The sequence below is a fragment of the Taudactylus pleione genome, unplaced genomic scaffold, assembly GCF_031769625.1.
Source record: "Taudactylus pleione unplaced genomic scaffold, aTauple2 ptg000026l, whole genome shotgun sequence".
Lineage (NCBI taxonomy): Eukaryota > Metazoa > Chordata > Amphibia > Anura > Myobatrachidae > Taudactylus > Taudactylus pleione.
This window is the reverse complement of record NW_028284428.1, coordinates 37429109-38582541: the sequence shown is the minus strand read 5'-3', so window position 1 is coordinate 38582541 and position 1153433 is coordinate 37429109. Positions and strand designations below refer to the sequence as shown.

At 45.2% G+C, this 1153433-nt stretch overlaps 1 protein-coding gene and 1 pseudogene across 3 annotated transcripts; one reads left to right on the top strand and one right to left on the bottom strand.

Moving 5' to 3' along the window:
* Nucleotides 1-116124: 116124 nt before the first annotated feature.
* LOC148539319 (5S ribosomal RNA) lies at nt 116125-116243 on the top strand (annotated as a pseudogene).
* Nucleotides 116244-179728: 63485 nt separating this feature from the next.
* LOC148539318 (uncharacterized) lies at nt 179729-1076237 on the bottom strand. Of its 3 annotated transcripts, XM_088451554.1 has the most exons (14): nt 1075999-1076237; nt 1031157-1031209; nt 1029394-1029448; nt 967109-967165; nt 965468-965528; nt 800814-800901; nt 586876-586965; nt 579331-579369; nt 496215-496293; nt 377896-377943; nt 322430-322512; nt 262122-262269; nt 217056-217131; nt 198474-199088 (listed from the first exon to the last, which is right to left on the bottom strand). In XM_088451554.1, exons 1-14 carry the CDS (start codon nt 1076053-1076055, stop codon nt 198979-198981), a joined length of 1044 nt encoding a protein of 347 aa, XP_088307680.1. In that variant the 5' UTR covers nt 1076056-1076237; the 3' UTR covers nt 198474-198978. The 3 variants fall into 3 exon arrangements, with proteins under 3 accessions (XP_088307683.1, XP_088307680.1, XP_088307681.1); XM_088451557.1 differs by lacking the exons at nt 198474-199088; nt 217056-217131 and adding an exon at nt 179729-179962; XM_088451555.1 differs by lacking the exon at nt 217056-217131 and having other exon boundaries at nt 1075999-1076235.
* Nucleotides 1076238-1153433: the final 77196 nt, after the last annotated feature.

Here is a 1153433-nt window from a genome sequence, read left to right as displayed (position 1 = left end):
TCTCGGCCATCTTCAAAGATGTAGTACTCGTCAGCAGCACCTGGTATGGACCCTCCCACCGATCAGTCAAACAACCTGAATGCAAGAGATTTCTGATCATTACATATTCTCCTGGTTCAACATCATGACAGTTAGTTTCAGGCATATCATTAGACAACAATTTCAGTTTCTGCTGCTGTTGCTTTAACTGCTTACTCATTGATATAAGATACTTTACAGTTACCTCGTTGTTACCCTTCAGGTCTTCCTGTGGACTTGTAATCAAATGAGGTTGTCTACCGAACAATATTTCAAATGGGGACAGATTTAGAGGAGGTCTAGGAGTGGTCCTTATGCTATGTAGGACCAAAGGTAACGCTTCTGGCCATCCTAGTCCAGTCTCTGTCATTATTTTACTTAGCTTATTTTTAATAGTCCCGTTCATCCACTCTACCTTGGCACTGGCTTGCGGTCGGTAGGGGGTATGAAGTCAGCTATTAATACCCATCAGCTTACACATATTTTGAAAAACATCACCTGTGAAATGGGTACCCCTATCACTCTCGATGATTTTAGGGATACCATACCTGCATACAAATTCCTGAACTATTTTTTTGGCAGTAAACGCAGCAGTATTAGTGGCCGCTGGGTATGCCTCAACCCAGTTAGAAAATACATCTGTGCACACTAATACATACTTAAGGTTCCTGCAGGGTGGTAATTGGAAGAAATCAATTTGTATCACCTGGAAAGATCCATCAGTCGGTGGAATGTGGGACGGTTCGGTAGGGAACGCTTTCCCTATGTTCTTTCTCAAGCAGGTCAGACAGGACATTGCTATCTTTTCTGCTTGTGAAGAAAAACCTGGTACGCACCAGTATGCCCTCACCAACTTGCACATACCCTGTTTACCCAGATGTCAGGCCGTGTGTTGCCTCAGCCAGGCTGGGGTAATATGCCTTGGGGGCTACTGGCTTACCATGTCCATCCCTCCAGAGCCCAGAGGAGTCTTGCCCACTTCCAAATGGATTTTTCCTGAATTGAACACAAATTTTGCATCTCGATTAATTTCAGCATATCAATTGTTTGAAATGACATAATTGTTTTAGTTGGAGAAATCGTTTTTAACCCTGCTGCCCATTTTGCAGCTTCATCAGCTCTGTTGTTGCCCAGTGACACCGGGTCATCCTCACATGTATGGGCTTTGCATATAATTACTGCCACCACTTTGGGCAGTTGGATTGCTTCTAAAAGATGTTTTATGTGTCGGAAATGTGCAACTGGTGTGCCTGCTGCTGTCATAAAATTTCTCAGACGCCATAGAGCCCCAAAATCGTGCACCACCCCGAATGCATTCCTCGAGTCAGTGTAAATGTTAGCAGATTTGCCTGCTGCCAGTTCACACACTCTAGTTAGTGCTACTAATTCTGCCACCTGGGCTGAGTGAGGAGGACCAAGAGGTTTAGCTTCTATGATGTCTGTGTCATTTACAACAGCATAACCTGTACATAATTCACCTGTGTCTGTTTGTCTATGACAACTCCCATCCGTATAAAAAGTTACATCCATGTTCTCTAAAGGTGTGTCATGTATGTCAGGTCTAGCAGTAAAGGTCTGATTCAGATATGTCATACAATTGTGCGTATCATTATGTCTGCCGAACTCACCTCCCGCCAGCAACTCCTCTCCTTCCACCCTTTGTACATCATGTTGTACATATGGTAGGTATGTTGCTGGATTCAGCGTACTGCAACGTTTAACAGTAATATTTGCAGGAGCGATTAGAGCTAGTTCCCATTTGGTGAACCTAGCCGAGGAGACGTGTCTGGTTTGAGCTGAGTTCAACAAAGCAGATACAGCATGGGGAGTGTAGACAATCATATCATGGCCCAATACTATGTCCTCACTTTTACTCACCAATAGAGCGGTAGCTGCTACACTTCTCAGACAGGTGGGGAGTGATCTTGCCACAGTGTCCAATTGGGCACTGTAGTATGCTACGGGCCTACTGGCATCACCATGTTTTTGTGTAAGGACACCTGCAGCACAACCATCAGCTTCTGTACAATACAAATCAAAAGGTTTTTCATAATCGGGTATTCCCAATGCAGGAGCTTTTGTCAGACTATCCTTAAGATTAAGGAAAGCCTGCTCTGATTCCTCTGTGTGAATGACACGATCGGGCTTTGAGGAAGAGACTAATTCCTATAAAGGTAAGGCCAAAATAGAAAAACCTGGGATCCACATTCTACAGTATCCACACATTCCCAAGAAGGTACGAATTTGCTGTTGATTCTGCGGCAGTGTCATGTTTTGTATGGCCTGGATTCTATCTGTTGTAAGATGTCGTACCCCCTGGGTTAGGCAGTGTCCCAAATATTTTACTCTGGATTGGCACGGCTGTAGTTTGTCCTTAGCCACCTTGTGTCCTGTTTGTGAGAGACGAAGTAACAAAAGTTTAGTATCATTCAAACATGACATAAACGAGTCAGAACATAGCAATAAATCATCCACATATTGAATTAGAACAGATCCATTGGCAGGTTGAAAAGATTGTAAACAGTCGTGCAATGCCTGGGAGAAGATACTGGGGCTGTCTATGAAACCATGGGGTAACCGTGTCCATGTGTACTGTAAACCTCTGTATGTAAATGTGAATAGATACTGACAGTCAGGATGGAGAGGCACAGAGAAGAAAGCAGAACAGAGGTCATTGACAGTGAAATGGGTTGCATTTGGTGGGATCTGCATCAAAATGACAGCTGGATTTGGCACTACAGGGAATTGGCTCTCTACTACCTTATTAACACCTCTAAGGTCTTGTACCAGCCTATAACCCCTCCCACCACTCTTCTTCACCGGGAAGATGGGACTGTTGGCTACACTAGCTGTACGAACTAAAATTCCCTGTTGCAATAATCACTCAATTATTGGAAAAACCCCTAATTCTACCTCATGTTTTAGTGGGTACTGGGGAATTTTTGGAGCTTGCCTACCATTTTTTAAATTTACCATTACGGGGCTTACGTTTGCCATTAATCCAGTGTCCTGTCCATCTTTCGTCCAAAGGGAATCTGGAATTAGGGACGTCATTTCATCTACCTGTGATGGAGTTTCATTTAAAACTGTAGAATGATACATTATCCTTTGAGGAGTGTCTAACATATCCCGCACCTCGTATACCATTCTCTCTGGGATATCTAAAAATACACCATCAGGGGTACAATATATAACACATCCCATCTTACATAACAAGTCTCTGCCCAGTAGGTTAGTAGGAGCCACAGCAGCCAGGAGAAAAGAATGCCCGGTATGCAACGGCCCAATAGTAACCTATGTGGACTTTGTTAAAGGATAATGTTCCACTTTACCTGTTACACTCATTGTTGGTACTGTCTCGTTGGTCACCTGCAAATTAACGGGAGATTTTATCACTGACCTGGTCGCCCCTGTGTCTACAAGAAAAGGATATTCAGTACCAGCTATATCAACCATCATGACCGGTTCTTCCCTAGTACTTCCCGTTAACCTGACTATCTGTAGACTTCAGGTATGACCTGACCCCTAGCGTTGGCTACCATTCTCCAATAAAGCATTTACGGCTACAATTGGAGCTGGTACCTGCTGAACATTTGCTGGCCTCTGTGCATATCCCTTATGGTCTTCCCTGATGTGGGGTCCCTACTCTTTTTACTGTACAGTTTCTACTTAAGTGTCCTGGTTGTTTACAGTTAAAACATGTTCGTGTATCGGGTGAAGACATGTGGTGTTGTGAGGTTTGCGCAGAGGGTAAAGGTGGTGGATATGGTTAAGGATAGGGAGGGTAAGGGTATTGTGGGGGATAAGAAGTTGGTGGGTAGCATGGGACCTGTGGTTGCATCGGTTTAGTGGGATAGAGTTGTGTTTGTTGTTGCGTGGGGTTAGTGAGAGCACATACTTGTTCAGAAGTGAGTGTGTGTGCAAGTGCAAGTGTGTTTGTTGGCTGTGATGTTACCGTCATTCCTGCAGAGCTTGTATACTGACAGCCATTAGTTTTTCACTCTGGGCTTCTCTCTTCTTGGAGATGTTTTTATCATGTTCAATGGCGGTTTCTATGAGGGTATCTATTGTGAGTCCCCACCAGCCAGGCTGTGAGGTCTGAACCCGAGTTTTTAAACTCTCTTTCAGACCGTCCACAAGTACCGTGACTATCATTCCCCGGTGGTGAGTGCTATCTTTAATATCCTCTATCCTAGTGTACTGGGTGATAGCCTGCAGAGCCCGATCACAATAATCTTCTGCAGTTTCACTCTCGTTCTGCTTAATGGTGAAAATTTTGTTCCAGTTAACTACTACTGGAAAATATATACCCAATTGAGTTACAATGCAGGAAATTTTATCTTGGTTTACTTGGTCTGTTAAGGGAACGTCACCATCCAATACACAATCCGTGATAAATTTTGTCACATCGGTATTGCGTGGTAGACAGGCCCTTAACACCATACGCCAATCTTTATTAGTGGGTTCATGTGAACTACCCAAATTTCTCAAAAATCTTTGACATTTGGCTAATTCCTTTTTGGGATCGGGGAAATCATTTATGATGGAATTTAGTTCTGCTCTTGTCCAAGGACAATGCATTACTACTTCCCTCATGGGCACTACACCGTTCGCATATGCATTTCCATTTGGAACAGTTTTTGTCCGAATGGGATGCAGACCGGTAGCACTGCTATGTTTGACCTGATTACCTGGCTGGGGGTTTAGTCTGCTGCTGCTACGTATGGTATGAACAACTTCCTCTACGGATGCAGAGGGCATTAACACTTCCCTTGCTGTTACCGATGGAGATGGAGGCACCACTCGTGATTGTGGTGATGCCGCATCTATCATTTGTACAGCATGGGAAATGGCAGACATTACAATAGGCTCATCATCCACATCATGAACATGTTCTTTACAGTTGCTTAAGAGAGGGTACAAGTTGCTTCTTACATTTTTATGGGTATTTTTGGTAACTGTACTTGCACCTCCATCCACATAAGTTGGGGGAGGTGAGCGTGAACTGCTGCCAATACTCTCCATGATGCTATCTTGCCGCACAGGCGCGCCATTTTGCGGCTCGCCCGTATTGCAATTTAGCACCGCGGATGTATTTTCTGGCAATGTGCTCACGACGCTAGTTTGCGTCGTTTGCACATTTTTAAGCCACGCATCCCCTTCATGCTGCCATAGTTTTAAACATTCAAAATATTTAACATTTTTCTCTCGGGAGCGCATCAAACTGATGTGATCCCGGACATTATCTAACACGTTTTTATCAAAACTACCAATTCTGGGAAACGGTCTAACACTCTTCCTCGTCATATTAAACCATAAATCACAATACCTTATTGCATGAGTACAGTACTTAGTATGCATAATACGACGGGCCGATCTGATCGGCGCCTCCATTAGCAGCACATCATTGTCTAACATCTCTACTGTTTGCGCGGCTCCCATTCTGAGACAACTCCTACGCTTTTCAATAAAGATTTAAACTGGTGAAAGACAATCAAGATACTTTCACTTACCTGTGGACGATTTAAGTTGGCGGCGCCCACACACCTGGATAAGATTTGAAAAAGGCAACTTCCACACCCGGATAAGATTTAGTAAGGCAACTTCCACACCTATGAGAGTTTATATGTCGGCTACTCCCACGCACCTCTCTACAACAAAGACAACATGTACACCTGCTACTGTGTATAGAACGGTAAAGCTACTTACCGAGCGGCTAGACTGACCCTTGCACCTAGCCCTTAAGGATCATACGATACCCTTAACTTTGTTCAACAAATATTCACTGTTACACATGTTACGCATGTGGCCACTCCACCCTTTGCTGAGATATCGATAGCCGTATGCACCGTGTGAGCAGGTAAGTGACTTCACTATGAGCCCCCAACTAACGATATTAAAATGAACCTCTATATACCCCTGCCTGTACCTTCTAAAATCCTTCCTATAAACCTCTAAGGATGACGCTAATTTGCGTATGCAGTCATACAGTAAATAAAGACTTAGACCTGTAATCTGTGGTTGCAAAGCACAAGTGTTATTCAAGTAAAAGTTCAGACAGTTACACGCAATTGATCCAGACACAATTTAGGCGGCAAAAGGAATTATACAGACCCAAGTACAGTATACATACGCAGTGCTTCCGGACCCGAAGATAGGCATCAGCAAGAGACCCCTTGTCATTCAGCATGAAGACTAAGAACCCAGCATTTGAGCACACATATTTATTCCCCCCCAGAATAGACAGGACAATAGAGAAGTTTGTTGCTGATGTCATTGGTTCCCAGGGGAGAAGCATCTGTTACAGAGCATTTAACAGGTTGGTTCAAAGACTCTCCCTGCCTCTAACAGCTGGGGGTCTTTCCCTTCCCGCCCCCCTGTAACATCCTAACAGTTGTTCATGAAATATACATTTTGTTGCTTGTAGTCTCTAAGATCCATAACTCGAGAATGCATGATGCGATCTCCGCACCAATAACACCGGAATACTGTAAAAAGAGTACGCATCAGTACGAAACCAAACACGACTTGTTTAGCATGTATAAAACCTTAGTTATCAAATATCTTTATTTCTCAGCATTTAAACTAACTGAACCAACTTAAATCATATACTTTAAAGCTTATTAAACCTTATGTGTGAATATGTAATGTGTGAGTATTTGGGGTTTGATATAAGGACGCTAGTTAACTTGGGGCAGATGCGTGCGCATAAAGCTAATAAAACAGCGGTTTCATACAAAGTCCTATGCATTCGCTAATATGCGACTAGTTAACAGCGCAATTGTGCATATTAATGTGTGTATGAGAAATGGTGAAAGATGCAATCGCATGGTGCTAATAGTATTATCGCCACATGTACTAAAATGTGAGTTTATCTAAAATGGCGCTTAGGCGGCCATTCGCAAAATGGCGTCTTGCGATCTCATTTTCAAGATGGCATCTTGCGGCCAATCGCAAGATGGCTTCATCGCTATTGAATCTTAAACTGAACTTGTCTCAGCTAATTATTCAGCTTCGACACTGTTTTTATGCTTTTTTAAAAAAAAATACAGATACAAAACCCAGAACCCAAAACACGGAAGGGTGGTTTTGGCAAAACCAATCCAGATCCAAAACACGAAGAAAGATCCAGATCCAAAACACAAAACACGAAAAGTGGCCGGTGCACATCCCTAATAATAACCAATCGTGTAAAAAGTGGCGTATTCCAGTACGAATACGATGGGATGCACGTCCCCAGCGTCGTGTATCGGCATCACAGATCAACTAAACCTGCAGTAAGATTTCAACCTATCGTGTAGGATTTGACACACATCGTACGCTGTTTTACTTGATGTCCCTGGCCACTCCCCTCCTCCATTTTGTGACAGATGACGGAAGAAGTGAAGGAGCAACAGCGCAGCATCGTCTCTTGTGGAGGTTTGCAAATAAAAAGGAGGAATCGCCTGTATACTACTACTGTATGTACACCCTTCACCTCCAATGCCCTGCACCACTAATGCATAATAACCACTGCACCGCCAATGCGTATTAGCCCCTGCCCCACATATACATATTTACCCCTGCCCCACCAATGTGTATTAACCCCTGCCCCACCAATGCATATTAACCACTGTACCCCCAATGCATATTAACCCCTGCCCCTCCTATGTATATTTACTCGTGCCTCACCAAAGTGTATTAACCCCTGCCCCACCAATGCATATTAAGCACTGCACCCTCAATGTGTATTTACCCCTGCACCCAAATGTGTATTAACCATTGCACCCCCAATGTGTATTAACCCCTGCACCCCCAATGTGTATTAACCCATGCCCCACCAATGCATATTAACCACTGCACCCCACCAATGCATATTAACCACTGCACCCCAAAATTGTATTAACCACTGCACTCCCAATGTACCCAATGCCTCCAATGTACTAGTCCATCAATGGTTAATATCCACTACACCCGCAATGTACCCACTTCCCCAGCCAATGTTATGACAGTGTAGCACAATGCAAGTTATCCCCCAATTGTTTTTTTTTTTTTAAGTTCTATGAAAATAAACTCACACAGGTTTAAAAATGAACACATTAAAAACATATCAACTAATGAAAAAAATTCAACTGGTAAAACATTCAAACTTTAAAATGTAAAAAGAACACATTAAACACATATCAACTAATTAAAATAATTAAACTGTAAAAACATTAAAACTTTAAAAAAGCTTGTATCTTCTAGCAAGCCATTCCACAATGAGGCTTCCCTGAAGTGGGTTAAAACCAAAATACAAAATTTATGTACGGTGTAGAGAAAATAAGAAACAGCAAGAGTCGCGGGGATCTGGAGTGGAGGCCGATGAGGTCTGCACCAGTAACTTGTGGTACTTTGACCTCCTCAAATTCCTGCAGGAGCCGCAGCGAACTTCCCAAGCGCTCATGGGCGAGAGTGTCCCTGGGGAGCAGCAAGAGGACCCGAACTTCTGTCCTCTTTGGATGTGGTAAGTACAGGCATAGTGCATACACACCATGCCAAATGTTTTTTAATAGTTCAATAGTCCACAAATGTCCATATCACACTAGCGGATACTGGGCCTGATTCAGCCCCGGTCGCTAGATGCGTACGCTCGCACTGAGCGAATGCAAATTTTCCAAATTGATGTCATGGGATGCGATCGCTCGCCAATGCATAAACACACCCACTTTGGCTGTGCGAGCGATCGCTCTGCGTATGCAGACACCCCTTAGCGTATGTAGAGACGCCCACTGGCACACGTCATCTCCAGGAAGTGTATGAAAACATTGGTACATCGAGAACCATCGGATGCAAATGCAGTGCTTGTGGTAGCCTTACCCTACTGCAGCTCTGCGAGCATTTCAGTGTAAAAACAGGCCAAGTGACGTGTACTATGACGCTGCCTGTTAATTATGCACGCCTCTGAAATGGCGTTGAAACACTCAGGCATGCCTGCGTTTGCATCGCCAACCCCCTGTTTTTACTGGACTGCCCCTGAAACCACCCACAAATGGCCTCTCCTGTCACTCATTATACTGGGCTGTCTTTGCAGGGTGAGTGAGCTGTATGCGATCGCAGTGAGTAGTTCGGGCACGCGCAGAACGAAGCGTGCGCATGTGCGTACACAGAACATAGGGCCGCTTGCGAGCGCACGCATATAGCAAACTGGTCTGAATCAGGCCCACTGTCCTCCTGCCTTGGTACTCCCCCCCACTCCATTAAAGTAGGCCAGGTATTACTCCCTGACCTCTTTAGCCTGCTCAGTCCCTGTTGACTCCACAACTGCAGATGGGGCCATAGAGGGCATTTGCAATGTCTCCTGAGGATGGTCCAGGTCATCTGGCGTAGCTGTGGCTAATGTCCACTGTTGTATAGTGGAAGTTTTCCGGAGAAAATGGTGGAGCCAAAACAACGTAATCTATTTTGTCCACACGTAGATTTATAGCCATATGGAAGATTTTGAATCGGTTGCATAGAATGCCGAAGGTGTTTTCCACTATCCTCCGTGCCCTGGACAGATGGTAATAGAAGATGTGCTTTTCTTTCGTCAGACACCTTTGCGCATATGGATTCAGCAAGTGTTCATGGAGAGCAACTGCCTCATCAGCCGCAAAAACCTAGTTGTGGCCGTGTTTTGTCGTCTCATAGAAGAGGGTCTGTTTAAATGAGCCCCCTTCAGAAGCACGGCCATTTTTGCCCACATCAACAAAAATAAACTTGTAATTGGTGTTCACCAGCACCATGAGCACTATACTAAAAAAACACTTATAATTGTAATAAAAGGATCCGTTGTGGGCCGGTGGGTTAAATCGGATAATTTTTTTCATCAATGGCTCCACAGCAGTTGGGAAAATTCCACCTACGTTCAAATTCCTCTGCAATGGTCTGCCACCTCTCCTCTGTTGTTGGGAACTAGAATACAGAAAGAAAACACTAAATATTACAAAACATGTTATTAACATTATTCTTTTCTCTCTCTCCTCCAACAGTCTACAACAGCAGACCTCGACCTCACCACTAGTCCGCAAATGGCCACCCAAAGTGAGAGCAAGGCTGAATTTACTCAGCCTGCTTCCAGATGGCGTAGGTGCCAGCGCAAGACCCAGGCACAGCCAGATCCGCTGCTTAAACAGGTTGAGCAGGCCCTACAAAAGCCCACGGACATGTTCGACCACCTGGGCACTCATATAGCCAGTAGTCTCTGGGAAATGGATGAGACTCAGCAAATCCATGCCCAAAGGATTATCTACGAGACCGTTATCCGGGCAGATTGAAGCAGCTGGGCACCACAACCAGGCTGATGGATGACAATATAAAATATATAAAGGATTGTCAATCAAGCGCTTCACACTGCTGCTGCCTCTACCACTAACACCCGACAGCTGGGTGTAAATGATCACTATTATGCAAATGGTGTAATACACCGTGGTAGACTCTGCAGCGCTGTGTTTTAAAGGTTCAAATCTCATGTAATATAGCAGATCGTGATATACATAAACCACATCCAAAGCACAGAGGCAAAATTATATGTCCATCAAATCATGCACTAAAGGGGTGCCCCTTATAATGGATAGCAGTAAAGGGTATTTTTATACCAAATAGTGTCTGAGTTTATTATATGAATAATGTCCGAGTAAGTACCAATTTCTATATATAACTTAATAGTTGTCCTGGGCAGGTTTTTTTCCTCATAAAGGCAAAAGGAGGACTCTATTCTTCAAAGTCACCTTGTAATGTAGATCCAAAGGGGTGAATCAAATTATTGCTGTTTACCCAGGAATAAATGTAAAAAGTCTCGATAACTCTCCCAAAGCAAATCCTTTTAATAAAACTTCAAAAGCAAAAAACAATCACAATAAAAACAAAAAACGAGATTCCAAAAAATCTTCTTAAAAGGCAGTAAATATCTTTCAAGTTATGCTAATGCCTTTTAAGAAGATTTTTTGGAATCTCGTTTTTTGTTTTTATTGTGATTGTTTTTTGCTTTTGAAGTTTTATTAAAAGGATTTGCTTTGGGAGAGTTATCGAGACTTTTTACATTTATTCCTGGGTAAACAGCAATAATTTGATTCACCCCTTTGGATCTACATTACAAGGTGACTTTGAAGAATAGAGTCCTCCTTTTGCCTTTATGAGGAAAAAAACCTGCCCAGGACAACTATTAAGTTATATATAGAAATTGTTACTTACTCGGACATTATTCATATAATAAACTCAGACACTATTTGGTATAAAAATACCCTTTACTGCTATCCATTATAAGGGGCACCCCTTTAGTGCATGATTTGATGGACATATAATTTTGCTTCTGTGCTTTGGATGTGGTTTATGTATATCACGATCTGCTATATTACATGAGATTTGAACCTTTAAAACACAGCGCTGCAGAGTCTACCACGGTGTATTACACCATTTGCATAATAGGCTGATGGATGAGCCTCTTCCCCTGACAACGGGGCAGCCACACTCTGGGACATCCTCATCCCATTCTTACCCACCACCAATCTACCAGACCACACAACTGGGGCCAACCCCATCCCATCCTACACCCCATCCCACTTACCTTACTCCTGAACCCACTCACATAACGTAAAAATATGTTTATTGATATTTACAGCCATGTTGGTTGATTTTTCCCCACAGTGTGATAAATAATAAAAAATAAAGATTTTCTTTCACCTGAAATAAAAATGGTTTTGCAGGTGTCTGGGTGCCCCAAAGCCTGGGGGGAAATGAGGGTCCCGAACTTCAGGTCTTTAAAGGACCTTCCTGTAGCCAGGTACCTCAGGGTAGCAATGAGTCTCTCCCCAGCAGGGATGTCCCTCATGCTGGTGTCCTGCCTCTGGATATAGGGGGTCACCAGACGAAGCAACTCCTGGAAGGTGGCATCATCCATATGCAGGTAGTTGCGGTAATCGTCCAGGTATTCTCCCTAATCTCCATCAACAGGGGCATATGGAAGCGCAGTCTCCCTCCTCATCAGCCACTCCTTGGTCCAGCTAGCCCTCATCCTCCTCTCCTCAGCTCCATCACAAGGCAAGCCCAAAACAAAGCAAAGCACAATAGCAATGTACAGCATTCAGCAGGGTATAAAACCAAGCCTCACTATTCACAGAGCAGAGTGTGCCCAGGTCTAAAAAGGATGCTGCCTTTTATACCCCATGGATAAGCCCTCCCCTAATGAGATTCCAGCAGATGCATCATGAAGTTGATTGCTGCATAGCATATATTGTAAATGATTTGCAAACATTTTACGACACATCTAATCGTATGCTCATTTATACAATCATACCATTTGTTGGCACAAATCACAAAGAATTTCAAGGGAAGAACTTCATATATGAGATCACATCATATACAAATCGCACCATGTATGAGCACCTTAACACCACAGGTGTCATGTTTAAAACAGTCAAATAATTTCACCAAGACAAAACCGAAGCTGAAGAACAAAATGTGTTTACAAACTTCACAAATCCATGAGGAGAGTCTAAGGGTGTCCACGGGTGCTATGTTTGAGTATGACATTTTGGATATTTTACTGGTATGGGAAGCCTCCTTCCACCATTTCTGCACTCTCTGCCATTGTGACAATGAGCAGCACAAGTAAAAATTGTGATACAGAAATTGAGGATGCTACTGTGGAAGTGCAACTGGGTGAGGGGGATATTTGTGTATCTAATGCTGATGAGGATGTTGTTTGTATCAAAGTAAGCCAGCCACCAGTGGCAGCAGTTCTTGCCCGTGATAAAAAGAAGGCTGTTGTCATACCTGGGCAAAAAAAAAAAAAAACTCTTTTGTGTGGAATTATTATTACCAAAATCCTGACAACATTTGTCAAGCCATCTGTACCATTGTACCATTTGTCAAGCCAAAGTAAGTAGTTAATGCAAAGTTTTTAGAAAATCTGAAAAATCAAGGAAAATAATGACAAGTAGTCCAGCATCAGCTAGCTGGCTCCCAGCAATCTTCACCTCCAACACCTTCATAATCAATCTCCTCATTAATGATCGGAAGTAGCCTGTCCTGCACCCGATTTGCTAAGGCTAACTGACTCCACCCCTATCCAGGATTTCCCAGAAGAATCATTCTGTGCTAGGGCTGCTGCTACTGCTGGAGGTGAATCTTCATCTGAAAGGGACCAAGAAGACTAGTTTTAAACAACAATTGACTGTGAAACAAGTCTTTGCAAGAAGAAGCAAGCATGAAGCAGCCATCCAGTTGCACAGTGGATCACTGAAGCCATGATGACAATGCTAGCATTAGATCTACATCCAATGTCCTCCATCAATGCATGTTGTATTAGACAGTAAAATTAGGTTCTTTGCACCCATTACCAAATTCCATCTCAATTCCATTTTACAAGAATAGCAATTGCTCGCCTGTACTGGGATGTTGAAAAAAGAAAAAACCTAGTTCTTGGCTTAGAAAATGCCATTGTACCCACTATCCATATAACCACAGATATGTAGACAAGAGGAACTGGACAAATGAAAGATTACATGACTGTGACAGCCCGCTAAGTGGGTGTATCGCCTTCAGCAGCAGCAGCATCTAATGCTAGCTCATTCACAGGCAGGTTACTCTCTGTATCACAGGCTTCTAGTAGAGGCATACCATTGTCAGCCTGTTAGAAAAACTCTGAGATGTCTTAGCAAAATGGCTTACTTTGATAGGACTCTCCTCTGGATTTGTCATTTCCGATAATGCATGTACAGTAACATAGGACCTGATTCACTACGGATCACAATTCTGCTTATACACATGCACTGCAGTTGCTAATATCAGCGATGACATGTAAATGTTTGCATTCACATTGCGATTGCAGCCTGACATAAGGACGCCCACTTCCCCTTGTATACTAGGGCAACATAGCAAAACAATCAGTAACATCGGGTAACATTGGACCCATATGCACATTTTCACAAGCTCTGACCTTACTCAGCACGCTATCAGTGCTATGGCTGCTTATGGCCGCACAGTGGATAATTTAACCATGACCCTGAAACAGCGTTGAAACGCACTGGCACGTCTGCGTTCACCCAAACACTCCCCCATCACCACCCATAAACGGCACTTCCTGTCAATCACTCTGCTCTGAGTATGCGTAGCCTCTGCAATTGCAGTTTCCGATTTAAATTGCTAGTTCACACACACGCACTACAATCGACCGATTTCATGTGTATTAGCAACTGTGAGCCTGATTCAGACCTGCTCGCAAGCAGGTCGATTTTCCCCCACTGCGCATGTGCCACCTCCGGCGTGCGCATGCTTGAGCCCCAGCGAGTGACAGCAGCTATGTCACTCCGGGGCTCCCTACAAGATGGGCGGCTATCGATGTTGATTGACAGCTCACCCTATTTTGTAGGCAGGGAGGGGTGGTGGCTGCACAAATGCAGGCATTCCCTTAGGAATGCCTGCCGTTTGTGGGTGGTCCTACTGACATCACTCGTTCTGTCAGTAGTGGACTTCCTGCTCTATTAGAGTAGGAAGTCCACTCGGGCTTCCTGGAGCCGAGACCCTCCTGCAGGGTCTCGACGCAAGGCCGATGGTCGTGATAATCGCGACCATCACCAGGCCACTCACACTAGCTGTGGGTGGTCACCCACAGCATTGCAAGCGGCCTGGAGGCCGAAACTAAAAAAAAAAATGCCCTGATTCAGAGCGAGCGCTCGCAAACAGCGAGCGCCTCTGAATCAGGCCCTGTGTTCTTTGCTGAATCAGGCCCATTGTTAGAGCATTACAACTGGGTGAATTTGAACAAATCCCATGTTTTGCCCACACAAGAAAATTGGTGGTTCAACATCTTTTAAAAAATGAAAGGGGCAAGCAGGAGATGCTGTCTCTGGCCAGAAAAAATTCTGGACATTTTTGGCATTCACCAACTGCATGTAGAAGATTGCAGCGGCTGCAAGAACAGTTGATTTGCCATGCCACCAACTGAAGCAAGAGGTGGTGACCAGGTGGAATTCCAACATGTACAGTATATGCTTAAGCAAATGGAGGAACAGAAACAAGCCATCCAAGCCTACACAACAAGTTATGATATAAGAAAATAAGGGGGAATGTGACTTAGTCTAGCACAGTGGAGAATACTCTCTTTTTTATGCAAGTTACTGAAACCATTTGAAGTGGTAACTAATAAAGTGAGTTCAGACACTGACAACTTAAGTCAGGGGATCCCCTTAATAGAACTACTGGAAAAGCAGCTAGATAAACTGGAGGAGGAGATGAAATTAAGGATTCCACTAAGTATGTTGGACTTGTAGATCAAGTTCTTCACCTGGACCACAGGGTTGACAAGATCTTGCAATTGGATCACTACATTTTGGCAACCATGCCTGAGCCTAGGTTTAAGTCATACATAATGTCTTTCTTTCCAACTGACACAGATTTTAAGAGATGCATAGAGCTCCTTGCCAGCAAGTTGTCAGCTCAACTGGCACGACGATGTTTCCTGCTTCAGTTCTCCTGCAAATGCTGCTGCCAGGAAAAAACTGACCTTTTCCAAGAAACCGACTGAGGGTGTGCATGATGAGTCAACTCAGTGCACCAAAGTGAAACACCATTTTGACATCTGGTCAGGCTTAAAAAAATTGGCCACAATTATTGACACCTCTACCGTGATTCAATCTAATACACTAAGCATCAAAAGGATGGTGGAAGAATATTTTATTGACAATGTACAAATTAGCATGTCACACAGTGCCCAATTCAGACCCAGACGCTAAGCCACAGACGCATGCTATGGGCGATTGTCACCCGTCTGCACAATTGTATGCATTGATGTGGGGATCATGCACTCTTAACACAAAGACTGAGCTAGTTTGAGTGACAGATAGTGCCGTTTGTGGGTGGTAACAGGGGAAGGTGCTTGTGAACGAGGGAGTGGTGCTGCAAACACAGGCGTGTCTGGGCATCAAAACTGAGTTTTATGGGTGTGCATAATTAGCATGGAAGAGTCATTGTACATGTCACTTGGTTGTATTCCAGCCTGCAGTGATTGCAGTGCTTGCATTGGGGTAGGGTCTACCTCAAGCTCTGCGGGCAGCTCCAATGGCTCTCGATGGTTCTGATTAATCCTACACTTCCTGGAGATGACGTGTGTTAAGAAAGAAAAGTGGGCATTTTTATACCAGCGTACGCTCACTCTGCCGTCGCTCTATAAGACATAGAGGTCATCCTTACACTAGACAGCACGATCCTGGAATTTGCATAATTGGCCCCTTTTGGCAGCAAGAGAGCGCAGCTTAGCATTTCCGGGTCTGAATCGACCCCACAGTCCTTTTAATTAATGGGAGGAAAAAAGGCAATTTGGAGTCCATTGTACAAATTAGCTTTGGTGTACTTAAGCTACTTACCCTCCAGTGTGTACTCTGAAAGAGTGTTTAGCACAGTCTGGAACCTTGTGAGCAATCGGTGTAGGAGGTTACTTCCTCAAAATGTGGAAAAACTCATGTTTATAAAATGAACTACAAATTCTATGAGGAATACCTTTGCCGTCAATTGCAACAAAGTACAGAGATTTCTGTAACAGTGGATTTCACTGGGGATGAGCTAATATTGTGTGATAATGATCTTAACACTGATAAGGGTGAGGAGAATGAGGATGATAATGACATCTTCCTAGTGTAGAGATGATTAACAATGTTGTTAGCCACCTTAAGCCCATTGGTTGATTGTTTTGTGGGGGCCAAACAAACCTTCAGCCGCAAAAGTGGCAGTCCCTGTCACTGAAGTGCTTGGTTTGTTAAACTATCCATGTCCTTTTTCATATACAACATAAGGGTGTATGGGAGGGCCCACGGACAATTCCATTGTAGGCTGCTTTTGTTTTCATTATGGGCTGTTTGAGGGCATTAGTGACTGTCTTTTTTGCATAGACAAACATTTTTACTGATTATTGCTCTAACACATACGTAACTAATTTGTAACACATTTTTAATCAGAAATAATGTGGTGCCTCTAAAAAAAAATTATCAGAATTATGGAGCATATTTAGTATTATTTCATAATATGAACAAGAATATACAAGACCACATCTCAATTGTAATTTTTTTTTAACTTAATAAATCGATCATTCTTTTTTACTTGCCTTCCACGACAAACTCCACTTCTATTTCCCTGTATTGCCAATGTGGTTCTGATATAGTTCACCTGATATTCAGACTCTCTGGTGCACCTTATAAATATACTACAGGTGTGTGTTATCCATTTATGGAGGAGGGGGGGTATGGCCAGCTTCTCTTGAAACCTTTGTGAGGAATCCTTGGCTATTAACATTGTATTCTTTTATGGCCTTTTCTCTTTTTCATTGCTGCAAAACAGCTCTCACAAGAGCATGTCTCAAATGTCATTTTCCTAATCAATAAAATCAATCGATCAATAAATTAATGCTTTAACTGCCTTCCACTACATACTCAACCTCATTTCCCTGTAATGCCCTAGGCCTATTTCTGATCTAGTTCTTGGCCTATTTCTGATCTAGTTCTTGATTAAAGAAAACATTCAATGGGGTTGCAAGGTTTATTAAAGTGCCATCCTGTCTGCCACTACTGTACCGCAATGTTTCATGTGCTGTATTCTTTTAAACTGGTGTGTGTTTGTGCCGCTGCTCTGTTGCTTAGTTAGCCAGCCTTTCCCCAATATCAGTGAACAATGGGCCTGATTCAGAGCCGGACGCAATTAGCGCTCGCTCGTCCAGAAAATAGGGGTGGCTATTCAAATGAACCGTTCGCTGTTTGCGGTCTGTTCACGCCTCTAGGTCTGAAGGAGCGTACAAAACTTGCGGTCATTTTTTAGGAAACTACGCCCCCTGGCCGCTCGCATCCTACGTCATGTCCGCTATTTATTAGATTAATCGAGTACATCGAACAGGGTATGAACTGCTCGCTATTCTTGTGGTTGGTTTTTGCTACCACAATTTTGCGAGCAGTTCTGGCTATAAAATAACCCAGTGACGTGGTCAATGACGCTGCTGTTTTAAATATGCACACCCATAAAACGCCCGTTTTGACCTTTAAGCACGCCTGCGATCGGATCTCCACTCCCCGTTTTCAAGCACCTTCCCCTGTTACCACCCACATACGCCTCTTTCTGTCACTCAAATTATCAGGCATTCGCTATTTTGCGAGCACATGAATTTCAGCCGCACTGACTGGTTCGCGCATGCGTATAACGATCCGTATGCATGCGCAGTTGGGCAAACATCGCTCAGAGCGAACGAGCTGCCGCTTACGAGTGGCTCTGAATCAGGCCCAATATTGTCAGCTGTAAGGTGGTCAAAATTGACTGGAAATTACTGAAAATGAATGTTATTGAGGTTACTAATACTTTAAGAACAAAAATAGGCCCAAATCACATGATTTTAGCTGTATTTTTTATTTTAAAATATCCAGATCCAAAACCAAAGCACGTGACTAGGTTTCCCTTCTTCCCATTGCGGAGTTTGCTTATTTTCAATAATTCCTGCCACTCTTCATCCTCTGCTTCACCTTTCTTCGGCAACTATGGGCTGCACCCTAGCGTAAATTCCTTTGAGGCAGTCTCTACTGGTTTTCCTTCCTGTACATCAGTTTCGAGATTGCGGTCGGTTTGGAAGAAGGTTCGCCAATGTCTCTTTAAGGAATCTTGTCGTGCCAAGATTGGGCAGATAAGCATCGGAGACCATGCAACTTCAAGGTGGGAGTTCTGGTCTGACTGTCTTCCAAGAATATTAACATCCACCAGCGGTCACAAAAATAGGGTCCCAGATCCATTGGGTCTTTTAGAAGTATCTCCCAGGTCAATCCTGTGGCCTTCCGTCTTAAGCTGCTTAACACCCTCAGGATCAATAACTCGTTTCACTGCTCTTTGCTCAAGCCAGTGTCTTCATCTCTCAGCTTCAGCTCCAGACAGCCATTGAGACCTTCACCCATCCTCATCCAAGGACATCAAGAGTTTGTTGTTGAAAGATTCCTGGATTCCAGATTCTCACGAGGAAGTCTTCAATTCCTGCTTCATTGGAAGAGGTATGGACCAGAAGAGCGGTCCTGGTTTCCTGTGAGATCTTTGAATGCTCCTGCCTTGGTAAGAAGATTTTTTTCAGAACCTTCCATAGAAACCTGGAGCTAGGGGTTCCTTAACCCCCGCGTCAAGGGAGGGGGGTACTGTCACAAGCCACAGCCGTGTCCTGTTGGATGGTGGTTCTCTCAGGCCGGTTGCTCGGAGACAAAGACGCCATACTGTCAGCTTATGAACTCCTCCTTTTAGGCGGTACATCATCCCTGCCAGAATGGGATTGGTGTTTCCTCCTTTTTCTGCCCTGCTCGTTGCTCGGATGCCGGTGATAGCGTTCCACATGTTTCCGGTTCTGGTGTCTGCATCGTGTTGGTCAAGTGTCCTGAACCTCAGCCTGCCTGTGTCCAGTATCCCTGCCATTTGTGTCAACTCGGTGGCACAGGTCTCTTCCTAGTGGCTCCTGCCACTTGTGTCATCTTGGCGGCACAAGTCGCACTCCAGCATCATCCACCGCTTGTGTCAACTCAGCGGCACAGGTCTCGTCTAAGTGTCTCCTGCCGCTTGTGTCATCTCGGCGGCACAGGCCGTTACCCGGCATCTCCAGTGTGCATTGCTGACTACACTGCCACTTGTGTCATCTCGGCAGCACAAGTCGCACCCTAGCGTCATCAATCGCTTGTGTCATCTTGGCAGCACAAGTCACACTCCTGCATCTTTGCCAACGCAATTCTGCATCATCTGCTACATAGCCCAGAGACTGTATGTGCTTCCAGCCCTCAAGGCTGCTACACGGCCCAGTTGCTGCATCTTCCACCAGCCTTCAAGGCTGTTATACTGCCCAGAGACTGTATCTGCTTCCAGCCCTCAAGGCTGCCACACAGCCCATTGGCTGCATCCTCTACCAGCCCTCAAGGCTGCTACACAGCCCAGTGGCTGCATCTTCCACCACTCCTCAAGGCTGCTACACTGCCCAGAAGCTGTATCTGCTACCAGTCCTCAAGACTGCTACACAGCCCAGAGGCTGCATCAGTTATCTTTTTGCAAGGGGTACCCCAACCATCATCTTTGCATAATCCTTGGCTCTATTACTACTCAGTGCTGATTCTGCTTAGGACTCGTAACAAAACCCCACCGCTCATCTCTATACATTAGGTCAATTTTTATTTTTGGACAGATTAAAAATATAATTTTGAAGCCCAACCTACATAAGTCTCAGGACCTTCATTCATTTCAAAGTTTTCTTTTTCTACTAATATACCTTAATGTTCACTTGGGCCTCATTTATTTGTAAAATATATCAGAAAAGGGGACATTATCCCAGGAGACTGAGCCATTGAGTGCTAGGGAGAAATGTACTAACAATTGTGTTGGAATGCGATCCATTATCACTCCAGAATATTTTTCACAGCAAAACACACATTTACAAATAACCATGTTTGCTTGTGTTTTGTCATTCACTGGTGTAACAATAGTGGTCAAGATCAGTCAATTCAGGTGTTTTTTGCAACTGAATTCGCAAATGTGTAATACGACGGAACTCGCACTCCGCCAAATTCACATGCAAAATTGGAGCAAATCAGAGAAAATCGCAAACATAATCCGATTGGTCAGAATAGATAATGATAATATAAATCCAGAAGAACATTGACATGACCTGGCGCTTAACCATGTATTTACAAATATATGCAACAAATAGATCTCTGAATTTCTATTATCATGTAGTATTCAAACCTTTTCGCTGGGTTTTTTGCAGTGTGCTAGAGGGAAACTTTTTTTTTATTTTTTTCTAGTCCAAAGTTAACCCCTCCCTTTGCAAGCACGTGTGAAAAATCATTAGGTTGATATGAGCAACCACTATTTTGTATTACATGTTGTATGTTGTTTGTTAAAAAACGCAAAACGTACTTTAGTGGTGACAAAAAAAAGGCAGGTTTATTTGTTTGTGCCATTTATCAATGCATCACAACTATGTTGAAATGTGGAAAAGGTAAAACATTTGGCCAATACTAAGTACAGTTGTTTGTCTGCTCTGCAAATGTTTTTTACAATGTACAAAGATTTTCTTTTGTTGATGGGAACATGTTTTTTTTTATAAAGAAAACTGTTTTTTTTTTCCATGAATGCAATTTGTTTTAATATCACAATATTACATTACAGGCAAAAATGATAGTGTAAGAAAAAAAGTCCACCCACCCTTAAGGCAGGATGATGAAAGGCCAGGTAAATACATTTTTCATATTGTGCCTTGGTAAATGAATAAAGACATTTTTGCAAGCTTCATTTCTTTAAGGTCCATCTTCAGCAGGACAATCTGCCAGACAGCCACCATCGCTGCTGCCTTCTCTTGGAAGTTGGGAGACTCAACACTACAAAATTCCATCCACACCACAGACACCTCCCTGTGCTCAGCCATTTGGTAAGTATCTGTAATGAAAAGAGCCATGCGTTATCATTTTGAATTTCAGGCAAATGTCTTCTTAAGTACTTTAGAAAAAGCAATCTTAGGATTTCATGTCAGGAATTGCTCTATAAAGTCCCGAAGCACCATAGTGGAGAAGTTAACATAAGAAAAATTCAGCATGTACTGCAAAAATTTCAAACGCTTCTTGAAAAATGCTTGTGTACAGCTACATGTTTGCTATGCTGTACTCCACAAAAGATCATTGGCCAAATGTAATAGGGTGAGAGTTCAGAAAATGAGAGTTTTCTCACACTTTTTAAACTCGGCCAATGTAATAGAGTTCGAGAACAAAGCAACAGAGCAGGCTCAAGAAACTCTCACGACTTAAAATATCAACCAGATGTTTTCCCATTTTAAAAATAAAACTCGACCAATGTGAGAGTTTACTGCTAAACTCTCACATTTTCTAAACTCATCCTATTACATTTGGTCCCATATGCTTGACTTTGTAAAAAGTATCATACTTCAAACTCTTATCCTTTCAACCACTAAATGAAACAACTGCATATTTGAATGACAAGCTGATTTCTTCTTTTTAGGGTGCCCCTGCCTGGTTGGAAATCTTTTATTTTGGAGCCAGAGTCTAAAATTGGTTATTCTGTTGTGTGCTGACAATTATTTTTCATCTATGCACTCATATTTACGTATTCTTTTCCTTTAGATCCACAAGGTCCTTGGTCACCACCCTTACAGCCACTTGATCATCCTGAGGATACACAACCAGAAGAAATGGTGACATTATACATTTCAAGTGACACCACTATGGACCCAAACACCAAGCCTACTCAGCCCTGACTTACAAGATCCAGCAACAAATACTGATGCTGAAGCTGCCTCTGCATTCCTATCCTCAATGGCAGCAGTCCATGACTATCATGTAGCCCTAATGGACAGACAAATGGGACACTTGTCACAAATTACCAGGCATTTGCGTAAGCATGACAGCAGGCTTTCTGATATGAATGCAACTCTGAAAATGTCAGTAGGCATATTAACAATTTAACTGGGATTTTAGAATTGTTGACCTGAATACGTGAGACACAAACTAGTGCTAACCGTAGTATTAATGAGAGTTTTTTATACGCATGTGCCAATTCAAACCAATGTTCTAAGGGACATGAATCAAAACATGATAACTTTTAGTTCCATAGTTATGAGTTGGTTCCCTGAGGCTACAAGTAGCAACAGTAGCATTTTAAACCCCTCATCTGCGTCAACATCACCTAGACGTGGGGCCTGCACTAGAAGTGGAGCTGCAGGTCTAGGCTGCTCATCACCCTTCCCTAGTCAGCCACCTAAAAGGAGAAATTCACAATCATGTTGATTAATATGTTTGCCAGTTGAATTTGTATGCTGAAAAAATATGTTGCATTTCTATTCTATGCTAAAACAAAAAAGGCTGTTATATTTGTATGTTGAATAATAACAGAGCTATTTATATTTATATTTGTTCCCATTTTTAGGCATTTTTATTTTTTTAACAAGATGACTTTTCCAAAAAGCCTGTAACAAAATTATTTTCAGGTGTAGACATAACTTGTAAACACCTGCATTAGTTCATTATTTTATTTTTTATTAGACTATAAAACATGCTATCATGTACTTATTTGTATTTTGTATCTAACACACCTTAAAAACAATTTATAAATGATTAGGAATACTTTTTGAGTAAAATGTGTAAACTCACAGACATCTTATTGAAAAAGTGTGTGTGCCAAATAGAGTCACATAATTCACCGCAAAGTGACAATTTTAACAATGGTACTAATTAACATGCCAATTATATGCTACAGAAACAGAGGCACCCTAATAGTGTGTTTTTCAGTGATGTATCCATCTTTAAAATAATGTAATTGGGCCTGTTTTTGTTCCTACAGTATTATTAACCTAAATAACATTAATTTCCAGTCAATTTTGACCACCTCACTGCTCACAATGGCCCTCATTCAGAGCCGTTCGCTATTTGCGGTCGTTCGTTTAAAAACAAGGGGTGGCTATTCAAATGATCCGTACGCACATTGCAGTCTGTTCACACCTCTAAGTCTGAACGAACGAGCAAAACATACGCTCGTTTATTTGTTAAAAACGCCCCCTGGCCGCACGCATCCTACGTCATGTCCGCTATTTAATAGATTAATCGAGTACATCGACCAGCGTATGAACTGCTCGCTATTCTTGTGGTTGGTGTTTGCTACCACAAATTTGCGAGCAGTTCTGGCTCTAAAATAACCCAGTGACGTGGGCAATGACGCTGCTGTTTTAAATATACACACCCATAAAACGCCCGTTTTGACCTTTAAGCACGCCTGCGTTCGGATCTCCACTCCCCATTTTCAAGCACCTTCCCCTGTTACCACCCACATACGCCTCATTCTGTCACTCAAAATAGCAGGCACTCGCTATATAGCGTACAAACGATTTTCGGCCGCACTGACTGGTTCGCGCATGCGTACTAAAAAGCGTACGCATGCGCAGATGTGCAAACATCGCTCGGAACGAGCGTACTGCCGCTAACGAGCGGCTCTGAATGAGGGCCAATATTCTTCACTAATATTGTTCAAAGGCTAGCTGGCTAAAATAAGTAACAGAGGAGTTGGGTATGGGATACCAGCGCTCAGGATCCCAGGGGTCAGAATCCCGACCCGGCAACCTGACAGGGTTAGGAAACCGACACTTGATGGTCAGTAACCTAACCCTCCCCCTAACTCTCCCTCCCTGCTGCCTAAACCTACCCCCCTAGTGCCTAAACTTAACCTCCCCCTCCGACAACCTAAACCTAACCCTTCCCCTTAGTGCTAACCCTAACCCTCCAATTAGTGCCTAAACATAACCACCCCCCTAACCCTAGTACTTACCGTCGGTCGGGATGGCGGTGTTGGGATTTTGGCACCAGCATTCTAAGCGCTGGCATCCAGACTGTCGGTATTATAATTGCATTCCTAACAAAAAAGTGGGTCAGCCTCCTAATATTTGTTAGTGTAAGATTTGGAGTTTGCAACTTTGTAGTATAACTATTAATTTTATTGGCTTCTCATTTCAACACTTGTCAGGAATCCTTGGATATAACCAGTGCATTCTTTTCAGGTTAAAAATGTTTTGCAAATTAGTAATTATAGCAATAACCAATAAAAATGTTTGTAAAAAAAAGCCCATCCCCAATGCCCTCCAAAAATACAGCCCATAGTGAAAAGAAAAGTGGTGCAAGATGGAATTGTCCATGGACCTTCCCGCCCACCCTTATGTTGTATATTAAAAAGGACATGCATAGTTTAACAAACAAAGCACTTTAGGAACAAGGACTGCCACTTTTGAAGGTTGAAGTGTTTTGTTTGTTTAGGCCAAAAAAAAAACAAGCTACCAAAGGGCTTAAGGCAGCTAACAGTATTGTTAATGATCTCTACAGTGGCAAGATGATGTCACTAGTTTTGGGCAATTCTTTTAGACCTGACCAGATATCAAAGGGTTGTGTCACTACAGTGTGCTGAGTTGACTCATTCTCATCACCAGTGGGTCTCTTGGGAAAGTTAATTTTTTTCCTGACAGTAGCAGTTGTAGGAGAAAGAGAAGGAGGAGATGTTGTAGTGTCATGTGCCACTTGAGCTGTCAACTTGCTCACAAGGAGCTCTTTGCATCTCTTAAGATCTGTGTTAGTTGGAAACAAATACATTAGGTACAATATAAACCTAGGATCAAGCATGGTTGCTAACATCTAACATTTTAAAATGTTGACAACCCTTTGGTCCTGGTGAAACAAAAGAAAAATAACTTGATCTACAAGTCCAAGTGAAATCGCTTCGTTTTATCTCCTCCATCTCAAGCTGATTTTCCATCAGTCTAATTAAAAGAATCACCTGACTCAAGCTGGCAGTGTATGAACTCACTTCATATCACTCTTATAAAAAGGAAATGAGTGAGGAAATATTAATCCAGTGTCTACACATATGATATGGGAGTGGGGGAAGTTATTTAGGATATGTCACCAGTATGGTGGCCATCTTGAAGTCAGCCATCTTGGATTCAACTCTAATTTTTTTAATTGGGAAGTTAGACATGTGACATATCAAACAGATGTGCAATTTCATAAGAAAAACAATGGTGCTTTTTTAACTTATCTTTATTAATTCTTGAGTTTTATCTGAGTTTTTGCAGGTAGTGTAATAATATTTCCTTACTCATTTCCTATTTTTAAAGGTTTTTCCACACTTCTCAACCCCCCTGTACTAGTCTTATTGGTCCCCTTCTGGAATGTAGATTCACCCACAGCAGCAGCCCTAGCACTCACAGATTATTCTGAGGAATCCTGGCTAGGGGAGGAGTCAGTTAGTTTTAGGAAATTGGATGCAGGACTACCTCTGATCATTAATGAGGAGATTGTTGATAAAGATATTGGCAGTGGAGATTGCAGCTGCTGGAAACTAGCTGAGAGAAGGGAGCTAGCTGATGCTGGACTGCTTGTTGCATTTTAGCATAGTTTTCAGATTTTGCCCAAAACTTTTCACGAATTTGCTGCAAATGACATAACAGGGAGGAGGTTCCTAGATGGTTAATGTCCCTGCCTTTACATACTTTGGCTTTACAAACACTACAGATGGCTTTACAATTGTTAGGATTTAGCACAGAAGGATTATTCTGGGAAATCCTTGATAGGGTTGGAGTCAGTTAATCTTAGCAAATTGGGTGCAGAAGGACTGGCTACTTTTGATCATTAATGAGGAGATTGATGATGAACGTGTTGTGGGTGGAGATTGCATGTGCTGGGATCTTTTGGGAGCCAGCTAGCTAATGCTGGACTGCTTGTAATTATTTTCCCTGATTTTTCAGATTTTCCAAAACCTTAGACTCTCCTCAGGGATTTGTGATGTTTCTGAACACACAGTTTGCTCTTCTGCACTTATTTGCCTGTTTTATTTTGACACCTCTTCTAGACTCTGAGTGAGGTGTTGCATGCCTTGAGCATCAACTTTAGTAGATATCGAAGGACTAATATCATCATGACTGGCGGCAACAGCTGCAGCACTAGTAATTGGTTGCTGCTCCTGCTCTTCTGTCAACTGATCGTGATCTGTATCGGCTGGCAGCACTGATATTAACAGTGGACTGCACCTACTATACATTTTATAATGCTTACTGCCCAGTGAACACACACACATTTTACAAAAAATATTTTTTTCATGATTTTTCTAGTAGTATACAACTTTTGAAAGAAATGACAACTACACACAGTGCTGATATCAATGGTGGACTGCACATACAATTCATTATTTTATAACATTTACAGTTCACTGCCCAGTGAACACACACACATTTTACAAAAAACCTTTTTTTGTTTTTTTAGCAATTGACAACAACTTTATACTGTGACTCACACAGTGCTTATATTATTAATGTCGTGGAATGACCTGGCCCTGAACACACACCATTTACAAAAAGAAAGAACTTTTTTCTGTTTTTTAAATAATTGACAACAACTTCACTTCGACTCCCAGCGCTTATATTATTAATGTGGTGCCATGGTACAGCCCAGAATACACATGAGTTTTTTATTTTATATATATATATATATATATATACATATATATATATATATATATATATATATATTATATATATATATAATTATTATTATTATTATTATTATTATTATTTTTACACACTGCTGCCAATCACTGCTTTTATTATAGTAATGGTGGCACACATAAAAAACTTTTGTGGGCACCAGTATGGACCAATTAAGGGTTAATTCTGCCTTGTATTAGGAGCTCTGAGCTGCACTGTGGGCAGTGACAAAATACAACACCAGTGTGCACCAAGGATTAATGCTGCCCCTATATTAGGACTCAGGAGTTCTGGTCTGCACTGTGGGCAGTTAGTTTACTTCACCAGTGTGACTGTGCAGGGCCCCAATAAAATGTTAATGACAATGAATGCTGCCTGTATATTAGGAGAAGCTCTGGGGGCTGTGTGCATCAATAAAAAAGAGAATATAATTCTACCCTGTGTATTAGGAGCAGTTCTGGTGGCTGTGTGCACCAGTAAAAGAATATAATGTTCTGTATATTGGAAGGAGCTCTTGGGGCTGTGTGCACCAATAAAAGAATATAATGCTGGCTGCCCTGTATATTAGAAGCTCTGGGGGCTGTGTGCACCAATAAAATAATATAATGCTGGGTGCCCTGTATATTAGGAGGAACTCTGGGGGCTGTGTGCACCAATAAAGTAATATAATGCTGGCTGCCCTGTATATTAGAAGGAGCTCTGGGGGCTTTGTGCACCATTAAAAGAATATAATGCTGGGAGCACTGTATATTAGGAGGAGCTCTGGGGGCTGTGTGCACCAATAAAAGAACATAATACTGGCTGCCCTGTATATTAGGAGGAGCTCTAGGAGCTTTGTGCACCAGTAAAAGAATATAATGCTGGTTGCCCTGTATAATAGGAGGAGCTCTGGGGGCTGTGTGCACCAATAAAAGAATATAATGCTGGATGCCCTGTATATTAGGAGGAGCTCTGGGGACTTTGTGCACCAATAAAAGAATATAATGCTGGCTGCCCTGTATATTAGGAGGAGCTATGGGGGCTGTGTGCACCAATAATAGAATATAATGCTGGATGCCCTTTATATTAGAAGGAGCTATGGGGGCTGTATGCACAAATTAAAAGAATATAATGCTGGGTGCCCTCTATATTAGGAGGAGCTCTGGGGGCTTTGTGCACCAATAAAAGAATATAATGCTGGCTGCCCTGTATATTAGAAGGATCTCTGGGGGCTGTGTGCACCAATAAAACAATATAATGCTGGCTGCCCTGTATATTAGTAGGAGCTCTGGGGGCTGTGAGCACCAGTAAAAGAATATAATGCTGGCTGCCCTGTATATTAGGAGGAGCTCTGGGGGCTGTGTGCACCAATAAGAGAATATAATGCTGGGTGCCCTGCATATTAGAAGGAGCTCTGGGGACTGTGTGCACCAATAAAAGAATATAATGCTGGGTGCCCTGTATATTAGAAGGAGCTCCAGGGGCTGTGTGCACCAATAAAAGAATATAATGCTGGGTGCACTGTATATTAGAGGCTCTGGGGGCTGTGTGCACCAATAAAATATTATAATGCTTGGTGCCCTGTACATTAGGAGGAACTCTGGGGGCTGTGTGCACCAATAAAGTAATGTAATGCTGGCTGCCCTGTATATTAGGAGTAGTTCTGGGGGCTGTGTGCACCAATAAAAGAATACAATGCTGGCTGCCCTGTATATTTAGGAGGAGCTCTGGGGAATTTGTGCACCAATAAAAGAATATAATGCTGGCTGCCCTGTATATTAGAAGGAGCTCTGGGGGCTGTGTGCACCAATAAAAGAATATAATGCTGGGTGCCCTGTATATTAGAAGGAGCTCTGGGGACTGTGTGCACCAATAAAAGAATATAATGCTGGGTGCCCTGTATATTAGAAGGAGCTCTGGGGGCTGTGTGCATCAATAAAATAATATAATGCTGGGTGTCCTGTATATTAGAAGGCAGAGCCGTAGCTAGACTTTTTGGTGCCCTGTGCCAGAAAGAGCATTGGTGCCCCCCTCATTTTTCAAAGGGACATAATGCACCCAAAAAGGGCCATGGCTTCCTAGGGAATGGCCAGGGAAAAGATAGGAGAGGCCAGGAGATGCTGCGGATGAAATAAGAGGAAGCTACAAGCAAGAAAGATAACAAACAGAAATTTGAGAGGCCCAAACAGCGCCCCCTGACCTGTGGTGCTTTGTGCGATGGCACCGGCCGCACTACCCTAGCTACGGCCCTGTTAGAAGGAGCTCTGGGGTCTGTGTGCACCAATAAAAGAATTAGGGGTGTGCACCGGCCACTTTTCGTGTTTTGTGTTTTGGTTTTGGATCTGGATCTTTCTTCGTGTTTTGGATCTGGATTGGTTTTGCCAAAACCACCCTTCCGTGTTTTGGGTTCTGGGTTTTGTGTTTTGGATCTGTATTTTTTTGAAAAAAAAGCATAAAAACAGCTAAAATCACAGAATTTGTAGGTTTTTCTGCTCCTATGCTATTATTAACCTCAATAACCTTAATTTCCACTCATTTCCAGTCTATTCTGAACACCTCACAATAGTGTTTTTATGTCCAAACGGTTGCACCGAGGTAGCTGGATGACTATGCTAAGCGACACGAGTGGGCGGCACAAACACGTGACCCATCTAGGCGTGAAACTGCAGTGGCAGACAGCATGGCAGTTTGAAAAACTAGGCCCCAAACTGTACATAATGCAAAGAAAAAAAAGAGGTGCAAGATGGAATTGTCCTTGGGCCCTCCCACCCACCCTTATGTTGTATAAACAGGACATGCACACTTTAACAAAGCAATCATTTCAGCGCCAGGGTCTGCCACACAACTGTGGCTGAAATGATTGCTTCGTTTGGGCCCCCACAAAACAAGCTGGCAATTAATCTGTCCCTGCACAAACTGGCTCTACGGAGGCAAGATGTCATCCTCATCCTCCTCATCCACCGATTCCTCACCCTCTTCAGTGTGTACATCCTCATCCTCACAGAGTATTAATTCGTCCCCGCTGGAATCCACAACCACAGGTCCCTCTGTACGTTCTGGAGGCTGGTCTCCCTGGAAGAGTTGATAATTCATTTTATGAACATCATCTTCTCCACATTTTGTGGAAGCAACCTCCTACGCCTTTCGCTGACAAGGTTCCCGGCTACACTAAACACTCTTTCGGAGTACACACTGGAGGGGGGGCAACTCAGGTAAAATAGAGCCAGTTTGTACAGGGACCTCCAAATTGCTTCTTTTTCCTGCCAGTACAGGTACGGACTGTCTGACATGCCTACTTGGATGCTGTCACCGATGTAATCCTTTAACAGACAGACGCATGCTTGTCGCTGCTGCTTTGAGGATGCAAGTGCGGCTACATCGCACACAAGTCACAAACATATTAAAAAAATATTTTTTTATTTTTTGGAGCACTTTGAGAGTTACACCACCCTTTAACAGACAGACGCACGCTTGTCGCTGCTGCTTTGAGGATGCAAGTGCGGCTACAGCTCACACAATTCACAAAGACAGAAAAAAAAAGAAGAATATTTTTATTGTTTGTGGAGCGCACTTTGAGGGTTACACCACCCTTTAACAGACAGACGCACGCTTGTCGCTGCTGCTTTGAGGATGCAAGTGCGGCTACAGCCCACACAATTCACAAAGACAGAAAAAAGAAGAATATTTTTATTGTTTGTGTAGCACACTTTGAGGGTGTCACCACCCTTTAACAGACAGACGCACGCTTGTCGCTGCTGCTTTGAAGATGCAAGTGCGGCTACATCGCACACAAGTCACAAACATATTAAAAAAATATTTTTTTATTTTTTGGAGCACTTTGAGAGTTACACCACCCTTTAACAGACAGACGCACGCTTGTCGCTGCTGCTTTGAGGATGCAAGTGCGGCTACAGCTCACACAATTCACAAAGACAGAAAAAAAAAGAGCAATATTTTTATTGTTTGTATAGCACACTTTGAGGGTGTCACCACCCTTTAACAGACAGACGCACGCTTGTCGCTGCTGCTTTAAGGATGCAGGTGCGGCTACAGCCCACACATTTCACAAAGACAGAAAAAAAAAGAACAATATTTTTATTGTTTGTGTAGCACACTTTGAGGGTGTCACCACCCTTTAACAGACAGACGCACGCTTGTCGCTGCTGCTTTAAGGATGCAGGTGCGGCAACAGCCCACACATTTCACAAAGACAGAAAAAAAAGAACAATATTTTTATTGTTTGTGTAGCACACTTTGAGGGTGTCACCACCCTTTAACAGACAGACGCACGCTTGTCGCTGCTGCTTTAAGGATGCAGGTGCGGCTACAGCCCACACATTTCACAAAGACCGAAAAAAAAAGAACAATATTTTTATTGTTTGTGTAGCACACTTTGAGGGTGTCACCACCCTTTAACAGACAGACGCACGCTTGTCGCTGCTGCTTTGAAGATGCAAGTGCGGCTACATCGCACACAAGTCACAAACATATTAAAAAAATATTTTTTTATTTTTTGGAGCACTTTGAGAGTTACACCACCCTTTAACAGACAGACGCACGCTTGTCGCTGCTGCTTTGAAGATGCAAGTGCGGCTACATCGCACACAAGTCACAAACATATTAAAAAAATATTTTTTTATTTTTTGGAGCACTTTGAGAGTTACACCACCCTTTAACAGACAGACGCACGCTTGTCGCTGCTGCTTTGAGGATGCAAGTGCGGCTACAGCTCACACAATTCACAAAGACAGAAAAAAAAAGAGCAATATTTTTATTGTTTGTATAGCACACTTTGAGGGTGTCACCACCCTTTAACAGACAGACGCACGCTTGTCGCTGCTGCTTTAAGGATGCAGGTGCGGCTACAGCCCACACATTTCACAAAGACAGAAAAAAAAAGAACAATATTTTTATTGTTTGTGTAGCACACTTTGAGGGTGTCACCACCCTTTAACAGACAGACGCACGCTTGTCGCTGCTGCTTTAAGGATGCAGGTGCGGCAACAGCCCACACATTTCACAAAGACAGAAAAAAAAGAACAATATTTTTATTGTTTGTGTAGCACACTTTGAGGGTGTCACCACCCTTTAACAGACAGACGCACGCTTGTCGCTGCTGCTTTAAGGATGCAGGTGCGGCTACAGCCCACACATTTCACAAAGACCGAAAAAAAAAGAACAATATTTTTATTGTTTGTGTAGCACACTTTGAGGGTGTCACCACCCTTTAACAGACAGACGCACGCTTGTCACTGCTGCTTTGAGGATGCAAGTGCGGCTACAGCCCACACAATTCACAAAGACAGAAAAAAACAGAACAATATTTTTATTGTTTGTGTAGCACACTTTGAGGTTGTCACCACCCTTTAACAGACAATGTTTGTCGCTGCTGCTTTAAGGATGCAGGTGCGGCTACAGCCCACACATTTCACAAAGACAGAAAAAAAAAGAACAATATTTTCATTGCTTGTGTAGCACACTTTGAGGGTGTCACCACCCTTTAACAGACAGACGCACGCTTGTCGCTGCTACTTTAAGGATGCAGGTGCGGCTACAGCCCACACATTTCACAAAGACAGAAAAAAAAAGAACAATATTTTTATTGTTTGTGTAGCACACTTTGAGGGTGTCACCACCCTTTAACAGACAGACGCATGCTTGTCGCTGCTGCTTTGAGGATGCAGGTGGAATCTAGGCGGGATTTGGAACCGGGGACACACTACCTCCATCAATTGTCTAAATCCCACTGCACTAATGGCGGATACCGGACGCACATCTAACACCAACATAGCAGTCAAGGCCTCAGTTATACGTTTTGCTTCTGGATGACTGCTGTCGTACTTCATCCTCATCGCTAGGGACTGTTGGAGGGTCAATTGTTTAGTAAAAGTAGTGATGTTCCTACTTCCTCTCTGGGATGATGAACAACTCCCAGCAGCAGCAACAGCACTAGGAGGAAGTGGTTCTTGATCTTTCCCTATTTTATTTTTATCGGAGAAAGTTTGGTCCTCCATTTATGTTATATTGATATATACGTGCGGCTAAAGCGCACACAAACACAGAAAATATTTTTTTATTTTTGCTGGAGAGTAGTGCACTTTGTGGGTTACACCACCCTTTAAGAAATGAGCCAGCCGGCTCTTTACTTATGGGACACAGGCACACGCTTCGCGCTGCTCCTTTGTTGATGCACGTGCACCCACAGTGCACACAAGTCACAAACACAGAAAATATATATTTTTTTGGTTTGGACTGGAGTGTACTTTGGGGGTTACAGTACCCTTTAACGGTCAAGCCAGCCGGCCCTTTACTTATGACACAGGCGCACGCTTGGCACTACTTTGTTGATGCACGTGCGGCTACTGCACACACAATTCACAAACACAGAAAATAATTTTTTTTTTGGTTTGGACTGGAGTGTACTTTGGGGGTTACAGCACCCATTAACGGTCAAGCCAGCCGGCCCTTTACTTATGACACAGGCGCACGCTTGGCACTACTTTGTTGATGCACATGCGGCTACTGCGCACACAATTCACAAACACAGAAAATATATATTTTTTTGTTTTGGACTAGAGTGTACTTTGGGGGTTACAGCACCCTTTGACGGTCAAGCCAGCCGGCCCTTTACTTATGACACAAGACACGCTTGGCACTACTTTATTGATGCACGTGCGGCTACTGCGCACACAATTCACAAACACAGAAAATATATATTTTTTTGGTTTGGACTGGAGTGTACTTTGGGGGTTACAGTACCCTTTAACGGTCAAGCCAGCCGGCCCTTTACTTATGACACAGGCGCACGCTTGGCACTACTTTGTTGATGCACGTGCGGCTACGGCGCACACAATTCACAAACACAGAAAATAATTTTTTTTTGGTTTGGACTGGAGTGTACTTTGGGGGTTACAGCACCCTTTAACGGTCAAGCCAGCCGGCCCTTTACTTATGACACAGGCGCACGCTTGGCACTACTTTGTTGATGCACGTGCGGTTACTGCGCACACAATTCACAAACACAGAAAATATATATTTTTTTGGTTTGGACTGGAGTGTACTTTGGGGGTTACAGCACCCTTTAACGGTCAAGCCAGCCGGCCCTTTACTTATGACAAAGGCGCACGCTTGGCACTACTTTGTTGATGCACGTGCGGCTACTGCGCACACAATTCACAAACACAGAAAATATATATTTTTTTGGTTTGGACTGGAGTGTACTTTGGGGGTTACAGCACCCTTTAACGGTCAAGCCAGCCGGCCCTTTACTTATGACACAGGCGCACGCTTGGCACTACTTTGTTGATGCACGTGCGGCTACTGCGCACACAATTCACAAACACAGAAAATAATTTTTTTTTTGGTTTGGACTGGAGTGTACTTTGGGGGTTACAGCACCCTTTAATGGTCAAGCCAGCCGGCCCTTTACTTATGACACAGGCGCACGCTTGGCACTACTTTGTTGATGCACGTGCGGCTACTGCGCACACAATTCACAAACACAGAAAATATATTATTTTTTTAGCACTTGGGGGGAGCACCCCTGATGGACAGAGCACCCCCTGGACAACACTACAGCACCCCTTTAGGATTGGGACACTGCACTGGACTTTGGAGTGGACACAGCCCCTATTAACAACAGCAGCACAGCACAACACAGCCAGCCCCTATGGACTTTGAAGTAGTGGACAACAGCAGCACTACACTACACTACACTACACAGCCCAGCCAGCCCTAACTCCCACCCTCCCTCTTCACTGTCCACAGCCGAGTGAGAAAATGGCGCCGACGCGGGTACCTTATATAGGATCCAAAACCCGCGAGACTCGGAAGGCGGGATGATGACGTTTTGCCTCGATTTCAGATCCGAGTCAGGCGGGAAAAGTTGAGCCTGACTCGGATCGGACTCGGATCGGGGGGGCTCGGGGGGTTTCGGATTTCAGAAATCCGAACCCGCTCACCCCTAAAAAGAATATAATGCTGGGTGCCCTGTAAATTAGTAGGAGCTCCGGGGGCTGTGTGCACCAATAAAATAATATAATGCTGGCTGCCCTGTATATTAGGAAGAGCTCTGGGGGCTGTGTGCACCAATAAAAGAATATAATGCTGGGTATCCTGTATATTAGATGGAGCTCCGGGGGCTGTGTGCACCAATAAAAGAATATAATGCTGGGTGCACTGTATATTAGAAGCTCTGGGGGCTGTGTGCACCAATAAAATAATATAATGCTGCCTGCCCTGTATATTAGGAGGAGCTCTGGGGCCTGTGTGCACCAATAAAGTAATATAATGCTGGCTGCCCTGTATATTAGGAGGAGCTCTGGGGTCTTTGTGCACCAATAAAAGAATATAATGCTGGCTGCCCTGTATATTAGGAGGAGCTCTTGAGGCTTTGTACACCAATAAAAGAATATAATGCTGGCTGCACTGTATATTAGAAGGATCTCTGGGGGCTGTGTGCACCAATAAAACAATATAATTCTGGCTGCCCTGTATATTAGGAGGAGCTCTGGGGGCTGTGTGCAAAAATTAAAAGAATATAATGCTGGGTGCCCTGTATATTAGGAGGAGCCAGGGGCGGATTGGGCCGCCGGAACGCCGGGCCGTTTCCCGCTGGGCCGGTCCCTTTGTGGCTGCTACCCATTACTCACCCCCGCACAGCTACCGCTGGTTGGGCTGCCGCGATCGGAGCTCAGCTCCGATCGGGCAGTTCACTGAAGTAAACAAAAAAAATGGCCGACAGGGGAGCTACTGCGCATGCCCAAATGCAGCAGCCCCTCCCATAGGCCATTGCGGAGTCCGTCCGTAAACACGGACAGCTCCGCTTGCAGCCCGCCCCCTCTCCGGCGTCTTCATCAGCCCGCCCCCTCTCCGGCGTCTTCATCAGCCTGCCCCCTCTCCGGCATCTACAGCTGCAGCAGCAGCTTTCCCCTGCACAGTGCACTGCACACACACAGCACAGGATCAGGAAGAGCCGCCATTCTGCCAAGCCCAGCTAATTTTGACTGCTCACACAAGTGTGACAGTAAGTAATCTAAACTGTTATATATTTATAGTGAAAATCTGCCTGTGTATGATATGATATTAATCTATACATAGTATATAATAGTTCAGCTGCTGTGGCATGAAAAGTAGTGTGTGTATATATTTATATATATATATATATATATATATATTACTACTGTTCTTGCCACATTGAAGTATATATATATATATATATATATATATAATTTTATATACAGTATGCGCACACATACACTTCTAGAGTGCCGCCCAGCCATTTGCTAAATATATATATACCGTCAGGTCCATAAATATTGGGACATTGACAGAATTTTCATATTTTGTCTCCTATTCACCACAACAAAGGCTTTAAAATGAAACAAACAAGATGTGATTTAACTGCAGACTTTCAGATTTAATTTGAGGGTAATTACATCCAAATCAGGTGAACGGTGTAGGAATTACAATGGTTTCTATATGTGCCTCCCACTTTTTAAGGGGCCAAAAGTAATGGGACAAACTAAACAATCCTATATCTAACTTTCACTTTTTAATACTTTGTTGCAAATCCTTTGCAGGCAATTACATCCTGAAGTCTGGAACGCATAGACATCACCATACGCTGGGTTTCATCCCTGGTGATGCTCTGCCAGGCCTCTACTGCAAATGTCTTCAGTTCCTGCTTGTTCTTGGGGCATTTTCCCTTCTGTTTTGTCTTCATCAAGTGAAATGCATGCTCAATCGGATTCAGGTCAGGGGATTGACTTGGCCATTGCATAACATTCCACTTTTTAGCCTTAAAAAACTCTTTGGTTGCTTTTGCAGTATGCTTCGGGTCATTGTCCATCTGCACTGTGAAGCGCCGTCCAATGAGTTCTGAAGCATTTGACTGAATATGAGCATATAATATTGCCCGAAACACTTCACAATTCATTCTGCTGCTTTTGTCAGCAGTCACATCATCAATAAATACAAGGGAACCAGTTCCATTGGCAGCCATACATGCCCATGCCACGACACTACCACCACCATGCTTCACTGATGAGGTGGTATGTTTTGGATCATGAGCAGTTCCTTTCCTTCTCTTCTCTTCCCATCACTCTGGTACAAGTTGATCTTTGTCTCATCTGTCTATAGGATGTTGTTCCAGAACTGTAATGGCTTTTTTAGATGTTGTTTGGCAAACTGTAATCTGGTCTTCCTGTTTTTGTGGCTCACCAATGGTTTACATCTTGTGGTGTGCCCTCTATATTCACTCTTGTGAAGTCTTCTCTTGATTGTTGACTTTGACACATATACATCTACCTCCTGGAGAGTGTTCTTGATTTGGCGAACTGTTGTGAAGTGGTTTTTCTTCATCAGGGATATAATTCTTCTGTCATCCACCACAGTTATTTTCCGTGGTCTTCCGGGTCTTATGGTGTTGCTGAGCTCTCCAGTGCGTTCTTCCTTTTTAAGAATGTTCCAAACAGTTGATTTGGCCACACCTAATGTTTTTGCTATCTCTCTGATGGGTTTGTTTTGATTTTTCAGCCTAATGAAGACTTGCTTCACTGATAGTGACAGCTCTTTGGATCTCATATTGAGAGTTGACAGCAACTGATTCCAAATGCAAATGTCAGACCTAGAATCAACTCCAGACCTTTTACTTGCTTAATTGATAATGAAATAAAGAGGGAATAGCCCACACCTGTCCATGAAATAGCTTTTGAGTTGATAGTCCCATTACTTTTGGCCCCTTAAAAAGTGGGAGGCACATATTGAAACTGTTGTAATTCCTACACCGTTCACCCGATTTGGATGTAATTACTCTCAAATTAAATCTGAAAGTCTGCAGTTAAAGCACATCTTGTTTGTTTCATTTCAAAACCATTGTGGTGGTGAATAGAGGCCAAAATCTGAAAATTCTGTAAATGTCCCAATATTTATGGACCAAAATGTGTGTATATATATATATATATATATATATATATATATATATATATATATATATATATTAGGGGTGTGCACCGGCCACTTTTCGTGTTTTGTGTTTTGGTTTTGGATCTGGATCTTTCTTCGTGTTTTGGATCTGGATTGGTTTTGCCAAAACCACCCTTCCATGTTTTGGGTTCTGGGTTTTGTGTTTTGGATCTGTATTTTTTTGAAAAAAAGCATAAGAACAACTTAAATCACAGAATTTGTGGGTTTTTCTGCTCCTATGCAATTATTAACCTCAATAACCTTCATGTCCACTAATTTCCAGTCTATTCTGAACACCTCACACCTCACAATAGTGTTTTTATGTCCAAAAGGTTGCACCGAGGTAGCTGGATGACTATGCTAAGCGACACGAGTGGGCGGCACAAACACATGACCCATCTAGGAGTGACACTGCAGTGACAGACAGGATGGCAGTTTGAAAAACTAGGCCCCAAACTGTACATAATGCAAAGAAAAAAAAGAGGTGCAAGATGGAATTGTCCTTGGGCCCTCCCACCCACCCTTATGTTGTATAAACAGTACATGCACACTTTAACAAAGCAATCATTTCAGCGCCAGGGTCTGCCACTCGACTGTGGCTGAAATGATTGCTTCGTTTGGGCCCCCACAAAACAAGCTGGCAATTAATCTGTCCCTGCACAAACTGGCTCTACGGAGGCAAGATGTCATCCTCATCCTCCTCATCCACCGATTCCTCACCCTCTTCAGTGTTGTGTACATCCTCATCCTCACAGAGTATTAACTCGTCCCCACTGGAATCCACCACCACAGGTCCCTCTGTACATTCTGGAGGCTGGTCTCCCTGGAAGAGTTGATAATTCATTTTGATGAACATCATCTTCTCCACATTTTGTGGAAGCAACCTCCTACGCCTTTCGCTGACAAGGTTCCCGGCTGCACTAAACACTCTTTTGCAGTACACACTGGAGGGGGGCCAACTCAGGTAAAATAGAGCCAGTTTGTACAGGTGCCTCCAAATTGCCTCTTTTTCCTGCCAGTACAAGTATGTACTGTCTGACATGCCTACTTGGATGCTGTCACTGATGTAATCCTCCACCATTCTGTCATTGGTGACAGTATCATATGTAGTGACAGTAGACATGTCAGAAATTGTTGCCAGGTCCTTCAGTCCGGACCAGATGTCCAAACTTGGTCCTGCCTGCCCTGCATCACCGCCAGCAGGTTGCTTAGGATAGCTAAGTTTTTTCCTGGCAGCCCCAGTTGCGGAAGAAAATGAAGAAGGAGCTGTTGACGTGTCACGTTCCGCTTCAGCTGACAGTGTGTTCACCAGCAGGTTTTTGCACCTCTGCAGACTTGTGTCGGCTGGAAAGAGAGACACCACATAGGCTTTAAACCTAGGATCGAGCACGGTGGCCAAAATGTAGTGGTCTGATTTCAACAGATTGACAACCCTGGAATCCTGGCAAAGCGAATGAAGGGCTTCATCCACAAGTCCCACATGCCGAGCGGAATCGCTCCGTCTTAGCTCCTCCTTCACTTTCTCCAGCTGCTTCTGCAAAAACCTGGCAGTGTCTGAACTGACTTCACGTGTGGCAAGTTTGAAGGGCTGGAGAACCTTGCACAACACGGAAATCAACACGGAAATCATTCTCCACTGCGCTTGAGTCAGGTGCATACCCCCTCCTTTGCCTATGTCATAGGTGGATGTATAGGCTTGTATGGCCTTTTGCTGCTCCTCCATCCTCTGAAGCATATAGAGGGTTAAGTTCCACCGCATCACAACCTTTTGCTTCAGGTGATGGCGGGGCAGGTTCAAGAGTGTTTGCTGGTGCTCCAGTCTTCGGCACGCAGTCGCTGAATGGCGAAAGTGGCCAGAAATTTTTCGGGCCACCCAAAGCGTCTCCTGCACGCCCCTGTCGCTTTTCAGAAAATTCTGCACCACCAAGTTTATTGTGTGAGCAAAACATGGGATGTGCTGGAATTTGCCCAGATGTAATGCCCGCACCATATTGGTGGCGTTGTCAGATATCACAAATCCCCAGGAGAGTCTAAGTGGGGTAAGCCACTGGGCGATGATTTCCCTCAGTTTCTCTAAGAGGTTGTCGGCGGTGTGCCTCTTACTGAAACCGGTGATACACAGCGTAGCCTGCCTTGGAACGAGCTGGCGTTTCTGAGATGCTGCTACTGGTGACGCTGCTGCTGTTGCTACGTAAGGTGATACATCTACCCAGTGGGCTGTCACAGTCATGTAGTCCTTAGTCTGCCCTGTTCCACTTGTCCACATGTCCGTGGTTAAGTAGACATTGGGTACAGCGGCATTTTTCAGTACACTGAGGACACTTTTTCTGACGTTACTGTACAGTCTCGGTATCGCCTGCCTAGTGAAGTGGAATCTAGACGGGATTTGGAACCGGGGACACACTACCTCCATCAATTGTCTAAATCCCACTGCACTAATGGCGGATACCGGATGCACGTCTAACACCAACATAGCAGTCAAGGCCTCAGTTATACGTTTTGCTTCAGGATGACTGCTGTCGTACTTCATCCTCCTCGCTAAGGACTGTTGGAGGGTCAATTGTTTAGTAAAAGTAGTGGTGTTCCTACTTCCTCTCTGGGATGATGAACGACTCCCAGCAGCAGCAACAGCAGCAGCGGCAGCAGGAGGCGTAGCAATGCAGGATCCTCCGGAGGAATCCCGGATAGGAGAGTCAGTCATGCCAGTGACATGGCCTGCAGGACTACTTCCGATCCTGACTAAGGAGGAAATTGACGAGGAGGGAGTTGACGGTGTGGTTTGCAGGCGCTTGGATACAACAGGACAACGGGATTTAGGTGTCCCTGGACTGCTTACGGTCTTAGCCAAAGTGTCTGAACTTGACAGTAACTTTTAATGAACGCGCTGCAGGTGCCGTATAAGGGAGGATGTTCCTAGGTGGTTAACGTCCCTACCCCTACTTATTTCACCTTTACATATGGTACATATGGCAAGACAGTTGTTGTCCGGATTTGGATAGAAATATTACCAGACCAAAGAGGTGGAATGTTTGGTCTTCTGCCCAGGCATGACCGTGATGGGCTTTTTCATCCCACGGACAACAACTGTCTCCCCCGGAGCCTGATTTAAACAAACCACATCACCATCAGAATCCTCCTCGCCAACTTCCTCCTCAGCGCAAGCTACACCAGTATCCTCATCCTGTTGTACTTCAACAGTGACATCTTCAATTTGCATATCAGCAAGTGGACTGTGGGTGCTCCTTTCAGCACTTGCAGGGGGCGTGCAAATGGTGGAAAGAGCCACCTCTTCCCGTCCAGTGCTGGGAAGGTCAGGCATCGCAACCACCACCACACTTGGACTCTCCTTGGGGATTTGTGATATCTTCTTAGAACACACAGTTCTTCGCTGTAATTTTGCCAGCATAACTCGTTTGATTTTTTTAGCGGGAGGAGGGCTTCCATCGTCATGTGAAGCTGAACCACTAGTCATGAACATAGGGAAAGACCTTAGCCATTCCTTGCCACTCCGTGTCGTAAATGGCATATTGGCAAGTTTACGTTTCTCTTCAGATGATTTAAATGTTTTTTTCAAGGTCATTTTCCTGAACTTTGTCATTTGGGATTGCATGTGCCCTCTACTATGACATTGGGCATCGGCCTTGGCAGACGACGTTGATGGCATGTTATCGTCTATGTCATGACTAGTGGCAGCAGCTTCAGCACTAGGAGGAAGTGGTTCTTAATCTTTCCCTATTTTATTTTTATCGGAGAAAGTTTGGTCCTCCATTTATGTTATATTGATATATACGTGCGGCTAAGGCGCACACAAACACAGATAATAATTTTTTATATTTGTTGGAGACTAGTGCACTTTGTGGGTTACACCACCCTTTAAGAAATGAGCCAGCCAGCCCTTTACTTATGGGACACAGGCGCACGCTTGGCGCTGCTCCTTTGTTGATGCACGTGCAGCCACAGTGCACACAATTCTCAAACACAGAAAGAAATTTTTTATTTTGTTTGGAGTGCCCTTTTGGGGTTACAGCACCCTTTAGCGGTCAATCCAGCCGGCCCTTTATTTATGGGACACAGGCGCACGCTTGGCACTACTTTGTTGATGCACGTGCGACTACTGCGCACACAATTCACAAACACAAAAAAATATTTTTTTTTATTTTGTTTGGAGTGCCCTTTGGGGGTTACAGCACCTTTTAATGGACAAGCCAGCCGGCCTTTTACTTATGGGACACAGGCGCAGGCTTGTCGCTGCTCCTTCGTTGATGCACGTGCAGCCACAGTGCACACAATTCACAAACACAGAAAAAATGTTTTATTTTGTTTGGAGTGCCCTTTGAGGGTTACAGCACCCTTTAGCGGTCAATCCAGCCGGCCCTTTATTTATGGGACACAGGCGCATGCTTGGCACTACTTTGTTGATGCACGTGCGGCTACTGCGCACACAATTCACAAACACAAAAAAAAATATTTTTTTATTTTGTTTGGAGTGCCCTTTGGGGGTTACAGCACCCTTTAATGGACAAGCCAGCCGGCCTTTTACTTATGGGACACAGGCGCACGCTTGGCGCTGCTCCTTTGTTGATGCACGTGCAGCCACAGTGCACACAATTCACAAACACAGAAAAAATGTTTTATTTTGTTTGGAGTGCCCTTTGGGGGTTACAACACCCTTTAGCGGTCAATCCAGCCGGCCCTTTATTTATGGGACACAGGCGCACGCTTGGCACTACTTTGTTGATGCACGTGCTGCTACTGCGCACACAATTCACAAACGCAGAAAATATTTTTTTATTTTGTTTGGAGAGTACTTTGGGGGTTACAACATCCTTTAACGGTCAAGCCAGCCGGCCCTTTACTTATGACACAGCCGCACGCTTGGCACTACTTTGTTGATGCACGTGCGGCTACTGTGCGCACAATTCACAAACACAGAAAATATTTTTTTATTTTGTTTGGAGTGTACTTTGGGGGTTACAGCACCCTTTAATGGACAAGCCAGCCGGCCCTTTACTTATGACACAGGCGCACGCTTGGCACTACTTTGTTGAAGCACATGCGGCTACTGCGCACACAATTCTCAAACACAGAAAATATTTTTTTATTTTGTTTGGAGTGTACTTTGGGGGTTACAGCACCCTTTAATGGTCAAGCCAGCCGGTCCTTTACTTATGACACAGGTGCACGCTTGGCACTACTTTGTTGATGCACGTGCGGCTACTGTGCACACAATTCACAAACACAGAAAATATTTTTTTATTTTGTTTGGAGTGTACTTTGGGGGTTACAGCACCCTTTAATGGTCAAGCCAGCTGGCCCTTTACTTATGACACAGGCGCACGCTTGGCGCTACTTTGTTGATGCACGTGCGGCTACTGCGCACACAATTCACAAACACAGAAAATATTTTTTTATTTTGTTTGGAGTATACTTTGGGGGTTACAGCACCCTTTAATGGTCAAGCCAGCCGGTCCTTTACTTATGACACAGGCGCACGCTTGGCACTACTTTGTTGATGCACGTGCGGCTACTGTGCACACAATTCACAAACACAGAAAATATTTTTTTATTTTGTTTGGAGTGTACTTTGGGGGTTACAGCACCCTTTAATGATCAAGCCAGCTGGCCCTTTACTTATGACACAGGCGCACGCTTGGCGCTACTTTGTTCATGCACGTGCGGCTACTGCGCACACAATTCACAAACACAGAAAATATTTTTTTATTTTGTTTGGAGTGTACTTTGAGGGTTACAGCAACCTTTAACTGTCAAAGCCAGCTGGCCCTTTACTTTTGACACAGGCGCACGCTTGGCACTACTTTGTTGATGCACGTGCGGCTACTGCGCACACAATTCACAAACACAGAAAATATTTTTTTATTTTGTTTGGAGTGTACTTTGAGGGTTACAGCACCCTTTAATGGTCAAGCCAGCCGGCCTTTTACTTATGACACAGGCGCACACTTGGCACTACTTTGTTGATGCACGTGCGGCTACTGCGCACACAATTCACAAACACAGAAAATATTTTTTTATTTTTTGTTTGGAGTGTACTTTGGGGGTTACAGCACCCTTTAACGGTCAAGCCAGCCTGTCCTTTACTTATGACACAGGTGCACGCTTGGCACTACTTTGTTGATGCACGTGCGGCTACTGCGCACACAATTCACAAACACAGAAAATATTTTTTTATTTTGTTTGGAGTGTACTTTGTGGGTTACAGCACCCTTTAATGGTCAAGCCAGCCGGTCCTTTACTTATGACACAGGTGCACGCTTGGCACTACTTTGTTGATGCACGTGCGGCTACTGCGCACACAATTCACAAACACAGAAAATATTTTTTTATTTTGTTTGGAGTGTACTTTGGGGGTTACAGCACCCTTTAACAGTTAAGCCAGCTGGCCCTTTACTTATGACACAGTCGAACGCTTGGCACTACTTTGTTGATGCACGTGCGGCTACTGCGCACACAATTCACAAACACAGAAAATATTTTTTTATTTTGTTTGGAGTGTACTTTGGGGGTTACAGCAGCCTTTAACGGTCAAGCCAGCCGGCCCTTTACTTATGACACAGGCGCACGCTTGGCACTACTTTCTTGATGCACATGCGGCTACTGCGCACACAATTCACAAACACAGAAAATATTTTATTTTTTTCTGCACTTGGGGGGAGCACCCCTGATGGACAGAGCACCCCCTGGACACTACAGCACCCCTTTAGGACTGGGACTCTGCACAGGACTTTGGAGTGGACACAGCCCCTATGGACAACTGACTGCACAACACATTCCAGCCAGCCCCTATGGACTTTGGAGGAGTGGACACAGCCCCTATGGACAACAGCAGCACAGCACAACACAGCCAGCCCCTATGGACTTTGGAGGAGTGGACACAGCCCCTATGGACAAAAGCAGCACAGCACAACACAGCCAGCCCCTATGGACTTTGGAGGAGTGGACACAGCCCTTATGGACAACAGCAGCACAGCGCAGCACAGCACAGCACAACACTACACTGCACTACACTACACAGCCCAGCCAGCCCTAACTCCCACCCTCCCTCTTCACTGTCCACAGCCGAGTGAGAAAATGGCGCCGACGCGGGTACCTTATATTGGATCCAAAACCCGCGAGACCCGGAAGGCGGGATGATGAAGTTTTGCCTTGATTTCAGATCCGAGTCAGGTGGGAAAAGTAGAACCTGACTCGGATCTGCCTCGGATCGGGGGGGGCTCAGGGAGGTTCGGATTTCAGAAATCCGAACCCGCTCACCCCTAATATATATATATATATATATATATATATATACACACACGCACATACATACACATACGGCCCCCCCTCCATAGACCCCGCCCCCTCAACAGACCCGCCCCCATTAGGGCTGCTAGCGGAAATTTCCCGGGCTGGTTTTCGATCCCAATCCGCTCCTGGGAGGAGCTCTGGGGGCTTTGTGCACCAATAAAAGAATATAGTGCTGGATGCCCTGTATATTAGAAGGAGCTCTAGTGGCTTTCTGCACCAATAAAAGAATATAATGCTGGCTGCCCTGTATATTAGGAGGAGCTCTGGGGGCTTTGTGCACCAATGAAAGAATATAATGCTGGGTGCCCTGTATATTAGGAGCTTCTCTGGGGGCTGTGTGCACCAATAAAAGAATATAATGCTGGGTGTCCTGTTAGTCGAATAAGCTCTGGGGGCTGTGTGCACCAATAAAAGAATATAATGCTGGGTGCACTGTATATTAGAAGGAGCTCTGGGGGCTGTGTGCACAAATTAAAAGAATATAATGCTGGGTGCCCTGTATATTAGGAGGAGCTCTGGGGGCTGTGTGCACCAGTAAAAGAATATAATGCTGGCTGCCCTGTATATTATAAGGAGCTCTGGGGGCTTTGTGCACCAATAACTGAATATAATGCTGGCTGCCCTGTATATTAGAAGGAGCTCTGGGGGCTGTGTGCACCAATAAAAGAATATAATGCTGGGTGCCCTGTATATTAGGAGGAGCTCTGGGGGCTGTGTGCACCAATAAAAGAATATAATGCTAGGTGCCCTGTATATTAGGAGGAGCTCTGGGGGCTGTGTGCACCAATAAAAGAATATAATGCTAGGTGTCCTGTATATTAGAAGGAGCTCTGGGGGCTGTGCACACCAATAAAAGAATATAATGCTGGGTTTCCTGTATATTAGAAGGAGCTAAGGGGGCTGTGTGCACCAATAAAAGAATATAATGCTGGGTGCCCTGTATATTAGAAGGAGCTCTGGGGGCTGTGTGCACCAATAAAATAATATAATGCTGGCTGCCCTGTATATTAGAAGGAGCTCTGGGGGCTGTGTGCACCAGTAAAAGAATATAATGCTGGGTGTCCTGTTAGTCGAATAAGCTCTGGGGGCTGTGTGCACCAATAAAAGAATATAATGCTGGGTGCCCTGTATATTAGAAGGAGCTCTGGGGGCTGTGTGCACAAATTAAAAGAAGATAATGCTGGGTGCCCTGTATATTAGGAGGAGCTCTGGGGGCTGTGTGCACCAATAAAAGAATATAATGCTGGCTGCCCTGTATATTATAAGGAGCTCTGGGGGCTTTGTGCACCAATAACAGAATATAATGCTGGCTGCCCTGTATATTAGAAGGAGCTCTGGGGGCTGTGTGCACCAATAAAAAAATATAATGCTGGGTGCCCTGTATATTAGGAGGAGCTCTGGGGGCTGTGTGCACCAATAAAAGAATATAATGCTGGGTGCCCTGTATATTAGGAGGAGCTCTGGGGGCTGTGTGCACCAATAAAATAATATAATGCTAGGTGTCCTGTATATTAGAAGGAGCTCTGGGGGCTGTGCACACCAATAAAACAATATAATGCTGGGTTTCCTGTATATTAGAAGGAGCTAAGGGGGCTGTGTGCACCAATAAAAGAATATAATGCTGGCTGCTCTGTATATTAGAAGGAGCTCTGGGGGCTGTGTGTACCATTAAAAGAATATAATGCTGGGTGTCTTGTATTTTAGAAGGAGCTCTGGGGGCTGTGTGCACCAATAAAATAATATAATGCTGGCTGCTCTTTATATTAGAAGGAGCTCTGGGGGTTGTGTGTACCATTAAAAGAATATAATGCTGGGTGTTCTGTATATTAGAAGGAGCTCTGGGGGCTGTGTGCACCAATAAAATAATATAATGCTGGCTGCCCTGTATATTAGGAGGAGCTCTGGGGGCTTTGTGCACCAATAATAGAATATAATGCTGGGTGCCCTGTATATTAGTAGGAGCTCTGGGTGCTGTGTGTGTGCAACAGTAAAAAAACAATATAATGCTGCCATGTATTCATGTACTGTGCTCTCCGTCCGTCGTCCACTGTGAAATAGTGCCCGAATCACAGCGGGAGGGACTTATATCGAATCCACAACATGCAAGATCCAACGCCGGTAAGATGCCGTTTTGCCTAATTTTGGAATCCAAGCCTGGCGGGAAATCCCTAGCCACAGCTCAGATTCACTTGTAATCGGTAGGCAGGGGCATAGGGAGGGCGGTTCCAGTGGAGCACAAGCTCCAGGCTCTGAAGGTGTGAGGAGACCTTGCCCGCTGTGTACCCGGCAGCTGTCTAAGCTGACAGCCTGCCGGGCAGAGGCGGGCTGGGCCGGGGGGCAGGGTGCCATGTGCCCCCCGGGCCGCAGCACCATACGGACCATGGGCAGTCTGTGTCTCTGTGACACAGGCTGCACCGCGCATGTAGCGCTGACTGTACGAAGTTCGGTCAGCACTACACAGTGACTGGCAAACACACAACCGCCGGTGCCGGCAGCTGTGTGTTTGTTTTAAGTAGCAGCCAATGAGAGTCTGTCAGACTCTCACTGACTGCTGCTGCACCCACTGCAGGAGCCGCTCCATCTTCCGGCTCCTGCAATAGGTAATGGGAGAGAGGTCGTGACGTCTCTCCCATAATGCAGAGCGGCCCGGCCTGAGAGGACCGATGGAGGAGCGGATGGCGGCGGGAGTAGGGATTCAGGTAAGTGTTTTTTTTAGTTTTTTATTACGTGTGTCTACTGGGGGGGGGGCACTACTGGTAGCACTACAAGGTGGAGATGACTACTGGGGGCCCTACAAGGTGGGGGAATACTACTAGGGGCACTACAATGGAGGGGACTACAACTGGGGGGACTACTAATGGGGGCACTACAAGGGGGAGGACCACTACTGCATGCACTACAAGGGGGGACCACTCCTGGGGGCAGTTCAAGTGGGGGACTAATACTGGGGGCACTACAAGGGAGGGACTACTACTAGGGGCGCTACCAGGGTGGACTACTACTAGGGCCACTACAAGGGTCCAAGGGGGGGACTACTACTACAGGCACTACAAGGGGGGGACCACTCCTGGGGGCAGTTCAAGTGGGGGACTAATACTGGGGGCACTACAAAGGGGGGACTACTACTGTGGGGACTACAAGGGGGGACTACTACTAGGGCCACTACAAGGGTGGGGACAACTACTAGGGGCACTACAAGGGTGGACTACTACTAGGGCCACTACTAGGGTCCAAGGGGGGGACTACTACTACAGGCACTACAAGGGGAGGGGACTACTACTAGGGGCACTATAAGGGGAGGAGACTACTACTAGGGCATAGGGTGGAGGGGACTACCACTGGGGGCACTGCATAGGGGGGAGGGGACTACCACTGGGGGCACTGCATCGGGGGACCACTACTGGGAGCTCTATGTAAAGGGTAATACTGGGGGTACTGCATAGGGGGGAGACTACAACTGGGGCCACTATTTAATGGGCACTGAATAAGGGTTACCACTACTGGGGGCACTATATGGGGCACTGCATAGTGGGTACCACTACTGGGGGCACTGCATAGGGGGTGCCACTACTCGGAGCACTATATAAAGGATTTACTGGGGGGCACAGGGGGGACCACTACTGGGGGCACTGCATAGGGGGGATCACTACTGGGGGCACTACTGGAGGCCTGCATAAGGGGGTCCTCTCCTGGGGCACAGGGGGCGCTGCATATAGGCACCACTACAGGGGGCTGACCTATATCTTCCTCCCTGGAACACTTGGGGGGCGTGGGGCGCCGTAGCACGCACGTTCTCCGGGCACCATGGCTACACGCTACTCCTCTGTCGGTAGGTTCGGCTTCTAGGAAACCGAACCCGCTTATCTCTACTTTTTTGGTATGTGGTTACCATACAAAACACAATAGTAGACTTCACTTGCCCTTTGCAAAGAATGTGTCAATCCACCAAGTTCTTCACATCAGATACAGTGGCAAACGCAGGATTTTGAAAGGGGGGTTTCCAAATTCTTGGTTACCGAAAAAACATCTAGCCACAAATAAATATATAGATGCCACTAGTAATGCCCCTTATACAGTGCCCTCCAGTAGTGCCCCTTATACAGTGCCTCCCTATGTAGTGCCCACAGTAGTGATGCCCCTATGCATGCCCCAGTAGTGCCCCTTATACAGTGCCCCCAGTAGTAGTGCCCCCTATACAGTGCCCCCCAATAGTGCCCCTTATACAGTGCCCCCCAGTAGTGCCCCTTATACAGTGCCCTCCAGTAGTGCCCCTTATACAGTGCCCCCCTATGTAGTGCCAACTGTAGTGATGCCCCTATGCAGTGCCCCAGTATTGCCCCTTATACAGTGCCCCCAGTAGTAGTGCCCCCTATACAGTGCCCCCCAATAGTGCCCCTTATACAGTGCCCTCCAGTAGTGCCCCTTATACAGTGCCCCCCTATGTAGTGCCCGCAGTAGTGATGCCCCTATGCAGTGCCCCAGTAGTGCCCCTTATACAATGCCCCCAATAGTAGTGCCCCCTATACAGTGCCCCCCAATAGTGCCCCTTATACAGTGCCCCCCAGTAGTGCCCCTTATACAGTGCCCTCCAGTAGTGCCCCTTATACAGTGCCCCCCTATGTAGTACCTGCAGTGGTGGTGCCCCTATGCAGTGCTCCTTATAAAGTGCCCCCAGTAGTAGTCCCCCCTATGCAGTGCCCCCAGTAGTGCCCCTTATATAATGCCCCCTGTAGTAGTCCCTAATACTAGCACTTTTATAATAAATTACTCTACAGTGTACAACTCCTACAGGTCCTGATCTGAATCTCGCCTTGCTTTTCTCACTTCCCTCCCTTAGCCTACACACATACTGACACAGACAGATACACACACACATATACACACACTGCCAGACACACTCATACACACAAACACATACACTAACACAGACACACACTGTAGCGCAGCCAGCGCTTACCTAAAAACACGAATGCAGACTTGGCCAAATAAATACTGTCTGGCACCACCCCAGTCCGCCCGCTCAACCCCCCCCCACCCCACGCACCTCCACCTACGGTGTGCGGCTCTGGGACTCGACATCGCTGCCAGCAGTTGATTACACTGTGTCACCCTGCAGCAGGCGCGCTCTCACATGCCGGTTACGATGGTGCCCACATGCCGGTTACGATGGTGCCCCTATGCGCGAACTGGCTGGAAGGGGCTTGTGCGCTGAGCTCCCCCTACAGCCAGCCCAGGCAGTTTGGGACTCTTAAAAAAAAAAAAATGAAGGTAAAATTGCTCTGCTGCTCGGGCCAGCGGCGAATGGAGCAACAGGCAGGTGGGGTTTCTAGGTACTCGGAAACCCCCCCCTGCAATCCTGAAAGGAGCTCCCAGTAAACAAAAATTGTTGTCTAAACAAAAGCTGAAACACTGTTTTGATGTGTTATGTAACCTTTGCCTGGTGCTTGGGGTATGAAGAGTGTTATCGGGCTTTGTATTCTCATCAATGATATTTATTTATGCAAAACTCCCTCCATAGAGGTCATATTTGCTGTTTTATGATCCCTTTAGCATGGTGGAAAGGGGTTGGGTAAGGGAAGCTGGCGCTCGGGAGTCCGGCGTGAGTCCGGCGGTCAGGAACCCAGCGGTCAGAATCAGCCGGCATCCTGACATGGTTAGGATACCAGCACCTGTCGGTAAGTATCCTACCCCTAAACCTAACCCTCCCTCCTCGCACCCTAAACTTAGCCTCCCCCTAGTGACTACACCTAACGCTCTCCCCCTAGTGCCTAACCCTTCCCCCCTAGTGCCTAACCCTCCCCCTAGTTCCCAACCCTCACCCCACTACATACCATGGGGATGCTGGCGGTCGGTATGCTGGTGCCAGGATTCTGACTGGTGTCGTGATACTGAGCGCCGGCATCCCGATAGCCCGGGTTCAAATACAACACATTAAAAGTACGTTTCCACCATGGGGCTTCCTTGCATTAATCAATGTATTGACTACGAGTGTGTTGACATTTCATGCATGTGTATAGATTGCAAATGATTACACTTATGTAGTGTCTTCTGACCTGTCATTTAATGTTATCTAAAGTATTATGTTTTCTTTGGAGTTTGGATGTAAAATGCCACAAGCTCTCTCGTCTGGTTTCATTAACGCTGAAGCTATAAAAGGGACGACAAACAGAAAATATCCTCATGATGACTAGATGATCAAATATGCTTTACTGAAATTGTCTTTCTGGCAACAGTCTTTGTCCTTTTGCCAAAGTAATCCCTCTCTGTCCTCTCCCTAAATCCCAGGACTTGTGCGCTTCTTCCATCCAGTGTTTTACTGCTAGCAGCAGTGGCATGATCTGATTTACCCTGAGAGATCATTAATACTGACATATGACCTATGTGGTTCTTCACAGGGGCTCAAGTCACACCATTTAATCACCAGCTCCTGAGAAGACGCGCTATATGACACTTGTTCTAATGTGACATCTGTCTCCAGCTTCAGTGCTGAGATTGGGAACTGTCCAGCGTTTTCCTCTACTGAGTTATTTGCATTTGCTACTTTCTTAGATTGATCTTTGCTTTCACGTTTTATTCTCCTGTTTCTGACAATATGGTACGTCATTGTTCTGTAGTGCTAGATGTGTTCAACGCAGCGGAAGACTTTTTTGTTGCACATTCAATCAAGTATGTCTCTGGAGATCCAGTACCTGCTTGTCTGTCCTATTGCCAATATAAGAAAGCCTACTGGAATAGTGAAGAATAACAGCGTGACGCAGAGATGTCTCCAATTGCGGCTCAAACTGCTGCAATAAATTGTGTTCACCAAAAACAGCCACAATTGCTGCTATATTCAAAGTGGCAATTATGTTAAGGTTTTCACCAGTCCGCAATAGAGGCATATGCATCTAGATTGTGCCAGACACACTTCACAGACACTTACATGTTTTAAACAATTACTTTTGTGTGTAAGAAACACATTCATTGTAATGCATTAATTAAACTTAGAAAACCTCTTTGATACTGCAAAAAAAACTGCCGACTTGTCTAGGAAAAAAAAGTTTTGCCAATATGCACTCACACAAAGCATAATATTATATGCACAAGCAACTAAGAGATCACCCATCAGTGTCAGCAGAGCATTCTCAGACATTCAATCCCAAGCAGGTTCACTAGTGCTGGGGACAGTCAACGCAATCTGCTATTTGCACCTATCCCTTCATCACCGTCCAATCTGGTCTGCATTTGTTCACGATTGCTGCAAGACTATGTTAGAACCAGGGTAGGAACTATCGGCATCACAGTTGCTGCATTACACCAGGGCCCGCCGCGATGGAAGGGCCAGCAGCCAGCTCACACTAGTGACATTGGGCCTGATTCAGAGATGGACGCTAATGCAATTTTCACGCAGATCGAGCAATCGTTTGCCATTGCGCATGTGTATGCATCGCATCGCAGTGCATGAAGGCGGCTCTACAATCGCAAAGTGCCAAGCATGTAAAATACAAATCGAAAAAGCTGCAAAGTGCCAAAAACTTTCTCTCTAATGGTAAACAAGACTATCGAATAAAAGAATGTACACAAGGGAAGGAGTTTGTATGTATGTATACCATTTGCATAAACTCGCAGGTGGGGGTCTGCCAATAAATGATGCTGCATGCGCTATTGCGTTCAATTCAGGATCAGGCCTTTGTGATTTAAGTCATACCAGGAGAATTATTCTATACAGCAGTGGTTCCCAAACCACGGCACCCTAAAGTATCAGCATTTTTTCTACAGCACCCCTAGGCCAAAAATGTCTTATTTAGCAAAAACGTATAAATGAATTGTGCTTACTTGTCATCATTAGGTTCAGTTAAGTGGTGGTAGACAGGGTTGCAATTCTGTTTCTCCACATATTGTATGATTAGCAGCCACCACCACTTGCTTTTGTCTATCACATTGACCATACATCATTTGATTTGGTAGTGGACCATGGGCGGGAGGGCAACGGGGCGGTTCACCTCCCCCCAAACATTTCAAAGGAGCGGTGGCCGCGGACTGTCAGTTTCTGTGCTTTATAGTAACAGGCTGCACAGTCCCTACACCGCATGGAGGAGGAGGTGTAATGTGCGGTCTTTAAGTTAAAACACAGAACATTACACTTCCTCCTCCTTTCGGTGCAGGGGCTGTGCAGCCTATTACTATAAAGCACAGCCCCTGAGAGTTCACGGCCGCCGCTTAGGTAAGATGGAGAGAAGGGGAGGGGAAGAGAGGGGAGAGGGGTGGCACCAGAAAGATTTTATGTTACCCCCCAACATAAAATCATTCCAACGTCCCTGTGCTGGACCACCAACCCATGGCACCCCTGCAAGCAACTTGCAGCACCCCAGGGGGCTACGGCACCCAGTTTGGAAACCACTACATTACAGGAATTGTCAGAGCTGACAAATGGAGCAAAATTGACATAGAGAACCTTATTGTTCATAGGAGATTGATATATGGGTAGATTTAGGGCACTGGCGTTTTGTGGTTTTATTCAGTAAAATCTCCACAACAATCAGTTAAAATGTTTAAATACTTTTGGATATGCTGATATTTATTCTATGGTTTGTCCATGGCTGAAACAAATGTTTTATACCCAGTGCAAAATCTGAATCAGAAGTGGAGTGTTTCTACTCTGGCAGTTTCTTTCCTTTATGGCTCGTTTGAAATCCTCCCATGTGGATCAATGACTGCTAAGCTTCATAAGTCTGGAGCTGGTTCCCTTACTCCTGCTGCTGCGCTGTTTCAATCTGCAGGCAGAGAAATACGTACATGCAAGAAGCACGGCGTCTCCAGGCTTACACGGAATAATTGTGCCTTATATTTAAGATGAGTTCCCTATTTTTCAGTATTGACCAAGTGTACAGTTGTAACGTATGTTTTTCTACATAGAAGAACCATTGCTTATCGTCTGGCTTTATTCTGTGGGCTTTATACTTTATGTAAATATAGGCTGAATATGAGACTTTAAATAAAAAGTATTTAATAAAATGATTATAAGCAATGAGCATGCCATGGTAATGCTTTTAGTGCATCAGGGTCTGTTTAGTCTGCACAGCAGATAACATAGTTACAGGGGAATCGGTATGTCATACCGACGGACCTAAGCCCGGCTGATGAAATACTGACCCCGGAAGGCCGGCAGCAGGAGATCCCAACGTAGGTAAGTAAACCACCTAAGCCTCCCCTCTCCCCCCCTAACCCTAACCCTCCTTTAAGGGTGCCTAACCCTAACCTCCTCCCCTATGCCTAGCCCTAACCTCCCCCCTGGGCTGCATAGTGCCTAACTCTAAGTCCCCCCGGGAGCCCCAAAACCTAACCCTCACCCCCGCGGCTATCCGCTCCTAATGCCCGACTTACCTACGATTGGGAAGCCGGGCGTCGAGATTTTGGAGTGGGGCTGATGATAGGCGTCGGGATTTCGACACCTATCATTAGTCTCTTGCCGGGATTAAACAGTCAATAAGCTTCCTAACTACATCCCATTACAGGCACCTGCCTGGTGACAAAGTGTGTCTGAAAATGACATCTATTATATAATCCGCTACTGTCTCTGTCTTGCATAAGCGCAGTGAGAGCTAGAGGGAGATTGCTATGCCAGGAAACAATATACTTGGCCAATGTACATGTGGTGGCGGTTAGTCCACACGTTGTACAGCTTATTGAATTAGATAGAACAAGAAGTAGCATAAAAGACACATATATGAGAAGCCTGTGGATTAGGGTGCTGCTGGACGTTGTAGCGCGTTGCCCGTTATTACGGTAAATACAACGGCGGATGGTAGCATTACTGCCCCTCTCCATGGCGGTGGTGATAGTGATATAGTGTACTTGCAGTGTCTAGTATGAACTCTGTATGGCTCTGCGGGTGTGAACTTCCTGGGTCCATCCGTTCCCATGGAACGCCAGGGAGGAAAGACACACAGAGATGCTGTGCAGTAACATATGACAGAGGTTGTGCCTGTCTGACTGAGCTCCGGCAGGTCCTAGTGACCACAGAGTCAGCTTACGTTGCAGGGTACTAGATTGGAGGCAGCACATGAGCACACTCCGTCCAACATAAAAAAATGCTAGTATAACATAACAAAGCCTTGTTTGTGTGTGTGGCAGTAATAGCTAAAGCGCTGGAGCTTCAATATAAAATGTCCAAGTATATACACAGAGTAACAATAAATTATTCAGGGTGTTTCACTCGCTAATGGCCCTTAAAGTTTTTCTTAAAACTTTTAAATTAATTGATGTAATTTAGTGAAATCTGACTCAGCCCCACCTCGTGTCTGTCAGAAGCAGGAATACCTACTGACTAGCAGTGGCGGCTCCAGGGGTGGGGCTGCAGCACAGTCCAAAATTCAAATAGGGGAACCACACATACCGCTATCCTCACTGGCAGTTGGTGTGCCTCCTATATTTGAATTTTGGACTGCGCTGCTGTCTAGGGTGGTGAACAGCTGCCTTCTCTTTGCACATGTGTGTACAGCTGTCCTGGATGCTAATGGCGAACACTTTCAACACTTGCTATAACTTCCTCATGTTTCTCATAGACCGAGGTATGTTTGTGTCACATTTCACTAAATTACGTCAATTACTTTAAAATTTCTAAAAAAACTTTGGGGCGAGTGAAACACCCGTATAATCCAGAAACATAAACAAAAGAACAACCTGACGTCAACTTGAACTATTATCAAGTAATGTCCTTTTATCTGAGTTTTGATGCTGTTTTATTGAATTGATTACCAAATTGGCTACAAATGCTATCATTGTGTTGAAAAGACTGTAGTCTAAAGGGGACACACAAACTCCTAACCTGTCACAATGCCGGGAATTACTGCTACAGACATTTCCTATAATAATGTTAATGACAAGCAATAGGGCCAGTTTAAAGATGGGCAGATTAGTAAAGGGCAAAAGTTAATAAAAAATAAAATTAAGACTAGAGGATAATGGATAGAGAAGACAGAGTAGATCGGATCTGTTTTTTTTTTTTTTATCCTTATAACTTTGTGAGTAATGAGCTACTGTTTGGCCCTGAAAAACAGAACGTGTAAATTAGAAAATTAATGATGTGTAAAGATCCAGAACAGCGCAAGAGCTGTGTTTATTTAAGGCTGCCATCTTGTGTTCAAAAGAGAATTGCTATAAAAAGATAAGCGACTGACAAAGAGTTTGAAATTTGATACGCGAGGCAAGGGAATCAAGTAACACATTCATGGGCAGTTACAACACGTTCTAGATAAATCCCAGTACAACTGAGCACATTTCTTTCTCTTTTTTTATTGTTGTCGCACGCACCATTAAAAACTAAAACAGCTTTTACGTCTGTAAAGTTAGAAGAGCCTACAAGGCTCTTTGAGCTGTTGGCTGTTCTGCATTGTGTTATTGATTTATCATTCATGTCCTAGTTAAGGTTATTCATTCAGTGCCAAAGTAAAAAAATATTATTCTTTTATGCAGGAGGTGGTGTTGCTCTCACTTTTCATGGTGAGCTTTGCCAATTACTAAGGGGTATAGCTACAAAAATTAAGGTAAGGTGTAAAATGGAAAGATTCTAAAGTTCAGCCTATTAATGGATAATACCTTAACAATGGCACTTGCGATTGATCAAAAACATACTTTAAGTTCGGCATATACACTATTCTCACAAAGGCGCCAGAGAAGAGACATGACGTGAAAGTAGTGTGAAATTAGATGTTGGGATTAAATCAAGATTTACTGGATAGACCATAACGAAGACGCTTTTGGAAAATGTTGTTAAGAGAATATTAACACTTTATTTAAAACAAAGAAGACGGAATAAGGCACATTTACGCCTTCACTGCTGAGGGTTTTATTACTCCCGTGCTGAGCCTATTTTTCCAGCTTTTAGACTTGTTATATTCCAATATTAATATTAGTCATTTTTATATGAGATATCCACGTAAATGTGACTTTATTTTTATGAAGACATTGAAGTTTCAGAAAATAACCTTCATTTCTTCATTCCTACTCACAAGGCAAAAAAACAGTCAGAGTGTTTGCTTAACTAATATTGAAAAAGAGTGAACTAAGGGCCTGATTCAGGTTGGTTCGTAATGGTGCGGTCGCACGCACCACGCTCGCTGCAAAAATATGCTAATGAATGCAATTGCACAGCAACCGCAGCTCTATACCAAGACGCCTACAACTGTATAAAGCCGCACACTTCCCATGACATACATCCGCAAGTCAGCGAAACATCGGTAACATCGAGTAACATCAGAACCATCCGCACAACTGTGGTTGACCTTACCCTACCACACAAACTGCTAAACTTCCTGTCACCATCTAGACCTCTGCCAGCGTATCGCAGGGGCTTAATTATGCAAGCCCCTGTAACGACGTTTAAACGCCCAGGCACGCCTGCGTTTCTCTAACCACCCCCCATCACCACCCTCAAACGGTCACTTCCTGCCAATCACTGTGTGAGGACTCTGCATGCTCACTGCAATCGCTTCCCAAACGCAGTGGCCGGTTCGCGCATGTGCACTGCGACTTATACGCATGCGCAGAATGCAAACATCGGCTGGCTGCGAACAAGTCGGGCATAGTGTCTGCGTCTATAGTGGCACCATCAGAACTTGCACCACTCCTATGGCTGGTGCCATTTCTCCGTCCGAGTTACTGAGCATCTCTGAACACAACGGCGACACTCCCATAACATGCCCATAAGACAGACCATCTCTGTGCATCCACTGAGCCACCTCCCTGTCACTGCCCAGCAATGGCCAATGCATTTTCAACCCATTCGTGAGACTGCATCTCCCATGCGCCTCAATCGCAACTCCTACATCCGGACGCATATTGAGTGCCACATAGACGTATGCGCAGTAGAAAAATAGCTCCACTGCATCCTGACTTTGTCAATGCGTGTGAGGCTCACAATGTGTAGCAATAATATGGCAGCCCAGCAAGGCTGGCGCTACCATTAGGCAGCTACCTAGGGCACTGGCTCTTGTGGGGGCACTTCTGAGTTTGCCAACAACGCAAATGAAGGATTTCTCTTTCCTTTATTTACATGATATTGGCGTCAGCCACGTATCTTACCAGCCTCAGCCACCGCACTTTACCCCTTCCTGATCCGAGGCAGGCTGGCCACGTCACTGACAGTCACATGACTGATGAGTCATGTGCTGTAATGGGGGCAATGTTGCGTGTGCGCCTGGACCCTGCTCTCCCCCCTTTTTTCCCTGCAATAAATGAGCTCCCCACCCATTTAAACTTAGACACCGCCCCCACTGTCCATCATGCCTGCAGGGGCATCTAAACGCAGACAGGGAAGGTGGCAGTTTGCGCCTCCTACCAATTAACATTGAGCCCAGTCAGCTGTGCAGGAGATTTCTCCCACCTCTCCCCAGTGGTTCTTCCTCCTCACCAGCAGTGTGGAACCTACTTCCTGAGGCTGCAAGTGGCAATGACAGCATGAGGGTGACAGTGGCGAGAAGATCAGTAACAGGTAAGTGGAGCTTGGGGGAAAGGGGCTTGTGTGGGGGATGCTATTGTCACAGTTCTTGAAAGTTGATAAGTATAAGGGCTTGCTATGTGGGTTTTATTATGAGGGTAAAGGGGTTAATGTAATATAGATAAGATTAGTGGTTTAATGTTTTTATTGGCGGTCTCAAAATGCTCCAAGTATGGTGGTCACAAAAATGCTCTTGGTATTGCATGGCCGTCACCAACATTTTCTTAGTATCTATTTATGACGGTAACAAAAATGCTCTTTGCATTGTACGGTAGTCCCACAAATGCTCTCAGTAGCTACTGGTTGATGGTCACAAAAATGCTCACGGTATCATAAGTCACAAAGGCCCTCATTCAGAGCCGTACGCTCTGAGCAGAGCGCACGCTCTGAATGAGGGCCGGGCTCCATGAAAATGGAGCGTCCTCCTGGACGCTCGTATAGCTGTGGGTCACCACCCACAGGCTATACGAGCGTGCATTGTGATGGTCGCGATGGTCGAGACCATCGCGACCATCGAATTTGCGAGCCGGAGCCTGCGGTTGAGGTTTTCAACCGCAAGCTCCGGAGTGATTTTGGCTCTATCAGAGCCAAAATCACTCCCACTGACATCACTAGTGATGTCAGTGGGCCTGCTTCTGACGGGAGGCGTTCCCGTGGGAACGCCCCCGTCAGGGAGGCACGCCCCCGGCACGCCCACCAAAGGGGGCGTGCTGTCAATCAACATTGACAGCACGCCCCCTTTGATCGGACACAACGAGCGAAGGACTTTCCTTCGCTCGTCGCGTCTGGCGCATGCGCACGACGGAGCTCCCTCCGTCGTGCGCATGCTCAGTCCATAACATCGACCCACTTGCGAGCGGACAGCCGCTCGCGAGTGGGTCTGAATCAGGCCCAAAGTTGCTTATGTTATTACTATATTGTTTTAGTGTAATTTTTATAATTTATGTTGTAGTAAATCTAAATATAAATGTACCAATATTTTAAGAAGTAAAGTTTGTATGTGAGCGGTTGGGCAGAGGGTATTGGGAGGAGCAGGGTCGGTATTGCATATCTTTGCCTAGGGAGCTTAGAAACCTTGCACCGGACCTGCAGCCCAGCAAGGCATTAGAAAAGCTAACTCATCAAGGGCCTGATTCTGAGTACTGTAGGATGTGTCTTCTGTTACAGATACAAATTATCATTATTATCGTTTATTTATATGGCGCCACAAGTGTCCCGCAGCGCCTTACAAGGTACATAACCAAAAAATGACTTACAGTAAAATACAATCCAATGCAGGACAAGGACATGGATAATATACATTGATACATAGGTGGCCATAAAACCCACATAAGCAACAAAGCATAGGCACCAAGTGTTAGGTGTCCTAGTGGTGAGTAAGAAGTAGATGAACATAAAATAAGGAGAAGCACAAGAGGGTAGAGGGCCCTGCTCGCAAGAGCTTACATAGCGAGTTTTACCATACAGAGCATGCACAGTAGCCAGTTTAGTGGGAGTGTCATTCAAGTGTTTTATGGGCGTGTAGCTTAGCTTCATATGATGCTAAGTCATGCACACGGGCAGGAGAAGCCTGTTTTTGGAGGATATCTTGCACCTAGCATGGGGCTGGTACAAGGGCCGATACTAATTATGAGGATTGTAGTGTGACTTCCTCTTACAAGTGCACGGATTCTCACATTGGCTGAACGGAATCTAGTAGAAAATCAGGCCACCGCAGCATCACGCAAAAGCAGTTACTCTGCATCCGACTCATAATCAGTAGGGGTGTGCACCGGCCACTTTTCGTGTTTTGTGTTTTGGTTTTGGATCTGGATCTTTCTTCGTGTTTTGGATCTGGATTGGTTTTGCCAAAACCACCCTTCCGTGTTTTTGGTTCTGGGTTTTGTGTTTTGGATCTGTATTTTTTTTTAAAAAAGCATAAAAACAGCTAAAATCACATAATTTGTGGGTTTTTCTGCTCCTATGCTATTACTAACCTCAATAACCTTAATTTCCACTCATTTCCAGTCTATTCTGAACACCTCACACCTCACAATAGTGTTTTTATGTCCAAAATCTTGCACGAGGTAGCTGGATGACTATGCTAAACAATACGAGTGGGCGGCACAAACACGTGGCCCATCTAGGAGTGACACTGCAGTGGCAGACAGGATGGCAGTTTGAAAAACTAGGCCGCAAACAGTACATAATGCAAAGAAAAAAAAGAGGTGCAAGATGGAATTGTACTTGGGCCCTCCCATGCACCCTTATGTTGTATAAACAGGACATGCACACTTTAACAAACCAATCATTTCAGCGCCAGGGTCTGCCACACGACTGTGGCTAAAATGATTGGTTCGTTTGGGCCCCCACAAAACAAGCTGGCAATTAATCTGTCCCTGCACAAACTGGCTCTACGGAGGCAAGATGTCGTCCTCATCCTCCTCATCCACCGATTCCTCACCCTCTTCAGTGTTGTGTACATCCTCATCCTCACAGACTATTAACTCGTCCCCGCTGGAATCCACCACCACAGGTCTCTCTGTATGTTCTGGAGGCTGGTCTCCCTGGAAGAGTTGATAATTCATTTTTATGAACATCATCTTCTCCACATTTTGTGGAAGCAACCTCCTACGCCTTTCGCTGACAAGGTTCCCGGCTGCACTAAACACTCTTTCAGAGTACACACTGGAGGGGGGGCAACTCAGGTAAAATAGAGCCAGTTTGTACAGGGGCCTCCAAATTGCCTCTTTTTCCTGCCAGTACAGGTACGGACTGTCTGACATGCCTACTTGGATGCTGTCACCGATGTAATCCTCCACCATTCTGTCAATGGTAACAGTATCATATGCAGTGACAGTAGACATTTCAGAAATTGCTGCCAGGTCCTTCAGTCCGGACCAGATGTCCAAACTTGGTCCTGCCTGCCCTGCATCACCACCAATGGGTTGCTTAGGATACCTAAGTTTTTTCCTGGCAGCCCCAGTTGCGGGAGAAAATGAAGAAGGAGCTGTTGATGTGTCACGTTCCGCTTCAGCTGACAGTGTTTTCACCAGCAGGTCTTTGCACCTCTGCAGGCTTGTGTCAGCCGGAAAGAGAGACACCACATAGGCTTTAAACCTAGGATTGAGCACGGTGGCCAAAATGTAGTGGTCTGATTTCAACAGATTGACCACCCTGGAATCCTGGCAAAGCGAATGAAGGGCTTCATCAACAAGTCCCTCATGCCGAGCGGAATCGCTCCGTCTTAGCTCCTCCTTCACTTTCTCCAGCTGCTTCTGCAAAAGCCTGATGAGGGGAATGACCTGACTCAAGCTGGCAGTGTCTGAACTGACTTCACGTGTGGCAAGTTCGAAGGGCTGGAGAACCTTGCACAACACGGAAATCATTCTCCACTGCACTTGAGTCAGGTGCATACCCCTTCCTTTGCCTATGTCATAGGTGGATGTATAGGCTTGAATGGCCTTTTGCTGCTCCTCCATCCTCTGAAGCATATAGAGGGTTGAGTTCCACTGCATCACAACCTCTTGCTTCAGGTGATGGTGGGGCAGGTTCAAGAGTGTTTGCTGGCGCTCCCATCTTCGGCACGCAGTCGCTGAATGGCGAAAGTGGCCAGAAATTTTTCAGGCCACCCAAAGCGTCTCCTGCACGCCCCTGTCGCTTTTCAGAAAATTCTGCACCACCAAGTTTATTGTGTGAGCAAAACATGGGACATGCTGGAATTTGCCCAGATGTAATGCCCGCACAATATTGGTGGCGTTGTCAGATATCACAAATCCCCAGGAGAGTCTAAGTGGGGTAAGCCACTGGGCGATGATTTCCCTCAGTTTCTCTAAGAGGTTGTCGGCGGTGTGCCTCTTACTGAAACCGGTGATACACAGCATAGCCTGCCTTGGAATGAGCTGGCGTTTCTGAGATGCTGCTACTGGTGATGCTGCTGTTGTTGCTGCGTAAGGTGATACATCTACCCAGTGGGCTGTCACAGTCATATAGTCCTTAGTCTGCTCTGTTCCACTTGTCCACATGTCCGTGGTTAAGTGGACATTGGGTACAACCGCATTTTTTAGGACACTGAGGACACTTTTTCTGACGTTTCTGTACAGTCTCGGTATCGCCTGCCTAGTGAACTGGAATCTAGATGGGATTTGGAACCGGGGACACACTACCTCCATCAATTGTCTAATTCCCACTGCACTAATGGCGGATACCGGACGCACGTCTAACACCAACATAGCAGTCAAGGCCTCAGTTATACGTTTTGCTTCAGGATGACTGCTGTCGTACTTCATCCTCCTCGCTAAGGACTGTTGGAGGGTCAATTCTTTAGTAAAAGTAGGGGTGTTCCTACTTCCTCTCTGGTATGATGAACGACTCCCAGCAGCAGCAACAGCAGCAGCGGCAGCAGGAGGCGTAGCAATGCAGGATCCTCCGGAGGAATCCCGGATAGGAGAGTCAGTCATGCCAGTGACATGGCCTGCAGGACTACTTCTGATCCTGACTAAGGAGGAAATTGATGAGGAGGGAGTTGACGGTGTGGTTTGCAGGCGCTTGGATACAACAGGACAACGGGATTTAGGTGTCCCTGGACTGCTTACGGTCTTAGCCAAAGTTTCTGAACTTGACAGTAACTTTCTATGAACGCGCTGCAGGTGCCGTATAAGGGAGGATGTTCCTAGGTGGTTAACGTCCCTACCCCTACTTATTTCACCTTTACATATGGTACATATGGCAAGACAGTTGTTGTCCGGATTTGGATAGAAATATTGCCAGACCAAAGAGGTGGAATGTTTGGTCTTCTGCCCAGGCATGACCGTGATGGGCTTTTTCATCCCACGGACAACAACTGTCTCCCCCGGAGCCTGATTTAAACAAACCACATCACCATCAGAATCCTCCTCGCCAACTTCCTCCTCAGCGCCAGCTACACCAGTAACCTCATCCTGTTGTACTTCAACAGTGACATCATCAATTTGCATATCACCAAGTGGACTGTGGGTGCTCCTTTCAACACTTGCAGGGGGTGTGCAAATGGTGGAAAGAGCCACCTCTTCCCGTCCAGTGCTGGGAAGGTCAGGCATCGCAACCGCCACCACACTTGGACTCTCCTTGGGGATTTGTGATATCTTCTTAGAAAGCACAGTTCTTCACTGTGCTTTTGCCAGCTTAACTCGTTTGATTTTTTTAGCGGGAGGAGGGCTTCCATCGTCATGTGAAGCTGAACCACTAGTCATGAACATAGGGAAAGACCTTAGCCGTTCCTTGCCACTCCGTGTCGTAAATGGCATATTGGCAAGTTTACGTTTCTCTTCAGATGATTTAAATGTTTTTTTCAAGGTCATTTTCCTGAACTTTGTCATTTGGGATTGTATGTGCCCTCTACTATGACATTGGGCATCGGCCTTGGCAGACGACGTTGATGGCATGTTATCGTCTATGTCATGACTAGTGGCAGCAGCTTCAGCACTAGGAGGAAGTGGTTCTTGATCTTTCCCTATTTTATTTTTATCGGAGAAAGTTTGGTCCTCCATTTATGTTATATTGATATATACATGCGGCTATGGCACACACAAACACAGAAAATTATTTTTTATTTTTATTGGAGACTAGTGCACTTTGTGGGTTACACCACCCTTTAAGAAATGAGCCAGCCGGCTCTTTACTTATGGGACACAGGCGCACGCTAGGCGCTGCTCCTTTCTTGATGCACGTGCAGCTACAGCCCACACAATTCACAAAGACAGAAAAAAAAAGAAGCATTTTTTATTCTTTGTGGAGCGCACTTTGGGGGTTACACCACCCTTTAACAGACAGACGCACGCTTGGCGCTGCTGCTTTGAGGATGCACGTACAGTGCAGACAATTCACAAACACAGAAGAAAATGTTTTATTTTTGTTGGAGTGCACTTTGAGGGTTACACCACCCTTTAACAGACAGACGCACGCTGGGCGCTGCTCCTTTGTTGATGCACGTGCAGCCACAGTGCACACAATTCACAAACACAGAAAATATATTTTTTTTGTTTGGAGTGCACTTTGGGGGTTACAGTACCCTTTAACAGTCAAGCCAGCTGGCCCTTTACCCATGGCACAGGCGCACGCTTGGCGCTACTTTGTTGATGCACGTGCGGCTACTGCGCACACAATTCACAAACACAAATAAAAATATTTTTTTATTTTGTTTGGAGTGCCCTTTGGGGGTTACAGCACCCTTTAATGGACAAGCCAGCCAGCCCTTTACTTATGGGACACAGGCGCACGCTTGGCGCTGCTCATTTGTTGATGCACGTGCAGCCCCAGTGCACACAATTCACAAACACAGAAAATATTTTTTTATTTTGTTTGGAGTGCCCTTTGGGGGTTACAGCACCCTTTAACAGACAAGCCAGCCGGCCCTTTACTTATGGGACACAGGCGCACGCTTGGCACTACTTTGTTGATGCACGCGCGGCTACTGTGCACACAATTCACAAACACAGAAAATATATATATTTTTTGCACTTGGGGGGAGCACCCCTGATGGACAGAGCACCCCCTGGACAACACTACAGCACCCCTTTAGGACTGGGATACTGCACAGGACTTTGGAGTGGACACAGCCCCTATGGACAACTGACTGCACAACACAGTCCAGCCAGCCCCTATGGACTTCGAGGAGTGGGCACAGCTCCTATCAACAACAGCAGCACAGCACAACACAGCCAGCCCCTATGGACTTCTTTGTTGATGCACATGCGGCTACTGCGCACACAATTCACAAACACAAAAATATATATTTTTTAATTTTTTTTGGAGTGCAATTTGGGGGTTACAGCACCCTTTAATGGACAAGCCAGCTGGCCCTTTACTTATGGGACACGTGCACGCTTGGCGCTGCTCCTTTGTTGATGCACATGCAGCCACAGTGCACACAATTCACAAACACAGAAAATATTTTTTTATTTGCTTTGGAGTGTGCATTGGGGGTTACAGCACCCTTTAACGGTCAAGCCAGGGGGCCCTTTACTTATGACACAGGCGCGCGCTTGGCGCTACTTTGTTGATGCACGTGTGGCTACTGTGCACACAATTCACAAACACAGAAAATTTTTAAAAATGTTTTGCACTTGGGGGGAGCACCCCTGATGGACAGAGCACCCCCTGGACAACACTACAGCACCCCTTTAGTACTGGGACACTGCACAGGACTTTGGAGTGGACACAGCCCCTATGGACAACTGACTGCATAACACAGTCCAGCCAGCCCCTATGGACTTTGGAGGAGTGGACACAGCCCCTATGGACAATAGCAGCACAGCACAACACAGCCAGGCCCTATGAAATTTGGAGGAGTGGACACAGCCCCTATGGACAACAGCAGCACAGCACAACACAGCCAGCCCCTATGGACTTTGGAGGAGTGGATACAGCCCCTATGGACAACAGCAGCACAGCACAGCGCAACACTACACAACCCAGCCAGCCCTAACTACCACCCTCCCTCTTCACTGTCCACAGCCGAGTGAGAAAATGGCGACGACGCGGGTACCTTATATAGAATCCAAAACCCGCGAGACCAGGAAGGCGGGATGATGACGTTTTGCCTCGATTTCAGATCCGAGTCAGGTGGGAAAAGTCAAGCCTGATTTGGATCGGCCTTGGATCGGGGGGGCTCGGGGGGGTTCCGATTTCAGAAATCCGAACAAGCTCACCCGTAATCATCAGGCCCCAAATGAAGTGAACCCTGCTTCTTTTTGAACCAGAAGGTGGAAGATCTAGGCTTTAGATTACACCAATCACTGGATAACATAATGTTTGGTGTAGTGTTGGATCACCAGACACTAACTACTAAGTGATCAACAGACAATATCACATTTCATCACCAGAAAATAACTACTTAGGTGGCAAATTATTTAAAAGAGCAGATTTTACAGAGTGCAGGGCTGTAACTAGGGGTGTGCGAGCAGTACCAGCGCACAAAGCACAGGGCCCTGTGGGCAGCACTGTCGCTGCCCCACTGCACCTGCATGTGGTTTGCAGCCAGTAGGCGTGATGTCGGATGTCACGTGTTTAAGAGGTGAGGCCAACACAGGGCAGCATAAAGCAGTGTTACAGTGCTGTGGGAGGGTGCAGGTGCCAGTATGCCGGAGTTGTAATGTTTTCCGTAGTGCAAGGTGATCACTTGACAATAACTATCAATAGGCCAAATCATTTGGAAGAGGGGACGACTCCTCTCAATGGAAGCCAGTATGGGGGATATTTTCCTATTGCTGGACTACCTCTGTTTTCAGCTGTACAGAGGGTTATTGTCTGGTAATTACGCTGATCAGTGAACAATAACGTCTATAGGGGCACATGATTTAAAACTTGTACTCTGCTTTTTAAAATGCACCCCCATATATCTAGCTGTCAGGATGAGCAAGATAGGGGACTTTCAGTGGCATTGATACACCCTGTCCAGCGAGAGGCTGGAGCCACAACTGTCTGTGCCTGCGATGTATGAACATCACATCAACTGGAGACTAGGCCCAAAGCAGAAGATGCTAGATCCAGTAGATCCGGAATGGTAGTGTGGGCACCCAAGCCAAAGCCACAGTCTAAAGTAGCAGTGTTGAGACAGATCGGAACCTGTCCAGAGCAGACACCACCAGATACGGATGGCAGACAGATAGGTATGCTACAAAAATGTCCGTAACTATGGTGGTGCTGCATGTGCCACCGCACAGAGCGCAAGGCAGGGGTCGGCGCCCTCTTAACAGAGCAGCTCCTCACTGAGATCTGTCCTTCCTTTGCCTCCTCCCTGATTCTCCCGTCCCTCTCACTTACCCTTCAGGAGATGACCTGTCATGACTGGAGCAGCCCCTGCAGCGCCCCTCGCAGACCCTGCTTATGGCTGTGAACCCTGGTAGAAAATTATCCACACAGGAGCAGGCAGCAGGAATGAGACTTGCTGGGGACTGGAGTCAGCCCCAGCTATGGCTAGCTACTGCACCAAAGTGCTGCCGAGACCCCGCCCCGTCCCCTAGCCTTTTCTGTAATGGCTTCTCCCGTGCAGCATTTGGTGTGTGAGGAGAGCACAGCATCTAGTGCAGGCAAAGGTACCGGATGGCTGCTGGGCATGGGCATGGTACTCCGCGTCCCTGTACTCCAGGCAGGCTTCTGTCTCCTGTCAGCATGCAGACCGCATGCCGGCCTTCCCTCCAGAGCTGGGTCATGGGCGTGGCCATCTTGGACTCAGAGCATGGTCTGCAGGTCTGCTGACTGCAGTAACAGCTCCTGTGCTATTCTGAACGGTGCAGTCCGTCCTAATCGATTATCTTCATCTTCAATCAACTCCACCATTGATTTTTGCAGTCCAGATTTTCCATTGGGAATTATTCTCATTTCTTCAGATGCAGTCTGAATTTGCCATCGAGAAATTAACTCTCCGAGTTCGACCATTAGAGTTTGGTTACTATCATTGGGAATTATCTCTCAATCAATATCGATTCATATCAACATTGGTTTCAACCGATCATCTCTAATAAAGTCATCATTGATTTCTACCAACATCGGTTCCTACCAACCATCTCTAATAAGCTTATCATCAATTCCTTTCAAGTTCCAACATCGGTTCTTACTGATCATTGTTAATAAAGTTATCATCAATTCCTATCAAGCATTCACCTCGCATCTCATCAACCATCAATATCAAGTTCTACCATCTGTCACTATCCAGTACCAACTTCGGTCCTTACCGATTGTCTATGCTGATCCTGTATATTCTTCTATGGACTTTTACTAATAACATCAAGTCATCTACTCTTGTGGACTATTATCATTATCTAGTGGTTCCTTCATCGGTTCCTCCTAACATCCAGCCACCCAGGTTTGTGCATTCCTCTTCAGTTACCCACGCCTGCTCCCAGTCAGATCTAACCGTAGGCGTGACACATTTAGTATTTGTACCTGGAAGAGAAGTGGAGTGCAGTTCCATACCCATAAAGGCCACCACAGTTCCATGCCCATAAATGCCACCACAAGAAGAAACTTGTCCCCTCGTGGGCTCGCTTCGATCGCCATGCTTCGGCCAGGTTTATATTCCCCCTCTATGTTCATGTGGATGGCAGGGAATGACGTTGGACAGTAACTGATGACAAGAGGATCTATCCACAACCTTTGTCTTATATTATGGGTGTCATGGCAGCATATGCGTCATGTTGTGACATCATTGTTAGGCACAGCTGATGCTTGATATGTTTCTTTCAACTCTAATTGAATTACTGATCGTTTATGTGTTTTTCAGCGCATTGTGTAAATATTAGGTAAATTTAGTAAGTCTTTAAAAATAGAATAGGTCCATCAAATTCAAGTTTGACCTGTGGCATTTGATAATTTACCTAATGGCTAGAAAATAGTCATTTAATCTCCCCAAAAATGACAGTCATATAAACAATAGTCTTGATGTGTGGTCCCAAATAGGGTAGGGCTTACATAAAGGAAAATGGGAGTGCCATGCACTCTTAATGGCCCTATTTAAAAAATTGTGGGGGGGAGGGGGGGGTTTGGCGAAGCTCATTCTGGCACAGGGCACCAAAATGTCTACTTACAGCTCTTTGAGACCCAGAAGATGGAAACCATTGGGGCCCCATGGAGAGCTCACCCAGACCATGTCTGCTCTGTCTGGAAGTCAAAAGAGAAGGCCAATAATAACATGAAGACTTTACTGTTTATGTGAGCTTAGGAGCCATGCAGAACAAGACTGAGCACACCATTATATTCCAAAATTGGGATTTAGTTTGTGATTCTGAAAAGTGTTATTATTCTATAATGAGGAACAAGAGAATGTCTATGCACATGTGTCATAATGATTGAGTAGCTTGAAGTGTCCAGAGCAACACAAATGTTACTGGTATCCTAGGGGTAAATTTACTAAGGTGAAAGTTTATAGAAATGGAGATGTTGCCCATTGTAACCAGTCAGATTCTACTTAACATTTAACTAGCACCTTCTAGAAGATAATAGCTACAATCTGATTGGTTGCTATGGGCAACATCTCCACTTCTAAAAACTCTCACCTTAGTAAATGTACCCCCTACTCTTTGCTTTCCCAATATGTCAGATATAAAATTCTCATCCTTTAGAATGACCAAAAATAAAGAAACCTGTTACATCCTTGACACTAATCAGAATCTCTCAAAGTTTGTGGACATGTAAATGATCTAATGTACAGTGAAATGATACTCTATGGAATGGATTAAGATTTTAAAATATGTTAAAGCCTGTAATGGAAGTGCAGAAAATGGTTGCTGAAAGCCATATTGTGTGTAGTGATTTTATAAATGTATCAGGCAATAGATAATGGTCAGACACTGCATAAGGTGTTTTTGACAGAAAGAACCTAAGAAAAGGACAAAGGGCCTGATTCAGAGTTGGGAATAGAGAGAGAGATAGCACTTAACTGTGTACCTGGACAAACCATGTTGCAATGCAAGGGGTGTAAATACATATATTTTTTTTGCATGTAAGGTAAATACTGGCTGTTTTTACATGTAGCCCACAAATACTGCATAGCTTTATTATTACTCTACAATTTAGATGTCAGTTTGAACACCTCCCTCACAAATCTAAATCTCTCTGCACATTTTAACTCTGCCCCACCTGCAGTGCAACATGGTTTCACCAAGATGATCAAGTGAGAGAGATCTATCTCTCTCTATTCCAAACTCTGAATCAGGCCCAAAGTTCTCTGTGACCAGACATACTTAATCCTGAGTCAACATTGTCTTACCTTCATCTTATCTGAGTACATACACCATAAACACAGTTGTTGGTGAGATTTCCAACCTTCATAATTGAGGTAACAGTGCACCCTACTGTTTATTAATATTTATGTTTTTTTTCCAAACATGACCTTTATACTTGTTAAAATGCTGATTTTGGAGTTTTCCTCCTATATAAGACGTTATTTGACAGTATACAATCAGCCTATTGCTCGATGTACGAGATTCCAGCTCCAAAGTGTTAGAGGGCTCCTGGGAAGGAAACCATTTATGTTCTGAGTAGATGATCTGACAAGCAAGTTAAGTGTTACTTTTTCTTATACTTTGTAATAAATGTCTTTTTAACTGATATTTGTTTGTGTGGCTTGAATAAAATTTTTGTATCCAAGAATCTTGTCTCTGTTCCACCGAGAACAAAGCCTTACTCACATTGAACTAGTACGCCATTGTTTAAATATTTGGTTAAAGGTTATATTTATAATGCTGGGTATACACTGGCAGATATATTGACTGATCGATTGATAGGCCAATATTTCGTGTGTGCGTCGGCCAACGTGTACAGACGATATGTCTGTGAACTACGTCATCCACAGACATATAGCGTCGGCTGTGCTGCACAGATGACAGGTGATGGTTGTTCAGTGTGTATGAACAACCATCATCTGCATATATATGTTTTAGGTGTATACCCAGCTTAAGACACACTTGTGGTACAGTATCTTCCATATAAACAGGGCAGCACCACAAAAAGATTGCTTGGGAAAAGTATGATTATATTAAGCATATATTAAGCAGATATTATGTTAGATAAGACACTAAACATAAGCCTGATCTGTCCTGCATAAAAATGGAACATTTGCATTTCAGTGCATAATCACGCTGAAACCAACAAAAATGGTGTGGCGTTCTGAGGTGTATATTTGGTACAGACCCACAGAGGCACATATAAAATAGAAAAGTTTAATTAAATGAATTAATAGTAATAGTACTTTGAAATTGCCATGTTATTCTTTGTAGCCAGATCCACAATGCCATAAAAAGTAGCAGTATAGTGATTTTGTTACTGCAGTATTTTCAAAAGGCTTAGGACCTCATTCAGAGGCAGTCGTTAGTTGCAAGCTGTCGCTCTGAATCAGGGCGGCCGCTTGCATCCTGAACGACCGCCTCCTTGTCAATCGCTAAGCTGTGGGTTAACACCCACAGCTCTAGCGACCGACATGGGTGATGGTCGCGATGGTCAAGACCATCGTGACCATCGGGGCTTACGACCAGACCCTAAGGTTGGGTCTGGGCACTCATAAGCCCCAGGGAGCTTCCTGCTCTGATCGAGCAGGAAGCTCCCCACTGACATCAGCAATGATGTCAGTGGGGCCGCCCCCAAACGGCAAGCATTCCGGCGGGAACGCCTCCGTTTGGACAGGCACGCCCCCTGCCCGCCTCCCAAATGGGGCGAGCTGTCACTCACCATTGACAGCTCGCCCCGTCTGATGCGAGACCCCTAGCGACAGAGCGTCAGTCGCTAGCCTGGTCTCGCACATGCGCATGACGGAGTCGGCTCCGTCGTGTGCATACCCAGTAGGGCAACATCGAGTCAGTTGGGAGCGCTCAGTGCTTGCGACATACACTGAATGACCCCCTTAATGTGGGTGGGCAGATGTTTTTTACATTACAGTATGTAACATATTGCACTCCAATAAGTTAGGATTTTTGTAAATTTCTTCACATATGTTCGTATTTGAATATATCAATTAATAGCACATTATTTAATTAAAATAATGGAGTCTGACCTCCTATTTACCATGTTGTGTTGTAATGTTATGCTTCATGTATTAAAAATCACATTATTGAAATGTACTTGTCCTGTAATCTTGACTATAGATTCAACTTTGAATACATTTGTAACTTTTGTAGCTGGAGACAAAATGATAAAGAACTTTGGTCTATTAAAAAATGACCACTCTTGTGGTTTTCTGGCATAACTTTCATCTCCATAACTTTGAAATTGCTCTTCCAGCCTTTTGAAAGATTGATATGAATTAATAACGGGTTGCTATGAAAAGCAATAGGGATTGCTTATTCTGGGAAATTCTGCTATTGTGCTCTTTTTGTTTTATGCAGAGCCATTAGCAATTACAGGTGGAATGTCATTTTGAAGGAGAAGCTATCATCAGAAGAGTTATAACTGCATCTATCTTTAACATACTGTAGTATCATAATCATACTGGTTTCCATATATTTCCTTACTCATGACTGCAATTACAATGAAACTAATGCTGGGTACTACACACTAGATGATATGTTGTCCGATCCGGCCAGTTTGGACGCCATATCGGGCATATCGTCTGGTGTGTACCCGCTATGTTGCTGACAATGCACGCTCCCGGGCGTCGTCAGCGACAGCCAGGTATATAGTATATATATAATTTATATAGTGTACTATTGTATGCATTAACAATATACAGGAGAAAAAGCAGTAGTATCTCCCTGATTTACAGAACTGCTCAAAGACTTAACAGGTTGGGTCTGATTCTACGTTGGATGCTATTAACGCAAATGGTCGATGTTTCTTGTCGCTAAAGATTTGCACTGTGCATGTGTCCTATAGTGTGAGCGCGCAGAGTTGCAGGACCGATTGAGAGGCACGGTCTGAGAAATGTATTGGCAATGTATTGGCCATTCCTGATCTGTTACTGGGATATGGCTAAATAGATGCATGAAGATGTTCCACTGATGGGTGTGTTGTTGTGGGAGTGTCACACGCCAAACTATGATAGAGATTCTGCATCTAGCATGGGACTGGTGAAAGTTTCGGTGGTGCATCCGATGGTTTTGTCTAAAGATGCACCAGCAGGATTGTTGCCATTAAAGTAGTACAAAGTGGGCGTCCCTTTCCTTGCACATTCAGACACAAGGATGTACACCAGGGAAGCGCTTATACTAGTATTAGCATAAAGTTGCAGATGCGACTACAGCAAAAGAAGCAAACACAGACGCTGCTAATCAGCCACTCAGAATCAGCCCCATAAGGATGAGGAGAAAAAAAATTAGGGATGAGCGGGTTCGGATTTCTGAAATCCGAACACCCCCCCGAGCCCCACTGATCCGAGCCGGATCCAAATCAGGTTTGAGTTTTCCCACCTGATTCGGATCTGAAATCGAGGCAAAACGTCATCATCCCGCTGTCGGATTCTTGTGGGTTTTGGATTCAATAAAAGGTCCCCGCGTCTACGCCATTTTTCATTCCGGCTGTGGACAGTGAAACAGGAGGGTGGGAGTTGTGCTGCTGTTGTCGTCCATAGGGGCTGTGTCCACTCCAAAGTCCATAGTGGCTGGCTGGGCTGTGTTGTGCAGTGTCCCATAAAGGCTGTAGTCCTAAAGGGGTGCTGTAGTGTTGTCCAGGGGGTGCTCTGGCCATCAGGGGTGCTCCCCCCAAGTGCAAAAAAATATATATTTTTCTGTTTGTGTGTGCTGTAGCCGCACGTGCATCAACGAAGTAGCGCCAAGCGTGCCCTGTGTCATCTGTTGAAGGGTAGTGTAACCCCCAAAGTGCGCTCCAAAGCCAGGCATTAAGCACTCTCCAGCAAATACATTGGCAACACCCTCCCCTGCCCTCAATGGCTGTCACTTCAGACAGATGCACAAGTGACTCCAGGAAAGTCTTGGGCTCTCTCTGACAGGTCAGGATCCCATTTTTCAGAGGGCAACCTGGGTTGGTGGGATGGACCTGGGGGAGGCAGAATGAAGCAGGAGGCATGGACGAAGAAGGAGGAGGCGAGATGGACTAGGGAGGGGTTCTTTCCGGCCAGACCACACCTTTTTCTTTGTTACTCGCATGGCCCACAGTGACGGCGTACTATAATGAGTTACTCAGACTCATTATTAGTACTGACTAATGTCACTAGTGTGAGCTGGCTGCAATCCCTTCCATTGCTGCGGGCCCTGGTGCAATGCATCGGCTGCACCACCGATAGTTTTGCCCTTGCTGTATACACTAAACCATTACCTGCAGCCACCTTATTATTCAGCTGATAGTAATGGCACCCACACTGGAAGTGGTAGGTAAAGGAAGGACTGAGCTGGTTGGTGGTTAGTCACGAGCTCCACCTCCAGAGTCCTGACACTTTGGGTAGGATTCAATTATGTATGAGCTCCCATCAGCACTTTTATTGCGCTTTACAGTGGCCATTTATGGTAGACTGATTCGGGTCTAACTTCCATAGAATCAGCTTACGTGAAGTAACACACTATGCAGTAAGCACTGTTTCCAGAGGCGCCAAGAGGGTAGGGGGAGGGAGGGAAGCTAATGGGCACTCGTTACCCAGGCGTGGGCTTGTTGGAAAAATCCAGGTCTGCCCCTTCCCCTCCCCCTTCCACCATAACAGGCAGTGGCACTTCACGCAGGGAGAGAGGAGACGGACGCTGCAGCTCAGCGGCAGCAGCTTCTCTCCCCAGTCCTGCAGACACTGCTGTATGCTGGAGGGAAGTGATTTCACGACTAGGGATGGCCATTAGAGATGGTTTCTGAGTAAGTGTCTCAACACAATGACTCAAATCATTCAGATGTTTGAATGATTCGAGTCACTCAACGTTTGGTGTGTCGAGACACCCACCTGTCTCTCTAGCCTCTCTGTCAGAGGAAGCCGCTACCACCGGGACCTGGGGTGTGTGTGCACCGACACTCCCGAGTCAGTGCAGAAGTATGATCAGCAGTGCAGGGGGGGCTGTCAGCAACTCACTCGGAGTCTTGCTGCTACTGTCTAGGCTCGGCTTGGGGGGTGTGCACTGGTTCAGGAGAGTCAGTGCAGAAGCATGATCTGCAGTGCTGGGCTGTGGTGGGGCGGAGCTGTCAGCTACTCACTCAGAGTTGCCAGCACCCCTGCTTGCTACAGCTCTGCAGTGCAGTCTGCAGAATCTAAAGAGCCGTGTTCCGAGACACTGTCTTGAGACACTCCACTGAGTTGAGCCATGTGGCTCAACTCAGTACTGTGAATAACTCTGCCCATCCCTAATGGCCATCGGTATGGTTATCATCCATGGTTACCATCGATGGCAAAATAGCAAGTAGCAACCGATGGTCATCCCTATTCTATGACTGACTGGCCCGTGGGCCAATCAGAACAGGGGGCATGGCTTCCTGGGTGTCAAGGAGCGGAGCTATGCTCTGTGTCCCGGTAACCATCTGGTACTCCCCCATCAATGGGAAAAACATTTGACATCATCCATATACCATCGATGATTATGAAACATCAATGGTCGATGGACATCCCTATGCATGACACCCCCCACTCCCCACGATCTGCCCATGGTCCCCCCTTTAGTACCCGCGCCCATCATTGCTCTCGACCGCCTTGGCTGTTTCGGCTGCTTTTGTGATTAATTGAATCATCCACTTTGTGTCAGGCCTGCCTCCACGATGTATACAGACAGTATAGTAGCATCACAGAGCTATTAGGAGCAAGCCAAGTTAGTATGCTCAATACCCAATACATAAGACTGGTCCTCCATCACCTCCTATGCAGTGTTTTCACTCCTGCTGAATCAGGCCTATAGCTGGGGATACCCAGAGCATTGGTTCCACTACATCAATGATTATCCTGCCCTGCAGATAAAGGACCTTATTCAGAGTCGGTCGCGAGCGCCGATGCACTCGTAACTGACTCGATGGTTAGGCCTGCGCACGTACAGCGGCCGCACTGCGCGTGCACAAGCCCCGGAGCGACAGAGAAACTCTGACGCTCCGGAGCTCGCTACGAAAGTTAATCGACAGCTGCCCCCGTTTGGTAGGCGGGCCGGGAAGGTGGTTTACAAAACAGAGGTGTTCCTTTACGAACGCCTACCGTTTTGTGGGTGGCCACAATGACATCATCAGTGATGTCAGTGGGAAGCTTCCTGCTCTATCAGAGCAGAAAGCTCCCTGAGGCTTACAAGTGCCCAGACCCAACCTTAGGGTCTGGTCGTAAGCCCCAATGGTCGCGATGGTGATCACCATCGCGACCATCAACCTGGTCGGTCGTTAAGCTGTGGGTGGTAACCCACAGCTTAATGATTGACAAGGAGGCAGCCATTCAGGATGCAAGTGGCCGCCCTGATTCAGTACGACCGCTTGCATCTAACGACCGCCTCTGAATGAGGGCCAGAATACTTTAAACCAGCCATTCCACTGCAAACATGACTACAAATGGACAAGTATGATTTGAAATAACATGAGCGGAAATAACATGTTCTGTAAACTGTTTAACGCTTGGATTGGTCACAAGTTGTTATAGGTCACAAGTTGTTATAGGCTCTGCTCTTTTGTTGTCACCACCTTGAATGGTGTCACCCGGTGCAGCCTGCACCCCCCTCGTGAGGCCAGTGGTAGTGGCTTCCTTGTTCCTCTACCTCGACTGTCTAACTTTACAGTCAACACCTTAATCGCTGTGAACATTTCTATATAATGAGAGTCACAGAAAGAAAGAGAAGCATTGCATAGACAGGCAATTATTTTAGTTAATTTGGGGATATATCAGGTAATGCCCCAGCCCCACAGTCTGACTCTCTAAATTGCCTTGTCAAGCAGTATCTAAACTTGGTGCCTATATTTTTAGGGTGTACGAGGCAATAATCATTTTATCTATGGACTTCTGTATTTGCACAAAGATACGAAGCAGTTTGCCTCACCAGACTTGAGTTGCATCATTAAGGCCCCTCTGCTCCATTTGTAATGATGAAGTTATATGAATCATTAAGCCACATCTCTATGCTGTGTCAACTGATATGTATCATTATGAAAATGTGCTTCAGTCTGATGAAATTAACATTACGGCAGTAAAATAGACAGCTTTGATGATGTCTAATTTATTATTGTAGCTATAAGAGTTTAGTCTTATGCCCAAAAATGAGGGTGGGAACATCTAAAGAGTTACCAGGTCACAGCTTTCTTCATGGCGAACTGCTCAAAAATAATAAAGCAAAATAATACACAGTAATATATCAGCAACCACATAAACAGATTCATGGCTGTACATCAGGGCAGTATTCTTGAAACATTTTATACTAATTGTGACATTTTGTTTCATGAGCTACTCTTGTAACACAGGGCCTGATTCACTACGGATCACAATTTTGGGTACACATGCAGTTCAACTGCGATAGCAATCTAATCCACTGCGATCGCAATGCAAACTCAGAACCACATAAGGACGCCCACTTTACCTTACGCACATCCGTAATACTTCGCAGAATAGCGAAACCATCGGTACAATCAAGTACCAACACAGGCTCATGCACAGTTGCACAAACCTTACTCAGAAATTGCTAACAGCCATGCACGCTATGAGACCTCACACTGTGTAGGCTACCCAGTAGATAATTTGTGCATGCCCCTGAAACAGCGTGCGAATGCACTGGCGCGCCTGCGTTCGGCCGACCACTGCCTCATCACCACCCATAAATGACACTTCCTGTCAATAACTCTGCGATGGGTCTGTGTAGCCTTTGCGATCGCAGTCCCGATCAAAGTATCCGGTTTGCGCATGCGCACTGCTATGCATACGCATGTGCAGAACGCAACAATCAGCTGATTGCGTGCGTAATAGCAACTGCGTTCCTTGCTGAATCAGGTCCCCAGATACTTCTATTTTGTATTGTAGCTTCAGCTCTCCTATAGATTCCTAACATTTATTGTGCAGAATTCTTTGGTACTATTCAGAATTCATTGCTCCTTCAATGATTGTGAGCAAGCAAGGTCCAAATCATTATACACCCACCCCTAAGTTTTATGATGAATAAGGTCTGTTGGAATACCATGTTACTTTTATATAACATTAGCCACTTATATAAATAGTGTATAATTACACTAAAGTGGCCACACTGGTTACTGCAACACTTCATCAGAACACAATAATAATACATCCACCCAGCAGTTAGGCAAAACAAACTTCAACAGCAAGAGGAGAAATCAGCAAGAGCTGGGAGAAATTTTAGTTAGAGATCATTTCAAAATTACTTTTTTTTAAAGGAAATAAATAGTAAAATGAAACCAATTTTAGGGGTATTCCTAGTTATTAGATATTTAACACCCTGTAAAATATAACCGAACATAGCAGCTCTCATTTGCGATGGGCTCCGGGGGGTAGCAGTAGCGCTGTTTTTTGTTTTGCCAACTGGGTTGACCAGTTTGTGGCTTGTTGCCATTATGGCAGGGGGACCCCACTTTGTGTGTCCCCCTGCTATAGAGTCATCTGCCCCAGCTGGTTCAACCCAGGACTGGCTGTCCTTGGGGAGGGGAACCCCACGGAGGTAAGCTGATGTCACAACGTGACCTCTGATCTGGCCAGCCAAAATGCAGTACTGCGAGTACGTGGACTGTCTCCATGTCTTCCCTTCTCTGTCCTCCATTGTAAAGGACAACCCCTGAGTGTATCTTGAATGGAGGCTGCATATTATACCAAGAACATTGTATTACCACTGATATGTACATTATATATATATATATATATATATATATATATATATACACACACACATAAATATATACACACATATATAAAGCCAGAGTATTTCCCAATATAGGAAAAAACAGAGGGCACTCACCAAAGTAGTAATGCTTTTTCATTTAATCATGTAGATATAATCCAAACATTTCAGTCCCGTAAGACTTTTGTCAAGATTGCAGCATATTATGCATCATATAACCAACAGCAGCACACATGTACATGTATTTTATGCAGTCCTAATGACGGGGCTGGTGCCCCGAATCGTTGATATGGGGAACAGTATACACTTGTCTTTTGCATGATGAAGTGTCTGAGTGCCTTTCTTTTTGGATACCTATGACTATGTACAGCTGTGCACCAGAGAAAGTTGTCTGTTTTATAAGAGTGCCAGCAGATGTTAGATATTTAGATAGATAGATAGATAGATAGATAGATAGATAGATAGATAGATAGATAGATAGATCATACTTACCTACTTTTTTTTCCCTCTTCCCGGGAGGAGCCCAGGTAAGAGAAGCAGGAGGGCGGTGACGGGGGGGCAGGGCCCGATCATTTGTGTCATTAAGCCACGTCCCCTCGCAGTAAATTGCCATGATTGGTTCAAATTTAAATAGGGGGCAGGGCCAAATGACGGGATTGATGAAGAATTGCGTCATTAAGCCCCGTCCCCTACACGTAGAACTGCGGGAGAACTGCCTACCCTCCTGGGGGTGCGGGGGGCTACCCGAAAAATCAGGAGCCTCCCGCGAATTCCGGGAGGGTAGATAGATAGACAGATATAGGTTTGCGCTTCACTATACCACATTCCACCTACATTAACCCCATATGTTCCTGGCTGGATCTGTTGTACCCGTTATACATCTGCATTTTGTACCTACTGCATTAACCCAGTGTTACCATGCATCCTGTATTCTGCCTGGTTACTAAACCAAATCTTGGTTAAGTTGTTTATTGTGTGGACTGACCTCCATTCCATATTACTGACACATATATATAGGTTCTGGAAATACCTATTTCCCTAAGGATTCCAGGGCCTGATTCAGAGCTGGACGCTCTGAATCAGGGCCCTCCTACCTAAAAATGGAACGGCCTCCTGGCCGCTCGCATAGCTGTGGGTGACCACCCACAGCTTATGCGAGCGGCCAAAAAGATGGTCGTGATGCTCAAGACCATTGTGCCCATCGGGTTTGCGACGAGACCCTGTGGTAGGGTCTCGCTGCCGCATGCCCAGGAGTGCTTTTGGCTCTATCAGAGCCAATAGCACTCCCACTGACATCACTAGTGATGTCAGTGGGGCCGGCCCCAGATGGTAGGCGTTCCCATGGGAACGCCTCCGTCTGGGCAGCAACGCCCCCGGCACGCCCACCAAAGGGGGCGTGCTGTCACTCACCATCGACAGCACGCCCCCTTTGGTGCGAGACCCATAGCGACAGCTTGGCTGTCTCTATGCGGGTCTCGCACATGTGCACGACAGAGCTCCCTCCGTCGTGCGCATGGGCACTAGGGTACCTTCGACCCGCTCGCGAGAGCAGGTCTGAATCAGGCCCCCAGTCCTGAAATTACTATTTGGGGCTTGTTGCCATTATGGCAGGGGAACACATACTGTTATGCCTAGTGCTGGTTGTTGGAAGATAAAGGGAGGCCCTACGCCATTTTTCCCCCTATTTTGTAATACCAGCCTAGCCTCAGAGGCCCTGGGCTGGTAATTGATTGAGGGGACCCCACGCCGTTTTTTTCTGTAATTTTAACTCTTTTAAACCTTATTAATAAAAGAAAGCCTGCACAGATGATAGTGATCTAAATCTGCCACAGATTACTGACAGATTGCAGGCGGATTTGCTGCGGCATAGGGGTCTGAAATCGATTGTATTGATAGCAGTTGACAATTGACAATGAAAACCGAGGCTTAGCAAATACTGTTTTTTAGACTGCAATTCACTGTTGATGACCATCAACTTCAATTCAAATGCAAATCTGACACTTAGTAAATGTACCCCTAATATTACCAGAGCCATCAAAGAGATGGTAGATGCATCAAGAAGCTGGACTCATATGACACTCTCCTATCTTATAAGGGCCAGCTTGATAAAAAATTATCACCTTTCCTAGGTTACTATATTTATTAAAAGTTTTACAACTATTGCTCAACCAAAAGAGATGCTAAATTAATTAATACCCCCTTTCTAACGTTTAATGAATGACAAAAGACCATGCATTAGTTTATATAAACACTGGCAACCTAAAACATATGGAGGCATACATTTCCCCAATGTCACTACATACCTTCATGCAGCCCCACTAAGTTATTAGTGGACTAACTCCATTAACTTATATGATAACACCTCTTTAGAATCACAATTCTTAGATCCCTAAATGCCAACTCTTTCCTACACATAGGGCCTGATTCAGAGGATCACAGCAAACAGTAGCAGCTGCGACTGCTAAATGATGCTAATGCAGCAGGAGACATCTGATGGAAAACGATGCCTCCTGCCGGCATCACAGATCCAATGCCTGTGCCCAAAGATGCAGCATCGGATCACCATCACAACCATCTGTCGCAATGCTCATAGTCACCGCCCATCTGTGTAAGTCTAAGCTTACTCAGAATGGGCGGCGGTACTCCTCAGCTGGGGCCAGGAAATCTGCATTGGAAGAAGCAAACTCTGGCCTGGCCACATCTACCTTCATTTTGTAGAACGTCTTCCGGTCTTCGATACCGCCCCCACGCTAAACTGGCACAGCATGTAAATCACGCTGCTGCTGTGGGGTACTGCAAGCAAGATTGCACATCAGGATCTGCACATGCACAGTGTGATCTCATACACCCAAAGACGGTCAGGAGACAACACAAAACTTGAATAACAATCCTCGTCCACACAGAAACTGTGTCACATTATTTACCTCAAAAATAGTCTCAATGCTCATCAGCAGAGCCGTAACTAGACTTTTTCGTACCCTGTGCCATAGAGAGCATTGGCGCCCCCCCCCCATTTTTTAAATAGGGACATAAGATAGTGTACCTGAAAAAGGGCCATGGCTTCATGGGGAAGGGCCAGAGAAGAGATAGGGGAGGCCAGGAGATGCTGGGGATAAAAGAAGAGGAAGCTACAAGTGAGGATGATAATAAACAGAAAAATGTAAAGGCCCAAACAGCACCCCCCTGCCCTGCAGTGCCCTGTGCCATGGCACAGGCCGCACTACCCTAGTTACGGCCCTGCTCATCAGTCTCTGCACCTACCGTTTATGCAAAATTTGGACATTCAAAATAAAATGGCTTCCTATCCCTTTAATATCTGGAAACATGCGGGGGAGCGGTTTATAGAAAAAAAAGGCACAGTCATGCCTGTAATAGTGTGCACCTCTCATTTATCCCCAATGGCTCACACAGGCAAATTCTCATGTGTATGACTACCTTTCCCGCATGTCCAAAATACTGTCACTCTAAAGCAGATCTATATCATTCCCTTTGGGACTGTCCTATAATCAGGAAATGTGGGTTACATGTGAAACAGGATGCTGAACAATATTTGATTACTGTAATTACTGTAATTATATCCCATTCACTACATAATGGGAAATACTGTATTTGGGATCCCTCCCGAAAAGCAACCTATTACAGGGGTTAGGAACCAGTAAGAGGGTCTATTGCACAGGAACTTTTAATGTTTAACAATTAATAAAGAGAGACTCCTAACTTATAACCATGTTGAATGTAAATATTTGTATATACTAGGGGGTGCTACCACAGATTATATAATACAAGTGGAGTTAAAGAGGAAAGGATCTGTATATGGCGCACACATTAAGCAATAAAATATAACTTTTATTCAATTACAATTTAAATTATGTCCAAATGTAGTTAAAAATAGTGAAATATGATAGTTTAATAGATAGTATTAGTAGAAAGTGTTTGTAGATATGAAAATGTGCAATAAAATATTTCACTGAAGCCTGTTTATTGCATCTTCTTCTATAATATATAGTGTGTATGCCGACTATATTTATAATATATGTAAGAGAAAATATCTAAAAGGAGTGGTTGTTACTCTTGTAAAAGCAATATAGCAAAACACGCGTCAGCGACAGTCGGCCGCCGATGTGCGTTTCGCTATATCGCTTTTACAAGGCTAACCCTTGTAAAAGTGATATAGCGAAACACGTTCGGCAATAGTTTCACTGCATGCTTGGTCTCGGATTAGAATGTGTTTGTCCGTCTTTAAACATATCCCAATTATGTTTATGTAATACTATGCGGTTTGTGGCTGACTGCGGCAGATACACTGTATACAGAGCAGTTTCACTGCATGCCTGGTCTCTGATTAAAATGTGTTTGTCCGTCTTTAAACATATCCCGATAATGTCTATGTAATACTATGCGGTTTGTGGCTGACTGCGGCAGATACACTGTACAGAGCGATGTGCAGTCTCACTGGCAGATACTGACATTGAAAATGCCATGTGAAACTTTGAGCTCGTTCTCATGTATAAGCACAGTTAGATGGTGAAATAATACAACAAATGTACTATAACTGATATATGCTGATGACTGAGATCAGGGCCGAAACTAGGATTTTTGTCACCAGGGGCAAGACAGTAATTTGGCGCCCCCCATGTAATTCCCCCTGCAGTAGTGCCCATATTGTAATGCCCCCATAGTAATGCCCATATGGTAATACCCCCATAGTAATGCCCCTGTAGTGCCCACCATACAGTAATGCCCCTGTAGTGCCCATGCTCCCATATTAATGCCCCTGTAGTGCCCATGCTTTCATAGTAATGCCCCTGTAGTGCCCATGCTCTCATAGTAATGCCCCTGTATTGCCCATGCCCCCATAGTAATATCCCTGTAGTGCCCTTACAGTAATGCCCCTGTAGTGCTCATGCCCCCACAGTAATGCCCCTGTGGTAATGCCCCTGTAGTGCCCATGCCCCAGTAGTAATGCCCCTGTAGTGCTCATGCCCCATTAGTAATGCCCCTTATTGCCTATGCCCCCATAGTAATGCCCCTGTGGTAATGCCCCTGCCCCCATAATAATGCCCCTGTAGTGCATCTTATTAAAAAAAAAAATACTTACCTTGAACCCCGCTCCTGCATCCAGTGTCGCGTCCGGTCCGCCGGCTGGTCCTTGGAACTATGGGGGAGATGTCATGACGTCTCCCCCATAGTGCCCGTGGGGAGAGCCGGAAGCTGGAGTTCGGGAGAGAACTCCAGCCTCCGGCTCCGGCTACACCGCGTCGCTGCAGAGAAGGAGCCAGGCGCCCGCTGGTAATAAATATTACCAGCGGACGTCCGGCTTGGAGCCTCTCTGCAGCGCCGGGCTGGAAGTCACTGGCACCAGGTACAGCGGCTCACCCGGTGCACGTGCACCTCCAGCCCCCCCCTAGTTGCGTCCCTGACTGAGATAGTGACTTAAATCAATAAAGAAGTATCATAATTGAGCTCATTCTGAGTATTTTAGAGCAGACAGTTTACAACGCAATAAAGAGAGGTGGAGTGCTACGTTACCAATAATTGTTACATTTGTTGCAATGAAATGTTTGAGTAGCAACATTCTCTTAGACTTGTGATCATTGCTAGGAGCATTAGGTTTTTGACTTTTGAGACATGATTTCCACGAATAATCCAGGCTAAACTATTAGGATTTTACTTGCAATATAAGGAAGATAAGAAAATTGCCTTTAATACATATATACTACTCTATGACCTCCAAGACATAGGAGACAATCATAAGTGTCTTTGCAATAATAAATTATTAAGATTACTTTAACCTACAATAAAAGACATTTATGTTATCCTTATGCCTATGGTAACATGCAGTACAAACATATATCTCTATATATGATCCCTAGCAGAACTATATTACTATAACAACACACTATTCCTTTCAATAGGAGTACATTTTCGTAACAAACTCTCTTCTTTTAGATATTTTCTCTTACATATAATATAAATATAGACGGCATACTATCTATATATAATAGAAGAAGACGATTAATATTAGATTAATCGGGAACATCGAACGGCATCTGAACGCAGCACTTGAGGTAGGAATTACTTCCTGCAATCACTGCGAGCAGTTCAGGCTAAAAGACAACCAAGTGACGTGATCAATGACGCTCCTTTGCCAATTATGCACTCCCATTAAATACCCTTTTGACCGTTGGGCACGCCTGCGTTCGCATAACCACTCCCCCGTTTTCAAGCACCTTCCCCCGTTGCCACCCACAAACGGCACATTCTGTCACTCAAAATAGCAGCCCCTCTGTGTTTTACGAGTGCACGATTTCCGACCGCAATGACTGGTTTGTGCATGCGCATTGTGAACCATACGCATGCGCAGTTGTGCGACCGTCGCTCAGAGCGAGCGTGCGGACACTTACGAGAGGGTCTGAATCAGGCCCACAGCTCACAGAAACCAACTCACTCCTAACTGAATTGACCCCTTAGATTCAAATACAGTATGTGTTACGGATCCTTCTGCAATAAAATGTTGCCTAGTTACATGGCCCAAGTAAAATGGAATAGTTTATTATAGTCTCCAGTATCAGGGGTAAGCGCAATCCTCTTATATAATAGGTGGATGCTAAGTATAGTTGTGTTAGTCGACAACTATTTTGTATTTCTGTAAAGAGTAAAAGGTGCTTTAATCATGAAACTGTAAGAGAAAGGTCTTCATTTAAACAAAACATATTATTTTTACTTTTGAGAAAATAAACATTCATCAGGTGTTAAAGCTGTATACTTATTATTTATACTAGTTAAAGCCGTCAAAATGACAGAAAGAAATAACAGTAAGATCATTTTGATTTTCACGTCGGCAGATCGCCGTACTCTGGACATTGCCACTCTGTGATGGGCAATTTGCTGAGGACTCATATTTGCATGGTGATGGCGATCACGTTACCATTCTCTTTGGTCATCAGTCATAGTTTGTCATCGGGCTTTATCCTGCTCTGCCCTTCATCTATTTGCTGCTACTTACTGTACAGTTACTCCCTCAGCAGACATTTTCCTTTTAGGTGGAAACACAGTAACACTTTGTTGCTTCAATTAATTAGTATATTCCCATTATTTTAACAGTAAGTGCAAATAAAAGGAATGGATACAAAATCCAGTCAAATTTGAATTGCAAAGGTCATTATATATAGTAACTGCCACACCAAACACCTACATAAACCAAACCCAAAAAGATAAAGAAATTAGGAAAATGTAGTTAGTGGGAATAGTCAGGTTTGTTATAATGTTTTCTAAAAAAAAAAAAGTTTCAAAATTGAGAATTTTAAGAAATAGCAAATTATAGAACCACTAAGAGCAAACTCTGAACAGCAAATGACTTATATCTTGTTTTTGTAAACACTTGCAGCACACAAAAGAGTCATTTGCAAGCATGTTTGTGCAATCTAGTGGCTGCCAGTGCATAAGAAACTTTAATTCCCCCAATAGAGGTGAGGAGCAGCGTTAGCCTTTTATATACAGTATATAGATACTGTAGTCGGGGAAGTTCTAGGAATATTGTCTCCAAGGGAAAAACTTCTAGGCTTCCAGGGAAAAGATTTACAGTGCATCGTCATCCACACATTAAATCTGCAGTAAATTAACTATTTTAGAAATGGAGGACAAGGCCATAGAAGTCAACTTTTGAACATGATTGAGGGTGCTCACATCACCTCCATGGTTAGTATATTGTGGTTGCTGAAGTACAGTATCAACAGCACACATAGGGGATATGGACAAGGGTATGCAAAATAGTGGTGGTACTGTATTGATGTAAATAGCTCCAAGCACAGATTGTGAGGGTTTGATGTGCAAACTAAGGGACATCTGCCTGAGTCTAAACTTGCACAGGAGCGAGGGCAGTGACTGACACTGTGAGAGGAGTAAGGACAGGAGGGAGAGAGTACATCCTCTATCTCTCTGGTCACAAATGTCCTCACGCTGTTTGTCACTATGCACACTACATGTTCTGCTGACTGTACTGCAGAGCATATGGATAGTGACTGGAAGACTTGGCTGCCCCTAGGTTTATGCACGTTGTAACAAGATTCTTACTTCACCTGGTGTGAGTAACGGTTCTGCAGATATTGAGAAGCATTCACCTAGTGTCCTTTTCAATTGTCATTGATGCTGGCAATGTGCTGTCCAAATGGTGAGGGGATGCAGTCTCATAGTACCTACTTATGCCTTTTCAGTGATGGTATTGTGGTGCTCACACCACTAGGGAAGTTGATTAAGTTGTCAGACTATGCCAGGGCATAGTTTAAGAACCCTTACAAGAGCCTCTACCTTTGCTCAGCCCCAATTATAGCAATCTATGCTTAATATGATATAACAGCCTGTGCCTTAAACATCACACCTTCCTGTATATATCCATTATATTACTCCAGTGTACATCAAACACCACATTGTGCCCATCAGTGTGACACTGGCCTGTTTTGGTCAAATTCTAACACCCTCAATTACATTATCCCAGCCAGTGTCCACACTACATTGTACCAGTCTGTGCCCCCATAATATTACACAAGACTAAAATATCCCCATAATTTCCACACACTACCATTTTATGCCCTCATCACCACACTGTACCAGCCCATGCCTTTCAACATCCCAATGTCCCTACCTGTGCTCTTTAATTAAATAATTAATCATTAAAGTCATGCGCCCCCACCATCAGCTATCAAATATCTGCCTGTGCTTCTCATCACAACCAGATACCAGCTTGTGCACTACCATGTACCAGCCTGTGTGCCCTATTCACCGCATTCACCCAGCCTGCACCACCAACCAACCAATTTCCCTTTCATCACCAATTTCCTTTACACCACCACTATATACAGATGTATCCAAATACACTGTTGCTCAAGTCGAGGCAAATAGCCCCTCTCGTTGCTCAAGGTCACTTGCGACTCGGGGGCACCAAGCATCTTTCTTGCTCAAAATGTTCATCTTACTCACATAAATAGAACAACTGGGAGAGAGAAAACTACATTGCTAGATTGCACTGATCAATTTGATGTGTGACATTTGTACATCTGTCTGTGATTGAGTCTGGATCTGTATATGAAGTAGTACAATGCAGTGGCCGCAGCTATTTCTCACACCAAGTTCCATTGTGCTTCACCTGTGACTGTCTACATCAGGGGTTCCCAACCACGGTCCTCAAGGCACACTAACAGTCCAGGTTTTAAGGATAACCATACTTAAGCACTGGTGACTTAATTAGTACCTCAGTTATTTTGATTTAACCATCTGTGCTCAACCATGGATATCACTAAAGCCAGGACTGTTAGTGTGCCTTGAGGACCTAGGAATCACTGGTCTACATGTTTATAACTAATTCCTGTGTAGATAACATCTCTAGTACACTGTGAGTGATGCTTCAGGAGTCTGCAATGCGAATAAGATATAACATTTAAAGAAAACTCTAGTATGCTTCTCCTCTTGGAATATCTTAGACACGCCGGGCCTCTCTAGCCATATGGCATACATACGCTAGGTGTATGAGGACACATCTGTACCTGCCATTTGTCACTACAATGTACTAGTCTGCTTTCCCTTTACTTCATCATACCAGCTGGTTTCTCCAGTCACCACATTGTAGTTGTACTAGCCAGTTGTACATATAGCCATCTTGTTCCACTTATTACCAGTCTGTGCCCCATCACCATCATGTATCTGCCTATGCACTTATCAACTGTATGTACCACTGCATCTTCTATGCCTATTATCACTGTGTTACAAGCTACAGCGTATGTACATTACCATCAGGACCTCGCTCTGCCTATCAATCACTACCCTGTATTAATTTGTGCCACCCCATCACAACCATTTACCAATTTGTGCCATTGCCCCCCCCAACGTCTCCAGAAGTCCCTACTCTATTTTTCGTGTGATGACATCATGACCCTCAGGGTTTGAAATCTGCCCTCCTAAAATGGTGGCTGCAGCAAAGATGGAAACATATAGTATTAGTATAGTACAGTATTCCGTGGCTGGCTGACTTCAAAGTCTCCATTTATTCTGGGTTTAATCAGCCACGGAACCTGTGTAATTCACATGCACAGATCCACTACACCCACCACACCTAGATTTGGGGTGCATGTGGTATGTGACCACATTATTTAAACAAAAATCACAGAGGCTCTGCACCCGCCATAATAAGGTAAGGGGTCTTAATTCATATTTTGATGACAACATTTAAGCTTGCAGCCGCCGTTATGGGATCCCAATTCTTTGCAAGTTCCAACTCTATTATTCAGTATTATAAACATGGCCACATACCACATGCACCCCAGATCTAAGAGTGGCGAGTGCAGTGGATCAATGCCTTTTGTTTATTTTACAGTGATATCTCACATCTTCATAAATTCACCTTTAACAAGTGCTACTGTGCTGTTCTACTGGCATGAGATTAGGGGCAGATGTAAGTGTGATCTCTGCAAAGCTGACAGATAACTGCATTTATATAGATCTGACACTTTTTTCCCTATAGTGATTATCACGCTTTTACTATTGTCAAAGCCCGATAATCAGCTGAGACAGAATCTGTTTACAATCGGAATCTGTGCAACGCCATCTCACGAATGGCGACAAGACTCCATCTTAGAAATAGATCACACAACGCCATTTTGTCAAAACCACAGAGTAACACTCTTCCCCAGACACATACCGACAGTGTTTAACATACATAAAAAATGACTTATTAGCATTAGAACCCTGTTTAGTAATCCTTCCATAAATCATGCCCTGATTTACACAAAGCCCATTCTAGGGACAACCTTGCATAGAGAAATACCAAAACAACTAGAAAAACATTCTCCTAAGAAAAGTAAATAGAATAGACAATACACCAGACTACTGTGAGTGTTTTACATACAAATTGGGAATCCCTGTATATAGACAAGTATAGTTGTGGCAATTGTAATATAACCCAGACATTGATCTACACAATTGAATTTGTCTGAATCCTAAACAGGTTTTAGTCTCACTACCAGACAGAATGGCCCCAGCTTCACAGCTGGGGGTCTCCACCTAGTTTGAGAAGTGAAGCTCACTGCCCATAACACATTTGCATTGCAGTTTGAAAATGTTAGTAAGGAATGAGATATTATATATATATATATATATATATATATATATATAGTAGCACAGTAGCAAATGCACAATATCCTGCATGCGAACGCTGTTTATTAGCTACATGCGTGCACATCTGCCCCAAATCAGATAAACCTAACTAGCGCCTTTTCCCAAACCCCTAATACTTACATAATGCACACTCACATAAAAGGTCCCATAGCTTTAAAGTATAAGATCCAAGTTTTATACATTTATTACAAATGCTGTGAAATAATGACTATTTTGGTATCTAAGGTTTAATATGTGATAAGTAAGCCGTGTTTGATATTATACTGATCCACACTTTCTCAACAGCTTCCCGGTATCATCGGTGTGAAGATCGCAACATGCATTCTCAACTTATGGACCGTAGAGATATAAAGCACCAAAATGTATTTTGTGAAACCAACAGCCTAGATTTGCATGCAGGGGAAATATAGGAGGCAACAAGCTGTTAGAGGCTGTTCTGTGTCCATTTGAACCAACCTGTTAAATGCCCTGTAACAAATGCACCCACACTGGGAACCAATGGGATCAGCAACAAACTCCTCTATTGTGTTGTCTGTTTCTGTGAGGGTATAAATGTGTGTGTTGTGACCCCAGTCTGGAGTCTTCTTGCTGATTGCTGATTGACGGAGGTTTCTTGCTGATGCCGGTATCTGGTCCAGAGCGCATGCGTATGTATGACTGTATCCTGGGTCTGTATAATTCTTTGCGCTAAATTGTACTTAGATCACAGCGTGACTGTACTTTACTTGAATAATACTTTGTGCTTTGGAACACATGTTCACGGTCTAAAGTCTTTATTTTACTGTATGACTGCGTACGCAAATAGCGTCAATTTTAGAGGTTTATAGGCAGGGTTTAGAAGGTATAGGTAGGTGCGTATAGTGGTTGAAATCCAGTATCCTTACTATATAACGGATGACCAGCATTCCAGCTGTTGCTGGTATGTTTTCCATGACTGTCTGCAGTACTACACACTGTGGACCTTATTCAGAGGCGGCCGTACGGTCTATGACCGCACGGCCGCCTCGATGTTTGGCCAGTGCGCATGCGCACGAGGGAGCCGGCTCCTTCGTGCGCATGCGTGAGACCCGCTATGACCGACAGTGCCGGTCGTAGCGGGTCTCTTTCCAAAGGGGGCGAGCTGTCGATGTTGATTGACAGCTCGCCCCGTTTGGAAGGTGGGCCGGGGGGGTGGCAGCCCAAACGGAGGCGTTCCCATGGGAACGCCTACCATTTGGGGGAGGCCCCACTGACATCACTAGTAATGTCAGTGGAGAGCTTCCGGCTCTGACAGAGCCAGAAGCTCTCCGGGGCTTATGACAAGTGAAACCCTACCCTAGGGTCTCGTCGTAAGCCCCGATGGTCGCGATGGTCTCTGACCATCGCGACCATCACCCGAGCGGTCATAAGAGCTGTGGGTATAAACTCACAGCCTAACATCCGAAACAGAGGCGGCCCAGTTTCTGAGTGACCGCTTGCATCCTCCGACCGCCTCTGAATGAGGCCCTGTGAGAGATGAAAATCAGCAACAGGAGGAGCTGGGTTGCCGATCCCTGATATTACTTGGTATCATTTGCGCTAAAAAAAACTACTCCGGGTGTTGGTGCTAGGGAGTATAAATTGGTCCCTAGACCCTAATCTAGACTCCTCCAACACATCACCTAGATATTCTGACAAACTCCATCGTAGAGTCAAACAAGCTTTACATGAACATCAATTGGTTGATATGTGGTGTATTCATCACCCTTCTATGAGAGATTATTCTTTCTGTTTGCACCCACACAAGGTCTACACTAGACTAGATTATCTTTTTCTGTCTCACAGATTTTTGCATTTAGCAATGGACACAACAAAAGGCCACATTTCTTGGTCAGATAATGCCACTATCTCGCTGAAGATTAGGCTGCCCTTTCCTTGTCATAAGTCTTCCTTGTCATAAGTCTGCATGACACGTCCAAGGTAACAATCTGGGAGGCACACAAATGTGTCCTGCGGGGTAAACTTATTCATCTTGGGGCTCACTTGAAAAAGCAATGACTAGCAGCATGGGAGGCTTTATTGCAGAAGATACAAACCCTAGAACTTTTTCACAAATCCTCCCTGTCCGCAGAGACTTTTCAGTCTCTTACAGATACTCGCCAGGCCCTTAATATCCTCATGACTGATAAAATTAAATTGGATGCTCGGAAATGCCGAAGCCGCTACTTTGTTTAGGGTAACAAACCCAGCAAGATGCTGGCCAGGGCTCTCCGTTCCCAGTGAGCGTCCACATTTATTGCCCATATAAAATCTCAAGCTGGGTCTTTTGTAATTCCACAAAAGATATAGCCGCAGCTTTTCAATCCTATTATTCCCAATTATACAACTTGAAGGGTCTGACAACCGAGGATGATTTGCTTCAATTAAGGCTTATCTCGAGGAGGTTGGATTTCCCACCCTTTCGGAAATAGATATAAAAGCACTAGAGGAGCCATTTACATTAACTGAACTAGAGGGGGCCATTAAGTTACCCCAAATGGTAAGAGTCCGGGCCCCGATGGGTTTTCTATTGCTTATTATAACGCCTTTAGCGACGTCCTTTCCTCCCTGATGTTAAGGGCTTTCAACAAGGTTTTGGATCTCTCCCCCTTCTCCTCTCAGTCCCTACTTGCCCACATCACAGTTATACCGAAGGAAGGGTTCGGACCTGACGCAGTGTTCCAACTACTGACCCATGTCCCTATTGAATGTAGATTTGAAGTTATTTGCTAAACTAATAGCTAACCGCCGGAAATTACTTCTTACTAGTTTGATCCATTCGGACCAGGTGGGCTTTTTTCCTGGCCGTGAGGCCAGGGACAATACCACTAAGGTTCTAGATCTGATTCATGTGGCTTCTCATCAGCAGATTCCAACTATACTCTTGTCAACAGATGCTGAGAAGGCCTCTGACAGAGTGGACTGGGATTTTCTGTTGGGTGTGCTGGAGCATCTGGGTTTGGGTAAGATGGGTATTCAGAGGATCCAAGCCCTTTACTTCACCCCCTCAGCGGGTCCGCAACTAGGGGTGGGAGGTGGGCTGGAGGTGCACGTGCACCGGGTGCGCTGCTGCACCAGCCTCCAGTGTCCTTCAGCCCGGTGCCGCAAGGGGGCTCCAAGCTGGATGCCTGCTGATATTTTATTACCAGCGGGCGCCCAGCTCCTTCCCTGCAGTGCCGTGGTAGCTGGAGGCTGGAGTTCTCTCCTGAACTCCAGCTTCCGGTTTTCCCCACGGGAACTATGGGAGAGACATCATGATATTCCAGGGAGCAGCCGGGCGGACCGGATGGAGGCGGATGTTGGAGCGGGGTTTAAGGTAAGTATTGTCGTTGTTTTTTGTGTAAGCAGCACTACTGGGGCATTACTATGGGGGCATTACCGTATGGGCACTACTACAGGGGTATTACTATATGGACACTACTACAGGGTCATTACTATATGGGCACTACTACAGGGGCATTACAATGGGGGCATTACTATATGGACACTACTAAAGGGGCATTACCATATGTGCACTACTACAGGGTCATTACTATATGGGCACTACTACAGGAGCATTACAATGGGGGCATTACTATATGGACACTACTACAGGGGCATTACCATATGGGCACTACTACAGGGGCAATACTATATGGGCACTACTACAGGGGCATTACTATGGGGGCATTACTATATGGTCTTTTCCCAATTCTCCAATACTTACACACTGCACACTTACATGAAAGGTTCCCTAGTATTAAAGTGCAATATTCAAGGTTTATTCAGTGATTATTAATGTTGTGTAATAAAGGTTATTTGATATCTAAGGTTTAGTACATGGTAAGCAGACCGTGTCTGGTGTTGTACTGATCCACTCTGTCTCCACAGATTTCTGGTACCATCGGTGAGAAGATCGGAACCTGCGTCTGCAAACTATGGACTATAGAGAGTTAAAACATTAAAATGTACTGTGTAAGGTTAGCAGTTTAGATTAGCATGCGGCGGGAAGAAGGACACAAAGGGCGGTTGGAGACTGTTTGTGTCCATTTGAAATTGTCCAATAAACTATCCTGTAACAGAAACACCTTTAAGAAGAACCAATGGAATCATGCCAAACTTGTCTATTGTATTGCCTATCCCTGCAAGGGTATATATGTGCGCTCTCTGACCCCAGTCTGGAGTCTTCTTGCTGTGCTGTTGACGGAGGTTTCTAATGCTGATGCCGGTATCTGGGCCAGACCGCGTGCGTATGTAACAACTGTACCTTGGGTCTGTATGATTTATTTGCGCTAATTGTCTTTAGATCATAACGTGTAACCATCTGTTTTTATGTTGAATAATAACTTTTTGTGCTTTGTAACCACATTCAAAGTCTGAACGCATTTATTTACTGTGCGACTCATTACGCTAAATTGCGACAATTTTAGAAGGTATAGGCAGGATTATAGAAGGTATAGGTAGGATCGCATAGAGGTTTAAATTAGGTATCGATACCCTTTCAGATCCCTCCACCCCTGTCCGGCTACTGCCGCCGGACACAGGGGTTTTTGTGTCACCTGTAAGCAGCAAAGGTGCAGGCCCATGGTGCTCGACAGCCTGGTGCAATGGCAGATCTGACTCTGTGGCAGCGCAATGATGTATGGTATGGGTACGCTGCCCTGACCAGCGGCGCCCCCCCCTCCCTTGGGCCTGCCATGGTGCCCAGGGCATGCGCCCCGCTCGCCCCACCAATGTTATGCCACTGGTCTAGAACATACTTGCCAACTCTTTCTGATTGTCAGGAAGTCTTCTTGAAATAGGAGCAGCCTCCCTGACTTCCAGATGAGTCTAGCAATCTCCCTGATTGCACCTTACCGCCATTATGAAGCTTTTATATTCTAAAAATCAGAGATATATATATATACATTCAAGTGGGGTGATTAGTAAGCATTGGTTATAAAGCACAATGATCCCTATGGCTACATGCATTTTTAAATAAGATTACCCTTGGCCACTGATATGGAACGACTTGAAAAATACAATATATGACCAAACCCTGAAAAGAATCAGTCTGTTTTCATCAACAAGTAGATCTCACTAACTGCTTTGGGTCTTGATTACATTTGGATGTAAGTCAATTTTATGGCACGCCTCTCAGATGTAGCAGTACATGCCCACATTTTAACGCCGTGCTCATAGGTGGTGCTTTCACAGTCTCCTTGAAATGCTTTTTCAAAAGTAGGCAAGTATGATAGGTCTAGATTGAAAACTTTCTAAAGTCATATCTACTGTAAGATTCAGGCAAGTGTTATGCGGGCCATACACGTGCTGATTTGAAAACGTACAACACCTTGGTACACTTTCAAATTCAGCCCGATGCATCGCATGCTGCTGTGAATGGTAAACGATGCATCTCACAAGAATCTTCGGTTACCTATTTAACAGCTTGACGGATCGCAAATCTTGTGGTTTTCCATAAGATCTACGATGCCAATGTACGAGGGCGGGGACGCGCATCGCCATCGTACAGCATGCCAAACCACACACGATGAGCACGATTGATGGTTACAATCGATTGAAATCGTGCACATCGTCTAAAAAATCTTACCGTGTATGGCCGGCCTAAGGCACAGGACTACAGCTTAATGGCTTTAGGAGTTTTTACATTTAAAAGAATAGATTTTTACTTTCTATCCCTTCCCTTGAAAAGTACTTTGATGGGGGGCCCTCTCCTTGGACATAAAAGTTATTACTGTTGTTAATATGTAAAGAAATATAAGATAAATATTGTAAAAAAATATATAATTTAAATCCCATGTGAAATCACTATAGTTTTAAAGAAGTACTTCACACATTTACTTACCTATAAAATATATTGTACTCGTATAGAATAACTTGCTATTGTGCATGTTTGGTATTTACCTATCATGGTATAGAGTCAGATTATATATTTTTCTTTTACTTTATACAGGAGACTCCTCTGTGGCATAAGGGGGATCCTGTCTTCCTGTGGCAGATATGGGCTACAATAACTTTCTTAGGGCCTCTTATATCTATTCCTAAGAGGCCTAATGGCAACCTCTGTAAGCAAATTCTCCTCCTATAATAATGCCTTTGTTATTTACAATTAGGATAATAGGTGAGGGATGCAATCTGGAAGCCGGCTGATGTAAGCCCGACAGCCGGCTTCTCTACTGCTTTATCCTGGCGAGGGTGAAATGACAGGCGTCTAACTCTAGACGCCTGTCATTTTTCCGACAGCAGGAGACCGGCGCCCGGCATCCCGATCGAAGGGATGCCGGGCGCCGTGAGTGGACAGCCGCGGGGGGGGGGGGAGGGTTAGGTTTAGGGCTCCCGGGCGGGACTTAGGGTTAGGCACCCCCCCGGGAGGGTTAGGGTTAGGCTAGGTGGAGGGAGGGTCAGGGTTAGGCACCACCCCTGGGGACTTAGGTTTAGGCAGCGGGGAAGTTGGGGGTTAGGTTTAGGCATTTAGAGGGGGGATTAGGGTTAGGCACAGGGGGGGAGGTTAGGATTAGGCACCCCTAAGGAGGGTTAGGGGTAGGGGGGTTAGGTTAGGTTAGTAAGTACTCACCTACGGATGATCAGGATTTCCAGCGCTGTCGGCCTGCCTCTGCCGGGATCTCTTCATTTGTCTGCCTGCTGCTGCCGGGATTCGAACTCCTGGCCATGCGGCCGGCGGTATTTCATACCGCTTCCATAGGTGATAACCTTATATTATGCTTTATTGTACCCTATAATAACTGGTAATATTACTGCAAGTGTGCTAATGAGTAACATTTATTTAACATAAAATAAGACCAACATTTAGTCAGCCTTAAACAAAACAATAATTGTAACTGAAGATACACTGAATACCAACAACTGCACAATCAAATGAAACATACCAATACATTGTTAAAAATGGTTATTCTTATCCCAAAAAAAATATGTGTGTCAGTTTCTTTAAAATCTTCATAAATATATGCAAGGATATGAAAATAAGTGGCCCTAGCTGCAGTTGGGAGTCCTGAATCAATATCGTTGTTGGTGCACAGAGCTGTACTTGCAACAATGAACCATGCAGCCGCGTCCGGGTTCAGGTAAATAAGTAGTTCTCATCTTTTTACCTCAGTATTAGAGAGGTGAATGTCCACCTTGTTAGAGACTGCAGTTGTGCCAGATGTGGTCCATGGGCATAGGCGAGTGACCGCCACAATGTAGTGGCAAGGAAACTGCTCGGTATCCACCTCTAGACAGGCCGGCTATTTGGTCCTCTGCTGCCCCTGGTCACGGCAGTATCAACATGCGGCGTCTCCTGTGTGGGCACTGAAGGAGGAGGACTTGTTACTTTATTGAGGCCGGCGAGAGGGGTATGGAAATCTTGTGCTGGTAGGTAAATCAGACGCAGGTAAAGTTGTATATTTCTAACGCTTTTCTTCCCAATAGGAATTTCATCAGAGGGGTGTGTTGGGAGCCAACATCATAATTTATTAGTCTAGAAACTGTACTGCCATCATGCTCTGTAGATATGATGGCCTCCTGGTATTTATGGTCTTTAAAATTCGGCTTCCACGATGTCCCTCTTTTTGCTTCTCATCAAATGAAAGTGTAACATTCCAATAATGATACCGGCCAGTATCCCTATACTGCTGCCAGCCCTGAGCATGATGGACACTCTTATTCTCACTGTAGCATCAATGTCCTTTGTGACTTTTGCAGCAGGTTCTCCTCGTGCTGCCAGAGATTCCGCCTTGTCAGGCTTAAAAAAGATGTTAGGATAAATCACCTTTATACCGTACTACAAATGTTTTGCCAACCCAAGGTCTTTCTGAATTTGCACGTCACACCTTTATGTTCCCGCATGTTTCTCCTCCATATAAGGGAAGTCCAGGGTGTAATTTCTGACTTTCAGTGGTTGGAACATGCTATAATCAGTGGTCCCTCTCGCTATGCTCCAGTAGAACAACATGCTCTCAGTGTCTGCTGCAGTGATGTCTGGGCTTGCACAGTTAATGGTAAGATGATACCCAACAGTCAGGGTGTAGGTCTGCTGCATACCGCACAGTGGTGTTGATGTATGAAGCTCTGGAAAGTGATAAAGTGCAGAGTGATAACCGTCTAGCCACTCAGCTCCCTACTGTCATGTTAAAGGCTGTGGGGGTCATTCAGACCCACTCGTGAGCAGCAGTACGCTCGCAAGTGGGTCGATGTTCCCCACTGCGCATGCGCACGACGGAGGGAGCGACGGGCTTTCCATCGCTCCGGGTCTCGCACCAAAGGGGGCGTGCTGTCGATGTTGATTGACAGCACGCCCCCTTTGGTGGGCGTGCCGGGGGCGTGGCGGCCATACGGAGGCGTTCCCATGGGAACGCCTACCGTCTGAAGCCGCCCCACTGACATCACTAGTGATGTCAGTGGGAGTGATTTTGGCTCTGATAGAGCCAAAATCACTCTAGAGCTTGTGGCAGGGAGACCCTACCGCAGGGTCTCCGTCGCAAGTCCGATGGTCGCGGTGGTCAAGACCATCGCGACCATCTTTTTGGCCGTGCTGCGCATGCGCTGGTTTTACAGATGTAACAGCGCATGCGCAGCACTGTTTCCAGATGCGATAAGGTAGTGTAGGCAGGGAAAAGTATCTATTTCCTGAAAAGCTGTCATCGCCAAAAATGACAGCTTTTCGGAATAGATACTTATGGAGAGGTGGAATGATGAATTCCACCTATAATTAGGTAGAACTCCATGCGAGTTCTAAACCTAATTATCTCTAGAGAATTTTTAGGTTTAATGAATAGGCCCCATAATGAGCTAAGTAACTTGGAAGTGGCTGATTGAATTTTCAGAACAGACTACAAGGATGTCTTGTTTACAGTAACACAAATTATATTGCACAGCTTACAAGCGTATTTTTTACAATAATAATGAATTATAATATGTCCATATGTTGTGCTGTGACTGCATAGTGACCGTAATGGATTAATATATCATTGCACTGAGACTTAGGAGCTCATTCAGACCCGGACACAATGCAGCGCAGTTTCGCAGCCGTTAGGGGCCGGGAATGCAAATTCCGCAATCTTACGGCCAGGCTTAAGGAAGCCCTCGATGTTTTAGAGAGAGATGGCAGAGTGATTGCACGTCGAAGTAATGACGACCACTTTTCTTTCTTAACACACGTCATCTCCAGGAAATGTATGATTAATCAGTAACATCGAGAGCCATCTGAGCTGCTCGCAGCCCTAGAGGTAGACCCTACCCCACCGCAAGCACTGCGATCACTGCAGGCTGAAATACAACCAGGTGACGTGTACAATGACGCCTCCATGCTAATTATGCATGCCCATGAAATGCCGTTAGAACACATAGACACACCTGCGTTCACACATCCACACCCCCATTTTCATAGACCATCCCCTGACACCACCCACAAACGGTACTATCTATCACTCAAATTAGCGCTCAGTCTGTGTACTTTAAGTGACCAATTCACGATTGCTAAGACTGGCTTGCGAACACGCACTGCGGCTTATACGCATGCGCAGAATGTGAAAATCGGCCAGCTATGAGCAAATGCTGCGTTGCGTCTGGGTATGAATCGGGCCCTTAGTGCGTAATCACAGCTGTGATCGCACTTGCATTCCGTACTGAATCAGGCCCCATGTTATAATTTGCTAATTGCTCCATTTCATATACCAATGTAAAATTAGCTGATCTGCTTCTCACTGCTGTTACATCTTGCAGGCTGAGCTAGAGGAGCTGGTAAAGAAAGAATATGCAGCAAATGATGCAGCCACACAAGGGAGGGTGCTCCTGGGCAGGTAGAGAAAAAGAGGTCGCCAAAGAAGACAGAGGGTACAAAATCAGCAGAATAACAGATTGACAGTAATTCCATTATGGATGGTAATGGGTCCCCCAGGCTTTCAATGAAGCTGGAATTATTATTCTTCCTAAGCCAGGCAAATATCCGTCTTTGGTTCAGCCCTATAAGCCTATTTCCCTATTGAATCAGGATTTGAAGATCTTTGCTAGACTCATTGCTCTCCGGCTACAGATGATTCTCTCTAAGTCACTCCACCCTTCTCCAACGGGTTTTGTGAAGGGCTGCTCCTCTGTGTTTTTCGTCAATTTATAGCAGCCATGATTCACTCACATATGACTGGAATGCACAACAATATTGTTGTGAGCTGTGATGCCGACAAGGCGTTCAATTGAGTGTCATTGCCCCACTTGTTACGAGTCATTTTTTGTAGAGTCTTGGAGCAAATGAGTTTTTCAAACCCTGTATTGTGACCCCTGGGCTATCCTTACTGTGAATGGGCTCAACATCTGCCTTTATTCTTCCACCAGAGAACTAGACAGGGATGTTCCCTCTCCTCTTCAACCTCCTTTTCACCCCTTACTCAGACATTTTCCCAATAATTTCACCTGGCATCTCATCAATGTAGGTCCAGTCAAGCTTAAAGTTTCTGCATTTGCAGATGACCTACTGTATTATTATATTTTCACAACCCTCGAGAGGCAATCCCGGCTGCACATTCTCAGACTTTTATTCTATCTCCATTTTTTTATCAGAAGGAAGCATTAGCGTTTTATAGACAGACTCGTGTGGGATGGATGGCAGTTTTCCCTTTCAGTGAGCAGTATCCCCTCTCAAATACCAGGACTGAATCCTTCAACCCATCTCTCCCAAACTTATGCAGATAATTTTCTTACTTTACTTTACAATAAGCTGCATGATTTTCTCACCTGGTGACAGCTCCCCCTCTCCTACCTGGGCCTCTGTCACTTAAGATGGTCAGTTGCCCTCGTATACGTTATGCCCTCCAAATGCTTCTCTTTTCCTAAAAAAGCCAGATCTCCACTTAATAAATGCTACTATGGGCAAATTTATTTTGGCGAACAAACACCCACGCATCTCTATGTTTAAGCTGCAACAACCGCCAGCTTTGGGGGATGTAAAACTCCCCTGCTCTAGAGATTATTCCCTAATGGCTAATTAAAGATATGCATTGGACTGGATAGGTAGGAAAGATCATCACACAGACATCACTGGCAGTTGGTGTGGCTCCCCTATTTGAATAGAGAGAGAAGGGAATGTGTTACTACACTGGCGGATTGACCTGGGGGTTGCAAGGCTGCAGTAAGATCCACTACTTCAGTGAGCCAGTTGCAGTACGTGACTGCACTGGCTTCAATGTTACTTGAGGTGGCTTCCCATTGGAAGCGCAACCTACCAGCATTGCATGGGGCGTTTCTAGATAGGAGGAGGCCTGTGTGCAGTCTCCGATATGGGCCCCCTCCTCCCCACCTGGCGGCCGGCAGCGCACTGAGCTGTGCGCGGCCAGTGCCAGAGTTATAGACTCTGGGCACTAGAGTGTGCCCAGAGTCTATGGTGTCTGCACAGGTCGCCGGGAAAGTGGCCATGGTGGCCATTTTCCCTGCACTGTGCATGTGCAAACGACGGGAAAATGGCCGCAGCAGCCATTTTCCAGTCGTTGTACAGCGCCGGATGCCCGCGCCGATGTGGGACTCCGGAGAGGTAAGTAATACTATGTGTGCAGGGTGTGTGGTGCGGGGCCCCCCTGGTCCCAGGGACCCATGTTCCCCGCACACCCTGCACCCATTATAAATACGCCCCTGAGCATTGCCGTAACTAGACATTTTGGTGTCCTGTGGCAGAAAGAGCATTGGTGCCCCCCCATATTGTAAACAGGGATAGTGCGCGTCACAGGCGCACCACCGAAAAAAGGGCATGGTCTTGTAGTGAGAGGGCGTGGCCACACTATAGTACTCCCAATTCACATTACGAGATACAGTAGTGCCCCTTATTCACATTACACTACATAGTAGTGTCCTTTATACACGTTAGACTACACAGTAGTAATGCCCCTTTCACAGTATGACCACATGGTAATAGTGCCCCTTACAGATTACGCCACACAGTAGTAATGCCCATTACACAGTATGACCACACAGTAGTAATGCCCCTTACAGATTACGCCGCACGGTAGTAATGCCCATTACACATTATGGCCCACAATAGTAATCAGTGGCGTAACTATAAATTTAGCTCCCCCCTGCCAAAAAAGTTTTTGGCACCCCTCCCTGCCTATGGCCTGTCCATTTGAATGCCGCTGCATGGGCGTGCATACGCTGCTTGAGTACTCACTGCGTGCTACGAGGTTAGCAATTTCTAAGTAAGGTCAGACCTACTGTACATCTGCGTGAGGGACTATGTTACTTGATGTTCCCAAAGTATACGCAGGACTGCAAAGTTATACGGATGTGCGAATGCAGTAGTGGGAGGAAGTGGGCGTCTCTATGCTGGCAGTACAACGGCATTGCGATAGCAATCAGCATATTTTCTCAGCTAACCTACGTGTGATTACGGAGCTGCGATTGCAATAGCGATCCTTTCTGAATCAGTCCCTGTATTTCATAATAAGCAATAGACTGTGCTAGGAAAACAACAGAACAATCTGAAGCATAAAACTGTATATACAGACCAGCAGCATTTAAAATATACCTAAAAAAGGGGATAGGTTCTCTCTTCACTGTACTGTATTGATTATTTAGTGAAGAGAGAAACTATAGTAAAGAGAGATACAAACTATACCCTGGTTTTGTTATTATTCCTTCCCTTCCTAAGGGCAAGCCAGCAGGTGACATGGTGATATATAAATTGTATTAACATAAAATATATATAGCCAGCGGCCAGCACTGCAGCCCACTGACTGAACCCAGCACCGCCTGCCTGTCCCTGCAAACCACCCGCGGTCCTTACCTCAGGCTCTCGCTGAATAGATTAGCGCGGACGGTCTTCATACAGACAGGAGCAGCCACTGCCCAGCTCTCAATCACTGCCGTGAGTCACCGGCTCCCACACGCCCTCGGCCCACCGGACAGTGACTCCGGCGGCAGCGCAGGGACAGCAGTCAGTGCGGCTCTCCCCTCACTTCTTTCTTTGACGTGGGGCTGCCCTCATTCAGCGCCACCCACAAGCCACCGCGGTGGCTGCAGGGACTGTAGTTATGCCACTGGTAGTAATGCCCCTTACACATTTTTCCCACAGTAGTACTGCCCCTTACACATTATGCCCACAGTAGTGGCCGGCGGTTCGATTCTCGGCAGCGCCTGGCCGACAAAAGCAGAGTTCCCGGCAGCGGAAGCCCGACAGCGCTGGAAATCCCGATCGTCACTAAGGTAAGTATAAACTAACCTAACCCCCTAACCCTATCCCTCCTTAGAGGTGCCTAACCCTAACCTCCCCCCCAAGTGCCTAACCCTAATCCCCCCTCTAAGTGCCTAACCCTAACCCCCCCTTCCCCACTGCCTAAACCTAAGTCCCCCGGGGGGGGGTGCCTAACCCTAAGTCCCCCCCGGGGATGCCTAACCCTAACCCTCCCTCCCCCTAGCCTAACCCTAAACCTCCTGGGGGGGTGTCTAACCCTAAGCCCCCCCGGGTGCCCTAAACCTAACCCTCCCCCCCGCAGGTGTCCGCTCGCGGCGCCCGGCATCCCTTCAATTGGGATGCCAGGCGCTGGTCTCCCGGCATCGGTGAAATGTCAGGCGTCTACATCTAGATGCCCGGCATTTCACCCTCGCCGGGATATGACAGTCGGGAAGCCAGCTGTCGGTATTAAGGCAGCCGGTTTCCCGATTGTATACCCCCCAAACATATGTCCCTGTCTCACAGTGCCACCCCATATTCCCCTCTGCGCTGGTCTCCTGGCATCGGTGAAATGTCAGGCGTCTACATCTAGATGCCTGGCATTTCACCCTCGCCGGGATATGACAGTCGGGAAGCCAGCTGTCGGTATTAAGGCAGCCGGTTTCCCGATTGTATACCCCACACACATATGTCCCTGTCTCACAGTGCCACCTCATATTCCCCTCTGTCTCTTAGTGACCCCACACACAATTTCCCTGTCTCTCAGTACCCCCCATATTCCCCTCTGTCTCATAGTGATCCCCCACATTCCCCTATGTGCTGGTGCCTCTCTGGTCCACTCACCTCTTAGTGTGTCCAGGATTCTGCCAACCCCGCCTTGCCTAGGAGAGTGCCAAGTGCTCGGATCAGGTCTGCAAGCTGCAGAATCCCCCTTCTCCAGTCTGGTCTGCACTCACTGCTACAGGACACCATGGAAGAAGATCTCCGGACAGCCCCAGCGGAGGGGTGTCGCACATCCAGCACCACTTCCTCGTCCTCCCCAGTCTAAAAGCCTAGGTTGTACCCCGTGATGGCGGCCCTGGAGAGGGAGCCACAGTCTGTCTCTGCATGTCCGCCAGTCAGAGGAATGGAAACGCTGCGGCTCCTCGGGTGCAGGGCATTGTGGGCCTGGACTGGGAGAGACGTCCCTCTCTGAAGAATGTGATACTACTACCGGAGACAGTGGAAGCCGCTGCTCTGCCTTTCGGACAGCCCTATACGGCTTCTCAGGGCTGCAATCAATCGGTGTAATGCACATGCACGGTGCCACGCCTGTCAGATTCATTGCCCAGGCCACGGCCAGAGCAGCAGTAGCAGCCCTCTCAGGTAAGAGGACAGGAGCCGCTGCTGTATTTATACAATTTGTGGATTCTCTTACAATCTCTCCTTACATGTCCACAGCTGCAAGCTCTATATCCAATGGTAAGTATCCTGTTTACAACTTTTCTTCAAGTTTCTAATTACGTAACCAAGGGGGTTTCTGCTTTGACAGAGGCTGATAGGAATTGTGTGCTAGATGGTGTGCTGCATCCAGGGGTGTATCTTGGGGTCCGAGCGCCCCTGGCAAACTAAGGGACTGGTGCCCCCCTCGAATGACTGCTTCTACTTGAAAAAATAAAATAACACACACTTGGGGTAGTTTAATTCAGACATCTGTAGAAATAGGGATTGAAAACCACTATTTACTAATGCCAAAATTCACAGGAAAAGCTTGAAAACATAGCATCAAAAACAAACATGCATTACGGGTAAAATAATTAACATATATTCAAATTGGACTGTACACTGCATTATGCTTTTTTAATTTTGCCATATAATTCACTTGTAAAACCAGACACATGGGTCCATTGCTATCTCACACACATTAATAAAAACAGCCCATAAGGATTATATCGTAATCCTGATACCTAAGTATGCACAATCTATAAAGATTATGGTCAATTCCCCATACTGAGAAAAAGATAAATGTTTTAGTACTTACACTGGGGGTAGTTCAACTGACACGCCTGTAGAAATAGGGAGGCAATATATATATATATATATATATATATATATATACTTTTTTTTAAATATATATAATATATATTTTTATGTTTTTTCAGTTATAACACTTACTACATGCAAGCACTGTTTATTAATTTCTATATGTCAACAACACAGGAAAATAGGGCATCAATAACAAACAAGGTGCATTGTGGGCAAGATAATTTGCATATATGCAAATTATCTTGCGAATAGAGCATTGTGGTTGATGTGTTGCTTACACTCTTTTCCTGCAAGGTTGACATATGGAAATTAGTGAGTGGTGATTGGTATGTAGTGGGTATTGTGGGAGAAGAGATATATTAGAAAAAAAATAAAAATTAGTCTCTCTAATTTTAAATGTTTCTGATATAAAGGGACATATAAGAAGCCTGATACACATTAACAAACAATGGAGGACACTGATAAGAGCAGAGGAGACAGTAGGAGACCAGCGATCTTTTACTAATGACAGCTGTCTGCGGCACACTGCGCAGAGTAAACAGGAGACCAAGTCAGGTGGCAATGGCGCCCCCCCTCTGCCAGTGCCCCTGGCGAACTTCACATCTTATATTTATAAATGACTCACCAACAGATTGATTTAGATCAGGGATGGGGAACCTCAGGCCCTCGGAATCATTTGGTTTGGCCCTCTGAGCTTTTTCTGCTAGACTCATCTGGCTAGCAGGGTGCCTAGAATGGCAGCCTGCAGCCAGAATCTATGCAGTAGTGCCGTCTGGAGCATCCTTAGGGCCTGATTCAGAGCCGCTTGCTGTTTGCGAGTGCTCGCTCTGAATCTGGGTGGGAATTTTGTATTTTTTTTCTCCTGCCTGCTCGCTAAGCTGTGGGTGTCCACCTACAGCTTGTATGAGCGGGCTGGAGATGGTCAAGATTATCGCGACCATCGGGCTTGCGAGGAGACCCTGTGGTAGGGTCTCAGCTCTCGCAAGCCCAAGTGGACTCCCTGCTCTAATAGAGCAGGAAGTCCACTACTGACATCACGAGTGATGTTATTAGGGCTGCCCACAAACGCCAGGCGTTCCTAAGGGAACGTCTGCGTTTGCCTAACCACCCCCCCTCCCCGGCCACAAAACGGGCAGAGCTGTCAATCAACATCAACAGCCACCCCGTCTTGTAGCGAGCCCCGGAGCGACTGAACTTCAGTCGCTCGCTGGGGCTCGCGCATGCACACGCCGGAGGCGGGCGCATGCGCAGGGGGCAAACATCGACCCGCTTGCGAGCGCTGTGCGCTTGCGAACGGGTCTAAATCAGCCCCTTAGAGCACTTCAGATGGTCACACCGCTGCCCTTATAGCTCCCTGGAGCATCCTTAGGATGCTCCGGGTATTGCTGTATCACTGGCGATTGTGGTTCCGTCCCCGTGTGATGTCACACGGAGGGGCATGGCCTGCACCAGGCCCGCGAATAATGTTATATATATATCAAAATGGCCCTTGGTAGAAAAAAGGTTCCCCACCCCTGATTTAGATAAACTAGCAGGTGGTATTGCCAGATGGAATGGTGAATTATTTAATGTATCTTTGTGTGATATTTTGAAAACAAATGTCCATTTAAACTCCCAGCTAGTATCAGCCTCATATGCAGAAATGCATTATAAGTTACTAGCTGATGTACCCAGTTTCATCCGGGTAGACCTTAGATATGTAGGGGGAGATGTACTAATCTCTGGAAAGTGATAAACTACCAACCACACAAAAATTACAGTTAGGAGCTGATTGGCTGGTAGTTTAACACTCTCCAATTTATCACTTTCCAGAGCTTTGTACATTTGCCTCTTACTGTTTCCATCCAAGATCTTTATACATGCCAGGTTATGCTCATACCAAGTATAAAATATATTAGGGAATATCACTAATTTCAAAGAAAGCTGCTCTGGATGTCTCACTCCAAACAGCCGCATTTGCATCAGTGTGGGACACAAATCCAGGCCACAGATTTAGGGAGCAAATCGCGGCATGCCGGGTCCACGCCAACCAGCAGTCACAGAAAAGGAGTCCAGGCAACATCCATATATCACTAAGCCACACCATAACGCATTTCGAAATGGACTTCATAAGAGGTATGGCCTTGGTGACATCCCTCAGGTCTATATAATACCACTACCAGCCAATCACTAGTTTACACTTCATAACCATATAAAAAATTAACATATGTGAACATAACAATACAGAAAAATTATTTCCATAAACACAAGGCTTCTCAGCTTTCCAGGGCTAGACAATATATTTAATAAAGTGCTCACACCCAGCCTAATTCGTGTTTATGTAACATAAATGCTGGAACTTATCTGTATGAATCATATCCCACATTATATAAAGCAGACAAAAAACAATATTAATGACATATAAAAAAGGACAAAAAAACCCAGTTAAAATGACATATATATAAATGGATATTATAATAAAGCTCATAATTGTATCAATTTAGATGTCAATGTTCAAATTATTAAAACATCTTTTCTATAAAGCTAGGTACATATTAGACACCTTGCAAACGATGCAATGTCGTCAACGATTTCCCTATAGCTCCTGGGAAACGATCTAGTAGCATACCTCCCAACTGTCCCGCATTCAGCGGGACAGTCCAGTTTTTCTGGAACTGTCCCGCTGTCCCACCCAAGGCTACAGTGTCCCGCGGTGGGTGGGAAGTTGGGGAGAACACACCCGCTGCTCTGCATAGCAGAGCAGCGGGTGTGCAGAAGGTGAACAGATGCCGTGCGCATCGCACGGCATCTGTTCACTAGTGCAGGGAGAGACTGGGGGGCTGCCCAGCATCTCGGACAGTGCTATGTACACCCCCTATAGTGACGAAAACGGGGGGTTGAAGCGAAGCTCTGCCCCTTTTAGGAAAGCTATGCCCCTTTTCGGAAGCCCGCCCCCTTTTCGGGCACGCGCACTCCGCATCCCTCTCTTCAAAAGTTGGGAAGTATGTAGTAGTGCATACACACTGTGCAATCTTACCAACGACCAAATGATATATAGTGTGTCGTTAACGACTACTTCCAAATCATTAGATTGTTAACGATATATCGTTTGCTCTCCAAAACACCTGATGACCATCTTAAAGATTTCAGCAAAATGTAAATAATGGGCTGTACTAGCTACAGGATATATAAAGCAGGCGCCATTTTAGCTCTGTGCAGTTCTGCTCTGTGACCAGTAAGGTTTGGTGCATACCTTCTGAACCCTGTATATTGCTTTACTGCTCTGCTTTGTTTTGCCTGGCTTAACAAATTGTGTATTCTACATTCTCTTATGATGGAAACTTTTCACTATAGAGTTATGGTACCATATGCTGCGGCTGAGGTGTTAGCTCATAGGGAGAGGGCCCAGAACATGAGAAGGCTGAGATCATGCTGGACAAAGGAGTGGCTGCTGCAGAGGGAGTCCCTCTCTCACATGCAGGGGCGGATTGGAGGTAGACCTCAGCGGGAGTTTCCCTGGTGGGCCGGACCGTTTTGGGGCCGGTGTAATCAATTATGAATTGAAAAAAAAATAAAATAAGTTAGTCGGGAACGGCCAGCGGCGAGCGCTGATTGGAAGCTGGCAGCCGTGGATCTGGGGCTAAGGCCTACATTGTTTTGTTGATGGTGGCTGACCCCTCCCCAGGGATCAGCCACCTATGGCTGTGCTTCTCAGCCCAGCTGAGCCCACCCCTTCCTCATTGTAGACTCAGATCTCCTTGTGGATGCCAATCATCTTCTAGTCCAGCCCCCCTAGTACAGGAGTCCGGATGCCAGCCCCACCCCCTTCTGCAGCCCAGCAGCATGTCTCTCACCACCCGGCCAGGCCAGCTAAGCCTGCAGCAGCCAGCGATATTGCCAGGGATGAGGTAGCAAAAGGAGCCATGGGTCTGAAGCTCCCCTTGCAGTTGCAGTCACCACCTCCTGTGCTGTGGTTGACTTATCACTGCACACAAGTCAGACAGCATGCTGCGGCCCCCAGCACCAGGTCCACCGGCCAGGACATGTACATAGCAGCCATGATTACCGAAGCTCGCAGCATCATCCTGTCACCTGCCTGGGAACATGCACACTTCCATACTGACAAAGGGTCACACACACACACATACACACACACACACACACACACACATTCATATTGATCAGAGGCCAGTATCACACTCTCTCACTCCAGGGGCCAGTCACACTCACCACAGTCAACTCACTCACTGTTACACTGACCAGGGGCCACTCACATGTTGTCACACTCACCAGGGTCCACTCACATGTTGTCACACTCACCAGGGTCCACTCACACACTGTCACACTCATCAGGGTCCACTCACACATTGTCACACTCACCAGGGTCCACTCACACATTGTCACACTCACCAGGGTCCACTCACACACTGTCACAGTCACCAGGGTCCACTCACACACTGTCACACTGACCAGGGTCCACTTACACACCGTCACACTCACACACCATCACACTCACCAGGGTCCACTCACACACTGTCACACTTACTAGGGTCCACTCACACACTGTCACATTCACCAGGGTCCACTCACACTGTCACACTTACCAGGGTCCACTCACACACTGTCACATTCACCAGGGTCCACTCACATTGTCACACTGACCACGCTGCTCACATGCTGTCACACTCACCAGGATCCACTCACACATTGTCACATTCACCAGGGTCCACTCACACACTGTCACACTGACCAGGGTCCACTCACACACTGTCACACTGACCAGGACCCACTCACACACTGTCACATGCACACGGAGATGGTGCTAGGGAGACACACCGAGGAATGGTGCTAGGGAGACACACAGGGGGATGGTTCTGGAGACACATAGGTAGGACCACTGGTACAAAAAAAGGCTGGGGGAAAGTAATCTTCTGTAAGACACCATCTGTTGCATAATGATGACATTGGCTTTATTCCAACACAAACAGGCGGCTTTCAGACCATCTGATCTTCTACATGAATAGTGAATACCGACTCAAGAAACTGCCTGTCCAGGGAGGATCAATTTCTTCAAAGGTTCCCAGTTGCAGAGAAATCATGTAGGTAAGGAAATACTCATTCACATGCTCGCTCTATTTATTCACTGTAGAGAGGGACTGTTTGCATGCCCATCTGCTCTCAGATGACTAGTGCAACATCCTAAGCATGGATGACGCCACCCTCCAGGAGATGCTGCATCTGGTGACTCCCTTCATCCTGAGGAGAATACCAAGTTGTGGAGGGCCATTTCTGCTGAAGAGAGGCTGATTGCTACCCTGAGGTACCTGGCTACAGGAAGATCCCTGGCTGACCTAAAGTTGGCTCCCTCATCTCCCCTCAAGCTTTGGGCCTCCTCATCCCAGAGACCTGCAAAGCCATTATTACTGTCCTGAGGAAGCAGTAATTTAAGGTAATAAAAGACAACACACATTTATTTTTTGTGAAATTTTTTTTTGTCATTATAAACGTACAAAATATGCACCCTCAACATGGCTGCATTTATTCTGTATTTTAAATGTCACGCAACATATAAAACAGTATAAACAATTGCACATTTTAATGAAAACTATGTCCATAAATATAATTAAAACTTTAAATGTTATAAAAATAAATAGACTGCAACATATGGCCCTAGTAAAATATGGGCCTTTAAATTGCACATTTAGCAACATTTTTAAAATGTGCATATAATATAATACTAAACAACAGTATAATAAATTATCAGTTAACTTTGGTGCTCTATGATATATGATGTTTGTGGTGCTGATTTGAATAGGTCAATAAACACGTGCCGTAAGCGCAAATTGCGGCCCCATCAATCTGCCCTTACGGCATGTGTTTATTGACCTAGTACAATCTGTGGCAGAAGCACCATATATCATAGAGTAGCTATTGATAAAACTTGTTGATAATTGGGGTACAAAAAGGGTTAAAAGTTGTAAAACAGAGGAGTGTCCTGCTCTGCCTCCATTAAGGCAGTATAGATGTCGGCGGAAGCTATGGACGTATAGATGGCTGGAGGAGTAGGGTTTGATGGGGTGGGAACCATCATTGTAGTGGGAGGTCCAAATGGGTGGTGCTGAGACCCCATTATACAGGTATGTCAAGTAAGTTGAACAGTTTTCCCTCCGATGACCAAGTCGTACACTAGCCTTTCTAATTGGAGCTGTTACTCCGGGACCACCTGACACATAGCGCTCTCTAAATGAGAGGCTAGTATGTCGAATTGGTCCGGAGGGTTTTGCAGCACTTTTTGCCTTTTGGATAAACTAATCCGCAGTTGTTGTAGCTTGCGGCTGGACCTTGCTGGCTACACGTCATTTTCTTTTGGGAGAGCCGTGGCCTTGTTTGGGTAGAGCTTTCCCCCTCACTCTCCATAATGCCGCTTAGGTCTTGGGTGCCATCAATGTCCAGGTCTGGGGTTGAAGTCTGTTAAAAAAAAAAATTTGCATTAAGGTAATGTTAACTATTTTTTTTATTTTATTCAAGTTCCCTACAACCGTGGAGGAATGGAAAAGCATTGCTGATGAGCAAGCATGTTCAAATAACCACACCTGCCAACAGTGGATCCTATTATTATAACTACAAAGGATTATTCAGCATTGTTTTCCTTGCTGTGGTGAATGCAAACTATGAATTTTTGTTTGTGGATGTTGGTAAGTATGGCAGTGTTTCGGATGGTGGGTCTTTCAAACAGATAGCTTTCTACGAGAAGCTCATCTCAAAAACCCTTAACTTGCCGCAGGGTCTATATTTTGTATTTGTGGCCGACGAGGCCTTTGCACTCCATGAACACATTATGTAGCAGTATGCGCAAAGGGGACTGACGCAGGAGAAGCGCATCTACAATTACAGGCTGTCACATTTGGCATCCTGAGCAATCACTTCTGCATCTTCCACACAGCCATCAACCTGCGTGTGGACAAGATCAACTGGGTTATGCATAATTTTCTAAGGTGGAAAACCATCCAGCAAAGGACAACAGGCAAAACTATGCCAGATGACCCAGAATAGCCAGAGGACTTGATCGGTGGTCGTCTGTGAAAGCAACAGAGGTTTGTGAAACGGGCACTGCACGAGCAGAACAGGTCAGTGAGGAATACCTGACCTATTTTAATGGAATGGGGGCAGTGCCATGACAGGGAGACTGTCTAAAATAACCTAAAGAGGACAAATGTGGACTGTATTCTAGATTGTTAAACATTTGGCATGGTGTGTTTGCACTGTGTCTCCACTTACCAAATCCACACTGGAGGTTTCTCCCAAATCTTCCACTTCTTCTCCAAACTCACAGTCCAACGAGCATCGAGATGGGTGCTGAAAGTCCTGGTCCAGGGTGAAGCGCAGTACGTCATGATACCATAGGGTTGGATGGTATATGTCGCCTGCCCCAGCTCCCAATGACTTGGAGGCCTGACTCTTAATATGCTCTTTGAGGAACACCATCCGTATATTTTGTATCTTCTTGCAGACCCAGTCGATGGAGGCTGCACTGTGGTGGCTTTTGTTGAAATCTGCTAATTCCTAAAGGGCTAAATTCTTTTTTTGTTTGTTGAAGTAGTCTCTTGATTTGACTCTCCACAGACACTCCTTCTCCCTGGGGAGTTCCAGAAACCCTGTCCAGAATTTGAGGTCTTTGTCCATAGCCATATCTATCAGAAAAAAAAATTATTAGTGTATACAGGAAATAAATGCAAAAAACATATGAAATTAAATTAAACTCAGACTACATAACGGTGTCTGGCTACCCCCAGTAAGGGAGTGGCCAGTTTTTTTGGACAATTGGTGTGGCCCCCAATCAACGGGGGCCTTTAAACCAAAAAATTTTTAAAGTTACATTTATTTATGCTGTTTGTATATGTTTTGACTGTTTTTAATTTTGTTGGAGTTGTTTAATTTTTATGTTTTTTTTAAATAAAGTGATTTTTTTTTAATAAAGTTTTAATATGCATATAATTTAAGGTGCTTTTTAATGTTTAGAGTGCCTAAACACAAAACAAGATTCATTCACACAAAGGTCATTGTCTTTGTTCACATTATAAGAATAATCTTATAAAAACCTTATAAAAAAAACACCTTATAAATAATAGTGCAGTGACTTGTGTGTGAATGAAACTTATTAGTCTACATTACACCAGGTTTAATAGGGTGCAATATATACGTATGCACATGTATAAGTAACATTGTTGGTCTGCAGTGTTTTACCTAAAGTAGATTAGGGGTGCATGCGTGGACATAACATACATAAGATGTGGTCTCTTTGATTTTGATGAACAGACAGCGAAAAGGTCGGAAATTCAGAAAATAACTGCAAAATTGAAAATAAGAATGGGTGTATTACAAAATAAGAACATCATGCGGTAAGATAGGTGTTTAGCGGGGTCATTGGTGGTAACATTGGTGATCTGTGGCATAAAATACACATTTGTTGGTCAATGACATAATACACATTGGTGGTCAGTGGGAAATAAGAAACATTTGTTGGTCTGCAGTGTTTTATACAAAGTAGATTAGGGGTGCATACCTGGACATAACATACCAGAGACAAGGTCTCTGTAATTCCGAATAAACACGGAGAAGACCAGAAAGCCAAAAAACATGCAAAATTGAAAAGTAGAATGGCTGTATTATAAAAAAAGAACATCATCAGGTAACCTAGGTATTCAGCAGGGTAATTGGTGGTAACTTTGGGGGTTTAGAGCATATAATACACATTGGTGGTCTGCAGCATATAAAACAGATTGGTGGTCTGCGGCATATAAAATAGGTTTGTGGTCTGTGGCATATAATACACATTGGTTGTGAATGGCATATACAGTATACACAGTGGTGGTCAGTAATAACAGATTGGGGGTCTGCGGCATTTAATACACATTGGTGGTCAGTGCCATACATACACATTGGTGGTCTGTGGCCCTTTTTCACTTTATTTTAGTAAAACTAATGTTAATAAATAGAGCCCCTTAGTATCTAAGCCCTAAAACTGATCCAGACTTAGCAAATCACTGAATAAGTCAGACTGAACTACTTCAATTAGCAATGAAGGGTGACATCTCATATCATTCGTTCTTCGACACTAATGTGTTTAATGTTAATGTCCAGAATGTTACAGTGAGCAATTTGACCTTAAACCCTCCTCTTTTATCAGGGGGTACATCTATTCCTTTAGACCTTAGCCAATTAGGATTGCTATTATGACACTGTTGTGGTATACTATGATTACCTATACCATTTTTAATATATCAGGTGTGGATGGAGTGCAGAGTCCGGTGTGCAATGCACTTGGTGTCTGATTGTCCCTTATGTGTGGCCATCCTTTAATATAATAGTACTCCCTGACGTTTTTTTATAACATATTACCTACCGGAATATGCAATACCATTTCACTATGTTGACGATTTTGTAGTACACATAAACTACCGATCCCAGCATGCAATGTACTCAGCGTCTGCAGTGATTGGTCCACATGCGTGGCCATCACTCAATACATAAGCGCTATATTTTATTAGCACCACATTAGAATTTTTGCTGTATGGCTACGCTTCCTCTGTAGCACTACCGAATGTGGACTTATGATTTGTCCCGTATGTTGTGGTATATAAGATGATGACTATCCCTGTGTACGTTTTCAGACTACAATTCCCAGCATGCAAAGCGCTTTGACCTTTGTGACGATTGGACCAGATGAACGGTCATGATAGGCTAATGCAGACACATCACGTGTCTTACTAGCCAATGATACTCCGAGTTTTGTGGAATCATTTGCCGGATATACACATTTAAGGAGTATTTTCTCCAAATACGTGATGTGTGAGGTGAACAAGCCCCTGGACTGGGCGAAACGCGCGTCCTTCTTCCTTGGATATCCGACTTATGCAGTGATCGGACTCCAAGTAGTCTTACCCTGGGATCGTATGTATGCCTGTAACTGACCTTGTGTCACTACAGACATCTTTTGCCTTGGATTATATGTGAGCCTGTAAATGACCTCCGTGTCAATACAGATATTTTTTTCATGAGCAACACGTAGAGTTTTTATATTGTGATTATACGTTTTTTTTTGCTGATCCAGCGGGGGAATTTACTCCCCTATTTCAGTATAACATACACTTATTTATAGTGCTGTTCCAGTCTATTGTTTATTTTATAAGTGTGCAAGTAAATGCTGAATAACATTTGAGCTAATTATTTGGATGAATGCATATATCTATATGCTCATTACTTATTCATTAGACGAGCACATACTCTGTCTGTTTATAGTAAAGGATCAGTATTATACTGACAACCTATATATTTTTTTCTGTGTACCTTATGAGCCTTATGAGGTCTGAGATATATTATGATACGCATCACCTTATGCTGGCTGCTGTGCTAACCATTTATGATTAGGCTTTTGGAAAGTGTTATCACTAATTGCCTACTCACAGGATTGAATGGAATCACCCGCTACGCTACTCATTGTACGATTTAGTGGTTAGAATGCACTATTTACAAACTGCCTATTAATAGGATTGAATCTAATCATCTATCATACAGACCATATTAAGTGTATTTATGTTATTTTAGATTAATATACAAATATCACTGTCACATGAACAGCATATTTAATAGCTTATTGGAACATATTATTTGACTGATTAAGTACATAGTAATCAGTCAGACAATTACACTTGACTGTTTTACTTTATGTGTTTAACCATGTGACTTACTGTATAATTGCAATTAAAGTACGCTTATGCAATACTTTTATTGATACTGTGTATTATTTAACAAAGTGGACTTCTCTGGTGAGTTAGTCCTACATACACTCTTACGCTGTGTGTACCTGGGTATTTACACTCCCCAGTTGGGAATTATCTACAATCATACCATACTGGATATGCCCAATCTCGTCTGATCTTGGAAGCTATACAGTCATGGGCCTGGTCAGTACCTGGATGGGAGACCACTTGGGAATACCAGGTGTTGTAGGACATTAATACCGGAGGTGGATTAGGACGATTGGTAACTCAGCAGAGTGGCAACTCAGTACCATAATAACAACCCACATATATCCAGAGGATAAGATATTTTATTGCAATGGTTATTTATTTACGACCAGGGTATTTACCTATCCACATGTATGTATGAACGCATGTAGAGAGTCTATCTTATTTTTCAATACATTCTATTTTCGCCCTTATCTAATAACTCTAATTTTGTTTGAAGGGATATTCATTTTCAATTTTTAATACAACTCTGATTAAAAGTTAATTTTTAATATGAGGAAATAGGTTGGATCATTTATTGCTAATATGTTCAAACACCAATCCTTTTTCTATTGGCTGTGCATATAAGGTTGTGTAACATTTGGTTATGTAGGGTGTAATTGATATCATTTTCAATTATCAATCAACAAACATAATTGGAAGTGGACATTTGTCATGAAGAGTGCCCCAGCGAATAGCCCTCTCTTTCTTTCTTTGTCCTTTGTACAAATGTGAACATTGGGCTGTGGGAGCACCACCAACAACAACTATTGATACAGCTGTATCTAGATTATATAACGATTGGTTTCTACTAATAATTATCATCATCTTTACTAGTTTTTGAGTTCTGTGCGGAATTCTTTCCTTTCTTTTGTACAAATCACTGAATAAGTCAGACTGAACTACTTCAATTAGCAATGAAGGGTGACATCTCATATCATTCGTTCTTTGACACTAATGTGTTTAATGTTAATGTCCAGAATGTTACAGTGAGCAATTTGACCTTAAACCCTCCTCTTTTATCAGGGGGTACATCTATTCCTTTAGACCTTAGCCAATTAGGATTGCTATTATGACACTGTTGTGGTATACTATGATTACTTATATCATTTTTAATATATCAGGTGTGTTCTAGTATCCTGATCTTTAATAATCTTTTCATTTTCCCAATATATATTAGTCCATAAGTACATGCAATCATATAAATAATAAATTATGAATTAAAATGTATATAGTGCTTTATTGTTTTTGGTTTGTCATTAACATTTCCTGTAAAGGGTTTTGCCTCTTTTTCTGCAAGTGGACAGATATTACACCCATTACATTAGAATCCATTAAAATCAGTGAAAAAAGTTTTAATGGCCATTTTGGAATACAAGTATCCAAACAGTTTTAATAAATACAGTATATATACTCCTCACCTTTTTGTATATCTTAGGCTGGTGAGGAAGATGTTCTGCTAATATTGGGTCAAGTTTCAGTACAGCATGTGTCAATTTTTTTTTCAAAATTTTTTGTATTTGCTAAAGTATTGAGTAAAAAATGGGCAGAAGAATTTTGAATCTTCATTGTTGGATTGAACTTTATATTCAAGTAATGCCTCCCTTTTCTTGTATAAATTCATTGGGAAATCCATGTTCTTTAGGACCTTGAAAGTGTTTGGATGTAGGGGAATTAAATGAGGGGAAGGATTTATCTCATGGCACTAGAACCAAGAGCAGGAAAATATTCTAGTAGTGATACAGAAGGACATCATGACAGTCAAGTATTTAGTGAGTATAGTCTATTATCACATGTAGAAGGGTAGCCTTATCCTCGGAGAAAGGGATCCTACATTTTAGAAACCAGACAAATTATCTATGTAGTTCACATTGCAGATTGTATATAAACTGCTCAGGGGTCTATTTACCAAGCAGTGAAAACCGTGGAGAAGAGAACCAGTGGAGAAGTTGCCCATAGCAACCAATCAGCTCCTACCTATTATTTTATAGACTGTACTGGATAATTGCTACTTGTAAGCTGATTGGTTGCTATGGGCAACTTCTCAATTGGTTCACTTCTCCACACTTTTCACTGCTTGATAAAAAGACCCCTTAATGAGATAAAGTAGTCAAATTGTCTTGTTTTCTATCTCTGGCCACCTGACCAGAGGCAGGGGAGAGCTCATGTGTTAAATAAGATTGTTTTGGTTCTGGGTAGCAGATAGAGCAGGGAGGAGAGCAAAAAGTATTTTGGAGATGTCCTCTTCAGTAGTGGTGTCACTGGGGTGGTGTAGGTCTCAACAGGTGACATCATCTAAGCGGTACCACCAAACTAGTACAGCCGTTCTACTATTTTAGTGTCACCTCCTCGGATAGTGTCATCGAGCAGCGGTAATAGATGATGGGCGCATGTGGGTGTCATACACAGAGCACTGGGCAAGCCCCCCAGCGAGATGATAATGGGGATGTGACTTGCAGTCACTCCTCCAAAATGTCACAAACCAGGGGGTATGGCTTCATGGGTGCTAAGCAATGCAACCTTTGCACATCACACATAGTGATGCCACTGCTCTCCAGCATCTGTCAGAGACTTGTTAAGTTTTTTGCAATCTGGCAGGGACATAATACCAGCTTTATTATACTAATATACTTTTATGTGTATGCAGCACATACTGAACTGCCAGCAAGGTTGTTCCAAATTAGAGATGAGTGATTTGGTTGTACTCAGCATATGCGTATGCTTCGCACATACGCGAACCAGTCACTGCGATCGGGACTGTGATTGCAGTGACTATGCAGACCCATCGCAGAGTGATTGACAGGAGGTGCCATCTGTTGGAGCTGACGGGGGATGGTCAGCGAAAGGCAGGCATGCCAGGGCGTTTGAACACCGTTGTAGGGGCGTACATTAATTAGGCACTGCGATGCAATATGCAGCTGGAGTACTCACTGCATGCGATGAGGTTAGCAATTCCTGAGTAAGGTCAGAGCTTGTGCAAGTGTGCATGAGGCTGCGATTGTACTCGATATTATTTTGCAGTCTTGCTAAACATTACGGATGTGTGTAAGGTAAGGTGGACATCTTTATGTTGTGCTGCGACGGCATAGCGATCTCAATGTATTAGCATATCATTGCAGTGAGACTGCGTGTGTAATCGCTATTGCATTCACAGTTGCAATGCATAATAAATCAGGCCCCAAGTTACTAGCTTTTTCTTTGCTTTGCTCCCAACTCAAAATCAGCCGCTTAGTATGGAAATGATGCTATGGAGTTGCCACATTAAAGTATATACAGTAGTAAAGGTTCTTCTAGTAAAGGTTCTTTTTTCCCAAGAGGAAACAGGTGGTTACCACTGGTTTAGGATTATGGGCTCAGGGTATGGGCTAGAGGATTACGTTTAGTGTAGTGGTCCCATATCTATACTAATATTATAATAACATCGGAGGAAAGCTAGTAAAAAAAATAGTACTCACTTATAATTATTTGGTTTGGTTAAAGGTTTCCTTGCTATTGGGAGTTTAAACTGTGTCCAATGTACATATTTTGAAAGCATGATCTACGTACAGTAGTTGTTTGAGAGAGTTACTGTACATGCAAGATGAGAGAACATAAGCCATTACCATAGAATTGTAGGCTATGATCTGTAAAATAGTTATAACTAGCTGCTTTATAATATGCAACACTGTATCCAAAAGCCATACACATGCCATCCAAAATCCATCAGAAACACATCTGCAGATGCCTATTCTCTCTACTACATACAATTTCACAGTCAACTTCAAATTAGCCTGCACTATTTCTCTGCTGATAATATAACAGTGATGGCATGATCACATAATGAATTTTAAAATGTTCTCAATTCTTAGGTGAACTACAGTCTCCCACTACCCGGAGAAACAAGCCCTAGGTGTGGTAACAAGGGGAAGGGGAAATTACAATAAACTTGTGTCTTGGCCGTCGTAAGAGCCCTAAATATTTCTCTTCACCGGCAATAAAGAGGGGATCACTGCCTAATGACATGCACATTGCAGGTTTGGTAAAAGAAGAAAAAAAACATTCTTTCATTCTTGATCTTTTTTGTCCAGGTTATATATTGTATGTTGCCACATTTGCATTTTTTCATCTTGGGAAATAAAAAATAAATAAAGATCCTGCCTACTTTAATATCTTTCCCTTTACGGTTGTTGGATAATTAACTTTTGTAGTTCCAATATATGCACAAACTGTGCTTAATGTTATCTGGTATTTGTATTAATAACCTGCTATCATCTGTTTTAATACAGTGGATATAAATAGTCTGCACTCCCTTAATAATTCTGCAGGATTTTGTGATGTAAATCTTGAAATTAAATAAATCATGCCAGACCTTTTCACACCTTTAATGTGACGATGAAACCAATTTTCAAATGAACAAAAACAAATAGACAAATAGTAGGAAAAGAAGTAAAAATACAAAACCTACAATACTCTGGTTGCATTATACCCCTTTTACACCAGAGCAAAAACCTGGGTTTTTGCTGGGTCTACCCTGGTCGCAGCTCAGTGTAAAAGGGTCCTTGAAAAATAACCCAGGTCAAGTTACCCAGCAATCCAACCCAGGTAGCTACCAGGGTCAGACCCAGGATGGACCTGGGTAATGGTCCAGTGTAAACGGTGCAACCCGGGTTATCTGACCTGGATCATGCCTAAAATTAGCTGATTGGTGGTTTTGGAGCAGTCACCTCCCACTTTTTATGACCTCACAAGTTTAGCAGGGCAGACCCAGGTTCAGTGTGAATGGGGCTGACCTGAGAATAACCAAGATCGATGATGCTGTGTAAACGGTGTCTGACCTGGGTCTGAACCATGTCTGAAAACACAGGTATTAGTGTGCACACCCTGTTATAATGGGGCTGTATACTGTAGTAGCTGTGTTCAGCATGGGTACCGAGAGGGGGGAAGTGGGTACTGATCACCCCTGTACGAGGGGCCTGAGCCAGCTGCTGAGGGGGACATAGTATTTTTCAGGGGGGTTTCGGTAGTGGACATGGTCATGACTCCCAGATTTGGCCACATATCCCAGTGCTCGTGCCACGTTAATCTCTCTACAGCCCTGGTGTTCAGAGTTAATCATTCTCATTCAATATCATGGTCAAAGTAATTAGCATACACCTGAAAGCATTGAAAGTGATTGTGATTAACCACAATTGAAGATCAGTTGTCCTGTGAGATTATCTTGCAGTTTTGTTGGTTGCACCCTACTGGGATAGCCATGGTCTGCAACAAGATATCAAAACATCTATTGGATCTCATCATAACCCTTACTCACCATAGGATCAGGATGATAATATGCTCAGGATATTTTAAATCAGAGATATGTAACTGTGACTGTGCCTCCACCAGTGTTCTGTTCAAGTACGATGCTCCATGAGTAGGCTTGAAAAAGACCCCTGGATCTGAGTTGTATTGATATTACTACTGTATATTCTCCATCCCATAACTGGACACCACCACAACCAGTAAAGTTTATTACAGCTATTTATTATACAAACTTTAAGGATAAAATTAATTTGAGATTAGATATTTTCTGTTACCATTGCTGTCTCCCAACTTAACACTGTAAATCAGGGGTCAGGGAACTTTTTTAACTTTTACCCCAAAATATATTTAGATACGCCGATATTACCCCCTTGATTTGAAAGGAAGGAAATCCTATAGTAGTGCCCCCATATAATGCCCCTGTAGTAGTGCCCTCATAGTTATGCCCCTGTAGTAGTGCCCCCATAGTTATGCTCCTGTAGCAGTGCCCTCATAGTTATGCTCCTGTAGCAGTGCCCTCATAGTTATGCCCCTGTAGTAGTGCCACCATAGTTATGCCCCGGTAGCAGTGTCCCCATAGTTATGCCCCTGTAGTAGTGCCCTCATAGTTATGCTCCTGTAGCAGTGCCCCCATAGTTATGCCCCTGTAGTAGTGCCCTCATACTTATGCCCCTGTAGCAGTGCCCCCATAGTTATGCCCCTGTAGTGCCGCTCCTCGGAACTATGGGAGAGACGTCATGATGTCTCTCCCATAGTGCGCATGGAGAGAGCCGGAAGCTGGAGTTCAGAAGAGAACTCCAGCCTCCGGCTAACGCGGCGCTGCAGGAAAGGAGCCAGGCGCCCGCTGGTAATAACATCTCAGCGGGCGTCCGGGTTAGAGCCTCCCTGCGGCGCCGGGCTGGAGGTAACTGGCGCCGAGTGCAGCGGCACACCCGGTTCATGTGCACCTCCAGCCCTGCATCCATTACCCCCAGTAATTTCAGTTTTACCCCATGTGGGGTAATTTACCCCTGTTCCCCGACCACTGCTGTAAATGGTATATAAGTTTTAATACCTGACACTATACTTCTTTCTTTAACACTATATGTCCTAAAACCTCATAGTTAGACCCCTGTGCAAGTCAATTTGACCCTTAAGCAGGAGTTTCTCTTGCCTCTACAATTTACATTATTATGCCCTTTATCCGACAATATGTGTATATATGTGGATAGAGATAGATAGATAATTAGATAGATAATACTAGCTGGGATACCCAAGGTTGAAGACTGGACCCTGAAGTACACCTGTAGCCTTTATTTGTTTGCATTGTCCTCGCCTTTAACCCCATTCCATTGATCTTGAAAATGACCCCACTGTTTGCCAACATGCATGCAAACAGTGACGTAACTACCGTGGGTGCAAGGGGTGTGGCTGCTATGGTGCCTGAGCTGCCTCTGTGGCCCACTGCTCCCCCTGCACCCAGTCACGCACACAAGGTGGGCTGGTACAGTTAGAGCCACCAAGGGGGGCCCGAGTGGCAGCGGTGTTGATGTGATGCTGGCCTGCCAGCTGATTACAGCTTGCACACCAGCAGGCAGACATGGAGAGACAGCGCCACCGGTCGTGAGGCAATCAGAGCTGGTGGACCGGCAGCCAATCAGCAGTGTCAGCTTCTGATTGGCTGCTGATCAACGAGGTCCGATAGGCTTGCGGCCTGCACCAAATTCATATTGAGCCAGAACTGTCTATCCATGTCTGCCACTGCCTGCCGGTGTGCCAGCTGTAATTAGCTGGTGGCCTGGACCCAAATACACACCTGGAGATGCAAGAGGCTGCTGGAGGGAGACGGGGAGGTGAATTGCTGGAGAGGGGGCATAATGTGTAAAGGGCATTACTTTGTGGCATAATGTTATAAGGGGCACTACTACTGCATGACATAATGTGTATAAGGGGTACTACTGTGTGGCATAACATGAATGGGTAAATGTATGTGTTTTTTTTACCTCTGGGGGGCCCTTTAAAGATCTTGCTATGTGGCCTCCAAAGTTCTACTTACACCTTTGCATGCAAACACAGAGGGCTGACTAATATATATGGTCACTTTAAAAAGACTAAGGGCTCTATTTATTAACATTATTTTTACTAAAATAAAGTGAAAAATGGTGTTTTATACCATTTTCACATTATTTTAGTTTCACATAAATTTACTAAAGGGCAATTTTAATAGAATTCGTAAAATTCTTCTCCAAACCAAAATTATCACATATTTTTAGTGAGCAGATCACTTTTCCCATAATTGTAGTGGGAAATGTGAACTGGCCAGATTTACTGAAAATAAAATCTGAAAAAAATACCGGGGGAAGCCCTGTGATAATAGCGCCACCTGGAGATGGTGTTATCCAGGGTTTCCCCCTGGTTCCTCGACTCCTGCTCTGCTCCAACAGGCGGGGCAGAGCCAGCCCCAGTGATCAGCTGAGGGGTCTAAATAGTCCACAATGTGATCACTTGAAAAAAAAAAAAGTTAAAAAAACCCCACTTACCTAAAGCCAGGGACCGGTGATCAGTGCTCCGGTGATGTCCTCTAGGGTTCCGATCAGCTAGTCTCCCATCTCCTGCACTGTGTGATCCTGGACAGTTGCTGCATAGAACATCTGACCGGAGTCACAGTGCAAAAGCCGAGAGACCAGCTGACTGGAGGCCCAGAGGGAGGACTTCTCCGAAGCATCGAAATAAGTGTAAGTGGGGGGGTTGCAGGGGGGTATAGAGAGCTGGTCGGCACATGCGTGGGCACCTTCTCACTGTATTTCTTGCGAAAAATATAGTGAGATGACTGCAGAGGGGTTTCGCAGGGACAGAGCTTTATCGTAAAGCTCTGGCCCTGCAAGCAATTTTTGAGAAATCCCTGTGATATTTCCTAATTTCGTAATGTGAATTTAGGCAAAAATATCACATTACAACTGCATTTTAAATGCAGATTGTAGTAAATAGGGCCCTAACTCTGGATTTAATATGAACTTGCATGAGTCATAAAGTTTGATACTTGCTCAGACTTTGAGGTTAAAAGGATACTTTTGTAGCTTTCACACAGGTTTTTGGCAGACTGACAATTTCCACTTGAGCCAGCCTTGGAACCTGTGTGATTAAGAGTGTCCCCATTTTCAGGGATTGTGTGATAGTGTTGGCCCTGACGAAGTTCACTTCAAACCTAGGCAAAAACCTAATCCTTATCAAACTACACTACCCTGCCAAATTTAGTGGAGCTAGACAAACAGACAGACACGCTTTCTTACTTATTATATAGATATGGATATAAATATCAACACCAACTTATTAGCAACTATTAGTTATAAATATAGAATCCACTTACATAAACTTACATATTTATAATATCATTAATAATATTCACAAGTTATTACGGAATTGGATCTCAGAAATGTCATGGATGTCTCTACAGTCTACACTCTAGGGGGTATATTTACTAAATTGAGAGTTTTTTAGAAATGGAGATGTTGCTCATAGCAACCAATCAGATTCTAGCTATTATCTAAACTCCCTATGGTTGATATGTGCACTATACCTTACAGACTTAACACAACTAAAAACTTGTCTAAAAATAAACACACGGACAACAGGCGTTGGATTTAAAATTAAAGGTCAAATTTAATTGACATAAGATTAATAAAATATTGAATTTGGGCTATCGAATTAGATAATTAGATGTTGCCAGTTCAAATTGATTGTGAGCTTAAAGTTAGTATGGTGGCGGACAACAAAGAACGGACACTCCCACAAAACACACGCAGACCAAACACATCACCGTTGGTGTTCAACTCTCCAGCAAACAGCACGCCAGGACGGGCTGTGTCACTTCCCTGTAGGGACATTTTTGGCCTATCATTGAACAAGGAAAGCGCATCCATCTAATTTGTATAACTAAAAGCACATTACCGTTCTTTCCGCCAAAGCGAGGCACCTCAAGCCGCAGCCCGCCACCAAACAAACTAAACCAATTCCACCATCACCTTAGACAAAGCCTCCACAAACCTGCATCCGACAAAATGGACCCTGTCAGACCTAAACAAATGCATGTTTTTGAACCTGAGTGCACTATGAACCACAATTTCCACCCAAGTGCACGATCAACACTGTAGGCCGACCAAACATTCACACTGTAGGCATCAGACGCCCCTTCAATTCACGCCACAGCAATGCTCTACAAACCAACCTCTAACACCATGGGCCTAAGCAAAAGAGCTTAAGTCATGTGCAGCGGCCGAATTAGCGGCCCAATAAATTAATGAATGGCCAATAATCCAGACTGGCCTGTCATCATACAACTCTCAAACCACTCCATGCACACCTGCAAACTGCAGACAGGACTACATAAAACAACAATAACGATGTTAGTGACAAACACAAGCACGCTAACCAGGCTGGAGGTAAAACAAAAACCTACTAGGATCTTTTCTACTTATATGGGTAAACTATTTGTTGCCTCCGTAGGAAAACATAAAATCCCTCCAAACCCCTGAAAGAGAGTAGTCTAAACTCCTGGTTAGCATGCCGAATAAGAGCTAGCAGCACCCTGCTCGGACACACAACGACGGAATGCTCCGGATTTCCACCCACCCAGAGCCTGAATCTCTGACGTTGAAAAACCGGAAGCGGCAGCAGACGTGGCAGCCCCGATTCGGAACTAATGAGTGCCATATTCATGCGAAGGGAGACCAAGAGCTGCACAGGGCCGGCTCCAGGGTTCTGAGCACACTGCGCGACCAAATTTGGGGGCGTGGCCTAATTACCATAGGCCATGCCCCCTGTGTGACGTTATTTGGAGGCGTGCCCGCATGGCACGCCTCCAACTAACATCAGGCTGGGGGTAAAGCCCAGCACTCAGTCACTGGCTGGGCTTCCCCCAGCCCTCTCCCGTCAGTGAATGGTTGCCGCGCACATGCGCGCAGCATCCATTCACTCTCTGGGGGTCCGGCACTGCCGCACAGCTGTGGCGGTGGGGGTCCCCAGCCTCCCGATTTGACCACCCATGGGCTGAAGTACTGTCCCGCTGAAATCGGGATGCTGGGGAGGGGTGCCGCCCTCTACGAGTGGCACCCCTGTGCGAACCGCACTGGTCGAACACCCCTAGAACCGTCCCTGGAGCTGCAGTACTCCACTGCAAAAACTGACCAAATTGGTATGTACAGTACAAACTGGAACCCCATCTTGATGCACCAACCACGCTTCCCCACACTCTGGACGCTGTTGCAAATATTCATGCACCAAAAACACTGGGCAGATCCCAGTGTCCTGACACTTCTGCAAAGCTAGCCAGCAACCCCGCCCAATCTTGTAAGTTTTAGAGCGAGGCATACTGCAGCACAATATGTCCCGACGAAGCAGTGCAGACGCCGAAGCGTGCGCAGGAGCCACCAACTCACTAACCCTAAATGCGCCATGAAACGCCATTGCAAATGCCAATTTGAGCAAATTAATTTCAAACTTCGATAAGCACACACCTTTGACTGCGTCAATAGATGTGGAAATAGATCAAGATCTAACGGCCATCATTTCCACCCAGCTAACATTACACATTTAAGCAAAGTAACACCAATCTAGCAAGCAAACATAGAACTGGCAGGGAGGATGATCGCCTACAGTTTATAGCCTGAACCAACCCCAGATTGTCACATCAGAATACTAAGCTAGAGTTGCGCAGGCACTCCCCCCAAATTTTCGCGGCCACTACAATTGGAAAAAGATCGAGCAGAAGCAAATTCCCGGTGAAGCCTTCCCCAACCCAAGACAGCTTATGTACTTTGTCGTCCGGGAGCCGTCAGCAACCCACAGCGGTGTTGATTTCTATACCAAGAAAGGAAAAACATGTAACCGGGCCCTCTGTTTCGTCATGGGCAATGGGAACACCCAGCTCTGCAAATAAAGCCTGCACCGAAAAAAGCAAATGCTCACAACGAGGGGGGCCCGCTGGACCGATACAGAGGAAATCGTCCAAGTAATGAACCAGGCCCAATTCCCCTGTGCTGGCAGAAACACACCAATGCAGGAATGTGCGAAAACGTACAAAAAGAAGAAACAGGAAATGGAGCATCCCAAAGGCAGACATTTCTCTATGAAATACTCCCCCTGCAACTGAAAACCCATGAAACGAAAAAAGTCTGGATGCAGGGGCAACAAGCGGAAAGCCGACTCAACATTGAACCTTGCAAGCAAAGCCGCGACACAGAAGGAACGAGCCAGGGCGATGGCACTGTCAAAAGACTGATACCTCACACTAGCCAGCTCCCCATGGTGCCACTGACCGAGCTGCCGAAAGGAAAAAAAAAAGGTGTTGAATCAACCTATGCCCTCTTCGGAACACACAAGGTCCGCCAAAGGGGGGGGAAGAAATAAGGGGGGGGGCCCGCCATTCTCCCCAACTGAAACTCTTTTAAAATTTCTCCCAAACAACGTGAGGAAGTTGAAAAATGGACCTAAAATTCCAAGAGATACCCAACATGCCATGAACCATATGCACATACTGAAGTGAGTTCGGATGCTCCGCTGGCCTAGTGTCTGACTAGCAGGCAAAAACGTATACATTCCCGCCAGCCAATCAGAACGAGACCGAGAAGCCTCCTCCCCAATGCTCCCTGTTCGCTTGGCGGCTCTAAACTCCTTCTTGGACTTAATGCAGGGTACACATGGGAAGATTTTTTGTCATATATGAATGATAATGATTGTAAAAATCGCTCAATCGTTCATATCTTTGACATGCCTGGCATGCATCGATGAACGATGTGCGTGCCCGCATGTCTGATAATGATTTCTGAAATCTGATGTGTTTGCAGTCAGATTTAGCCGATTTCATTCATTGAATTACTGTTTGAAATCGTTCATAGTTCAAATCGTTCAAATAGTTGACGGAATCATTCAAATCATTCATCGTTCAAATCGTTGATCTGACAAATCTGACCGTGTGGATGCACCATAATGCACACATCCACCAGACGATTCATTTGAGCGACCGAACAACAACAATATTGCCATTGCTCAATCGCTCACAAATCGCTTGCAAATAGTTAGCAAAATTGTCCAAAAACGACCTGCGATGCGCGCTCCCGCTTATCATTTAGACATCTATGACTGCTCGTTCAGCGCAGGCACACCACAATTGTGCAGTCGCTTTGAAGTCTGCTAGTGGACGTGTGCCTTTACAGGCAAGCATGAATACATTCACATACTTACCTCTAGTGATACGATCACGCACCTGCCTGCGCGAACCGCGTGATATGGCCGTAGTGCCGCAATGCACAACACCGCCCCATCAATCTGGTCAGCAGAGGTCATAGCCACAGCAACACCTGCAGAGGAGGAAGAAGGGATAACAGGCACAGAATCCATAGCCACATTCAGACGGAAATTGAGAAATCAAAGGCGCAGCACCAGAGCTCGAAACCCCTTGCAAACCAAAAGCGCACAAAAGCTGACTCGTCAGGGGGGGGACAAAGTTTCCTGCAAGTGTGCAGATGACTGCGCCAATGCTGGGGAGGCCGACTTGGACTGCGCTTCCAACAAAGGTGTCAAAGCACCTGCCAAAGCCACTAACACATTAGCGGCTGCGAAAAGATCACTGTTTGCTGCAGGTAGGGAAGGCTGCGGACTGGGAGGAGCAAGCATAGGCACGGAACCCGTGAGTATAGGGTGGGAGGAAGGTAATGGGAGCTGCTGCACTACAGGTGCAGCATCACCTAGCAAAAGCCACCAGGGAAAAACATGTGAATTGCGTAAGCGCACCCGCCGCACACGTTGTGCTAATGACAGGGTGTAGGTGTGACCCAGCACCAGTGGCAAATGCAGGATTTCTAGAGGGGGTTTTCCAAATGCGTGATTTTAGAGTGAGTGCAGACAGTCCATGAAGAGAGCACTTATCCAGCTTTAATATGCATTATACAAAGTGTATTGTGTGTTATAATTCCAACATATACAGGGCTAGCGAACACAATAAGCCATTATATATGTCAGTAGGCCATCCTGCCTGAGCTGAATGTTTTTATTTCAGATGTGGGCACCATTCCAGACTATTGGAGCAAGTCCGGGAGCCTAGGGGAACAGCAGAAGCTAGCACTGCCATGGACATATATGTACAGTATATATTGGGCTCTATAGCAGCAAATCCCTAAGAGTGCATGGTTTCCAGATCTCCTAGGTGGTGCACAGGTTATTTATTAATGCTGATACATGTTAAAAAGGTGGTGCTAATTATTTAATTTCTTAACACGGGAACTACGCAATCACGCCCTCCGCACACGCTGCGGTAACGGGGGGGGAGTGTAAGCATGACCCAGGATCAAGTGACCCACACCAAAAGCGGCCCACCCCGCAGACACCGCCTCACTATAAAGCGGAGCATTATAAGCCATCTGGCTAGGAGAGGGCATTATGCCACCCTGCACAGCAGCAGTGTACTGCGCCCGAATCACAGGCCCAGACTGGCCTGCTGGGTGCTCAACTGGGACCTGCAAAAATGCCCAAACCCCCCCCCCTGCCTGCCCAGAGCTAATGCGTACTGGAACAACCCCCCCCTGCCTGCCCCGCCCCCCTGCTCCGGCAAAAAAAGCCGAGCGGGCCTCAGGTTGCACTGGCTGGCGGGTCATCGCAAGGGGAGTAATATAGCGTGCCTAGAAAAATGAAAGGAAAATGCCAGGGACACACAAATAAAAGTTAAAAAGTAAACTAAGGCAAAGAGAGAATAACAAAAAGACTGGGTCAAGAGGAAAGAAAAGAATAGACCAAGGATAGAGAAATAAATAAGAAGTAAATAGCAAGAAAACAGACTATTCACAAACTTATACAATTAAATGCACAGACCACTTCCCTGACTCCTGGGCTGGAAATTTCCAGACACAAAGAGTCTGAGTCTTTGGATAACAGACCTAATATACCAGCAAGGCCAAACCCCCAATGAACCCTATAGGCTAAGACTAATGATTGACACCAACATCAAAGTTCCTAAAGGTATACTGCTACACAACCACGGGGTTTAAACTGGCTCAGTCAGATTGCACCTGCCTTACGCTGTCCTTCTAGAAGGTGCTAGTTAAATGTTACAAAGGGCCAAATGTAGTAGGGTGAGAGTTTAGAAAAGTGAGAGTTTCTGACAATTTTTAAACTTTGTCAATGTAATAGAGTCCAAAAACAAAGTAACAGAGCGAACTTGCATGTTTTTTTAGACTTAGAAAACTCTCACGATTTAAAATCTCATTCAGATGTTTCCCATTTTGAAGATAAAACTCAACCAATGTGAGAGTGTACTGCTAAACTCTCACATTTTCTAAACTCTCACCCTATTACATTTGGCCCATAGAATCTGATTGGTTGCTATGGGCAACATCTCCACTTCTAAAAACTCTCACTTTAGTAAATATACCCCTAGGTGTGCTTAGTATCCAGGGACCCATTTACCAGTAAATAATTGCAACTTATTCCCTGAAAACATCAGCTTTCGGGGGATAACTGCAAATATTTAGTATCCCCTGAATTAGGGGTGTGCACCGGCCACTTTTCGTGTTTTGTGTTTTGGTTTTGGATCTGGATCTTTCTTCGTGTTTTGGATCTGGATTGGTTTTGCCAAAACCACCCTTCCGTGTTTTGGGTTCTGGGTTTTGTGTTTTGGATCTGTATTTTTTTTAAAAAAAGCATAAAAACAGCTAAAATCACAGAATTTGTAGGTTTTTCTGCTCCTATGCTATTATTAACCTCAATAACCTTAATTTCCACTCATTTCCAGTCTATTCTGAACACCTCACACCTCACAATAGTGTTTTTATGTCCAAAACGTTGCACCGAGGTAGCTGGATGACTATGCTAAGCGACACGAGTGGGCGGCACAAACACGTGACCCATCTAGGCGTGAAACTGCAGTGGCAGACAGGATGGCAGTTTGAAAAACTAGGCCCCAAACTGTACATAATGCAAAGAAAAAAAAGAGGTGCAAGATGGAATTGTCCTTGGGCCCTCCCACCCACCCTTATGTTGTATAAACAGGACATGCACACTTTAACAAACCAATCATTTCAGCGCCAGGGTCTGCCACACAACTGTGGCTGAAATGATTGGTTCGTTTGGGCCCCCACAAAACAAGCTGGCAATTAATGTGTCCCTGCACAAACTGGCTCTATGGAGGCAAGATGTCATCCTCATCCTCCTCATCCACCGATTCCTCACCCTCTTCAGTGTGTACATCCTCATCCTCACAAAGTATTAACTCGTTCCCACTTGAATCCACCACCACAGGTCCCTCTGTACCTTCTGGAGGCTGGTCTCCCTGGAAGAGCTGATAATTCATTTTGATGAACATCATCTTCTCCACATTCTGTGGAAGCAACCTCCTACGCCTTTCGCTGACAAGGTTCCCGGCTGCACTAAACACTCTTTCGGAGTACACACTGGAGGGGGGGCAACTCAGGTAAAATAGAGCCAGTTTGTACAGGTGCCTCCAAATTGCCTCTTTTTCCTGCCAGTACAGGTATGGACTGTCTGCCATGCCTACTTGGATGCTGTCACCGATGTAATCCTCCACCATTCTGTCAATGGTGACAGTATCATATGCAGTGACAGTAGACATGTCAGAAATTGTTGCCATGTCCTTCAGTCCGGACCAGATGTCCAAACTTGGTCCTGCCTGCCCTGCATCACCGTCAGCGGGTTGCTTAGGATACCTAAGTTTTTTCCTGGCAGCCCCAGTTGCAGGAGAAAATGAAGAAGGAGCCGTTGACGTGTCACGTTCCGCTTCAGCTGACAGTGTGTTCACCAGCAGGTCTTTGCACCTCTGCAGGCTTGTGTCGGCCGGAAAGAGAGACACCACATAGGCTTTAAACCTAGGATCGAGCACGGTGGCCAAAACGTAGTGGTCTGATTTCAACAGATTGACCACCCTGGAATCCTGGCAAAGCGAATGAAGGGCTTCATCCACAAGTCCCACATGCCGAGCGGAATCGCTCCGTCTTAGCTCCTCCTTCACTTTCTCCAGCTGCTTCTGCAAAAGCCTGATGAGGGGAATGACCTGACTCAAGCTGGCAGTGTCTGAACTGACTTCACGTGTGGCAAGTTCGAAGGGCTGGAGAACCTTGCACAACACAGAAATCATTCTCCACTGCGCTTGAGTCAGGTGCATACCCCCTCCTTTGCCTATGTCATAGGTGGATGTATAGGCTTGTATGGCCTTTTGCTGCTCCTCCATCCTCTGAAGCATATAGAGGGTTGAGTTCCACCGCGTCACAACCTCTTGCTTCAGGTGATGGCGGGGCAGGTTCAAGAGTGTTTGCTGGCGCTCCAGTCTTCGGCACGCAGTCGCTGAATGGCGAAAGTGGCCAGAAATTTTTCGGCCCACCCAAAGCGTCTCCTGCACGCCCCTGTCGCTTTTCAGAAAATTCTGCACCACCAAGTTTATTGTGTGAGCAAAACATGGGACGTGCTGGAATTTGCCCAGATGTAATGCCCGCACAATATTGGTGGCGTTGTCAGATATCACAAATCCCCAGGAGAGTCTAAGTGGGGTAAGCCACTGGGCGATGATTTCCCTCAGTTTCTCTAAGAGGTTGTCGGCGGTGTGCCTCTTACTGAAACCGGTGATACACAGCGTAGCCTGCCTTGTAACGAGCTGGCATTTCTGAGATGCTGCTACTGGTGACGCTGCTGCTGTTGCTGCGTAAGGTGATACATCTACCCAGTGGGCTGTCACAGTCATATAGTCCTTAGTCTGCCCTGTTCCACTTGTCCACATGTCCGTGGTTAAGTGGACATTGTGTACAACGGCATTTTTCAGGACACTGAGGACACTTTTTCTGACGTTTCTGTACAGTCTCGGTATCGCCTGCCTAGTGAAGTGGAATCTAGACGGGATTTGGAACCGGGGACACACTACCTCCATCAATTGTCTAAATCCCACTGCACTAATGGCGGATACCGGACGCACGTCTAACACCAACATAGCAGTCAAGGCCTCAGTTATACGTTTTGCTTCAGGATGACTGCTGTCGTACTTCATCCTCCTCGCTAAGGACTGTTGGAGGGTCAATTGTTTAGTAAAAGTAGTGGTGTTCCTACTTCCTCTCGGGGATGATGAACGACTCCCAGCAGCAGCAACAGCAGCAGCGGCAGCAGTAGGCGTAGCAATGCAGGATCCTCCGGAGGAATCCCGGATAGGAGAGTCAGTCATGCCAGTGACATGGCCTGCAGGACTACTTCCGATCCTAACTAAGGAGGAAATTGACGAGGAGGGAGTTGACGGTGTGGTTTGCAGGCGCTTGGATACAACAGGACAACGGGATTTAGGTGTCCCTGGACTGCTTACGGTCTTAGCCAAAGTTTCTGAACTTGACAGTAACTTTTTATGAACGCGCTGCAGGTGCCGTATAAGGGAGGATGTTCCTAGGTGGTTGACGTCCCTACCCCTACTTATTTCACCTTTACATATGGTACATATGGCAAGACAGTTGTTGTCCGGATTTGGATAGAAATATTGCCAGACCAAAGAGGTGGAATGTTTGATCTTCTGCCCAGGCATGACCGTGATGGGCTTTTTCATCCCACGGACAACAACTGTCTCCCCCGGAGCCTGATTTAAACAAACCACATCACCATCAGAATCCTCCTCGCCAACTTCCTCCTCAGCGCCAGCTACACCAGTATCCTCATCCTGTTGTACTTCAACAGTGACATCTTCAATTTGCATATCAGCAAGTGGACTTTGGGTGCTCCTTTCAGCACTTGCAGGGGGCGTGCAAATGGTGGAAAGAGCCACCTCTTCCCGTCCAGTGCTGGGAAGGTCAGGCATCGCAACCACCACCACACTTGGACTCTCCTTGGGGATTTGTGATATCTTCTTAGAAAGCACAGTTCTTCGCTGTGCTTTTGCCAGCTTAACTCTTTTGATTTTTTTAGTGGGAGGAGGGCTTCCATCGTCATGTGAAGCTGAACCACTAGTCATGAACATACTAGGGATCGACCTTAGCCGTTCCTTGCCACTCCGTGTCGTAAATGGCATATTGGCAAGTTTACGTTTCTCTTCAGCTGATTTAAATGTCTTTTTCAAGGTCATTTTCCTGAACTTTGCCATTTGGGATTGTATGTGCCCTCTACTATGACATTGGGCATCGGCCTTGGCAGACGACGTTGATGGCATGTTATCGTCTATGTCATGACTAGTGGCAGCAGCTTCAGCACTAGGAGGAAGTGGTTCTTGATCTTTCTCTATTTTATTTTTATCGGAGAAAGTTTGGTCCTCCATTTATGTTATATCGATTTGATATATACGTGCGGCTAAACACAGAAAATAATTTTTTTTTGGGTTTGGACTGGAGTGTACTTTGTGGGTTACAGCACCCTTTAACGGTCAAGCCAGCCGGCCCTTTACTTATGACACAGGCGCACGCTTGGCACTACTTTGTTGATGCACGTGCGGCTACTGCGCACACAATTCACAAACACAGAAAATAATTTTTTTTTGGTTTGGACTGGAGTGTACTTTCGGGGGTTACAGCACCCTTTAACGGTCAAGCCAGCCGGCCCTTTACTTATGACACAGGCGCACGCTTGGCACTACTTTGTTGATGCACGTGCGGCTACTGCGCACACAATTCACAAACACAGAAAATAATTTTTTTTGGTTTGGACTGGAGTGTACTTTCGGGGGTTACAGCACCCTTAACGGTCAAGCCAGCCGGCCCTTTACTTATGACACAGGCGCACGCTTGGCACTACTTTGTTGATGCACGTGCGGCTACTGCGCACACAATTCACAAACACAGAAAATAATTTTTTTTTGGTTTGGACTGGAGTGTACTTTCGGGGGTTACAGCACCCTTTAACGGTCAAGCTAGCCGGCCCTTTACTTATGACACAGGCGCACGCTTGGCACTACTTTGTTGATGCACGTGCGGCTACTGCGCACACAATTCACAAACACAGAAAATAATTTTTTTTTTGGTTTGGACTGGAGTGTACTTTGGGGGTTACAGCACCCTTTAACGGTCAAGCCAGCCGGCCCTTTACTTATGACACAGGCGCACGCTTGGCACTACTTTGTTGATGCACGTGCGGCTACTGCGCACACAATTCACAAACACAGAAAATAATTTTTTTTTTGGTTTGGACTGGAGTGTACTTTCGGGGGTTACAGCACCCTTAACGGTCAAGCCAGCCGGCCCTTTACTTATGACACAGGCGCACGCTTGGCACTACTTTGTTGATGCACGTGCGGCTACTGCGCACACAATTCACAAACACAGAAAATAATTTTTTTTTGGTTTGGACTGGAGTGTACTTTCGGGGGTTACAGCACCCTTTAACGGTCAAGCCAGCCGGCCCTTTACTTATGACACAGGCGCACGCTTGGCACTACTTTGTTGATGCACGTGCGGCTACTGCGCACACAATTCACAAACACAGAAAATAATTTTTTTTTTGGTTTGGACTGGAGTGTACTTTCGGGGGTTACAGCACCCTTAACGGTCAAGCCAGCCGGCCCTTTACTTATGACACAGGCGCACGCTTGGCACTACTTTGTTGATGCACGTGCGGCTACTGCGCACACAATTCACAAACACAGAAAATAATTTTTTTTTGGTTTGGACTGGAGTGTACTTTCGGGGGTTACAGCACCCTTAACGGTCAAGCCAGCCGGCCCTTTACTTATGACACAGACGCACGCTTGGCACTACTTTGTTGATGCACGTGCGGCTACTGCGCACACAATTCACAAACACAGAAAATAATTTTTTTTTTGGTTTGGACTGGAGTGTACTTTCGGGGGTTACAGCACCCTTAACGGTCAAGCCAGCCGGCCCTTTACTTATGACACAGGTGCACGCTTGGCACTACTTTGTTGATGCACGTGCGGCTACTGCGCACACAATTCACAAACACAGAAAATAATTTTTTTTTTGGTTTGGACTGGAGTGTACTTTCGGGGGTTACAGCACCCTTAACGGTCAAGCCAGCCGGCCCTTTACTTATGACACAGGCGCACGCTTGGCACTACTTTGTTGATGCACGTGCGGCTACTGCGCACACAATTCACAAACACAGAAAATAATTTTTTTTTGGTTTGGACTGGAGTGTACTTTCGGGGGTTACAGCACCCTTTAACGGTCAAGCCAGCCGGCCCTTTACTTATGACACAGGCGCACGCTTGGCACTACTTTGTTGATGCACGTGCGGCTACTGCGCACACAATTCACAAACACAGAAAATATATTATTTTTTTAGCACTTGGGGGGAGCACCCCTGATGGACAGAGCACCCCCTGGACAACACTACAGCACTCCTTTAGGACTGGGACACTGCACAGGACTTTGGAGTGGACACAGCCCCTATGGAGAACTGACTGCACAACACAGTCCAGCCAGCCCCTATGGACTTTGAAGTAGTGGACACAGCCCCTATTAACAACAGCAGCACAGCACAACACAGCCAGCCCCTATGGACTTTGAAGTAGTGGACAACAGCAGCACTACACTACACTACACTACACTACACTACACAGCCCTAACTCCCACCCTCCCTCTTCACTGTCCACAGCCGAGTGAGAAAATGGCGCCGACGCGGGTACCTTATATAGGATCCAAAACCCGCGAGACTCGGAAGGCGGGATGATGACGTTTTGCCTCGATTTCAGATCCGAATCAGGCGGGAAAAGTCGAGCCTGACTCGGATCGGACTCGGATCGGGGGGGCTCGGGGGGGTTCGGATTTCAGAAATCCGAACCCGCTCACCCCTACCCTGAATGTACCGTATTATGGAGGGATTGCAGCAGATGTCTCCAATATTTGCTGCTGTCTCTCCATTTCTGCCAGCAGACACAACCCCCATAGGTTTCTATGGGGGATGCGATGCTGTCAGATTTACCTACGCATTCCAGAACCTGCTCCCTGCAGCTTACGCCATCTGAAGCCGCTATAGCCTACGGGCTACACACATACCTCCTACATGACCCTCTCCAGGAGGGACACAATGCTCTGGTCCTGGACTTCCCTGGTAAGAGGTGGGGCTGCAGTACAGTCCAAAATTCAAATAGTGGAGTCACACCAACTGCCAGTGAGTCCCAGCCAGTGGTGTTTGGCAGTGTGTGAAATAACAGTTGGTGAGGCTCCCCTATTTTAATTTTGATCTGTGCTGCAGCCCCACCTCTTACCAGGGAAGTCCAGGACCAGAGCATTGTGGCCCTCCTGGAGAGGGTCATGTTCGGAGGTATGTACACATCACATAACTAGTTGCTCAAGTGTGGTTAGTAGACCGCACATGCGCAGGATCCCCAGCATAGGAGTGTAGAGACAACTGATGCAGTCACTTCACTCACAGCACATCACAAGGATGGGCTCCTTTAGGAGCCACTGTCCTTGCAAGTTGTTATTTCATACATCCGGGTGGTGTGATCACATCCTGCGATGCGATCATGGATGCTAATATCTCCCCAAGATGGCATAACAAATGTGATAATTAATAAATGGGCACCCCAAGTGTGAAGAAGAGGAGCTTGAATGTTCCGAACCCGGGTTTGTTTAAATTGTGAGTAAGGACTTCAGGTATATACTGATTGCACGTTCCCTTAGCTACATTTATAGCCTGGTATTAAATTAGGTCCCCCAGTCGGAGCCGCTACTGCCTTCTGAGTTAGGCCACTTCCTGCTCTGCTCTAATAGTCTTATCTCTGAGACAGTTAGTTTCTTGAACTGCTGTATTTACTTGTAAAGGATTTTAAATAGCATCACATTTAAGCTCTTGGAAAATTGTGGACCAATCCTAGGGGGGAATTAAATTCAGTGCGAGGGAGTTCCGCAGCTATTCAATTCAATGCGCTGTGTGCAGGTAAGTCAGAGAATGCTGGTTCTCGAGACTTAACCTGAGTGTTAAGACGCGGTAACCGGCATTCTACAACTAAAGTGCCGGACACGAGGCTGTTAGCACCGCGCTAAGCCGGCAAACAGCCGCGCACCCGGCACTTTTGTTCAGCAGAATAGATTGCTTGACAGCTCCATCTGCCCTCAACTCTCTCTGGTCATCTGATGAGTCCCTTTGTATCATAAACTGTAGCTCCTTCTCAAGTACACGCCTGCTGCCTTTCACAGTCAGGAGGCAGGTAGTAGCCATAGCTCCCCACTCGTCTAGAAGGAATGTCTTTGGTAGTATCACCCTTGTAGGTAGGAGGGCTCAGCAGGCATACCCAGGACTGAGTTTCTGTTACATTGTCCCAGAGCAGGGCACCAGGTACACCTCTCTGAGTGGTGACTGGAATCCCCAGCAGTACAACACCCTCTTCTCTCTGTTCCTCATAAGGTCAGGCTCCAGCTGCCTCCTCTATTTATACAGCTCCCAACAAACCATTCTCTGGGTCAGCATCCAGCAGTAGGCACGAGACCAGCCTAGAATTTTCTCTCTCACATTCTCCATGTACGCAGAGAGCTTCCACAAAGTTACTCTTTCTTATATATTTTATCTAAAAAAAGGCTCAAATTTTAGTACTTACAAAATAAACTACATATTATAACAAAAGTGCACACCTGCCGCCAGTCACAGTCAGGAGGTGGGTAGTAGGCACGGCTCCCCACTTATCTAGGAGGGATGTCTTTGGCAGTGACAGGAGGGATCACCCTTGTAAGTAGAAGAGCTCAGCAGATATACCCGGGACAGAGCTCCTGCTACGTAGTCCGGGAGAAGGGCAGGTGGCTACTGATTTCCTCACCCAGCAGGTCTACCCCTCAGCGCTGACAGGAATCCTCAGCATGTGGCACCTTCCACTCTCTTCTCCGCCTCAAGTCAGGCTCCAATCACTCTCTTTTGCCTCCTCCTATTTATATAGTCCAGACAGCCCGCTCTCTGGCTCAGCACGAGCATCCTCCATTAGGCACAAGACCAGCCTAAACTTTTCTTCCTCATACTGTCCTTGTACACAGTGAGCTTCCAGCAAGCTCCTCTTTCCCTGTTTTTGTATCTCTATAAAAAAATAGTATAATATATATATTACAATAAATTTGTTGACAGTACATACTGTAATTATTGCTAAATTTACCTGGGGTCACATTATTATTGAGGAAAAGTGTATAAAAAATGTCAAACCTGTAACATGCAACACTAATACAATTTTCATCAGTAAAAGGAGAAAATGGACATTGTCAAGATCAGAACGTACCTCAAATGCTGATGACAGAATAAAGAGCAAACTCATCAGAGAGACTATAAAGAGGCCTAGGGCAACATTAAAGTGCATAAGCTCCTTGGACTCCAAATGAAGGATTGTCCCTACCGGTGATTGAGTTATTGAGGTCTGAGAAATCCAGAACCTCATCATGTTTACTACACACCCGTTTTACTCACCCTCTTGGTAAAAGTCCCTAGTTTGGCCCATATAATTTTTTCATATCTAGTTATTCATCGCTTATTGTGATATTTTATTACTTGTTAAATGTTTGAGTAAATACTTTTTAATCTTTAATGTGTCACGATCACATGTATGGTACACATAGTAAAGTCGACTATTACATTGTTTTGAGCTAATCATTTACTTTTAGACATTATTGCACTATAATATTGTGCTTTTATGACATTGCATATACCTGAACCGTGCTGAACGCGAACTACGCACCATATAAGGAAAGATTTATTTATTTACTTATATCTTTTGCTTTAAAGCCACTTCCACCCTTTATTTCACTAGTAGCACTATATCAGACCCTCCAACATGACCCATTCCATCAGGTACACAATACTCTGCTCCTGGACTTCCCACCCAACGTATGATTGCAGTCACTTGTGTTGAAACACCATTCTCATCAATTACCTAGTTCACCACAGGTGGCTGCAATCATAATTTAGATGGGAAGTCCAGGTGCAGAGTATTTTGTACCTAGTGGAAGGGGTCATGTTGGAGGATATATAACTATATATACCACCTTTTTTATGTTTGCTATATTTTAGTTTACAGTGGGTTGAACACAGGCTGTATATTAAGGTGGCAGGTTTCCTTCCCCTGAAGCACTAACAGAGTACCACTATCCTATTCTCTGCAATAAGAGCCTGTCCTGGTGAAAAGCTGGAAACAGACAGAGCTTGCGATAAAGCTCTGTCCCTGCGGATCCCATCCTCACTCTAGTCGCGGTATTTTCAGAAAAAATCCACCGTCGCTGCTACCCCCCTCCGACGCTCAGCCCCGCCCCCGCGCTAAGCCCCACCCCCGTGACCCCCCTCCCCCCCGCGACTCCCCCCTCCCTTCATTACACTTACCTGCATCCTCCTGGCCTCCGGTGATCTTCTCCGGGCTTCCCGATCCGGAGATCTCCCATACTGCACTGGGGCCCGATCACCTGATGAGCGGGCAGCAGTGCACTGTGGGAGACCAGCTGAACGGAGAGGAGCCATCACCGGAGGCCCGATCACCCGTCCCTGGATTCAGGTAAGTAAAAAAAAAATGTTTCATTTTTTTTTCTATTTTTACAGCAATCAGCTTGCAGTCTATTTAGACCACATAGCTGATTACTGGTACCGGCTCCCGCCTCTGCTCTCCCCGTTAGAGCAGAGTGGGAGCCCGGTAACCGGGGGAGACCCTGGATAACGCCACCACCAGGTGGTGGTATTATCACAGGGCTTCCCCCGGTATTTTTTTACAATTTATTTTTAGTAACTATGGTCGGATCACAATTCCCATTACAGTTATGGGAAATGCGATCTGCTTTACTAAAAATAAGTGATAATTAGGGGTTGGAGTCGAATTTTACTAATTCTAATCCAATTGCCCTGTAATAACTACAGGTGAAACTAAAATAATGTGAAAAGGGTGTGAAAACACCCTTTTTCACTTTATTTTAGTAAAAATAAAGTTAATAAATAGAGCCCTTCATCACACCAACTCAGGGCCCCCCTGGAGAGGGTGTGGTCACAGCATGTTGGCGGCATGGTTGCACCTCTTTGACGGCATGTCTAGCTTGTGGGAAGCACCCACTCACAGGAGCATGACATACCTCCCAGCAGGTGGGACAAAAGTATTCACTATTAGGATGGCTGGACAGTCCCATAAAAGCTGCATTTTAGCTGCGCAAAACGCTCCTATATGCAACTTAGAGCTCCTCACATGTGAGAAGTATTCAATTGTACTGGTCAGTGCTACGGAATCTGACACTTTGTACATGCCCAGTGGCAGGTTTCCCCGGAAGAGTCTTTCGCAAATGTGAAAAACTTCTCAGATTATTCAGGGAAGTAACTTGCAGGAACAGCAGTTATCACTACAGCTCTCCCTGCGAGTAAACCTTAGTACATAGCCTGGACAACTGCATTCAAAATTAAAATATCCGTCGAAATACAGACTGTTAATAATCATGACAGTGCCGTGATTACTAATACATAGGCCCTTTATTCAAACATTCAGCTCAGACATTTAGGTCTATTTACTAAGCAGTTTTATGAGACAGAGTGAAAAGTGATGTCAGTGATAAGGTGCCAGCCAATGAACTCCCAACTGCCATCTCAAAGGCTGTGTTTGAAAAATGACAGTTGGGAGCTGATTGGCTAGCACCTTATCACAGACTTATTACTTTTCACTCTGTCTCATAACACTGCTAAGTAAATAGACCCCTTACTGTGATCGCTGGCCCTGTATTATAAGGGCACAGTCGTGCCCTTATATTAAGGCTGCATCTAAAAAAACGTATTTCTACTTAGAGAAATCTGAAAGGGGGGACAGGGTGTTTAAGGGACTACACCTCAAAAGCTATAGGAGGTACCAAGTTGAAATTTGGGAGGGGCGGGTAGAACTGTCGCATGGTGCTGCATGCAAAATTTCAGGGCAAAAATATAAAAAATGAGGACATGGGAGTAATCTAAACCTTCAACTGTCACTTTTTTCTGAAATTTTCAATTAGGAACGCTTATAGTCTATAGTGGCAGCCCGTCTCCCTCCCCACTGTGTGTGGCAGCCCATCTCCCTCCCCCTGTGTGTGTGGCAGCCCGTCTCCCTCCCCCCTGTGTGTGGGAGCCCGTCTCCCTCCCCCCTGTGTGTGGCAGCCCGTCTATCTCCCACCTGTGTGTGTGTGTGGCAGCTCGTCTCCCTCCCCACTGTGTGTGTGTGGCAGCCCGTCTCCCTCCTCCCTGTGTGTGGCAGCCCGTCTCCCTCCCCATGTGTGTGGCAGCCCGTTTCCCTCCGCCATGTGTGTGGCAGCCTGTCTCCCCCCCCACCCTGTGTGTGGCAGCCCGTCTACCTCCCTCCTGTGTGTGTGTGGCAGCCCGTCTCCTTCCCTCCTGTGTGTGTGTGGCAGCCATCTCCCTCCATCCTGTGTGTGTGTGGCAGCCCGTCTCCCTCCCTCCTGTGTGTGTGTGGCAGCACGTCTCCCTCCCTCCTGTGTGTGTGTATCAGCCCGTCTCCCTTCCTGCCTTCTGTGTGTGGCAGCCTGTCTACCACCCTCCTGTGTGTCTGTGGAAGCATATCTCCTGCCCTCCTGTGTGTGTGGCAGCCTGTATCCCTCCCTCCTGTGTGTGTGTGTGGCAGCCCGTCTCCCTCCCCCCTGTGTGTGTGGCAGCCCATCTCCCTCCCCCCTGTGTGTGGCAGCCAGTCTCCCTCCCCCCTGTGTGTGGCAGCCCGTCTCCCTCCACCATGTGCATGGAAGCCCGTCTCCCTCCCCCCTGTGTGTGGCAGCCCGTCTCCCTCCCCCCTGTGTGTGGCAGCCCCGTCTACCTCCCTTCTGTGTTTGTGTGGCATCCCTTCTCCCTCTCTCCTGTTTGTGTGTGGCAGCCCGTCTCCCTCCGTCCTGTGTGTGTGTGTGGCAGCCCGCCTCCCTCCCTCCTGTGTGTGTGTGGCAGCCCGTCTCCCTCCCCCCTGTGTGTGTGGCAGCCCATCTCCCTCCCCACTGTGTGTGGCAGCCAGTCTCCCTCCCCCTGTGTGTGGCAGCCCATCTCCCTCCCCCATGTGTATGGAAGCCCGTCTCCCTCCCCCCTGTGTGTGGCAGCCCGTCTCCCTCCCCCCTGTGTGTAGCAGTCCCGTCTACCTCCCTTCTGTGTTTGTGTGGCATCCCATCTCCCTCTCTCCTGTTTGTGTATGGCAGCCCGTCTCCCTCCCTCCTGTGTGTGTGTGTGGCAGCCGGCCTCCCTCCCCCCTGTGTGTGGAAGCCCGTCTCCCTCCCCCCTGTGTGTGTGGCAGCCCATCTCCCTCCCCCCTGTGTGTGGCAGCCCATTTCCCTCCCCCCTGTGTGTGGCAGCCTGTCTCCTCCCCCCTGTGTGTGGCAGCCCATCTACCTCCCTCCTGTTTGTGTGTGGCAGCCCGTCTCCCTCCCTCCTGTGTGTGGCAGACCATTTCCCTCCCCCCTGTGTGTGGCAGCCTGTCTCCTCCCCCCTGTGTGTGGCAGCCCATCTACCTCCCTCCTGTTTGTGTGTGGCAGCCCGTCTCCCTCCCTCCTGTGTGTGTGTGGCAGCCCATCTCCCATTCTTTCTGTGTGTGTGTGTGGCAGCCAATCACCCTCCCTCCTGTGTTTGTGTGGCAGCCCGACTCCCTTCCTCCTGTGTGTGTTTTTGTGGACATGGGAGTAATCTAAAGCTCCGTCAATTTTGCTGATATTCTCAATTAGGAACCCTTTTCTGCTATAGTCTATAGTGGCAGCCCATCTCCCTCCCCCCAGTGTGTGGCAGCCCGTCTCCCTCCCCCCTGTGTGTGGCAGCCCGTCTCCCTCCGCCCTCTGTGTGGCAGCCCGTCTACCTCCCTCCTGTGTGTGTGGCAGCCCGTCTCACTCCCCCTGTGTGTGTGTGGCAGCCCGTCTCCCTCCTTCCTGAGTGTGGCAGCCCGTCTCCCTCACCCCTGTGTGTGGCAGCCCGTCTCCCTCCCCCCTGTGTGTGGCAGCATGTCTCCCTCCCCCCTGTGTTTGGCAGTCCATCTCCCTCCCCCCTGTGTGTGTGTGGCAGCCCATCTCCCTCCCCCCTGTGTGTGACAGCCCATCTCCCTCCCCATTGTGTGTGGCATCCCGTCTCCCTCCCCCCTGTGTGTGGCAGCCCATCTCCCTCCAACCTGTGTGTGGCAGCCTGTTTCCCTCCCCCCTGTTTGTGGCAGCCTGTCTCCCCCTGTGTGTGGCCGCCCGTCTACCTCCCTAGTGTGTGAGTGTTGCTGCCCATCTCCCTCCCTCCTGTGTTTGTGTGGCAGCCCGTCATCCTCCGTCCTGTGTGTGTGTGTCAGCCGTCTCCCTCCCTGTCTCCTGTGTGTGGCAGCCCGTCTACCACCCCCCTGTGTGTGGCAGCCCCGTCTACCTCCCTTCTGTGTTTGTGTGGCATCCCTTCTCCCTCTCTCCTGTTTGTGTGTGGCAGCCCGTCTCCCTCCGTCCTGTGTGTGTGTGTGGCAGCCCATCTCCCTCCTCCATGTGTATGGAAGCCCGTCTCCCTCCCCCCTGTGTGTGGCAGCCCGTCTCCCTCCCCCCTGTGTGTAGCAGTCCCGTCTACCTCCCTTCTGTGTTTGTGTGGCATCCCATCTCCCTCTCTCCTGTTTGTGTATGGCAGCCCGTCTCCCTCCCTCCTGAGTGTGTGTGTGGCAGCCGGCCTCCCTCCCCCCTGTGTGTGGAAGCCCGTCTCCCTCCCCCCTGTGTGTGTGGCAGCCCATCTCCCTCCCCCCTGTGTGTGGCAGCCCATTTCCCTCCTCCCTGTGTGTGGCAGCCTGTCTCCTCCCCCCTGTGTGTGGCAGCCCATCTACCTCCCTCCTGTTTGTGTGTGGCAGCCCGTCTCCCTCCCTCCTGTGTGTGGCAGCCCATTTCCCTCCCCCCTGTGTGTGGCAGCCTGTCTCCTCCCCCCTGTGTGTGGCAGCCCATCTACCTCCCTCCTGTTTGTGTGTGGCAGCCCGACTCCCTCCCTCCTGTGTGTGTGTGGCAGCCCATCTCCCATTCCTTCTGTGTGTGTGTGTGGCAGCCCATCACCCTTCCTCCTGTGTGTGTTTTTGTGGACATGGGAGTAATCTAAAGCTCCAACTGTCAATTTTGCTGATATTCTCAATTAGGAACCCTTTTCTGCTATAGTCTATAGTGGCAGCCCATCTCCATCCCCCCAGGGTGTGGCAGCCCGTCTCCCTCCCCCCTGTGTGTGGCAGCCCGTCTCCCTCCCCCCTGTGTGTGGCAGCCCGTCTACCTCCCTCCTGTGTGTGTGGCAGCCCATCTCCCTCCCCCTGTGTGTGTGTGGCAACCCGTCTCCCTCCTTCCTGAGTGTGGCAGCCCGTCTCCCTCACCCCTGTGTGTGGCAGCCCGTCTCCCTCCCCCCTGTGTGTGGCAGCACGTCTCCCTCCCCCCTGTGTTTGGCAGTCCATCTCCCTCCCCCCTGTGTGTGGCAGCCCATCTCCCTCCAACCTGTGTGTGGCAGCCTGTTTCCCTCCCCCCTATTTGTGGCAGCCTGTCTCCCCCTGTGTGTGGCCGCCCGTCTACCTCCCTAGTGTGTGAGTGTTGCTGCCCATCTCCCTCCCTCCTGTGTCTGTGTGGCAGCCCGTCATCCTCCGTCCTGTGTGTGTGTGTCAGCCGTCTCCCTCCCTGTCTCCTGTGTGTGGCAGACCGTCTACCACCCTCCTGTGTGTGTGTGGCAGCCCATCTACCTCCCTCCTGTGTGTGTGTGACAGCCTGTCTCCCTCCCTCCTGTGTGTGTGTGGCAGCCCATCTCCCTCCCGCCTGTGTGTGTGGCAGCCCATCTCCCTCCCCCCTGTGTGTGGCAGCCCATCTCCCTCCCCCTGTATGTGTGTGGCAGCCGCCTCCCTCCCTCCTGTGTGTGTGTGGCTGCCCGTCACCCTCCCTCCTGTGTGTGTGTGGCAGCCCGTCTCCCTCCGTCCTATGTGTGTGTGTGTGTGTGTGTGTGTCAGCCCGTCTCCCTGTCTCCTGTGTGTGGCAGCCCGTCTCCGTCCCTCCTGTGTGTGTGTGTGGCAGCCCGTCTCCCTCCCCCCTGTTTGTGTGTGGCAGCCCGTCTCCCTCCTGTGTATGTGTGGCAGCCCGTCTCCCTCCTGTGTGTGTGTGGCAGCCCGTCTTCCTCCCCCCTGTGTGTGTGTGGCAGCCCGTCTCCCTCCCCCCTGTGTGTGGCAGCACACCTCCCTACCGTGTGTTTGTTGCAGCCTGTCTCGTTCCTCCCTCTGTGTGTGTGGCAGCCCATCTCCCTCTCCCCTGTGTGTGGCAGCCCGTCTCCCTCCCCCATGTGTGTGGTGCAGCCCATCTCCCTTCCCCATGTGTGTGGTAGTCCGTCTCCCTCCCCCCTGTGTGTGGCAACCCGTCTCCCTCCCTCCTGTGTGTATGTGTGGCAGCACATCTCCCTCCCTCCTGTGTGTGAGTGTGGCAGCCCGTCTCGCTCCCTCCTGTGTGTGTGTGGCAGCCCGTCTCTCTCCCCCCTGTATGTGTGTGGCAGCCCACCTCCCTCCCCACTGTCTGTGGCAGCCCATCTCTCTCCCCCCGTGTGTAACAGCCGTCTCCCTCCCCCCTGTGTGTGGCAGCCCATCTCCCTCCCCCCTGTGTGTGGCAGCCCATTTCCCATCCCCCTGTGTGTGGCAGCCTGTCTACTCCCCCCTGTGTGTGGCAGCCCATCTACGTCCCTCCTGTTTGTGTGTGGCAGCCCTTCTCCCTCCCTCCTGTGTGTGTGTGGCAGCCATCTCCCTCCCTCCTGTGTGTGTGTGGCAGCCCGTCTCCCTCCCTCCTGTGTGTGTGTGGCAGCCCGTCTCCCTCCCCCCTGTGTGTGTGTGTCAGCCCGTCTCCCTCCCTCCTGTGTGTGTTTGGCAGCCCATCTCCCTCCCTCCTGTGTGTGTGTGGCAGCCTGTCTCCTTCCCTCCTGTGTATGTGTGGCAGACCGTCTCCCTCCCCCCTGTGTGTGTGTGGCAGCCCATCTCCCTCCCCACTGTGTGTGGCAGCCCCTCTCCCTCCCCCCTGTGTGTGGAAGCCCGTCTCCCTCCCCGCTGTGTGTGGCAGCCCATCTCCCTCCCCCCTGTGTGTGGCAGCCAGTCTTCCTCCCCCCTGTGTGTGGCAGCCCGTCTCCCTCCCCCCTGTGTGTGGCAGCCTGTCTCTCTCCCCCCTGTGCGTGGCAGCCCATCTACCTCCCTCCTGTGTGTGTGTGTGGCAGCCCATCTCCCTCCCCCTGTGTGTGTGTGGCAGCCCGTCTCCCTCCCCCCTGTGTGTGGCAGCCTGTCTCTCTCCCCCCTGTGCGTGGCAGCCCATCTACCTCCCTCCTGTGTGTGTGTGTGGCAGCCCATCTCCCTCCCCCTGTGTGTGTGTGGCAGCCCGTCTCCCTCCTCCCTGAGTGTGGCAGCCCGTCTCCCTCCCCCCTGTGTGTGGCAGCCCGCCTCCCTCCCCCCTGTGTGTGGCAGCCTGTCTCCCTCCCCCCGTGTGTGGCAGCCCGTTTCCCTCCCTCCTGTGTGTGCAAGTCTGTCTCCCCCACCCCTGTCTGTGTTTGGCAGCCCGTCTACCTCCCTCCTCTATGTGTGTGGTAGCCCATCTCATTCCCTCCTGTGTGTGTGTGTGTGTGGCAGCCATCTCCCTCCCTACTGTGTGTGTGTGGCAGCCCGTCTCCCTCACTCCTGTGTGTGTGTGGCAGCCCATCTCCCTACCTGCCTCCTGTGTGTGGCTGCCCGTCTACCACCCTCCTGTGTGTGTGTGTGTGTGTGTGGCAGCCCATCTAGCTCCCTCTAGTGTGTGTGGCAGCCTGTCTCCCTCCCCCCTGTGTGTTGCAGCCCAGCTCCCTCACCCCTGTGTGTGGCATCCCGTCTCCCTCCCCCTGTGTGTGGCAGCCCGTTTCCCTCACCCCTGTGTGTAGCAGCCCGTCTCACCCCCCCTGTGTGTGGCAGCCCATCTCCCTCCCTCCTCTGTGTGTGTGGCAGCCGTCTCCCTCACTCCTGTGTGTGTGTGGCAGCCCGTCTCCCTCCATCCTGTGTGTGTGTGGGTGTCAGCCCGTCTCCCTCCCTGCCTCCTGTGTTTGGCAGCCCATCTACTAACCATCCTGTGTGTGTGGCGGCCCATCTCCCTCCCTCCAGTGTGTGTGTGGCTGCCCCTCTCCCTCCCCCCTATGTGTGGCAGCCCGTCTCCCTCCCCCTTGTCTGTGGGAGCCCGTCTCCCTCCCCCTGTGTGTGGCAGCCCGTCTCCCTCACCCCTGTGTGTGGCAGCCCGTCTCCCTCCCCCCTGTGTATGGCAGCACGTCTCCCTCCCCCCTGTGTTTGGCAGTCCATCTCCCTCCCCCCTGTGTGTGTGTGGCAGCCCATCTCCCTCCCCCTGTGTGTGACAGCCCGTCTCCCTCCCCATTGTGTGTGGCATCCCGTCTCCCTCACCCCTGTGTGTGGCAGCCCATCTCACTCAAACCTGTGTGTGGCAGCCTGTTTCCCTCCCCCCTGTTTGTGGCAGCCTGTCTCCCCCCTGTGTGTGGCCGCCCGTCTACCTCCCTAGTGTGTGAGTGTTGCTGCCCATCTCCCTCCCTCCTGTGTCTGTGTGGCAGCCCGTCATCCTCCATCCTGTGTGTGTGTGTCAGCCGTCTCCCTCCCTGTCTCCTGTGTGTGGCAGCCCGTCTACCACCCCCCTGTGTGTGGCAGCCCCGTCTACCTCCCTTCTGTGTTTGTGTGGCATCCCTTCTCCCTCTCTCCTGTTTGTGTGTGGCAGCCCATCTCCCTCCATCCTGTGTGTGTGTGTGGCAGCCCGCCTCCCTCCCTCCTGTGTGTGTGTGGCAGCCCGTCTCCCTCCCCCCTGTGTGTGTGGCAGCCCGTCTCCCTCCCCACTGTGTGTGTGGCAGCCCATCTCCCTCCCCCTGTGTGTGGCAGCCAGTCTCCCTCCCTCCTGTGTGTGGCAGCCCGTCTCCCTCCACCATGTGTATGGAAGCCCGTCTCCCTCCCCCCTGTGTGTGGCAGCCCGTCTCCCTCCCCCCTGTGTGTGGCAGCCCAGTCTACCTCCCTTCTGTGTTTGTGTGGCATCCCTTCTCCCTCTCTCCTGTTTGTGTGTGGCAGCCCGTCTCCCTCCGTCCTGTGTGTGTGTGTGGCAGCCCGCCTCCCTCCCTCCTGTGTGTGTGTGGCAGCCCGTCTCCCTCCCCCCTGTGTGTGTGGCAGCCCGTCTCCCTCCCCACTGTGTGTGGCAGCCAGTCTCCCTCCCCCTGTGTGTGGCAGCCCATCTCCCTCCCCCATGTGTATGGAAGCCCGTCTCCCTCCCCCCTGTGTGTGGCAGCCCGTCTCCCTCCCCCCTGTGTGTAGCAGTCCCGTCTACCTCCCTTCTGTGTTTGTGTGGCATCCCATCTCCCTCTCTCCTGTTTGTGTATGGCAGCCCGTTTCCCTCCCTCCTGTGTGTGTGTGTGGCAGCCGGCCTCCCTCCCCCCTGTGTGTGGAAGCCCGTCTCCCTCCCCCCTGTGTGTGTGGCAGCCCATCTCCCTCCCCCCTGTGTGTGGCAGCCCATTTCCCTCCCCCCTGTGTGTGGCTGCCTGTCTCCTCCCCCCTGTGTGTGGCAGCCCATCTACCTCCCTCCTGTTTGTGTGTGGCAGCCCGTCTCCCTCCCTCCTGTGTGTGGCAGCCCATTTCCCTCCCTCCAGTGTGTGGCAGCCTGTCTCCTCCCCCCTGTGTGTGGCAGCCCATCTACCTCCCTCCTGTTTGTGTGTGGCAGCCCGTCTCCCTCCCTCCTGTGTGTGGCAGCCCATTTCCCTCCCCCCTGTGTGTGGCAGCCTGTCTCCTCCCCCCTGTGTGTGGCAGCCCATCTACCTCCCTCCTGTTTGTGTCTGGCAGCCCGTCTCCCTCCCTCCTGTGTGTGTGGCAGCCCATCTCCCTCCCCCCTGTGTGTGACAGCCCGTCTCCCTCCCCCCTGTGTGTGGCAGCCCATCTCCCTCGCCCCTGTGTGTGGCAGCCCATTTCCCATCCCCCTGTGTGTGGCAGCCTGTCTCCTCCCCCCTGTGTGTGGCAGCCCATCTACCTCCCTCCTGTTTGTGTGTGGCAGCCCGTCTCCCTCCCTCCTGTGTGTGTGTGGCAGCCGTCTCCCTCCCTCCTGTGTGTGTGTGGCAGCCCGTCTCCCTCCCTCCTGTGTGTGTGTGTGGCAGCCCGTCTCCCTCCCTCCTGTGTGTCCCTCCCTCCTGTGTGTGTGTGTGTGTGTCAGCCCGTCTCCCTCCCTCCTGTGTGTGTTTGGCAGCCCATCTCCCTCCCTCCTGTGTGTGTGTGGCAGCCTGTCTCCTTCCCACCTGTGTGTGTGTGGCAGACCGTCTCCCTCCCCCTGTGTGTGTGTAGCAGCCCATCTCCTTCCCCACTGTGTGTGGCAGCCCCTCTCCCTCCCCCCTGTGTATGGAAGCCCGTCTCCCTCCCCGCTGTGTGTGGCAGCCCATCTCCCTCCCCCCTGTGTGTGGCAGCCAGTCTTCCTCCCCCCTGTGTGTGGCAGCCCGTCTCCCTCCCCCCTGTGTGCGGCAGCCTGTCTCCCTCCCCCCTGTGTGTGGCAGCCCATCTACCTCCCTCCTGTGTGTGTGTGTGTGTGTGTGTGTGTGTGGCAGCCCATCTCCCTCCCCCTGTGTGTGTGTGGCAACCCGTCTCCCTCCTCCCTGAGTGTGGCAGCCCATCTCCCTCCCCCCTGTGTGTGGCAGCCCGCCTCCCTCCCCCCTGTGTGTGGCAGCCCGTCTCCCTCCCCCCGTGTGTGGCAGCCCATTTCCCTCCCCCCTGTGTGTGCAAGTCTGGCTCCCCCACCCCTGTCTGTGTTTGGCAGCCATCTCCCTCCCTACTGTGTGTGTGTGGCAGCCCGTCTCCCTCCCCCTGTGTGTGTGTGGCAGCCCATCTCCCTCCCACCTGTGTGTGACAGCTCGTCTCCCTCCCCATTGTGTGTGGCATCCCGTCTCCCTCCCCCCCGTGTGTGGCAGCCCTTCTCCCTCCAACCTGTGTGGCAGCCTGTTTCCCTCCCCCCTGTGTGTGGCAGCCTGTCTCCCCCCTGTGTGTTGCTGCCCGTCTACCTCCCTAGTGTGTGTGTGTGTGGCAGCCCGTCTCCCTCCCTCCTGTGTGTGTGTGGCAGCCGTCTCCCTCCCTCCTGTGTGTGTGTGGCAGCCCGTCTCCGTCCCTCCTGTGTGTGTGTGTGGCAGCCCGTCTACCACCCTCCTGTGTGTGTGTGGCAGCCCATCTCCCTCACTCCTGTGTGTGTGCGACAGCCTGTCTCCCTCCCCCCTGTGTGTGGCAGCCCGTCTCCCTCCCCCCTGTGTGTGGCAGCTCGTCTCCGTCCCCCCTGTGTTTGGCAGCCCGTCTCCCTCCCCCCTGTGTGTGGCAGCCCGTCTCCCTCACCCCTGTGTGTGGCAGCCCTTCTCCCTCCCCCCTGTGTGTGGCAGCCCGTCTCCCTCCCCCTGTGTGTGGCAGCCCGTTTCCCTCACCCCTGTGTGTAGCAGCCCGTCTCCCCCCCCCCTGTGTGTGGCAGCCCATCTCCCTCCATCCTCTGTGTGTGTGGCAGCCGTCTCCCTCCCTCCTGTGTGTGTGTGGCAGCCCGTCTCCCTCCATCCTGTGTGTGTGTGGGTGTCAGCCCGTCTCCCTCCCTGCCTCCTGTGTTTGGCAGCCCATCTACTAACCATCCTGTGTGTGTGGCAGCCCATCTCCCTCCCTCCTGTGTGTGTGTGGCTGCCTGTCTCCCTCCCCCCTATGTGTGGCAGCCCGTCTCCCTCCCCCTTGTGTGTGGCAGCCCGTCTCCCTCCCCATGTGTGTGGCAGCCCGTCTCCCTCACCCCTGTGTGTGGCAGCCCGTCACCCTCCCTCCTTTGTGTGGCAGCCCATCTCCTTCCCCCCTGTGTGTTGCAGCCCATCCATCTCCCCCCTGTGTGTGGCAGCCCGTCTTCCTCCCCACTGTGGGTGGCAGCCGATCTCCCTCCACCATGTGTGTGTGTGTGGCAGCCCATCTCCCTCCCTCCTGTGTGTGTGTGTGGCAGCCCATCTTCATCCCTCCTGTGTGTGTGTGGCAGCCCATCTCCCATCCCTTCGTTGTGTGTGTGTGGCAGCCCATCACCCTCCCTCCTGTGTTTGTGTGGAAGCCCGACTCCCTTCCTCCTGTGTGTGTTTTTGTGGACATGGGAGTAATCTAAAGCTTCAACTGTCAATTTTGCTGATATTCTCAATTAGGAACCATTTTCTGCTATAGTCTATAGTGGCAGCCCATCTCCCTCCCCCCAGTGTCATGCAGCCCGTCTCCCTCCCCCCTGTGTGTGGCAGCCCGTCTCCCTCCCCCCTGTGTGTGGCAGCCTGTCTCCCTCCCTCCTGTGTGTGTGGCAGCCCGTCTCCCTCCCCCTGTGTGTGTGTGGCAGCCCGTCTCCCTCCTCCCTGAGTGTGGCAGCCCGTCTCCCTCCCCCCTGTGTGTGGAAGCCCGTCTCCCTCCCCCTTGTGTGTGGCAGCACGTCTCCCTCCCCCCTGTGTTTGGCAGTCCAGCTCCTTCCCCCCTGTGTGTGTGTGGCAGCCCATCTCCCTCCCCCCTGTGTGTGACAGCCCGTCTCCCTCCCCATTGTGTGTGGCATCCCGTCTCCCTCCCCCCTGTGTGTGGCAGCCCATCTCCCTCCAACCTGTGTGTGGCAGCCTGTTTCCCTCCCCCCTGTTTGTGGCAGCCTGTCTCCCCCGTGTGTGACCGCCCGTCTACCTCCCTAGTGTGTGTGTGTTGCTGCCCGTCTCCCTCCCTCCTGTGTCTGTGTGGCAGCCCGTCATCCTCCGTCCTGTGTGTGTGTGTCAGCCGTCTCCCTCCCTGTCTCCTGTGTGTGTGGCAGCCCGTCTACCACCCTCCTGTGTGTGTGTGGCAGCCCAACTACCTCCCTCCTGTGTGTGTGTGGTAGCCTGTCTCCCTCCCTCCTGTGTGTGTGTGGCAGCCCATCTCCCTCCCTCCTGTGTGTGTGGCAGCCCATCTCCCTCCCCCCTGTGTGTGGCAGCCCGTCTCCCTCCCCCCTGTGTGTGTGTGGCAGCCGCCTCCCTCCCTCCCGTGTGTGTGTGGCTGCCCGTCTCCCTCCGTCCTATGTGTGTGTGTGTGTGTGTCAGCCCGTCTCCCTGTCTCCTGTGTGTGGCAGCCCGTCTACAACCCTCCTGTGTGCGTGTGGCAGCCCCGTCTACCTCCCTTCTGTGTTTGTGTGGATTCCCATCTCCCTCCCCCCTGTGTGTGTGTGGCAGCCCGTCTCCGTCCCTCCTGTGTGTGTGTGTGGCAGCCCGTCTCCCTCCCTCCTGTGTGTATGGCAGCCCATCTCCCTCCCCCGTGTGTGTGTGTGGCAGCCCATCTCCCTCCTGTGTGTGTGTGGCAGCCCGTCTCCCTCCTGTGTGTTTGGCAGCCCATCTTCCTCCCCCCTGTGTGTGTGTGGCAGCCCGTCTCCCCCCCCCTGTGTGTGGAAGCCCGTCTAACTCTTGTGTGTGTGTGGCAGCCCGTCTCCCTCCCCCCTGTGTGTGGCAGCCGTCTTCCTCCCCCCTGTGTGTATGGCAGCCCATCTCCCTCCCCCGTGTGTGTGTGTGGCAGCCCATCTCCCTCCTGTGTGTGTGTGGCAGCCCGTCTCCCTCCTGTGTGTTTGGCAGCCCATCTCCCTCTCTCCTGTGTGTGTGTGGCAGCCCATCTCCCTCCCCCCTGTGTGTGGCAGCCCATCTCCCTCCCCCCTGTGTATGGAAGCCCGTCTCCCTCCCCCCTGTGTGTGGCAGCCGTCTTCCTCCCCCCTGTGTGTGGCAGCCCTGTCTACCTCCCATCTGTGTTTGTGTGGCATCCCATCTCCCTCTCTCCTGTTTGTGTGTGGCAGCCCATCTCCCTCCCTCCTGTGTGTGTGTGGCAGCCCGTCTCCCTCCCCCCTATGTGTGTGGGGCAGCCCATCTCCCTCCCCACTGTGTGTGACATCCCGTCTCCCTCCCCCCTGTGTGTGGCATCCCGTCTCCCTCCCCCCTGTGTGTGGCATCCCGTCTCCCTCCCCCCTGTGTGTGGCAGCCCATCTCCCTCCCCTGTGTGTGGCAGCCTGTCTCACTCTCTCCTGTGTCTGTTGACATCACTCTAGTGGTTCCCACCATTGACTTCAATGGTGGGAACCATTCATTGGCTGAGAGGCGGAAGGCTCGCCTCTCTCAGCCAGTGACCGCTCAGCACCAGGATTTCTAAAGTATAATCCAACCGCTGAACCATCATTCAAGTAATACTGTCCATAGAGGACAGTACTAATGTCTGTGGCTCTGCATTACGTGATCCATGCATAGGAGAAGGTGAGTATGGATTTTTTTATTACAGGTACAGAACCCTATGTATTACTACTGGAGAAGAGCATGCGATGTGATTCAGGGATACATAGGTGAGTATGAGTGACAGGGAGTGTGAGTGTACATGTGTCTGGTGTATGCATGTATGTTCTAATAAACTTTTACTTTGCCCGTTTCCCTCCCCCCTGGGTTTAACAGCCCGGCTCCCTCCCCTCTGGGTGTGACAGCCCATCTCCCTCCCCGCTGGGTTTCACAGCCCATCTCCCTCCTCCCTGTGTGTGACAGCCTGTCTCCCTCCCCCCTGTGTGTGGCATCCCACCACCCAGCCCATCTTCCTCCCCCCTATGTGTGGCAGCCTGCCACCTAGCCCGTCTCCCTCCCCCCTGTGTGTGGCAGCCCATTTCCCACCCCACTGTGTGTGGCAGCCCTCTCCCCTGTGTGTGTCAGCCCGCCACCTAGCCCTTCTCCCTCTCTCCTGTGTGTGGCAGCCAGTCTCCCTCCCCCCTGTGTGTGATTGCCAGTCAGCCGGTGTGTGACTGCCCATCTCCCTCCCCCCATGTGTGACTGCCCGTCTCCCTCCCCCCTTTGTGTGAGTGGCCGTCTCCCTTCCCCCCTTTGTGTGACTGGCCATCTCCCTCCCCCCGTTGTTTGACTGGCCGTCTCCCTCCCCTCCTTTGTTTGTGTGACTGTCCGTCTCCCTCCTCCCTTTGGGGGACTGCCCGTATTCCTCCCTCCTGTGTCCGGTAGGCTCGCCTCTCTCTGCAAATGAACGCTCTAAAATGTAATCCGCCACTGAGCCATCAATCAAGTAGTACTGTCCGTAGAGGACAGTACTAATGTCTGTGGCTCCGCGTAACTTGTTTTCTTTTCTTTTTTGTCGGAGATGCCTACATGGAACGAAGATGACGTGATCTACACATAGGAGGAGGCGAGTATGGATTTTTTTTTACAGGTACAGTACCCTATGTATTGCTACTGGAGAAGAGCACGCGATGGGATTCAAGGATACATAGGTGAGTATGAGTGACTGAGTGTGAGTGTACATTTGTGTGGTGTATGCATGTATGTTTTAATAAACTTTTTCTTTCAACGGTGTGTGTGTCTTGTGTTTATTTTATATATATATATATATATTGTATTTATTTTGCTGTGGATATACAGGTACCACCAAGCCCTTAATGCCCCGCATGCTGGTACTTGTGGTTCTCCAAGTACCAGCATGCAGGGGAGGCTTGCTGGGACCTGTAGTTCCACAGCAAAGGACAATGGCCCTGATTCAGAGCCGGACGTTCTGACAGAGTGCTCGCTCTGAATCAGGGCCATCCTTCTTAATTTTTAGAGCGGCCTCCTGGCTGCTCGTATAGCTGTGGGGGACCACCCACAGCTATAGCGAGCGGCCAGGAAGATGGTCGCGATGGTCAAGACCATCGCAACTACCGGGCTTGCGACAAAACCGTTGTGGTAGGGTCTGGTTGCCGCAAGCCCTGGAGTGCTGATAGAGCCGAAAGTACTCCCACTGACATCACTTGTGATGTCAGTGGGGCCGGCCCCAGACGGTAGGCGTTCCCACGGGAACGCCTCCGTCTGGGCAGCCACGCCCCCGGCACACCCACCAAAGGGGGCGTGCTGTTACTCACCATCGACAGCACGCCCCCTTTGGTACGAGACCCAGAGCGACGACTTACCCGTCGCTATCCGGGTCTCGTCCATGCACACGACAGAGCCGGCTCCGTTGTGCGCATGCGCACTGGGCCAACATCGACCTGCTTGCGAGCGTTCAGCGCTCGCGAGCGGGTCTGAATCAGGCCCAATATTTTTAACTCTCATTTGCACCACACGCACTACACTATCTTCCTGAAACCCACCGCGCCAGTGGTGCCGGGGATTGCCCCGGGCTATCAGCCTCGGCCTGGGGTGCCCTGGAGAGGGGGCCCCTTTATTGGGGGGGTCCCCAGCTTCCCAGGGATCCCCTGCCTGGGATGACTAGCGGTCAGGGGTGATGCTTCAGCTGGAGGGCCCCGGTGAAAGGGCTCCCCTGGCTGTAGCATCATCCCCCCCACTAGAAATGGTCCGGTTCTGGTTCTGTTAAATACAGGGGGACCCAACGCATTTTATCCCACCTATATTTCCAAAACCAGGACCGTCTCAGACCCCAGTGCTGGTTACGCTAAATACGGGGGACCCCTAAGTCATTTGTCCCCCATATTTTGGCAACCAGGGCTGGTTCTGACTAGCCTGGTGCTGGTTGTGCTAGAAATGGGGGACCCATACGCTTTTTTTCCCCTTTATTTTCACAAACAGGACTGGCTGTGAAATGCCTGGGGCTGGTTGTGCTCTGAAGGGGGCACCTTTATTTTTTACACATTCAATTTTTAACATAGATGCATAGATGGATCTCACTGATGTGTCCATCCATCTGTGACTTATTGATTTTATTTTCTCAAATGCATGCCTAATACAGGTGAGCCCACTGATGCCCCTGTGCACTGCATCGCTGCTGTCACTGCTCCGCAACCCCGCTGCTGCCGCTACCCTGCATGCCTACAGCCTGCCACTGTAGCCGTCTCTCACTCTGCACCTCCTCTTCCACCTGCGCTAGTGTACCATTTTGTTGCCCACCTCCCCTGCAGGTGGCTTGGTTTGCTCCTCCAAACCATGATAGTTAATACATTTTAAGCACAAGAAAAGAGAGAGAGGAATGAAATGTCATGTGTAGTGTACCACACATGACATTTCATTCCTCTCTCTCTTTTCTTGTGCATATGATATAGGTGTCAGTGGTAGCACCCCTCAATTAAACTCTTGAATTTCTTTATGTATACAATATGAGGGTTCTGATGTTCTCTTTATTTTGAGAAGTAATGATTCTTGTGCGACTGTAAATACTCCATTAATAAATTTTAAAAAAGCAAAGAAATTCCATAGACAAAAAAACCTTACGGTTTCACATGTCCCATTAAGGCTGCTTAGACATGATCTGAAATATCACAAAACCTATTGATTTTCTGCCAGACCTCAGTTGCATAGACTGCATGTGTGTATTCCAATGAGCACACAATTCTATGAAATAGCAGCTCCACCCTTTTGCGAGTGACAGCAATCTCACTCTGTGAGAGTGCTGAAACTGCAGTTAACCACAGGGTATAATGGCATACCATATCTGTATTGCGCAAGGAACACGATCATTAAGGCGTCAGCCTTAATGATCGGAATTTCATTGATTTTTTAAGTTTGAATGGCAGAAATGCAGTAGGTTTTGTGATATTTAGATCATGTTTAAGAAGCCTTAATGGGACATGTGAAACCGTAAGGTTTTTTGTCTATGGAATATATGTAAACTATGCAAAAAACCACTTACCACTGTCTCTCTGGCGCTATGGTGAAGGTTGCCAGTCAGTGTGTAGTACTCTTCCATATCTTGTTGAAGAGGGAAGGATGCATGTAGCCTGTGGAGCAGACAGTGGAGCTGCAGCCTGCTGCTTGGGCTTGCAACTTGTTCTCTTGCTTCCTTCTGCTACTCTTAGGTTGCCAAGGCAGCAGGGAAGGAGTCAGGGACAGAAGGGCCGGAACAGTGTTGTGTGTAATGAAGCCGCCGAATCAGCACTGTCATTCATTACTATGGTGCATGTGCAGCACGCACCAGGTGACGTGGATAGCCAGGGGAGGGGTCACTTACCGGGTAAGGGGTTACCCTGGCCGGCTTCATTGTTTGTTTATCTGCCTAGTAGTGCAGGTAAGACAGATGGCACGGTCTGTATGTAATCAAACTTAGGCTCTGCAGCCCTGTTTTGTGCCCTTAAACCTCTGGGCTCCTCTAACCCATGGGGCCCGGGACAGGAGTACCCTTTATACCCCACTGTTGCTGGGTCTGTCTGCGAACACTCAGTTGTATGCATGCGCCGTAGGGGTTTCTCTGATTTTTCACGCATGTGGAGTAACAAATAATCACTGACCTGAGCAAACATAAGCACTGAGTCCACCTCTAAATCGGGCCCTTAACTACAGTATTACTCCATTTCTGTACATTTCAGCATTGTTCATTAATAATCCATCACTGATATGCTGGTAACGTACAATTTTCAAAATAAACTTGCTTGCAAAAATGTTATCTATAACCCCAGGAACAATTGAGACCTGCAGAATGCTGCTTTCACTATGGCTGTCTTTAAATAAGTCGTGGGCAGCGAAGAAAATCAAAGATTTCAAAAGTGTACAAGTTACACCACCCAAGGGAGGAATTTGTTTTAATGAAACTGGCAGAGCTACTTTGGAGTAAGTGTAATTTACAATGTCTGCGCATATTACCTAGACAGACAAGTGGCGTTAATGCCTCAGCAATTATGAAATCTCCCAGCGGTACAAACATGTATAGTACACCTGTTTTCCCTGTGGTCAGAGTATGAAAACAAGAGACTTGTAGGTCACATATTTTTGTAGGGAAAATATTTCTAATCTTGGAGGGTAGGAAATATATACATAGTGCTTATAAGTAACAGACAGCTTTGGATGTTATGTACATTAGCATTCGGCTAGATGTGATGTTCATGTTTGAGGTGTAATGTCAATAGTCAGCAATTTGATGTTTACGTGTTTGGATTCTTCTTTAATGTAAATTTATGGCTGGAAATTCAAATTCCTAATTTTATCAGCTTGTAATTATGCAATACATTGTTCTACAGTAGGCATCCCAACATAAATATGGCTGAACTGTTAGGCTATATGACTGTTAGGCTATATAGCTGTAATGCTATATAACTGTTAGGCTATATAGATATTATACTATATAATTGTGAGGCTATATAGCTGTTAGGCTATATAACTGTTAGGCTTTATAGCTGTTAGGCTATATAACTGTTAGGCTATATAGATGTTAGGCTATATAGCTGTTAGGCTATATAGCAGTTAGGCTATATAACTGTTAGGCTATATAACAGTTAGGCTATATAACTGTTAGGCCACATAAAGAAAATAAAAGCTAATTTTAAGAATCCCGAAAGAATCCTGAAAGTTACACAGTAATGTGAAAAAAAGTAAAGCAGCAACAGTACGATTTAAACCAGCATTCCCATTACCTGCTCCTTTTCCTCAGAGGAGCCACAGGAAATGCATGCTTTGTGTGGTGTAGCACCTTCTTTAATCCTATTTTTTATGCACTCTATGGCTGCTAAGATGGGTGTAAGCATGAGGCCAAATAGTTCAATACAGTCTGTGTGAGTACTTCCTTTAGGGATCACTGTCTCATCCATCATTAGGCTGATTAGTCTGCAGTCTAGGCCGCTAGGTCATAGGGGGTGCCAGCTACCTATTTACAACACCCAGCCTGGTTTCATGAGGTTGCTGACATCTAATCACAGTACAGCGCTTTCGCAATTACAGTATGTGCAGACAAGCAAGAGTGATCACAAGCGATCGGGACTACATAGCTTAGCTGAAAGCAAGTATGATTCTCTCTCTTAGGGGTTCAGGGAAGAGCCCCAAGCTTCAGCCTAAGCATGGGGTTCTCAGGAGAGTGGGGACCCCTTTATTGGGGGGTCCCCATCTTCCCTGAATTCCCCGGGTTGGGCTGACTAGCTTGGGGTGTTAATGCTTTGGCCAGGGAGACCCAGTGAAAATGTCTACTGGTTCTGGCATTACACCCCGGCTAGGTTTGAGTCCGGTGCTGGTTTTATAAATAGAGGGCACCCCGCGCCATTTTTTCCCCCTATTTTTAAAACCAGGACTGGCTTTCAGAGCCCAGTGCTGGTTCCTAAAACATGGGGGATCCCTACACATTTGCCCTCCCATTATTTTAGTACCAGACTGGCTTAGGAACCCAAGGGCTGGTTATGCTTGGGGGGAGGGACCCTACGTAATTTTTTTTTACATCTTATCCCTTTAATAACTTACAAATACACAAGCAGCCTGTACATATCTCACTGATATGTGCAGGCTGATTGTTTGGGAGGGAAACCAGGCAGGAAACATGGGGTAGGAAAGATCACAAACATCAATGGGAAACACGATCCTGACAAACGCGGGAGCTTGGCAAATTCACAATTATTTTTTTTTAAAACCTCACGATTCTGATCGTTCCTACCTGTGTTTAAAAACGGACACACACGGGCAGGACATGGAGCTAAGTAAATTTACTACCTTGTTGTCGCACAGTTGTCACCTAGGTTTGCCCTCTCTGCAGTCACAGAGTAAAGACTGATGCGTATGGGTCAGAATTGCTCATAAATACTTAAAGATGCGAGTGGTGTAACTATAGGTGATGACACCCAGTGCGGCATCTAGGGAAGCGAAAGGGGGCATGGCCTCGTGCCCATGTTGCTCGGTGACACCATCAGAGTGGATCACACCAAAAAAGCAGAGCTGCTATGCTATTTTCGTGTCGCCCCCAGGCCCGTCAAGAGCCGCCCCGGGACACTGGTAAAAAGGGGTGTGGCCTAATTGTGGGAGGCGTGGTCACACCCCCTTAGGCCCCACCAAAAACTTTTTCAGCGGTGCTGCTCGCTGGCAAGGGGGGCGCAGTGAGCGCCCCGGCTAGGTTTGAGTCTGGTGCTGGTTTTAAAAATAGGGGGCACCTCAGCCCGGTGCATAACCTGTGAGAGGCGCGATCAGCTAGATCGCTCCCTCCACAGGCATAGGAGACTACTGTGGCTGCTTCTTAGCCACCTCAGCCCGGCGCATAACCTGTGAGAGGCGCGATCAACTTGATCGCTCCCTCCACGGGCATAGGAGACTGCTATGGCTGCTTCTTAGCAGCCGCAAGCAGTCTCCCAGTGCAGCCCAGCATGCAGCAGAATGTGCTGGGCTGCTGTGATGTAAGAGGAGGGGAGCGGAGCCAGACCCGGGCCCACGTCGGGCACCTCCAGCAAGCCCGGGCAATTTGTACCCGCCCCCCCTCTTTGCACCCCTGGTCACCCCCTTGGATGGTATCAACCAGTGCGGCCTGCACCCCCTAGCGACACCACTGAAAGATGCCCATGAGCCCATTTGCAAAAAATGACTAGATGCAACCGCATTTCTACAACTCACAATCAGTCTCTCTACCTGGAGTTGCTCCTAATGAGACAATTTAATATGCATTCTGCCGACACAGAGGTAAATTAACAAATATCAGAGCACAAGTAGATATTCTTTTTTCTATAAATGAAGCAGAAAAGACATACAGTACAAAAAAATAAGCTTTTACATTAAATGGGTAATTTGTAGATAGTGGACTCAGTACATGGTAATTTGTGGTGGCAGGTGCACTTTACAGATGCAGTGCCTTAAAGGCAACATTGAACTTTATCCAAAGCAAAGATAGCTTTGAGCACAGCAGTAAGTAATGAATACCACCTCACTGAAGCATTTACACTGTACAGCAGGGTCAAATTCTGCCTGACAGGTCACCAACTGGTATTCATGTCTGGCTGAAAGAACTCTCTGTCTTTTATCAACATGATTCGTTAAACCTTTAATCTTTACCATTGTGCCCAGACCAAAGGTTACAATTTTGCATAACTTAACTAATTTTTTATTTTCTTTATCCATACAGTTTTCTTTGTTTTGCTGAACTACTGGGAATTATCTTTCAAACAATTAAACAAGTGTTCACTTGCCAATTTTCACTTTTCAAAAACACATTAAAACTTCTGAAGACCACCTAGAAGGCCAAATGTCTAACTCATTGCTGGACATTTTGATGACATATGTTTTTATTATTATTATCGTATATTATTATGTTTGTTATATTGTGTTGCGCTGCTATATAATTAAGGTATTTCATTAAGATACAGTATTTGTAGTTTAGACATCCAAAGTCCTTTGGTTGAATCTTAGTTGTTCCTACTACTAAACTGCCATACATGGAATACGCCAATGTACTGTATCTGTCCATCTTAGTGTACTCAGTAAAAGCTTGAAATTATGATGGCACTCAGAAGGAACATGCACCTATATCTACTCCTGTAAAGTCTGTGTCAGTCTGCAAATACGCCCAACAGAAGAGAGAGGGGCCTAGAGGAGAGGGAGGAAGAGAGGTGGCCTACTAACAGGAAGATAGAGAAAGCCAGTGAAAAAGCCAGTGACAGAGGAAGGTGGGCCACAAGGAGAGAAAGTCAGGTACAGAAAGGAAGAAAGAGAAATAAACCAACAGAGAGAAAGAGAGATAAAACAAGCCACACACAAAAACAGCTACAGTATTATCACATATTTCATGTGTAAAGGGTACAAAATCACCATCTGGATTATGAAAATTCAAACAGCTTTATTTATGAAAGGGTTGTTTTCGCTAGAGATAGGACTTATTATTGCATAACCCTATGTAACAAAGGGGTTACCGTCTACAATAACCAAGCTGGAGAAGGATTCCTCATGTTTTTGTATGGGAAAGCCTCTTCCAAAGTCATCTCAGGATGGCATTAACAGAGAAATAGCATTAGAAAAAAATCTCTATTCCCTTAAAAAAAAATTTTACTTTTTTTTAAATTTTTTTCACAATCATTTTTATTGAAATTTAATACAAATAAATGGGGGCACAGAAGAAATAAGAGGGAATGGAGGAAAGCCAAACATATTGCATATACAAAGGATCATAACACATAGAAATATTACATATATGAAAAAATGTAACAGAAACAACATTGATCTAAAATATCAAGAGTCAAGAGTCAGATTGAGGAGATCAGAGAACATTAACATTCTCTGGAGCACTTTATATACAGTAGAGTGTCTCTGTTCCTCTCTATATTCTCCCCATCTATACCATTTCATATGAATGGAATAAGCAGAGGAGGAATAATTAGAACTCATTGTTTCAAAGAGAAAGAATAGAAATTAAATAGAGCAGTCAAAGGCTCTATAGGAAGACACGTAGCCCCCCCCAGGAATATCCCCAAGCCTGGGAAGGACTAATGCAATGGAGCATACACACGGTCAGATTTGTCAGATCTGTCAGATGAACGATTGAACGATTTTAATGATTTTACCAAAGATTTGAACGATTGAAAGATTTTTGACTGCATTAAAATGAATGGTATCGTCCATGTCTGACTGCAAACACATCAGATGTCAGATATCGTTATCTGACCATCGGGAACGCGCATCGTTCAACGTCAATCGTTCAGGCATGTCAGATATGACAGATTTTCCTTCAGATATGACTGATTGAATGATTTTTTAAATCGTTATCGTTCAGATCTGAAGAAAAATCTGACTGTGTGTATGCACCATTACCTCCTGTCTCTAGTGCATACCCCAAGACTAAAAAAGGCATAACATAGCCTTTTTTACTCTCTCAGGAATATCAAGGGTTAACGTGGCTTCCAGGCAATACAATGTTGCCAATTGCCTTGCTTGTTGCCTGCAGCTGATTGGGTGCCCTAAGGGCGGGAAGCCCAGATATAGAATGTTACCCTGGATCTGCAGAAGGAATATATACAGCCAGGGGCGTAGAGAGCCACGCGGGGCCCCGGTAAAGAGGGGGCGTGGCCTAATTGCAGAAGGCGGGGCCATGCCACCTTGAAAATTCGTGTTTTGCAGCGCCGCGGAGGGGGCGCTGTGAGCCCCTCAGCCCGGTGCAAAGCCAGTGGGGGGCGCGATCAGTGTGATCGCTCCCCCCTTCAGGCATAGGAGATTGCTGTGACTGCTGCTTAGCAGCCGCAAGCAATCTCCCACTGCAGCCCAGCACACGCTGTGTGCTGGGCTGCTGCAGAGGGAGGGAGGAAGTGAGGGGGGTGCGGCACCAGACCCGGGCCCCCACTGGGCCCCTCTGGAAGCCCGGGCCCGGGTAAACTGTACCCGCTCCCCCCCCTCTCGGCGCCCCTGTATACAGCTGCCGCATAGGCTGGGAGGTGAGCAGATCCAGCATGGAGTGTATCAGCGAGGAGTGCTGGGAAGGAGAGTTTGTGTGAAGCTTTGGCCGTTATGTGCAGCCACGGCAGCAGCTCAGCATGAAGCCTGTACTTTCCGCATCAGCAGTGAATGATGTGTATGCAGCCGAACCTAGGACTCGGGAGACAGAGCGTCAGCCGCTTGCACCCATAACAACAGCACAGCAGCACTATCCCTCCTGCGAAAGACCTGCGGAAGTGGCCGAAGCAGCCCTGAGACCCGCTGGGTAGCGGTGGTCCAGGCAACTGCTGGGAAGAACGGCATCCGCCCATGCCATGAAGCTGCAAACAGGAGCCATACAGCGACCGTCTGTGGACTCTGGTAAGACAATCTCCCCTCTGCTTGTGATCACCCCTGTTGCCAAGGGAAATCCCCCCATAGTTGTAAAACACTGGGCTGTGAGAAGCAGCAGTGACCTTACATTACAGCCTGATAATTACCAAGCAACCTTACACAGGATTAAAGGCTAATATTCCATTACTGCTGTAGTGACTCTGATTAAATATTACAGCAAGGTATCTAGTTCTATTTGCAACACTACAGTAGTGACTGACCAAATACAAGAATAATCAATATATAGATATATATATATATATATATATATATATATATATTGGAATCCATAGTGTTCTAGAAAGTGCAATTCACTTTCATTATAAATGCTTATTAATCATACTTGCCTACTTTTGAAAACTAGTTTCAGGGAGATTGCAGGTGGTCCGCACGGCACGCCGCTGAGTGGGCGTGTCATGTCCCACCCAGGGGGCGTGTCTAGCTTCACCTATGGGTGTGTCTAGTCATTTAGGGGCGTGTTCTGCAGTGGCAGGTGAAAACTATAGTACTAAGAGCAGCATTTTAGCAGGAGGCTCCTGAAAGTACAGCTGCCTGTTTAAAAAAAAATATAAATCAAATATTAATACATTCTTGACTATTCCCCAGACAATAGTTGCCAATGATTTGGGTGTGAAGAAATGAAATGTGCTCAGAGGGGGCAGCTGTATTTTTAGTCAGAGCTTCCTTATTGTGATATATCCAGGAGGTCACAAGCATTAACTGCACTCTGAAAGGGCACTCACTGACAGCTATCCATTTATTGTCTGTCAGTGAGTGCCCTTTCAAAGTGCAGTTAATAATGTCTGTGACACTCAGCACCCAGCCCAGTCACCATCACTGTATATGACACAGTCGCAGGTCTCATTGGCCGCTTACAATTATATTTGAGGCCAACGTGGGGGGAGAAAAGGCCACCATATACCTGCGCTGATGTCACTGATCAGTGCGGCGCTGCTGTTTACAGGCTCGGCTCTGCCCGATGTTGTCGCCGCCGCCCAAGCACACTCCATGTGTGCACTCAACGCTCACTAGCCTGCCTGACCCGGCCACCACTACCCACAACCCCGCAGTGGCCGGCTTTTAAGTATTATGGCATCACGCGTTGTGACGTCATGACTATCTCCGCAGACTCCGCTCCGCCCTCCCACAGTCCAGATTTGTGTATACGTAGTCCAAAGATTTAAAGAAAGCGGGAGTTAACATAATGTTTGCGGAGGAGCAGGAGGCTTTATTAAAAACTAGGAGATTCCCGCTAAAATTGGGAGGGTAGGCAACCCTGATTGCTACTCAGGGTTGGGGCGCCAGAAATAATGGGATATCGGGGTTGGATTCTGCGGAATGCAGGTCCTGGGGGTTGTGGGTAAGAGTAACTGCTGTCCAGTTGCTGTGTGGGCTGGTGTCTCACTCCTGTTGTTGGTGGTGCAGGATGTGTAGTTTCAACTCTATATAATAATACCACATATAGTGTGTCCTAGGACCTGTGTTATTACTTCTCATATTTACTATAATCCCCTCTCCTCTATATAATGATGCCACATATCAGTGTTTGCTAGGAGCTGTGTCCCCCTCCCCTTATATATCACTAGAAAGTCCCCTCTATTGTAAATAATAAAAACAATACCTCATGTCAGTGTGTGCTGGGAGTTGATGATTAGCACTGCATGAGTCATCTGTACAATCCCTGTCAGTGTGCAGTCTCCCCAGTGTGTCACTAGCTCATGACTCATGCTGCTGATTAGATCTCACTGCTCCGATAATTACAGTGTGGCTGCCGTGGAGGAGGAAGCTGGTCCCGCTGCATTCAGAGGAGGAGCCATCGGAAAGCAAAGGTAAGGGACAAGTGGCCATACAGGCTGCACTGCCGCAGCACAGCACTGCCAACCACCCGCCCAGCTACTGAATCTGTTGACACATAGCCGCACTCACTGTCACCGGGCTCCCTGGAAGACATTGTGAGCACCTTGCTTGACACGGAGACTGTATGGGATAGGCGGCCCGGCCACCGCTTCCCACAACCACGCGGTGGCCCTCCTACAGTTATATTAAGTGTAAGACGGCAAGCGTCATAACGTGCCTGAACCCCGCCCCGTTCATCGCGCATGCGCAGATAGGGATTTAGACGCGGCAGTGGGGAAATCGGGGGATTGACTATACTTTCCGGGGTAGCGGGAGCTCCCACCTTAAAGCGGGAGGCTCCCGCGGGATGCGGGAGGGTAGGCATGTATGTTATTAATGGATCCTCAACTTCCTTTGTTTTTGTGTGCTGATCAGTGAAGATTCAAGACTCAATGTATGGGAACATTCAGTTTCTTGATAAATGTTTCTTTGAGTTATGCAAAGTTGGTTATAAATACACTTATGCTATAAGGTACACTGTAATAATTTAATGTGTTGTGATGTTTGTAGGAAATATTTAACTGAGGTTATTTGCTTCACTTATTTTAACTCTTTTATGTACATTTTCTAATGTCTGAAAAGTGATTGCTGTTGTGATTTACTAAAGTGCCACATTTGTTTACCCCTGAATCTGATTTGCACTACTGATCTTAGATGCAAGGAGGAATGTATATGTTTTGTTCTGAAACTAACAGAGTGTAATTGAATAATGTTGAAATCTGCATATTAACAAAATAGAGTATACAGTTGATGATTCTTACAGACAAATATCTTCAAATAAACCAGCTTCCAATGAAGGCATCTGTTAGAAATACCTTTTGTGTAGTCCCATCTTCCTTATCTCTCTGAATCGCACATTAGAACCTGTGCCGGGTGGAGAAATTCAAGTACCAGGTAAAGTGAGAACATTACTGTTTGAAATTACTCTGACACCGTTTACCTGGGTATTACAGACGCATCCCTATCACTTTGGTAATAATGAGAGAAACTGCTGTCCAGAGTGGCTGAAGCAGAGGGCACGACCAGAAAATAAGGTAAATATCTCCCACATATCCACAATTCCTCCAGCAATACTGATAGATGGAGAGCCAGATTTTGTGTTGCCGCTCCAGGATAAAGTATGCTCTCTGAAGCAGTTTATAAATTATTTCTGAATGATTAATACATTTAGAAACTGTTAAACAAGAGCATGAATATAGTATCCCACTCCTCCTCAGAAAGGACCCTAGATAGGTCCCTCTGCCACTTAATCTGGGATGGCATATTCCCCTTTTTACTATCCAATATTTGATATTGATACCACCACAAAATACCCCCTTTATGATTAGAGGATCGCAAACGGGATAGTAGTAACAGGAAAGGATGGTTTCCTAAGTGGCAAGGGGAGGCAACTCTGCAACCAGTGTCGTACAGTAGTTGTAGATACTTGTAAAAATCTTGCAGACCATAATGTGTTTGGGGGTAAGAGAAGGATGCTAAGCCGTTCTCTAAGAGGATATCACTCAGGGAGGAAAGACCGCCTTTGGTCCAGGATTCTTAATTGCAAATCTGGAATCAAATTAGCTACAGTTCTTAGGGACAGAGCTGGAGAGGATAAGGATATCTCCTTACTAAAGGATACAAATTTATGTCAAACTGATAATGTAACTTGGACTGCCTTGCAAGGGCTCGACCGAGAGGGGACTGCAGATGGAGGCAGCCAAAACAAATCAGGGAGTGGAAAAGGGCGCATAAATTCCCTTTCTATGACTACCTAAGGTTTTGGCAATTCAAGTTCAAAACAATCTCTGGCTTGACTTAGAAAACAGGCAGAATGGTATTTTTTAAGATCTGGAAAGGCTACTCCACCAGCAAGCTTATAAAGGGAAAGAGTAACCCTCGCTATTTTAGGTTTATTCCCCTTCGAAATATAACGTATAAGGATCTGGTAAAATTTGTTATACATAGGTTTAGGTAAGGGTCTAGATATGGTACAGAGGAGATACATTAGTTTGGGTAGAAGTACTATTTTGGCTGCAGCAATCCGGCCCAGCCAAGACACCTCATGCATCATCCACTCCTTAGTCAGCCCCTCAAAAGCCGTCAAGAGAAGGCAATAATTACATTCAAAAATATCACAATCTCTAAGGGATCTAGACTTCCAGGCATACTTATAAGACTCCTTCAATCTCCCCAAGATCTACCCAGATATAATAAATGGAAGGGCCTCAGTCTTATTAGTATTTAACTTTTAGAACAAGACTGTCGCATATGTATCTAAAACAGAATACAACTCAGGAAAGGACGTTACTGGATGTAGCAAACATAATTAAATGTCAGCAAATAAACTGATCCACATATAGACTCCAGGGATCTAGTCTATTCAGTCAGCGGCTCAATTGCCAGCGCAAAAATGAGAGGTGAAAGGGGACACCCCTGAAGCGTGCCATTGGTAATGTCAAACCGTGAGGAAAGACAGTCATTAAGAGCAGATGAAGAAGTATATATAGCCAAAATTGAGCCAAGTATTCTATCTCTAAACCAAATCGCTGTAAAACAGTTTGTAAATACCCCCAATGCAGTCTGTCAAACACCTTTTCGGCATCCAAAGACAAAATTAACAATGGTTCCTTAAAGGAATCACAATATTCTATAATGTTGAGAACTCATCGCTTATTATCCAGGGCCTTTCTGCCCAGCACAAACCCCACCTGGTCAGGTTGAATAATTGCAGGTAGAAGACGGCACAGACAATTAGCCACTAATTTAGCAAATAATTTGACAGTAGTATTCAGCAAAGCAATAGGGCGATAATTGTGTACAAATGTAGGATCTTTACCCGGTTTAGGGATAGCTACAATTTGCCCCTCTAATATCTCCTTCGGGAAATGTTTAGTCTCCGAGGCTTTATTAAACACAGAAAGCAACACTGGAGCCACTTTAGTTTTAAAAATCTTATAAATACTGGAAGGAAAACCATCTAGTCCAGGTGCTTTGTCAAGCGGAAAAGAATTTATAGCTACTTCCACCTCTTCCAAGGAAAGTTAAGGGACAGACAAGTCTCAGAGTCTAAAGAAGGAAGAGAGAAGTTAAATATGTATCAATATTAACCTCAGTCGGCTGAGGACTGTTGGGGTCATCTTTAAGGTTCTACAATTGTGAATAATACTTAGTAAACATATTTGCAATCTCAACTGGTTGAGATACCTTTGCTCCTCGAGACGTATAGGCAGTCTGTTGCCTGCTCTCTTGTCTGCCATCCTCTCAATTTACGGGCCAGCAAATGGCTAGCCCGGTTACCGAAGACATAAAATTTCTGGTTAAGATGTGCTAAGTTGCGCTGAAGTGAGAAAACATTTGCCTTCTCCTGAGCACTGAGAAGCTGTTTACACAACATTTTGTTAGAAGAATCAGCTTTATGAGCTGCCTCCAACCTAGCAGCTTCAATTTCCGCTTGTTCATAATACTTTTTATACTCCATCTTAAGTCTAGCTGCAGCCTGAATCACCAAAACCTCTTATAACTGCTTTTAAGGAACACCAAAAATTTAATGGTCAAGATATAGTTACCTAACCTTCAAGGGCCATGAGCAACTCTCCTAGCACCTATATTCCATATAAAAAAAGAGGGGAGTGATCCGACCACGTCATAGAGAGTATATCAATTTTACTAATGGATGACAACGTTCACTTATCCGATACTGCTAAATCAATCCTAGAGTAGGATATATGTACATGTGAATAAAAGGAAAAGTCCCTAATTGTGGGGTGGTTAGTTCTCCACACATAAAATAAGTCATATTCTGCTAATAATTTACAAAAACCTTCGTCAAAGTCTTGGGGCTGACTGGAACAAGAAACAGTTTTACGAGATATGCCAAACACAGGGTTCAAAACCATATTAAAGTCTCCAAGGATCAACACTGCTTCTCTATAGTGTTTCTGAAGTGACAAGCAAAATTTACTACAGCTGCCTAGTATTGGGTGCATAGCATTAGACTAAAGTGACTTCAACATTCTCCAGATGTCCCACTAAAATTAAGTACCTCCCATCAGGATCAGCATGTTGTGATATCAATGAAAATGGACAGTGTTGAGAGATAAGGATGGCCACCCCAGCTTTTTTAGTAGGACCATTGGTCATATAACAATGAAGAAATCTGGTGTTACTAAAAAGTGGTGGAGCCGACTGTTGAAAATTAGTTTCTTGGACAGCAAAAATATGGGCCTTAAGTTTATAAAAATAGTCGTCTCTTCTGAAGGGAATTCAATCCTTTTGCATTGATTGAAATAATATTCACCATAGCAGAAAATAAAAGGGCAATATTCATGGACCAACCCATTAGGGATACATAATAAAGAAGAAAACCTGGCAAGATAAGGGCAATCAAAGAAATACAAGGGTAACATATGAGATAAACAAAAAGGGAAAATTAAATGACCCCACTTGGGGCCAGAAAGCGTCACCATAAGGTTAGAGGAATAACCTACAAACCAAGGGCAGAGGGTGGACTGGATATGGTGAACCCCATAGTGTTTTTTGTGACAACCTTTCTAAAGGTGAACATTGGTGGCTTCTTTTTAGAGACCCCCCTCGGTGGGTAGATGGTTTCAGAGAATGGGTGTCCCATTTCATTGGATCATGGTTAGATGGTGGTCAAGTGAGAAGACTCTAGGCAAGGAGAGGCTACCTCCCGATCTACGTGGTTCAGTGCCTGAGGGTAATAGGACGATGGGGTTTGGAGGTGGGGGAGATAAGAAATCTCAATAGGAAGGAGTTGAGGAAGAGGGTTTTACAAACTCACTTCCATATCCCATTGGCCCTGAGGGATTGCCCAGGGGATGTATGTTCGAAGGGATTATGTCGAATTAACTCTCAGAGGATCCCTTTGAAATTTAAAGACATTGCCTATCTCTCCTTCGAAGGGAGGCTTTACATTAGCGCAGCAGTTCTCAAACTGTGGGTCATGACCCCAAAGTGGGTCGCGGCCATCCCAGCTTGGGGTCGCGACTCACATGGGGTCAGGTTGATGACTCCTCTGATCTCTCAGCCAGTGATCTGAGGAGAGTGAAACCAGTTGAACTGACTCCTCGGATCACTGGCTGAGAGATCCGAGGAGTCATCAGGCAGCCCCACCCCCACCCCAGTGCTCAGCGTCTCCTGTCCTCCTGCCCAGCAGCAGAAACTGACACACAGGAAGCAAGCATCAGCAGCAGACAGACTCAGTGGAGCCAGCTGCCGGACTCTCTCTGTAGTCTGTGCAGATGTTCTTAAGTAAGTGCAGCCTGGGGGACCGTTGCTGCCAGGGTGGGGGACACAGAATGTGTGATGATTGCTGTGGAGGGGGAAGAAACATCATCAGGGAAGCATGAGGAATGAGGCCCATGGGGGAACAGGGGAGCACATAGTGTGGGAACTGGAGGGGGGAAACAGAAAATAAATGAATTTATTAAAAACCCACTGCCTCCCCCCTGTCATCCCTGCCTCCCCCCTGTCATCCACTGCCTCCCCCCTGAAACACACTGCCCCCTCTGTCTTTCTCATTTACTGCCTCCCCCTGCCGCCCCGTCACCCACTGCCACCCTCTGTCTCTCCCTTTCACCCCCTGCCTCCCCTGTCACCCACTGGTTCTCCCTCTTACCCACTGCCTCCTATGTCACCCTTTGCCTCCCCAGTCACCCACTGTCTTTCCTGCCACCCTCTGTCTCTCTCTGCCACCCTTTGTTGCTTCTTGCTAGCCACTGCCTCTCTCTGTCACCACTTCCTCCCCTGTCACCCACTGCTTCTTGCTGCCTTCCACTGCCTCCTCCTGCAATCCACTCCCTTTTCCTGTCATCCACTGCTTCTCCCTGCCACCCACTGCCTCTCCGTCACCCACAGACATCCTCTGCCTCCCCCTGTTCTTCCCTATTACCCTCTGCCTCCTACCTCACCTATTGCCTCCCCAATTACCCTCTGCCTTTCCATGCCACCCTCTGCTTCACCCTCTGCCACTATCTGCCTCCCTCGTCACCCTCTGGTTCTCCCTGTTACCCACTGGTTCCTATATCACCCTTTGCCTCTCACCGCCTCCCCAGTCACCCACTGTCTCCCCTGCCACCCTATGCTGCTCCTTGCCAGCCACTGCCACTCCCTGCTTCTCCATCACCTTCCAGCACCCTCTGCCTCCCTATTACCCACAGCTTCTCCCTATTACCCACTGCCCCCTATGTCACCTATTGCCTCCCCAGTCACCCTCTGCCTTTCCATGCCACCCTCTGCCTCACCCTCTGCCACCATCTTCCTCACCCCTGTCACCCTCTGTTTCTCCCTGTCACCTACAGCTTCTCCTCCTATGCCACCCTTTGCCTCACCAGTAACCCACTGTCTCCTCAGTCTTGCATGGACAGGGGCTTCGAAAAGAGCTCATCCCTGCAATGTGTAAAAAATTAAATGATCGTATTATCGGACAGCTTACAGTTTTGTGTCTCCATAGTGTTACTGTGCATGAGCGGTCTGCTGACCACACGTGTGGCAGTCATTCTGCAGTAACAGGCTGGGGTCCTGTAATAATTTTTATTGTTAGACGGAGTCCCAGAGCAATAAAGTTTGAGAACCCCTGCATTAGAGGGAACCTGAAGTTTAGAAGTCCCGATAATTGTGGTTGTCCACGGGAGGAATGTCTAGGAGAGGAGGAGACCATGGACCACTTCTTTCTTCAGTGTCCTTTAAATGTGGGGTTTATAAAGCCTTAAGTGTCTAGAGCCTTAAGTATCCCTTGTCTTTTGGGGCTGAGTTACCCGGAATGGGCTTATGGAGCATTCAAACGGTATGGGGAGTTTGAGTTGAGCACTATTTTTATAGTTAGCTTAACAGGTATCACGTATGGAATGCACGGTGCCAGATATAATTGAGAGGTAAAGTCCTTCCCTGCAGAGAGGTGGTGGGTCTAATTCAGCACAAGGTGAGATTGATAAGGGAATTGGAGAGGGCGAGGTTAGACACCGTCAGCTGGTCCCGATTATGATGCCAGCTGAAACTCACTCAGTGGGTGGTGGATGATTTCCTCCTTTTCAATCTTTAAAGGCTAACTGTCTTTTCACATTTTTCTCGTAGAAAATTGGATGGTTTTTGGTTTAGAATGGCTTTGCATAAATTTTTAGGGCTGTAAGTATCCTCTAGTCATTTCTCTTTATTGTGGGTTTCTTTTGTCTTGATATAAAAGGAGGGTGTATGGGTATGAATGAGTGAGAAAATGGGAGTGTATGGGGGAATGTATGGTGGTGGAGAGAATGAGAATGAGTGATTGTATGGCGGCATGAAAGGTGTGTGGAAATAGAAAGGGAAGAGAGACAGGAACGGGGAAAAAGTTTAAAGTAAAGGGCAAGATATAGATTATGTTGAGGGTTAAGTTTTATGTTGAATTTGAAGTTGGGTAAAGGTGCATACACACTAGACGATATGCTCCCTGAGCGATATCGTCTAGTGTGTCCCCGGCAGGCTGTGCTCAATGTCGTTCATGACATTGAGCACAGCCGCTGAACGATATCATTAGCGATATCGTTCAGCGCCGGGCTCTCTCCCCCATTCCCTGACATGCAGCAACCTGACGAGGTCGTCAGGTTGGCCTGCATGTCAGCCCGATGAACGAGGATGACGAACGACCCGCGGGAACGCGCGTTGTCGTCATCGTTCATCTTTTTTGTGTTAAAAATGGACGATAAAGTGGACGACTGAACGATAACGATATCGTTATCGTTCAGTCGTCCACTTTAATCGCCCAGTGTGTACGCACCATAAGAGTAAATTAAACTCAAGAAGGAAATTGTTTACTTTCTTTTTCTGTTTACTATTATGTTTCTGAGAAATTGTAATGTAAATATTTACTTATTCTATTTTATGTAAGTTTTTTTTTTTAAATTTTTATGTAAAATGGCTGCAAGTTTTAATAAAAAAACATGGTCATAAGGTGATGACCCTTAAGAAAAATTAGTGGGGGGTAGAGGCCATTTCTCCATCACCCGTATAGTTTGAAACAATAATATAATAATGCGGTAATTTGAATACTAGGCCGCCCGCAAATTAACATAGGTGTAGTGCACCCTGTTATATTAATAAGCCTATCAACTGGGCAGCATAGAACATAGGGCCTGAGGGCCTGATTCAGAGCCGGACGCTATTTGCGAACGGTCGTTCAGAAAAAGGGGCCGGCTACTTAAATTGAGCGCTCACTCTTTGCGGTCTGTTGACGCCTCTATGTCTGAGCGAGCGAACGAAATATGCGCTCGCTATTTTGTAAAGACGCCTCCTGGCCGCTCGCATCATACGTCATCTCCGCTATTTATTTGAGTAATCGAGTACATCGAAAGGCGTATGAACTGCTCGCAGTGCTTGTGGTTGGATTTTCCTACCGCAATCATGCGAACAGTTCAGGCTAAGAAACAACCAAGTGACGTGGCCGATGACGCTGCTTTGTTAATTATGCACACCCTTAAAACGCCCGTTTTGACCTTTTGGCATGCCTGCGTTCGGATCTCCACTCCCCGTTTTCAAGCACCTTCCCCTGTTACCACCCACAAACGCCTCATTCTGTCACTCAAATTAGCAGGCATTCGCTATTTTGCGAGCACACAATTTCCGACCGCAATGACTGGTTCGTGCATGCGTATTACAACCCATATGCATGTGCAGTTGTGCGAACATCGCTCGGAACGAACGAGCGGCCGCTTACGAGCGGCTCTGAATCAGGCCCTGATTCAACAAGGATCGCTGATGTGATCACGGCTGCAATCGTACACGCAGGTTTGCTGCAAAATTATGCTAATGCTTGTAATCGCAAAGCGCTCGCACGGACAACATGCAGACGCCCACTTTGCCTCTCTCACATCCGTAATACCTTGCAAACCTCCTCAAACATCGAAAACATCGAGTACCATTGACCCGTCACACAGAATTACAGCAGCCCTGACCTTACCTCTAAATTGCTAACTTCGTTGCAGGCAGTGAGTACACAAGCTGCGTATGCAATCGCAGAGGCTAATTTATGCATACCCATGCAACAGCATTCAAACGGACAGGCATGTCTGCGTTTTTCCGACCACCCCCCGTCACCACCCCCATGGCTCTACGTGGTCTCTGTGATCACAATGCGATTGCAGTGGTGCCTTCGCGCACGCGCACGGCAATGCATACTCAGGTGTAGAAAACAACAATTGCCCATCTGTGTACGCTTTAGCAATAGCGATCCTTGCTGAATCATGCCCATATTACAATACAGTAAATTTAAATAAAAATGGCATTAATTACAAATGAAAAAATGAAGAAGCCTAACAATTTAGCTTGCGAATGCCATAGGTAAAACATTTCAAGCAGAAATATTAAGGCTGCTCAAAATAAACTTAAACACATTAAACTCAAAATAAACTTAAATACATTAAACACTTAAAGGAGAAAAGAAAACATTCATAATAAATGAAGGGGAGCAATCAAAACAATTTGAGAAATATTGGTGCTTATGGCTGAGAGCCCATTGTGGACCAGTCCCGCTGAAGACCACGGTCAGGCGATAAACTTAAGGAAGTTCCAGCAATGTTCCACCCAGAGAGAGCTTTCCATCCCTCTTCCAGGTTGGTAATTGAAACAGTGGAGCCATTATGAGATACTAATAACTTGGTAGGAAAACCCCAACGATAAAGAATATTCTCTTTCCTAAGGGCACTTGTAATTGGATAAAGAGAACAACGTTTGGCAAGTGTTGCTTGAGAAAAGTCACCGAAAACCTGAAGTCCGTTGAGAATATCGGCCAACTTCTCTGAAGGTCTAGCACTTTAAACAATGCTTCTTTAATGTGAAAGTAGTGCATCCTCATCAACACATCTCTAGGGACCCCATCCGGGGCACTTTGGAAGCTGATGTATGCAGTCAATGAGAAGGTCAGCTAACTGTATATTAGGAAGAAGCTTCTTAAAAATATCAATCGCAAGTCATGAAGGCTACTATTTGAAACGGTTTCTGGGACTCAATTGTAAATTTACAATTTAATATGATTACGTTGTGATCTGTCTTCCAAATCTCCAATCTTATCTCAGAGAGTTGCAAACTCGTGGAGTACTATAAGGTAGTTGTGCAACCCAACCTTCTCCATTTTTGTTTCAAGATGGTCTGTCCTCACACCTAGATCATGTATGGATTGCTGACATGCTTGTAGAGTGGCGCAGAAAACCACTGCTACTTCCTCCTTAAATTGTGATAGTAGCTGTTTCATAGTGCCTACCGTGAGGGAGTCACAATCATTAGGAGAACTCCGAGCAGATTCAGCATGAGTAGGAGAGGTGTTCACACAAGATGGAGATGCAGGGGTAACCATCCCCACCGGGCCTTTAGCTTTAGTAGGCTGAGGAGATGGTTTTAAGAAGGCAACCATGGAGACCAATTTATACAATTTAAATGCCTTAGGGCCCATATTAAAGTTGAGGTATTTGAAAGACAAAAAAATAATGTATAGTATCACCAGAATTAAGGCTCCACTGTGTTAGTTAGAAGTTAGGCTATGAATATATCCAGGTGATAGGAGACATAAAGGATATTATACATTCATAAAGGAGGTCACATCTCTGCTGTATAGAGAAGGATATAATGCAGCTCAGTGGCTCCTGAGAGAGCAATTAACAGTTCCCAGTGAAGAGGCTCCAAGGAGAATGCTCTGGGGTTGTCAAAGAGCTTAGTTGGCACCCTTAGAAAGTGAGAAGGAGGACAGGATCAATCACCCTGTCCCTGGGTACACAATAGGGATCCAGCACAGTCAGATGAAAAAACTGCAGGTCTCACAAGATGGCCATGAGCACACACTAGATTCCAGGGACCAGGGAGAGCTAACAGGACCACAAGCAATTCCAACAAACCCTTAGTACACACCCCAACCAATTTTCAGCCGCTGAAAGAGGTAAGGGGGCCTCTATCTTTCACCTTCCGCCCAGTCTCTCAGGTTCCAAATCATGGAAGTCGCGGCAATCGCAGCACATGGTAGCCCATGGCCAGGGATCATGCCTCCGGACAGACCACAGCATCAGCTGGCGTACCAGACTGCAAGTACAGGGGCTCAGCTACGGGGACTGCAAGGCGGCTAATCTGAGCTGTGGTGCAACCGGACGCTGGAGAGAACTCCAGGGGCTGAAAAAGACAACTAATGGGCTGCCAAAAGTGTACAATTCCAATCAGACTGCAGGAGCTCACCAGAGATGCAACTGCACCCGATAAAGGCTAGGCCACGCCCCTCCATATTTTATCTTTTGATAAATAATTTTCTCTATCTATCTGTGCCTCACCGGTGGTCTGACGGCTGTGTAAGGTCCCATCTATTCCCCTTTACCGGCACAGGTCCTTGCTAGGGATGGCCATCGACTATTGATGGTTAACAACCATTGACCAATGGTCGATGGATTTTCCATCGATGTTGGAGATCTGATGGTTCTCCACCATCGATGACAAAGAGCTCAGCAATGTCTATTAACCTCACCCAGGACTTGGGACACAGAGTTTAGTTTCGCCCCCAAATAAGACCTGCAAAATCCTGCCCCATTCCATGACTGGACCACCACCAAGTCTTGCCTCTGGCCACCTCCACTGATGGCTGTCAATAGTGTAAACCATCGATGGTTTACCATCACTAGTTACTACAAGTAATTAGCTGCGCAATCAACATCATACATAGTGTAAATAGAATATCACATTTTTTATACAAAACACAATGTAGTGTACTGTATAATAAATGTGATATTTTTTACAAATTGTGTGATGTTGATAGTGCGGCTAATTATTTGCAGTATTTTTGGAGAAATTGCACAATCTTCTTTCATTGGCAGCTGCAATCAATCACTTAGGTTGATTGTGAGAGCTATTGTCAGCATTTCTCTAATGTCCCATCAATAGTTTCCTGCCATCGATATAAGCCAGAGATGGCCACCACCAATGGGAGACCCACTGATGACCATCCCTAGACCTTGTTTGGAGTGCTGTTCTCTGAGCTGCAGGAGTGCCCTCTATGGGTGGGCACTTAGCACTGCAGGCAATTTATGGTTTGTCTACAGCTGATGCAGGACACATGCTTGAAGCCAGATTTGATTGTCCAGCCTATTAAAATAATCACTCTGTGCACCATATTGGTACCAGCATATCAGACCTCCAGTCTGTGCAGTTTATTATTGCAATCTGTTTAAACTTCCATGTACTATTCCTGGTTTTAAAAAATTGGGTGGAAGGAACTCAGGTCCTGATTCAGAGCCGGACGCTCTGACAAAGCGCTCGCTCTGAATCAGGGCTGTCCTTGTTAATTTTAGAGCAGCCTCCTGGCCGCTCATATAGCTGTGGGTGACCACCCACAGCTATAGCGAGCGGCCAGGAAGATGGTTGCGATGGTCAAGACCATCGCGACCATTGGGCTTGCGACGAGACCCTTGTGGTAGGGGCTCGTTGCCGCAAGTCCACTTGTGATGTCAGTGGGGCCGGCCCCAGACGGTAGGCGTTCCCATGGGAACGCCTCCGTCTGGCCAGCCACGCCCCTGGCACGCCCACCAAAGGGGGCGTGCTGTCACTCACCATCAACAGCACGCCCCCTTTGTAGCAAGACCCATTGGGGTCTCGCGCATGCGCACGACGGAGCCGCCTCCATCGTGCGCATGCGCACAACGCCAACATCAGCGTTCAGATGAATTAGGCCCTCAGTTGGCGCTGTCAGATGAGCAGCTAGTTCAAATGGAGGTGTCAACTCCTGATATAGGCTAAGAAAAGGGTTGATGTATGAACAGCGCTAAACTACCCAAATTGATAGTCGTATAAATATAAAGTAGGAGAAAATATAACATGTAGTTATCAGTATCAATTTAAAAGGATAAAAGATTCCTAAAATATAATGCAATAATATAACAATAATAATATAACAATTGTATGTAATCGAAATGATGGATAAACTGTATGGTTGATTGAAAAAAAAGACAATTTATTCCTAAAGATAAAAAATATACATTGGTAATATACACATGAATAAAATGAATAACATTGTAAACATACTAACATCAAACAAAGGTGTGATAAGAATCTCTTTAGAAAGGACGGCAATCTCAGTCCAAATGACAAATGTCAGTATTGTAAAGGATATAATAAAATTCTCTTTGGAAAAGATGGCAATCTCAGTCCAAATGACAAATGTCAGTATTGAAGCAAAAGTCACTGGCCTATGCGTGTGAATCCGGAGTAATGTCCAGCTAGTAATTTGTTTATTTACCAGACTCAGTTGGAGTGTCCACAGCCTGTAGTATATGCAGAAGTGGCTGCACTGGCGTGTTGACGATGTGGGATAGAGGCTGGAGAGTAGATGCAGTGATGCCGGTCCGGAAACAAGTCCACAAGGAGCAGAGTGCTGTATGAGATGTCGGTGGGGAGCTAAACGCGTTTCGCTGTGGCTTCCTCAGTAGCATATACCCCCTTATCCAGTCTAGGGCTTTTTATACCCTTAAGTGAGTAGAAATCATAAACAGCTATTGTTCGTTCAAAAACTAATCAATCAAGCCATATAGAGAACCAAAAATATATTAAACACAAAAATAAATCACATCACTAAATATACATTATGAGTACTAAAAAATCATAATTATGCATAAATCATAAAAAAGTACCTGCATTCATTATGCACGGAACATAATGTCCGATCATGTGGTCTCAGTGTAAATCACGTGATCCAATATGGTCTCTAAGGGCTCTGTAATGGGTGACATGTAGTAAACATAGACCATGTATTTTGGCTGGATTGTACACAGCCGTGTGTAGTGAGTCGGATCACGTGATATAAATACAAAAACACGTGAACCCATTTGGCTCATTCAGCAGATGATGTCTGGCTGAGGGTCTAGTTGTAAAGAACGTGTGACATAAACAATAGTCACGTGATAAAACTCGCTATGTTATTAACTCTTGAATGATTAGAGTTTGTGATGGAATCGCATAAATTTCAACAGTTGTAAACATAGGGACATCCTATAGAAAATCAGATGGATGTATAATATAGATATTGATAATTCATGATGTTAACTCATAATATGTTCACGTTATAACCCAAATGTATAGCACTACATGGAGACATATGTACAGTATGTATTGGCTCTGATGTATGTACATTCATAACTGGAGTAATCCATTGATCTTAAACTCCTACAGCAGAGGACTTATCAATACCATAAATATATATCTTCTTTGTATTAGGAATCAATCCAGTATTAATATATTATCAATTCTTATCAATTGTATATATTTTAGTATTTGTCCAAGCATATATGAAACAATAAGAGGTTAAAAATATAAAAATACAGAAATAAAGAAAATAAAAATAAAATAAAAAAATATAAAAATGTAATGGAGGTACAACTATAAGAACCAACAGAAAAACTCATTGAAGAATGTATCTTATTAACAACATTAGTATGTCTATCATATATAGTGCTGGTTATGGAGGATAGGTGATGGGGACCCTATCTACCTAATATCCTACCTACCAAAACTACATAATCGTATTCAATTCAATGGACTCATTTAGACCGTCTGGATGTAAAGAGTTTAATCTAAACATCCAGAAGACCTCCTGATGACAAAGGGTTTTGAACCTATCTCCACCTCTTAGGGTGGATTGTTTAAGTTCTAATCCTATGATATTCAATGATTGTGGATCACTGCTATGTTGTTTCAAATAATGAAGGGATAGACTGTGTGTGGTTACTTTGTTAAGGATATTACGGCGATGCTCCATAAATCGTCTCTTTAGGGGTCTTGTGGTTCGACCCACATAATATAGTCCACACCCACATGTAATGAGATAAATTACAAATGAGGAATACAATTTCTGAAGTTGTTGATTGTATACAGATTGTTTGTATCCTTGGTTATTATAGTACTAGTTTTCTTGGCTGTATAAAAGCACATCGTTGCAGTAAAGCATCTAGCTTTACTGCAACGATGGAAGCCTGGTGGCCTCTGGGGTAACCATTGTTCTGAGTTATTGGTTGTATCAACTATTCTTGAATTTGGTCTAAGATGGCTTGGTGCCAAGATGGATTTTAAAGATTTATTTTTCTGTAAACTATGAGTGTTTTTGAGGGCAAAATATTTCTCAGAATATTGTCTTGCTGAAGAATATGATAATTCCTCTGAATAATATCTCTGATCTGCCTGTGACAAGAGCTATATTTGCAGATAAATACAATATTTCTATCTTTGATGTTAGATTGATGTTCAATATATTTGATACTAGCATTTTTTGTCACAAGTAGACTAGATATCTCCATTTTTTAAGTTTCTTGTAAAGCTTTTTGTAAAATATTTTCAGGATAGCCCCTTTTTCTATAGGAGAGCAACATATTGTTCGCTTGTGTGTGAAAACTATCTAATGATGAACAATTTCTGCGTAGTCTCATCAGTTGTCCTTTTGGAATATTTGCTTTCCAAGGATAGTGATGAGCACTATTAAAGTGTATGTATGATTGAGTGGCCATACACGGCATACACGGCACGATATACGGTACGTGCCGATCCGACGGAGCGGCACGATATAGGTGCTGTATCATGCCGTGTATGGGCACAGTATCATACCTGATATCGTGCTGCACGCTCCCGCAGGGTCGTACATCACATCCCCAGGTCTCCCTGCAAAACCATCTGACCTGGGATGCGATGTACGATCCCATTCAAATGGTGGAGGGGGGAGCCGGCATATCGTGCACTGTGTAGTGCGGTCTGATGGATCGGCAGTCGCACTACACAGTCTATCGCACTGTGTATGGCCAGCATTAGTATAGTTGGAAGAATGTATGATCTGGTCTCTTGCCTCCAGAGTCACATCAAGAAAGTCTATACTGTGAGAATTATACTGGTAAGTAAATGTAAGATTATGGGGCACATTTATCAAAGATCATTTGAGGTAAATTCCCCGAAAACACCTGTTTTCGGGGGTTTACCTCAAATACTTAGTATCCCCCGAATGTATGAAGGAGGGACCGCAGCAGGTATCTCCGATACCTGCTGCGATCCCTCCATTGCCGCCGGCAGCCGCCTCCCCCATAGGTTTCTATGGGGGATGCGATGCTGCCAAATGTATCAATATCGGGAATGCCTCGCATTCCCGATATTGACCCCAGCAGCTAACGCCATCTGCAGATAGCGTTAGCCGCTGTGTCCTATGGGCACTTACCGCATTTGAGCCGGCGGAGGGATCTTCCAGATCCCTCCGCCGGCAATGGGCGCCGCTCATGTGCAGCCCGCGGGACTGCGCATGCGCAGCAGCCCGGAATGCGCTCTGGCCACATCGCAGGGACGGGCTCTTTTCGGAGCCCGTCTCCGTGCATGTGCCGGGTCATACATTCGCCGGTATGATCGCATTTTGCAATGCGATCATGGGCGATACTGCATGCCCTGATCGCATTGCAAAATGCGATCCTTAATAAATGGGCCCCTAAAAGAATTCTGGTTGAGTGTGGAGACAAAACGTGAAGCAGAGGATAGATCCCCATCCCAAATAAAAAATAGGTCGTCAATGTAACATCCATAGAAGACCAGGTTCGCACCGAACTTGCTCCCCCACCCTTTCTAAAGAGATTCTTATCACACCTTATTTTGATATTCGTATGTTTACAATGGTATTAATTTTACTCATGATATATTACCAATGTATATTTTTTATCTTTAGGAATAAATTGTCCTTTTTTTTAATCAAGCCATAGTGTATCCACCGTTTCGACTACATACAATTGTTATATTATTGCATTATATTTTAGGAATCTTTTAGCCTTTTAAATTGGTACTGATAACTATGTTATATTTTCTCCTACTTTATATTTATACGACTATCAATTTGGGTAGTTTAGCGCTGTTCATACATCACCCCTTTTCTTATACTATTCCTGGTTTGTCTTATCATTGTGAATCTCTGGTAGTTACCGTGACCTTGGCTTGTATCTCCATTTTGCCCCTTCGCTAGTGACCCTGAGCTTGTTGTACCATTCTGATTCTGTGCCTGTAACCCTGACCTTTAAGTGCTTGACCATTCTCCTGCCTGCTAATTTTGTATCCCACCTGCACTCCCACATTGTCACCTTCAGAAAGCAGTTTAGAGGGCCACAACATGAAGGCTCCCAGGAAACAAAGTCCATCTTGCATTGCAGCGCTTCTCGGTGAATACTGGGAAATGCTTTAGACTCTTTGGGGTATATTTACAAAGGTGCAGGTTTTTAGAAGTGGTTTTGTTGCCCATAGCAACCAATCAGATTCTAGCTATTACCTTCTAGAAGGTGCTAGATAAATGTTAAGTAGAATCTGAATGGTTGCTATGGGCAACAAAACCACTTCTAAAAACAAGCACCAATATAACCCTTTGCCTTGATTCTGCCAGTGCTAATACTGGTATAATAGCATCCAATATCCCAGAAATACAAAATTATTATTATATTTAAGACTTGTTTATTCCTGAATGAACCTGTATGACCTGATTACTACCCAAGTATAGGTCCAGTTCTATCATTCTTGGGCGTCACATTCACTCTTTGATTCCAGCTAATGACCAGGCTCTCTGAATGGACTACAGCTTCCAGATATCTGACTTGACCTTGACTACTCCTATTAATATGTTTAAGTTACTAGATTTGGCAAGAAGAACCCACAGGACATCATCTGCTCTGACTTGACTCTACTATAGAACTCCTGAATCATGGAACCACTCACCAGCCAACCCCTCAGTAAAATTCATGGCTCTACTAGAGCTGAATCCAGGGGTGGATTGGCCATATATTTTACCGGGACGTTTTTTCCGCTGGGCAGAGGGGACTGTGGGGCTGGCCTGACTGTTGCATGGCCCCACCCCCAGTAGCATGTCACCTGTATAATAGGTGGCCTGCCAGCACATGTCAGTGTCCTGGCTCAGCCAGCCGCTTCAGGTCCACTGAGGCACTTATTCTGTGGGTGGCGGTGGCGGAGCCAGAGATTCGCTCCGCACCTGCAGTCTAGCCACAGCAGCAGCAGTGGCTGTGGCTAGATCAGAGCAGCAATGGAGGCTGAGGAGCTGCTCAGGAGGCTGCTGTGGGTGTGCTGGACCAGGCATGCTTTCTACTCAAAGAGGAACAAGAAAAGGTAAGGGCTTCCATCCCCCCAAGCCCAGTGATCCCCTCTCCCCCAGCCCAGTGCCCCCATCCCAGTGTATCCCCCTTCTCCAGCTGTGTCCCCAACAATCTCACTGACCCCTCCATCTCAGTTTCTCTCACCCAGCCAGCTCAGTGTTTCCCCCTTCCCTCCCTAATCAACCTACTGCACCCCACCTAGGACCTCCCAACCACCCTAAACACAATGTCCCCCAGTTGAGCCCAGGGTCCCCCCTTCTCCAGCCTAGCATTACAACTCTCAACCCCATCTCATTGCCCTCCTTCCCATCCAGCCCTCTGCCCCCATTGCACTTTATCCCCATTCAGTCTAGTGTCCCTCTCATATATCACCCCCCCCCAGCTTTCCCACCTCATTCAGCATTCAGCCCAGTGTCCATCTTCCCGCGTCACTACATCCCTGACTGGGAACAATGCAGCCACCACTTAACACCCCCCATCATCATTAGGATAGTCCCCTCCACTGATACCCTGGGGGGAGGGCACAGAGGAAAAGTATATGGGGTCACAGAGGAGATGGCATTGGGGGACACAATGGAGAGACACACAAGGGGGGGGGCTGGTGCTGGAGAGACATAGGTAGGTAGGATTAGAGAAAAAGGGGGGACAGTAATCTTCAGTAAAATACATGAATTTAAAAAAAACATATAACTGATATAAAAGCTAACAAATTTGCAAATATATGTTATTAATATAAAATTGTTTGAGCAGGAAACTCCCATTTTGCCCTGCACCAAAACTCATGTTACTATGTATTATCTGGCTTAACCTATGTTTCATGTTGATGACATTATCTTTATTCCTGCCCAAATAGGCGGCTTCCAGACTATGTGATCTCCTTCATGAATAATGAATACCGATTGAAGACACTGCCTGTTCAGGAAAGAATTTCTTCAGAGGTTCCTCGTTGCAGAGAAATCATATAGGTAAGAAAATACTCATTCACATGCTGGCTGTGTATATTTATTGGAGAGAGAAACTGGGGGCATGGCTATCAGCATGACAAAAATGGGGGGTAGTGGCTTGCAGACATGGCATTTGCAATAAGGCCACAACCACTTTTCGGGTGTGGCGTGCGCACATAGAGCCGCTTTCTGGGTTTTTCCAGGGCCACTTTAAATTACCAATCCGCCCGTGGCTGAATCCACGAGTGGTTCACAACATTTAGGTAAACTCAATAACACACTCATTAGGTGGAAACTTGCTGCTGTACTCTGCTTATAGCTGTGGTCTTAATCCAGCTCTGATCTCGTGGGATTGTCCCTTAATAGTTCAGTTCTGGTTTATTGTTATTATTCTAATTTACCAAATACCAGAAATTCAGCTAATTGTGGATCTAATATTTTACTCCTTAATAAGGGTCTGTTTCAGAGTTGTACGCAGTGTACACAGCAGCAGTATCTTTAGATGCAGTGTATAAATATGCTGATGCTGCAGGAGGGGACTTGTGTAAATAGACACCTCCTGCCGGCTTCTGTGATCCTCTGCTGCATCCGAGGATGCAGTATTGGAACATCTGCAAAAACATGGGCCATCTGAGTAACCCTCAGGTTATGCAGGACGGCCAGTGTGTTCACTATGCCAGGGGCCAGGAAATCTGTGTCGGACGACATGCCCCCGGTTAGTAACACACTCTCCATTGCCGCATCTGGCCGTCCCCCACTGTGAGCGGTCTCGCAGAAGGAAACCTGCACATGCGCAGTTCTCTCACCATCGGTGTTGTACAAAAACCATCCGGTTTGCGTACAACAGTGAATCAGTCCCTAAGGCAACTAAACCGCCTAACAAAGATGTGGATAAGAGCAACACCCACATAAATAAAACAGCCAAGCTCTTACTTGTGAGAGAATGGAAGAAGAGGTCCCCCCTACTAGGAACACCTTGTTAAACTATATATGGATTGTCCCTTCAGTGGAATATCTATTCAGGCTATTTAACGATGAATTACCTACTGTTTGTTCTATAAAAAACACAAATGAGGTACAACTGCAAATGTCAATGGTTGAAAAGTCATCCCTAATATTATGTTAGGACAATTCCCCTATTTTATTTCAACGTTTCCTTATTTTCATAAAAAATATTGCTTAATCCTGAATTATGTTTTAGGGCTATATTTACTACAATCCGCATTGGTAATGCAGATTGTAGTGTGATATTAGGAAACAAATGAGGGAGTGGCGCTCGTTAAATAGCAGCTGTAGGAGGAGAGTGTTAAACTCCTCAAAGATAGTATATAACTGAAACAAAGTAACAGTGCTAATGGATAGAGAGATATTTTAAATAAATGTATATCATATACACATGGCTTGGTCAAAATTAACACAATTTAATAGGAACGTATAAAAACATGAATATAAAAGCTAAAATGTGCAATATTGCAATAGGGATTGGCCCCACAACACTATAATGAGTCACTGAGTCCAGTATCAAGTGAATAGCCGGTGAAAGTCCCAGTAAGAGGAGTACATTACCAAGTGGGTACTGTAGCAGGAAGTCCTTGCATACAAAGTAAGTACTTTAACTTGGATAAGCTGTTGCCATATAGCGGTTGACTCCAAATTCCTGGTCCGGAAAATTGAATAAGTGTCTTTCGTCAGGAGCAAGTGTGCTCCTGACGAAGGTGCGGGATACTTCCGCACGGAAACGCGTTGAGCCTTCATACGGACCCCCACATACCAGAGCACTTGGAGGACACTTATTCAATTTTCCGGACCAGGAATTTGGAGTCAACCGCTATATGGCATGATCGCTGACCCCCTGCGACCCCCCCCACGACCCCCCCTCCCTTAATAGCACTTACGTGCATGTTCCAGGCCTCCGGTGATGTCTTCCATTCCTCCGGTCAGGTGATCTTCCATGCTGCACTGGGGCCCGATCACCTGATGCACCTGACAGTGCACTGTGGGAGACCAGCTGACCGGAGGGGAGTCATCTCCGGAGGCCCAATCACCGGTCCCTGGAGTCAGGTAAGTAATTTTTTTTTACAGTAATCAGCTTGCGGTCTGTTTAGACCACACAGCTGATTACAGGGACCGACTCCCGGCTCTGCTCTCCCCGTTAGAGCAGGGCAGGAGGCCGGTAACTGGGGGAGACCCTGGATAACGCCACCTCCAGGTGGCGGTATTATCACAGGGCTTTCCCCGGTATTTTTTTCACATTTATTTTTAGTAACTATGGTCAGATCACATTTCCCATTACAATTATGGGAAATGCGATCTGCTTTACTAAAAATAAGTGATACTTAGGGGTTGAAGTAGAATTTTACGAATTCTACTCCAATTGCCCTGTAATAACTATAGGTGATACTAAAATAATGTGAAAAGGGTGTGAAAACACCCTTTTTCACATTATTTTAGTAAAAATAATGTTGATAAATAGAGCCCTTAGTGCCTGATTCAGCAAGGATCTTAATTGCAAAGCTGCACGCAGACAGCTTTTCTATTGTCATCCTTGCAGATATGGTAATGCAGCAGGAGGCATCACGCCTCCTGTGCATTACTTATCCGTGCTGCATTGTTCAATGCAGCATCGGATAATCTGCGTACCATCGGCCGGCTGCGGTGACCCGTGGGGTCCCGCAGCTGGCCGCTGCAGTTTAGAGGAAGAGGCCAGGAAATCTCCATCAGCAAAGGAGATCCTGGCTTCTTCCCTCCCCTGCAACGATGGCGACATGCCTCTGTTTCGGGAAATGGAGGGCATCGCCACCCACAAATGGCAGCAGACAATCAATCACTGCCAGTCTGCTGCCAGTCTCCTGCGCAGATTCCCGAACATCAGTAATCTGCGTTCAGCAGTACACTAGCATGCACTGCTGAATTAGGCCATTATTTATCATGAGAATGAGGCTACCTTGGCTATGTGTTACTCTGTAGAAAGAGACTTTTCCAATTTCGGAGGACATTTAAGTCCTTTTGCAGATAGAAATGTGCTCTCTCTCATCCCCCGTTAGAAAGGAGATGCCACTGCCTGCCCTCCCCATCCCTTGTATCCCATTGAAACATCCTGCCCATCTACTAAAATCTTTTTCTTGCATGTAGATGACACACAAGACATGTTCAGTGAGTGCTTCATCTCTCATTCAGCAAGGTATGCCCCAATGCCCACAGCTCTACTTGTCAGAATATGCAAACTCTTTGCCATATTGAGTCTAGGGATGTGCGCCGGACCATTTTTGCTGGATTTGGATTTGGCTCTGATTCGTCGTCCGGGTTTGGATTTGCCAAACCTGCCGTGACTGGCTTTGGATTTTTTACAAAAAAAGCTAAAATCACATTATTTGGGCTTTTTATTGTTCCTAGAGAATTATTAACCTCTATAACATTAATTTCCAGTCATTTCCAGTCAATTTAGACCACCTCACAGCTTATAATATTGTTTTCACCATTATTGGCCAAAGGTTGCAGTGAGCTGACTGGTTACTAAGCGTCAGAGCAGCGGCACAGACACCGCAGTATCTATGACACATTGCCACACAGCAGTGACAGAAATGAAAGGTAGTGCAAGATGGAATGGTCCTTGGGCCCTCCAATGGAATCAACCCAGTGGGGTACGGCTAGCAGAGTCACAGTACTATTATACACAGTGGCCTACGGCCCAAGGAGTCACAGTGCTTGTATACACAGAAGGGTACTGCCCTAGAAGTCACGGTGCTTGTATACACAGTGGGCTAAGGAGCTCATTCAGACCCGCTCGCAAGTTGCGGCCGCTCACTGGCAAAAAGGGGCCGGATATTTAAATGAAGTGCTCGCACTGCTTCGCGTATGGATGCTCACTATGCTTTAGCGAGCTACGGCAAAGTGCACTCTCAAGTGTATAAAGACGTCCCCTTGCATTCGCAACACACGTCATCTCTGGGAAATGTAGGATTAACCAGGACCATCGAGAACCATCGGAGATGCTCGCAGCCCTTGAGGTTGCCTTAACCCACCGCAAGCACAGCAATCAGTGCGGCCTGAAATACATGCAGGTGACGTGACCAACGACGCTACTTTGCTAATTATGCACGCCCTTTAAACAGCTTTTTGGCGGCCTGACACGCCTGCGTCCACAACACCACTCCCCCGTTTACAAGCACCTTCCCCAGTTACCACCCACAAACGGCGCTATCTGTCACTCAAAGTAGCGACCTGATAGTGGCTTACGAGCAACCAAAAACAGATCACAAAAACTGGCTTGCGCACACGCACTGCGAATTATACGCATGCACAGACAGGCGAAAATCGCTCAGAGCGAGCAAGTGCAACATAGTGACCGAGTCTGAATCATGCCCTAAGGCCCAAGGAATTACAGTGCTTGTATACACAGAGGACTACGGCCCAAGGAGTCACGGTGCTTTTATACACAGAGGGCTAAGGCCCAAGGAGTCACGGTGCCTGTATACACAGTGGGGTACAGCACCAAAAAAATACGTTGTTTTTTTTCTTTTTAAACTTTTAATTTTCTTGAAAGTTTTGTTTACTTTTATTTTTTTGTACACACAGCCACTTGTGAGTCTCCACACTTTAATCAGCAGAGTATAGCTAAGCATACATCAGTGTGCAGTGTGCCTCCTATACACAGTCACTTTGCCAGCGCAGCCATTGTAAGTCTGGACACAGTCACTTTAATAAGCAGAGTATAGCGCACCATACATTAGTGTGCAATGTGCCCCCTGTTCAGTCACTTTACCAGCACAGCTACTTGTGAGTCTCTGGACAGAGCCACTTAATCAGCAGAGTATAACACAGCATACATTAGTGTGCAGTGTGCCCCCTATTCAGTCACTTTGCCAGCACAGCCACTTGTGAGTCCCTGAACACAGCCAGTGAGTATCACTATCAGTAGAGCAGTGCGCAGCGCGTGGATCGTGGGAGTGAAATGGCGCCGATTCCCGGTCTCTGCGCTTAATGTAGAGGCGAACTCTCGTGAGAATCCAATGTCAGGAGGATGACGTTCGGCCTCACAGTGGGATCCGAGTCAGGCGGGAACACCAGAGGAATCGTATCCCCGTTGTTCGGAGTTCGGATTCCACAGAATCCGAGCCGCTTATCCCTAATTGACTCACAGGTCTATATGTATCCCAGAAAAACAGGTGAATGTGTGATACGCCGCTTCCGCAAGGTTCCACTACAACTGTCACCACAGGTTATGCAGAGGGGAGGCTCACTGGAAAGAAACAATTAGCCCCAAAATTTACCAGGGGATGGGTAGCCTAATGGAACTAAAATCCTGCAAATTATCAAGACAGTACACAAAGAACAGTGGGGAGAAAGAAAAGAGAAGCACCGAGAGACGCCATTGAGCTGCATAGAGATACTGGAAAGAAATGTGATTTGTGTAAAGCGGGTCAGCTCGAGAAAGATTGTGAATCACAGACTGGCACCTTGTTACTGTTAAATGGTTGACTCCAGCTAAATAATGAAGAAACAAATACAATGTAAAATTTTCAGCATTAAGCAGGTATGCAAATTATAGATGTCTGCAAACAATATGTAGTTTGTGTATAAAAAACTTGACCAGTCAATCTATATGTCGATCAGAGACCATGTAAAACCTTTACAATGTGAATCAGTACCTACTCATGTCAGAAACCTCAGGTTGCCTTAGCTACTGATTACACATTTCCACTTGAACTGTCTGTTTGAACCTTTTTACATTGGATTGTTTGTGCATCATTGTAATTTTTTCAAGAACTGCGCTATAAACATATTGGTGGTATCAGTGCTGACATCAGGGGGGGACGCTGGTACTGTAGTCCAGGGCCCGGACAGAGAGGGGGCCTGTCTGCCTGGCACTGCCCCCTGCGCCCTCTGCCCGCTGTGCTGCAAAGCCTGCAAGAATTTATTTTCTTCTGGTGAGAGACCCAGCAGCAGGCACGTGTGACGTCATGCCACACCTCTGATAGAGGAGCCACGGCTTATGACTGAGGAGCAACAAGCATCAGGTAAGTGTGGGGCTGGCTGTCTGGGCTTGGCTATCTGGGGCTTCTGTCTGGGGCAGGGGCTGGCTGTCTGAGACTTGGGCAGCCTGGGGCTGGCTGTCTGAGACTGGGGCTGGCTGTCTGGGGCTGTCTGTCTGTCTGGGGCTGACCCGACTGGGGCTGGGGTTGGATTGGAGACAAGTCCCAGACAGCAGGGCTGGGCTGGAGAGACAGAAGGGGGCTATAGGGGTCAAAATTGAAAAGGAAGCCAAAAGACTGCGCTGCCTTCAGTGATAGACAGAAAGATTATCTCAATTATCAAGGGCATATATAATTATTAATACCCCATTGAAAATATTAATACCCAGACATAATTGCTGCTGTTCAAAAAAAGGGGAGGGGGTGGGTGGCCCTGGCAATTTTGTCAGTCCCGGGCCCCACCATTTCTGATGGCAGCCCTGGGTGACATCATATAAATAGATAATAATTAGTCTGAATTAGAATTTCTTGGGTTTGTCCCGTCCCGGGGAACACAAGTTTGTTCTAATGGGGGGAGTGCAGTGAATCTGGGTGTTTTACCCAAATGCAAGCTGGGCAGACTTGTTGGCCTCATGTGCTATACTGCACAAACACAATTTAGTTTCCCAGGAAGAGTATTATTTAAGTGAAATGGGGACAATCTCTGGACAGCCATTTTTTATTTTTTTCTAGAAGAGAGCCTTTTTCTCTGTATTATTTTACATGTACTAAGAAGGTAATTGGAAGTAAGCCTACACTATCACTGTAGTTACTTTTGTACCTTTCAGGCTCATGTGATTCAGGTAAGGGCATTTACAGTATATGTGCACAAAGGTCCTATTCATCATCACTTAATTTTCACAAAAGCAGGTGAAAAAGCACATTTTCAACTGCAATTGTAAAAATTAAGTGTTCGGGCCATTCATTAAGAAGGTAAAGCAGGAGATATCACAGATATCTCCTACTTACCTTCCATTTGCAGAATGGCCCGCTGTCCCCATACTCTAGTATGGGGACAGAATTCATCAAGCTCCGAAAATACAATATTTTCGGAGCTTGACTGCGGGAGCATTCGCCATCTTCAGAAGGCGAATACACCCGCTTGTGGATCGCTACCCGCTCTTCCCTATGGGGAGAAGGCCCGGGTTGCGAGAAGGGATCCTTTCGGATCCCTCCACCCCTGCTCTGATAGAGCCAAAATCACTCCAGGGCTTGCGGTCACCGAGACCCTACCACAGGGTCTCGTCGCAAGCCCGATGGTTGCGATGGTCTTGACCATCGCGACCATCATCATGGACGCTCGCTATAGCTGTGGGTGATAACCCACAGCTATGCGAGCGTCCATGAGGCCGCTCCAAGTTGAGGGAGGAGGGCCCTGATTCAGAGCGAGCGCTCTGGTCAGAGCGTTCGGCTCTGAATCAGGCCCTAAATTACAAAGAGAATCGGCACCATTTCTAACTCTTATAACTAGTTCCAGAAACAGGTAAATCAAATAATAATGAAATCATTTCAGAAATGAATAAAATACACCTCTGAAGACTTTTTTGCAACAAAAGAAAAAGTGGTGAAGGTAGCGCTAGTGTCTCAAAGTCGAATGAGATGCTGCCTATGAGGAAGAAATAATTAGGGGCTCACCTTCCCTAAATAGATAGATAAAAAACAAAACCTCTGGCGCTTCTCATATATTATCAACTATATAATATGTAATACTCAAAATCACAAAATGAGTGAAATAAAAGGAAATTGAATATGTAAAACAATGGTAATCCATATATAGCATAAAACTGGTAAATACCGGTACAAACAAACAACATATAACATAAGACAGTGCAATTCTAAATTAATAGAGCATACCAGATACGCCTCTGAGCGTTTTACTCTGTATTCCTTGATAAAATGTATCTGAGATGCATATACAAGTGATGGAATATAGTATTCGTCTTCAAATGAATGGACTCATCTGGGGTGTAGTCCGCTTTCAATGATACTGAATCGTCAGTGAAAAAAAGGAACAGTCTCACCGTTCTGGACTGAATCCGGTGATGGTTCCGTTGATGGAGGTAGTTTGCCGGCAAACTTCGGGGACCAATGACGCACTGCAAGCGTTTCTTCTCCCCCTCTCACGATCATCTACCTCCATCAACGGAACCATCACCGGATTCAGTCCAGAACGGTGAGACTGTTCCTTTTTTCACTGACGATTCAGTATCATTGAAAGCGGACTACACCCCAGATGAGTCCATTCATTTGAAGACGAATACTATATTCCATCACTTGTATATGCATCTCAGATACATTTTATCAAGGAATACAGAGTAAAACGCTCAGAGGCGTATCTGGTATGCTCTATTAATTTAGAATTGCACTGTCTTATGTTATATGTTGTTTGTTTGTACCGGTATTTACCAGTTTTATGCTATATATGGATTACCATTGTTTTACATATTAAATTTCCTTTTATTTCACCCATTTTGTGATTTTGAGTATTACATATTATATAGTTGATATGAGAAGCGCCAGAGGTTTTGTTTTTTACCTCTGAAGACTTGCCCAGAATATGGAGGCTATTATAAAACTTGTTTCAGGTTGTACTGCTATCTTTTTCATAGAAAACAAGCAGATATAAATACATGGCAATGATTCAGCTATAAGCGCTGGGTAAATAAGAAATTATTTATAAACAAGATAAAATCTAAAACAATTATGTGCCAAGTGAGAATAATACCATCCTGCAACTCTGGTATGTAACCTGAAGATGTCTGCAACTCTGCCCACATTTGCATCACAGTTGGCAGGAGCTGCAGGAAAAGGAAGTGTTATATATGCTACTGTATATTAGAGTGTATGTGTTGCAAAAACTTACATGGGGCAAAACTTAATATACAGTATATAGTTTGGGTCTGATATGGAGTTGAGTGTAAAGATGCCCTGTTAGTATATGACTAAATATATGTCTGGATTTTGATATTTTGAATTGCACACATAATGTGAGCAGGATGTACTAAACTGAAAAATACGGTAAACCCCCCAAAAATGCAATTTTCAGGGGTTTTAACAAATTTCCCATATGGACTAAGGACGGTGCTGCATCCCGGTGGGCAGGGGCGGATTGGCCCATTTTACCAGCACGTTTCCCGCTGGGCCGAGGGGACTGTGGGGCCGGTCTGACTGTTACGCCACCTGTATGACAGGCGGCCGGCCAGCACATGTAAGCGTCTCGGCTTGGCAGGCCGCTCCGGGGTCCTCTGAGGCACTTGTAGGTGGCGCTGGCAGAGCCAATGATTCGCTGCGCACCTGCAGTTTCCAGTCCCAGATCACGGAAGCAGCAGCAGCAGTGGCCGCGGCTAGCTCAGAGCAGCGATGGAGGCTGAAGAGCTGCTCAGGAGGCTTCGCTGGGTGAGCTGGGCCAGGCATGCTGTCGACTCGAACAGGAACAAGTCAAGGTAAGTGCTTCCATCCCCCCAAGCCCAGTGTCCCCCATCCCAGTGTATCTCTTCTCCAGCCCTGTGTCCCCCACATCTCACTGACTCCTCCATCTCAGTATCTCCCACCCAGCCAGCTCAGTGTCTCCCACTTCCATCCCTAACCAGCCCACTGCCCCCACCTAGGACTAACCAGCCAGCCTAGGCACAGTGTCCCCCAGTTCAGCCCAGGATCCCCCCTTCTCCAGCCTACCATTCCCCCCATTGCCCTCCTTCCCATCCAGCCCTCTGTCCCACTGCAATTCCCCCCATTCAGCCCAGTGTCCCTCTCATATATCACCCCCCCTGGCTATCCCACCTCATTCAGCATTCAGCCCAGTGTCCACCTTCCCACATCACTACATCCCTGACTGGGAACAATGCAGCCACCACTTAACACCCCACATCATCATTAGGGTAGCCCCCTCCACTGATACCCTGGGAGGTTGGCACAGAGAGAAGTAGGTGGGGTAACAGAGGAGATGGCATCGGGGGACACAAGGGAGATGGCACTGGAGAGACACACAGGGGATGGTGCAGGAGTGACACAGGTAGGACCACTGGTAGGATTAGAGAAAAAGAGGGGACAGTAATCTTCAGTAAAAGACACAACTAAAAAAACAAACATATAACTCATATAAAAGGTAATAAATTAGCAAATATATGTTATTAATATAAAATTGTTTGATCAGGGAAACTCCCATTTTGCCCTGCACCAAAACTCATGTTACTATGTATTATTTGATTTAACCTCTGTTTCATGTTGATGACATTGGCTTTATTTCTGTGCAAACAGGCGGCTTCCAGACCATGTGATCTCCTTCATGAATAATGGATACCGACTCAAGATACTGCCTGTCCAGGAAAAATCAATTTCTTCAGAGGTTCCCCGTTGCAGAGAAATCATATAAGTAAGAAAATACCCATTCACATGATGGCTGTGTATATTCATTGGAGAGGGAAACTGGGGGCATGGCTATCAGCATGACGAAAATGCGGGGTAGTGACTTGCGGAGGCACTTGACATGAGGCCCCGCCCCCTGCAACAAGGCCACACCCACCTTTCGGGCGTGCGCCAACGCGCACATAGGGCTTTTGTGATTTTTTTCCAGGGCCGCTTGAAATTCCCAATCCGCCCCTGCTGGTGGTTAATGCCATCTTTAGATTGCGTTACCCAATAGAAGCCCATGGGCTTCTTATTGGGACGCCCCCTGAAGGAATCCAATCAGATCCCTCCCAGCTCCCGCTTTAATGCATTGTTTCTCTTCCATAAAACTGTGCATGCATGCATGATAATGCACAGCAGAGTTTGGAAGGTAGGTAAGTTAAACAGACACCTAGTGGTGTAAAGCATAGGATTTACAACCATCTGGGATTCCTCTGGAGAGTCTGGAGACTGAGATTTATCTTGCTCCTGACCACCCATGGCCCACCAGTCCCCGTCCCACCTGAGGATTTGACGGGTCACTTATCTCCTGTATGGGCATATCTACTACCGATTTCCTGGGAGGCTGTGGAAAGGGTGAGAAAGATTAGCGCTGGGCTCTATGGAGGTTACCCCTGTGACTGAGTCTGAATAACAGGCTCTGGTGGCCATTGGTGGTAGTCCGGAGGGCACTGCACATTATAGATCATCTCAAATAAGGATGTTATGATATGTTATATATTTAAGGGTGGTTAAGAAGCATCAATGAACTCAGCCTTTGTACAGCTGTAAGAAATAAATACAGTATACATCTTCTTTTGTTCTCACAACACACTTCCCACTATAAGTAGTCAAAGAAATCTGTATTACTGCTAAAAAAATTTTTTAAATGTGTGGGATGGCTACAATGCTTTTATGTTTTATGTGTATTTTGATGCAACATACATTGACTTATAACTTATAAGATGATGAATTGATTACATTTTCCAAAGCAGACTACAGATCTTTGTATATAGACTCACACATGTATATTATGTAATGTATGTAAAGCTATAAAGTGGCTTTTATACTAATAGGGCTAATTAATTACAGTAGTAATGTTTGCAAATACAGTAGAGCATGAGGGGGCAGTGACATTAGTGGCATATAATAGAACATTAGGGGGCTCATGCATTACTGGCATATAAAGGGGCTTAAGGAAAATCTGAGTTATAAAGAGGCATGAGGGGACTTTTATGGCCTGAAATCTGACAAAAAAACTCTCTAACCCTACTGCAGTTTTGTCCACACCTGTGGTTACCCCCCCTCTGTCGGGGAATCTAGAAATGAAAAGCTGGTAACTTTATGTAAGAGAGTGAATGGGACTTGAGTGCAGCTGACAGAAGCTTTGAGCATCAGGAGAGGATTATGGGAAATCAAGTTATTTTTTTTACCTACTCCTACTGTTTAGAGACTTGCGTTTCTTGGCACTGCGACATAGGCATCCATCACAACTCTGTGAATCAGACGTCTTATTGTTAGGTGCTACTTGCAAACAAAGTTTGGGCCGTATTCAATTGCCGTTGAAAAGTCCCTGACTTTTTGCATGCCAGACTTTCGCCATCATCGCTAGTTTTGGCTCCAGAAAAGTATTGCGCTCATCCCCGCCATTCGCCCTATTCAATTGCAAAGGACGCGAGTCCGCGTCCCGACGAAACTGAAATCGCTGAAAAGTCCTGTCAGATTTGGTAAATAACCCTGACACCCCCCTAAAGATGTACTGACATGGGGGATCACTATGGATACCCCCGAATAGCCCTGCTGAAGGTATTTGGGGTGCTTAAATGCATCTTTGTACAAGTGATGAAGAATAGCATTTTGCAGGTTTTTTTGGCCAAAATAAGTAGTCCCAGCAAATTTGGGGCTTCATGAAAATGGGTGCTAGCATGGTTAAAATTTGCTAAAGTGTGTTTTCTAAAAACGTTAAAAACGCACCTTCAGCATGCACCTGCAATCAAAATAAAAGCATGGGCATACTTGGGGAACCCCATGGAGTCTATAACACTACTTTTTAAGCTTGTCACCCAACTTACAAAAGTACTTTTTTGGGGTGTTCTAAAGTATTTTTGTACACTTTTTTGACGCAGTTTACCCTTGGGAGACTGTCCCAAGCCTGCAGGGGTGTTCCTGCAACTTTGCACCCCAAACCCCCAATTTTGCACTTTTTCCGCCTCCATTCACAGGCGAATCTTTTCCGCTGGTTACAAGGCGCAGACTTTTCGCACGGGCGAAAGTCCTTGCAATTGAATATGGGGAAAAGTTCTCGCCTGGCGAAATGACGTCACTGGCGAGAACTTTTCACCAATCTCGGCTTTTTGCCTGCAAATGAATACGGCCCAAAGAGAGAAAAATAACGATTTTGCTTGCATTATCTATCTGTCCAAATGTACTTATTTAACAGGTCCTGTCCATTTAATAATACAATTACATTTGAACTGTTTAATCTTGCAAATCATAAGATAACTCATAAAAGCACAGCAGGCCTAGATATGAAGAACCTGTATCAAGTTTTATTTCCCCCCCTGAAAATGACCAGATCAGCATTGTTTATCTATTTCCCACAACAAAAAATGTGTGTCTGTTGAAGGCGCCTGTTTAGTCTCATAAACTTCTATAGGTAAATATGCTTATTTGCTATTTATATTACAGCATGTTAGACATGTGCCTCCCAGTATGTTCATTTGTAAGGCCACCAAATGTACAGTCCTGTGATTTGCAGTTGGTATGACCCCAGCATGTCGTGCGGTTCTGCTGCAGTCAGAAGCTCCAGTTTTACAGCATTAAATATTAACAACAGAGTATTAATAATGAAGGATGACAGCTCCTTAATTAGGCATTCCAAGGTTGTCTTTCGCCTTCCGCTTTTCCTTTCAGGCTGTGTATATTCAGCGGAGATTGGTGCATTCTATCAGCTTTCAGTTTCACAGACAAAAAATGGTCAGGGTCCTTTGTCCCTTAATGTCATGGATGGCATGGAGAATAATACTGTGGTATCATCGCCGGAATCTGAATCCTCCTCGTCTACGTGACTCGTGTAGCGCACATTGGCTGGATAATATTCCTTGATCTTTGTGCTGTCGCACAGCCGAGATTGGAAAGCCACCTGAAAAAAATGAAACATATATCACGGCTACAGTCGCATTTAACCTTCTTGATACATCAGGTTTTTTGTTTGCTTATCAAGGTGCTGCTGGCATCTGACATAATTTATACCAATAGGTTTATATCAATGCTGTCATTTATTTTTAATTGTGTAAATTGCACTTACTTTAACTGTAAAAATATGATTTGAATATGAAATGAATAGTATTTTGCAAGTGAATATATGCCATGAGCGACAAGTATTCCTTAGGAGGAAATAGTTAGTGTACTCTTGTTAACATCCGATGGATAATGGGCTCAGAGATGGACGCAGTGATGATATTTATGCAGATTGAGCGAATGTCAGCCATTGCGCATGCGTGTAAGTTGCACTCAATTATACTCTCACAGAGGATTCATTCGCAAAGTGAGTGACAGGTAGTCAGCGTTTGGGGTCGATATTGAGGGGTGGCTAGGAAAACGCAGATGTGTCGGACCGTTTAAACACGGTTTTCTGGGCATCCATAAATTAGCCACTGATTCCTTACTCGCAGCAGGAGAGCCCTCTGTGTGTCTGAAGACCCACTGTGTCTGCGGCAGCTTAGATTTACTCAGAAGGCAGATGGCCTCCTGATCTGCGTCCGATATTTCTGATTTATCGGGTTTTGTGAGTTGAGTGGTGGATGCAAGATGCTTTCAATGGGCGTCTCCAAGCACTGGATGGTGAATGGTTCATTAGTATATTTTCGCAATTGCGAATCCGTAAGAGATCACAGCTGCGGTGACATTTGCGTATACATCTGAATCAGGCCCAATAGTCTGCTAGCTACAGTATAGCAGAAAGGCATAGAGATTAAAGATGTTGCACCGCAATACATAGTTATATAACACAATGTAAAACAAACTATGAAAGACAGTTATAATAGACCTGAAATTAAATAGGTGTTGGTGCTGGGGGATGGGTATGGAAATTTCTATTAGAATATATATATGTATATTATTACTATTATTAATCAAAGAGAAGACTTTCACTGCACCAAAAGATCAAGCAGTATTTTTATGTACAGTAGTTGAGAAGGGATAGCGGCCTGAGTGTATTTAACAGGTAGCAGAAAGCATAGTTGTCACGTTCGGGCTATGGTGGTCCTCTGTAAAAGTATTGGAAGACGTGGACCCAGGTTGAGAAAAGAATCGGAGGTGAGGGGCCTGGATATATGTCGTCCTCATCCACAAGTACCAGATGTTGGCTAGACCTGTCCAAAGGCACGGAGTCTAACTTACTGGGAGGTGTTCACCAGTGACCCATCCAAGCGGGATTTGGGTTTAGACTGCACCCAGCAAGCAGGTTGCGGCCCTTTGGTCAGTTATCCGGCACAAGTGGGAAATGGAAGAACACTATCAAAGGGAAAGCACAGGAGAAAGATACTGGAAGTTTTGCACTTGGGTGATGTACTCAGTGCAGATGCAGGGCTGACACAGGAGAATGGCACTAGGAGATTGTACTTGGATGATGTACTAACTACACACATTGTAGGGGTGTGCACCGGCCACTTTTCGTGTTTTGTGTTTTGGTTTTGGATCTGGATCTTTCTTCGTGTTTTGGATCTGGATTGGTTTTGCCAAAACCACCCTTCCGTGTTTTGGGTTCTGGGTTTTGTGTTTTGGATCTGTATTTTTTTTTTAAAAAGCATAAAAACAGCTAAAATCACAGAATTTGTTGGTTTCTCTGCTCCTATGCTATTATTAACCTCAATAACCTTAATTTCCACTCATTTCCAGTCTATTCTGAACACCTCACACCTCACAATAGTGTTTTCATGTCCAAAAGGTTGCACCGAGGTAGCTGGATGACTATGCTAAGCGACACGAGTGGGCGGCACAAACACGTGACCCATCTAGGAGTGACACTGCAGGGGCAGACAGGATGGCAGTTAGAAAAACTAGGCCCCAAACTGTACATAATGCAAAGAAAAAAAAGAAGTGCAAGATGGAATTGTCCTTGGGCCCTCCCACCCACCCTTATGTTGTATAAACAGGACATGCACACTTTAACAAATCAATCATTTCAGCGCCAGGGTCTGCCACACAACTGTGGCTGAAATGATTGGTTCGTTTGGGCCCCCACAAAACAAGCTGGCAATTAATGTGTCCCTGCACAAACTGGCTCTACGGAGGCAAGATGTCATCCTCATCCTCCTCATCCACCGATTCCTCACCCTCTTCAGTGTGTACATCCTCATCCTCACAAAGTTTTAACTCGTCCCCACTTGAATCCACCACCACAGGTCCCTCTGTACCTTCTGGAGGCTGGTCTCCCTGGAAGAGCTGATAATTGATTTTGATGAACATCATCTTCTCCACATTCTGTGGAAGCAACCTCCTACGCCTTTCGCTGACAAGGTTCCCGGCTGCACTAAACACTCTTTCGGAGTACACACTGGAGGGGGGGCAACTCAGGTAAAATAGAGCCAGCTTGTACAGGGGCCTCCAAATTGCCTCTTTTTCCTGCCAGTACAGGTATGGACTGTCTGACATGCCTACTTGGATGCTGTCACCGATGTAATCCTCCACCATTCTGTCAATGGTGACAGTATCATATGCAGTGACAGTAGACATGTCAGAAATTGTTGCCAGGTCCTTCAGTCCGGACCAGATGTCCAAACTTGGTCCTGCCTGCCCTGCATCACCGCCAGCGGGTTGCTTAGGATACCTAAGTTTTTTCCTGGCAGCCCCAGTTGCGGGAGAAAATGAAGAAGGAGCCGTTGACGTGTCACGTTCCGCTTCAGCTGACAGTGTGTTCACCAGCAGGTCTTTGCACCTCTGCAGGCTTGTGTCGGCCGGAAAGAGAGACACCACATAGGCTTTAAACCTAGGATCAAGCACGGTGGCCAAAATGTAGTGGTCTGATTTCAACAGATTGACCACCCTGGAATCCTGGCAAAGCGAATGAAGGGCTTCATCCACAAGTCCCACATGCCGAGCGGAATCGCTCCGTCTTAGCTCCTCCTTCACTTTCTCCAGCTGCTTCTGCAAAAGCCTGATGAGGGGAATGACCTGACTCAAGCTGGCTGTGTCTGAACTGACTTCACGTGTGGCAAGTTCGAAGGGCTGGAGAACCTTGCACAACACGGAAATCATTCTCCACTGCGCTTGAGTCAGGTGCATACCCCCTCCTTTGCCTATGTCATAGGTGGATGTATAGGCTTGTATGGCCTTTTGCTGCTCCTCCATCCTCTGAAGCATATAGAGGGTTGAGTTCCACCGCGTCACAACCTCTTGCTTCAGGTGATGGCGGGGCAGGTTCAAGAATGTTTGCTGGCGCTCCAGTCTTCGGCACGCAGTCGCTGAATGGCGAAAGTGGCCAGAAATTTTTCGGGCCACCCAAAGCGTCTCCTGCACGCCCCTGTCGCTTTTCAGAAAATTCTGCACCACCAAGTTTATTGTGTGAGCAAAACATGGGACGTGCTGGAATTTGCCCAGATGTAATGCCCGCACAATATTGGTGGCGTTGTCAGATATCACAAATCCCCAGGAGAGTCTAAGTGGGGTAAGCCACTGGGCGATGATTTCCCTCAGTTTCTCTAAGAGGTTGTCGGCGGTGTGCCTCTTACTGAAACCGGTGATACACAGCGTAGCCTGCCTTGTAACGAGCTGGCGTTTCTGAGATGCTGCTACTGGTGACGCTGCTGCTGTTGCTGCGTAAGGTGATACATCTACCCAGTGGGCTGTCACAGTCATATAGTCCTTAGTCTGCCCTGTTCCACTTGTCCACATGTCCGTGGTTAAGTGGACATTGTGTACAACGGCATTTTTCAGGACACTGAGGACACTTTTTCTGACGTTTCTGTACAGTCTCGGTATCGCCTGCCTAGTGAAGTGGAATCTAGACGGGATTTGGAACCGGGGACACACTACCTCCATCAATTGTCTAAATCCCACTGCACTAATGGCGGATACCGGACGCACGTCTAACACCAACATAGCAGTCAAGGCCTCAGTTATACGTTTTGCTTCAGGATGGCTGCTGTCGTACTTCATCCTCCTCGCTAAGGACTGTTGGAGGGTCAATTGTTTAGTAAAAGTAGTGGTGTTCCTACTTCCTCTCTGGGATGATGAACGACTCCCAGCAGCAGCAACAGCAGCAGCGGCAGCAGTAGGCGTAGCAATGCAGGATCCTCCAGAGGAATCCCGGATAGGAGAGTCAGTCATGCCAGTGACATGGCCTGCAGGACTACTTCCGATCCTGACTAAGGAGGAAATTGACGAGGAGGGAGTTGACGGTGTGGTTTGCAGGCGCTTGGATACAACAGGACAACGGGATTTAGGTGTCCCTGGACTGCTTACGGTCTTAGCCAAAGTTTCTGAACTTGACAGTAACTTTTTATGAACGCGCTGCAGGTGCCGTATAAGGGAGGATGTTCCTAGGTGGTTGACGTCCCTACCCCTACTTATTTCACCTTTACATATGGTACATATGGCAAGACAGTTGTTGTCTGGATTTGGATAGAAATATTGCCAGACCAAAGAGGTGGAATGTTTGGTCTTCTGCCCAGGCATGACCGTGATGGGCTTTTTCATCCCACGGACAACAACTGTCTCCCCCGGAGCCTGATTTAAACAAACCACATCACCATCAGAATCCTCCTCGCCAACTTCCTCCTCAGCGCCAGCTACACCAGTATCCTCATCCTGTTGTACTTCAACAGTGACATCTTCAATTTGCATATCAGCAAGTGGACTGTGGGTGCTCCTTTCAGCACTTGCAGGGGGCGTGCAAATGGTGGAAAGAGCCACCTCTTCCCGTCCAGTGCTGGGAAGGTCAGGCATCGCAACCACCACCACACTTGGACTCTCCTTGGGGATTTGTGATATCTTCTTAGAAAGCACAGTTCTTCGCTGTGCTTTTGCCAGCTTAACTCTTTTGATTTTTTTAGTGGGAGGAGGGCTTCCATCGTCATGTGAAGCTGAACCACTAGTCATGAACATACTAGGGATCGACCTTAGCCGTTCCTTGCCACTCCGTGTCGTAAATGGCATATTGGCAAGTTTACGTTTCTCTTCAGCTGATTTAAATGTCTTTTTCAAGGTCATTTTCCTGAACTTTGCCATTTGGGATTGTATGTGCCCTCTACTATGACATTGGGCATCGGCCTTGGCAGACGACGTTGATGGCATGTTATCGTCTATGTCATGACTAGTGGCAGCAGCTTCAGCACTAGGAGGAAGTGGTTCTTGATCTTTCTCTATTTTATTTTTATCGGAGAAAGTTTGGTCCTCCATTTATGTTATATCGATTTGATATATACGTGCGGCTAAACACAGAAAATAATTTTTTTTTTGGTTTGGACTGGAGTGTACTTTGGGGGTTACAGCACCCTTTAACGGTCAAGCCAGCCGGCCCTTTACTTATGACACAGGCGCACGCTTGGCACTACTTTGTTGATGCACGTGCGGCTACTGCGCACACAATTCACAAACACAGAAAATAATTTTTTTTTTGGTTTGGACTGGAGTGTACTTTCGGGGGTTACAGCACCCTTAACGGTCAAGCCAGCCGGCCCTTTACTTATGACACAGGTGCACGCTTGGCACTAATTTGTTGATGCACGTGCGGCTACTGCGCACACAATTCACAAACACAGAAAATAATTTTTTTTTTGGTTTGGACTGGAGTGTACTTTCGGGGGTTACAGCACCCTTAACGGTCAAGCCAGCCGGCCCTTTACTTATGACACAGGCGCACGCTTGGCACTACTTTGTTGATGCACGTGCGGCTACTGCGCACACAATTCACAAACACAGAAAATAATTTTTTTTTGGTTTGGACTGGAGTGTACTTTCGGGGGTTACAGCACCCTTTAACGGTCAAGCCAGCCGGCCCTTTACTTATGACACAGGCGCACGCTTGGCACTACTTTGTTGATGCACGTGCGGCTACTGCGCACACAATTCACAAACACAGAAAATAATTTTTTTTTTGGTTTGGACTGGAGTGTACTTTCGGGGGTTACAGCACCCTTAACGGTCAAGCCAGCCGGCCCTTTACTTATGACACAGGCGCACGCTTGGCACTACTTTGTTGATGCACGTGCGGCTACTGCGCACACAATTCACAAACACAGAAAATAATTTTTTTTTTGGTTTGGACTGGAGTGTACTCTCGGGGGTTACAGCACCCTTAACGGTCAAGCCAGCCGGCCCTTTACTTATGACACAGGCGCACGCTTGGCACTACTTTGTTGATGCACGTGCGGCTACTGCGCACACAATTCACAAACACAGAAAATAATTTTTTTGGGGTTTGGACTGGAGTGTACTTTCGGGGGTTACAGCACCCTTTAACGGTCAAGCCAGCCGGCCCTTTACTTATGACACAGGCGCACGCTTGGCACTACTTTGTTGATGCACGTGCGGCTACTGCGCACACAATTCACAAACACAGAAAATAATTTTTTTTTTGGTTTGGACTGGAGTGTACTTTGGGGGTTACAGCACCCTTTAACAGTCAAGCCAGCCGGCCCTTTACTTATGACACAGGCGCACGCTTGGCACTACTTTGTTGATGCACGTGCGGCTACTGCGCACACAATTCACAAACACAGAAAATAATTTTTTTTTTGGTTTGGACTGGAGTGTACTTTCGGGGGTTACAGCACCCTTAACGGTCAAGCCAGCCGGCCCTTTACTTATGACACAGGTGCACGCTTGGCACTACTTTGTTGATGCACGTGCGGCTACTGCGCACACAATTCACAAACACAGAAAATAATTTTTTTTTTGGTTTGGACTGGAGTGTACTTTCGGGGGTTACAGCACCCTTAACGGTCAAGCCAGCCGGCCCTTTACTTATGACACAGGCGCACGCTTGGCACTACTTTGTTGATGCACGTGCGGCTACTGCGCACACAATTCACAAACACAGAAAATAATTTTTTTTTGGTTTGGACTGGAGTGTACTTTCGGGGGTTACAGCACCCTTTAACGGTCAAGCCAGCCGGCCCTTTACTTATGACACAGGCGCACGCTTGGCACTACTTTGTTGATGCACGTGCGGCTACTGCGCACACAATTCACAAACACAGAAAATAATTTTTTTTTTCGTTTGGACTGGAGTGTACTTTGGGGGTTACAGCACCCTTTAACGGTCAAGCCAGCCGGCCCTTTACTTATGACACAGGCGCACGCTTGGCACTACTTTGTTGATGCACGTGCGGCTACTGCGCACACAATTCACAAACACAGAAAATAATTTTTTTTTTGGTTTGGACTGGAGTGTACTTTCGGGGGTTACAGCACCCTTAACGGTCAAGCCAGCCGGCCCTTTACTTATGACACAGGCGCACGCTTGGCACTACTTTGTTGATGCACGTGCGGCTACTGCGCACACAATTCACAAACACAGAAAATAATTTTTTTTTGGTTTGGACTGGAGTGTACTTTCGGGGGTTACAGCACCCTTTAACGGTCAAGCCAGCCGGCCCTTTACTTATGACACAGGCGCACGCTTGGCACTACTTTGTTGATGCACGTGCGGCTACTGCGCACACAATTCACAAACACAGAAAATATATTATTTTTTTAGCACTTGGGGGGAGCACCCCTGATGGACAGAGCACCCCCTGGACAACACTACAGCACCCCTTTAGGACTGGGACACTGCACAGGACTTTGGAGTGGACACAGCCCCTATGGAGAACTGACTGCACAACACAGTCCAGCCAGCCCCTATGGACTTTGAAGTAGTGGACACAGCCCCTATTAACAACAGCAGCACAGCACAACACAGCCAGCCCCTATGGACTTTGAAGTAGTGGACAACAGCAGCACTACACTACACTACACTACACTACACAGCCCTAACTCCCACCCTCCCTCTTCACTGTCCACAGCCGAGTGAGAAAATGGCGCCGACGCGGGTACCTTATATAGGATCCAAAACCCGCGAGACTCGGAAGGCGGGATGATGACGTTTTGCCTCGATTTCAGATCCGAGTCAGGCGGGAAAAGTCGAGCCTGACTCGGATCGGACTCGGATCGGGGGGGCTCGGGGGGGTTCGGATTTCAGAAATCCGAACCCGCTCACCCCTAACACATTGTAGATTCAGACACAGACCTGGCACAGGAAAATGGTACTAGGAGATTCTACTCGGATGACTTACTGAGTACATACACTGTGATTCCAGACGCAGAACTGGCACAGGCGGATGATACATTGGAGATAGTACTCGGGTAACGTACTGAGTACACACCCACACCGTGGGTAAACACTAGGAGAGTATCGCTGGAAGAAAGGAGCCTGGAACATGGAACGCTGCAACAGCTAGTATACACTGAAAGTAACGACATTGTACAGGCAACTTCCTGTTGTCTGGAGCCCGGCTAAATACCCTAAGGCAGCAGTCCATTGGAGGATAGTGTCAGCTGATAGCAACCAATGCTACCATTGGGTAAAGGGCTCATCAGCTGATGCAGACTGTCATGGCTGCGTCCATGATGGTAACCGCAGGAACCAAATCACGGAGTGAGCACATGGATGTCCTAGCAGACCCCAGGTATAATCCTCAGCGCGTCACTTGCTACCGCACCTGGCGTCTGACCGCTGGAGAGGTCAGGGGAAGTCGGCGCTGAGGTGAGTAATGGCCGATCCTAGGCCACAACGTGACAATAGCTTTTTGCCGCTAGCTAACACCATCTCGGGATGGTGTTAATTTACTCGCAATGGGCATATCACTGTAACCAGAGGTAACCCATACCTGTCCTTGCGGCCCAGTCACAGCAGCTGATGTCTAGCATCTTGCCAAATTCCATGGTCATGACTGGCCGTTACTATGAATTGATGTTAGTGGGACCCCAACTTTGGGGTACTGCAGCCTGGCAATGAGTGCTGCTGCAAAGGTCTGGCCACTGCCACCCCCCCTGCATTTTGCCCAGGTTGTGGAAGAGGTGGGCATGCCCCTCAGACTTTGGGTCCCAGTAGTGTTGGTAAACAGTTTGGCCCAGTCGCTGCTTTGTTTCATGGAGTGGTGGTGCGGGCCCACCTCATTGCCTGTTGCAGTCTCTATTGTGGTCTCTGGGGGTTATAGGCCAAGCCTTAGCCTGGGGCTGGCGGCCACCCAGTCTATTGCAGATTCCCCATGGAGCCCCATTGTTCAAAAAAAAAGGCAGTGCAGCTCTTGCTTATTTTGCCTGGACAGCCATGTTGGGGTGCTGGAAGCATTGCAATCTCTGTGTCTCTATTGCTGTGAACCCAGAGGTGCCTCAGATTCCACTTGCCAGCCTGGGTACTCCCTTTTTGCTGTCTTATGACTTTCACGGTCAGTTGGTTACTCCACCAGTTTTGCCCCTTCTCTGCATCTCATCCATTTCTCCTCCCCCATCCCACTAAACCCTGTAGCCTTGTTATTGGCAAGGGGCTGCAGGTTTTTGCCCAATTCTGCCATAGCACTTTCCAGTGTTCCTTTACAGCATATTTCTGCTTCATGTTATGCCGTATAGTACCCCAGACTATTTTCCACTGCAAGTCCTAAGGTTGGGATAGCGGAGTTGGGTTACCTCGTTTGGACACTGCGCTAGTTGTCGTATAGAGTCGAGTTTGTGATTATAGTAGCAGCAGTGATGATACCTTGAGGTCATGAGTTCACCAGGTGAAGATTGCATGTCTACTAGAGTAGCGCTTAGTGAGCAAAAGTTTATTGGTCAGTCTGGATCTGTGGAAGGCACTGAGGGCCTGATTCAGAGCCGGACGCTATTTGCGCTCGCTCGTTCAGAAAAAGGGGCCGGCTATTTAAATTGAGCGCTCGCTCTTTGCGGTCTGTTGACGCCTCTATGTCTGAGCGAGCGAACGAAACATGCGCTCGCTATTTTGTAAAGACGCCCCCTGGCCGCTCGCATCCTACGTCATCTCCGCTATTTATTTGATTAATCGAGTACATCGAAAGGTGTCTGAACTGCTCGCAATGCTTGTGGTAGGATTTTCCTACCGCAATCATGCGAACAGTTCAGGCTAAGAAACAACCAAGTGACGTGGTCGATGACGCTGCTTTGTTAATTATGCACACCCTTAAAACACCCGTTTTGACCGTTTGGCACGCCTGCGTTCGGATCAGCACTCCCCGTTTTCAAGCACCTTCCCCTGTTACCACCCACAAACGCCTCATCCTGTCACTCAAATTAGCAGGCACTCGCTATTTTGCGAGCGCTCGATTTTTGACCGCAATGACTGGTTGGCGCATGCGCATTACGACCCATACGCATGCGCAGATGTGCGAACATCGCTCGGAGCGAACGAGCGGCCGCTTGCAAGCCTGCTCTGAATCAGGCCCTGAGAGTGGTCAATATTATTCAGTGTGCTAATTTAGCAGTCACAAGCTGATAGAATACATAGGCAAGGGGTGATAGGGGGCATAGGAGTTTGAATGGATGTTACACAGCCGAGATGCGTCGGTTTTGATATGCAGCAGGGTCAGGGGATTCCAGGTAGGGGACAATACACACTATTGGGCCAGAAGAGGGGGAAGTATCTTCCCTATAATAATAAGCAATGCACCTTCCTTTTGCTGCTTTCATTAATTTTGCACCCAAAGTTGGCGTTCGAACAGTCTGTCACACCTGTGTTCATCTAACCACCCTATTACCTCCCCCAAACACTGCACAGTTGTCAATCAATGTGCTGTTATTTGTTGTTTCTGTGTGATCGCAAAAAAATCACCCACACGTGCGTATTGCAACTGCAGCGCATTCGCAAAACATTGGGCAATTTACAACCAACATCATTATTGCAACCACTGCTGAATAAGGCCCTTAGTGTTGTCTAAAAATGTGGTTGGGAAATGAACACTGACACAGCACCTTTCCCATCCATGTATTGGGTTGGTTATTGCGGCCATTCTGGATAAATATGGTTGAGTGGTTTACCAATTATTTGAGGAGGCATTAGGGAAATACCTCCCAAATCTCAGCAAATCCCATTATAGGGATGGTTGGGAGGTATGGCATAGAGTAGGAAGAACTATTCTATTCCTACACAATCAAACCCTTTAACTCAAATAACTCTAGTCCTGGAAAGTTATTACAAAACATCAGTAAATGTTATTAGTAACTAATCTATATAAGGCGACTTGTATTTTAGGTATTGTGGTCCTTTTAAAAATGCACATTACTCACATCAACATAGAACATATTGATTCTTATAAGCACTGCATTAAAATGATTATTGCAATTATAACCTAATTAGCAGCTTTTTATTTCAACATAACTGATTCTCTATTTTGAAGGTTTTGAAAATTTGTCAAAATATGAATGTCTTTCAGTAAGAAATCAGGCTGAGAATAGTGCAGACACGATCAAGGACATGGAAAATGGTGACCTGCTTTAATGAACAGAAAATTGCTTCCAACACCAGACCTGAAAGAACTGAACAAGAAACTGGATAAACAATAACGAAGAGAAAACTAAACATAATAACATAAATGAGGTTTCTTTGTAATTAACACAAAAATTGAAATTCTGCTGATAAACACATGATCCTGGGGATCCTGTCTCTATTATACATACAATATATTATTTCACTCTCTGCTGCTTCATTAAGTATATTATGGAAAAATAAAATTATTTTAAGTTATTACAACTGATATCAAAGAGAATGTGATATCATTATCGCTGTGTTCATATGCTTTCTGTGCAGATAGCATACCTCCCAACTTTGCTGCTTCTAAAGCAAAGAGAGAGGGCATGACTATGGCACAACGGGATGTGTCCATGGGCTCTATTTATTATCATTATTTTTACTAAAATAAAGTGAAAAAGGGTGTTTTCACACCCCTTTTCACATTATTTTAGTTTCACCTGTAGTTATTACAGGGCAATTGGAGTAGAATTAGTAAAATTCTACTCCAACCCCCCAGTATCACTTATTTTTAGTAAAGCAGATCGCATTTCCCATAATTGCAATGGGAAATGTGATCCGACCACAGTTACTAAAAAATAAATTGTAAAAAAATACCGGGGGGAAGCCCTGTGATAATAACGCCACCTGGAGGTGGCGTTATCCAGGGTCTCCCCCGGTTACCGGGCTCCCACTCTGCTCTAACGGGGAGAGCAGAGGCGGGAGCCGTCGGTACCAGTAATCAGCTATGTGGTTTAAGCAGACCGCAAGCTGATTACTGTAAAAAAAAGAAAAAAAAAAATTAAACAGTTTTTTTTTTACTTACCTGAATCCAGGGACCGGTGATCAGGCCTCCGGTGATGGCTCCTCTCCGGTCAGCTGCTGGTCTCCCATAGGTACACTGGGGCCCGCGGTCATCAGATGATCGGGCCCCAGTGCAGTATGGGAGATCACCTGATCGGGAAGCCAGGAGAAGATCAGCAGGTAAGTGTAATGAAGGGAGGGGGGTCACGCGGGTCCGCGATCGCAAGAGGCGGGGCTTAGCATCGGGGGCGGGGCTTAGCGTCGGTGGGGGGGGTAGTAGCGGTGGTCGGTCGGCGCATGCACGGGCTCTTAGTCGCTGTATTTTTTCCGAAAATACCGCGACTAGAGTGCGGATGGGATCCGCAGGGACAGAGCTTTATCGCAAGCTCTGTCCCTGCAAGGGATTTATAGTAAATCCTTGTGATATTGCCTGAATTCGCAATGCGAATTCACTCGGTAATATCACACTACAATCCGCATTCAATATGCGGATTGTAGTAAATAGAGCCCCCAAATCATGATAGGGGCATGGGCACTACCCTTACTATAGGGGAAGTTAGGGGACCTGATATCATAGATCAGAGAATGTTATAAGGATTGTTGCTGTTATGTTAATGTTGACTAATGTAATTTGTACACCAGCGGCTGCAGCACAGTATACTGTCAATTACATCAGTGTGCCTCGGTGAAATCAGAGTGAAATCAGAGGTTTACAGTATCCTCATAGGGCCTGTTTTTGTGGATATACCACAAATAATAATTGATAAATAGGCCTCATAGGGGCGTATTCATCATAACTAAAAAAAATCAATGGAGGTAATTAGTTTTAGAACAGGCATGGAGTTCTACTTAACTACCGGATGAATTCATCATTCCTCCTCTCCATCAGTATCTTTTCCGAAAAGCTGTCATTTTTGCAGCTTCTCAGGAAAAAGATAAGTTTCCCTGCCTAGTCCTCCCTTACCGCAGCTGTGATCAGTGCTGTGCATGCGCTGTAACATTCACAAAATCGGCACATGCGCAGCACTGATTACAGATGTGGTAATCCTGTGTCCCCCCAACCCCCCCCCCCTCCATTCACCTCCCTGTCCCCTACCTACCTGGCCGCAGCAGCCGTGGACCCTGACCTCCCGTCTGAAGAGGAGAAAACGGTAAAGGTAAAAAAAAAAAAAAAACTTTACTGTGTTCTGCCGGGAGAACAACAGTCGGAGCAGCATCTGGAGCTGGAGGAGGAACGAGGGAGCGACGGAGGGAGCCAGAGGAGAACCTGCCCAGCTGACAGCAGGTAAGTGTAACCCGCTATACTCCACCTGAGAGTGGCGTATAGTAACACCATCAAAATCCAAAAATACATAATTTTCGTAATTTGATGAATACCCTAATTTCTACATCCCCATACTAATGTATGGATAGTGAGGAAATTAACGCAGGCGGACTTAACCAGGAGATATCAGTGATATCTCCTGTGTTAAGTGTGTTAATGAATACTAAAATAACCGTAATGAAGGAAAATGTCCTTAAAACCAATATTTTAGTGTTGATGAATAGGCCCCTTAGTGTTACAATTGAATTTCTAATTAACTCACAAAATGATGCAATTTCTCTACTTTAACGTATGTAGGGAGACATTGGGGGCTGATAGTGTAGAGGATGTATACTCCCACACAGCATTGGTCACAGCTCCTCTGCTTCTCACAATAGGCCCTTGATCATTTACAGCCCGGGCACATGTGGCCCTTAATCCGGCCCTTTTTCCATGGAATCAGTGCTGATGGTAATTGTATGATACAATAGCAGACATTGTTGTACTACAACCACCACCAGAGCCGTAATTAGGGTAGTGCAGCCTGTGCCATGGCACGGGGCACAGCAGAGCAGAGGGCGCCAATTGGACCTGTCAATTTTCTGTTTATTATCATCCTCACTTTTAGCTTCCTCTTCTTTTATGCCCAGCTTCTCCTGGCTGCCCGTATTTCTTCCCTGGCGCTTCCCCACGAGGTCATGGCCCTTTTTTGTGTGTGTATCTTATGTCACTATTTGAAAAGTAAGGGGGGTGGGGGGGGGCGCCAATGCTCTTTCTGGCACAGGGCACCAAAAATTATTACTGAATATGGCTAATATGTAATGTTTTAAATACTCCTCTTAGAACAGAAATCAAGGTTTGTAAGCCACAGAGCAATTAGTTGATTTGGTTAATTTTACAGTAAAGTGTATACTGTTTGGTAATAACATTTCTAATCTGTCCCTAGAAACAGATGGTAGCTGTGACTGAAAGCCAATTTAAACACACAAAGTAAATGGTGTAATGTATCATTTGCATACATAAAATCAATTTATGGAATGCAGGTTGCCTTTTGTTGGACGTGTGATAATCCAGTACATCCAAACCTGACGTTCCTTCATTTCTCAGGATACTAATAATATGGCGCACAACATAATTGTATCACAGGTGCCAGAAGATATACAATTAGATCTCCCTTAAATCTCTTTTAGTCAAAATACATATTCAAAATTTAAACAAATTTGTCTTTTATTTTACATACTAATCCACAGCAGAACTCTATCTTCTCCTCCCATGCCCTTCTCTTGTAAAAAACTAAGGGTAAAATATGTAGCTCATTATTTTATTTAGCTAGCTTTTGCAATCTTGAAATCTGCCACAATATGGTTTGCTATTCTCTTGGGCTACAAGTGTGCAATCTCACTCATTACAGATTTCTATTTCACACATCGAGGCTCCCCTTTCTCAAGCTCCGAAAAGCGTTTAGGGGGCGGCTGTTGCTTTAAAAAGGAGCATGGAAATGCTCTGGATGCGCTCCAAGACACACGGGCCCCAGCCGACGAGGAGGCTGTGATGCTTTGCACTTAGCACTTCAAGCTACAAGATTCTGCCACATGCTGATAACCTGCTGCTTGAATTACCACTTGCCAGTCTGAAGCACACAAATATCTGCTGTAGTGTATGTGTTGTCATATGTTATTTCTTTACACTCTGAGTCACGGGCATCAGCGTCTGTCATACGATAGCATTCATTTTCTGACAATGTTCACCTTCCCTGCTAAACACAAGTTCTGCCTTCCCCAAGCTTGTCTTTATCTGCTGACTCAAAATTAACTTGGGGTGTCTGTTCCTTGAATTGCTCTGTAATTATTTCAAGCACTCTTCGCACACGCTTCCTTCTGTAGCGAGGCTGAAACAGATGCTGTCTATGGAGATTCTCCCAGAGCCCTTTAGTTCTGAATAGATCTTCGTTCTTTCTTGTAGCAAAGACACTGAAAACAATTAAAAGTATTTCACCTTGATCGCTAGAGTGGATTTCAAGGTAACCCAGGACATTTCCGATTTCAAACCTATTTTTAATAGTTTTTTCCAATTTTTGTACAGTTACTTTTGTTATAAGGGAATCCATACTAGATGCGATATCCTTGTTTGATTATAAAAATTATGTGTGAAACACATATTGCACATTTTCGCTCACTTTTATTTTATATTACTATAGTAACTTTTGACACCCAGCAATACGCAAGTAATTAAAAGATTCTTAATTGTAGATCTGTATTGCAGGTGGTCAACTGGGGCACTAGCACTATGGTCCGCAAACAAATGATGTCCGCACACAAACTAATTGCCCCCCTCTGCTTTAAAATAGAAACATTAGTTGGGAGCAAAATGGTGTGTGTGAGGGGGGGCTGCGGACAAAAAGGAAGCTGCAGAGAGCTGTTGCTTTACTCATTCACGTAACTGTTGCTGATTGGTATGGCAACACAATGCTCTGCAGTGCCAGGCAGTGAGGATTGGTAAGGCAACACAATGCTCTGCAGTGCCAGGCAGTGAGGAAATCAGAGCATACTGTATATAAGATGTGGGCATATAGGCCAGATTTAGAGGTGGACGGAGGTGCCGAAGCAACTGAGACTTTTGTGGAAGCTGCAACTGTGCATTTATGCTAGTGCAGCAGCCAATGGGTTTCCTACTGAGATGTCCACCGGCTGCAGCTCCAATCCGCTATGGTGCCCTGAAAGTCGCACCATTGAGTGGACATCGGTTGCACCACCAGACATGGATCTCCATGCAATTCTGATATGCATTTGCTGGCAGTAACCATCAGGACGCATGCGCAGTGCCCAAATACATCCACCTCTGAATCAGGCTCACAATGTAGACCAGGGGTGGCCAAGCCGCGGCTCTCCAGCCGCATGCGGCTCTTTAGGTTGCATAAGGGCCACAAATACAAGGGGTACTGCATAAGGGGCAAAACTACAGGGGGCACTGTACAAGGGGCACAAATATAGGGGGCATTGCATAAAGGGCACATATACAGGGGGCACTGCATAAGGGGCAAAACTACAGGGGGCACTGCTTAAGGGTCACTACTTTAGAGGGCACTGCATAAGGGGTACAAATACAGTATTTTCAATGTACTGGGCTCTCCCCCAGTGTGACTAAAACGGTGGCGTGACACAAGGTCATGCTCCTGCAAATGTCATACCAAAGGCGTGCGCACAAAAATGTCACAAGGCGACGCTCCATTTTTGCGTGTGGCCCTTCGACACGCGCATGCTATCGGTTCTTTAGCTTGACTATAGATACTTTTTGACTCTAACTGACTGGTTGGTTGGCCACCCCTGATGTAGAACAAATAAATGACTGGTTGGCCATCCCTGATGTAGAACAAATAAATGACTGGTTGGCCACCCCTGATGTAGAACAAATAAATGACTGGTTGGCCACCCCTGATGTAGAACAAATAAATGACTGGTTGGCCACCCCTGATGTAGAACAAATAAATGACTGGTTGGCCATCCCTGATGTAGAACAAATAAATGACTGGTTGGCCACCCCTGATGTAGAACAAATAAATGACTGGTTGGCCACCCCTGATGTAGAACAAATAAATGACTGGTTGGCCACCCCTGATGTAGAACAAATAAATGACTGGTTGGCCACCCCTGATGTAGAACAAATAAATGACTGGTTGGCCACCCCTGATGTAGAACAAATAAATGACTGGTTGGCCACCCCTGATGTAGAACAAATAAATGACTGGTTGGCCACCCCTGATGTAGAACAAATAAATGACTGGTTGGCCACCCCTGATGTAGAACAAATAAATGACTGGTTGGCCACCCCTGATGTAGAACAAATAAATGACTGGTTGGCCACCCCTGATGTAGAACAAATAAATGCAGACATGAAAACAACGGGTAGCGATGGCCCTATTCGATATCTGACAGTCTAAGACAGAAAAAGTGAGTGTGGCTAACAGTGGAAATTGTAACAGTTGTAAGGGTGTACCCAGTGCCGTACTAAGCTGCCTTGCTTACACAGAGCAAGAAGCTGGACATCAAGAGCATCCATGAGGTGGGGCATCTCCCCAAACACCTTGCAAGCTAGAGAGAGGTTATTTTGGAAAAGCAACCGTGCCACCACAACAGGGCCGGATTATGCACAAGGCAATACAGGCAACTGCTTAGGGCCCTTTGGAACTTAGGGGGCAAGCCTGCCGCCAAGCAGGGGGTGAGGGTCTGTGAGCAACTGGGGCAGGAGGCCGTGATCGGGGGAGTGGAAACATATCCAGCTGTGAATAGAGAAGGGGACCAGCCGCAAACTGGGTGTGTGGCATAGGCGTATGCACAGGGTGTGTGCACACCCCTTGCGCAGCCTCTACACTTACCTAAAGCATCTCACACTGCATCTCAGCAAACTTCCAGGGAAGATGTCTGGCTGATGTGAAACTGCTGTATCCAAATAGAGCATTTCCACATCAGCCATCTTTGATTGAAAATGAGGCTGCCTCTTACCTGGGAGTTGGCAACGAGTTGGGTACAATATCCCGCCGGTGATCAACCCGACAGTCACAATACTGGCAGCGGAATCCTGATGGTCAAAATGCAGATGAATTTTAGTGAGTATTCTAACCCTAAGCCACCCCTTCCACAGCCTGACCCTAACTGTCCCCTTTGTCAGCCTAACTCTATCTGCCCCCTTCAGCAGCCTTACCTTAACTGTCACCTACCACAGCCTAACCCTCCCCTTAGACCCTAACCCTGCTGCTGCTGGTATTTTGAACATTGGGATGGTCACTGCCAGGATCCTGACTACATGCTTTTTAACAATGGAAAGGAGCAATAGTAGTGACCGCCACCCAGGTCACTACTATTGTAAATATGTACTGACTGCCACCCAGGTCACTATAGTATTGTAAATATGTACTGAGGAAGTGTAGGGGGTTGGCAGAGTGGGTAGTTTATTTGCTGGGAACGGGGTTGGTAGGGCTCATAGTGTATTTCCCGGACCTGAAAAGTTGGGTGGGATAGCCTAAGTTCCAGGAGAGGGGGGGGATTTATTGCTTGCACAAGTCTATGAGGTGGGGCAACCATGAGCGGAAAGAGTGTGTACGGTCGTGAGTAGGGGAAGAGGGTTAGTCTCAAACTAAGGATGAATGACCAGTGTCCATTGTTTTGACTTTTATGGCGGAGATCAGATGGTTTGCCGCCATCGATTGCTGTGAGGTAGCAAAGATTTTTTCTTTCCCCTCGATGCAGGGAAATGAAGCTTAGCCAACCCCCCAGCTGCACCACTAAGCGCCATTCCCTTCAGTAATTGACCCACTGCCTACAGTTCCCTGTTTTTAACCGCAAAAGCAGCTTCCATAAAGCGGCTGCTTAACTACCAAATTTACCAACCACGGAGTTTATCAGCAGAGGGATCCAGAGGATCACTCTGGGCAATGGCCGTCTTCACATGCGTGGTCAGCAGACCGCACATGTGCAGTAGGGTCCCAAAGAAGAAGTGAAGTGATCGCATTAGCTTCTAAAACATCACAGGAATGGGATCCTATCAGAGTCCCTGTCCCTTGATGTGATTTTTTTTTTATAAATTTGGGCTGTACATAATTTCTTATTGCTGCAATAAACAGTAATAAAAATTATTATTATAAGGTCTAAAACCCAATAATTAATATAAATATGTCCCTAAGATATTTTTGCATTGTCGGATGAGAAAGGAAGCCCTAAGCCAGTACCTTGCCTATGGCCCCATGAGGTACTATACTGGCTCTACACCCCATCAGCCAAGTACCCTGCGTGGAGGCCCTGTATATACCAGTGTGAGTAGTATAAGTGAGAGTAGGGTGAACTCTAATAAAGAGGTTGGTTTTCAAAGAGGGCTTCCAGGATTGAAGGCTGTGATATAACCTGATCAGGTATGGTACAGAATACCATAAGTTGGTAGCTGCAAAGTACAAGCTTTGTAAGCGGGAGTGAGAGATGGTCACCAGAAAGGAAGTGGGGGGGAAGGTTGTAGGCAGAAGTAAGAGAGCTTGAGATAGAATGTGTCAAGATATGGTTTAGTATGTATGAAGGGGTGGTGTCATTAAGGGTTTTGTAAGAGGCTATATTCAATTAGTGCTTGATACGTCTGATGTGGAGTAGTGAGAAACTAATATCTGTTTTACTGCATCATTTAGGATTGATTAAACCAAAGATGGATGGGTGAGAGGAGTACCAACTGGAAAAGATTGCAGTAATTGAGTAGGTGATTTATGAGAAAATTGAGTTTTGCTTGCATCTTGTGTAAGACAAAGAATGTATTCGAGCATCATTTCACAGGTAGGAGGCAAAGGACTGATGGCATAAACTATTATTTGAATAAAACATTTTTTGCAATGGTCAATTGTTTTTATTACATTTTTCATCTATTTTTAAACCTTTTTTCTCCCACATTAGTTGAACTGAAAATCACTATCATGTATTCCTGAAGAGCCTGGCCCAGTGATGCGGAAAGGTAACCCTTACCACTGGGGACCAAACACTCATCATCCTCCGTGAGATTCTCTTCAAAAATGATTATGATCAATGATTTTTATTCCAGTGATAAGCATGGATAAATAATGTGCATTATCACCTATCAGCAGCCTGCAGTTCCCGGGCATCACCATGGCCACGCTGCGGCTCAATTAGCTCTTAAGCATGAGTGGTACTTTAAGTAATTTAATACAAATTTTGGAGTTATTTCACATCACTCATCTTTACTCTCATGTTGTCATACAGGACCTCACAACTTTCAATGTTGTAAAATCGTGACAGACGTGTGTGACTAGTAGGTGTGGTCACATATCATGAGGGTGTGTCCTCCCCTTCTGACTTGCTGCTCCTTTTCGATTTCTTTAAAGGAAGCATTTGAATGTCTCACACACCTGCACCTGTCTACCACTGCTCTGCACAGTACCTATTTGAGACATTAAGGAGCCTATGTATCAATCTGTTTGTTACATAAAATTATGCAGAAACGGAAGTTTCTGCATAATTTTATGTATTGTTCCTATGTACTAAAAGCACAATTCAGGAGATTTCACAGAAATCTACAGCAAAGTTCTAATTAGCACTTCAGATCGCAGTCCCCATTATTATCAATGGGGACTATGGGCCTGATTCAGACCCGCTCGCGAGCGCTGAGCGCTCGCAAGCCCTCACGGCTCTGTCGTGCGCATGTGCGAGACCCGGATAGCGACGGACAAGCCGTTGCTCCAGGTCTCGTACCAAAGGGGGCATGCTGTCGATGGTGAGTGACAGCACGCCCCCTGTGGTGGGCGTGCCGGGGGCGAGGCTACCCAGACGGAGGCGTTCCCATGGGAATGCCTACCGTCTGGGACCGGCCAGACTGACATCACAAGTGATGTCAGTGGGAGCGCCTTCGGCTCTGATAGAGCCAAAAGCACTCCAGGGCTTGCGGCAACGAGACCCTACCACAAGGGTCTCGTCGCAAGCCCGATGGTCAGGATGGTCTTGACCATCGCGACCATCTTCCTGGCCGCTCGCAATAGCTGTGGGTGGTCACCCACAGCTATACGAGCGGCCAAAAATTAAGAAGGACGGCCCTGATTCAGAGCGAGCGCTCTGTCAGAGCGTCCGTCTCTGAATCAAGGCCTATGATCTGAGCCCTATGTACTGAACTCCAAAAAGCAAAGCTTTCCTGAGTTTAGCCCAGGTAGTTTACACCATCTTCAGATGTCCCTGCTAGTTATATCCCCGGCAAATTGTAGAAATTTTTCAGAGAAGTGAAAGACGTCTCCGGGGGAAACTAACATTGCACAGGCATACAGTGGCAGATTCCGGAGTAGGCCAGTGGCTGCGGGGAAAAGATTGAAAGATCTCTCTCCTGCACCTGGAGCCCCCATAGGCTTACAGTAGATTTAAACCATCTGAAGATGGTGTAAACTACCAGGGCTAAACGCCAAAAAGGCTTGGATTGTAGTCCCCATTAATAATAATGGGGACTGCAATCTGCAGCGCTAATTAGCACTTTGCTGGAGAACTGTAACATCTCCTGCATTGTGCCATTAGTACATATAAACAATTCATAAAATGATGCAGAAACTACCGATCCTGCATAATTTTATGTAAGAAACAGATTGATACATAGGCCCCTTAGTATTAAACATCACATTACACAAACTAAGGTTAATCAATGCAGTTCGCTGATTTGTGGCCTCACTGTCTGTCTCAGGACCGATGAACCTAAATCTTTTGCAGATCCTTTCAGTACTGACAGAGTTAGAGGGAGAAAATTGCTCGAACCTTTTTTCATTCAATCCTGGCAAGAAGATAACCATTAAACAAAATTCCATTCTGTGAGCATGCTAGTGAGTCTTTCATCTTGGCTCATCGCTTTTATTCCCTACATGTGCCTAGAAACAGACTGAGCAGGACCACACAGCTCGGCTGCCTTTCTCACTATTGCCTCTGCTGCTATCAAAGCAAAGAGATTAACTCATTGATGTCTGACCAGTTTCTGTTAGACGGAGGTCAGAGCCAAACACTAAGCAAGGTCACAGTCATTTAATAACTTATACTTTTCAAAAACACAATGTTGTTTTAAGCAATAAATGGGAATAACATTGTAGATCTAAGAAACTAAGCCATTCAACAGCGAGACGTACTGTTATAAATGTTCTTTTTTATTTTCTTGATTATAGATTTGGGACTTTTAAGTATTTTTTAAATCAAAATAAGTCATCTATTAGTATCAGGGCTATTTAATAAAGGCTGAACACAGGAAGTATCAGGGCTATCTCTTACATTCATCTTACTACCACCGTACCCATGACTCTCTATAGGGACTGCATTTTGGTAGAAAGCTGGGGCTCATTCATAAACATTTAGTCCCAGTCGGTTGCCTAGAGAACGGGATGCTCAGTTATTCTACAGCTGTCAGCTGTACACTCCTAGGAGATCAGTCTCTCATAGGCAATGAGGACTCAGCCTTTGCCAGTGATAGCTTTAGCTTCACGTTTTAAATTACTGTTCAAGGTGTGCAAATTCTGATAAAAGATGCGTGGAGTAAGACGCTGTTCTATTGAGGAAATCCACCAAGTTGAAGTCAGTCTCCACTATTGTCTTTCATTTATCTCCTTTCTTGGGGGTACTTGGGCAACACTGACACTAACTAACCAAAGGAATCACTACGTTGTACAACTAACAACCACTGGTGAGCAGTAGTGAAAAGTTTAAATAGAAAGGTATAGTAATATCTTATGTAGCGCTTCAGAAAGTGGTGATAAGCAGCGTACTGACAATACCTAGGTCCTAGAGCCATAACTAGGGGTGTGCGACCACTGCCGCCGCACAGCGTGCAGGGCAAAGTGGGCAGAACAGTCACCACCCCACGGCTCTTGTTTCTGCCTAGCAGGCCTGGAACGGTACCCTGCACTCATGATCACTGCTGCGACTCCCCTTGGAGCGTTCTTTAGACGTTACTGGTAGGTACTCTGCATAGGCAAACGCAGGGGGGGTCCAGTTGCTTGGAAACCCCCCTTCTCAATGTCACAAATGTGGATCTTTTAACATGTGTCAGCCAGTAAAAAATACACCTGTGCACCAACTAGGAGATTTGGAAAACATGCACTGTTAGGGGAGCACTGCTATAGACCATCAATAGGGTTAATTATTAATATACCATATAATAATACACTATCCAGTGCATGACGAGACCAATATGTACATATATGTCCAGGGCAGTACTAGATTCTTCTGCTGCTCCCCCAGACTTGGTCTAGTGCTCTGGAATGGAGCCCACATCTGAAATAAAAACATTCACCTCAGGCAGGATGGCCTGCTGCATCTAATGGCTAACTGTGATCACTGGTCCTGTGTATGCTGGAATTATGGCATACAATACACTTTGTATGACGCATATAAAAGCTGGTTAAGTGCTAATTGTGCCCTCTTCATGGACTGGCCACACTTGCTCAAAAGTCAAGCATTTGGAAACCCCCCTCTAGAAATCCTGCGTTTGCCACTGCCCTGTAGTCTGTGCTGCTGATTACAGCGTCCTCAGGATGCTCCAGTCAGCACTGCACTTACTGGTCCTGCCAGCCCCACCCACTCTACGCGACATCAGGACACCAGGCACTAAGGAGGCCGGCTTGCACAGGGCACTATTTAGCCCTCTTACAGGGGTATCGGTGAAAGCCGGACCGGGCAAGATTCCGGAATGCTGGACTGGGACAGCTCCCTGCAGCGACCTCTGCTGCTGAGGAGCTGTCAGCTGTATAATGCGCGTCCCCGAGTCCCCGTCCGGGGGTGTGTGTCAGTGACAGGCAGGGAGCGTTCATTATAGTGGCTCCCTGCCGGACCAGATGCCAGAACGCCGGAACGGACCAGCTCTGCTGCTAAGAAGCTGTGTCCGGGGGTTGTGTAGTGACAGCCTGTCACCGGGGGGGAGGGAGAGATTAAAGCCGGCTCCCTTGGACAGACAGCGCATTACAGCAGAGCTGTTCCGTTCCGGCGTCCCGGCATCTGGTCTGGCAGGGAGCCACTGTAATGATCGATCCCTGCTTGTCACTGACACAACCCCCGGATGGGGCGTCGGGGATGCGCATTATATAGCTGACAGCTCCTCAGCAGCAGAGGTCGCTGCAGGGAACTGTCCCAGTCCGGCGTTCCGGAATCTAGTCCGGTCCGGCTTTCACCTAATCCCCTCTTACAGTGCTACTAGGTCCTATCCATATGGACCAATACCACAGAGGTGAGAAACAAAATAATGGTATGTAGTGCTGGAGCTGTATCTTTGGGTGGGGTAGGGGAATGGTAGCATTAATGAATAAACAATATATAAATTTATATATGAATAAAACTTCCCTTATATGGTAGAAGTCTGCAGATTCTTCACTGTAGTTTTCATCAATATGAAATGAAAAACACAATTTCATAGCACACCAAATAAAATCCAACTGGATAATGGCATAAATAATAGTAAAAGAATGCTTTTATAGATGTGATGTGAAAAAAACTCTGATCCACTTAATAAGGTCTATATACCAATATAGTGAATAGCGATGCAGCATGAAAAAGTAAAAACATTTATTTAAGAATTCCAGAATGTAAAAGCAAGTATATATAATGTCCAATCAAAGGACTTTTACCAGATGGTTGGACAAAACAGGCAGATAGCAAAAAGTCTGAGGTTCCCGGAAGTCTCAGAACTCCCTGTCAAGCACACTGGATCTGGAGATATATCTCTATCATGGAGTCCAAGGAGTAGCTGTCAATGCATTCTTGAGATGTGAAAAACCGCTTCTCCAGTCAGAGTGGCTATCTTCCTTGGCTATCTTCTTTAAATAGCCTAGACTGGTTTCCACTATAACAGGGAAACCACAAGGAAGAGTTCATCTGTTGTAATGCCCGTTGCCTTTATGTGAAGGAGCAGCAAAAAACAGTGTTCACGCTCCGCTGAAGAGCACTGTGACTCTTCCCGTCCCCTCAGTGATAACAGAGATTAGGACCTCTGGAGTGGCAATTTTGTATTACAAAGGGATCAATATAAATGACAGGGTTCCTAAGACTTGGCCCCGTGTTAACTGTGTATAAAATATAAATAAAACAAATATTTTGAAACTAGGGACCTGATTCAGACCAGCTCAGTAAGATGCGTTTGCTCGTAGCTACCGGTGGTTCGCATTGTGCGCAAGCGTACGCATCACAATGCGTGTACGTGAACCACTACAAGAGATTGGGAAGCGTTCGTTCGCTGTGTATAGATAGCTCAGCAGAGTGAGTGACCGGAGAGGCCGTTTGTGGGTGGTGACAGGGGCAAGCTATTAAAGACGGGGGAGTGGAGGTGCGAACGCAGGGGTGCCTGAGAGTCTCAACTCCGTTTCAGAGGCGTGCATAATTAAGAGGCAGCATCATAGTACACGTCACCTGGCTGGTTTTACACTGAAGTGCTCGCAGTGCTTGTGGCAGGGTATGGTCAACCATAAGCGCTGCGATCGCATCCGAATGCTACCCGATGTACCGATGGTTGCATACAATTCCTGGAGATGACGTGCACAAGTGGGCGTCTTAAGACAGGCTGGTGGGCGTCTGCATACACAGAGCGATCGCACGCCAAGACATAGTGGGCGTGCTAATGCCTTGCCGTGCGATCGCCTGCCTTTGCTGAATTTGCATACGCTGGGTGCGAGCGGACGCATCTAGCGAGCGGGTCTGAATCGAGCCCTAAGTTTCACACAGTAAAACATTTCCAGAGATCCTGAGATGTGCACTGGGTAAGCAAGAGACCCATTAGCTACCTGCTCAGTCAGTTACGGGCAGCAGTCACATCCAATGAAGGGAGTGAAAACTTGGGCATGATTCGTGAAAGTTTGGGTGAAAAAACATGTGTATTATAAATAAAACTCCTACTCTACCGGAATGACTGGGAGACTCATGTATTTTAAGGAGTACTTCCATTCTCTTGGGAGAGGGATAGACAGGTGCATGCAGCATTGAAGGGATGTATTTATGAGAGAGGAAGGAGTCTGTGACATGGCTTAGAGGTTTGGAGTCTGCCATGGTTGCATTGCCCTCTAATAAATTGGCTAATGATTGGGAAAGCCAGAATCTTCTTTCAATGATACAAGTGCTGACAACCTCATTGAGTTTAAAAGACTCAAAAGTAGGGATGTGCGCCGACCTCCATGTTTTGGATTTGGGTCTGTATCTCCTTCAAAGTTTTGGAAATGGATTTGGTTTTGCAAAACCACCCTCAAGTGTTTTGGTTTTGGATCTGGGTTTTTTAAATAAAAAATAGATAAAAAGTTTTAAAAACAGCTATAATCATGTAATTTATGCAATCCAAAATTCAGATTTAAAATCCAAATTCCGAACAACAAAAAGATCAGAACCACGACCCGGATTTACCCGGATCTCCTTAAGAGATTAGAACCGCGACTCGTATTTACCCGGAATCACAAAATTCGGGTGGATTCGGAATCCTGGAGAAGCGAACTGCACATCTCTACTTAAAAGCAAGCGCTTTGGGTGGGCCTTCTGGGGTAGGTGGGATATAAAGAGAAATGGGTCAGGGTAGGATTCTCTCCCTAAACCGGATAACAATCATGTAGCCCCATCAGTGCTGTGCGCAGTTGCCTTCCCTACCCAAGTCTGTCCAACACAAAGCTTGACAGGCAGCACGAGAAGCTTATTTGACTTCCTGCCAGCTATCCACTTTAGACCACATGCCCGCTGGTCTTGTCATTAAGCAGGAAAGGGTAGGTGTGGATTTTGTGACTCGGGGCCTGATTCAGCAAGGAATGCACGGATGCAGACGCACGCAATCGGTCGATTATTTGACATTGAGCATGCATTGCAGTGCGCGTGCGTGAACCAGATATTGCGATGGGAACTGTGTTTGCAGAGGAACCATAGACCCAGAGCACAGTGAATGACAGGAAGTGCCGTTTGTGGGTAGTGACGGGATGGTGGCTGGGCAAACGCAGACGTGCCTGTGCGTTTGGACAGCGTTTCAGGGGCGTGCATAATTAAGCACACAGGAAGTCTTGCTATGTCTGCGGGAGGGTCAGGCCAACCACTATTGTGCGTTTGGGTTAGATGGTTCTCGATGTTACCAATGTTTTCGCTGTCTTGCCAGATATAGAGGACCCAAGTAAAGGGAAGTGAGTGGTATTATGCAGTGCTGGGCGTCTGCTTGTTCTGTGATTGCCATGCGTATGCATTCATTAGCATATTCTCGCAGCAGCCAATTGCGTGCATCTCCATCCGTGCGTTCCTTGCTGAATCAGGCCTCAGCACCTTGTAGCTAAGATACTGCCCCTACTGCAGGAGCAGTTGAGTTATATGCTCTGCTGTTCTACAATGCAGGGTAGCATGAAGGGTAATTTGAACCCACAAATAAACACTACTGCTGGAAGCATTACAAGGAATTAAAAGGGATGGAGGCAGACTAATATTTCTTAATTATTAGTCATTCCAACTCTAAACTAACTTTGGGGTCGTTCAGGGCACGTGCCCTGGGTGCAATGGCAGGCCCAGCAGAGGGGGGGCGCCGCCGTCCAGGGCATCGTACCCGCGCCACCCACCTGCCACCATTGCGCTGCAGCCGCCCGCCACCAATGTGCCGCCGAGCATGCCCGTGGTGCTCTGCGGTGTTACTGCAGCAGCAGCTCCCACTTTGTTAGGGCTGCTGCCGGAAGCGTGACAGCGATGCCAACGTCCTGCTGCCTAGCCTCACCATCCCCGCGGCTCCCGTCTGAAGATGAGGAAGGGGGGTGGGCAAGAGAGACACACAGGGATACTTAGAATGAAGGCGGAGTGGAAGGGACACACAGAGAGGCATAGAATGAAGGGTGGGAGACACAGAGAGGCATAGAATGAAGGGGGGAGACACATAGAGAGGCATAGAATGAAGGGGGGGAGACACAGAGAGGCATAGAATAAAGTGGGGGTAGAGACACATAGAGACATAGAAAGAAGGGGGGAGACACAGAGAGGCATAGAATGAAGGGGGGGAGACACATAGAGAGGCATAGAATGAAGGGGGAGACACACAGAGAGGCATAGAATAAAGTGGGGTAGAGACACACAGAGACATAGAATGAAGGGGGAGACGACGCAGGGGGGGGAGATGATTGTATGGCTGAGATGCAGAGGGGAGGTGATGGTGTGGCTGAGAGTGGCAGAGGGCAGGAGGTTACACAGGGGGCACGAATCTGGTTGAACCGCTGTTGTATGATGACGACCTTGGTAATATTCCTACACAAACAGGCATCTTCCGGACGATTGACCTACATGAATAGTGTTTACCGACTGAAGACATCGTCTTCCCAGGGAGGATACATTTCTTCAGAGGTTCCACATTGTGAGGAACAACCATATAGGAAAGGTGCATATGGAATGGAAAGGAATGTTCCCAGAGTGATGAGAAATGGGTGGCGTGTCATGTTGGCACACCCCATTTTCAGTAGCCATGTTCCTTCCGGAATGTGGCCATGCCCATTGTTTGCCGCGCCTAGTTTAGTGTGTGTGTGTGCGCCATTCTTCATCTGGGTTCCGGACTGTAGATAGCCAGTAATTAGATAGACACCAGATGTTAGACAGTCAATAGGTCGACAGGGACAAAAGGTTGACAGGGACAAAATGTCGACACACTAAATGTCGAAATGTAAGAAGGTCGAAAGGTACAAATGGTCGACATGGTCAAAAGGTCGGCATGAAAAGGGTTAGGCACTTACCCCCACAATTAAGGTTAGGGACTTACCTAGACTAGAGTTAGGCACCAGGAGGCTTAGGCACTAGAAGGGGAGGTTAGGGTCAGGCACCTACCCCGACGGTTAGGGTTAACGGTTAGGCACCAGGAGGAAGGGTTAGGCACCAAGGGGAGGGTTAGGGTGCATATTAGGGCTAAAAATAATTTTAAAAATCATGTGTTGACCATTTTCATGTCGACATTTCGACCACGTCAACATTTTGACCCTGTCAACCAATTGTCTGTCTAACATCTGGTGTCTACCTAGACATGGTCTATCTAATTACTGTCTATCTCTTATACCACACCACTTCATCTTGCCCTGGGCACCCAAGACCCTAGTTACACCTCTGCGTCCGATTGTCTTTATGTTGTATGTACTGATGTAGTATGCATAGGTGTTCCAGTTCATTTTTATATTCAAATGACTCACTGGGCCTGATTCATACCTGCTCGCGAGCGCTCGCAACGGACCTGGCTCCGTCGTGCGCATGCGCGAGACCCGGATAGCGACGGGCAAGCCGTCTCTATGGGTCTCGCTTCAAAGGGGGCGTGCTGTCGATGGTGAGTGACAACACTCCCCCTTTGGTGCTGGGGGCGTGGCTGGCCAGACGGAGGTGTTCCCATGGAAACGCCTACCGTCTGGGGCCGGCCCCACTGACATCACAAGTGATGTCAGTGGGAGTGCTTTTGGCTCTGATAGAGCCAAAAGCACTCCAGGGCTTGCGGCAGACAAGACCCTACCACAAGGGTCTCGTCGCAAGCCCGATGATCGCGATGGTCTTGGCCATCGCGACCATCTGGGCTTACGATGAGACCCTAAGGTAGAGTCTCGTCAACCTTATGCCCCAGGGAGCTTCCTGCTCTGTTTGAGCAGGAAGCTCCCCACTGACATCACTGATGATGTCAGTGGGGCCGCCCCCAAATGACAAGCGTTCCGACAGGAACGCCTCCTTTTGGCCGGGCACGCCCCCGGCCTGCCCAGCAAACGGAGCGAGCTGTCACTCAACATCGACAGCTCGCCACATCTGCTACGAGACCCCTAAGGACGGATCATCTGTCGTTAGCCGGGTCTCACGCATGCGCACGATGGAGCCGGCTCCATCGTGCGCATGCGCACTGGAGCAACATCGACCTGGCTGCGAGCTCGTAGAGCTAACGACCGGATCTGACTAAGCTCCTTTATCCTGCTGTTAACAGACATTAGAAGATGAATAGAAGATGGGTAGATTGTGGCCGTAAAGGGGTACACATGGTGAGTAACAACACTTTTTTGGAAGCTCTGGGCCTGATTCAGAGCCGGACGCTCTGACAGAGTGCTCACTCTGAATCAGGGCCAGCCTTCTGATTTTTTAGAGCAGCCTCCTGGCCGCTCACATTGCTGTGGGTGACCACCCACAGCTATAGCAAGCAGCCAGGAAGATGGTCGCGATGGTCAAGACCATTGCGACCATCGGGCTTGCGATGAGACCCTTGTGGTAGGGTCTCGTTGCCGCAAGCCCCAGAGTGCTTTCGGCTCTAACAGAGCCGAAAGCACTCCCACTGACATTACTTGTGATGTCAGTGGGGCCGGCCCCAGACAGTAGGCGTTCCCATGGGAACGCCTCCGTCTGGGCAGCCACGCCCCCGGCCCGCCCACCGAAGGGGGCGTGCTGTCACTCAACATCGACAGCATGTCCCCTTTGGTACGAGACCTGGAGCGACGGCTTGGCCTCACTATCTGGGTCTCGCGCATGCGCACGACGGAGCCGGCTCTGTCGTACGCATGCGCACTGGGCCACCATCGACCCGGTTGCGAGCGCTCAGCGCTCGCGAGCGGGTCTGAATCAGGCCCTCTGTCCCAGTGTCCCATCGATGATGCATGTGGTCATTACTGAATTAGGATAATTATGACGAGGGGGGAAACTCACCAGTGAGCAGTGAGCGATACAGGTATAGAGGTGTATGAAGGTCCCGTGGTCTCAGCATTAATAGGAATGTGTTATTGCTGAACACATTCACATATCAGGAGTAAATCTGGTACTGATATACTGGACCCAGAGCGTACCGATGATCTCACCAGTGAATAAGAAGCAGTTTTCTGTTGTAATCATCTGACCGTGAGTAAGAAGCAGTTTGCTTCTTACTATCACTTTGCATTTGGTTTTTGGTCCCGGTGAGTGTGCCGAGCATGCACGGCCGTCGGCTTGCGCAAACATCACTGGGGGCTGACAGAGAGGGATCCTGAGGATCCCTCTTTCAGAAAAATACGTGGTGCAGTAGGTTAGTATGGGCCTAATGCAGAGTAAGGTCTTAAGGTGCATACACACACAACGATTTTTTGATCTATAACAATATCGTTCAATCGTTGAAAAAATCGTTCACTTTCTGAGTTAAAACGATGAACGACATGCGCGTTCACGTTTGTAGTTTGTAGTTCAGTCAGACTGACCAACTCAACGATTTTCAGTAAGGGAATATGCAAAAATCGTTTGTAGTTCCAAAAAAAATCGTTCATTACATTTAGTAAATTAAAGGATGTCAGTAAATGATTTTCGGTAATTTTTCCCTTGAAAAAATGAACGAAAATCGTTTACTAAAATCGTTAATTTACTAAATCGTTTTGAGTGTATGCAGCTTTAGAGATATCCATGGTTAAGCACAGGTGACTTAGGGGGTCATTCAGACCCGCTCGTGAGCGTCAGGATGCTCGCAAGCGGGTCGATGTTCCCCACTGTGCATGCGCACGACGGAGGGAGCTGCGTCGTGCGCATGCGCGAGACCTGGGGAGCGACGGGCTTTCCATCGCTCCGGGTCTCGCACCAAAGGGGGCGTGCTGTCGATGCTGATTGGTGGGCGTGCCTGACAGACGGAGGCGTTCCCATGGGTACGCCTACCGTCTGAAGCCGGCCCCACTGACATCACTAGTGATGTCAGTGGGAGTGATTTTGGCTCTGATAGAGCCAAAATCACTCCAGGGCTCGTGGCAGGGAGACCCTACCGCAGGGTCTCCGTCGCAAGCCCGATGGTCGCGATGGTCAAGAAGTGCTCGCTCTGGGACTCACTACAAAAGGGGCGGCTGTCGATGTTTATCGACAGCTTGCCCCATTTTGTAGGTGTGGCGGGGGGGTGGCTTCACAAATGGAGGCGTTCCCATGCGAACGCCCACCATTTGTGGACGGCCCCACTGACATCACCAGTGATGTCAGTGGGAGAGCTTCCGGCTCGATTTGAGCCAGAAGGTCTCTGGGGCTTGCGGCCACGAGACCCTACCACAAGGGTCTCGTCGCAAGCCCGATGGTCGCGATGGTCTTGACCATCGCGACCATTATCATGGCCGCTCGTTATAGCTGTGGGTGGTAACCCACAGCTATTCGAGCGGCCAAGAGGCCGCAACTAAAAAAAATGCGCCCGCCTGATTCAGAGCGAGTGCTCGCTTTTTGCGAGCGCCTCTGAAGCAGGCCCAGTGTACAGCTAGGGGACCTGGGACGGGACACTAGTGGGTGTGTATGTTGGGTGCTGAGTATTTGGGTGCACTGGGGCTGTATTGTGTAGCCTTGCCTAGGGCACATGGAAGCTTTGCCCCGGCCTTGCATGATAGTTCCATGCAGTTGCTGCAGATTATGAGCTGTGCACATTCATGCTGCGTATCTCCCATTCCACCACATCACTAAGGTGCTCTATCAGTTTGAGATCTGATGACTATGGAAGCCATTGGAGTACACTGAACTAATTTTCATGGAACCAGCATGAGATGACATGTTATCCTGCTGATAACAGCCATTAGAAGAGGGGTAGATTGTGGCCATAAAGGGGGACACATGGTAAGCAATAACAATCATCAGATAGGCTTTGGCATTTAAATAATGCTCAGTTTGTATTAAGGGGACTAATGTGTGCCAAGAAAACATTCCCGACACCACCACTGGAGCACCAACAGTCTGAACCAGTGACACAAGACAGTATGTATTCATATGCTGAACCTACCATCTACAAGTCACAGCAGAAATTAAAAATTTTCAGACCAGGTGACGATTTGCTGTTCTTCATTTGTTCAGTTTGATAAGTCTGTGCCGAATGTAGTTTCAGCTTCCTCCTCTCAGCTGACAGGAGTTGGAATCTTTGTGGTCTTCTTCTGCTATAACCCATCTACTTCAAGGTTCCATATACAGTACTATGCATTCAGAGATGCTCTTCTACAAACCACTGTTGCTACAACACATAGTTATTTCAGCTACTGTCTCCTACCTGGCAGACTGAACCAGTCTGGGCATACTCCACTGACCTATCTCATTAAAAAACCATTAGAAATGCCATTAATTGAATGGTCTAGTTGAGTGCACCATTCTCTGTATACTGTTGAAACTGTTGTGTGTGAATATCCCAGTCGATCAGAGGTTTCTGAGATAATCCAAGCAACATGGCCGGCACTAACTATCATTCCACTATTATTTTTTGTAGGGATGTGCGCCGGACCATTTTTGCCGGATTTGGATTTGGATTTGGTTCTAATTCGTCGTCCGGCTTTGGATTTGGATTTGGATTTGCCAAACTGCGGTGACTGGCTTTGGATTTGGATTTGGATTTGGATTTTTTTACAAAAATTGACAAAAAAAGCTAAAATCACATAAATTGGTCTTTTTTTTTCTTCCTAGAGTATTATTAACCTCAATAACATTAATTTCCAGTCAATTTAGACCATATCACAGCTTATAATATTGTTTTCAACATTATTGGCCAAAGGTTGCAGTGAGCTGACTGGTTACTAAGCGACAAAGCAGCGGCACAACGACACAGACACCACAGTATAAAGCACATCTATGACACATTGCCACACAGCAGTGGCAGAAATGAAAAGTAGTGCACCCACCCAGTGGGGTACGGCCAGCAGAGTCACAGTACTTGTTTACAAAGTGGGCTACGGCCCTAGGAGTCACAGTGCACAATCTTATTAGCATTACACCGCACATAGGGCCTGATTCACATTACACCATAAAGTAGTGTCTCTTATTTATGTTACGACACACAGTAGTGCCCCTTTTACACAATGCCCACAGTAGTGACCCTTTTACACAATGCCCACAGTAGCGGTGTCCCTTACACAATGTCCCCCAGCAGTGGTGCCCCCTATGCAGTCCCCTTAGTAGTACGGTCCACTATGCAGTGCCCCCAGTTGAATGCTCCCCAGTAGTATGCCCCCCATTAGCAGGCCCCCCCAGTAGTATGTCCCCCATTAGCAGGCCCCCCCAGTAGTATGCCCCCCATTAGCATGCCACCCAGTAGTATGCCCCCCCAGTAGTATGGCTCCCCCAGTAGTAGGCTGCCCCAGTAGCAGGCCCCCCCAGTAGTAGGCTGCTCCAGTAGTAGCCCCCCCTGTAGTATGGGCCCCCCCTGTAGTATGGCCCCCCCTGTAGTAGGCCCCCCCAGTAGTATGGCCCCCCCAGTAGCAGACCCCCCCCCCAGTAGTATAGCCCCCCCCAGTAGCAGGCCCCTCTGTAGTATGGCCCCCCCAGTAGTATTGCCTCCCCCAGTAGCAGACCCCCCCCCAGTAGTGCAGACCCCCCCCCCCAGTAGTATAGCCCCCCCCAGTAGCAGGCCCCTCTGTAGTATGGCCCCCCCAGTAGTATAGCCCCCCCCCAGTAGCAGACCCCCCCAGTAGTGCAGACCCCCCCCCAGTAGCGCCCCCGGACCTTTGACAAGTAAAAAAATAAAAAAAATAAAACTTACCTGTATCCCCGCTCCCGCGCCGTCCGCTCTGTCACACGCTGAGGAGGGAGCCGGAAGACGGAGCTCATGTGTGAGCTCCAGCCGGCTCCCTCCGTGCAGCAGCCAATGAGAGTCTGTGTGACTCTCATTGGCTGCTGTAACAAACACACAGCTGCCGCTGGCGGCTGTGTGTCTGTGTCTGTGTAGGGCAGAGCGCTATCACTGCGCTCTGCCCTACACGCGAGGAGACCTGATGTCGGATTCTCTAGTGAGAATCCGACATCAGGCGGCCGCCGTTCGGCCCCGAACGGGGATCCGAGTCAGGCGGTGAACACCCGAACAGGGTTCGGGTGGACTCGGATCCCCAATGTTCGGAGCGGTTCGGATTCCACAGAATCCGAACCGCTCATCTCTAATTTTTTGGTGTTTCATCTTAACTACAACTGAAACATGTCTGCATGCTTTTATGCATTTAGCTGCTGCCACATGATATGCGGATTAGATAATTACATGAATGAGTATGTGTACAGATATACCTAATGAACATAGGAGAGACTAAGGGGTGTGGTGATCCGGGTGGTGCACCAGACCACCCATTAGCCAGACTGCCATAAATTGAACGCAATTCCCGTCTACGGCCAGCTCTGCAGCCTGTCCTGCAATCAGTTCTACACGGGCCTGAAGTGACGTAATGATGTCATGCCGCACACGCGCTCAGTCTCTGCGTTCCTTCATATGAAGAACTTAAGCTCAGAGGAGAGGAATGGGAGCTAGCGGCACTGCAGGAGACACCGAGAAACAAGCAGCAGGGAGGAGGTAAGTGTGCGCTGCGCTGGGCTGGTTGTTGCGAAGACAGAGAATGAGAGAAACAGAGGGTCTGGCTGATTCACACAGGGGGGGTGGTTGATTGACAAATGGGGGGGTCTGACTGATTGACACATGGAGGAGTGGTTGATTGACAAATGGAGTTGGGTCTGGCTGATTGACAAACGGGGTGGTTTGGCTGATTGACAAACGGGGAGGTCTGGCTGATTGACAAACGGAAAAGTGGGATCTGGCTGATTGACAAACGGGGGGGGGGTCTGGCTGATTGACAACCGGGGGGCCTGGCTGACTGACAAACAGGGAGGGTCTGGCTGATACATGGGGGAGCAGGTGGGGAGTCTGGCTGATTGACAAACAGGGGGAGTCTGGCTGATTGACACAGGTGGAAGTTGGCCGTTTGACACGGGGAGACTGGCTGATTGACACAGTGTGAGGAGAAGGCTGAGGGACATCGGGGAGGATTTGAGGCTGAAAGACACAGGGGTAGGAGGCTGGAAAGGCAGGAGGCTGGAGTGATGGGGCAGGAGGCAGGAAGCTGGAGAGATGGGTCAGGACGCTGTAAAGAAAGGAGGTTGGAGAGACACAAGGGGCTGGAGGGGATACACGGGGCACAAGTCTGGTTGAACCTCTGTTATATTATGATGACATTGGATATATTTCTACACAAACGGGCATCTTCTGGATCATGTGATCTCCTACATGAATAGTGAATACCAACTAAAGAGACACCATCTGCCCAGGGAGGATCAGTTTCTTCAGAGGTTCCACGTTGCAGAGAAACCACCATATAGGTAAGGTACACTTGGAACGGAATGTAGAGGAATGCTCCCATAGCGATGAGAAATGGATGGAGTGTCATGATGACACCCCCCCATTTTGAGTGACCACGCCCCTAATGATATGCGGACACGCCTATTTTTGGGAGAGCGCGCCGCATACTGTACCTTTGACAAATTTTTGCCACTTGCACCACTAAAGGTAACATAAGTTCTGGCGAGGGGTTGGAACTGGGACCACCCATTACTAAAAGTCTAGTTTCACCTATGCTAATGAAGTAGCCACTGAGTGTATATTCTCATAATATACCCCTATACTGACTTATATACCACAATGTAATCCACTGGTAGCCAGCTAGTATTTCACTAGTCCTCCTCCTGCAGCTCGAAGTGTGATAAATGAGCAGAAAAAGGGTTTCCTCTCTTTTTTTCCCTCTCTCTGCCTCCATCCTAGGGGGGGGGAATTTTGTAAAAGATAGGAGAAGGAATTGTAAGAACCAGAACTGACACTGCCAAAGCAGCTCTCAGTACCCACATCACACAGTGTCTAATTGGCCAATTAAGCATCAACATCAAATTCTCACATCGTGGCATATGATTCAAGATAAATGCAATTTGTGTTGTATTTGTCACAGTTCCCTGCAGTACAACTCCATAAAGGAGGTGCTGCTCTTCTCTTGTGGTGCTTCCAGCACATTCTGGACTTAGGCCCTCATTCAGAGCCGTACGCTCTGAGCAGAGCGCACGCTCTGAATGAGGGCCGGGCTCCATTTTCATGGAGCGTCCTCCTGGACGCTCGTATAGCTGCTTTGTGATGGCCGCGATGGTCGAGACCATCGCGACCATCGAAATTGCGAGCCGGAGCCTGCGGTTGAGGTTTTCAACCGCAAGCTCCGGAGTGATTTTGGCTCTATCAGAGCCAAAATCACTCCCACTGACATCACTAGTGATGTCAGTGGGCCGGCTTCTGACGGGAGGCGTTCCCATGGGAACGCCCCCGTCAGGGAGGCACGCCCCCGGCACCCCCACCAAAGGGGGCGTGCTGTCAATCAACATTGACAGCACGCCCCCTTTGATCGGACACAACGAGCGAAGGACTTTCCTTCGCTCGTCGCGTCTGGCGCATGCGCACGACGGAGCTCCCTCCGTCGTGCGCATGCTCAGTGCATAACATCGACCCACTTGCGAGCGGACAGCCGCTCGCGAGTGGGTCTGAATCAGGCCCTTAGAGCCTGATTCAGCAGTACAAGCCAGTGCACAGCTGAACGCAGATTCCCGATGGTTGGGAATCTGCGCAGGTGCCTGACCCGTTCTGCACATGTGCAGAACGGTCTGCGATCCCGCATGCAGACTGTCATTAATTGATAGCCTGCTGCCGTTTGTGGGTGGGGAGGGGGCAACAACAGTTTCATGAAACTTAGGCGTGCCGCTGTGGTGGAGGGAAGAGGCCAGGATCTCCCCATGGGTCACTTAGCCGGCCGATATTCCCGCAGATTATCCGATGCAACTCGGATAAGTAATGCATGCAGGAGGTGTGATGTAATGCATACAGGAGGAGTTCATGGACATTATTCTATTCTCAGTTACCTGTTATATCCCAGTATTTCCCGTGTGCCGATTCATGGATATTATGCTATTGTGAGCTACCTGTTATAGCCCAGTATTTCCCGTGTGCAGCACTTCACTGATTCATGGACATTATGCTATTGTAAGCTACCTGTTGTATCCCAGTGTTTTCCATGTGCTGCACTTTACTGATTCATGGACATTATTCTATTGTGAGTTACCTGTTATAGCCCTGTATTTCGCATGTGCTGCACTTCACTGATTCATGGACATTAAAACTACTGTGAGTTACCTGTTATAGCCCATTATTTCCTGTGTGCTGCATTTCACTGATTCATGGACATTATTCTTTTGTGAGCTACCTGTTATAGCCCAATGTTTTCCATGTGCTGCAATTCACTGATTCATGGACATTATGCTATTGTGAGCTACCTGTTATAGCTAGAGATGAGCGGTTCGGATTCTGTGGAATCCGAACCGCTCCGAACATTGGGGATCCGAGTCCACTCGAACCCTGTTCGGGTGATCACCGCCTGACTCGGATCCCCGTTCGGGGCCGAACGGTGGCCGCCTGATGTCGGATTCTCGCTGTGATAGCGGTCTGCCCTACACAGACGGTCTGCCCTACACAGACACAAACACACAGCCGCCAGCGGCAGCTGTGTGTTTGTTACAGCAGCCAATGAGAGTCACACAGACTCTCATTGGCTGCTGCACGGAGGGAGCCGGCTGGAGCTTACTCAGGAGCTCCATCTTCCGGCTCCCTCCTCAGCGCGTGGATACAGAGCGGACGGCGCGGGAGCGTGGATACAGGTAATTTTTTTTTTTTTTTTTTTTACTTGATTAAGGGCCGGGGGCGCTACTGGGGGGGGGTCTGCTACTGGGGGTGTGGGGGGGCCATACTACTTGGGGGGGGCCTGCTACTGGGGGGGCCACACTACTGGGGGGGTCCTGCTACTGGGGGGATCTGCTACTGGGGGGGCATACTACTGAGGGGCCTGCTACAGTGGGGGGCTACTACAGGAGGGGGCTGCTACTGGGGGGGCATACTACTGGGGGCCCATACTACGGGGGGCCTACTACTGTGGGGGGCCTGCTACTGGGGGGGCCTGCTACTGGGGGGGCCATACTACTGGGGGGGCCATACTACTGGGGGGGCCTGCTACTGGAGCAGCCTACCACTGGGGGGGCCTGCTACTGGGGGGGCCTACTACTGGGGCGCCTGCTAATGGGGGGCATACTACTGGGAGGGCAAACTACTGGGGGGCCATACTACTGAGGGGGGCATACTACTGGGGGCACTGCATAGGGAACCCTACTACTAAGGGGACTGCATAGGGGGCACCACTGCTTGGGGGCATTGTGTAAGGGACACCACTACTGTGGGCATTGTGTAAAAGGGGCACTACTGTGGGCATTGTGTAAAAGGGGCACTACTGTGTGTCGTAACATAAATAAGAGACACTACTTTATGGTGTAATGTGAATCAGGCCATATGTGCGGTGTAATGTGAATAAGATTGTGCACTGTGACTCCTTGGGCCGTAGCCCACTATGTAAACAAGTACTGTGACTCTGCTGGTCGTACCCCACTGGGTGGGTGCACTACTTTCATTTCTGCCACTGCTGTGTGGCAATGTGTCATAGATGTGCTTTATACTGTGGTGTCTGTGTCGTTGTGCCGCTGCTTTGTCGCTTAGTAACTAGGGGTGAGCGGGTTCGGATTTCTGAAATCCGAACCCCCCCGAGCCCCCCCGATCCGAGGCCGATCCGAGTCAGGCTCGACTTTTCCCGCCTGACTCGGATCTGAAATCGAGGCAAAACGTCATCATCCCGCCTTCCGGGTCTCGCGGGTTTTGGATCCTATATAAGGTACCCGCGTCGGCGCCATTTTCTCACTCGGCTGTGGACAGTGAAGAGGGAGGGTGGGAGTTAGGGCTGGCTGGGCTGTGTAGTGTAGTGTAGTGCAGAGTAGTGTTGTGCTGTGCTGCGCTGTGCTGCTGTTGTCCGTAGGGGCTGTGTCCACTACTTCAAAGTCCATAGGGGCTGGCTGTGTTGTGCTGTGCTGCTGTTGTCCATAGGGGCTGTGTCCACTACTTCAAAGTCCATAGGGGCTGGCTGGACTGTGTAGTGCAGTCAGTTGTCAGTAGGGGCTGTGTCCACTCCAAAGTCCTGTGCAGTGTCCCAGTCCTAAAGGGGTGCTGTAGTGTTGTCCAGGGGGTGCTCTGTCTGTCAGGGGTGCTCCCGCCAAGTGCTAAAAAAAAAATTTTTTTTTCTGTGTTTGTGAATTGTGTGCGCAGTAGCCGCACGTGCATCAACAAAGTAGTGCCAAGCATGCGCCTGTGTCATAAGTAAAGGGCCGGCTGGCTTGACTGTTAAAGGGTGCTGTAACCCCCAAAGTACACTCCAAACCAAATAAAAAAATATTTTCTGTGTTTGTGAATTGTGTGCGCAGTAGCCGCACGTGCATCAACAAAGTAGTGCCAAGCGTGCGCCTGTGTCATAAGTAAAGGGCCGGCTGGATTGACCGCTAAAGGGTGCTGTAACCCCCAAAGGGCACTCCAAACAAAATAAAAATTTTTTTTCTGTGTTTGTGAATTGTGTGCTCTGTGGCTGCACGTGCATCAACAAAGGAGCAGCGCCAAGCGTGCGCCTGTGTCCCATAAGTAAAGAGCCGGCTGGCTCATTTCTTAAAGGGTGGTGTAACCCACAAAGTGCACTACTCTCCAGCAAAAATAAAAAAATATTTTCTGTGTTTGTGTGCGCCTTAGCCGCACGTATATATCAATATAACATAAATGGAGGACCAAACTTTCTCCGATAAAAATAAAATAGGGAAAGATCAAGAACCACTTCCTCCTAGTGCTGTTGCTGCTGCTGGGAGTTGTTCATCATCCCAGAGAGGAAGTAGGAACACCACTACTTTTACTAAACAATTGACCCTCCATAGGAGGTTGCTTCCACAAAATGTGGAGAAGATGATGTTCATAAAATGAATTATCAACTCTTCCAGGGAGACCAGCCTCCAGAACGTGCAGAGGGACCTGTGGTTGTGGATTCCAGCGGGGACGAATTAATACTCTGTGAGGATGAGGATGTACACAACACTGAAGAGGGTGAGGAATCGGTGGATGAGGAGGATGAGGACGACATCTTGTCTCCGTAGAGCCAGTTTGTGCAGGGACAGATTAATTGCCAGCTTGTTTTGTGGGGGCCCAAACGAACCAATCATTTCAGCCACAGTCGTGTGGCAGACCCTGGCGCTGAAATGTTTGGTTTGTTAAAGTATGCATGTCCTGTTTATACAACATAATGGTGGGTGGGAGGGCCCAAGGACAATTCCATCTTGCACCTCTTTTTTTTTCTTTGCATTATGTACAGTTTGGGGCCTAGTTTTTCAAACTGCCATCCTGTCTGCCACTGCAGTGTCACTCCTAGATGGACCACGTGTTTGTGCCGCCCACTCGTATCTCTTAGCATCGTCATCCAGCTACCTCGGTGTAACCTTTTGGATATAGAAACACTATTGTGAGGTGTGAGGTGTTCAGAATAGACTGGAAATGAGTGGAAATTAAGGTTATTGAGGTTAATAATAGCATAGGAGCAGAAAAACACACAAATTCTGTGATTTTAGCTGTTTTTATGCTTTTTAAAAAAAAAATACAGATCCAAAACACAAAACCCAGAACCCAAAACATGGAAGGGTGGTTATGGCAAAACCAATCCAGATCCAAAACACGAAGAAAGATCCAGATCCAAAACACGAAAAGTGGCCGGTGCACACCCCTATTAGTAACCAGTCAGCTCACTGCAACCTTTGGCCAATAATGTTGAAAACAATATTATAAGCTGTGAGGTGGTCTAAATTGACTGGAAATTAATGTTATTGAGGTTAATAATACTCTAGGAAGAAAAAAAAGACCAATTTATGTGATTTTAGCTTTTTTTGTCAATTTTTGTAAAAAAATCCAAATCCAAAGCCAGTCACCGCAGTTTGGCAAATCCAAAGCCGGACGACGAATTAGAACCAAATCCAAATCCGGCAAAAATGGTCCGGCGCACATCCCTAGTTATAGCCCAGTGTTTCCCATGTGCTGCACTTCACTGATTCATGGATATTATGCTATTGTGAGCTACCTGTTATATCCCAGTATTTCCCGTGTGCTTCACTTTACTGATTCATGGACATTATGCTATTGTGAGTTACCTGTTATATCCCAGTGTTTCCCATGTGCTGCACTTTACTGATTCATGGACATTATTCTATTGTGAGTTACAGTACCTGTTATACCCTGTATTTCCGGTGTGCTGCACTTCACTGATTCATGGACATTACTTACCTCCAAACTATCCCACATTCATTTTTCTGGGACTGTCCCGCTGTCCCACCTGTAGGCCACAGTGTCCCGTGGTGGGGGGAAAGTTGGGGGAAGCATACAGAGCAGCGGGTATGCATGCGCACAGCATCTATTCACAGAATGGGGGATGGAAGCCCAGGGGCACACCCCCTTAGTGATGTTAACTGGGTCGTGCCATCAGGACACGCCCCCTTTACTATCAGGTCACGCCCCCTTTTCGGGCGCACACAAGTCCCGACTCCCCAGTGGAAAAAGTTGGAAGGTATGAAATTATGCTATTGTGAGTTACCTGTGTGCTGCACTTCACTGATTCATGGATATTAAACTGCTGTGAGTTACCTGTTATAGCCCAGTATTTCCTGTGTGCTGCACTTAACTGATTCATGGATATTAAACTACTGTGAGTTACCCATACTTGCCTACTCTCCCAGAAGGTGCGAGAGTTTCACGATTTTACGGGTACTCCCTGCACCCCCGGAAGAGTGGGAGGAACTCCTGCATCCTGCCCACTTTTGCAGCAACAGGGATGGATGCCTAATTATTATTATTTTTTTATTACCAGTTATTTATATAGCGCACACATATTCCGCAGCGCTTTACAAAGAATATTTTACCATTCACATCAATCCCTGCCCCAGTGGAGGCAATCTATTTTCCCTACCACATGTAAACATATACACACTAGGGTTAATTTTTGTTGGGAGCCAATAAACTTAGCAGTATATTTTTGGAGTGTGGGAGGAAACCTGAGTACCCGAAGGAAACCAACGCAAGAATATACAAACTCCACACAGTTAGGGCCATAGTGGGAATCGAACCCGTGACCTCAGTGCTGTGAGGCAGTAATGCTAACCATTACACCGTCTGTGCTGCCCACCTGACAAGAGAGTATGCAGGACCACCAGTGCATGAATACTGCGCTCTCACAATCAGTTTTCTTAAATTTATCCTGCTACACTCAGAATTTCATTTATACACAACACACAGCTATCTTCACTTTAGTTATTCACAAGATGAGTGAAGGGATACAATGTGACAGGGGCGTATGTGTAATGGGTGCAGGGTGTGCGGGGAACACGGGCTCCTCCGGAGTCCCACGTCGGTGCGGGGGTCCGGCGCTGTAAAAATGACTGGAAAATGGATGCCGACGCCATTTTCCCGGTGACCAGGTCATCCTCTATAGACTCTGGGCGCACTCTAGTGCCCAGAGTTTATAATTCTGGTGGTGGCCGTGCATAGAGAGGAGGGGGCCCATGTCGAAGACTGAAAAACGGGTGCCCTCCTCTCTAGAAACGCCCCTGCAATGTGAATTGCATTTCTCAACCTGTCAGAGGGTGGTACCATCTAAGATCCCGGTTGTTCCTGACAACAGAGTCTCAGGTCCATTGTAGCGCACCTGCACACACACCCCATTATATGATTCAAGATGCTTAGTGCCACTGGGGAAGCACAAATACAAATGTATCCTGTCTGGATTAAGAAGAGGAAAATATGGGGAAGTTACAGTAAGTAAGAGTGCCCATCTTATTGTTGTTTTGTTACTGTTGTCGGGTTGAGTATGGGATGCTGGTGCTTAGGATCCAGACGCTTAGAATCCAGACGCCGCCATCCCGACAGGTTTAGTATTCCAATACCTGTCGGTCAGTGTCCTAACCCTCCCCCGCTCTCTAGCCCTAACCCTCCCTCCTTCCCCGATGCCTAAACCTAACATCCCAGAGCACCCTAAACCTATCCTTCCCCCCTTCGTGCCTTACCCTAACTCTCCCCTTAGTGCCTAACCCTAACCACCCCCTAACTACAGTACTTACCTTCGGGATTCTGACAGATGACGGGATATCAGCACTGGCATTCCCACTGTCGGGATTATCCCCCGTATCCCCTGCTGTCATATTACTGCACCCCAGTTATCATATTATTGAACATTACTAATACTGGTGGCTTATTATTGGGCATTAAACCTACAGCTGATTTATAACTGGTCACTAAAACTGTAACTGACAGTAGTTTGGGTATTACTACTATGGCTGGCATGTAACTTTGCACAACTACAAATTCTGACATTTTGTAGGGTGGTTTATTACTGGGCAACACTGTTAAGCTGGCCACACACATGGCGATCTGCACACGATCAGCCGATGTGTACGATTTGTGTATGATTGAAACTCTCCCCGGCAGTTCTGCACACGATCTCCACACAATTTGGTGTCCAATCTTCAAACAATCTCTCCTGCATCCAGACTCGTGTCCTAGATTGTCAGATCTGCCCTACTTCATGGCAGATCTTACGATGTGATGTGCGACCAGCGGGGACGCGCATCGTGATCGCGAGTGAGGACTCACGATTTACTCAGGATTTGGCCATATTTTACACGATCTGTCAATTCAATGTGTCGGATCGGGTAAAATATCGCTATGTGTGTGGCCAGCATTACTGCTTGCATATTATTATCCACAAGAACACCTGCTAACGCTATTGAGCGTAACTGTTGCTGATGGCATGTTACTAGGTATTACTTCTAATGCTGATTTTTTATTGAGCATTATTTTTCATGGCTTTTCAATCGGCATTCCTATTGCATTTGTTATATTACTGTGCAATTAACTGGTTTTTTGCTATCTATATAAATTTCAACATGTCCAAAACAGTGTTTATCATCTTCCCTCATCCCAGAGTCACCACCTTCCCTCAATTATCCTTTATTGTCAATACAGGTTGAGTCTCCCATATACAAAATGCTTGGGACCAGGAGTGTTTTGGATAACGGAATATTCTGTATTTTGGAATATTTGCATATCATAATGAAAGATCTTGGGAATGGGACCGTGATATACACACAGAATGCATTTATGTGTTATTTACACCTTATACACACAGCCTGAAGATAATTTTATGCAATATTTTTAATAATTTGTGCCTTAGACAAAGTTTGTGTACATTGAACCATCAAAAATCAAAGGTTTCATTATCTCATTCATGCCAAAATTATTCCGTATTTCGGAATATTTGGATATGGGAGACTCTACCTGTAACACCTAAGATAGCAGATAAGAATGCTGCCTTCAAGGCCGGATTAAGGTTTGTGGGGGCCCCTATCAATATAATTGTCAATAAGACATGCTAGTGCTGTTATTATAAAGTATAATGTGTAAATACTCCTAGCACCACAAATGTGTTAAACACACTGTAGTGCCCTGGTTCACATTAGGCCATAGAGAAACCCAAGTTCACAAATGCCACAGTGCCCTCTAAACTAGTGATGTAACTATGTGCGGATGCCCCCAGTGTGTGTGGGTCCCCGAGGCGACCACCTCACCCGCCCTGTTATTAAACCGACTTTGGTTGTCTTGGCATAACACTTGACTATGCGCTCTGCTTTATTCCTCACACACAGCCTCTCTCCAAGTCCCGTTGTCTCCACCATAGAAATACTGCCAGAATATGCCCTATTGTTACCCAAGGTTCCACCAAAACTTTTAACCACACTCTCATCACCTCAGTGACGTAACAATGGCTCCTGCGGCGGTTTGGGGACTGGATTAAGGAAGAGTGCTACGCAACTGTAAAACGTTGATCTCTATCTACCGGTAGCTTGCGGAGCTCCCGCCGGTAGATCGCCACCAACTTGCCTACAACAACTGTGAACACTGGCCTCTGAAATGATCAAAGGCCAGCGTTCCCAGTGATGCAGTTGCACACCTGCTGGATCCAGGTAGATCCAGTCAGCAGCAGCGGTGGCTCTGACTGCATGGAGCCAGCCCTGCCCAGCATGCTAAGATAAGTACTGCACAGGGGTGTGGGGTGCCCACTGGGGACTGTTCTGCACTGGGAGGGGGCACTAGTACAGGGGGCAATGCATAATGGGCACTACTACAGGAAGCACTGCATAAGGGGCACTACTACAGAGGGCACAACTACAGGGGGCACTGCATGAAGGGCACAACTACAGGGGGAACTGCATAAGTGGCACAACTACAGGGGGCACTGCATGTGGGGCAAAACTACAGGGGGCACTAACCAGATACACACAGAGTTTACAGGTTATAACCTATGTTCCCAATAATCTGGCTCTACACGGACACAGAAACTGTACAAGCTGTCTTGAGCTGAGGTGACGGACTGGCAGGAGCTGAGAGGAGGGTCGATGAGCTAGATCTAACAGGGTGGGATGTAATGGGCACTACTGTGTGGCATAGTGTCTGAAGGGCATTACTGTGTGACACAATGTGCTATTACTTAGTGTGGCATAATGTGTTATAAAGGGCATTACTGTGAGGCAAAATGTGTAAGGGGCATTACGGTGTGGCATAATGTGTTATTAAATAATAGTTACACCACTGCATTACCTACTGTTTTGAATACTGCAACCTTCTGCTACAGTAGCTGGCTTTCCCATTGCCCATCTATCCCTGCTTCAATCCATCCTAAATGCTGCAGTAACACTAATCTTCAAGTGCTGCATCAATATGTAAATACATGCATTGATTGCCTGTGTCCTTGGATTCCAAATCAAATCACTCACCAATCTACAAAGTCCTCAGCAACACCAGTCCTTCATGCATCTTAAGTTTCATGTCAAACTACTAGTCCCCTTAGATCTATGTCTGAACTGTACCTTATTTAATTTCTGTTAAGCATCTCTTCCCACATTCAAGACTTCTCCAATGCTTCTACTCACTTATGGAATTCTCTACCACACGGAACTCCCCGATACCTGCAAGCCGCAGGGTATTACATTTATCCCTATAGATGAATACCGCAAATACTTTGCCTGGGTTGGGTATGGCATCCCGGCAGTCCTGCGGTCCTGTGGTCAGAATACAGATGGCGGCATCCCGACAGTCAGAAACCTGACAGCATTAGGTAAGTATCATAACCCTAACCCTCCACCTAACCCTAACCCTCCCCCCCCCGTAAGCCTAACCCTTCCCCTACCGCCTAACCCTTTTACTCCCCCTAACCCTGATTCTTACCATCGAGATGTCATCAGTCGGGATTCTGACTGCCGGGATGCCGAATACATCCCCTTTGCCCTGCTCAATAAATTGAACAAATTAAAACAAAAACTTGTATCTTGTTGTTCAGTTTTTTCAATTAACTTTTTACTGTTCTTGTTCACCTTTTATTTAAGCAAACTGTAAAGAAAACAGTGTGGCCCTTTGGAAGAATCAAGGGCTGTGAGGCCCTTAATACATAGAAAGTTGGCCACCACCAATTTAGGACCTCACATGTCACACAATATATAAAAGTAGTGGGCAACCTGCTAGATTTCGATAAAATAGCCAGTATATAATACCAGAAGGTCACCACAGCTGCCATATGCCCAGGGAGCGGGTGCTGTTTTATCTTGTACTTAGGTTCTCTTTTAACTCCCTGGTGTTACAAAGGAGGGTATAAGGTAACATGGTTGACAGTTACCATGTCAATATTCATAATGTTGTCACCGCAATGTCGACACTAGAATGTCAATATGGTTCAATCTCAGAATGTCAACTTGTTCACAATGTTGACATCTGACATGTTGCCATGTGAAAATTCTCACAATGCCAAGTGGGGTTAGGGGGTAGGCATTAGCGATCGGGAGAATACTCACTGGAACGTCGCACCTCAGACGTCTCCCCCGGAACTGCTCCACACGTGACCACAGGGACCCAAAAGATTAACTTGGAGACACTGCTGTTGCCGGGACCAGGTAAGACACCACTAGACCACCAGGGACGGTTTGTCAACAGTCTATTATGTTGCAATGTCATCCGTGTAGACATGAAGCATGTCGACATTCTCATGTTGACATTATGCATCTCATCATGTTAATTGCCGATCATGTGTTTTTTGTATTTGTTTTAACCAGGTTTCCCTAATAAAGTGGTTTTTCACTATTAGGCCGTCTACACACTAGACCGATATCGGCACGACAAATCGTGCATATTGGCTAGTGTGGACAGACTATTGTGCACTCCCGCGGGTCGTATGCGGCGTCTTCCGGTCGGCCGTGCTGCACGGCCAACCTGAAGATATCGCATGCGATTAGGTGCCAATTGTGTAGTGTGTGCAGGGGCAGAACTATGGGAGACAATGGAGGCGCCTGCCGCCGGGCTCCAGCTCTGAAGGGGCACCTCCTCCATTGTCCACAACATATTCTCCCGACTTAGGGCTGCAACTATGTACCCAGAGTGTACCGTCATGGCCACCCAATACATGGCACCCCTTCCCGGCACCTGAGAAGCCACCATACAATAGTGGAGAGCTCCATGTCAGACCATCAGCTGCTGCCTTCATCTATTTATAACCTGTCTGCATGCAAATTGCTACATTACAGTGTCAGCGGAGGAGCACCAAATTATAACTTGCCTCCGGGCGTCTGGGATGAACTTACGCCACAGTGTGTGTACGGCCAACCGGACGACCAGACAATATGGTGGTTCGGTTTGGACAATTTTGACATCATATATTGCCATTGGTTGATCTAGTGTGTACGGGAGCAGCGATAAATCGTATACGATCAAACAATACAATATATCCTTTCAGTCGTATGCGATATTGGACAGTGTGTACGCTCAATATCGTAAGTTCTGGCCTCAAGGGAAATTGCATGTAAATCGGTCCAATTACAAGTCGTGTACCCACCCTTAGAATTCTTTTTCTCCCTCTTTATATGTATTTTGGCTGGAAACCTACTACTACAAGGGAATAAGAGCAAACCAGAAACAAACCATATATATAAGGAAAAGTGGAGGCAAAATCGTTGACTTTCTGGACCAGAGGTATTACCCCACTTTTACATTAAGGATGAAATAAATGTGGGATCTGCTGTTCTGTAAGTAGTAGTAAGGTACTTTTGTGACTCTATACACCAGTTAGGTGTTCCTCAGAGGTTGTGCTAAACCATTATATTTTTAGATGTTATATTGCTTTTGGTGTATATTGTGACCACCAGGTTTATTGCTGCACCATTGTGAAGCACATAAATTATCACTTGTTTGTTCTAACCCGATTTGACTGTCAACATTCATAATGTCTTACATCACGTCTGCGTCAAACTTCAGACCATATTGATACTGGTGTTGACATTCTGAAGGTTGCCATCGTGACTACATCCCTCATTGTGTGCACTACTGTGTGGCATAGTATGGGATTGCAAAATTTTAATCTGCTCAGATGGGAAGGAAATAAACCCATACATTTTTCTTTTTTCATTTAAAAAAAAAAAATAAAAAAATCAGACTAGACGTACTATTAAATGCTTTAGTGCCTATCATTTACTGTAATAGGAATTAAACAACTATTTAAATTATAGTGAGCCCAATTTATGGAAAATCTATAAAAGAAAATGCACATTAATTATCTACGAGAATGTCACCGAAATCAGTTGAATTGTTCTATGACAGAGATAGTACAATTAGGTTCCTTTATTTAAAACCGTTTATTTCTAGGCATTATAGAATGTGTATTTATTACACATTTTAGACATACATAGATCCCTGTGGAGGTTTTTAATTGTAAAAAGCCCAACTGGAGGAAATGATTTGCTATGAATATTCTGTTACACTAAGTGGACATTAGACTTGCTTTAAACCCTTACAGTACAAGCCCTTGTGTATTTAAATTGGACACAGCTTTCTAATGAGACACAATGGCAGAGAGAATAATCATTTACGGGGAGCCCAGTAGCATAGGGTTAACAGGCTTAATATTCCAGATGGGGAAGACAGTGGAATATAATTATTTATCAGTCAGCGCAGATGGATGTAGAATGAATCCTTATTGAAAAAAGATTAATCCCATCCAGCAAAGAAGAAGTGCACTCCACAATACTATAGGTGTCAACAATATGTTCAGAAGGAGCTATAGGGCTTTGTGCACTAATATATACAGAGCCTTAGCATTCCCTTCTTGACTCAGAGCTGTCTTTGATCTCTTCCAACAGTAAATCCTCAGGGTACACTCACACTATGGGCCTGATGCAATCGCCTATGGATCGCAGTTGCTAAAATATGCAAATGCTTGACAAAGCACAGCCGACACAAGGATGCCCACTGCTGCAGGGCCGGCGCTACCACTAGGCCACTGCAGGGTGCCTCTGGAATAATGTGGAGTGTGTACCACACATAAGTGCAGCCCGCACTACACTACTAGTAACAAAGACACGTCAGCAAGTTACTGCAGCTGTATGTCAGCCAAAGAGAGTCAGACAGGAGCAGATGCCGGAGTGGGGATTAAGGTAAATGGAGATTTGTTTATTACGTGTGTGTCTGTCTGGCCCTGGGATCACTGCTGGGGAAAGGGGGGGACTACTACAGGGGGCACTGCTGGGGGAGGGGGAGACTACTACTGGGGGCACTGCTGGTGGGGACTACCACTCTGGGCACTAAAACTGGAGGCACTGCATAGGGGGACCACTACCTGGGGCACTATATAAGGGGCACTGCATAGGGAGAAACTACTGGGGGCAATGTATAAGGGGCACTACTGGGGGCACTGTATAAGGGGCACTGCATAAGGGCTTGTGTAGCTATCCGAGGGTAGGGTGGGTAGGGGGCACAAGGTTGAAGAATTGCCTAGGGTGCCAAGAAACCTTGCACCGGCCCTGCACTGCTGCCTTCTCATATCCGTCCAATGTTGCTCTTCTGCGTAAACATCGGTACTATCGACGTACATCGGACAGTCATGCAGCTATTAACAACAAGTGACAGTTGCAAATCTCCTCACACGCCGAGAGCTCTCATGCTGCGTATGCAATTGATTCACTCATTATTGTACCACTCTCCAGCCCCTTCAGCGATCAAACTGCCTTCTGTTACAGCCAAATATTTGACACATCAGTCCAGAGCACATGTTGCCATTTTTCTGCACCCCAGTTAATATGTTTTCTTGCATAGTTAAATTGCTTGGCCTTGTTTCCACATCAAAGGTATGACTTTTGGCCGCAATTCTTCCATGAAGACCACTTCTGCCCAGACTTTTCTGAACAGTAGATGGGTGTACCTGGTCCCACTGGTTTCTGCCAGTTCTGAGTCGGTACAATAATGCGTGTCTGCAGGCAACAGTGAAGCATAGTGGAGGTTCCTTGCAAGTTCGGGACTGCATTTCAGCAAATGGAGTTAGGGATTTGGTCAGGCTTCATGGTGTCCCTAATGCTGAGCAATACAGACATCAGGGAGGCCTTTGATTGACTCCAAATTTATTCTGCAGCAGGACAACGACCCCATGCATACAGCCAATGTCATTAGGAAATATATTCAGCATAAAGAAGAGCAAAGAGCCCTGAAAGTGATGATATGTCAGCCACAGAGCCCTGATCTCAACATCCTCGAGTCTGTCTGGGATTACATGAAGAGACAGAAGGATTTGAGCAAGCCTACATCCACAGAAGATCTGTGGTTAGTACTCCAAAATGTTCGGAACAACCACCCTGCTGAGTTATTTCAAAAACTGTGTGCAAGTGTACCTAGGAGAATTGAACAATTGATGCTGTTTTGAAGGCAAAGGGTGGCCACACCAAATATTGATTGATTTAGATTCCTCTTCTGTTCATTCACTTTTTATTTTCCACATCTGCCTAAAACTTCTGCACAGTACTGTGTGTGTGTGTGTATATATATATATATAGATATATATATAAATAAAATATGAGCTTCGTCGCTGTTAGACGTCCAAGGCACAAGCTCCCTGGCTAGCTTTCTATGGTTCATTTGTCTATTCCAGCGGTGGTCCCACTCTGGCTCCAGTTTGTGCTATACTCTGTTCCCACTCCGGTTCCACTCCAGCTCAGTTGTGCTATAATCCTCTACCATTCCAGCTCCAGTTTGTGCCAGAGTTCGGTTCCATCTCCATCTCAAGCTTGTGCCACAGCCCGGTCCTAGTCTGGCTCCAGCGTGTGCTACAGTCCAGTCCCAAACCGGCTCCAGTGTGTGCTACAGTCCGGTCCCAGTCCAGCTTCAGTTTGTGCTACAGTCCAGACCTAGTCCCATTGTCAATTACCAGTGCACCGTCTCTCAGTACTGCTGTGCTGCATAACATTTATTACCTTTTACATCTATGAGGAAGAGCTACATACGTCCTTCTGTACTTCCAAACCTCTCGAGCTATCAGTGAGTAGGTATCTAGGTCTCTCCTGGGATGTCCAGAATCCCCAGTCATGACAGTGTATATATACCTCTGATCGGGCAGTGTAAGCTGATAGCTTCTGCGCATGCGCAGAAGATTACTGGGGGAAAAAAAATGGCCGAAGGGGAGCTGCTTTGCGGAGCCCGTCAGTGGTCCGCCCAGGGGCAGGCTGGGCCGGGGGGGGGGGGGGGGCAGAGCAAAGCAGAGGTTACATCACTACTCCATTTACATTGTCATTGCATCTGCCCACAGCCCGAGTGGTCCAATGTGTCCATTTTATATACTTCCTCTGCAGTTTCTGCACCGCCGAGTATGGAAGTCTCTTCATGAGTCCCCGGCCCGCCCCTGCTGCTGTTCCTGGCATGTCCTCCAGCCCAGAACAAACAGTTTAAAGTTTCATCTCCCTGCGGCCCTGCCCCTTCCAGTCCCCGCCTCCTCCTGCACATTAGAGGGTGGGGGTGAGGTGGGTTAGGAGGTTATATTATCAGGTGGGGTGAGGTGGGTTAGGAGGTTATATTATGGGGGGTGAGGTGGGTTAGGAGGTTATATTATCAGGTGGGGTGAGGTGGGTTAGGAGGTTATATTATCAGGTGGGGTAAGGTGGGTTAAGAAGTTATATTATCAGGGGGTGAGGTGGGTTAGGAGGTTATATTATTGGGGGGGGTGAGGTGGGTTAGGAGGTTATATTATCAGGGGGGGTGAGGTGGGTTAGGAGGTTATATTATCAGGGGGGTGAGGTGGGTTAGGAGGTTATATTATCGGGGGGGTGAGGTGGGTTAGGAGGTTATATTATCAGGTGGAGTGAGGTGGGTTAGGAGGTTATATTATGGGGGGTGAGGTGGGTTAGGAGGTTAGGATAGCTAAGTTTTTTCCTGGCAGCCCCAGTTGCGGGAGAAAATGAAGAAGGAGCTGTTGACGTGTCACGTTCCGCTTCAGCTGACAGTGTGTTCACCAGCAGGTCTTTGCACCTCTGCAGGCTTGTGTCGGCCGGAAAGAGAGACACCACATAGGCTTTAAACCTAGGATCGAGCATGGTGGCCAAAATGTAGTGGTCTGATTTCAACAGATTGACCACCCTGGAATCCTGGCAAAGCGAATGAAGGGCTTCATCCACAAGTCCCACATGCCGAGCGGAATCGCTCCGTCTTAGCTCCTCCTTCACATTCTCCAGCTGCTTCTGCAAAAGCCTGATGAGGGGAATGACCTGACTCAAGCTGGCAGTGTCTGAACTGACTTCACGTGTGGCAAGTTCGAAGGGCTGGAGAACCTTGCACAACACGGAAATCATTCTCCACTGTGCTTGAGTCAGGTGCATACCCCCTCCTTTGCCTATGTCATAGGTGGATGTATAGGCTTGTATGGCCTTTTGCTGCTCCTCCATCCTCTGAAGCATATAGAGGGTTGAGTTCCACCGCGTCACAACCTCTTGCTTCAGGTGATGGCAGGGCAGGTTCAAGAGTGTTTGCTGGCGCTCCAGTCTTCGGCACGCAGTCGCTGAATGGCGAAAGTGGCCAGAAATTTTTCGGGCCACCCAAAGCGTCTCCTGCACGCCCCTGTCGCTTTTCAGAAAATTCTGCACCACCAAGTTTATTGTGTGAGCAAAACATGGGACGTGCTGGAATTTGCCCAGATGTAATGCCCGCACAATATTGGTGGCGTTGTCAGATATCACAAATCCCCAGGAGAGTCTAAGTGGGGTAAGCCACTGGGCGATGATTTCCCTCAGTTTCTCTAAGAGGTTGTCGGCGGTGTGCCTCTTACTGAAACCGGTGATACACAGCGTAGCCTGCCTTGGAACGAGCTGGCGTTTCTGAGATGCTGCTACTGGTGACGCTGCTGCTGTTGCTGCGTAAGGTGATACATCTACCCAGTGGGCTGTCACAGTCATATAGTCCTTAGTCTGCCCTGTTCCACTTGTCCACATGTCCGTGGTTAAGTGGACATTGGGTACAACGGCATTTTTCAGGACACTGAGGACACTTTTTCTGACGTTTCTGTACAGTCTCGGTATCGCCTGCCTAGTGAAGTTGAATCTAGACAGGATTTGGAACCGGGGACACACTACCTCCATCAATTGTCTAAATCCCACTGCACTAATGGCGGATACCGGACGCACGTCTAACACCAACATAGCAGTCAAGGCCTCAGTTATACGTTTTGCTTCAGGATGACTGCTGTCGTACTTCATCCTCCTCGCTAAGGACTGTTGGAGGGTCAATTGTTTAGTAAAAGTAGTGGTGTTCCTACTTCCTCTCTGGGATGATGAACGACTCCCAGCAGCAGCAACAGCAGCAGCGGCAGCAGGAGGCGTAGCAATGCAGGATCCTCCGGAGGAATTAGTCAGTCATGCCAGTGACATGGCCTGCAGGACTACTTCCGATCCTGATTAAGGAGGAAATTGACGAGGAGGGAGTTGACGGTGTGGTTTGCAGGTGCTTGGATACAACAGGACAACGGGATTTAGGTGTCCCTGGACTGCTTACGGTATTAGCCAAAGTTTCTGAACTTGACAGTAACTTATTATGAATACGCTGCAGGTGCCGTATAAGGGAGGATGTTCCTAGGTGGTTAACGTCCCTACCCCTACTTATTCCACCTTTACATATGGTACATATGGCAAGACAGTTGTTGTCCGGATTTGGATAGAAATATTGCCAGACCAAAGAGGTGGAATGTTTGGTCTTCTGCCCAGGCATGACCGTGATGGGCTTTTTCATCCCACGGACAACAACTGTCTCCCCCGGAGCCTGATTTAAACAAACCACATCACCATCAGAATCCTCCTCACCAACTTCCTCCTCAGCGCCAGCTACACCAGTATCCTCATCCTGTTGTACTTCAACAGTGACATCTTCAATTTGCATATCAGCAAGTGGACTGTGGGTGCTCCTTTCAGCACTTGCAGGGGGTGTGCAAATGGTGGAAAGAGCCACCTCTTCCCGTCCAGTGCTGGGAAGGTCAGGCATTGCAACCACCACCACACTTGGACTCTCCTTGGGGATTTGTGATATCTTCTTAGAAAGCACAGTTCTTTGCTGTGCTTTTGCCAGCTTAACTCTTTTGATTTTTTTAGTGGGAGGAGGGCTTCCATCGTCATGTGAAGCTGAACCACTAGTCATGAACATACTAGGGATTGACCTTAGCCGTTCCTTGCCACTCCATGTCGTAAATGGCATATTGGCAAGTTTACGTTTCTCTTCAGATGATTTAAATGTTTTTTTCAAGGTCATTTTCTTGAACTTTGTCATTTGGGATTGTATGTGCCCTCTACTATGACATTGGGCATCGGCCTTGGCAGACGACGTTGATGGCATGTTATCGTCTATGTCATGACTAGTGGCAGCAGCTTCAGCACTAGGAGGAAGTGGTTCTTGATCTTTCTCTATTTTATTTTTATCAGAGAAAGTTTGGTCCTCCATTTATGTTATATCGATTTGATATATACGTGCGGCTAAACACAGAAAATATTTTTTTAATTTTTGCTGGAGAGTAGTGCACTTTGTGGGTTACACCACCCTTTAAGAAATGAGCCAGCCGGCTCTTTACTTATGGGACACGGGCGCACGCTTGGCGCTGCTCCTTTGTTGATGCACGTGCGGCTACTGCGCACACAATTCACAAACACAGTAAAAATATTTTGTTATTTGGTTTGGAGTGTACTTTGGGGGTTACAGCACCCTTTAACGGTCAAGCCAGCCGGCCCTTTACTTATGACACAGGCGCACGCTTGGCACTACTTTGTTGATGCACGTGCGGCTACTGCGCACACAATTCACAAACACAGAAAAAATATTTTGTTATTTGATTTGGAGTGTACTTTGGGGGTTACAGCACCCTTTGACGGTCAAGCCAGCTGGCCCTTTACTTATGACACAGGTGCACGCTTGGCACTACTTTGTTGATGCACGTGCGGCTACTGCACACACAATTCACAAACACAGAAAAAATATTTTGTTATTTGATTTGGAGTGTACTTTGGGGGTTACAGCACCCTTTGACGGTCAAGCCAGCTGGCCCTTTACTTATGACACAGGTGCACGCTTGGCACTACTTTGTTGATGCACGTGCGGCTACTGCACACACAATTCACAAACACAGAAATTTTTATTTTTTTTTGTTTGGACTGCAGTGTACTTTGGGGGTTACAGCACCCTTTAACGGTCAAGCCAGCCGGCCCTTTACTTATGACACAGGCGCACGCTTGGCACTACTTTGTTGATGCACGTGCGGCTACTGCGCACACAATTCACAAACACAGAAAATATTTTTTTTTTTGGTTTGGACTGGAGTGTACTTTGGGGGTTACAGCACCCTTTAACGGTCAAGCCAGCTGGCCCTTTACTTATGACACAGGCGCACGTTTGGCACTACTTTGTTGATGCACGTGCGGCTACTGCGCACACAATTCACAAACACAGAAAAAATATTATTTTTTAGCACTTGGGGGGAGCACCCCTGATGGACAGAGTACCCCCTGGACAACACTACAGCACCCCTTTAGGACTGGGACACTGCACAGGACTTTGGAGTGGACACAGCCCCTATGGAGAACTGACTGCACAACACAGTCCAGCCAGCCCCTATGGACTTTGAAGTAGTGGACACAGCCCCTATTAACAACAGCAGCACAGCACAACACAGCCAGCCCCTATGGACTTTGAAGTAGTGAACAACAGCAACACAGCGCAGCACAGCACAGCACAACACTACTCTGCACTACACTACACTACACAGCCCAGCCAGCCCTAACTCCCACCCTCCCTCTTCACTGTCCACAGCCGAGTGAGAAAATGGCGCCGACGCGGGTACCTTATATAGGATCCAAAACCCGCGAGACCCGGAAGGCGGGATGATGACGTTTTGCCTCGATTTCAGATCCGAGTCAGGCGGGAAAAGTCGAGCCTGACTCGGATCTGACTCGGATCGGGGGGGCTCGGGGGGGAGCGGATTTCAGAAATCCGAACCCGCTCACCCCTAGTTAGGAGGTTATATTATCAGGGGGGTGAGGTGGGTTAGGAGGTTATATTTTCAGGGGGGTGAGGTGGTTAAGGAGGTTATAATATCAGGGGGGTGAGGTGGGTTAGGAGGTTATATTATCAGGGGGGGAGGTGAGGTGGGTTAGGAGGTTATATTAATAGGGGTTGAGGTGGATTAGGAGGTGTAAATTATCAGGAGGGGGGTGAGGTGGATTAGGAGGTGTAAATTATGAGGAAAGGGGGTGAGGTGGGTTAGGAGGTATAAATTATAAGGGGAGCGTAATCATATTATTTGTTAGGGGAGGTAGGTTTGGAATATAGTAATGTATAAAAACATAAATTTATTTGGCAATTATATATATATATATATATATATATACACAGTATATACAAACACACACACACACACACACAGTACATGTGAGTGTGTGTGTATAGAAATGAATTATATATATATATATATATAAATATATATATATAGGGAGGTAGTGCTGTCACGTGGGAGCTAATGAAGGGTTATACTGTTTTATACACCGCTAGATATCAAACCTTTGTGGATCAGCAAGAACCAGTTGTCCAGAAGAAGAGCAGATCAGTGGTTTGAAAGGCAAGCGGTAAGTGGTTGTAATATATCCCCACAGGCCCACACACACACACACACACTACACACAGGAGAAGGGAGTCCAGTCCAGTACCTTGGACCCCTAGGTCCCTATTGGGTTTTAATTCATGTCTGCAATTACTGCATGTAAGCACACATTTCCTTGAATAAATCACAAGAATCAGGGCCGTAACTAGGAGTGTACGAGTGGTGCCACTGCACAGAGAGCAGGGCTCTGTGGGCAGCACAATTGCTGTTTCACGGACCTTGTTTATGGCCAGCAGGGTACCTGGACTGGCACACTGAAGCCAGTATTGCTGCAGCAGTGCCATCAGGAGCCTCCTTTGATGGGTCCGGCTCGTGGGTAGAGTAGGTGTTGGGGGCCCTGTTTTTGTAGGTGGGCCCTGGAAGTTTGTACTGGGCCCACAATTTCTGTTGGCAGCTCTGCTGTGGAAGGCCTTGACCGGGCCATCGGCTGGGGCTGGTCCTCTCGGGCATCCTACCTCTTGCTCCACATCCTATTCTGCGTGCTGATGTGCTGATTTATTCCTGGCTTTAGTCCTATGCTTAGTCCTGCCTCTTTTGCCCCGGCTCCTATTTTTCCCTGCTGACGTCTTCCCTGGCCCTGGCTCCAGAGCCGAATTAAGGGGTGGCGGGGGCATGGCACCCAAGGTGTCCTTCTCTCAGGGGCCCCCTGGCCATCGATTATTACAGCTGCAGTCACAGTGTATCAGGAGTCAGACTGCAGTGCATGTCAAGGGAGGCTAATAGGGAGGTGAAGCCAGGGCAGGGGGCGGGGCTACATGGCACTCATTTAGGGCTATTTCACACACGCTGGTTTTGACCGGACGGCAAAAATCTGGGCATTTTTTCCTGTGGATAATTTCTTTTCACACACAACGGTTTTGTGCCGTGTGAGATGGTTGTGCCGGTGTATGTTTTTTTTTCAAATCTTTAACATTGAAACCGTGGACGACAGCCATCCATTTCAGTGGATATTCCTGGCTGTAACACAGTGACCGTGCCGTGTCAGCTGAAAGGACCCATTTATTTACATACTCGGTAAAAAAACGCTCAGATTTTTGCCGTCCGGTGAAAACTGGCATGTGTGAAATAGCCTTTAGAGAAAGGCTAGCAGCACCATGAAAGAGAGGAGGGTTGGAGTGATTTTGCTGCAGATAGAGTATAGACAGTGAGTGTACTGTACCCTCCCTGGCTGTAAGGTGATAGAGAGGAAGGGGGGGAGGGGTTTTATGATGGTGTATGTATTTATGTATCTGTATGTATAAGTGTGTATGTATGTGACTCTGTAACTATATGTATGTGCATGTGTGTGTGACTGTGTGTTTATGTCTGTATATATGTTTACGAATGTGTGTGTGTGACTTTATGCATGTGTGTTTGTATAAGTGTGTGTATGTATGTGTGTCTGTGACTGTATTTATGTATGTGTGTGTATGTGTTTATATATAAGTGTATTTATGTATGTGTGTGTGTATTAATGTGTGACTGTATGTGTGCATTAAGCCACGTACACACTAGCTGATATAATACACAATAACAATATCGTTATTGTACAATCATTCATTATATCACCCAGTGTGTATGTCGTCAACGACCAGCGATGCGCACTCCCGCTGGTCGTTGAAGACATTGTTCATCACCCGAACCTGCAGTCCAATATCATCAGGTTGTGCAGGTTCGGGGATGAGGGAGGGTGCCGGCACTGAACGATATCGTTAATGACATTATGCACACCACTACCGGGAAAACACTAAACAATATCGCTCAGTGAGGATACCGTTTAATGTGTGCGGCTTTTAGAGTGTGACTGTAGGTGTGTGTGACTGTGTGTGAATAAGTGTGACTGTATATATGTGATGGTGTGTTACTGTATATATGTGCATGTGTGTATCTATGTATTTGTATACAGTATATGTATGTGTATATGTATGTGACTAAGGGTGGGATGTATTAATAGCAAAATGTGGTCAGATCTCTGAAAACTGCTGTTTTCGGATGTTTAGCCACATTCCCTATGTATCAAACTCGAGCTAGTACCCGATAGGCAACACCTTCTATAGATGGCAATGCTTACAGAAGTCTATGGGCCTCTTTGCACATAACTCTCCAAAAGGGATCCATTAGGATCCCTCCCAGTGTCCCCCGCACTATCCAGATGTCCCAAATTATTCTCTTTAGGATCTACTAGTCTTAATCCAGCTCTGCTCAGATCCCAAGCTCCATCCCGTCTCCCTATCTCAGTGCCTCCTCCTCTTAAGGGGCACAAACAAGGGGATAATCAGGAGAGGCAACAGAGAGAGGTCATCATGAAGGGAGACACCTAGAAGGAAGGTTAGTAAAGGTGGAGACAGGAAGAGGGTGCAGTATGGAGGAGACTGGGAGAAGCTATAGACGGAGGAGATAAAAGGGATGAACAGAGCGAGATGTAGTTAGGAATAGTGAAGGAAATAAAGAGATCATTAGGAAGGCAGAGCAGGATAGGGCAAACAGAAAAAAGTCACAAAGGATTCGGAGAAGGGATAAAATAGGTAGATGAAAAGAGGGACAGGTCAGAATAGGAGATTGATGTAATCAGGGAGCAGGGACAGATATGGGGAAATAGTGATATCACCAGGGACAGAATGGGGGAGAGAGAGAGATATCACCGGGGAGCAGGGACAGAATGGGGGAGAGAGTGATGTAATCAGGGAGCAGGGACAGAATGGGGAAGAGAGTGATGTAATCAGGGAGCAGGGACAGAATGGTGAGAGAGTGATGTAATCAGGGAGCAGGGACAGAATTGGGGAGAGAGTGATGTAACCAGGGAGCAGGGACAGAATGGGGGAGAGAGATATATCACCAGGGAGCAGGGACAGAATGGGGGAGAGAGTGATGTAATCAGGGAGCAGGGACAGAATGGGGGAGAGAGTGATGTAATCAGGGAGCAGGGACAGAATGGGGGAGAGAGTGATGTAACCAGGGAGCAGGGACAGAATGGGGGAGAGAGATATATCACCAGGGAGCAGGGACAGAATGGGGGAGAGAGTGATGTAATCAGGGAGCAGGGACAGAATGGGGGAGAGAGTGATGTAATCAGGGAGCAGGGACAGAATGGGGGAGAGAGTGATGTAATCAGGGAGCAGGGACAGAGGACCTTATTCAGAGGCAGCCGTACGGTCTACGACCGCACGGCCACCTCGATGTTTTGCCAGTGCGCATGCGCATGAGGGAGCCGGCTCCCTCGTGCGCATGCGTGAGACCCGCTACGACCGACAGCGCCGGTCGTAGCGGGTCTCTTTCCAAAGGGGGCGAGCTGTCGATGTTGAGCGACAGCTCGCCCCATTTGGAAGGCGGGCCGGGGGGTTGGCAGCCCAAACGGAGGCGTTCCGATGGGAACGCCTGCCGTTTGCGGGAGGCCCCACTGACATCACTAGTGATGTCAGTGGAGAGCTTCCGGCTCTGACAGAGCCAGTAGCTCTCCGGGGCTTACGACAAGTGAGACCCTACCCTAGGGTCTCGTCGTAAGCCCCGATGGTCGCGATGGTCTCTGACCATCGCGACCATCACCCGAGCGGTTCGTTAGAGCTGTGGGTGTTAACCCACAGCCTAACGACCGCAACAGAGGCAGGCGGTCAGGATGCAAGTGGCCGCCCAGTTTCTTAGCGACCGCTTGCATCCTCCGACCGCCTCTGAATGAGGCCCAGAATGGGGAGAGAGTGATGTAATCAGGGAGCAGGGACAGAATGGGGAGAGAGTGATGTAATCAGGGAGCAGGGACAGAATGGGGGAGAGAGTGATGTAACCAAGGAGTAGGGACAGAATGGGGGAGAGAGATATCACCAGGGAGCAGGGACAGAATGGGATGCAAATTCTTGTCGTCTGGCCGGCCCCCCCAGTGAAGCCGATCTGGCTGCTCCCTCCCGGAAGGGGCAGCCAGATAGTCGGAAAGTATGCTACAATGTCACTTCGTTTAACCAGCCAGCTCGCTGCAGCCTTTGGCCAAAATTGGTGAAAAGTTGAAAACAATATTGTGAGGTGGACAAAATTGACTGGAAATTAATGTTACTGAAGTTATTAATACTCTAGGAACAAAAAAGGCCCAAATTAAGTTATTTTAGCTTTTTTTTTGTCAATTTTAAAAAAAAATACAAAACCAAAACCAGTCACAGCATTTTGGCAAAACCAAAACCGGACGGCAAATTCGAACCAAAACCAGCAAGAATGGTCCGGCGTACATCTCTACTCCACACTAAACAAGGAAGGCCCTTTCCGCTGCTTAAATCATATTTAAATATCATGTCCTGCAAAAAATGTTGCTATGCATCCAGAATCATTCTTGCCTACCTTTCAGCTCACTCCACAGGGAAAACCCTAGAGGAGAGATGCCGAATGACTGGAGGTGGGGGCCGGGCCCCGGCATTACACATCATTAGGCCCCGCCCCCATGTGAAATGCCGCAATTCTCAGACTGATGATGAAGGGCCGGGACCAATATGACATAATTTGCATAGAAACACGTAATTTGCCTCGCGCCCTCCCCCATTTTACCCGCGATTTGCAGCATTAACCTCCCCATAGTGCCCACTGTGTTAGGACCGCCTACTCTTCCGGGGGTGCGAGGGATTGCCCGTAACTTCCAGGAGAGTAGGCAAGTATAATCCAGAGTGCATTTAGCTAGAAAGCAATTTACTTAGGATTCTTCTATTAGAAAGAGCAACATTTTTTATCCCATAGATGCTGGTATCCTCTGCCAATCCATGAACTTCCCATAAAAATGTAAGCATTTGCGCCAAAATATGGGAAATGATGTCACAAAACAGCATAGAATATGTGCTGCAGGAGCACATCATTCAAGCTCAAAAATGACCATTATTGAATCTAATGGTTTTGGCCTTTCCTTATAAATAATATCAGGGCTGGCTCTAGGGGTGTCCGACCTGAGCGGTTGCACAGGGTCGCCACCCATAGAGGGCGCACCCCTTCCCAACATCCCGATCCCAATGTCCCGCTCTTCCACCGGTGGGCCGAGGTGGCCCGCGGGTGGTTAAATTGGGAGGTTGGGGACCCCCAACGCCGCAGCTGTGCGGCGGTGCCGGACCCCGGAGACTCTGAATGGATGCTGCGCGCATGCGCGCGGCATCCATTCAGTGATGTGAGAGGGCTGGGGGAAGCCCAGCTAGTGAGGCTCCCCCCAGCCTGACGTTATTTGGAGGCGGACACGCCATTTTCGAAACCGCGGGCGAAGAATGGGCGCTCTGGAGGGGGCCGGCACAGGGTGCTCCGACCCCTGGAGCCGGCCCTGAATAATCCAAAACTGTGTTTTGTTTTTTTCTTTAAGAAACCAGCCATTAGTGGCAGAAACACCAAAATGCAGTATTGTATTGTGGAATTACAGTAATTACAAAACAAAATATTGGAAAGAAAAGGTGACATGTCAGATTCTTACCCTCAGTGACGTCAGTGTCAGCTGGCTCCAAGTTTCCTTGTCTAATACAAAAACAAACGTGTTGGCCAGTCCATGAAGTGGAGCGCTCATGACATGCAGTAATGTGAGGATGAACACAGGCTGACTTGGGTAGAAGGCATTATGGAGTCTAGGAGAAAAAACAATCCACACATTAGACACAAGGGTACTGCTATCACTTATAAAACCATTAAACTGATTTGTATAGTTTGGGGCCTGATGCATAGTTGGAAGTAAAATGGGCGCACATTACTCAAAAGAAACATGCACAGCAAAATAACATTTTCGCTGTACACATCTTGAAATGCAACTACTTCTGTGTAGTATCATATGCACCTGTTTTACTATTAGACACCATCATCAGGCAGTACTTGCACCTGTACTATAATAGGTGCAAACGATATGCTTCCTAATTTCACTGCTCTGTATGGCCTGCAGTTCTGTGAACAAGCCATTACTGAACATTGCCCATGTGAGAATGTATTTTAAAATACTGTATATTATTATTATTATCCTTTATTTATATGGCGCCACAAGGGTTCCACAGCGCCTTACAAAGTACATAAACAATGAGCACACAAGACAACAGTTATTAACAGTACAGACAATGCAGGACAAGTACATGATTTATAAACAATGCTGCATAACACCTAAATAAGCAGCAGGGTGTCAGTAACCAAGTTTTAGGTGCCATTGTAAATGAAAGTAAAAGTAAGGCAAGAAGAAGCAAGTGAGGGAAGAGGGCCCTGCACGCGAGAGCTTACATTCTAAAGGATAAATAGGATCATCAAATTGGTTTCCCCAGTAAATATAGCAAACTTATGTTCCCCTATTTCAGTATAAAATACAATTTCTCTCTTGTGACTTAAATTCAAGGATAGGAAAAATGATCCTCCGAAATGCCCGGAAACACAGCACATAAAAGGGCTGCACTGTCCTAGTTGAGGCCCTAATCTGTAGCCTAATCCCTTTGTGCAGCAAGTCTTAGGTTACTTTCAGGTCAACGGGTCATTTTAGTTCAACATAGACATAAAGTTAACCAGTCAAACAAGACCACCAGCATTACTGAATTAATCTTTCTTCTTTCTGGAAAGGGGTAATTTTCTTCAAAAAGGTTTTATCGACAAGAGGCTTTTTACTGCTAACAATTTGTTCTCTCTCCTCGTACACGCACAGTTCTTATTAGTGTCTCTAATAGGACACTGGATACTGGGTATTATGTCTTACTGTTAATGAGTTCCTTGCAAGTGCAGGAGAAACTAATGTTCTAGCTCTACAATCTCACTACAGTTTGGGAACAAAAAAAAAAAAAGAGGAGAACCGATTTATGGTATATTAAGTAATACTATAGAGAATTTCATGGAGCATTTACAGAGCAAAAATAGGTGGAATGGGGGCATTATTAGACAGAGATACCTATTCCCAGGAATATAATGGATCACCCACAATGGAACTTAATGCTTTTGATTCACATTGAGAATACCTGTGACTAATAATGTAGTTTTAGTCTTATAATAGAGGAGGCACAAGTGATTCTTTTTAAGGACTATGGGCCGTATTCAATTAGGCTACGAAAACCCGTTATCGGCAATACTTTATCTCTGATTACGTCATTTTCGCAGGTTTGACTTATCCCCATATTAAATTTTCCCAACTTTTCGCAGGAGCAAAAAGTCTATGCATTGGGACCTGCAAAAAAATATCACCATTGAATAGGTGGCGAGAACAAGTGCAGAATTTGAGTTTTGGGGTGCAGACTTCCAAAAACCACCCTGCACCCCTTGGACAGACTCCCAATATTAATCTGTGTCAAAAAATTTTAAAAAAGGACCACAGGACACCCCAAAAAAGGTACTTTCATTCTGAGGGCACACAAAAATAGGTGGACAATCTTATAAACTAGCGAAATAGACTCGGGGGGGGGGGGGGGAAGTATGCGGCTGGTGTTTTTTGATTGCAGGTGGTTGCGCCAGGTGGATTTTTCACGATCTTTAAAACTTCACATTAGCCACTTTAAAATATGCTAGTATCCATTTTCATGTTCCCCAAACTTGATGGGACATTTTACTTTTCCCCCAAAAAGTTGCTAAATGCTATTCTTCACCACTTTCCCTACATGCTACACAGCACCTATTGAGACCGTTTAAAGAGCCCACATACCTTTAGGAGGGCTATTCGAGGGTACCCATAGTGATCCCCCATGTCAGAGCATCTTTTGGGGGGTGTCAGGCTGATTTCCCCTAAAATGACAGGACTTTGACGTTTTTCTTTTCGCCGGGTCCCGTTTTCGCCGAAATGAAATTGAATACGGGGAATCACGGGGATGATAAGTAAACCTCCGATGATGGCGAAGAGTCCGGCAACAGAGTTTTCGCCTCAAATTGATTATGCCCCTAAATCCTACAATCTTTTTTTCTGATGGTACTCAACAGTACACCGTACCGCCATCCTAATAGAATTTTTAATTCTTATAACAAGTTCCTAAAACACAAAGAAATCACTGAAATTATTTTGTTACTTAATAAAATACACACCTGAAGACTTTTCTAGAGTATGGAACATGCTATGAATCTTGTATAAACATTGTATTTAGCTGATTACTGGCACCTTATTTCATAGTTAAAAAAGCACTGATTTACATATCATATATCGTGATATCATACTTTTCTAGTTTTGAAATAGCATTTCTGGGAGGTTGCGACGAGTGCTGCTCTGTCTGAGAGAGCTTACATCTAAAGCTGGATACACACCATACGATGGTGCGACCCAGCTACGGTACGATGCGATGTAATGATACATTGCGTGCAACTTACACACTGCACGATCCATTTTACAATGCCGGGATGTATCGTTACATGCAGGACAGCAGATGGATCGATGCAATGAATGACAGTCATGAATGATGGATCGGGTGTACACACCATATAGTGTGTAAGATAGATCCGTGTCAGAACTATATATTCTACGATGCATTGTAAACCGGGCCGGTTCTAGACCTTGTGGAGCTCTGGGCGAGAGTTCCCTCTGGCGCCCTCCCCTAAGTTAAAAGAAAAAACATGCAGAAAAAACAAAAAGGTGTTTTTCTGCGTGCGTGCTCCTGAAAAGGGGGCTTGGCTTTGTGACACGCCCCCTGTTAATAATTCTAGAGAACATGCCCAGCAGAAAGTGGATGCACTACTGCTCCATTTTCTCTCGTCCAGTACCACCAGCATTCTAGGAGACTGGGAGGGATTGGGAACAGCAGCCCAGATTGTGAATATGGCACCGCTAGAGTTTGTATGTCATGCCACACAGTAGTACTCTGTATACACATTTTGCCACACTTTATTAGTGCCCCTTATAACACATTATGCCATGCAGTAATGCCCCTTATACATTATGCTGCACGTGGTAATGCCCCTTACACATTATGCTGCATGTGGTAATGCCCCATACACATTATGCTGCACTGTATTAGTGCTCTCACGCAGTAATACACCTTACACATTATGCTGTACATGGTAATGCCCCTTACACATTATGCTGCACGTGGTAATGCCCCATACACATTATGCTGCACGTGGTAATGCCCCTTACACATTATGCTGCACTGTATTAGTACTCTCACGCAGTAATACACCTTACACATTATGCTGTACATGGTAATGCCCCTTACACATTATGCTGCACGTGGTAATGCCCCATACACATTATGCTGCATGTGGTAATGCCCCTTACACATTATGCTGCACTGTATTAGAGCTCTCATGCAGCAATACACCTTACACATTATGCTGTACATGGTAATGCCCCTTACACATTATGCTGCACGTGGTAATGCCCCATACACATTATGCTGCACGTGGTAATGCCCCTTACACATTATGCTGCACTGTATTAGAGCTCTCATGCAGCAATACACCTTACACATTATGCTGTACATGGTAAAGCCCCTTACACATTATGCTGTACATGATAATGCCCTCTTACACATTATGCTGCATGTGGTAATGCCCCTTACACATTATGCTGCACGTGGTAATGCACCTTACACATTATGCTGCACTGTATTAGTGCTCTCATGCAGCAATACACCTTACACATTATGCTGTACATGGTAATGCCCCTTACACATTATGCTGCACGTGGTAATGCCCCTTACACATTATGCTGCACGTGGCAATGCCCCTTACACATTATGCTGCACGTGGTAATGCCCCTTACACATTATGCTGCACTGTATTAGTACTCTCATGCAGCAATACACCTTACACATTATGCTGTACATGGTAATGCCCCTTACACATTATGCTGTACGTGGTAATGCCCCATACACATTATGCTGCACGTGGTAATACACCTTACACATTATGCTGCACGTGGTAATGCCCCTTACACATTATGCCGCACTGTATTAGTGCTCTCATGCAGCAATACACCTTACACATTATTCTGTATGTGGTAATGCACCTTACACATTATGCTGCACATGGTAATGCCCCTTACACATTATGCTGCACGTGGTAATACACCTTACACAATATGCTGCACGTAGTAATGCCCCTTACACATTATGCCGCAAATGGTAATGCCCCTTACACATTATGCCGCATACGGTAATGCCCCTTACACATTATGCCGCATACGGTAATGCCCTTTACACATTATGCCGCATACGGTAATGCCCCTTACACATTATGCCGCATACGGTAATGCCCTTTACACATTATGCCGCATACGGTAATGCCCCTTACACACTATGCCGCATACGGTAATGCCCTTTACACATTATGCCGCACATGGTAATGCACCTTACACATTATGCTGCACGTGGTAATGCCCCTTACACATTATGCTGCACGTGGTAATACACCTTACACATTATGTTGCACGTGGTAATGCCCTTTACACATTATGCCGCACATGGTAATGCCCCTTACACATTATGCCGCACAAGGTAATGAGGACCTCATTCAGAGTCGGTCATTGTGGCCGCAAGGTCGTAAGGGAAAAGGGGCCGGATATGCCAATGATGCACTCGCAAGTTGCGTCCTTAAGATCGGATCGTTAGCTGGCCGACCAAGGGAAGGATGCGGCTGTAAGACAAAAAATACGCCCCCTTCTCGTACGCATTACACGTCATCTCTTGCCATATAAGGATTAATCGAGACCATCGTTAACCATCGGAACTGGTTGTAGAGCTTAAGGTTGACCAAACCCTCTCTTAAGCACTACGATCAGGTCAGTGTACAAACCACCCATGTCACATGTGCCATGACACTACTTTGTTAATTATGCACTCCCATAAAAAGCCGTTCGCATAATTAGGCATGCCTGCGTTCGGATCTCCACTCCCCCGTTTTCAAGCACCTTCCCCTGTTACCACCCACAAACCCCTCATTCTGTCACTCAAACTACCGACCTGGCGGTGTCCAAGGAGAGAGAAATTTCTGATTGTAGCAGCTAGTTTGCGCACGCGCATTGCGAGCTTTACGCATGCGCAGTTTAGCGAACATCGGTGGCGTATGACCGTGCGGCCACAACGAACGACTCTGAATGAGGTCCTGAGTTCCCTCTTGCACCCCCACACATTATACTGCATACAGTAATGCCCCTTACACATTATGCCGCAAATGGTAATGCCCCTTAAACATTATGCCGCATACGGTAATGCCCCTTACACATTATGCCGCATACGGTAATGCCCCTTACACATTATGCCGCATACGGTAATGCCCTTTAGACATTATGCCGCATACGGTAATGCCCTTTACACATTATGCTGCACATGGTAATGCCCCTTACACATTATGCTGCATGTGGTAATGCTCCTTACACATTATGCTGTACGTGGTAATACACCTTACACATTATGCTGCACGTGGTAATGCCCCTTACACATTATGCAGCACGTGGTAATGCCCCTTACACATTATGCTGCACTGTATTAGTGCTCTCATGCAGCAATACACCTTACACATTATTCTGTACATGGTAATGCACCTTACACATTATGCTGCACATGGTAATGCCCCTTACACATTATGCTGCACGTGTTAATACACCTTACACAATATGCTGCACGTAGTAATGCCCCTTACACATTATGCCGCAAATGGTAATGCCCCTTACACATTATGCTGTACATGGTAATGCACCATACACATTATGCTGCACGTGGTAATGCCCCTTACACATTATGCTGCACTGTATTAGTGCTCTCATGCAGCAATACACCTTACACATTATTCTGTATGTGGTAATGCACCTTACACATTATGCTGCACATGGTAATGCCCCTTACACATTATGCTGCACGTGGTAATACACCTTACACAATATGCTGCACGTAGTAATGCCCCTTACACATTATGCCGCAAATGGTAATGCCCCTTACACATTATGCCGCATACGGTAATGCCCCTTACACATTATGCCGCATACGGTAATGCCCTTTACACATTATGCCGCATACGGTAATGCCCCTTACACATTATGCCGCATACAGTAATGCCCCTTACACATTATGCCGCATACGGTAATGCCCTTTACACATTATGCCGCACATGGTAATGCACCTTACACATTATGCTGCACGTGGTAATGCCCCTTACACATTATGCTGCACGTGGTAATGCCCCTTACACATTATGCTGCACGTGGTAATGCCCTTTACACATTATGCCGCACATGGTAATGCCCCTTACACATTATGCCGCACAAGGTAATGAGGACCTCATTCAGAGTCGGTCATTGTGGCCGCAAGGTCGTAAGGGAAAAGGGGCCGGATATGCCAATGATGCACTCGCAAGTTGCGTCCTTAAGATCGGATCGTTAGCTGGCCAACCAAGGGAAGGATGCGGCTGTAAGACAAAAAATACGCCCCCTTCTCGTACGCATTACACGTCATCTCTTGCCATATAAGGATTAATCGAGACCATCGCTAACCATCGGAACTGGTTGTAGAGCTTAAGGTTGACCAAACCCTCTCTTAAGCACTACGATCAGGTCAGTGTACAAACCACCCATGTCACATGTGCCATGACACTACTTTGTTAATTATGCACTCCCATAAAAAGCCGTTCGCATAATTAGGCACGCCTGCGTTCGGATCTCCACTCCCCCGTTTTCAAGCACCTTCCCCTGTTACCACCCACAAACCCCTCATTCTGTCACTCAAACTACCGACCTGGCGGTGTCCAAGGAGAGAGAAATTTCTGATCGTAGCAGCTAGTTTGCGCACGCGCATTGCGAGCTTTACGCATGCGCAGTTTAGCGAACATCGGTGGCGTATGACCGTGCGGCCACAACGAACGACTCTGAATGAGGTCCTGAGTTCCCTCTTGCACCCCCACACATTATACTGCATACAGTAATGCCCCTTACACATTATGCCGCAAATGGTAATGCCCCTTAAACATTATGCCGCATACGGTAATGCCCCTTACACATTATGCCGCATACGGTAATGCCCCTTACACATTATGCCACATACGGTAATGCCCTTTACACATTATGCCGCATACGGTAATGCGCTTTACACATTATGCTGCACATGGTAATGCCCCTTACACAATATGCTGCACGTGGTAATGCTCCTTACACATTATGCTGTACGTGGTAATACACCTTACACATTATGCTGCACGTGGTAATGCCCCTTACACATTATGCAGCACGTGGTAATGCACCTTACACATTATGCTGCACGTGGTAATGCACCTTACACATTATGCTGCACGTGGTAATGCCCCTTACACATTATGCTGCACGTGGTAATACACCTTACACATTATGTTGCACGTGGTAATGCCCTTTACACATTATGCTGCACACGGTAATGCCCCTTACACATTATGCCGCACATGGTAATGCCCCTTACACATTATGCCGCACAAGGTAATGAGGACCTCATTCAGAGTCGGTCATTGTGGCCGCAAGGTCGTAAGGGAAAAGGGGCCGGATATGCCAATGAATGATGCACTCGCAAGTTGCGTCCTTAAGATCGGATCGTTAGCTGGCCGACCAAGGGAAGGATGCGGCTGTAAGACAAAAAATACGCCCCCTTCTCGTACGCATTACACGTTATCTCTTGCCATATCAGGATTAATCGAGACCATCGTTAACCATCGGAACTGGTTGTAGAGCTTAAGGTTGACCAAACCCTCTCTTAAGCACTACGATCAGGTCAGTGTACAAACCACCCATGTCACATGTGCCATGACACTACTTTGTTAATTATGCACTCCCATAAAAAGCCGTTCGCATAATTAGGCACGCCTGCGTTCGGATCTCCACTCCCCCGTTTTCAAGCACCTTCCCCTGTTACCACCCACAAACCCCTCATTCTGTCACTCAAACTACCGACCTGGCGGTGTCCAAGGAGAGAGAAATTTCTGATCGTAGCAGCTAGTTTGCGCACGCGCATTGCGAGCTTTACGCATGCGCAGTTTAGCGAACATCGGTGGCGTATGACCGTGCGGCCACAACGAACGACTCTGAATGAGGTCCTGAGTTCCCTCTTGCACCCCCACACATTATACTGCATACAGTAATGCCCCTTACACATTATGCCGCACACGGTAATTCCCCTTACACATTATGCCGCACATGGTAATGCCCCTTACACATTATGCTGCACACAGTAATGCCCCTTACACATTATGCTGCACACAGTAATGCCCCTTACACATTATGCTGCACGTGGTAATACACCTAAAACAATATGCTGCAAGTGGAAATGCAACTTTCACATTATGCTGCACTGTATTAGTGCTCTCATGCCGTAATACACCATACACATTATGCTGTACATGTTAATGCCCCTTACACATTATGCTGCACGTGGTAATGCCCCTTACACATTATGCAGCATGCGGTAATGCACCTTACACATTATGCTGCATTGTGGTAGTGCTCTAAGCAGTAATGCCCCTTACACATTATGCCGCACAAGGTAATGAGTTCCCTCTGGCGCCCCCCCAAACATTATACTGCATACAGTAATGCCCTTTACACATTATGCCGCACACGGTAATGCCCCTTACACATTATGCCGCACATGGTAAGGCCCCTTACACATTATGCCGCACACAAGGTAATGAGTTCCCTCTTGTGCCCCCCCACACATTATACTGCAAACAGTAATGCCCCTTACACATTATGCCGCACATGGTAATGCCGCTTACACATTATGCCGCATACGGTAAAGCCCCTTACACATAATGTCGCATACGGTAATGCCCTTTACACATTATGCCACACACACGGTAATGCCCCTTACACATTATGCTGCACACGGTAATGTCCCTTACACATTATGCCACACACGGTAATGCCCCTTACACATTATGCTGCACAAGGTGGTGAGGGCCTGATTCAGAGCCGGACGCTCTGACCAGAGCGCTCGCTCTGAATTAGGGCCGTCCTATTTAAATGTGGAGCGGCCTTTTGGACGCTCGCATAGCTGTGGGTTACCACCCACAGCTTATGCGAGCGTCCATGATGATGGTCGCGATGGTCAAAACCATCGCAACCATCGGGCTTGCGACGAGACCCTGCGGTAGGGTCTCGTGGCCGCAAGCCCAGGAGTGATTTTGGCTCTATCAGACCCAAAATCACTCCCAATGACATCACTAGTGTGATGTCAGTGGGGCCGGACCCAGACGGTAGGCGTTCCCATGGGAACGCCTCCGTCTGGCAGCCACGTCCCCAGCACGCCCACCAAAGGGGGCGTGCTGTCAATCACCATCGACAGCACGCCCCCTTTGATGCGAGACCTGGAGCGACAGCTTGGCTGTCGCTTTCCGGGTCTCGCGCATGCGCACGACGGAGCTCCCTCCGTTGTGCGCATGCGCATTGGGGTTAACATCGACCCGCTTGCGAGCGTTCTGCGCTCGCGAGCGGGTCTGAATGAGACCCTGAGTTCCCTCTGGAGCCCCCCCCCACACATTATACTGCATACAGTAATGCCTTTTACACATTATGCCGCACACGGTAATGCCCCTTACACATTATGCCGCACACGGTAATACTCCTTACACATTATGCCGCACATGGTAATACCCCTTACACATTATGCCGCACAAGGTAATGCCCTTTACACATTATACTGCATACAGTAATGCCCTTTTCACATTATGCGAACACGGTAATTCCCCTTACATATCATGCCGCAATCGGTAATGCCCCTTACACATTATGCCGCGCACGGTAATGCCCCTTACACATTATGCCGCACACGGTAATGCCCCTTACACATTATGCTGCACACGGTAATGCCCCTTACACATTATGCTGCACACTGTAATGCCCTTTACACATTATGCCGCACATGGTAATTCCCCTTACGCATTATGCTGCATACATTAATGCCCTTTATAATACATTAATTAATATAGCATGCCATGCTTATTTTCATTACATTTTTAAAGACATTACTACGGACATTAAACACTTGTAAAATTCTAGAAAAACACATTACAGGTAACTTATACATGCTGGCCTTTATTATCACCCAAAACATATTTGCCCACTACCCAGAGGGACAGTGATGGGTCTGCGGGCAGTACTTTGATGCTACAAGTAAAAATCCATTACCTGCTCAGCGCACAGTAACCCGCCCCAGCGTGAGCCTTGGAAGAAATAAGCAGCACTGGCAACGAGACAACAAATGCATAGGAACATACAGACAGCACTGACACTAGGTTACAGGCCCTCCCCGTACCTGCACCGCCGCCCGCTCTTTCGCAGGTCTGTCCCTGCAGGTGGCTGTCAGTGGTTCTTTCTCAGTGTCCGTATACCCCGCGCTCCGAGCCTTGCCCAGCTGGGCGCCACCTAGTGGAAGCCCACACCTCGGCTGCGCCTTTTGACTGCAGAGCCCTGGGCAATAGCCCTGCTTGCCTGCCCCTGCAGTGGCGTAACAACGGCGCATAGTGATATAGGTCAGAGGTATATGATATACTGTATTTTAGTACTAACACGGCATCCGCGCACCCTTATTGACGTTACAGCAGGTGATTGGATGAGAGCTGCTGTCCCCGCCCCTAGTGATGCTCTGTCCCCTCTGATTGGAACTGCTCGGCACTTGCAGTTAGTTGGAGCCCGGCCTGATACATTGAGGTGGCCAGCGGCACTGGGGACTGTGTAGAGCGGCTCAGCGCGGGTCCCGGCTGTTGACAACAATGTCTGCAGGTACAGCCGGGGGGATATGGGCAGCGGAGCGGAGCCAGAGAGGAGGCAGGTAATACGGCACACTGCTGCTGGGGCCATCAGGTTCATGCTGGGGGATACGGGCAGCGGAACGGAGCGAAAGAGAGGAGGCAGGTGAGACGGCGCACTGCTGCTAGCCCGGTGCCATCCTGTGCCTAGCCTGCCCACGTGCTCCCCTGCTTACCTCAGTGACTGCAGAATCCTAACTCCGCCGCCGCTCTTCCTGCTCACCTCCAGACACGACCCTGTCTGCTTTGCACCCTCACACACATCCCCCTCCTCACACTACCCTGTCTGCTCTGCACCCTCACACACATCCCCCTCCTCACACCACCCTGTCTGCTCTGCACCCTCAACCAACCACCCTGCCTCATCCTCCCTCACACCAACCTGTCTGCTCTGCACCCTCACACACATCCCCCTCCTCATACCAACCACCCTGCCTCATCCCCCCTCACACCACCCGGTCTGCTCTGCACCCTAACACACATCCCCCTCCTCATACCAACCACCATGCCTCATCCCCCCCTCACACCACCCTGTCTGCTCTGCACCCTCACACACATCCCCCTCCTCATACCAACCACCCTGCATCATCCTCCCCTCACACCACCCTGTCTGCTCTGCACCCTCACACACATCCCCCTCCTCATACCAACCACCCTGCCTCATCCCTCCTCACACCACCCTGTTTGTTCTGCACTCTCACACACATTCACCACCCCCGCCCTCATACCAACCACTCTGCCTCATCCTCCCCTCACACCACCCTGTCTGGAGTGGGGGCGCCAGAAACTTTTTTTGCAGGGGGGAGCAAAATGTATAGTTACGCCACTGCGCCACTGATTGTAAAGTGTGTACCCAGCTTTACTATCAATGACCCCCAAAGCAGTTACATAGTTCAGAACATATACTGTGTATATAACTCATAGGGGTCCATGTCACAGCGAACCTGCACTGCGGATTACATTTGCAATCCAATTCAAAACTCGCATTGCTTTTTCAGAGGAAATTCACTATGTTTGTGCGCACCCCTGAGCAGGTGAAAAGATAGGGAAAATATTTATTTTCAGGTAAAAATGTTGGGACAGAACCTCTGGTACAGTACAACTCTCCAAATGAATAGTCATGACTTGAAATGGTTGAATAGCATAATTTGGCCAACAGAGACATGTCAGTTTTGAGGTGAACATCTATAAAAATCTCAATAATGGGTTAAATAATGTAGGACAGGTATGTGGAGGTCTAAAAAATGTAGGACAGGTATGTGGAGGTCTAAATAATGTAGGACAGGTATGTGGAGGTATAAATGACGTGGGACAGGTATGTGGAGGTGTAAATTACAGTATATGGGACAGGTACGTGGAGGGGAATAGTATTGAAATACCGATGACTCTTTAGCCGCCGGATCAAATATCACCTCCGGAAGCCCGACAGCAGGAGATCCCGATGCAACTAGGCAAGTAATCTAGCTCTACCCTGCCCCCCCCTAACCCATCCTTAGTGGTGCCTAAACTTAACCTTTCCTGGGGGTTGCCTAACCCTAAGTCGCACCCCCCAGTGGTGCCTAACCCTAACCCCCCCTTCCGGCACCCTAAACCTAAGTCTCCCTAAGTCTAACTTTACTGTGTTCTGCCGGGAGAACACAGTGTCAGCACAGCAGACAGAGCCTGAGGCGACTGCAGCGGCCAAGTAAGTGGGGGACAGGTGGGAGTTGAGCGGGGGGGGGGAGGGGAAAGGGGGTTGGGGGGACAGGATTACTGCAGCTGTAGGCAGTGCTGCACATGCACTGCTTTTACGGATGTAACAGTGCATGTGCAGCACTGATTACAGCTGCAGTAAGTTAGTGTAGGCAGGTAAAAGTATCTATTTCCCGAAAAGCTGTCATCGCAAAAATAACAGCTTTTCGGAACACATACTTAAGGGAAGGAGGAATGATGAATTACTCCGGTAATTAGGTAGAACTCCGAGTCCTACCTAATTACCTCCATAGAATTTTTAGTTATGATGAATAGGCCCCAAAGAGGTGTATCTTGTCAGAAGGAAGGATGCCAAGAAGGTGATCAGATGTGCAAAGACACAGGCTGAAGAGAAAATGGCCCAGTCAGTAAGTAAAGCGGGCACATTTTTTTTTTTTTTAAGTATATAAATGAAAGAAGAAAATCAAATGGTGGAATAATAAGAATGAAGACAGACAGTGAGAGTCTTGTGGAGGGAGGCAAGGCCATAACAGATCATCTACATGGTTATTTTTGCTCGGTATTCACTACAGAAGGAGAGGGGAAAGGGGCCACAGTTAAGTTGCAAGGATATACATGAGGTAGATACAAGTATATTTACAGAGGTAAAGGTCCTAACAGAACAGATAAAACTAAAAGTGGATAAATCAATGGGGCCAGATGGGATACATCCAAGGATACTAAAAGAGCTTAAAGGGGTGCTGGTAACACCATTAACCAAACTATTTAACCAGTCGCTAGCTACAGGAGAAATTCCAGAGGACTGGAAGGGAGCAACTGTAATCCCACTGCACAAAAGCAAGGAAAAGCAAGTAACTACCGACCAGTGAGCCGTTACATCAGTAGTAGGGAAAGTAATGGAATCACTATTAAAAGAAAGAGTTGTGGAACATCTCAAATCCAACAATTTACAGGATTCCTAAACATCATGAGTTTACTAGGGGGAAGATCATGCCAAACAAATCTTAATAACTTTTCTGACTGGGTGACTACAGTAATAGGGGGGGCTGTAGATGTAGCTTATCTAGACTTTAGTAAGGCTTTTGACACGGTCCCACATTGCAGACTGATAAATAAACTTTAAAACTTGGGACTGGAGTCTATAATTATTAAATGGATAAGAACTTGGTTGCAGAATAGGAAACAGAGAGTTGTAGTAAATGGAGTGCAATCTCAGGAGGGAATTATGACAAGTATTGTACCCCAAGGTTCTGTACTTGGACCAGTGCTTTTTAATATCTTTGTTGGTGACATTGCAAATGATATTAAAGGGAAAGTATGCCTTTTTTCAGATGACACAAAAATATGTAACATGGCAGACACACCTGGAGGGGTAAGACAAATGATGGAGGATCTAGGTAGACTAGAGGAAAAGTCAAGAACATAGCAACTACGGTTTAATGCTAAAAATGCAAAATCATGCACTTGAGTCTCAAGAGCCCAAAAGCTAAATATAGTATTGAGGGTACTCTAATGGAAACTACACAGTAGGAAAGGGATCTAGGAGTCACTATTTCAGGTGACTTAAAGGCAGGTAAGCATTGTAACAAAGCAATCAGTAGCAGGAAGAAAGAAGTAATAATGCCACTGTATAGGTCATTGGTACGACCTCATCTAGAATACTGTGTTCAGTTCTGGAGGCCACATCTCCAGAAGGATATAATACATTAGAGACTACAAAGAAGGGCAACTAAAATGGTGCATAGCCTACATCACCTAGCTTACCAGGAAAGACTAAAAGATCTTAATATGTATAGTCTGGAGCAAAGAAGGGAAAGGGGGGACAAGACAGAAACTTTTAAATATGTCATGGGTTTTAACAAGGTGCAGGAGGGAGACATTCTTCAAAAGAGAAGTACTAAAACAAGAGGACATAAACTGAAACTGGAGGGAGGTACTGTAGATTAAAATTTTTTTGAGGATAACTTACTTCACCGAAAGGGTAGTAGATAAGTGGAATAGCCTCCCATCAGCGGTGGTAGAGGCTAAGACAGTAGAACAATTAAAACATGCTTGGGATAGGCATAAGAATATCCTTACAAAGAACTGAGGATCACATAGGGTTACCAAAAGGTAAAAAAGGGCAGACTAGATGGGCCAAGTGGATCTTATCTGCCGTCAAATTCTATGTTTCTATCCTCTTTTGTCAAAAAGGCTAAATAACTCTCTCAAACCTCAGCTTGTGAATATTGCTGGTGGCGAGAAAATAACAATCTTTGTTTCGATTTAGCAAACAAGTGGTTCAACCAGTCCTGCATATCGTCCCAATCCGAGTTCTCCTGAGATGTAAGGTATTGGGCCTCGGCTTCCCTATAAACACTTCTCAAAGCAGTCTCCCGCTTCCTATGATACAGCTTAAAATTAGTGATGCATTTAATAAAGTTGCCTCCTGAGAAACACCTTAAAGTAGTCCCAAAGGAGCAAGGCATCAGTATACAAGGCATTGTCTGTAAAATAAGAGACCCAAGCAGCTTTTAACTCAGAGCCAGCACCCATGAGATATAACCAGAATGGATTAAGCTTCCAAAAACTGTCATTCTCAAAAGGGAAGAACCAATAGTAATACAAACAGAGAGTGGTCGGAGACACCCCTAGACAAATAATCAATTGCAGAAGCTCTGGGAACCAAAATAGGTGAAAGAAAACTCATATCAATACGTGAAAAGGTACGGCAAGTGGAGGACTGAAAGGAAAAGTTAGAGGTCGAAGGCTAATGGACATGCCAATTATCTAACCAGCCCAATTCAGCAATCAATTAAAAAAAAGAGATGGGGAGGGGGGGGTAAAGAAGACATGGTCTCTCTCCAATGGTCTAGTGCGCAATCCATTACATTGTGAAAATCACCTAAAACAGTGGTTCCCAAACTGTGTGCCGTGGCACACTGGGGTACCTCTGGACATTTGCAGGGATGCCTCAGGTTGGTTGTCCAGCACCAAATCAAATTATTTATAGTCAATGTAATGTAAATATGTGGAAAGAATTTCAAAAAGAAGTGCAATCCTATCCACCACATAACTGAACCTAAAGATGACATACAGTATAAGCACAATTTACTTCACTTTACTACTTCACTACATTTATTCTGAATTTCTCAATAACAAACTTTTGGCTTAGGGGTGCTGTGAAAACAATGGCGATACTCAAGGGCTCCGTGATTCAAAAAAGTTTGGGAACCACTGACCTAAACAAATAACAGGGGTAAAAGGAGAAGTGCATAAAGACGGAACCCCTACTCAAAACCTCATTAGAATATGGTGGGCCTGATTCAGCAGAGGATGGAATTGCAAAGCTGCACACAAGCAGCTTTGCAATTCTGTCCTGCTAAAAAGCATATGTAGCAAGAGGTGTCTGATGCCTCCTTGCTGCTCCTCATGCTATCCCAGCGCTGCGGCCGAGGTCGCAGTCTGGAATCACCATTGCAACCACTGCATTGCTCCTTTGAGGGTTAGGGTTAGGCACCCCCGGAGGGGACTTAGGGTTAGGCACCCCCCCCTGAGGGACTTAGGTTTAGGCAGCGGGGAAGGGGGGGGTTAGGTTTAGGCACTTAGAGGGGGGATTAGGGTTAGTCACTGGGGGGAAGGTTTTGGGTTAAGCACCCCTAAGGAGGTTAGGGGGGGGAGGTTAGTAAATACTTACCTGGGGACAATCAGGGTTTTCACACATGTCGGCCAGCCGCTGTCAGGATTTGCATCCGGCGGTAATTCATACCGATTCCCTTTATGCAATGCTGGGAGTGCGTTGGTCAACACAGATACCTGTATAAATAACAGAACTCACACACCACCAAATGATTTCTTTTTAATCCTGTAGTGAAGATTTAAGAATAAAAAAAAAATTGTTTTCCAGGTCCCGACTACTCTGCAAGGCGCTCACCCAAACCTCTAGCCCACAAACGCCAGCCATTTCAAGAGCCGCACCTGTCATGTATGTGATGTGACATGTGCGAATTACAGCAGGCAATGTGTACAATGTCAATAGCAGGCTCATCCGTGTGCACTCCACCCACCGCTGCTGCTTTTAACAATAAAAAAATGTGCCTTCCTTTCAAAATATTATACTAGCACATGTAAACACAGTATCCCACCATTAGAGAATAATTCATTCCGTCTCATTGAAAGCTGTGTGTGTGTCTTATTAATGTACAGTATCGGTTATACCGTCATAAGAATACGGCAATTACACTACTGTAGTTATGTATGTGTACTGATTTGCGTCCCGTTCTAAGAGCTTATGTGATATTATTAAAAAGATTGGTTGTGCGAACATGCAATATGCAAATACACTGCGTGAATGTGATTGGCCCGCTCGCCAGGGATATCCATCCAATTCAATAGTATGGTATTCAGTAGTACAAATTTCATCAGTGGAGCACTCGCCACCCTGCGGTTAAGCAGTGTATTACATGCCGTGGCTTATCTTTCGCTGTAGAATACCAGGGTACACCACAGTACAGCCATCACGTAACGTTCTATGGCGCGACACAGAGGCCTGAATGGCGCGCTATGAGCAACAAACTAGCTGGGCCCATCTACAATTGTTGGTGCACATGAAAATAGAAGATAATATGAATTTTTTCCAAACAAAAGAATCTGAAATCAGCATTACAGCTCGTGGTCTGGGTTTGAGTGAATTTATGGTGCATAAAAAGCACAATACACAAAATTCTCAAACAAATGTAAATTATATTTTTGTGGTACAGCCTTTATGTTCAAGGTCCCGACCAGACAAAGGTGCTAAAGTAACAAAACATCCTTGAGAAAACGTGACTTTAGCAATCTTGAGAGATTCATAATTTTATCCAGTAATAGATTTCCCCAGAAGTCGTGCACTAAAACATAAAACAGAAGCTCTTCCAAAGATTCATCACGCTCTACAGTAGAAAAAAAATAAGTGTGCATGGATAACCTGTCATAGCAACACAAAGACAAATAATAATAATAATTATCATGGTAATAGTATATTATCTGGCAGCATTTGCTTTGCTCCCCTTTGAAGATTCAGTCATATCTGAACACATATGCATTAAGCATTAAGCAGCATGGAGTCATCAATTCTGCGGAACATGAATCATATACCATTTGCTTTATGAATAATTCACTGGCAGGAAAAAAAAAAACACACGCATTATATTCATGTATACTTCCGCTTAATGAACAAAGCTAGAGCAAAGGGTTTCACAGTGACTATTGTTGGAATACCTTACCGTCCTTAAAACAGGTATTTCCAAATTATGAGCAAAAAGATCAATATAATGTTGGTTGCATATAAAGACAAAGAGAACCACCAATTTATTTATTTTCATCAAGAAATACGTTATATTTGTTTATCCAAAAAATACGTTATATGTTATATTTGTTTAGCCACTATTTGTACAGTACTATTTTGCTCCCTTTAAAGTTCAAATGATTACACAAAAAAAGTGATTTTATGTTACTACAATAGGGATACAGTTGATTGTAGTTGAAGAGCATGTTACAGATTTGGATTAAAGAGGATTTAAAATAAAATTAAATATTGCCCGACTGATGGGGCATTCCATTTCCGAAGTTGTGCGGACATTCAACATTCCTCGATCTACGGTATCATGTGTGTACCAGGAATACCTCGTGGAAGGCATTATCACTCACCATGGACAGTGCAGTCGCTGACCACATGTGTTTAATGATGTGAACAGCAGTGTCTGCCCAGAATTGTCCGTGGTAACAGACAAGCGACACTGGCTCAAATCACATTTACATTCAATTCAGGAGGTACCAGACGCATATCCAGCAGGTCAGTGCAGCATTCTTTAGCTTCCATGGGATATTGGAGCAGAAGACCCACCAGACTGCCCTGTTAACACTACGACACCGGACAAAGCGCCTCACCTGTGCTTGTGGCATAGCTAATTGGTCCCTGGAGGATTGGCACCATGTGGTGTGGTCCGATGATTCACGGATCCAGTTGTTTTGGGCTAATGGTAGGGTTTGGTTGTGGCACAGACCCCATGAGGCCATGGACCGCAGTTGTCAACAAGGCACCGTGCAGGCTGGTGGTAGTACCATTATGGTGTGGGGTGTGTTCACGTGGCATGGGTTGGGTCTGCTGGTCAAACCGCTACTTTGCATTGCTTGATGACCATTTGCAGCCCCTTATGGACTTCATATACGCCCTCAACGATGTAATATTCAAGCAGCATAATGCATTTTGTCAACGGTTCCAAGCTGTCCAAAATTGGTTCGGGAAGCATTCTGGATAGTTCAGACGAATGGTGTGGCCACCATGTTTGCCCAACATGTACCCAAACATGCATTTATGGGATGTGGTAGAGAGGTCCATTCGCAACTAAGATCCAGGTAGCTGTGGGAAGCTAACTCGATGGCATGGGTAAATATCTCTCCATAAGTCTTCCATCTTCTTGTGGAAGAGATGCCACGTCGAGTTTTTACAGGGCTAGAGGGGTCCTACACGATACTAGGCATCTATCCCATGCCTTTTGGCACTTCAGTGTACCTTATTTACCTTGATGAGGCAGGTCTAAAAGTCCAGCTTATTCACACACATCTCTCTAGGGGCTCTATTTACTACAATCCACATTTTGAAAACAGATTGTAGTGTGATATTACCTACTGAATTCACATTGCGAATTCAGCCAATATCACAGGGATTTACTAAAAATCCCTTGCAGGGACAGAGCTTACGATAAAGCTCTGTCTCTGCGAATCCCCTCCGCACACTTATCACGGTAGTTTCACAAAAAATACAGCGACAAGTGCCCACGCATGTGCCGACCGGCCGTCACTAAGCCCCATCCCCTGCCACTAACCCCCGCCCCCCACAATCACGGACAACCCCCGCGACCCCCCCCACCTTTAATTACACTTACCAGCAGTGATGTCCTCCATGGCTCCAGTCAGTTGACATCCCATCCTGCACTGGGACCCGGTCAGGTGACGACCAGGCCCCAGTGCAGGATGGTAGACCAGCTTACTGGAGGCAGGACATCACCGAAGCACCGATCATCATTTTTTCCAAATTTTTTTTCTTTTTTTTAGCAGTGATCAGCGTGTGGTCAGTTTAGACCACACAGCTGATCACTGGGGCCCGGCTCTGGGCTCTGCTCTACCCGTTAGAGCAAAGCAGGAGTCGGGTAAGCGGGGAAGACCCTGGATAATGCCACCTCCTGGTGGCGTTATTATCACAGGGCTTTCCCCGGTATTTTTTCACAATTTATTTTTAGTAACTTTGGCCAGATCACATTTCCCATTACAATTATGGGAAATGCGATCTGCTTACTAAAAATTAGTGATAATTAGGGCTTGGAGTCGAATTTTACGAATTCTGCTCCAATTGCCCTTTAGTAACTTTAGGTGATACTAAAGTAATGTGAAAAGGGTATGAAAGCACCCTTTTTCACTTTATTTTAGTAAAAATAATGCTAATAAATAGAGCCCTAGGGGAGGTGCATACAGCAGTAGAGACACCCAGGATTAGCACTATGCTACGGTTATTTTAGTTTTCATAATCATTATTGTTATTAACTGTTTTCTAAGTAGAGCTGCACAGATTCAGCAGCTGGACAGACTTGAGAATAGAATAAGACAAAGCAAGTAACTGTGAACCTGGACAAACTATGCTGCAATGCAAGGGGTGCAAATACATAAATATGTTTTGCATGCATGGTAAATGCAGTCTGCTTTTGCATGTAGCCCACAAATGTTGGACAGCTTTATTTTTACATCGCAATTTAGATGTCAGTTTGGACACGCCCCTCTCAAATTTAAATCTCTTTGCACATTTTAAATATGCCCCCGCTGCAGTGCTACATGGTTTTACCAAGGTGCACTTGCTCTTTCTTACTCTTCCCAAATTTGAATCAGACCCAATAACACTGCAGTTAAATAATACCCCTTTTACACCAGAGCAAAAACCTGGGTTTTTGCTGGGTCTACCCAGGTCGCAGCTCAGTGTAAAAGGGTCCCTGAAAAATAACCTGGGTCAAGTGACCCTGCAATCAAACCCAGGTAGCTACCAGGGTTGGACCCAGGATGGACCCGGGTAATGGTGCAGTGTAAACGGTGCAACCCGGGTTATCTGACCTGGATCATGCCTAAAATGAGCTGATTGGTGGCTGTGGAGCAGTCACCTCCCACTTTTAATGACCTCACAGGTTTAGCAGGGCAGACCTGAGTTCAGTGTGAACAGGGCTGACCTGGGAGTAACCCAGATGAAAGGTGCAGTGTAAATGGGTCTGACCAGGGTTGGAACCATGTCCAAAAACCCAGGTCGGACCTGGGTTTTTGGTGGAAAAGAGGTATTAGAGAAAAGGTTGCCCTAGCAAGCAGTTGTTTGTTTTGGCTGATTGCTGAACACGGTAAGGGTTAAACTTACAGCTGATCATTGCAGAGATGTCAGTTTTCTGTTAATTTTCTCCTGTGCTAAGAAAAGTAAAAAGCTGTTGGGGGTTATGCTGGTCTCCAGCAACAAGAAGCATGGTTGCCTACACTCCCGAATCCTGCGGGAGACTCCCGGTTCAGTCTCCCGCTGCCCCGGCAAGTTAAATAAAAGCCCTGGATTCCCACCGATTCCTCAGACGTGATGAGGCGGAGCCTGAAAAATACAACGTCATGATGAAGCCCGGCACAATCGGAGTCACCAGGTTCCCCCGGACTGTACAGGGATGCTTGCAGTCAATCCTGCCGGCAAGTGCTCTGCTCTGTCGGTGGTGACTGCAGGAGGGAGGTGAGCGCTGCGCTTCATTCACAACAACAGCGCATCATATCCAATCCGGGGCTTCTAATAAGGGCTGGAGGGGAGCGCCTGCACAGGCTTGCAGAGCTCCCGTCTCCCCCCACAGACACAGGGCAGAAGACAACTTCCCCAGCGGATCGGAGGGGAGTGTCTGAAAGGGATCGCGGCACAAGAGCCTCTCCACACTGGGGCCAAGCTGGTGGAGCGGCACGCCAGGCAGCAGCTCAGCAACTGTCCGGACTGGTAGAGCTGCTGCCCCGGCAGAGGAGAGCAGCGCTGGTGGAAAGAGTGATCGCGAGGTACGGAGCTCGGGGGAGAGGGCAGAGGAGGATTGCCTGTTGTTTCCCGGGGTTAGTGTCTGAGGTTTTACCTGCAGCAGCTCCATATGCTGGCACTGCCATGTGTGTGCTCTGTAGGCTGACTCTGAACCCTGTGTGTAGGGTGTGTGCAGGGCCGGACTGGCCATTTGGCACTTTTGGCAAAAGCCAGGAGGGCCGATGGTCAAATGGGCCGGTCCAGCCGAGCGCACGCTTACCCGGCACTGCAGCACTGCCTCCCAGGCAGCGCCATGCTTACTGTGTGCCACGGCCGTAATGTTGTCAGGACGCGGCCGTTTCATGATGCCATCACGTGGCCGGCGGCTGGGTGTGAGTAACATTGGGGCATTTGGAATCTGGGCATAGTGACGTCTTTATGCGGCCGTGTAATGACATCATGACGGGGCCGGGAATGAGCGTGCACGGTGGGGTGGGGCCCTTGGGTAATCTGGCTGGACGTCATTCTAACAGCTCCTGCGGTTATGAAAAGCCTAGTGCAGGCGGGGGCAGAATCTGAGCAAAGCCTTCTTCAGAGACACCTGATGGATGCTATCTGCAGATGCTGGCGCCGTACATGTAATGTACCAGTAATTTTAAAATATTAGCCAGATCTGGTCTTATGTCTTAACAACACTTGAACTTGTTCATTTATATTTGCTCATTATACCTGACTGTGTTATTATTTCAATTCACTTATGTTTTAGATCCTTCCTCTTATTGCTTTTTTCTCTCTGAAGATTATTTATAAAAATGGAACATGTACATTTCAGGCAGATATACCTGTACTCATATTTATATAAATGAACCCATTTTTATAGTGAAAATAGATTTGCTGGCCAAGAGGATGGTCTCTGCAGGGGTGCAATATGTTCTCATCTTCTATAAGAGAAGCTGGGAGGGTAGTGGTTGTTTCTGGCTGAGTGCCAGCTGGGCATAGAAATATACATTATCTTGGCAATATAAGACTATTTAAGGAATTGGTATGTAATGCCGGCTGTCGGGATGCCCCCTGTCAAAATACCGACAGCGGCATCCCGATGGTTGGTATCCCAACAGGGGTCAGGTAAGTATACTTACCCTACTCCCCCTAAACCTCCCTTCTTGTACCCTAACCCTCCCCACCCCACACCCTGACCCTCCCCGTTAGTGCCTGAACCTAAGTTTCCCCCCTTTCTTGCCTAAACCTAACCCTCCCCTATTAGTACCTAACCCCCCCAGGGGTGCCTAAATCTAACCTCCCCCTCTCCGCACCCTAATCCTCCCCGGTGCCTAACCCTACCACTAGTGCCTAAGTCTAACTCCGCACCCTAACCCTCCCTGGTGCCTAACCCTACCCCTAGTGCTTAACCCAAACTCTGCACCCTAACCCTCCCCTAACTGGCGACACTTACCTTCTTGATGCCAGCGATGGGGATACTGCTGTCGGGATTTTGGTGCCGGGATTTAGACTGTCGGAATCCCACACACCGGCATGCCATCTACATCCCATAGGGATCATTGTGCCTTATACCCAATGCAGGGAAATGGCACTGATAATCCCATTTGAATTTATATATCTGATTCATTTTTTTTCTTTATATAACAGCTATATAATGGGGGTAAGGTGCAATCAGGGAGATTGCTAGACTCTTCAGGGAGCTTACTAGTGCTTCAGGGAGTCTCCCTGACAATGAAGGAGAGTATGGGGGTAATGTGATGAAGGGGCACTACTGTGTGGCATACTTGGGGGTACTATTGTGTGATCAGGCCCCTTCGCAATGAGACCACACCAGATGTTTTCAGTGCGCGCCTATGGCGCGCACTCTCCCTGCGCCGCTGTCTCTCCCACCTATGCTCTTTATGTACACAATGCACCAGAATGTGGAGTTACAGCTCTGCTTTGGTGCGCACAGATGTGTCCTCCTCTGTGTTAAGCATTCCTTTTCTAAACATTTCCTACAGACATCACCATCTAATCCTCTACAACTGCTAAGATAGGGCTTAGTCAATTGGGAAAATGCCTTCCCTTTTCTTTATGTGATTTACACCAGTGGTTCTCAAACTCGGTACTCAGGACCCAACACAGTTGATGTTTTCCAGGTCACCCAACAGGTGCACAGGTGTATTCATTACTCATTGGCACATTTTAAAAGATCCACAGGTTGAGCTAATTATTTAACTTGTGATTTTGTGAAGAGACCTGGAAAACATGCACTGTTTGGAGTCCTGAGGATGAATTTTAGAACCTGTGACTTACACCAATGAAGTGCCAGCTTTACCTAGCAGAACCAACCAAATGTCTGACTATGGGACATGTTTGAATCCCCTGCAGGGTGAGCTCTCAGCTCTGTATGTGTATTTTAATAGAGATTGATGTACATAGCGTTCCCGCTAGGCTGTTTCAGCGAGGCACCGTGCCCTGCCCTATTTCTGGAGGGAAGAAAGCACCCTGCCCTCCAGCGCGGCGACCCGCTGAAACAGCCTGCGGGTTCTGTCCTCCACCTGCGGGCCGCAGTGTCCCGCGGGTGGGGAAAATGGCAGAGCAACGGTCACCGCCGGTAAATAGGGCATCCATTCACAGAGACCGCTGCGCTTGGGGACTACCCGGCCAGTCCGTAAGTGCAGGGCACGCCCCCAAGAGTGACTAAAAAGGGACGCTTCATAAAGACATGCCCCTTTTTCATTGGCCATGCCCCCTTTTCAGGTGCGCACAAAAGTGCCCTGGCTCTAGGTCCGGTGCCCTGACTGCCACTGGACCTAGAGTGAACACTATGTACACTTGTATGTTCTAATATTAATTATATTTGTAATGGCATAAGCTAAGTGGGAGGAGTCAGAAGTAGTAGGGGGAGGAGTCTATGTCAGGAGCCAGATGCTGACGTGAGGTGGGCCTGTGTGATTTAAATGCCAGGGCCTATTTTTAGTCCCAGTCCGGCCCTGGGTGTGTGTGTTTGTGTCTAGGATTGCACTGACCCCTATGTTTTCACTGGCACAATTTAGAAATATAATTTTATATTAAACAGGCAGGTCAGAATATTCCACAAATATGCTTATGGAAATTTAAAATATTAGCTGCATCATATGTTTCTAATCCTAGAACATTTGATTTTGACGATAGATAAGAAACTATTTGCCAATCTAGTTTGACACTTTTGCCTGAAAGTGGAGGCTTAAAAAATTATTTGTTAGAGGACTCATATTGGCTAAGTCAACCAGAGTCATATATTGGGACTGATTCTGGCACGGATGCAATGCCAGTTATCATGTAACTGAGTGATACTTTCTGTCTGCACATGTCACCCATTCACAAACCCCGCTGGCAGCCTGCTGCACTTAGTACTTTTATTTTACCGGCCACTGCTGGACACATCGCTGAGCGGCCTTAGATATGCTCATAGGTGGAGCTAGACATGCGTTTTGGGCAGAGCATGACACGCCCCCTCAGCCCCACGTCGCACTTTGCACAGCGCATTCTAATATCGTTTATAGTCTCCCTGAAACTGTTTTTCAAAAGTAGGCAAGTATGCTACAAGTCACTTGCTACCTTTACTGTCAGTGCTAGACCACACCAATAATTCACCAACTTTAAACACCAATAGTACACCAATGTGGTGTGCCCCATTATAGTAGTATAATCAGTGCTACCACATGGGCTCCTTCACTTGCACATGGTACCACTTGTGCTTCTTGGGCAATGTAAAGCTGCTTCAGCACCTCGTTGCTGTAGCTGATTTCTTCCTGATTGCTTGTTGTGGATCAATGACTGCTGGGTAGCTGGTGGAGTTCTTACTAAGGAAAACTGGGCTTATGAAGGAAGGCTAGGGGCTGGATTATTTTATGAGTTTACAATAGTTGGTTTTAGGAACACAGCAGTACATGAACTCACATGAAAAAGCAGGCTAAGGGAGCCCTTATAATAGCTGTTCTAAAGGTATACACATTTCACAAGAATGTGACAGTAGAGACCATTAACATGGGTAATAGCCATTATTTTATACAGTTCTATACACAGTTCAGGGGGACTTGGCAAACCAGCCTCCAGCCACGTTAATCAATCCAAGGTGACCCCCTTCTCTGTCAATAAGAGTCAGACCGAACACTTTACATTTACTGTAGTGGCAAGCATACATGCCCAGCCTCCCAGTCCATGAACATTCAGCTGTCTCTCTGCATTGACTCCGGTAAGTCTGGGATGAAAATATGTAATCTTTAGATCTCCCGTCCAGACTTAATTCCATGGGTTTGTCTCTGGGGTAACTTGTAACTTCTTCATCTGTCAGGACCTGATTCGGCAGAGGACGGAATTGCAAAGCTGCTCAGAAGCTAATATGGTAATGCAGCAGGAGGCGTCACACCTCCTGCATACATTACTGATCCAAGCTGCGTGATCCTTGTCTGGCTGAGCTGAGTGACCACGGGGGTCATGTAAACCGGCCACCTCAGCTGCTGAAAAGAGGCCAGAAAATCGCTGTCTGCCGACGGAGATCCTGACCTCTGATCCCCCCCCCCCCCCTTCGGTTAACAGAGACCGTCGCTGCCCCCTCCCTTTCCAGATTGACAGTCTGCTGCCGAACTCCGTCCATGTATGCAGACTCATTCTGCACATGCGCAGATTCTCTGTAATTGGGCTAATATAGGCTCTCAGTCCTAAAATACATCTTTGGATACTGGGACATAAAATAGGAGCAATTTTATTGTATTTCTCTCTGGTAAAAAAAAGCATCCGAATACTCGAATGAGTTTGAGAATAGATAAGCACCCTGTTTTTTATGGAATTTTATTAGGCGGTTTAAGGGCTGAAGGGGTTCGGTTAGGTATTAGTCACTTGATAATTGTGAGCCTATGATAGAAGTTAAGGGAAGGGACTATAGGACCCACATACATAGCCTGGTCAGAGGAGCCATCTTCCTCTTTCCACTCTATTTCAACCAGGCTGGCTAAGTGTTATTTCAAAGTTCCTCTAATTCCTTCTTGTTCTTCTGTTGCTTTCTTTTCCCTCCATTCTTTTTGTTTTTCTCTTCCCCTCCTCAATACCTCCCTTCTTCCTACTTGCACCTTTTCCTTCCACTCTCTCCTCCAGCCTCTTTACCCCCCTACCCCTCTTTTGCTTTGTCAGTACCCCTTCCTTCATTCGTCATGCCCCCTGCGGCGCTCCGCTCCTCCCCTCCGCTGCTTAATGGAGGCAGCCTGGCCTCTTACATCCACGGCTCCAGCCCAGGTGCGGCTCGCGGTCAGCACCAGTCCGCAATGCCGCGCCTGCACCTCCCGCCGCGGGTGCCAGACTGTCTGGCGATCCCGCGGCTTACCCTGCCTCCCTTGTGGCCTGGCTCTTCGGCGCATCAGACGCGAGCAGCCAAGGCAGCCCCCTCCCGCAGGCCGCTATCTCCGCTGCCTGGACCAGCCCACTCTCTGTAACAACAGTTAGCCCCTGCTCGCGGGGTCGCAGCTGCCATTTTAGCAGGCCCTGCACCTGGCATCAGTTGCCATGTCAGATCCGCTGGCCTATCCCCTGCCCCCTCTGCTTTAGGGGAGGGGGGCCCCCCATCCAACTGCAGGCCTCTCCACTTTTATTTATCCCCAGGGACCCCCCTCTCAGTGTAGCTTCCCCTGGAAGGTCCTCCATAACTGGTCCGTGGAAGTTTTCTCGCAGGCAGCAGGTGCTGTCCCAGAGTCGAGTCAAGTTGCAGTTTGCGTACCGCGCAATAAGGGACAGATTGGGTGCACGCAAGCGGCGGTGGCTGGTACATCAACGGCTGGATCTGGTGAGCATGGTGTTCCCCCACCGCGCAGCGCACATTCCCATCCTAAGATGATTCAAGCAATTCTTCCAGTTCCTCTGGTAGGCCCTGTAAGATCATGTGTTATTTAGCGCAAAAATTTAAGGGGAATGATAGGAGCCCTAAGAGATCTCACACAGTGTTCTGCGGCTAAGGTGCCAGATGCGGCAGGGGATATGGTTCACTGCGCGAATAACGCAATCCTCCAGGGTTTACAATCTAAGGTTAGCGAGCGGATCAGAAAAGGAAAATTTGTTGACATGTTTGCCATTACGGCTGATGCGAAAAAGGCAATGGATCAGGCCAAGACAGCTGGGGTAGTGGCAGTAGAAGCCCCCTGTTCGTACCAGAATTGGTTAGCGCGGATGTATGTCTTTGCGGTGTGCTACTGTACATGGAATCACGGCCAGGGGAGTATATGAACGTGCTGAAATACATGCACATGGTGCACGGCATGCACTTGTCGGCGAAGGGTACTGCATGGCGGCAGTAAGAGACATTTAGGAAAAAGCAGGAGGGGCAAGCAGTGTTTCAATTTGGGTTTAAGGACGTAGAGGTGCGGCTTGAAGTTAATCATCAGCCTCGAACTCCCCCGGATTCCTCGGCTGGCCATAAGCAGCCCTCTCTGTCACACCCCTGACCCGCGGACATTGGTCGTGGAAAATGTTACGTGTTTAATAACCGGCAATGTCACAAGGGAACAGGCTGTAGGTACAGGCACATCTGCATGGTCTGTGGCAGCGGTCATCCAGCCAAGGAGTGTGGTCAAGCTGGTGGCGCAGGCTGAGGGGAGCAGCGCAATGAGTTGCGAGGGGGTATTACATAAGGCGCCATCGCCAGTACACATAGGGGTACTGAAGAGTTGATTAGGCCGTTATCCTCTCAAGGAGGAAGCAGCCTTTTTGTACGGGGTTTTACTGAAGGTTTTCGTTTGCCTTTGACTCGGGAAATCTGCGTAGTTTCTAAGCAGAATCTAAAGTCGGCGCGCGAACACCCAGAAGTGGTAAAATGTAAGGTCAAGGTGGAAGTTAAATTGGGGGGCATTTTTTGGCCCTTTTGTTTCCCCTCCCTTAGAAGGTCTATGTATATCTCCATTGGGGGTTGTGCCGAAGAAGGAACCGAGCAAGTTTAGGCTGATACAGCATCTTTCTTACCCGGATGGGGGATTGGTTAAAGACGCATTGGATCCATTGGATTGGTGATTCGTTTACCAGTTTTTCAAACAGGCCTTGGACTTGATGCAAGGTTTCGGGAGGAGGACTTTATTATCTGCTGCCCTTCACCCCAAGTCCTTTTAAGTATATGGGATTTAAGGTTGAGGGGCTCTATATTACGTAGATCGCTGTTTGCCAATCCATTTTGTGCTCTTTTCTAATGTTTTAGTTCGTTTTTGCAATGGTGCGTGCAGGTGGGTACCGGGCATATGGGGGTATCCCATCACCTGGATGATTTTCTCTTAGTGGGGCCAGCGGATACCTCAGTTTGCAAGGATTTGCTTTTTTCCCTACAGGCACTTTTCATTGTTATGGGACTCCCAGTTGCTCGCGACAAAACAGAAGGTCCCGTGATGTGGTTGTCCTATTTGGGTATTGATACCTTGCTGGGATTATGCCACTTGCCAATGGAAAAAGTACGGCATTTGGGGGGGTTGCGAGAGCCATTTGTTTTGGCAAAGAATGTTTCCCTAAGGCAGTTGCAGTCGCTGTTGGGTCTCCTCAATATCGCATGCAGCGTTTTCTGTAGGCGACTAGAGCGGGCCACGGCTGGGGTTAAGAAACCACACCATCTTATTCGCATATCGCAGGATCTGAGGAAAGACCTGCGCGTTTGGATGGTGTTCTTGCTCAAATTTAACAGGATTCGGATATGGCTCCCGGCACCAGTTGCCAACTCCGTACTCCAGCTGTTTACAGATGCATCCGGTTCCTTGGGTTTCTGAGCTTTTTTATAGGAGGAATAGTGCGCAGAGCCTTGCCCATAGTTATGGAGGATACAGGGTCTAATTTCAAATATTCTACTGTTAGAGCTTTTCCCGATTGTTGTGGCAGTTGAGCTGCAAAAGCTCAGCAATCAGCAAATCCTGTTTTGGTTCAATAACCTGGGAGTCCTGCATGCCATCAACAACCAGAGGTCAGAATCAGCTCCGACTTTGCGGTTGTTGAGGCATTTAATGTTTCAGTGTTTAAGGAGAAATATTGAGTTTAGGACACGGCATGTTCTGGGTGTTCGGAACGAGATATCGGACGCTTTAACTCATTTTCAGTGGCTTATCATGCCCCGTCCATGTCTGGCAGATCATTACAGGCAGGCATTAAAGGACTCGGGTTGAAGTCATTGGCTCCTAGTACCCTTAGGACTTACTCGGCGGCTTGAAGCTTCTCACAAGGAGTGAGGTAAGACAGTTCATGGCTGAATGCTAGAGTTAGTCTGGAACTGGCATGAGTGGGGTCATTCCAAGTCGGCGATGTCTGCAGTGTTATCCGGCATTGCTTATTTCTCAAAGTTGTATGGTTAGGTTGACCCGACTAAATAGTTTATATTAGCTAAGGCGTTGAAGGGTTTGGCACGAGAGCGCCTTAGTCCGGGCGATCAGCGCAGACCTATTGACCCGACACTCTTAACGGATTTGATTGTGGCGGTTTTTGGGGTGGCATTGGGCGAGTACGAAGCAACGCTTTTTGGTTAAGCTTTTTCCTTGGCTTATTTTGGGGTGTTTAGGATTGACGAGCTAGTGGTAGCTAATAAGAATGCTACATCATCAGGTTTGCTGTTAGCTAATGTAGTTGTTAAGAAGAAGAACTTGATTTTATGCAAAATACAAAGGTCAAAAACGGGCCAACTGGCCAGGGGGCGTTGGATTTCTGTCCTAGCGCATGCGGATTATGGGCCTGATTCAGAGACGGACGCTCTAAAAGAGAGCTCGCTCTGAATCAGGGCTTTTTTTTTATTTTTGGTGCGGCCAGGATGATGATCGCGATGGTCAAGACCATTGCGACCATCGGGCTTGCGACGAGACCCTTGCAGTAGGGTCTCGTTGCCGCAAGCCCCAGAGAGCTTCCAGCTCTAATAGAGCCAGAAGCTCTCCCACCTACATCACTGGTGATGTCAGTGGGGCCGCCCACAAACGGCAGGCGTTCCTTTCGTGAAGCCACCCCCCCGCCATGTACAAAACGGGTCAACAGCCGCCCCTTTTGTAGTGAGCCACGGAGCGACTGCTTTTTGCGCTCGCTCCGGGGCTCGCGCACTGGCACACCATCGACCTGCTTGCGAACGGGTCTGAATCAGTACCTCTGTCCTTTGTCCGGGGGCCTGGGCCAAGCGCTTTAACGAGGTTTGCCCACCAGGTGGCACGCAGTGGCTTATCCACGCTGATATGACACTGTTGTATAGGTTTTACAAGGGTTTTTTACAACTGTCTGATTGCTTTAGGCTTGCCTGTAGACCAATTTGGCACTCATTCATTTAGGATAGGTGTAGCGACTTGCGCAGCGGTGGCAGGGGCTTCTGTTGACACTGTAAAGCAGCTAGGTCGGTGGAAGTCATCAGCTTGTAGGACATATTTAAGGGGGGATAAGTTGCATAGTTAGTGGCGCTCCTTGCGAGTTTGTTGGGAAACCCAGTGGCCTTATGCCTACTACCGCTCTGGAGGTTGAAGGGCTTTTCAGTTTTGTCCTCAAAAGAGGTTTTATGTTTTTCTCCTTCATCTGGTCACCCAACTATTTGTTTCCCTGTCCTTGGCTAGGTTGTTGTTGTGCGCTTATCAATTACGAAGTGAAATTTTTTACAGAGTTGTCCGGGAGGGTATGCAGTCGGGAAGCCGGCGGACCTAATCCCGACAGCCGGCTTGCGAACTGTCATATCCCGGCAAGTGTCTAAAGACAGGTGTCGATATGCCAATGCCTGTCTTTAGACATACGCCGGGAGACCTACGCCCGGCATCCTGATCGTAGGGATGCCGGGCGTTGAGCGCGGATAGCCGCTGGGGGGGTTAGGTTTAGGGTTCCTGGGGGGGGACTTAGGGTTTGGGTTTGGCACCCCCCCAGGAGGTTAGATTTAGGCTAGGGGAAGGGGGGGGTAGGGTTAGGCACCCCCCCAGGGGACTTAGGTTTAGGTGGCGGGGAAGGGGGGTTAGGTTTAGGCACTTAGAGGGGGGATTAGGGTTAGGCACTGGGAGGAAGGTTAGGGTTAGGCACCCCTAAGGGAGGGTTAGGGGAGGGAATTAGGTTAGTCAATACTTGCCTTAGGGACGATTCGTATTTTCACCCATGTCCGGCAGCCGCTGCGGGTATTCCAAGCAATAAATCATACCGATTCCGTCCGGGAGAGCTGTCTGTTGGGTATGGTTTGTGGGGCATTCCTACATTTACTGGGCTAGCCAGCACCCATTGACATTGCATGCCCCATGTTTGTTGGGAGCAAGTAATGTGCATTGGTTGGGTTTCCGAGGTATGTGCTGGAAGCGCCTGCTAGATTCCTTATGGGCGGCAGAGAAGAAGTTTGGGGCCCCTGATTGGGTGGTCATACACTTGGGAGGCAATGACTTGGGCACATGCAAGGGCATTGAACTGATACATGCTATTAGGGATGTGCAAGCCCTCGTCAAGATGTAGGGGTAGTATGGTCATATATTGTCCCGCGGAGCTTTTGGAGGGGCTCTCAGGGTGGAGCAGCATTAAATCAGGTCCGTTGGAAGGTCAATGCAGCCGTTGCACATTTTGTTATTAACTTGGGGGAACGCGTTATAGGGCACCCCCATTTGCGTTACGAGGAGGAGAGCTTTTATAGGCCCGATGGGGTACACCTCACGGGCGTGGGGCTGGAGCTGTTCATTAAAGACCTCTGCAGGTTTCTTTGAGGATTGAGAAGGTCACGGTTTGGTGGCAGGCCTAGTTTCTACGAACTGGGCTTTGGCAAGAAGCAGTGCCCCTGGACGGCCTATTATGGAGCAGGAGTGCCTGGGTAGCATCTTTTCTTTGAGAGTGGCAAGTTGGTCACCACCTAAGGAGGGGGGCCTTGGGTCCATCCAAAAGAGGGGCCAAGGCTGTGCCAATTAAGGTGGAGTGGTACTGCCTCAGGTCGGTCTGCGCGGGGCAAGGATCCGTCCCTATTACTTAGTTATTGTATCCAGCGGATTGTGGCCTCAGAGCACTGCTTTTTTTCTGCCACCTATTTTCAGATTTCAATTTGAATTAGATCAATAAATTCTGGCTGTGACCTCTTTGAATTCCATTTACGTGTCAGCGTGATTATTTCTAGGTTAGGTTTAATAAAAAAAATGGGTGACTTAAAGCATCCGAATACTTGAATGAGTGAGGATAGATAAGCACCCTGTTTTTTATGGAATTTTATTAGGCGGTTTAAAGGTTAAGGGCTGAAGGGGTTCGGTTAGGTATTAGTCACTTGATAAGTGTGAGCCTAAGATAGAAGTTAAGGGGAGAGACTATAGGAGCCATATATATAGCCTGGTCAGAGGAGCCATCTTCCTATTTCCCGTGTATTTCAACCCAGCTCGAGTAAGGGCCGTATTCAATATGTTTTGCACCCGCAATACTTTTTCGCCTGGCGGACTTTTCGCCTATATCGTGTGTTTTGGGTGCGGAAACTTTTTGCGCGCGTCCCTGCGATTCCCCATATTCAATATGAAAGTACGCAAAAACGGCACCCGGCAATTGTTGAACAGGCGGAAAGTCCTATCCAAAATGGGGTAATGAGCCTGGCAACCCCCAAAAGATGCACTGACATGGGAGATCACTATGGATACCCCCGAATTGGCCTGCTGAAGGTATTTGGTGTATTTAAATAGTCTCAATAGGTGCTGTTTTGCGTATTTGTATAAGTGGTGAAGAATAGCATTTTGTTTTATTATTGGGAGAAAATAACTAATCCCAGCAAATTTTGGGTACCTGAAAATGGGGGGTAGCATATTTTAAAGTTGCTAAAGTATAGTTTCAAAAAAGCGTGAAAAATCCACCTGCTGCAAGCACCTGCAATAAAAAAAAAACACCTGGAGCATGCTTGGGGACCCCCCATGAGTCTATTTCGCTAGTTTTTAGCTTTGTCCCCAAACTTTGTTGTTTTTTTTCGCCCCCAAAATGAAAGTAATTTTTTGGAGTTTTCTTAAGATTTATTTATTTATTTTTTTTACGCAGTTTACCTTTGGGGAAGTGTTTTAAGGCTGCACGGGGGTTCCCGCAAAGTTGCACCCAAAAATAACCAATTCTAAACTTTTTTCCGCCTGCTATTCATTGGCGAAACTTTTCCACCGGGTCCATTGCATTGACTTTCTGCCTAGGCGAAAAGTCTCTGAAATTGTATACGGCGAAAAGTTTCCGCCTGGCGCAATGACGCCACCCGCGATACTTTAAGCCGAAGCGGACTTTTCGCCTCAAATTGAATACGGCCCTAAACTGGTTTGTATAATTTTTTTATTTTCTTTGGATTGTACATTTCATGTTTTTCCTTCCAACAGGTAGGGGTGCAGCCTGGAGGGAACCAGTGCTCCTGGCAGGGGTGGCTCCAGGGGTTGGAGCACCCTGTGACGGTTCCTTAGAGGGCGCCCTTACATGCGACTGAAAATGGGAACGTGGCCTAATTACCATAGGCAATGCCCCCTATGTGACGTTATTTGAAGGCGTGCTCGCATGGCACGCCTCCAAATAACGTCAGGCTGGGGGGAGCCTCACTAGCTGGGCTTCCCCCAGCCCTTTCCGTCACTAAATGGATGCCGCGTGCATTCGCGCAGCATCCATTCAGACTCAGGCACCGTTTTTTTACTCATGGGCTGGTTGCTGGCACTGAGAGACAGGTTGTATGTGGCGGGGTACGGCACGCCGGCACATAGTCACACACACACAGCCTGCCCTGCCTGAGCCCATGATGATGCATTCACTTACCGTCTCTCCTCCACACGGACGCCCTCGTCACATTGTCCAGACCTCCGCATCTGCCCAGTGCTCAGCCTATCAGGGACCAGGGTGCAGGGTCTGCAGACACGCTGGGTGAAAGCGCAGTAGCGGGGTGGGTGGCTGGGCAGAGCCCGGCATGACAGTGACAGGGACGGGCCAGCCAGGGAAAATGGAGGATGAAAATCGGTGCGCCCACTGTAGGTGGCGCCCTCGTGGCGTCGCTCTGGTGGAACATGCCTGGAGCCGGCCCTGGCTCCTGGCCGGCCTATTATGGCGCAGGAGTGCCTGGGTAGCATCTTTTCTTTGAGAGTGGCAAGTTGGTCACTGCCTAAGGGGAGGCCCCCTGGTCTCCATCCAAGGGAGGGGCCAATGCTGTGCCACTTACGGGAGGATGGTACTGCCTCAGGTCGGTCTGTGCGGGGCGGGGATCCGCCCCTATTATTTAGTTATTGTATCCAGTGGGCTGTGGCTTTGAAGCACTGCTTTCTTTCTGCCACCTATTTTCAGATTTCAATTTGAATTAGATCAATAGATTCTGGCTGTGACCTCTTTAAATTCCATTTACTTGTCAGTGTGATTATTTCTAGGTTTAGGTTTCTGTTAAGTTAATAAAAGGTAATAATAAAACAATCCTAATAATAATAACCTATTCCTCTCCATTCCATTATAATGTGGATAGTGGTGGCTGCGGCTGATTAGACCAGCAGCCGCCACAAGTGCAATGTAAGAGAAGGATGTCTCTTTCAGAGACATCCATTTTTTTTTTTAGTTTAGTGGACTCAGCGGCACCCTCCAGGGTTCGGCGCCCTTAGGTAGCTGCCTAATGGTAGCTCCGGCCCTGCGTGGTGGATGGGCATGCATTTGTGGCCAAACAAGTGCTAAGAACCACATTTATACCACAAGTTAATTGTAGAGTTTATCATAATTAGTTTGACGATCGGTATTCTTAGTGCTTAGAGTTTGCATCTGCATTTTATTTTCTAGCTCTCTGCCAAGACTGTATCTTATTACCTTATTCTGGATGTACATTTTAAACTCCTGTTGGCTGTGAATGGGTTAGAACACAGGGCTCGATTCAGACCTGGTCGCTAGATTTGTACGCTCATTCCCAGCGTATGCAAATTCGGCTAAGTGACGGCATGGCATGCGATCGCACAGCAAGGCATAAGCACGCCCACTATGTCTTTGCATGCGATCGCTTTGTGTATGCAGACAACCATCAGCCTGTCTTAAGACACCCACTTGCGCACGTCATCTCCAAGAAGTGTATGCAATCGATACATCGGGTACCATCGGAAGCAAACGCAGCGCTTGAGGTTGACCATACCCTACATCAAGCACTGCGATCACTTCAGTGTAAAAACCAGCCAGGTGACGTGTACTATGACGCTGCCTGTAAATTATGCATGCCTCTGAAATAGCGTTTAGGCGGTCAGGCGCGCCTGAGTTCGCACATCCACTTCCCTGTTTCTAGTGGCTTGCACCTGTTACCACCCACAAACGGCTTCTCCTGTCACTCACTCTGCTGGGCTGTCTATGCTGGGCGAGCGTACGCTTCCCGATCGCTCAGACTAGTTTGTGCACGCGCAATGTGATGCATACACATGCGTACAATGCGAAACATCGGTAGCTACGAGCGAATGCTTTTTAGCGTCCGGGTCTGAATCGGGCCCACATTTCTCTAACAGTTTATTAAGCTCCTATCTCACTTGGAAAGAAGAACTCAATTAAGTTGATTGTGGGGTCTATGTACTACAGGATTACCACCAACAGTAGACCCCAAGGCAAACTATTTTCTTATTTCTGTTTCTCCTCAGGAAGCATGGGGAAACAGATTATTCACTATCTCAGGCTGGCAAAAGGAGTAACTGGGCCAAATGTAATAGGGTGAGAGATTAGAAAATGTGAGAGTTTAGCAGTAAACCTCACACTTTATAACTCGGCCAATGTAATAGAGTCGGAGAACAGGCAAACTCTCATGTTTTTAGACTCAAAAAACTCTCCCGATTTAAACTCTCACCCAAATGTGTTCCCATTTTGAAAATAAAACTCAACTAATGTGAGAATTTACTGCTAAACTCTCACATTTTCTAAACTCTCACCCTATTACATCTGGCCCACCGACAGAAAAAACAATAAATAGCTTAATTTTTTTTCTTTTATTAAACTTTTTTTTTTGTGTTAAATGAAAGTGGAATTGGAAACCTAAGCTTAGTTTCCAGCCCACAGTGTATGTGAGTAAAGCCATTTTATACATGTGCAGATGCATGCACCGGTAGCTAGTGAGGTGGTAAAGACTATGGGCCTGATTCAGCTTGGATCGCTATTCTGCTTATACACATGCAACGCAGTTGCTAATATCAGTGGTGATATGTTAATGTTTGCATTCGCATTGCAGCCTAACCTAAAGACGCCCACTTCCCTTTACTTACGTCAGTATACTTTGACAACATACTGAAACAATCGGTAATATCGAGTAACATCGGACCCATATACACAGTTAAGGCAGGTCAGACCTCACTCAGGAATTGCTTACTTCAGCGCATGCTATGAGTCCTCAGGCGGTGTCTGGTATCGCAGTGGCTAATTTTTGCATGCCCATGCAAAGGCATTTAAACGCACTGGCACGCCTGCGTTCACTCGACCATCACCCGGCACCACTCACAAACGGCACTTCCTGTCAATCACTCTGCCATGGGTCTGCGTAGCCTCTGCGATCCCAGTCCCAATCTCAGCATCTGGTTCAAGCATACGCAGTGCGAATTAATAGGCAGATTGCGTGCGTATAAGCACCTGCGTTCCTTGCTAAATCAGGCCCTATGTCGAGTGATAGATAATAACATTGTATTAGTAAATTGCAATAACTGATTTTCTATTGTTAAAAGCTGTAATATTTTTTTTTGTTATTGTTGCATCTTAAAAATAAATAAATCTAACATTCAAAAACCTCCCCTTTAGATATCCTGCTTTTGCTCCTGGGTGTGCAGTGGAGCCTGGCTAGCATTCTGCATCAGACATCAGTACATCTGGACTGTATCTTCCTTAGTCAGTCAGTAGAAGATAAGGGTTAATATTTTTGTTTTGCAAGTCAAGTGTGAGGCGCTGGGAAGTAGGTAATAGGTGAAGATGGGACGTATGTTACAGCTGTGCATAGGACAACAACAATACTAGCACTGACCCTGCCTTTAGGGCTGTCTTTTATTCCAATGTCCCAATGTGCTCCTATCAGAAGTAATCCATATTCTTAACTGTGTAAGCCAGTGTAATCATACAGAAATGGGTGCATAGAGTCACAAAATAAAAACAATGGATGTGTGTGGTACATAAACAGTTTTGGCAAAATTACTGTTTCTGTGTCATCTAGGGGGTAAATTTACTAAAGTGAGAGTTTTTAGAAGTGAGTTTTAAAAGTGATGTTGAGTATAGCAACCAATCAGATTCTAGCTATTATCTTCTAGAAGGTGCTAGTTAAATGTTAAGTAGAATCTGATTGGTTGCTACGGGCAACATCACTTTTAAAACTGATTTCTAAAAACTCTCACTTTAGTAAATTTACCCCTAGGTCTCTTGTTTTCTTGGATGTAGTCAGGGGTTAAAGTGGGCCGGAACTGCTTACCCTCAATTCTATTTGTTGGCAAAACTAGTTCCGCCTCCTCCAGCCCACCTTACCCCGCCAGTCAGCCCTGTACCGCAGGGACTTGCCGTGCGCCCCCTTGGGAAACAAAAGCTCCTTCCCTACAGCGGCAGCAGGAGGCTGGAGTTCACTCCTGAGCTCTGGGTTTTCAGCTCCCGCTGTGGGCACTATGGGAGAGACATCATGACGTCTCTCCCATAGTTCCAAGGAGCAGCCAGTCAGACAGCAGCAGTTGCAGGAGCAGCTCTTAAGGTAAGTTTTGTGTGTTACTGTTTATTTTTGTGTAAGGAGCACTACTAATGGGGGCATTACCACTGGGAGCACTACTACAGGGGGGATTACAAAAGGGGGCATTACTACTGGGGGCACTACCACTAGGGGCATTACTACAAGGGGCACTACTACAGTGGACACTACTACAGGGGGCATTACTACTGGGGGCACTACTACAGGGGGCATTACCACTGGGGGCACTACTAAATGGGGCATTGCATAAGGGTCACCACTCCTGGGGACACTGCGTACGGGGCACCACTACTAGGGGCACTGCACAATGAGCACCACTACAGTGGGCATTGCACATATTTGCCAACTCTCCCTGATTGTCAGGGAGATTCCCTGAAATAGCAGTAATCTCCCTGACTCCCTGAATAGTCTAACAATCTCCCTGATTTCACCTTACTCCCATTATGAAGATGTTAGATAACAGATATATACATTTAAATTGGATCATTAGTAATATTTCCCTGCAATGGATATAAAGTACAATAATCCCTATGGCTACATGCATTTTCTGAAAAGTATCAGTGTGTTTTCATCAAAAAGTAGATCTTACTAACTGCTTTGGGGCTGGTGTACACAATTTTATGACACGTCTCCCAGATGTAGCATGGGTTAGAACACAGAGAGTTCCACCACGTCTCTAGGACAACTTATAGGGCCAATATATATTTTCCATAAGATAAGTTTAATTTTAAAGTCAGTTTTGAATGCCTTCTTTTCTAAATACTTTGTATGTGTATATATTTTATATATAATATATTTATATAGTACATATATATATAATTGTTTTTCTATAGCTCCACTCCCAGTAGATCCACCCACAGTTCCTCACCATATTTTTCCAGAAAAATAAATAACCCTGTATTTGTATATTATATATATATATATATTTATATTCATACATATACACACTATATGGACAAAAGTATTTGGACGCCTGACCATTACAACAACATTCAAATACATATACTTTAATATGGAGTTGGTCCCCCTTTCGCAGCTATATCAGCTTCCATTCATCTTGGAAGGCTTTCCACAAGATTTTGGAGTGCTTCTGTGGGAATTTGTGCCCATTTATTCTGTACAGCATTTATGAGGTCAGGCACTGAAGTTGAACATGAAGGCCTGGCTCGCAATCTCCGGTCCAGTTCATCCCAAAGGTGTTCGATGGGGTCGAGGTCAGGGCTCTGTGTGGACCTGTCAAGTTCTTCCACACCAAACTCATCAACCATGTCTTTATAGTCCTTGCTTTGTGCACTGGGGCACAGTCATGTTGGAATAGAAAAGGGCCTTCCCCGAACTGTTGCCACAAAGTTAGAAGCATAGCAATGTCCAAAATGTCTTGGTATGCTGAAGCATTAAGATTGCCCTTCACTGGAGATAAGGGGCCTAGCCCAAACCCTGAAAAACAGCCCCCTACCATTATCCCTTCTCAAGCAAACATCACAGTTGGCACAATGCAGTCAGGCAGGTAATGTTCTCCCGGCATCCGCCAAACCCAGACTCACCCATCTCACTGCTAAACAGAGAAGTGTGATTCGTCATTCCACAAAACTCATTTCCACTGCTCCATGGTGTAGTGTCAGTGTGCTTTACACCACTCCATCAGAAGCTCGGCATTGGACTTGGTGATGTGCGGCTTGCATGCAGCTGCTCAGCCATGGAAACCCATTCCATTAAGCTCCCGCTGCACAGTTTTTGTGCTTACATTAATGCCAGTGGAAGCTTGGAACTCTTCAGGTATGGAATCAGCAGAGCGTTTGGCAACTTTTACGCACCATGCGCCTTAGCAGTCATTGACTCCGCTCTGTGATTTTACGTGGTCTTCCGCTTCGTGACTGAATAGCTATTGTACCTAAACAGTTCCACTTTCTAATAATATCACTTACAGATGACTGTGGAATATCTAGCAGTGATGAAATATCACGAACCGTCTTATTGCAAAGGTGACATCCTATTACAGTAACACGCTTGAAGTTACTGAGCTCTTCAGAATGAACCATTTAGTATCACAAATGTTTGCAAATAGAGACTGCATGGCTAAGTACTTGAATTATATACCTGTGGCAACGAGTCTGAAACACCTCAATTCAATAAATAACAGGTGTGGCCAAATACTTTTGTATATATATATATATATATATATATATACTGTGATAGGATCACTGGTAAAGTGGACTGTGGCAGGGACATTTATCCCAGATTCCTGTCCTATGTGTTTAAAATCCCCAGGAGAAAGTCTGCAGTGTAGCAGGCTTGAGTTTCAGCTTTTTGAAAAGCCGGTTTGGGACCTGGGGGTTGTGGGTGAGAGGAGAGGGAAGGCTCCACCCACGGCCACTCCAGGTTTTGGTTCTCGCAGCCTGGTAACAGGATTGTTAGTTTTCCACCTGAGAGTGGCCAATATAAGCCTAGTTTGTTTAGGGCTGATTGTCTCACCTGGGAGAGCAGATAGGGAGTTTGCTCAGAGACACTTGCAAAACCTATCTGTGAGTACTGTGCTGTGCCTTGGTTGCTGGCGAGGGCATTAGGCCCTGCCAGGTTCTGGTAGTGAGGGAACTACCTGTGAAGTTAGTGCCCCGACAGGGCTAGGATTTACGTTTATGTTTTCTTTGTGTTATTTCTGACATTGTACAATAAAGACTGGCGCCGACCAGCTTGTACTTGCATCCAGACTGGTGTGCTGCTTCCCTGCTGCTGTGTGTGTAAGGAAGGAGACCTCTACCCAGGAGAGGGACCCCCTAACCTAAACTGTGTCACAATATGGTGGAGAATGCGGGCACCCACACACACTGAAGTTGCAGCGAGAGGAAAACTTTCCATTTAAAAATTAAAGGGACAGACGCCCAATTTGTGAGTGTGGAAATAACACTGTGTCCTTGGAGTCCCATAGAGGAGGCGTCAGCCAATGCTCAGAGAGGCAAGGTTCAGCTTCCAACCTACACCCCAGAACAAAATGGAGGAAATTATTAAGGCCTTGCTCCAAGCTACAGGAGCTCAGCAGGAGACGAACAAACTTCAGCAGGAATCTACCAGGGCTCAGCAGGAATCCACCAGGGTGCAACTGTTGGCCTTGGAGACAGCCCAGAGGCAACAACAGGTCGCCATCGAGGAAACCCGCCAGGCCTTAAGAGGTGGTACAGCACCTGGTCGCCCGGCCCAGAGATGTTACTACTGGTCCTCCCACCACCACTCACTCCATACGAGCCAGTCACTTCCTCCAAAAGATGACTTTGGGCGATTATGTGGAGGCCTATCTCGCCGCATTTGAAAGAACGGCCGAAAGGGAGAGTTGGCCCCAGGAGCAGTGGGCAAGTCTGGTGGCACCTTTTTTGTCTGGGGAGCCACAAAAGGCCTATTTCGACTTATGCCTGGCTGATGCCAAGGACTATAAAAAACTAAAACAGGAGATAATAACTCGCTTGGGAGTCACCACCTTTGTTCGTGCCCAACAGGTCCACCGCTGGGAGTTCCATATGGACAAGCCTCCACGTTCACAGATGCATGACCTCGTCCATCTGTCCTCAAAATGGCTACAGCCCGAGATGCTGACGGGACCACAGATCGTGGAAAGGGTCGTGATGGACCGGTACCTGCGATCGCTACCCGCGACTCTGCGCAAGTGGGTGAGCCATGCAGACCCTAAGTCCGCGGACCAGTTGGTCGAGCTGGTGGAGAGGTACGTGGTGGCTGAGGAGCTGAGGAGTATGCCCCAGCGAGCCCCGATGGCGCACTGGCGAACTCCCACAGACACCGGTAAGACTGTTCCAGGGGAGAAGGGTGCTGGGTGGTGGGTTGTACCTAAGACTGAGGGTGTAGAACCTGGAGACAGGCTTGCCAGGCCAGGAAGGTTATTGCCCCGTAAACAACTAGACATTAATATGATTCAGTGTTTCCGGTGTGGTGACTTCGGCCATATTTCCGCTAATTGTTCACTTACAACTGAACCTATGCAATGTGATACTGCTCATGTCTACCGCAGGGGGTCTTTCTTTGCACAGACAGCCTGTACGGCTGACCGGCAGGCTGAGACTGATAAGCACATGTGTGTACTCACTGTAGATGGCAACCGAGTAAAGGCACTGTTAGACTCTGGTAGCTTGGTGACACTTATAAAAGCTGAACTGGTGAACCCCTTGAGGCATAAGGGGAAAACTGTTGATGTGACCTGCATACATGGAGATAATCGATATTATGTTACTGCCGAGGTGAACATCGAGACACCATGTGGCTCTGCTATGGTTTCTGTGGGTTGGGTGCCTGGTCTGATGTACGATGCAATATTGGGGAGAGACTTTGCTCACTTCTGGAAATTGTGGGAAAGCCGTTTTGTTCCAGAAGTGAACAACCCCGGTCCACTTGAGAAGGTTGTCGATATAGTGGAGGAGGGAGTTTCTTCTGAGTCAGGGTTATTCCCTTTTCCTACTATGGTTGGCGAACTAGAGAATGCGTTGCGTGACGGTGGCCCGCCAACTGATGTGCCTCCCATTGAGGTGGGAAGTGTTGTTGGGCCAGTGGATCATCTGCCTGATTTAGAGGTCTTTGCCATGGAGCAGTTGAATGACCCTACTTTGGTAAAAGCCAGGGAGAATGTAAAAGTAGTTGGTGGTAAACCCATAGACCCTGATAGTCCTTTGTCCTATCCCCACATGGCAAGGTGTCAGGATTGGTTATATCAGGTGACTAAGAAGGGGGAAGATGTTGTGGAACAACTAATAGTTCCAATGCCTATTATAGAGGTGCCGATAGTGAGAGAGCACCTGAAACAGGCTCAACAGGCACAGCAGAGGGTATACAACCGCAATGCTCGGTTACGCAGCTTTGCTTCTGGGGACAGAGTGTTAGTGTTGGTTCCCACTGTGGAAAAGAAACTTTTGGCTAAATGGCAAGGCCCCTTTGAAATCTTAGAAAGAGTGGGATAGGTCAATTACAAAGTTTACCAGCCGGGGAAAAGAAAGCCGGAACAGATATACCATATAAATCTGTTAAAGCCCTGGAAAGATAGAACGGTACTGTCGGCCGTCCGAACCCCTCCAGTAAGTCCAGGGCCCTTAGTTCCCGAAGTGACAGTGACAAAAACCCTGTCGGCAATTCAACAACGAGAGGTCAAGGAGTTTCTGGTTAGAAATAGGGTGCTGTTCTCTGACGTACCTGGGAAAACCTCGGTCGTTAAACATGACATCACCACTGACCCAGGGGTTAAAGTTAATCTAAAGCCCTATAGGTTACCAGAAGCACCAAGAGCATCGGTGTCGAAAGAAATTAAAAATATGCTAGAGTTAGGGGTTATTGAAGTATCACATAGTGAATGGTCAAGTCCCATTGTGTTGATTCCAAAGCCCGACGGGAGTGTGCGTTTCTGCAATGACTTCCGAAAGTTGAACAGTGTTTCAAAATTCGATGCCTACCCGGTGCCACAGTGGAGAAGGAGGCGTTGGCCATAAAGTGGGCGTTACAAACTTTTAAATTTTCGGTGGAAGCAGACGCGTTGTCACACGTTCATTGTTTGGGGGCTTCAGTTGTTCCGCCCCATAGGTCGAAACAAAGGGGGGGGGATATGTGATAGGATCACTGGTAAAGTGGTCTGTGGCAGGGACATTTATCCCAGATTCCTGTCCTATGTGTTTAATATCCCCAGGAGAAAGTCTGCAGTGTAGCAGGCTTGAGTTTCGGCTTTTTGAAAAGCCGGTTTGGGACCTGGGGGTTGTGGGTGAGAGGAGAGGGAGGGCTCCATCCATGGCCACTCCAGGTTTTGGTTCTCGCAGCCTGGTAACAGGATTGTTAGTTTTCCACCTGAGAGTGGCCAATATAAGCCTAGTTTGTTTAGGGCTGATTGTCTCACCTGGGAGAGCAGACAGGGAGTTTGCTCAGAGACACTTGCAAAACCTATCTGTGAGTACTGTGCTGTGCCTTGGTTGCTGACGAGGGCATTTGGCCCTGCCAGGTTCTGGTAGTGAGGGAACTACCTGTGAAGTTAGTGCCCCGACAGGGATTATGTTTTCTTTGTGTTATTTCTGACATTGTACAATAAAGACTGGCGCCGACCAGCTTGTACTTGCATCCAGACTGGTGTGCTGCTTCCCTGCTGCTGTGTGTGTGTGTAAGGAAGGAGACCTCTACCCAGGAGAGGGACCCCCTAACCTAAACTGTGTCACAATATATATATATATATATATATATATATACTGCAGCAAACGGGTGGCACTCACAGGACTTCTTTTGGAAATTGTGTATATAGATATATATATATATATATATATACACACATATACAATGCAGCTGGAAAGTGTTCACAGCGCTTCACTTTTTCCACATTTTGCTATGTTACAGCCTTATTGCAAAATGGAATAAAGTAATTTCTGTCCTCAAAATTCTACACACAATACCCCATAATGACAACGTGTAAAAAGTTTTTTTTGAGATTTTTGCAAATTTTATTAAAATGAAAAACTAAGAAGTCACATATACATAAGTGCTCACAGCCTTTGCTCAATACTTTGTTGATGCACCTTTAGCAGCAATTACAGCCTCAAGTCTTTTTGAATATGATGCCACAAGCTTGGCACACCTATCTTTGGGCAGTTTCGCCCATTGCTCTTTGCAGCACTTCTCAAGCTCCATCAGGTTGGATGGGAAGCGTCGGTGCACAGCCATTTTCAGATCTCTCCAGAGAAGAAGATGACAAATTTAAAGAAGTTAATTTGACATGGTTGCCACCCAATCCTAAAGGTTTTTTCAAATGTGGTAGGAATAACTGTAAAACATGTGATCATGATGCAGACTATAAGAATTCCTTGGTGATTTCACATTCTAATAAAGAGGTTTTCCAGATAGAGAGTTTTTTGAACTGCCAATCAGTATTTGTCATATATTTGATCCATTGTGGGTGCGGTTTACAATAAATACAAGGTTTTCGGAACAGACGAGGTGTACTTAAAAGCCTCCAAACGCATAGTGTCCCTAGACATTTTTCGCATTGCCCACAGGGAGGTATTAAGAATTTGAAAGTAAAGGCGATTGAACAGATCAAGACTACAAATAGAGGTGGTGATAGATTTCAGAGATTATGCAAAAGAGAAGCATTCTGGATTTTTAGACTGAATCCCCTAATCCCCTATGGTTTAAACGATACGATGGAACTTAATAACATCTAACCATAGCATATGATCCTTAAGGTCATCTTGTTTTTTTCTGATTCTCCCCCCCCTTCCATCCCCCATTTTAGGATGTGTATCAACACTAGAGCATTATGGGGCATTAGTTTTCACCTTAGGTCACTAAGGATAATTAGCGACATTATATGGACTCTAGATTGAGATTTATATACACACTTCCCATTTTATGAGTTATTTTATTTATTTTGTATTCTGAGATTCAGAATTTTTTTAGATATATATGATAATTTATTATTCATTTATATTCTTAGTAAATTAATTTATATTTTATTTCACATTATATATACTCATCTAGTATGTTTTTTTGTGCGAATAGCTAGTGTGCTCTCTTTCCCTAGATTGAATATTTATTAGCATTTAAGTCTCTATGAATGTACAGTATATTGGTTTATTTTTGTTGTTTTATAAATTAAATAATTTTATAATCTGATTAATGGTATATATTTGATTACAGCTATTTTCATTGTTTTATTATTTTAGTATTTTCTGACATACATATTTCTTTTTGGGAGATTTCTATATAACTAATAGAAAATATAAAAGGTCCAATAAGGTCTATCTTTAAAGTTTTTAAAACTATTTACACATTATACATGTGTTCATTCCATGTTTATATTTATGCAGTGCTGCTGAGTCAAAACATATGGAACTTAAAGTGGATCTGATTCTAAGAGATCTTGTATCTATCATAACTAATTTTTGAACAGACTGATTAAGATCAAACAGAATATACAACAGTTGATTGGCTGGCAGCTGAATAAAAGAAGGCGATTCAAAAGGGCAAGGGTGCTTCTGACGAAACGGTGCCTGACCGAGAAACGCGTTAAGCCACGCCCCCTGACGTTAAACCAGGAAGCAAGCAGCGGCAGCTAGCGTTACACGCTGTGAGCCACGAGTCTGCAGAGTCCTAAGCTGTCCCATATACAGCACCAAGGACCGCATGCAGTTTGAGACACGGCTATCCAAACGGCTCCTCAACGTCAGCTACTGGCGCCACATCCACTGGAACACTGTGCACAGTGAGTAACTCCCTCCAAACAGTGGAGTTACCATAACGACATCTGAGTTGCTGATGAATGGGAGTATAGTCATCTCTAATACTTGAAGTGTTGATTTAGCATGGAATTTGCTTGCATGCATCTGCACCTTACGTTTTATTAACTTCTTAGTGTCTGATCAACACTAGAAGAATTCATTGTACACACCCAGACCTCACTATTGACATTGCTTATGCCTGTTTGGGATTTTTTGAAGGCTTACTAACTGAATGGCTGCTGAATCTGCTTGCTTTGACTACTAACCATATTGACCAGAATATATAGACATATTTATTTGTCTTTAATTATTAACCCTGGTTGACATTACTGCATTTTCAAATGAGATTCATTCGTAATACATGTTGTGTATAGTGTATATGTTTCTGTGATTGTCTGTATTTTTATGTGATTGAATTGTTTTATCATCTGTGGTCCTACTACAGTTATATTTTTCAATATGTTTACCTGAATTAAATGTGTTTAAATAATTAATATTATCTGGACAGTCACAGCGCTCCACTACTTTTTCCTTTTTTAACACTTTTGTGAAGTATAAATAGGAGGGTCAGCTCCTCCAAGTGGTAGCGAGTGAATTATATACATATATTTATTCCATCTCTCCATAGCGCCAAATAGGGACTTCCCTTTTGGGTTTCTACCTTTTTGTCTCTCCAGAGATGTTCAATCGGATTCAAGTCTGGGCTCTTGCTAGGCTACTCAAGGACATTCACAGAGTTGTTCTGAAGCCACTCCTCTGATATCTTGGCTGTGTGCTTAGGGTTGTTGTCCTGATGAGAGATGAACCGTCACCCCAGTCGGAGGTCAAGAGCGCTCTGTATCAGGTTTTCATCCAGGATGTCTCTGTACATTGCTGCATTCATCTTTCCCTCTATCCTGACTAGTCTCCCAGTTCCTGTCGCTGAAAAACATCCCCACAGCATGATGCTGCCACCACCATGCTTCACTGAAGTGATGGTATTGGCCTGGTGATGAGCGGTGCCTGGTTCCCTCAAAACATAATGCCTGGCATTCATGCCAAAGAGTTCAATCTTTGTCTTTCATTGTCTGAGAGTCCTTCAGGTGCATTTTGGCAAACCGCAGGTGGGCTGCCATGTGATTTTTACTACGGAGTGGCTTCCATCTGGCCACTCTAATATACAGCCCTGATTGATGGATTGCTGCAGAGATGGTTGTCCTTCTGGAAGGTTCTCCTCTCCTCAGAGGTCTACAGACATGGGTTTCCCTGGCTGAGCAGCTGCATGCAAGCCTCACATCAGCAAGTCCAATGCCAAGCTTCTGATGGAGTGGTGTAAAGCACACCGACAGAATATTACCTGCCTGACTGCATTGTGCCAACTGTGAAGTTTGGTGGAGAAGGGATAATGGTATGGGGCTGTTTTTCAGGGTTTGGGCTAGGCCCCTTATCTCCAGTGAAGGGCAATCTTAATTCCTTGGACTTTATGCTTGGTTTGTGCTCTGACATACACTTTCAAGAGTGGGACCTTATATAGACAGGTGTATGCCTTTAAAAATCATGTCCACTCAACTGAATTTACCACAGGTGGACTCCAATTAAGCTGTAGGAACATCTCAAGTATGATCAGTGAAAACAGGATGCACCTGAGCTCAATTTTGTGCTTCATGGCAAAGGCTGTGAATACTTATGTAAATGTGATTTCTTAGTATTTTTTTAATTAAATTTGCAATAATCTCAAAAAAACTTTTTACACGTCATTATGGGGTATTGTGTGTAGAATTTTGAGGACAAAAATTAATTTATTCCATTTTGGAATAAGGCTGTAACATAACAAAATGTGGAAAAAGTGAAGCGCTGTGAATACTTTCCGGATGCACTGTATGAATATATATATATACACACAGTTTTATATTTAGAAAATGTCAGCACTGGACCTGTCTGACACATGAAATGAACGTGGGTAACCTAGATGCATTGGTCTATTGCTCTTTGAACTCCCGTCTCAATCATTCAACGATAAATACACTTTTGTGCGGAATTGTCAAAACAGTCTGAACAATAATCGCTTCAGATGGGAAAGGCGCTGAGTCCCAGTGAGTTAGTCAGGCGTTCAATGGTAGCCCGGCAACAACACCATTGCATTCTCAATGATAGGCAAACAAGTGTGTTCAGAGATTACTTTTCCATTCTGTTATCAAGACAGGCACACATTTTGGAGATAAGGAACTCTTACTGAGGCCTTTTCCCTGCAATAATGTCAATCCACACAGCCTTTTGAGAAGACAATAGCCTGCAACTTCTAGCAATCCCTTTCTTACTAGTCTTTGAGGACGCCAGTTTAATTAAGTAGGCTGTTAATTTTAATTAAGTGCAAATATTGAGAAAATTATAAAGCTGTCTAAATAATATTGTAAATGTCATATTCTTCTCAAAATGTGTGTGTTAAGTTAGTGTCTCATATCGGTGGTACGTCTGCTGTATTTATAGACAAACTGGTCTTATCCATTTAGAATACTGAATTTGCAGACAAAACATATATTGTAGTCAGAGAAATTGGAATACATAGAATTTCCAGCCTAAGTGAAAGATTTGTGGTAACAAGTAATGTATTCACATTTAAAACAGCAATGAGTGTGTGTGTGTTTTTTAATAAATTAATAGCAGCTGACCATGACTGCCAACATTTCCAATTTAAAAATGGTTAAAAAATAAGCTACAGTACAACTCTAAGACAACTAAACTGTTCCATGGGCCATTGAACCCACAATCATTTTGTGGTGGGTCTGGTCTCAGTTCAGACGGGAAAAGAAGTTTGCAGATGCACTATGTGATCATTACTGTTCACATTGAAATGTATTTTGTAATTAAATATAATTTCAGAGGTACTGTAGTTAGTATATCAGTGGCAAATGATATAGGCCTGCCCACCATCATCAAGGTCACCTCAATGAGCAGGTCCATAACACTAAACACAAAGACAGCCCAGCTAAAGACCTCCCCTGGCCAACACACAGAAAAAAGAGTGACAGTGAAGTGTTATAAAGTATCAGGTGTGTAAAAGTAGCTAATAAGTGTTGGAAATAGTAATAAAGGTAAAAAATATATTAGAAAAAATACATGAATAATAAACAAACATGAAAGTGACTATGGCCCTGATTCAGACCCGCTCGTTACCAGCAGTACGCTCGTTGCGTTCTGATGTTGACTAACCGCGCATGCGTCGGTGTAACACTGCGCATGTGCGTACGGCAGATTGCGAGCTTATTTTGTCTCGTTCGTCAAATAGCGTACAGGAAGTGACATGTCAAATGTGATTGACAGAACAGGGCGTTTTTGGGTGTTGACGGGGGAGAAGATGGAAAAACGCAGGCGCGGCGAGGCGTTTTTTGGGCGTACATACATTAACAAATGCGTACGTCAAATGTGTTCGTACCAACTCGTACGTCACTGGATGATCCTCTTTCCCTTCAAAATGCTCGCACAGCTTAGGGGCTGGATAACTCGACCACAGTGGCGATGGTCTTCTCCTCCGTCCCGGCACTCCACGATGTAGCATCGATTAATCACGGCTTGTCAGAAAATCAATTAGTGTTTGATTGAAACCCGGCTTGGTATGTGTTTGGAAAGCAGTTTTTTTGGATAGCACAAAACCGAACGCAGGTGGAAATCATAGCTGCTAATGTCTGGATTACACAATCAATTAGCGTACATTTGTGGGGGTGTATTTTGGCCGCAATGTGTTGTTTTTGGACTATTGTAACAATAATGTCATCATGTTTAGGTTTGGTGCCTCATTTTGTGTTTGCAAGGTGATTTTTCCTCCTTAGGTAATGTTTTAAACGTTCCTTAACGAGCCCTTTTTTTCCAATGTGTAATTTTTTAGGTTGACCGTTGTTGGCTTGTGGGCCCGGATTAAATGTAACCCATTTTTACAATAATGTTAGAATACAAAGTCGTACATTTGTTGTAAATTTATTGGTATCCCCCAAAAAATAAATGCACATATTTAGCCAAAACATTTTTGGCAGTGTTCATTCCACAATATTTATTAATTGTGCAAACAATAAATTTTTGGTAAACGGAAATGCAAAAATTAAAAACAATTCACAAGAAAGGAGAGGGAAGTTTTGGCCAGAAAGGAATATGAGGCAAGCACAGAAGGAGTGTGGGAAAAGTAGCGAATGCTGTCACCGTTTTTTCGGCCGTTTGGCTGGGGGAGGGAGGGCGCCAGACCGGGTCAGGGATGTCATCGGGCTGGCCTGTCCAGAGGCAGGTGTTGTGGCCTCTGGACTAGGCACAGGGCTAGGCACATTTGGAGGATTGGCTGATGTTGTGCCAGAGGTGGAGGATCCTGATGTTCCGGCAGGAAGGGAGGTCGGCTCCACCATGTGCTGGCGAACGAGCTGCTCCAGGGCAGTGGCGATGAGGATGTTGGCCCTGGTATTTTCCGCCAGGGCCTGACCAATGGTCACGTTGGCCGCAGCATTTTGCTCCAGGACCTCAGCCACCCGTAGCAGACTGGCGTCCATCCTCTGCAGAATCTCCGTATGGAAATCCGATTTAAAATTGAGTTCTGTGAGGAGGGACACTGCCTGCGAGGGGGATTGCCCTGGACTGGCTTCTGCAGGGTCCTCAGCCGGATGTACTGGTTCATCCCCTGCAGAGCCTGCCGAAATTCTGCGGCCAAGGCTCCCCTCTGGAGCAGACTCATCCGCCTGTGTCTCTGTTGGAAAAATGAGAAAAGACTCACATTAGAATCTACATATTGGCACAATAACATTTCAGAGTTGGTGACATCACAATATTTACCTGGGACAACATGAGGAGCCGCAAAGTCTGGCATGTCCGTATCCATGTTGGACACGCCAAACACCTCCACAGCCTGCACACACCCCTGTGCCAGCTCTTCTAAATCAGTCAACTCCAATGACACAGGGGTGGGACCTCCACCTGTCCCCCTTGCATGCCTAGCCCTGTCCGCCATTTTTTGTTTCAGGCGATATTTGAAGTCGCCCCACTTGTGGGTGAAAAAGGTACCATTATTTTTTATTTGATTTTGTTTTTGGTTTTAGGGTGGTCAAGTGTTTACTTACCGCCATTTGACATCCCGGGCTAGACGGACATAATCACCCACCCTATTGACCTCAACGGCTACCTCTTCCCACATTCTCCACTTCTGGCTTGAACTCATATTCCTGTCTGCCTGTGGCAGGATGTCCACACACTTCTGAATCAAAACCTCCATCTCCTTTCTTGTGAATTGTGGCTGCCTTTTCTTTTTGGCAGCTTTGCCCGGAATACTGGGCCCAGCAGCCTCTTCCATGTCATCCTCCTCACCTATTTGTGTAAATTTGGAGAATTCTCAACTTCACAACTTGCACAATATTATGTTTCTAATTAATCATTGAGTCAAAATGCATGAAATACTTACCGCCAGACTGTTGTCCATTGTTTCCCTGGTCTGTAGCCATGTCTGAGCTTCAAACAAGAAATACACCAGAATTTTGTTTTTGTCTCATGACGTATTTATACATGCGTCCTTATTTTGCGGCCGCATCATTGATTGTGCGTTCCTATGATCCCTCCTTAATTTGTGCGGGAAACGAAACACTATTTATGGCTTGGGGCGTCTCGATTCGAGGTGGCGTTTTTTGAATGTTGGAGGTTACGTTGGTTGGAGTTGATTGTTGGCTGGTGTAGGAGTTTGCGCTTTTGGAAGTAGTTTTTTTGGATATATTCATTTTTTGATTTCCGTTTGTTTGTTTTCGTTTTGTAATTTTTTGGTCGTTTCCAGTTTTGGTAAGTTTGGGGAAGTCTAACTTTGGGGCAATTTGTCTCTCATTCTGGTTAAGAATTTTCTTATATTTTCTTCCCGTCATTTCATCTCTTAGGTTTTATTTTGGCTCTGCCCCAAAGACCTTTTGATCCGGATTCTTATATATTATCTCTTGGTAAGTTCATTTGTTAAACTGTTTTGGAAATGTTCTTGCTTGTCTTTACGCAACTTTGGTTGGCCTTACACATGTAACCTTTGTTTTTCCAAATCCGAAATCTGTTTTTTTTTTTTTTTTTTTAGTTACGCTGCGTTTTTGTAACTTGTATTTGCGAACTAATTAGCGCATTTTTACTACTTACTATTGTGACTTGTATTTGCGAACTAATTAGCGCATTTTTACTACTTACTATTGTGACTTGCATTTGCAAACTAATTAGCGCATTTTACTACTTACTATTGTGACTTGTATTTGCGAACTAATTAGCGCATTTTTACTACTTACTATTGTGACTTGTATTTGGGAACTAATTAGCGCATTTTTACTACTTACTATTGTGACTTGTATTTGCGAACTAATTAGCGCTTTGTGAAATGCTTATTCATCCCTTAAAATTGTTTGTGTTTTCTCGGTAGCATTTGTTGCTTACATTTGGCCTCAATTTGACGTAGTGTGCGCAACGTCGTTTTGCTCTTTGCCCAAATGTGTGTGTCCCCTTTTATGTTTTGTCTTGCTTACATTTTTGAAACAGAAATGGCCAGCATAAAATGATGTATATTTATGTTGTGATTATTTCCAGTTTCAACATATCATGACAATACCCCGGCATGTAAGCATCAATGGATGGTATCTTCAAGCTAAGTAAAAATTTTAATTTTTTGGGGGGGTAAAAAGCCTGACATTCAAATCTTGCCATTTCAGGTTGATATGGGTCGGATTGTTCTGGCCCTGCTCCCGGAAGCTGACCAACCTCAATCTCGTCCCAGGCGTAGGCATCGTAGGCGTGCAAGGCCCCAGATATTTCGAACACGTGTCACCCTTTTTGGAATGCCCGATGATGAGGTTTTAAGACGCTACCGTCTTCCTCCAAAAATCATCATAGACACTCTCTCATTAATAGAGAGTGATCTTGAGCGGCAAATTGACAGTCCTACAGCAATACCACCACTTACGCAATTTAGCGGGTGTTACATTTCTGTGCCTCAGGATCGTTCCAAACAACGGTGGGAACAGTGGCGGGCATCTCACAATCCTCCTTTTCCTGGATCCTGAGGGCAGTGATGGAGGCACTTTTCAAGCACCTCCATCATTTTATTCAAATGCCTTTGGATATGGGTGCCCTTAGTGTGGCCAAGGCCAATTTTTACCAAATAGCTGGCTTCCCACACATCATAGGGGTTGTGGATGGTACTCACATACCACTTCAGCCTCCAGCACGGCTGGAGGCAATATTTAGAAACCGGAAACACTATCACTCCCTCAATGTAATGGTGGTATGTGATGCCTCCCTCCAGATCCTGTCCCTGAATGCAAAATTACCAAGAAGTGCACATGACTCCTTCGTCATCCGGCAATCAGGGATATGGCCCAAATTAACCAACCTACAAGCTGGTGATGCATGGCTTCTGGGTAAGTGGAGACCTTTAGTACATAACAATGTTAAGCTTCATACAGAAAGAGCCTGATGTTGACTATTCTTTTTCAAAGGAGACAGTGGCTACCCTTGCACGCCCTGGCTGCTCACTCCTTATTTGGCTCTCACACCAGGGCCACAAAGTGAGTATAATTCCGCACTTACAGCCACCAGGCAAGTGGTGGAGCGCTGTATTGGCCTTTTAAAAGGCCGATTCAGATGCCTCCACCGCTCTGGTGGCGAGCTCATGTATTTGCCGGATATGGTTTCGAAAATTGTGGTCCTGTGTGGGATATTTCACAACATTGCCATAAGGAGTGGTGTCCCAATGCAGCCAGAGGATGCCTTACCTGAGGATGGCCCCCCCGAGGTTGGTCGGAGGTCAGTATGTGGGGGGGCCATACGCGATGATGTGGTGGCCAGATTTTTTAGGTAATTATTGACAAAACAACAGTGTTTATACCTAATGTGGTAGGGTTTGTTTGAGAACATCTAATTATTTATTTTTATTTTCTCCATCTTCTGTTTTATCACATAATCTTTGGCACTCCAACGATGACTACTTTCTGCTACCCTTAAAAAACCTGTATGTGGACATTTTGGGGATATATTCTGGAACCCATATTGCAATGCCATATTTGTGGAATCATGTTGGCATGGTCCTTCGTCAACCAGTTCTTGATTTGTTGTTTTTTTATTTGGTTTTGTTGGTATGTGTTGTATTTGTGATTATCACTGTGTGTTTTGTTTGTGAGTGACCACTTTGATTTTTCAGTTATGTTGTGAATAAATGTTTTGAGAGTGAAATGTTGTACCTTTTTTGGAACGTTACAAGCAAGTGTAACCAGGTTCACACACGTTACATTTGACTAAGGGGTAATCCAGTACTGACGCCAGTTGAGCTAAAATGTAATATGTTTTCAGGGTCCAAACCAACACCCAAAGGAAGCCTGTACAATCATTTGGCTTCGTAAGATTGGCCTAAGCAGCTTGCACCCCAACTAGGAACCTGTAAAATGTAGTAATATCTAAATGTGACTACACCAAAAAAGGGAAATGAGATTGTTACTGTTAGGTGTTTCTTGTGGCTGTTTTACAACACACAATCTTAGTGTCAAAAAATGGAAATCCTTGCAGGAACAGTCTACTTATGTCAGGGTAAACAATCTGTGATTTAGAAAAAACGAATGAGCCAGAACGTTACTTCGAAAATAACACTTTATTTTTAAAATGGGCCAAAAAAAAAAAAAACTAATCCCTAAGGAGGACCGACATATGGTCAAGGACCACCAGCACACCGATTATATTGTGGCGCATCCGGGCCACACAGGCAGATAATTCTGCCCGACGCCTCTGTTCCTCTGTGGGTGAGAAAAGTGTGGGGATTAATACAACAATACTGAAACCACATTAAAAAACAAGCCAAAACCAAAACCCCCCAAAAAAACAAAAAAAACATAATTACACCATTAAAACACATCAAACTAAAATGGTGTAGGCCAAAAATACAAGGCCAATGTACAAATTCCGACAGGTGTGATATGTGTATGTTGAAATCAGCAGTAACAGGTAAAGGCAATCGCCAAAATCCCCAAAAGTGTAGCCAAAACCCCCAAAAAAAGGAACCACACATGATTACATACAAACAGTTTGTGTTGATAAAAAAACGCAAAGAAAAACATACCGGAAGATACAACGCCAGCTCCGGAAGGCCCTCCATCGTCCTCCTCGGAGGTGCCTCCATTCCCCAAAGATTGGGGCGGGGGAATGACCGACTCCGGGGAGGGGGTAATTCTAAGAGGGGTGGTTGGAGGAGAGGGGGAATTGGGACGGGGGGGAAGGAGGCCCGAAATTTCAGCCTGAGGGTCTTGGAAGGCTGGGGAGGAGTGGGGAATAGGGGAATTACTGGTAGTGGAGTGTTGGCTGGGGGTTGGGGAGAGTGGCCGTGAGCGCCGTCTGGCCGGACGATGACGGCGTAGTCTTCGCTGGGCCCCTAAAAGATGTTTAACAAATTGTGGTTAGTTTCAACACAAATCCGCGAAAAAAAACATTTTCGAATCCCCCCCCAAAAAAACGAACCATGCAGATATGAGTACAATGAATAAATATGAAATACAGGGAAAACATGGCCATGCAGATATGAGTACAATGAATAAATATGAAATACAGGGAAAACATGGCCATGCAGATATGAGTGCAATTAATAAATATGAAATACAGGGAAAACATGGCCATGCAGATATGAGTACAATGAATAAATATGAAATACAGGGAAAACATGGCCATGCAGATATGAGTACAATGAATAAATATGAAATACAGGGAAAACATGGCCATGCAGATATGAGTACAATGAATAAATATGAAATACAGGGAAAACATGGCCATGCAGATATGAGTACAATGAATAAATATGAAATACAGGGAAAACATGCACACGCAGTTAGGGCCACAAAGACAAACATGAAAACCACAATCCATAAAACTTACTTTCGGCGATCTGCATGCGAAAGCATGCCAGCAAGCGGGGCGTCCGCCGTTGCAGGTCCGACCACCTGCGCTCCAGCTGCCCGATCTGGCGGCGTGAGCCGAAGGAGCGCAAGCGGGCCCGTACCTCCGCATATGCGGAACGCTTTTCGCGGTTGGTGATGGGTGGAGGCTGGCTGGTGATCCGCCTATCCATGACCTCCGTTAGCACCAGCAGCTCGCGCCTGGTGAATGCGGAGGCTTTCATGATGGCAATGGTGTTTTTATTAAAAATCATTTTTAATAAAGTGCCCCAAAATTTTTTGATTGGCTAATGTATTTGGGTAATTAACAGGACCAATTCTATTGGTTAGTGTATGAGTCATGTGTTCGACAGGGCCAGAAATCTCTTGAGACTTATGATAGGCTTGATGCAGTGACATGCGTAAGCAAATTTAAATAAAGAAATGAACTCCGGGAAATATGCGGGTAGAAAAACAAATAGAACAATTATTTAATTGAGGCTAACGTATTTTGACAATTAAAAGCGAATGTTTAAGCTATACGTATTCTGCGGGTAAACACAAACACGGACATGAATAAAGTTTATTGCATTGTGTTAAAAAAAAAACAATTTAGCGAATTGATATATTGATTGGCATGATACGATTGAGGGAGGTAGGCAGAATAAACGAGCAGTTAATCGAAATCTGACAGTCCAACTTCCGGGTAGTACTAGTGCGTGCGTTCCCTTCAAGCCACTTCGGGGATGTACGCTCGCTATTTGGCACGCTCGTTAGTTAGAGGAGGGGTCGCTTGAGTTTGGGGAGGATGTTTGTCTGCGTGCGAAAATACGAGCGAGTGCTTGAATTTAAATATTTTTTTACGTACGCCGAACGTACGAACGGTCACTTGCGTCCGGGTCTGAATGACGGCCTATGTGTATTAAGTGGTGATGCCCTGAAGAGGTCCAGTCAGAACAGCTCAGGGGGCCCCACGCCCAAATGCTCACCCCAAATAAACTGACACAATACTATATAAATATAAGTAGGACTTACTTTGTATTATGCTCAGTTGAGACAGTACAGGCTAAACTCCCTTTGACAACCAGAAGTTGAGAGTGTTGGCAGATATGCACCAAACCTGTCCAACTGTCTTTTTCTTTCCAGTAAGCTTGCACTCTCTGACATTTTCAGAGACAGTGTAAAAAGTGATGTCTCTATTTTCTAGTGAAGTAACTGGCCCATCTTTAGGAATATAGGGCCTGATTCAGAGCCGTTCGCTATTTGCGGTCGTTCGTTCAAAAACAAGGGGTGGCTATTCAAATGATCCGTTCGCAAATTGCAGTCTGTTCACACCTCTAAGTCTGAACGAGCGAGCAAAACATACGCTCGTTTATTTGTTAAAAACGCCCCCTGGCCGCTCGCACCATACGTCATGTCCGCTATTTATTAGATTAATCGAGTACATCGTACAGCGTATGAACTGCTCGCTATTCTTGTGGTTGGTTTTTTCAACCGCTATTTTGCGAGCAGTTCTGAGTTAAAAAAAACCAAGTGACGTGGTCAATGACGCTGCTGTATTAATTATGCACTCCCTTAAAACGCCCGTTTTGACCTTTTAGCACGCCTGCGTTCGAATTCCACTCCCCCGTTTTCAAGCACCTTCCCCTGTTACCACCCACATACGCCTCATTCTGTCACTCAAAATAGCAGGCACTCGCTATATAGCGTACAAACGATTTTCGGCCGCACTGACTGGTTCGCGCATGCGTACTAAAAACCATACGCATGCGCAGATGTGCGAACATCGCTTGGAACGAGCGTACGGCCGCTAGCGAGCGGCTCTGAATGAGGGCCATAGGCTTTTGCCCATAAAATGGCTGCCTCTATAGGCAAAGGGAATGGCTTAAACATGAATTATTATAAGTAAATCAAGTATTGGTTACACTTTGCATAATAATAGCTTACTGAAAAAACATTCAAAAGTATATCAATTTTGCCTAATTACCACAATTCTTTTGATCATTCCTAATTTGAAAATGATGACAAATGACAAATTCAGTGCTGACTATCATAAAGATGGTGTACCTGCTGATGCCTGTGGTGCATGCAGCAATTCAAGGGTGTTTTTGGTATAGAGGAGGGGGGTTTGGGGGAGCTTAGCACTTCAGAAGCATTATGCCCATTGTGACCTCCTTTCAGAGGATGGTGTGACCATGGGTCAATTTAGAAATCTTAAATGTTGGGATCTTTGCACATTGTAATGTGGTATGGAGATTTTAATAAGTAGCTTTCTAAAAGGTGTCCCACTTTTGTAAAATGCATCCTATTTAACCTGCCCAGAACTACACAGGGCAGGATGATTGTCCCATTAACATATACGGGGAGTATGTATCAAACCTAGGGGAGAGAGATAAAGTCCAAGTCAATCAGCTTTTAACTAGCATTTTATTACCATTTGCACAGTGTATCTTGCATGAATCACACTACACATGCACTGAGAATGGGTGCACGCAGGGGCAAATGCAGGATTTGTAGGAGGGTCCGCCGGTAACTTGGACAGTCATTACCAATGCTTCTTCTGTCTACAGTCACACACACACTCTGCACCTCTGCACACACACTGCATGCACATACTCTTCCTTTTTTCTTTGTTACTGGTACAGTTGGTTTTTGCCTAGTGTCTGTCCAAAATGGGATCCGGTCAATATCCTAGCACATGGGATGCCGGTGCTTAGAATACCAGTGCTGGAATCCTGACACCTGTCAGAATCTTGGCGCTGGCATCCCCAAGGGATGGTTAGGGTTAAGGGTAGGGAGAGGGGAAGGGTTAGGATACCTACTGACAGAGGGCCTGATTCAGACCCTCTCGCGAGTGCTGAGCGCTCGCAAGCGGGTCGATGTTGCCCAAGTGCGCTTGCACACTACGGAGGCGGCTCCGTCGTGCGCATGCGTGAGACCTGAATAACGACGGCCAAGCCGTCGTTAAGGGTCTCTCACCAAAGGGGGCGTGCTGTCGATGGTGATTGACAGCACGCCCCCTTTTGTGGGCGTGCCGGGGGCGTGGCTGCCCAGACGGAGGCGTTCCCATGGGAACGCCTACCGTCTGGGGCCGGCCCCACTGACATCACTAGTGATGTCAGTGGGAGTGCTTTTGGCCCTGATAGAGCCAAAAGCACTCCAGGGCTTGCGGCAGTGAGACCCTACCGCAAGGGTCTCGTCGCAAGCCCGATGGTCGCGATGGTCTTGACCATCGCGACCATCATTTTGGCCGCTCGCTATAGCTGTGGGTGGTCACCCACAGCTATGCGTATGGCCAGGAGGCCGCTCCAAAAGGTTGGAGGGACGGCCCTGATTCAGAGCGAGCGCTCTGTCAGAGCGTCCGGCTCTGAATCAGGGCCAGAAGTTGGTATCCTAACCCTGTTGGAATGCCGGCATCAGGATTTTGATCGCCGGCATTATCAGCGCCGGCAGCCCCTACCCAACCCGTGCAAAATAGTTTCCTTAAAGTAACAAAACTTAATAGAAATACAATAAAGCAAAACTATAATGATACACTACAATATATGAAAAATGTGTACAAAATCCTAACTACTGTTATAACAAATTTCATGACTTTTACTTTATTCCCTGATTTGCATATATGTGCAATGAAGATACATAAATTATACTCACCGGTTTAGAAGGGGAAACAGTGATACTGCAAGGTACACACATGGATACCACTTCAAGGGTTTAATCTCTTCTGCCATTACAATCTAGAAAAAATATATTATCTGGGTCAACTTTGCGTCAGCATAGTGAGTCAAATACATATAAATTAAAAAAAAGTTGTACAAGTAAAACGCTTGATCACATGATGAACAAGGTAAATAAAAAAAAAATAGGTGAAAGAAGAGCTAGATTAATCCACATGGGACCCAAGGTGGAATTACAATTGGTCTTAAATGCACGGGTAGCAGCTGCTACTGGACCTAGTAGGCCCCATATAGCTGTCACGTGTGCTACTCTGGGCCCTGCTCTCCTTTGCTAACTCAGAAGCAGTAGCACAGTGACAACAGTTAGCTTAAAGAGCTCCTTGCCATGTTACTGCCAACATTGCCTAAGGGGGCAATTCAATTATATGTAATGTCCGTGATGAGTCGTTCAGGAATGACACAGTACGTCCAGCAACATTATTTTCTTGCAACCCCAGGAAGAAAACTTGCGTTGTTGTATATAACAAATATATGCACATCAAATTACCTTTAATTGAATTTCCCCCTTAAAATGCTATGGCTTTGAGGAGGCACCAAAGGGCTCAGAAATGTAATTCTGCTCATTGGGTAATGGAAATCTGCTCAGTGGGTTATGGAAATGTGGTGTGTTCTTTCTCTGTGAGCAGGAAGTACAGAAGAGCACATACAGTAGTAGAGCTGGTGGCCAGCTTCCCCGGTATGTGGGAGGAGTGGTTAATATCTTGCCATAGAAACCTTAGAAGCCCCATCAAAGTGACTTCCAAATATTTATTTACTAGCTGAAGTACCCGGCTTTGCCCAGGTTTAAATATTCAAGTTATTAAGTTAGGCATCTGAGACCAATTGCCACCCTTCTGTGAAGTTTTCATCGAAATCCATCCAGTGGAAGGTCCAGAACAGGATCCCTGGGTCAAAGTTCTGCCCAGCATACACCAACAGGAGGTCCGACTGGGACCTAATCTTCAGGTTATTAAGTTAGGCATCCCAGACCAATTGCCAGGCATCACAGACCAATTGTCACTCCTCTGTGAAGTTTTCATTCAAATCCATCCAGTGGAAGGCCCAGAACAGGCTCCCCAGATCAAAGTTCTGCCCAGCGTACACCAACGGGAGGTCCAATCGGGACCTGAACCCCCTAGTATGTCTTCTGGGATCCATTGTTACCACTCTGTGAAGTTTTCGTCCAAATTCATCAAGTGGAAAGCTCAGAACAGGCTCCCGGGGTCAAAGTTCTACCCAGCATACACAAACGGGAGGTACGACTGGGACTTTAACTCCCCTAAAATCTGGCCAGGATCCAACTGGTCTACCTCGCATTGGTTTCATCCCAATAGGAGCAGGGGTGTCCAAATGCATAGCCAAACAGACCAATGTATTTTACAAAATTCCCCAGTCTCCATCTCCACTGCAACTGTCTATTATCAGCCATAACATCTATGGCTGATAATATTAATATGAAACAGTCACCAAAGTGTCCTCATTATCATAATTTAGCCATTACTTAGACTAACCCGAGGCGTCCTCCAGGGCTGTATTATTCATAAGGCAGACTAGGCTGAAGCTGCAGGGAGAAGTTGCAAGGCACACTCGTAGTCAGCTGAGGTTTGTTTTGAGACAATGGGGGGGCAGCGGACCAATAGCCTGAGGCTTGTTACACCTCCATGAGAGAACACGTGACCACCACCATCACAGTTGCTGTCACTACCTGGAGGAAGTTCTCTCTCCTCCATACCTCAGCACACACAGGGACAGGAGATTCCGCTGGACTTTCAGGGATTCCGGCCACCCTCTAGAGAACCATCACCGAGTGCAGAACAAGGATACCCCCAAACAAATATATAAGAATTTTGTTTAACCTCCTATTTTCTTTTCTTTCCTTTTTTTCGTATAAACACCCCCACATAAATTACAATTAATTAATTCGCTTATATAACCTCTATTAATAAAATAATTAACTGCTTTCTTATTAAAGAGAAACAAATTGTCTCTTATATTAAACAATTATTCATAAATTATACAGTACTGTATATTTTTTTCAATAAATAAAAATTGTATTCACTTAAATATTACCGTATTGAACAATTAAACCCCCAAAATGTGCTTTCCTGAAAAGTTCTACTCGCGCAATAAAACTATTAAAAAAATTGTGAATAGATCCATTTTTGAGACCCTCAAAATGGATATAGGGCTATGTACTGCTGTAAGATGTAGCGGGGTGAAAGATTGAAGTGCCAAAAAAAACTGAAAGTCTAGGGGTCAGGCCATGGGTTAACACAGCCCTGGTATCCTCATGAATATATACTATATAAGTAAAATTTACCTGGCATGTTCCAAATCATCACACCCCACCCTCACTCTGACCCTGCCTGGCCCTCACTAAACCTCTACCCCATTCTTTCTATCCTTCCCCCGACCCCCACACGCACCACCCTCACAGTGTGCTCCCACCCACTGATTTCAGAGAGGGGGTGCAGACAGTGGGGCTCGGTGGCAGGCAGGCATATGCCATGCACATTACAGTATGTGCTATATGAACACTCATGCCCCAGTGTGATTATAGAAAATTATTTATCACCTTTCAGTTTTATTTAATAGAGTATTAATATAATTATATCAGTCCATTGCCAGCCAGTAGAGGTGCCCATATAATTTTATAAAACAAAATAGTAATTATACAGTATAATAACCAGCAGAGTTGCCCATATGAGTATATAATAGCCAACAGTGACAACATGATTATATACCAGGCAGCAGTGAGATTATATTTACAACAGTCAGGGTTGCCCAAGTTACTACATGGAAGTCAGAGAAGGCCAGGATGTAGTCAAATGGTTGACAGCAACAATGTCGACATTCATAATGTCAACACCACAATGTCGACAGTTATGATGTTGACATTGTTAAAATGTTGACAGGCAACTGGTCAACATTCTGAGATTGTGAATGGGTAGAATGTCGACATTGCCAGAATGTCGACATTAGGGTTAGGCTGCGGGCAGGAGAGTTAGGGTAAGGCTGTGGAAGGGTTAAGGTTAGGTTGCGGGCAGGAGGGTTAAGGTAAGGCTGCGGGAGGGTTAGGGTTAGGCTGTGGGGGGAGGTTAGGGTTAGATTGCAGAGAGGTTATGGTTAGGCTGCAAGGGGAGGTTACGGGTGGGCTGTGGTGGGGGGAAGGTTAGTGATAGGCATTAGAGGGAGGGTTAAGGGTAGGGATTAGGGTTGGAGATAGCGGTTAAATACTTACTGGAACACTGGAGGATCAGAGCTCTGACCAGGAAGTGACAGAAGACATGCTGCAGCTGCCAGGATTGTAAGTCACCACTGGGCCATGTCAAAATGTCATCACTGTCTACATGATGAATGTCGACATTAAGACTATTGACATTTCGTACCCAATCCGAGCAGGCCAAATATTTATATAGCAGATAATAATGCCTATATACTTATATGTATGCAGCTGTTCCTTTAGCCACAACCCCACCTCACCATACTTACAGTCGCTCCCTGCCTAAACCAATAATATGATTCAATGTTGCAATAACTTGCCATTGAGTTAAGAGCCATTGCTGAGGGCATCTCTAAAGATTCTGACACCTGTGCAGACTGCGCAGGCATGGATAAGATGCAGGTGTGATGACATGGTCATATTGATGTCCTCATTGCATCTTAGGGCCGGGGAAAAGGGTTGTAGACTTGGACATTTACATTTAGTTGAGCTATTCAATTACAAGCCCTTTTCCTTGCACGGTAAATCTGCGGCTAATGTGTGTTAACCCATAGATTATGGGATAAGTACCCGGAGCAATGGCGTAACACTTTCGCAGCAGCCGCTATAAGGGCAGAAAGCCCTTTTTAATGCAGATTTCTGTTTGAGCCTCAGAAGGAGGTGAACAGAAATCCACGTTAAGTGCAGCCTCAGGGCTCATTGCGGGCTGCAATTGAATAATCCCCGGCAACAGCATCGCGGCTAATCCTCACTCCGAGGATAACTGAATTCGGCCCTTAGTGTGTAATGTATTTTTAGAACAGCCTGCTCTGTTTCTCAGCACAGAAGGGACACTATGAGGGAAATACATTTCACTGTAATGTGCCACAGCTATGTATGTCCTCATATTACTGCTTATTACGGTAAGTAAACTTTTCTCATTTTTCTGCACTCCTCTATGGAGTGTGAGGAAAACTGATCAAAGGATAGGTACAAGCAGGGGGATTTCCTACCCAGAATCCCCCTCTCAAGCCAGCGGCTCATATAATGACCACAATAGGAGCATACAATATGATTTTACTAGAGCTGTGGCCACAACAATATAAGGAACAGAACATAGCTGCTGCATACATCCAGAGGCAGCAGCTTTTCCAACCAAGTCTGCTGTGTGTGGATATGAGCACTCAACCAGCCCTGGGCCTGTATATATCTGAAGTATTACCTTATTACATACACTGCACTTTGTATGAGGTAATGTAGCTTGTTAAGGAGATGAGTATGGAATGCCAGTGTTCAAAATCTCGACGACAGCATCCCGACAGGGTTAGGATACCGACACATGTTGGTCGGTATCCTAACCCTCCCCATCGCCCTACACTAGCCCTCCCTTCCCGGTGCCTAAACCTAACCTCCCAGCACCCTAAACTTTAACCCTCCCCCTAGTGCCTAACCCTCCCCCTAACGCCGCTACTTACCTTTCGGATTCTGACAGGTGTTGGAATTCTGGCGTTGGCATTCTGACCACCGGAATCCAATTTACCAGGATATTGAACGTATATCCCCATGTTAAGTGCTAATGATGCCCTCTTTGTGGGCTAGCCACGCTTGCTTTAAAATAAAGCATTTGGAATCCTCCCTTTAGAAATGCAACATTTTCCCCTGCAGAGACATATTACAGCTGAGTGCCTTCACCACCGATCCAGAGGCACATTGCAGAGAAATGAATTGCCCTGTGCAAATCTAGTAATAGGAATGGATAATAGAGCTATCTGACAACCTACTATGTCAGCAGCCTAATATTCATAGATCTCTTGTATTAAAGAGGTGAGCCCCTCATTCAAGTGAGCTGCTTGATCAAGGTGAACTGGAGAAAATAAGAAAATATATATAAAAAAATTAGTCTAAGCTCAATTATGCCTGGTCACCGTAAGCACACCAATGGGCATGAGCCTAATTCCCTGGGGCATGTTAGAGTAGCAACTACAATTGGTGGCTGCCCATTGTCACAATCACCTATTCCCTGGACTTCCAATGCAAAGTGTTTCTGGGCCCGACAATCATTAATTACACAAGGCTTTCAAAGCGAACGCCATGTATTACATTACTATGCATACTGTACTTCTGCATTTGTAAAAGGAAATACCTGTGATATAACATTTTGACATCACAAGTATTTCATACAAGGTAGAAACCCCTGGCAATTGCTTATGAATCCTAAATTAGTTCTCTTATGCAAAGCTGTACTAATAGATTCATGCAAAATGAATATAATTATTTGCTTTACCAGTTACTGTAATATTAGATACAATTTGCACTTTGCCTACTGGTGTCTCAGGTAACGAGTCAAGTTTTGCACTTGTTAAATAAATAAATAAATAAATAAAAATGGCATCTGACTCTTTAATTACCTTAGAAAAAAAGAAAAAAAAACCCGGTACCCCCATAATGAGGAGAAAATTTGCTTACACATAGAAATAAATAAAATGATTACAGTCAAAGCTAGTGCAGCAAAATACACAAAAAAATTCCAATCACTTAGGTGCAAACTAAGGGCCTTTGTTGTATGCTATGCTGATATTTGCGCAGTTGAGAGATAAACGGCAATCTGCGCATGCGTCTAAGTCGCACTGTGCATGCGTCAAGGTACATTACCGTAGTCACTCACAGCGACAATTCATTGCACAGAGTAAAAAAATAGGGCCTGATTCAGAGCCGGACGCAATTAGCACTCGCTTGTCCAGAAAATAGGGGTGGCTATTCAAATGAACCGTTCGCTGTTTGCGGTCTGTTCACTCCTCTAGGTCTGAACGAGCGAACAAAACTTGCGGTCGTTTTTTGGGAAACTACGCCCCCTGGCTGCTCGCATCCTACGTCATGTCCGCTATTTATTAGATTAATCGAGTACATCGAACAGGGTATGAACTGCTCGCTATTCTTGTGGTCGGTTTTTGCTACCACAATTTTGCGAGCAGTTCTGGCTATAAAATAACCCATTGACGTGGTCAATGACGCTGCTGTTTTAATTATGCACACCCATAAAACGCCCGTTTTGACCTTTAAGCACGCCTGCGTTCTGATTTCCAATCCCCATTTTCAAGCACCTTCCCCTGTTACCACCCACATACGCCTCATTCTGTCACTCAAATTGTCAGGCATTCGCTATTTTGCGAGCACATGAATTTGGACCGCACTGACTGGTTCGCGCATGCGTATAACGATCCGTACGCATGCGCAGTTGGCCAAACATCGCTCGGAGCGAACGAGCTGCCGCTTACGAGTGGCTCTGAATCAGGCCCATAATACTAACATTCAAATGTATCAATGTATTACGGGAGGTCAGAGAGCCAGTATTTATAACATAAAAGGATATCTTTGAAAAAGAGTGGAGAAAACTTTCTAGCAGTTGTGTTGGGGAGTCATACAGTAAAATAAAGAGGATGTAGTTAAAAAGCTTGCGGACAGGATCCTGGCCGCCGATATACCGACGCTGGAATCCCAACCACCGGCAAAATGCCAACGCAGCTATCCCGAATGAGATCAGGATAGCGGCGTCGGTATCCCGACTGCCGGAATCCCGAATGTCCAGACGCCAGGTAAGTATCACTGTCCCCGGGGATAGAGGGGTTAGGTTTAGGCAACCCCGGATGGAGATTAGGGTCAGGCATACCCCGGGGAGGTTTAGGGTTAGACTACGGGGAGGGGGAGTTATGGTTAGGCACCCCCCCAGGAGGGTTAGATTTATGGTGCGGGAAAGGGGGGTTAGGGTTAGGCACCACTAAGGGAGGGTTAGGGGGGAGAGGGGGAGGGTTAGGCTACTTACCACCCCTGTTGGGATCTTCAGTCATCGGGATACCACTGTCTGGATTTGAACCGGTGGTTATTAAGCCGCTGGTATTTCGTACCAAACCCAAAGAAAGAATGTATGGGACAAACACATACCTCCAAAACTGCAATTTCCTTGTAAAGTCCATATAGAGGGGAATCTCCCACCGTCCCACAATCAGGGTCACAATTTGAGGAGGATTGGGATGTATTTCCCAGCCACTATGTACATCAATGAAATGCACTATAAATCAGATAATGTATAGACACCAGAAAATAAGACTAGATGGAGCGACTTGTTTTGAATAAAAAAAATTGCACAGTAAAGTTATTAGTGCTGAAAAACAGGTATACTTTCAAGATAAAAATTTACAGGGATTGATTTTTAAAACCTTGGCTAGTCCCAGGAAAATTCTGGAGAGCCGACAACAATGTATGTGTTTATATACTGTATAATAAGTCAAATTATACATATGGGAAAAAGAAACAGTATAATGGTGCAATAGTCACATTAATATATTAAATATAACTTTTATTCACTTATTTAAAACAATTACAACAAATTCACCAATATCTGCATATCCATAGAGTATACCCTACATATGATATATCATATTTACATGACTAGGGTGAGAAAATATTCCTAAAACTCGTTACAGGAAATCATAGAAAACACATAAAAAATATACAATTTTTAAAATAAATATAGCTAGCAGTTCTGTCCTCATTTCCAGAAATTATGTAGCAATTTAACCAATATTTGGCTGTTCTTGCAACAATAGTTGCACCTTGCAAATGTATAATGTTGACAATCACTCAATGTGAAATAAACCAGACTAGATAAAAAGAAACAGCGCTTACCCAGATCAGGGAAACAAGTATTTCTACTTTAGGGTCCATAGGGTATCCACAGGATACCTTGGAGTATAGGCGATGCGGCAGCAGCATCGGGCACCACAGAGTTAAAACTTTAGCCTCCCAGGATGCACTGGGGTCCCTCCTCTATACCCCGCCCCCCAGTCAAGGCCATCAGTTTTTTTCAGTGCCCGGCCAGGAGTCGGAGCACATGTAGCAGAGTGGGGCTGTTACAGCCCCTGAAGACTTTCCAAAAGTAGCTGTGGCTGCACATCTAGAGCAGTACAGCATGTTCAGACGTCCATGCTGTCGCTCCTTCACCCCGCCGGTACCAGAACGCCGGTACCGTTCCGGGGATGCTGGTGGGGGTCTGGGGTCACGGCTAGCGGTGATCCCGGACTGTGGCCGAATCTAAGGGGACCAGGTAAGCGGCGGGTCCCGCGGAGGGGAACCCGCCGGAAGACACTGTCCTCAGTCCCCAGGCAGGGGGCTCCCTGGGTACTGGCTTGCGAGTGGAGCCAGGTATTAACCTGCGCTTCCACAAGCCCCATGGACAGCGGGCCGCGACTGAGCGGAAAACGTCAGGCGTCCCTGGGGTTAAATGCATGCTGGGGGAGCGCGCCTTCCCTGTTTACAGCCGGCGCCTCCCCCGCTGCACAGTGCCTCTCCACAGCGGTCTGGCGGGCTGTGTTCAGCGTTCCTCCCCCGGGGCCCGCCTCCTCTCTGCTCCTCTGCAGCCATTTTATGAATAATGTGCAAGCGCTGCTGGACGCTGATGCTGGTGGCTGTGTGGTCCGGGTCCCCCTGCATACCTCTCCTTCGAGCAACGTTAAGGTCAGTGTATACTGCGCTGTTTCCTACCAGGCTTTGTGTGTAGTTGATCTCAGCGCTGGTAGTGCAGGAAGTTATTTCTGCATTGTATGTGACTTAATGCTAGCGCTGCGTGCCTGTACTTTCACTTCTGACTGTCAGCCATATTTTCTATCCCTGTTTTTCTTCTGCTAAAGCCCTTCCGGTGCGGTGCTGCAGGTTCGTCATTGCCTCACTATAAAAGTATTTATTTGTTAAGGAAAGTCACATACACTCCGTTACACTCATCATTTCTGAGAGTGAATGTGATTTTCCCCTACTGCTAAAGTGTACCACTTGTAATGTACTAATAGCGGAGGGTATTGTAACACTGGGAGTTTATGCAGGGCGTGTTTTCTAATATCACACCCAGTTACTGTGTCTGCGCCTGTACAGGAACACCCTGGCCTTGTTGGGCTTGGGTCAGCTGGCCACACCCCCTGCGTTGCCCCATAGGGGTTATCACGGCAATCGGTTGGGTCCTCACACATATAGGGGTTCCCCAGGAAGCTGAGTGGCCCCCAGTCTCTCCTGCTCTCGCCCACCTATGTCTCGCATGAGCCTGCGTGTGTGGGTTCATGGTCCAATTCGGTACAGAACCTATCAGTCGTGTTACAGGGGGAGCCATCATTGCAGTCTGCTAAGCGGTCTGTAGTGTCTCAGAATGTTCTGCATGATGGTGATGTCATGACATTTGATGACGGTGATAATTTTTGACCTTTCAGACCAGAAGTCTAAGTCAAAAACATATATACCAAGCCTAATACGGGCTGTGCGGTCTTGGTTATTGAGGATGGCAACCCCCTGTGGCCAAAACTAAATAGACTCCTCTGCAGGTGGATTCTCATGTTACACGCCTAGTGTGGAGTACTACGTTACCATGCCCTCCATGCCTCCTTCAAGCATGCCACGGATAATTAGGTGGAAATATGCCTAAAATCCAGTTATTCCCTTGCTGGAAGGGCGTCCAGACGGCTATGGCCGTGGGCTAGGTGACCACAGCCATGGAGCGCTAGGCTGATAATTTGTAATTGTCTCTGGACTCTGACTCGTCGCCTGAACTGGTGAAGTTGGTAGGCAATCCCAGAGACTCAGCCACGTATATTAATGAGGCAGCCGTTTCTAGAATCTCCTCGCCAGCCGTGGCAGTTCGCCGTACCCTAGGGTTGCGCTTTAGGAAAGCGGATGCAGATTCCGAAAAAGGTTTGAAATGCTTGCCCTTTAATGGACAGCTCCTTTTTGGCTCTGATTTGGACAACACTGTGGCGACTCTGGCAGCAGCTAAGTCTGCGTGTCTGCCATCGGGTCCCATCCCATCAGGGTCTGGTGCTTCATCCTTTCGGGCCTCTGGGGCCCAGGGTAAGTCCAAAGTGCAGTCCTTTCCTCAGCAGTCAACAACCAGGAAATCTGCCAAGCCAAACAAGAAGGCTTAGAGCACAAGATGTCCTACTCCCAGGTCGGATGATAAACCTTCAGCCTAAGGCCTCCCCTTGGGGGACCCCAAAGTGGGAGGCCGGCTTCTTCAGTTTGCCCAGTGCTGGTATCTGACTACCGTGGACACTTGGGTCAGAGAAGTGGTCTCTCTGGGGTACGCCCTCTCATTTCGGTGAAGGCCTCCCAGCTGGTTTTTCACTACAGGTCTTCCATCCGTCAAGGCCATGGAACTCCAGAAGAGCTGCACTCTATGCTCCGGGCTGGAGTTATAGTGCCTGTTCCATTATCCCAACAGGGAACGGGATATTACTCGATTCTCTTTCTGGTACACAAACCCAATGGGTTTTACCGGCCAAAACCTCAGGTGCCTAAACAAGTCTTTGAGGTTCTTCAGTTCAGGATACAGACCCTCCGTTCCATTATATTGGCAATGGGACCTAGGGATTTCATGGTGTCTCTGGACAATTATGAAGCCTAACTTCATATACCTATTATCTTGGTGAAATAGCAATTCCTCGGGTTTGCGATGCTAAGCCGCCATTTCCTGTTTCAGGCACTGCCCTTTACTCTGGCCACTGCGCCTCGAGTTTTTACCATACTCATGGCAGTTATGGCAGCCCACCTTCGAATGCAGGGGGTCCACCTGTTGTCCTATCTGGACTACCTCATGTTGTTAGCAGGGTCTCCAGAAATCCTTCAGTGCCATCTGCACCTAACAATATCTGTGCTGCACATTTATGGCTAGCTGATAAACTGAGAGAAGTCCTCCCTGGGTCCCTCACTGAGGATGCTCCATTTCGGAGCCCTGTTAGTCTCCCAACACCAGGGGATCTTTGTGACAAAAGACAATATCTCTACATTACAGACGTTGCCTTCGCAGCCGACAAGTGTCTGTGCACTCAACAATGCGGTTACTGGGTTCCATGGTGTCGATGTTCGACATGGTGGAATATGCCCAGTTCCACTCCAGACCTCTGCTGCAGCTAATCCTCAACGGATAGAATGGGTTGCCCAATCGGTTAAAAACACAGACAATTGTGCTTTCCCCAGAGGTCCGTCTGTCTCTAGCCTGGTGGCTACTAACTGCTCGCCAAACAGGGTGCGCCCCTTTTCAATTGCGGACTGGGTCCTTCTAATGATGGGCACCAGTCTCCAGGGCTGGGAAGCAGTGACGGGTCCACACTTCGTTCAGGGACGGTGGACACCAACAGAATCTGCATTTCCAATAAATTTCTTGGAACTTCGGCCAGTATTCAAAATTCTCCAGCAGATAACACATGTCCTCCACAGACGGTCCGTGCAGGTACAGTCAGACAACGCCATCACGGTGGCTTACATAGACCGCCCAGGGGGAAACAGAAGTCGGGCAGTTCTGACAGAAGTGTCCCGTATTCTAGCTTGGGCAGAAGCCAATCTCCCTGCCATAATTCGGCAATGTTCATGCCAGGAGGCCTCAACTGGGATGCAGACCTTCTCAGCCGTCAAGACGTGCATCCAGGGGAATGGTCTCTTCACCAGGAAGTATTTCACCAACTGGTGAACAAATGGGGCTTTTTCAGAAATAGACCTCATGTCCTCCCGACACAACAACAAGCTGCCTGTGTACGGTTCAATCACAAAAGACGAAGGGGCTCTTTTGGTGGATGCTCTGTGGGTCAAGTGGACTTTCAGGTTTGCATATCTGTTCCCTCCGTTTTCCCTTCTTCCTCGAATTACTCGCAAATTCAAGCAAGAAGGCGACACGCTTCTGCTCATAGCTCCAGCGTGGGCCAGGCAGCACTGGTTCTCAGATCTTCGGGGTCTCTCAGTCGACACCCCGATATTGTTGCCTCTGCATATGGACCTGTTGTCTCAGGGTCCTTTTCAGCACCCGGACCTCGGTTGTCTGGCTTTGACCACATGGCTGTTAAGTCAGCCCTCTTAAGGTCCAGGGGTTTTCCAGCTCTGTTAACACCATGCTCATAGCTCGGAAACCTACTTCTGCAGGGATTTACCACCGGGTGAGGCATGCTTTCTTTGAATGGTGTCATCCTAGAGGTTCTGATCCTCAGGTCCTTAGGATATCCAGGGTTTTGGCTTTCCTACAAACGGGCTTAGATCACTGTCTTCGCCTTGCTTCACTGAAAGTGCAACTTTCTGCCCTGTCAGTCTAGTTTTCAGCGTAGGATCGCTACACTTCCTAATGTCCACACCTTTTATGCAAGGTGTACTTCGTATTCAGCCTCCCTTCGTCCCGCCAGTGACTCCTTGGGATTTGGCTGTGGTCCTGAGGGCTCTCCAAGGACTGCCATTGAAACCTCTGGGCTCAGTGGCTTTCAAATGGCTTACAGCTAAGACTGTGTTTCTTCTGTCCATTACTTCGGCCAGAAGGGTGTCAGATTTGGGGGTTCTCTCAAGTCCTCCCTTTCTGATTTTTCATAAAAACAGGGCGGGGCTTCGCACTCACCCTGGTTTTCTACCTAAGTTGGTATCTAGTTTCCACATTTAATTAGGAAATCCTAGTACCGGCCTTTAATTCCCCAGTCCTCTCTGCTGGTGAGGCCTCTTTGGATGTGGTTCGTGCTCTAAGGATTTATGTTGACCGTACCAGTTCCTTTAGGAAATCGAACTCCCTTTTTGTCCTCTATAGTAAGAAATGTTGACCTGCCACTAAACAACTTTTGGCATGATTGATTCGCACGGCCATTTCTCAGGCTTACATTCATAAGAGCCTTCTTAGACCAACCTCTCTTAATCCTCACTCTACTTGGTCCGTGGGTCCTTCGTGGGCAGTTCGCCGTGGTGCTTCAGCTGTTCAGCTTTGCAAGACAGCCACGTGGTCTTCTGTCCATACCTTAGTCAGGTATTATGCATTTCATGCCTTCGCCTCTCAGGATGCTTCCTTCGGGTGGCAGATTCTCCTTCCAGCACAAGAGCGTCCCCTCCCTTAAAAGGATACTGCTTTGGGACAAGAGATACGGTAAGAACTTACCCTTGTTATCTCTATTTCTACGAAGTCCATAGGGTTCTACAGGACTCCCGCCCTGTCGCACCTGTACTGCAGATGGGCTTTAATCTGGTCACCGGTTTTTCCGTCTCCTACTAGTGGGAATGTGTTTCTTCTGTGTTCCAGACTTACATCTCTCTCTCTTTGTTCTCCTCCTCCGGCCTATGGCTTGTTACAAAACTGATGGCCTTGGCTGGGGGGCGGGGGTATTGAGGAGGGACCCCAGTGCATCCTGGGAGGCTAAAGTTTTAACTCTGTGGTGCCCGATGCTGCTGCCGCATCGCCTATACCCCAAGGTATCCTGTGGAACCCTATGGACTTCGTAGAAATAGACATAACAAGGGTAAGTTCTTACCATATCTCTTATTTTATGTAGCAGTAAAGAAAGATGTCTTTGCCACCTCTTGACAACAATATAAAAAAGTCAGGACATTAAACCAAACACATGTGAAAGTTATTAGGTTTTATTACCCACACTTATAATAAGAAAAAAAACATTACAAACATAAACATAAATACAGATATATATGCACACAAACTAATAAATATTATTATTATTATTATTATAATAATGATAATAATAATAATAATAATAGTAATATTAAAAATTACAAGGCATTGATCAGACTATGTATAAAAAGCATTTATAACTTTCCCAAACAGGAAAAAAAAATCCCCAATTTGGGACCTCCGGAGTAAATCACAAAATCACAATCTCAGTTCAACGTAATTATTCCACTGTGCAATGATGCATCCAAAGCGATACATATTATCTACAAAAAAAGGGTAATCTCATGTATCCAACGGTATTATTGTACTTTGTATCCAAAAGAACATCCTCACTTTCCGTAGGCAGCATAATAAGTTATGGCAATCCACCTCAGAGTATTCATATGATCAGTGTCAGTTTGATTCCAATTTAAGACATCTATTTTCCAGCACCCCAGCTGATATTGTGGGGCTGGTATAAATACTAAGAGTCTTAGTACTTGCCGTCACTTCTCATCAGCAGCCTCGGGCGGCGACAGCAGGAAATCTCTCCCACACTTGGAGGGAGTCCCGTACCTCAGTGGGATAGCACTCCCATAAGACGCCAGTCTCCACAGCCGCGTGGATCCAAAGATCGTTAAGCAAACAGATGGCTAGGTGCTGGTTATGTACGGAGGCTAAGGATGCAAGTCCAAAAACAGGGAGAGCAGCAACGCATTTCAGCTACCGCCGTAGCCTTTTTAAGCTGATAATCTCTCAATATGAACCTCCACTGAAATAAACTGTGTGGAGATGGAGATTTAATAAAGTTAATTATTCTAAGCGTGTTGGCATGACATTCATTTTATTGCACTTTATTTCCTAAATCCAGCAAAAATGGGTGATTTCCCCAGAGATAGAGCTTCTCCCTACTTAAACTTTCCCCATGTAATAGCCTGCACCAGTTGGCAATTTAAGAAGGATCGCAAGGCCTGGGAACAGGGAAAATGCTTATTTAATTTCTTACATTAATTGCACTTTGCTTTATTTTACTATATATTTAACAATTTATTCATGACAGTGGGGCAAGGATCCCAAGCCCACCTTTAGCCTAGTGAGGCAGAAGCATCTCCTGAGAGCTTACCAAAGTTTTAATAGTAAATGGCAGCAATAGACACATGAAGGAAATCTTTACTGTTGCTATATTTATTTAGTTGCAATAAATTGAAAAAAATATTTGTGCCATTTGAAGATATATTATATAATATATTTATATTGCAATGTACATTAAAGTGCGGTACACACTGGAGCGACCGGCAATCAGACCGATCTTCAGGGCAAGTTGCCTTCACCCTGGACACATTACCCGACTTACTGATCGACAGACTGATCACTCGTTCCGTCATTCATTAATATGTATGGCACCGCATGCGATATTGTGTGATTGGACTGCATGGCCAACCACGCGATAGCGCATTAGACCATGGCAAATTGGGTATATACGCTGCACGGTATGCCCGATTTGTCCTTCCGATTTTACCAAATTGGGTCGATATCGTGAAAGTGTGTACCCAGAGTAACAGGTGGAAAGATGAGTGACCTTGCAGTTATAGCTGTTTGATTAAATATGCAATACTACCGCTGGATAAAGGAAGTCATATATAGTTTGCTAAAGAACACACAGAAAGAAAACCAGTGACAACAAGCTTTGACGTAGCAATGTGAGGCCTCAATGTGTCAATTCCCAGTTTATGCTAATCTTGTCTCCTGTTCTCTTTTGCTCTAGTCATTGATTACCTGATGCAGCTCTGGCACTTGTGTAGAGGCAGAGTGAGCAAGGCCTAGGAACATAGATAGGAGAGGGAAACATTTATTACTTAGATCATGATCTGTAAATGGCAGGGAGACTAGTCATTCCACACAAGCTGTCATTTGGGCAGCCACTGTGCAATCTGTCAGCCTTCACTGAAGGCGCCAATGTTTATAGAGAGAAATCTAACTGAAGAGCTAGAAAAGAGTTTGCTGGAATAAGAAAAGAAAGACAGGCAGGGATAAATAGTAATTAAATATATATTTCACTATATTATACACAAAAGATGTGACTATGGGGCATATTCAATTGGGAGCGAGGTTTGAACAGCAAAAACCCTTTTGGACATCACGCCCAATTTTGGATTACTGCAGGTATGCGCACTCCTGATACCCGCGGTATCCAATTAAAAAATATACACACTGGGTTTTTTTCGCTTAGAAAACCCTGCGGTGCGAGAAAGATACTTACCGATCCGGTGGTCTCCGTTGGTTTATGCGGCTCCCAGTCGTCTCCCCTCCATCTTTGCACTGGGGAGGGGGCTGCTGGGAGGGGAGGTGACTGCTGGGAGATGTAGTTCTCCCTGCTGCTGCCTCCGGGGGGACTCACACACGTGTAGGGGGGGGGGGGGGGGAGAGCACACAGACACTTACACACACTCACACATACACTGACACATACTTACACACTCACACAAAATACTCACACACACCGTTGCTGCAGAAGACCAGATCCCAGCTCTGGAGGGAGAAAACAGCACTTTGGAAGGTGAGTTATTACTGACTAATTAAGCTAATTGGATACTTTCAAATGCTTAATAAGTCAACGTGAGGGGTGTGTGTGTGTGGGGGGGGGGATGGATTTTTAGGAAACATTGCTCGTGCTCTGGGGCTGTGAGAATAAAAAACTCCTGTCACTCAAAAAATTAACCCCCGCACCAAATTGAATAGCAAATATCCTGCACCTGTGGGAAAAGCCCGGCAGGTGCAGGAATTTTGTTATTCTCGCCTAATTGAATATGCCACTATGTGTAGGACCTCATGTAATATGGGATGTAGACAGATTGCGGAGGTACAGTAAGTGTTAGGGTCAGAGGGAGACAGGGTTAGGGTAAAGCACTAGGGGGATGTTTAGGGTTATGTTGAGGGTTAGGCTGCGGGAGGGGTGAGTTAGGGTAATAATACTTACAGAAATCTGCATCCTGACTGTCGGGATCCCGTACTCAACCTTGTAATATATATTTGGCAATTAGTAATGTTGTCACTAATATTTGGTAATTGTGATGATACTTGTATTTCTACTGTGCAGCCACTAAAGTAATTAAAAGGGAAACTGTGGCAATCAAATCCGCCACTTGCACACACCCAAACATATAGGCTGCTGATTTTCAGGCTGGGCATCTGTTAGCAGATAAGCTATATAGGAGCAACAGAAATTATACACCCAATCATGCTGCACCAGTTCCGTCTGCAGCGAATCCTCCCATTGGTCGCAAGCAGAGGCGGGGATCCCAACTCCCAAGGTCTGATACCTGGCTGCCGAGCTCCTCTGCTGCAAGATCGGCGGTTGTGAATGTGTGTGGTTTGGGTCATGGCGATGCCTCAGGCAGTGGGGGGCGTGGTACTGCTGTTTTGCCGCTGGATCCGGACTCGGTCTCAAGCAGTATATACGGGCCATCTACTGGGCTTACTTTGTCCCCGCTGACGTCTGGTAGCTCTGGCTGGCAGGATTGGGTTGCTTCCCGTCCTGATGGGGCTTGGCGCCGGCATCACAAGTGGTGACATAGGCACTCTGGTGATGATGGGTGATGTTCCCTGTAACATTAGTTGTTGGGTTCATGGTTTCTAACATTGCTGGGGATGCCGCGTGGGCAGTGGTAGTTCCTCCCCCAGACTTAGGTGCCATTGCTGGGATGCTTGTCTCAGTTGTGGGTGCTTTGACCCCCTTCCTGATGTCGCAGGCATCTGTAGGTGCAGATGATGGTGCAGCAGGGTATGTGTATTTACATCTAGCTCTTCTGGTTGTGCAGCATGGTAGGGCATGTGGCTTGTCATGGTCTGTCTCTTCTGTTGCTTCACACTGCTGACGCCGGTTGTTTCGTCTGATGGTCGTGTTGCTGCCCCAATCTCCTTGGGTCCTGCTCTGGATCTTTCTTCTTTTTTTCCTATACTTTTCCAAGGCAGGGGTCTCTAAGTAAGGCTCCTTCCCCTGTCCATGTTGTCTTCCTCACCAAGTGGCTAAGGTGGCCAAACACGTTGAAGCAGAGTTTTTGTTGCAGGGTTTTACTGAGGGAATTTGGCTCCCAGTTTCTTGCAAAGTGGTGTGTTCGTTTCTCCCAGGAACTTGCGATCTACGATAGAGTTGCCCCTTGTTGTCAAGGAAAAGGTGATGCAGGAAATGCGGCTGGGTTGTATGGCTGGGCCCAATCCTGTGCCACCTCTTCCTGACTTGGGCGCTCTCTCCAACCCGCTCGCAAGCAGGTCGATGGTGCGCGTGAGCTAGCCCCGGAGCGAGTGACAAATTCACTTGCTCCGGGGCTCACTACAAACGGGGCAGCTGTCGATGTTGATCGACAGCTCGCCCCGTTTTGTAGGTGGGGTGGGGGGGTGGCCGGACAAACGGAGGCGTTCCTGAAGGAACGCCTGCCATATTTTGGCGGCCCTACTGACATCACCAGTGATGTCAGTAGGGAGCTTCCTGCTCTTTTAGAGCAGGAAGCTACCTGGGGCTTGCCGTAGATGAGACCCTACCGCAAGGGTCTTGTCGCAAGCCCCGATGGTCGCGATGGTCTCGACCATCGCGACCATCACATGGTCACTCGCTAAAGCTGTGGGTGGTCACTCACAGCTTAACGAGTGGCAAGGAGGCCGGCTTTTTAAACAAAAGCAGCCGCCCTCATTCAGAGCAAGCGCTAGCTTATTGCGAGCAGCTCTGAATGAGGGCCTTGGTCTTTTTTCCGGTGTGCATGGTGCCAAAAAAGTGGCAAGTACCAGCTAATTCAACATCTGTCTTATCCTGGCTCTTCCTCCGTGTGGTACACTATTCCGGAGTCGAGGCTATGGTGTTTTATCAGTCGATTGATGATGCTTTGAACATTGTCCAGTCATTAGGGCTGGTGGCTCTTTAGGTTAAGATTGATTTGGAATCTGCCTTTCGTCTACTGATCCGGATTCTTTCCTTTTCATGGGTTTCAGGTTGGATGACAGATTCTATTTTGATCATTGCCTGCCCATGGGTTGCTCAGTTTCGTGAGCCTTTTCGTGCTTTAGCTCCTTCCTCTACTTTTGTGTCTCAGCAAGAACAGAAGAGTCGGGTGCCGATTATTACCTAGACTATTTTCTCTGTGTTGCCATGTCCGGTTCTCCCATTGCACACTGTTGATATTTTCCCTGCTTGCCTTTTTCTCAGAGTTCGGGGTCCCTATAGCAAGTGATAAATCAGAAAGTCCCTGTACTCGCCTCTCATATTTGGGCATTGAGAATGGATAGACACCATGGCATGCTGTTGCCATTTGCCACAGGAGAAAATAGCTATGCTGTCTGACGCCATTCTCTTTGCACTGATGGGTGAGACGGTCATGGTGCATCAGGGGCAGTCTTTATTGGGGCTTTTTCATTTCACATGCTGCATTGTACCCATGAGCCAGGTGTTTCGCTGTAAACTGCAGCAAGCAATTGTGGGTGTTCGGAAAGCTCAACACTTCATTTGGCTGTCTGCTGAGGGTCGGGTGGACCTCCAGGTGTGGGATGCTTTTCTTGTGGGGTGCACTTTTGGCTTTTTTCCCCCTTGTCTAATGTGCAACTGAAGTTGTTCGCTGATGCTGTGTGGGCTTTGGATTCTGCGTCTCACTGTTGGCAGGTCATTTGGCTGGACTGAAGGGGTTGGCTGAGTGTTCTATTGCCATGGGATCCTTTGATCCTATTGGGTGGCATGGAATCAGTGGGAGTCTTACTTACAAAGGCAAGACCCTGCACCAGGTTTTACTTTAATTTGTTTGGAGCCTGCAGTCTGCCAGGAAATCTTGTACGGATGTGTCACAATGGCTCGTGGGAATTTATTTTCTTGCGCCTAAGAGGACAATATGGCTTTACTACAAGTTTCTTTATTAGTTGGGCTATAAATGGCTGGGCGTTGTTAGCGCTGGTGCCTGAGGATCATAGACGTCCCATTATTCCAACTCTACTAGTGCATTTGGTGAGGGCCCTTACTTCTGTTTGCTCCTTCTTGAATGAGCTCCATTTGTTTCAGCTTGCCTTTGCGATGGCCTTTCACAGGGCTTTCCGCATTGGCATTGCCTCCTCTAAAAGTGCAGCTCCCTGGTTTTGTGCAGAATACAACACTCCAAGACTGATCAACTCGGATGTAAACTTGGTTTCCTCTGCATCTCCGTGCTGACTCCTGTATTTGCCCGATGCACCTGTCAAGGTTGAGTGCGCCTGGTTGAAGCACACAGTTGTATTCAGATGCTTGAGCTGTCCCCTAATGACTATGGTACCTATTCGTTCCGCATTGGGGCCCCAAACACTACAACTTCTTTCTGGCTTTCAGAATCTGAGATTCAGGCGCCGGGGCACTGGAAGTCCGATGTTTATAAGCGTTATATCCACTGAGCTCTTCTGTAGTTGTTTACATTAACAAGTTTTTTTCTAAATTATTTAAACTAGCCATCACTGTTAGCGGTCGGGGCCTCAAGGGATTTTACCCTGATCCACGGAGTCTGATTGGCTGTTGTACTCCAGGCAGGTTTTTTAGGTTTTTACCTCAGGCCCAGTTATCCCCCACCCTCCTTCTTTGTCTCCCTCTCTTCTTCCCAACTTGTTTGGCTGTTTTAATTGTTCATTCACCTATTAATTTTGTGTTGCAGCAGGCCCATTGGATGGCTGTCCAATTTGGTTCATAGGGCATTCTTACATTTACTGGGATTCTAGGTCCCCTTTGGTCCATTATTCTTCTTTGTTTGCAGCCTGTCACACTATTTGGTGGTTAGGTCAGCGGGATATTTGTTGAGAGGTTATACTGTCTTGCCTCTGTAGGGCTGATGAAGTTTTTTGCCCTCCTGCAGTGCTGATAGTTTAACTAGGTGGGAATGGTTTAGGAACCCAATCGTCTCCATGGACACGGCTCCTTGTCGGTGCCTGGCATGGCGGGAAAGAACAGCAGTCGAGGGGCCAGTTAGCTGTTTAATAGGTCACTTCCATGTAATATAAACGTAGTCTGTTTTCCCTACTGGGATCAGCGGCCCCAGTTGCCTAACCAAGTTTTTGATGGTATTAGGGATTTGTTTGACCTACAGTATGTATGCATTTGAAGGGGCAATTAGCTCTGCAAGTTTGTTGTCATCTGATAGGTAAGCATTGACCTCTGTCAGCTGCTGTTTCTTTCGGTCATGACCATGTACATTATTATTATTGTAATTTTAAATAAAAAGGCTGACCAGTGCTGGTTGTGGCTAATACTAGGGATCCCTACTCATTTTGTCCCCCATATTTCCACAACCAGGACTGGCTCACTGAGCCTGGTGCTGGTTATTGAAAACACGAGGGACCCCCTACGTCTTTTTTCCCCTGTATTTTCACAACCAGGACTGGCTCAAAAAAGCCCTGGTGCTGGTTGTGCTTTTAGGGGGGATCCCACGTAATTATTTTTACATTTTGTAACACTGATCTGTGCATGCCTCTGTGTAACTCACACCTGCTAATGCTATACTCACCAGCCTGAAGCAGGTCTATTATTTTGCAAGCTTTAGGTAAGTAATTTTGTGCGAGTTAAAAACTTGCACTTTATTACATTGGCCGAGTTGTATGTTTTCCAAGGGAAAACATCTGGATGCGAGTTGGTCATTGCAAGTTCCAGGAATGCGAGAAACATGCGAGGATGCATGTTCTCGCAGGTTATTACATGTGCGAGTTGTAAAAAATGTGAGTTTAGTGCTAAACTCACATTTTTTTACAACTTGCACTCTATTACATTTAGCCCATAGTGACAATACATACGTTATATATAATTAAGTCTTAGAATCACAATTGCGAAGTGCAATATATATGTTCAGCATCTCTAATACAGACAAAATGATGATGAATGCTAAGAAGAAAATTGATTAAAATTCCTTGTGCTAGCAACTAAGGGCCTGATTCAGAGCCACTCGTAAGTGGCAGCTCGTTCGCTCCGAGTGATGTTTGGCCAACCGCGCATGCGTACGGATCGTTATACGCATGCGCGAACCAGTCAGTGCGGCCGAAATTCATGTGCTCGCAAAATAGCGAATGCCTGCTAATTTGAGTGACAGGATGAGGCGTATGTGGGTGGTAACAGGGGAAGGTGCTTGAAAACGGGGAGTGGAGATCCGATCGCAGGCGTGCTTAAAGGTCAAAACGGGCGTTTTATGGGTGTGCATATTTAAAACAGCAGCGTCATTGACCACGTCACTGGGTTATTTTATAGCCAGAACTGCTCGCAAAATTGTGGTAGCAAAAACCAACCACAAGAATAGCGAGCAGCTCATACCCTGTTCGATGTACTCGATTAATCTAATAAATAGCGGACATGACGTAGGATGCGAGCGGACAGGGGGCGTAGTTTCCCAAAAAACGACCGCAAGTTTTGTTCGCTCGTTCAGACCTAGAGGCGTGAACAGACCGCAAACAGCGAACGGTTCATTTGAATAGCCACCCCTATTTTCTGGACGAGGGAGCGCAAATAGCGTCCGGCTCTGAATCAGGCCCTAAATTTTATACTGCATGTTAGCACTCTCAGGGGCATATACAGTATACTAAAGTGAGAGCTTTTAGAATTGGAGATGTTGCCCAGCCACAGTAAGCAATCAGATTCTAGCTATTATCTTCTAGAAGGTGCTAGTTATATGTTAAGTAGAATCTGATTGGTGCTATGGTCAACATCTCCATTTCTAAAAACTTTCACTTTATTAAATATACACCTTACTATGTTTAAAATTAGGGAGTGCAGTCCAAGCCCCTCCCTCTTCTTAAAATTCATTGTTAGCCAGCTGCTAAAATTGTGATAGATCGTGTAAAGGGAATTTAGAAACAAGTCAATATAAACCAAATAACAAATATACATAGGGATGATGGATCATAATTGACGGATACCAGTAAATGAAAGTAGGTTCAAACATTATGACCTAAATTGATAGGAGCCGGAGCTCCAATAGTAATAAAAAGATTTTGAATAATTACTAGAGATGTCCAATTTCAAATTAGCTCAAGACTCGCTTGGCATATAAGTAGCAATGAACTGCATGGTCCACGTACTCACTATAAAGCCCTGCATTGAACGCAAATAGTAGGCGCTAAAGTTCCCAACAAAAATAGTATATAATCCAAGAATTAATTAAATTCACATTCAAACCATGTTGAAACAGCCAGTTATAACTGTACATTCAGTTCATGTTTCTACAAGGTTTGACAGTGAACTTAATTTATCTCTGTATTACAAACCACCGTTGCTGGAAACTTTAGCGTCTGTCAGGGTGCTTAATACAAACTATAATTTGTGGTCTAATGTAACTTTATGCCTTAATCTTCTTTCATCAATTCTCCATGCAATGCAGTATGGAGACACAGTGGGTGTCCCTAGGTACAAACCTTCAAATGCCCAGCATGATATGAAAGAAAAAAAAGACAAACTAGGGAGAATGTTTGGAATGCCAACTTATTTACTTTAATACATGGGGAGATAATTTATTTCTATTCAGTATTTAAAAAAAAGAAAGGCATATAAGCATTAACATATTTATTTATATAAGAAAAAGTTTGTTTGTTGGCGAACATCTTCCAGAGCTCTCAAGGTAAAGCTACTAAATTTAACATAGTTATTTAGTATTGAAAAAGTAAGCTATTAGACCACAGAGCGACACATCTTATATAAAATTTATTGGTCTGTTTGTTTTTTGTCTGTCCGGTTATGCATTTGGACGGAATCGGTATGAAATAACGGCGGAGAAGATGCCTGCTGTCACTGACAGCGGCAACCCGAAGGTTGGAATCCCGTCAGGGGAACGGTGAGTACTGTCCTCCTGTCCTATTTACCCCCTAACCCTGACCCTTCTTTTTTGTACCCTCATACTAACCCTCCCTAAACCTAACCCTCCCCCCTTAGTGCCTAACCCTAACCCCCCCCGGAGGTGCCTGAACCTAATCCCCCCTTTCTGGAGCCTAACTCTAACATTCACCCTCCCGCAGCCTAACCCTAAGTCCCCCCTGGGGTGCCTAAACCTAAATGTTGGTGTACTAGGCAGAACTTTGACCCAGGGACGCTGGGCAGAACTTTGACTTGGGGAGCCTGTTCTGGCCGTTCCACTGGATGGATTTGGATGAAAACTTCACAAAGGGGTGGCAATTTGTCTGGGATGCCTAATGGAGTGGTTGGGGTCCTGGTTGGACCTCACGGCGGAGTGTGCCGATCAGAACTTTGACCCAAGGAGCCTATTCTTGGCCTTGTACTGGATGGATTTGGATGAAATCACATAATAAAATTTAGTAACTTGAAGATTTAAACCCAGGCAACACCGGGTACTTCAGCTAGTATATGCTATATATGATATGTACACCATACTGTATGTATAGACACACATGTACGCACTGTATACAGTATGTATATGTGTATATTTCTCTCTATAGAAATATTTAAGTTGTAGGTGAATGGATTTTAAAAGCAAAACAACTGTAGCGGTAGGATTAGTGGGAGTATGGCATGCTACATATAGAGGCCCACTTCCAGGGGTGTCTTTAGAGAGGAGGGGGCTCGTGTGCATCCCCCGTCACAGGCCCTCTCCTCTCACCTCGGTGACCGGCAGCCGACTGAAGCGGCTGGATGGCCACCGTAGAAACACTAGACTCTGGGCACAGATCGGCGGGGAAATGGCACAGCAGCCATTTTCATGGCGATTTCCTCACAGCGCATGCGCAAAATGCCAGAAGAATGGCCACAGCGGGACCTCGGAGAGGTAAGTTTTATATAATATGGGTGCAGGGGGTGTGGTGCAGGCCCCCCTGGACCCGGGGGCCTGTGTACACAACACACCCTGCACCCATTATAGATACGCCCCTGCCCACTTCCACCACTGAATATACAGTTTAAGAGTGACAGATGCTCATACAGTAGGTCTTCTTAGTTTGGTGAAGCAGCTATGTTTCAGTTATTACTTTACTACATTTTTAAAGAACTCTCTTAAACGTCACTGCAACTGAATCCTGCTACACTTAAAGTTTACTAACTTAAGAAGACCCAAGAGATTTTCTTTATTTCTTAGGGAATATTATCGCTACAGCATATTGGCATATATAGACTTGGACTAATGTCTCCTCCAATTACCCATTTTTCACAGGCTACAGGATCAAAACGAGGGGGTTACACTGTAGTGTAAAAGGTTTTATTTCATTAAGTTCTCAGTGATAGCAACCTAGTCTAATAATGAGATCACAGTTATGTTAGATGTTACTAACCCCAGCATGTAGTATACACAAAATCATGTACAATGAAGTTAATAAAATTAAAAATAAAAGGCAAAAAATCGCTACACAATAATGGGCAACATGATTAGATAATAGTAAAGTCAATAACAACAACAACCTTACAAGATTCAAATAATCAGCTATACCAACCCTGCCAATTGCTATGTAATGACAATCATAATTACAGAGGAATCAAGTATATTGGAAAGCATTGACTGCTGAGATGCTGTTAATATATGTAAATTAAAAAAAAAACACAGTAAAAAGACCACACTTTGTATACATAGTTTTAACCTCACTGAAAACATATAATGAAAAATATTTTTTGTTAAAAAAATATGTAATTTGCACGACCCAGGAGAGTCATGGACAGCAGGGGCTTTTGGTATTTAAACTGATAAGTGTTTTATGTTTTTATGCACCCTGAGGAAAATGTTTGAATAAACATGGAAACGTCAGCTTACAGACGCATATCTTTTCTTGCATCAGAATTGAGTGCCGCAAATAAGTAAAAACTATGACAATAATTAAACATCTGCTTCATTTTATTAAGAACACACTTTCAAATGTACTTAATGCTATAGTAGTCATCAATTGGGTCGGAATGGCCCACAGGGGTACAGGGGAAATCACTGGTGGGCCCTACTGCCTAAGGGCCCACCCCCTCCTCTGGGGTCAGGTTCCAGAATATAATTTTGTTTTAATTATTAATTTTTACCCTATTTTAGGACAAGTTAACTGGAAGAGCAGTACCACTGATGAAAATTGGAGTGGTTCTATAGAAACTATACTAAGATTCGCCCTGGTGCCAAGCAAAGTGGGAGAACATGACACAACTCTAATCCATCCTCTTGTTGGCTGTGAGCCTTAACATATTGTAATGAACACAGGGCCTGATTCAGCTTTGGGAATAGAGTGAGAAACAGCACATAACTGATCATCTTGGTACACTGCAAGTGGGGCAGATGTATAATGAGCAGAGAGATTTAGATTTGGGAGGATTGTGTCCAAACTGACATCTAAATTTCAGTGTAAGAATAAAGCTGTGCAGTATTTGTGGGCTACATGCAAAAGCAGCCAGTATTTACCCTGCATGCAAAATAATGTATGTATTTGCACCCCTTGCAATGCAACATGGTTTATCCAGGTTCACAGTTACGTGCTCTTTCTCACTCTATTCCCAAAGCTGATTCAGGCCCACAGTTCCATTGTACTGTAGCTCTGCATTCATTCACTAACCTACAATTAAGTCATCCCAGTGGCATATATTTCACATTTACTAGACCTAGGGGTAAATCGGCAAACTCGTTTAGCCTCAAATCGCCTGTTGGTAAATTTGGAATAAAAAAAGGGATTAAATCACCCGAATTTTGGCAAGTTCTAGCGAGATGAATCACTATGCAAATCGGGACCATCTCGAATCTTAGTAAATTTACCCCTAGGTCTAGTAAATATGAAATATATGCCACTGGCATGACTTAATTGTAGGTTAGTGATTTTTTTTTAAAATAACCCTATTTTAACCATTAACAGAAAGAAACATACACAAATCACAATGATTTGTATATGCTTCTGACCATCTTGCAGCTCAGGGGGTTGAGAGTTTGAAAAGTGATTTGGACAGAGAGTTTGCTCCTATCTCACCCGAGCTTGTCATCCCGATTCTTGGTAAATTTGAGAGATGTATGTTTGAGGTGAAAAGTACTTCTGATTTGGCCTGATGGTGATTTGATTCGAGATTGCTATTTCACCCGAGTTTTACAAGTGAGATGAGATAAAATAAATAAATCACCCGAGATGGTCATCTCAACCTATATCGATTCTTAGTAAATTTACCCCCTAATCACCCATTTCATCTACAGTGCTCTAATGCGGTATATGAAAATAGAATAATCTACTTGTGTTTGTATATATATATATATATATATATATATATATATATATACACATACAGTCAGGTGCATAAATATTGGGACATTGACCGAATTTTCATATTTTGGCCTCTATTCACCACCACAATGGCTTTGAAATGAAACAAACAAGATGTGCTTTAACTACAGACTTTCAGATTTAATTTGAGGGTAATTACATCCAAATCAGGTGAATGGTGTAGGAATTACAACGGTTTCAATATGTGCCTCCCACTTTTTAAGGGGCCAAAAGTAATGGGACAAACTAAACACACCTAAATCTAACTTTCACTTTTTAATACTTTGTTGCAAATCCTTTGCAGGTAATTACAGTCTGAAGTCTGGAACGCATAGACATCACCAGACGCTGGGTTTCATCCCTGGTGATGCTCTACCAGGCCTCTACTGCAAATGTCTTCAGTTCCTGCTTGTTCTTGGGGCATTTTCCCTTCAGTTTTGTCTTCATCAAGTGAAATGCATGCTCAATCGGATTCAGGTCAAGGGATTGACTTGGCCATTGCATAACATTCCACTTTTTAGCCTTAAAAAACTCTTTGGTTGCTTTTGCAGTATGCTTCGGGTCATTGTCCATCTGCACTGTGAAGCGCCGTCCAATGAGTTCTGAAGCATTTGACTGAATATGAGCATATAATATTGCCCGAAACACTTCAGAATTAATTCTGCTGCTTTTGTCAGCAGTCAAATCATCAATAAATACAAGGGAACCAGTTCCAATGGTAGCCATACATGCCCACGCCATGACACTACCACCACCATGCTTCACTGATGAGGTGGTATGTTTTGGATCATGAGCAGTTCCTTTCCTTCTACATACTCTTCTCTTCCCATCACTCTGGTACAAGTTGATCTTTGTCTCATTTGTCCATAGGATGTTGTTCCAGAACTGTAATGGCTTTTTTAGATGTTGTTTGGCAAACTCTAATCTGGTCTTCCTTTTTTTGAGGCTCACCAATGGTTTAAATCTTGTGGTGAACCCTCTATATTCACTCTTGTGAAGTCTTCTCTTGATTGTTGACTTTGACACATATACACCTACCTCCTGGAGAGTGTTCTTGATTTGGACAACTGTTGTAAAGGGGTTTTTCTTCACCAGGGAAATAATTCTTCTGTCATCCACCACAGTTGTTTTCCGTGGTCTTCCGGGTCTTTTGGTGTTGCTGAGCTCTCCGGTGCGTTCTTTCTTTTTAAGAATGTTCCAAACAGTTGATTTGGCCACACCTAATGTTTTTGCTATCTCTCTGATGGGTTTGTTTTGATTTTTCAGCCTAATGATGGCTTGCTTCACTGATAGTGACAGCTCTTTGGATCTCATATTGAGAGTCGACAGCAACAGATTCCAAATGCAAATGTCACACCTAGAATTAACTCCAGACCTTTTACCTGCTTAATTGATAATGAAATAACGAGGGAATAGCTCACACCATTCCATGAAATAGCTTTTGAGTTGCTAGTCCCGTTACTTTTGGCCCCTTAAAAAGTGGGAGGCACATATAGAAACCGTTATAATTCCTACACCATTCACCTGATTTGGATGTAATTACCCTCAAATTAAATCTGAAAGTCTGCAGTTAAAGCACATCTTGTTTGTTTCATTTCAAAGCCATTGTGGTTGATGAATAGAGGCCAAAATATGAAAAATCTGTCAATGTCCCAATATTTATGCACCTGACTGTATATACGACAGGCTTAATCCACTACTCTCAACCATCTGGGGTGCCCTTGGCATGTGACCACACCATCTACATAAAAAATATTATACAATCGCGGCACTCACATGCTTTTCAAACTGCAACTCCTTTGAACATAGGGAATGTTAGTTCCAAAATATTGCAATAATTTGTTAAGCTGACCACCGCTTCACGGTCATTCCCATCTGGCCAGTCCCTACACTGATTCTCAGATAAATGAACTTGATCTGCCACCTTTGGCTCAAGCTGCATACATTTTAAACATGAAACTGGGTCCTGCCTTAAAGAGACAGGACCACACACAGGGCTATCTTTTAATAAGCACCTGGAAAAAGAAAAAAAGTTTGTCTTACATTTGAAAAACAGGGTGCCCTAGCAAGTGTGACCACAAAATGTAAATAAATGACAGGCTTAATACATATATATTTTTTTCCAATTGTAAAGCGCAACGGAATATGCTGCGCTATACAAGAAAATGTTAATAAATAAATATATATATATATATATATATATATATATTTATTTTTTTAAGATTTTGTCATAAGATCAAGCTTGGGGTGCCTTCTCCTGGGGTAGATTGGCACTTCCAAACATACAGCAATCAGTAAACAGCACACCAGTCCAGGGTTTCTGTGAAATTAGCCAAAGCTAGTTTATTGTGCAGAATTAGAAAAACATGAAATAAAATCCTAACCCGCCTGGGCTCTAACTAAACATAGAGGTTTCCTCTCTCATCAGTGGTAGGACCTAATGCCCCTACCACAAACTTATGCATATGCACAGTGCTCATGGTCATTTAAATCACAATGTCTCTTAACAGGCCTGCTACCTCTTTCCCCAGGTAGTGAGACACTGAGTAAAACCCCTGACATTCTTTTATCAGCCTCTTACAGATGCAAGTGCTAAATAGCCTGTTCTCATACTGAAGACCCAAAATGGGACTATTGGATGGAGCCCACCCTCACTCTCCATGTATAACCCCAGGAACCCCTTACACTATCAAATCTATTTTGCAATCACAGACATTTTCCTGGAGGTTTTAATACATATAGGTCAGAAACCTGGGACAAATATATCTCCCGTGTTTGACCTTACCAGTACTTTTGTCACATATCCCCCCCCTTTGTTTCGACCTATGGGGCAGAATAACTGCAGCCCCCAAACAAGAAACACGAGACAAAGCGTCCGCATTGGCCAGTTGGCTCCTTGGCCCGTGTACCAATAAAAATTTTAAGTTTTGTAATGCCAAGAACCATCTTGTGTTTCCCCCATTACTCTGTTTGTTCTCTGACATCCATTTTAAGGATCGCATGATCTGTGATCAACCTGAATTAACTTCCTCACAGGTAGTACTGGAGAGTTTCTAATGCTCATTTGATGGCCAATGCTTCTTTTTTGACAGTGGCATAGTTTCTCTCATGAACATTCAACATTCTGCTTAAATAAATAAGAAAATGATCTTCACCCTCTTTGTTCTGGGACAGGGCCGCACCTATCCCTACATCCGATGCATCAGTTTGCACCACAAATTCACTTTTAAAGTCAGGTGTAATCAGACCTGAATGGGTACACAATGCTACCTTCAATTCCTGAAAAGCCTTTTCTGCTTCAGGATTCCATTTAACCATAACATTCTGTTTGCCCTTGGTAAGGTCCGTCAGTGGGACAGCAATGGTGGCAAAATTGGGTATAATCCTTCTATAATATCCGGTGATTCCTAAGAAAGCTCTCGCCTGTTTCTTATTCAGGGGTGTCGTGGCCAATTTTGTATTGCCTCAATTTTATTAAGTTGGGGCTTTATAAAACCTCTACCAATGGTGTATCCAAGATACTTTACTTCTTCCATCCCTAAACAACATTTTTGGGTTGGCAGACAATCCTGCCTTATAGATGGAGTACAATACTGCTTGTACTCTGGGTAAGTAAGACTCCCAATCAGGACTATACAGTAGATGACTACATCATCCATATAGGCAGCAGCATACTGTCTGTGAGGGTCTGGGTTTGTTGTGGAACCGGGGGTGGTGACAGGAGCAGACACAGAAGCAGATTTAAATAAAAAGGTGGAGTTTAATAAGTAATTTAGCAGACATGGGAATGGCAAAAGAAAAAGTCCAGGTTTAGCACTAAAGTGCACTTGATAACTGTGGTGAAGCAAATGGGAGAATGTCCAGATAGTGACAGGCAGGAAATGTCCAGTATGCAGGTTTGGTGAGCTGTAACGAAGTGCAGGCCGAAGTAATGAAGTCCAGCTGGGAGTTAGAGTGTGAGGCAAGGTGCAGGGAAACAGCAGGTTCAGGTACTCAGGCAGGTGATAGGTAAATGGAGGGTGCAGGGTGAGTCCAGCAGGTTTGGAGCAGGCAGGGTAACAGGCAAATAGTGCTTCCAGGCAGACAGGTAAGGCATAGGTACTCTCTCTCAGCCGCAGCTGAGAAACACGTTGCACTGGCAAGGAAGGAAGGCTCTGGACCTTCCTAAATACTCAGTGCCATGCTGTGACTGGGCGGAAAGAGCACATGACCCACCAGGATTGGACAGCTTGAATCACATGACCGGAGGCAAGATGGCGGCGCCCATGCCAGACGGAATGGAAACACTACCAGGCCTCAGTGACAATGCCCCTCGCCTAACACCAGCACCGCTGCCAGAGACCCTTCGCCACAATGACCTCACAGTTAATACCCGGTGACCACCATGCCGAGAAACCCTGGCCGTGACAGTACCCCCCCCTTATGGGTGGCCTCTTGACACTCACCAGGCTTCTCCGGATGGGCGGCATGGAACTTCTTGATGAGTGCAGGGGCATGGATATCACTGGCATCAGTCCAACAATGCTCCTCTGGGCCATATCCCCTCCAATCCAGCAGGTACTGCAGATGTCCTCTGCGGATACGGGAATCCAGAACCTGAGAAATTTCAAACTCCACTCCACTTTCAGTCTGGACATGGGCAGAACTCTGTGGAATTTGTTCAAGACCAGGGGTTTAAGCAGGGAGATATGAAAGGAGTTGGGGATTTCAGCTAAGGGGGCAACTGAAGGCGATAAGCCACGGGGTTAATGATTTCTATGATGGAGAAGGGCCCAATAAAGCGTGGAGCAAATTTCATAGATGGTACTCTGAGCCGTAGGTTTTGGGTGGACAACCAGACTTGGTCTCCAACTTGCATACGTGGTACTATCCTACGCTTCTTATCAGCTTGAAACTTGTAACGAGAGGATGCCTTCTCCAGGTCAGCATGAACTTGAGTCCAGATTGATGCAAATCTCTTAACAATGTCTTCCACAGCAGGTACACCAAAGGCGGGCAGGCTTTAAAATTCAGGGACCCGAGGATGAAGGCTGTAAACCACTTGGAATGGGGTTTGGTTTGTGGAAGAGTGGTAAGAGGCATTATGTGCAAATTCAGCCCATGGTAGCAATACAGACCAATTGTCTTGGGAAGATGTCATAAAAATTCTCAGGAAGGTCTCAAGGTCTTGATTAACCCGCTCAGTGGAACCATTGCTTTGTGGGTGACAAGCCGTAGAAAAATTTAGCTTGACTTGTAATACTGAACATAAGGCTCTCCAGAATTTTGCTGTAAACTGGACACCACGGTCAGAGACTATCTTGGCAGGAAGACCATGGAGACGGAATATATGTTGAACAAATAAATGAGCTAAGTCAGGAGCTGAAGGCAATTTCTTTAGTGGTATATAATGGACCATTTTTGAGAATCAACCAGATCGACCCAGATGGTAGTGAACCCTTGAGAATTCGGCAGATCTGTGACGAAGTCCATGGAGAGATGCGTCCATGGACGTGACAGAATAGGTAATGGCAACAACTCACCAGCCAAAGCCTGACGTGGAGACTTATGCTGAGCACACAAGTAGCATGAAGAAATTAACTCTGACACATCCGCTTTCATGGATGGCCACCATCTTTAAAAATTCCAAGGTCTTCCGGGTACCTGAGTGACCTGCAAAGCGAGAGGAATGAGCCCAGGTGAGGAGCTGCTTCCTTAACTCCGGGGCCACAAAGGACTTCCCTGTGGGAGGCTGTACTTGTAGGGTGGCGAATACTCTTGACTCCAGGACAGGGGTATTTTGTTGATTCTCTGATTTGTCATCACAGATGAGAGATCTGGACAGAGCATCTGCCTTTTGATTAAGGGCTCCAGACCGGAAGGTCAGGGTGAACTGGAAACGAGCAAAAAATATTGCCAATCGGGCCAGACGAGGACTCACGCACTGGAGATTCTTGAGAAATAGGAGGTTTCGATGATCTGTGAAAACAGTGAAGGGGAACTTAGCCCCTTCCAGCAGGTATCTCCATTCTTTTAATGCCAATTTCACTGCCAGGGGTTCTTGTTCCCCTATGGCATAATTTCTTTCGGCAGGGGAGAATTTCTTGGAGAAAAACCCACAGGGATGAACTCGATTATCCTCATAACGCTGGGAAAGAACTGCACCCGCAGCCTCTGAAGAGGCATCCACTTCACAATAAAAAAGGCCTGTCCAAATCTGGTTGACGTAAGACTGGAGCTGAAATAAAGCCTGTTTTAAAAGCTGGAGGGCAGTCTCTGCCTCAGGTGACCATAGGGCAGGATTAGCGTCTTTATGGGTCAGAGCGGTGATGGGAACCAATAATGAGGAGAATCCTTTAATAAAACGTCTATAGTAGTTGGCGAACCCAAGCAATCTCTGGATGGCTCAAGGTTTGAGATCGGGACCAATCCCAAATTGCCTGCACCTTCTTGGGATCCATTTCTAGACTGGAGCCGGAGATGACGTAACCAAGGAATGGCACACTGGGTACTTCAAAGACACATTTCTCCAATTTGCAGTAAAGGTGGTTCTTTCATAGATGGGATAATACTTCCTTCACATGTTCATGATGTTTCTCTACAGAAGACGAAAAAAATCAGTATATCGTCCCGGTAAACTACAACCGAGACATACAGCAGGTCCCGGAAAATTTCATTAACAAAGCCCTGAAACACTGCAGGGGCATTGCACAACCCATAGGGCATCACAAGGTATTCAAAATGTCCATCTCTCGTATTAAAGGCGGTCTTCCATTCATCTCCAGCACGAATACGGATGAGGCTATAAAGCCCCTCTCAGATCCAGCTTTGAGAATATGATGGACCCCTTGACTTTGTCGAACAGCTCTGTGATCAGGGGAAGAGGATATCGATTCTTGACTGTTATATCATTAAGGCCCCGGTAGTCGATACAAGGTCTTAGGCCACCATCTTTCTTGCCGACGAAAAAGAACCCAGCTCCAGCAGGAGAGGTGGAAGGTTGAATAAACCCTTTCGCTAGATTGTCCTGGATGTATTCAGACATGGCTTGAGTTTCAGGCAAGGATAGAGGATAGGTGCGACCATGAGGTGGCATCTTGTCAGGCATCAGCTCGATTGGACAGTCCAATTCTCTGTGGGGAGGTAAGACATTCGCCTGTTGTTCAGAAAATACATCAGAGAACATCTGGTACTCCTTGGGAATAGCTGGAGATATTAATGAAACTGTCGTTCTTACAGGTCGTATTTTGGGAAGACAGGATTTCTGACAGGCAGGAAATGTCCAGTATGCAGGTTTGGTGAGCTGTAACAAAGTGCAGGCCGAAGTAATGAAGTCCACCTGGGAGTTAGAGTGTGAGGCAAGGTGCAGGGAAACAGCAGGTTTAGGTACTCAGGCAGGTGATAGGTAAATGGAGGGTGCAGGGTGAGTCCAGCAGGTTTGGAGCAGGCAGGGTAACAGGCAAATAGCGCTTCCAGGCAGACAGGTAAGGCATAGGTACTCTCTCTCAGCTGCAGCTGAGATATACATTGCACTGGCAAGGAAGGAAGGCTCTGGACCTTCCTAAATACTCAGTGCCATGCTGTGACTGGCCGGAAAGAGCACATGACCCACCAGGATTGGACAGCTTGAATCACATGACCGGAGGCAAGATGGCGGCGCCCATGCCAGGCGGAATGGGAACACTGCCAGGCCTCACCAGGCCTCAGTGACAATGTGCCCGCACAGAAGCCCGCACAGCCAATGCCCCTCGCCAAACACCAGCACCGTTGCCAGAGACCCCTCACCCCAATGACCTCACAGGTAATACCCGGTGACCACCATGCCGAGAAACCCTGGCCGTGACACTGTCTATGGGGCCTTAGAATTCTATCCATCATCCTTTGAAAGGTGGCGGGTGCCCCATGTAACCCAAATGGCAACATCTTGGAACAATCCTTCTGCTGCAGAAAAAGCTGTCTTTTCTTTGGAATTATCTGTTAATGGCCAATACCCTTTGGTTAAGTCTAGAGTGGTTAAGCACCTTGTGGCTCCTAGTCTTTCAGTAAGTTTCTCCACCCGAGGCATTGGGTAGGCATCGAACTAAGACACATTATTCGACTTACGGAAATCATTGCAGAAGTGCAAACTCCAGTCAGTTTTGGGATGAGCACAATGGGACTTGACCACTCGCTATAGGACTCCTCAATTACACCTAACTTCAACATTTTTTACATTTCTTTAGACACTGATTCCCATTGGGCTTCTAGGATTCTATAGGGCTTTAGTTTAACCTAGACCGCTAGGTCAGTGATTATGTCATGTTTAATGACTGTTGTTTTACCCGGTATGTCAGAAAACAAAACTCTATTTCTTACAAGAAATTTTTTAGCCTCCTGCTGTTAAACAGTGGAGAGGCTTATAGATATTGTTACTTCAGGAACCAAAGGTACTGAGGGTACAGGAGGGACCAGGGTGGCTGACATAGCTACTCTATCCAGAGGCGTCACTAGAATTGGTGTCACCCAGTGCTATAACTCATGGTTGTCACCCCCCTCCACCAAAAAAAAAAAATCAGGACCAAGGTGCGCAGCTCCACGCTCTGTGCCCCCTTACCAGTCACGCAGTCCAGTACTCACACTGCTGTGCTCCTCCTAGAATGCCGGTGGGCATGAGCAGAGAGAGAGAGGGACTCACGAGATGATGAGATCATCTCACGTGACCTGTAGCTCTACATCAGCGAGATGCAGCAGGCACTAACTATGATGGCCGCATAACACAACTGTACCAGTCAAGACCGGACATTGGACTGGCCCGGAGAGCCTACCCCTGCTTGCAGCCACAGTGGCAGGGCCGTTTCTAGGGGCCGGAGCTCCTAGTGCGAACATCCAAAATATGCCCCCCCACAAAAAAAGCTTAAGATTGTAAATGTGGTCTCACAATAAGGGGCGTGGTTTCAAATGAAAAGACTACCTTATGAATAAATAACGTAAACATAACCATAGGATTAGGGAAAGCAAGACATGTTAAAATTTTCAAGGTACACCATCAGTCGTTCCCCCCCCCACAGGGATAAAAACACATTGCTCCCCAATAGAAAAAATAACATTGCTCCCCACAGAGATATATAACATTGCTCTCATAGAGATAAATAACATTGCTCCCCACAGAGCCAAATAAAATTGCTCCCCCACAGAGATAAATTACACAGAAAATAGCACGTGTCCCCAGCCAGCCTGCTCCCCCTTCTGTGTCCCCAGACAGCCAGCCCCCTTCTTTGTCCCCAGACAGCCAGCCAACCCTTCTGTGCCCCCAGACAGCTAGTCCCTCTTCTGTGTCCCCAGACAGCCTGTCCCCCCTTCTGTGTCCCCAGACAGCCAGTCCCACCTTCTGTGTCCCCAGACAGCCTGCCCCCTATTGTGTTCCCAGACAGCCTGCCCTCCTTTTGTGTTTCCAAACAGCCTGCCCCCCTTCTGTGTCCTCAGACAGCCTACCATCTTTTGTGATCACAGACAGCCTGTTCCCCCTTCTGTCCCCAGCTGGCCACCCCCTCTTCTGTCCCCTGCCAGCCACCCTCTCTTCTGTCCCCAGTCAGCCAGCCCCTCTTCTGTCCCCAGCCAGCCACCCCCACTTCTGTCCCCAGCCAGCCAACTCCAATTCTCTCCCCAGCTGGCCACCCCCTCTTCTGTCCCCAGCCAGCCACCCCCCCTTCTGTCCCCAGTCAGCCAGCCCAACTTCTTTCCCCAGCCAGCCACCTCTTCTGTCACCAGCCAGCCACCCCTCTTCTGTCCCTAGTCAGCCACCCCCACTTCTGTCTCCAGCCAGCCACCTCCAATTCTGTCCCCAGCCAGCCACCCTCTCTTCTGTACCTAGACAACCAGCTGCCCCACTTCTGTCCCCAGCCAGTCACCCCCTCTTCTGTCCCCAGCCAGCCAGCCAGCCACCCCATTTTCTGTCCCCATCCAGCCACCCCCACTTCTGTCCCCATCCAACCACCCCCACTTCTGTCCCCAGCCACCCCCACTTCTGTCCCCAGCCAGCCACGCCCTCGTCTGTCCCCAGCCAGCCAACCACCCTCACTTCTGTCCCCAGCCAGCCCTCTTGCTTCCCTTACCTTCTTCTTGACGGTTCCTCTCTTCCAGCAGCGGTGGCGGAGGGCGGGCGGGCAGCAGGCTCTTCTCTTGCACAGCGGCAGTGGCTGCGGGCAGCGGGATCCTCTCTTCCAGCAGCTACAGCACAGTTTGATGCCATGACGTCACGCTCCTTCTTTTTAAAAAAAAAACCCTTTTAAGCACAGCGGCCCGGGACGAGCGGCAGCCGCAGAAGAGGGTGAGGGAGTGGGTGGGCAGATTCCCTGCCTGGGACCTTACAGCGGCTACTGGTGAGCTCCTCCTTCCTCACGGCAGTCCTGCGGGCAGCTCAGCCGTGTGACGGTGGGGGAGTGTGCAGTTTTTGGTGTCACCCCCTTGGAGGGTGCCTCCTTGTGATGCCACTGACTATCCTAACAAAGTTTTAAAAGATTTACATGGTAGACCTGTTCTGGCTTTCTCTTCCCGAGCTGGTACACTTTGTAATTAACCTCCCACACTTTTTCTAGGCTTTCAAAGGGTTCTTACAACTTAGCCAAAATTTTACTTTCTACTTTAGGAATCAAAATAAGAACTCTGTCCCCAGGAGTAAAGATTCTAGACCGTCTGCTGTGGGAGAAATATCCACAGGGCATTTTAACCTCTGCTATTTGTGATAACACGGCTCCCACGCCGACTGAGGAGGCATCCACTTCAACTGCAAAAAAGGTTTGTTCAAATCCGGGTGACACAGGATAGGAGCAGAAGAGAAATTCTGTTTGAGAGTCTGGAAGGCGGCTACAGTGGATGGCGACCAATGAGAAGGATTAGCCCCTTTCTTAGTGAATGCTGTAATGGGTTCCACTATGGTGGAGAAAATGTGGATAAACCTTCGGTGGTAGTTTGAAAAACCGAGGAACCATTGAACAGCTTTCAAAAAATTAGGTTGCGGCCAATCCTGAATGGCATTCAGCTTCTCTGGATCCATCTGTAAGGATTCCCCTGAAATTATATGACCAAGAAATGGCACAGAAGGTTTTTCAAAAATACATTTAGAAATGTTTCCAAAAAGGTGATGGGCTCGAAGACAGGAGAGCTCAACAAATGGTTGGAGAGACTATTGGCGCTTCTAAGCAAGCTGCAGCCCTTTCAATAAAGATCTTCCCTAAAAGATCTAAGAATTTATAGGATAAACAGAAAAAATTGAAATAACAGCGCTGCTTGCTGTGTCACAGTAAAATAATGATAAGGTAGATGGAATACTTATCCGCATTAGTAGTACTTAATATGCCCCTCTTATGATGATAATTTCTTCTTCTACCAGAAAATCTGTAGATACATAGAAAAAAGGGGGGTATGTATTGTGTCAGTGTGTGGTTTTTTATTCACTTCAAAATTATTTCAACACAATACTGAGAATACGAATTGAGGCGTACCCCAACTCACTGAATTGGAGATGGGTATACTCCTATATTGATTTCTCAAAATAGAAATTCATCCAACATTGGTAAACGCACCCCCTGCAGTACCAGATAGATTTTCGAAGTATGACAATAAGGCGTACCCCAACTCACAGGTTAAGAGAAGGGTATGCTCCTAAATAGGTATCTTTAAATCCAAAGTCCAACGAACAGGTCTAAACACACACCTGGACTTACACTTGTAAGGAAAAACAGGATATATAAAGGTATATTTGATCCAAAAGAAACTTGAAAGCAGAAAGCGTACCAGTACTCACAAAGCTTCTAGTTGTTACAAGCTCATAAAGGTATCTTTCATTTCAGGTTTCTGGCAATCTTCAACACATGGAAAAATAACTTTTCTTCCAACTGCAAAAAAGGTTTGTTCAAATCCGGGTGACACAGGATAGGAGCAGAAGAGAAATTCTGTTTGAGAGTCTGGAAGGCGGCTACAGTGGATGGTGACCAATGAGAAGGATTAGCCCCTTTCTTAGTGAATGCTGTAATGGGGGCCACTATGGTGGAGAAAATGTGGATAAACCTTCGGTAGTAGTTTGAAAAACCGAGGAACCATTGAACAGTTTTCAAAAAATTAGGTTGCGGCCAATCCTGAATGGCATTCAGCTTCTCTGGATCCATCTGTAAGGATTCCCCTGAAATTTTATCACCAAGAAATGGCACAGAAGGTTTTTCAAAAATACATTTAGAAATGTTTACAAAAAGGTGATGGGCTCGAAGACAGGAGAGGACCTCTTTTACGTGAAGACGGTGAGATTGGATGTCCCTTGAAAAAATCACAATATCGTCCAGATAGACAGATATTCAGTATGATAAAGAATATCCCAAAAAATGTAATTCACATAACTCTGGAAGACTGCTGGGGCGTTGCTAAGTCCAAAAGGCATCACTAAATACTCAAAGTGGCCATCACGCGTATTGAACGCAGTCTTCCATTAGTCGTCGAAACTGACATTATGGTACCTTCCAGGATAGTACTGCCATCGATGGCGGAGAGAGCCAACATCTGTGCAAGTGGTTTAACCTGAATCTTAAGTTCATGCGCCAAAGTTTCTGACATAAAGTTACCTACTGCTCCAGAGTTAATTAAAGCATTAATTCTCTTAGTTCGGGACTCAGCACAGACTTTGACAGGCAACAAAGAATTAGCTAAGTGAGAGGCGTTAGATAGAACCCCCAACCAGATGCTCCTAGAACAGTCAGGGTTTTCTGTTTCCCGAGAGCTGAGGACAAGCGCCATTAAAATGTCCCAGAGTGGCACATGTAAAGCTTATCACAGATACTACGAGTCTGCTCTGCTGTAGTCAAACTAGAATGGTTTATCTGCATAGGCTCATCCTTGAGTGGAAAGGAAGGATATATTGGTAGAAATAGGACAATCCTTGCTACGATCTTCTCGCCACTTACTTGACTGTCTTTCTCTATGACGAAGATCAATTTTAATACAGAGAGAAATTAATTCTGAGAGTGAATCAGGTAGGTCTCGCGAAGTCAACTCATGTTTCAATTTCTCAGACAAACCATGTAAGAAAGCAGCCCTAAGAGCTTTGTCATTCCATTCCAGCTCGGATACAATGGTTTGAAACTGGACCATGTACTGATCCACCGTGCGTGAGCCCTGGCGAATCTATAGAATTTCAGAAGAGGCAGAAATAGACCTGCCTGGTTCATCAAAGATGCTTTTAAAAGAACAAATTAAATCCTCATAATTGGAGACTAAAGCGTCCGCTCGTTTCCATGAAGGAGAGACCCATTAAAAAGCAGATCCGGAGAATAAAGAAATAACATAGGCTATATTTGATCTTGGTGTACTAAAATTCTGAGGGAAACATTCAAATTGAATCTCATACTGGTTAATGAAACCATGGCAGAGTCTAGGATTCCCATCAAAACAATTGGGGGTAGGTAATTGAAGACGAAACTTAGAAGGAGGCAACACAGGAGGAGAATTCACTGGTACAGTTACGGAAGAAAGTTTAACCACTGAAGCTAGGGTGGACTGAATAGTAATTAATTGAGTAGAAAGTTCCTGAAGATAGTGTGCCACCTGTTGCTGAGCTGCTTCTTGATTCTCTATACGAGAGGCAAGGTTCTGTATTGCCCTGGCAACTTGGAGACCCTCGGCTTCCATTTGGCCTGAACAAACTGTCATGACCTGGCTCCTGAGGTTTCCAGTCAGAGGACTGGGAGTCAGGGTGACTGGGTGGGGAGGCAGCAGTAAATGAGGAGGAAGTACATACGACTTCCTCATCGGCTAATTCCGGGTGTTGGTGAGACCTGACCAGAGGCGCTGAGTCTTATTCAATGGTGGTTTCACCAGTGACCCCTCCAGTTGGGATATGGGTTTAGCTGCGCCCAATGAGCAGGTTGTGTCCCCCTGATCAGGGATCTAGGAATTAGCAACTGACAGAGAGATATGAAAGACAACTGAGTGGCTGGAGATGGTGAATATCGGTAAACTCTGAGGTTAGTAATACAGAAGTATATTGGTAGAGACCAATGTAGATTATCACTGGAGAGTATCGATAGTGACCGATGTTGAATACTACTGGTAGTGACTGATGTTGAATTTCACTGAAGTGACTGATGTTGATTATCACTGAAGAATATTGATATTAACCGATGTTCCAGAATATCGGTAGTGACTGATGCTGAATGTCACTGGTAGTGATTGATGTTGAATATCACTGAAGAATATTGGTAGTGACCGATGTTGAATATCACTGAAGTGACTGATGTTGAATATCACTGGTAGTGACCGATATTGATTATCACTGAAGTGAACGATGTTAAATATCACTGAAGAATATTGGTAGTGACCGATGTTGAATATCACTGGTAGTGACCGATGTTGAATATCACTGAAGTGATTGATGTTGAATATCACTGGTAGTGACCGATATTGATTATAACTGAAGTGACCGATGTTAAATATCACTGAAGAATATTGGTAGTGACCGATGTTGAATATCACTGGTAGTGACCGATGTTGAATATCACTGAAGTGACTTATGTTGAATATAACTGAAGAATATTGGTAGTGACCGATGTTGAATATCACTGAAGTGACTGATTTTGAATATCACTGAAGAATATCGGTTGTGACGGATGCTGAATATCACTCGAGAACAACAGTGGTACTGAAGTAAAATATCACAGAGACTGGTGAAGCGTACTGAGGATACAATAGCGTGCAGCCTGGAACAGCGATCCGAAGCTAGCAGCTACTGGAGAAGAGAAGTTGTTCAGGCGACTTCCTGTTTCCTGGAGTCCTGCTTTATACCCTTAGATAGCCATCCATTGTAGGAAAGAGGCAGCTGAGAGGTGACCAGGCTACCATTGGTGGAAGGTCTGGTCAGGTGAGACAGACAATATGGCTGTGCCCATGACCGCCACCGCAGGAACGATATGGAGGTTTGTGTGGAAGTCAACAGGGCCCCGGTGATAATACTCAGGGGAAGACGGCACCGTGGTGAGCAATGGCTAATCCCAGGATGAATCCTGACAGTGAGCAGCGGTGCCGCCCATAGGGCTCTGCGCCCCTGTGCGGTGGCACCGCTTGCACACCCAAAGTGACGACAATGACATAGCCAACTACTTTATATTATAGGGAGAATTTAAATTATTGTGGATCTGCGGTTATGATGTTTCAACTGCGCAGATCTATGAGAATTATAGTAGGTCAACAACACACATGTTCCCGCACATCTCTATGGGCCACACCGTGCTGTTCTGCTGAATATTTCTCTGGCACTTTGCAGCTATTGCTTTGAATTACCCCATAGAGATTTTCTACTTATTTTTTTATGCTATGCATATGCTCATGAACACAAAGGATTAGTGGTTTCTTACTCTTCCCAATACAATATATTTTAGGGAATTGATGTGACCAGTGCACCATAACACTATTGCTTTGTTTTATTCTTACTGTCCAAATTCTTTAGTGGCTAGCACCTCTTCATTACAGAACCATAAATAATAAAGAAATCAGAAATATAATTTTAAGAGAAGGTCAGGAACTGGTGTGGTTGTTCCTTATTTTCATTGTATATGTCTTCCCAATACACTTAAGGCCACAGTCATACTCAGTCAAACAGGTTATAAAAGCTATTTTTCAGTTTGTAAACCCAGCCGTTTTTCTAATGCTGGTCTCGTCAGGATTTGAAAATATTTGTGATTCTTTATTAGCGGCACTGAAACAAAATGATTGCAGGGATGAACTTCATATGTTTTAATTGAGCCAATTACTAAACACAATTATTCTCTTCACTTCTATATATCTCAGTGAGAGATAATATTTTAACGTTTTTGCACTTGTAACGTTAGCATTAGGTCACATTTTAGAATATGCCAGTGATTCAATGCGTTTTATACTTTTCAAAGGCATTGAATTGTGTAGTGAATGGGCAAAACTATCATCAAAACTTATTTCTTGCAGGTGGTTCATGAGTCCTATAATGGAATATAGTGATGCATTTAAGGTTACTTGTCTTATTAAAGCTATTTTCCAAATTTCTTAGGGTAGCCTTTTTCTTTAAATATATCCTTACATATATCAGACCACCTATTGAATACTTCAATATCTGTAAAATTCAATTTAAGCCTGGGAATTGTGAGGGCATTGTGTAAAAGTAGTATTCTTCTTTATTTGTCCAGATGACAGATGGAGTATTGCAAATACTGATCTACTTGGTTTAAGGGAGTGTACAGTAAGTGCCTATTTTCTTCAGTGTTGCATATTTAATAGTGTTTAGACGTAGGTTTACAAATGATAATTGCTTTATGAGTTATACCCCTTTTACACTGGAGCTAAAACCCGGGTTATTGCAGGGTTAACCCAGGCAGCTCCCTGGTGTAAAAGGGGAGAGAGTTGGATCGCCGGGTTGAGTGACCCGGCAATCCAACCCAGGAAAATAGCAGGGTTTAACACGGGGGTATCCTGTGAAACCCTGCGTTAAGAACAGCGCACTCCGGGTCACGATGACCTGGAGTGCGCTTCAAGCCGGCCGATTGGTCCGGCTTCAGTGGCGCTAGGAGATGACGTCATCTCCAAGAGTCCACTTTTACGGCGGGAAAGCCAGGTCTATGCAGACCCGACTCCGGTGTGAGCGGCGCCAACTCGGGAATATCCCGAGTCGGCACCAGTTAAATTCCGGATCTGATCCGGATAGGAACTCTGGGCCTGATTCAGAGCCGGACGCTCTGACCAGAGCGCTCGCTCTGAATCAGGGCCCTCCTACCTAAACTTGGAGCAGCCTCTTGGACGCTCGCATAGCTGTGGGTTACCACCCACAGCTTATGCGAGCGTCCATGATGTTGGTCGCGATGGTCAAGACCATCACGATCCTTCCGGCTTGCGACGACACCATGCGGTAGGGTCTTGGTGACCACAAGCCCTGGAGTGATTTTGGCTCTATCAGAGCCAAAATCACTCCCACTGACATCATTAGTGATGTCAGTGGGGCCGGACCCAGACGGTAGGCGTTCCCATGGGAACGCCTCCGTCTGGCAGCCACGCCCCCGGCACGCCCACCAAAGGGGGCGTGCTGTCAATCAATATCGAAAGCACGCCCCCTTTGGTGCGAGACCTGGAGCGCATGCGCACTAGGGCACCATCGACCCGCTTGCGAGCGCTCAGCTCTCGCGAGCGGGTCTGAATCAGGCCCTCTGTTCCAACTCCGGGTCAGACCTAGAATTTTGGTGGAAAAGGGGTATAAGCTTTAACTTCCAAATATTATTGTTAACTGATGACACAAAAGTTGAAAATTTATCTTCAGTACCACTCCATATTATCAGTGTATGCGTGTATGCACACTTCCTCACATCTAAGCATTGAACCCACTGGAGACGTGGGAATGGAACGGGAAAGGCAGCGGCACAAAATATTAACCTTCTCTTCCAATACCGCAAATGATGTGTCCAATATACTAATCGTAAGATTTTTGCTATCAAAACAACATTTTAAAAACACTCTGGTATGGGAGAGAGAGGAGTGTTTTTAAAACACAGAGGGCTCCATTTACTACAATCCGCATATTGAATGCAGATTGTAGTGTGATATTAACGACTGAATTTGCATTGCGAATTCAGGCAATATCACAGGGATTTACTACAAATCCCTTGCAGGGACTGAACTTGCTATAAAGCTCTGTCCCTGCGAATCTCATCCGCACACTAGTCACAGTATTTTCAGAAAAAATACTGTGACAAAGTGCCCACGCGAATAAGCCGGCCGCCGCTGCTACCCCCCCCCGGCGCTAAGCCCCGCCCCCGCGATCGCGGACCACCCGTGACCCCCACTTCCTTAAGGGCACTTACCTGCATGATCCGGGCCTCCGGTGATGTCCTCCAGGCCTCCGGTCAGGTGATCTCCCATACTGCACTGGGACCCGATCACCTGATGACCGGGCAGCAGTGCAATATGGAAGACCAACTGACCGGAGGGAGGACATTACCAGTTAGTTATATAGCGCACACACATTCCGCAGCGCTTTACAGAGAATATTTGGCCACTCACATCAATCCCTGCCCCAGTGCAGCTTACAATCTATGGGCCTGATTCAGACCCACTCGCGAGCGGCTGTCCGCTCGCAAGTGGGTCGATGTTCTGGACTGAGCATGCACACGACGGAGGGAGCTCCGTTGTGCGCATGCGCCAGACGCGACGAGCGAAGGAAAGTCCTTCGCTCGTTGTGTCTGATCAAAGGGGGCGTGCTGTATATGTTTATTGACAGCACGCCCCCTTTGGTAGGCGTGCCGGGGGCGTGCCTCCCTGACGGGGGCGTTCCCACGGGAACGCCTCCCGTCAGAAGCCGGCCCACTGACATCACTAGTGATGTCAGTGGGAGTGATTTTGGCTCTGATAGAGCCAAAATCACTCCGGAGCTTGCGGTTGAAAACCTCAACCGCAGGCTCCGGCTCGCAGTTTCGATGGTCGCGATGGTCACGACCATCGCGGCCATCAAAATGCACGCTCGTATAGCCTGTGGGTGGTGACCCACAGCTATACGAGCGTCCAGGAGGACGCTCCATTTTCATGGAGGCCGGCCCTCATTCAGAGCGTGCGCTCTGCTCAGAACGTACGGCTCTGAATGAGGGCCTATATTCCCTATGATATGCACATACACACTATGGTCAATTTTTTTGTTGGGAGCCAATTAACCTACCAGTATATTTTTGGCATGTGGGAGGATACCGGAGTGCCCGGAGGAAACCCACGCAAACTCCGCACAGGTAGGACCGTGGTGGGAATTGAACCCATGACCTCAGTACTGTGAGGCAGTAATGCTAACCATTACACCATCTGTGCTGCCCATCACCTGGAGCACCGATCACCGGTCCCTGGAGTCAGGTAAGTAATTTTTTTTTTTACTATTTCAACTTGCGGTCTGTTTAGACCACAAAGCTGATTACTGGGATCGACTCCCAGCTCTTCTCTCCCTGTTAGAGCAGAGTAGAAGGCCGGTAACCGGGGGAGACCCTGGATAACGCCACCTCCAGGTGGTGGTATTATCAGAGGGCTTTCCCAGATATTTTTTCACAATTTATTTTTACAAACTTTGGCCAGATCACATTTCCCATTACAATTATGGGAAATGCGATCTACTTACTAAAAATAAGTAATACTTAGGGGTTGGAGTAGAATTTTACGAATTCTACTCCAATTGCCTTGTAATAACTATAGGTGATACTAAAATAATGTGAAAAGGGTGTGAAAACACCCTTTTTTACTTTATTTTAGTCAAAATAATGTTAATAAATAGAGCCCAGAGTCTTGTCTATTGTCTCCTCTCACCTTCCACTGACCTATATGTTGTCCCCTCTCTGCCTCCATTTTGTCATACAGTATTTTAGCTTTTGACTGCCTGGTCTGTAGCTCTATAAGGAGAGCATGTCCAGATCATGGGACTCGATCATGCGAACTCCCTTACCAGGGAGCCAACATTAGAGGAGCCAGCTGACCAGTCGTTTCCTTTTGGGTTAGCATACACCTGTCTGAATTAACAACTGGCCTTTACTGTGAGACAGATTTTGTACTTGGTCATAACTGACACTATGTTACAGTTCCGCTTGAAGGTTTAGTGTTTAGAATATAACTTTTCTAAAGAAGAATATTTGCTTTGGACGTATTGATAAATAGGAAGGCTTAGTGTTTTTGAGGGCTATTCATGGAGAAAAAGCTCACATATGGTTACCAACAGACCGTGTAGGAAGTCGGTATTTGCTGGTATACTGTAAATGCTAATAATAATAACAACTAATAATGATGCATTGCCTGCCATTGTTACACGACTGGAATTACGATGGCAATAAGCCACTAGCTTAACCGTTGACACCATGCCAGTGCTGACTTTGCCTCAAAGAAGAGTAGCTATTGAGCTGCTCCCCAAGACGGTTGAGATCAACTAGGGTATGCGTTGCTTGTATATGCTTAGGAGCAGCATCAAGTCGCTGTTAATAGAATGGTGTATTGTAATCTGGTGTTTCTGTTACTTTTAAGTCTAGATCCATGCTTGAGAAGAGCCCTCCTACAGACATACTATTGTTACTTCCAGATGGTCAATGAGGAGAAATCTGCTACATTATTTGTGGAAAAATAAAGTAAAGATAAATTATGCAAAGAGATTTCCAGAATGTCTGGAGCGTGATCTAAATAAGTGATGATTCAAGGCTCTTATCTACAGAATAGATAATAAATATCCTAAAAATATCCTAATCTTGTACAGACATTATGGGCTTAATGTAAAATGTATCACCAATCATGTTATGGTGCTGGATATTCTAAAGTTTGATTACAGTAGTTGGTTTTCTTTAAGAACCTGACATAGTGTGAGGTATGGTAGAAGAAAGGTTCCAGTCAGAAATTCAATGTGGGGGCAATTCAATTTATTCAAGTTAAAATCACATTCCAAGAACCAAAACATCCTCCCTGAATGTCTAAATTTGGGAGAGAAAAAAAAATCATGTATGCTCTTTACTTCTAGACATACTTGCTAACTTTCTGGCTGCCACCTCTGAGTTGTAGGAATGGACATTGACCATCGATAATTAGAAAACATCAAAAGTCTGAAACCAATGGTCAATGTTTTGCCATCAATAGCAGAAGTACAAAGTTTCTCTGCCATTGATGGTGGTGATCCAATAACGACACTGTAATTGTTCTTTTTCCCATCATAGGTCCCTTATCCCTGCCCTCCATCTCTGATTGGCCCATTAATGAGATGTATCCCCACTTGTGATGGTTCAAACCAGTGATGATTTTCTGTCAATGGTTTCCTGATCGATAGAAAGTATCGATGGCACCATAATGAAGAAAAAGCTCACATATGGTTACCAACAGACCGTGTAGGAAGTCGGTATTTGCTGGTATACTGTAAATGCTAATAATAATAACAACTAATAATGATGCATTGCCTGCCATTGTTACACGACTGGAATTACGATGGCAATAAGCCACTAGCTTAACCGTTGACACCATGCCAGTGCTGACTTTGCTTTAAAGATGAGTAGCTATTGAGCTGCTCCCCAAGACGGTTGAGATCAACTATGGTATGCATTGCTTGTATATGCTTAGGAGCAGCATCAAGTCACTGTTAATAGAATGGTGTATTGTAATCTGGTGTTTCTGTTTCTTTTAAGTCTAGATCCATGCTTGAGAAGAGCCCCCCTACAGACATACTATTGTTACTTCCAGATGGTCAATGAGGAGAAATCTGCTACATTATTTGTGGAAAAATAAAGTAAAGATAAATTATGCAAAGAGATTTCCAGAATGTCTGGAGCATGATCTAAATAAGTGATGATTCAAGGCTCTTATCTACAGAATAGATAATAAATATCCTAAAAATATCCTATTTTTGTACAGACATTATGGGCTTAGTGTAAAATATATCACCAATCATGTTCTGGTGCTGGATATTCTAAAGTTTGATTACAGTAGTTGGTTTTCTTTAAGAACCTGACATAGTGTGAGGTATGATAGATGAAAGGTTCCGGTCAGAGATTCAATGTGGGGTCCAATCAATTTATTCAAGTTAAAATCACATCCCAAGAACCAAAACATCCTCCCTGAATGTCTAAATTTGGGAGAGAAAAAAAATCATGTATGCTCTTTACTTCTAGACATACTTGCTAACTTTCTGGCTGCCACCTCTGAGTTGTAGGAATGGACATTGACCATCGATAATTAGAAAACATCAAAGGTCTGAAACCAATAGCAGAGGTACAAAGTTTCTCTGCCATTGATGGTGGAGATCCAATAACGCCACTGTAATTGTTCTTTTTCCCATCATAGGTCCCTTATCCCTGCCCTCCATCTCTGATTGGCCCATTAATGAGATGTATCCCCACTTGTGATGGTTCAAACCAGTGATGATTTTCTGTCAACGGTTTCCTGATGGATAGAAAGTATCGATGGCACCATGATGAAGACTATCGATAGTGAACCATTAAATGGCCATCCCTATTCCTCTGCCAGATTGGCAGGGACTAAGCTCAATGTGCTAATACTTTTAGCAAATCCACTTCTCAATCCACTTGCAGCCAATACCCATGCTTTACAACTTCCTTGCAGCTGATTCTCACTGCCCTGAGAAATGTCAGCGAACAGGAGAGTCACACTCTCTGTCCTGTGTCTTTTTAAACCTCTCAGCTCACTTGCAGGCACCCTGATGAGTGGCTCCAGTATGTCTGCTAAAGCATAATGTGACTCAGTGGGATATTGCTATCTGCATCTATTAACAAATATGCTGACTAGCTATACATAGGGGTTGAGGGTTAGCAGCCCTAAAGGGGGGTATCCACTTAGCGATTTAACCAAGCGATTGCACGATAACAACGTTGTTATCGTGCAATCGCTTGCAAATCGCGCATGCATTGGGCATATTTTGGTCGGAAGCGACCAGCGATGCGCGTGCTCGCTGGTCGCTTCCGACATCCGACATTGCCCGTACATGCTGGTCAACCTGACGATCTCGTCAGGTTCAGCATGTGCGGGGATGAGGGATGTGCCTGGACTGAACAAGTGAACGTTCAGTCTAGGCACATCACTAGATATACAAACGAGAGCATGATTGCAATGTCGTAATCGTGCTCTCATTTGTATATCTAGTAGTGGATACCCGCCTTAACTAGTATGAAAGATCTGGGCAGAGTGATCACAAAGTTATATTGGAGAACATGGGAATAACTCTAGCTATATGGGCCTACTGGAAGAAAACTACCCAACACTTCCAACTGTGTACAATGTATAGTATAAATTTGGAATGTATGGGGCACTTACTTAAGGTGCAACTGTAGTGGACCAGCAGCAGATGACTATGTTTTCCATTAAAATCAAAAGGTCCCCTTTTGATTGCTGCTCAAGAGACTTCTGTACTCGATCCAGCTCCCCAAACTACAGCTCCATCCTAAATGCCTAGTCAGATTTCTATCAAACCTTGTGGAATATTGCCCATATCAACCAAACAGATTCTAGCTATCTTTATAGAATGTATTAGATGAATGGTAGCTTGTAGCTGGTTGCTTGCTATGATCAACACCTCTACTACTCCACTATAGAAGTTTTGCTAACTCTATCCCTTAGGGAGGAAATCAATTAGCCGCAGTACTTTACTGCTGGCTAATTGATCACTGGGCTAATTGAATTAGCCCAGAATCCGACACTTATCAGGGGCATGGCCTAATCGTGGGAGGTGTGGCCATGCCCTTCTTAGAAAAAAAGAAAACAAACTATTTGCCGTGGCGCTGAGGAGTGGGGTGCTGTGAGCCCCTCAGATTGGGGCAAATCCATGGGGGTATGCGATCAGCGTGATTGCTCCCCCCCACCCGCACAGGTAGAGGAGAGGAGTGGTAGAGGCAGCAGTATTCCTGGACCCACTGCAGGCCAGAACACAGGCTTATCGGGCATTTCTTTTCGGGAGCTCAGCAGGCTATGAAAAAAATCCACGATAACTATCTGTCTTCAGGCAGGCGCTGGCGTTAACACATAGGATCCATGAACTTATCACAGATCCTATCTGTATTCGCCCGAAAACAGATAATTTTTTTGAGTGAATAAAACAGAATCTAATTGAATTGCACAATGATTCAAGCATTAAAATCCCGTTTTATTTGCCTTAAAAATTGTTGGGTCTAATTGAATTCCCCCCTTAGTCTGCATCTAAGGTGTCTAAATGGTGGTGTGTCTGTGCGATATCTGATGATACAGAAATGATAAATTATGGAGCCCCCACTGCCAGCAATGATGAACAGGCCATTTAAAATGAGTATGTGGAACCCACTCTCTAGAAATGCTACCATGTTATGTGATTTATATGTATCAAAGAATATTATCTACAAAGCAGACTATGGCAATATGCAAAACAACAAACATGTATTGTTTATCGAGCTGCAAGCAGTTATTAGCAAAGTAAGACATGTTTAGAAGAGAGACAGAAAACAGAGTGAAGTGGCTACAGGGGATCGGTATGAAATACCGCCGGCCCTCTGGTCGGCAGTTCAAATCCCGGGAGCAGCAGGCCGACAGAAGTAGGGTTACCCGCAGCGGAAGCCCAACAGCGCTGGAAATCCTGATCGTCCTAAAGGTAAGTATAAACTAACCTAACCTAACCCCTTAACCCTCCTTAGGGGTGCCTAACCCTAACCTCCCCCCCCAAGGCCTAAACCTAATCCCCCCTCTAAGGGCCCTTCCCCGCTGCCTAAACCAAAGTCCCCGGGGGGGTGCCTAACCCTAAGTCCCCGCCGGGGGTGCCTAACCCTAGCTCTCCCTCCCCCTAGCCTAACCCTCCCGGGGGGGTGCCTAACCCTAAGTCATCCCCCCCCCGCGGCTGTCCGCTCACGGCGCCCGGCATCCCTTCGATCGGGATGCCAGCCGCCGGTCTTCCAGCGTCGGGAAAATGACAGGCGTCTAGATACAGACGCCTGCCATTTAACCCTCGCCGGGATAAAGCAGTCGGGAAGCCGGCTGTCGGGATTAAGACAGCCGGTTTCCCGATTGCATCCCGGCTACGGCTAAGCAGACGCTCCTTTTTCTGAGTCATCCTTGTCCCCTGCAGCTGCATGTTGTACACATCTAACAGCCAATATAACGCGCTTAAAATGCTGCTCAGGAACTCACCATCTCCCCAATTTTTTGCGGAAAATACAGTGAAAAGTATGTGAAGTGCAATCGCAGGGACAGAGCTTTATCGCAAGCTCTGTATCTGCATGCAATGTTTTATACATCCTTGTCATGTATTCAAATATCACATTGCAATATTGGGCGAATTTATCACAGCCAATTCGCATCTGCGATGCGGATCGTGATAAATATTCCCCATAAACTCCTCTCTGCTTGTTTTTTGCCTTTATTTAAGTGTCAAGCTAAATACATACTGCAGCCAAGCCTGCAGAGCCAAAGGAAATTAGCCAGGGATGTAGCTACATAAATAGTCGCTGTGAGCCACTACGGTAATGTACCAAAATCAGCATTGTGTACATCTCTAAATCAGGTCCAAATAGGTAGGTATTGAGGAAGATGAGGTCCATGCGTTGCAAGTACTGCTAGATTGATAGGGTGGTCATAAATTATACTACTGTAGTTTATATATTACCAATTATTAGTAATTAGTGCTTTGGTTTGGATTGGTGGTTTGTATCTCTTCCAGTTAAAAGCTATTAACATATGGATGCACTAAGGATATGTCCTATCAATCTTGGAGTGTGTTTTGGATCATCTGGTATCTGGCATACCTTTTGGCTAACATCACATGCAAAGCATGCTTGACGACATTCTGGCAACCTCCTCCGGGATGGGGGCAGCCAGTTCGGCCAAGCGGGGGGCGTGGTGCGGCGTAGGGAGGTCATGATGACGCAATTCAGGGCCAATCACATCATCGACCCACCGCTGCGGGGCTTTGTCTAGGAATTGTGGGGGAAACAGTGGGGTCAGGGCCGACTGGGAGCGCCACCTGATTTTCTGGAGCCTCTCGGCCGCGTTGGCAGAGTAGGCAAGTATGATGTACAGCCGGCAATCGGTCAACACCTGGTCCTCTGGCTAAGAGGTTGCTTGCTGGTATCCCCAGGTGCAGTATGCCCTCCCTAGAGGATTGGATCCAATGCTAAGTGGGATGGCATGTTAGGATATGTAGGGAGGGTTTACGCATTAAACAAAAATAATAATGAGAACAGAAGACCAACAAGTATTATTTGTGCATACACATATCGGCAGAAGTAATTGTCACCACTCAAGGATGTGTGATAAATCGCAGCTATAAGGGATTTTTAATTGATACGATAAACAGCAACACAAATCATATGTATCATCAAAGAAAGGGGACTATTGATGAATAGGCCCCAAAGTGCCTTCTGTTTTTTGAAACTTAAATGATGGGGAATATATTTTATGTTTCTATTCATACAAAAGTGAACAATGTAAAAGATTTAGAATTTTGCAAAATAACGAGGACACTATTGTAATATAGAGTTAATTAAAAATCTTACAACGACAGTCTATTAACTGCACTGGTTTTATAAAACATATGAAGCAAAGCCAATATTTCAATTAACCTCAGACAATAACAAAAAATTGCGTTAATTGCATGGCATAAAACAAAGTGTACGCAGCCCACTACATAGAAAAGAAAAACATATCACAAGCCTGTGTGGCACAGAAACAATTACTTTAGTACAATATCAAAGAGCACTGCATGGTAACGTATGTATAAACATCAAGTTTACTTTTTTATGCAACCGGCTGGCACATGCTTAGATCTTAATTAGTTAATTACTATATCAACTTGCCATCAGTGTAGATGTGTTATATGTTGTTGACATTAATCATGTCAACATGGTCATTAAGTTGACATGCAAGTAATGTCTACATTGACCTAGGTCGACGGTCAGCATTTCGACACTGATGAAATGTCAACATGATTAGAATGTTGACAAAACTTCCCTGGTGGTTTAGCAGTGACTTACCTGTTATGGCGCCTTTAAGAGTATTAACTTGGAGGCACTAATTTGTTGAAACATTAAGCATTTCAAAATTGCTGTTTACTTGGTCAAATGGAAATATTCAGTGCAATAGAATGCATTAAATATTTTTGCTAAATGTAGTCAGAAATTCATGAGATTCATTCACAAATCTATTCCACCCCCCCAAAACCTATAACTCACAAATCCAGTGGCGTCACTAGTGGGGTGCAGGGAGGTGCAAGCTGCAGCGGGTGACACCAAAATAGCAGAGCTGCTCTTCTATTTTGGTATCACCCCCTCAAATAGTGTCACTGAACACCAATGCAGCGGTGATGAATGATGCATGCATGCGCCCACCATCCTCACTCTGCAGGGAGAGACTGGGGCTTCCCAGTCACTATTTGGGGGGGTGGAAGAGATTTGTGAATGAATCTCATGAATTTGTGAATGAATCTCCCTCACTGGCATGAGGCCATGCCACCATTCTCATGGTCAAGGGGTTGGTAGGTGCCGCCTCAGGTGTCACCACCCATTGTGATGCCTCTGCCCATATCAATAATATTTTTGCATACGATGTGATTACATTCTATTCTACCCTGACCTTTTATCATGAGCACTTACTCTGATCAGTGGACAATTAATAAATAGCTGTGCAATTACAATTATTATCTTTTACTGACTTTACAAAAAAGGGCTCACCTTGTCATTGTATAGGTGGAGTGTATAGCACTAACATCTTACATAGTGCTCACCAGAGAATACTGAATTAATCACATCAGTTCTTGCCCTATTGGAGCATCACTTAGGGGTCAATCCAATGGAGTTTGCACAAGTGAGTTTGTTTTGTGAAACTTGCATACATGGCATGAATGCGCGCTCCCAAGAAACGCGAGATTCAATGAGAAATGCCAATTTACGGTAGTTGTGGCAAAATGTAATCTGGGAGAAGTGCATGAAAAAGTGGAAAAACCATCCTGGACCCTAAAAAAAGAGCTAACAGAAGGCTGCTATATAGAAGGCTGTTAGTGGCCATAAGGAAAGTACTGGAGGCTTTTAAAAGGTGTGAAATGTATGATTTTAGCACTTTTTATCAATGGTAGAAAAATGATAGCAGCAAGTGTTTTTCATCAAATTACAGTCTTTCCAGCACCTTGGGATACAGAAAAATATCTGTATAGTAGTTTTTTAGTATTTCTATACAAAAAAACACTTTTTATCTCGCATCTGCAAGTTCTAAAACTCCTCTCCCGTCAATACAACACCCTAAGGTCCCTGTCCCACATAATTTAGCCTATTATTAAGCTTTTTAGAGAAATTCACCTGAAAACTGACATATCTTTATTGGCCAAATGATGCCCCTTCAAGTGTGCGATTATTTATTGGGAGGGGTGCACAAGAAGTTCTGCACCGTCTCAACATTTTTACCTTAGAATAAAGATTTTCCCAAGCTTTTATTGTTCATCGCCCATCTCCCGGTCACTGAGAAGGAGTTGGTAGTACGGGGAGAGTCTCTGGAGGCAGCCTGGCATCTCCTGGAATGCTGGGCACGCCCTGAGAGTGACAAAACTTTGGGTATGCTGCCATGCCGGCCCCTTTTCCACTAGGCCACGCTCCTTTCTGACAAAGAGCAACTACACGCTGTTATTCTTCTTAATACATACATTCTTCTTTGAAGCATATTTGGAAAAGTCATAATTTCCATCTGCAGTTGCACTGTTTTGGAGGCTTAGTGAAACCACACTATAGCAGTGAATCCCCAAAATATATTAGAGAAAACAGTGTTGCCCAGTTGTTACACTGTTTTTTGCATATATGGAACAAAATCCAAAATTATAATTTCAGGTCTTCTTAAAAAAATAAATGTTTTAATTTATATCATTGACATAAGTGGCGCTTTTCTGTTAACATGAAGTTTTTAGCAAGAAAAGCCCCAATGTTTTTCACACTGCATTTTGTCCAGATAGGAAATCATGTTCTCTACAAGCAGACAATGCAAACTGTCAAATCCTGCGATGTTCAGTGCCAGCAGTGTTGTAATAATAATCCAGACAGCTGTCAGACAGTCCTATGTCGAATGCATTAAAAAACAGATGTGTCATCAAATGAATTAAAAAAAGAAATACCTTGCTTCGTTCCCTTCTGGGGTCATACGTTCCAGACCATGTAATGACCTAAAAACAGAATTGCAATATATTTAGCAAAACTGAGCACATTTTAAACACACAACTTGCACTCTTTTTGATTTCAAGATAGGCTTGTAAAAAAAAAAAAAAAAAATATATATATATATATATATATATATATATATATATATATATAGGCAAGGATTTCCTATAGCGATGCATGGCAGCAGCACAATTGTAAAGAAAAATGAGACGGCACTCCTAAAAACCAATGGTGTTCAAAATGTGTTTGAATAAACAAAATCATAAAGGTACTGATAAAATGGAGTGTAAAAACAGAATGTTCCGCATTCGATGTGATATCAGGGTCCGACCAGGTGTACTGACCTGAGATAGAGGGGGTTATGTAGTAGTTATGTAATAGGTTATTTAATACAGTAGGTGCCGATTTCACAGAGCTATCTGTTTTTCTGCGAGATTGCAGCTAAATTTAAAGAAGCAATCAGTTATAAGGATGAACCAGCCTTATAACTGATTGCTTCTTTAAATTTAGCTGCAATCTCGCAGAAAAACAAACGGCTCAGTACAATCGGCACTTATTATATAACCCCTATACTATAGTGTAAAAAGGACCCTGTATGTGAAATCTTACATTCTAGAGGTAGGATATAATGAGACAGAGTATGTAAAAATACAACACCAGTAGATGTACAGTAGGAAACAGATAAAATTGACGTGAGGTTTGAAGGAGGAGCGGGGTAGGCAAACATGGGACATGAGGTTTGAAGGAGGGTCAGGGTAGGCAAATATGGGACATGAGGTTTGAAGGAGTAGCAGGGTAGGCAAGCATGGGACATGAGGTTTGAAGGAGGAGCAGGGTAGGCAAACATGGGACATGAGGTTTGAAGAAGGGGCAGGGTAGGCAAACATAGGACATGAGGTTTGAAGGAGGGGCAGGGTAGGCAAACATGGGACATGAGGTCTGAAAGAGGAGCAGGGTAGGCAAACATGGGACATGAGGTCTGAAAGAGGAGCAGGGTAGGCAAACATAGGACATGAGGTCTGAAAGAGGAGCAGGGTAGGCAAACATGGGACATGAGGTTTGAAGGAGGAGCAGGGTAGGCAAACATGGGACATGAGGTTTGAAGGAGGGGCAGGGTAGGCAAACATAGGACATGAGGTCTGAAAGAGGAGCAGGGTAGGCTAACATGAAGAGGTGAAGGCTTTTAGGTTAGCGGGAGAGTCTAGTAGGGTGAGGCATAGAGTTCAATAGGTGGGAAATAGTGGGGGAAAGTCTTATTGGACATGAGAATGGGAGGAAGATGTAAGAGGGAAATAGAATGTTTTTTAGAGATTTTATGTACGATTTGTAAACTGCACATGAAACCACATTTTTTAAAACCATCATCCTGATTTTTAATCATCAAATATACAAATCATTACATGTATTAAACAGCAATTTGTCAAAGAACATGGCAAACCACAGCTTTGTGTGATACAAATTAGATATGGTTCATGCAGACAAGCTCAAGGCACAGCCAGTTATCTTGCTTTTCAGAATGAGAAACAAATCCAATAAAAAACTAATACCCTTTTCCCCTTTCAGACAGTAATCCAAATTACCGGGTCAAACATTTCGACCCAGTAATTTGTTGAATAACATGGGTATTTCTTCTGTCTGAAAGGGTCGAAATTCACGAGACTTCGACCCAGGAATTTGCCATGGTCGGAGACCCGGGAATTTTGACCAGGGTTGATCCTTTCAGACAGAAGAAATATACCCGTGTTATTCAGCAAATTACCGGGTAGAAATGTTTGACCCGGTAAATTGGTTTTCTGTCTGAACTGGGGTTCAGGCTGGGACCGGCAAAATGACCCGGCACCCAAATGCTGGGTAAAAGTGGTATAAATAAAAAATAAAAAAAAACCCTCCCTTCTATTTTAGACAAGCCCTGTGCTACTAAGCATCAGGCACAATCCCCTAGAGGGGCCCCCATGCAAACAACTAGGCCCACCTAGGGGCTTATGTATTAATTAATATTTGCAGAAGATCCCCCAAAAATATTTGCAGGAGACCCCCTAAAAACACCCGTTTTCGAGGGGTATCCGCAAATATTAAGTTTCCCTGGCCAGTTTTGGACTAGCCTACAGGGGTATAGGGGAAATCCCTGGTGAAACCCACCCCCTCTGTTTTCTGGTGTGAAAATAACATTTAAAATATAGCATATTGCAAATTGAGAATATAGAAATCAAAACTTAAATCATCCCAGTGGTAATAATATTTGGCCTTTACTAGATCTAATGCAGTTCTCATTGAGTTTTAGACGCTGGCTGGTATGTACAGGGGTCCCCCATCATGTGCTTTATTATTATTACTACACATATGCTACATTATACTGCATTCCCAGGACTATGGTGTATTCACTACAGTTCCAATAGCATGAACTATCAGTATTTACTAAAGGGGCCTAGAACATAAAGGGGCCTAGAACATACACTGTAGTATCCATGTTGTCTGCAGGCTGTCCTCCATAATGCTTCTATGATAGATGAACACATCCCCTGTGGTGACTGGCCACACCACTTAAGCATGGGTCCCTACCACTGCATGCCCCTGGTGGGCCCTTCATGCCGCAGCCGACACTGAAATCAGCACAGTGGCATCCCTACCTGTCTTTGCACCCAGTGCGGGCAGTGGTGGGAGCTTTTACTGCATGCGGTGGTGCCGTGCACCGGCAAATAAGGGGGCGTGGCCTCGTGGGTGGGGGCAAGGCTTCGCGGTCAGAACACCCGTTTTCTGTCCCACCGGGGGTGCCGGAGGTGCATGCTGCCCTCGCTGACCAGCCTGTGTGAAGTGCCGGCTCACACACTGTGCTAGGAGCCGAGTGCTGCACGTAACGCAGCACCCGGCTCCTGTTACTAAGGGGGAGCCAACACTTTGGTGTCACCCCCTCGGCTGGTGACACCCAGGTGCGGCCCACACCCCCCGTGACGCCAGTGCATCACCATTCATGTACAGGGAAGCGAAGCAGATATTGGACATCTGTGGGCCCCCGTTTTTGCTCACAAAAGCAGCCCCCCATAGATATCTATACCAAACCATTCCGGAGCTTGGTCCTGGTAGTTAATGTCATCGCTAGATGGCATTAGCAGTTGTAGCCTATAGGCTATTTTCAGCAAAAATTACAGGATAAAGGGGTCTATTTATCAAGCAGTGCAAAGTGTGGAGAAGTGGACCAGTAGAGAAGTTGCCCTTAGCAACCAATCAGCTTTGAAGTAGCATTTATCAAGTACAGTCTATAAAATAATAGGTAGGAGCTGATTTGTTGCCATGGGCAACTTCTCCATTGGCCCACTTCTCCACACTTTTCACTGCTTGATAAATAGACCCCAGAGATCCTTAGGATCCCTCCCAGTCACTCATGCATGTGCAGTCAGCTAACCGGACATGTGTAGTAGTGCACGGGGCTCCTAGAGAAGAAGTGAAAGGATTGCATTTGTGATCTCTGCACTTATTACACATTGCAGGGATGGGCTCCTTTCAGAGCCCCTGTCCCTATGGGTGTTTCTTCATACATCTTGGCGATCTGTAATTTCCTATTGCTGCGAATAGTAGTGATAAGAAATTAGAATTATCTGGTCTAGGATACAATATTTTAGAAATATGGCATCTAGTCTTGATCAGTCCAATGTTGAATAGCATGGAGAATTTGTTAGAATCTAGTGTAATCTACTACAAGTACCAGCATGCATCAATATCCATTGAGTGTTCTTGTCTGCTGGCTTTTGTAGACGGTTTTAATTTTTACCATGTGATTTTATAAAACCGCCTGCAGTTTAGGGGTTTGCCAACCACAACGCAATGGGTGTGGTTTTATTTTTTCAGCCTCCAAACCGCAGGATAGTAAATCTCTTACTTTGTTCTTACAATTTTACTGATTTTACAGGCAAAATATCCAGCACACCACACCGGCCACTCCTGCTAATCATTGCCTGCAGTAAATGCTATGACTTGCAGTTCAACAACAACTGGTGTATGTAACGCCAACACCATGACTGGAAAATCAGATGTATTATAAGATAAAAATAGTGATGTTATAAAAAAAGGGCTGCTGTTGCTGGGAAACAATATGCAGTCAGTAATAACATGGTAATAAACAGCGCCACAATTTATGATAAAATAAACAATCAATCTATCAATATCATGCTATCATTTGTGAACACACATCCACAGGCATCACAATATCTTTAATTCTTCAGAAAACAATTGCAAAATACATTAAACACAAGAATAGTGCTTTCGAGACACATTTTATTGACTATTTGTTAACAAAATGAAGCAACAATGGTCATTTAGCTGCAATCAGTCCAAACCTCACATGTGGTTCCCACAAGTATGGCAGTTACCTCTAATTGATATATACAAACCTGTAAAATTACTGACATGAGCAGAATGTACACAGAAGTAAGGAGGCATATAATCAATTATCACATTAGGGCCACTATATTGTAAACAGATTATGGCCCTCATTCAGAGCCGTACGCTCTGAGCAGAGCGCACGCTCTGAATGAGGGCCGGGCTCCATTTTCATGGAGCGTCCTCCTGGACGCTCGTATAGCTGTGGGTCACCACCCACAGGCTATACGAGCGTGCTTTGTGATGGCCGCGATGGTCGAGACCATCGCGACCATCGAAATTGCGAGCCGGAGCCTGCGGTTGAGGTTTTCAACCGCAAGCTCCGGAGTGATTTTGGCTCTATCAGAGCCAAAATCACTCCCACTGACATCACTAGTGATGTCAGTGGGCCGGCTTCTGACGGGAGGCATTCCCGTGGAAACGCCCCCGTCAGGGAGGCACGCCCCCGGCACGCCCACCAAAGGGGGCGTGCTGTCAATCAACATTGACAGCACGCCCCCTTTGATCGGACACAACTAGCGAAGGACTTTCCTTCGCTCGTCGCGTCTGGCGCATGCGCACGACGGAGCTCCCTCCGTCGTGCGCATGCTCAGTCCATAACATCGACCCACTTGCGAGCGGACAGCCGCTCGCGAGTGGGTCTGAATCAGGCCCTATATCGTTAGCACGGTTAGCTGACACATGCTACAAAAAATAAAAAATAATTATAGTATCCAACAGTAGATAATCAAAATGTAGATGACAGGTATTAACCAGGTATATACACATTTTCCATTGTCACATATTAACCCAAATGAAAAATATAAATGTAAACAGAGTGACTGCTGTTACTTGTGGTTACAGAGTGACTGCTGTTACTAGTGGACAAAAAGAGCAAGTGCAGTTAATAGTGGTTGCAGAGTCAGCTCTTCTCTGTTATTAGTGGCCATCCAGAGACTGACGTTACTAGTAGTCACAGATGAACTGCTGTTATTAGTGGCCACGAGAGACTGCCGTTATTAGTGGTTACAGAATGAGCTCTGTTATTAGTGGCCATCCAGAGACTGACGTTACTAGTAGTCACAGAGTGACTGCTGTTATTAGTGGCCACGAGAGACTGCCGTTATTAGTGGTTACAGAATGAGCTCTGTTATTAGTGGCCATCCAGAGACTGACGTTACTAGTGGTCACAGAATGAGCTCTGTTATTAGTGGCCAACCAGAGACTGACGTTACTAGTGGTCACAGAATAAGCTCTGTTATTAGTGGGAATCCAGAGACTGACGTTACTAGTGGTCATAGAATGACCTCTGTTATTAGTGGCCATCCAGAGACTGCCATTACTGGTGGTCACAGAATGAGCTCTGTTATTAGTGGCCATCCAGAGACTAAAGTTTCTAGTGGCCACAGAGTTAGCTCTGTTATTAGTGGCCACCCAGAGACTGAAGTTTCTAGTGGTCACAGAGTGAGCTATGGGCCTGATTCAGACCCGGATGCTACTTGCGGATGGTCGTTCCAAAAAAGGGGCCGGCTATTTAAATTGAGCGCTCGCTCTTTGCGGTTTGTTGACGCCTGAATGTCTGAGCGAGCTCACGAAAAATGTGCTCATTATTTTGTAAAGATGCCCCTTTGCCGTTCGCATCCCACGTCATATCCAGTAGCAGCCCCTCGTTGTTTTGCGAGCCCAAGATTTCCGACCGCAATGACTGGTTTGTGTATGAGCATTACGATCCATACGCATGCGCAGTTGTGCGAACATCGCTCATAGCGAACGAGTGGCTGCTTACGAGCGGCTCTGAATCAGGCCCTCTGTTATTAGAGGCCATCCAGAGATTGTCGTTATAAGTGGTCACAGAGTGAGCTCTGTTATAAGTGGCCATCCAGAGACTGCCATTACTAGTGGTCACAGAATGAGCTCTCTCATTAGTGGCCATCCAGAGACTGACGATACTAGTGATCACAGAGTGACTGCTGTTAATAGTGGCCATCCAGGACTGCTGTTACGAGTGGTCATGAGAGACTGCCGTTATTAGTGGTTACAGAATGAGCTCTGTTATTAATGGCCATCCAAAGACTGGCATTACTAGTGGTCACAGAATGAGCTCTGTTATTAGTGGCCACTAGAGACTGCCGTTATTAGTGGTCACAGAGTGACTGCTGTTATTAGTGGCCATCCACAGACTGCCATTACTAGTGGTCACAGAGTGAGCTCTGTTATTTGTGGCCATCCAGAGACTGACGTTACTAGTGGTCACAGAATGAGCTCTGTTATTAGTGGCCATCCAGAGACTGACGTTACTAGTGGTCATAGAATGAGCTCTGTTATTAGTGGCCATCCAGAGACTGCCATTACTAGTGGCCACAGAGTGAGCTCTGTTATTAGTGGCCATCCACAGACTGACGTTACTAGTGGTCATAGAATGAGCTCTGTTATTAGTGGCCATCCAGAGACTGCCATTACTAGTGGACACAGAATGAGCTCTGTTATTAGTGCCCACCCAGAGACTGCCATTAGCAGTGGTAACAGAATGAGCTCTGTTATTAGTGGCCATCCAGAGACTGAAGTTACTAGTGGTCACAGAATGAGCTCTGTTATTAGTGGCTATCCAGAGACTGCCATTACTAATGGTCACAGAATGAGCTCTGTCATTAGTGGCCATCCAGAGATTGACGTTACTAGTAGTCACAGAGTGACTGCTGTTATTAGTGGCCACGAGAGACTGCCATTATTAGTGGTTACAGAATGAGCTCTGTTATTAGTGGCCACCCAGAGACTGCCATTAGCAGTGGTAACAGAATGAGCTCTGTTATTAGTGGCCATCCAGAGACTGAAGTTACTAGTGGTCACAGAATGAGCTCTGTTATTAGTGGCTATCCAGAGACTGCCATTACTAATGGTCACAGAATGAGCTCTGTCATTAGTGGCCATCCAGAGATTGACGTTACTAGTAGTCACAGAGTGACTGCTGTTATTAGTGGCCACGAGAGACTGCCATTATTAGTGGTTACAGAATGAGCTCTGTTATTAGTGGCCACCCAGAGACTGCCATTACTAGTGGTCACAGAGTGTGCTCTGTTATTAGTGGCCACGAGAGACTGCCGTTATTAGTGGTCACAGAGTGACTGCTGTTATTAGAGGCCATCCACAGACTGCCATTACTAGTGGTCACAGAGTGAGCTCTGTTTTTAGTGGCCATCCAGAGACTGCCATTAATAGTGGTCACAGAGTGAGCTCTGCTATTAGTGGCCATTCAGAGACTGCCATTACTAGTGGTCACAGAGTGAGCTCTGTTATTAGTGGCCACCCAGAGACTGCCTTTACTAGTGGTCACAGAGTGAGCTCTGTCATTAGTGGCCATCCAGAGACTGACATTACTAGTGGTTACAGAGTGACTGCTGTTACTAGTGGCCAAGGAGAGCAAGTGCAGTTAATAGTGGTTGCAGAGTCAGCTCTTCTCTGTTATTAGTGGCCATCCAGAGACTGATGTTACTAGTAGTTACAGATGAACTGCTGTTATTAGTGGCCACGAGACTGCCGTTATTACTGGTTACAGAATGAGCTCTGTTATTAGTGGCCATCCAGAGACTGACGTTACTAGTGGTCACAGAATGAGCTCTGTTATTAGTGGCCATCCAGAGACTGACATTACTAGTGGTCACAGAATGACCTCTGTTATTAGTGACTATCCAGAGACTGCCATTACTAGTGGTCACAGAATGAGCTCTGTCATTAGTTGCCATCCAGAGACTGACGTTACTAGTGGTCACAGAGTGACTGCTGTTATTATTGGCCACGAGAGACTGCCATTATTAGTGGTCACAGAATGAGCTCTGTTATTAGTGGGAATCCAGAGACTGACGTTGCTAGTGGTCACAGAATGAGCTCTGTTATTAGTGGCCATCCAGAGACTGCCATTACTAGTGGTCACAGAGTGAGCTCTGGGCCTGATTCAGAGCCGGACGCTATTTGCGCTCGCTCGTTCAGAAAAAGGGGCCGAATATTTAAATAGAGCGCTCGCTCTTTGCGGTCTGTTGATGCCTCTATGTCTGAACGAGCGAACGAAACATGCGCTCGCTATTTTTTATAAAACGCCCCCTGGCCGCTCGCATCCTACGTCATCTCCGCTATTTATTAGATTAATCGACTACATCGAAAGGCGTATGAACTGCTCGCAGTGCTTGTGGTAGGATTTTCCTACCGCAATCATGCGAGCAGTTCAGGCTAAAAGACAACCAAGTGACGTGGTCGATGACGCTGCTTTGTTAATTATGCACACCCTTAAAACACCCGTTTTGACCGTTTGGCACGCCTGCGTTCGGATCTTCACTCCCCGTTTTCAAGCACCTTCCCCTGTTACCACCCACAAACGCCTCATCCTGTCACTCAAATTAGCAGGCATTTGCTATTTTGCGAGCACACAATTTCTGACTGCAATGACTGGTTCGCGCATGCGTATTACAACCCATACGCATGCGCAGTTGTGCGAACATCGCTGGGAGCAAACGAGCAGCCGCTTGCGAGCGGCTCTGAATCAGGCCCTCTGTTATTAGTGGCCATCCAGAGACTGACGTTACTAGTGGTCACAGAATGAGCTCTGTTATTAGTGGGAATTCATAGACTGACATTACTAGTGGTCACAGAGTGACTGCTGTTATTAGTGGCCATCCACAGACTGCCGTTATTAGTGGTCACAGAGTGACTGCTGTTATTAGTGGCCATCCACAGGCTGCCATTACTAGTGGTCACAGAGTGAGCTCTGTTTTTAGTGGCCATCCAGAGACTGCCATTAATAGTGGTCACAGAGTGAGCTCTGCTATTAGTGGCCATTCAGATACTGCCATTACTAGTGGTCACAGAGTGAGCTCTGTTATTAGTGGCCACCCAGAGACTGCCTTTACTAGTGGTCACAGAGTGAGCTCTGTCATTAGTGGCCATCCAGAGACTGACATTACTAGTGGTTACAGAGTGACTGCTGTTACTAGTGGCCAAGGAGAGCAAGTGCAGTTAATAGTGGTTGCAGAGTCAGCTCTTCTCTGTTATTAGTGGCCATCCAGAGACTGATGTTACTAGTAGTCACAGATGAACTGCTGTTATTAGTGGCCATGAGAGACTGCCGTTATTAGTGGTTACAGAATGAGCTCTGTTATTAGTGGCCATCCAGAGACTGACGTTACTAGTGGTCACTGAATGAGCTCTGTTATTAGTGGCCATCCAGAGACTGACATAACTAGTGGTCACAGAATGACCTCTGTTATTAGTGACTATCCAGAGACTGACATTACTAGTGGTCACAGAATGAGCTCTGTCATTAGTGGCCATCCAGAGACTGACGTTACTAGTGGTCACAGAGTGACTGCTGTTATTATTGGCCACGAGAGACTGCCATTATTAGTGGTCACAGAGTGAGCTCTGTTATTAGTGGCCATCCAGAGACTGACGTTACTAGTGGTCACAGAGTGAGCTCTGTTATTAGTGGCCATCCAGAGACTGACGTTACTAGTGGTCACAGAATGAGCTCTGTTATTAGTGGGAATCCAGAGACTGACGTTGCTAGTGGTCACAGAATGAGCTCTGTTATTAGTGGCCATCCAGAGACTGGCATTACTAGTGGTCACAGAGTGAGCTCTGGGCCTGATTCAGAGCCGGACGCTATTTGCGCTCGCTCGTTCAGAAAAAGGGGACGAATATTTAAATAGAGCGCTCGCTCTTTGCGGTCTGTTGATGCCTCTATGTCTGAACGAGTGAACGAAACATGCGCTCGCTATTTTTTATAAAACGCCCCCTGGCCGCTCGCATCCTACGTCATCTCCGCTATTTATTAGATTAATCGACTACATCGAAAGGCGTATGAACTGCTCGCAGTGCTTGTGGTAGGATTTTCCTACCGCAATCATGCGAGCAGTTCAGGCTAAAAGACAACCAAGTGACGTGGTCGATGACGCTGCTTTGTTAATTACGCACACCCTTAAAACACCCGTTTTGACCGTTTGGCACGCCTGCGTTCGGATCTTCACTCCCCGTTTTCAAGCACCTTCCCCTGTTACCACCCACAAACGCCTCATCCTGTCACTCAAATTAGCAGGCATTTGCTATTTTGCGAGCACACAATTTCTGACTGCAATGACTGGTTCGCGCATGCGTATTACAACCCATACGCATGCGCAGTTGTGCGAACATCGCTGGGAGCAAACGAGCAGCCGCTTACGAGCGGCTCTGAATCAGGCCCTCTGTTATTAGTGGCCATCCAGAGACTGACGTTACTAGTGGTCACAGAATGAGCTCTGTTATTAGTGGGAATTCAGAGACTGACATTACTAGTGGTCACAGAGTGACTGCTGTTATTAGTGGCCATCCACAGACTGCCGTTATTAGTGGTCACAGAGTGACTGCTGTTATTAGTGGCCATCCACAGGCTGCCATTACTAGTGGTCACAGAGTGAGCTCTGTTTTTAGTGGCCATCCAGAGACTGCCATTAATAGTGGTCACAGAGTGAGCTCTGCTATTAGTGGCCATTCAGAGACTGCCATTACTAGTGGTCACAGAGTGAGCTCTGTTATTAGTGGCCACCCAGAGACTGCCTTTACTAGTGGTCACAGAGTGAGCTCTGTCATTAGTGGCCATCCAGAGACTGACATTACTAGTGGTTACAGAGTGACTGCTGTTACTAGTGGCCAAGGAGAGCAAGTGCAGTTAATAGTGGTTGCAGAGTCAGCTCTTCTCTGTTATTAGTGGCCATCCAGAGACTGATGTTACTAGTAGTCACAGATGAACTGCTGTTATTAGTGGCCATGAGAGACTGCCGTTATTAGTGGTTACAGAATGAGCTCTGTTATTAGTGGCCATCCAGAGACTGACGTTACTAGTGGTCACTGAATGAGCTCTGTTATTAGTGGCCATCCAGAGACTGACGTTACTAGTGGTCACAGAATGAGCTCTGTCATTAGTGGCCATCCAGAGACTGACGTTACTAGTGGTCACAGAGTGACTGCTGTTATTATTGGCCACGAGAGACTGCCATTATTAGTGGTCACAGAGTGAGCTCTGTTATTAGTGGCCATCCAGAGACTGACGTTACTAGTGGTCACAGAGTGAGCTCTGTTATTAGTGGCCATCCAGAGACTGACGTTACTAGTGGTCACAGAATGAGCTCTGTTATTAGTGGGAATCCAGAGACTGACGTTGCTAGTGGTCACAGAATGAGCTCTGTTATTAGTGGCCATCCAGAGACTGGCATTACTAGTGGTCACAGAGTAAGCTCTGGGCCTGATTCAGAGCCGGACGCTATTTGCGCTCGCTCGTTCAGAAAAAGGGGACGAATATTTAAATAGAGCGCTCGCTCTTTGCGGTCTGTTGATGCCTCTATGTCTGAACGAGCGAACGAAACATGCGCTCGCTATTTTTTATAAAACTCCCCCTGGCCGCTCGCATCCTACGTCATCTCCGCTATTTATTAGATTAATCGACTACATCGAAAGGCGTATGAACTGCTCGCAGTGCTTGTGGTAGGATTTTCCTACCGCAATCATGCGAGCAGTTCAGGCTAAAAGACAACCAAGTGACGTGGTCGATGACGCTGCTTTGTTAATTATGCACACCCTTAAAACACCCGTTTTGACCGTTTGGCACGCCTGCGTTCGGATCTTCACTCCCCGTTTTCAAGCACCTTCCCCTGTTACCACCCACAAACGCCTCATCCTGTCACTCAAATTAGAAGGCATTTGCTATTTTGCGAGCACACAATTTCTGACTGCAATGACTGGTTCGCGCATGCGTATTACAACCCATACGCATGCGCAGTTGTGCGAACATCGCTGGGAGCAAACGAGCAGCCGCTTACGAGCGGCTCTGAATCAGGCCCTCTGTTATTAGTGGCCATCCAGAGACTGACGTTACTAGTGGTCACAGAATGAGCTCTGTTATTAGTGGGAATTCAGAGACTGACATTACTAGTGGTCACAGAGTGACTGCTGTTATTAGTGGCCATCCACAGACTGCCGTTATTAGTGGTCACAGAGTGACTGCTGTTATTAGTGGCCATCCACAGGCTGCCATTACTAGTGGTCACAGAGTGAGCTCTGTTTTTAGTGGCCATCCAGAGACTGCCATTAATAGTGGTCACAGAGTGAGCTCTGCTATTAGTGGCCATTCAGAGACTGCCATTACTAGTGGTCACAGAGTGAGCTCTGTTATTAGTGGCCACCCAGAGACTGCCTTTACTAGTGGTCACAGAGTGAGCTCTGTCATTAGTGGCCATCCAGAGACTGACATTACTAGTGGTTACAGAGTGACTGCTGTTACTAGTGGCCAAGGAGAGCAAGTGCAGTTAATAGTGGTTGCAGAGTCAGCTCTTCTCTGTTATTAGTGGCCATCCAGAGACTGATGTTACTAGTAGTCACAGATGAACTGCTGTTATTAGTGGCCATGAGAGACTGCCGTTATTAGTGGTTACAGAATGAGCTCTGTTATTAGTGGCCATCCAGAGACTGACGTTACTAGTGGTCACTGAACGAGCTCTGTTATTAGTGGCCATCCAGAGACTGACATAACTAGTGGTCACAGAATGACCTCTGTTATTAGTGACTATCCAGAGACTGCCATTACTAGTGGTCACAGAATGAGCTCTGTCATTTGTGGCCATCCAGAGACTGACGTTACTAGTGGTCACAGAGTGACTGCTGTTATTATTGGCCACGAGAGACTGCCATTATTAGTGGTCACAGAGTGAGCTCTGTTATTAGTGGCCATCCAGAGACTGACGTTACTAGTGGTCACAGAGTGAGCTCTGTTATTAGTGGCCATCCAGAGACTGCCATTACTAGTGGTCACAGAGTGAGCTCTGTTATTAGTGGCCACCCAGAGACTGCCTTTACTAGTGGTCACAGAGTGAGCTCTGTCATTAGTGGCCATCCAGAGACTGACATTACTAGTGGTTACAGAGTGACTGCTGTTACTAGTGGCCAAGGAGAGCAAGTGCAGTTAATAGTGGTTGCAGAGTCAGCTCTTCTCTGTTATTAGTGGCCATCCAGAGACTGATGTTACTAGTAGTCACAGATGAACTGCTGTTATTAGTGGCCACGAGACTGCCGTTATTACTGGTTACAGAATGAGCTCTGTTATTAGTGGCCATCCAGAGACTGATGTTACTAGTGGTCATAGAATGAGCTCTGTTATTAGTGGCCATCCAGAGACTGCCATTACTAGTGGTCACAGAGTGAGCTCTGTTATTAGTGGCCATCCACAGACTGACGTTACTAGTGGTCATAGAATGAGCTCTGTTATTAGTGGCCATCCAGAGACTGCCATTACTAGTGGACACAGAATGAGCTCTGTTATTAGTGCCCACCCAGAGACTGCCATTAGCAGTGGTAACAGAATGAGCTCTGTTATTAGTGGCCATCCAGAGACTGAAGTTACTAGTGGTCACAGAATGAGCTCTGTTATTAGTGGCTATCCAGAGACTGCCATTACTAATGGTCACAGAATGAGCTCTGTCATTAGTGGCCATCCAGAGATTGACGTTACTAGTAGTCACAGAGTGACTGCTGTTATTAGTGGCCACGAGAGACTGCCATTATTAGTGGTTACAGAATGAGCTCTGTTATTAGTGGCCACCCAGATACTGCCATTACTAGTGGTCACAGAGTGTGCTCTGTTATTAGTGGCCACGAGAGACTGCCGTTATTAGTGGTCACAGAGTGACTGCTGTTATTAGAGGCCATCCACAGACTGCCATTACTAGTGGTCACAGAGTGAGCTCTGTTTTTAGTGGCCATCCAGAGACTGCCATTAATAGTGGTCACAGAGTGAGCTCTGCTATTAGTGGCCATTCAGAGACTGCCATTACTAGTGGTCACAGAGTGAGCTCTGTTATTAGTGGCCACCCTGAAAGTGCCTTTACTAGTGGTCACAGAGTGAGCTCTGTCATTAGTGGCCATCCAGAGACTGACATTACTAGTGGTTACAGAGTGACTGCTGTTACTAGTGGCCAAGGAGAGCAAGTGCAGTTAATAGTGGTTGCAGAGTCAGCCCTTCTCTGTTATTAGTGGCCATCCAGAGACTGATGTTACTAGTAGTCACAGATGAACTGCTGTTATTAGTGGCCACGAGACTGCCGTTATTACTGGTTACAGAATGAGCTCTGTTATTAGTGGCCATCCAGAGACTGACGTTACTAGTGGTCACAGAATGAGCTCTGTTATTAGTGGCCATCCAGAGACTGACATTGCTAGTGGTCACAGAATGACCTCTGTTATTAGTGACTATCCAGAGACTGCCATTACTAGTGGTCACAGAATGAGCTCTGTCATTAGTTGCCATCCAGAGACTGACGTTACTAGTGGTCACAGAGTGACTGCTGTTATTATTGGCCACGAGAGACTGCCATTATTAGTGGTCACAGAATGAGCTCTGTTATTAGTGGGAATCCAGAGACTGACGTTGCTAGTGGTCACAGAATGAGCTCTGTTATTAGTGGCCATCCAGAGACTGCCATTACTAGTGGTCACAGAGTGAGCTCTGTTATTAGTGGGAATCCAGAGACTGACGTTGCTAGTGGTCACAGAATGAGCTCTGTTATTAGTGGCCATCCAGAGACTGCCATTACTAGTGGTCACAGAGTAAGCTCTGGGCCTGATTCAGAGCCGGACGCTATTTGCGCTCGCTCGTTCAGAAAAAGGGGACGAATATTTAAATAGAGCGCTCGCTCTTTGCGGTCTGTTGATGCCTCTATGTCTGAACGAGCGAACGAAACATGCGCTCGCTATTTTTTATAAAACGCCCCCTGGCCGCTCGCATCCTACGTCATCTCCGCTATTTATTAGATTAATCGACTACATCGAAAGGCGTATGAACTGCTCGCAGTGCTTGTGGTAGGATTTTCCTACCGCAATCATGCGAGCAGTTCAGGCTAAAAGACAACCAAGTGACGTGGTCGATGACGCTGCTTTGTTAATTATGCACACCCTTAAAACACCCGTTTTGACCGTTTGGCACGCCTGCGTTCGGATCTTCACTCCCCGTTTTCAAGCACCTTCCCCTGTTACCACCCACAAACGCCTCATCCTGTCACTCAAATTAGAAGGCATTTGCTATTTTGCGAGCACACAATTTCTGACTGCAATGACTGGTTCGCGCATGCGTATTACAACCCATACGCATGCGCAGTTGTGCGAACATCGCTGGGAGCAAACGAGCAGCCGCTTACGAGCGGCTCTGAATCAGGCCCTCTGTTATTAGTGGCCATCCAGAGACTGACGTTACTAGTGGTCACAGAATGAGCTGTTATTAGTGGGAATTCAGAGACTGACATTACTAGTGGTCACAGAGTGACTGCTGTTATTAGTGGCCATCCACAGACTGCCGTTATTAGTGGTCACAGAGTGACTGCTGTTATTAGTGGCCATCCACAGGCTGCCATTACTAGTGGTCACAGAGTGAGCTCTGTTTTTAGTGGCCATCCAGAGACTGCCATTAATAGTGGTCACAGAGTGAGCTCTGCTATTAGTGGCCATTCAGAGACTGCCATTACTAGTGGTCACAGAGTGAGCTCTGTTATTAGTGGCCACCCAGAGACTGCCTTTACTAGTGGTCACAGAGTGAGCTCTGTCATTAGTGGCCATCCAGAGACTGACATTACTAGTGGTTACAGAGTGACTGCTGTTACTAGTGGCCAAGGAGAGCAAGTGCAGTTAATAGTGGTTGCAGAGTCAGCTCTTCTCTGTTATTAGTGGCCATCCAGAGACTGATGTTACTAGTAGTCACAGATGAACTGCTGTTATTAGTGGCCATGAGAGACTGCCGTTATTAGTGGTTACAGAATGAGCTCTGTTATTAGTGGCCATCCAGAGACTGACGTTACTAGTGGTCACTGAATGAGCTCTGTTATTAGTGGCCATCCAGAGACTGACATAACTAGTGGTCACAGAATGACCTCTGTTATTAGTGACTATCCAGAGACTGCCATTACTAGTGGTCACAGAATGAGCTCTGTCATTTGTGGCCATCCAGAGACTGACGTTACTAGTGGTCACAGAGTGACTGCTGTTATTATTGGCCACGAGAGACTGCCATTATTAGTGGTCACAGAGTGAGCTCTGTTATTAGTGGCCATCCAGAGACTGACGTTACTAGTGGTCACAGAGTGAGCTCTGTTATTAGTGGCCATCCAGAGACTGCCATTACTAGTGGTCACAGAGTGAGCTCTGTTATTAGTGGCCACCCAGAGACTGCCTTTACTAGTGGTCACAGAGTGAGCTCTGTCATTAGTGGCCATCCAGAGACTGACATTACTAGTGGTTACAGAGTGACTGCTGTTACTAGTGGCCAAGGAGAGCAAGTGCAGTTAATAGTGGTTGCAGAGTCAGCTCTTCTCTGTTATTAGTGGCCATCCAGAGACTGATGTTACTAGTAGTAACAGATGAACTGCTGTTATTAGTGGCCACGAGACTGCCGTTATTACTGGTTACAGAATGAGCTCTGTTATTAGTGGCCATCCAGAGACTGATGTTACTAGTGGTCATAGAATGAGCTCTGTTATTAGTGGCCATCCAGAGACTGCCATTACTAGTGGTCACAGAGTGAGCTCTGTTATTAGTGGCCATCCACAGACTGACGTTACTAGTGGTCATAGAATGAGCTCTGTTATTAGTGGCCATCCAGAGACTGCCATTACTAGTGGACACAGAATGAGCTCTGTTATTAGTGCCCACCCAGAGACTGCCATTAGCAGTGGTAACAGAATGAGCTCTGTTATTAGTGGCCATCCAGAGACTGAAGTTACTAGTGGTCACAGAATGAGCTGTTATTAGTGGCTATCCAGAGACTGCCATTACTAATGGTCACAGAATGAGCTCTGTCATTAGTGGCCATCCAGAGATTGACGTTACTAGTAGTCACAGAGTGACTGCTGTTATTAGTGGCCACGAGAGACTGCCATTATTAGTGGTTACAGAATGAGCTCTGTTATTAGTGGCCACCCAGATACTGCCATTACTAGTGGTCACAGAGTGTGCTCTGTTATTAGTGGCCACGAGAGACTGCCGTTATTAGTGGTCACAGAGTGACTGCTGTTATTAGAGGCCATCCACAGACTGCCATTACTAGTGGTCACAGAGTGAGCTCTGTTTTTAGTGGCCATCCAGAGACTGCCATTAATAGTGGTCACAGAGTGAGCTCTGCTATTAGTGGCCATTCAGAGACTGCCATTACTAGTGGTCACAGAGTGAGCTCTGTTATTAGTGGCCACCCTGAAAGTGCCTTTACTAGTGGTCACAGAGTGAGCTCTGTCATTAGTGGCCATCCAGAGACTGACATTACTAGTGGTTACAGAGTGACTGCTGTTACTAGTGGCCAAGGAGAGCAAGTGCAGTTAATAGTGGTTGCAGAGTCAGCCCTTCTGTTATTAGTGGCCATCCAGAGACTGATGTTACTAGTAGTCACAGATGAACTGCTGTTATTAGTGGCCACGAGACTGCCGTTATTACTGGTTACAGAATGAGCTCTGTTATTAGTGGCCATCCAGAGACTGACGTTACTAGTGGTCACAGAATGAGCTCTGTTATTAGTGGCCATCCAGAGACTGACATTGCTAGTGGTCACAGAATGACCTCTGTTATTAGTGACTATCCAGAGACTGCCATTACTAGTGGTCACAGAATGAGCTCTGTCATTAGTTGCCATCCAGAGACTGACGTTACTAGTGGTCACAGAGTGACTGCTGTTATTATTGGCCACGAGAGACTGCCATTATTAGTGGTCACAGAATGAGCTCTGTTATTAGTGGGAATCCAGAGACTGACGTTGCTAGTGGTCACAGAATGAGCTCTGTTATTAGTGGCCATCCAGAGACTGCCATTACTAGTGGTCACAGAGTGAGCTCTGTTATTAGTGGGAATCCAGAGACTGACGTTGCTAGTGGTCACAGAATGAGCTCTGTTATTAGTGGCCATCCAGAGACTGCCATTACTAGTGGTCACAGAGTGAGCTCTGGGCCTGATTCAGAGCCGGATGCTATTTGCGCTCGCTCGTTCAGAAAAAGGGGCCGAATATTTAAATAGAGCACTCGCTCTTTGCGGTCTGTTGATGCCTCTATGTCTGAACGAGCGAACGAAACATGCACTCGCTATTTTTTATAAAACGCCCCCTGGCCGCTCGCATCCTACGTCATCTCCGCTATTTATTAGGTTAATCAACTACATCGAAAGGCGTATGAACTGCTCGCAGTGCTTGTGGTAGGATTTTCCTACCGCAATCATGCGAGCAGTTCAGGCTAAAAGACAACCAAGTGACGTGGTCGATGACGCTGCTTTGTTAATTATGCACACCCTTAAAACACCCGTTTTGACCGTTTGGCACGCCTGCGTTCGGATCTCCACTCCCCGTTTTCAAGCACCTTCCCCTGTTACCACCCACAAACGCCTCATCCTGTCACTCAAATTAGCAGGCATTTGCTATTTTGCGAGCACACAATTTCCGACTGCAATGACTGGTTTGCGCATGCGTATTACAACCCATACGCATGCGCACTTGTGCGAACATCGCTCGGAGCAAACGAGCGGCCGCTTACGAGCGGCTCTGAATCAGGCCCTCTGTTATTAGTGGCCATCCAGAGACTGACGTTACTAGTGGTCACAGAATGAGCTCTGTTATTAGTGGGAATTCAGAGACTGACATTACTAGTGGTCACAGAGTGACTGCTGTTATTAGTGGCCATCCACAGACTGCCGTTATTAGTGGTCACAGAGTGACTGCTGTTATTAGTGGCCATCCACAGGCTGCCATTACTAGTGGTCACAGAGTGAGCTCTGTTTTTAGTGGCCATCCAGAGACTGCCATTAATAGTGGTCACAGAGTGAGCTCTGTTATTAGTGGCCATTCAGAGACTGCCATTACTAGTGGTCACAGAGTGAGCTCTGTTATTAGTGGCCACCCAGAGACTGCCTTTACTAGTGGTCACAGAGAGAGCTCTGTCATTAGTGGCCATCCAGAGACTGACATTACTAGTGGTTACAGAGTGACTGCTGTTACAAGTGGCCAAGGAGAGCAAGTGCAGTTAATAGTGGTTGCAGAGTCAGCTCTTCTCTGTTATTAGTGGCCATCCAGAGACTGATGTTACTAGTAGTCACAGATGAACTGCTGTTATTAGTGGCCACGAGACTGCCGTTATTACTGGTTACAGAATGAGCTCTGTTATTAGTGGCCATCCAGAGACTGACGTTACTAGTGGTCACAGAATGAGCTCTGTTATTAGTGGCCATCCAGAGACTGCCATTACTAGTGGTCACAGAGTGAGCTCTGTTATTAGTGGCCACCCAGAGACTGCCTTTACTAGTGGTCACAGAGTGAGCTCTGTCATTAGTGGCCATCCAGAGACTGACATTACTAGTGGTTACAGAGTGACTGCTGTTACTAGTGGCCAAGGAGAGCAAGTGCATTTAATAGTGGTTGCAGAGTCAGCTCTTCTCTGTTATTAGTGGCCATCCAGAGACTGATGTTACTAGTAGTCACAGATGAACTGCTGTTATTAGTGGCCATGAGAGACTGCCGTTATTAGTGGTTACAGAATGAGCTCTGTTATTAGTGGCCATCCAGAGACTGACGTTACTAGTGGTCACAGAATGACCTCTGTTATTAGTGACTATCCAGAGACTGACATTACTAGTGGTCACAGAATGAGCTCTGTCATTAGTGGCCATCCAGAGACTGACGTTACTAGTGGTCACAGAGTGACTGCTGTTATTATTGGCCACGAGAGACTGCCATTATTAGTGGTCACAGAGTGAGCTCTGTTATTAGTGGCCATCCAGAGACTGACGTTACTAGTGGTCACAGAGTGAGCTCTGTTATTAGTGGCCATCCAGAGACTGACGTTACTAGTGGTCACAGAATGAGCTCTGTTATTAGTGGGAATCCAGAGACTGACGTTGCTAGTGGTCACAGAATGAGCTCTGTTATTAGTGGCCATCCAGAGACTGCCATTACTAGTGGTCACAGAGTGAGCTCTGGGCCTGATTCAGAGCCGGACGCTATTTGCGCTCGCTCGTTCAGAAAAAGGGTCCGAATATTTAAATAGAGCGCTCGCTCTTTGCGGTCTGTTGATGCCTCTATGTCTGAACGAGCGAACGAAACATGCGCTCGCTATTTTTTATAAAACGCCCCCTGGCCGCTCGCATCCTACGTCATCTCCGCTATTTATTAGATTAATCGACTACATCGAAAGGCGTATGAACTGCTCGCAGTGCTTGTGGTAGGATTTTCCTACCGCAATCATGCGAGCAGTTCAGGCTAAAAGACAACCAAGTGACGTGGTCGATGACGCTGCTTTGTTAATTATGCACACCCTTAAAACACCCGTTTTGACCGTTTGGCACGCCTGCGTTCAGATCTCCACTCCCCGTTTTCAAGCACCTTCCCCTGTTACCACCCACAAACGCCTCATCCTGTCACTCAAATTAGCAGGCATTTGCTATTTTGCGAGCACACAATTTCCGACAGCAATGACTGGTTTGCGCATGCGTATTACAACCCATACGCATGCGCACTTGTGCGAACATCGCTCGGAGCAAATGAGCGGCCGCTTACGAGCGGCTCTGAATCAGGCCCTCTGTTATTAGTGCCCATCCAGAGACTGACATTACTAGTGGTAAGAGAATGAGCTCTGTTATTAGTGGCCATCCAGAGACTGACGTTACTAGTGGTCACAGAATGAGCTCTGTTATTAGTGGCCATCCAGAGACTGACATTACTAGTGGTCACAGAATGACCTCTGTTATTAGTGACTATCCAGAGACTGCCATTACTAGTGGTCACAGAATGAGCTCTGTCATTAGTGGCCATCCAGAGACTGACGTTACTAGTGGTCACAGAGTGACTGCTGTTATTATTGGCCACGAGAGACTGCCATTATTAGTGGTCACAGAGTGAGCTCTGTTATTAGTGGCCATCCAGAGACTGACGTTACTAGTGGTCACAGAATGAGCTCTGTTATTAGTGGCCATCCAGAGACTGCCATTACTAGTGGTCACAGAGTGAGCTCTGTTATTAGTGGCCATCCAGAGACTGACGTTACTAGTGGTCACAGAATGAGCTCTGTTATTAGTGGGAATCCAGAGACTGACGTTGCTAGTGGTCACAGAATGAGCTCTGTTATTAGTGGCCATCCAGAGACTGCCATTACTAGTGGTCACAGAGTGAGCTCTGGGCCTGATTCAGAGCCGGACGCTATTTGCGCTCGCTCGTTCAGAAAAAGGGGACGAATATTTAAATAGAGCGCTCGCTCTTTGCGGTCTGTTGATGCCTCTATGTCTGAACGAGTGAACGAAACATGCGCTCGCTATTTTTTATAAAACGCCCCCTGGCCGCTCGCATCCTACGTCATCTCCGCTATTTATTAGATTAATCGACTACATCGAAAGGCGTATGAACTGCTCGCAGTGCTTGTGGTAGGATTTTCCTACCGCAATCATGCGAGCAGTTCAGGCTAAAAGACAACCAAGTGACGTGGTCGATGACGCTGCTTTGTTAATTATGCACACCCTTAAAACACCCGTTTTGACCGTTTGGCACGCCTGCGTTCGGATCTCCACTCCCCGTTTTCAAGCACCTTCCCCTGTTACCACCCACAAACGCCTCATCCTGTCACTCAAATTAGCAGGCATTTGCTATTTTGCGAGCACACAATTTCCGACTGCAATGACTGGTTTGCGCATGTGTATTACAACCAATACGCATGCGCACTTGTGCGAACATCGCTCGGAGCAAACGAGCGGCCGCTTACGAGCGGCTCTGAATCAGGCCCTCTGTTATTAGTGGCCATCCAGAGACTGACGTTACTAGTGGTCACAGAATGAGCTCTGTTATTAGTGGGAATTCAGAGACTGACGTTGCTAGTGGTCACAGAATGAGCTCTGTTATTAGTGGCTATCCAGAGACTGCCATTACTAGTGGTCACAGAATGAGCTCTGTTATAAGTGGCCATCCAGAGACTGACATTACTAGTGGTCACAGAATGAGCTCTGTTATTAGTAGGGGTGAGCGGGTTCGGATTTCTGCAATCCGAACACCCCCGAGCCTCCCCGATCCGAGTCCGATCCGAGTCAGGCTCGACTTTTCCCGCCTGACTCGGATCTGAAATCGAGGCAAAACGTCATCATCCCGCCTTCCGAGTCTCGCGGGTTTTGGATCCTGTATAAGGTACCCGCGTCGGCGCCATTTTCTCACTCGGCTGTGGACAGTGAAGAGGGAGGGTGGGAGTTAGGGCTGGCTGGGCTGTGTAGTGTAGTGTAGTGCTGCTGTTGTCCACTACTTCAAAGTCCATAGGGGCTGGCTGTGTTGTGCTATGCTGCTGTTGTTAATAGGGGCTGTGTCCACTACTTCAAAGTCCATAGGGGCTGGCTGGACTGTGTTGTGCAGTCAGTTCTCCATAGGGGCTGTGTCCACTCCATAGTCCTGTGCAGTGTCCCAGTCCTAAAGGGGTGCTGTAGTGTTGTCCAGGGGGTGCTCTGTCCATCAGGGGTGCTCCCCCCAAGTGCTAAAAAAATAATATATTTTCTGTGTTAGTGAATTGTGTGCGCAGTAGCCGCACGTGCATCAACAAAGTAGTGCCAAGCGTGCGCCTGTGTCATAAGTAAAGGGCCGGCTGGCTTGACCGTTAAAGGGTGCTGTAACCCCCAAAGTACACTCCAGTCCAAATCAAAAAAAAAATTATTTTCTGTGTTTGGGAATTGTGTGCGCAGTAGCCGCACGTGCATCAACAAAGTAGTGCCAAGCGTGCGCCTGTGTCATAAGTAAAGGGCCGGCTGGCTTGACCGTTAAAGGGTGCTGTAACCCCCAAAGTACACTCCAGTCCAAACCAAAAAAAAAATTATTTTCTGTGTTTGGGAATTGTGTGCGCAGTAGCCGCACGTGTATCAACAAAGTAGTGCCAAGCGTGCGCCTGTGTCATAAGTAAAGGGCCGGCTGGCTTGACCGTTAAAGGGTGCTGTAACCCCCAAAGTACACTCCAGTCCAAACCAAAAAAAAAAATATTTTCTGTGTTTGGGAATTGTGTGCGCAGTAGCCGCACGTGCATCAACAAAGTAGTGCCAAGCGTGCGCCTGTGTCATAAGTAAAGGGCCGGCTGGCTTGACCATTAAAGGGTGCTGTAACCCCCAAAGTACACTCCAGTCCAAACCAAAAAAATATATATTTTCTGTGTTTGTGAATTGTGTGCGCAGTAGCCGCACGTGCATCAACAAAGTAGTGCCAAGCGTGCGCCTGTGTCACAAGTAAAGGGCCGGCTGGCTTGACCGTTAAAGGGTGCTGTAACCCCCAAAGTACACTCCAGTCCAAACCAAAAAAATATATATTTTCTGTGTTTGTGACTTGTGTGCACTGTGGCTGCACGTGCATCAACAAAGGAGCAGCGCGAAGCGTGCGCCTGTGTCCCATAAGTAAAGAGCCGGCTGGCTCATTTCTTAAAGGGTGGTGTAACCCACAAAGTGCACTACTCTCCAGCAAAAATAAAAAAATATTTTCTGTGTTTGTGTGCGCTTTAGCCGCACGTATATATCAATATAACATAAATGGAGGACCAAACTTTCTCCGATAAAAATAAAATAGGGAAAGATCAAGAACCACTTCCTCCTAGTGCTGTTGCTGCTGCTGGGAGTTGTTCATCATCCCAGAGAGGAAGTAGGAACATCACTACTTTTACTAAACAATTGACCCTCCAACAGTCCCTAGCGATGAGGATGAAGTACGACAGCAGTCATCCTGAAGCAAAACGTATAACTGAGGCCTTGACTGCTATGTTGGTGTTAGACGTGCGTCCGGTATCCGCCATTAGTGCAGTGGGATTTAGACAATTGATGGAGGTAGTGTGTCCCCGGTTCCAAATCCCGTCTAGATTCCACCTGCATCCTCAAAGCAGCAGCGACAAGCGTGCGTCTGTCTGTTAAAGGGTGGTGACACCCTCAAAGTGTGCTACACAAACAATAAAAATATTGTTCTTTTTTTTTCTGTCTTTGTGAAATGTGTGGGCTGTAGCCGCACCTGCATCCTTAAAGCAGCAGCGACAAGCGTGCGTCTGTCTGTTAAAGGGTGGTGACACCCTCAAAGTGTGCTACACAAACAATAAAAATATTCTTCTTTTTTCTGTCTTTGTGAATTGTGTGGGCTGTAGCCGCACTTGCATCCTTAAAGCAGCAGCGACAAGCGTGCGTCTGTCTGTTAAAGGGTGGTGTAACTCTCAAAGTGCACCAAAAACTAAAAAACTATTTTTTTGAAGTGTTTGTGACTTGTGTGCGATGTAGCCGCACTTGCATCTTCAAAGCAGCAGCGACAAGCGTGCGTCTGTCTGTTAAAGGGTGGTGACACCCTCAAAGTGTGCTACACAAACAATAAAAATATTCTTCTTCTTTTTTCTGTCTTTGTGAATTGTGTGGGCTGTAGCCGCACTTGCATCCTCAAAGCAGCAGCGACAAGCGTGCGTCTGTCTGTTAAAGGATTACATCGGTGACAGCATCCAAGTAGGCATGTCAGACAGTCCGTACCTGTACTGGCAGGAAAAAGAAGCAATTTGGAGGTCCCTGTACAAACTGGCTCTATTTTACCTGAGTTGCCCCCCCTCCAGTGTGTACTCCGAAAGAGTGTTTAGTGCAGCCGGGAACCTTGTCAGCGAAAGGCATAGGAGGTTGCTTCCACAAAATGTGGAGAAGATGATGTTCATAAAATGAATTATCAACTCTTCCAGGGAGACCAGCCTCCAGAACGTACAGAGGGACCTGTGGTTGTGGATTCCAGCGGGGACGAATTAATACTCTGTGAGGATGAGGATGTACACACTGAAGAGGGTGAGGAATCGGTGGATGAGGATGACATCTTGCCTCCGTAGAGCCAGTTTGTGCAGGGACAGATTAATTGCCAGCTTGTTTTGTGGGGGCCCAAATGAACCAATCATTTCAGCCACAGTTGTGTGGCAGACCCTGGCGCTGAAATGATTGGTTTGTTAAAGTGTGCATGTCCTGTTTATACAACATAAGGGTGGGTGGGAGGGCCCAAGGACAATTCCATCTTGCACCTCTTTTTTTTCTTTGCATTATGTACAGTTTGGGGCCTAGTTTTTCAAACTGCCATCCTGTCTGCCACTGCAGTGCCACTCATAGATGGACCACGTGTTTGTGCCGCCCACTCGTATCTCTTAGCATAGTCATCCAGCTACCTCGGTGCAACCTTTTGGACATAAAAACACTATTGTGAGGTGTTCAGAATAGACTGGAAATGAGTGGAAATTAAGGTTATTGAGGTTAATAATAGCATAGGAGCAGAAAAACCCACAAATTCTGTGATTTTAGCTGTTTTTATGCTTTTTTTAAAAAAAATACAGATCCAAAACACAAAACCCAGAACCCAAAACACGGAAGGGTGGTTTTGGCAAAACCAATTAAGATCCAAAATACGAAGAAAGATCCAGATCCAAAACACAAAACACGAAAAGTGGCCGGTGCACACCCCTAGTTATTAGTGGCCATCCAGAGACTGCCATTACTAGTGGTAACAGAGTGAGCTCTGTTATTAGTGGCCACCCAGAGACTGCCATTACTAGTGGTAACAGAATGAGCTCTGTTATTAGTGGCTATCCAGAGACTGCCATTACTAGTGGTCACAGAATGAGCTCTGTTATTAGTGGCCATCCAGCGACTGCCACTACTAGTGGTCACAGAATGAGCTCTGTCATTAGTGGCCATCCAGAGACTCACATTACTAGTGGTCACAGAGTGAGCTCTGTTATTAGTGGCCACGAGAGACTGCCGTTATTAGTGGTTACAGAATGAGCTGTTATTAGTGGCCATCCAGAGACTGACGTTACTAGTGGTCACAGAATGAGCTCTGTCATTAGCGGCCATCCAGAGACTGACATTACTAGTGGTCACAGAGTGACTGCTGTTATTAGTGGCCACGAGAGACTGCTGTTATTAGTGGTTACAGAATGAGCTCTGTTATTAGTGGCCATCCAGAGACTGCCATTACTAGTGGTCACAGAGTGAGCTCTGTTATTAGTGGCCATCTAGAGATTGCCGTTATTAGTGGTCACAGAGTGAGCTCTGTTATTAGTGGCCATCCAGAGACTGCTGTTACTAGTGGTCACAGAGTGACTGCTGTTATTACTGATTACAGAGTGACTGCTGTTACTAGTGGTTACAGAATAAAGTCTGATCCAGGTCTCTGAGTTCCTGTAAAAGATACAGGTAAAACACCAGTAGTGGGATTTATTTATTTTTTTGATCATGAGAGTGGATATCAGGACTGTCTTTAGTAAACTGATCTTTTCATCTCCTAGTGTATATTTGGAGGGTTAGGTATATTTTGTCAACATCCATCATGTCGACATCGTTGTAATGGCAATAAACAATAATAGTGACAGCGCAAAAAACGTTTAGTGCAGCCCCTGAGGGGAATAGAGAACTCTTCACAAATCCTCAAGATAATCATATGAACATATAACAACTTCTAGTCAGATGGCGCAAATAACGTGAAATAGTCCTTACATCAAAGAAAAAAGTCCATAAACACTCCTTGAATTCCTCAATGATTGGTATAAAAGAGAAGAACACAAAACATGGTGCAATATAGCCAAAAATAATAATTGGGAAAAGATTTATTTATCACATAACACATTACGCCATCTGAGTAGAAGTTGACATCGTTGTAATGTCGACATGTAGCATGTCAACATTGATTGAATGTCGACATGATTAGAATGTTGACAAAATGTTCCAGCAGTTTTTTCGGAGTCTGGCAGTCAGTGAATAATGCTAAACTCTAACCCAGTGGTTGCCAAACTTTTTTGAATCACGGTGCCGAGAGTATCAGTATTGTTTTCACGGCACCCCTAAACCAATAGTTTGTTATTGAGAAATTCAGAAAAAAAAGTAGTATTTAGTAAAGTGAAGTAAATTGTGCTACCTGTCATCCTTAGGGTCAGATATGTGGTGGTGGACAAGTTTGCACTTCTGTTTGTCCACATATTTACATTGACAATACAAAATTTGATTTTGTGCTGGACCACCAACCTGAGGCACCCCTGCAAGTGTTCCAAGGCACCCCAAGGTGCCACAGCACACAGTTTGGGAACCACTGCTCTAACCCTAAACCTCCACCTAGTGCCTAACCCTAAGCCTCCGTTTTCAAAGCGTAACCCTAATTTCCCCTCCCGCAGCATAATCTTAACTGTCCCGCATTCCGGGAATGTTCTGGGTGACCCAATGGTTTGTATACAACTCGGATGGTTTTTGATAAGCGCATGTGCAGGACCTGTTTTGCACTTGTGCAGATCTTGTACTGCAGTGCTCCCTAAGCCTCAGCATGATTAACATGCTTTTGCCATTTGGGGGCAGGGAAGTGGTGGCGACGGCCAATTTTCCAGAAAACGGAGGCGTGTTGGCCGAGGCCTGTATCTTCTGATGCAGCGTCAAAGGACCCGGCAGAGTGAAATACACGGCCATCCTGAGTTACCTGAGGGTTGCTCAGATGGCATATGTTCATGCAGATGATCCGATACTGCATCCTCGGAGCCGGCAGGAGGTATCTATTTACGCAAGACGCCACCTGTGGAATTAGCATATTATCACACAGCCGATGAGTACAAACATGCAGAAGCTGTGTGATAGCTACAACGGGAAAGGCGAATAAGGTGTAAATATGTACAAAACAGATCCCCTATTACATACCACTGCGTATATATACATAGCCTACAACCATCACATAAAAATATAACGAAAAATCTAATAGCCCTCAACCAAATCACATAAAAATGTGGCTGGGTCAGCTGACTGCTGCACTATCAATGGCAATTCTCTTCCTGGTCCTCTGTCCAATCTGCGATCAGTCAGCTCTACAAAAGGACTTCCTGCAATGCTGATAAACTACCTGTGCTCCTCAGAGATATTCCCCTGAGTTCTCCACTGCGAAAGGTGCTTCCAGTCCTGGTTCCATTCAGGTCCAGTGAGTATCCAGTACCTACCCTGTTCCAGTCAAGTGTGGATCAAGTCCGGATCCATTCTAGTTCACTCCAAGTCCGGGTTCAGTCTGGTTCAATCCAAGTCCGGATCCAATATGGTCCAGTCTAAGTCCGGATCCAGTCCAAGTCCGGTACCAGTCCGATTCAGTCCAAGTTCTCCAAGGTGCATCTTGTTTCTGTGTCATAGGGCCTGGAATGGCAAGCCACAGCCAAAATCTATGCAGCAGTGCCAATGTAGCATCCCTAAGTCGTCTCAGACAGGCACATCGCTGCCCTAACAACCACCTGGAGCATTCTGAGGTTGTTCTAATGCTCTATGTTCATAGCCCCGCCCCCTCCATGTGAGATCACAAGGAGGGGGCGTGACCTGCACGGGCGGCGCGAGCCGTAGTTACGGCTCTGCCCCCTGGACCCAGCCCGAGTTCACAAAAACCTACTAGCGTGACTGTGTGAATACTGTGTCATAAAATAAAATAAAAAACACACCAAACCAATAACAATTTTATAATTAAAATGCAAATATACTATAATTCTGGAGATATGGCATAACACTTATATTTAATAGGAGATTGAAGGCAACACTCAATTTATAACCTAGAGGAAACTGACTGCACTATGGTTATCTTGATCTGCGTCATCTTTCTTCCTCACTTGTTATGATCACACAATACAACGTGATTCCAAGTGTAGGACTTTAATCTTGCACTAACATTTTTGTTCAAGCATACGACTAATGAAATTAATTTTACATGAGGGAAAAACTAAGAACAGCTGTTGTCAGTTTCCTTTGCGTGACTACTGGTTTCATTTGTGCTGTGGTTTCTTTTGGTGGTTCAGGTAATTTGTGCTTTGGTTTGTCATACAAAACATACAAATTACTTCCATGTGACTGACTACCAAGCATATAACATGCAAGATGCCTGCTCAGATCCTAACAGCTCAATTTATTAAAGGTAAAGAAAACTGTCTCTGGCAAAAACTGGTGACGCATAAATTTGTTTTCATGGTTAGTCACTGATGGTATTTTATCTTCTGTGGTAGCAGTGTCTGTGTTCTACTTTCTGCTTAATGATTCCTTATTTATTCCTAAACAGACCTACAGTATGGGCTGCCCTCAAAGCAGTTATTAGAGACTATGGGGAAGGTGTATCAAAACTTGGAGAGAGTACCAACCAATCAGCTTCTCCTTTTACAAGCTATGTTTGAAAAATAACAGTTGGAAGCTGATTGGTTGGTATCTGTCTCAACTGAATTTTCTCCAAGGTTTGATACATCTATCCCATTATGGTTTCCTTTGCATCTGAAAAGCTAGATGATCACTTACATCATCTGCAGCCATTGGAAATCCAACAGCAGCAGTCTTGATAATGTTATCTCTTCTAAAAGCTATTTGTTCACAGAGCAGGCTCTGGACACCTTGCTGATACCCCTTTCCCATCGCAAAAATAACCTGGGATATTGCCGGGGCGAGGTGCAGTGTGAACGCCCAACCAAACAAATTCCCGGGTCGAGCAACCTGGCAATTCAACCCTGCATTCGAGCAGGGTTGAACACGGGAACAAGTCGTGTTGAAGAAGTGCAGTGTGAACAGGCCTTACCCGGGTTATCCAACCCGGGACTCAGCAAACACAGCTGATTGGATCTCACTTGATGATGTCAGCAGCCAGACACACAGGCAGAACACTACAGAAAACAGCAGAGGCAGCATTCCGGGAGTCTGAAGGGGGTTAATACTACTACTATCACTACAGTGATGGCTAATTGGAGTGATGAAGAAGTGAACTGTACACTATGCTGTCAGAAGCTGCATCATGCTCTCACTGGCTAAATCAAATAGCAGTAAAGCACAAACACTTATGAACTCAGGGCTATACAGTTCTAATCCATCAGCCATGATTCTTGCAAAGTCGTGCCAGTGCGTTTGAACGCCGTTGCATGGGCGTGTATAAATTATCAATTGTGATGCCCTATGCAGCCTGAGGACACATAACGTGTGCTGAAGTCAGCAATTTTTGATTAAGGTCACTGCCTATGCAAGTGTGCGTGAGGCTGCGATGGTACGCAATTGTACTGATGTTTTCACAGTCTTGCTAAACATTACAGATGAGTGTAAGGTAAAGTGGGCGTCCTTGAGTAGTGCTGTGGTGGCATAGCGATCGCAAAGAATTAGCATACTATCACAGTTGAACTGCATGCTTAATCGCTATTGCAATCGCAGTTGCGATCGGTAGTGTACCAGGCCCTCAGTTGGCACTTTTTTGGTGTCCAGGGTGGTTTCCCAACTTTTTCATGCACTTCTCCCAGGTTGCATTTTGTAAAAAGGTTTCATGCCCTCATCCCGACTACCGCCGAATTGGCATTTATAATTTGATCTCTAATTTTTCGGGTGCTTGCATTAATGCAATGTCTGCAAATTCCATGAAACAAACTAGCTTTCGTAAACTCGTTCCTAATTGAATTGACCCCTAAAGGGTAAATTTACTATGCTGCGTGTTTGTATGACTTTTCATTCACGGGAGTATTTTGCTATTTTTACAAACACAGGAATTTACTATGCCAAAAACAGGTGTATTTTCTCTATTTTCAGAGGTGAACACTTCCGAATCAGAAGTTAAAATGCACCCTTGAATACAACTTGAAATGAATACACTTTTGGCTGAACACGGTAGTACTTTCCATAGACAGGAATACAACACAGGAATTTACCAAGAATCTTGATTATAATCATGGGTGTAACTGAAGCAAACACGGTTAAAAAACAGATGTTTGAAATATTTCCCCTCCTGAGCAGCGTATCTTGCAGAAACATACACAGATCTGTGTGATCCGTGTATGTTTCTGCCTATAATTAATAAAATAAAGGGTTAATTTAAAAAATAACATGGGATTTCCCCCCAAAACCATAACCAGCCCCAGGCTCCGGGAGCCAGTCCTGGTTGTAAAAATATGAGGGACAAAACATGTAGGGGTCCCCCATATTTTATGAACCAGCACTGGGCTTTGTGAGCCAGTTTGAAAAACACACAAAAAAAAAATGTTGTGGAGGTCTCCGTATTTTTAAAACCAGCACCAGACTCAAACTAGCCGGAGTATAATTCCACAGCCAGGGGACCCTTATACCGGTCACCACGGCCAAAGCATTAACACCCCAAACTCGTCAGCCCAGGCCGAGGATCCTAAGGGAGGTGGGGTCCAACCTAATAAAGGGATGAAGCTAAGGGCTCTTCCCTGCACCCCTAGACCTGGGCTGAAGCTAGGGGCTCTTCCCTGCACCCCTAACCGGTGGGTGTAGGGGTAATAATGATAAAAATATATGATGATGGTTGTCACGGTCCTGCGGGCCGACCTTCAAGATACGCCAAACTGAGAATAGCCACCCGTGACTTTTACAGGTTACCTCAGCACTCGTGGTTTGCTAAACCTGTTAACTGCCACCAGCAGAAGAAGAATATAATGCTAAAGCATAAGGTGAGCTTCTGCTCTCACCTGCATACACAATTATCAATACTTAGAAAAATAGGTAACATGAGTCATGTGAGGCCTTGGGTCATAAAAACACAGATCCAGAACTAGAATTAATGTTTCATTCAAGAATATCTTCAAAGCTTATGTACAAAAAGTTACAAAGAATATAATAATGTTAAAAAGGATCATACCATTACTTACAATTTCCAGAAAATAAAATAAAATAACAAATTGGAGAAACAATCCACTGAAATCACGTTGGATTAAATGGTTCTGGGATGAGGCCTTCCCAGGGATGAATTAGGGATCATCTGTATCCTTCGATAGCCTCATGCAGAATGAAAACTAAGCCAGGGTTGAGTCACCTATTTATGCCTGCTTTTCCAGGCACCCCCTTCCTGGAGTGGTTTTAACCCTTTTCAGCTCAGAGTGGATTGTCCAGCTGGCTGAAACTCAGGGTTTCCTGGCCACATGAGCAGGGGTTCTTTAATTATACATTAATCTCACGTTGAAGTTGGGAAGCAGGCTGAGGCCATAAATGTGCACAGCTAGGTGATGAAATTCACACCGGCTAAGACTGAGTGTCTTTTTGTGTAAACTATGTTTTTTATCACTGTTCCCAAACCGAACACAGGGTTCTTAATGACTGTTTTATCAAGGGTCTGGCCAGCTGTCCTATAATTTCCACAGATATATGCCCTATACAGTGAGACAGGTTTATGGCTGCCTCAGTAAGACAGACCTTCCTATAACCTCCCTTGTCCAGCTTCAAAAGTCATCTTTCCACACACAAAGGATGCTACATACAAATTACATGTTTTTACCAACACAATATCATGTGCAGTTATGCCCATACTGATGTGAAATTAGCTCTTCCGCTACCATGGCTGTTGATGACAGCCACGGGACTCACAGCCAATCAATGGCCGATTACTCTAGAGTGGCCTCTGAATGCCTGGCAACTGATGTAACCTACGAGGTCTTAGTCATTTGCTGGGAAAAAGATGCATGTGGAAACACAAACATCCCTTCATTGTCCATGGGTCGCGTTACTAATTTGTTTTTGTTTTTCAGGAATAACTGTGGATTTTTACTGGAGAAGGGGACTGATCACCAGGGAGAAGGTGAGTATGTATGTGTGTGTTTAATATGTAGTAAACTTATACTTCTATAGTGTGTGTACTGTAATTTTTTTACTATTTTTATTTACAGTTGAGGTACCAATGCCTGCCACCTGCTGGCACTTGCAGTTCCACAAGTACCAAAGGGCAGGGACCCTGGCACCTGTAGTCCCACTGTAAAAAAACAATATACATCTATTAACACTATTACCCCTGCACCCACTGGTCTGGGTTGCAGGGAAGAACCCCGGGCTACAGCCCAGGCATGAGGTGCTCAGGAAAGGGTGGACCCCTTTATTTAGGGGGTCCCCACCTCCCCTGGGATCCCTGGGCTGGGCTGACTAGTTAATGCTTTGGCCAGGGTGACCCGGTGAAAGGGTCCCCTGACTGTGGCATTACACTCCGGCTAGTTTAAGTCCGGTGCTGTTTTTTAAAAATATGGGGACCCCCACACCATTTTTTCCCTGTATTCTTAAAACTAGCACTCGCTCACAGAACCCAGTGCTGGTTCATAAAATACTGGGGACCCCTGCACATTATGTCACCTGTATTTTTAGAACCAGGACTGTCTCCTGGAGCCTTGGGGCTGGTTATGCTTTTGGGGTGGAACCCCATGCAATGTTTTTTCTTAAATGTATACTTTTTAAACACAAATATACACACAAGTAGCATGTACGTATCTCACTGATATGTGCAGACAGCTTATTCGGGAGTTTTATGCTAGGGCAACACGGGGAGGAATGATCACATACATCATCGGAAAACATGATCCTGTCAAACACGGGAGTTCAATAAAATTCCAGAATTATTTAAAAAGAAACAAACCTTGTATATGATCGTTTCTACCCATGTTTAATCTCTAACAAACACTGGCCAGACACTATTCTTAGTAAATCTACCCCAAAGTGTAAAAATCCAAGTGACTAAGTAATTAATGTGTGCTCCCTATTTTTCAGGTAGTCCCCGCAACCCCGGAAGAGTAGGCGGATCTACCCAATACTGTCCACTTCTTAGTGAAGGGGAATTTGCGTGTCCATATGGAGGGGTGGGGCTAAAAGTATGTGAATTGTATCATTTAGCTCCACCCCCTCCTCGCGGACTTGCAAATCGAGGCATTTTGCAGTGACAGGGATGGGGCATAATGACATGGAGAGCCTGGCCCCGCCTCCCCGCAGGGGTCAGGACCATCTCCTCTCTGGCTACTTCCGGAGAACAGTTAATAAAAGTCAGCAAGTATGGTGCTTGCTTACTAATTTACATCTGATCAAATTAGGGGTAGATTTATTAAAGCTTCTAAAAATGAAATGTGGAGGTTTTGCCCATAGTAAATAACCAGATTTCAGCTATCATTTCTCTATTGTATCCCAGAAAATGATAGACAGAATCTTATTGGTTGCCATGGGTAAAATTTCTATTTGTCTTTTAGAAGCTTTAGTAAATCTACCTTCCATCGGGAAACAAGATCCTGACAAACACAGGAGCTCAGTAAAATTCCGGATTTATTTTAAGAAAAATTCACAACCCTGATCGTTCCCATCCGTTTTTAAAAATGGACAGACACGATACGATGATGTCAAACACAATTCTTAGTAAATTTACCCCATACAGAGACCATTTAATCACTCACATCAGTCCCTTCAATGTAGCCTATATTCTTACAACACACACATACACTAGGGTTAATTTAGTCAGAAGGCAATTAATCTACCAGCATATCAATGGTGTTCTAAAGGAAATCCACACAAATTCCACACAAATAACCCCCTGCAGTAGCCCATTCTGCTCAGCTATCGGAGACAGTAATAGACATGTGAAACAGGAGGTAACCTGGTCTGATTCTGTTGCAGTGACTGAAAGTGTGTGTGTGTTACTCCTGTGCATGTGTGATGCATATATGTTATTCTTGTGTGTGTGTGTGTTATGCATGTTATTCTCATGTGTGCTGCAGTGCATGCAGTGCATAATATGTTATTCCTGCAAGATGACAATTTACAATGCATGCATGACTCACAGGGCCGGATTAACTGGGGGAAGACAGGGGCGTGATCTGCATAAGGGGCACTACCACTGTGGGCACTGCCACTACTGGGGGCACTGCATAAGGGGCATCACTTTTGTGGGCTCTGCATAAGGGGCACTACCACTGTGGGCACTGCCACTACTGGGGGCACTGCATAATGGACACTACCACTACTGGGGGCACTGCATAAGGGTCACCACTACTGGAGGCATTGCATAATGGGCACTACTGGTGTAGGCATTGTATAAGAGGCACTACTACTGTGGGCATTGTGTAAAAGGGACACTACTGTGTGTCATAACATGAATAAGGGACACTACTATGTGATGTAATGTGAATCAGGGGCACTATTCGCAGTGTAATGTGGATACAATTGCGCAACTGGTGAGTAATATATCATGTAGGTGCCTATATGTGTTTTTTTTCTTGTGGGTGTATATCGTATGTTTTTTTTCGTGTGTGTGCCTGTGTTTTTTTTTCATGTGGAGCCCATGTGCCCCATTTCACAATCAGACATGTGCCCCTTTAGCACTCGCTGAAGTGGTCATGTCCTCCTTTCAGTATTTAACAAAGATCGCTAAGCTTGGCTTATCGCTGTTTGTCAATGTACTGTACCGCTTACAAGTGATATAGTCCCCAATGCGCATACTCCCATTTTGTCCATATTTAATAGGGGGCCCCACATGTTTGTTGCCCAGGGGCCCCTACAGACCTTAACACAGGGCTCAGTTATGGCACTGCTCTATTATATCGGTCAGCTTATACATCGATTGCCCCGCACACAGGAACCAACACCTTTATACATCCCTCTTCCCCTATATGAAGCTGACAGATGTTTCGTTTGACCTGTATGAACTCCAGACACCTTACTTTGCCACAAGTATGTTATGTTATCTCTGTGTATGTGTCAGGTGCATATGTTATGCCTCTGTATCATACTTGCCAACTCTCCCTGAATGTCAGGTAGACTGTCTGAAATAGAAGCAATCTTCCTAACTCGCTGAATCTCACTCATTGCACCTTACCCCCATGATGAAGCTGTATTATTAAAAAAACAGAGATACAGTCAGGTCCATAAATATTGGGACATTGACAGAATTTTCATATTTTGTCCTCTATTCATCACCACAATGGCTTTGAAATGAAACAAACAAGATGTGATTTAACTGCAGACTTTCAGATTTAATTTGAGGGTAATTACATCCAAATCAGGTGAACAGTGTAGGAATTACAATGGTTTCTATATGTGCCTCCCACTTTTTAAGGGGCCAAAAGTAATGGGACAAACTAAACAATCCTAAATCTAACTTTCACTTTTTAATACTTTGTTGCAAATCCTTTGCAGGCAATTACAGCCTGAAGTCTGGAATGCATAGACATCACCAGACGCTGGGTTTCATCCCTGGTGATGCTCTGCCAGGCCTCTACTGCAAATGTCTTCAGATCCTGCTTGTTCTTGAGGCATTTTCCCTTCAGTTTTGTCTTCATCAAGTGAAATGCATGCTCAGTCGGATTCAGGTCAGGGGATTGACTTGGCCATTGCATAACATTACACTTTTTAGCCTTAAAAAACTCTTTGGTTGCTTTTGCAGTATGCTTCGGGTCATTGTCCATCTGCACTGTGAAGCGCCGTCCAATGAGTTCTGAAGCATTTGACTGAATATGAGCATATAATATTGCCCGAAACACTTCAGAATTCATTCTGCTGCTTTTGTCAGCAGTCACATCATCAATAAATACAAGGGTACCAGTTCCATTGGCAGCCATACATGCCCACGCCATGACACTACCACCATCATGCTTCACTGATGAGGTGGTATGTTTTGGATCATGAGCAGTTCCTTTCCTTCTCTTCTCTTCCCATCACTCTGGTACAAGTTGATCTTTGTCTCATCTGTCAATAGGATGTTGTTCCAGAACTGTAATGGCTTTTTTAGATGTTGTTTGGCAAACTCTAATCTGGTCTTCCTGTTTTTGTGGCTCACCAATGGTTTGCATCTTGTGGTGAACCCTCTATACTCACTCTTGTGAAGTCTTCTCTTGAGTGTTGACTTTGACACATATACACCTACCTCCTGGAGAGTGTTCTTGATTTGGCCAACTGTTGTGAAGGGGTTTCTCTTCACCAGGGAAATAATTCTTTTGTCATCCACCACAGTTGTTTTCCGTGGTCTTCCGGGTCTTTTGGTGTTGCTGAGCTCTCCGGTGCGTTCTTTCTTTTTAAGAATGTTCCAAACAGTTGATTTGGCCACACCTAATGTTTTTGCTATCTCTCTGATGGGTTTGTTTTGATTTTTCAGCCTAATGATGGCTTGCTTCACTGATAGTGACAGCTCTTTGGATCTCATATTGAGAGTCGACAGCAACTGATTCCAAATGCAAATGTCACACCTAGAATCAACTCCAGACCTTTTACCTGCTTAATTGATAATGAAATAACGAGGGAATAGCCCACACCTGTCCATGAAATAGTTTTTGCAACAAAGTATTAAAAAGTGAAAGTTAGATTTAGGATTGTTTAGTTTGTCCCATCTTGTTTGTTTAATTTCAAAGCCATTGTGGTGGTGAATAGAGGCCAAAATCTGAAAATTCTGTCAATGTCCCAATATTTATGGACCTGACTGTATATACATATACGTGGCATGCACATATTATCCCTTTATGCGTGTCATGTGTATGTTATTCCCAGAGCCGTCCCTAGGCATAGGCAAGCTAGGCAAATGCCTCAGGGTGGTCCGGCTGGAGGAGAAGAGGGGGGAACCCCTCACCTCTCCTTTCACCTCTGGCTCCTTCTCTCTGAGACCAAGGGGTTAAAGTACACCATCCCTGCTGACTGCCAATCAATTGACTCCTGTCAAAGGAGTCACAGAGTTCCCACTGTGCGCCGCCCAATAAGCAATGTGGATGGTGCCTGTGACTGGAACGAGATGCGGCTTATTACCGCACAGAGGAACCTCCCCAACGGGACACTAATGATGCCTCTTACACCGACCACCACTGTCTAGTTAGCAAAAAATTTAATGGTGGAGTTTGGTGGGTGGTCAGGACGGCAGTGACTGTGGCTGAACAATTCAATAAATATACGAAAAGTGGGGGCCAATAATTCAATAAATATACATAGAGGCGGTGAATCATTGACAGGCTAAAATTGGCCGGTGCTCGACAGACATAGGGGCCATGAGCTGGAACAGTGTGGTGACCTGTGGTGAAGCAGTGGGATGACCTGGAGTGATGCAGAGGGATAGACTGAAGTGATGCAGGGAAATGACACTGGTGAGAGGCAGGGTGGATGATGCTGGTGAGAAATGAAATGGTGCTGGTGAGAAATGTGAGAATGGCGCTGGTGAGAAGCAGGAATATGGCACTCTTGAGAAGCAAGAATATGGTGCTCCTAAGAAGCAAGAATATGGTGCTCTTGAGAAGCAGGAATATGGCGCTGGTGAGATGCAGGTGGAATGATGGTGAGACACAAGGGGATGGAGCTGGTGAAGGGCAGGGGGATGATCCTGGAGAAATGTAGGAGGGATGGCACTGGAGAGTTGCAGGGGGGAGTGGCACTGGTGAGAAATGCTGTGCTGGTAGAGGGCAGAGAGGTTCTGTATGAGTGGTGCTGTGCAGTGAGGCTTGTACTGGGCTGCCAGGGAATCGGTGATTTGTAGCTATGCCCCATATCGCGGGAGGGCATGGCCTACGGCGCCATTTGTAAATATATGGGCTATTTCACATACACCGGTTTTGACCTGCCTGGCATTAAAAACAGCCAAAGGCTGCCATTTTTTTGCCGGCAATCAGTGCTTTTCACATAAGCCGTTTTTAATGTTGTGGTTTGTTTTCTTAATGTAGTAGGCATGCGCAGCAGCAGCTCTATTGAAAGATACTAGTTTATACACAATTATTGAAAACAGTACCATAAATAAAAGTACTAACCGTATATATATCTTTATCCTTGTCTCCCAACACTTTGAAATCTTCTTTCAGTTCAAAGCAAACCTCTTGCCGGAATCGGTATTGGATCAAGTACCAACAGTGGAACTCTGACGGACCTAATTCCCGACTGGGGCTGGTAGGTAACCTAACCCTCCCCTCTCCCTCCCTTAGTGGTGCCTAACCCTAACCTCCCCTCCGTTAGTGCCTAAACCTAATCCTCCCTCCCCACACCCTAAACCTAACCCTCCTGGAAGAGGGGGGGCAAACCCTAACCTCCCCTAGTGGTGCCTAACTGTAACCCCCCCTTTCCGCACCCTAACCCTCTGGGGGTGCCTAACCCTAAGTCCCCCCGGGGGTCCCTAAGCCTAACCCCCCCAGCACGGCTAGACGGTAAGACACCTGGCTTACATTCTTTTGGTTTGCCGGGTGCCGGTATTTTGTAGTGGGCTAATGATAGGTGTCGGGATTTCGTCCCCCGCCGATATCCTGACTGTATCCCCTCTTGCAACGCCTTTCGAGTGGCATTTCTATGTTTATAAATATCTTGCGTTTTGTCCCATAAAACTGGTCTGGCTTCTATTAATGATATCAGCCTCTCAGTATCTATGTCAAAGTTGTCACTCATGTTGACACTCTGGTACCACTTTGAAAAGATGGAGTTGTGGGCAGGTACAGAAAACCCAGTGTGTGTGAAAGCAAACATAGCAACATGTACTTCACTGACTTGCAGCGACAGCATGGACATGGCACGGCAGCCGTCTGTCACAAACTCTCGGACAGATTGTGGATGCTACCCATATTCAGGGAATTGGCTAGACCTATTCCTGAGGCGTGGAGTCTAATGTGCCAGCGGTTTTCACCAGGGACCCTAGCAAGTAGGTATGGACTTGGCTGCGTTCGACACACAGGTCGCGACCCTCAGATTAGGTTTCCCTATACAGGTGCTGGCGAACTCGGTTTGGAGTGCAGGAGGCTTTAGCGTAGTCGACTAGCCAGGTCAGAACCAAACAGACGAGATGGTACCAGGGAGCAGACGTTAACGGGTCACAGGGAATAGCCGAGATCAGAACCAGATATCAATGCAGAACCAGGGGTCAGGCAGAATCAGAGTCACGAACAAGCCAAGGTCAGAACCAATAGTCAGGATATACACAGGAACACTGGAGTATGGTAATGGAGCCTATACTCTGGCACTGGAGTGCTCCCAAGAACTTCCTGTCTCTTTAAATCTCTAGCAGAGCGGCGCGCGCACTCCTAAGGAAGCCACGGCCACCTGCACACAGCAGCCGGGGAAGGAGGAACACAGCTCACAACAGGCATCGGGGATCTCCCGCCCGCTGTCCCGCACCAGTCCGGACCCCAGCACCGCCGAACCAGGTAAGAGGAACCTGGATTCGGCAGCACTATGACACCGTCCTTGTAAATGGATATTCACGGCTGTAACACGGCGACCATGCCATGTCCATGCCGTCTGGAAGGATGTATCTATCTACATAGTTCACTGAAATCAGTATACGGCAAAAAAAACAGCAGTGTGTGAAATAGCCCTAAGGCAGGCTGCAGTGCATCTGCTTGCCAGGCAGTGATCAAGGCTGTGACTGAGCCGGCCGGCAGCTACCGTACACGTAGGGGACTGGAGCACAGTGCAGTTAGGCTCAGCACTGCAGTGCACTACTGGGTAATAAATACTAGTAGTCTCTACAGTGGGGTCAGAGAAGCATGTGCTGAGCTCTGATTGGAGGAGACCATTACATTCTCCTCTGACCTGGAGTTTAGCAGCAGCGCAGCCTCATGGGTGTGACTCATTGTGGGGCTGTGACTGCTGCTCTGCCGGCTGCCTGAGGATGCTGTTGGTGAGTACACTGTGTGGGCACTACAGGTGGCATAATGTGTAGGGACTACAAGTGGCATAATGTGTGGGCACTAGAGTGGCGTAATGTGTGGGAACTACTGTCAGGTCTGGGTTATTTTTGAACCCGGGGTGGATGCAGGAGAAAAACAGGAATGGGTTTGCAGTATAGAAATGTAGCAGGTTTAATTGAAGTATTCATGAAATGGTGATAAACAGGTAACTGGTAGTAAATGGACAAGTCCGAGTGATGTTAGGCAGAAACAAATGTCTTGGCAGAAAAGCAAATCCAAATAGTGCAGGTGAAAATCAGTGACAGGCAGAGAAGCAGCAAGTCCAATGGAGGGTTAACTGAGGAGCAGAAGTCTGTGTTACAGGAGTGGGCTCTGAATCCGGAGAGCTGATGGAGTCACAACAGTGAGATAAGTATCGGGATATAGCAGGGTAGATGCGGGTATCTGGGAACAGCCCGAGAAGGAGACAGAGCAGGTAACTAGACACAGCTGGGACTGCAATAACAAGCGAACTAGGGAGCACAGACTGCGACTTAACAGGTAAAACAGCCCTGGTCATGACAACTACAGTGTAGCATAATGTGTGGGGACTAGAGGTGGCATAATGTGTGGGCCCTACAGGTGGCATAATGTGGGCATTGCAGTGTGGCCTAATGAGTGAGCACTACAATGTGGCATAATGTGTGGGGACTACAGAGTGGCATAATGTGTGGGTACAACATTGTGGCATAATGTGGGAGGCACTACAGTGTGGCATAATGTGTGGGGACTACAGAGTGGCATAATGTGTGGGCACTACAGGTGGCATGTGTGGGGTACTGCAGTGTGACATAATGTGGGGGCACTACAGTGTGGTATAATGTGTCAGGGGAATGGGTATGAAGTCCCGGCGGCTGAATAGCCGCTAGTTCATATCCCAACGCCAGCAACCTGAAGGGAGAATATCACGCTAGGAAAGATTAGTACTCTATTCCTCCCCCTCCCCCAACCTTAACCCTCCCTTAGTGGTGCCTAACCCTAACCTCCCCCTCGGGTGCCTAACCCTAACCCCCCTTACCGTACCCTGGACCTGATTCAGAGCCGCTTGCAAGCGCTGTGCACTCGCAAGCGGCCCGATGGTATGCGAACGCGCATTCGCACACTTCGTTCTACGCGTGCGCAAACTACTCTGTGCGATCGCAGCCTGCTCGCTCACCCAGCAAAGACAGCCCAGTGAAATGAGTGACAGGAGAGGCCATTTGTGGGTGGTAACAGGGGCAGGACACTAATAACAGGGAAGTAGAGGTGCGAACACAGGTGTGCTTGGGTGTTTCAACGCCATTTTTAAGGCGTGCATAATCAACAGGCAGCGTCATAGTACACGTCACATTCCTGTTTTTTACACTAAAGTCCTCGCAGTGCTTGCGGCAGGGTAAGGCAACCAAAAACGCTGCAATCGCAATCGATGGTGCTCGATGTACCAATGTTTTAAAACTGTTCCTGGAGATGATGTGCGCTAGTGGGCATCTCTACATACACTAGTGGGTGTCTGCATACACAGAGCGATCGCTCGCACAGCCAAAGTGGGTGTGCTTATGCCTTGGCGAACAATCGCTTCCCATGCCATCACTTTGACAAATTTTCATACGCTGGATGCGAACGATCGCATCTAGCGAGCGGCTCTGAATGAGGTCCCCTATACCTAACCCTCCCAGGGGGGTGCCTTACCCAGACCTCCCCCCGGGGGTGCCTAACCCTAACCTGCCCCCCAAAACCTAACCCCGCTACACTTCCTAAATCTAACCCTTCCCCCCGCGGCTAACGCTAAGGACGACCTGGACTTGCCTCATTCGGTCCGGCGTCTGGATTAAGATAGACATATTTCAACGCCTATCTTAAGTCCCTTTTTAGGATTCAGGTGTCGGTATTGAGACCGGCGGCCGCAACTACATGTAGTGGGCTCATTTACCCACAACTAACCAGCACTGCAAAGGTTACTGGGTGGCTCACCACTACCTCTCTGACCCCTCCATACTCATCACTAGCTATCTACACTACCTCCCTGATCCCTTGATTCACCATACTCACCACTACTTATTTGCACTACCTCGCTGATCCCTCCATACTCACCACTAACTATCTGCACTACCTCCCTGACCCATCCATACTCACTACTAACTATCTCCACTACCCCCTGATCCATCCATACTCACCACTACTTATCTCCACTACCCCCTGATCCCTCCATACTCACCACTAACTATCTCCACTACCCCCTGATCCATCCATACTCACCACTAAATATCTCCACTACCCCCTGATCCCTCCAAACTCACCATTAACTATCTCCACTACCCCATAATCCATCCATACTCACCACTAACTATCTCCACTACCCCCTGATCCATCCATACTCACTACTAACTATCTGCACTACCCCCTGATCCATCCATACTCACCACTAACTATCTCCACTACCCCCTGATCCCTCCATACTCACCACTAGCTATCTCCACTACCCCCTGATCCATCCATACTCACCACTAACTATCTCCACTACCCCCTGATCCCTCCATACTCACCACTAACAATCTGCACTACCCCCTGATCCATCCATACTCACCACTAACTATCTCCACTACCTCCTGATCCATCCATACTCACCACTAACTATGTCCACTACCCCCTGATCCCTCCATACTCACCACTAACTATCTGCACTACCCCCTGATCCATCCATACTCACCACTAACTATCTCCACTAACCCCTGATCCATCCATACTCACCACTAACTATCTGCACTACCCCCTGATCCAATACATACTCACCACTACCAATCTCCACTACCCCCTGATCCCTCCATACTCACCACTAACTATCTCCACTACCCCCTGATCCATCCATACTCACCACTAACTATCTCCACTACCCCCTGATCCCTCCATACTCACCACTAACTATCTCCACTACCCCCTGATCTATCCATACACCCCACTAACTATCTCCACTACCCCCTGATCCATCCATACTCACCACTAACTATCTGCACTACCCCCTGATCCATCCATACTCACCACTAACTATCTCCACTACCCCCTGATCCATCCATACTCACCACTAACTATCTCCACTACCCCCTGATCCATCCATACTCACCACTAACTATCTCCACTACCCCCTGATCCATCCATACTCACCACTAACTATCTCCACTACCCCCTGATCCATCCATACTCACCACTAACTATCTCCACTACCACCTGATCCATCCATACTCACCACTAACTATCTCCACTACCCCCTGATCCCTCCATACTCACCACTAACTATCTGCACTACCCCTGATCCATCCATACTCACCACTAACTATCTCCACTACCCCCTGCTCCATCCATACTCACCACTATCTGCACTACCCCCTGATCCCTCCATACTCACCACTACCTATCTCCACTACCCCCTGATCCATCCATACTTACCACTACCTATCTCCACTACCCCCTGATCCATCCATACTCACTACTAACTATCTGCACTACCCCCTGATCCATCCATACTCACCACTAACTATCTCCACTACCCCCTGATCCATCCATACTCACCACTATCTCCACTACCCCCTGATCCATCCATACTCACCACTAACTATCTCCACTACCCCCTGATCCATCCATACTCAACCACTAACTATCTGCACTACCGCCTGATCCCTCCATACTCACCACTAACTATCTCCACTACCCCCTGATCCCTCCATACTCACCACTAACTATCTCCACTACCCCCTGATCCATCCATACTCACCACTAACTATCTCCACTACCCCCTGATCCATCCATACTCACTACTAACTATCTGCACTACCCCCTGATCCATCCATACTCACCACTAACTATCTCCACTACCCCCTGATCCCTCCATACTCACCACTAGCTATCTCCACTACCCCCTGATCCATCCATACTCACCACTAACTATCTCCACTACCCCCTGATCCCTCCATACTCACCACTAACAATCTGCACTACCCTCTGATCCATCCATACTCACCACTAACTATCTCCACTACCTCCTGATCCATCCATACTCACCACTAACTATGTCCACTACCCCCTGATCCCTCCATACTCACCACTAACTATCTGCACTACCCCCTGATCCATCCATACTCACCACTAACTATCTCCACTAACCCCTGATCCATCCATACTCACCACTAACTATCTGCACTACCCCCTGATCCAATACATACTCACCACTACCTATCTCCACTACCCCCTGATCCCTCCATACTCACCACTAACTATCTCCACAACCCCTGATCCATCCATACTCACCACTAACTATCTCCACTACCCCCTGATCCCTCCATACTCACCACTAACTATCTCCACTACCCCCTGATCTATCCATACTCCCCACTAACTATCTCCACTACCCCCTGATCCATCCATACTCACCACTAACTATCTGCACTACCCCCTGATCCATCCATACTCACCACTAACTATCTCCACTACCCCCTGATCCATCCATACTCACCACTAACTATCTCCACTACCCCCTGATCCCTCCATACTCACCACTAACTATCTCCACTACCCCCTGATCTATCCATACTCCCCTCTAACTATCTCCACTACCCCCTGATCCATCCATACTCACCACTAACTATCTGCACTACCCCCTGATCCATCCATACTCACCACTAACTATCTCCACTACCCCCTGATCCATCCATACTCACCACTAACTATCTCCACTAACCCCTGATCCATCCATACTCACCACTAACTATCTCCACTACCCCCTGATCCATCCATACTCACCACTAACTATCTCCACTACCCCCTGATCCATCCATACTCACCACTAACTATCTCCACTACCCCCTGATCCATCCATACTCACCACTAACTATCTCCACTACCCCCTGATCCCTCCATACTCACCACTAACTATCTGCACTACCCCTGATCCATCCATACTCACCACTAACTATCTCCACTACCCCCTGATCCATCCATACTCACCACTATCTGCACTACCCCCTGATCCATCCATACTCACCACTACCTATCTCCACTACCCCCTGATCCATCCATACTTACCACTACCTATCTCCACTACCCCCTGATCCATCCATACTCACTACTAACTATCTGCACTACCCCTGATTCATCCATACTCACCACTAACTATCTCCACTACCCCCTGATCCATCCATACTCACCACTATCTCCACTACCCCCTGATCCATCCATACTCACCACTAACTATCTCCACTACCCCCTGATCCATCCATACTCAACCACTAACTATCTGCACTACCGCCTGATCATCCATACTCACCACTAACTATCTCCACTACCCCCTGATCCATCCATACTCACCACTAACTATCTCCACTACCCCCTGATCCCTCCATACTCACCACTAACTATCTCCACTACCCCCTGATCCCTCCATACTCACCACTATCTGCACTACCCCCTGATCCATCCATACTCACCACTAACTATCTCCACTACCCCCTGATCCATCCATACTCACCACTAACTATCTGCACTACCCCCTGATCCATCCATACTCACCACTACCTATCTCCACTACCCCCTGATCCCTCCATACTCACCACTAACTATCTCCACTACCCCCTGATCCATCCATACTCACCACTAACTATCTCCACTACCCCCTGATCCCTCCATACTCACCACTAACTATCTCCACTACCCCCTGATCTATCCATACTCACCACTATCTCCACTACCCCCTGATCCATCCATACTCACCACTAACTATCTGCACTACCCCGTGATCCATCCATACTCACCACTAACTATCTCCACTACCCCCTGATCCATCCATACTCACAACTAACTATCTCCACTACCCCCTGATCCATCCATACTCACCACTAACTATCTCCACTACCCCCTGATCCATCCATACTCACCACTAACTATCTCCACTACCCCCTGATCCATCCATACTCACCACTAACTATCTCCACTACCCCCTGATCCCTCCATACTCACCACTAACTATCTGCACTACCCCCTGATCCATCCATACTCACCACTAACTATCTCCACTACCCCCTGATCCATCCATAGTCACCACTAACTATCTGCACTACCCCCTGATCCATCCATACTCACCACTACCTATCTCCACTACCCCCTGATCCATCCATACTCACCACTACCTATCTCCACTACCCCCTGATCCCTCCATACTCACCACTAACTATCTCCACTACCCCCTGATCCATCCATACTCACTACTAACTATCTCCACTACCCCCTGATCCATCCATACTCACCACTAACTATCTGCACTACCCCCTGATCCATGCATACTCACCACTAACTATCTCCATTACCCCCTGATCCATCCATACTCACCACTAACTATCTGCACTACCCCCTGATCCATCCATATTCACCACTAACTATCTGCACTACCCCCTGATCCCTCCATACTCACCACTAACTATCTGCACTACCTCCCTGACCCCTCCATACTCACCACTTCAGTACCTCTCTGCACTAGCCTATCTCAGAGTTTTCATTCTAAAATGCCATGAGTGCCACACCTTTGCACTGTACATTCTTTTTGTGAGGGCACCGGCAGCAGTTAAACATTATTATTCGGAGTTCCAGACCAAGGATGGATTTTTATATATATATATAGGTACACCCCTCCAGTGACTGGCCACACCCCTTTGTGGGCCTCTATTATTGCATTCCCCTGTGGGCCTCTATTATTGCATTCCCCTGTGGGCCCTTCATGATCCAGTCTGCCACTGGAGAGGGGTGTTGTGAGGCGTGAGCCGGGTTGCTGTGCTGTGATGGGTGAGGGGTGCTGAGCAGTGAGGGGAGAGCCTGGAGTGCTGTGAGGGGAGAATGTGCCCTGTAGAATGTCAGATGAAGAGTAGCCTGACACAGAGAGAGGAACATCAAGAACCTAAAAATGAGTGTCCTGGAGAAGACAGAAGAAGCATACAGTTGAAGAAAAATGGTAAGTATTTTCTTATAAATCTTATGAATCTTATGAATCAGGGCCGACCTTCTGTTTTTTTAGAGCGGCCTCCTGGCCGCTCACATTGCTGTGGGTTGCCACCCACAGCTAATGCGAGCGGCCAGGATGATGGTCGCGATGGTCAAGACCATCGCGACCATCGGGCTTGCGATGAGACCCTTGCGGTAGGATCTCGTTCCCGCAATCCCCAGAGAGATTTCGGCTCTCACAGAGTTGAAATCTCTCCCACTGACATCACTTCTGATGTCAATGGGGCCGGCCCCAGATGGTAGGCGTTCCAATGGGAACGCCTCCGTCTGGGCAGCCACGCCCCCAGCCCGCCCACCAAAGGGGGCGTGCTGTCACTCGACATCGACAGCATGCCCCCTTTGGTACGAGACCCGGAGCGACGGTTTGCTATCCGGGTCTCATGCATGCGCTAGCGGAATCAGGCCCTGAGGCTGGATAGCCATAAAGGTGGAATGAAGCTTGGGGGGGCGGGCACCAGCAAAAATCTTGCCTAGGGCACTAATTTGGCTAGAGCCAGCTTTGGTTATTCCTGACCCAAATATATTACCTTAGTATATAATTTAAATCTAATTAAGATTGTTTTAATAAATAAAAAGTACTAATTAATGTTTTATAAATAGCCTTGAGACTATATATTTTTTTTAATTAAACAAAAAAGAATCAAATTTTTACTGCATTACTATAGTATATACAAGCGCAATGCCCCGACTTCGCACTGGAGCAATCTTTATAACCTTATAAGATTGCCTGTAGACTACATTAGTCTGTTTTCCTCATGACGTCAACACGAAAAGATTTGGGGGTATATTTATCAAAGTTCATTTTTACTTTCGTTTTGATGTTCGATTTAGCTCAGCTCAAATCGATTCAAAACAAAAGTACAAATCCCTCTTCAAATCCCACATTTACTAAAATTCGATTTTAGAAGCATTTTCTAAATCGAATTCGATTTGGTTCGATTTTGAACAGTGATTTGATGTTCGTTTATTGCATGTTCATGTACAAATCGAACAGCAAATCCCACGAACTTCAAAGCCCCAAATGAATACAACTGCTTCATGCTTTCATTTTCAGCATGAGCAGTTTGTTTTCACACAGATACATGCATACATCAGTGAGATGCATGCATGTATCTTACTGTAAAATGCTTGTTAAGTGTTTCATTTATTTAAAAAAATTACATGGAATCTCCCCATAAATACACAACCAACCCCGGACTTTTCATAGCCAGTCCTGGTTGTGTAAGTATAGGGAAAAAAATTGCGTAGGGTTCTCCCTGTACTTAGCACAACCAGCACCAGGCTCTGAGCTGGTCCTGGTTCTGGAATTACAGAGGATAAAATGTTTAGAGTTCCCCTGTAATTTCTACAACCAGCACTGGGCCCTTTCTTGTGGGGGGGGGGGGTAATGTCACAACCAGGTAAACCTTATCACCGGGCTCCCACTCCCGGACCCACTCAATAAAGGGGACTCCCTCTTCAGGGCACCCCAGGCCTAGGTTGATAGCCCAGGGCTATCCCCGTCACCCCTGGGTGGTGGGTGGCGGGTTGATAGTGTAAGTGTAGTGTAAAAAAAGATAAGTGTAAACAATGTTTACTTTTTTACGTTTTCTTTACGAGTAAAACTGCAGGTCCCAGCAAGCCTCCCCCACATGCTGGTACTTGGAGAACCACAAGTACCAGCATGCGGGGCATAAAGGGCCCGCTGGTACCTGTAGTTCACCTGTACAGAAATGTTTGAATAAACACAATACACACACACACCATGACAATATAACTTTAATACATACATACACACACACTCACACATACTCACCTACATTACCTGGACTGGTCCCCTGCTCCCTGTACGCATCCATAAATGCTTGCGTGCAGCTTTGCAATTCCGGCCTGTGCTGAATGAGGCCCTATGATCCTAATTTCAGACAATAGAGCTCCCTCCACTCACTTTTAGTGCATGGTCCCTCAAATCCTTAATACAGATCAGCCCCAACATTATGAGACAGCAATGCTGACCACTGTGTCTTCACATGGTCAATCATTATTGGCATATTTACCAACTAATATTCATTAAATCCAACTGTTCATAAAAATAGCTATGCCATCTTGGCAAAATATAAGTTAACGGTCATAACGTAAGGTTTACATCTGGAAATTCAATCTGGCTTCATAGATGAGGTGCTCATGTCTTGGATGTAGGTGAAGGATTATGCCAAAAGGGGAAGCCAATGCTTTCTCTATTAGGTTGTTACATAAAAAAGAAACACATCTGCTTCACTACACAACCATATGTGCATAAACCAATTTATTCCTCTTTAGTCTACGTTTAGTCTAGGGTCTGCTTATCAATGTGTAATTACATGTGTCTACACATACTCTTCTACTTATTCATAAAAAAACCTAAACCACGTGTGTATTAACATAACTAGCCTATAAAGGTCTTTAGAGATGGGCCCTAAAGTCATGAGTTATTGGCTGACATTATCAAGGGAACTTAATACCGCTCCTAATGAGCCATACACCCAATAATTTCCCAAATGGGACTAGGAGGAAAATGAACAAATGACTGGAGATTATTGTGCAGGTGTTCTATGTAATGTCTGCTTTGTGTCAATGAGCTGCACTACATGGTTACATATCCCAGACCTGGCAGGGCAACTGACTGCATCTGTTTCTGGAAGCCTCAGGATATAAAAATAGAAAACAAGAATAGACAGTCTAGCAGGCATATTGACGTACTGGAAGATGTTTAATTCGAAAGGACTATTAGATAAATTTAACTCATCTCACACTGGGTAAGAAGTGAGTTGCCCATTGAGTTGGAAATACGTATTTAGCTGGGATATGCATCTTTACTAGGATTGGATTATTGGTATCCTATTTGTGGCACAGGCTCACAAGCTGTTTCTATGTGCCAAGACTTAATTTGCATAAACCCTTATTATTGGTGTATGCCTTCGTACAAAGGGCCTGATTCAGCAAGGATCGCAACTGCGATTACCCATACAATCGGCCGATTGTTGCATTCTGCGCAAGCGTTTGAATCGCAGTGCGCGTGTGCAAATCGTCCATTTTGATCTGGACTGCGATCGCAGAGGCTATGCAGACCCATCGCAGAGTGATTGACAGGAAGTGCCGTTTGTGGGTGGTGACGCAGGTGATCCAGGGCGTTTCAACGTCGTTGCAGAGCGTGCACAAATTACCCACTGCGATGCCTTACGCAGCCTGAGTACTTATAGCTTGCGATGAAGTTAGCAATTTATGAGTGAGGTCTGACCTTGTGCAGGTGTGCGTGAGGCTCCAATGGTACTCGATTGTACCGATGGTTTTGCAGTCTTGCTAAACATTATGTGTGTAAGGTAAAGTAGGCACCCTTGTGTAGTGCTGCGATGGCATAGCAATCGCAATGGATTAGCATACTATCGCAGTTGGACTGTGTGTGTAATCGCTATTGCAAACCTTAGTGAATCAGGCCCAAAGTGCATACATTTCTTAGGTGGGGTTTCTTTGTTATTAAGTTGGGATTGTGAGCTGTACTGCTCATATGTAGTATAGAAAGTCATGTCTAAGCATTGGCCACCTACAGTATGTTCCTTTACAAAATTTAAGTGCCGAGATGGTGTCTACTGCTTTCTAGATAATAGTATTTATCATAATTTGGATAAACTAAATAATATTTAAAATGTAACCGTCTTTCCACACTATCCTGGAATTTCCTTCATTATATTGTTCTTTGATTCTATATAAATATTAATTTGCTCTGGTATTTTGGGATCTGTCACTGCAACTTGCAGCAAGTTTAATACCAATGTAAAGGGGGCCGATCGGGTCACAAAGATGAATACGCCCCATAAACTTTCTATCGTCAGATGATAGATGTGACCCATAAACTTAAACTAAACTTAACTAAAATAAACACAGGAGACCAAGTTATGCATTTAAATTAATTGGTCAGCTTTATTTGGTTACAAGGTAGACATGGTGGCAGGAGAAAGAACGGCAACTAACCAGCGTCCACTTGTCTTAGGCCGGAAGTAAATCACAACTTGTGAGGGCCAACTATCCCAGACAAGGGTAGGGTGATCTTAAAACTTGCAAGGGCCAACTATCCCTTTCAGAGCAAGTGATGCGGCCCCAACACCCATGCCAATGCACCATACATCCTGCTCGGTCGAGAGGTGCCGCTGACCCCAATAGGGTGAAATCAGCCTATCAGTGCATTGAAGGGGTGCGCACCGCTATTACTGCTGCAAGATGGACACTTCAATATTGCCGGTCTTTCCCTGCTAATGAAATAAAGCCGACACAAGACACAAGAGGGTAGGGAGGGTGGGAGATCAATTCAAAGAGGCAGATTTTCCACAGTAGATTCACTACACCCTCTCACTCACCCCGCCCCTAACCTAACGTCCTATCACATCTGCCTACTACTGTCAACAAACATTTTTAACTTTATTAACCCCTCTATCCCTGACTAGAAGTTTATGTGCCGTCGGCTCTATTCCTAACCTCCGTTATATTAAACTTTCTATCGTCAGATGATAGATGTGACCCATAAACTTAAACTAAACTTAACTAAAATAAACACAGGAGACCAAGTTATGCCTTTAAATTAATTGGTCAGCTTTATTTGGTTACAAGGTAGACATGGTGGCAGGAGAAAGAACGGCAACTAACCAGCGTCCACTTGTCTTAGGCCGGAAGTAGATCACAACTTGTGAGGGCCAACTATCCCAGACAAGGGTAGGGTGATCTTAAAACTTGCAAGGGCCAACTATCCCTTTCAGAGCAAGTGATGCGGCCCCAACACCCATGCCAATGCACCATACATCCTGCTCGGTCGAGAGGTGCCGCTGACCCCAATAGGGTGAAATCAGCCTATCAGTGCATTGAAGGGGTGCGCACCGCTATTACTGCTGCAAGATGGACACTTCAATATTGCCGGTCTTTCCCGCCACAGCGGCTCTCAGGAGAGAAGCAGCCCGCCACCATGCTAACAAACCAAACCCTTAAAAACTGCAAAAATATCTTCTAGAAACAAAAAATTACCCTCCTCAGTAAGATGAACTCCATCCCTGCGGAAAAGGTGGGCATCCTGAATCCGAATTAAAGGATGGTGCACCACCAACCCTCCCACTTCCAGCACGTGCCTAGCCACCCATTTGCCTGTCCCAAGCCACACTATTATAGCAATATCGCCATGAAAGCCTGGCGATGATAGGGGACCACACCAAAAGGCAGTTAGGCAATAACCGAACCACCTTTCTCAAGTCACGAACAATCGCATGGCGCAACTCTAAGGAAGTTTGCTGGCCCAAATCATTGCCCCCGAGATGTATAATTAACACTAAAGGGGAACCAAATTCAGCCACTGACCTGTGCAAGTTGCGCAACAAAGCTTCCCCAAAAAAAAAATAAAAGAGTGACCAATGAGCCAAATGGGCCTAGCGTACTGGACACCTGCAAATATACAGAAATAAAATAGATAAGCATATATGCAGCATGTAAATCACAAAGGAGGAGTGGGAGGATGGGAGGGGGGGAGGAAGACTTGACCCGAGGTGAAAACCTACAAAAAACCTGCTGGATCTTTTCTATATTTCATTCGTTCACATTAATATTATATTAAGCTAAACGATCAATGTCCAGAGCAGGGCAAAAAACAGGGCAAAATCTCTCGGGACCCCCACCGGAAAGGCAGCGAGTTGGCCAAGGCACTCAAGTCCAAACGAATAAAGTATAACAATTTATGATTCCAGACGAACATAATTTCTGTAGGCATTGGACTTCCATCTTCCGAGAGCCTGGATCTCCTGTGAAGAAAGACCCGAGGAGGCCGCAAAAGTGGCGGCACCCATTCTAAAAGAATGGGTGCCGTAATCCGAAGGGGAAAGCCCGAGGTGCCGTATGCCGCGATGGAAGACCGATCTAAATTGGAATTTAGTCAAAGGACTTCCGTCCTCGTGCATAAGCCAAGCCCCCGCCGCATTGGCCTGCAAAGAGTATATTGGGAGGCCAAGTGAACCGGACAAATCCCGTCATCAGGACAGGACTTCAGGAAAACCCAGCGACCTCTACCCAACTGATCGGTCTTGGAACGCCGAACACGGCACCACCGCGTATCACGCAGCAAAATGTGACAACGAAGCAGAGGGGGCTGAGCGCGGCGTGAAGACGCTACCAGCTCGCTGATGCGAAAAGCCATGAAAGGCCATCGCAAAAGCGAGGCGGAATAACAGAACCTCGAATTGCGAAGAACAAATGCCCGTCAAACTTTCACCTAGACGCGCTAACAAATCAGGACCAATAGGACGACGCTGGTCATCCGCGGCAGGCCTGATGCGAGACCAACCCCTAAGGGCCCTTTGTATTAAAAAACCCTTAGTTATGTCCGTCCGCCCCGCTAGGCGCAAAAAGAACGAAAATCCCAGCAAGCCTCTGGGCAACATAAGCCCGCGACCTGCCGGAATCGAACAAGAAACAACAAAAGCAACCATATTAGTATCACGAGAGTTACCTGACGAACTCCGTCCTTGCAAAAACTTCTCCCACTGTTGCCAAGATGTCTGGTAGGCCGTCAACGTCCGTGGGGCCACGGACCGGCGTGCGAGATCTTCCATTCTGGTTTGATGATCTGCCAACAATGAAATGGACAAAGCTCACCTTTTAATGCCGCGTACGGGTCCAATTCACGGAACCTTCGCCAATCCTGTCTGGAGAGCGCATCAGCAATGGAATTATCAGTACCCGGCACATGACGAGCTGTGAACAATATGTTAAACTGCAAAGCGCGCAGAACCAGCCAAGCAAGCAGCCGCAACACTGGCAGCGACGACGATCTTTGGTTATTGATCGCATGTACTACCCCCAGGTTATCGCACCAAAAAACTATGGAACGGTCGCGCAACCGCTGACACCATAGCTCTAATGCCACCACTATGGGAAACAGCTCCAGTAGGAGCAAGTTCTTGGTCAATCCTGCCTGTACCCATTCAGCCGGCCAAACTGAAAAAACACCAATCTCCTCCCAAAAAGGATCCGAAACCTGATGATCCAGCAGCATCCGTGAAGAGCTGCAGGCAAGCATTAGGCTGAGGATCCGCAGGCCAGATGCGCACTCCATTAAAATCGACCAAAAATGCGTTCCAAACCGCCAGGTCCAGCTTTAGTTCAGACGACAGTCGCAGAAAATGGTGCGGGTGACGCAGCCCTACCAAAGCCCTCTGTAGCTTCCGACAGAAAATCTTCCCCATCGGGATAACTCGACACGCGAAGTTAAACAGCCCGAGCAGGGATTGACCTTGACGAAGAGTTACCTTTCCTCCTGCCACCGCTAGGAGTATAGTATCCTGCAAATGACGAATCTTGTCCGGCGGCAGCCGGCAAAGACCCTCCAAGGTATCAATTTCAATACCCAAGAAAACCAGCTTAGTGACTGGCCCTCAGTTTTATTGTGCGCGATAGGTACTCCAAATTCCGAGAAGAGTGCTTGCAATGAAAAAAGGAGACGATTGCAGCGACGCGAACCAGCTGGACCTACGCACAAGAAGTCATCCAAGTAATGGGCTATGCTCGTCTCCCCAGACCCCACCGCGACACACCAATGGAGAAAGGGACTGAAACGCTCGAAGAACGCGCAGGAAATAGAACAGCCCATCGGAAGACATTTTGTCCAGGTAATAGCCATCCGTCAACCGAAACCCCATGAAGCGAAATGATTCAGGATGCAGGGGCAACAATCTGAAGGCGGACTCAATGTCCACTTTCGCCATGAAAGAACCCGGACCCGCTGCGCGAACCAATGCTAACGCAGATTCGAATGACTGGTACTGTACGCGGCAGACCTCAACATCTATGGCGTCGTTAACCGACGTGCCTGACGGATGTGACAGGTGCTGAATTAAACGGTAACTCCCGGGGGCCTTCTTGGGGACAACACCCACCGGGGAAAGGACCAGATCGGGTATCGGAGGCTGCGGGAAAGGTCCAATCATGCGACCCAGCCCGACCTCCTTCATAACCTTATCCTTTAGCACGTGAGGTAAATCGCAGGCCGAGCGTAAATTCCTAGGGGACCCGGAACCGACAGGCCGTATTATTGGAAGCGAAAATCCCTCTGCAAAAACACTTACGCAAAAAGGCGGCGTTGTCACGCACAGGATACCAGTCTAACCATTTGCCATGGCATCCAGATGAATGGGAGTCGACGCTTTACTTCGAAGTCCCAGCCCCCGACCGTTTGGCAGAGGGTGCTGCAGAGGAGGCCTGAGCTCCCCCTGGACCGCGGGAGCAGTCCTTACTGGGGTGTGCCGCGCTGCAGCGGAGGCACTGGTGTCGAAAGCGACACCTGTTACCAAGGGTACAATTCCCATTGTTGTATGCGTAACACTTCCGCTTGTTTTGCCATCCATTGACTGTCCTTGGTGCCGAGGGGGACGAGGGTTGAACTGGCCGCCCAGGGGACTGATCAACAAGGACGTGTGTAGGCTGAGTCACCTCCATCCACACTTCAACATCTTTACAACCCAATTCCATGACCTTAACCCGATCTTGCTTTCGACGAAACTCTTCGTCGTATTGGCGCCACGCCGTACTGCGTGAGGCCTTGAATAGGCCATGTATCAGGTGTAAATATCTTATCACATTAAGGTACTCGGAAGGCCTGGTTTTGAGATAGCAAGTTGAGAACACGCAGAACCCAGATAACCAATTCGTGTAAGACTTAAAGGCCTCCAGACCAATACCCCCTTTTTCCTTTGCGGTCGCAGCAGCTTTCTTCGCCGTAGCTGTAAGGGTGAACATATCTACGTAGCGCCCTTTTTTGATCCGCTGCTTAACCCTGGTACGCATACCTCGAGTGACAGCTGTATTAGCGCAGTGTACAACATCCTCCGAACCCGCTCCGCGATCTACACTGGTACTACTGCCAGAGGACCGTTCGCTAGAATGCCTGTGACGACGTGAGCGACGTCTGCGAGACCTCCTTGCCCTTTTACGCCTAGCCTTCCGCGAACTATCGCTTGAAGAGGAGGAGGAAATGGAAGTAGACCCACAGTCAGATGTACTGTCACACTCACCAGAAGCACTGGCAAGGGCATTGGTAACTCCAGCGCCTGCGTTAGCTCCGACTTCCGCCGTCGCGCTTCTGGTCGGGGCTGCGACCACTGTTAACTCCTCCAGACTGTCGTCTGTAAAAGAAGAGACTGAGGCGGCATCGTGCGCATTGTCTGTGTCCGTAGCCTGATTGGGCTGTGGAAGGGAGATGGCAGAGGGAGAGAAAGAAACGGAAGGAGCTGCGGGCATGGGAGCGAGGGGAAGACCGCAAATCCTGCCTAATAGCTGCACCAGAGGGCCAAGCTGCGTCTGCACGGCGGACACCGCTGACGCGGAAGGGCCTCCAGTGTCAGCGTTTCCAGGCTGCTGGGTCAAAAGCGGTGTCAGTGCACCCACCACAGACACCAGCAGTCCGGCTATGGCACCAGCATCCAGCAACGGAGCATTCCCTGGTGTCGCAGGCCCTGCAGGCATAGCAGGCGCCTGAGCAGCTGCCACCCCCGTAGGCCTGGGGGAGCTGGCAACTGCAGACATGGGGGACCCCATGTCTGCATCATCATGAACAGAGGGCAGCAGAAGAGGGGGCGGATTAACCTGCCTGTCACTATGCAGGCATTGGCTCCGCCCCCTTCGTCTCCGCCCCCCGCCTGTAGGAATATTGGCCTGCGTGCAAGCCGGCGCCATGACAGGCATCCGACCTGCACGCTTATGTGGCCGCTTCCGCCGCCCTTCCCCCCGGACTTCAGCCGGCTCACTCCGAGCGGCCATTGGGGGAGAAGGGCCGGGCGGTGTAACTGCCCGCTGCTGGCCGCGTGAACGGCCGGAGCGCGCACCCGCTACATGCGCGGGCGCTGTATTATGCCCGGCCGCCGATCCCCGCCTGCCCTGGTCCCCCGTCGCACTAGTACTGGCGACCAGCGGGGAACCAGGGGCAGGCGGAGGCAGCAACCGCGGCGTTTCGCGGGACCGCCGCGTCCGCGTGCGCGGGCCCGCAGCGTCGCCAGAGAAGGGGGCCGCTGTACCTGACCCTCCCGAACGCCGGGAGGGTAGGACCTGAAGGGGATAAAGCGCGCCGGGCCCGACACCGTCTGACAGACGGGCGGGTACCGAGCGCGCGCGCTGGGGGCGGCTCATAGTGCAGGGAAGCAAGATAGGACAGGTAAAGAAAGAGAAAGAAAAGTTAGATAAGAAAAGAGAGAGTGTATATAAAGGGAAAGTATAGAGAATAGAGTAGGGAAAGATATAAAGTAGGGAAAGAGAAAGTAGGGATGAATAAAAACGATTATCCCAACAGACAGATCTGTTAATAAAGGAACTGTACTTTCCTGGTCGCAGATCAATTCAAAGAGGCAGATTTTCCACAGTAGATTCACTACACCCTCTCACTCACCCCGCCCCTAACCTAACGTCCTATCACATCTGCCTACTACTGTCAACAAACATTTTTAACTTTATTAACCCCTCTATCCCTGACTAGAAGTTTATGTGCCGTCGGCTCTATTCCTAACCTCCGTTATATTTGTATCTTCTTGACTTTGGTGACAAGACGTTCAGATATAATTTAATAAGAAAGATATCTTCCCTAATAACATGAAACTCACAGTGGGATACCTTTACATGTTTCCACCCACTTCTTACGATATGGATCGCTGGTTTAACTTGGTGAGGTCTTTACATTTACTTGAGAAAGATCTACTTTGTCCGCTAATTCTAATATTTTAAATGAAGGACGCATAAGGACGACCAGTGGGAGCGCGCATCGCTGGTTCTTGTTGGCATAATTACTGCACGATTAATGAGCGATTGAACGATAACTATGTCGTAAGCGTTAATTTTTCTCGTGTAGTGGATACGCGCATTAACAGCCCTTCTCAACACCTGGCGGGGCTCTAAGGAAGTGATGGAAAGTCCCCTGAATCTGGTGAGTGACCCCCACCCCCCTCTGCACTGGGTCACATATGTGTCATGGCTGGTGACTGGATGCCAGGGCATCACCTGTCTACCTGGCAGCTCACTGGTTACATCTATGGCAGCTATAGTGTTACTTCTCCCTCTGTGTCGTACTACAAGTCCCAGCAAGCACTTACAGGGCATACTTGTGTTTGTGCCTCTACTGAGAATCCACTGGCTGCCCGCACCTGTGTTAATGTCACTCAGGTTATTTATATATTTGTATATATACACATATATATACCTATATACATCCAGAGGAAGTCCTGTACGTAACAAGAACAGAGGGCACTCACCAATAGCCAACGAATTCTTTTTATTCCATATCTCACATGGGTGAATAACTTTAGTCTTAGTTGACGTTTCGATCCCGGAGGACCTTTGTCAAGAATATCATCACTTGTACTTAATAGTCAATAGTGTCACCAGCACACGTATATCACCCGTGACATCATAACATATAATAAACATACAGGCCCCTATTTATACCATACCTACTGCCGCCGCGCGCGCAGTCCCACGTGTAGCGCATCACGGAAGTGACAAACACTTCCTGTCGCATGGCTCTGACATCACGCTGCGTGTCAGTCGGTTGCTATGCAACCAGAGACTGCTAGTCTCAGACGCGATCCTGACACACGATACCAAACATAGGATCCCGGCGTGTTGCTAAGCACAAAAATAGCCACTAGTCAAATGAAGACGGCTTACATATAGCCAACATGGCCAATCTACAGAGTGCCTGTCAGATATGTAATCGTACAACATCGTATCGCTCATAGGCATATCAGAATAATATGCCTAACACCACGGGAAATGTCTGTCTGTCGGCCGCGCTGGGCATACACTGCCCGATGCGGCAGACAGTTACCAGGTAAATATCGCATCGGACGGGAATGCTGGACAATCCAGCATGCCCGACCGAGCAATATTTAACCCTCGGTCGCCCCCCCCACGCTACAATTATCGCGGCGATCCGCCGATATGGGGCGGATCGTCCCGATAATTGCAGCGTGTATGGCCAGCATTAGACGGAACGGCAGGATGTAGTCAATGTGGTACTGTGAGAGATAGAAGTGCTAGCAGCAATAGATGAAACATTAAATACATTTGATCTGCTACTTTGAAAATTGTGAACTTATAGTCTCAGCAAGTTTTCAAAAACTTAAAAGAGTGGGAAATAGGCAAAGAAATAGCTAATCTCTGTTTTTAACATCATATAAAAGAGCATATTTGCTTTCAACTATCATAGGTATATTAACAATTGTGAAGCTTCTTTTGTAGGATATACTGCCATATAGTGAGAATAAACAATTCAGAAGCTGTGGATGTCTATTGATTTCCCTGTATGTCCTGATTTATAGATCTAAAGAAGCGATGGTTTTGACATTGATTATTATGTAGCTGCTAGCATAGGTGCAGGACAAATGGGCCGATATAATACAGCTCGCGAACTCTGTGTCTAGAGACAGTCCAAACTAACACATGTTTTATTGAGAAAGAAATGCCTTATATTTTATTATGAAGCAAAAGTGTAAAAATAATGTATATAGGTAATTCAAGATTTTTTTTTCTCAACTACAGGTGCTTTAAAAACCAATATAGCCGCTATTGTTTTACGTGCCCTTTTAAATATGTCAGTGGACTGAAAGTACTGTATGTATCTATTATATTGAAGCAGCACAGTACGTGAAATATTTCAACATATCTACACTGATCTGTAATCCCCACAGCACCTAACAGTTTAAAATGTTCTTTACTGCAGATTCTTGTTTTACTAATTAATGTGCGGTGAGTGGTGACAGCTATTATTATTTATTTTGTTTCTTTAAAAGTGCTTTCCTTCCCCGCTCCTGCAGCATCACAGCTCTTCTTTGTCGTGGTGAGGTTATAATGCTGCAGTGAAGTGTGATGGTGTGGTTAGATTACTCCAGCAAAGAAACACCCCAGAACTCTGCCCGAGCTGCCCCCAAACGCACACACTCAGCATGTCCTGGTCTTCTATTCACAGCAGCGATAGAAATACTGAAGCAAACTGATTACTGTGAAATACTACAAGATGTCTGTCCAGTCACTATATAGGTGTCACTGTCACCCGCAAGGCATTACTGGCTTTGCTACAAGTGACATGCTGGTCACCTCCCCCTGCCCATGTTCCTGACATGACAAGCTGATAATACAGAAGCCAATAGGAAGTGTCAGGGAATCCAGGACAAGAGTTATCAACGAGTAATATTACCGTATATTGTTATCACTCGTTATGAGTCTCAAATGGTGTTCCAACCAATCAGCTTCTATCATTTTTCAAGCACATGACAGTTAGGAGCTGATTGGCTGGAGCACCATGTAAGACCGCAACGTGAAAACAAGAATATCACCCATTGATAAATCTGGGCCCCAGTTCGGCAATTGAATAATTAGGACAATCCGAGGTCAATATCGCAATTGAAGGGAAAGGAACAAGAGAAAATCCAAAGTTTAGGCACACAGGAAATCCGGCAAGTAAAGAATTAAAGGAATGGTGGAGTAAAGACAACATAATAGTCTGGCAGTATTCTAAGCACTGAGCAGGTTTACATAAGAAAGGTGAATTGAATGGGTCAGAAAGCATGAGATCAGTGATGACCTGACCGTTTCAAAGAAGACTGTACTTTTACCTTGTTAGCACAGAGGGAACCTGTACAGAAGAAGCAGATGCTTCTCAGCCAGGAGAGGGCCCACACTGCCGCTGAAGTACTGTAGGCAGAGGGACCTGGAGCCTGAAGTTGGCACCCACCACTGAGGAGATACTTGGAGCTCCAGCACTAAAGTGGACCTGGCACATGAGACATGGAATCCAGGTATGTTGCGTGACAGTACTCTTACATTATACTCATAACAAAGAGGATTTTGAATGCTATATTAGGTGGATAGAAGTCTATTTGTAGGATGTAAAAATTAACTTCACAGCACTACACATGCACCATAAAATATAACCATATCTAAAACTACATGTAAAGTGCGCTTGTGGACCTTTGAACCTGGAGAGGTGCATCATGGTCTTGCACATGTAAGTTCAGTATAGTAAGGGCATGTACAGGTAAGTGTAACACACCCTAGAGCTGTCTACCATTTACACTTGGGTACATCTATAGATATGTTTCTTCTACATGTCAGTAAGTCTTTGGCCCTCATTCAGAGGCGCTCGCATAATGCGAGCGCTTGTTCTGAATGTGGGCGGCCACTTCTCTTTTAAAGTGCGGCCTCCTGGTCACTAGCTAAGCTGTGGGTTACCACCCACAGCTTTAGCGACCGACCAGGTTGATGGTCGCAATGGTCAAGACCATTACGACCATCGGGGCTTGCGACGAGACCCTAAGGTTGGGTCTTGGCAACCACAAGCCCCAGGGAGCTTCCTGCTCTAATTGAGCAGGAAGCTCCCCACTGACATCACTGCTGATGTCAGTGTGGCCGCCCACAAAACGGCAGGCATTCCTTAAGGAGTGCCTCCATTTGTGAAACCACCCCCCAGCCACGCCTACAAAACAGGGCAAGCTGTCGATCAACATCGACAGCCGCCCCTTTTGTAGAGAGCTCCAGAGCGAGAGAATTTCTCTCTCGCTCCGGGGCTTGTGCATGCGCAGTGCGGCCGCTGCGCGTGCACAGGGACTAAACATCGACCCGCTTGCGAGCGCTCAGCGCTTGCGAGCGGGTCTGAATGAGGTCCTTTGTGTAAAGATACATACTGATGATGGTATCAGCATGTGTCTACCATGTTTTAATAAAAAAACAAATAATAATAAAAAAAAAATTAAAAACAAGAAAATACTCGTAAATGAATAACCAGCACTAATGTAGCGTAGGGTCGTTATTATGAAGCCATGGGGAAGGGGTACAAATATGAGGACATAGGACGACTTTCTCCTAACTGAATAGCAATGGGATTCTTTCTAGCATCCCTAAGGCAGTAGGTGCTAAGGGAAGGATATTTGTAAAAAGCAGTCCAAGGACAAAAAAGAACACCACCTTATTTAAAAGACAATAACTGATCCTCCTTACAGAGTTCCACGTGACATGTCATTGTAATTAACTGACCATGAAGATCAATACTCAGGCAATCACAAGGTTTTCCGTTGCTGGCTGCTTGTGATTGGCTGAGTGGGCTACTGTATATGAGACTTCCACCCTATTCAGTTAAATGTCATTTAGCAACGGGGCTCCATAAGGACTGTCTTATCAATTTTTTTCTTTCATTTCCACTTCGACTGCGTCAATGATGAAGATTTTGCAAGATTTTGGAGTTTAGTAAGTTGTAAAAGAGGGGTTTAAGGATGTTTATTTATTCAAATTATTTTTTATCCTGTGTCTGGACAATATCTTTTTTCTATTTAAGCTATACTGAAACTACATTACTGAGAGCCATGGACATGCTTGTCTTTTGCTGTCCTTCCCAAGATACCTAAACCCTTTACTAACTCATTCTGAATGAACTAGTATTGCTTACCACTATGACAGAGGGAGCCCATGCTACTTGTATGCCAAAAAATGTACTCTGCAGTGTGTATGTTGACTATTATTAAATTTTTTTATATTAATATTTTGTTTTTTTGCGCTGCTGAGAATTACTATAAATTCTCACATACTGTTGCAGACATTGATTAACTATTTCTTTTTGATCATCTGTTTATGTATGGTACGCTGATGATAACTTCAATTTGATTTGTAGAATTTCAATGGAATGCCTTCCAAGAATCAATAAGTGAATTATGGGCCTCTGTCCGAGACAAAGGGATTTGGGCACCCATGGAGTCTATATACATTTTTTAAAAACACACAAGCTGTCTGAGTTGCTCTAGGCACAAACTGCACCATTTTAAAGTATACATCTGAGAATACAAATAGGTTGCTGAAACCCTTGGAAACTGTAAGATCTGTGGTGAAATCTAGAGATATGTACCTTTAAGGACCGGAAGGTACATTTGGAGTAGAATTCGCAAAATTCTACTCCAAACCCTAATTATCACATATTTTTAGTAAGCAGATTGCATTTCCCATACTTGTAATGGGATATGTGATCTGCACAGATTTACTAAAAATATATTGTGAAAAAATACTGGGGAAAGCCCTGTGATAATAACGTCACCTGGAGATGACGTTATCCAGGGTCTCCCCAGGTTCCCAATTCCTGCTCTGCTCTGACAGACTTTTGCCATTCTGCTCCACGGGAGGTTTCTGTCCTCCCTGAGCTCACCTTAGGACACCTGCGTTACGGTTTGACAGGTGTACCGCCCCAGTCAAACTCCCCACCTGGAGCCAGGAGCCGGGCCCCAGTGATCAGCTGTGTGGTCTAAATATGCCACAAGCTGATCACTGTAAAAAAAAAAAAAAAAAAAAAAATGTTTAAAAAAACCCCACTTACTTGCATCCAGGGACCGGTGATTAGTGCCCTCCAGTGATGTCCTCTGGAGCTCCGGTCTGCTGATCTCCGGGCTCCTGCACTGTGCCCCTAGTCAGTTGCTGCATAGAACATCTGACTGGGGTCACAGTGCAGGAGCTGGGAGACCAGCTGATTGTAGCCCCAAAGGACATCACCGAAACACCGATCACCAAGGTAACTGTAAGCTGAGCGGGGAGGGGGGATCGCGGTATCCGGCAGCACATGCGCAGACACATTCTTCCTGTATTTTTTCGGAAAAAAACAGGGACAAGTGTGCGGATAGGATTCGCAGGGACAAAGCTTTATCACAAGCTCTGTCCCTGCATGCGAATGTTAGTACATCCATGAGATATTTCCTAAATTCGCAATGCAAATTTAGTCGGAAATATCACACTACAACCGCATTTTAAATAAGTCGTTCAGTGTGTACGGTCAATCAGCACGCTCCCGTGGTCGCACAACCAACTGGGGGCAAACTGCCTGCAATGGGAAAGATGATGTATTAGATAAATAGGAGTTCAACTGCTTAAAAAACGTTACTAGGTGCTTCCTGAAGATTTTCGAGACTTTACATCCAAAATTAGTATAGTAATAGTAATATACAAAGAAACTGAGCAGAATGAGGAATACATTTTCCAGATATTACACTTTATAGTCAGGTAGCAATATGCCGTTATACAATATATTGGATGCTTACACAGGAAACTTAGACAAACTGTATACAATACTAGAGGAACAATTCTTACCCAACATCAATTTGTCCTATTTTCTTCACTTACACAAACTTCCCAACTAACTCAATGTAGGCAACACAGATCAGATTTGAAGGAACTGTTCCACCATCCCGATTATTGGAACTTTTCCCCAAGCGGTTCCAGTTGATGAATATGTCCCTCTGTTACATGCCTATAAATACTGCTTTGAAGTGGTGCTTTTGCGGAGGGAATAGCACTTTGGAAATGCTAGGCACACTCCTCGGGTGTGGACATCCCCCCTGTGATGTGGACACGCCTTCCTTTCCTCAAAGTCCCAATTTCAAACTTTCCAATGTTGGGAAAAGCATGTTGTTCTTAAGGAAGTCTTATACAACCCTTTACTCATGTCTACAAAATAAGTAAATGGAACTTAAATAGCCAACATTACTTTTCTCTCCCTTTGTGGGTAATAGAGAGGTCCAAGAAGGACAAGCCGTCTACCCTTTTAACAAATGGGCAGCAAAATGTTTAATAACATAATTCCCTGCCAACCGTAAATTTGCATTTATTCGTTCTCACAATTTAGAGCCTGATCCAGATGTGGACGGTACTGCACAGCCGCAAGGAAGCCGCTGTGCAATAATGCCCAACTAATATGCAAATGCAGCAGGAGGTGTCTGTATGTATAGATACCTCCTACATGCATCCGCTTTCCGAGAACAGCATCCGTAGACGCTGCCTCAGATTACTATCACGACCATCAGTTGCGATGGTCGCTGCCCTCGGCCAGATTACTTAAGCCGCCGGAACCCATTTACCAGGTCAGGAAGTCTGCATCCGACGACGCAGGCCCTGGGCTTGGCACTCACACAAAGCAAAGGCACATGTCTCCGTTTTCAGGAACGGATCCAGTTGACGCCCCCTCACCATCCACAAATGGCCATTGTGCAGCTCAGGGGGCACTGCGACCATGATCAAAGAACACGTTCTACACATGCGCAAAACAGGTCCTGCGCATGCACATGCATTCGGTTTACATACATACCTGAAATCAGGCCCTTAGTTTTTCTACAGGGTCACCACTATACACACAGACTTTTGACCTTTTGTCAGGGTCAGATTGGCATAGGCAACTTGATTTAGTACTACAAAATCCACACGTTTTGCCTTAAGCAATTCTTATCTGTATTTGTTTATTCACATTCCTCACTTTACATACAAAAACCTTGAATTTCTGAATGGCTGCTACAATTTGCACACCTTAAGAATGCTACTAGCACCAGCATTGGTATATTCTATTAAATACCTCAGCTAGCCTATAACCATCCGGAAATTACATACAGGGATGTGTCACAGAACCTTTGCATTTGGGACTGACCAATAATAATTAATGGTTTTGAATTCAAGTAAAAAGTTATGTGACCTCACATCTTTTACACTTTGTAGCCCTTTCTCTAGAATGGGATGTTCTTGGAATACCAACTTCAGAAGCAAAATTCACAAAGGGTAACAAGAAATGACTATTAATAATTTAAGCAGCAGATATAAAGTGTATGCATACAACTACTGTACTTTATCCAGATTGGTTGGAAGCATCATTTCATAGTTCCAGATTTGTTTGAGGTTTGGGAAAGTCTTACACAGCCATCCCTACTTCCACACAAACACAACTACAAACATGCTTTGAGATAGCTGGCTGGCATGGAACCAGATTGTTTCCCGAAGATCTGCCACTTCAGATCTGATACAATATTTAGTGGGATAGGGCTGCAATGATGTGAATCATGTCAGTATGCCCCCCCACCCATTCTCGACATCTCACTTGAAGGGGAGCAGAAAAGTTGTCTAATATGTCCCAAACACAGAAGTGAAGTGGAACTGTGCCTTACTTACATAATATGAGGCAAGAATCTCACACAAGGAACATGTGTTGTACTTTACCTACTGAAAAACAATGTTACTGTTCACGTCTTTCTGGTTTCATTTATTTTGTAAAAACTATATGAGGAGGATCCTGAAAAAGTTAGCAAAAAGTAATAGAAGAAAAAGATGATAAATGATACACTACATTAAATAAAAAATAGAATGCTATATGTGTGCCTAACGCAGGGACTGTCACAGGCAGGGACATGTGAGGAAGCAGAAAAGAGCTTCAACAACAACGGAGGACATTCTAAGGGAGTTATATGATATGTGTCTGTGCTTTAGCGCGTATATAAAGTACACACACACATCATGTATCATACCATTTTTTTGCACATCGTTGGGTATCCACAAATTGAATACGAAACAGACTTTGGCATCTTTGAGCATACCAGAGCATTGATAAACCCATTGATATCCTGAGAAATACCCACCATTATAGGCCTTGAATTATATTCTAGTGTGACATGCATATTATTTTGAAGCTGAGATTAAAGATGGCACTATACAGTTTGAATTTAAAATTGCACTACAAGACACATTTCATAATCTATATACAGTATATATATATATATATATATATATACATATACACACTGTATATATATTGTAAAACGATACTTACTTGAAATGAGGACTCCAGACAGGCAGGTACTTGGTAAAGCAGTGTCTTTTTAATGATAGCAGACACTGCACCAAAAGGTGCCCAAACACGATGCGATGCGCCGTGTAGGGCGACTGCCGATCTGTCGGCAGATGGATCGTGCTGTCACCGCCGGCAATTGTGCGGTCCCCGCAGACCGCGTGATATGCTGGCTCCCCCCTCCTACATCTGAATGGGATCGTACATCGCATCCCAGATCAGATGGTTTTGCAGGAAGATCTGGGGATGCGATGTACGACCCCGCGGGAGCGCACAGCACGATATCAGGTACGATATCGGTACATATATCGTGCCGTGTATGGGGGCCTTTAGCATACTGTACATGAGGTTTAGGCCTGCACACATACAGTCACATAAAAGAAAAATAAACAAGCAAACATAAAAGTCTCAGCACTCCTTGTGCTAATCAGTCAGCAGTGGCTTGCAGCCACAATTTGGGAATGCTCTGCCAGCATAGCCCTTGGACCCTCCTGGTCCTGGCACCCTAATGCCAACCACCACCCCCAGCCTATCACCTGGCCAGTTTGTCCGGAATCAGGAGCATCAGTTTTGTTGGAGTTTTAAACCCTTCCTGTGCTCCTGTGTAAATGTGAAAACCTGGAAATTCACTCCTCCACTGCTAATGCAGAATGCACAGGTTCCACTCCAGCCATCCTTGGAGGAAGCTGATTCCACCAGAATGTGGGTAATTCAGGTGAGAGACAACCCTTCTCATCACACATCCCCCCCCTTTCGCTTTTCCAAGCTTGGGGAAGCGCACGTATTCTTTTGCGTTGGCCGACGCCATTCAGCCTTCCGAACAACCTTTTCAGGTGTATCTTCATACCCCCTGAACATGGTTTTCTCTGGCAGAGGAGCAACCATTCTTTTCTTGTAGACACCGTGTTCTGCTCTTTTCCGCTGCCCCGCAGACAAAGTATTCCTCAAAGAGCCAGTGCGACATCTGAGTGGTCTAGCGAGAAGTACAGGGACCGGACCTTCTTCTTGCCTGAGACCTTGTCGCCGTGCCTCAGGAATTCCGATACGGTCGCTGCTTTATGCCCACTCCTTCAGGTGTATTTCTCTTGTGCTATATTAAGGCAGTGCGTCCTGGCAGGGAAGAAAACACATCCTGAAAATTGCAAACCAAGGCTTTCGCTTCTTTTCGCTGTTTTGCTGACAAGGTGTCCACCAGCGAAACTTCTGTAGGGCCAAGCGAACTACAGCGGCCCCCAGGGGAGGTTTGGCGGTTTCCAGCATATCCATGGCAACATCTGTATTGGATAAGACACCTCTGCAAATATTTCTGTCTGGCCATAACTTGGCAAAGTGTTACGGATTTCTTTCCTCAGACATCAATTGCACATAGGTTCCCTCTCCAAAACGCACTGCCCGTGCTTTTCCACTCTTCTCTCTGTTCGGAGGTAGGGTCTTGGAGACTTTACATTGGCATTGTCTCTGTGGTTCTTTTAAGAGCTCAACAAGTCCTGGGAAATTGCATCCTAATATGATAGGATAGGGGAGCTTAGGACCAACCGCGGCGACCGCCTCATAAACACACCCCTTAATAATGAGGCTCACTTGCACTTGGGAAAAGTTTTCTGTGGATCCATGAACGCAGAGTACTTGAACTAACCCTGGCACCTTTTCCACTGGCCTGGGCAGGACAGCCTCTGAGATCAGGGTTAGCTCACTCCCTGAGTCTGTAATAGCTGGGAGTTCACGGCCATTCTGTAACACAGTTCCCCACATTAACAGGGGTCTGGAATCCAAGGGTACCATCATGCAAAAAGCGGGGTACGTAGCACCCATACTTGCAACCCCACACTCCATAGGCTCTGTTTTTCTGGGACAGTCCCACCCTATATGACCTGGCTCTCTGCACTCATAGCAAACAACCCTGGCATCTCCAGCAGTGTTTCCTTGAGGAGAGATGACAGTTGGGGGTCACAGGCAAATGGGGTGCTATCTTAATGGGTCGCCCATTCCCTGGTTTCTTTTCTGGCATTTTTGTCATATTTCATGAGGTCTCATACTGCTCCAACACTGTAATTAATTCCTCTACATTCTGAGGATCAGTGTGTGTGACCCAGCGCTGCATATTCTGCCCTAGGGTTATTATACACTGGTCAACAACAACCGTCTCTACAATATGAGTGGCAGTGCGTCCTCTGGCTGGAGCCAACTCCAACCCTGTTTGGCAAGTTCTGCAACCTGTTTCCAAATAGGGACCCTCTGGTAGTAGGGCCCATTCGTGGAACCGCTGCTGTTTCCCAGAAGGAGTAAGGCCTGACCGAGCTAGAATGGCACTTTTGACTAGGTCATATTTCTCTGCATCAGCAGAGGACAAATCAGCATAGGCTTTCTGAGGCTCACCAGTGAGATAGAGGGCAAGTCTATCAGCCCAAGTATCTGCTGGCCATTTTAAACGCTGTGCCACCCTCTCAAATATCAGTAAATACACCTCTGGGTCATCTGAGGCAGACATTTTCTTCAGATGCCCAGCACCTGTTGTGCCCATTGACTGAGTCGCTAACTGTAACATTTGTTCCTCTGTCTTTTGGTGAGAGGCCACAATTTGGGAATGCTCTCCCAGCATAGCCCTTGGACCCTCCAGGTCCTGGCATCCTAATGCTAACCACCACTCCCAGCCTATCGCCTGGTCAGTTTGTCCAGCATCAGGAGCAAGGAGCATCAGGTTTGTGAGAGTGTTAAACACTTCCTGTGCTCCAGTGATTATTCCAGCTAGGTCTGTGTAAATGTGAAAACCTGGAATTCCACTCCTCCACTGCTAATGCAGAACGCACAGGGAGCTGATTTCACCAGAATTTGGTTTGGGAGAGAAAGAGAGAGAGAAAACTCTCTTTTTTGGGGGCACTCAGGTGTAAAGGTTAGAATTAGGGATGAGCGGGTTCGGTTCCCTGAGAACCGAACCCACCCGAACTTCGGGGATCCGGGGCGATCCGAGCCCAAGCTCGGATCTCCCTGTCTGCCCCGGATCCCTCTCCCGAGGCAAAACCTCGAGATCTGCTGTCGGATCTCGAGGTTTTGCCTCGAGCGGCCATTTAAAAAAAAATGCCTTTGCCTTTAATGGGCAAAGTGCTGATTGGCTGACAGAGCCGTCTGTCACGGCTCTCAGCCAATCAGCATTATGGTGCTCATTTGCATGTAGCACGGACTCGTGAGATCCGTGCTACATGCATCTGTGTGATTGACAGTGACACAGAGCACAGATGGGTCAGTGAGACCCGTCTGTGCTGCTGTGTATTTCAATGACACAGATGCACGCACGGACCAGGAGATCCGTGCTACTTGCATCTGTGTCATTGACACAGAGCACTAACGGGTCCGTGAGACCCGTCTGTGCTGCTGTGGTAAATAAAAAAAAAAAAACCTGTGTAAAAAGAGAAAAAAATGGCGTGCCCCCCCCCCAAAAAAAGAGCAACCAGCCCCGGGCATTAGTGACCCAGTGCTGGGTGTGCTTAAATACAGGGGACAAACGACATAGGGGTCCCCTGTACTTAAACACAACCAGCACCGGGCTAGTCAGAACCAGAGCTGGTTGCCAAAATACGGGGGACAAACGACGTAGGGGTCCCCCGTATTCTGCGCAACCAGCTCTGGGCTCTGATCCGGTCCTGGTTCTGGAAATACAGGGGAAAAAAATGAGTAGGGTTCCCCTGTATGTTCCAGAACCAGCACTGGACTTTTTCTAGCGGGGGGCTGATGCCACAGCCAGGGGAGCCCTTTCACCGGGCCCCCCAGCCGCAGCATCAGCCCTGACCGCTAGTCAGCCCAGGCCGGGGATCCCTGGAGAGCTGGGGACCCCCCCAATAAAGGGGTCACCCTCTCCAGGGCACCCCAGGCCCAGGCTGATAGCCCGGGGCTATCCCCGCCACCCCTGGTGGCGGTGGGTGGCGGGTTGATTGTGTGGTGTGGTGTAAATAAAGAATATCAAACATTGTCTTTACAAGTAGAACTGCAAGTCCCAGCAAGCCTGCCCCGCATGCTGGTACTTGGAGAACCACAAGTACCAGCATGCAGGGCATTAAGGGCCCACTAGTACCTGTAGTTCACCTGTAAAAAAAATGTTTAAAAAAACACAGGACACACACACCGTGACAGTATAAGTTTATTAAACATACATACACACACACACACACATGTACACATACTCACCTATGTAACCTGTAGCATCGGTCCACTTGTCCGGTAAAGTATCCATAGGGGACCTGTGAAAAAAAACATACTCACCATCTCCTATGCGAGGTTCTGTCCTCTTCGTTCCAAAGTAGGCATCCCCGGACTTGGCAAAAAAAAAAAAAACGAAAACGCGATCCACGAACTTAGTACCGTTCTATAGAACGGTACTTCCCGAATGAGAGCTTAGCGGCGGGGTATCACCATGGAAACCCCGCTGCTAAGCGTTCATTGGCTGAGAGAGGCCATCTCCCGTCTCTCTCAGCCAATGAACGGCTCCCTCCATTGTAGTCAATGCTGGGAGCCGCAAGGTTATTAAAGTTTACCCTGCGGTTCCCACCATTGACTACAATGGAGGGAGCCGTTCATTGGCTGAGAGACGGGAGATGACCTCTCTCAGCCAATGAACGCTTAGCAGCGGGGTTTCCATGGTGATACCCCGCCGCTAAGCTCTCATTCGGGAAGTACCGTTCTATAGAACGGTACTAAGTTCGTGGATCGCGTTTTCGTTTTTTTTTTTTGCCAAGTCCGGGGATGCCTACTTTGGAACGAAGAGGACAGAACCTCGCATAGGAGATGGTGAGTATGTTTTTTTTCACAGGTCCCCTAGGGATACTTTACCGGACAAGTGGACCGATGCTACAGGTTACATAGGTGAGTATGTGTACATGTGTGTGTGTGTATGTATGTTTAATAAACTTATACTGTCACGGTGTGTGTGTCCTGTGTTTTTTTAAACATTTTTTTTACAGGTGAACTACAGGTACTAGTGGGCCCTTAATGCCCTGCATGCTGGTACTTGTGGTTCTCCAAGTACCAGCATGCGGGGCAGGCTAGCTGGGACTTGCAGTTCTACTTGTAAAGACAATGTTTGATATTCTTTATTTACACCACACCACACAATCAACCCGCCACCCACCGCCACCAGGGGTGGCGGGGATAGCCCCGGGCTATCAGCCTGGGCCTGGGGTGCCCTGGAGAGGGTGACCCCTTTATTGGGGGGGTCCCCAGCTCTCCAGGGATCCCCGGCCTGGGCTGACTAGCGGTCAGGGTTGATGCTGCGGCTGGGGGGCCCGGTGAAAGGGCTCCCCTGGCTGTGGCATCAGCCCCCCGCTAGAAAAAGTCCAGTGCTGGTTCTGGAACATACAGGGGAACCCTACTCATTTTTTGTCCCCTATATTTCCAGAACCAGGACCGGATCAGAGCCCAGAGCTGGTTGCGCAGAATACAGGGGACCCCTACGTCGTTTGTCCCCCGTATTTTGGCAACCAGCGCTGGTTCTGACTAGCCCGGTGCTGGTTGTGCTTAAGTACAGGGGACCCCTACGTCATTTGTCCCCTGTATTTAAGCACACCCAGCACTGGGTTACTAATGCCCGGGGCTGGTTGCTCTTTTTTGGGGGGGTGCACGCCATTTTTTTCTTTTTTTACACAGGTTTTTTTTTTTTTTTTTACCACAGCAGCACAGACGGGTCTCACGGACCTGTCATTGCTCTGTGCCAATCACACAGATGCATGTAGCACGGATCTCCCGGGTTCGTGCTACATGCAAATGGGCACCATAACGCTGATTGGCTTCCTGTCTGCCACTGCAGTGCCACTCCTAGATGGGCCACGTGTTTGTGCCGCCCCCTTGTGTCGCTTAGCATAGTCATCCAGCTTCCTCGGTACAACCTTTTGGCCTAAAAACAATATTGTGAGGTGTGAGGTGTTCAGAATAGAGTGGAAATGAGTGGAAATTAATGTTATTGGGGTTATTAATAGCGTAGGAACAAAAAAAGGCCCATTTATGTGATTTTAGCGTTTTTTTTTTATTTTTTAAGAAAAAATCCAGATCCAAAACACAAAACCCAGAACCCAAAACACGGAAGGGTGGTTTTGGCAAAACCAATCCAGATCCAAAACACGAAGAAAGATCCAGATCCAAAACCAAAACACAAAACACGAAAAGTGTCCGGTGCACACCCCTAGTTAGAATCAGAACAATGTAATAAAATAAATAACTTTTATTAGGTATTTATTAAAATTCCAACAACAAGTCTGAGCCCGTTACTTAACGGCCTTGCTGTTTGAAATAACAGCTGTGAATTGTCACCAGCAAAAAACAAACAGACACAAAACATAAAAAGACATATAGTTAGGATGCTTATCACAAATGTGTGAAGCTGAGTGAAATAATACAAAGTGGTCTCTAATTCTCTATCTCATATGGTGTTGAGACCAAAATAAGACATATTATAGTTCAATGACCACATAATATCATAATAGCACAATGGCTAATCAAAATTGCAGCAGAGACAGAGACATCAAAAAAACTCTTCTGGAAAAGAGTATGATAATGATAATGCGTTTTCAATATAAATTGCATGAGGTATCACAACAGAATTCCACTATATAGTAATATTAAGTAATGCAAAAAGAGGTCAATAAATCAAAAAATATAATAGATGACCCTTAAATATATGAATGTATGTGAATCCCAGGTTGTTTTGAGAGGCAGATCACACATAAGCCGCCTGTGATGCCACCCAGGTACTCGTAGACAGATTAAGTATAGGTAAAAGTTCAACTACTCCCTTTGTATGGAGTTTTCAAAACAGCAGCTGCTGCGTGTCATTATATTCTATCATTGAATGGCACGTGAGCGTACTATTTACGTACTCCCAGGGAAGGGAATAAGTGTAATGAGTATCTGCTTTTGGACCACGTTAAAAAGAAGGTCCTGGTATAAATATTGCAGGAACCTCTAATAAACGGACCCCAATGAGAGTACTCATGGAAAAAGTAGTGCTAAAAACCGTAAATAGACTTAAATAACACAGCATAGATTTGCAATCTGTGCTGCTGCCAATCATGTACCAAAAGGTAGTGGTGAGTGGTGGGAAACCCAGATCACATATGCAGTGATAAGAAGAAAGAAAATGAGTGTAGCTGCACTATGGCTAATACAGGATAAGTTGAACTCTGTTGCCCTTAAGGTATTGCAGGGTCACATACTTGTCTCTGCATAATATAGCCGCTAAGTGCGCTGGAGAAACAAGTGTGTGAAAAGTACCTGGGTGCTCACCTACAGGGAGCCGGTGTATGATGAAGGAGATCTGCCGCAAGAAGAGCCTGTCAGTGTGCTGCCATGACGAATCCCGCCTGTAGACAGCCGGATTCGCGGGTCTGAGATGCGCGTTTCACTATCGCTTCCTCAGTCAGATGCCTGTGGGCTGGAGTACACAGGTGATCTTTACCCTGTGCAATGACCAATGGGAGAGCAGCTGCTGTGTGTCGCAGATGCAATACCCTTGTTAATAGGTCCAAGTGTTCACTCCCTCTATTGGCCCATAGCAAAGCGAGGGAGTGAGTCATAGGAGGGGGGAGTGTTTAGGTTAATGAAGCTCATGACGATCGAACTTGCAGGCTTAGGTGGAAAACCTGACTAGTGGCTGAGATGGTTAATGCTAATAAAGACACATAGAAATCACTAATATCAAGGATACAAATGTGATTGAAAGGAACAAATAAATAGGTATTGATTAATATGCATGAAATACAACTGAATAGAATTAGGAGAAATATAAATATAAATGAAATAAAAACAATTAGACATATTATAAAATGTATATTAGAAGAAATAAGTGTGTATGAGAAGGTGAATGTGGATGTATAAAGAAACCATATATGGATACCATAACAATGAATAGTGGCCATGTAAGTGTAGTGTAAGGTAAGTACCATAGAAAATATCAAAAATATAAAGTATAAACAATTAAAAGAATAATAAGAAGAAGACAGGTGTAACTAGAAATGTGATGTGAATAAATGATAAAGTAATGGGATAGCCAAGGATAAAGGTGTTGAAAGTGGTAAGATATCATAGTTATGTAATCATGAGTATAGTGAAAATTAGTATAAGGTTATTAATATTAACAATGATATTATAAATAAGTTAGTACTAATGAATACTGAAATGTATATATATGCATAGGGTATATGTGTATGTGGATAAAGTGAATAAGACTAGAGAGAGTTATAATGTGAAGAAATGGGAGATAGCCCTTTCTATAGTACTGAGTATTAGTAAGACCTTATATGGAGTTGGAGTGTCAGGTTTGGGAATTCTATCACTTTCCTACTAAAGTGATGACTGAGTTGGAGTTAAACCTCCGATAATCGTCCATTGCTGCTTGTATGTAGAAATTAGTCAAAAATTCACCAGAATTTGGTTAATTCAAATGAGAGACAATCCCTCTCACCACAATACTTATATATACATATTGTATATTATATAAGCATACCACTGTTGCATAAAATTAAGTCCTGCTTTATCATAGTTAATTATATAGTACATGTGTCCTCACTGAAAGCCTTGACAGGGGTTTTAATTTTTTGGATGAGAAGCAGAGCTAGGCTTGAAACCAGTATGGAAAGCATAATCACATATACTGAGCTGCTCTTTTCCTACGTGTGCTGCTAAAAAAAAACCTGACAAAGACATATAAGATTATGATATTGTTAGCATATGGAAAGGGATATTTGGTACGAGACGTCTAAGAGAAAATATACTTCCAATAATATTTGCATTGGAAAGCTCACAGCAAAGCAGAGGCATGTGGGATGATGTTAACCACAGGATGGGGGCAGCAGAACAGCAGCTAGGCAACAGTCACCGCAGGCAGCTCTCTAACAGCCGCTCTAGAAAGCTATAACGCTGCTGGAAAGAATGGCCCCTGACAGAGGGCTGACTCAGCAGGAGGTAGTGGTTTATGTAATCCACGGCAATCCATTATTACAAAGGAGCTTTCACAAACTCCTGAGCACTGGGCACAGCTAGGTTATTGATTAAAGAGACAGCGGAAGCACAGACAAAGGGAGGAGGGATGGAGAACAAGGCCCTCATCCATTAAGGAATGCTGCTCTCCACCAATTAGAAAGAGAAAAATCATTACTCAGCAGCCATCAACGACCTATAGGCAGCGATGAAGCGCAAACACTTAATTTATCTCTCCCCCTTCCCCCCTCCCCCTGACGACAGGCACCTCTTAGGAAATCCAATGACAGCTATTAGGGATGCTTCTACATACAGATTAGAGCGCACAATATGCTAGGCAGCGGAATCTTCATCTCGTTCTCCGAGCCGCGCTCAAACCTCCGGGGATAAAAAGCTGCCATGCATACATACAAGAAATACATTTTTCTTTTTTCTACTGATGATTTCAATGGAAGTTTTTTTAAAATACATATTTTTTTCTGCATACGCTCCTTATTAGATAAGAAACGTGTAAGAAAGGTACACGACTTGACATATGATCAAGATGCTTCTATGTCAACTACAGCCTACGGTTGAAGGGTAATCACTGTTATCTCAAAAATTGTATGGGGATGCTCGCTTAGGATACTTTTCCAAAGCGTTTTCCCTTCGCTTGGCTAAGTACAATATAATTTTCTATGTCACTTCATATCCCATAAACAAAATAAGTGAGGCTACTGTATATGTACTATGCATTAATTTGCATGCATATATTATTGCATCTCCTTAAATAGTGGAGCAATCACCCATAACAAGATAATAAGCGCTACAATTAAAAAATGCCCCCCAAAAAACAAACTACAATAAGTCTGATTTGTGAATCTTGCTATTTAATAAAGTGAAAATGTTACAGTACTTTAATAAATAGAAATTATATAAGATGATCAGCAGAGTATATGCTAGATGTGCCTTTTACAGAAGCTTTGTTGTCACACATAAGGATTCAGTAATAAAGAACAAACATGATTCCTGGAGCACAGTAATTTTCACAAAATATACCATGGTAAAAGAGTTTTATTATTTCACAAATACTAAACACTAGACAGATCCAGGCTACCATACATATAGATAGCCAGGGATCTGTGCTCACGTAACAGTGCAGTAACAGGGCTACATACAGTAGCTCCCTGTGCCGGATGCTCTGGCCGTACCACAGCAGTGATTGTGGCTGCAGGGTACCATTCCAGGCAGCTGCTAGGCAGAATCAAGGGCCGTGGGGTGGCAATGGTGTCACCTACAGAGGCACTCTGTGCAGCAGCTCTGGTCTCACACCCCTAGTTACCTCCTAATACTTTTATAGCATTACTTTAATACTCCGTTGTGCACTTAGAGATAATTACTTGCTAGGGCATCACAAAGGGCTGGTTGGTGAATCAAACCAGGCTATCTTGATAACTGTGGGGGAGATGTATGAATGGCATGTTATGTGTGCTGATACAGCTTCTCCCCCATGTATTGTGGGATTCGGTGTTAAATGACAGTGGTACTAGGCTTTCCCACAGCTGCAGCTATTGATATTGACAGATGCAGCTATCGTTGCCCTAACACCACAGCAGGGACAGCTCTGTCCCTGGCTGCGGCGGTTGCTGGGCTCCGGGCTGCCCATTGGAGCCGGCCAAGAAAGGAGACACAGCGCATCAGCACTAGGCTGATGTGCTGTGTGTTTAGGCAGGGATCGCCGGAGGGCGGAGTTTTCACTCCCCCACTCTGGTAGATGAGGTGCTAATACATCTCATTGGTACTGCTTCCTGCTTCACCTCTGTAAAGAGGCGTGCTGCTATAATACATCTACCCCTGTGTGTCAAACGTACGTACCAATTAATCTTGTATTCAGGGGCAGATTACCAATGGAGCGGATGGAGCTAAAGCTCCAGGCCTCCATATAAAAATAGGCCCATGATGACCAGCTGCCTAGCTGGCCACACAGTCGGCCATACATCATAAGTATTAAAAATGTTTTTCTATTTTTATAACAAAATTATAAAATTTTTCTATTTATGTATGTAGGGAGACATTGCGGCTGATAGTGTAGAGGGCGTACACCCCCCCATTTAGCCCTGGCCGCAACCACACAGCATTGGTCACCTCTGCTCCACTTCTCATTGTTTAGTTTCAGTAAAGAGAAGACAAAAGTCTTTATTTTTGGAATTCAACTAATTTTGCATAAGCTGGGCAGCTCAAATTAATTTGCAGTACAAAACTCATAACTGTTAACTTTGTTCTTACAAACAGCCTTCTCTCTGTCAGTCTCCTGTTCATTTAATGTACATTCAAGACATGAAAATGTGGCTAGAATCAGAGGCGGATTTGCCACAAGGCAACATAAGCAGCCGCCTAGGGCCCGGTGGTTCCAAAGGGCCCCCGTAGCCAGGCCCCACAAAAGTAGATGGCAGGAATCCATACATTCGTAAACATTTCCTGGAGAAGCACAGTGCGCACCACGTGATGTCATGATGTCACCAACCCCGCACTCCCACAGTGATTGCAATGCATTGGAGGGAGAGGGAGGGAAGAGAGGGGAGTGGCTGCCCAGCTTCAGCCGGGCCCAGCCAGCCCCACTGGAGGGACCAGCACACACCTGCCGCCAGAGCCGAATTTTGGGGGGCATATGGGTGAGTACCCCCGGGCCCCCCCTCACAGAGGGCTCCACTGCCCAGAGCTGCACCGACCAAACTCTGTCAGGATCTCTCACTGCAGCAGTGCCAGCGCAGGACCCTGGGTCAGTTGATGGGCAGCGCTGCTGAAGGGGACAAATGTTCCCCTTATACACCGCTTCCTTGGCCCCCACATCTCAGCCATCCTACTCTTCCTCACAGATCATAGTAGTCATAGGCACCACCCGCGCTGCGGCTGGGGCAGAGTAGGAGGAAGTGGAAGTCAGAGGAGGCGGGACTAGTCAGGAGAGCAGGAGGTTCCAGCCCTGCTGCTGAGGGGAGCCAGTAAGAGAACAGAGGCTGCCTGCACATGGTGACAGTCCCCACCAGCGCGCTGCCAGGCTGAGGAGCAGACAGGTGAGCACACATACATAGTAGACATCCCGCTGGTGGGGGAGGGGAAGGCGCAGGTTGGTTGATGTTTCCAGCACCCACCTGCTATGGTCCGCACAGGGAGGGGGGAAAGGGGGGTGTTGTGTATCTTCTCGTGCTATGTGACTGTATAATAAATGAATAAGCTTGTATCAGTAAGTGTGTGTTTCAGTAAGTGTGTGTGTCAGTAAGGGGTATTGTAAGTGGTGCCTGTCAGTAAGTTGTATCTGTGTCAGTAAGTGTGATTGTGTCAGTAAGTTGTATCTGTGTAGGTAAATGTGTCTGTTAGAAAGTGGTGTCTGTGTCAATAAGGTGTATCAGTAATTGTGTCTGTGTCTGAATCAGTGTCAGTAAGGGGTCTATGTCAGAATTGGAATCTGTCAGTAAGGGGTGTCCATGTCAGTAAGGCAATGTGTGTGTGTGTATGCGTGCTAGTGTGTGGGGGCAGTGTGTGTGTTGACTATGGGGAAGTGTTTGTGTGCGGCTATGGGGAAGTGTTTGTGTGTTGACTATGGGGAAGTGTGTGTGTGTTGCTATGAGGACTGTGGGCCTGATTCAGACCCGGATGCTAAGGCGCGATCGCTCGCTGCCAAAAGGGGCCGGATATGCAACTATCGCGATCGCACTGTGTGGCGTACGGATGCCCTCTAAGTCTTAGAGAGCGACAGCAGTGAGCGAACGCAGGTGTATAAAGATGCACCCACTTTCCTTTCTTAACACACGTCATCTCCTGGAAGGGTATGATTAATCGGTAACATCGAACCTACCCCGCCGCAAGCACTGCGATCACCGCAGGCTGAAATACAACCAAATGACGTGTACAATGATGCATATTTGCTAAATATGCACACCCATAAACTGCTGTTTAGACGACCAGACATGCCTGCGTTTGCACCACCACTCCCCCGTTCACAAGCACCTTCCCCTGTTATCACCCACAAAAGGCACTATCTGTCACTCAAGGTAGCGCTCAGTCTTTGTGCTACAAGCACATAATTCCCGATCGCAGTGACTGGCTCGCGCACGCGCACTGCATATGCAAATGGATGACAATCGGCCATAGCGAGCGATCGCAGCTTAGCGTCCGGATCTGAATCAGGCCCTGAGTGTGTATGTGTGGTTATGGGGCAGTGTGTGTGTGCACAGTTATGGGGGCAATGTGTGTGTAAAATTGAGTGCAGTTTAGGAAGTGGGGCCCCAATCAGATATCTTGCTTAGGGCCCCATGAGGTCTAAATCCAGCTCTGGCTAGAATGCACTTCCCTACAACAATATGATGGTCAATACTCATCGCCTTTCAGTGCCAATACCAAATAAAAAACATGTACTATGTCACTGCATGCTGATGGAGCTAGACACATCTCCGATGAACTAGATATGGACCTTTACCCACTGGTGCGAAAATACATAATTTTACTAGAATTTAATCATTGTAAAATCAAGTAAACAGGTGCAGGAACATAACCTGCAAAGACATTTCACATGCAATGGGCCTGATTCTGAATCGGACTGATCACTGGCAAGGGCACAAATTGCGGGTTTTAGCGTACAGCGCATGTGCGTATTTACACATTTTTTATGGAACCTGACAGGATCTGTCTTTTCATGAAATAGGACATTTTGGGGTGGGAACTGCGTGGTAATAAGCAATTACACACCGCATTGACAAGTGAGAGTGTATAATTCAGAGAGTGCATACAGGTAAGGGAAAGCTATTTCTGATGGATCTCTTGCACCTAACAAGCATGCTGATATTAATGATGATGTTTGTGACGGCTGGAGGTACAGCTTTCCGCTTGCAGGCACACAGAACCCCCCAATAGCCCTATGGATTCTTGCATTAACATAAGGCAATATATATCAGGCTTTTGTGGCTTCCACAACTACAGTCACTGTGCGTATGACTCAGAATCAGCCCCAATATCTCTAAAGCCACTTTAGCATGTTACCAGTATTCGGATACTAAAAAAGGGTCTATGTTTACTAACCTGCCATAAATAATATTTGGAAAAGTCCTATTTCATCAAACATGATGGGGTAAGCACTGTGCGCCAAGCGCTACATGGAATACCTATACATCACTTAAAAGGTACTGATGTAAAAATAGCAATATTCAATATTTCTGTCTGAAACCAACAGCTTGACTGTCCAAACTAAATCTATCTAATTCTAATATGTATAGATTTGAACAGTGGAGGCACAATGTTTATAGCTTCACTTATGGTTAACGGTACAGTGGGGAGGATGTGTTATAGCGTCACGGATTCTGCCTCTATAACTCTTCCTGCTTCGTCTCTTTACCGGGGCGAAGCAGGAAGCAGTACCGATAAGAAGTATGAACATCTCATCTGCCGGAATGGAAGAGTGAAAGTTCCCCCCTCCGGTGATCCCCGCCAGAGCCCACAGCACATCAGCCTAGTGATAATGCACTGTGTCTCCCTTCCTGGCCGACGCCACTGGGTATGTACAAAATCTTGCAAGTATCACAACATTTTGCCTGCAGCCTGTAGCCGGCAGCCCTCACAGCAGGGACAGTGCTATCTCTGATGTGTTGATATCAATAACTGTAGCTGGCGGAACGGTCAGTACCTCTGACCGTTCATACTTTGCCCAGCACATCGGCGCTGCCACTATATACCACTAAACCCCACTTTAATACATAAGGGAGAAGCGGTATCATAGCACATAACGTGTGCTGATACCACTCCTCCCTTATATCGCCAGTTATTACATCTATCCCAGCATGTGTTAATGTACAGTTGCTAATATATGTTACAGCACTGGGTATTCTTATGCCGGGTATACACTTGAGCGATGTTGGAACGATATGTCGCATCCAGCCGAATCGGAGCAACATATCGGCCAAATTGCTCAATGGCCGTACTGCACGTCCAACCGGACGATATCACAAGTGGCCCCATCGTACACCGTATACAATATAAGTTTATTAAACATACATGCACAAATACTCACCTATGTATCCCTGTAGCATCGGTCCACTTGTCCAATAGGTTATCCAAACGGTACCTGTGAAAAAAAAACATACTCACCGTCTTTTTTGCGAAGTTCTGTCCTCTTCGGTCCAAAGTAAGCATCCCACAGACTTGGCAAAATAAAAAAACAGAAAATGCGGACCCACATACTCTAGAAGAACAATACTTCCCGAATGAGAGCTTACTGGCGGGATTTCACCATGGAAACCCCGCCACTAGGCGTTCATTGGCTGAGAGAGACGAGCCCTTTGCCTCCCAACCAATGAATGGTTCCCACCATTTTAGTTAATGGTGGGAGCCGTTCATTGGCTGAGAGAGGCGGAGGCTGACCATTGGTTGAGAGGGCGGAGGGCTCGCCTCTCTCAGCCAATGAACGCTTAGCGGCAGGGTTTCCATGATGAAATCCCGCCGGTAAGCTCTCATTTGGGAAGTACTGTTCTTCTAGAGTGGTACTTAAGTACGCGGGACTACGCTTTCCGTTTTTTTATTTTGTCTAGTCCGTGGGATGCCTACAGTACTTTGGACCAAAGAGGACAGAACCTCACCTAGGAGACGGTGAGTATGTTTTTTTTTCACAGGTACCGTTTGGATAATCTACATAGGTGAGTATGTGTGCATGTGTGTATACATGTATGTTTAAAAAACTTATACTGTGTGTGTGTATCTTGTGTTTCTTTAAACATTTCTTTACTGGTGAACTACAGGTACCAGCGGGCCCTTAATGCCCCGCATGCTGGTACTTGTGGTTCTCCAAGTACCAGCATGCGGGGGAGGCTTGCTGGGACCTGCAATTCTACTTGTAAAGACAAAGTTTACATATCTATTTTTACACAACACCTATACACTATCCACTCGCCACCTACCGCCACCAGAGGTGGCAGGGATAGCCCCGGGCTATCAGCCTGGGCCTGGGGTGTCCTGGAGGGGAGGACCCCTTTATTGGGGTGGTCCCCAGCTCCCCAGGGATCCCCGGCCTGGGCTGAGTAGCGGTCAGGGCTGATGCTGCGGATGGGGGGCATGGTGAAAGGGCACCCCTGGCTGTGGCATCAGCCCCCCGCTAGAAAAAATCTGGTGCTGGTTCTGGAAAATACAGGGGAACCCTACTCATTTTTTCTCCCCTGTATTTCCAGAACTAGAACCAGATCAGAGTCCAGTGCTGGTTGCGCAGAATACGGGGGACCCCTACATCATTTGTCCCCCGTATTTTGGCAACCAGGGCTGGTTCTGACTAGCCCGGTGCTGGTTGTGCTTACATACGGGGACCCCTATGTCGTTTGTCCCCCATATGTTGCCCAACCAGCACTGTGTCCCTAAAAGCACAGGGCTGGTTGCTCTGTGGGGGAGGGGGATGCACACGTTATTTTTTTAAACACTTTTTTTTTTCCCAGATGCACTAATGGTTCTCACTGAACCATCCCTGCATCTGTGCTTATTTTATTATAGACAGATGCATGCATCACGGATCTCCCCGTGCGTACATCAGTCTTTTTTTTTTAAACAAATGAAGCCGCACACGACGGACGTACGATGCATCGTAACGTGAGATTGTATGTACATCGTGTGTCAATCGTGTGGCCAGGACTGCCAGGGAGCTGCCGGGGAATTGAAGGGAAAATGGTACGATGAGTCGCATTGGCACTCATCGTGTAGGTATATAACCAGCATAACCCTAATCCCCATCCCCGCAGCCTAACCCTCCCCAGGAAGTGCCTAACCCTAATTTCCACCTGTGGGTCCCTAAACCTAACACCCCCCCCATCCCTGGGCTAACGCTGATACTTATCCAGATCCTTAGTTCGGGATTATCTTGATTCCCTTCTGGATAGCGGCATAGGCATTTTGCCGGATGGCAGGATTACGACGTCAGTATATTGGCGGCCGGCATCCTGTCCGCCAGCATATTAACTACATTCCCCTTCAAACTATTGCTTGTATTTAAGATGCCTGGATTGAAGCCTTTATCCATAAAGGATAAGATTTTTATTTTTTTTTAACAGTTTGGGTAAGCTATATTGTTTCTCTTCCTGCTGACACTAAGTCCAAAATTACGACCTGTTTCCAAACCAAACTTATTATTAAATATTTTGATCTCATCCTAATTTATTGAAGTCTCCTTGTCTATGAGGTCTGTCTCCTCCTACAGTCTTCCCAGGAACTCACTACCTGTACTTCTGTTTCCAAGGAGTCTACTCATCATCACTTAATTTTTACAAAATCAGGTGAAAATAAACACTTTCACATACTTTTATATAAATTAAGTGTCAGGGCCATTCATCATGGTGTTACTGTACGCCACCCTGAGATGGCGTACAGCCCCCGATAATCTTCACAGGCTGCCGATTTACAAGGCAGTTGCTGCAGCAGAGGGATCTTTTCATATCGCTCCAGCTGTGTCTACCCCCTTACATCCAGCGGCTCTGGGTTCAGGTCCTCTTGCTTATGCAGCTTCTCCCCTTACAGAGAGGCAGTGGCGGCTGCAGGGGGGCGGCTGGGACAGACAATGACAGGAGGGGGTTATGGTTACATACAGAGCGGCTGTACCGCCCGAAGGGGTTGGGATGCGCTGGAACAGACACCGGCAGGGGGGGTTACATACAGAGCATCTGTGGCAGCTGCTGAGTGGGGGGGATGGCCTTTGGGACAGAGGGGAGCAACGGCAGCAGTGGGGGGGGGACAGGCTCCAGCGGGGGAGGTGATTACACATAGAGGCACGGGGGGTCTGGAAGAAGCAAGACACGGAGCAGGGGCTGTGGGTACAGGGAGACATGTAGCAGGGGCTGCGGGCTGGGAGTGTGGAGACAGGCAGAGGCTGGGGGCTAGGAGCGGAGAGGCCATAGATAATGGAGAAAAGTATCACTAATCCAAAAAAGCTGACTCTGCAAAAAGAGCAGCTTTTCGGGAAGTGATACTTTCGGAAAATGAGGCATGATAAATGCCTCCAAATTATAAACTCACAGCGAGTTCATAACCTAATTATCACTAATGATAATTATGTAATGACGAATAGACCTTCTCTAGCCTTTTCCCTGCATACCACCCTTCCCCTTCCCAATTTGCTTGTTTATTATTTTGTACAATCTTTGGTTTTCTATTTGAAATAAAAACTAAAAAGTGGATAGTGGATTTACTCTAAATTATTCAATAGTTCTGAAGATTTCTATACTGTTCCTGACGTATCATCTGAACATTAATATGTTATTTCCTACATACTATTAATATTATCACAATCTTGAGGACTGTGGGCCTGATTCAGCTGAGCGCTCGCAACCGGGTCGATGGTGGCCCAGAGCGCATGGGCACGTCGGAGCTGGCTCCGTCGTGCGCATGCGTGAGACCCGGATAGCGACGGGCAATCCGTCGCTCCGGGTCTCGCACCAAAGGGGACGTGCTGTCGATGTTGAGTGACAGCCCTTTGGTGGGCGGGCCGGGGGGGTGGCTGCCCAGACGGAGGCGTTCCCATGAGAACACCTACCGTCTGGGGGCGGCCCCACTGACATCACAAGTGATGTCAGTGGGAGTGCTTTCAGCTCTGTTATAGCCGAAAGCTCTCTGGGGCTTGCGGCCACAAGACCCTACCACAAGGGTCTTGTCGCAAGCCCTATGGTCGCGATGGTCTTGACCATCGCAACCATCTTCCTGGCCGCTCGCTATAGATGTGGGTGGTCACCCACAGCTATGCGAGCGGCCAGGAGGCCGCTCTAAAAAAACAGAAGGCCGGCCCTGATTCAGAGCGAGCGCTCTGTCAGAGCATCCGGCTCTGAATCAGGGCCTGTATCCTTTGATCTTTATTGTATATGTATGTGTGGCTCATGTTTAATGTACACTTTTTTTGTAAATGCCATTGCTGTCCACTTCATAAACACATTTAGAAAAATTCTATAAAAATTAAACCTAGTAACGGCTGAGGTGTGTCCTGGGTGTGTGATCATCATACATACCAAAAGCTTATCTAAAAATAAACACAAAGAGAGAGAAATGGAATTAAAAAGGTCAGCTATTTATTTGAAGAATTTTATTTTAATTTTAAAATATTGTATAGTGGCTAGAAAGGACAGCCCCTAAACAGAGCAGCCCAATAATGCAAACTAAAAAACCAATACACTGCATTGCGGACCAACCAGAGATGGCCATAATGCCCCCGTAGAGGTGGTATAGTATTTCTCCACAAATTACTAGAAGGTGAGTGCACCCACTGCACCAACTGCATCCGGGCTGATGATAAGCCGTACTTTCACGCCAAAAACAATAGCTAACAACAAACAAGGCACTAGGGAAAGGGCAGGCGGGCGGGCAAATTTTCTTCAGGAAAGAGGCCTAAAAACTGCAATCAAAAACTTAAATAAACTCTGCAAAAACCACACCCCTAACTGTCTAATAGGTTAAATGAACTGCATGTGATCACCACCCAAGCCAGACCCCAGCCTTCTGGTTAAACCACTCCTGGCTCATCCAAGCCCTCCAATATTCATCTGTTATGACAATTTTCAAGAAATAAAAAATACAGATAAAATGTGTTACTGACATATTAATTAGCAGAAGGGTCCAGAAGGGAAAGTAGAGACAACATTTACTGTAAAAAAGACATACTTTTACTGACTTTCTCTAGTTCTAACATATGAAATTTTATCCCTATTTGTTTACTGACTGTTAATCAACTTAAGGTGCGTACACACTTGTCGATATTGTTCAGTCGTTCACTATATCAGCCAATTTGTATGCAAAAATTATAACTGACCAAAGATGTTGTCAGGTTGTTGCATGCTCGGGGATGAGGGAGGGTACCCGGCACTGAACGATATCGTGAATGATAGCGTTCAATGTGTGTGCTCAATGTCGTTAACGACATTGAGCACACCCCTGCTGAGGACACACTAAACGATGTCGTTCATGGAGCGAATCGTCTAGTGTGTATGCCCCTTTAGTGACAGTTGGTAACCCTGGCTGGAGAGGAAAATTGTTCCTTTTTAATATGGTAAATAAGTAGTAACCAATTTCTTGTTACTTATGTTTAACTAACAATAAGTGTAAACCTTAAAATAAGTTTGGCAGCAATACGTTTTCAGTTACTGTGACAACCTAGTTTCTAGATTATGCCCAGCCTCCGAAGTTTTCCAAAAACACTTCTAATGTTTGGAACTGGGAATCTATAATTTAACCATATTTGGGATTAAGGAAATAAGGATATCCACACAAAGAACTAAGGTTCAAATAGGGTTTGAGGTTACCATAAAGTTATAAAAAGGGGCAGACTAGATGGGCCAAGTGGTTCTGATCTGCTGTCAAATTCTATGTTTCTAACTACTTCATTCAATAATATCCAACATGTAATTATAAACCAGAACCGTACAGACAGAGCCTTCTTTCTGCATTAATAACATCAGTGAAACCTTGTCTTATGCTTCCTTATCTGGTCTAAATTGGATACATATCACGCGTTCTGCCCTAGAAGTCCATGCAATCGTTTTATTCTCTTTATCAGTAAAACTCAGCATTCTGCACACAGCTCCCGGCGCAGCCACATAATTCAGAGGAACGTAATGCACTCTAATGCTCCCTCTGAGGATTTATTAGATCCTTCCCACACAGTCTGTTTTGTCTGCTCACATGCTGCATAAGTCTCTCTAAGGACATGTTCTAAGAAATGCATTTTGTCCATGTTGTCCCTGTAGCGGAAAACATTTGCAATTGAGGTTACCAGGAAACTCAGCAGAGGACACGAACTGACTGGCTTTTATATTGCTATTGTGGTGCTAAACGTATAAATTTGCCCCACAGCAGTGAAATATACGTTACAATAATAAATGCATTTCTTTGTAAAGCACATACAATTAAGTCTCTCATATAGTTTTTAAATAACTTATTTTGCGCTCTGGGTCTGGGTCCCACCTCAAGTATAAGAGCCCTGACAATTTGTTGTTTGTACATGTTTAATGCTGTGGCCAGTTCCACGTTTTAACGACCGAAAGCTTACTCATCTTTAGTGCCACCAATTGCTCATCTCCATTAGTGTTTACATCCGAGTTTCTACTGATGTCAACTCCAACAGAAATGAGGAAGGCATTATTGTGGCAAAATGTGGTTGTGAACTGCATGACAATTAAATCAAAGGCTGTTTTTAAAAAACAAATATATATTACAATTGTGTTCAGAATATGCTAAAAAGTTGAATTTCACGATTCTCCATGTCAAGACCCCGTGTAGACAGTTTTTGCAATTTTGAATCAGTACTAGTTTATCTATCTGATTATTTCACCCTCCTGAATTTCTTTTCTTAACCCTTTCTCTCACTTTCCCTACATATACATATTTTTTATTTTATTTTTTACGACTTCATTTTGTTCTTATGTACCATTATACCATTTGTGATTACATACTACGCTTTTCTTTTTGATTTTCATTCATGTTTGTAATCCATGTTCTATTTTCCTTATACAAATCTAATTTAGTAATTTAGTAAAAATAAAGTCAAAATATAGTTTGCTAATAACTCTCTCAGGGCTTAAAGCTCTAGTCCCTGCTGACTGAAGACCTTTTAGTTGCACATCTCCAACCAGATGTGCTGCTGTATCATGGATTAATACTGTAATACAATGCAACAGTTAATCAAATCAAACTTGCTGCATTCCCCAGTAGTTAACAATGCAATTATGGGCAGATCATTGGTGAGATTATTCTGTTATACAGTTATATGTTCTGTGATTCTGTCCTGGTCTAGTTCCAGTTATCCTGAGTACCCTGTGTCTTGACTTTGCAAACCTGAATTCCTCTGCTACCAGTGTGCAACCATGAGTTCATGCTACCCGTATGCAACCTGTGTTCTTGTTCCTCTGCTACATTTGTGCAATCCTAATTTTTGACACATTGAATTACATGTGCAATTGTGAGTTCCTGGAAAGCTGCTACCCATGTTCTCCTGATACTCTGCTAATTAAATGCAAACCTAAGCTCCTGGTACCCATATGCCATTCTGTGTCCCCGGCACTCTACTAGCCATGTGTAACTCTGAGTCGCAAAACATAAGTGTGGTTTATTTTGTGTAAGTAGTAATACTGTAGGTAATTTTTTTTTTTTTTTTAGATGTTGATCTTATCAGGAGGAGTACCTGACCAGGGAGCTCAGCAAAATTGTGAAGTTTTAATGTTATATTTGTTACGGTATTTTTTAGATCTATTATTTACATTTTAAAAACAAAACAGTCCATTGTTGAAATTTATAATGTGTTGTATTTTAATCAATACTTCATGATTCTATGTATGCATCTAAATGTGTGTGTGTGTATGTGTATTGTGACAAAAGCAGTGGGGAAGATGTGGATGGGAGCTATGTATGTCCCAGGTGTCTAGCTACTGTCTGGTGGTAATCAGGCTAGTGAGCAGCCTTGATTGACAGACCAGGGCCGTAACTAGGGTAGTGCAACCTGTGCCATGGCACATGGCACCGCAGGGCAGGGGGCGCTATTTGGGCCTTTCAATTTTACTGTTTATTATCATTCTCACTTGTAGCTTCCTCTTCTTTTATCCCCAGCATCTCCTGGATGCCCCAGAAGTACCCCTATCTCTTCCCTGGCCCTTCCCAAACCACTATCTTATGTCCCTATTTAAAAAATGGGGGGGGGCAATGCTCTCTCTGGCACAGGGCACCAAATAGTCTAGTTGCGGCTCTGTGACAGACCACTTGTGAGAGGCTAATAAAGGTGTGTCAGTTCTTCTAGTCAGTCTCTCACTGACTGGGGGAGCAAGCTGCTGGCTTGCCAAGAAACTGTAATGAATCTCTGTATTTGTATAAGTCCCTAGAGTCACTCTAGGGAGGGCTTCTACCTATAACAACTGCCCGTTGTTCCCATAGAGAACGACACACTCACCGGTACTTAGGATGCCGCCATATCTTAACTTCCGGACAGCAGGGGCTTATACAAACAGTGGGAGTTTGCAAGGTAGAACTGGAGTAGTAGTACAAAGGTAATATTAACCACGGAGTAGCCTGCAGCCATGGATAACAGTAATATAAAATGTATACTAGTAAACCGGTCGCATGAATATTAGCAATACTAATATTGCAGGGTAAAACCACAGAGCAGCATGCACTGCTGACAATAACAGAATATGATTGCATATAAAGTATATAAACACAACTACATAAAATGATGGCAATCATAAACAACAGATATATTGCAAGATGGTATAGCAATAAACTCGGATACACATGCAGCTGGCAGTATGGAATTGCAGCATAACATGTAATGCAGAATGTAATAGCAATATATTAATCAGCATGTGTTTTGCAAAGTATAATAGCAGCAAGATATATGTACATATATTGCAGGATAGAATAGTAACACTACACAACACAAATGGCTTGCAGAGTGGAATTGCAGCACAATGAATGTTCCAGATATACTTGCAACAGGTACAGGTAACCCAATGCAGAGCCAGGACAGAAACCAGGGATACTAAACAGCAGATAGAGGAGCAGGGACTAGATAGCATGACACAAGATAGACACAAGAAACTATCTCCGGCAAGGCAGGAATGGGCTGGCTGCCTTATAACAAAAGTCAGAGCCAATCCCATGTAAGACCAGCCTCTGGTAATTACCACTATAAACAGCTGAGTGCTGCATGTTCACAGAGGCTTCCCAGCTGGTTGCAATCAGCCTGGACCAAACCTCACTGTGGCTGTCTTTGCCTGTTAACCCTCTCAGCTCTGGCCGGAACCTGCAGCAGATATGAGCTGTCACAGTGGTTCATAACAGTATCCCCCCTTAACGAGTGGTTAAAGAACCCCTAGACCTGAGTTTATCTGGGAACTCCCTGAAGGATGCTTCCTTTAAGTCTGTGTGCAGACGTCTTCCGGAAACCCATGATCTTTCCTCTGGTCCATATGCCTTCCAGTGTACCAAGAAATAAACTTGTTTATGGACATATTTGGAATTCAGGATTTTTTCCACAATGTTCTCTTGACGGCCTTGGATCAATACTGGAGATGGTCTGGACAGACTTATATTTCTTGTACACCAACACTGGATTCAGCAGAGAACAATGGAAGGTGTTGAAGATCTTAAGGAATTTGAGTAGCTTGAGACAGAAAGCCACTACATTCACTTGTTTGATAATTTGGAATGATATACTCGATCTGCGACCAAACTCCAATGATGATTGTTGAAGTTTAATGTTCCGGGTGGGTAACCATACTTAGTTGCCCACTTTAAAAGTACACTGCCTGTGAAGTCTACCTGCAAAGACTTTTGAGCGGAATGAAGCCTTGTTGAGAACAGAATGTACTTTCTCTCAGATAACTTTGAGACAAGAAGTCATATTTACATTGGAAGGTACTGCACCAGGCATTACAAGAAAATTAATTTGCACTAAGATGATATCCGTAGATGCAAACAAATGAAGAAACTTTAGTGAATGAATTATATACATTGTTATAAGCGAACTCCGCCAGCGGTAATGCTCCATCCAGGCATTTTGAAACGTAGAAATGTAACAGATATTGTTCTAATGACTGATTTACTCATTCTGTCTAACAATCCGACTGTGGGTGGTATCCAGACAACAAACTCAGTCTAATTCCTAGTGCTGAACATATTGATTTCCAAAACTGGGCGATGGACTAACCCTGTCAGCAAGTTCTTTGGCAAAAGGAAGCTTGGTCAGTGGGACAAAATGAGCCATCTTGCTGAAGCGGTCCACCACCACCCAAATGGGATCACAACTGGAGGATCTGGGCAATTCAACAATAACATCCATTGAAATATGCAACCATGGTTTGGTGGGAACAACCAAAAGCATAAGTTGGCACAAATTTCACACACTTGTACAAATTCTTTGACGTCCTGGGTAATGGTGGGCCACCGGACTGAACGGGACAACAACTCCAACGTCCTTGAATTACCAGGACGTCAGGACACTTTATTGGCATGGAATTCTGACAAAATGGCACCCCTCAAACATTCAGGTACATATAAACTTCCTTACAGAGTTTCTGCTGGAGATTGTGCTTGCATAGCTTGAAATTGAGTGGAAAGATCTTGGGATAAGCCAGCATGAATAGACGTTGCAGGAATAATCGGCATATTGGACATCACTGTCTCATGTTCACAAATGTAGCTGCGTGACAAGGCATCTGCTTTGACATTTTGAGACTCTGGTCAATAGATGATGACAAAATTGAATCGAGTAAAGAATAGAGCCCAATGTGCCTGTCTGGAGTTCAATCTCTCAGCTGGTTCAATGTATAGCAGATTCTTGTGGTCAGTGATGACCGTAATGGTATATTTAGCCCCCTCCAGCCAGTGTCTCCAATCTTCGAGGGCCCATTTGAAAGCCAACAGCTCTCAATTGCTTACATAATAATTTGTTTCTTAAATAAACCAACAAGACTGCGCTAATTAACAAAGATCACACTGCTATACTGTGAGATGGCAGAAATACAACAACAGTCGGGGCTCCTTTTAATAAAAAAAAAAAAAAAAATTTAATCACATTGAATATAATATAACACACTTCACATTAATTTATAAAATCACAATGTTGCTAATATTATCCATGGTTGATAAATATCTCAATGATAACCACCTAGAGAGTACTTGATAATAGCCTTCTTGAACAAATGCATATGTTACTCCAACATGCTAATGTTACTCCGAAAAAGGCATAAGTCCAATAGACAAAAGGAAATCTGTATGGAATGGAATGCAAATGTAAGGCATACAGTTCTTATAGAGACAGGAAGAGCAAACTGACACAAGTCTTATCCCGAGTCCTGCATATCTACCACGCTGGGTCCGCCTTTGTATCACCGGAATTAGGTAAGCGGCGTCCTAAGTCGGGGTACGCTGCACCAGCAATCTCTCCGTCTCCCATTCTTGAACAGCTATTTCAGCTGCATGAGTGTAACCAGATTGTGCTGACAGCCGAGCGGGATTTGAGGTAACAGCTTGCTGTGTCTCCTCAGTGTATGTCCAAAAAGTGCTCGGGTGCTCCAGTACACTTGACACACTTGGGGGTGCTAATAATTTAAAGGTCCTGTGATGCGTTTTGTTCCTTCACATAGAGGATTTATATTTTTTAAAAAGCCTCTATGTGAAGGGGCAAAACGCATCAGTGGAACCGATTCCACCTCTGCCCGGCATCGCAGGGAGGCTCCATTTACCAGGTGCCCACTGATATTTTGTTACCAGCGTGAGCCAGGCTCCTTCCCCACAGTGCCAGTGGAAGCCGGTGGCTGGAGTTCACTCCTGAGCTCCAGCTTCCAGCTCCCGCAGTGTGCACTATGGGAGAAATGTCAAGACCTCTCATCCATAGTTCCGAGGAACAGCCTGGCGGATGGCCACAGATGCAGGAGCGGAGCTTAAGGTAAGTATTGTTTGTCATAACATGAATAAGGGACACTACTATGTGGTGTAATGTGAATCGGGCACTACATGCGGTGTAATGTGGATAAGATTGTGCTACTGTGTGGAATAATTTTAATTGGGAATACTATTGTGCGATTCTTTCAAGACCACGCCCCTTGTTTCCTATGGCGCGCACTGTCCCTTTATTGAAAAAGCAACGGGGGGGATGGGTGTGAGTTCTACTACTTCTCTATGACTGCTTTAATCAATTGATTACCAAAAAACACGCCCCTTGCAAGAACCAATAGACAAACACACCCCCATGCGAAAAAGACACAAATTAAAAGCATTACGTCCGGCACCTAAAAGCGCCAATCAAATAACACTGACAGCAGTGAATCATAGTTGTGGTGTAACCTTGATTATTTTATTTGATGTCTCAACACCCATAAACGTGTACATATAAGATCCGAGCATCTAAGCAAGCTCACATGATCCACTGTGCGGAACCGGAGTGTCTGCATTCCTCTGACGTGGAGCGCAGTCTGGGAACCAACAGATCCGCTATACACACTGATATTCATCTGCGCATGCTCTGTAGTGTTTATGCGCTCCACAGTACACAGACAGCACATATTTTATTTAATATATCTTAAATGTACAGTATACTTGTATATATACAATAAATAAAAACTAATAAAATTAGATCATGATAGATTATATACATGTAAAATGTATTAACTTCGGTTTGGTGTGATCTAAAAAAAAAGCAGAGTATGTCACTTTTGTATCATGCAATAAAAAGGCTAGGTGCTACGTATTTAATTTTAAGAATGCTATAGAATGTCAGCATAATAACACAAATGCACACCATTACGCAGAGTAGTATATGATGTATGTGTCACATGATATAGCCATTATTTAAGGTGCTACTTACATGCTTTTAAAGGTCATGGTGCGTGTGTTTAATATATTAGCCATTGTAATTGGTTTGATTAACTACATAATTGAGTAATTGTATTTAAAATCAGTCAACAGGTTAGGAGAACCCTGCTGTTAGTGCAATGCTATGAATATAGCGAGCAATGACTGCATAATATTGACGTGTGCTAGCCCTGATATATACATGTATGCTTTTTTGCCATGCTACATGAGCATGATATTATGCCAAGTGGGCCTTCCTGTTTTGGCATATGCACTCATTTGCACAGATGCACTGGCGTGCACTATTTCTTATTTGAATGTGTATTTGTGTGCACGTATGCTGTAGTGGATACAGTATGATTGACCGCTGGCCGCATAGCCGGTGGTTCAAATCCCGACAGCGGCACCCTGGCAGCACTGGAAATACCGATTATCTAAGGTAAGTATTCTCTAACCTAATTCTACCCCCTAACCCTCCCTTAGGGGTGCCTAAACACAACCTCCCCCCCCCAAATACATAACCTAACCCTAATCCCCCCTCTAAGTGCCTAAACCTAACCCCCCTTCCCCGCCGCCTAAACCTAAGTCACCCGGGGGGGGGGGGTGCCTAACCCTAACCTCTCCCCGGGGTTCCTAACCCTCCCTTCCACTAGCGTAACCCTAAAACTCCCAGGAGGGTGCCTAACCCTAAGTCCCCGGGAACCCTAAACCTAAGCCTCCCCCCGTGGCTGTCCGCTTCCTGACTGCTTCTCGCTGTAGTATGTGCTTGTGGTTGCTAATACTTGCCCTTTGATGAGCAGAGTGGAGTTTCAGAGGATATTGTTTGCTCTTACAACATACAGTACTCTTGTATACATGCTCTTACCAATCATGTACTGTACTGTATCTGTAACTTTCTAAATAATTTTTTTAGTGGTAGCTACAGTATATCCTTAATGCAGCTAGATTCTCTACTCCTTCTAATTGGAAGCTGAAATAAAATGGTAATAATAACTCCCTCTACAAGCGCAGTAATAGTTATAATATGGCAGATATACTATTTGGAATATATAATGAGTATCATGCAACATTTAAAAATTATAAACTATGTAACCAACAGTATCACAATCCACAATTGTAGCAAAACAGATATTGTAACTATATAGAAAACTGGAATCGGAGTTTCTTTTATAATAAACCACTGTTGTTTGGGTTATAAAATATACAGTTTTCCAAATATATATGTAAACACAGTGATCCGGGGGGAGACTGGAAATAAACAGTATATAATTTCTAGCAGAGTTAGTAATGTATTAATCCCTGATATGGAACAGATGTAGCCAGTGGCGTAACTTCATCCCAGTTGCCCGGAGGCAAGATAAGTGTTGGTGCACCCCCCCCCCCCCCCCAACTTAAAAGTGCTACCGGGAAAAAAAGAAAATAGTTACATATATACACACACACACAGCTTAAATTCAATGTTTCGATAATTTAAACCTTCATCGGGAATGAAGGTTTAAATTACCGAAACGTTGAATTCAAGTGGGTTGTTGTCCTTATTTCTCTAAAAAAAAAACGTGAATGCCGCCGTGCTTCCCTGCTGTGTACCTACAATCCCATCGGAGGGCACCCGGTGAGTTAATCTGCTTGAGATTCGGAGTGCCGAATCCCTGCAAGTATTATTTATATATATATGTATATATATATATATATATATATTATACTGTATACATGTAGCACTGGAGGTGTATCTGGTCTATTTTATTATTACACTATTTCTACATGCTTTTTAGTCTTTAGATGCCAGCATCGCTCAGACTATTAAAACTTTCACCAGCCCTATGCTAGGTGTATTATCACCCATCTGAGTGTGGCCTCCAATGTGAGCAATTTAGCGGCTCTATACTGTACACAAGCAAAGTCATCAACACGCCCATACTACATTACATCTGCGTCTTCTTAACCAACTGCCTGTGTCTGTATCTGTACTGCAGCCCTGCACGAAGCATGCACGGTGCAACTCAACCGCATTCGCAGACGAAAAACATTGTACAAGAAAAAAAACACATTGGCCCCCACAGGAAAAAAATACACCTTAGCCCCCAAATAAAACAATGAAACACATTGGCCCTGCAGGAAAACAATTACACCTTAGCTCCCAAATAAAACAATGAAACACATTGGCCCCCGCATGATAAAAAAAGCACATTGGCCCCAGAAGAAAAAATAAAACATGTTGGCCCACAGAAGAACAAAACAAAAAAACAAACACATTGACCCCAACAGAAAATAAAAAAAGCACTTTAGCTACCGCAGGAAAATATAAGAGACATTGGACCCGACAGGAAAAAAAATAAAACAAGCAAATTGGCCTGGATAGTGTGTATAATGTATGTCTCTGGGTTGGCGGGGAGGTAGGGTAGGGAGTGTATGTCCCTAGTTATGGGGGTGGGGTGTCGTAGGGTGGATAGTGTATGCAACCGGGGCTAGGGGTGTGGGGGCTAGGGGGCAGGATGGGATTAGTAATGAGAAGCAGGGGGCAGGAAGGCAAGGGTAGTTGCAAGCAGGGGGCAGGATGGGATCACCTGTTTGAATCTCTGCGTCGGTTTGGTATGCCCGCCCTTTTTGTTGAGATCATACGATCCTTATATACTTCTCCCCTTACTCAGATTCTCACTAATAGATATTTGTCACCTGTATTCTGTACACAGAGAGGGACGAGACAGGGTTGCCCGCTTTCTCCACTTTTGTTTGCAATTGCGCTAGAGCCATTGGCGATAGCAATAAGGCAGGAAACGGAGGTAAAGGGTATTACTATCAGAAACCAAACATGTAAATTGTCTTTATTTGCAGACGATATGATGCTTTTTATATCTGATCCCCTACGATCCATCCCTACACTTCTGGATCTAATTACCACATTTGGATCATTTGCAGGTTATTGCATCAATGTGAGTAAATCTGAGTTGCTCCCTATTGATGCAGCTACTTTTTTAGCTACACATCCCCTCATAGCATCTCTTTTCACAATTGCAACACATAAAATAAAATACTTAGGTATACTTATACCAGCTCAATTATCCTCTCTATATGCTTTTAATTTCTCTCCATTGCTAAATAGATTAAACTCCCAACTCCAGAATTGGAAAGATCTTAAACTCTCTCTACTCGGACGAGTAACTGTAATAAAGAGTGTGGTGTTCCCGAAACTAGCCTATCTTTTACAAACTTTACCCAATACTTTAACAAGAGCGGATGTACTGAAGTTTACGCAGATCTTTTTTAAATTCATTTGGCAGTACAAGAAACCCAGAATGCCGCGTTCCCGAGCTTACCTACTGAAAAAAAATGGAGGGCTGAGCATCCCAAGCATCTCTGCATTTGCAAAAGTTGCCATATTCCGATATATAACTGATTGGTTATTACATACCGATCACTATACTAATCCTGACTTGGAGGAAGCATTATTTCACCCATATGCCCCAGCAGCCTTGTTACACACCCCTAAAATACACATTCCTAAGATATTTTGTTCTAATATTTTATTCTGGGACACTTACACTACGTGGTTGAAGGTTAATACACATTTGGGGAAAAATCCTTTTTCATCCCCGTACATCCCCTTATGGGGTAATCCCTGTTTTCCCCCTTCACTTGACATTCCTCTTTTTAAAATGTGGAATCAAAAGGGAATCATGTCCATCAAAGATGTATTTGATCCGGGTGGCAATTTGCTCTCCTTTGTACAATTACAGGATAAATATGACATCCCTCGTACACAATTTTTTATGTTTCTACAAGTACGTCATTTCATTCAATCCTTAGATAATCCTTTATGGATCTCAGTTAACACAGATACAATGGGTCGCATTCTACTCTTATGTCGCTCAACCAAATTCAGAATAGCTCATTTATATAAATACCTGATTGAAATTCCTATACATGCTTGGGCACCAGTTGCGGAAGCTAGGCACACAGAGATACCCGAATTATGTGACTTGGAGCCATTTGTTGCGAATCTGGATCGTGTTTTACCCTGCCTTAAGTCAGCGAGACTTCAAGAAATTCATCTTAGAATTTTAAATCGTACATATATGTCCCCGGCCCAACTGAGACATTTTGTGCCACTGGAGGAGGGAAATTGTGTGAAATGTGACTGCTCTAATGCCTCTCTCTCGCATAACCTCTGGTACTGCAGAAAGATCCATAGATTTTGGAATTAAATTTTGTGTTATCTAAATAATACAATACATCTTAAATTGTCCAAAAATGCGGCAGCTCTTATTTTCGCAGAATTTTCAATATGGGAGTCTGAGTCCTCCTTGGGCCCATGGAAACCTGCTCTGAGAGTCATGGTTACAGTAGCTAAACAACTTATCCTTAATTACTGGATCTCAAAATCAGCACCTACACTAATGGAATGGAAAATTGCGCTGCTGGAGGTAATTTATGCGGAGAGACGTATGGCTATCTTTAACATCGAAAGAGGGGTACGGATTTTTTCCAAAAAATGGGAACCATACATACAATGTTTACCGGTGCAGATTCGGAATAACATATGGAAAGTCTTTGATCACACGGAATGGTTTATGCTAAGAAATATCACTTAAAATGCCCCTATTGTTGCTATTTATATGTAGCTCTCTGTGAATCCCCCCAGACAAGGTATCTCTCACCTTCTGTCAGTGATTCCCCCTCTATTTCACCTTTCTTTCTTCTTCTGTTTCTTTTATCATTTTATTCTAACTCTCCCCCTTTTTCTAATATAATTCTGCATTGATGTAGATTATATTGACGCAACGATTGACTGATATACCGAAGTTGATGTGATAATTGGTTAACTCAAAATTCAATCGCTGCTTACACTGGCTCTATAAGTTGCATAGTTTGAGTGACATTGATTGTATATTTACTTGCATTTCTATATGGTGTACTATATCGATTTTTTTATACTGTATTTGTAATTTTGTAATTTTCTACATTATATTATATTCAAGTACTTTGTTTCTTTGTACTTTGACATAATTTCAATCTATATTTGTACTATTTTCCAAAAAGTTTGAAAAGATTAACAGTAGTTTGTATATTGTTTGTTCCAAGAAACAGACTAGTCGTTTATCAGATAATTTTATTTTCTTTAATTCTTGGATTGTGCAATGTATAATTGTTTTATTGCTGTTCAATAAAAAGATATTTAAAAAAAAAAAAACAGATATTGTAACTATATAGAAAACTGGAATCGGAGTTTCTTTTATAATAAACCACTGTTGTTTGGGTTATAAAATATACAGTTTTCCAAATATATATGTAAACACAGTGATCCGGGGGGAGACTGGAAATAAACAGTATATAATTTCTAGCAGAGTTAGTAACGTATTAATCCCTGATATGGAACAGATGTAGCCAGTGGCGTAACTTCATCCCAGTTGCCCGGAGGCAAGATAAGTGTTGGTGCCCCCCCCCCCCCCAACTTAAAAGTGCTACCGGGAAAAAAAGAATATAGTTACATATATACACACACACACAGCTTAAATTCAATGTTTCGATAATTTAAACCTTCATCAGGAATGAAGGTTTAAATTACCGAAACGTTGAATTCAAGTGGGTTGTTGTCCTTATTTCTCTAAAAAAAAAACGTGAATGCCGCCGTGCTTCCCTGCTGTGTACCTACAATCCCATCGGAGGGCACCCGGTGAGTTAATCTGTTTGAGATTCGGAGTGCCGAATCCCTGCAAGTATTATTTATATATATATGTATATATATATATATATATATATATATATATATATTATACTGTATACATGTAGCACTGGAGGTGTATCTGGTCTATTTTATTATTACACTATTTCTACATGCTTTTTAGTCTTTAGATGCCAGCATCGCTCAGACTATTAAAACTTTCACCAGCCCTATGCTAGGTGTATTATCACCCATCTGAGTGTGGCCTCCAATGTGAGCAATTTAGCGGCTCTATACTGTACACAAGCAAAGTCATCAACACGCCCATACTACATTACATCTGCGTCTTCTTAACCAACTGCCTGTGTCTGTATCTGTACTGCAGCCCTGCACGAAGCATGCACGGTGCAACTCAACTGCATTCGCAGACGAAAAACATTGTACAAGAAAAAAAAACACATTGGCCCCCACAGGAAAAAAATACACCTTAGCCCCCAAATAAAACAATGAAACACATTGGCCCCCGCATGATAAAAAAAGCACATTGGCCCCAGAAGAAAAAATAAAACATGTTGGCCCACAGAAGAACAAAACAAAAAAACAAACACATTGACCCCAACAGAAAATAAAAAAAGCACTTTAGCTACCGCAGGAAAATATAAGAGACATTGGACCCGACAGGAAAAATAATAAAACAAGCAAATTGGCCTGGATAGTGTGTATAATGTATGTCTCTGGGTTGGCGGGGAGGTAGGGTAGGGAGTGTATGTCCCTAGTTATGGGGGTGGGGTGTCGTAGGGTGGATAGTGTATGCAACCGGGGCTAGGGGTGTGGGGGCTAGGGGGCAGGATGGGATTAGTAATGAGAAGCAGGGGGCAGGAAGGCAAGGGTAGTGGCAAGCAGGGGGCAGGATAGGAGAAGTGGGAAGCAAGGGGCAGTAAAGGAGGAGAAGTGGGAAGCAGGGAGCAGGATGGCAGGAGTAGTTAGTGGGAAGCAGGGGGAAGGATAGGAGTAGTGGGAAGCAGGGGGAGGGATAGGAGGAGTAATGGGAAGCAGGGGGCAGGATAGCAGGAGGAGTGGGAAGCAGGGGGCAGGATGGCAAGAGTAGTTAGTGGGAAGCAGGGGGCAGGATAGCAGGGGTAGTAGGAAGCAGGGGCAGGATGGCAGGAGTAGTGGGAAGCAGGGGGCAGGAGTAGTTAGTGGGAAGCAGGGGACAGGAGTAGTAGTGAGAAGGGACTTACCGGGAAGAAGTCCTCTATGCAGCTCCCCGGTCCTTGCCAGTGGTTCACTGCTCTGGGGAGAAGTGAGAGGTGTCTTCTGACTGAGTGCTAAGACCGGGGCAGCAGCAGGGAGACCTGGCCAGCCGGCAGGGGCTGGCCGCTGACACCAGGAACCACTGCTCTGGGGAGAAGTGAGAGGCGTCTCCTGACTGAGTACTAAGTCCAGGGCAGCAGCAAGGAGACCGCGCCGGCCGCCAAGGGCTGGCCGCTGACACCAGGAACCACTGCTCTGGGGAGAAGTGAGAGGCGTCTCCTGACTGAGTAATAAGTCCAGGGCAGCAGCAAGGAGACCGCGCCGGCCGCCAAGGGCTGGCCGCTGACACCAGGAACCACTGCTCTGGGGAGAAGTGAGAGGCGTCTCCTGACTGAGTACTAAGTCCTGGGCAGCAGCAGGGAGACCGCGCCGGCCGCCAGGGGCTGGCCGCTGACACCAGGAACCACTGCTCTGTAGGAGGCTGGGGTCATGTTCTAATTCCTTATGCTGGTGCACACTGCACAGGCGGCGGAAGGAGAGGGGCCCTGTTGTCACAGTTCCTGCCGGGGAACTCAATGTACATCCACAGAGGAAGGAGATGGTAATTGACAGTCGGCGGAGGCTGTGGGAGGGGACACAGGAGCCGGGAGTTTCCAGTTTGCTTTACACAGCAGAACGCAAGTTTTGGAAGCACAGTAGCCGGCCCTGGTACTGCAGATTCATGAGTCTGCCAGGGCTGACAGGCAATATCAACCGGCCCGGCAGATTAAAGATCCGCACTCAGCTCAGCGGTACTCTGTAACAGCACTGCAAGCAGGAGGACATGGAACTGGAGACAATGGAGGAGCGGAGGTGCCCCCTTCAGGGCTGGAGCCCGGCGGCAGCTGACTCCATTGTCTCCCACAGTTCCGCCACTGGATGTAGCATAGGGAATTAATAAAGTGTAATGGTGCATACACACAGTCAGGCTTGCTAGATCAACGATGAACAATTTGAACGATTTCATCAATGATTTGAACAATTTTGTGAACGATTTCTGAGAGTATGAAAATGAATGAAATTGTGCAAAAACAAATATCGTTAACTGACAAATGCGGGAATGCGCATCGTTGGTCGATGCATGCCCAACATGTCAGAGATATGAATGATTGAATGATTTTTACAATCGTTATCGTTCAGATCTTTAACAAAATCTGACCATGTGTATGCAGCATAATACACAAGGTTTTATCAGGTATCTTGGCTCAAAGTCCTCGCTTGTTTAGGTTCTTCAATAAGATATACCATGCTCAGACCACACAGTGCCAGTGAATGGCGCCAGTGAGTAGTGTGCAACGCTTTGAGCTGTCCAGCTTGTCTCTGCACCAAAGTTCCAATCTCCGACAGTGTATGTAAAGTTCTTCCCACTGTTATGGAGCTATCGCAGGCAACTGATGCGTTTCGCTCACTTGGAACTTTTTCTAAGTGCGAAGTCTTTATTTACTTGTTGATTTATTACACTTATGCTTTAACTAATCCTTACTTTTAAACCTTTTAGAGATATAGGATTATAGGATATCAACCTTCTAGAGACATGGTATGTTATTTATAGATCCATTGAACTTCAGCAGCACATGGTTTTTGAAACTTATGACCCCATACCTACTCATAACCAGAATATGTTCTACCCCTATGACTATAAGACCAATTGGATCATCCCCATAAAAATCTGCAAAATATCGCAGTACACTGTGCTTTATATAGTTATTTAGTATGAGACAGTTATATCTGCTCTCTGAACCATACCTTATATTCTTTGTAGATCCATTGATTGCATTGTGTGGTAGAGCTAATTTGGTTTCATCTTCCTACCTGTTTTGGTGCCTTCCTAATATTAATTCCCCCTCCTTCCTTTCCCCTCCCAGGTTCTACATCATACCCCAGGATTCTCAGTACACTTCACTTGTGCTACTGGTTCAGAACTCCTGCATCCCACTACTGTTTGTAATGCATACCTCCCATCATACGCGAGGTAAAACTCTAGATCTAGCGCACGCCGAAGGGGGCATGGCCTTGTGGCATACCCCATTTCCATCACTCTGGGGGTGTGGCTAGCACTCTCGGAGATGCTGGCTTGCCCCCAGACTCTCCCTGTTCTGTGACTATGCTCCCCCCATCTGCCCCCCATGGGACACTGTGGCTCGCAGGTGGGATGGCTGGACAGTCCGCAAAAAGCAGGACTGTTTGCCCAAAGCGGAATAGTTAAGGGGTCTGCTAATGTGAATCTGTTCCAAACACAAAATATTGTATTGTATGTGTCACGCCTGAGGGTTGGTTTGGGCTGGAACAGGCGTGGGGGGCTGAAGAGGAGACTTGGGAGGTGTGAATAAACCTGGGTGGCTTGAGCCAGGACGTCATCATGTATTGCTGTGAGTAGGTAGACGAGCTGCAGAGGATGATGGGACCGAAGGCGAGAAAAAGAATGGTAGGTTGGAATGAGAACTGGAGATGATAATACTGAATAAATGAGCAGAATCGGATTGGGACCGATGATGCTGGATTGGTTTGAGACCGATGTTGATGATTTGAAGAACTTGATGGATGTGAATCCGATGTTGAAGAATTGAAGAACTTAATTGATATGAGTCCGATATTAATGAATTGATGAACTTTATTGGTTGGGACCGATGTTGATGAATTGAGGAACCTAATTGATAAGAGTCCAATGTTGGAAGCATCGGATGAAACCGATGGTTGAAGGTATCGGCTGGAACCGATGGTGGCTATAAGAACAAGTCTCCGTGGTAAAAACTAGACTGGTGTGCAAGATGGTATAGGAGACTTGTTTACCAGATATAGGAACTGGATATAACGGACTGGGGGCCTTATTCACTACCGTACGCAACTGCGATTACATACGCAATCAGCTGATCGTTGTGTAGTGTGCATGCATATGCATCGCACTGTGTGTGTGCGAGAACTAGCCATTGCATTCGGGACTGCGACCACAGTGACTATGCAGACCCTTCGCAGAGTAATTGACAGGAAGTGCCATTTGTGGCTGGTGACGGGGGTGTGGTTGGGCAAAAGCAGTCATGCCAGTACATTCGAACGTCGTTACAGGGGCGTGCATAAATTATCCACTGCAATGGCCTACGAAGCCTGATAGCGTGCGTGGGAGTTAGCAATTTGTGAGTAAGGTCAGGGCTTGTGCAAGTGTGCATGAGGTTACGATGGTACTTGATTGTACTCAAGGTTTCGCAGTCTTGCTAAACATTACGGATGTGTAAGGAAAGGTCGGCATCCTTGCTGCGTATGGCATTGCAATCGCAATAAATTAGCATACTATCGCAGTTGAACTGCGTGCGTAATCGCTATAGCATTTGCAGTTGCGTTCCGTAGTGAATCAGGCCCTGGGATCGTTCAGATACAGAGTATCTGGGAGCTCAGCACTGAGCTGTAACTTCAGCAAGAAGCGACACTGTACTGGCAACAGAGGCCAGTCTGGAAATGGAATTTATAATGGAGGATCCCCAGGGATTGGATGCTGCGATCAGCTGGTCTGGGAGTGGAGGAAGAGCGTCAGGTGACATAGTCCATGGCTGTGCCCATATTATTGTTTAGGAAGGAACTCTGGCATGCAGCCTGTGTGCCATCATCCTGGGAAGACACTGTGTGAGCAAGAGGCTGCAGAAAACCATTTCCATTCTCAGTAACAGGACAGTGAGCGGACGGGGCAGCACAGACAGACCTCAGTACCAGCCGGGAATGATGTGAAGAGTGAGCGTACATCTTTGCTATCCTGCACAGGCACCGGAGAGGTAAGAAAGTGGTTTTAATAGATGGCCACATTATCATCATAGACAGAAAAATGATGGCTAAACATTAGAATTATTTACAAAATTCACCTTTAGTAAATAAGGCCTTATTATATTCCTTTAATCATTATGCATCACACTCCCACAAGACAGTTCTCCATGTGGCTACTCATTTTCCCCAAAGAAACAGCCATTTCATGTATGGAGCAAAACAAACGAGGTGTTTCCAACTGGCAATCACCCAGAGATATGCAGAGATGAGTATGTTCGCTAGGGTCAAGCGCGAGTTGGCTAAAATCCACTAGATGTGGCCGAATATGGCCCAAAATCTCAATATTTAATGCTGGTTCTAACACCAAACAGATCCAAATCTTTCAACTCATCCTTCTAATGAAAAGTGGGCCTATTGTGACATTATCTATTCAAAATAGATAATATGATAAGCAGAGATGGGTACAGAATGCCGGCGGTCAGAATCCCAACACTGGCATCCCAACAGGGGGCCTGATTCAGCACAGATCACAATTGCAACAGTGTATGCAGATCAGCTGTTGCTTGCAAACTGTGCATGCATATGCACCGCATTTTGCACTGCGATTACGTACGCAGACAGGAATCCATCACAAAGTGAGTGTCAGGACGTGAGTGTTTGGGGGTGGTGACAGGGGAGTGGTTGCAGAAACGCAGGCGTGCCTGTCCATTTGAATGCCGTTGCATGGGCGTGCACAAATTAGCCACTGTGATTGCCTTGAGTACTCTCTGCGTGCGACGAGACTTGCAATTTCTGTGATGGGTCAGACCTGCTGTAATTACACGTGACGGGCTGATGTGCTTCAATGTTACAAATGTATACGCAGGACTGTGAGGTTTTACGGATGTGAGAAAGCAGTAGTGGGCATCTCTATGATGGCTGACCGGTAGCAGATATTAGCATATTTTCGCAGCTGCATTGAGTGTGATTATGCATCTGTCATAGCAATTGCAATCTATACTGAATCAGGCCCAGGGTTAGGATACAGACACCTGTTGGTCGGTATCCTAACCCTTCCCCTCTCCCTACCCTAACCCTCCCTCCCCAGTGCCTGAATCTAACCTCCCGCCTAGTGCCTAAACCTATACTCCCACTCCCTGCTCCCTAAACCTAACCCTCTCCCCTTAGTGCCTAATCCTAACCCTCCCCCTACTGCCTAACCCTAACTCCTAACCCACCCCCTAACCCCGCTAGTTACCATTCGGGATTCCAGCGGTTGGGATGCTGGCACCTGGATTCTGACAGGTGTCGAGATTCTGGCGCCTGCATTCTGACCCCCGGAATCACCGCGGTCAGGATACTGACCTCATTCCTGATAGGCATCAATAATATTTGTAAATATAAATCTCCAAAACCCAAATCTTGTTTATGGTTTCTAGCATTATCATGCTGCCTATAGGTTCCTCAATTTTGAAAAACTCTGAAAGGCTGAAACTTTTGGACTCACAATTCGTCTTAGTGAAAAGTTACAATTTATTTCAGTGTTATTTAAGCAGGGCTACGAAAGCAGTTCAAACTGTTGGGATGAAGTGAAGGAGCAATTTACTTTCTCCTGGCAGAGGTCTGATGCCCAACAAGCCATGAGTGAGCCCTTTCACATTCTGAATGTATTCTGAAATTCTTCCTTTAGTGCTCCTTAAGGAAAGCTTTGAAATAAATAGTTTTCGCCTGGGACAAATTGACTAATCTGTTGGAATATTTAAAGAAGAAATAACATATAAAAAAAGATCATGGGGTTAATTAATCTGCGGGCAATGCCTGAAAGTTTATTTACCTCATGATCTGCAATGGCGTTGAAATGCCAGCAATGGTACATGAAATCTCCCCCATTTCACCCCAAAATCATATATTATTTTTGTAGCAACATAGGGGTGCGTATTTAAATATGCAAACCCGTGGCTACCATAAATGCTGCATATGCGTTCATTAGATTGTGGGCATCGCCCGCAATTGTAATGACCCTCAAGAGTTTTTAAGACATTTTTGGAGCTTAAAGGAAATTATCTTGCCTTTAAAGAGAGTAAAGCTTAACTATTACATGAATTAAATAATATATATATATATATATATATATATATATATTCTGGTGGTTACAGGCTAGGTGAAGCTAATTGGCAACTTATTCCAGGTCTTGAGTCTGGGATCTTCTCCCACAGGACTAAACGCGATGAGACCTTAATATTCTGCTGCCTAATAGAGACCTACTACAGGTAGCAGGAGCTAGGACTGGTGTTAGGCGTAATAGGTAGCTGAGACAAAGGACTGATTGTGAAGCCATAGAGGAGTCTTAGACAAGCCTGACAAAGTTAGGGGAAGATAAAAATGTAGGTACTGTCCATAGCAACCAATCAAATTCTAGCTATCATTTATCTATTGCATCCTAGGAAATGATAGTCAGAATATGGTTGCTATGGACAACACTTCTCTGTTTTAGAAGCTTTAGTAAATCTACCCCTTAGGGGTAGATTTACTAAAGTGAGAGTTTTTAGAAGTTGAGATGTTTCCCATAGCAACCAATCAGATTCTAGCTATTATCTTATAGAAGGTGCTAGTTTATTAAGTTAAACATTAAGCAGAATCTGATTGGTTGATATGGGAAACATCTCCACTTCTAAAAACTCTCACTTTAGTAAATATACCCCTTAGAGACAACAGAGTCCTGGGTGGCGCTGGTAATAAAGATCAGAACAGATCGGTACATTCATCAAATTACCAGCCACTGGCACTGTCACTGATTTTCATTCTAGTAATTTAAACTTAATTGAAGGAAAAGTAAACTAAGTGCAACCATTAATAGTGCAGATCGCTTGTAATTATTTGTAAATATGTGACTTTACCCAAAGAACTGCCCTTTCCTTCAATACCCAGCAGGGGCGTATTTATAATGGGTGCAGGGTGTGCGGCGCACACAGGCCCCTGGGTCCAGGGGGGGCCCGCACCGCACACCCTGCACCCATATTATACTTACCTCTTCTGAGTCTTTGGAGTAATTTTCCCGGTGACCTGCGCATGCGCTATAGACTCTGGGCACACCTTTGTGCCCAGAGTCTATAAGTGCGGCGCTGGCCGGCCGCCGGATGGAGAGGAGGGGGCCCGTGACAGAGACTGCACATGGGGCCCCTCCTCTCTAGAAACACCCCTGATCCCCACCTACCAAAACTAAGTAGATCCATCGTGAAAGAATACAAATAGAAGGAATGCATTATCAGGTATTTCTCCTTCCATTTACCAGAGCAGCACTATAATAATATCACATACTTATCCAGTCAGCACCTTCTTAGGTACATGTGGTCCTCAATGTTTGCTTATTGCCCTGTACAGCCATGGCCACAAGTTTGAGAATGACACAAGCATTGGTTTTCACAAAGTTTGCTGCTTCAGTGTTTTTAGACCTTTTTGTCAGATGTTAGTATGGTATACTGAAGTAAAATTACAAGCATTTCATAAGTGTCAAAGGCTTTTATTGACAATTACATTAAGTTTATGCAAAGAGTCAATATTTGCAGTGTTGACTCTTCTTTTTCAAGACCTCTGCAATTCGCTCTGGCATGCGGTCAATCGACATCTGGACCACATACTGACTGATGGCCGCCCATTCTTGCCTAATCAATGCTAGGAGTTTGTCAGAATTTGTGGGTTTTTGTTTGTCCACCTGCCTCTTGAGAATTGACCACAAGTTCTCAATGGGATTAAGGTCTGGGGAGTTTCCTGGCCATGGACCCAAAATTTTGATGTTTTGTTCCCCGTGCCATTTAGTAATCACTTTTGCCTTCTGGCAAGGTGCTCCATCATGCTGGAAAAGGCATTTTTCGGGACCAAACTGTTCTTGGATGGTAGGGAGAAGTTGCTCTTGGAGGATGTTTTGGTAACATTCTTTATCCATGGCTGTGTTCTTAGGCAAAATTGTGAGTGAGCCCTCTCCCTTGGCTGAGAAGCAACCCCCCACATGAATGGTCTCAGGATGCTTTACTGTTGGCATGACACAGGACTGATGGTAGTGCTTACCTTTCCTTCTCAGGGTAAGCGTTTTGCAGATTCCCCAAACAACCTGAAAGGGGATTCATCAGAGAAAATAACCTTACCCCAGTCCTCAACTGTCTCACCGGGGAGACCGATAATTTCGGCTAGAGAGTCCATCTTTTACAATGTGTCCAGATATATAGACTTTTATTTACAACCTGTCATCCAAGCGGAAAGTACATATCTGAAAGACACTACCTCTTTCTTGAAGAAAATTAAAAACTTGGGTGACATTCCATCCTGTTGCTGGCTATGCACGATTGACATTATAAGCCTCTATACCAGTATCCCGCATAGTAGGGGTCTATCTGCAATGAGACTCTTATTGACGAATAACCAGCTCTACATGGGTCCAGATCTTTCTTTCTTTTTAGAACTACTACAACTTATTCTGACAAAAAACTACTTTATCTTTGATAATGCTTTTTATTTACAGGTCTTAGGCTGCGCAATGGGCTCATGCACAGCCCCAGCCTATGCGAACAGCTTCATGTTTAGCGTAGAGAAAGATCTGTTTCTGAGTAATAGCAAGTTCTCCAAATACATCAAATTGTATACGAGATACATAGATGATGTATTTGTGCTTTGGAGTGGGAGTAGGGAACAATTTTTAGACATGACGACATCTGTCAATGCTAGTGATCCAGATATTAAATTCACCTATGAAATTGATTCCCAGAGTATCAATTTCCTAGATGTACTTATTACATACAATGAGGGCAGACTTGCCACATCAATATATAAAAAGACCACTGATCGCAACAATTTGTTACTAGCTTCCAGTCATCATCCCGCTTCACTCAAAAGTGGCCTACCCTTCTCCCAATATTTAAGGGTGAGGAGGATTTGCAGCGATGAGGATGATGAAAGTCATCAAATGGATTTGATGACTAAAAAGTTCTTGGATAGAGGATATTCCTTGCCTATATTGCATGAAGCCCGCAAAAAAGCGATGGCAGTTGCTAAGGAACATACTCTTCTTTCTACCATTAAGAGTAACACTGACAATAAACTGGTGTGGGTCAACAATTACTCTGCTGGTTGTAAGAAACTGGTCAATTCGGCCAAATACTTTTGGCCCATGCTTAAAGCTGACAAAGAGCTGCCCCTGCTGAAGAATACCAATTTGTTACCATGTTATAAGCGAGGAAAAAATCTACGTGATTGGCTGGTACACACGGATATCTCCGGGCGGAAAGCTATCCACCCTACCAGGGGCGTAACTAGAAGTTTTTGGGCCCCATAGCAACATTTTTAAGGGCCCCCCCTAACTTAGGTCTTACACAATAACCACAGTAGTTCCCCTAAAACATTAAATGCCCACTGTAATGGTGCCCCTTATGCAATGCCCACTGTAATGGTGCCCCTTACGCAGTGCCCCCAGTAGTGAGCCCCCTGTAGTTGCCCCCAGTAATGAGCCCCCTGTAATGCCCCCAGTAGTGAGCCCCCTGTAATGCCCCCAGTAGAGAGCCCCTTGTAATTGCCCCCAGTAGTGAGCCCCCTGTAATGCCCCCAATAGTGAGCCCCTTGTAGCTGCCCCCAGTAGTGAGCCCTGTGTAGCTGCCCCCAGTAGTGAGCCCCCTGTAGTGATCCCCTGTAGCTGCCCCCAGTAGTGACCTCCTGTAGCTGCCCCCAGTAGTGAGCCCCCTGTAGTGACCCCCTGTAGCTGCCCCCAGTAGTGACCCCCTGTAGCTGCCCCCAGTAGTGACCCCCTGTAGCTGCCCCCAGTAGTGAGCCCCCAGTAGCTGCCCCCAGTAGGGAGACCCCAGTAACTGCCCCAGTAGTGAGCCCCCTGTAGTAACCCCCTGTAGCTGCCCCCAGTAGTTTCCCCCAGTAGTGAGCCCCCTGTAGTTGCCCCCTGTAATGCCCCCAGTAGTGAGCCCCTGTAGCTGCCCCCAGTAGTGAGCCCCCAGTAGCGACCCCCTGTAGCTTCCCCCAATAGTGAGCCCCCTGTAATGCCCCCAGTAGTGAGCCCTCTGTAATGCCCCCAGTAGTGAGATACCAGTAACTTCCCCCCACGCGCGCGGGCGCGTGCGCACACACAAAACAAACAAACAAAAAAAAACTTACCTTATCCCCGCTCCTGTGAAGCCGCCGACCACCCCGTCGCCCGCTCCTCGGCACTATGAGAGTGACGTCACTCCCATAGTGCACTGCAGGACCCGGAAGACGGAGCTCATTCCTGAGCTCCGTCCCCGGCGTCCGCTCCTCGGCACTATGGGAGTGACGTCATGACGTCACTCCCATAGTGCATTGCGGGACCCGGAAGACGGAGTGAGCTCCGTCCTCCAGCTGCCGCCGGGGGTTTGAGTGGGAGTCGGGCGTCCGCTGGTAACACAATCTCAGCGGGCGCCCGGCATATGGAAAGTGCAGGGGGTGCGATCGCTGGGCCGGCGGGCCCCTTAAGCCGCCGGGCCCCATAGCAACCGCACCCCCTGCACCCTCCATAGTTACGCCACTGCACCCTACCCATTTTTTTATGAAAAAACCGGGCAATTATAAATGCCTGGGTTGCACCACCTGTGGCTACCTAGAAACGGGGGACACATTTGTGCACCCTTATTCAGGAAAAAAGTTCAGAATCAGACATGTCTTAAGTTAACCTGCTCTAGTCAGTATGTTGTATATTACATCAGGTGTCCGTGTGGACACATGTACGTAGGGAAAACTACAAGACAATTTAAAGAACGGATGACCTTACATAGGTCATCTATTAGACTAGCATTACAGGGTAGAGAAGAGGATCAGCCTGTTGCTAGGCATTTTAAAGAACATAAACATGCCCTATCTACGTTACGTTATAAAATGATAGATTTTGTCCCAGACAGTCTGAGGGGAGGAGACAGAGCCAAAGCACTTTTAAAATGTGAAGCACGCTGGATTCACATGCTTAATACCGTACATCCGTACGGTCTGATTGAAAATCTAAGTTTGACATGTTTTCTTTAATATGTATGTATTATTGTTATTATTATTGTAAGTGCTTTTTGTATTGTATACTATTCCTGATGAAAATCTATTAAGATTGAAACGTTGAAACTTCACTGATGGTCTGTGACCCGTTTCTTTAATTATATTTTTGACGAGTGCCGCCGCCTTCTGTATGCTGTATATATATATATATATATATATATATATATATACACACACACAAACACCACACATGCATATTTACAGTGTGTATATATATATACATACACACACACACACATATATACATATAGATATACACACACATACAGATACTCACATACAAACACACATATATGCACCACACATACATATGGCACACATACATTACACACACATTTACCTTGCAGCATCTCCAGATTGCAGGTTGTAGATGGGATGGGGATAGGACCTGGCAGGCTGGCACCATATTATTAAGCCCTGCAATTCGCGGGTTAATTGGGAGGAGGGGCAAATAACAGTATTCTACTGGAATCGTATCATATTGGCTCCGCCTCCCCCGATTGACACGCGAATCGCGGCATTTTGTTGCAAGGGGCCAGGTGTCTGCTCTTGCGTCTGCCAGGGAGGGGTTCTAGGTACTCAGAAACCCCGTGTGCGCTACTGGGGGGGGAGGGTTAGGGTTAGGCTGCAGGAGGGTAGGTTTAAGGTTAGGCTGCGGAAACGGTGGGTTCGACTGGAGGAGGATTAGGGTACTTGCCTGCATGCATCAGGATTCTGACTGTCGGGATGCCGCTGTTGGTATTCTGACCGCCGGTACCCTGACCACCAGGATCCAGTACCCAACCTCTTCCTTTAGCTACACAACCTTTTCTCCCTTTCTATTAATGAGTTTGCACTGTCTTAACCTTGCCTGCCTAAGTTGGCCAGTTTTGCCTATACTTTTGTACAATTTTTGTACGGTGTTGAACATTGAAGAAGTATAATATTGAGTTGTTAGTATGACTATTGCTACTGCAGTACTCAGGACACTACCATACTGTACTGTATATTACTAATATTCAATATGACTTATTATGGAAATGATAGGAAATTGTATTTGATTGCATAAAGTATTCAAGAATTTAGTATAGACTACAGTATATAAATAAGTATATAAATAATACAGGCTACAACAAATCAATATTAAAAGTTTCTTTAAAACATAAGGTGCTCTTTCAACCTTAAGAATGTGATGTGAAGGTTCTATTACTTATTTTATACAGAAATGCAGAATTATGGGAGGTAGGAGATCATTCTAGCAGTAAAAGCACACAAGTAAGAAAACAAACAGACTACACCAGGTGTACAGAAAATGACACCACACCATAAAAAAGGGCACAAATAATATTGTAAGGCAAAAAGTCAACACAAAAGGGCCTGATTTAGCAAGGATTGCAACTGCGATCGCGGTTGCGATTACGCACGAAATCTCGCTGCAATGATATGCTAATCCACTGCGATCGCTATGTCGTCATAGCACAACATAAGGACACCCACCTTATCTTACACACATCCGTAATACTTAGCAAGACTGCGAAACCATCAGTAACATCGAGTACCATTGCAGCCTCACGCACACTTGCACAAGCTCTTATCTTATTTAGGAATTGCTAACCTCGTTGCACACAGTGAGTACACAAGCTGCGTATGGATAATTTTGCGCGCCCCTGCAACAACGTTCAAACGCACTGGCACACCTGCGTTTCGCCGAACATCCCCCATCACCTCCCACAAACGAAACTTCCTGTCAATCACTCTGCAATTGGTCTGCAGTCCCGGTCACAGTGGCTGGTTCGTGAACAGCGAATGCATACGCATGTGCAGAACGCAACAATCGGCCGATTGTGTGCGTAATCGCAGTTGCGATCCTTGCTGAATTAGACCCATAATGATTTACATTTTTAATAACTCAGAGTAGAGCTCCCATCAGCTGCAGTAAGATATCCCTGTAACAAGGGCTTGGCGAATTGCTGTGACTGATGCAATTGCTGCATATTCAGCATGCTTGCTGAATCCTGAAATACCAAATCTAATAAATCACTCCACAACCTCCGCAGTAATAGTAATAATGGAGAAAACAAGGTAAACAGCAGGACAGGCATGCTCTATTGACAGAAATATGTTTAGGAGGGGACCCATAAATACTTGCAATGAATATTTGCATATGTTGTACTGTGGCAGGTGACAAGTAAAGGTAAGCATGATGCATTTTATACATTTAGCTGAATGATGTATTATTTGGTCTCCTTCCCTGTAGCTACAATGACAGCATTTTACAGAAACACTGTATATATAACATCATCTGCTCTTCATGGCTAATAACTAAATTATAGATGTTTCTATTCATATAGAATAAAAATCATGAGAAAAGTGGTGTTTAACACATTAGTCCAGTTCCTGTAAGCAGAGCCGTAACTAGACATTTTGGTGCCCTTTGCGAGAAAGATAAATTTAAATGATTCTCACTGTGCCAAGGATAATAGTGGCAAACGCAGAATTTCTAGAGGGGGGTTTCCAAATGCTTGATTTTAGAGTGAGTGTGGCCAATCCAGGAAGAGGGCAGAATTAGTACATAACCATCTTTAATATGCGTCATACAAAGTGTATTGTGTGTTATAATTCCAGCATATACAGGACCAGCGATCACAGTAAGCCATTAGATGTGGCAGTAGGGCCATCCTGCCTGAGATCAATGATTTTATTTTAGATGTGGGCATCATTCCAGAGCACTGGAGCAAATCCGGGGGTCTGGGGGAGCAGCAGAATAACCTAGCACTGCCCTAGACATATATGTACATATTGGGCTCTATAGCAGTATAGTACATCTCTAAAAGTGCATGGTTTCCAGATCTCATAGTTGGTGCACAGGTTATTTATTACTGGTTGATACGTGTTAAAAGATCCACAGGTGCTGCTAATTATTTCATTGGTGATACTGCACTAGTAAAATTCTATTAAATGACTATTTCTATTGTGGTCATGGTGTGGGCTGGGGAGGGGGGTTTCCAGGCAGATGGAAACCCCCTGCGTTTGCCTATGGATAAGGTACTAATGTAGCAGGTAACTAAGTAAACAATAATATCTTATTGTTTGCCATCCTCTTATTAAAATGAAGACACAAGATGATCCTGTGTCTTCATTTAAATAAGATTATGGCAAACAAGGAGATATTATTGTTAAGTGGCCACCTGCTAAATGACTACATTATACCTGGAACAGTAAGGATAAGTTTAATATTAATATTATTATGTCACATTGTAATCCTCCCCTCCCCCCAATGTTCATTTCTATTTCTTCTTGTATGGTATTTGTCATTGAGTACCTTTGTTAAGCTCATTGTCATTTCCTGTTTATTTTACCAAATTCGTCTAAATGAACATTTTACCATTCGGGTAGTATCCTTTCTAGGCCTAGTGCCTTACCACTTGGGAATTGTTTTTGTACATCTGCCCTTAGATCACCAACTAGGGTAGCTCAGTTGTCCTCTGATAAGGAATAAAGGGAAAGGAAGCTACAACCTGTATAAAATGCGATGAGAGAGATGTGGTATGGAATGTCTACAGGACTTTGTAAAAACAATTCTTATTTCAGTGCTGTGTATCACCAATCAACCTTCCTGGGTATACTATACTGTGCTTGCTAATCACTAGCTAACATGGCAGAGAATTTGCTGTACCTCTCACCCTGCTCAAAGATAGCCTGTGACTGGTAGAACAGGGTTTTCTTTGTATTTTCCACATGAAGATTCTCAGCGTATATCTGTTCTGTATATGGGAAGGTATAGTCATTAAGAAGATAACTAGTTTCAAGATTATGGGCCTGATTCAGAGGTGGATGCTGTGTCGATGTCGGATGCAAGTGGCCGATTTGTTCAGACTGCGCTTGTCTCCGAGTCACACTGCGCATGTGTTGCGATGGTTACCGCATGGGGATGCAGCAGATAGAAGCAATTTCAGTGGGCATTTCTGAGTGGTAACGGGGTGGCTAGTCAGATGTGAGCGTGTCGGGGTCAGTGACTGAGATTTTTTCAGCAGTTGCACTGATTTTGGTGGCCACGTTCAGACCGACATTCTGGACCTCCATTTGGCTGGAGTAAGGTTCAATGGTGCAATCAATATTCTGTCTCTGTGCTAAACCCATCGGTTGCAGCATTAGCAGTTAGACAGTTCCGTAATCTCTTAGATGAGATAACTCCCATAGTCTTCCCACCCAACTGCTTTCAGTAGTATCTATAACTGCAATGACTTTAGATCAGTGAAGGCACACTAACGGTCCAGGTTTTAGTGATATCCATGCTTGAGCACAGATGGTTAAATCAAAATAACTGAGGTTCTAAATAAGTCATCTGTGCTCAAGTATGGCTATCCTGGACTGTAAGTGTGCCTTGAGGACCGTGGTTGGGAACCCCTGCATTAGATAGTAATTTCATTCTAACACGAAGATTCAGCTTCCTTGCTCTCCCACTAATAAATTATATCAGGAGGGAATACATGTTCAGACAGACAATGAGGGTGGAAAGTGGTAGAAACGACATTAGAAAGGGGTTCAGTGGAGGTGACTGTCAAATGAATTTGTTAGCAAGATTTAAGGGAGGTAGAGTGAAACAAATAGGCTCTAACATTTGTGTGTCCCTTCTATGAGTAACCAATATCTCAGCCAGGGTACAGAGTCTAAGCCAGGGCTGAAACTTGAGAAGATCCATTTGACTCATAAGAAACAACTCAGATTGGCCGCGGTTGTGTCCATTGGCGGTCGCCAGTCTGTGACTTTATTTAAATGCCATAAGAAGTCCTTCCCTGGTGTACATTTGTGCATCTGAATGAGCAAGGACTGAGACACCCACTGTCAGCACTAGTACACCCTGTAATGCCCATTGGTGCAACAGCCCTATGGCAGGTGCAGGTTCTATGTCTGAGTATGGTGTCCTATGTAAGTGGTTGAACATCTGTGTATGCAACCACTTTTGCAACATACCTGTGACATAAGATAAGACAGACCATCTAAGACACCTCTTCACCCAGGAACTATGACTCTGGGCCTGATTCAGCAAGGAACGCAAAGGAGAGAATGCACACAATCGGTCAAATAATTTGCACTGCGCATGCGCAAACTAGCCAGTGCGATTGGGTTATGGTACGCAGACAACACGCAGTGTGCACGCAGACCCTTCCGATATTGATTGACAGGAAGTGCCATTTGTTGGTGGTGACGGGTGGTGGTCAGGCGAACGCAGGCGTTATAACGCCGTTATAGTGGCGTGCATAATTAAGGCAGTGCGGCGGCATATGCAGCCATACCGTTAGCTGTACAAAGGAATCAGCCAAAATCCTGCGGCATGTCAGGACAACCACTATTGTACGTATGGGTCCGATGGTTCTCGATGTTACCAATGTTTACGCTATCTTGCGTACTGATCATACTGTGAGTAAAGGGAGATGGGCGGCTTAGTATGGGGCTGGGCGTCTGCATCTTGTGTTGCGGTCTCCGAGCGTATGAATTGATTAGTATATTCTCGCAGCGGATGGGTGCGTGCGTCTGCTAGCTTGCGTTCCTTGTTGAATGAAGCCCTCTGTACGGACATAATCAGGACACATACACAGTGCTACTTAGACCCATGCGCAGTAGCAAAAAATTGCTCCAATACATCCAGCATCAGCACTGCGTCCACCGCTGATCAGGCCCATAATTCCAGCTGCTAAATTCTAAAATAATAAAATCACTGCTGGGATACAGAGAACAGACTATGGTAGAAATCTGGTACACTTACATACAATTTTAAACTGTAGTGGCATTAATATAAGTGTAAAAAAAACACAACTTTACCCTCTGCTTTGCAACATAGATTATCCGGAGGTAACACAACATCATCAGGAATATGAGGCTGAACAATGGAATGTACCATCTGAAAAGAGCAAAAACATTACATTTAATTGTTACTCTCACACGTTACAAAGTGAATGTGCACTGCTATAAAATGTGCTAAATATTTGCTGATTTACATCATAACAAATTCCTCAATTCTTAATAATTCAAACTGTAAGTAGGTGTTTGTTATTGTTTATTACATATATCACTGTGACAGAGTAATCTTGGTATTTACAATTTTTCCATGATTTGTTGCTTCAAGTTGCTATTATATCATAGACTACCGAAGCAGCCAACATCACATGATGTAGGATTGCTCCTCTGAGCTCATTAGGTAATATAAAATCCTACCCTCTCCCCACTGTGAGCCTGATTCAGAAGTGCATGATAAGTGAACGCAATGCCGATGTTCACATAGTGGCCTGACGTGAATGCAGAAGAAAAATCCATTTTGCGGGCGCGTTATGGGAGTGTCGTGGTCACGTCAGTGAAAACCTTTACATTCTCATCAGAGCCGTAACAGGACACAATTACACCCTGTGTCGGTCCCGCCCTCTGAGCGCATGATGTCATTACATTGCGCATAGGGGGCGTGACCAGCAGCTCCATTAAGTGCATGGAGGGTTAGGTGTAATGTGCTGTATTCTAACTTAAACACCAGAACATGAAGCCTATTGCTATAAAGCACAGCTCCTGACCATCCGCGGCCGCCGTGCCTTTCAAATGTTTTTTTGGGGGGCGGGTGAACTGCCACCTCCTTACCCCTCCCCCCTGTTCTGACGCCCATGGCCCCTGACAGAAGGTTATCCATGGCCATATAATGGTCTAACCTAAGGAACCATTCTCCAACAGTTGGTGGTGAAGGACACCTCCAGTGGACTGTAATGACTGCTTTAGCTGTGCTGTTAAGGTGTTTGAGTATTGACTTCTTATAGGAGGATATAGGGCCTGTAATCTTATTAATAAGCAAAAAGGAATATCCCCACACATAATTATTGATATAGCCTAGTGGGGTGGTGGTCACAATAGAATAACTCCCAACTCAACTGTCCCGCATTTAGCAAGACAGTCCCGTTTATTTGGGACTTTCCCATTGTCCCACCCGTGGGCCGCAGTGTCCATTGGTGGGGGAGGGAGTTGGGGGAAGCACACACCGTAAACAGAAAAAAGATGCTGTGTGCATGTGCACGGCATCTATTCACAGTGTAGGGGGAGTATGGGGGCAGTCCAGCATCTCTTAGAGTGCTGGGCATGCACAAACAGTGTCGTAAACGGGAGTGCAGTAAGGCTCCGCCCCTTTCATTGAGACTCCACCCCTCTTTTTGGGCGTGTGCAAGGTCCCCATTCCAAAATCTTCAAAGTTGGGAGATATGCAATAGGTGTACAGCAGATGTGATAGTGACAAGGCCACACCTTAACCAGGATGCTGGGTTTATTGTTAAACAGCAGCAACAGGATATGTAGAGGTAATGCATGGGGTTAATAGCTTTACACAGCAGGAATGCAATAGTGGTATCAAATTGTGGATAGTAGCAGGTGTCAGGGTATCACATGTGCGCAGTACTGTGGCACCCACTTACACCGTAATATTGCTGCAGTAGCACATCAAGTCAAAGGTGGGACCTCCCTGCAGACTCTGGGCCCTAGTACCCAGCTTGTATGCACAGTGAGGAGACTAAGGGCCTGATTCAGAGCCGGACGCTATTTGTGCTCGCTCGTTCAGAAAAAGGGGCCGGCTATTTAAATTGAGTGCTCACTCTTTGCGGTCTGTTGACGCCTCTATGACTGAGCGAGCGAACGAAACACGAACTCGCTATTTTGTAAAGACGCCCCCTGGCCGCTAACATCATACGTCATCTCTGCTATTTATTTGATTAATTGAGTACATCGAAAGGCATGTGAACTGCTCGCAGTGCTTGTGGTAGGTTTATCCTACCGCAATCATGCGAACAGTTCAGGCTAAGAGACAACCAAGTGATGTGGTCGATGACGCTGCTTTGTTAATTATGCACACCCTTAAAACGCCCGTTTTGACCGTTTGGCACGCCTGCGTTTGGATCTCCACTCCCCGTTTTCAAGCACCTTCCCCTGTTACCACCCACAAATGCCTCATCCTGTCACTCAAATTAGCAGGCACTCTCTATTTGGCGAGCGCTCGATTTCCGATGGCACTGACTGGTTGGCGCATGTGCATTATGATCCATACGCATGCTCAGTTGTGCGAACATCGCTCGGAGCGAACGAGCGGCCGCTTACGAGTGGCTCTGAATCAGGCCCTAAGCATACTGCTCTCTAACAATAATAAAGCATTTTACTGAGTCCCATGAGGAACGTAATACTGGGAAAACCCACCAGATATGTAGGGAAGTGCCAGTAACGTTTTGATATTGTTAGACAGTCCAGGGGACACCTATACCATCTAGAAAACACTTTAAATTGGGTTTCAATTATGGAGTAACTTACCAAGATGGAAAGCATGGCCCTGAAAATTCACACGCAGTGACTGAATTGCGAATCTGCTCACACAGGATTCACTCGTAAATGAGTGACAGGTAGTCAGTGTTTGGGGGAGCTAACGAGGGGTGGATAGAAAACTGCGGGCATGTTGGCCCGTTTAAACACTGTTTTATGGGCGTCCATAAATTAGCTACTGCTTTCATGCTCGCAACGGGAAAGCCCCCTCCATGTCTGGAGACCCCCTGTGTCTGCAACCGCTTAGAATTACTCAGAAGGCAGATGGCTGCCTGATGTGCGTTCGATGTTTCCAATGTTTCCGGTTTTGTGTGTGAGCGGTGGATGTGAGATGCTTTTAGTGGGCCTCTCTAAGTACTGGATGGCAGGTGAGTCATTAACATATTTTTGCAGTTGCGATCAATGAGATATCGCAGCTGTGATGGCATTTGCGTTCATCTCTGACTCAGGTCCTGAATGTGCAAAGACTGAGTCTCCCACTTTAAACAACTTCAGATGCAATAATCCCGCTTGCTGTGTCTTTAGACACTACCTTCAGGAGCAGCATGGAAACTTGCACCTGTCCTATGCTAGGTGCAGATTATTTGTCAGAGTATGGCCTCCAATGTAAGCATCTGAGTTCGCACCACTTGTGCGAGATGCCTGCTACACTCCAAGTACATCTTTGTGCGTCTGAATAGCCACCTCTAAGTCACCACCAGGAATGCCCAATATCCTTCCATTACATTTCTGAGATTGTGTATCTAAATTGCAAAGTTGATAACATTGACCAATTGTGCGTATATCTGCACTGCAAGATGTTATTTTATAGTATGACATATACTAAATATATAATATTAATCTGACTAGATAAAGATGTGAATAAGCAACACTCTGGGACTCAACGATATGTATGTGAAACAATTTAACTACACTTTCTTCTTCTTTCATTTGTCCCCAAATTAAGCATTCTGAAACTCCCCTGTAGAAATCCTGCTTTTGCCCCTGACAGGCTACAATTTACCAACCAGCGCCTGATAGTATCAAGCTTACACAGCCCCTGGTGAATTACTGTATGTGTAAGTGCTGACTGACACTGTTCTATGCCCTTCACAGTGCGTGCTTCCTAATCCCTGTAGTATTCTCTCTATTTCTGCTGAATAACTAATTTATACAGGGAATCCTTGTAATAATAACCCCACTCTCAAAATATTTACCTGATGCAACTCTGCTGTAGTTATACCTACACTACTTAGTTCAAAGAATTATTCACAATACTGTCCAAAAATTCTATTTTGCACAAATGAATTTCTAATATTTAATTGCAATTTTAAGTAGAGGAAATAGATAATGTTATAAAGCTTTTTATAGAAGTAAATTTATAAAATGTTAAGATATTCCAGTGATTTCTATGAATTTTTATTTTGACAATTAGTATAGAGATCCCTAAAGTGGCCAAAATGGTAATTTCTTATCTATGCTGAATTATGTTGTTCATCCATAAATGTAAGTACATTTTAAGGCTCTATATATTGGAACCGTGTGAGCAGGGAACTAGTTACCTTTGTTGGGGCTACATGAATACATGTTAATAAAGAAATAACGGAATCAGTATGCCTATGTTAGATTCCTTGCCGTGATTACACTATCGGTATTGAGACCGGCAGCCATGCGTCTGCAGGTCTCATAACTACATACCGAAATAACACTTAAGGGCCAGAATTACTGTTATGGTGCATACACACGGTCAGATTTTTCTTCAGATCTGAACGATAATGATTTAAAAAATCGTTCAATCGTTCATATCTGAAGGAAAATCTGACATATGGTGCGTACACACTGGGCGATTAATGTGGACGACTGAACGATAACGATATCGTTCAGTCGTCCACTTTATCATCCATTTTTAACATAAAAAAGATGAACGATAACGACGACGCTCGTTCCCGCGGGTCGTTTGTCATTATTGTTCATCAAGTAAACATGCAGGCCAACCTGACGATGTCGTCAGGTTGCTGCATGTTGGGGAATGGGGGAGAGAGCCCGGCGCTGAACGATATCGTTAATGATTTCGTTCAGCGGGTGTGTTCAATGTCATGAATGACATTGAGCACACCCTGCCGGGGACACACTAGACGATATCGCTCAGGGAGCATATCGTCTAGTCTGTATGCTCCTTTATTTGGCATGTCTGAACGATGAACTATGCGTGTTCCTGTTTGTCATATAACGATATCTGACATCTGCTGTGTTTGCAGTCAGTTTTGGACGATTTCCATTCATTTTAATGCAGTCAAAAATCGTTCAATCATTTGCAAATCGTTTGCAAATCGTTTGCAAATCGTTCAATCGTTCATCTGACAAATCTGTCCGTGTGTATACAACTAAAACCTTTAGTTGTATACATTACCATTGTCAGCACCATGGACAGGGATCGATACATGCACTGTGCTGTACGTGAGCTAAAATAAATATTGTTCCATTGAACAGACATACTCCCATCAAATTTAGCTCTTCCAATAAAATTTTCAATAGATCAAACATCGATAGAATAAATGCATCTAGCAAACCAAGCAAATTTTATTACCAAAAAAGTAACTTCCAAATACTATAGGTAAATGTAGGTTGCGGGAGGCTGCTGCTGACAATCACTCATGCTGTAGTCTCAGAGATGACTGATTTCTAAATAATAAATAAAAAACTGAACATATAATTTTAAGGTTTATTTTAAAAATGTCAGAAAAACATATGCAAAACGTATTTTAAACTGCTGAACCACTTTCATAAAATGTTTGCATGCAGTCTCCTGTGGTCTTCAAATAAGAATTGTTATGCTGTACAGATTTAGAGATTTCTCATGACTGATATTGCATTATATATACATAAATTACATGAAAGTGTGGTTCCTAAGATACAGTGATTCTTGTTAATATACTGAAGACACACCTCTAAACTCCCTCTGATTGTCAGGATGTAATGCTCTCTTAATCATTTACTCTCTTACACACATCAATTTTCCTAATAGTCTTTAATAGCATTGCTTACAAATGTCACAGCCACCGTCCTTTATGGTACGTGGATTGATCACTTACTGATGAAAGGGTTTCTCTGGTTACAGCAAGGATCGCAATTGCGATGCTGCACGCAGGCAGTTTTGCAACTGCGATTCTTGCTATTATGCAAATGCAGCAGGAGGTGTATGACACCCCCTGCCGCATTTGCAACCCCAGCACTGTAATGGAGGTCGCAGGCTGGGATCACCATCGCGACCATCGGTAGTAGATGGTCGCCATGGTTGACGGCGCCAGCCCTCCAGCCAGCTGAGTAAGTCTCAGCTTACTCAGGCTGGTCGGTTTTTGAGCCCAGGACACTGCATTGATCAATGCAGATCCTGGTCTAGCCACTCCCGGAAAACATGGCGGACACTCCTCCATTTCCCGGGAACGCCGGCCAACCCTGCCCCCGCACCGCCCCTTAAATACCTCTGCCTGTCAATCAGACAGAGGCATTCAAGGGTCTGCGTGCGACTACGCTGGACCCATTCTGCGCACACGCTGAATCAGGCCCTATATTTCTCCAAATTGCCCCCTCCCCCTTTCTCTTACCAGAGTAAGGAATGTGGGCCTGATTCAGAAATGGAGGCAGATCACACAGCTGCTGTGTCTTTAAACACAGTGGCTGTTCGATAAGTGTAGATAGACGCCTCCTGCCAGCTTCTCTGATCCGCTGCTGTGTCTGAGGCCACAACATCGGATCATCTGCGTGAAGATCGGTCATCTCAGTAACCCTAAGGTTACTCAGGATGGTTGGCAAATTCATGCTGCTGAAACCAGTAAAGTTGCATAAAAGGACGCAGCCACTGGTTTCAGCACGCCCAGAAAACAAGGACGTCACACCCCTGTTTTCAGGGGCACTGTCTGTTGCTGCCCCCAAATGCTAGGTGCATGACAATTATACTACGGCATTTGGGGCACTGCGAGCAACATCACAGCCCCAAACCTGCACATGCACAGTGCGATTTCTGCGCATTCTTAAAAGTCGCAAAATCATTGTAGATGTACATAAATATCAGGTTCAGGTACATCTCTCAATTAGGCCATGTGTTAGAAGAGCCATACTTACCTTGCAACTTTCGTTAAGCACCAACCATTACTGCTGATCTCTATGATGCGCTCTTTGGCCCTACCCAGGGGAGCATCTATAATGGGTGCAGGGTGTGCAGAGCAGGGTTCCAGCGCTGACTTGCGCATACGTAGTACTACTGTCCCCAGGAACACGACGTGGGCGCAATTTTCCCAAAAACCTGCACATGTGCAGTAGGTTCTGGCACTAATCCAGAATCTATTGCTACACCCGCCAAGGCATCGCTAGAAAGAGGAGGGGGCCTGCACTGAGTCTGCACGCAAGCCCCCTCCTCTCATTAAATGCTCCTAGTACCTGTATGATGCTATACTTAAAGAATATCAAGAAATTCCTAGTTCCCAGCTCTCTTGCACACTCTTGTCAACTGTAGTTGATTATAATGTGCTGTACAATGATAGCACATTATAGAATAGCATATTACAAAGTGTCACAGTATGTCATATTATAATTACACAGTAACTGTCGAGAGTGAAAATGCCATAATGACATAAAGACAGATCCCGGCAGATGTGAAGTGTGCTAATGGTCAGCAATCTGATTTATCTTCTGGAAAAGCCTGCTCACACAGAATCACAGTCTTGGGCAGAGACACTTATCAGGCCTGTACAGTAGTAGAATTTCTAGCTACGGAAGATTTGATGATTGCTCCTAACATTGGCTAAAAGTCCAAAGCAGTCACTAACTCTTCCTTATAGTTATTCCATTAGATCAAAAATATGTTCTACTTCATATCAAGGCATTTGATGAATCATTAAAATCATACAATGCATTATGAAATTTCTATTTTTTTAATATTAAATATGTTAAAACCTTGTCTTGATAGTATTCCTTTGTTACTTTCCATGCCATCTGTCATAGAACAGTTACAGTACAAAAAATGTGTCACAACAAGTTAGAAATCTTTTACAATGCAATGCTCAGCTAAGCTAGTACCAGCCTAAATTATGTGGACGTTTGAAACATGAATTGTGGTCAGCTGTGGGTTACAGCTGCCTTTCTCCCCTGCCCTGAGGACACATTGCATCTATGGTTGGACTGTTCCCACGAGTTCACTGAACTTTTACAATAAGGCCAAGGACAATTGATTCCATAAATAACACTATGTTACACTTTTACATCACAATTATTTCCACAACTTCATTATGCTGCCGTTGCTATCCTGTAGTGTGTGTACTAGTACAAAAGATAATAAGAGACATAGGTATTGTTGACTCAAAAATGTCATCCAGGAGCAACTAACCTATCAGCATGGTTTTGGACTATTGGAGGAAGCTGGACAACCTGGAGTAAACCTACAAATTCCTTGCAGATAGCACCATGGTCATAATCTAATTCAGGGCCTCATTTATCAACGAGTTTTATCATATGCAACGAGTTTTAAAACTCATTGCATATGATAAATGGTGCACCAGCCAATCAGCTCCCAACTGTCATTTTTCAAACAGATGACATTTAGGAACTGATTGATTAGAGCATCATTATCATACGCAACAAGTTTTAAAACTCGCTGCATATGATAAAACTCGTTGATAAATGAGGCTCTCAATGTCTTAGCACTACAACAGAGCAAAGTTAAAATAGTCAAGGAAATGTTTGACAGCACAGTTAACCATTGTTTTCTACTTTATGCTTCTGCATTTCACTCCAATGCAATGAAGAACATTTATTAAATATGATTAAACTACTGTCACCTCTTCTAGTAATGATCTACTACTAAGTAAACAACAAAAAATGGCAAGTTTAGAGAAAAAGCTGTGTTTTTTATTCTGATCTTTGTTTTACAGTACAGGGTTGAAAGTTTTAATTTTGCAAAACCAACGAATGTCTTTGTATGTGCCAGTGATCCGGAACTATGCTCAGCCGCCATGCTATGCATAATACAAGAAGCAATCATTAAGCAACAGCTGAGCCAGGGCTCATACCATTTATTACGGACGAGGTGTAGATCTCTACGCTGCAAACCCACTGCCTCTACATTGAGTAATTGTAAAAAGGCACTGAAACAAAAATGGCAAGATTTGCATAAGCTTTGCTTGATAACGTGTACATGTATAAGCCTATCTGCAGACACTTTTTATTTATGCATATATACCATTGATCAATATGTAATGTCTGTCATTGATCTGTCTGTAAAACAGATTTATTGCTTATTTTATATTGTGTGTCATTTATTATCAAGAGAAAAATTGCAAGTATATATGTATATACTGCTTACATTCCTGTATGTGGAGTGTAAATTGTCCATGGAAGGTGGTGAAAAAAACATTAATCATAGTGGCTTTACTGATAACCCCTCAGTTAAAGGGGGGTGACCTGCCGCTGCACTGCACATGAATAGATTTCTGCATCCATGTGCCTGTTGTCTGCGGTGTTCCTCCTGCTGTAAAAACCCCACTGGAGGCTGAAAAATGTGAACTGTATTCCAATCCTGGTGAAGCAGTTCATTCAGGCTGGGACACTCATTCTTTATGCATGCTGTGGAACAACGTACATAACGACGACATTTCTAGTGCCTAGTGACGAGGAAAGGCACATTAGTGCACCAGAATCAGGCCCTGGAGGTGACTTGTTTATAGGCTGTCCACTGAATACAATGACTATGCCAGTAAAATACTATACAATTAATCTATTGAAAAAGTTAATAATAAATTAAACATAGTTAATAGGGGAGAACGTCTCTCTCCATTTCCTTAGTAACAGTTCCAGAAAGTGTAACATTTGGTATCTCCTATCCTGCACTTAGCTGTTTCCTTTACAGATAGATGGTCGTGCGGCACAGGGATTAATACAAGTGCCGCTGTCATTTTTTCATGTAGTTTCTGTGGAAATTGCAGTGGTGACTGCAAATACCTTCATCCATATAATGCTGGGCACCAATGTGTGGAAGAAATCGGAGAAGACACTTTTTGTGAGCAGTAACAGTGCTAATTTTCCTAGTGCAGGACAATTAGCAATGATGGGTTACTACAGATCAACATCACAGTGTTACTGTATATCGCAGAGAATTAACTTTTCCACTTATAAACCTTTACTGTCATAACTTGTAGATAGAGTAGGCAAGATGAATGGGCCGGGATCTCCAGGTTTCCTTGCACCACAATACTTCTACATTGGAAAAGCCTTGGCGCTTGAAATAGACTGTGGAGCAGCTGAAGCAGTTTGGGAAGCTGGCATCTTCTAAGACAAGCGGGTTACCATTCTAGCAATTATAGATGTGCGCAGACCCCTGTGTTTTGATTGTGCAAAACCACCCACAAGTGTTTTGGTTTGGATTTGGTTTTGGATCTCTCTAAAATTGATAGAAAAGCTAAAATCATGTAATTTGGACCTGTTTACATGCAATCCAAAACCTGAGATTCGGCTTTTAAATCCAAGTTTTGAACTTACAGCAGACCCGAGCCAGGTCTCAGTTTTACTCGGAATCCCAAAAGTGATCCAAGCCAGGACTCAGTTCTACTCGGAACCCCAAAACTGATCCGAGCCGGGACTCAATTCGACTCAGAACCCCAAAGTTCGGGTGTATTTGGTTTTCAGGAAAACCAAACCGCACATCTTTACTAGCAATCCTGTGGATTTGTGTAAATGAGTGTAGTTTAGACAGATCTCAGCATCAATTCAGTTCATCAGGTACAAAACTTCAATTATCCTGATTTTCCAATCGCCAATGTTGGCAAGTTCTCAATAAAAAACATCATCTGTCACAGAATATGCACAAACCATCAAGTAAGCCCTAAACCACCTTATGCAGCCGAAGCAGAAAAGATTAGCTTGTATGGCAAACAGAGTAAGTATCTAGACAACACAAAAACAATAGATGTCAGCCTGGCATTAGCTGGCTACATAGATTTTATTATAACTTATACACTTTTCACCAAAATATGTAGAATTAAATAAGTTATCTTAATCATGGCATTCTTGTGCATCTGCTACTTCATATCCCCAAAGTCCTTGGCATAGCACCCAATGAGTTATCTTAGTGCCGTCATTCTTGTGCGTCTGTTCAGTAATACCCTGCAGGGTGTAAAGTCCTTGAACAATGCCAAGAATATTATGTGAGACAGAATTCCATAATTAATTATATAAAAACTTCACTCAAGCAGTATTTAGCACATTTCCAGGAAAGCTTTGTTATTTAAGCGTACTTTTTTTCTTTTCTTTTTTATAATTGTTCGAAATTTCTTTCCTTACAATTCTCTACTTAAGTTCTCATCTGAAAATAATACATTTTCAATAAAACTATTCCTAAGAGCAATGTGAACATCATAACAATCCATTAAACAGCAATGCAAGATAAATTTTAAATTGCAATTCTTGTGCCAAAAGGTAGTGTAGTGTAGTGTCTAGGCTGATTTACTGAACTTCATGGCTGTAAACATAATAGCATATTTCTCTGGTTTTAGGTTATAATGAAGATCTAAAATAAATGATCATATTGGTGGCTCACAACTCAATTTAGGCGAGAGGTTTACTTTAAATGCTTACTTGAAAATTGTAAAGGCAGGAGAGTCACGACTGACCTTAAATGAAGGTTGAAGAGGCATGATCTTGACGTGACTCTTTCGGCACTGTGATGAGTTTAATTAAGTACAGGAGAGGGAGGACTTGGAATATTTCATGTGACAATGCCAGTAAAGCATCATAAGCAACACAGTTCATGTTACAAAGTAGCTTGCTTCCCACCTCATAGCCATAAGTCAGAGTTAGCAATTTAATCAAATGTTACTGTGCCATGCAAAAGAAAATGAGAAAGGCGGCAAGTGCACAGGAACTAAATTTAGATCCAGCCCGCTTTAAAGGCAGAAGTCAATCAGTGCACTCAATATAGGTCTGCTAGACACTGTCATGTTGTCATTGGTGTTTTATGCAGCAACTGGGAAATATTGGGCCCTCCTATAATAACAGCAATCCACACCCTGGGTGACCTTGCATTCAAATAGATTTACTGGCCTAAGACCAGCAGATGCGAGACTTCTCACCAAGCAGCCAGACAAAAGACTAATCTGGGAATCTTTGTTTCTGTCATCGTGGGCACGGTTTCTTCCAAATCAATAAAAGAAAGTGAGAGTACCTTTCACTCGTGCTGATATCAGAGACCTTGTAGGACCCGCAATTCTGCATCCTTGATATGATAAATAAATCTCTTGACTGATAGCTATGTTTGGATGAGAAGGCTGTTTGTTAAAGAAGAATAGGGATCAACGCATGCCAAAGGGAGCTGGGACAAGGCATATATTACTAGTGTACCTCAAGGAGAAAATAAATTAATCTTTCCTTTCTCTGTAGATGCATTAGAGAGGATGCTCATACCAGACAATGATTTTTAGAGGTGATTTGCCTGTGGGAAATAGATGGCTACTGCACTAGGCTGCTACATCTGTCAGTCCCCATACAATGACAATATAAGGCCTCCCTGTGTGTGTCACAGTACAAGCATGGTCATATTGAATATGGGCTGCATGTCATAAGGTCAGGGATGGACTGGAGGAGACACAAATGCGGGTGCTGTATCTCATAGCAACCAACCAGGTATTGTATCTGCTTTTATTTTTTGAACTGCACTAGAAAAGTCACAGTCAAAGTCTGAATGGTTGTTATTGATTACAGCTCATATTTCCTGTGCATCAGTTTTCATAAATGTTCCCTCTCCAGAGAAAGCACAGGAATTTTACATGTGATTGTCCCCCTGACCTTTGCTTTCTACCAAATATCTGGTAAAGTCTATGTGGTTGCCTCAGTTCAGTGGAATGTGTTATTGGGATGTTTCGCTTCGCACATCGTCATACTACAGTAACCAACATCGCTAATTTTCCTGCGTACATCTATGAGCAATATTACTGGTACCAGAGGGACTTCACAGCCAATGTGCTAAATTGAATTCTCTTCTACAAGACCCTGTGAAGAGGAATGAAATCAAATTCTTGTACAGTCCTAAAATGAGTTCAACAGTATCTACAGTATGTACATTTTACATTCCATTTATACCCTGGAGCAGGGGTGGGCAATAAGCGGCCCTCTAGCTGATAGAACTACAGATCCCAGCATGCCTTGCAACAATTTGTTTGGTCAAATATCAAAACTGGCAGGGCATGCTGGGATGTGTAGTTCTACAACAGCTGGGGGGCCGCTTATTGCTCCAGGGACATGTAATAGCTCCTACACTTGTATATGCTCCCATTTTTGTCCAAACACATGACATAGCTAGTATAAAGGTGACCTTCATAAAGAACAGTATCTCAACGTATGGTGTCTATTTATAGATTAATATATTAACCATGTTTGGTGCCCATTTAAACCTAAATTAAGAAGATAAACAATCTTGTTAGATAGATAGAAAATTGATGTTTAACCTGTAACAAATGTCCTGGTTGAAAGTTATTAAGAAAATGAAAACAATAACAATTTAGCCGGCAAAGATTTGGGAAATTCCATCTTCAAACAGAGCCGGATTAACAATAGGGCAGTCAGGGCCCCACTCGCTGGGGGTCCACACACATAGCTACACCAACAGCATGGAGGGCATGTGGCATACTGTATGTGAACTGGGGATTCTGTGTGACACAATGTGACCTGGGGGCACTACAATGTATTTAACACATTTGTAGCACTGGGAGCATTTACAATAACATTGCCAGCATATATTATTAACAATTTTATTGGTAGGGGTCTCCAGTGGCGTCACAAGGGGGGTGCGGGCTGCACCAGGTGTCACCCTCCAAGGGGATGACACCAAAAACCGCACACTCCCCCACCGTCACACAGCAGGACCGCCGAGAGGGAGGCGGAGCACACCAGTAGCCGCTGCAAGGTCCCGGCCAGGGGATCCGCCCGCTGCCCGCCCACTCCGCCACCCCCCACCCTCACCCTCTTCCGCGGCTTCTGCTCGTCCTGGCCGCCATGCTTAAAAGGTTTTTTGTTTTTTAAAAGAAGGCGCATGACGTCATGGCGTCAAACTGCGCTGCCGCTGCTGGAAGAGAGGAGCCTGCCCGCCGCCGCTGCTGGAAGAGAGAAGCCATCAAGAAGAAGGTAAGGGAAGCAAGAGGGCTGGCTGGGACAGAAGTGAGGGTGGCTGGCTGGGGACAGAAGTGGGGGTAGCTGGCTGGCTGGGGACAGAAGTGGGGTGGCTGGCTGGGGACAGAAGAGGGGGTGGCTGGCTAGGGACAGAAATGGGGGTGGCTGGCTGGCTGAGGACAGAAGAGGGGGTGGCTGTCTGGCTGGGGACAGAAGTGGGGTGGCTGGCTGGGGACAAGTGCGGCTGGCTGGCTGGGGACAGAAGAAGGAGCGGCTGGCTGAGTACAGAAGAGGGGATGGCTGGCTGGGGACACAGAAGGGGGAGCAGGCTGGCTGGGGACAGAAGTGGGGCTGGCTGGCTGGGGACAAAAGAGGGGGTGGCTGGCTGGGAACAGAAGAGGGGGTGGCTGGCTGGCTGGGGACAAAAGAGGGGGGTGGCTGGCTGGGGACAGAAGTGGGGGTGGCTGGCTGGGGCAGGAACAGGGGGTGGTTGGCTGGGGACAGAAGTGGGGGTGGCTGGCTGGCGACAGAAGTGGGGGAGGTTGGCTAGTACAGAAGATGGGGTGGCTGGCTGGGGACACAGAAGGGGGAGCAGGTTGGATGGGGACAGAAGTGGGGCTGGCTGGGGACAAAAGAGGGGGTGGCTGGCTGGTGACAAGAGGGGGTGGCTGGCTGGGGACATAAGAGGGGGGTGGCTGGCTGGGGACAGAAGTGGGGGTGGTTGGCTGGTTGGGGACAGAAGAGGGGGTGGCTGGCTGGGGACACAAGGGGGAGCAGGCTGGCTGGGGACAGAAGAGGGGGTGGCTGGCTGGGGACAGAAGAGGGGGTGGCTAGCTGGGGACAGGGGGGGTGGCTGGGGACAAGAGGGGTGGCTGGCTGGGGACAGAAGAGGGGCTGGCTGGGGACAGAAGAGGGGGTGGCTGGGGACAGAAGAGGGGGTGGCTGGCTGGGGACAGAAGAGGGGGTGGCTGGCTGGCTGGGGACAGAAGAGAGGGTGGCTGTCTAGTGACAGAAGAGGGGGTGGCTGACTGGGGACAGAAGTGGGGGTGGCTGGCTGGGGACAAAAGTGGAGGTGGCTGGCTGGGGACAGGAGGGGTGGCTGGCTGGGGACAGAAGTGGAGATGGCTGGCTGGGGACAGAAGAGGGGGTGGCTGGCTGGTGACAAGAGGGGGTGGCTGGCTGGGGACAGAAGTGGGGGTGGTTGGCTGGTTGGGGACAGAAGTGGGGGTGGCTGGCTGGGGACAGGAGGGGTGGCTGGCTGGGGACAGAAGTGGGGCTGGCTGGCTGGGGACAGAAGAGGGGGTGGCTGGCTGGGGACAGAAGATGGGGTGGCTGGCTGGGGACAGAAGAGGCGTGGCTAGCTGGGGACAGGAGGGGTGGCTGGCTGGGGATAGAAGTGGGTCTGGCTGGCTGGGGACAGAAGAAGGGATGGCTGGCTAGGGACAGAAGAGGTGGTGGCTGGCTGGGGACCGAAGAGGGGGTGGCTGGCTGGAGACAGAAGTGGGGGCTGACTGGCTGGCTAGGGACACAGAAGTGGAAGTGGTTGGCAGTCCGGGGACACAGAACGGAGGGCTGTCTGGCTGTGGATACAAAAGGGGGGCAGGCTGTCTGGGACACAGAAGGGAAGCAGGCTGTCTGGAAACAAAAGGAGGGCATAGGGGGTCAGGCTGTCTGGGAACACAATAGGGGGACAGTCTGTCTGGGGACACAGAAGGGGGGCTAGCTGGCTGTGGACACAGAAGGGGGTGCAGGCTGTCTGGGGACACAGAAGGGGGAACTAGCTGTCTGGGGACACAGAAGGGGGGCTGGCTGTCTGGGGGCACAAGGGGGCTGGCTGTCTGGGTGCACAGAAGGGGGGCTTGCTGTCTGGGGGCACAGAAGGGTGGCTGGCTGTCTGGGGGCACAGAAGGGGGCTGGCTGTCTGGGGGCACAGAAGGGGGTCTGGGGGCACAGAAGGGGGCTTGCTGTCTGGGGACACAGAAGAGTTGGCTGTCTGTCTGGGGACACAGAAGGGGGCTGGCTGTCTAGGGACACAGAAGGGGGGCTGTCTGGGGACACAGAAGGGGGAGAAGGCTTGCCAGGGACACAGAAAGGGGGAGCAGACTGGCTGGGGACACAAAAGGTGGGGCTGGTTGGCTGGGGACACGTGCTATTTTCTGTGGGGAGCAATGTTATTTATCTCTATGGGGAGCAAAGTTATTTATTTCTGTGGAGGAGCAATGTTATTTATCTCTGTGGGGTGCAATGTTATTTATCTCTGTGGGGAGCAATGTTATTTATCTCTATGGGGAGCAATGTTATTTATCTCTGTGGAGGAGCAATGTTTATCTCTGTGGATGAGCAATGTTTATATCTGTGGAGGAGCAATGTTTATCTTTGTGAGGGGCAATGTTATTTATCTCTGTGGGGATCAATGTTATTTATCTCTGTGGGGATCAATGTTATTTATCTCTGTGGAGAGCAATGTTATTTATCTCTGTGGGGAGCAATGTTATTTATCTCTGTGGGGGAGCAATGTTATTTATCTCTGTGGGGAGCAATGTTATTTTTTTTCTATTGGGGAGCAATGTGTTTTTTTCCCTGTGGGGGGGACGGGGGGACGACTGATGGTGTACCTTGGAAATTTTAACAGGTCTTGCTGTCCCTAATCCTATGGATATGTTAACATTATTTGGCTTTTCATTTGAGACCACGCCCCTTATCATGAGATGACATTTACTATCTTTAGCTTTTTATGTGGGGGAGGATTGTATTTTGGATGTTCGCACTGGGAGCTCTATCCCCTAGAAACGGCCCTGTCACTGTGGTTGCAAGCAGGGGTAGGCTCTCCATTCCAGTCCAATGTCCGTTCTGGACTGGTACTGTTGTGTTATGTGGCCATCATAGTTAGTGCCCACTGTATCTCGCCGATGTGGAGCTACAGGTCTCGTGAGATTATGTCATTATCTCGTGAGTCACTCTCTCTCTCTGCTCATGCCTGCTGGCATTCTGGGAGGAGCAGTGCAGTGTGAGTACTGGACTGCGTGACTGGTAAGGGGGAGAGAGCGTGGAGCTGCGCACATTGGTCCTAATTTTAAAATTTTTTTGGTGGACGGGGGTGTCGCCATGAGTTATAGCACCGGGTGACACCAACCCTAGTGACGCCTCTGGGGTCCCCCACAAGTTTGTGTTCCTGGTACCCACATAAACCTTAAACCAGCCCTTCCTTCAGGATGTAGTTAGTATGCCGGTGGATGGGATGTTGGCCATCAAAATCCCGATATCAGAAACCCGAACTGGGACTAAAGATAGCCGTCAAAATCCCGACGCCAGTCTATATCCCGACGCTGGAATCTTGCGGGCCGCCATCCCAAACGAATATCACAGGGCATCTGCCTGATAGCCGCATGGGGGAGGGTTAGGTTTAGGCACCACAGGGAGAGGGGTTAGAGTTTGGGTGGGGAGGTTAGGGTTAGGCACCACTGGGGGGATAGGGTTAGGCACCACTGGGGGGGTTAGGGTTAGGAACTAACGGGGAGGGTTAGGTATAGGGTGCCGGGTAGTGAGGGTTAGGGTGCAAGAAGGGAGGGTTAGGGGGAAAAGGGGGGATTAGTATACTTACCTGACCCCTTTTGGGAAACCGAGCTTTGGGATGCCTCTGTCAGCATTTTGACAGCAGACATCCTGACTGCCGGTATTTCATACCCAACCCTTCCTTCAAATGACTTATTATTTGCTTCTACATTGCTTTGCCTTGTTGTCTTTCTTTTGTGGTCTTTCAGCAAGGTCTTTATATCATCAGTGTAGAAAGTTTTATTTTAATTCTCCTAGCAGATAACACAGATAAAATGATATTTAACTGGCAGCAGAAATAAAAAAGTATATTTAATATGAAGACCTTATTGAAAAGCAATAAATTACAGTGGCATGAAGTTAGACTTTTTTATCTTATGAATATGCTGCATTTGCTGTGTTGTACAGTTTGGGCCTGATTCAGAGTTGCACGCACTTCATACTTGCCTACTCTCCTGGCTCCCAATTTTTCAGGTAGCCCCCTGCACCTCTGGAAGAGTAGGCACTTCTACCGCCTTCTGCACACTTCCTAGTGAAGTGGGCAGAATGGGGAGAATCTTACCATGATTCCGCGATCCGTCGGGAAAGGGTAGGGCTAAATGACAACATTCTATGATAATCGCATCATTTGGCTACACCCCTATTCAAATGTCTGTAGTTCCCAGCATTTCGCCATGAGGGGGCTGGGCCTAATTACGTAATAGTCTAGCCCCGCCCCTTCACTGCCCACCTGCATCTAAGGATGGAGTCTTCTTTTTTCAACAGACTGTGCATGCTTTGGGCTTGCACACACAATTCGTAGCAATTATATGGGATTCAGAGTCTCTTAGCTGCATCTCCACTGGCGACTGAGTGGGTACTACTGGGTGGCAAATGCAATGGAGCATTCTCATGTGAGATAAGTATTCCGTGGGCGTATTCAGAGGCACCGAGGGGGGGGAGCGGGTACTAAGTACCCGGGCTTGCTAGAAGGGCCTGGGTCCGGCACCGCCAGGTTGAGAAGCTCACAGCGCCCAACTCCCCAGCACTGCAAAATATATACTAGCCTAAGGCAGGGATGGGGAACTTCAGGCCCTCTGAGTTTTCTGCTAGCCTCATCTGGCTAGCAGGGTGCCTAGAATGGCATCCTGCAGCCAGAATCTATGCAGCAGTGCCCCCTGGAACGTCCTTAGGACGCTTCTGTCACACTGCTGCCCTTACACAGGGCCGGATTAAGGGGGGGGGGGGCGACGGGCGGTTGTCCTGGGGCCCCCACACACAGAAGGGCCCCCACACAGGAACGGTCTGACCCTGCAATTGCTGAGAACCGGTGCCTGGTGACACCTGTTCTCGGACTGGGGCTGTCCGGCTGAATAGTCTGCATGTACAGAGCATACAGTGCAGAGCGGATCCAGAGTCCCCTCACCAGCATCAGGTGACACATCACATCCGTGATGCTCAAGAGGGAACTCGAGAGTCGGGAGCCGCTCTGCTCTTTATGCTCTGTGCATGCAGAATATGCAGCAGCAGCTGACAGTGAATGACAGCGGCCGGCGGTGAGTGAGTGGCGCCGGACAGACGGGATGGGTAGTCAGGGCCGCCATCAGGGGGGAACTGCCGGGAATGGAGTCCCGGGCCCGGAGAGAGAGGGTGTGGGTTTGCTCTGGGCAGTGTGGGCACTCTGAAAAGACATGGGTATGGAAATCCTGCTGTCCGACATTCAGAAACGACGTGGAGAAATCCACTGGTTTCCGCACCAATTGATGCTCCACCTCTGCTGTTGCTCCATTCACATTATCCACAGCTCCACACCACCCCCACCCTCATCTTCCCAAGGGGGGGCCCTGTCTATTTTATCAGTACCGGGCCCTACAATTTCTGATGGCAGCATTGTGGGTAGTGTCCCCTCCCACATTACTCTCAGTGGTGATAGCTATATAAGGTAGTATTCTCCAAGGTGTCCAGCGGCTAGCTGTGTGTGCCGGACTTTTCAATGATTCATTTCACCACCGGTGAAATGCATGTGACGTTTCCATATGCCTCACATCTAATAACCTCCAACTCACATCTACTACTGATCATAATAGCTGACCTGATTATCTGCCCACCCATTTGTAGTAGCCAACTATGTAGTTTCCTCCTGGCTTACTCCCTTATCATTAGAAGCAAAAGCAGTTTTTGCAAAGCACACGATGGCATGCCCAACTCATACAGTAGGCTAGGAGTAATGTCGGAGTTATGTTCTGTGAAACATTTTGACTTTACACTGTGGGGCAAGGTAAGGGGCATAGTGACGGTGGGGTTTCAATATTATTGGTGGGTGCCCCCACAACTTAGTTGCCCAAGGGCCCCCACAATCCTTAATCCGGCCCTGCCCTTACAGCTCCCCGAAGCATCCTCAGGATGCTCCAGGCATTGCTGTAATCACCGGCGATTATGGCCCCGCTTCCGTGTGACTTCACACGGAGGGGGCGTGGACTGCACTGGGTCCTTGTGAATAAAGTTAAATATATCAAAATGGCCTTCAGCAGAAAAAAGGTTCCCCACCCTTGGCCTAAGGGGATGTGGACACGCCTCCTGTGATTAGACCACGCCCCCTTTATGCCCCCTGGCGTGGCTCTTGACACCCATGGGCGTATTGATGGAATTGAGGGCTATTCAGAGGTGAGCGTATGCAGAGATCCGCCCACTTTCACTCGCATCTCCTGCACCAAGGATTTGCCAGGTGTAAATGTGTGCTGAGGTGAATGATGGCTACCTTTACCAGCATTTCCCAATGCATAAGTGAATGCAATAACAACTCTGAATCAGCAATTTGTCTTCATCTCTATATTGATACCTGTAAAATATAAAAGGTATATGGTCCAAGTAACTGGATGCAGCTCATTATTTTTTCTATTTTTACTCTTTTCCCCATTGTTCCTCTTTGACATCTCACTGTTTTGTTCTTTTAATTTCTCTCTGTACTGTGCTAATTTCCACAGTCTGTTTCTTGTTCATGGAGCATCATATATTTGTGTATGTTTAGCGGGGTTGCTGACACTGAACTACACAAAATGGAGACTGATCTTTGTGCTTACAGCGCATGTTCCGCCCTGACTTACAGTGTCAGTCCCTGTGATTTCCCCAAAGGGTGTGCAGCTGCTGAGATCTTCCATTTCTGCAATATTTCTTGTTTCTCATCTGTGTACATAACAAGTGGCAAAGAGAGTAGGAGTGGGACAGAGGGAACAGAGACTGTCATTTGTGTCCGCGGACAATAGGATCATTTGTCGCTGAAACTAACTGCCACCGTACGAATGGCTGATTTACAGCAAGACTTTAGTCCACAAAATAGTTTATCAGCATCATAGAAACAATAAATTCATCTAGGACAGAATGGTTCCAGATGTGGAGATTAAATGACATACAGTAGCTTCTTTAGGAGGAATTAAGCAAAATACTTTTGTTACCTTGCCTCATTAGAAATCCAACCATCCACAATGCTAGCGCAGCAACTTCTGCACAGCTTTGGGGATGCATCAATAGATCTTGATAATCTCACTTGAGCAGCTGTAATTTAACGTTCTACGCTACGTGACTGCTTCTCTTTGCATCCTGCCCGAGATTCCATATACGCAAATATATGCACAGTAAATTAGGAAGACACAAAGCACATGATCCTATGCACATTACAATGCTTCACGTTGTTAGAATTTGACATTTTTAAAGCACAAATAAGTAAGTTTAGAGCTTTCAATCCCAAAGAAAAAATAAAATGTTTTACTCATTTCAAAAAAGCCTTAACATACTGTTTATCATGGTGACACAACACAAACTAATCAATATTCTCTGTCATTTCCTTTAAATTGAAAAAATACTTCTCAAGAAAAGCAAAAAACACAATTGCCTCTCCCTGGGTCTTCCTGACAAATGGATCACACATCTTCAGGCAATAAACATAAGCTAGAATGGAACGCTGCAAGACCAGCGCTGGATTACAGGTAAGTAAAGCACTTAATTAAGATACAAACATTTTACACTCATCCCAGCACCAGACACTGAGGCTCCTCATACTTGTAAATTACAATCTACAATAACACCATTCAGAATGAAATATGTGCCTCATATAAACTATTCTTATTTATGATTAGTAAATAGGATGTTTATGGTGATAGAAGAGACAGTAACACCACCACCAGTTTTTTAAGTCAGCCAAAGATCTCATGCTGCACCCTGCCAGAGCCAGAAAATCTGCATCTCAAGACGAAGACCCTGGGCTTGGCACCAGGGGCTGGCTGGCAAGTTTTAGCCTGGGGTGCAAATGCATGCAGGCAGCCCTGGCAGGAGTAGCGTGTAGCCAAGGTGCTCGAAAGAACGTGCGTGCTATGGCGCCCCCCCCCTCAAGTGTTCTAGGGAAGAGGCGGGTCCATATGGGATTAATGTAAGGTAAAAATAAAGATATGGGGCAGCCCCCTGTTGTAGTGCCCATATGCAGTGCCACCCTGTGCCACAGGAGGACACCCTTATGCAGGCCTCGAGTAGTGCCCAAAGTAGTGATCCCCCCTATGCAGTGCCCCTTGTGCCCCCGGTAGTAAGCCCCTTATATAGTGCCCCCAGTAGTGGTAACCCTTATGTAGTGCCCCTTAAATAGTGGCCCCAGTTGTAGTCTTCCCCCTATGCAGTACCCCCACTATTGCCCTTTATATAGAGCCCCCAGCAGTGGTCCCTCGATGCAGTGCCCCCAGTGGTAGTCCCCTCCCCCCTATGTAGTGCCCCTAGTAGTAGTCCCCTCCCCCCTATGCAATGCCCCTAGTAGTAGTCCCCTCCCATTGTAGTGCCCCTAGTAGTAGTACCCCCCTTGTAGTGCCCCCAGTAGTAGTAGTCCTGCCCTTGTAGTGCCCCCAGTAGTAGTAGTCCCCCCCTTGTAGTGCTCCCAGTAGTATTCCCCCCCTGTAGTGCTCCCAGGAGTCCCCCCCTTGTAGTGCCCCCAGTAGTATTCCCCCCCTGTAGTGCTCCCAGTAGTCCCCCCCTTGTAGTGCTCCCAGTAGTCCCCCCTTTGTAGTGCCCCCAGTAGTATCCCCCCCCTGTAGTGCTCCCAGGAGTCCCCCCCTTGTAGTGCCCCCAGTGGTAGTCCCCTCCCCCCTATGTAGTGCCCCTAGTAGTAGTCCCCTCCCCCCTATGCAATGCCCCTAGTAGTAGTCCCCTCCCATTGTAGTGCCCCTAGTAGTAGTACCCCCCTTGTAGTGCCCCCAGTAGTAGTAGTCCTGCCCTTGTAGTGCCCCCAGTAGTAGTAGTCCTGCCCTTGTAGTGCTCCCAGTAGTATTCCCCCCCTGTAGTGCTCCCAGGAGTCCCCCCCTTGTAGTGCCCCCAGTAGTATTCCCCTCCTGTAGTGCACTCAGTAGTCCCCCCCTTGTAGTACTCCCAGTAGTCCCCCCTTTGTAGTGCCCCCAGTAGTATTCCCCCCCTGTAGTGCTCCCAGGAGTCCCCCCCTTGTAGTGCCCCCATTAGTATTCCCCCCCTGTAGTGCTCCCAGTAGTCCCCCCCTTGTAGTGCTCCCAGGAGTCCCCCCCTTGTAGTGCCCCCAGGAGTCCCCCCCTTGTAGTGCTCCGAGGAGTCCCCCCCTGTAGTGCTCCCAGTAGTCCCCCCCTTGTAGTGCCAACAGGAGTACCCCCCTTGTAGTGCTCCCAGTAGTCCCCCCCTTGTAGTGCTCCCAGGAGTCCCCCCCTTGTAGTGCCCCCAGGAGTCCCCCCCTTGTAGTGCCCCCAGGAGTCCCCCCCTTGTAGTGCTCCCAGTAGTCCCCCCCTTGTAGTGCTCCCAGGAGTCCCCCTCCTTGTAGTGCCCCCAGGAGTCCCCCCCTTGTAGTGCTCACAGGAGTCCCCCCCTTGTAGTGCTCCCAGGAGTCCCCCCCTTGTAGTGCTCACAGGAGTCTCCCCCTTGTAGTGCTCCCAGTAGTCCGACCCCCCGCAGAAGACATAATAATTTTTTTTTTTTTTAAACACACTTACCTGACACCCGCTCCTGCTCCTGGTCCCGCCGCCGAGATCAGCTCCTCCGTCCGCCGCTTTGCATTATGGGAGTGACGCGTCATGGGAGTGACGCGTCACTCCCATTTTACCCACTGCGGGAGCCGGAAGATGTCCGGCTCTGGCAGTGGGAGCAGCAGCCGATGAGAGTCTGTCTGACTCTCATCAACTGCTAAAGCAAACACACAGCTGCCGGCTCCGGCGGCTGTGTGTTTGTGCTGTGTAGCGCTGACCGAACTCCGTCCGGTCAGCGCTACACACGCGGTGCAGTCTGTGTCACAGTGACACAGTCTGCACCGCGGCCCGCGGCCCGCATGACGCTGCGGCCCGGGGGGCACATGGCACCCTGCCCCCCGGCCCAGCCCGCCACTGCTTGGCACGCCTTGAAACCAGGGCCGACATGCCCAGTTTTCAAGAATGCAGGCCATCACTGCCCCTTGCCCACTCTCAAAAGGCAGCAGCATGTCAATCATGCTGCAACTTAGGGTGGACTGCAAACGCTGTTGCAGTCAGTAATCAGCAAATGCGCAGTTCAAATCCTGCGCATGCGGCAATCACTTAACATCGGAGTTGTGGATCAATCATCAGGTTTACATACAACTCTGAATCAGGCCTAATCTGCCAAAACATCAGACATCTGAATAACCCTCAGGTTACAATTAATGGAACAGGAATGTGAGCGCCAATTGTGCTTGTATAACCTTGTATAAATGATGTATTAATATATAAAGTGCCAAGTGAATAAATATAGTAATGAGCTCCCAGAAATGACTATCTGATCACTATATTTCAATAAGTGTTACCACAATGCACAAATATGTGAAATATACGTGAGTAAATAAATATATAGGGTGTATAAAATATAAAATCAAATGTATTTATAAAAAACAATACACTTCCCCTTATAAAAAATGGGGAAAATTAATTGGAGGTTTGGAGGTTTATGGGGGAATGAGATGGAGAGTGCCTGGACAGCTGCCAATGAGAGCTGCGAGGGGAGGTAAAGGTCAGGGCTTCCCCCGCAACTCTCTACTGCGCAGCTACTAGACACACGCCTTGGCTCATTATATAGAAGATTTGTATTATTATAATTACATATTTTTAAATAGCACCAAGTGGGTTTGTTAGGCAACACCATACTCTGTACAGGTTCCACAGAGATACTATCAACCAGCCAAACTTAGGGCCTGATTCAGACCCGGTCGCAAGCGCTGAGCGCTCGCAACCGGGTCGATGGTGGCCCAGAGTGCATGCGCACGACGGAGCCAGCTCCGTCGTGTGCATGCGCGAGACCCGGATAGCGACGGGCAATCCGTCGCTCCGGGTCTCGCACCAAAGGGGGCGTGCTGTCGATGTTGAGTGATAGCACGCCCCCGTTGGTGGGCAGGCCGGGGGGGTGGCTGCCCAGATGGAGGTGTTTCCATGAGAACGCCTACCGTCTGGGGGAGGCCCCACTGACATCACAAGTAATGTCAGTGGGAGAGCTTTTGGCTATGTTTGAGCCGAAAGCTCTCTGGGGCTTGCGGCTACGAGACCCTACCACAAGGGTCTCGTCGCAAAGCCCGATGGTCGCAATGGTCTTAACCATCGCGACCATCATCCTGGCCACTCGCATTAGCTGTGGGTGGCAACCCATAGCAATGCGAGCGGCCAGGAGGCCGCTCCATAAAAAAAAAAGACGCCCTGATTCAGAGCTAGCGCTCTGTCAGAGTGTCCGCCTCTGAATCAGGGCCTTAGTCATGAACAACACAGACTTATTACACTGAATGCTCGCTGTTTACTTCTAAGGACTGTGGCACTCCAGCTGCTGTGGAACTACACATCCCAGCATACTTTGCCCCAGTTTTGGAATGCCCTAACAACAAAACTGTTACAGAGCATGCTGGTATATGTAGTTCCACAGCAGCTGGAGTGCCACTGTGTTAGCAGTTGGTCACACTTCCCTGAAAGAGCTGGTTGGTTGGAAGCATGCATATGCCCAAAATTGACATTATGAGGTTATATTGTTAAGCAGCCCACCATGTTCCGAAGTTTGATCATGGTTCTTTGTATGGACAAGTGGGACTTTACTATTCAACACTAGGCTTCCTGAAGACAAATTCTGTAGGGGGATGATGCCTGCGTGCTAAAGTAAGGTCATTGCCAGGTCCTCCAGTAACCGAATGCCAATCCAGACATGGCTCAAGATCGGTATATGGAAGTTCATCATCCTTAACTCATAAAGTACGAACTGGGCCCTGGGACTGATCAGTATCTGCATTAAGGATATCTGGACGTGGCTTCAAGACTCCACCAACTTTGCTTCTTTGTATGCCTGCAAAAAGCTGGGTGACTTTGGGTTTGGTCACTGCCTAGCTGGCAGAATAATAAAGACCAGAGGTTAGCTTAGCTGGAACAGTGACTGTTAATGCATGAATATAACATTGTGTGTAGGGGTATGCTACACTGTAATTACAGATGCTATAGTTTTTTCAGAATTACAAATTTTCAAAGTTACAATAAAAGTGTTTTTAATAAATTTTATTAAGAAATATACCTAGGTATGATTAATACCCACTATGGGTACCATGTGTATTTGGCTGGTGCTGTAGTTGTCTTTATTTACTTCTTAGGCATTTCTCATCAGTCAACATTGTAGACTTCTACTGTATAAATTATACACCTGGTAACCAGACAGGCTTTCAAATTTACCTCCCAGCAGTTCCAGTTCTCAGGCACAGAGGTAAGCTCTTAAAGACCTAAGCAACTTTTAAATGCACTTATATTTCCATTCATGATTAAATTCTACAATAAAATTAAACTGAGCTATTACCTATAGCAGTGGTTTCCAACCTTAATTGGGTGGGAGCTACTTGAGAAAAATTAGACGTCTTGAAGAGCTACATTTTATTTTTGAAAACTAAAATCTTAGAAGATGAACCGCAGCCTCAATTCACTCACCCACAGCCAGGTGTATCAAGTACAGTGGAGTGACTCCGATCCAGCTGTCAGGGAACTGAGTGGTTAATGCGGTGTCCGACTGTGGGTTTCAGGATGGAGACTCTGGAGAAAAAAGCAGCAAACTACAGCCCCTAAACAAGTGAAAGTGGCTTCAAGGGGCAATTGCGACCAGAGAGCCTCTGCAGGAGATGTCCGTGATGTCCGGTGGAGGAAGGGACACTTTTAGCCCCAAAATTTAGCCCACTTCAGCAGCGTGACAGGGCCCTGGCTATGAAGGGCTCACAGAGAAACCGGAGACCCGCCTCTGCAGACCAGCATGTGGTATCGCCAGCAGAATAGGTTCCAGTCCAGATGGTAAGTGGAGGGCTCGTCTAAAGGAGGCTAGAGGAATTCCAATAAAGGAGAGCTCACAGCGGCACGCCTGCACGGGCTCTCAGTCAGGCCACACCCCCCAGCTAAGGGAGAACTCACAGCGGCACGCCTGCACAGGCTCCCAATCAAGCCATGCACCCCAGCTAAGGGAGAGCTCACAGCGGCACGTCTGCACGGGCTCCCAGTCAGGACAAAGTGCTTGTAACATGGCGAGCTACCAAAATGAAGTCTGCGAGCAACGGGTTGGCGACCACTGACCTAAAGTTATCCATGAACTCACGTTGCATGTTGTTAATCCTACATCCAACAATAAAGCCAGGTCAGAATAGGGGAGCAATCTGGACAACTATTAGCTTTCAAACAAGTAAACAGTAAATGTATGTAGAGGCATCAATCACTCATGGCCAAAAGAAAAACCTAGCAGAGCCAAAACAAAATAAGCCACAAAGGGTGTACCTGTGGAAAATTAACAATCGCCTACCACAGGTGCCCTACACTAGTAATCCATAAAACAGATTTTACGATAAAATCTAGGCCCCTTGGTGCTCTCAGTTTACAGAGTGTCGTACCTGTACTAGTAAATCCTAACTTCCACGCTGTGCAGCATCTGATAGAATTTGCTTCAAGGAAATAAATCTCCGTCAAAATTAGCGGACTGCTGCTTAAACTGGCCTATGAGCTCCGCAGGAAAAAAATAAAGAATACAAGGCGAGCACGTATTTGTGGCTGCTACTAAAGTCAACAGATTGTAAAGTGATTATACATTCACAACATTTCCTGTTGTTTCTCAATTTCTCTCTAGGCACAAGCTCTTCTTAACAAAGCTTTTGAAAACTAGACAGCAAAACTCCTAGGCATTAGCTATTCATAAACCCTGCTCCGTTAGACGTTTCTAATCAATAGTTGGATTTGAGTAACTAAAGAAAAAAAAATTGGTCAGATTCCTATAGTATTTGCTGATCTAATATATGAGCCTGGACAGGGTCTGCTCTTTATGCAGCTTTTATTTGAGTTGACTGACAAACAAATGTGTACAAGACCGGTATTGTATCACCAAAATAAGATTTGAGCTATGTTGGATTAAAAAAAGCTAAATAGAGATGCACATAAAGGCATACAGTGTACTTGCTTACTTTAGTAATTCCCTCTCCGGGAGAGGCCCAGAGAGGAGATGCAGGTGAGTGATGATGGGGACGATGCCGGGCTATTTGAGTCATTAGGCCCCACCCCCACGTGGCAAAATCCCACAAATCGCGCATATCTGAATAAAGGGCTGAGGCCCAATGGTGCGATTTAATAGAGGGGGTGGAGCATCATGGGAAAAGGTGAGGCCTCAGTGATAGGGCACAGAGCCTCACAGCACCCACGTTCACGTCACTATCGGAGATGCCTGGCTGCCCACAGGTTCCCCTACACTGTGAATATGCACGGCATCCATTCTCCCGCTGCTTACCTGCTGCTATTCTAAGAAGAGCAGCTTTGAGTGTGCTCCCACCCACAATGCGGGACACAGTGGCCCGTGGGTGGGACAGCAGGACAGTCCCAGAAAATTAGGACTATCCCACTGAATTATAGGTATGCGGATCCATGAATTTCCTGTATTATTCTCCCCATTCTACCAGCTTCACAAGGAAGTGGGAGGGATGCAGGAGGAGTGCCTACTCTTCGGGAGGGCTGCCTGAAAAATCAAGAGGCAAGTGTGCATAAAGGGTCTGATCCCGAGTTAGAGGGATCTCTGTTCATGGACACGTATGGTGAGTTTTTGCATACGGCGCATGTGCAGAAATTAATTTACAAATTTTATTTTGAGTTGAACGGAACTTGGCGGGATCTGTCTTACTGTGAATTAGGTCGTTTCGGGACGGGAACTGGGCGGTGACTATGCAATCACATGTAACCACCCTGTCTTTTGGGAGTGCCATGGGAGTGTATCTTAAGCTCAGTGCTATCCTGAGTCCTGCGTACGGGAAGAGGCATCCTGTTTCAGACCAATTTCTTGCACCTAGCATGAGGGTGGAGCAAGTGTTAATACTAATGATGACGGCTGCGGCCGATGCAGTAAAACCAATGGATGGCACGGGATTCCACTTGCACGGGCATGATCCCCCACATTAGTTGAACGAATACTCGCATTAGCATATTGTAGTAAATCAGGCTTCCAGAGCTGCCCACACCTACAGCCACTTTGCGTGTGACTCAGAGTTAGCCCCCAAAACAGCATGTTTATGTGCATATACAAAGCTGTATACATGTGTCTGGCTCTGCACCAGTAGTACATCAGATACACTTACACTTAACCATAAGCACAAGAAAAAAAATGTAAGATTGGAAATAAGCTATTACTTTTTATTTAAATTTTAAACAACATTATGCTCCAGCATGTACAATGTTATTTTTCATGTCTGAATTAAAATGTCACACCAATGTCCCACCAGTGTAATATTTATGTCTGAATTAAAGTAACAAAAATGTAAAGCTTAATTACATCCACAAAAATCACAATACGGTATATGCAATTGGGAATCAAGAACGTACCTATTAGCTTCAGGGGTGAATATGCAATCAGCCAATCAGAAGCAGCTAGTTAGTGCTGGGAACAGTCATCGTCATCAGTGAATACTTGCACCATTCCTAAAGGCCCCCATACATCAGAGATTGATTGCAGCAATCGTGCAATTTGCAATCGATTGTGTATAAAAATCTTTCCCTTTTTCAATCGATTGCAGAATTGCCACAATCGATTGAAAAAGGGAAAGATTTTAATACATAATCAATCTCTGATGTATGGGGGCCTTTAGGCACCTGCAAGTGATCTGGCTACTAAAAGGCAAATGTGCTTTACATTGCAGGCCAGCCTCAGCTGCAATTATTCTGTCCCTTCCTCTGGAGAGTGTAAGATCAAAATCGGGGGTATAATTTATTTGTGGGCATGCACAGTACCAATTTGCATATTTTGCATATTTTATATTAAACAAACAGTCATACGCCCAACTCATCATCCCCTCATGTACTCTCAGAAACATACTGTATTTCCACCTGTGTTATACTCTCTGTTGCTTCATAGTTGTGTTTAGGCCTATATTTTGTGCTGAATCTATTGGGTCTCTCAGTCTTGGCATCCCCCACACCTGACACAAAAGAGGCAAATGCTTCTGTTGCCTTCGGGAATTACACCACTGTCTATCAGCTACTCCTCTCTTTTTCATCGAATCTCCCACCAACGGATTCTCTCTCATTTATTCCCCAATGCCCCGATATCTCTGATCTCCCCTCAGACTAATTTCTTTCTTTCTTTTCCCAGCTGCATTTGTCACCTTGAACTGGAATGGTAAAGAAAAGAGCAGTTGTGAAAAAAATCTCAGATCTTCGTCATCCATCTGCAAAATGACAGGTGCGGCTGTTCAGGGCAATCAGGGATGCCGCATGTAGTGTACGGAGAAACTCGAAAAAAGAAAAAATAATCAGCAGCTCCTGCTGACACACACTGCCAGTGAGATCGGGTTAACGACTTGGATCTGATCTCATTGGCTGTTTACATCCTCATGCTCCTAATGACTGGCTTCCTGTTCTATAGTCCAAAGACAGAACCTATAATTACATAACTAAAAATTTCAGGTCCCAATAGCAACATTTGAAAATTCCCTCGTCTTACTTATCAAGCTACTTTACTGCCATCCATTCAATGCTCAGAGCAGATAAGAACACCAGAGCTCTCTCTCTAGCCTTCTACGCAGAATTTGATTTTAAAGCCCCAGAATGCCAGTTAACGAGTACATCATTCTGCAGCTACAAAAGCCTTGCTGTGCCATGAGTCACAATGCATCAGACACAACTTAGTCTCCTCTGAGTGCAGCATACAGCAGAGATGGCAGAGGGCAGCAGGGACAAAAGCAACCCAGGTGGTAGCTATATGAGGCAACTAATGGTCCTGATGGGCCTCCTCAGCTGCAGCCCTGGTAACTAAGGCCACCCTTGCACCTATTCTGCAAACATCATTGAAATTATATTTACAAAGTGCTTGAAATATTCTGATGTTCAATTTATTGAATGCTTTTGTTTCTCCATCCAGCTGCTCCCCTAAAAAATACTGGTGAGTTCAAACATGGGCACATTTCTTTTCTAGTTTGGAGAACGTGAGAAATAGTGCACAGTGCAATACATTTGTACTTCTGCTTTATTTATTTATTACCAGTTATTTATATAACGCATACATATTCTGCAGCGCTTTACAGAGAATATTTGGCCATTCACATCAGTCCCTGCCCCAGTGGAGCTTACAGTCTATATGCCCTATCACATGCGCACAAACACATACACACTAGGGTTAGTTTTTTTGATGGGAGCCAATTAACCTACCAGTATATTTTTGGAGTGTGGGAGGAAACCGGAGCACCCGGAGGAAACTCACGCAAGCACAGCTAGAATATACAAACTCCACACAGGTAGGGCCGTGGTGGAATCGAACCCATGACCTCAGTGCTGTGAGGCAGTAATGCTAACCATTACACCGTCTGTGCTCTATGTTGTAGGATCCTCTCTGAGCCAAGATTTTCCAGGACTGTTTTGTCATTCGGCCATTTGTCAGTCTTTAGGCAAAGATCTCAATTTAATTTAGAAATTCAAGACCCTAAATTGTCTAGTTTACAAGTTCACTTAAACTCCACATAAGACAGATGACTTTCCCAAAAATGTGCCTAGTTTAAGATCATTTGGTAATTTGTACCATGAGTTATTGACAACCTAAATAAATCTTCACAATGATAAAAAAAAAATATATTCTTCCTATCATACTACAGATGGAAATTGAGCATTGATTAATCAAAACCATTGTTTGAGGTTCGATATTCAATGGTATTTGGACTGATGTACACTTACTGCTTACTGAGATGGGCTAAAGAAGGCCAGATGCTGTAGGGGGATTGATTCTCTAGAAATATCCCTTCACTAGGATAAGCTGTGAAGCTTAACATTTTAAATTGTTATTGTGCTCTCTTAGGGTGGGTACACACTAGGATGATGTGCAAACAACATGATGGTTGTCCCGATTTATCTTCATCCCTGATTCAGTAAGGATCGCTATTGCGAATGCATTTGTGATTACACATGCAGTTCAACTGAGATAGTATGCTAATCCACTGCGATCGCTATGCCGCCGAGGCACAAAATTAGGATGCCCACTTTACCTTACACACATCCATAATGTTTAGCAAGACTGCAAAACCATCTGTACAATCGAGTACCATCGAAGCCTCACGCACACTTGCACAAGCTCTGACCTTACTCAGGAATTGCTAAGACTATGATTCCTCAAGCTGCATAAGGCATCGCAGTGGCTAACTTATGCACGGCCCTGCAACAGCGTTCAAACTAGAGATGTGCGCTGACCCCCGTGTTTTGGTTTGGATCTGTATCTCCTTGTGTTTTGGATCTGGATTTGGTTCTGTAAAAACCGCCTCTTGCGTGTTTTAGTTTTGGATCTGTATTTTTTTTCAAAAATGTATAAAATCTGCTAAAATCACTTTTTTTTTGTTCGTACAGTATTATTAAAATCAATAACATTAATTTACACTCGTTTCCATTCAATTTCCATTCAATTTCGGCCACCTCACAGCTCACATTGTTTTCATCTGGTTTAGGACCAACATTTGCACCAAGCTAGCTGGCTAACTAAGCTAAGCGGCAGCAGTGGGCAGCACAAACACGTGGCAGTTCAACTTCCAACATGGCACATCAGGAAACAAATGTTTATATTATTCAAGAGGCCTGAGGGAGTTGGAGTATGTATGTAGTTGAAGGCAGGGACAGGAAGGGTTGATTGGTAGTAAATTTGATTAAATTTTTTGATTCTGAAGCAAATTTATGAGGGAGGAGGGAAGGGGAGGCAGTTACAAAAAAATATTTACTCATTCACATCAGTCCTTGCTCGAGAAGAATCCTTGAGTGCTATACCTGCTGCTGCTGGGAGTTAATTTTCATCCTAGAAGGGGACCATGAAGACTACTAATAGTGCTTTCAAAAATAATTGACTGTTAAACAATCCATTGCAAAGATTCCACTTCACTAGAAAAGCATTTCTCAACCTGTACAGGGACATCAAAAAAACTTAATTAGTGGCCTCCAAAATGCCGTTGTACCCACTGTCCACTTAACCACAGATATGTGGACAAGCCAAACAGAGCAAATACAAGATTTAAGGTTTAAGTCTTAGATTGTGTCTTTCTTGAGAATCCTTGAGCGCTATGCCTGCTGATGCTGGGAGTGGATTTTCATCCCAGAAGGGATGAAGATGTTGTCTCTTTTTTCCCAATGGACACAGATCTGAAGATATGCAAATAGCTGTTGGTAAGCAAATTGTCAGCTCAAGTGGTACATGATGCAGCGGTGGCTTCTCCTTCAGTTTCTCCAGCAAGTGCATCTGCCAAGAAAAAAATAAACTCTCCCAAAAAAAACCCACTGGTGATGCAGATGAGTCAACACAACTAAGTTTTTTTTGTCTTGTGCCCAGGCATGACAATAGGCTTTTCCTTATCATGGGCAACAAATGTTTCATCCACTGGTGCCTAATTTACACAAACAACATCTTTATCAACAACATCCTCATCATCCAAATCCTCATCATCAACATCCTCATTAGCGTCAGCTACAGAAATATCCTGCTCATCCTGGTGCACTTCCACAGAAGCATCCTCGATTTCTATGTCAGCATGTTCACTTGTGCTTACATCATCATAAGAGGCAGAACCACCAGCCTTTCCTTGCCACTTCATTGCCAATTTGATGTAATTCTGCAGCTAACTTTCTGTTTGATGTTTTCTTCTTTACCACTGTAAAATATTGGTTTTTGATTTTAGATGCCCTGACTTAAGCCCTGTATGCCCTTGGGCATCGGCTTTAGTAGATGATGTAGATGGACTAGTATCGTCATGCCTGGTGGCACTGGCAGCAGCTCCAGCACTAGTATGTGGTTCCTGCTCTCCTTTCAAGTCTCAACTGATCATTATCCATATCAACAAACACGAATGAAGTGGGATACAGCACACACGTCAATTTGTGCCAATTTTAATTATTACACTGCGGTATCACTGACCTACAGTGTCACAAGATTTTTTATGAATAATAAGAAAAGAATAACACACTGCGCTGCCACTTACAGTGTCACAAGATTATTTATGAATAAGAATAACACACTGCGCTACCACTTAGTGTCACAAGATTATTTATGAATAAGAATAACACACTTTGCTACCACTTAGTGTCACAAGATTATTTATGAATAAGAATAACACACTGCGCTACTACCACTTAGGGCCTGATTCAGACCCACTCGCAAGCGCTATGTGCTCGAAAGCGGATCGATGACCAGGCAGTGCGCGTGTGCGAGCCCCGGAGTGAGCGAGAAATCACTCTTTCTGGCGCTAGCATCCAAAAGGGGCGCTGTTGATGTTGATGCTTTAGGCAGTTGCCTAGGGGAGCCGGACAATGGAGAGCGCTGCTCACCGCCCTGTTAGTGACAGACAGTGTACTATAATGGCCCCTATGTGAAGTCTGAGCAGCGGCCACGGCACTCGTAAAGCCAGCCATGGCCACCTCAGTGTGCAGCAGCAGCACTGCACACTGTCTTCTAACTCCCCGAGTTACGCCCCCACAGTGTCTAGTAGGTTCAGACTGCCTCCTGTATCAGGTTCAGCGCTGATGCAATGTGCCGCCCGTCCCCTAGCTCTCTATACTTCCCCTTTTTGCTACGAGGAGGAGCAGGAAATGGATGCTGGGAGTGGGGCCATCACCGAGCGCTGCATTCAGTGAAGTGGACAGTAATCAAAATGAATGTAATATTTATATATATATATATATATATATATATATATAGGGTCTCATTCAGACCCGGTCACAGGCACCGATGTGCTCACAACTGGGTCGATAGTTAGCCATGCGCACGCGCAATGGTCGCACTGCGCGTGCACAAGCCCCGGAGCGAGAGAGAAACTCTCTCGCTCCGGAGCTCTCTACAAAAGGGGCGGCTGTCGATGTTGATCGACAGCTCGCCCCGTTTTGTAGGTGGGCCGGGGGGGTGGTTTAAAAAACGGAGGCGTTCCTTAAGGAACGCCTACCGTTTTGTGGGCGGCCGCACTGACATCATCAGTGATGTCAGTGGGGAGCTTCCTGCTCGATCAGAGCAGGAAGCTCCCTGGGGCTTGCAGCTGCCGAGACCCAACCCTAGAGTCTCGTCGCAAGCCCTGATGGTCGCGATGTTGTTCACCATTGCGACCATCAACCTGGTCGGTCGTTAAGGTGTGGGTGTTAACCCACAGCTTACCTAACGACCAAGAGGCTGCACTTCAAAAATTAAGCAGCCGCCCTCATTCAGAAGGAGCGGTCGCTTCTTGCGACAGCCTCTGAATGAGGGCCATAGTCCTGCACGGACCGGCACTCACCCGATAGGTTTCAGCAACTCCGATGCCCTCAGGGTGGATATCAATTACAAGAGCGGTACAAACAGGCAGCGGCACTCGGAGATTTGATACACGTAAACAATTTATTAAATACACATAATATGACACCCAACGTTTTAGGACCCACCTGTCCCTTTTTCAAGGTATAAGCATGCGAACACTTCCATGTGTGATACAGCTTTAACTTTGACAGCCACTGAAATCTGCCACATAGTTTGATTTAGCAAATGCACAAATTAGTTATTATTATTATTATTATTATTACCATTTATTTATATGGCGCCATAAGTGTTCCGCAGCGCCTTACAAAGTTATGCGCATCCTGGAAATGTCAACCTAACCCAAATCTGTCTTCCCATCTCCATTTAATTTCAGTACATTGGGCTGCCCTTCTTCAGTCAGTAATAATAACGATGATGATGTATTGAAGTTCACACCACAATATAGATCATTAAAAGAGACATTTTTAAAATAAACAACCTTCACCCCTAATTAACCCAACCAGGGGTACACAAAGGCATTTCTCAAACCCAGTAGAGTGCACTATTTGTGGAACTGGGAGTGTGGATTGGGGGGTGGGGGTTGGGTGCCAGGCTGAAGCTATGCCTAGGGTGCCAAGAAACCTTGCACCAGCCCTGACTATGACATCACCTGCACTAGTTCCATGAGCCACAAAAAAAGTGTAAAAAGTTGTCAAGTATGCTCCATAATGACATGACAGGATGGAAAGAGTCTACTAGAAAAAGGCAGTAAAAGTTCTCGGTAATGTAACTTACATGGCATGATTTGAATGAATGGTTTGTTGTGGGAAATATTATCTATAATATATATATATATATATATATATATATATATATACATACATATATTAGGGGTGTGCACCGGCCACTTTTCGTGTTTTGTGTTTTGGTTTTGGATCTGGATCTTTCTTCGTGTTTTGGATCTGGATTTGTTTTGCCAAAACCACCCTTCCGTGTTTTGGGTTCTGGGTTTTGTGTTTTGGATCTGTATTTTTTTTTAAAAAAAGAATAAAAACAGCTAAAATCACAGAATGTGTTGGTTTTTCTGCTCCTATGCTATTATTAACCTCAATAACCTTAATTTCCACTCATTTCCAGTCTATTCTGAACACCTCACACCTCACATTAGTGTTTTCATGTCCAAAAGGCTATGCTAAGCGACACGAGTGGGCGGCAAAAACACGTGGCCCATCTAGGAATGGAACTGCAGTGGCAGACAGGATGGCAGTTTGAAAAACTAGGCCCCAAACAGTACATAATGCAAAGAAAAAAAAGAGGTGCAAGATGGAATTGTCCTTGGGCCCTCCCACCCACCCTTATGTTGTATAAACAGGACATGCACACTTTAACAAACCAATCATTTCAGCGCCAGGGTCTGCCACTCGACTGTGGCTGAAATGATTGGTTCGTTTGGGCCCCCACAAAACAAGCTGGCAATTAATGTGTCCCTGCACAAACTGGCTCTACGGAGGAAAGATGTCATCCTCATCCTCCTCATCCACCGATTCCTCACCCTCTTCAGTGTGTACATTCTCATCCTCACAAAGTATTAACTCGTCCCCACTTGAATCCACCACCACAGGTCCCTCTGTACCTTCTGGAGGCTGGTCTCCCTGGAAGAGCTGATAATTCATTTTGATGAACATCATCTTCTCTACATTCTGTGGAAGCAACCTCCTACGCCTTTCGCTGACAAGGTTCCCGGCTGCACTAAACACTCTTTCGGAGTACACACTGGAGGGGGGGCAACTCAGATAAAATAGAGCCAGTTTGTACAGGGGCCTCCAAATTGCCTCTTTTTCCTGCCAGTACAGGTATGGACTGTCTGACATGCCTACTTGGATGCTGTCACCGATGTAATCCTCCACCATTCTGTCAATGGTGACAGTATCATATGCAGTGACAGTAGACATGTCAGAAATTGTTGCCAGGTCCTTCAGTCCGGACCAGATGTCCAAACTTGGTCCTGCCTGCCCTGCATCACCGCCAGCGGGTTGCTTAGGATACCTAAGTTTTTTCCTGGCAGCCCCAGTTGCGGGTGAAAATGAAGAAGGAGCTGTTGACGTGTCACGTTCTGCTTCAGCTGACAGTGTGTTCACCAGCAGGTCTTTGCACCTCTGCAGGCTTGTGTCGGCCGGAAAGAGAGACACCACATAGGCTTTAAACCTAGGATCGAGCACGGTGGCCAAAATGTAGTGGTCTGATTTCAACAGATTGACCACCCTGGAATCCTGGCAAAGCGAATGAAGGGCTTCATCCACAAGTCCCACATGCCGAGCGGAATCGCTCCGTCTTAGCTCCTCCTTCACTTTCTCCAGCTGCTTCTGCAAAAGCCTGATGAGGGGAATGACCTGACTCAAGCTGGCAGTGTCTGAACTGACTTCACGTGTGGCAAGTTCGAAGGGCTGGAGAACCTTGCACAACACGGAAATCATTCTCCACTGCGCTTGAGTCAGGTGCATACCCCCTCCTTTGCCTATGTCATAGGTGGATGTATAGGCTTGTATGGTCTTTTGCTGCTCCTCCATCCTCTGAAGCATATAGAGGGTTGAGTTCCACCGCGTCACAACCTCTTGCTTCAGGTGATGGCGGGGCAGGTTCAAGAGTGTTTGCTGGCGCTCCAGTCTTCGGCACGCAGTCGCTGAATGGTGAAAGTGGCCAGAAATTTTTCGGGCCACCCAAAGCGTCTCCTGCATGCCCCTGTCGCTTTTCAGAAAATTCTGCACCACCAAGTTTATTGTGTGAGCAAAACATGGGACGTGCTGGAATTTGCCCAGATGTAATGCCCGCACAATATTGGTGGCGTTGTCAGATATCACAAATCCCCAGGAGAGTCTAAGTGGGGTAAGCCACTGGGCGATGATTTCCCTCAGTTTCTCTAAGAGGTTGTCGGCGGTGTGCCTCTTACTGAAACAGGTGATACACAGCATAGCCTGCCTTGTAACGAGCTGGCGTTTCTGAGATGCTGCTACTGGTGACGCTGCTGCTGTTGCTGCGTAAGGTGATACATCTACCCAGTGGGCTGTCACAGTCATATAGTCCTTAGTCTGCCCTGTTCCACTTGTCCACATGTCCGTGGTTAAGTGGACATTGTGTACAACGGCATTTTTCAGGACATTGAGGACACTTTTTCTGACGTTTCTGTACAGTCTCGGTATCGCCTGCCTAGTGAAGTGGAATCTAGACAGGATTTGGAACCGGGGACACACTACCTCCATCAATTGTCTAAATCCCACTGCACTAATGGCGGATACCGGACGCACGTCTAACACCAACATAGCAGTCAAGGCCTCAGTTATACGTTTTGCTTCAGGATGACTGCTGTCGTACTTCATCCTCCTCGCTAAGGACTGTTGGAGCGTCAATTGTTTAGTAAAAGTAGTGGTGTTCCTACTTCCTCTCTGGGATGATGAACGACTCCCAGCAGCAGCAACAGCAGCAGCGGCAGCAGTAGGCGTAGCAATGCAGGATCCTCCGGAGGAATCCCGGATAGGAGAGTCAGTCATGCCAGTGACATGGCCTGCAGGACTACTTCCGATCCTGACTAAGGAGGAAATTGACGAGGAGGGAGTTGACGGTGTGGTTTGCAGGCGCTTGGATACAACAGGACAACGGGATTTAGGTGTCCCTGGACTGCTTACGGTCTTAGCCAAAGTTTCTGAACTTGACAGTAACTTTTTATGAACGCGCTGCAGGTGCCGTATAAGGGAGGATGTTCCTAGGTGGTTGACGTCCCCACCCCTACTTATTTCACCTTTACATATGGTACATATGGCAAGACAGTTGTTGTCCGGATTTGGATAGAAATATTGCCAGACCAAAGAGGTGGAATGTTTGGTCTTCTGCCCAGGCATGACCGTGATGGGCTTTTTCATCCCACGGACAACAACTGTCTCCCCCGGAGCCTGATTTAAACAAACCACATCACCATCAGAATCCTCCTCGCCAACTTCCTCCTCAGCGCCAGCTACACCAGTATCCTCATCCTGTTGTACTTCAACAGTGACATCTTCAATTTGCATATCAGCAAGTGGACTGTGGGTGCTCCTTTCAGCACTTGCAGGCGGCGTGCAAATGGTGGAAAGAGCCACCTCTTCCCGTCCAGTGCTGGGAAGGTCAGGCATCGCAACCACCACCACACTTGGACTCTCCTTGGGGATTTGTGATATCTTCTTAGAAAGCACAGTTCTTCGCTGTGCTTTTGCCAGCTTAACTCTTTTGATTTTTTAGTGGGAGGAGGGCTTCCATCGTCATGTGAAGCTGAACCACTAGTCATGAACATACTAGGGATCGACCTTAGCCGTTCCTTGCCACTCCGTGTCGTAAATGGCATATTGGCAAGTTTACGTTTCTCTTCAGATGATTTAAATGTTTTTTTCAAGGTCATTTTCCAGAACTTTGTCATTTGGGATTGTATGTGCCCTCTACTATGACATTGGGCATCGGCCTTGGCAGACGACGTTGATGGCATGTTATCGTCTATGTCATGACTAGTGGCAGCAGCTTCAGCACTAGGAGGAAGTGGTTCTTGATCTTTCTCTATTTTATTTTTATTGGAGAAAGTTTGGTCCTCCATTTATGTTATATCGATTTGATATATACGTGCGGCTAAACACAGAAAATATTTTTTTATTTTTGCTGGAGAGTAGTGCACTTTGTGGGTTACACCAGCCTTTAAGAAATGAGCCAGCCGGCTCTTTACTTATGGGACACAGGCGCACGCTTGGCGCTGCTCCTTTGTTGATGCACGTGCGGCTACTGCGCACACAATTCACAAACACAGAAAATTTTTTGTTTTTTGGTTTGGAGTGTACTTTGGGGGTTACAGCAGCCTTTAACGGTCAAGCCAGCCGGCCCTTTACTTATGACACAGGCGCACGCTTGGCACTACTTTGTTGATGCACGTGCGGCTACTGCGCACACAATTCACAAACACAGAAAATAATTTTTTTTTTGGTTTGGACTGGAGTGTACTTTCGGGGGTTACAGCACCCTTTAACGGTCAAGCCAGCCGGCCCTTTACTTATGACACAGGCGCACGCTTGGCACTACTTTGTTGATGCATGTGCGGCTACTGCGCACACAATTCACAAACACAGAAAATAATTTTTTTTTTGGTTTGGACTGGAGTGTACTTTCGGGGGTTACAGCACCCTTTAACGGTCAAGCCAGCTGGCCCTTTACTTATGACACAGGCGCATGCTTGGCACTACTTTGTTGATGCACGTGCGGCTACTGCACACACAATTCACAAACACAGAAAATAATATTTTTTTTGGTTTGGACTGGAGTGTACTTTCGGGGGTTTACAGCACCCTTTAACGGTCAAGCCAGACGGCCCTTTACTTATGACACAGGCGCACGCTTGGCACTACTTTGTTGATGCACGTGCGGCTACTGCGCACACAATTCACAAACACAGAAATTTTTTTTTTTTTTTGGTTTGGACTGGAGTGTACTTTTGGGGGTTACAGCACCCTTAACGGTCAAGCCAGCCGGCCCTTTACTTATGACACAGGCGCACGCTTGGCACTACTTTGTTGATGGACGTGCGGCTACTGCGCACACAATTCACAAACACAGAAAATAATTTTTTTTTTTGGTTTGGACTGGAGTGTACTTTTGGGGGTTACAGCACCCTTAACGGTCAAGCCAGCCGGCCCTTTACTTATGACACAGGCGCACGCTTGGCACTACTTTGTTGATGGACGTGCGGCTACTGCGCACACAATTCACAAACACAGAAAATAATTTTTTTTTTTGGTTTGGACTGGAGTGTACTTTTGGGGGTTACAGCACCCTTAACGGTCAAGCCAGCCGGCCCTTTACTTATGACACAGGCGCACGCTTGGCACTACTTTGTTGATGCACGTGCGGCTACTGCGCACACAATTCACAAACACAGAAAATAATTTTTTTTTTGGTTTGGACTGGAGTGTACTTTCGGGGGTTACAGCACCCTTTAACATTCAAGCCAGCTGGCCCTTTACTTATGACACAGGCGCACGCTTGGCACTACTTTGTTGATGCACGTGCGGCTACTGCGCACACAATTCACAAACACAGAAAATAATTTTTTTTTTGGTTTGGACTGGAGTGTACTTTGGGGGTACCAGCACCCTTTAACGGTCAAGCCAGCCGGCCCTTTACTTATGACACAGGCGCACGCTTGGCACTACTTTGTTGATGCACGTGCGGCTACTGCGCACACAATTCACAAACACAGAAAATAATTTTTTTTTTGGTTTGGCCTGGAGTGTACTTTCGGGGGTTACAGCACCCTTTAACGGTCAAGCCAGCCGGCCCTTTACTTATGACACAGGCGCACGCTTGGCACTACTTTGTTGATGCACGTGCGGCTACTGCGCACACAATTCACAAACACAGAAAATTATTTTTTTTTTGGTTTGGACTGGAGTGTACTTTCGGGGGTTACAGCACCCTTTAACGGTCAAGCCAGCCGGCCCTTTACTTATGACACAGGCGCACACTTGGCACTACTTTGTTGATGCACGTGCGGCTACTGCGCACACAATTCACAAACACAGAAAATAATATTTTTTTTGGTTTGGACTGGAGTGTACTTTCGGGGGTTACAGCACCCTTTAACGGTCAAGCCAGCCGGCCCTTTACTTATGACACAGGCGCACGCTTGGCACTACTTTGTTGATGCACGTGCGGCTACTGCGCACACAATTCACAAACACAGAAAATAATTTTTTTTTTGGTTTGGACTGGAGTGTACTTTGGGGGTTACAGCACACTTTAACGGTCAAGCCAGCCGGCCCTTTACTTATGACACAGGCGCACGCTTGGCACTACTTTGTTGATGCACGTGCGGCTACTGCGCACACAATTCACAAACACAGAAAATAATTTTTTTTTTGGTTTGGACTGGAGTGTACTTTTGGGGGTTACAGCACCCTTAACGGTCAAGCCAGCCGGCCCTTTACTTATGACACAGGCGCACGCTTGGCACTACTTTGTTGATGCACGTGCGGCTACTGCGCACACAATTCACAAACACAGAAAATAATTTTTTTTTTCGTTTGGACTGGAGTGTACTTTGGGGGTTACAGCACCCTTTAACGGTCAAGCCAGCCGGCCCTTTACTTATGACACAGGCGCACGCTTGGCACTACTTTGTTGATGCACGTGCGGCTACTGCGCACACAATTCACAAACACAGAAAATAATTTTTTTTTTTGTTTGGACTGGAGTGTACTTTCGGGGGTTACAGCACCCTTTAACGGTCAAGCCAGCCGGCCCTTTACTTATGACACAGGCGCACGCTTGGCACTACTTTGTTGATGCACGTGCGGCTACTGCGCACACAATTCACAAACACAGAAAATATATATTTTTTTGGTTTGGACTGGAGTGTACTTTCGGGGGTTACAGCACCCTTAACGGTCAAGCCAGCCGGCCCTTTACTTATGACACAGGCGCACGCTTGGCACTACTTTGTTGATGCACGTGCGGCTACTGCGCACACAATTCACAAACACAGAAAATAATTTTTTTTTTGGTTTGGACTGGAGTGTACTTTGGGGGTTACAGCACACTTTAACGGTCAAGCCAGCCGGCCCTTTACTTATGACACAGGCGCACGCTTGGCACTACTTTGTTGATGCACGTGCGGCTACTGCGCACACAATTCACAAACACAGAAAATAATTTTTTTTTTGGTTTGGACTGGAGTGTACTTTTGGGGGTTACAGCACCCTTAACGGTCAAGCCAGCCGGCCCTTTACTTATGACACAGGCGCACGCTTGGCACTACTTTGTAGATGCACGTGCGGCTACTGCGCACACAATTCACAAACACAGAAAATAATTTTTTTTTTGGTTTGGACTGGAGTGTACTTTGGGGGTTACAGCACCCTTTAACGGTCAAGCCAGCCGGCCCTTTACTTATGACACAGGCGCACGCTTGGCACTACTTTGTTGATGCACGTGCGGCTACTGCGCACACAATTCACAAACACAGAAAATAATTTTTTTTTTGGTTTGGACTGGAGTGTACTTTCCGGGGTTACAGCACCCTTTAACGGTCAAGCCAGCCGGCCCTTTACTTATGACACAGGCGCACGCTTGGCACTACTTTGTTGATGCACGTGCGGCTACTGCGCACACAATTCACAAACACAGAAAATAATTTTTTTTTTGGTTTGGACTGGAGTGTACTTTCGGGGGTTACAGCACCCTTTAACGGTCAAGCCAGCCGGCCCTTTACTTATGACACAGGCGCACGCTTGGCACTACTTTGTTGATGCACGTGCGTCTACAGCGCACACAATTCACAAACACAGAAAATATTTTTTTTTTTGGTTTGGACTGGAGTGTACTTTGTGGGTTACAGCACCCTTAAACGCTCAAGCCAGCCGGCCCATTACTTATGACACAGGCGCACGCTTGGCACTACTTTGTTGATGCACGTGCGGCTACTGCGCACACAATTCACAAACACAGAAAATAATTTTTTTTTTGGTTTGGACTGGAGTGTACTTTCGGGGGTTACAGCACCCTTAACGGTCAAGCCAGCCGGCCCTTTACTTATGACACAGGCGCACGCTTGGCACTACTTTGTTGATGCACGTGCGGCTACTGCGCACACAATTCACAAACACAGAAAATAATTTTTTTTTTGGTTTGGACTGGAGTGTACTTTCGGGGGTTACAGCACCCTTAACGGTCAAGCCAGCCGGCCCTTTACTTATGACACAGGCGCACGCTTGGCACTACTTTGTTGATGCACGTGCGGCTACTGCGCACTCAATTCACAAACACAGAAAATATATATTTTTTTGGTTTGGACTGGAGTGTACTTTCGGGGGTTACAGCACCCTTAACGGTCAAGCCAGCCGGCCCTTTACTTATGACACAGGCGCACGCTTGGCACTACTTTGTTGATGCACGTGCGGCTACTGCGCACACAATTCACAAACACAGAAAATAATTTTTTTTTTGGTTTGGACTGGAGTGTACTTTCGGGGGTTACAGCACCCTTTAACGGTCAAGCCAGCCGGCCCTTTACTTATGACACAGGCGCACGCTTGGCACTACTTTGTTGATGCACGTGCGGCTACTGTGCACACAATTCACAAACACAGAAAATAATTTTTTTTTTGGTTTGGACTGGAGTGTACTTTGGGGGGTTACAGCACCCTTTAACGGTCAAGCCAGCCGGCCCTTTACTTATGACACAGGCGCACGCTTGGCACTACTTTGTTGATGCACGTGCGGCTACTGCGCACACAATTCACAAACACAGAAAATATATTATTTTTTTAGCACTTGGGGGGAGCACCCCTGATGGACAGAGCACCCCCTGGACAACACTACAGCACCCCTTTAGGACTGGGACACTGCACAGGACTTTGGAGTGGACACAGCCCCTATGGAGAACTGACTGCACAACACAGTCCAGCCAGCCCCTATGGGCTTTGAAGTAGTGGACACAGCCCCTATTAACAACAGCAGCACAGTACAACACAGCCAGCCCCTATGGACTTTGAAGTAGTGGACAACAGCAGCACTACACTACACTACACAGCCCTAACTCCCACCCTCCCTCTTCACTGTCCACAGCCGAGTGAGAAAATGGCGCCGACGCGGGTACCTTATATAGGATCCAAAACCCGCGAGACTCGGAAGGCGGGATGATGACGTTTTGCCTCGATTTCAGATCCGAGTCAGGCGGGAAAAGTCGAGCCTGACTCGGATCGGACTCGGATCGGGGGTGCTCGGGGGGGTTCGGATTTCAGAAATCCGAACCCGCTCACCCCTAATATATATATATATATATATATATATATATATATATATGGCTGCTACTCGCCTCTGTGGGGGGAATTCAAGTGTGTTGTGCCAAACTGTACAATTCAATTGTTGCTCCGTTCGGGCGGCGCACAGCCGCCGACGCTGACTCCCGAGCCACCAATCAGAAATGACCAAAAAGTGACCTGTTTGAGCACTCACATGGGACTTTCGCAGGCGCAATAATGTCCCATCATTTTGATGGGATACTAACTAGTAATATATATGTGGTTTCCTACTTCTAACTTACTTTTGAAGACATTCCTGTAATTTACACATAACATGAGAGTTGCGGAGAGGAGAAAAATAAGAAAAGTTTAATTTATTTTTAACATACAGTGAAATATACAAATTAGTTTATGTTTTTATCAAGTTAGGATTTATGAAGGATTGTCAGTTACTATTTAAGAATAGGATGTCAGCAGGTCAGTGTACCTGAGCCCTCTGAATGTGAGACCATTCTCAGATACAGTCAGGTGCATAAATATTGGGACATTGACAGAATTTTCATATTTTGGCCTCTATTCACCACCACAATGGCTTTGAAATGAAACAAACAAGATGTGCTTTAACTGCAGACTTTCAGATTTAATTTGAGGGTAATTACATCCAAATCAGGTGAACGGTGTAGGAATTACAACGGTTTCTATATGTGCCTCCCACTTTTTAAGGGGCCAAAAGTAATGGGACTATCAACTCAAAAGCTATTTCATGGACAGGTGTGGGCTATTCCCTCGTTATTTCATTATCAATTAAGCAGGTAAAAGGTCTGGAGTTGATTCTAGGTGTGACATTTGCATTTGGAATCAGTTGCTGTCGACTCTCAATATGAGATCCAAAGAGCTGTCACTATCAGTGAAGCAAGCCATCATTAGGCTGAAAAATCAAAACAAACCCATCAGAGAGATAGCAAAAACATTAGGTGTGGCCAAATCAACTGTTTGGAACATTCTTAAAAAGAAAGAACGCACCGGAGAGCTCAGCAACACCAAAAGACCCTGAAGACCACGGAAAACAACTGTGGTGGATGACAGAAGAATTATTTCCCTGGTGAAGAAAAACCCCTTCACAACAGTTGGCCAAATCAAGAACACTCTCCAGGAGGTAGATGTATATGTGTCAAAGTCAACAATCAAGGGAAGACTTCACAAGAGTGAATATAGAGGGTTCACCACAAGATGTAAACCATTGGTGAGCCTCAAAAACAGGAAGACCAGATTAGAGTTTGCCAAACAACATCTAAAAAAGCCATTACAGTTCTGGAACAACATTCTATGGACAGATGAGACAAAGATCAACTTGTACCAGAGTGATGGGAAGAGAAGAGAAGGAAAGGAACTGCTCATGATCCAAAACATACCACCTTCTCAGTGAAGCATGGTTGTGGTAGTGTCATGGTGTGGGCATGTATGGCTGCAAATGGAACTGGTTCCCTTGTATTTATTGATGATCTGACTGCTGTCAAATGCTTCAGAACTCATTGGACGGCGCTTCACAGTGCAGATGGACAATGACACGAAGCATACTGCAAAAGCAACCAAAGAGTTTTTTAAGGCTAAAAAGTGGAATGTTATGCAATGCCCAATTCAATCCCCTGACCTGAATCTGATTGAGCATGCATTTCACTTGATGAAGACAAAACTGAAGGGAAAATGCCCCAAGAACACGCAGGAACTGAAGACATTTGCAGTAGAGGCCTGGCAGAGCATCACCAGGGATGAAACCCAGCGTCTGGTGATGTCTATGCGTTCCAGACTTCAGGCTGTAATTGCCTGCAAAGCATTTGCAACAAAATATTAAAAAGTGAAAGTTAGATTTAGGATTGTTTAGTTTGTCCCATTACTTTTGGCCCCTTAAAAAGTGGGAGGCACATATAGAAACCATTGTAATTCCTACACCGTTCACCTGATTTGGATGTAATTACCCTCAAATTAAATCTGAAAGTCTGCAGTTAAAGTACATCTTGTTTGTTTCATTTCAAAGCCATTGTGGTGTTGAATTGAGGCCAAAATATGAAAATTCTGTCAATGTCCCAATATTTAAGCACCTGACTGAATGTGAGATCGCTGGTTTGCACATAAATTATAGGGTCCTATTTATTCATATTTACAGGGGATCCCTGAAAACACCCATTTTCATTAAGTATCCCCCAAATGTAACCATAGGGGACCACAGCAGATATTGGAGATTTGCAGTATGCTGCCATCCCCAGTTTTTGGTTGCAGAAGCAGCCCCATAGGTTTCTATGGGGGCTGCTTTTTTACCAAGCTCCAGAATGCAGGAGCTTGACCCCAGTAGTACACGCCATCTTCAGATGGCGTTAGCCACTGTAACCCATCGGCTACATGCCTACTTGGCACTCACCACTTGCTCATGTGTGGGATGCATAGGATGGCTCCCAGCTCCTGAAAGAGAAGTGAAGTAAGCCCATGTCCCTGTATATGCATACATCCATGCGATGTACAGTATGTGAATAGCGGCAATTAGAAATTATAATTATCGGGTCTAGGTCCCGATAATTGATAAATTTGTCCCATAGACATTTTTTTAAAATGAGATCTGCAGGTTTTCCTTTCAACAAGCATCCTTCAAACACAGCTAGACTTACTAATATGTTTTGTCGTACTGCATGCTGTTGTGTTCTGTATCTTTATTTATTCAAATAGCAGTTTCTTAAAACCATACAAGTTTACATTTCATGGAAACACTGTTTATCTTCATGCAGATATATTTTCTTTCAGCCTTATGTACTGAGGGCCTGATTAAGACCCGCTCGCGAGCGCTGAGCGCTCGCTAGCGGGTCGATGGTGCCCAAGTGCGCATGCGCACGACGGAGATGCCTCCGTCGTGCGCATGCGCGAGACCCGAATAATGATGGCCAAGCCGTCGTTAAGGGTCTCGCACCAAAGGGGGCGTGCTATCTATGTTGATTGACAGCATGCCCCCTTTGGTGGGTGTGCCGGGGGCGTGGCTGCCCAGACGGAGGCGTTCCCATCACTAGTGATGTCAGTGGGAGTGCTTTTGGCTCTGATAGAGCAAAAAGCACTCCTGGGCTTGCGGCAGAGAGACCCTACCGCAGGGTCTCGTTGCAAGCCCGATGGTCGCGATGGTCTTGACCATCGCGACCATCATTTTGTCCGCTCGCTATAGCTGTGGGTGGTCACTCACAGCTATGCGAGCGGTCTGGAGGCCGCTCCAAAAAAGAGCAGGGACGGTCCTGATTCAGAGCGTCCGGCTCTGAATCAGGGCCTGAGACCTTCCTTGCATACGCACCTGCATTGACAATTACAGTAATTCATGCATCGTTCCTGCATGTCACACGCAGTGTTGGTGAGTGGTTCTTTCAATTATAATATTCAACACCTCCAGACACTCTGCACACGGTTCTTACTGCATGTAGATGAACACGTACTGGCTGGATTAAAGGCTGCCCCTCTGATACACATAACTCACTGCATTTGTGTTGTGCCAGTAATGGATTACTGGGAGCAGCGAGTACGTTCTATGAAGATTCCTTAAATATACAATACTATTCCATCATTATTATGGTTAAAGCAATGCCTTTGTATAAACTAAAATATCATGAACAAAAAGAACATTAGGACTTGTGAAGTTGGAATTTAATAAAATGTGCAACTCTTCTTCTGTAAATTGTGCTTTTTTTCAATGGTGATTGTGCACTAAGTATTGTTACATAGCCTTAGCCATTCTGATTGAGGAGCATTTTCCACTTACTACCCCACTTGCACAGAGGAAAAGAATGGGGGTGTAAGTGTAGCTAACATACAGTAAGGATGTGTTTTCGCATGTTCAATCCGGGGGCGTTTCAAGAAAGGAGGGGGCTTGTGTGCAGACTCAGCCCCCTCCTCTCTCCGGCAGTCCTGCGGTGCTGCACTGGTGGCAGTAAATTCTGCCTTAGTGCCAGAATCTACTGCGCATGCGCGAGTCACCGGGAAAATGTCCACCGACATTTTCACAGTGATTTTTGCAGCTCTGCAGCGCTGGCTCCCGGCTCGGCGCTGCAGAGCAGCACTACGGACAGGTAAATATAAGACTCTATGGGTGCAGGATGAGCGGTGTGGGTCCCCCTGGACCCAGGGGTCGTGTGCACCGCACACCCTGCACCCATTATAGATACGCCCCTGGTTCAACTCTTCAAAATACAAATTGATGATGATCTGTAGCCGTTTCTGATAGACTGAATGCCTATGAACTACTCTACACCAAGATAGCTGGGACAGTGATTAGAGGGGGCGTTTAGAGCCACCCAAAGTACAGTAAGGGCGTGTCAAAGAGAAATGTGCCCAAAATGACATACTTAAGGCTCAAATGCATGTATGCTACTACTATAGGGCCTGATTCATAGAAGTACGCTATGCAGGGCCGGCCCAAGCCTGAAATTTTTGGTAAGCAAACTTAGATTTTGGCGCCCCTTGGTGAAATAAACCCTCATATATCAGTGTGTGAAATATCAGGAGTACCAGTAATGATGTAACAATTACAAAAGTTAATCTGTAGCGCAAAAGACCTACAAATGGTTATAATTCAATACTATACTCAGTGGCATCACTAGGGTTGGTGTAACTCATACATGCCTACTTTCCCGGTTTGGCCGGGAGCCTCCCAAAAATCGGGTGCCGCTCCCGACCTCCCGGAAAAGTAGGCACTTGTCCCAGTAATCCTCCCTCCATCCCGTCCGCCGGATATACTAGAAAAAAAATATACCTGCAGCTGGGGCTGATGATGTGATTCATGCTAAAACGTGTCATCGTGGCCCCGGCAACAGAATGCCGAGATTACAGGCATTATGTTGCCAGGGGCGGGGTCGCAATGATGCGATCGTGAGGTCACGCCCCCCGGCCCACCCTCAAAACTGACACGCCCTCCAGCTGTGCCGAGCGGTCTGCCTCTTGCGGGAGAGGCAGCCAGATAGTCGGCAAGCCTGGTGTAACCGAGTGCAGTAACTCATGTTGTCACCCCACATGGCCTTTTTCCAGCATCAGACCATACAGAATCCTTGGTAATAATAACAATGGCCCCAAAAGGGGAAAAAAGAGACACTGTGGGGGACCCAACATGATAAAACAAACACACACACACACACATACATGTACAAGGTTTTAAACACTGGCAGTTTGGTGGCGGTTTTGCTATCCACAGATTTACTAAGGCAAAAACCGCTGCAAAACCGTTGTCAAAACCAATTTTAGAATAGAACAGGGCTGTCACTTAGAACGCACCATCAAACCGCCGCCAAACCGCCGGGGTTTAGAACCCGATGTCTAGTAAATTTTGCCCATAGCCACTGCATGAAAAAAATAAAACGCATTAGCCTCCATGTGAAAATAAAACGCATATCGCTTTGCAGAAAAAAACAACACACACATGAAAATAATTATACACACACATAGGCCCCCACATGAAATAATTATACACACATACATAGGCCCCCACATGAAATAATTATACACACATACATAGGCCCCCACATGAAATAATTATACACACATACATAGGCCCCCACATGAAATAATTATGCACACATACATAGGCCCCCACATGAAATAATTATACACACATACATAGGCCCCCACATGAAATAATTATACACACATACATAGGTCCCCACATGAAATAATTATACACACATACATAGGCCCCCACATGCAAAAAAAAATACACACACATAGTCCCCCACCAGTGAAAATGTATGAAGTGTTATAGGGACATTGGGACCACCCTAGTGGGTGACAGGGAGAGGGTGACAGCAGTGGGTGATAGAGAGTGACAGCACTGGGTGACGGCGAGGGTGACAGCAGTGGGTGACAGCACTGGGTGACAGGGAGAGGGTGACGGATAGGGTGATGACAGGAAGAGGGTGACAGCAGTGGGTGACGGAGAGGGTGACGACAGGATGAGGGTGACAGCAGTGGGTGACGGAGAGATGGGTGATGACAGGGAGAGGGTGACAGCACTGGGTGACAGGGAGATGGGTGACAACAGGGAGAGGGTGACAGCACTGGGTGACAGGGAGAGGGTGATAGCAGTGGGTGACTATTATACAGTATTTCAATTATCTTACCTGTGCCCAACTGCAGTGCAGCACGTGGATGGCAGCCTCCTTAGCAACATCTAGATGCCCCTTCAGGTTGTTACTAGATCCAAGCGGGCTCTGACGTCATCAGTTACGTGGCTCCTTGTTGGATGTAACGCAGACGAGATCGCGACATCAGATCCCCGGCGCCCAAGCACAGCCATCAGAAAAGGGAGGAAGCAGGGGAACATAAGGTGGAAAGGGGAGGAGCTGAAGCGCAAAGCCCCTCCTCCCCCTCCTCTGCAGGCACGGTCTACAGTAAGATGGTTAATGTCACTCTGGGGTAAAAGAGCTGAGGAGAGGGGAGGAGCAAAGAGGGCAGTCCCTCCTCCCTCTCCATCCGTGCCTGTACTGTGTGTTCATGCCGCAGCTGCAGCACTGTCGGCGGGCAGTGCAGCGGCATGCAGAATAATAAGTCATTGTGACTTATTGTAATGCCGGCTCCTGTGGGGGACAGCGGCGGGAGATGGCGCCCTTACAGCTAAGCGCCGTACGCGGCTACGTACTTGGCGTAATGGGCCGGCCGGCCCTGACGCTATGCCAATGTTTTTGCAGTTTTGCAATTATAGGTAAACTGCGACATTTACATCGTAGTGCGATTGACAGGCCAACAGCTTTTGGGGCAGGTAATGGGAAGTGGCAGCTAAAATGTATGCGTCTTGACCATTTTCAGAGCGTGCTGCTGCCTGCGTCTGCTATCCCATACGCAGGAAACATGGCTTTGATGTCTCACTTCCCACAGCCATTCTGTGGGACCATAGGCTTACTCAGTACTACACCAATCAAATGATCTGCGAACGATGCTGCGACTTTTTACGCAGATGCTTAGATTTGCAAAACCGCAGGTGGTCGTGACATTTCATCTTCCTGCGGCTGCGACATTTGCATATTTTCGCATTGCATAGCATGCAATGCCATTTGCGTACTTTTCTGAATCAGGTCCATAGTAATGTGGCTGCTGCAGTCTATTTACATTAATATAGTGATATTTGCAGTAGGCCCACAGCACTAAAGCACATTTCTGTTTGATCTTTTAAAAGGAAAGGCAACAGGTATGTGTATTGATTTGAACTTAGGAGCTCATTCAGACCCGCTCGCTAAGATGCATACTCTTGCTGCTGCCGATGGTATGCATTGTGCACATGCGTATACATCGCAGTGCCTGTGCGCATACCTTAGCGAAACTTCACAATGCATTTGCTCACTGCGCATAGACAGCCCAACAGAGTGAGTGACAGGAGAAGCCGTTTGTAGGTGGTAACAGGGGCTGGCCATTACAAATGGGGGAGTGGAGGTGCAAACGCAGGCGTGCCTGAGCATCTCAACGGCATTGTAGAGGTGTGCATATTATAAGACAGCATCATAGTACACGTCACCTGGCTTGTTTTTACTCTAAAGTGCTCACAGTGCTTGCGGCAGGGTATGGTCAATCTCAAGCTCTGCGATAGCATGCGATGTACCGATGGTTGCATACACTTCCTGGACATGACGTGCACAAGTGGGCGTCTTAAGACAGGCTGGTGGGTGTTACACTATGTGATCGCTCTCTAAGGCTTACTGGGCGTGCTAATGCATTGCTGTGCGATAGCACTGCCTACGTAATTTGCATACACATCGTGCAAGCGGCTCTGAATCAGCTCCTTAATCCTTTCATTTTGTCTTTGAGTCTTGTTCAAATTTCCTTTTAAATTGTAATTGTGACTATTAGTTATTAATAACACTGTCCTGTCCTACACTAGTCTATGAATTGTGTATTGTAATTTTAGCATTTATTACTAGCACAGTGCAGCCACACCTCCTGGGGTAAACCAGGTGCCTCCACTACTGCTGTCTCCATTGGAATATCAGAGTTGCATTGCCATCCTTGCGTTCATTCACATTTACACTGCACCAGGCACTGTTTTACAGAAAATCTCTGCACATTCATAAACACGCAAACCTTATATGCACAGATGACAACTTGAGGAATGCTAGATTGTAAGGGCTTTTATGGAAAATGTTATAATTATGTCTCATACTAGTTTTTTTAAACTAAAATTTGATAGATTAAATATTAGTAGATAGTGTTCATTGCAGTTTGATGTTTGTCATTGTTGTTAAGCAAATGTTTGCACAGCTACAATATTAACATACACTGAGTAATTTGGCAAACACAATTACTTGCTCCTTATGTAGCTCCCAAATAACCACCAATAATTGTTCTGCCAAATAATCTTGTATTCTGACAAGGCCAGAGACAGAGCTGACATGTCCCTGATGCTGCTATAACAAAGGATCTTTGTGGGGAGAAAACTATTATGGAAAATGCAAAAAAAAAAAACCTCTTCCACAGGTTGAAGTTTGTTGCCGTGTTATTATGAAACAAACAGAAAACTTCCATAGATGACATTTACTTAAAATGATGCATTCAAACATATTTCCAAAAAAAATGCATCCATGAGAAAAGTAAATACAGCTAAAATGTAATTGTATTCCTCAGAGCAATTTTGTTTTGCGACTGAAAATCGTTAACTTGAAATAATAATTTTCTCCAGATTCACGTCCATGATCACACTAAATTACTAGGAATATGCTTACATAACCAGGTAATACATCTGATGCAATGAAACATAAAGGATGATTTACAGTATACAGGACTGATTTGTTATTGCGGAATTCACAATTTTCTATTTAAAAAGTATAGCACACCTAGATACGTCTCCTGTGTGTCACTGACCAAATGGAATACATGGAGATTTTTTAGGTCGGGCAACAATCTACTAGGCTATCCCTTGTGCAGCAATATATGCCAAAAATCTGGTCATCGAGTGGTCCTAAGGAAGAGCCAAGTCACACAGCATACGTACAGTTAGTTCTATTTTTATTAGTACTGTAATGAGAAAGTTTAAAGTAACAAAAAGAGCTACACTATCAGAAAATGATTATACTGCAAAGAAAAAAATTATAAAAGATTACAAAATCATTGTCCTCATTGCTGTATGATTACAGCTAAATATTTTACCATAAACTGAAAGAATGTATAGTGTTAAACTTGGAGATATTCCTCACAGAATCCTTTGTACAGTACGGTTATTTAAGTTTATTAGTGGAGTTGCGCAGCTGAATGTTATAGTTTTCTTTGAGGCAGAAAAACAGCTTTCTTGAAGCCGCAGCAGTTTAATAAAACTACAGCACAAGGATCTTGCAGTGTCAGATAACTTTTCTGCCTCGCTTTATGTCTGTTTGCAATTTCTCTACTCATGCATAAAAATCAGAAGCATTACTCCATTTGTCTGTAAAAAAAAAAATTAAAAAATAAAATGAAAAACGGAGTCACAAGCGTAGGTTTAAAGGGAAAACTCAAAACGGCTTTTAAGAAACTTAAAGAGAGCAAAGCTGCCATCTTCAGGCTGTCTCAAACAAGCACGTGTATATTATTGCACAGAATTTGTTAAATGCAAAGCTGTGCAGGACTGTAATCTCGGGTTACTATTTCACTAAATTACAGGGGAGCCACAGCTAAAGAGTAACATCACACAAGTGATTAATATGCAGGCTTTTAAAGACGTTTAATTTTTAACCACGAACTTATAGTAGTAAATAGAAACTTGGAACTAGTGATACTAGAGCGTATACTGTATATTATAGCTGTAAAACACGGCGTTGCCTGGCTTTTATATATTTTTCTCTCTGTCTCCACCGACTTCCACTTTCTCTCTATCTGCAATTCAGCCGAGGCAGCCGATTCTATAGCAGGACACACACATCTCTAAATGAGACCTTCCGTGACGATTGCTTAGAGGAGGCTATTATAATGATGTTTGAGTCTTGGTGATTGATAAGCATACTTTCCTATATTTTCACTGCCCAGTTCGGATATAAAAGGGGGTGTTAGGGACCCCAGTAGGTAACCTTCAGTTTGCACTCTGACTATGGTCAGACATTAATTGATTCACCTTGACTGGTATTAAACTAGCGTCAGTACTGCAATCACGCAGATCCCCAAGTCCTGATGTAGTGAAAGCCAAATACACGAAGCGCCACAGGTCCCCTAACAGTCCATCACAATTGTGCAGGCTTGGCGACTCAAACTACCATGCAATTAGTTGGTTATCCACTGCTTATAGCAATATATAACAGTTATTGCATAACCTTAGCGATCTAATAGCTTTATCAAAAACCTGGTTCTGGAGTATATAGACTAATAAAGGAACACATTACTAATAAAAGAAAGTACTATGCTTAGTTACAGAAATTATATAAAGAAAAAGGGTTAAGGATTACAGACATATATGCTGCAATGTCAAAATAAAAAGGAGAAACTTTCACAGAATTACATGCAGCTTATTCTGGACTGGGGGACATGGCAGGAGAATTGCCAGGGTTTGGCCTAAGATCGGCCGTTACTCACCCCAGCACCAGCTTCCCCTGACTTCTCGTGCGGTCAGACGTCAGGTGCGGCGGCGCGCTGAGGATTTTGCCATAGGTGCCCTTGGCCTTCCATGTGCGGCTGTGAGTTGGTTACTGAGGTTGCTGTCATGGGAGCAGCCATGATAGTCTGCATCACCGGACTGTTCCTTCAACCAATGGTAGCGTGGTCTCGGTCAGCTGACATGAACTCCTATGAACTGCTACCTTAGGGTATATAAGTAGGCTATGGACACCAGGAAATTGCCTGTGCAACGTCGTCACTTCCAGTGTATGCTTGTTGTCATTCCATTCCAGGTTCCTGTTCCTTGCTCTCAAGTGATTTATATTACCATCTCGGTACCACTCCGATGCGTTGAGATTCACACGCCGTGTACTCAGTACACATGATCGAGTAGAACTACTGAACCACTCTCCGATGCATCTGGAGTTGCACGTTGTGTACTCAATACACACTACCGAGTACAACCACTGAAACATTCTCTGATGCGTCTGGATTCGCACGTTGTGTACTCAGTACACACTATTGAGTATAATTGCTGAACCACTCTCCGGTGCTTCTGGATTCGCACACCGTGTACTCAGTACATCTCCATTCTAGTCATATCTCTAAATCCACCTCCTGTACCAATGGTGCTCCCGTTTCCGCACTCCGTGCAGCCAGTGGTTTCCCAGTCAGCTCAATCACCACCCTCCTCCAGTGCCGGCAGAGTGTCCTACTCCTCTGTGGATCTTTCCTAGGGTCTCCCATTGTACCACTTCAGGAAACAATTCCCTTTCTGCCTACTCTGTACCTGTGGGTATAAAAACCGTACTCCCAGTGGGCCATAGCAGTATACGTTTTCTCCATTTCCCACTCGCATCAGATACCTGATCAAAGAACCGCGACCTGCTTCTTGGAATCAGCTGAAACCCATATCCCGCTTGGAGGGGTCACTGGTGAACACCTCCCGGCAGGTTAGACTCCACACCCTTGATCAGGTCTCATCAACGTCTGATACTTGTGGTTGAGGAGAACGTACATCCCGACCCCTCGCCTCCGATTTCTCCCTCAACCCAGGACCACTGCTTTCAGCCCCTCAGTAGGGGATTCCACGGAGTCAGGCATGACAGTTTGCACAGGCCATATGGAAGCTACTGGTTCCCAGGGCACGGGGGCACTACAAGACCTTGCCTCTCACATGGATGATCAGGAGGCTGCGCAACATAAGGTGGGTCAATACCTCCAAGAGCTTTCAGGGCAGTTACTGTCTATACAGGCTACCATAGCCACGCTACTTCCTCCTCCCTAAGTGGTAGCTCCTTCTAATCCTCCAGCTCCTCCGGTTTCTGAAAGCCCTAAATCTCATCTTCAGTTGGCATCTTCGGAACGTTTTGATGGTAACCCCAAACGCTGTCAAGTTTTCGTTAATCAATGCGAAATACAATTTGAATGCTTGCCACAGAACTTCCCTACATCAAGGTCTAAAGTGGCCTATATTATTTATCTTCTTTCCGGAACTGCTTTGGATTGGGTCTCTCCAATATGGGAACGGGCAGATCCTCTGGTGTCCAATTACGAAAATGTAATTTCTGCTTTCAAAAGAATCTTTGACGAGTCAGGTCGCACTGCCTCGGCCTCCTCCGATCTCCTTCGAGTTCGACAAGGGACCCTTACAGTAGGTCAGTACGTGGTCCAATTCCAAATGATTTCTTCTGAATTAAAATGGAATGAAGAGGCCCTCAAGGCCACCTTCCTTCATGGTCTTTCGAAAAAAATTAAAGATGATTTAGCTTCTCGGGACCTTCCTGATTCCTTCACTGAAGTAATCTCCTTGTGTATAAAGATTGATTTACGCCATTGAGAACGGTTACCAAGTAGAGGGCAAGAGGACCGTTCCAGGGACCGGTTTGTACCAGAGGCATGTCTGCCTTCCTCCACTACAAGTAAAGAAGAGCCCATACAGATCAACAGATCTCGGTTATCTGTGGCTGAGCGTACCCCTTGATTTCAGAACAAGCTGTCTTTACTGTGCAGCCCCGGATCATATCCTCAAAACTTGTCCTCTTCATGCGGGAAACATGAGAACCTAACTGCTTTTGGGGGCGTTCAGTTAGGGGTGTTAGTCAAGCCATCCAATTTAATGGTTAGTCTTCTATCAGTGACCATTTCCCACAAGTTGAGGACAAAAGAGGTGAAAGCCTTGGTTGATTCAGGTGCCGCCGGGAATTTTATTTCTGAGTCTCTGGCTGTAACTTTAGGTATTCCAGTCACTCCTTTACCAAATAAGATCGACATCTCTGGAGTAGATGGCAGTGTCATTTGCGGAGACGCTATCTTTACATTTACTCCTCCGGTCTCTCTCCAAATAGGATGCCTTCACCATGAGAAATTGGAATTTATAATCCTTCCAAAAAGCTCCTACGAAATAGTCCTAGGTCTGCTATGGCTTAAAAAACACAAACCTACGCTGAACTGGGCCACCATGCAAATCCTGGTTTGGGGTCCTGGCTGTTTCCATCGATGTTTGTCCCATGTACTTCCAGTGCATACTCATCAAGTTACCATCAAACCACCTCTTTCTGACCAATCAAATGTTCTTCCTGATTCCTTTATACGTATACCCTATCAAGATTTTTCTGAGATTTTTAATGAACAAGCAGCAGACCAGTTGCATCCCCATCGCTCCTTGGACTGTGGCATCGACCTCCTTCCTGGAAAAACGCAACCCCGTGGCCGCATTTACCCTTTATCTGTTCCAGAGACTGTAGCTATGTCTGACTACATCAGAGGATTTCTGGCTAAAGGCTTTATCTGACCATCCTCCTCTCCTGCTGGAGCCAGTTTCTTTTTTGTTGAAAAGAAGGATGGAGGACTCAGACCTTACACAGACTACCGAGGTCGCAACTTAATCACTATCAAGAACCGATACCCTCTTCCGCTCATCTCTGAACTTTTCAACAAGGTTCATGGGCTCACGTTTTCACCAAATTGGACCTCCGTGGTGCCTATAATTTAATTTGCATCAAGGCTGGATATGAGTGGAAGACCACGATCAACACTCGGGATGGCCATTTTGAATATTGGTCATGCCATTTGGATTATGTAACGCACCAGTAATATTTCAGGGGTACGTCAACGAGATTTTCAGGGACATCCTTTACAAATTCGTCGTGTTCTATCTGGACGACATTCTAATTTTTTCCATAGACCTGCAATCCCACCGACTTCACATCAGAGAAGACCTTACTTGCCTTTGAGTCCACCATCTGTACTGAAAGATCTCCAAATGCCTTTTCGAACGGTCCTCCGTGCCTTTGTTTGGGCACTGTTACAAATTGCGGTCACGACTTGTCTCCTTCAAGCAGATTACCCAGTCAGGACGGGGTTACTCCAGTTTCTTCTGTTGCTAGGTGATCAGCACGCCCCAGGAAGTGATGTATCCTCCTCAGTGCAGCTTGATTGGTCCGTCCTCCTATTTGTACACACTGGACTTTTGCCGCCTCGCCGACTATAGCGTTCCTGTGGGCTCTCTAGGCTCAGGGGCACGAATAGAATTCTGTCGACTCTGCTGGAAGGATCTTTGTCTCCTCGGTTTTGTCTCCCAGCTGTCTTCGGCTCTTGTAGCCCCTCCTACGGCTCCCTAGCCGCACCATCGACTCCCGTGCTGTGCTCCGGCTTTGTTATTCCACCTGCGGCTTCCTAGCTGTACTGGCAGTGATGGCACTCCAAGCGAATCAGCATTCCCGGCGGGTCAGTGGATGCTAATTTGTACACAACTTGTACATAAACTTGTACTCAAATTTATGTATTGTCCATCAGGACTTTGGATGCTAATTTGTACCAACCTGTACATAAACTTGTACTCAAACCTATTCATTTTCTGTCAGGACTGTGGATGCTAATTTGTAGACAAACCTGTGCACTGAAACCTATGTATTGTCCGTCAGGACTTTGGACGCTAATTTGTACACTAACTTGTACATAAACTTGCACTCAAAACTATGTACTATTTATCAGGACATTGTATCTAGTTCAGTGCTCAAGCCACAACATAGGCTCTCTGAACCAAATCAATTATCAAACTCCTCCGTACGGGTTCTAAGCCACAACATCGGCTCTCAAAGCCAAATCAGTTGTCTAACTCTTCAGCATCGGCTCCAAGCCGCATTATCAGCTCTCAAAGCCAACTCAAATATCTTTCTCTCCTCAACACGGGCTACAAGCCACAACAATCAATTATTTGACTCTTCAGTATGGGCCTCAAGCTGCCTTTTTTATTCTTATAACCATACCACGTTTACTACCAACAGCATATTGAACCAGCTTCTTGCCGCATCAATAGTGTACCACTTTCTGTTCTGGTTCTATTCTCATATCTACCATCCACGATTTAGTCTCCATTCCAACTGTTGCTCTCACCATTGTATCCTTATGCTCCTCCATGTGAATTGCTACTACCTCGAGAAATAAATCCAGGCGGCCGCCTAAGTACCGGTGAATGTATCCCAGTTCTAATGGAACAACGGGTGGTTGTTATTGGCAGAAGATCTCGCTATCCTGGTTCTAGACTTTTCACATGGAGTAGGCATTGGCTATCATAACAGGCACATCATTTCCGGGAATTCTTTGCAAATGGATCCGGACAGACTGCGTGCCATGCGAGATGGCCCTAACCAAAGCAACTCAAGGGTACTTGGGGTTCTCCAACTATTATCGCAGGTTTATTTTGAAATTCTCTGCCTTGGTTGCTCCCATCACAGCCCTCACCAGAAAAGGAGCCAATCCTTCTCGTTGGCCATCAGCTTCAGAAGAAGCCTTCCTATATTTCGAAAACCGCTTTTTCCACCAACCCAATCCTTCGCCAACCGCAACTGGAGAAACCCTTCATCCTAGAAGTAGATACCTCTTCAGTGGGGGTAGGGGCTGTACTGTCTCAGACTGCAGAAGATGGAAAAATTCATCCCTGTGGGTTCTTTACTCTGCAGTTTTCCCCGGTTGAGAAAAATTACTCCATTAGTGTCCAGGAACTGTTGGCTATACTCTTGGCACTGGAGGCACCTTTTAGAGGGCGCAAGGTTTCCCATTACCATCATCACAAATCATAAGAATCTGGTCTACCTTCAATCGGCTCATCGATTAAACCCCAGGCAAGCTCGTTGGTCCCTCTTCTTTTCTAGATTCAACTTCAAACTTCAGTTCTGCCCCGGTGTCTTGAGTAAAAAAGCAGATGCTCTTTTTCAATCTTTTCCATCACCACAAGAGGAAGAGGACCAACCTCTAATTAATCCAATATTGGACCCTCTCATCTTCACATCCACCCGACTCCTGTCTCCCCCGTTGGGTAGAATCTTTGTAGCACCATCGCTTGCAAAAAATTTGCTGACATGGGCCCATGCTTCTCTTTTTGCTGGTCATTCGGGCATTCTTAAAACTTTCAAGTTCCTACAAAGCTCCTACTGGTGGCCTACCATGAAAAAAGATGTACGAGATTTAATTGTGTCCTGCACCAAGTGTGCACAATATGAAGTCTCCAGCAATAAGATTGATGGGCCGTTACGTCCTCTACCCATCCCTAATGCTCTTTGGACTCATCTTTCCATGGATCTTATCTTCAAATTACCCCCATTCAAAGGTCATAATGCCATTTGGGTGATCGTTGATCGATTTTCGAAGATGGCTCACTTTGTTCCCGGTGGTCAGTCTTCCCTCAGTACCACTGATAGCCAAAATATTCATCCGTGATGTCTTCAGGCTGCATGATCTACCCAAGGAGATAGTATCTGATCGAGGGGTGCAATTTGTGGCTAAGTTCTGGAAGGCTCTTTGTGCTTCTTGTGGAGTCAAATAAAAATTTTCGTCCACCTATCACCCCCAAACTAATGGCCAAACTGAGAGGGTGAATCAGGAATTAGAGACTTCGAGAGGCTCGATTTCCTACCTTGGGCGGAATTTTCCTATAACTTCAGATACCACTCTGCATCGAATGCAGTCATGGTTGTAGGCATCACCTGACTGTTCCTTCAACCAATGGTAGCGTGGTCTCGGTCAGCTGATACCAAACTCTTATGAACTGCTACCTTAGGGTATATAAGTAGGCTCTGGACACCAGGAAATTGCATGTGCAACGTCATCACTTCCAGTTTATGCTTGTTGTCATTCCGTTCCAGGTTCCTGTTCCTTGCTCTCAAGTGATTTCTGTTACCATCTCGATACCACTCTCCAGTGCGTTGAGATTCACATGCCGTGTACTCAGTACATCTCCATTCTAGTCATATCTCTGAATCCACCTCCTGTACCAACGGTGCTCCAGTATCCGCACTCCGTGCAGCCAGTGGTCTCCAAGTCAGCTCAATCACTACACTCCTCCAGTGCCGACAGAGCATCCTATTCCTTTGTAGATCTTTCCTCTGGTCTCCCATTGTGCTACTTCAGGAAACAATTCCCTTTCTGCCTACTCTATACCTGTGGGTATAGAAACCGTTATCCCAGTGGGCCATAGCAGTAGACCTTTCTCCATTTCCCACTCGCAACGGATACTTGACCAAAGGACAGTGACCTGCTTGTTGTGAGCAGCTGAAACCCATATTCCGCTTGGAAGGGTCACTGGTGAACACCTCCCAGCAGGTTAGACTCCGCACCCTTGGTCAGGTCTCATCAACGTCCTATACTTGTGGATGAGGAGAACATACATCCAGACCCCTCACCTCCGATTTCTCCCTCAACCTAGGACCACAGCTTTCAGCCCTCCAGTAAGGTTCCACGGAGTCAGTCATGACAAGAATGCATGTATAGACTTCAACTCAAATGATGCCTCCAAGTGTGACACAGAACAAAGGACTCGCATTCCTTTTATCACCTGTTCCCCCACCTCAAAGATGATGTCATGACCTAGTCTCTGATGACTGGCTGGCTTGCTAATTAACCCAGGAACATGTCAGTTCTGCCCATGTAACTTTTAAACTAAGTAGAAATAAAGACATAATTTCCCCTGTGTAGAATCTACAGGAAATATGGTATGTTCGCATTAATCTCTATTATTTAAGCTATAGTATAAATGCAATTATGACTGTATTATGATGTGTGATTGGATAGATATATCATTTTTCACAACCCCCCCTCCCCCCACCAACTCCAACAGTGTCTGTCTGTCCTGTCCCCCCTATCCTTGCTGCAGCGGCTGCCACTGAAGAGTGTGCCCCCCCACCGACCTACCTCAGACCTGCAGCCCTGGTCCCCTGTGCAGTGTCCGAGACCCCCCTTCATCAACCGCCACCGGAGACTTGGCACATCCCCTTCTCCCCCCTGCAGTCCCGTACAGGTCCATCGCCGCAGAAGGACTGCTCTGGGAGCCGGGAGGGAGTGTATTGAGGTAAGAGGGAAAGGTAAGAGGAAAAGATCCCTCTGCTATATCGGATGCTGTACGCCATCTCAGAGTGGCGTACAGCATAGCTGTCAAGTTCCGAAAAAATGCCTTTTCGGAACTTGATGAATTTCATCATTTCCAAATGCCCATACTTTGGTATGGGGACTGTGAAAATGATCGGGTGACAATTGTAACCAGGAGATATCTGTGATATCTCCTGCATTACATGTTTGATGAAGAACACTGACACTGAGGGGTAAATTTACTAAAGTGAGAGTTTTTAGAAGTGGAGATGCTGCCCATAGCAACCAATCAGATTCTACTTAACATTTATCTAGCACCTTCTAGAAGATAATAGCTAGATTCTGATTGGTTGCTATGGGCAACATCTCCACTTCTAAAAACTCTCACTTTAGTAAATATACCCCTGAATTTCCACAAAAATAGGTGAAAATCTTAATTTTCACCTACTTTTGTAGAAATTAAGTTATGATGCATAGACCCCTATAAAAGATCAATTTAATAACTGTACATCACACCAGAATTGGGTAAGTTTAGGATTAGTTTTATCCATCTGTAAAAATTCCCCATGTGCCAGAATGGATTGAACACATCTGATCAGGTACCAAGTAAAAGTGAATACGAAAACTGGACAGAATTAAATATGCTCTATGAAGAAATACTGTGACATGAATTTAAGGTAAGATGAAAAGAAAGTAATATAATACACAGAATTTATTTTTTAAAACTATGTCATAATTTGGTCATGGCACAGTGTATAGCATTCCTAGTTCAGTACTCCACATGGAAGAACTCTAGCTTTCTCCTCTCAGTTACGCCAGGGATAATCGTGTGAAACGGCTTGAAAGGTTGACCAGACCTGGAATCAGCTGCCAGCTATGTAAATGTTTTACAGAGGGATGTAAGATTGAGGAACACAACTTGTCTGATGCTTTGCTTTTAACATGTTGGACTACTTAGAACAGCTTGAACACATACAAGCATTTTAATCTTTTATCACAGTGTGAAAATCAGCACAGCCTGGAGCTGTTTATTTAACCTGAGGCCATGTGCAATACCTCCAAGTAGGAATAATGAAAGAACTTAAAAGGAAAAGCAATAAAGTCTTCCACTGATAACATAATGTACAGTAATCTATCTAAATATTATTTGTTAACCACTAAATAACACTCTGTCCTCAAATTCAGTGTTATATATTATATATTATATTGTCTTTCCACAAGATCAGAAGTTAATCCACAGATTGACAATTTGCTTAAAGCAATACACGTGGGCCGTGGCAGACTAGTAGATCAGCTCTCACTATCCTTTGTGTTGACTTATATTATAGTGGGTCTCATGTAGAGTTGGATGCACTTCTGTTTTGTTTTGTTTTTTTTATGCTGTACACATACGTCCCTATGTAGATTTTGTTGTATGCTATGAACACTTACAACCACTTACGCTTGGGGTAGAGGAATGGGGAAGCTGAGCGGATGTCAATCATAGGCCAAGTATAGTGAGGGTGCAGGGTGCATTCACGTAATTGCTACAGAAGCAGACATGGACACAGATGTATACGCACCATCAGAAGATGTACAGTACCTCTTGCAAGTTTAGGAGAGCTGGCGCAGCAAGATGCATAAGCAGTAGCAGTAGCTCATTACTTAATTGATATTTCCATTTGTACTGTAGCAGGAGGGGTTCAGCGCGTTGTTAAAGTGGGAGTGTACTGCTACATCTGAGGGGTGTGTCACAAAATTGACTTAAAGTGCGTACACACTAGGCGATCAGGAAAGACAGTACGATTATGACATCGTAATCGTACCGTCGTTCCTGATCCCCTGTAGTGTCTGCACTGAACGATTAGTCGTTCAGTGCAGGCACTGTCCATCATTCCTGAACATGCCAATCTGTCGTTATCGTCAGATTGTGCTGCATGTTCAGGCGATGGACAATGTCGGAAACGACCAGCGGGAGTGTGCTTCGCTGGTCGTTTCCGACATAAATGTGCACAATTTGTGCACGATTACTGAGCGATTGCACGATTACGATGTCGTAATCGTGCAGTCGCTCAGTAAAATCACCCAGTGTGTACCCACCATTACATCCAAATGTAAACAAGCCCCAAATCAGTTAGTAAGTAAGATCTACACAGTGAGGCTAGGTACACATCAGAACGATGTCTGCAGAATTCCCAGGGCCACCATCAGGGGAAGACAGTCGGGACTCTAATCCCGGGCCCGGAAACTCAGAGAGTGGGGGGGCCCCCTGCCAGCTGTTCAAACCACCCACCGTGCAACTAGTAGAAGGGGTGGCCCGTCCACTTCTTTCGGCCGCCAACCCGCTCGCAGACCTAGCTACTTCCACACCCCTGCAGTCATTGCAGTGACAGGGGGGCCCGCTACTACAGCTGCGGCCCTGCAATAAAGTTTTTTTCTTTTTTGCCAACCGGTGACATCATGTGACTGAATAGGAGAGGAGCCGCAGTGTGTTGGTAAGAACCGAAAAAGTTAAGTGTCATACGGGGGCTGGCTGGCAAAGGCAGAAGGGAGGCTGGCTGTGAAGACAGAACGGGGCTGGCTGGTAGAGACAGAAGGGGGTCTGGCTGGCAAATACAGAAGGGACGCTGGCAGGCAAATACAGAAGGAGGACTGAAAGGCAAATACAGAAGGCGGGCTGGCAGGTAGAGACAGAAGGGGGCTGGCAGGTGGAGACAGAAAGGGGTTGGCAGGCGGAAACAGAAGGGGGCTGGCTGGCAAATACAGAAGGGGGGCTGGCTGGCAAATACAGAAGGGGGTTGGCAGGCAAATACAGAAGGGGGGCTGGCAGGTGGAGACAGAAAGGGGTTGGCAGGCGGAAACAGAAGGGGGCTGGCTGGCAAATACAGAAGGGGGGCTGGCTGGCAAATACAGAAGGGGGCTGGCAGGCAAATACAGAAGGGGGGCTGGCAGACAAATACAGAAGGGATGCTGGCAGGCAAATACAGAAGGAGGACTGGAAGGCAAATACAGAAGGCGGGCTGGCAGATAGAGACAGAAGGGGGCTGGCAGGTGGAGACAGAAAGGGGTTGGCAGGTGGAAACAGAAGGGGGCTGGCTGGCAAATACAGAAGGGGGGCTGGCTGGAAAATACAGAAGGGGGTTTGGCAGGCAGAGACAGAACTGGGGCTGGCTGGTAGGGGCTAGAGTTGCAGAAACACTGGAGGAGGAGTGGGGGCCCTGCCTGTTTTGTCAGTCCCAGGCCCCACAATTTCTGATTGCAGCCCTGAGTATCCCAACCGACCTGACGCAAGGATATATCAGGCTGCCATACACACTGCACGATCCCGGTGTACAACCGCACGATATACCCTTCCACCCGCATTAACTTGCATGCCGTCGTCATGTGGTCAGCCCATCTGACTTGCAGTACATTAGATGGGACGATCTCGCTGACAATGCATGTGAACATGCGACTGAGTGTACAAACTATATGATGTGAACAATATGTCGTTCTAATTTGCCTGAAAACAACATATAGTCCGATATATCACCTAATGTTTACCTAGCCTGATACTTTTCAGGGCTTGCTCATGTATTGTGTTTTACAATTTGTTCCATATAAGTGTCCACAAGAATCCTTATATGAAAATGCATGTAGCCATAGGGATCATTGTGCATGATAAATAATGCAGGAAAATTGCACTGATGATCCCATTAGAATGTATATATCACTGCAGCATCCAGCTGCCCCGAAAAACTATCCCCCGCATTCCCCACAACTGTCTGAAACCCGGACTGCGCATGCGCAGGTCCAGATGTGACAGGGGCAGGACCTGACAGCAGTATGCCTGGCCACGCACCTCGGGGTTGTGGGTAACAACATTTGCCACCTCCCCCAGCAAGCAGAGCATCCTGCGTGACTTGTCAGTGCAGGCAGAGACGTCAGTTCTCTCCTGTCACAGTGAGGACAGCGGCGGCTACATCTCCTCCTCCCTGCCTATACAAGTAAGAAATAGTCGTAGTGCTCAGGGGGAGCATGACCTGTGGTGGGAGCTGAGCTACGGGCAGAGAGATAACCGGATGGGGGAGGGATGGGCAGCAGGACAGGAGAGCAGTACTGCAGCAATAACAGAGCTGGACTGGGTGGAGGGGAGGAGGGCAGAGCAGAGGAGCTAAGTGCTCCATGCTCCCCTCTATCGGGCGCCCCCAGCCTTTGAATATATAGCTTAGAAACTATCAGAAACTAAAAAGTGAAAGGAAGGAGGAGAACTCCGAGCAGGGGGGCGGGGCTACATGGCACTGTCTGCAACAGGATACAAGCAGCATGAGGGATAGGAGCACTGCAGACAGTGTACACAGTGTAAGGTACTAACAGGGAGGGGGACACTGTGTATAAGTGTGTGTGACAGTATGTATGTGTGTGTGGAAGTGTGTGACAATGCTAGGGGTCACCTCTCCCTGCAAAGCAGCAGGCATTGTTGGCAGCTGTAATTATTCTACTAACAAATATATTCTCCCTGAAACTAGTTTTCAAAAGTTGGCAAGTATGATCTGTGTGCACCTGAGTCTGTATATGAAGCACAAGGTATCTTGGAATGAAAAATGCTGTGGACGCAAATATCAAAGTAATCAGCATAGTCTGTTGTTGATTCGGACTGACTCCCGGCGCTAACAGAGTCTCAGGAGGGGCTTTTTGGCTCGACTGCAGCAAAGATGTATAAGGAAACATCTGCATTTCAGAGAGTCTCCCTGACAATCAGGGAAAGTTGGCAAGTATGAAGTACTGTATACACACTTGCTGGAGGCATCTTGAGATGTGAAAAAGAAAATAAGCAAAACCACGAGTGCACAAACATGCAGCCTTGGGGAAAACTACTCATGGTTACCCTGAAACCTCAAAGAGAATACGTGAATGTGTAAAAATTGGAAATTAGCCCTGGCCACTAGGGGGGATGGGAAATGAAATGAGAATACTGTGGCAGATGTACTAGGAACGATATAAGGTATACTTTCCTTTGGATGCAAGTTCATAGTAAATCCAGAGCCTCTGTGTTTGCATGTAAGGGAGTAACTAGAACTTTGTGGGCCATATAGCAAGATCTTGAAAGGGCCCCCCCAGAGGTAAAAAAACACATACATTTGCCCCCACACAGAGCCCATTCAGGTTAAGACACACAGTAGTACCCCTTATACACATTATGCCAGGCAGTAGTAGTGCCTCTTATACATTGTGCCACACAGTAAAGCCCCTTTACACTACACAGTAATGCCCCCACAGTAATGCCCTTTACAGATTATGCCACATAGTAGCAGTGTCACATATAATACATTATTCCACACAATAGTGGTGCCCCTTACATATTATGCCACTCCCCAGCAACTCACCTCCCCGTCTTCCTTCAGCAGTCTCTTGCCTCCCCCATGTGTGCCATCAGCAGCCAGCAGGTGTGGATTTAGGGCCGGGCTGCCAGCTAATTACAGCTGGTGCACTGGCAGGCAGTGGCAGATATGGACAGACAGCGCTGGCGCAATTTGAATCTGGTGCCAGTCACGAGCCAATTGGAGCTCGCGGGCCAGCAGCCAATCAGGAGCCGCCACTACTGATTGGCTGTCGGTCCATGAGCTCTGATTGCCTCACGGCTGGTGGTGCTGTCTCTCCATGACTGTATGCCAGAGTGTCAGCTGTAATGCTGTAATCAGCTAGCGGCTGGCACTATATCAACATCGCTGACCCCCGAGCCCCCCTTGATGGCCCTGACTGGACCGGCCCACCTTGTGTGCGTGAATGGATGCATGGGAAGTGACGGACCACAGAGGCAGCTCGGGCACCATAGCAACCGTACCTCTTGCACCCATGGTAGTTACACCACTGTTTGCATGCATGTTAGCAAACAGTGGGGTCCTTTTCAAGATCAATGGAATGAGGTTATAGGAGAGGACATTGTAAACAAATAAAGGCTGCAGGTGTACTTCAGGGTCCAGTCTTCAACCCAGGCAATGCCGGACATCTCAGCTAGTATATAATATACATCTATATACCTTCTGTATGGAATGCTAAAGCAAATATCAAAATTAATTTATAGAAAAATAAGTTTATAAAAGCAGAGTGGTATAAAATCTCCTTAAGAGCAATATATGCAAATTAGCTCCAAATTAGAGATACTGTATATATGAATGAGCTCAATGAAAGAGCAATGCACATAAAACAATATATAATGCAAATTAGCTTGTAATCAGAGCAATAAAATAATGCAAATGCATGTTCAAAAAGAGCAATAATTAAAATGACCATGGGCCTCATACCAAATGGGTGATAGTGTTCAGCAGTTGTTCCTTCTCATTTTCCTTTCATGGTGAAAATACATCTACATCACTGGGAATCCTCACATCCAAATTAAAGTATACCTTATATTGTTCCTAGTACATCTGCCGCAGTATTCTCATTTCACTTCCTATCCCCCCTAGCGCCCAGGGCTTAATGCCAATTTGTATGCATCATGAGATGTGTAACTGTAAGGTTGTAAGGAGAGGTAGTCAAACAGCGCCATCACCCATGGCTCAAAGCTGAGGGGGCAGCATAGACGCTGACCTGAAACACTGTGGAGTAATATAATATCCCGCCACCCTTTTTCACCTTGCAGGGTGCCTGATTAGAAAGGAGCAGATTACATCCTATGGAGACGCCTGGTACCCATCTTTCTGCTCCCCTGGGGCTTGCTGTGTGTCAACATGATGTCACATATGTGTGGGTTTCTGGGCCAGGGAGCAGAAGCGCCCTGCTACAGCACTGTGTGTCTGACTGACATATAGTATACACGTTTTATTTTCATGCTTGTACTTGGGGAATAAATGCATCCAGTGCTATATGAGACCCAGGATATGTATCAACACTGCCAATATGTTTGACTTGTAATATGATTTTTAGGGGTATATTTACTAAGGTTTGTTAGAACTGGAGATGTTTCCCATAGCAACCAATCAGATTCTAGCTATTATCTTCTAGAAGGTGCTAAATAAAGGTTATGTAGACTCTGATGGTTGCTATGGGCAAAATCTCCAATTCTAAAAGCCCACACCAGTTATGGAAAAGTGTCTCACCAAATAAGGCAGGAAAACTTGGTTTGTAGAGTAGCCTGCGAGGAGGGCAGGATGTCTTGGCTAGATGAGTTGCCTGCCAGGAGGGCAGGATTTCTTGGCTAGATGAGTTGCGATTTCTTGGCTAGATGAGTTGCCTGCCAGGAGGGCAGGATTTTTTGGCTAGATGAGTTGCCTGCCAGGAGGGCAGGATTTCTTGGCTAGATGAGTTGCCTGCCAGGAGGGCAGGATTTCCTGGCTAGATGAGTTGCCTACCAGGAGGGCAGGATTTCTTGGCTAGATGAGTTGCCTGCCAAGAGGGCAGGATTTCTTGGCTAGATGAGTTGCCTGCCAGGAGGGCATGATAACTTGGCTAGATGAGTTGCCTGCCAGGAGGGCAGGATAACTTGGCTAGATGAGTTGCCTGCCAGGAGGGCAGGATTTCTTGGCTAGATGAGTTGCCTGCCAGGAGGGCAGGATTTCTTGGCTAGATGAGTTGCCTGCCAGGAGGGCAGGATTTCTTGGCTAGATGAGTTGCCTGCCAGGAGGGCAGGATAACACAGGCTGAAAATAGTTCAGGTGTAAATGTACAGTTTGATTACACACAGTAGGGCTGAGAAAACTGTAGCTGCTGATTATACAGAGGAAGCATGGAACCAAAGGCTTGGGCCTGCATACACTGAGCACAGCATGTGGATGGTGAATAGTTCAGGTGTAAATGTACAGTTTGATTACACACAGTAGGGCTGAGAAAGCTGTAGCTGCTGATTATACAGAGGAAGCACGGACCCAAAGGCTTGGGCCTGCATACACTGAGCACAGCATGTGGATGGTGAAAACAGACAGCAATCTAACAGCATTCAGATCAGAGTGGAACAACAGTCTTGAATATTTGAGCTACCTGCTGAAGCCTGGAAGGCAGTGTGGAGGGAGACGGAGAGTGGTAAATAGAAGCAGCGGCTGAAGTGTAGACAATCACGGAGGATAGCTGGAACAACCAGACCGAGCTGTAGGAGGAAACTCTATAACCGGCGAGGGGGAATGAATCTGGAAGCTACAAACAGGAGGAGCAGCCAATCAGCAGCATATGGAGTATGAGTCACTCTCTGCAGCATCCCCAATGCTTGGTAATCAACGGAACCATATGCTGAGTCAGAGTAGGTCCCGAGCCGGTGGGAAACAAGCCGCTGGCACGGCTTGTGACAGTACCCACCCTTGACGCGGGGTTGAAGAACCCCCAGAGCCTGCTTTAAAGGGAAATTCCTTAAAAACCATCCTCTTCAATGTAAGGCATCTTCTGGAATCCAGGAACGTTCTTCCGGACCATAGCCCTTCCAATGGACCAGAAACTGCAACCGACCTCTAGATACTCTAGAATCCAGCACTTTCTCAACCACAAACTCCTGTTGACCGTGGACCACCACCGGAGCAGGCCTGAAAGAACTCCAGTTCCCAAATCTATCTGACTTATGGGCTGGCTTTAATAAAGAGGCATGAATAGTGTTGTTAATCTTTAACAAATTTGGTAGTTGGAGTTTGAAAGCAACTGGGTTAACTTGAGAAATGATCCGGAAAGGACCAATAAACCGAGGACCCAATTTGTGAGAGGGTTGCCGGAATATGATATTTCTAGTGGACCGCCACACTAAGTCCCCCCTTTTGAACGTGCAAGGCCTGCGATGTCTATCTGCCAATTTCTTAGAATGGAGAGATGCCTTGTGGAGATTATGATGCACCTTGGCCCAAATACCACGGAGTCTGGAAACAGTCCCTGCATCAGAGGATCTGGAGAATGATAAATCAAATGAATTGGCCCGAGGATGTTGGCCCGGAACACAATAAAAGGGTGAAACTGAAGATGCAGAGTGACAGGAATTGTTAAAAGCAAATTCAGCCATGGGAAGATGAGACACCCAATCATTCTGGAATTTTGAGACGTAACACCGTAAATATTGCTCCAGGGTTTGATTAGCACATTCTGTCTGCCCATTAGACTGTGGATGATATCCTGAAGACAAGCTGAGACTGATACCCAGTGCAGTGCAGAAACATCTCCAAAACCGTGCAACAAATTGTGTCCCACGGTCGGAAACAATGTCACAGGGAAGACCATGCAAACGAAAAATATGTTCCAAGAAGAGGACAGAAAGTTCTTTGGCAGATGGCAATTTGGGCAGAGGAATAAAGTGCGTCATTTTGCTAAAGCGGTCCACAATAGTCCAAATAACTGAACAGCCAGCAGAGCGAGGAAGGTCCACAATGAAGTCCATCGCAATGTGTGTCCAGGGTCTTTTTCATGTGGAAAGAGGAAGCAGTAATCCTGATGGTGGGGTACGAGGAGTCTTGTTACGAGCACAAACCTCACATGCCAAAACAAACTCCCGTACGTCGAAAGCCAAAGACGGCCACCAAACCGCATGAGACACTAATTCAATGGTCTTATTGATGCCTGGATGTCCAAAAGCCCGTCTCACATGGAAGTCCTGTAGGACAGCTTTTCTCAAATTTACAGGAACAAACAGGCGATTGGACGGTCTACCAGGAGACGAATCCTCTTGAAACACAGACAGATCCTCACCCAAATTTTGAGATAAAGCCACCTGGGTACAAGATCTGGGAATGATGGATTCTTTGATCACAGTATCCTGTTGGACAGGAGTGAAACTCCTGTCCAACAGGATACTGTTGGACAGGAGTGAAACTCCTGGACAATGCATCAGCCTTGATGTTAGTAGATCCGGGTCGAAAAGAAATGAGAAAATTAAATCTGGTAAAAAATAGTGCCCATCATGCTTGCCTGGAGTTAAGCCTCTTGGCCGATTCAATGTATGCCAAATTTTTGTGGTCGGTGAGGAATGAGATCCGGTGTTTGGCTCCTTCAAGCCAATGTCTCCAATCCTCAAAAGCTAACTTAATGGCAAGCAGCTCCCTGTTCCCAACGTCATAATTACACTCGGCTGAAGAAAATTTCCGTGAAAAAAATCCACATGGATGGAGTTTGCCATCCAACGGATTATTCTGAGAGAGAATAGCTCCTGCCCCAATCTCAGAGGCATCCACCTCAACCACAACAGGCAGATCTGGATCCGGATGTTTGAGAATAGGGGTGCTGGTGAAAGCAAGTTTGAGATGTTCAAAGGCCCGAACTGCCTGACTAGGCCAGTTAGAAGCATCCGCACCTTTCTTGGTTAACTCTACTATGGGGGCAACAATGGAGGAAAACGAGCCAATAAATCTCCGATAGTAATTGGAAAAACCAAGGAAACATTGAATGCCTTTCAATGTAGTAGGCTGAACCCAGTCCAATACTGATTTAACCTTTCCAGGATCCATGGAGAAGCCATGAGAAATATTATAGCCAAGAAAAGATACTAGCTCCACATGAAACTCACACTTCTCCCATTTGGCAAATAACAAATTCTCTCTCAATTTAGATAGGACCTGACAGACATGCTGGACATGCTGGTGCATGGAGTGATAGTAAATGAGGATGTCATCGAGATCAACAACCACAAAAATGCCAAGAAACTCCCGGAGTACATTGTTGATAAAGTCTTGAAAGACTGCTGGAGCAATAGCCAATCCAAATGGCATAACTAAATTTTCATAGTGCCCCGTATGCGTATTGAACGCCGTTTTCCAGTCATCTCCGGTCTTGATCCGGATCAAATTATAAGCTCCACGGAGATCAATCTTGGAAACAATGGAAGCTTGCCGGAGCTGATCAAAAAGTACCGAGATCAAGGGCAAAGGGTACGAGTTTTTGATGGTGATTTCGTTCAATGCCCTAAAGTCAATGCAAGGACGTAATGACCCATCCTTCTTCAGGACGAAGAAGAAACCAGCCCCAACCGGAGATTTAGAAGGACGGATGAATCCTTTAGCCAAGGCATCCGCAATATACTCCTCCATGGCCTTATTCTCAGGTATAGAAAGAGAATAGAGATGACCCCTGGGTAACTTGGCTCCTGGTAACAGCTGTATGGCGCAATCATACGGACAATGAGGTGGTAGAGAATTGGCCTTTGATTTAGAAAAAACATCTGCAAAAAGATGGTATTGAGCAGGAAGTCCTGGAAGAGACTCTGAGACAGCAGAGATAGCCGTCTGGATGGGTGTAGATAAACAGCAATTTTGACACGCTGGACTCCATTTGACAATATCCCCCGTAATCCAATGACGGGATTATGGTTCATTAACCATGGAAACCCCAAAATGACGGGAGCAAAAGGACACTGGAGTAGCAAAAAAGAAATCATCTCCGAATGCAAAATTCCAACTGAGAGACGAAGAGGTGGTGTCTTGAATTTGATAAGACCATTAGCCACCAGACCACCATCTGACCCACAAATAGGAACCTCTTGAGGTAAAGGAACTGCAGCTAAACCTAAGGAATGAAAAAATGATAAGTCCATGAAGTTCCCAGCAGCACCGCTGTCCACAAACGCCGATACGGAATGGACGGATTGCGACAGATGTACCACCGCAGGAACTAGCAACGAATTTTTTGAGGAAACAGATGCCAGGCCTAAATGTAACTCCTCTTTTACATTCAGACCCGATCTTTTACTGGCCTATGTGGGCAAGATTTCAGCAGATGACCTCTAGCTCCACAATATAGGCAGAGGCCTTGAGATCGTCGTCTTTGTCTCTCCCTGGGCAATAGCCAGAAAGCTCCCAGTTGCATGGGTTCCTCAGAGTCCTCCGCCAGCAGCCAGGAAGGTGACTGAGGTGACTGTACAGAAAGACTGCGTTCTCGTTTGCGTTCTCGGAGGCGACGGTCAATACGGATGGCTGAAGAGATTAAGTCATCAAGGGACTCAGGTGATGGATGTTGGACCAAAATGTCCTTGATGGCATCCAAAAGACCCAAGCGGAATTGGCTACGCAATGCCGAGTCGTTCCATCCTGAATCCACTGCCCATCTCCGAAACTCTGAGGAATAATCCTCTGCGGGATTCTTTCCCCTGCCGAAGAGCCCGCAGCTTGGATTCGGCCAAAGAACTACGGTCAGGATCTGCATATAATAATCCAAGAGCATTAAAAAAGGCATCTATTGATAAAAGCGCAGAAGTTGTAAGAGCGAGATCACTAATCCTACCCGCTGAGTCTCGGATCCAAAAGATAAAGGTCAGAGACGAAAATAGAGTTTACAACTCTCACGGAAGTTCAGGAACTGAGTACGGTCTCTATCAGGGAGATTGAATTTAGGTTCCTTGGGAACGGCTCCAGGAGTGGATGCCCGAACATCCTCAAATCTTATAGAGAGCTCCTGAACTTTTTGGGTAAGCACTTGGATCTGTGCGGCAAGGATTTGTGCAGGGTTTTGAGCCTGCTCCATAATGAAGGACACGGAACGCACAGACTTAAATACAAAGTTGGCCGGTTATAATGTTATGGAAAAGTGTCTCACCAGCTAAGGCAGGAAAACTTGGTATGTAGAGTAGCCTGCGAGGAGGGCAGGATAACTTGGTTAGATGAGTTGCCTGCCAGGAGGGCAGGAGTTCTTGGCTAGATGAGTTGCCTGCCAGGAGGGAAGGATAACTTGGCTAGATGAGTTGCCTGCCAGGAGGGCAGGATAACTTGGCTAGATGAGTTGCCTGCCAGGAGGGCAGGATTTCTTGGCTAGATGAGTTGCCTGCCAGGAGGGCAGGATAACTTGGCTAGATGAGTTGCCTGCCAGGAGGGCAGGATTTCTTGGCTAGATGAGTTGCCTGCCTGGAGGGCAGGATTTCTTGGCTAGATGAGTTGCCTGCCAGGAGGGCAGGATTTCTTGGCTAGATGAGTTGCCTGCCAGGAGGGCAGGATAACACAGACTGAAAATAGTTCAGGTATAAATGTACAGTTTGATTATACACAGTAGGGCTGAGAAAACTGTAGCTGCTGATTATACAGAGGAAGCACGGACCCAAAGGCTTGGGCCTGCATACACTGAGCATAGCATGTGGATGGTGAAAACAGACAGCAAGCTAACAGCATTCAGAGCAGAGTGGAACAACAGTCTTGAATAATTGAGCTACCTGCTGAAGCCTGGAAGGCAGTGTGGAGGGAGATGGAGAGAGGTAAATAGAAGCAGTGGCTGAAGTGTAGACAATCACGGAGGATAGCTGGAACAACCAGACCTGAGCTGTAGAAGGAAACTCTATAACCGGCGAGGGGGAATGAATCTGGAAGCTACAAATAGGAGGAGCAGCCAATCAGCAGCATATGGAGTATGAGTCACTCTCTGCAGCATCCCCAATGCTTGGTAATCAGCGGAACCGGATGCTGAGTCAGTGTAGGTCCCGAGCCGGTGGGAAACAAGCCGCTGGCACGGCTTGTGACAACACCTTAGTAAATAAACCCCATAATGTAGGAAAATAATATCTATTGAGAGTTTACTTGCTACATTTTTTTAATGCAAATTTGGAAAGTCTTCTATACATGTTTTACTGCACACTTTCCCCGTAATATGCAGGGCACTTGCAGTTTGGCATGGTCAGTCCTCCATTTCAAGAGCCCTACATTCAGCACACTGTCATACATCCAAACATTTAAAAGGGTTCTCCAACTTAAGTAGGCCTTTTGTATATCCTATCCAGGGTCCATGCTACCATCAGGAAGTTACCTAGGGTCTTGGGGCGCCAACTGCCTTCAGTGATTAGTGATCGCCCATCCCATTTGTATATCAGAATGCATTGCAATCGGAATTCTGGTGGGCAAAATAAAAAAGTACTGAAAGGAGAACCTTGGGGGGCTGGTCACAGTTTGTCAGCCTCGCTCACTCCACATACAGAGCTCAGCTCCACCCTACTTTCATTAGTTTCTGCTCAGCGGTGACTGCTGTGGTCCCCTCTGAACTGGATGTCAGTGTGCTGCTCTGCATGGGAAGGGGGGAGAAATTGTGCAACTTCAAAAGACAAGACAGACTGTTTTAGCTGCAGAATGGAGATTAGGGTGAAACGTAATTACGGAGGTTGAATAATGCTACTAGAGGTATTAGCAAGCAGAGTGGAATAAATAATGCTATAAGAGGTAAAAGGGACATGGGGTGAACAATGCTGCAAGAAAACTAACGTGGTGGGCAGTGAATAATGTTACAAGAGATAATTAGGGAGGGGGTCAAACACAACGGAAACATACTTAAAGTAAATATTGACACTGGTGCCAAAAGTGCAATGTTATGTCAAAAACTCTCCTGTACAGAACAAACCCACAGGCACTAATTGACCAGACAGATTTTGTAAGCCTTGTGGCGTGTTACAAAGTTATACGCATCTTACAGAGAATTTCTGTATTTCAATGCTGTCATGTGTGTTATGAAAACAGCAGATATTTAAAAACATCAAAATAAAATGAAATCCCATAGGATTTGAATTCAACATAATAGCTGTCGCTAAATTGTTTACATCTGATTTATGTAACATAGAGATCTGGGGCACTAAAACCCCAAACACAGCCAAAGAACACAACGTAAAGTTTCTTTTTGATTTTTACTTGCAGACTTTTCCTTGAAGTTCAGCAGTGTCTGGTACAGCTGCCTTTTCTATTGCAAATCACAAATGGCAGGTCATGAGGGGTTCAAAGTTAAACTGTGAGCTTTCTAAACAAGAAACCATCTTATGTAAATATCATGGGATCCCAGGAGAATAGAAGGAGTGCCCTCTGTAGGTACACTTCTCACAGCAACCTCCTCCTTGGGCTTAAACATTTGTTTCCCGTAAAGGAATATACAGCTGCTGAGGAACACTCATTTGAACATACAATTCTGATTTCTCCCCCACTGTCCCTTTTAGTACTCATTGAAGCTATTTTTGGCAAATGACTATCCCCAATATACTGTATATTAATATGAAGAAAATATATTTAAGATATAAGAAAAAGATTCAGAAAATTATATTTATAATGTCTGGGTACAAAAAAGATCTTAATAAGGACATTAAGTAGTGGTGTTGTAAATATAAAGGGAACTAGTATGAATCTTAAACATAGTGGGGGATACTTATGAAACCAGAGGACAGATAATCTGCAACACATACTGTAGCAACTAGTTAGACATTTGCTTTCATTTTCTAAAATGTAGTGAATAAATGACTTCTAGCATCTGACTCCCCACCCCCACACACACTTTACGAGATTCTTGTGTGTTTTTTTCAGGATCACAGTCTGAAAGGATAAAAAAGAAATGATTCTGTGCCGCCAACATCCTGCAATAGAACGTTTTTTCATTTGAGCTTTGAAAATCATTAAAGCAAAAACTCTTGGAGAAGTGTGAAAATATTCCAGACCACAGAGAATCAGTTATTGTGGCACCCATAGATCTTATTTCTGATACCTGAGAGGGGATTTAAAGAGATGAAGCCTACAGTGTTCATGTTAGAAAATCATAATATGTCAAATTAAAATTAGACATAATCACCTACCTACGCTGCAGGAACATACATGTGACTCCAGGATTTTCGGGTGTTCCCTGGAAAAGTAAGTGTCCCTTCTGGATCCTGCCCGCTTCCTAGTGAAATTGGCAGGACTGTAAGCATAATGTCACAAATCGCAGCTCTATGAGATGGGGGCAGGGTCTATATGATGCATTTTATGAGAATCACATCATTTTTGGCCCTAGTGACAAGAAGCACTTGTCCGCATCAGTGATTAGTTGCACCTCCACTCAGTAGGCAAGTATACATCATCAGACAAAGATGAAGTGCATAAGTTACAGAGTGTACAGTTATGTGGGACTCTGAAGCAACAGCAGAGAAAATGCAGTTTCTGAGTCTGGGCCTGATTCTGATCCGGATGCAATTGCATTTACGATTTCACTCGCTCTGCAATTGTGTATATATGCTAATGACTAAGAAGTTTACCTGAGCATAGGGACGCCCAATGATGCCTTCTCATATCCATCCGACGATTTGCAATTACGGAAACATCGATGTGGATTGGGTGCCCATCGACTTTCTGAGTAAGTCTGACCGGTCTCAAACAGAGCAGCTCTCCTGACACGCATAGGGCTCTCCAGGTGCGAGCAATATTGCAGTAGTAAATATATGCTTTCCCAGAAAACAGTGTTTAAATGGACCAAACATGCCTGCGTTTCTGTAGCCATCCTCCGTTCCCTCCCCTACACACCAACTACATGTCAATCACTTTGACAGCAAATCCTCTTTGTGACTTCAATCGAAATTCAATGACTGTGCGTGTGAAGTGCAGCTTATACACATACGCAATGGCAGACAAATGCCAAATCTGTGTAAAACATCGACTTGGCATCTGTTTCGGAACCAGGCTTTCTGTCCATGCAAAGCTGGGTAGGACTGATGGCCTTATAAAGGCTACATAAAGATACTTAAATGGGACACACCAACAAACATATATGAGTGTAATAATTGATCACCAAGTGGTGAGCTAGACTGAGAGAAATGGGTGAAATGCTGGTACCAATCTGCTTCAACGTGTGTGTGTGTATATATATATATATATATATATATATATATGTAGTACATTAAAGAACGAAAGGTTGCATTCTGCCGATTTATTACACTCAGACACGCCGCAATACCGCTGAGAAACCAAACTTTAGAACAGAATAAAACATAGAATTACCATTAATATTTTTACCATTAGAAGAATAGAAACCTTACTAAGTTAGGGTTCAACCCTGCAGCAATCCCAACCAAATAAATGAAAACTACAGCGAGTTTGTGGCCTGATAGGGATTTAGGAACTGCCAGGACTGATGGCTGGTTCTTTTTTTTTTTAACCAACTTTTAATGAATGTTATGTCGAAGCCGGATGATTGGCTGAGGCAGAATCTGTTTACAATCGGAATCTGCAAGACGCCATTTTGCGACTGATCTCCCAGTGCCATTTTAAGTTACAACTCACAAGCTAAGTACAGATGGCAATGTTTTTGGTAATCCTTTTAGAAGCCATGACAAGCCCATTCTGGGGACAACCTTGCATAGAAAATTACCAAAACAAACACAGTATCAGTTAGTAACTAGAAAAACAGCTTCCTGAGAAAAGTAATGAAAAAACAATACACCAGGTACTGTGGGTGTTTTTGCATGTAAATTAAGAAACCTCACATGTAGGCAGGTATAGCTATGGCAATTGAAATATAACCCAGACAATGATCTGCACAATTGAATTTGTAAATAGGCAAACGAAAACCTTTAGTTTCACTGTCAGACAGGCTGGCACCAGCAAACAGCTGGGGGTCTCCACCCTGTTTGGGTGTGAAACTCATTACTAATAACACATTGCATTGCAGTTTAAAAATGTTAGTAAGGGATGATGTATATATATATATATATATATATATATAAATATATTAAATCCATCATAAATAGACTCACATGCATAAACACCGCACATTACGCACAGTTGCGCTATTTCACTCTACAAATAAATGCACCACGCATATTAGCAACTTTGTGCAATATTCTCTTACACTTACACATACACAAATTACATGAAAGGTTCCCTAATATTAAAGTGTAATATTCAAGGTTTACTCAGTGATTATTAATGTTGTGAAATAAAGATTATTTGATATCTAAGGTTTAGCACATGATAAGCCAACCATGTTTGGTAGCGTACTGATCTACTCTGTCTCAACCGCTTTCCGATGTCATCAGTGAGAAGATCGCAACATTCATTCTCAACTTATGGTCTGTAGAGAGTTAAAACACCAAAATGTACTTTGTAATGTTAGCAGTTGCATGCAGGAGGAATAAGGAGACAATAGGCTGTCGGAGGCTAACCTGTGTCCATTTGAATCAACCTGTTAAATATCCTGTAACAGATGCACCCGCACTGGGAACCAATGAAACCATGCCAAACTCTTCTATTGTATTGCTTATCCCTGTAATGGTATAAATGTGCTTACAGACTCCAATCTGCAGTCTTCATGCTGATGCTGTTGATGGAGGTTTCTTATGGATGCCGGTAACTGGTCCCAGTGTGCGTGCGTATGTGTAACTGTACCTTGGGTCTGTATAATTTCTTTGCGCTAAATTGTCTTTAGATCACAGCGTGTAACCTACTGTTTTTATGTTGAATAATATACTTTGTGCTTTGGAAACACATTTTCAAGGTCTGAAGGCTTTTATTTTACAGTATGACTGCGTACGCAAATAGCGTCAATTTTAGACTTAGAAGGTATAGGAAGGATTGTACCAGAGGTTTAATACCGTTATAACAGCTATATTTTGGGATTAGAACATGTTTTCAAGTCTGCGTCAGGTTCCTTGGTTTAAGCACACCTGCCACTGTAAATTTTGCCGCAGGTGTCTTTACCCACAGGATATTTTTCTGTCCACTGGATTTTTTGGTTTTGTTTTGTTCACCATCCTCATAAACTCTGAAGTTGTATGTGAAAATCCCAGAAGATCAGTAGTTTCTGAGAAGCTTAAGCCACCCCATCTGGCACCAACCATCATTCCATGGTCAAAGTCACATAGATCATATTTCTTCCCCATTCCAAGAACAGTTGACCCTCTTGACCACCTGTGCATGCTTCTTTACAAATATGTTTAGACCTAATGAACAATAATATTTGAGTCTTACAAATGCTGATTTCCATGCTGGTTCTTACGTTCAATGAACGATTAGTGATAATATACTAAAATGAGTACTATAGTTGCAGTATTAATTTTTAACACATACCATTGTACTGCAATACAGTACCTTGATATTCCTTTTCTGCCTTGTATCCTGTGGCACATTGAAATATTTGACTCCTAGGGGTAAATTTACTAAGATTCGAGTTCGGTCGAGATGACAATCTCGGGTGAGTTAAGGCATGTTTTTCATCTCGCAAGTTTACTAAAGACAAACTCTGGTGAGTTTGGAAGAGATTTCTCTCTTCTCACTCGTAAAACTCGGGTGAGATCGCAAACTCGAAACAACTCACCCTTGGGCAAACTCGGAAGTACTTTTCATGTATGAAATACAACTCGCAAATTTACCAAGAATCGAGATTACAATCTCGAGTGAGATTCTAGCAAACTCGCAGAGAAATTGAAGTTTAAAACACACCACCTCCTGAGCTGCGAGTTTGCCAGAAACATACACAGATCAGTGTGATTTGTGTATGTTTCTGCATGTGTACTTAATTTAAAGTGTTTATATTTAAAAAAAAATTACGTAGGGTGTTCCCCCCAAAAGCAAAACCAGCCCCGGACTGCTCAGCCAGTCATGTTTCCAAAAATTACGGGGAACAAAACGAGTAGGATTCCACTGTAATTTAGGAACCAGCATCTGGCTTCAGGGCCAGTGCTAGTTTTAAATATAGGAAGGGGGGAAATGCGTAGGGGTCACCCTATATTTAAAAGCAGCACCGGACCCAAACCGGCCAGGGTGTAATGCCACAGCCAGGAGACCCTATTGCCGGACCCCAAAGCATTCGGACCCCAAGCCGGTCAGGCCAAGCCGGGGATCTCAGGAGAGGTGGGGACCCCCACAAGAAGGGGACCCCCCTCTCCCAAAATCAAAGTCGTGGTCTGAAGCCCGGGGCTCTTCCCCGCACCCCTGGGCTGTGGGTACGGGGGTAATAAAGTGTTAAATAGTTATAAATAGTTATAAACTATTGTATTTTACAGTGGTACTACAGGTGCCAGCTTGCATGCCATTTTGCACTTGTAGAACTACAAGTGCAAGCAGGCGGCCAGCACCCGTACCTCCACTGTAAAATAAATAGTTAAAAAAAGACAGTACACACACAGTTAAGCATCCTGAGACCATTCATGTGTGGGGTTGCTTCTCAGCCAAGGGAGTGGGATCACTCACAATTTTAATCCCATTGAGAACTTGTGGTCAATCCTCAAGAGGTGGGTGGAAAAACAAAAATCCACAAATTCTGACAAACTCCAAGCATTGATTAGGCAGTACTGGGCGGCCATCAGTCAGTATGTGGCCCAGATGTTGATTGACAGCATGCCAGGGTGAATTGCATACAGTGCTATGCGGCGGGGGCCGGCATATCGGGCCGTCGGGCACCGCATCGCCTAGTGCGTATGGACCGCCCGATATGTTGGCCCGTCGGCGCTGGTGTCGTGGGTCGCATCACTGGGTACCCTGTGCCATCCAGCTTTAATGGTGGCACAGGGTGTCAAATGCAATGTCAATAATGGCTCATGTTGCATAAAGGGATACTTGTTGCACATGAAAAGGTGCTAGATAATATTAATAATAGCAATATCTGACTTACTGTCAAGGAATAACATAGTTACAACTGAATATAAAGTCACTTGTGCAACATACAGACTCTACTGCTCGTGTTTATGTGAGCTATGTAAGGTAGTAGATGGAGAAAATGTTTACAAAACTGCTGCCACTTTTTTATGCTGCAGAAATGAATTGAATGGTTACCCTATTATTAACACGTCAACACGCAGTCAAGTTGACGCTTGTATAATAAACAATGATGGAAAAACACTGAAGAGTACTTACATGATAAATCTCCAGGCAACATGCTCCTCAGTTATCCAGCTGGAAGAGAGAATAGAATTCACTTAGTCGAGTTGAAAAAAGGTTTGATTAAGGTGATAGGTCCTCTGTAGTATCTTCTCATGGGCGGTGATTTTAGCCATTCTACGGGATAGGCTCTGTACTATCTATGCCAGGGCATGTCATCTGATAACAGGCTACAAATACCTGAGAGAGCTACTGTTTTATCAAATACATAGGCCATAGGTTAGCACAAAAGCATTCTAGTACATTTGGAAATTCTATTACCTTTACAAAACATTTTTAAAGAGTGTAGCGCATCATGTGAACAGATCGGGCAATCTGCAAAGATTTGGCTGCACTAAACAAAACCGTGACCCTACTGAAAGGATGTGCAAGGTTTAACGATTGTGATGCTAAGTACTAAGTATATTGAAGAGATTTGAATGATATTCTTGGATTTCTATTTTTTATGCATATGTGTAGAATATGCACAGAGTATTATGAATGTTAAAATATATATGTATTTAAAAGGAACAAAACATTTTTTAAAGCATTTGATAATTCATATGTATGTTAATTGTACTAAAAAAAGCAGGTAAAAAGCTGTTAATTGTGGTCAACTTTGGTAAGCCACACCTCTTTAGTATTGCTCATTTGTTGGTGGTTCTAGATCCCGATTTAAATATACACTTTGAAATGTGTTTGGCATACAATTGCACCCACAAAAAAAGCATTCATCTTTGCAAGTCTTAAATCTAGAATGATTTGTGACACTTACTAATATGAGAAAACTGCCTAACATTGCAAAAATATTTCATGCATGCATGGAACACTTTTAGTTTTGGTATTTTGTTGTGATGAAATACCACACAGAAGACATATTCCAATAAGTTTATGTGTCACATCACTTGTAGCAATAATTTGACCTCTTCAGTGCCCAGATCACAAGTCTACATCAATCTCATTTGCAGTATGAAGCCCAAAATAGTTCAAATTAGCTCATTTGTGCTGAAATAGTCATCACTTTTGCATGGTCAATTAGCTGTCCTAATGTGTTGCCAAGGGCTGCATTGTACAATCTGGATTTAATAGACTCACAGGTCCTCTGCTATGTAAATATATTGTATATATATATATTTGTTGAATTTTTTTTTTAGATTTTTGTTTGTTACAGACAAATAATTTTGATAGCAGATACAGTAACTGCACATCTCAGGTCTGATTGAGAAGTGTACATAATGTCAATGCCTCATGCAAGCGACTGATGTTTTAGTCTAAGCACGCATCCACATTACACTGCGCATACTTTCCTATGGTTACCGCAGATCGATTTTGGATGTTGAGAGAGGTCATTTTGGTAGCATTTCTAGGTAGTAACAGATTAGTTGCTAGTCAGATACAGGCATGTTGCGGTCACTGGACCTGATTCACCACCGATCGCAAATGCAATTGCGCAGACACCGATTGTTGCGTTCTGCATATGAATCGCAGTGCGCGTGCGCAAACCGGTCACTGCGATCAGGATTGCAATCGCAGTGACTACGCAGACAGTTCACAGAGCGAATTGACAGGAAGTGCCATTTGGGGCATGGTCGGGGTGCGTTTGAATGCCGTTGCAGGGGCGTGCATAAATTATCCACCGCGATGCCATATGCAGCTTGAGAACTCATAGCGTGCGATGAGGTTAGCAATTCCTGAGTAAGGTCAGAGCTTGTGCAAGTGTGCGTGAGGCTGCGATGGTACTTGATTGTATCGATGGTTTCGCAGTCTTGTTAAACATTATGGATGTGTGTAAGGTAAAGTGAGGGTCCTTATGTTGTGCTGCGACGGCATAGCGATCGCAATGGATTAGCATACTATCGCAGTTGAACTGCATGTGTAATCGCTATTGCAATCGCAGTTGTGATCGGTAGTGAATCAGGCTCACTGACACCGGCGACCGATGCATCCAATGGTGCCACACAATAAGCACAGAGGCAGTTTAGTGCCGCAGACGTTGGACGTTTCTGTACGAATACCATCGGCTGCAGCATCTGCATAAAAATGCAGTTACGCTGCGGCAAAAGACAGACGCGGCTGTAATAGCGAACACCTCTGAATTAGGCCCCAAACCTTCCTGACATATTGTATTATCAAATAAGATCCTTAGCATGGAGTAGGAAGCATAGTGCCAGCTCTCCTGACAATATTCTGATTATTTATACATTTCTGGTGGTCTCTCCAGGCCTGTGGACTTGTGTTTGGTGGGGTGGTCATCCCTGGCTGTGCAATAGAACTGGACGGCTTCCTCCAGACCCATGTCTGGACTCTCCATTCATCCCAACACTGTTCGAGATTCTGTTTGTTCCTCCTCCTCTCCAGTGCCGGGACTCTGCCTATTCCTACACCACGCTCTACAAGTCTGAACCCCTGAAGGAGACTGTGCCTTCCCCCTCCTCATGAAGGTTCTGGCTCTACTGGTGAAGACTCATCAGAGAATAAAATGACCAACAAGATTGGGGAGCTGCTGTGTATATATTATTAATTCGTCATGATCTCCAGAATATTATGGCGAGGGTCAGGGAAGCTGAACACTGAATCTCCTCTCTCAAGTACCTTACTACAAGTTTGAAGGATCAAAATGCTGAGTTGAAAACCCAGTTAGTATCTTATAGGTCCAAGCTTTGTGTCATTGAAGGCATACTGCATAGGAACACTCTGTGCTTTGTAGGCTTCTCTTAACAGGCCGAGGTTTCATCTCCTGAGAAGTTACTCAGAAATTGGCTGCGCAGGCTATCCACCGAGTGCTTTCTCCAGGAAATGTAATACTCGTTTTCTGCACTTCAGGGATAGGGTGCTGTCCCCGGCTTTTCCGCCTTCATGGTCCCCTGAAATACGATAATCACTCAGTTTCAGTCTATCTTGATTTTGCTATCAATGTGCAGAAAAGTTGTTCACAATTTCTCTCAATTAAAGGAAGCTGTGGGACACACATTTTCTACTCCATGCTTTTCCCGGCTCTCTTGAGGGGTAGTGGCTGATGGTGTCACCCATTTCTTCAACTCCCTAATAGAAGCAGATGCCTTGTTAGAACGCAGGCCTCAAGCTCCTTGCTGAGCTGTCCTGGTTCTCCTCCATTTTTTTTTCTTTTATGCCTCATAACAATTTTTGTGTTCATGTTTCATATGTTCTCTCGGTGACTTTTATGTTTCATACTGTTTATGACTGTCATTTCTACTGTTGTTGAGTATTTTGCCAGGGAATTTCATATATGTGGGTTTGCTCCTGCTTAAGATAGCTTAATACTTTGCTCCTAGCTTGCAAACGTTTTCTGCTTTTGATGCAGTAATGTGGTGGATACCGGTTTGCTCTGCTGCTACACTATTGTGGCTCCTTAGCATAATTGTTTGTCAAGGGTTTTAGTTTAGTTAAGGGAACAGATATATCTTACTTCTGAGTGGTTATGCAGAGTGGGTTGGGGTTGTGGGTCAGTGGTATATTTTGCTTGTTTTCACTTGTTTTTTTTATGTTTTTTTTGTTTCTATTTGTTGCTATATAATATGCTATGGCTTTTGTGCAGTGTTTTGCATGAATTGTCCTTGTTGATCTATTCTTTTTACTGCTTGGCTGTTTGTGGCATGTGTGGAGGGTTATGGTGGAATGCTACATACTTTTATATGGCTTTGTCAAGGGCTGTAGGAGGGTTTTGTTTACTAGTTTGGAATGTTCGTAGCCTCACTGACAAAATCAAGTGCTCACTTAACCTGTCCCATGTTAAAAATAATGATGCTGACATAGGGCCTGATTCATCATGGCTTGCAATTGCAACAGCGTATGCAGATCGGCCGATGGTGGGTACTGCGCATGCATATGCACCGCAGTGCTCATGTGCAGTCCAGCATTGCTATCACACTGCGATCACGGTTGCAGACACAAAGCCATCGCAGAGTGAGTGACGGGACGTCAGCATTTGGGGGTGGTGATGGGGGAGTGGTCGGCGTAAAGCAGGCATGCTAGTCCGTTTAAACCCCTTTTCCTGGGCATGCATAAATTAGCCACTGTGACGACATTCACAGCTTGAGTACTCACTGCGTGCAATTTCTGAGACAGGTAAGACTTTCTATAATTCTGCGTGAGGGTCCGATGTTACCGATGTAAGCGCAGTACTGCGAGGTCTTACGGATGTGAGAAAGCGGTAGTGGGCAACTCTACAGTATACTGGCTGAGCAGTTGCAAACATTAGCACATTTTTCGCAGCAGTACTGCGTGTGTTATCGCAGCTGCGATCACAATAGCGATCCGTAATGAACCCATAGTTTGCCTCCTGAAGACCCACTTATTTGTCAACGGGGTATTAGCTTTTAAAAAGCCTTGAGTGGGCCCAAGTTGAACAGTTGGGCCAATATGTTTTTATAAGAGCCTTTCTCGAATCTACCCCATTCACCATGTTGGCATTTTATATACCTCCTCCTCCTTTTAATAATGATGCTTTCAGACAGGCAACTGCCTTTATAACTTTGGGCCTGATTCAGACCCACTCGCGAGCGGCTGTACGCTCGCAAGTGTGTCGATGGTCTGCACTGAGCATGCGCACGACGGAGGGAGCTCCGTCGTGCGCATGCGCCAGACACGACGAGCGAAGGACTTTCCTTCGCTCGTTGTGTCCGATCAAAGGGGGCGTGCTGTCAATGTTGATTGACAGCACGCCCCCTTTGGTGGGCGTGCCGGGGGCGTGTCTCCCTGACGGGGGCGTTCCCACGGGAACGCCTCCCGTCAGAAGCCGGCCCACTGACATCACTAGTGATGTCAGTGGGAGTGATTTTGGCTCTGATAGAGCCAAAATCACTCCGGAGCTTGCGGTTGAAAACCTCAACCGCAGGCTCCGGCTCGCAATTTCGATGGTCGCGATGGTCACGACCATCGCGGCCATCAAAATGCACGCTCGTATAGCCTGTGGGTGGTGACCCACAGCTATACGAGCGTCCAGGAGGACGCTCCATGAAAAAGGAGCCCGGCCCTCATGCAGAGCGTGCGCTCTGCTCAGAGCGTACGGCTCTGAATGAGGGCCTTTATCTCCCTTCAACCTGGTTATCGGCCTGGTTGATTTTAAGAATATTATGGATAGTTTGCTTGACCCCTGGAGATCAGCCTGGTAGACATTCTGCATGGATAATGTCTCCTGTGGTGCTGCCACTCTCTCCTGGAAAATTTTAAAGCCTTCCTTAGGAGTACTTTCTTCACCTTATTGTTGGAATTAAATTGTTTAATCAAAAACGGTAGGTCAAGCTTAAACATTGCTTCAGAGATGTAGAATCCAAATACTTACTATCTCATGCTCCACCTGATCAGTGGTGCGGGCTCAATAAGAGTTATCAGTTTACATGTTTGATAAATTGCTGTTTTTTGTCATGTACAATACACTCAAGCTGATACTGGGGTAGTAACTTGATCTTTTTAGTGAGGGAGGAGAGCATTTCCAGGGCTGTTTCAGCTATCCTCAATCCTTCCCAGGTACTGCACTCCTCTACTGAGGGTATAGCCAATGTTTTATTTTGTTTTTTTTATTTAATATTATGAGCCTCAGTTTGCTTCCAAGGCCTCCTACACCCTGCCTCAACTTCCAAACTAACCGGCCTGTATTGTGCTACGCTTCCTGATGGCTGAGGTGATTGAATTCCTTGAGGCCCCCTTTACGGCCCTTACCTCATTTCCTGCCTCTTGGGCTCCTGGAGTGGATGAGATCCCCATAGAGGTTAATAGGAAGTTTAAGCAATTTTATGTCCCTCACATCCTTGAGACTTACATTGCATTGTACAAGGCGTGATCCCTTCCTTCATTGTACAAGGAGTGATCCCTTTCTTCTTCCACGTTTGAAGCCCGATATCTGTTGCGGTCCCCCATGGGGCTGCTAAAATGTATAATTTAATAAGCACCTTGGACCCGGTAACTAACTCCATCTACAGATGGCATTCGCCATTGTATCCCATGGGCTACACATCGCAACATTTACCAGGAGAGGCAATTGCACATGTGTGGTCTGATGACTGCACATTTGCAGTAGTGCAGCCTGCAGTAGTGCAGATCCTGAACTCGGAAGTAAAGTGACCCCAGTTGCTCAGAATGTCCAAAAGTAAATGGCCGCCAGTGCCAGTGGAACTGCATCATCTGACGCAGTCCCTGACACTGGCATGCTCCCGACAGGCGCATCGATGAAAGCCACCCCCCAGTCACCGCCCAGGAATGAATCAATCAGAGCTGTATGGATCTTTATGCTATTCCATTCTGCGTCCCCCAGCGGTAACTATCTGGATGCATTTTAAGGCACTAAAGATGACCAATGTCTGATATCCCACTCTCATAAGGTAGAGAGCACTCCTAGCAAATTTGTGCTTCTTGGTTCTTCCCATGGAATTTTCTTCTAATAATGTCACAGAAAGATCACCATATTCTTTAATATGCCACCCAGGTGGGCCAGGGCTAAATTGACAATGGGACGGATGGAGCTACAGCTCCCGGCTCATTGACGTAACTACTACCATACGTGCAAGGGGTGCCACAGCAATGGGGCCCTGAGCTTAGGGGGGGCCATCTTCCTTATCAAAGTTACACGTGTTATATATACATGTTTCACGATTGGGAGGTACATAGGGGCCCTTATAATCTTTTGCTATGGGGCCTTCAAATACCTAGTTACGCCCCTGCCCAGGCCTCTACATAAAACTAAGCTCTTCATCACTATGGCAAGATGATGACCAGCCACCCAGCTGGCCATATGCTTGGCCTTAGATCATGATATTAAAATTGTGTTTTTATTTTCCTCACAAAATGATGCAATATTTATACTTGACATATTTAGGGAGACATTAGAGCATATAGTGTAGCTGGTATACACAACCACAATGCACTGTCATAGCTTCTAAACTTCTCACCATAAACCCTTTTCAGACCCAGGCCGATGTGGGTCTTAATCCGGCAATCTGGAGGGCTCAAGCAGAGATTCCAGCTATGAGTGTCATCCAACAAGCATTTGTATGAATGTAAATAGTTTAACACCCTATAAACTATATGCACCACCACTGGATGACGTGGAAGGGATGGTAAGAGCATATCATCTGCTTTCTCTCTTTCTTTTTTAAAATAATCAATTATTTAATGAAGATCATAAGAGTAATTCATGGAAATTAGGAAAAGTTCAATTAAATGGGTATGCGCGGTAGAGACGCAAACAGAAAAGTAGTGATACAAACTAGGTACTAAACTTGCTCTGAAAATATGCTTTGGTAAACGATAACCAATGACAACACATTGAAGTTGCCTGAACTATACTGTATATACAGTATGTTTATTTTATCATCACATATATGCAATTGTGTGCACACATAGCTTTGCCTTCTTATAAAGCATCACACATAAGGGCTCATTTTAAGTCAAAGGGGTTTGTTTTTACTTGCTAACAATATCAATGCATCAAAGTGATGGACACAGTAGCTATATTACGTTTTGTCTTCTTTGAACAGTTCTGATGTACTGGAGCCAAAAAGAATAACGTATATACTCATTACTCACCACCATGCTCCAGCAGGGCCATAATAGTCTCCAAAAAGAGGCACGCATGAAAGAATAAATGGCACACCCCAGGCAGTAACATGATATGCTCTAAAATAAATAAATAATATTACAATCATTTATTATATAACGCTTTACATACGTTACAATATTAAGACATTTATAGTGTGTCTACAGCACAATGCTGCCGATGTACAATTGAACAGTGCTAGGGCAATGCGGAATGATGAAGGGGAATTCTCTCTCTTATAGAGGCGTATGTATAATGGGTACTTGCCTACTCTTCTAGAACATCCAGTAGACTCCGGAACCATTGGTGGCTCTCCCAGACGCCTGGCAGAGTAGGCAAGTCTCCCGCGTGATGTGCAGTGCACACAGGTCTCTGGGTCAAGGTGGGCCCCGCACCTCACACCCTGTACCCAGAACAGTTCCCACCAGTGACACCATCTTTCGGGTTATTTCTTTGGAAAGCTGGTACCAGTGTAGGTTATAGTAAAAACGCTGGCACATTGCCGTAGCCTTTGCTACCTTCTGGCATGCACCATCTTCCCAAAAATATTGCTAGAAAATTGGTGCCACCGGCATAAGGTAAAGGGGGTGCACACAAGTTATATACACTGTTTCCTCTGTTGCATTTGTTTTGGTTTTTTGTAAACACAGACCGAAAACTATACACAGCAGTTCTTATATGAAATTAAATAAATACAACACTACAATCATTGTAAAATAGAAATACTGCAGATGTTCAGAGCTACTACAGCAGATTAATATAAATAAGAAGGGACTAAGAATACTAAAATATTGCCTATGAGGAGGAAATTCAGTTCTCTGCCAAAATATACTGGTAGGTTAATTGGCTCACATAAAAAAATTATTAACTCTAGTATGTTTGTGCATGTATATGTGGTTGGGAATATAGATTGTAAACTCCATTAGGGCAGGGACTGATGTGAATGGCCAAATATTGTCTGTGAAGTGCTGCGGAATATGTGTGCGCTATATAAATAACTGGTAATAATAAATAATTAAACGTGCCTCCGGAATGATCTTCTACAGTTTTATTGTATTTCAATTGTTGTATAGAAAGTGTTACAAGCAAAAAGACAATTTGGTTATTTCCAAATGAGAAACAATGGATGGATGGTAAGGTCCGTTCCTTGTTGAGAGCTAGAGATAGGACCTTTAGATCTAAGGATAGCGTAGCGTACAAAATAGCTTGGTTGAACTTGAAGAAAGGCATCCAATTGGCTAAGGAGGCTTATTCCAATAGAATTGAGAGTCACTTTAGGGTAACTGGTGACTCATGGTCTATGTAACAAGGGATCAAGCATTTATCTGATTATAAGATCTCTGAGTCTGGTATACCCATAAGGTTTGGGGCCCCTAGAGGATGAGTTTAATAAATTCTACACAAGATTTGAGGAGGCTACTATGACCCCTGCGGTGACAAAAAATATGTGATCCCCCATTAGTAAGTTCCTGGAACTTAACCAAGTCTGACGTTAGGTCTTGTTTGCGTAAAACAAATGCTAGGAAAGCAGCAGGACCAGATTGTATCCCGGGTAGGATGTTGCGTGAATGTTCTGAACAATTAGCGGGTATTTTTTATTATTGGTTGTCGGACTTCTTGACTGACCGTTCGTAGTCGGTCAGGAGAGGTGACTTACTCTTGTGTCCACTTACTGTATAGTGAATACAGGAGTTCCCCAAGGTTGTGTACAAAGGACCCAAATCCTCTTTTGCGGCGTTAAGACGCTCAGGCAAGCCTGCGTTCACACCTCCGCTCCCCCATTTTTAATGGCCAGCCCCTGTTACCACCCACAAACGGCTTCTCCTATCACTCATTCTGCTGGGCTGTCTATGAGCGGCGAGCATACGCTTCCCGATCGCTCGCACTGGTTCCCGCACTGCGATGCCTACGCATGCACAGAATGCAAAAGATCGTCTGCTTGCGTGCAAACGCTTCCTAGTGAGTGGGTTTGAATCGAACCCTAAGTCCCTTTTTATATTATTTGTACACATTGGATGTGTCAAGTACAGAATCCAATCCTATTGTAAAATTTGCAGATGGCACCACGATAGTGGGTTTGACTAATGACAGGGATGAGGATAGTTACACGAAGAAAGTGAAGCACCTTTTAAAGTGGGGAGAGGAAAAAAAAGCTGCTTTTGAATAGAAAGATAGCCAAGGAGGTGGTGATAGATTTTAGGAGAACTAGGAAAACTGCCCCCCAACCTTTATTCTTGAATGGTTCGGAGGTAGAGATGGTCAGATGATTTAGGTTCTTGGGAATTAATTTCTCTGAAGATCTCTCGTGGTCTTCACATATTTCAACAGTAGTTGGGAAGGCTCAGCAACGCTTTTTTTTCTTAAGAAAACTCAGAGCAATTGGTTTACCTAGGCCGTTTCTTGTCAATTTTTACTGCTGTGTTATTGAAAGTATTTCAACATATTCCATCACTATGGTATGGGAACTCCAAATGTTCGGATCATTAACCGGTGTGGTTAAAGCAGCTGAACAAATCATTGGCTAAAATTTTTCCTAAAAGGTGTTGTTTAAAAGCAACTAAAATCATTGCTGATCCTAGCCACCCGTGTCATTCTCTGTTCTCTCTGTTCCCCTCTGGAAAGCGCTTTAGGTGTATTGGGTGCTGTATTAGCAGGTTGCGGAATAGCTGCTTCCCAACCATGATTGTTAGTTTAGATTCTTAACTGTGTTTATTTTATGTAATTTTATTAATCTGTGAGTATTTGCATTGTAATTTTGCTGATACTTTTTTTTAAATGTGAAAGTGACAATAAAATGGATTAATTTGATTTGATCTCAAAGGCACTCTGTGGCAAAGTACTTGCACTCATATATCCTCGTAAACCTTAGAGGTGCACAAGAATGTGAGCTAAGGTTGCTTAGAGGCCCATTTATCACAATTTGCACATGAAATGTGGTTGTGAACCTAAACAATTGTCAGTACTCGCAATGCGATATGTATAAATATCACAAGCATGAATCAATATTCGGGTGCAGGGACAGAGCTTGCAAGAAAGTTGAGTATGCACTCATGCAGTGCCGGAAGTACTGGGGACAGAAGCGAATGGCATAACAGGCTCCCTCTAACTTTTTATATTGGTTAATATTTTTTTGTTATATAAAGCACATGCAGCACACTGCACAGTAAACTTAAAAATTAAAGAATTTAATAGAATCAGTGTCTCGATATGTTGTGTGAGAGATGGTTGGGCTGCTGGCAAGATCTCAGTGCAGCTCACTCATCACTCACTGTCAGTGACTTTGGCTCAGCTGTGTCTGTGTTCTCTGCACAGCAGAGCAGAAGAACGGGTGAGGGATCACCAAAGATCCCTCTTCTCAGCAGAAGTACAGATGAAAGCCTCTGCTAACCCCATCTGAAGATGGTGTTAGGTTAGAACGGCTGCATCCAAAGAAAAAAATAAAATTAGAGCATTGTAAATCCAGACTGATTGCATTTCCTATTAGAGACATGGGAAATGCATTTAGCATTCGGACGGGATGTGAATATAAGGGCATGGAGGAAATATTTGCGAAATCTCCTCCAAAAGCCCTTTGATAAAATTATGTGAAACTAAAATAATGTGAATGTTTTCACATTATTTTAGTAAAAAAATAATTTTAGTGTAATAAGTGGTAATGTGCGCATCCAAACTGCACATCAGCACATTGCAAAGAATTGGATTGCCCTCTTACAGTTTCACAGGAATGACAGAAAATAATCAAATTATCTATTTCATATTGGACCCTGAATAAAATTAATAACGGTAACCTTATTAACTCATTGATATTTAAAAGTAGACTTAGTTATATTTACAAAAATCCAAGATGCAGTGATGAACATTTAGCCTTTCCAAGAGCCTCTGTAAAGGTGCATACACACGGTACGATTAAAAAGGACAATATGAACAATTTCAATATCGATCATATCGTGCATTTTTTGCTGCCCAATGACCTGCGATGCACGGGCAGGTACGGACAATATAGATATCATCCATCGCCCATGCATGCAGGATATCGACCAGGTTACTATAGGGACCAGCGATCATTGATCGCGGATCGCTACAGTTGTTGGTGAATTGGTGGTGTGCTGGATGATCAATATCGATCATCCAGCACACCCGGGAGATCGTACTACGATATTGTTATCGTTATCGATCGTCCCGTTTGTACGCACCATTAGACGATATGTTTATAGGCTTTGGGGCAAATGTATCAATTATCGGTTCTATTCACAGCAATAAGAAATTAAAATTCACCTGAATGCATCGGAGATATCTGCTGCGGTCCCCCCTCCTTACATTAGGGTGATACATTTAGAAAATATAATTTTAATATTTGTGGGTATCTCCTGAAAACAATATTGAATGATAGATATGCTAATTTGTCAGAGTACTTTATATAGTAACATGCAGCACAATCAAGCACCTGTCACTCTTGTGCTTTTCACCTCCAACAGTACTGCATTTCCATACTATACATTGGAGTAATCAGTGTTAGAGTGCCACGTTACGTCATGCCTCATCTATAGCTGACATGATAAATAATTTATGTATAACATATTGTAATGAGTTGTAGATGGCAGGCAGGTAAGCAAGAGGATCTGGAGCCAGGTTTCAAAGCAGTGTAGAGAATTCAGCTGTAAAGTAGTGCGCTAGACCAGTGGTTCCCAAACTGGGTGCCGTGGCACCCTAGGGTGCCTCAGGGTACTTGCAGGGCTGCCTTGGGTTGGTGGTCCAGTACAAACAAAATAATTTTTAGTCAGTGTGTTAGACAAAAACAGTGCTGGCTGCTGCCAATCAAAAAATATGTGGACAAAAAAAAGTGGAGCCCTGTCAACCACCACGTGACTAAACCTAAGGGTGGCTTATATATAAGCACAATTTTCTTCATTTAAGTTTTGCTGAACTTCTCAATAAGAAAGTTTTTGTGAGGTTCTGGTTTTGTTGTGGGCCCGGGGTGGTAATAGGAGCAGACACTGAAGCAGGTTTAAATGAAAAGGTGGAACTTTTAATGAGTGGTTTGACAGACATGAATATGACAAAAACTGAAGTCCAGATATAGCACTAAGTGCACTTGGGAGTTGTGGAGAAGTAATGGGAAAAAGCCCACTAGTGACAGGCAATGACAAATGTCCAGGAAGTGACTGGTTAATAGAGAATGTTCAGGTAGTGGCAGACAATGGGAACTGTTCAGGTAGTGACTGGTTAATAGGGAAATGTCCAGTTGATGACAGGCTGGAGAAATCAGGTGTAGTGGCTGAAATGAAGAATGCAGGCTGAGGAAGGATGATCCAGCTGAGTGTCAGTGGAGGCAAGGTGCAGGGTGAACAGCAGACTCAGGTACTAAGGAAATGGGAAGGTAATGGGTAGTCCTGCGGGGTTGGAGCAGACAAGCAGGCAGGCAGGTAGCGTATCACAGGAAACAGGTGGTGAGCACAGGGAACTCTCTCTCAGCTATGCTGAGAAACACGTTGCACTGGCAATGAAGTGAGGCTCTGAACCTCCCTAAATACCAAGTGCTGTGCTGTGACTGGCCAGCGAGAGCATGTGACAAACCAGGATTGGGCGATTAGGTCACGTGACCGAAGGTAAGATGGCGGCGCCCATGCCGGAGCGGAACGGATGCACCGCCAGGCCTCACCAGCCCAAAGTGACAACATGCCCGCACAGAACCACGCACAGCCAACACCCCTCGCCAAACACCAGCACCACCGCCAGACGCCCCCCGCCATAGTGACCTCACAGGTAATATCCGTCGACCACCATGCCGAGAAACTCTGGTCGTGACAGTTTTGCCCCAGGGATGTCGTGGAAAAAATGCTGATACTCTAGGGCGCCGTGATTCTAAAACGTTTGGGAACTACTGTGCTAGACCATTGATATTAAGTAAGAATTGCTCGGGCCAAATGTAATAGGGTGAGAGTTTAGTAAAGGTGAGAGTTTAGCAGTAAACTCTCACATTTTTTTAAATCTGCCAACGTAATAGAGTCCGAGAACATGCAAACTCTCATGTATTTCATTCTCATGAGTTAAACTCTCATCCAGGTGTTTTCCAATTTTGAAAATACAACTTGACCAATGTGAGAATTTACTGCTAAACGCTCACATTTTCTAAACTCTCACCCTATTACATTTGGCCCATACTTTTCTACTTTTGAAATGCATTTCAGGGAGATTGTGAAAGCAACACCTATGAGCGCGGCGGTAAAGTGGGCGTGTACTGTTACATCTGAGAGGCGTGCCATATAATTGATTAACATCAAAATGTCAATAAGTCCCAAAGCTGTTAGTAAGATCTATTTGTTGATGAAAGCACACTGATACTTTTCAGAAAATGCATGTAGCCATAGGAATCATTGTGCCTTATAACCAATGCAGGGAAATTATACTAATTATTCCATTCGAATGTATATATCTCTGTTTTTTTATATATATATATAAATGGGGGTAAGGTACAATCAGGGAGATTGCTAGACTCTTCAGGGAGTCAGGGAGACTCCCTGAAATAGTAGCAATCAGGGAGAGTTGGCAAGTATGCATTTGGCCCCTAGTCTATTATGGAAAGAGTGAAACAATTGTTGAAAATCCTTTTATATTGCTCACTAAAAAAAAATACACATTTACATTTTATGATACAGTACTTGTATATACCTAGTTTTTGTATCATATAGACATGTTTCTTTTTCCACAATAGTATTTATTGAATTTTGAAAAATGGGGTACAGGAAAGAAAATGAGAAGCGCTACCTGGGGGTACACAGAGGGGAATCAATGCTGATACCAGATTACACAACAGAAGAAAAGCAGTTTTACAATAACTCAAAACACACAGCAGCAAACCTCAGGAGTTAGGTGACAATAAAGCCTTATTGGCAATTAATATGTGGCCCATAAGATATCTGTCCCCATTCGACAAATCGCCTGGATAAAAGTATAGTAGTGCTGTGAGCAGGTATAGACATGGTTTTGAATTGTATTGGATATTATTGCCAATTTATTTTAAACACAGCAGGCCAAACTGCAGAAAACCTGACAGCTTCAAATAGCTCTGTATAGTTATATGTCAAACTATGCACATCAACTTTACAAACCATTATTCAGTGCTTAATAAGTAATATAATTCACTGTGATTATTATAATGATTTCCTCATATAATTGGTATAAATACAAGTAAATTAGATACAGTACTTGCACATAGGGTCATAACTAGGAGTGTGTTACATGTTCCTTCGCACAGGGTGAGGGCCCTGGGGCGGCACAGTCTTTGCACCACGGGCCTTGCTACAGGCTAGCAGGGTGCCTGGAATGGGACCCTGCAGCCAGTATCGTTGCTGCAGTGCTGTCCGATGCATTCCTTGGACGCTCCACACAGACATTTTGCAGTCTGTGAAGCAGCTGGGAGCATCCTCAGAACACTCCGGACAGTGCTGCACTTTCCAGTGCTGGTGGCCCCATTCTCTCTGGACAACGTCATGCGCTCAGGGGGGCCAGGGTAGGCACAGGGCGCCCGTCCAGCTTGTAAGGGTGCTGCTTGCACAAAATAAATCATCACTGGACTCCATCTGATATAGCTTGGTGTTGGTGACTTATGTTATCAGATCTGATCCATTAAGCACTTCATTCATGAATCACAACTCATTGCTGAAAAGTTAGTTTAACACATATTTCAACTGAAATTTATGGACAATCCCACAAAAATAAAGTGTATTTTCTAGTTACCTGCCATTCAGCAATTATTGTATATCAGCATGTAGGACTACATATACTCAAGTCACAAAAGTTATAAATCAATATGGATGTAAGCATACAAATGACATACAGTAGTAGAGTATTAGTTTTTATTGCGCCATTAATCATATTCAACTGCTTCATGTGAACCTTCCACAGCAAATTAAGATTTAAACCATTTTCTGAATTTTATTTGGATTTAGTAATACATATCTAGCTATACAAATTAAAATTACATTGATGAAATTTATAACTATTTGGAGAGAAGCTGTTATAGTTGGTCTGTCCCCTCAATGTGAATGAGAACGATAATACAGATTGAGCAGGTAATCTAGAATCTTAAATTTAATTGTCAGTAGCAGAGAGGTATGATAAGAAGAATGAAATACAACAGGGTGTTTTCCAACCAGTCAGTTAAGGTGCGTACACACTAGATGACTCGCAAAAGATCGATGTCATCAACGATTTCCCTTGAACTCTCCCGGTAACTCCCCTGCACTCCCAGACAAACGATATGTTGCATAAACAGTCCAATCTGACAAACAATCTGACCAATGACCTGAATCTTATTAACGAGATTGGCAGATCTTGCCTCTGAAGGCAAGATCTGGAGATGCAATGTATGACCCGCGGGGACGCACATCGACATCGTGATCATGAGTGGACACTCACAATTTGGACATATTTTACACGATTTGTCATTACAATGCGTCCAAATCGGGCAAAAATCGTCTAGTGTGTAGGCACCTTTACAGTGCTTTAAAGCACCACAGCAAATTGTATTCTGTTGTGGGGGGCAGGTACTGATTACCCAGTCCCGGGCTTGTTAGAGGGGCCCAGGTCAGCTACTGTGGGGAACATTGTCCACCTTTCAACTCTGCAGAAGACAAATGTCCCCCTTTGCAGTGTGTGGCGGTACTTCACAGCACCGTACATTGTATTTTGCCTCTTTTTGTTTTTTTTAAAGTGGACACTTCTCCTGAATTTCACCACGCCCTCCATTACCCGGGCCCTTGTCAGCTCTCAATTGCCCTGGACATCATGTATCTACTTTTGAAAAGGTTAAGTATTAAATCTGGATGAAAGAAAGTTTAGGGTGGATCAGGGTCAGTGCCATGTCACGATCCGTACAGGAGGTTCCTCAGATGAGGACAAAACCCAAGGGATTAGGGTGGACAGGGAACCCTAGGTGAGTGATAGTGACTAGGTCTCCCTATTGCGGTCAAATCTAGGTTTGGCTAGACCTGCACACAGGCACAGAGTTTATCTCACTTGGTGGTCTTCACCAGTGACCCCTCCAGTTGGGATATGGGTTTCGCTGCACCAAGTAAGCAGGTCGCGGCCCTCTGGACAGGTACCTGGGAGTGGCAGGGAGACCGGAAACTATATTTAAGAGAGTTACCACTGAGAACCCTAGAAATATATTAACACTAGGAAATTAAATGGTTACTGGAGATGATCCAGCTGCAGCCTTGCTCCGAGGAGCACTGGGAATATAGACACAGAGGTGTACACAGGATTTTAGGGATCCAGTCACAGACTTGCACTGAGAAACACAAGGAATGTAGACCCTGAGGATTGTAAGAGATTCAGTTGCAGGCTTGCTCTGAAAAACACAGGAATTTGTAACACAGGAATGCACTGAGAATTAGTTAGGGATTCAGTCGCAGGTTTGCTCTAAAGAACACAAGAAAGTGTAACACAGGAATGCTTTGAGAATTGTTAGGAATCTAGTCGCAGGTTTGCTCTAAAGAACACAAGAAAATGTAACACAGGAATGCTTTGAGAATTGTTAGGAATCCAGTCGCAGGTTGGCTCTAAAGAACACAGGAATGCATTGAGTATGGTTAGGAATCCAGTCGCAGGTTTGCTCTAAAGAACACAGGAATGCATTGAGAATGGTTAGGAATCCAGTCGCAGGTTTGCACCCCGGGAACCAGAAAGCACGGAAGCCCTAGCAGACCTTGGGGAGAATACTCAGCCACCACTCACCTCCACTCCCAGTGACTGAACACCTAAAACCAAGGATGCTGGCGCTGAGGTGAGTAGCAACCCATTCCCGCATCCTGACATGCCATATCTGGGGGTTTTTTGGCACTACTGGCAAAGTGAAGAACTTGGCATCACCTAATATTTTAAACAATTAAAGTTTTTGCTCTAAAAGTATGTTACTACAGAAACAACAAAGTGGTTGCCTATTCATACAAATAGATTAAAACACTGTTTGCAGGCAACTTCGAATAATTATAGCAATATTTATCAAATACTGTATAGTTTACATCAGTGGTCAAAGTGGAAATTTTGAAATGGGGATATGGAAATATCAGAGGGGATTTACTTAGGCAAGGCCAAATCCTGAGGCCCCCTAATATTTCCATACTCCCACCTCCTCCCCTCACAGCATTGTACCCATCCCCTCACAGTACACAGTCCACCACTCCCTTCCCCTCACAGTGCACAGCCCACAGCTCCCTTCCCCTCAGAGTCCTCACTCCTCCTCAGAGGCAATTTCAAGTTGCCCAATCGGATGCCAATCCACGAGCCAGGATTGTCTGCCGATGCCAAATTTAAACAGACATATGCTCACAGCTGCTTGTTGACCAGCGCTGGGACTGTGACTGTCCTAGCGCCAGCTGCCGAAGTGAAGAGCCGGTATGGCATATGTTTCATACTCGCACACTTCGAGTACTGGTTTGCATGCATATTTTTACGTAGCTGCAGTACGCACGAGCTGCAGTGTGCATGTCTGGAGTGTCCAAATGACACTACGGTCAACACTGCAGCAGTGATTCTACCTGCAGGGTGCCTGGAATGGCACCCTGCTAGCCAGATGCAGGGACCATAGATGAGCGGTGGTGCCACCCACAGAGCTCTGTTTTCTGTACGGAGGCATTGTTCGCACAACCCTAGTTACAGCCTTGACAGGAGATTTCACTGAAATCCATAGTTACCAACACTCTTGGAATTTGTGGGAGGCTTCCGATTTTCCAGGTAGCCCCCCGCACCCTGGAAGTGTAGGCAGATCTCTTGCATCCTGCCTACTTCCTAGTATAGTGGGCAGGATGGGGAGATTTAATGTGTCATTTAGCCCTGCCCCATCCTCCCTGACTTTCCTGGGAAAGGGGCAGGGCCTAATTACGCAAACAGCGTAGATCTCCGGGCTGCTCCCAGAAAAAGGATATACAAAAAGTCAGTAAGTATGCTGAAATCTGCTTACTAGTTATCCCCGAAGTGGAACGTGGTCCCCATACAGTAAGGGGAATGTCTCATTTTCCAACTCATCAAGCACTAAAAGTACATTATTGTCACAACTTAACTACGGGACCAGATGCCATCTTTAGATTTGTATCCCTCCATCTGTGCCAGCCCTCTACATGCACATCACACATGTGTAGTAGCACTGCCACGTCAAACCCAGCAGTGAAAGCTTTAATTAGCGGCGAACGTGTTAGTGGTAGGGCTTGTGGGGACAGCCGCTTTCCAGAGCAGCTGTCTCCACTCAGGAGCAATATTGAATTGCTCCAATAATTTGTTATCCACTCTTTTCACTGCTTGATACATCAACCCATATGCTACAACTGGCAATCTGTGCTACAGATCAGTATATAAAGTAGTGATGGGTAGTTCATGAATGATTAGTTCAAAATGAACTAATCTTCAAAGTGCACTAGTTGATATAGTACACAGCTCGGGCAAAGATTAGTTCATCAGGAACTAAAACAAGTGGGAGGAGTTAGACACAGTGAGAGAGAGCACAGCAGCTCCATTAGGCATGAGTCAGTACTGCTAAATGACTACAGGTGACACTGCTGTGCTTGGACATTGTGAGGACTCTGTGGAGCTAATTGAGCTAGATTGTCAACAAAAAAAATGTTATTCATAGAAGAAAAAAAAAGGAAAGAGATGAGAACACTAGGTACACTCAGGGGATTGATTGATGAAAGCTTACTTTATCTACTATGTATTAAAATATAACCTTTATTTCGGTATTTATTTAAAACAGTTTGCAGTCATTACAAACTTGAAACACTTAAGACAATAGTAAAGATTGTGACAAAAAGTAAAGAAATAAGTGAAGTTTTAAAATCAATGATCTCTGTGTCTTGTTATATTCATTGATCGCATATATCTCTTCCTATATCTAGTGTTTTGTATTAACAAATATAATAATCTAGGGAAAAGATGAGTCAATCCTTATTTATATCATAATGCAGTGTGGTTAGTAGTTTTATTATTATTATTATTATTATTATTATTTTTATTAGAACAAAGCAGTCTTTAATCTCCTCTGACTTTTGTATATATTCGTTTTTTGGTCAACTAAGTCTGTTATTTTCTCAGACTGTTTTAAATAAATACCGAAATAAAGGTTATATTTTAATATGGAGGAGATAAAGTAAGCTTTTATCAATCAATCAATCCCCTGAGTGCATCTACTGTTCTCATCTCTTTCCTTTTTTTTTTCTTCTATGAAAAAAATATTTTTTGTTACCAGTATATAATGATGAGCATGGTAGCACCACTTTGTTTTTCCCAATAATAATACAGAATACAAATAAATACGAACTAAAAGCCCACATAAGGGTAATAAAGGGAAATAACGGGGATCTGATAAATAACAAGTGAAATATTAATCAATACAATAATTTTCTGTGCGGAACAACTACAATCATACGTGAGCTAGATTGTCATAATGACTCATGAGTCATTCTCCTGGCATCTAGTTCAGTAGTTCGCTTAGGCCAGTGGATCATGTAGTTCAAAAGTTACATGATACATGCTCCATAAGCTTAGCTGAGTGCTGCTTGCTATATACTGTAGTTCTGTTTATTCCATAAGACATAGGGTGATATGTATTAAACCTTCAAAATAGATCAAGTAGAAAAGTTGCCCATAGCAACCAATCAGCTTCTGTCATTTTATAGACTGTGTTAGATAAATGACAGAAGCTGGCATGCACAACTGCATACACTATTAGACCCATTATCTCCCTAAATACTTAAAAATAGCATTTCTGTTTTCCTCTCAAAAATATACAATTATAATACTGATGATATATAGCAGACTGTGTGCCACTAGGCAGCTGGGTATCATAATGCTGTAATGATGATGGGCCTATTTTTATGTGGAGGCCTGGAGCTGTAGTCCCATCCACCCCATTTTTAATCTAGCCCTGGTGTGCATTCAGTGACATTAAAGAGTGCAAGTAAAAAAATAAGATTGGGGTAAAGGTAAGTTGTTGTTTTTTCCGATTACTGTGTTTTAAAAGCAAAAAAAAAGACACATCACAATATTCTGAATTTGGGTCTTTCTCAAAAATAATTAACATTGCAAAGCTAAATATGTCACAACTAGTTTGTTGTAGGAGTGTGATTTCTGTTTGAAAGTATTAATATATTAGACATATTAACATATCTGAACAAGACTAATCTCATCCAATGAACTAGTAGTAGAAATGCCTATAGTATGTGTAATAGACTAGTTTTGTTTCCAATCACTTCTCTCAGCAGTGTTTCAGTGACAGTGATGTAATGACCTAAATGATCTACATGAACTTATCTTTTGAGTGAACTAGATCATAATGAACTAATCACCAAAATGAACTAGATTTCCCATCACTAATATAAAGGACAAGTGACCAATAACAACTCTTCAATCAAACTGTAATTAACCATAGTGAAAGATATACACCTATATTAGAGAATGAGCACATGATGATTATGGGACACATTAAAAATATGATTGTGGTGTGAAAATATCACCCTAAAATGACTGTTTTGCAGGGATTTCCTGCAAGAATACTTTTAGTAAATATGCCCTTAAGTCTGAGGAGTAGTAATAGTATACAGATCATTGTTATTCTTGTCTCTAAAAGATGTATTTATCAATGGCAATGAGCCCTAAGCCCAGAGTATTTGGGGGTTTCCCCAATTTGTCGAAGCCTCTGCTGGTGTAGACTATCACAGCCTATTGTAAACGATAACCTTCACTGGGAGAATAGCATGGGGAAGCTTATTTATCATGTTCCCAGATTGCTGCAGCCATCTCAGTATGATGTTAGCTGGGGGTGCCCACAGAAAAAAATGCAGTCTGCCAGTGTGGCCATGGAGCTAAGCATTGCTCAGTTGCCCAATTACTTTTACTTGATAAATAGCTGAAAGGAAGATTTTCTATTTCTGCAATTAAAAATCTTTTTTTTGGAGAAGTCTTAATAAATAGACATTTTAAGTCTGACACTAAGCCTGGCACTTGGTAGCAGGGAAGGCAGCCTGGAATCAGCCAGATGAGTGATCCTCCTGTACCATAGTGCTCCAGTTCCAGTGACAGGACAAGTTTAACTATTTGCTAATCAAATTTCTGGTAAAGTGCATGGTGTATGGATAGACTAGATTGATGCTCCACTATACTTCCTCTTTATATTACTTCTTTCATTGTAAATTTTTTTTATTCCTTTTTCTATTTGTTGTTTCTTACGATTACTGATTACCTTGTTCTCTCCAAGTTATGATCATATGGGGCCTATTCATCATACGATAAATAGCCTGTTAACCATGTGGAAAAACTAGTTTCCACATATTTAGGGTACTGGGCCATTCATCATCAGGGGTCGGAATAGGACCACCTGATGTGCAGCAAACTCCAAAAACTAAAAGTTTTCGAAGTTTGCTTGCGAGAACAAGCGCCATCTTCAGATGGCACTTGTTCTCGTAGCCCTGCTCCTTACTATAGGAAGGAATTCCAGGGATGCGAATAGGGATCTGAGCGGATCCCTCCGCCTCCTCACTGACTCCCAGGCGGATTTGCGCATGCGTGACCTCAGGGCGGGCGCGAGGACAGGTAAGTAACGCAGCTACTTATGTAGCAATGCTACTAATAGCGGAGCAGCTGTCCCACGCGGTGAGGTGAATACTTCATCATCAGGGACCGTACGGCCGCCGATGATGAATAGGCCCCTATATACCTTATGCCAGTGATGCTTAGCTTTTTTTTTGCTGGAACGCTGGGTCATCGTGCCGTTGTTCTGGGATAAAAAGTCAAGTGGTACACAGTAGAATGCAGGGAATATCTGACAATCACTGGATCATAAGAACAGTTCTTAGGCACCACCTGGCTTCTCATCTCATTGGTTGAGAGAAGCATAGTTAAACATGGTACAGTATGAGCGTCCTGCAATACATTCCCTTTCAGTTCCTCCCCTACTTGCTCATCATCTCATCTCAGTTAGTTTCTGTTCAGTGGTTCCCATTATGCTCATTTATCTAGCTGTTAATATGTAAAAAACAAAAAAACAGTGATTAGGTCATAAACAGGAGCGTCAGAACAATTTTATATGGGGGGGGGATATATAATTTAATTTTGGCGCCACCCCCGTTCGCTACCCTCTCCACTCCACACACCTCCTCCCACCATCCAACTTACCTATTGCTGGCATAGGCGCCAGAAAGGCAGGGTTATAAATTTATAAGTTTGGCCATTTAGGGTTTAATATATACAGGTGTCAGTAATATCTGCAGTATAAAAATCAAACGAAATAAAGAGCTTTCTACTCATAATAGCTCATGTAGCAGAATAACAGTATTATTGCTATAGAAACTGAAGAAGTAAGTAGTGTTAAAAACATGAACTTTCACTAAAGATAGCAGAAACCAAATAATCCTCAACAAATATTAACAGTATCTTTCCACTGAAAGAACCCTTACATGTACAGTGTGTTCCTTCATCTAGATAATGAAACCAGCACCAATAACAGATGAGTTCCTTATTTCTGGAGTTGAACTCACGTTCATGACTGAAGAGGATATCTATTTTAAAAATAAAGGGCTTTGTGTTTCACCTTTTATTTTGTAAGTTTGCATTGTGTCACTTGTATGGATCTTTATAATACAGTAAGTACTTAAGGCTATTTAAATCATAAAATAGAAGATATCCTTTAACCCTTTATGGACTAGAGGTATTTTGCATGTCATACGATTCCACTGAGAGTATTTATTTGTATTTCCTATCCTAACAGTTCTCAAACTACTTGAGCTAGGACCACATGTTCCAGTTTGCATTGTTCTTAGACTCCAAAACAAATGGTTCACAACATAACATAGAGCAGATCCGGGCAACAGGGGAACAAAATGAGCCCACAAATGCTTGTTCCTTACCAAGCAACTCTTGGAAAAGAGTTAAGAAAGTAGCGAAGTGTACACTAAAGCAAACAAGCATTTGAGGGAGATTGAGAATTTAACACCTATGAGCGCGCGGTAAAGTGGACGTGTACTGCTACATCTGAGAGGTGTGCCATAAAATTGCCTTACATCCAAACGTAAATGAGCCCCAAAGCAGTTAGTAAGATGTATTTGGTGATGAAAACACACTGATACTTTTCAGAAATGCGTGTAGCCATAGGGATCATTGTGCCTGATTCAGCAGTTGCTTATACGCTCGCAATCGATCGATTGTTGCTTACTGCGCCTGCATCGCAGTGTGCGAACTAGGCACTGTGCTCGGGACTGCGATTGCAGAGGATACGCAGACCCATGGCAGAGTGATTGACAGGAAGTGCCGTTTGTGGGTGGTGACGGGGGAGTGGTTGGGGAAACGCAGACGTTTCAACACCGTTGCATGGGCGTGCATAAATCTGCGATACTCGACACCGCCTGAGGACTCATCGCGTGTGCTGAAGTAAGCAATTCCTGAGTGAGGTCTGAGATTCATCAACTGTGCGTATGGGTCCGATGTTTACCGATTGTTTCTCTATGTTGGGCAAGTATACGGATGTGAGTAAGGGGAAGTGGGCGTCCCTATGTCAGGCTGTGATTGCAATGTGAATGCAAACATTTACATGTCATCGCTGATATTATCAACTGCGTTGCTTGCATATTATCCATAGTGAATTAGGCCCATTGTGCCTTATAACCAATGCAAGTACTTGATACTAATGCTTCCATTTGTATGTATACATCTTTTTTTTATATAACAGCTTCATAATTGGGGTAAGATGCAATCAGGGAGATTGTTAGACTGTTCAGGGAGTCAGGGAGATTGCTACTGTTTCAGGAATGTTCCCTGACAATCAGGGAGAGTTGGCAAGTATGCACTAAAGTAAGACATACAGTATCTGTATATCATATGTAAATTGTATCCCAAAGATACAGAAAATGTTATACCCATCTTCCTATGTAATTTTTTTTTTTATAATGGTTTGCACATGTATTCTACAAATTACTAAGAAAAATGATAATGCCTTTCAGTCAAGGAAGCAATTCAATTAGTGACGACAGTCGCAAAGTGCTGCAGAAATGGTCGGAACCTCATAGAGGTGTATAGGAAAATTAACAGGGACGTGCAGTCAGGGGAGGCAGAGCCTACCCTGTCATGCTTCCTGTCAGACTGCAGAGTTTTGACGATAAAAATGATTAGAATAATACAAAGAAAATATTTATAACTTATAAACATTTTCTTTGTATTGTTCTGATCATTTTTATAGGCAAACTCACCAAAATTGCAGCACTCCTAGGGAGAGACGAGGCAGTAATGAGCTCAGCTTCTCCTCTGATCGCTCAGACACTGCCTGGAGCTGGAGGCTGGACCACAAGCAACCAATAAGACACACAGAAAAAGAGATAATGGAGGCATGCCTCAATGTGAGGGGGCGTGTCTTTTGGTCTGATGGACACCACTGACGATTAGGTGACCAGGAAGTACTCAGACTTTGTTGCTGCTGCTGCTGAGCTCTGTCTCCACTTAGGAGGGATGGAAATTGGCAAAATACACAGAGGAGAAAAAGGTAAAGAGGGTCTGTTGCTAAGGGGAGGTGTGTGTGTGTGTTTCATATATGTGTGTGTAAATCTGGCTCTGATACTAGCCAGTGCCTCCCCACCCATTGACCTCACCGCACGTCCCTGAAAATTAGCGATGTTGATATAACGTGTTCTACTGTGTTGAGCTCTGCCGCAGATCACGGCCACACAATGCAAATGATTGAATATGGGCCCATTTATTTTCCGCTTTGGCTAGAGCATTTATCTCCACTAATATCTTACAGCAAAAATTATTTTTCTGACAGCCTCATTCTACCTGTTACTCCCGTGTGCAGGTTCTTCCTTCAAAGTAAAAAGCAAAGGTACAGTATCACGGTATTAAAAGCCATCCATTTATATTATGTAAATTGGGGAAATAAGTGTCACGGTATGTATTTTCAGATGTGCTGCATTTTAGTACCACCGTTCGTATTGATAATCTAATTACCACTCAATCCTCAAGACAGTCATTTCTACAGATGGCAATGACATCTGCAGGCACTCTGCTAGTTGACCACTGTATTTTTTCCCAGGCATATGTGCCAGCAAAATTTTTATTATAGTAAGAAGTACATATATTATTCTCTGTTAAACAGGAATGTACTATAGATTTTATGGTAAGTTGTTCTTTTTTCAAATATATATTTATGTTTGTCAGCATTCTTGCTTATCAAGAGAGAAATTAAAATGTAAAAAATGTAAAGGATAAAACCCTGATTTCAGAATAAAAAAGTGTTAAAAGTGTCTGTCAGGAAACAGTGTGACACTGATAGGACATACTTGGGTGATCGTTGGATACTTGGGTATAAATTTACTAACCAAAACCAATGGTTACCGGCGGACATCAACGGCGCTCTGCTGTCTAAGAAACAACTATTTATCAGCTTCAACTGAAACCAGATGTTGATGACAGCCATTTTTTGCAGCTCTAAAGTGATAAAAAGATGGTAAACCCAGCCAAACAGAAGCACTGCACAGATCATTATGATCTGTGTAGGCTTTGCTAGGTTAAAAAGTTAAGAAAGTGTTCACATTTTTAAATAAAACTGTGTGGGCTCCCCCTTCAAAACAGAAGCCAGGCCCGGACTTCTCAGCTAGGGCTGGTATTTGAAAATAGGTGGAAAGAAACGATGTGGGATTGGATTACCCCTATTTTCCAAAAACCAGCACCAGGCTAAATTAGTCGGGGGGTTAATGTCATAGCAGAGTGACACATAGTGTGAGATCCCCCTGCCATCACAATAGCCAGCCCCAAACTGGTCAGCCCATGGCTGGAATTCGACAGAAAGTGGGGACCCCAAAAATAAAATGATGTCCCCTCTCCTGAGGAACTACCAGCCCTGGGCTGAAAGCTATTCCCTGCATCCCTGGTAGTGGTGGATGTGGGGTAAATAGTAATAAAATAGGCTGAGAGATCCGTGGCTGGTTACTGTTTTGGAGGGGACCCCACACAGTTTAAAAAACAAAACAAAACATTTTAACACTTTCTTAACTTTTCATCCTTACAAAGCCTGCATAGATTATAGAGATTTGTGCAGTGCTTCTCCCAAACTCGTCAGTCACAGGCAGGTCTACAGTTGTTTTGTGGTTAGTTCTTGGTCTCTTTTAAACTCGAGCATTAGTACAGTAGATCTGCAAATCGATTTCTTCTCTATCTCTATGTGGAAAAATTAATTGTTGGTCCGATGTCCTAAAAGTTGAGTTTTTGTCAGTTTTTCCATCAGTTTTGACTTTAGTAAATGTTCGGCTTGCAAAACCAATGAAACAACGACCAAAAACCCAAAACTGACCTTTAATAAATGTTTACCCTGGAATCTAAAGATATCCTAAAGGTGGTAAAAAAAAACATACAGATGTGATGAATGTTCCATCAGCTATACAGTACTTACTAGATATTGGGTACATAAAGAAATATGCACAACAGTACTAGGAAATACAGTACAGGTGACATTGTTTTGCGTCTTGTGGCAGTATACTGTACATTTTAGAACTTTCTCAGTTTCAGTACTGACTGGGATGCCAGAGGTAGATAATAGCACAGGTGATGTGTCAGTACTCTGTAATGAGCTAATGTGGGGATGTCAGTAATTTGCAGGTAGTAGCACATGTTGGTGTCCAGGGCCGCCATCAGGGGGGGCTGCCAGGACTGGAGTCCCAGGCCCGTATGGAAAGGGGAGCCCACCCGTAGTCCAGACACAGAAGGGGGCTGTCAGGGTAGACATGGCATGGGAGATACAGAAGGGGGGCTTGCTGGAGAGACAGAAAGGGGCTAGCTGGAACTGGAGAGACACTACAATGCTGGAGTTGCAAAAACACATAGGGGTGGGTGGGCCATGTCAATTCTGCCAGTCCCGGGCCCCATAATTTCTGATGGCAGCTCTGTGGGTGTCAGTTCTGAGAAGTTGGTAGTATATTGTGAACATATGTATAGTGTAGGGTGCAATGTAGCGTAAGTTGTAGTATGGTTTGGAATGGGTATGAAGTCCCGACGCCGGCAGCCCGAAGGGAGAAGATCCCGACAGGGCAGGTAAGTACCCTATCCCTTCCCCTCTACCCCCCCTAACCCTAACTCTCCCTTAGTGGTGCCAAACCCTAACCTCCCCCCGGGGGTGCCTAACCCTAACCTCCTCTTACCGCTCCCTAAACCTAACCCTTCCCGGGGGGTGCCTAACCCTCCCTCCTAGGGGTATCTAAACCTAATGCCCCCCCCCAAACCTAACCCTGCTAGACACCCTAAACCTAACCCCCCAACCCCCGGCGGCTAACACTAAGGGCGCCCAGGACTTACCTCGCTCGGGCTGACGTCCTTGGCGTTCTGCCATCGGGTTTAAGATAGGCATCGTTATTTCGACGTCTATCTTAAGTGCCTTGCCAGGATTCTGGTGTCGATATTGAGACCGACTACATCCTGTATGGTTTAATGTCAATATTAAATTGGGTGGTATTAAACTGTAGGTTGTGCCATAATGTAGTTGTCCATGCACTTTACATTATAGTATGGTTCAGAGTTCAGTAATGTGTTTGGGTTCAGTGCAATTTAGAATGCAGCATAAAGTAGGTGTCAGTATGAGAGGAGCAGGATTTACAATAGTCTGGCATATCCATTGTGTCATTAGACAAACACACATACATTCAACCCCTTACACTCAAACATACATTCTGTCCCCCACACTTGAGGCCCTATTTATCAAAATCCGCAATTTAATTGTGTATTTCAAGTGAAAACAATGATTATTATCGCATAGTGATAATTTCAATTATCAAATGGATGTATAATCATCCACACGCCGGGACAGAACTTGCAATAAAGCTCTGTCTGAATCCCCTCCTCACACTTTTTACTGTATGTTTCAGAAAAAATACAGTGAAGTTTCTGTGCACCCCCCGTAGCAGCTGCCTGTCTTCCCCGCCTCTCCTGTCACTGCAGCAGGCTGCCTCCTCTCCTGTCCCCATTAGTACCTGCCCTAGTCCTCCTACTGCTGCCTGGCTCTGCTGCCCTCATCCCCCCCCCACACCCCGTCGTCACTGCCCCACTGCTGCCACTGCCCACCTGTCACTGCCGACATTTCACGAAAGCTACTCCAACTGCCCTTTAATACATTCATGTAATACTAAAATAATGTGAACAGGGGGTGAAAACACCTGTTTTCACATTATTTTTGTAAAAATGTACATACACATGCAATCTCACCCACCTGTCAACACATTTGTGCATTTAAACTATGTGACCTTGTGTAGCCTATACCTTTCTATGTCTATAGTTTTATTTCTCCTTTGTCATTGGACCTTTGCAGACCTGAGGGGGCTTAGGATAGAGGTTCCAAAGGAGACTTGGAATCCACATTGCTGACTCCATTATCATTTCACCCAGGGAAATGTGCAAATTGTGGAGAGAGCACCAGAGAAACTCCAATCTTAGAGGAGGAGGGGACCTCAAAAGGCAGGTGATTGATCATCAGAGGAAGTTTATACAACATAGAGCAGATTACATGGTCAGAGATTACAGTGCTTGGGGGTCTATTTAGCAATAATCGCGACATTGATTTGAATATTTTTGGCTAATGTTGTATGCAGGAAAAATCCTTTCAGGGAAAGCGGTTGCTCCCTGCGAGGGGGATCGATATGAAATACCGCCGGACGCGGTTCGAATCCTGATGCCGGAACACCGGCAGTGAAGATCCCGACAGGTAAGTATTTTCTCTATTTACTAACCTAACCCCCCCCCCCAACCTTCCCTTAGGGGTGCCTAAACCTAACCTCCCCCCCAAGTAACTAACCTAAGCCCCCTCTGTAAGTGCCTAAATCTAAGCCACCCTTTCCTGCTGCCTATCCCTAACCCTCCCGGGGGGGGGGGGGGGTGCCTGACCCTAAGTCCCGCCCGGGAGACCCTAACCCTTCCCCAGGGCAGCTGTCCGCGCCCGCCGCCCGGCTTACCTTCGATCGGTATGCCGGGTGTCGGGCTCCCGGCGTAGGTAAAATGACAGGCGTCAAGATCCCGACGCCTGTCATTAGACCTCTGCCGGGATTAGACAATCGGGAAGCCGGCAGTCGGCATTTCGACCGTCGGCTTCCCGACTGCATCCCCTGCGAGGTCACCGAAGGCAGTCTTACCGGTTGTCCGAAGACATTGTCGTGCTGTGCGCATGCCCCATTTCTACACTGCATATATATATATATATATATATATATATATATATACACATTACATTGTTGGGAACACTGGCAGTGTAATTGCCAAATGAGGGGAGGAGAGTGGGAAGAGTTTCAGCCTCCTGGAGTACTGATTGGACGAAATCCATCTGTCCCTGCAGTTTTCGGCAAAAATAAGGATTTTCATCATATAGCGCCATTCTCAAATGGGGTTATGAAAGATACTCTTTTAAGGTTTGGCTTAACGTTTTTCTGCTTATTGCATAGCAGAAAACGTTAAGCATGTAGAGAGCAATGACGTGCTCTCTACAATGCTACTGTATGTTGTATGAGTCAGGCATTAACAGGGAAAATAATTGCATTATCTTCTCCATTAATCCATTTCTAAATAGCTGTGATATTTACATAATGCGGAAACTTTAGTTTCCTCATGATGTAAGAGATTTTTTGTCAAATAAACCCCTTGGGCTCTATTCATAACGATTTAATATGCAGTAAGCCAGTATGAAATCTTTTCATTTTTATCGCATTGCAAAAATCTCTTAATTTTTGGGGTTATTCAGGAACACTACCACCTCCAGGGATCCAAAACGTAAAAGCGAGCCCTCAACGATTCCTTTTCTCCTTCCTGTTGCCTTCAATCTTCTGTTATCAGAACTGCGCATGCTCACTAGGGGATGTAGTCACCATCCTGTTGGTCGGCATGTTGGCGCTCAGAATACCGGCGACAGAATCCCAATAATAGTCGGAATCCTGGCTCCAGAATCCAGATTACCGATGGTAAATACTAGGGTTAGGGGGAGGGTTAGGTTTAGGATTAAGGGTTAAGCACTAGGGGGAGGGTTAGGGCTAGGTTGCAAGGGGGGGTTAAGGTTAGGCTTCAGGAAAGGTGGGTTAGGGGTTAGGACACTTACCTACTTGTGTCGGGATTCTGACTGTTGGGATGCCGCTTTTGGTATTCTGACCACTGGCATCCAGGCCGCCGGGATCCCATACCCAACCCGCTCATTAGAACAGGTCACTGTACTGGTAGTTAACTGTGGGCTCTATTATAATCTGGTTGCTATGGTGGGGACTGGGAGAGAAATGGGCACTTATCATATCAATGTGATAGAGTTTCTTCACAGCTCAGTTTGGTGCCCCTTGCCTGCCTAGAGACCTAGAGAGGAACATCATCATCCTACTGGGCTGCGCTTACGATATTGCCCTTGTGTTGGGTACACTGGAATACTGATCTACAACCCGCGTCTATTCACCAAGCTTTACGTACTAATGACATTTCTGATTGGCCGCTGGAGGGGGCAGTGCGACACTGAGGACAAGGTGGAGGAAGGAATATATTACGCTTCGCTGCTTTTATTCCACAACAAGGCTCATTATGCCATCCACAGATGGTGACATTATTTTCAGAAGAGAAATGGAAAGCTGAGCTTTCTCTTCTTCTCTGAATCTCATTCCCTATACTAGGGTACGGGGAAGCAATATTTGCACTAATAGGGAAGAAGTGAAAAGCCCTGTTCTCAGTTGGCATTATATAAGGTAAGCTTTTAAGCATTTTCTTATTACTTTTGCTGCTACCTGAATAGCAGAAAACGTTGAGCACTGTAGAGAGCAATGACTTGCTCTCTGCAGTGCGATGTTATAGGAGTCGGGCATTAACAGAGAAAAGAATTGCGTTATCTTTTCTGTTAAGCCGTTCCTGCTGAGCAGGGATACTTAAATCATGCAGAAACTATAGTTTCCACATGATTTAAATAAAAACGTGCTTACTGAATAGATCCCAAAATGTGTGCTGAATGAAGGGTAAATACTGTAGTAACTGTTTTGCAGTACGGCATAAGGAGAGGCAGCAGTTAGCGGCAGGGTGGAGAGCTGTAATCTTTCCTAACAGAATATTTCTGCAATCTGGTGCAGTTGCTTTCTGGTGTGGAAGCATGTCAGTCCTGATCCGCGTGCACTGAAGGGTTAGGCTAATAAGACATATAACACAAAGGGTCCTTCACCACAAGGAAGCGCGACTCGGGACCATATGCTACCTTTGCTATTGCATGGTAATATTACATTACTTCCAGCACAGTTCTAGGCACCACTCCGGTCTGGAATGCCAGCCCTGTCTGCACTTTCATTAGCCACTTGTGGTTACTGTGTTACATTGTATACTTTATTACATGAGCTTGTCTCCTGACTCAGAGGCATTACTAGGTATTTGAAGGCCCCATAGAAAAAGTTTGTAAGGGCCCTTATATACCACCCAATGGTGATAAATGTATATAACACATGTAACTTTGACAAGGAAGATTGGCCCCCTCAGCTCTGGGCCCCATAGCAGCTGCACCCCTTGCACCTATGGTAGTTACGCCTATGTCCTGACTGCTACTAGCACTGTTTTGATATGTTATAGATGGTGTTGCCACTTTAGGAAAACAAGTTACCAGGTGCAGTGGTGTACCTAACATAGGGCCCCATTTACAAACGAAATATAACCCCTTTAGCGCTCGCTAAAGGGGTTATACCTTCTTGCTGAATTTAGTAAACAGCGGTAATCTAAGATTACCGCTGTTTGTACAGCATCGCTCTCGCCATCTAAAAGGTGGCGAGAGCGATGCGGGCCCCATTGCCAGCAATGGAGACCCGGCGGTGCCATTCCGGCTTCAACGAAGCCTTCCAGGCACTGCCAGGTCTCCCTGTCATGCACATGCGCAGACGGACCGTCGCGCATGCGCATGACCCTGGAGCCCCGTCGCTGGCAGCGTTAGGCTGCCAGCAGCCCAGAAGAGGACCTCGTCAAGGACGAGGATTCCGCTGGACTTCGTGGAAACCTCGCCGGAGGGGTAAGTATTACTAAATACCAGTGGAATTTTCGTTTGTATCACAGTGATACTAAACAAAAATTCCCGCTGGTATTTCCCTTCGTTTGTAAATGGGGCCCATAATTGGGAACCAGGGTGGGTCCTTCATTTGGTACCCCTCCCAGCATGTCCCAGTGCACACTCTGCAATATGCCCTCAGACTGTCCTGAGACCAATGCTGCCTGTGACCAATTATGCCTTTGGAAGGATCAAAAGAATTTAGCTGGGTTAATAGCTCTGCAACAATCCAATACGCCAGTACAACCTCACTACACAGTCTCCGACACCTTTTAATATCTTTTCTTACAACACAAAATCTCCCTTTTTTTGTAGTTGGATGCAACGCTAACTGGATTACTAAGGCTAGTTGGTTTATAGCAAGGAACTCCCTAATCCTTTAGGTCCTTTGCTTCAGAATATGTAAAATAAAGTATAACACACAACATCTGCCACATCAGCACCTTCATCCACTAATCCATGTGCTTTCTCTCACAGATGAGTGCAGTTCCACAATAGGACACAACAGAAAAGGGAAAGAAACAGCATTTGCAATTTATGTTATTCATTGGTAGTCGGCCCCAATAAGGACTCATTTGAGAGGAGAGCCCTACTGCTACTGAGTTCTGACGGATATGCACCTTCTCAACAATCCTTAGTGATTACCATATGACCCTGCTTCAGCTTTCCCTTTGGGTTTATTTAAAACAACTGTAAAACTCTGCTGAAACATTTTGACGCTTTTCACTTTGAGTATTTCGTGGTATTTATACAGTATGTAATGCCAAGACAGACCACGCGGTAATGGTCTGTCCTGGGGAGGAGAAAGCTGCCATCTTTCAGCTGCCATTCACAAATGTGAAAGATGGCATCATCTAGTAGTTGCCCACTGTGCCTGTGCCTCCCGACGCACGTGGTTAAGGGGAATCAAAGGAGGCTCCCAGTGCATGCATAGAACTGAAGCCCAAGGGGCCAGCAGCGCAATACATACATCTTTCTGCCTTCTTTAAGTAGTAGCAACTGTTTTTTTTTTTTATAAAAGGCAGGAGAAAAGGTCTTTATGTTATAAATAGAGCCCTTACGGGCCCATTCATTATGTTATTAATCTGGGGCTGGGCACACCCCGACAATTAAGTATCAAACTTGCTGCAAGTAGCAGCGGTGTATACAAAATCTCTGGTGCGGAGACAGCTGATCCAAAAATCAGCTGTCTCCGCGATCCCGCAGTGAAAGTTAGCACTGCTCAGTCTGACTTGACAGTGCCAGTGCTCCTGCATGACCTGGGTTTCACTCAGGTACACAAAGCCCCGGCATCCGGCGGAAGGAGCCGGATAGGGGCAGAGAGAAGGAGCAGCGGTGCGGGAGTAAACGTCATCTGAAGATGGCGAATGGTCCTGCAGCAAAGCTCTGAAATGATTGTATATTTGGAGCTTGATGAATTTAAGTCCCCTTACTAGTGTGACGCAGGGCCGGCTCCAGGGGTCTGAGCACCCGGTGCCGGCTCAGTAAGCAGCGCGTCCGCAATTGGGGCGTGGTCTCATTACCATAGGCCACGCCCCCTATGTGACGTTATTTGGAAGCGTGCCCGAATGGCACGCCTCCAAATAACGTTAGGCTGGGGGTAAAGCCCAGCCCTCCGTCACTGGCTGGGCTTCCCCCAGCCCTTTCCCGTCAGTGAATGGATGCCACGCACACGCGCACGCATCCATTCACTGACGGGAAAGGGCTTTCCGGATGCACTGTATCTATCTCATGTCTATCTATCTCTTATCTATCTATCTAGCTCATATCTATCTAATATCTATCTATTTCATATCTATCTCCTATCTATCCATCTCCTATTTATCTATCTCATATCTACCTATCTCATATATATCTCTCTATCTCATATCTATCTCAGATCTATCTATCTATATCATATATTTCTATAGACTGCATGTGTATATTCCAATGAGCACACAATTCTATGAATTAGCAGCTTCACCATTTTGTGAGTGACAGTAATCTCACTCTGTGAGAGTGCTGAATCTGCAGTTAACCACAGGGTGTGATGGATTACCATATCTGTATTGCACATGGAACACATCCATTAAGGCGTCAGTCAGCCTTAATGATCAGAATTTCATTGCTTTTTTAAGTTTGAGTGCCAGAAATTCAGTAGGTTTTGTGAAATTTCAAATCATGTCTAAGAAGCCTTAATGGGACATGTGAAACCGTAAGGTTTTTTGTCTATGGAATCTGTCTATCTATCTGTCTATCTATCTATCTATCTATCTCTTATTTACAAATTATAGGTGTCAGTGCGGCATAAAATTTGCAAGGGGGGGTATTGTTTTGTTCTTTATAATATCCGTGTGTGGACTTAATGTGTCTGTATGTATGTACATATTAGTGTTCCCACTTTTAGCAGGGCACTGCCTGTTTTTTAACTGTGAAATGCACCCTGTCCATTTTGTGATTGATGTATTGCGCCCCACCTTCTCCGGGTCAGGCACACACACTGTGGGATAGAGAAAAAGGGGAAGGCGGAACAAAAGGCTGGGCACAGCTCCTCAACCAAGCCCCGGGAGACACACACAATAGATGGTATTTGTTTATAGCTCTTTGTCATAACAATTTTACCCTCATATACTTCATTTGCTATTTAAACCATGCTGCCAGCATTGTTGTCACGCCCATTTTTACATTGCATTCGCTAGTAGAAAAACTGGGCCACTTGCTTGTGTCTACCCCCAAGGCTGAAAGTTGCCAGCCAGCCCCTGGTGCTTGGGCTTGCCAGAGAGGTGTAACCATGCCCTCTAATATAGCACAGCCACGCTGAATTTTATTACAGTGCATGCTTGGTAGCTGAGCATACACATGTATGAGGGGGTTTGAGCATTCTTTACTTTGTAAGGCGCTGCAGAACACTTGTGGCGCCATATACATAAATGATAATAATAATAATAATTCTTACCGACATCCAGGTCGGTGTAGCAGGGGACGACTTAAGTGGGCGGTATGGGGGCATGCCGGCGTGATCGAGATATTACCGGCATTGTAAAGCAGGACGCGTGGCTACGATGACATGCTTCAGCACGAATCGTGTCATCACCTCCCTCTGGACCGCCCACTTTCACGATTTTCAGGAGGCTCCTGGCCGTCCCGGGAGAGTAGGCATGTATGGTTTTGAGTTGTAAGCATTTCAGTCACAACTCTACTTGTGGCTGAATAAGCATAACTGAGTAGTGTCAGAGAATTCTCATGTATTGTACATTGAGTGAAGGCATATGTGTGGGTATAGGGAGAATTATGGGCACATATGCAGAGATTTGCTTGATTTCAGATGGATCTCTTGCACCAGATTGTAGTATTTCTACTAAAGTATGGATAGGGGTAGTGTTGCACAGACTCTGCATATAACAACTATCCACATTCAGGATTATACAAGCAGTGTGAGTACAATTACGGCCAGTTTGAGTGCAAATCTGCAACAACCCCTCCATGTGTAAGTTACTAAATGATCTATGGGAATTATTGAGGCAGTGAGAGAGCCCATCTGTCATGATCTAGTCACTACTGCTGTTGTGGAGTAGGTGAAAAAGAGTTCAGCCTACTGTTGACTATGGCAATGAAGTCATTGGTCTTTCCAATGACCTGATTCTCTACAGAAATCACAAGCTCCATTAAAGGCTTGGCTTTGTTCAGACAAGGTTAGTCTGTCTGTATTGTGTGACCTTTCCTAACCTCCTCCATTACCTGTCGCCTCTGTATACTGTGTGGAAAGATCTGCATCTGCAGAAACTGCCTTATTTTTAGATTCTTTCACGTACGTACAGGGCCTGATTCAGATACTGTATGTATGCTAATACAATTGCAGCTGCAATGCTGTGCGCAGTTGCCGTGTGAAAAAGTGCAAGTGTCACAGATGCTGGGATATGTATTGAGATGCCCACTGAGGTCATTGGAAATCCAATCAACGTACACATAGTCAGCCGCTGTCGCATATCATTCGATGATCAGCCATCTGAGTAGCCCTATGGTCATGGAGAAAGGCCGCCTGAACTTAGACATCGAAACCCCTTTATCTTCGTACGGGATTGCAGTTGTAGGCTGAGACATGCCACGAAACGGTTGCGACATGCCTACGTTATTTGGCGCCACTCCCTGTAACCGCATCCACAATGTCAATCACTTTGCAAAGAAACCTTACTGCTCAACTGCGTAAATATCTTCATTGCGTACATATCTGAATCAGGCCCAATGTGCGGCTATACATGTATTTACAATCTTGTCACTTCTGCCAATCCGCAGGTATAAATTTAAATTGGGTCTGTACGGATGGAAGAATACCATTCATAAAAGTCACAACTGTAACATGTCACCTTAGGGATGGTTCTGTCCTTCATTACATTATTCTGATGTGTACCGCAGTACGATATGTCGGCATTGCTCTAGTGTGTGCCTAGCTTTACTCTATTCCCAAATGTGAATCGGGCCCAGATTCTCTTCTACTCACTGACATGTGCAGAATAGTATTTCTCTTTTTCCTGTACATAATTAAAATCTCTGCATGTTTTCCTAGTCTGAGAAACTTTGTTTCTTGCTGGGAATAATAATAACATGACCATTGTAGACAGCAAATTGCCGTTGTCTGATCACATGTATAAGTGGTGGAGATGAAAGCACATTTTTGAGGGCTACAAATGACTGCATGATGCATAGGAAGGTAAAATAATTTGTCTATGCATTAAAGTTTAAAAATCAGGTACCCCTGTTATACAACATGAAATGATAAGGAAACAGCATACTGAGAAGTGTTTTAATAAACACAAACTGAAAGTAAGATTATTAGATACAAATACAAAGCAGAGCTATGTACATGGAATGCGAGATAAAGATGGCAATATACTGTAGGAGGCCAAGAGCATAATGACTGTGGCAACTTGCAAGACCCACAGATAAGAATGAGGCTGCCACTTGGGCCTGAAAGAGAATACACTGCACCTGTTCACAATTTAGGCAAACGTAGATTTATGCACTAGTGAAGAGTAATGTAAATCTTAAGGTACGCAGACGTATCGCAGATGTCACAATTCCACTGTTGATTACATATACAGGTATCTATTTTTGCCAAAGTTACTCTGGTTACAATACTTGATTGACCTAGTCTTTTTGTATGTTGTGTACCAAAATAAGAACTTGGTGACTGTCCCAATGTATGTTAATCAATACAATGAAAACCTGCTGGAACTGGACAAACTTTATGCAAAGAGTCTAAAGAACATTTCCACTGTCAGAGAGGTGGCTTACAATAAATGTACAAGGATTAAACTAACAAATTGGACAAAACAAGGTACTTAAGAAGTTTAGTTTTGTTGCAGTGATGTCTGGCTGCCTGTGAAATCATTGTTGTCATGGTGCCTATAAAACTCAGTAATGGTTCTTGTTCTTGGCTGTGTAAACTGTCTTCCCGATGGGTGGATAGCAGCCTGCGGTGGCATACACTATATCTATTAATGAGCATGAAGCATGATTTGAGCAATTACTGTTTGAAAACTGCTTCCGCAGAAATGAAATTTGTAAAATAAGGAATGTGTGAAAATGTTTCATGTGGAAGGGGACGGCATTGCAGATACAGGGACAGTACAATTCTAAAGTAGTCACTGTGTACACAAAGGGCTGGCTTTCAAGGTCAGACCTACAGTATAACAAGAAATTATTACAGATTAAAGAACTTCATGTATCAAGCAGTGAAAAGAGTGGAAAAGAGGACCAGTGGAGAAATTGCCCATAGCCAACAATCATCTTTGAGGAGCCATTTATCAAGTATGTTCTATAAAATGATAGTTAGAAGCTGATTGGTCCTCTTTTTCACTCATTTTACTCTCCCCTGTGTTGAAATGCTTAGAGAACTTTCTTAATTAATGAGCATGAAGCAATAACATCTCATTATAAATCGCAATACAAGTGAGGTGTGGAGTATTTAACTGAGACAGAAGCATACTTGTACAGGGGAAAATGATTAATGGCAGTTCTACAACATGACAAAACTGTATCTAATTGCAAAGCTGAGTCCATAGCACACTTGCCTACTTTTGAAAAAGCATTTCAGGGAGATTGTGAAAGCACCACCTATGAGCGCGTGGTAAAGTGGACGTGTACTCCTACATCTGAGAGGTGTTATAAAATTGCCTTACATCCAAATGGAAACGAGCCCCAAAGCAATTAGTAAGATCTATTTGTTGATGAAAACACACTCAGAAAATGCATGTAGCCATAGGGATCATTGTGCCTTATAACCAATGCAGGGAAATTATACTATTGATCCCATTTGAATGTACTGTATATATCTCTGGGGGGTTTTCCGATATATAACAGCTTCATAATGGGGGTAAGGTGCAATCAGGGAGATTGTTAGACTCTTCAGGGATTCAGGGAGATTGCTACTATTTCAGGGAGTCTCCCTGACAATCAGGGAGTGTTGGCAAGTATGGTCCAAAGTAAACATAATGGTAGTTCACCCTTCTTACGATCACAGTGATACATACTTGACTACCCTCCCGATTCGGCTGGAAGCCTCCCGAAAATCGGGTGCCGCTCCTGGCCCACCGGAAACGCAGCCGCCGACCTGCTCGATCCCCCCACGGTAACAATAGACACCCCCGCAGCGGGGGCAATTACGCTATTTGCGCTGAATCGCGTCCCAACCCCCTGCTTCACAATGGTGGCATTGCGATGAGGGGGCGGGCCACGATGACGCGATCACATGGTCACGCCCCATGCTTAACCCCAATGCTGCATCATCGCAGCGCCACGCCTCACCGTCATGGAAGCCTGACAGCTCCCTCCCGGAAGGTGGGAGCTGAAAGACGGCAGGTATGCAGTGATAAAGTGAGTGATCCTCTTGAAGTGTAAATTAGCTTGGATGGATGCTTAAACAAAAACACAGTACATGTAGATCCCAAGCAGAAGACAAAGAAAAAAACACTCCAGCTTGATCAGGGTTTGATTAACAAGGCTGAGCAATGGAACAAAACTTCATAACGCATTAGCTGATCATGTTCAGATACAGAGCAAATTGGTTCCAATAAATTGCAAGACAGATACAAATATGATGTGATTTATTTTGTGCCAGTTAAAGAATAGTTTTCTCCAAAGAATGTCACACCTTACTTGCACTTTGCTAGCAACACTCTAAATAAACCTACAACAGAGCTGCTGACTGCTCTGCAGAACAATCTCAACATTTTCCAGGCACTGCAGGAGGAAGATATATCTACTAGAGATGTGCGCTGACTCCCGTGTGTTGGTTTTGGATCTGGATCTCCCCTGGTTTTGGATCTGGATTGGTTTTGCCATAACCTCACCTCCGTGTTGTGTTTTTCGGTTTTGGTTTTGGATCTGGATTTTTTCTTCAAAAATAATAAAAACAGCTAAAATCACATAAAATGGGCCTGTTTTTGTTCCTACAGTATTATAACATTAATTTACACTCGTTTCCAGTCAATTTTGATCACCTCACAGCTCACAATATTGATTTTTTTCTTCTAGTTAAGGGCCAAAAGGTTGCATCCAGCTACCTGGCTCAAAACTGAGTGATAAATAGAGATTAGGACTGTGCAAAGATGATGGTTGGGGTCCCCCTTGAGCATTGAAGAATTGATAGTTGATCATTGATACAATCACTCGCTGAAGTAAGAATTGATAGTTGGCGCAGCCCCTGGCTGAAGTAAGAATAGTTGTTAATTGGCGCAGCCACTGGGTGAAGTAAGAAGAGTTGATACTTGAAAATTGGTGCAGCACCTGGCTGAAGAATTGATAATTGGTGCAGCCACTGGCTGAAGTAAGAAGAGTTGATCCTTGATAATTGGTGCAGCCACTGGCTGAAGTAAGAAGAGTTGATATTGATAATTGGTGCAGCCCCTGGCAGAAGAATTGATAATTGGTGCAGCCCTTGGCTGAAGAATTGATAATTGGTGCAGCCACTAGCTGAAGAATTGATAATTGGTGCAGCCACTAGCTGAAGAATTGATAATTGGTGCAGCCACTAGCTGAAGAATTGATAATTGATAGTTAATTGTTGATGCAGCCTCCGGGCTGAGTAGTAGTGGAATACAGAGCTATGATTAGGAAGGAACCACTCCTGCAACAGCCTTAAGCCTGGAACTCTTGGCAAGTTGCGGTCATTACAGCCTTGAGGGCTGGTGAGGAGTGACAACAGGTGGCCTTTGGGCCGTGAAGCAGGATGCAGCCTTTGGGCCGTGTAGCAGCCTTAAGGTCTGAGAACCCTTGGCTGAATGTCACTGTTGTGCGACTTGTGCCGTTGGATTGACAAAACATGCAGCAATTGGTTCAGAATTTTCTTTAAAAAAAATGAAAGGGGCATGCAGGAGATGCTGTCTGTGACCATTAAAATTTCTGGACATTCATAAACCATAACATTAAAAATGTCAGGCAGCAATGCCCCAAACAGCACATAATGGAAAGGAAAAAGGTGCAAGATGGAAATGTCCTTGGGCCCTCCAACCCATCCTTATGTTGTATATATGAAACACGACATATACAGTTTAACAAACCAATCACTTCAGCGACAGGGACTGCCACTTATGGCACAAAACAAGCTGTCAATGCGCAGTGGACATTGGTGGCAATGATCCCATACACAAACTGGCTTTACAATATATTAGATTAGATATAGTCATTGTCATCCCCATCAGTGTGTGCATCCTCCTCTTCTTCACACAATATGAATTCGTCCCCACTGGAATCCACCATTACAGACGCTTCTGTATTTTTTGGACTTAAGTGCTGGGAAAGGACTTCCTCGTGGAATTTGTAATTAATTTTGATAAACGTCATTTTTTCCACATTTTGGCAAAGTACCCTTCTAGGATGATCACTGACAAGGTTCCCAGCTGTGCTGAAAACTCTTTCAGAGTACACACTGGAGGGTGGGCACCTTAAGTACAACAAAGCCAATTTGTGTAAGGGACTCCAAATTGCCTCTTTTTCCTGCCAGTAGTGGAACGGGCTGTCTGACATGCCTATTTGGATGCTATCCCTAAAATAGTCATCCACCATTCTCTGAATGGTGACCGTATCAGACAAAGTCACGGTAGACATGTCACACATTGTAGGCAGTTCTTTCATACCCAACCAGATGTCATTAGATTTTGCTGACTGATCTGCATCACCACCAGCAGTGGGTCTCTTAGGAAAATTAAGGTTTTTCCTTGCAGCTGTAGAAACTGAAGGAGGAGATGCTGCCGTGTCCCGTTCCGCTTTAGCTGACAAATTTTCACCACCAGCTCTTTGCATCTTTTCAGATTTAAGTCCGTCGGAAAGAAAGACACAAGGTATGACTTAAACCTAGGATCAAGTATGGTCGCCAAAATATAGTGATCTGATTTCAAGAGATTGACAACCGTTGGATCCTGGCGAAGCGAATGAAGGGCTTGATCTACAAATTCGACATACTTAGCGGAATCACTCCGTTTCAGCTCCTCCTTCAGTTTCTCCAGCTGCTTTTGTAAAAGTCTGATTAGGGGAATGACCTGACTCAAGCTGGCAGTGTCTGAACTAACTTCACATGTGGCAAGTTGAAAGGGTTTGAGAACCTTGCACAACATGGAAATTATTCTCCACTGACCTTGACTAAGGTGCATTTCAGCTCCATTTCGTATGTCATAGGCCGTAGTGTAGCCTTGGATGGCCTTTTTCTGCTTCTCATCCGCTGAAGCATATAGAGGGTAGAATTCCACCTAGTTACTACCTCTTGCTTCAGCTGATGGCAGGGTAAATTCAACAGTTCTTGCTGGTGCTGCAATCTTCGACACGCAGTTGCTGAATGCTGAAAATGTCCAAAAATCTTTTGGGACATCAAGAGCATCTCCTGCATGCCCCTGTCATTTTTTTTTAAATGTTGCACCACCAAATTCATTGTGTGAGCAAAACACTGGATGTGTTCGAATTCGCCCACATGTATTGCTCACACAATAATGCTGGCATTGTCAGAAATCACAAATCCTGAGGAGAGTCCAAGTGGGGTAAGCCATTTTCAATGATTTCCCTGAGTTTCTCTAAGAGGTTCTCAGCGGTATGCCTATTACAAAAACCGGTGATACACAGATTAGTCTGCCTTTGAATGAGATGGCATTTGTTAGCTGCTGCTGTTGCTTGCACTGTTGGAGGCAATACACCTACCCAGTAGGCTGTCACAGTCATGTAATCTTTAGTTTGCCCTGTCCCACTTGTCCACATATCTGTGGTTAAGTGGACAGTGGGCACAACAGCATTTCGGAGGACATTAATAAGGTTTTTTTAATGTCCTTGTACAGATTGGGAATTGCTATTCTAGAGAAATGGAATCTAGAAACGACTTGGTAGCGGGGACACATGACCTCCATTAACTGTGTAAAACCCACTGCATTAATGGCGGATACTGCACGCACATCTAATACCAGCATAGCTGTTATGGCGTCAGTAATCCGCTGTGCAACTGGGTGTTTGCCATCATACTTTTTCGCCAAATCAAAGGATTGTGTGACAGTCAATTGTTTGGTTGAACTTCTTGAACTACTAAAAGTAGTCTTCTTTCTGGTCCCCTTCTGGGATGAAAATACACTCATACACTCATAGAAATAGTAGCAGCAGCAGGCATAACACTCAAGGATCCTTCTGAGGAACAACGGATAGGAGAGGAGTCAGTCCTTATGATATTGAATACAGGACTGCTTCCTATCATGAATGAGGATGTTGATGATGATGCAGGTGTTGGTGGTGGATATTGCAGGCGCTTGGATCCAGATAGAAGGGAGCAGCTTGGTGACACTGGACTGATTGTTGTTTGTGTTTTTGTCCCCAAAGTTTCAATACCCTTTCCAATTTGATGAATGCGCTGCAGGTGACGTAATAGGGAAGCGGTTCCAAGATGGTTAAGGTCCTTACCTCTACTCACTGTTACATGGCAACGGTTACAAATGGCTTGACAAAGGTTGTCCGGATTTGGGTGGAAATGATTCCACACATGAGATGTGAATTTTTTGGTCCTTTGCCCAGGCATGCCAACAATGGGATTTATCCCACCATGAGCAACAACTGTTGCCTGATTGTGATTTACAATTTTTGAACAAACATCCTCGGCATCAACATCCTCATCCTCATCATTCTTGTTGTTGTTATCGCCAACTACATAAATATCCTTCTCATCCTCCTTGTGCAATTCCACTGAAGCATCCTCGATTTCTACGTCAGCATGTTGACTTGTGCTGCTCATCCCCACATTTGCAGAAGGCACACAAATGGTGGAAGTAGGATCCTCTTCAAGTGCAGTATTAGAAAGGTCAGGCTCACACATGGCAACCGCGGACACACTTGGCCTCTCCTCGGGGATCTGTGATTTCGGAGACAATTAAAAAATTTTTGTACCTCTTCTACAAGCAGAAGGGCTTAAATCATCACAACTAGAACCACCAGTCATAAATAAAGGCCAAGGCCTTATCCTTTCCTTGCCACTTCGTGTAGTGAATTGCATTTTGCCAATTTTTGTTTGTCTAAAGCTGACTTTTTTTGCTTTAACAGTGTAAAAGTTGATTTTTTTTTAGCCTGACTTTTTGGCCTGACTTAAGCCCTGGTACATCAGCCTTCATAGATGACGTTGACGGCCTTTCATCATCATCATGACTGCTGCCGGCAGCTACAAGACTGGTATGTGGATCCTGCTCTCCTGTCATGTGACTGTCCTCCATACTCACTGCGGTCTTACAGCAGTGTCACCAAGCAATTATAACGCGGCTAGCGCACACAACCAAGCACACACACAAAAAAATAGATTTTAATATCACACTGGTGGTGTGGCGAATCCGCAATTACGAACACACACAAAAAAAATTTATTTTCTCACTGGTGGTGTGGTTAATACGCAATTACGCACATACAAAAAAAGTTTTTATTTTCTCACTGGTGGTGTGGCTAAAATGCAATTACACACACACACACACAAAAATTGTCTTTATTTCCTCACTGGTGGTGTGGCTAACAGCCACACTTAAAAACGAAAAATTGTTTTTATTTTTTCACTGGTGGTGTGGAAGGCTAACATGCACACATCAAAAAATTGTTTTTATTTTCACACTGGGGTTTTGGATTCTATAAAGGTCGCGGGACCTTTATAGAATCCAAAACCCCGACTCGGATCTGACTCGGATCCCCTAAGTTCGGGAGGGTTCGGATCTCTGAGATCCGAATCCGCTCATCTCTAATATCTACGAGGGTGAGTAAAAAATTATCCGCACTCCAATTATATTAAAATTTCTGTTGGCCGTACTGTCTTATCAGCGCTTTCTGTGCTAGGTCGATGTCTCCCCAGCAACTGCTGTGCAGATTTGAATGTGTTACGTCAGTTATTTGTGACTGCAGTGCAAGAAAAAATGGCTGCCCCACGTGATTTGCATGAAAGAAGAGCAGAGTGCAGTGATTAGTTTTTTGTGGTCTGAGGGTGTGTCTCGGTGCCGATATTTATCGAAGACTTTGTGCACAGTATGGAGAAAGTGTTTTGTCCTGAAGAAGTGTGAATGAATGGATAGAGAAGTTCAAAGAAGGTCGCACAAGTGTCAGCCATGAAGGAGCAGAGTTACGCATGCACATAACGCTGCAGCATCAGACTCTGCAGTGTTAGTTTCCACTGCTACGATAGTAGCGATGATAAGGAACATGGGGAAAGGTGATATTTCAGATCAGCTGTCCCCACACCAGAGCAATACTGAATTGCTCTGGTGTTTTAATATCCACTGCTGCTACTCGTAGTGAGTTGGATACTAAATTAGTACTGGCAAGCTGCACTGCATGATGATTAGAACCCTAAAGTTTAATGGCTTTTTAATTATAAGTAAGGTTACTTTGTATTGTAAATAGATTTGTTGCATTAACATGATGATGATGGCGTTAAAATATTCTATGACTGTGTAATGAGGGAGAAGCAACCTACATATTATGGCTAACAATAGAGTATCATGCAAAGTGACAGTTTATATATACTGTATATGTATCTGGACCACACTGCATGCAGCTCTGAGAAAATATCAGAAGTACTGTATCTGAGTGCTACAGGAACAAACATTTAAATATCACTCTTATGAATAAGTGGGAGTGGTTTCCGTTTAGGTTGTGCATTGAAAACACTAATAATGTTAATGTCATACACATGTGACTTAGTGTAGACACTGAGGGCCTGATTCAGAGCCGGACGCTCTGACCAGAGTGCTCGCTCTGAATCAGGGCCCTCCCTCATGAAAATGGAGCGGCCTTATGGACGCTCGCATAGCTGTGGGTTAATACCCACAGCTTATGTGAGCGTCCATGATGATGGTCGCGATGGTCAAGACCATCGCGACCATCGGGCTTGCGACGGAGACCCTGCGGTAGGGTCTCGCTGCCGCAAGCCCTGGAGTGATTTTGGCTCTATCAGAGCCATAATCACTCCCACTGACATCACCCAAGGAAACGCCTCCGTCTGGCAGCCACGCCCCCGGCATGCCCACCAAAGGGGGCGTGCTGTCAATAAACATCGACAGCACTCCCCCTTTGGTGCGAGACCCGGAGCGACGGAGAGCCCGTCGCTAGCCGGGTCTCACGCATGCGCACGACGGAGCTCCCTCCGTCGTGTGCATGCGCAGTGGGGCAACATCGATCCGCTTGCGAGCGTCCTGCGCTCGCGAGCGGGTCTGAATGACCCCTCAGTTTCTGGACTTTAATTAGAGCAAGTTCAGCAGTAGATGGGAAAGTTCGTAAGAGAGGAAATGAAGAAATGTCATCTCCTTTTGCTCTCTTCAAAGTAAAGTAGTTACTGACGCTCATGTACAACTCTGATGCCTGAAGAATACAAGGAAAATGAATGTCTATTGTTGTTGCCAAACAAGTGTAAAATAATATCTACATCAAGCTAAAGTGTAAAAGAAACGTTTCTATGAAGGTCACAGAAAGGAGGCAATGTACAGGCCGGGTGGGGGATGACTGAAAGGACTGTGCAATGGTTTAATTCTCAAACAGATCACATTTTAAAGTTACAATAATAAAAAGCTACTCTTTCTGGCTATTTTTAAGTACCTGCTTAATTACAGTACTATCAAAACCAGAAGGTATCATTTTAAGTGTAAATAAAGAATCAACATTCTCAGGCCGACTCATTATTGATTGGCCCTTGATAATTAAGTATCCAACTTGCCGCAAGCTGGTTCCGGTGCGGGGATGGCTGATCCGAAAATCAGCTGTTCCTATGATACTTACCACCGCTAATTAGTAGCACTCTGGGACTCCTTCCAATAGGATGGAGCGGGCCACCGGGAACTGACGCCATCTGAAGATGGCATCAGTTCCTGCAGAGTTTGCTGAATACAGGATGTCCACATTGGGCCCCTAATAATGAAGCCATTACTTAATACATGTGGGAACTATACTTTTGAGAATAATGAGGTTTAAAGAAAGATTGCAGGTACTTAGGGGCCTATTCATCATAACTTAAAATTCTCTGGAGGTAATTAGGTTTCGCATGGAGTTCTATCTAAATACCGAAGGAATTCATCATTCCTCCTCTCCATAACAATCTATTCCGAAAAGCTTTTCGGGAAATAGATAGTTTTCCCTCCCTACACTACCTTACCGCAGCTGTAATCAGTGCTGCGCATGCGCTGTTAAATTCATAAAAACAGTGCATGCGCAGCACTACCTACAGCTGCGGTCAATTTGTATGTGTGTGTGTCCCAACCCCCCCTCCCGCCTCCCCCCTCAGAGAACCTCCCCCCCGTTCCGCACTTACCTGCCCGCTGCAGCGCTTCCGGCTCCGGTGTCTGCTCTGACACGTGTTCTCCCAGCTGACCACAGAGCAGATTAGAAAAAAAAAAAGTTTTTTTATTCTAAACTTTATTGTGTTCTGCTGGGAGAACACGTGTCAGAGCAGACACCGGAGCCAGAGGATGGACCAGAGCGCTGGAGGAAGATGCCTGGGAATCTCACCAGCTGGAAGCAGGTAAGTCTCACCTGCTATTTGCCACCCCACAGTGGCAGATAGTAACTCCATCAAATTCTGGAATTTGATGAATACCATAATTTCCATATCCCCATACTAACAGCACAGCATGTTTTGTTAGTGTTCAGCCAATAGTTCAATTAAAAGGGCAAATATGAGAGGGAGACCACACCTAGCAGATGCCATTCTTGATTCCAAATGTTACAGGGAAGAAGCCATTCACAAGGGCTGATGCTGACCAATATTGGTAAAAGACAAACGCCCTCTCTTTACCTTTTTTTATGGATCACAGAAATGACTTCTGTTGTGATGAATCAAAAGATGAATCATTTAAAATTAACTGTCAGTGTTGGGTTGAGAATCATGTTTTAATTATAGGGGCAGGAAAGCCATCAGGGCCAGAAGCAGAGGCCGACTACACTGAGTGAATGTGTAATCGAGATTCTCTCTCTGTATTTGGTGCATTAAGATTTATAATGGCTTCCAGGATCACATTAAGGAGGTTATAGTTTGATTCTGTAATTCCTGGCGGGAATTCAGTGGTTTTAATAAGCTGTTAAACACTATAACATTCTCTGAATTCTTCTCTGATTTTCTGGGGTCATAGGTTAACTGACCACCTGTATTCCTAATAGATGCTATAGCATTACGCGTTGGGCATTGTAGACGTTTACTAGTCTTCAGTCTAACATCTAACTCCCCAATGTGATGTAAGTTCCTTGTATTTTAACATGTGTAAAGATAAAGAAACACATTGTAAATTCCAAATTGTAAATTCCAAGTGTGTACTAGCCTTAGACCTTGCACTCAGTTTGGAATTGTAAAGGTACATGTAAGATATTAAATTACAGATCAACAGCCTAATGGAACAAATGGTGTTGCTAAATGTTTCCAAAACAGGCACAATAGGTTTTTATCAGACTTTGATTGATAGATGAGCTTTAAAAGGTATTTTCTGCCAAGCAGAGATGTAACCTACCATGCCCTGCTGCCAATTAAGGTGCAGAAGTTAATAACTTCTCAGTAGATACCAGCAGAACGGTTTATCACTGTGACAATCCATAACCTCATTGTTAGAGGTTGATAGGCTGTGGTTACTGGTACACTCGAGTACTGACAAGTCCCTGTCTCACCCTCTGTCATCTGGCGCTCACAGCGTGCTGCCCTTCCTCTGAAAAGCACTGTTGTATTCTGGGAGAGCCATCTCTGGGAAGGATTAATTTCTCTAGCTCAGTCAACAATTTGGCGAGCTGCAGTTTAGACAGTGATGTCACAATCACAGATGTATTGACCACTGTTTTTTAGCTCCTGCACCTGTGTGTCTGGTCTTCCTGGACATAATCCCAGCTGTTATGTATATTAACCTGTATGTCATCTCGCTGAGTGTGATACAAAAACATGTTTACATCGTAGAAACACATCATATCTCCTATATACCTGCAATAACAGTTTTTCAGCCTTTAGAATAGGAGTGACATGTAAACTGGATGAAGTTGATGTCTTTCTTGAGCATGAAACTAAACAGATAATAAATTGTAAAACCCTTATAAGAAGAAATGATTTATACATATGGAAATGACAACTGTCTTGCGGTTAGCCTTAAATGTGTATGACTTAAAGCAGGGGTGGGCAATAAGCGTCCCTCCAGCTGTTGTTGAACTACAAATCCCAGCATGCCTTGCAACAGTTTTAGCATGGTCAATAGCAAAACTGTTGCAGGGCATGCTGGGATGTATAGTTCTACAACATCTGGGGGTCGCTTATTGCCCATCCCTAATTTAAAGGTTGGAAATTGCTGCACATCACTGGTGATTTGGATTTTTAACTGTGTGAACCAATGGATTACATCTTCTGGCTTGGAGGACAAAATTTACTTCATTTTGCAGCCATTGAAAAATCAGCTGAAAACCAGGTCCTTGATAAATTTACCACATTGTGGTCAATCCAATTACCCACAAATACACGGAGGGGGCGAGTTAGTGCATCCTGGTGATAGTCCAAGTCCAGATAAAAGAGAGAGAGCCATGGGTACTATAGGCTTTTGTGTGGAGTAACGTGTACTTCATAATTAATGGGAAAATGTCAGCTAGAGACATGTGGACTGCATTGCAAGAGGCATATCAGGATGAAGGTCTCATGAAAAGAATACATTTGAGACATACATTATTTAATATGAAGTTACATGAAATCAGCAATATGCGTGATTATACAGTATATACAGGATGTCTGTTTCTCAGCAGTTAACGTCTGTTGGTGTAGAAATAGATGAAGAAATAACAACAAAGTTTGACTTCTTGATAGTGGCGTTAGAGACGAACACTGCAAAGTTGACAATAGACAAAATGAGAGCAAAATTATTGCTGTTTCAGCAATGTGTGTCCTGTGAAACTAATGCTGAGAATACTGCATTTCAAGCAAAACGTGAAATATCCAGAAAATGTGAGTTCATGTGCTATAATTATCGCAAGATAGATCACAAAGCAATCAACTGTAAGCAGAGAATAGTGAATCCTGTACAGAGACAGAAATGTGATGACAGAGATCAATCAGCACTAAGTGTCACAGATAACCACAGAAAAGACTCTTGGTATATCGATTCAGGAGCTACAAGACATTTCAGCTGCAACAAGGAGTGGTTCTCTAAGATCAGTGAGCGTGACCCCATTACAATCAAAGGAATTGACAATCAAACGTTGCCAGCCACAGAATTTGGGACAATTAAAGTTTATTTTAAGATTGTACTGAGAATTAAAGTCACAGAAATCCAATATATATTTTATGTACCAGAGATGGGAACAAATCTTATTGCCATCAGTGTCCTAGAGCAGAGAGGCCTAGAGCAGAGAGGCCAAAGATTCAATTCGCCAAAGGAAAGTGCATTGTTAGAAACAGAATGGGACAATTATCGCTACAGTAACAAGACACCAGCAATTGTATGTCCTTGACACAAACTGACAGTGAGTGTACACCCGGTGGTGGTGTGTTTGTTTTAGCAGCCAGTAAGAGTCAGACAGACATTCGCTGGCTGCTGTACCCAGGGCCGCAGCTCACTCATGAGCTCCACCTTCCAGCTCCCGCAGTGGGTGAAGGGAGAGACGTCATGACGTCCCTCCCATCGTGCAGAGCGGGACTTGAGGAGTGGCGGGAGCAGGAGTGGGGATTTGGGTAAGTATAATGTGTGTCTGTGTTTTATGTGTAAGAAGCACTGTATAAAATGCACTACTGGGGAACACTGTATAAAGGGCACTACTGGCACACTGTATAATGGGCACTACTGGGGCACTGCATAAGGGGTACTACTGGGGACACTGTATAAAGGTCACTATTGGGGCACTGCATAAGGGGCACTACTGGAGGCACTGTATAAGGGGCACTACTGAGGGCACTCCTGTGGGCACTGCATAATGGGCACTACTAGGGGCACTGCATCATGGGCACTACTGGGGGCACTTCATAATGGACACTACTGGGGGCATTTCATAAGGAGCACTACTGGGGACACTGTATAATGGGCACTGCATAAGGGGCACTACTGGGGCACTGTATAAGGGGCACTACTGGGGGCACTGCATAAAGGGCACTAGAGGCACAACATAATGAGCACAACATAATGGCCACTACTGGGGGCACTGCATAAGGGGCACTGCCCTTGGGGACATTGCATAAGAGGCACTGCTACTGAGGACATTGCATAAGGGGCACTACAACAGTGAGCATTCCATGAGGTGCACTACAACTAGGGGCATTGCATAAGGGGCACTACTACTGGGGGCATTGAAGAAGAAGCACTACTACTGGGGGCATTAAGGTGCATATGGAATGGAAAGGAATGTTCCCAGAGTGACTAGAAACGGTGGTGTATCATGTTGACATGCTCCATTTTTCAGTGGCCGTGCCACTTGTGATATGCGGTCACACCCACTTTTTCGGCACGCAAGCACATAGTGGGGGGAGGGCTCCGTTTTCCATCTTGCCGTAGGCTCCAAATACCCTAGTTACACTACTGTTATGGACATCTCAATCCTCTTAACATTTGAAATGTTTATTCCACACAAAATAGAGATAAAATTGCCCACAGGCGAGGTAATCAAATTTTACTAGGCTAGAGTCACTGTATGAGACCGTAAGACAGTTTTAGTGATTCCGAATTCCCAGATGGAAAAGTGTCCGTCCTACATGATCTCCTAGTGACCCGGTTCTCCAAGATGGCACCTCCTGTGTAATACACCAACGCGTTTCGACTTCCAGAGTCTTTGTCAAGGTGTCATTTCAAACTCTTGCTGTATTATGTGAACTTTCTCCTTTCCTTATTTATTTTCTAAAATGAAATTGGTAAAATCCCCAGTCGTCTGCAGATGTTTCTGTTGTAATGTCATTACAACAGAATTTCTTTCTCTATTTTTTTGTGGAATAAATGTTTCACATGTTAAGAGGATTGAGATGTCCATAATAACATTACAAGAGAAACGCCTGCAGATGACTGTCAGCATGGAAAACGAAGAGATTTTACCAATTTCATGTGAAGAGGATTAAGATGTTCTTCACACAAGGGACTACACAGTGTGTTGAAAAGCTAATGTCATAACATTGTGGAATTGTTATACACTCTAATATATTATTTTTTCATCTTTTCCCTGCTTTTTTCCCATTTTTGCGGTCACAATTTGATAGGTTATGAGAATTGTTAACATTAGAGTGAGCGCTACATTTGGATTTTATCACATTCATTCCCTATATGCAGTTTTGGTTGGAAGCCGTATCCACAGCAGTTTACTTAAAGAACCGTTCTAAGTCCTGGTAAAGAAGAAAGCCAAGTGAGAAACACCTGAGAACATTGGAAGATATGAGGAATTTGCAAACATTGCATTCGATGTACCATGGGAACCTTAAAGGCAAAAGTTAAAGACCGATTAATGTGAAATGAAGTCCAAAGCAGGAACAAAGACTTTTCATAATTAGGAGTCAAGGATGTAAAAGGCATCAAGATTCGTAATGGTGACAACAAATTAAAAGTTATAAATCAAGAGACTATTGCTGAGTCCTATGATATGAGTGAAATGGACTTTCCTAAAGTTCCAGTCAAGGAGGCCAAACCAATATTGTTTGATATATTGATGTTCTTTTACATGTCTAACCTTGCCTCTTTTACAGGTTGCTATGGAAAAGTTTCATGAGTAACTCTGTGTAACATGGAGAAACTTGTAGCGAGGCAGGGTGTTCGAAATGCAGTGTGCTACTGTGCAGTCTCCCACAACATGGCTCCACAAGGGACACTTCTTTTCCCTTACCAAGATGGCTAACAATACCCTATCTGCACATGAACGTCACCATCTTGCTTCACTGTGTATGAGCGATATAGTGGAGGACGACTGTCCTCCTCTTAGCTCATGACGGGGCCGGACCAAGGGGGGGGGACAGGGGCGGTCGTCCAGGGGCCCCCAAACACACATAGGGGCCCCCAAATCTAAAGCACGCAAGGGGGGGTTCTGAGATGCTAGAAACCCCCCCCTGACGGACCAATTCCCCCTGCTAACATGTCCAGAGGGGCGCGGAGCCAATACAACAAGCCCCGTACCCAAATGACCAGTGAATTGCGACATTACGGCACGAGGAGGCGGAGCCTAAGTATGTGACCAGCAGCTGCATAAAAAGTGTATATATGTACTGTTTTATTGTGTATACATGTGTATTTATGTGTTAATGTGTGTGTATACTGCTGTGTGTGTATGTATGTGTTAATGTGTATATATGTGTTAGTGTGTGTATACAGTATATGTGTGTATGTATGTGTTTGTGTGTATATTGTATATGTGTACTGTTTAATTGTGTATATATGTGTATGTGTTAATGTGTATATATGTGTTAATGTGTTTACATGTGTTAGTGTTTGTGTATACTGCTGTGTGTGTATGCATGTGTTTATGTGTGTATACTGCATATGTGTGTATGTGTGTATACTGTATGTGTGTATGTATGTGTTTTTGTGTGTGTATACTGTATGTGTGTATATGTGTTAGTGTGTATGTATGGGTGTGTATACTGTATATGTGTGTATTTTTTATATATTATATATGTTTGCTACATATATTATATATATGTATATGAGTGTGTGTGTGTTTAATACACACGTGCATAAATAAATGTAAACCCTCCCCCCAGAAAATCCTGTATTTGGCCCTGCCCACACACGGTCGGGGTGACCCTGTGGAGAGCAGGTGTCCAGTGGACCCTGTTCCCGGATTGGGGCTGAGCACTGACCTGTGTTCTGAATGCAACAGCACAGTCAGCACTGCCACATAGAGCGCAGAGCAGCTCCCAAGTCCCCTCATCAGCATCACGTGACACATCATGTACGTGGCGCTGATTACTGAAGTCGGGCCTCAGTAGCTGCTCTGCGCTCTATGCAGCAGCGCTGACTGTGCTGCTGCAATCACAACACAGAGCCAGAAGGTAAGTAATCAGGGAGGGTGGGGGTAGGCTCCGTGTGGTGGGGAAGGGAGGGTAGGCTCCACGTGGCTTGGTGGGGACCCCCACAACTTAGCTGCCCCAGGGCCCCCACAAGCCTTTATCCGGCCCTGGCTCCTGAGACTAGTAAGCACTTATTACTGCTGTTCCAGCACCTGCACCCACTAGTGAGCTGCCTAACCCCGCTCCGCTACAAACTCTGCTTCATGTCTTGAACAAAATCAGTATAACAGTCAGTACAGCTGTACACAATAATACACTCATACTGGTTAAGTTCCACTGGACTAGTTGCCTGAGGGGGTCATTCAGACCCGCTCGTGAGCGGCAGTACGCTCACAAGCGGGTCGATGTTCCCCCACTGCGCATACGTACGACGGAGGGAGCTCTCCATCGCTCCGGGTCTTGCACCAAAGGGGGCGTGCTATCGGTGTTGATTGACAGCACGCCCCCTTTGGTGGGCGTGCCGGGGGCGTGGCTTCCAAACGGAGGCGTTCCCATGGGAACGCCTACCGTCTGAAGCCGGCCCCACTGACATCACTAGTGATGTCAGTGGGAGTGATTTTGGCTCTGATAGAGCCAAAATCACTCCAGGGCTTGCGGCAGCGAGACCCTACCGCAGGGTCTCGTCGCAAGCCCGATGGTCGCGATGGTCAAGACCATCGCGACCATCATCATGGACGCTCGCAATAGCTGTGGGTGGTACCCACAACTATACGAACGTCCAGGAGGATGCTCCATTTTCATGGAGGAGGGCCCTGATTCAGAGCGAGCGCTCTGGTCAGAGCGTTCAGCTCTGAATCAGGCCCTGAGTTCTTTATATATGCGCTGGTGTGTATACAACTTACAACTGTGATAGAACACAAAGTTGTACACACATTTCTAACAACTTAAAAAAAAGGGTCGGAACACCATACAAGTCATACAGAAACAGGTGCAAACAAATAGTATAAGAAATCAGTGCAGATACAACAACGACATAGACAACAAAGGATAACTAAGAAGACCATGAAAAAGCACAAAGTTATGAAGGTAAAGGATATGACACTATTATCACTACTGTAGTACTAAGGGCCCAATGCAGAGTTGATCGCAAGTCACCCATAATTGCTTCCACATTGTGTGTATGGAACTAAGGGCCAGATTCAGATATGTACGGTATTGCACAGCCACAGTACAAAGTCCTCAAATTTGCCATGCTCTTGATCCTATAGCAACAGCCTTTCTGTTCAGGACTGCTCACAGGTACTTGAATATACCCAACATCTGAACAGCATGAGAAACTTTGGATCTACAGTAATGCAAGTGAGGCTCACAAGACCAAGATTGGGATATATGGGAAGATTGGCAACCAAAACAGAACTCGTAACTGAGACATGGCGATAGTACTGTCTATTTTTTATAGAATTGTTGCTTTTTGCAGTTCTATAAAGAAACACCCTGTCATCATGATTTATCAATAGTATATTGCTACAGATGCTAAGGAATACTCAGATGTCTCAGCTATACTGGCTGGGAGCAGTAAGGGTTAACTTACCGCTTCACCAGCCCAGTCACCCGGGATATGCGCATACATGACCCAGTTAGCAAAACCTGTTGAAGAGGCTTTAGCGGATACTTGCCTACTCTCCCGAGATCTGACAGAGGCACCCCCAAAAGAGTAGGCACTTCTCCCGCATCCTGACCACTTCATAGTAAACTAGGCAGGATGGGGAGAATTTCCTCAAGGAATGGCAGTCTGCGGGTAGGGAACGGAGCTTAGTGACGCAATTCTAAAAGAATTTGGTCATTTGGCCCTACCCCTATTTAAAAATCCCGTTATCGCTGCATTTTACCGTGAGGGTGCGGGCCTTAATGCCGCAAACAGTCTGGCACCGCCCCCATCACTGCCCAACTGCTTCTCCTCTCTGGGCTTCTCCCGGGAAAGATTAAGAGATAGTAAAGAAAACTGTAAAAAAAAAAATATATATATATATATATATATATATATATATAGATAGTAAGTGGGGTAGAGAGCCTAAGTGCTTAATAGTGTAGTAATTTAGGATTTCATATGTGTAAGTTTAAGTATAAAATATGCGTACCAGACTAATGCTAATAAACAGCGTATCAGCAGAGGTCTCTATCTCCCATGCACAGGGCTGCCATCAGAAATGGTGGGGCCCGGTACTGACAAAGTACACAGGGCCCCCCCAGGGAGAGGGGATGGATGGATATATATATATATATATATATATATAATATATATATTAATAAGTTGAAAAAATTAGAACCACATAAAAATTCAGAAAAATCTGATTGAATTGGGTGGGGGGACAGGGATGGCTGGCTGGACTAGGGGGGAGAAGCACAGGGCAGGGAGGGCTGTCTGGACTGGGGGGGTGCAGGGCAGGGAAGTCTGTCTAGACTAGGAGAGGGACAGGGAAGGCTGGCTGGACTAGTTGGGGAGGCTCAGGGCAGAGTGGGTGGACATGGTAGGGAGGGTTGGCTGGAACAGGAGGGGGAGCACAGGGCAAAGTCAGGCACTATATCTGTACCTGGTGTGCGCTTCTTCAGTTGGCAGCCGGAAACAGCGGCGCGCTGATGGCATATCAGAATCGTGACTGGAAGAGCTGTAGTGTCCACTTCTGCTGCACACATCGGCATTTCACATAGGCTGCCGGGCCCGAGCCAATCAAAGCTCGCGGATCGGCAGCCAATCAGGAGCGGATGCTCTTGATTGGCTGCCGGTCCGGGAGCTTTGATTGGATGGTGCCAGACGCCAGCCAATCAGGAGCGCGTGCTCCTGATTGGCTGCCGGTCCGCGAGCCTTAGCTGGCTCGCGGCCGGCACCATATTTTTTAATGTAATGCAGGGACTGTCAGGCAGTCCCTGTATTAACTGTACTCCATGGCTGCCGGTGCAGCACCGCAGCCTCCCGGGCCCCCCTCTGTCTATGCTCTCTCCGGGCCCGGGACTCGAGGCCTGGCAGTCCCCCCCTGATGGCGGCCCTGCCCATGCATACCCTGAGGTCTGATTGAGCTGCACATGGGGTTTCTGTAAAGTGCTGAACCTGAGCAACCAGCTACACAATATACAGTTACATCCTTTTTCTCAAGGCTATGGGAGAGTGAAAATAAGGTTGTAAGATGATATTAAGCTGCGCAGAGGTTGCAGAATAACCATCAAGGAGTATCAAGTGTATGGGAGACAGAGACCTATGCTGATATGCTGTTTATTGGAATGAATCTAGTATGCATATTCTGTACTTAAACTCACATATATGGAATCCTAAATTACTACAGTATTAGGCGCTTGTTCTCTACCCCACACTTACTACAGGTTTCTGCACGGTTGCACCTAACAGTGTTATGGAGAACTGAGCTACCACCCACAGAAGAGAGTGGGAAGTGTGATTGTATACCGTTATTCTAGACTGTGGAACAAAGTTCTTCAAGCAAGTTAAGCAACCTTATTAATATAAGAAGTTGGCGCCTATACTCTAAATAACTCTATTTATAATAATATATATATACATATATACAGTCAGGTGCATAAATATTGGGACATTGACAGAATTGTCATTTTTGGCCTCTATTCACCACCACAATGGCTTTGAAATGAATCAAACAAGATGTGCTTTAACTGCAGACTTTCAGATTTAATTTGAGGGTAATTACATCCAAATCAGGTGAACGGTGTAGGAATTACAATGGTTTCTATATGTGCCTCACACTTTTTAAGGGTCCAAAAGTAATGGGACTATCAACTCAAAATCTATTTCATGGACAGGTGTGGGCTATTCCCTCGTAATTTCATTATCAATTAAGCAGGTAAAAGGTCTGGAGTTGATTCTAGGTGTGACATTTGCATTTGGAATCAGTTGCTGTCGACTCTCAATATGAGATCCAAAGAGCTGTCACTATCAGTGAAGCAAGCCATCATTAGGCTGAAAAATCAAAACAAACCCATCAGAGAGATAGCAAAAACATTAGGTGTGGCCAAATCAACTGTTTGGAACATTCTTAAAAAGAAAGAACGCACCAGAGAGCTCAGCAACACCAAAAGACTCGGAAGACCACGGAAAACAACTGTGGTGTATGACAGAAGAATTATTTCCCTGGTGAAGAAAAACCCCTTCACAATAGTTGGCCAATTTAAGAACACTCTCCAGGAGGTAGGTGTATATGTGTCAGAGTCAACAATCAAGAGAAGACTTCACAAGAGTGAATATAGAGGGTTCACCACAAGATGTAAACCATTGGTGAGCCTCAAAAACAGGAAGACCAGATTAGAGTTTGCCAAACAACATCTAAAAAAGCCATTACAGTTCTGGAACAACATCCTATGGACAGATGAGACAAAGATCAACTTGTACCAGAGTGATGGGAAGAGAATAGAATAGAGAAGGAAAGGAACTGCTCATGATCCAAAACATCAGTGAAGCATAGTGGTGGTAGTGTCATGGCGTGGGCATGTATGGCTGCAAATGGAACTGGCTCCCTTGTATTTATTGAAGATGTGACTGCTGACAAAAGAATTCTGATGTGTTTCAGGCAATATTATATGCTCGTATTCAGTCAAATGCTTCAGAACTCATTGGACGGCGCTTCACAGTGCAGATGGACAATGACCCGAAGCATACTGAAAAAGCAACCAAAGAGTTTTTTAAGGCTAAAAAGTGGAATGTTATTCAATCCCCTGACCTGAATCCGATTGAGCATGCATTTCACTTGATGAAGACAAAACTGAAGGGAAAATGCCCCAAGAACAAGCAGGAACTGAAAACATTTGCAGTAGAGGCCTGGCAGAGCATCACCAGGGATGAAACCAGGGATGAAACCCAGCGTCTGGTGATGTCTATGCGTTCCAGACTTCAGGCTGTAATTGCCTGCAAAGGATTTGCAACAAAGTATTAAAAAGTGAAAAGTTAGATTTAGGATTGTTTATTTTGTCCCATTACTTTTGGACCCTTAAAAAGTGGGAGGCACATATAGAAACCGTTGTAATTCCTACACCGTTCACCTGATTTGGATGTAATTACCCTCAAATCAAACCTGAAAGTCTGCAGTTAAAGCACATCTTGTTCGTTTCATTTCAAAGCCATTGTGGTGGTGAATAGAGGCCAAAATATGAAAATCCTGTCAATGTCCCAATATTTATGCACCTAACTGTATATATATATATATATATATATATATATATATATGTGTGCTGTATATATATATATATATATATATATATATATATATATATAGCACTCATGGCTCTAATCATCCGGTAAAAACCACGCTAGGAGAAGCATCTATGAGTATATATATATATATATATATATATATTACTGAATATACACACAATACCAGGTTCAGAAAAACTGCCGAGTGTTGTTCTAATATTGTCACTATAAACTGATCATTGTATGTAAGAAAACAGTCACAAAATAGCAATCCATAGTCATGACACACACCTCTGATGAAACGACCCATGAGATAGGTCGAGAAACGCGTCAAATGACTGTGACATACCAGGAATTGCAGAGCACTGAGACGCTGTGAGCACGGGCACACCGAGCTGGCACGCGACCGCTACATTGCAGCACTGAAAATACCTATAGGTCCTTCACTAACAGGATATAGAGCAGCTGAATGAGAGATAAGCCACTTGCCGCCTGTGTAAAGACAGCCTAATATAACCTCTCGGCAGCAGCACTTCTGTGTTAGCGGGATGCCAGGATTAAGCCTCACCTACCAACAGAGGAGGTATGGCTACATCATGCTGGGATGTGTGACCATGTCATAGTGGGCCTGATCATGCCCTGCATGCAGTGCACATTATGAGTGAAAAAGAAGCTCTGGGTGGCTGGGTTACCCGGATGTACTTGCCAAGACTGGAGCCACAGTGTATGAGGACACATCTGTATCACTCCGAAATCTGCATTCCCGATGGCCAGTTATCACAGCCACTGCTGTTTTGGGAAAAAAAATATATAGACAGTGAGTGCACCAGCCAAGAGTCATACCTCCTCAAAGGGGGGAATTCAATTCTAGGGGGTAAATTTACTAAAGTGAGAGTTTTTAGAAGTGAGTTTAAAAAGTGATTTTGCCCATAGCAACCAATCAGATTCTACTTAACATTTAACAAGCACCTTCTGGAAGATAATAGCTAGAATCTGATTGGTTGCTATGGGCAACATCACTTTTTAAACTCACTTCTAAAAGCTCTCACTTTAGTAAGTTTACCCCTAGGTGTACGTTTAGTACCTTTAAAGTGATTGTAAAGCCAAAACCTAAAGGCCACCATGGCACGGCACTAGGGATTTCTTGATTCAGGTAGTGGACCCTTGGGTGGATTAGGGAAGCCAATTCTGCCCCATTTTTGTAAACCTGAGATTGAAAAAAATGTCAATACCAGGATTCCTGGGCTTAAATTAAAAACACACTCATTGGCCCCAACAGGAAAAAAACACACACATTGGCCCCCACAGGAAAAAAACACACACATTGGCCCCCACAGGAAAAAAATTAAAACACACTCATTGCCCCAGCCCCCAACTAAAGACTAACCTGACTGACAAAGGCTGCAGCCACTTCACTTCAACTTGCAGAGATGCAGACAGTGGAAGCAAGGAGCTCACAGTCCCTCCCTCGCCCGCCTCAGTGACTCTGCCCTAGTCAGTCACTAGTACAGCAGAGTGCATTGTGTGGGCAAGGGAGGAACTGCATAACCTATGATGTCACACAGCTGCATTGCAGTTTATAGGTCACAGCATGGGCAGTGTCAGTGTCAATTTAACCATTCCTGAAATTGCGGGATTGCTGCTGCCGGGAGGCTTGCCTGCCTTTCCAGGGGGCAAGAAGCGACACCTGATTTTTGGGAGGCTCCCGGCGAAATCGGGAGGGTAAGCAAGTATGTATAGTGTACACTGTGTGATATAAGTGAAACAATCATCCAACAAGTGGTATGTTCAGCATTTGCTGTAGGGAATAGCACCTTGGGTAAAATCTTCTGTAATTTTTGGCTTTAATAAATTCATCCATTCACAACTCGTCCAAAAAACTTGCTGAAACTGGTGAGATCAGCAATTCAGACTCCATTATATTTCCCCTTTAACACACGTTTGTTGCAGTAGATAACCTTTTCCCTGGCTTGTAATAAGTAATGATTAACTGGACAGGTAGATTTGGCAACAGAAATGTCTTGAGGACTTGAGGATATATGGGATATATGTACGACGACATATCGTGTATTTTAACAAGTCTGCAGCTGACATAATGACACCATGAAAAAAGTTCCAGTGTTTGAATTAGTGTTGTATTGGGCCACAGAGCTGTTATTCTGAAAACTGCAGGTGCACTCTATGCAAATGGAAAGCCTTAATTCACTGGTGTAAAACAAGCACTCTGTTATATAATCAGGCGTAATAGAAAACTAAGCCCCCCAGCCATGTGCTCAGAGAATGGTCTCTTCATGGTCCCTTCCTGCCCTGCTGTGTAAGAGGGGCTGACTTCAAGCATGTCAAGGTTAGCACAAGGCAGATTGCTCTGAAAGGAGAGCAGTTTACACAGCCCAGGATTCTGGCTTTTATCCATAGAGCAGGATCAGCCAAAGGGCATAGCTACTCACTCAGTGGTGGATTTACCATCGCAGACTGATTTCTCCTCATGTTCTCTGTGTTATTCTCAGAGTCCTATCGCTATATTAATGGGGAACAACTCTCCCTTGTGTTTCTCCATCGCATGCAGGGGATAAAAGTAACTGGTAAACAGCACAATTGACAATCGCCATATTTTATGCTATTCTAAGAAACAATTTATTTGTACATTTCAATTAAATCTAGGCTGTACGCACGTACGAGCAGGGCCTTATTTACCTTGTGTCACTGCTGACCTTGTATGTCCTTATTTTGTTTTTATTATGTATGATATGATTTGTCATAACAACTGCAGTATCTTGTGCTGCAGAATTTCTTTTAGGGTGGCTAACAATTGAATTACACATACATTCTGATACTTATTAAAGTTAAAAACAAGAGGGTGTTTCATGAAATGTGAACTTTATCAAGCAATATAGATCTCTGAGCTGTGTGTCATTCATTATGTTAGTCAGACTTTCTGTGTACTCTTCATTTTTCTTACATTCCACCCTACTTTTTAACATCAAGTTTCAAACCTTATTGAACACAGGGTCTCATTCAGACCCGCTCGCGAGCGCAGGACGATGGTACCCAAATGCGCATGCGCACGACGGAGGGAGCTCCGTCGCGCGCATGCGCGAGACCCGGATAGCGACAGCCAAGCTGTCGCTCCGGGTCTCACACCAAAGGGGGCATGCTGTCGATGGTGAGTGACAGCACGCCCCCTTTGGTGGGCGTGCCGGGGGCGTGGCTGCCAGACGGAGGCGTTCCCATGGGAACGCCTACTGTCTGGGTCCGGCCCCACTGACATCACTAGTGATGTCAGTGGGAGTGATTTTGGCTCTGATAGAGCCAAAATCATTCCTGGGCTTGCGGCAGCGAGACCCTACAGCAGGGTCTCGTCGCAAGCCCGATGGTCGCGATGGTCTTGACCTTCGCGACCATCATCATGGACGCTCGCATAAGCTGTGGATGGTAACCCACAGCAATGCAAGCATCCAAAAGGCCGCTCCAAATTTAAATAGGACGGCCCTGATTCAGAGCGAGCGCTCTGGTCAGAGCGTCCGGCTCTGAATCAGGGCCACAGCCCATTGCAGTTAACAGTAATCTGCAGGATACTGGGTATAATCAAGTACAGTTAGAAGAATGCTGCAGCTCTATTGAACACTGAACTATATAGTCAGTAATATATTCCAGGCCTACGTAACACAGTAGAATTGTGTTATAAATGTACAGTACTCTATAATGGTGTAATGAAATGTGTATGACTGTGAGATAGTGTGTGACTGTTCATGTAGCCATGGTTTTGCATGTGTGTGTCTGTCTGTATTGGGGGTCATACTTGAAGCTCTGAGGAGGGTAGAAAATAATCTGGCCTGTCTAGGGGCACAACAGAACATGTACAGAGGGTATGGCCAAGTCCCCACATGCTTGGTAACACCATCTACAGCAATTCCAGGGTCAGAAAGATCTTTCAGCAGCCTGGCCAAGGTGTGGATTTGTGTGGGGTGAGAGACTATTCTGAGTCAGTACAACATTTTTTAGGACCTATTTATTATTATGAGCATTTTTGGGAGGTTCTGGTAGTGTGTGACCTGATATTGCCATATCACACAATCAGGGCTGGTGTTCAGCGTCCCATTGCAAATTATAAATATGCGCCCTCCCTCCTATTTGTTTAAAGGGGCCTGGTCTCACAAGGAACGGACATGGCCATACAATAGTACCCCCAAATCAAAATTCACCATGCAGTAGCACAATCTTATTCACATTACACCACACATAGTGCCCCTGCTTCACATTACACCACATTGTAGTGTCTCTTATCACATTATGACACACAGTAGTGCCCCTAATTCATGTTACGTCACACAATAGTGCCCTGTATTCACGTTATGCCACAAAGTAGTAGCTCCCCTTATACACATTGGACCTGATTCAGAGCCGCTTGCTAAGGCGCGATCGCTCGCTGTGAGCGATTTTCGCCCATCTGCGCATGCGTATAATTCGCAGTGCGCGTGCGCAAGCCATTCGTTGCGATCTGATTTTGGTAGCTCATAAACCACTATCAGGTCGCTGCATTGAATGTGGGTGGTAACAGGGGAAGGTGCTTGTGAACAGGGGAGTGGAGTTGCAAACGCAGGCGTGTCAGTCCCCCAAAACGCCGTTTAAATGGCATGCATAATTAGCAAAGTAGCGTCATTGTACATGTCACCTGCATGTATTTCAGCCTGCACTGATCGCAGTGCTTGGGGCAGGGAAAGGCAACCCCAAGGACTGCAAGCTGCTCCGATGGCTCTCGATGGTCCCGATTAATCATACATTTCCCGGAGATGACGTGTGTTGCCAGAGGCAAGGGGGCGTCTTCAGACACTTGCGAGCGCACTTTGCCGTAGCTCGCTAACACACAGTGGGTGTCCTTACACGACGCAGTGCGAGCGCTTAATTGAAATATCCGCCCCCTTTTGGCCAGCGAGCGAACGCATCTTGCGATCGGGACTGAATGAGCTCCATAATTCCACAGTGGTAGTGCCCCTTATACACATAGTGCCACACAGTACTGCCCCTCTTACACAATGCCCACAGTAGTGTAGTGTCCCTTGTGCATAGGGCCTGATTCAGAGCCGCTCGTAAGCGGCCGCTCGTTCGCTCCGAGCGATGTTTGCCCAACTGCGCATGCGTACGGATCGTTAAACGCATGCGCGAACCAGTCAGTGCGGTCGAAATTCATGTGCTCGCAAAATAGCGAATGCCTGATAATTTGAGTGACAGAATGAGGCGTATGTGGGTGGTAGCAGGGGAAGGTGCTTGAAAACGGGGAGTGGAGATCAGAACGCAGGCGTGCTTTAAGGTCAAAACGGGCGTTTTATGGGTGTGCATAATTAATACAGCAGCATCACTGACCACGTCACTGGGTTATTTTATAGCCAGAACTGCTCGCAAATTTGTGGTAGCAAAAACCAACCACAAGAATAGCGAGCAGTTCATACGCTGGTCGATGTACTAGATTAATCTAATAAATAGCGGACATGACGTAGGATGCGAGCGGCCAGGGGGCGTATTTTTAAAAAAAACGACCACAAGTTTGGTTCGCTCGTTCAGACCTAGAGGCGTGAACAGACTGCAAAGAGCAAACGGTTCATTTGAATAGCCACCCCTATTTTCTGGACGAGCGAGCGCTAATTGCGTCCGGCTCTGAATCAGGCCCATAATGCCGATAATGCCCACAATACTGCCCCTTATACACATAATGCACACAATAGTAGTACCCCTTATACACATTATGCACATAGGGCCTGATTCAGAGCCGGACGCTCTTGAAGAGTGCTCGCTCTGAATCACGGCGTTTTTTGGGTTTTTTGTGCGGCCTCCTGGTCGCTCGCTAAGCTGTGGGTGACCACCCACAGCTTTTGCGAGCGGCCAGGTGATGGTCGTGATGGCCGCGACCATCGCGACCATCGGGGCTTGCGACGAGACCCTTGTGATAGGGTCTCATCCGTCGCAAGCCCCAGAGAGCTTCCTGCTCTAACAGAGCGGGAAGCTCTCCACTGACATCACTGGTGATGTCAGTGATGCCTCCCACAAATGGCAAGAGCTCCCTCTGTAACGCCTCCGTTTGTGTAGCCACCCCCCTCCCCGCCTACAAAACGGGGCGAGCTGTCGATCAACATGAGCTCGGGTCTGAATCAGGCCCACGGTAGTAGTGCACCTTACATATAATGCCTTTAGTAGTAGTGCCCCTTACACATAATGCCACACAGTAGTGCCCCTTGTACAATGCCAATAGCTGTGCCCCTTACAACATTTTTGTGTCAACCATTCCAATGTTGACCTTTTGACAATGTTGACCTCTTGTACATGTCAATCTGTATCCATGTCGACCTTTTCTTGTGTGTCAACCTTTTGTACCTTTTCATTGTCGATCTATTGTCTGCCATCCGTTTGGCACAACAATGGCAATAGTGTATGAGGACTATGTAATGTATGTATGTGAATTTTATTTTACTGATACAAAGGCCCCATACTTTGATATTATATGAAAATAAGCAACCATTGTAGTCAAGCAGTGGGAAAAACTTGAATGTACAGGAAAAGGTAATAGCAGGAAGAGGGAGGTTATATTGTCATTTTATAAGTCACTGATAAGACCCAGCCTATACTGTGCTCAGTTCTACAAATATCTAATATATATTAGGGGTGTGCACCGGCCACTTTTTGTGTTTTGGTTTTGGATCTGGATCTTTCTTCGTGTTTTGGATCTGGATTGGTTTTGCCAAAACCACCCTTCCGTGTTTTGGGTTCTGGGTTTTGTGTTTTGGATCTGTATTTTTTTGAAAAAAAGCATAAAAACAGCTAAAATCACAGAATTTGTAGGTTTTTCTGCTCCTATGCTATTATTAACCTCAATAACCTTAATTTCCACTCATTTCCAGTCTATTCTGAACACCTCACACCTCACAATAGTGTTTTTATGTCCAAAAGGTTGCACCAAGGTAGCTGGATGACTATGCTAAGCGACACGAGTGGGCGGCACAAACACGTGACCCATCTAGGCGTGATACTGCAGTGGCAGACAGGATGGCAGTTTGAAAAACTAGGCCCCAAACTGTACATAATGCAAAGAAAAAAAAGAGGTGCAAGATGGAATTGTCCTTGGGCCCTCCCACCCACCCGTATGTTGTATAAACAGGACATGCACACTTTAACAAACCAATCATTTCAGCGCCAGGGTCTGCCACACAACTGTGGCTGAAATGATTGGTTCGTTTGGGCCCCCACAAAACAAGCTGTCAATTAATCTGTCCCTGCACAAACTGGCTCTACGGAGGCAAGATGTCATCCTCATCCTCCTCATCCACCGATTCCTCACCCTCTTCAGTGTGTACATCCTCATCCTCACAAAGTATTAACTCGTCCCCACTTGAATCCACCACCACAGGTCCCTCTGTACGTTCTGGAGGCTGGTCTCCCTGGAAGAGCTGATAATTCATTTTGATGAACATCATCTTCTCCACATTCTGTGGAAGCAACCTCCTATGCCTTTCGCTGACAAGGTTCCCGGCTGCACTAAACACTCTTTCAGAGTACACACTGGAGGGGGGGCAACTCAGGTAAAATAGAGCCAGTTTGTACAGGGGCCTCCAAATTGCCTCTTTTTCCTGCCAGTACAGGTATGGACTGTCTGACATGCCTACTTGGATGCTGTCACCGATGTAATCCTCCACCATTCTGTCAATGGTGACAGTATCATATGCAGTGACAGTAGACATGTCAGAAATTGTTGCCAGGTCCTTCAGTCCGGACCAGATGTCCAAACTTGGTCCTGCCTGCCCTGCATCACCACCAGCGGGTTGCTTAGGATACCTAAGTTTTTTCCTGGCAGCCCCAGTTGCGGGAGAAAATGAAGAAGGAGCTGTTGACGTGTCACGTTCCGCTTCAGCTGACAGTGTGTTCACCAGCAGGTCTTTGCACCTCTGCAGGCTTGTGTCGGCCAGAAAGAGATATAGGCTTTACATAGGCTTTAAACCTAGGATCGAGCACGGTGGACAAAATGTAGTGGTCTGATTTCAACAGATTGACCACCCTGGAATCCTGGCAAAGCGAATGAAGGGCTTCATCCACAAGTCCCACATGCCGAGCGGAATCGCTCCGTCTTAGCTCCTCCTTCACTTTCTCCAGCTGCTTCTGCAAAAGCCTGATGAGGGGAATGACCTGACTCAAGCTGGCAGTGTCTGAACTGACTTCACGTGTGGCAAGTTCGAAGGGCTGGAGAACCTTGCACAACACGGAAATCATTCTCTACTGCGCTTGAGTCAGGTGCATACCCCCTCCTTTGCCTATGTCATAGGTGGATGTATAGGCTTGACTGGCCTTTTGCTGCTCCTCCATCCTCTGAAGCATATAGAGGGTTGAGTTCCACCGCGTCACAACCTCTTGCTTCAGGTGATGGCGGGGCAGGTTCAAGAGTGTTTGCTGGCGTTCCAGTCTTCGGCACGCAGTCGCTGAATGGCGAAAGTGGCCTGAAATTTTTCGGGCCACCCAAAGCGTCTCCTGCACGCCGCTGTCGTTTTTCAGAAAATTCTGCACCACCAAGTTTATTGTGTGAGCAAAACATGGGACGTGCTGGAATTTGCCCAGATGTAATGCCCGCACAATATTGGTGGCGTTGTCAGATATCACAAATCCCCAGGAGAGTCTAAGTGGGGTAAGCCACTGGGCGATGATTTCCCTCAGTTTCTCTAAGAGGTTGTCGGCGGTGTGCCTCTTACTGAAACCGGTGATACACAGCGTAGCCTGCCTTGGAACGAGCTGGCGTTTCTGAGATGCTGCGACTGGTGACGCTGCTGCTGTTGCTGCGTAAGGTGATACATCTACCCAGTGGGCTGTCACAGTCATATAGTCCTTAGTCTGCCCTGTTCCACTTGTCCACATGTCCGTGGTTAAGTGGACATTGGGTACAACGGCATTTTTCAGGACACTGAGGACACTTTTTCTGACGTTTATGTACAGTCTCGGTATCGCCTGCCTAGTGAAGTGGAATCTAGACGGGATTTGGAACCGGGGACACACTACCTCCATCAATTGTCTAAATCCCACTGCACTAATGGCGGATACCGGACGCACGTCTAACACCAACATAGCAGTCAAGGCCTCAGTTATACGTTTTGCTTCAGGATGACTGCTGTCGTACTTCATCCTCCTCGCTAAGGATTGTTGGAGGGTCAATTGTTTAGTAAAAGTAGTGGTGTTGCTACTTCCTCTCTGGGATGATGAACGACTCCCAGCAGCAGCAACAGCAGCAGTGGCAGCAGTAGGCGTAGCAATGCAGGATCCTCCGGAGGAATCCCGGATAGGAGAGTCAGTCATGCCAGTGACATGGCCTGCAAGACTACTTCCGATCCTGACTAAGGAGGAAATTGACGAGGAGGGAGTTGACGGTGTGCTTTGCAGGCGCTTGGATACAACAGGACAACGGGATTTAGGTGTCCCTGGACTGCTTACGGTCTTAGCCAAAGTTTCTGAACTTGACAGTAACTTATTATGAACGCGCTGCAGGTGCCGTATAAGGGAGGATGTTCCTAGGTGGTTAACGTCCCTACCCCTACTTATTCCACCTTTACATAAGGTACATATGGCAAGACAGTTGTTGTCCGGATTTGGATAGAAATATTGCCAGACCAAAGAGGTGGAATGTTTGGTCTTCTGCCCAGGCATGACCGTGATGGGCTTTTTCATCCCACGGACAACAACTGTCTCCCCCGGAGCCTGATTTAAACAAACCACATCACCATCAGAATCCTCCTCGCCAACTTCCTCCTCAGCGCCAGCTACACCAGTATCCTCATCCTGTTGTACTTCAACAGTGACATCTTCAATTTGCATATCAGCAAGTGGACTGTGGGTGCTCCTTTCAGCACTTGCAGGGGGCGTGCAAATGGTGGAAAGAGCCACCTCTTCCCGTCCAGTGCTGGGAAGGTCAGGCATCGCAACCACCACCACACTTGGACTCTCCTTGGGGATTTGTGATATCTTCTTAGAAAGCACAGTTCTTCGCTGTGCTTTTGCCAGCTTAACTCTTTTGATTTTTTTAGTGGGAGGAGGGCTTCCATCGTCATGTGAAGCTGAACCACTAGTCATGAACATACTAGGGATCGACCTTAGCCGTTCCTCGCCACTCCGTGTCGTAAATGGCATATTGGCAAGTTTAAGTTTCTCTTCAGCTGATTTAAATGTTTTTTTCAAGGTCATTTTCCTGAACTTTGTCATTTGGGATTGTATGTGCCCTCTATTATGACATTGGGCATCGGCCTTGGCAGACGACGTTGATGGCATGTTATCGTCTATGTCATGACTAGTGGCAGCAGCTTCAGCACTAGGAGGAAGTGGTTCTTGATCTTTCTCTATTTTATTATTTTCGGAGAAAATAATAAAATGGTCAAGACCATCGCGACGATCATCATGGACGCTCGCATATGCTGTGCATTTTTATGGAGGAGGGCACTGATTCAGAGCAAGCACTCTGGTCAGAGCGTTCGGCTCTGAATCAGGCCCATAGTCCATTCATGTGTATAGATGTTAATCCACAATAAGAAGATTCCAAAGTATATATGTTTGTTGATCTGTAATGAAATAATGCCTTTCCAGCCTTTTGTTCTCATGAAAGGCACGGAAAGACACATAGAACAAAGAGAAATATAGTGTAGATTCCTTTAAAAAATATAATGCTTTAATTACAAGTTGCACTTACAATAATGAAGTGGGTTATAGACATATAACACAAATCCCATCAGTATGCGGCATGCAGCAAGTATCAAAAGACAACCGGTTATGTTTCACACACATCTTTTATTACCTGATTACGTTGTATTAACATATGATCTAGCCATTATCTAGCAAAGCATATTCCGTACGTATGTTATGGGTTCAAATTGGCAAAATGTTCGCCATGGGCATACTAGTTCTAGTAAGGTAGAAACAAATACATATATCAGAACTTTCAGAAGTAGTAGCAGCACCTTGCAATATTGTATGATAATGTACAACTATAAGGGAATTGTAAAAGATCAGCCTTATTACAACAAAAGGAGAACCTCTTTATATATAGTTTCCAGATTTACGATACACATTGGCCTTTGGTTATGAGCATTCCACACACCCTCAGCCTCTCTGGGCCTGATTCAGACGCAATCGGATCTGGTCTGCATCTTTGGTCGCAGCAGATCTGGGAAGACATGCAAATACTGCAGGAGCCGTCTTTTGTAAAGAGAAGTCCACCGACAGCTGAAGATGCAGCATCGGATGAACATTGGGAACACTGGACCTCTAAGCAACTCTATGGTTGCTCAGAATATACATCGCAATCGACACGCCATGGCCAAAGCCACAGGGTCTGAAGACGCAATCGCTGGCTGCGACACGCTCATAAAACAGTCGTGACATGCCTGCATTTTAGTCCCCACTACTTGTTAACTTTCCCCAAATGGTCCCTGGTTTACAATCAAACTGCGTCTACATCCATATTACAACCGCCGCCACAAGACCATCGTGGCAAATGTGCAGTGCGGCTCAGATGTATGCGCAGTGGACAAAAGAAAAGAATCTAAACTGCGTCCACTCCTAAATAAGGCCCTGAGGTGTTGTGTTATGTGTGTACATATTACATGTAGGCAGCAGGAGCAGTAAAGGAAGGGGTTCACTTCAGGCCAATTTTCCCTAAGCAAATCAGTTAACTCCTTTGGTTCTTTTTTAAATTGTACATTTCGGTGCAAACAAATCAAGAGACAAAATAACTCTCTGGTAATGCCCAGTGTATGGCCTGAAGATGCTTTGCTGAGCTTCCAGTGGGAGTTAATACCCAGACCTTTTATTAGAGGGAATTAGAGCACTGTCCATCATTGGACTAATGGGCAGTTAGCTAAACCATCAGCCACAGGCAGGTTGGAGGCTATTTTCACATTGTGCAAATATATTGTAAGCACAGAAATAAGAACATGTACAGAGAGCCATAGCCTAGTCTCACCTGAAGTCCTTGACAAAATGAAATTGTTTGAAATGACAAGTTTACTGGTAATGGTGCTGAATCTCCACAAACCATGTTCTGAAAAGTATTTTACATTGTAAAGACTCGGGGGTCTATTTATGACCCTTTATGGGTCCATTACATAGTCTAATAGTCAGCAAACTCGGAAGTTTGCCTATGGGAATCTACACTGGGAGGGCAGGGTTGCGAAAAGGGATCGGATCTCATCACTGCCTCCGCACTGCATGCCCATTGGCCCTGCACATACTTGAACTCAGGTAACGCATGGGCCAGTTTGGTAGGGGTAAGTATCTCTTCGGTAACAGTGTTAGTGATCGTGGGGGCAGACACTTTTCAGAGCAGCTGTCATCGCACTGGAGCAATACTGAATTGCCCCTGTAGTAATGTATCCACTGCCTATTGGTCCCCGATAATAAATAGGCCCCTCAGAGGCTTATTGTTGGCTGGGTTACACTGGGAAAGCTATCTTTATGTAGAAGCATGCTGCACAACTTACAAACTAGCTGGGATACCCGGAGGTGCACGGGTCGAAGACTGGATCCTGAAGTACACCTGCAGCCTTTGTTTGTTTACATTGTCCTCGCTTATAAACACATTCCATTGATCCTGAAAAGGATCCCACTGTTTGCTAACATGCATGCAATCAGTGGCATAACTACTGTGAGTGCAAGGGGTGCGGCTGCTATAGTGCCCAAGCTGCCTCTGTGGCCCACCGCTCCCCCTGCACCCACTCTCGCACACAAGGTGGGCCAGTCCAGTCAGGGCCGCTGAGGGGGTCCCATGTGGCAGCGGTGCTGATTTGGTGCTGGCTCGCCAGCTGGCACCGCCGGACGTGAGGCAATCCGAGCTCATAGACCAGCAGCCAATAAGCAGTGGCGGCTCCTGATTGGCCACTGGTCCGTGAGCTCCAATTGGCTCGCAACCAGCACCATATTCAGATTGCACCGGCACTCATGTAATTAGCTGGCAGCCCGGCACCAAATCCACACCTGCTGGCTGCTGATAGCACACAGGGGGAGGCGAGAGGCTGCTGGAGGGACACGGGGAGGTGAGTTGCTGGGGAGGCATAATGTGTAAGTGGCATTACTGTGTGGCATTATGTTATAAGGGCAACTACTGTGTGGCATAATGTGTAAGGGGCCACACATTCTATTGTGTGGAATAATGTGTTATATTGGGCACTACTACTATGTGGCATAATCTGTAAAGGGCATTACTGTGTGGTATAATGTGTAAGGGGCATTACTGTGTGACATGACATGAATTTGCTCTGTGGGGGGAGGCAAATGTATGTTTTTTTCCCTTGGGGGGGCTTTTAAGATCTTATATATGGCTATATGGCCCACAAAGTTATATTTATGCACCTGCATGCAAACACAGAGGGCTGACTAATATATATGGTAAAAAAGGACTACTCTGGATTTAATATGAGCTTCATGATTCATAAAGTTTGACACTTCTTCAGACTGTGAAGTTAAAATGATAATTTTGTACAGGTTTTTGCCAAACTGACAATTTCCACTTGAGCCAGCCCTGAAACCTGTGTAATTTAAGTGTCCCCATTTTTAAGGATTGTATGACAGGGTGTGGCCCTGATGAAGTTCAAACATGGCAAAATATTATGAAGCCTTAGTACTGCGGTGTAAGATGCACAGGGGTCTGTGTACATAAGAGCCATTCTATGACGCAAAACAACATATACAAACAAGATAAACACACAGGGCCTGATTCATAGATGGACGGAATTGCAAAGCCGCACACAAGAGGCTGTGCAATTCTGTCCATCTCAAATGCAAATGCAGCAGTAGGTGTCTGTAGGAAACAGACACCGCCGCCTAGCTACATCTGTGTTCACCATGGCGACCATCGGTTGCTCCTTTGGCCAGGCTGTGGAAATTAAAGCTTATCGCAGCCTGACCGGGTCCTGGCAGCTGCAAGGCCAGGAAATCTGTGTCCACCGATGCATGCCCAGAAAATGGGGGCGACACGCCCCTTTGTTTCCGGGAAGGGTGGCCACCCACACTCCCGCTCTGCCCCCCAAACACCGTAGCATGTCAGTGCTGCAGCCTGGGTGGGGGGGGCCTGCAAGCGAAATTGCAGGACTCATTCTACATATGCGCAGAATGGGTCCTGCGCATGCGTAGACCATAAACTATTGGAGATGTACGCTAACCATAGGATTAGCGTACATCTCTGAATCAGGCCCATAGTCCAAACAATACTCCTGCTGCTTTTATTAAAAAACTTGATAAGGTTTTTAATAGGATTCAAGTTCTGTTAGTTGTATGATACAATTACTGTAACTGTGTGGTTTTCCTTAATAAGTTAGGGAGGTGGTCACCGGGAATCGGAATGAAATACCACCGGCCACATGGCAGCGCCTGGCCGACAAAAGCAGAGTTCCTGGCAGCCGAAGCCCGACAGTGCTGGAAATCCTGATCGTCGCTAAGGTAAGTATAAACTAACCTAACCTAACCCCCTAACCCTAACCCTCCTTAGGGGTGCCTAACCCTAACCTTCCCCCCCAAGTGCCTAACCCTAATCCCCCCTCTAAGTGCCTAACCCTAACCCCCCCTTCCCCGCTGCCTAAACCTAAGTCCCCCCGGGGAGGATGCCTAACCCTAAGTCCCCCCCGGGGCCCTAAACCTAACCCCCCCCCCCTGCGCGGCTGTCCGCTCGCGGCGCCCGGCATCCCTTCGATCGGGATGCCAGGAGCCTGTCTCCCGGCGTCGGGAAAATGTCAGGCGTCTACATCTAGACGCCCGGCATTTCACCCTCGCGGGGATATGACAGTCGGGAAGCCGGCTGTCGGTATTAAGGCAGCCGGCTTCCCGATTGTATACCGGTCACCATTAATAACACAGGTCTGCTATGTGTATTTATGAATAAGTAATTTTTTTTTCATATTATTTAAAGTAATAAATGTATTCTGCCTACATTTATTATAAAACATTGTCTTAAATGAATTCAGTCGGTAGTATAGAACGTTGCAATTCAGTTCTTGTCCTAAAACTTCCCCCCACCCAGTGCCAGAATAAGGTCCACATGGTCCTGGAGCTGAAATTACAAAGGGCCTAAACCCCATACTGTCTAAAGGAACATTGCACACGCACTACAACTACAAGGTGAGCTGGCGAAGGTAGAAACAAATACAACAGATGCAACACAGTTTTGCCCTGTGCCAGCTCATTTTCTGCCTACCACCACATACACACAGTACATATACAGTACACACCACTCATACAGTACAAGTGATTTAAAAATTTTTAGGCAATGTCAAGGATCCAAACTACAATGAAATTGTCAGGGAAATGCTTAATAGTTACGTAAACCTTGGATGCAATATGAGTTTAAAGTAGGGATGTGCAGGCTCGGATAGGTTCGAGTTTGCACGTGGAGTTCGGATTTTTCCCTCCAAAAAAACGGAACTCAGAACGAGGCAAAACGTCATCTTACATGGACGAACATCATCATTCCTGGACAAAAGACCAGGAATGATGATGTTCGTCCATGTAAGATGACGTTTTGCCTCGTTCTGAGTTCCGTTTTTTTGGAGGGAAAAATCCGAACTCCACGTGCAAACTCGAACCTATCCGAGCCTGCACATCCCTAGTTTAAAGGTACATTTTTTTAATTCCCATACTGAGCATTTCCTGAATAATCTCTGAGACTACAGTGAAGAACAGGGTGAACGGTTCCACCAAGACGTTAAAGATGTAGAAAGAAGATAACAGGGTCATTGGGACGTCAGCAGTGGTGGAACTCCTGGAGACAACGGCCTGAAGGGGGCACCCGGGCTCCATTGTCACCCGATCGTTCCTGGCACTGCTGAGGGCCCACACCTGTTGCATTGCTGAGGTGCTGCATTGAGGAGGAGCGCCGCTCACTCCACCTCCATGACCTGCTGCCGCCGGAGTGCTCTATGGTCGCTGACGTCACATAGCATGTGACCACCGAAATCCGCCTGAGCACCCGACGCGCAGGCAGGGGGGGTTTCTGAGTAAACAGAAATCCCCACTGCCTGCAGATCAGTAACAAACACACCGCCAGCGATGTGTTTGTTTTAGCAGCCAATGAGAGTCAGATAGACTCTCATTAGCTGCTTTACCAACGGAGGGAGCCGGGCGGAGCTCACTCATGAGCACCGCGTTCCGGCTCCTGCAGTGGTGATAGGAGAGACGTCATGACGTTTCTCCCATAGTGCCAAGCAGGAGGACAGAGGAGCGTACGGTGGCGGACACAGGAACGGGGTTCAGGTAAGTAATCTGTGTGTGTTTGTGTTATATCTGTAAGGGGCACTACATAGGGGGACCCACTACTAGGGGCACTGCATAGGGGGGACCCACTACTGGAGGCACTACATAACGGGGCATTGCATAGGGAGGACCCACTACTGGGGGCACTACATAACGGGGCACTGTATAAGGGGCACTGCCTAGGAAGGGCCACTACTGAGGGCACTATATAAAGGTCACTACTAGGGGCACTGCATAAGGGGGACCACTACAGGGGGCACTGTATAAAGGGCACTACTGGGGGCATTGTATAAGAGGAACTGCATAGGGGGCTGGTATAGATGCTGGGGGGTGGTACATTTTAATTTGGGGGGTGGGGGGGCACCAACATTTATCTTGCCTCCGGGCACCTGGGATGAAGTTACGCCACTGGACATCAGTATGATGGCTGACTACTGCTGGATGATGCACAGAGACGACACAGAAAAAGCTTATAAGCGAAAAGCGACAAAACAAAGTTTGAAGAAAAAAAAAACAAGATATTAACGATTTTTTCAATAATTATGGTTTTGTTTCTATTATTGTTTGATTTTATTGTTATTTTATTATGTAATTAAGACAAAAACACAGTGATATCATCTACACTTCTTCGTATTTCACAATAAATATGTCTAAAACAGTTAAACTTCTTGTTTTTTCTTAAAAATGTATGTAACCCCCTTATAGGTAAATGTGATATATTTTTTTAATAGACTATTTCTTGATGTACACAGGAGTATAATTAAGAATATAAAAGTACTATTAAAAAGCTTTCAATACCTTAAATTTCGCAGACCTGTGTAATGGATAATCATAATCAGAACGAACAATATGCCAATTGCAAAAATAATGGTTTGTGTTTGTGTATGATGGCTTTGGGTGCGCACTCATATTGTATGGGGTCATATTCTATTAGGTGGGCGAGTTGCCACTGCAACGATGTGAAAACGCGGCAACTGCATGTCAACCCTCGTGGCCCAAGCTCACCCTGGACTCTCAAATTTTTGTACAACGCCCTATGGGGCTGCAAACAAAACTTAGCGATTCCGGAGGACTGTAAGTGCCGCGTATAGCTGCAATTACTCACCCCACTAGCCAATTCGCAGCTAATAGGATTGACCCCTATGTTTGTTACTACCTGTCACAGCGCCCCAAAATTATTTTCTCTTATCTTAATGTTAACATTATGGGACCTATTCATCATCACTTAGGGGCCTATTCATCAACACTAAAATAAAGTTTTTAAGGACATTTCCTTAATTAAAAGTTATTTTAGTATTCATGAAGAGACTTACCACAAACGATATCACTGATATCTCCTGGCTAAGTCCCCCCTGCGTTAATTTCCACACTCCCCACACATAGTACATTAGTATGGGAATATGGAAATTATGGTATTCATCAAATTCCGAAAGTTCTATATTTTCGGAATTTGATGGGAGTTACTATTCGCCACTGTGAGGTTGCGAATAGCAGGTAACATTTCCAACGTGTGCAGGTCCCTCGGCGTCTCCCTCCGGCGCTCTGATGCGTCCTCTGGCTCCAGTGGCTGTTCTGAGACGTGTTCTCCCAGCAGAACACAATAAAGTTTAGAAAACAAAACAAACTTTACTGTACTGTGTGCTGCTGGGGACCACGTGTCAGAACCAAGTGTCAGAACAGCAAGACAGAGACGGAGGCGCTGCAGTGGGCAGGTAAGTGCGGGGACGGGGGGAGGTATGCGGAGAGGGGAGGGGGGATGAGGGGGACACAAAATTACCGCCTCTGTAGGAAGTGCTGCGCATGCGCTGGTTTTACACATGTAACAGCGCATGCACAGCACGGATTCCAGCTGCAGTAAGTTAGTGTAGAGAGGGAAAACTATCTATTCCCCGAAAAGCTGTCATCGCAAAAATGACAGCGTTTTCTAAATAGTTATGGAGAGGAGGAATGATGAATTCCTAAGGTAATTCGGTAGAACCCCATGCGAGTTCTAAACCTAATTACCTCCAGAGAATTTTTAGGTATGATGAATAGGCCCCTTAATGTTTACAAAAGCAGGTGAAAATTGCAATTGTAAAATTTAAGTACTTGGCCATTCATCATCTGTGATATCTCCTGCTTACCTTCCTCTGGCGGAATGGCCCGCTGTCCCCATACACTAGTATGGGGACAGAATTCATCAAGCTCCGAAAATATAATATTTTCAGAGCTTGAGCGTGGGGGCATTCGCCATCTTCAGATGGCGAATGCTCCCGATACCCGCTCCTCTTTTGTCAGGTTCCTGTTTTGACCGGCTCCTTCCACCAGACATTGGGGCTCTAGTAGGTCGCGCATGCGCACTCCTGTCACTGCTCCGTAAAGGAGCAGTGAAGCCGATCGCGGGACAGCTGATTTTCGGATCAGCTGTCACCACACCGGAGCAATGATGAATTGCTCCGGAGTCAGCAGCGAGTTAGTATGTTAATTATCGGGGTCTGAACTGACCTCGATAATTATCATCATAGATAGGCCCCTATGGCAGTATTGGAGCATATTATGCCAAAGTATTTAGGGAGAATGGAACTTCAAGGTTTGAGCAGGGCTTCACAAGTTTTAGAAATGTTCTCATGAAAAAGAAAAAAGTATAATCTAAAGTTGGTTCTCAAAATTCATATACAATACAGCAATGTGTCTAAATCACTTCATGTTAGAGCTCAGAACTGCATATATATAAATCACAGTCAGGCCACTGTGAGAGGGTGGAAGGAGTTAACATACTGCACAGGAGCCCAGCCTTTTAAAGCATGTTTTAGAGACGGATGTTGAGGTTAGTATTAGCAGCTGGATTCATTTCAGGCACCAGCAGACTGTCCTGCTCCTTTCTACTTGTCAGCTTAGAGGAAATCATATTCTCTCAGCGTTTTCTGCTTTGGTCCACAGGCAACTGAGAACCAATCAAGTTCTATTTCATCAGTTTTACCGTTTCAATCACTCAGCTGACAATGTGCAGTCCTTTCTTCTTTCCCTACTTCTCTAATAACAGGGATTTGCACTGATTGTGCATATCTGGCTTATCAGCTCAAGATATTAAAAATGTTGTTGCCGGAAAAAGAAAAGAAAGAGAAAAAAAAAACTGACAGCAGCCTTCCTGGTGTTACATTAGATAACCTGACATGAACTCCCTTGCGTGTGTGAAAGTGGAGTAAATGAAGCTCGCTGCTGTCAGTCGTCGCACACTGAAATCTGCAATTAGAACAACGCACCATGCTTAGTGCTGGGGGTGATAATAAAGCCATGGCTAGTTAGAATGACATGAGGCTGTGGAAAAATACAGTTTTCTTCTGTCAGTTATTTGTAAAATACTTTAAAAAAAAATATCAATGGCGACATGTAGCATGAGCAAACCTGTCATGTGGCACTAAGAGGGCATTTCAGGAGGATTTCCTAGCATTAAATATCCATACAATGTTCTCTAGGAGAAATCATGGTGTATTAATAATCACGGCAATGCTGCGGTTATTAACAGTCCGTATCGCAACAGCTTTTTCATTTTAAACAAAGTTTCTCCTTTTATGTACTAAATGTAACTTGCACGGACAGCGGTAGTGATAACCTCTGTCCCTTCCAGGGGCGTTTGGCAGCGCAGTAGATTCTGTCGGAATCGGTATGCATTACTGCTGGACCCCCGGCTGGTGGTTCAAATCCCGACAGCGGCTGGCCAACAGAGGAGGAAATTCCGATCGTCCCTAGGTAAGTATAAACTGACCTATTTATCCACCTAACCCTCCTTTAGGGTACCTAACCCTAACCTCCCCCCCCCTGTGCCTAACCCTAATCCCCCCTCTAAGTGCCTAAACCTAACCCCCCTTCCTCGCCACCTAAACCTAAGTCCCCCGGGGGGGTGCCTAACCCAAACCTCCCCCCGGGGGTGCCTAACCCTAACCCTCCCTCCCCCTAGCCTAACACTAACCTCCCGGGGGTTGCCTAACCCTAAGTTCCCCCCGGGAGCCCTAAACCTAACCCTGCCCCCCCCCACCCCGCAGCTGTCCACTGCGGCGCCCGGCATCCGCTAGATCGTGATGCTGGGCGCCGGTCTCCAAGCATCGGTAAAATGACAGGCGTCTATATTTAGACGCCTGTCATTCGTCCCTCGTCGGGATTAAATTGTCTGGAAGCCGGCAGTCGGCATTCCGTCCACCGTTTCCTAAACGTATAACATTCTGGCTTGGTGCGAGAATCTACTTCATGTACCCAGAGGGGGACATGCAGTGGATTGTGACTGATTGTTAGGTGATAAGAAGATTGTATAAAAGATACCTTTATGTGTATGCATCTCACTTTCTTGGGGTGAGTTGCCTTGAGGAAATTACCGTCAGTTGTTGCAGAAATGTTATTTATTCAAATAACATTTCTTGTTATATTTTTTTCCCTGATTGAGGATATCATATCTTCAAACACAAAGGAAGGGAGACATACATACCTTGATTTGAGGACAGCGCTACTTTTGGAATGCCCATAATTTTGTTTGTATAATTTTGGGATTTGGTGCTCCTGGGCGTGGACTGAGCTGCAGTCCCGGGGCGCAGGTGGTTTAATCTATTGTTGATATATTTACTCCAGGAAAATAGTGCCCGCATCTTATTCACAGGGTGATTTTTGCTGCTCTGCAGCGCTGGCCCGGCACTGCAAAGCAGCACTCTGCAGACTTCTGAGAGGTGAGTATAACTAAACTGAATATGGGTGCAGGGTGTGCGGTGTGGGCCCCCCCTGGACCTAGGGGCCCGTGTGCACCGCACCCCCTGCAGCAGTTATAGATACACCATTGGTCCCTAGGAGTTACATCCCCAGAGTCTTTAACATTTCAGAAAGACTCCTCTAAAGAATCTGACACTCCACACGCACACAGTGTCAGATTCTGGAGCCGTTTGGAGGCATAAAGCAGTTTGCGCCATCTGAACATAAATAGATGGGGTCAAACTCTGAAAAATCAGTTTTTCTGAGTTTGTCACATAGGGATCACACCATGGTCCTCACTGATAATAATGGGGACAGCTCTCTGCAGCGTTAATTAGCCTTTGAAGGTGATATCTTTGATATCTCCTGCATTAGGTTATTAGTACACATGACTGGCGCTAGGCTTCCCTGCGCCCAGCACCCTGCACAGCAGCGTCCCTTCCCTCCCCCTGAGCGCTTACCCGACAATGCCAGAGGGAGGTGTAGGGGGCGGGCTTTTCCACTTCAGCCTGCCGATGGCAAGCTCAGGCAGGGAGAAAGACTGCGCTCCGGGCAACAGTCCTGCTAGTCATGCCTAGAGCCGCCACTGTTAGTACATAGCAACAATTCATAAAAGTAAGCAGCAACTGCAGTTTCTACATAATTTTATGAAACAAATGCTTGATAAATAGGCCTCTAATTTTTAGTCCAGCGAGCTCCCATTGTCACATTTCTCTAATTATTTCCCTTTTTCTTAATTTTTCTATAAGTAAAATAAGTAAAACTTCCAGGTGCACAATATCAAGGTAATTATGTCTGTTGCAATTTAAGTAAACTGCAGCTCCAAGTACTGTGTAATCCCTTGTTATATACTGTAACTAGCCAAGTGTAAACTACTCTATAACATAATATATTTACTAAAATAACTACAGAATCAATATTGACAATAAAATATAAAATTAAGTCACAAATCACCATTATAGAAAAAAACAATTAGGCAAAACAATCTGCAATATATCTGTTTTGTCTAAATGGGACCCAATAATAGTCATAAGCATGAAAACCTTATGAAGTGCAATCTGTAACATTTACTTTCCCCAGTGGCGTCACAAGGGGGGAGCAGGCCGCACCGGTTGACAACATTGGTAGAGGTGACACCAAAATAGCAGAGCTGCGAGCAGCGGTGATGAATGGTGCGCGCATGCGTGGGTTATCCATTCCACACACCCCTATGTCCGGAGAGGCTGGGTTGCTTCCCAGCAGTTCCTGAAGCCCCCAGCTTGACGACAACACGGGAGTGACACACGATCGCGCACCCAAAACGTGAAAAAAACGTGAACGTGGCCTCACAGGCACGAGGCCATGCTCTTTACACATGTACTCGCCAAAGGGTCTAGATTTGCCGCACTGGATGCACCATCTGTTGTGACGCCTCTGACTGACCCTTATCCAGATAAATCCACACTTGTTTCAATTAGAGATAAGCGGGTCCGGTTCTCAAAGAACCGGACTCACCCGAATTTCGGAGATCAGGGGTGATCCGAGGATCTCTCTGCCTGCCCCGAATCCCTCTCCGAGGCAAAACCTTGCGATCCTACTGTCGAATCGCAAGGTTTTGCATTGAGCGGTCTTAACGCTTATTGGCTGAGAGAGCCGTCTGTCACGACTCTCAGCCAATCAGCGTTAAGTCCATTGAATATGGGCACAGGAGGAAGTAAGGAAGATGCCGCCCGCCCATCCCCTGCTGCCTGACACCACCGGCACCCCCCGCTGCCGACCCCCACTGGCAGCATCCCCCGCTGCCGACACTGCTGACACCCTGCATTGAGGTCACCACCGGCACCCATGCACTGCCGTCACTGTCAGCACACGTGCACTGAGGACACCGCTGGCACCCTCACTTTGCTGACACCCTGCACTGAGGACACTGCCAGCACCTCTGCACTCCCCCCGTACTGAGGACACTGTCAGCAAACCCACACTCCCACACTGAGGACACCACCGGCACTGCCGACACTGCCGACACCCTGCACTGAGGACACTGCCAGCACTCCCCCATTGCTGCCTCACGTACTGAGGACACCGTCAGCGACCCCACACTGCCGACACTCCCGCACTGAGGACACCACCTGCACCCCTGCACTGCCGACACTGTCAGCACACGTGCACTGAGGACACAGCTGGCACCCCCGCTTTGCCGACACCCTGCACTGAGACACTGCCAGCACCTCCGCACTCCCCACGTACTGAGGACACCGTCAACAACCCCATACTGCCGGCACTCCCACACTGAGGACACCACCGGCACCCCTGCACTGCCAACACTGTCAGTACTCCTGCACTGAGGACACCGCTGCCACCCATTCTTTGCCGACACCACCGGCACCCTGCACTAAGGACACTGCCAGCACCACCGCACTACTGCCCCACGTATTGAGGACGCCGTCAGTGACCCCGCACTACTGCTACTCCCACACCGAAGGCATCCCCGGCACAGCCAACACTGTCAGCAGTCCAGCACTGAGGACACTGCTGGCACCCCCCACTCTGCCAACACTGCTGGCGCTATGCACTCGGGACACTGCCAGGACCCCCACACTGCAATCACCGCCACATTGCCAACACCAACGGCATTGAGGACACCACTGGCACTCTTGCATGTGGTCAAAATTGATTGGAAATGACTGGAAATAAATGTTATTGAGGTTAATAATGCTGTAGGAACAAAAACAGGCCCAAATTGTGATTATAGCTGTTTTTATCATTTAAAAAAAAAATTAAATCTAGATCCAAAACCAAAAAAACAAAACACGCAAGGGCGGTTTTGGCAAAACCAATCCAGATCCAAACCAGAGGAGATACAGATCCAAAACCAAAACACGGGGGTCGGCGGTTACAATAGTTTGAGATGACGGAATCAGTACAGTGACAGCAGCATCCCGATGGTTCGAATCCTGACAGGGGAATGGTGAGTACTGTTCCCTTGTTCTATTCACTTCCTAGCCCTACTTTTTTGTACCCTCATACTAACCCTCCCTACCCCGCACCCTAACCCTCCCGGTAAGTGCCTAGACCTAACCCTCCCTCCTTAGTGCCGAACCCTAACCCTTCCCCTTAGTGTCTAACCCTAAACTCCCCCCCGGTGGTGCCTGAACCTAACCCCCCGTCTAGAGCCTAACCCTAACCTCTCCCCTCCCGCAGCCTAACCCTAAATCCCCTTGGGATGCCTAAACCTAACCTTTCCCCCTCCGTGGCTGATACTTCCCTTGCCACGGTCTCCTTACGATTGGGATTCCGGCGTTGGCATCCCCAGTCATGTTGGGATTCCAGCGCCCGGATTTCGGCAGCCAGCATCCCGATCGTAGGGATATTAACTGCATCCTGAGATGGCATATGCTGTTTTTTTTATTGATAAACTCAGGTTCTTATACATAGTTTCTTTAGTAGCCACTGTTGGTCTCCATAAATAGAGGGACAATCAGCATATCTGTCTTTCATTTTGCTTTTATTCAGCAGCTGCTGGTAATGTTTGTCAATAGTAGTATACTCATATCTTATAGGCAATCTTTCTGTTTTCAAGTAGTTCATTAATAGTTGCCTGCTAGCTCATTTAGCTGTCGCTAAATAAAAGTCATAGCGTAAATATGCACAAAGCTGAATTTCATAGAAAAGTGTCTCACAAACGTTTGTGGAAGAGAGATAAAATTGACAGCTGATTTACAATCCTTACGTGTTTCCCTGCACTCATTGTAGTTTCATCTCCTGATGACATCAATGGTTACGGCAGCATCCAAAAAGTAACATTTTGACAACTCAATAAAGCAACAAATAATAATAGAAAAACATCCCAATTTATTTATAATGTAATGTTATTTGCCTCAAATTACAGGATTAGTCAACCATATTATCAGTATGTTGCCAGCAGAGAGAGATGAGTGTAATGATCATGTGGGAGGCTTTGTGTGATTATGTTAGTGAGGATAGGGCTGCATGTGAAAAGAGCAGTGTCACAATGAAAGTAGAGGAATGGGGATGAACAAGAACACACAGACTGAGAGATAGGGTCTGATTCTGAGCTGCACACAGATGCAGCAGCGTCTCTGTCTTTATGCTAATGCCGCAGCTGATTTCTGCAATATGGAAACGCCCACTTGCAGCATCTTGTGCCTGTGGGAATCTGTCTCAGTACGTCTTTAGATGCACCATCGGACACACCCAGGGGCTGGCTGGCAACTTTAAGCCTGGGGGGCAACCAGTGCCAGATTAATGTCTACATGGGCCTGGAGCTGAAATTCATGAAGGGCCCATTGTGTGCCATTCCAGGTGGTGTGACAAGTGCTGAGACGATGGGATTAGTGATGTGGGAGGCCTGGCCAGTGTGGTGTGGGTGTAGTCTACCTAGGGGGGGTCCTGTGCCATTGATGTGGCTATCTGCATGTAGGACATAGCTAGCACCTACCTTCAACACCTTTATAGTGGAGCTATGGGCCTGATTCAGAGTAATACAGAATGCCAAGATTTTTGCAGTTGAGAGATTATTGGTAAGCTGCGTATGCATCACAGTATATTACCATAGTTACATGCAGCAACTTTTTACTGGCAGTGTGATTAACAGTCGGGGAGTGTTTGGGGGAGATAATGGGGAGTTGAGGCAAATACCACAGGAGTGCGCGACCATTTCGGTGGCGTGTCACATCCTGCACCTGCAATCCTGTACCCAAGAAACATGGCTCTTGCTTCTCAGTTCCCACATCCATTCTGCACGGCCAAAACTCCAGCACATGTACTATTCTAATATTTGTCACAGCATGTAGTGGTGCAAGTAAGGTGGTATGGCGTACCATTTAGAGATAAGCAGCCGGTATGTGGTACCCCCTACAACCTTACCGCCGGCACCATCAGCTGCGCTGCTGAGTGAGTCACAGCACTCTGCAGTGAGACGGACCCTAGGCAATCAGTGACAAGGTGCAGCCCACCAGATCCCAGAGTGCTGGACATGCCCCCAGAGAAACAGGGGCATATCGTGCGGACACAGCTATGTTTCGAGTGGCCCCACCCCTCATGATGTGTGGCCAAGCCCATTTTTTGTGCACGCACCTTCGCCACACGCACAGGGTGCAACTAATAAATTGAAACTACCCGTACCACTATCTATCGTCTATCCTATCTATATATCTTTCCAAGTTCTGCACTCCCATCTCAGTTCCGGGACAAAAGCTGAGGTACTCCTCTAAGGTGTATTGAAAGATAACCCATACATATAGTAATAGTTCCAAAATGAGGATGGAAAGCCCTCACCAGACCTGAAATAAATCAGTACATCAGTATTTATTAGACCAAATCCATACCATCTCTGGTCGTCAATGTTTTGGACCTTCAAGAACTTTTGTTGAGACTCTACAGGTGAAGCACTTAACAAATACACAGCATATCAGGCAGAGATTACAACACTTACCCTGGGCCCTATATTTATACCCGTGAAGATGTAGACAAAAATCGCTCCAAACAAATTGCGTTTTAGCGTGGAATGCATACCAGAAGTGACATCATAACCTCCATTTTATTCAGTTAGGTGCGAAAAGTCCCGTACTTTTCGCATGCCGGACTTTTCGCCAACATCGCTGGTTTTCCATGCCCGTATTCAATTAGAAATCGGCTAAAACGTACCCGGCGAATTCGGACCTGGCGAAAAGTGCTGACACACCCCAAAATCAGCCTGACACCCCCAAAAGATGCACCCGAATAGGCCTGCTGAAACTATTTGGGGTACTTAAATGCTCTCAATAGCTGCTATTTAGCGTCTTTGCAGAAGTGGGGAAGAATAGCATTTAGCAGTTTTTTTGCAGAAAATAAGTAGTCCCAGCAAATTTGGGGTATACATGAAAATGGGTGCTAGCATATTTTGAAGTTGCTAAAGTGAAGTTAAAGCACCAAGCACTTGCAAACTTAAAAACACCTGCCCCATACCTGGGGCCCCCTCTAGAGTCTATTTCGCTAGTTTTTAAGTTTGTCCCCCAACTTTGGTCTTTTTCGCCCCCAAAATGAAAGTGCTTTTTTGGGGTGTTAAGTATTTTTTAAACTTTTTTTGATGCAGTTTACCTTTGGGGGGCTGTCCCAAGGGTGCTGGATGGTTTCCAGACATTTGCAACCCAAAACCCCAATTCTGCACTTTTTTTCGACACCTATTCATAGGTGAAACTTTTTCGCCTGGTCCATTGCATTGACTTCCCGCACCGGCGAAAAGTCTCTGGAATTGAATACGGGGAAAAGTTTTCACATGGCGAAATGATGTAACCGGCGAAAACTTTTCAGCAGAAACTGACTTTTCGCACCTGTTTGAATATGCCCCAAAGTCTACAAATAAGCTATCAAATATGGAATTGTGTTAACATGTGAATGTATGCATAGCTATTACTTGGAAATTATATATATATATATATATATATATATATATATATATATATATATATATAAAATGGACGGCACTCAAGAGACTAATGATGAAAGCAAAAATATGACCATGACACTTGATAAAAGGGAGAGGTCCCTGAAACGTTGATTATATGCCGACTGGTGTCATGGTCATATTTTTGCTTTCATCATTAGTCTCTTGAATGCCGTCCATTTTGCTGTTATTTATGGATTTTCATAGGTCAGGCACCAGAGCAGTTGTTTGGGTAAAGGAGTGCCGGTGACTTTGGACTATTTTATATATATATATATATATATATATATATTTACATTTATACACATACCTTACCTCCTTTCCTAGGCAGCTCAGCATCTGCACTCGCAGCACTGACTCTTGTTATGATTTCAGTGCCCGGCTGCCAACAGCTAAGAGAGGGGTGATTGAGTGTGCACTGGCCGGGGCTTCAGAAGATAAAACAGGAAACGGAGCTTCAGATGACCGGGGAACACATGGACAGCTACCTGTGGATGATCCAGGGGGCGGAGCTAAACATGTCTGGAGGCAGAGCATCGGCCAGTATGTAGGCAGGGCTTCATGCCGGATGGGGCGGAGCTAAACATGTCTAGAGACAGAGGATCAGCCAGTATGTAGGCGGGGCTTCATGTCGGAGGGGGCGGAGCTACGGGCTGCCCGCGGGCGGCAGGGCTTCAGACACTGACAGTGGTTGGGTAGAGTAATTAGGCAATTCTTCAGGCGGCCGGGACTCAGGTGATTACAGGATTTTTTTTTCCTGTTAGCACTGTACTGTAGTCATCCTATGGGCCTATTTTCATGGGTGGCCTGGAGCTGTAGCTCCATCCGCCCCATTGATAATCCGGCCCTGGGGGCAACAGCAATCAAGTGGCCATGGCTTTTTCACCATTGCGCGAGTGCCACATGTGTGTGCCCAGAAGCACCAGGTTGAGCCTCGCAATGTGGCTAAACCCACCTAAAGCAGTGCTATGGGCACCCAAACTCCTGCTTGGAAGCCCAAAGATTTTGCTTATCGCGCATTTCTGCTGGCCACCTCAGGAGGCTGTGAGAAGAAATGTGTGCATCTGCAGCTATTAGCACCCGAACGGAAACAACTGAATTGCTCCGTTGGGTGCTCAAAAGAAATAGCCGCTGTAAAAACAACTGAATCACACCTATTATCCATGCTTAAAGTGGTCCTAAAGAAAGGGAGAGCACACACGGTGTCACAGAAAGGGGCGCGGTCTCAAAAGAAAGGGGCGTGGTCACACAATAGTATGCCCAACTCAAATTACAGCACACAGTAGCACAATCTTATTCACATTACACCGCACATAGTGCCCCTGATTCACATTACACCACATAGTAGTGTCCCTTATTCAAGTTATGACGCACAGTAAGGCCCCTTTTACACAATGCCCACATTAGTGCCCCTTATACATAATACCCACATTAGTAGTGCCCCTAATACACATAATACCCACAGTAGTAGTGCCCCTAATACACATAATACCCACATTAGTAGTGCCCCTAATACACATAATACCCACAGTAGTAGTGCCCCTTATACAATGCCCCCAGTAGTGTGGCCCCTTGTGCAATGCCCCCAGTAGTGGTGTCCCTTATGCAGTGCCCCAACAGTGGTAGTGCCCCTTATGTATAGCCCACAGTAGTGGTGCCCTTTATGCAGTACCCCCAGTAGTGGTGTCCCTTATGCAGTGCCCCCAAGAGCGGTGCCCCTTATGCAGTGCCCCCAGTGGTAATGCCCCATTAGTAGTGCCCCCAGTGGTAATGGCCCTATTACTAGTGCCCCCTGTAGTAGTGCCACTTACACTCCTGCGTCCGCTGCCGTCCAACTAGTTACTCCAAGGAACTTTGGGAGAGACTTCATGACGTCTCTCCCATAGTGCCCACTGCAGGAGCTGGAGGCCAGAGCTCAGGAGTGAACTCCAGCCTCCGGCTGTTGCTGTAAGGAAGGAGGCGGGCGCCCGCTGGTAACAAAAGCTCAGCGGTCACCCGGCAACTCCCTGTGGCACAAGGCTGACTGGCTGGGTAAAGTGGGCTGGAGAAGGCGGAACTGGTTCCAAATAGAACTGACGGAATGCAGTTCTGTCCCACTTTAACCCCTGCCCCTTATGTCTTAGAACTATAATCAAAATACATCACCTGCCATCCCTGTCTGACAGAATCTATTCTAGTGACTGATATAAAATATAGGAATAATCCAAGGGGGGAAATCATTGAGCACTGGAATTTCTTGGTAACGAGGATATGTATAAGTATATAAAGACTTTCCACATATCATATAAATTACCCTTTATGCAAAGAGTATGGAATTATGCAGGTGCTCCCTGAGAGCATAAATGGACTTGCGATCCATGCTGAATCAGGCCCACTGTTCGGATCAAGGCAACAGGGATATATGTATATATGATGAGCATATACTCTCAACAACTGTGCTATGGAAATTAGTAACAGCAGTGCCCAAAAATCAACCTAAAACAACTTGTATCATAATAGTTAGAAAATGTTGTCTAGCCCCAGTGTGCAAGCAGTATATACACTGACCAAGGCAGAAAATCTCAGGTCACAGTTAGTAAATCCAAAGGAATGTCTCCACACAGGAGCAATGTGCACATGAGAAAGTAACACAAAAGATGAAAAATATGCACATGTAATAAAATGTAATTTTTCAGGTACACTTTAAAGACACAATTGATAGTAAAGGATCATAGTGGTGATGTCTAATGAGAGCACCCTGAATTATTCAAACATAGTTTAGATAGAAAAACAAGTACAGTATAGACATATAAAGGTACCTGTAGGTAAACTAGGGTGAGTGCTGCTTCCAACTGTGTGCAGCTGCTGCAGCATAAATTCTCCTTCTGCAGTGAACACTGGGGGAAATTAAACTTGGATCCCCATTGGTCGATGGCGGCCATGTTTTTGTAGTCTGCTGTGGGGGCAGCCATTTTCTATTAGCCTCTGCTGCATAACCCATGATATAGCACCACGCGGCCGGATAGCAGAAGAATCGTCTGCCTGGCTCCAGCAGGCAGGTGGCCCTGGATCATTAAACTTGTACCTGCCCGGGGGCAGATGGCACCCTGCCCCCAGCCCAGCCTGCCACTGGACACACCTATGGCAGGTGCAGTTTCCCTGTCCATAGGCAAACACAGGGGGGGGTTTCCGTCTGCCTGGAAACCCCCCTCCCCAGCCCACACCTTCACCACAATAGAAATAATATAGAATTTTACTAGTGCTGCATTTTCTTCTCAGTATCACAAATGAAATAATTAGCACCACCTGTGGATCTTTTAACATGTATCAGTTATGCTGGCCATACACGCTACAATAATCGGGGCGATCCATCTGATATCGGCGGATCGCCCAGATAATTGTAGCGTGTGGGGGGGCGACCGAGGGTTAAATATTGCTCGGTCGGGGATGCCGGATTGTCCAGCATGCCCGTCCAATGCGATATTTCCCAGTAAACTGTCGGACGCATCGGGCAGTGTGTATGCCCAGCTGCAGCCGACAGACAGACATTTCCTGTGTTCCTTCTTACGGAAGGAACAGGGAAATGTCTCCTTCCCCGGGGGCGGAGCGCGGATGTCGGGCTGATACACTGTGAGAGAAATCTCACAGTGTATGCCGGCGACATCTGCTGCTGGCAGGCTGCCAGATAAAATGTCTGTCGGTCTGACAGACATTTTATCTGGCCATGTATGCCCAGCATTAGTAATAAATAACCTGTGCACCAGCTAGGTTCTGCTGCTGCTCCCAGACTCTGGAATGGTGCCTACATCTAAAATAAAAACATTCAGGTCAGGCAGGAAGGCCCTACTGCCGCATTTAATGGCTTACTGTGATCACTGGTCCTCTATATGCTGGAATTATGACACACAATATACTTTGTATGATGCATATTAAAGCTGGTTATGTGCTAATTTTACCCTCTTCATGGACTGGCCACACTCACTCTAAAATCAAGCATTTGGAAACCCCCTTCTAGAAATCCTGCGTTTGCCACTGCTGTCTGAGTATGGTATCCTGTGTGAGTGGTTGTGCAACTTTAGACGCACAACCATTCACATATTTTCACCTACTTTGTATAAATTAAGTGAAAGGACTATTTATTATAAAGGTAATACAGGAGTTATAACAGATACCTTTCAGTCCCGATCTAGCCCGCTATCCCCAAAGACTAGTATGGGAACCTATATTCATGTAAGAATGGAAAGGAGTCCCAGTCGTGAAGAGGGATCCGCCACTGCTCGGCTCAAATCAGACTGCCAAATCAGACTCAGCTGTGCTAAGTTTCACCATTACTAAAGTAGTGGTGAAAGTATTCCCGGGGACAGCTGATCTTCAGATCAGCAGCCTGAGCACCGAAGCACTGTTCAAATGCTCCAGGGCTCGTGGCGAGTTAGAATGTTAATTATAGGGGCTGCCCAGCCCCTGATAACTAACATAATGTATAGGCCCCACAGTATTAATGTATATAAACACAATCAGAGCTGACTGCTAGGTACTGCTGGGCACTTGAATGATCCAAAGAGAGTGATTACATTATGAGCAGATTTGTACGCTACCTGCTTTGAAGCAAAAGTGTACACTGCTCAGTCAGCAACCATAAAGCTTAATTTATCACTTAGTAGTGTGGCTTATTTATTGAATAGTAAAGGTGAATTCAAATTCTGAGCATCCTCTCCTTTATAAAAGCAAGCAGATACATATACTGCGCACCTGTCCCTAAGTAACAAAGGTCTCGATAACTCTCATGAATAAACACATTTTATAGAATTAAAAAACATCAGAAATAAAAACACATTAGTAATGATGAAGCAAAAAATATTTTGATGATGAAATTGATATATTAATGGAGAGCCGAAAAGGTCCCATAAACTGCACCGCAGGGATTAAAAAGAATGAGAGTGTCTTGTGACACCTAGGCTCCAATGTAAGACAATGTAGCAGTCTTAGCCATCAATCATGATTTAACATCCTGCTTAAGTATACCGCCAGGGGCAAACTAAGGATTTGGAAGGGGGGGGGGGGGTCCGTATGTATATATAAACCGCCACCCCCACGAGCAAATAAATATTTATATATATATATAGATCCGTCTTTAGACAGGGATCCCTCACGTTCCACCTTTCTAATTGATCTCTTCCCCCGACTCCAGTATGTCACCAATTTGGATATCCTTAAAAGTGAACTACAGTCACTAGTATCCAATAATTAATATTTTTATTTCATGGTGAATATTTTTTAAAACAATTTTACAATCAAAGTAAAAGAACTTATCTTAAAAACAGGGTGGCTGGTCCTATGGGAGAGTTTTCTTGTAGAATCGTGATTTCCAGGGATGCACAGGATAGTCTCTTAGTCAATGGTGCAGGGTGTTGGGTATATAGCCCCAACATGTTTCGCCTCATAGGCTTCCTCAGTTTTAAAAGTGATAATCATAATTCTGTGAATCCTGCAAGTCGTATACTAACTATAGTCTATGAACATAACTGACCTGTTACCTTCATTAATGAAAACAATTGCATGTTTTTTGTGTATCAGTCCTGGACATCACTGCACCCATAATGCAGCAGTGAGGAACATCTCATATCCCTGCAGGGCACAACTGCCTTCCCAAACACAGTTCTAATTAAATCAGTTAATTATTAACATTACAACTATTAAAACAAGAATCAAAAAGGTTAGCTTGGCAGAATATGCCATGGAAAGTAATACTGCTAATTATCAGTGGTTTATCACTACTAATAAAAAGAATAATTAGCTAAATGAAAGCAAAATAATAGACCTAGTTTTCATCTATAGTGCCAGCCAATTATTTAACATAGCTTTTAAAATGCTTGGAAAACATAGACCAATTCAATATTTCCCATAAAAAATGTTGTTTATATAGTGCTTTTACCATAATAGGCCTTAAAGTGCTCCGCAACTAGAAATTAAAGTAAAAAGTTTAAATATGAAATTGAAATATCTAATAGAAAGATAATAAAATAATGCAGAATATTCCATAGTGGCAGTAGTATATTAAATTATATTTGTACAGTACATTTTAATGCAGGTTTAATTCTCTATTTTAAAGGGTCCACATAAACAAAAGAAATGGATTGCGCTAGTCAGTGGATTTTATACAAATAAAATTAATATACTATAGTAAATCAGTATCACTTGACTTAAAATAAATTTATCAACACTGTTTCTCTCAAATACAAAAATATATCTTTAATATACATAGACACTTGACAGGACTAAAACACACATAACAAATGAAAAAAGGGCATTCGGTATGCAATACCGCCGGCCGCATGGCCGGCAGTTCGAATCCCAGCAGCGTGAGGCCGACAGAGGAACAGATTACGTCAGCGGCAGCCCGACAGAGCTGGAAATCCCGATCGTCCCCAGGTAAGTACTAGCTAACCTAATTCTACCCCTTAACCCTAACCCCCCATTAGGGGTGCCTAACCTTAACCTTCCTCCCAAGTGCCTAACCCGGGCCTAATCCCCCCCTTCCCCGCTGCCTTGAACCTAAGTCCCCCGGGGGGGGTGTCGGTCTCCCGGCGTAGGGGTAATGACAGGCGTCTAGAATTTAGGCGCCTGTCATTTAACCCTAGCCGGGATAGTGGAGTCGGGAAGCCGGCGGTCGGTACTGCGGCCGCCGGCTTCCTAAACGTATACCGATAAAAGGATGTATATATAAAAAACTTGAAATAATACCACTTATGGCTGTGATATATATTCAGATAATAAATGTTTACCCATATAGGCAGAGCTGTAACTAAACTTTTTGGTGCCCTGTGCCAGAGAGAGCATTGGCACCCCCTACCATTTTTTAAATAGGGACATGAGATGCACCTGAAAAAGGACCATGGCCTCATGGGAAAGGGCCAGGGAAGAGACAGGGGAGGCCAGGAGATGCTGGGGATAAAACAAGAGGAAGCTACAAGTGAGAATAAACAGGAAAATTGACAGGCCCAAACAGCGCCCCCATGCCCTGCAGTGCCCTGTGCCATGGCACTGGTCGCACTACTCTAAAATAATAATAGTAGTAGTAATATTTTATATAAGCATAATATAGAAGTATCCACTCATAAATTAGTGAATACATATCTATTGCACAAAATAATTAATACATATATAATTGTGTCCCTGTTTGTCGGTTTCATGTATATGAAGAGAGTATACTTAATTTATTTGTATATTATATTAAACCTTCATTCCTCTTACCATGGGGATATTCTGACTTATATAGAACAACTATCTCCCTTATAATCATTCTGATTTTCTAATATGATTGATTTGAAGGGCTGTGTGTCCACTATAAAAATAATAAAAATTATAATTATAATAAAAAAAATTTTTTTATAGTAATAAATAAACTAATGAAACAAAAACTTCCTAACTAGATATGCACTCGATTCACAGCTCATTAAGATAAAAAATAACATAGTACTTCATACTGTATATAACACCTCCTATACAACCCTTTCATTCCCCTAGAGGTCTCTCATCCTGGTACTGACCCATTGAATTCTGCTTAGCTTCGGAAATCATACATACTGGGAATTCTTGGGTATAATATACCCATAGAGTATCCCCGAAACACTCTGGCACAAATGCTCTCATAACAACCCAAACAACTGGTGTGACATACGAAAAGGAAGATTCTACATTTCCTACTTCTGATCAATGAGTCTAAACATGTGGATCTAGAGCAGGGGTAGCAAACCCAGGTCCTCGAGAGCTACCAACAGTGCATGTTTTCCAGGTTTCCTCACAAAATCACAAGTGTAATAATTAACTCCACCTGTGGATCTTTTCAAAAGTGTTTCTGAGTAATGAATACACCTATGCACAAGCTAGGTGGTCTGGAAAACGTAAACTGTTAGTAGCTCTCGAGGACCGAGGTTTGCTACTCCTGATCTAGAGAATACATGCAGTGACGTACATCTACTTGCAGAAATTCTTACCACATACAGTCTGTTTATTCCTGAACCATTGTTGTTGATGCCCTAATGTTATATATATATATATCACTCCAGACAGGCAGGGGTGTAACCTGAGGTATGGGGACCCCATAGCAAAATTTCCTCGGAGCCTCCATAGGTCTACCTATGCGCCCTGTCACCACCACCCTCTAGCCCCGCACTACTTACCTCCTCCTGAGCCTGGTGCGCCACTCCATCTCTCCTCACTGAAGCTGGTAGGAGGCATGGCCATGGTCCAGTGATGTAATCATAGCCACATCTCCTCCCAGCTCCTAGTGAGAGACGTATCAGAGGAGAGCCGATGTAATTTTTAATCAGGCGCCGGTCGCAAGCCAATCGGAACTCGCGGACCAGCACCCGCTGCTAATTGGCTGCTGGTCCGCGAGTTCCTATTGACTCGCAACCGGCACCTGATTAAAAATGACATTGGCGCCGTACTTGGCAGGATGGTGGGGCTTGCTTGCTAGGCCGGCGGGCCTCCTAAGCCGCTGAGCTTCATAGCAAGCGCACCCCTTGCACCCTCTATAGTTACGCCACTGCAGACAGGTAGGGGTAAATTTACTAAGATTCGAGTTTGGTCGAGTTTTTTAGTTTTTAAACTCACTTTGCTTCACCAAAACTCGGGTGAGTTTTTCCCTTTAACAACTCGCAAATTTACTAAGAAGTGAGTTAGTTGAAAGTGAGTTTTTCGATGGTGAAGCAGATCGAGTTTTTTCCCCAAATTGCGAGTTAAGAGGAGAGTTTAGAGGTGAGTTTAAGGAGAGTTTAGGTGAGATTACTCACCTGAGATTGCAATGTGCAGTGTTTTCTCTCTTCCAAACTCACCCGAGCAAGCAGCCTGCACATATCAGTGAGATATGTGTAAGCTGCTTGTGTGTTAAGACCTGTAAAAAAAGAATTAAATAATAAAAAATAAAAAGAAAATGACATAAAGCTTAACCAGCCCAGACTTGCCAGCCTGTCCTGGTACCTAAAATTACGGGGAACAAAACGAGTAGGGTTCCACCGTAAATTAGGTACCAGCACCAGGCTGCAGGGCCAGTCCTGGTTTTAATTATAGGGGTTAAAATTTGTGTAGGGTACCCCTATAATTAAAACCAGCACTGGACCCTTTCTAGCGGGGGGCTGATACCACAGCCAGGGGTGCCCTTTCACCGGGCCTTCCAGCCGCAGCATCAGCCCTGACCGCTAGTCAGCCCACGCCAGGGATCCCTGGGGAGTTGGGGATCCATCCAATAAAGGGGTCCCCCTATCCAGGGCAGTGGGTGGCGGGTTGATAGTGTAGGGTTAGTGTTAAAAATTGAATTAACAACATTGTCTTTACAGTAGAACTGCAGGACCCAGCAAGCCTCCCCCACATGCTGATACTTGGAGAAACCACAAGTACCAGCATGCGGGGCATTAAGGGGCCACTGGTACCTGTAGTTCACCTGTAACAAAATGTGTAAAAAAAAAACAAGACACACACACCATCAAAATAAAGTTTTATTACATACTGTACATACATAGATACACACTCACATACTCACCTTCTTCCAGATGTTCACGTCCCCTTCTCAACGTAAAGTATCCAATGGAAGTACCTGTAAAAAAAGATCCAATACTCACCTTTTGTCCCACGATGTTCTCTGCAGTAATACAAATAGGGGCCCGGACACACTGTAACAAGACACTACAGCATATTGTTACAATATCGCTAATGACAGCTCTGGGCTTGAGCTATCATTAGTGCCGGGAGGCCAGCCAATCAGCGGCGGCTTAACATTAGTGCCCGCACATTGGCTGAAACCCACGTGGAGGAGCCGTTCATGGGCTAAGCCCACATGGGTCCCAGACAATGAGCGGCCGCTAAAGGAAGCCGCGATTGGCTGGCCGTCTGGCACTTCCTGTGCTGGAAGGAGAATCCGCCACCAGAAGGAAGCATCCTGAGAGGCGAAGGTATCGAATGCATAATACCTCACAAAGGTATGGACAGAAGACCACGTGACTGCCTTGCAAAGCTGAACAGCAGAGGCACCACGTCGAGCTGCCCATGAAGGACCCACAGACCTAGGGGAATGAGCCCTAACAGAGGATGGAACAGGAAGGCCTTCATGAATATAAGCCTCAGAAATTGCCATGCAAATCCATTCTGCCAAAGTTTGCTTAGTGGCAGCCCAACCCTTCTTCCGGAAGCCATAGAGGACAAACAAGGAGTCCAACTTCCTAAAGGAATTGGTACGGTAAACATAGATCCTTAGAGCCTGTACCACATCCAAGGTGGCCTCACCAACTGAGAGGTCTGGAGAATTAAAGGCCGGCACTATGATTTCCTCATTAATGTGGAAACTAGATACCACCTTCGGGAGGAAACTAGGGCGAGTGCGAAACCCTTCTGGCCGAAGCAATGGCCAGAAGAAATACAGTCTTAGCTGTAAGCCATTTCAAATTCACTGAGCCCAGTGCTTCAAATGGCGGTTCTTGGAGAGCCCTCCCCCAGGGAGCCACTGGTGAAACAAAGGGAGGATGAATATGAAGTACACCTTGCAGAAAGGTGCAGATATCAGGAAGAGTAGCAATCCTATGCTGAAATCACACTGACAGGGCAGAAACCTGCACCTTCAGAGAAGCAAGGCGAAGACTGTGATCTAAGCCCACCTGTAGGAAAGCCAACACCCTGGATATCTGGAACACCTGAGGATCATAGCCTCTAGGGCGACACCATTCAAAGATAGTATGTCATACTCAATGGTAAATTCTTGCAGACGCAGGCTTCCGAGCTCTGAGCATGGTGTTAACTACAGAGCTGAAAAAACCCCTGGACCTCAAGAGGGCAGTCTCAACAGCCACACCATCAAAGACAGACGACCCAAGTCCGGGTAATGGCAAGGACCTTGAGACAACAGTTCCGGACATAGAGGCAACAGGATCGGAGTGTCTACGGAGACTCAGAAGATCTGAGTACCAGTGCCGTCTGGGCCACGCTGGAGCTATCAGCAGGAGCATGCCGCCTTCTTGCTTGAATTTGCGAATCACTCGAGGAAGAAGGGAGAACGGAGGGAGGAGCTACGCAAACTGGAAGGTCCACCTGACCGACACCGCGTCTACCAGAAGTGCCTCTGCGTCTCTTGTTCTTGACCTGTACACAGGTAGCTTGTTGTGTCGGGAGGCCATGAGGTCTATCTCTGTAAGTAGCTGAAACACCTCCTGGTGAAGAGACCATTCTCCTGGATGCACGTCTTGACGGCTGAGAAAGTCTGCCTCCCAGTTGAGGACTCCTGGTATGAACACTGCCGATATGGCAGGGAGATTGCCGTCCGCCCAAGCTAGAATGCGGGACACCTCCATCAGGGCTGCCTGACTGCAGGTCCCTCCTTGGCGGTTTGTGTAAGCCACTGTGGTGGCGTTGTCTGACTGCACCTGCACGGGTTTTCCATGCAGGACATGTCTTGCTTGCTGGAGAGCTTTGAATACTGCCCGAAGTTCGAAGATGTTTATCGGAAGTGCAGATTCTGCTGGCGTCCACCTTCCCTGGAAGAAGTGCGGACCCGTCACCGCTCCCCAGCCTCAGAGACTATCGTCCATTCTCAGAAGGACCCAGTCCGCAATCCAAAAGGGGCAATATGCAGATAAGCGTCCTGAATATCTGGCGACACCATAAAATTCCCAGGCTCCATCGCTAAAATGATGGAACACAGGGTCTCCATCTGGAACCGAGGAACTCTCAAGAATTTGTTGAGGGATTTGAGGTTGAGGATGGGCCGTTAAGACCCATTGGGTTTCTGTAACAGAAAAAGATTGGAGTAATACCCTGATCCCTTCTGGGACTACGGAACCAGCACTATAACTCCAGCCTGGAGCAGAGAGTGTAACACCTTCCGGAATTCCAGGGCCTTGTCTTGATCTGACTGAAGGCCCGTGGTGAAAAACCGTCTGGGAGGCCTCCGGCGGAAGGAGAGGGAGTACCCCCGAGAGACCACTTCTCTTATCCAAGTGTCCGTGGTGGTTAGACACCAGCACTGGGTGAACTGAAGAAGCCGGCCTCCCACTTTGGGGTCCCCCAAGAGAGGCCCATCCTGTCAGGCGGAAGGCTTATCATCTGACTTGGGAGTAGGATGTCTTGTACTCCAAGCCTGCTTCTTAGGCTTGGCAGATTTCTTGGCCCCTGACCATCTCAGAAAGGACTGTACTTTGGACTTACCCTGGGCCCTATAGGGCCGAAAGGACGAACAACCCGACCCTGATGGGATTGTAGCCGATGGCAGCACGCAGACTTAGCTGCTGTCAGAGTGGCCACAATTTTGTCCAGATCAGGGCCAAACAGGACCTGTCCATTAAAAGGCAAGCATTCCAAACTATTTTTGGAATCCGCGTCCGCTTTCCAGGAGCGCAACTATAGGGTGTGGCGAGCTACCACTGCTGCCGAGGAGATTCTGGAAGTGAGGAGACCTATATCCAAGGCTGCCTCATTAATGTACGTGGCTGAGTCTCTGAGATTACCCACTAACTCCACCTGCTCAGGTGACGAGTCAGTGTCCAGAGACGCCTCCAAGCTATTAGCCCAGTGCTCCATGGCTCTGGCCACCCTGCACATGGCCATAGCCGGTCTGGACGCCCCCCAGCAAGGGAATAAATGGATTTCAGGCATATTTCAACCTGCGATCCGTAGCATCCTTTAAGGAGGGCATGGAGGGCATGGGCAATGTAACACTCTTCACTAGGCGTGTTACATGAGAATCCACTTGCGGAGGAGTTTTCCATTTGGAAAAATAATTATCCGTAAAGGGGTAAGCAAAGGCCAAACGTTTATGTGGCTGGTACCGCTTACCCGGATTTTTCCACGCCTCCTCTAAATGATCCACTAACTGACCAGATAGAGGAAATACAGTGGCATCACCTTTAAAATCCTTAAAGAAGGCGTATTTAGATTTGGCCACGGGGGGATCGTCATCCTCAATAACCAAGGCCGCATGGACTGCCCGTATAAGGCCAGGTATATAGACTTTAGACTTAGACTCCGCCTCCTTAGTATGGAGGGGCTCCTGGTCTGATAAGTCAAAAATCTCACCGTCACCACACGACCTATCATCCTCATCATACTGAGCCATCTGAGACACTAAAGGCCGTATTGATGACTCCCCCTGTAAAACGTCCGACAGGTGTTGCACCATATTGGACAATAAATTCACCCACGTAGGCTCCTACAAGACCTGGGGGGGCGAAAGCGGGAGACACTGGGGTACCATCAACTGCCTGGAGAACCCCTGCATAGGTGACGACACTGCCAACTGCTGTGATAACCCCATCTGGGGGAACGCAGGGGGCGTCGCTAGCTGGCCCACAAGGGTTTTAAGTGCCTTAGCAAAACAAGCCCAGGGCGGTTCCTGCACAGATGCAGTGACAGAAATCGGGCGTGATATAAGATAACATGCCCTACATAAACCCTCAGTGTTTCCATCACCCTCCGCTAACGGTACAGTACATGCGGTACACTTTAGCTGAAGAGGAAAATCACGTTCACTCTCAGAAATGATGAGTGTAACGGAGTGTATGTGACTCCCCTCACAGATAAATGCTCTTACAGTGAGGCAATGAGACCCTGCAACACCGCACCGCAAGGGTTTTAGCAGTGGAAGAACAGGGATAGTAAAATGACTGATAGTCAGAAGTGAAAGTACAGGCAGCAGCACTAGCAGTAAGTCACAAACAATGCAGAAATAAATCCCTGCACTACCAGCACTATGATCAACTACACAGACACAGAGCTTGGTAGGAAACAATGCTGCATACTGTGACCTTAATCGAAGGAGAGGTATGCCACCTGTATTCAGCATCCAGCAGCGTTTGCACACTTTCTAGAAAATGCGCCGAGGACACAGCCTGCCAGACTGCTATGGAGAGGCACTATGCAGCGAGGGAGGTGCCAGCTGTGAGACACAACGAAGGTCTAGTGGAAGCGCAGGTTAATACCTGGCTCCACGTGCAGCCAGTCCCCAGGAAGCCCCCTGACTGGGGACTTAGGACTGTGTATCAGCGGGTACCCTCCGCAGGACCCCGCCGCTTCCCTGACCCCTTGAATCCAGCCACAATCCGGGTAATCTGGGGTCACCGCTAGCTGTGTCCCCAGACACCCACCAGCATCCCCGGATCAGTACCGGCGTTCTGGTCTAGCAGGGTGGAGGAGCGACGGCATAGACGTCAGTACTGACTGTCTATGCTGTGCAGCTCATCTTGTGCAGCCACAGCTGCCTTGAAGAACTTCAGGGGCCATTACAGCCCTCCTCTGTTAAATGGTGATCCGACTCTGAGCTGGGCACCTATGAAACTCGGGGGCGGGGTATAGGAGGGGGGCCCCAGTGCATCCTGGGAGGCTGAAAACGGTAACTCTGTGGTGCCCGATGTCTGACGTCATCCGCCTATACCCCAAGGTATCCTGTGGATACCCTATGGACCCTGAAGTAGAAAAGAGAACTCACTTCAAACTCACTCGAGTTTGTCTTTAGTAAATTTGCAAGATGAAAAAAATGGCTAAACTCATGTGAGTTTGTAAACTCACACAAACTCGACCCTTAGTAAATTTACCTTGTATAGTCTAATGGTGCATACACACAAGACAATTAAAATGCTCTATATGAATGATAAGGATATCGATCATATCGTTATCATTCATATCGTGCATTTTTTGGTCCCTTCCAACCCACCAACGACCTGCAATGCACGGATGATAACGATATCGTCCATGGCCCGTGCATGCAGGCCAACCTGGTCGATATCAACCAGGTAACTATAGGGATCGCAGGTCGTTGGCCATCATTGGTGGGTTGGTGGTCATCCAGCACACCCAGGAGATCATTCTGCAATATCGTTATCGCTGACGGTCGTCCCGTGTGTATGCACCAGTCGGCTATATTAAGACTTTTTGGGTGTAAAGTATCGAGTTTAAAGATCCAGGATGATTCACCAAGGCATAAAAGCTTGTATCTATCCCCACCTCTCTTAGGGCCTGATTCATACCCGCTCGCGACCGCTGAGCGCTCGCAAGCGGGTCGATGTTGGGGCAGTGCGCATGCGCATGAGGGAGCCGGCTCCGTCGTGCGCATGCTCGAGACCGGCATAGCGATGGGCAAGCTGTCACTATGGGTCTCGCACCAAAGGGGGCGTGCTGTCGATGGTGAGTGACAGCACGCCCCCTTTGGTGGGCGTGCCGGGGGCGTGGCTGGTCAGACGGAGGCGTTCCCATGGGTACGCCTACCGTCTGGGGCCGGCCCCACTGACATCACAAGTGATGTCAGTGGGGGTGCTTTTGGCTCTGATAGAGCCAAAAGCACTCCTGGGCTTGCGGCAGACGAGACCCTACCACAAGGGTCTCGTCACAAGCCCGATGGTCGCGAGGGTCTTGGCCATCGCGACCATCTTCCTGGCCGCTCGCTATAGCTGTGGGTGGTCACCCACAGCTATGCGAGCGGCCAGGAAGCCGCTCTAAAAAAGAGAAGGAGGGCACTGATTCAGAGCGAGCGCTCTGAAAGAGCGTCCGGCTCTGAATCAGGCCCTTAGTTCCTAAAATCTGTTCTACAATTGTTAGTTTTAAACCTTTAGGGTCGCTCCATGTACTTGTGAAAAGTGGAAGAAATGGAGTATATGCGCTTGACTAATTAGCTGCCTAAAATTAAAATAGTAATAGTGCAAAAAGTGTTTAAGCGCTTGTGGTGCTCTGAGCGGACAAACAAAACAAACATACAAATAACAAATATATGTTTATGCTCTTTTGTTACTAATGAGAGTGGCAGCTTGCTGGTATCTTATCAGCATTGCTGTGGGTGGGAGTCCGTATGCCCGTTCCTCTCCTAACTGTCCCTTACTATACCTCAGAGTGTCCGGTGATAGCGGCGGTCTTCTCCCTTGCACGGGGTGCCTTCTCACTCCGGAACACGACTCTGCTTGCAGCGCTGTAAGTGCGGCCACAGCAGCCGGGTATCTGCAGGCTCTAGCAGTGAGGACTGTTCCACGTGACTCCAAACTCTCCTGCTCCAACGCGTTTCGGACCTCACTGGGTCCTTTGTCAAGGATAGGGATTGGGCTGCTCATTACCTCTATTTATACTGTTCTTTATTAAGTGCTAAGTTAAAACAGGAAGTCTGTACCTTGTGACTTCTTTCTTTTTTTGGTGGCAACCATGTGTTGGCAAAAAAAAATTGAAATAAAATCCACTTTAAAATCCATATATTAGTCATTTGTATTTTTTGCCGGTTCACCGCTCATTTTATAAATACAATGTGTGTGTAAAATTATTAAAAGGATATTGTCATATATGAAGATATATACTAGGAATAGTATGTCATTTTTAAAGATCACCACAAGCGCTTAAACACTTTTTGCACTACTTGTGAAAAGTGTGTACATCTAATTTAAAGGGACCTCTTAGATAAACAGTAAAGCACTTTGTGGTCTAAACTATCATGAATATGTTGTAAACGCACGTTATAAAAACCAGTAGTATCATTGAGAATGCAGTCTGTAAACTCACTAGGAACAAATTAAATTAGGACATGGTGGTATCCTCATGAATATTGGTATAACCCACGAAATGGCTTCTTCCACTATGTGAAGGCAACAGGTGTCCTTTTAAATGGAATGTAGACTGTATAAACTACTTATTTATTATTTTGATATCTGGTCTGTTCTGAAAAACAATAAACAAAATGCAATTTAGCTCCATAGTTTAAAGGTGCATACACACGTAACAATTTTGTAGCCAATGATTTTCTGTCAGGTTTTCCTTTGAAAAAGTGAACGATTTTTTGAAGTGTAATGAACGATTTTTACAACGATGACTGAAATATGGGCCTGATTCAGAGCCGAACGCTCTGACCAGAGCGCTCGCTCTGAATCAGTGCCCTCCTCCATGAAAATGGAGCGGCCTCCTGGCCGCTCGCATAGCTGTGGGTGACCATCGGGCTTGTGACGGAGACCCAGCGGTAGGGTCTCGCTGGCGCAAGCCCTGGAGTGATTTTGGCTCTATCAGAGCCAAAATCACTCCCACTGACATCACTAGAGATTTCAGTGGGGCCGGCTTCAGACGGTAGGCGTTCCCATGGGAACGCCTCCGTCTGGCAGGCACGCCCCCGGCACGCCCACCAAAGGGGGCGTGCTGTCAATCAACATCGACAGCACGCCCCCTTTGGTGCGAGACCCGGAGCGATGGAGAGCCCGTCGCTCGCCGGGTCTCGCGCATGCGCACGACGGAGCTCCCTCCGTCGTGCGCATGCGCAGTGGGGGAACATCGACCTGCTTACGAGCGTCCTGCGCTCGCGAGCGGGTCTGAATGACCCCCAATGTTCCTTCCTTTAATGAAAATCGTTATGTTGGACAGTTTCAAATGGACGATGAACTACAAACTACAAACGGGAGCGCGCTTGAACGATTATCGTTCATCATTATAAATCAGAAACTGAAAGATTTTTTGAACGATTCAACGATAACGACGTCGTTAACGTCAAATCGTTCAAAAAATCGTTACATGTGTATGCACATAAAAAAGTAATTTCTGTCAAAAAATTTGAGAAATAATGAGACCAAACCAGGTGGAAATCTGTTATGGAAGTGAAACAGTTAAACAATGAGGATGTGCCTCACATTTGCACTGTACAATTAGGGCCCTGGAAAGGGGGTGCATTCTTCTCAAGAGCTACGATAACCTAGGCAAAAATTGTTTCCATATAAATGCAGGTTCCATGTAATCTCTGCATAGCAATAGATGCATGCCTTTGTATTCTAGTGTGCTTTTGATTATAATCCATCTTGTGTTTTCATTGTAGGATCAAGTTAAAAGGATGGAATTAATGGCGATTTGTGTGACATGTCATCAACAATAATAATTATAATTTGACCTTATCCTTTCAGGACCACATGGGGGTCAAAAACACATGTATATTTAGTACTTCTAGTGGAAATCTTTAGCTTTTTATCACAAAATCACGGCTAATTATTTAAGGATTTTTTGTTTATTTATTTATAAGAATATTGGGTCAATAGATGTAACTAATTATCCCTAATGCTTTGTTTTAAATGTATATTTCTTGGCAAATGTATAGCACCATTATATTGTTTATGATTGGTGGATGGGACTGCCAAAAACTTTTCTACCTAGTGTCTGATTGTATGAGTGTATCACAGATGGTGAAGGCTGCTTGGTGAGCCTTTTTGGCTTATTGAACCTTCTTAATGTTACCTTACAATACAGTGTATGCTTCTCATTGCTGTTGGGTCATTCCATGTCAAGTGGACCAGGGCCCCCACTTGACCATCTCTGATTTTGTTGAAATTTTGCATGAAGGTTGGTATATATGTAACAATTTAAACTAAATCTTGTAAAAGTAGTTGTGACCGATTTTTTTTTTTTATAACTTTCATCTTAATTTAACAAAAAAATATTAGTCTTTATTAGTCCAAGTAAATATTTTAAAAATGTGCACTAAAACTTGTATAGCTGTGCCTAATTACAAGATTCAAACTCTCATTGCCTTTTAGTGAGAGCATTTAAACGGTATGCAGTCGGGATGCCGAAGGTCTAAATGCCGAACGTCAGCATCTCTCTTGTCTAATCTCGGCAAGGGTCTAATGACAGGCGTCGAAATCCCGACGCCTGTCATTTTACCTACGCCGGGAGCCCAAAGCCCGTCATCCTGATTGAAAGTAAACCAGGCGCGGACAGCCGCGCGGGGGGGATGGTTAGGTTAGGGGTTCCCGGGGGGACTTAGGGTTAGGCAGCCCCCCCGGGAGGGTTAGGGTTAGGATAAAGGAAGGGGGGGGTTAAAGTTAGGCACCCCCCCGGGAGACCTAGGTTTAGGCTGCGGGGAAGGGGGGGGTTAGGTTTAGGCACTTAGAGGGGGGTTAGGGTTAGGCACTTGGGGGGGAGGTTAGGGTTAGGCAACCCTAAGGGAGGGTTAGGGGGGTTAGGTTAGAGATACTGGCCTAAATTAGAATTTGGGATCTTCACCCCTGCCAGCCGGCGGTAAATCATACTGATTCCATTTAAACATGTCTCGTTGTCCATAATAATAAGTACTGCGTAAGCCGAAAGTGACCTAACTTTAAAGCCTATTTTTCTCCCTTCTGAGGCAAAGCTCCTATCCAGAAAAAAATATATGTTGTAGTTTAAAGTCTGCTCTTTTTAATTAATGTTTGCTTCAAGAAAATCGGTTATGCTACTTGTTTGCTGTTGGATTTCAAAGATGGAGGAAAGTTGAACGTGCGATTTGTAAAAGCAATTTTAAATGACATTATCACAGGAACTAAGTAACTTTAAGATTGTGACAGTGGGCCTGATTCAGAGCCGCTCGTAAGCGGCCGCTCGTTCGCTCCGAGCGATGTTTGCCCAACTGCGCATGCGTACGGATCGTTATACGCATGCGCTAACCAGTCAGTGCGGTCGAAATTCATGTGCTCGCAAAATAGCGAATGCCTGATAATTTGAGTGACAGGAGGAGGCGTATGTGGGTGGTAACGGGGGAAGGTGCTTGAAAACGGGGAGTGGAGATCCGAACGCAGGTGTGCTTAAAGGTCAAAACGCAGTGACAAACGCAGGATTTTGAAAGGGGGGTTTCCAAACAGACCCAATGACAAAAACATCTAACCAGAATAAGTCTGCAACATACACTTTATTGTGTACTTCAAGTGTTTTAATATAAATAATATAAATAACAAGGCATCAGGTGGCTATAGGCTCAGGGTTGTCTTAACAGCAGTGTGGGCCCTGGGCAAAGCAATGCACTGGGGCCCCTACCCACCCATTCACAGGAAAAAAATGTAAATGGTCAATAAAATGAAACCCTCTTGCATTCCCATCAGACCTCCCTCACATGCAGAGAGACTGGTCTGAAGCCGGCGGATGAAGTGAAACTGGGACTGAGGTGAGTACTCGTCATGGAGGGGGCTATGGGGTGGGGGAGGTTAGATCGGAATACAGTACACCGGCTGCCGTCTTATAAAAATATCACAAATTTACAAACTGGCTGCAGCTGCAGGGGGCGGGTTGGTGGGCCCCTACAAGCTTCGGCCCTTGGACAACTGCCCAACAAGCCCAATGGAAGAGATGGCCCTGTATAGGCTGCTCTGATAGACATGATATACTGTATGTGAAGCAACCTGTGGAAATGTTTTTCTGTTTGAAATGGGTAATAGAGAGTAATGTTGATGTTCTAACAATACCCAAGTTCCAAAGAGGTCTGAATGTACTTTTGACACCATAGTCCTGACACCACTCAACCTAGTTTTCATTATCTACTTATTGATTTGTGCCCCTTTGTTTAGATATTTTCTACAATTATTATCTATAGCTTCTATTATGTTATTATTTATTTTTACCCTTTTCGTCTGTATGTTTCTCTCCATGTTAGGTACATGCCATCATATATATAGCTTTTGACCTTTGCATTTCGTCATCTCTACTTACATCTTACAGCAGCCTTTTTGTCCTTTCCTATGCCACTACTTCTTTTACTATAATTACTGACATGCCGACATCTTCTCGCTCCCACCCCTCCCCCTTAGCCTGCACACTACACAACATTGACACAGACAGATACACACAAACACATTGATAGAGACAGACACACTGACACATGCACTCACCAAAAAAAAAACATAAATGCAGAGCCAAACTACATAAAGCAGTGAGCAATCATTTATTAAATATTATCCTCCCCCCCCCAAATACATACAGCAGTGATCAATCATTTATTAAATATTATCCTCCCCCCCAAATACATACAGCAGTGATCAATCATTTATTAAATATTATCCTCCCCCCCCCCCAAATACATACAGCAGTCATTTGGCTTTGGCTTACCAAAAGGCAAATACATACAGCAAGGAATCCTCTGGCATCATTTTGTAAAGATAATCCCCCCCCCCATCCCCCCGGCACCTAAATATTATCCTCCCCCCCCTAGGCCATCTGCCCCCCACCTGCAAATACATACAGCAGTGAGTCATCCTCCTACATCTTATTATAATAAAGTTTATCCTCCTCCGCCGCCGCCGCCGTCCCCAAAACAAATACATACAGAAGTCATCTTGTTTCATTTTATTACTATAATTCCCCCCGGCATCCCCACCTACCTCGTGCGGCTCCGGGACTCGCTGCACTTGCAGTAAAAGACAGAGAGTCCCTGGCAGCAGGCGCTCTCTCACAGTGCCGGCCGGTCACAGTACCCCTATGGGAAGTGACTGGGAGGGGCAGCTCCCCCTACAGCCAGCCCAGGCTTTGCAAAAAAAAAAAGTAATATTGTTTAGCAGCTCGCCGGGCCAGCGGTGATGGAGCAACGGGCTGGGGGGGTTTCTAGGTACTCGGAAACCCCCCCTGCGTGTACAGGTGAAACGGGCGTTTTATGGGTGTGCATAATTAAAACAGCAGCGTCATTGACCACGTCACTGGGTTATTTTATAGCCAGAACTGCTCGCAAAATTGTGGTAGCAAAAACCAACCCCAAGAATAGCGAGCAGTTCATACCCCGGTCGATGTACTCGATTAATCTAATAAATAGCGGACATGACGTAGGATGCGAGCGGCCAGGGGGCGTTTTTAACAAATAAACGAGCGTATGTTTTGCACGCTCGTTCAGACTTAGAGGTGTGAACAGACTGCAATGTGCGTACGGATCATTTGAATAGCCACCCCTTGTTTTTGAACGAACGAACGCAAATAGCGTACGGCTCTGAATGAGGGCCTTTGTCTTTCCAGCAATCCTGCTAAGTCTGATCAAATGCCATCAGCATTTTATTTGGATATGAGTCGATAAGCCCACATGCACTGCAATATAATAAATGCAGTACATAGCAAATAGTAAAGAGAATTCTGATCACGATGATATAAAATAACTCCAGAAATGAAGTGGTTAAAAAGAGGGGTTTGCTTAAACATTACATGCGGATAACAAAAGTCACCCTCGCTGAAGTATTCTGCCGAGCATCCCTTAAAAGAATTGCTGAAAATGTAAAAATAATTAATTGCTTGAAAATTGATCCCACTTGAAGCGTTTACCTGGATTTATTTAAAACATTATTTTGTGCTATAACTTGTACTCACCATAGCTGCCTTAGATCACAGTAGTAAGATTCATGCATTTAAACTGTGATGTGCCTGAGCCACTGTGCCTTGTTCATTAGGTTTCAATACTGCCATTGATTTGAATCTTCCCTGCGATCAATAATATGACAGCTCTATGAATAAGACAGTTGTTTGTATTAAGAGCACATCAGGCTTTTCAGTAGAATAAAGAAACCACAGAAAAAGCATTTGTAAGATGAAGAATCCCTATTATCACTGTCAGAATTCTGCAAAATTCCTCACCGCGTGAATCTCGGATAGCAAATTTTTCCTATTTGGGTATTTGTGATAATAAGGTTGAGTGATTTTTATATTCAACAGATAATAAATATACAAAGTTATGAAATCATATCACTCAAAGATTCATAAACCATTTTGCACAGATAGCAATTTTGAAACTTCCTAAAGAACATCTTCTGCTTATGCTCACCATACACTACACCAACTTTCATCTAGGGGTGAGCGGGTTCGGATTTCTGAAATCCGAACCCCCCCGAGCCCTCCCGATCCGAGTCCGATCCGAGTCAGGCTCGACTTTTCCCGCCTGACTCGGATCTGACATCGAGGCAAAACGTCATCATCCCGCCTTCCGAGTCTCGCGGGTTTTGGATCCTATATAAGGTACCCGCGTCGGCGCCATTTTCTCACTCGGCTGTGGACAGTGAAGAGGGAGGGTGGGAGTTAGTGCTGTGTAGTGTAGTGTAGTGTAGTGCTGCTGTTGTCCACTACTTCAAAGTCCATAGGGGCTGGCTGTGTTGTGCTGTGCTGCTGTTGTTAATAGGGGCTGTGTCCACTACTTCAAAGTCCATAGGGGCTGGCTGGACTGTGTTGTGCACTCAGTTCTCCATAGGGGCTGTGTCCACTCCAAAGTCCTGTGCAGTGTCCCAGTCCTAAAGGGGTGCTGTAGTGTTGTCCAGGGGGTGCTCTGTCCATCAGGGGTGCTCCCCCCAAGTGCTAAAAAAATAATATATTTTCTGTGTTTGTGAATTGTGTGCGCAGTAGCCGCACGTGCATCAACAAAGTAGTGCCAAGCGTGCGCCTGTGTCATAAGTAAAGGGCCGGCTGGCTTGACCGTTAAAGGGTGCTGTAACCCCCGAAAGTACACTCCAGTCCAAACCAAAAAAAAATTATTTTCTGTGTTTGTGAATTGTGTGCGCAGTAGCCGCACGTGCATCAACAAAGTAGTGCCAAGCGTGCGCCTGTGTCATAAGTAAAGGGCCGGCTGGCTTGACCGTTAAGGGTGCTGTAACCCCCGAAAGTACACTCCAGTCCAAACCAAAAAAAAAATTATTTTCTGTGTTTGTGAATTGTGTGCGCAGTAGCCGCACGTGCATCAACAAAGTAGTGCCAAGCGTGCGCCTGTGTCATAAGTAAAGGGCCGGCTGGCTTGATCGTTAAGGGTGCTGTAACCCCCGAAAGTACACTCCAGTCCAAACCAAAAAAAAAATTATTTTCTGTGTTTGTGAATTGTGTGCGCAGTAGCCGCACGTGCATCAACAAAGTAGTGCCAAACGTGCGCCTGTGTCATAAGTAAAGGGCCGGCTGGCTTGACCGTTAAGGGTGCTGTAACCCCCGAAAGTACACTCCAGTCCAAACCAAAAAAAAAATTATTTTCTGTGTTTGTGAATTGTGTGCGCAGTAGCCGCACGTGCATCAACAAAGTAGTGCCAAACGTGCGCCTGTGTCATAAGTAAAGGGCCGGCTGGCTTGACCGTTAAGGGTGCTGTAACCCCCGAAAGTACACTCCAGTCCAAACCCAAAAAAAAATTATTTTCTGTGTTTGTGAATTGTGTGCGCAGTAGCCGCACGTGCATCAACAAAGTAGTGCCAAGCGTGCGCCTGTGTCATAAGTAAAGGGCCGGCTGGCTTGACCGTTAAGGGTGCTGTAACCCCCGAAAGTACACTCCAGTCCAAACCAAAAAAAAAATTATTTTCTGTGTTTGTGAATTGTGTGCGCAGTAGCCGCACGTGCATCAACAAAGTAGTGCCAAGCGTGCGCCTGTGTCATAAGTAAAGGGCCGGCTGGCTTGACCGTTAAGGGTGCTGTAACCCCCGAAAGTACACTCCAGTCCAAACCTAAAAAAAAATTATTTTCTGTGTTTGTGAATTGTGTGCGCAGTAGCCGCACGTGCATCAACAAAGTAGTGCCAAGCGTGCGCCTGTGTCATAAGTAAAGGGCCAGCTGGCTTGACCGTTAAAGGGTGCTGTAACCCCCGAAAGTACACTCCAGTCCAAACCAAAAAAAAATTATTTTCTGTGTTTGTGAATTGTGTGCGCAGTAGCCGCACGTGCATCAACAAAGTAGTGCCAAGCGTGCGCCTGTGTCATAAGTAAAGGGCCGGCTGGCTTGACCGTTAAGGGTGCTGTAACCCCTGAAAGTACACTCCAGTCCAAACCTAAAAAAAAATTATTTTCTGTGTTTGTGAATTGTGTGCGCAGTAGCCGCACGTGCATCAACAAAGTAGTGCCAAGCGTGCGCCTGTGTCATAAGTAAAGGGCCGGCTGGCTTGACCGTTAAGGGTGCTGTAACCCCCGAAAGTACACTCCAGTCCAAACCAAAAAAAAAATTATTTTCTGTGTTTGTGAATTGTGTGCGCAGTAGCCGCACGTGCATCAACAAAGTAGTGCCAAGCGTGCGCCTGTGTCATAAGTAAAGGGCCGGCTGGCTTGACCGTTAAGGGTGCTGTAACCCCCGAAAGTACACTCCAGTCCAAACCTAAAAAAAAATTATTTTCTGTGTTTGTGAATTGTGTGCGCAGTAGCCGCACGTGCATCAACAAAGTAGTGCCAAGCGTGCGCCTGTGTCATAAGTAAAGGGCCGGCTGGCTTGACCGTTAAGGGTGCTGTAACCCCCGAAAGTACACTCCAGTCCAAACCAAAAAAAAAATTATTTTCTGTGTTTGTGAATTGTGTGCGCAGTAGCCGCACGTGCATCAACAAAGTAGTGCCAAGCGTGCGCCTGTGTCATAAGTAAAGGGCCGGCTGGCTTGACCGTTAAGGGTGCTGTAACCCCCGAAAGTACACTCCAGTCCAAACCTAAAAAAAAATTATTTTCTGTGTTTGTGAATTGTGTGCGCAGTAGCCGCACGTGCATCAACAAAGTAGTGCCAAGAGTGCGCCTGTGTCATAAGTAAAGGGCCGGCTGGCTTGACCGTTAAAGGGTGCTGTAACCCACAAAGTACACTCCAGTCCAAACCAAAAAAAAAATTATTTTCTGTGTTTAGCCGCACGTATATATCAAATCGATATAACATAAATGGAGGACCAAACTTTCTCCGATAAAAATAAAATAGAGAAAGATCAAGAACCACTTCCTCCTAGTGCTGAAGCTGCTGCCACTAGTCATGACATAGACGATAACATGCCATCAACGTCGTCTGCCAAGGCCGATGCCCAATGTCATAGTAGAGGGCACATACAATCCCAAATGGCAAAGTTCAGGAAAATGACCTTGAAAAAGACATTTAAATCAGCTGAAGAGAAACGTAAACTTGCCAATATGCCATTTACGACACGGAGTGGCAAGGAACGGCTAAGGTCGATCCCTAGTATGTTCATGACTAGTGGTTCAGCTTCACATGACGATGGAAGCACTCCTCCCACTAAAAAAATCAAAAGAGTTAAGCTGGCAAAAGCACAGCGAAGAACTGTGCTTTCTAAGAAGATATCACAAATCCCCAAGGAGAGTCCAAGTGTGGTGGTGGTTGCGATGCCTGACCTTCCCAGCACTGGACGGGAAGAGGTGGCTCTTTCCACCATTTGCACGCCCCCTGCAAGTGCTGAAAGGAGCACCCACAGTCCACTTGCTGATATGCAAATTGAAGATGTCACTGTTGAAGTACAACAGGATGAGGATACTGGTGTAGCTGGCGCTGAGGAGGAAGTTGGCGAGGAGGATTCTGATGGTGATGTGGTTTGTTTAAATCAGGCTCCGGGGGAGACAGTTGTTGTCCGTGGGATGAAAAAGCCCATCACGGTCATGCCTGGGCAGAAGACCAAACATTCCACCTCTTTGGTCTGGCAATATTTCTATCCAAATCCGGACAACAACTGTCTTGCCATATGTACCATATGTAAAGGTGAAATAAGTAGGGGTAGGGACGTCAACCACCTAGGAACATCCTCCCTTATACGGCACCTGCAGCGCGTTCATAAAAAGTTACTGTCAAGTTCAGAAACTTTGGCTCAGACCGTAAGCAGTCCAGGGACACCTAAATCCCGTTGTCCTGTTGTATCCAAGCGCCTGCAAACCACACCGTCAACTCCCTCCTCGTCAATTTCCTCCTTAGTCAGGATCGGAAGTAGTCCTGCAGGCCATATCACTGGCATGACTGACTCTCCTATCCGGGATTCCTCCGGAGGATCCTGCATTGCTACGCCTACTGCTGCCGCTGCTGCTGTTGCTGCTGCTGCTGGGAGTCGTTCATCATCCCAGAGAGGAAGTAGGAACACCACTACTTTTACTAAACAATTGACCCTCCAACAGTCCTTAGCGAGGAGGATGAAGTACGACAGCAGTCATCCTGAAGCAAAACGTATAACTGAGGCCTTGACTGCTATGTTGGTGTTAGACGTGCGTCCGGTATCCGCCATTAGTGCAGTGGGATTTAGACAATTGATGGAGGTAGTGTGTCCCCGGTTCCAAATCCCGTCTAGATTCCACTTCACTAGGCAGGCGATACCGAGACTGTACAGAAACGTCAGAAAAAGTGTCCTCAGTGTCCTGAAAAATGCCGTTGTACACAATGTCCACTTAACCACGGACATGTGGACAAGTGGAACAGGGCAGACTAAGGACTATATGACTGTGACAGCCCACTGGGTAGATGTATCACCTTACGCAGCAACAGCAGCAGCGTCACCAGTAGCAGCATCTCAGAAACGCCAGCTCGTTACAAGGCAGGCTACGCTGTGTATCACCGGTTTCAGTAAGAGGCACACCGCCGACAACCTCTTAGAGAAACTGAGGGAAATCATCGCCCAGTGGCTTACCCCACTTAGACTCTCCTGGGGATTTGTGATATCTGACAACGCCACCAATATTGTGCGGGCATTACATCTGGGCAAATTCCAGCACGTCCCATGTTTTGCTCACACAATAAACTTGGTGGTGCAGAATTTTCTGAAAAGCGACAGGGGCGTGCAGGAGACGCTTTGGGTGGCCCGAAAAATTTCTGGCCACTTTCGCCATTCAGCGACTGCGTGCCGAAGACTGGAGCGCCAGCAAACACTCTTGAACCTGCCCCGCCATCACCTGAAGCAAGAGGTTGTGACGCGGTGGAACTCAACCCTCTATATGCTTCAGAGGATGGAGGAGCAGCAAAAGGCCATACAAGCCTATACATCCACCTATGACATAGGCAAAGGAGGGGGTATGCACCTGACTCAAGCGCAGTGGAGAATGATTTCCGTGTTGTGCAAGGTTCTTCAGCCCTTCGAACTTGCCACACGTGAAGTCAGTTCAGACACTGCCAGCTTGAGTCAGGTCATTCCCCTCATCAGGCTTTTGCAGAAGCAGCTGGAGAAAGTGAAGGAGGAGCTAAGACGGAGCGATTCCGCTCGGCATGTGGGACTTGTGGATGAAGCCCTTCATTCGCTTTGCCAGGATTCCAGGGTGGTCAATCTGTTGAAATCAGACCACTACATTTTGGCCACCGTGCTCGATCCTAGGTTTAAAGCCTATGTGGTGTCTCTCTTTCCGGCCGACACAAGCCTGCAGAGGTGCAAAGACCTGCTGGTGAACACACTGTCAGCTGAAGCGGAACGTGACACGTCAACGGCTCCTTCTTCATTTTCTCCCGCAACTGGGGCTGCCAGGAAAAAACTTAGGTATCCTAAGCAACCCGCTGGCGGTGATGCAGGGCAGGCAGGACCAAGTTTGGACATCTGGTCCGGACTGAAGGACCTGGCAACAATTTCTGACATGTCTACTGTCACTGCATATGATACTGTCACCATTGACAGAATGGTGGAGGATTACATCGGTGACAGCATCCAAGTAGGCATGTCAGACAGTCCATACCTGTACTGGCAGGAAAAAGAGGCAATTTGGAGGCCCCTGTACAAACTGGCTCTATTTTACCTGAGTTGCCCCCCCTCCAGTGTGTACTCCGAAAGAGTGTTTAGTGCAGCCGGGAACCTTGTCAGCGAAAGGCGTAGGAGGTTGCTTCCACAGAATGTGGAGAAGATGATGTTCATCAAAATGAATTATCAGCTCTTCCAGGGAGACCAGCCTCCAGAACGTACAGAGGGACCTGTGGTGGTGGATTCAAGTGGGGACGAGTTAATACTTTGTGAGGATGAGGATGTACACACTGAAGAGGGTGAGGAATCGGTGGATGAGGAGGATGAGGATGACATCTTGCCTCCGTAGAGCCAGTTTGTGCAGGGACACATTAATTGCCAGCTTGTTTTGTGGGGGCCCAAACGAACCAATCATTTCAGCCACAGTTGTGTGGCAGACCCTGGCGCTGAAATGATTGATTTGTTAAAGTGTGCATGTCCTGTTTATACAACATAAGGGTGGGTGGGAGGGCCCAAGGACAATTCCATCTTGCACCTCTTTTTTTCTTTGCATTATGTACAGTTTGGGGCCTAGTTTTTCTAACTGCCATCCTGTCTGCCACTGCAGTGTCACTCCTAGATGGGTCACGTGTTTGTGCCGCCCACTCGTGTCGCTTAGCATAGTCATCCAGCTACCTCGGTGCAACCTTTTGGACATAAAAACACTATTGTGAGGTGTGAGGTGTTCAGAATAGACTGGAAATGAGTGGAAATTAAGGTTATTGAGGTTAATAATAGCATAGGAGCAGAAAAACCTACAAATTCTGTGATTTTAGCTGTTTTTATGCTTTTTTTCAAAAAAATACAGATCCAAAACACAAAACCCAGAACCCAAAACACGGAAGGGTGGTTTTGGCAAAACCAATCCAGATCCAAAACACGAAGAAAGATCCAGATCCAAAACCAAAACACAAAACACGAAAAGTGGCCGGTGCACACCCCTACTTTCATCCAAATAAAACAGTGTTCCATACACATAAGTTATAACTAGGGGTGTGCACCGGCCACTTTTCGTGTTTTGTGTTTTGGTTTTGGATCTGGATCTTTCTTCGTGTTTTGGATCTGGATTGGTTTTGCCAAAACCACCTTTCCGTGTTTTGGGTTCTGGGTTTTGTGTTTTGGATCTGGATTTTTTTCTTAAAAAATTAAAAAAAACGCTAAAATCACATAAAATGGGCCTTTTTTTGTTCCTACGCTATTAATAACCCCAATAACATTAATTTCCACTAATTTCCACTCTATTCTGAACACCTCACACCTCACAATATTGTTTTTAGGCCAAAAGGTTGCACCGAGGTGGCTGGATGACTATGCTAAGCGACACAAGTGGGCGGCACAAACACGTGGCCCATCTAGGAGTGGCACTGCAGTGGCAGACAGGAAGCCAATCAGCGTTATGGAGCCCATTTGCATGTAGCACGAACCCGGGAGATCCGTGCTACATGCATCTGTGTGATCGGCTCAGAGCAATGACAGGTCCGTGAGACCCGTCTGTGCTGCTGTGGTAAAAAAAAAAAAAAAACCTGTGTAAAAAAAGAAAAAAATGGCGTGCACCCCCCCAAAAAAGAGCAACCAGCCCCGGGCATTAGTAACCCAGTGCTGGGTGCGCTTAAATACAGGGGACAAACGACGTAGGGGGTCCCCTGTACTTAAGCACAACCAGCACCGGGCTAGTCAGAACCAGCGCTGGTTGCCAAAATACGGGGGACAAACGACGTAGGGGTCCCCCGTATTCTGCGCAACCAGCTCTGGGCTCTGATCCGGTCCTGGTTCTGGAAATACAGGGGAAAAAAATTAGTAGGGTTCCCCTGTATGTTCCAGGACCAGCACTGGACTTTTTCTAGCGGGGGGCTGATGCCACAGCCAGGGGAGCCCTTTCACCGGGCCCCCCAGCCGCAGCATCAGCCCTGACCGCTAGTCAGCCCAGGCCGGGGATCCCTGGAGAGCTGGGGACCCCCCCAATAAAGGGGTCGCCCTCTCCAGGGCACCCCAGGCCCAGGCTGATAGCCCGGGGCTATCCCCGCCACCCCTTGTGGCGGTGGGTGGCGGGTTGATTGTGTGGTGTGGTGTAAATAAAAAATATCAAACATTGTCTTTACAAGTAGAACTGCAAGTCCCAGCAAGCCTGCCCCGCATGCTGGTACTTGGAGAACCACAAGTACCAGCATGCAGGGCATTAAGGGCCCACTAGTACCTGTAGTTCACCTGTAAAAAAAATGTTTAAAAAAACACAGGACACACACACCTTGACAGTATAAGTTTATTAAACATACATACACACACACACACACACACACACACATGTACACATACTCACCTATGTAACCTGTAGCATCGGTCCACTTGTCCGGTAAAGTATCCATAGGGGACCTGTGAAAAAAAACATACTCACCATCTCCTATGCGAGGTTCTGTCCTCTTCGTTCCAAAGTAGGCATCCCCGGACTTGGCAAAAAAACAAAACGAAAACGCGATCCACGAACTTAGTACCGTTCTATAGAACGGGACTTCCCGAATGAGAGCTTAGCGGCGGGGTATCACCATGGAAACCCCGCTGCTAAGCGTTCATTGGCTGAGAGAGGTCATCTCCCGTCTCTCAGCCAATGAACGGCTCCCTCCATTGTAGTCAATGGTGGGAACCGCAGGGTAAACTTTAATAACCTTGCGGCTCCCACCATTGACTACAATGGAGGGAGCCGTTCATTGGCTGAGAGACGGGAGATGACCTCTCTCAGCCAATGAACGCTTAGCAGCGGGGTTTCCATGGTGATACCCCGCCGCTAAGCTCTCATTCGGGAAGTCCCGTTCTATAGAACGGTACTAAGTTCGTGGACCGCGTTTTCGTTTTGTTTTTTTGCCAAGTCCGGGGATGCCTACTTTGGAACGAAGAGGACAGAACCTCGCATAGGAGATGGTGAGTATGTTTTTTTTCACAGGTCCCAAGTGGACCGATGCTACAGGTTACATAGGTGAGTATGTGTACATGTGTGTGTGTGTGTGTGTGTGTGTGTGTGTGTATGTATGTTTAATAAACTTATACTGTCACGGTGTGTGTGTCCTGTGTTTTTTTTAAACATTTTTTTACAGGTGAACTACAGGTACTAGTGGGCCCTTAATGCCCTGCGTGCTGGTACTTGTGGTTCTCCAAGTACCAGCATGCGGGGCAGGCTTGCTGGGACTTGCAGTTCTACTTGTAAAGACAATGTTTGATATTCTTTATTTACACCACACCACACAATCAACCCGCCACCCACCGCCACCAGGGGTGGCGGGGATAGCCCCGGGCTATCAGCCTGGGCCTGGGGTGCCCTGGAGAGGGTGACCCCTTTATTGGGGGGGTCCCCAGCTCTCCAGGGATCCCCGGCCTGGGCTGACTAGCGGTCAGGGCTGATGCTGCGGCTGGGGGGCCCGGTGAAAGGGCTCCCCTGGCTGTGGCATCAGCCCCCCGCTAGAAAAAGTCCAGTGCTGGTTCTGGAACATACAGGGGAACCCTACTAATTTTTTTCCCCTGTATTTCCAGAACCAGGACTGGATCAGAGCCCAGAGCTGGTTGCGCAGAATACGGGGGACCCCTACATCGTTTGTCCCCCGTATTTTGGCAACCAGCGCTGGTTCTGACTAGCCCGGTGCTGGTTGTGCTTAAGTACAGGGGACCCCTACGTCGTTTGTCCCCTGTATTTAAGCACACCCAGCACTGGGTTACTAATGCCCGGGGCTGGTTGCTCTTTTTGGGGGGGGGGGGCACGCCATTTTTTTCTTTTTTTACACAGGTTTTTTTTTTTTTTTTACCACAGCAGCACAGACGGGTCTCACGGACCCGTCAGTGCTCTGTGTCAATGACACAGATGCAAGTAGCACGGATCTCCTGGTCCGTGCGTGCATCTGTGTCATTGAAATACACAGCAGCACAGACGGGTCTCACTGACCCATCTGTGCTCTGTGTCACTGTCAGTCTCACAGATGCATGTAGCACGGATCTCACGAGTCCGTGCTACATGCAAATGAGCACCATAATGCTGATTGGCTGAGAGCCGTGATAGACGGCTCTGTCAGCCAATCAGCACTTTGCCCATTAAAGGCAAAGGCATTTTTTTTAAAATGGCCGCTCGAGGCAAAACCTCGAGATCCGACAGCAGATCTCGAGGTTTTGCCTCGGGAGAGGGATCCGGGGCAGACAGGGAGATCCGAGCTTGGACTCGGATCGCCCCGGATCCCCGAAGTTCGGGTGGGTTCGGTTCTCAGGGAACCGAACCCGCTCATCCCTAGTTATAACCAACTTTTTCAGCAGACCAGCCAGCTTCTGTCAAACTAGTGATGTCACAGAAGTAGCCAGACAATGGGGTCTAGTTACTAAGCAGTGTTAGGAGACAGAGTGAAAAGTGATAAGGTGCCAGCCAATCAGCTTCCAGCTGTAATTTTTCAAACACAGCCTGTGAGATGGCAATTAAGAGCTGGTTGGCTGGTACCTTATCACTTTTTACTCTGTCTCCTAACACTGCTTAGTAAATAGACCCCAATGTCTGGCTACTTTTGCATGTTACACGTACAACCCAAGGTTTATCCACACAGGAACTTAATTTTCCAATCTATTGCCCTCTTATTATCTCTATCAATTAGTCTTGTGAGGGGAGGTGCACCTTATGCTGGGTACACACTGACAGATACAGTGGCCTATCAATTGATCAGCCAATATATCTGCTGCCCGTCGGCCAGTGTGTACCCACGATATGTCGGCGAATGTCGTCGTTCACCGAATATCGCATTGGCTGTGCTGCGAAGCCGATGGACAGATATGTCTACAGACATATCTCTCCATCAGCAAGTGTGTACGGGCGGTCTGCAGACCATCCATACACACACAGCAGCAGCCGCGGGGAGGGGGGCGGGACACGCCCCTGCCACCGAGACATGCCCCCGACATGCCCCCTAGCCACCGAGAACCCACAGCCAGACACAGATGATGGTTGTTCAGTGTGTATGAACGACCTTCATCTGCAGATATATCTGTATTGTGTGTACCCACCTTAATAATAAATATCATATCAATGCACACAAAAAAAGAAAAACAAATATTCTTATATTGGGCATCCTTAGATTATATAATTGTTATCGTTCCACGTTTGTCTACAAGATTCTGTCAGTAACTCTCATTTAAAATGTAACTTTTATTATCTTATTAAATATAAAGGCGAAATATAAATCATAAAATAAAAATTGTGACAACTGTTTTCCAAACGGACACTAAATAAAGTGATGTAAAATTGTGACTGTAGAATCTAGTTGTTTAGAGTAATATTTTATTTCCTTATTGTATCATTTGCCCTGCAATATGTATTTCTATAAATTAATTAATCATTTATTATCAGGGTAATTTCAATAAAACAGGAATAAAGTGTACGTCTCCATTATTGTCTCCCATGTCTTTTATTCTTATATAATAAATTATAAGCTACATCCATGATTTATTATTTTAAACCATTAATTTCATGCAAAGTGAGGTTAATCACTGATAGATATTCACCAGTGATCATATATATCCTTCATGTAACTGGGTCACAAGTTAAAATCCCTTCACTATCCAAACATCTCATAACCACAGAAGTCTTATTTAATCCAAGATACAGACAAGATTGGGCATAACAAAAGATCTATTATCGGAAAGTAAAGGTGGGTACACACCTGAAAGATATATCTGCAGATCGAGTGATCTGTAGATAAATCTTTAGATGATGGTCACTAATACACACTGAACGGCCATCATCTTTCCGGCAGCTGCGGGGTCCCGCTGGCAGGGAGGCGGGGCCTCCCCCCTCCACGCGGCTGCCGCTGTGTGTGTGCAGGTGGTCTGCAGACCGCATATACACACTTGCCGATGTACAGATATGTCTGCAGACATATCTGTCCATCAGCTGTGCAGCGCAGTCAATTCGATACAACGCGTTTCACAGACATATCGTCTGTACACAATGGCCAACGGCCAGCAGATATATTGGCCAAACAATTGATTGTCCAATATATTGGCCAGTGTGTACCTATCATTAACCAACTAAACCCCACCTAGACTCTCGTGAAATCAGTGGCGTAACTAGGGCAGGGCGAGCAGGGTGCGTGCCCTGGGCGCCATGGGTCCAGCGGCGCAGAGTGGTGCCGCCGGCCACGGTCCGGCCCGCCCTAGTTAGCCACCAGTGTAGCGCCGACCGCAGTGAGTGCGGTCAGCGCTACACATTTATACAGGACCGGCGCTAGGCTTCCAGCGCTGGTCCTGTGCTGCACACCTGAGCCCGTTCCCTCCCCCTGAGCGCTTGCCCAATAGCGCTAGGAGGCGGACTCAGGCTGTGCATAACACACGCATCGCCGACAGCGCTGGCAGCGATGCGTGTGTTAAACAGCAGCCAATGAGAGTCAGATAGACTCTCATTGACTGCTGCAGCACCCACTGCAAGAGCCGGGCTTCCGTCCGGCTCCTGCAGTGGGTAATGGGACAGACATCATGACGTCTGTCCCATAATGCTGAGCACGCCAGCCCGGGAGGACTGGCGGGCGGCGGCGGATAAGGTGTCGCAGTCCGGAGCAGCAGCGTGGATTCAGGTAAGTATATATTTCTATATATTTTTTTTAAAACCTGTCAGCACTACTGGGGGCACAACGGGGGAGGGGGGTGGCTACCACTGGGGGGACCTCTACTGGGGTGGTGGCACAACGGGGGGTGGTGATTACTACTGGGGGCACCATTATTGGGAGGACCTCTACTGGGGGGGGGCTATTACTGGGGGCACCATTATTGGGAGGACCTCTACTGGGGGGGCTATTACAGGGGGCACTTAATCAGGAGTGGGAACCTCAACTGGCGACCACTACTTGGGGGGGAACTACTACTGGGGGCATTATAAAAGGGGCCTACTACTAGGGGCACTGCACTGGGGGGGACCACAACTGGGGACAATAACAGGAAGGACCACTACAGGGACCACTGGATAGGGGGGGTCACTACTGGGGGCCTGCATCAGGGGGACCACTACTGGGTGCACTGCATGGGAGGGGGGGTACTACTGCTGGGGGCACTATATAAGGGGCTTACTGCTAGGGGCACTGCGGGGACCACTACAGGGGGCACTAGATAGGGGGGGATCACTACTGGGTGCCTGCATAAGGGGGACCACTACTGGGAACACTGCATGGGGGGGGACTACTGCTAGGGGCACTATATAAAGGGCACTGCATAGGGGGGGACTACTACTGGGGGCACTATATAAAGGGCACTGCATAAGGGGATACCACTACTTGGCGCACTGCATTGTGGGGACTGCTACTGGGGGCACTGCATTTGGGGGGACCACTACTGGGGGCACTGAGTAAGGGGAACTAATTGGGGGCTGTATAAGGGGGACCACTACTGGGGATACTGTATAAGGGGCACTACTATGGGCCTGCATAAGAGGGACCACAATTGCATACTGGGGGTACTGTATAAGGGATACTACTGGGGTTAAGGTGCATATGGATAGGAATGTTCAGCATGAAAATAAAGGGGTGTGTCATGTTGACCACGCCCATTTTTTCCCACGCACATATCGGGATGTTGGGGGGGCTCCCTTTTCAAATTTGCCCTGGGCTCCAAATACTCTAGTTGCACCATGTCATTATACCCTTAATTAGATAGCAATCTCAATATCATATATGGCTCCAGGTTATAGTTATATGAGTCGGAATGGTTTATTTGCAAAGCCTCCAACAATTAGGAAGATGTCAGATATATACTACTCCCATATTAATTCTGTTAGATTGCATATGAATGAATTGGCAAGGTAATCTGCACTATATAGGTTCTTCATACCCAGGAAAAATGACCATCATTACAGGATAATATTGACTCTAGGGGGGAATCCAATTGCAGGCGGGAAACTTAAAAAAAATCCCCTAGCGCTGGGTTTTTCCCACAGCTGCAGGGTTTTGCTATTCAATTCTTTTTTATCGCAACTCCAGAACAAGTCTGATTTTTCCTAATTTTAGGTAAAAATCTGCAGGACTTGATCTAGGACCCCGGCGGCACCCCCCCCTGAGCAGGGGCATTTCTAGAGAGGATGGGGCCCGCGTACAGTCTCCGACACGGGCCCCCTCCTCTAAACCCGGCGGCCGGCAGCGCACTGAGCTGTGCACGGCCAGCGCCGGAGTTATAGACTCTGGGCACTAGAGTGTGCCCAGATTCTATAGTGTATGCACAGGTCACCGGGAAAATGGCCGCGGTTGCCATTTTCCCTGTACTGCGCATGCGCAAACGATGGGAAAATGGGCGCCGCGGCCATTTTCCAGTCGTTTTACAGCGCCGGACCCCCGCGCCAACTTGGGACTCCGGAGAGGTAAGTAATATTATGGGTGCAGGGTGTGCGGTGCGGGGCCCCCCTGGACCCAGGGGCCCGTGTTCCCCGCACACCCTGCACCCATTATAGACACGCCCCTGCCCCTGAGGACTAATTAAGCAATTGGAAGTTGAATCACCCCCTATGTGTACGGCCAACTTTAGTCATCTACAATTGTAATTAGGGGTGAGCGGGTTCGGATTTCTGAAATCCGAACCCCCCCGAGCCCCCCCGATCCGAGTCCGATCCGAGTCAGGCTCGACTTTTCCCGCCTGACTCGGATCTGAAATCGAGGCAAAACGTCATCTTCCCGCCTTCCGAGTCTCGCGGGTTTTGGATCCTATATAAGGTACACACGTCGGCGCCATTTTCTCACTCGGCTGTGGACAGTGAAGAGGGAGGGTGGGAGTTAGGGCTGTGTAGTGTAGTGTAGTGTAGTGCTGCTGTTGTCCACTACTTCAAAGTCCATAGGGGCTGGCTGTGTTGTGCTGTGCTGCTGTTGTTAATAGGGGCTGTGTCCACTACTTCAAAGTCCATAGGGGCTGGCTGGACTGTGTTGTGCAGTCAGTTCTCCATAGGGGCTGTGTCCACTCCAAAGTCCTGTGCAGTGTCCCAGTCCTAAAGGAGTGCTGTAGTGTTGTCCAGGGGGTGCTCTGTCCATCAGGGGTGCTCCCCCCAAGTGCTAAAAAAATAATATATTTTCTGTGTTTGTGAATTGTGTGCGCAGTAGCCGCACGTGCATCAACAAAGTAGTGCCAAGCGTGCGCCTGTGTCATAAGTAAAGGGCCGGCTGGCTTGACCGTTAAGGGTGCTGTAACCCCCGAAAGTACACTCCAGTCCAAACCAAAAAAAAAATTATTTTCTGTGTTTGTGAATTGTGTGCGCAGTAGCCGCACGTGCATCAACAAAGTAGTGCCAAGCGTGCGCCTGTGTCATAAGTAAAGGGCCGGCTGGCTTGACCGTTAAGGGTGCTGTAACCCCCGAAAGTACACTCCAGTCCAAACCAAAAAAAAAATTATTTTCTGTGTTTGTGAATTGTGTGCGCAGTAGCCGCACGTGCATCAACAAAGTAGTGCCAAGCGTGCGCCTGTGTCATAAGTAAAGGGCCGGCTGGCTTGACCGTTAAGGGTGCTGTAACCCCCGAAAGTACACTCCAGTCCAAACCAAAAAAAATATTATTTTCTGTGTTTGTGAATTGTGTGCGCAGTAGTCGCACGTGCATCAACAAAGTAGTGCCAAGCGTGCGCCTGTGTCATAAGTAAAGGGCCGGCTGGCTTGACCGTTAAGGGTGCTGTAACCCCCGAAAGTACACTCCAGTCCAAACCAAAAAAAAAATTATTTTCTGTGTTTGTGAATTGTGTGCGCAGTAGCCGCACGTGCATCAACAAAGTAGTGCCAAGCGTGCGCCTGTGTCATAAGTAAAGGGCCGGCTGGCTTGACCGTTAAGGGTGCTGTAACCCCCGAAAGTACACTCCAGTCCAAACCAAAAAAAAAATTATTTTCTGTGTTTGTGAATTGTGTGCGCAGTAGTCGCACGTGCATCAACAAAGTAGTGCCAAGCGTGCGCCTGTGTCATAAGTAAAGGGCCGGCTGGCTTGACCGTTAAAGGGTGCTGTAACCCCCAAGTACACTCCAGTCCAAACCAAAAAAAAAATTATTTTCTGTGTTTGTGAATTGTGTGCGCAGTAGCCGCACGTGCATCAACAAAGTAGTGCCAAGCGTGCGCCTGTGTCATAAGTAAAGGGCCGGCTGGCTTGACCGTTAAGGGTGCTGTAACCCCCGAAAGTACACTCCAGTCCAAACCAAAAAAAAAATTATTTTCTGTGTTTGTGAATTGTGTGCGCAGTAGCCGCACGTGCATCAACAAAGTAGTGCCAAGCGTGCGCCTGTGTCATAAGTAAAGGGCCGGCTGGCTTGACCGTTAAAGGGTGCTGTAACCCCCGAAAGTACACTCCAGTCCTAACCAAAAAAAAATTATTTTCTGTGTTTGTGAATTGTGTGCGCAGTAGCCGCACGTGCATCAACAAAGTAGTGCCAAGAGTGCGCCTGTGTCATAAGTAAAGGGCCGGCTGGCTTGACCGTTAAGGGTGCTGTAACCCCCGAAAGTACACTCCAGTCCAAACCAAAAAAAAAATTATTTTCTGTGTTTGTGAATTGTGTGCGCAGTAGCCGCACGTGCATCAACAAAGTAGTGCCAAGCGTGCGCCTGTGTCATAAGTAAAGGGCCGGCTGGCTTGACCGTTAAAGGGTGCTGTAACCCCCGAAAGTACACTCCAGTCCTAACCAAAAAAAAATTATTTTCTGTGTTTGTGAATTGTGTGCGCAGTAGCCGCACGTGCATCAACAAAGTAGTGCCAAGAGTGCGCCTGTGTCATAAGTAAAGGGCCGGCTGGCTTGACCGTTAAGGGTGCTGTAACCCCCGAAAGTACACTCCAGTCCAAACCAAAAAAAAAATTATTTTCTGTGTTTGTGAATTGTGTGCGCAGTAGCCGCACGTGCATCAACAAAGTAGTGCCAAGCGTGCGCCTGTGTCATAAGTAAAGGGCCGGCTGGCTTGACCGTTAAGGGTGCTGTAACCCCCGAAAGTACACTCCAGTCCAAACCAAAAAAAAATTATTTTCTGTGTTTGTGAATTGTGTGCGCAGTAGCCGCACGTGCATCAACAAAGTAGTGCCAAGCGTGCGCCTGTGTCATAAGTAAAGGGCCGGCTGGCTTGACCGTTAAGGGTGCTGTAACCCCCGAAAGTACACTCCAGTCCAAACCAAAAAAAATATTATTTTCTGTGTTTGTGAATTGTGTGCGCAGTAGTCGCACGTGCATCAACAAAGTAGTGCCAAGCGTGCGCCTGTGTCATAAGTAAAGGGCCGGCTGGCTTGACCGTTAAAGGGTGCTGTAACCCCCAAGTACACTCCAGTCCAAACCAAAAAAAAAATTATTTTCTGTGTTTGTGAATTGTGTGCGCAGTAGCCGCACGTGCATCAACAAAGTAGTGCCAAGCGTGCGCCTGTGTCATAAGTAAAGGGCCGGCTGGCTTGACCGTTAAAGGGTGCTGTAACCCCCGAAAGTACACTCCAGGCCAAACCAAAAAAAAATTATTTTCTGTGTTTGTGAATTGTGTGCGCAGTAGCCGCACGTGCATCAACAAAGTAGTGCCAAGAGTGCGCCTGTGTCATAAGTAAAGGGCCGGCTGGCTTGACCGTTAAAGGGTGCTGTAACCCACAAAGTACACTCCAGTCCAAACCAAAAAAAAAATTATTTTCTGTGTTTAGCCGCACGTATATATCAAATCGATATAACATAAATGGAGGACCAAACTTTCTCCGATAAAAATAAAATAGAGAAAGATCAAGAACCACTTCCTCCTAGTGCTGAAGCTGCTGCCACTAGTCATGACATAGACGATAACATGCCATCAACGTCGTCTGCCAAGGCCGATGCCCAATGTCATAGTAGAGGGCACATACAATCCCAAATGGCAAAGTTCAGGAAAATGACCTTGAAAAAGACATTTAAATCAGCTGAAGAGAAACGTAAACTTGCCAATATGCCATTTACGACACGGAGTGGCAAGGAACGGCTAAGGTCGATCCCTAGTATGTTCATGACTAGTGGTTCAGCTTCACATGACGATGGAAGCCCTCCTCCCACTAAAAAAATCAAAAGAGTTAAGCTGGCAAAAGCACAGCGAAGAACTGTGCTTTCTAAGAAGATATCACAAATCCCCAAGGAGAGTCCAAGTGTGGTGGTGGTTGCGATGCCTGACCTTCCCAGCACTGGACGGGAAGAGGTGGCTCTTTCCACCATTTGCATGCCCCCTGCAAGTGCTGAAAGGAGCACCCACAGTCCACTTGCTGATATGCAAATTGAAGATGTCACTGTTGAAGTACAACAGGATGAGGATACTGGTGTAGCTGGCGCTGAGGAGGAAGTTGGCGAGGAGGATTCTGATGGTGATGTGGTTTGTTTAAATCAGGCTCCGGGGGAGACAGTTGTTGTCCGTGGGATGAAAAAGCCCATCACGGTCATGCCTGGGCAGAAGACCAAACATTCCACCTCTTTGGTCTGGCAATATTTCTATCCAAATCCGGACAACAACTGTCTTGCCATATGTACCATATGTAAAGGTGAAATAAGTAGGGGTAGGGACGTCAACCACCTAGGAACATCCTCCCTTATACGGCACCTGCAGCGCGTTCATAAAAAGTTACTGTCAAGTTCAGAAACTTTGGCTAAGACCGTAAGCAGTCCAGGGACACCTAAATCCCGTTGTCCTGTTGTATCCAAGCGCCTGCAAACCACACCGTCAACTCCCTCCTCGTCAATTTCCTCCTTAGTCAGGATCGGAAGTAGTCCTGCAGGCCATGTCACTGGCATGACTGACTCTCCTATCCGGGATTCCTCTGGAGGATCCTGCATTGCTACGCCTACTGCTGCCGCTGCTGCTGTTGCTGCTGCTGGGAGTCGTTCATCATCCCAGAGAGGAAGTAGGAACACCACTACTTTTACTAAACAATTGACCCTCCAACAGTCCTTAGCGAGGAGGATGAAGTACGACAGCAGTCATCCTGAAGCAAAACGTATAACTGAGGCCTTGACTGCTATGTTGGTGTTAGACGTGCGTCCGGTATCCGCCATTAGTGCAGTGGGATTTAGACAATTGATGGAGGTAGTGTGTCCCCGGTTCCAAATACCGTCTAGATTCCACTTCACTAGGCAGGCGATACCGAGACTGTACAGAAACGTCAGAAAAAGTGTCCTCAGTGTCCTGAAAAATGCCGTTGTACACAATGTCCACTTAACCACGGACATGTGGACAAGTGGAACAGGGCAGACTAAGGACTATATGACTGTGACAGCCCACTGGGTAGATGTATCACCTTACGCAGCAACAGCAGCAGCGTCACCAGTAGCAGCATCTCAGAAACGCCAGCTCGTTACAAGGCAGGCTACGCTGTGTATCACCGGTTTCAGTAAGAGGCACACCGCCGACAACCTCTTAGAGAAACTGAGGGAAATCATCGCCCAGTGGCTTACCCCACTTAGACTCTCCTGGGGATTTGTGATATCTGACAACGCCACCAATATTGTGCGGGCATTACATCTGGGCAAATTCCAGCACGTCCCATGTTTTGCTCACACAATAAACTTGGTGGTGCAGAATTTTCTGAAAAGCGACAGGGGCGTGCAGGAGACGCTTTGGGTGGCCCGAAAAATTTCTGGCCACTTTCGCCATTCAGCGACTGCGTGCCGAAGACTGGAGCGCCAGCAAACACTCTTGAACCTGCCCCGCCATCACCTGAAGCAAGAGGTTGTGACACGGTGGAACTCAACCCTCTATATGCTTCAGAGGATGGAGGAGCAGCAAAAGGCCATACAAGCCTATACATCCACCTATGACATAGGCAAAGGAGGGGGTATGCACCTGACTCAAGCGCAGTGGAGAATGATTTCCGTGTTGTGCAAGGTTCTCCAGCCCTTCGAACTTGCCACACGTGAAGTCAGTTCAGACACTGCCAGCTTGAGTCAGGTCATTCCCCTCATCAGGCTTTTGCAGAAGCAGCTGGAGAAAGTGAAGGAGGAGCTAAGACGGAGCGATTCCGCTCGGCATGTGGGACTTGTGGATGAAGCCCTTCATTCGCTTTGCCAGGATTCCAGGGTGGTCAATCTGTTGAAATCAGACCACTACATTTTGGCCACCGTGCTCGATCCTAGGTTTAAAGCCTATGTGGTGTCTCTCTTTCCGGCCGACACAAGCCTGCAGAGGTGCAAAGACCTGCTGGTGAACACACTGTCAGCTGAAGCGGAACGTGACACGTCAACAGCTCCTTCTTCATTTTCTCCTGCAACTGGGGCTGCCAGGAAAAAACTTAGGTATCCTAAGCAACCCGCTGGCGGTGATGCAGGACAGGCAGGACCAAGTTTGGACATCTGGTCCGGACTGAAGGACCTGGCAACAATTTCTGACATGTCTACTGTCACTGCATATGATACTGTCACCATTGACAGAATGGTGGAGGATTACATCGGTGACAGCATCCAAGTAGGCATGGCAGACAGTCCATACCTGTACTGGCAGGAAAAAGAGGCAATTTGGAGGCCCCTGTACAAACTGGCTCTATTTTACCTGAGTTGCCCCCCCTCCAGTGTGTACTCCGAAAGAGTGTTTAGTGCAGCCGGGAACCTTGTCAGCGAAAGGCGTAGGAGGTTGCTTCCACAGAATGTGGAGAAGATGATGTTCATCAAAATGAATTATCAGCTCTTCCAGGGAGACCAGCCTCCAGAAGGTACAGAGGGACCTGTGGTGGTGGATTCAAGTGGGGACGAGTTAATACTTTGTGAGGATGAGGATGTACACACTGAAGAGGGTGAGGAATCGGTGGATGAGGAGGATGAGGATGACATCTTGCCTCCATAGAGCCAGTTTGTGCAGGGACACATTAATTGCCAGCTTGTTTTGTGGGGGCCCAAACGAACCAATCATTTCAGCCACAGTTGTGTGGCAGACCCTGGCGCTGAAATGATTGGTTTGTTAAAGTGTGCATGTCCTGTTTATACAACATAAGGGTGGGTGGGAGGGCCCAAGGACAATTCCATCTTGCACCTCTTTTTTTTCTTTGCATTATGTACAGTTTGGGGCCTAGTTTTTCAAACTGCCATCCTGTCTGCCACTGCAGTTTCACGCCTAGATGGGTCACGTGTTTGTGCCGCCCACTCGTGTCGCTTAGCATAGTCATCCAGCTACCTCGGTGCAACGTTTTGGACATAAAAACACTATTGTGAGGTGTGAGGTGTTCAGAATAGACTGGAAATGAGTGGAAATTAAGGTTATTGAGGTTAATAATAGCATAGGAGCAGAAAAACCTACAAATTCTGTGATTTTAGCTGTTTTTATGCTTTTTTAAAAAAAAATACAGATCCAAAACACAAAACCCAGAACCCAAAACACGGAAGGGTGGTTTTGGCAAAACCAATCCAGATCCAAAACACGAAGAAAGATCCAGATCCAAAACCAAACACAAAACACGAAAAGTGGCCGGTGCACACCCCTAATTGTAATACCTTTATTTTAACCTCAAACATGTCATAGCACAAACACAAAGATAAAGCAAAGACTGACAGTTTCAGATAACAGATATTGTTGCACACAATGGGCTTGGTTTTGCATGGATGTTCTTATAGTGGCCCTGCCAGTGCAATCAAAGGTGCGCATAAACTTTGCATGCTCACGTTACATGTCCGCAAACAAGAAAGGTGCCGAGAAGTGTGGAGAGGTGGAAATATCTCAAGAGGCGCAGTGTGTAAAAGTGTACACATCACATTAAGGAGCTGATTCAGACCCGTGCGCTAGGATGCATTAGCTCGCTGCTGATCGATATTTGCAAACTGCGCATGCATCGCAATGCGTGTGCGCCAAAACCACTGCGAAAGATCGGGAAGCGTTTGCTCGCTGCGCATAGAGTGACAGGAAATGCCGTTTGTGGGTGGTAACAGGGGCAGGCCACTAGAAACGGGGGAGTGGAGGTGCGAATGCAGGCTTGCCTGAGCATCTCAACGCTGTCTCCGAGGCGTGCATAATTAACAGGCAGCGTCATTGTACACGTCACCTGGTTTAATTTCACACTGAAGTGATCGTAGTGCTTGCGGAAGGGTATAGTAAACCTCAAACGCTGCGATCGCATCCGATGGTGCTCGATGTACCAATGGTTACTTTCAAGCACTTCCAGGAGATGACGTGCGCAAGTGGGCGTCTTATGAATGGCTGGTGGGCATCTACATACACAAAGTGATCGCACGCCAAGACATAGTGGGCGTGCTAATGCCTTGCCATGCGATCGCCTACCTTGCTGGGCGTGCGCAGGAATTGCATACGGTGAGTGCGAGCGAACGCATCTAGCGAGCGGGTTTGAATGAGCTCCTAATGTCCAATCTCCAGCTACTTTACCCCTTTCATTATAATAAACTACTCAGTTTCTGGCCTCAAAACCTGCTCAGTTTAGCCTCAATTACAGCTTAAATGAATCATAAGACTGCGGGGACACTTTCATGTAAAGATTTTAAAAAAGGATTCTCAACCAGAATACAGCTAGAAGGTACAAAATGCATTCCATTTAAAATAAAAAAAAAGAAACTAGCTTAGAAACTAGAAGCTGCTTCAGTTCAAATTAGAAGTGTTTTCTATTCTGGAGGGGAAATGGCGGTGGTCTTTCCTCTCTCCACTGCTGGGGTTCATTTTACTGGCCACTATGGTTCACCTGCTTTGTAATGAGCATCTTTACTCCACCCAGCTCATCCCATAAGACGACTATTATTGCCTTAATGGGAACTACTACAGTTGACAGAATATTAAGAATTATTATTGCTTGTGATCACTACCTGGAAATAATGTTACAGTAAATCTTTAAACTTTCCTAATTTCAGCTGTACAGTCCTGACAGTGGGCCTAATTCATCAAGGACCGAAAATTACAAAGCTGCACGCAGACTATATATATGATGTATGCACGAAGGAAGCTTTGCAACTGCGATCCTTGCAATTATGGTAATGCAGCAGGAGGCATCACGCCTCCTGCCGCATTACGTATCCGAGCTGCGTTGTCCAATGCAGGATCGGATACTCTGCCAGCCGCTGCAAATTAGAGTAAGAGCCCAGGGAATCTCCGTCAGCCAACGGAGATACTGGCCTCTTCCCTCCTCGCAAAGGCGGTGATACGCCTCTGTTTCGCCCCCTCCCCATCCACAAACGCCAGCAGACTGTCAATCTGCTGACAGTCTGCTGGCAGTCTGCGTGCGGGATCACAGACCCGCTCTGCACATGCGCAGAATGGGTCATGCGCCTGCGCAGATTCCCGATCATCGGGAATCTGCGTTCACTGCTGAATTAGGCCCAGTATCCCAAACTCCATCAAAAGTGATGGAGCTTAGACCCAGTATCCCAAACTCCATCAAAAGGGATGGAGCTTGTGAGAAAAATTGTGGAGTTCTACCATAAAGCAGATGGATCAGGCAGGATTTGGTCAGATCAGAGACGGGGCTTATCTTATTTCGCTACGATTTTGCATGTATGCAAGTTTTACTGTTGTCATATTCCTGCCCATTACTGTTACTGCTGTATGAGTCAATGGCCATGTGAGGTTCCCACAATCTGGCAGCATTTCCAGCGCTTACTTGTGCCCAGAGACAGCAAACACTGAAAAGTGTCTCTGTTATTGCAAAAGTAAGTTTACTTTTTTAACTCCTCCTCAGGAGAAGCCTGGAGAGGAGTTGCAGCCGGCTACTGAGTGGTCAAGTGCTTTGTTTTCTTAAGCCATGCTCCCATTCATTTCATAATCCCGTGAATTGCAGATCTAACAAGAGGAGGTGGGGCCAAAACAATGCAATTCACATCATATTAGCCACGCTCTGGGCCTGATTCAGAGACGGACGCTCTGAACGAGCGCTCGCTCTGAATCAGGGTGTTTTTTTCGGTTAGGCCTCCTAGACGGCTCGCATAGCTGTGGGTTACCACCCACAGCTATTGCAAGTGGCCAGGTTGATGGTCGCGATGGTCAAGACCATTGCGACCATCGGGCTTGAGACAAGACTCTTGTGGTAGGGTCTCGTGGCCGCAAGCTCTCCTACTGACATCACTGGTGATGTCAGTGGGGCCACCCCCAAACGGCAGGCGTTCCTTCGGAAACGCCTCCGTTTGGCCAGCCACCCCCCCTGCCCGCCAACCAAACAGGGCGAGCTGTCAATCACCATCGACAACTCGCCCCCTTTAGTGCGAGATCCGGAGCGACGGAGCAACCGTCGCTAGCCGGGTCTCGCGCATGCGCACAACGGAGCTGGCTCCGTCGTGCGCATGCCCAGTGGGCAAACATCGACCCGGTTGCGAGCACTCAGCGCTTGCGACTGGGCCTGAATCAGGGCCTCTGTCCATACAGTCATGCGATTCTGGGTAATCCTCTCTCCATACTGCCCACTTTACACGGAAGTGGGTGAGATGTGGGAGATTCACTTATACCCCTTTTACACCAGAGCAAAAACCTGGGTTTTTTCTGGGTCTACCCGGGTCGCAGCTCAGTGTAAAAGGGTCCCTGAAAAATAACCCAGGTTAAGTGACCCAGCAATCCAACCCAGGTAGCTACCAGGGTTGGACCCAGGATGGACCCGGGTAATGGTGCAGTGTAAACGGTGCAACCCGGGTTATCTGACCTGGGTCATGCCTAAAATGAGCTGATTGGTGGTTGTGGAGCATTCACCTCCTACTTTTTATGACCTCACAGGTTTAGCAGGGCAGACCTGAGTTCAGTGTGAACAGGGCTGACCTGGGAATAACCCAGATCGAAGGTGCAGTGCAAATGGATCTGACCTGGGTCTGACCAGGGTTGGAACCATGTCCAAAAACCCAGGTCGGACCTGGGTTTTTGGTGGAAAAGAGGTATTACTCTTAAGGGGGTCTACCTGAAAAATCGTAAGTCTCCCAGACCTTTCGGGAAGGTAGGTAGGTATGTATCTCTCTATATGGGCCGAATTCAATTAGACGCAAAAAGCTGAAATCGGCGAAAAGGTTTCTCCTATTGTCGCTTTTCACCTGTTTGCGTCTTATCTCCAAATTCAATTCTAGGACGTTTCGCCTAAGCGGAAACTCAATGCACTGAAACAGCCAAAAACGTTTCTCCAATGAATGGCAGGCGTAAAAGAGTGCAACATCTCTATTTTGGAGTGCAAATGTGGGGAAATTACATGTCATTTTTGGGACGAAGATAAAAAAAGTGGGGGGACAAGTATAAAAAGTAGCAAAATAGGTTTCTTGGGGGGCTGTATGGATGGGACAGGTGTTTCTTGGATTGCAGGTGCATGCATCAGGTGGATTTTTCTAATTTTTTAAAAGTACACTTTAGAAACACAAAAATATACTAGCACCCATTTTCAAGTACCCCAAATTTGACAGGATTATAGTATTTATTTTCCACAAAAAATACAGTTTTCTATAATTTTTCACCATTTTTACAAATACGTTCCTAGAACGCTTTTAACACAATTTAAGGACATAATTATTTTTATTAGGGCTAATAGAACACATCTGTAATGATTTCCAGTGTCAGTGAGGCTTATTTTGGGGTACAGACTGCTTCCCACAATCTATTCAATACTTTCTGCCTGTTATGCATTCACCTATTTGAGTTTTTTTTGTAAATTGAAGAGGGGGAATCACAGGGGTGCGCATGCCGCAAATTTGCATCCCAAACAGGCGAATGCGGCGGAAAGTACAACAGGTGAAAAGTATCCAACTTTTCGCTTCTAATTGAATACAGGCCTATATTGTGAAAATGGTTGGGCTTAATTTTCACTTATGCTGGTGGAAAGAACTGGTTGTAGAGAGGCTTTCCTTGCTGAGTGCAGGCATACACATGTAACAATGATATTTTGTTTTGTAGATTGTGATTATTAAAATCATATGTGGGGGTATATTTATTAAGTGCTCCGTCAAAGGAATATTTGTACATATGCTTGGAGTTGATGAAAACCAGGTTTGGGCCTATACTCTCAGCGGGATGTCTTTTGCACCTTCCAGGTTCTCTTTATATGGGATACTGCATTTCTAGGTAGGGATGGATATTTTTGCGCACAGAGTGTGTGGTTGTGTAGCTAAAGTAAGTGCTGCTGACACGAGTGGGGATACCAGTCCCCCAACTGGGTATACTAGAAAATTGGGATGTGTAGCGCTCAGACCTATCCTTCCTGTGCCCAATTCAATGGGCTTAATGCTGATTGGCTGAGAGCCTTGACAGATGGCTCTTTCAGCCAATCTGCGTTAAGCCCATTGACTTCAATGGGACTTTGTAAAATGGCCGCTCGAGGCAAAACCTTGTGTTCAGACAGTAGGATTGCGAGGTTTTGCCTCGATTAGGTATCCGGGGCAGGCAGAGAGATCTGAGCTGTGTCCCGGATACCCCCGGAACCCCAAAATTCAGGTGGGCTCGGTTCTCTGAGAACCGGGTCTGCTCATCTCTAATTTAAACTACTAAAAATTAACATGAAATGTAATGTGAGTCTCATGGAATGACCCATCTGTTTTCGGGGAAGGGGGGTGAGAGGTTGACCCCAGTAGTTAAAGGTATCTTTAGATGGAGTTAGCCACTGTAGCCTATGGACTACTAATCACAAAGTGATTGCATATGCGATCAATTTACTTCTTACTGATCACTGGGGTGGTCTGTTTTCAGAGTCCCTGTCCCGGCAACTCAATATAAATACAGTCCGGCAATGATAGTTTCCTTATTGCTGCGATTTGCGCGATAAGGAAACTTTAATACCGGGGGGCATGCAGCAAAAAACAATAAATATGCCCCTTAAAATCTGGTTTCTCACAAAATATGTTGTAGCCTACTATGAACTAACTAATGGGTACCCAAACTATAACACATACCACATTCAAGTTTATTTTTCATTTCAATCTGTTAAATTTAACAAATAAATAGTAATTGTGCAGAAGTTTGTCAACTTGTATGCTCCAGAATTTGTGTAGGCTTCTCTTGACTTAGAGATTCAGTGAAAACATGCAATTGACAAAGGGAGTCTGGTAGGGTCGTATAATGGGAGCCGCTGTGGCCATTTTCCTGGCGTTTTGTGCATACGCAGTGGGAAAGTTGCTGGAAAAATGTCAGCCGGCCATTTTCCCGGTGATCTGCACATGTGCAGTAGACTCTGGGCACAGACTAGTGCCCAGAGTCTATCGCTGCAGTCAGTCTGCTGCCGGTGAGAGAGGAGGGGGCCCGGGACGGGGGAATGCACACGGGTCCCTTCCTCTCTTAGTACACCCCTGGAGCCTGGATTAAAGGGTCACGATGGCAATTAGTGCAATTTCTGTGGATAGGAGCTAGGTTGTTCCTTGTAGAATAAGGGTGTCCCAACTCTTGCAAGGATGGTATGAATGATGGCCGTACCTGTAGATTTCTGAATACCCACAGCAGAAACGCAGATTTTTACGTATCAGTGGTTTTCACCAAGGACACCCGCAAGGTTCCTAATGTATGGGGTTGGTGGACTCTTGAGGACATGAAGACAGGTTGTAAACTGGGCGCTGTTAGTTGTACTGAATAGGGGTCATTAGAAATGGGTGAGAACCAGGCAGGCAATGCAATACTAGTGCTCAGGCAAAATCTGTCCAGGAGGAAGCCATGGTTGAAACCAGGAAATCACAAGAAGCAGTACCAAGCGAGCAGGCAAGAAGAATCATGAGATGTACCTGGTCAGAACACAGATAAGTAAGTACATTGGACGTTCAGGCAGAACAGGCGCTGTAGTACATGAATGTGAGCCTAATACTCTGGCACTGAATAGTGCCCAGAGACTTCCTTTTATAGGAAGGGATTCAAATCTGGCACCAATATGACATCACCTATGAGAGCTGAATCCACCTGTAACACAGCTACACTGGAGCAGCAGTTGGGGAGAGGGATGAGATCGGGTCAGTGAGAAGGATATTTTACCGCTGCCCAGCAATGAAGCCACCGCTGCCCTGTGGGACCAGCACTGCTGGACGAGGTAATGCATGAATGAAAGCTCACGCATGTGTGAGCAATATGAGGTGGAGAGAGTGCACTCCTTGTTTAGCAATGGACTGCAGAGAATCTTTCTCACAGCAAAGGTAGCTGAATTTTTTGTCCTTGAAGACAATAATTTCAATCATGTGCCTTAGGTCTCTATACTGTATATTGAATAAGATGTGATTCAGGAACCTGGCCTAAAGGGCAAAGGAGCCCCTGGATCGTCACAGCATGTAAGTGCAAAGATTAATGCAAAAACATTTACTCTAGAACAGTGATTCCCAACCTCGGTCCTCAAGGCACACTAACAGTATTGGTTTTAGTGATATCCATGCTTAAGCACAGATGGTTAAATCAAAATAACTAAGGTATTAATTAAGTAACTTGTGCTCAACTATGGCTATCCTTAAAACCTGGGCTGTTAGTGTGCCTTGAGGACCGTGGTTGGGAACCCCTGTTCTAGAAGGCTCAAACCCATACCCCCCCCAACTGTCCCAATTGGGGGGGGGTATGGGTATGACCTCTAAATTAGCAGTGTTTCGCCCAAAAGAGCCCGTTTCTGGTAAGATTGGGTGGTGTTTGCACAAATCAGGGTTGAGTTTGGGCAGCTTAATGGCAGGGCTCATATTTGACCCAATTTATTGCCTAAATGTTGGCAAATATGCAAACCTGGTGATGACAAGTATATGGCTCAGAGGTGAACGCCAGGTACATCCAGACTTCATGCCTCCTGCCGAATGAATATACATAGACTCATGACAAAAAATGCTGGTTAGAGTGTATCTAGCCAACAAGCACAGTTAGGATAAGTGTTGTCATTGGAAAATAGAACGTTCAGGTCTATTTGGCAAATTTACCCCTAAAAAACAAATTCCCCAAAATGGACTACCTTTAAAGTCTATATCCTCTATATTTTTGCATTCTGTGAACCTAAAATAAAATGTTTTACTGAACAAATAAAAAATGGTTTAAGCAGCAAGTAGTTAAATGGAAAAGAAATTGTATGAACTGTGTTAAACCCCTGTAAATACATGTTCCCTTGGTGAGGAGGAAATGAGGGTAGTCAGACAAGAGCTTGTTATGGCTTAGTGTTCAGCTACTTCTTACATAAAGCTCTGCTATTTTCCTGGCTCTATTTTAAGATCATAACTCAGCTGCTTTTCTAGATGGCTCGTTCCCAACCTTATGTGACACATCAACTTGACTAACTCCTGCTTGGCACCAAGACTAATCCAGCCGCTCTGACTCACTCCACCAACCTGTCTTGTGTGTAATGCAAACTGAAGCTGTTTTCACATTCACAATTTATTTATATCAGAGACAAATTAGCAAATGTACTTAGTATGTCATAAGTATCATAAGTGTCATACGTACCCTAATTTCAAAATCGACGTTACTTTCATCCAGCTAGCTAAGAATATACAGTATATAACTGAGGTTCAGGTTTTGGAGATAGCCAAGGTAGTTAAATCAAATTGACTGAGGTACTAATTAAGTCACCTGTGCTCAACCATGAATATCTGTATAACCTAAACTGTTGGGGAGCATTGAGGACCGTGTTTGGGAACCTCTGGTATATATACTTTTGCTAGATACCATACCTCTGTACTGTTTTGCGACTGTTTTGTTTCAATTTAGGTGCTCGGACCTGTTAAACCTGAATATTGGGAGTTATGTCCCATTCACTGCTGCTTTACATATTATCGGTCATGGTGTACCAGCATTCAAAGGGTGTTCTTAGGGAAGGCCAATTTATAACCTAAAAAGTTGGGAGGAATGAGATTCACATGCTTTTCCGCAGTGAAACTGGCAAGCACTGATGGCCTGATTCAGACCCGGTCGCAAGCACTGAGCGCTCGCAACCGGGTCGATGGTGGCCCAGAGCTGGCTCCATCGTGCGCATGCGCGAAACCCGGATAGCGATGGGCAATCCGTCGCTCTGGGTCTCGCACCAAAGGGGGCATGCTGTTGATGTTGAGTGACAGCACGCCTCCTTTGGTGGGCTGGCCGGGGGGGTGGCTGCCCAGACGGAGGTGTTCCCATGAGAACGCCTACCGTTTGGGGCTGGCCCCACTAACATCACAAGTGATGTCAGTGGAGAGATTCCGGCTCTGTTAGAGCCAAAATCTCTCTGGGGCTTGCGGCAACGAGACCCTACCACAAGGGTCTCGTCGCAAGCCCGATGGTCGCGATGGTCTTGACAATCGCGACCATCATCATGGCCGCTCGCTATAGCTGTGGGTGGTCACCCACAGCTATGCGAGCGGCCAGGAGGCCGTTCTTAAAAAAAAAGACCGTCCCTGATTCAGAGCGAGCGCTATCTTTTTGTTTTGTATCAATTTAGGGCATTTACAGGCAGTATACCTTTCTAGTACTGGTTAAGACCCCCTTTGCCCACAAAACAGCCTGAATTCTTTGTGGAATGAATTCAACAAGAGCTGGAAACACTCCTTAGAAGTTCTTGTCCATGTTGATATGAAAGCATCACGCAGTTATTTGTTTGCAAACTGCACACTCATGCTACGAATCTCCGGTTCTACCGCATCCCAAGGGTGCTTTATTGGATTGATGTCTGGTGACTGTGGAGGCCTTTGGGATACACTAAATCATTGCCATGTTTGTGGAATCAGCTAAAGATTATATGTACTTTGTGACATGGCACGTTATCATGCTGGAAGTAGTCATTAGAGGATGAGTAGATTATGACCATTAATGGATGAACTAAGTCAGCAACAATACTCAGGTAGGCTGCGGCATTTGAACAATGCTCAATTGGTATTAAGGGGCCTAATGAGTGAAAAAAAAACATTTCCCACACCATTAAAGCACCACCTGCCAGAACTGTTGAAACAAAGCAGGATGAATTTATGTTGTTTACACCAAATCCTGTCCCTACCATCTGCATGTTTCTGCAAAAATTGAGATTCGTCAGTCAAGGCAATATATTTTTAATCTTCTACTGACCACGTTTGCAGCAAATATTAAGATCCTCCTCCTTCTCAAGTAGATAGTCACCCTTAGTTTACTTAATTACAGACAATAACATTGTAAAGACCAAAATGTTTGTAGAGTGAGGGTAAAATCCATTACTTTACGATGCCAGCACCTGCTCCATTTATTCTGTGGTGTCTTTACTTTTAAATGGAGCATGCAGGCTGCAATGTCTCAAGACTCCAAGGTACTTACCTCTCCCTGTACACTACTTCACCCCCCACAGAACATCGCAGTGATCGCCAAGCTATAAAGAGAGCCTCACAATGACTGCCATATAATGCATACAATATCACAATGACTCCTGTATAATATATATGTTTTAGTGACCACCCCTTACAATACAGAGAGCATCAGTGTCTGCCATAGAATAGAGAAAAGTTGTGACCCCCACACAATACAGAGAGTAGTTTTGACACCTATACAATATAGAATTAGTGACCGCCAAATACAGAGAGCATCAGTGACTGTCATATAATACACAGAGCATCAGTAACTGCCACATAATACAGAGAGCATCAGTGGCCGCTATATAATACAGAAAGCATCAGTGACTGTAAAATAATACAGAGAGCAACAGTTACTTTCAAATAATAAAGAGCATCAGAGAACATCAGTGATCACCATATAATATAGAGACCATCAGTTATCACTGTACAATACAGAGCATCAGCGGCTGCCATACAATACAGAGAGCATCAGTGATAGCCATATAATACAGAGACCATCAGTAACCACCATACAATAGAGAGTAAAGCAGCTGTGACTGCCATATAAGACAAAAAGGATCAGTGATTGCCAACAATATAGACAGCATCAGTAAACGCCATATAATACAAACAGTATTTTTTATTGCCTTATAATATCAATACCTTATATCAGCATCATCATAACAACCCCATTCAAGGTAACTAATATAAATATCTCTTAAACCATTATCTTCATAAACCCCATTATTACTGAGTCACACGCTATGTCGATTTTGGATGCAGATGAGCAAATCTTTGCTAATGCGCATGCATTTAAGTCGCACTGCATATCCGCCTAGAGTCGTGCACACACATATGCAGTTTTAATTGAGATGCAGTGTCTCAGAAAAGTCTTGAAAATGTGTTGGGCGTTCCTGGGCAGAGACTGGGAGATGACAGGGAGGTGGCTAAGCATATGCATGGAGAAAGACCGTTTCCCCGGTGTGTTATGGGACTGTTGCAGGCATGTCCCTGAAGTGGTTGCATACACAGAAGCTTAATCGCTTGCATTAGAGATTAATCGCTGTCAGTAGAGGCCATACTAAGATAGAAAATCTGCACCTAACATAGGGCTGGAGCAATTTTCGATGGTGCAACCGATGGTTGCATCTAAAGATGTACCAATCGCTATTAAAGTGTCTGAAGATGCTCAAAGTGGGTCCCTAAGTCATTGCACATTCATATGCGATAGGGGTAGGGATTTTGTTAGCATCAGTATAATATAGGACTACAGCAAAAGTTGCACATACCATGTAAAATACAAATGAACACAAACAAAAATAAAAAAGTACAAATTAAAAAATTAAATACAAACATACATGATCTTCCCCTTTAAAAACAAATGGAAATCTTTACTGCCACTATCCAAATTCAAACAACAAATCATGTGAATAGATAACATCAACTTCATATACTATAGCAGCCACACTAATGATTTCTAAGTTTTCAGTGACAAGGGCTCAAATGCTGTAAAGTGTCTTCGTCATCAGTGTGTATTTTGCACCAAACGCCAAGCACACATAATAGATACACCTTCTGACAGGTGAATATATGTCAGTGTCCAGGTTTACATTAGGGGTGTGCACCGGCCCCTTTTCGTGTTTTGGTTTTGGATCTGGATCTTTCATCGTGTTTTGGATCTGGATTGGTTTTGCCAAAACCACCCTTCCGTGTTTTGGGTTCTGGGTTTTGTGTTTTGGATCTGTATTTTTTTTTAAATAAGCATAAAAACAGCTAAAATCACAGAATGTGTTGGTTTTTCTGCTCCTATGCTATTATTAACCTCAATAACCTTAATTTCCACTAATTTCCAGTCTATTCTGAACACCTCACACCTCACAATAGTGTTTTTATGTCCAAAAGGTTGCACGGAGGAAGCTGGATGACTATGCTAAGCGACACGAGTGGGCGGCACAAACACGTGACCCATCTAGGAGTGATACTGCAGTGGCAGACAGGATGGCAGTTTGAAAAACTAGGCCCCAAATTGTACATAATGCAAAGAAAAAAAAGAGGTGCAAGATGGAATTGTCCTTGGGCCCTCCCACCCACCCTTATGTTGTATAAACAGGACATGCACACTTTAACAAAGCAATAAATTCAGCGCCAGGGTCTGCCACACAACTGTGGCTGAAATGATTGGTTCGTTTGGGCCCCCACAAAACAAGCTGGCAATTAATCTGTCCCTGCACAAACTGGCTCTACGGAGGCAAGATGTCGTCCTCATCCTCCTCATCCACCAATTCCTCACCCTCTTCAGTGTTGTGTACATCCTCATCCTCACAGAGTATTAACTCGTCCCCACTGGAATCCACCACCACAGGTCCCTCTGTACGTTCTGGAGGCTGGTCTCCCTGGAAGAGTTGATAATTCATTTTGATGAACATCATCTTCTCCACATTTTGTGGAAGCAACCTCCTACGCCTTTCGCTGACAAGGTTCCCGGCTGCACTAAACACTCTTTCGGAGTACACACTGGAGGGGGGGCAACTCAGGTAAAATAGAGCCAGTTTGTACAGGGGCCTCCAAATTGCCTCTTTTTCCTGCCAGTACAGGTATGGACTGTCTGACATGCCTACTTTGATGCTGTCACCGATGTAATCCTCCACCATTCTGTCAATGGTGACAGTATCATATGTAGTGACAGTAGACATGTCAGAAATTGTTGCCAGGTCCTTCAGTCCGGACCAGATGTCCAAACTTGGTCCTGCCTGCCCTGCATCACCGCCAGCGGGTTGCTTAGGATAGCTAAGTTTTTTCCTGGCAGCCCCAGTTGCGGGAGAAAATGAAGAAGGAGCTGTTGACGTGTCACGTTCTGCTTCAGCTGACAGTGTGTTCACCAGCAGGTCTTTGCACCTCTGCAGGCTTGTGTCGGCTGGAAAGAGAGACACCACATAGGCTTTAAACCTAGGATCGAGCACGGTGGCCAAAATGTAGTGGTCTGATTTCAACAGATTGACCACCCTGGAATCCTGGCAAAGCGAATGAAGGGCTTCATCCACAAGTCCCACATGCCGAGCAGAATCACTCCGTCTTAGCTCCTCCTTCACTTTCTCCAGCTGCTTCTGCAAAAGCCTGATGAGGGGAATGACCTGACTCAAGCTGGCAGTGTCTGAACTGACTTCACGTGTGGCAAGTTAGAAGGGCTGGAGAACCTTGCACAACACGGAAATCATTCTCCACTGCGCTTGAGTCAGGTGCATACCCCCTCCTTTGCCTATGTCATAGGTGGATGTATAGGCTTGAATGGCCTTTTGCTGCTCCTCCATCCTCTGAAGCATATAGAGGGTTGAGTTCCACCGCGTCACAACCTCTTGCTTCAGGTGATGGCGGGGCAGGTTCAAGAGTGTTTGCTGGTGCTCCAGTCTTCAGCATGCAGTTGCTGAATGGCGAAAGTGTCCAGAAATTTTTCGGGCCACCCAAAGCGTCTCCTGCACTCCCCTGTCGATTTTCAGAAAATTCTGCACCACCAAGTTTATTGTGTGAGCAAAACATGGGACGTGCTGGAATTTGCCCAGATGTAATGCCCGCACAATATTGGTGGCGTTGTCAGATATCACAAATCCCCAGGAGAGTCTAAGTGGGGTAAGCCACTGGGCGATGATTTACCTCAGTTTCTTGAAGAGGTTGTCGGCAGTGTGCCTCTTACTGAAACCGGTGATACACAGCGTAGCCTGCCTTGGAACGAGCTGGCGTTTCTGAGATGCTGCTACTGGTGACGCTGCTGCTGTTGCTGTGTAAGGTGATACATCTACCCAGTGGGCTGTTACAGTCATATAGTCCTTAGTCTGCCCTGTTCCACTTGTCCACATGTCCGTGGTTAAGTGGACATTGGGTACAACGGCATTTTTCAGGACACTGAGGACACTTTTTCTGACGTTTCTGTACAGTCTCGGTATCACCTGCCTAGTGAAGTGGAATCTAGACGGGATTTGGAACCGGGGACACACTACCTCCATCAATTGTCTAAATCCCACTGCACTAATGGCGGATACCGGACGCACGTCTAACACCAACATAGCAGTCAAGGCCTCAGTTATACGTTTTGCTTCAGGATGACTGCTGTCGTACTTCATCCTCCTCGCTAAGGACTGTTGGAGGGTCAATTGTTTAGTAAAGGTAGTGGTGTTCCTACTTCCTCTCTGGGATGATGAACGACTCCCAGCAGCAGCAACAGCAGCAGCGGCAGCAGGAGGCGTAGCAATGCAGGATCCTCCGGAGGAATCCCGGATAGGAGAGTCAGTTATGCCAGTGACATGGCCTGCAGGACTACTTCCGATCCTGAATAAGGAGGAAATTGACGAGGAGGGAGTTGACGGTGTGGTTTGCAGGCGCTTGGATACAACAGGACAATGGGATTTAGGTGTCCCTGGACTGCTTACGGTCTTAGCCAAAGTTTCTGAACTTGACAGTAACTTATTATGAACGCGCTGCAGGTGCCGTATAAGGGAGGATGTTCCTAGGTGGTTAACGTCCCTACCCCTACTTATTCCACCTTTACATATGGTACATATGGCAAGACAGTTGTTGTACGGATTTGGATAGAAATATTGCCAGACCAAAGAGGTGGAATGTTTGGTCTTCTGCCCAGGCATGACCGTGATGGGCTTTTTCATCCCACGGACAACAACTGTCTCCCCCGGAGCCTGATTTAAACAAACCACATCACCATCAGAATCCTCCTCGCCAACTTCCTCCTCAGCGCCAGCTACACCAGTATCCTCATCCTGTTGTACTTCAACAGTGACATCTTCAATTTGCATATCAGCAAGTGGACTGTGGGTGCTCCTTTCAGCACTTGCAGGGGGCGTGCAAATGGTGGAAAGAGCCACCTCTTCCCGTCCAGTGCTGGGAAGGTCAGGCATCGCAACCACCACCACACTTGGACTCTCCTTGGGGATTTGTGATATCTTCTTAGAACGCACAGTTCTTTGCTGTGCTTTTGCCAGCTTATCTCGTTTGATTTTTTTAGCGGGAGGAGGGCTTCCATCGTCATGTGAAGCTGAACCACTAGTCATGAACATACTAGTCATACTAGTATGACACACACTAGTCATAGGGAAAGACCTTAGCCGTTCCTTGCCACTCCGTGTCTTAAATGGCATATTGGCAAGTTTACGTTTCTCTTCAGATGATTTAAATGTTTTTTTTAAGGTCATTTTCCTGAACTTTGTCATTTGGGATTGTATGTGGCTTCTACTATGACATTGGGCATCGGCCTTGGCAGACGACGTTGATGGCATGTTATCGTCTATGTCATGACTAGTGGCAGCAGCTTCAGCACTAGGAGGAAGTGGTTCTTGATCTTTCTCTATTTTATTTTTATCGGAGAAAGTTTGATCCTCCATTTATGTTATATCGATTTGGTATATACGTGCGGCTAAGGTGCACACAAACACAGAAAATATTTTTTTATTTTTGCTGGAGAGTAGTGCACTTTGTGGGTTATACCACCCTTTAAGAAATGAGCCAGCTGGCTCTTTACTTATGGGACACAGGCGCACACTTGGCACTGCTCCTTTGTTGATGCACATGCGGCTACTGCGCACACAATTCACAACCATAGAAAATATTTTTTTATTTGGTTTGGAGTGTACTTTGGGGGTTACAGCACCCTTTAACGGTCAAGCCAGCCGGCCCTTTACTTATGACACAGGCCACGCTTGGCACTACTTTGTTGATGCACGTGCGGCTACTGCGCACACAATTCACAAACACAGAAAATATTTTTTAATTTGGTTTGGAGTGTACTTTGGGGGTTACAGCACCCTTTAACGGTCAAGCCAGCCGGCCCTTTCAGCCGGCCCTTTACTTATGACACAGGCGCACGCTTGGCACTACTTTGTTGATGCACGTGCGGCTACTGCGCACACAATTCACAAACACAGAAAATATTTTTTTATTTGGTTTGGAGTGTACTTTGGGGGTTACAGCACCCTTTAACGGTCAAGCCAGCCGGCCCTTTACTTATGACACAGGCGCACGCTTAGCACTACTTTGTTGATGCACGTGCGGCTACTGCGCACACAATTCACAAACACAGAAAATATTTTTTTATTTGGTTTGGACTGGAGTTTACTTTGGGGGTTACAGCACCCTTTAACGGCCAAGGCAGCCGGCCCTTTACTTATGACACAGGCACACGCTTGGCACTACTTTGTTGATGCACGTGCGGCTACTGCGCACACAATTCACAAACACAGAAATATTTTTTTATTTGGTTTGGAGTGTACTTTGGGGGTTACAGCACCCTTTAACGGTCAAGCCAGCCAGCTCTTTACTTATGACACAGGCGCACGCTTGGCACTACTTTGTTGATGCACGTGCGGCTACTGCGCACACAATTCACAAACACAGAAAATATTTTTTTATTTGGTTTGGAGTGTACTTTGGGGGTTACAGCACCCTTTAACGGTCAAGCCAGCCGGCCCTTTACTTATGACACAGGCGCATGCTTGGCACTACTTTGTTGATGCACGTGCGGCTACTGCGCACACAATTCACAAACACAGAAAATATTTTTTTATTTGGTTTGGAGTGTACTTTGGGGGTTACAGCACCCTTTAACGGTCAAGCCAGCCGGCCCTTTACTTATGACACAGGCGCACGCTTAGCACTACTTTGTTGATGCACGTGCGGCTACTGCGCACACAATTCACAAACACAGAAAATATTTTTTTATTTGGTTTGGAGTGTACTTTGGGGGTTACAGCACCCTTTAACGGTCAAGCCAGCCGGCCCTTTACTTATGACACAGGCGCACGCTTAGCACTACTTTGTTGATGCACGTGCGGCTACTGCGCACACAATTCACAAACACAGAAAATATTTTTTTATTTGGTTTGGACTGGAGTTTACTTTGGGGGTTACAGCACCCTTTAACGGCCAAGCCAGCCGGCCCTTTACTTATGACACAGGCGCACGCTTGGCACTACTTTGTTGATGCACGTGCGGCTACTGCGCACACAATTCACAAACACAGAAAAAAATTATTTTTTTTAGCACTTGGGGGGAGCACCCCTGACGGACAGAGCACCCCCTGGACAACACTACAGCACCCCTTTAGGACTGGGACACTGCACAGGACTTTGGAGTGGACACAGCCCCTATGGACAACTGACTGCACAACACATTCCAGCCAGCCCCTATGGACTTTGAAGTAGTGGACACAGCCGCTAATAACAACAGCAGCACAGCACAACACAGCCAGCCCCTATGGACTTTGAAGTAGTGGACACAGCCCCTATGGACAACAGCAGCACAGCGCAGCACAGCACAGCACAACACTACTCTGCACTACACTACACTACACTACATAGCCCAGCCAGCCCTAACTCCCACCCTCCCTCTTCACTGTCCACAGCCGAGTGAGAAAATGGCGCCGACGCGGGTACCTTATATAGGATCCAAAACCCGCGAGACCCGGAAGGCGGGATGATGACGTTTTGCCTCGATTTCAGATCCGAGTCAGGCGGGAAAAGTCGAGCCTGACTCGGATCTGCCTCGGATCGGGGGGGCTCGGGGGGGTTCGGATTTCAGAAATCCGAACCCGCTCACCCCTAGTTTACATTGGTTGCATTTAAGTGAACACACTCCTACTGTATTTGCCAGACCCTTCTAACACCCTGTTCCGTCTCTCTATGCTGAATCTAGAAAAGGTACAAGGTACCATCTTACTTGTGATAAAAATGGATATGGAGATAAAATGGAGAGATAAAAATGGATTGCCTTTGCCGCAAAAAATGTCTTTATTCTAATAATTTGTAAAAATTATTATATATAAAATGTATTCCGCCCAGTTGGGCATTCTCTCATCCCCTGTGGCCTAATCTTGGCTGCCAAGGCTAGATAATAGCACATTATATAGCATTTAAAGTGCTCAGGACACTGTCAATTACAGCTGAGGGTATAAAATAATAAATAAAAATAGAAATAAAATAATATATGCAACTTGTACTTGAGACATCATCATTTATTAAAATGTATCATGTGTTGTATTAAGATATTTAATTTGAAGGTAAATTAATAGACTTTTAGTTATTTTTTTATCAAGTAGCAACAACTTGAAAATGTGTAGTTCTCTGCTCTTTTTGGCACCAGAAGGTGTGGTCTAATGACCATGGTCACAATATTGTCCCAGCCATCTAATCATTGCTTCACTGATTCTTATCAATGTATCAAACTTGGAGAGGTATATTCATATATTGTAAGAAAATATTACAAATAGTCCTGCCTTTTAAAAAAAAAAATGTAAAATGCAATTTTATTGGGTAATGTACCCCATCCTCAGCAGTACAAAATACTTTCCTGTATTGATGAGCCGTTCTTGACCTCCAATTCTTACAAACATGGGTCTTCAACATTTATATATATATATATATATATATATATATATGTGTGTGTGTATGTGTGTGTGTGAAAACAAGTGGAGATTACTGCGCCAGACTGTTTATATTATATCAACAGTCATTAATTATCTAACAACTTTACAACACACTCACCCGCCTCACAACAGGGTGACAGCTGGGTCCAAGAGTGTTAAGGTAGTGATGGTCTGCCTTATAAAGGAAGTATACAAGGGTGAACTTGGAAAATAGCACCTAGAAAGTTCTTGGTGTGCAATAAATGTCAAGTCAAACCAGACTGAAGTGTCAAGTGGAACAAGGTTAAAGTATCAAATGTGCCAAAAATTATTATTTTTTTTAAATTCTGAATTGTCCCACAACACACCATCCCCTTGATAAAGTCCAGTTTGTGACAAAACGTGTTGGAAGCTGACATTCCTTGCCCATGATGAACTTGTCTCTATGACAGTGGTTCCCAAACTTTCTAGAATCATAGCACACTAGTGTAGCAGCATTTGTTTCAAGGCACCCCTAGGCCAAAGGTTTCTCTTTGAGAAATTTAGCAAAATTATTAAATTAAGTAAATTGTGTCATCTGTAGGTTCTGTTATGTGGTGGTGGACAGAGTTGTGCTCTGTTTGTCCATATATTATGATTGGCAGCTGTCAACACTAGCTTTGCCTATCACATTGGCCATAAATAATTTGATTTGCATCTGGACCACCAACCATGGCACTCCTGCAATTGCCCCAAGGTACCACAGAGTGCCATGGCACTAAGTTTGGAAACCACTGCTCTGAGATTAAGATAAGAATTAAAAAAAAAAAAAAAACTTTTCTTTTTTTTTAAAAGATCTTTTTCTCATTTTGTATACTTGCTGTTTTTTATCTATATCAAATTATTTATTTAATTAATCTCTCTGTATGTTTTATTGAGTATGATTGTAATAAATATATGTTTTTAATTTATATCATCTGCAGTTTTAGTATAATTTATTTTGAGATACTTTTACTTCACACTTCAATCGGGTTTTACTTGACATTTATTTATTGCAAACCAAGCACGTTCTAGGCACTATTTTAGAAAAATCACCCTTGTGTGTGTGTATATATATACTGTATATATGGCTATTTTTCTGGAAAAATAGGTTCAGGAACTGTGGGTGGAGCTACTGGGGGTGGAGCTATACAAACACATATATAGTACATATATATTATATATACATATAGTATTTAGAAAAGAAGACACTCAAAAGGGCCTTTAAAATAAAACTTATCTTATGAAAAATACAATTTTGCCCAGGAGATTACATCATAGTTAATGAGAGGTTCAGGAACTAAGTTTCTGCTTGTTCCTGCTGAAAAATAGTAGTGCCATCAGTATATATATATATATATATATATATATATATATATGAACTAATTGTGGAGCACCTACAGAATGTAACGTGGCTTACTTACTATTATTAGGCCCTAGGGAGAGGGTTAGGCATTAAGATTAGGGATAGGGTACAGATGTCGTAGGAGGAACTACTCCACACATGACCGCCGTGACCCAGAAGACAGCACTGGAGCTGCCGCTGCGAGAAGGTGAGACACCACTAGACCACCAGAGGCAGATTGTTGACAGTTCATCATGTCAACATATCTCTGTGCAGACTTGATGACTGTCGACCAATCATACCACCCATCAGGAAAATGATTGTGCGCCCGAGCTGTAAGTAGACATTATAATGCCCTGGGCACAAGAGAAAACACTGGTGCATCCCTTCCATATCGGTGGGAGAGACAGTAAATGTTGTCAGAGTACAGTAGGCGTGGTCGACCTACAGTGGTGATTTTTGGTCAGCAGAGTTAATTTTAAAATAAATCAATGTTTAATAGATTGATAATTCATTCCCAAAACACTCCAATGTATTTATTACAAGCACAATACCGCTCTCCCCATGTCTGTATGTTAAATACATTTTATTGTTGGGGTCATTTACAAAAGCGGTTTTATTTTCTCCCTTGGGATATAATGTCCTACCCTAGCACCTGTACATGGGGATTTACACCATGAAGTGCCTTTTGGGAGAGCAAAAGTTTCAAGGTTTTCATTCAGTATCATTCGTTAGCATATTGTGGTGACTAGTTATGGTTACTAGTATTCATTTTATGGGGCCATTTAACAACCAGACTTTTACCTGGACAGCAGCTCGCAGAGAAGAGGTAGTCCCGAAGAATAGCCATCACTTTACTGCCAGCAAGGACCATGCTCATGCACACCCATCAGGTCACGCATGTGAATAATATGATCACTGGGAGGGAATGAGTTTGGAGGTTGCCAGGGTGGGATCCCTGTCCAATGATACACTCCCCATAAGAACAGAATAGCTAACACCATATGCAGATCACTTTCTGTTAATGGGGCCATGTTCCGAAAAGCTAAGCTCTAAAGTGAGGACTGTGATCTGCAGCGTTAGCTTAAAGCAAAAGATGTCTTTTATTTTCTATAGTGAAACTAGAACATACTTGCCTACTTTTGAAAAAGCATTTCAGGGAGATTGTGAAAGCAGCACCTATGAGCGCGGCAGTAAAGTGGGCGTGTACTGCTACATCTGAGAGGCATATCATACATGTGATAGGCGTGTACTGCTACATCTGAGAGACGTGTCATACATGTGATAGGCGTGTACTGCTACATCTGAGAGGCGTGTCATACATGTGATAGGCGTGTACTGCTACATCTGAGAGGCGTGTCATACATGTGATAGGCGTGTACTGCTACATCTGAGAGGCGTGTCATACATGTGATAGGCGTGTACTGCTACATCTGAGAGGTTTGTCATAAAATTGATTTACATCCAAATGTAAATGAGCCCCAAAGCAGTCAGTAAGTTCTACTTGGTGATGAAAACACACTGATACTTTTCAGATAATACATGTAACCATAGGGATCATTGTGCCTTATACCCAATGCAGGGAAATTATACTGATGATCCCATTTGAATGTATATATCTCTGGGTTTTTATTTTATATAACAGCTTCATAATGGGGGTAAGGATGAAATGAGGGAGATTGCTAGACTCTTCAGGGAGACAGGGAGATTGCTACTATTTCAAGGAGTCTCCCTGACAATGAGGGAGAGTTGGCAAGTATGAACTAGAAGCATAAACACAAGCTGCCAGTGGGTTCATACTTCATGCATGTGCAGATTCAAGCTGGACTGGCTGACAAAATGGCAAGGAGCTAGGTATTTCTTCTTATTGCGGCATCTGAATAGTTATACCCTTATGTGCTAGGGATGTTTAAAATTATAGTAGCAGAGAGGAGTAATACTGATGAACAGAGCAAATCACAGAAGCTACCTTAAAAAGAGGACCTGTCACCTGCCTTCTCCCTTGCTTGTAATTATCTTATTACATAGACTATTAATAATAACACTGAGAGCAGTCATTTTACTTATCCAGCCCATGAATGGACATTTATTAAGCAGACCTTCCAGCCTGACCAGCGCTGCCAGTTCTTGAGCCTTGTAGGCCTAAATGACATCTCATAAACAAGGAGGCAATCCTCTTGTTCACGATCTCACTATCGTCTCTGTTCCTGTTACTAAAGCCATCACTTTAAATCATTTTGACACTACTGGCTCAGGGACAGAACAAAGGCTGCCACATCATACATTAAAACAATGTTGGATGGGGGCTTTACAGTTTAATATTAATTAAACAGAACAATAATTGGACACCAAAATCAAAATAAATAAATATAGAACCATTTAGTGAGTGTAGCTTTTATCTAACCTGTCTGCATTTTAACTGTGACAGTATGATTTGTGAAACCCCTGTTACGAAACATGCTATATAATAAAGTGTATTTCGCTAAATCGACTAGTATGCAAATATTGCTTGTCCCTAAGAATCAGCGTATTGTTTGGCAGAACTAACATTGTTTGATTAAACAAACCTGCATTTTTAATATTTAAAATAATATTTTGCAGTCAAAAAAAGATTTACTCGAGTCTCAAAATAAATACAGTGAAACATCCTTGCATGGATTGCATTTTGCGAATATCACGAAGACAATACTTATACAGACTTTAAACTTTATGCATTTGCAGTTTGTCAGATTGACGCTGGGCTGCAATTTTATTTTATTTTTCCAGCTTACCTGAAATCACATCTTGCAAGCAGATGCACAATACAGGTAAATGAGAGAAAAAGTTTCTGATATATTTCTTCCAAGATGTCCCTCAAGATGTGCGTATTCTCTTTAGGAGATGCAGTCAGGAAGTCGACAATGACGCCAGAAAGTCGACAGTCACAATGTCAACATGGTTGCATGGTTAAAATGTCGACATGATAAATGTCGACATCTGGAAAATATTGACAGTGACCGAATGTTGACACTGTGAAAATGCTTTGGGTAGGGGGGAACCTTACGTCATTTTATTTTATTTTTTTAAAATTAATCTTTTAGACAGTAATTAGAGGCAGAAACATACACAGATCACACTGTTCTGTGTATGTTTCTGGAAAATTCGGAGCTCAGGAGTTAGTCTATTTAAAACTTCTATTTAGGACAGAGTTTGCTAAAATTACACCCGTGATTATAAACACAATTCTTGGAAAATTCCAGAGTTGTATTCCTGGCTATGAAAAGTACCTGCGAGTTTAGCCGATTGTGTATTTCTTTCTATTTTCATCCGAGAGTTTCACGAGTTCTCACCGGAATTTGTCTTTAGTAAATTTGCGAGTGGTAAAAAATGGCAAAACACATCCGTGATTTACATCTCGACCAGACACGATTCTTAGTAAATTTACCCTTAAAGGTTAGGGTTAGCATTAGAGTCACCATTAGGGTTAGCGTTAGGAATAGCAGGCATGAAAAAGATAGCGTTGACATTCTGATCATGTCAACGTAACATCAGTGTTGACATTCTGAATATCGACATGGTCAATGTCAACATAATGAATGGAGACATAATATACTGGACCCCTCTTTAGTACTTCAGAGCTATACTACCCCAGTCAAGGATGATGAAGTGAAGGTTCTACAATCCCTATGGGCTGCTGCAATCACTACAGAGTTAGTCAGATCAAATTTTAACAAAACAGACTCAGGTCAGGTATCAGGCACTCCTGGATCCTTCAGATTCAAGGGTTTATCCCAATTGGAGAACATGAATTATGGTCATCACCTGCTTTACACAGTAAAGTGCCATTTAGATAATTATGCAGCTCTTGAAAATTGGAACAATAATCCTAGAAGCTATGGCTGAAGTACAGAGATGTAGGATCCATGCAAGAGGCAACAGGAGATAAGAAGGGGGCAGACTTACAGGAACAGTGCAGGTAAAGGTATTTCCATGGAATAAAAAGGAGAACTTACTATAAACAGGATACACCAGAGGTTTCCAAGCTCAGTCCTCAAGGCACCCTAACAGTCCAGTTTTTAAGGATATCCATGCTGGACAACAGATGACCTAATTAGTAACTCAGTCAACCTGATTTAACCACCTGTGCTCAACCCTGGATATCTGTAAAACCTAAGCTGTTCGGGTGCCTTGACGGCCACGCTTGAAAAGCTCTGGGAAACACAGTACAACCTATATAGTTCAATGAGTCTGCAGAATCCAATACAATCATCCAAGGAGTAAAATTACTAAGAATTGTGTCTGGTCGAGAATGAACACACTGGGCATCACTGTGACACGTGCAAGTTTTTCTCAATCAAACACACTGATTTACTAATAATTGTATTCACTGAATTGTGTTATTCGATGGTCTATGCAATCATGTTTCATTCATCGTGTGCAAGTTCAGTTGTATTGGGCAGAAAACAATATAAATGCTTGTGAGCAGAGTGTTCTGCTGAAGCACTGCCCAGATCAGTGTGGTCTGTGCAGTGCTTCTGTGTGTTTTTGGTGAAAGAAAGAGTTAAACATTTAGAAATAAATGGCATGGGGTCCCCCCCAAAAGCATAACCAGCCCTGGATCTCTCAGCCTGTTCTGGTGCAGGAAAATCAGGGGAGAAACCGGCATATGGTTCCCCCTATTTTCCTATAACCAGCACCGAGCTGAACCAGCTGGGATGGTAATGTCATAGCAGGAAGCAGAGCCGTAACTAGACTTTTTGGTGCCCTGTGCCAGAAAGAACATTGGCGCCCCCCTCATTTTTCAAAGGGACATAATGCACCCAAAAAAGGGCCATGGGTTCATAGGGAAGGGCCAGGGAATAGATAGGAGAGGCCAGGAGATGCTGGGGATGAAATAGGAGGAGGCTACAAGCAAGAATGATAAACAGAAATTTGACAGGCCCAAACAGGCCCTGACCTGTGGTGCCCTGTGTGATGGCACCGGCCGCACTACCCTAGCTACAGCCCTGGCAGGAAGTCACACAACCCCCTACCAAAGCATTCACCAACTCCAAACTGGTCAGTCCAGGACTGGCAATCCTTGGAAAGTCGGGACCTCAAAAATAAAATGAGGATATAATTGAATAGCTTCAAGTATTTAACCCAGGAGCTAAAAGCCCGCTGTAGTCCCTTGACTAAATGAATTCCTCCCATGGAGTTGGGGTGAATTCATCTTTGCACAACTGGACTAATATAATGCTTTCTGAACTGATCCAATGTTTTGAAACAATATGTTTTTATTGGTGGTAAGGTTGGTGGTCAATTATAAACAAACCATCACAAAACATGACAGTTATGCAAATTTCAAAGGATAAACTTATTTTATTTTGGTGTATATCTCCATTTCATATTTTTACATTATAATGAATGTAATTTCCAGTTTCTGTATTTTCACTAATTTCCCTTAAGTAAGCAGTTCTTGAAAGTTAGCATATATTCTTTGCACAGCCATATAAAAGAACATTATATGCTCAGATACCACATTTATTTGGTGCTGGATCTATATCGCCACCTAGTGATCTTGCATGAAATTAGCTGTGAAGGATATTGGGAACATTCCAGAAAATAAATTTTAGTGTTAACTTATATCACAAGATAGGGGCAACCTAGCATGCATGTTATATATATACAAGAGTGGTGAAGTATATAAGAATGTGTGTCTAGCTTGCAAGTTTACAGTACGTGTAATAATGGAAAGAGAATGAAATAGAAGATGGGAAAAAATTATCTTCCTTTCATCAAATTTGGTTTCAGCCAACAGCCAATCAGAACAAAGGTTGCTAAAGGTAAACATTTCATACATGCTACTATCCAAATGATATTTTGGAAAAACCTGATTGGATGTATTATGTAACCAATCAGAGCTCAGTGTCTCTCACATAGCATTGGTTGCCATTTTACAGAAAATACAGCAGGAATTAATTATTTGGCTTTGTTCACCCTGACACTGGACTGCTACAATGTAAAAGACAAAGGTGTATATTTACTAACCCACAGTTTGTCAAAGCCGTGTATGATTGGCGACTTTATGTAGTATTTATTTTTGCTGCCACTTTAAATCCAAAATCCATTGGATACAGAGATGCCTAGAAAATATATAGCAAAGACTTTATTTATTTAGAATGTTTTCAGTTCAAATTCAGTCTGACCTTGGACTATGGAAGCAGGGCTGTAGTGAGGGCAGGGCTGTAGTGAGGGTGGTGCGTCATGTGCCATGCACAGGGCACTGCAGGGCAGGGTGCGCCGTTGTTGTCTGTCAATTTTCCTGTTAATTATCATTCTCATTTGTAGCTTTCTCTCCTTTTAGATCCAGCATCTCCTGGCCTCCCCCTGGCCTCCCCTATCTCTTCCCTGGCCCTTCCTTGATGAAACCATAGCCCTTTTTCAGGTGCACTATCTTATGACCCTATTTAATTTTTTTTTTTGGGGGGGAGGGGGGGGCGCCAATGCTCTCTAAGGCACAGGGCACCAAAAAGTCTAGTTACAGCTCTGAGTGAGGTATATGCAAGTGGTGCCATAGCCCAGGGCCATACTTGCCTACTCTCCTGGAAGATGCACCCCAGAAGAATGGCCGGATCTCCACCACCCCACCCACTTCCTAGTCAAATGGGCAGGCTGGGGAGATAATACCAGGAAGGTAGTGGGGCTAAAATGTTGTGATCGTGATTGCCCCCAAAGTGGTCAGCTGCATCTCCTCTACGGACTTCTCCAGGAGAGGAGACTTTCAAAGTAGGCAAATGTGCCCATGTACAGAGCAACCTGGAATGCTTGGGCAGCGCTCCGCTTTTTACTGCTGCTGACCCTGCCCCCTCGTGTGACATTGAGTGTCCAGGTTGGGCACAGGGTGAAAGTGAGCCTTGAGCCCCTGCTGTATGGAAGAATTAAACATTTTGAGAAATCATTTTTCATGTGTTTAAATCCCACAGGGAAAATGGCAGCACTACTCTTAGTAACAGTGAGAAAAAAATGAATGAGCAGCATTTAAATAAATAAATATGAAAATCCAATTAAAAAATTGTTTATCGATTTAAACAATACATAAAAAACAGCTGCATATGCTTGCATTTTAGAGAGAGATGAAATAGAGTAAAAACAAACCAATAATATACTGCAGTAGATTATACACGTTAACATACAGAATGCATCATTAAGTTGCCTATTTACTAACAAATGTGGTATAGCTCTGGAAATTACCATTCTTTATTGTGGCAATAAGGATTGTTTTTTTCAGGGTTCTTTAACAAAGATCACTTACCAGGACAACAGCTACAATAAAAAGCTGTACTGGCGAAGACCGTGTGATGCGATGACTTATCGCTAATGGACACCGAGGAAGTAGGGATCATATAGCCTCATTACGTTATACACACATACATACAGTATACATCTTAGGGGAACACAGTATAAAAATATTATAGTGTATGAGGACAGTGGGAGAGATCGGGGCTGAAAGGTAAGCAGGATATATTGTTGATACTTCCTACATTATCTTTATAATAAATAGCCCCGATCCTTAGTTTCTACAAAAGTAGGTGAAAATGTTAATTTTCACCTGCTTTTTGTAGAGATTAAGTGATGATGAATGGACCCCGGAGTGAGAGAAATACATACTTACTATACATGCATAAATCACCTAAGTGTCATTGCTGAATTCATCTTCCGCAATACTCATCTCACCACACTCTAGGGTTACTTATTGCCACACAATGCATTGTATTCTCATTGTCTATCTTTTAACTATATCCTACATCAACTGCTGTAACCTCCTCCTCTCTAGCCTCCTCTTTCCAATGCACCTTGAATGCTGCAGCTACTGTAGTCTCATTTTTATCTGTCGCCAGTCAGCGTTGTTCTCCTCCCCTCTGCAGCCTGCTTCACTTGCTACCTATCACTCAAACTGCTCACCTTCAACTATAAAACCCTTAATCACTCCTCCCCCTACATCTCCACCATAATATCTGTCCAAACTCGTACCCTCAGCACTTCCACTGATCCCTGCCTCACCACTACCCAGGTTATCTCTAATCGATGGATCATAGAGACAACCAAGAACCTCTGCAATCTGGCTGGGTCAATAAGCAATAGGTAGCATATATCCTTGTGTATCAATGCCTTTTTCCCTACAGATTGTAAGCTTGTGAGCAGGGCCCTCCTACCTCTATGTCTGCTATAACTCAGTCTTGTTCGATTCCTATTGGTTCCCATTGTAAAGCGGAATATGCTGGCGCTATATAAGTCACTGATAATAATAATAATAATAATAATAATACCAAATAATAATAAATAATAATTACGCCTGTCTCTAAGACTTCTCCTGCTCCATCCTCTTCCTCTGGAACTCACTCCATCGCCAAGTTTTGCCAGCTTGAAATATACCCTCCTCTTAAATCTCCACTTACCGGTCAGTCATTGATCTACCCTTAGTTCACCCTCCAACTGTTCCCCCCTCCCCTCAGTGTGTAAGCTCAGATGGACTCCTCTTGTTTTCTCCATAGCCCTATCCATTCCATCTGTCTTCCTTGTCTTTTCCATTCATTGACTCTGATACTATATGTTTCCCTTACTTGCCGTACAGACTCATTAAGTGGCAGTGCTGTGGCTGAACTCCACTTTCCCTACAAGATAAACAACCCTCACCCAGTGTCCTTGTCTTACCTAATCTGTCATATTTATTTTCACTGAATGTTGTTCCTAGATATGTTAATTTACAATGTTACTACGTATAATTCTTGTTCGGAACTGCGGAAATACTTTATGACGCCTTAAAAATAAATGAATAATAATAATTAGAGGTTCTTCAGATGTAAATCTAATACCATGGCAGGGCTTTCATATTTGTAATTTAATATTCCTGTTTTTAGAAAATTAGTCAAGTAAAAGAAAGACAGAAAGCAGCCATATCAAAGTTCAAACAATTGTTTCTTTATCTAAAAGAAAGTTCTGCATGAGTGTAAGTTGGCTAATCAATATCTTAGTCATTCATGGTCCATTAACAGACCAGTGGTTAGGACAATTAGTGACACTCAAAGGCTTAAGTCGAGAAACCCAGCCCCAGGCCATCTCGCATGCTTTCTTTAATTTACAGCAGTACAACCTTTGCCTTTGTACCTTAACCTTTTATTGGATTTTGCATTACATATTAAAGTAGGTGTTGGCAATGGCTGTGAATGTCTTGATAAATGAATGCTTAGAGAAGCATATTCTGAATGCTTCCATAAACATCTATTAGGCAGCTTACTCAATTACAGTCAGAGGGTGTAACTCATTTAACCATGATCGAGACTGTTGACTGCTACTTACCAATAAATAACCTGATGAAGTAAATTATATTTGTGTGTCTATACTGCATCTCGTCACATATGGGAAGATTATTAGAAATGGAGTAAAAAAAATGTTTAATATGTATAGTAACCGCTTCAAAACTGTTTTGCAAAAAATCCACCAACCTAATTGCTATTTTCACTTTACCAGTACTAATAGGTACCTGTAATAGACTAACACATTTTAACCTTTCTAGCTGGATGTTCCAAATTGCTGCTGTATCCGAGTGCCTCCTCCGTATAATTTCCTGACATCAGTGGATAGTGCTTTGGTTTGTCAGTGTAATGACAGCAGGCTCAAATGTCAGTGCAAGAAGAATGTTCATCCTCACCGATGTTAGGGAACGACGCTGTTCATTCACTGCTACAGTATACTGTAAAACGTCATTAGCTGTCTGCCACATCCAGATAGGAATGTTAACATAGGTTACACTGCACACGATGTACACGGTAATATGACATTACTTAGTTAAATCTAATTGCATTTATTAATTGTTATTTATATACTGTAGTACACACATTAGCAGAGGCGTAACTAGGGTATTTGGAACCATGGCCAAATTGAAAAAAAGGAGCCCCTCCCATGTGTGCGCGGCAAAGGCGCACGCTGAAAAATGGGCATGGCCACATTCCACAAGGGTTTTACACAGTGCCCCCCCAGTAGTGGTCCCCCTTATGCAAGCCCCCTTTAGGGTCCAGTGCCCCCAGTAGTGATCCCCCTTATGCAGCCGGGTCCCCATTAGTGCCCATTCTACAGTGCCCCCCCAGTAGTGGTCCCCCTTATGCAGGCCCCCACACAGAAATACACACACAAAACATAAAAAACAGGCTTACCTGAATCCCCGCTCCTGCCGCTGCTCCTCTGTCTCCGCACTCCCACTCGGTCCCGCTCTGCATTACCGGAGAGACGTCATGACTCCAGCTCTGGCAGTGGGCGAAGCAGCCAATGAGAGTCTGTCTGACTCTCATTGGCTGCTAATACACACACACGTCGCTGCCGGGTAGTACCAGGGCGCCGGCAGCGATGTATGTGTAAACGTGTAGTGCGACTGCGGTCTGCACTACACTGGCTAACTAGGGCCGGCTGTGCCGTTGCCGGCGCTGCCCCCCCCCCCAGCGCCGCCGGTCCCATGGCGCCCAGGGCACGAGCCATGGTGGCCCTGTCCTAGTTACACCACTGCATATTAGACAGCGCTATACAGAGAATATTTTAGTCATTCTCATCAGTCCCTGCCCCAGTGGAGCTTATACACTATATCATACTTGTCATTTATTTCCATTGGAAGCAACTCAGAGAGAAACGACAGGGAAGTTAGGAAGAATTCCCTGTTTTAATACAATTGTGAATGACCAGGATTGGGTTAATGATTTCACCTGTTAAATACTAATGTTCCCAGGATCTTAAATAAGCTTACCTGAGATTGTGGAGTCATACCTTTTGAGAAAGTTACGTGGGCGTGACGAAAAACGTTTAGGACTCCACTTACCGGTTCTAACTTCTTACATACCAATTGAACCTATTTTCATCAAACTCCGATACGAGCCCAGCCGAGTCCCATACAGCTGCTCATAGAAGGACCACTCCCTGCATAGCCCTAGGACGCTTGGATGGGCAGCCCACTAATATAGAGCTAATATATAAGAAACTGTTAATAAATAATATAGAGCTGCAGCTCTCCATTCAAGGAGTGTGAGTGAGCACTCGGCAGTTGCTGTGGTTATTATTATAGACAAATAATATTTAATCTGACTACACCATCTACTTGAGCATCTCGGGACTTGAATATATCATTATATATAAAAGGAGCTCCATTAATTATTCATACTGGTTCCTGTTTTTTTTCAGGAAAACCCTGGTTTCTCTCTCCTCTTTGTAGCTCCTCACGTTGCATAATGTCTCCTTTTCAGCGAACACCAAATACAAAGAGGACTATTTTTCACAAGTGACTATTGATACAGATTCTCAAGGCTGTTTTTTGATACTTTGTTTTAATACTGAACTACAAATATATTGCATTCCTTATAATGGGATCCTATACACAATAATACACAGATGTATTTATATCTGGATTATAATAGGGTAATACAGTATATTCATTTTTGATTGATCTCTATAATAAATTGATGTCTATGTTATATATTTTTTTAAATAGTATTTATGTTTTCAACCCTGTGTTATTATACATATGCTATATCTCTAGAGTATATCTGCGCAGCTCTCATATATTTGTTCTGTTTGTTTGAGTTGTAAACCTTCACAAGAGGTTTAATTAGAGCTGCAACTGATTAACTATAGGAATGACAGTTTGAGGATTTTTATTTCAGAAGCGCCTTGGAAATAAACTGCTCTATATCATATTTGTCTACTTTTGAAAAGTAGTTTTAGGGAGATAATTTACAGCAGTAGCAAGCGCGGCACACCATTGAGGGGCGTGCCCAGCACCGCCCAAAAGGCATGTCTAGATCCACCTACGGGCGTATTTATTGCCAATTGGGTGTATTCTAGATCAAATTAAATTACAAATACCTTTATATAAACACTTGACATGTGACACTGTAAGTCACCAAAATATTCTGACATGGAGGCAAATTGGTGTCAGTACATTTCCATATGGAGACAGGGGCATAAGGGGGGCTTGTGAAAGGAAATGTGGACAAAATAAGAATATGCTCCTCCACAACCATACAAATTAAAATGCTACAACCTTCAATTTTGTAATATATAGATGACCACACAGCATTTCAGATGACATTTGTTGTGGTCACCGGCACAAATGACCATATAATAACACATCCTACTATACGCTGACACCCTAGCTCCCCACTGACATTAATATCTCTGCCCTGCCACACTGACAGTAATACTATATCTCCATCTGCCACATTCTCATTAACAGATCCCCCCATTCACATTAATTGAACCCACCCCCATACAGTCAATTAATAGATCCTCCACACACACAGATTCACATTAATAGAACCCCACCACATACACACAGACTCTCATGAATAGATCCCCTCACCTCTCCTCTACTGCAGCACCACTGATAATTGTTCTCACTAGCGCTACAGTGAGCTCTGATCACTCACACAGCTCCTTAGTCAGTTTGGCATTGGCTCCTCCTCCAGCTGTCCTCCATTATGGCTGGGCAGCCTTGGCTGGATAGGCAATGCTGGGAGCATCAGTCTCTCCCAGCAGTCAGTGTCTGGCCCATGTGACTGTCAGTTCTGTGCAGGGGGTGGACCTGGGAGGCATCTCCGGGCTCCATAGCAAACGGACTCCTTGCCCCTGCGTCTTCCTGTATTCAAGCCTGGGCCCCATCACACATGCACAGTTAGGATTTTCTGCAGGGCAGTGGGGAAAGCGGGGGATTGATTATACCTTGTGCGGTAGCGGGAGCTCCCATCTTAATTCGGGAGGCTCCCGCAGAAATTGGGAGGGTAGTCAAGCATACTCTATATCCCCTACCACAAGTACACACACACACATGGATTCATTTTTTGTCAGAATCCAATTACCTTACCATTATGTTATTGGATTGCGAAGGAAGCACACAAATACATAAAGAAAACATACTGTAACACGGGGTATTGAAATGAGGACTCCAAACAGGAAGGTACTTTGTAAAGCAGTGTCTTTTTAATGGTAGCAGACACTGCACCTTAGCATAGGTGAGCATAGGCCTGGACACACACACAGGCACATAACAGAAAATAAGCAAACAACATAAAAGTAAATGTCTCAGCACTCCTTGTGCTAATGTCTGTAGACCCTCCAGGTCCTGGCAACCTAATGCTAACCACCACCCCAGCCTTTTGCCTGGTTAGCTAATTCAGCATCAGGCGCAAGGATCATCAGGTGTGTGGGAGTTTCAAACCCTTCCTGTGCTCCAGTGATTATTCCAGCTGGGTCTGTGTAAATGTGAAAACCTGGAATTCCAAACCTCCACTGCTAATGCAGAACACACAGGTTCCACTCCAGCCTCCCTTGTTGGGAGCTGATTCCACCAGAATGTGGGCAATATAGGTGAGAGACAATCACTCTCACCACAATACACACTCAACACGAATATGTCCCTAGCTGGAATCGAACCCATGACTCAGTGCTGAAGCAGCAAAGATAACCATGGTGATACTGTGCTGTCCCTTCATTCATTTTGGTTTTGTTTACAACAGTTTGTGCAAAAGGACTGAGACCTGTTGAAATCACTTTCAACACTGGCTTATACACGTATAAATCCAACCAGTTTGTTTTGACATTCAGAAGTATAAGTGAGTGATTGCAGGAGTTCTAATTCCTTTATTGTATCTATCATAAGCAGAGGCTGGCTGGCAACTTATAGCCTGGGTGCAAATGGATTCAGGTGGCCCTGGCAGAGGAGTAGCGTGTAGCCAGGGTGCCCAGAGCACGTGTGTGCTACGGCGCCCAACCCCTCAAGTGTTCCAAGGGAGGAGGCGGGTCCATATGGGATTAATGTAAAGTAAAAATAAAGATTAGGGGCAGCCCCCTGTAGTGGTGCCCTTTGCAGTGCCCCCTGTGCCCCAGGAGAGGACCCCCTTATGCAGGCCTAAAGTAGTGCCCCCAGTAGTGGTCCCACCTATGCAGTGCCCCTTATACAGTCCACCAGTAGTGGTCCCCCCTGTGCAGTGCCCATTGTGACCCCAGTAGTAAGCCCCTTATACAGTGCCCCCAGTAGTAGTCCCCTTTGTGCCCCCAGTAGTAAGCCCCTTATATAGTGTCCCCAGTAGTGGTACCCCCTATGCAGTGCCCCCAGTAGTGGTACCCCCTATGCAGTGCCCCTTATATAGTGCCCCCAGTAGCAGTCCACCCTCCATGCAGTGCCCTCAATGCCCCCAATAGTGGTAACCCTTATGCAGTGCCCCTTAAATAGTGGCCCCAGTTGTAGTCTCCCCCCTATGCAGTACCCCCAGTATTGCCCTTTATATAGAGCCCCCAGCAGTGGTCCCCCGATGCAGTGCCCCCAGTGGTAGTCCCCTCCCCTCTATGCAGTGCCCCTAGTAGTAGTCCCCTCCCCTTGTAGTGTCCCTAGTAGTAGTCCCCCCCTTGTAGTGCCCCTAGTAGTAGTCCCCCCCTTGTAGTGTCCCTAGTAGTAGTCCCCCCCTTGTAGTGCCCCCAGTAGTAGTCCCCCCTTGTAGTGCCCCCAGTAGTAGTCCACGCCTTGTAGTACCCCTAGTAGTAGTTCCCCCCTTGTAGTGTCCCTAGTAGTAGTCCCCCCTTGTAGTGCCCCCAGTAGTAGTCCCCCCCTTGTAGTGCCCCCAGTAGTAGTCCCCCCCTTGTAGTGCCCCCAGTAGTAATCCCCCCCTTTTAGTGCTCCCAGTAGTAGTCCCCCCTTGTAGTGCCCCCAGTAGTAGTCCCCCCCTTGTAGTGCCACCAGTAGTGCCCGCCCCCCAATAGACACACGTAATAAAAAAAACCCCACTTATCTGAATCCCCGCTCCTGCTCCCGCCGCCGCCATCCGCTCCTCCATCTGTCCTCCCAGGCCGGCCCGCTCTGCATTATGGGAGAGACGTCATGACGCTTTTCCCATTACCCACTGCAGGAGCCGGAAGATGGAGCGGCTCCGGCAGTGGGCGCAGCAGCAGCTAATGAGAGTCTGTCAGACTCTCATTGGCTGCTACTTTAAACAAACACTCAGCCTCACAAATACATCTCAGCACCCGTCCTCATTGCAGCACAGCAGTGGCCAAGCAGCCGGGGAGCGGAGCCCTGGGTCGGCCTCTGGGTAGGAGCTAGGTGCGGGGCTGCATCTCTATCTAGGCCCGGGACCCCAGGACCGGCAGTCCCCCCTGATGGCACCACTGCTCTACATAGCAGCAGAGCAGATTGTGAATAGATGCCGTGCACATGCGTACGGCACCTATTTACGGTGCGGGTAGAACCTGGGGCAAGCGAGCATCTCCAGGAGTGCTGGGAACACCTGCAGAGTGATGAAAACTGGAGTGTTTTGAGACCACGCCCCCTTCCCACAAGGTCACACCCTCTATTCAGACACATGAAAAAATTCAAGAATGTTGGGAGGTATGTGCTTTGGAGGCATGCACACAGAGGAATAAAGTATCATTTACACAGCTGTAAAATTACCCATTTTGTTATATTTTGCATAAATGTGACTACAGTATGTATATAGGAAACATATAGGTTGGTGTGAAGATGGCAGCGATTTGAAGGTTGAATAAGTGTGTTATATGACTGGGCAGAATATGAATTATTTGTCTAGCACACGTTATTAAGCTCTGGAGTATGGCTTGTAATTATTATTATCCTTAATTTATATGGCTACACAAGGGTTACGCAGCGCCTTACAAAGTAATGCACCCATAAGTACAATCAAGGCCTTTATGCTAAAAAAACAACCTAAATTTATCAGTGAAAGTGCATTTTGTGATGCAGCTTTAGTAGTAAACTAATCACACTGCAAACAACAAATGTGACACATTAAATAATTACAATCCAAATGGCCCCTTACTCTTATGACTAACTAAAGCTATAAATGAGGCTACTGTATATAAACAGGCAGTGTTTAAGGACAAGAATGATCTACAATATCCTAAAGTAGTAGCAATCCTCACTTAGGGCTCTATTTACTACAATCCGCATATTGAATGCGGATTGTAGTGTGATATTACCGAGTGAATTTGCATTGCGAATTCAGGCAATATCACAGGGATTTACTATAAATCCCTTGCAGGGACAGAGCTTGCGATAAAGCTCTGTCCCTGCGGATCCCATCCGCACTCTAGTCGCGGTATTTTCGGAAAAAATACCGCGACTAAGAGCCCGCGCATGCGCCGACCGACCACCGCTACTACCCCCCACCGACGCTAAGCCCCGCCCCCGGCGCTAAGCCCCGCGATCGCGGACCCCCGCGACCCCTCCCCCCCCCTGCGACCCCCCCTCCCTTCATTACACTTACCTGCATCCTCCTGGCCTCCGGTGATCTTCTCCGGGCTTCCCGATCAGGTGATCTCCCATACTGCACTGGGACCCGATCACCTGATGATCGGGCCCCAGTGCACTGTGGGAGACCAGCTGACCGGAGAGGAGCCATCACCGGAGGCCCGATCACCGGTCCCTGGATTCAGGTAAGGAAAAAAAAAAATGTTTAATTTTTTTTTCTTTTTTTTACAGTAATCAGCTTGCGGTCTACTTAGACCACACAGCTGATTACTGGTACCGGCTCTCGCCTCTGCTCTCTCCGTTAGAGCAGAGTGGGAGCCCGGTAACCGGGGGAGACCCTGGATAACGCCACCTCCAGGTGGCGTTATTATCACAGGGCTTCCCCCGGTATTTTTTTACAATTTATTTTTAGTAACTTGCACACAGATCACATTTCCCATTACAATTATGGGAAATGCGATCTGCTTTACTAAAAATAAGTGATACTGGGGGTTGGAGTAGAATTTTACTAATTCTACTCCAATTGCCCTGTAATAACTACAGGTGAAACTAAAATAATGTGAAAAGGGTGTGAAAACACCCTTTTTCACTTTATTTTAGTAAAAATAATGTTTATAAATAGAGCCCTTAGAAGTCGTCTTCCTCTTTCCAGCATGTGAGTTGTCGCCTGGGCCCATATTCTTGCAAAAGTTTCTGCAGAGCATTTATATGGGGCTCTTCCCAAATATGTGAATTTGCACAACATTAGCTGCATGTTTGTATAGTTTGCAGTATGAAAATGACCCTTGAAAAAAACATTTAATGGCAACTTGTATATATCATTTTATTCATCAAAATGCCCCTAAGGTGCCTAGATACTTTGGTATCCTGCTCACTGTGATTTGCAGAGTTGGATACCATTTTACCAGAACACATCAATTCTGATCTGGTGCAATTACAGCTGCTCCAAAAAGTGTCTGTCCCCACGTTCCCTACCACTGTCGATTCCACCACTAATTACTAGCAGCTGAAATGTACAGGGCAGTGTTATTGCGCATGTGTGAACTGAGTTTATAACTTGGTTTATTAGGTTACGTACAGAAAAACATCTCAAGAAACAGGATATATGTATTTGTAGTGAAGAATAATTACAGTTTTAAATGGGTTGGGTATGGTATCCCGACGGTCACAATACTGACAGCAGCATCCCGTCAGTCAGAATCCCGACCCAAATAGGGGAGTACCCTAACCCTCCCCCTTGCAGCATAAACCTAACCCTCCCCCCCTGCAGCCTAACCTTATCTCTTCCCCTAGTGCCTAACCCTATCCTCTAAACTTAACCCTCCCCCTAACCCTAATACTTATTATCGAGATGCCGGGGGTTGGGATTCCGGCAGCGGTATTCTGAGCACCAGCATCTCCACCGCTGGGATGCTAACTACATTGATTTTAAATGTATATTGTATGGTAACACAATTTTACTTCCACTTTAGAAAGATTCAGTTACAGACACTCTTGCATGTTAATTTTTCTTTTTTCATTATTCATAAAACAACATTTCTCAAATATTTAGAAATTTCCATTTGAAGTGGTTATTTTCTGCAATGTTACAGTATACCTGGACACGGGTTTACATACAATTCTATGCATGGATTACATACAAAAGTATTCCATATACTATTTGAAAATAACTTATGTCACACAGCCGTTCAATAAAAATTGAATGCAGGGATCTGCAATCGGGGTAGGCAGAGCCTCCCCTGTCATACTCCTGAGATTTGATATAACAATTATTAGAATTATACAAAGAAGATATTTATAACTTATAAACAACTCTGTTTATTGTAATCATTTTTATAGGTAACACTCGCCAGCTTTGGGGAGCTCCCTGGGACTGCAGGGAGACGAGAGATGAGGCAGAAACAGCTCAGCCTCAATTCTGTAGTCAGACACTGCTTGCAGAGCTATGGGCAGGGCCACATCACAGGCAGTAAGCTACACAGAAAGAGAGCTAATAAAGGCATGTATGAGGGGAGTGCCTTGATCACTAATGGACACCTTGGATGTGTCATGTGATCAGGAAGTGCACTGCAGTGTTCAGAGATCGGAGCACTGTCAGCAGCAGCAGAATCAATGGATACTGAAGCTTAGTGTAGTGAGGGGAGAATTACAGTGAGTAGGGGGTGAGACAGGCTCCCAGAACTCAGACCCATCTCCATGTGTGCCTCCTCAGCCATAGACCTCGCCGCACGTCACTGGTCGAATGACAATTAATCACAAAATTTTGCTACAGCAAAACAGTTCAATGCAACCTTTGTCCTATAGAATACCACAGTATCATACACAGTATAACTGCATCACAAACGAAACCCGGACTGTTCTGTGAATTGACACCTCGACTATCGTAGCAGTTCGTTCAAGCACAGGTTTAGCACCTTACACGGAGTCTAAGTATTGACAGCAGTTCTTTTGCATTCTGTGCCTGTTATGTATAGCTCAAGGCAACAACATTTTCTGCAGCTTCTCAGCAGGGTATGTGTATACCTGCTGGTGTTATGGCACCTGTGAAAGTCTATGTGTCATGCTCCTTCTGCATACTATCAGAGAATATGCCAAATAACTAGTTTTACTGCCAAGTAAGCATGAAAACATTACAAAATTGTGATCAGCTAATGGAGCCAGGCCAGGCAATAACATTTAAGGATACTTGTAGGGCATAATCTCTAACTCATGAAACCAAAACTTACTTTGTCCTACTTATAATGTAAAAGGAAGTAATAACTAAACTTAGATTTAATGGTGTAAATATATTAAGTTACATTCAGAAATGTAAACATACATAAATACATACATGAACAAACACACACATGAGCAGTATAAAATTGACAATTTTCTGCCCTTAAGTATAGTTGTGTCTATAACCAACTAATTTCCAAGCTAACAACTTCGAGAGTTAAATTTACTAAAATGCAGATTTAGAAAAGTGGAGACATTACCCATATTAGCAACCAATCAACCTCTAGTTGTCATTTTATAGAATACACATTAAATGATATATATAATCTAGGGGTGTGCACCGGCCACTTTTCGTGTTTTGTGTTTTGGTTTTGGATCTGGATCTTTCTTCGTGTTTTGGATCTGGATTGGTTTTGCCAAAACCACCCTTCCGTGTTTTGGGTTCTGGGTTTTGTGTTTTGGATCTGTATTTTTTTTTAAAAAAGCATAAAAACAGCTAAAATCACAGAATTTGTAGGTTTTTCTGCTCCTATGCTATTATTAACCTCAATAACCTTAATTTCCACTCATTTCCAGTCTATTCTGAACACCTCACACCTCACAATAGTGTTTTTATGTCCAAAACGTTGCACCGAGGTAGCTGGATGACTATGCTAAGCGACACGAGTGGGCGGCACAAACACGTGACCCATCTAGGCGTGAAACTGCAGTGGCAGACAGGATGGCAGTTTGAAAAACTAGGCCCCAAACTGTACATAATGCAAAGAAAAAAAAGAGGTGCAAGATGGAATTGTCCTTGGGCCCTCCCACCCACCCTTATGTTGTATAAACAGGACATGCACACTTTAACAAACCAATCATTTCAGCGCCAGGGTCTGCCACACAACTGTGGCTGAAATGATTGGTTCGTTTGGGCCCCCACAAAACAAGCTGGCAATTAATGTGTCCCTGCACAAACTGGCTCTATGGAGGCAAGATGTCATCCTCATCCTCCTCATCCACCGATTCCTCACCCTCTTCAGTGTGTACATCCTCATCCTCACAAAGTATTAACTCGTCCCCACTTGAATCCACCACCACAGGTCCCTCTGTACCTTCTGGAGGCTGGTCTCCCTGGAAGAGCTGATAATTCATTTTGATGAACATCATCTTCTCCACATTCTGTGGAAGCAACCTCCTACGCCTTTCGCTGACAAGGTTCCCGGCTGCACTAAACACTCTTTCGGAGTACACACTGGAGGGGGGGCAACTCAGGTAAAATAGAGCCAGTTTGTACAGGGGCCTCCAAATTGCCTCTTTTTCCTGCCAGTACAGGTATGGACTGTCTGCCATGCCTACTTGGATGCTGTCACCGATGTAATCCTCCACCATTCTGTCAATGGTGACAGTATCATATGCAGTGACAGTAGACATGTCAGAAATTGTTGCCAGGTCCTTCAGTCCGGACCAGATGTCCAAACTTGGTCCTGCCTGCCCTGCATCACCACCAGCGGGTTGCTTAGGATACCTAAGTTTTTTCCTGGCAGCCCCAGTTGCAGGAGAAAATGAAGAAGGAGCCGTTGACGTGTCACGTTCCGCTTCAGCTGACAGTGTGTTCACCAGCAGGTCTTTGCACCTCTGCAGGCTTGTGTCGGCCGGAAAGAGAGACACCACATAGGCTTTAAACCTAGGATCGAGCACGGTGGCCAAAACGTAGTGGTCTGATTTCAACAGATTGACCACCCTGGAATCCTGGCAAAGCGAATGAAGGGCTTCATCCACAAGTCCCACATGCCGAGCGGAATCGCTCCGTCTTAGCTCCTCCTTCACTTTCTCCAGCTGCTTCTGCAAAAGCCTGATGAGGGGAATGACCTGACTCAAGCTGGCAGTGTCTGAACTGACTTCACGTGTGGCAAGTTCGAAGGTCTGGAGAACCTTGCACAACACGGAAATCATTCTCCACTGCGCTTGAGTCAGGTGCATACCCCCTCCTTTGCCTATGTCATAGGTGGATGTATAGGCTTGTATGGCCTTTTGCTGCTCCTCCATCCTCTGAAGCATATAGAGGGTTGAGTTCCACCGCGTCACAACCTCTTGCTTCAGGTGATGGCGGGGCAGGTTCAAGAGTGTTTGCTGGCGCTCCAGTCTTCGGCACGCAGTCGCTGAATGGCGAAAGTGGCCAGAAATTTTTCGGGCCACCCAAAGCGTCTCCTGCACGCCCCTGTCGCTTTTCAGAAAATTCTGCACCACCAAGTTTATTGTGTGAGCAAAACATGGGACGTGCTGGAATTTGCCCAGATGTAATGCCCGCACAATATTGGTGGCGTTGTCAGATATCACAAATCCCCAGGAGAGTCTAAGTGGGGTAAGCCACTGGGCGATGATTTCCCTCAGTTTCTCTAAGAGGTTGTCGGCGGTGTGCCTCTTACTGAAACCGGTGATACACAGCGTAGCCTGCCTTGTAACGAGCTGGCATTTCTGAGATGCTGCTACTGGTGACGCTGCTGCTGTTGCTGCGTAAGGTGATACATCTACCCAGTGGGCTGTCACAGTCATATAGTCCTTAGTCTGCCCTGTTCCACTTGTCCACATGTCCGTGGTTAAGTGGACATTGTGTACAACGGCATTTTTCAGGACACTGAGGACACTTTTTCTGACGTTTCTGTACAGTCTCGGTATCGCCTGCCTAGTGAAGTGGAATCTAGACGGGATTTGGAACCGGGGACACACTACCTCCATCAATTGTCTAAATCCCACTGCACTAATGGCGGATACCGGACGCACGTCTAACACCAACATAGCAGTCAAGGCCTCAGTTATACGTTTTGCTTCAGGATGACTGCTGTCGTACTTCATCCTCCTCGCTAAGGACTGTTGGAGGGTCAATTGTTTAGTAAAAGTAGTGGTGTTCCTACTTCCTCTCTGGGATGATGAACGACTCCCAGCAGCAGCAACAGCAGCAGCGGCAGCAGTAGGCGTAGCAATGCAGGATCCTCCGGAGGAATCCCGGATAGGAGAGTCAGTCATGCCAGTGACATGGCCTGCAGGACTACTTCCGATCCTAACTAAGGAGGAAATTGACGAGGAGGGAGTTGACGGTGTGGTTTGCAGGCGCTTGGATACAACAGGACAACGGGATTTAGGTGTCCCTGGACTGCTTACGGTCTTAGCCAAAGTTTCTGAACTTGACAGTAACTTTTTATGAACGCGCTGCAGGTGCCGTATAAGGGAGGATGTTCCTAGGTGGTTGACGTCCCTACCCCTACTTATTTCACCTTTACATATGGTACATATGGCAAGACAGTTGTTGTCCGGATTTGGATAGAAATATTGCCAGACCAAAGAGGTGGAATGTTTGGTCTTCTGCCCAGGCATGACCGTGATGGGCTTTTTCATCCCACGGACAACAACTGTCTCCCCCGGAGCCTGATTTAAACAAACCACATCACCATCAGAATCCTCCTCGCCAACTTCCTCCTCAGCGCCAGCTACACCAGTATCCTCATCCTGTTGTACTTCAACAGTGACATCTTCAATTTGCATATCAGCAAGTGGACTGTGGGTGCTCCTTTCAGCACTTGCAGGGGGCGTGCAAATGGTGGAAAGAGCCACCTCTTCCCGTCCAGTGCTGGGAAGGTCAGGCATCGCAACCACCACCACACTTGGACTCTCCTTGGGGATTTGTGATATCTTCTTAGAAAGCACAGTTCTTCGCTGTGCTTTTGCCAGCTTAACTCTTTTGATTTTTTTAGTGGGAGGAGGGCTTCCATCGTCATGTGAAGCTGAACCACTAGTCATGAACATACTAGGGATCGACCTTAGCCGTTCCTTGCCACTCATGTGTCGTAAATGGCATATTGGCAAGTTTACGTTTCTCTTCAGCTGATTTAAATGTCTTTTTCAAGGTCATTTTCCTGAACTTTGCCATTTGGGATTGTATGTGCCCTCTACTATGACATTGGGCATCGGCCTTGGCAGACGACGTTGATGGCATGTTATCGTCTATGTCATGACTAGTGGCAGCAGCTTCAGCACTAGGAGGAAGTGGTTCTTGATCTTTCTCTATTTTATTTTTATCGGAGAAAGTTTGGTCCTCCATTTATGTTATATCGATTTGATATATACGTGCGGCTAAACACAGAAAATAATTTTTTTTTGGGTTTGGACTGGAGTGTACTTTGTGGGTTACAGCACCCTTTAACGGTCAAGCCAGCCGGCCCTTTACTTATGACACAGGCGCACGCTTGGCACTACTTTGTTGATGCACGTGCGGCTACTGCGCACACAATTCACAAACACAGAAAATAATTTTTTTTTGGTTTGGACTGGAGTGTACTTTCGGGGGTTACAGCACCCTTTAACGGTCAAGCCAGCCGGCCCTTTACTTATGACACAGGCGCACGCTTGGCACTACTTTGTTGATACACGTGCGGCTACTGCGCACACAATTCACAAACACAGAAAATAATTTTTTTTTTGGTTTGGACTGGAGTGTACTTTCGGGGGTTACAGCACCCTTAACGGTCAAGCCAGCCGGCCCTTTACTTATGACACAGGCGCACGCTTGGCACTACTTTGTTGATGCACGTGCGGCTACTGCGCACACAATTCACAAACACAGAAAATAATTTTTTTTTGGTTTGGACTGGAGTGTACTTTCGGGGGTTACAGCACCCTTTAACGGTCAAGCCAGCCGGCCCTTTACTTATGACACAGGCGCACGCTTGGCACTACTTTGTTGATGCACGTGCGGCTACTGCGCACACAATTCACAAACACAGAAAATAATTTTTTTTTTGGTTTGGACTGGAGTGTACTTTGGGGGTTACAGCACCCTTTAACGGTCAAGCCAGCCGGCCCTTTACTTATGACACAGGCGCACGCTTGGCACTACTTTGTTGATGCACGTGCGGCTACTGCGCACACAATTCACAAACACAGAAAATAATTTTTTTTTTGGTTTGGACTGGAGTGTACTTTCGGGGGTTACAGCACCCTTAACAGTCAAGCCAGCCGGCCCTTTACTTATGACACAGGCGCACGCTTGGCACTACTTTGTTGATGCACGTGCGGCTACTGCGCACACAATTCACAAACACAGAAAATAATTTTTTTTTGGTTTGGACTGGAGTGTACTTTCGGGGGTTACAGCACCCTTTAACGGTCAAGCCAGCCGGCCCTTTACTTATGACACAGGCGCACGCTTGGCACTACTTTGTTGATGCACGTGCGGCTACTGCGCACACAATTCACAAACACAGAAAATAATTTTTTTTTGGTTTGGACTGGAGTGTACTTTCGGGGGTTACAGCACCCTTTAACGGTCAAGCCAGCCAGCCCTTTACTTATGACACAGGCGCACGCTTGGCACTACTTTGTTGATGCACATGCGGCTACTGCGCACACAATTCACAAACACAGAAAATAATTTTTTTTTTGGTTTGGACTGGAGTGTACTTTGGGGGTTACAGCACCCTTTAACGGTCAAGCCAGCCGGCCCTTTACTTATGACACAGGCGCACGCTTGGCACTACTTTGTTGATGCACGTGCGGCTACTGCGCACACAATTCACAAACACAGAAAATAATTTTTTTTTTGGTTTGGACTGGAGTGTACTTTCGGGGGTTACAGCACCCTTAACGGTCAAGCCAGCCGGCCCTTTACTTATGACACAGGTGCACGCTTGGCACTACTTTGTTGATGCACGTGCGGCTACTGCGCACACAATTCACAAACACAGAAAATAATTTTTTTTTTGGTTTGGACTGGAGTGTACTTTCGGGGGTTACAGCACCCTTAACGGTCAAGCCAGCCGGCCCTTTACTTATGACACAGGCGCACGCTTGGCACTACTTTGTTGATGCACGTGCGGCTACTGCGCACACAATTCACAAACACAGAAAATAATTTTTTTTTGGTTTGGACTGGAGTGTACTTTCGGGGGTTACAGCACCCTTAACGGTCAAGCCAGCCGGCCCTTTACTTATGACACAGGCGCACGCTTGGCACTACTTTGTTGATGCACGTGCGGCTACTGCGCACACAATTCACAAACACAGAAAATAATTTTTTTTTTGGTTTGGACTGGAGTGTACTTTCGGGGGTTACAGCACCCTTAACGGTCAAGCCAGCCGGCCCTTTACTTATGACACAGGTGCACGCTTGGCACTACTTTGTTGATGCACGTGCGGCTACTGCGCACACAATTCACAAACACAGAAAATAATTTTTTTTTTGGTTTGGACTGGAGTGTACTTTCGGGGGTTACAGCACCCTTAACGGTCAAGCCAGTCGGCCCTTTACTTATGACACAGGCGCACGCTTGGCACTACTTTGTTGATGCACGTGCGGCTACTGCGCACACAATTCACAAACACAGAAAATAATTTTTTTTTTGGTTTGGACTGGAGTGTACTTTCGGGGGTTACAGCACCCTTAACGGTCAAGCCAGCCGGCCCTTTACTTATGACACAGGCGCACGCTTGGCACTACTTTGTTGATGCACGAGCGGCTACTGCGCACACAATTCACAAACACAGAAAATAATTTTTTTTTGGTTTGGACTGGAGTGTACTTTCGGGGGTTACAGCACCCTTTAACGGTCAAGCCAGCCGGCCCTTTACTTATGACACAGGCGCACGCTTGGCACTACTTTGTTGATGCACGTGCGGCTACTGCGCACACAATTCACAAACACAGAAAATATATTATTTTTTTAGCACTTGGGGGGAGCACCCCTGATGGACAGAGCACCCCCTGGACAACACTACAGCACTCCTTTAGGACTGGGACACTGCACAGGACTTTGGAGTGGACACAGCCCCTATGGAGAACTGACTGCACAACACAGTCCAGCCAGCCCCTATGGACTTTGAAGTAGTGGACACAGCCCCTATTAACAACAGCAGCACAGCACAACACAGCCAGCCCCTATGGACTTTGAAGTAGTGGACAACAGCAGCACTACACTACACTACACTACACTACACAGCCCTAACTCCCACCCTCCCTCTTCACTGTCCACAGCCGAGTGAGAAAATGGCGCCGACGCGGGTACCTTATATAGGATCCAAAACCAGCGAGACTCGGAAGGCGGGATTATGACGTTTTGCCTCGATTTCAGATCCGAGTCAGGCGGGAAAAGTCGAGCCTGACTCGGATCGGACTCGGATCGGGGGGGCTCGGGGGGGTTCGGATTTCAGAAATCCGAACCCGCTCACCCCTAATATAATCTGACTGGTTGCTATTGCAACACCTTTCATTTTGTAAACCCACACTTCAGTAAATACCACCTCCCTCCCGCTCCTCAGTCTTAATTTTCATGATCCTCATAAATTTTGCTTTGGAGCCTGACTTATACAATATAACAACTGGGGTATTAGGGATATATCTGCCTTTAGAAAAAAAGTCCTCATTAAAAAGGATATAGTGATGTGTTTGGTGGTGGTCCCCTAGAGTTTGTGGATATACTAGGTACAACTAGAGAAAATAAACTCTCTTTGTGCCTTTTTGGGTGATATTTGGTGTGAGAGTTTATTTAAGAACAACCCCAAGGAGGTATTACTGTATATCCTCGAAGATTTCCAACTCCAGATTCCCAGCTCGGTATTTTCTGAAGGTTGATTCGGGACTCTCTCTAAGGAAGGACGGTTAAAGGCCATCTGATCATCTGATCCTCGGCTGATATTTGCTCCGAATCCATTTAATGAATCTATTGTATGGACTGTAAATTGCCTCTAAACATTTAGAAAGACAATAAAGAAGATATTACAGTAAAAGTGTAACGCACTCTTTTTTTCTGTCTTTTTGAATAAGTGTTTTAAGGCTCTTCTAACAGGGGGCATATATGAAGAGGTGCAGCTTGTTTCCTTGAAATGATTATATTAGGTTTTATAAAGTGAAATTTTAGCGCAAGTTTAAGGCTTTTGTGAGATAGATATATATATATATACATATATATGTGCTAGAACAATCCGGACACTCTCCCACGCCATGATAGCAATGGTACCCGGGTGCCCTCAGTGGAAAATCAATGCAGGAAGACTAAAAAATCTGCGTCACTCCAGGATTTTGTGAGGTACAACTCATATATTCCTATATTAATATATATACGGTATTCCAGGATTTTGGGAGGTACAACTCATATATTCCTATATTATATATATATATATATATATATATATATACACACACACAGGGCCAGCTGTAGGGGTAACTGCGCCCCTGTGCTGCCCGAGTGATGGACGCCCCTATAGTTGCAAGCGGCCTAAAATGTGGGTGTAGCCTAATTACCATAGGTCACGCCTCCTAAACGATGTTATTTGGTGTGGCTGAAAATGGGGGCATGGCCTAACTACCATAGGTCATGCCCCCTAAATTACGTTATTTGGGGGCGTGACCGCATGGCATGCCTCCCATGTAACGTCAGGCTGTGGGGAGCCTAGCACTTCATCACTAGCTGGACTTCCCCCAGACCTCTCCCAGCACTGAATGGATGCCGCACGCATGCTTGCAGCATCCATTCAGACTCCGGAGTGGGGGTACCCAACCTCCCGATTTGACCACCCGCAGGCGCCCTCTATGGGGTGGCGCCCCTTTTTTGACCGCACTGGTCAAACACCCCAAGAGCCTGCCCTGTATACAAGGCTGCCACCAGAAATTGTGGGGTCCGGTACTAGTAAAATATTCAGGGCCCCCCTGGGGAAGAGCATAGGGCAGGGAAGACTGAACCTTATTGGGGGGGGGGGCGCAGTTAAAGGCTGGCTGTATTAGGAGTGCTTACATCAGTTGGTCCGGAGAGAGCGGGGCCCAGGTTGCAGGGCTGCAGCAGTGCAGTTATGCACCCACAGCCAGCAAGTAAGCGTTGGTGGCATTTTAAATAAGGCACTGGCCGCTGGCCAATCACAGCTCGCGGACCGACAGCCAATCAGGAGCGGCTGCTGCTGATTGGCTGCTCGCAGGACAACCAATCAGGAGCGGCCGCTTCTGATTGGCTGCCGTTCCACGAGCTCTAATTGGCTCGCGGCTGGCAGCTTATTTGGAATGCTGCCAGTGCCTGCGCTGCATCTTCTCCGTTAATGCTGACCACCGGGCCCCCTCTCTCTCCAGGCGTGGGACTACATTCCCAGCAGCCCCCCCCCCTGATGGTGGCCCTGTATATATATATATATATATATATATATATATATATACAAATCCAGGTGTAGCACTCGACGGACCTACAAATAACGAAATCACATCTCTTTCAAAGCTATGATGTCGTTATTTATAAGTCCGTCAAGTGCCACACCTGGATTTGTATATGCTTTAATGTAGCTGGCATTCACGGCAGACTCATAACAGGGGAAGGAGTGTGTCGTACCTGTTGGAAAGTTATATATATATATATATTAGGGGTGAGCGGGTTCGGATTTCTGAAATCCGAACCCCCCCGAGCCCCCCCGATCCGAGTCCGATCCGAGTCAGGCTCGACTTTTCCCGCCTGACTCGGATCTGAAATCGAGGCAAAACGTCATCATCCCGCCTTCCGAGTCTCGCGGGTTTTGGATCCTATATAAGGTACCCGCGTCGGCGCCATTTTCTCACTCGGCTGTGGACAGTGAAGAGGGAGGGTGGGAGTTAGGGCTGTGTAGTGTAGTGTAGTGTAGTGCTGCTGTTGTCCACTACTTCAAAGTCCATAGGGGCTGGCTGTGTTGTGCTGTGCTGCTGTTGTTAATAGGGGCTGTGTCCACTACTTCAAAGTCCATAGGGGCTGGCTGGACTGTGTTGTGCAGTGAGTTCTCCATAGGGGCTGTGTCCACTCCAAAGTCCTGTGCAGTGTCCCAGTCCTAAAGGGGTGCTGTAGTGTTGTCCAGGGGGTGCTCTGTCCATCAGGGGTGCTCCCCCCAAGTGCTAAAAAAATAATATATTTTCTGTGTTTGTGAATTGTGTGCGCAGTAGCCGCACGTGCATCAACAAAGTAGTGCCAAGCGTGCACCTGTGTCATAAGTAAAGGGCCGGCTGGCTTGACCGTTAAGGGTGCTGTAACCCCCGAAAGTACACTCCAGTCCAAACCAAAAAAAAAATTATTTTCTGTGTTTGTGAATTGTGTGCGCAGTAGCCGCATGTGCATCAACAAAGTAGTGCCAAGCGTGCGCCTGTGTCATAAGTAAAGGGCCGGCTGGCTTGACCGTTAAAGGGTGCTGTAACCCCCAAAGTACACTCCAGTCCAAACCAAAAAAAAAATAATTTTCTGTGTTTGTGAATTGTGTGCGCAGTAGCCGCACGTGCATCAACAAAGTAGTGCCAAGCGTGCGCCTGTGTCATAAGTAAAGGGCCGACTGGCTTGACCGTTAAGGGTGCTGTAACCCCCGAAAGTACACTCCAGTCCAAACCAAAAAAAAAATTATTTTCTGTGTTTGTGAATTGTGTGCGCAGTAGCCGCACGTGCATCAACAAAGTAGTGCCAAGCGTGCGCCTGTGTCATAAGTAAAGGGCCGGCTGGCTTGACCGTTAAGGGTGTTGTAACCCCCGAAAGTACACTCCAGTCCAAACCAAAAAAAAAAATATTTTCTGTGTTTGTGAATTGTGTGCGCAGTAGCCGCACGTGCATCAACAAAGTAGTGCCAAGCGTGCGCCTGTGTCATAAGTAAAGGGCCGGCTGGCTTGACCGTTAAAGGGTGCTGTAACCCCCAAAGTACACTCCAGTCCAAACCAAAAAAAAAATTATTTTCTGTGTTTGTGAATTGTGTGCGCAGTAGCCGCATGTGCATCAACAAAGTAGTGCCAAGCGTGCGCCTGTGTCATAAGTAAAGGGCCGGCTGGCTTGACCGTTAAAGGGTGCTGTAACCCCCAAAGTACACTCCAGTCCAAACCAAAAAAAAAATTATTTTCTGTGTTTGTGAATTGTGTGCGCAGTAGCCGCACGTGCATCAACAAAGTAGTGCCAAGCGTGCGCCTGTGTCATAAGTAAAGGGCCGGCTGGCTAGACCGTTCAAGGGTGCTGTAACCCCCGAAAGTACTCTCCAGTCCAAACCAAAAAAAAAATTATTTTCTGTGTTTGTGAATTGTGTGCGCAGTAGCCGCATGTGCATCAACAAAGTAGTGCCAAGCGTGCGCCTGTGTCATAAGTAAAGGGCCGGCTGGCTTGACCGTTAAGGGTGCTGTAACCCCCGAAAGTACACTCCAGTCCAAACCAAAAAAAAAATTATTTTCTGTGTTTGTGAATTGTGTGCGCAGTAGCCGCACGTGCATCAACAAAGTAGTGCCAAGCGTGCGCCTGTGTCATAAGTAAAGGGCCGGCTGGCTTGACCGTTAAAGGGTGCTGTAACCCCCAAAGTACACTCCAGTCCAAACCAAAAAAAAAATTATTTTCTGTGTTTGTGAATTGTGTGCGCAGTAGCCGCATGTGCATCAACAAAGTAGTGCCAAGCGTGCGCCTGTGTCATAAGTAAAGGGCCGGCTGGCTTGACCGTTAAAGGGTGCTGTAACCCCCAAAGTACACTCCAGTCCAAACCAAAAAAAAAATTATTTTCTGTGTTTGTGAATTGTGTGTGCAGTAGCCGCACGTGCATCAACAAAGTAGTGCCAAGCGTGCGCCTGTGTCATAAGTAAAGGGCCGGCTGGCTAGACCGTTAAAGGGTGCTGTAACCCCCGAAAGTACTCTCCAGTCCAAACCAAAAAAAAAATTATTTTCTGTGTTTGTGAATTGTGTGCGCAGTAGCCGCACGTGCATCAACAAAGTAGTGCCAAGCGTGCGCCTGTGTCATAAGTAAAGGGCCGGCAGGCTTGACCGTTAAAGGGTTCTGTAACCCCCAAAGTACACTCCAAACCAAAAAAATATATATTTTCTGTGTTTGTGACTTGTGTGCACTGTGGCTGCACGTGCATCAACAAAGGAGCAGCGCCAAGCGTGCGCCTGTGTCCCATAAGTAAAGAGCTGACTGGCTCATTTCTTAAAGGGTGGTGTAACCCACAAAGTGCACTACTCTCCAGCAAAAATAAAAAAATATTTTCTGTGTTTGTGTGCGCTTTAGCCGCACGTATATATATCAATATAACATAAATGGAGGACCAAACTTTCTCCGATAAAAATAAAATAGGGAAAGATCAAGAACCACTTCCTCCTAGTGCTGTTGCTGCTGCTGGGAGTTGTTCATCATCCCAGAGAGGAAGTAGGAACATCACTACTTTTACTAAACAATTGACCCTCCAACAGTCCCTAGCGATGAGGATGAAGTACGACAGCAGTCATCCTGAAGCAAAACGTATAACTGAGGCCTTGACTGCTATGTTGGTGTTAGACGTGCGTCCGGTATCCGACATTAGTGCAGTGGGATTTAGACAATTGATGGAGGTAGTGTGTCCTCGGTTCCAAATCCCGTCTAGATTCCACCTGCATCCTCAAAGCAGCAGCGACAAGCGTGCGTCTGTCTGTTAAAGGGTGGTGACACCCTCAAAGTGTGCTACACAAACAATTAAAATATTGTTCTTTTTTTTGGGGTCTTTGTGAAATGTGTGGGCTGTAGCCGCACCTGCATCCTTAAAGCAGCAGCGACAAGCGTGCGTCTGTCTGTTAAAGGGTGGTGACACCCTCAAAGTGTGCTACACAAACAATTAAAATATTGTTCTTTTTTTTTCGGTCTTTGTGAAATGTGTGGGCTGTAGCCGCACCTGCATCCTTAAAGCAGCAGCGACAAGCGTGCGTCTGTCTGTTAAAGGGTGGTGACACCCTCAAAGTGTGCTACACAAACAATAAAAATATTCTTCTTCTTTTTTCTGTCTTTGTGAATTGTGTGGGCTGTAGCCGCACTTGCATCCTCAAAGCAGCGCGACAAGCGTGCGTCTGTCTGTTAAAGGGTGGTGTAACCCTCAAAGTGTGCTCCACAAACAATAAAAATATTCTTTATTTTTTTCTGTCTTTGTGAATTGTGTGGGCTGTAGCCGCACTTGAATCCTCAAAGCAGCAGCGACAAGCGTGCGTCTGTCTGTTAAAGGATTACATCGGTGACAGCATCCAAGTAGGCATGTCAGACAGTCCGTACCTGTACTGGCAGGAAAAAGAAGCAATTTGGAGGTCCCTGTACAAACTGGCTCTATTTTACCTGAGTTGCCCCCCCTCCAGTGTGTACTCCGAAAGAGTGTTTAGTGCAGCCGGGAACCTTGTCAGCGAAAGGCGTAGGAGGTTGCTTCCACAAAATGTGGAGAAGATGATGTTCATAAAATGAATTATCAACTCTTCCAGGGAGACCAGCCTCCAGAACGTACAGAGGGACCTGTGGTTCCAGCAGGGACGAATTAATACTCTGTGAGGATGAGGATGTACACACTGAAGAGGGTGAGGAATCGGTGGATGAGGAGGATGAGGATGACATCTTGCCTCCGTAGAGCCAGTTTGTGCAGGGACAGATAAATTGCCAGCTTGTTTTGTGGGGGCCCAAACGAACCAATCATTTCAGCCACAGTTGTGTGGCAGACCCTGGCGCTGAAATGATTAGTTTGTTAAAGTGTGCATGTCCTGTTTATACAACATAAGGGTGGGTGGGAGGGCCCAAGGACAATTCCATCTTGCACATCTTTTTTTTCTTTGCATTATGTACAGTTTGGGGCCTAGTTTTTCAATGCCATCCTGTCTGCCACTGCAGTTTCACGCCTAGATGGGTCACGTGTTTGTGCCGCCCACTCGTGTCGCTTAGCATAGTCATCCAGCTACCTCGGTGCAACCTTTTGGACATAAAAACACTATTGTGAGGTTTGAGGTATTCAGAATAGACTGGAAATGAGTGGAAATTAAGGTTATTGAGGTTAATAATAGCATAGGAGCAGAAAAACCTACAAATTCTGTGATTTTAGCTGTTTTTATGCTTTTTTTCAAAAAAATACAGATCCAAAACACAAAACCCAGAACCCAAAACACGGAAGGGTGGTTTTGGCAAAACCAATTCAGATCCAAAACACGAAGAAAGATCCAGATCCAAAACCAAAACACAAAACACGAAAAGTGGCCGGTGCACACCCCTAATATATATATATATATATATATATATATATATATATATATATATATATATATACACAAATATACATACAGACGGCACTCTGGTAATTCAAACACAACAACAGTATTGTGGAAATTGTAACCAATGTTTCAACATTAGATAAATACTTCGCATGGGCATATAGTATAACCATGTATGGGCCAGATTCACAGTCGCACACAAAAGCACATGCAGCAGCAACTATTGGCGGTCGCTCGTATGCAAATACCACTACAAACTTCTTTCCTTGTGTACATCAGTGTGGCCGAATGTGCATGGTCTGAGATGCCCACTTTTAGCATCTGTGCCACCATCTGTACCAATCAATCAGCTCCTAAATGTCATTTTACAGGCTGTGGGGGAGATGTACTAAGCCTTAGAGAGAGAAAGTGGAGAGAGATAAAGTACCAACCAATCAGCTCCTGTCAGTTTTCAAACACAGCCTGTAACATGACAGGTAGGAGCTGATTGGATGGTACTTTATCTCTCTCCAAGGCTTTGTACATCTATCCCATGTAACAGTTTAGAGTATATTTTGGTTAAGGTATGAGGTAGAAGTGGGTTTGAATTAATTAGGAACTGCCATAATAATGGAAAAATAAAAGTTTGTATTTATGTCATGTGAGAAAGGTAGCCTAATTCTGAAAATATAAAAAACTCAGTGTGTCAGGGAGCCTAATCTTCAGGCAGAATCTGTCTGCCAATTCCCCTAGCAGAAAACTACAATTGCAGCCAGGCTGATACGCTATTGCCAAACTAAAAGGCTACAGATGACATAGACGTCTGTCTGTTGTTGCTGCCAGTGCCTACATGTAGCCAAGAATGAAAGGTCATTTGAGCCCACAAGTCACCAAACCTCTTTTGAACATTGTGACATAAATACTTCTGCATAATAGGCCTAAATTGTTGCTCAGATTCATAAACTGCTACGTTAGTTTAAAAAAAAAAAAACAACTTAAAAATCTGAACAATTACTGTGTACGACAATTCACTTTTATTTTCAATTGTTCTGTATCTACTCTTTCTAAATGTGAGATGCAGCTCCGTAGCAGATAACTCCTTGAGAATGCTTTTTGATTCCACCTGGAATCATTTATACTAGTTACTATAATCCAGGTGAAGCCAACACGTTACCAAAACACAACAATTGGTCTGGTCATAATCGGGGCAAAAAGCCTCAGGTCATTGAGGAAGAACATACAGAATTATTAAAAATAATGTTCTGCCACCTAGGGATATATTTATTAATGGTTGATTTAAAATCGATCAGCATTGATGTTGTGTTTCTGGGACTAAATCACACATTTACTAATACTTAAAAAAAAAAAAAATCAAATTGTCTGTTAGTAAATGTGTGATTTAGCCCCAGAAATGCAACATTGACATTGAATCGAACAAAATCAATCAAAATTGACCTCTAGTAAATATACCCCCTAGTATCTTGTGCAAAAACAATGTTCCCCCATGCTACTTGCTTTAAGGTCAGAATCATGATCATAGCTGGATAGAAAAGGATTCTGTCAATGCTCTATTTCCAGGTTCTGTTCATAACTATCACAATCTCCTTTTCCACATCTAGGGGTAAATTGAATCATGTTGGTGCGATTTGGTGTTTTTCCAGTGATAAACGCGTGAGTTTGCAAATCGGGGATTTACTAAAGGTCAACCCACATGGATATTACATGTCAAACACGACTTTGCACTCCATTTCACAGCATATCACCGAACATCGTATTAATAACATTGACAGCAGTGCAAACCACGGTTTTACTAAGAATCACATTTACCAAGACGAGCGAACTCACGCCAAAATCGCAACGCAATGCACGAAATGAAAAGACGACCAAATCAGTGGTGTGTTTGCATGTGCAAGGCATTTCAATTAGGACACTTTCAATCATGATGCTTATTAAAGGCGGCCAACTCATCTGTAGCACTGTGTGTGATTTTAACCATGGCTGGAGCAGGCTTTTCTGTCCTGTGTACAAAGGCTGTTATTTCATGTGGATTGCACCAGCTGACTGAAAGGTAGAAATGTCGCAGAGCTTACGTAGGCCTATGTTCTTTCATGAGCGGTTAAATCTTAATGTAGTTCTGATGACGAGGTCATGCAGATGTTCCGCCTCACTTGCAACAACTTATACCCCTTTTACACCAGAGCTAAAACCCAGGTTATTGCAGGGTTAACCCGGGTAGCTCCTAGGTGTAAAAGGGGAAAGGGTTAAATTGCCGGGTCGAGGGACCCGGCAATCCAACCCAGGTAAATTGCAGGGTTTAACACGGGAATAACCCGTGAAACTCTGCAGTGTGAACGACGCGCTCCGGGTCACGATGACCCGATTATGTCATCTCCAAGCATCCACTTCAATGCCGGAAAAGCCGGGTCAATGCAGACCAGGCTCCGGTGTGAACGGTGCCAACTCAGGAATATCCTGGGTCGGCGCCGAAGAAATCCTGGGTCTGATCCGGGTTGGTACTCTGTACCAACTCCAGGTCAGACCCAGAATTTTGGTGGAAAAGTGGTATCAATGAACCTGTATGACCACATTAAAACTCAGATTGAGCCAGACAAGGCACGGTCACGAGCCATATTAGTCCTACACAAACTGCTGGCTGTTCTGCACTTCTTTGCTGCTAGGAGCTTTCAGGGACAGGGAGGGTGGCTGGCATATCACAAGCCACCTTTTCCCGCTACCTGGGCCAAGTCTTAGCTACACACAAGAACCTCTCCTACACTTATGTTTCCCTAGGAGTCACAGTGGCATGATATCAGGTTAGCTTTTTATAGCATCGCAGGCATGCCAAATGTCCTGGTTGCTGTAGACTGCACAAACTTTGGACTGAGAACGCCTAGGACTTTGGCCTACCTTTACTTTAACAGTCACTACAGGCATTCTACCAATGTGCAGGTGGTTTGTGATGCAAAACACAGAATCATGAGTGTTGTAGTGGGCTATCCTGGCTCATGTCATTATGCCTTTATCCTCAGTCAGTTTCTATGATAAATCTGGTAAGATACAGACAAAGGCGCTACCAAAAGTCACTCCAGAAATGGTTACTACAGGTTTCTAAAGCAACTGAAAATATTCAGATGTATTGAATTAAAAAAATCTTATTTGCTGCTGTTTAAAAATAGGGTAGTTACCCACAGAATAACCTACATACTAAAAAAACAGGGAACAGCGCAAAGTACTTCAATAAAAAGATAATATAATACATTAAATTATATTATAACTAGGGATGAGCGGGTTCGGATTTCTGAAATCCGAACCCCCCTGAGCCTCCCCGATCCGAGCCGGATCAGAGTCAGGTTCGAGTATTCCCGCCTGACTCGGATCTGAAATCGAGGCAAAACGTCATCATCCCACTGTCGGATTCTCGCAGGTTTTCACTCCGGCTGTGGACAGTGAAGCAGGAGGGTGGGCGTTGTGCTGCTGTTGTCATCCATAGGGGCTGTGTCCACTCCAAAGTCCATAGGGGCTGGCTGGGCTGGGTTGTGCAGTGTCCCATAAAGGCTGTAGTCCTAAAGGGGTGCTGTAGTGTTGTCCAGCGGGTGCTCTGTCCATCAGGGGTGCTCCCCCCAAGTGCAAAAAAAAATAATTTCTGTTTGTGTGCGCTGTAGTCGCAAGTGCATCAAAAAAGTTGCGCCAAGTGTGCGCCTGTGTCATAAGTAAAGGGCCGGCTGGCTCGTCTGTTGAAGGGTGGTGTAACCCCCAAAGTGCCTGAAAAAAAATAAAATCTTTTTCTGTGTTTGTGATTTGTGTGTGCTGTAGCTGCACGTGCATCAACAAAGTAGCGCCAAGCGTGCGCCTGTGTCATAATTAAAGGGTCGGCTGGCCCGTCTGTTGAAAGGTGGTGTAACACCAAAGTGCCTGAAAAAAAAAATATTTTTTTTTTCTGTGTTTGTGTGCACCTAAGCCGCATGTTCATCAATATCAAATAAATGGAGGACAAAAATTTGTCCGATAAAAATAAAATAGGGAGTGGCTAGGAACGGCTAAGGCCCTCCCCTATGTTCATGACTAGTGGTTCAACTTCACATGACGATGGAAGCCCTCCTCCTCCTGCTACAAAAATCAAACGAGTTAAGCTGGCAAACGCACAGCAAAGAACTGTGCTTTCTAATTCTAAGAAAATATCTCAAATCCCCATGGAGAGTCCAAGTGTGGCAACGGTTGCGATGCCTGACCTTCCCAACACTGGACGGGAAGAGGTGGCTCCTTCCACCATTTGCATGCCCTCTGCAAGTGCTGGAAGGAGCACCCACAGTCCACTTGCTGATATGCAAATTGAAGATGTCACTGTTGAAGTACAACAGGATGAGGATATTGGTGTAACTGGAGTAGGAAGCTGACGAGGAGGATTCTGATGGTGAGGTGGTTTGTTTAAATCAGGCACCGGGGGAGACAGTTGTTGTCCGTGGGATGAAAAAGCCCATCACGGTCAGGCCTGGGCAGAAGACCAAACATTCCACCTCTTTGGTCTGGAAATATTTCTATCCAAATCCGGACAACAACTGTCTTGCCATATGTAAAGGTGGAATAAGTAGGGGTGGGGACGTTAACCACCTAGGAACATCCTCCCTTATACGTCACCTGCAGAGCATTCATAAAAAGTTACTGTCAAGTTCAGAAACTGTGGCTAAGACTGTAAACAGTCCAGGGACACCTAAATACCTTTTTCCTGTTGTATCCAAGCGCCTGCAAACCACACCGTCAACTCCCTCCTGGTCAATTTCCTCCTCAGTCAGGATCGGAAGTAGTCCTGCAGGCCTTGTCACTGGCAAGACTAACTCTCCTATCCGGGATTCCTTGGGAGGATCCTGCATTGCTACGCCAACTGCTGTTGCTGCTGCTGCTGTTATTCGTTCATCATCCCAGAGAGGAAGTAGGAACACCACTACTTCATTTACTAAGAAATTGACCCTTCAACAGTCCTTAGTGAGGAGGATGAAGTACGACAGCAGTCATCCTGAAGCAAAATGGATAACTGAGGCCTTGACTGCTATGTTGGTGTTAGACGTCCATCCGGTATCCGCCATTAGTGCAGTGGGATTTAGACAATTGATGGCGGTAGTGTGTACCTGGTACCAAATTCCATCTAGATTCCACTTCACTAGGCAGGCGATACCGAGATTGTACAGAGACATCAGAAAAAGTGTCCTCAGTGTCCTAAAAAATGTCCACTTAACCACGGACATGTGGACAAGTGGAACAGGGCAGACTAAGGACTATATGACTGTGACAGCCCACTGGGTAGATGTATCGCCTTATGCAGCAACAACAGCAGCGTCACCAGTAGCAGTATCTCAGAAACGCCAGCTTGTTTCAAGGCAGGCTACGCTGTGTATCACCGGTTTCAGTAAGAGGCACACCGCCGACAACCTCTGTGGGAAACTCTGGGAAATCATCGCCCAATGGCTTACCCCACTTAGACTCTCCTGGGGATTTGTGATATCTGACAACGCCACCAATATTGTGCGGGCATTACATCTGGGCAAATTCCAGCATGTCCCATGTTTTGCTCACACAATAAATTTGGTGGTGCAGAATTTTCTGAAAAACGACAGGGGTGTGCAGGAGACGCTTTGGGTGACCCGAAAAATTTCTGCCCACTTTCGCCATTCAGCGACTGAGTGCCGAAGACTGGAGCGCCAGCAAACACTCTTGAACCTGCCCTGCCATCACCTGAAGCAAGAGGTTGTGACACAGTGGAACTCAACCCTCTATATGTTTCAGAGAATGGAGGAGCAGCAAAAGGCCATTCAAGCCTATACATCCACCTATGACATAGGCAAAGGAGGGTATATGCACCTGACTCAAGCGCAGTGGAGAATGATTTCCGTGTTGTGCAAGGTCTCCAGACCTTCGAACTTGCCACACGTGAAGTCAGTTCAGACATTTCCAGCTCGAGTCAGGTCATTACCCTCATCAGGCTTTTACAGAAACAGCTGGAGAAAGTGAAGGAGGAGCGATTCCGCTCGGTATGTGGGACTTGTGGATGAAGCCCTTCATTCGCTTTGCCAGGATTCGACGGTGGTCAATCTGTTGAAATCAGACCACTACATTTTGGCCACCATGCTCGATCCTAGGTTTAAAGCCTACGTGGTGTCTCTCCGGCCGACACAAGCCTGCAGAGGTGCAAAGACCTGCTGGTGAAAACACTGTCAGCTGAAGCGGAACGTGACACGTCAACAGCTTCTTCTTCATTTTCTCCCGCAACTGGGGCTGCCAGGAAACAACTTAGGTATCCTAAGCAACCCGCTGGCGGTGATGCAGGGCAGATAGGACCAAGTTTGGACATCTGGTCTGGACTGAAGTACCTGGCAACAATTTCTGACATGTCTACTGTCACTGCATATGATACTGTCACCATTGACAGAATGGTGGAGGATTACACTGATGACAGCATCCAAGTAGGCATGTCAGACAGTCCGTACCTGTACTGGCAGGAAAAAGAGGCAATTTGGTGGCCTCTGTACAAACTGGTTCTATTTTACCTAAGTTGCCCCCCCTTCAGTGTGCACTCCGAAAGAGTGTTTAGTGCAGCCGGGAACATTGTCAGCGAAATGTGGAGAAGATGATGTTCATTAAAATGAATTATCAATTCTTCCAGGGAGACCAGCCTCCAGAAAGTACAGAGGGACATGTGGTGGTGGATTCCAGTGGGGACGAATTAATACTCTTTGAGGATGAGGATGTACACAACACTGAAGAGGGTGAGGAATCGGTGGATGAGGAGGATGAGGACGACATCTTGCCTCCGCAGAGCCAGTTTGTGCAGGGACAGATTAATTGCCAGCTTGTTTTGTGGGGGCCCAAATGAACCAATCATTTCAGCCACAGTCATGTGGCAGACCCTGGTGCTGAAATGATTGGTTTGTTAAAGTGTGCATGTCCTGTTTATACAACATAAGAGTAGGTCAGAGGGCCCAAGGACAATTCCATCTTGCACCTCTTTTTTTTCTTTGCATTATGTACTCTATGGGGCCTAGTTTTTCAAACTGCCGTCCTGTCTGCCACTGCAGTGTCACTCCTAGATGGGCCACGTGTTTGTGCTGCCCACTTGTGTCGCTTAGCATAGTCATCCAGCTACCTTGGTGCAACCTTTTGGCCTAAAAACAATATTGTGAGGTGTTCAGAATAGACTGGAATTGAGTGGAAATTAATGTTATTGAGCTTAATAATAGCATAGGAACAGAAAAACCCACAAATTCTGTGATTTTAGCTGTTTTTATGCTTTTTTCCCAAAAAATACAGATCCAAAACACAAAACCCAGAACCCAAAACACGGAAGGGTGGTTTTGGCAAAACCAATCCAGATCCAAAACACTAAGAAAGATCTAGATTCAAAACCAAAACACGAAAAGTGGCCGGTGCACACCTCTAATTATAACCTAAGGAACCGTGTGGATACTCAAAATTATATCATTTAATGGTTGTTTAAAAACCAGCATTAAACATATTCAGTATCATAGGTAAATAAAATGAAATAACAATTAATTACAATGTAGTACATATAAACGGTAAGCCAGGGTATAATATCACAAATGTATTGTGATCAATGTACTCATGCAAATAGATGTTGCTGGAAATTCACCAGAAAGATTGCTGTATGTACCCATATACACTCCTCCACTATATGGCAGTTTCAAAGTAACAGTCTCAAAGTAATTGATGGTCTGCAATCATATTTACCAGTATAAAGTCCAGACTGAGACTGGGGAGGGTTTGTGTCTGGGTTAGTAATATTCTGTAGCCTGTGCAGTCCCTTAAGGACAGATGCAATCCCGCTGTTTGGGGGTCTCAGTTGTAGAGGGCTTTAAATGCTCCTGTTCTCAGTTGTTAGTTTCTGTGGTTTCCAAGAGTGATGGAAGTAGAGGGAGGCCGGGGTCAATTGAAATCAGCGCTGGTGTATAGATTGAATAACTAACGTGTTTCCCTGTCTACGGGCAACTTTATCAAAGGCAATGTCTTACCGTTTATATGTCTACATTGGAATTCATTGTTATTTCATTTTATTTACCTGTGATATTGTACATGTTTCACCCCTTTCTCTCTGCGAGTTGCTGTTATCTATCGCCCGCCTGGGCCACCGCACCAATTTCTGGAACATTTTTCAGCCTGGCTCCCTCACTTCCTATCCTCAGACATCTCCACCATCATTATGGGTGATTTCAATATCCCCATTGACAGTCCACAATCTCCTCATGCCACCAAACTATTCTCTCTAACCTCCTCTCTTGGCCTCTCCCAATGGACTGACTCCTCTACTCATAAGGAGGGCCACTGCCTTGATCTTGTATTTACCAGACTATGCTCAGTTTCTGATTTCACTAATGCTCCTTTCCCTCTCTCAGATCACAATCTTATCACCTGCACACTTTCCTCCATTACATCAACCTCAATGTCAGTGAAATCAACCAAACCTCCTAAAACCCGCAGAAATATTAATGTGATTAACTTTCAACAACTATCTACCTCTCTACAACAACAACTCTCACCAATTTCTGCACTCACTTCTCCTGAGACTGCTGCATCACAGCTAAACCAGATTTTTGTAAAAGCCCTCGATGAAGTAGCTCCAGCTACCCATCACACTCCGCGTAGACTCAGACGTCAACCGTGGCATTCTAACTTAACAAGGCATCTACAAAAACTCTCACGTAAAGTAGAACGTCAGTGGCGAAAGTCTCGCACTCCAAGTGACTTCCTCACATATAAGTCTATCTACAACTCTTATCGTACTGCTCTGGACACTGCCAAGCAAATATATTTCCAATCTCTAATCTCTGCTCAAGCCTCTAACCCCAAGCGACTTTTTAATACATTTAAACTGCTTCTTACCCCTCTCTCACCCAAGCCACCTGCTACTATCTGTGCACAAGATCTTGCTTCCTATTTCAAGGACAAGATTGATAATATCCAAAATGAAATGTTATTCTCTTCCTCAGCTAGTGACCTACTCAATTCCCTACCTGAACCCTCTGGCACATTCTCTTCATTTGACCCCACAAATGAAGATGAAGTATCTACACTCTTCTCATCCTCCTACTCTATTACCTCTCCTCTAGATCCTATACCCTCACAAATTAGTAAAGCTCTGTCTCCTGTGCTCATCCCAACCCTAACTAAAATCTGTAATCTCTCTCTTTCTACTGGCATCTTTCCATCACTGTTCAAGCATGCAGTGATTACTCCCATTCTGAAAAAACAAAATTCTGACCCTAACACTCTCTCTAATTACCGTCCTATCTCCCAGCTCCCATGCCCCTCCAAGCTACTGGAGAGACTTGTCTACACCCGCCTCACACACTTTCTTAACACCCACAACTTATTGGACCCACTTCAGTCTGGCTTCCGTTCCCAGCACTCCACAGAGACAGCACTGACTAAGGTAGTAAATGATTTGGTCACTGCCAAGGCTAAAGGCCATTACTCACTTCTAATTCTTCTAGATCTCTCTGCTGCTTTTGACACTGTTGACCACTCTCTTCTCGTACAAACATTACAATCCCTAGGTCTTAAGGACACAGCCCTTTCTTGGTTCTCTTCCTACCTATCTGATCGCTCTTTTTCTGTTCGTTTTTCTGATTCTGCCTCCTCTTCGCTACCTCTATCAGTTGGAGTACCGCAAGGCTCTGTCTTAGGTCCTTTGCTATTCTCAATCTATACCACCTCTCTTGGCAAACTAATCCGCTCTTTTGGATTTCAGTACCATCTGTATGCGTATGATACTCAAATCTACCTATCCTCTCCAGATTTATCACCATCTGTATTGGTCCGTGTCACTGAATGTATTTCTGCCATTTCATCTTGGATGTCATCTCGCTACCTGAAACTTAATATTTCTAAAACAGAATTAATTATATTTCCACCGGCCAATAACAGTTACCAATCTGATCTCTTTATCACTGTTGATAACTCAACAATCCACCCCACCCCACAAGCTCGCTGCCTTGGTGTCATCCTTGATTCTGAATTGTCCTTTGTTCCCCACATTCAATCTGTCTCAAAATCATGTTACATACATCTAAAAAACATATACAAAATTCGACCATATCTCACACAAGACACTGCAAAAACTGTAATCCATGCACTCATTATTTCCCGCATTGACTATTGCAATAGTCTCCTTACTGGTCTTCCCAAAAACAGGCTATCGCCATTACAATCCATTATGAATGCAGCTGCGAGGCTTATCTTCCTTGCCAAACGTTCATCGTCTGCTGCCCCGCTCTGTCAGTCCCTCCATTGGTTGCCAGTTTTCTACCGTATTCAATACAAAATACTGTTACTTACACATAAGGCCATTAACCGAATTACACCAACATACATCTCTTCACTCATCTCAAAATATCTCCCAACCCGACCTCTCCGCTCAGCACAAGAACTGCGTCTCTCATCCCCACGCATTACTTTCTCCCATTTACGGTTACAGGACTTTCTTCGGGCTGCACCCACTCTATGGAATGCCTTACCACACACAATAAGACTTACCTCTACTCTTCAATCCTTCAAGCGTTCCCTGAAAACTCACCTCTTCAGACAAGCTTATCAGATTCCAGAACCGACCACATAACCTTCATAGCTCCCATGTCTTATCACATCCCCTCTCACAGTCCACACATAACCTCACATATTGTCTTTCTTTCACATACTCCTGACATTTTGCCGACATTCCTGTGTGACTGGATCATGCAGCCCACCAAGAAACTCTGCATTCTGGCCAGACCAAATTGCAATATATATAGCACCTATCCTTGTGTATCAATGCCTGTTTCCCTATAGATTGTAAGCTTGCAAGCAGGGCCCTCTTACCTCTATGTCTGTCTGTTATTACCCTGTTTTGTTCTATCAATGTTTCCAATTGTAAAGCGCAACGGAATATGCTGCGCTATATAAGAAACTGTTAAATAAAATAAAATAAATAAATCTGTCTTGATAAATCTGGATAGATTTTGCTGAGTTCCTTTGATAAAATTTTTTACAGTGTGCTCGACTGCTGTCTATTAATTTGTGCTTGCATAATCTGTGCTCTCCAGTCAGATTATGCAATAGACAATGCAAACATGTTGCAAATTTAATATGATTATATTGAGATTTCTGGTGCATGTCCAGGTGCATCTGTCTTTTGAGACTTGCTCTGTGAGTTGCGATACATCTGGTATTTGCAAATGTATTTGCAATTTTGGGTCAATATGAGTGAACTTGCACATGCCAGAACACTGAGTATCACCGCCGAATCTCAATAGTCAGGCCAACACGCTTTTTAGTAAGTTTGTGATTTGCGGTGGAAACACTATAGTGAAGAGCTGCAATTAGAGTTCGCAGCCCAACGCGATTCTTAGTACATTTACCTCCTATACTTTATTGCAGTACATGTATACTGAAAGCTGTGCTTAGGAAGAGAATACAAGAAATCAAGGAAGATTAAAAAGCCAGTCCAATCAAATAGTTTGCCCACTCTACTGGAATATATGGGTGGCTAACTAATTTGGGGATGCGCATCCAGTCTTCTGGCTGAGAGGAACAGCCTCCAGAATCCAGTTTACTTTCCAATGGATTGTGTTGCTATGCCCCAAGCCCTCTGAAGCATAATGTTGTGATTGCCTGTATTGCACAGTGGGAGGTAGGGACGGGATTCGTGGCCCTCAAGAACATGGTGAGACACATTGGCTATAGCAGTGTAGTGTAGGGGGAGGTTGATTGGCTGGGTCTGCCAGGATCAGCACATGCTACACGGGGGAGATGGCCACACTGTGGGGGGTGGGAGCTGCCGGGGGCTGGTTGCTAGCTATCACTGTGACTATGGCAGCACTACTTAGTGTCCATAGCTATGGGGGAGGTTGGTTGGACGCATGCTGCCAGAGGGAGCTGGCTAAACTGCGGGGTGGAGGCTGCTATCATTGTGCCTGGGGGGAAGTTACTGGCCGTAGCTGCGGGGGAGGTTGTTTAGACCGGACTGCAGAGATCAGCGCATGCTGCTGGGGGGAGCTGGCAACACAGCAGGGGGCTACAGCAGCGCAGGCTACAGAGGAGGTTGATTGGAGGGGGCTGCCTAGATAAGCACTCGCTGCGGGAAGGAGGCTGGCATTAAACTGTAGGGGGAGAGGATGTAGGAGACTGACTGCACTCACTGAAACTGCAGTAGCACACGCTGCACACATCAGGGGGGTGGAGCTAATTACGGTGAGGAGCTGGAAAAGGAACAGCGCTGCTGTGCTGCGGGCCTGCTGCTATATTACCTGTGTGTAGCAGCAACAAGAGTGCTGCAGGTTCTCTCCAGGGCCAGATTTCGGGGGCCCGGAAACGGGCCCCTTGGGACCCAATGGGCCCTAGGTGGACGCCTAGGTTGCCTAATGGTAAATCCGTCCCTGGGCATAACATAAAACAGTTTTTCTCCCAGGCTGAACTGTACAAAAGCTAATTAAATGGAAATTGCCTGTAAGTGCTGTCAAAGTATGAAAGTATGAAATATTTTACAAATATATTTATAAATTCTACAAAGTTCTCATTAATGGTGCATACACACAGTCAGAATTTTCTTCAGATCTGAACGATAACGATTTTAAAAATTGTTCAATCGTTCATATCTGAAAGAAAAATCTGACAGGTGTGCAACAATGAACGATGAACGATGCGCGTTCCCGTTTGTCAGATAACGATATCTGACATCTGATGTGTTTGCAGTCAGTTTTGTACGATTTTCATTCATTTTAATACAGGCTGAAATCGTTCAATCATTTTCAGATCGTTTGTAAATCGTTCAATTGTCCAATCGTTCATCTGACGAATCTGTGTGTATGCACCATTATACTGTTTATACATGCATTTTCCCATGGACTTTCTAAAAGATAAATATTTAAAAATGTTTTCATTTCTTTTTATTTTTTATTCCCATATGACGAGTATGTAATGTAAAGATGTAACTTTCTTCTCTCTCTTTATAGGAGGGTCTCGGACAGAGCCAGGGAAAATTAATTTGTGGTGTAGTACTTTCTTCATACGTTATGCGGCAATAGTAATAAATATGCATACCAGAAAAGCACTTGAATAACAGCATGTAGTTATCGGACACTGATCACTCCTCCATTATTCCTCGGTAACCCCAGCAATTTTCACATAGGTAGGTTGTAAACTGAATGTTGGAGGATGGAAACAAGTAAAAATAACCACTTTAGGGGTCTTCCTGTTCATTTTTTGAACCACAGGACATATTTTGATGGAGTTTTCACTAATCTATAGAGCATTGGTTGAGGAAGGTTTAGGTGTATGAACCATTGATCTGTGACAACAGGGAGCCAAGCAGTGACAATTTTAGTAAAGTAAGTCACAGAAAAAAAATATTGCACCAAGCTGCTGTATATGAGCTGGCCAGGGTGCTGAAACAGCAAGAAAGCATCTGAAACTGAGGCTTGGAATGAAGCAAGTAACAGAAAAAAACTGTTGTGCTGTGTGAGTGACTAACTACTGCTGCCGCAGGGGCGAGGACTGCACTCTAATTTGCTCTCTGAGACAGTGAGAGCCAATCAGAGATAGCAATGTGCCCTGTTGCTTAGCAGCAACCTAAAGACTTGAGAGAGTTAAGGACTGAGCAGGGTTACATCTGAGGCAGACAGAGAGTGAGAGAGACTCCAACTTACCCATGAAGATGCCATGATGCAGACACAGTAGCCAGGAAGGAGCCAGGGGAGGCATAGCTATCAGGAATTTAAAAAAAACAACTATTGGAACACCATCAAATGATTCCATTCGATGGTGGCAAACATTGGACTATCACCATCAAATAGTAAACACACTACCATCAGAACAAAAACGCTGAATGTTAGTAACCATCAGAATCCGACGACCATCCCTACGCTGAACCTGCAGGCGGACTCTGGCCACCACTCCTCCACCATGAAGTGCTACCTCTCCCGAGTGATGTTCCTGCTCACTCGGTGAAAAGTAGGCACCTCCCTCCCATGGAAGTCAGTGTTTTCGGACAGGGGCATCACGGCGAGGAAGCTCAACAGGAAGCCCAGGAAATACAGGGTACATTGTGCAAAGAGGACATTGCTCATTGCAATGTTCGACAGCTGAGATGGGGTCTGCATGGAGGCTACGGAAATATGCACAGGTGGGTGCCCCAGCCCCGGGGACATGCTGCTGATAATGCTTAAGGTAGCTTCAATACAAAATCTCTCATCCATTATACTCCTGTCCTTCCAAGCACATCCCAGTGGCTGGGCCCCAGCCAGCTGCAGGGCAGCAGAAGTGGGGGTTGTGGTGACACTGGTGAGAGGCAGTGGGCAGGAGTGAGAAGTAGGGGGCTGTGGTGAGATGAAATAGCTCGTGTGTGAAGCTGGGGCGGGTCGCTAATACATGATAATTCTTTGCCATATAGAGCATCATTAAAAATTAGGAACAAAAGCTAAAAAAGGATTAAACCATATTGCACTGGAGGGGTGAGGCACAATTTTAAAATGTGCAGACAGATATACAATTCTCTAATATATGACTGCTAAATGCAAAAGTAGCCATTATTTTCTCTTCATGCATGAGCAAGCACATAAACTTCAAAATGCTGAATTAACTGAATTAGAATAAAGATGCATATTGCAGATTACCATTAGTCTGGATACTGAAATAACAGACTAGAAGCATAATAACAGGGACGTCAGAAAGCCAGCAATGTTAAGCCGAATTTCACAGTACATTGTTCATTGTTTGCATGTTGAATGGAACCAGCAGTCAGATGAGGTTATTCATTTATTATTTTGTTCTGACAACCTATATCTACATTATGTCCAGCGAGGATAATAGCACAAGTCAGGACCCATACCATCTACTTCTCTAAACCAAAAGTAATGACATGTGAAGTAAATGCCACTTAAAGTTTAGACTACAAGTTCTCACGAGCAGGGCTCTCTTCCCTCATGTGCGTTTCCTTCACTCACATATACCATAATCTCCTTCCCACTTCCTTCAAAGGCACCTAGCCCTTAGGTACTGTACTGTCACCCTCAGGGCTGCCATCAGAAATAATGGGACCCAGGACTGACAAAATAAGTAGGGCCCCCCAACCCCCCCATGTTTCTGCAACTCCAGCCCTGCAGTGTCTCTCCAGCTCCAGCCAGCCCCTTTCTGTCTCCCCAGCTAGCCCCCCTTCTGTCTCCCCAGCTAGCCCCCTTCTTTGTCTTCTGCCAGCCACAGCATCACTCACATACTTTCTTCGGCCTTCTGGCTGGCAACTGCTCCTCTTCATCTAACGGCTCCTCTCAACGGCGCAGCGTGATGTCACGTGCGCCGCATTGAAAAAAAAACCTAACCCTCCACCTAGTGCCTAACCCTAAACCTAACTCTCCCCCTAACCCTAATACTTACCATCGGGGTACCGGTGGTCGGGATTCTAGCACCGGGATTCCGACTGCTGTCGTGATTCCAGTGCTGGCATCCTGACCAACGAGATGGTAACTACATCTTTTTCCAGACACACATAAAATAACACTGGTTATGCACTCCAACTGCTCTTCCCTCTACACTACAATACCAATCTGCGGAATCATTGGGAGGGTGATTGGCCACTCTGTCCTAATGATTTGCATGCAAAGGCCAACTCAGGAATGTGCATGATCAATGACAGTGCACAGGTGATAAACATCGTTCCACTAAGTGGTGTGATGACATCACAACACAGCATGTAAGAAAGTGAGAACTATCAGCAAAAAGGGAGAAGCAGTAACTAGAGTAGGAAACAAAGATGAATAATAAGGTATCAGCAGTAAGATAAATAGGATTAATTTAATAGAAGAATGAGCAACACAAAACTGAACACACACAAATAGGTAACTAAGAAAGAAATGATGCATCAAATGATGCACAAACATAATAGAAGTAAAAGCAACTACACAGAAAAATAAGCCTACATATATAAAGCCGACTAAGCAGTTAAAAGAACAGCATGGATGTATCATCCATGTAGAACTGTAATATACTGTTTGTGTAAGATAAATATGCACTGCATGGATACTGGCTAGCTGGCAATGCTTTGTAACATGTTGGCCAGTAATTTGGAAACTTCTCTTAAAGGACTAAAAATATGCAGTTCAGCAGTAGGCTCAGTAGAGAGCCAAGTGTGAGTTAGTTGTGTCTTCTGTTGGAGATAAGGGGGTATATCTACTAAAGTGCCCTGGGTATTTAGGAGTGGAGATGTTGCCCATCCAACTAATCAGATTCTAGCTATTATCTTCCAGAATGTACTAGATAAATGTTAAGTAGAATCTGATTGGTTGTTATGGGCAACATCTCCACATCTAAAAACCTGCATTTTAGTAAATATACCCCATGAGGTCTGTTCCAAAAGAGAGATCAAAGTATTTTACAGTGGCTGTTTGGGAGAAAGGAAGGTGTCCTGACCATGAAGAATTGGTACCATGCCAAGTGAGCATCATTGATTGTGCTGTCATGAGATGACATCACAACATGCATTCACACATGCCCGCTATGGAAAGGCACTAAAAATTTGAGAGATAGGATTATGATTTTTCATATCCAAGATCATTTTCACATGTGGCTTAAAAAATTGACTCTTCTGTTACCTTTTCTGGCTTCCCTTACTGCTCTGTATACTATATGTTGCTCTTGGTGCACATCAAGCTGTGTTTTTTTCAAGTGGTAGATCACAAAACACAATGCATGTTTTGTGACTTGGACTGTGCAAATATATCAAACAATGGTTTTCACAAGGAAATCCACACACAAAGATGCAAATTTTTACATGTGGTTCTCATTTGCTGAGATTAGTAAAATCACGTGTTGGTGGAATGCCTACATAAAGGTACCTCATTTCTGATCTCTAAAATATGGCTAGATAGGATTAGACACAAATCTTCTGTTATGTACAAATTTAAAAACAGTATATAGATGCGATATTATACAAACCGCAGATTAATAAATACTGCATTTGAAAGCCACATCCAATAAATAGTATATTTGATATCCCCTTAGTTGTCTCAAGATGAAAAAACATGCTTACAAAATGAATTCTATAAAAAAAAAACAAGGAACTAGTTAATAGGGCAATCATACAGTAGATCTGAGCTGGGAACCTTGATATTAGACATGTCTCCCCTTTAGCCTTATTAAATAAGATTGTCTTCTTTCACAAACTGGAGGGATCACATTCAAGTGTTCATTTTACAATGATTGTGGATTATTTATCAATTTTCCTATCTGCTTGTAGCAGCTTCAAAATGAACCTTTATCATAGATGTCAACAGGAAACAAACCTTTTAACCACATGTTTCAACATACTATGGTAGTTTTCATTTTATGTCATTAGTATTGCTACTGGAGTAAAGTTGTTCAGGTGACCAAGGTTTGTATTAGGATATGTTTAAGGAAAGTGACTTGTAGGAAATACTAGGGTTTTTGTTTCACTAATACCAATGAAGAAAACTTTGTATAGCTTCCGAATTAAAATAACTAATCAAATTATGTAGTATACTATTAAAAGGTAAGCATGGAATACTAGACCTATCCTGAAACTAAAACAAGCTTGATGTTATTATGTGGCTGACATATTGAGTTATTAACTAGTCTTTTTGGTACCCTATGCCAGAGAGAGCATTGGCGCCCCCCACCCCAAGCGCTATGACTTTTGCTGCAAGATCAGGGGGGGACTGATCAGTTTGCTGCGAGCAGATTTCAAAGCCGGGCTGAGAGTAATTTTTGAGAGTCCATTAATCTCTAAATCAGTGGTTAGAAAATAGTGCTCATTATGGAGCTCTCTGCTTCACAACTTACATTTGTGCTCTCTAGTTGCGGCAAATAGCCCCTCTTGGCGAGCCAGGACCCAAGCATCTGGGCCACATACTGACTGATGGCCGCCCATTCTTGCCTAATCAATGCTTGGAGTTTGTCAGAATTTGTGGGTTTTTGTTTGTCCATCCATCTCTTGAGGATTGACCACAAGTTCTCAATGGGGTCTGGGGAGTTTCCTGGCCATGGACTCAAAATTTTGATGTTTTGTTCCCCGAGCCACTTAGTTATCACTTTTGGCTTGTGGCAAGGTGCTCCATCATGTTGGAATATCATTGCCAAAGGTGGCAAAGAACAATAACCTCAATAGGTCATTCATCAGATGCTTCTGATGAAGGACCTATTGAGGTCGGAAACACGTTAAGCATTGGCTTGCTTTGCTTGTTGTGGTATCTGTGGTTATTGTTCTTTGCCACCTTTGAAAATTGGAGATACAAAGTCCGGACCTGCATCCAATATCTTCTGCCCTTATTCCATCTGGGGAACCAAGGAGGACATTGAAGTCAGTGCCATTTTACCACTAAAGACCTGTGTTATATGCTGTTTATTTACCTTGATCCTGTAAGTGCGTTTTATTATTAAAATATACCTTTTACCTTAAGGTTTTGCACAATTTTTTATTTTTTTCTTGTGTCTATCCATTGTTACTGCACATGTTGCATATATGGGAGATACACCTGTTGTTTCAGGTTAAGGATTTCTACATCTGTGGAACATTCTCCAAATAAGGTGGACTGATCTTACAAAGAAGGACCAATACTGGACTACCTTTTTATATGTTGTTATTTGTTGCATAGTGCATGTTATTAATCATTTGGTTTTACTATTGCATTCATCCATTCAACACTGTGACTTACATGTGGAAATAGGAGCGCAGAAGTGTTGGCACATATTTTCTTTTCACTGCAATTTCTTGGGGTTGTGGATGTACATCCCTTTGTGCAATTTTTCAGCAACATACCTTATTTCTATACAGCGCACTGTTTATTAGCATGTTTCTACTCTTCTAACTTTCTATCCTACATCCATCTCATTTCTAACTTTCTATCTTACACCCATCTCATTTCTACCTTTCTATCTTATACCCATCTAATTTCTAACTTTCTATACTACACCCAACTCATTTCTAACTTTCTATACTACACCCATCTCATTTCTAACTTTCTATACTACACCCATCTCATTTCTAACTTTCTATCCTACACCCATCTCATTTCTAACTTTCTATCCTACACCCATCTCATTTCTAACTTTCTATCCTACACCCATCTCATTTCAAACTTTCTATCCTACACCCATCTAATTTCTAACTTTCTATCCTACACCCATCTCATTTCTAACTTTCTATCCTACACCCATCTCATTTCTAACTTTCTATCCTACACCCATCTCATTTCTAACTTTCTATCCTACACCCATCTCATTTCTAACTTTCTATACTACACCCATCTCATTTCTAACTTTCTATCCTACACCCATCTAATTTCTAACTTTCTATCCTACACCCATCTAATTTCTAACTTTCTATCCTACACCCATCTAATTTCTAACTTTCTATCCTACACCCATCTCATTTCAAACTTTCTATACTACACCCAACTCATTTCTAACTTTCTATACTACACCCATCTCATTTCTAACTTTCTATACTACACCCAACTCATTTCTAACTTTCTATACTACACCCATCTCATTTCTAACTTTCTATCCTACACCCATCTCATTTCTAACTTTCTATCCTAAACCCATCTCATTTCTAACTTTCTATCCTACACCCATCTCATTTCTAACTTTCTATCCTACACCCATCTCATTTCTAACTTTCTATCCTACACCCATCTCATTTCTAACTTTCTATCCTACACCCATCTCATTTCTAACTTTCTATACTACACCCATCTCATTTCTAACTTTCTATACTACACCCATCTCATTTCTAACTTTCTATCCTACACCCATCTCATTTCTAACTTTGTATCCTACACCCATCTCATTTCTAACTTTCTGTACTACACCCATCTCATTTCTAACTTTCTATCCTACACCCATCGAATTTCTAACTTTCTATCCTACACCCATCTCATTTCTAACTTTCTATACTACACCCATCTCATTTCTAACTTTCTATCCTACACCCATCTCATTTCTAACTTTCTATCCTACACCCATCTCATTTCTAACTTTCTATCCTACACCCATCTCATTTCTAACTTTCTATACTACACCCATCTCATTTCTAACTTTCTATCCTACACCAATCTCATTTCTAACTTTCTATCCTACACCCATCTCATTTCTAACTTTCTATACTACACCCATCTCATTTCTAACTTTCTATCCTACACCCATCTCATTTCTAACTTTCTATCCTACACCCATCTCATTTCTAACTTTCTATCCTACACCCATCTCATTTCTAACTTTCTATCCTATACCCATCTCATTTCTCACTTTCTATACTACACCCATCTCATTTCCAACTTTATATCCTACACCCATCTCATTTCTAACTTTTTATCCTATACCCATCTCATTTCTAACTTTCTATACTACACCCATCTCATTTCTAACTTTCTATACCACACCCATCTCATTTCTACACCCATCTCATTTCTAACTTTCTATACTACACCCATCTCATTTCTAACTTTCTATAATACACCCATCTCATTTCTACACCCATCTCATTTCTAACTTTCTATACTGCACCCATCTCATTTCTAACTTTCTATACTACACCCACCTCATTTCTAACTTTCTATCCTACACCCATCTCATTTCTAACTTTCTATCCTACACCCATCTCATTTCTAACTTTCTATCCTACACCCAACTCATTTCTAACTTTCTATCCTACACCCATCTCATTTCTAACTTTCTATCCTACACCCATCTCATTTCTAACTTTCTATCCTACACCCATCTCATTTCTAACTTTCTATCCTACACCCATCTCATTTCTAACTTTCTATCCAACACCCATCTCATTTCTAACTTTCTATCCGACACCCATCTCATTTCTAACTTTCTATCCTACACCCATCTCATTTCTAACTTTCTATCCTACACCCATCTCATTTCTAACTTTCTATCCTACACCCATCTCATTTCTAACTTTCTATCCTACACCCATCTCATTTCTAACTTTCTATACTACACCCATCTCATTTCTAACTTTCTATCCTACACCCATCTCATTTCTAACTTTCTATCCTACACCCATCTCATTTCTAACTTTCTATACTACACCCAACTCATTTCTAACTTTCTATACTACACCCATCTCATTTCTAACTTTCTATACTACACCCAACTCATTTCTAACTTTCTATACTACACCCATCTCATTTCTAACTTTTTATCCTATACCCATCTCATTTCTAACTTTCTATACTACGCCCATCTAATTTCTAACTTTCTATCCTACACCCATCTCATTTCTAACTTTCTATCCTACACCCATCTCATTTCTAACTTTCTATACTACACCCATCTCATTTCTATCTTTCTATCCTACACCCATCTCATTTCTAACTTTCTATCCTACACCCATCTCATTTCTAACTTTCTATCCTACACCCATCTCATTTCTAACTTTCTATCCTACACCCATCTCATTTCTAACTTTCTATACTACACCCATCTCATTTCTAACTTTCTATCCTACACCCATCTCATTTCTAACTTTCTATCCTATACCCATCTCATTTCTAACTTTCTATACTACACCCATCTCATTTCTAACTTTCTATACTACACCCATCTCATTTCTACACCCATCTCATTTCTAACTTTCTATACTACACCCATCTCATTTCTAACTTTCTATAATACACCCCTCTCATTTCTACACCCATCTCATTTCTAACTTTCTATACTGCACCCATCTCATTTCTAACTTTCTATACTACACCCATCTCATTTCTAACTTTCTATCCTACACCCATCTCATTTCTAACTTTCTATCCTACACCCATCTCATTTCTAACTTTCTATCCGACACCCATCTCATTTCTAACTTTCTATCCTACACCCATCTCATTTCTAATCTTCTATCCGACAACCATCTCATTTCTAACTTTCTATCCTACACCCATCTCATTTCTAACTTTCTATCCTACACCCATCTAATTTCTAACTTTCTATACTACACCCATCTCATTTCTAACTTTCTATCCTACACCCATCTCATTTCTAACTTTCTATCCTACACCCATCTCATTTCTAACTTTCTATACTACACCCAACTCATTTCTAACTTTCTATACTACACCCATCTCATTTCTAACTTTCTATACTACACCCAACTCATTTCTAACTTTCTATACTACACCCATCTCATTTTTAACTTTTTATCCTATACCCATCTCAATTCTAACTTTCTATACTACACCCATCACATTTCTAACTTTCTATCCTACACCCATCTCATTTCTAACTTTCTATCCTACACCCATCTCATTTCTAACTTTCTATACTACACCCATCTCATTTCTAACTTTCTATCCTACACCCATCTCATTTCTAACTTTCTATCCTACACCCATCTCATTTCTAACTTTCTATCCTACACCCATCTCATTTCTAACTTTCTATCCTACACCCATCTCATTTCTAACTTTCTATACTACACCCATCTCATTTCTAACTTTCTATCCTACACCCATCTCATTTCTAACTTTCTATCCTATACCCATCTCATTTCTAACTTTCTATACTACACCCATCTCATTTCTAACTTTCTATACTACACCCATCTCATTTCTACACCCATCTCATTTCTAACTTTCTATACTACACCCATCTCATTTCTAACTTTCTATAATACACCCCTCTCATTTCTACACCCATCTCATTTCTAACTTTCTATAATACACCCATCTCATTTCTAACTTTCTATACTACACCCATCTCATTTCTAATATTCTATCCTACACCCATCTCATTTCTAACTTTCTATCCTACACCCATCTCATTTCTAACTTTCTATCCTACACCCATCTCATTTCTAACTTTCTATCCTACACCCATCTCATTTCTAACTTTCTATCCTACACCCATCTCATTTCTAACTTTCTATCCTACACCCATCTCATTTCTAACTTTCTATCCTACACCCATCTCATTTCTAACTTTCTATCCTACACCCATCTCATTTCTAACTTTCTATACTACACCCATCTCATTTCTAACTTTCTATCCTACACCCATCTAATTTCTAACTTTGTATCCTACACCCATCTCATTTCTAACTTTCTGTACTACACCCATCTCATTTCTAACTTTCTATCCTACACCCATCTCATTTCTAACTTTCTGTCCTACACCCATCTCATTTCTAACTTTCTATACTACACCCATCTCATTTCTAGCTTTCTATCCTACACCCATCTCATTTCTAACTTTCTATCCTACACCCATCTCATTTCTAACTTTCTATCCTACACCCATCTCATTTCTAACTTTCTATCCTACACCCATCTCATTTCTAACTTTCTATCCTACACCCATCTCATTTCTAACTTTCTATCCTACACCCATCTCATTTCTAACTTTCTATCCTACACCCATCTCATTTCTAACTTTCTATACTACACCCATCTCATTTCTAACTTTCTATCCTACACCCATCTCATTTCTAACTTTCTATCCTACACCCATCTCATTTCTAACTTTCTATCCTATACCCATCTCATTTCTCACTTTCTATACTACACCCATCTCATTTCCAACTTTCTATCCTACACCCATCTCATTTCTAACTTTTTATCCTATACCCAACTCATTTCTAACTTTCTATTCTACACCCATCTCATTTCTACACCCATCTCATTTCTAACTTTCTATACTACACCCATCTCATTTCTAACTTTCTATAATACACCAATCTCATTTCTACACCCATCTCATTTCTAACTTTCTATACTGCACCCATCTCATTTCTAACTTTCTATACTACACCCATCTCATTTCTAACTTTCTATCCTACACCCATCTCATTTCTAACTTTCTATCCTACACCCATCTCATTTCTAACTTTCTATCCTACACCCATCTCATTTCTAACTTTCTATCCTACACCCAACTCATTTCTAACTTTCTATCCTACACCCATCTCATTTCTAACTTTCTATCCTACACCCATCTCATTTCTAACTTTCTATCCTACACCCATCTCATTTCTAACTTTCTATCCTACACCCATCTCATTTCTAACTTTCTATCCGACACCCATCTCATTTCTAACTTTCTATCCTACACCCATCTCATTTCTAACTTTCTATCCTACACCCATCTCATTTCTAACTTTCTATCCTACACCCATCTCATTTCTAACTTTCTATCCTACACCCATCTCATTTCTAACTTTCTATACTACACCCATCTCATTTCTAACTTTCTATCCTACACCCATCTCATTTCTAACTTTCTATCCTACACCCATCTCATATCAAACTTTCTATACTACACCCAACTCATTTCTAACTTTCTATACTACACCCATCTCATTTCTAACTTTCTATACTACACCCAACTCATTTCTAACTTTCTATACTACACCCATCTCATTTCTAACTTTTTATCCTATACCCATCTCATTTCTAACTTTCTATACTACACCCATCTAATTTCTAACTTTCTATCCTACACCCATCTCATTTCTAACTTTCTATCCTACACCCATCTCATTTCTAACTTTCTATACTACACCCATCTCATTTCTAACTTTCTATCCTACACCCATCTCATTTCTAACTTTCTATCCTACACCCATCTCATTTCTAACTTTCTATCCTACACCCATCTCATTTCTAACTTTCTATCCTACACCCATCTCATTTCTAACTTTCTATACTACACCCATCTCATTTCTAACTTTCTATCCTACACCCATCTCATTTCTAACTTTCTATCCTATACCCATCTCATTTCTAACTTTCTATACTACACCCATCTCATTTCTAACTTTCTATACTACACCCATCTCATTTCTACACCCATCTCATTTCTAACTTTCTATACTACACCCATCTCATTTCTAACTTTCTATAATACACCCATCTCATTTCTACACCCATCTCATTTCTAACTTTCTATACTGCACCCATCTCATTTCTAACTTTCTATCCTACACCCATCTAATTTCTAACTTTGTATCCTACACCCATCTCATTTCTAACTTTCTGTACTACACCCATCTCATTTCTAACTTTCTATCCTACACCCATCTCATTTCTAACTTTCTATCCTACACCCATCTCATTTCTAACTTTCTATACTACACCCATCTCATTTCTAACTTTCTATCCTACACCCATCTCATTTCTAACTTTCTATCCTACACCCATCTCATTTCTAACTTTCTATCCTACACCCATCTCATTTCTAACTTTCTATACTACACCCATCTCATTTCTAACTTTCTATCCTACACCAATCTCATTTCTAACTTTCTATCCTACACCCATCTCATTTCTAACTTTCTATACTACACCCATCTCATTTCTAACTTTCTATCCTACACCCATCTCATTTCTAACTTTCTATCCTAGACCCATCTCATTTCTAACTTTCTATCCTACACCCATCTCATTTCTAACTTTCTATCCTATACCCATCTCATTTCTCACTTTCTATACTACACCCATCTCATTTCCAACTTTCTATCCTACACCCATCTCATTTCTAACTTTTTATCCTATACCCATCTCATTTCTAACTTTCTATACTACACCCATCTCATTTCTACACCCATCTCATTTCTAACTTTCTATACTACACCCATCTCATTTCTAACTTTCTATAATACACCCATCTCATTTCTACACCCATCTCATTTCTAACTTTCTATACTGCACCCATCTCATTTCTAACTTTCTATACTACACCCATCTCATTTCTAACTTTCTATCCTACACCCATCTCATTTCTAACTTTCTATCCTACACCCATCTCATTTCTAACTTTCTATCCTACACCCATCTCATTTCTAACTTTCTATCCTACACCCAACTCATTTCTAACTTTCTATCCTACACCCATCTCATTTCTAACTCTCTATCCTACACCCATCTCATTTCTAACTTTCTATCCTACACCCATCTAATTTCTAACTTTCTATCCTACACCCATCTCATTTCTAACTTTCTATCCGACACCCATCTCATTTCTAACTTTCTATCCGACACCCATCTCATTTCTAACTTTCTATCCTACACCCATCTCATTTCTAACTTTCTATCCTACACCCATCTCATTTCTAACTTTCTATCCTATACCCATCTCATTTCTAACTTTCTATACTACACCCATCTCATTTCTAACTTTCTATACTACACCCATCTCATTTCTACACCCATCTCATTTCTAACTTTCTATACTACACCCATCTCATTTCTAACTTTCTATAATACACCCCTCTCATTTCTACACCCATCTCATTTCTAACTTTCTATACTGCACCCATCTCATTTCTAACTTTCTATACTACACCCATCTCATTTCTAACTTTCTATCCTACACCCATCTCATTTCTAACTTTCTATCCTACACCCATCTCATTTCTAACTTTCTATCCGACACCCATCTCATTTCTAACTTTCTATCCTACACCCATCTCATTTCTAACTTTCTATCCGACACCCATCTCATTTCTAACTTTCTATCCTACACCCATCTCATTTCTAATCTTCTATCCGACAACCATCTCATTTCTAACTTTCTATCCTACACCCATCTCATTTCTAACTTTCTATCCTACACCCATCTAATTTCTAACTTTCTATACTACACCCATCTCATTTCTAACTTTCTATCCTACACCCATCTCATTTCTAACTTTCTATCCTACACCCATCTCATTTCTAACTTTCTATACTACACCCAACTCATTTCTAACTTTCTATACTACACCCATCTCATTTCTAACTTTCTATACTACACCCAACTCATTTCTAACTTTCTATACTACACCCATCTCATTTTTAACTTTTTATCCTATACCCATCTCAATTCTAACTTTCTATACTACACCCATCACATTTCTAACTTTCTATCCTACACCCATCTCATTTCTAACTTTCTATCCTACACCCATCTCATTTCTAACTTTCTATACTACACCCATCTCATTTCTAACTTTCTATCCTACACCCATCTCATTTCTAACTTTCTATCCTACACCCATCTCATTTCTAACTTTCTATCCTACACCCATCTCATTTCTAACTTTCTATCCTACACCCATCTCATTTCTAACTTTCTATACTACACCCATCTCATTTCTAACTTTCTATCCTACACCCATCTCATTTCTAACTTTCTATCCTATACCCATCTCATTTCTAACTTTCTATACTACACCCATCTCATTTCTAACTTTCTATACTACACCCATCTCATTTCTACACCCATCTCATTTCTAACTTTCTATACTACACCCATCTCATTTCTAACTTTCTATAATACACCCCTCTCATTTCTACACCCATCTCATTTCTAACTTTCTATAATACACCCATCTCATTTCTAACTTTCTATACTACACCCATCTCATTTCTAATATTCTATCCTACACCCATCTCATTTCTAACTTTCTATCCTACACCCATCTCATTTCTAACTTTCTATCCTACACCCATCTCATTTCTAACTTTCTATCCTACACCCATCTCATTTCTAACTTTCTATCCTACACCCATCTCATTTCTAACTTTCTATCCTACACCCATCTCATTTCTAACTTTCTATCCTACACCCATCTCATTTCTAACTTTCTATCCTACACCCATCTCATTTCTAACTTTCTATACTACACCCATCTCATTTCTAACTTTCTATCCTACACCCATCTAATTTCTAACTTTGTATCCTACACCCATCTCATTTCTAACTTTCTGTACTACACCCATCTCATTTCTAACTTTCTATCCTACACCCATCTCATTTCTAACTTTCTGTCCTACACCCATCTCATTTCTAACTTTCTATACTACACCCATCTCATTTCTAGCTTTCTATCCTACACCCATCTCATTTCTAACTTTCTATCCTACACCCATCTCATTTCTAACTTTCTATCCTACACCCATCTCATTTCTAACTTTCTATCCTACACCCATCTCATTTCTAACTTTCTATCCTACACCCATCTCATTTCTAACTTTCTATCCTACACCCATCTCATTTCTAACTTTCTATCCTACACCCATCTCATTTCTAACTTTCTATACTACACCCATCTCATTTCTAACTTTCTATCCTACACCCATCTCATTTCTAACTTTCTATCCTACACCCATCTCATTTCTAACTTTCTATCCTATACCCATCTCATTTCTCACTTTCTATACTACACCCATCTCATTTCCAACTTTCTATCCTACACCCATCTCATTTCTAACTTTTTATCCTATACCCAACTCATTTCTAACTTTCTATTCTACACCCATCTCATTTCTACACCCATCTCATTTCTAACTTTCTATACTACACCCATCTCATTTCTAACTTTCTATAATACACCAATCTCATTTCTACACCCATCTCATTTCTAACTTTCTATACTGCACCCATCTCATTTCTAACTTTCTATACTACACCCATCTCATTTCTAACTTTCTATCCTACACCCATCTCATTTCTAACTTTCTATCCTACACCCATCTCATTTCTAACTTTCTATCCTACACCCATCTCATTTCTAACTTTCTATCCTACACCCAACTCATTTCTAACTTTCTATCCTACACCCATCTCATTTCTAACTTTCTATCCTACACCCATCTCATTTCTAACTTTCTATCCTACACCCATCTCATTTCTAACTTTCTATCCTACACCCATCTCATTTCTAACTTTCTATCCGACACCCATCTCATTTCTAACTTTCTATCCTACACCCATCTCATTTCTAACTTTCTATCCTACACCCATCTCATTTCTAACTTTCTATCCTACACCCATCTCATTTCTAACTTTCTATCCTACACCCATCTCATTTCTAACTTTCTATACTACACCCATCTCATTTCTAACTTTCTATCCTACACCCATCTCATTTCTAACTTTCTATCCTACACCCATCTCATATCAAACTTTCTATACTACACCCAACTCATTTCTAACTTTCTATACTACACCCATCTCATTTCTAACTTTCTATACTACACCCAACTCATTTCTAACTTTCTATACTACACCCATCTCATTTCTAACTTTTTATCCTATACCCATCTCATTTCTAACTTTCTATACTACACCCATCTAATTTCTAACTTTCTATCCTACACCCATCTCATTTCTAACTTTCTATCCTACACCCATCTCATTTCTAACTTTCTATACTACACCCATCTCATTTCTAACTTTCTATCCTACACCCATCTCATTTCTAACTTTCTATCCTACACCCATCTCATTTCTAACTTTCTATCCTACACCCATCTCATTTCTAACTTTCTATCCTACACCCATCTCATTTCTAACTTTCTATACTACACCCATCTCATTTCTAACTTTCTATCCTACACCCATCTCATTTCTAACTTTCTATCCTATACCCATCTCATTTCTAACTTTCTATACTACACCCATCTCATTTCTAACTTTCTATACTACACCCATCTCATTTCTACACCCATCTCATTTCTAACTTTCTATACTACACCCATCTCATTTCTAACTTTCTATAATACACCCATCTCATTTCTACACCCATCTCATTTCTAACTTTCTATACTGCACCCATCTCATTTCTAACTTTCTATCCTACACCCATCTAATTTCTAACTTTGTATCCTACACCCATCTCATTTCTAACTTTCTGTACTACACCCATCTCATTTCTAACTTTCTATCCTACACCCATCTCATTTCTAACTTTCTATCCTACACCCATCTCATTTCTAACTTTCTATACTACACCCATCTCATTTCTAACTTTCTATCCTACACCCATCTCATTTCTAACTTTCTATCCTACACCCATCTCATTTCTAACTTTCTATCCTACACCCATCTCATTTCTAACTTTCTATACTACACCCATCTCATTTCTAACTTTCTATCCTACACCAATCTCATTTCTAACTTTCTATCCTACACCCATCTCATTTCTAACTTTCTATACTACACCCATCTCATTTCTAACTTTCTATCCTACACCCATCTCATTTCTAACTTTCTATCCTAGACCCATCTCATTTCTAACTTTCTATCCTACACCCATCTCATTTCTAACTTTCTATCCTATACCCATCTCATTTCTCACTTTCTATACTACACCCATCTCATTTCCAACTTTCTATCCTACACCCATCTCATTTCTAACTTTTTATCCTATACCCATCTCATTTCTAACTTTCTATACTACACCCATCTCATTTCTACACCCATCTCATTTCTAACTTTCTATACTACACCCATCTCATTTCTAACTTTCTATAATACACCCATCTCATTTCTACACCCATCTCATTTCTAACTTTCTATACTGCACCCATCTCATTTCTAACTTTCTATACTACACCCATCTCATTTCTAACTTTCTATCCTACACCCATCTCATTTCTAACTTTCTATCCTACACCCATCTCATTTCTAACTTTCTATCCTACACCCATCTCATTTCTAACTTTCTATCCTACACCCAACTCATTTCTAACTTTCTATCCTACACCCATCTCATTTCTAACTCTCTATCCTACACCCATCTCATTTCTAACTTTCTATCCTACACCCATCTAATTTCTAACTTTCTATCCTACACCCATCTCATTTCTAACTTTCTATCCGACACCCATCTCATTTCTAACTTTCTATCCGACACCCATCTCATTTCTAACTTTCTATCCTACACCCATCTCATTTCTAACTTTCTATCCTACACCCATCTCATTTCTAACTTTCTATCCTACACCCATCTCATTTCTAACTTTCTATCCTACACCCATCTCATTTCTAACTTTCTATACTACACCCATCTCATTTCTAACTTTCTATCCTACACCCATCTCATTTCTAACTTTCTATCCTACACCCATCTCATTTCTAACTTTCTATACTACACCCAACTCATTTCTAACTTTCTATACTACACCCATCTCATTTCTAACTTTCTATACTACACTTAACTCATTTCTAACTTTCTGTACTACACCCATCTCATTTCTAACTTTTTATCCTATACCCATCTCATTTCTAACTTTCTATACTACACCCATCTAATTTCTAACTTTCTATCCTACACCCATCTAATTTCTAACTTTCTATCCTACACCCATCTCATTTCTAACTTTCTATACTACACCCATCTCATTTCTAACTTTCTATCCTACACCCATCTCATTTCTAACTTTCTATCCTACACCCATCTCATTTCTAACTTTCTATCCTACACCCATCTCATTTCTAACTTTCTATACTACAACCATCTCATTTCTAACTTTCTATCCTACACCCATCTCATTTCTAACTTTCTATCCTATACCCATCTCATTTCTAACTTTCTATACTACACCCATCTCATTTCTAACTTTCTATACTACACCCATCTCATTTCTACACCCATCTCATTTCTAACTTTCTATACTACACCCATCTCATTTCTAACTTTCTATAATACACCCATCTCATTTCTACACCCATCTCATTTCTAACTTTCTATACTGCACCCATCTCATTTCTAACTTTCTATCCTACACCCATCTCATTTCTAACTTTCTATCCTACACCCATCTCATTTCTAACTTTCTATCCTACACCCATCTCATTTCTAACTTTCTATCCTACACCCATCTCATTTCTAACTTTCTATACTACACCCAACTCATTTCTAACTTTCTATCCTACACCCATCTAATTTCTAACTTTCTATCCTACACCCATCTCATTTCTAACTTTCTATCCGACACCCATCTCATTTCTAACTTTCTATCCTACACCCATCTCATTTCTAACTTTCTATCCTAAACCCATCTCATTTCTAACTTTCTATCCTACACCCATCTCATTTCTAACTTTCTATCCTACACCCATCTCATTTCTAACTTTCTATCCGACACCCAACTCATTTCTACACCCATGTCATTTGGATATAGATGTTTCACAATTTCTCTCCTATACCCATCTAATTTCTAAATTTGATTTTTGCAGCAATTAATATTTTACTGCAAGGTCCTGTTGAAATTAATACCATGCTTATTTTATTTATCTTCTTCTCCAGGACACAGAATAAGAGCAATTTCCCAGCTGCTTTCAGCATCCCATCCTTTCCGCGATAGAAGGATAGAGCATATATCTAAAAATAAATAAATAATGCTGTAATTAACACTGTTACAACTTGTTTCCCCCTTAGAGATTAACTCTATTAGCTGCTTCAATTGTGCATGACATATAAATGACATTACTGAATGGCTTCCTGTCTAGGACACAATCCAAAGTGACACTTCTTGCCACTCCTCATTATCCTGCTCTTGGTCACAGGACTGCAGAAGTACTGTTTCCCTGAGGTCTTTAAATGTCTAATTACTGAAGCAGGGATTAGTTTTTCATCTGCATTCTAAAAAGACAGTGATACATTCTGTAATATAGCCATAGTAGTGAGGCAGTGACACATTCTGTAATACAGCTGCAGTAGTGAGAAAATTTCATATCCTGTTATATACCCATAGTAGTGAGACAGTAACACATTTGGTAATATAGCCACAGTAGTGAGACAGTGATACATTTTGTAATATAGCCATAGTAGCGAGGCAGTGACACATTCTGTAATATAGCCACAGTAGTGAGACAGTGGGGGGCGATTAATTCACCGCAATGCTGAATAGCCACGGGAGGGAGCTAGTGACACATTCTGTAATATAGCCATAGTAGTGAGGTAGTGACACATTATGTAATATAGCCATAGTAGTGAGGTAGTGACACATTCTGTAATATAGCCATAGTAGTGAGATAGTGATATGTTTTGTAATATAGCCATAAGGGCCCATCTTTATTGACAAATTACATGTGTTTTATGCAGTTCCCCATTGGGTGGTACATAGGGGTCCTGACAAACTTTTCCTATGGGGCCTTCAAATACGCTCCTAATAGTAGTGAGACAGTGATACATTCTGTAATATAGCCACAGTAGAGACAGTGAAACATTCTTTAAAATAGCCACAATAGTGAGACAGTGACACATTCTGTAATATAGCTACATTAGTGAGACAGTGACACCCTCTGTAAGGTACAGAAGTGACGCAGTGATACATTCTGTAATATAGCCACAGTAGTGACACAGTACTTTATATAGCCACAGTAGTGAGACAGTGACACACTCTGTAAGCTACAGAAGTGAGGCAGTAATACATTCTGTAATATAGCTACAGGACACAGTACTTTAAAGTACTTTCTGTAATACAGTCACAGCAGTGAATCAGTAATGCACTCTGTAATACCGATACAATTGTGAGACACTGATACATTCTGTTATATAGCTGCAGTTGTGAGTTACAGTAGTGATGCATTCAGTGATATAGCCACAGTAGTGACACAGTGATACAGTACTTTATATAGCCACAGCAATGAGACAGTGATGCATTCTGTAATAAAGCTACAGTAGTGACACAGTGATACATTTTGTCATATAGCCGCAGTTGTGAGATATAGTAGTGATACATTTTGTAATACAGCTACAGTACTGAGACGGTAATGCATTCTGTAATACAGCTACAGTACTGAGAAAGTAATGCATTCTGTAATACAGCTGCAGTAGTGAGACAGTAATGCATTCTGTAATACAGCTACAGTGGTCAAACACTGATACATTCTGTCATATAGTTGCAGTGGTAAGACAGTGATGCATTCTGTGATACAGCTACAGTGGTCAGACACTGATACATTCTGTCATGTAGTCGCAGTGGTGAGATAGTGATACATTCTGTAATACAGCTACAGTGGTCTGACACTGATACATTCTGTTATATAGTCACAGTGGTGAGATAGTAATGCATTCTGTAATACAGCTACAGTGGTCAGACACTGATACATTCTGTTATATAGTCACAGTGGTGAGATAGTGATACATTCTGTAATACAGCTACAGTGGTCAGACACTGATACATTCTGTCATATAGTCGCAGTGGTGAGATAGTGATACATTCTGTAATACAGCTACAGTGGTCAGATACTGATACATTCTGTTATATAGTCACAGTGGTGAGATAGTGATACATTCTGTAATACAGCTACAGTGGTCAGACACTGATACATTCTGTCATATAGTCGCAGTGGTGAGATAGTGATACATTCTGTAATACAGCTACAGTGGTCAGATACTGATACATTCTGTTATATAGTCACAGTGGTGAGATAGTGATGCATTCTGTAATACAGCTACAGTGGTCAGACACTGATACATTCTGTTATATAGTCACAGTGGTGAGATAGTGATACATTCTGTAATACACCTACAGTGGTCAGATACTGATACATTCTGTTATATAGCCACAGTGGTGAGATAGTAATGCATTCTGTAATACAGCTACAGTGGTCAGATACTGATACATTCTGTTATATAGTCGCAGTGGTGAGATAGTGATACATTCTGTAAAACAGCCACAGTAGTGATACATTCTGTCATATAGTCGCAGTGGTGAGATAGTAATGCACTCTGTAATACAGCTATAGTGGTCAGATACTGATACATTCTGCAATATAGTCGCAGTGGTGAGATAGTGATGCATTCTGTGATACAGCTACAGTAGTGAGACAGTGACACATTCTGTAATATAGCCACAGTAGTGATAGCAAACATACAAATTGAATATAATTCATTAAGAGGTGGCAGTGCTTGCCCTTTCCTCCTAATATCTTTTTGATGATGATAACAATTATTATTACTCTCCATGTAATTGAAAATCAAGTACATCATAAATGTCTGTCACAAGAATAATAATATAAAGAACTGGAGCAAAGTTTTACAATATAAATAGTCGGCAGAGACTTTCACTTTAATTTTTGTCACTAAGGGGTCCATTTATCTTACTCCCCTAACCTGACGATAACCATGGAAACAAGAGTTTCTATATAATTGAAAAAAATATATATAAACATGGAAACTACGTATGAAAGGGCCAGCGCAGGAAATACCACTAACAACTTTTGTGCTAGTACCCGTATCGTTATGCACCACTTCCCAAGGACCTCCAATAGCTTACTATGAGCACGTTAAAAACATCCTACTGTATGTTTCAAACTATGAAAATTAAACATTCCAGGAGTTTAACTCTGGGAACTAACACTATCTTCAGATAGTGTTATCCCATTCCTGCCTAGGGCAATAGATTCCAGCGTGCACAGAGGGATCCATTAGAGCCCTTGCAGAGCTAAGGAACCTGGCATTGCAAAGCATGAAGTCTCTGAATTCCAGTGGCATGATCTATGCAGGGACAGCAGGTTCTCTCAGGTGCTTACTCTGCTGCAGATGGATCATACAGTGCTGAAAAGTAAGTAAATTGCGCCATTACATGCTGCGATATGAATATGTAATTAATGTCAGTTTATCATATATTTGATAAATACAGCCTTAAATCCTTGGAATTAACATATCATGCTTTTCTAAACAGATCCCTAATTTATTGCAAAGTCTGTAATTTTTTCACTTGTTAAAAACCCTCAGATTGTGTTAAGAAGCTATGTACATTTTAGGTATTTCCTTTAGATGGTCCTATTTTGTTAGCAGCATTAGGAAGACATGTCCATAGTTTACTACCTAGAACTAACTGAAGTAAGTAGTAAAATTATTGTGCAAATATGACACTGCAGGTGTTGGGAGAGTTATATGGTTAATGAGAATTATAAGGCAAAGTACTGTACATTCTCTGGTGGATGAAGACAAAGTTCTTAAAAGACAATAGTATGCACAAATGTTTTGTAATGCTGGAATTCTGTGAATTTCTAACATGTAAATGATGCTGATTATAATAACTTATCCCATGGTCCCTTATAATATGAACTTTTCCTTCAGTAAATTAACAAATGGCCTGATTCAGGGCCTGATTCAGAGCCGGACGCTCTGAACGAGCGCCCGCTCTGAATCAGGGAGTTTTTTTTTTTTTTCTGGTGCGTTACCACCCACAGCTTATGCGAGCGTCCATGATGATGGTCTATCAGAGCCAAAATCACTCCCACTGACATCACTAGTGATGTCAGTGGGGCCAGACCCAGACAGTAGGCGTTCCCATGGGAACGCCTCCATCTGGGCAGCCACGCCCCGGCACGCCCAACAAAGGGGGTGTGCTGTCACTCACCATCGACAGCACGCCCCCTTTGGTGCGAGACCCCGAGCGACGGCTTCCCCGTCGTTCGCCAGGTCTCGCGCATGCACACGACGGAGCAGCCTCCGTCGTGCGCATGCGCATTTGGGTAACATTGACCCGCTTGCGAGTGTCCTGCGCTCGCGAGCGGGTCTGAATGTGACCCTCAGTACGGAACGTAACTGCGATCACAATAGTGATTACGCACGTGGTCTCACTGCAAAGATATGCTAATGTCTGAGATCGCTATGCCATATGCAGCCTAACATAATGACGCCCACTTTACCTTACACACATCCATAATACTTAGCAAGACTGCAAAATCATCGGTAACATCGAGCCTCACCCACACTAGCACAAGGTCTGACCTTACTCTAGGAATTGCTAACCTCGTCGCATGCAGTGAGTACACAAGCTGCGTATGGCATTGCAGTGACTAATTTATGCACGCCCCTGCAACGGCATTCAAACGCACTGGCAAGCCTGCGTTTCGCCGACCACCCCTCCATCACCACCCCCAAACAGTACTTCCTATCAATCACTCTGCAATGGGTCTGCGTAGTCACTGCAATCGCAGTCCCTATTGCAGTTCCGATCGCAGTGGAGTGTTCGCACACTGCAAAGTATACACATGCACAGAACGCAACAATCGGCCGATTACATGCGTAATCGCAGTTGCGATCCATACTTACGCGATCTATAATCAGGCCCAATGGCACAAGAGTCTGGGGGGTATGTAATAGGCGCCGTTTTCACTGAGCCGTCTGTATTTCTGCGAGATTGTGGATAAACTTAAAGAAGCAATCAGTTATAAGGATGAACCAGCCTTATAAATTATTTCTTCTTTAAATTTAGCCGCAATCTTGCAGAAATACAGACGGCTCCGTGAAATCGGCGCCTATTACATAACCCCCTGGAACTTGTCATGATTGATCAGAAATGCAAAATCCAATTAAGGTGTATTTTTCACAATCTGATCAATATTTTATAGGGTGTTTTTTTATAATGCTCTGACATAGTACTGTATGCAGTGCTGTACACTGAGAGGATCATAGAAAAACAACAACAGTAACATTTGCGCTTGAAACCAACAGGGTGTAGCTAGTCCCAAAAGGTGAAGGCCACAAAGACACCTTAAAAGTCTGAATAATGAAAAAAAGGGCGGGATGAGCGCTCCCCTTGCTAGGAAATAAAGTCAATGTAATGAATATGGTGTCACTTTCAGACACTGGTTACCACACCATATTCAGTACATTGACTTTATTTCCTAACAAGGGGAGCGCTTATCCTGCTCTTTTTTTATTACTGAGAGGATCATGATCTGTGACAAATGACACACACAATGACACGAAGCCAGGCAAAGATGGCTGTGCCCAAATGAACTCACAAGTCTCTAAAGTAAGCAAAACACATGATACATAAGGTAGTGGAATAACAACAGGTACATAGGATAATGGAATAACAAATGAATTTGATGGTGGGGAAAGTGCAATTGTAGTAATTGTAAGGCAACAACATTATCACTCTCCACTAATAAAGCAGTCATTGGCGAGTGACATTTCTGTGCAGCTACTGGTGGTGTGGTAGAGGTGGAATGAGATATAAAAGGTTAGATTGAGTTAATAAGAAAATAGGAGTTAACTAAAAGAGCTCAATAGAATTAATAGGCTGTACCACATTATGGTGACATGATGGCAACCATGGCCAGTGTTAACACAAGGATAACCTTGGCAGTTACCTATGGTGACAATGGGTAAAGAACGCCTAAAACACTAAATGATTGACATAATTTAACATAATGTTACTCAGCCAGTGTTTTAATGCTCCTGCAGTGCCCCCCACCCCCTTTTCCTTCATGGAGCTTCATTCTCTGACCAGATGGAGAAACAATCAGCAGCATCTTACATGTGAGGTGGCTCGTTCCTGGTCCTTCATGTCAGTGGATGCTGGTAGCGTGGTGCTTTGCTATGATGTCACAGTTAAGCGCAATATTTCCAGTACAAGGAGGAGAGGACCTCTGACAGCTAGTGTAAGCAGTGGAAGAGGGACCAAAATGCAGAGAGAAGTGTGTGCCACTTCTGCTGCCTATGGTAACTCTAGAGCTAGCACTGGCCCTGACAGCAACCAACACTCAACAATTCCATCTGGATCAAACTGTCAAATCATGTAGAAACAATCACTTTGTATTTGAATGACATATTCTTTACTCATTTCACAAAGACATGACAAAGGTTATAAACAATGGAAAGTCAGGTAACTCATTGTACTACAATGAAAGGAGTTATTGTTTGTGGAGAATGGACATCACACAACCACCAGCAGTCCCATATTGCAGCACAACCTAATGTGTCCTACAAGAAAACAGGTTCATTTTGATATATAACATTATTTGCGGGCCTGGTTCAGGCCATGCCCCCTCCGGGGAGCTGTAAGGGCAGCAGTGTAACCATATGACGCATCTTAAGGACGCTCCAGGCGGAACTACTGCAAAAGTTCTGGCTGCAGTGTGCCATTCTATGCACCCTGATAGCCAGATGAGGTTAGCAGAAAAAAGCTCAGAGGGCCAGACCAAATGATTCCACGGGCCTTATACGGCCCCCGTGCAGGAGCTTCCCCATCCCTACTCTAAAAGGATTCCTACAATGAAAACACACCAGGATGCCTTAAGTGAAATATACATCTATTGTCAGTATTGCTGATAAAATATTTTGAAATATATCTGAATAAATGTATGTTTTTATATTCACACTGAAATACAGCTTTCAAGCAAAGTTGTCATAGCAATAGAGCCATGAAATAAAGAAGTAGAAACATGGTTACTTACAGTTGAAATCGATCTGTTCTCATTTCTTTTACTACATTCAGATAAAGGTTGAGAGTAATGCAGCAGACCCAGGCTAATGCACACCAGTCTGTAGCAAAAGAGTAACCAATAAGAGACAATATTTTATTTTATAATATTCCATTTTAATTTGACACAGATTCTACACATGTGACTTGGATCAACTGAAGCTATCCCAAATACCCATTTAGATAAATTATTACAGGTTGAGTCTCCCATATCCAAAATGCTGGGGACCAGGGATATTTTGGACATCGGAATATTCTGTATTTTGGAATATTTGCATTCCATAATGACATAACTTGGGAATGGGACCCAAATCTAAACACAGAATGTATTTATGTATCATATACACCTTATACACACAGCCTGCAGGTCATTTTATTTTATACAATATTTGTAATAATTTTGTGGCTTAAACAAAGTTTGTGTACATACATGAAATTAATTTATGTTTCATATACACCTTATGCCTGTATTCAATTTGAGGCGAGATGTCGGAATCTGCGATAATATAATTTTCGCCTATTTGAAATATCCCGTATTCAATTACATTGGCGAAAAGTCAATGTAAAAAAAAAACGGGGATAATTTTTCGCCAGCCTTTAGCAGGCGAAAAAAATGCAGAATTGGAGTTTAGGGGTGCAGGCTTAAAAAAAAAAAATAGCCTGCACCCTTGGGAATGCCCCCTTAAACGAAATGTGCAAAAAAAAAGTAAAAATAAATAAATCGGGACACCCCAAAAAAATCATGTAAAATTTTGGGGAGAAAAAAAATAGGGGAACAGTGTTTAAAAATAGCGAAATAGTATGTGGCAGGTGTTTTCTAGAATAGGCTATTAGCGGCAGATGCCTTTTTGCAGAATTTAAAAAATATATATTTTAGGGACTTAACAATATGCTAGTACCCATTTTCATGTACCCCAAATTTGATGGGACCACTTTTAAACATGAAAGAAAAAAGCTAAGTACTCTTCTGCATCACTTCTTCAATGTCGGGAAAAAAACACCTGCCGCGGCTATTTAAAAATGCAGGACACAATCTGCAGGGCTAAACGGGGGTACCCAGACTGAACCCCCATGTCTGGACATCTTTAGGGGGGTCCTAGGAACAAAACCCGAAAACGTACATAATTTTTCGCCGATCCAGATTTTGCCTACTTTGGAATTGAAGAAAGGGAATAGCATGCACGCGCGCGATATTTTTCCGCCTGGAAAACAGGTGAAGGAGGCAAAAAGTCCAGCAGGCGAAAAGTCTGGGCTTTTCGCTTCAAACTGAGGGCCTGATTCAGACCGACTCGCGAGCGCTGAGCGCTCGCAAGCGGGTCGATGTTGCCCAAGTGCGCATGCGCATGACGGAGACGGCTCCGTCGTGCGCATGCGCGAGACACGAATAACGACGGCCAAGCCGTCATTATGGGTCTCGCACCAAAGGGGGCGTGCTGTCGATGGTGATTGACAACACGCACCCTTTGGTGGGCATGCCGGGGGCAGGGCTGCCCAGACGGAGGCGTTCCCATGGGAATGCCTACCGTCTGGGGCCGGCCCCACTGACATCACTAATGATGTCAGTGGGAGTGCTTTTGGCTCTGATAGAGCCAAAAGCACTCCAGGGCTTGTGGCAGACGAGACCCTACCACAAGGGTCTCGTCGCAAGCCCGATGGTTGGCCGCTCGCTATAGCTGTGGGTGGTCACCCACAGCTATGCGAGCGGCCAGGAGGCCGCTCCAAAAAGTGAGAGGGACGGCCCTGATTCAGAGCGAGCGCTCTGTCAGAGCATCCGGCTCTGAATCAGGGCCTGAATACGGGCCAAAGCCTGCAGGTGATTTTATACAGTATTTTTAATAATTTTATGCCTTAAACAAAGTTTGTGTACATTGAACCATCAAAAAGCAAAGGTTTCACTACCTCAGTCATGCTAAAAAAGTTCCATATTTCGGAATAATCCGTATTTTGGAATATTTGGATACAGGAGACTCAACCTGTACTGAGTATTTACATTGGCATTGCTGCCACACAGCACTGAGGTCTTTTTCCCACCACGGCCCTAACTGTGTGAAGTTTGTATATTCTCCCTGTGCTTGTGTGGATTTCCTCTGGGTGCTCCAGTTTCCTCCCACAATCCAGAAATATACTGGTAGGTTTAATGGCTCCTGAAAAACATTAACCTTAAACTGGGTACACACCTAAAGATTTTCTGTTCAACCATCCAACTAGTTGATTGGTTGGAATGAAAAGCTGGTAACGTATGGGAGTAACTGATGATCAGCAATTTGCTCCTAAATGCCAGAAAACAGATGAAAGTGGATGTTCACACAAGTTTGTTAAATGTTCGATCTAAACAATATGTTCAAACAACAGTTTTTGTCCATTTTCCGGCTTTTGGGAGAAAATTGCTGATTGTCATTTGCTTTCATACCTTACCAGATTTTCATTCCAACCAATCAACGAGTTGGATGGTTGGACAGAAAAACTTTAGGTGTGTACCCAACCTTAGTGTGTATGTGTGTGTACATGTGGTAGAGCATATAGATTGAAAACTCCACTGTGGGGTGGTGGAACTGATATGAATGGTCAGATATCTGTAGAACACTGCAGAATGTGTGTTAGCTATATAAATTACTGGTAATACATAAATAAATATTCAATATTCTGTTTGACGCCACTAGTATGGCGCCAAACAGAATATTTTGTTAATTATATTAAGAATTCTTAATTATATTAAGAATTTGTATTTTTCTCATACAGTATATAGATGTCATTTATTGGAATGTGGTCAAAACATCTACAATCAAAACATAAACAGTATCAACACCAAAACATTGACAGTCAAAAGGTCGACATGGTCAAAATGTCAACATTCCTAATATTATAGACAGGTCATAATGTCGACAGATATGTATCATAATTCATGCTTGCCGATATTCAGCTCCCTCCTTCCGGGAGGTAGCTAAATGTCAGCTTACAGCGGGGGGCGTGGTCATGCGATCATGATGATTTGGGGGCGCAGCTGGGACATGACTGCGAGACTGTATCTTCGCGGCCCCGCCCCCTCTTCACAATTCAGGAATAAATGGCGCTGTAAAGTAGGGGGCGGGGTCACGATGACGTGATTCAGCGATTCAGAAATATTGTGACTAAAAAAACAAAAAATACATATATCTACTTTCATTAATATTAGACATGTGGAGATCGCCCTATATACCAGTATGAAACTAAAATCGACGGTGGAACAGCAGTAGATGATCAATGGTATCGATACCAAAGTATGCTTCAATCTAATTGAATATCCGTGAATGATTTTAAAATCACTAACGTGCTTCATTTAACCTGGGAGAGGTCTAGCAATATTACAAAAAATAGTGGACAAAGGGCCTGATTCAGACCCACTCGTGAGCGGCTGTCCGCTCGCAAGTGGGTCGATGTTCTGGACTGAGCAGGCGCACGACGGAGGGAGCTCCGTCGTGCGCATGCGCCAGACGCGACAAGCGAAGGAAAGTCCTTAGCTCGTTGTGTCTGATCAAAGGGGGCGTGCTGTCGATGTTGATTGACAGCACGCCCCCTTTGATAGGCGTGCCGGGGGCGTGCCTCGCTGACGGGGGCGTTCCCACGGGAACGCCTCCCGTCAGAAGCCGGCCCACTGACATCACTAGTGATGTCAGTGGGAGTGATTTTGGCTCTGATAGAGCCAAAATCACTCCGGAGCTTGCGGTTGAAAACCTCAACCGCAGGCTCCGGCTCGCAGTTTCGATGGTCGCAATGGTCAAGACCATCGTGGCCATCAAACTGCACGCTCGTATAGCCTGTGGGTGGTGACCGTAGGCCGGCCCTCATTCAGAGCGTGCGCTCTGCTCAGAGCGTACGGCTCTGAATGAGGGCCAAAGATTGCAATGCTTAGATATACAAAGCTGGTACTCTTACCAAGATAAACTCAGAGCTTTAACTGCATCTAAAGGTGCGTATACCAAGTGTTTAAACAAAGGGAGTAAATATTTATATAACCAGCATTTACTTTATTTGTAAAAAAAAAACAAAAAAACAAATGTTTGCAATATTTTGTGGTGATCATTGGTAATAAATAAATCCAGTTCAGTTCTGTGTCCAATATATATACAGTAACACATGTAACGGCATACTACCAATGTGGATTAATAGAAATGGACCACAGCTCAAAAGTGACACGACATTACAAATGATCATTATAGTGATGAAGGGAATGAATGAGTCTCTCTTTTCTGTTCTTTGTAATGTTCTCTGTGACTTCCCAGGTTGCGTTACTACATTTTCAACATGCATTTATTCCCACTATTGCTTTTCTTGTAATCTTGCTTGTCTATTATTGCTCATTATTTATATGTGATTGAATCGCTATACCTACAGGCTCTGGTCACTTTTTTTTATATCCATCAGGGATCTTCTATTCTAATCTCCCACATTAGCATCGCTATAATGATCATTTGTAATGTTATGTCACTTTTGAGCTGTTGTCCATTTGTATTAATCCACACTGGTATGCCCTTACTCAGTTCTGTGTCATATATGCAGATGTACTGTAACTGGATGTTTTCTTTGATTTGTTTATACTTGTTGACTGGCAACCTCTTTACCAATTAGTTGCCTGGCAACCTCTTTACCAATTAGTTTTTGTGTTTGTAGATCACATGATCTGACTGCTGTGATACAATGTCACTGATGAAGATGTGATCCCGTAGGTGTTTCTATGGCGCCATGGACAGTCTTATGAGGGATATAAACTGGTGTTTGTTTATTGTCATGGACCCTGATGAAAATGTTCAATACATTGAAATGTTGGTGATACCACCGTTCTGCGTGTTTCTTTTACTCCTGCAATGAGTACCGCCTACATGTGCTCCTATATATATGTGTGTATATACAGAATATATATATATATATATATAAAAGGCTTTCAGCCAGCACTAATTAACCCTGACTGACCCCCGAACGTGCAAACCAGTAACATATAGGCACTGAGAGGAAGACGTTGCTAAGGTCATGAAAATGGTGTATGACAGCAGAGGGAAAATGTTGCACAGAGGGAACCTTGTACAAACTATGCACTGTAAGGGAAGAAAGTCTTTGGGGGCAACTCCTACGCATATTTGTTTCAGCTTAATCGTAAGATTAATATTGTCATTTGTCAATGCACAACTTTAATAAGGAATGTTATCAGATTTCATGAACTGCACAACTGATTTATTTGCTTTAAAAATGTCTCCTGAACAGCTACAGTATCATCTATGCACTTTTCTAGGTAATAGGATTGCAACACCACAGGTGCTCTCCAGCTGTGTTATCTCATGAGCTTGGGGCATCTCCATATTGCCTCATAAACGCAGTTCCAAGAGGAGTTCTGTGTAGTATTTTTTTGTTTTTGAAGTAGAGTTCCACCATAGTGCTCTACTATATATCATTAATGTAGTTATAAGTTACATTACCATTAGTCTGGAAATGTCACTTGCATTATATTTTACTTAGTATGTGTAACTAGTATCAGTAATGAAAATGATATGGAAACTTACATTGCAAAAAAACAGGACTAGCAGAAATCTTTTATCTTAAGTAGTCAAAAGACACAGGGGGTCATTCAGACCTGCTCGCGAGCGCAGGACGCTCGCAAGCAGGTCGATGTTCCCCCACTGCGCATGCGCACGATGGAGGGAGCTCCGTCGTGCGCATGCGCGAGACCCGGCGAGCGACGGGCTCTCCATCGCTCCGGGTCTCGCACCAAAGGGGGCGTGCTGTCGATGTTGATTGACAGCACGCCCCCTTTGGTGGGCGTGCCGGGGCCGTGCCTGCCAGACGGAGGCGTTCCCATGGGAACGCCTACCGTCTGAAGCCGGCCCCACTGACATCACTAGTGATGTCAGTGGGAGTGATTTTGGCTCTGATAGAGCCAAAATCACCCTACCGCAGGGTCTCCGTCGCAAGCCCGATGGTCGCGAGGGTCAAGAGCATCGCGACCATCATCATGGGCGCTCGCATATGCTGTGGGTGGTCACCCACAGCTATGCGAGCGGCCAGGAGGCCGCTCCATTTTCATGGAGGAGGGCACTGATTCAGAGCGAGCGCTCTGGTCAGAGCGTTCGGCTCTGAATCAGGCCCACAGAGCACAGACAACACTTGTGAAAGGTCTAATCAGTTCAGACCTCCTGTTTGGTTGTTGATATGTTTGTTTACAGAGTATTTTTAGTTCCCTGGTTTCAGTTACCAGGATGGATCACTATGCACAAATGTTCTCAGTGTGTCACCTTATTCCATCTGTTTTTCTGCCATCCATCAGAGCAGAACAGTTAGTAGCAGTCAATAAAAACATGCAATCCTCTATTATTTTACTAATTGTGCCCTTCACAGGAAAACAAAGAGACTTGTCAGGAGAAGCTATCAAAGCACCATTACACTTACTTGTCAACCTTTAGTTAAATAACTAAGTGCGGAATTAACGGTGAATTTAGTCTGTACTTAATGCTGGGGTCCTGCGGAGACATCTTCTAAGACAATTAATTATATATATATATATATATATATATATATATAAATAAATATATATTTTTTATTATTAAATAGCTAACAGAAATCGAATACAATGTTTTTAATAATTATTACATGTTATTGGAATGGTAATGCAGATAATAGATTTGTCTATCTGTAGGAGATTTAGCAATTCACGTCTTGTTGACAACACAGAAGGAGAGATAAAGCATTTTTACTAGTGCAATTATGTTTTGATACTGTACAGTACATGCCACCAGGTGCAAAATGTGGACATCATTGGACTAGATTAGTTCTGTCCACATTTTTTATAACAATACCCTGATCTGGTGAAACCATTCCAAACTTATTCCAATATACGTTGGCTATATTCCTTGAGACAGATCTCCTTTTAAATGCAGTAAAAGCTAGTCTGGTTTTATTGTCCTTACATTTTGTATTTTAAATTTGTTATATAATTGATATCAGGGTCAGCCTCAGCAGTCAACTAAAACCTATAAAACATTTCTCTACATATTTGTGCCCCCTTTTAACATATCTGTGGAAAGGGGTATGAACAGGAGGACCAATCAGAAGCTGTAATATCTGTGATTGCGGATTATTATTGGTTCTCTTGCGTGCACATTTGTGCAGCGTCACACAGCACCGCCTTTCAGTCGGGATTGAGACACTAATCATGGAGCCCTGGAAAATTGGCTGCATGGTGCAGCTCTTGGATCTACTGAGAGATGTACGCTGCATACGGTAGTGAAGCTATAAGTAAAGTGCCACTTTTCAAAATGGAGATAGTGAAATTTTAGATTAGCAAAGCACACATACAATTAAAACAATAACATAAAATAGAAAATTGATTCAGTTTTCCCAAAAATCTTAGCTCAAATACACATATTTTAATTGAGTTTGAGCTCCCTTTATCTCAAGATGTTTAAATTCAGCTAATATTGTGAGTATTTTAACTTTTATTAGTCAATCTCGTTAAGTATTGTTCATGCTCCTCTTAAGTGTTGGTCTTTCTCACTATATAGAAGCCAGAAATCTCTGTGTATCTTTTTCACAGGGGGGTGGTATAATTTATATATATATACAGTCAGGTGCATAAATATTGGGACATTGACACAATTTTCATATTTTGGCCTCTATTCACCACCACAATGGCTTTGAAATTAAACAAACAAAATGTGCTTTAACTGCAGACTTTCAGATTTAATTTGAGGGTAATTACATCCAAATCAGGTGAACGGTGTAGGAATTACAACGGTTTCTATATGTGCCGCCCACTTTTTAAGAGGCCAAAAGTAATGGGACTATCAACTCAAAAGCTATTTCATGGACAGGTGTGGGCTATTCCCTTGTTATTTCATTATCAATTAAGCAGGTAAAAGGTCTGGAGTTGATTCTAGGTGTGACATTTGCATTTGGAATCAATTGCTGTCGACTCTCAATATGAGATCCAAAGAGCTGTCACTATCAGTGAAGAAAGCCATCTTTAGGCTGAAAAATCAAAACAAACCCATCAGAGAGATAGCAAAAACATTAGGTGTGGCAAAAACAACTGTTTGGAACATTCTTAAAAAGAAAGAACGCACCGGAGAGTTCAGCAACACCAAAAGACCCGGAAGACCACGGAAAACAACTGTGGTGGATGGCAGAAGAATTATTTCCCTGGTGAAGAAAAATCCCTTCACAACAGTTGGCCAAATCAAGAACACTCTCCAGGAGGTAGGTGTATATGTGTCAAAGTCAACAATCAAGAGAAGACTTCACAAGAGTGAATATAGAGGGTTCACCACAAGATGTAAACCATTGGTGAGCCACAAAAACAGGAAGACCAGATTAGATTTTGCCAAACAACATCTAAAAAAGCCATTACAGTTCTGGTACAACATCCTATGGACAGATGAGACAAAGATCAACTTGTACCAGAGTGATGGGAAGAGAAGAGTATGGAGAAGGAAAGGAACTGCTCATGATCCAAAACATACCACCTCATCAGTGAAGCATGGTGGTGGTAGTGTCATGGTGTGGGCATGTATGGCTGCCAATGGAACTGGTTCCCTTGTATTTATTGATGATGTGACTGCTGACAAAAGCAGCAGAATGAATTCTGAAGTGTTTCGGGCAATATTATATGCTCATATTCAGTCAAATGCTTCAGAACTCATTGGACGGCGCTTCACAGTGCAGATGGACAATGACCTGAAGCATACTGCAAAAGAAACCAAATAGTTTTTTAAGGCTAAAAAGTGGAATGTTATGCAATGGCCAAGTCAATACCCTGACCTGAATCCGATTGAGCATGCATTTCACTTGATGAAGACAAAACTGAAGGGAAAATGCCCCAAGAACAAGCAGGAACTGAAGACATTTGCAGTAGAGGTGTGGCAGAGCATCACCAGGGATGAAACCCAGCGTCTGGTGATGTCTATGCGTTCCAGACTTCAGGCGGTAATTGCCTGCAAAGGATTTGTAACAAAGTATTAAAAAGTGAAAGTTAGATTTAGGATTGTTTAGTTTGTCCCATTACTTTTGGCCCCTTAAATAGTGGGAGGCACATATAGAAACCATTATAATTCCTACACCGTTCACCTGATTTGGATGTAATTACCCTCAAATTAAATCTGAAAGTCTGCAGTTAAATCACATCTTATTTGTTTCATTTCAAAGCCATTGTGGTGGTGAACAGAGGCCAAAATATGAACATTCTGTCAATGTCCCAATATTTATGCACCTGACTGTGTATATATATATATATATATATATATATATATACATACATACATACACACACCACATTTTATATAAATATATATATATATATATATATATATATATATATTAGGGGTGAGCGGGTTCGGATTTCTGAAATCCGAACCCCCCGAGCCCCCCCGATCCGAGTCCGATCCGAGTCAGGCTTGACTTTTCCCGCCTGACTCGGATCTGAAATCGAGGCAAAACGTCATAATCCCGCCTTCCGAGTCTCGCGGGTTTTGGATCCTATATAAGGTACCCGCGTCGGCGCCATTTTCTCACTCGGCTGTGGACAGTGAAGAGGGAGGGTGGGAGTTAGGGCTGTGTAGTGTAGTGTAGTGTAGTGCTGCTGTTGTCCACTACTTCAAAGTCCATAGGGGCTGGCTGTGTTGTGCTGTGCTGCTGTTGTTAATAGGGGCTGTGTCCACTACTTCAAAGTCCATAGGGGCTGGCTGGACTGTGTTGTGCAGTCAGTTCTCCATAGGGGCTGTGTCCACTCCAAAGTCCTGTGCAGTGTCCCAGTCCTAAAGGGGTGCTGTAGTGTTGTCCAGGGGGTGCTCTGTCCATCAGGGGTGCTCCCCCCAAGTGCTAAAAAAATAATATATTTTCTGTGTTTGTGAATTGTGTGCGCAGTAGCCGCACGTGCATCAACAAAGTAGTGCCAAGCGTGCGCCTGTGTCATAAGTAAAGGGCCGGCTGGCTTGACCGTTAAAGGGTGCTGTAACCCCCGAAAGTACACTCCAGTCCAAACCAAAAAAAAATTATTTTCTGTGTTTGTGAATTGTGTGCGCAGTAGCCGCACGTGCATCAACAAAGTAGTGCCAAGCGTGCGCCTGTGTCATAAGTAAAGGGCTGGCTGGCTTGACCGTTAAGGGTGCTGTAACCCCCGAAAGTACACTCCAGTCCAAACCAAAAAAAAAATTATTTTCTGTGTTTGTGAATTGTGTGCGCAGTAGCCGCACGTGCATCAACAAAGTAGTGCCAAGCGTGCGCCTGTGTCATAAGTAAAGGGCACGGCTGGCTTGACTGTTAAGGGTGCTGTAACCCCCGAAAGTACACTCCAGTCCAAACCAAAAAAAAAATTATTTTCTGTGTTTGTGAATTGTGTGCGCAGTAGCCGCACGTGCATCAACAAAGTAGTGCCAAGCGTGCGCCTGTGTCCCATAAGTAAAAGGCCGGCTGGCTTGTCCGTTAAAGGGTGCTGTAACCCCCAAAGTACACTCCAGTCCAAACCAAAAAAAAAATTATTTTCTGTGTTTGTGAATTGTGTGCGCAGTAGCCGCACGTGCATCAACAAAGTAGTGCCAAGAGTGCGCCTGTGTCATAAGTAAAGGGCCGGCTGGCTTGACTGTTAAAGGGTGCTGTAACCCCCAAAGTACACTCCAGTCCAAACCAAAAAAAAAATTATTTTCTGTGTTTGTGAATTGTGTGCGCAGTAGCCGCACGTGCATCAACAAAGTAGTGCCAAGCGTGCGCCTGTGTCATAAGTAAAGGGCCGGCTGGCTTGACCGTTAAGGGTGCTGTAACCCCCGAAAGTACACTCCAGTCCAAACCAAAAAAAAAATTATTTTCTGTGTTTGTGAATTGTGTGCGCAGTAGCCGCACGTGCATCAACAAAGTAGTGCCAAGCGTGCGCCTGTGTCATAAGTAAAGGGCCGGCTGGCTTGACCGTTAAAGTGTGCTGTAACCCCCAAAGTACACTCCAGTCCAAACCAAAAAAAAAATTATTTTCTGTGTTTGTGAATTGTGTGCGCAGTAGCCGCACGTGCATCAACAAAGTAGTGCCAAGCGTGCGCCTGTGTCATAAGTAAAGGGCCGGCTGGCTTGACCGTTAAGGGTGCTGTAACCCCCGAAAGTACACTCCAGTCCAAACCAAAAAAAAAATTATTTTCTGTGTTTAGCCGCACGTATATATCAAATCGATATAACATAAATGGAGGACCAAACTTTCTCCGATAAAAATAAAATAGAGAAAGATCAAGAACCACTTCCTCCTAGTGCTGAAGCTGCTGCCACTAGTCATGACATAGACGATAACATGCCATCAACGTCGTCTGCCAAGGCCGATGCCCAATGTCATAGTAGAGGGCACATACAATCCCAAATGGCAAAGTTCAGGAAAATGACCTTGAAAAAGACATTTAAATCAGCTGAAGAGAAACGTAAACTTGCCAATATGCCATTTACGACACAGAGTGGCAAGGAACGGCTAAGGTCGATCCCTAGTATGTTCATGACTAGTGGTTCAGCTTCACATGACGATGGAAGCCCTCCTCCCACTAAAAAAATCAAAAGAGTTAAGCTGGCAAAAGCACAGCGAAGAACTGTGCTTTCTAAGAAGATATCACAAATCCCCAAGGAGAGTCCAAGTGTGGTGGTGATTGCGATGCCTGACCTTCCCAGCACTGGGCGGGAAGAGGTGGCTCTTTCCACCATTTGCACGCCCCCTGCAAGTGCTGAAAGGAGCACCCACAGTCCACTTGCTGATATGCAAATTGAAGATGTCACTGTTGAAGTACAACAGGATGAGGATACTGGTGTAGCTGGCGCTGAGGAGGAAGTTGGCGAGGAGGATTCTGATGGTGATGTGGTTTGTTTAAATCAGGCTCCGGGGGAGACAGTTGTTGTCCGTGGGATGAAAAAGCCCATCACGGTCATGCCTGGGCAGAAGACCAAACATTCCACCTCTTTGGTCTGGCAATATTTCTATCCAAATCCGGACAACAACTGTCTTGCCATATGTACCATATGTAAAGGTGAAATAAGTAGGGGTAGGGACGTCAACCACCTAGGAACATCCTCCCTTATACGGCACCTGCAGCGCATTCATAATAAGTTACTGTCAAGTTCAGAAACTTTGGCTAAGACCGTAAGCAGTCCAGGGACACCTAAATCCCGTTGTCCTGTTGTATCCAAGCGCCTGCAAACCACACCGTCAACTCCCTCCTCGTCAATTTCCTCCTTAGTCAGGATCGGAAGTAGTCCTGCAGGCCATGTCACTGGCATGACTGACTCTCCTATCCGGGATTCCTCTGGAGGATCCTGCATTGCTACGCCTACTGCTGCCGCTGCTGCTGTTGCTGCTGCTGGGAGTCGTTCATCATCCCAGAGAGGAAGTAGGAACACCACTACTTTTACTAAACAATTGACCCTCCAACAGTCCTTAGCGAGGAGGATGAAGTACGACAGCAGTCATCCTGAAGCAAAACGTATAACTGAGGCCTTGACTGCTATGTTGGTGTTAGACGTGCGTCCGGTATCCGCCATTAGTGCAGTGGGATTTAGACAATTGATGGAGGTAGTGTGTCCCCGGTTCCAAATCCCGTCTAGATTCCACTTCACTAGGCAGGCGATACCGAGACTGTACAGAAACGTCAGAAAAAGTGTCCTCAGTGTCCTGAAAAATGCCGTTGTACACAATGTCCACTTAACCACGGACATGTGGACAAGTGGAACAGGGCAGACTAAGGACTATATGACTGTGACAGCCCACTGGGTAGATGTATCACCTTACGCAGCAACAGCAGCAGCGTCACCAGTAGCAGCATCTCAGAAACGCCAGCTCGTTACAAGGCAGGCTATGCTGTGTATCACCGGTTTCAGTAAGAGGCACACCGCCGACAACCTCTTAGAGAAACTGAGGGAAATCATCGCCCAGTGGCTTACCCCACTTAGACTCTCCTGGGGATTTGTGATATCTGACAACGCCACCAATATTGTGCGGGCATTACATCTGGGCAAATTCCAGCACGTCCCATGTTTTGCTCACACAATAAACTTGGTGGTGCAGAATTTTCTGAAAAGCGACAGGGGCGTGCAGGAGACGCTTTGGGTGGCCCGAAAAATTTCTGGCCACTTTCGCCATTCAGCGACTGCGTGCCGAAGACTGGAGCACCAGCAAACACTCTTGAACCTGCCCCGCCATCACCTGAAGCAAGAGGTTGTGACGCGGTGGAACTCAACCCTCTATATGCATCAGAGGATGGAGGAGCAGCAAAAGGCCATACAAGCCTATACATCCACCTATGACATAGGCAAAGGAGGGGGTATGCACCTGACTCAAGCGCAGTGGAGAATGATTTCCGTGTTGTGCAAGGTTCTCCAGCCCTTCGAACTTGCCACACGTGAAGTCAGTTCAGACACAGCCAGCTTGAGTCAGGTCATTCCCCTCATCAGGCTTTTGCAGAAGCAGCTGGAGAAAGTGAAGGAGGAGCTAAGACGGAGCGATTCCGCTCGGCATGTGGGACTTGTGGATGAAGCCCTTCATTCGCTTTGCCAGGATTCCAGAGTGGTCAATCTGTTGAAATCAGACCACTACATCTTGGCCACCGTGCTTGATCCTAGGTTTAAAGCCTATGTGGTGTCTCTCTTTCCGGCCGACACAAGCCTGCAGAGGTGCAAAGACCTGCTGGTGAACACACTGTCAGCTGAAGCGGAACGTGACACGTCAACGGCTCCTTCTTCATTTTCTCCCGCAACTGGGGCTGCCAGGAAAAACTTAGGTATCCTAAGCAACCCGCTGGCGGTGATGCAGGGCAGGCAGGACCAAGTTTGGACATCTGGTCCGGACTGAAGGACCTGGCAACAATTTCTGACATGTCTACTGTCACTGCATATGATACTGTCACCATCGACAGAATGGTGGAGGATTACATCGGTGACAGCATCCAAGTAGGCATGTCAGACAGTCCATACCTGTACTGGCAGGAAAAAGAGGCAATTTGGAGGCCCCTGTACAAGCTGGCTCTATTTTACCTGAGTTGCCCCCCCTCCAGTGTGTACTCCGAAAGAGTGTTTAGTGCAGCCGGGAACCTTGTCAGCGAAAGGCGTAGGAGGTTGCTTCCACAGAATGTGGAGAAGATGATGTTCATCAAAATGAATTATCAGCTCTTCCAGGGAGACCAGCCTCCAGAAGGTACAGAGGGACCTGTGGTGGTGGATTCAAGTGGGGACGAGTTAATACTTTGTGAGGATGAGGATGTACACACTGAAGAGGGTGAGGAATCGGTGGATGAGGAGGATGAGGATGACATCTTGCCTCCGTAGAGCCAGTTTGTGCAGGGACACATTAATTGCCAGCTTGTTTTGTGGGGGCCCAAACGAACCAATCATTTCAGCCACAGTTGTGTGGCAGACCCTGGCGCTGAAATGATTGATTTGTTAAAATGTGCATGTCCTGTTTATACAACATAAGGGTGGGTGGGAGGGCCCAAGGACAATTCCATCTTGCACTTCTTTTTTTTCTTTGCATTATGTACAGTTTGGGGCCTAGTTTTTCTTACTGCCATCCTGTCTGCCACTGCAGTGTCACTCCTAGATGGGTCACGTGTTTGTGCCGCCCACTCGTGTCGCTTAGTATAGTCATCCAGCTACCTCGGTGCAACCTTTTGGACATAAAAACACTATTGTGAGGTGTGAGGTGTTCAGAATAGACTGGAAATGAGTGGAAATTAAGGTTATTGAGGTTAATAATAGCATAGGAGCAGAGAAACCAACAAATTCTGTGATTTTAGCTGTTTTTATGCTTTTTAAAAAAAAAATACAGATCCAAAACACAAAACCCAGAACCCAAAACACGGAAGGGTGGTTTTGGCAAAACCAATCCAGATCCAAAACACGAAGAAAGATCCAGATCCAAAACCAAAACACAAAACACGAAAAGTGGCCGGTGCACACCCCTAATATATATATACACACACATATACACTACCGTTCAAAAGTTTGGGGTCACTTAGAAATGTCCTTATTTTTTAAAGAAATGCACTGCTTTTTTCAATGAAGATAACATGAAATTAATCAGAAATACACTCTACACATTGTTAATGTGGTAAATGACTATACTAGCTGCAATCGTCTGGTTTTTAAAGGAATATCTACATAGGTGTATAGAGGCACATTTCCATCAACCATCACTCCAGTGTTCTAATGGTACATTGTGTTAGCTAAGTATATTAGAAGACAAATGGATGATTAGAAAACCCTTGTGCAATTATGTTAGCTCAGCTGAAAACTGGTTTGCTGTTTAGAGAAGCTATAAATCTGGCCTTCCTTTAGCTAGTTAAGTATCTGGAGCATCACATTTGTGGATTCGATTATACTCTCCAAATGGCCAGAAAAAGAGAACTTTCATGTGACTCAACAGTCTATTCTTGTTCTTAGAAATGAAGGCTATTCCATGTGAGAAATTGCCAAGAAACTGAACATTTCCTACAATGGTGTGTACTTCTCCATTCAGAGAACAGTACAAACAGGCTCTAACCAGAGTAGAAGGAGAAGTGGGAGGCCCTGATGCACAACTGTGCAAGAAGACAACTACATTAGAGTCTCACAAGTCCTCAACTGGCAGCTTCATTAAATGGTACCCGCAGAAAGCCAGTGTCAACATCAACAGTGAAGAGGCGACTCCGGGATGCTGGCCTTCTAGGCAGAGTGGCAAAGAGAAAGCCATATCTAGACTGGCCAATAAAAGGAAAAGATTAATATGGGCAAAAGAACACAGACATTGGACAGAGGAAGATTGGAAAAAAGTGTTATGGACAGACAAATCGAAGTTTGAGGTGTTTGGATCACACAGAAGAACGTAGAACAAGTGAAAAGATGCTGGAAGAGTGCCTGACGCCATCTGTCAAGCATGGTGGAAGTAATGTGATGACCTGGGGCTGCTTTGGTGCTGGTAAAGTGGGAGATTTGTACAAGGTAAAAGGGATTTTGAATAAGGAAGGCTATCACTCCATTTTGCAACGCCATGCCATACCCTGTGGACAGCGCTTGATTGGAGCCAATTTCCTCCTCCAACAGGACAATGACCCAAAGCACACCTCCAAATTATGCAAGAATTATTTAGGGAAGAGGCAGGCAGCTGGTATTCTGTCTGTAATGGAGTGGCCAGCGCAGTCACCAGATCTCAACCCCATTGAGCTGTTGTGGGAGCAGCTTGACCGTATGGTACGCAAGAAGTGCCCATCAAGCCAATCCAACTTGTGGGAGTTGCTTCAGGAAGCATGGGGCGAAATTTGTTCAGATTACCTCAATAAATTAACAGCTAGAATGCCAAAGGTCTGCAATGCTGTAATTTCTGCAAAAGGAGCATTCTTTGACGAAAGCAAAGTTTGAAGGACAAAATTATTATGTCAAATACAAATCATTATTTCTAACCTTGCCAATGTCTCGACTATATGTTCTATTAATTTTGCAACTCATTTGATAAATAAAAGTCAGTTTTCATGTGAAACATGAAATTGTCTGGGTGACCCCAAACTTTTGAACGGTAGTGTCTGTGTATATATATATATATATATATATATATATATATATATATATATATTGTGATAGGATCACTGGCAAAGTGGTCTGTGGCAGGTACATTTGTCCCAGATTCCTGTCTTATATGTTTTAAACCTCCAAGAGAAAGTCTGCAGTGTAGCAGGCTTGAGTCTCGGCTTTTTGAAAAGCCGGTTTGGGACCTGGGGGTTGTGGGTGAGAGGAGAGGGAGGGCTCCACCCAGTGTCGGACTGGGGCATAAAGGGCCCACAGGGGAATGCAATGACAGAGGCCCACTGAAGGGGCGTGACCATGACCAGCCTTTTGTAGGTATGGTCATCCCCATTAATAGCAATAATCTATGACACTTTTAATATAATACCAATAATCCGTGCCCACTTTTATGATAGTATTCTGTGCTCTGTTTTATTAAATGAGCAATAATCCGTGCCCCCTTTCTAAAAGTATAAATAATCGGTGACCCTTTTATTATAGTAGTCAAATAAAAGGGGCACCAATTATTGCTTATATATAATACACATAGTTAACACACACACACACACAACACATACACACATATGCTGAGTGTGTGTGTATATATATATATATATATATATATATAGTGTACACATACTGGGCTTCATTAAGAGCCGCTCGTAAGCGGCCGCTCGTTCGTTCCGAGCGATGTTTGCACAACTGCGCATGCGTACGGATTGTAATACGCATGCGCGAACCAGTCAGTGCGGTCGAAAATCATTTGTTCGCTAAATAGCGAATGCCTGCTATTTTGAGTGACAGAATGAGGCGTATGTGGGTGGTAACAGGGGAAGGTGCTTGAAAACGGGGAGTGCAGATTAGAACGTAGGCGTGCTTAAAAGTCAAAACGGGCGTTTTAAGGGTGTGCATAATTAATACAGCAGCGTCATTGACCACATCACTTGGTTATTTTATAGTCAGAACTGCTCATAAGATAGCGGTAGGAAAAACCAACCACAAGAATAGCGAGCAGTTCATTCGCCTTTCGATGTACTTTATTAATCTATTAAATAGCGGACATGATGTAGGATGCGAGTGGCCAGGGGGCGTATTTTTCCAAATAACGACCGCATGTTTTGTTCGCTCGTTCAGACATAGAGGCGTCAACAAACCGCAAAGAGCGAACGGTTAATTTAAATAGCCACCCCCTTTATCAGAACGACCGTCCGCAAATAGCGTCCGGCTCTGAATCAGACCCTCTGTACATAAACAATCATGTACATAGAACACATGTATATATGCATAGCATGCATACACAATTAACTATACATAGAATACATATATAGTATACATATACATTGTATACATAGACATGCAACCATACATAACATACAAACATGCATGCACATACTGTACATATATAATACATACATATACATTGTATACACAGACATGCATACATACTGTACTTATACATAGCATACACATAGCATACATATATACATACATAGTATACACATGCATACATATACATAGTATACACCTACATAGTATACATACATAGTGTATATTCTATATACATACCTAGTATATTTAATCTATTTTTTAGCAGGAATAAAATCTATACTGTACATGGAATAGGAGGCTGGCAGGGAGAGGGTTACAAGACAAGAGGGTCTGTTACATTCCAGAGATGAGGAGGATTCCAAGGATTGGGATGCAGAGAAAATGGACATGTGTAGTGGATTGGGGGGGGGGGGGTTTGGGGTGTTGCACTTATTAACTTTTTTTATTGTCCTATGTTACCTGAAGCCATTCTCATGGCAGGTGACTGGAGAGAGACATTTGCTGCAAGCGCAAGGAGACATGAAGCAATCCATGCTGCACACTACTATATAAAGCAGCTTCCAGCCAGCCTCACACTGTCTGTAATGTCAGAGTGCTGTGCAGGGAGTAGGAAGCCACAGCCACAGGAGTCCGTGCAGAGAGAGGAGAGGCGGGCGTGTCTAGAAGAGACAAACCTACCTCATTGGTGGATGGTCCTGGGGGAGGGGCAGCAGCTTACACCATACGGGACTCTGCAGGCAAGACTATAAACAAACTTAACAAAGTAGTGAACAGCGCGGAATGCCGCTGCAGGTGATGTAAGACAGCCCAGTGCAGGGAAGGGGGGGTCAGCGATCAGCAGCCGGGTCAGTAACCTAAACAGCCTGCTATAAAATAAACCCTGCATGCGACCTGGTCTAGACCACGCCCACTCGCAAAAGAGGGCGTGGCTATTAAACATCGGGGCCCACCGGGGAAAACCCCGAATCCCCGGGGCCCCAGTCCAAGCCTGGCTCCACCCACGGCCACTCCAGGTTTTGGTTCTCTTAGCCTGGTAACAGGCTTGTTAGGGTTCCCACCTGAGAGTGGCCAATATAAGCCTAGTTTGTTGAAGGCCAAGTGTCTCACCTGGGAGAGCAGACAGGGAGTTTGCTCAGAGACACTGGAAAAACCTATCCTGTGAGTGTTGTGCTGTGCCTTTGTTGCTGGTGAGGGCATTAAGCCTTGCCAGGTTCTGGTAGTGAGGGAACCACCTGTGAAGTTAGTGCCCCGACAGGGCTAGGATTTATGTTTATGTTTTCTTTATGTTATTTCTGACATTGTACAATAAAGACTGGCGCCGACCAGCTTGTACTCGAATCCAGTCTGGCATACTGTTTCCCGGCTGCCGTGTGTGTAAGGAAGGAGTCCCCTACCCAGGAGAGGGACCTCCTAATCTGACTGTGTCACAATATGGTGGAGAATGCGGGCATTCACACACACTGAAGTTGCAGCAAGAGGAAAACTTTCTGTTTAAAAATTAAAGGGACAGACACCCAATTTGTAAGTGTGGAAATAACGCTGTGTCCTTGGAGTCCCATAGAGGAGGCGTCAGCCAATGCTCAGAGAGGCCAGGTTCAGCTTCCAACCTACACCCCAGGACAAAATGGAGGACATTATTAAGGCCTTGCTCCAAGCTACAGCAGCTCAGCAGGAGACGAACAAACTCCAGCAGGAATCTATCAGGCAACAACAGGTCGCCATTGAGGAAACCCGCCAGGCCTTAGCGGAAAACAGCCAGGCCATAAGAGAGGTGGTACAGCACCTGGTCGCCCATCCCAGAGAGGTTACTACTGGTCCTCCCACCACCACTCACTCCGTACGAGCCAGTCACTTCCTCCAAAAGATGACTTCGGGCAATGATGTGGAGGCCTATCTCGCCGCATTTGAAAGAACGGCCGAAAGGGAGAGTTGGCCCAAGGAGCAGTGGGCAAGTCTGGTGGCACCTTTTTTGTCTGGGGAGCCACAAAAAGCATATTTCGCCTTATGCCTGGCTGATGCCAAGGACTATAAAAAACTAAAACAGGAGATCCTAACTTGCTTGGGAGTCACCACCTTTGTTCGTGCCCAACGGGTCCACCGCTGGGAGTTCCATATGGACAAGACTCCACATTCACAGATGCATGACCTCGTCCATCTGTCCTCAAAATGGCTACAGCCCGAGACGCTGACGGGACCACAGATCGTGGAAAGGGTCGTGATGGACCGGTACCTGCGATCATTACCTGTGACTCTGCGCAAGTGGGTGAGCCATGCAGACCCTAAGTCCGTGGACCAGTTGGTCGAGCTGGTGGAGAGGTACGTGACGGCTGAAGAGCTAAGGAGTATGCCCCACCGAGCCCCGATGGCGCACGGGCGAACTCCCACAGACACTGGTAAGACTGTTCCAGGGGAGAAGGGTGCTGGGCGGTGGAATGTACCTATGACTGAGGGTGTAGAACCTGGAGACAGGCCTGCCAGGTCAGGAAGGTTCTTGCCCCGTAAACGACTAGACATTAATATGATTCAGTGTTTCCGGTGTGGTGACTTCGGCCATATTGCCGCTAATTGTTCACTTACAACTGAACCTATGCAATGTGATACTGCTCATGTCTACCGCAGGGCATCTTTCTTTGCACAGACAGCCGGTACGGCTGACCGGCAGGCTGAGACTGATAAGCACATGTGTGTACTCACTGTAGATGGCAACCGAGTAGAGGCACTGTTAGACTCTGGTAGCTTGGTGACACTTATGAAAGCTGAGCTGGTGAGCCCCTTGAGGCGTAAGGGGAAAACTGTTGGTGTGACCTGCATACATGGGGATACTCGATATTATGTTACTGCCGAGGTGAACATCGAGACACCACGTGGTTCTGCTATAGTTTCTGTGGGTTTGGTGCCTGGTCTGATGTACGATGCAATATTGGGGAAAGACTTTGCTCACTTCTGGAAGTTGTGGGAAAGCCGTTTTGTTCCAGAAGTGAACAACCCCGATCCATTTGAGAAGGTTGTCGATGTAGTGGAGGAGGGAGTTTCTTCTGAGTCAGAGTTATTCCCTTTTCCTACTATGATTGGCGAACTAGAGAATGCGGAGCGTGACGGTGGCAGTTGAATGACCCTACTTTGGTAAAAGCCAGGGAGAATATAAAAGTAGTTGATGGTAAACCCGTAGATCCTGATAGTCCTTTGTCCTATCCCCACATGGCAATGTGTCAGGATTTGTTATATCAGGTGACTAAGAAGGGGGAAGATGTTGTGGAACAGGCTCAACAGGCACAGCAGAGGGTGTACAACCGCAATGCTCGGTTACGCAGCTTTGCTCCTGGGGACAGAGTGTTAGTGTTGGTTCCCACTGTGGAAAATAAACTTTTGGCTAACTGGCAAGGGCCCTTTGAAATCTTAGAAAGAGTGGGACAGGTCAATTACAAAGTTTACCAGCTGGGGAAAAGAAAGCCGGAACAGATATACCATATAAATCTGTTAAAGCCCTGGAAAGATAGAACGGTACTGTCGGCAATTCAACAACAAGAGGTCAAGGAGTTTCTGATCAAAAATAGGGTGCTGTTCTCTGACGTACCTGGGAAAACCTTGGTCATTAAACATGACATCATCACTGACCCAAGGGTTAAAGTTAATCTAAAACCCTATAGGTTACCAGTAGCACAAAGAGAATCGGTGTCGAAAGAAATTAAAAATATGCTAGAGTTAGGGGTTATTGAAGAATCACATAGTGAATGGTCAAGTCCCATTGTGTTGGTTCCAAAGCCCGACGGGAGTGTGCGTTTCTGCAATGACTTCCGAAAGTTTAACAGGGTTTCAAAATTCGATGCCTACCCGATGCCACAGTGGAGAAGGAGGCGTTGGCCATAAAGTGGGCGTTAGAGGCTCTCAGGCACTACTTGGTTGGAAGAAAGTTTAAATTGATCACTGATCATGCCCCTTTGAAGTGGATGTCCGAAAATAAGGACAGTAATGCGAGAATTACGAGATGGTTCTTGGCATTACAAACTTTTAAATTTTCAGTGGAACACAGGCCAGGAAGCCAGCTGGCCAGTACAGATGCGTTGTCACGCGTTCATTGTTTGGGGGCTTCAGTTGTTCCACCCACAGGTCGAAACAAAGGGGGGGGATATGTAATAGGATCACTGGTAAAGTGGTCTGTGGCAGGTACATTTGTCCCAGATTCCTGTCTTATGTGTTTTAAACCTCCAGGAGAAAGTCTGCAGTGTAGCAGGCTTGAGTCTCGGCTTTTTGAAAAGCCGGTTTGGGACCTGGGGGTTGTGGGTGAGAGGAGAGGAAGGGCTCCACCCACGGCCACTCCAGGTTTTGGTTCTCTTAGCCTGGTAACAGGCTTGTTAGGGTTCCCACCTGAGAGTGGCCAATATAAGCCTAGTTTGTTGAAGGCTAAGTGTCTCACCTGGGAGAGCAGACAGGGAGTTTGCTCAGAGACACTGGAAAAACCTATCCTGTGAGTGTTGTGCTGTGCCTTTGTTGCTGGTGAGGGCATTAGGCCTTGCCAGGTTCTGATAGTGAGGGAACCACCTGTGAAGTTAGTGCCCCGACAGGGCTAGGATTTATGTTTATGTTTTCTTTAAGTTATTTCTGACATTGTACAATAAAGACCAGCTTGTACTCGAATCCAGTCTGGCGTACTGTTTCCCGGCTGACGTGTGTGTAAGGAAGGAGTCCCCTACCCAGGAGAGGGACCTCCTAATCTGACTGTGTCACAATATATATATATATACACATGCCCACAGGTATATATATATAGATTTATATATATATATATATGTATATATATATATATATATACACATACACACACACACACAGACACACAGTCATACATAAATATCTACATACACACACATACAGTACAAATATACACACATACATATATACACACACACGTCACACATACAGTCACAGACACTGACCTACCTTGCAGCATCTGCAGGTTGTAGATGGATGGGGATGGGACTTGGCAGGCTGGCACCATATTATTAAGCCCCACGCGACAAAATGCAGCAATTCGCGTGTCAATTTTGTTGGTGCCAAGTGACACGATTCTAATGGAATCGCGTCATATTGGCTCCCCTCTTCCCGTCTAACCTGTAAATCGTGGCATTTTTGCTGCGAGGAGGGTAGGCTTAATAACATGGTGCCTGCTCTTGTGTCTGCCAGGGTGGTTTCTGGGTACTCAGAAACACCCCCTGCGTGCGCTACTGACTGTAAAAAATCTATTTCAGTTGTCAAATACTCGGCAAACAATTTACTGAAGAGAGTGCTATTTCTGAACTCTCCTTGAAAGAGTAGCTGTGTTATTTAAAACGGGTTCGGTACAGGGTGCTGGCGCTCAGGATCCCAGCGGTCAGAATCCTGACACAGGCACCCCGACAGGGTTAGGATACCGACACCTGCCAGTAAGTTACCTAACCCTACCTCTAAACCTAACCCTTCCGCCCCACAACCTAAACCTAACACTCCCCCACACAGACTAAACCTAACCTTCCCCCCAGCAGCCCAAACCTAACCTTCCCCCCGGCAGCCTAGCCCTAACCCTCTCCCTAGTGCCTAACCCTGACCCTCCCAAAACCCAAATACTTAGTGTCGGGATGCGGCACCGAGGATCTGACTGACTTCGGGTTTTCGGTGCTGGTATTCTGAGTGCTGGCATCCCAACCACTGGGTTCTCAACTAGATCCAATTTACAATTCAAGATTTAGTGATGGGAGATTAGACTGTATACCTTTCTGTCATTTGCAATAAACAGTATTTACTGTAGTTGTCTTTTTTGTTTGATACTACACCTATAAGTGTAGAATGGAAATGTAGACATATGCCAAAAATGTATATTCTAATAATGCTCAAAAAAGTGATATGTTTTAAATGAGATGTAGCGGAGATATCTGCAGTCGGGATGCCGGCACTCGGAACACTGGCGCCGGAATCCCAACACCAGTAAGAATCCCGGAGCCAGCATCCCGACCGCCGGCATCCTGATGGTAAGTATTGGGGTTAGTGGGAGGGTTAGGCACTAGAAAGAGGGTTAGGCTGCGGGGCGGGATTGCTGTTAGGCTGCAGTGGGGGGGGGAGTTAGGTTTAGGTTGTGGGGGGGGGAGGGTTAGGTTTGGGCTGTGGGGAGGGAGGGCTAGGGCCCTGACCACCGGGATCCTGATCGTCGGCATCCCGTACCCAACTCTTGTAAGCATTGGCATTCAAATACACAAGTTATGCACATACATGAACACATTGTTGTTTATATGCGTTTTACTTGTATTTTAGCATATGATTAAAAAAACCTGCAATAGAAATAGCAGTGTGCAAATATCCTAAATTATATTGATTACTGCTCATCTTTTCAGGTTGTGATAAAAGGGGGTGTCACAATTCAAAAATAAGGTTTAGAAGATCTGGGAGATTCCCGAATCTCGGGTGGTTCTGCCTGACTCTGGGTAGAGCAGGCAAGTTTTCCCAAATTCTGCGCTGACGCCTACTTATTACCCACAGCCAGTGTCGGACTGGGGCATGAAGGGCCCACCAGGGGAATGCAGTGGTAGGGAGCCTTGCTTAAGTGGTGTGGTCATCCACCAGAGGGGGTGTGGCTAGCCACCACAGATGCTTGGCTAACCATTAGAGAATTCTTGGTGTAGTGTCTATAGAAGGGAACCAAGCGCACATGTTGATCAGTGCTCCTCCAGGTAACTGCCTGTCTAATAGAGTAACAATCTATAATTTCAGGTCTGGAACATAACACTTAGAAGAGGGGGTAGGCCCACAGGCAGTGCGGCCCACCGGGGATTTCCTCTGTACCGCTGTGGGCCAGTCCAACCATGCCCACAGCAGGCGGGAGGTGGATGGCATAATTTGTGATAATCCCATTTTCATGGCTCTGCCCTCCATTTTACCAAACTGGGATTAGTAGGTTTGTACAGTGGGGGGCAGGGGCCATGATGATGCAATTGTAATGGTACCCCCCCTTCCCACCCTGTACTGTCCATCTGGCTGTCCCCTCCCCTGGACCCTCCTGGAGACCCCTGCCAAGAAGTCGGCAAGTATGCTTATAGACATTAATCTGATGGAGAGTTGGCAGCTATTTTCTTGTAGTACACATCTTTCTTATTCTTTTTCTCAGTGATTCCTCTACAATGGGCAGAGAATAAGAATTTCATCACTGCGTTGCGCCCACCTGTCCTGGCCTCAGGAAGTTTTCTAGACACTTTTTTTGTATAGTCATGGAGATCACTGCTATTGCAGGGAGTCTCACTGGCATTCAGACAGAGTTGGCAAGTATGTTCTAAACCATAACCCCTCCTATAGGTGCAACACTTATCCAAGGCTACACCTCTTAGGGAACTCTGATTCACCTGGTAAATAATGAGGAGAGATGCTCTCTTGGGTGTGAGGTCATCAGATGCTACGATTGGTCCACACACCCCAACGACACCTCCCACACAGCACTGATGTTAGCGAGTCAATTGGATTGGCAGCTTGACCATTCTAATTCCCTGATCTAGGATTGGAATATGTGTTTTTGAAAAAGAAGCAGTGGTAAACATAACGGGAAATATTGTGAACAAGCACTAAAGGGGCAAAATGCATGTAAAGGACAAGTGAAACCCAGTCTCCGCAGTTGGGACTGCTAATCATGCACATTGAACTGAACTTACAGGTATTTTCCTCCCTGTTATAGGCACCCTCTCATATGGTCCACATGGAAGCATGTGGCTAACACCATACAGATAGCAGAGGCGCCTTTCTTTTTCTTTCCTTCCTGTGGTATGCACCTGAAACCTGAGTTCTCTCATCCACTGTTCTATGCCCCAGTGGCAAATGGTTGGACAGCAGAAACCCTCGAATTAGAAACTGGAGACTGCTATAAATATTATCCCTTTATTACACCCAGTCACAATATAAGTGGGCAGAACAAATCAAGCTATATGGCTGTTAATGCAAGTTTAAGGATAATACATTTACCTGCCTATTAGACTTTTGATATGATTTTGGGATGTATTCTTGGCATCTGTGCATCATACAGTGATCATAATTACAGGCCACAAAGTCCTAAACTTGTGATTGCTACTGTCTGATTGAAGGGAACTTATTTTATTGGACTGCCATTATAAATAATACATCAGATGTGAGTTGGCAGTGTCTAATAAAAGGTATTGCTTTGATGTTTTAGGATCATTAACATATGACCACACAAGAATAGGAATCTATAACCTATTGTAAATTGGTTGTCAAACCATGGTATCCTCAATAGAATTGTGATATTTGACCCTGTGAGAAACACTTATTGGTAGCCGCACAATTAAGTATGGAATAAGGTATCGATCGGCTAATAAGTGGGTTTGATTGCCCTAAACACTCACTACTCTTATTAGGACCAGTTTGACATATTAGAAGCATTGGTTGTATGACTGTATCTATAGAAAGTGTAAAGTAATGTTTACCAAAGCCTTTATTATACCTATATAATACTATATTCACTATTTCTGAAAATTATATTCTGACAAATTAGAACATTCACATTATTATGTGCAATTAAGATTTTCGCCCATAATAGAAATTGATTTCTGACATTAATTTCCTGAAATACTAGCACAATGATATTCACTGTTTGTCTAAAAATAATACAGTGTAATTTCAGGAATTTAATATTGAAATAAAGGAGTATCTTCCTTTTTCTGCACATTACAGATAACAAACCTGTCTGATTGTGGGATGCAGTCAGGAAGCCAATAGTGGAAATGCCGACCAACGGCTTCCCGACTGTGAAATCCTGGCAGGGTACTAATGACAGGCGTCGAAATCCTGATGCCTGTCATTATACCTATGCCGCGGATAGCCACTTTAGGTTAGAGGCTCCCGGGGGGGACTTAGGGTCAGGCACCTCCAGGGATGGGTTAGGGGAAGGGGGGGTTAGGGTTAGGCACCCCAGGGGGGAGGTTAGGGTTAGGCACCCCCCGGGAGACTTAGGTGTAGGCTGCAGGGACGTGGGGGGGTTAGGTTTAGGCACTTAGGGGGGTGTTAGGATTAGGCACTAGTGGGGGAGGGTAGGGTTAGGCACCCCCCCCCAGAGACTTAGGTTTAGACTGCGGGGATGTGGGGGGGTTAGGTTTAGGCACTTAGGGGGAGGGTCAGGGTTAGGCACTGGAGGGGGTTAGGCTCTAGGGGGGGAGGTTAGGGTTAGGCACCCCTAAAGGAGGGTTAGGTTAGGGGGGGGGAGTAGGGTTAGTATATACTCACCTTTTTAGCTGTCGGGATCTTCACTGCTGCCGGTCTTCCCGGCGTCGGGATTTTTCATACTGATCCCCTGATTGTCTTTTCTGACTCTGGGGAGCACCAACTACTCAGTAATTCAGCAATTACTTAACTAGTTAATTTAACCTTCATTGTTGGCCTCATCATTATTTGTTTGAAATAGTGGTCCTGTGCAGAACTCTCCCTCCATCTTTATGGCCTAAAATGGTCTTAAACTGATTTCATCTATAGAAACAGATAAGAAAGCTATAATATGCAAAACTAAACTCCACTTTTCCAGATAGGACTGAAACTTGTAATTTTTGTGCTGATTTCTACCAATGACTCACATTGCTGAAAGACTGAGGGGCCTATTCATCAACACTAAAATTTAAGGACATTTTACGTAATTACCGTTATTTTAGTATTCATGATGACACTTAACACAGGAGATATCACTGATATGTCCTTGCTAAGTCCCCCTGCGTTAATTTCCACACTCCCCATACATTAGTACATTAGTATGGGGCTATGGAAATTATGGGCACACAGAATTACCGCCGCTGTAGGCACTGCTGCGCATGCGCTGCTTTTACGGATGTAACAACACATGCGCAGCACTGATTACAGCTGCGGTAAGGTAGTGTAGAGAGGGAAAAGTATCTATTTCCGAAAAGCTGTCATCGCAAAAATGACAGCTTTTCGGAATAGATAGTTATGGAGAGGTGGAATGATGAATTCCACGGTACTTAGGTAGAACTCCATGCGAGATCTAAACCTACTTACCTCAAGAGAAATTTAAGTTATGATGAATAGGCCCCTGAAAGATTTTCATTATGATGTCATTACAACTTTCATAATACTCCACAGGAAAAATACATTTTGGAGAAGAAAATGAAATGTTTGAAGCTGCTGTTAAACATTTCATTTCAGCCTGTGAGCAGCAAGCAATTCACAGAGAAACAAATGCAAAACGAAGTTAATACATAAAAATGGGCCAGATTCAGAGATGGATGAATTTGCAGAGCTGCACAAAAGTGGCTGCACAATTCTGTCCATTTCATATGCAAATGCAAAAGGAGGTGTCAGACAGCAAGGAGGTGTCAGACACCTCCTTGCTACATTTGCGATCCCAGCACTGCGATCAACGTCGCTGGCTGGGATCACCATCCCAGCCTGCAACGTTAGTCAGGCTGTGGGAGCCTGACTGGGTGCTGGTTAATTAAGAGGACAGGAATCTGTGTCCACCGATGCAGACCCCAGCCTCGTCCCTCCTGGAAACGGTGACTAGGTATGCCCCCCAAATGGTCCAGCATGTCAATCATGCTGCAGCATGGGGGGTCTTCATGCGAGATCACAGGACCCATTCTGCACATGCGCAGTATGAGTCCTGCACAGACGCAGACCCCTAAACATCGGATATGTACGTTAATCATCAGATTAATGTACTTTTGTGAATCAGGCCCTATATACTCCGCTGTATATCATTCCTATAAACCTATATCTATATAATAAGTGAGAAAGCGTGTCTGTCTGTTGTTTTGTCCTTTATGCATGGACAGAGTTTTGGAACTAGCGCCAACAAATTTGGAATGGTGGTGTAGTTTGACGAGAATTAGTGCCCCTCTTACACTACAGTGTAATGCCCCTTACACATTATACCATTGACCTCCCTGCAATATCTTAAGGACAACAGGGTGGCAGAGGGAATAGAACCCGACAGCAGAAGTGTCTCTTACTTTTACTTTCCATCTGCCCTACCGACTACTCTGTCACCTCTTATTCACTGGAAATTATCCACACAAGAAGGAAGCAGAGGTAGCTGGATTTTCAGGCTCAGATATTCTTTAATACATGTTTACCATGATTTTTTAAAGGCAACACTTTGAGCTAATGAATTGTTACGGTTACTGTTGCTGTATTAACATCATGTTGAAAAAAGTTGTCTAAACCTGAAAACCTGGCATGCGATTAGGTTCCTAGTTACATAGAACTTAATCACCATTAATGTTATGTCATCTTTTTCCTATAACTGCAAGATATTTTGCTTTTAGAAATCAAAAGTGATTACTTGCTGCTGTGTTTCTTAAATGGTATCAAACTACTGATGAGAATACTGCTGCTGAATTACCCTCATGTTGGAAAAACCTGTTAAAACCTGAAAACCTGTCAGGATATTAAAAATCCAACTTACATGAAACTAAATCAGCACGAATGTTATGTTACCTTATCCATATAACAGCAGGATACTTTATTTTCAGAAATCAAATGTGATAACTAATTATATGGAATTTCATTATTTTTGTGTTGTGAGTTTTTGAAATGGTATCAAACTTCTGACGACAATATCTCTGCAGTTGGTATATAATGATGTATACAGTTGATGTATATATCCTATGAAACTGTGTTACTAGACCATCTATATTGGTACCATATCATTTGATTTAATGACTGCCTAGCAATTATTTTCAGGTTTTTCTCTATTACTTCACCAACAGGTTATTGTTTTATATATGTACCAAAAATATTTTATAGAATAACTTGGTTACCTGTGACAACATACTATGTATTAACAATCTACTATGATATATGTGCCTATGATTAATTATAGTGTAGCACCAGCATTCGAGCACCGATGCTAGTATAGAGATATTCTCGCCCATTTATAGAATAATATTGGAGAATTTAGCTCTATATATATCTTGTTATACTGATTATATATGTTTTTGAATAGTAAGGATAATATTGATAGGGTCTCTCTGTGTATTTATCCTTCACCAGGGAGACAATAATATATGTTTAATGCATATCTAATAAAAATTAAGTTTTAAATTACCAATAAGAGTGCCCCCAAAAAAGAGTTTTTTTTGCTTTTGTTCTGCTTCTTGTCAAAATCCATCTATTCACATTATACCACACAGTAATGCACTTTACAGATTATGCCACATAGTAGTAGTGCTCGATATATCACATTATTCTACACAATAGTAGTACCCCTTACACATTACACCACACAGTAGTACCCCGTATAACATTATGCCACACATTAATGCCCCTTACACATTATACCCCTCCTGCAACTCACCTCCCTGTGTCCCCCTAGCTGCCTCTCACCTCCCCCTGTGTGCCGTCAGCAGCCAGCAGGTGTGGATTTGGTGCTGGGATGCCAGCTAATTACAACTGGTGCACCGGCAGGCAGTGGCAGATATGAACAGACAGTGTTGGTGCAATTTGAATCTGGCGCTGGTCATGAGCCAATCGGAACTCGCGGACTGGCAGCCAATCAGAAGCCACCACTGGTGATTGGCTGCCGGTTTGCGAGCTCTGATTGCCTCGCGTTCGACAGAGCTGTCTTTCCACGTCTGCCGGTGCACCAGCTGTAATCAGCTGGCAGGCCGGAGCCAAATCAACACGGCTGACACCCGGTCCCCCCTCAGAGGCCCTGACTGGACAGGCCCAACTTGTGTGCGTGGCTGGGTGCAGGGGGAGCAAAAGGCAACAAAGGCATCTCGGGCACCATAGCAGCCGCAGCCCTTGCACCCTCTGTAGTTACGCCACTGTTTGCATGCATGATAGAAAACAGTGGGATCCTTTTCAGGATCAATGGAATGGTGTTATAGACGAGGGCAATGTAAACAAATAATGGCTGCATGTGTACTTGAAGGTCCAGTCTTCAACTCAGGCAACGCCGGTTATCCCAGCTAGTAAACAATAGGAGAAATCCATTATAACAACATGTGGAGCAGTAGCTTGTTTCTGTCAGAATTACTATAAGCGGCTTTAATGTAAGAATCAAATGGCAATGGGTAAAAGCTGTATTTCATTCTAAAAATTAGACCCAAAGTGGAAAAATTATACTCCTTTTAGGAAGAAGTGGGGCTCCAGGAACCAGCGCCATAAGAAGTTGGCGTTGCTTCCAGCTGGCAAACTCCAAAAGCTTTCAGATTCTGAGTTTGCTGGATATTAGGCGGCCCCATCGGGCCATTAATGATAAATGGACCCGTTCCGAAAAAACTTGCAGATGTATAATGGGCCCATAAGGGATAAATAGGCCACTAAGTCATATTGAATTGAACAAGATTTGGTTAGAGAAGTAAACCACCTCTGAACACGAAATGTGATAGTAAAATTTCACAGGGAATGGTCCAGTTTAAAAGGACAAGACAGGATGGACAGGAGCCATAGATATCAATTGGTTAGCAGCAAATCACAACCAGTAAGATCTCTAATACACTTCTGAGCTGTAAGCAAAACACTTTATAACAAATATCATGGGCCCCCAGCCAGATAATGGGAACTGTCCGGTAGAGCTAGAGGTCACTGCAGGAATAGATCAAATTGCTCAAGTCTGAAATACAGAGCAGTAAGAGATCTCCAGTTGCTTAGTCCAAAAAGTCAGACAGGGACAGCTCTATAAATATCTGAACTCCAATGCTTCAAAATCTCCATATCAGAACAAATATAAAACAGTAATCATAAAATACATAAATACATGTGTCATACTGCCTTAAATTGGTCAGCCAAGACAATTACATTAGTTATAATAAAACATATCTACATACACACATGTATGTGTGTATATATATATACACACGTGATGTCAGTAGTGAGCTTCCGGCTCTATTAGAAGCCGGAAGCTCACTGGGGCTTGCGACAGATGAGACCCTACCACAAGGGTCTCGTCGAATGCCCGATGGTCGCGACCATCGCGACCATCATCTGGCCGCTCACTAAAGCTGTGGGTGGTCACCCACAGCTTAGCAAGCGGCCAGTAGTCCTGATTAAAAAAACAAAGCGGCCGCCCTGATTCATAGCGAGCACTCGCTTTTTGCGAGCGGCTCTGAATCAGGCCCTCTATACATTGTTAATGTGGTAAATGACTATACTAGCTGAAATCGTCTGGTTTTTAAAGGAATATCTACATAGGTGTATAAAGGCCCATTTCCAGGAACCATCACTCCAGTGTTCTAATGGTACATTGTGTTTGCTAAGCGCTTTAGAAGACTAATGGATGATTAGAAAACCCTTCAAAACCCTTGTGCAATTATGGTAGCACAGCTGAAAATGAGTTTGCTCGTTAGAGAAGCTATAAAAACTGGCCTTCCTTTGAGCTAGCTGAGTATTTGGGGCATCACATTTGTGGGTTCGATTATACTCTCCAAATGGCCAGAAAAAGAGAACTTTCATGTGAAACGCGACAACCTATTCTTGTTCTTAGAAATGAAGGCTATTCCATTTCGAGAAATTGCCAAGAAACTGAACATTTTCTACAACGGTGTGTACTACTCCCTTCAGGGAACAGCACAAACAGGCTCTAACCAGAGTAGCAAGAGAAGTGGGAGGCCCCGATGCACAACTGTGCAAGAAGACAAGTACATTAGAGTCTCTAGTTTGAGAAATAGATGCCTTACAAGTCCTCAACTGGCAGCTTCATTAAATGGTACCCGCAAAAAGCCAGTGTCAACTTCTACAGTGAAGAGGCGACTCCGGGATGCTGGCCTTCTAGGTAGAGTGGCAAAGAAAAAGCCATATCTGAGACTGGCCAATAAAAGGAAAAGATTAATATGGGCAAAAGAACACAGACATTGGACAGAGGAAGATTGGAAAAAAGTGTTATGGACAGACAAATCGAAGTTTGAGGTGTTTGGATCATACAGAAGATCATTTGTGCGATGCAGAACAAGTGAAGAGATGCTTTAAGAGTGCCTGACGCCATCTGTCAAGCATGGTGGAGATAATGTGATGGTCTGGGGCTGCTTTGGTGCTGGTAAAGTGGGAGATTTGTACAAGGTAAAAAGGATTTGGAATAAGGAAGGCTATCATTCCATTTTGCAATGCCATGCCATACCCTGTGGACAGTGCTTGATTGGAGCCAATTTCCACCTCCAACAGGACAATGACCCAAAGCACACCTCCAAATTATGCAAGAACTATTTAGGGAAGAAGCAGGCAGCGGTATTCTGTCTGTAATGGAGCGGCCAGCGCAGTCACCAGATCTCAACCCCATTGAGCTGTTGTGGGAGCAGCTTGACCATATGGTACACAAAAAGTGCCCATCAAGCCAATCCAACTTGTGGGAGGTGCTTCAAGAAGCGTGGGGTGAAATTTCTTCAGATTACCTCAACAAATTAACAGCTAGAATGCCAAAGGTCTGCAATGCTGTAATAGCTGCAAAAGGAGCATTCTTTGACGAAAGCAAAGTTTGAAGGACAAAATTATTATTTCAAATAAAAATCATTATTTCTAACCTTGCCAATGTCTTGACTATATGTTCTATTCATTTTGCAACTCATTTGATAAATAAAAGTCAGTTTTCATGTAAAACACGAAATTGTCTGGGTGACTCCAAACTTTTGAATGGTGTGTATATATATATATATATATATATATATATACACACACACATACACACAGATGTTTCCACATACATCTTACTTCCCTGCGTGTTAAACAGCCTTTCTAGTCGCGCCATACTGTTGCGTGACTCTGTAGAGCTGAGCATTTTTTCGTGCAACATTTTACCTTCAATGCGTCATATTCACAAAGCAATGTGAACAGGAAGCAGAAGCAGCTTCTGATGATTAAAATTATATGTGGCATGCCTATATTCTGTGTGCAACTGCGGGTGTATCTACATGTGAAATGCTACGTTATAGTATTACAGCTGCTCACGCGTTATGTTTAACGCGACTTGTAGCGCACAGAGGTAATATGTATGTGGACACATCTCTATATTTATAGTGGCAAGATCAAGGTAATTGTGCCCTCTCCCAGGGTAAACAGCTGCACTGATTATGCAGAAGCCAAGTGGTAGTACACTAGTCCAGTGCCTTGGTACAAGTATACGCAGCTAGTTTTATTAGCAGCACACAAATAAACAAAACAAATGAAAATCCTAGCCTGTCTGGCTCTAACTAAACAAAGTGATTCCCTTTCGCAGAGTGGGGGGACCTTACGTCACTTTCACAAAACAGAAATATTTAGCATAGCACTTTACATTCAGTTATCAAAGTGTCTCTCAACAGGCCTCTGACCTGTTCCCTAGGCAATGAGAGACTGACTACAGAGACAGACACACTCTTTATCAGCCTCTCACAGATAATCTGGCAATCAAGGATGCTAATCATCATCTGTCTACCAGACATAAGATGAAAACCTGGGCATATACATATTTCCTTTGACAACCTTTTCCTTTTTTTGTCACATACTGTATTCCGACCTGTGGGAGGGAACACCTGTAGCTCCAAAACAACACAGAACAAAGCATCTGCATTTGCCATTTGGCTTCCCAGTCTATGCCGTACTGAAAACTTTACATTTTGCAATGCCAAGAACCATCCAGTTATTCCTCCTTTGGTGTCTTTATTCTCAGTCATCCACTTCAATGGAGCATGATCCGTAATCATCTAAATTTTCAACCAATTTTCGTGTTTCTAATGCCCACTTAATTGCCAGTGCTTCTTGTCAACAGGGGCATCATTTCTCTCATGTATATTCAATTTCTTACTTAAAGAAGAGATGCTCTTCACCATCTTTGCTTTGAGGCAACACAGCAGCTATGCCTATATCTGATGCATTTGTCTGCATGACAAATTCATTTTTAAAGTTAGGTGTCATCAAAACTGGTTGGATGCATATTGCTACCTTCAATGACTGAAAAGCCTTTATCTGCTTTAGAATTCCACTTAACCATAACGGACTGCTTACCCTTGGTAAGGTCAGTCAAAGTTTTAGCAATGGTAGCAAAATTAAGTATAAATCTTCTATAATACCGTGAAAGCTCTCACCTGCTTCTTATTCAGGGGTCGTGTCCAGTAATGTATTGCCTCAATTCTATTAAGTTGGGGCTTTATCAAATCTCTGCCTATAGTGTATCCTAGATACTTCACCATTCCATCCGTTATGCTGGGCATACATTGCAAGATAAAATGCCGGTCAGACCGACAGACATTTTATCTGGCAGCTGACAGCCTGCAGATATCACAGGCATACACTGTGAGATATCTCACAATGCATTGGTCCTAATATCTGCACTCAGACCCCGGGGAGGAGACATTTCCCCATTCCTTCCCTGTGAAGGTACAGGGGAAATGTCGGTCAGTCGGCTGTGGCTGGGCGTACTGCCCGATGTGGCCGACATTTAACTTACAGAATATCGCATCGGACGGGCATGCTGAATGATCTGGTATGCCCGACCAATCGATATTTTAACATTGGTCGGCAACACACAACAATTGTCGGGGCGATCTACTGATATCGGGCGGATCAGCCCAATAATTGTATAGTGTATGCCCAGCATAAGCAACACTTTTTTGAATTAACTGTCAATCCTGTCTCAAGTATAGAGTCCAACACTACTTGAACCCTGGGAAAATGATACTGCCAATCAGGACTATAGATGACTACATCATTGATATAAGCAGCAACATACTGTCTGTGAGGCCTTAGAAATATATCCACCAACCTCTGAAATGTGGCAGGCACTGGCGTCACAAAGGGGGTTCGGGCTGCACCTGGGTGTCACAAGCCGAGGGGTGACACCAAAGTGCTGGCTCCCCCTCAGTGACAGGAGCCGGTTGCTGCATTACATGCAGCACTGGGCCCCTAGCACAGTGAGGGAGCCGGCACTTCACACAGGCTGGTCGACGGGGGCAGCCTGCACCTCCGGCACCCCAGGTGTTGCAAAAATGGGGGTTCAGACCGCAAGGCCATGCTCCACCCATGAGGCCACGCCCCACCCACGAGGCCATGCCCCCATATTTTCCGGTGCGCGGCACCGCCCCGCACTGTACAAGCTCTCCGCCGCTGCCCGTACCGGGTGCAAAGAGAGGTAGGGATACCACTGGTGGCAGGTGCTCCATGTAACCCAATTTGCAGCATCTTATATTGGAACAGAACCTCAGAAAAAACTGTCTTTTCATTTGCTTTATCTGTCAGTGGCACTTGACAGTACTGTAATTAAGTACAATGCTGTTCCCAGCGTTTCAAAAAGTTCATATACACGAGGCATTTTGTAGGCATTGGGTAGGAATCAGAGCATTAGGGTCTTAGCCCCATTTACCATGTTAGAAGGTGCTGTCTCCCTGTGATCTGTGTATTTCCTGGCTGTCTGCAACGAGTTGGGTACGGGAGGCCGACTGTCAAAAGACCAACAGCGGCATCCCGATGCTCAGAATCCTGACAGGGGCTACCTAAGTATCTTAACTCTCCCCCTTCACCTCCTAACCCTCCCTTCCTGCATCCTAACCCCCCCCCTCCCCCGGCTAACATCTAACCTGGCCTGCTATACTTATAATTGGGAGGCCAGCTGTCAGATGCTTCGCTCGCACCCAGCATATGAAAATCCTACACATGCCCAGCAAGGCAGGCGATTGCATGGCAAGGCTTAAGCACGCCCACTATGTCTTGGTGTGAGATCATCTTGTGTATGCAGATGCCCACCAGCCTGTCTTAAGACGCCCACTTGCGCACGTCATCTCCAGGCTGGTGGGCATCTTGTGTATGCAGATGCCCACCAGCCTGTCTCAAGACGCCCACTTGCGCACGTCATCTCCAGGAAGTGTATGTAAACATCGGTACATTGAGGACCATCGGATGCGAACGCAGTGCTTGAGGTTGACTATACCCTGCCGCAAGCATTTCGATCACTTCAGTGTGAAATACAACCAGGTGACGTGTACAATGACGCTGCCTGTTAATTATGCATGCTCTGAAACAGCATTGAGATGCTCAGGCACGTCTGCGTTCGCACCTCCACTCCCCCATTTCTAGTGGCCTGCCCCTGTTACCACCCACAAACGGCCTCTCCTGTCACTCACTCTGCTGGGCAGTCTATGCCAGAGTTTCCCAAACGCGGTCCTCAAGGCTCCCCAACAGTTCAGGTTTTAGAGATATCCATGGTTAAGCACAGGTGGTTAAATCAAATTGACTGAGGTACTAATTAAATCACCTGTGCTCAACCATGGATATCTCTAAAACCTGAACTGTTGGGGAGCCTTGAGGACCGTGATTGGGAACCTCTGGTCTATGTGCAGCGAGCAAATGCATCCTGAGCTTTCGCACTGGTTTGCGCACACGCACTGCAATACATACGCTGATTTCCATTCTGAGTTCCAAATCTAGGCCCAGTACTACAGTATATTGTTCGGAGTGTCTGCAGGAAGGTTGCCTGAGTTCCAAGTAATGAGTTCCAGCCCTGTGTACCTTGGTGTAGTCATGGGTTTGAGTTTGTAATGAACGGTTCCAGGTTTCCACATTTGCAAATTCCAGTTCCATATCCTGGCATAGCTGCTGACCAAAGAATTCCATCCTAATGTTCTCTGGAAATCTGTATTTGCTCCTTGAACAAGAATCTCATAAAGACACCTTGGGGTATATTTTTAGAAGTGGAGATGTTGCCCATAGCAACCAGTTTCTAGCTATTATCTTCTAGAAGGTGCTAGATCAATGTTGAGTAGAATCTTATTGGTTGCGATGGGCAACATCTCCACTTCCAAAAACTCTCACTTTAGTAAATATGCCCCCTTGTTTCACCTATACTGCAACCTCAAGCCCTATGGTACCAGGAAGGGTCACCAAAACCTTACAACCCTGAAATACTCTATCTATCCAAGGTTTTGTAAGATTTACATTGTAGATCTGTTCTGGCTTTCTTTCCCAGGCTGGTACACCTTATAATTAACCTCATCAAATTCTTCTATGATTTCCAATGGTCCTTGCCACTAAATAGGGAAATAAATAATCTCAATATTTCCCATCTTTATCCACCACTTTTTTTTAGCATATTATTTAAAGTTTTGTTAAACCTCTCCACTAAACCATCAGTCTGAGGGTGATCTGTAGAGGTCCTTAGCTGAATAACCTTAAACAGGCGCCACAACTCTCATGATTCTTGACATAAATGGGGTACCTTGATTAGTTTGGATTTCCTTAGGTATTCCTATTCTGTAGTAGACATTAACTAGTTCCCTAGCAATTATCTTTGTTGATGTATTCTACAATGGTATCGTTTCTGGGTATCTTTTAGCGTTACCCATTGCCACCTAAATAGACTGATGACCCAGAGCAGACTTTATTAGAGGTCCAACCAAATCCATAGCTATTCTCTCAAACAGGAGCTCAATAATGGGCAATGGGACAAGTGAACTTCCATAATGTGGCCTGGGACCATAGTACATAAACTCAGGGCAGAATGCACAGTACTCAGATACATCTTTATAGATCCCTGACCAGAAAATGCTGCAAAATTCTCTCCAAGGTTTTCTCTACCCCTAGATGTTCGTAGTTATGTGACCATAAGCCAGGTCCAACACTGTTCTTATATATGCCTTAGAAACTATAAATTGTTCCACAATATCTTCTCCCTTTTTGGACATTTGATACAACATATCTTGATGCTGTCAGTACCAGAAGTCATGGACACCCCTGGCCACTCAGCAGGCCACGGATTGCTGGCCTTCCCAAGTAGAATCCTTAACAGAACCCAGGTGGGCTCAGCCTCAGACTAGAGATGGTATAACACCTGTCTCAGGTGTTACCACTAACCTCCGCCACTGATGGCTTATGTGGGGAGTCACCCATCAGTCAGCTACTATAAGAATTTTCTCAGTGCACTTCTCCAGTGCCTGAGTATCTATTTTGTTCTACTGTATCTGGATTTTAAGGTTCATTCCACCACCCAGCACCCTTTTCTCCTGGAACAGTCTTATCAGAATTCACTGGAGATCGGCGTTAAGACTAGGGATCGTTGGGGAATTCCTCAGCTGCCACATACCTCTCCACCATTTCCACCAGCTGGTCTGCTGTTTTAGGGTCCCCGTCACTCACCCACTTGCGTAGATATCGGTCCATAACAACCCTTTCCACGATCTGCCACCCTGTTTAAGTTTCTGGCTGAATATACACACATATATATATACATACACACACACATTTTATACATTTTATATATATATATATATATATTGTGATGGGAACACTGGTAAAGTGGTCAGTGGTAAATACATTTGTCCTAGGTTTTTGACCTATGTGTTCTAAAACCCCCAGGAGAAAAGTCTGCAGTGAAGCATATTTTTCTTTTTTTGAAAAGCCGGTTTGGGACCTGAGGGGTGCGTATGTGAGGAGAGGGAAGGCTCCATCCACAGGCCACTCCAGGTTTTTGCCTTTTTGGCCTGTTAGCAGGCTCATTAGGGTCTGCACCTGGAACTGGCTGATATAGGCTGTGTGTGATTATAAGCTAGTGTCTCATACCTTGGAGAGCAAGCAGACTAGCTGGCTCAGAGACACTTGGTGGAAACTACCTATAAATCTTGTGCATACGCTTGTGTTGATGGCGGAGCCAGTAAGCCCCACTATTTCTTTAGAGAGTGAACCTCTTGTCTAGTTAGCACCCAGACGGGCTAGCATTTACTTTTATGTTTTGTTTTCCTTCTTTTAATGTTGCACAATAAAGACTGGTACCGACCAGCTAGTACGAGACCCCAGACTAGTGTACTACTTTTCCGGCTGCTGTGTGTGTGAAGAGAGAGTCCATCTACCCCAGGAGAGGGACTCCTAATCCAGTCGTGTTACAATATATATATATATATATATATATATATATATATATATATATATATACACACAGTGCATCCGGAATGTATTCACAACGCTTCCCTTTTTCCACATTTTGTTATGTTACAGCCTTATTCCGAAATGGAATAAATTCATTTTTGTCCTCAAAATTCTACACACAATACCCCATAATGACAACATGTAAAAAGTGTTTTTGCAAAATCACATGTACATGTCAAGTTTTCTACAAAAGCAGGTTACCAATATTTTTAAAATAAAGCAATCACAGTAGTGCATTTACACTTTCGTTCACAGCCGATGTACACAAGATTAGTGGACCCTCCTGGTCCTGGCACCCTGACGCTAAGCACACTCTCACCCAGCCTATCGCATGGTCGACAGCATCAGTAGCCCAGAACCTGGATTTTAGGAGAACTTTAAGCCATGCTCTCAGGTGCTGACTGTTACCTGGCTGTTAATTTCAAGCCCTGGACCAGACCTGCCAAACACCCTACACCCAGGTAACCAGGCAGTGAGTATGTCCCAACTCACTCTGCACCTGAAAACCATCCTGGGCCAAACTATTCATCTGTGGCACTGTAACCCTCCTGCCACAATATATACACATACACACACATTATGTATGTTTGTTTGTCCGTAATGCATTGGGACACCCTTGCACTGATTAGGATGAAACCAACGCGAGGTGGTCCAGTTGTATCCTGGCCAAGTTTTATGGGAGATAGAGTCCTGGTCGGACCTCCCATTGGTGTATGCTGGGCAGAATTTTGACCCAGGGACTCTGGGCAGAACTTTGACCCAGCGAGCCTGTTCTGGGCCTTCCACTGGATGGATTTGGATGAAAACTTGACAGAGTGGTGGCAATTGGTCTGGGTTGTCAAATAAAGTGGTTGGGGTCCCAGTCGGACCTCACAGCGGAATGCGCTGGGCAGAACTTTGACCCAGCAAGTCTATTCTGGGATTCCACTGGATCGATTTGGACGTCATATAATAAAACGTAATAACTTGAAGATTTAGACCCTGGCAATGCCGTGTACTTCAGCTAATAATATATATATGGCCTTCCTGATAGGAAACGTGCAGGGGCTTGTTGATTTGATTTGCTGTGAAATGTGTCATCTTGCCCCACCCTCTAAGTGATGATGCAGCAATGCTGCTGGGGTGGGGTCACGATGATGAGAATGATATTGCCATGGTGTCCGCCTCCTAGGGGCCCAAAATTCTGAAAGTATAACTTTTCTTCTTTATATTGACTATATTATGTTTATATAATGGATTTCGTACGTATTGAATCTGACTCTGTAAAACAAGGTTTATTCAGTAGCTATAAGTTTTGTAAAAGGGAGCAGAGAGTAAAGAAAATGAATAAAAAACACCGTTAATGGTAATAGATGTACACTTCAAATGTTTTCCTACCATGTTTTTGATTGCAAATATGATGGTCTTTTATGGCAGTTTACAATTATCGCAGCTGTAATCAGTGCTGCGCATGTGCCGCTTTTGTGAACGTAACGGCACATGCACAGCACTGATTACAGCTGCGGTAAGTTAGAGCAGGCAGGGAAAAGTATCTATTTTCTGAAAAACTGTCATAGCAAAAATGACAGCTTTTCGGAATAGAAACTGATGGAGAGGAGGAATGATGAGTTCCTCCGGTAATTAGGTAAAACTCCATGCGACTAAACCTAATTAGCTCCATCTATTTTTTTATAATGATGAATAGGCCCCTAAATCTCATTAGGAACATAGAAAATATATTAAATTAGTAATATATAACATCTATTAACATATTACAAAATTAGTTTTAAAGATAGCTATACCAATTATATTCTAATTGTGTTAATAATCAGAAATTATCTAGAAAACTTGTGTATCTAATAAAATCAAATGTACTAGTCTACTCCCAAAAAATAAGACAAATAACACTTAATGAAGTCTGGATGAAGGAGGAGATGTATCAAACCTTTATACTTTATATAATGTACTTCATGAATGCCAGCTAGAAGCTGATTGGTTGCTATGGGCATCTTGGCTTCTTCCCTACTCTTTAGAAGATTTAATACATTTCCACTTTTTTACAGACACATTCTCATAAAAGTTAACCAAAACAAATATTCTTATAGGTGACAAAAATAATGAATAAAACACAATTACAGTACTTTCCAGCATATGGACAAATGGGTGACCCATCCATGAGCGTTAGAGGTTGATGGCACCTCTATGTCCATGTGTAAATTAGTCTCCATTATAATTCTATGGTAATTTCTCCTTGATGCACTAAACAAATCTCAAGATTAGTAAGAAGATTAAAACAGTGTAATTAAGTTCAAAGGTAATGACGTTCAGTAACTATGTACTGTAACTCCAGATGATTCTCTTATGTAACAATGTTTGTTACATTCATAGAAGCATGATTTGCAGGTCATTGTAATGGTAACATACTGTACTGTATACAGTCCTGAACTACCAAATGCCTATATGGAGACTGTTAGCTATTCTCTAAGGCAGTCTTACATATTCATTGCAGATGTTATAGGTTATTTTAAGTTCTAGCATTATCTAGTTATAACACAAGCATAGAAGTGCCAGTCATGGGATAGCAGTATGTAAAGGTAAAGGGAGGAGGGTGGTGGAGTATCTAAGGGGGCCCGAGAAAATTTTGCTATACGGCTCCCCCAGGTCTAGTCACGCCCCTGATCTTAATGGTTCTGCTTGATGTGGACTTGGGAAGAGCTCTCATCTTGGGTAGGGTATCTGGCACTCCATAGTTTCAGGAGAGCTGATGAAAGGGATTTACAAAGCACCTGGGCCTGATTCATCATGGGGCCCTGATTCTGCCAGGGAGGTACAGCAACTCCACCAAGATTGTGTGGCTATTTCCCCTTCAGCAAGATATAAACAGTGTGCTCTGGAGTTCCTAACAAGGAGAGTGGCCCAATAGATCTCCCGGCATTTCTTCATAATCTTTATGTCAGGCTTCCACTGGCAGGTCAGCAGATTGTCAATTTGATAGCTACTGTATAGCAGAGTCCCAATATAGGGCTGTATTCAATTAGCGTTGAAAACAGACATTTTTTCGCCAAAAAAGGTCTATATTTTCGCCAAAAAACAATCGAAAATGCAATTGCCGAAAAAAAAAATGGAGATAAGTTTCAGACCAGGCGAAAAAAAATGCCAAATCCATATTTTTGGCTAAAAATGTGGGGATTTCTTTCAGAACCCTTTGGACACCCCCCCTAATGATAAATTACCCCCAAAAAAATTGTAAGTTGCGCACTTTGGTGAAAAAAGACCGTGCAGTTTTGGGTGAAAAAAAATAAAAACCGTTGAAAATGATAGGAAGCAATTTTTTTCCAGGAAATTACTGTTCCACATAAATTGGGGGTACGTTAAAATGGGTGCAAGTATATTTTCGTGTCGTACAAATACAATTTTAAAAACCGTAAAACACTGCCTGCTGCGACTGCATACGATGTTTAAAATACTTCACACATCCATACCGTTACCTGAAAAATCAGACCCAATACACTAAAACCATTTTCAACAGTTTTTTTTTTACCCAAAATTTGCGCGGTCGTTTTTCGCCAGTGTGCGCAACTTACAAATTTTTGGGGGGGGGTTATTTATCTTTGGAGGGGTGTTCAAAGGGTTCTGAAAGAAATCCCCACATTTTAGCCAAAAATAGGGATTTTTTTTTCACACTGGTCTGGAATGGAGAAAACTTTTCTCCAGTTTTCTTTCGCCAATTGCGTTTTCGCCTGTTTTTTGGTGAAAAGATTGTTGGTTTTTTTGGCGAAAAACTGCAGTTTTCGCCTATGGCGAAAAAAAGGTCAGTTTTTGCCTATGGCAAAAAAAAGTCTGTTTTCGCCGCTAATTGAATACGGCCCATAGTGACTATTGTATATTAATACTTTCCCTACTCCACTTGGGCACCCACACTGCCATTGTCTCACTGTTACTGGAAATTGCTGCTATATGCATTATGATTTAGAAGACAGCTCGAAGACTCTGATCTGTGACAAGCTATAAAATAATACTCTTGAATTTCACAAGTTCTCAATGGGATTAAGGTCTGGGGAGTTTCCCGACCATGAACCCAAAATTTTGATGTTTTGATCCCCGAGTCACTTAGTTATCACTTTTGCCTTATGGCAAGGTGCTCCATCATGCTGGAAAAGGCATTGTTTGTCACCAAACTATCCTTGGATGGTTGGGAGAAGTTGCTCTTGGAGGATGTTTTGGTACCATTCTTTATTCATGGCTTAGGCAAAATTGTGAGTAATCCCACTCTATTGGCAGAAAAGCAACCCCACACGTGAATGGTCTCAGGATGCTTTACTGTTGGAAGTAAATGACTAATAATGAGCCTAGGAAAAACAATACTAAACCACCACAGAAAGTTTGTACCATACTTGCCAACTGTGGGCAATTATACTTCAGGAGAATTAGGGAAGTAGGCATCCAGGTGGGATTCGCAGATCCAAGCTAGTGCGTACAAACATGCAGTGGTGGTCGCAGATTCTTCCATAATCCACCATATGAGTAACCCTGTGGTCATGCAGAATGGCCGCAGGAACTGAGACACTGACACCATATTTTCTGCACTGTCAATCACTTGCTAATAAATCCTCAATACAACCGTAGTGATATATATAGGGGTGCATATTTCAAATTTGGAAAACAAAGACAGAGGTTCTGAGTAGATAACCATACTCATCTAACCCCTGCAACTAACTTGGGAAATATCCTTTTTCTGTTTGCTGATGACTTGTAATGAAATAAGGCCTGAATTAAGTTCAATTTTAATTGAATCCAAATGCCAAAGAATACCTGTAGGAAACCAACAGCAGGAACTTCAAGACTAATAGTAGCAGCTCAAAGAGACAAGGATGAAGCCCATACATAAAGAAGGGAAATTGAGTTTGACATGGTTACTATGGCCAATGTCAGCCCAAGGTAGTAGATCTACCCAATTGTTCTGATCTGACAAGATGTACATTCTACCAAAACCCATATCTAGAATTTGAATCTGGATGATATGCTTGATCTGAAATAATCTCCTGGAATTCAACACACCAGGACCCTGAGGAAGACTGGTGTATTGAAACGCATTGGTATTAAGGACTGAACTCGAGTGATATGAACTATCCAATTGTATGCTGAAAACCTTATCTGGACATATTAAGACCTTGGAGTCTGTCTTGGTGGTTTATGATACCCAGATCCAGACCACAGATTTCAGATAAGCATTTTAAAATATGTCTTTTGGTACACATAATACCTATCATTTCGGTGTATGTTTTAAATGTATAATAAATAGTAATACACTATATTAGACTTCTCCATTGTTTAGATGTATTTTCTAAGGAAGGAAAAGAATACAAGTTTTAATATAGATGTATATGCTACTGGCAAGTTATACTGTTATTGTGGGTAAATAAAAAAGAATGACTTTATCAACTTGAATTTTAACTGATTTCAACAACTTTATGAACTTGAAAAGGGACTAATTAACCCAATACAGAAGCACCTACTATCCTGTATTTATTTAGGTTTTGTATTGCATGGTGTGATAACACCATATATCAGAGCTGCTCTGGTATCTTGTGCAGTGGGATTTGATATTGTTTCGTAGAAAGCAAAATATTTAGCTAAAAACTATCAGCAATAGCTTCTGTTTTATAATAAATAAATATCTGCATAAACACATGCAGTTTCCAATGTACATAGCTGTTCAACTGATAAGTGTTGTTAGTAAGTTGTTAGTAGATATTATTCAGCTTAGTCCAAAGCATGGTTGGCTCCATTAGCTGAAAATGCTACCTTATGTTCACATCAAATCCATTAGGTCACAGGTACTGTAGTGCAGTGTCAGTGGCAAATAAACCTCAGCTAGTGTAGCCAATTAAATATGTGACCAGTCTCTTACCCGCCGGCAGCTGGGACTCCCTATAATGCAGCCCTGAGAAAGGCAATTTGTATCCGGTTCACAGGGTGTGTTAAATCCAAATAGATTTATATGCTGGCACAGGTACAGTACAGAATTGCACAGTGAGTGATCCAACACTTATCAACACTTTCCTTCAGAGGGCACAAGATTTACTAAGCAGCAACAATATTAAATACAAAGCATGCCAGGTGTTGCATTTAACATTACTGTTGTTTTAAATTTTGGGGCCAAAACCTCTGATAATCGGCTGCTTACAAAAGTCACTGATAACAGGTAGTGAAGGGAATACAAAAAAACATCTCAAGAAAAGAGATGACAGAGAAAAAGAGCGAAATTAACAGTGAAGAAACCTAACAAGAGAGAAGTGAAAATGGACATTATATTCTGTCTGGCTATGCCGTCAAATACATAAACACCTTTTGGAGTATCTGTGCATATTAGAATAAGGCAAATCTAAGATTCTCACATAATTATCTCCTGTCTAAAATTGTTGTTCACAGATTTACATATTTAGAAATGTTGTATGTGAAAAGTTAATGTACGAGGGCTGATTGAAAAGAAATGAGACTGCCTCTGTTTTTCTGTCCCATAGGTAGACGTGGCAACGCTGTGCTGGTTATTGTGAAGCTCATACATCGATGTGTCTGAGCCTGCGGTTGGACTGCCGTAGTCTTCTTTGTTTGGTCACAGCGAGTGGCAGATCTTCGTATATTTCGTCATGGTGGATGAGGAAAACGTGTCTGTATGATTATGTCAGAGACATGTGATTGAATTTTGTGTAAAACTTGGGAAAAGTGGAAATGAAACTCATGAAATGTTACTGCAATCATACGGTGGAGAAACAATTAGCCGAGCTGCAATATTTCGGTGGTGGAAGCACTTCATAGAGGGCAATAAGTGAGTGACTGACAAAGCGCATTCTGGGAGACCATCCACCGCGGTTACAGATGTCATCATTGCCAAAGCTGCGGAGATGTTGCAAAATGACAGAAGGTAAACGCACACTTTTGGCTCCACTTGGTATCTCATTAGAACGGGTTCAGCATATTGTGACACAGGAACAGATAATGCATCACGTGTGTGCCAGGTGGGTACCCAGAAATCTGTCAGAAGAGCAGATGCGATGACGACTTGAATCGTGCAAGAACACTGTTCGAATGTTAGATAAGATATCCGATTTCCTGACATCGATTGTGACGTGTGACGAATCGTGGATTTGTCATTATTATCCGGAATCCAAACAACAGTTCAGCGTATGGAAACACGCAAATTTACCTCTGCCCAAACTATTCTGTGTGATTCCTTCGGCATGTAAAGTCATGCTTCTGCTGTTCTTTGATGTGTATGGTGTGATCCTACAGCAATGGACAGACAATTAATGGTCAACAAGAAAATATGTGCCTGCGCTTGAAAATGAGTAAATGTATAAATGAATCTTCTTGTAAATGATGATGACTAAGTACTGTATGTTCTTTATAGATTAATTTATTACTGTTTTAGAGAACTAGGTGGAGTCACAATGCTCCTCTCTGTAATCAATAAAAACAGTGTTTTTAAAGGAATATGCTTGGGTGGGGCAGGGCAAAAAAGGGAGGGGAGAGACTAATAATAGCCTTGATAAAGTTACTATGGAGGACATATAGAATAGAATTAAAAATTCAGGATAATAACCCATAATAACCATGTAAGTGGGTCTTCCCTACTTAAAGAGACTATTCATTTCATCACAGCACATAACTGAAGAAGGCTGACAAGTCGATACGCATCGGACATCCACACATACTTTCTTCCTCAATTAGCTCACCTTCGTGCCTAGCATTCCTAAGATAATCCAGGACAGCGTCCAAACTGTGCACAGCCAGAACTGCAGATTGACTACATCACCAAGTCTCCCCACCGGCCGGTGGGTAGAGCAGCCGGCCGCTTCATCTGTCAGCCGGGACCACGTGACCGCAAGGGAGAGCGTGAGCTCCGGCAGATAACTTCGCGGCTGGTGATCGAGGTGTACCATTAGTGAGTGTGTAACGAGGCACACACTCCAACAGGAGGCAGCGGGACTTAACATCAAGGATAGCAGTGGACCTTGGCACCTGCAGGATACCGGGTAAGTTGACGGACCAGAGGGTATGGGACGCCGACCCTCCAGAGCGCAACTACCAAAGACTCTGGACAGCACCTTGTTTTCTAATTGCCAGATTTTTTTCCTTTTTTTTTTTCCGAGACTATTGTTGCTTTTGCATGTACATAATTTTTATTATCCTGAATTTTTGATTCTATTCTATGCTTCCTCCATAGTAACTTTATCAAGGCTATTATCAGTCTCTCCCCTCCCTTTTTTGCCCTGCCTCACCCCAGCATTTTCCTTTAAAAACACTATTTTTTATTGATTACAGAGAGGAGCATTGTGACTCCCCTAGTTCTCTAAAACAGCAATAAATGAATCTATAAAGAACATGCAGTACTTAGTCATCATCATTTACAAGAAGATTCATTTATACATTTACTCATTTTCAAGTGCAGGCACATATTTTCTTGTTGTCAATTATAATCTAGGGGTCTGGATTACTCCCAGGTGCCCACTGCTGATTTACTTTTTAGAGAGTAAGCGCAGGTTCTACTCATTTAATTAGACAGTTAATGGTGACTACCCATTTGCCTGGAGCCATGAGGAAAAAACGAACACATTTGAGAAGAAACAGAGGTTTTTGCTCCAAGACAATGCCCGACCACATGTTGCTGCTGTTGCCTTGGCAGCACTGACCGAAATTAATGGGACAGCACTGGAACACCCTCTATATAGTCTGGACTTAGCACCCTATGATTTCTGGGCATTCCCATCCATGAATAAACTGCACAGAGATAAGTTCTCAACAGATGATGAAGTGAAAAATGCCACAGCTGTAACACTAAAAGTGATGTCACAAAACAGTCTACTGCACGTCTTTGAATCATTGTTGAAACGCTGCAAAAAAAATTATTGAATGTGAAGGACGCTACTTTGAAAAAGAAAAATGTTCAGATCCTGTGGAGTCATCTGATTTTGAATTAAAAAATCAGTCTCAATATCAATCAGTCCTCGTATATTGAGGATAAACTACTCTGAATTGTCATATTGCATTATCCCACTTCCAGAGCTGGCTTCATCTACACATCACAGCTTTCATGCTATATATAGTGTAGGTTGGAGGAAGACCCAGCACAGAACGTGGCATGCTTAATAATGAGCTCTCTGCTGGGTGCACAATGTAGAAAATAAAGTAAATAATGTTAATTACAGGTACTCTCTAAAGCATTTTGATGTATGACAGTAAAGCAAATAGTACTTGAATGAAAATGGTCAGAGACCTCAACCTGGGACAGTGGAAGTCCGTGAAATGTTCTGTGGCCCAAGCAGTGAGTATAGATAAAAAAACTTAGACAAACACCACACAGTGGTGTTAAGGAGTAACCAACAAGCGTTACTTTGAAAAAGACAAATGTTCAGATCCTGTGGAGTCACCTGATTCTGAATAAAAAAATCAGTCTCATTGCTTTTCAATCAGCCCTCGTAATATCCATGTTTCTGTTGTAGGCCTATACAATACAGGGGGTGATTCTGAGTCGGACACAGGGAATGGTTTTCCCTCTGTGCTGGGGTCCAAGACGCACTGCACATGCATCCCGATGGTTACCACTTAGGAACGCGTATCGAAATTGCAAGAAGAACCATGCAATTTTGATGAGCATTTCTGGGTGATAACTGGGGGAGTGTCACGGATGTGTTGGACGCATTTCCATTGACACCAGCGGCCAGGGCCGGATTAACAATGGAGTGGGTGGAGCTGCAGCTCCAGGTCCCCTATTCAAATTAGGCCCACTGCATTTGCTGTAGACAGGATTTTTTTTTCCTGCTACAGCCCACCCCATGGACTGTGGGTGCCATCTGAAGCCCCACCTATTGAAACTCCGGTGGGCCGCTCCCATCCCCTTCTCTCCCCCTCCCCGCTACTTGAAGCCAGTTCAAATGGCGGCCTGCGCAACAGAAGTCTCCACTAGTCCTCAATGCACCGATGTGTCAAATAGTCCCTCTGCGCCTCCTCCGCACCACATGAAGATGTCACATATGTCCTACCCCACAAGCTCAGCTCTGTAAAGTCTGCCTGGCCCGCCTGGTGACTGTTGACAGGGATGTTGTGCTGGCTGCTGCTAATGATCACTTAACCTCAGGTAGTGCTTATGTAAAACGTATTGTAAGCAAGCACCATCAGAAATTATATTTTTTTGAGCCGTTAGATACATTTGTGAATACTGCGGTTCGTGAAAGCAGTATATATATATATATATATATATATATTTATACATACACACAGTATATATATATATATATATATATATATATACATACATATACATATATACACATTTATACATACTTATGTATACAGGCCCGCCAAGAGCCGCGCCGGGCCCTGGTAAAAAAGAAGACTTAATTAGTACCCGCTCCTCCTCCCCTCTCGGCACCCTTGTATGTATATATACATGTGTGTGCAATATGTATATGTGTGTATTATATATATACACATAGGTGTGTGTGCATATATATATATATATATCTATATACACACACATATAATATTAGCTTAACTGACGGGCCAGCTCAGTTTCCGCCTGGCTCTGCCCCTTCTCTGACTGCCCCCATCCATTCTGCTGTCCTCCTCCCACCATCATGGCTTTGCCGTGCCCCCCTACCCACCCTGTCATGGCTCTGCTCCCATACTTATCCTGGCGGCTGGTCCTCTCCTCCTAAGGCTATCCCATATCCCTTGCCTTGGTACACATCTGGACTTACGCATTGAGGAGACGTGACAGCCTTACACAATTTTTTATGTAATATATATATATGAAAAAAAACAAAAAACAAAAATATACAGTCAGGTCCATAAATATTGGGACATTGACAGAATTTTCAGATTTTGGCCTCTATTCACCACCACAATGGCTTTGAAATGAAACAAACAAGATGTGATTTAACTGCAGACTTTCAGATTTAATTTGAGGGTAATGACATCCAAATCAGGTGAACGGTGTAGGAATTACAACGGTTTCTATATGTGCCTCCCACATTTTAAGGGGCCAAAAGTAATGGGACAAACTAAACAATCCTAAATCTAACTTTCACTTTTTAATACTTTGTTGCAAATCCTTTGCAGGCAATTACAGCCTGAAGTCTGGAACGCATAGACATCACCAGATGCTGGGTTTCATCCCTGGTGATGCTCTGCCAGGCCTCTACTGCAAATGTCTTCAGTTCCTACTTGTTCTTGGGGCATTTTCCCTTCAGTTTTGTCTTCATCAAGTGAAATGCATGCTCAATCGGATTCAGGTCAGGGGATTGACTTGGCCATTGCATAACATTCCACTTTTTAGCCTTAAAAAACTCTTTGGTTGCCTTTTCAGTATGCTTCGGGTCATTGTCCATCTGCACTGTGAAGCGCCGTCCAATGAGTTCTGAAGCATTTGACTGAATATGAGCATATAATATTGCCCGAAACACTTCAGAATTCATTCTGCTGCTTTTGTCAGCAGTCACATCATCAATAAATACAAGGGAACCAGTTCCATTGGCAGCCATACATGCCCACGCCATGACACTACCACCACCATGCTTCACTGATGAGGTGGTATGTTTTGGATCATGAGCAGTTCCTTTCCTTCTCTTCTCTTCCCATCACTCTGGTACAAGTTGCTCTTTGTCTCATCTGTCAATAGGATGTTGTTCCAGAACTGTAAAGGCTTTTTTAGATGTTGTTTGGCAAACTCTAATCTGGTCTTCCTGTTTTTGTGGCTCACCAATGGTTTGCATCTTGTGGTGAACCCCCTATATTCACTCTTGTGAAGTCTTCTCTTGATTGTTGACTTTGACACATATATATCTACCTCCTGGAGAGTGTTCTTGATTTGGCCAACTGTTGTGAAGGGGTTTTTCTTCACCAGGGAAATAATTCTTTTGTCATCCACCACAGTTGTTTCCGTGGTCTTCCGGTGTTGCTGAGCTCTCCGGTGAGTTCTTTCTTTTTAAGAATGTTCCAAACAGTTGATTTGGCCACACCTAATGTTTTTGCTATCTCTCTGATGGGTTTGTTTTGATTTTTCAGCCTAATGATGGCTTGCTTCACTGATAGTGACAGCTCTTTGGATCTCATATTGAGAGTCGACAGCAACTGATTCCAAATGCAAATGTCACACCTAGAATCAACTCCGGACCTTTTACCTGCTTAATTGATAATGAAATAACGAAGGAATAGCCCACACCTGTCCATGAAATAGCTTTTGAGTTACTTTTGGCCCCTTAAAAAGTGGGAGGCACATATTGAAACTGTTGTAATTCCTACACCGTTCACTCGATTTGGATGTAATTACCCTCAAATTAAATCTGAAAGTCAGCAGTTAAAGCACATCTTGTTTGTTTCATTTCAAAACCATTGTGGTGGTGAATAGAGGCCAAAATCTGAAAATTCTGTCAATGTCCCAATATTTATGGACCTGACTGTATATTATAAGGGCACTTATATTAAGGCTGAATCGAAAAAAACAGAAATCTCCATAGAGAATTCAGGAGAAGGGGGCATAGTATTCAAGGGGCTACACCTCAAAAGCTATAGAAAGTACCGAGCTGAAATTTGGCATGGACAGGTAGAACTGTCTCTTGGTGCTGCATGCTTCAGGGCAAAAAAAAATACTAAAATGAGAATTTGGGAACAATTTAAAGTTCCAACTGTCAGTTTTTTCTGACACTCTCAGTAAGGACCACTTTTCTGCTGTTCTCTATGGGGGGATTTTTGGGAAGACATAACTCAGGGTAGGGGGCAAATTTAGACTTGGAGTTTGTTTTATTAGGTACAGTAGTTCTTGTTCCAGGGTAGGGCCTTTTGGGGTTCAGGTACTTGAGAAAGTTACAGTTATTAAACTATTACCTCACAATTGCGCCATTATAGAGATAGGAAGTTTCAGTTTGTTGCGTAGCCTCAGTAGGTGCCTTCAGCAGGTGTACTCACTGTGGCCTCACCTGGGTGCACCAAGATGGCGGTCCAGTGCGGGCGTTAGCGGCGGGATGACTCGGCAATGGCAGCGGGCTGAACCGGTGGCGGGGACCCGGCGGCGGTGGAGCGGACGGCTGCGGCATAGGTGCGGGCTACAACAGCGCCGGTGACGGCTGCGGGACCCGGCGGAAAACAGATGCAGGCATCACGGATCTCCCACATCTGTGCATGCTGCATCTGTGTGTGATAAATATAAGCACAGATGCACGGACGGGCTCAGTGAGTTCCGTCTGTGCTGCTGTGTTTATAAAAAAATTTAAGTGTAAAGTGAAAAAAAAAAAAAACGGGGTTCCCCCCCCAATATGAACAAACAGCACCGGGCTTTGCATCCCAGTCCTGGTGGTGCTAAACGCAGGGGACACACAATGTAGTGGCTCCCTACATTAAGCACAACCAGCACTGGGCTATGCAGAACCAGTCCTGGTAGCCAAAATACGGGGGACAAATACAGGGGAAAAAATGCGTAGTGTCCCCGTCTTTACCGGAACCAGCATTGGACCTTTTCTAGTGGGGGGGGGTGATGCCAAAGCCAGGGGAGCCCTTTCACCGGGTTCCCCAGCCAAAGCATCACCACTGACCGCTAGTCAGCCCAGGCCGGAAGATCGCTGGGGACCCCCCCAATGAAGGGGTCCCCCTTTCCAGGACACCCCAGGCCCAGGTTAATAGCCTGATGCTATCCCCGGCACCCCTGGCGATTGGATGCCGAGTTCATTGTGAATAGTGTGGGGCAAGTAAAGAGTTAAAAATATTGTCTTTTGCTGTGGAACTACAGTTCCCAGCAAGCCTCCCCCGCATGCTGGTACTTGGAGAACCACAAGTACCAGCATGCAGGACATTATAGGCCTGCTGGTACCTGCATTCCAATGAGCACACAATTCTGTGATTTAGCAGCTCCACCATTTTGTGAGTGACAGCCATCTCACTCTGTGAGAGTGCTGAATCTGTAGTTAACTATAGGGTGTGATGGCATACCATATCTGTATTGCGCAAGAAATAGGTCCATCAAGGCGTCAGCCTTAATGATTGGAATTTCATTGCTTTTTTAAGTTTGATTGGCAGAAATTCTATAGGTTTTGTGAAATTTCAGATCATGTCTAAGAAGCCTTAATGGGACATGTGAAACCGTCAGGTTTTTTTGTCCATGGAATATATATATTTATTTGTATATCCCGCCCACCGATATCCCGACACTGACATTCCGACATGGGACTAAAGATATGCATCGAAACCCCGGCGCCTATCAATAGCCCCACTACAAAATCCTGACACTCGGCTTACCGAACGAAGGTAAGCCGGGTGTCTTAGTGTTTAACTGCGGGGGGAGGGTTATGTTTTGGGGGCCTCTGGGGGGACTTAGTGTTAGTCACCACCCTTGAAAGGTTAGGGTAGGGAAAGGGGGGGTTAGGGATAAGGCACCACTAAGGGGTTAGGGTTAGGCACCCCCCCGGGAGGGTTAGGTTTAGGGTGCGGGGAGGGGGGTTAGGTTTAGGCACTAACAGGGGTAGATAAGGGTTAGGTACTAGGGGGGGGAGTTTAGGGTTAAGCACCACTAAGGGATGGTTAGGGTAGGGGTAGGAGAGGGTTAAGGTACTTACCTGCTGCAGTCGGGACTTCGATCCATCGGGCTGCCGCTGTCAGTATGTGATCCGCCGGCATTACATACCGATTCCCATTAGTCCTGTGTCATGCCCACAGTAATGCATCCTGAGACCATTCATGTGTGGGGCTGCTTCTCAGCCAAGGCAGTGGGCTCACTCACAATTTTGCCATGAATAAACATCCTCCTAGAGCAACATAAGGCAAACGTGATAACTTAGTGGCTCGGGGAACAAGACATCAAAATTTTGGGTCTATGGCCAGGAAACCAAAACATCCTCCTAGAGCAACATAAGACCAAAACATCCTCCTAGAGCAACATAAGGCAAACATGATAACTTAGTGGCTCGGGGAACAAGACATCAAAATTTTGGGTCTATGGCCAGGAAACTCCCCAAACCTTAATCCCATTGAAGTGGAAAAACTAAAACCCACAAATTCTGACAAACTCCAAGCATTGATTAGGCAAGAATGGGTGGCCCAGAAGTTGACTGACAGCATGCCAGGGGGCGAATTGCAGAGGTCTTGAAAAAGAAGGGTCAACACTGCAAATATTGACTCTTTGCATAAACTTATTGTAATTGTCAATAAAAGACTTTGTAATTTTACTTCAGTATACCATAGTAACATCTGACAAGAAGGTCTAAAAACACTGAAGCAGCAAACTTTATGAAAACCAATACTTGTCATTCTCAAAAATTTTGGCCATGGCTGTATACACACACACACACAATCAGGGTTTGCACTTTCGCACCATAGCATGTCTTTTATGCCATATAGGCCGGTAGGGACTTGATTTTTTCAAAATGAGCAGGTCCCATAAGAAGCACTACAGCCAATAATATCTGGCTGTGTCAGACACCCCATATCTGGGCTGATTCCTCCCAGCTTCAGCCCTACTGTACCATCCTCGAGCTACCTCTGCCCGCCACCAGTAATCGCAAGGTGCAAGCGCACCCAGGTCCCTGAGCAGAAAGGATGGTGCTGTGCTGGTATGGTGACTTCCAATAGGCCCCATTGACACAGAGCAGGAGCAAGCCTGTTGAAGGAATTGTTGCTTTTCCCTGTCATATTCAGTAGGGTTGGGAGACTCTCAAATTCCTCACCGCTTGCCCTAGACAGAGCTGCTTTGCCCACCCCCTCCCCCTTCTGTTCCTCACTTGCTCCCCAGTGGTAAACGTTCTTGGGCACTCTAAGTACATAGAGCGTAGTACCTTTAGGGGCATATACTTGGGCAAGCTTTTAAACTTGTAACCCCCCCCCCCCTCCCTCCCCACACAATGTGTATTTGGAGTACTTTAATGTGACATAATGTGTCAGGGATCACTACAATGTGGTATAGTGTGTACCATTGGCACTGCAATATGGCAAACTGTGTTCCGAGGCACTACAAAGTGGCATAATGTGTATTGGGAGAAGTACAAAGTGGCATAATGTGTATTGGGGGAACTACAAAGTGACATAATGTGTATTGGGGGGCACTAAGATGTGGCAGTGGGCCTGATTATGAGTCAGACATAGAAGCACACACAGCAGCATCTATTAGTTGTTGCCCATCTAGGACTTTATGCAAATGCAACTGCAAACTTCTTCCCATGTGTATATCAGTACGGCTAAATGTGCAAGGACTGAGACATTGACTTTCATCGTTTGTATACGCTGTAATACCGATTGGTGCATTTTTATACGCTACCATCGGTCGCACCATCTCTGTGGCAGGTACAGTGTCTCTGTCTGGCTATGGCGTCCTATGGCTGCAGGTGTGCGTCTCTGTATGTACCCACTGTCATTGACAGGCCCCCAGCACTCCCATAACACGCCTGCTGAACACACCATTTCTGCGTGCATTTTAGCCACCTCCCAATCACCACCCATCACTTTTCCACAACAATTCTGATACCGTGCTTCTCGATCACAAAAGTGCTGTAGGGTTCTTTTGGAATTGCTTATTTACAAAAAATTGCTCAACTACGTGAACATTGGCACTGCCTGTGGCTCTAAATCAGGTCCATGATGAGTACTGGGGGCAGTACGATGTGGTATAGTGTGTACTGGGGGCAGTACAGTGTGGCATAATATGCATGTGAGGAGTACTATTAAAAAAAATTATGGTGATTATTTTAGCATCCTCAGTGTGCTGCGAGTTGAATGGGGAAAAGTGAGTTTTGGAGGAGGCAGGATAGCTGTGTGTGTATAGCTTTGGTGCTTCTGTTTTGCTTTTGGAAGATGATTTAGACAGAAATGTAATCGCGGATGTCTTAACTCCCAGTCAGAGCCATCCAATCTTCCTCCTCTTACTGTCCTATGCCGTGCAACTCTGATGCAGGCAGTCTGTGTATATTTCTGCTCTCCTTGTGTCCTAAGCTACAGTGCAAACATTTTTAGGGTAAAAGCTTCAGAATGTTTCTATAAAATTTATGTGTACTACTACTAATTAAATAAAACCTAAGTTTTGTGCCCTACAGAGACATCGGTTACACTATTGTTTCGTTATTTCTCTCAAACTGTTTTTAATTATAATGGGACCCTGAAACCATGAGGTAGGGCCTCAAATTGTATATATTATGGGTCCGTGGGACTCACATACTGTCATTTTTGGGCAAGTTCCAACACTATATAGATAGAATGAATGAGTGTGTTAGTATTGTGATTAACCATTAATGTTAATAATATATAATTATGTATATTACTTTAATAAAATATGAGAGATTGAGATGGTCGATGGTAGGCATAGCTATGGCCTCAATGGTGCTAGCCACACCTCACTGCACAGACCACACCCCTGTGTAGGCCAAACCCCCAACAACAGTAGCCAGACCCCTGCCGTGCTGGTCACAGCCCCTGCGCAGGCACACAATAGGCCCTTCATAAATTTCAGCTCTAGGCCCTTGATCTGCACTGCCAGCGCCCATGGTCCCACTGACATTTTGCGCCTACCATGGGCAGGTGCTATGTCCGATAGTGCGGCCAATAGTGTTAATGGAATGGAGTCTTTAGATTGACAAAAATTGCAGCCGCTAATGCAACTGCATCCACATCTGTATCACCCCCACAATGTCTTTACATTTATGAGGCTTATAAAGAGATTACATAAAATGAAATAAATATAACAAGCTACAATTTATCATACTTTTCACACTAAAGCATTACAAGCAAGTTATTTTATATAATTTAAAATACTTGTGGTTAATTATTGTGCTGTTTGCAAAACAAGTATAAAAGCTGTTTATGTGCATATTTATCATTTCAATATCATAGTAATATCTTATGTATGTACAGTACTTTCTACACTATCCATCAAAATAAAGCACTAATTATGCTGTATGCTTCAAACAATAAAGTACATAAAGAGAGATGGATTTTAGGCTTTAACAATGATTGTGCAAAATCCCAAGCCAAGCCAACCATAAGAACATAAGCTCTCACTGTCTTGCTGGCTGAATAAAACTGTTAGAAGAATGGAAAAGTCAGGTTTGGTAAAACGGGAGACAAGCAATTAAAATGCTGCATTTTAAATATTGCAGTTAATTGTAGCTAAAATACATATAAATTAATATCTTGAAAATAGCACTTGTGTGTATAAGCTGTAGTAATGAGAGGTATGTGGAGTAAATGACATGTTTAATATGGAGAGGTTTAACTATTAGGTGTGTTTGATTAGAGACTAAAAATTACAATTTGGCTCCACTGGAGGCTGTTGCAGTGTTGAACGTACGTCCCTATATATAACGTATATTTAGTAAATTCACACTGCACATGCTCAGTAGATGAGCATGAGCAAAAGCATCTATGCAGAATCATACGATATTTGGGAGCATTGACCCTTATGACCAGGGGCTGGCTGGCAACTTTTAGCCTGGGGGGCAAATGCATGTAGGCGGCCCTGGTAGAGGAGTAGTGTGTAGCCAGGGTGCCCGAAGAACGTGCATGCTACGTTGCCCCCCCCCTCAAATGTTTCAGGGAGGAGGCGGGTCCATATGGGATTAATGTAAGGTAAAAATAAAGATTAGGGGCAGCCCCTTGTCATAGTGCCCATATGCAGTGCCCCCATGTGCCACAGGAGAGAACACCCTTATGCAGGCGTCCAGTAGTGCCCCCAGTAGTGATCCCCCCTATGCAGTGCCCCTTGTGCCCCCAGTAGTAAGCCCCTTATATAGTGCCCCCAGTAGTGGTCCCCCCTGTGCAGTGCCCCTTGTGCCCCTAGTAGTAAGCCCCTTATATAGTGCCCCCAATAGTGGTACCCCCTATGCAGTGCCCCTTATATAGTGCCCCCAGTAGCAGTCCACCCCCCATGCAGTGCCCCCAATAGTGGTAACCCTTATGCAATGCCCCATAAATAGTGGCCCCAGTTGTAGTCTCCCCCCTATGCAGTACCCCCACTGTTGCCCTTTATATAGAGCCCCCAGCAGTGGTCCCTCGATGCAGTGCCCCCAGTGGTAGTCCCCTCCCCCTATGTAGTGCCCCTAGTAGTAGTCCCCTCCCCCCTATGCAGTGCCCCTAGTAGTAGTCCCCTCCCCTTGTAGTGCCCCTAGTAGTAGTCCCCACCTTGTAGTGCCCCCAGTAGTAGTAGTACCCCCTTGCAGTGCCCCCAGTAGTAGCCTCCCCTTGTAGTGCCCCCAGTAGTAGTCCCCCCCTTGTAGTGCCCCCAGTAGTAGTAGTACCCCCTTGCAGTGCCCCCAGTAGTAGCCCCCCCTTGTAGTGCCCCCAGTAGTAGTAGTCCCCCCTTGTAGTGCCCCCAGTAGTAGCCCCCCTTGTAGTGCCCCCAGCAGTAGTAGTCCCCCCCTTGTAGTCCCCCCCTTGTAGTGCCCCCAGTAGTAGTAGTCCCCCCCTTTGTAGTGCCCCCAGTAGTAGTAGTCCCCCCCCTTCGTAGTGCCCCCAGTAGTAGCCCCCCCTTGTAGTGCTCTCAGTAGTAATAGTCCCCCCTTGTAGGTCCCCCAGTAGTAGTAGTCCCCCCCTGGTAGTGCCCCCAGTAGTAATCCCCCCTGGTAGTGCCCCCATAGTAATCCCCCCCCCTGGTAGTGCCCCCAGTAGTCGTCCCCCCCCCAGTAGAGAGAGACTTAATTAAAAAAAAAAAAAATCACTTACCTGAAACTCCCGCTCCTGGTCCCGCCGCTAACAGCTCCTCCGGCCGCTTTGCATGGGAGAGACGTCATTACTCATGACATCTCTCTCATTACCCACTGCGGGAGCCGGAAGATGGCTCCCGCAGTGGGAGCAGCAGCAGCCGATGAGAGTCTGACAGACTCTCAGTGGCTGCTGATTACAGCAAACACACAGCTGCCGGCTCCGCCGGCTGTGTGTTTGTGCTGTGTAGTGCTGACCGAACTCCGTCCGGTCAGCGCTACACATGCGGTGCAGTCTGTGTCACAGTGACACAGACTGCCCGCAGCCCGTATGATGCTGCGGCCCGGGGGGCACATGGCACCTTGCCCCCCGGCCCAGCCCGCCACTGCTTATGACCAATGAGACAGACTTAGAACAGACATCTTCATTTAGGCAAGGTTCAATGAGGGCATGTTCATGCTCGTGATGACCATGCAGACCCGCAAGTAAGTGAAGGTACGCCTTTCAGGAGGCATGTCTTTTGCACCTAGTATAGGAAAGGTGCAAGTACACACAGATGATGATGATGATAATAATGGTGATGATGATAACCAGTAGTAAGTTAACTCAGGCGCATAAGCTACCCACAGAAAGATATTTGTTATGAGTAATGTACGCATGATTAACTACCAATTCTGCCTTAGAGTTGGAGTGTTGATGTTGGAGTGTTGATGTAGCCGTTACAGTCTTGCTCAATGCACCGCTTCTGAATTTTGTGCCTCACACACATTACTACACTTCTAGATAAAGCAGCGTAAAATCAAGGCTTCCTGCCTTGCGTACTGTGGGCCCAATTCAGAAATGGCGGTTGCAGGAATATGCAAATGATAATCTCAGCCTTCCCTTTGTGCTCCACGGCGTGATGGAATGTGCAAGTGATGAGATGAAGTGATGCCCACTTTCAGGCTGTTTGGTCTGTACATTTGAGATGGAGGTTTTAAACATAATCAACAATGACGCAACATTGGTCATACCACAGTGTTCTCCCCAAGCTTTATACGTCGGACGGTCCTCTCGGTAAAAATCCCCTGCCGCCCGGCACTGTGATGTGCCAAAAGTTACACTGCACTGAGCACCACCACCCATCATTGTGATGCGGCCACGTCAGATAGGAGGACAGAGAAGATCCCTCCCACCTTTTTAATAGTAGGAGGCAGGGGCTGGTGGGAACTTTTAGACTGGGGCCAAATGCATGCAGGCGGCCCTGGCAGAGGAGTAGCGTGTAGCCAGGGTGCCCGAAAGAACGTGCGTGCTACGGCGCCCCCCCCTCAAGTGTTCTAGGGAGGAGGCGGGTCCATATGGGATTAATGTAAGGTAAAAATAAAGATTAGGGGCAGCCCCCTGTTGTAGTGCCCATATGCAGTGCCACCCTGTGCCACAGGAGGACACCCTTTTGCAGGCCTCGAGTAGTCCCCCCAGTAGTGATCCTCCCTATGCAGCGCCCGTTGTGCCCCCTTATATAGTGCCCCCACTAGTGGTAACCCTTATGCAGTGCCCCTTAAATAGTGGCCCCAGTTGTAGTCTTCCCCCTATGCAGTACCCCCACTATTGCCCTTTATATAGAGCCCCCAGCAGTGGTCCCTCGATGCAGTGCCCCCAGTGGTAGTCCCCCCCTATGTAGTGCCCCTAGTAGTAGCCCCTCCCCCTATGCAATGCCCCTAGTAGTAGTCCCCTCCCCTTGTAGTGCCCCCAGTAGTAGTCCCCCCCTTGTAGTGCCCCCAGTAGTAGTAGTCCTGCCCTTGTAGTGCCCCCAGTAGTAGTCCCCCCCTTGTAGTGCACCCAGTAGTAGTAGTCCCCCCCTTGTAGTGCCCCCAGTAGTAGTAGTCCCCCCTTGTAGTGCCCCCAGTAGTAGTATTCCCCCCCTTGTAGTGCCCCCAGTAGTATTCCCCCCTTGTAGTGCCCCCAGTAGTAGTAGTCCCCCCCTTGTAGTGCCCCCAGTAGTAGTAGTCCCCCCCTTGTAGTGCCCCCAGTAGTAGTATTCCCCCCCCTTGTAGTGCCCCCAGTAGTATTCCCCCCCTTGTAGTGCCCCCAGTAGTATTCCCCCCTGTAGTGCTCCCAGGAGTCCCCCCCTTGTAGTGCCCCCAGTAGTATTCCACCCCTGTAGTGCTCGCAGTAGTCCCCCCCTTGTAGTGCTCCCAGGAGCCCCCCCTTGTAGTGCCCCCAGTAGTATTCCCCCCCTGTAGTGCTCCCAGTAGTCCCCCCCTTGTAGTGCTCCCAGTAGTCCCCCCCTTGTAGTGCTCCCAGTAGTCCCCCCCTTGTAGTGCTCCCAGTAGTCCCCCCCCCCGCAGTAGAGACATAATAAAAAAAATTTCAAAAAAACACTTACCTGACACCCGCTCCTGCTCCTGGTCCCGCCGTCGAGATCAGCTCCTCCGTCCGCCACTTTGCATTATGGGAGTGACCCGTCATGGTACTGCGGGAGCCGGAAGATGTCCGGCTCTGGCAGTGGGAGCAGCAGCCGATGAGAGTCTGTGTGACTCTCATCAGCTGCTAAAGCAAACACACAGCTGCCGGAGCCGGCGGCTGTGTGTTTGTGCTGTGTAGCGCTGACCAAACTCCGTCCGGTCAGTGCTACACACGCGGTGCAGTCTGTGTCACAGTGACACAGACTGCCCGCGGCCCACGGCCCGCATGACGCTGCGGCCCAGGGGGCACATGGCACCCTGCTCCCCAGCCCAGCCCGCCACTGGTGGGAGGGATTGACCATCATGACCATCGGGGCTTGCGACGAGACCCTTGCTGTAGGGTCTTGTTCCCGCAAGCCCCAGTGAGCTTCTGGCTCTTAATAGAGCCGGAAGCTCACCACTGACATCACTCATGATGTCAGTGGGGCTGCCTCCAAACGGCAGGCGTTCCATCGGGAACGCCTCCGTTTGGCAGCCACCCCCCTTCCCGCCTCCAAAATGGTGCGAGCTGTCGATCAAAATCGATAGCCACCCCCTTTCGGTGCAAGACCTTTTGCTGAGTGACGGAGCGCCCGTCACTAGCCGGGTCTCACGCAAGTGCATGTCAGAGCCGGCTCCGGTGTGCGTATGCGCAGTGGCCAAACATCAACCCGCTCGTGAGTGCATATAGCTTGTGAGCGGGTCTGAATCAGGCCCCGTGTTCCTGGCTGTCCCCACCTCTATTACCCGGCTTCTTCTACTCTGCCCCATGTTGTCTGAGCCCTGCCAGGGAGCTGCGGCTTCATGAAAATAAAACCCTCTCTGGAAACCAGAAGAAAACTCTGCCCAGCAGCCCAAAAACACAATCCTCCCCTGGATAAACTGCAAAAAACAGGGCAGTCAGAAATGACAAACACTGTGACCACCCCGTCGGCCCGTAAATGCTACCTGGATGTGCTAGTGGCCACCTGGTGATGTGTAAGCGCTGTGTGGCACCAGCTGTATCTTATCCGGGGCTGAGGAGGGTAGCAAGATTCTGTAGAATGAGTGGAGCATAAAGTACAGAGACACAATGGAATGTGTGTGTGTGTGTGTGTGTCTGTCTGCCTGTCTTGTGCAGTATCTGGGTGCTGTTTATTGCGAAGGCCCCCACCTGGCTACTTCTTGATGCCTCTCGGCTGGCAACATTTTCTGGGGAGAATACTGCACCATCGACATTTGCGGTAGCCTAGGGTCTACTCTATCTACTCTCCTCAAATCCAAATAAACATGGCCTCTGAAGCATTGTATTTGTGACCCATTACACTCCCATAAGCCCATAAAATGGCCTATTTTTGCGATCACTTTAGTTCACCACTTAGTCTCCACCCTGAAACCTCCAGGGTTTGCAAATGTTAGCAATTCCGTACACAATTGCGAACAGGGTTCATGGGTTCATGCAAATGCAGTACCTGTATAGGATTTCTGGACTTTTCGCTCATGTACACTAGCAAATCATTGCTCAACTGCGTAAACATTGGCACTGCATCCATCTCTGAATCAGGCCCTGAGTGTGTATAATCAATGGGATTAATAACTATTAACACAAATGTTCACAGCAGTTCTCTAAACTGCTCACTGCAGTGGGCTGAATTCTGACGATATTAAAATGAACCTCTATATACCCCTGCCTGTACCTTCTAAAATCCTTCCTATAAACCTCTAAGGATGACGCTAATTTGCGTACGCAGTCATACAATAAATAGAAACTCCAGACTCAGAACATGTGGTTCCGAAGCACAAAGTATTATTCAAGTAAAAGTACAGTCAGTTACACGCTATGATCTGTGTACAATTTAGCGCTAAGGAATTATACAGACCCCAAGTACAGTATACATACGCATGCGCTCTGGACCAGATCCCGGCATTCAGAAAGAAAACCTCCGTCTATCAGCATTCAGCAAGAAGACTAAAGACCCAGTGTTTGAGCACACTTGTTTATACCCCCCAGAATAGACAGGACAATAGAGAAGTTTCTTGCTTATGTCATTGGTTCCCATGGGGGAACCATCTGTTACAGAGTGTTTAACAGGCTGCTTCAAATAGACTCAACCCAGCCTCCAACAACTAGGGGTCTCTGCCCACCTGCCCCCTAACAGTCATCCTAACAGTTGTTCATAAAATATACATTTTGTTGTTTGAAGTCTCTGCGATCCATAACTCGAGAATGCATGATGCGATCTCCCCACCGATTACACCAGAATACTGTAAAAAGAGTACGCATCAGTACAAAACCAAACACGACTTGTTTAGCATGTATAATACCTTAGTTATCAAATATCTTTATTTCTCAGCATTTAAACTAACTGAACCAACTTAAATCATACACTTTAAAGCTTATTAAACCTTATGTGTGAATATGTAATGTGTGAGTATTCGGGGTTTGATATAAAGATGTATTAATGTGTGTATGAGGAAGGGTGCACTTAACTCTCACTTAAGTGAACATCTTAGCAGTGTGACATGCTGAGCCAGATAGTTCCACATGCCCACTCTGCCAGCAGTCCCCCCCACCTGTCCCAGGCTTCAAAAGAAAAACTCTTTATTCTCCCAGTCTCTTGTGTGAAATGCAAATAGCCCAGCTACAAGAGACAGACCTAAGATGACACTCTAGTCTTTGAAGTAATGTCATTGCAGGAAGCTTGCTAATGTAGGTGTGTATTCTAGCCAGACCACCTGTAGTGAGGGCAGACACTGTCCAGGAAGCTTATCTACACAAGCAAGTTGTCACGTAGTCATTTGCTTTATTCAGCTAATGCAATCAATTTTGGCATACTGTAAAGTCATTTCTGAAATATATCCTTTATAATACGTAAAGTCATGAAATAGACTTCTGTTGAATCGCCGTAACTTGCTAATAGTATTATCGCTACATGTACTAAAGTGTGAGTTTATCTAAAATGGCGCTTAGGCGGCCATCTCGCAAAATGGCATCTTGTGGCCAGTCGCAAGATGGTGTCGCTGCGATTCAATTTTAAACTGATCGTGTCTCAGCCAATAATCTAGTTTTGACAGTCCACCCTTTGATAGCGAACAACATGCTATCACAATCTGATCTTAAAATTTAATTTAGGCTAACATTTAAATATTATTTACTGTTATTATGGGATGGCACAAGGTGGTTCTTAATCCATCTAAAATGTGTCTCTGAGTGGGGACATAAAACTACTATTATACGCACACCTCGGATCTTGGAAGATCATGTGAAAGGTGTGGGGATGCACCAGTCTTATAAAAGCAGTTTTCAAGGGGAATTGAGACTTTACATTATCTGAGGTGTTTTAAAAATAACATTTCAATAATACATTAAATGATGGTATTTCCTAACTCAGGGTTGAAATGCAGTTCTGTATTTACCTTGGTATTCATACTGGCCACTATCATAATTTCATTCTTTCGTTTTACTCTATTTTTTTACATTTTCCACACTACAACACAATAGGAACACACCGGAAGCTGAATGCCAATTATTATGATGACAATCAGTATAAGGATCAAGAATTTGCCTATGCTGGCGATCACTTCCTGAACCCATTCCCCTAGACCTGAGAACCATTTCACTGGGTTCAGCCATGAAACCCATCCTTCTATCTTCTCCCCTACTTCAGCCACTGAAGCGTTATGGTTCTTGCGAAATTCCCACTTTAGCTGCAGAATTTCATCCATCTTCTGGTCTATCACCTCCTTAGGGTCGCTGGTATCATTGGTGACATAGGTGCAACATTTTACTCCAAATTGGGTGGCTAACGTTACGCAATACCCTCCAGTAACAGCAGTTAAATAATTCAACACTAGCCTGTGTTGCACCAGTTCTTTCTTGTACGCTTGCAATTCTCTCCCTGTATACCTGAATGTGTCATCGTACATCTCGGTGATATTATCTATCAATTTAGGAAGTTCCTGAATATATCTAAAATTTAATGTACCCCGAGCAATCCTGGTGGGATCCAATGTGACTAAAACTTGAAAGCCAGTTGTCTCACTGATTAACTGAGCGGCTTTATGCACATCACCAGATATCATGGTTTGCCTCTGTGTTCATATTGCATGTGAAGATATGGTGATGGTATGTTTTTTTTTACGTATACCAAGCATTTCAACATGTGTGAGGGTCATAAGTTCTGGAAGTATTCTTCCCAAATAACATAACAATTACAATACTAAGGCTGGTCAGACACTCCCCTGGTTTGGTATAGCACTCCTCCTCTTGACTCCACTCCATCAGCTCTGCCATCAGCTCACATTTCCTTTATCGGTCCTCCATCACAGACACTGAGTATCCCCAATCAGATCATCACAACAAAAACTCTGTAAAAAAGAAGAACTAGGATGGCCACAGCAGAACACTCCATTGCTGGAAGCACTGATCTACACATTTCTTTAGCTTAGATATCTCACCATCACCTTTTTAATCCTTCCGGCACAAGCTCGCTATTGACAGGTCCACGTTATCAGCCTTGTCTCCGCCTTGTATCTCCACCGGTTGGTTAACCTCCCTATAGTGATTGGAATGGACCCATGTATCTTCCTCGGCCACCCTTTGTGGATGTAGTATCGTCAGATATGGACCTTTCCACCGATCAGTCAAACAACCTGAGCTAAAAAAATTTGGATCATAACAAATTCTCCAGATTTGACATCATGACAGTGTGCATTAAATATGTTAGTTAATAACACTTTCAATTTCTGTTATTCGCATTCATCTTCGTTAGACCCTTTACAGTAACCTCATTATCATATTTTCACATGAGGCTGCCTGTTTGAACAGTATCTCAAAGGGGGGGCAAATAAAGGAAAAGACAGTCTGGGATAATCTTAGTGTTGTTACCCATCACCTTACACGTGTTCTTGGAAACGTCACCTGTAAAATAAGTCCCCCTATCATTTTTAATAATTCTAGGGATATAGTATCTGCATACAGGTTCCTGCAATTAAATCTTGTTATTAATAGCTACTGCTCTAAATAATGCCTGGGCCACTGGGTTGAATAGTATTCCGAGTAGTCGACCTCAGCCTGGCATGGCTGCCGTTTATCCTTAGCAACCTTGTGTCCTATGAGTGGGAGATAAAGCACAACAGTTTAAAATCATTTAAACATGACCTAAAATACAACAATAAATCGTCCACATTTTATATTAGAACAGATTCATTGATAGGTTGAAAAGATTGTAAACAGTCGTGCAATGCCTGGGAGAAGATACTGGGGCTGTCTATGAAACCTTGGGGTAATCGTGTCCATGTGTATTATAAACCTCTGTATGTAAATGCGAATAGATACTGACAGTCAGGATGGAGAGGCACAGAGAAGAAAGCAGAACAGAGGTCAATAACAGTGAAATGGGTTGCATTTGGTGGGATCTGCATCAGAATGACAGCTGGATTTGGCACTACCGGGAATTGGCTCTCTACTACCTTATTAACACCTCTAAGGTCTTGCACCAGCCTATAACCCCTCCCACCACTCTTCTTCACCGGGAAGATGGGACTGTTGGCTACACTAGCTGTACGAACTAAAATTCCCTGTTGCAATAATCGCTCAGTTATTGGAAAAAACCCTAATTTTACCTCCTGTTTTAGTGGGTACTGAGGAATTTTTGGAGCTTGCCTACAGCTTTTTAAATTTACCATTACGGGGCTTACGTTTGCCATTAATCCAGTGTCCTGTCCATCTTTCGTCCAAAGGGAATCTGGAATTAGGGACAACATTTCATCTACCTGTGATGGAGTTTCATTTAAAACTGTAGAGTGATACATTATCCTTTGAGGACTGTCTAACATATCCCACACCTCGTATACCATTCTCTCTGGGAAATCTAAAAATACACCATCAGGGGTGCAATATATAACACATCCCATCTTACATAACAAGTCTCTGCCCAGTAGGTTAGTCGGAACAGCAGCAGCCAGGAGAAAAGAATGCCTGGTATGTAACGGCCCAATTGTAACCTCTGTGGACTTTGTTAAAGGATAATGTTCCACTTTACCTGTTACACCCATTGTTGGTACTGTCTCGTTGGTCACCTGCAAATTAACGGGAGATTTTATCACTGACCTGGTCGCCCCTGTGTCTACAAGAAAAGGATATTCAGTACCAGCTACATCAACCATCATGACCGGTTCTTCTCTAGTACTTCCCGTTAACCTGACTATCTGTAGACTACAGGTATGACCTGACCCCTAGCCTTGGCTACCATTCTTCAATATAGCATTTACGGCTACTATTGGAGCTGGTGCCTGCTGAACATTTGCTGGCCTCTGTGCATATCCCTTATGGGGATATCCACGTCTTCTCTGATGTGGGATCCCTATTCTTTTTACTGTACAGTTTCTACTTAAGTCTCCTGTTTACAGTTAAAACATGTTCGTGTGTCGGGTGAAGACGTGGTGTTGTGAGGTTTGCGCAGAGGGTAAAGGTGGTGGATATGGGTAAGGATAGGGAGGGTAAGGGTATTGTGGGGGATAAGAAGTTGGTGGGTAGCCTGGGACCTGTGGTTGTATTGGGTTAGTGGGATAGAGTTGTGTTTGTTGTTGCGAGGGGTTAGTGAGAGCACATACTTGTTCAGAAGTGAGTGTGTGTGCAAGTGCAAGTGTGTCTGTTGGCTGTGATGTTACCGTCATTCTCTCCAGAGCTTGTATACTGACAGCCATTAGTTTTTCACTGTGGGCTTCCCTCTTCTTGGAGATGTTTTTATCATGTTCAATGGCAGTTTCTATGAGGGTATCTATTGTGAGTCCCCGCCAACCAGGCTGTGAGGTCTGAACCCAAGTTTTAAACTCTCTTTCAGACCGTCCACAAGTACCGTGACTATCATTCCCCGGTGGTGAGTGCTATCTTTAATATCCTCTATCCCAGTGTACTGGGTGATCACCTGCAGAGCCCGATCGCAATAATCTTCTGCAGTTTCACTCTCCTTCTGCTTAATGGTGAAAATTTTGTTCCAGTTAACTACTACTGGAAAATATATACCCAATTGAGTTACAATGCGGGAAATGTTACCTTGGTTTACTTGGTCTGTTAAGGGAACGTCGGCATCCAATACACAATCCGTGATAAATTTTGTCACGTCGGTATTGCGTGGCAGACAGGCCCTTAACACCACACGCCAATCTTTATTAGTGGGTTCATGTGAACTACCGAAATTTCTCAAAAATCTTTGACATTTGGCTAATTCCTTTTTGGGATCGGGGAAATCATTTATGATGGAATTTAGTTCTGCTCTTGTTCAAGGACAATGCATTACTACTTCCTCTCGTGGGCACTATACCGTTTGCGTCTGCATTTCCATTTGGAACAGTTATTGTCCGAATGGGATGCAGACCGGTAGCGCTGCTACCTTTGACCTGATAACCTGGCTGGGGGTTTAGTCTGCTGCTGCTACGTATGGTATGAACAACTTCCTCTACGGGTGCAGAGGGCATTAACACTTCCCTTGCTGTTACCGATGGAGATGGAGGCACCACTCGTGATTGTGGTGATGTCGCATCTATCATTTGTACAGCATGGGAAATGGCAGACATTACAATAGCCTCATCATCCACATCATGAACACGTTCTTTATAGTTGCTTAAGAGAGGGTACCAGTTGCTTGTTACATTTTTATGGGTATTTTTGTACTGTACTGTACGGTACTGTACTGTACTGTATCGTACTGTACGGTACTGTACTTGCACCTCCATCCACATAAGGTGGGGGAGGTGAGCGCGAACTGCGGGCAATACTCTCCACGATGCTACCTCGCCGCACGTGTGCGCCATTTTGCGGCTCGCCCGTATTGCAATTTAGCGTCGCGGATGTATTTTCTGGCAATGTGCTCACGACGCTAGTTTGCGTCGTTTGAACATTTTTAAGCCATGCATCCCCTTCATGCTGCCACAGTTTTAAACATTCAAAATGTTTAACCTTTTTCTCTCGGGAGCGCATCAAACTGATGTGATCCCGGACATTGTCTAACACATTTTTATCAAAACTACCAATTCTGGGAAACGGTCTAACACTCTTCCTCGTCATATTAAACCATAAATCACAATATCTTATTGCATAAGTACCGTACTTAGTATGCATGATACGACGGGCCGATCCGATCCGCGCCTCCATTAGCAGCACATCATTGTCTAACATCTCTACTCTTTGCGTGGCTCCCATTCTGAGATAACTCCTACGCTTTTCAATAAAGGTTTAAACTGGTGAAAGACAGTCAAGATACTTTCACTTACCTGTGGACGATTTAAGTCGGCGGCGCCCACACACCTGGATAAGATTTAGTAAGGCAACTTCCACACCTGGATAAGATTTGAAAAAGGCAACTTCCACACCCGGATAAGATTTAGTAAGGCAACTTCCACACCTATGAGAGTTTATATGTCGGCTACTCTCACGCACCTCTCTACAACAAAGACAACATGTACACCTGCTACTGTGTATAGAACGGTAAAGGTGCTTACCGAGCGGCTAGACTAACCCTTGCACCTAGCCCTTAAAGGTCATACAGTACCTTTAACTGTAGGGAACAAATTACCCCTACCAACAATACACTCACTGTTACACACTTTTTCCTGCGCAGAAAAATACACGTTAACCCAGATATTGGTAATAAAAAAAAATGTAAACCTCAATGGCTTTGTTCAAACACGTGGCAGCAGAACCGGAAGTGCGTATACGCTATTGTGCGACCAGCCGCATACACAATAATGCGACTACCACATAACCATAAAATTACTTTTTAACTGCGTACACAAAAGTGTGTCTTTGCTATGCGCAAACCTGCGATTTAGCCGCGTACTCAGTACTGCGGCACCCCTTTAAACGTAAGGTTCTATCAACAAAGGAAAATAAACTTTTCCCTTTCTTGTCCCTGGATTCTAGTCAGCTTCCTTTGCTCACATGAAAATGGATAGCGATTTTTCAGCACAAAGCGGTTGCAGGAAAACCCTGCATGTGGCCACTCCACCCTTTGCTGAGACATCGATAGCCGTATGTGCCGCGTGAGTAGGTAAGCGACTTCACTCGATGAGCCCTCATCTGATGATATTAAAATTAACCTCTATATACCCCTGCCTGTACCTTCTAAAATCCTTCCTATAAACCTCTAAGGATGACGCTAATTTGCGTACGCAGTCATACAATAAATAGAGACTCCAGACTCAGAACATGTGGTTCCGAAGCACAAAGTATTATTCAAGTAAAAGTACAGTCAGTTACACGCTATGATCTGTGTACAATTTAGCGCAAAGGAATTATACAGACCCCAAGTACAGTATACATACGCATGCGCTCTGGACCAGATCCCAGCATTCAGAAAGAAAACCTCCGTCTATCAGCATTCAGCAAGAAGACTAAAGACCCAGTGTTTGAGCACACATGTTTATACCCCCCAGATTAGACAGGACAATAGAGAAGTTTCTTGCTTATGCCATTGGTTCCCATGGGGGAACTATCTGTTACAGAGCGTTTAACAGGCTGCTTCAAATAGACTCAACCCAGCCTCCAACAACTAGGGGTCTCTGCCCACCCGCCCCCTAACAGTCATCCTAACAGTTGTTCATAAAATATAAATTTTGTTGTTTGAAGTCTCTTTGATCCATAACTCGAGAATGCATGATGCGATCTCCCCACCGATTACACCGGAATACTGTAAAAAGAGTACGCATCAGTACAAAACCAAACACGACTTGTTTAGCATGTATAATACCTTAGTTATCAAATATCTTTATTTCTCAGAATTTAAACTAACTGAACCAACTTAAATCATACACTTTAAAGCTTATTAAACCTTATGTGTGGTTATGTAATGTGTGAGTATTCAGGGTTTGATATAAAGATGTATTAATGTGTGTATGAGGAAGGGTGCACTTAACTCTCACTTAAGTGAACATCTTAGCAGTGTGTCATGCTGAGCCAGATAGTTCCACATGCCCACTCTGCCAGCAGTCCCCCCCACCTGTCCCAGGCTTCAAAAGAAAAACTCTTTATTCTCCCAGTCACTTGTGTGAAATGCAAATAGCCCAGCTACAAGAGACAGACCTAAGATGACACTCTAGTCTTTGAAGTCATGTCATTGCAAGAAGTTTGCTAATGTAGGTGTGTATTCTAGCCAGACCACCTGTAGTGAGGGCAGACACTGTCCAGGAAGCTTATCTACACAAGCAAGTTGTCACGTAGTCATTTGCTTTATTCAGCTAATGCAATCAATTTTGGCATACTGTAAAGTCATTTCTGAAATATATCCTTTATAATACGTAAAGTCATGAAATAGGCTTCTGGTGAATCACCGTAACTTGCTAATAGTATTATCGCCACATGTACGAAAGTGTGAGTTTATCTAAAATGGCGCTTAGGCGGCCATCTCGCAAAATGGCATCTTGCGGCCAGTCGCAAGATGGTGTCGCTGCGATTCAATTTTAAACTGATCTTGTCTCAGCCAATAATCTAGTTTCGACAATTCACAGAAGGTTTGAGCCTCTGTGAGTCGCCTCATCTGACCTACCAGTACCAATTTTAATGTGTTCACAAACAGTAATTAACAGTAATTATAGTAATTATGGAAAGACATAGGATGAATATATGTCCAATATTATATCTCAAATACTTTGTAGTACATATTAAGCTTATCGTGATGGCAGTAATGGACTGTTTCAGAAGTATCTGATGTGGAAAACGATATTATACCAGTAAGTATGATATTGCCATAACACTTGGATTTCCAGCTTAAAAGTGAGACAGAACATTTGCTTTTCTGACAATTGCAATTAAGGTGAAAAGTAACAATCTGTAAGAGAAAATGACCATGTGTTTATATTTATCCACGCAATGTACATTACTCTTGGTTCAGCCTGTACAGCTATTATCACCAATATTTTTAGACAAATATAACTGTGTAAGCAGGTGTCAGATTAATTGGACCATGGCTCACATTGATTATAATAAATGGAGACGCTAAGTGGTCTAAAAGCCTTCTTAATTTCACCATTTGTAATGCAATGTTATTGTGAAATTACATGTACGTACGTGCCTCATTTGTTTTTATATACAAGGAAAGTAAAATCATTGTAGCTTTATTTCCTGAAAACAGTATTAACAGTATTAAAGTAGTGACACACTATGTAGTATAGCTAATTCTGCTTTCTGAAAATTGTTTGGGTCTTATTTATTTTGCATTTGGGCAGCACTGCCTCGCAGCACTGAGGTCATGGGTTCGATTCCCATTACGGCCCTAACTGTGTGGAGTTAATATTTTCTCCCTGTGCTTGCGTGGGTTTCCTCTGGGTACTCCTGTTTCCTCCCACACTCCAAAAATATACTGGTAGGTTTATTGGCTCCCCACAAAATTGACCATAGTGTGTATGTTTGTGAGCATGTCGTAGGGAATATAGGGCCTCATTCAGAGGCGGTCGTTAGATGCAAGCGGTTGCTCTGAATCAGAGCGGCCACTTGCATCCTGAACGGCCGCCTCCTTGTCGATCATTAAGCTGTGGGTTAACACCCACAGCTCTAACAACCGACATGGGTGATGGTCAAGACCATCGCGACCATCGGGGCTTACGACCAGACCCTAGGGTATGGTCTGGGCACTCGTAAGCCCCAGGGAGCTTCCTGCTCTGTTCGAGCAGGAAGTTCCCCACTGACATGAGCAATGATGTCAGTGGGGCCGCCCCCAAATGACAAGTGTTCCGACTGGAACGCCTCCGTTTGGCCGGGCCCGCCCAGTAAACAGGGCGAGCTGTCACTTGACATCGACAGCTCGCCCCGTCTGCTACGAGATCGCTAACAATGGAGCGCCCGTCGTTAGCCGGGTCTCGCGCATGTGCACGACGGAGCCGGCTTCGTCGTGCGCATGCGTTGTGGGGCAACATCGAGTCAGTTGTGAGCTCTCAGCGCTTACGAACGACTCTGAATGAGCTCCATAGATTGTAAGCTCCACTGGGGCAGGGACAGATGTGAATGGTAAGATATTCTCTGTAAAGCGCTGCGGAATATGTGTGCGCTATATAAATAACTGGTAATAAATAAATTTATAGTAAATAAGAACTGTAGCTTTCAATACACAAAATGTTTTGCATACATGCAAATTTCCCAGCTTTTTGGGGTAAATTTACTAAAGGTTAATTTGTGATCGATTTTAAAATTGATCAAGATCAACGGATGTCAACGACATATCGACGTGTAAAAAAACAGTGCTTGTAATCCGATGGGTTTCTCCATCGGTTTTCAGCTTCAATTGAAACCCATCATTTAAATGCCGTTGGTTTTGATCTTTCAGTTCAAACCCAATGGCAAATAGAAGTGCAAAACCAACGTAAAGCCCCCTGAACAGAAACACTACACAGATTTAGTTAAAAAAAAACACTACACAGATTTAGTTAAAAATAAAGAGTTCAAATGTAAAAAAAAAAAATGCAAGGGGTCCCCCCACAAATAAAAAACATAACCAGCCCTGGACCTCTCAGCCTGGGCACGGCTATCTCAGCCAACCAGCGCTTCCTCATATACTTCTATGGAAATGACTGGCAGTGACCCTGATTTTGCGTTGGGCACTGTACAGATAGTGTACAGTGCTGGCTCGGATGTTCGTTTTTCTGTTTTATGAAGACCATGGACTTCTTTCTACATGGATTGAAGAGGATCCAAGGCTTTGCGAGTATAACAGTTTTTTTATTCTTTTTTTTTTTAAATACAGTGCATCCGGAAAGTATTCACAACGCTTCACTTTTTCCACATTTTGTTATGTTATAGCCTTATTCCAAAATGGAATAAATTCATTTTTGTCTTCAAAATTCTACACCCATTCTACACCCAATACCCCATAATGACAACGTGTAGAAAGTTTTTTTGTGATTTTTGCAAGCTTAAATAAAAAAAATAAAAAAAACTAAGAAATCACATGTACATAAGTATTCACAGCCTTTGATCAATACTTTGTTGATGCACCTTATGATGCCACAAGCTTGGCAGTTTCACCCATTCCTCTTTGCAGCACCTCTGAAGCTCCATCAGGTTGGATGGTAAGTGTCGGTGCACAGCCATTTTCAGATCTCTCCAGAGATGTTCAATTGGATTCAAGTCTGGACTCTGGCTGGGTCACTCAAAGACATTCACAGAGTTGTCCTGAAGCTACTCCTTTATATCTTGGCTGTGTGCTTAGGGTCGTTGTCCTGCTGAAAGATGAACCGTCGCCCCAGTCTGAGGTCAAGAGCGCTCTGGAGCAGGTTTTCCTCCAGGATGTCTCTGTACATTGCTGCATTCATCTTTCCCTCTATCCTGACTAGTCTCCCAGTTCCTGCCGCTGAAAAACATCCCCACAGCATGATGCTGCCACCACCATACTTCACTGTATGGATGGTATTGGCCTGGTGATAAGCGGTGCCTTGTTTCCTCCAAACATAACGCCCGGCATTCACACCAAAGAGTTCAATATTTGTCTCTCATAGTCTGAGAGTCCTTCAGGTGCATTTTAGCAAACTCCAGGTGGGTTGTCATGTGCTTTTTACTAAGGAGTGGCTTCCGTCTGGCCACTCTACCATACAGGCCGGATTGGTGGATTGCTGCAGAGATAGTTGTCCTTCTGGAATGTTCTCCTCTCTCCACAAAGGAATGCTGTAGCTCTGACAGAGTGACCATCAGGTTCTTGGTCACCTCCCTGACTAGGGCCCTTATCCCCCGATCACTCAGTTTAGACGGCCAGCCAACTCTAGGAAAAGTCCTGGTGGTTCCGAACTTCTTCCATTTATGGATGATGGAGGCCACTGTGCTCATTGGGACCTTCAAAGCAGCAGATATTTTTCTGTACCCTTCCCCAGATTTGTGCCTCGAGACAATCCTGTCTCGGAGGTCTACAGACAATTCCTTGGACTTCATGCTTGGTTTGTGTTCTGACATGCACTGTCAAGTGTGGTACTTTATATAGACAGGTGTATGCTAGGGGTGTGCACCGGCCACTTTTCGTGTTTTGTGTTTTGGTTTTGGATCTGGATCTTTCTTCGTGTTTTGGGTTTTGTGTTTTGGATCTGTATTTTTTTTTAAAAAAGCATAAAAACAGCTAAAATCACAGAATTTGTGGGTTTTTATGCTCCTATTCAATTATTAACCTCAATAACCTTCATTTCCACTCATTTCCAATCTATTCTGAACACCTCACACCTCACAATATTGTTTTTATGTCCAAAAGGTTGCACCGAGGTAGCTGGATGACTATGCTAAGCGACACGAGTGGGCAGCACAAACACGTGGCCCATCTAGGAGTGACACTGCAGTGGCAGACAGGATGGCAGTTTGAAAAACTAGGCCCCAAACAGTACATACTGCAAAGAAAAAAAATAGGTGCAAGATGGAATTGTCCTTGGGCCCTCCCACCCACCCTTATGGTTGTATAAATAGGACATGCACACTTTAACAAACCAATCATTTCAGCGCCAGGGTCTGCCACATGACTGTGGCTGAAATGATTGGTTCGTTTGGGCCTCCACAAAACAAGCTGGCAATTAATGTGTCCCTGCACAAACTGGCTCTACGTAGGCAAGATGTCGTCCTCATCCTCCTCATCCACCGATTCCTTGGATAAACCAGGAAAAAGGGATTTAGGTGTCCCTGGACTGCTTACGGTCTTAGCCAAAGTTTCTGAACTTGACAGTAACTTTTTATGAACGCGCTGCAGGTGCCGTATAAGGGAGGATGTTCCTAGGTGGTTGACGTCCCTACCCCTACTTATTTCACCTTTACATATGGTACATATGGCAAGACAGTTGTTGTCCGGATTTGGATAGAAATATTGCCAGACCAAAGAGGTGGAATGTTTGGTCTTCTGCCCAGGCATGACCGTGATGGGCTTTTTCATCCCACGGACAACAACTGTCTCCCCCGGAGCCTGATTTAAACAAACCACATCACCATCAGAATCCTCCTCGCCAACTTCCTCCTCAGCGCCAGCTACACCAGTATCCTCATCCTGTTGTACTTCAACAGTGACATCTTCAATTTGCATATCAGCAAGTGGACTGTGGGTGCTCCTTTCAGCACTTGCAGGGGGCGTGCAAATGGTGGAAAGAGCCACCTCTTCCCGTCCAGTGCTGGGAAGGTCAGGCATCGCAACCACCACCACACTTGGACTCTTCTTGGGGATTTGTGATATCTTCTTAGAAAGCACAGTTCTTCGCTGTGCTTTTGCCAGCTTAACTCTTTTGATTTTTTTAGTGGGAGGAGGGCTTCCATCGTCATGTGAAGCTGAACCACTAGTCATGAACATACTAGGGATCGACCTTAGCCGTTCCTTGCCACTCCGTGTCGTAAATGGCATATTGGCAAGTTTACGTTTCTCTTCAGATGATTTAAATGTTTTTTTCAAGGTCATTTTCCTGAACTTTGTCATTTGGGATTGTATGTGCCCTCTACTATGACATTGGGCATCGGCCTTGGCAGACGACGTTGATGGCATGTTATCGTCTATGTCATGACTAGTGGCAGCAGCTTCAGCACTAGGAGGAAGTGGTTCTTGATCTTTCTCCATTTTATTTTTATCGGAGAAAGTTTGGTCCTCCATTTATGTTATATCGATTTGATATATACGTGCGGCTAAACACAGAAAATATTTTTTTATTTTTGCTGGAGAGTAGTGCACTTTGTGGGTTACACCACCCTTTAAGAAATGAGCCAGCTGGCTCTTTACTTATGGGACACAGGCACACGCTTGGCGCTGCTCCTTTGTTGATGCACGTGCGGCTACTGCGCACACAATTCACAAACACAGAAAATATATTTTTTTTTGGTTTGGACTGGAGTGTACTTTGGGGGTTACAGCACCCTTTAACGGTCAAGCCAGCCGGCCCTTTACTTATGACACAGGCGCACGCTTGGCACTACTTTGTTGCTGCACGTGCGGCTACTGCGCACACAATTCACAAACACAGAAAATATTTTTTTTTTTGGTTTGGACTGGAGTGTACTTTGGGGGTTACAGCACCCTTTAACGGTCAAGCCATCCGGCCCTTTACTTATGACACAGGCGCACGCTTGGCACTACTTTGTTGATGCACGTGCGGCTACTGCGCACACAATTCACAAACACAGAAAATATTATTTTTTTTGGTTTGGACTGGAGTGTACTTTGGGGGTTACAGCACCCTTTAACGGTCAAGCCAGCCGGCCCTTTACTTATGACACAGGCGCACGCTTGGCACTACTTTGTTGATGCACGTGCGGCTACTGCGCACACAATTCACAAACACAGAAAAAATATTTTGTTTTTTGGTTTGGACTGGAGTGTACTTTGGGGGTTACAGCACCCTTTAACGGTCAAGCCATCCGGCCCTTTACTTATGACACAGGCGCACGCTTGGCACTACTTTGTTGATGCACGTGTGGCTACTGCGCACACAATTCACAAACACAGAAAAAATATTTTGTTTTGGTTTGGACTGGAGTGTACTTTGGGGGTTACAGCACCCTTTAACGGTCAAGCCAGCCGGCCCTTTACTTATGACACAGGCGCACGCTTGGCACTACTTTTTTGATGCACGTGCGGCTACTGCGCACACAATTCACAAACACAGAAAATATATATTTTTTTGGTTTGGACTGGAGTGTACTTTGGGGGTTACAGCACCCTTTAACGGTCAAGCCAGCCGGCCCTTTACTTATGACACAGGCGCACGCTTGGCACTACTTTGTTGATGCACGTGCGGCTACTGCGCACACAATTCACAAACACAGAAAATATTTTTTTTTTGGTTTGGACTGGAGTGTACTTTGGGGGTTACAGCACCCTTTAATGGTCAAGCCAGCCGGCCCTTTACTTATGACACAGGTGCACGCTTGGCACTACTTTGTTGATGCACGTGCGGCTACTGTGCACACAATTCACAAACACAGCAAAAATATTATTTTTTTAGCACTTGGGGGGAGCACCCCTGATGGACAGAGCACCCCCTGGACAACACTACAGCACCCCTTTAGGACTGGGACACTGCACAGGACTTTGGAGTGGACACAGCCCCTACTGACAACTGACTGCACTACACAGTCCAGCCAGCCCCTATGGACTTTGAAGTAGTGGACACAGCCCCTATGGACAACAGCAGCACAGCACAACACAGCCAGCCCCTATGGACTTTGAAGTAGTGGACACAGCCCCTACGGACAACAGCAGCACAGCGCAGCACAGCACAGCACAACACTACTCTGCACTACACTACACTACACAGCCCAGCCAGCCCTAACTCCCACCCTCCCTCTTCACTGTCCACAGCCGAGTGAGAAAATGGCGCCGACGCGGGTACCTTATATAGGATCCAAAACCCGCGAGACCCGGAAGGCAGGATGATGACGTTTTGCCTCGATTTCAGATCCGAGTCAGGCGGGAAAAGTCGAGCCTGACTCGGATCTGCCTCGGATCGGGGGGGCTCGGGGGGGTTCGGATTTCAGAAATCCGAACCCGCTCACCCCTAGTGTATGCCTTTCTAAATCATGTCCAATCAACTGTATTTAACACAGGTGGACTCCAATTAAGCTGTAGGAACATCTCAAGGATGATCAGTGGAAACAGGATGCACCTGAGCTCAATTTTGAGCTTCATGGCAAAGGCTGGGATACTTATGTACATGTGATTTCTTAGTGTTTTTTTTTTTTTTTTTTAATTAAATTTGCAAAAATCACAAAAAAACTTTTTACACGTTGTCATTATAGGGTATTGTGTGTAGGATTTTCAGGACAAAAATGAATTTATTCCATTTTGGAATAAGGCTGTAACTTAACAAAATGTGGAAAAAGTGAAGCGTTGTGAATACTTTCCGGATGCACTGTAAAGGATTTCCCCTTTCGGTATCTGTGTCCTGTAATTAATTTAATATTTTCTTTACAGTGGGACAACAGGTGCCAGCTGGCACAAAATGTACAGGCATGCTGGCACTTGCTGTTCTATAAGCGTCATCATGCTGGGGCAGGTTTTCTGGGACCTGTAGTCCCATTGTAAAGAACAATATGAATTTCTATTTTTCACACATTATCCCTACTCCCACCGGCCAGGGGTGCAGGGAAAAGCCCTGAACTTTCAGCCCAGGGCTGGTTGTTCCTCTGGAGGGGGGATCCCATTTTATTTTGGTAGGGTGGACCACACAACGATTTTTCTCCTTGTTTACCTGTACAGGTCCAGGCTAAGAGGTCCGGGGCTGGTTATGTTTTTTTTTTTTTTGTAAGGGGGGGGGGCACTCATTTCTTGGCTATAAAAAAGCTATCTGTTGTGCGTCCCATGTTCTAAAGTGTTCTACACACGGTCGGTTTTTTAGAATCCAGTCAGGTTTGATTTTAGTACATTTGTGGTCAGAACAAGTTTACAAAACCGACAGTTAATAAATATACCCCTTCATTTTTTGGGGGGGGTCGAAATCCTCTTTCCTCCCAATTGGTTTATATTTCCTTACTGATAAGTGGTATAACTAGGAATGTCTGGGCCCCATTGCAAAAGTGTATGGTACCCTTTAACACATAGGGGTCTATTTACTAAGCAGTGTTAGGAGACAGAGTGAAAAGTTATATAGCTAATACTTGCTTACATATTTTGTATCACTATACCCTTAATTGCTAGTATGCAGCATACAATACATCACCCTACTCCCAGACAGAACTTGAGAGGAGGGCTCTCGATACAGTAGCCTAGACAGGAAACCTGCACATGTCAACATAGCAGTGATCTGATACATCATAAGAGTTACCAGTGTGGGCTGAATATAAAGGAAAATCATTTGTAACCTGCAAATCGCATCAAAGCTATCAGTGGCTTTATAATCCAAACCCAAGCAACAACACCGTATTTTACCCAAGTCCAAATTATATTCTACATATCCTATTCATTGAAAGAAGTCAATTATCAGGCAAAATACTAGAGTTCTAGGAAAACACTACTGGAAAATAAATTCCATCCCACACAAAGCAAGTCAAATGTTGGTTCACAGACATCGCTCTTGCTATCACCATAGTAACTGACAAATAATCCTCTGTTGAAACAAAAAATACTTAAACCAAGGTTCCCACCCAACCTACTCTGCTCTTGTATCAGAACATATAACCGCCATCTTTTTTGCTTTATAGTATAATTTTTAATTCTTATAACTAATTATGAAATAATGAAAATAAGCATCTGAAGACAGAGCATTGAAGCTAATATTAACCTTATATCAATTTGTAACTTCAGGCACTGTCACAAGTCACTGGCGCACCTTGTTACCTTCTCCTGTCCCAGTTGTCACTCCTCCTCTGAGACATCCTGTTCTCCAGTCACACATCTGGGCAGTCCTTCTGTTGCTGAGCAACGTACACACCATACTAAGACGGCATCCACAGTTGCTAGGAGACGGAGATGCCGGTCTTCTGCATGGGATCCTGGGAATACTGGCTGATGCATTCTCTCTCACCTGTGGATTATCCTTAATCACCTTCCTTGCAATGGTAGTGGTTCCTTACCTTTTATAATCATGCTGGTTCTAAGCCGACTTGCCGGCTACAGCGCATCTGTATGTATCCTTCCGGTTCCTGCCAATCGTGTTCCCGGCCCGCCTGAGCTTGTTTCAGAGTGCTACCTCTGCATCGCTGTATCTCGATCTGCACTCTCACTTCTCCATCTAGAGTCTGTCGGAGCAATGAGCAACTGTAATCTCCGAATTGATCTGTTTCCACGGCCTCGCCGCTCATGTGACTTTAAGCACTGCCTGGTGACATTAACATATCAGCCCCAAGGCTGCATCTTGCAGCCAAAGAACATCTCAGCTTACAAGGTCGCACCTAGGCCATCAAGGCCACACCTCGGCCAGCAAGGCACCACCTGGTTCTCAAAGTAAACCTCGGCCCTCAAGGCCACATCTCGGCCCACAAGGTCGCACCTCGGTCTTCAAGGCCGCATCATGGCCCTCAAGTCCGCATCCTGCAGCCAAAGAACACCTCGGCCCTCAAGGCCACATCTCGGCCCTCAAGGTCACATTTGGTCCTCAAGGCCGCATCCTGCAGCCAAATAACACCTCGTCCCTCAAGGCCACACCTCGGCTCTCAAAGCCACACCTCAGACCCCAAGGCTGCACCTCGGACCTCAAGGCCACACTTCGGCCCCAGGGCCACACCCTGCAGCCAAAGAACACCTCAGCCCTCAAGGCCACACCTTGGCCCTCATGCCTCACCTCAGTGATCAAAGCTGCACCGCATCCCCCAAGGCCGTATCTTGGCCCTCAAGGCCGCACCTTGACTCTTTAGCCCAGTGGTTCTCAAATTCGGACCTCAGGACCCCACACAGTTCACGTTTTGCAGGTCACCCAGCAGGTGCACAGGTGTATTCATTACTCACTGACACATTCTAATAGATTCACAGGTAGAGCTAATTTTTCACTTGTAATTCTATGAGGAGACCTGGAAAACATTCACTGTTTGGGTCCTGAGGACTGAGGGGGTCATTCAGACCCGCTCGCGAGCGGCAGTACGTCGATGTTCCCCACCCCCTTTGGTGGGCGTGCCTGCCAGATGGAGGCGTTCCCATGGGAACGCCTACCGTCTGAGGCCGGCCCCACTGATAGAGCCAAAATCACTCCAGGGCTTGCAGCAGGGAGACCCTACCGCAGGGTTACCGTTGCAAGTCCGATGGTCGCGATGGTCAAGACCATCGCGACCATCTTTTTGGCCGCTCGCATATGCTGTGGGTGGTCACCCACAGCTATGCGAGCGGCCAGGAGGCCGCTCCATTTTCAGGGAGGAGGGCCCTGATTCAGAGCGAGCGCTCTGGTCAGAGCGTTCAGCTCTGAATCAGGCCCTGAGTTTGAGAACTTGTGCTTTAGCCATATCCTGTAAGACTTGCACCAAGAACATCCCACCATTTCCTTGTCAGTTAGTACATCAGTCGCAAAACATCCAGTGGCCTTAGGATAACTGTGTAAGCCCCTACTATCCCGAGTTTAAGTCCAGACGGCCACCTAAGTACCAGTGAGAGTTTGCAGTTCTAAGTGAACAGCTGGTGGCTGTTATTTGCAGAAGACCTTGACAGAGTGGTTCTAGGGGTCTTACACGGTTAGTCCTAAGAGACCATAACAGGTACCTTTTTTCTGAGTACCAGTACCTTTTGTTCATAGAAAAAAGCACTGTATATAACAAAGACTGTCCAGCTAGATATTCCTTGCTCTAAAGAATTATTTCAGCCATAATTTAAACTAAACTAATTAGTATGTTAGGCGAAAAACAGAAAAGTTAAATGTAATGACTGGCATTGTTCTGTAGTTGGAAGAAGTTGGAATTGCTATGTACAGTAATGTTTACAGTGCATCCTCTTTAGATTTTTCTGGCTCACACACCTAGAACATCTGGTCGCAGTAGAGCAAGATTAAGCTATCCTTCCTTGCTTATCTCCTTCTTCCTTTGCATTTCAAATTCACAGAAGAGTTGAGCCATTGTTTGTAACTTCATCTGACCTACCAGAACCAAGTAGAATCATAGGTTCAGATATAGCAGTTACCACTAATTATAGTATCTACTGACATAGGATGAATACAGTATGTGTCAGTATGTGGACTTGGAATAAGAACTCAGTGTGTTACACAATCTAATGGGAAGACTGAGCGATAAGTCAAGATAATTTAAGTCAACATCGAGTTAAAAAATGGTTAATGGCAGAATGGACAAGCAAAAGTGGAATTAGGTGGGAGAATGCTAGGCTTTGTTTAACAAATGGTATATCAGGAGCGTTTGAAACTTTGCAGGCTGATGAACAGTATAATTCAGCATGGAAGTATTTGATAGGTGGCACAGGAAAAGCCTTGTACAGTAGGTGGGAGTGGCATGTGATTATTGGTGGGGTGTTATAACTCCCATCTTTGGCAGAAGGAAGTGGGTTGGAGGAAGTGTGCATGTGATATACAGATTCCTAAAGCCTGCCCATCTCTGCTAAAAATGTATATATTACTTATTGTGCCAATGAAAATGCACACAGGTAAAGAAAGTAAAAAAATGCTGATACAGAACTGTAATGATACAGATAAATCTTGGCAGAAACTTTTTCTCATGACATTATGATTTCTTACACAATAATAGTTCTACAGGAAGACTTGTTATCTCATCAGAAGTCAGCAAGGTATAAGGAGCAACACAAACATTCTTACAAAAATTGCCTGTACTGATTAGATGAATGTGTTAAGCCACGTACCCACTAAACAATTCGCTCCATGAGTGTCCCGGGCAGTGGTGTGCTGAATGTCGTTAACTACATTAAGCACAAACACTGAACGATATAATTAACTATATTGTTCAGTGCCGACACCCTCCCTGATCCCCGAACCTGCACAACCTGACGATATCATCAGTATGGACAGCAGGTTCGGGCAATGAGCAGCGTAAACGACCAGCAGGAGCACGCATCGCTGGTCGTTGACAGCTTATCCACTGGACGATAATGCGGACGATGAACGATAACGTTCAAACCTAGTGGATACGCGCCATTTTTTGCTACAACTCATATAATGAAGCAACTGGATGTAATGTTCTCTAGCTGGAAAATGAGAAAATATAGTAAGAATAATGTAGGCCAGCACTGTGCATCTAATTGCCAGGGTGACACATTGCTTAGTGACCTACACTGCAATATCATATCTTACCAAAGGTCTTGTGTGTTAAAGTTGATACAGAATTCTCAGTCACTTAACCTGTATCTCAGATTAAGACCTCAGATTCGTAGTAATTGACAGAATGTTTCTTCATCTCTTGAGTGTAAATCAAGAAATTAAACATTTCAGAAAATCAGAAAATACCTTCACTGAAGAAGCCATTAAATAGAAATAAATATATATAGAAAAATAATGTGATGAGTTCTGCTTCTGCATAGATCTTAAAGCTGCAGTATTAGAAGGAAAGAAAGAGGAGGAAGCAGTACTCTCTTTGTTGGGGCACTTAATCCATCATAAATGAGATTGATTCTTAGATCAATCAAATACATTTGAAACCTAACTTTTATTAAATATTCCATATGGTTTGATGTAAAACAGATGTACTCACATATAACACTAGACTAGTACAACATACAAACATATAATGACACCATCTGAATCAAATTTCAAAAATCAGATTCATATATATATATATATATATATATATATATATATATACAGTCAGGTCCATAAATATTGGGACATTGACAGAATTTTCATATTTTGTCCTCTATTCACCACCACAATGGCTTTGAAATGAAACAAACAAGATGTGATTTAAATGCAGACTTTCAGATTTAATGTGAGGGTAATTACATCCAAATCAGGTCAACGGTGTAGGAATTACAACGGTTTCTATATGTGCCTCCCACTTTTTAAAGGGCCAAAAGTAATGGGACAAACTAAACAATCCTAAATCTAACTTTCACTTTTTAATACTTTGTTGCAAATCCTTTGCAGGCCATTACAGCCTGAGGTCTGGAATGCATAGACAACACCAGACGCTGGGTTTCATCCCTGGTGATGCTCTGCCAGGCCTCTACTGCAAATGTCTTCAGTTCCTGCTTGTTCTTGGGGCATTTTCCCTTCAGTTTTGTCTTCATCAAGTGAAATGCATGCTCAATCGGATTCAGGTCAGGGGATTGACTTGGCCATTGCATAACATTCCACTTTTTAGCCTTAAAAAACTCTTTGGTTGCTTTTGCAGTATGCTTCGGGTCATTGTCCATCTGCACTGTGAAGCGCTGTCCAATGAGTTCTGAAGCATTTGACTGAATATGAGCATATAATATTGCCTGAAACACTTCAGAATTCATTCTGCTGCTTTTGTCAGCAGTCACATCATCAATAAATACAAGGGGACCAGTTCCATTGGCAGCCATACATGCCCACACCATGACACTACCACCACCATGCTTCACTGATGAGGTGGTATGTTTTGGATCATGAGCAGTTCCTTTCCTTCTCTTCTCCTCCCATCACTCTGGTACAAGTTGATCTTTGTCGTCAATAGAATGTTGTTCCAGAACTGTGATGGCTTTTTTAGATGTTGTTTGGCAAACTCTAATCTGGTCTTCCTGTTTTTGTGGCTCACCAATGGTTTGCATCTTGTGGTGAACCCTCTATATTCACTCTTGTGAAGTCTTCTCTTGATTGTTGACTTTGACACATATACATCTACCTCCTGGAGAGTGTTCTTGATTTGGCCAACTGTTGTGAACCACAGTTGTTTTCCGTGGTCTTCTGGGTCTTTTGGTGTTGCTGAGCTCTCTGATGCATTCTTTCTTTTTAAGAATGTTCCAAACAGTTGATTTGGCCACACCTAATGTTTTTGCTATCTCTCTGATGGGTTTGTTTTGATTTTTCAGCCTAATGATGGCTTGCTTCACTGATAGTGACAGCTCTTTGGATCTCATATTGAGAGTTGACAGCAACTGATTCCAAATGCAAATGTCACACCTAGAATCAACTCCAGACCTTTTACCTGCTTAATTGATAATGAAATAACGAGGGAATAGCCCACACCTGTCCATGAAATAGCTTTTGAGTTGATAGTCCCATTACTTTTGGCCCCTTAAAAAGTGGGAGGCACATATTGAAACTGTTGTAATTCCTACACCGTTCACCCGATTTGGATGTGATTACCCTCAAATTAATTCTGAAAGTCTGCAGTTAAAGCACATCTTGTTTGTTTCATTTCAAAACCATTGTGGTGGTGAATAGAGGCCAAAATCTGAAAATTCTGTCAATGTCCCAATATTTATGGACCTGACTGTATATATATATATATATATATATATATATATATATATATATATATATATATGTGGATATTCTGGGGTTTGTGATGCTGAAATAATACAACTGAACTCCACCTCTCTGTTAAGAGGAAAAAAATATATCGTGGCGTTTTAAAATTTGTGATAGTAATCTCAAGACAATTGACGGGACTGAATAATATCCACTCTTAAGAGTCAGTATTATCATAATCACAAAATTCTAAATAAAGAGCAATCAGTGTTATCATAATCACAAAAATTCAAATTAAGAACAATCATCGGACATAATGTGACTATGTCAAATTATTAGACCGTGATGTAATGCTTCACCAACATCCCCTGGCAATAATATATGGTATAATTACAATCAATGCAATAAGACTAAATTCTATATGATTAATTGGCAGTCATCACTCCGGTGATACAAGAAATAATACAGAAATCTGAAATAATAAATATTAAAGCAGCTGTAGACAGTAATTGGTTAAGAGCTCAAGAAGATAACTAATATAAGACAAAAAGTAAGATAATAGAAACTTCAGTGAGTGTTGATACAGCTGAAAGCATAATAATCATCCTTACAAAGAGGTCACCAAGTACAATGCAACAAATTTGCTGTTTATAGTTGGATGCATAACATATAGGGTACATAAATATCATGGGTAATCCAACCAAGTTACCATTGTGCAAACAGGGGGTCAAAGTCTCAAAATGAAAACTGACTGATAAGTTAATGAGCAATCTGTGTCTTTGATAGAGATCAGTGTGATCAGGTATTTATGTGGAAGAAAATGCACCATCCAAATACACCATCCACTGTATTTTACACATAAGCCCGTGTTCAATTTGGAGCGAAAAGCAGTTTTCACGTGTTTTTGGCGGAAACTTTTCGCCAATGGCGTCATTTCTCCAGGCAGAAAAGTATCGCCGTATTCAATTTGAAAAACTTTCCGCCTAGGCGGAAAGTCAATGCAATGCTATGAATAGCAGGCGGAAAAAAGTGCAGAATTCGGGTTTTGGGGTGCAACGTTGCGGGAACCCCCGTGCAGCCTTCAGACAGTCCCCCAAAGGTAATCTGTGTCAAAAAATAAAAAAAAAAACACTCAAGGACACCAAAAAATCACTTTGAATTTGGGGGCAAAAAAAAATAATGTTGGGGGACAAAGTTAAAAACTAGCGAACTTGACTCTGGGGGGGGATCCCCAAGTATGCCCCAGGTGTTTTTTTTCATTGTAGGGGTTTGCGGCAGGTAGATTTATCATGTTTTTTTAAATTTAACTTTAGCAACTTTAAAATATGCTGGCCACCATTTTCAAGTACCCCAAATTTGCTGGGATAAGTTATTTTCTGGAAAAAAAAAACCTGAATACTATTCTGCACCACTTATACAAAAACACTATTTAGCAGCTATTGAGCCCGTTTAAAAACACCAAATACCTTCAGCAAGCCAAATTGGGAGGTATCATAGGGAACCCCCATGTAAGAGCATCTTTTGGGGGGTGTCAGGCTGATTTCCCCAAATCTGACACAATACTTTCCGCTTGTTTAAGTTTCGCCGGGTGCCGTTTTTGCCTACTTTCAAATTGAATACGGGGATAAGCGGGCGCGTTACTTTTCCGCCTGCAAAACACACGATGTAGGTGAAAAGTCCAGGAGGCGAAAAAGTATCGCGGCTCAGCTCAAATTGAATACGGGCCTTAGGGCCTGATTCAGAGCCACTCGCTCTGAATCAGGGCCGGGTTTTTTTTTTATGGATCGGCCTCTTGGCCGCTCGCATAGCTGTGGGTGACCACCCACAGCTATTGCGAGCGGCCATGATGATGAGACGAGAAGCCCCATGAGATTTCGGCTCTAACAGAGTCGGAATCTCTCCACTGACATCACTCATGATGTCAGTGGGGCCGCCCCCAAACGGCAGGCGTTCTCATGGGAACGCCTCCATTTGGGCAGCCACCACCCGGCCCGCCCACCAAAGAGGGTGAGCTGTCACTCAACATCGACAGCTCGCCCCCTTTGGTGCGAGACCCGGAGCGACGGAGTGCCCGTCGCTAGCCGGGTCTCGCGCATGCGCACGACAGAGCCGGCTCCGTCGTGTGCATGCGCTGTGGGCCACCATCGACCCAGTTGCGAGCGCTCAGCGCTTGCGACCGGTTCTGAATCTGGGCCTTAGTGTGCAGCAGTCACCTTCCAAAGTGAGGTTAAGAGGAGCTAAACTCATTTTCTTCCACATAAATACCTGATCACACTGATCTCTATCAAAGACACAGATTGCTCATCAACTTATCAGTCAAGGTGCATACACACGTAACGATTTTGTAAGCAACGGTTTTCTGTCAGATTATCTGTCGGATTTTCCCTTGAAAAAGTGACTGATTTTTGAAGTGTAATGAACTATTTTTACAACGATGATCGAAAAATAATCCTTCCCTTAATGAAAATCGTTAAGTTGGTCAGTCTGAAATGGACGATGAACGATAACTACAAACGGAAGCGCACTTGAACGATTATCGTTCATCGTTATAACTCAGAAGCTGAACGATTTTTTGAACGATTGAACGATAACGACGTTGGTAACGACAAATCGTTCAAAAAATCGTTAAGTGTCTATGCACCTTAAGTTTTCATTTTGAGACTTTAACCCCATGTTTGCACAATGGTAGCTTGGTTGGATTACCTATGATATTTGTGTACCCTATATGTTATACATCCAGCTATAAACAGCAAATATGTTGCATTGTACTTGGTGACCTCTATATAAGGATGATTAGTAGGAATCGTATGTAATACCGCCGGCCGCATGGCCGGCAATTCGAATCCCGGCAGGGTCAGTCCGACAGAGGAACAGATCCCGACAGCGGCAGCCCGACAGCACTGGAAATCTCGATCGTCCCCAAGTAAGTACTAACTAACCTAACCTACCCCCCTAACCCTCTCTTAGGGGTGCCTAACCCTAACTTCCCCCCCAAGTGCCTAACCCTAATCCCCCCTCTAAGTGCCTAAACCTACCCCCCCCTTCCTTGCTGCCCCGGGGGGGTGCCTAACCCTAACCTCCCCCCGGGGGGTGCCTAACTCTAACCCTCCCTCCCCCTAGCCTAACCCTAACCTCCCGGTCATTTCACCCTCGCTGGGATATGGCAGTCGGGAAGCCGGCTGTCGGTATAATGTCAGCCGGCTTCCCAATTGTATCCCGATTATAATGCTTTCAGCTGTATCAACACTCACTGAAGTTTCTATTAGCTTACTTTTTGTCTAATATTAGTTATCTCGAGCTCTTACCAATTACTGTGTCTACAGCTGCTTTAATATTTATTATTTCAGATTTCTGTATTATTTCTTGTATCGCCGGAGTGATGACTGCCAATTTATCATTACGAATTTAGTCTTATTGCATCGATTGTAATTATACCATATATTATCGCCAGGGGATGGTGGTGAAGCATTACATTACTGTCTTATAATTTGCCATAGTCACATTATGGGCCTGATTCAGACCGGCCCGCTAAATGCGGCAGCTCGCTCCCAGCATATGGAAACTCAGCTACGTGACGTCAAGGCAGCCGCTCGCACGGCAAGGCATAAGCATGCCTACTATGGCTTGGCTAGCGATCACTTTGTGTTTACAGACGCCCACCAGCCTGTCTTTAGCCGCCCACTTGTGTACGTCATCTCCAGGAAGTATATACAACCATCAATACATCGGGTTCTATCGGATCGCTTGCGGTTGATTGTACCATACCGCAAGCATTGCAATCACTTCAGTATATTATTCAACCAGGTAACGTGTACTATGACGCTGCCTGTTAATTATGCACGCCCCAGAAACGGCGTTGAAACACTCTGGCACGCCTGCGTCTGCAACTCGACTCCCCCGTTACTACTGGCCTGCCCCTGTTAGCTAGCGACCAGGAGGCCGCACTGCAAAATACAAGCGGCCGCCCTCATTCAGAACGAGCGCTCGCATTTTGCGAGCGCCTCTGAATGAGGGCCATTATTCAGTCCCGTCAATTATCTTGAAATTATGATATGATATATTTTTTTCCTCATAACACAGAGGTGGAGTTCAGGTGTATTATTTCAGCACCACAAACTCCAGAATATCCTCTTATATATATATGAATCTGATTTTTGATATTTGATTCAGATGGTATCATTATATGTTTGTATGTTGTGTTAGTCTAGTGTTATATGTGAGTACTTTTGTTTTACATCAAACCATATGGAATATTTAATAAAAGTTTTACATTTATTTGATGGATTAAGTGCGCCAACAAAGAGAGAGTACTGCTTCCTCCTCTTTCTTTCCTTTCAATACTCTTATGGTGCCCATCCACATAGCGATATTTGCAAGCGATTGCACAATAACAACGTCGTTATCGTGCAATTGCTTGCAAATCGTGCATGCATCGTGCACATTTATGTCGGAAACGACCAGCGATGGGTGCGCCCGCTGGTTGTTTCCGACATCTGTCATCGTGCAAACAAGCTGGTCAACCTGACGATAACGTCAGGATGACTATGTTTGCTCGTTCAGTGCTGGCTCATCACAGACTGACAAACGACTGCACGATTACAATGTCGTAATCGTGCAGTCGTTTTCAGCTCGTCTAGTGGATGGGCGGCTTCACTCTCCTGGGAACACCTCTGTGAACCTAATTATTGGCTCATTATTTCATACACCACTTTTCACAGGAGTTTATCCATCACTTACCCCATATATTATATGGGGTATATATATTATACCTTCTTTTACGAGGTCATACAACTAGTGCTCAAGTCATATCCCATCCCCAGCATCCCCCCAACTTCTAGCTGCAGTATTAGGTAGGGAAACAAAATAAATCACCATACTCTGCATTTTCCTCAACGGAGACCTGGTGCCTATTGCACGCAGATGGTTTCCGTCATTCTCTTCCTTAACTGAAATGCAGAGGCTATTTGAGGCTGCAGAAGGTGTAGCTGTGCAGAACAAGATCATGTTCTCGATATAGGTGAAAACACCAAAATGTTGAACAGGACAACTAAGTAGTCTGGTGTATTCTCTTTTTAGATCTGTGAGTGCCACCTCAATTGCAGTATGTGTTATGGGATATTTATATATATATATATATATATATATATATATATATATATATACACACACATACACAGTCAGGTGCATAAATATTGGGACATTGACAGAATTTTCATATTTTGGCCTCTATTCACCACCACAATGGCTTTGAAATGAAACAAACTAGATGTGCTTTAACTGCAGACTTTCAGATTTAATTTGAGGGTAATTACATCCAAATCAGGTGAACGGTGTAGGAATTACAACGGTTTCTATATGTGCCTCCCACTTTTTAAGGGCCAAAAGTAATGGAACAAACTAAACAATCCTAAATCTAGCTTTCACTTTTTAATATTTTGTTGCAAATCCTTTGCAGGCAATTACAGCCTGAAGTCTACAACGCATAGACATCACCAGACGCTGGGTTTCATCCCTGGTGATGCCAGGCCTCTACTGCAAATGTCTTCAGTTCCTGCTTGTTCTTGGGGCATTTTCCCTTCAGTTTTGTCTTCATCAAGTGAAATGCATGCTCAATCGGATTCAGGTCAGGGGACTGACTTGGCCATTGCATAACATTCCACTTTTTAGCCTTAAAAAACTCTTTGGTTGCTTTTGCAGTATGCTTCGGGTCATTGTCCATCTGCACTGTGAAGCGCCGTCCAATGAGTTCTGAAGCATTTGACTGAATATGAGCATATAATATTGCTCTAAACAATTCAGAATTCATTCTGCTGCTTTTGTCAGCAGTCACATCATCAATAAATACAAGAGAACCAGTTCCATTGGCAGCCATACATGCCCACGCCATGACACTACCACCACCATGCTTCATTGATGAGGTGGTATGTTTTGGATCATGAGCAGTTCCTTTCCTTCTCCATACTCTTCTCTTCCCATCACTCTGGTACAAGTTGATCTTTGTCTCATCTGTCCATAGGATCTTGTTCCAGAACTGTAATGGCTTTTTTAGATGTTGTTTGGCAAACTCTAATCTGGTCTTCCTGTTTTTGAGGCTCACCAATGGTTTACATCTTGTGGTGAACCCTCTATATTCACTCTTGTGAAGTCTTCTCTTGATTGTTGACTTTGATGCATATACACCTACCTCCTGGAGAGTGTTCTTGATTTGGCCAATTGTTGTGAAGGGGTTTTTCTTCACCAGGGAAATAATTCTTCTGTCATCCACCACAGTTGTTTTCCGTGGTCTTCCAGGTCTTTTGGTGTTGCTAAGCTCTCCGATGCATTCTTTCTTTTTAAGAATGTTCCAAACAGTTGATTTGGCCACACCTGATGTTTTTGCTATCTCTCTGATGGGTTTGTTTTGATTTTTCAGCCTAATGATGGCTTGCTTCACTGATAGTGACAGCTCTTTGGATCTCATATTGAGAGTCGACAGCAACTGATTCCAAATGCAAATGTCACACCTAGAATCAACTCCAGACCTTTTACCTGCTTAATTGATAATGAAATAACAAGGGAATAGCCCACACCTGTCCATGAAATAGCTTTTGAGTCAATAGTCCCATTACTTTTGGCCCCTTAAAAAGTGGGAGGCACATATAGAAACCGTTGTAATTCCTACACCGTTCACCTGATTTGGATGTAATTACCCTCAAATTAAATCTGAAAGTCTGCAGTTAAAGCACATCTTGTTTGTTTCATTTTAAAGCCATTGTGGTGGTGAATAGAGGCCAAAATATGAAAATGGTGTCAATGTCCCAATATTTATGCACCTGACTATATATATTTATATATATATATTTTATAGTGTTCACTCTAGCTCCGGCGGCAGGCAGGGTGCCGGAGCTAGAGAGAGTAGTGCCGTGCGCATGCCTGAAAAGGGGGCATGGCGATTGAAAAGGGGGCATGTCTATAAGATGTGTCCCCTTTTCGTCACTCTTGGGGGCGTGCCCGGCACTTACGGACACGTCAGGCAGCCACCAAGCGCTGCCGACAGGGAGAAAAGATGCGCCCGGCATCTACTCTTCGGCGGTGACCGGGTCACTGCATATTTCCCCACCTGCGGGACACTGCGACCCGTGGGTGAAGACGGCACCTGCAGGCTGTGAGAGCAGAGTGCTTTTTGCCCTCCAGAAGGAGGGCAGGGCGCCGCGCCCCGCTAAAACAGCCTAGCGGGAACGCTTATATATATCTTTTAGATATATCTTTCAGATTTTGCTGTTATTATCATGCAGGTATTTATCTGACTTCATGCACTTTAGCAACTATGCTAATAAGATAATATTTTTTATGTGTAATTGTTCTGCTGCTACCATATTGTTTATTCATGTTGTCATGGTGACTGGGCATTTCTTGTGACTCATCGGGCGCGACCCTGCCGGTTGAACGATCCCGGTTTCGGCGTTGTCATGCACGTGGTGGAGGGTAGTTCTTTATTTAAGGTGAGTGTTATTTGAGTGCACTGAAGCATTGCAAACCTAATGCTGGAGTTGTGTTGTTTTTAAGAGCATGGAGCATGGCACCCCCCGCTGCCATATGTAAGTAACTTTGTGCAGGCACCCAGCCAAGCATTTTTTGTACAGGAGAGCTGGACCACACAGACATTGTTTATATATTTGTAGATAGATATATAATATAGATACACAATTATACATAGCAGGAGCAGGAGCCCCACCTTCCGCTGCTGCCTGACATAAGGTCCGCCTCCTGATAGACGTCCTCCGTCAGTCTCCGGCATTGCAGGGAGAGGGCTGGATAGTTGGAGAGGCAGCAATGCGGACACTATCCGCATTCCTGCACCCCGTCAGTGGATGTAGCATAAGCAATCCTGGCTGGAGGGTGCAGTTCCAGACCTTCGGTCAGCTCACAGAGCCTCTGCACTCTGTGTGACAGGCAACGGTCGCCCACAACTAGTTACGGCCCTGTTTTGAAGGTTGCAATTGAGCAGCCTTGAGCACTAGTTCGAGGCTAATTGAATCCGGACCAAAGTAGACTTACTCCTCTGCTGATAGGACACTTTAATTAAAGTTAGAACAAATTGAACAATCTCTACATATTAAAAACATTTAGGCTTGGTTCCTGTGCATAATAAAATATAAACCACACTTCTACACTTTAGAAGCCAGAGTGCACAAGTCAAACAGCAAACAGCCCAATGATTGCATTAGCCACAAATGATATACTTTCTTTAATTTTCAGAAATTCAGAGAATAACAGTACTACACACTGTAATTTTACACTTTCTTCTCCTAGATATTTTCAAAGAAAAGCTGGAGCATGACGAAAACAGGCTGGCAGATTGCAATGTTTAGTGTATCCAGCACACAATGACTAATGATTGTCATTTATATTCTGTAAAAGGCTTTTATTTTTATGAACACTTCTTCCTCAGCTTATCACTTAGAAAAGAAAGCAGTTATCACCTAAAGCACCTTTTCACATTCAACAACATCCTGTGCTCCTGGCATTGCTTCCCAAATGTTTACACAAACAGTTATTGCCTGGGTGACTGAGATTGATCACTGGGTAAAACGTTTGTGCAACCCCAGGCAGTCTGGATGCTGTGCTGGGCGGCCTCTCTGCTGTAACTTGTTCAAGATACTCTCAGGATAAGAGAACAACATTTCTGCCCTGACTGCTTTGTTCCATGTTCATGTCAGCACATTTATCCTATGTATTCACAAACTCCCTGAAATGTACAAACTACATCTGGCTGGGAAAGATATTCCACCTGTATCTAACAGAAATAAAATGGATGATTGAATGAAGCTTACTGCCATTTACCTAAACCTGGTTTAATATATGTAAATTTGTACAGGATTTAATTCAAAATAGTGACATAGTATAGTGTGTGTGCATAGCAATAAAAACGCTGGAAAAGTTGTCAAGGGCAGATGCATATGCCCCAGGATTTTAGCTTCTGGCTGGTAGACAGAAGCTGATTTGAATCCTTGATTGCCAGACCACCTGTGAGAGGCTGATAATGGGTGTGTCAATCTCTGTAGTCAGTCTCTCACTGCCCTCTCACTGCCTGGGGAACAGGTTAGAGGTTTAATTGATTACTGAAAGTGCTGTGCTAAATACTTCAGTTTTGTAAAAGAGGACTGGTAGGTCCCTCCACTATGAGAAAGGGAATAGGTTTGTTTCTTTAGAGCCAGTTTTGGGCTCCTACCAAAAGTAGCTGTGAGTACTGGTACCTAGGCCCTGGACTGGTGTACTACTACTTAGCTGCTGCATGCAACCATTTACCACCGGAGGACGGCACCCTTACCTTGATCTTGTTACACATGGAGCAGAATGCAAGCATTGCACCTAAATTGTAGCCAAAAAATTTTTATGGCAAAATTTAAAGCAGACAGACACAATTTTTTTGCTATAGGGAAATTACTGTTATGTTGTGAAATTCCTGGTGGTGTCATTGTCAGATGCTTAGGAGGAGCCAGATTCTACTTACTACCAACAGCACAAGATACCATGCTTAGCTAAAGCAGCTCAGCATAAAAGTTATCAGGGTACAGCAATTATGCACTGAGGAGACTCTGAGGCAACAATTGGATATCCATTAACTCCAGAGGTAACAACAAATGGATGCTGAGGAAATTTGGAGACAGCAGCGCCAACATCACAAAGTCTTGAAAGAGGTGGTGCAGCACCTGGCAGCACTGTCTGGAAGTGCTTCACGGTTGTCACTCCCTATGGGCTAGTCATTTTTTGCAAAAGATGACAAATAAATATAATGTTGAATCATATCTAACAAATTTCGAAAGAACAGCGAGAGAGAAAGTTAGCCATAAAATCAGTGGGCAGGCCTTTTGGCTCCCTTTCTGTCAGGGGAACTGCAAAAGTCATATTTTGACTCAAGTCTTACTGATGCCAAGGACTATAATAAACTAAAAACTTACATTTTCACTTGTCTGGGTGTCAGATCTATCATGTAAAACCCTCCGGTAACTGAACTACTTTTGGTTCTTAAAGTGACAAAACCCTCTCGAACAATTCAACAGCATGAGAATAAAGAATTTCTCGTAGGAAATTGAGATATGTTTTCAGACATACCTGGTAAAACAACAGTCATTAAACATGACATAATCACTGTCATGGCTATGGTTAACCGAACGTCCTATAAAATACCAGAAGCCAAGTTCATTCCACGTAACTCCAGTCCGGAGTCATATTCCAAGTTCTCAAGTTCATTCCACATTACTGCAGTCCGGAGTCATATTTCAAGTTCTCAAGTTCATTCCACGTTACTCCAGTCCGGAGTCATATTTCAAGTTCTCAAGTTCATTTCACATTACTGCAGTCCGGAGTCATATTTCAAGTTCTCAAGTTCATTCCACGTTACTCCAGTCCGGAGTCATATTTCAAGTTCTCAAGTTCATTCCACATTACTGCAGTCCGGAGTCATATTTCAAGTTCTCAAGTTCATTTCACATTACTCCAGCCCGGAGTCAAATTCCAAGTTCTCCAGGTTCAATCCTCGTTGCTCCAGACTGGAGTCAAATTCTAATTCTTCAAGTTCATTCAGTTCCAAGTCTACAGTTTCTTCCTACAGTTGCTTTTCCAAGTCCAGTGACTATTCAGAGACTTTTGTTCTACAGTTTTATTCAGCATCTTCTAGTTGCGTTATCTCTGCACAGAGGACTATATTATAACATCTTATATCACAGTCTTCTCTATTACTGTATGAGCAGAAACTACATTAAACCATCCAGTTTCAAACTACCTATTGGTTTAGGTGTCTCTGTCTTACAACCCAGTTCGGGTACACAACTCCAAGTTCCCCAATCCGTGACAGTAATCTTGTTTAGACCACATGCCACCTTTGCCTGAGGAAGGATCCTTAGCGATCTGAAACGTGTTGCAGGAGGTAATTGCTGGTGAACCAGGATGAGCATTTGGGGATCCAGCCTACTTTACACTTTTAAGCCTTCTGCGGTGTTGCCAAGCTGCTGAAGCCCGGGACCTATTGCTATATTCTAGCACCAGCCACAGCAGCACCGAATTTTGGTGAGAGGCTGTCATTGGAACCTACTCCTCAGCGTATTTGTATAATATTTGGATGTTTTTAACCTATTTTTAATGTCAATTGTTTTAATGTGAAATAAATGGTATGTATGTAGTAATTTTTTCTTGAAAGATATTGGGTAATTCATAAGTATCCCCATTTCTTTATTTATTTTTTCTAAAGTTTTATAAGGCATTTATTAACAATAAGCACTATCCAAGATACTCATGTTTGTTAGACTTATATTTTGAAGTTGGTATTACTTCTTTTTGTGCCAATTGGAGCTGCAGGATTGCTATTGTGCGCAGATACTTATAAAAACATATAATTTGAACACCTCTTTTATAGGTAAAATGCAAATGTTGTTTTCATAAATTTAAGACATAGTAAAGAAAATACCTAAACTGTATTTATTTTCCTGATCAGATTTACACTAGTAAACGTCCCATGACCCCCTCCACCCATCCCTAGTCATTTATTTTTAATTTCCTCCCAATGAATAAAAGCACATCCTCATGCCGCTCAGGTTTTTCCTTACTTCCCCTTGAGCATCCTAAGCAGATAATCAGAGCGTGCAGACATTCAACAGTAATCAATTAGCACCTACTTTGGTCTAAATTGAGAATATGCAAATTGGACTCCTCATCAGATAGTGCAGTCAACATTTCAGGGAATAAGAAAAACTTCCTATCATCAACATCACGGGAGAACTTATGTAGATTTCAGTCAAAACCAGATTGGATTTCTTGAACAACTTCAAACATTTTTTTCACACATTTGCTGTATAAATTCCTTATCTTTTCCTCTTTTATTCTTGCCACCTTTATGTCATAGACCTAGCGTTTCTTTTCAAATTTGTTTAAAATGTATTATCCTATGAGACATGTGGTGATTTAAGAACTGTAAGATCTAGCCGAGAAGGGATGTGACCTACAGAGCAACCATAAATTTCTTTACAAGACAAGTGTGCATAACAAGTGCTGTATCAGTTCAATTTCTGAATGCATAAATGCTATATATTTGAATAAGTCATATAGATCCTTGTGCACTCAGACAGCACAATAAAATGTATGTACTTAACAAGACATCCATCTACGTTGTCTCTCGACACAAGGCAGAATATCTTTTATCATTAATAATATATATATGGAAAACACCATTAAGAAAAGGGGTGAAGACAAACAAAATACCAAATACAATATTAACAACAAAGTGGAGTGGACAATACAGTAACAAGATTATCGGCATGGTAAAGCAGGGGCTGGGCCATGATGACACAATTCAGTGTGAATCGCAGAATCGGTACCCTGATTGCCCACTTCACTTGGGAATTAGGCAGCCGTGGGCAGGTTCCGGGAGACTTGACTACTCTTCTGTCTGGAAGAGTCAAACAAGATTCGGGAGCCTCTTGGTCATGCTGGGAGAGTAGACAAGTATGCACATCCCCATCTTTCCACCAAGTCTCTCTCCCCCCAGCCAATATCACTTTCCTTCCCCATCACTTCACTGGGTCCCCTCCATGGCCGGCCCTATAATTAAGCTGGGTACGAAGCTGTATACAAAGGAGGGTGTCGCTCTGCCACAGCCCGACATGCAACGCAGCAGCACTCAGTGACAGTGAGTCACTCACTCGGTCCCATGCCTGCCCTTGACACTGACTCCTCTGACAGGAGCCCCATGTCATTTTTAGGAAGCCACAACACCAGTGCTCAGCTTCAGATCAGTAGACAGGAAGTGTGTTTACTTCATGTCTGAGGATCTGAGAAATTGCAGAGGATGCCAGATGGAGCGAGGAGCAGCAACAGGAGCCAACCACACATGACACAGCAAAAAGAGACAGGTTAGCAGGGGGGAAGCAGAGAGACTAGGAAAGGAATGTGCAGATGCAATGTGACTAATATGGGGTGGCTGAAAGATTTGGAGATAGGGGGGTGCAGGGGGCAATGTGACTGGTATGTGGAAGTGAGATTTAGAAAGTGGGGGCTCGGGGGCATTGTGACTGCTATATGGAGGTGGGGGACAGATAGATTAGGAAAAAGGGGCTTAGGGGCAATGTGATGACTAAAGGGGGTTGAGGAGCAGAGAGATATGGAGAGAGTAGAGCACAGGGAAAATTTAACTTCTAAAGGGTGTGGGAGGGGGGCAGAGATTTGGAGAGGGGCAAAATAGGCAGTGTGACTACTATGGGGGAAGAGCGATATGGAGAGAGTAGAGCTCAGAGATCAATGAGATTGCTGTGGAAGGAGGCAGAGAGATATGGAGAAAGGAGGGCTCAGGGTCATAGTTGCCAAGTCTGCTTATAACAAACAGAATCGGCCTTGTTTTTTTTTGCCAGTTGCTTATTGCTTGTTTTTGGGCTTGTTTTTTTTGTGTGCATTGCCGAGGCACCCCTGGAGGTAAGTGTGTGTGTGTTGCTAGTGACTGAGCGAGGGGGGAAGGTTGTGTCTGGGGAATAGAGGGCAGTAGACAGGGTGAAGTTGGAGGGGGCAGACAAGAAGGAGAGGTAAACTAGATGATAGAAATGATGCAGATACATGGGGAGTTAAAATGACTGAGGCTGTTAAAAAGAGGGGATAATGGAATTATACAGGTGACAGGAATGAAGGAGGTAAAGAAGATGAGTGAGAGAAATGCGGGGAAGAAGAGTCAGGTAAAGGAGAGGTAGGTAAACACTAGACGATTTGTCACCTGATCCTGCCGATTAGGCCGACATATTGTCCATATCGGCCAGTGTGTTCCCACTATGCATGACACTGCGCACTGCCACGGGTCATTTATCAGGGTCGTTTCGTTGGCCTGCATGTAGGGCCGATGGAACGATCCAGGTGCAGACACTGGTATAGTGGATGGAGCCGGTGCCCGACATATCAGAGGTTTGGTCACCATATCATGCAGTATGTATCGACCGCCCTATATATATTGCATGGTCGGGCGTCGTATCACTGGGTACACACATCGACAAGTGTGTACCCAGCTGAAGACTGCCAAGAGAATGAGGTATGAAAAGAGGGAGGAGGTAAAAATATGAAGCCTGGTGTAGAGGGAGACTAGCAATATAGGCAGATAAGGCTGTGCACACAGTAACATATTTAGGTTAGAGAAGAGGTTGAATAAAGGAAGTTAGGCAGGTAGAGAGTGAGGACAAAGAGACACCCCCATAAATTGGGCTTTTTTATTGGGCTTTTTAGGATTGACTTGGGCTTGTTTTTTACTTATAGGTTGCTTGTTTTCCATTTCAGAGTTGGCAACACTGTTCAGGGTACAGTGAGGCTACTATGGAGGGGTAGAGCAGAGAGATATAGAGAGAGGAGGGCTCATGGGTTGATGAGACTGCTATGGAGGGGGGGCGGTGACTGATCTGGAGGAAGGAGGCAATAAGACTGCTATTGAGGAAGTGGCAGAGCGATATGTAGGAAATTATGAGACTGCTATAAAAAGGGGGCAATGAGATATTGTGGGAGGGGACTCAGGATAATTAGACTGCTGTAGTGGGAAATGCAGAGATATGGAGATAAAGGGGCAGTGAGAGAGCAATGCATGGTGTAATAAAGAGCTATGGAGGGGGTAATTAGAGAACTATGAAGGGAAAGTGAGAGATATGGAGGGGATAGTGAGAGAGATATTTAGAGGGAGGGAGCCATTAGAGAGACATTTGCATGTTAATGTTTTATGTTTTTGGCAGTGGAAAATTCAGTGGAGGGGACCAAATAATGTTCCACTAGCAAAACATTAATCTTTCCTTTGCGAGGAAAAAATTGCAATGACAACACTACCTTAAATGGGTGATATGTGCGCAGCAGCGGCACACCTCACAAATTTTCAAGAGGTGTTTATTACTTATATCTTTTCCAGAAAGGCCCGACACCTTCCAGAATTTTTACACCACCAGTGAAACTTAGTGCACCAGCAGGCAGCTGTGGCAAGTGCAGGAAGGACTGTGGCAGTATCATCAGAGATGGTGCTGGTGAGCAGCAGATTCTGTTTGGGGCAGGAGAGATCCGCCCACACAGAGGAGAAAAGGATCCTGGGAAGATGTGTAATTGCTGCCTTATGGAGAGAGCTCAGGTGTGGGCTGATGAGAAGGCAGACCAGTCAGGCTGCCATTGGAGACAGTCTAAGTGGGACTGTGGCAGCCAGAGAGCCCAGTGAAGCTAAGCCAAGTCATTAGGGGCCAGTAGACCTGAGTCCGGACCTGCAGGAGGCAGGGGGGACCACAAACCTCTTAGACTATGTGACATTGAAGCAGCTGGGCTGCAGGCTGAAGAAGCCAGGGCCTATACCTGTAGGATACAGGGAAGGCCACCAAGATTGACTGTGCTTGTATAGCTGTGGCAGTCAAGTCAAGCCAGGCTGGAGTCAGCAATAGACCTGCAGAGAAGCAGGATGAGACTTTATTGGCAGACTAGCTGCACCCTTACAGAGAGGGTTCAAGAAGTGAGCTAGTGCCCTAAGAAAAGGCTAAGTTGTTTATCATTTTCTATTTCTGTTTCCTGGTTTCCATGCTGGCAGTAAAGCACCATTGAATTTATTTACTTGAAAGCTGTGTGTGGACCCTCAATAAGCACCTAAACACTGCACCAATCCACCCTCTACCGAGCTAATTACCCTAAATGATCACAGGACATAATATATTTTGTCCTTGTTTATTGTTTTTTTATTGTTGTATGGGAATACATATAGCAGTTTGACAATCATTGACACTGCCTATGTCAAAGCCCTGTTGCAGGCACAAGTATGCCTGAAATGTTCAAATGTTACTTAAAGTATTTTAATGATAGTGCTAATGTAACTTTAAACTAGTGCTGAGCGGTTTTGCTGAAAACCGAACATGCCAGAACTTTGGAGTTCCGAGTCGAGCAGAGTCCCGGGTCGGATCACTTTGGGGTTCAGAGTAAACCAAGTCCCGAACTCGGATCTAAATCCCGGATCTTGCGTGTTTTGGATTGCAATTAAGTCCGTCCCTCATGATTTCAGATGTGAGGTGGTCAAAATTTACTGGAAATTAATGTAATTGATGTTAATAATACTATAGAAACAAAAATAAGTCAAAGTTTCATGATTTTAGCTGTGTTTATAAATTTCGAAAGAAATCCACAATCGAAACATTTGAGGGTGGTTTTAACAAAACCAAAACATGATGATGATTTAGAACCAAAACCAAAGCATGGGGGTTTGTGCACATCTCTACTTTAAACATGCTAAAAACTGACACCGTTAAAGAAATTTAAGTAGCAATGCAGTGGCATAGCAACTGCTGGCGGAGCCTATATTTATGGCAGGTGCATGGTGACATGCCCTCACTCCCTCTGGCTATACCATTCCCTCTGTAACTTTTTCTGGATCCACCACTGAGTGCACTGCTGTGCCGCTGTTCAGAGGAGGTTTGGAACTGCTCCGCCTCCTGGAGGCTTGTAAGGGTTGGTGATGTACAAGGACTGGCAGAGCTGTGATCTGACAGAGCAGGGTCGTAACTAGGATAGTGCGGCCTGTGCCATGGCACAGGGCACCACAGGACAAGGGGCGCTGTTCAGGCCTGTCAAGTTTCTGTTTATTATCAATCTCTCTTGTAGCTTCCTCTTATTTCATCCCCAACATCTCCTGGCTTCCCCTATTTCTTCCCTGGCCCTTTCCCATGAGGCACCCTTTTTGGGTGCTTTATGTCCCTATTTGAAAAATGGGGGGCGTCAATGCTCTTTCTAGCACAGGGCACTAAAAAGTCTAGTTACGGCTCTGTGACAGATGGTCTGTATCTGGGCACTTGGTATGGCTCTGCCTGTCTCTGCCATCTGACATGGGGGGAGATAAGAATCTTTCAACTGGGCAAATCTCCATTCCTGCCAGCTGTGCCCAGTACTCAGACTAGACCCTGTGGAGACCCTAATAAAGACTCTGTGACATCTCTTTCTCCTCCTCCCAAGGTGTTGCCCCCGACAAACACACCCTCGGACGTCAGTCAGACAGTGATTTTTCATAAACCACACGCGATTTAGGGTTTTTTTAATTGCTGCACATTGCTGGCTTTTTTACTTTGACACTCCAAACTGCAGAATAATATATCTTGGGGTTTGGACGGAAAAATCACCAGTGATGTGCTTAGGTTTGAAATTAGCAACAAACATGACATGTTTTTTACATTCATATATTGCCCTTTTTTTTTTAACTGAGCAAACCATGTTGTTATTTGTCCTAAGTACTGATTGCTGGCCCTTTACCCTGTGACCCTACCTTGGATTATTACCTTTTATAAACTTTACAGTGTGCCATACTGTAACTAGCCACATTGGCTGTGCAGAGAATGCTTCAGAAATCTGGACAATGTATGGGAGAAAATCTTGTCGGGTCCAAGCTGTACAAAATATCATGTTCAAGACTCTGTTTCATTGCCTTGTTTGGCAGTTAGTTCACAATTTTTATGAGATATATATATATATATATATATATATACATATATAACATTAAGAATCTATAATATTGTTTATTCACCGAGGGGTGCCAAGATTTATATATATTCGGTCTACTAACAAATATATGCTAGGGCTGGCCGTAGCATCCCCACCCCTGCTTGGCGACTCAGGGCTCCCCATTCAGCTGAGTGAAGTCTCCGTGCGGCTACTGCTCAAACGGGGAACCCAAATCTGGATCAGGTGGTTAAGACGGCTGGTAAAATAATTGGTGTTGTGTTACCATGCTCCCAGGAGATCTATGTAAAGAGAGTCCTGAGGAAATCAAAATCAATTGTGGATGATCCCAGCCATCCAAACCATGCGATTTTTGAGTGGTTACCATCAAACAAGCGTCTTAGAGCCTAGAAATCGCATATAAAAGGATTGCACAATAGTATTTTTCCCTAGTTCTGCGCGTTTGCTAAATGGTCATAATAATCTTTGATTGATTCCTATTGTGTTTGTTATGTAACTGACATTTGTCTTACTATATGGTAATGTGCCAACTATAGTTTTTAATTGACATCATTTGTGCTGTTAATGACAATAAAGTATTCTTTTCTATTCAAATGTCTGCACTGTAAGTGGGGGTAGGGCAAGAGTACTGGCATTGAAGCAGCAAACTATTACATTTATTATTCAGTGGCTTTATTGGGGTTTTGTGAACGCCATTGATGTCCGTCTATTTTACTAAAGATATTGTGGTGTTTATTTTAATGGGATTTTGACCAAACCACTGGAAAGCCACTGTAACGTATACTAATATTATAAGGACGTTGTTTTCTGTTCTCAGTTGGCACAAAAGCTACTGAACCGATTTTCATGAAGACTGCATCAGTTTGTATTGGAAACTACTAGAAATAACCTGCACTTTGTTTCACCTTGATCAGGCAAGTTAAAGCTCAGCAATAACAAAAACAAAATGTATTATCATCAATATAAGAGATAGGTGTGGCACCATGCGTGTGGCCGGTAAGGGTTGGGGGAAGATGTGCTCTGGGCCAGCATTCAATTGAATATGATAGGCTACATAGCAGTCTGTGCACAGGACACACAGTGACATTGGTGTGAGTGGTGGATGAATAGGATAGATTACATAGCAGTCTGTGCACAGGACACACAGTGACATTGGTGTGAGTGGTGGATGGATATGATAGGCTACATAGCAGTCTGTGCACAGGACACACAGTGACATTGGTGTGAGTGGTGGATGAATAGGATAGGTTACATAGCAGTCTGTGCACAGGACACACAGTGACATTGGTGTGAGTGGTGGATGAATAGGATAGGTTACATAGCAGTCTGTGCACAGGACACACAGTGACATTGGTGTGAGTGGTGGATGAATAGGATAGGTTACATAGCAGTCTGTGCACAGGACACACAGTGACATTGGTGTGAGTGGTGGATGAATAGGATAGGTTACATAGCAGTCTGTGCAGAAGTCACACAGTGACATTGGTGTGAGTGGTGGATGAATAGGATATGTTACATAGCAGTCTGTGCAGAAGTCACACAGTGGCATTGGTGTGAGTGGTGGATGAATAGGATAGGCTATATAGCAGTCTGTGCAGAGGTCACACAGTGACATTGGTGTGAGTGGTGGATGAATAGGATAGGCTATATAGCAGTCTGTGCACAGGACACACAGTGACATTGGTGTGAGTGGTGGGTGAATAGGATAGGTTACATAGCAGTCTGTGCACAGGACACACAGTGACATTGGTGTGAGTGGTGGATGAATAGGATAGGCTATATAGCAGTCTGTGCACAGGACACACAGTGACATTGGTGTGAGTGGTGGGTGAATATGATAGGCTGCATAGCTGTCTGTGCACAGGACACACAGTGACATTGGTGTGAGTGGTGGATGAATAGGATAGGTTACATAGCAGTCTGTGCACAGGACACACAGTGACATTGGTGTGAGTGGTGGATGAATAGGATAGGTTACATAGCAGTCTGTGCACAGGACACACAGTGACATTGGTGTGAGTGGTGGATGAATAGGATAGGTTACATAGCAGTCTGTGCAGAGGTCACACAGTGACATTGGTGTGAGTGGTGGATGAATAGGATAGGTTACATAGCAGTCTGTGCACAGGGCACACAGTGATATTGTTGTGAGTGGTGGTGAGGGCTGGAGGCGATGCTGTCACCAGTGTGTATAGCACAAATGGTCATGAGGGCCACTCCCACGACAGGGCTCCTATGCAAAGTAATACAACTAGAACACCTCAAATAAAAAATATTGTCAGAAGCCACGTGCAAGAGCTACAGTAGTACTTCCATACAGGGGCGCCGAGAGGTGGGGGGACGGGTACAGATTACCCAGGACCGGGACCCACTCCACCCCCCCTTCCCTCACAGCAGCCACAGCAGTCTCCTATGCCTGTGGGGGGGGAGCGATCACACTGATCGCACCCCCCCTGGCTTTGAGCAGAGCTGAGGGGGCTCAGAGCGCCCCCCTCCCCAGCGCGCAGCGCCGCTGCAAAACTGTTTTCTTTCCGGGAAGGCGGCATGGCCACGCCTCCCGCGATTAGGCCATGCCCCATTACCCGAGCCTGACGCGGGCCTGCTTCCATAAAACCATGGGGCGATCAGAAGGAGAGCAATCACAATACACTTATAATGAGGGCAATCAGGAGTGTAACTACCATGGGTGCAGGGAGTGCGGTTGCTATGGGGCCTGCAGCGCCTGCAAGGCATGGTCCACTCCTCTGCACCCAGCTCACCTCCCTCTCAAAGTGTGCCCATTGACATTTTATTGAATGGAAAAAAATAAAAGGTGCTGAATTATGGATAGAGCACATTTTTTTATCTGAATGGTGTGATCAAGTTCCAGTCACGCAGTGTAAAGATTTTTTAATTTGTACTTTAATCCACGCTGCTATCACTGAAATACAATAGACGATGCAGGATTGACCCTCATTGGTCATTGCTACTGATCTAAAATATATATGGTCCATCTATAGGTAAAGATAGTATCCATATCGGAGCAAAATAAAAGAGATTAATAATAGCAGGCCTATTTACTGGTATATGACAAGGGGCAAACAACAACAGCCAATTTACATGTCAGCTTTCATCTATCTAGTGTACTTCGTTGCCTACTTTTTGGAGCTAGGGACAAGTGTGGGGAGATGTTGACACAATTCTTGTCATTCAAGCAGCAAAATGTATGGCCATGATTCACACTGGATTGCATAAACAAGGATTGAGCCACTTCAGAAGAAAGTGACTCGGAACTAGGGGTGAGCGGGTTCGGATTTCTGAAATCCGAACCCCCCCGAACCCCCCGATCCGAGGCAGATCCGAGTCAGGCTCGACTTTTCCCGCCTGACCCGGATCTGAAATCGAGGCAAAACGTCATCATCCCGCCTTCCGAGTCTCGCGGGTTTTGGATCCTATATAAGGTACCCGCGTCTGCGCCATTTTCTCACTCGGCTGTGGACAGTGAAGAGGGAGGGAGGGAGTTAGGGCTGGCTGGGCTGTGTAGTGTAGTGTAGTGCAGAGTAGTGTTGTGCTGTGCTGTGCTGCGCTGCTGTTGTCCACTACTTCAAAGTCCATAGGGGCTGGCTGTGTTGTGCTGTGCTGCTGTTGTTAATAGGGGCTGTGTCCACTACTTCAAAGTCCATAGGGGCTGGCTGGACTGTGTTGTGCAGTCAGTTCTCCATAGGGGCTGTGTCCACTCCAAAGTCCTGTGCAGTGTCCCAGTCCTAAAGGGGTGCTGTAGTGTTGTCCAGGGGGTGCTCTGTCCATCAGGGGTGCTCCCCCCAAGTGCTAAAAAAATAATATTTTATGTGTGTTTGTGAATTGTGTGTCAAGTAGCCGCACGTGCATCAACAAAGTAGTGCCAAGCGTGCGCCTGTGTCATAAGTAAAGGGCCGGCTGGCTTGACCGTTAAAGGGTGCTGTAACCCCCAAAGTATACTCCAGTCCAAACCAAAAAAAAAAATATTTTCTGTGTTTGTGAATTGTGTGCGCAGTAGCCGCATATGCATCAACAAAGTAGTGCCAAGCGTGCGCCTGTGTCATAAGTAAAGGGCCGGCTGGCTTGACCGTTAAAGGGTGCTGTAACCCCCAAAGTACACTCCAGTCCAAACCAAAAAAAAAAATTATTTTCTGTGTTTGTGAATTGTGTGCGCAGTAGCCGCACGTGCATCAACAAAGTAGTGCCAAGCGTGCGCCTGTGTCATAAGTAAAGGTCCGGCTGGCTTGACCGTTAAAGGGTGCTGTAACCCCCAAAGTACACTCCAGTCCAAACCAAAAAAAAAATTATTTTCTGTGTTTGTGAATCGTGTGCGCAGTAGCCGCACGTGCATCAACAAAGTAGTGCCAAGCGTACGCCTGTGTCATAAGTAAAGGGCCGGCTGGCTTGACCATTAAAGGGTGCTGTAACCCCCAAAGTACACTCCAGTCCAAACCAAAAAAAATAATATTTTCTGTGTTTGTGAATTGTGTGCGCAGTAGCCGCACGTGCATCAACAAAGTAGTGCCAAGCGTGCGCTTGTGTCATAAGTAAAGGGCCGGCTGGCTTGACCGTTAAAGGGTGCTGTAACCCCCAAAGTACACTCCAGTCCAAACCAAAAAAAATAATATTTTCTGTGTTTGTGACTTGTGTGCACTGTGGCTGCACATGCATCAACAAAGGAGCAGCGCCAAGCGTGCGCCTGTGTCCCATAAGTAAAGAGCCGGCTGGCTCATTTCTTAAAGGGTGGTGTAACCCACAAAGTGCACTACTCTCCAGCAAAAATAAAAAAATATTTTCTGTGTTTGTGTGCGCTTTAGCCGCACGTATATATCAATATAACATAAATGGAGGACCAAACTTTCTCCGATAAAAATAAAATAGGGAAAGATCAAGAACCACTTCCTCCTAGTGCTGTTGCTGCTGCTGGGAGTTGTTCATCATCCCAGAGAGGAAGTAGGAACATCACTACTTTTACTAAACAATGGACCCTCCAACAGTCCCTAGCGATGAGGATGAAGTACGACAGCAGTCATCCTGAAGCAAAACGTATAACTGAGGCCTTGACTGCTATGTTGGTGTTAGACGTGCGTCCGGTATCCGCCATTAGTGCAGTGGGATTTAGACAATTGATGGAGGTAGTGTGTCCCCGGTTCCAAATCCCGTCTAGATTCCACCTGCATCCTCAAAGCAGCAGCGACAAGCATGCGTCTGTCTGTTAAAGGATGGTGTAACCCTCAAAGTGCGCTCCACAAACAATAAAAATATTCTTCTTCTTTTTTCTGTCTTTGTGAAATGTGTGGGCTGTAGCCGCACCTGCATCCTTAAAGCAGCAGCGACAAGCGTGCGTCTGTCTGTTAAAGGGTGGTGACACCCTCAAAGTGTGCTACACAAACAATAAAAATATTGTTCTTTTTTTTTCTGTCTTTGTGAAATGTGTGGGCTGTAGCCGCACCTGCATCCTTAAAGCAGCAGCGACAAGCGTGCGTCTGTCTGTTAAAGGGTGGTGACACCCTCAAAGTGTGCTACACAAACAATAAAAATATTGTTCTTTTTTTTCTGTCTTTGTGAAATGTGTGGGCTGTAGCCGCACCTGCATCCTTAAAGCAGCAGCGACAAGCGTGCGTCTGTCTGTTAAAGGGTGGTGACACCCTCAAAGTGTGCTACACAAACAATAAAAATATTCTTCTTTTTTCTGTCTTTGTGAATTGTGTGGGCTGTAGCCGCACTTGCATCCTCAAAGCAGCAGCGACAAGCGTGCGTCTGTCTGTTAAAGGGTGGTGTAACCCTCAAAGTGCTCCAAAAAATAAAAAACTATTTTTTTAATGTGTTTGTGACTTGTGTGCGATGTAGCCGCACGTGCATCAACATAGTAGCAGCGCCAAGCGTGCGCCTGTGTCATAAGTCAAGGGCTGGCTTGGACATCTGGTCCGGACTGAAGGACAGGCCAACAATTTCTGACAAGTCTACTGTCACTGCATATGATACTGTCCTCAAAGCAGCAGCGACAAGCGTGCGTCTGTCTGTTAAATGGTGGTGACACCCTTAAAGTTTGCTACACAAACAATAAAAATATTGTTCTTTTTTTTTCTGTCTTTGTGAAATGTGTGGGCTGTAGCCGCACCTGCATCCTTAAAGCAGCAGCGACAAGCGTGCGTCTGTCTGTTAAAGGTTGGTGTAACTCTCAAAGTGCTCCAAAAAATAAAAAACTATTTTTTTAATGTGTTTGTGACTTGTGTGATTACATCGGTGACAGCATCCAAGTAGGCATGTCAGACAGTCCGTACCTGTACTGGCAGGAAAATGAAGCAATTTGGAGGTCCCTGTACAAACTGGCTCTATTTTACCTGAGTTGCCCCCCCTCCAGTGTGTACTCCGAAAGAGTGTTTAGTGCAGCCGGGAACCTTGTCAGCGAAAGGCGTAGGAGGTTGCTTCCACAAAATGTGGAGAAGATGATGTTCATAAAATGAATGATCAACTCTTCCAGGGAGACCAGCCTCCACAACGTACAGAGGGACCTGTGGTTGTGGATTCCAGCGGGGACGAATTAATACTCTGTGAGGATGAGGATGTACACAACACTGAAGAGGGTGAGGAATCGGTGGATGAGGAGGATGAGGACGACATCTTGCCTCCGTAGAGCCAGTTTGTGCAGGGACAGATTAATTGCCAGCTTGTTTTGTGGGGGCCCAAACGAACCAATCATTTCAGCCACAGTCGTGTGGCAGACCCTGGCGCTGAAATGTTTGGTTTGTTAAAGTGTGCATGTCCTGTTTATACAACATAAGGGTGGGTGGGAGGGCCCAAGGACAATTCCATCTTGCACCTCTTTTTTTCTTTGCATTATGTATAGTTTGGGGCCTAGTTTTTCAAACTGCCATCCTGTCTGCCACTGCAGTGCCACTCCTAGATGGACCACGTGTTTGTGCCGCCCACTCGTATCTCTTAGCATAGTCATCCAGCTACCTTGGTGCAACCTTTTGGACATAAAAAATACAGATCCAAAACACAAAACCCAGAACCCAAAACACGGAAGGGTGGTTATGGCAAAACCAATCCAGATCCAAAACACAAAGAAAGATCCAGATCCAAAACCAAAACACAAAACACGAAAAGTGGCCGGTGCACACCCCTACTCGGAACACACAATTTTGGAATAGTCTGCTGGGAGTCTGTGAGCAGTGGCATAACTAGGGTATTTAGAGACTAGGGCAAGATAAAAAAAATTGAGCCCCCCTATTTGAGTGGCTGTGGATGCCCCCAGTAGTAGTGCCCCTTATGCAATGCCCCTAGTAGTAGTGACCCTCATGCAATGTCTCCAGTAGATGTGCCCTTATGCAATGCCCCCTGTTGAAGTGACACTTATACAGAGCTCCCAATAGTGGCAGTGCCCCCAGTAGTGCCCAATATATAGTGCCCCAGTAGTTCCTCTTTTACAGTGCCCATTATGCAGTTCCCCCTGTAGTGCCCAATAAATAGTGCCCCCAGTAGTGCCCCTTATACACTGCCCCTTATGCAATGCCCCCTGTAGTAGTGCCCCTTATGCAATGCAAAGTAGTAGTGCCCTTATGCAATGCCCCATGTTGTAGTGCACATTATGCAGTGCCCCCAGTAGTAGTGCCCCATATGCAATGACCACTGTTGTAGTGCCCCTTACACAATACCCCAGTAGTGCCCAATATATAGTGCCCCTTATGAAGTGCCCCAATAGTGCCCAATATATAGTGCCCCCAGTAGTGCCCCTTATACAGTGTCCCAGTATATAGTGCCCCCTAGTGGCGTAACTACTGCCCCCGCAGCCCCCGCGGTGGCTTGGAGGTGCTGGGTAGCTTGGGGGTGACGGGGGCAGTAGTTACGTCACTCAGTGGCGGAACTCCCATGACTACGGAGGGTGCAGGGGGTGCGGTCACACCCCCTGCACCCTCCATCTGCCGGGCGCCCGCTGAGTGTGTTACCAGCGGGTGCCCAGCTCCTATTCAAACCCCCGGCGGCAGCCGGTCGACGGAGCTCCCTCCGTCTCCCGTGTCCCGCAGGGCACTATGGGAGTGACGTCATGACGCCACTCCCATATTGCCGAGGAGTGGACGCCGGGGACGGAGCTCAGGAGTGAGCTCCGGGTCCCGCAGAGCACTATGGGAGTGACGTCATGATGTCACTCCCATAGTGCCAAGGAGCGGACGCCGGGGTATGGATGGCAGCAGCACTGGAGCAGGGAAAAAGGTAAGTGTTTTTTTTTTTCTTTTGTGTGTGTTTGTGTGCGCTTGGTGGGGGAGAGAAACTACTGGGGGCAACTACATGGGGCTCACTACTGGGGGCAACTACAGGGTGCTCACTACTGGGAGCAACTACAGGGGGCTCACTACTGGGGGCAACTACAGGGGGCTCACTACTGGGGGCAACTACAAGGGGCTCACTACTGGGGGCAACTGCAGGGGGTTCGCTACTGGGATCAACTAAGTGCAACTACAGGGGGCTCACTACAGGGGGCAACTACAGGGGGCTCACTACTGGGGGTAACCACAGGGGGCTCACTACTGGGGCAACTACAGGGGGCTCACTACTGGGGGCAACTACAGGGGCTCACTACTGGGGGCAACTACAAGGGGCAACTACTGGGTGCAACTACAGGGGGCTCACTACTGAGGGCAACTACAGGGCAACTACTGGGCACAACTACAGGGGGCACTACTAAAATGGGCACAACTACAGGGGGCACTACTAAAATGGGCACAACTACAGGGGGCACTATTTGAAGGGGCACAACTACAAGGGGTACTGCATATGGGCACAACTACAGGGGGCACTACTTTAATGGGCACAATTACAGGGAGCCCTGCATAATGGGCACTACTACAGGTGGCATTGCATAAGGGGCACTATTACAGGGGGCATTGCATAAGGGGCACTAGTATAGGGGGCACTAACTTGATACACACAGTTTACAGGTTATAAACTATGGGCCTGAGTCAGAGCCGGACACTATTTGCAGACGCTCGTTCAGAAAAAGGGGCTGGATATTTAAATTGAGCGCTCGCTCTTTGCGGTCTCTTGACGCCTCTATGTCTGAACGAGCGTCCGAAACATGCGCTCGCTATTTTGTAATGACGCCCCTTGGCCACTCGCATCTTACGTCATCTCCGCTATTTATTAGATTAATTGAGTACTTCGAAAGGCATATGAACTGCTCGCTATTCTTGTGGTAGCATTTTCCTACAGCAATCGTGCGAGCAGTACAGGCTAAAAGACAACCAAGTGACGTGGTCGATGACGCTGCTTTACTAATTATGCACACCCTTAAAACGCCCGTTTTGACCGTTTGGCACACCTGCGTTCGGATCTCCACTCCCCGTTTTCAAGCACCTTCCCCTGTTACCACCCACAAACACCTCATCCTGTCACTCAAATTAGCAGGCATTCGCTATTTTGCGAGCACACGATATCCGACCGCACTGACTTGTTGGTGCATGTGCATTACAACCCATATGCATGTGCAGATGTGCGAACATCGCTCGGAGCGAACGAGCGGCCGCTTACGAGCGGCTCTGAATCAGGCGCTATGTTCCCAATAATCTGGTTCTACACGGACATAAAAACTGTGCAACCTGTCTTGAGCTGAGGTGACAGACTGGCAGGAGCAGAGTGGAGGGTTGGTGAAGTAGATCTGTCATTACTATGTGCATAATGTGCTATTAGGGGCATTACTGTGTGGCATAATGTGTAAGAGGCATTACTGTGTGGCATAATGTGTAAGAGGCATTACTGTGTGGCATAATGTGTTGTATGTGGCATGACTGTGTGGCATAATGTGTTGTATGTGGCATTACAGTGTGGCATAATGTGAAATAGGGGCATTACAGCATGGCATACATTTGTTATAAGGTCTTTACTGTATGTCATTTTGTGTTATACGTGGCATTATTGTGTGGCAAGTGTAAGGGGCATTGCTGTGTGGCATAATGTGTTGTAAGGGGCTTTCAGGTGTGGCATAATGTGTTGTAAGGGGCATTCCGGTGTGGCACTGTGTTATAAGTAGGGATGTGCAGGCTTGGTTTTACTCGGATTTACTCGGTTCTTATCGCCACTTTACCGCAAATTCGGATTTATTATATTGGCTATCCAAAACACATGATAGGCGATAGCCAATAAAATGCCGTTTAAAGATCCGAGTAAATCCGAGTAAAACCGAACCCGCTCACCCCTAGTTATAAGTGGCATTACTTAGTGTGTCATTATGTGTAGGGCACGTTGCTGTATCATGTAACCACACACCTTAAACGTCGTCTTTGGGTGTGTTTGATCTTTGGGCAGGGGGGGGGGGGGGGCGCCTGAAACTTTTTTGGCATGGGGGAGCAAAATTTATAGTTACGCCACTGGTGCCCCCTATGCAGTGCCCAATATACAGTGACCCCAGTAGTGTCCCTTATACAGTGCCCCCAGTAGTAGTGCCTTTTACACATAAAACAAGCAGACACACACACTGACAAAATTATACTTACCAGAATCCCTGCTCCTGCGCCTGCTGCTCCCGTCCTGCTCGGCACTATGAGAGAGGTCATGACGTCTCTCCCTTCGCCCAGTGCGGGAGCCGGAAGGCGGAGCTCATGAGTGAGCTCCAGTCCAGCTCTGGCCCTCGGTGCAGCAGCCAATATGAGTCTGTCTGACTCTCATTGGCTGCAGTGCTAAAACAAATACACCGCCGCTGTGTTTGTTTAATGTGTAGTGCTGTGGACCACACGTGCTCTGAACAGCAGCCGGCGGCATCCCCCGCAACGAAGGGCACATGCCCCACTCGACCCCCCCATGTTACGCCACTGTCTGTGAGAGCTCCCCAAAATTTGTGTCTTCCGGAGATTTTAGAGCATGTAAGAATGGTGTGTTTTGACTACCAGAAAATATTGCATTGGTTAAATAGTTTACAGCACAGGAGCTATTTTAATAAATAAGCCCTTTCATTTAACATGTGAAAGTGGTACATTTAGCACTAACTGGTAAGCACATGATATTGTACAGTAAATAATAGTGAGGAACAAGCTGTTGGCACGGTACAAATTTGGTCTACTAGACAACTATATCAATCATATTGCCATCTGCAACTCTCAGCTTTACTGGCAGGGATCAAAGACCAGGACACTGCAGTCATGCTTCTTTACTGTAGAGCAGCAAGAAAAAAACACAAGTTTCAATTAGACACAGGGTAATAGGAGATGCTGGGAATCAATCAAACATTTAACCTACTTGCAAAAGCTGTCATTGTACTTAAACTGATTTATTTGAAACTCTTAAACAATTTGAATCAGGTGGACAATAAAGACCTTGTGGTATATCGCAAGCAGGGAAAGCATTGGTATGGTTTTGCAATTCCATTCAGATAACGATTTGTGCAGGTTTTTGCCAGGGGTAGGATCATTGTTGTATAAAAAAGGAATGCATCAGCATTATCAAAATATATTTGCTACTGATTATAATTAAAAATTCCACTATTGAAAGGCTTTGGACCCTTTCACCTCAACCGCTGCCCACGCACCATTTTAGAATCCTGATATAGATTTTACTGTTTGAACATGGCCATGAAAAAACATACTGTGAAGAAAATGTATTACCAGCATACTACAGTCAGTGGCTGAAGAGCTGGATTAGCGTCAAGGCGGTACAAGCAGGTGCCCAGGGCCCGGTGGTGTTAGATGGCCTGTCGCCCACCTGTCATTGTTATGCATGCAAGTCCCATCGGGTGCACGATGGAGAGTCAGTAACAGTTCATCTGCGGAGAGAGGCAGCGGACGTCCACTCACTGCTCAGTCAGCAATCCCATAACACTCAGCAAAGGGGTCAGAGGAACAGGGCCGTAACTAGTGTAGTGTGACCAGTGCCATGGCACAGGGCACTGCAGGGCAGGGGACGCTGTTTGGGCCTGTCAATTTTCCTTCTTATTATCATTCACACTTGTAGCTTTCTCTTCTTTTATCCTCAGCATCTCCTGGCCTCCCCTATCTCTTTATCTCTTCCCTGACCCTTCCCCATGAGGCCATGGCCCTTTTCCAGGTGCACTATCTTATGTCCTTATTTAAAAATTGGGGGGGTGGCGCCAATGTTATCTCTGGCATGGGGGACCAAAAAGACTAGTTACTGCTCAGTTACATTTTTTTAAGTCCCTAAAATGATTTTTAAAATTTTTTAAAAAATGCACCTGCTGCTACTCCCACAGTGAAAAAAACACCTGCAGCATACTTTTGAACCTCTCTGAATTTAATTTGGCTATTTTAGAAGTGTGTTCCCTATTTTTTTTTAACCCCCAAAATTAAAGTAAATTTTTTTGGGGTGTCCCGATTTATTTATTTATTTTACTTTTTTGACACAGTTTATTTTTAAATGACATTCCCAGGGGTGCAGGCTATTTTTTTTAAGCCTGCACCCCTAAACCCCAATTCTGCACTTTTTTTCACCATATAAAATATGGTGAAAAGTTATCCCCGGTTTTTAAAAAGACTTTTCGCACCGGCAAAAAGTCTTTGTAATTGAAAACATGCGAAAACTACTTTTTGCTGCCTAATTGAATACGGCCCTATAATTGTAAACATGATGCTTTACTATCATGTTTACACTTTACAGTTATAATGCAGACACGGTAAAAATACTTTAAAATAACTGCTGTCTGCATTCTGTGTTCGACATAATGCTGTCAACATGCATAACTGCCAACCAAACATATCCTATGCCAGCCAGGGATTCCCCAGTGAAGAGGTACGCACTAAAGTACTGTACAATTTATCAAAGAGTGAAAAGCTAGACTGGCCTTGAACCGGTATCTTGCCTAGAGCCAGGCCTGCCAAGAGCCGTGGCGGGCCCCGGTAATAGGGGGCATGGCCTAATCGCGAGAGGCGTGGCCACGCCCCCTTGGTGACAGAAAAAAAAAAGATTTGCTGCGCGCTGGGGAGGGGTGGCACTCTGAGCCCCCTCAGCCCGGCGCAAAGCCAGGGGGGGCGCGATCAGTGTGATCGCTCCCCCGCACAAGCATAGGAGACTGCTGTGTGCTGGGCTGCTGTAAGGGGGGGGGGGGGCGCCGGGCCCCTCAGGAAACCCGGGCCCGGGTAATCTGTACCCGCTCCCCCCCCCTCTCGGCGCCCCTGCCTAGAGCCCCATAATATCTTAAAACGACTAAGTGGCTGAACAAACACACAAGGCAGAGATGGTAAAATGCAATAGCATCTCAAGCTAAAAGTGCAACTAGCACTTCAGTTTTTAGAAATTACTAATTTTCTTTGAGCTAATATACAAATGGTGTTTTACCTGTAACATTTTATTTAAAAGTATACAGTATTAAGCCAAATCCATTTTCGCTCTGAACAACATTGCAGGGGCGTATCTACCCTATGGCCAGGGTGGCACTTGCCAGGGGCGCCGGCCAACGGGGGGGCGCCTCCCGGCAGTGCCACCCACGGCCAGAGGGTAGCGAACTCAATTAGTGCCCAGTCACATGGAGTCTTTCCCCCACCTCCTGTAGGGTCTCTTGGGACTGTGGGAGGAGACCATTCCCATATTGCCCTGCGCTGAGGAGCCGTTAGGATGGCCGCGACGTTTGGGCGGGCAACAGTGCCGGCCAGCCCATCAGCTCCAGTGAGTCCTCAATGATGGCGATGCTGCCGCCACCAACACACCGCTGCAGAAGCCAGTCCCCCGCTGTGCAGGAGACGGCAGGTAAGTTTACTGTGGCTGGCGGGGAGAGGTGAGGAGGCTGCATATGCGCACGCAACCCCCCCCCCCCCCCCCCCCACAGCCTAAATTTGTCTCCGTATCTGAATGCATTGGCCGCCAGGTGCGATGGAGCTGTCGCTCCTCAGATAGAGAGCTCTGATTTTCAGTGCTCTCTGCAGAGGATTTGGCTGGGGCGGGAGCAGCTACGCTTCCTGAGTAGCAGCAGCAGCTCCGCTGGACCCCGGCAGCGACCCTCCTCCTCCTTCCTCAGCCCTCGGTTTTGTAAGTAAGCTTGCTTTCGTGTGTGTGTATATATGCTATGTGTAATCATGTTTTTGTTTATTTGTGTATATGTATGTATGTATGTTTGTATGCTGTGAGTAAGTGTGCTCGTGTGTGTATGTGTGCTGTGAGTAAGTGTGCTCATGTGTGAGAAAGTGTGCTCATGTGTGTGTATGTGTGCTGTGAGTAAGTGTGCTCATGTGTGAGTAAGTGTGCTCATGTGTGTGTATGTATGCTGTGAGTAAGTGTGCTCATGTGTGAGTAAGTGTGCTCATGTGTGAGTAAGTGTGCTGTGAGTAAGTGTGCTCATGTGTGTATGTGTGCTGTGAGTGTGTATGTGTGCTGTGAGTAAGTGTGCTCGTGTGTGTATGTGTGCTGTGAGTGTGTATGTGTGCAGTGAGTAAGTGTGCTCGTGTGTGTATGTGTGCTGTGAGTGTGTATGTGTGCTGTGAGTAAGTGTGCTCATGTGTGTGTGTATGTGTGCTGTGAGTGTGTATGTGTGCTGTGAGTAAGTGTGCTCGTGTGTGTATGTGTGCTGTCAGTGTGTATGTATGCTGTAAGTGTGCTCATGTGTGTGTATGTATGCTGTGAGTAAGTGTGCTCATGTGTGAGTAAGTGTGCTCATGTGTGTGTATGTGTGCTGTGAGTAAGTGTGCTCATGTGTGTGTATGTGTGCTGTGAGTAAGTGTGCTCATGTGTGAGTAAGTGTGCTCATGTGTGTGTATGTGTGTGTATGTATGCTGTGAGTAAGTGTGCTCATGTGTAAGTGTGCTCATGTGTGTGTATGTATGCTGTGAGTAAGTGTGCTCATGTGTGTGTGTATGTGTGCTGTGAGTGTGTGTGTGCTGTGAGTTAGTGTGCTCATGTGTGTGTGTATGTGTGCTGTGAGTGTGTATGTGTGCTGTGAGTAAGTGTGCTCATGTGTGTGTGTATGTGTGCTGTGAGTGTGTATGTGTGCTGTGAGTAAGTGTGCTCATGTGTGTGTATGTGTGCTGTGAGTAAGTGTGCTCATGTGTGTGTATGTGTGCTGTGAGTAAGTGTGCTCATGTGTGTGTATGTGTGCTGTGAGTGTGTATGTGTGCTGTGAGTAAGTGTGCTCATGTGTGTGTATGTATGCTGTGAGTAAGTGTGCTCATGTGTGAGAAAGTGTGCTCATGTGTGTGTATGTGTGCTGTGAGTAAGTGTGCTCATGTGTGAGTAAGTGTGCTCATGTGTGTGTATGTATGCTGTGAGTAAGTGTGCTCATGTGTGAGTAAGTGTGCTCATGTGTGAGTAAGTGTGCTGTGAGTAAGTGTGCTCATGTGTGTATGTGTGCTGTGAGTGTGTATGTGTGCTGTGAGTAAGTGTGCTCGTGTGTGTATGTGTGCTGTGAGTGTGTATGTGTGCAGTGAGTAAGTGTGCTCGTGTGTGTATGTGTGCTGTGAGTGTGTATGTGTGCTGTGAGTAAGTGTGCTCATGTGTGTGTGTATGTGTGCTGTGAGTGTGTATGTGTGCTGTGAGTAAGTGTGCTCGTGTGTGTATGTGTGCTGTCAGTGTGTATGTATGCTGTAAGTGTGCTCATGTGTGTGTATGTATGCTGTGAGTAAGTGTGCTCATGTGTGAGTAAGTGTGCTCATGTGTGTGTATGTGTGCTGTGAGTAAGTGTGCTCATGTGTGTGTATGTGTGCTGTGAGTAAGTGTGCTCATGTGTGAGTAAGTGTGCTCATGTGTGTGTATGTGTGTGTATGTATGCTGTGAGTAAGTGTGCTCATGTGTAAGTGTGCTCATGTGTGTGTATGTATGCTGTGAGTAAGTGTGCTCATGTGTGTGTGTATGTGTGCTGTGAGTGTGTGTGTGCTGTGAGTTAGTGTGCTCATGTGTGTGTGTATGTGTGCTGTGAGTGTGTATGTGTGCTGTGAGTAAGTGTGCTCATGTGTGTGTGTATGTGTGCTGTGAGTGTGTATGTGTGCTGTGAGTAAGTGTGCTCATGTGTGTGTATGTGTGCTGTGAGTAAGTGTGCTCATGTGTGTGTATGTGTGCTGTGAGTAAGTGTGCTCATGTGTGTGTATGTGTGCTGTGAGTGTGTATGTGTGCTGTGAGTAAGTGTGCTCATGTGTGTGTATGTATGCTGTGAGTAAGTGTGCTCATGTGTGTGTATGTGTGCTGTGAGTGTGTATGTGTGCTGTGAGTAAGTGTGCTCATGTGTGTGTATGTGTGCTGTGAGTAAGTGTGCTCATGTGTGTGTATGTGTGCTGTGAGTGTGTATGTGTGCTGTGAGTAAGTGCTCGTGTGTGTATGTGTGCTATGAGTAAGTGTGCTCATGTGTGTGTATATAAATGTATGGGCTGTGTAGTGAGGGTGGCTGTGCTGAGGAACGCTATGCAGTGAGGGGCTAAGGTATGAGGGGCTGTGATGAGGGCTGTGCAGAGGGGGGCTGCGAGGTGACAGGGTTTTTCTGTGCTGTTATTAATGGGCAGGTAGAGTTATTATAAATATAGATATGGGGTTTCGGCACATGCGCCTTACCTATTTCAAATATGGGGGGGGCGCCAGTCCTTTACTTTGCCAGGGGCGCTCGAACCCCTAGATACACCCCTGCAACATTGTATAAACAAAAAAGTTTCCCTTGAAAAGCACAAGCTGCAAATCATTTAATTGGCTTCATTATGACATCTGAAAGAAATAAACAAAAAAGAAACCAGGAGCTGAATAACAATGAAAAATGGCAAATGCATTAAAATGTGTCACTGTAAAAATCAGCTGCAGAGAAATCCCTAGGGGACTGTGGAGCAGATTCAGCATTGCATGCAAGTGCATTAGCTGAACGTAGATTCCCGATTATTGGTGCAGGACCAATTCTGCTAGTGTGCAGAATGGGTCCTGCGTACTCACACTGTGCCTTTGCCTGATTGAGAGGTAGAGGCATTTAAGGGCCAGTGCAGTGGCGGCAGCTGTTTCTGGAAATGGGGGTGTGTCCACCCCGTTTTCCTGGAGTGGCACGGTCAGGGACTTTTCTGGCCTCGCAAGCCAGCCAGCCTGAGTAAGTTGAGGCTTACTCAGCTGGTCGGCGGCATACACCATTGCGACCATCGATGGTCGCGATGGTGATCCCAGCGTGCAACCTCGGTTGCAGTTTCGGGATCGCAAATGCAGCAGTGGTGTCATACACCTCCTACTGCATTTGCATATTTACAATGACGAAATTGCGCAGCTGCATGCGTGCAGCTTTGCAATTCCATTCCAACCTGTAACAATGTTATACAATGTAATAGATCACAACAGGTGTATATATAAAATGATTCTAAAAATTTTTGAAGACATTAAACTAATAAAATACAAATATACAAAATGCCCATAAAAAAGAAAAAATAAATAAATAATGTCCAGTTAGATCATAAATTGTCTTAATGAAAAAAAGTTATACAGTATGCACACCATACTTGCCTACTTTTGGAAACCACTTTCAGGGAGATTGTAGAAAACGAAGCACATAGCGCAGTTTTGGGGGCGTGGTCTGCTCTACTCAAAGGGCATGTCTACCTAAACCTAAAGGTGAATATATTCCTATAATCTGACACCCTAGCTCCCCCACTGACATTAATATCTGTCACACACATTCACATTACTAGATCTGACTACACACACACATTACTAGATCTCACTACACACACACACACACACACACACACATTACTAGATCTCACTACACACACACATTACTAGATCTCACTACACACACATTACTAGATCTCACTACACACACACACATTACTAGATCTCACTACACACACATTACTAGATCTCACTACACACACACATATTACTAGATCTCACTACACACACACATTACTAGATCTCACTACACACACACATATTACTAGATCTCACTACACACACACATACACACATTACTAGATCTCACTACACACATTCACATTACTAGATCTCACTACACACACATTACTAGATCTCACTACACACACACACACACACACACACACATTACTAGATCTCACTACACACACACACATTACTAGATCTCACTACACACACATTACTAGATCTCACTACACACACACACACACATTACTAGATCTCACTACACACACACATATTACTAGATCTCACTACACACACATTACTAGATCTCACTACACACACACACACACACACATTACTAGATCTCACTACACACACACACATTACTAGATCTCACTACACACACATTACTAGATCTCACTACACACACACACACACACACACACATTACTAGATATCACTACACACACACATATTACTAGATCTCACTACACACACACATATTACTAGATCTCACTACACACACATATTACTAGATCTCACTACACACACACATACACACATTACTAGATCTCACTACACACATACACATTACTAGATCTCACTACACACACACATTACTAGATCTCACTACACACACACATATTACTAGATCTCACTACACACACACATACACACATTACTAGATCTCACTACACACATACACATTACTAGATCTCACTACACACACACATTACTAGATCTCAATACATACACATTACAAGATCTCACTACACACACATTACTAGATCTCACTACACACACATTGCTAGATATCACTACACAGTACACATACACACATTTACATGAGTAGATAGGGAGTAGGGACTGACCTGCCACCGCTGGGAACTTCTGGGAGAGCAGAAGGACCCTGAGGAAGACCCCATCAGCTGCCGGCTGCCCATAGTAGTGCCCGCGGACGAGAATACGTCAACTCGTAATTGCCTACCTTTAATTTCTCCTCCCTGGGAGATGTACGGGGAGGAGAAGCTAGTGAGTTGTGATGGGGGTGGGGCCTGATGGTTTGTGTCATTAAGCCCCACCCCCTCTGTGGTAAATAGCCGCGATTGGTGCACATTTACATAGGGGGCAGAGCTAAATGACACGATTCATGAAGAATTGCCTCATTAAGCCCCGTCCTCTACACGGGGACCTCTGATCGCCGTGGAAATTTTCATTCTGCCCACTTCTCTAGGAAGTGGGCAGACTGCGGGAGAAGTGCCTACCCTTCCGGGAGTGCGACGGGTTGCCCGAAAAATCGTGAGCTTCCCGCGAAAACCGGGAGGGTAGGCATGTATGACACACTGACGTCAGATGTTTTACCATAGGTATGACCATGGATTAAAAATATGCTGCATTTTATAGCATCTTAAATGACCCCTCTAACTTTCTCCAGGTTCATTCAATTCATCACTTATCCGCTTGTTATGAAGTGCACACACCCTGTAATGCAACACATATGGGGGTCTATGTACTAAGCAGTGATAAGTGACAGAGTGAAAGTGATAAGTCTGTGATAAGTGCCAGCCAATCAGCTCCCAACTGTAATTTTTCAAACACAGCCTGTGAGATGACAGTTGGAAGCTGATTGGCTGGCACTTATCACAGACATCACTTTTCACTCTGTCACTTATCACTGCTTAGTACATAGACCCCATGGCCTGTAATGGGACACACATCTCCAGTAAATCAGCACACTTCCTGAGGCACAAATTACTTGTAATTAATTACTTATCCTTGGGCACTCATGTAGCCATCAGTGTGCTGGAGCGGCGGCCATTTTCTTGCAGCATTCATCATTATTCCTCTACCCCAGTGATTTTCAACCTTTTTCAACTCGTGGCACAATGAACAAGATTTTAACATTTCTAAGGCATACCATCAGTCCCTCATGGGAAAAAACACACACATTGGCCCATACGGGAAAAACACTTACAAATTGACCCCCCACATGAAAAAGAACAGAGATTGGCCCCCACAGAGAAAAAAATCATCTACAATGTCCCCACAGAAAAAATGTAAAACAAAATGATCCCCACAGAAAGAAAACAAACACACACATTGGCCCCACAGAAAAAAAAGCAATCAAATTGTCTGGCCCCCACAGAAAAACAAACACATTGGCCCTCACAGAAAAAATAAAATAACCACCTGAGAAGGCTCACTGTCATCTCTGTCCTTTCCCTCATCGGTTGGGATTGCCCAGTCACACTCAGTGACTGAGCACACAGTGCAGAGCCAGGAGCAGTATGCAGGCAGGCGTGCAACGCTCCGTGCGTGACCTATGTCACGCCGCTGCATCTCCATAGGTCACAGCCCGAGCATGCCTGAGCCTCCCTGAAGAGCCCAGCACTGCCCGGGCAAACAGTACAAGTAAAGTCAGCTTTGATTGCATTGATGTCGCACACTTGACAACCGCTGACGGCACAGTGGTTGAAAAACCCTGCTCTACCCAGTGTTTCCTCCATGGTGGGTGGAGAGTAATGACATCGTCACTGTGTTGAGCCCACTGGCCCTGGCCTCAGGGAATTTGCTAGACTGATCAGAGAGAACACTACTAATACCCCTTTTCCACCAAAATTCCAGGTCTGACCCAGAGTTGGAACAGGGTTCCTATCCGGATCAGACCCAGAATTTAGCCGGCGCCGACTCTGGATATTCCCAAGTCGGCCCCGCTCACACCGCAGTCGGATCTGCATAGATCCGGCTTTTCCGGTGTGAAAGTGGACGCTTGGAGATGACATCATCTCCAAGCGCCACTGAAGCCGGACCAATCGGCCGGCTAGCAGCGCACTCCAGATCATCGTGACCCGGAGTGCGCCGTACACACAGCAGGGTTTCACTGGTTACTCCCATGTTAAACCCTGCTATTTACCTGGGTTGGATTTCCGGGTTACTCGACCCGGCGATCCAACCTCACCCCTTTTACACTAAGGAGCTGCCTGGGTTAACCCTGCAATAATCCGGGTTTTAGCTCCGGTGTAAAAGGGGTATAATTGACATTCAGGAGAGTCAGAAAGTATGTAACAGAGCTTTAAATAAATTATATTCTGTGTACATATGCATATACATAACATAATGTAGTTGGATGGCACAAAAAATGTATCTAAAACTTATAGGATGTTAAAATATCTGGGCTCTTTAGACCTAATGCAAGATTGAACACAAGTCAGCCTTGATTGCGTCTTTACTGTGTGCAAGGAACTAATTACCTGATTCACTACAAATCGCTATTGCGATCGCAGCTACGATTATGCACGCAGTTGTGCTGCAAAAATATGCTAATGTCTGCAACTGCTCACCCGGCATAGAGACGCCCAATACCGCTTTCTCCCATCCGTAAGACCTCACAATCCTGCAAAAACATCAGTAACATCGGACCCTCAAGCGGATCTGACCTGTCTCAGAAATTGCAACTCTAGTCGCACGCAGTGAGTACTCAAGCTGCGAATGCCGTCGCAGTGGCTAACCCAGGAAACGGTGATCAAACGGACAGGCACGCCTGTGTATCTACAACCATTCCCTCGTCACCACCCCCTAATGCTGAGGTCCCGTCACTCCATCTGCGATGGCTTTGTATCTGCGTATGTGATTGCAGTGCGATCGCAATGCTGGCTGGTGCACGCGCACTACGATGCATGCGCATACGTAGTACGCACCGATCTGCATATGCAGTTGCAATTGCGATCCATTCTGAATCAGGCTCTAAATGCAGATATTCACTTGTATGCTGAGCTGCACGCATCTAAATGGCCAGCCACCTTATTGCTTGTTATTCAAAAATGCTCTGCAATCCTGTAACACTAAGAAAGGCTCCCAAAGACCGGTCTCTATAGTCTGTTGCATATCTATTTTTCAAGAATATTGTAAAATTTCTGTATTTTACCAACAAAGTTAGTAAATATAGTAGTTCCTATTCAATGTGCGCTGAACCCTATCTTTCTGCAAAGAACTAAACCTGCACAGTTAAGTCCTATTCTCCCAATTGTAGCGCAGCTGTACTGCACGTGGTGTTTATCAGTACGAGATCCTGTATACTGATAAAACTGCAGTGCAGGAAACACGACATACATATTAAATGATGCATCATTTTAAGCAGAGATGTTTTAGGAAAGCTGCCATTCTCAACTAAAAAGTAGGGGGGGAAAAGCATCTGCCTGGAGAAATAGCACCTCGGGGAGCCATTGATCTACAGCATTTGTAAATCGCATGTCAAGGAAGGAATTTGATTGCTTCAGAATGAATGTGCTTAAGAAAGTGGACATTTTTATTAGGTAGAAGTCAATGCGTACCACACCTGAATAATAAGATATCTTGGTCTATTGGAACTATACAGTATATAAGTTGCTTTATACAGAAGAGCCATTAAAAAATCCAGGGAAAAAATACAAGAGAAATAATTTGTATATGTATATTATATATCCATTACCAGTCAAATGTTTTAGTACACCCCTCTCAAGCCTGGGGACTGCTGACCATTCCATGATATGAAGTTTACCATCTTGTATGTTTCGGTGTAATTCTGACATAGGGCCTGATTCCAAAATGAGCCAATCTGTGCATTTATCTGTATCGCACGGTGCATGCGGCAAATTCCATTACCGTAGTCGCTCACAGTGTCAATTTTCACGCAGGGTGATTGACAGTCGGGCACCGATTGGCGGAAGAAATGTCAGTAAAAACACAGGCGTAACGCGATCGTTTTCGGGGCGAGTCACAGTCTGCATCTACGATTCAGTACACAGATAACATGGCTCCGGCATCTCAGTACACACGCTCATTATGTGACAGTAGGGCTACTCAGAAGCCGATTATTGAAGGATCTGCGTTCGAAGCTGCAAATTTGTACGCAGTCGCTTGAATTTGCGATGTCACCTGTGGGTGTCTCAATACATATTCGGGCAGCTGCAACACTCTCGCACAGCAGCTGCATACAAAGACGCGACAACATTAGCATATATCTCTGAACCGGGTTCCGAACTATAGATAAACAGTAATTAGATAGACAATGTCTAGGTAGACACCAGGTGTTAGACAGTCAATAGTTAGACAGGGAGAAAAGGTCGACAGGGACAAAAGTTAGACACACTAAAGTTCGACATGTAAGAAGGTCGACAGGTACAAAAGGTCGACAGGGTCAAAAGTTCGACGCGAAAAATGGTCGACATTATTTTCAGGGTTAGGCACTTACTGGGGGGTTAGGGTTAGGCACTTACCCCCACGGTTAGGGTTAGGCACTTACCCAGATGGTTAGGGTTAGGCACCAGGAGGGAGGGTTAGGGTTAGGCACCAAGGGGAGGGTTACGGTTAGGGTAAAGGTTAGGGCTAAAAAAAAAAATGCGGACCATTTTTGTGTCGACCATTTTCATGTCTAACATTTGACCCAGTCAATCTTTTGTACCTGTCGACCCTCTTACATGTCAAACTTTTGTGTGTCTTAATTTTGTCCCTGTCGACCTTTTGTCCCTGTCTAACTATTGACTGTCTAACATCTGGTGTCTACCTAGACATTGTCTATCTGATTACTGTCTATCTCTTTTACCACACCCCTCTGAATCAGGCCCATAGCCTGTAGGTATGTTTTCGTTCATTATATTGCTGTAGGATAAACCAACTAAGTGTACACCTGAGAGTATTGTATGGTGCTGCAAAATGCTGTGGTAGCACTTCAGGGTGCAGTCATTCTGTGAAAGTCAACAATATAGAAAATGAAGGTGCGCTAGATCTCAACCACAAGGACCTCCTATACCAAGTGGCAGCTTACAATGTGGGTTCTGCTCCCCACAACTATCATATAAAAGGAAAAAAAATGGAAAGCGCTCGGCCTGAAGGATTGATGGGTCTGTTTACAATATCCTTTTATTAAGCAGCCAATTTAAACATATATCAGCAGCACCTAAGCCTGCATCAATAATATACAAATATAGATGTAAAAATTGCTGAGATAACACAAGTCAAGTAAAATAAGAGTTATGGTATAACATATCTTTAACTATTTTTCTTCGAGGTCCATAGGGTCCACAGAAAATACCTTGGGGTATGTGGTTGGAGTGATCAAATCCATAGGGTCCACAGAAAATACCTTGGGGTATGTGGTTGGAGTGATCAAACAGTTAACAAGCTCTCAGCCCCCAGGATGCCCTGGGTCCTCCTCCACATATACCTCGCCCCTGGCTACAGGCAGTTAGTTTATCAAGTCCAAGCAGGAGAAGGAAAAAAGATGAGAAGGAAGAACCCTTGTACTCCAGAAACACTCTCTCTTAAGAAGAGAGAATCATAGAAAATACAAAGGAAAAGATTACCCAATAACACCAGGTGCGTTAGGGTGGGTGCTCTGTGGACCCTATGGACCTCAAAGAAAAAGAGTTAACAAAAGGTATGTTATATCATAACTCTTATTTTCTTCTTCGGGGTCCACAGAAAATACCTTGGGGATGCTCCTGTGTTTCAGTGGAAAGGAGAATCCTACGCCCAAAGGAAGCATCCTGAGAGGCACATGTGTCAAATGCGCAAAATTTGACAAAGGTGTGAACGGAAGACCACATGGCTGCCTTGGTCCCACAGATCGAGTAGAATGTGCTGTTACCGTGTTTGGAACAACAAGACCAGCTTGAGTGTACACTTGAGAAATTGTCATACGCAACCATCTGGCCAAAGTCTGTTTGTTAGCTGGCCAGCCTCGCTTATGACAGCCATACAAGACAAATAGAGAATCTGATTTTCTAATGGAGTTGGTGCGATCTACATATATACGTAGTGCCCGGACAACATCCAGTGAATGCTTCACCTGCCGAGAGGCCTGAAGCTTGCAAAGCCAGAACCACAATTTCTTAATTTACATGAAACCAGGATACCACCTGAGGAAGGTACCCCATCCTAGTATGAAGAACAGCTCTATGCTGATGAAATATCAAAAAAGGAGAGCAAAAAGAAAGGGCTGCTACATCAGAGACCCTACGAGCAGAAGCAATAGCCAGGAGAAAAACTGTCTTCGCTGTCAACCAATTTAGGTCTACTGATTTCAGGGGTTCGAATGGGGGAGCCTGTAAAGCCCTGAGAACCAACTTCAAATTCCACGGGGCTACTGGGTGGACAAAGGGAGGCTGAACCCTCAGTACCCCCTGAAAAAATATTCTAACATCAGGCAATGGGGTGATCCTTCGCTGAAACCAAACTGAAAGTGCAGCCTAAAGAAAGTGCAGCCTAAAGAAAAGGTCACACCACTAAAAATACGAGTCCCAAATCCTATAATAAATACGGGCAGAGGAAGGTTTCCGTGCCTCAGCATTGTCTGAATTACGGGATTGGAAAAACCTTTTGCTTTTTAGACGGAGGTCTCAAGAGCCACGCCATCAAAGACAGACGTAGAAGGTCCGGATACAAGCAGGGACCCTGTATTAACAGGTCTGGCCTTAGAGGAAGAGGCCACGGACTGTCTATGGAGAGACTCTGTAGGTTGGTGAACCAGTGGCTTCTTGGCCAAGCAGGAGCTATCAGTATAACTGTCCTGCCTTCCTGCTTGACCTTCCTGATGACCCTTGGAAGAAGAGAAAATGGAGGAAACAGATACGCCAGTCTGAAGTTCCACCTCACTGCCAAAGCGTCCACAAACTCGGCTGGAGGATCCCTGGTTCTGGACCCGTACCTGGGAACCCTGTGGTTGTGATTTGAAGCCATGAGGTCTACTTCTGGAAGACCCCATCTGTCCACCAGGCTCTGAAATACCTGTGGATGAAGGGCCCACTCACCGGCGTGTATATCCTGCCGACTTAGGAAGTCCGCTTCCCAATTGAGGACTCCTAGTATGAACACAGCCAATATCGCCGGAAGGTGACATTCTGCCCAGACCAGAATGTTTGACACTTTCGCCATGGCAGCCTGGCTCTGCGTGCCTCCCTAATGGTTGAGGTAGGCTACTGCGGTGGCGTTTGTACCTGGACAGGCCTACCCTTTAGTAAGAGTGAAAGTCAATCCCCTGACCTGAATTACCCTCAAATTAAATCTGAAAGTCTGCAGTTAAAGCACATCTTGTTTGTTTCATTTCAAAGCCATTGTGGTGGTGAATAGAGGCCAAAATATGAAAATTCTGTCAATGTCCCAATATTTATGCACCTGACTGTATATATATGCACTAAGCTCTAAAGTCAACTACCAATAGCCCAGGTAGAATATGGAGCTCTGTAAGACCTGATCACTGCAGGAGAGGCATACAGGGAGACTGACCCAACCTCCTGAGCACACAGCCACCAAGAGCACCTGAGAGTTGTCACTGGCCGATTCATATAGAGGGAGGCTGGGAGGAGCAACCAGGACGTGGAAAACTCGAATCTGAATCAGCGTCTGGGTCGGGGGAGGGGCCGCCAGGGGAAAGAGTACCTCCCCTTTGCTGTATCTAACCACCTGGCACACTAACATCAAGCCCCTGGCTGTCAGGATTCCTCATGTCCCGGTGGTCTAGTGTTGGTGACAGTTTGCACATGGCTCCTCACAACAGCGTCCCCCGGGGAGTCTCCACTGCCGGAGGTACGGACGGCACACATGGTTTAATGCGCTAGCTTACCTGAATCCCCGATGTTTCCGGTTGTAGTCCCGGGGTGGCTAAGCCCGCCAAAATCACTAGTTCCGTCACTGGTGTTGCGGCGCCGGTGGGGGAAGACGGAGGGCATCCTGGGAGCTGAGAGTTTGTTAACTGTTTGGTGCCTGGATCACTCCAACCACATACCCCAAGGTATTTTCTGTGGATCCTATGGACCCCGAAGAAGAAACATTCAGTGCACTTAAGGGGTAGATCCAATTTATAGATGGTCTCACTATTGGCTACAGTTGTAATTATCTGTGTACTAGATGACTATCCATTATCTAAGGAGTCACACTATTGTAGGCACAGTCTCATGAGGAGAGATGTTTGCAACACTGTATCCAGCTGACAGCCACAAAAAAAAGTCTCAGAAGTCCATGAGATAAAGTTTATTAAGGAGATATTATTAGATGGCTCTTACCGTATGATGCCCTTATGAAGGGGAGATGAGTGAGGGAGGAAAGTCCTATACAGGGGGCTGGTTCCACTTTTATTTGTGTCTCTGTAGTACAGATTGTTCCATATGCCTCTAATTGCGGGTGTGGTTCCAATAGAAAAGGCACCCTGTAATAACAGACGAGGTCCTGACCATCGGGCTTCGTTACACTCCGGTGCTTGAGATAACTCCTGCACTTTAAGTAGAATATGGGCCAATGCTCAATTCTCCTCCACACTGTGAGGGGAAGCCGATGGTGCGCCTATTTACACAGCAGTGCAGCGGAGATAGTCAGGCGATGGTATACGGCTTCCAGGCAGCGGATGGTAGAATCAGGCTGTCAGAGATTGTGACTCCCTTTAGGTTTTAAACAGCAGCGGTCTCCTTGCAGTGCAATTCTGATGTTGGGACCAGCATTCCTGAAATGCCGTCTGCATTAATTGTATCTTTTATTCTAAAAGTATCATTAGATGTTCTATAGATAGATACATTTGTTACCAAGTTCTTTATATAGAAATATCAGGTTAGTGAAAGCTTCTCTCCTCTCTTAGGAGCCCAAAATCAGTGTGATTATGCAGCAATATAAGCTTATAAATCTATTTACTTTTTCACTTAATACATTTCTTTTTCTATCACGTTATTATTTTGTTTAATAAAATTTATTTTAAATATTTCGCTTTTTGAAGCCCTATTTGAAGGGCATACAAGTAATCATGTGTAAATAAAACATAAGAACACTGGTGCAATAAACAGCATCAACATAATAGAGTAGCCCGTGTAGTTTTTAAAATACTTAATAAAAATTGAAATATTTTATTATATGAGTTTTGAGTGCACCCACAGTTAAGTTGATTCCTTTCCTCTTCATGTATTTATAAGTTTAACTATTTTGAATCAATGGGTGGCACCTATCTATATCTATTATGTATGGTCTAATAAAGTAGTAGGACCATGTATATAGATATAGAAACACTCTTTATCTATTTATATATCATATGTAACTTGGTGCGGGTTTCCTTTTATAATCTGCAATCATTTATATATCTGTTGTTCAGTACATCCTCGGCTTTTGTTGGGAGTTAGTGCTGAATGTGTGAAACACAACGTTTTCGCTGTAAAAATGAATTCTTCTCGGAGACGGAGTACTAACAACCCTGATTGTTTTTCTTATATTTGTGGCAAATATAGTGTTGCAAAAGAAGAAAAAATATAACTGTATTCGTAAAACAAGCATATCAGGCTTATTTTGGACATTACATAAGCCAGAAAGACAAGATTTGGGTGCCTCACAAAGTTTGCAAAACCTGCGTGGAATCACTCCGCCAATGGACTAAAGGTGATCGAAAAGGACTTAATTTCGACATACCTACAGTATGATGTACTGTGAGCCAAAAGATCACTTGAGTGACTGCTATTTTTGTGCTGTAAATGAGAAGGGTATAAATCTATTTAAGAAACGCAAATGGGAATACCCAAGTATGAATTATGCAAAACAACCGATACCACACAGCAAAGATTTGACTGTACCATCATTCCGTTCTTCGTGCAAAGCTGAATGTCATGATGTGGAAATGTTAATTTCATCCAGTGCAGGTGACAACACAGATGAAAGTGAGTTTGAGGAAAGTTCCTCTACTCCAAACAACTTTTCTCAAAAGGAACTAAACGATTTAATTTGAGACTTGAATTTATCGAAAAAAGGAGCTGAGCTTTTAGCATCCAGACTTCAAGAAAAGGATGGTCTTGAGCCGGATGTTACTATAACATCGTATCGAAATAGAGAGCAAGCCATACTGCCATTCTTTAACCAAGATAACAATCTTGTGTATTGCAACAATATTCCGGGAACTTCTCCAGATGATGGGCTTACCAGAATATCGAGCAGAAGACTGGCGGCTCTTTTTGGATAGTTCTAAAAGGAGCTTAAAATGCTTATTACTGCACAATGGGAATAAATTTGCGTGGATTCCTATCGGTCATTCAACAAAACTTAAATAACAGTATGAAAATATCAAGTTAGTCTTAGAAAAAAATTGCTTATTCTCAGCATCAGTGGTTTGTTTGTGTCGAATTAAAAATGGTAAACTTTCTTCTTGGGCAGCAAAGTGGATATACTAAGTATCCTTGTCACATATGCTTATGGGATAGTCATGCAAAACAAAAGCATTGGCAGCAAACCATATGGCCTCCAAGAGAAGTTAAAACTAGGAGAAGCCAACATCATTCATAAGCTCTCAATTGACAAGGAAAAAATCATACTGCCGCCTCTCCATATGAAACTGGGTTTAACGAAACAATTTGTAAAAGCATTGGACAAGTCAGGCGATTGTTTAACATATTTGTCGAACATTTCCACCTCTTACTATTGAAAATTTAAAGGCAGGAATTTTTGATGGCCCACAGATACGGAAACTGGTGAAGGATCCAAATTTGACCACATCTAAAGTATGAGTGAAACCGAATGGCTGAGTTATGTGTCTGTCATACAAAAAATCACAAGGCAGACGATCATGAATTAGTCCACAACATGCTAAAATGTTTCCAGAAAGTAGTTGTCAACATGAGTATTAAAGTACATTTTTTGTACAGCCATTTACATCACTTCCCGTCCAATCTAGGAGATTAAAGCAAAGAACAGGGTGTACGGTTCCACCAGTATATTCAGGTAATGGAAGAAAGATATCAAGGAAGGTGGGATCGTCACATGATGGCCGATTACTGTTGGAGTCTGCAGAGGAACTGCCCACAACAAGAATACAAAAGAAAATCCTACAAAAAACGGTTCTCATAGCTTCCTAACACTTATGAATGTAATTAACCTGTGTCTTTTAATAACATTTTACGAATCAAATTTCATCAGAATAAAAAAAAAGATCTTTTTAACTATTTTTAACATTGTTTAACTTATTTTTTCCTAAATATTAAAGGCATATGCATATGTCAAAAACTAGAGCCAATGGAAAAATAAGCATGGCATATCAGGAGCACATAATTAATCGAAATCGACTCTTAAATTCCTGGCAACAGATTGACTGTTCCCCAGTGTTATATAGCAACACTTCCTTTATCTCATTAGAGTAGAATAATCACACCTGCGCCTGGGACTTGTTTATAATATGGCTCATGCTAGTGAACACCTCGTTACACATACTGCTAAATCAAAGTGTTTCAAAGTGGAAGCATTTATAAAAAGAGTTTTAAAAAACAGAGCATATAAAATGGGCAAAAATAAAATAAGGATACCAACACTAAGGGGGCGATTCAATTATTGTGTGGGTATCACACACTTGTCCTGTGATAGCTGAGGTGACATTCTCTTGGTGGCAGATATATTTGCATATAGTGCACCTGTTGACGTTTGCATCTAAAGCAGCCATGGGGTTTAGGACTGAATGGTTTTAAAAGGGTAACCACATTGCTTGTTTTCTTTATGTTGAAATGACTCCTAACATAATTCCGCAAATTATCTAATCTTTTTTAAAAACAACCGTGGGGGCGTCTTTCAATTCACATTTCAAAATTGGATCCAACTGGCTCTGATAGAGCCAAAATCACTCCTGGCCTTGCGGTTGAAAAACTCAACTGCAGGCTCCGGCTCGCAGTGGCGATGGTCGCGATGGTCAAGACCATCGCGGCCATCAAACTGCACGCTCGTATAGGCTGTGGGTGGTGACCCACAGCTATACGAGCGTCAAGGAGGACGCTCCATAATTATGGAGGGCGGCCCTCATTCAGAGCGTGCGCTCTGCTCAGAGCGTACGGCTCTGAATGAGGGCCTTTATGCGATACATTGTTTTGTTTAGTGACAAAAACTGTAGAGCCATCAAAATTGCTATTGTTCTTTCTTGGGAACCAATTTTTGTTGTTGTTGTTGTTGTCTCAGGGGATATACTAAGTAATTCTGTGAAAGTCGCCGAATCGGCATCCAGCACAATAGCCCCAGACCATGTTTGACAGTTGGTGTGTGTGTTGAACCAAAGATTTAAAATTTTGAATCATCATTCTATAAGATATTATTCCAGTCTTCAATAGTCATTAGGCGGTGCTTCATTGCCCAGACAACACTTTTTCTTATTGTGACATCTTAGAAATGGCTTTCTTAAGGCGGGTGTGGTGTTTAATCTCAAGAATAATCGCACAAAATTATATTTCGTGAATTATGTGTAATGAAGCAGCTGGATTTGATGTCCTTTAATTGACCTGTGTGTGTCTAGAGGGGCTAAGGGTCTCTGCGATTGACGACTGGAATACCATTTGAAGCCAGCCACACCAGGAGGTATGCAGTCGGGAAGCCGGCTTCCCGACTGCTTAATCCCGGCGAGGGTTAAATGACAGGCATCTAAATCTAGACGCCGGTCATTTTACCAATGCCGGGAGACCGGCGCCCGGCATCCCGATCTACAACCGCGCGGGGGGAGGGTTAGGGCTCCAGGGGGGACTTAGGGTTAGGCACCCCCCAGGAGGTTAGGGTTAAGCGAGGGAGGGAGGGTTAGGGTTAGGCACCCCTGGGGGGGACTTAGGGTTAGGCAACCTCCCGGGGGACTTAGGTTTAAGCGGCGGGGAAGGTGGGGTTAGGTTTAGGAACTTAGGGTTAGGCACTAAAGGATGGTTAGGGTTAAGGGGTTAGAAATAAGTTAGCTAATACTAGGTTAGCTAGGTCAGCTAATACTTACCTTCGACGATCAGGATTTCCTCCTCTGCCGGCCTCCTGGTGTCGGGATTCCAACCGCCGAGCAGTGGTCCGGCGGTAAATCATACCGCTTCCCACCAGGAAGATGAGTTGATAATGAACTATGTCAATTCCTACTATTTGAGGAATGTTTATATAACTGCGTCTTGTCTCCTAAACAGACAGTTATGGGGTCCTTTGACAGTTGAGGAAAATGTGAAATTGTCTTGTGTTATTTGAAGAGCAGAATGTGTATAAGTCACATAATTTATTAACAGCTGTCACTGGGAGAAATAATCAGAAAGGTGGAGGCTAGGAGGGCTCTTGCAGGACCATAAGAGTGCAGCTCTTCCAAAACAGCTTGTCACTCATTGGGGATCAGACGTAAGTGCTATAAGCAGGCCCGGCGAAAGGGGGGGGCTAAGGGGACACCTGTACTGGGCCCCAAGGATCAGACGGGCAAAAACCATGGCTGCAGACGCTGTTCCAGCCGGCGGGCCCCATAGCTGCCACCCAGCCCCAAGTCCCCTACAGCTTGGCCTGGGCAGTGCTGGGCTCTTCCAAGTGGCTCAGCTGCGGCCCAGGCCTGACCTTTAAGCAATGCGGCAGCATGACGTCATAGGTCACGTCACCGCATGTCAGGCAAGTTGCGATGGGGATGGTACAGGAATAGGGGCTGCAGAGGGGGAAGATGATGGGACCTGATACAGAGAAGATGAAGAGGTCATAGGAAACTGATAGATGCTGGAGGAAAAAGGTGACACGGGCTGGGGCAGAGGAAGGTGCTGGGGGCTTTGGCAGAGGAAGGTGATGCGGGCTGGAGGTAGAAGGTGACATGGGCTGGGAGCAGAGGAAGGTGAAGGGGGCTGGTTGAAGAAGGTGACATGGGCTGGGGCAGAGGAAGGTGATGGGGACTGGGGATAGAGGAAGATGAAGGGGAAGAGGAAGGTGATGGGGGCTGGGGACAGGGAAAGGTGACATGGGCTGGGGGCAGAGGAAGGTGATGGGGGCTGGCGACAGAGGAAGGGAATGGGGGCTGGGTGCAGAGAAAGGTGCTGGGGGAAGAGAAAGGTGATGGGGGCTAGGGACGGAGGAAGGTGATGGGGGCTGGGGGCAGAGAAAGGTGCTGGGGAAGAGAAAGGTTATGGGGGCTAGGGACGGAGAAAGGTGATGGGAGCTGGGGACGGAGGAAGGTAATGGGGGCTTTTGAGCTGAGGATGGTGATGAGAGGCTGAATTTGAGGATGATGATGAGTACTGTGGATAGCTGCCTGCATTCATCATCCCTCCTACCCCTGAGGCATCCACAGCAATGTCATCAAGAAGACCTTGCAAGAGACAGCAGACAAGAACTACAGCCTGCATCATCAGTGACAGAGAGACAGTGTGGTAAGACATAGTGTATTTTTACTTTATTTGAAGGCTGGCATATCTTTCAGCTAACATTCTCATGCTTCACATATCACACATACAGGGGAGGGATGTGCGGGATCGGCGGTGGTGGTGAGAAGGTGGGGCCCCCAGAGACATCAGTGTACCGGGCCCTGAGATTTCTTTTGCTGGCCCTGGTTGTGAGTGCACCAGGATATTCTTGTGGGTGAAATCCCCCACCCCATCAGCAATGCTAAGTACTTTATTGTAAGTTGTCTTAGGAACTCTGTTATTTTTGTTTTATTTTTAGAAAATATTTGCATTATAATCTGGTTGTCATTGTTTTAATATTCTTGTAAGTAAGCCTTGAAAATATTTTTTGGATAGAACACATTTAATCTAGCATATTCTCCATAATTCTTATTGAACTTGCGAGCCTGTGAGGCCCATGCTACATATTTGTGTGTAATTGAATGTGATTTATTAATAATCTGTTCGGAGATCGTAGAACTCCAGAAAAATCTGAGTGGTGGCAGAAGAATCATGTATTTTGTTAAGTGACCGAGGTGCGCCGGCATCACGAGCACGGGTTCGTGACAGCAGGTGTCCACTAGACGATATGCTCCATGAGCAATATCATCTAGTGTTTCCCCGGAAGCGCTGGGCTCAATGTCATTAACGACACTGAGCACCCACACTGAACGATATCAATCACGATATCGTTCAGGACGTCACTCTCCCTCCTCCCCGTACTTATAGAACCTGACGATATTGTCAGGTTGCCCTGCAAGTACGGGCAATGAAAGATGATGTCAATGACCAGCGGGAGCATGCATCGCTGGTCGTTGAAGGCATATCCACTGGATGATATTGCGGACGATGAACTATAACGATATCGTCCAATTTATCGTTTAACCACTTACATTTGTACCAAGGTTATTGACTGGACTTTAAATGCTTAAATTTCAATAAAAAAGTGAACAAATGTGGGTGTTATAATACTCTTGATCGATTGTGTACACACACACAAACACACGCAATAATTATATTGTAAATAAATGCACCCTGAGCTGTTATACATATTTTTTCTTAATTTTAGTACAGGTTAGGGCTCTCATATCCAAAATGCTTGGGACCAGGGGTATTTTGGATATTGGAATATTCCGTATTTTGGAATATTTGCATACCATAATGAAATATCTTGGGAATGGGGCCCAAATCTAAACACAGAATGCATTTATGTGTTATATACACCTTATACACACAGCCTGCAGGTCATTTTATACAATATTTTTTATAATTTTATGGCTCAAACAAAGTTTGTGTACATACATGAAATTAATTTATTTTTCATATACACCTTATACACATAGGGCCTGATTCAGAGCCGGACGCTATTTGCGAACGGTCGTTCAGAAAAAGGGGCCGGCTATTTAAATTGAGCGCTCGCTCTTTGCGGTCTGTTGACGCCTCTATGTCTGAGCGAGCGAACGAAACATACAGTATACTATACAGTATACTAGGGATGGCCACTGACCATTGGTGGTTTGCAAACTATCAATGGTCTATGACCGATAACAAGTTGTTGTACCAACGGCAGTACGCTCGCAAGTGGGTCGATGTTCCCCACTGCGCATGCGCACGATGGAGGGACTTTACTTCGCTCGGAGTGTCTCACCAAAGGGGGCGTGCTGTCGATGGTGACTGACAGCACGCCCCCTTTGGTGGGCGTGCCGGGGGCGTGCCTGCCAGACGGAGGCGTTATACCGTCTGAAGCCGGCCCCACTGACATCACTAGTGATGTCAGTGGGAGTGATTTTGGCTCTGATAGAGCCAAAATCACTCCTGGCCTTGCGGTTGGGAAACCCATCCGCAGGCTTTCACTCGCAGTTCCGATGGTCGCGATGGTCAAGACCATCGCGACCATCTTTTTGCACGCTCGTATATGCTGTGGGTGGTGACCCACAGCTATACGAGCGTCCAGGAGGACGCTCCATTTTAATGGAGGTGGGCCCTGATTCAGAGCGAGAGCTCTGGTCAGAGCGTCCGGCTCTGAATCAGGGCCAGTATACCATCTCTAATCGGAGGCCCTGTATCGAGTCTTGACAGATACAGGACCGCCATAATCAAAACAAAATGGCCTATAACACATATATATATATATAAAGAAGACATTGTAAAAAAATTATAAAAAAAAATATATATATATATATATATAAAAAGAAGACATTGTAAAAAAATAATAAAAAAAAATATATATATGTATATATATATATATGTTATAAGGGCACAGTCATGCCCTTACATTAAGGCTGCATCTAAAAAAACGGATTTCTCCATAGAGAATTCCGAAGGGGGGACAGGGTGTTTAAGGGGCTGCACCTCAAAAGCTATAGGAGGTATCAAGTTCAAATTTGGTAGGGGCGGGTAGAACTGTCGCATGGTGCTGCATGCCAAATTTCAGGGCATAAACAAAAAAAAAATTAGGATTTGGGAGTAATCTAAAGCTCCAACTGTCACATTTTTCTAACATTCTCAATAAAGACAACTTTTCTGCTGTAGTCTATGGTTTTTTTTTGGGAAGGTAAAACTCAGGGTAGGTGGTGAATTTAGACTTGGGGTTTGTTTTATTAGGTAGCTATTGTGCCAGGGTACGTGCTTTTGGGGTTCAGGTAAATTAGAAAGTTAGTTTTTAAACTATTACCTCAAGAATGCACCATTGTAGAGATAGGACTTTTCAACTTGTTGTGCAGCCTCAGTAGGAGCCTCCAGGAGGTGTAGTCATAGTGGCTTCACTTGGGTGCAGCAAGATGGCCGTCGTTTGTGGGCGGTAGCGGGAGCCGGGATCAGGGGGCAGGAAGCCGGCGTTTACTGCTGCAGGAATGTGGGGGAGAGGGGGTAGGGGTTAGCCGGCATTAGCTGCGGCCGGGAACCAGGGATGGTACCAGGCGCTAGCGGCGGCTGTGCGGGCGGCGGTAGTGCAGGCGTTAGGACCCGGGGGAGGTAGCAGCACACAGAATGAAGGCTCGGATCTGGTAGATCCATGATACCTGCTTCTGTGATTAATAAAACAAAAATGGCATGGCCTCGCCCCCCAGAAAACAACCAGCACCAGGCTTTGGAGCCCCAGTACTGGTTGTGCTAAATACAGGGCACAAACGACGTAGGGGTCCCCCATATTAAGCACAACCAGCACCTGAGCCAATGAGCTATTCTCATCAGTGACTTCAATGGTGAGAACCGAGCGCCTCAGCGCCATTTTTGAAATTCAAAGATGGCTGCCGCAAGCCAATAACGGCTCGCGATGTCATAGCCCTGCCCCCTCGGCTGGCTTAAATATAGCCAGCGCGAGGCCCCGTCCATTCAGTCGACGGCCGGAGAGCTGGAGAGACCAGCTGAAGAAAGAAGACGCCACGCAAATGAGCTTAATGACCGCCACGCTCCAGGTGAAGACGCCGTATAAGTCCTAGGGGAACCAGGACTGGCTCAGAGCCCTGTGCTGGTTGCGCTAAACACGGGGGATCCCTACGTCATTTGTCCCCCATATTTTGGCAACCAGGACTGGTTCTGAAAAGCTTGGTGCTGGTTGTGCTTAATACGGGGGACCCTCACGTCATTTGTCCCCTGTATTTTGCACAACCAGTACTGGGGCTCCAAAGCCCGATGCTGGTTGTCCTCTAGGGGGCGGGGCTACGCTTTTTTTTTTACACATTCAATTTTTAACAGATGTGTAGATGGATCTCACTGCTGCATTCGTGCATCTGTGACTTATTGATTTGATTTTCTCAGGTCCATACGCACTAGTAGTGAGCCCTCTGTCACCACTGCTCTGCACCACTGCCGCTACCCCACACGCCTACAGCCGTCTCACACTCTGCACCTTCCAAACCAACCTCCTGTGTGCTGTCCCCTCTTCCACCTGCGTTAGTTTACCATTTTGTTGCCCTTCTCCCCTGTAGGTGGCCCGGTTTGCTCATCCAAACCCTGATAGTTAATACATTTTAAAAAAGCTATGAAATTCCATAGACAAAAAACCTTACGGTTTCAAAAGTCCCATTAAGGCTGCTTAGACATGATCTGAAATTTCACAAAACCTATTGATTTTCTGCCACTCGAACTTCAAAAAGCAATGAAATTACGATCATTAAGGCTGACGCCTTAATGGACGTGTTCCTTGTGCAATACAGATATGGTATGCCATCACACCCTGTGGTTAACTGCAGATTGAGCACTCTCACAGAATGAGATTGCTGTCACTCAAAAAATGGTGGAGCTGCTAATTCACAGAATTGTGTGCTCATTGGAATACACTCATGCAGTCTATGCAACTGAGGTCAAAGCAGAAAATAGAGCTCTGCAGAAAGGATAAAAGTGGTGTGGATGTATAATATATATACCGAAGAGGACGTAATCGTAAAGATTTTTTGGTCAAGAATGGTGTCTGTACATTAACATCTCAAAAAGTCAGTCAACATGAGTGGTAATTTTGTTAATTTCTGAACTTGAATTGTTATAAGAATTGACCCAAATGAATTTATTGGGATATTGATGCTTTTTGTGTCCTCTTAGAATATCCTGTCTGGAGAGGCCAAAGACTTGATGCTTAACTTTTAGTAGATGTTGTAGATCATATTCCCGTACGCAGAACTTGTTGGCCATCAGATTTAAGGCTTCATCGACTTTAACTGGGTTGCTGGTGATTCTTCGCACTCGCAACATTTGCGAATATGGTAAGCCATACTTTAAGGAGGATGGATGGTGAATTCATTAGAGCACAAAGGCAACGTTGATAAAGATTTAGGATTTATTGAGAAATATCTCCAGGGTTAAAATACAAGAAAAATAGTTGAATAAACAAGACATACATTCAATTGCACAGGATAATTTAAAGTAAAATAAAAAGTATAAAGAATCTTACGCTGAGAATCTGGGTGGGGGGAGACCGCCAGGAAACATGAGGATGATGCACCCTTAGCTGGCAGCTACTCCCTGAGAGTGAACAACTATAAGTGTGGACTGCTGAGCATTATAGTTCCATGACCTGCTCATCCCCCAGCAGCCCCCACCCTTTTCAGGCTCAAAAATACTGGTCTTTGTTCTGCCTGGGGGCTCATAACTCCTTGGACCTTGAAGGTATTTTATGATAGGAAGTCTGCTAGCATGAGGTGTTACAAATGACCCTTCTAGCAGCTAGTGTGACTGCGTACTGGACTTGCATCATTGCCCCCCCCTAGGGTGAGAGAAAACATTACAGTCAGGAAGCTTTGGCTTAAAAGGCCAGGTGTCACTTGGCCATTTGCTCTAATTGGTTCATGGTTCATGCAATCCAATTTTGACATACTGTATCCATTCATGGCAAGCAGCCATTCCTGAAATATATACTTTAGGGAATTATGATAATACACACACACTTTATACAGAGCACACAGAGGGCCTGATTCAGACCCGGTCACAAGCCCTGAGCGCTCGCAACCAGGTCGATGTTTGCCCACTGGGCATACGCGAGACCCGGCTAGCGACAGGTGCTCCGTCACTCCGGGCCTCGCACCAAAGCCTCGCGAGCGGTCGATGGTGAGTGACAGCTCGCCCCGTTTGGTGGGCGGGTCGGGGGGGTGGCCGGCCAAATGGAGGCGTTCCCAACGGAATGCTTGCCATTTCGAGGCGGCTCCACTGTCATCACCAGTGATGTCAGTGGGAGAGCTTCCAGCTCTGTTAGAGCCGAAAGCTCTCTGGGGCTTGCAGCCACGAGACCCTATCACAAGGGTCTCGTCGCAAGCCCGATTGTTGTGATGGTCTTGACCATTGCGACCATCAACCTGGCCACTCGCTATAGCTGTGGGTGGTCACCCACAGCTATGCGTGCGGCCAGGAGGCCGCTCCAAAAAAAAAAAAAAAAACGCCATGATTCAGAGCGAGCACTCTTTCAGACCATCCAGCTCTGAATCAGGCGCAGACTACGTAAAGTCATGACATGGGTCTTTTATGAATCGCCGTAACCTCTGGCAATGGTCACAGACATCAATTGTGCTTAAAAGACTACCAGTCGGAATTTGTTTAATTTGATCTAATTTGGATAGCAGCCTATTGGTATCTTTTAAATAGGAGAATTGTGCTGGCATACAAGGTTGCATAAGGTTGTCTAGATAAATGTCTACTACTTGATATAGAGATCCATGGGCCGAAATGATAGGCCTCCCTGGAGGGTGTAAAATGTCCTTGTGGATCTTGGGAATAGTATAGAGTAGTGGTTTGATTGGATGAGAGATGGTTAAAATGTCCTTAGTCTCTGTATTGATGACTCCTTCACAGACTGCGTTGTGCAAAATGATGTCTAATTCGGTCTTAAACTGTACAGTGGGATCCATATGCAACAACTTGTAGGTGGTTGTGTCGCTAAATTGTTTATGGATATTTCACCTGTACACCCTGGCTCCTCGGGGACTAAATGAAAATTTGGGGCTATCGTGCTTTTTATGATGCATTTTGTTGCACACACTATAGCTGTTTAGCCCTCATACCAGATTCTTTTCCATATAGCTTTGTCAGGTCACTTTATTACATTAGATGGTATCGTAATCTTTTATTTTTAATGTCATGATTCTTTCCATTAGTTCATTTTTGATACATGCCCCTGTTAGTATCATTATTTAAACTATCAGTCCATTAGTCGCTTTGTTTATACATGTTCACTTGTTTGTTAACTATATCACCATGGTTAAATTTTTCACGGAATCGGTATGATTTACCACCGGACGCATGTCAGGTGGTTGGAATCCCGACAGCAGCATCCCGGCAGTAGTGGAAATCCTGATCGTCCTCAGGTAAGTATTAGCTAACCTAATTCTACCCCCTAACACTAACCCTCCCTTGGGGGTGCCTAACCCTAACCTCCCCCCACAGTACCTAACCCTAATCCCCCCTCTAAGTGCCTAAACCTAACCCCCCCTTCCCCGCTGCCTAAACCTAAGTCTCCCGGGGGGGTGCCTAACCCTAACCTCCCCCCGGGGGTGCCTAACACTAACCTCCCCTTCCCCTAGCCTAAACCTAACCCCCCCCCCCATGCATCTATCCCCGCTCGGCGCCCGGCGTCCCTTTGATCGGCGTATGTCTAATGACAGGCGTCGGCATATCGACGCCTGTTTTTAGACCCTTGCTGGGGATATGACAATCGGGAAGCCGGCTGTCGCGATTAGATCCACCGGCTTCCCGACTACATACCATTTTTCACATGTGATGTGCTCTCCGTGTCTCTGCACGGCGCCTCTCAGTGACGTCATTCATCAGTGACCTGGACGGCGGCAGGCAGAGGCATGGATAGCCCTGTAAGTATTTATTTATGTAGTCTATGTTTTTGTTCACTTGCACCCTGATGAAAATGCCGCAAATAGAGCATTGAAACGTTGGCACATCCCCCGTTGTATATGTTTCATTCATTCCTGAATGCCACCGGAACTGAAGGTATATACATGGCTACACTAGTTCTGTGTTTGTCTTGGAGGGCACCAGATTAAGATTTTTTTCTCCACTGTTTCAATCTGCCTTGAGGAGTGCCACTTTCGATACAAGTCTATACATACACACACACACATATACAGTATATATATATATATATATATACACACATACATACATACACACACATATATATATATATATATATATATTTATATATAGGTAGGGCTCTGCTGTATATATACATGGGGGGGTGAGTGGGGGGGGACAGCACTGTGCTTGCTGTCTGGCAGTACCCATATCCAGCTGGTAGAGCAACTGCTGGTGGACCAGTGCCAGATAGATAGGCAAGGGGGAGGGGGGAAAGGAGAACGTGGATAGCCTGCTGCTAGTGTATATTTGCCCGGTGGCTGCTACATTCCCTCCAGCCGCCAGGGTGCGGGTGCCACAGGGGGGAGGATTTGCCCGGTGGCTGCGCTGTCTCTTCAGTGACCGGGCTGCCGCTATCTAGACAGCAGCAGGAGAGGTTAATTTGCCCAGCGGCTGCTCCTTTCCCTCTGCAGCCACCGGGTGTGGGTGCTGCCGTGGAGATGTGTGTGGGTGTCACATGGGGAAGGATTTGCCTGGCGGCTGAATAGACTGCGCAGTCACCGGGCAAATCCTCTGTGACACCCACTACCCTGTGACACCCACTACCTCTACAGCGGCAGGGGCTAGGAGGTTTCACCCGGCGGCTGCTCTGTCCTCCCTGAAGCTGCCGGGCTGTCTCTAGCTAGGTGGCGTGGGGTTAGGCAGAGGGGAGGAGGATTTGCCCGGCGGCTGCTCTGTCCTGGAGCACCTCGGGCCGTCTCCTCTACAGCTGCCAGGTGAGGGGGGGGGTGCCGGCACGGGGGTGCTCTAGCACTGCTTCCAGCAGTGATCGGCACAGGGGTAGGATCTAAGGGAGCAGAGGGACCGGGAGGTCCCTCTGAGATGGGCAGCTGCTAGAAGTTAACTTCCAGCAAGCCGCCCACTGGGCGTTTCTGACTAGTGGTATTAGATACTACCATGTCAGGGAAAGCCCAGTCTGGTATGGCCGTATCTGATACGACCGTGCCAGGCAAGTGGTTAATGTATTACAAATGAAAAGTATTCAACAAATACTTGTTTTTTTATTTAATATTTAATCTGAATATAATATATATTTTATATATATAAAATCACATGTCCTGACTGACTGACTCATCAATGCCCAGCCGAATCCCTGGAATGAAAATCAGTAAAAAGGGCTAAAATGTTTCCTCCCCCTGTGAAATGTTGTGACTGACTGACTAATATACACAACATAGCACATCATGTGACAAGATCTTGTACAGTATGGGGTGTAGAGTTAGGGACATTCTGTGTTACTACATAGGTGAGGGAGGGGAATGTCAAATGTGTTACTACGGGGTGAAGGAAGGGAATGTGTTACAGCACTGGCAAGGGAGGGGATTATGTTTCTCCTTAGGTGAGGGAGGGCAATAAGTTACTACAGGTGTGACTGAGGGTAATGTGTCACTACAAGTGTGAGGGAGGGGTTGTAGTTCTACACAGGTGAGGGAGGGGAATGTCAAATGTGTTACAACATGGATGAGGGAGGGAAATGTGTTACTACAGAGGTGAGCGAGGATAATGTTTTACTACAGAGGTGAGAAAGTGAAATGTGTTCGTACACAGGTGAGAGAGGGTAATGTCTTACTATAGCAGTGGTGCATTACTATAGAGGTAAAGGATTAATGTGTTACTGGAGAGGTGAGATGGAATTGGAAACAGTAAATATCTAAGGTCTACCCGGGTGAAACGGAGTACATCTGCTAGTTAAATTATAATTTGTGACCTGTTTGCCAGGTACAAGATGTGAAATCAAGTCTGTCATAATCTGTACAAAATTATTAGTCTAGAATAGTAGAATAGAATAGAATTAAACTGCATATAAATTCAAGCTTTGTACATTAGAAATTATAGCTACAGCTCATGTATGGCATTTTCTGAGTCTCGCACTGAATTTTCCCCAGTCAAATGCAGGTGAGATATTTGCATGGTTTAGGCATATTTATGTACATTTCCAAGAAATAGAACTAGGATGAATAAGGCGGTGCTGTGGATGACATTGAATGATTCTAGTGCAAGACATACAAAAATATATTGATTTGAAATTCCAGTGCAGGAGAAATTTTATGGCTTTTACACACAGAAAACCGGATTTAAAATCCAGAATACAGTACATACCTGAACGACAGAAAGATATGAAACAGTATACATAAGTAATTATACAGAGTTATGTGAAATATACTGTAGTAACCATCTAGAATTGTACTTCAAGAAATTAGTGAAATTACACGAAGGGGTAAATTTACAAAGGAGCGCTTTTCAAAGCCGCTGCATTTTTGGATGCTGGTTTTAAAGGGGCAATAATATGGAATTCAAAACTAGACATATTTTGCATTTAACATTTTATCCTTTTGAATTGAGGGTCAGATATTGATGAAGACATGGCTTTGAAGAATTTTTTGCTTGTAAAATTAAAACTTGTTTGCTTACACCCTGCTGCTTGTTAAGTGTTATAATTGCTAATGCAGCAATGTTTATAAATCATGTCCTTGTCCTGTATTATTTCGTAGATACACACTAGACGATGTACTGTATGAACGAGACTGGTGAAAGATGTCCCTTGAACTTTCTATAGTGCAGGACAGACAACATTGGGGGTACACCAGTAACAGGTCCAGGGGGGGGGAGATTGGTGCGATCGCCCCCCCCTAGTACAGTCCGTCCTGCACTGAACACAGTGCAGGCTGTGTGCAGGGCCGTATTATAGGGTGGGCAACAGGGGCGGTCGTCCCGGCAGTGGCGGTACTCCAGGAGACAATGGAGTCATTTGCCGCCTGGCTCCAGCCCTTAAGGGTGCACCTGGCTCCATTGTCCCCCGGCCATTCCGGGCACTGTTATGGAGATGGAGCGCCGCTGATCAGCGCTCCACCTCCAGCGGCGTCACTACGGGGGGTGCGGTCGCTCCTGAGCTCTGCTTCTGTGTCCCGCAATGCACTATGAGAGTTAGGTCATGACGTCACTACCATAGTTCCGAGGAGCGGGCACCGGGGACGGAAGGCAGCAGCACTGGAGCAGGGTTTCAGGTAAGTATTGTTTTTTGTTTTGTTTTTTGTATATGTGTGCGCTCGCAGGGGTGGCTCACTAAAAGGGGGCATTATTGGGGGTTCACTACAAGGGGCATTACTGGGGGGCTCACTACAGGGGGCATTACGGAGGTTTCTTACAGGGGGCTTACTACTGGGGGAATTACAGGGGGCTTACTACAGGGGGCATTACGGGGACTTACTACAGGGGGCATTACGGGGACTTACTACAGGGGGCATTACTGGGGCTTACTACAGGAGGCTTAATACTAGGAGCACTACAGGGGGCTTACTACTGGGGGCACTTACTACTGGGGCACTGCAAAGGGGGACCACTACTGGAGGTACTGCATAGGGGGACCATTAATGGGGGGCACTCCATATGGGATCTCTATGGAGGGCACTGCACAGGGGGATCACTACTGGGAGAACTGCATAGGGGGCGGCAGCTGGGGCTGGCATAGGTGCTGGCACATTTTAATTTTGGGGGGGCACCAACATTTATCTCGCCTCAGGGCACCTGGGATGAAGTTATGCCACTGCAACCTGGGCCCCCCACACACTGTCCCCCATCCCTGGCCACATCGGAATATTTTTTTTTTACGGAGCCGGCTCTGCCCCCTTTTAAAAGACCCGTGAATTGCGCCAGCGAGTGACCAACTTCTGCTGCTGCTGCCTCCTCTGACACCAAGAAGACAAGAAATGTATGTGTACCTGTATCTTTGTATATATATATATATATATATATATATATATATATATATACACATACAGAGCCACAAATGGTCCGGCACTCAGTAAAATCATAAATAACTGCACCCGGTGCCTCCACAAGTAATAATAGCAATATCCAGGAGTGCGGCACTCAGGATATAAAAGTGACACAATGACACAGAAAGTCGTGTGCCGCACTGCTGGATTTTGATATATATATATATATATATATATATATATATGGCAAAAGAATAGGGAGCGCACCATCGTGAACCCAATAACGTAATCATTTATTTCAATCTCATTGAGAAAACTCACACTGTCTCGGTTATAAACCCTCCGGACCACTGTTTCCGGACATGCCCACTGACAAGTCCCACTGTGTGACGAAACGCGTTTGGGTGCCGGAAGGGACGCTATCTATTGTTCCAGCCAGCACGAAGGAGAAAGGGCCGGTCCCCGCAATCGGCTGTAACGTTCAGACGGAGCACACGATCTCCAGCCGTGCGGTGTTTACCTGAGCCTTACTTTTATGTTTGTGTATTTGGAGACAATGTGAGTGTTCTCAATGAGATTGAAATAAATTATTATGTTATTTGGTTCACGATGGTGCGCTCCCTGTTCTTTTGCCATGTATTAGATATGGCTCAGGAGGTGAGCTAAGGAGGTGAGCTGCAATCAGCAACAAAGAACCCATCCATAAAGAGCTGGTTGGAAAAAAGGTGACGTTGACGACATTAAATGCACTTGGTATGTGATTGCCAGTTTGAAGCCCTTGGAGTGCTGTGTCTTTTTTGGATGGTATGGAAACTTTTCACGCAAGCACCAGGGTCAGATGCATTGAACAGAGCTTAGTGCCGGCAGTTATATATTTTATATATATTGTGATAGGATCACTGGTAAAGTGGTCTGTGACAGGGACATTTATCCCAGATTCCTGTCTTATGTGTTTTAAATCCCCAGGAGAAAGTCTGCAGTATAGCAGGCTTGAATCTCGGCTTTTTGAAAAGCCGGTTTGGGACCTGGGGGTTGTGGGTGAGAGGAGAGGGAGGGCTCCACCCACGGCCGCTCCAGGTTTTGGGCCTTGCAGCCTGGTAACAGGCTTGTTAGGGTTTCCACCTGAGAGTGGCCAATATAAGCCTAGTGTGTTTAGGGCTGAGTGTCTCACCTGGGAGAGCAGACAGGGAGTTTGCTCAGAGACACTTGAAAACCTATCTGTAAGTGTTGTGCTGTGCCTTGGTTGCTGGTGAGGGCATTAGGCCCTGCCAGGTTCTGGTAGTGAGGGAACTACCTGTGAAGTTAGTGCCCCGACAGGGCTAGGATTTATGTTTATGTTTTCTTTATGTTATTTCTGACATTGTACAATAAAGACTGGCGCCGACCAGCTTGTACTTGCATCCAGACTGGTGTGCTGCTTCCCTGCTGCTGTGGGTTCGTGTAAGAAAGGAGTCCTTCTACCCAGGAGAGGGAACCCCTAATCTGACTGTGTCACAATATGGTGGAGAATGCGGGCATCTACACACTGAAAGGTGCAGCAAGAAAAAAAAAAATTTTACGTTTAAAATTTAAAAGGACAGACACCAGTTTCTCAGTGTGGATAAAAATTGTGTCCTTTGAGGTCTATAGAGGTGTTGTCGGCAGATGCTGAGAGAGGCAAGGTTCAGCTTCCAACCTACACCCCAGGACAAAATGGAGGACATTATTAAGGCCTTGCTCCAAGCTACAGCAGCTCAGCAGGAGACAAACAAACTTCAGCAGGAATCTACCAGAGCTCAGCAGGAGACTAACAGACTTCAACAGGTCGCCATTGAGGAAACCCGCCAGGCCTTAGCGGAAAACAGCCAGGCCATAAGAGAGGTGGTACAGCACCTGGTCGCCCAGCCCAGAGAGGTTACTACTGGTCCTCCCACCCCCACTCACTCCGTACGAGCCAGTCACTTCCTCCAAAAGATGACTTCGGGCGATGATGTGGAGGCCTATCTCGCCGCATTTGAAAGAACGGCCGAAAGGGAGAGTTGGCCCAAGGAGCAGTGGGCAAGTCTGGTGGCACCTTTTTTGTCTGGGGAGCCACAAAAGGCCTATTTCGACTTATGCCTGGCTGATGCCAAGGACTATAAAAAACTAAAACAGGAGATCCTAACTCGCTTGGGAGTCACCACCTTTGTTCATGCCCAACGGGTCCACCGCTGGGAGTTCCATATGGACAAGCCTCCACGTTCACAGATGCATGACATCGTCCATCTGTCCTCAAAATGGCTACAGCCCGAGACGCTGACAGGACCACAGATCGTGGAAAGGGTCGTGATGGACCAGTACCTGCGATCATTACCTGTGACTCTGCACAAGTGGGTGAGCCATGCAGACCCTAAGTCCGCGGACCAGTTGGTCGAGCTGGTGGAGAGGTACGTGGCGGCTGAGGAGCTGAGGAGTATGCCCCACCGAGCCTCGATGGCGCATCGGCGAACTCCCACAGACACTGGTTCCAGGGGAGAAGGTTGCTGGGCAGTGGAATGTACCTAAGACTGAGGGTGTGGAACCTGGAGACAGGCCTGCCAGGCCAGGAAGGTTCTTGCCCCGTAAACGACTAGACATTAATATGATTCAGTGTTTCCGGTGTGGTGACTTCGGCCATATTGCCGCTAATTGTTCACTTACAACTGAACCTATGCAATGTGATACTGCTCATGTCTACCGCAGGGCGTCTTTCTTTGCACAGACAGCCTGTACGGCTGACCGGCAGGCTGAGACTGATAAGCACATGTGTGTACTCACTGTAGATGGCAACCGAGTAGAGGCACTGTTAGACTCTGGTAGCTTGGTGACACTTATGAAAGCTGAGCTGGTGAACCCCTTGAGGCGTATGGGGAAAACTGTTGGTGTGACCTGCATACATGGGGATACTCGATATTATGTTACTGCCGAGGTGAACATCGAGACACCATGTGGTTCTGCTATAGTTTCTGTGGGTTTGGTGCCTGGTCTGATGTACGATGCAATATTGGGGAAAGACTTTGCTCACTTCTGGAAGTTGTGGGAAAGCCGTTTTGTTCCAGAGGTGAACAACCCCGATCCATTTGAGAAGGTTGTCGATGTAGTGGAGGAGGGAGTTTCTTCTGAGTCAGAGTTATTCCCTTTTTCTACTATGATTGGCGAACTAGAGAATGCGGAGCGTGACGGTGGCCCTCAACTGATGTGCCTCCCATTGAGGTGGGAAGTGTTGTTGGGCCAGTTGATCATCTGCCTGATTTAGAGGTCAGAAGAGAGGTCTTTGCCGTGGAGCAGTTGAATAACCCTACTTTGGTAAAAGCCAGGGAGAATGTAAAAGTAGTTGATGGTAAACCCGTAGACCCTGATAGTCCTTTGTCCTATCCCCACATGGCAATGTGTCAGGATTTGTTATATCAGGTGACTAAGAAGGGGGAAGATGTTGTGGAACAGGCTCAACAGGCACAGCAGAGGGTATACAACCGCAATGCTCGGTTACGCAGCTTTGCTCCTGGGGACAGAGTGTTAGTGTTGGTTCCCACTGTGGAAAATAAACTTTTGGCTAAATGGCAAGGGCCCTTTGAAATCTTAGAAAGAGTGGGACAGGTCAATTACAAAGTTTACCAGCCGGGGAAAAGAAAGCCGGAACAGATATACCATATAAATCTGTTAAAGCCCTGGAATGATAGACCGGTACTGTCGGCCGTCCGAGCCCCTCCAGTAAAACCAGGGCCCTTAGTTCCCGAAGTGACAGTGGCAAAAACCCTGTCGGCAATTCAACAACAAGAGGTCAAGGAGTTTCTGATCAGAAATAGGGTGCTGTTCTCTGACGTACTTGGGAAAACCTCGGTCGTTAAACATGACATCATCACAGACCCAGGGGTTAAAGTTAATCTAAAGCCCTATAGGTTACCAGAAGCACAAAGAGAATCGGTGTCGAAAGAAATTAAAAATATGCTAGAGTTAGGGGTTATTGAAGAATCACATAGTGAATGGTCAAGTCCCATTGTGTTGATTCCAAAGCCCGACGGGAGTGTGCGTTCCTGCAATGACTTCCGAAAGTTGAACAGTGTTTCAAAATTCGATGCCTACCCGATGCCACAGTGGAGAAGGAGGCGTTGGCCATAAAGTGGGCGTTAGAGGCTCTCAGGTACTACTTGGTTGGTAGAAAGTTCAAATTGATCACTGACCATGCCCCTTTGAAGTGGATGTCCGAAAATAAGGACAGTAATGCGAGAATTACGAGATGGTTCTTGGCGTTACAAACTTTTAAATTTTCAGTGGAACACAGGCCAGGGGGCCTGTTGTCTAAAGCAGACGCGTTGTCACGCGTTCATTGTTTGGGGGCTTCAGTTGTTCCGCCCCTTAGGTCGAAACAAAGGGGGGGGATATGTGATAGGTTCACTGGTAAAGTGGTCTGTGACAGGGACATTTATCCCAGATTCCTGTCTTATGTGTTTTAAATCCCCAGGAGAAAGTCTGCAGTATAGCAGGCTTGAGTCTCGGCTTTTTGAAAAGCCGGTTTGGGACCTGGGGGTTGTGGGTGAGAGGAGAGGGAGGGCTCCACCCACGGCCGCTCCAGGTTTTGGGCCTTGCAGCCTGGTAACAGGCTTGTTAGGGTTTCCACCAGAGAGTGGCCAATATAAGCCTAGTGTGTTTAGGGCTGAGTGTCTCACCTGGGAGAGCAGACAGGGAGTTTGCTCAGAGACACTTGAAAACCTATCTGTAAGTGTTGTGCTGTGCCTTGGTTGCTGGTGAGGGCATTAGGCCCTGCCAGGTTCTGGTAGTGAGGGAACTACCTGTGAAGTTAGTGCCCCGACAGGGCTAGGATTTATGTTTATGTTTTCTTTATGTTATTTCTGACATTGTACAATAAAGACTGGCGCCGACCAGCTTGTACTTGCATCCAGACTGGTGTGCTGCTTCCCTGCTGCTGTGGGTGTGTGTAAGAAAGGAGTCCTTCTACCCAGGAGAGGGAACCCCTAATCTGACTGTGTCACTATATATATATATATATATATATATATACACATGTGTGTCTATATTTGTGTGTGTGTGCGTGTGTGTCACAGTGCAAACTGTAAGCTACAATGGGGCAAGGCTTAATACGATTACACATTCCCTGCACAGCACTGCATAATATGTTTGGGCCTATGTTAATTATATATATATATATATATAAAATCAACTTTGATCACTTTATTGATAGAGGCCCCCACACGTTTGTTGCCCAGGGGCTCCCACAGACCTTAATCCGGCCCTGGCTGTGTGCCCTCACTGCCCCTTATCTAGCTGCACCGCCGACGGAGGTTGTGTGACACACACGCCACTGACTGTATGCGTTCCACTTCTGGTTAATTAGACGGATTAAATACCCGGCTATAGCGATGACGGGGTGAGGCAGGAGAGCAGCCGGGGACCAGCAGTGTAGTACAGTGAGAGTTAGACTCATGCTCAGAGCGGGATCTCGGGAAGGGGAGGCGTTAGAGTCACCCCCGGCGGTGCACACTGCACACTGTCTGTAGTACGAAAATGACTTCCCTGTGTGAGGCAGTCTGTGTGAAGTGGCTCTGGGGCGGGCGCTGCAGACCTACATCGGGTTGCAGCTGCTAAGTTAGGAGCAGTGCTCAGTCAAGTGTTACAAGTGAGTAAGAGATGGTATGTATATAAGTAGCTGCCTCTCCGGCCCTAACACACAGCTTTATTATATGCTGAAGTTCATCCCATACACTCCATGAGACTTGCTGTTTGTGTGTATGTGTAAATGTGTGTGTGTGTAAGTGGCCAGGTGCACAGCAGTAGTATCACTACACAAACATTACATACAGATGGCTCTCATACGGGACTTGTTAAACCTTATCTCTGTACACCTCCTCCTGGCAAATGCCAGAAGGGCCAAATGCCAGATGGGCTGGTCCGGCCAATTTCGCGGAGGGGGCCCGGGTGGCAGAAGCTTTGAATTTGTTGCTGCACAGCCGCCCAACCATCTGAAGCAGTCCTCGAGAATGACAGCTCTGTTCTTATTCTAATCTAGCACTAATCACAAGCCAATGGGAGCGCGTGAACCGACAGCCGCTGCTGATTGGCTGCCGGTCTGCGAGCTCCTATTGACTTGCATCCGGTTCCTAACGCCACCCCTAAAAGAGCAGTCTAGATCTGCCCCTGGTGTACACACTGAAAGATAGCGTTAAAGATATCTTTCATTGATGTCATCCTGCCACATCTCTGAACAGTTGGTCGTTATCGTTCATCAGTTTTGCGTACAAACTGGACGATATAGTGAACGACTGAACGATAATGATATCGTTCAGTCGTTCAAAATATCGTCTAGGGTGTACGCATCTTAGGTCACTGTTTTCTTGTTCCCTCAATAGTTCATGCACTTTGTAAGGTGCTCCGGAATCTTTATGGCGCCATATAAAGGATAATAATTATGCCTGCTTTTCAGCCCCGCCGCAGAGAAGAATCAGTGAAGAGACAGTTCTTCCGGTTCCTCCCCGGCAGGCTGCATGCTTTCCCTGAATGAAAGAGCTGACATTGAAATGAAAATGTAATTTCATACAATAGAAAAGAATTGTTATCAGCAGCATTAAGATTTTATAGTTAAAGCCAAAATCATTGCAAATTTGATTAAAAAAAGTCAACAAAGCGTCAGATAATTGGAGTTAATTATTTGTTTAGCTGGCAGTGGCTGCTAAGTTGACATGGGAATCTATAATAATAGATCCACTCCACAAATACAGTTTCACAGTGCGACAATGGCACTATCAGGCCTCTTGCATTGCCCCTCCAGTTTGTAAATGAACCCCATAATCTATTATTCTACGTACAAGAAAGAAATGGGTCTAGCACAAAGAAAGGAATGTGGAAAATATGCAGGCATATATTTCATTCAATAAAATTACAGAGTGATAGATGCTCTACTTTGGTGCTTCAGCATTTCTAAGAGGTCAATTAATCAGTAAACTGCTGTTCCATGCTTTAAACTACCAGATGTTCTGTGTTTTAAAACCACAAAATGTATCCTCTGGGATTAAGGGTGAATTTTGGTTTTGTTTTTAAACACACAAATCGGGCGTTTTTACACTAGGTGCATGGCTGGGGAATATGAGAAACACATGCATCTGTCTCTTCTCTAGTTCCTGTAATGCAGAGGCAGATTACTTGATTAAAGTCTTACCCCCTGTTGTGCTCTGAAACTTAATTAACTAGATATTCCCACACACAGAAGATATGACGAGGAGCCAGAGGAGATTTAAAGAAACACTTCTAAATAATTTATGCATGCTTCAATACTTCACCTTCAGACACAGACTCGTTTTGTAATGTACTGAGGCTTTCTGTACATTATTACTTTTGTTACATTTATCGGAGATATAAATCCAGTGAGTAAAAACAGTGAGCGGAACATGACTACAGCAGGGACGTTACAGAAGTATGGACTATGGCACGTCTTAGACCCTGTGATGCCTCTTATTCATGGACTAAGGAAATCCCAGGGGGCTTGAAGAAGTCTTGCGAGAATGGCACCACGTCAATGACCTAGCACAACAGATCCAACACAGCGTTGGTGTCCTGCATAGGATCCACCGTTCACCCAACAACACGACAAGCCCCATGATGGAGCAGCCGCCATCATCCAGATGGAAGGAGGCAGAGAACATAGTAGTAGTAAGAGTTGGAACTGGGGGGGGATTGGTGCATGCAAAATTAATAAAGGTCTGGCTTGCCTTGGCACAGGGTAAGGAGCATATGGAGGGAACAGTGATATTGTGTAGGAAGGTAATGGTGGCCATACTGTAGGTAACTATTTACTAAACCTTGGATGGCGATAAACTGAACGGAGTAGCTAATAAGCTCCTACCGTGTTTCCCCGATAATAAGATACGGTCTTATTTTTTTTTTGGTTCCAAAAAACACCATAGGGCTTATTTTCGGGGTAGGTCTTATTTTAACTAACATTGACAGCCCCTTATGCAGGCCCCTCTGTAGCAGTGCCCTTTATGCAGGCCCCCCCTGTAGCAGTGGCCCTTATGCAGCCTCCCTTGTGTAGCAGTGCCCCTTATGCAGGCCCCCCCCCTGTAGCAGTGCCCCTTATGCAGCCTCCCTTGTGTAGCAGTGCCCCTTATGCAGGCCCCCCCCTGTAGCAGTGTCCTTTATGCAGGCCCCCTTATTGCAGTGCAAGTACGGTACTTACCTGAGTCACCGCCATCCGGGATGTCCCTTTCACTTGCGCGCTGACTGGATCTAATATGATCCAGCAGGCGAGGCCGCACAGGATCCTCAGCGCACGGGTGACGTCATGACGTCACCCGCGCACTGCATGACTGGGAACGCTGGTCTCTGCAGCGTTCCCAGCTCAAAAAGAAGAAAAGATAGGTCTTATTTTCGGGGTAGGGCTTATTTTAGACCGGGCTACAAAAGTAAGGGTAGGGCTTATTTTCAGGGTAGGTCTTATTATCGGGGAAACACGGTAACTGCTATGTAACTGGTAACCACTACTAATTTGCATTGCTTGATGACCATTTGCAGCCCTTCACAGTGTCATCGGTCCCAAGAGTTCCGAGGAATGATGTGCCAACCACGTTAGCCAGACATGAACCCAATCGAGCATTTATGGGACGAGGCGGAGAGGTCCATTCACACCCAAGATCCTGCACCTACAAATACCAGGGAGCTGTGGGAAGCGATACTTATGCATCTATCCTATGACTTTTGGCACTTCAGTGTATACAGTGGCAGTACAGGAGTTTATGTCACATGCAGTTATATTTATCAGTGCTGACACTTGGTAATATATGCAATTGTAGTGCAGGGATTGCAATCATATGCCATTTGTGTAGGGACAATACTGGCAGTTGGTTGTGTGCAATTATAGCACCAGGACTTTTTGCAGCATGCCATTTATGTTCAAACAGCAAGGGTAATTAATATTAATCTCAGTACATGGATTTATATCACATGCTTTTATTTTGAAACAATGGGGTCACGTAACAGTATATGCTGTTATAATACAACAATTCATTTCACATTCTATTAATAGTTAGATGTTACTGGCAGTCTCTGTTAGCAATTATAGTACATGGACATTATATTGAATGAAATTTCTGTTCAAACAATAGGACAATTGATATTATGGGCTCTATTTATTAACATTATTTTTACAAAAATAAAGTGAAAAAGGGTGTTTTCGCGCCCTTTTCACATTATTTTAGTATCACCTATAGTTATTACAAGGCAATTGGAGTAGAATTCATAAAATTCTACTCCAACCCCTAAGTATCACTTATTTTTATAGTAGTATGCCCCCATTAAAACTTGAAGTGCCCCTAATTGTGTGCCCCCAGTAGCATTTCCTCATTAGAAGTGCCCCCAGTAGTACTGTATGCCCCCATTAGTAGTGTCCTCGGCAGCAGCCGCCATCCCCCCATCCCATGCAGTGCCCCCAGTAGCGCCCCTTTACACAAACACACACAAAGAAGAAAAAAAAAAAACTTACCTGAATCCCCGCTCCTGCCATGACCGCAGCTGTCCGCTCCTCTCTGCAGCCGCAGCGGGGGGAGCCGGAAGACGGAGCTCATGACTGAGCTCCTGCCAGCTCCCTCCTTTTACGCAACAGCCAGTGAGAGTCTGTCTGACTCTCAATGGTTGCTATAACAAACACACTTCCTGCCACCGTGGCAGTGTTTTTGTAACAGTGTAGGGCAGACCGCTTTAACTGCGTTCTGCCCTACACTTGTGGAGCCCTGACATCAGATTCTCTCACAAGGAACCGACGTCAGGAGGCTGTGGTATAGCCTCGAAGGGGGATCTGAGTCAGGTGGGGAACACCCGAACAGTGTTCGGAGCTGTTCCAATTCTATGAAATCCGAACTGCTCATCCCTAATTATAAGTACAGGGGTTTATATCACATTCTATCTGCAATACATGGTCATAAACATGTGGACACCTGAATGTCATACCCATAGGAGCTTTCTCAACATCTTATTCCAAAAGAATTGCCATTAATATGGAGTTGGTCCTCCCAATGCTACTCTAACAACCTCAACTCTTCTGAAAAGGGTTTCCACTGGATTTTGGAACATCAGCCATAAAAGATTTATAGGGATTAAACAACGATTCCCAATCTGCATTCCAATTCTTCTCATAGGTGTTAAATGGAGATGCAGACAGGGATCTAAGTAAAGTAATCTAGTAAAACTCTTCCAAACCAAATCTGGCAAACCATTTTTTTCATGGACATTGATTTGTGCAGGTGATCATTGTCATGGATAAACAGGAAAGGAACTTCCTTCAAACTGTTGTCACAAAGTTTGAAGCACACAATTTTCTAAAATGTCATTATATACTGTAGCACTATGCTATTCTTTCACTGGAAATAAGTTAAAAACAGCCCCTGATCATCATTCTTACACCACCAAACTTTACAGATGGCATTTGTCATACTTCCAGAAGTGTGATTATTAGTCACTGCAAAAGAACACATTTCCACTCCTCCAGAGTTCCATGGCAATGTGCTACAACTAAGGCTGGTCATTCTGCATGGTGATCAGTGGCTTGTGTGTTGCTCTACCATAGAACCTTCTTCTTTTGCTGAAGATGAATCCAGAGGCAGTTTGGAAATCAGTAGTGAGTGTTGCATCCAAGGACAGGAGTTCCCAATCTACAAGCATATGTTCCCTTTTCAGATTCATATCTGAGCCATGTTGCTCCCAAACTATAATGCATCACCATATCAACACTAATAGTTGATAAGCTAGCTCTAGCAGCGCACAAATCTGAACTATAACAGTGCCATGTTGAAGGGTACTGAGCTTTTCATTCTATTGCTAATATTTGACTATGGAGATTGCATGACTATGTATGATTTTATGTACCTGTTAGCAATGGTTGTGGCTAAATTTAAAAAAATAAATAAATTAGAAGGGTTATCCATGTTCTGTTGGCCATGTAATGTATTATTAAATATTTTGGCCAAATAGTAACACTATACTAATATATATCACCATCTCAGAAATCTTGGGCGATGTTAATGAAGTCATAACAGGCAGGGGCATATCTATAATGGGTGTAGTGTGTGTGGTGCACACGGGCTCCAGGGTCCTATTATAGTCTTTATATTTACCTGTCTTTATATTTACCTGTCCGTTGTCTACAGAGTGCTGGAGGGCGTGGTTTCAAAAGAAAGGGGCGTGGTCACACAATAGTATTCCCAATTCAAATTACACCATACAGTAGCACAATCTTGATTCACCCCTGATTCACATTACATTACATTACACCACATAGTAGTGTCCCTTATTCATGTATGACACACAGCAGTGCCCCTTTTACACAATGCCCAAATTAGTACCGCATATACACGAAATGCACACAGTAGTAGTGCCACTTACACAGAGTGCCCACAGCAGTAGTGCCCCTTTGGCAATGCCCATTGTAGTGGTGCCCCTTATGCAGTGCCCCTAGTAGTGGTAGTGCCCCTTATACAGTGCCCCCAGTGGTGGTAGTGCCCCTTATGCAGTGCTCTCAGTAGTGGTGCCCCTTATGCAGTGCTCCTAGTAGTGGTAGTGCCCCTTATACAGTGCCCCCAGTAGTGGTAGTGCCCCTTATACAGTGCTCTCAGTAGTGGTGCCTTTTATGCAGTGCCCCCATTAGTGGTAGTGCACCTTATGCAGAGCCCACAGTGGTTGTGCCCCTTATGCAGTGCCCCCAGGATTGGTGCCCCTTATGCAGTACCACCAGTAGCGGTGCCCATTATTCAGTGTCCCCAGTAGTGGTGCCCCTTATGCAGAGCCCACAGTAGTGGTAATGCCCATTATGCAGTGCCAACAGGAGTGGTAGTGCCCCTTCTGCAGTGCCCACAGTGGTAGTGTCCCTTATTCAGTGACCCCAGTAGTGTTGCCCCTTATGCAGTGCCCCCAGTAGTGGTAGTGCCCCTTATGCAGTGCCCACAGTGGTAGTGCCCCTTATGCAGTGCCCCCAGTAGTGGTGATCCTTATGCAGTGCCACCAGGAGTGGTGTCCCCTTTAGTAATGCCCCCTGTAGAAGTAATGCCCCCAGTAGCAGTGCCCACAATAGTAATGTCCCCTGAGTAATATCTCAATAGTGAAGCCGCTTACACGCAAAAAAAAAAAAACATACCTTAAGCCCCGCTCCTGTGTCCACTGCCTCTGGTCTGCCTGGCTGCTCCTCTGAACTATGGGAGAGATGTCATGACGTCTCTCTCATAGTGTCCCGTGGGGGGAGCCAGAAGCCAGAGCTCAAGAGTGAGCTCCAGCCTCAGACTGCCGATGGCGCTGTGGGGAAGTAGCCGGGCACCTGCTGGTAATAAAATCTCAGCGGGCGCCCGGCAAATGGAGCCTCCCTGCAGCACTGGGCTGAGATGGGTCAGAGGAGGCGGAATGGATTCTGCCTCCAAATAGAAGTGATGGAACGCAGTTCCGCCCCATTCCGGCCCACTTTAACCACTGGAAATATGACGATATTGTGGTTGCAATAAAATAAGCAGCAATTAATTAGTGTGAAAATAGCTAAATAATCTAAAAAAATAAATAATGTAATAGAGAACAAAAATTTCTGGCAATCAAGACCAAATGAATTCAATTTACACATATGCAATTGCTAATACGGCTTGGTTTAAAAAAGGCATATTTATTTTTGTCTTCATACATTAGAAAAGGGTATATAACTGGTTAATAATATGGGTGAAACTTACATACATAGTCACAATCTGTATGGATATATATTTGTATAAAACATGGTGCACGGGGCGCAACAAAGTTACTTGGTCTCAAAGTAATCCAGCATAATAGCCAGCAAGGAAAAGGGGAAGTATTACCAGCCTGGGTAGCTTGATCCGTCCCGGCAATTAGCAAGGAGTCCTGCCGTGTTGCAATGGTGGGTGATCGGTATGAAATATCCCGACGCCGGAAGACCGGCGTGAAGATCCCGACACGGGATTAAGGTAAGTAACACTAACCCTATCCCCCCCTAACCCTCCCTTAGGGGTGCCTAACCCTAACTTCCCCCCCTAGTGCCTAACCCTAACTCCCCTTCTAAGTGCCTAAACCTAACCCCCCCTGTCCCCGCAGCCTAAACCTAAGTCTCCTGGGGGGTGCCTAACCCTAACCTCCCCCCGGGGTGCCTAACCCTAACCCCCCTTCCCCTAGCCTAACCCTCCCGGGGGGGTGCCTAGCCCTAAGTCCTCCCCCGGGGTAACCCCCCCCCGCGGTTGTTCGCGCCCGCCTTACCTTCGTTTGGTATGCCGGGCTTCAGGCTCCTGGCGAAGGGATAATGATATCATTAGTCCCCTGTCAGGATTGCACTGCCTGGAAGCCGGTGTTCAGCATTTCGACTGTTGGCTTCCTGACTGCATCCCAATGGTGGACAGTGGGTTAAGTTGGATATCAGAATGTAAATGCCAGTCCGGATATCTCAGAGTGATATTCCAAAGTTTGTAATAAGTATTGGGGTTGGTTGTGGATAATAAGGGGGACCCATACTCATTTTGTCCCCTGTATTTCCACAACCAGGACTGACTCACTGAGCCTGGTTCTGGTTTTTGAAAATATGGAGTGGACCCCTACATCTTTTGACCCCTGTATTTTTACAACCAGGACCAGCTCAGAAAAGCCAGGCGCTGGTTGTGCTTTAAGAGGGGGCATGCCTCTGTGTAACTCTCATCTGCTCAGACTATGCTCGCTAGCCTGAAGCAGGTCTATTATTTTAATTAAGTAATATTGTGGAGTTAAAAACTCTCTCTATTACATTGGCCGAGTTATATCTTCACAATGTCAAAACATATGGATGCAAGTTTTGCCATTGCGAGTTGTGGTGGCGTGAGAAACATGCAAGTTTACATGTTCTCGCACCCTTTTACATAGGGCAAGTTCTATAAATTTATAGCAGACCCTATTACATCTTCCATAGTCTTATGATGGCTCTCATTCAACAGAGAGAAAATGCATAACATTACTAAAGACTGTACTCAAACATATATTTTACATTAATTCTTCATTAAATAGAAATTTGTATGTGGTGTTCTTTATGACTTTAAGACACTAAAAGCATACCATCCAACATGACAAATATCCAGCATATATTCCAACGTGAAGCATTTTAGCTATACACTATAGTATAAAATAAAGTCCTTGGTAGGTGTCTGTCTGCTTGCTTGGGCTAATCTGGAGAACCAGTTGACTGATTTTGATGCGGTTTTCACTATTCTGTAGAGCATTTGTTGAGGAAAGTTTAGGTGTATGAAATATATATGTATGACAAAAGGGAGGCGAGCAGTGATGGTTTTAGTGAAGCAAGTCAATGAAAAAATGAACATCTGAGCACTTTCTTGGCTTACGTTATCTAAACCGTTAAAGATATATCACAATGATGGACTTTATTTTATACTATGTAGAGATGGATACATATTATCTGGTTTCTCCAGAAAAATTAGATGTAAGCCCTGTTTACTGATACAAAATTAAGTTTCTCACTTTTTTACCGTTCCCATATCATTTATGTGAAAAATTATTCTTTCATTCAAACGAGTCCAATTCCCAGAAAGAGTCTGCTTTGGCATGACAATAAAGCACAGGGACAGACACTTAACGAGGCTGGAGTTGATCCTTTTGCGTGTCACGTCAAAACTAAATCTTTTTATGTTGACGTCCGGAGGAAATACAACTAATGTCGTCCTAAAGGTAAGCTTATAAGAGACTATCACCGTAAATTCAAAATTGCTCCTGTGCGAAGACGTGGTGGGACGCTAGTTAATTATACAATAATATGCTCTAGTTCTATTTTTCAGTAAACTGAGCTGAAGTAATTAACATGTTAAAATTCTCCATTAAATGAGTTGTACAGATCCCCTGCAGTAAATGCTGATCTCTGGTTTTCTAAGTCATTGGCTGCAAAAGGTCTGAAACAAAGGGCATGACTGTCATACATGGCAGCACAATTAGAAGAGTAGCTCATGGTAAATTATATGCTGCCCCCTAAGGCTTTGGTCACCTCCTCCTCTCCCTTTAGTGCAACTGGTGTGTACATCCATTACTTCAACAGAAATAACTTATGTAGCACAGTTGGCATAATGGTTAGCATTGCAGCTTCACAGCTCTGAGGTCATGAGTGCAAGTCCTCACAAAGCAAATCTCTATGTGGAGTTTGTATGTACTCCCAATGTCTGCATGGGTTTCCTCTAGGGTTCTCTGGTTTCCTCTTACACTCAAAAAACATACTGGTCGGTTAATTGGCTTTTAACAAATATGAAACCTAGTGTACTGTATATGTGTATCCATGTGATAGAAAATATAGATTGTAAGCTTCACTGGGCAAGGACAGATGTGGATGGCTGGTAATAATAAATAATGGATAATAGTAGTGTTTGAGACAAGAACAATTTCCTAGGCAGTTACTGTTTTCAGTAACATTTAAGCTAGTAACACCTGCTTTCTAGTGCCCTTTTCACCAATAATATCAGAAGTAAATCTCTTGATTCTAGCTCGTAGATGATGGGTTACCTGTAGTCAGCATCTGTCTCCCTGCTTTATACACTGTATATGCAACAATACTGCCGGCTCTGCAGACCACAGTTGGGTAATGTAACTCTGCAGCATAATTCTACCATTTTGGATGTATACCATGTTGGAGTGTATGTTTCTTTTGCAGCTGTACTTTGACTTTGCATGCCAGATATATTGCTGCGCACAGCATGATATACTACTGTGTCTGCATCTTCTTAGACTGTAATGTGCAAATGAGAACACTAGTTAACATTCGCTCCCTGCAAATTCATTTTGAGCTGCATGCAGTTCTATAAATCTTCCATCATTTTGTCGCTAGAGTCTGTTTAAGCGTAAGTGGCATTTTAATGTTTGTCTCTTTCCTGCTAGTATTAAACAGTCCCCAGTGGTCAGCTCCAAATACACAGTCACACATGGCTGAGTACAATCTGTGGCCACTCGCCTTGTGCGTTTCTAGAGAGGCTAGAAATCAAACCCAAAACTGAACAGAGGGTGTATATTAGCATTCTTAATTTAGTCACACAGCTAAAACAGATTCATGACTTTGGAAAATGGACTGATATTTCACTGCAAACAAATTGGAATCACTAAGTTACCAGACTACGAGGACGATAACACGTTCATCTGTGAAATACAAATATTCCTTTTATTTGTTTTCCTTACATGTTATAATTATATTGTTTAGGGGGCAAACTAACCCATTTTGCATCATTAGCATACACTTAAAACAATTGTAAGAGAGTGTACATTTTTCTATGGTTAAAGTAAATTTGTAAGTTAACTCTGCTGCGTTTTTGGTTTAAGCCATTTCTATAGAATAACCCCCATGATCTTTACAGCTCCAGAACGGTTTCATTATATGTTTGTCTCTATAATTCAGTAAAAACAGGACAAAAACAAAAATTCAAAATGAAAACAAAGTGCTTTCTTATTTCATCTTGGCCAATGTGTGGCTTCAATTTATACATTTAATTTTAATAAAAATAAATAACTTACCAAAGTATGTTAGCCACCATGCTTGAAAATTGCAAAGAACACCATCTGGTAGCGTTTCGCTCTGGGAAAAAAAATTGGTAATTGGTAATAAGACAAACAACGACTAACATGACTCTATGGATATGACACTGTGCCGGTTCTGGGTCTAAACACAAAAATTGTAAAAAAAATGCATCTTTTATACGAATGTCATTTGTGGCGAGTGCACCTGTCTGGAAAGTTGGACGAACAATTTGTTTTTATATATATATAAATTAAATATATATATATATATATATATATATACACAATAGTAAACAAATCCTGCACACTCCCAAAATCATGAAATCAATGGAGGGTGCTAAGTCATAATGGATAAACATACATGCTGTATCAAGAAACTGATACCAGAAAAAAACAGCACTCCAGAGGTTAATGCAAAAAAATTTATGTAATTAATTCTCTTGAATGATGCATATCATCCCAAGATGGACTCCGGAATGACAATCACATTTACAGTAGTTTTCAGTCACAAATCAATAAAGTGCAATGTGCCAGGCATTATCAGCAGTAATAAAATACTTGCGAATAGTAGCATTCTAGGAGCCCAAGTACATAAGGATATGTTGTCAATGCAGCCCAACGGCCGTTTCGGTGCTGAATGGCACCTTCATCACGGAGCAACCACAATATATATACACAAATATGGATTTTCTGGCACTCACTGCATACTGCGGTAATATGACCCCGTTGCCCTCCATCACGAAGAAGATGGTAACCACTATCTTCTACACAAAGTCACACTATCGACGGCACTCAGGGATTAAAAGAGACACAAGACCAGGTTTGCAAAACCATTGATTGTTGGTGGTTTTTCCCGTAAGATTCAAAATGGCCATAATAATAGGTGCAAAATATGCCAGGTTTTACATAATATAGTCCATGTTTGAAGAGTGTTATTAATAAATAAAGTCACATCTACCATGTAAAAGGAAACTGAAACAAATTGCAAAATAAAAACATCTATTTTCTTCCCTTTTAAATGATCAAATGGGAACATGCTTTTTTTTGCTATGGACTGATTGCAAATATCAATGTAATAATTTAAACAGATCACATTTACATCCCCATATTGAGCCCCATATAGAGGACAAAATCACTGCTGCAAGGTTCGGTTTTGGGGCAATAATTAGGGGTGTGAGCATTGCCACCTGGGGTGCAGCATACTCCCTGCCTCTTGGCGCTTGTATTTAGAATAGCACTCTGCAGAGCCACCCTGCCCTTTTTGATCATAGCGGCAGCAGGAACCCTTTCTACATGACATCACAGGTGGGGATGGGGAGCGCATTATCACCCTGCTACGGCTCAGGTTTGTGTTGCTGTTTTTATTGCCACCTGTTACCAATAAACAGTAATGGCAATGATCAACTATTTAAGCTACTAAATAATAAACTAGAGATGAGCGGTTTGGTTTTGACTTGGTTCTTTTCACCGACTTAGCGGTTCGAGTTTATCTTATCGGCTATCCAAAACACGTGAGAGCCAGATAGCCAATAAGATGCCGTTATTGAGATCCGAACATAAGTGAGTAAAACTAAACCGCTCACCTCTAAAATAAAACCACAAATAAGACAAAAGAAGAATAAGATACTGAGATCTTACCATAATATAAGCAATACTGTCAAAGAAAGCTGCCACAGCCAAACTGAGGATCATTTTCTGTCAATGAGAAAAGGCATCACACATTAGTCCTAAAAACAACTTAAACATCACTATTTATATTTCAATGATATTTAAAAGGTTATGTATTTTTTAATTTATGTGGTAGACTAATAAGAAACATTTTGCCAGCATTTGTCTTCTATTATTTAAATCCAGATCTTCTCAATCTACAAAACGGAGTTAATTAAAGGACGGAAAATAAGGTAATATACTTGCAGTCTAAAATCATGAGAAGCAATAGGGGTGATTGATACGGAACAAGGGATGGAGCAGACTCATTTCATAAATCCAATATATTCAAATTTATGGAGAGCTGGGAGCACATACATGCAATTTCTCCCTGCAATTATAGGATGATTGCATGTAATCAGATTCCATTCCTTCAAGTATGTGTCTGGGAAATCTCAGGTTTGATATTCAAGAATAATCTCACTTAGGGTCTGATTCATAGGGGCACGCAGGGGCATCTGCATCTTTATGCTAATGCCGTGACTGATCTTCCGACTAAGACGCCCTCACAGGCAGCGGCGCTAATATGTCTATGGCACCAGTGGTCGCAACATGGAACATTGCACTATGGCAGGTGCAATTTCTCTGTCTGAACATGGTGTCCTTGTGCCAGCGCTACATGTCCACGGCTGACTAGCCACCCCATTACCTCTCAGAAATGCACATTGAAATCCACAGATCTTGCGTCCAAATTTCTTCTGCATCTCGGTGCCGTAGCTATCGGGATGCATGCGTAGTGCGACTCAGAACCATGCACAGTACTTCCAACATCTACTAACTGCATGCATATAGTTATTATGTGCAGTTAGTATGCACCTCTGAATCAGGCCCTTAGCGCAGAAGGAAACAATTGGTAATAATACAACCCCTGCTGCAATGCATGGTGGGCGCAAATACTGCATGCTGCACACACATACTGGCAAACTGTATTTTTTTACACTGCATTTTTAAAGCATGGATTAGTACTCTCATTCCTCACAACTCAGGTTGTACATTTTACATTCCCACCGTGCAGCACTAAGTGGTTTTCCCAGGTGTACCCCAGTACCTGGATTTGCTCATACTTCACAACTTTAAAAAGTTTCCCTTGAGAATAGTCCCTGGGAGGGGAGATGCAGCTGACAGTGTGGGGGGCAGGGCTGGGCACTTCACAAAATTAGGTCTAATAAGAGGGGACAAAGCGAAGATGATGAAATTATCAGGAAACACATCATGCCTCCTCCCTTATTGCACATTTCACTTGAAGGTGGATATGTGGAAGGGTGACTTACACTTCAAGGCATCCATAGGACTCCCCAAACATTTCAGGAGAATCGGCAAGAATGGATTGCTTTTAACTCTTAACTTCTTACCACTTGTCACGATCGGGCCCGCACTCAGAACTCCATCCAAGTCGGGTGGCCGTGACGGCAGGGTTTTACAAATTACTTTAACAACAAAATATAACTCATCTTCCACCACCAAGGAATTTGGGTAGGAATAACTCTTCCTAAAGCGGTCCTTCGGTTACACTCACAATATATATACGCTGTAAAAATCAGTAGAATGTGCCTCACTAGGCCGCAGGTCTAAAAACAGAATATTAGAACTAGAAATTAAGTTTTAATGTCAAGAATACTTCAAAGCTTATAGGTACAAAAAAAGTGTTACAAATAGTATTACAATTATTAAAAGTACACACAGATTACAGCCAATTTCAAAGAAAATGAAAATGGGAAAAATAAAAGTTCGGATATCACTTTCAGAATTGAACAATGCTGGAGTAGGGTTTCTCTGGGAAGAAATTCTGAATTTCTGGTGCATTCCAGCCAGTGTGGCTCCCATAAAGAATGGGCCCAAGCTGTCCAGTGTGCAGGGTTAATATACCCATTCTGTCATGCTTCCTCTCCCACAGAAATGGATTCTGAATTTCCTATTCAGCCCCTGTGGTACTAACTACACAATAGACTGGCTCATCCTTTAGGCGGGCAGACATTTTACTATCAACAGCATCCTCTGAAGTTTAATTAGGTTTTTGCATAAATGTAAACATTCTGGCCTGCTAGGCTGAACATTTGGTTAGCTGATATAATTTAAACATATATACAGTGGATCATCGGTCTATATCATAACACATACTGTTACCAATATTACTGTTAATATGTCCATTCCAATATGAAATGGACTTTATCAATATGCCATGACATCGCGGCATAGCGCAGCAATCGCCAGGCTGCCAGCACTAGCACAGTCCCTATAATGAGTTGGTACCTAACCCACTGCCTATCTAGTAAAAAGGGTATACTCGATACTGTTGTTATTAGAAAGGAAGATCTCAGACAGGATTAGGATCTTTCATAGAAAAAGTAACATATAATTGTCATATTGTACAATATTGACTCAGTAGCCACATGGCACTATTTAAGACTTTTTTTTTCCAAATAAGAGTGTCCCAGGTGGTCTAAACCGGTGTTAGAATTGCCTGGTACTCCCGAATCTTTTCACACAAATTGCAACCCCCATATTTGACACACATGACATTAGTGGGAGTTACACAATCATTTTGTACAGAAATGTAAAAGTATATTATTGTCAAATATGAATTATACAAAAACATGACTTGTATTCTGTTGCCGATTTCGCCAAGTTTATATTACTATGTAAGTGATGATCTACTAACAATATAATAATGACTATGCAATAAAGATAATATATACACTTTTCAGCTGACAGATCAGGCACTATAATCACATACTATATGCATTGCTTTTTCATCAATCTCTAGTTAATGATATATAAAAGACAGCTTGGAATATCTCATTTTGCAGCTATCCCATGTAAATATAGCCCAGTGTTTGCATTAGATTACCAATGCACAGAGCCCATGTGTCTGTACATTATAGCATTCATAGAGGTGGCTATTTCATTTGATGCCTTAACACATACAGCACTCCCTAAGGAAAGGCTACTAAAAAGTTTAAAAACATGACATTGTAACATGTCTAACAATTATTTATTTGCCAGAAACAGCTTTGTTTTCCCATTTTTAGTAAACATTTGTATGATATGGTAGAGAGTTTCAAGACTTAAATTATTATTTGCTTTTCAAATCATACCTAGTATGACCTTTAATATATTTGTTATCCTTTATTACTTGTTCACCTACAGATATGTATGATTTACTGAATAAATAACTAATAAGGAAAAGTGTATGAGCTTTTAAATAAAATTACAACATGGGTTTGTGTTACACTTAGAAATTAGTTATATGTATATGAATTGAACGGTGCTGAGAATTTCTATACTGCAATATTCTAAATACACATTAGATATAATATTCAGAATGTCTACATGGACGGGATGTCGACACGTAAACTGATGACACTGACAATGTCGAAAGGTTATATGTTGACAATGTGGTTTAGTATAGACTTATGTTCTAACCCTAACTGCAGCCTAACCATAAAATTGGATAAAATCGTCTGTCAAAATTATGACAATGGAAAGGGGGAGGGGGCTTGGACTGCACACCCTAATTTTAAACATAATAAGAGGTGCTACCACACTAAGGGCACTATTTACTACAATGCGCATATTAAATGCATATTGTAGTGTGATATTACCAATTCAGCAAATATCACAGGGATTTACTAAAAATCCCTTGCAGGGACAGAGCGTGCAATAAAGCTCTGTCCCTGCGAATCCCCTCCGCATACTTATCACGGTATTTTTGGACTGGTAAGAACCTCTCTCTCTATAGGAAAAGGGCTGTTGTTATAGGCAGAAGACCTCTGTAGTGTGGTTCTAGAGGTTTTATGCAATTGCTCATGTGCTCATGTATATCATAACAATTGTATAACTTGATATTTCTGTGAACAGAAGGTTTCTTTTTTCTGCTAATTCATAGCCACAAGTCATTGGGAAATCAAAGAAGTCTTTAATAGCAACCTGGAAATAATATTGTGGACAAAGCACTACTTTAAACAACCATGCATCTCCTGTGACTCTTAAATAGGAGGATTGTCCACAAACATGTTGCTTTAAATTCATACTCTCTTCTTACAGTTCCACCTTCACACTAGCCAAACAAACCTACTGCAAGGCCCTTATCTCCACCAAACCCCCAGCGACTCTTTGCCACCTTCAACTCCCTTCTCTGCCCCTCATCTCCACTACTATCATCTTTGACTTTGCTTCTTTCTTCCCCTCTATAATAGTAGCTATCAGGTAGGAAATCTTCTCTCACCAGATCACTCCCCAACACTCATCCCGTCCTGTCCTTCCAATTACCCATTCTTTTACTCCTTCCTCCTCAACAATGGGGAGGAAATCCAAGCATTTCTCTCTGCCTCTCCCAATTTTTCCTGACCCCTTGATTCCATTCCCTTCCGCCTCCACTGCTCTCTTTCCCTGAAAGCCTGCCTGCAGCTACCTCACTTTTTCAACCTTTTCGTTTCCTCTGGCCTTTCCCTTCCTTCTTCAAACATGCCATTTTGTCTCCCATTCGCGAAAAACCCTGTATTGACCCCAACTCCCTGTCAAACTACCATCCAATCTGCCTCCTTCCCTTTACCTCCAAAACTCAGTAGGGTTTCTCTCAGTTAACTCCCTCTGTGGTCACCAATGATTTCCTGTCCACTAAATCCAAAGGTCATTACTCTATGCTCATCCTTCTTGACCTGCTGCAGTCTTTGACACAGTTCCCTCCTTGCCCCTCTTGGCCACTGAAGGTGTCTCTAAGGATTATGTTTGCAAAACCAGCATGTGTGGTTAACGTTCTCTCCTGTTCATTCTCCATGCTTGTGGAGCATGGGCACCACCATCTTGGTGGCGATCATCTGACTGTACTGATCAATCAAATTCCATCAATATGGGTCACTTGCTTGGCTCAGCCCTCAGCACTCAGAGCACCCTATTTAAACGAGGTGTACAAAAAAAGAAAGTAGGAATATACTAATGGCGCCCACACTATATCAATAAAAAAATTATTGTAAAACTCCCCAAAACATCTGGTTTAGTTTATTTAAATCAGATTGCAACAATATTACATAAATATAAATTATATAATACATATATACATTGCACATTGTTGCATAATGAACAATAATAATACATAACTTCTTGTATCCTCACATGTCACCTCACACCCTACCCTCCTATTAGACCCCCACAACACACACCACACCCCCAACCCCCCCACCCTACACTTCCTCCCCCTCACACTCCTAACCTAACCTAGCCCTAAGTAGCGGAAACTCAAGTACAGCCATCTAGATGTATGTAAAGCATTCCCTAAAACATCTGGTATATACTCCTGTAACCTTGCAATTCTCCCAGAGGCCACCTGCCTATGCCCTCTACCCAGTTAAGCAAGCAGTCCTGGACAGCTTGATTGTGGTCCCGTCCCCTTTGTTGCAATGCCGGTATTGTAATCGTTGCAATTGTGGTATTGTATAGCAAGGGTAGAGCCACGATGATGCAATCCCCACATCAGACCCTGTACCTCCCACTTGGTCTCATAATTTTCCCCACACCTCTCTAAAACAACCAGTAATAAGGTCAGGCGGGTCAAATTGACGTTACTGATGAGATCCATACAGGGTTACATTTATTTAGTGATGTATTCTTTGGCATGTATTCAATTAGCCGCGATAATTTCACCGCCATCAGCGGAATCTACTTTCCATCTACATCGCGTGTTTTTGGTGAATTCACTTTTTGTGCGTGCCCCCGCTTTTCGCTCTATTCAATTCCAAAGGACACGAAAACGGATGGAAAGTGCTGTCAAAAATGGGGAAACCTCTAACAGATGGAAAGTGCTGGCAAAAATGGGGAAACCACCAGTCCCATAAGAGGTGCAAGACATCCGTCAGTAACAGGCGGCCTTTCCCCGTACGCACAACTAGTTCAAACAATGCATATGTAAATAGGCAGAGCCCAGGGGACTCAACACAACAAACTGCTTTCAAATCAGTTAAAAAATATTCATTACCCTGGTATAGTGGTAATTCTAATTATTAGATTTTAGCAACTGATGCTCTTAATTCCCACTAGAGGAGATATTTCTGTAATAGACAAGAAGCAGAAAACAAGAATTAAGTTGAAACATTCATAGGGGGTAATTCAATTAAATAGCATGGCAAACCAGGGGTTAACTCGCACTAAACAAATAATTCCTCGGAAACAATTCGTTTTCCCAGCGTGTTAAGCCCGTACAGGTGCCTTTTCTTGCAGAATTTTCCTCTCAGCTCCTGAAGATGCGAGGGAAAGTCCACCTCAGTATTTTACCATCAGGGTAAATCCTGCTAACAATCTCCCGGCGTGGGTAATTAGCCACAGGGTAAACTCCGACGCTAATTGGATTCCCCCCTTTAAGTACAAGTGCTCACCATATTAATGAAGTACTTTTTTGAAATTATTATAGTAATAGTGTATTCATCTAATTTATCTGTGGTTTTGTAAATAGACATTTTATGAAAAAGTCTAGTAAATGTGGGCAGTGAGGTCATGTACTGCACTTTACAGCATTAGTAGCGGTAATCCTGGGATTTGGAGATAACAGTGGGAAGGATTTGCATTACAGGAGAGTGTCATCTACCAGCTGCATGCACAGTGGCATGAGAGAAAGCTGCCAAAATTAGACTGATCATTGGTCACACATGAGATGAGAGATTTTGCAGTGGGCGCGACACTGCCAAATTTCAGTAATTGGTGACTGAATCAACTGGATCTCTAAAGATGTGGAAAAAACATGTTTTACTTATGAGACCAAATACAGTCAATCTGTAACATATTAAGAATAACTAGGACTTGATCTCCCCATGACTGCTGATTAGGATAGTGACTAATTATTATCTTTTATTTATTTTATTTTCGCTACCAAGTGTCTATAGCATCATACAGGGAGATTTACAATAGTGTGAACAAGCAATCTATATAATGCTGCTGTAAGGTCAGTCCCATCTCCAACATGCATGTTCAGTGAGAGCTGGGGTGCACACCACCCGTCTAACTGCTCCCACTGCTAGGGAGACTGGCCAACCTAGTCGACGGAGAACCCCCCCGGGAATATCGTAAATATGGGGGTGGGACAGAGCAGTGGGGCAGAATGGGACAGAGCAGCAGAGAGGGAATTGTGGTGGGGGTGGGGCAGGACACAGCGGTTGACAGAGTGGAACAGGGCAGCAGTCACAAAAGGGGGCGGAGTAAGACAGAGTGGGTCGGGGAATGGGGTGTAGCGGTGGGGGCTGACTGAGGTACCAAGAAGGTAACAGTGATTACAGCGCTGTACATACTGCTGTTCCCCTTCTGCTTGTTGAAATTCAGAATTTCTGAAAGCATGGTGGCACAATGGTTAGCATCATACAGCATTATTTAGTGTCATATGCAAATAAAGACACCTATCTTTCCAGGCCACTTAAAGGTCATTAATAAAAATACAGCAGATACAATTAATTAGTTAGGAAATAGAAGCAGGTGCGCAAAATAGTCTGCTAGAAAGCTATCTTGTCACATGAGCAGCTACACAAAGTGGGAACCCCAACCCACTAAAACAAAAACAAATGTGAATAAAAGAAAGGTAGCGCTGATTGACAAAATAAAAACAATTTATTATATAACAATGGCTGCTGTTCACTTACACGCTGACGTGGGCGCCAGCTATCACAGCCCGGGAGTCTGCAAAGGAGAAAGAATGCTATCAGAAGCCGTATAAGGCTGAGGTGAGCCGCAGGACCACTGGACAGGTAATATTCCACGGCACCCTCAATTATTTCTGACTCCAGTATTAGCAACTCCACTACACCTTTGTGCAGCATATCACTGAGGATTAATTATTCAAGTATTTCTGGATTCGACATTCCTATACATCTCTAATGAGGTGATATAATCTATTTACAGGGATTTGTTCCTTCATTTGTGCATATACCCCATTTGGAAAGACTTACTACTGAGGGATTTTTATGACTAATCAGGGAGATACATGTTCTGATTAGATTTGCTACTTGTATTTTATTGTACTCTTATGATATTGAATTGACACATTGTGTTTTATTTGTCCCATTGCAAAATGCTACATGTGATATAATAAATAGTTCTTATTTTGTCAATCAGCGCTACCTTTCTTTTATTCAGATACAATTAATTACCTATTTAAACTCTGTAAAAAAATAAATACATTTGCTTTTAGCGTGCGCACAAATATATCCCAGAGCGACAAAGAAATCACCATTATTATTATTAACCTTTATTTATATGGCGCCACAAGGGTTCAACAGTGCCTCACAAAGTACATAAACAAATGAGCAAACACAAAAACAGTGACTTACAGTACAAAACAGTGCAGGACAAGGATATAGTTTATATACATTGCTGCAATAGCAGTCATAACACACAGAAATAAGCAGCAGGTCATCAGCTACCAAGTGTTAGGTGCCTTTGTGGGGAGTTTGGAGTAGATGATCCAAGGAGAAGCACATGGGGAAAAGGGCCCTGCTCATTAGAGCTTACATTCTAAAGGGGAGGGACAGACAGACAGGGGTGACACAGATGGAGTAGACAGGAAGAAGCTTGGAGCAGCAGGTTAGGATGAGAGCTGGAAGGCCTTGATAAAGTAGTGAGTTTTGAGAGCCCGTTTGAAGATTTGTAGGGAGGTGGAGAGTCTGATAGGGAGAGAGGTCCAGAGGTAGGGAGCAGCACGGGCAAAATCTTGAAGGCGGGAGTGGGAGGAAGTAATCAGTTGGCAAGAGAGGCGGCATGCATTTGTTGAGCCATCAATGAAGCTTCTGCACACAGCCAGTCACAAGCCACCCAGAAAAAATACATCTGCCGTCTGGTACTTATGCATCTTTGTGTTGGTCTGCATCTGTTCACAAATCGTTCCCCCACTATAGCAGGAAGACTCACGCGAATCTGAATATATTTCTATATAGCATTATTTAAAGTTCCTTTAAATATTTTTCCCATATCAAATGGTAAGCTCGCCAGTTTATATATTATTGGTTATCACTTTGGCTCATTGTTATATATTGGTTCATTTGCTGACATTGAGAATGTCGGCTGTGTATGGTCGACTACAGAACGCCGACATGATAGTAATATTATTTCAAGTATTTTAACCATGTATGCAGTAAGGGCCTCATTCAATCACATCATGGCTATATCCCAAGCTGCATGATGGCGCACATCTCTATGTGTGCCTCCCCCACCATTGACCTCACCGCACATCACTGCTGCAAATTACAGCACTGCCGGGGTGTGGGGGTTTCATGATGGAGCAAATGTCTAGCGTGTAGGTCCCAAAAGGATACAGGAATGATGGGAGAAATAACATTTAAAGGGGGCAGGCGAGAGACTACAAAGGAGCAAACATTAAGGTTGCAGACCAAAAAAACAAGATAAACAGTGTGGGAGCCTCTATTAATGCAGTCAGTAAAGATTACATTGCTTAATCAAGTCATAATAAGGATAATCTTTGTATCACTTTTTTCATAATTGCAAACAAGTTTAGCTCATTATAAGATCATAGTCCAAGGATATACAGTATGTCAGTTATCCATGATAAATCATAAAATATGCTTATTCACCATGCTGTAATCTACTTTATCACTACACACAGATCTGCTCACTGTGTTTGCCAGTAACACCGCCTGTTTTTACACGTGTTGAACTCATTACATTGTTCACATGAGCAGGAGACTGCCGAGTCAATCATTTTGTATTTATTATTGCAATATAAAACTAATTTTATTTTATTTTTTGCAGACAGAAACATCTTGGTGCCCCTGTGGTAGGTGGGCATACATTTACAAACATGTACTAAGAACCTTATATAAACTCTGTGTTAATTGCTAGAGTTTATTATAAATGCTTATTATCAGCATTCTTAGGGGTAAATTTACTAAAGTGAGAGTTTTTAGAAGTGAGTTTTAGAAGTGATGTTGCCCATTGCAACCAATCTATGCGCAAAAATGCAACTTTTGGCCTAGGGGTTTTGTAAAATAAAATGCTTATACTCAGTGCCGTAACTACTGGGGGGGTGAGCAGGGCTTGTGCCCTGGGCGACATCGGACCGGCGGAGCGGGGGGCGCCACCGGCCGATGTCCAGGACACTGGTCACGATCAATGTAGACCCCACGGTAACAAATACCGCCGCCAGCTAGTACACTCGTACTACCCGGTGGTAGTGTTTGTTTTGGCAGCCAATGAGAGTCAGACAGACTCTGCTACGGGGGAACCACTACTGGGGGCACTGCTGGGGTGAGGACTACTACTCGGAGCACTGCATAGGGGGGGGAGTACTACTGGGGGCACTATATAAGGGGCACTGCATAGCGGGAACCACAACTGGGGTCACTGTATAAGGGGCATTACTGTGGGCACTGTATAAGTGGTACTACTGGGGGTACTGTATAAGGGCACTGCATAGGGGGGACCACCACTGTTGGCACTGCATAGGGGGACCACTACTAGTGGCACTGTATAAGGAGCATTACTGGGGGCACTGTATAAGTGGTACTACTGGGGGCACTGTATAAGAGGCACAGTATAAGGGTTCATTACAGGGGGCACTGTGTAAGGGTTCATTACAGGGGGCACTACTTCAAGGGGCACTGCTACTGGGGACATTGCATAAGGGGCACTACTACAGTGGGCATTGCAAAAGGGGCACTACTACTTAGGGCATTAAGGTGCATATAGAAAGGAAAGGAACGTTCCCAGAGTGGCGAGAAATGGTGGTGTGTCATGTTGCCACGCCCCCATTTTCCAGTGGCCACGCCCCTTGTGGCATGTGACCAAGCCCACTTTTTCGCACGCACCTACTGGGGGGGGGGGGCGCTCCATTTTTTTACTTGCCCTGGGCTCCAAATACCCTAGTTACGCCACAGCTTATACTTTAGGGTGACGTGATTCAAGAGTGTTTGGGAACCACGGTTACATTATAAATATGTATTACTTTGTTTATCTTATGTACTGTATAAAATTCATTGGTCTGTTTGTTTGTTGGGTGGTTTGTCTGTCTGTCCAGTTATGCATTTGGACACCCCTGCACCGATTGGGATGAAACCAAAGTGAGGTGTCCCTTTTGTATCCTGACCAGGTTTTAGGGTGTTTAGGTGTACGCTGGGCAGAACTTTGACCCGGGGAGCCTGTCCTGAGCTTTCCACTGGATGGATTTGGCCAAAAAGTTCACAGAGTGGTAACATTGGATCCCAGAAGACATACTAGGGGGTTGAGGTCCCGGACGGACCTCCTGTTGGTGTACGCTGGGCAGAACTTTGACCCTGGGAGCCTGTTCTGTGCCTTCCACTGGATGGACTTGGATGAAAACTTCACAGAGGGGTGGCAATTGGTCTGGGATGCCTAATGAAGTGATTGGGGTCCCGGGCAGACCTCACAGCAGAGTGCGCTGGGCAGATGTTTGACCCAGGGAGCCTGTTCTGGGCCTGCCACTGGATGGATTTGGACGACATCACATAACAAAACTTAATAACTTGAAGACTTAAACCCAGGCAACGCCGGGTACTTCAGCTAGTTTAAGATAATTCTTTTCCGCATACTTAGATTATTATTTTTTAGAAAAAATATTGATACTACATTACATACATTATACTACACCTTTATACCAACAACAGTGCTGTTCCTTTGTATACTTTTTATTTACTCAAGCTTGACTTTTGAGGATTGTCCCCCGCCTGTAATAGCTGCTTGTTGGTTACTCATTAACACCACTGTGTGGTATTTGTCTTATTTATACCCACTGCTTGGGCCACAGCACATCTTACGGACTTCCACTGTCCCAGGTTGAGGTTCTGACCATTTCCATTCATGTACAATTTGCTTTACTGTCATACAACAAAATACTTTAGAGAGTACCTGTAAATAACATTATTTACTGTATTTTACTTTGCACCCAGGAGAGAGCTCCTTGTAAAGCATGCCACGCTCTGTCCTGGGTCTTCCTCCAACCTACACCATGGCCCGTATTCAATTTGAGCCGAGCCACAATACTTTTTTGCCTCCTGGACTTTTCGCTTACATCGCGTGTTTTGCAGGTGGAAAAGTATTGTGCGCGTGGCCACGTATCGCCGTATTCAATTTGAAAGTAAGCAAAAACGTGACCCGGTGAAACTTAAACAAGTGGAAAGTACTGTCAGCAGCGGCAGAACTATGGGAGACAACAGAGGCGCCTGACGCCGGGCTCCAGCTCTGAAGGGGGCACCTTCTCAATTGTCCACAACATATTCTCCCCACTTAGGGCTGTAACTGTGCACCCAGAGTGTAAAGTCATGGCCACCTAATACATGGCACCCCTTCCAAGCACCTAAGAAGCCACCATACACTAGTGGAGAGCTCCATGTCAGACCATCAGCTGCTGTCTTTGTCTATCTATAGCCTGTCTGCATGCAAATTTCACAGTGTCAATTGCACACTGTGACGGGGGGGGCACCAAATTATAACTTGCCTCAGGGCGTCTGGTATCAACTCATGCCACTGACTGTCAGTTTTGGGGAAATAAGCCTGACACCCCCCAAAAGATGCTCTGACAAGGGGGTTCACTATGGTACCCCCCGATTTGGCTTGCTGAAGGTATTTGGTGTTTTTAAATGGGCTCAATAGCTGGTAAATAGCGTTTTTGTATAAGTGGTGAAGAATAGTATTCAGGAGTATTTTTTTGCAGAAAATAACTTATCCCAGCAAATTTGGAGTACTTGAAAATGGGGTCAGCATATTTTAAAGTTACTAAAATTAAGTTGAAAAATCGTGAAAAATCCACCTGCCTCAAGCACCTGCAATGGAAAAAACACCTGGGGCATACTTGGGGACCCCCCAGAGTCAAGTTCGCTAGTTTTTATCTTTGTCCCCCAACATTTAAAAAAAATTTTTTTTTTTGCCCCCAAATTCAAAGTGATTTTTTTGGGGTGTCCTTAAGTGTTTTTTTTTTTACATTTTTACACAGTTTACCTTTGGGGGACTGTCTGAAAGCTGCACGGGGGGTCCTGCAATGTTGCACCCCAAAACCCCAATTCTGCACTTTTTGCCGCCTGCTATTCATAGGCGAAACTTTTTCGCCTATTACATTACATTGACTTTCCGCCTAGGCGGAAAGTCTTTCAAATTGAATACAGAGTGAAATCAAAACAGGCAAAAATTACGTCATGGGCGAAAAGTTTTCACCAAAGACACGCGAAACGGCTTTTCGCTCCAAATTGAATATGGGCTTATATATAGCATGAAAGCGGTGATGTGTAAATAAAGCCAGCTGTGGAAGTGTGATAATGCAGCATGACAGCTCAAGAGTAGTTTATCTTTAATATAGATAATAGAGCCTAATCGTAAAAAAAAAAATTAAATATACTTGAGATCAACAAAGCTATATCATACTCTGTAGATATTACAATCTCAGGTTCAGAGCAAACCCACAATATAATCGTTTGCATGATGAAAGGGTAAAGCAACCTTTAAAAAAACAACAACTGGTCAGTCTTATTTGTGACAGTGAGAACACAAAGATATACAAACATGTGGCTTAACTAAAATGAATAGTGACTTCATAGGGTGCAGAGTCTGCCATGTTGCCAAGAATACCAATGCTCTTTAATATGGTAAGAAATAAGCAGGCTAATGTCATAGAGTACACTCAGGTGGCTGCAAATAGGTGAATGCCCCATTCGTTATTTCATCAAATATTACTTCTACCTAACTATTATTCAGGGGAGTATCTACCCATTGGCCAGGATGGAACTCGCCAGGGGCGCCGGTCGAGGGGGGGGCGCCATCCGGTGGTGCCATCCACGGCCAGGGGGTAAAGTCACGGGGTACACCCCTGCCTCTTACCTGGGGCAGATGTCTAGAGCTGGGTAGCTACTGCTAATTGCCGGCGGCAGTCTGGCAGACACAATTAATGAATAAAGTTATCTTTTTACAAGGCGCGCGTGACGTCATGACGACGCGCGCACTGCATCTCTGCACTGAAGAGGAGCCTGCCACAGCCAGAAGATATAGCAAGTATGTGTGTGAGCTGGGGGGCTGGATGCAGTTGGCCAGGGGCAGCTGGAGGTGGGTATGACTGTGCCTATTAGTGCTTTTTCCAGTGGCAGAACTAGCCCACCGCTATGAAAGTGACCGCAGCCGCTGGCAATATGATGAGTCAGAATGACTCATTATATGCCACTGTTCACGGGCCACCAGTAATAGAATGTGCATGGAATCTGTGGATGTGATCCGGCCAGAGGAGAGAAGGTGGTGGCTGGCCTTTTCCTCTCCTTAGTTTTTCCTATCCAGGCCCTCCCTGAGTCTGACTTTGCCGCTGGTGCCGGGGTCTGACGTCACGATCTTGTGACTGATGTGAGAGGGACAATGAGGAGCAGGAGCAGCCCTCTCCATTTGCTGCATTTATCGACATATGGTATGTCGTGTAAATTGCTGTGCTGGATATACAATGTTCTTTGGGTATTAGTCAATAAGTGATCTTTTAGCTGCTACGTACTGAAGCTGGGGCTTGTAGTTCCCCTGTAGCCTAAGAGCTATTGGTAGGTGTACTATTTCTTTGTGGACAATCATATGGCTGTTTGAAAGTGTTAGTGACTAAGAGGCATTACCGTGTAGTATAATGTGAATAAGAGGCATTACCATGTGGCATAAGGTGAATAAGGGGTACTACTGTGTGGCATAATGTGAATTGTGGGCACTACTGACTGTGGCAAAATGAAAATGTGTACTCCTCAATGGTCAGCATCCTGCATAAAAACACCCTGCATAAAAATCCTAAGAACATAAAGGGGGGGGCGCAAGTCCCTTACTTTGCCAGGGGCGTTCAGACCCCTAGATACACCTCTGCTATTATTAATGACGCTTTCATATATTCCTAGTTATTTTTCTTAAGCGGATAGTTGGGGGGCGGGTAACACAAGATATTATGGGGCTACTGCTTTCTCAGCCTTCTGGGATACAGCTTGATTCCGTGTAATGAATTATTCTGCCCTGACAGTTTGCGCTCACACATCACAGTCAGCCTAGTCACTCATCTTCTAGGAATATGAATCTCTGGCATGAGATGCTCCATGGGAATCCTGTTCTTGTTCATTATGCAAAAAACACACATTGCTGTGCAGCGGTATGCAAAACACCAATCTCATAATATGTTTAAGCAAACAGATGATCTGAGTGAGGAGAAGAAAAATCCGTAACCCCATGGAATAAGTTGCCTGAACTAGGCAGCTTAATTATGTTCCGTTTTGAGGCTGCTGAACCGCTCTACATTTAAAGATGTAAAGTGCAGCAGCATTTAGAAAAATTATTTTCTGCTACGAAACCAGGCAAATCATGTGGGGAAAAAAATTTGTTGATGGATTTCCCGATGCTTGCTATGCTCATTAAGCACCTCAGTGTAGCATTGGAGTATACTACCACAGGATAATGGCATTCACTGAGACTGATTATTAGCTCTGATTACTTTCCCAGGCCCAACTTGTCATAGCTGGAATGGAAAAAAAAGAAAAAAAGCATAAACTCAGGTTGCTATTTGTTTTTTACCACTGCGTTCCGATGCGGTGTGAGAGGACATTCTTCTATCCACTATTGGTTATCATATTGGAGAAGTCCAGGACTTCTCCAATATGATAACCTTTGCGAATAAGACCATTTGAAGGCAGAAAGTTACACGAAAAGATGATCAGCGCTACCAAGTTGCACGGCACTCACGTGTTATGTTTAATGTGTCTTGTAGCGCACAGAAGTTAGATGTATGTGGACACATCTGTACTAATGCAGCAGGAGTATCTGGTTTGTGTACTACTCTGAACCAGGACCTATGCGATTCAAGGTCCGATATGGCTATATCTGACAGATAGGGCCGATAATTGTGTAGTCTGGCCCTGATTCAGAGCCGGACGCTCTGACAGAGCGCTCGCTCCGAATCAGGGCCGCCCCTTCCTCATTTTGGAGCGGCCTCCTGGCCGCTCGCATAGCCGTGGGTGACCACCCACAGCTATAGCGAGCGACCAAAATGATGGTCGCGATGGTCAAGACCATCGCGACCATCGGGCTTGCGACGAGACCCTGCGGTAGGGTCTCGCTGCCGCAAGCCCAGGAGTGCTTTTGGCTCTATCAGAGCCAAAAAGCACTCCCACTGACATCACTAGTGATGTCAGTGGGGCCGGCCCCAGACGGTAGACGTTCCCATGGGAACGCCTCCGTCTGGGCAGCCACGTCCCCGGCACGCCCACCAAAGGGGGCGTGCTGTCAATCACCATCGACAGCACGCCCCCTGTGGTGCGAGACCCATAACGACGGCTTGGCCGTCGTTATTCGGGTCTCGCGCATGCGTATGACGGAGCTGGCTCCGTCGTGCGCATGCGCACTTGGGCACCATCGACCCGCTTGCGAGCGCTCAGCGCTCGTGAGCGGGTCTGAATTAGGTCCTCTGTATGCAGCACCATGGCCTGAGGGTCCACATACCCCAACCCAATATCAACCGGTAATGCTGATTTAAATGCAAAATCAACTATGACGTGACTTCCCTTGGCTCATCAGCAGACAAACAAATGTTATGCCAGTAGCACAGGGACAACAGTTTTATGTAATGTTAAAAATTAAATTTTTTATTAAGCTCTCCAACATAAACAATGCATTGCCAAATAAAGTACTGTGATTTTTGTATATAAACCACCATTCCACAGCACCATCTTTATTAAAATACTGCAAGTATTTTCCCTATGTACGCGCCCCTGTTCAGAAAGACCTCTCTCCATCTCTCAGCTTCCTCAGGACACTCAATGGACTTATCAAAAGCTGACATTCGTTTAGAGGATGCTTTGTAGGACACAACATGCTAATACAACCCAGTCTATTTATCATTCCATTCCTTTATCATTCCTTTTATTTTTAGTATGAAAATTCTGAACCATTTGCTCAATATTCCAAATGCATTTTCTCCAACCCTCCTTGCTTTTGAGAGCCTATAATTAAAGATTCTCCTATCATGGTTGAGTCCCCTTTGATGGGGATACGGTTTAAGTACATTGAGATGTAGAGTAAAGGCCTAAACAGCAACAAACACAATCGTCTTTTCATGCAACTTTTTACCTTCAAATGCGTCTTTCACACAGCCGCTGATACTGACATTTTCGCATGCAGATACACCCATAGTTGCACACAGAATATAGACATCTCATATCGTTTTAATCAGCAGAAGCTTGTGTGTCTTATTTGCTTTGATTTGCAAATAAGATGCATCTGAAGGTAAAAAGATGCAGGAAAAGACGCTCGGTGCTACAGAGTCACACCAGAGCATGGCACGACTAGAAGTGCCGTTTAATGCACAAGGAAGCAAAATGTATGTGGACACATCTGTATGAACACTGTATATTGACCGTTTTCAGTATCGTTTTGGTAGGTCTGAAATCGGTCTAGTCGTTAGCATCGTTTGGCAAAATCTTATAGTGTGTACCCAACTTAACAGACTTATTTTGGTAGCATGTCTGTAATGTTCAGATATGAGGTTTGATCAATGAAGAGATGATGGCTGAATGGAGGATCGCCTATGGTGACTGTCATAATTCTAATCTAATAATGATAATTAGTAATACAGTATATGAATGTGGTTTTTATCAATCCTAAGAAATTAAGTTGCATTAAAGAATGTGATGATCTGAGGACAGAAGGGAGCTATACAGAGTAATACCACTCAAGGTGATGTATGTGAGGATATACACAAGCAGTTCTAATTAATCTAGACCTTACTCCATTCACTACAAGTATCATCTTAATTACATCCCATGAAAGATGAATTAAATGAACTGGCAGTCATTACGAATACCAGCTACACAGTTGCAGATTCAGCATGTGCTACCCCTATTATTTTCCGGGAATGCACATCCTGCTTTCTATCAAGGGAACACAGAAGGAGCCACATTGCAGCCATAGTCCTCCAGCACTTCCTCTGTTCCCATGGTGTCTCTGATTTGTACACGTAGTGACATACTTTGTGGCCTATAAAATTTTGAAATAACGATCGACTGTCGCATGGGACAATCAGAGCAGAAACGTAACACTTCCAGGCTAAAAATAGCATTTTGTGTACAACTCTATTTGGACCCTACTAGCTGAGACTAATATACCCACTTACTCAAGAAGGCCACTGGAGGTGATGTGGCAGGGAAGCAGCTGTCCAGGGGCACATACATCAGCTCTGATTGACAACTGCTAGATGAGGAGTTAAATATCTGGTGCAGAAGTAGTTGGCAACAGACAATCCTTAGTGGGCAGTGGCTACACTCCCTTGTTCAGTCAGTAGGGATTTCCCCAGTGGGGATTATGCACCAGCGCTTCTGATCACTGCTGTTGTTATGCCTTTCCCATTTTGATGACTGCACCGATTGTTGTACTGTGCACATGTGCAATGTCCCCAGATACTTAGCAATTCAAAAAATAAAAATGGGACAGGGAAAAAATATGAGATATGGTAAGAACTTACCCTTGTTATCTCTATTTCTACGAAGTCCATAGGGTTCCACAGGATACCTTGGGGTATAGGTGATGACGTCAGTCTTCAGGCACCACAGAGTTAAAGTTTTCAGCCTCCCAGGATGCATCTGGGTCCCTCTCCTATACCCCGCCCCCGGGCCAAGGCATCTCAGTTACGTCACAAGCCATAGGCCGGAGGAGGAGAAGAAAGAGAGAGAAGAAAAAAAAAATCTGGACACTCACAAGAATCACATTCTCACCATAGGGAGACGGAAAAAACGGTGACCAGAATAAAGCCCATCTGCAGTACAGGTGCGACAGGGCGGGAGTCCTGTGGAACCCTATGGACTTCGTAGAAATAGAGATAACAAGGGTAAGTTCTTACCATATCTCATATTTTCTACTTCAGGGTCCATAGGGTATCCACAGGATACCTTGGGGATGTCCCAAAGCAGTATCCTTTAAGGGTGGGGACGCTCCTGTGCTGAGAGGAGAATCCGCCGCCCGAAGGAAGCATCCTGAGAGGCAAAGATGTCAAAAGCGTAATACCTCACAAAGGTATTGACAGAAGACTACGTAGCAGCCTTGCAGATCTGAACTGCAGAGGCACCACGTCTAGCTGCAAACGAAGGACCCACAGACCTAGTGGAATGAGCCCTCACCAAGGAGGGAACTGGAAGACCTTCATGAAGATAAGCTTCTGAAATTGCCATACGAATCCAGCCTGCCAAAGTCTACTTTGAAGCAGGCCAACCCTTTTTACGGAAGCCATAGAGGACAAACAAGGCGTCCGACTTCCTAAAAGAAGAAGTGCGGTCAACATAAATTCTCAATGCCCGCACAACATCCCAAGTGGCGTCACCCACTGAAAGTCCAGGTGAATTGAAAGCCGGCACAACAATTTCTTCATTGATGTGAAAACTGGATACCACTTCGGGAAGGAATCCCGGACGAGTGCGAAGCACCGCCCTATTCCTATGAAAAATCAGAAAAGGGGGTCTACAAGAGAGAACCCCTAAATCCGAAATCCGTCTGGCCGAGGCAATGGCCAGAAGGAATATGGTTTCAGCTGTAAGCCATTTAAAGTCCACTGAGTCCAGTGGTTCAAACGGCGGGCCCTAGAGAACTCTCAGGACCACAGCCCAATTCCAAGGCGCCACCGGTGGAACAAAAGGTGGCTGAATGCGAAGAACACCTCGCATAAAGGTGTGCACATCAGAGAGCGCAGCAATCCTACGATGAAACCAGACTGACAGGGCAGACACCTGCACTTTCAGAGAAGCCAGGCGAAGCCCATGATCCAGTCCAGCCTGTAGGAAAGCCAACACCCTAGACAGGCGGAACTCCCTAAGGGAATACCCTCTAGGTCTACACCACCAGAAGAAAGTATGCCACACACGATGGTAGCTTCTTGCCGAGGAAGGTTTACGAGCTCTTAGTATGGTTTGCACCACGGAGCTAGAAAACCCTCTGGACCTTAGCATGACCGTTTCAACAGCCACACCGAGTCAGGTCCGGGTGAAGACAAGGACCCTATGACAGCAGATTCGGTCGTAATGGTAACCTCAGAGGAACGTCTACTGACAGACTCTGGAGGTCGGAGAACCAGTGCCGTCTGGGCCACTCGGAAGCTATCAACAGTAGCGTACCTCCTTCTTGATTTGAATTTCCGTAATACCCGCGGAAGAAGGGAAAACGGAGGGAAAAGGTAGGCAAACTGGAACGTCTACTAGACGGACAGGGCATACACCAGAGACGCCTTTTCGTCTCATGTTCGAGACCCGTACACCGGCAACTTGTTGTTGTGCCGGGACGCCATGAGGTCTATCTCTGGAAGACCCCACTAGTCCACCAGACTCCGAAAGACGTCCTGGTATAAAGACCACTCTCCCGGTTCCTCCTTGCTGGTTTAAATAGGCCACCGTGGTGGCGTTGTCCGACGGGACCTGCACAGGGTGACCCTGGAGAACCGGCTGTGCCCACTGGAGAGCTCTTGACACCGCATGGAGCTCCAAAATGTTTATTGGAAGCTCCGCTACTGCCCGAGTCCACCTACCCTGAAACAAGTGTGGACCCGTGACAGCTCCCCAGCACCGGAGACTGGCGTCCGTTGTTAACAGGACCCAGTTCGCCACCCAGAACAGGCGACCCTTGTTGAGGTGGGTCATCTGCAAACACCAGGTTAGAGACAGGCGAACATCTGGAGTGAGCCCCATCGTCTGGGACTTGAGACACTGAGGCAATCCATTCCATCTGGACCGGATCAATAGCAGCAGAGGTTTGGAGTGAAATTGGGCGTACTCCACCATGACGAATACCGACACCATTGAGCCCAATAACCTCTTTGCCAAGTGTATCGACACTCGACGACACTGCAGACAACTGCGCACCCTCAACTACAAAGCAAGGATCTTTTCCTCCGTCACAAAGATCCACTGCTGCCTGGAGTCCAATAAGGCCCCGAGGTGCAGGATCCTCTGAGACGGGGTGAGAGTGGACCAGTTTGTCAACCAGCCGTGACGTTGCAGTACCGCAATTGTCAGATCCAGATGGTGAAAAAGAAGCTCTGGAGACCCCGCTATCAACAGGAGGTCGTCCAGATAAGGCAACAGTCGGACTCCCTGCATCCGCAGGAGCGCCGCCATGACCGCCATGACCTTGGTGAATACCCGTGGAGCAGTCACCAGGCCAAAAGGCAGTGCCCAGAACTGGAAATGTTCGTTGCAGATTGCCAATCTGAGGAACTGCTGATGGCGCAAAAGAATAGGGACATGCAGGTAAGCGTCCTGGATGTCCAATGACACCATGTAGTCCCCAGGTTCCAGTGCCAGAATAATGGACCGCAGGGTCTCCATCCGAAACAGAGGCACCCTCAAGGACTTGCTGAGGGCCTTTAGGTTTAGTATTGAACGGTAAGACCCATTGGGTTTCTGCACCAAAAATAGAATGGAATAGAAACCCAGGCCCCTCTGGGAAATTGGAACATGCACTGCGACCAGCACCGGGCGAACTGAAGCAGGCGCCCCCCACTTTGGGGTCCCCCAAAAGGAGGCCTGGACCGTCAGGCCGCAGGTTTGTTATCTGACCTAGGAGCCAGACTTCTGGTACTCCAGACCTGTTTCTTGGGCTTGGACAATTTCTTGGCCCCAGCCTGCCGTGGAAAGGACTGTACTTTAGGCCTACCTTGGGCCCTGTGAGGCCAAAAGGACGACCCACCAGCACTAGAAGGAATCGTAGCAGACAGAAGACATGCAGATTTTGCTGCTGCCAACGTAACTACAATTTTGTCCAGATCTGGACCAAATAGTACCTGTCCAGACCTTCTAATCCCTTTTTGGAATCCGCATCCGCTTTCCAAGAACGCAACCATAAGGTGCGACGAGCAGCCACGGCTGCAGAGGAGATCCTAGAGGTGAGCATACAAATATCTAAGGCCGCTTCATTAATGTAAGTGGCCGAGTCTCGGAGATTGCCCACCAACTCGGTCTGTTCAGCCGAACAGTCAGAGTCCAAAGATGCCTCCAAATTATCCGCCCAGCGCTCCATAGCTCTGGCTACCCAACACACGGCCAGAGCCGGTCTGGATGCTTCCCTGCAAGGGAATAAACGGATTTGAGGCAGATCTCCACCTTGCGGTCAGTGACATCCTTCAAGGATGACATCGAAGGCATAGGCAACGTGGCACTTTTGACTAGGCGTGTGACATGTGAATCCACTTGCGTAGGGGATTCCCGCTTAGAAAAATAATTGACCGCAAACGGATAAGCCACGGCTAAGCGTCTCTGGGGCTGAAACCGTTTACCTGGATTTTTCCACGCCTCCTCTAAATGATCCACTAATTGATCAGAAAGAGGGAACACCGTAGCCTCACCCTTAATATCCTTAAAAAGGCATATATGAATGTGGCCACCAAAGGATCAATATCCTCAATAACTAAAGCCGAGCGGACCGCTCGAATAAGACCAGGGATATACACCTTGGACTTAGCGTCCAGCTCTTTGGTACGGAGAGGTTCTTGGTCAGATAGATCCAGAATCTCCCCATGATCTGACGTCTCATCGTCATCCCCATAAGGAGCAGATAAAGATGCCACCGGCCGTTATGAGGCCGCAACACAGACTCCCCCTGTAAAACATCTGACAAATGCTGAAGCGATGTAGTTAAGAGTATTAACCCACGCAGGCTCCGGAGAAACCTGGGAAGGGACAGGGAGACTGTGGGGTACCATCAATTGTCTCGGGAACTCCCGCATGGGTGACGACACCACTGACTGGTGGGACAAACCCGTCTGGGTAAACGCAGGTGGCGGAGCTAGCTGGCCCACAAGGGTTGTAAGCGCCTTAGCGAAACAAGCCCAGGGAGGTTCCTGTACCGGGACCGTGACCATAATCGGCCGTGACAGTGCCAGGCACTGGGGGCATAACCCCTCCACGTTACCCTCCCCCTCCGATATTGGTACTTTACATTTAGTACACATGAGCTGGAGAGGAAAATCAGTCTCAGACATGATGGTAAGTATGTGACACTCACACCTATACGTATTGGTATAGTGTGAATAACACCCTGCACACCGCGCACCGCAAGGGCTTTGAGCAGAGCAAGATCAGGGACAGTAATAAAGCTGACAGTAGAAAGTGAAAGTACAGACAGCAGGCTAGCAGTTCAGTCACATACAATGCAGAAGAAACAAATCCCTGCACTATTAGCGCTGATTCTCAACTACTCAGACCCTCAGGCTGGTAGGACTCAGCGCTGCATACACTGACCTGTGACAAACAGAGGAGAGGTATGCTGGGGGACCCAGACCGCAATGCCACCGCTCACAGGCTTGCAGCAGTGTTCACCATGCTTTAAAGATGGCCACCGAGGAGCAGAAGATGAAGGAGGCCGGCCTGGGGAGGACAGCTGACACACTGTGGCCAATCAGGCAGAGCAGAGAGGCTGTGTGCAGCAGGGGAGGCGCCGGCTGTGAGCTGCAGCCAGTCCCCAGGGAGCCCCCTGCCTGGGGACTCAGGACCATGTGACCAGCGGGGACCCACCGCGGGACCCCGCTGCTTACCTGCATCCCCTTGGATCCAGCCATGGTCCAAAACATCTGGGGACACCGCTAGCCGTGACCCCAGATGCCTACTAGCATCCCCGGATCAGTACCGGGGTTCTGGTACCGGCGGGGTGTAGGGGAGACGGCATGGACGTCAGTACTGACTGTCCATGCTGTACTCCCAGATGTGCAGCCAGCGCTGCCTTTAAAAGAAACTTCAGGGGCTCTTCATAGCCCCCCTCTGCACAGTGCCTCCGACTCCGGCCAGGCACCGACGAAACTGAGATGCCTTGGCCCGGGGGCGGGGTATAGGAGAGGGACCCAGATGCATCCTGGGAGGCTGAAAACTTTAACTCTGTGGTGCCTGAAGACTGACGTCATCACCTATACCCCAAGGTATCCTGTGGATACCCTATGGACCCTGAAGTAGAAAGGGGCAATCATTCACTGCACAGATCCTCAACAGATTATCATAGGTAAGAAATGACAAAAAGTGCTATAGCCACCTCTGAAATAAATTACGGTATTATAATAACATTGGTAATACAGGGTGGTGGTGCTACCTAGAGTAGTACAAGGGTTACGAAAAACAAAAAGGTATTAGTCTAGAGAAACTTCAACCTAAGAAACTCTATAATGGTGCACTCCAATAGCTTAAAAATACATCTATTAAAACATAGCTTTTATTAATATCATCTAACCAATCAGAGTAAAAGTACTCACAACGATGTCAAAGGTTTGACAAAAGTAGTGAAAAGAGTGAATAAAGAAATCTTGGTTGTAATAACCCAGATAAGATATGCGAAATATGGAAAAGACATCTAATAGACAATACAACATGAAACATGTACTAGTAGAAAACACCAGGTTCAGATGATTTTAGTGGTATCCAATAAACTAATATCAGTACGATCTTAAATACTCTAATTGTGTTGTAACAGAGAGATAGAAAAATAGAAAGATAAGGAGTATCAGATTCAAAACTAGGCTCCTTTCACACTTCAATGAGTGGGGGAAAAGGAGTGAGAGATCTCCTAGTAATGTAACCCCTAGGATAAATAGTCAACAGTGGTCCATCTTATAACCAAATCACTACTACTTGCTGTCATTCCAAAAGGTATTGGACAACAATAGAGTGAAATATGTGGGCCACTGGGAAAGATAGATAAGTAACCATAGATAGTCATTTGATGGATATATCACAGCCAATTAGCATTGAAATGCTCTAGTTACAAAATATAGTTGGTGATGAAATGTAAGTTAACAGATAAGTGGGTGCTAAAGATTCTACAACCAGGCTCTGCTGCTCAGTTTCATGCACTGTTGCAGCGGAGGAGGAGTGAGAGATCTGCTGGTGTAGTAGTCCCGTGGTTGTCATCCCCAATGGGTCTTGAACAACAAATGAGAGAATATTTTTCTTTCTCTGTTACAACCCAATTAGGGTATTTAAGATTGTACTGAGATTAGTTTATTGGATACCACTAACATCATCGGAACCTGGTGTTTTTTACTAGTACATGTTTCATGTTGTATTGTCTATTATATGTCTGTTCCATATTTCGCCTATGTTATCTGGGTTATAACAACCAAGATTTCTTTATTCACTCTTTTCACTACTTTGGTCAAACCTTTGACATCGTTGTGAGTACTTTTACTCTGATTGGTTAGATGATATTAATAAAAGCTATGTTTTAATAGATGTATTTTTAAGCTATTGGAGTGCACCATTATAGAGTTTCTTATGTTGAAGTTTCTCTAGACTAATACCTTTTGTTTTTCGTAACACTTAGCTAATCAAACTCAGATTTAGTGGAGAGTTCGATAGCTTAGTGTCAGATATGCATAGAAATCAAATGACCTCAAATAGGTACACAACCTGCAAAAAAACGTAAGAGACAACCACAGTGCTCAGTTCCAACGCCACTGACAGCAGCTAATGCTAATCAGTAATAGGACTGTGGTGGGTGCAGTCCCTATGGGCAGCTAGGATATTGCCATTTTCACACAAATTACATAAGTGGAATCTTTAAATCTGCTAAATCCTATAAACTCTCTTATTATCGCTGGTACAGCTGCTATGGAAAGACACCACACAGGTCACAGACCAATTGTCTCCCATGTGAGAGCACCTCATTGCAATTCCCATAACTAGGTCTCCTTGAGCATGCACAGCATCTCCCTGTGCCAAGTCTTCTCCTCAGCACAAGCTTCAGTTCCTTCCAGGACAAGCTTCATGTGACAGGCCATTCCATCATAATCAGAAACTGGGATCCTGCTTCCTACAACTTCCTCCCACAAAGTGTCAGTACAGATGACCACAATCATCTGCACCATCAGACTCTGCCTGCAGGGATGCTGTCTCAGTAATTGCAAGATGTAAAGTGCAGCAAAATTTAGAAAAATTATTTTCTGCTACGAAACCAGGCAAATCATGTGGGGAAAAAAAAAAATCTGTTGATGGATTTTCCAATGTTTGCTATGCTCATTAAGCACCTCAGCGTAGCTTTGGAGTATACTACTACAGGATAATGGCATTCACTGAGACAGATTATTAGCTCTGATTACTTTCCAGGCCCAACTTGTCATAGCTGGATTAGAAAAAAAAAAGCATAAACTCAGGATGTTATCTGGATTGTGGCACATTGTATTTAGTCACACATTTTAATAATTGATAATTAATGCTCTCCAAGTTACTTTAGCTGTGACATTAAATTACTCCAAAACTGCCACTTTTATGTCTCTTATAACAGCAATATTTCTTTATATTTTAGGGTTTATATTATGTGTTTGTATATATTTATTATTTAATGTTTAAAGCAATTTAATTGCCTTCGTTTACTTGCAAATCCACTTTTTTATATTATTTGTATTTATTGATCATTTTAGATCACTGTCATCATAAACTTAACATGTTCTTATGTTTGGAGGGACTGGTAATCCCTCAATTTGAAAAATGCTTACAATAATTGACTATCTTAGTACTTATTCATTAAATAAGTAGATTATTAGCGCCTGTATTTAATACATTGTCTAGAAAGGACCACAATGGGGGCCAATCTAAGTTTAGTGTATAATCCTTATATTGAAACATAATGTATCAAATTAATACTTTCTGTGTTTGAATAAAATGTTATCCGTCTTAGCAACATCTTAATATAGAAAACCTAAACAACATTGGGAAGTCACCAGACATATCATACCCTACCTCTTCCAAAAATCTTCTTTAGGAGCAGTCACTGAAATGAGGGTACAGGCTATGGCACCAAATTCAACCCCCTCAGCAGAAAATGCAACGCTAACAATATCATAAAGCTCAGACATGATACAGATTATGAAATACTGGATAATAGATTGCTAAACCTATCATGTACTGAGGCTGGTAAAGGTTATGCTGGCTTGATAATAGTCTGTACTAGTGACACAGTGAAAGTTCAATTAAACATTAAGCTGTCTGGCTCTGAATCAATTTCAAGATAAATTATGTAATTTATGTAACAGTTCCCTCAAAGAAAAACCATGCAGGAGTCAGACAGACAGATTAGATCAGGACTACCCTTAGACATACTGAACCAGACAGATATAATATAATAAGGGTTATTTATGAAAGTGCAGTCCCACAGCACAAATACCATTTAGCAACACCAATCACCCGTTTATTTTGCATAAAGCACCTCTTTTATGGGCAGCACATGTATTTGTGGGCAAAGAAGGGGGCTTCTGTAAAACATTATATATTTTCTGATGAAAGTAGCTGAGAGAATCAGGGCTTCCTGCTGAATGCTGAGAATGCTTTCAGGGGTGTAAATGTGGCTATTTATACATCCACATGTAAGAACAAGATTTCTTGTTGCAGGGTAAGATTATGTACATGAAGATTCCAGGAGTGTAAAGGCCACATCGGGGTTGGAGGAGCGCAGGGTATTTTTTTTCCCTGCAAAAGACCGTGATTTTATTATTTTAATTCCTTTTGCACCTTCTAGACACACTGTATAAGGGAAAAAGACATTTTGATCAATGTAATAATAACATTAAAGCACAAAAAATTACTTATAGAATACACAGTAGTTGGCTCATTTACGTGCAAAATTTGCACTAAAAAGTGCCCACAATCTTTTACACGATTTGGCCGTTTTCGATATATCATAATGACAAATCGTGCAAAAACTAGCGTTTTGTAGACTATTACGATGCGCAACCCCCGCGTCGTGTAACGGCATCATAGATCAACTGAACCGGCAGTAACATTTTGACATGTCGTGTACGATGTGAGACACATTGTAAGGTGTACAAAAGGAGATCCGTGCAACCGCCTTACCAGCTTTCTTTCCTCCCACTCCCTCCTTGACCCTTTTCAGTCTGGCTTCCATTCTCTCCACTCCACAGAAACTGCCCTCACTAAAGTCAGCAACGACCTCCTTGCTGCCAAATCCAAAGGCCACTACTCTCTACTAATTCTCCTTGACCTTTCTGCTGCTTTTGACCACCCTCTCCTGCTGCAAATCCTTCACTCCCTTGGTCTACATGACACTGCCCTCTCCTGGCTATCCTCCTACCACTCTGATCGATCCTTCTCTGTCTCCTCTCATGGCCTATCTTCCCCCACACATCCTCTCACAGTAGGAGTTCCCCACAGTTCTGTTCTTGGACCACTCCTTTTCTCCCTCTATACATCCTCTCTAGGTGAACTCATCAGCTCTTTTGACCTCCATTATCATCTCTATGCTGACGATACTCAGATCTACCTTTCCTCCCCTGACATCTCTCCCTCTCTCCTCACTCGTATCTCCAACTGTCTTTCTGCTATATCTTCCTGGATGTCCCAGCGATTTCTTAAATTTAATATGTCTAAGACTGAGATGATCATCTTCCCACCCTCCCACATAACCTCACCACCCACAATATCTTTATCAATTGATGGCACAACTATCTCCTCTAGCCTCAAAGTGCGCTGTCTTGGAGTTATCCTGGACTCCTCCCTCTCCTTTAAACCACACATCCAGAACCTCTCACAGTCCTGTTATTTCCATCTTAAAATATTTCCAGGATCAGACCCTTTCTCACCCAGGATGCTACTAAGACCTTAATACACTCACTGGTCATCTCAAGATTGGATTACTATAACCTTCTCCTATCTGGCCTCCCCAAATCCCATCTCGCTCCTCTCCAGTCTATTCTTAATGCTGCTGCATGGCTTATCTTCCTCTCCAAACGCTCTACATCTGCCTCCCCTCTCCTACAAGCCCTCCACTGGCTCCCCTTCCCCTTCAGAGCCCATTTCAAGGTTCTCACACTCGCTTACAAAGCCCTCACACACTCCTCTCCCATTTACATCTCTGACCTAATCTCCCTTCACTTTCCTGTCCGCCCTCTTCGTTCAACAATTGCACACAGCCTCTCAGGCCATCTGATTACTTCCTCCCACTTCTGCCTCCAAGACTTTGCCCGTGCCACTCCCCACCTCTGGAACTCTCTCCCTCTCCCCATCAGACTCTCCACCTCTCTACAATCCTTCAAACGGGCTCTCAAGACCCACTACTTCATCAATGCTTTCCAGCACTCATCCTAACTTGCTACTACATGCGCCCTCCTCCCTGTCTTCCCCATCTGTATCATGCCCATCTGTCTGCCCCCCCCCTTGAGAATGTAAGCTCCTGCGAGCAGGGCCCTCTACCCTCTTGTGCTTCTCCTTACTTTATGCTCATCTACTTCTTACTCACCACTAGGACACCTAACAGTTGGTGCCTATGCTTTGCTGCTTATGTGGGTGTTATGGCCACCTATGTATCAATGTATATTAGCCATGTCCTTGTCCTTCATTGTATTGCATTTTATTGTAAGTCACTTTTTGGTTACGTACCTTGTAAGGCGCTGCGGAACATTTGTGGCGCCATATAAATAAACGATAATAATAATAAAAATAATAATCTGTGTCATTGACACAGAGCACGGACAGAATCAGAGAGACTCGTCTGTGCTGCTGCTGCTGTAAAAAAAAAAAATCTGCGTAAAAAAAAACAAAAAAAGCAACCAGCCCCGGGCTTTTAGTGACCCAGTGCTGGTTGTGCTTAAATACAGGGGAGAAACAATGTAGGGGTCCCCTGTACTTAAGTACAACCAGCACTGGGCTAGTCAGAACCAGCCGTAGTTGCCAAAATACGGGGGAAAAACGACATAGGGATCATCTGTGCCTGGTTCTGGAAATACACGGGGAAAAAATTTGTAGGGTCCCCCTGTATTCTCCAGAACCAGCACCAGACTTTTTCTAGAGGGGGCTAATGCCACAGCCAGGGGAGCCCTTTCACCGGGCCCCCCCAGCCGAAGCATTAACCCTGACCACTAGTCAGCCCAGGCCGGGGATCCCTCGGGAGCAAGGGACCCCCCAATAAATGGGTCTCCCCCTCTCCATGGCACCCCAGGCCTAGGCTGATGGCCTGGGGTTATCCCCGGCACCCCTGGGGAGGTGGGTGTCAGGTTGACAGTGTAGTGTATTGTAGTGCATTTGATAAAAGTAAAAATATTGTCTTTTGCTGTGGAACTACAGATCCCAGCAAGCCTCCCCCGCATGCTGGTACTTGGAGAACCAGAAGTGCCAGCATGTGTGCCATTACAGGCCCAATGGTACCTGTAGTTCCACAGCAAAAGCAATATTAAAATAAACACAGGACACACACACTGTACAAAGAATAAGTTATTAAACATACATACACACATATATGTAAACACACATGCAACACTATCTGACATACTCACCTATGTTTCCCTGTAGCCCATCGGTCCCTTGTCCAGTAGAATCCATAGGGTACCTGTAAAAAAAAAAATCCATACTCACCGTCTCCTATGTGAAGTTCGGGTCCTCTTCATTCCATATAGGCAGTGTCTTGGCAAAAGAAAAAAACGGAAATACACGAGCTACCCACGGACTTTAGTGGGTTACCACAAAGGTAACTTAAGGTTACTTTAGCGACTCTCACCTTTGACTTCAATGGTGGGAACCGCTCATTGGCTGAGAGGCGGAAGGCTCTCCTCTCTCAGCCAATGAGCGCTCAGCAGCGAGGTTTCCATAGTGATAACCCACCACTGAGCTCTCATTCAGGAAGTATCATCCTTATAGGACGGTACTAAAGTCGGTGGGTTTGCGAAAGGCGTTTTTATATTTCGCCAAGTTCGGGGATGCCTACTTTGGAAGGAAAAGGACCCGAACTTCGCATAGGAGAAGTCGAGTATGGTTGTTTCTTTTACAGGTACTCTACGGATTTTCTAGATGGAGAAGAGGACAGATGGCTACAGGGATACATAGGTGAGTATGTGTACATGTGTGTGTACATGTGTGAGTACATGTATGTTTAATAAATTTATACTTTGTACGGTGTGTGTCCCGTGTTGACACAGATGTCTGTAGCAAGGATCTCCTTGTCCATGCATGCATCTGTGTCACTGAAATACACAGCAGCACAGACGGGTCTCACTGATCCCGTCCGTGCTTCTGTGTCAATGACACAGATGCATGTAGCACGGATATCCCTGGTCCATGCTACATGCATCTGTGTCATATAACACTTGATCTAATGAATATGCAAATCATTAGATTGGGTGAACATCATGCAGCTATTCGTTCACTTCAGCTGCTGGAGAGAGTTCAAGGGTGATTGCATACGAGATCGCATCGTATGCAATTTGCACCGTGTATGGGCACCTTAAGCCATATCAACCAAACAGGCACTTGGTTTTCTCATCTAACTTGGCAGATAAAAGCTAATTATTGAATAGTTGCTGTTTAGAGCAAATTTGCACCAAAATGCTATGTAATTGAGCCCTAGGGCTAAATTTACTAAGAGGCGGATTGAACATCATTTAGAAATCGATGGGCATTGCTGACGGTATTTGGGTCAATAGCATATGATTTACTAAGCATTGGATTTAATGCTGTTATGTAAACTGCCGTTGATGCCTACCGGTTTCTAAAAATACACAAAAGTTTACAAAATAAAAACATTTGCATTGGTACCCCCCAAATTGATAATCCAGGGCCATAACCAGGGTAGTGCGACCTGTGCCGTGGCATAGGGCACCGCAGGGAAGGGGACGCTGTTTGGGCCTGTCAATTTTCCTGTTAATTATCACTCTCATTTGTAGCCAGGGCCGGTTCTCCCGTTACCCATGGTACGCAGCTGCGTAAGGCGCCACATAGTGAGGGCGCCTCAGCTGCGTACCATGCGGGCCGCGGTGCAGACTGTGTCTCTGTGACACAGCTGCACCGCGTGTGTAACGCTGACCGGACAGAGTTTGGTCAGCGCTACACAGCACAAACACACAGCGGCCGGCGCCGGCAGCTGTGTGTTTGCTTTAGCAGCTGATGAGAGTCAGACTCTCATCGGCTGCTGCTCCCACTGCCGGAGCCGGACATCTTCCGGCTCCCGCAGTGGGTAATGGGAGTGACGTCATGACGTGACGTCACACCCATAATTAAATACACAAAAAACCTCAAGATTGAGGCTAAACAAGAAATTCCCTACTTGGGGCACACTTTATAAAACATGAATAATGAAGTGATGGTATAATTAAAACTTAACCTTTAATTTAGTTATAAATAAAATCTATAGGGTATATAAGTGACTTAAATTGTTAACCATATATATCAGTCTCCCCTAATGAAATGTGACATATATTACTAATATTTAATTAGGCGAAAAAATTTAGATTCTTACAGATAGCACTCTATATTTAGAGAAATCTGAGGGGATTCAATCCTTCTTTATTGAGTGCTATGGCAGCACACTCCTGTACTAATATAATGTGGGTGGATATATGTTACATGCATATAGAGAAATTAATAATGATTAACCAAAGTGAATCAAGGTAAAGCCCATAATATCCACAAGGATTTAGTTGGTATAAATATTGCACTCAGCCTATTGGATTGCAAATATATAGATAAAAAACTGCATGTAGTCTAAATATCCAAAGTGTCTCAACAATTCATACTAAATAATCACAGAATTTATTGCACTTGACCCAATAACATATGTCTGCTTAAATTGCACCTTGCCCGGTATAAAAGTAGCAGAGGCAGGTTTAAACCAGGCAAATCCTGAAAGCCTGCAATCAATGCAAAAAAATAATGAACAGTTTCATTCTCTTCAAATAACTTATTGCACTTTGCCCAAATATCATGCACAAACAAACATCTTAGGCTGCACATATATGATACATTACTCATCACTTTTCTCTGTTGTGATGTGTCAGCAAAAATGCAAAAAGATTGGTAAATAGGGCAAAGTATGGCACTATTGCCCCGATCACCTTCTACTGTTTGAGGTCTTCCCTGAGCGGACCTCAAATGAGAGAGGGATCCCGGCTAGCGCCGATGGAGAAAGAGAAGGTAAGTGGAAGGACACTGTCTCGTATGTGGTGTTAGGCTGTCCTTGTTGCCATGGCAGCGCAGGGACAGGATTCGCCTCATGGCTCATGGTGAACAAGCCCGCAGGGCGAAACACGCGTCCGGCACACACTCCTCCTCACAGCGGGGAGCTACACGTGGCAGCCCACTCCTGCTTCTTGGTCTGACATCCTCCTTGTTCAGGTATTTCTCCGGTGGATAGTGACTTTCTCGGCGGCGAATCCTGTCCCTGCGCTGCCATGGCAACAAGGACAGCCTAACACCGCATACGAGACAGTGTCCTTCCACTTACCATCTCTTTCTCCATCGGCGCTAGCCGAGATCCCTCTCTCATTTGAGGTCCACTCAGGGAAGACCTCAAACAGTAGAAGGTGATCGGGGCAATAGTGCCGTACTTTGCCCTATTTACCAATCTTTTTGCATTTTTGCTGACACATCACAACAGAGAAAAGTGATGAGTAATGTATCATATATGTGCAGCCTAAGATGTTTGTTTGTGCATGATATTTGGGCAAAGTGCAATAAGTTATTTGTAGAGAATGACATTGGCCCTGATTCAGACCCACTCGCAATTGGGCGTACGTACATTCGGCGTACGTAAAAAAATATTTAAATTCAAGCACTCGCTCGTATTTTCGTACGCAGCTAAAAATCCGCCCCAAACTCAGCCGACTCCTCTAACTAACGAGCGTGCCAAATAGCGAGCGTACGTCCCCGAAATGGCTTGAAGGGAACGCACGCACAAGTACAAACCGGAAGTGGGCCTGTCAGATTCCGATTACCTGCTCGTTTTTTCTGCCTACCTCCCTCAATCGTATCATGCCAATCAATGTATCAATTACCTTAATTTTTTTTGTTTTGTTTTTTTGTTTGAGCAATAAAAAAATAATAAAAAACTGACATTGTATTCTCACATTATTGTCAAAATGGATTACATTTAATCCTGGGCCAAAAGGCACAAACTGGCAAGAACCACATTTTACATGCCCCCCCAAAAAAGGGCTCTTTAAGGAACGTTTCAAATTTAACATAACGATGCAAATTCAACAGGCCAAAAGAAAAAGGTAAAAACCAAAAAAACATGATGACATTATTGTTACAATAGGCCCTAACCAACAAATTGAGCCCAAAAGAAACTACCACAAATGTACGTAAATTGATTGTGTAATCATCACATTAGCAGCTATGATTTCCACCTGCGTACGCTTTTGTGCCAACACAAAAAACTACTTTCAAAACACATACCAAGCCGGTTTTCAATCCACCACTAATTGCTGTTCAGACCACCCGCGATTAATCGCAGCAACATCGAGGAGTGCCGGGATGGAGGAGAAGGCCATCGCCAATGTGGTCGAGTAATCCAGACCCTAAGCTGTGCGAGCATTTTGAAGGGAAAGAGGATCATCCAGTGACGTATGAGTCGGTCCGTACACATTTTACGCTCGCATCTGCTAATGTATGTACGCCCCAAAAACGCCTCGCCACGCCTGCGTTTTTCCATCTCCACCCCCGTCAACACCCAAAAACGCCCTGTTCTGTCAATCACATTTGACATGTCACTTCCTGTACGCTATTTGACGAGCGAGACCAAAAAAACTTGCAATCTGCCGTACGCACATGCGCAGTGTTACACCGACGCACGCGCGGTTAGTCAACATCGGAACGCAACGAGCATACTGCTGTTTGCGAGTGGCTCTGAATGAGGGCCATTGTTCATTATTTTTTTGCATTGATTGCAGGCTTTCAGGATTTGCCTGGTTTAAACCTGCTTCTGCTACTTTTATACCGGGCAAGGTGCAATTTAAGCAGACATATGTTATTGGGTCAAGTGCAATAAATTCTGTGATTATTTAGTATGAATTGTTGACACACTTTGGATATTTAGACTACATGCAGTTTTTTATCTATATATTTGCAATCCAATAGGCTAAGTGCAATATTTATACCAACTAAATCCTGGTGGATATTATGGGCTTTACCTTGATTCACTTTGGTTAATCATTATTCATTTCTCTATATGCATGTAACATATATCCACCCACATTATATTAGTACAGGAGTGTGCTGCCATAGCACTCAATAAGGGAGGATTGAATCCCCTCAGATTTCTCTAATTATACAGTGCTATCTGTAAGAATCTAAGGCCCTCATTCAGAGCCGTTCGCTATTTGCGTTCGTTCGTTCAAAAACAAGGGGTGGCTATGCAAATGATCCGTTCGCACATTGCAGTCTGTTCACACCTCTAAGTCTGACCGAGCGAGCAAAACATACGCTCTTTTATTTCTTAAAAACGCCCCCTGGCCGCTCGCACCATACGTCATGTCCGCTATTTATTAGATTAATCGAGTACATCGAACAGGATATGAACTGCTCGCTATTCTTGTGGTTGGTTTTTTCAACCGCTATTTTGCGAGCAGTTCTGAGTTAAAAAAAACCAAGTGACGTGGTCATTGACGCTGCTATATTAATTATGCACACCCATAAAACGCCCGTTTTGACCTTTAAGCACGCCTGCGATCGGATCTCCACTCCCCATTTTCAAGCACCTTCCCCTGTTACCACCCACATACGCCTCATTCTGTCACTCAAAATAGCAGGCACTCGCTATATTGCGTACAAATGATTTTCGGCCGCACTGACTGGTTCGCGCATGCGTACTAAAAACCGTACGCATGCGCAGATGTGCGAACATCGCTCGGAACGAGCGTACTGCCGATAGCGAGTGGCTCTGAATGAGGGCCTAAATTTTTTCGCCTAATTAAATATTAGTAATATATGTCACATTTCATTAGGGGAGACTGATATATATGGTTAACAATTTAAGTCTCTTATATACCCTATAGATTTTATTTATAACTAAATTAAAGGTTAAGTTTTAATTATACCATCACTTCATTATTCATGTTTTATAAAGTGTGCCCCAAGTAGGGAATTTCTTGTTTAGCCTCAATCTTGAGGTTTTTTGTGTATTTAAGTATGACTTATACTTTTCCCTGGGAGCACCACCAACATAATGGATTTCTCTAATTTTGATTGATTGTATGTCAATTGTTGGTTTGTTAATTGTTTATTGCATACTGGTGCAGGATCTATTTGTTCATTTTCTATGTCACTCCCATAATGCAAAGCGGCGGACGGAGGAGCTGGTATCGGCGGCGGGACCAGGAGCAGGAGCGGGTTTGAGGTAAGTGGTTTTTTTTTAATTTTCATTACGTCTCTACTGCGGGGGCACTACAAGGGGGGATTACTAGGGGGGAATACTACTTATGACACTACAGTGGGTAATACTACTGGGGGGTGCTACAAGGGGGGATTACTAGGGGGGGAATACTACTTATGACACTACAGGGGGTAATACTACTGGGGGGCGCTACAAGGAGGGATTACTAGGAGGGGAATACTACTGGGGACACTACAGGGGGTAATACTACTGGGGGCACTACAAGGGGGAATTACTAGGGGGGAATACTACTGGGGACACTACAGGGGGTAATACTACTGGGGGGTACTACAAGGGGGGAATTACTAGGTGGGGAATACTACTTATGACACTACAGGGGGTAATACTACTGGGGGCACTTCAAGGGGGGATTACTATGGGTGGAATACTACTGGGGACACTACAGGGGGTAATACTACTGGGGGCACTACAGGGGGTAATACTACTGGGGACACTACAGGGGGTAATACTACTGGGGCACTACAGGGGGTAAAACTACTGGGGGCACTACAGGGGGGGGGATACTACTGGGGGCACTACAAGGGGGGGATTACTACTGGGGCACTACAAGGGGGGGATTACTACTAGGGGCACTACAAGGGGTGGGGGGACCACCACTGGGGACACTATATAAAGGGCACTGCATAGTGGGTACCACTACTGGGGGTACTGCATAGGGGGGGGGAGTACTACATGGGCACTATATAAGGGGAATACTACTGGGGGCACAAGGGCCACTGCACAGGGGGGACCACTACCGGGGGCACTGTAAAAGGGGCACTGCATAGGGGGTACCACTACTGGGGGCACTGCATAGGGGGACTACTACTGGGGGCACTATATAAGGGGAATACTACTGGGGGCACAAGGGGCACTGCATAGGGGGGCGCCAAAAAATATACTTGCTTACCAAAAAATTGGGGCTAGGGCCGGCCCTGTTTGTAGCTTCCTTTTCTTTTATCCCCAGCATCTCCTGGCTGCCCCAGAAATACCCCTATCTCTTCCCTGGCCCTTCCCCTTTTTCAGGTGCACTATCTTATGTCCCTATTATTAAAATTGAGGGGGGCGCCAATGCTCTCTATGGCACAGGGCACCAAAAAGTCTAGTTACGGCTCTGTGATAACCAACCCTAGAAAAACTTGGGGGGATAAAGACTGTGGAGCCATGAATAGCAAACTAGTCCTACACACCACTGTACAACATACCTACCAACTCTCCCTGAATGTCAGGGAGACTCCAAGAAATAGTAGCAATCTCCTGGCTACCTAAAGAGTCTAGCAATCTCCCTGATTACTTCTTACCCCCATTATGTAGCGGTTATATAAAAAAAGAGATATATACAATCAAATGAGATTATTAGTATAATTTCCCAGCGCTGGTTATAAGGCACAATGATCCCTACGGCTACATGCATTTTCAAGTATCATCAATTATTGTGTTATCATCAACAAATAGATATTAGTAACTGCTTTGGGGCTCATTTACATTTGGATGTAATTCAATTTAATAACACACCTCTCAGAAGTAGCAGTACACGTCCACTTTACCGCACGCTCATAGGTGGTGCTTTCACAATCTCCCTGAAAAGCTTTTTCAAAAGTAGGCAAGTATGTTGTAAAAGCCCATAATTCATGGATATGTGCAGCAAGAAAGGGAGGGGCAGTGTGGGGATGGATGCCACAATGATGCAATTCACCAGAGATGCAGGATCCGGAAAAGACTCCAGAAATGTGCTAGCCTCTTGAACATTTTGGGAATGTGGGCAAGGATGCATGTAGGGGCATTCTGGGATGAGTGATGTGGGGTTGCCAATGTCATTTTGGGACAGTTTTTTCATTACGGAAGTTAAGGGTAATGCAATGAAGTATAAAAGGTTGCCCATCACAGCTGCTGAGAAACTACACATAACAGCATGCCCTGACAACTAAACTGTGGCAGGGCATTCTGGGATGCACAGTTTCTCAGCAGCTGGAGTGGCACCAGGGGCGGATTGGGCCACCGGGACATTGGGACATTTCCCGCTGGGCCGGGCGCCGTGCTCCCCTCAGTGGCCGCACTCCCCTCCCCATGCCTTGCCGATTTATATAACTGTGGCTGCGCGATAGGAGACAAGCGTCTGCAAATGCACAAAAGGCGGCTCATTCAAGCTAGAGCAGCTGCCGGTGATAAAGCGAAGGTGTTGACTGTGTGCCACGGCTGCATTAAGAGAAACTGACCCTGTGGCAGCCAGGGTAGAGACTGGGGCCGGGCATCACACTGATCGGGGGCCGGAGCCGGCATGTCAGACATTTTTTCACCTGGATGGCCCCTCCCAAGGGACCAGCCAACCTATCACCTTGCTCAGAGAGGGCTGCATGGATTAGCCCTCCTCTTCCTGCTTCTCGCCTGAGTCACTGCCTGTGACTGAGCCTCCCCCTGCGTCCCCTACTCATCACACGGACTGCCCCGGCCCCTGGCTCTCTGCTTTTCACAAAACAGGAAGACAAGGTAGGAAGAAACAGTATTTACATGCAGATGATGAAGGACAATGTAATTTCTAGATCTCATGGGGTTGAAACATGCAAACACAGTTAAAGCACCTATGTGTTACTAGCCTTTCAGAACCATTAGAAATAAATTAATAAAAAAAAACCTGCTAATCACATTTAAACATGTATATGTAAAAGTTTCCATTCATGAGATGTCTGACTTTACTTCACATGTAGTGTAATGTACTATTCTCAGCCATTGCCTGTAAAGGTGGGTAAAAAACTGCACTCAATGGGCCTGATATAGCGGAGGACGCAATACCGATATTCATGCATAACGAGAAATTGTTTACTTTTGCGCATGCGCAAACTCCTCACTGCGCATGCACAGCTATTGCAATGCGATTTTGTTTGCACAGAGGATCCATTTGCAAAGTGAGTTACAGATTGTCAGCATTTGGGGGCGGTAACGGAGGGGTGGTCAGAAAAATGCAGGTGCGTCTGACTGTTTGAACACCATTCCATGGGTGTGCATAAATTAGCCATTGCGATTGCATTCAGAGTACAGTAAGAGATCCCTCTCCGTGTCAGGAGAGCTGCAGTGTTTGCGGCTGGTCAGACTTGCCTTACATGCTGCGTGTATGCCTGATGTGCGTTTGATAATACCAATATTTAGGCTGTTGCACACCATCGTACAGATGTGAGAAGGCAGCAGTCGGTGTCCCAAAGCTCAGCAGTGCTTTGGAAGGCATTAGCATATTTTAGTAACTGATCAGTGAGAGAATGCAGCTGCGAATTATGTTATTAGTAGCTCTGTTATATAATTTACCTTGAACTTTAGGTTTGGAGGCCCCTTAAGTAGTATTCATGTTCACAATGAGAAAACAATAAAACAATTACCTGCCAGTGATACACTCAAAGTCCTCTCAGGTTTCACCACATCCACTACCTGGTACGGTACTGTGCATAAGACAATAAAAGATACACAAGTGGCTAACATAGGACATACACTCTATTTCAATCCAATGCCTTCCTCAGGTATATATGCCTAATTAGTTACCTAAATGAAGAGTTCTTGTGCTGGCCATCTGTAAGGCTGGGTACACAGTATGCAATCCATTGCACGATATATCGTTCTAACACAGATTGGAACGATATATCATGCAGATCACATATGCTGGGTCGTTCATTGCATCATCCCATCTGCTGTGGGACAATGCAATGAATGACGCCATGCTGCTAAATGCATCGTGCAGTGTGTACGTGCGGTACATCGTATTGCTCTATCGCGTTGTCCAGTAGCTGGGTACACACATCGTGGAGTGTGTACCCAGCCATAGCCTCCCTTTTCATTAATCTAACTTTGCCATCACAGTATTGGTACCTTTCCGGGTTTAATGGTGCGACCAATGATGGCGTATAAAGATGCAGAAATCATGATTGCAGTGTCTGTAGACCAGGGGCGTTTCTAGAGAGGAGGGGGCCCGTGTGCAGTCTCCGACACGGGCCCCCTCCTCTCCGTCCGGCGGCCGGCAGCGCACTGAGCTGTGCGCAGCCAGCGCCGGAGTTATAGACTCTGGGCACTAGAGTGCGCCCAGAGTCTATAGAGGATGCGCTGGTCACCGGGAAAATGTCTGCTGCACCGGGCAGCGGCAGCCATTTTCCCTGTACTGTAAGTAATGCTGCCCATCCACTTAACGATGCGGGGGACAATGGCACGATTACGATGCCGTCATCTCCCGTGGGGTGAACTGTATACACTGAACGTTCAGACGTTCAGTGTATGCAGATCAATCATCCCCGAACATGGCAACCTGATGGCGGTCATCAGGTTGACCGTCATGTTCGGGCGATGATTGATGTTAAAAACGACCAGCAGGCGCGCGCATTGCTGGTCGTTTTTAACCTTTTACTGCCCTATTTGCAGGCAATTACCAAGCGATGGAGCGATAACGGCCATCGTTATCACTCCATCGCTAGGTTTACTCGCCTAGAGGATGGGCGGCTTTATTCTATGGGTGCAGGGTGTGCGGTGTGGGGCCACCCTGGACCCAGGGGCCCTTATTCCCCGCACACCCTGCACATATTATAGATACGCCCCTGCTGTAGACACTGAAAGTGGTCATCTCAGTCCTTGCACATTTGGACACATGGATTTACCCCAGGGAAGGGCTTTGTAGCAGCACTAGAATGAAGTCACAGACGCCACTGCAGCAAAGACGCAAGGATGGGCATGACTACCTCACACTCAGAATCAGGCCCTATGAGGAAGAAGCATCCCACCCTCCCTCTGCAGACCCCGCCCCCACAATATTCCCCACCTCCATTAGGGCTGCTTCCAGAAATTTCCCGGGCTGGTTTTCCATCCCAATCCACCCCTGAGTGGCACACATTGCATAACCCTGCCCTAAACGATGTGATTACCCATATGAGGAAACACAAAGTAAGATAAGTCCATGACAAAACAGCATTGGTACTACAAAATGATTTCTTAGTAATAGCAACCTTAATCTGCATTAACTGATTTATTTTTTTAAATTACATTTTATCAATTATTGATGCAAATGAGCCTCTTCCAGAATCTTAGGCTGACATAGGAACCTTCATTTTGCGGACATGCTCATACATATTTACACTTCTTGCCATCATTGAACATTTATATTTCAGTGCACTATCTTTTTGTGTTTATCTAAAATGATAACCCAGATAACGCAAAGTCACTCACACAGCTTTAATGGGCAAATAGCTGTGTCACAGAAAGGTCAGACAAAGGATGTCTGGTTAATGCCCTTTGTACAGTAGATATGCATACAGTGTGTTGCTCTTTGTCACGTTATTCATGTTGCTAAATGTAATACATTCCCAGGTCATCCTCAACTAGACATATGTCCTTTATATCAATTTGGATTAAGACTGCAGTACTGCTGATTGCACAAAAGGTCTATTAATAAAATTCATGATTTTGTAATAGTTTATATTTTTGTAAAGTGAACAGTCCAAGTGTTACACATAGTGGCATTTGCAGCATAGCATGCACCCACAGATCCCCAACCCAGCAACCAGAAGAGAAATAAATATCCTCCCCAGTCACCATGTTCCTGCACTTATATGAGTATAGTCATTTGCACGTACTCTTGCAAACTCCAAGTATCAGAGGGGTTCATCATCCATGTAATGCAGGTAATATCACTGATATCTCCTGTTTACATTTAACACCCTCATCAGGCCCGCCATCACCATACTCTAGTATGGGGACCTTCATTCATCAAGCTTTACTGCGGGGACATACACAATCTTCAAACGGCGAAAGCTCACGGAGCACTCTTCCCTCCGGCCTTGTACCCTTTACAGCATCGTGCATGCGTGACCTCAGATGACGCATGTGCACCAACACTGCCAGGTCAACCAAGGCATTGCAAAATTCCGCTGCTAGTTATTAGTGGTGGAATCAATAGTGTTAGGCTGGGTACACACTGGAGCGATGGGCATTCATTCCAACATCGGAACGAATGCCTGTGAACAATGATTGTGCGTCCACACTGGACGACTTTAATGAACGACAGAACGATCACTGTTATGTCATTCATTAACAATGCACTGGCCAGTAGCGATATCGCTGGGTTTGATGTGCAGCACATCAAATCTGCTGACCGTCACTAGCGACCATAGGTGCGCGCAATCATGCATACAATCTGAGTGATGTAGGTGTTGAGAAACGGTATATCGGTTCAACATTGCTCCCGTGTGCACCCGGCTTTAGGGATTATGGAGGCAGCTACTTTTAATAGTAGCTGTCCCAGCACCGGAGCAAAATAACAATATTGAATTGCTCTGGTAGTTTAGCATCTGTCACCGCAATGCGTAGCATAACCAATAGCGGTTTTAGGGGTACTATGATGAATAGGGTCCTCGATCACTGAGTACAGTGTTACACCAAACTTTTTCTTTTGTAGTCACTGCACTATTAGAGCAGTGACTGGCAGTACGAGTTGAGGTATAGTACTGGTAAGGAGAAAAAGAATACTACCTCATGTATTTATGTTGTCATTCACCACTAATGCAGTGCCCAGATCATACCTCCCAACCTTAAGTAAAATGTGAATCAGATAACGGAAGCACAGTTTCAGCACACTGGTTGCGTAACTAAATCATAGTACACACAGTAATGCAATGAACCCAGTGGGCATGCTTAGCTCATTGTAGTGCTGAACATACTGGAAGATAATTACGCAGATTATGAGATAATCCCTTCAAATTGGGACTGTACCGCCGAATTCGGGATGTTTGGTAGGGATGCCTAGGGTAATTTCCAAGGCTGTTACCCATGGTGTGATGCCCTGTGGGCAATACAACCACTGCCCGCCCCAGCCCATAATGGTCCTGGCCAGCCTGAGCCCACCATGTAGCCATGCGATGCATCAGGCTGTTCCCAAATCTCCTCATCTGTTCGGTCACGGTGCTACAGAACAGCGACTGTGTCAGAAGGGAATGAGACGTCATGAAGTCTTAAGATCTCATCATTGAGAAGACAATGAGCTGCCAGAGGAGTACTGACCACAAACAAATAAGAAAATAAAAAGGTAGGAGTACAAAAAAATAATAGGAAGAAAAAGCAAAGGAGTAGGTAAAAAAAAAAAAAAAAAAAAAAAGGAGGCAGCCATAAGGCCTGCTCTCTGTGCAAGGGCGCAAATGGCAAGTTTTTTACAAACAGCTGTGAAATTATGCCTTTTTTGCGTATGTCCAACCTATTATGAGTCTGACAAACTTGAATGGATCTGCCTTCTCATGAAACATCGCACATAATCGCTCAGAGTTTTATGGGAGTGTATCTAAAGCTCTGCGCGATTCTGAGTCGTATTTACAGGGAAGTGAAGTCTGTTTCTGAAGGATCGCTTGTACCTACAGTAGCATGGGGCTGAGGAAAGTGTCAAGACGGTTGCAGTGACTGGCGTAAAATCAATTGGCTGCACGGTTTTCTACTTGCAGATCCACAAACCCCGCATTAGCCCTACAGATTCTTGCATTAACATAAGGTAATAAATCAGGTTTACGTGGTTGCCCACAACTACAGCCACTTTGCGTGCAACTCAGAACAAGCCCCATAATATATAAGGATTGTGAGATTGAGCATTTTAAAAATATGGGCTCTATCTTACTTTCTCTGGGTCCAATCAGATTTTACCACTTTACAAATGCCCCTCACACATGCCCCTTTTATGCCATCAGTACTCTCTACCTGCCCCTTATTTGCTATCAGTCCCCCATATGCTCCAAATGTACCATCAGACCCCTCCTCAAGCTTTATCACCTTCCTATGGAAAGTTGACGGATGTCAGCGAAACGCAGAAGTCCACGCCACTGCAGGACCTTTACTTTGGATCTCTATTGTGCTCCTACCTCTGCAGCGATGGTACTACGCTTAGCAAATTTCTTCAGTACACCACAGGGTCCGGACCCCGCTATTCACCTCAGTGCACTTGCAGATCCGCATCTTTACATCTGACCTTTCATAATGGACTATAGCCTGGACTATATGACATCAGACCCCTCCACATACCCATTTATAACCAACTTCCCTTGAATAATATCTCCTAGGTTGTCCTAGTATGGTTAGCACAGAAAACTACACAGAGAATATATATCCTTCTATGCATCCCATATTGAAGTTAACTTTGGAAAAATAAATAAACATATCACTCAATCTGTCTCAGCACAGAGTGGAACAGACCACTCATTTATTTGTCAGCCCATCATGAATAGAAGGATGTCAATTCAGAGCTTTTTTTTAAATAAATAATGTTTCAAATTGGCATATAAATATTTCTGTACCAGGCTGGGAGATATGGGGGAGGAGAGGCTACGGCACTCTCTCTTGCCCAAGGTTGCTCTAAAATATCCAGCTATGGCTCTGGGTATGCCCAGCAGAAGTCTCTTTTCTTTAAAGTCTCTCAAGGAAGGTACAAGCAAGAGATAGTACTCACCCACTGGCATGGGTAGGACAAATAAGCAATAGTAAATTATATTTTTGGAAAGTATAATAGACTCCATCCCTACACAGCTCAGTTATGTAACAAAGACAGCAAGAAGAGAGATATAATTGCAATGGCTTTGAGTAATTATTTAGAAGAAAGGGAATTTCAAGGTAGATACTGTGTGGATAACAGTAACAGGGTACTAGATACTGACTATTCACGGTTCCCAAATACTGTACTCTGATGGTGGTGTACAGAGAGGTGAGGTCTCATGTAAGGGATAATACATAAATCAGATTCCATGTGCTCCAGACTTCTGGATTTCAATATTGCTCCCTATCTGATCTCTTGTGGCCAAGGTAGTTATACCTGTCTGTAAACCAGTAGGGTTAGTTTTACTGTGACCCATGTCCCACTTTCATGTGTAGTTTTGTGTATGTCCTTGTAGTTACAGCAAAATATTTTGCTCTAAGATGTTGTTGTTCAAATATGTGCAGGTCACATAGTGACATGCGCAGACAAGTTGTTATTGAGCTAAATGTCGCTGAATTGATAGAAAGGTGGTTCTCATAACAAAAGTTGGTGGCCTTGACATTTCATGTAGATAAGCAAATTAATATGTATTCATAACTGAGGCAGTATTGTCCCCTGCTTCTGATACCAGTAGAGTATTAATGTATGTATTCTGGTGAGATACCGCCATAGGGGTCTATTCATTATGTTAATTATCAGGGTCCGGGCGGACCCCAAAACAGCCTGCAGGTGCCGTCCCCACCTGAGGGCCATAGTGGATGGGGAAATACAGAATTATGGTATAACATACCTTTGATAATAATTTTTCTTCGAGGTCCATAGGGTCCACAGGAATTACCATGGGGTATGTAGTTGGATCGCATCCAATGCGCCAAACAGCAAAGCTTTGGAGCTCCCAGCATGCACTGGTCCTCCTCACTATATACCCCGCCCCCAGCCACAGGTATTCAGCTTGTAACCAAGCCTTGCGGCAAGAGACGGAGAGTGGAGAAGAAAAATTGCACAAGAAACACTGAATCATACGAAGAGGGAATCTGCGAACAGAAAGGCTTAAAGAACAGATCCCAACTGAGGCCAGGTGCGTCAGGGTGGGGATCCTGTGGACCCTATGGACCTCGAAGAAAAAGAATTATCAAAGGTATGTTCTACCATAATTCTGTATTTGTTCTTCGGGTGCCATAGAGTCCACAGGAATTACCATGGGGATGTCCCAAAGCAGTTCCCTTAAGGGTGGGGACATACTGCGCAGAGAGGAGAATCCACCGCCCAAAGGAAGCATCCTCAGAGGCAAAGGTGTCAGAAGAATAGAATTTGATAAACGTACTCACAGAAGACCAAGTGGCTGCCTTACAAAGCTATTCTGCCGAGACGCCATGTCTTACTGCCCACAATTGTCCCACCGACCGAGTGAAATGTGCTGTTACCCCGTTAGGGACAGGAAAAGCAGCCTGAGTATAGACTTGCGAAATTGTCATACGAAGCCAGCGAGCCAAAGTCTGTTTGTTCGCTGGCCAGCCCCTTTTGTGAAATCCATATAATACAAAAGGAGACTCGGATTTCCTGATGGAGCTGGTCCGATCCACGTAAATACGAACATCCAGGGAAGCTTCACCTATAGACAGGTCTAAAGACTGACAGGCCAGTATTACAATTTCCTCATGTGAAAATGGGGAAACCACCTTAGGGAGGTATCCTGCATTGGTACGGAGGACACCACTATCTTGATGAAAAATAAGATATGGCGAGCGACATGACAATGCTACCAAGTCAGAAACTCTGTGAGCTGAAGAGATGGCGAGGAGAAAAAGTGTCTTCACTGTCAGCCATCTCAAGTCCACCCTATCCAAGGGTTCAAAAGGATGCGCCTGCAGTGCCCTGAGAACCAAAGATAAATCCCATGGTGCCACCGATGGAAGAAATGGAGGTTGCAGCCGAAGAACCCCTTGAAAGAATGTTCTAACATCCGGCAGAGGGGCAATCTTACGCTGAAACCAAACTGTCAAAGCCGAAACTTGGGGGTAAATTTACTAAAGTGAGAGGTTTTAGAAGTGAGTTTTAAAAGTGATGTTGCCCATAGCAACCAATCAGATTCTAGCTATTATCTTCTAGAAGGTGCTACTTAAATGTTAAGTAGAATCTGATTGGTTGCTATGGGCAACATCACTTTTAAAACTCACTTCTAAAAACTCTCACTTTAGTAACTTTACCCCTAGGACTCTCAAGGTAGCCAGACGAAGACCCAAGTCTAATCCTGCCTGCAAAAAAAACAAGTACTCTAGATACCTTAGAATCATATTCTCTCTGGGAACACCAAACAAAAAATGAGTGCCAATTTCTGTGATAGATGCGAGCAGAAGCAGGCTTCCTTGCTCTCAGCATCGTCTGAATTACAGAAGCAAAGAAACCCCTGGCCTTTAAGACGGATGACTCAAAAGCCAGCCGAGGCAGGGACCCTGTATCAGCAGATCCTGCCTTAGAGGCAGTGGAAGTGGACTGTCTACAGATAGATGCATTAGATCAGAAAACCAATGCCTCCTGGGCCAGGCAGGGGCTATTAGTATCTTGCTGCCGCCCTCCTGCTTGAACCTTCTAAGGATTCTTGCGAGGAGGGAGATTGGAGGAAACAGGTATGCCAACCTGAAGTTCCATCTCACCGCCAGAGCATCGACGAAGGCGGCTGAGGGGTCCCTTGTTCTGGATCCGTACCTGGAGACCTTGTAGTTGTGACGTGACGCCATGAGGTCTACGTCTGGTATTCCCCACCTGTCCACCAGGAGTTGGAACTCATCCGGATGAAGAGCCCATTCTCCGGCGTCTATGTCCTGGCGACTTAGGAAGTCTGCTTCCCAGTTGAGAACACCTGGGATAAATATTGCCGAGATTGCTGGATTATGGCCCTCTGCCCACAGCAGAATCCTTACCACTTCCTTCATAGCCGCCGGACTTCGCGTGACTCCTTGATGGTTTATGTAGGGTACACTGCTGTCGCATTGTTGGACTGAACCTGGAGAAGGTCCTGCACAATATATTTATTGGTAGCCGACTTTCCTGGTCTGTCCACCTTCCCTGAAAGGTGTGATGACCCATCACTGCTCCCCACCTCGCAGACTTGCATCTGTGGTGAGGAGTTCCCATTCCAGGATCCATGACGGACGACATTTGTTTAAATGAGTCGTCTCCAGCCACCAAGCCATGGAAAGCCATATCTCTGGTGAGATGTGAATCATCTGATTCTTCGATTATACTGACCATAGCACTGGGCCACAACTGTAAGAGCCTTGAGTGGAACTAGGCATACTTTCCATATCAAATGTGGCTACCATGGAGCCCAGTATCTGCATAGTGAACTGACACGGTTTGCTTGCACAGTAGATTAGCACTACAGTCTCGTGTGCACACAATCTGGTCCTCCGGCAGAAGGATCCTCTGCTCCAGAGAGTCCAGCAGCGCCCCCAAATGCACCATCTGCTGAGTTGGGGAAAGGGAAGACTTCTTCCAGTTGATCACCCAGCCGTGCTCCTGTAAGCAAACAATTGTCATCCGTAGATGACATTGTAACATCTCGTGAGACTGGGACAATATCAGGAGGTCGTCTAGATATGGCAGTATCCGGACTCCTTGCCACTTGAGATGAGCCGTCATGACTGCCATTATCTTTGTAAATACTCGAGGGGCTGTGACCAGACCGAAGGGTAGACCTTAAAACTGATAATGTTGAGATCCACCGCAAACCTGAGAAAGGCCTGGTGGGATCTTTCAATTGGGACATGCAGATATGCATCCTGAATGTCCAGCAAGACCATGAAGTCTCCTGATTACTTTGCCAGCATAATTGACCATAGAGTTTCCATATGGAACTTTGGCACCCTGACAAATCTGTTGAAAGATTTTAGATTCAGGATAGGGCTGTGCGACCCATTGGGCTTTAGAATAAAAAATAAATTTGAGTAGTAACCCTTTCCTTGTTGCATCACACGAACAGCACTATGACTCCTAAGTCCAGGTAGGCCCCCACAGTTTCCCGGTACTACACCAACAATCAGGTACAGAATCACTGGTAGAAGTTGGGTAAGGTGCGCTCTCTAGTGGGTGAGGGAGTGTGTAGTGTTGGTATATAAACTCTGGGGACTGTTTTTTCAGTGGCCGAAAGGACCGAGACGACGACTGCCTTAAAAGCAGACGCAGATGGTACTTCAGCAGACCTGGGTGTTGCCAACAAGGTCATTATGTCATCTAATCTTGGTCCAAACAGTACTTTGCCTGTGAAAGGCAAAGATTTTAGAGCCTTTTTAGATCCTGGATCTGCCTTCCAGGTCTTTAGCCAAAGGGTTCTTCGGGCTGCCACTGAGTTAGCCGAGACCCTAGACGCCAGGATGCCTGCATCAATACCAGCTTCCCCCAAATACATAGCTGCTTCCTGCAACTGGCCCAGAAGAGACTGCTGCTCTTTTGTTGGATCAACTATAGTCTCCCTTAGAGACTTCGTCCAATCCCCCATAGCCTTGGACACCCAAGCTGCAGCCGTGGGTGGCCTGGTAATGGCTCCAGATAGTGAAAACATTGATTTCAGATAACTATCAAGCCTTCTATGTGTGACATCCTTTAAAGAGAATGCCGCAGGAATAGGCAACGTACAGTAGCGCTTCTGATTAATCTAGTGACATGAGCATCTATCGTTGGGGCAATTTCCCATTTATTATACACTCCTGGTGCAAATGGGTACAGAGAGGTTACATTCCTAGTGGCCTGAAAATGCTTGCTAGGAGTATCCCATGCCTCAGACATGAGATCCTCTTGAAAAAGTCAGTTGTTGATGAAACGCGTTGGATGCCTGTACCCCACCTGACTATATCTTCCTATATACATGAAATAAGATAAGCTCTTTATTTATTCATATGCACTGTATCTATTTCATTAATTCTCTATTGTATTAACTAACTTTTTATTATCATTGATCCTTATTTATGTCCTTTTATTTATGTTTTTATGTTGATTGTCATTATTAAATATGTATTTTTATATATATTTATTCATGGTCTAGATCTAATTATATATTAGACTTTAGCTATAAGTATGTCAATTGTAAGCAAATATTCTTCTGCACATATTTATTTTTGCACTATATAGCACTTTAAGTCGCTCTAACCTGATCACATTGTTCTCACATTGTTCTAGAAGTCACTGACCACGACTTATATTGATTAGGTTGAGCTGACACCCCGTTGTTGTGGGGGGATAGGCTATGAGATAACTGTACACTTTTTTAAAAGCTATACTTTTAAGTACATTACAATCACTGGCGCTATAGAAACCTTACAGACACATTATATATTGTGACACAGTTAGGTTAGGGGGTCCCTCTCCTGGGTAGAGGACTCCTTCCTTACACACACACACAGCAGCAGGGAAGCAGCACACCAGTCTGGATGCAAGTACAAGCTGGTCGGCGCCAGTCTTTATTGTACAATGTCAGAAATATAAAGAAAACATAAATATAAATCCTAGCCCTGTCGGGGCACTAACTTCACAGGTAGTTCCCTCACTACCAGAACCTGGCAGGGCCTAATGCCCTCGCCAGCAACAAAGGCACAGCACAACACTTACAGTTAGGTTTCCAAGTGTCTCTGAGCAAACTCCCTGCCTGCTCTCCCAGGTGAGACACTCAGCCTTATCCAAACTAGGCTTATATTGGCCACTCTCAGGTGGAAACCCTAACAAGCCTGTTACCAGGCTGCGAGAACCAAAACCTGGAGTGGCCGTGGGTGGAGCCCTCCCTCTCCTCTCACCCACAACTCCCAGGTCCCAAACCGGCTTTTCAAAAAGCCAAAACTCAAGCCTGCTACACTGCAGACTTTCTCCTGGGGGTTTAAAACACATAAGACAGGAATCTGGGACAAATGTACCTGCCACAGACCACTTTACCAATGATCCTATCACATATCCCCCCCCTTTGTTTCGACCTGTGGGGCGGAACAACTGAAGCCCCCAAACAATGAACGCATGACAACGCATCAGCATTGGCCAGCTGGCTTCCTGGCCTGTGTTCCACTGAAAATTTAAAAGTTTGTAACACCAAGAACCATCTCGTAATTCTCGCATTACTGTCCTTATTTTCGGACATCCACATCAAAGGGGCATGGTCAGTGATCAGTTTGAACTTTCTTTCAACCAAGTAGTACCTGAGAGCCTCTAATGCCCACTATATGGCCAACGCCTCCTTCTCCACTGTGGCATAGTTTCTCTCATGTACATTCAACTTTCTACTTAGATAGAAAATAGGGTGTTCCTCACCCTCCTTGTTCTGGGACAGGACCGCTCCTATACCTACTTCTGATGCATCGGTTTGTACTATGAATTCCCTTTCAAAATTAGGAGTCATCAGGACTGGTTGGGAACACAACGCTACTTTCAACTCCTGAAAAGCTTTCTCTGCCTCAGGACTCCATTCTACCATGACTTTTTGTTTGCCTTTGGTCAGGTCAGTCAGTGGGACTGCCATGGTGGCAAAGTTGGGTATAAACCTCCTGTAGTACCCCGTAATTCCCAAGAAGGCTCTCACCTGCTTCTTATTCAGAGGCCATGGCCAGTTTTGTATGGCATCAACTTTATTGAGCTGAGGCTTTATCAGGCCTCTGCCAATGGTGTATCCCAGATATTTTACTTCCTCCATGCCTAGACAACACTTTTTTGGGTTGGCTGTCAAACCTGCCTTATAGATGGAGTCCAACACTGCTTGTACCCTGGGTAAGTGAGACTGCCAATCAGGACTATGAATGACCACGTCATCCAGATAAGCAGCCGCATACCATCTATGGGGCCTTAGAATCCTGTCCATCATTCTTTGGAAGGTAGCAGGTGCCCCATGTAGCCCGAAGGGCAACATCTTGTACTGAAACAAGCCTTCTGGCGCTGAAAAAGCTGTCTTTTGTTTGGCGCTCTCGGTTAACGGTACTTGCCAATACCCTTTGGTTAGGTCAAGAGTGGTTAAATACCTTGCCGTCCCTAGTCTCTCAATCAGTTCATCCACTCTTGGCATCGGGTAGGCATCGAATTTTGAAACACTGTTCAACTTTCAGAAGTCATTGCAGAAACGCACACTCCCGTCGGGCTTTGGAATCAACACAATGGGACTTGACCATTCACTATGTGATTCTTCAATAACCCCTAACTCTAGCATATTTTTTATTTCTTTCGACACTGATTCTCTTTGTGCTTCTGGTAACCTATAGGGCTTTAGATTAACTTTAACCCCTGGGTCAGTGATTATGTCATGTTTAATGACCGAGGTTTTCCCAGGTACGTCAGAGAACAGCACCCTATTTCTGATCAGAAACTCCTTGACCTCTTGTTGTTGAATTGCCGACAGGGTTTTTGCCACTGTCACTTCAGGAACTAAGGGCCCTGGATTTACTGGAGGGGCTCGGACGGCCGACAGTACCGTTCTATCTTTCCAGGGCTTTAATAGATTTATATGGTATATCTGTTCCGGCTTTCTTTTCCCCGGCTGGTAAACTTTGTAATTGACCTGTCCAACTCTTTCTAAGATTTCAAAGGGCCCTTGCCATTTAGCCAAAAGTTTATTTTCCACAGTGGGAACCAACACTAACACTCTGTCCCCAGGAGCAAAGCTGCGTAACCGGGCATTGCGGTTGTATACCCTCTGCTGTGCCTGTTGAGCCTGTTCCAGGTTCTCTCTCACTATTGGCACTACCGCAGCAATTCTCTCCTGCATTTGAGAAACATACTCAATCACCGTTTTGTAAGGACTAGACTGCTCCTCCCATGTCTCTTTGGCAATGTCTAGTAATCCCCTTGGGTGTCTCCCATACAACAAGTCGAAGGGTGAAAACCCGGTGGAGGACTGGGGAACCTCTCTCATGGCCAACAATAAATACGGCAATAAGTAATCCCAATCCCTACCATCCTTGTCGACCACTTTCCTAAGCATGTGTTTTAACGTCTTGTTAAACCTCTCGACCAGCCCATCGGTTTGGGGGTGATAAACCGAAGTTCTTAACTGTTCAATTTTGAACAGGCGGCATAACTCTTTCATGACTTTTGACATAAACGGTGTACCCTGGTCAGTTAGTATCTCCTTGGGTATACCCAGCCTGCTAAAGACATGAACTAGCTCTCTGGCAATGGTCTTGGTTGACGTATTGCGCAACGGGATCGCTTCCGGGTACCTGGTAGCGTAATCCATTATGACCAGAATATACTGGTGTCCCCTGGCAGACTTCATTAAGGGTCCAACCAAATCCATCACTATTCTTTCAAACGGCACCTCTATAATAGGCAATGGAACTAGTGGACCTCTAAAATGTGGCCTGGGAGCATGATACTGACACTCAGGGCAGGATGCGCAAAAGTCAGACACCTCTTTATGAAGCCCGGGCCAGAAAAACCTCTGCATTATTCGCTCAGTGGTTTTCTCTACCCCTAGATGGCCTGCCGTTATATGACCATGGGCCAGATCCAACACTGTTCTTCTGTAGGCTTTGGGAACTATTAGTTGTTCCACAATATCTTCCCCCTTCTTAGTCACCTGATATAACAAATCCTGACACATTGCCATGTGGGGATAGGACAAAGGACTATCAGGGTCTACTGGTTTACCATCAACTACTTTTACATTCTCCCTGGCTTTTACCAAAGTAGGGTCATTCAACTGCTCCACAGCAAAGACCTCTCTTCTGACCTCTAAATCAGGCAGACGATCACCTGGCCCAACAACACTTCCCACCTCAATGGGAGGCACATCAGTTGGTGGGCCACCGTCACGCTCCGCATTCTCTAGTTCGCCAACCATAGTAGAAAAAGGATATAACTCTGACTCAGAAGAAACTCCCTCCTCCACTACATCGACAACCTTCTCAAATGGATCGGGGTTGTTCACCTCTGGAACAAAACTGCTTTCCCACAACTTCCAGAAGTGAGCAAAGTCTCTCCCCAATATTGCATCGTACACCTGACCATGCACCAAACCCACAGAAACTATAGCAGAGCCACATGGTGTCTCGATGTTCACCTCGGCCGTAACATAATATCGAGTATCCCCATGTATGCAGGTCACACCAACAGTTTTCCCTGTATGCCTCAAGGGGTTCACCAGCTCAGCTTTTATAAGTGTCACCAAGCTACCAGAGTCTAACAATGCCTCTACTCGGTTGCCATCTACAGTGAGTACACACATGTGCTTATCAGTCTCAGCCTGCCGGTCAGCCGTACAGGCTGTCTGTGCAAAGAAAGACCCCCTGCGGTAGACATGAGCAGTATCACATTGCATAGGTTCAGTTCTAAGTAAACAATTAGCGGCAATATGGCCGAAGCCACCACATCGGAAACACTGAGTCATATTAATGTCTAGTCGTTTACGGGGCAAGAACCTTCCCGGCCTGGCAGGCCTGTCTCCAGGTTCTACACCCTCAGTCTTAGGTACATTCCACCGCCCAGCACCCTTCTCCCCTGGAACAGTCTTACCAGTGTCTGTGGGAGTTCGCCGTTGCACCATCGGGGCTCGGTGGGGCATACTCATCAGCTCCTCAGCCGCCACGTACCTCTCCACCAGCTCGACCAACTGGTCCGCGGACTTAGGGTCTGCATGGCTCACCCACTTGCGCAGAGTCACAGGTAATGATCGCAGGTACCGGTCCATCACGACCCTTTCCACGATCTGTGGTCCCGTCAGCGTCTCGGGCTGTAGCTATTTTGAGGACAGATGGACGAGGTCATGCATCTGTGAACGTGGAGGCTTGTCCCTATGGAACTCCCAGCGGTGGACCCGTTGGGCACGAACAAAGGTGGTGAATCCCAAGCGAGTTAGGATCTCCTGTTTTAGTTTTTTATAGTCCTTGGCATCAGCCAGGCATAAGTCGAAATAGGCCTTTTGTGGCTCCCCAGACAAAAAAGGTGCCACCAGACTTGCCCACTGCTCCTTGGGCCAACTCTCCCTTTCGGCCGTTCTTTCAAACGTGGTGAGATAGGCCTCCACATCATCGCCCAAAGTCATCTTTTGGAGGAAGTGACTGGCTCGTACGGAGTGAGTGGGGGTGGGAGGACCAGTAGTAACCTCTCTGGGCCGGGCGACCAGGTGCTGTACAACCTCTCTTATGGCCTGGCTGTTTTCCTCAATGGAGACCTGTTGAAGTCTGTTAGTCTCCTGCTGAGCTGCTGTAACTTCCTGCTGAGCTGCTGTAGCTTGGAGCAAGGCCTTAATAATGTCCTCCATTTTGTCCTGGGGTGTAGGTTGGAAGCTGAACCTTGCCTCTCTGAGTATTGGCTGACGCCTCCTCTATGGGACTCCAAGGACACAGTGTTATTTCCACACTCATAAATTGGGTGTCTGTCCCTTTAATTTTTAAATGGAAAGTTTTCCTCTAGCTGCAACTTCAGTGTGTGTGGTTGCCCGCATTCTCCACCATATTGTGACACAGTTAGGTTAGGGGGTCCCTCTCCTGGGTAGAGGACTCCTTCCTTACACACACACACAGCAGCAGGGAAGCAGCACACCAGTCTGGATGCAAGTACAAGCTGGTCGGCGCCAGTCTTTATTGTACAATGTCAGAAATATAAAGAAAACATAAATATAAATCCTAGCCCTGTCGGGGCACTAACTTCACAGGTAGTTCCCTCACTACCAGAACCTGGCAGGGCCTAATGCCCTCGCCAGCAACAAAGGCACAGCACAACACTCACAGTTAGGTTTCCAAGTGTCTCTGAGCAAACTCCCTGCCTGCTCTCCCAGGTGAGACACTCAGCCTTATCCAAACTAGGCTTATATTGGCCACTCTCAGGTGGAAACCCTAACAAGCCTGTTACCAGGCTGCGAGAACCAAAACCTGGAGTGGCCGTGGGTGGAGCCCTCCCTCTCCTCTCACCCACAACCCCCAGGTCCCAAACCGGCTTTTCAAAAAGCCGAATCTCATGCCTGCTACACTGCAGACTTTCTCCTGGGGGTTTAAAACACATAAGACAGGAATCTGGGACAAATGTACCTGCCACAGACCACTTTACCAATTATCCTATCACAAAATATATATATATATATATACATATATACACACACACACACAGTATATATACATACTGTGTATACACACACATTATACATTGTTAAATACCTATTGTTTATCAATAAACTGCAATTTAAATACATAATCATATAAAACTGAGAACACAGTATCGCCACCTTGTTTAGTTGGCTGGAATTCAAGGACTCCGATGCTTATTTCAATTTTTTTACTCCTCTTATCTGAAGCCTCTCTGAACTACCACCCATCCTTTCTCTTCTTACTGTGCTCAGCAGTTCTCCGGAAACACGTGGAGCTACTTCTCACTCCCTCTTCTATAACCTTGCATTCACATTTTCCCATCATGCTGCTTATGTATAAAAAGCAAAAACACAACTGGAAGGTGATGATGTACCCTGTTCACTGCTTTTGATTCACCACAGGCTTTATTACCTTTCTGTGTTGTTAAAAAAAAGTCCTAAAAAAAGAATGGATAATATTTTCAGCGGCCCAGGGACAGTTAGGAGAGCAGCAACAAATGCAGTATTCTCTGTTAGCACAGCTGTGCATGTGGTTTGAGGCCAAGAAAAGTGACAGCCACTAGGACGCTGACTGGAAGGATTACATGAATTTGTGCACAATCCCAAGCACTTCCTGACACCATGGTTGTGTTCCTGGCAGACATGTAGTATTTATGCATTTCCCTGCCTAACACTTCTATTATCCTGTCCTGGCCAGAACCTAAAAAAAATGGATAACCTCTTCAATAACTCAGCAGAGAATAGTAATCAGAACATGGGTCTTTCACTATTTTACAAGGTTCTTCAGCATTTCCAACACCATAATGGAGCGTACACACGGTCAGATTTGTCAGACTTGTCAGATTTGTCAGATGAACGACTGAACGATTAAACGATTTGAACGATTTGGACGATTTGAACAAAGTTTTGAACGATTTGAACGATTGAACGATTTTTAACTGCATTAAAATGAATGGAATCGTCCAAGTCTGACTGCAAACCCATCAGATGTCAGATATCGTTATCTGACAAACGGGAACGCGCATCGTTGATCGTCCATCGTTCAGGCATGTCAGATATGAACGATTTATCATCAGATATGAACGACTGAACGATTTTTAAATCGTTATCGTCCATATCTGAAGAAAAAATCTGATCGTGTGTATGCACCATAAGCTGTAGTGTCTTTTAATAAAGTACTATGTACAATGCATGGTATCAGTATGAATGACAGCGGCCCTATGGCTCAAATCCCGACGCCGGCAGACCAACAGGAGTGAAGATCTCGACAGGGGATTAAGGTAAGTAAAACTAACCCTACCCCCCCCCTAACCCTGCCTTAGGTGTGCCTAACCCTAACCTCTCCCCCTAGTGCCTAACCCCACCCTAAGTGCCTAAACCTAACCCCCCATCCCTGCAGCCTAAACCTAAGTCTCCCTGGGGGCTGCCTAACCCTAACCTCCCCCCGGCAGAGCCGGATTTAGACCTGATGGGGCCCTAGGCAAGATACCGATTTTGGGGCCCCCCTCCCTCAAACAATCCATATCACTAAACTTTCAATCCTAATTCATGAACCCCTCTCCCATTTCCCATCACAGCACCCCTCTACTCACAGCACAGACCCCTTTCCCCTCTGAGCACCCCTCTCTACTCACAGCACATACAGCTGTCCTCTCACAGCACATAAGCCCTCTCTCCTCAAAGCACAGACCCCACTCAGCACACAACCCTTCCCTCACACAGCACAGATGCCTTTCCCCTCTGAGCACCCCTCTCTCCTCACAGCACAAACAGCTTTCCCCTCTCAGCACAGACCCCCTCTCCCCTCTTAGCACTGACCCCTCTCAGCAATGACCCCTCTCTTCTCTCAGCACAGATCTCCCCTCCCAGCACAGATCCCCCCTCTCAGCACAGATACCCCTTCTGCCCTTTTAGCACAGTTCCCCCCTCTGCCCTCTCAGCACAGAACCCCCCCCCCCCTCTGCCCTCACAGCGCTGACCCCACCCTTTAGGTGGCAGGGAATGGGAGGGTTAGGTTTAGGCACTTAGAGGGGGGATTAGGGTTAGGCACTTGGGGGGGAGGTTAGGGATAGGCACCCCTAAGGGAGGGCGAGGGTTAGAATAGGTTAGTTTATACTTACCTGCCGACGTTCGGGATTTCCACCTGTGTCGGACTGCCGCTGCCGGGATTTGTACCGTCGGCCATGCGGCCGGCGTTAAATCACACTGCCCCCTCACTCCTCCCCCCAGCAGCTCACTGCCCCATCACACCTCACTGCTCCTCCTCACACATCATTGCTCTCCATGCAGCTCACTGCCTCCCTACTGCTCACACTGTCCAGTCACAGTTCACTGCTCCCCTCAGCTCTCTACCCACATCACACCTTATGCTCCCCCCATAGTTCAATGACCCATCACACCTCACTGCCCCATCACACCTCAATGCCCCATCACACCTCACTGCTACCCCTGCAGCTCACTGCCCCACAGCCCCATCACACCTCACTGCTACCCCTGCAGCTCACCGCCCCACAGCCCCATCACACCTCACTGCTACCCCTGCAGCTCACTGTTCCCCTACTGTTCTAAATGCACCCATCACAGCTCACACTGCCACCCTTACATCCACACTGCTCCCCTCATGCCCCTGAAAGCCTTTCACACTATCCAATTCACCCGGCATCTTAACCCACCAACCCACCCACCCACCTCTAACACACACACACACACACACACACACACACACACACACACACAGTGACATTCAGAGGCCCACATGCAAGAGAGACATAACCACCCCCCCTCCCCCACCCCACTCACGTGTTTCCCTCCACTCTCTCTCTTACCTTACACGTAGGTCTCTCTCTGGCTGGCTGGGATCTGCTGCAGCCCCTCCTGCCCCTCTGATTGCAGCACTGGGTGCTGCTGCTGGTGGGCGGCGAGTAGGAAGAGTTGCGGGTTGTGGCCAGAGCAAGGGGGAGCAGCTGGGACAGAGCGGCGGTGGGTGAGTCAGTGCGCTGCATGCAGGCAGACAGGCGGCTGCACACACCTCCCAGAGAGCACTGTAACTGTGCACACCGCCGCGCGGGACTCTCTGGGTGAGGGGGCGGGGCCTCGTGACGTCATGACTCGCGCAGTGCTCCTCTGGGAGCGCTGTAACTGTGCAGATTTCTCCGGGCAAAGGGGCCCGTCGGGCCCTAGGCGCACGCCTAGGTTGCCTAGCGGGAAATCCGGCCCTGCCCCCCGGGGGTGCCTAAACCTAACCCTCCCTTCCCTGAGGCTATCCCTAACCCACCCGGGGGAGCCCCTAACCTAACCCACCCACCCCTGCGGCTGTCCGCGCCCGCCATCCTGCTTACCTTCGTTCGGTATGCCGGGCGTCGGGCTCCCAGCGTAGGGATAATGATAGGCATCGGGATTTGACAGTCGGGAAGCCGGTGGTCGGTAATTCGACCGTCAGGCTTCCTGACTGCATCCCCAATGCATCTTTGATAGGATCTTCCACAAAGCCACAAATAAGAAAACAGACTAGTGCTCATGCAGACAGCTCAGATGTGATTCTGTACCTAAGGGTGGGTGAACCGCGCTCACTGGTGTGACTGTAGAAGAGGAGTGGGGGGGGAGGGGTCAGGAGAGGAAGTGTTCGTGTATCTGAAGGGATGGGGGTGGGCAGTGTGAGAGTGCTGCACCTACGGTAGGAGTACCTGATCCTACCTGAGATAAAGACTGGTAGAAGTTGGGTAAGGTGCACTCTGTAGTGGGTGAGGGAGTGTGTAGTGTTGGTATATAATCAGTGAGATGTGTAACAGAGAGACTGTCCAGAACCGCACGGCAAGGAGCCCCCTAAAAGGGTCCACCCACCTTCCCCCCAGTGCCACCACTCTGATCTACCCCATTGCCCTTGGGTCATTTGTTCTCAAGCAGCATTGTGCCTACTTAATAAAGCCTTTGACCCAACACCATTGCTTCAGTCTCTCTGTTACACATCTCACTGATTATATACCAACACTACACACTCCCTCACCCACTAGAGAGTGCACCTTACCCAACTTCTACCAGTGATTCTGTACCTGATTGTTGGTGTAGTAGCAGGATGGAATTATGGGTGTAGTGTGGAAGGCTCAACAGGTGAACTACAGAATCACAATGTAGTTAAGAGAAACAGACATAATTGGGGATCTTTTTGGCAGGAAGTGGAAGTCCTGGAGTTATTGTAAGCAAGAAGGAAGACCTTCAACGGGGCCTGATTCAGAGTCAGATAGATCTATGAAAACAGATTAATCTTCCGCGCATGCACCTGAATCACTAAACATGGAGGGCCTGATTCTGAACTGGACTTCATGCAGCCACCACTGCGACTTCTTATGCAGATAGACTGCATCTTTCTGCTTATGCCGCAACTGATGGGATTCATACAGAGACGCCCATCAGCTGTGGTGCTAATCCGCCTTTCGCATACTAAGACAGCTACATCGAACATTGCACCAGCCCTATGAAGGCACAAATTGTCCGTCTGAACATGGCTGCTGAAATCAGTGCTGATCGCAATATGCTCGTGACACGTCCACGTCTGGCTAGCCACTCTTCTGTTATCATCCAGGAACGCCGACTGAAAATAGTTCTCCGGCTTTCGGCGGCAACCATCGGGGTGCATGCACAAACTGAAAAAAACAGCTACTTGTGTCCGACATCGACACTGCATCCAGCTCTAAATCAGGCCAAAATTGCGCAGCCATCGCGCAACGGGTCTGAAGGTGCAAGTAGGTGAGTGTGTGCCGCATATTATGCGAAAGGAATCCAGCTTGTAATAGGAGTTTCTGGGCTCCCAATATCAAGACGCAATATTAAGACGCATTGTCACGCCCGGAAGTATATAGGCTACAACTGCTGGAACTTGGGCTGGTGGGCTAAGAATAGCAGGTGAGTGGAAACGGGAAGGCAATATATACGTCATCTTCATACGTCTCTCCCAGGTGTTTGCGAGACCTACCCCAGGGCGCGGAGTCTAGTCCACTCGATGGTATTCACCATTGACCCCTCCAAGCGGGATGTGGGTTTCGCTGCACCAAGTGAACAGGTCACGGCTCCTGAGGCAGGAACGTGGAGAAAACACAGATAGATAAGGGAGGACTATATAAGCACTGATGAGCAAGGATGATGCTCCAAAGACTGATATGTGATTTGAACTGGTAATCAGCACCTGGTATGGGATGCTGAATAACGATGGTAATCAGAACTTGGTATGATACGCTGAGTGACCGTGATAATCGATAGTTGGTATGAGATGCTAAGGGACGATGGTAATCGATAGTTGGTATGAGATGCTAAGTGACGATGGTAATCGATAGTTGGTATGAGATGCTGAGTGATGATGGTAGTCAGCACTTGGAATGAGACACTGAGAATCGATGGTAATCGATAGTTGGTATGAGATGCTGAGTGGCAATGGTAATCGATAGTTAGTATAAGATGCTGAGTGGCAATGGTAGCCAGCACTTGGAATGAGGCACTGAGAATCGATGGCAATCGATAGTTGGTATGAGATGCTGATTGGCGATGGTAGCCAGCACTTGATATGAAACACTGAACAGCGGTGGTAGTCAGCGCTTGGAATGAATAGCTGAACAGCAGTGGTAGTCACGAGGAGGGTTTCATTGGGAAGGAACACTGCGGAATCTGAGACGCAGTCACAGTAGAAACCACTATAGGAGCAAAGTTGTACAGCCTGCTGCAGGAAGTTCCCTAAAATACCCCTTGGTAGCTGGTCATTGGCCAGAGACATCAGCTGACCGACCACAGAACTACCATAGGAGGATACTGATCAGATGACATGAACCAACATGGCGGCGCCCAGGACTTGCTATGGGCAACATCTCTTCTAAAACTCACTTCTAAAAACTGTCACTTTAGTAAATTATATACACATTTTTTCCACGCACACTTCTTTTGAGAAACGGATGACCAATTTCCATTTCAACTGTGCATCAGGCCCTATGTGCTTACATTGTGTTGTACTATAATACATAGAGGGAAGTCTTACCTGGAACAAATGTACTCTATTAAAGAACAGTTGCTCACTGGACTTGACAGAGAACTTGCAATTTCCCCTATTTTCTTGTCTTATTGGCTGACATTAGTGCACATTATGCAATGTTGCATTCTGCATTTTAATAAAACTCACCTTTAGAAAATGTACTGGTTGTTTATGGCCGGTGACACGGGGTGGCTATTCAGATGCACGGAAATGCTGCATCTTTTGGGAGTGTTGTGAGAGTGTCGCTGAAAGTAGTTGCGTACAAGGATGCTTCATCTAGAATCTGCACCTAGCATAGGGCTGCTGCAAGTTTTGATGGTGCGACCGATGGTGGCGTCTATGGAAGTACCAAGCAGTATTTGAGAATTGAATAATGCTCAAAGTGGGAGTCTCAGCTCTTGCACATTCGGATGCACGGCTGTAAGCCAGGGAAGGGCTTTGTAGGGGTATCTGCAAAAAGTCCCAGAAGCTGCGGCCAAAGACGCAGACACAGACGTTGCTGTCCTATTCAGAATCAGGCCCGAAGAGTTCTGTGACAACGTGAGCGATATTAAGAGAAGCTTTAAACTCAGCCTTACCTGTGCCAAGGAATTGTATTTTCTGTACAGCCAGATAACAAGAACCATGCAGAAGCTGTAAAACAAATATATGCAATTATCATGCAATGTATCTGTAATGACTATTTAACATATGTACAATCAGTGTCGGACTAGGGCATGAAGGGCCCACCAGGGGAATGCAGTGGTAGGGGCCCATGCTTAAGGGGTGTGGCCAGCTATCAGAGGAGGTGTGGCCAGCTACCAGAGGAGGTGTGGCCAGCCACCACAGAGGCTTTACATTATAGAGAGCATGTCTGTACGCCTTTCTAAATGTATGTAAAGAAAATACAGACAGCGCTTGCATAAAAATGTATCAGATTGATAACAGCAATTCACTGTACTGAATACTCCATAGCCTTGCAATGCAGTATATCGTAACATATGTACTATAATTAAGCACATGATGGTGATCCTGCCTATACTGTATATACCACGTTAATGCTGTGTACATGTGATTGGGGACCCCGGTACTGACTGGCCAAAGTCTAAAATTCAATGAAATGCATTAGGTCTAGTAAAGGCAAAATACACACCATTGTTAATGAAAAAAATTACAACTGTATGAGCTCTTACCACTGGGATGACTTAGTAAACAAAATGCAGAGCTACAATGCCATTCCAATCACTGGCAGGAACTGTGTTCATTATGTTAAAGCTCACAGCCAACAAGAAGAGGGGACAGGGGTGTTTTAGGACTGCCAACTCTGACTGGCAGGAGGGCGAATCTTGTTGCAATTACTATAGAAGTGAACCAAGCACCTATGTTCATTTGTGGTCCTGCTCCACAAGATAAGTGACCCTATAATAGAGTAGCAATGTATAATTTGAGTGCACAGTATAGAAATTGACCCTTAGAGGAGTGGGTGGGCCCTCAGGCAGGGGGACCACCAGGGATTTCCCCTGTATCCGTGTGGGCGAGTCCATCCCTGAGTGCAATGCTGAATGTCATACACAAATTAGTGTATATCCCCTTCTAAGCCAAGTAATAAGCTCTAAATAGATTAATTACTTTCATTTACTTAAAAAAATATGTATTTCATTAAAAGGTAAAAAAAACACAGAACAACAAAGAATGGTATGCTGACAATGAATATAATATGCCAGTTTAAAATCTTAAAAAAAAATTCCATATTCTAACCAAGTCGTTCAACACTCCAGTACAGAACCTGTAAGCAATAATTATAGACAATAATAAATACATTAGCTAAAATTAAACCTATTTTACATGAAAAAGCCTATGGACAGATATATGCAAGTTTCCAGAATTCCTTGTATGATACCAAGGCTTCATGAGCATATAAACCATTCTAGTATAAATATAAGAAGCCCAATAAGGACAGCAAAATATGTGAGTATATAGAGTCATTATAAAATAGCAAACAGAGCCAAAGTACAGCCCTCTTAATAAATCAGCTTTAATCATATGATAACTGGAGCAGGCTTATTACAGAACCTCCTCTGTTGGTTCCAATGTTAATGCTTATACAAGAGAAACAAAAAAGTCACAATTCGGTTAGAAAAAGAAACAAGTTCTCCCATTGTAATAGTGTACAGAGGTTTTACTCTGAACTACTTTTTATCTCAGTGGAAGCATTTGCCAGTGCCATAATTTCTGATGACTACCTGCCTAATCAAACAATTATTCACAGATAACCTCTATAGGACTTCATAGAACATCTACAATAGTCACTGCACAACAAGCCAAAACATTAAGCCATATTACCAGGAACAACATTTCTTACCATCCAATTAATGAGACTGAAGCTGTTAATCTCTTCACTGTAGCAATGGTCACCTGTAAAAATTAAAAACAAAATGAATTGTTACCAATATGATAAGCAGTGGCCTCAAACACGAGTAACATTCATTTTACATTACATAACTTAATGGAATATAATTCTGTTTTCACGGTTTGTAATTATACAAAGATTTTAAGTATTTGTTGAGTAAAACAAAGTGGCCATTCTAATATTTGTTCATTTATAGGGGTCAATTTATGAAGCTGAGATTACCGCCTTTTACACAGCATACCTCCATCCACACTCTACTTACTCAATTTAACATCACGGGTGGTAAATAGACCCGGCAATGGAGAGCAGTGAAGCCAGAGAACCTTTGCTGGATCCCTGAAATCACTATGCACATTCTCTTACATTAGACACAAATGTGAATAACCTTTAAATTGCAGCTGCCAGTGAGAAAAAGAAAACCATTGCTGAGGAGTGGGGTTTTCTGTTGAATTGAAATGGTACAACATTATGCAATGCTTTGAAATGCAGTGAAACTTTAAAGACTAACATAATTAAAAAAAAAAAAATTAAATTGAGATAAAATATACACCCATCAGCCATACCAATAAAACAAATAACACGTGAAGTGAATAACATTGATAATTTCATTACAATGGCACTCGTCAAGTGGTGGGACATATTAGGCATCAAGTGAACCGTCAGTTCGTTGTTCAGTTGATGTGTCAGAAGAATGGGCAAGCTTAAGGATCTGTACGATAATCACTAATTGAGATTATTAGACCACTGAGCAGAGCATCTCCAAAAATGGAAGGTCTTTAGGGGTGTTCCCGGTATACAGTAGGTAGTAACTACCATAAGTGGTCCACCAGTGGCATGTGGGAAACCAAGGCTAGTCTGTCTGGTCTGATCCCACAGAAGGGCTACTGTAGCACAAAATCCAGAAAAAGGTAATGCTGGCTATGATAGAAAGGTGTCAGGGGTGTGGCTTAGCTGCTGAGCTGAGTAGACAGGCAGTGCTGCAGCTCCGGCTATACTGGGGATACAACTATACTTTCCAGGGGGACCTCCTTCCCCAAAGTTACTTCAGAGTGTCTGCAGATTGCCTGCTGTCTCCTGAACCCTTCTCTGGATCACGGCTGTTGTTTTTGTGGGGACCAGTCGCTGCAGCCTACTCCAGAGGTCGAACTGTTGACTCAATTTTTGGTGCGATTAGTGCTGCCATGGAGGGGGCACTCACCTGCTTATTCTACTGGTACTTTGGAGCTCCCACCTACCTGTGCCCCAGTTCTCCTAACTACATGCGGGGGGACAGCTGCAGAGCTACAAGGAAGCTGCCATTTTGGAAATCGGAAGCTGTCTCCTCCTGGGGTAAGCCTGCTGCTTTTTGACCCGTGCCTGCCTTCCCTTACGATTTCTCAGGAGTATGTTCCTCAGCCCTTACTCCCACAGCTATCCTGAGACCTGTAGAGCCTGTGAGTCAGCTCCTCCCCAATTTTTCACAGAGCTCCCCCCTGCATTGCTACGCCTACTGCTGCCACTGCTGCTGTTGCTGCTGGGAGTCGTTCATTATCCCAGAGAGGAAGTAGGAACACCACTACTTTTACTAAACAGTTGACCCTCCAACAGTCCTTAGCGAGGAGGATGAAGTACAACAGCAGTCATCCTGAAGCAAACGTATAACTGAGGCCTTGACTGCTATGTTGGTGTTAGACGTGCGTCCGGTAGCCACCATTAGTGCAGCGGGATTTAGACAATTGATGGAGGTAGTGTGTCCCCATTTCCAAATCCCATCTAGATTCCACTTCACTAGGCAGGCAATACCGAGACTGTACAGAAACATCAGAAAAAGTGTCCTCAGTGTCCTGAAAAATGCGGTTGTACCCAATGTCCATTTAACCACGGACATGTGGGCAAGTGGAACAGGGCAGACTAAGGACTATATGACTGTGACAGCCCACTGAGTAGATGTATCACCATACGCAGCAACAACAGCAGCGTCACCAGTAGCAGCATCTCAGAAACGCCAGCTCGTTCCAAGGCAGGCTATGCTGTGTATCACCGGTTTCAGTAAGAGGCACACCGCCGACAACCAACTGAGGGAAATCATCGCCCAGTGGCTTACCCCACTTAGACTCTCCTGGGGATTTGTGATATCTGACAACGCCACCAATATTGTGCGGGCATTACATCTGGGCAAATTCCAGCACGTGCCATGTTTTGCTCACACAATAAACTTGGTGGTGCAGAATTTTCTGAAAAGCGACAGGGGCTTTGGGTGGCCCGAAAAATTTCTGGCCACTTTTGCCATTCAGTGACTGCGTGCCGAAGACTGGAGCACCAGCAAACACTCTTGAACCTGCCCCGCCATCACCTGAAGCAAGAGGTTGTGATGCGGTGGAACTCAACCCTCTATATGCTTCAGAGGATGGAGGAGCAGCAAAAGGCCATTCAAGCCTATACATCAACCTATGACATAGGCAAAGGAGGGGGTATGCACCTGACTCAAGCGCAGTGGAGAATGATTTCCGTGTTGTGCAAGGTTCTCCAGCCCTTCGAACTTGCCAAACGCTTTTGCAGAAGCAGCTGGAGAAAGTGAAGGAGGAGCTAAGACGGAGCGATTCCGCTCGGCATGTGGGACTTGTGGATAAAGCCCTTCATTCGCTTTGCCAGGATTCCAGGGTGGTCAATCTGTTGAAATCAGACCACTACATTTTGGTCACCGTGCTCGATCCTAGGTTTAAAGCCTATGTGGTGTCTCTCTTTCCGGCCGACACAAGCCTGCAGAGGTGCAAAGACCTGCTGGTGAAAACACTGTCAGCTGAAGCAGAACGTGACACGTCAACAGCTCCTTCTCCATTTTCTACCACAACTGGGGCTTCCAGGAAAAAACGTAGGTATCCTAAGCAACCCGCTGGCGGTGATGCAGGGCAGGCAGGACCAAGTTTGGACATCTGGTCAGGACTGAAGGACCTGGTAACAATTTCTGACATGTCTACTGTCACTGCATATGATACTGTCACCATTGACAGAATGGTGGATGATTACATCGGTGACAGCATCCAAGTAGGCATATCAGACAGTCCGTACCTGTACTGGCAGGAAAAAGAGGCAATTTGGAGGCCCCTGTACAAACTGGCTCTATTTTACCTGAGTTGCCCCCCCTCCAGTGTGTACTCCGAAAGAGTGTTTAGTGCAGCCAGGAACCTTGTCAGCGAAAGGCGTAGGAGGTTGCTTCTACAAAATGTGGAGAAGATGATGTTCATAAAAATTAATTATCAACTCTTCCAGGGAGACCAGCCTCCACAACGTACAGAGGGACCTGTGGTGGTGGATTCCAGCGGGGACGAGTTAATAGTCTGTGAGGATGAGTTTGTACACAACACTGAAGAGGGTGAGGAATCGGTGGATGAGGACGACATCTTGCCTCCGTAGAGCCAGTTTGTGCAGGGACAGATTAATTGCCAGCCTGTTTTGTGGGGGCCCAAATGAACCAATCATTTCAGCCACAGTCGTGTGGCAGACCCTGGCGCTGAAATGATTGGTTTGTTAAAGTGTGCTAAAGTGTGCATGTCCTGTTTATACAACATAAGGGTGGGTGGGAGGGCCCAAGGACAATTCCATCTTGCACCTCTTTTTTTCTTTGCATTATGTACTGTTTGGGGCCTAGTTTTTCAAACTGCCATCCTGTCTGCCACTGCAGTGTCACTCCTAGATGGGCCACGTGTTTGAGCCGCCCACTCGTGTCGCTTAGCATAGTCATCCAGCTACCTCGGTGCGACCTTTTGGACATAAAAACACTATTGTGAGGTGTGAGGTGTTCAGAATAGACTGGAATGAGTGGAAATTAAGGTTATTGAGGTTAATAATAGCATAGAAGCAGAAAAACCCACAAATTCGGTGATTTTAGCTGTTTTTATGCTTTTTTTAAAAAAAAAAAAACAGATCCAAAACACAAAACCCAGAACCCAAAACACGGAAGGGTGGTTTTGGCAAAACCAATCCAGCTCCAAAACACGAAGAAAGATCCAGATCCAAAACACGAAAAGTGGCCGGTGCACACCTCTAATATATATATATATATAATACTCTAGTTTGGAGGTGTTGGATGCTGCTCCCGAAAAATATTCTGAATTTGTAGCTGTGTGTTTCAGCTGAATTGAATTTAAATCTTCTGATTCATATAAAGCACTTATCCCATGATTATCCCATGATTCTGATCTTACCATTAATGCGGGAGGGACATTTTCACATGTTCAAGTTAGTCTGGGAAGACACACATTCTCCTCTCATGTTGGCTTGGTATCAACTCCATCCCCCCCCCCCACACACACATTCCCTCCCACCATCCAATTCATATCTTTTCTCGTTTTGCGCATGTGCAGTAGACCCAGGGCATACTCTAGTGCTCAGAATCTACTAATACTTCGGTGGCCGGCCAGCCGCATCAGTCGGCTGCCGTCCGCCGGGAAGACAGGAGGGGGCCCCGGACGGGGAATGCACACGGGCCCCCTCCTCTCTAAAGATGCCCCTGTGAATCATGTTTTCTTTTACATCATGTGGGCAGCCCAGTCCGTGCAAGTCATTTACCTGGGGAAGAGATGGCACAAGGATGCACTATGGGAAGTAGGCAAACTGGCGGAAGCAGTGTGACGCTCTGGGCAATTTTCTTTCTGCTAACATCTCAGTGCCAGATACCACAGGACACCTTCAGAGGTATTGTGGAGTTTATGCCTTCACGGGTCAGAGCTGTTTTTTAGCGGCACGAGAGGGACCTACACAATATTAAGCAGGTGGTTTTAATGTTATGGCTGATGGGTTTATGTAGGTAATGTACTTATATAGGTAGATTGATCTAGCTTATTAATATTACGTTTTAATATACTTTTTAATATAACTTGTTAGAACGACAGTGAGCCCGATTTATCACTAGTCCATCCCAGTGAAGAGCTGGAAGCAGACTGATAGATTACGCTATCACTCTGCTTCTGGGTTATCTTGGGCCAATGGATAGAGAAATCCTGAGTAATCAATGCTCCAGAATTATCCTGAAAACTAGGTTACAATTATTTTTTTTATGAACAAAATTATTACAATTATCTTACCCAACTAGAAAATGTAAAAAAAACAAAATTGACCACTTTAACTTAAGAATGTAAACAAAGGCTGCAGGCAAACAATAAAAAATTAAAAAGTAAAAACTTTTATCTCAATAGATTCCCCCTTTAAGACTAAAGGTGCATACACACGTAACAAATTTTTTAACAATTTAACTATAACAATGTCGTTATCGTTCAATCGTTGAAAAAAATCGTTCAGTTTCTGAGTTATAACTATGAACGATTATCGTTCATGCGCGTTCCCATTTGTAGTTCATTCTGACTGACCAACTGAACGATTTTCATTAGGGGAAGTTACAAAAATAGTTTGTAGTACAAAAAATCGTTCATTACACTTTAAAAAAATCTGACAGATAATCTGACAGGAAATCATTGGTAACAAAATCGCTGTGTGTGTATGCAGCTTAAAGGATTGGATAACCAACGGGTACAATTAACTAATAAAGGGCCGATGGAGATACGATTTTTATTCGGACAATGAGCTAGGTAATTAGTGAATGCTTGCAGCCTGCTTTCTTGGCTGACTGCCTGAACATGTTTCCATGGCAGTGGATCGTTAATAAGACATAATGACTCACTCAAGAGCATCCCTTCAAGGAAAAAATGGCTTGGAGAAAACAAGATTTATGTTCTACACTGTGGGATTTTTCTAGGGCAAATCATGTAGGAAATTGCGGAGACTGTACTTGCCTATGGCATCATACGCGATAGGCAGCAGACACAGCAATAATGCCAAGCACGGTGCAACAAGAACACGTGCAGAGTCGAGATGCACTCACAGATGTCCATAAACCATTAAGATACCACTGTGATTTATGTCTATGCGTCTCCACAATTATATGTGACATTTTATTGGCTACTCCTAGAAATGCTGAGGGGCAGAAATACTGTATAATTTCTTTTATGATCAGCACATGTTCATCAAGGTGGGATCATGATTACCCCTTAGTACCAATTATAATCTGCTCAGTCTGTATATGACACCCCAGAAACCGATCTCAGGTACCAGAAAACTCTCAGACATACAATTTTAAGTTAAAATGATAAAACAGTTGTACGTTGTATCCTACAGAAGGAAAGCTGTGATTGTCACTTTTAGGTTAATACAGGAGGTAGGGTCGAAAACTTGTTATACAGAAAATACTAGTTTATTCGGAATTATTCTTAAATGCAATACATTAAATTTCAACGTACATATATACTTGACTTGATACAAACAATACAGTATTTAATGAGTAAATTGTACAGGGTTAATAAAATAGAGGGGGCTAAATATTATGTTAATTATCTGGGGCCGAGCGTATCCGGACAATTAACATACTACCTCACTGCGAGCGTTGGAGCAATTCATCATTGCTCTGGCGCGGAGAAACAGCTTATCCGAAAATCATCTGTCTCCACGAAGCGGCTTCATTGCTCCTTTCGAAGCAGTGAAACTTAGCACTGCCTAGTCGACTTGGCAGTGCTAGTGCACCTGCGTGACCTTGAGTTCATGCAGGCGCACAAAGCCCCGACGTCCGGTGGAAGGAGCCGAACAGGAGCAGAGGGATCCGAAAGGATTCATCTTCGCAACTCGGGACTCCGTCTCAAAGGGAAAGTGCGGGGTGTTTGCTGCGAGCATGAGCAAACGCCATCTGAAGATGGCGAATGCTCCCGCACTCAAGCTCCGAAAATATTGTATTTCCAGAGGTTGATGAATTTCTGTTCCCATACCAATGTATGGGGACAGCGGGCCACATCGAAAGTGAAAGGTAAGCAGGAGATATCTGTGATATCTCCAGCTTTACCTTTTGATGAATGGCCCGGACACTTAGGGCCTGATTCAGACCCACTCGCAAGCGGCTGTCCACGCGCAAGTGGGTCGATGGTGTGCTCTGCGCATGTGCACGACGGCGGGAGCTCCGTCGTGCGCATGCGCCAGACGCGACGAGCGAAGGACTTTCCTTCGCTCGTTGTGTCTGATCAAAGGGGGCGTGCTGTCGATGTTGATTGACAGCACGCCCCCTTTGGTGGGCGTGGCGGGGGCGTGCCTCCCTGACGGGGGCGTTCCCACGGGAACGCCTACCGTCAGAAGCCGGCCCACTGACATCACTAGTGATGTCAGTGGGAGTGATTTTGGCTCTGATAGAGCCAAACTCACTCCGGGGCTTGCGGTTGAAAACCTCAACCGCAGGCTCCGGCTCGCAGTTTCGATGGTCGCGATGGTCAAGACCATCGCGGCCATCAAACTGCACGCTCGTATAGGCTGTGGGTGGTGACCCACAGCTATACGAGCGTCCAGGAGGACGCTCCATAGTTATGGAGGCCGGCCCTCATTCAGAGCGTGCGCTCTGCTCAGAGCGTACGGCTCTGAATGAGGGCCTTAATTTCTACAAAAGCAGGTGAAATTTTTAATTTTCACCTGCTTTTGTAAAAATTAAGTGATGATGAATAGGCCCCATAGTCTTAAAGTGCATCACATGTGAATATCCAGCTTTACCGCCAGAAAAATGCCTGAATAAATGTAACTTTCATTGCATAGAAGCTGAAAATCTGCAGCAATATCCAACACGAACAACTTTCATGCAGAAAAACATACAATAAGCAGTCAGAGAATTTTTACACAATGCACAAAAACTGGGGATCAATAAGGAGGAGGAGGAGGGGGGGTTGGGGTAAGGTTGCCCATCGACCATAAATGTTTAGCAACCACCAATAGTCTGCTGGCGATGGTCGATAATAAATCTATCGCTGGCAGAGGTCCGATAGTGAATAGTGGTATAAAGCGGTGTAGTAATAAGCTAAATGTTATTCTGGAGTGGTTATACTAAAGTCAACAATCTTGCAAAATCAGTTGGACTGGAGCTTCACATCACTACTCTGTGCTGTCATGGAATCTTGCTCATTCCAATATCTGCCAGGGTGTGGCTTTCTGCATAAATTAATTATTATCCTCACTTAATGGCTCTAAGGCTCATTTTCAAAATTGTAAAACTATAGGTCCACATCGCAAGTGAAGTTCTGTGACACAGGGTGCCTATTTTACAGGAATCGGTATGCAATACCGACAGACGGGAACCAGGCGGTCAAAATCCTGACGCCTGGATCCCGACAGGGTTAACATACCGACACTTGGTGGTCGGTATGCTAACCATCCCTCCCTGGTGCCGAACGTAACCGCCTCCATAGTGCCTGAACCTTACCTCCCCCATAGTGCCTAAACCTAACCTCCCCCTTAGTGCCTAACCCCCCCCTTAGTGCCTAACCCTAACCCTCCCCCCCACCCCGCTACTTACCTTCGGCATTCCGGCAGTCTGGATGCCGGACCCGGGATTCTGACCGGCGTCGGTATTCTGGCGTTGGTTAAATTAAGCGTTGACATCCAGACCGCTGGGATGCTGAATGCATACCCGACCATTCATGACAGGGAGCGAATGGAGTTTGCATATCAAAATGGCATGCTTCTGATGAAATTGTAGCAGCAATGAAACATGCCAAACTAATAAAGAATCTGTACCTACTTGAAACTGAGCGTCTCATGTCAGCTATAATTGTCAGAGAAAGGAGCAAGAACTGTAAGTACCAGAGTGGATAGGCCCTTTAATAATTGACACATAAAAGTTGGTGCAAAAAACATGAATTGCGAATAACCATCCTTTTAGTTCCCTGGTAATGTAACAGAGACAAATCTAACAAAAAGCTACAGTAAGCATTATACAGCATGCATTGTATTTGAGATTAGGAGGCTTATAATATGTAGTTATATTGAAAAAAGTGAAATGGTTGGTTCCCAGCTGTACCAGGCACTTTAGGCAGAGAATGAATCTCACTGGATGAAAAGGCACTATTTAAAGCTAATTGACATCTGTAAATGTACTACTTTAGTAGTGTGATACAAATTGCCTGGTCTGAGCTATGCAGAGCTGTTTAACCAAAATGTCAATTGCTTCTAGTTCATTTTATATATTAATATGAACCCCTGAAGTCACAATAACTGTGATATCACAGTATTTACCTATCTGGCTCTAAGAATTTTAACTTTTATGATCATTAGAATTTATAATTATACATTAGTATAATAAAATATATTTATTGGAACATACTAAACTAAATGTACAAGCCATTTCAAGGATAATACCTAGTTGAACTGACTGAAGTAAATGATCCAATTGTGCTAATTAAATAAGCAAACATTCTGTAATAGTAAAGCATAAACTGAGGGGCAGAAAGACTCTCGCTTATCTCATGCAATGATCCTGTGCACCCAGCGGCATCAATGAACACTGTGTTGGGCAGCAGCCCTTTATGGACATTTATGTTTAAGATCTCAAACAGCATCAAGCTGACACTCCAAATTTTGGCAGACAAATACATTTCAAATATCTGAGAATCTGCATTTCCAAAAAATGTACAGCTCCTTTTACATGGTAATTATTCACTTCTCCTCCTTGCCACCATTAAGTCTGACCTACTCACCTCAAATAATGAAAATAATTTGTTTGCAATGCAGTTGTGACAAAAATTTTAGGGGGCAATTCAATTCAGCTGGATGCTGCACACATACCCGCCCTATACATTTCCAAAATGGCACACCACGGAAAACATTTAATTGCATTAATATTTATAATATATTAGTATTAATATTTTTGTCTGTCTGTTATCAACAGAATCTATCCTACAGTATTAACGGCTCAGATATTAGAACAATTCAGGTTCCCTGCACTTTTGAGAGAATATTTAGTCGGGCAAAATAAAACCTAACTATAAACAAATAATAATTTAACTTGCCAATGCATGCTAACCCTTAAGCGTCCATATGTAAAATAAAAATCAATAGTAGTACATGTAGATTTTATATCGCCCACAATTATTAACTGTTTTTACATTCTAGTTTTTTAATATAGCAAAGCAAAGCATCATTAATTATACAGCCATTACTATGGGGCATATTCAATTGGGGACGAGAATCGCAAAAATCCAGCATCTGCGGGGTCTTCCTGCAGGTGCGGGATTTTTGCTATTCAATTAGGAGCAGCGTTTTAGATTTTTTGAACGCCGGGAGGTTTTTTTTTGGAACATCCAGAGCACGACCAATTTTTCCTGAAATCCATAATTTAAGGAAAAATAGTCGGGAAATGCTCTGGGACCACGGTGGCATCCCTCCAAATGACTAATTAAGCAATTAGCTTAGTCAGTAATACTCACCTTCCGAAGAGCTGTCTTCTGCATCCAGCGTCGGGACCCAGTCTCCTGCAGCAGCAGTGAGTATGTCAATGTGTGTGTGTGTTTACGAGTGATTGTGTGTGTACTTGACTGTCTGTGTGTGACCCCCGGTGTGTGCCCCCCTCAGTGTAAGTATGCCCCCCTCGTAATAGGTGCTGGGAGAACTACATCTCCCAGCAACCCTTGTGCCTCCCTGCAGCCCCCGAAGCCTCCCAGCAGCCCCCCTCAGTGAGAAGATGGAGAGGAGGCAACCGGGAGCCGCAGAGACCACCGAAGACCTCCGGGCAGGTAAGTGTAATTTTTTTTTATTTCTTTTTTTAAGCGCGAGGGGTTTCAGCTCTGAAAACTCAGCAACAACTTTTTTTTTAATTGGATACCATGGGTATCGGGAGTGCGCATACCCGCGGTAATCCAAAATTGGGCGCAAGGTTTTTTCCTTGCTAAACCTCGTGCCCAATTGAATATGCCCCTATTTTTAGGAATAATTTCTTTAAAAAAAAAAAAGAATGCAAAGCTGCCACTTTGCTTAATTAAAGAGGGGTTTCTTTCTTAAATAATTTATGCTTGCCTTGTGTTGTAGCTGGGAAGCAGTCCTAAATTCAAATTGCTAAAATAAAATATCCTCTAGAGAACTCATCAATAAATGAGTGTACGTTACTGTGCCAAAATACCAAAATAAAAAGTCAAAAAGAAAACAGAACTTTTCACTGCTTCATTATATTCTGGAATGGGTATACCGTGGAGCGGTTTCTGATTTCTCCAGTGGTGCCCCAGCCTGTGTCAAGATTGCTTCCACATACAGTAGTATGGGGAGAGAGATTCAAACAAGAACGCAAAACTCAGGTTTCATTTTCGCTTCTCAAAAAAAATGTTGCCATCATGATGTCAGGAGGGCATAATGAGGTTCCCGACAAGAGAAAGCAGTGAAAACTGCTGTCTTCCTATCTCTTAATCCTCTTCACCAATCAGAGGTGTCAATAAAGGCTGGAGAGAAGAAGTGATGTCTCCTATCTTCCTACTTCCTTTACACTAGTAAAGAGACACGCTGATCCAGACTGCGGACTGCACCCCCTCTCCCCCCCTTAAGCCTACTTGCTTTGCCCCCACCACTGATGAAGACTGCTGACTGCACCCCCCACCACCATCCACCAGGGCGACTCGCTCTGTTACCACTGCTGATCCAGACTGCCATCTGCAGCCCTGGCTTTTTCATGTCATCATCATCGGTGTGTTACGGCACCTGCCCTATACAAGGTTCAAAAAATGTGCTTCCTGTCAAGCATACTCATATATAAGCTTACGTGCTGGTCTGCATGGACAGAATTTGTGTGAAGATGCCCTAACTGAAATTTGGCTATGTAAGAACGCCACGTCACCGGTCATAAGTGTAGATAAAATCAGAACTCATTTGACTCTGCATTCTCACATTTGTGTGCACTCATTATCTGAGCATGCACAGAGAGAATTTGCACAAGATATACTACACAAAGTGGTGTATATTAAAGTTTGTATCAGTGAGAATGTGTCCACTGATGCAGTAGTATAGAAATTCTTACACTTTTCTCTGCAATAAAAACAAGGTTTTTTTGTTTTTGTTTTTTACAGAAAATAGCCTTCATTAAAACAAACAAAATAAAAAAAAAGAATTGCCTATGTCAGCAGCTTGATGTCAAGAATTTCTGATTAACCACTTGTCTGGAACCAAGCTGGTATTTATCAGACATGGCTGCATTTGTTGCAACTGTGGGCCTGATTCAGAGCCGGACGCAATTAGCGCTCGCTCGTCCAGAAAATAGGGGTGGCTATTCAAATGAACCGTTCGCTCTTTGCGGTCTGTTCACGCCTCTAGGTCTGAACGAGTGAACAAAACTTGCGGTCGTTTTTTTGAAAAAATACGCCCCCTGGCCGCTCGCATCCTACGTCATGTCCGCTATTTATTAGATTAATCGAGTACATCAAACAGCGTATGAACTGCTCGCTATTCTTGTGGTTGGTTTTTGCTACCACAATCTTGCAAGCAGTTCTGGCTATAAAATAACCCAGTGACGTGGTCAATGACGCTCCTGTATTAATTATGCACACCCTTAAAACGCCCGTTTTGACCTTTAAGCACGCCTGCGTTCGGATCTCCACTCCCCGTTTTCAAGCACCTTCCCCTGTTACCACCCACATACGCCTCCTCCTGTCACTCAAAACAGCAGGCATTCGCTGTTTAGCGAACAAACAAATTTCGGCCGCACTCACTGGTTCGCGCATGCGTATTATGATCCGTACGCATGCGCAGTTGGGCAAACATCGCTCAGAGCGAACGAGTGGCCGCTTACGAGCAGGTCTGAATCAGGCCCAGTGTCAGAAATGCCCACCAGCTGCTGCTAGAAGTTAATCTTTCGGAATCCGCAGGGCTCAGGCAGGAACAGAGCCCGAGCTGCACCCCAAGTTCAAGGGGCTCAAGTAAGCTGTGGGGTCTCCTTCTCTCTCTCTTCCATTGTGATTGGTGATCCTAACAGTATCACCCAGCAGCCAGGCTTACCCCATCTGTCCCCCTCTCCCAGGCACCCACCCCTTGCTGGTGAGGACCTTCTTGCAGGATGGGCGATGAACAGAGCCATAACTAGACTTTATGGGGCCCTATGCCCCCCACCATTTTTTAAATAGGGACATAAGATGCACCTGAAAAAGGGCCATGGTCTCATGGGGAAGGGCCAGGGAAGAGATGAGGGAAGCCAGGAGATGCTGGGGATAAAAGAAGAGGAAGCTACAAGTGAGAAGGATAATAAACAGGAAAATTGACAGGCCCAAACAGCGGCCCCCTGCCCTGCGGTGCACTGTGCCATGGCATTACCCTAGTTACAGCCCTGGTGAGGTAGGTCTGACAGAGACCATTAAAAGTATTGATAAAGTAGAGTGCATAACTCCTATTGGGGGTGGGAAGATTGATCCAAAGGGAAAAAAGGAATACCTGGAGATTTTTTTATATGTTAAATATATTTAACTCTGCAAACTATTTTGAAAGATAACAATGTTCTTGTGCAGAAACTATATATGTCAGCTTTACAACATATTTATGATGTTATTACAAACAATATATTCAATAAAAGAAAAAACTTATCTATGCAGATTAAGAGTTTTCTCCAGAGTAGTGTGATAACTACCTGATAGATGAATGAATATTGCATTAAATATGCAGATAAAGCACTGAGTCACTCCATACTGTCCAAGGGGAAGATGTACTAAGCTCTAGAAAGTGATAAATTGGAGAGTGATAAACTACCAGCCTCTTAGCTCCTAACTGTCATGTTACAGGCTGTGTTTGAAAAATGACTGTTAGGAGCTGATGGGTTAGTAGTTTACCACTCTCCAATTTATCACTTTCCAACGCTTAGTACATCTGCCCCCAGGGGAGTAGCAAGGGTGGTTCCAGTGGAGCATGAGCTCTGGGCGCCGAAATGGGCAGAGGGCGCCATTCAGGGTTCCCGAATTCATGGGGCACTGCACAATATAACGGTCACCTTTTATTTTTATCTTAATTTGTTTTCTCTATATCCTAAATAAGTTACGGATCTGAGATCTGTTTCTACATTTCATGCTCCCTCAGGCTGCCCAGATTGCCTCCCCTCCGGCCCTCCCTCCTCTGTGATCATCATCTGTCACCTCCCTTTTCCGGTCATATAGATTACATTCACCTCTTTAATGCCGTACCCTCTACCCTGTGATCGGCTCTTTGCCCCTGTGTACTCCTTTCTTATCGGCTTCTGTCACCGCCCCTCTCCTCTCCTTTTCTTATTGGGTACTGTCACCTCCCCTCTCTGATCGACTCTTTGCCCTTCCCCTCTTTTTATTGGCATCTGTCACCACCCCTCTCCTCTCCTTTTCTTATTGGCTCCGTCATATTCCCTCCCTGATGGCACTTTCCTCTCCCCTCTCCTCTTTGATACCCTCCCTCATTCTTTCCTCATTCATTCATTGTGTTTCAAAAATGGACTTAAAAACTGACACATATGAGGTAAAATCCTAAACTTCAATTAGAAGGTATGAGTTTAAAAAACAGTCACTGCTTTGCTATTTAAAGAAATGGAGGTGTTCCCGGGCATGACCACAATGTGTTATTTGAAAGATCTTTTAATAAATAGTAGGCGACCTGAAATAATAATCATAAAGGTGGTAGACAGAACATGACGTGCTTAGTAGTACTCACATTAATATAGGTGCAATGTATATTTTCCAAGTAGGAGCATAGCTGAGAATGGAGGTTCCCATACGTATTCCTACTCCAGTGATAGCTGCTTGGGGCAGTAATTGCAGTAATAAGCTGGGCACCCTGTGGATTCTCACTCTAGCACATGTATTCTGGCAATTTAAGTTAAATGCTCTGAATATATAATACAATCTCCTCTATTGACTAATAACAGTGATTCAAAAGGAGATAAAAGTCATATCCTAGGTGCTAAACATAAATAAAGCAGTGCCAAAGCATTCTATTCCCCCAATGGGACCTCTACGCCCAGCGTGGTACTATTCACTTCAGTATACCCCCCGCAGGCTGGTCATATCGTACTGGCACAGTTCAGTACAGGGAGGAAGGGTAGGGGGGCGCTATAACATGCACTTTCTCCAAGCGCCACTCCTCTGTCTGCCCCCAACTCACTGGATTGGCAGCGCAATATGCCTAGCTTTAGCATTGATGTGCTTAGATTGTATATCTATACACATTGAAGTTCATGCCTGCTGAAAATCTAGGTGTATGAGTGGATGAAATCTGAATGTGTATGCAATCTCCTATCACTTTATTATTTCTTTACCCTAAGCTGGGTGCACACCTGACAGATATATCTGCAGATCGACTGATCTGCAGATGATGGTTGTTCATACACACTGAACAACCATCATCTGACATCTGCTGCCAAGGCTAGTGCAGCAGACCCTTCCCGGCAGCCTCAGCTGCAAGTGTATGAGCAGTCAGCTGCAAGTGTATGAGCAGTCAGCTGACCGCCCGTATAAACAGCACGATCAGCAGATACTGTATATCTGTCATCGGCTGTGCAACACAGCCGACGCGATAGGTCTGTGAAAGACATTATGCCTGTGAACTAAGTCATTCACAGACATATATCTGGTACACACTGGCCGACGGGCACAAGATATATTGACCTGTGGCTATCTAATTAACCCTTAAGGTCAGCCGCCTGCAGCACTTATCAGGGTGTTTTTTTTGGGGGGGGGGGGGTTTATGGAAAAGTCAATTTTTTTGCGCCTGACAAATTATCGGGGCTATTAGCATTCCCCACTTACACTCTAAAACATGAGGCAGTTTTCTATGTTTAAAACTTTGTCTCTTTTCTGAAATGCAACAGGAAGCCCTATAAAAATGCACCTCATTAAAAATACAGGGTGAGATATGATCTCCGCTGGCATAAAGCTGGAGTAAAAATAAAATTATTTTGTGGAGTGGAAATGGTCTTATACACTATATATCAATGATCAAGCATGATCTATCCATTTCTGAAATCTTTACCAGCCACCTAATCTGTATTCTCAATGGAACGTCCTCACTCTGACCAACTTCTATAATTAACTTCTAAAACCTTTTGGTCCTCCATAGACCTATGTGCTTTGGAATAAATCTAGGTATACTTACACAAATCAAGACATAAGCAATAACCAAGAGGCATTACCTAGAGTAATGTTATTACTTTAGTTTAAAAGATATTAAGGGGCCTATGTACAGGGGATGATTGTAAACTTAAAGTGGCCCTGAAAAAAATTGTTAGTGGCCTCATTCAAATTTAAACTATAGATGCCCCAACACAAACATAAGTGGTGCTAGCAAACAGCCAACTCGACAGCCATACAATTCAAATAGTATCTTTGTGCCTGCTATACAGCACAAACACCAGTCAAGGGTGTAGCTATAGTTGGTGCGGGTGCTACAGGGCCCAGGTTGCCTTTTGGGCCTGACCCTCTCCCTGCACCGAGTTACACTGCCATCTCCTGAGCCCCAGCTTTTCTATTCTCACCAGAGTGCTGCTGCAGGGTATCTGGGCTCAGAGCTGATCTAAGCTACAGCCATCTCTAGCTGCTGCCTGCATCCATTGTGATGTCACAATGCAGGTCACAGCACTATATAAAGGATGCCCACCTACTGGCAGCCATATTGTGGTGACATTTTGTCCTACATTGATACTCTCTGAAAAGTTCCTGCTTTGTTTAGGCAACTTTGGATAACGACTACTGATATGAACTTTGGATTATATCTTCCAATAAGCTCCTGAACAGCAACATCTTCTGAAAAAAAGAATCTGAATAACATCTTCAGGTAAGGACTTTATAACAAATTTTGGCCTGTCACCCTTACCCCTTAAGACACCTCCCTCCATGTTATCTGCAGTTTTTAGAAACAATGGATAAAGCAAATTATTCATCTGATACAACCAATACAACAAAATATGTAATAGTGGGATGACTCCACTACTATCACTCTGGTGCTAATCAGCACAATCACTGTGACAATTAACTGTTTCTACTACCCCCAACCAGTGCCGGCCCGAGCCTAATATTTTTGGTAAGCTAAGATACATTTTGGTGCCCCCTGGCTGAATTTGCACACTCTGAAGGTGCGTGCACCCGACAAAGGAAAGGGGTGTGGTCTCATGGGAAGCCATAATCACGCTGGGTACATGCCCAGTGCTCTTGGAGCTGCTGGGCATGCTCCCAGTCCCTTTCCCCAGTGAACAGATGCCACATGCATGTACATGTCATCTATTCACCATTTACCCCCCCATCTCGAACACTTATAGGGGTTCAAAATAGGGATGGTTGGGAGGCATGTTAAAAGGAAAGGTCTCAAAAGAAAGGGGCGGGGTCACACAATAGTATTCCCAATTCAAACTACACCACACAGTAGCACAATCTTATTCACATTACACCGCACATAGGGGCTAATTCAGACCCACTCACAAGCGGGTCCATGTTTGCCCCATGCGCATGCGCTGCCTCCGACGTGCGCATGTGCGAGACCTGGCCAGCGACGGTCGCTCCGTCGCTACGGCTCTCGCACCAAAACGGGGTGGCTGTCGATTGTGATTGACAGCTGGATCCATTTTGGAGGTGGGCAGGGGGGGTGGCTACACAAACTGAGGCATTCCCGAAGGAACGCCTGCCATTTGTGGGAGGCACCACTGACATCACCAGTGATGTCAGTGGTGAGCTACCTGCTCTATTTAGAGCAGGAAGCTCACTGGGGCTGGCGGGAAAGATGGCCTACCACAAGGGTCTCGTCGCAAGCCCCGATGGTCGCGACCATCACCTGGCCGCTAACAAAAGCTGTGGGTGGTCATGAGGCCGGCTCCATAAAAAAAATTAAAAAATGCCCTGATTCAGAGCGAGCGCTCTGAAAGAGCGTCCGGCTCTGAAGAAGGGCCATGGTGCCCCTGATTCACATTACACCACATAGTAGTGTCCCTTATTTATGTTCTGACACACAGTAGTGCCCATTGTACACAATGCCCACAGTAGTAGTGCCCCTTATACACAATGCCCACAGTAGTAGTGCCCCTTATACACAATGCCCACAGTAGTAGTGCCCCTAATACATTGTCCACAGTAGTAGTGACACTTGTACAATGCCTACAGCAGTAGTGGCACTTATACATAATGCCCACAGCAGTGCAGTTCCTGTAGTAGTGCCCCCAGTAGCCCCTGTAGTAGTGCCCCCAGTAGCCCTGTAGTAGTGCCCCTAGTAGCCCCTGTAGAAATGCCCACCAGTAGCCCCTGTAGTAGTGCCCCTTGTAGCCCCTGTAGTAGTGCCCCTAGTAGCCCCTGTAGTAGTGTCCCTGGTAATAGAGCCACACAAAATACACACACAAAAGAAAAATAACAGTTTACTTACCTTAAGCCCCGATCCTGCGTCCGCCGCTTCTCGTTACTATGGGAGAGATGTCATGACATCTCTCACAATAGTGCCCATGGGGGAAGCCTAGCCGGAGCTCACTCCTGAGCTCCAGCTGCTGCTGTGGGGATCCGGGCGCCTGCTGGTAAAATCTCAGCGGGCGTCCGGGAAATGGAGACTCCCTGCGGCGGCCGCGGGAGTGTGGCGCAGTGGGGGTGGACGGGAAGGAGTGTGGTGCTGACAGGAAGGAGTGCGGCATGGGGGGGCGACGGGCAAGGAAGGAGTGTGGTGGCAGGAGGAGGGTATGAGTTTGGCCGCGCTGGGGAAAGACTCCCCAGTAATCCTGCAGAGAGCTATCAAGAAGAAATTTTGGAGTTAACTGCAGCACAGAAATATGCACTCATTTGTAGGGAAGAGTATGATTATTTGTTCATCAAACATCCTAGGACTCCCTTGTTTTATCATATTCCCGTGGTCCATAAGAATAAAGAGAACCCACGTCGCCCGATCATATCAGTGGTTGATTCGTTAACCTCTAATTTGTTGCATTACTTAGATCTAAAATTACAACCCTTTGTGAAGAATCTGGGATCCTATTTGAAAGATTCAACTAGTCTTTTGAGACTTGTCAAAGATGCTATATGGTTGCCCTCTTACATCTGGTTGACAGTGGATGTACGGGCTTTGTATTCCTCCATCCCACACTCTAAATGGATAGGAGCAGTGGAAGAGCTACTTATAAATTCCCCCCCGATATATTGGAAGCTGAAAGACAATTTATTTTGAAAGGCATTAAATTTATCCTTGAGCATGATTTTTTTAATTTGAAAGCAAATTTTTTGTACAAAAACAAGGAACGGCAATGGGCATGAAGTTTGCCCCATCATATGCCAACATCCTAATGGGGCAATGGGAACAGAAATATATTTTTGGTTCAAGTTTTGAGGCCAATAATATAATTTTATTTCGAAGATATATCGACGACTTAATATTTATATGGTCAGTTGATTTAACAAGTATTGAACAATTTATAGCCCACATTAATAATAATGATTACAACTTGAAGTTTACATTTAAACAACATAAGGAACACATAGATTATTTAGATATAGATCTGGAGGGGACAACAGATAAAGAGATAAGTAAGACCTTTTTTAAAGAAGTGGATGCAAATAGTTTCATCCCTTCATCTAGCTGCCATTTGCCGACATAGATTAATAATGTACCTTATGTCCAATTCTTAAAACTCCAGAAGAATTGCAGTAGTGAAAGTCAATTTTTTGATCAGTCAGAGTTACTCAGGGATAAGTTTTTAGAAAGAGGTTACAATAGAGAAAAAGTTGTGGATGCAGCAATTAGAGCTTCAAAATTAGATAGAAAGGATCTTTTAAAAGAGAAAATGGGGACTACAAATGAGGAGGTGGTGAAAAATAGACCTTTTATTACACACTTCAATAGAGAAAGTAGAAAGATTAACAACATCCTTAATCAACACTGGGATATATTATTGAAGGATCCTATTCTAGGTCCAACTCTACCCTCCAAACCAGGGATGATTTACAAAAGGGTGACTAATATGAAGAACATCTTGGTAAATTAAAATTAATTAAAGAAGAAATCAGATGTACAGATACAAGTTTCATGGGTAGGAGGACAGGATGTTTCCCTTGTGGGAAGTGCATCTGTTGCAAATTTATGGAGAAGAGGCCATTTTCTTTTTGTGGGAATGAGGGAGATAACAAGCAATATAGTATCAAGGATACTATTACTTGTAATACTAACTTTGTAGTGTACAGAATAACCTGTAGTTATGGTAAGGCTTATGTGGGGAACACTTGCGGAATATTAGAAATAAAGTCCTCTCACATAGCCTTCCTTGACATTTTCAGGAAATGCACCATTCGGATGTAAATTGCCTAACCATAACAGCTTTAGATAATATTCGTGTAAAAGAAGGAGGAGGTAGTAGGAATTAGAGTTGTCAAGAAGGGAATCCTTCTGGATTTACACTTTAAATACTTTGTACCCGGGGGGATTGAATGAAAATATTGATATTGTGGCTTTCATCTATTTATAATTTTTTGGGTTGTATTTGTTGAAATCCATGTGCTAATGTAAAATTGTACGGCAATGTGGAGAATTGCACCACTCAGTAAATTATCCTCAAGTTGAAGACTGGGTTAAGCATTTTTTATGACCATTAGAAGCTTTTTGTTGACTAGAAGAGATCAAGACTAAGAATATTTAGAGTTAATACAGTGGAAACATTGAAGTATATGATATCCTAATAATCAATATAGGTCCACTTGGTTATCACTAGGTCTAGGCTATATATAGTAAGGTATAGACTATGGATATATAAAGTAAGGTATATGTATAACTTAGATTTTGTAGAGTTTGCAAACATCGGCAATGTTAGGTCAATAAGGAGTTTTTATAAGGGGGAAGTGTTTTTTATAAACTAATTTTTATAAATAAGTTTTCTTGTATTTACAATATAGATGTAATTCCTAAGAATAAGGTACCTTGCACTTGCTTAATTGAGAGACTTAATAGCGCTCTACTAGTTAGATATATTAGTAAGGTTTGTAGTATAAATAATATAGTAGCGATACATTCATATCATAATCACTGTATACGAGCACCAAAAGTATGTCCTCTTTACATTTATAAAGGGAATAAGCTTAATTTCAGCACTTTAAGGATGACCAACGCTAAATTTGAGCTCTCCAAGTATGGGCGCCGTAATTTCAACTCTAAGAAAATGGCCGCCGCTGAGCTAATAGAGGTATCTTTCCCCTAGTTCACTGTTATTACTGTCTGAGGAAGCTAAGCAAGAATCATGCTGTCGGAAGAGATTGTATGAGAGTGTCTATTGGTAGAACCGTATTGGTTTGTACTAGTCAGGTGACTGGTGATGTCCAAGATAGACGGAGAAGCAGTGTAACGTGAGTTGGGCGTCCCATGTGTATGTAATGGAATGCACCCTGGGGATTTTTGGTAGACCGGCTTCCGAATCTGGAAGTATCAATTTATTAATATATATCTCATTTTGCTGATTACTATATGGCTACAATGTTGAGCCCATGGAGATAATAAGATACCATGGATTGAATAGAAGTGTATATTGTCAGTTAGAGAAGGTTATTTAGGGTTAATTAGTTCCCATTCTAATGAAGTGAAGGAAGTGATGTCACATTCTAGGAATGCACTGAGGTGCTGTTGGTGTCTGGGCAAGTCCTCTGCAGAATTCTCCATATTTACCACAATTAGTGTTGATTATTTTTGTTATATTGGTATGTTTGTAATATTGCTGTTCACTTTATATAATAACTACTAACTACGATTATAAGATTGGGGGGGTTATTTTGGTGATTATATCATATTGTTAAATAGAAGATGGCTTTCCTTGTTATTATATATATATGTAAAAGGAGAAATGGATATATAATTGTTCTCTGAAGTCTGTCTTTGTTTAATTAAGCATTTTAATAGATACTTTGGATAGAGACCACTGTTTATAGAAAGTCTAAATAGTAATGTATATAGGGATTAGTTGTCCTATGAAGGTTGTGTCATCCTTTGTTATATCACAAATAGCTTATTTAATATACTTGTCTAAGGCACATATGCACTTTTGTCTGAGAAACTTGTTTTCTCTTTTACAATAATTTAGCTCTGTTTTGTATCAGTATCGATACCAGTGAAATTCTACTCAGTTGGTCTAATTATTGGAAGTCTGTCAGTATGGTTACAATGAACCATGAATTTAGAGATTGTGAAATATATGTCTTTCTGTTTTGGAATTATATATACAGTAATGTTCTAAGAAATCCTCTGACACTATTAGGTCCTATTTGGATGTGGGTGAATAACAGAGAAACCCCATTGAGTCATATGAACTGTTTGTATTATCACAACATTGAGTGGTAGATACATAAAATGTTTAAGAGATATGATATTTGGTTTGATTTTATGTATCCAACTTAGATCTGTATGGTTATTTCTATAAAATTGGGCAAAAAGCTATATTAGCTTTAACCTTGTAGGTTATATGTACCCAGGATAGAAAATGTGATTATTAGCATTTTAAAGTTTTGCATCAACTGTTTACACCCATTTTTTATTTTTCTGTTAAAATTTACCCCTGATGAAGTCAATATAAGGATGAAATGCGTTGGGTTATTATTATATAGATCTGTCCGTTTGGTTGGGTCTCAATGGTGTGAGCTCAAACCTTAAGATGTGACAGTCTTTTTAAACGTTTGTTTATCACTTGTGCTTTAAAACATTACTATATTTTATGGAGTCATTTTAAAATTAATAAAACAAATCTTACTAACAGTGGCCTTTTGGCCTGTTATGTCTGGGTGTATCTTGGTGCAAGGGTTTCATTGCAGTTAAGACCGAGGAAGGAAATATTACTCGGAAAGAAACAATTTATTGTGTTTCCGTTCTACGGAGTGCAGAACCAAGAGGGTCATTGCAAGTTCAACCGCAAAAAGGAATAACTATTCTGATGTAATCCACTTTTGTCACAAATCCAGTACTGGTGTATTGGGGTGTTTTAATTCTCCCAAAAACTTTTTAAACAATTAAATATACCTGTATTGGATCAATATGTGTTTAAACTGTTAGCGCCCTTCCTTTTGTTGTTATATATATATATATATATATTTTTTTTTTTTTTTATACACATATTTATATATATGCATATATGTACACATATTATTTTTTCTTACCCAAAAGATGGCCACTGCTCATATGAATGCAGTTTTCCTGCATCATTAAAATGGCCACCGCCATGTGGGTGCAGTTCCTGTCCCACCAACAAAATGGCCGCCGCTATAAGGAATTAGACCTTCTAGCTCGTTTTTCAGTGTCCCCACTGTACATAGACCTAGCCAGCCTGGTGATTTAGCCCCTGACAGGTATATAGAGCCACTTCCTCTATGATATTCTGCCGTTTTTTGCGGGGATTCACGATGTCACTGATGACATCATACAAAATGGCCGCTGTGCACTGCGCATGCGCAGTAGCCGTTTTTTACAGTTTTTTGGTGATAAACTGCAGCAGTATACCTCCCCCTTCCTAGGGGATAAATAGAAGGCACTCCAATGACCCACATTACTCCTGAAGAAGTCCTGAAGGGACGAAACGTGTTGAGGCCAGCTGACCCAGGGTCTCTGTTTTCTTGGATATTTACTTAAAGAGGACTGGGTACCTTTTTACAATATAAGCATTTTTTATTCTTTTATACCTTGTTTTATGTCTCCCCGTACCCTGTAAACGTAATAAAAAACCCTGTTTGGAATGTACTGACGAGAGATTGCATATGTATTCAGCTGTCATACACTGAACATTCAAGCACCAAAGAGGGATTCCTAGAGGGTATTAGGTGGTCTCTGGAGGAGAGCATACTACGGGCTATTAATTCAGCACTATCTGGTACGCAGCCTCTACTTATAATTATTATATTATTTGCAAAAATATACTACACTATTTATACTCTTTCTCCCATGAGCATATGTAAGCTCTCCTTAAGGTGATCCAGTTGATGACATCCCATCTAAACTTATCCAGTGTGGACTACTCATCCCTGGAACACAGATAAGCTTAAAAGTGTTTATTTTTGTTACGTACACTTATTCTTATGAGCACTCGTTACTATTCTTTTAAATACTACACTATCAGGCGCATGTCTTCTTAAACTTCTTTTCCAGAACCACTTCACCCGCTAGCCAAAATGGACCCCAAGAGGACTGCAGCCGCCTTTCAATTAAGGATCAGTGACTTTAAACTAACTCCTCCACCATTCACATATTGCACTAGTTGCACGTTCATTTATACTAATAATAAGGGAATTCATTTTTACTGTGCGCTACCCTCACACTCCTTTCACCCATATATATATATATATATATATATATATATATATATATATACATATATACATACATACATACACACACATTACTGTATATAATATATATAATACTAATGGGGTGACAGTCACTCACTCACTGTCTCAGATGCCGGTCCTCGCTTGCTGCTGGAGACTCACGAGATGCCTAGACCTTCCCAGTAGCTCTACAGCGGTATGTCAGGGATGGGGGTGGAAGCTCAGTGTCTGATTAACCCCCTCCACCCCCACCCCGGCGCCCGCCCGCTCTACCGCCACAGAGTTTTAATAAACAGTGGGGGGGAAGGGTTGCCTGGTGCAGTAGATTGCTAAGTGCCGGGTCCCATAGCAAGCACGCCCCTTGCAACCTCCATAGTTACGCCACTGGTGCAAACTAATGTGAGGGGTTGTTGTAACATTGAAAATATGTGTAACACCCTCTAGAGAATGTTAGTAGAAAAACACCTCCTTCAGTGTTAAATGCTGCTGCCTATTGCAGAAACTGCAAGCTTTAGACATTGAGTTATGCAGCTGGGGAGCAGGGAGGAAGCTCCCGAGTTCAAATAACAAGGGAGAATGGCAGGGCCATGGTGGCTGCCACGATGTCCATCTAATGCCCAAGGAGAGAATTCTATGAGAGAGGTCTGGAAAGAAATCACAGAGAAAGACTGTGGGATGAAAAATCTGCAGCCAGAAGCTTGCAGTGTGAGCAGCCCGGTGTGGTCACTATCATGCAGCACCAATTAGAGGGCAAGAGCTGTATAAGTATTGCTGGGGTGGGGGGGGGGAGAGGAAGAGGAGTTCCCTATGATATAGAGATGTACTGTTAAGGGGGAAGAGTCATCACCTATACATGAAAGCCTCCAGCAGCCATTAAGGGGAGTCACTGTTGGAGCAATATGGCTATAGGAGCCATCCCTGTAGAAGATGGTTGGGCTGCAGCTGAGAGTGTCGTAGCTGCATTGGAGAAGTCTGTGTATGTGTACTGCTGTCCCATGTGAAGGAAAAGGGTTGCCAAGAGAGACAGATGTTTGTGTGTGACCATCTGTATATTGCTGTCCTTTAGGGAGCAGAGAGAAGCAGACTGGGGGCCTTATGTAACAAGTTTTATCACTCAGAGTGGTGCTCCGGCCAATCAGCTTCCAACTGTCATTTTTCAAACAGATGACAGTTAGGAGCCAATTGGCTGGAGCACCATTTATCATACGCAACAAGTTTTATCACTAGGTGTGAGTGATAAAACTCATTGATAAATAAAGTCCTAGGTATGAGGCATTCTATACATTGTCTGTAGAATGGCAAAGAGAGGCAGGTATAGTAGCCCACAAGTGAGGAATAATGCAGTTACGTGTGGTGTGTCCTACATTAAAGCTGCAGAGATCAGAAAAGTGTGTGTGTGATTCTGTGGAACTATAAGCACCAGCCAGCGAAGGACCAGGTGGACTTGCATGTGTAAGGTGCAAACTGTGTTTTTGTAACCTTGTTTTAAGACTGTGGTGGTGAAGAAGAGTTTGGAGTAATGCAACCTTATCCTTTAAGATTGTAATTTAACATCTGACATGTCAAGGATTTGTTCTGGAGGGCGGATATTTTTGTAACCATATTCATGTCCTTCAAAATCATGTGCAGGAAAAGAGAGCCCAAATCATTTAATCAGGAACTGTTGCTGCACCACTGTGTACAGCCATGGTCAAAAGTTTTGAAAATGACACGAGTATTAGTTTTCACAAAGTCTGCTGCTTCAGTTTTTATGATGGCAATTTGCATATACTCCATAATGTCATGAAGAGTGATCAGATGAATTGCAATTAATTTGGGGCACGATTCAGAGCCGCTCGCGAGCGCACAGCGCTTGCAAGTGGCTCGATGTTGACCCACTGTGCATGCGCCGCGTCCGGCATGCGCTCGCCCCATCCAGTGACTGAAGCTCAGTCGCTACAGAGCTCGATACAAGACGGGGTGGCTGTCGATGGTGAGTGACAGCTCGCCCCGTTTTGTAGGTGGTGAGGGGGGTGGCTGCACAAACAAAGACGTTCCCTTAGGAACGCCTGCCGTTTGTTGGAGGCCCTACTGACATCACTACTGATGTCAGTAGTGGCTCTATTAGAGCAGGAAGTCCACTCGGCCTTGCGGTAGCCGAGACCCTACCACAGGGTCTCATCGCAAGGCCGATGGTCACGATTATCGCGACAGCCTCCTGCCTGCTCGCACAAGCTGTGGGAGGTCTCCCACAGCTTTGCGAGCGGCAAGACGAAAAAAAAAAAAACACGCCCAAAACCCTGCGAGCGGGTCTGAATTAGGGCCATAATCCCAAAAACAACATTGCCACTGCATTTCAGCCCTGCCACAGTAGGACCAGCTGACATCATGTCAGTGATTCTCTTGTTAACACAGGTGAGAGTGTTGACAAGGCTGAAGATCACTCTGTCATGCTGATTGAGTTAGAATAACAGACTGGAAGCTTTAAAAGGAGGGTGGAGCTTGAAATCATTGTTCTTCCTCTGTTAACCATGATTACCTGCAAGGAAACACGTGCAGTCATCATTGCTGTGCACAGAAAGGGCTTCACAGGCAAGGATATTGTTGCTAGTAAGATTGCACCTAAATCAACCATTTATTGGATCATCAAGAACTTCTAGGAGAGAGGAGAGAGGTTCAATAGTTGTAAAGAAGGAATCAGAGGGCACCACTAGCGCAGAGCTTGTGAGTGCATCTTCACGCACAGTGAGGCAAAGACTTTTGGAGGATAGCCTGGTTTCAAGAAGGGCAGCAAAGAAGCCACTTCCCTTCAGTAAAAAAATCAGGGACAGACTGATATCTGCAAAAGGTAAAGGGATTGGACTGCTGAGGACTGGGGTAAAGTTATTTTCTCTGATGAATGCAGTTTGGCAGGAAGCTGAATTCTGTTGAAAAAAAAAATGGGGCATTATCTGGAAAAAGATCCCTGATAAAAGGTAGAAGTTTTGGTTGTAGGATGGTGTCAATGTACTTTCTGCTGTTCAGTGTGCCATCTATGACATAAAGGCGGCATCTGCTGTCATACATGCCCAGATCAAAACACTTGTAGGATTCTTTGTTGTCGCTTGAATGCAATCTGGATGTACCTCTTCCCGGATGCGACGTCTCACATATTTGCTCCCATCACTACCAAATATCGATATCTTAGTTTCATCACTACATATCACTTGTGTCTAAAAAAGGGGTGAGGAAAAAACTTTTTAGGGCGCGTTGCCCAGCTGCCCTTAATATAGTCAATATTACACGAATTACACCACAATTCAAAAGAAACAGTACATGACACAGAGATACGAAATAGACAATAATTACGGCGCTAAATGGGTATGGTAATGATACATCCCTTTGATGTAGAGGCTGTGGTCTTATAAAGGATGCAATCAACTGGAATCTTTTGTCTTCTTAATGCAGTCCCAAAATTTGATAGTTGCTTGGTTTACAGCATGCAGAAAAACATTAAAGAGATGAAAGAACCAATGTGTAGTAGTGTCTTTAAAACCACCAATGAAAAATCAATTATTCAAAATGGGATGTCCTCTATATTAAATAATGTATTATAGCGTACCCCACTCACATCACATGTGGCGGGAACACACGTAATAAAGGTATCTTTGATGTGGAAATTTCTCCTTTAATAGGTTTAGCGTACCAAACTCACTTCTTGTTTTTTTGTAGATCAAATGCATAAGGGTATCTTTAATCCTTCTGACCAATATGTCATAAGGAAATATGCATGATTCTTCCTGATGGATGTAAATATTTTCAGCTATAAGATGTTAAACAGCGTACCCCTACTCACACTCTGTTGTAGCTTTTAAATCATATAAAGGTATCTTTGTGTAAAAAGTTTTGGGTGCATACCCAAAACTCACGTAGAGTACGACGATGGAACTCCTATCAAGGTATCTCTTTCCAATAAGCTTCAAACCTTCAGTATGGAACTTCAATGATATAACTCCAAAATATATGAGTAGGCAGCCACAAAAATATTTCAATCCAAAAACATTTTAATTAAATGTCCCCAAAAAATAGCAGCACAAAAAGATCATGAAAAATACATCCACAGTACAAGTTTTAAAAAACAAATAACATCAAAAAAGAGAAAAAAAAGGAAAAATACAAAAATAAATGAATAAAATTCAATGTAGAATAAAAATTTTTTCCAATGATGGAAATAAAATCCCAGTATTGAGCTACTCACACCTTGGATAGTTGTCAACGCGTTTCGGTCACTAGGACCTTTTTCAAGACATCCTTTTGGTCTGAGGAGCTCGATATTTATGTGAGAATGCACCTATCAGTCACTCACAGGAAATGGTCATTATTCGCATAATCATTCATTGCTTTTAGGTGTGTAAAATTTATAAATGTGTTCTTATTACATATTAAAACTATTTGTTTACATATAATTTATACTTCTTATCTGTATACATAATTTGTGAATACAACATATTACATTTTGACAAATAAATCGTAGTTTAACTTAATAGAAAAGGACCACGCTTCCGGTAATTGAATTCTGGGAAATGTAGTCCAAAATTTATACGCAGATGATACCACTAAAACAAAATATTAGCAATAGTAATGGTCAATCCGGGATAAGTAGAGAAATACCCTCACTTGATATAGTAGTCAGCGATTTGTTTCCTTGTTCAGGGAACATTAAATCTCTAACTTCTATTTACATCAATACCGGAAGTGACGTATCGTTGTTAAAAGTCCGAAAGATACATAGTGAAGAATCATGGGATATGTAGTTCACATCATGAAACAGAGCTCCTGCCACCCAACTTCCCCGGATGTAACCCCAAACGGCATCAGCAGCATTGCTATAGAAACACAACCAACATACAAGTAAGGCGGAAGTGGCGTAACGCTCCTAAAGATCCGAACATCAAGCGGCGGAGGATCTTGGGACATGGAGTCCATACTTCAAAGTACAACTTCCGTCGTTCAGTAGTCATGGATACAATCTCGGGTGGTGTTTATTCTGTAGTCATGGAAACCCGATGAACGTATGGGCAGGATATTTAAATCAGGACGACTTAGCGAACATACAAAAAATAACATAATAAACATGGTGTTAGACAGTTCTTATGATGATGGAATAAAATATATTGCAAACATACAAAAAAGGGGAGTATAGCTACAAAAGGCCATAATGAGTTTCAAAGATATTGTGGTGGGACAGACAATCCTATATTAGAATTCAAGACATGTTTACAGTTCATAGTGATAAGTAAATATATGCACCACCTATAGATAGAACTAAATATAAATAAACATGCAAACCGAATATGGCAAAGATAAATAGAAAACTGACCCAAATAGGTAAAAAACTGAATTGGTTCATAAGAACCACTTCAGTTCAAAATCCTCGTTCAAACCTTGAGGACTTAGAATCTTATATTCGTGGATGGCACTCATTGCAGCCTTAGCTAATCTTGTGGCAGTATCTTTACATCTTAGGTTATCTTTAATGTGTTTAATGCCATAAAAGCCTACAATTTCTGAAACTGAGCAATTATGGACATTTCTAAAATGTGACGAAAGGGAGTGCGATTCTAATCCCTTTCTCACATTTCTAACATGTTCCCCCATTCTAATTTTAAACATTCTCGAAGTTCGTCCTATATAGAATAAATTACATGTACATTTAATTGCGTACACCACATTTTCGGTGTTACAGGTGACAAAATCTCTTATTTCTATCTGCTTGTTGTTAATTGTGATCTTTTCAATTTTGCTGCTACCTTCACTTTTTATGTTTCTGCATCCAATGCAATTTCCACATCTAAAAAAGCCTTTGGACACAATCATCGATTTTGTTGATTTACAAGGAAGGGAGCTGGACGCAAGTTTGCTCTTTAGATTTAGGGCTTTTCTAATAAATTTTGCTTCCTTTTCTGTCAGAATACCTTTACTTTCATACTTATCAATTAACATTTTTAATTTATTTTGGGTCGTAACAGTTGGATCATTTCTCAATTTTTTGTATATAGTAGAATCATTAAGTTGTCTCAAACCCTCTTTTATATAGTCATCTAAATTCATCAGGACAATACCTCCCCCCTTATCTGCCGGTTTAATTATGATATTCGTTTGTCGCGGAGATCTTTAAATGCTTTCCTTTCTTTAAATGTGAGATTAGTAATTCTCCTGTCCTTGTTAGTTGTTAATTTTTGTAAATCTTCTTCTATTAAAGATCCAAAAGTTTTGATATAATGACTGCACGTTTCTTAATAATAATGATAAGAGTATCGTTTTAACATTTGATATCAATGAAAAAATTGAAATTTTTTTGGATATAACTGTCTATATTCAGGATGGTAAAATTGAAACTAAAAATTATACCAAACCAACTGATTCGAATACATACATATCATCAGGCAGTTGTCATCATGAAACCTGATTGAACTCTATTCCTATAGGTCAATTAACTCGACTGAAGCGAAACTGTACAGAAGAAGAAACTTATAAAACACAAGCTAAGGAAATGACTAATAAATGTATATGTAGCGGCTATAAAAAGGATAAATTAAACAAATCTATTGAAAAAGTAGATAATCTTCAACGTAAAGATCTGTTACAAACTTCTCATAAAGTTAAAAAAGACACTAAATTTGAATGGGCTTTCATTACCGATTATAATGATCAAGATAAATTGATTGAGAAGGTGTTAAAAAGACACTGGGGACTTCTAAAGAAAGACCCGGTGATAGGTACCCTCATCCCCGAGAGATCCATCCACATCTATAGAAAAGCCCCAAATTTAAAGAGCAAACTTGTGTCCAGCTCCCTTCCTTGTAAATCAACTAAATCGATGATTGTGTCCAAAGGCTTTTTTAGATGTGGAAATTGCATTGGGTGCAGAAACATAAAAAGTGAAGGTAGCAGCAAAATTGAAAAGATCACAATTAACAACAAGCAGATAGAAATAAGAGATTTTGTCACCTGTAACACCAAAAATGTGGTGTACGCAATTAAATATTCTATATAGGACGAACTTCAAGAATGTTTAAAATTAGAATGGGGGAACATGTTAGAAATGTGAGAAAGGGATTAGAATCGCACTCCCTTTTGTCACATTTTAGAAATGTCCATAATTGCTCAGTTTCAGAAATTGTAGGCTTTTATGGCATTAAACACATTAAAGATAACTTAAGATGTAAATATACTGCCACAAGATTAGCTAAGGCTGAAATGAGTGCCATCCACGAATATAAGACTCTAAGTCCTCAAGGTTTGAACGAGGATTTTTTTTTATCAATGAATTTTTATTGAATATAGTACAACATTTTTATGGGGTACAGAAAGAAAAAAAAGGGGGGGAACATACATAAAATAAAAGGATGTGACAGTACACTTGAAGACATCAAACAAAAAAAAAAAAAAAAAAAAAAGAACCAATAAAGAAACCATAGCTGCCTGAACATGTACTTAGATGTGCTAGTCCCGCTCTGGAGTCTCATTTAGATCAAAAGGAGAGGCACCCTGAGGAACCGGAGAGGGTAGGGATAGGGGTGGCGCTCCCCCATTTGTGACATACAGATACCAAGGATACCATTTTACAGTACGGGATGAAATAGTCATAGAGTGAGGAACCTCCCCGTCTCCATTTCAAAATGGGATTGTGTTTTAGTTATGACTTTGGCAAATGGGGGAGGGGAAGGGGATTTCCAACTCTGAGCGATAGTAGCTTTAGCAGAAATCAGAATATGGCCAAGAACATATCGGTCAGATTTGGGTACAGAGATTGGGTACCAGTGGAGAAGGGCGAGGGAAGGATCTGGGATTAAGGTGAGACCGAGGACATCTTTAATAAGGTTGAACACTTCCTCCCAAAAGGGGCGTATTACAGGGCAATCCCAGAAGACATGAAAAATAGATCCTTCAGAATGACAGAGACGCCAACAGAACTTTGAGAGTGTAGGCCAAATTTTATGCAATCTAGAGGGTGTCAAATATAATCTATTTAAAAGTTTTACATACATTTCAATATGGTTAGTGTATTTAGATATAGAGAAGGTAGAGAGATAGATAGTCTCCCATTGTGAGAAGGTAAAGGTACGTTGAAGATCTGCCTCCCACCGGAGCTGAGCAGGGGACTTAACCGTCGGGGCTATGGGGGAGAGTACGGAATACCAAAAAGATATTGCACCCCTAGAGGAGGGGTTATTAAGTTTACTTAGAATTAGATGTGGTGGAGTCTGGAATACGGTAGGGCCGGTGTTCATCAGAGCATACCAATGTGTGAGTTGGAGATAGTAAAACCAGGCTGATGATCCCAATGGGTACTTAATGCACAAATCTGTGTATGGTATTAAAGAGGACGGGGAGAGAAAGTCTGCGAAAGACACCATGCCCAAGGACATCCAGTAGGACAAATTGAGATTAGGCAAGATCCTGCTCAGCGCCCGAAGGGAAACATTTCTGGTAGGTAAGGCAAAGTTGAAATGGGCCAAGAGACTGTTATCCCAAACTTTTAAAGTGTCCAATATTGTTTTAGGGAATAAAGGGAGTTGTGGTCGCAATCTATGAGGTATCCATAAAAGGTCAGGGAGGGGAAAGTGCCGCAGGAGTGCATGCTCCAGATCAACCCAGGGTTTGACTGCAGGAGGGAGAGACCAGTCACATATTTGAGAAAGAAGGGCCGCTTCATGATATCCAGTCAGGTCAGGGAGATTAAGGCCTCCCTGAGGTTTAGGACGAACCATGCGACTATAAGCCATTTTATGAGCTTTGCCTTTCCAGACATATGAAACCATCAAGCGGCGCATCTGTTGCAGTAGCCTCCCTGGGACAACATATGGAATAGCACGGAATAGGTACATCAGTTTTGGTAAGAGCATCATTTTGAACGCCGCTATACGGCCCAACCAGGAGATCTCGTGGCTCATCCAGGCAGTGGCTAGAGAGGACAATTGCAGCAAAAGGGGAGCATAATTTTCAGTAAAGACACCATCAATAGAGGAAGGTATATTAATTCCCAAATAGGATAGGGAAGACTGCTTCCAAGTAAAAGGATAACGACTCTTTAATGATCGTAAATAAGAAGGTGAGATATTAATAGGTAAAGCTTCAGTTTTTGTAACATTCAATTTATAATAGGATGCTGCGCTGTAAGAATCTAAAATGCCTTGGAGCGATGGCAGCGAAATCTCCGGGTCGGTGACAAACAACAAAATATCATCTGCAAACAGACATAGTTTATGGGAGGTATCATAAACAGAGAGCCCTGGGAACTCAGATGATTGTCGAATCTTTTGAGCAAGAGGTTCTATGGCCAACACGTATATTAGTGGAGAAAGTGGGCACCCCTGTCTTGTGCCGTTAGAGATTGAGAAGGGTGAGGAGAGAAATCCGTTACTAAAGACACGAGCAGAGGGATCAGAATAAAGGGCATTAATGGATCGGAGAATATCGCCCCGAAATCCATACCGATGTAAAACCTGATGCATATAATCCCAGTGAAGCCGATCAAACGCCTTCTCAGCGTCAAGGGATAAAAGAAGGCATTGTCCCTTATTGAACGATACCCATTCCACTAAATCCAAAACCCTCCGGGTGTTATCAGGAGCCTGGCGCCCATGGACAAACCCAACTTGATCAGGATGTATCAGACGGGGGAGCAGTGGGTTTAAACGATTGGCGATTAATTTAGCAAAAATTTTCACATCCGTATTAAGTAGCGCGATGGGTCTATAATTTTTACTCTCAGAGGGGTCTTTACCAGGCTTCGGGATGGTGACAATTTGTGCTTCTACCATTTTGGGTGGGAAGGATCCAATATCGGAAGCTTCCGTAAATAAATTTAGCAAAATTGGGGAGAGGGCTTCAGTAAATACAGAGTAAAAGGAGTTTGAAAAGCCATCAGGACCAGGGGCTTTGCCCCTGGGTAGTTTCTGAATGACTTCCTGAATTTCCTTCAAGGACCAAGGGGCGTTCAGGGACCCCAGGTCGTCCGCATCTAGGGAGGGAAAAGATAGGTTATCTAAGAAAGAGGATATAACAGTAGCTGAAGGTTGGGGGATTGAGGGATCCTCTCGTAGATTATATAATTTCGCATAATAATCCGAAAATAAATTAGCAATGTCAAGAGGATTAAGGCATTTCGTTCCCGAGGGGGTTAATAAACATTTAATTCTATTGCGAGCTTGCTGGCCCCTCAGCTTCCGGGCTAACAGGCGGGAGGCTTTATTGCCGGCCGTATAGAACTTATGTCGTAAACGCGAAAAAGCCGCCTGCATACGTGACATAAAGAGCTTTTGGAGTTGTGTTCGCACTTCTTGGAGTTGTTTGCGCAATGCTCTAGTGGGATGAGTTTGATTTTGGGACTCTAAGGACCGAAGGGACGTTTCCAGATTATTCTGTAATTCACGAGAGCGAGCCTTAAATTGAGCTCCTTTTTGAATGGAAGTACCACGGAGTACTGCTTTTAAGGCACACCAATGTGTGAAAACAGAAGTATCGGTAGGGGAATTAGTCTGAATATATAATTTAAGAGAATCAGTTAGGGCCTGCAGAGTCTCTGAGTCTTTTAATTGATACTCAGGAAGGCGCCAGGGACGCTTAGAGGAAATGTGTTGGCCTATACTCCAAATCCACAGGACAGGCGCGTGGTCAGACCAAGCAATAGGGAGGATTTTAACCTTTTTAGTAGATTGTAGAGTTCGTTTATCTAGAAGGACTAGATCGATTCTGGAGTAACTATTGTGGACCGAAGAGTAAAAGGTATAATCCCTCTCATCAGGTAGATAAGTACGCCAAGCGTCATACAAATCATATTCCGCCAATAATTTCTTAAAGGCCAACGAAGGGCCCGTTTCACGAGGGGAAGAGGAATGTCCCTGCGGCGAGGACCTGTCTAGTTTAGGATCGAGGACTAAATTAAAGTCGCCCAGCAAAATGAGAGCACCTTGTCTAACTTTAGATATTTCCTCAAAGGTGTCTCGTAAAAAGGGAACCTGTCGGGAATTGGGGGCATATAAAGATACCAAAGTGACTATAGTCTCCTCAACCTTCCCAATGAGAATAAGAAACCTGCCATTCCCATCTTCCACTTTCCTATGTAACTCAAATGGGGTGTTAACATGAAACAGTATAGCAACTCCATTACGTTTGAGAGGGCTATTAGCAGTATAGCATACAGGGTATCTATGATCCTTAAATACGGGGGGGGCTGAGGATGAGAAGTGCATCTCCTGGAGAGCTACAATATTGGCCTTATGATGATGAAAAGTAGAAAGAGCCAAGCGTCTCTTTTGTGGGGAATTAAGCCCCTTGACATTTAGCGAAAGAACCTTAACCATTGGGACATTGAAAACAGTGCATAATGTAAGCTCCTCCAAGTATATATGTCAGACAGCAGCAAAACAAAAAAGAAAGGTTACAGATGTACATAAGAAAAAAGGAGAAAAACAAAAAACCAAGGTAAAAAAGAAAAATAGAGAACCCAAAAGGCCCGGTATATCGGGCCACAGTAGTTGCCGTGAGAAAACAATACGGCAACATGGTTAACATGTGGGGCGGGTCGTGACAATACCCATCCCTGAGACCTATTATGAAACATAATATAAACATATAATGATATAACATATTTACCTACCCCTCTCCACCCTAATGTTATTTGTTTTTTAAAACTTGTACTGTGGATGTATTTTTCATGATCTTTTTGTGCTGCTATTTTTTGGGGACATTTAATTAAAATGTTTTTGGATTGAAATATTTTTGTGGCTGCCTACTCATATATTTTGGAGTTATATCATTGAAGTTCCATACTGAAGGTTTGAAGCTTATTGGAAAAAGATACCTTGATAGGAGTTCCATCGTCGTACTCTACGTGAGTTTTGGGTATGCACCCACACCTTTTTACACAAAGATACCTTTATATGATTTAAAAGCTACAACAGAGTGTGAGTATTTACATCCATCAGGAAGAATCATGCATATTTCCTTATGACATATTGGTCAGAAGGATTAAAGATACCCTTATGCATTTGATCTACAAAAAACAAGAAGTGAGTTGGGTACGCTAAACCTATTAAAGGAGAAATTTCCACATCAAAGATACCTTTATTATGTGTGTTCCTGCCACATGTGATGTGAGTGGGGTACGCTATAATACATTATTTAATATAGAGGACATCCCATTTTGAATAATTGATTTTTCATTGGTGGTTTTAAAGACACTACTACACATTGGTTCTTTCATCTCTTTAATGTTTTTCTGCATGCTGTAAACCAAGCAACTATCAAATTTTGGGACTGCATTAAGAAGACAAAAGATTCCAGTTGATTGCATCCTTTATAAGACCACAGCCTCTACATCAAAGGGATGTATCATTACCATACCCATTTAGCGCCGTAATTATTGTCTATTTCGTATCTCTGTGTCATATCACTTGTGTCCACTGACCTTCTGTTCATGCAATGTGTTCTTTTGCCCACTGTATTCGTCTCTGCTGCTGCTTTTTAATCTGCAATGGCTTTTTTCGGGGAATCCTACCTTTTAGGCCAACCTCTGTTAGTCTTCTCCGTACCGTTCTTGCACTGACAAAAACACCACTTGCACTCAGTTCACTGCTAATGGCCACAGATGACATCCATCTGTCCCTGACGCAAATTTGTTTTATTCTCCTATCATCAACAGCTGTTTCCTGATAGCGTAAACAAAACTTTCGTACTTGTGATGTTGTCACATTCCCACCAAATTCTTTTGCAATTGCTGCATACAAAAGACCATTTTCATGGTCAATCCAGGATTGTAGTGAAAAGGTCATTTTCACTACAATCCTGGATCACAACCTGGGTAACCCAGTCACCACTTTGCCTGGACGACATTGTTGTATTTATTTTTAGCACTAAACAATACACACAAACATCCAACCGTAATTGCACTTCAGTAACCAACTTTATTCTGGAAAATGGAAACAGCCAAACTGACCTTTCCCACCTTTGAACATGACCTTGCACCTGCTCATAAATGGCAGCTGGTTGGTCCTCAGAATGACAATTCTGATTGGCTGGTACTAGCTTTTACTACAATCCGCTTCTTGAATCTCACGCATCTGTGCTTCTTTGTCTGACTGAAAGTAGTATAACTTCCCTTGTAATACAAATATTTGACCTCTGTTTATTGTGTTGAATTCAGCATTTAATTTCCTTTCATTTGATATGTGAATCATTGCACTGTGTGAAGTGAAACAGTTTTTAAAGGCATTCAAAGTTGAAAAACATTCAAATTTCAAAATGTGTCCGCAATTTGGCCACCAGTGTATGTGTTTCTGTAGCACGGAAATGGCCTTTTGCATACAAACAATGGAAGAGTGACCACATGGACCAATAAGAAGCCACAAGCTTTGCACTTGCAGCTTCATATTGATCCTCCCACTCACACTCATGAAGAACAAACCACTTTTTCTAGAGCTATAGCACAGACAGAGAGGAAATGGTAATGAGTCTATCCCGCACCAGTATTTTAAAAGGAACCTATATTTCGAATTGTCTGATATCTTTGGTTCCATATTCATGTTCTTGCTATCATATAATATTATGGCATTTATTTGAAAGATTCCAATAAGGTGCTACCCTGATGCTATAAGTCGCAGACCAATAATTAAAAAAAAAAGAGGAAAGAAAGCATATTTAAGGGTGCACTATGAACCAACTAATATATTAAAATTAAGTTTTTATTGGTATATATTAAAAATAATATTCCAAGAAACTGTGAAATATTAAAATATTAAGTGTGCTAAAGAAACGAATAGTGTATTAAAATGTATCTATACATAATAAGCCACTGTCTGTTTATGAACCCAGACTTTCGTATAATTAATTATGCTGCTTTGCTAATATTCTATGGGAATTATGCCATATAATGTTACACTTGTATCCACTGCCAGTGAGATCAGGTTGTAACTGTTAGAAGTCCTGTTGTAAAATGTATCAGAAATAAGTTACTAGTGTCATCTGGTTCTATAAGGAGATTATGCTTCTGTAGTTTAGGCTCCTCTGATGTTCCACATTAGTCTTATTTATAATCCTGTAGGTACCGATAATATTGCAATTAGGTCCCTTTTATCACGTTTTCTAGTTCACAAGAAATCAGTTTCAATAAGCCTGTAATCAATCACGGTGTGTCCTATTTTTAATAATAGTGATCAGTATAATAATAATCTGCTATATCTAGTGTGTTAGGGTGCCCATCCACTAGACGGCAGGCAAAAGACTGCACGATTACGACATTGTAATCGTGCAGTCGTTTGTCTGTCGTGATGTGCCGTCACTGAACGAACAGTCATTCAGTGAAGGCACATCAATCATCTGCAAACATGTTGAACCTGACGATATAGTCAGGTTGTCCAGCGTGTTTGCCTGATGATAGATGTCTAAACGACCAGCAGGAGCGCACATCGCTGGTCGTTTTAGATTTTTTTTAAACAATCTGCAAACGATTTTCAAATGATTATCAAACAATAACGATATCGGTATCGTTCAATTTAATCGTCTTGGATGGGCACCTTTATTGAATGTTCACATATACCTGGAAATACAATCTTAAAATTGTTTATCCTCTGCCACCTCAACATATTTATTACCGTTCTTAAAATTCAGGGGGTCGATAGCCTACTGATATATATTTCTTAGGGTTCATACAAACCAGGACGATATCGGCAAGATTTGGCCAGTTTTGCCAAATCGAAATGACAAATCGGGCATATCATGCAGTGTGTATGCCCGATTTGCACGCTCCCGCGGTGACATGCGATATTGTGATTGGCCGTGCAGCACAGCCAATCACACGATATCACATGTGAGGCTGTACATATTAATGTAGGACGGAACAGTGATAGTTCCGTCTTTCATTAAATCTTTTAAGTGCGTACCGGCAATCATGCGATGTACATGATGAAGGCAAATCGCCCTGAACATCAGCACGATTGCCGGTCGTTTAGGTGTGTACCCACCCTAATCTGACAAGTATTTAGAATTCCCTTTATGCCCCCCCCAGGTATCCCCCTAGCTAGTTCACACACGATTGTCTCTCCCTGGCCGCACCGCATCTGTCAGCTAATGCTGTGACCCGGCTTCAATACAGCTACTGTCTATAACATGAAACACTTATATGCCTAACACTGTCGCAATGTACCAGAGGTGTCCATCGTTATAAGAATGTATGTTTGGTGGTTGACCGCTAACTGACTGCTACTGCAAGTTGGACACGTGTCACAACGGAGAACACTTTAGAGTGGGGTCTAATTACAGCCCGAGATGACAGACGCGGCTGCGGCCCAGGAGAGACTGTTCAGCATGCATTAGTAATACCCCTTTTACACCAACCGAATAACTCGGGTTATTGCCGAGTCGGGCTCAGTGTGAATGGCTCACAAAAAAATAACCCAAGATGATTTAACCGGCAATCTTACTGGGGTTGAGAGCTGGGTTAAAAACGGGTTGGTCCCAGGTCATGTGGCAGTGTAAATGGGTGCTAGCCGGATTATTTTACCCGGCTAGCTAGCCGGATTATTTTACCCGGCTAGCTCCGAAAGACGCTGATTGGAGCTTATGGGGCACTGGCAAATGTCTTCATTTGTCAGTGCCCTGCAGAGAGAGACAGCACATGCAGCCATTGCTTGCCTGCCTAACCTCCTTCACCACAGCAGCCTGACCAACAGCCACAACAGCAGGCAGACACACAGCCTGCCACAACCATAACTGCAGCCTGCCACAGCCAGAACTGCAGCCTGCCATCATTGCTGCAATGCTGTAAGCAGTCCCCACCCCTCCCTTTTGTTGCCTTTTGTGACCTCATCTTTGTCAGCCCATAAAAAGTACATTTTTAATGACATTGTCACGACACCGTGCCCAGCTTGCGCTCAGATACGCCAACCTGACGTAGCTAGGTGGTTGTGACGTGGGTTTTACTTAAGCTGCCACCACGAAGAGTATTAAAATAGCGCTCTTACATTCGCCAGACACTTAAATCTCACTTAAACTCACAGTGATTATGCAATTATAGCATGGGCCTCTCCAGGCACGTGAATTCATTAGAGCACAGAGATAACGCTGATAAAGTTTTAGTATTTATTGAGAAATATCTCCAGGGTTAAATTACAAGAAAAATAGGTAAATAAACAAGACATATATATAGTAACAGTGGTCGAAGTGGGAATTTTGAAGTAGGGGTATGGAAAATATAAGGTTGTACCTATGCGCGCGTCTTCGTCGAGCAGCGGGGAAAGGGGGAGGCCATTTAAATGGGGTATGTCCTTAAGTTGTGCGCCTTTTTCAGTGTTGTGTACCACACCATAGTACCCCTTATACACATTATGCCACACAGTAGTTGTGCCCTCTATACAATACCCACAGTAGTAGTGCCCCTTTATGCAATGCCCACAGTAGTAGTGTCCTCTATACAATGCCCACAGTAGTAGTGCCCTCTATACAATATCCACAGTAGTAGTGCCCCCTATGCAATGCCCACAGTAGTAGTGCCCTCTATACATTGCCCATAGTAGTAGTGCCCTCTATACATTGCCCACAGTAGTTGTGCCCACTATAGTAATAGTGTTCCACATGAAGACTCAAGCCACAGATTTGCCACCACCACCCTCCACACACACACACACACACACACACACACACACACACACACACACACAGTCCCCTTATTAAAAATAATGCACTACACACATATTACAAAATGAAAAATAATGCCACAAATATCCCCTCATTAAACATCTGCCTTCCCTTTTTATTAAAGTGTATGGTTCAAATCTATTCTCCCTCTTTCCCTCATTGCAAATAGTATAATAGACCTCAGATCTATGAGGCGACCCAACCATGGAACCTGCTGTACTTACCCTGCCTGCAGTGCAACCTCTTGTTGTCTAGTCCTGTAGCCTTCTGAATTCTGATTGGTGGATAGCTCCAGCCATCCACCAATCAGTGTGGGGAGACATCCCACCACTGTGATTGGTGAATGGTACTAGAGCCATCCACCAATAAGCATTCTGCCAGACACCGTCGGACGCTGCGGCTGCCGGACAGCTATGTGACAGGCGGTAGGGAGACAGAGAGAAGAAGCTCCCCGGCCGCTCTCACTGAACAGAACGGTAGGGTGAGCGTCTTCTCTCTGTCTCCTGGCCGCAGGGTATGTAATGTAATGCGCGGCTTCAGCGGCCCCCTATCTTTAAAATGGGAGCGGCAAGGGGGAAGATGTCATCCTGCCCCCCTGTCCCGCCCAGCGCAGCCCAGACTTAGCAGAGGGGGAATCTGCTCGTGGGGGACGGGCACACTGGCGAGCGGGCGGCACTAGGGGTTTGGGTAGTCCTAGGGGTTGTCCTCCACTGACACTGAGCGATGTTAGTCAGTGGAGCGGGTGCCGGGCGGAGGCATGTACTGTAGCTTTCTCTCTCAGCGCTGTGGCTGTAGCCACGCCTCCGCCCTTGAGCTGTTCCTTCCAAGCTAGTTAAAAAAAAAAGTAGTGCTTGCTTTAAGTGCCGGTATGCTATACCGTTGCATACCGGCTCACTTCGAGCACTGTATAGTAATAATAATAAATGAACAGATTGATTACAGATAAGTAAAGGTTAGAAAGTCAGAATCCTAAGGTATCTTACGCTGAAGTCTTAGGGGATCTGTGTGGAAGGAGACTACCATAGACCGACATGGAGAGCACTTCTTCGCTCTCAGCTATCCCTAGAAGTGAACACCTAGCAGTGTGGAATGCTGAGTATTATAGTTCCACACGCCCCCCTCTCCATCAGTAGCACCCACCCTTCCCAGGCTCAAAAGTACAGTCCTTTGTTCTCCCAAGTTCTTGTGTAAATGCAAATTAGCACAACTACAAGACCTAACACTAATATACTTCCCTGGAGCCTTTACGGTATTTTATGATAGGAAGACTGCTAGCATGAGGTGTTACAAGTGACCCTTCTAGCAGCCAGTGTGACTGCACTGCTCCTTGAGCAGGGCCACCTAGTGTGTGAGCAGACGTTCTTCAAAGGCTAGGTGTCACGTGGCCATTTGCTCTGATTAGCTAAGGCAATCCAATTTTGACATACTGTATCCATTCATGGCAAGCAGCAATTCCTGAAATATATACTTTAGGGAATTATGATAATACACACACTTTATACAGAGCACGCAAAATACGTAGTCATGACATGGGCTTTTGATAAATCGCCGTAACCCATGGCGATGGTCACAGACATCTATAGGGAAAAGCAGGGATTACACGGGTTCAGTGTAAATGGGGCCAACTCGGGAACAATCCGGGTCGATTTGCAGTGTAAATGGGGTCTGAAGCCGGGTTCGACCCGGGACTGACCAGTGTTCAAATTACCGGTTCGGACCCGGGATTTTGTTGTAAAAGGGGTATTAGAGGGATTCTGCTGGGGCAATAAATCTTCCAGATTAAGAAATAGACCAGAAGGATATTGACCCCCTGAATATTAAGCACGGTATTGAATATACTGAGGCGGCAAAGGATAAATAATTTTAAGATTGCATTTCCAGGTGTATGCGAACATTCAATAAAGGTTTTACACACTAGGGCCCGTATTCAATTAGGGAGCGAAAAGTCCATGCTGGAGCTTTTCTGGGGATAAAGTATCGGGCACATGCCCGCTTTATCCCCGTATTAGAGCCAGTGAAGACAGGAGCCTGTGGAAAGGTAAGTATCGGGAAAAAATAGGGGAATTTTCAGGAATTCATCCTCTGACCCCCCTAATGATGTCCAGACATAGGGGATCACTGTGGGTACCACCATTTAGCCCTGCAGAATGTGTTCTGCATTTTTAGATAGCCACGGCAGGTGTTTTTTTCCCAACATTAAAGAAGTGATGCAGAAGAGCACTTAGGTTTTGTTTTTCATTTTAAAAAGTGGCCCCATCAAATTTGGGGTACAGGAAAATCGGCACTAACAAATATATTTTTTAACAATTCAGCAAAAATTCACCTGCCACTAATAGCCTATTCTAGAGAACACCTGCCACATACTAGTGCGCTATTTTTAAACACTGTTCCCCCTTTTTTCTTTTTACCCAAAATTTAAAAAAAATTTTTGGGGTGTCCCTATTGTTTTTTTTTTACACAGTTCGTTTTTCGGGGCTATTCCCAGGGGTGCAGGCTATTTTTTTTAAGCCTCCACCCCTAAACCCCAATTCTGCACTTTTTTTCGCCATGTAAAACATGGTGAAAACTTATCCCTGTTTTTTTTCAAAGACTTTTCGAACCTGTCAAAAGTCTTTGAAATTGAATACGGGGAAAATTGAAATAGGCGAAAATGACGTAATCGGCGCCGATTCTGACTTTTCGTAGCCTAATTAAATACCCCCCATGATATAGCAGATTATTATTATACTGCTCACTATTATTAATAATAGGACACATAGTGATTGATTACCGGTTTATTGAAACTGGTTTCTTGTGAACTAGAAAACGAGATAAAAGGGACCTAACTGCAATATTAAAAAGGTACCTACAGGATTATAAATAATACTAATGTGGAATATCAGAGGAGCCTAAACTACAGAAGCATAATCTCTTTATAGAATCAGATGTCACTAGTAACTTATTTCTGATACATTTTATAACAGGACTTATAACAAATTTACAACCTGATCTCACTGGCAGTGGATACAAGTGTAACATTATATGGCATATCCCATAGAATATAAGTAAAGCAGCATAATAATTATATGAAAGTGTGTGTTTATGAACAGTGGCCTAATGTGTTTAGATACATTTTAATACACTATTATTTTCTTTTGCACAAAGAATATTTAAATTTCACCATTTCTTTGAATATTATTTTTAATATTGCTCAGTAAAAACTTAATTTTAATATATTATTTGGTTCAGAGTGCACCATTAAATATGCTTTCTTTCCTATTTTTTGAAATTATTGGTCACAGACAGAGAGGAGTCTGGGAAAATCTATTTAAGCACGCACAACCCAGAGCTGTACTAAAGAAGTAGCGGGTCATTATCTAGGGCCGCACTAGCCCTTTCTAGGGCAGCAAGGTTGGTGAAATGGTCAGCATATATAAATAACTATTAATAAATTGCTGAGTCATTTGAAATTGAGGTACCATGAATTGATATTCTATAAATAATAATAAACAGACACTGGGAATACTATGATAAACAACACTCTATAATCACATAGTAGAGAAATTCAGTCAAAGCAAAAATGATTTGCTCCCCACAGCAAACACAACAAACCCACAGCTCTCAAAATAATAGTGTTATATATGGAATTTAGGAAACTGGGAGACGCCACATACTTTGAACTGTCCCCTCTTTTGCTCTCAAACTGTCCCTATTTTTTGTCTGTGTTGCAATATTCAGGAGTTCTTCCACTATCCTTCTAGAGACAATAGTGGTATAAAAAGCAGCTTTATTTAATCATTATTTATAGAAAAGCAGGACACGCAGCAAATTAGCACTGGACATAAGAAATGTCAGCAGCACAGCATTGCCATTCGGGCTTCTAGGCCGGCAGGAACATTGTTATTACATAATGCGCTAGTATCGCTACATGTCAGTAGGCCTAAGCACTGCCACAGACCACACAGGATGTCATTACCCAGCGTAGCAGAGTACAGATATATACACATTACACAGCGGCACAGGCGGCGCCAGCACACACAGCGGGTGTGGCGGAGGAGGAGGCCGCTCGGGAGCGCGCACGCTGTACTCACGCATTGGGAGATGCTGCTGGGTGACACTCCGCCGAATAAAGTGCAGTTCTCTGCCATTGTGCATGGTACATTTGGGCACTCAGCGCTGCCTGACGTCTTTCCGCCACTTCGGTCTTTTTTAACGTTGTTAACGTTCACTGGAGGCTGGTGGGGTACAGCGGGAAACTGCCGGAGCGCATGCGCGATACCATCATCAGCTGCTGTGCGGCACGCAGACTCTTCTTCTGCTTCCCTGTGTACATGGGCTGATCAGATAATGTCCTCTGCTGTGTAAATATGCTATACTTTTCTAAGATGATATAAAAAAAATGCAGTGTTTTGGTTGTAATATTTCTCATTTACAATTCCATGTTTCATACAGACATAGTGGATACATTGTTCTCCTTGTATTGGTACAACTAAAATTTTATGACACAATGGGGCCCTTTCAGTTTGCGATAATACATAGCATGGTGGCGTAGTGATTAACATTTACAGTCCTTAGCTCATGACTTAAATTCCTGACCAATGTATGCGTGGAGTTTGTATGTTTTTCCCAAGTGCTTGCATGGGTTTCCTTTGATTGCTCCAGCTTCTTCACCAAAAAAAAAAAAAACATTCTGGTAGTTTAATTGCTAATTTTACTGCACACCTTAAGGGGTGTGACAAAAATCTGTTTCTGGCTGCAATTATTTTTTATTTATTTATTAACAGTTTCTTATATAGCGCAGCATATTCCGTTGCGCTTTACAATTGGAAACATTGATAGAACAAAACAGGGTAATAACAGACAGACATAGAAGTAAGAGGGCCCTGCTTGCAAGCTTACAATCTATAGCAATGTGCCATTCAGCTTGTTGAATCACCCCCAAAGTGTGAAAACTTTTTTTTCTCCAGTAAATCTCCCAACTGTCCTGGATTATGCCCCAACAGCATGTTTGCTCCAGCTCACAAGAATTTGATAGATATGTCTAAGATATACCCAGATCTCTCCTGGCCCTGTCTGGCAGCATGTGCCTTCCTGGGAACCACAGCCACATATACAAGAGGGGATACGGTCATAATACCGACCGTGGGGATTCTGGTGCTCAGAATGCCGACACCTGTCACAATCCCTGCACCGGCATCTCAAAGGTAAGTAGCTGGGTTATGGTGTGGGGAGGTTAGGTTTAGGGAGTGGGGGGAGAGTTAGGATACCAGCCGACAGGCAGGGTTGGACTGGCCCACAGGTGAAATCCCCGGTGGGCCCCACTGCCTCTGGGCCCCATCCCTTCCTCTAATTTCAGGTTCCAGACTGTGTACTTGCATTATACCTTGTTATTATGAATTATTATTGTTATTGTTGCTATTAGAGGGTCAGCTACCTAGCAGAGCAGGACAATGGATGCTTGATATGTTTCTGTAGAAACTACAGATCCACTCTCTGGCCAAACTAATTTAGCGGAGCCGTGTATATTTGGAATTTAGATAGCATTTGGGCCCAGACACTATTGTATCCATGTTGTCTGCAAGTAATGTCCTCTCCAGTAGATAGCCAAGCCTCTGTGGTGACTAACCACACCCACTAAGCATGGGCCCCTAACTCATCATTCTCCAGGCGGGCCCTTCATGTACCAGTCCGACACTGCCGACAGGTCTCGGTATCCCAACCATGTCTGGTTGCTGACGTCGGGATCTCGAGCATCGGCATCCCGTACCCAACCTGTACAAGAGAGCGTGACCACGCCTCATTCAGTGGTTTGCTACCGTAGACAAAGGGCTTATGCTGGGTACACACTAAACGATATGCAGACGATATGACGGCGGATCATATCGTCCAGTGTGTACAGCTCCCATGCATCGTCAGCGACATCACTTGTTGGACCTGCATGCATGTCCAATGGGCAACATAGTCAGCGAGGGCCATGTCAAATGCAGCATGGCCTCCGCTGTCGTTGTTAAATGTGTACCCAACCTTAGGTATTACCAAAGGGGCGTGGCCATTCCCACTAGACCCAGGACCTGAAAGGTCTCATTCTGGCTAGGGGTAGTCCTTGGTCACATTACAGTTGCTGCGTGCATCGTGAATGGAGACAATAGGGACACCAGAGACTGAGAATAAAATGTTAAAAATGGGGCAGACTGGATGGGCCAAGTGGTTCTTATCTGCCACCAAATTCTATGTTTCTATTAAAGTAAGAACTCGTATACAGTATATCGGCTTAAATGCACTTTTGAGCACGGCTCTAACCTTCAACTGAGACTCTTCTATTTCCTCTGAATTAGTCGAAACTGGATTATTGGCTGAGACAAGATCAGTTTAAAATTGAATCGCAGCGACACCATCTTGCGACTGGCCGCAAGACGCCATTTTGCAAAATGGCCACCTAAGCGCCATTTTAAATAAACACACTTCAGTACATGTGGCGATAATACTATTAGCATCATGCGAATGCATCTGTGACCATCGCCATAAGTTACGGCGATTCACCAGAAGCCTATTTCATGACTTTACGTATTATAAAGGATAAATTTCAGAAATGGCTTTACAGTATGCCAAAATTGATTGCATTAGCTGAATAAAGCAAATGGCCAAGTGACAACTAGCTTGTGTAGATAAGCTTCCTGGAATTTCGTCTGCTCCCACTCCAGGTGGTCCGGCTAGAATACACACCTTACATTAGCAGGCTTCCTGCAATTACATGATTTCAAAGACTAGAGTGTCATCTTAGGTCTGTCTCTTGTAGCTGGGCTACTTGCATTTCACACAAGAGACTGGGAAAATAAAGAGTTTTTCTTTTGAAGCCTGGGACAGGTGGGGGGGACTGCTGGCAGAGTGGGCATGTGGAACTAGCTGGCTCAGCATGTCACACTGCTAAGATGTTCACTTAGTGAGAGTTAAGTGCACCCTTCCTCATACACACATTAATAAGTCTTTATATAAAACCCAGAAATACTCACACATTACATATTCACACATAAGGTTTAATAAGCTTTAAAGTATATGATTTAAGTTGGTTCAGTTAGTTTAAATGCTGAGAAATAAAGATATTTGATAACTAAGGTTTTATACATGTTAAGACAGCCGTGTTTGGGTTCCTACTGATGCATACTCTTTCAGCAGAATTCCGGTACTATCGGTGTGGAAATCGCATCATGCATTCTCAACTTATGGACCGCAGAAACTACAAGCAACAAAATGTATATTTTATGAACAACTGTTAGGATGCAGCATGGGGAGGCGGGAGGGAAAAGACCCTCAGTTGTTAGAGGCTGGGTGAGTCTATTTGAACCAGCCTGTTAAATGCACTGTAACATATGCTTCTCCCCTGAGAACCAATGGCATAAGCAAGAAACTTCTCTATTGTCCTGTCTATTCTGGGGGGGTATAAACATGTGTGCTCAAACACTGGGTCTTTAGTCTTCTTGCTGAATGCTGATAGACGGAGGTTTTCTTTCTGAATGCCGGGATCTGGTCCAGAGGCGCTGTGTATGTATACTGTACTTGGGTCTGTATAATTCCTTTGCGCTAAATTGTACACAGATCATAGCGTGTAACTGACTGTACTTTTACTTGAATAATACTTTGTGCTTCGGAACCACATGTTCTGAGGCTGGAGTCTCTATTTATTGTATGACTGCGTACGCAAATTGGCATCATCCGTAGAGGTTTATAGGAAGGATTTTAGAAGGTACAGGCAGGGGTATATAGAGGTTCATTTTAATATCGTCAGAGTTTATGGAGGTTTTTCGACCTTAGACCGGGTATACATCAGAGCAACATGCATCCAATCCGACTCGACTGCAATATCTGGTGTATGACCATGCGATACACCCGTCCATCCCACATTCAACCATGCTGTCTTCAGCTACATCAATCCATCTAACGTGAAGTGAATGATGTGTATCCGGGCCCAGTTAGAGGAAAGTCTCAAATTAAGGAACCACTAATAATTGATTACTTATACCCTACTGTACAGTTACAGTAATTAATATGACAGTACTGTAATTACATAAAGGCAATACATGATTCACTGTCATGTATTCTCCTTTATTGTACCATAACCAACATTTTTAGTATCATAATCTGTGGGATATGTATAATTAATCCCAAGGAAATTGCAGTCATGTCCTCCTCTATTCGAATGCATACCGTTATTTTTGATTGCGTGTGTGTAGGATTACCTTATTGCTGGGACAGCTCTTTTTGATATAGACATACAAATTTACGTAGGCTGCTCTGCAGCATATCTGCTGCGGACCTTATTAATACATATGGTGACCCATATGTGATGCGGTACTAAAATGAGTATTTACGGCATTTTTCACTTTGATACATCCCACCCTATGTGTTATTTATTTATGTTCACACAGATCAGACTGGACAACTCGGAGCCAGATTAAGACCTCTCGGGTTCCTAGGCAAAATACTGCCGTGGGGCCCCATATTAATGTGTATAAATAAATAAATACATAGGGGCATATTCGATTACCCGTGTCATTTTGGCCACAAAAAATCAACGTGGGCGCCTCAACCATTTTAAAAATACTGCGGCAAAGCATGCTCCCAATTATCGCTGTATTAAATTTTTTTTCAAAAATTGGTGCCAATTTTTTTGCAACCAAAACCCATGGGAGAGGGAAGAAAAAATAGAAAATCAGTCTGTATATATAATAAGATGAATATAAGTTACCCTTCTACCTACAACGCTGAGGAAGACCCTCAGGAGGGGAGTGGAGGAGGAGGGCAAAGCTTTCAGAAGGTAATGTAGTTATTGGACTAAATAAACTGGGGGGTGGGGGGAGTGTCCAATAGATTCAGTAGCAATGCCTGACAAATTTTCCTTAAAATAACTATTTTAGGGAAAATTGGATTTGCTCTGAATGTGCCCAAGTGAATATAAATAATCATGCATCTGCAGCGCCAGATTTTCCCATAGTGTATATCTTCCTCACAAACCTCCCTCCCCCCACACAGATCTCCCTTACACAGCTGACGGTTCTCTCCATTCACTCAGGTTCCCCCTCACTAAGATCCCCCTACACAGACCCTGCCCCCCATACCCCCCCTCCAGTGGCGGAACTAGAGAGTGGTGGGCCCAGGTGCAAGAATATGCTTTGGCCCCCCCCCCCATTCCTGGCACCCTGCACCTCACCTCCCCACCAGCCATTAAATCCAGTGCCTGGCCCTGTCCTTTTGCCCAGACTTTTTTTTTTTTTTTTTCACCAACCCCCCGCTTCCCAGCCTCTTTTTTCATCACCTCCTCACCTCACCAACCCCCCACTGCCCAGCCTTTTTTTCCACACTTGGTCCATCCGCAATCCGCTCCGGCTGCCCAGCTTTTTTTTTTTTACCAATTATACTGACTTACCTTGTTTACAATCCTTCTGGCTTCGTCTCGTCAGTCCGCTTCTTCCCCTGCGCTGCTCCTCTTGATCCACAGCTCACCCAGGCTCTCCAGCTGGGAATAATGTAGGAATGCTCACTAGCTACCTGTGAACAGGGCAGGATTGCTCACTAGCTACCTGTGAACGGGACAGGATTGCTCACTAGCCACATGTAAAAGGGGTCTACATTGCTCACGAGGCACCTGTGCCTCATTTCTTCGGTCAATAATACCTTGTAGATTGAAAGGCAGAATGCTCATGAATCGGCCACAATCTGTCTGTTTCCGCTGTGTGCAGGTGACAAGTGCATTGCTTGCCCACATTCTGCACATCATAGATGTACCCCCTGCTTACAGTAAAAGTAGATTGAGCCCCAGGAGCTGTACTCTCTCTGAGTTATATCTCCCCCATGCACTGTGGAGGGTATTATATGTGCAGTGGTTAGCAATGGTTACCTCATTCGAGTAACGAGCACATACTATGAGCTCCCTAGTCATATTTTCCACTCATAAAAGTGGTCCAGTACACAGAGCAAATGATAAGCCTGGTATAAAGTATGATGCCTATAAAATGCCCACATGGCTGCACAGGATGGCGACCAGTGGGAACTGCTAGGCCCCCGGTATCTGTTCTGCCAGAATGTTGATGTTTCCATTGAATAGTAATTAGTGCAGATAAATTTCCCAGCAAGTATTTTGCAACTAGACCTAAAACTTAGAGGTCACGCATCGGAGGCATAAGGCACTAATAACGGAGGCAAATGTGCCTCACCCTAGTCCTTCCTTACATAGGCCCTGATTCAGAGCCGGACGCTCTGACCAGAGCACTCACTCTGAATCAGGGCCCTCCTCCATTAATATGGAGCGTCCTCCTGGACGCTCGTATAGCTGTGGGTCACCACCCACAGCATATACGAGCGTGCAAAAAGATGCATCGCGACCATCGGACTTGTGAGGGAAACCCTGCGGTTGGGTTTCCCAGCCGCAAGGCCAGGAGTGATTTTGGCTCTATCAGAGCCAAAATCACTCCCACTGACATCACTAGTGATGTCAGTGGGGCCGGCTTGAGACGGTAGGCGTTCCCATGGGAACGCCTCCGTCTGTCAATCAACATCGACAGCACGCCCCCTTTGGTGCGAGACCCGGAGCGATGGAAAGTCCTTCGCTCGCCGGGTCTCGCGCATACGCACGACGGAGCTCCCTCCGTCGTGCGCATGCGCAGTGGGGACCATCGACCCACTTGCGAGCGTACTGCCGCTTGCGAGTGGGTCTGAATGACCCCCATTGTAATGATTATTCCCAGCATTAGCAGCAGGAGTACTGTATGAAGCTGCACCTAAAAGTAAGTACCTGCCCTTGGCACAGTGTCTCTGTGAGGGTCAGCCCTGCAATCTAATGCCCATAGCATGGTAAGTGCACCCCACTCCAGCTGCCCAGCTTTTTTTTTTACCAATTATACTGACTTACCTTGTTTACAATCCTTCCGGCTTCGTCTCGTCAGTCCGCTTTTCCGGCGCTGCTCCTCTTGATCGGCAGCTCACCCAGGCTCTCCAGCAACACGCGTGACGTTGTGATGTCACATGCGTGTGCGATGTCATAACGTCACATGCGCCCTGTCAAACAATGGCAGGGCCACGGCAGGTGTCATTGTGTCATGTTGGTGGAGCCGGAGCGGGCCCACTTCGGCTCCATCCAATTACTTAATGGGGTACCGGGTTGGCGGGCAGAGGCGGCAGCGCTGTCTGGTGCAGGCGGCTATGGGCTCCTGCACCACAGCAGGCCACGGTGCAAGGCACCGGCCCCCCTCAAACCCCCACATGCACACAGTGCTCCCCTCACAGATTCACAAACACACACTGCGCCCCCCATCACAAAGATCTGTCCCCTCTTCACTGTCGCAGATCTCACCCCGCCACAGGGGATCACCTGCTGAGCCACTGAAGCACATTGAAAGATCAGTGTCTACAGACAGAGGGCCTAATTCAGACCCGCTCGCGAGCGCTGAGCGCTTGCAAGCGGGTCGATGTTGGCCAAGTGCGCATGTGCACGACGGAGGCGGCTTTGTCGTGCGCATGCGCGAGACCCGAATAACGACGGCCAAGCCGTCGTTATGGGTCTCGCACCAAAGGTGGCGTGCTGTCGATGGTGAGTGACAGTACGCCCCCTTTGGTGGGCGTGCCGGGGGCGTGGCTGCCCAGACGGTGGCGTTCCCATGGGAACAAGTGATGTCAGTGGGAGTGCTTTTGGCTCTGATAGAGCCAAATGCACTCCAGGGCTTGCAGCAACGAGACCCTACCGCAAGGGTCTCGTCGCAAGCCCGAAGACCATCGCGACCATCATTTTGGCCGCTCGCTATAGCTGTGGGTGGTCACCCACAGCAATGCGAGCGGCCAGGAGGCTGCTTTTAAATTCAGAGGGACGGCCCTGATTCAGAGCGAGCGCTCTGTCAGAGCGTCTGGCTATGAATCACGGCCAGAGAGCGTGGTGTGGGCAGAGCCTCGAGACACATATGATAATGATTCTCTCACCCATTGCCACCCACGGGACAGCCGTAAGTCCACCCTGTATGGCAGAATCAGATGCTAGGGTTAGGACATGTACTGACATACCCCAGGTGGTTGAAAGGAGGGCCCCCTGGGGTCCATCAGGCCCTAAGTGTCCTTCTCTAACGCCCTGGATAATCCGGCCCTACAGTACTTCAACTTCACTATGCAGCTAGGTTTTTTTTCCTGTTCTGAGCAGAGAATGAACACTGCTGTGCTTGTTTTTTTTTTTCAACTTATTTTGAAGCTGAAATTGGTACGTTTCTACTGACTTTGACTCCACTCAAAATTGTCACCTCAACACAGCCAAGCTTTTGAGGTTGATAGACCAAAAAAATTAGCAATGTAAAAAAAATGTGTTTACCACCAGGGTTTCTGACAAGCAATCCACTTACTTTGCTTCCCATCAATTTTCATGTGGCATGCAGTTTTCAGACCTGCTAATGCTCTGTAAAATACAGTGGATGGCTAGAGCACACTATACTGCACATAAGCTTTGACATGCATTAATGAACAAAGTTTATATTTTTAGCTACTGTTATTTTTCAGTGCTAGTGTATACGACCTCTAAGTGGAAGAAACAGGATCCACAGAGCAGTAATCTGAGGTTTCTGTGTAGAGGACTAATAATTTGACTAAAGGATAGTTGAAAAACTTGTTTATTTTTTCGGGTCCGTTTGTCAGATGGAAGAAGACTCATTTGTGGCTCCAGAACCATTTTTTTAACCTCTCAGCTAAAAAAGTTTGAGCAGCTAATGTACCTCCATAATAAAGTTAAATAACTTTTTTTTTTTTTGTCAGATGTTGGCATGCATTCCAACCTGTCTTTACTATAGAGAAGGAATGCCGCTAACCCTGACCCAGAAGCGAGAACCTGATTAACAGGAGATCCCCAAATAATTTGGACATTTTCATATGGTAGATCTCTATTATTCGCAAACAAGAGAAGAAAGTTAATATTTTAACATTAATCACGTAAGTACAATTCTCTACAATATCAGTTAATTTACTAAAATGACCAAATAAATTACCCTAAATGGTAAATATTGCAAATATGTTATTCTTTTTCTTGAATAATTAACTTGGTTATTTTAAATCCTGCTACTTTAAAAGCTATCCTATCAGTTCAATTCTTTATGAACAAGACTGTTTTATTTACAAATTTGGACCCTTAGGACCTGATTCAGAGTTTTACGCTAATGCAATTGCAACTGCAATCTCTTACGATTTGTAGTTTATAAAATAAGCTAATGCCTTCCAAAGCATAGCCGAGCAGCACCAACTGCTGCCTTCTCATATCCGTCCGACAAGGTACAACAGAGTAAACGTTGTTAACATCGATGCAGATCAGGCAGCAACCTAGCTTGTAAGTCAAGTCTGACCTGCCTCGAACATTGTGGCTCTCCTGACACGGAGAGAGCTCTCATGCTGTGAAGGATATTGCAATGGCTAATTTATGGACACCAATGAAACAGAGTTTAGCTGTCCCGACACGCCTGCATTTGCCTAGCCACCCTCCATTACCTTCTACCAATGCTGACTACCTGTCACTCACTTTACGGGCAAAATTTATTAAGCGGCGGGTTCTAAACCCCGGCGGTTTGGTGGCGGTTTTGCTATCCGCATCAAAACACATTTTAGAATAGAATATAACAGAGCTGTCCTTTAGAAACCACTGCAAAACCGCCACCAAACCCCCAGGGTTTAGAACCCGCCGTCAAAACGCCGGGGTTTAGTACCCACTGCTTAGTAAATTTTGCCCTACAAATGAAACCTCTATGTGAGTGTGATCGCAATACAATGCGCGTGTGCAGTGTGGCATTCACACATGCGCAATGGCAAACAATCGCTCAATCTGCATAAATATTGTGGTTGCGTAGATCTCTTGAGTCCTAAGTAGTGTTTTGTTTTTCATGATTATCCAGTTCCTTACTACTTTTGACTATACTGTGGGTCCCTTACTTTGATGCTGAGGCTCTTTCTACTATAAGGGGCTGGTTCAATTAGCCCAGAAGCTGCCAGAATTGGTTCGAGCGGCTTTCACATGTTAACTGCAGAAGGCAGATTCTGCTCGCACCCTGTGGAGCTGTGAAAATAATATTGCTACCATAATGCGTGGAAATATGGCAGCTGAGGGCTAATTGAATCTACCCCTAAGGCATTGTGCCTGCTATGTTTTTTGTCCTTTGCTAGCACTATACAGTATATGTTATAACTGTTTTCACTTGGAGTTGTACAGTAAGGGAGTGATTGTCCTGTTTGTTGATGGTACCACTTATCTCTTGTAAATTTGCTTTAGGTGTCTATTTAGAATCACAAAAGTGTAGCAATTTTTTCCAGTCTGTTTCAAGGCATCTATTTTTGCATACTATTAAGTTTTTCCCTACTGTGTATTAAACAATTATAGCAGGGACAGTGGTTATGAAAAACTGGATGTAGTCGGCATCCCGGCATGTGGGATGCCCACAGTCTGAATACCGGTGGCGAAATCCCAACAGGTCGGGATCTCAGCACTAGTATCCCGACCGTCAGCATCCCAAAGGTAAGTTTTGAGGTGTTAGGGGAAGGTTAGGGTTAGGTAGCAGGGTTAGGGTTAGGCATTAGGGGGAGGGTTAGGGTAAGGCACCGGGTATGGAGTGTTAGGATTAGGGTGCGGGTAGGGCGAGGTTAGGTTTAGGCACTTGGGGGGGAGGTTAGGTTTAGGCACCGAGTGTTAGGTTTATGGTGCAGGGAGGGGGAGGTTAGATTTAGGCACTAGGGGGGGAGGTTAGGGTTAGGCACCGGGGAAGGAGGGTTAGGATAGGGGTTAGAAAAATACTTAACATTACTTCCTAAAATGGGTGTCGGGATTCTGGCTGTCGGGATGCCGCTGTCGGTATTCTGACCAGCGGCATTCCGACATCTGGGATTTTATACCCAACCCAGGACACAGAGCTGTCACTGCTAATTACATCATGGCACAACTGAGGAGTCTTTCACATATTTAAAGGATTCCACCACACTTTTTGACACTGCACTATGCAGTTTGGTAAATAGGATCCGACTGCAGTCCACAATGAGAATAATGGGAACTTCAGTCTGATGCACTAATTAGCCTACAACCCTAATACTTAAAGTCATGGTTTAAGTAAAAGGGCTTGATACAAAAATGCCCCTAAGAATTCCTGTTGAGATCCAGCATAGCTCTAGATGTGTCTTCTGCTGTTCTGGTCCAAAGTGGCTCTGAGTAGCAATAGATGAGGCCATCTGCTGCATTCACTTAGTTCATGCTAACCGACTTTCTGGCAGCCTCCTCTGGGAGGGGGCTGCCAGGTCGGTGCAGCAGGGAGGGTTGGGGCATTTGAAGTGGACGGGTCCACGTCATCGCGACCCAATATTACCGGCATTACAAGCAGGGGACAGGGCTACGAATCACGTCATCGCCCCCCAAACTGCCCACTTTCACGTGCGGATGCGGGGTGCCTACTCTTATGGGGTGGCGGGAGTGGCACCCGATTTTCGGGAGGCTCCCGACAGTCCCGGGTTAGTAGGCAAGCATGACTTATGGTGCATACACAGGGTCAGATATGTCAGATGAACGATTTGAACGATTTACCAACGATTGGAACGATTGAACGATTTTTGCCTGTATTTAAATTAATGGAATCATCGAAATCTGACTGCAAACACATCAGATGTCAGATATTGTTATCTGACAAGCGGGAACACGCATTGTTCATCGTTCATCTGACAAACATGTCAGATTTTCCTTCAGATATAAATGATTGAACGATTTTTAAAATCATTATTGTACAGATCTGAAGGAAAATCTGACAGTGTGTATGCACCATTAGTTTGAGAGTGACTGAAACTGTAACTTATATAAACCTTCGGATTTGTTCCTGGCTGAGGGGAACAATTTTTTCATTTTGTTTTGTAAGAAGGCATGGCCACAACTCCTTACATTAGGCCACGCCCCTAAAAAAAAGTACAAGGAGGCCTTTATGTTTGGTCTATTTCCTGCTGGCAAATGAACATCCTCTGTGATCAGGACACTACTCTAATACTGGCCATACACCTGCACGCCCAGCATAAGATAAGATTCACATACGATTCCCCGGAGCTCTCGGCAGTCCCGGCGGCACGATTTGTTGTTTTTCATTGCACACGATCTGTGGTACGATTGATCATGTGCCTCACTCGCTTATCAGGGAAAAGTCATTGAAATTACATGAATGGACGATGGACACGATGGATAATATGGGTTGCACATCTGATCATACGATCCGTTTTAGAAGCTGCAGGAGGCACATTGGATCGTATCCTACTCCAAAAATACACGATTTCTACACGATTCTTCATAAGACTCGTCGAAAATCGAACAATCGGCCAGAAATTGTGCAGGTGTATGGCCAGCATAAGGGAATAGGTGATTATAGCCTCTTTAGGGAAGGTTTGTTTAGTGGGCTTTTTGTGCTGTGAATCCTCTAGCTATTGTTATCTGTATTATTTATGTACTGTGTATTTTCATATATATATATATATATAAAATAAAGTACACTTTTACTTTTTTACTTGTTTACCTTAGTGATTCCAAGTTCTTAGAGTTATCAGGCACCAGTGGCGTAACTAGGGTATTTGGCACCCAGGGCAAGTTAGTTGCGTGCACCAAAAACGTAGGCATGGCCACATTCCACAAGGGGCGTGGCACTGGAAAATGGGGGCTTGGCAACATGACACCACCGTTTCTTGTCACTCTGGGAACCTTCCTTTCCATTCCATATGCACCTTAATGTCCCAAGTAGTAGTGCCCCTTTTGCAATGACCACTGTAATATTGCCCCTCATGCAATGTCCCCAGTAGCAGTGCCCCCTGTAGTAGTGCTCCTATACAGTGCCCCCAGTAGTGCACCCTTATACAGTGCCCCCCAGTAGTGCCACTTATACAGTGCCCCCAGTAATGGCCATTATACAGTGCTGCTAGTAGTGGTCCCCCTATGCAGTGTCCCCAGTATTGGTCCCCCCTATGCAGTGACCCCAGTAGTGGTCCCCCATATGCAGTGCCCCCAGTAGTGCCCCCTTTACAGTGCCCCCAATAGTGGTCCTCCCTATGCAGTGCCCATTATACAGTGCCCCAGTAGTAGTCCCCCCTATGCAGTGCCCCCAGTAGTGGTCCCCCCATGCAGTGCTCCCAGTAGTGCCCCTTATATAGTGCCCCCAGTAGTGGTAACCCTTATGCAGTGCCCCTAGCAGTGGTTCCCCCTATGCAGTGCTCCCAGTAGTGCCCCTTATAGAGTACCCCAGTAGTGGTCGCCCTTATACAGTGCTCCCAGTAGTGCCCTTTATACAGTGCCCCAAGTAGTTGTCCCCCCTATGCAGTGCCTCTTATACAGTGCCCCAGTAGTAGTCCCCCCTATTCAGTGCCCCCAGTAGTGGTGCTCCCTATGCAGTGCTCCTTATATAGTGCCCCCAGTAGTAGTCCTCCCTATGCAGTGCCCCCAGTCCCCCTATGCAGTGCCCCCAGTAGTGCCCCTTCTATAGTGCCCCCAGTAGTGGTCCCCCCTATGCAGTGCCCCCAGTAATAGTCCCCCCTATGCAGTGCCCCCAGTAGTGGTCCCCCTTATATAATACCCCCAGTAGTAGTCCCGCTATGCAGTGCCCCCAGTAGTGGGCCCCCCCATACAGTGCCCCCAGTAGTTGTCACCCCCATGCAGTGCCCCCAGTAGTGGACCCCCGATGCAGTGCCCCTTATATAGTGCTCCCAGTAGTAGCCCCCCCAGCAGTGCCAGACAAAGAGAAACACATAAAAAAAACCCACTTACCTGAATCCCTGCTCCTGCGCTCGCCGCCGTCGTCCATTCCTCCGTCCTCCCGGGCTGGCCCGCTCTGCTTTATGGGAGAGACATTATGAGTGAGCTCCAGCCTGGCTCCAGCAGTGGGCGCAGCAGTTAATGAGAGTCTATCAGACTCTCATTGGCTGGCTGCCAAAACAAACACACTGCCGCCAGGTAGTACGAGTGTACTAGCCGACGGCTGTGTTTGTTACTGTGTAGTGCGGACTGCACTCTGGGCCTGATTCAGACCCGAGCGCTGAGCACTCGCAACCGGGTCGATGGTGGCCCACAGCGCATGCGCACGACAGAGCCGGCTCCGTCATATGCATGCGTGAGACCCGGCTAGCGACGGGCACTCCGTTGCTCCGGGTCTCGCATCAAAGGGGTCGAGCTGTCGATGTTGAGTGACAGCTCGCCCCCTTTGGTGGGCGGGCCTGGGGGGTGGGAATGCCTGCCATTTGGGGGCGGCTCCACTGACATCACAAGTGATGTCAGTGGAGAGCTTCCGGCTCTGCTAGAGCCGAAAGCTCTCTGGGGCTTGCGATGGGCGAGACCCTACCACAAGGGTCTCGTCGCAAGCCCGATGGTCTTGGCAATCGCGACCATCATCCTGGCCTCTCGCAACAGCTGTGGGTGGTCACCCACAGCTATGCGAGCGGCCTAGAGGCCGCTCCAAAAAAAAAAAAGCCCGGCCCTGAATCAGGCCCTCTGTGCAGTCCGCACTACACTGACCACCCGTGTCCTGGACCGCGTTTGGCGGCGGGGGGGCCCCCCCGCACTGCCGGTCCGATGACGCCCAGGGCACGAGCCCCGCTCACCCTCCCCCCCTAGTTACGCAACTGTCAGGCACCTTCAGCCAGCACATATTCCAGCTAATCATAATGCCAATATTCTCACAGACATTGGGCCCGATGGTTTACATACTATATCGATTGGGGTCTGTGCATGTGTATGCAGACCGGGTCCTGCAATCTTGCTTGCAGATCCCCCAAGCTGCAGCATAATTGACATGCTACACAGGGTTGGGGGGCGGAGAAGGTTGGGTTGCATTGCAGGAAAGTCCCTGGGTTGTGTTCCAGGAAATGGGGGCGTGTCGTTCCCGGGAGTGCCGAGGCCAGGGTCTGCGTCGCTGGAAAGCGATTTCCTGGTCTCGCAAGCCTCCAGCTTGCGAGTAAGCCGAAACTGCACTCGGATCGCAATTGCTGTCAGGAGGCGTCTTCTTCCTATAGACGCATTCAGCAGCATTTAAATATTTGCAGGATGGTATTGCTCAGCTGCTTCCTTGCAGCTGTGCAATACCATCCACATCTGAATCAGGTCGATAGTCACAACACTGCACCATAACATTTGCCCCTGAGTTTACAAATATCCAGAACACAGCCACTCTCACAAATCTATAAAAAAAAACAAATTGCCGAGCAGAATAAAAATAAATGCATATGGAAGGAGCACATTTGCTCACATAACTGTATTTGAAAGAAACTATGGATAGTGCACATTTCTCCATGAAAATCATTAGTTCCCAAAACTTTGGATCAAGTTATTTTAAGAAGGGTTTTGTGACTGATGCTCTGTGTTTATAGGGATCAAGAAATAAAGTAGAAGAAATTTTAAATCATCCAAAGATATGACCATCCAATTTAGCAAGAAAATTACTGAATCCAATGAGTCCAGTGGAAGCTCAAAGGTTTGAAGACAAAATCTGTGGTACAAACTTCTATACAGAGACCTCCAGTTGCAATTACTTCCAAGTATCTGTGGTGATATATAATTAAGGATTTTATGCAAAATATAAATATGAAGGATGACCATATAAGGGATGCAGTCATGAAATCGACTTTCATAATGCCAACAACAGAATTTCATCAGGTACAATGTTGACATGGTTAAAATGTCGACATAATAAATGTTGATATCTGGAAAATGAGAATGTTGACATATGAAATATCAGCATTGTCAAAATGTTTACATTTGCATCAGGATTAGGGTTACCATTATTGATAGACTCACATCATGTCAACATTCTGACCATGCTGATATTCCATCAGTGTTGATATTATGAAAATATTGACATTCTCACGTTGACATGATGATTGTCGACATAATATAGTGAAAGCCACCGTATAGACATATCCTATTCCTTGGCATTAATGAATCATGTTGTGCCATTGCATTTCTACATGAACATGAAGGGGTATATTTACTAAAGTGCCGGTTTTTAGAAGTGGAGATATAACATGGTGTGTGGTGTACTGCGCTCCTTACTTTTGTCCTATCAGCATATTATGTGATAAATAGGAATGAATTGGGAAATGGATAATATTTTAGTCAGGAATACTCCCATGCCTTCTTAAGTGCTGGTGGTCCTGTGCCACCAGGGCCATAGCTAGGGTAGTTCGGCCGGTGCCATCGCACAAGGCACCACAGGTCAGGGGGCACTGTTTGGGCCTGTTAAATTTCTGTTTATTATCATTCTTGCTTGTAGCTTCCTCTTATTTCATCCCCAGCATCTCCTGGCCTCCCCTATCACTTCCATGGCCCTTCCCCATGAAGCTATGGCCCTTTTTTGGGTGCATTATGTCCCTTTGAAAAATGAGGGGGGCATCAATGCTCTTTCTGGCACAGGGCACCAAAAAGTCTAGTTACGGCTCTGTGTGCCACCAATGTAATTTAGCTAATTTTCCTGCAGCCGCCTATATCAGAGGAACCTCCCGGTCCCTCTGCATTCGCGGCTCCTCCTCCTTTGTGTCCCGATCACTGCTGGCCACAGTGATCGGGACCCGTCGATACCTCCCTCCCAGTGCAGCTGCAAGGGCAGCTGTGACCTCCATAGAAGCAGAAGCCGCGGCTGCTGCCGAGTCCCGAACAGTGGCCAGCAGTGATCGGGAAGTCGGCATCCTCCTGCCCAGCACGGCTGCAGGGCAGACATCACCCACATAGAAAGCAGCAGCCACTGTGCCTGGAAGCCGACTGCGGCTGCTGCTGTGTCCAGCCGCCAGCACCCCACCTACCCCGTTCGGCTGCATCACAGATAAGCAATTTATTGAGATATAAATAAAAAAATAAAAATCCAAAACAGAACAGCTGGGACTTATCTGCTTTTGATCATTGGAAACCTGGAGCTGTGTCTGGCTGGCCAAACCAGAGGCTTAAAGGGAGAAGGGCGGTTATCCGGACTTCTCCCGTATATACTCTCTTGAAGCACCAAATCTGGTGCCATACACGGTATGGTTCCATTCTTTATTCTTTTGAATGATATTTCTTTCTGGGTGACCCCAGATAGTGTTTGTATTCTGCACCATTTCTGCCTATCTGTTGAAAATCATCAAAGAAAGATATTCTGTTCTGTTTTGGATTTTTATTTATATCTCAATAAATTGGAAAATTATCTGCTACACTATACTGCGGTTTCCTTCTCTCCTTTTTTGTCTTTCCTGTTTTATATATATCCTGGAGGAATATGGGACTTGAGCTGCATTAAAAGAAAATATTGAATCTAAAGAGAACTGATTAAAGGAGCAATACATGAGAAAGACTCCACTCTTGTTGATTACATGCTGTTTAGCGCCTTTGTGTATAACCACTTTTTTGTATTTTGATTATTCCTAGTATTAAAGACTGGTGTAGAGTAATCAGATAGCCGGAGTTTGGTATGTGATATTGGTGTTCATATTCCAAGAGAGTGAAGCTAAAATGTCGGATCCAAGGAGTCACAGAGAAAGTAGTAAAATGGAGAGGTCAGAACAAGCTGGTGTCAAATACAAGATAACTAGAAGTTAGGAGAGCAAACACTGGAGTGCTGTAGTCTAGGGAAAAGACCTAATACTTTGGCAGCTTAATGGTCCCAGAGAGAGGATTAAATAGGATGACTGCTTTGAATTTATAGGGACGCAAGTAGAAAAAACATGAAATGCTGCACTAATCTGGGGATTAACTTCAGTCAAAAGCAATGCTGAACCCGACGTGGTGGTGTCTAACTGAATCTGTGCTTCATAAATAGCAATCTGTGAATGGATGCCCGTTGTGTCTTACAATGGTCACTGTTGTGAAGTCAATAACAGTGAGTGTCCAGAAGGTGCAGACATTATTTTATATTTGTGTATCCAAAATACTTATTTGTACACAGGAAGAATTTAACAGTAATGTAATCCTTTGCTATGGGATCCAGCCTTGTTTGGATTGAAGTTTATGTATCACGCAGTGAAAAGCGTGGAGGAGTGGACCAGTGGAGAAGTTGCTCATAGCATCCAATCAGCTCCAACCTATTATATTATAGACTGTTCTTGATAAATGTTACTTTAAAGTAGGGGTGAGCGGGTTCGGATTTCTGAAATCCGAACCCCCCTGAGCCCCCCCGATCCGAGGCAGATCCGAGTCAGGCTCGACTTTTCCCGCCTGACTCGGATCTGAAATCGAGGCAAAACGTCATCATCCCGCCTTACGAGTCTCGCGGGTTTTGGATCCTATATAAGGTACCCACGTCGGGTCCATTTTCTCACTCGGCTGTGGACAGTGAAGAGGGAGGGTGGGAGTTAGGGCTGGCTGGGCTGTGTAGTGTAGTGTAGTGTAGTGCAGAGTAGTGTTGTGCTGTGCTGTGTTGCGCTGTGCTGCTGTTGTCCACTACTTCAAAGTCCATAAGGGCTGGCTGTGTTGTGCTGTACTGCTGTTGTTAATAGGGGCTGTGTCCACTACTTCAAAGTCCATAGGGGCTGGCTGGACTGTGTTGTGCAGTTAGTTCTCCATAGGGGCTGTGTCCACTCCAAAGTCCTGTGCAGTGTCCCAGTCCTAAAGGGGTGCTGTAGTGTTGTCCAGGGGGTGCTCTGTCCATCAGGGGTGCTCCCCCCAAGTGCTAAAAAAATAATATATTTTCTGTGTTTGTGAATTGTGTGCGCAGTAGCCGCACGTGCATCAACAAAGTAGTGCCAAGCGTGCGCCTGTGTCATAAGTAAAGGGCCGGCTGGCTTGACCGTTAAAGGGTGCTGTAACCCCCAAAGTACACTCCAGTCCAAACCAAAAAAAAAATTATTTTCTGTGTTTGTGAATTGTGTGCGCAGTAGCCGCACGTGCATCAACAAAGTAGTGCCAAGCGTGCGCCTGTGTCATAAGTAAAGGGCTGGCTGGCTTGACCGTTAAAGGGTGCTGTAACCCCCAAAGTACACTCCAGTCCAAACCAAAAAAAAAATTAATTTCTGTGTTTGTGAATTGTGTGCGCAGTATCCGCACGTGCATCAACAAAGTAGTGCCAAGCGTGCGCCTGTGTCATAAGTAAAGGGCCGGCTGGCTTGACCGTTAAAGGGTGCTGTAACCCCCAAAGTACACTCCAAACCAAATAACAAAATATTTTTTCTGTGTTTGTGAATTGTGTGCGCAGTAGCCGCACGTGCATCAACAAAGTAGTGCCAAGCGTGCGCCTGTGTCATAAGTAAAGGGCCGGCTGGCTTGACCATTAAAGGGTGCTGTAACCCCCAAAGTACACTCCAGTCCAAACCAAAAAAAACAATATTTTCTGTGTTTGTGACTTGTGTGCACTGTGGCTGCACATGCATCAACAAGGAGCAGCGCCAAGCGTGCGCCTGTGTCCCATAAGTAAAGAGCTGGCTGGCTCATTTCTTAAAGGGTGGTGTAACCCACAAAGTGCACTACTCTCCAGCAAAAATTAAAAAATATTTTCTGTGTTTGTGTGCGTTTTAGCCGCACGTATATATCAATATAACTTAAATGGAGGACCAAACTTTCTCCGATAAAAATAAAATAGGGAAAGATCAAGAACCACTTCCTCCTAGTGCTGTTGCTGCTGCTGGGAGTTGTTCATCATCCCAGAGAGGAAGTAGGAACATCACTACGTTTACTAAACAATTGACCCTCCAACAGTCCTTAGCGAGGAGGATGAAGTACAACAGCAGTCATCCTAAAGCAAAACGTATAACTGAGGCCTTGACTGCTATGTTGGTGTTAGGCGTGCGTCCGGTATCCGCCATTAGTGCAGTGGGATTTAGACAATTGATGGAGGTAGTGTGTCCCCGGTTCCAAATCCCGTCTAGATTCCACCTGCATCCTCAAAGCAGCAGCGACAAGCGTGCGTCTGTCTGTTAAAGGATGGTGTAACCCTCAAAGTGCGCTCCACAAACAATAAAAATATTCTTCTTCTTTTTTCTGTCTTTGTGAATTGTGTGGGCTGTAGCCGCACTTGCATCCTCAAAGCAGCAGCGACAAGCGTGCGTCTGTCTGTTAAAGGGTGGTGTAACCCTCAAAGTGTGCTCCACAAACAATAAAAATAATCTTCTCTTTTTTCTGTCTTTGTGAAATGTGTGGGCTGTAGCCGCACCTGCATCCTTAAAGCAGCAGCGAAAAGTGTACGTCTGTCTGTTAAAGGGTGGTGACACCCTCAAAGTGTGCTACACAAACAATAAAAATATTCTTCTTTTTTCTGTCTTTGTGAATTGTGTGGGCTGTAGCCGCACTTGCATCCTCAAAGTAGCAGCGACAAGCGTGCGTCTCTCTGTTAAAGGGTGGTGTAACCCTCAAAGTGCTCCAATAAATAAAAAACTATTTTTTTAATGTGTTTGTGACTTGTGTGCGATGTAGCCGCATGTGCATCAACATAGTAGCAGTGCCAAGCGTGCGCCTGTGTCATAAGTCAAGGGCTGGTTTGGACATCTGGTCCGGATTGAAGGACGTGCCAAAAATTTCTGACAAGTCTACTGTCACTGCATATGATACTGTCCTCAAAGCAGCAGCGACAAGCGTGCGTCTGTCTGTTAAAGGGTGGTGACACCCTCAAAGTGTGCTACACAAACAATAAAAATATTGTTCTTTTTTTTCTGTCTTTGTGAATTGTGTGGGCTGTAGCCGCACTTGCATCCTCAAAGCAGCAGCAACAAGCGTGCGTCTGTCTGTTAAAGGGTGGTGTAACTCTCAAAGTGCTCCAAAAAAATAAAAAACTATTTTTTTAATGTGTTTGTGACTTGTGTGCGATGTAGCCGCACTTGCATCCTCAAAGCAGCAGCGACAAGCGTGCGTCTGTCTGTTAAAGGGTGGTGACACCCTCAAAGTGTGCTACACAAACAATAAAAATATTGTTCTTTTTTTTCTGTCTTTGTGAATTGTGTGGGCTGTAGCCGCACTTGCATCCTCAAAGCAGCAGCGACAAGCGTGCGTCTGTCTGTTAAAGGGTGGTGACACCCTCAAAGTGTGCTACACAAACAATAAAAATATTCTTCTTCTTTTTTCTGTCTTTGTGAATTGTGTGGGCTGTAGCCGCACTTGCATCCTCAAAGCAGCAGCGACAAGCGTGCGTCTGTCTTTTAAAGGGTGGTGGCACCCTCAAAGTGTGCTACACAAACAATAAAAATATTCTTCTGTTTTTTTCTGTCTTTGTGAATTGTGTGGGCTGTAGCTGCACTTGCATCCTCAAAGCAGCAGCGACAAGCGTGCGTCTGTCTGTTAAAGGGTGGTGACACCCTCAAAGTGTGCTACACAAACAATAAAAATATTCTTCTTCTTTTTTCTGTCTTTGTGAATTGTGTGGGCTGTAGCCGCACTTGCATCCTCAAAGCAGCAGCGACAAGCGTGCATCTGTCTGTTAAAGGGTGGTGACACCCTCAAAGTGTGCTACACAAACAATAAAAATATTCTTCTTCTTTTTTCTGTCTTTGTGAATTGTGTGGGCTGTAGCCGCACTTGTATCCTCAAAGCAGCAGCGACAAGTGTGCATCTGTCTGTTAAAGGGTGGTGTAACCCTCAAAGTGCGCTCCACAAACAATAAAAATATTCTTCTTTTTTTTTCTGTCTTTGTGAATTGTGTGGGCTGTAGCCGCACTTGCATCCTCAAAGCAGCAGCGACAAGCGTGCGTCTGTCTGTTTAAGGATTACATCGGTGACAGCATCCAAGTAGGCATGTCAGACAGTCCATACCTGTACTGGCAGGAAAAAGAAGCAATTTGGAGGTCCCTGTACAAACTGGCTCTATTTTACCTGAGTTGCCCCCCTCCAGTGTGTACTCCGAAAGAGTGTTTAGTGCAGCCGGGAACCTTGTCAGCGAAAGGCATAGGAGGTTGCTTCCACAAAATGTGGAGAAGATGATGTTCATAAAATGAATTATCAACTCTTCCAGGGAGACCAGCCTCCAGAACGTACAGAGGGACCTGTGGTTGTGGATTCCAGCGGGGACGAATTAATACTCTGTGAGGATGAGGATGTACACAACACTGAAGAGGGTGAGGAACGGTGGATGAGGAGGATGAGGACGACATCTTGCCTCCGTAGAGCCAGTTTGTGCAGGGACAGATTAATTGCCAGCTTGTTTTGTGGGGGCCCAAACGAACCAATCATTTCAGCCACAGTCGTGTGGCAGACCCTGGCGCTGAAATGTTTGGTTTGTTAAAGTGTGCATGTCCTGTTTATACAACATAAGGGTGGGTGGGTGGGAGGGCCCAAGGACAATTCCATCTTGCACCTCTTTTTTTTCTTTGCATTATGTATAGTTTGGGGCCTAGTTTTTCAAACTGCCATCCTGTCTGCCACTGCAGTGCCACTCCTAGATGGACCACGTGTTTGTGCCGCCCACTCGTATCTCTTAGCATAGTCATCCAGCTACCTCGGTGCAACCTTTTGGACATAAAAACACTATTGTGAGGTGTGAGGTGTTCAGAATAGACTGGAAATGAGTGGAAATTAAGGTTATTGAGGCTAATAATACCATAGGAGCAGAAAAACCCACAAATTCTGTGATTTTGCCTGTTTTTATGCTTTTTTCAAAAAAATACAGATCCAAAACACAAAACCCAGAACCCAAAACACGGAAGGGTGGTTTTGGCAAAACCAATCCAGATCCAAAACACGAAGAAAGATCCAGATCCAAAACCAAAACACAAAACACGAAAAGTGGCCGGTGCACACCCCTACTTTAAAGCTGATTGGTTGCTACGGGCAACTTGTCCACTTCTCCACGCTTTTCACTGCTTCATAGATAAACCCCTAAGACAGATGTTCCCAAACATGGTCCTCAAGGCTCCCTGACAGTTCAGGTTTTAGAGATATCCATGGTTGACCACAGGTGACTTAGGCTGGGTACACATCTGAATTATATCGCGCCCGATTTGTCCAAATCGGAACGATAAATCGGGCATATTGTGCAGTGTGTATGCCCGATTTGCGCGCTCCTGTGTTCGCATGCAATATCATCTGATTGGCCGTGATGTACGGCCAAACACATAATAACGCATGTGAGGCTGTACATATTAATGAAGGACAGAACAGTGAATGTTCCATAGTTCATTAAATCTTTTAAGTGTGCGCCGGCAGTCATGTGATGTCCAGGGTGAAGGCAAATTGCCCTGAACACTGGCACGATTGCCTGTCGTTTAGGTGTGTACCCACCCCAATTTGATTTAACCACCTGTGCTCAACCATGGATATGTCTAAAACCTGAACTGCTGTGGAGCGTTGAGGACCTGGTTTGAGAACCTCTGCCCTAAGAGACATATTTATGTTGTATTATTTCAGTATACTGCATAAAAAATGTTCCATGTATTTTATAAGTTGATATATATATACAGATATTTACAGTGTTGAATTTTTAAATAAACCTTTTAATACATTCCTGCCTATAAACCTCTAAGATTCACCTGCCTAGAACCTCTAAGACAAAACCTGCCTATACCTTCTGAAACCACAAGATGTCGCTAATTAGCGCTGTGTTTGATTACACCATTAATGAAATACTGAGACAGTTGAATAGCGGTCCAAAGCGCTAAAGATTATTATTCAGGTAAAAGTACAGATGTTACAACGCTATGATCTAATAATGAGCGCAAATAATTTGTACAAACATTAGGTCATAAGGTACAGTTAATATACATGAAACGGTTATTAAAGATCAAAATACAATGAGCAATATGAGCCAGAGAGACAGAGAGAGAGAGAGAGAGAGAGAGAGAAAGACACATCAGAATACAATGAGAGAGATATCAATGTCTGCTGAGAGCACATGTTCAAGATGGCTGGTGATGGTGTGTGTGTGTGTGAGGGGGGGGGTTGGGAATGCTTCCTGCCCTATTGTCCAAACCGCATGGTCTACAAACAAACTCCATTATGAAGCTACCTCATTGAAATCTCCCATAATGCCATAGTTAATTAAATATGCAAGCTGGATATCATATGCCAACACATCAGGCAAACACTGCACCATTTAATATTCCAACATGTACAACACAAGCTGGTTCCAATATACCACAATAGCATCCTACAACAGACCTCATCCAGAACCCACTAGACCGTGGGGAGGGGGAAGGGCTGAAGCACATCCTCTTCCTTTGTTTGCAAGCCTCATGATCCCTAGGCAAGCTCCAATTTGAAAACTCACATTAAGTTGTAACTCTGTAAATCATACATCCATCAATGATCACAATTATAATAAAGACAATATACCTATCTGACCCATACAACACCATTACTGGGTAGAATTATAATTTCCTTTGTTCACCCCACATGGAAGTAGCCATCTCTAATAAACTGCAGACAATATACCTATCTGACCCACACGGCAATTACTTATGACCATTCAAAGCTGTTATTAATTCAACTTCCATAATATATAACTGATACCACCCTATGATTACATTCATGAGTACACAACACATACCAAGCCTATCTTTCCCAAGCAGAGATATTGTTCAAGCACATGGGAAGGCCCTAACACAGATGACATGGGAAGGCCCTAACACAGAGCACATGGGAAGGCCCTAACACAGAGCACATGGGAAGGCCCTAACACAGAGCACATGGGAAGGCCCTAACACAGCTCACCAGAGGATCTCAATCAACCAGCATCAATCATTTACAAATATTACAAAAACTCCATAATCAATCCCTTTCCTGCATGCTGATAACAGACTATTGTACCGTACAGTGTAGATGAAAAGTACAGATTAGATAACATATCATCCACTGTATGCTAACACAGACTCATGAATATCCTTAGAAAACTACAAACCACACACAATGCTAAGCTAATAACAGATTAACACCAAAAATAGCTACAGACACCCAAATAGGCTAAATATTGCACAATTTATACTTAGCTATAACCCAGAGGAACTGAGACCCATTTTCCGTTGTCTTGTGAGGGAGGGAACCTCTCTCTTCCAAAGATCTGCAAGTGTGTCTGCTGGCTTGTGTGTTCTCAGAATGTGCATGCTATGTTCCCGCCCCCTTTTACCTGTGAGGTCATCAGAAAGGGAGTATCCTTTTGGTTTCTTGAAACTACTGTTAACTAGGTTCTAGTCCCAGTTAGCTATCTCTATTGATTCGACTGGAATAACCAGTCCTTTGGACAAAAATGTAAACAAGCCTACACCATGTCATTGTCTTTTGGTAAGGGTTAGAAATCTGTTACAGGGCATTTATTGGACAATTTCAAATGGATACAAAAGGTCTCCAACCTCCCTTTGCATCCCCCACATGCAAATCTAAGCTGCTTATGGCTTACAACATTTCAAATAGTTATTCTCTCTAACATTCATATTTCATAGCCGCATGTTCTGATCTTCATATTGATGTCACCGGAACGCTGTGGAAACAGAGTAGATCAGTACGATTCCACACACAGTCCAATTGTCATTTACTAAGCCATAGTTACAGAAAACATTCATTTCTTTATATACTGACATTGCGTTTAAACCAAGTAATAATTATCCTTTTTGCGTTACGGGACCATTGCTTTTAAATGTATGTATGCAGAAAAACACCACTGCCTTGCTGTTGCTCAAATATAAGTCTGTGGTGATTTTAATGTGTTGGAAAGTTATTTTATGTATTCTGAACACTGTCGGTATGTGTTTAGGGAAGATTGTTAAAAAGCTGTTCGTGCTACTTTTAGCAACTTTGCACTGTGGTTTGTGTACTATGTATTTTTGACAAAATGGCCCTTGTGTAAGCTTTCTTTTCTAAAATGGAGTCTTGCTGCCATTCACAAGATGGCGTCGTGCAGGTTTTCCTGATTGCAAACAGATTCTGTCTTACCCAATTATCCGGTTTTGACAACAGAAATGCCTTCTAACAGTACAAAGGATGTTACATACCACACTCTTATGACTACACACACCACTTGCCTCTTGGAGTGATAAAATATCAGTAAAATACCATATCACAGTATTTGTATGTACACAATTTCATGAATTTATATACAGTATCAGATACAATGTTAACTGTAACTAATTCATAGCTACTCGATGCATATATATGCTATATACTGAACTGTATTGTACATATTTATAAAGGGCACCTTAAATTGGTTGTCTGACTCCAAAGTTGGACACCAAGCTGTCATTAATAGCAGGGATCTAGAGATGTCAAGGTATTTGGCAGAGACGTCTACTATGTTTAATATCAAGTTGTGGATGATGACTGGTGTATCCCCTCTTCGGCTGCATTATTATAAATTTGAAACGTATCTGATTATGATGGCATAATATTTTTAGATGTATTTATTTCAACACTGAGCCTTGCAGGCAATCAAGCATGTACATTTGGTCTTTAAAATTGTGGATTACTATAAATTATGCCTTCTACAGTATGTGTTGGTCTCCCCTCGTATTGTATTGTTTTCTGCTGCAAGGCTGCATGATCAGGTTCTACAAGTCTGACTGCGTATTTCCCTTGTTCTCCTGTTCTCAGAATACAAGCATCTGTTGTTCTGAAATTCTTTAACTACAGCCTCATGAGAAAATGCTGCATGAATTCAATGCTGGCTTTTGTACATTGTATTCATAAAATATGAATACAGTACAAGGAAATCCCTACAGGGATTAATGATGTTATTATTGGAAATCTTTAAATTGAATGTTAATCATGTTGATATAATTTCTAAAGGGGTGCAGGCAAAAAAAAACCATATTGTCATATTGACAAATTAGTCCTCTGAATAAAATATATATAATAGGAAAAGAGAAAATAATTTAATTGCAGTATTTCACTAGTGCCTTGTAACACATGAACTTCAGTGATCAATCACCATCAGTGATGTATCTATGGGGGGTCGAGCGGTGCCTCGGGCCCCATGGCAATGCAAATCATTTTGCCCACAATGCATTTTGTTTTTTATTGATGCACTCTTTTCCTGTGTTGTTGAAATATACAAATGAAAAAAACAGTACTTTGCATGGAGTAAGTGTTATAAAAAAAAATTGTTTCCCTACTTCTACAGGTGTGTGAAGTAAACTACCTCCAGTGCAAGTTTGGTATATTTAAATTTCCCCCAATGTGGGGGATTGGGCATGACCCTTATGGGCTGTCTTCACTCCAATGTGGGGGCTTGGACATGATCCTTATGGACTGTCTTCCCTCTGTCTTCTGTATCTAAATAAAATTTATATAGTTCTTTTATAGATTTTGTTTTTTTTGGGGGTGCCCTTTTTCAATTTGCCCATGGCTCCAAAAACCCTAGTTAAAAAAAAAATCACCATGGTCATTAATTGAAAAACATACATTGTATTCTGTTTGCAAGGTACAGCATCATTTATGTCAAGTTGTGTAAAATGCCACAAAAAAACTTTAACTTTACGTTTAGATTTTAAATAGTTTTTGCACTGTATATATTTTCTATGCAGTGGAAGGAACAATTGTGCAGTGAAAGCGAATAATAAATAAACTTATATAATAGTGTAAATTCAAACCTATTTAATTTCTTACATGAACATATTAATATCTTAATAAAGATATCAAATAATTGTAATTGAGAGAATATTTAGTCATTTTAATTAATATGTTCATGTAATAATATACAAGAAAATAAAATTTTTCTATCCTCACTTCACCTAGGAGAGCATATAAACACTGGATGCTTCTGCTCAGACGAGGGTTGCACTGGCCCATTGGTGTACAGGTGAAATCCCCGGGGGGCCCACTGTCTGAGCCCCCCCCACCAGGGGTGTCTTAAGAGAGGAGGGGGCCCATGTGCACTCCCCGTGCGGAGTGCCCTCCTCTCTCCCGGGTGGCCAGCAGCCGACTGATGGCCACCCACTGGAGCATTAGTAGACTCCTGGCACTAGAGTGTGCCCGGAGTCTACTGCGCATGCGCAGAACGCCAGTAAAATGGCCACGGCGCCCATTTTCCGGTGTTCTTTCCATGCGCAGTAGACTCTAGGCACTAGAGTGTGCCCGGAGTCTACTGCGCATGCGCAGAACACCAGAAAAATGGCCGCGGTGGCCATTTTCCGTGTTCTGAGCAGGGTTGATGCCCGACGCTGGACCACGGACAGGTAGGTTTAAACTAATATGGGTGCAGTGTGTGCGGTACTGCACCCATTATAGATACACTACTGCCCCCCACCCCTCTTGGAGCCAGGTTCTAGATTGTGCACTTAAATTATACATTGTTACTCTACTTGAGGGTCGGGACTTTGGTACGTGCTTCGTTTCTATGGAAACTACATAAAAAAGAGCTCTCCTGCCAATCACAGTGGGCATTCCTGACAACCCTTTCCCCTTCTTTATAAAGGGGCACTGTGTTTTGCAGGCTGACTATATATCCTCTCTAATGGTTGGCCAAGTCCCTCTGGAGGCTGGCCATAACTCCTATGCATGGGTCCCTACCACTGCATTCCCCGGTGGTCTCTTCATGCCCCAGTCCGATACTAGCTATACTTGACTTCAGAATCTAGCTGCATACTGATTAATGCAGAGTTGGGAGTGGGTAGAGAGTCCCCATGCCTGGCTGGGACCCCAGCCTGCCAGGATGGAGACTCCCTCTATGATGATGTAGCAGCACCCCTTCTGCATGCAAGCAGCGGTGCAGCTTCTTCAGAAACAACAATATTCACAACGGAGTGTGGCCATGCCCACCCCCATGCTTACCTACTCTCACTCTAGTATCAGAACCCAACCGAGCTCTTGAATTCCCTGTTTGATGCTCACCCCTGGGTGGTTTCCTTTCTTCACTACCTCTGCCTTGAAAGCATTTGGGAAATGTATTGTATGAAGGAATCCATTTAAACAGGAGCATAGAGCAGTATGATGATAAATTCTATAGCATATTTATGATATATTCTATAGAATATTTAGTCTTCATTCTAGCATCCTGCACCTGTCACAAACCGTGCAGTTCCTCTATCCTGGCTGGGGTGTCGCTCACTGCTCTGGTGCTTCTAGCACACTCAGCTGATGCAACAAACTGCTGAGATTAAGTAGTTTGTGTGCTAGAAGTACCAGAGAAGATAGCGACACCCCAGGCTGGAAAGAGGAACTGCACAGGTTTTAACAGGTGCAGGGTGCTAGAATGAACACTACATATTGTATGTATTTGTGCTCATATGTTGTCTCCTGCACAGAGAAAGCATAGAAAGTCTAATTTTTACACATACAGTATTTACTACAAAAGGCAATATGTAACAAAGATCTTACTAAAAACTTCCTCTTAATAAAATACTTAACAAACCAATCATAGTTTTATAATGATATATTCTATAGTTTGATGACACATATGATTATGTAACTGTCTGTCAGTAAAACAGAATTAAGTGACGGATAGCTAGGTGAATCATTTAAACTACTAAGGGCGTCCTTTATCAACAAGTTTTATCATTCACAAGGAGTAATAAAACTTGTTGCGTATGATAATGATGCTCCAGCCAATCAGCTCCCAACTGTCATCTGTCTGAAAAATTACAGTTGGGAGTTGATTGGCTGGAGCACCATTTATCATACGCAACAAGTTTTATCACTCGTTGTGAATGATAAAACTTGTTGATATATGAGGCCATAAATTTTAAACAAATGGTTGGTACGGCACATGAATAGCTTTTATCTCTAAAACAAAACATTTTACTTTTCTATAAACCTTACTACACTGTATTTTGTCCACGCTGTCATATTTCCAGGTTGGGGCAAACTTAAAGACCCTATACACCTGATGATCAGCGATCCATTGCGGATCAGGGAAATTCTACATGTTAAAAATTCCTGACCATTTTCAGGTCTGTATTGAAGAATCAAGATTTTTCAACATGTGGCATATCCCCGATCCGCCAGCCCGTGACATCAGCAGAACGGGCAATTGCGGCGATCCGTCACAGATGGGCCCCTTTAGAAAAAATAAGGTGGAAACAATGTATCGATAAGTAACAGAGGAGAGTTAATGATTCACTTATTATCAACTTTGTCATCCTTCTGTGTTATCTCTATGATAAATATGTTGGAACACCTTCCGATTGCTGTAGCTGGCCAGTTGAATTTTCTTGTCTGCGTAGTCGGAAAATCTTAGGGAAAATGCTATGTTACTGTCTGCTTCTTAATGTGGACAACTGAATAACAATAGGTACAAGTTCAGGATCCCTATAAAAAAAAAATTGTATGTTTCACCTAGCAAATTTGAAATTAGAATAGTTTGCCTAGGCTGACCACAGATTCATGGCACAAATAATATATGTAAGGACGTTAATTGCAAACATCTTTCAAATGTTTTCTTTATCAGTTTTATTGATCGCTTATGTGAGCAATCACATCACTGTTTTATTATTGTATCTTTTTCTCTTATATTTAAGTTTATCTCCACTCCCAGATTTATGATTAGGCTGCATAGACCATGCCAGGAAGTGGAAGTTTGACTTAAAGTTTCTATATGTAGTGGAGGTTTATTTATCAAATATTTTTATAATTGCTCGTTTTTGATTATTTTGCCAGCCACTTTTAAAATGGCAATATTATTAAAGACCTGACATTTGGGTTGGAAAATGGTTTTGGAAAAATCACTGCTTGCTAAATAAATCCCCATGTTTTTTTGTACACCAGCTGCACTGAACCTCTTTGGCCAGACATTTAGTGTAGCTGGAAGACCCATGATTATGATCTCCTTTGAAAACCAGTTCTGGCTGTCTAACACATTGCAGGATTTGCAGAGGGAGACTGTTCTGGAATCTGACAAATTGTTTCACACATCTCTAATTAACCCATTGTATGCCACCAAGTAGCACCATAGTACACTTCCATGCACACTCTGAACAATGTAAAATGCACCTGCAAATATTAGCTAATGTAAAAAAAAAGTCACAATGTCCACGCAGTCTCAAAATTAGTTTAAGGCACACAAGATTAACTCTTATAAAATAAGTTTTATGTCCTGAAAGTGGTGATTCTAAACGGGTAAGATGATGGACTATATTTTCTCATTACAATTTTGTGCAGTGCACCTCTGTGACACGATGGATATACTCTGCCATCCTTGGTTTTGCTGCTGCCAACAGTTTTAACAATTCAACTTAAATGTTATTTTTACTTTACAGCTCCCACTGGTGTTACTTGGCCACCAGACACTCACCGACTGCAAGTGTCAACTGTGCACCAGGTGTAGGAGAGTAGTCAATGCCACCATCTGACTCTTTCACTGGCACATAGAACCATACTTCTGGGTGGTGTTTTTAACTGCTGCAGCTCTTTGCCTATGACTAGTGCTGGGTACATACTGGCCGATATATTGGCTGATCAATTGATCGGCCAATATATCTGCTGGCCACCGCGTCGTTCACAGACATATGGCATTGGCTGTGCTGCCCAGCCGATGGACAGATATGTCTGCAGACATATCTGTCCATCGGCAAATGTGTGCGGGTGGTCTGCAGACCACCCGTACACACACAGCAACAGCCGTGGGGAGGGGGGAGGCCCTGCTCCTGCCCACCTCCCTGCCAGCGGGACCTGCGGGTGCCAGATAGATGATGGTCGTTCAGTGTATATGAACAACCATCATCACTCGATCTGCAGATATATCTTTCCGGTGTGTACCCACCTTAGGTCTGGTTGCTCCTGATGGTTATTCTAGATCAGGACCCTAGGCAAAACTGGGGGGTGGTCTGGGGGTACACAGGACCACCCATTAGCAAAGTTCAGTTTGAAAAAAAAAAGGCCAATGGGGGAGCTGCTGCACATGCCCAGCAGCAGCTCTTCCCACAAGCAGCTAAGCAAAGGAGCAGCAGGTACATGCTGGCGGCGACTGCAGGGAGGGGAATTGGAGCTGTGCTGAGGGTGGAGGGGGGATTGGAGCTGTTCACAGTCCTGAGGGGGGGAGGAGCTGTGCTGAGGGGGGAGGGGGGGATTGGAGCTGTGCACAATGCTGAGGGGGGAGGGGGTATTGGAGCTGTGCACAGTGCTGAGGGGGGAGGGGGGATTGGAGCTGTGCACAGTGCTGAGGGGTGATTGGAGCTGTGCACAGTGCTGAGAGGAGGATTGGAGCTAACTGCACAGGGCAGAGCGGAGGGGGGATTGGAGTTTACTGCACAGTAGGCTGGGAGTATGGTTGGAGCTGACTGCACAGGGCTGGGAGGGGGGGATTGGAGCTTACTGCACAGTAGGCTGGGGGTATGGTTGGAGCTGACTGCACAGGGCAGAGCGGAGGGGGGATTGGAGTTTACTGCACAGTAGGCTGGGAGTATGGTTGGAGCTGACTGCACAGGGCTGGGAGGGGGGGATTGGAGCTTACTGCACAGTAGGCTGGGGGTATGGTTGGAGCTGACTGCACAGGGCTGAGGGGGGAAGGGGGATTGTAGCTGACTGCACAGTGGGCTGGGGGGTATGGTTGGAGCTGACTGCACAGGGCTGTGGGGGATTGGAGCTGACTGCACAGGGGGCTGGGGGGGTTGGAGCTGAACTGTACAGGGGGGAGGGGGATTGGGGCTGACTGCACAGTGGGCTGGGGGGTATGGTTGGAGCTGACTGCATAGGGCTGTGGGGGTTGGAATTAACACAGGGCTGGGGTGACATGAGCTGGGGAATGACGCTGACGCACACTGTGGCTGGGGGGATGGGGCTGAGAGACACACTAGGGCAGAGAGACAGACACTGGGTCTAAGAGGCGCACACTGGGGTCGGGGAAATGAGGCTTAGAGACACACTGGGGCAGAGAGACGCACACTGGGGCTGGGGGAATGGGGCTGAGAGATGCACACTGGGGCTGGGGGAATGGGGCTGAGAGATGCACACTGGGGCTGAGAGGTGCACACTGGGGCTGGTGGAATAAGGCTGAGAGCCGCAGGTGGGCCTGAGGATGGAGAGATGCAGGGGGTCCTGGGGATGAAGAGAGACAAGGGGGCCTGGGAAAGAGATACATGGAGGCCTGGAGATAAAGAGACATAGAAAGCCTGGAGAACCACAGAGGGGCCTGGGGATGGAGATATTGGGGGGTCTGGAGTAACACAGGGGAGCCTAGAGAGACACAGAAGTTTGATCAGGGAAATTCACATTTTTCCTGCACAAAAAGCTTCTGTTACTATAGTATATATTATCTGGTTATGATGGTGACATGGGTTATAGTTCTACTTAAACAGGCATCTTCCAGACAATCATATCTCCTACATGAATCGTAAATACCGGATGAAGACACTGCCCAGTGAGGCTCAAATTCCTCAGAGGTTCCCTGTTGCATATAGGTAAGAAAAGACTTTCAAACTGACTGGAGTCCCAAAAACCCGCCTAGAGGTGACACCAAGGTGACAGGAGCCGGGTGCTGCACTGTAGCATTAAATGCAGCACTCAGCTCCTGACAGTGTGAGGGAGTCGGCACTGCATAGTGCTCACCCGTACTTCTTAGACACACACCAGACCACTGGGGTTCGGGCTATGAGGCCATTCCCCTTTCTCAAGTGACCACGCCCCCTGATCACGAGACCACGCCCCCTTTTTGGCGGCTACGCTGCACACACAACTTGCCTCCCTGCACTGGGTGACACCATGGGGAAGGACGCCACTGGTGTTTCTTTCCCAATATCTGACATGGTGCTAAAACTGGGACCACCCATTACTAGATCTCTAGTTTCGCCTATGATCAGGACTGCAGGGTAGCAGCCAGAGAGATAACAGCAGACACCAGGGAATGGATCAGAGGCTTAGCTCATATCTGTAGGCCACATAAACCAGCAGATAACAGGCATACAGCTATATTACATAAGCTGATCATCATACACCTAGTAATATAATGATGTATACTGCAAACAAGGCTTTACTGCCCTTTTAATAGTTTTTATTACACATAAATTAGCAAGGTGCAGTTCAGCCCCTGGCCCTATTATCAATCCAGGTTCATTACCATATCTTTCATGTGAATCAGAATGGATGTTTTTTAACATTGTTCAGAGCTGTAGAGGGTGTGTTTTCACAGTAAAGCCAATGCCCCCGCACCCACTGTCAACTGTCTGAAATGGCCTTATAGACCGGGAGGGGGAGGGGGGCTAATTTTTTAAACAAAATCTGTTATCCTGTCGCTGTGGAGCAGGAACCCCAGTCTTAAGTTATAACTCACTCCCTTCCAAGAACATACTGTTTGTATATCACAACCAAAGTTTTTTGTAGTGTACAAGTACATAACAAATATTTCATACAAACAGAATGCCAAATAAAATGAAGTTGCCAAAAGTCAACAGCAATCAATTTAGCAAAACTAGAAAGGGAAGCAGAAAGAATTGTATTTGTTTGATAGCCCAGCCAGGAATAGGATCTCTTTATTCTGGAAGCATTTTCATTTTTGGCTTTGTGACAGAATGGATGCCAATAATTCCTCTCAGTGTAGTAGCAGATGAAGTACAGAAACAAAACATAGGTGCATGGAAAGTGGTCTGGTGCTGGGAAAGGAAAGACAAGCAAAGTATACATCATTAACTAGACATTTCTGTAGCTTTTACTACCTTTGTCACCTATTATATTTTGAAAGTGGGAATGTGAAATATAAAGCTTGCACTCAATACAAGACTTTATTAATAATAATAACAATAGTATGTGGCAAATAGCACAAATATGCTGTAGCCAATAGCAATTAATTACCTTTCATCAGTACAATGCTGTCTGAGGCTAATATGTAATTGGCAGCTATGAGACACAGCATGTGTAAAATTTGCAATATACTATTAAAGCAAAGTCCTTACATGTGTTTGTCTGGATGATACATAGCCCTATTGGTCATTTACAGTTTTACTACATTATTTGTAATTCAACATCAAGGTTGTAATTAAGAAAGAGCATACAGAAAATTAGCTATTTACAGAAATGTTTAAAAAGGTATGTGTTAATTCTGCTAATTTGGGGACATGACAATTGATTTAGAATTGGACGTGCTTTGCCACACTACGCATGTGCTGTAAAATGTGACTGGATTTTAAATTTAATGCTTCTTAAGCTGGGTACACGCTAAACGATGTGTGTACCCAGCGATGTGACTGACGCCACCGACAGGCCGACATATTGTACGGCCGGTACACATTAAGCAATCTGGTGCCCGACCATCCGATGTCGACCCCTGCCGCATCCCGCAGCATGGGGTCGTCCGTGGCATTGTCAGATTGAACTGTTTGTAGGATCGACCTGATGATGCGACTGACCAGCGGGAGTGTGCAACAGCCGACATAGTGGGTACACACTAGACGATTTTGACGATATGTCAGCCCGACCCATTGGATCGGGCAAAGTATCATCTAATGTGTACCCAACTTTAGGGTTGAGGCTTCCTATGCCATGAGAAGCGCATGTTCAGTACAGTAGGAGAGCTGGGGCTTTAATAAAGTTTAGAAAATCAGAGCAAATGTCTGGCTGCTGTGGGTTACAGCAGTTTTTTATTTAAAACATTTTTTTTATTGGAATTCATAAATGTTCACTGGTATACTAACTTTAGAGCAGGAATCTCTATCTCACTACAAGGAACATAAAAATCTATCTAATGCTCTAACATCTCCCAAATTGAAAACACTCTTTTATTCTGGGCTAGATTTAACTGCGCTAAAAGCATTGACAAGCTCAACTCCGGGTAATCAGTACCCACCTCACCACCCCCCTTGACACCCAAGGACTACCACACATACCTAGATTGACAGACGACTTTTGGAAGGAGAAAAGAAAAAAGATTATTGACAGAAAAATATCAATGGCAGTATATTGAATGGTAGATTACAAGAATTTTACAGAAGTTAGGAACATGTGGAATTTAAACTATTCTCTTAATATAAAAAACATTTTATTGTGTTTTTAAATAAATTAAGAATGCATAAAGATTCTGATGCCCTCATTCTGTGCACACTATACTAATGCTGGCCATACGCTAGCGCGATTTCGGCCCGATTGCACGATTTTAGACGCATCGTATGATGCATTGTGTGGAAATCATGTAGTATTTAGGTAGGAATACGATCCGATGCGCGCTCCCTCCGCTGTTCTATCGTATCTTATGATGAGACGTGCAGCCCATATTATCCATCGTAATCGTATACAGATCGTGCCGTGTATTTGTGCATGCAATGCATCGTGTGTCTGACCGTCCGAGCGGCATCATTTACATTTATGATGTTTTTGGTGAGGCACACGATCAATCGTATCACGGCCAGTCATACAGGGGCAAGTGATCGTACGTCAGATCATATGTACATCGTGTGTCATAAAAGTACCAAATCGTACGGCTGGGACTGCCAGAGATCTGACGGGGAGTTCAAGGGAAACCATATGATGAATTGCGTCTTATGCTGGTCGTATTAGTGTATGGCCAGCATTAGCATACTCTGCCTACTGCAAACGTGCCTACGGTTTCACAGTGGGTGTTAAGTCCTCCATGGTATCCTATATTAATATTGGGCAGATGTATCAAACAGTGTAAAGTGTGGAGAAGTGAACCAATGGAAGTTGCCCATAGCAACCAATCAGCATCTACCGATCATTTTATAGAATGTACCTAATTAATGCTAACTCGAAGCTGATTGCTTACTATGAGCAACTTCTCTACTAGTCCACTTCTCCACTCTTTACACTGCTTTATACATCCCATGCCCCATATGTTAAAGGTACTATTCAGCTTTACAGCTACTTAACTTGACATATGTATAAATATACTGTGTATGATGGGGGGGGTTTGTTTCTACAATTCTTTTTTTGTAATGTAGCAAGTTATGAATTTTGCAGTGCTACGACCTTTGTTATGTGGCAAAAATAATGTTTCAGTGACACAACAAGGCCGTAAAGCACTCTGTGTATCTTCTGTACCAAGGATCCAAAATCTGGAAATGCACATGTTTAGACCATGGAATTGATGGGGAGATGTACTAAGCCTTGGGGAGAGATAAAGTACCAGCTCCTGTCAGTTTAAAGGCTGTGTTTGAAAAATTACAGTTAGGAGCCGATTTGTTGGTACTTTATCTATCTCCACTTTAATTCTCTCCAAAGCTTATGCTGGGTATACACTTAATGATGTGTACCCAACCAATGTCTTGTGCGGCGGGTCCCGGCAGGGGTGCCTAGAGCAACTACGCGACAGCAGGAGCCATGCTGCATTTGTAAGCATGGCTCCCGCTGACGATATCACCCGTCTGACCTGCATGCAGGTCTGACAGGCGATGTCGTGGAACGACGCGCGGGAGTGCTCATCATCAGCAACAAAGCGGGTACACAGTGCCTGATGTGGACAATGTCTTAAAGAAATATTTTTAATGTTATTTTATACTGTTTAGTATTTATATTTGCATACCGAATGATTAAAACAATTTCCTATTGATTGAATGCTCTTAGCACAGCTCATTTTCATGTGGACGATACGTTGTCCGATCTGCCGGATCAGACGACTTATCATCTAGTGTGTACCCGGCTTTAGTACATCTACTCCTGACTTACATGCCATACCTCCCAACTGTTAGCCTTCTGTCAGGACACTCTAGATTCAAAGATACAATCCCACTGTTCTGTGCATGTCATGATGTTGACCCAACTGCAGGGAGACGTATCTTGGTTTCTGCAAGACTAAAGGATCCATTTATCAATGAGTTTTATCTTATGCAATGAGTTTTAAAACTTGTTGGATATGATAAATGGTGTTCAAGCCAATCAGCTCCCAACTGTCATTTTTCAAACAGATGACAGTTAGTAGCTGATTGGCTGGAGCACTATTATCATACGCAACGAGTTTTAAAACTTGTTGCGTATGATAAAACCGTTAATAAATGAGCCACTGAGTGACGCATGTACTGATGTGTCCACATATAGCTATCCTCAATGCACTATAAGTCGCGTTACACATAATGCATGAGTGCCATGCTACTTGGTAGCGCCAAGTGTCTTTTCATGCGACTTTTTCCCTTAAAATGTGTCATTTGCAAAGCGATGTGAATAGGATGCACAATGATATGTAGCATGCCTATAAAATAATATTCAGCATGCCTATATTCTGTCTGCGACTGGTTATATCTGCATGCAAAAGTCGCACAGCCACAGTCGCACACAGAGTATAGGCATGCCGCATTTCATTTTAATCAGCATAAGCTGCTTGTGCTTACTATTGGCATCACTTCGCGGATAAGACGCATATTAAGGGAAAAGGTCACACGAAAAGACACTCAGCGCTACCAAGTAGCGCCATGGCATGACTTCAATGGTGGAAAATGCTAGGTTGCTAAAGGTTACCAATCGGTTCCCACCATTGTAGTCATTGGTGGGAACCACTCATTGGCTGAGAGAGGCGGATGATCCAACAGCATCCCTTTTCGCAACCCGGTCTTCCTTCCCATAGGGAAGGAACAGGTTGCTCGAAGATGGCGATTTCTCCCGCAGTCAAGCACTGTAAATATATTTTCGGAGCTTGATGAATTCTGTCCCCATTCTAGTGTATGGGGACAGAGGGCCATTCCTCATGGGAAGCTAAGTGGGAGATATGTGTGATATCTCCTGTTTTACCCTCTCGATGAATGGCCCGATAACTTAATTTCTACAATTGCAGGTGAAAATGGTCATTTTCACCTGCCTTTGTAGAATTAAGTGATGATGAATAGGCCCCTTGGTGTCTGAGTCCTGTTGTTTTTTTTAATATTTATTTTGCAGGTGAACTAGAGGTACCAGTGGGCCCTTAATATGCCGCATGCTGGACCTTGTGGTTCTCCAAGTACCAGCATGCGTGGGAGGCTTGCTGGGACTTCTAGTACCCCTTTAAAAGACAATAGTATTTTATCTATTTTTTCACACAATCAACCCGGCACCCACTGCCTAGGATAACCCCTACTCATTTTGTCCCCCGAATTTCCACAACCAAGACTGGCTCACTGAGGGGCCTATTCATCAACACTAAAATAACGTTTTTAAGGATATTTTATAACTTATTGATTGCAAAATTAGATTTATGTTTCTGTATTTGTGAGAAACTTTACAACTGCATCTGCCATACATAAATTTGAATCCTGTCTGCACAACGCTTCTCCAGCTTCTTGTATTGGAGTCAATACATTAACTTTTTCAACAAATAGCTTGACATTGTGTTCTTCTAAAGCAGGGATGGGCAACCCCAGACATTTTCATTAATTACCGTTATTTTAGTATTCATGAAGTATCTTAACACAGGAGATATCACTGATATCTCCTGGTTAAGTCCCCCTGCGTTAATTTCCACACTCCCCATACATTAGTATGGGGATATGGAAATTATGGTATTCATCAAATTCCGAAATTTATGTATTTTCGGAATTTGATGGAGTTATTATCTGCCACTGTGAGGTGGCGAATAGCAGGTGACACTTACCTGCTTCCAGCTATTGAGGTCCCCCGACGTCTCCCTCCGGCGCTGTGGTCCGTCCTCTGGCTCCGGTGGCTGCTTGGACACTGTGTTTTCCCAGCAGAACACAATAAAGTTTAGAAAAAAAACACCTTTTTTTTGCTTTCTAAACTGTACAGTGTTCTGCTGGGAGAACACGTGTCAGAGCAGATACCGGAGCCGGAGGCAGCTGCAGCGGGCAGGTAAGTGCAGGACAAGGGGGAGGTTTTCGGAGGGGGGAGGGAGGGGGGAGGGAGGGGGTTGGGGGGAGACACAAAATTACCGCAGCTGTAGGTTATGCTGCGCATGCGCTGCTTTTACGAATGTAATAGCGCATGCGTAGCACAGATTACAGCAGCGGTAAGTTAGAGCAGACAGGGAAAACTATCTATTTCCCGAAAAGCTGTCATCGCAAAGTTGACAGCTTTTCGGAATAGATAGTTATGGAGAGGAGGAATGATGAATTCCTCCGGTAATTAGGTAGAACTCCATGCGAGTTCTAAACCTAATTACCTCCAGAGAGTTTTAAGTTATGATGAATAGGCCCCTGAGACTGGTGCTGGTTGATGAAAATACGGCGGAACCCTACATTTTTTCCCCCCGTATTTTCACAAGAAAAGCCCGGTGCTGGTTATGCTTTTAAGGGGGGACCTTACATAATTTTTATTTTATTTTATTTTTAGATTTTTTTTTCAACACAGAAGCATGCACATATTTTACTGATCTATGCATGCCTCTCTGCATCTCACACCTTGTAATGAAAGTTGCATTACAAGGTGCGAGTTTACCCACAGTTTTAACTCGCATGCAAGTCAAAATGGGACTCTAAAACTCGCACCCGATTACATTTGTGGGACAAACTCGCACATTCTAAATGAGTTTGACTTGCACCCTCTTACATTTGGCCCAATAGCTATGTAATCGTATGCCTATAAGAATTTGATTTACCTCCATCTTCTCTTTTGCGCTGTACCATGTATGCTGTTTTTCTAAGTACATCCCAGTTCTTAGCAGGGTATTCTACAAAGCTTAAAATTGGCCAGAACCATTTTCGTCATGCAGTTACACATAATCACAGCTCTCTATATGGCTCCTTAGTTCCATTACAACTTCTGTTAAATGGATTTCTCTGTCTAGAGATGGATATTTGTACTGTGTCATTGCATTAGCCTGGTGCATACAAGAAAAAATTCACTATGCTCGTTTAAGAAGACAAATGTGTGGGCAATCGTTGTTTAAGAATGCTAAAGTGAGAACAGGCTTTACATATGTTTTTTCTGATCAGGCTTTTATATGGATTCTTCCTGCAGCTGGACATAACTTATTTGAATTTGTAAAGTTTGTTCTGATTTAACTCTCTCTTGTACTAATAAGCTGTCTCTTGCTGCCATAACCTTTATACTTTTACTGCTAATCATCTGTTTCCCGCCATGTATGCTCTGCTAGAAGTGAATAAGGATGGATGCATAGAGCCCCTAAAACACTGAATCAGTGACATCATGTCACTCATACACTCTCCACTATGTCTCATAAATGTTCGATTGGGTTCATGTCTGGCGAATATGGTGGCCACACCATTTGTCGGAACTCTCCTGAATGCTCCTCTAACCAATTCTGTACAACTTGAGATCAATGACATGGTCCATTATCCTTATGGAATATTCCATCATTGTGGGGGTAAATGAAGTCTTTGAAGGACTGCAAATGGTCATCAAGCAATGCAACGTAGTGGTTACTGGTCAATGATGTATTCAGGCGGACCAGTGGACCCAACCCATGTCATGTAAACATATACCACACCATTATGGAACCAGTGGCAGCTTGGATGGTGCCTTGTTGACAACTGGGATCCATGACCTCATGGGGTCTGTGCCACACCGGAACCCTACCATCAGCCCTAAACAACTGGAACCGTGACTCATCGGACCACGCCACATGTTGCCAGTCCTCCAGGGTCCAATTAGTGACATCACACAGCCAAGTGAGGGTCTGTGTCCAGTGTCATAGTGTTAACAGGGGCACTCTGGTGGTTGTTCTGCAGAAAGCTGCACTGACCTGCTGGATATGCATCTGGTACCTCCTGAATGTGGATGTGATTTGAACCAATGTCGCTTGTCACCATGGACAATTCTGGCCAAACGCCACTGGTCACGATCATCAAGCACCCGTGGTCGGCCACTGCGCTGTCCACAGTGGGTGGTAATGCCTTCCATGACGTATTCCAGTACATAGGAATGTTGATAATCCGCACAACTTCAGAAATGGAATGTTCCATCCATTGGTTACCACTCTCATGCCCCGTTCAAACTCCGTTAATTCATGTCGACTTGCCATGAGCAGCCTAGCTAGTATTCAAACTGACTCGCGAGATGTCAGATTACAACTGATGCAAGTTTGAGCATTTCCAAGACATCACCGTATGGTGACACCACCTACCACTTCTTTTACATACAGCTATCCCATGACTTTTGGCACTTGAGTGTATATTATTATAATTTTCCCAGCAATGCCCCTGTACAGAGTGCTGGCCACATCAGGAATTTAATATATACACCCTTCCCAGTGGCGTAAATTCATCCCAGACGCCCGGAGGGAAGTCAAAATTTGGTGCCCCGCGTCACAGCCGTTGATACTATAATTTAGCAATTTGCATGCAAACAGGCTATAGATAGACGAAGGTAGCAGCTGATGGTCTGACATGGAGCTCTCCACTAGTGTATGGTGGCTTCTCAGGTGCTGGGAAGGGGTGCCATGTATTGGGCGGCTCTGACGGTACACTCCGAGTACATAGTTACAGCCCTAAGTGGGGTGAATATGTTGTGGACAATGGAGGAAGTGCCCCTTCAGAGCTGGAGCCCGGCGGCAGGCGCCTCCATTGGCTCCCATAGTTCTGCCCCTGACCCTTCCTCTTTGACTAACAATGGGGAAAAAGAAAGTATCCGTAATTATGTAAACTAACGAGCACACACACATGCTTTGTGCCTTGTGCTGTTATTCTGCCGACTGCTGCTCCTCCATGTTAGTGATAGGCTGGGAGCGTTTTGTACAGCATCTATTCCTTTGCCTGCCACCAGGGTTCATGACAGTGATGCACTTTGTAAAGGCCTAAGGGCCTCTCATCAGCGGTGCTTCTGCACATTATGGGCTCTATTTACTACAATCCGCATATTGAATGCAGATTGTAGTGTGATATTACCGAGTGAATTCGCATTGCGAATTCAGGCAATATCACAGGGATTTACTACAAATCGCTTAAAGGGACAGAGGTTGCGATAAAGCTCTGTCCCTGCAAATCCCCTTCGGAGCCTTATCACGGTATTTTCGCAAAAAATACCGTGATTAAGTGCCCGCGCATGCGCCGACCGGTCGCCGCTGGTACCCCCGGTGCTAAGCCTCGCCCCGGCGCTAAGCCCCGCCCCCGCGATCACGGAACCCCCCGCGACCCCCCCTCTCCCCCCCATGTTCCGGGCCTCTGGTGATGTTCTCCATTTCTCCGGTCAGGTGATCTCCCATACTGCACTGGGGCCGATCACCTGATGACCAGGCAGCAGTGCACTATGGGAGACCAGCTGACCGTATGGGACTCTTCACCGGAGGCCCGATTACCGGTCCCTAGAGTCAGGTAATAATTTTTTTTTTTTACTATTTTTTTTTTCTTTTTTTTTACAGTAATCAGCTTGCGGTCTGTTTAGACCATACAGCTGATTACTGGGACCGACTCCCAGCTCTGCTCTCCCCGGTAACCGGTAACCCGGGGAGACCCTGGATAACGCCACCTCCAGGTGGCGTTATTATCACAGGGCTTTCCCCGATATTTTTTCCCATTTTATTTTTAGTAACTCTGGTCGGATCACATTTCCCATTACAATTATTTTCCCTGTAGATTGTAAGTTTGCAAGCAGGGCCCTCTTACCTCTATGTCTGTCTGTTATTACCCTGTTTTGTTCTATCAATGTTTCCAATTGTAAAGCGCAACGGAATATGCTGCGCTGTATAAGAAGCTGTTAATAAAATTATGGGAAATGCGATCTGCTTTACTAAAAAATAAGTGATACTGGGGGTTGGAGTAGAATTTTACGAATTCTACTCCAATTGCCCTGTAATAACTATAGGTGATACTAAAATAATGTGAAAAGGGTGTGACAACACCCTTTTTCACTTTATTTTAGTCAACATAATGTTAATAAATAGAGCCCTAAGTCATGTATAATTTATTTGTAATCTTGTCATGCAGTAAAATAACTTAGAAGTGCAACTGGTACACAGCTGTAGTTGTTTTCTGAACAACAGCTGTGACATTTATATACTCATATTGATGTAGAAAGGCAACTGATTATTCCTTATTGTTTTTTTTAATAATTAACATAAAGGGAAAGTTATCAGATAAAGATATAAAATGTCATACGATAGGAAACTTTAATTTATACAAGTAATTAGAGGCAGAATGAAAATATATTAAACAAAATAAATCCCAGATAGGTGCTATTTAATGGTTTATTCTGATACTTATCAGTTATTGTTATTGGAAGCATAAAAAAATAACACAGTCACTGAGTGTGATACGATATCACAATGGGACTGAAAGCCCAATGGGTCCCTATGGCAAATACTGTACGTGCTGCAAGCTTGCTCAGAAGACCAGAATGAGGGCTCCTGGGGCTGACTGATCATATCTCTCCTAGGTCCCATAGAAGCAGAAGTTACTCACCTGGCTGTATGCAAATTAGATGGCTCTACTTGAGAGTTTGACTGCACATTCTGGGTGGTGGGATCGCCACCCAGACCGGCAACCGAAGATCCCGACAGGTAAGTATTTTAACTATTACTAACCCTACCTCCCCCTAACTCTAACCCTCCCTTAGGGGTGCCTAACCCTAACCTCCCCCCGGGGGTGCCTAACCCTAACCCCCCCTTCCCCGCAGCCTAAACCTAAGTCTCCCAGGGGGGTGCCTAACCCTAACCCCCCCTTCCCCTAGCGTAACCCTAACCCTCCTGGGGGGGTGCTTAACCCTAACTCCACCCCGGGAGCCCATAACCTAACCCTCCCCCCCCGCGGCTGTCCACGCCCGCCGCCTTCATTCGGTATGCTGCGCGTTGGGCTCCCGGCATAGGTAAAATGACAGGCATCGGGCATTCAACGCCTGTCGTTAGACCCCTGCCGGGATTAGACAGTCGGAAAGCCAGCGGTCGGCATTTCGCCTGTTGGCTTCCTGACTGCATCCCCTGTTTGGCTGCCTTTAGTTGCCACTGCGCCTTTTCTCTCAAGAGCTCATGAGGTACTGAATGAAAGCAAACATGATAGGGTTACATTTAGAGGAGAACCAACATAGTATGTATGTTCTGACATGTCTGAGCGAAATTAGCTGCATTACCTTTACAAATGTTTCCACATACATCTAGCCTCCTTGCGCGTTAAACAGCTCTTCTAGTCGTGCGTGACTCCGTAGGGCCGAGCATTTTTTTCGTGTCACTTTTTCCCTTAATTTGCATCTTATTCACACAGCGATGTGAATAAGACGCATAAGTAGCTTCTATTGATTAAAATGATATGCAGCATGCCTATGTTCTGTGTGCAACTGCGAGTGTATCTGCATGTGAAATGCTACGTTACAGTGTCAGCGGCTGTGATACTGTAATGTAGCATTTTGCATGCATTTGAAGGGCAAGTGTCGCACTAAAAGCCACCCGGCGCTACTGAATCACACGACACCGACAGACGGATGGACGATAGATGTATGTGGACACATCTGTACAAGGTTGTCATGACAAATTGGTTTACATAAAAAGTAATGTCATAGATTATCTACTTATATTGATTGCAACTAGGTGCAAATTTCCAGGAAACCACATAGGCAAACGCAGGGGGGTTTTCCGTCTGACTGTAAACCCCCCTCCCCAGCACAAACCATGACCACAATAGAAATAGTAATATAGCAGAATGTTACTAGTGCTGCATGCTCTTCTCAGTATCACGAATGAAAAGATTAGCACCACCTATAGATCTCTTAAAATAAATAAATACACCTGTGCACCAACTAGAAGATGTGGAAAACATGCACTGTTAGGGGTGCACTGCTATAGACCATCAATAGGGTTAATTATTATTATTGTATAATAATACACTATCCAGTACATAAGGAGACCGATATGTACATATATGTCAAGGGCAGTGCTTCTGCTGCTCCCTCAGACTCCTAGATTTGCTCCAATGCTCTGGAATGGTGCCCACATCTGAAAAAAAACATTCTGCTCAGACAGGATGGACCTACTGCCGCATCTAATGGCTTAATGTAATCACTGGTCCTGTATATGCTTGAATTATGACACACAATATACTATGTATGTAAAATATTAAAGCTGGATAAGTGCTAATTATACCCTCTTCATGGACTGGCCACACTCACTCTAAAATCAAGCATTTGGAAACACCCCTCTAGAAATCCTGCGTTTGCCACTGAACCATACCAACCAATCAGCTCTTAGATTTATCTATGTGCAACAAGTTAGAAAAACAGGGCAAATATCCTAACTGGTTGCTATATTTAGGTGAAAATATGAAACTAAAAGCAATGGGATTGTTGTAGATGCCCTCATAGTGGTTTATTTATCAAGATGCAATTTTGGTGTGTTCTTTTAAAACTCCAATTTTATTAAACGCAAAACAAGACGCGTTCGGTATATTTTCTAGCTCAACACGCTGGGTTTTACCTTTAATAAAATTGCCTTTTTAAAAGCTGCAAGCTAAATCGCTACTTGATAAATAAACCCCATAGTCCGTACTGACATCTGTTGTAATAGTGAGCTAAGCTTTCGCTGTACTAGCCATATACTGTGTATGCTTGATCGACAGCTTTGCAGTATGTAAATAGTTAAATATGAATTTCATTCCCATGGAAACTGATTTCTTCTCTGCATAGGATGCATCAAATGCTGGAAACATTTTTTATTTTACATCAAATCTTATGCTCACTCACTAAGAATCAATTGTGAACAGTATATAATACAAAGAGAAAGAGCATCCTATGGAAATGCCAGGAACGTACACATATATCCAGCCCTACGACTTTCAGTCTATGGGCCTCATTCAGACCCACTCACAAGCGGCTGTCCGCTCGCAAGTGGGTCGATGGTGTGCACTGCGCATGCGCACGACGGAGGGAGCTCCGTCGTGCGCATGCGCCAGACGCGATGAGCGAAGGACTTTCCTTCGCTCGTTGTGTCTGATCAAAGGGGGCGTGCTGTCGATGTTGATTGACAGCACGCCCCCTTTGAAGGGTGTGCTGGGGGCGTGCCTCCCAGACGGGGGCGTTCCCAAGGGAACGCCTACCGTCAGAAGCCGGCCCACTGACATCACTAGTGATGTCAGTGGGAGTGATTTTGGCTCTGATAGAGCCAAAATCACTCCGGGCCTTGCGGTTGAGAAACTCAACCGCAGGCTCCGGCTCGCAGTGGCGATGGTCGCGATGGTCAAGACCATCGCGGCCATCAACCTGCACGCTCGTATAGGCTGTGGGTGGTGACCCACAGCTATACGAGCGTCCAGGAGGACGCTCCATAATTATGGAGGTGGGCCCTGATTCAGAGCGAGCGCTCTGGTCAGAGCGTCCGGCTCTGAATCAGGGCCAATGTTTGACCATGCAGGCACATTACACAACATGTTGTAAGAGTTGCCCTATTGAATGTAATGATTGACACATGATCATTGCTTTCTGCAGACTTGGGATCTGATTCAGCAGTGATCGAAAATGCAACTACATACGCAGATCTAGCGATTGTTAGCCATTGCGCTTGCATACAAGCCGCACTGCGCGTGCGCTGTGAACGCACTGTGATTATGCACGCACAGAGGAATCCATTGCATAATGAGTGACAGGATGTGAGTGTTTGGGGGTAGTGACGAGGCAGTGGTCAGAAAAACGCGCTGTTGCATAAATTAGCCACTGCGATTGCAGTGTCTGCTGCAGGTCTGACCTGCTGTAAATGCTGCGTGAGTGATTGATGTGTGTCGATGGTACCGATGTTTACACAGAAGAACGACAGTGAACGGATATGAGAAAGCAGAAGTGAGCGTCTTTAATCCGGCATAGCTTTGGCTAGCATTAGCATATTTTTGGCATCTGCGTTGAATGCGATTTCACAGCTGCGATCTCAATTGCTTTCCATACTGAATCAGAACCTTGGTCTTTGTGTCTGAATAAAAATGCTCTGTGGACACCCATAAAGGCATAAACCTATGAACATTTCCCTAATTATGCAATCAACACCGACTGAAATTCATAGGAATAAGTTATTCCACAAAACAAAATCTAGTTATTGAACTCAAATGCAGAATGGGGCACATTACTGATAATGGAAAATCCCAATTCACTCATGTCCAGGGCATACCTTCCATGAGAGGGAACAATATCTAGCACTTACTCTAACAGATGTCATGTTAACACCGTATCATAAGAGAGTGCCCATAAAACAAGAAATGACTTATGGTCTGTACCTCTTATTTTATAATGTAATTACCCTATAATGTTAAAGTGGAGGCATTAAATGTAAAGATGGATCCTTATAAGGATTACTATAAAACAAAATGTTACTAACTTTAGTCGGTTATCTCGCAATACCCATAACAGTTTAGTGATGGCTCCTTTCTCCTACCACCACTTGTCTGTTTTCATGCCACTTTAGATAGAGATTTATTGTTTTGATGTATTGATGAACAGCACTTGACCAGATGATATCCCCTTCAAACTTCTGCTTAACATATGCCACTTGTCATCAAGATTCACTTGTCTAAGGACGAAAACAAAAGTTTGCAAAAATCTATGAGTTGCAAACTTCATTTGGTCTAGGGAATGAAAAATTGCTGTTAAGGTTGTTAATGGGTGATGGGTGATGGGTGCAGGTCTTATAAACGATAGAGAGAAGTGTTTCATAATCACTTTTATCCCCTATTTAATCTACTTCTGTGAGTTGTCCAAAGCCTTGTTCTGCTTTTTCAACAATCCTGGAAGTGGAGAGATAGGCATTATTACCTTTTTGAAGAGTAAACAGCAGGTGCAAATACATAGGAAAGGAGAGTGTGCTCTATTGCTAGATGGCAATAAGTAATTTCCTACAACAAACTATGGCCCTGATTCAGAGCCGGACACTCTGACAGAGCGCTCGCTCTGAATCAGGGCCGTCCTTCCTACTTTTAGAGCAGCCTCCTGGCCATTCGCATAGCTGTGGGTGACCACCCACAGCTATAGCGAGCAGCCAAAAAGATGGTCGCGATGGTCAAGACTATCGCGACCATCGGGCTTGCGATGAGACCCTTGTGGTAGGGTCTCGTCTGCCGCAAGCCCTGGAGTGCTTTAGGCTCTATCAGAGCCGAGAGCACTCCCACTGACATCACATGTGATGTCAGTGGGGCCGGGCCCCAGACGGTAGGCGTTCCCATGGGAACGCCTCCGTCTGGCCAGCCACGCCCCCGGCACGCCCACCAAAGGGGGCATGCTGTCACTCACCATCGAAAGCACGCCCCCTTTGTAGCCGTCGCTATCCGGGTCTCGCGCATGCGCACGACGGAGCCGGCTCCCCCGTGCGCATGCACACTGGACCAACATCGACCCGCTTGCGAGCGCTCAGCGCTCGCGAGCGGGTCTGAATCAGGCCCTATGTTTGTAATTCATAGATGCTTGCAAATTTCTGATTTGTTCTTTTAAAAGGCTTGCAATTTAGCAACAGCTGAATGAATGGTAGATTAGCCCTCTTCTGGTGATTACTTTGCTCCATGGTCTTAACAGAGCATGTTTTCCAAATCTCTTAGCTGGTATATTCATTACCAACCAAAATATTTTAAAATATCCACAGGTGGCACTTATTCTGGGTACACACAGGATTATATGTTGTCCAGTCCCACAGGTCGGGCCGACATATCGGGCACATCGTCTATTGTGTACCCACAATGTGCGACACTGCTGGCCAACATCGGGGCCGTTCCCTCGATGCCGGCAAGGTCAGTGGTGCAGGTGAACAACATACCGGGAGGCTGGTCACCGGATAGTGCAGTGTGTACCAACCACCCGATATATCGTTCATCAGTACTATCAGCCATCGCATTTGGCAGTCGGCAAGTGTGTACCCACCTTAATTATTTCTCTTGTGATTCTGTGAAGAGTCCTGGAAATATGATGCACCTGAGGACTGTGTGCCTGATTCAGAGTTCCAATGGTTTGCGTACTACTGCAATGTTAGAAGATCAGCACATGCACCGGTCTTCTACAGCGAGATCTCTTGCAGTTCCCCAACGCCGCAGCATTTGTAGCGGGTAGGAATTTGTTGTACTTGGCCGTTGTACAGGTCCACACTCAATCAAGTTTTGCATTGCTATTGTTAAACAAGCCTCTTCTAGCAACATAATGGAATGGGTATGAAGTCCCGGCGGCTGGCACCTCGAAGGGAGAAGATCCCGACAGGGCAGGTAAGTAACCTATCCCTACCCCTCTCCCCCCCATAACCCTCTCTTAGTGGTCTCTAACCCTAACCCCCCCTCCTAGTGCCTAACCCTAACCTCCCCAGGGGGTGCCTAACCTAACCCCCCTTACCGCAACCTAACTCTCCCAGGGGGGTGCCTAACCCTAACCTCCTCCCGGGAATGCCTAACCCTCCCCCCCCTAGGGGTGCCTAACCCTAACCTCCCCACCCCAAAACCTAACCCTAACCCCACTACGCTCCCTAAACCTAACCCCCCCCTCCACCCGCGGCTAACACTAAGGGTGCCCCGGACTTCGTTCGGGCTAGCGTCCTTCGGCTTTCCGGCGATGGGATTAAGATAGGCGTCAGTATTTTGACGCCTATTTTAAATCCCTTGTTGGGATTTCCTTATCAGTATTGAGACCAGCGGAATCGCGGCCGCCGGTCTCATAACTACATCCCCAACATAATATGCTATGTAAAAATGATGTAACAGGTCTTGGAAGTATTTTCAGGGAATCCTCTTGGGAGTTCAACCTATTTTTAACAGATTATTAACCTCTTGATGATGGGATAGCGGATCTTGGAGTGCTATACTGAATAAATTACCAGATGGATTTTATTTTGTTTAGGACTATTAATAACATACTTGAAATGAGGGGAAATGCATCTGAGAATGTCACATTATTCCAAGGAAAGGAAATGAAGCCCATCTTGCAAACCCAGGGGGTCAGAGCTTGGACACGAATGCCAGTGAACATTCCCAAATGTTTGCATTATATTTGGAATTAAAGATTCTAACCTGTAGGTGAAATTCAGAAAAAGTTTTAGATATATCAGGTACTCTGGCAATTTATTTATTACTACAGGGGGATATGTTATGGAGAGATGAATGCACCTGTGTAAAGCCCGTGTCCAAATCTCTTCCCTCTCTGAACAGGGCACCAGAGCTTTATTGTCCATCTGCACCAGGACTTCCTTTTGCCTGTGAGGTGCTGTTACCAGGACTTGAGGGATACATTTACCTTTCTCAATTTTAGAATACATGGGGCCTGATTCAGAGCCGTTCGCTATTTGTGGTCGTTCGTTTAAAAACAAGGGGTGGCTATTCAAATGATCCGTACGCATATTGCAGTCTGTTCACACCTCTAAGTCTGAACGAGCGTGCAAAACATACGCTCGTTTATTTGTTAAAAACGCCCCCTGGCCGCTCGCACCATACGTCATGTCCGCTATTTATTAGATTAATCGAGTACATCGACCAGCGTATGAACTGCTCGCTATTCTTGTGGCTGGTGTTTGCTACCACAAATTTGCGAGCAGTTCTGGCTATAAAATAACCCAGTGACGTGGTCAATGACGCTGCTGTTTTAAATATGCACACCCATAAAACGCCCGTTTTGACCTTTAAGCACGCCTGCGTTCGGATCTCCACTCCCCATTTTCAAGCACCTTCCCCTGTTACCACCCACATACGCCTCATTCTGTCACTCAAAATAGCAGGCCCTCGCTATATTGCGTACCAACGATTTTCGGCCGCACTGACTGGTTCGCGCATGCGTACTAAAAACCGTACGCATGCGCAGATGTGCAAACATCGCTCGGAACGAGCGTACTGCCGCTAACGAGCGGCTCTGAATGAGGGCCATGGTCTTCTGTTGCAGACCATGTGCTCTTTACAGTATGCTTCTGAGAGAAATCTACCCCAGCCTTATAGATAGGGGTTTGTTATGTTTCTCTTCTATCATTAATCTGGTGAGCAGGACTTGTGCTAATACCATGACTCTCCATGGTACATGATGTCCACATAAAATGTAGAGGCCTGCAGTGGCTTTGGAATATAAAGATACAGTGGAATGAGTCTTTTAGATCTGTCCAAAAGTAAAGAACAATGGAATTTGCTGGAGCTATGGGCTTGTTTCATTATCGGATTGCAGCTGCGATTACGCACGCAGTCCTACGAAAATATGCTAATGTCTGCAGCCGCTCAGCCAGCATAGAGACGCCCATTACCGCTTTTTCCCATCCGCAAGATCTCAAAGTCCTGCGTATACATAAGTAACATCGACCCTCACGCGGAATTACTGCAGGCCTGTAATTGCAAGTCTCGTCGCACGCAATGAGTACTCAAGCTGCAAATGCCGTCGCAGTGGCTAATTTATGCATGCACAGGAAATGCCGTTCAAACAGCAATCGCAATGCTAACCTGCGCATGCGCTCTGCGGTGAAACCCATTTAGTGACATGTTTAGTAAAGAACCATTTGTCTCTTATCATGTTTTCCCAGAACTAGGTGTCACGCTCTGGGCCCAAAACAACACCTTTTTACCTCCCCAGTGACTGTCCAGGCTAGCGCTGAGGACCACTCGCACTGTGCATCACTCTCAGATAGCACAGACGTCCGCTCATGCTGCACATCGCTCCCGGCTGGTGTTGGGGTCTGTCTGTGCTGCTTCTGCCGAGTTTGCTCAGTGTCCTGTCACTGAGCATGGAGATTGCTCCCTGCAGCTCCTTGCTCACAGCGTGTTTCACAGCATGATGGTACACAAGCTGCATGCCAGAGTTCCCTGCAAAACCACAGTATGGGCGCAGCCATGTTGGACTCTGTCACCTGACTCTCTTCCTCCTCTCAGAGCGCTGCTCGCAGCATCCAATCCTTGGGGATCCACCCCTATAAATTCCATCTCCTGACTGGCTCCTGTTGCTAGTACAATGTCACTTCTGCTGAAGTTACAGCTCTGTGCTGAGGGCCTGATTCAGAGCCGGACGCTCTGACCAGAGCGCTCGCTCTGAATCAGTGCCCTCCTACCTAAAAATGGAGCGGCCTCCTGGCCGCTCGCATAGCTGTGGGTGACCACCCACAGCATATGCGAGTGGCCAAAAAGATGGTCGCGATGGTCAAGACCATCGCGACCATCTGGCTTGCGACGAGACCCTTGTGGTATGGTCTCGTTGCCGCAAGCCCCAGAGAGCTTTCGGCTCCCTCCGTCGTGTGCATGCGCATTGGGGTAACATCGACCCGCTTGCGAGCGTCCTGTGCTCGCGAGCGGGTCTGAATGACCCCCTGAGTTCCCAGGTACTCTGTATCTGAACGGTTAGAGTCTGTTACACTCCAGGTCCAGGTCTGGTAATCAAGTCTCCAATTTCATCTAGCACTCCAGTATGGTTTTACCACATAGACTTGTTCATATCTGCCTCCATCGGTTCCAGCCGATATCTCCAATCATTGGTCCCATCTGATATCTCCAAAACATCGGTCCCATCTGATACATTCAAACATCGGTCTCAAACCGATCAAGTTGAAAAAATTAATCAACATCGGTCTCAAATTTACCCAGTTCTTCCATTCATCAACATTGGTCTCAAACCGACCCTGCTCTTCAATTCAGCATCGCCGTTCTCCACCCGGTGCTACTCATCAATTCAGCATTAATGGTTCCAATATTATTCTGCTCATCCATCCAGTATCATCAACTCCAGGTTATATTCTCTTCTGCTCATCACCACATCATCGGTCCTAGTCTGTTAACATCATCTCCAGTTCTCACTCCAACCTGCTGTTTAAAAAATATAATATATTACTGTGCTCGCCTTTGGGCCCATCATCCTCTACAGCTCCTACTTCCTCACATTAATACACGAGGAAGTCCTGGCTCAAGCCACTCAGCTTCATCCACACCTCCCAAGTCTCCTCTTCAGGCTCCCATGCCTGTTCCAACCAATTCCAAACATCAGGCATGACACTAGGCTGAAAACTAAGTTTACCCGAACTATCTTCTACATTTGTAGAAGTCCCAAGTGCCAGTAGTAGATAATTTGGTGTTGGCAAATGTTCTGAAAGAGTTAACTCTACTATATTGATTCTGTGCACATTGGTTTTAGGATGGTCATGTGGCTCTAAAGTATAAACTGTCTTTAAGAGAAGGACTCCTGTGATAAAGCACATTTTGTGGCCATTGGTGTCCCTTTTGTGGAAGAGTCTCCCTCACTTTCTGATTTGTTCAACATCATTCTGCAGATAAGCGGTTCGGTTTTGGCTTGGATTTTTCTGCCAATTCGGATCTCAGAACAAGGCAAAACATCATCTTTCATGGACATCTTGGCACAGGTGTCCATGAAAGATGACGTTTGCCTCCTTTTGAGATCCAAACTTGGAGGGTAGATCTGAGCTAGAACTGAACTGTTCATCTTTAATTAAAACATTTTAATATAGAATGACCGAATGATGTTGTACAACATCACATCTACTTGCAACTGAATAGAAGATAGATAACTCTTGCAGCATCAGATTATTAAATTAGGATTCACAGGAGAAGACACCGCCTCCACACAATGATGTGGTTCTATGCATTGCGAGCCAAATTGTCCTCTCATTAGGGCAGTGTCGGACTGGGGCATAAAGGGCCCACCGGGGGAATGCAGTAGCAGGAGCCCATGCTTGAAGGGTGTGGACATCCACCAGATGGCATAGGCGAAACTGGGGGGTAGTCCGGGTGTGCACAGGACCACCCTGTAGCCCAGTTCGCTAAAAAAAAAAAAAAAAAAGATGATGATCATGGGGGGAGCTGCTGTGCATGCTCGGCAACAGCTCTTCCCACAACAAGCAGCAAAATAAGGGAACAGGATGGGAGGTAAGTGCTGGTGGTGACTGCAGGGAGGAAAGGGGAGGGATTGTACCTGTGCACAGTGCTAAGAAGGGAGGGGGGGATTGTAGCTGTGCACAGTGTGGGGGGAGGGGGGATTTGAGCTGTGCACAGTGCTGAGGGGGGAAGTGGCGGATTGGAGCTGTGCACAGTGCTGAAGGGGGGATTGGAGCTGTGTACAGTGCTGAGGGGAGATTGGAGCTGACTGCACAGGGGTGCTGGGGAGGAAGGTTGGAGTTAACTGCACAGGGCTGGGGGGATTGGAGATGACTGCACAGGGCTAAGGGGGGAGAGGGGGATTGGAGCTGACTGCACAGTGGGCTGGGGGGTATGGTTTGAGCTGACTGCACAGGGGCCTGGGGGGGTTGGAGCTGAACTTCACAGGGCTGAGGGGGGAGGGGGGATTGTAGCTGACAGCACAGTGGGCTGGGGGGTATGGTTGGAGCTGACTGCACAGGGCTGTGGGGGATTGGAGCTGACTGCACAGGGGGCTGGGGGGGTTGGAGCTGAACTGCAAATGGCTGGGGGGGTTGGAGTTAACACAGGGCTGGGGTGACATGGGCTGGGGAATGACGCTGATGCACACTGTGGCTGGGGGAATGGGGCTGAGAGACGCACTGGGGGCCAGGGGAATGGGGCTGAGAGACGCACTGGGGTAGAGAGATGCACACTGAGGCTGAGAGACGCACACTGGGGCTGAGAGATGCACACTGGGGCTTAGAGATGCACACTGAGGCCAGGGGAATGGATCTGAGAGATGCGCTGGGGCAGAGAGATGCACACTGGGGTTGGGGAAATGGGGCTGAGAGATGCACACTTGGGCAGAGTGATGCACACTGGGGCTGAGAGATGCACACTGGGGTCGGGGAAATGGGGCTTAGAAACACACTGGGGAACCGAGACGCACACTGGTGCCAGGGAAATGGGGCTGAGAGATGCACACTGGGGCCGGAGAAATGGGGCTTAGAGACACACTGAGACACACACTGGGGTCGGAGCAGTGGGGATGAGAGACGCACACTGGGGTCGGGGAAATGGGGCTGAGAGACACACTGGGGCAGAGTGATGCACATTGGGGCTGAGAGGCACACACTGGGGTCGGGGGAATGGGGCAGAGAGACGCACACTGGGGCTGGTGGAATAAGGCTGAGAACCACAGGTGGGCTGAAGATGAAGAGACGCAGGGGGTCCTGGGTATGGAGAGGCCCAGGGGGTCCTGGGGATGGAAAGAGACCAGGGGGCCTGGAGATACAGAGAGCCTGGAGAACCACAGAGGGGTCTGGGGATGGAGACTTTGGGGGGTCTGGAGTAACACAGGGGAGCCTGGAGAGACACAGAAGTTTGATCAGGGAAATTCACATTTTTTCTGCACAAAAGCTTCTGTTACTACAGTATATATTATCTGGTTATGATGATGACATGGGTTATATTTCTATGTAAACAGGCATCTTCCAGACAATGTTATCTCCTACATGAATAGTGAATACCGGCTGAAGACGCTGCCCAGTGAGGCTCAAATTCCTCAGAGGTTCGCCGTTGCAGAGAAACCACCATATAGGTAAGAAAAGACTTTCAAACTGACTGGGGTCCCAAAAACCCGCCTATGGGTGACAACAAGGTGACAGGAGGCGGGTGCTGCACTGTAGCATCAAATGCAGCACTCGGCTCCTGACAGTGTGAGGGAGCCGGCACTGCATAGTGCTCACCCGTACTTCTTAGACACACACCAGACCACTGGGGTTTGGGCTGCGAGGCCATTCCCCCTTCTCAATTGACCACACCCCCTGATCACGAGGCCACGCCCCCTTTTTTGCGGCATGCGGCTACGTGGCACACAACATACCTTCTTACTCCGGGTGCCACCACGGGGAAGGGCGCCACTGGTGGTTTTTTCCCAATATCTGACTGTGCTAAAACTGGGACCACCCATTACTAGATCTAGGCAAATATTGGTGTAGTTTCTATAGAATAAAACCAAGAACCTATGTTTATCAGTGGTCCTGCTCCACCAGGTAACTGACCCTCCAATAGAGTAACAATGTACAATTCAGTGGACAGTCTGGAACATGATCCCTAGAGGAGGGAGTGGGGCCCTCAAGCAGTGGGGCAAACCGGGGATTTCCCCTGTACCCCTGTGGGCCAGTCCGACTCTACATTAGGGGCATAATATCTGTATGGATAGATATCCTTCATATCCCAGGCATTATAGTCTTGTAACAAGTCACAATTAACAGTTATATTCTAAAAAGTAATATAAAGTAAAAACATCAAAAGGACAAAGAGCCTTATGGGTTTGTGAGATAAAAAAAATGAATGTGAATTTTATACAGTAGTAAAAGCTATACAATCTCACATGCCTTCCCTATAATGTTTTATCAGCTGTTATCTGAGTAACAACAGCCATAAGGATTTCAGTCAAGCTGGAAAGAGCAACATAATTCAAGTACTATAAAATACTTTGATCTGAAGTGGACTTTGAATTTTCTTTAAGATTCAGTAGCAATACCTAAATAATTAACAATTCTAAAAAAAATTCCATACACAAATAAATTATCAATATCCAATGATTCTATACTGATGAATTAAATACTTGCTGCTCCTAAATAGGTATTTCTGCTTACCAAAAGACAAAGAAAATAGAGAAATGTTTAATAAATCATTAAGAGCGCAAGCTATTTTACTAAAGACCAATCAGTAATATTTAATAACTAGTCAGCACACCGTTTCGCCGTCAGAGCAGCCAATTTGTCATACACACTTATCAATTGGTTACTTAATATGTCTGGACAGACATAACAACTGGACGGGCATTTAAATTTGCCTGCCCAGTTGTGATGTCAGTGTTGGTGGTCCCTGCGGCCAGTGTACAGGCGGTCGGTGGGTTGCCCGTACACATATGTAGATACACTGACATATCTGCATTATATGTCGGCATCGGCTGTGCTGCAGGGCTGACCTGATATGTCTGTGAATGATGTCGTTCACAGGCATATTGGGTTTACAGCCTCACCAATGCACTTGCAATATACCATTCGTCTATCGAACGAAAAATATATTGACCAGTATCGATTCCTGCCTGTCTATACCTTCTAAAATTGTCGCTATTTAGCGTTATGAGTCGCACAAGAAATAAATGCTTTCAGACTTTGAGTGTGGTTCCAAAGCACAAAAAGTTATTATTAAATATAAAAACAGATGGTTACACGCTGTGATCTAAATACAATTAGCGCAAATAAGTCATACAGACCCAAGGTACAATTGTTACATACGCACACGCTCTGCACCCAGATACCGGTATCAATATAGAAACCTCCGTCAACAGCAAGGCAAGAAGACTGGCATCCAGGTTTAGAGAGCCCACATATATACACTAGCAGAGATAGGCAATACAATAGAACAGTTTGGCATGATTCCATTGGTTCTCCTTCCTGGTTCTTCTGTTACAGTATAGTTCATAGGTCAATTCAAATGGACACAATCCAGCCTCCAACAGCTCTTTGTGTCCTGTTTCCCGCTACATAATAAATCTAAGCTGGCTACATTACAAAGTACATTTTAATGTTTAACTCTTTATAGTCTATAGTTTGCAGACACATGTTGCGATCTTCTCACCGATGGTACCGGAAATCTGCAAAGACACAGTGGATCAGTACAACACCAAACATGGTCTGCTTACCATGTACTAAACCTTAGATATCAAATTACATTTATTTCACAACATTAATAATACTGAATAAACCTTGAATATTACACTTTAATAATAGGGAACCTTTTATGTAAGTGTGCAGTGTGTAAGTATTGGGGTTTTGAGAAAAGATGCTAGTTAGCGTTGTGCGATTACGTGTTTGCGGAGTACACCATGGTACGTGTTTTGCAGGGTTAATCATTTTATATGTTTTAGTGACTGTCTGTATTTATATGATGAGGACTTTTGACTTCTTTCTATTGCGTGGGAATTGCACGATGCTAAATAATAGCATCGCTGTATGTACTTATTATGGGTGAGATTCGCTAAAATGGCGCTGGGCGGCCAGTCGCAAAATGGCGTCTCATTGCCATTCGCAAAATGGCGTTGTGCAGATTTAATTTTAAACCGATCCTGTCTCAGCCAATTATTCGGCTTCGACACCAGTGTGTACCCAGCATTAGTTGGTTGGGAAAAGAGACTATCCTTTAATTTTTTCCAGTTACCCTACAGACACGGAAAAGGTGAGACATTTTTCCTTAATTGCTTATATTTAGTCTGAATAATAGAGCCTCTTGCAATGTTGATTAGTAATTTCCATTTTAATAATTACACTTTCCCTGCTAATATATAAATGCAAATTGATTTTTGTCTCTTGTTTGTTAATGGCTTAAAAATACTCAACAACCACAGAGAAACAATATACTCCACAGTCAATGCACGTACAATGTGACAGTGAAAGAGTCACGTACTGGTTGTATATTGAAAGCACAATACATGTTGTAAATGGGATTATAATGACAGGGTGCAATAAAGTTTATCTGAAATGTAAACCTTAAACATCCTAGTTGTAAAATTATGCACAATATTTTTAGTTTGTATTTGTAGTTCTCACTTTGAATTATATTTGTATTTTAAAAAAAACAAAAACAAGCACAAATATTTTATATGTTCATGAGATATTATTTCAGTAATATAAACCATGTCAAAATCTAAACAGTGTAGAATAGAAACACATTTATAGCCTGGTCACTGAACTAGTTGTAACTAAGGGTTCTATTTAGCAATTACTTTTTTACTTACAAAATGCGGAAACAATCGTTTCCGCATTATTTAAGTATTTCTACTATTCAACATTGGATTAATGGAGAGAATAAAGCAATTATCTTCTCCATTAATTCCCATATCGCAGAGTATTGCACTGTTAGGGAGTAAGCCATTACTCTCTACAGTACTTTAATGTTTTTTTCTAATCAGCATGCAAAAAAACTTTAAATTACATGATAAATCCTTGTTTTATATAATGCCATCTCAGAATGGCGCTATATAAGGAAAATCCTTAATTATCCTGAAAACTGCAGGTACAGAGGGAAATGTTCCCACAAGTCCCTGTAGGATCTTGAAACTCCGCCTTCCCTGCAGTATTGGGACGGGCGAGTGTAAGCTCAGCTCCAGCCTCCTAAAAGTGTTTCAGTTGATTAAAATGTGTGCATAGGCTTTATATTAGTCAGTATACATTTATATGTATGTGCTTTTATATATAAAATGTATATATACATTTAGATAGACATTTTTATATAAAAAAAGGACATAAATATAAATGTATACAGACTAATATAAAGCATATGTAAACATTTTAATCAATTTAAACTAGGGGTGAGCGGGTTCGGATTTCTGAAATCCGAACCCCCCCGAGCCCCCCCGATCCGAGTCCGATCCGAGTCAGGCTCGACTTTTCCCGCCTGACTCGGATCTGAAATCGAGGCAAAACGTCATCTTCCCGCCTTCCGAGTCTCGCGGGTTTTGGATCCTATATAAGGTACACACGTCGGCGCCATTTTCTCACTCGGCTGTGGACAGTGAAGAGGGAGGGTGGGAGTTAGGGCTGTGTAGTGTAGTGTAGTGTAGTGCTGCTGTTGTCCACTACTTCAAAGTCCATAGGGGCTGGCTGTGTTGTGCTGTGCTGCTGTTGTTAATAGGGGCTGTGTCCACTACTTCAAAGTCCATAGGGGCTGGCTGGACTGTGTTGTGCAGTCAGTTCTCCATAGGGGCTGTGTCCACTCCAAAGTCCTGTGCAGTGTCCCAGTCCTAAAGGAGTGCTGTAGTGTTGTCCAGGGGGTGCTCTGTCCATCAGGGGTGCTCCCCCCAAGTGCTAAAAAAAAATATATTTTCTGTGTTTGTGAATTGTGTGCGCAGTAGCCGCACGTGCATCAACAAAGTAGTGCCAAGCGTGCGCCTGTGTCATAAGTAAAGGGCCGGCTGGCTTGACCGTTAAGGGTGCTGTAACCCCCGAAAGTACACTCCAGTCCAAACCAAAAAAAAAATTATTTTCTGTGTTTGTGAATTGTGTGCGCAGTAGCCGCACGTGCATCAACAAAGTAGTGCCAAGCGTGCGCCTGTGTCATAAGTAAAGGGCCGGCTGGCTTGACCGTTAAGGGTGCTGTAACCCCCGAAAGTACACTCCAGTCCAAACCAAAAAAAAAATTATTTTCTGTGTTTGTGAATTGTGTGCGCAGTAGCCGCACGTGCATCAACAAAGTAGTGCCAAGCGTGCGCCTGTGTCATAAGTAAAGGGCCGGCTGGCTTGACCGTTAAGGGTGCTGTAACCCCCGAAAGTACACTCCAGTCCAAACCAAAAAAAATATTATTTTCTGTGTTTGTGAATTGTGTGCGCAGTAGTCGCACGTGCATCAACAAAGTAGTGCCAAGCGTGCGCCTGTGTCATAAGTAAAGGGCCGGCTGGCTTGACCGTTAAGGGTGCTGTAACCCCCGAAAGTACACTCCAGTCCAAACCAAAAAAAAAATTATTTTCTGTGTTTGTGAATTGTGTGCGCAGTAGCCGCACGTGCATCAACAAAGTAGTGCCAAGCGTGCGCCTGTGTCATAAGTAAAGGGCCGGCTGGCTTGACCGTTAAGGGTGCTGTAACCCCCGAAAGTACACTCCAGTCCAAACCAAAAAAAAAATTATTTTCTGTGTTTGTGAATTGTGTGCGCAGTAGCCACACGTGCATCAACAAAGTAGTGCCAAGCGTGCGCCTGTGTCATAAGTAAAGGGCCGGCTGGCTTGACCGTTAAGGGTGCTGTAACCCCCGAAAGTACACTCCAGTCCAAACCAAAAAAAATATTATTTTCTGTGTTTGTGAATTGTGTGCGCAGTAGTCGCACGTGCATCAACAAAGTAGTGCCAAGCGTGCGCCTGTGTCATAAGTAAAGGGCCGGCTGGCTTGACCGTTAAAGGGTGCTGTAACCCCCAAGTACACTCCAGTCCAAACCAAAAAAAAAATTATTTTCTGTGTTTGTGAATTGTGTGCGCAGTAGCCGCACGTGCATCAACAAAGTAGTGCCAAGCGTGCGCCTGTGTCATAAGTAAAGGGCCGGCTGGCTTGACCGTTAAAGGGTGCTGTAACCCCCGAAAGTACACTCCAGGCCAAACCAAAAAAAAATTATTTTCTGTGTTTGTGAATTGTGTGCGCAGTAGCCGCACGTGCATCAACAAAGTAGTGCCAAGAGTGCGCCTGTGTCATAAGTAAAGGGCCAGCTGGCTTGACCGTTAAAGGGTGCTGTAACCCACAAAGTACACTCCAGTCCAAACCAAAAAAAAAATTATTTTCTGTGTTTAGCCGCACGTATATATCAAATCGATATAACATAAATGGAGGACCAAACTTTCTCCGATAAAAATAAAATAGAGAAAGATCAAGAACCACTTCCTCCTAGTGCTGAAGCTGCTGCCACTAGTCATGACATAGACGATAACATGCCATCAACGTCGTCTGCCAAGGCCGATGCCCAATGTCATAGTAGAGGGCACATACAATCCCAAATGGCAAAGTTCAGGAAAATGACCTTGAAAAAGACATTTAAATCAGCTGAAGAGAAACGTAAACTTGCCAATATGCCATTTACGACACGGAGTGGCAAGGAACGGCTAAGGTCGATCCCTAGTATGTTCATGACTAGTGGTTCAGCTTCACATGACGATGGAAGCCCTCCTCCCACTAAAAAAATCAAAAGAGTTAAGCTGGCAAAAGCACAGCGAAGAACTGTGCTTTCTAAGAAGATATCACAAATCCCCAAGGAGAGTCCAAGTGTGGTGGTGGTTGCGATGCCTGACCTTCCCAGCACTGGACGGGAAGAGGTGGCTCTTTCCACCATTTGCATGCCCCCTGCAAGTGCTGAAAGGAGCACCCACAGTCCACTTGCTGATATGCAAATTGAAGATGTCACTGTTGAAGTACAACAGGATGAGGATACTGGTGTAGCTGGCGCTGAGGAGGAAGTTGGCGAGGAGGATTCTGATGGTGATGTGGTTTGTTTAAATCAGGCTCCGGGGGAGACAGTTGTTGTCCGTGGGATGAAAAAGCCCATCACGGTCATGCCTGGGCAGAAGACCAAACATTCCACCTCTTTGGTCTGGCAATATTTCTATCCAAATCCGGACAACAACTGTCTTGCCATATGTACCATATGTAAAGGTGAAATAAGTAGGGGTAGGGACGTCAACCACCTAGGAACATCCTCCCTTATACGGCACCTGCAGCGCGTTCATAAAAAGTTACTGTCAAGTTCAGAAACTTTGGCTAAGACCGTAAGCAGTCCAGGGACACCTAAATCCCGTTGTCCTGTTGTATCCAAGCGCCTGCAAACCACACCGTCAACTCCCTCCTCGTCAATTTCCTCCTTAGTCAGGATCGGAAGTAGTCCTGCAGGCCATGTCACTGGCATGACTGACTCTCCTATCCGGGATTCCTCTGGAGGATCCTGCATTGCTACGCCTACTGCTGCCGCTGCTGCTGTTGCTGCTGCTGGGAGTCGTTCATCATCCCAGAGAGGAAGTAGGAACACCACTACTTTTACTAAACAATTGACCCTCCAACAGTCCTTAGCGAGGAGGATGAAGTACGACAGCAGTCATCCTGAAGCAAAACGTATAACTGAGGCCTTGACTGCTATGTTGGTGTTAGACGTGCGTCCGGTATCCGCCATTAGTGCAGTGGGATTTAGACAATTGATGGAGGTAGTGTGTCCCCGGTTCCAAATACCGTCTAGATTCCACTTCACTAGGCAGGCGATACCGAGACTGTACAGAAACGTCAGAAAAAGTGTCCTCAGTGTCCTGAAAAATGCCGTTGTACACAATGTCCACTTAACCACGGACATGTGGACAAGTGGAACAGGGCAGACTAAGGACTATATGACTGTGACAGCCCACTGGGTAGATGTATCACCTTACGCAGCAACAGCAGCAGCGTCACCAGTAGCAGCATCTCAGAAACGCCAGCTCGTTACAAGGCAGGCTACGCTGTGTATCACCGGTTTCAGTAAGAGGCACACCGCCGACAACCTCTTAGAGAAACTGAGGGAAATCATCGCCCAGTGGCTTACCCCACTTAGACTCTCCTGGGGATTTGTGATATCTGACAACGCCACCAATATTGTGCGGGCATTACATCTGGGCAAATTCCAGCACGTCCCATGTTTTGCTCACACAATAAACTTGGTGGTGCAGAATTTTCTGAAAAGCGACAGGGGCGTGCAGGAGACGCTTTGGGTGGCCCGAAAAATTTCTGGCCACTTTCGCCATTCAGCGACTGCGTGCCGAAGACTGGAGCGCCAGCAAACACTCTTGAACCTGCCCCGCCATCACCTGAAGCAAGAGGTTGTGACACGGTGGAACTCAACCCTCTATATGCTTCAGAGGATGGAGGAGCAGCAAAAGGCCATACAAGCCTATACATCCACCTATGACATAGGCAAAGGAGGGGGTATGCACCTGACTCAAGCGCAGTGGAGAATGATTTCCGTGTTGTGCAAGGTTCTCCAGCCCTTCGAACTTGCCACACGTGAAGTCAGTTCAGACACTGCCAGCTTGAGTCAGGTCATTCCCCTCATCAGGCTTTTGCAGAAGCAGCTGGAGAAAGTGAAGGAGGAGCTAAGACGGAGCGATTCCGCTCGGCATGTGGGACTTGTGGATGAAGCCCTTCATTCGCTTTGCCAGGATTCCAGGGTGGTCAATCTGTTGAAATCAGACCACTACATTTTGGCCACCGTGCTCGATCCTAGGTTTAAAGCCTATGTGGTGTCTCTCTTTCCGGCCGACACAAGCCTGCAGAGGTGCAAAGACCTGCTGGTGAACACACTGTCAGCTGAAGCGGAACGTGACACGTCAACAGCTCCTTCTTCATTTTCTCCTGCAACTGGGGCTGCCAGGAAAAAACTTAGGTATCCTAAGCAACCCGCTGGCGGTGATGCAGGACAGGCAGGACCAAGTTTGGACATCTGGTCCGGACTGAAGGACCTGGCAACAATTTCTGACATGTCTACTGTCACTGCATATGATACTGTCACCATTGACAGAATGGTGGAGGATTACATCGGTGACAGCATCCAAGTAGGCATGGCAGACAGTCCATACCTGTACTGGCAGGAAAAAGAGGCAATTTGGAGGCCCCTGTACAAACTGGCTCTATTTTACCTGAGTTGCCCCCCCTCCAGTGTGTACTCCGAAAGAGTGTTTAGTGCAGCCGGGAACCTTGTCAGCGAAAGGCGTAGGAGGTTGCTTCCACAGAATGTGGAGAAGATGATGTTCATCAAAATGAATTATCAGCTCTTCCAGGGAGACCAGCCTCCAGAAGGTACAGAGGGACCTGTGGTGGTGGATTCAAGTGGGGACGAGTTAATACTTTGTGAGGATGAGGATGTACACACTGAAGAGGGTGAGGAATCGGTGGATGAGGAGGATGAGGATGACATCTTGCCTCCATAGAGCCAGTTTGTGCAGGGACACATTAATTGCCAGCTTGTTTTGTGGGGGCCCAAACGAACCAATCATTTCAGCCACAGTTGTGTGGCAGACCCTGGCGCTGAAATGATTGGTTTGTTAAAGTGTGCATGTCCTGTTTATACAACATAAGGGTGGGTGGGAGGGCCCAAGGACAATTCCATCTTGCACCTCTTTTTTTTCTTTGCATTATGTACAGTTTGGGGCCTAGTTTTTCAAACTGCCATCCTGTCTGCCACTGCAGTTTCACGCCTAGATGGGTCACGTGTTTGTGCCGCCCACTCGTGTCGCTTAGCATAGTCATCCAGCTACCTCGGTGCAACGTTTTGGACATAAAAACACTATTGTGAGGTGTGAGGTGTTCAGAATAGACTGGAAATGAGTGGAAATTAAGGTTATTGAGGTTAATAATAGCATAGGAGCAGAAAAACCTACAAATTCTGTGATTTTAGCTGTTTTTATGCTTTTTTAAAAAAAAATACAGATCCAAAACACAAAACCCAGAACCCAAAACACGGAAGGGTGGTTTTGGCAAAACCAATCCAGATCCAAAACACGAAGAAAGATCCAGATCCAAAACCAAAACACAAAACACGAAAAGTGGCCGGTGCACACCCCTAATTTAAACAGTTTTGGGAGGCTGGAGCTAGACATACTTTAAAAAAACAATGCCTTTAGGAATTTCGCAGGGACAGCATGTTAACGCAACCGCTGTCCTTGCTAAGTTTATGGCTGAATAGCAGTGGGGAAAAAAAGGTAATTAAAAAATTATTGTGTCGATGTTGCCCAAAAATATTCGGTACAACATCGGCACTAATTCTGAATAGACCCCTAAGAGTTCATGCATACGTAACAAATGATTTAACAAAATGTAAAGAAGTTAATTTTTACTTTCTGGAGGATTATAAAAATCACAACTAATGGAGCGTACACACGGTCAGATTTGTCAGACTTGTCAGATTTGTCAGATGAACGACTGAACGATTGAACGATTTGAACGATTTTACCAAAGTTTTGAACGATTTGAACGACTGAACGATTGAACGATTTTTGACTGCATTAAAATGAATGGAATCGTCCAAGTCTGACTGCAAACCCATCAGATGTCAGATATCGTTATCTGACAAACGGGAACGCGCATCGTTGATCGTCCATCGTTCAGGCATGTCAGATATGAACGATTTTCCTTCAGATATGAACGACTGAACGATTTTTAAATCGTTATCGTTCATATCTGAAGGAAAAATCTGATCGTGTGTATGCACCATAACACATAAATGTTAAATAATCTGTAAAAAATTAGGCAAAAGCTGTGATCAAATTTTTTTTTACATGTTTTGGTGCTGAAGTTGTATTCTCATTTTTCCCCCTTCAGAACTGCTTTTATGTGAAATCACACAAACAAAAATGACAGTAGGTGGTTGACAAGTTGGTTGTAAATCATCCCAATAAAACAGATAATTAATAATTACACCCTCAATTGTATCCATATGCTATCTACCCTCTCACTGTGCCTAGGCACCAGCCGCATTATTGTTCAGACTTTCCCAGACAGATTGTGTATATAGTAGAATTAGATGGTAACAGTCACTGTGAGACATAGAAGGGGGCTCATGTACAGTTAGCCGCATATGTATTTAAAAAAACAAATAAAACTTGGGTCATAGAGAGAGAGAGAGAGAGAGAGAGATTAGATTATAAATAGATAGATCGCAATCGCAAAATACATACAGCACGCTGAGCATGTGATTTGTTTACATCATAAATAGCCTTTTTTGATGTCACTCAGCTTTGGTAGAAAGGTCACCATTTTGTAGAGAACTGTCAGTTATCAACTGTATCTGCTGATATGACATCTCACAATATAAGGTATGCTTACTTTAACCCAAGTGTTATATATGAAAATAGTGCTAGATAGATAGAAAGGTAGATAGCATCGGTGAAATGCAGGTAGGATGTGATTTATAACCTAAATAGGCTGATCATGTGATTTGCTATAAAACAGTTATCAACTGTATCTGTTAATATGTCTACTGACTGTGTAGTGTAAGATTATTTTAACAAGAAAGAAAGAAATGGTGAAATGCAGGTAAGATTTGGTTTATAACCTTAATAGGCTGATCATGTGACTTGCTATACAACTGTCAGTTATCCACTGTATCTGTTAAAATATCTACTGACCTTGAAAAGTAAGCTTATTTTAACCTAAATGATACATAGATACATTATAGATAGATAGTAATGGCAAAATGCATACAAGAGGTGATTTTGCACTTCAGTATGCTGATCATGTAATTTGCTACATCATAAACAGCCTTTGTGATGTCACTCAGCTTTGGTAGAAAGATCACCATTTTTAGAGAACTGTCAGTCATCAGCTGTATCTGCTGATATGACATATCACAATGAAAGGTATGCTTACTCTAACCTAAATGTTATATATAAATATAATATTAGAAAGATAGATAGCATTCATGAAATGCTTGAAGGATGTGATTTATAACCTCAATAGGCTGATCATGTGACTTGCTATAACACTGTTAGTTATCAACTGTATCTGTTATTATGTCTGCTGACTGTGTAGTGTAAGCTTATTTTAACTAGATAGATAGATAGATAGATAGATAGATAGATAGATAGATAGATAGATAGATAGATAGATAGATAGATAGATAGATAGATAGATAGATATGGTGAAATGCAGGTAGGATGTGATTTATAACAGTAATAGCCTGGTCATGTGACTTGCTATAGAACTGTCAGTTATCAACTGTAGGAGGTGATTTTGCTGCTGAGTATGCTGACCATGTGACTTGCTACATCATAAACAACCTTTGTGATGTCACTCAGCTTAGGTAGAAAGGTCACCATTTTGTAGAGAACTGTCAGTTATCAACTGTATCTGCTGACATGACATCTCACAATATAAGGTATGCTTACTTTAACCTAAATGTTATGTATGAAAATAATGGAAGATAGATAGCATTGGTGAAATGCAGGTAGGATGTGATTTATAACCTCAATAGGCTGATCATGTGACTTGCTATAAAATTGTTAATTATCAACTATACCTGTTAATATGTCTGCTGACTGTAAGCTTATTTTAACCTAAATGATGGATATGGTGAAATTCAGGTAGAATGTGATTTATAACCTTATTAGGCTAATCATGTGACTTGCTATAGAACTGTTATAAAATGTATCTGTTAATATGTCTACTGACCTTGTAATAAAGGTTAACCTTAATGATAGATAGATAGATAGATAGATAGATAGATAGATAGATAGATAGATACATTATAAATAGATAGATAGTAATGGCAAAATGCCTGCAAGAGGTGATTTTGCATGCTGTCCATCTGATGTATTACATCATAAACTGCCTTTGTGATGTTACTCAGCTTTAGTAGAAAGGTCACCATTTTCAGGACCGGATTAAAGGCCACATGAGTGTGGGGCTGAAAATGTTTAAGAGCCTATACTGAGAAGGGGAGGGGGGTGTAACCAGTGCTGTGTGATCCTTGCCACAATAAGCTCCACTGTCTCCCTAAATACATAAAAATAGGAAAACTGCATAATTTTGTGAGAAGCCTAGAAAAACAATTTTAATACTTAGAATTTATGGCTGACTGTGTGACCAGCTAGGTAGCTGGTCATCATTATGCTGATGATGGGCCTATTGTTATGTGGAGGCCTGGAGCTGTAGCTCCATTTGCCCCATTGTTAATCTGGCCCTGATCATAAATACAAGTAAATAGTTTAAAAATGCGTTCGCTAGTAAGTTTGGCTTTATTTCTAATACAGCAGGTATAGGGCCTATTGTTGCGAGAGTACCAGTGGTGTAATGTGGGAGAGGCGAGCGGGGCACGTACCCTGGGTGCCGTGGCAGGCCCAGCAGAGAGGAGAACTGCCACCAGGGCGGATTGGGCCAGACCACCTCTGTCATCAGTGCCCCGGGACTCCCCGCCACAGATAGGATTGGCAGCCGCTGTCAGCCTGTCACTGTGACAGCGCTGCTGCTGCGCTACAGTGACAAACAGTCTGCACCGGCTCAGTGTGTGTGCTACACACATACACACATGGGTGGCAGCCATGGATTCACATGAGGAGCAGCGGCAAGGCTGCGCTGCAATCTTGCAGCCTCTGCATCCTGTATACCTGGCCTGGATCTCCGGCTCACCCCCTCCCTCCCTGGCCATGCCCTCTAACCACCTCTAAATCCTGGTCGGAGCTTGCTACAGGTCCTCTCCTCATCCAGGAAGTGCTGCTGCTGCTGCCTGAGACCCACATACAGGTATTTTTTATTCTTTTTTGTTTTTAAAGAATCCTATCTGTTCTAAAGAAGAATATATTTAAGTTTTTCTCTGTGACTGTAAAGTAATGAGAATGATGGAAAGGAGGGGCCAGTGTGGGGAAAGGAGCAGGTTGTTGAAGTTGAGGATAGGGCTGGAGTGTGAGGGATTGAGCAGGGTGTTGGAGGAGAGGATGGGGCTGCAGTGTATATGTAATGGAAAGTAATGTTCCAAGAGTGACAAGAAATGGGTGTCGTATCATGTTGACATGCCCCAATTTTGCAGTGGCCACGCCCCTTGTGGCATGTGGCTATGCCCATTTTTTGGCACGTGTATATGGGGGGGGGGAGTTGTCTTCATCTTGCCTCGGCATCAAAGACCCAAGTTACTCCTCTGCTGAGTACTTCATCTTTGTGATGTAACTTACATGATTTGGCTCCACACATGCTAAACAGCAAACAAAGGCAAATGCATGAAGGCAGACACAACTCCATACTACTAAAGAGGTAGAATAGGGAAGGACATTGGTATTCTACTATAGGCCAAGCACAGCGGGCATGTATCCATGCAGATGCCATTCATGCAGAGCAGCAGGTTTGTGTAATGACACTTGTTATAAGTAGGGGTGAGCGGCTTCGGATTTCTGAAATCCGAACCCCCCCGAGCCCCCCCGATCCGAGTCCGATCCGAATCAGGCTCGACTTTTCCCGCCTGACTCGGATCTGAAATCGAGGCAAAACGTCATCATCCCGCCTTCCGAGTCTCGCGGGTTTTGGATCCTATATAAGGTACCCGCGTCGGCGCCATTTTCTCACTCGGCTGTGGACAGTGAAGAGGGAGGGTGGGAGTTAGGGCTGTGTAGTGTAGTGTAGTGTAGTGTAGTGCTGCTGTTGTCCACTACTTCAAAGTCCATAGGGGCTGGCTGTGTTGTGCTGTGCTGCTGTTGTTAATAGGGGTTGTGTCCACTACTTCAAAGTCCATAGGGGCTGGCTGGACTGTGTTGTGCAGTCAGTTCTCCATAGGGGCTGTGTCCACTCCAAAGTCCTGTGCAGTGTCCCAGTCCTAAAGGAGTGCTGTAGTGTTGTCCAGGGGGTGCTCTGTCCATCAGGGGTGCTCCCCCCAAGTGCTAAAAAAATAATATATTTTCTGTGTTTGTGAATTGTGTGCGCAGTAGCCGCACGTGCATCAACAAAGTAGTGCCAAGCGTGCGCCTGTGTCATAAGAAAAGGGCCGGCTGGCTTGACCGTTAAAGGGTGCTGTAACCCCCGAAAGTACACTCCAGTCCAAACCAAAAAAAAATTATTTTCTGTGTTTGTGAATTGTGTGCGCAGTAGCCGCACGTGCATCAACAAAGTAGTGCCAAGCGTGCGCCTGTGTCATAAGTAAAGGGCCGGCTGGCTTGACCGTTAAGGGTGCTGTAACCCCCGAAAGTACACTCCAGTCCAAACCAAAAAAAAAATTATTTTCTGTGTTTGTGAATTGTGTGCGCAGTAGCCGCACGTGCATCAACAAAGTAGTGCCAAGCGTGCGCCTGTGTCATAAGTAAAGGGCCGGCTGGCTTGACCGTTAAGGGTGCTGTAACCCCCGAAAGTACACTCCAGTCCAAACCAAAAAAAAAAATATTTTCTGTGTTTGTGAATTGTGTGCGCAGTAGCCGCACGTGCATCAACAAAGTAGTGCCAAGCGTGCGCCTGTGTCATAAGTAAAGGGCCGGCTGGCTTGACCGTTAAGGGTGCTGTAACCCCCGAAAGTACACTCCAGTCCAAACCAAAAAAAAAATTATTTTCTGTGTTTGTGAATTGTGTGCGCAGTAGCCGCACGTGCATCAACAAAGTAGTGCCAAGCGTGCGCCTGTGTCATAAGTAAAGGGCCGGCTGGCTTGACCGTTAAGGGTGCTGTAACCCCCGAAAGTACACTCCAGTCCAAACCAAAAAAAAAATTATTTTCTGTGTTTGTGAATTGTGTGCGCAGTAGCCGCACGTGCATCAACAAAGTAGTGCCAAGCGTGCGCCTGTGTCATAAGTAAAGGGCCGGCTGGCTTGACCGTTAAGGGTGCTGTAACCCCCGAAAGTACACTCCAGTCCAAACCTAAAAAAAAATTATTTTCTGTGTTTGTGAATTGTGTGCGCAGTAGCCGCACGTGCATCAACAAAGTAGTGCCAAGCGTGCGCCTGTGTCATAAGTAAAGGGCCGGCTGGCTTGACCGTTAAAGGGTGCTGTAACCCCCGAAAGTACACTCCAGTCCAAACCAAAAAAAAATTATTTTCTGTGTTTGTGAATTGTGTGCGCAGTAGCCGCACGTGCATCAACAAAGTAGTGCCAAGCGTGCGCCTGTGTCATAAGTAAAGGGCCGGCTGGCTTGACCGTTAAGGGTGCTGTAACCCCCAAAAGTACACTCCAGTCCAAACCTAAAAAAAAATTATTTTCTGTGTTTGTGAATTGTGTGCGCAGTAGCCGCATGTGCATCAACAAAGTAGTGCCAAGCGTGCGCCTGTGTCATAAGTAAAGGGCCGGCTGGCTTGACCGTTAAAGGGTGCTGTAACCCCCGAAAGTACACTCCAGTCCAAACCAAAAAAAAAAATATTTTCTGTGTTTGTGAATTGTGTGCGCAGTAGCCGCACGTGCATCAACAAAGTAGTGCCAAGCGTGCGCCTGTGTCATAAGTAAAGGGCCGGCTGGCTTGACCGTTAAGGGTGCTGTAACCCCCGAAAGTACACTCCAGTCCAAACCTAAAAAAAAATTATTTTCTGTGTTTGTGAATTGTGTGCGCAGTAGCCGCACGTGCATCAACAAAGTAGTGCCAAGCGTGCGCCTGTGTCATAAGTAAAGGGCCGGCTGGCTTGACCGTTAAAGGGTGCTGTAACCCCCGAAAGTACACTCCAGTCCAAACCAAAAAAAAATTATTTTCTGTGTTTGTGAATTGTGTTCGCAGTAGCCGCACGTGCATCAACAAAGTAGTGCCAAGCGTGCGCCTGTGTCATAAGTAAAGGGCCGGCTGGCTTGACCGTTAAGGGTGCTGTAACCCCCAAAAGTACACTCCAGTCCAAACCTAAAAAAAAATTATTTTCTGTGTTTGTGAATTGTGTGCGCAGTAGCCGCACGTGCATCAACAAAGTAGTGCCAAGCGTGCGCCTGTGTCATAAGTAAAGGGCCGGCTGGCTTGACCGTTAAAGGGTGCTGTAACCCCCGAAAGTACACTCCAGTCCAAACCAAAAAAAAATTATTTTCTGTGTTTGTGAATTGTGTGCGCAGTAGCCGCACGTGCATCAACAAAGTAGTGCCAAGCGTGCGCCTGTGTCATAAGTAAAGGGCCGGCTGGCTTGACCGTTAAGGGTGCTGTAACCCCCGAAAGTACACTCCAGTCCAAACCTAAAAAAAAATTATTTTCTGTGTTTGTGAATTGTGTGCGCAGTAGCCGCACGTGCATCAACAAAGTAGTGCCAAGCGTGCGCCTGTGTCATAAGTAAAGGGCCGGCTGGCTTGACCGTTAAGGGTGCTGTAACCCCCGAAAGTACACTCCAGTCCAAACCAAAAAACAATATATTTTCTGTGTTTGTGAATTGTGTGCACTGTGGCTGCACGTGCATCAACAAAGGAGCAGCGCCAAGCGTGCGCCTGTGTCCCATAAGTAAAGAGCCGGCTGGCTCATTTCTTAAAGGGTGGTGTAACCCACAAAGTGCACTACTCTCCAGCAAAAATAAAATAATATTTTCTGTGTTTGTGTGCGCTTTAGCCGCACGTATATATATCAATATAACATAAATGGAGGACCAAACTTTCTCCAATAAAAATAAAATAGGGAAAGATCAAGAACCTCTTCCTCCTAGTGCTGTTGCTGCTGCTGGGAGTTGTTCATCATCCCAGAGAGGAAGTAGGAACATCACTACTTTTACTAAACAATTGACCCTCCAACAGTCCCTAGCGATGAGGATGAAGTACGACAGCAGTCATCCTGAAGCAAAACGTATAACTGAGGCCTTGACTGCTATGTTGGTGTTAGACGTGCGTCCGGTATCCGACATTAGTGCAGTGGGATTTAGACAATTGATGGAGGTAGTGTGTCCTCGGTTCCAAATCCCATCTAGATTCCACCTGCATCCTCAAAGCAGCAGCGACAAGCGTGCGTCTGTCTGTTAAAGGGTGGTGACACCCTCAAAGTGTTCTACACAAACAATTAAAATATTGTTCTTTTTTTTTCGGTCTTTGTGAAATGTGTGGGCTGTAGCCTCACCTGCATCCTTAAAGCAGCAGCGACAAGCGTGCGTCTGTCTGTTAAAGGGTGGTGTAACTCTCAAAGTGTTCCAAAAAATAAAAAACTATTTTTTTAATGTGTTTGTGACTTGTGTGCGATGTAGCCACACTTGCATCCTCAAAGCAGCAGCGACAAGCGTGCGTCTGTCTGTTAAAGGGTGGTGACACCCTCAAAGTGTGCTACAGAAACAATTAAAATATTGTTCTTTTTTTTTCTGTCTATGTGAATTGTGTGGGCTGTAGCCGCACCTGCATCCTTAAAGCAGCAGCGACAAGCGTGCGTCTGTCTGTTAAAGGGTGATGACACCTCAAAGTGTTCTACACAAACAATTAAAATATTGTTCTTTTTTTTTTCGGTCTTTGTGAAATGTGTGGGCTGTAGCCGCACCTGCATCCTTAAAGCAGCAGCGACAAGCGTGCGTCTGTCTGTTAAAGGGTGGTGACACCTCAAAGTGTTCTACACAAACAATTAAAATATTCTTCTTCTTTTTTCTGTCTTTTTGAATTGTGTGGGCTGTAGCCGCACTTGCATCCTCAAAGCAGCAGCGACAAGCGTGCGTCTGTCTGTTAAAGGGTGGTGTAACCCTCAAAGTGTGCTCCACAAACAATAAAAATATTCTTTTTTTTTTCTGTCTTTGTGAATTGTGTGGGCTGTAGCCGCACTTGAATCCTCAAAGCAGCAACGACAAGCGTGCGTCTGTCTGTTAAAGGATTACATCGGTGACAGCATCCAAGTAGGCATGTCAGACAGTCCATACCTGTACTGGCAGGAAAAAGAAGCAATTTGGAGGTCCCTGTACAAACTGGCTCTATTTTACCTGAGTTGCCCCCCCTCCAGTGTGTACTCCGAAAGAGTGTTTAGTGCAGCCGGGAACCTTGTCAGCGAAAGGCGTAGGAGGTTGCTTCCACAAAATGTGGAGAAGATGATGTTCACAAAATGAATTATCAACTCTTCCAGGGAGACCAGCCTCCAGAACGTACAGAGGGACCTGTGGTTCCAGCAGGGACGAATTAATACTCTGTGAGGATGAGGATGTACACACTGAAGAGGGTGAGGAATCGGTGGATGAGGAGGATGAGGATGACATCTTGCCTCCGTAGAGCCAGTTTGTGCAGGGACACATTAATTGCCAGCTTGTTTTGTGGGGGCCCAAACGAACCAATCATTTCAGCCACAGTTGTGTGGCAGACCCTGGCGCTGAAATAATTGATTTGTTAAAGTGTGCATGTCCTGTTTATACAACATAAGGGTGGGTGGGAGGGCCCAAGGACAATTCCATCTTGCACTTCTTTTTTTTCTTTGCATTATGTACAGTTTGGGGCCTAGTTTTTCAAACTGCCATCCTGTCTGCCACTGCAGTGTCACTCCTAGATGGGTCACGTGTTTGTGCCGTCCACTCGTGTCGCTTAGCATAGTCATCCAGCTACCTCGGTGCAACCTTTTGGACATGAAAACACTATTGTGAGGTGTGAGGTGTTCAGAATAGACTGGAAATGAGTGGAAATTAAGGTTATTGAGGTTAATAATAGCATAGGAGCAGAGAAACCAACAAATTCTGTGATTTTAGCTGTTTTTATGCTTTTTTAAAAAAAAATACAGATCCAAAACACAAAACCCAGAACCCAAAACACGGAAGGGTGGTTTTGGCAAAACCAATCCAGATCCAAAACACGAAGAAAGATCCAGATCCAAAACCAAAACACAAAACACGAAAAGTGGCCGGTGCACACCCCTAGTTATAAGGAGTATCATGTGCACCAGCAGGTTACACAGCTAATGTCAGGCATATTTTTGTCTATGCGTGAGTCTGCCTTCATCTGCAATAACACACTCTTTCTGTATTTGCACCCCCCTTCCCTCACCTTTTCCACCGCACCAAATGTAAGGAGAGGCAGCTAACAATATTTCATATGGACATAGGCATATGCCTTTTGTCATGGGTATTTATAGTACAAATTTGCATATGTTAAGCAAAAGAAAATGTCATACACTAAAACCAGCATAATCTCGAAAGTGTCCATTAGGGGGGAAACGTGACCCAGACAGGCAGCCTAAATGTCCTGTTTACTCATCCTGTTGCTGCCCGAGACTTCTTCTTACCATTTTTACTGTCAGACATCCTCCTGCTGCCCTGATGGTGCTTTTGCCGGGCTCCAGACCTCCTTTATGCTCTTCTGTGCCTCCCTGTAGTGTTGGAGCCTGTACTGTCTCCGAATGATGGTGTCACAAGCCGCTCATGCGAATGCCGGGGGACCATTCGCTGAACTCCTCCCATCAACTGTCCATCATCCCTGCTCTGTTCTGGATTGGTTCCTGAGGCTATTTCCTTCTGGTGCGAACCCTGCTTCGATGCTTGTGATAGCGTTTCACGTGTTTCCGGTTTTGGTGTTTTCTCCTGTTATCCAGTAGAGTACCCAGTTCTCCTGTCTACTTTTGTTACCTGCCGTTTGTGTCATCTAGGTGGCACGGTCCACATATCCACACTCTGCCGTTTGTGTCATCCAAGCGGCACAGACAGCACTCAGGGCCTGATTCAGACCCGCTCACGAGCGCACAGCGCTCGCAAGTGGGTCAATGATAGGGCAGTGTGCATGCTGCGCGTGCGCGAGCCCAGGAGTGAGTGAGAACTTCACTCGCTCGGGGCTCGCAGCAAAACAGGGTGGCTGTCAATCGACAGCTCGCCCCATTTTGTAGGCGGGTCGTGGGGGTGACTGCACAAAAGGAGGCGTTCCCGAAGGAACGCCTGCCATTTGTGGGCGGCCCTACTGACATCACACGTGATGTCAGTAGTGAACTTCCTGCTCTATTAGAGCAGGAAGTTCACTGTGGCTTGCGGTGGACGAGACCGATGGTCGCGATAATCGTGACCATCGCCAGGGCGCCCGCACAAGCTGTGGGTGGTCACCCATAGCTATGCGAGCGGCCTGGAGGCAGATTTTTTTGAAAAAAAATCCGCCCTGATTTAGAGCGAGCGCTCGCAAATAGCGAGCGCCTCTGAATCAGGACCTCAGTGTCCAGAGGGCCTGATTCAGACCCGGTCGCAAGCACCGAGCACTCGCAACCAGGTCGATGGTGGCCCAGAGCGCATGCGCACAATGGAGCCGGCTCCGTCGTGCGCAAGCGCGAGACCCGGATAGCGACGGGCAAACCGTCGCTCCGGGTCTCGCACCAAATGGGGCGTGCTGTCAATGTTGAGTGACAGCACGCCCCCTTTGGTGGGCGGGCTGGGGGGGTGGCTGCCCAGACGGAGGCATTCCCATGAGAACACCTACCGTCTGGGGGTGGCCCCACTGACATCACAAGTGATGTCAGTGGGAGAGCTTTCGGCTCTGTTTGAGCCGAAAGCTCTCTGGGGCTTGCGGCAACGAGACCATACCACAAGGGTCTCGTCGCAAGCCAGATGGTCGCGATGGTCTTGACCAGCGCGACCATCTTCCTGGCCGCTCGCTATAGCTGTGGGTGGTCACCCACAGCTATGCGAGTGGCCAGGAGGCCGTTCTAAAAAAAAAAGAAAAAAAAAAGACCAGCCCTGATTCAGAGCAAGTGCTCTGTCAGAGCGACCGGCTCTGAATCAGGGCCAGAGTTCGCAGTTCAGCGTCCAGCAGCTTGTGTCAATCCGGCGGCACAGGCCGCACTTCAGCATCCAGCTGCTTGTGTCAACCTGGAGGCACAGGCTCCAATATCTAGCTGCTTGTGTCAACCCGGTGGCACAGGCCGCACTCCAGTGTCCAGTTGCTTGTGTCAACTCGGCGGCACAGGCCGAATCCAGCATCCATAGTAAGCAATCCAGCGTACCACCGCTTGTGTCATCCCGGCGGCACAGGCTACAATCCAGCGTCCTAAGTACACAATCCTGCGTACCACCACCTGTGTCAACCCAGCGACACAGGTCCTTCTTCAGACCACCGCAGTCAAGGCTGCTACTCGGCCCAAAGGCCGCATCTTGTTCTACGGCCCACAGGCCACAGCCAGCCAAGGCTGCTACACGGCCCAAAGGACGCATCTTGTTCTACGGCCCACAGGTCACAGCCAGCCAAGACTGCTATACGGCCCAAAGGCCGCATCTTGTTCTACGGCCCACAGGCCACAGCCTGCCAAGGCTGCTA

Excerpts from the sequence above, each read along its gene's own strand:
- LOC148539318 (XM_088451554.1), bottom strand. The coding sequence starts at position 1,076,055 with ATGGCAGAGAACTGCACTTTATTCGGCGGAGTGTCACCCAGCAGCATC. Across the intron at positions 1,029,449-1,031,156 it reads TCAGTCTCATTAATTGGATG|CTTCTGCATGGTTCTTGTTA; the intron begins GTAAGAAATGTT and ends TTTGTTTTACAG. Across the intron at positions 800,902-965,467 it reads ATGGTGGCTAACATACTTTG|ACTGGTGTGCATTAGCCTGG; the intron begins GTAAGTTATTTA and ends CTTTTGCTACAG.